Source organism: Rhinolophus ferrumequinum, chromosome 21 (assembly GCF_004115265.2).
Source record: "Rhinolophus ferrumequinum isolate MPI-CBG mRhiFer1 chromosome 21, mRhiFer1_v1.p, whole genome shotgun sequence".
NCBI lineage: Eukaryota > Metazoa > Chordata > Mammalia > Chiroptera > Rhinolophidae > Rhinolophus > Rhinolophus ferrumequinum.
This window is the reverse complement of record NC_046304.1, coordinates 53368517-54471905: the sequence shown is the minus strand read 5'-3', so window position 1 is coordinate 54471905 and position 1103389 is coordinate 53368517. Positions and strand designations below refer to the sequence as shown.

General features: G+C 55.8%; 24 protein-coding genes, 6 long non-coding RNA genes and 1 pseudogene across 65 annotated transcripts; 16 read left to right on the top strand and 15 right to left on the bottom strand.

The window, feature by feature from the left end:
* Positions 1 to 13282: 13282 nt before the first annotated feature.
* ACTG1 (actin gamma 1) lies at positions 13283 to 16131 on the top strand. Its single transcript, XM_033090124.1, has 5 exons — positions 13283 to 13441; positions 13809 to 14177; positions 14459 to 14897; positions 15001 to 15182; positions 15270 to 16131. Exons 2-5 carry the CDS (start codon positions 13815 to 13817, stop codon positions 15411 to 15413), a joined length of 1128 nt encoding a protein of 375 aa, XP_032946015.1. The 5' UTR covers positions 13283 to 13441; positions 13809 to 13814; the 3' UTR covers positions 15414 to 16131.
* Positions 16132 to 53510: 37379 nt separating this feature from the next.
* BAHCC1 (BAH domain and coiled-coil containing 1) lies at positions 53511 to 111931 on the bottom strand. 3 transcript variants are annotated; one of them, XR_004421328.1, is made up of 28 exons: positions 111723 to 111931; positions 89006 to 89185; positions 78310 to 78432; positions 73803 to 75560; positions 73399 to 73507; positions 72835 to 73043; positions 72482 to 72640; positions 72080 to 72249; positions 71576 to 71909; positions 69807 to 70616; positions 66182 to 66378; positions 65947 to 66083; positions 65330 to 65458; positions 63084 to 63201; positions 62078 to 62351; positions 61136 to 61318; positions 60744 to 61045; positions 60397 to 60504; positions 60173 to 60326; positions 59983 to 60097; positions 59805 to 59880; positions 59590 to 59698; positions 59056 to 59175; positions 58774 to 58950; positions 57483 to 58666; positions 56473 to 56709; positions 55284 to 55824; positions 53511 to 55076 (listed from the first exon to the last, which is right to left on the bottom strand). XR_004421328.1 is itself a non-coding variant. In XM_033090517.1 (27 exons), the coding sequence occupies exons 1-27, from the start codon at positions 111895 to 111897 to the stop codon at positions 55618 to 55620; spliced, it is 7854 nt and encodes a 2617-aa protein (XP_032946408.1). In that variant the 5' UTR covers positions 111898 to 111931; the 3' UTR covers positions 53511 to 55617. The 3 variants fall into 3 exon arrangements, 2 of the variants coding, with proteins under 2 accessions (XP_032946408.1, XP_032946410.1); XM_033090517.1 differs by having other exon boundaries at positions 53511 to 55824; XM_033090519.1 differs by lacking the exons at positions 53511 to 55076; positions 55284 to 55824; positions 56473 to 56709 and adding an exon at positions 56720 to 57340.
* Positions 111932 to 123658: 11727 nt separating this feature from the next.
* Positions 123659 to 126803, top strand: LOC117013565 (ESX-1 secretion-associated protein EspI-like). Its single transcript, XM_033090844.1, has 2 exons — positions 123659 to 124926; positions 126288 to 126803. The coding sequence occupies exon 1, from the start codon at positions 124021 to 124023 to the stop codon at positions 124885 to 124887; it is 867 nt and encodes a 288-aa protein (XP_032946735.1). The 5' UTR covers positions 123659 to 124020; the 3' UTR covers positions 124888 to 124926; positions 126288 to 126803.
* Positions 126804 to 161944: 35141 nt separating this feature from the next.
* Positions 161945 to 165893, top strand: LOC117012676 (uncharacterized). The gene is made up of 3 exons (XR_004421219.1): positions 161945 to 162757; positions 164823 to 164923; positions 165404 to 165893. It is a non-coding gene; the product is annotated as an uncharacterized LOC117012676 (long non-coding RNA).
* Positions 165894 to 180624: 14731 nt separating this feature from the next.
* On the top strand, positions 180625 to 219134 carry SLC38A10 (solute carrier family 38 member 10). Of its 2 annotated transcripts, XM_033090403.1 has the most exons (17): positions 180625 to 181023; positions 183751 to 183868; positions 188885 to 188930; positions 189793 to 189886; positions 189993 to 190136; positions 191021 to 191145; positions 193857 to 193959; positions 194794 to 194976; positions 197189 to 197300; positions 198141 to 198247; positions 207178 to 207340; positions 212487 to 212654; positions 213003 to 213458; positions 214063 to 214161; positions 215473 to 215496; positions 217296 to 217457; positions 217672 to 219134. In XM_033090403.1, exons 1-17 carry the CDS (start codon positions 180925 to 180927, stop codon positions 218670 to 218672), a joined length of 3204 nt encoding a protein of 1067 aa, XP_032946294.1. In that variant the 5' UTR covers positions 180625 to 180924; the 3' UTR covers positions 218673 to 219134. The 2 variants fall into 2 exon arrangements, with proteins under 2 accessions (XP_032946294.1, XP_032946295.1); XM_033090404.1 differs by lacking the exon at positions 215473 to 215496.
* A 2605-nt stretch (positions 219135 to 221739) lies between these two features.
* NDUFAF8 (NADH:ubiquinone oxidoreductase complex assembly factor 8) lies at positions 221740 to 224178 on the bottom strand. The gene is made up of 3 exons (XM_033090702.1): positions 224020 to 224178; positions 223768 to 223878; positions 221740 to 222040 (listed from the first exon to the last, which is right to left on the bottom strand). The coding sequence occupies exons 1-3, from the start codon at positions 224101 to 224103 to the stop codon at positions 222011 to 222013; spliced, it is 225 nt and encodes a 74-aa protein (XP_032946593.1). The 5' UTR covers positions 224104 to 224178; the 3' UTR covers positions 221740 to 222010.
* A 136-nt stretch (positions 224179 to 224314) lies between these two features.
* TEPSIN (TEPSIN adaptor related protein complex 4 accessory protein) lies at positions 224315 to 234422 on the top strand. 2 transcript variants are annotated; one of them, XM_033090701.1, is made up of 13 exons: positions 224315 to 224501; positions 226252 to 226324; positions 226600 to 226691; positions 226842 to 226935; positions 228619 to 228686; positions 228835 to 228913; positions 229015 to 229086; positions 229872 to 230075; positions 230907 to 231081; positions 231186 to 231299; positions 231404 to 231482; positions 231672 to 231806; positions 232746 to 234421. In XM_033090701.1, the coding sequence occupies exons 1-13, from the start codon at positions 224454 to 224456 to the stop codon at positions 233292 to 233294; spliced, it is 1782 nt and encodes a 593-aa protein (XP_032946592.1). In that variant the 5' UTR covers positions 224315 to 224453; the 3' UTR covers positions 233295 to 234421. The 2 variants fall into 2 exon arrangements, with proteins under 2 accessions (XP_032946592.1, XP_032946591.1); XM_033090700.1 differs by lacking the exons at positions 224315 to 224501; positions 226252 to 226324 and having other exon boundaries at positions 226336 to 226691; positions 232746 to 234422.
* A 1481-nt stretch (positions 234423 to 235903) lies between these two features.
* Positions 235904 to 254464, top strand: CEP131 (centrosomal protein 131). 4 transcript variants are annotated; one of them, XM_033091518.1, is made up of 26 exons: positions 235904 to 236137; positions 238283 to 238487; positions 239172 to 239281; positions 239724 to 239838; positions 240113 to 240240; positions 243371 to 243481; positions 244007 to 244162; positions 245508 to 245625; positions 246022 to 246138; positions 246303 to 246453; positions 246808 to 246902; positions 247288 to 247470; positions 247900 to 248076; positions 248159 to 248284; positions 248414 to 248539; positions 249471 to 249587; positions 249868 to 249970; positions 250626 to 250827; positions 251352 to 251459; positions 251598 to 251715; positions 251987 to 252061; positions 252692 to 252834; positions 252927 to 253104; positions 253186 to 253382; positions 254082 to 254142; positions 254221 to 254464. In XM_033091518.1, exons 2-26 carry the CDS (start codon positions 238299 to 238301, stop codon positions 254293 to 254295), a joined length of 3279 nt encoding a protein of 1092 aa, XP_032947409.1. In that variant the 5' UTR covers positions 235904 to 236137; positions 238283 to 238298; the 3' UTR covers positions 254296 to 254464. The 4 variants fall into 4 exon arrangements, with proteins under 4 accessions (XP_032947409.1, XP_032947411.1, XP_032947410.1 ...); XM_033091520.1 differs by having other exon boundaries at positions 235904 to 236155; XM_033091519.1 differs by having other exon boundaries at positions 235904 to 236177.
* A 1441-nt stretch (positions 254465 to 255905) lies between these two features.
* On the bottom strand, positions 255906 to 260952 carry PVALEF (parvalbumin like EF-hand containing). Its single transcript, XM_033089069.1, has 5 exons — positions 260775 to 260952; positions 257831 to 257943; positions 257532 to 257667; positions 257180 to 257295; positions 255906 to 256079 (listed from the first exon to the last, which is right to left on the bottom strand). Exons 1-5 carry the CDS (start codon positions 260915 to 260917, stop codon positions 256033 to 256035), a joined length of 555 nt encoding a protein of 184 aa, XP_032944960.1. The 5' UTR covers positions 260918 to 260952; the 3' UTR covers positions 255906 to 256032.
* Positions 260953 to 267043: 6091 nt separating this feature from the next.
* On the top strand, positions 267044 to 301110 carry AATK (apoptosis associated tyrosine kinase). 8 transcript variants are annotated; one of them, XM_033090180.1, is made up of 14 exons: positions 267044 to 267186; positions 284034 to 284167; positions 287226 to 287373; positions 290362 to 290441; positions 290908 to 291026; positions 291208 to 291295; positions 292011 to 292144; positions 293319 to 293403; positions 293487 to 293608; positions 295116 to 295265; positions 295719 to 298371; positions 298483 to 298630; positions 298780 to 298965; positions 299984 to 301110. In XM_033090180.1, exons 1-14 carry the CDS (start codon positions 267132 to 267134, stop codon positions 300022 to 300024), a joined length of 4143 nt encoding a protein of 1380 aa, XP_032946071.1. In that variant the 5' UTR covers positions 267044 to 267131; the 3' UTR covers positions 300025 to 301110. The 8 variants fall into 8 exon arrangements, with proteins under 8 accessions (XP_032946071.1, XP_032946073.1, XP_032946074.1 ...); XM_033090182.1 differs by lacking the exon at positions 267044 to 267186 and adding an exon at positions 275943 to 276150; XM_033090183.1 differs by lacking the exon at positions 267044 to 267186 and having other exon boundaries at positions 284040 to 284167; positions 290367 to 290441.
* A 1082-nt stretch (positions 301111 to 302192) lies between these two features.
* Positions 302193 to 367846, bottom strand: BAIAP2 (BAR/IMD domain containing adaptor protein 2). 4 transcript variants are annotated; one of them, XM_033090178.1, is made up of 15 exons: positions 367682 to 367846; positions 352329 to 352404; positions 349621 to 349707; positions 328593 to 328654; positions 328231 to 328302; positions 327494 to 327631; positions 315657 to 315809; positions 313613 to 313822; positions 313270 to 313471; positions 312480 to 312681; positions 311407 to 311475; positions 310553 to 310715; positions 309287 to 309321; positions 306814 to 306859; positions 302195 to 302644 (listed from the first exon to the last, which is right to left on the bottom strand). In XM_033090178.1, exons 1-14 carry the CDS (start codon positions 367733 to 367735, stop codon positions 306832 to 306834), a joined length of 1551 nt encoding a protein of 516 aa, XP_032946069.1. In that variant the 5' UTR covers positions 367736 to 367846; the 3' UTR covers positions 302195 to 302644; positions 306814 to 306831. The 4 variants fall into 4 exon arrangements, with proteins under 4 accessions (XP_032946070.1, XP_032946069.1, XP_032946067.1 ...); XM_033090176.1 differs by lacking the exon at positions 306814 to 306859; XM_033090177.1 differs by lacking the exons at positions 302195 to 302644; positions 306814 to 306859 and adding an exon at positions 308177 to 308597.
* Positions 367847 to 368229: 383 nt separating this feature from the next.
* LOC117013929 (uncharacterized) lies at positions 368230 to 379859 on the top strand. The gene is made up of 2 exons (XR_004421386.1): positions 368230 to 368463; positions 378207 to 379859. It is a non-coding gene; the product is annotated as an uncharacterized LOC117013929 (long non-coding RNA).
* A 7215-nt stretch (positions 379860 to 387074) lies between these two features.
* Positions 387075 to 394639, bottom strand: CHMP6 (charged multivesicular body protein 6). The gene is made up of 8 exons (XM_033091267.1): positions 394508 to 394639; positions 391846 to 391955; positions 391652 to 391739; positions 391062 to 391148; positions 390186 to 390251; positions 389870 to 389950; positions 388659 to 388713; positions 387075 to 387992 (listed from the first exon to the last, which is right to left on the bottom strand). The coding sequence occupies exons 1-8, from the start codon at positions 394568 to 394570 to the stop codon at positions 387937 to 387939; spliced, it is 606 nt and encodes a 201-aa protein (XP_032947158.1). The 5' UTR covers positions 394571 to 394639; the 3' UTR covers positions 387075 to 387936.
* A 9050-nt stretch (positions 394640 to 403689) lies between these two features.
* RPTOR (regulatory associated protein of MTOR complex 1) lies at positions 403690 to 693712 on the bottom strand. Of its 2 annotated transcripts, XM_033089438.1 has the most exons (35): positions 692773 to 693712; positions 631238 to 631340; positions 618716 to 618798; positions 580517 to 580675; positions 565990 to 566136; positions 550383 to 550558; positions 525545 to 525604; positions 494502 to 494602; positions 493887 to 494031; positions 488673 to 488748; positions 482967 to 483068; positions 477470 to 477553; positions 475394 to 475504; positions 460590 to 460664; positions 457454 to 457519; positions 456913 to 457104; positions 456349 to 456489; positions 452261 to 452378; positions 451258 to 451398; positions 450753 to 450911; positions 442306 to 442424; positions 435925 to 436028; positions 435146 to 435329; positions 433627 to 433737; positions 423658 to 423763; positions 420783 to 420897; positions 419017 to 419141; positions 417747 to 417851; positions 413890 to 413937; positions 409553 to 409659; positions 408027 to 408154; positions 407504 to 407590; positions 406616 to 406732; positions 406232 to 406361; positions 403690 to 405586 (listed from the first exon to the last, which is right to left on the bottom strand). In XM_033089438.1, exons 1-35 carry the CDS (start codon positions 692932 to 692934, stop codon positions 405518 to 405520), a joined length of 4056 nt encoding a protein of 1351 aa, XP_032945329.1. In that variant the 5' UTR covers positions 692935 to 693712; the 3' UTR covers positions 403690 to 405517. The 2 variants fall into 2 exon arrangements, with proteins under 2 accessions (XP_032945329.1, XP_032945330.1); XM_033089439.1 differs by lacking the exon at positions 413890 to 413937.
* On the top strand, positions 420905 to 423574 carry LOC117012919 (uncharacterized). The gene is made up of 3 exons (XR_004421247.1): positions 420905 to 421104; positions 421743 to 421978; positions 422345 to 423574. It is a non-coding gene; the product is annotated as an uncharacterized LOC117012919 (long non-coding RNA).
* Positions 618443 to 620754, top strand: LOC117012920 (uncharacterized). The gene is made up of 3 exons (XR_004421248.1): positions 618443 to 618561; positions 619210 to 619266; positions 619957 to 620754. It is a non-coding gene; the product is annotated as an uncharacterized LOC117012920 (long non-coding RNA).
* A 44681-nt stretch (positions 693713 to 738393) lies between the features above and the next one.
* On the top strand, positions 738394 to 747538 carry NPTX1 (neuronal pentraxin 1). The gene is made up of 5 exons (XM_033090606.1): positions 738394 to 738892; positions 739159 to 739366; positions 741354 to 741598; positions 742747 to 742926; positions 743630 to 747538. The coding sequence occupies exons 1-5, from the start codon at positions 738449 to 738451 to the stop codon at positions 743849 to 743851; spliced, it is 1299 nt and encodes a 432-aa protein (XP_032946497.1). The 5' UTR covers positions 738394 to 738448; the 3' UTR covers positions 743852 to 747538.
* A 10374-nt stretch (positions 747539 to 757912) lies between these two features.
* Positions 757913 to 761989, bottom strand: LOC117013671 (uncharacterized). Its single transcript, XR_004421363.1, has 3 exons — positions 761829 to 761989; positions 761080 to 761212; positions 757913 to 760819 (listed from the first exon to the last, which is right to left on the bottom strand). It is a non-coding gene; the product is annotated as an uncharacterized LOC117013671 (long non-coding RNA).
* Positions 761990 to 777364: 15375 nt separating this feature from the next.
* On the bottom strand, positions 777365 to 790617 carry ENDOV (endonuclease V). 8 transcript variants are annotated; one of them, XR_004421304.1, is made up of 10 exons: positions 786361 to 790617; positions 785834 to 786005; positions 782795 to 782929; positions 782555 to 782594; positions 781548 to 781660; positions 780599 to 780667; positions 780075 to 780266; positions 778298 to 778371; positions 777658 to 777834; positions 777433 to 777571 (listed from the first exon to the last, which is right to left on the bottom strand). XR_004421304.1 is itself a non-coding variant. In XM_033090338.1 (9 exons), exons 1-9 carry the CDS (start codon positions 786414 to 786416, stop codon positions 777508 to 777510), a joined length of 915 nt encoding a protein of 304 aa, XP_032946229.1. In that variant the 5' UTR covers positions 786417 to 790617; the 3' UTR covers positions 777365 to 777507. The 8 variants fall into 8 exon arrangements, 5 of the variants coding, with proteins under 5 accessions (XP_032946229.1, XP_032946231.1, XP_032946233.1 ...); XR_004421305.1 differs by having other exon boundaries at positions 780138 to 780266; XM_033090338.1 differs by lacking the exon at positions 777658 to 777834 and having other exon boundaries at positions 777365 to 777571.
* A 155-nt stretch (positions 790618 to 790772) lies between these two features.
* RNF213 (ring finger protein 213) lies at positions 790773 to 886293 on the bottom strand. The gene is made up of 68 exons (XM_033090172.1): positions 886239 to 886293; positions 883901 to 884038; positions 876811 to 877040; positions 872408 to 872551; positions 865944 to 866438; positions 865565 to 865678; positions 864886 to 865043; positions 864196 to 864354; positions 863658 to 863854; positions 860768 to 861051; positions 859722 to 859978; positions 858410 to 858607; positions 856925 to 857147; positions 856368 to 856423; positions 854889 to 855042; positions 851955 to 852122; positions 847685 to 847774; positions 846848 to 846970; positions 845047 to 845227; positions 842651 to 842824; positions 842149 to 842295; positions 839961 to 840568; positions 838985 to 839150; positions 837396 to 837613; positions 836220 to 836357; positions 835943 to 836107; positions 834112 to 835267; positions 832903 to 833096; positions 832540 to 832695; positions 828319 to 831924; positions 826956 to 827092; positions 826457 to 826552; positions 825455 to 825573; positions 824514 to 824633; positions 823844 to 823989; positions 823298 to 823445; positions 822993 to 823131; positions 821199 to 821390; positions 820252 to 820397; positions 819161 to 819315; positions 817811 to 818011; positions 817295 to 817476; positions 816713 to 816833; positions 813980 to 814080; positions 813698 to 813880; positions 812841 to 813007; positions 812638 to 812746; positions 809597 to 809708; positions 808833 to 809046; positions 808394 to 808584; positions 807452 to 807574; positions 806474 to 806584; positions 805791 to 806030; positions 805410 to 805491; positions 804737 to 804771; positions 803392 to 803486; positions 802139 to 802298; positions 801387 to 801576; positions 800876 to 800967; positions 799977 to 800228; positions 795993 to 796125; positions 795589 to 795672; positions 795018 to 795198; positions 794476 to 794755; positions 793796 to 793990; positions 793259 to 793348; positions 792988 to 793166; positions 790773 to 791700 (listed from the first exon to the last, which is right to left on the bottom strand). The coding sequence occupies exons 1-68, from the start codon at positions 886258 to 886260 to the stop codon at positions 791547 to 791549; spliced, it is 15774 nt and encodes a 5257-aa protein (XP_032946063.1). The 5' UTR covers positions 886261 to 886293; the 3' UTR covers positions 790773 to 791546.
* Positions 796133 to 798540, bottom strand: LOC117012802 (HORMA domain-containing protein 1-like; annotated as a pseudogene).
* On the top strand, positions 798842 to 799609 carry LOC117012801 (ubiquitin-conjugating enzyme E2 variant 1-like). Its single transcript, XM_033089238.1, has 3 exons — positions 798842 to 798865; positions 799137 to 799308; positions 799450 to 799609. The coding sequence occupies exons 1-3, from the start codon at positions 798842 to 798844 to the stop codon at positions 799572 to 799574; spliced, it is 321 nt and encodes a 106-aa protein (XP_032945129.1). The 3' UTR covers positions 799575 to 799609.
* Positions 886294 to 894088: 7795 nt separating the features above from the next.
* SLC26A11 (solute carrier family 26 member 11) lies at positions 894089 to 916255 on the bottom strand. The gene is made up of 17 exons (XM_033090335.1): positions 916160 to 916255; positions 914911 to 915146; positions 914171 to 914363; positions 913739 to 913824; positions 911823 to 911902; positions 910552 to 910694; positions 906398 to 906573; positions 905888 to 905960; positions 904235 to 904285; positions 901684 to 901744; positions 898681 to 898736; positions 898331 to 898471; positions 897228 to 897355; positions 896816 to 896915; positions 896270 to 896403; positions 895764 to 895836; positions 894089 to 894968 (listed from the first exon to the last, which is right to left on the bottom strand). Exons 2-17 carry the CDS (start codon positions 915142 to 915144, stop codon positions 894877 to 894879), a joined length of 1821 nt encoding a protein of 606 aa, XP_032946226.1. The 5' UTR covers positions 915145 to 915146; positions 916160 to 916255; the 3' UTR covers positions 894089 to 894876.
* Positions 916256 to 916271: 16 nt separating this feature from the next.
* SGSH (N-sulfoglucosamine sulfohydrolase) lies at positions 916272 to 923291 on the top strand. The gene is made up of 8 exons (XM_033090336.1): positions 916272 to 916423; positions 917529 to 917689; positions 919066 to 919171; positions 919430 to 919580; positions 919919 to 920075; positions 920435 to 920516; positions 921292 to 921495; positions 922260 to 923291. The coding sequence occupies exons 1-8, from the start codon at positions 916327 to 916329 to the stop codon at positions 922817 to 922819; spliced, it is 1518 nt and encodes a 505-aa protein (XP_032946227.1). The 5' UTR covers positions 916272 to 916326; the 3' UTR covers positions 922820 to 923291.
* CARD14 (caspase recruitment domain family member 14) lies at positions 923289 to 952768 on the bottom strand. Of its 5 annotated transcripts, XM_033090330.1 has the most exons (24): positions 952177 to 952768; positions 947882 to 948314; positions 945026 to 945240; positions 943942 to 944048; positions 942930 to 943160; positions 941622 to 941759; positions 940315 to 940640; positions 938090 to 938257; positions 937181 to 937300; positions 936446 to 936571; positions 935804 to 935953; positions 934570 to 934737; positions 934033 to 934172; positions 933823 to 933915; positions 932380 to 932442; positions 931973 to 932165; positions 930632 to 930758; positions 930030 to 930267; positions 929075 to 929138; positions 928281 to 928395; positions 927482 to 927655; positions 926057 to 926178; positions 924940 to 925055; positions 923289 to 924709 (listed from the first exon to the last, which is right to left on the bottom strand). In XM_033090330.1, exons 5-24 carry the CDS (start codon positions 943138 to 943140, stop codon positions 924502 to 924504), a joined length of 3060 nt encoding a protein of 1019 aa, XP_032946221.1. In that variant the 5' UTR covers positions 943141 to 943160; positions 943942 to 944048; positions 945026 to 945240; positions 947882 to 948314; positions 952177 to 952768; the 3' UTR covers positions 923289 to 924501. The 5 variants fall into 5 exon arrangements, with proteins under 5 accessions (XP_032946221.1, XP_032946220.1, XP_032946223.1 ...); XM_033090329.1 differs by lacking the exon at positions 943942 to 944048; XM_033090332.1 differs by lacking the exon at positions 943942 to 944048 and having other exon boundaries at positions 928281 to 928392.
* A 203-nt stretch (positions 952769 to 952971) lies between these two features.
* Positions 952972 to 963956, top strand: EIF4A3 (eukaryotic translation initiation factor 4A3). Its single transcript, XM_033090337.1, has 12 exons — positions 952972 to 953176; positions 955675 to 955747; positions 956744 to 956810; positions 957220 to 957282; positions 957896 to 958028; positions 958257 to 958337; positions 959387 to 959528; positions 959895 to 960033; positions 960652 to 960767; positions 963104 to 963211; positions 963306 to 963433; positions 963588 to 963956. The coding sequence occupies exons 1-12, from the start codon at positions 953008 to 953010 to the stop codon at positions 963602 to 963604; spliced, it is 1236 nt and encodes a 411-aa protein (XP_032946228.1). The 5' UTR covers positions 952972 to 953007; the 3' UTR covers positions 963605 to 963956.
* A 4064-nt stretch (positions 963957 to 968020) lies between these two features.
* GAA (alpha glucosidase) lies at positions 968021 to 984356 on the bottom strand. 4 transcript variants are annotated; one of them, XM_033091069.1, is made up of 20 exons: positions 984198 to 984356; positions 981145 to 981714; positions 979996 to 980141; positions 977830 to 977995; positions 977654 to 977750; positions 977073 to 977192; positions 976877 to 976995; positions 976654 to 976785; positions 975598 to 975708; positions 974958 to 975071; positions 974779 to 974863; positions 974255 to 974372; positions 973770 to 973903; positions 972145 to 972296; positions 971864 to 972012; positions 970690 to 970831; positions 970026 to 970175; positions 969506 to 969670; positions 969077 to 969229; positions 968021 to 968654 (listed from the first exon to the last, which is right to left on the bottom strand). In XM_033091069.1, exons 2-20 carry the CDS (start codon positions 981670 to 981672, stop codon positions 968595 to 968597), a joined length of 2841 nt encoding a protein of 946 aa, XP_032946960.1. In that variant the 5' UTR covers positions 981673 to 981714; positions 984198 to 984356; the 3' UTR covers positions 968021 to 968594. The 4 variants fall into 4 exon arrangements, with proteins under 4 accessions (XP_032946960.1, XP_032946959.1, XP_032946962.1 ...); XM_033091068.1 differs by having other exon boundaries at positions 981145 to 981711; XM_033091071.1 differs by lacking the exon at positions 984198 to 984356 and adding an exon at positions 983710 to 984090.
* A 758-nt stretch (positions 984357 to 985114) lies between these two features.
* CCDC40 (coiled-coil domain containing 40) lies at positions 985115 to 1027568 on the bottom strand. 2 transcript variants are annotated; one of them, XM_033091899.1, is made up of 23 exons: positions 1027389 to 1027568; positions 1025659 to 1025879; positions 1019732 to 1019866; positions 1018392 to 1018912; positions 1016956 to 1017019; positions 1015911 to 1016543; positions 1013797 to 1013935; positions 1012676 to 1012839; positions 1011730 to 1011813; positions 1011434 to 1011653; positions 1006239 to 1006396; positions 1005937 to 1006059; positions 1004239 to 1004360; positions 1001052 to 1001295; positions 1000787 to 1000969; positions 996767 to 997012; positions 995603 to 995816; positions 994333 to 994502; positions 994128 to 994219; positions 993304 to 993424; positions 989071 to 989259; positions 987054 to 987212; positions 985873 to 986121 (listed from the first exon to the last, which is right to left on the bottom strand). In XM_033091899.1, the coding sequence occupies exons 4-23, from the start codon at positions 1018418 to 1018420 to the stop codon at positions 985873 to 985875; spliced, it is 3603 nt and encodes a 1200-aa protein (XP_032947790.1). In that variant the 5' UTR covers positions 1018421 to 1018912; positions 1019732 to 1019866; positions 1025659 to 1025879; positions 1027389 to 1027568. The 2 variants fall into 2 exon arrangements, with proteins under 2 accessions (XP_032947791.1, XP_032947790.1); XM_033091900.1 differs by lacking the exons at positions 1019732 to 1019866; positions 1025659 to 1025879; positions 1027389 to 1027568 and having other exon boundaries at positions 985115 to 986121; positions 1018392 to 1019050.
* On the bottom strand, positions 1018678 to 1032101 carry LOC117013236 (basic proline-rich protein-like). The gene is made up of 4 exons (XM_033090171.1): positions 1031886 to 1032101; positions 1019260 to 1019501; positions 1019021 to 1019176; positions 1018678 to 1018849 (listed from the first exon to the last, which is right to left on the bottom strand). The coding sequence occupies exons 1-4, from the start codon at positions 1032099 to 1032101 to the stop codon at positions 1018678 to 1018680; spliced, it is 786 nt and encodes a 261-aa protein (XP_032946062.1).
* On the top strand, positions 1019205 to 1086244 carry TBC1D16 (TBC1 domain family member 16). Of its 3 annotated transcripts, XR_004421414.1 has the most exons (13): positions 1019205 to 1019332; positions 1033109 to 1033348; positions 1034792 to 1035386; positions 1075541 to 1075702; positions 1076683 to 1076830; positions 1077764 to 1077931; positions 1078377 to 1078525; positions 1079038 to 1079172; positions 1079842 to 1080028; positions 1081608 to 1081787; positions 1083924 to 1084125; positions 1084258 to 1084404; positions 1085295 to 1085430. XR_004421414.1 is itself a non-coding variant. In XM_033091902.1 (12 exons), exons 2-12 carry the CDS (start codon positions 1033171 to 1033173, stop codon positions 1085541 to 1085543), a joined length of 2295 nt encoding a protein of 764 aa, XP_032947793.1. In that variant the 5' UTR covers positions 1019206 to 1019332; positions 1033109 to 1033170; the 3' UTR covers positions 1085544 to 1086244. The 3 variants fall into 3 exon arrangements, 2 of the variants coding, with proteins under 2 accessions (XP_032947793.1, XP_032947792.1); XM_033091902.1 differs by lacking the exon at positions 1083924 to 1084125 and having other exon boundaries at positions 1019206 to 1019332; positions 1077767 to 1077931; positions 1085295 to 1086244; XM_033091901.1 differs by lacking the exon at positions 1083924 to 1084125 and having other exon boundaries at positions 1019206 to 1019332; positions 1085295 to 1086244.
* A 9988-nt stretch (positions 1086245 to 1096232) lies between these two features.
* On the top strand, positions 1096233 to 1100792 carry LOC117013757 (uncharacterized). The gene is made up of 3 exons (XR_004421369.1): positions 1096233 to 1096346; positions 1096557 to 1096796; positions 1099150 to 1100792. It is a non-coding gene; the product is annotated as an uncharacterized LOC117013757 (long non-coding RNA).
* Positions 1100793 to 1103389: the final 2597 nt, after the last annotated feature.

Here is a 1103389-nt window from a genome sequence, read left to right as displayed (position 1 = left end):
GTCCCCCAAGGCTGCCCCTCGACCGCAGCCCACAGCCCTGAGTTGATGCTTCCTCAAGGGTGGCCTGGCCTGGGAAAGGGGCAGGCAGGTCTGTCGGTGCTGGTGAGCAGGTCAGGCGCCCCTGTCCAGGCAGCTGTGGCACCCGGACCGGAGCCAGGGTGCAGGCAGTGTGGAGAGGCAGCTGCTCACCGCGCTTACACCAGGCCGGTGGCCTGGCTGTGCTGGGCCCTAGAGAAAGGGCCCTGCTTAGGGCCAAGATGGCAGCTGTACGATGGAGACAGTGATACCAGCGAATGGGTTGCACAGGGGTAGGGCGACGTGAGAGCCTGATTGTGGAGCAGACGATGTCATCCTGGGGGGCACAGGGAGGTCACAAGCGGTCGGACCCAGGTCAGAGGGCCCAGCTCTGAGCTGAGCTCTGTGCCCTGAGCACCTCATGGGGCCCGTGAGGCTTCTCCCTCCTCTATGGGTCAGCTCTGGTCAAGCCAGCCTTGTTGGGTGGCCTGGGGGAGTCCTGAACTGCCATCCACATTACCACAGAAACTGGCCTGACTGCGGGAGTGTTTGTGGGGTTGGGTCCCGGGGACCATGCAGGGATGAGGCCAGCTGGCGAGGAGAGGCCAGGAGCTGGTCACCTTTGGCCCCAGCGCCACCCTGTTCCAGCTGCTGGGGCCTTCCGGTGGTACCCCCTCGCCACTGAGCCCCAGGGGTCAGTCTTTGGGGACCTGCGGTGGCCCGCTCATCCTGGTCATGCCTGTCTGTCTCCTGCACCTGCCTCAGGGGCCAGGAGCCAAGTAGTGAAACCGGAGCTGCCCAACCTGGGCCTGAGCCAGGCTTGGTGTCCTCTTCCTCGTCACAGCGTGTGACCCTCAAGGCGTCCCTGGGGACCAGGACTTGGGACCGTGGGCTACTTCTAGCCATGGCCTCCAGTCTCACCCCATCCTCGTGTGCCCTCGAAGCTCCAGGCAGATGCACCTCCACCTCTCTTGAGGCCATGATGGGGCCCTATGCTGTGGGGGTCCGGCAGACTGAAAGGAACTGGGGCTGGGCATGTGTGGACCCCAGGGAGCCGGCAGGGCAGATGGCACAGGGCCCTCGGTCAGGAATGGGCACAAGGTCCGAGGTCCTTCCTCCATTCTCCCAGCCCTGGGCAGTAACCTAGCCTGGCACACGCAGACGCTGAAGAAGAGACCATCCCCTTGCTGTGTCCGGAGTGGGGTGCAGGGAGGAGACCCGTACACAAATCCAGGCGACAGCATGGTGCAGGCTGTGGGTCAGCCCAGCGAGGGGCTGGTCTTGGCTCTCCCTGAGGGCTGGCATCGTCCGCCTGTGCGACCCACACTGTGGGGCCGTGTGTGCCCGGCTGGACTGCGTGCCAGGAGCCCCATCTAGGGAGATGCACTTGGGGATGGGGCCCCTGTCCAGAGGTGATGCCCACACAGAATGCCCCCCACCCCCCAGGGGCCTGGGCCCTGGCCTCGATGCAGAGAAATGTCCCTGGCTTGTGGTACAAGTCACGGTCCCCCTCCTCCACACCTGAACCCCCAGCCAGGCTGCTCAGGAGCCAGGACGTCCGATGTGCATGACGGCCTCATTAGCGCTGACTGGCGTTGGCAGGGTGCTTGCGGGCATCACGTGCCCAGCAGAGGAAGCCCAGCCGCCAGGCACTAAGTGGGTCTGGCTCCGGCAGCCTCTCAGCGGCAGAGCCAAAGTGACTGTGGCCTCTCGATTCCGGGGCCCCACAGCCCCAGGTAGGGGTGGGGTGGAGCTGCCTGGCACTGAACCAGAGGCGGGAGCCAAGGGGTGGCCTTTCAGGCCCCAGGGAGAGGTGGGATCCCCAGCCCAGGCTTTCTTAGAGGGAAGGAATTTGCAGTGACCTCCCACTCCCTGCTTCCCCTCAGGACCCCAGGCCCCTGTCTAGCCACTTGCTAGGGTCATGGTTCCTTTCTGGAACAGCCCCCCCCTCCCCGCCCCCACAAGGTTCTGGCACATAGTAGGTATTTAACAAGTCCTTGTGAGTACTTGATGTGGGAGTTCTTGTGTGGCGGGCTGAGCCCTGCAGATAGAGGCTGCAGTGGGGGTGCGAACCTGGGCGTGAGTGTGTGAAAGTACACGTGGATGGGGCCGGGCAGGGGGAGCCGCGGCCACCTGGGACCCCGTCTCAGAGCCCACTCGCAGGCCCAGCAGGGCGCTCAGGCCGGGCACTGCCCTGGGGAACGTGCTTCACGGGTCAGCGCTCACATTCTAGTTTACTCAGGTAGTGGGGAGCACCTCTCATGGAACCCCTCGAAACCCTGTGGCCATGCCCCCTGCCAGAGGCCGTCCACGCAACCATGCACTTGGGGCGCACAAACCAGCACTGTGTCCTGTCCAGCCTGCACTCTGGGGCGTCCAAAATCTGTGCCACTCTGGGGGTCCCATTCACCCACCCCTGCTCACCTTTGGACCTGACGTGGTTCCCTCCTGGGGGTGGAGGCAGGTCTCCAGTGTGTGCCCACTGCCCCAGGCTGCCACCTGCGACTGCTGGTGGCCCAAGCCTGGGCACAGATATCAGGCCACCTGATGCACCAACTTTAACATGTTTGACGTGAAGGGGGGCGCCTTTTGCATTTGAGTGAGCAGCGCCCCTGGCCCCCTACTTCAGGGAGTGACCATCTGTGGATGGACACAGCCAGATGGAGCCGCACGGCCACAGAAGGGCTTCCCTCCGCACATGAGGCCCTCTCAGTGAGTGTCCACTTGGAGCCGGGAGCACAAAGAGTTGTTTCAAGGGCTTCCCAGGCCCCTGACATCCGTCCTTTCTTGGGGTGCTGGGGGATGGATGGGCCTGGCCTCTTGGAGGGTCTCCCCCCTACCCCTGCTACCTGATTAGGCCCCTCTGGGGCTACCAGGGAGAGGCCTCCACCATGGCATGTCTAGACCAGTGGCCCTGGAGCTAGCACTCAGCCTGGGTTCCTGCCAGCATGCTGCCTGCTGCCATAGCGACCAGCGCGTGCGCCAGGCTGGGTGCCCGGGCAACGCTGATGTTGGTGGCGTGAGCTGGCACGGGCCCTGTGTGTGTGCAGGCCGGGGCGGGGGCGGGGGCAGCTCCCCGCCTCCGCTGGCCTGGAGCCCTGGAAACTGGGAAATGGCCCAGGACGGAGGCCCGGGCAGCGCCACCAGCTGACGACCGCCATAGGTCACACCTTTCCCAGACCCAGGACTTAGCCCCTGCTCTGAGGCACATCAGCCACACCTCCCCTTGGGGCAGCGAGGCTCTGAGAATGACCTCACACAGAGGAACCCCCAACACCCCACCTACTTTCCAGAGCTCCCCTCAGCCCCAGGCCCTGGCTGCCTGTGGCACTTGTTGGCACACTGCCCCTCCCACAGTTTCCTTGCCCCATAAAGCGAGGACCACCCTGCCAGCCTGGCACTGGTGGGCACAGCCCAAGGCCCCGATTCCTCTATCCTGGCGCGTCGCCTGCTCCCAGGGTCCACCTTGGCAGGCGCCCAGGGCCCAGCCTCCTGCCTTGCTCCTAAACACAGGCCCCCGGCTTGGTTGCCTCATGATTTTTTCATGGTGGAGCTCTCTGCTGCTCCATAGTTCCACTTACACAGCAGGGCTCGTGCTTCTCTTACTCTGGCCTGGGTTGGTTTACTGGAGGCCTGAAGGCGGTTTAGGGTGACAGCTCACCCAGACAGGGCAGGAGGGGGGGCGCAGGGTTGGGATGGAGAGTGGGAGGGGGTTCCTACGTCTCAGACTGTGCAGTGTGTGCAGACACGGGGACACTGGCCTGCGCCACATGAAAGCCCACTCACACTTGCCTCCCAGGACCCGCCCCTCCCCAACCCTATGTCCCCTACCTTCCTCTATCACCCTAACCCCCAGGACCTCTATCTACCACCTCCCTGGTAGCTCCTTGAAATACTGGTTTTCATGGACTCCTCTCCCACCAGGTACCCTCCCATTTCAAGGACAGAGCTACTGGCTGGATGGAGAAACCTACTTGGGTCTGTCAGGGTAGAAAGCTGTGGCAGTTTCCTGGCTTTTGTCTCTTATGAAGCCATAAGATGGGGCTTGGGGTTTATGTCTGGCAGGGGAGGGGAAGGAGAGATCAGAGGCTTCTGGGCCCCTGCAAGGCTGAAAGTACCAGATGCCCCATGACCACAGGGTGATCTCCCAACACCCAAACCCCAGGACCTTTGCACATACCTAGGACAAGAGGGGTGTGTTCACAGTAACGTCTGCAAGTGAGCCCCTGGCTGTACGGGGCTCAGAGTGAGGGAGGAGCAGACCAACTCCAAAACCAGAGCTATTTACTGCCCACCTGGGTTTCCAGACACATAAGTTTGAAGCCAAGATGTGCCAACACCTGGCATGGACAGTCACAAGCTCACAACTCCACAGGTGACCATGGCAGCCTTTGTCCTGCCCCTGTCCATGTGTACCTTCACACGAAAACACACATACACACCCACACACATACACACCCACACACACACATGCAGGACAATGCCGCATCTATGTGCAGAGGCTCAGCCATCGTGAAAGAACCGGACCCCTGACACCAAGCAACTACAGGCACGGGTTAATACTTACTGTGAACCAGAAACCTTGCTGGGGACCCAAAAAGGAACTGACTCCATTTCCGATTTCTGAGACAAAACAGAAGTGGACCATTTCCTCATCCTTAAGTGAAACAGACTCTGCACACGGTCACCGTCCTTTGTCTAACGGCTCCCATCGGGACAGTGGCATCCCACTCAGCTCCAGGCTTTAGTGCTGGCCTGCTCATAAAAACCTTCTCACCTATAAATGCTCCACCGTAAATGGTACTGAGAACAGGAAGAGGCCTTGGGTATTAAATATGTGATAGTTTATGACAACTAAACGTGGTATAGAATCCTGAGTTAGGTCAGGAAAAATGCTGTGGAGGACACCACTGGGACAACTGTCATCATGAAATATAGACTGTAGATTAGATGAATGGTGTCATATTGATGTTAAATTGCCTGATTTGTTGTTATATAAGACCATGTCCCTGTTCTTACGAAAAGCACTGAAGTTTTAGGGATAAATGGCAGAGTGTCTGAGACACACTCCCAAACAGATCTGAAATGAACAGATAAAAAGAACAAGAAAGCAAGTGTGGCACATGTTAAATATTTAGTGAGTTTGAAGTTATCTCAAAACAAAAAGGTTAAAAATTACAATAACTAGAATTAAAAATTCCACCACTGGGTCAAAAAGAAGTAAAAAAAAAAGAATCCCAGAAAGTTAATAAAGAAAACAAACAGAAGAAAAAATTACAAGATTAATGGATTCATCTAGTAAATATGACACCCAATTAATAGAAATCTCCCCCAAAAAGGAACAGAAAAAATAAAACCTAAAGAAACTGTGAAAGAAATAATACAAGAAAATTCCCAAGAACTGAAGGATCTGAGTAGCCAGGGTTTGGGGATGCCTCAGAATGAGACCTTCAGGTCTCATAGAAAGCGTACCCCTACAAATGTTGGGTTAGCAGGAACAGAGGGAAAAGCCTAAGGGCTCGTGGGGTAGCACGAACAATCATAGACGCTGATTGGATCAGGACTCAAATGACACCCATTCCCCAATAGTGACGATACAAGCAAGAGCCAGGGAGTCAAGCCTTCAAAATCGATGGGAACATTTTCAACTTGAAACGCCCTCCCAGGTAGGGTGAAATACAGGACTGTGCCAAACCCAGCCAACACGAAAGTCAAAATCCTACTGGCACGCTGGGCGGCCCCTGTAAAGTGGGGGATGTTGTGGGGACGGGCGGGAGGGGGTCTCTGAAAGCACTCAGCACAGCTTGAGGCTCCCTCAGTGCTTATGGGTGGGGGCCTGCTCCTGGGGCTGATTCACTCCCACAATCCCCAGTGGACACAAGGGTAGAGGCTGACTCATGTGTCACCCAGGGAGGTGGAGGTGGGGATGCTGCCCAGGCCACCTGCCCATGGGCGTCATCTGTCTTTCCTGGACAAGGACCTGACCCCAGCTGGGCTCTGTCCACCCCCCACCATTCCACTTTCAAGACCACTTCCCACTTCTGTCCTCTGCTCTTCCCCCCATCCACCCCTGGCAGCCCATGGGTCCCTACTGCCCTGGTGTAGCACTGCAAGTCCCCCTGAGGCTGACAGTACCTGAAAAAGCAGAATATACCCACCCCTTTTTATCCCCCAACCCTGGCCTCCCTCAGCCAGCAGGGTGTGTACGGTGTGTGACCTGGAACCAACAACCTCTCTGAGCTTCCCTTTGCTTCTCTCTGAATTGATTATCAGTGACCGCCTACTGAGGCACTGGGCATGTATTCAACAGACACAATTCAGGTTCCAGAGTGTTCCCTGGCCTTGGGGTCGCTCTGTGGGTGCTCGTGGTACACAAAGACAAAAGGTGCTCCCTGGCTGAATCAAGCCCCGACCTCCCCTCTTCCGTTGCTCTGAGTGCGGGCTGACCCGGATCCCACCTTTTCTCCCTGCGTCAACACTGGCTGAGGTCACCGGCCACTCCCAAGCCGCTCTGCGTCACTCTCTGGCGGCGGTGACTCAGCGGCCGGCAGGCAGCACCCAGCGCCTCCCTAGACCCGCGAGGGCCGGCCGGCGCTCCATGGGGGGTGGGGCGGGGCAGGCAGGTGCGGCCGGACTCCTCCCCCGGCCCCAGCGCCCAGCCGCGATAGCGGGACCCACCTGGCGGCCCACCTGGGAATGACAACGGGCCCGCCTCGGAGCTGGGCACTCGGGGCGCGGAGGCCGGACAGGGCGCCATCTCCTGGCCCGGGCCTCCAGCTCGCTGCCTCTTGGGGTAGTGTCCCGCTCCCAGCCTGTGCCACGCAAGAAGAGGTGCTTGCTGAGTGCCGGAACTGCGCCCACCTCGCCCGTCCCCAGGGCTCCGGGTGCCCTGCCCTGGCCACACCCCGTTGGGGTAGAGGAGATGTGGGGGAAGGTGGCGCCAGGTCTGAAACCACCTAACAGTGGGGGTGCAGAATGGCCGCGGGTGGCAGGGCTGCCGCATGGATCGGGACAGGCAGAGTTCCAGGCCTCTGGCCCCAGTTTGCGCTGCTTGGGGACTGCCCGCTGCTTTTCTCGCCTGGGCCCTCCCCATCTCTCTGGAGCCCATCTGTCCTGGGGACACTGGCGCGGTCCCCAAAGGGTGCAGGGAAAGCCGGTTCAAGGCCAAGGCGCAGGGAAGGGCACGACAGGATGTGTGCAAGACAGGCACCGCCCCCGGACCAAATTAGGACGCGAGGCCCTGGGCGGGGCCTAGAAGTGAGCGCCCAGCCGGAGTCGCTCAGCGACCTGCTGGATCGGACCGGCTCCCTGGGGCTGGAGCTGGGCGGGGTCGAGCGCAGCAACTCCCGCCCCCTCACGACCCGCCCTCCTCAGGGCCGGTCCCCCTGAGCGCCAGGCCCCTTCCCTGGGAAGTCTGTGTAGGGCAAGGAGGGCGGACTACGGCCAGGATGACCTGTCCGAACCGGGACTTACTCCAGCCTGGACCCCTCCTCCCTCCACTCTGCCCACCCCAGATGCAGCGCTTGGGACAGTGGTGGGGAGGACGGACTTACCAGAGCAGTGACCTCCTGCCCATTTGCCACCCTGACTTGCCTCCTGGCCCTCAGCATCCCCAGGTGGGGACACCAGTCCCAGGGCCCCAGACCTAGTCTAGCTCTGGAGAGCTTGGCATGCCAGGTGTGCTCCCCTCAGCCCGAGACCACAGTGGGAGGTGCAGGCAGGGTTAGCTGTGTACCTTCTATGTGTCTCCTCAGGGACCCACCTGTCTCCTGCAACCCTAGGAACCTACCAGCTGGGGGGTGGGGAGAAGGTCCCTGGGGCAGTCTGGCCTTGGGGCTCCACACTCAGCCCCCCCCTTTGCATATTGGAGTCAGGGTTGGGGTGACAGCTGGGCCAGCCTCTCACTGGTCTCCCTCCTGCCTCTCGGTAAAGGCTTCTCCCTCTTGGTTCCTTCCGCCTCCATTCATGCCCGGCCCGGTCCAGGCACGGGGGCCACCAGTTTCACCATTACACCCTAGAACCTAATGCTCTGGTGAGGAAGAGTCAGGTAATATGCAGGTGAGAGTTGAGGACTTGACCTGAGGCCAGAGGATGGTCTGGAGGCCTGCATGGAGAAGGCAGCCAACAGGAACAACTTTCTGGGCAGAGGAACTGCCAGATGTTGGTCTAGGGCTGGAGGGCAATGAGCCAGAGGTGAGTAGGTAAAGGGGTGGAGGGTCAGGCTGAGAGGCCCTACAGCCCCCGCGTAAGGGGCTCAGGTTCCATCTGGAGGCAGTGGGTGCACCGGGAGCAGAGTGACCTGATTTGCAACATTAATTATGGGGGAAGCAGGTGGACAATTATGGAGGTGGTGGACAAGCTGGACAGACGCCTTGGTAGGTCAGGGATGTGCCTGCCGGGTGAGCTGTGGCCTGGCAGGCACTCTGCTTCTGGTTTTGGCCACGTGCTGCGGTGAAGGGCTGTGTCTGTGAAACAGCTGGAAGCCCGGATTCCTGGGTTTAATCCTCCTTTCCCATTGCAATCTGTGAACATGGTTCACTGAGAGTGAGGACGATGCAGAGGGGGACATTGTCAGTCTCCAGGCAGTGGTGTCACCTGTCTGCAGAGCCCCAGGGAAGCGTGGCCTGGGGGGTGCCCTCAGAAGCAGAGTGAGGACCTGCGCCCATTGCTGCCACTGCTCCTAGAAGTCTTGGGTGTGGCACACAGTGTCACTGAGCGAGTGCCTCTGAATTGTCACCAAACATTGAATGCCTGTGGATGTCAAGGCTGAAGGCCTGGGAAACCTCAGCAGTGAGGCCTGGGGGCGAAGGTTGGCTGGGCCACCCGATGGCCTCCTGTCCCCAGACCTGCGGTCCAGCATAGGAGGGCCACCATCCTCTGCACCCTTCTCGTCACTCGCCCATCTTCTTTGCAGAAGCTGAGGCACAGGGGGCCACAAGTGGCCCAGGGCCGAGCCCAGCCCAGACCCAGCTCCCCACTTCCAGTCCAGTGCTCTTCCAGGGGCCTCCTGGGTTCCTGCCGCACCATAGTGGGAACTGGGGAACCCCAGAGCAATTCCAGTGGGGCCTGTCTTCAAAAGGCCTGGAGTTCTCCATTGCTGAGGCAGCAGGCAGAAGAGGGGCTCAAGGGCCCTTGATCTAGGTGTCTCTATGTCTCTATGTGGGTGCACTGTGAGCCTTGGTTTACCTGTCTGTGAAGTGGCATAGTTGTGGTGCCTCCTCAGGCAGTGAGAACTGGATGGCACGAGGAGGCCTGGCCCGGAGCATCCCGGCACAGGACAAATGGCAGCCATGAGCACACAGCTCCAAACTCCACCCACAGTGGCGGGAGTGACCATACAGAATGTAGTCTGAATACTTCACAGGGCTTGGGGATGGGCACAGACCTCCGGGTGTGCCCCTGGACAGCTGGACCGCCTGTGCTGGTCTGCAGCGCTGGAGAACAAGGCCCAGCTGGGCACCAGACCAGACACAGAAGTGTGTGGCCCTGACCTTGGCCTGTGATATGAAACTCAGAGGCAGGCAGGAACCTGGCCTTGCCTTCCAGGGCAGCCCTTGGGGACCCCTGTTCCAGATAGAGCCACTCCCAGGGCTGCCGCTGCCTCATGGGAACCCGTCCAGTGCACTGGAGCGGGATTTAGGTGACACAACAACCATCTTGCATTTGATCTGTCCACAGGCTGAGAAGAATAGGCAGTAAGCTGAGGGCAGGTAAACTGGTTTTCTTTGGAATCTTTAAAAAAAGTTCTTATTATGAGATAATTTAGAGTTACAGAAAAGTTGCAAGGACATGAGTATTCCTGCAGCCTCTCCACCCAGTTTCCTCACTGTTAACATCTGTCATGGTACAGCTGTCCTACAAGATTGACCTTGGTATTTAGTATTCATTAAACTCTAGACTTCACTTGTATTGCACCAGTTCTTCCACCACCAGCCATTTTTGTTCCAGGATCCACCCCAGGACCCCATTGTCATACGTGGAGAAAGAAGGAAAGGCATTCCTGGCAAGTGGAATGGCACAGGCTAAGGCCAGGGGCAGGGACTCATTGCCAAGTTCCCTACCCCGTCTGCCTGACGAGTGGGAGGCAGAGGGTTTAGGGGGTGAGGGTGTGTAAGGGTGTGCTGCGGGCCACACTACCAGGTGCAGAGGTGACCGAGATCTTGGAGAATGTCCCCGTAGGCAGAAGCAGGGAGATGGCAGGCAATGTGAATCAGAGGGAGGAAGACTCGGGCAGGACCCCGAGCTGGGTTTGGGGCTGTCTCAGCAGGGCCACAGTTCCGTGCAAGGTGGCGCTACGCTACCTCCCTGCTCAGCAGTTTTCTCAGCCATGAAATGAGACCCAGGGAGGTCACAATAAATCCACCAAAGGCAGCAGCGCTGGGCCAGGAAAAAAGTCACATATTTCTTTCTCTGTGGCCCAAGTCTCCATCCTCCAGATGGGAGGGACACACCCACTTCTGGGCAGAAGGGCAATTGCTGACTCTCCCTCCTCTCCAGGGACTCCCTGATCATGGAGTCCGGGATGCCACATCCGCTCCTTCTTCTCCCAGGAAGGTCTGGCCCTCTCCAGCCTCAGGAGGGGTGGGGGCGGCCCTGAGTTTCCAAGAGCACAGTCCAGAGGTGACCTTGGGCAAGCCTCGAGTTGCCCAGTTGCAAAACAGAAAAATCTCGGTGCAGAGTGTGGTCCTCGCGCCAGGCTGGGAGACCTGGTTCTACCTGGGGCCTGCGCCCACCGCATCCACTCACTCCTGGTTTCCGGTGGTGCTTCCCAGGCGGCAGGCACCCCTCTCCTACCAAGCCAGGCATCCACCTCTGCATAATCCCACTCCCTGCGACCACTAGACCTCGGGGGCCGCAGGCACCCACACCCCCTATTTTCGCGGTTCGGTCTGGCACCGAGCAGCGGAGCCTCTGGGAGGCGTGGAGGGCCGGGGGTGGGGTGGGGAGCGACCGCCACCACCCCACTCCCTGCTCCCTCCGAGACGCCGGGGCCGCCCCGCCACCGCCCCTTTGTTTCGCTGGCCAATCGACGGCCTCCTTGACTAAATAAGGCGAGGAGCGCGCCCGGCGCCCCCCGTCCGTTACTTCCGCCTCCCTCCCGGCCGGTGACTCAGGCCCGGCGGCGGGCGGGGATGGGACTGCCTGGGACGCGGTTTCCCCGGCGGCTCCGAAATCGCCAAATATGGCCGCGCCGCGCGCCGCCGCGCCCCGCCCGCACACCTGCGGCCGCACCTTGACTCCCCCCGCCGGTGACACAGCGGCGGAAGAGGAAATAGCTCCTCCCCCCCGCATCCCAGTTCCTGCGGGTGGGGGGGATGGTGGACTATGGAGGGGGAACCCCGAGAATCCCGGGGTTCCTGGGCCCCGCCCCATTTCCCCCTGCGACCCTTTAGCGGTGCACCCGGCGTCCTGGCGACTGCAAGGTGGGGAAGAAGGAACTTGGAGGGGGGCAGAGATCTATAATCCTCTGTTTTCTCCACTGTCAGTAGAAGCAGCCCGGGCCAACCGGGTTCTCGGCACACACCAGACAAAGGAGAGCTAGGAGTGGGGCGGGGAGCAGGCGCCCCGGGGTGCCCCATTGAAGGCGAAGGGGCCTGAGTAGAATGTGGGACGGGTGGACACACAGCAAGGAAACCTTAGATAATTCCCCACCTCCTCTATGTCCTGTGTGTGACATCTTGGGACCCCCCTCCCCATGGATCAGTCTCCTCGCATCGCTGACTCCCATCTGGGGGGCTGAGCAGTCGTGGTTGTGCCCACCGCGCTAGTAAGGGTGGGTTTTCTGGAGGCCCAACCCCGGGGTTCTCCAATGGGTGGGGCATGCACCTGACCTGGAAAGCCCGGGGAGTCGGTGACCCAGCTAGGCCTGATGGCCATAGGCAAGGCCTTGGCGTCTGGGGGACTGCAGCGCACAGGTGAGCTGGGCGGCTGCTTTCGCTAGATGTGGTCACCAGCTGAACTTGCAGGGCTCCTAGGGCATGTGGCCCTGACCCCCAACCGTCAGACACCTGCCCGGAGCCAAACTGAGTGCCTGTGGCAATGATCGAGTCCTTTCAGTCTGCGCAGCGCCACTGCCACCCCTCTTGACCAGTGCTCTCCCTCATGCCTCCTCTGGTGTTGACACTGAGCCGTTCCAAAAGTTACAAATAAGCCCGAGGAAAGCACAGTACCTGCTTCCCCTCCGGGCATAGCCAAAGCACTGGCACCAGCAGGTGCTGCCAGGCCGATGTCAGGTCTTCCATCGCAGGCTCCTGGGGAAAGGGCACGCCCTGGACCCAGGAGAACCCACAGCCCCAGGCAGCCGGGGGCCAGAGCCAGGGGGCAGGGACACAGCGCGGTCGGCCTGTTTCCAGGAATCAGCAAACCCATCACAGCCCTGACCCGTCTCTAGTATCAACAGAGAGGGTCCCCTTCAAGTCTAGCGGGGAGTCAACCGTTCAGGCAATCAGGAATTCCCTTCCCTGCCTCAGTTTCCCTATAATGCCCACAAGTGGTTAGAAGGAAACAAAGCCCCATTCCCTCCCCAGCGGATGGGGGTAGGTTGCCCCACATCCGGAGTGAAGCCGGCGCCTGAACAATCAGGGCTGCGGTTTGAGGAGCAGGATGTGCCCTGAATGAGTAGAACCGGGCCTGTTTGCACCGCCAGGGACTCTAAGCAGGGCGCCCCCTTCTCTGGCGGAGGGGCCTGCGCAGTCGTAGCTGCCGTGTGGGACCAGGGGGCGAGGTCACGGCTCCCCGGGGTGCCCCAACACCAGAGTGACACATGGCGGTCGGCGGAGACCCTCACCCGACCCTCCCCCAGCCCGGCACCGGACCCGGGAATCGCCTTCGCGGCCAGCCTTTCTGCTGAGCCTGGGGAGGAGGCTCGCAGGGGTCGCGAGGGATGCACAGCCCCCCAGCGGGGCCGGGTCGCAGCGACACACCCCGACTTCGGGCGCGGCCCAGCCCCGGGCCAGGCAGTTTCGGGGTGAAGCCGGGCCCTCCCCCCACGACGCGCGGCAGTCCCGGGGCGGGGCCGGCCGGTCGGCCCCGCGGTCCTCTCCGCGATTCTCTCGCAACCCCTGAGGGCACTCGCCCGCCCCGCCCGCATGCTATTAGGTGCGGGGTCTCGGGCGCGGGGTCTCGGAAGCAGGGCGGGTGCAGGCGGGGCCGTTGGAGGCGGCGCGGGCGGGGGGCGGGGCCGGGCGCGGGGCCCCACGTGTCCCGGCCGAGCAGGCCAATGGGCGCCCGGCGTTCGGAAAGATCGCCATATATGGACATGTTCTGGGGCCGCGCGCGCCACCGCCCCGCGCGCGCGCCCCGCTTCGCTTAAATAGCGGCGGGGGAGGCCGCGGTCGGTCTCACTCGCTGCAGCCAGCGTCCGTTTGTAGTTCTCTCGTTGCTCCGCTGTCCGTTTCTCCGCGCCCCGCGACCGCCGCTTCCACCGGTAAGTGGCCTGGCCTTCGTGCCCCGGTCCCAGTCCGACCCCGTGCACCCTTTTTGTAGGTTCGTTTCCGGTCGGAGAAGCCCGGCGCGCCGCTGTCGCGAACAAAGGGTGGTCGGGGCGGACGGGTGGGCTGGGACGGAGCTGGTGCGGCGGGTGGGGGGGAGCAGGGCGGGGCCGGGCCGCAGTGCGGAGAGCCCCCAGCCGCGCCGCCGCGGAGGATTGTGGGGGGCGTCGAGAGGCCCGCCCGGTTCCAGACGGGGGCGGCGACCTCGGGGTGGGGGCAGGTGCAGCATCTGCTCGGAGACGGTCTCCAGGGGCTGTTTCTTGAGCACCAGGGCCCGTCTAAACTCGTGGCATCTTTACTCAGATCGCAATGGAAGAAGAAATCGCTGCGCTCGTCATCGACAATGGCTCTGGCATGTGCAAAGCTGGCTTTGCTGGCGATGACGCCCCCCGGGCCGTCTTCCCATCCATCGTGGGGCGCCCCCGACATCAGGGCGTCATGGTGGGCATGGGGCAGAAGGATAGCTACGTGGGCGACGAGGCCCAGAGCAAGCGAGGCATCCTGACCCTCAAGTACCCCATCGAACATGGCATTGTCACCAACTGGGACGACATGGAGAAGATCTGGCACCACACTTTCTACAATGAGCTGCGTGTGGCCCCAGAGGAGCACCCTGTGCTGCTGACCGAGGCCCCCCTGAACCCTAAGGCCAACCGGGAGAAGATGACTCAGGTAAGGGCTGCCCTGAGTCTCCTGCCCTCCCCTCCTTTTCACAAGTCATTTTCTGTTCAGCTTCGTTTTCTGAAATTCAAGTATTTCTTTCAATATTTCCAGGGTTCTGTTCCTCTCCTGGCATTTCCTCCCTGAAGTCTCAAGGTTTCTTATTTGTGTTTTTGCCTGCTTCCTTTTCTTTTCTCCACACATCACATTTGTGGCATGCTGGCATGCAGTGTGTGAGCATGGGGGGCCCGGGTCCCCGCCTATGACTAAGGAGCCCATTGCCTCTCGTCCAGATCATGTTCGAGACCTTCAACACTCCAGCCATGTACGTGGCCATCCAGGCTGTGCTGTCCCTGTACGCCTCTGGCCGCACCACTGGTATTGTTATGGACTCTGGGGACGGGGTCACCCACACCGTGCCCATCTACGAGGGGTACGCCCTCCCCCACGCCATCCTGCGTCTGGACCTGGCTGGCCGGGACCTGACCGACTACCTCATGAAGATCCTCACGGAGCGTGGCTACAGCTTCACCACCACAGCTGAGCGGGAAATCGTGCGTGACATCAAGGAGAAGCTGTGCTATGTCGCCCTGGACTTTGAGCAGGAGATGGCCACCGCTGCGTCGTCGTCCTCCTTGGAGAAGAGCTACGAGCTGCCGGACGGGCAGGTGATCACCATTGGCAACGAGCGGTTCCGGTGTCCAGAGGCGCTCTTCCAGCCCTCCTTCCTGGGTAGGTGTCAGGAGCTCCGCTTGAGGCTGCTCAGAGGCCTGCACTGTCTGCCCTTCACCTTGAAAGGGAGGCACGAGTGCTAAGGGAGAGCTTTGTCTCCTAGGTATGGAGTCCTGTGGCATCCACGAGACCACATTCAACTCCATCATGAAGTGTGATGTCGACATCCGAAAGGACCTGTACGCCAACACGGTGCTGTCTGGTGGGACCACCATGTACCCCGGCATCGCCGACAGGATGCAGAAGGAGATCACGGCCCTGGCCCCCAGCACCATGAAGATCAAGGTGAGTCAAGTGTAGCTGTGGCTTGGGCTGGGGGGCCTTGTTGGGAAGGCAGTGCCACGAGCTAAAGCCACGCTCTTGTCTCCCCAGATCATTGCCCCGCCGGAGCGCAAGTACTCGGTGTGGATCGGCGGCTCCATCCTGGCCTCGCTGTCCACGTTCCAGCAGATGTGGATCAGCAAGCAGGAGTACGACGAGTCGGGCCCCTCCATCGTGCACCGCAAGTGCTTCTAGGCGGACTGCGAGCGCATGCGCAGCGTCTGCTGCAGGAGTTGCCGGAAGTCTGTTTGCCCTGGCAGACGTGCTAGCCTCATGAAACTGGAATAAGCCTTCGAAAAGAAATTGTCCTTGAAGCTTGTATCTGATGTCAGCACTGGACTGTAGACCTGGTTGCTGATTTTGACCTTGTATTCAAGTTAACTGTTCCCTTGGTACATGTTTAATACCCTGTGCATATCTTTGATTTAAACCCCTAGTGCACGCGGCTCGGTCACTTGCTGGCTGAAGCGAGGACATGTTTATGCGAGAGAAGCCCAGTGGCTTGGTGATCTGCGAGACCATGCGTTTCTGGATCTGTGCAGGGTATTAATGTGCAGAGACGCCTATTCCAGGATTTCTCCAGAGGCTGGCAAGAGTCCTGAAGCAGTTGTCATTTCTGTCCTGCCGGTCTGACGGGGGTTGGGAAGGTCCGAGCATTAGGACCCCTTTTCTTTTCTTAGCTGATGTTTTCCTGCCAGAACACGTGGGTTGTTACTTCCCCTGAGTTGGAAAACGGTTTGCATTTACACCTGTAAATTTATTCATCCTTTTAATTTATGTAAGGTTTTTTTTGTACGCAATTCTCAATTCTTGAAGAGATGACAACAAATTTTGGTTTTCTACTGTCATGTGAGAATATTAGGCCCCAGCAACACGTCATTGTGAGGAAAATAAAGTGCTGCAGTAAACTGCCGGCTGCTGCTGCTGTTGTTGGGGGAGGGGTGGCCAGACCTGCCTGGGAGGGATTTGGGGGAGGGAGGGACAGATGTCCTCTGCTCAATTGGGCAACAGTTGGGTTTCTCCCAAACCTGCAGTGTGATTAGCATTTTTAGAACAAGGAGCCCCAGTGAACCGGGTGGCACTTGAAACCACCTCAGTCTGGGAGGGCCCCAAGCTCACGCATGCGGTCCCGCCTTCTTGGGTACTTGGGTGGCTTGCGGCCTTAGCAGCACAGCCACAGGAACCTGGAGAAAGGCGGGTTTCCTCCGCTGGCGCCCCAGTGGGGTTGGGGCTTGTTTTCTAGGAGCGCATCAAACAACAGCACCCATGGACCTGTTTGACTATAGAGAGCTTGGTTACTGAACCTTGGAATCACGGTCTGTAGGTGATAGAATGTCACCTAGTGGTGGGGTAGGTGTGACTGACAGGCCAGCCTCTTGTCCAAAACTGGGCTTTTTTTCCTGCACCTCACAGTCAGTACTGCTCATGGCAGATGGGAGTCTGACAGCTATTTAAAACTTTCAAACATTTTCTTTGCAGATCAGAGGTAGGATTTCTAAGTTAGCTTGAAAAATTTGAAGGGTTTAGAAGAACTTTGAAATGCGGGTATTTCGTTAAGATGGTAAGGGCTAAGAAGCGAGTTTCACGGCGGGGGTGCTGGTGCTTTCTAGCTTCCGACTGGTTGGGGTGGTTGGGGCCCCAGGGACACATGATTGGGAGGTGTGGAAAGGGACAGTGGGCCCAGCCAAGCTCAGGCCTCCACCTCCACAGAGGCCCTGGAATTCCCTTCCTGCCTTGACAGCATTCCTAAAAGTCATTCCTAAAAAGCCATGCGTGGCGTTCCTAAAACACATGGGCATGAGTGGGCTCCCACGGCAATGCCGAGCTGATCCAGGAGAGCCTGGAGGGGTGAAGGTGGCTCTGGTGTGGCCACACTGCCTGGCCCTGTCCTGGCTCCACCCTCCCTGGCATTGGGGCTGGTGGGCCCCCTACTGCATGAGTCTGTGCCTGCTCCACGTGGATGTGAGGGCTCCAGGAGGCCCCCACACCCTGCCTGTACACAGTAGGGGTCACATGACTGAGCTCCCCCCGCTTCAGAGGGGCAACGAGATTTCTGCAGTACAGAAGACACTGGCCTTCTTTTGTGGCACTCGGGAGAGTAAGCAGATGTCAAACCCAGTCACGACCCTCTCAGTGAAGCAGTGGTGTGGAAGTCTCACCGTGGGGCGTGGCACTGTACTTCGGCCCACAGGCCTCGTGTATTCACCTCCCCGAAAGGAGGCTTCACTGCCTAAGGAAGGCCACCACAGTGATGCCCTCCAGCCCTGTGACCTCAGGCGCTGGTGGAAGTTTCACCTGTCCAGGCAGTTCTGACCACTGTGCACCGAAACGCCAAGTTTTGAGGAAGAAGATGGAGCTCGAGAAGAGAAGACCAGCTGGAGCCACCGTGACTTCTGAAAAAATCTGCTCAAACTCAAAGCAAGACATGGATGGTTTCTGCTATTCCCAGGAAGAGAAAGGAAGTGCGGCTTCAACAGTGAATAGACATGACGGACACCTGGCACTAATCCCAGAGTATGCAAAGAACTGCAAACCACGTGCAGGCAAGTGTAGTCAAGTGACAGAAAAGCGAACAGACAGACAACTTACGGAAGCTGAAGCCTCAAAGGCTGACAGTGTCGAAAATACCACTCAGCTTAGTCAATGGAAGCTTCTGGAAGGTCTGCCTCCATGGAGAAGTGTCTCAGATACTGGGCTCTCAGTGTACCTCTGAAAGGCTCCCCTTCCCCAGGGCCACTGGGTGTCCTAAGGGTGAGGCGGAGTGAAGGATGGGCTCAGAGCAGCAGGGGGCTCGCGGTGCCACCATCCTGCAGTGCCAGGAGCCTGTCCACATGCCCAGAGGACAGCCAGCAACTGTTCCAACCCGCAGTCAACATCCCCAGGTAAGAGGTGGACATTGTGTTTATTGGATGCAATTTCAAGGTCAAGGCCCTCTTATCCCGAGTGGCCAGTGTTTAAGTAGAAGATAGGCCATTTCAAGGAGGGACTTCAAGTCTTCATGCTGAAGAGGCTGGTGTCTGGTGACAGACTGTGGTTTCCAGGACCCTCTTCTTGTTCGAGGCCCCAGACAGCCCCAGAGAACTGCTCACGGGGTGTTCCCCTCTGAGAAACACATGAGCCATTGCTGCTGGGGCCACTAGCTGCACACAGAACCCCCCAGTGCCTGCCACCCACCAGCCATCCAGAGGTCCTTTCCTGGGCAGCTCCCTCCACATCAGCTCCCTGCTGGGACCCCCATGAGGGGTGCCGTCCAGGAGGCCACCACAGTGCACGGTGGGTTTGGCCAGGGGGCACACTTTAGACGATGAATAGGATGAAGGGCTTTAGGAGCACGTGTGGGGTGGCCCTGCTCTCTCTTCTTCCCTCTGCTCTGGGACCACAGTGTTCAAGGCAGAGGCTTCTCCATCCGCCTGGAGGCCTGGAAGATGCCATCAGAGCCAACTGGGTGGATGTACAGCGTGAGCAAGAAAGAAACCCGTGCTGCTGTGGGTCCATGACCTTGTGGGTCCAGGACTTGCTATAGGGCATCACTGAGCCTCTCCTGCCAGACAAGCATCACAGTGTATGCGAGTGGCAGCCCTGGAGGAATGCAGTGCACCCGCGGTGCGACTGCCCCTGGCACCCCTGCACAGCCCAGCCCTGCCCCCTGCAGCCCTGCCCCACCACATGTCTGTCTGCCTCCCTGGTCTGCAAGATCTGTAGCACACACATAACAAAATTTATCCATTTCACAACAGCACCAAAAAGAATTAAATACTTAGGAATTAACCAAGGAGGTAAAAGACTTTACAGTTAAAATGATAAAACAGGGCCGCCCCAGTGGCTCAGGCGGTTAGAGTTCTGTGCTCCTAACTCCAAAGGCTGCTGGTTCGATTCCCACATGGGCCAGTGGGCTGTCAACCACAAGGTTGCCAGTTCAATTCCTCGACTTCTGCAACTAAGATTGACTGGGCTCCCGGATGGCTCAGTTGGTTGGAGATGGTGGGCTGTGCTCCCTGCAATTAGCAACGGCAACTGGACCTGGAGCTGAGCTGCGCCCTCCACAACTAAGACTGAAAGGACAACTTGACTTGGAAAAAAGTCCTGGAAGTACACACTGTTCCCCAATAAAGTCCTGTTCCCCTTCCCCAATAAAATCTTAAAAAAAAAAAAATGACGAAACATTGCTGAAAGGAAACTAAAGAAGACCTAAATAAATGGAAGCACATCCCATGTTCGTGGGTAGGAAGATGTAGTATTGAGATGTCATTACTACCCAAAGAAATGTACAGATTCAATGCAACCCCTACCAAACTCCCCAATGTTTGTTTGTTTATTTATTTATTTTAAAACAGAAACAGAAAAACCCATCCTGAAATTCACAGGGAATTGCAAGGTATCTAAAACAGCCAAAGTGATCTTGAAAAAGAAGAACAAGGCTGGAGGACTCACACGTCCTGAATTCAAAACTTTCTACAAAGCTGCAGTGTGGTCCCTGCATAAGGACAGATATGAAGATCAGTGAAACAGAACTGACAGAAATAAACCCCCATATCTGAGGTCAACTGATTGTCAACAAGGGCGCCGAGACCACTCAGTGGGGAAAGGACAGTCCTTTCAACAAATGGTGCTGGGATGACTGGGCATCCACACGCCGACGGATTAAGTTGGGGACCCTTACCTAACACCATACACAGAAATTAACTCAAAATGGATCAAGGACCTAAACGTAAGAGCTCAAACTCTAGGAAGAAAACAGGACAAAATCTTCATGACATTGGATTTGGCAATGATTTCTTGGATTTGACACCAAAATCACAGGTAACTACCACCACCAAGAACAAAAAAACAGAGAAATTGGACTTCATGAAAATTTAAAAAGTTTGTGCATCAAAAGACACTTTGTCTCTGTACACGTTAATATTAATGTAGTTTACTGTATATCAGATATACCTCATTAAAACCATTTTAAACAGTGAACCACACAAATATTTGATGATATATGTATGAGATATATATATACACACACACACACACACACATACATATGACACTTTCTGTGTCTATGGATTGACTCCTCTAGGGGGACCTCACATGAGTGGAATCACACAGTGTGTCTGGCTCATCTCACTGAGAACAACGTCTTCCAGGTTCATCCATGTTGTCCCATGTGTCAGAATTTCCTTCCTTTTTTAAGGCGAATACTCTGTCGTCTGTATGGACCTCATTTTGTTTGTCCCTCACCTGTCGATGGACACTTGGGTTGTCTCTACATCTTAGCTATTGTGAGCAAAGCTGCTTCGTGTCCCACTTTCAGTTCATTTGTGTATGGACCCAGAAGTGGAACCCTGGGTCACAGAAATTGTAAGTGCAGAGCCAGAAGTAAGGATTCTGGCATCCTGGCTCATCTCTTCCTGTGCCTTGGTGTCCTCAGAGTAGAGGCTGGTGTTAAGCTGTGAGTCTGTGGCACCCTCACGCAGGGTCCCCACCCCCAGTGAAGGGAGTGACTCAGGGACACTGAAGTGTCAGCAGTGGCAAGTGCTCCGGAACGGATCTGGCCTTGTCCAGGCTGCCTGCCCCTCCCTTGGCTGCCCACCAGCCCCAGTGTCACACCCACACTTTGCCCCTGTCCTGTTCTTTCTGGAAACAGCTTGTGCTTCTGGAAGGGGCTCTGGGCCCTGGAGGACCCTGCCCTGGGGTCCCGCCTGTTCTGAGGAGTGCTGGGTGGGGGTTCTGGAGACTGTTCCTCTGTTGGGATTTGTCTGATGTGTCTTTCACGGTTAGTCTGGCCTCGTGGGTTTGGGGGAGGAAGACCACAGAGGCAAAGTGCCCTTCTTATCATGTGACATCAGAGTCTGTGCTCTCAACGTGACTTGTGAGTGTTGCTGTGACCTTGGTCACCTGGCTGACATGCTTGCCAGGCGTCTCCACTGTAGAGTTTCTGGAAGCAGATGCTCTACATACATGATCATATCCTGTGAATAATGCATGCTTTACTTTTTTTTTCGTATACATTTGCTTTTAATTATTATTTTTTGTCTTGTACTGGCTAGCATCTCCAGTATGATACTAAACAAACTGAATGATGAGAACAGATGTCTTGTTCCTTATCTCAGGGATGCTGTCAGTCTTTCATCATTCAGGATGGTTAGCTGTGGATTTTTCACAGATACTCTTTATCGGGTTCAGGAAGTTTCCTCCCATTTTTATTCTGATGAGTTTTTTTAAATCATAAATGGGTGTTGAAATTTGGCATATGATTTTTCTGCATCACTGAGGAGATCATGTGTTTTTTCCATTTATTCATTTATCATGGTGAATTACACTGATTGACTTTTGAATGTTAAACCAACCTTGTATTCTTGGGATAAACCCCCGTTAGTCATGATGTATTATTTGTATTGTTCTTTTACAGGCTGCTGATTGGGTCTGCTAGTCTGTTAAGTGTTTCTGCATATGTGGTTTTGAGGGACATTCATTAGTATGTAGTGTTTTTTCCTTATAGTTTCTTTGCCAACTTTTGGTGTCAGGGTAATGTTGGCCTGATAAAATGAGTTGAGAGGTGTTTCCTTCTCTATTTTCTGATTTTGTATAATATTTTCTGAAAGAGTTTGTATAATATGGGTACTATCTCATCCTTAGATGTTTGATAGAACTTACCAGTGGAGCCACGTGGACCTGGACAATGTATGTATCTATATCTATATCGATATCGATATCTATATCTATATCTACGTCTATGTCTATATCTACATCTATATCAATATCTAGATATATATCTAGATATATATATAGTGAATGTTTAAATCAAACAAAGTTATTACAGTAAAAGACACATTGCCATTAATCCCCCCAAAATACTCCCCCTCATTTCGAACACACTTATCTCATTGTTCTTGCCACTTTCTGAAGCAGTTCTGGGAGTCCTCTTTCGTGAGTGTCTTTAGTTGCGCTGTCATGGCCGCCTTGATGTCCTGAATCATTTTGACTTTGAGGAAGAGCCAGAAGTCACACAGTGCCAGATCCGTGGACACATCACAATGTTTTTATTTGACAGAAATTGCCATACCAGAAGTGATGTGTGACACGAAGTCTTTTGTGATCAGAAACTATGGTTAATGCTGCTGCCGAGTGCCATCCAACAGAAAGGCAGGGATCTTCAATACGGGAAGCGGCACATCGAAACTGTAACGATGTGTGACAAGTTTCAACTTGTTCAGTGCAGTCAGTAGGGTATCAGCTACAGTTGAGAAAAGGTGTGTTTTAAAGTGTGCTGTAAATCATCCTCCATCATGACAACGCTCCGTGTCACATATCACTTCTGGTACGGCAATCTCTGTCAAATAAAAACACTGCAGTGTCTTTATTAGAATTTTTAAGTCTTTACCTCCGCTAATATTCCTTGCCCTTAAATCTACTTTGTCTGAAATTAATATAGCAACTCTCCTTTCCTATGATTAGTGGTTGCATGGCATACCATATTTCATTCTTTAAACTTTAACCTATTTATATTTAAAGTGCGTTTCCTGCAAACATCAGTTATTTTAGTCTTTTTTCTTTTTTTTTTCCAAGCCATTGTTTCTCAGTCTAGTTGTAGAACCCAGCTCCTTGGCCCATGCTGGTATTATGAGCTTTGTGCTCCCCCCGGCAGAGGCAGTCAGTCGCCAGTCATCGGTCGCTCACAGCAGCTCACGGCAGCTCTCTCTGGCTGCCGGCTGCTCAGGATGGCTACTGGCCACTCACACTGACTGCTGGCCACTTACGCTGGCTGCTGGTCATTCACAGCGGCACACGGTAGCCCGTGGCAGCACACAGCAGTTCAAGGCAGCTCACACCAACCTCCAGCTGTTCCTGGCAGCCCAGCTCCATGGAGAGCTGTTGTTCACAATCTAAGCTGCAGAGGGCTCAGCTCGCTGGTCCATGTGGGAATCGAACCCACGACCTTGGCATTAGGAGCACAGCACTCCGACCACCTGAGCCACCGGGCTGACCCCGGTCTTGTTTTTCCATCCAGTATGTCAATCTCTGATTTTTGATTGGAGTGTTTATACCATTTACATTTAATGCAATTATTGCTATGGTTGAGATTAAGTTCTACCACCTTGTTATTGGGTAGTATTCCATTTTATCTCATCTGACATCTTTGGTAAATTTGGTCTTATATTCTTTCTCTCTTTGTCGTTCTCGCTCTTGCTCTAGGGTTTACAGTATACATTTTAAACAGCACAGTCTACCTTCAAATGTTATTTTAGCAGTCCACGTACAACGTAAGAACCTTACAATAATATACTTACATTTCCTTCCTCTTCTCTTTGTGCTAGTTTTGCCATATATCACTTCTCCATGTGTTAAAACCTGACAACACATTATTTATTTGTGTTTTAAAATCAACTACATTTTAAATAAATTAAAAACAGAAAAATATTTACCCACGTATTTCCCATTTTTGTTTCTATAGCACTCTTTGTTTCCAATTTCCTTCAGCTTGTAGCTCTTTTAATATTTCTTGTAGTGTAGGTCTGCTGGCCATAAATTATCTCAGGTTTGTTTGTCTGAAAAGTTTGATTTTGCCTTTATTTTTGAAGAGCATTTTTTTCTAGATATAGAATTCTAAGTTGACAGATTTTATTTCCTTTTTGCAATTTATTTCATTGTTTTCTGGTTTACATTGTTTCTTACAATAAGTAAGCAGTCATTCTTATCCTTGTTTCCCTAAATAAAACATGTCTTTTTCACTGTGGCTACTTTTAAGCTTTTCTCTTTATCACTTGTTCTCAAAGTTTTGATTCGGATGTGTCCTGATGTGGTTTTCTTTATCTTGCGTGGGATTTGTCAAATATTTGGATCTGTGGGTTTATTGTTTTCAATAAATTTAGAAATTATTTCTTCAAATTTTTTTTCTGTCATCCCTTCTATCCTTTCTCTCTGTGATTTAGTTTGAATCATTTCTGTTGTTATGTCCTCAAGCTCACTTATATTTTGTTTTGCTTGTCTATTTGCTGTTAGGTCTATAATTCATATTTAATTTCAAGTATTGTAGTTTTCAGCACTAGATGTTCTATTTGGTTTCTTTTATATCATCTCTCTTCATTGTGTTCATGTTTTGCTTTAAATTCTTGGACACATATAATCCCTGTTTTAAAATCCTTGTCTGCTGATTCCGTCACCTCTCTCATATCTTGGTCTGTTTATAGTTGACTGATTTTTCTTCTGGTTTTGGATCGCATTTTCCCGCTTCTATACATATCTAGTCATTTTTCATTGAATGCTGAACATTGTAAATATTATGTATACTGATGATTCTCTGGATTTTACTGTCTTTTATTTTTTTATTTAGAGTGTTGGAGTTTGTTTTGACAGGAAGTCAACTTATTGCAGAGCAGTTTGATCTTTCTGAGGTGATTTTAAAGCTTTGTTAGAATGAGTCTAGGTTAGCATTTTCTTCTGGGATAGTCTAGCCCTGCTATGCGTGGGGCTCTTGTGGAATCTCTGCTAAATGCCCCGAGTGCTTACTGAGGTCTGATGGGAGCCCAATCTCCCATCAGTCCTGTGTGAGCTCTGCAGACTGCTCGGCTTTGCAGCTCTCCAGGAGCCTTTCTTTGCCGAGTCTCACAGGGTTTCCTTGTACACAGCAGTTTAAAATTCACCAAAAGCCTTAAGGGGACTTCTGTGTTGATTTTAGAGCTCATTCTCTGCATAGCACCTCCTCGTAGCCACTCTGCCATGCAAATTCCAACCGTTTATGCCTCTCCAACCTCTAATCTCTGTGTCAACTCAGGAGACTTCTAGATCCTGTGCTTCAGTCCAGAAAGGGCCTCCAGGCAGAAAGCAAGACAATTGTAGGGCTCACATCTGAGGTTCTTTGTCTCAGGAATCCCAGTCCTGGGCTGCCTGTTGTCCGAGGTCTAAAAACTATTGCTTTGTGTTTTTGCTTTCCTGTTTTCTAGTTGTTTATGGCAGGAAGGCATATCCCATACCAGGTATCCCATGATGGCCAGAAGCAGAATCTCCTCAATACTTTGTAGTGTATGTACTGACCTATTTTTACACATAAAGGATATCTATTTTCATGACCTGATTCTTTTATCAACATGTTAGCGACACCTTTCCATATCAATATAGTCATCTGCCACACAATAATGTTTTGGTCAACAACAACCCCGAATATGACAGGAGGTCTATAAAATGATAATGGAGCTGAAAAATTCCTATTGCCTAGTGACACTGTAGCTGTTGTAACACTGTAATTATGTATAATAGTAAGAAATGCATTACACAAATACTTAGCATTGTGTTCCAGTTGCCTACAGTATTCAGTACAGTAACGTGCTGAATACTATAGCCTAGGAGCGGGAGGGGAACAGAATTTGTCAGCCCAAAATATGTCTCTTTGGCATAAGGATTATTTTAGTCTGGTTATTTTTAAGAAAGAGCAGACACAGGGAGGCTCTGAAAACTGAGTAGAAGTTACCCTCTTGTAAAAGACAGTACATTTGTGAGGGAATCTCCATGTGTAAGGGAAGGGGTCTCCCTCACTGCACGAGGCTGAGGAAGGTGACCTCATCTCTAGAAACTCTGATCCATGCAGAAGGCAAAGATTGAAATCTGCATAATGACCTTGTCCTTGCGGTGCTTTTCCAGGTCACCCTGTGACTGACTCCCCACCCCTAACATGTCTTCAGCTGAAGACAGTACTTAGGGTGGTAGTTTCAGAGTGACTCAGTGTTCCTGGGTCTCCCTTTGGTTTGTTTTTCTCCTGTTAATCTGCCTTTGATTACTGGGGGGGTCTCAGCCAAGAACCCATAAGGACAGAGGGGAATTTTTTTCCCTCCTCTACAGAGCAATAGGCTATTCCATAGAGCCTAGGTGTTTAGCAGGCAACACCGTCTGGGTTTGCGTGTCACTCTATGATGTTCGCATAATGACGAAATTGCCTAACGACACACTTCTCAGAACGTGTCCCCATTTTTAAGCAGCTCCTGACTGTACATTTAGATGGACCATCTTCACGGCTCTGTCGGATTCTGCTGTGCACATCTATCATTAGCTAAGTAGCTCTCGACTGAGGGTTACTGAGGAGACTCTATGTTTCTTACTATTACACATAATCCTGTGATGGGCGTTCTTATTTATGCACCTGTGATTTGTCTGGGAAGGCCCACTTCTTCAAACCTCTCTACCAGCCAACCCTGAGCTTGCTTAATCCAAGGGCATTTTCATTTCAAGTCTTTTCCTAATTTTCATGGGGAGATTTCTGTTTAAACGTGGAGAGTTTTACAAACCTTTCTGCCAACTAAGCTTAAATCAGGCAGGTTGGGCCGGCCCAGTGGCTCAGGCAGTTGGAGCTCTGTGCTCCTAACTCCGAAGGCTGCCGGTTCGATTCCCACATGGGCCAGTGGGCTCTCAACCACAAGGTTGCCAGTTCAATTCCTCGAGTCCCACAAGGGATGGTGGGCAGCGCCCCCTGCAACCAGGATTGAACACGGCACCTTGAGCTGAGCTGCCGCTGAGCTCCCGGATGGCTCAGTTGGTTGGAGCGCGTTCTCTCAACCTCAAGGTTGCCGGTTTGACTCCCGTAAGGGATGGTGGGCTGTGCCCCCTGCAATTAGCAATGGCAACTGGACCTGGAGCTGAGCTGCGCCCTCCACAACTAAGATTGAAAGGCCAACAACTTCACTTGGAGGAAAGCCCTGGAAGTACACACTGTTCCCCGATAAAGTCCTGTTCCCCTTCCCCAATAAAAAAAATCTTAAAAAAAAAAAAATCAGGCAGGTCTATGCAGCTGCCTTCTTGCTTTCAATAAATAATAGGGCATCAGACTTTGCCAAGAAAACTGCAGGGACACCCTGCTCTCTCCACTTGCTATGTTAACCTGAGCATTTCCTGTTTATTGACTATTCTTTGTAGGAGGGCTGGACCAAAATGCATGTACTCTCCTCGCTGGACAAGGCAGTTTGTGGTTATAATCAACCGTGTCGTGATGACACAAGTGTCAGAGGTTCCCCCCCACTCCTACCATCATTGTTAAGAGAGATTAGCTAAAGTGAAATTACTGGGGCACAAGGTATAGCCATTTGTAGGCTGTGCATACATATTGCCAAACTGCTTCCAAAAAGTGGTGCCAATGACGTCAAGCAGGTATGAGGAGCCTCCTTCTCACTCGAGGTCGATGGTTGAGGCGCCAGCCACCTGGCACATCCACCTCCGACCTTGAACCACACCATGAGCAGAGGCAGCAATGGGTGGTGGCACGGCTGACAGCAGGGGTGGCAGAGGGTCTAGGGGACGCTTGGGGTATGGTATGGGTGATATCCTATTGTAGCTGAGGTGTCTGGAGCCAGCAGCAGCAGAGCTGTGCTCACTGGTGCAGCTCTGCAGCAGGATCTCGGGCTTCCTACCCAAGACACAACCCTTGATCTTGACTCCCCCACCCCTGGTAATCTGTGAGCCTCCCAATGTCTTGTTAAGACTCCTCTGCTGCTTGGATGTGCCAGGGTCTCCCCCCCTGCTGCCCATCTGATAACCACTCCCACTTCTGTCTTGCCTGTGGAACCCTAATTTCATCGGGGCTGCCAAGCCCCAGGGATGGCGCACGCTTGGCCAAGGCCAGCCTGCTGTCTCAGAACCCCCACAGGTGGATCATCATGTGGCCTGTCCTGGCCTATGAGGCCCAAGGGAGACTTCTCTGTGGAGGCTTCTGGGAGGTTTCTTTCTCTTTGTGAAAGGGGACAGATGTGACTGGCCCTGCCTCTTCCTCCATTCTTCATGCCCTGACTGGGGAGGTGTATGTAACCATCAGAGATCAGGTGGCATTAGACCCAAAGTCACCAGCTCCATGCTCCTCCTTGGTCAGAGAAACTGTGTTCTGATTGGTTGACACCTAGACAGCCTGACCAATCGCCTGGAGGGGAGGTAGCCCTGACTTGATTGGATGTGGCCCCCTGGGGGCAGGCCCCATGGTGGCTAATGTCAGGGGTCTTGGATGATGGGAGGCCACCCCCACAGGGGGAAGCAGTGACCTCAGAGGGTAAGATCATCGCTTCATAGCCAGCCTGCCAGGGTCTGAATCCTGGCTCTGCCACTTAATAGTCGTGCAATCCCAGTCAAGTTACTCAGCCTCTTTGTGCCTCAGTTTCCTCATCTGTAGGTAGCTTCCAGTGCACTGGAAAGCCAAGAACTTTGGGCAGAAGGAGCACCATGTGCAACGAATGCCAGGAGGACGGAACAGCTGCCCAGAGAGCTGGCCAGCAGCCCCCACGGAGGGGAGCTGCCTGGGCCTGGGCCAGGGCTGGACGAGGCGCCCTTGCGGCTCCGGCCCAGGGCTCTGACCCTAAATCCAGACTCCACCTGCTGTCCTTTATCAGAAAAGGAACAGTGTAGCCATAGGTTGCCTTTTTCCTCTTCCGGTTTCATAACTGGCTCCTCTAGGTGCCGGGCTGCATCTCCTCCACCTTCTGCTTTCAGTGATATGTCAGTTCTGTGTGCAGCTTAGCTGGGTGGTCCTGGCTCAGGGTCTCCCACCAGGCTGCCGTCAAGCTGTGGGCTGGGCCCGTGGTCTCTGAACAGTTAACCGTAAGGGCTCATGTGGCTGCTGGTAGGAGGCCCCCTCCGCCCCCCCTTCCTCGCAGGGTGGGGGAAGTGAGAGCCACAGTGTCTTACAAATGCCATCGTTTCTGCCATATTCCACTGGTCATATAGACCTACCATGGTCCAATGTGGGAGGGGACCCCAGGACGTAGGACTGGGGGACAGGCGTTGGGTCCACCATAAGTGGCTGCTGTTGTGTGTGTGTCTGCTGGCTACGTGTTTGTTTTAAAAGCCGATTGGCCACTTTGTCATTAAATGCCTCAGGTCCACTTGAAGCAGGTTGAGGGCCACACCTGGATAGTAGGAGATGGATCCTATACTGGGATCCTTCCAGAATCCTTTCTCTGGAGGCCCTGCGGGCTCCGATAGCCTCAGCCTGTCCAGCGTAGACACAGAATTCCCTTGGATACTTTCTCCAGTTCTCTTTCCTGAAAATACTCATTGCTGCATATAAGTCCCTTTGTGTGACTTTCACAGATCTTGCCTGTCTTGGTGATTTAGGTAAAGGAATAATCCAAACTGTTCCCACAACTTGTCAGGCTCAGCGCCCCACCCCCACCCCAGTGCAGCCCTCCTGTCCCCTGGGAGGCACGGATGAGAGGACAGGGGCCAGGGACTGCCATCTGACGGGGCCTCCTGGACTGGTGGGTATCCACGGCGATGGGCAAATGAGCCAGCTGCCAAGGACAGCACCAGCTCTTATGTCACTGCACGGGAGTGGCCCAGGGCCAAACAGGAGCGTCAGGGAGACGGGACAGGGCCTCCAGCTCCAGGGACCCAATTACATCAGCCATCCAGAGTCAGGAGACACTTTGTCAGCTCTCTGCTCTGCATGGCCCCTGTGGAAATCAAACACACAGTCGCGTCCATTTTTAAAGATAAATTAAATGCATCAATGTAAAAAATGTCAGGCAGTGATGCAAAGGGTGCAGGGAGGAGATGGAGCTGTGATTTACTGGCTCTTTAATAAACATTTCTGGGGCTGCTCTGGCTGCCTCCTGTCAACTTCATGGTGCCCCTGGGCCCCTCCACGGAGGTGGTGAGTGGAGCTGCCACCCCAACTTGGCACCCGCTGGCCAGGCCGGTTGGTGACTAGGGAACATCAGATGCAAACTGCATTGGGAAAGAGATAGGGCAGGCAGGAGGGGGCCATTCTGGTGGGGATGGTCTCCCCAGCATCCTGGGATGTGGCTCCCCAGTGTGGTTACACCACCGGCCTGTGCACAGCGGAGTACCGGGCAGAGCTGAGCCTGTTTCAGCAGCCGAGGCGCTGGAGCAAGAGGTCCCCCTCTGGGTCCTCTACAGGAACCTGCAAGGGCCTGGGGAGCCGCTGCCCACCCTCCCTCCCGTCAGGGGAGCCTTTTTGCTGCATCTTACCACCCTGTAATATTTGCAAATCTGCTAGGTGAGAAGTGACACTACCTGGTTGTTTGAATGTGAATGTCTGGTTTTTTGGAGGGCTGGAGCATCTTCTCATTTGTCTGGGGCCATCCTGGAATGTCTGTTCACAACCTTGCCTATTTCCTATTGAAGTGCTGCTGTTTTCCTCGCTGATTAATAAAGACTCTTTGATTTGTTGAGAATGTTAACGTTTTGTCGTGTGAATTACGCACAGTGGCCTCTTGCCCTTAGCACTGGCTCTGGGGCGGGGCTAGGAAGGTGGACCTTGATCTGAAAGGGGGTCTACAGATTTATGTGGACTTACAGTCACTACTTTATTGTCAACAAATACTTACCGCGGACCTCCTGGGAGCCAGGCTAAAAGAATTCACATCCTACTTGAGGGAAAGACTATGAAAAACAAGGAAACTGTGCAGTGTGTTAGAGCTTCCGCGAAACAAAGCTGGGGCTTGCACAGGGAGGGGACTAGGAGTGAGGGGATCAAAAGTTTACACAGGAGGCTAGCTAAGGCAAAGAAAATTTGAGCAGAGATTTGAAGGAGATGAGGGCAGCTAGCCGGAAAGGGGAAGAGTGTTCCCCAGAGAGATGGACATGCAAAGGCCCTGGGGTTAGGGCACTCCTGGCTCTACTCCAGGAACTGCAGGGAGGCCAGTGTGTCTGGGGCCCTGAGATGGTGGTGCACTGAGCAGGGAGAGGGTGTCAGATTAGGTAGGGCTGGGTGGGTGGACAGGTGTCAGTTCTCTAGGTGCAGTGCATGCAGCTGAGTTGGATTCCCAGTTTGATTAGAGTACTGAGGCTGGGAGCACAGAGGTTTTACCCAGCGGGTCAGAGGCAGAGCCCCGCACAGCGCTGGGTCCACAGCCTCCCTGAAGACCTTGAAGACCTCCTGTTCGGTGTCCCTGTCCTCCCTCCATCCCCGCAGGGTTGGGGGTTTCTGATCCACACTCAGGCAGCCCTTGGGGAGCAAAGGCCTCCCTGAAACAGGGAGGAGGAGGAGGAGGCAGATGGAGATGGTAAGTTCCCCCTGTTCTCCCAGCCACATGTCCTCGCAGCGAGGCCTCCATTGTGCACCGGGCCGAGGTGCTGCCAGCTCTGCCACCCTTGTCCCTCTCCAAAGGGCTTCCCGCAGGGAGCTGGGCTCCCGGGTTGGAGGGAGTGCGGGACAGCACCTGCTCGCCGGCCCAATTCCCCTTCCTAGAGGCTCCGTCGGCCTGGGGGGCCCCCGTGGGCTGTCCCGGGGCCTCACTCTCGGTCAGCAGATGCCGGGTCACGCGCGAGGGGCTTCCCGGCGCTGAGGCTGCGGGTCCCTGCGGCCTTTGTGCAGAGGCCCGCGGGGTTTCCTGGGCAGGCCCGGGAACAGCGGCCAGCGGAGGGAGGCGGGGCCGGGACCGCCAGACCCTGTGAGAAGGCAAGATCCTGTCGGGAAAGATCCCCCGACCCCGCGGGCCATTCAGAACCCGCGATGTTATCTCCGCGGAAGTGGCGGGGGTCGCACACTCCTTGATTTTATTAGCTATTCCCCAAAGCGGAGGTGACTTGGTGAAAACTCTCAGGAAGTCTTTTAACCTCGCAGCTCAGCAGTCTGGCTGGGGAAGGGGTGGGAGGAGGGAAGGAGAGGAGGGAAAAGGAAGGGGGAGGGGCGAGAGGGCAGAAAAGGACCTGAAGGAGAGAGGAGCTGGGAAGGGGAGGGAGCGGCGCGGAGCGGAGGGGTGGGGGTCGGCCCGCCCTGAACTGGGGAACAGGCGATCCGTCGCCGCGAGTCCTAGCTGCCCCGTGCCCACTCGGAGGGGCCGACAGGGACCCTTGCCGCTGTGGCCTCGGGGCCGGGGACGCCTTTGTCTCTGGATAAAGGGACCACTCTCGCAGAATGCCTCAGGCAGATGCCCACCGGGCTCCGAGGGGGCCGTCTCGTAAATTCTGCGTCTCCCTTTCGTACTGAGCGTTTTTCTTACAATGATAGTTCCCGGTCCTGGTTAGAGGTTCGGGGCGCCCGGGGTGCGTGGGATGTCGGGGCGTGTGTATGTGTGTAGGGGTTCCCCGCACGGCCTGAGAAGGGAACGCGTTTGCGAACCCCCCAGGAGGCAGGATCGTCTCCGGACTTCAAATGATCTCCGCGCGACGACAGCGAAGAATCGGGGCCACCCCGGCAGCAACCCCCAAGCAGCCGGGATCCGGCCGCGCGCCGGGCCCAGCGCGCACGCGCCTACCGCCTCCCCGCCCGCCGCGCTCCCATTGGGCGCTGAGCAGCCGCCCTCCGTGATTGGCCGGCGAGGCTGCGCTCTTGGCCAATGGGCGCGTGGCTCCTGGCAAGCCTTGGCTGCCGGGCTGCGAAGGCGCCTGGGGTCCCGGCTGGGTTCGGAAGGGGGCTGGCTGCGCCGGGACCGCGTGGTCTCCTTTAACCCTCCAGCCGCCGCCCTTCAGTGAGGTAAGTGAGGCTGCAAGCGAGCCCGCCATCCTGGTCGCCCCCAGTAATGGACCTGTGCATAGATCCACGGTCTGCGGGGGCTGCCCTCGGCGACTCTAGCAGGGTTTCACAGTCGCCCCCTGTCATCTCCCTCCTTGCTGCCATCCTGGGATTCCAAAAAACAAGACCTTTCAAAGCAAACGAAACTACACTTGTGAAAACCAATAGTTATCGCCAAAAATTAGCGGTGGTCATCTCTTGGAGGTAAATACAAAATGTTTTTCTTCTCTGTAGTTTATCACTTCTTTTCAACAAATATATAGTTTGTAATGAAAATATTACTTTTTAAAATTCATGCTGTACTAAATAATAATGAAAGTAAGAAGTGTTGGTGAGGATATAGAAAAATTGAAACCCTCCTACAATGGGGGTGCAGTCATCGTAGAAGTTTGTCGGCTCTCAAAGGGCTAAAGATAGGATTAGCCTCCACTCCTCGGCATGTACCCAAAGGAATGCAGGCAGGGCCTTGGAAGGCAGTGTTCATTGTAGCATCATTCACAACAGCGAAAAGGTGGCACAACCCAGGTGTCCATCACAGATGAGTGGATAAACAAAACGCGGTCCATCCACGTAATGAAATATTAATATTACTCAGCCATGAAAAAAACACGAAGTACTCATACATGCTACAATATGGGTGGGCCTTAAAGACGTTATGCGGAGTGACAAGCCAGACATACAGGGACTAATATTGTGGATTCCACTTATGTGAACTATCCAGAATAGGCAAATTCATAGAGACAGGAAGTGGATTAGAGGTTATCAGGAGCTGGGGGAGGGGAGGAATGGAGCGCATTGCTTAACGAGTTCCGGGTTTCAGGTTGGGATGATGACAAAGTCCTGAAGAAGAGGGTGGTGATGGTTCTAGAACACTGTGAAGGTACTTAATGCCACTGAACTGCACACTTACAAATGGTCTTAAAATGGCAAGTTTACCCCAACTTAAGAAATTACTGATATAATGTACCAAACCATGGCACTGTACACTTGAAATGGGTGAATTGTATGGTTTGCGTTGTGTGTCTCAAAGCTGTCAAAACATTTAAAGCCACGTGATTGGAAACAGTGCCTGCCTGCCCTCCCTGCTCCAAAAGTGCTTTTGGCCTGTGTGTGGCAAAATTTAAGTTCAGAGGGAGGTGTTGATTACTTCTGGGTGGGCTAGGACACAGTGCTTTACTAGGTGTGTGCCCTACACTTCTCGACCCCACCTGGTGAACTGCGAGGGGCAGGGTGCCTCACTAAGAAGCATTCTGTACCAGAGGCTGCGTCCATTACAGAGACATGGCCGGGGGGCACACAACTGCACCTGATGGGGATCAAAACACCCAGCTCCCCATCAGTTGCTCCTCCGCCAGCTCCTGAACCGGTGCTCGGTCCACTCCTCCCCAGCTCCGCTCCCTCCGGGCTCCAAGCTAGAGCCCGGCAGAGTCACCCCAAGAGGCGAATTGCTTTTTACTCTCACAGGGCAGCTCCCTTTTTGGTTCCCAAGTTACCCGCGATCCAATCAGGAAAACGGGGAGTGGAGATGGGCGGGGGGCGCTGTCCGCTGGGGTGCGGAGGGGTCCCCAGGCTGGATGCAGGTAAGCAGCCAGCCTTCTCTCCTAGCCCAGGCTCTCCTCACACAGCCCTCTCTTCGGGTTCTTCAGGTCGGCCGCCTTCCCGGCCGCGGCCGCTGGAGGGCGCTCCGGTACCGCTCCTGCCGCCAGCAGGCTTCGCGGCGAGGACCCGTAGCACCGCGGAGGTTGATCTCCTGGTTCACGCTTTATGGTAGAGCCAGGATGGGCGCGGGAGGCTGCAGAGGCGGCTTTAGGCCTGGTCCCCAAAACCTCCCGGCGGCGACTCCCCGCCCCAAGGTTGAACCGCAGCTCGTGATGAAAATGCAGCAAAGGTTCAGTGGACAGAGTAAAAGCTGTTCCTTCCTTCTAGGGCCCTGTGCCTTCCTTGTTACCTGCTTCAGCACTCAGCTCCGCAAGCAAATCTGGACTAATCCCAACCTCCTGAGGGGGTGCCTGCAACGCAATCTTAACACTCACGTCCCTTAAGACACAGCACTAGATGGCCAAGACCCCACATCCGTCTCAGGTCCCTCCTGCCCATCCCCAACACCACAGAGTCTCAAAACCCAAAGGGAGGGGCCGGCCCGGTGGCTCAGGCGGTTGGAGCTCCGTGCTCCTAACACCGAAGGCTGCCGGGTCGATTCCCACATGGGCCAGTGGGCTCTCAACTGGGAGGTTGCAGGTTTGACTCTCGTGTGTGTGTGTGTGGGGGGGGGGGGGCTGTGCCCCTTGCAACTAACAATGGCAACTGGACCTGGAGCTGAGCTGCGCCCTCCACAACTAAGACTGAAAGGACAACAGCTTGAAGCTGAACGGCACCCTCCACAACCAAGATTAAAAGGACAACAACTTGACTTGGAAAAAGTCCTAGAAGTACACACTGTTCCCCAATAAAGTCCTGTTCCCCTTCTCCAATCAAATCTTAAAACAAAAACAAACAAACAAACAAAAAACCAAGGGGAGGTGGGGCCCTCACCAGGAGACTTGCAAACAATAACAGAGAGTATCACTCTTTCCTCGCCCCTCCCTGCACCCCCACCCCTCAGCAGCTGGGCCTAGGATTCAGGCCACCTCAGGTGGCCTGGCCCAGAAGGGGCAGCATCCCTACCGAGGCCCAGGCCATGGGCTGTACCAGATGCAAGGGTCTCTTCATCTCCCAGAGAAGTAACCTTGGTCCCACACTAATTTCTGGAAGTGGGACCCTCAGCCATCCCCACCCCAGACGTTGGTCAGTGCCCCGTGGTCCTGAGTGCTGTCCTCCATGGCACTTTGCTGATGAGATGACCAACTGCCTCAGGTGGCCCAGTAACAGTCACTTGGCATCAAGGGACAGACGTCTGGCTGTCCAGGGTGACAGTGAGATCATCACTGCCATGGCACGTGATGAGCCGGCGAGTGTTTGTGGTAAGGGTGGCAGCTGGGCAAGGAGCCTGGCCAGACACACCAAAACCCTGCTCCTCCCCCCACAACAGCCCAAGGAGCCCCCAACAGGCCCCAGGTCTCTGGGGAAGGGCATTTGATAAAGTGGCTCTGCCTGGAGTTGGGGGACTGGGTATAGCTTGGGTAGAGGGGTACTCCTGCAGCTGCTTGGGCTTCCAAGGTGTGTCCAGCCCTGGGTCAGCTGGGTCACAGAGCCGCCAGCCCCTAAATCATTCTGGGTCTGCTCAAGGGGGAGGCTTCCGCTCCAGGTGGGTGTCTGGCACCCCCGCTATCACCTCTGCAGCCTGTTTCCTCTTTCCTCCCCACTCTGCTCCTCTGCCCCCTCCCCCAGGCAGCCTTTCCTCTCTCTCTCTCTCTCTCTCTCTCTCTCTCTCTCTCTCTCTCTCTCTCTCTCTCTCTCTCTCTCTCTCTCTCTCTCTCTCGGAGCCTCCCAGCTTCCGGAGGCCTCCATGTGGGAGCAACAAAATGCCTTTGAAAGGAGGCTGTGGTGTCAGGGAGCTCTGGTGCCCCAAAGGGCTGTAGGGCAGGTGCTGAGAAGCCCAGAGTGCCCACACCTTGGATGCGGAGATGGATCTTGGTGTGTGTGTGTTGGGGGGGAGGCAGGCAGTAATCCCCAAGTTTCTCCCGGTCAGCCCCAGTAACTTGCTGCAGCACCTGGGCTGGCTTTGGCTTTTGCCCCATGCCCCCTCCTCCGGCCCTCGCTGTGGTGAGCACAGAGGGTCCCTGCCCCCAAACAGCAGGGACAGGGGCACGTCCTGCTCGCCTGTTCACCCTGAACCCTTGCCGGGGAGACACCCCCTTGGCTCTGCTCCCCTCCTCCTTCCCATTCACTGGGCTTCCAGCCACCCCGATGGGGCCTGTTTAATTGATTCAATTTGTCCAACAGTAAAAACACTCCGCAGATGTCAGCCTCCCAGCTCCCCACCCCCAGGGAGCCAACAGACACCTGCCAAGGACCTGCGGCTGGGAGTCCTTCCAGGGGCCACTACAGGCTGCAGGGAGGCTTCTGACCCCATGCTGCTTGTTGGGAGCTAGAGTGGGTGGCCCAGCCTGCAGGAGCTGAGGAGCCACCTATGGCTGAAGGACTGTGCCATAGCCTACACGTGAGGACTGAATGCTGATCAGATTAGAATCTGCCTTTCTCAGGGAACTCCCATGTTTTACAGACTCCCAGGTCCGGGCTGGTGACCTTGGAGATGACTCCCATTTTGACTCCCATTTCAAGCTGCCATCTTCCCCATCAGCACCCTCTCCATCAATTCTGGTGTGGGGTTCCAGGTCAGTGGGGGATGGAAGGGGCACTGAGGATTCCCTGGGGCCTAATTCTGTAGGACCTTGCTCATCTTGGTGGCTCCTGGTGGAAGGAAAGGAGCTGAGCCCGGGGCACCAGCTGGTAAGCAACCTCAGGCCGCAGTCTACCCAGTCAAGAGTTTGGCAGCGGGGTATCCACAGCCTGGGCAGCACTGCAGCCTGTCTGCCTGCAGAATGTGCGCATGGCCACCACCTCACTGGGAAATGCTTCCGGGAGGATTCTAAGGGGAAGGTGGTGGGCTGGAAGAAAGGGAGATCAGACCCGAACCTCTAGCCCAGTCCCAAGTGCTCCCTCCCTCTGAGGAGCCCTGGCTCCTGGGGCCACCACTTTCCACCCCAGAGGGAGGCCACTGAGAAGAGTGGTTGAAGAGGGAAGATGATTTAAGAGAGTTTGCACAGCTGGCCAGGCTGAGGCACCGGCCTCTGCCCCATCCCCCAGCCAGCCCCATCTGGGACAAGAACCCCCAGCCACGATCAGAAATGGACGGTCACTCTGAATATGGCCTCTGGTTAGCAAAATCCCGACACTTAGTCTCCCCTCTTCAGCAATCTCCCACGTGCTCGCTCTTAGGAAAAATCAGAGCCTTTCTATCATTGATTGGTTGCATTTCAGAAAGAGCCCAAGCTCATTTTTTATGGGTTCTTCTGCACAATTCCTAGGAGACAGGGAAACAGCAAGGGTAAGGGAACCCAGGGACAAGTACTGAAAGGGCTGGTCCAAGGTCAGCCTCTAAGCAAGCCGCGTTTCAGGCGGTTGACTCTCCTGTGTGAGCAAGATGGGGGTGAGCGGATGGGAAGGGGGCGGCGAGAAGGGCCGGGGCCCGGAGAGGCCACCTGACGTGGTCAGTAACCTCCCACCGGCTCCCCGGCGGCCCCGACTCCAGCTCCGGGGTGGGGGAGTCCGTGGCGCCGCGGAGCAAAGAACAAAAGGGAGCCCCGCCCCTCCCGGGGCTGGCCCACTGCGGCCAATCGGCACGGCCGATGCCGCCGACGCCCACTGATTGGCTGGGCGGCGGCCAATGGGGCGCCGGGACCGCGAGCCGCTGTGGTCCCACGTGGGGCGGTGCGCTGCGGTTCGCAGGCTGCCGTGGGCGGGGCGCGTGGATCTCGGCACGCCCGGGGACTAGATGGCGACCTGCGCCCCGCGACCAGCCGCTTCCGAGATCCCGCCCAGAGGACCTCCGCACTGCCCCCAGCCATCCCCGAGGGACCCCGAGCGCCCTTTGCGCACGAAACGCTGTGCCATCTCCTCGGTCATCTGCTGTGCGGGGCCGGGATAGTGGCTGTCCCCTTTGTACACGCGGAGGTGAAGTGCAAAGCACCCAGTCTATTTAGGGTGGAGGCCGCTGGGGACCTGGTTTCCTGATCCTGCTACTCCGCGCAGGTCCTCTCCTCCCCCGGGGGGTCGGGGCTTAGGGCTTCTCCACCCACCTCTGTGCTCCCAGAGGGCTGCGCTCAGGGACTCGGGAGGGAAGGAGCGTGATACCTGGGCTTGACCGGGGAGGCTGAAGAAAGTCGGGTGGAAGGAAAGAAGAGACAGATCTGCTGCTGCTGGTGGCGGGACCAGGCGGGATTAGTTCATTCATTGGGTCAGTTATTGACACCTTTGGCTATAATGTCCTGGGGATACAAACAGCGCTGGCCTCAGGGGAGGCTTGGGTGTTAGCCTCTCCCTAGTTTCCATTAATTTCCCCTCCAAGCTACTCCAAGTGGAACATACAAGAATGTTCTTTGATATGGGTAATTGACGTGGTCTTACATTTTTATGGCACCCTCAGACAGGGTATTTGAGGAGAGTTGAATAAATGGAAAATGAATGAATTAAAAGGGAAACGGTGCAGTACCCAGGGCCAGCAACAAAGGGGAGCTGTTCCATCCCAGACCTGAAGGACAGTTGTAGCCCTAGGAGACCCAACCCGGAGGAGCTGTGACCTTGGGGAGAGGGACACAGCGACCTGGCAGGGAGGAGCCTGGTGACTGATATACTGACCTTGCTTTCCTCCAGTCTGCTTGTTTTTTCGTTGTTGTTGTTTTGTCTGTGGGCTCCTTTTTGGCTGAATCTAGCTGGCCCCACTGACGCTGTGCCTGCCTACAGGTCAGCCTTGGCCATGGGACAGAGCAGCTGGGGCAGTGCCATGGTAAGGCGTCCAGCTCCTGTTCTAAAGTGTGAATAAAAGCATCTTAGAGATATTGCTGTTTTGTCTTGTGTGCAGTGACCTACCGTGTAAGTGAAACCCATGTACGTTCTATGCAGAGGTAGCCTTGAAATGGGTGGGTCAGGGCTCTGCTGAGCCCCTCTCCTGCAGAAGCAATCGGAACTTCTCCAGGAGTGGGAAGATGTCCTGCAAGTGATGGCTCGAACAGAAGGCAGAGCAGTGGATCAGCAGCCCGCCTGTCAGTGCATGTGGGTCCCGAAGTTCAGGTGCCTCCTCCAGGAGGCCCTCCTGGATGCTCTGTTTTCATTAAACAGTTGTCACAGGGCACTGCTGGAACATGAGTCCCAGGGGCAGGGACAGATCTTGTTCACTGTTGTATCTTTTTTATTATTATTATTATTCTTTTCTTTTTTTTTAATTTAATTTTTTAAATTGGGGGATATTGGCGAACAGTGTGTTTCTCCAGGGCCTATCAGCTCCAAGTTGTTGTCCTTCAATCTAGTTGTGGAGGGTGCAGCTCAGCTCCAAGTCCAGGGTGGGGCGCAGCCCACCATCCCATGCAGGACTTGAACCTGCAACCTTGTTGTTGAGAGCTTGCGCTCTAACCAACTGAGCCATCCAGCTGCCCGTCTGGAAGCTCAGCAGCAGCTCGTTGTCTTCAATCCGTTGTGGAGGGCGCAGCTCACTGTCCAATGTGGGAATCGAACCGGCAACCCTGTTGTTCAGAGCCCATGCTCCTTCCATCTGAGCCACCCGGCCGCCTCACTGTTGTATCTTCATGGTGCCTGCATCTGTCAGGTGCTCAGCACACACTGCAGGATGAATGGACGGTGCGTTTTGCCTGGGCAAGGTCAGAGACAGGACTTCCCTCTCTGGCAAAGGGTGTTTATTCACTCTTTGTCTCTGGGAGCCTGCTTCTCCCTGGCCAGGGCTCCGCCCCATGGGCCCAAGGAGGAAAGAATGTGTCCCAGGCATAAAGTTGTTGGTCCAACAGTGGAGGCATACAGAAGTTTAGGGTAAGGCAGTCTGAACCAAGGACGCTAGAGAGCTTCAGGAGGGAGAAGACTCCTTACAGAACGGGGATGAGGGAAGGAGGTGGCTGTCGAGGTGACTTTGAAGGGCAGACAGGAGTTGGAACAGTGGAAAGGTGAAGAAAGGCAAGGGGCACGGAGGTGAAGCCATGGAGTTCAAGGATGTGCACACCGTGCAGTCAGGGGCCTGGGAGGCCCCCCACCTGTCATATGGTGGCAACAATGGGATTATCAGGCAGGCTGGAAGAGAATGTATGTGATGTGCTTAGCGTGGCCTTGCGCTTGGTAACGACGGGCTCAGGAAATACATGTGAGCTGTCATTAGAAGCATTGGTTGTAGTCAGGGGGTGGGTTTGGTAGCGTTCGAGGAGTCTGTGGGGGATAGAGTGAGGATGGCTCTCAGGGACAGCAAGGTTGCCTGTCGTCCATCACAGGTGGCAGGTGTCAGGAATCCATCAGCCACTCTTCTGCAGAGCCCAGAGGTGGCCTCAGAGTCCTCAGCGTGTTCCCCAGGCAGGCCTCTTACCCGCCGCAGCTGCTGCACAGGCATCCCTGTTTGCCATCCCCGACTCTACCAGCATCAGAAGTTGAGATGTGATGGCCTGGATCAGGAGTGCCAAATCCAGACCTGGCCTCTCTGAGCCTGAGCCCTCCCTGAGCCCGTTTCCTGTGGGGAAGGATGAGGTAGTGCCTAGGGGCGGGGGTCTGTGTCCCTGAGCAGCAGCTGGCATGGGGGGGTTGGGACGTGCAGGTGCCCTGGATGCTGTTGCTGTAGGAACAGCTCCGACGCAAGGCCAGGGAAACCAGTGTGGTGGTGTCTGTCAAGCTTGAAGAGAGAATGGACCAGAAGCAGCATGGGGTCACGTGGCTGCTGGGACCCTGAGGGGACTGTGCAGAGCCTGGAGCTTCCGGGTGGGAAGGCCACTGCCTTCTGAACAAAAGAGGGGGCAGAGGAGAAAGGACAGGGCTGGCGTGGGGGTTACAGCAACGAGCCAGCCTGCAGGCCCATGCTTTGCACCTCGAGACCAGGTCTCCTCATTTTGAAATTCATCTAAAAACTGGAGTAAGTGCGCCAATCTCAAGTTTCTGGGTGGATGGATGTTTTTATTCATGTGCACCCATGCAACCACCAGCCCCCAGAGGCTCCTCCTCCACACCCCAGAAGTGCTCCCACGTGTAGCCCTGGAGAGTAGTTCTGCCTGATCTTTATGTTCTTATTAACGGGCAGCATCGCTCGTCCCGGAGGCTGGCCTCTTTCGCTCCACACAAGCTGCGTGATTCATGGCGCCGTGCATGTCTGTGTGGGCTCTGTGGCACTGCCGGGTTGTGTTCCATTGTGTGGGGGCACCGCAGTGGATTTGCCCAGTCTCCCGTTAAGGAACATGTGGCTTATCTCCAGGTTACCAGTAGTGCTGCTGTGAACATTCTAGTGCGTCTTCTGTGTCTGTGCCCAGTAGTGGGGCTGCTGGCGAGGCAAAGCTTCAGCTTCAGTGGACACCACCGGTTCCCCAAGTGGCAGTCCTGACCGCCGCTCTCGCCAGCAGTGTGGGTGGATGCTGGTGTCCCCACACTTGGGGTTGTCTGCCCTTCACTGGTAGGCATTTGCGGTTGGGGGGAACGTACCCCACCCCTTGACCTTCCTTCCCAGTGTCCCCTGCACAGGATACTTACATGGGATTGTCACTGTTCACAGGACAGAAAGAGGGAGTGTCTGAGAAGTGAAGTCACACAACCAGCAAGCATTGGAGCCACTTCTAGAAGTCCAGTCGCAAGTCTTTTCTCCTGCCTGAAAGCAGAGCTCAGAGAATGAAATGTGGCCTGTGTGGAGAGCTGGAAGGGTTGGGCCTTGGCGCTCCAATGCGAGGTCAAGACAGCAAAGAGAGCTGAGAGGGGCCTCTGGGCTTTGAGGAGGGCAGGGGCGGAGGGTGGGGAGTGGCAGGGGCCGTGGGAGCTGAGGAGGGCTGGTGGGGAGGGCGGTGGTGCCCGCAGGGTCAGCACCCATTTGGCAGCGATTTGCTGGGTGCACACTTGTGCCCAGGCCCCGAGGTAGACCTAGGGATGTTATGGTGACCACACACAGGCAGGGGCCCCACCCTCACGTTAATGACAGTCCCGGGAAGCAGGCAATCAAGGAAATCCACAATAAATGCATAATTACAGGCTGTGATGAGCGTCCGTGCTGTGAGAGGGCCCGACATGGCAGGAACATCAGGACAGAATGAAGCAGCCTCAGAGATCACAGAGCCCAGGGACTCTTAAAGGGGGTGTCTCAGAAGAATGGGGGGGCATCTGGGAGTGAGTGGTGAGAGGGGGAAGTGGAAGTGCTCTGTGTGGACTGGCAAGAAGCAACAGCAGGAGAACCAGAGGAGACTGGGGCTGGACTGAACCATACACAACACTCCAGAGGAGATTTAGCCTCTAGAAACTCCGGAAAAATAGTAGTGACTTAAACAAGGGACACATTCCTTTCCCTTCCACACAAAGCCTCCAGGGCAGATTTGGAGGCTCCACAGTCATCAGGAACCCAGGCTCCTTCTATCTTATTACTCTACTATCCTCAAATGTGGCTTCCTCCTCTCCATCCAAGGTGGCTGCTGAAGCACCAACCATCACAAGTACATTTCAACCAGCAGAAAGGGAGAAAGGGAAAAGAGCACAGCTCCTTGCTTAAGGACACGTCCCCATTACACATGGTGTTGCTGTTTACCCTCATTGGCCAGAACTCCATCTCAGGACTACATCTACCTGCAAGGGAAGCTGGGAAATGTGATCTTGACTCTGGACAGCCAGGTGCCCAGTTACAAATTGGGGTTCTATTACTGAAGAAAAAGGGGAAAATATATTGGGGCAACACAGTCTCTGCCCTTTCCAGTAACTGGAAAGGAGATGATGCTGAAGGCACGAAATGACGAGTGGATTGGATCTCTGTCCCCCCTGCAGATACTGTCGTTATTCAGCACCTGGCAGCTTGGAAGCGATGCGGAGCAGAGCACGCTGGAGTCCATCAATGAGCCGTCCTGTTGACGTCACACTTCACCTCATTTTCACAGACCAGGAAAGCAGGTCTTAGGGAGCCAAGGTGCCTGTCCAAGGGCCTGTAGCTGGGAGACAGGCCAAGAGGAGCAGGCCCTGCTAAGAACTTTCCAGAACTTCCACCCATATGGTGGGTGTGCTCAAGACCACAAAGCTGCCATCACTCCCTTCCCTGAGATGCTCCTTTCTCCTGGTTCCTCACTGACCAAGGCTGTCACTGCTACCTTTTAAGGGGGACACAGGTGTGGCCATAAACCCCTTTCCCTCTTCCCCAGAGCCCACCTGGGGTGCTGTTTCCAGACTGTTTCTCTACCTGTATAAGTGCCATACACACCCATGCAGAACGGGATGTGAACACACAATCAGCCTGGCACCCTGCCCCGCTCCCCTCCCTGCCTGCACCACAGCACCCTCGTGTCTGTGCGGGACGGTGGCAATTATGGTAGGTTACACTGCCCCTGGTGGGCACGTAGGCTCCTCCAGCTCTTTGCAGGAAGTCTTGGTGTTTGGAGTACTTGTGCAGTGGCTTTGTGGGGGTGGTTCCCCAGAAATTCCACCGCCCCTTCTCCCTCATTAGGTCTCCATCAGCCCCACCCACCATCCGAGTGTGTGCAGGACCCCAGAGCCTAGGGGCGCTGGGGTGTGGACTGTCAGAGCGGCTACAGTGCGCCTGTGGCTGCTCTGTGAAATGGGGGTGTCAGGACACCTGACTGCCAGAGCTGGAGCACCCAGATCCTTCTGGTGACAACTCATGGAATCCCAACTTGAACTCAGCTGAAGTTACCTCCGGAACGGCCAAGGGCGGTGCGGGCCTCTGGGTCCTGAGCACTCAGAAATCTTTAGAGATGCCTCCATCTGTCTGTCCCTGGTTGGCAGGCTCTGCTCCTCTCTGCGTGCTCGCCTCTTCATCCGCACACGTTTCCCCGATGTGGCAGGAGGGTGGAGCAAGGGGATGGGGCATGAGCCAGCCAGGTCAGGCCACTTGTCACAGCTTGGTTACCCAGTAGGCACACAGGGCTCCCTCTCCGCGTCCAGGGAAGGGCTTGCTCCCTGGGCCAGGGCTCAGCGCTGTGTGGGTGCTGAGCTTGCCAGGCTGGGGGTGGGTGGCGTCTCTACAGAACCGTGTGGGTTGGGTGAGGGCAGTTCCTGCAGGAGTCAGGAGCATCTGTGACCGCAGAAGTGGCCAGGGGGCCCATACTCGAGCTCCGTGGCAGGCACACAGTCTCCCTCCACTCACACTCACGGTTCCAGGAGCCCTGCCAGGCACAGTGCAGCTGTCTGAGGGTCAATGGAAACACTTCTCTCCCACCAGGCGATGACGCAGGCCACTCTGCTGGCACCACAGTCCCTGGGGCGCGTCAGCTTCCCTGAGTCCTGGTGAGCTTCTGCCCGCTGTCCGCAGCCTGGAGGAGGTGCCAGAATTACCCACCACCAGCATGCTGATACCCCACAGCAGGGCGAAGGAAGAGGAAAGGAGGAGAAAACCAAAAGCACGTGGCCCCAGACAAGTCAAGATGATCTCCTTTCCCCCAAGGGCTCACAAGCCCCAGGCTGTGATGCCTCCCTGCTGATCTGCCACGTTGCCCTTGCCTCTGGCCAGTGCCTCAAATGGGTGGATTCTCTCCTGGTGGGCCAACCCAACCTTTATTCCTGGGGTGGTCTGTGCCCCCGTGCGTCTTGCTCTCCTGGGATTGCAAGGTTCCCCCATTAGCACATTAGCACATCATAGAGAACCGTTCCTGAGGTCCCCAGTCCCGCCCGTGTCCCCCTGCCCAATGTAGGCCAGACTGGCAACCCCACACTCTCTTTCCCCATTCACTCGATGTGGCTACAGCTCCTGGTCCCTGGGCTGACGGTGACCTGCCCTGGGTACCACACTGAACACAAACTCAACTCTGAATCAGGACAGAAGTCAGGGCCCAGGGTCCCTGGTGTGACATGAGAGGCTTTGCCTGCTTCTCCAGATCCCGGCTTCTGGACCTGTCACTGAGGGACGAACAGCCCTTATGTGGTCTGTGCCTGCACCCAGCCCCCTGCGGCCTGACCAGGCGGCATTGCTCCTGACCTGTGGATGCCAGGGCAGGTGTGGCATGGGGATGTCATGCTCCTGGCTGTGCCTGTGCTCAGAAGCGAGTTCCTTGGTTACAGGACTGGGTAGGTTTCCCTGAGCAGGGCTAGGTGTTCACTGGGCCCAGGCACATCCAAATCCAGAGTTGCATCTATTCCTGGTGTGGGGACAGAGCCCCAAAAAGCAGTTTCCAGGCTCTCGGCCTCATGTGAAAAGGTGCTGGCTTAGGTAGTAAATGGCCATCAACTGTGATTGGATGGCCTTCAGCTGCGGCTAGTTGGCCGTCAGCTGTAACCAGTGAGCCATTGGCCACTAATATAACTGCCGCGGCTACGCTAGCAGAAAATGGGGGCTAGCAAGGAGATGGTGGCTGAGCCTGCAAGCGGCGCAGTGAGGGTTGCGAACAATGTGACTCCTGCTTCCTGTGTCTCCAACCGAGCCGCCAGCGAGAGTATAGTGGTATGACTCCCCTACCTATGGCTCCGTGGTTGTTCCTTTTTTGCCTCACCACATCCTGCATTCTTATGTGGGGAGCAGCAGCAGATACCCCGCAGGCCACCCCGCACGACACATGGCGCAGCGAGCAGGGTCTCCCGCAGGCTGTCCCGCACGACAAGTGGCGCAGCAAGCAGGGTACGGTGTCGGCCAAAGCTCTCCGAAGGGCGGTGGAGCAGTTTGTGTGTATGAACACTCAGTTGGAGGAAGACCAGGAGCAGCAGCTGCCTGAGAGCTGGACCCGCGTGGAGGGGTGGGAAGACGTGGACGGTTTTCCAACCAGCAGAGGCTGGAGAAAGCGAAGGTCCTTGCGGCCCTGTGAGCTGGGAAGTGCTTGCTGAGCCAGCCCGGATGCAGGACTTGTAGTCCCAGGAGGAAACGCTTACTGAGTCCTCCGTGGGAGCTGAGGGTGAGGTCAAGGTCATCCCTCACCCCCAGGACAGCCCTGGCGAATGACTATGGACTATGGGGAATTGCCTTCCATCCCTAATTTAATGGACCACTTGACTGTTTGGGAACATACCACCATGTAGTGGAACTGGCGGATGTTTGCTTTTGTGTCTTGACCGGCCGCCATTGAGAATATGTAAGCACCTTGACTGTGAGCCGCTGTCGTTCCAGCACAGTGCCATGAGAGGCCCAGAGAGAGTGGCAGTGCCCTGAGATCCCTGGCTGTGTCCAGGAAGTCTGGCTGTGCCCAGAGAGAGTGGCAGTGCCCTGAGAGCCCTGGCTGAGTCCAGGAAGCCTGGCTGTGTCCAGAGAGAATGGCAGTGCCCTGAGAGCCCTGGCTGAGTCCAGGAAGCCTGGCTGTGTCCAGAGAGAGTGGCAGTGCCCTGAGAGCCCTGGCTGAGTCCAGGAAGCCTGGCTGTGTCCAGAGAGAGTGGCAGTGCCCTGAGAGGCCCTCGCTGTGCCCGGGGAGACTGGTGGTATTCTAAGAAGTCCAGGAAGTCTGGCTGTGCCCAGAAGTACTGGTGGTGCCCTGAGAAACCCTGGCTGTGACCAGAGAGCTTGGCTGTGTCCAGGAAATAGCATTCACCTCCAGGTTCCTCGCACAGGGCCCCTTGCGGAAGACACTTGTCGCGTAGATTGTGAGGCGAGAACCTGTAGGGGTGGAGTGTGGGGACAGAGCCCCAAAAAGCAGTTTCCAGGCTCTCGGCCTCACATAGAAAGGTGCTGGCTCAGGTAGTAAATGGCCATCGACTGTGATCAAATGGCCATCAGCTGTGGCTAGTTGGCCATCAACTGTAACCAGTGAGCCATTGGCCACTAATATAACTGCCGTGGCTAGGCTAGCAGAAAATGGGGGCTAGCAAGAAGATGGTGGCTGAGCCTGCGAGCGGAGCAGTGAGGGTTGCGAACAATGTGACTCCTGCTTCCTGTGTCTCCAACCCAGCCGCCAGCGAGAGTATAGTGGTATGACTCCCCTACCTATGGCTCCGTGGGTGTTCCTTTTTGGCCTCACCATGTCCTGCGTTCTTATGTGGGGAGCGGGAGCAGATACCCCGCAGACCGCCCTGCACGACACCTGGTCAGGACAAATTGTTGCTCATGCCAGGATGGAAGGGCCCGAAGTCATCAAACAGCCACTGCGCGGCTGGTTCCCTTGAGGCATGGAGTTCCAGCTGCGATTTCAGGTGTGTCATTGCTGCTGACAACTAGGCATTCGTCAATAGAACTGAGGTCAGCTGTGGGGAGGCAGGTTCATGGTGGGGTCCTCAAGCATATCCTGCCTGCCCACTGTGCTCTGTGCATGAGGCCTGGGGGCAGGGGACATGATGGGCAGCCCTGGGGTGGGTCACATGCCCACTGGACTATTAAGAACTCTTCTGCAGTGAACTCTGATGACATTCACACGGGCAGGCAGATGCCCAGCCTCTGGGCACAGTCCATGATGTCTGTCCACTGTCCTCCTCCTTGAACCACTTTCCTGACTCATCTATCATTTGCTCCTTCCAAATCCCTCATGTCTGGCCAGATGGCAGGGCACTGCCCAGGACGCTGTGTAGACCTTGGCCTTGGACCTCCAGACTTCGGCTCAACGTTCTGCACCTGGGAGGACTAGCCTGCAAGGCAGGGCTGTAACTGCACCGTGGTCCACTTGGGGCTGGGGCTAGCGGCTGCAAAGAGTGGTCTGTAAACCCCAGCTGTTTCTTCCTAACTTGTCAGACCATGGAGTTTCAGGGAGCTTGTGATTTTGTGGCAGGAATGGGCTCCAGTAGCCTTCTGTGCCTCCAGGGCCTGTTTGGCCTCTTCTGGGTGCCTTCTCCATGCTCCATGATGGACAGCTACTGGGTGCACCTGTTTATGGACAGGTGGGCTGGGCAGCACCCAGTTTATGTTGGACAGTTGGGTTTCAAGGTCAACCCATTGTAGCAAATAAATACAGGATGTCGGGTTAAATTTAAATTTCAGATGAACAACAAACAACTTTTAGCATAAGTATGGACCAAAAATATAACTTTTATACTAAAAGTTATTTGCTGTTCATCTGAAACTCGAATTAAACTGGGCATCCTGTGTTCTACGTGGTGACCTCCTTGAGCTCAGAGGTTCGCTCCTGCTGGAGCCCAGTCCCACGCTAGGAGATACAGGCTGCACGGCGCGACTGCGGGAGGCGGCTCCCGGCACGCGCTCAAGTATCTCACCTGGCTACTCAGGTGTGGCTGTACTCCTCTCAGGCTCCCCTAAAACTCAGGGGTAGGCCCTGATTGGCTCAACTTGGGTCACGTGCCCATCCCAAAGCCAATCGCTGTGGTGGAGAAGGCTGCGACATCCTGATTGGCCCAGCCAGGGTCATGTGACTTGAGGGCAGCCTGGCAGCCCACTTGGCCTCACGTGTGGGGCGGTCCGCTGGGTGGGGGTTGCAGAGGAGGCACTTCCAGCTGCCCGAGGGGCTTCTAGGCCACTCCCCGCTCCCGGGCAAGTGGCCTGGGGCAGCCTTCGAGGGCTTTGGCTTTCCACGTCACCGGTGGCCTCAAGAGCCCTGGGGTTCTGGGGCGGCATGGTTTCCGTGCAGGTCCTGCCGAATTCTACAGCCTGAGCAGAGGCTTCCCCTGAGCTGGCCTGTCCTCGGCAGTGGGCTCGTGTCCTCTTCCTGCAGGGTTCTCAACACCCGCTTCCAGCCTGTATCCAGCGGGCACCCAAACGGGGTAGCCAGCGCGGGGCCTCGGGGAGCCCCAGGCCCGGGATGTTTGCCCAGGATCAGAGGGCGTGGCTGAAGGGCCCCGTGGTGAAAAATATAATTACCCTGTCAGTGCTGTGGAGTCTCCCCACACTCGCCCTGCTCACCACCGGCCCCCAAGTCTGTTTCTTATAAGCGAAAACAGATTTCCTGACAAGGGGCAAGATCTTAAACTTGTTCAAAGGCTCCCAAACAAAAAGGGTGGTTTTAACTTTCTCCTCTCAGCAAACCAAATTGTGAGGGGGCCGCTAGACCATTCCATCGCTGTGGGAAGGCTTTGGGTGCCCAACACTCCTGACTACTGGAAACCTTGGGGGACAGGGAAGGCCTCAGGTTTAGCTGTCCCCCCCATTTGGAACACTTTTTCTCAGGGGAGCCCCAGTCCCAACCCCTGGGCTCAGCAAAAGCAGAGTTCCTACCAGCCTGACGCCATGCTGCTCTAGGCCATTGGACCCAGGCCTGGAGAGGTTCTCTGTGTCACTTTGCTGAGGCGATGCCATGGAAGATGGTCCCCACTCAGCAAAACCCTCATCCTGCTTTTCTCTGAAAGCTACTTTCTTTGAACTTTAAAGGAAGCAGCTGCAGATGTCCCCAAAGTGCTTTCTGCCAGGGGCTGAGTTTCTTGGGAGAGCAGGACTGCTGCCCTACCCCGGGTCCCTGACCTGGGTTTCTTGGCCTGCTGTTGCTATGAGGTGAGCGGGGAGCCCTGCCTGGCACCCTCCAGCACAGCTGGATGCTATAGCTCTTTACTCCCTTCTTCCCTGCTGGGCTCCCAGCTCCTGGAGCACAGCAACTTCACGTAATCCCCTTGGGACTCCGAGGGCCCAGGCTGCAGTGGGAAGAGCTGGGCTGACCTCTGCCAGCGGTCTTGCCCTGCCTGCTCCACCTGTCCTCTCTGGAGGCCTGAGTCCCCAGGCCTCTTGGTGCCCCTATTAGTGACACTCTGGCCTTGAGTAGCCATGGGGGTGGGACTTGGCCTTTAACGACCCCCAGCCTGTCTGGAGCTTTTGCACACAGCGGCCCTAATGTCACCGTTCTGGGTCTGAGCAGGTGGCTGGAGGCAGGTGCCCGGGAAGGGTGAAGAAGGCCTGACTTTTAGAAGAGAAATGGCTTTGGAGAGGTGCTGGCTTGTCACTGGGACCCCTGGGGAGTGGTGCGGGGTGGCAGCAGGGAGTGTGGAGAATGGAGGTTGAGACCCCCAGGCTCCTGATGGGGGGCAAGGGAGATTTTCCGGGTCACTCACTCCTCGGTGCTGCCTATGTCCACTTTTTCAGCTGGCACCCAGGGACCCCACAGGCAGGTCCCTCAACGCCTGGAGCAGCCTCTTGCCGCTGCATGGACTCAGGAGGCTACCGGGGGCCAGACTGCCCATTGGCCTTTGTCCGGCTGAGTGCCCAGCTGACCCCTCGCTGGCTGGGCCACGGAGCTGACCTTTCCCCGTCCCCAGCCTGAGCCTGAGTCTGCTCCCCGCCTCACCCCAGCCACCTTGCCCAGGCAGGGGCCTGAACAATTAAAGCCCCTCGTCCCCAATTGGTTTGTGGTATTAAAAACGAATTGCGATCAGCCGGATTGTCATTTCTACCTGATAAAACATCACTTTTATTGATCTCACTCACCCAGTGCCATCATTTATCTTGCTTCAGCATTTCACATAATGGCTCGTTCGTCTTGATGGAAGTGCGGTCCTGCATGTTTAACCCGTGGGGCTCCGCAGCCTCATGTGCCCACCCCTGTCCCTTGCCCAGGCTGTTCTAGGGGGCAGAGGTTCTGGAACGCAAGGGCCATTCTGTCTGAGTTAAGCAGGAAGAGAAAAGGACGGGCAGGGAGGCAAAAGAGAGGGTGGGGGAGGGGAGAAGGTGGGGCTGTTGGGTTCGACGCGTGGGGACTCACCTAATCCTCCTGGAGCCCCCACTTGCTGTATCCCACTAGTCACCTGCCTCCCAGCTCACCACCTACCCACATTCCTGGGCCTATTGGCAGCACCTCCAGCTTAGCCTTATGACCCTGCCCCCCACCCCAGGCCTTTGGATCCTTTCTCCTTGTGCCAGCTCCTCCTCCAAGGGCACCCCCGGCCCCTCTAACCCTGAGAGTGGTCTCAGTCTTGCTGCAGACCTCGTCCTAGACAGCGGGCTCAACCTGGCCTCTGCCACACTCTGCTCCTGGCTACCAGTGGTGTTCCTCGTCTCCCTTCTGCCTGCCCTGCCCCACTCTTCCTCCAGGACAGGCCAGGTGTCACCTTGTGGAGACAGAGTCCCAGAGAGCAGTTTCCAGGCTCTCGGCCTCACGTGGAAAGGTGCTGGCTCAGGTAGTAGATGGCCATCCGCTGTGACTAGCTGGCCACCAGCTGTTACCGGTTAGCCATTAGTCACTGAAATAACTGCCGTGGCTGAGCTAGCAAGCGCGGACTACAGTTAGCAAGTGGGGTTGGTTGGCAGAGAAGCGGACGGCGGGTTGCGGATCGTGTGGCTCCTGCTTCCTGTGTCTCCAACCCAGCCACCAGCGAGAATATAGTGGTGTGACTCCCCTGTCGATGGCTCCGTGGGTGTTCCTTTTTGGCCTCACCGTATCCTGCATTCTTGTGTGGGGAGTGGGAACTGAGACCCCACATGACACCCTGGATGCCACACTTCCTCCCAGAAGCCCTCCTGGACCAATCTGGGGACAGTTGGTACTAGGTTTCCCTGGACGTCCCTGTCCGTAGCAGGGAGCCCAGTGCCGAAGCCACCAGGAGGCTGTCTTGGCTGCTTGGCAACTCTCATCCTTTCCCCTCCGCCTCTCCCAGGGCACTGCAGTGTCTGGAGGCTGTGGCTGGCTGCTGGCACACTGCTGGCACCAGTGTTGGTTGACTGGAGGATTTGAACTCATGACCTACCAGCAGAGGAGGTTCCCCTCCTGGCTCCTGAGCTGATGCCGACTGTTCGGTACTGTGTCACCTGTCATGCTGGCTCCACCCGCTTTCTTGCCTCAGCCTCCTTTGCTGTGCTTTCTGCAGGCAGCTCTTGGCTGGTTGGGAGGAGGCTTTGCAGAGCCCAGCTCAGGGCCCCGGAAGCCCCGGCAGTGGCCCAGGCCTTTCCCCAGCCCTAGTGTGGTCCCGCCTGGGTTCTGCCTAGCACAGCTGAAGTTGCGTCTCCCAAGCCCACAGAGGTCTGTGGCCCCACCCCAGCTGCTCCTCTGCTGCCCACTGAAGGTCCCTAAGCCAGAAATCTGTGTCAGCAGGCATTCCCTCACTTAGAGCCACAGCGCCTGTCACAGACCCTGCGCTCACCCTGGCCCCCAAGGCGTCCTCCAGGCCAACTGACTCCCTCTCCCTGCAGAGCCCTGGGAACTGGCTATCTCCCTGAGCAGCCAGAAAGCCCACTCGCCTGCACAAGGGGTGCTGCAGACCCATGGCCTCGGTGACACCAAGGGCAAAGCGTGTACACCCTCAGGTACAGCTGAATCCAGGCGCTCAGACCAGTCCGTCAGGGCCTGGTCAAAGCAGCTGAGCCTGAGTCCATGCAGCCCCAGGCTTCCTGCTCAGAGCCCCATTCTAAGCACCCTCACTTGTGGGCTCCGAATGGCAGAGGGGAGAGAGCTTGTCGGCCTCTCCCTCCCGCGTCCATGCTCCTGGCCTGGTGACACGGCCTCGCCCCTCTGCTCTCTCTGATCAAGTCGGTCCAGTGGAGGAAATGAGAAGGGGTGGGAGGTATCAAGGTGGGCTGGGGCCGCCCCAGAGCCTATGGGTTGGCAGAGTGTGTGTGTGTGTGTGTGTGTGGGGGGGGGGGGTGCACCAGGGTCTGGGTCGTAGCCCCACTTTCCATGCTGACCTTGTTCCTGCATACCTGCCCTGACCCTCATGGGGGCCCCTAATGCCAGCTTGGGCCTCCCTCCGCAGGGGTCCTGGAGGTGTAGGGACCAGTGTGATCCCCCTGGCTAGGAGGCAGGCTTCCAGAAAGTTTTCAGCCTGCAGCCTCTCCCTAACTGGGTACGGCTCTGCCTAACTAGAGGGGGGACCGTGTTGGGGCAGCTTCCGGGCTCCCCAGATGTACCCTCTTTCCTGATGCCTCCAACCTTGGGGTGCCAACCCTGCGTTTAACAATCAGGAGTGTTGTCTGTGACCCCTGCACAGATGTCAGCTGAGAAAATGTTGAATGAATAGATTCCTGCCCTCCTTGATGAGGGTGTATGCTGTCTGGTCTGCCCAGACCCGTCCCGTTGGGCCACAGCACTTCAGGGACCTGCCTTTCCCGTGTGCCTGTGCCCTGTGCCTGTACCTTCCCCTCCTCTCCACCTGAGGTGCCAGCCCTGGCTGCATGGCCTGGTTCACGCTGGACGTCTGTCCTACTCAGTGAGATCCTATAAGGTGGGGTGGGGGGGTATCTCGAAGGGCAAGGACACCCCAAACTCATTCTGGTCACACGTTTGTCACACAGGCTGAAGCCAAGAGGCACAAGGGGCTCTGCTCCAGCTAATAAGGGGCTGGACCGGCCCAGACACCCCAGGGCTTGGACATGTCTGCTGAGACCCCAGCCTCTGGGGCCTCCCGGGAGTCACCGTGTGACGTACACACGGACAGAGGCAGTTAGGATTCTGGACCACGGAAAACCTGTACAATAGTTCATATATTTATTCTTAAGCAAGTTATCAATAAAAAATTTAATACTAAAATGCCTTTACATAGAGTTTGCTGTTCATAAAACCTTTGTGTTTTTTGTTTGTTTTTAGTGTTTACATTGAAAAAAAAACCCCAACCCTCCTCTTAGTTTACACATTTACAATAGCCGTGCTTCTGTCAGGTTGCGCCAGGTGGGGGGAGGGGCCACGCCATCACACGCACAGAGGGAAAGGGGAGAGAAGGTGAAGGACAGACATAATCCAGCAGAAGAGGGAAAAGAATCGACAAGAGGGCCAAGGAAAGGGTGCCCTTCCTTGCTCTCCGGCCTGGTGCTTGGGATGCAAATAGCCTTAGACTCTAATTTCTGTGGCTGGGCCATCCCCATTGTCCACCTGGGCTCCCGGCCTCGCCTTCTCCATCATCTTTCTGCTTCCCCCGTCGTGTCCCGGACGACCACTGACAATGACATATTGCACTCGTGCCAAGACAAAGGGGAGAGTCGGGATGGGAGAGGTAAGCTGAGGTGCAGGGGAACCCCTCCCAAGCCCTGCACTTCCCTTGGAGGTGCCAGGAGTGGGAGGAGGGGCCCACCAGGTGGGGCTGGGATGGTTGGACAGAAAGGGGGACTAGGTGCTGGGGTTGGGGTGCCAGGCACCCACCAACATCCATTTCCTGGGGACTTGGGCTATGTCTGTGGGTTACACAAGAGCTCGTCCCAAGGAGCAGCGGCTGACGTGTGTGTGGAGACTTTCCTGGGGCTCCCAGAGGGACCAGGAGAGCCTTGTGCAGTGGGAAACGGGGAGCATGTGGCCATTAGTGCCTATTGGGGACAAGGCCGTTGGGCCACAGGTCTCATTTGCCCTGTCTGTCCCTCTTGGCCTCAGGAGAAGTGAAGAGGTGACAAGTTGTCTGGGGTTATGGGGCGGTTGCTGAGGGTCTAGGGGCCCCACCCAGTACCATGGTACCCAGGGAGCTGGATGCGGGTGAACAGCCCCAAGCGGTTGCTCCCTGCATGCGAGGCCAGGGTGTGGGCAGGAGAGACCCCTGTTCTTGTCTAAGCACCAGCTGCCAGGCCACCGGCTCTGCCAAGTGGCCACAGAAAAGGCCCAGAAACCCCCACACGTGTTGGCGGGGTTGATCACTTCCCTGCTCTGAGTGGATGCCAGACAAAGGGAAATCAGAAATAACTTGGAATATTCGAGAAATAAAATCAAAACATCACTTTTTCATATCAATACTTTAAAATATTTGTTCATTTTTGTTTTGTTTTAAACAGAGGTAAGATACATATGGCTGCTGTCACACTCCAGGGCGACACTCCTGGTTTTCATTTTAGCTTCTGGAATCTCCTCTTCCCGAGGGACCCTCATCGTGGAACCCTCCCCCCAATACTTTTTTCCCCAGGAGATGGATTAAAAGGGAATAAACTCGAGCGTGACTTCCATCTTACACAGTCCAAGAGATCAGTGGGTGTAACCTAGGGTCCTCTCCGACCCCTCCTGTGGCCTCCGGCCCCCGGCTGCCTCTGTCGTCACAGACGCCCCAGTCAGAACTCAGCTAGGCTGAGGAAAACAGTGCATTTTCAAAGAAAACTCCCCAGAACAAAATCCCGACTCATACGCACACACACGCACACACATACACGCACACACGCATACACACGCCCTTGTCACGCATGTGGGGAAAAGAAATCCTTTTCCACTTTTTTTTCCATAAAACTTCCCCGCAGAAATACAATATTTACACAGAGAAATAAATAGACAACACACCTGATTTCTGCTTTCCCTGGTGGGAGACAGTCGGAGGTACTAGGGAAAATATGGCTTGGATTCTAATCTCTCGTGAACTGCCGGTGCGGGAAAACAGAGAGCGGGCGGCGGGGTGCCCCGTGGGGGCACAGCTGACCCTCCGTGTGGGCTGGTGGGACTGGCTTCCGGTGCCCAGGAGCTCTCTTTCCAGGGAAAATAATACAAAAGCCTGGATCTTGCATCGGTGGGTTTGCATATTTGCTCACTTGCCCCACCTCCCGCTCGGCGGGGTTGGGGTGGTGCCACCTGGCCGGCGTCCTCCTGGCCACCATGGCACCGCCGGGCCAGCGAAGGCTCAGCACAGGATGGGCACGCCATCGGCTGTCACCAGGCGCCCCGTGGCGGGGTCGTAGGTGCCCGCCAGGTAGTACAGGTCCCTCCGGTCCTGGCACTTGCGGCTCCGTGTCATCTGCTCATACTGCTCGCGCCCCACGACCTGGCACTTGTGGGAGATGGTCTGCACGTCGTTCTCATCCTCATGGCAGGACTGGTACAGCGCGTTCTGTGGGGCGTGGAGCACTGGGCGTCGGAGGCCAGCCTGGCCTGTGTGCCCACCCAACCCTGGACTGACCCCGTGTCTCTGGGCGGCCCCTCGATAGGCCTTGGACAGTGTGGTGGGAGCCTGCGCCCCACAGAGCTGGGGACATGCCTGTTTCTGCACCATCTGCAAACAATGGGTCCTTCCCAGGGAGACTGGAGAGAGGGTTGGGGCGTTTCTCTCAGGCTGGCCTTGGGAGGCCGGGAGCGAGGGCTCACGGGCAGAGAGGGGCTGCTCGGTGCTACGTGCTGCCGTGGGTCACAGCTCCCACAAGGTGAAACCATCACCCGTTTCACGAGGAGCCATGGAAGCACAGCAGGGAGGAGCCCAGGAGGCCTGGCTCCAAGGCTGGCGCTCTCAGTGTGGCTTCCTGGGGCCTATGTCACACTTGGGCCAGGAGGTCTTGAGGTGTGAGGGAGGGAGAGGGTATTCGTAGACGACCACTCTCCTGGTTTTGGCTGCTGCCTACACCACCCTCAGGTCCCACCCTCCACTCCTAGGCCCCACCCCTAGTCCCCCCAGCACGTCCAGGTCCTCCAGCACCCCCAGGTCCTCCTGACACCATCGCAGGCGCCCGCCTCCCACACTCCCCCCAGGCCCCCAGGTCCCCACCTTCCCATCGCTCTGCCGCTTCCCCAGCTTGGTCTCCTCGGGGTGGTAGAACCACTTGACCTTCACCACCATGTTGCTGCCCCACGACTCCCACAGGCTCTCGATGCGGCCGATGTAGGGTAGGTTGGGACGGCCGGCCGACAGGAAGACGGCACAGTCCCCGACACGCAGTGTCTCCTTGCCCCGGACGATGGCCTTATAGAACAGCTTCCTGGCCCTGCCCTTCATGCCACGTCTCTGCAGGGAGACAAGCAGAGGCAGAGGTGCAATGTGGGGGCCCAGAGGACTCAGGACAGGCAGTGGCAGGAAGTGCAGGAGAGAGAATGACGAGACAGAGAGAGGAGAGTACAGGGGGGACAGAAGTCGTGTTTTGTGTGCAGGTGTGAGCGTGGTCACCTTTGCAGGCAAGACTGGGCAGTGCAACTGCTGTAGCCACAGTTCCCAGATGCAGTCGGCCCCACGGGACCTGCCCTGCACACTGGTCATGACGTCAGGACCGTACGTGACTCTAAAGGAACGCTGGCTCTGAAGGCAGGCAGGCCCAAAACCCGTGGGATGTGCACTGCAGCCGCAGTTCACAGGAGCCAAGCAGTAAACCCCTGCGTGTCTACTTGCAGGGTGTTAGGAAACGAAAACGTCTGTGGCTGTGCAGTGGCGTTTTCGTAGCCCTTCCAAAGCAGGCCGTGTTGTTTATCGTAGGAACGACGCTCGAGGCAACCCTGGCAAGTGGGACCACAAAGCCACATACCACGTCCATGCCGTGGTGCGGTCGTTTCCACGACTGATCGTACAGGCAAAGGCCAGCACTCGGGGACATGGAGACAGTGGGCACTGGCCTCGTTGGATCACAATGCCCGTTTGTTCTTCCCTGCAGTTTCCCAATTTTTGTTGTTCAAATTAGACAGAGCAATCCAACAAGGAGAGAGAGGGAGGGAGCCGAAAGCAGGAGCACGCGCTGCTTCCCCGGGTCCCTCGCTGGCCTCCCCCTGCCACGGGGCCAGCCCACCTACCTGCGTGGGGCTCCCTGACCACTTCCAGAGCTGCCGGGCAGGCAGGAAGGCTGAGATCTTTGGCCGGTTTTCCACGGACGGCAGCCGCTGCCTCCGCGAAACCTCTTTGGCTTTGTTGAAGCTCAGGGCCTCCTTGCGCTTGAGCCTGGCTTTGCTGCCGCTGGGGCCCGCGCCCACAGCCCCACCAGCCACGGCGGTCCTGGACAGGAAGCAGCGCTGGGCGTGCGCATGGGGGCCACCCCCCTTGGAGCGCAGGGCCTCGGGCTGGGCCAGCAGGGTGGGCACGGGGTGGGTGAGGCAGGTCTGCAGCAGCAGGGCGGGGTCCTCGTCGTCCGAGCTATAAGAGGAGCCCTCGTCCTCCGAGGAGCAGAGGCTGGAGGTCGATAGGGAGCCCGAGGAGGATGAGGTGGACGAGCCCGAGGACGACGAGGACACGGCCAGGCGGGCGAGGAAGCGGGAGGGCACGCCGGGAGCCAGCCCGGGCCCGTCCTCCTCCTCTTCCGAGAAGGAGCTATGGCAGTCACTGTCACAGGGCAGCGGGTACTCGGCCTGGCTCGCAAACTTGCGCAGTGCCAGCCCCATGGGCAGTGGGTGGACGGGTGCCCGCCCCTTCCTGTCCTTGCCCCCGAGGGCTGGGTGCGCATAGCTGGGGCTGGGCAGGGGGCGCCCCAGCTTGGGCCCCAGGTCCTTGTCGCCCATGAGCAGCGCCTTGCAGTTCTTGTTCTTGGGGGAGGTCACGCCCTCATGGTCCAGCTTGACCAGGAACTCGCCACCCGCCCGGCGCCGCCCACCCTTCTCGGCGTCCATCCGCTCGGCCTTCTTGGCCCGCAGCAGCTTGTGGGCACCACCGGGCAGGCCCGGCCCCGCCCCACCGATGAAGGGTGCATAGGAGCTGGCCAGGCTGCTGAAGGAGTCGGCGCGGAAGCCGTTGCCGAACACGGGCGCAGCCACGCTGTGCACGGGGAACAGTGCCTCTCGGGCGCGGAGCTTCTTGGCGCTGCCGTTGAGCTGGAAGAGGTTTTGCAGCGCGCCGGGCCCCTTGCCGCCTGCTGTCGCCACCACGGCCTTCCGCTTGGTCTGCCCCACCGCCGACCAGCTCAGCAGCGGGCTGCCCCTGCGGCCCAGGAAGTGGTCTGAGGCTCCCGAGGGGGGCTTGGCACCTGCAGTTAGGAGCTCTGCTTTGCCTGGGGGGAGGCCAGGTAGAGTCAGAGGTGCCATCTGGCCTGCCTCTTCTGGCCCCCACACCCCCCACCTGCCTCCCCACCCAGGTTCTCAGCAGACCCTCGAGTACCAGCTCTGTCTTTGCTGACGGATTTCTTCCCTGGGGTCTTTGCGGCTTCGGGGCTGTCGTGCACCTTGGGGGACAGGCTGGGGGCAGTGGGCTCACTGGGTGGGGGCGCCTCGGGGGAAGCTTTCTTGGACCTCCGGCAGCTGCTGGACACAAGCAGGGCGGGCGAGGGCTCTGTGCCTGCAGAGTGGACAAGCGGTCTCAGTGCTGTGCTGCTGGGGTGACCGCCTCCCCTTGTCTTCTCTGTGGGCGGCTCTGGGCAGGGAGGGCCCCACCCGGGCTCACACTGGATCTTGAAGTCTGGAGGCAGCAGCCTGATGTTTGAGACGGCGATGTGGCCGGTATCCCCATCGTCAAACTCCACCATCACGGAGTCTGCGTCCTCCTCCTCGTCGCTGGAGGCACCTGGGGACAGGGCCCAACTGAGCATGCAGCCCCCGCGCAGGGCCCTGGGGCTCTCCCTGACAGGATAGGCTCCCGGGTGTCTGACAAATGACACTGGGATGATTCTGCTCCCTGATCACATTCGACCTTGGAGCTGCCAGGGCCTCTGACAGCGCCCCGTCCGCCTCCTGCAGTGCGGCTGGAGCGGTAACATTACTGCCATCCATCACCCACACCCTGGGGCACACACACAGCGATGTGGGGCCAACTTCTCCCCACAGCCACGTGCAAACACACGCCTGGCCGAGGCCTGCCTGCAAGCCTTGCACCTGTCCAGCCACCTGTCAGACGCCAGGGGCCCCACACCCCTCACCCGGTGGGGGGGGCAGGGGCAGGATTCACCTCCCTTGCTGGAAGCCCTTGACCATGGCTCACCTCGGACCACGTTGCCTGGGTAAAGACAACGGGACTTCTGGCTCCAGTAGGCGCAGACCCTTGTGCCAGGAGGGAGGTACCTGCTGGACTGCGGCTGGACATCCAGAACCTGTGGGAACAGCCGAGGCAGGGAGTGTGAGTGGACGGGGCCGGGCTGAGGGGCACCCAGGAGGGGCGGGGTGCAGCCAGGCCCACCGCCCGGGGCCGTCCCTCACCGCCTCCTGCAGCAGCTGTTCCAGTGAGTAGATCCTCTGCCGGTTGCCTCTCTCGCCCTCAATGACAATGCTATAGCTGAGGGGAGCGGAGGAAGGAGGGGAGCATGAGACAGACCCGCGGGTCCACAGCCACCACCCCGGCCACGGTAGGTCCCTCCTGCCCACAGCCCGGCCTCACATGTCAGGGGGCTGCAGGGTCCTGACGCTGCCCGCGTACAGCAGACTGTCCTCCTTGGGGATGAGAACAGGCAGCCCGTCCTGCAGATCCTCCTTGTGGATGGTGCACGAGCGCGCTGGGGGGACCGCACAGTCAGTGCCTGGCCCCCACCGGCCGGCTCCCCAGACGCCCAGCCCCCCTGGCCGCTCACCCAGGGCGGCGCTCTGCTCTGCACTCGGGGGATCACTGGCCTCGTCCCCGTCCTCGTCCTCGTCCTCCTCTGAGAAGCTGCTGCTGTCGTCGAACTTGAAGTCGTCCTCCACAGCGAAGCTCTCCAGCAGCCGGCTGACCGCCCGGCCCTTGCCCTGGGGGGCCAGAGGGGTCAGCGCCCATGGGAAGTCGGGAGCAAGGGCCAGGGCGGGGTGGGGATGCTACCTGCTTGCCGACGGCCTTGCTTGTCATCCTGCCCGCCTTCCTGCCCTTCCCCAGGATGGCCTTGGCGTTGAGGGGAGACAGGGCGATGGACAAGTTCCCGTTCTTCCGCTGTTGGACGGTGGGAAAGGGCTGTGGTGAGGGCGGCGCCAGCCTCCCCGCCCACGGCTAGCCCAGGCTGTGACTCGGGGGGGTTGACCGGGAGTAGTGAGCAGGGAGAGTGAGGGCCACAGAGGCCTCTCATCAGACACCTACCCCACTGGGCCCAGGACCCTCAGGTGCCGGCTGACCACGAGGTGACCAATGACCCTAAGATGCCCACTGACCGCGGGGTGCCCGCTGCCTCTCACCCGCAGTCCTGGCTGGAGCATTGTGCTCTTGCGCGTGGCTCTCTTGAGGCGCTCACTGGCCAGCTTGCTGCCTTCCTTGCGGCAAGTGTAGGTCCGGGTGGGGCTGAAGAGGGCATCCCTGCTGGGCGCGGCCCCTGGCTCTGTCCGGAGGCCACCCTTGGCCTTGCCCTTGGCTTTCTTCTTGCTTGATGCCCCTGGGGGCCTGCGCGCCGTGGCCCGCTCCAGCTTGGTGCCCACCTTGGCCTTCACTGTCCGCCTTTTGATCTTGACCTCGCTCTCTGGGCTGGACAGGCGGCAGGCCCCTGTGGGAGGGAGGGGGTGCTGCTGCAGGGGTCCCAGCTGCCGGGGCCCCACGGCCCGGCCGCCCCAGCCTGCCCTCACCACCCAGTTACCTAGCAAGCCCTGCCGCTCCTTCTTCTTCTTCGCCTTCTGGTTGGCTTCCATCTTGACCACGGAGGAGGGTGAAGGCCCCAGCACAGCGACGCTGGCCCCAGCATGCAGTGCCAGCCCGGACTCCTTTGGGGGTGCCTCTGTCCCCAAGAGGCCCTCGCAGTTCTCGCTGTCATAGCCACTGCCTGAGGAAGTGGGGGATCAGAAGACTAGGAGTCATAGCAGCAGTAGTTTGGGGGAGCTGATCGTTCGCGTGCGTGTGTGGATAGGCTGAGGGTCTGTGAGCGGAGCTCCACCACTGCATCCGTGGGCTGCTTTGGGGATCGGGCACCTGGGCCAGGTATCCCGCGGGGACGTCGGGGTGGGCATGGGTGACGCCTCTCTGGGCTCCCTTTCTTTCTTACACCCTGAGCAGAGGGGCACACACCTTGCAGGGCAGGGGAGCCCCTCCCCAGGGCGGCCTCCTCCCCTTTCTGATCCTCCTGCAGGGTTACCCTCTGCTTCCTGCTTCCCCTTCCCCTGCCTTTGTTTTTTCTCAAGTGAGACGCGGCTGGAAGGGCAGGGGCTGCGGGGAGGAAGTGTCTATTTTTCCAGGCGCCTGTTTCTGGATGTGTTTGCTGGGGGCCAGATAACCCCTCCAGGTCAGGCTGGACAGACATGGAAGGAAGGGAGGCTGGAGCAGGCTGAAGGACTACTATTTTTAGCCCCCTTTCCAGGATGCATTCAGCAGGCCTCTCTCTCCTCCCCTTGGCCCTCCATGTGGGGTTGGAGTGCAGAGAGCCGCTGGGCTCTGCCCCAGGGGGGGTTTCCTTCCCCACCTTGTGCTAGCCAGAGGTCCTCCCTGGTGGCTGGTGGCCCTCAGGAGCCCCTGCCTGCCCTCTCCCTCAGCCCTGACTGACTGTGGCCCAGAGGTCCTGGCTATGGTGCTGAGACCAATGACTTGCCTGTCTCATGTGCCGTGGCCACTGCTGTCTGGGCCGGGAACTTGGGTGTTTCCCTGCCGCCGTCATCGCCACCGGGCTGTGCATGCCGGCCTGCCCCAGTCACCTTGGTGCTCTTGGCTCGAGACAGCTTCTTCCGGACACGCCCCCCTGGAAACGGGCTGAGGCCGGCGGGCAGCCCCTTGCTCTTAACCTTTGGCTTCAACTGGGCCACCTTGTGGGCCACTGTGGATGCCAGCTCAGCTTGACTGCGGCTCTTCTTGCACCGAACCTTCTCCTGCAAATGGCAAGTGGCAGCTGCACTCACAGGACCCCACCTGAGCCAGGGATCCTGGTCTCCCCTCCGCTTAGAAGGTGGCACTTTCCTGGAACTTGCCCTCCTGAGGGGCTGAGACGGTGTCTGGTTTGGGGGTACAGGACTTGTCTCCTACTCCACAGCCCCGCCCCCAGACTGCCTACCCTACTCAGGCTGGAGGGAGGGAGGCCAAGGGCCCAGGGGTGTGTGTGTGTATCCTGGGCAGAGGGACCAGCCTCCTGCTGAGAGGGACAAGCAAAGTGACAAAATGCTCAGAACCACCTGTCACCCGTCCCTCCCAGGACCCTGGAATACGAGAGGGACAGGAGGAGCCCACTGCCTGAGAAGGAACAGGATGCTGGCTCCTGAGGGGGAGCCATCTGAGGAAGGGGCCACTGCTCTCACCTGCCCGCCCCCGACACCAGCTGTGCCCCTGCCACCATGGCCGCGTGGACTCCCACTCCGGGAAAGCCTTTCTGTAATCACGAGACCCCTGCTTCCTATCCCTCTGCGGGAGTGAGCTGGGGACATCATGGGTCATAACCAGCCCGAGTCACACCTGCAGGTTCAAGGGCCACCTCTGTTGTGAGGGAGCCGATGTCTCGGTTTGCTCATCTGAGCACTGGGATCCCTGCTGGGTGTTGGTTTCGGGAGGGTCTATCACCTGCTGCTGTCGACATCACCTGAGCCGAGGTGAGGCCGGCAGGGACTCACCGCAGAGCCGGGCTGCAGGCCCACGCAGACGCCCTTCTCCAGTCCACTTCGCTTGTTCACGGGCTCCTCAGCACCCCGCAGCTCGGGGCACAGCAGGCTCAGGCTGGGCCGCACTGCCCTGGGGGCACAGGGGCGAAAGTGGGCACCGGGGCCTTGCCCTGACAGTCCCCGTGGTGGCATCCAGGTGCCCTGTGCACCCCGTGGTGCAACTCCGTGTGTGGGGGGCCCTCACAGGGGCACCACTTCTTTCCCGGCTGTCTCCCGGAGCACACTGGGAGGGTGGGGCTGAGCCTGTGTTAAGTCCCCGGGGCACCCGCATCCAAGCCAGCCCGCTCTGCCCAGTGGCTGGGGGCAGCTCAGCGCTCAGGAGGACCAGGGCTCTGTGGCCAGCTGGGCCACTGTGTGACCGGGGCCATGCCTCATGTTCTCACCTGGAAAATGAGGACCGTGACCATTGTGCCTCAGTGAGGCTGAGGGCTGTGGGGAGTACACAGGCCAGCGACTGGGGACACAGGGCCCTGGGGGAGGCTCCTGAGAATGGGGTCCTCTCCCAACACCTCTGCCACGGCCATGAAGGAGGGGGCGCAGCGACCAGAGAAATCTGTGCCCAGGCCATGCTTCCCAGCCCCCAGGTATCCCCACTGCCAGGGTCAGACCCCTCAGAGCTTTGTCCTCTGCCCTTAATTCTGGGTCTCAAAGGAGGGGACCTTACACCCCACTGCTTATCTCCCAGATGGGGCCCGGGGAGCTGCTGAAACCAAGTCCATTTCCCTTAGCTCCACACGTGTGAGGCTGGGAGCTTGGCTGCCCATCCTTTGCCAGATGGGGATTGGAGGCCGGGCCACTCACCTGTCCCCTGCACTACGCACGTGGCAGTAATTGAAATGAGTCACAGATGGAAGCTAAGGGTCCTGGCTGGGCCCTGGCCTTGTGTGGCCGGACCCAGCCTTCTACCTTCTAGACCACAGGGCAGGCTGGGCAGGGAGCCAGCCTGCAGCCATCCTTGGCCCCTGGACCACAGCCCTCCCACTTCCTGCTTGGGTCCAACTGCTGGCAGCCACGGCAGGGCAAGACCCCACAGCGGGATGGACAGTGGGTGGGAGGGAGCCCTGATTCTTGGGAAGGGAGGGCCCTGGACTTGGTTCCCTTCCCTGTCCTGAGGCTGCCGCCCTTCAGCTAGCGCCTGGCTTCTCAGGTCAGGGGGAAAAGTGGCCACGACGCAAGCACCAAAACTGGGCTGCCAGGGCTGGGGGCTTGGCGCCTGGCAGGCTTGAGCACAGCAAGGGGCAGCCTTGCCAGACTCCCTGATAGGGCCCCTGGCTAGACCTTGGCCTCAGCGGGCCCTACCCTGGCCAGCATCCCCCACAGCACTGGCTGGTTCTCACAAGAAGACCCCTAGAGGTCCCTACTGGGTGACACCTGGGCAGGGTTGAGGGACAGCTCGGGGCCCCCCAGCCATATGGCGCATACCCTCCACGCTGGCAGCCAACGCGAACTCCCCCTCCCTGTAACCTTCTCTGCATTTGCTAATGTTTTGTGACATAAAGCCCTGAGATTAATTTTTTGCCTCTGTCTTAATTGAAGGAACCATTTAGTGCCGATTTAACTATTATTACCAAATCATCAGGATTGATGCAGTGTGCACACGCGTGCGCCAATCGTGTTTGGAGGAGCTGGGAGGATTTATGCAAATGGGCCTGCCGGGAGAGGCAGTTTGCCGTCGAGAAGGACAATTATACCAGGCCCGGGAGTGCACCAACGACTGCGCCGGGCGGGTAATGGATAATAACATCGCCCAGCAGCCGTGCGCAGCACCGCAGCGTGACCAACGACTTTATACAGTGCCGATAAAGAGGCTTTTACGCAACGCCGCCTCGCATTCGAGGGGGCCAGGCCAGCAGGGGCGCCAGGGGGGCCAGGCCACGGCCAGGTGTTCCGGGTGGGTGTGGCCACACTCCAGGCCCACCGTGGCTCCGAGAGGAAAGGAGCCCAGGGAGGGCTGCGAGCTGACAGCGGGCTGAGGGAGGGGGCTCTGGGCTGGGCTGTCTGCTGGACACGCACCACACTGTGGCCCAGAGATCTGGGAGGGACATGCTGGGTCTCCAGGAGGAGCTGTAAAGGGGGTGCCAGCAGCCCGGGCAGCCAGAGAGTCCAGAGCCCACCAGCTGGGCCTGGAGGGCACCTGGGCCAGCCCAGCCCCACCATGTGCCCACCAACCCGAGGCATCCCATGCACCCAGGACTCACTTGACTTTCTTGCCATCTGCCCTGGGGAGCTGGCCCCCAGGACGCAGGGCAGGCAGCAAGCTGGAGTATTTGCGTTTCCTTGGCCGGCCTGGCCCTCGCCGCGCGGGGCTCCTTGAACTGTCCTCTCTCCTGGCGGCCGAGGAGGGGTGGTCAGAGGCTTATACCCACCCTGGCTCCCTGATAGGACCTAGTGGGGGGGTCAGCCTTGGCCTGTAGAGCATGGGCCTCAAATAGAGGGCAGGCTGGGCCAGGGTCCCCACGGCCCCCACCACATCCAACTCCCAGGTCCAGCCCTCCTGCATAGGCTGGTCTGGGGAGATCCCACCATCGCTGCTATAGCTGCCCTCAGAAAGCCCCCACTGCCACCCTGGCCCCTGCCTGCTCTCTAGTACTACCACCCTCCCTGTCCTGCTACTGCCCCAGGACCAGTCTCACCAGCCTCTGCCGGGGGTCCTGCCACAGGACCCCTCCCCCACCCGCCTTGGTTCCTCTGCTGGGTGCCTCCCAGACCTCAGGTCCAGCCCAGCTCAGAACAGCACACCTGGGCTGACCCTTTCCCATGAGGCAGTGGCCCTGGGCTGGGCTATGACCGCTTCCCCCGCCAAGCCCTGGCGTACTCGTGGTCGTGCCTGCGCTGCAGGCGGGCCAGCTCCCGCTGCTTCTCCTTGTAACGCCTCTGCAGCTCCGCCAACCGCACACGCATCTCTACCTCTTGTGTGTCTAGCTGGTCGATGGCAGCCTTCAGCGGGCACACCTGGTGGGCAGGGCATGGGGCCTGTGAGCCGGCCCGGGCCCCACAAGGGGGCACACTCACGGCGTCAGGCAATGGGGTTGACCAGGGCCCCCACTCACAGGCTTGGTCTTGGGGGTCCAGGTGTCCTTGCGTTGCAGGATCTGCATTCGGGGGGTGAGCGTGGGAACCCTGCAAGCGTTGGCAGCAGGGGGCTGGGCTGAGGAGGCAGGGTGGTCCAGGCCAGCGGCCTCCACCAGGGACCAGGCTGAGGCCAGCGTGGCCAGACGCTGCAGATTGAAGGCCAGCATGTCCTCCTCTGTAGGGGAAACGAGGGTCAGCGTGTGCCCACGGGCAGTGGGTACACGGCTCCTCAGACAGGCTCGTGATGTCAGCCCGCATCTCAGCACGGCTCAGAGCCTCCGAGGCTGCCTGGCTCCTGAGACGCGAGGACCAAGGACAAGGTGAGGAGGCCACGAGCAGTGGGACGTGCACTGGGGCCCAGCACCCAGCACCCAGCTCAGAGGGGCCGGGGGAAGCCCCCTTGGCTGCTGCAGGCCAGGCCAGTTGGGATGGCAGAAGCCACTGGGGCAGGACCCAGACCACTTAGGAAAGGCACATGCCTGTCACACTTCTAACCAAGTGCCCATGTGTTTTTCACCCACTTCCGGAAGCATGAGAACTCAGACTGTCACAGCCCTCGGGGGGCTGAGGGGAGAGGGCCGAGCGCAGGGTCAGAGCCACGCCAGTGTCCACCCAGGGGAAAGGCCTGGATTGGAGACTCGGGACCCAAGTGCCAGGAGGAGCTGGCAGCAGAGACGGGGGTCGGGCATGCAAGGGCAGGCTGACCACCCAAGGAGCTACATAGCTGGGAAGGGGCTCTGTGGGGTGAGACGAGATGCCTGCAGATGGAGGGGTCGGGGGGCAGTCTTGATTTCCAGAACACACAGCAGCGACACCCCAGTAGCAATGAGCACACCTAACACCCCAAACCTGGCTTCTGACACCATCCTCCAAGGAACAGAGACAAGTTCCTGGGAGAGATGGCCTATCCCAGGGACAGGGACGCTGGGAACACAGGAAGTACAGAGAATGACGGGTATGCTGGCGCATACACACAGGCCCGTGAAGGGGCCAACTCTGAAACAATTCGATCATCAAATTAAATAGTGATGGTGACTAACAGATCGAAGAGAATAAGAATTCACGAGTCTCACTGATACAAATGAATGAGTGAAGTGTTGGAAGAGGAACAGAATACCACAGCTTTTCAAAGTACCTCCCAACGAGATGCTTATTAACTCAAAGGGGTAAGTGCCTGGCAACCACCGTGATGGTGCCAAAAGATGAGCCACCCTCAGTAATGGAACAAAGCTGGACGCTCAAACCTCTGGACACCAGTTCTGGGCCAAGGCTGCTGGGTCCAAGGCGTCCTGGGCATGGGGGTGGGGCTGAGGGGCTGCCCCTCCACAGCAGGTGGAACAGGGCTCTCTGCAGCTGGAAGTGCCACAGGGTCTCCCCTTCTCCTGGCGTCACTGCCATGGCTAGGAAGCCCCTCTGCTTCTCCCTTCCCTGGCTCAGTCCTCCCCAGCCCCCACCACCCCTCAGGCTAAGCCTGCTGAGACACGGTAGTTCCTTAGGTGAGCCTGGGGGAGGGCATTTGTGGGGTGTCTTCTTAGGGCTCCAAACAACATCCTGCATGGGTCTGTAGTCCCCAGGACTGTGGGGAGAGAAAGTAACAGCCACACCCAAGCCTGGGGGGGTCTCCAACCCATCCCTAGAAAGGCACAGGGCTAGCTATAGGTTGCAGGCTCTGTAGACACAGATGGCAGTGGGAGCCCGTGGTGGCTGGTGGGGCAGGGGAAGACCGGGGGGTTAGGCCTGCAGAGAGGGCAGCCTGCCCACTGAGATCCCTGGACTTGAGCCCAGGTGGGGGGCAAACCAAAGGTCCTAAGCCTGGTGGGGACAGTGAGGGCTCTGGATACCCAGGTCAGTGAGGGTGGGGCTGGCCCCGCCTGGGAGCAAACGGCCTGGGGCCACCTCTCCTTTCTAAAGCTGGTTACCTCCTCACCCCCACTTCCCAGTGCCCTAGCTGGCTTTTCACCCATTGCTCTGCCCGGCCTGGAGGGGACTTCAAGGGGACACTCTGGGGAGGAGGGGCTGAGAGGCCCTGCTGACCCTCTGAAGCCTTCAGGCCGTCCTCTACACCCATCTCCTGGTTAATTCCAGGCAAAGCGGTCACTGCCCTTGTAGGGAATGGCTGTGGGGCTCACAGGCTGCACAGACTGGCTACTTAACAGGGACAGAGGGAGGGTAGGAGCCCCACTACAGGCGGGAGGGGAGGGTGGGGGCCCGGGGTCCAGCAGGGAAGAGGGGCGGAGACCCACTGGTGGAAGCTCACTTGGTCCACACACCCTAGTGACTGAGGCGCCTGGCCTGAGTCGGCAGCTGCACCGCCCACACTGGGACACGTGGTCTACACGTGAGCATTCATTGAAGGACCGGGCGCCGGGCCAGCAGGCATTCACACGCACAGACCGGGTGGCCACACACCGCGCCCGGCATCTGCTCGGCACACCCTCACGCCAGCCACACTCACACGGTGGGTCGGCAGCATGAGCCCTGCCCAGGGCTCCCCACCTCTCCCTCCAGGCCCGAGCCCCAGGCGAGGTCCTCCTGGGGCCCCAGCTGGGAGGCCGCCTGGCAGGGGCTCCCCACCTCATTCTCCTAAGCACAGCGGTGGCCTGTCCAGGGGACAGGAGAAGACCAACAGAAGCCTGCGGGGGAATTAACTTTACAAGTTCATTCACTTCATCTCCACGCAGCACAAAAGGTGCTGCCGGCTGAGGGGGTGGGTGGGTGGAGTGGTGCGTGGAGATAGCACTTCGGGGAAATGAGCCAGCAACCAAGGAAACATCAACGCAGCACATGTCTGGCTGGGGGCTCCACCCCAGGGGCTCCCTCTGGGGTGGGGACAGGGGCTTCTCCAGGAAGCACCTGGGCAACAGAGAGGACCTGCTTAGGCTAGAGCGGCCTAAGCAGGGACGTGGCCCTCAGGCTCCACATCTCATGGCAGGGCAGTACCAGCACCCCCCCCTCCACTCCGCACCCTGGGGCCTTGGGGGTACGGGGAACCCAGATCATCTCATTCTGCAGGTCAGCTCCGGGCAGGTGCCACTGCCGCCCCAGTGAGGCCGCGGGGAACGCGGGGTCCTGAGGCCTGGGGAGCCTCTAATCAGTCTCAGGCTACCTCCCTGGGCCTGGGAGGCGAGGGTGATGAGTCCTGAGCTGGACCCCGTGCAGACCCAGGGCCGGGACCAAAGGTGGAAACCCACAGAGGTAGCACGAGCTTTCTCTGCTTTCCTGGCTGTGAGGCCTCAGTGCAGCCACACCTCCCCTCCCCACCGTGAGTCTAGGCATCCCCGGGTGTGCAATGGGGACGAGCCTGAGCCCCTCTCAGGATGTCACAAGTATCCATAGCAACGAGGCGCTGCCCACAGGCCCTTCCTCTGACACCACAGTCAGGGCAGTCTGGGCTGCAGGACCCTGGCCCCATGGACAAATGGGCAGCCAGGGCTGGGGGTGATATGGTGGGGGTACACCTGCCTCTGGTTTCCTGATGAGGGGCAGGTGGGCAAAGGGGGAACTGCAGGGCCAACTGAGCAGGGCTGAAGACTGACCCTCAGCCCATGCCCAAGGGTGCAGCTCCTGGGACCCAGAGCGATGGGGGCAGCCTGCAGTGCTCACCTGCCAGGGCTGGCTCACTCCTCTGTGGCTGGATGTCCAGGTCGGCCAGCTCGCTGAGCAGGGCGATGCCATGAATCCCTGAGCTATGGGGCCGGAGGACTGTGCTCGGCGGCCCAGGGACAGCGGGGGGCTGAGGGTCCAGCAGGCTGATGCCGGGCAGGTCCCCTAGGTCAATGGTGGCTGCCACAAGGGCGTCCAGGCCCGGCAGCACCCTGGGCGGGTGGCTGTCGTCGGGAGTTGACCCCCAGTCCTCCTCTAGCTCCTCATCCTCCCCCAGGCCTGCCCCCCCAGGGGCCTGCCGCTCGTCCAGCCTGGCCTCATTCAAGGCACAGGGGCTCCCCGTCTGCTGCCCTAGGCCCTGGGGACCGGCCGCCTCCAAGGGCCCTTGTTCCCCCTCCTCCCTGCCCTGCCCCCTGGTCCTTTCCTCTCGGGCCCCTCCCTGAGTAGAATTAGCCCTGCCAGTGGCCTCAGGGCCTCCTCCCTCGAGGAGGGCCCCACATCGCAGTTCTTGTAGCCCTTCCAGTGGGCTGGGGTCCACTGTCTTCCCCAGGGGCCCCTGCTCGGCAGGGTGGGGGGTGGCAGCAAGGTCCTGGGTGGTCTCTCTGGCCCCTGAGGGCAGCCCAGGCTCCTCCAGGCTCTGGGGGCTTTGGGGGGGTGGCTCCCCTGGCGGGAACGTCCTCACTGGCTCAGGCTGGGCCCTGGGGGTGGCAGTTTGCATAGTATCGGGGTCCGAGAGGTCAGATGAGTGCACGCTGGGGGGCAAGGAGAAGCCCGAGCTGGCCGTGGGGCACATGTGTCCAGGAGGCAGGTCTGCAAAAGAGGGGTATTGTCAGAAGAGCAGCTGGGGCAACAGTGGGCCTGTCACAGATTGGGCGAGTACGGCCTCAAACCCCTCAGACCCACACCTGGGAGGGAGAGTTCCCAGCTGCCCTCTGCCTGCAGAACAGGTGAGGCAGTAACAGGGACATGTGTTAAGGGCGGGCCACAGGGGAGGCCCCCCAGGGCCAGGATGCCTGTGAGCCCCCGGATCCATGCTATACCCTTGCGGGTCCATGGGGGCCCCTGGGGGCCTCCCTGGCGTGCTGTTGTGTGGCTAACCAGAAAAAGGGGGGAGGTTTACAACAAGATAACTAGAATCAGGGCTTTCCCTGAACCAGAACCAGCCGGCAGTCTGTTGGAGGCATTACGCCCCATTAACTGCAATAAAAAAAAAAAAGCCTTAAAAAAAAAAACACAACCCTCTGTTGGCTCAGTCTCCTTATTGTGGAACTGGGACGGGGTTTTATGTTCGCCACACGAGTTTCCAGTGTAAACTCTCAGCCTAATTCAGAGAGAAGCAAATAGCTGTTGGGGAGCTGGCAGGCAGCGGGCTGCAGAGGCCGGGGCCAGGCCAGGACCCTGCACTCGAGGTCATCTCTCCTTGCCTCTGGGTCAAGCAGGTGGCATCGATCCCTAAGGACAAGCTCCCTTGCCAGCTTCAAGGCTGGGGACAGGTCCCGTAGCTGCTGCCCCATGGTCCTGCCACTGTCCCTGGAAGGCCAAGGACTTTATCATTCGCAGGGCACCAGTGCTGGCCATCTGGGCCGGACCCGTGTCCTGCCCCATCTGTCAGGGGTTGAGGAGACAGTGGGGACCCCAAGTGCTCCTTGCGCGGGTCACCAGGAGGATCGTGGAGAGGAAGGAAGACGAAGAGCAGAGCAGGGGACAGGCAGCAGTGCCCCAGGCCCGACCAGGGGGCCTGGGTGGAGGAGAGCGCTGGCCACTCTCACCTGGGTCCAACGTGCTGAGGTTGGCTCTGGCCCGCCGGCCCTCCCCACTCTTGTCCTCGGCGCTGGGCAGCTGGGAGCCAGGCCTGGGGCTGCCGGTCGGGCAGACGGATAAAGTGCACGAGGCGCCAGGATGTGGAGGCGGCGGTGTGGGGCAGCTGGCAGGAGGCTTCAGGGTGGGAGAGTGGCAGCAGGGTGACATCTTGGCAGGGCCTGCGGTGGCGGGTGAGGGGGCGCCCTTGGCCATGGGGGTTAAGGCAAGTGGCTTGTGGGTGGACTTCAGGGCCTTCTCCTGGGTGGGCTCCTCCAGTTCCAGGGGCTGGTCCTCTAGCTTCCGCTGTTGGGAGGGGGGCGGGCATTCAGCCTGGCTCCGGGCCCCCTGCTCAGGGCATTGGGGTTGGGGGTGGGGGGGCATGTGCAGTGGGGACTCCTGGGCCAGGCCAAGACGGAGCAGACGGAGGGAGTGAGCAGTGCCCTGGGCCCGCCTAGGTGTGGCGGGGGTGGTACCTGGAACTGGGCGGCCCGCTGCTGTGGCTGCTGTAGGGTGTAGAGCTCCTGTTGTGGCAGGAACTGGGACCGCGAGTAGACGGGGAGCTGGCCAGGGTGCTGCATGTGGGAGGTGGGGCCCCGGCCCCCGTACATGGGGGGCCACAGCGAGGCCTGGTCCATGACATCAGCTGTGAGGCCAGAGCAGCCATCAGCCCCAGCACGGGTAGGGTGCCGGGCTGTGTCCCCAGCCACCCCAGCTGGCCCTTCCCACCCCATGTCCAGGGCTCATGCACCTCACAGCTGCCTGCACAGCCCCCGGCAGCTGCCTCCCTCGCCGCCCCCCGCCTACGTGGGCTGCGCCCTTCCTCAGACCCACTTCCCACACCCCGCATGCATGCAGCCTGGCCTGGGTGCCCTCACCAAGTGCGTGGGGGGCGGTGTGGGGCGTGGGCTCTGAGGGCAGGATGACCAGCTGTGCCGGGGCGTCCTGGGACAGGGGGAAGACCGATGGCATGGAGCCGGGCACTGAGGCGGGGAAGCCGGGAGGCAGGTTCTGGTGCAGGGCGGGGTGCCCGAGGCCTGGGGACACAGGGCACCGCGGTCAGGCAGCACAGGGCCGGCGGTGGGCACTGCAGGCTGGCCAGGCTCCTCCTTGCTCTCAGGCCTCCCAAACCATGCCGAACGCATCAGCCCAGGGCCAGTGCCCCCTCCCCACCCAAGCCAGGACGCAGGCGCTCCCCCTGCCCCCCCCCAGCTGCCCGTGCAGCACTGACCATAGGAGTGTCCCCCCATCCACAAGGAGGGGCTGCGGGTGCGGGGCAGCCAGGGGGCGTGGGCAGGGTGAGCATGGGGGGTTGGGTCGCCGCCCAGCTGGCCGCTCTGCAGAGAGGAGCTGCCGGTGATCACGAGGTGAGGGGCTAGGTCTCCGGGGCAGCCGCCGGACGGGTGCATCCTGGTGAATTCCATGAGGTCCTTGCTGTCCCTGCATATCATGGGGTCGGGGGGGGAGGCGGTGCTGTGTGGCTCAGCAGTGCTGACCACTCTCCCACTTCTTCCCCCTACCCTGTAGCCGGGAACCTCAGAGGGAGCAGGATGGGTCTGGAGGGGAGCCCGGGCTCAGGCCGGTCTCAGGGTCAGAGGCCCCATCAGTGGACAGAATGTTAGCAGAGCTCCCAGCAACACAGACAGAAACCCCAGGAAGGCCCGGGGTGGGTACATAGCCCTGCCCCCAACGGGCCACCAAACCTGACACCCCAGCCACTTTATCCTACGCCCCAAGTGAGCAAGACCGGAGGAGCGGCCTGGACCCTGCCCCGAGGCCACAGCCCGGTTCTTACTGCAGCAGCAGCTCCCGGCTGGCCAGCCCCAGGCGGTCCTCACACAGGCGGGCCCTTTCCTCTTCGGCCTCCAGGTTCAGTGCGTGGGTGGAACGGGGCCCACCACCAGCTGCATGGGTTGGAAATGGCAGAAGGGATGAGAGTTGGGGCAGTCGGGGAGCCAGTGGCTAAAGGGAACAGTGACCCCACTTCAAGCTGGGGGCTGACCAGGAACCAAGAGGCAGGCTCCTGCCCCATAGGCCTCCAGGTCTGCCTAGGGCAGGGGTGGGGAGCCTCAGGCTCACAGGGGCAGGTTGGGGCCGTTCCGGACAGCACGTGTGGGGAGGGGTCACGGGGCCTGGGGAGGGGAACGTGGGCAGGGCAGCAAGAAGCCGCAGGCCTTCCTCCCAGGGACAGGGCCATACCTTTGAAGGCAGGGGCTGCGCGGCCCTGCCGCCCCGTGTTGGCACCGTAGGCCGTCTCTGGCCGGCTCACCGTGTCCTTCTGCCGGGCCAAGGCCACCGCGATGCCCACAGGTGGCTGCCGAACCTCTCCATCGCTGTGCGGCGTATCGTGTTCCCGGCTTCGGGCACAGTCGGGCCTCTCTACCTCCCCGGGGGCCTGGCCTGGGCCCTTGGAGACTGGGAACTTCACATCCTGCTGGGCACAGCTGGCCTTGGGGCCACCCAAGCCCACGAAGGGAGCCTTCTGGCCGACAACCAGCGCCTGGTTACTGTACTTGAGCAGGTTCTTCATAGCCGAGACCTCATCGGGCGGGGTGGGCAGGTCCTGGGGGAGGAGGGCGGCCTGCTGCAGGCCGCCGCCAAAGGGGTCCAGGTAGGCGCCGCCCTTGCGCTCCTCACCGATGGCCATGGTGGCGCCCTGGCCCGACTGCACACTCCACGGGGGCAGCTGGGGCCCACCATAGCCCAGAGATGCCAGCTCCACGGCCTTGCGCTTGGCCTCGGCCCCACTGACCCCCGGCTCCACCTCAGAGGCCACCACGTGCTGCTGGTGCCGGATCCGGGCCACCTTCTGGGCCCCGTGGGGACCTGTGGGGGCCTCCTTGCTGGCGCTCTTGTCTAAAGTGCAGCAGGCCTGGGTGACCTTCCCGCCCAGAGGGTCTGGGTGACTTGGCCGGACACAGTCCTGGGAGGGGGTGGGCAGCTCGAAGTAGTTGCTTTTGTCCAGCCCACCTGTGGGCAGCCCCGGGAAGGGAGCCTCGGGGCCTGCGCTGCGGAGATACTCCAGGCCCTTTAGTCGTGGGGTGAGGGCCGCCTCGAAGCCCCCAGGCCGCCGCTCACCCTTGCCCTCAGCCTTCAAGTGGGCATAGGAGACCCCATAGGGCGCCGCATGATCAGGAGCCAAGGTCCCATCCAGGTGCCGCTCTTTGCCCTCACCTGCCACGGCACAGGCCTCAGCCGCCTGGAAGGAGCGGCTGCTGTCTGCCAGGTGTCCCACGGAAGGCACGAAGGTGGGCCCGCTGGCCTTCAGGTCCCGGGGGACTTTGTCCTGCAGCGGGCAGAGCCCATCGGGGCCGGCATGGAGCTGCAGGCAGGGGAAGGAGCCGGCAGCCGTGCTGAGGGGCGGGGGTGGCCCCGCGGGCAGGCCGGAGGGCACCGTGTAGGACACGGCGTGATGGAGCATCTGCCGCCGCTCCAGGCACTCGCTGAAGGCCTGCCCCGGCTCCACAGGCCCCGCCGCCTCCTTGGTGCAACGTCCGGAGGCCGCCACACCCACGCCGGGCCGCACCAGCATGCCGCCCGCACAGCTGGCCAACGCAGCCTTGCCCATCTCGCCGTTGAGCACCTTGGTGTTGAGGAGGCAGGAGGTGAGGTGCTTGGGGCGGCCCTCGCAGGGGCCCCTGGGCGCCGTGCCCTCCTTGCAGGGACCGTCGGCCGGCAGAGGGAGCACCAGCTTGCGTCGGTCTTTGCCACTGTCTTCCTCCACCGCCAGCCGCTCCTTGCCCTCTGCCACCTTGCTGGCCCTCTCCTTGCCCAGCTCTTTGCCCATGAGGAAGCGGTCGAACTCCTTGGCGCCCTTCTGCAGGGTGCTGGCCTCGCCCCGGTCATGGCTGCAGGAGCCGATGGGATGGCCAGGGGCGGCCCGGGCCACGCTGGGGAAGTTGTGGTTGGTGGGCAGGAGCGTGGGCTGAGGGGGCAGGTTGCGCAGGTAGAAGTTATCTGCTCACAGAGAGAACCAAGGTCAGTGGGAAGCCCGTGGGGGCTGGAGAGCCCCTACTCCCCCAGACAAGACTCCAGGTACCTCCCCACCACCAGCTGGTTATTGTCTGAAGAAGGCTTAAAATTGTAAAATACATATGACATAGAACGGACCACTTTAGCCACATGTAAGTGGGCAGTTCAGGGGTAGTAACCACACTCACCATCGGGCAACCATCATCACCACCATCTCCAGGATTTCTCCTTCCTCCCAAAGTGAAGCTCTGTCCCCATTAAACACTCCCTCTCCCGTCCCCCCAGGTTTTGACCTTCCTTCAGCCCCCCAGGAGATGGGCACTGCAAATGGTCCAGCCCCCCTGCCTGGCCCAGTGCCCATGGGGATTAGCAGAGGGAGGGCAGGAGCGGGCAGCAGTGTGCGCTGACCGGAGCCCTGGGGTGTGGTCTGGGGCAACGGGCATCTCCCCCTACCCCCTGCAATGCTCAGGGGTGTAAACTGGTCCTGTCTTTACAGCCAGGAGAACCCTAAAAGCTAAGGAGGCTTCTGGCTCACAGCTGATGGCCAAGTGCACAGAGGTGCATGTGTCCTGCTGTGGCAATTACAGGTGTGCTGTGCAGGTGTCCGGCCACATGGCGCGTCGTCTGACAGCCCACTGCAGGCGGGACTGTGCCCTGTGGACAGCCAAGAGCCTGGCTCTTTCTAGCCCCTGTAAGTGCCAAGACCCCCAGGATGAAGTGAGGCCCAGGGAGACGCGTGTCTGAGGACCCATCTCGCTTACTCCTGAATACGCTGCGAGGTCTCCAGCCCCTCTGCACTGTAACCGTGGATAGCTCAGGCTAGGGGGCATGGGTGATTGTTTAAAGAAGGGAGAAAGGAAAACGGTCCTGGGTGGCTGTCCCCACTCCTAGCCCACAATCGGCTTCCAATGTCCCTGCAACTCTGGGCCCACCCAGCCTTGTGGGTGGCGGGTGTACCCCTGGCTCCCCGTGCTCAACCATAGCCTGCTGTCCAGCCTGGGCCCTCGGCCTGGGACAAACCCTTCCTGCCCAGGCCATGTGCTCTACGTGGCCAGCCCTGGGGACACCCACTGCTCACCAAGCTGGGATCTTGGGGGGCCGCCCCACTCTGTACTCAGCTGGGGTGGTGGACAGGCAGAGTGGATGGTCTGCAGCTGAGAGCGGGCAGACAAGGGGGCAACCAAAGAAACATTTGGAGCTTATAAAATTGTTCTCAGTCATGTAAATTCCGTGTCAATTTCCTGCTAATTAAAACAAGGGGGCAAAACCTAATTAGCTTGATTTCCAAAAACCAAAGTGTTCCTGGACAGGGCCACCTGAAGCGAGAGGCTGCCAGGCCCACTGCCCAGAGGGGCTCCCCGGCTCCGGTTCACCGGGTCTGGTGTCTGGGGCTGGGACCACCTGCTTGCCCCTGACAAATGCTGTCAAAATAGCCACACAAGCCGGGGCTGACACAAGAGTTTGGGGGACCCAGCGTGCCAGTCTCACACCCGGAGGAGCCTTGGTTTCCTGGAAGCGTCCAGCATCTGTCCATCCCCTGGGTGTGATAGGAGCTTTCCTGGCCCCGTCTGCACCCATCCCAGCTGGCCAGCCCTGGGCTGGGCCAAGGCCAAGGCCTTCCACTGCCCTGCCAGGCTCTCAGGTGCCAGAACACCTCCGGGAAGGCGCCCGGTCCCTCTGCATGGAAGCTGAACTCACCCCTCCCCTCTGCTCTGCTCCCCCACAGGTGCTCCCCCTCCCACAGCCGGGGTCATGCATGGGGGTTACCTAGGACTCCCTGGCCCTCAAGCTGCTTCCGGCTCCCCTGAGGCCACATGTCCTGCTGCAAGTCCATCCCACTTGTCATCTCATCTAAAACATGGAACCTGGCCCCACGGTCTGCCTGCCCAGCCTCCTGGGCACCACTCCAGGGACAGCTTTCCACAACGCAGATGAGACGTCGCCCCACCCAGAGAAAATCCCCAAGACAGGGCACCGAGGCCTCCAGCCACTTCCCACACCTGTCCCATCTCTAGGCAGCCACGGCTCCTGCAGGCTCCTTGACGGCATCCGTGCCCTCCAGGCGACTGCGCGCGTGTGCACGTGCACGTGCCCTCCCCTCAGCCCCACCAGCCCTGACTTCTCATCAGCAAAGCCCTGACAACAGTGTCTCCTCTCCAGGGACAGCTCCCGGAAGTCCCCTCCTGACCACGGGTGAGAACGCCTCCTCTGTCTGCTACACACACAGATACACACATACCCTTGCAGCCTGTCTGACCTCAGGCCCTGGTGCGAGGTGGGGGTCTGGCCTTGTGCCACCCCAGTGAGGCAGGAAGTGCAGGCTTCTGGGGCCTCCCCCATCCTCACCCGATGGCATCCTCCCTGAGCTGCCCCTGGGACCCCTGAGCTGCCGGGGGTGGGTACAGGGCAAGGCCAGGTGCCACGGGAGCTGAGCGCCACCCCCTTGGGCTATGGCTATTTGAGAGGCTTCCACCTGAGCCCCGAGAGCTGCAGACATGGCCGTGTCTCAGAGAGCTTGCTTGACCCCATAGAACCTGCTGCTGGCCATGGCCCTGGGAGCCAGAGTTTAAATCCTCCAGGGGCCTGAGAAGCAGGCCCACCCTCCTCAGGCCCCTACCCACCATGGCCCAGACCCCCAGGGGAGGGTTCACCAGGCTGGCCACCTTTACCTGGTGCCCCAGAAACCCCCAGCCCCGCCCCTTCCTGACCCTCCAGGCCCCACACCAGCACTTGCCTTTCTGGGTTCCATAGAAACGGTGTTGCCCATAGAGAACGTTGCTGTTTCCATGGTGATCCAAGTGACTCATGGGTAGGAAGGTGGATGCCAGACTCCCCGAAAATCTGGGGTACCCTGGAGCTAGAGAAGCAAGGAGACAGGCTGCAGAGGTGTCTCCAGGCCCCAGGCCCACACCTGCCCTGACCCCAGGGAGGCGAGAAGCCGATGGGCAGCCCAGGAGCGACACCCCATGGAGCCCTGAGCATCTCGCCTGTGGGAAATCAACCCATCGATACATCATATTAACTCTGACTCGTCTAATGCCATCCCTCCGTGCAGCACAAATTGAATTGCCAACGGGCTGGGAGCGAGGGGAGGATGGCACAGGGCGCCTCCATTTCTCTCCCAGCAGCACTTAGCTAGCTGTGTGGGAGCTCCAGGCAGGGCAACGAAAAGGGCTCTGGAGAGGTGTCTTGAGGACGGAGACACGGTGGACACACACAGTGGATGGAGGCCCTCGCAGCACAGCTGAGCTCCCAGCCAGAGAAGCCTGGGGCCAGACACCGCCTCAGTCTGCACCATGCAACAAGCCCCAGGCAGGCGGCCCTGGGGTCGGGCAGCCTACACCTGGGGCTGGCGCAGGCCGGCGGTGGCAGGCTTCCACCGTGCTGGAGGCCGCAGGCACTGGGCTCTCCACCAGCTGGGCCTCCTCTGTGCTCTGAGGTCGGCAAAGGGAGCTGGTCCCCAGCAGTGGCAGCATCGCCCCCAAACAGTTCCCTGCATTGGTCCCCAGCCCCGGGCTCTCCCTGACGCCTCCAGCAGGCCCCTCTCTCCCCCAGGAGGATCCAGACCAGCTGCCCAGCCCAGGAACGCCAGCCACATCCTGCTGCCCGCAACACCCACGGGCCTTGGACCTTGGGGGGCTCTGGCCACCTGGGACACACACCCTACCCCCCCGAAGGGTTGGGGACAGAGAACTAATCACCGGCCTGGGAGGCCCATCCAGGCACTGGCACCCAGCCAGACTCGGGGGAGGGGTGGCCTATCTGCTGGGTGCCGGAGCCACCAGCCCCCTGGAATGTGGCTCCTCACTGCTGGTCCTTCCCCGCCAGGGCAGAAGCCCAGAGCTGGGGTGGCCGAGGCGTCCGCAGGGCTGGAGTCGGCGGGACCCCGTTTCACTCCCAAACTCATGCTCTGAGCTAATGCTCTAAACATTTCGCCATGGAAAACGAGCCCTAGAGGAGTTTCTCTTGGGGACCTCACGATTGTCCCGAGAGCTACCAACTATGGGGAACGGCTTCCCATGCAACCCTGGGCCACCTTTGCTGTGATGAGGGAGCAGGAATCCAGCGTTTCCATAGGGACAGGGAAAAGGCAGGCTGGGTCCCAGGGCAAGTGTCCCCAGGAGGGAGGGCAGGCTGCTCTTGGGGGAGTGTTTGAGCGCCTTGATCAAAGGGAGCCGTGAGCCCCATGCCTGGGGAACAGGGGCACCAGCACCCCTCAGGGAGTCACAACAAAGTCACAGACAAGTCGCAAAGCAGAGAGCTCCCTTCATCTTATTCATTAACTGTTTCCCAACCTCCTTTTATGACAGGAGTTCCCTTTGTTGTTTCAGTGGAACCCCTTGTGACAACTTGTGGCCAAGTACTCCCTGGAACACACTCTGAGAAACACCTTTCCAGGAGGGACAGAACCAGAACCAGTGCAGAGCTCCAGGCCCACACAGCCTCAGGGGGCCCAGGCATCGCCAGTGGCCCGAGGCTGAGGGGAGCAGGCTGGCGTGGGTGGGACGATGGAACCCAGCTCAGAGTAAAGGATGGACGAGGAACGGCAGGGGCAGAGCTCAGAGTGGGAAATGGTCAGGTATCAAACAGGGGCACTCCAGGATCCCCCAAACCAAATGGGGCACCCTTCATCCTGATCCCCGTGAGCCCCTCGGCAGTGGCCGGCCACCAGTCAGCCTCTGACGCTGCAGTTTGACGTCCTCAGGCCCAGTGGGTGTGAAGCTGTGGAACGCTGCCGCCCCCAAGAGATGCCCCGTGCAGAGCGTGTCCCGGGTCCAACAAGCTCAAGGGAAGCTACCCACACCAGCCAGAGGAGGCACGTGCATTGTGAAGGCTCTGCGAGGTCCCTAGTGGTCTCGGGCTCAGGGCTCCCATCCCCAGGCTCATCTGAGGACTGGGGCAGGCGCCCAGTGCTGCCCTGGCCCGGCCTGGCCCTGGCAGCCCCGCTCCTGCCAGGGCTGAGTGTGGAGAGCCTGGCCAACTGGCCTGGTTTGTGTGAGGGGACACATCTGGAGCAGATGTTTCCTAGATTACACTCAGCTCCTGGAAGTCTTGACAAAAGCGCTGGGGTGGGAGCGGCCAGGGCAGGGGGACAGAGGCCTGTGTGTGTTGTGTGAGGGAGTGGTTAAACCATGCAGCTGTCCCCCTTTAATTGGCTGCTGTTAAATCTTTTACGGGGCCTCGTTTTGGTAAACAGAAGTCTGTAAATTCCTCCTTCCCAGACTCGTTTCCCAGGCGCAGACCCCCCTGTGACCCCTCGGGAGGTCCCCGCCTCCCGCCCACCAGCCCTCTAGGGGGAGAAGAGAAGGCGGTCAGCTGGCCCAGTGGTGGGTTCCTTCCTGCCAGTGCCCTTTGGGGGAAGTGTGAGGAGCCCTGGGCCTGAGTGAATGTCTTCTTGAGGACGCCGGTCCCCACTGCTGAGGGCAAGGGCCCTGCATGCCCTCCATTTCTGACCCTAAGCTGGTGATGGGGGTAGAAATCCACCAGGGGCCTGTTCTCCATCTCCGGACTGCAGAGGCTCCACCCTCTGTGACCCCAGAACAGGAATTAGGGCTGCGGACAGGAAGCAGGGGTAGGAGACGGAGATGGAAGAAGAAACAGAAAGGGGCGTGGGCCAGGGGGCTGGGTGGGGGGGAGAGCAAGGGGCTGGGGGTCTGGAGGTGGAGAAGGGAGAGGAAGGGGAGAAGTCCTCCCAGCCCAGACACAGAAGCCCCCTTTCTTTTCCCCAACACTCTGAATTGAAGAAGAATATACAAAATGATTTCTATAAATCAGAACAGCTGTTCTGAGACCAGAAGCCAGAAGCCAGGGCTTGCCAGGTCCTTGAAGGGGCTGTTTTGGAGGAGAATGTTTTGGGGGTGATTCTGGAGAGGCGGTCAGGGAGCAGGGAGCACGCAGGGCACGGGGAGAAGACACAGGAGCAGGGTAGCTACAGAGACACGGCAGTGAGGGGTGCTGGACACCCTAGGCCCAGGGCCAGAGCTCTGAACACCGGATGGGGTGTAATGCAGCGGGAACTCTCAGGGTCTGGGCAGGGGCAGTGCACACCAGGTCCCCGGGCTCCTGAGAGGCAAGACGACCACACCGATGGCCCCTCCCAGCATCCTCGGGTCTCTGCCGGCCACGCCCAGGAAGGTCAGGGGTGCTGGCGGAAGCAGGCGAGTAGGCAGGAAGAGGGGTCAGCTGGCCACCCACCATGGGATAGGGCCATCCAGAGGACCCGGTCTGAAGGACAGAGGGGATGGGAAGGCAGGCAGGGACACTTCACAGGGGAAACAAATGAACGGGTGGGGAGCTCCTGTGACCCCAGAGAAGGGGGGTACCTGAAAGGACCCAGGGCCTGCTGCCAGCTGCTCAGCTGGAGAGGAAGGAGGGGCCCCAGCATGCCCACATCTGCCCCCCTCCTGCTGATCACAGCCCACGCATCCCCTGCATGGCACCTCCCCTCCCCTGGGGTTCACTATAGCAGCCCACCATGTCCAGAGCCTGGCCCCAACTCACACCCAGAGGCATCTCTCACAAGGCTGGGGAGGCAGCAACCCTCCCCCCACCCGACCTTCCAGGGACCACCATCCTGGGGGAGGCTGGGGGCTGCTCTTGGGTGTCTCTGAAGGCTGGACACGGGTGTTCCTGGCCAGGTCTGGAGAGAGAGGTGCATGGCTAGCCAACCAGAAGACCAGTGTTCCCTGGGGTGCAGGGGACCTCCCACCACAGGGTCAACCAGGACCCCCAACCCCAGGCCACAGAGCACACAGGCTACAGGCTTAGCAATCTCTTCTGGGGCCCGATGCACAGGACTCTGCCCCCTCATCAGGGTGCTGCCCTGCTCGCTGCCGGCTGCCCCCACACCACTAGGGCAAGGCCTTTCACAGCAGGCACCTCCTGTCCCTCATGCCACTCATGTTTGAGGGGACAAACAGCAGGGGCCCCTCCCTCCCTGGAGGGCTGGAGGGCGAGGCCACACAGATCCTAAGACTGGAATTGCTACAATGTTCTCCCCAGTGTGGAGCCTCAAGACCCAGCATGGCAGCTCCTACAACACACCTGGCTGAGCCCCCCAACTGTTGGGGTCAGGAATCTGTACTTTTACTGGGTGGGCTCCAAGGAACCCAGGTTGGACCACCAAAGCTGCCCCTCTGACCAGTCCAAGGTCCCATCTCCACTGGGTCAGGTCTACTCTCCAGCACTCAGCAGTGGGGAAAGCCCCTCGGGGAGGAACCCCAGCGGACCACCGCCTCCGCCATCCAGGATGACTGCCAGAGACACCTAGGAGACCCCGAGCCTGGGTAAACCAGGTGCCTGCCGTCTCCCAGGTGACACCCTTGTTACTCAGGGTGTCGATGGCTTTCAATCGCAGTGCAGGAGCTTACTAAGTGATAGCGACCACCCGGAACGCTGGGTTACAGAGCATCCGCACGCAGCTCAAACACTGCTGTGATCAGCTAGTCATGTCTGCCCTGGGTGCCAGGGAGCAGTGGCAGTGGATAGCAGGACGCTTGCTATCCTGCTCAAGCATCTGAAGGGAGTAAACTTGCAACGGCCCCCTCCCCATGTCCTCCCTGCTCTCAGCCACGCACCCGTTTCCAGCACAGGCCCCTCACACTCAGCGCTCAGGGCCCCTGGGCGTCCAGGCTGTGCTTCCCAGGGGTGAGCACACTGGGCTTTATGGGGAGCAGCTGAGGGAGACCCCTCCTTGGGCTGGTGCGGGCTTTGGAAGCTCAGCTCCTCAGGGCGCGCCCACAACTCAGACTTGCGCGGCTGTGGGCTGGGGTCTAAGTGTGGGCTCACACTGATTCCTGTCTCACTCCATCCCGGCAAAGTTGGCCCACCACACCGGCCTGCGGGGTCCTGGTTCTGGCCCTCCACACACACACTGACCCTGGCCGCCCCAGGTGCAGGGCCTGGCAGTCTGTTCTCAGGCTGAGAGGAACGGCTGAGAGACTGGGGAAAGTGCCAGGCTCCCGCGGGCGCCTCTGGAGCAAAAGCAGCGGGCAGCCTGCCCAGGATTCGGGCGATCCGTGGAGTCCCAGGCTCCTGGCACACGCTCCACAGGGAGGAGTGAGGCCTGGCCGGCAGAGCAGAAATGCAGAGCCTGGCAGAGGCCCCCTGGGAGGGAATCGGGGCCTGAGGGCTAGGGAGCACTGAGCCAGGCTGCTGCAGGCCTCAAGCTGGGAATCTCAGCCTGAAGCCGGGAGCAAGCTGGTATGACCCCCAAAACCTTTGCCAACACCCCACACAGAAGCTCTGACTGCCAGAGGCCACCATCGCCCCACCCCGCCCAGAACTCCTGGCCTCTAAGCCAGCTGGGTAGGACACACTGGACACACACCAGTCATCGTGCCTGGGGGTGCCCAAGGGCTTGGGGCCGAGAAATGCACTGAGCCAGCCCCACACAAGTGAGTGGCACATATCAGCGAAGCCGGCCTTTCCTTCTCCTGCCCAGTCGGACCAGTGGCTGCCCACACATGTGCCCCCACTACAAATGTCAACCTTGGGAAGCCCCAGGGCCCCGGCCCAGCACTGGACAGCTGCCGCATGGGACGTGCGGGGACAGAGAGGGCTCGGGCAAGTGCTCGAGACCCCCAGTTGGTGCTTGCTGCAGTGCCTGGATCACGCTGGGTCTGAACAGTCACTCAGCTACATGAGCTTTGCAGATGGGGAAACTGAGGCTCAGAGGTACTTTGGCTCTCCCAGCCTCCCTGCCAGGTGTCGTGGACTTGAGGCTAATGCAGCTCTTGGGCTGTGAAGATGCCCCTTGCAAGGGGCCCAGGGCCTTGTACAGCAGAGTCCTGAGGCCCACGACTGCCTGGGTGTGGGCAGGGACCCATGCTGTGAGCATTCGGGCCCTGGGAACAGTGGGAGCTGGGGAAGGGAGACACCCACTCCTGACACAGGGAAGGCTGAGGGAAACGTGGCTCAGAGAGCAGGGGTGCCCACACCGGGGCAGCCGGTTGGAGGGGAGAAGAGAGGACAGCCTCCCAGTTGGATTCAACATTCAAACCCTATCACACACCTTTCAGAGCTTCAGTTTCCTCATCTGTAAAATGGGTGAACAGCTGTCCACATAACCATGTTGCTGGGAGAAGTAAATCTCAGGGTCAGGAATGGGATAAAATGAAGTCACCCTGAGTGCCACAGATGTGCCAGCTGGCCTGACCTGGAGCCGCGGACTGGACCTAGGGCCCCTGCCTCAGGAACACCTGCGGCTGCAGGAACCAGGCTGGGCAGGTGGGACTAGCCGAGTGCCCTCTGCTGGGCACTGGCCCCCTCAGTCATCAGCACAGGCACCAGCCCTCAACTGCCCTAGACAAGTGCAGGCACAGGAGGGAAATGGGGGTGACCTGGGGCTTGGGCTGTGAAGGAGGGGCAGCAGGAGGCTGGGACCCTGAGGGGAAGGTGGGGAGGGCGGGAGGCAGGCCCCCCTGTGGCTGCGGTGAAGCTGGCTGCATGGGGCCTGTCTGGCAGGGCAGTCCTGAGCCCCGTGTTGGGATCCAGGGAACTTGGGCCTGTCCCCACATCTCAGAGCAGCCTGATGTCCCTCCCTGGGTGGGGGACAGGTAGGCAGGGCGAGGGCTGGAGGGGAGGGCACGGGGCGGGGGGTGATGGTAAGTGGTGCTGTGGAACTCAGAGGCCATTCTAGCCACCCAGGAAAAAGGCCAGGAGAGGGCGGAGCCGACAAGATCTGGGGGAAAGGGACTGGGTCCTGGGCAGGGACCAGCCTCTGAGGGGGTGAGGGGGCTGGAGAGAGCCCTGCTGGACACGTCCGAAAGATGCAGCTGCTGGAGCCAGGAGGACCTGAGGCCACACTGAGGTGGTGGACGCTGGCTGTGGCCTCAGCCACAGATGTTCTCCTGTCTCTTGCTCACTCTTAGACGTCTCTGCCAGCCCTGAGGTCTGAAGGGACAGAGGGGAGCTGGCGGTACTTGGGGAAGCTGGAGGGGTGCCCGTGGCTCTTGGGTGCAGCCCCTCTCCCCACCACAGCCTGGTCCAGGCTGATGGAGAGGCCTCGGAGTGGGTGTGGCCCACACAGCCGGGCTGGCCAGGCTGAGGGCCAGCACTGGCGCGGGCACCCAATGCGGCCCAAGGCTCCCCCTCCAGGTGGCACAAGAGACCATGAGTAGGCCAGGCCGCGGAGCACAGCAGCTCCATTCCCACCCCTCCCCAGCTGAGCCCCCAGCAACAGAATGGCCTTTCATCAGTCTGTGGGTGGTCCCAGCCAGGCAGCTGGGGGGTGGGGTGGGGAGGGAGGGGGCCAAGCTCCCTGACAATAGGACCAGCTGTGCTGGGCCCTGCCCCTGTTGGACCTGACCCACTGGGGCAGGCTGGCTGGACACTGGTTCACCCCTACCCCCACCAGTTCCGCCGCCCACCCCCACCCTAAGCTCCAGAGGGGACCGTCCAGCCTCTGGCAGGACCCCTCACTTGGTGAGCCTGGGAGGCCAGGAGGCCTGAGGGCTGGACATGGGCTGTGCCCCAAGCCAGATGTTCAGGGAGGTTCCCCTGCACGCCAGCTGCTCCCCCAGGGAAGCAGGAAGTGCTGGCCCCTACTCTGGCAGCTGTCCCCACATGGCAGGCTGGGTCCACCAACAGAGGGGGGGCCTGCCTGGAGTGGGGGGCAGCTGGGCCCCTCCCCAACACCTGGCCCCCCCATCTTGGCCTCCTTGCCCTGAACATGAGAACCCGTCAGAGGCCCAGCCCTGGCCAGGCTCTGTGGGGCACCTGCCTTCCTGCCCTTCCTGGGGCTGGTGGAAGGAAGCGGACGGACCAGGGTGAGAGCCAGACTCTGAGCAGCTCGCCCAGCAGCCCACCGCGCCTGTCGGCCCCCACTCTCCGGCCGTGTCGTGTGCTCCCCTTCCCCCCAATACACACGGCAGAGAAACAGGCCCCGGCATGCGGGGAGCCAGCTGGCACCCAGTCAAACTAGCAGCCAGGCATGCTGCCAGGGCAGCCAGCCAGGACTGCCACTCGATCGCCCCGCCCGCCCGCTGGCCTCTCCACTCAGAGCCCACAGTGAGGCAGCCGGCACCACGTGGCCTGCCTGCCGGGGAGCGAGGCTGCAGCAGGCACACGGCAGGGTGGAGGGCAGGGGATCCCCTGCAGGAAGGGGATCCCGGGGCGGGGAAGCTGAACTGAAGGCAGAGAAGCGGACACAGCCAGGGGGTAAACGGAGGCACAGCTGGAAGCTGTGTGTGGTTGTTATGGTCCCTGGGACAGACACACTCGCTCCCCTCAGGTGGGACCTGGCAGGGTGGGGGTACTCCCCCACACGCCTCTTCCGCTGCCTGCTCTGGAGCCTGGGTGGGCAGCTCAGAAGCCGCATCCCGCCTCCCCTTGTCCTGTGTCCACCTGCACTTGCCCACCACACCCACCACTCCATGACGTGAGTTCTCCCCCACTACACTGTGGGCATGTCCACCCCGGAGGCGCCAGTGGCGTTTCAGGGCTGGGTGGACGGACTGCTAGCCCTCGGGGCATCCTCAGGGGTGGAATCACCAAGCCCTGCCTCCAAGCCCAGCTCTAAGGAGCTGCCTCTCCTAGAGGCAGGACAGGCGGGAGCAGGAGAGGGCACAGGCCACAGTGCCAACCCCCCACGGCCTCCCACCCAGCTCGCTGGGACTTCTCTAGGGCTGCGGCTGAGGGCGGTGGGGTGCCCCAAGGCTGCAAGCTCCTCCACCAAGGCAGCCGTTGGCTCAGGGGAAGTGAGTGGCAGGAGGCCGTTGAGGGTGCCGTCTGCAGGCTGCCACCCACCCTGCACTCCCAGCTGCCCCCAGAGGGGCAGGACAGGAGCACCTTCTTCCAGGGCCCCAGGGCAGGTGGCGCTGCCCACAAACCGCCCTCCTTGCTGGCGAAGTCCCCAAGGTGGGACAGAGCTGCTGCCACTCCCAGGCCCCAACCAGGGCCCACCGCTGCAAGGAGGGAAACCAAATCAGTCAGCCTGGGTGTGCCTGCGCACCTGTGGCTGGGCCAGGGAGGGGCAGCAGCCGTTATTTCGGTTGAGGTGGTCCCACATGGCCACTGCAGGCCTCTGCCTGCTCCCCCATGCTCAGCCACACTCCTCTCTCCCGCAGACATCCTGGGAGCCAGGGGCTCCTGCCAGGGCCAGGCGTGTGACGGCAGACACAGAAGATGGAAGGGGCGGGAAGGGGCAGGGGTGAACAGTGCCAGGAGCGCGTGGGGCCCACCCACGGCTGGCCAGGGAAGCCCCACACCAGGGCCTAGACCATGCACACGTGCTCTTCCCTGGGGAGGCTGCTAAGAGGACAGGCTCAGGAAGCAGGCGGCGGAGGTGAGTCTGGGCCAGGGAGCCTGCGCTGCCCACCAGGGTCCTCAGGGCCAGGGGCCTCCCCTCTACCAGGGAAGAGCCAGTCCTTATCGCCGGCCCAACATGTGTGCTCCGCACGGCACTTACAGCCCAGATTATTTTAACAACTGTCCCTCAGTCGTCACCTGTCCTGTTTGGAAAATAGCCCCTTTCTTGTTGCACAAAGAGAGGTTTCTCTCGCTGTCCAGCAGTGCTGGGCGCTAATCTCCTTGCCTGCAACTCAGGCGGCGGGTGCGGTGTGTGGGTCCGTGCTCTGCAAACACACGCCCGCCGCTCAGCAGTCATTGAGTTACAACGGTGCCAGTGCCAGGAGCGGAGAGCCCTCTGTGCCCGATGCCAACTGCAATTACCGCTCCACGTGCCAGCCGCCGGGCTTAACCCTTCCTACATTGCGAGGGACAAGGTGGCTGAGTGGATACCAGCAACCACAGGTCACTTTGGGGCCCAAGGCTGCCATCCACGTCACAGTACCAAGGGACTGAACAGACAGCAGCGAACTGGGGGGGTGCCCTGCCCTGGGAAAACTGAGGGAGCCCCAGAGTCCTCGAATGGCCTCTAGGAGCCCTTCTGCCAACCAGGTGGCCTGCGAGCCACCTGCATTGATGAGGCATCTACTGTGTGTGCAGGGTTATGCGCCGTGGGGAGGCTGGGCCTGGGAGGACTCTGTTCTAGGCCAGGCCCCTGGGGTGGCGGCCTGACTATGTTGACCAAGCTGTCTCCTCCCCGCCCCTCCCTCCCAGCTGGCACATCTGGAACCCAGGCCTCCCCAAGTCTGGGGCAGTGGGCACAGCCCGGCCCGGCCAGCCCAGCTGTGTCCCACATTCCCCGGCTCCCCAGAGCCCTCCCGACCCACTCCCACCTCTCCCTCTCTGCTCATCTGTGGTGCACATCTGGCCAGGACCGCTGCCTAGAGAGGCCCACCCCGTTTCCAACCAATTACCACCTCTCCCATGGGGGCTTCCAGGGCAGGGACACAGCCCCTCGCCAGAGTGCTTGGCAGGGTCTCGCGGGCCAGAGCGGGGGAGCCACTGGCCTTGCCACTGGCCCTGGGCACCACGGTCAGTCGCTCCGGCCTCAGGGGCTGCCAGGAGCCCAGACCCTGACTTACCTTCATGGGAGTGTGAAAACCAGATCTGGGAGGTGGCGGAGTGGGAGCCCCGGTAGGCCTGCTCCGAGGGGGACGGGCTGGGGCCGCTGGGGTGCGCAGGGGCTGCGGAGCCCAGGCTGCCGGAGAGGAAGCTGCCCATGAAAGGGGAGGCCGGAGTGGTCCCCACGAGGCGGCTGCTGGCTGTGGACACAGGGGCAAGGGTCAGTGTGGGCAGGCACCGCGTCCCCTCCAAGGAGCCCTTCAGCGGGTACCTCTCAGGCCCTAAGCCCCCCAGGCTGTTGTCTTCCACTATCCAGGAAGCCCAGTGGGAGCAGCTGCCCACACAGCCCAATGGCTATGCTTGGGGTCTGGAGACCCTGGTGTCCTCCTGTTATTGCAAAACCCTCAAGAATGGCACTTTTGTCATTTCCATGTCCCTCACCCCACTCCACCCCTACCAACCAGGTACCAGGTCCTGTTCAGAGCCTGTAGGGAACAAACTGCTCCATGCACCGTTCTCCTAGGAGGCAGGGCTGACTCTCCCAGGCTGCATGGCGGGCAGACCTGCCCGAGTGCTTTGCCCACAGTTCCTAGAAAGACCCAGGGTCAGCAGAGCCCAGCCCTGCCGGCCCCACAGTTTCTAGCCACCCCCTGGTGGCACTGGGGTCTGGTCTTTCCCCAGAGTGAGGTCTTCAAGCTTCTCCCCAGGTCCAGTTAACTGACTCATCAAACTAGGGTGCCACATCCTTGGTGAACAAGAGGAGAAACTGAGGCAGAGGGCGGGAGAGGGTAGGAGGAGCCTGAGAATGTGCTTTTAAACACCCCGGGGGTGATCACGGTCAGGTCCTGACCAGGCACAGAGTCACAGGTGGCTAGTCACCTCCCAGGACACTCGCGGCTCCCCCAGCAGCCCGCCCGCCCCAGCTCTCCACGCCCACCTGCACCCTCCACCACTGTGTCCTTTCCCTGCCCCAGGCCAGTGGCCAAGGCCAGGCTGAGTGACACTGCCTGGGTTTCCATGACGACCAGTGCCTTGCACAGGAAGGACACAGGTACACCCAGTACACAGAGCAGTCCCTGGCACCCGGCAGGTGGTCCAGGGCTACACTGCTCGGCCCCACCTGGGCAGGGCATCCTAGCACCGTGTCACCTCCGTTCCACCGGCAGAGAGCCTGGCTTGGGACCATCCCAAGGGACGGGGAGCCGGGACCTGGAGGCTCACTGTCCCATGGGGCTGAGGGTAGGGACCTGTCAGGGTGTGCAGGGGTTCTGGAGGCTTGGGGGGCTGCAGGCCCGGCCCAAGGTGAGTCAGGGCAGCGGTTTCCCAGCCTGGGAGGCAGGGGGAATTTGTGAATTTGTGATGCCTCATCCAGCCTGGCTTGGCCCTGGAGCTTCCCAGACACAGGGTGACTCAGCAGAGAGGCTGGGAGGCCAGAGTGGGGAGAGGGAGGGGCTGCCCCGGCCGGGACCCTGGCAGCTTCCCTCCTCTCTGTTCGTGAATGGGATGTGTGAATGGAGGCGCCTCTCCTAGGCACCTCGGAGAAGAGGAGGGGTCTGTGAGCGCTGGCCGGGCCGGGATGCAAGCTGACCTCTGTGGTTCGTGTCAGGCCGCAGGGAGACCCCGAGGGGACCCAGGGGCAGTGGGTGAAGGGGCCCAGGAGCCAGGGACTTCCCGGACCGCAGGGCTGGGACTGCCATGGGCCACGGCCAGACCACAGGCATGATGGGAGGGGACGCTGGGCTGGGAAGGGAAGTGCTGGCCTCCTGGGCTGGCGGACTAGCAGGGCAGTAGAGGGAGGGCGGCCCCTGCTGGGCTCCAGCGACCCTGGGAGGGGGGCCATGCCTGGGGGATGAGTGAGGCCTCTTCCTGCCTCACCCAGGCCCGCCCCAAGTCCCTCAGGCCTTCCCACCCCCGCACCCTCCCAGGAAAGTCCCTCCCACCCTGCTACTCCCAGGGACAGTGGGAAGCAACCGTGTCCAAAAGTCGGATCTGGATAAAGGATTTCTCCAGGAGCTTGGCCTGAGAACCCCACACCTTGAGTGCTCCCACACGAGGGCGGTGGGGCAGCAGGCCAGGCCCCAGGCTAGTCCCACAGGGCTGGCTGGTCCTCGGATCCCAGGGAACCAAGGCTCAGAGGAGCTCCCTCAGAGGGTCACGCACGCCCAGGGCCCCTGCAGGGGCAGCCAGGCTTCCAAGGGCCACCCAGCTGGGGCAGGCGCAGGAGCATGTGGGGAACAGGCCTGAGGCGCAGTGGGCTGTCTGACCCAACTGGACCCTTAAACTGGGATCTGGGCGGGAGGCTTAGGGAATCACGCCCCCTCCCCGGAGACTCGTTCTGGCCTGAGGTGGGGATACTCATGGGTGCCCTGTTCTGACACCATCCTAGGAGGGGGTCCCGCTCAGCCAGACCCAGTCCCTGCTCCATGAAGCAGGGGACACACCAACGACAGGCTGTGCTTCCCGCTGGCCAGACACCCCAAGCCTGGGGCCTACCTCGCCCCATGCCAGCCTGTCTCTCCCCCATGCCAGCCTGTCTCCCAACTCAGGGAACTCTCTTGGGGTGCTTCCTTACAGCTGGTTTCTCTGAGTGCATTAGGAAGGGACCCCTGCCCCAGAGTGTGGGAAGTGTGGGAAGTGTGGGGGTGAGGCAGCGTTCCAGCCCAGCCCTCCCCGGCCTCTGGCCTCAGTCCTGGGCTCCCCCCAGGGCCTGCCTTTGCTCTCCAGGGTGGCCCCTGCCACCACCACTCGGCCTCTCCCAGCCATGTGGGTGGCTTGCAGGGCCCCAAGTGTCCCACCTCAGGCTGGGCAGGCCGCCGGGGGGGTTTCCACTCCTCTCTCCTATCGCACTGAAACAGAAGAGACTTGTCACGTAAATGTTACGTCTTGACACATTCGCTGTAAAGTGTTCGAGGGGTAACACACAAGGAAGTTCACCGTGGAGACCCGCTTGGGTGCCTAGGTGGCCTCTCCCTCCTGGAACCCCAGCCCGAGGCACAGGTCCTTCCAGGGACTCCCTGACCAGCAGGCCGGCCCTGACGTGGGGCTCTATGACCCATGCCGAGAAGGGTTCCGGCTCCCTGCACTGTCCTGGTCTAGAAGTTTGGAAGCAGCAAGGATCCTACAGGCCTTGCCAGGCGGGCACTGCTGTGCTGGGTGTCAGGGGGAGACTGCTGGCTCCTGGAGCCTCCCCATCCCAGCCGGCTCCTGGCCCCTGGACACAGCATCCTGGCTCCCGTTGTCACCTCCACCTCTGAGGAGTCTGGAGATGGCACTGTGCCCATCCAGCAGAGCCGTGGCAAACCTGGCTGCCACCTCCCCAGCCCCCGCCGGCTGACCAGTAAGTAGCCAGCCCCAGACAGAGCCTGAGCAGAGGCGGCCTGGGCCCCTGCCAGGGCCAGGGCTGCATGGCCAAGTCTGCCCGGGAACCAGGCTGCAGGCTTCTTTCCTCTTGGCAAGGTGTTTGCCCACTGAGTGCTGCGGTTACCAGCCTGGAAAGGGACACTAGGAGCCCCAAGAAGCATGAAGGGACAGGGGCTCTCAGGCTAGGCCCTGGGCCAGAAGACCGTATCCTGCCACTGTCTACACTAGGGGGGCTTTACAAACCTCACTAATTCGTGTCACTACCATCCCAGGTGGCGGGCCCGCCAAGCGGCTGACAAAGCAATAGGGCATTGTTACCCTGTGCCCCACGGTCCCAAGTGCCCGGGCTGGGGTTTGAATAAGGCCAGTCCACTCCAGTGTGCAGGGTCAAGGTGGCCACCCCCCCGGGTTCTCTCTCAGCTCTCGTCATGGAGATATGGCTCATGTTTAGGACTATGTGAGGTGTCAGCAGGGACACTGAGGTGGGCCATTCTGTACCTAGTACCGGCCCCCCGCTGGCTGCCCCACTGCCCAGCTGGGCGGCCAGGGTTTGCAGCCCCAGCCTCAGCTCTGCCTAGTGCACATGGAGGGCTGGAGGCCTGGCCCGAGCCCCAGGCTGGCTGAGAAAACCACTCCGGAAGCCAGCTCGCCCGGGAGGGCTGGTTGACACCCCCCTGGCGGCCAGCTTCTCAGGCACAGCCCCACCCCTGGAGGCCTGTCTGTGCCCACACCCCAAGGCCCCGAAAACTGGACCCTGGCTGTGGAGGCCACTTCCCTCCTGGTTGCCCCAGTTGGATGGAGCCAGGCTGGAATGCCGATACCCCAAGAATCTCAAGTGAGTGCTGAGTCCAGCCTTTGCTCACAGGGTCACTGTGCAGAGCAGCTAGCACCAAGTAGGTGGCAGAGGTGGCTGTATGCAGCTGGGCAAAAGAAGGCCCTATGTGTGGCCTTCTTCTGCCAACCTGTCACCAGGCTCACCTGCCTCGGCCATGATGGTCCACAGATGTTGGGCAGCCCTGAGGGAAACTGAGGATGTTCCTGCCCAGAGCCCAGGTGCCACCTTGAGGGGCCTCCAGGCCAGTGGCCACAGAGACCCCCATAGGTCTGACTGGCAGCAACGTCATGCACCCAGAGCTGGAGGAGCGGGCGCCCACTGTGCCTGTTCACCCCACTCTCCCTGCAGCCCCGCGTCCCTGCAGGCTGTCCTGGGCTGGGGAACGGGAAGCCTGGCTCCTCACTGTAACCCCAGCTTGAAGGCTGAGGGAGCAGGAGGAGGGATGGAGGGGCAAAGGGCCTTGACTGCTGGGAGAGTAGTGGGATCACAGAGCCGCAGTGGAGCGAGCATTTGTTGTGACTTAAATGAGCCACTGACACGCATCCTCCTTTTCTGGAAACTGTGAAATGGGTTGTTAAAAAAAAAAAAAAAGCCTCACTGAGATGGTTGGCGGCCACTCCTGAAAAGCAGCCCCTTCCCAGGCTCTGAGCGCTCCTGCTGCTTCCGGAAGCCCAGCTAACGGCAGCTGGCACAGGGCTCCCTGGGCTGTGTCTGGCGGCAGCACCCTCCTCCTGTACCAGCTCCCACCCTCCCGCTCACACCTGCACAAGCTCCCGCACCCCTACCATCGTGCCTCCCTCAGCCCCCTGCAGAGCCTGCCTGGGCATGGGGGACACCTGTTCCCCCAGGGCCATCCCTGGATCTCCCCCACGACACTAGGTGAGGCTGAGACACTGCAGGGACAGGTGGCCTCCAAAGTGCCTCTCCCGAGCAGAGCCAGGCCCCAGAGGGAGCTGAGGGGAGAGGAGGAGGAGGCGGGATCAACCACCCACCATGTGGACTTGGCCCACATTCTTCTCGTTCCAGGGGAATTAGGGACAAAGAGGAAGGTCCACGCCGGGTGTCCTGCGTGGATGAAAGTGGAAAGGCCTCGGTCCAGCCTGCTTGGAGGCAGGTGGGCGGCCAGACAGATGGGCCAGAAGGATGGGAGCAAGGGGACAGGGATCGGGGATGAGGCCCTGGTGGGAGGGGCTGCTGTGGTACAGCCCCCACCAGGAAACAAAGCGGCTGCAGCAGGGGCCGTAGAGGCCACGACACACTGCCACGCGAGACCCACTGTGGGTGTGCACGAGCTTCCAGGCTGCATTCCCAGACACCACCCAGGGATGCTCTCCGCCCACGGGTGGCCCAGGCACAAGGGGGGTGTGTGTGTGTACATGCCGGTGCATCTGGGCAGAGAGGCGGTGTGGGCACCCACTGGCTATGGGCATCACACAGGCCAGATGCACACGTCTGGGGTGCAGGCTGCGCGTTCACTTCCAACAGGGAGGAGAACGCCTGGCTCTGAGTGTGCTCCGGGGCTCGGCGCTCAAAAGACACTGTTTCCCAGGGTCAGGCCTCCACCTCCCCGGTCCCTTCACTGGCCCAGACCCTGGAAAAGGCTCTCGGCCTGGGTTCTGCCTGACCCGTGGTGGCATGGGACAGGCAGCAAGCCCACCGCTGCCCTGGGTCCCACCCACCTCTGCACCCTGGGGCAGTGGCACTTCTACCTGCGGTGGAAGGAGGACCCTGGCCTCCAGTCTGCACCAAACTGCATCTCTAAGACCCCATTCCTCTGGACCTGGATGTGGCTCCAGGAGTCTCATGGATTCTGCGGGGCAGCTGGCAGGCTGCGTGGCTAGGCCCATCTCCCCACAGCAACCCGGCCTCTCAAGCTGGAGAAGCCCTGAGACTGGCACAAAGCCCTCTCGGATCGGCCAGCCTTGCTGGGCAGGCTCTCAGGGCCCAGGAGCCGTCCAGATCCAGGGCAGTCCCCTCACCCACGTGGTGTCACTGTACAAGCCACCCCTCAGTTACCACACTGTGAGTCCCTGAGGCTCCACCCAATGGCCCCAGCCGCCATTCACAGCTCTGTGAAGGTGGCTGGACAAAGTGGCAGGACCAGCACAGGAAGAGGACGGACAGGAGAAGAGGGGGAGGCACGAGGGGACCAGAACTGCACGGGAAGCCATGGGTGAGCCCAGCCAGCCCAGCCCTGGGAGACGGAGGCAGCCCAGGAACAAGAGTGCATCACACAGTTGGCCCCTGTCAGCCGGCCCAGGAGAACCTTCCAGAAGCTCCAGTTGGCCCAAGGGCAGCGTCTCTCTCAGGCCATAATAGGAAAACTTTGTGGTTGCTGAGCCATCGGCCCCCTGAACGGGGAGGCAATGATGACAGGGGATGGGCCCAACCACCAACAGCCCAGAACTAATAAAAGAAAAGGAAAATCGGATGTAAGTCTGGTTCTTATTAAAAGGGTAAATTTAGCCCTTTGGCTGGGGGTGGGGGAGGCCAACACTCCCCACTGGGGCCGCCCTCAGACTCAGGGCTGAGAGTGACTCAGAGGGGCCCTGGGCCAGGCAAGAGGGGGTGGGGGTGGCAGGCAGGGGTGGGGAGGGGGGCAGAGGGCTGCTTCCACCCCGCTCCTGTTCTTCACACCTTCTCATGTCCTGCCTCCCTTCTCTCTCACTGTCCCTGGCAGGCGGCCAGCACCTCCCCTTCCAGGACACTCCTGGGGGCCCAGGGGCAGTGAGCAGGGATGGTCAGCCCCACCCCTCTAAACCTTCCCAGCTGGAGGAGCATCCTCCAGAGGCAAGGAGCTTCCTTCCCTTCCTACCACCTGGAAGTAAGCCGGCGGCAAGCACGCCGGCCTGGACCTCGGGGCACGCATGCACACACACAAACACAGACATGCATGGATGCAGGCACACACAAGCACACATACGCCCAGCCTTGCTTGTCACCTCAGAGGGGAGCCCAGCTGGACAGGGTTGGAGGGTCTACCCTGCTGTCCTGCACCTCTCCCCTGGACTCAGACCCTTGAGCTGACCCTGGACGTGCCCGTCTCAGCTGTGGGCAGGGAGAGGAAGAGGGCATCCTGGACACGGACACAGGGTCCCGCCACGCTGGGCAGGTCTGCTCACGGGATTTGGTCTGGTGTGGCCACGCCAGTACAGGACGGGCCCCAAAGGAACTGGGTTCTCAGGCGGCCCCGTGCCCCGGGCCCCGGGCAGTGAGCCTGCCTGCTGGCCAGCCCTTCCCCAGCTGTAGCGTCCTTCACAGCCAGTGCTGCACCGGTATCCAGGGCTGTGCCCTTCCTCCTCCTGCCCAGCCCCACGACAGCGATATTGGCGGCTGCACTGGGCAGAGGCTCCAGGGTCGGCACAGCAGGACAAACTGGGTGGGGAGGCAGGTGCTGCGTGGAGGCCGCCTGGGGACAGGCTCATCACCATCCTGTGGTCTCCCCAATCCTGCAGGTTCATCCACTTGTCTATCCATCCATCCACCCATACATTTATCCAGCTGGCCGTGCCTGTGAGGGACTGAGCACCCATCTACCGCCTGCCACAGCTGGCCTGGTGCCAGGCAAGGGGCCTGGGCTAGGCCAGGGTCCCAGGAACTCAACCCCATGGAGAAATGGGGGTGGGAGGAGAAAAACAGGAAAGAAACAGGAAGGCGTGGGCTGACTTGGGGTGCCTCAGAGAGTGGGGCCACAGGTAAGTGGGGCAGGGTAGCCAGAGGGACACCAGGACACGGCCACCTGGCTCCAACTCCCCTTGGAAGCCGGTCCAGCCTCAGGTCAGGCCCGTGTGTGACCACTCTCCAGCCTCAGCAAGTGGCTGGCTCAGGACCAACCTCCCAGCCTCAGGGGTTTACCCCGGGGCTGGGGGCCCTCGAAGCAGGGAGACCAGCGGAAAGTGCAGAAAGAAGCCAGGGTACTGTGCACAGAAGAGCACGGGGGCACGGAGAGGAAGGCAAATGGTGATGGACACGCAAAAGCCAGCAAATGCTTCTTGGGATGTGTGCTATGACAGGCAGGGACAACGGGTCCAATGAACAGAAAATGCTCCTTATTCCTCAGCAACTGTGCCACCGAGGGGCGTGGGGAGCTGGGCAGAGGGCGCCCGGGGCTGCCTATCAAGCCCACGTGCCGCCCAAGACAGCAGTGTGACTGGTCCATTACACGCCTGAGTGAGACCCAACCCTGGGGAAATCCCGAGGGGAGACGGGCCTTGTCCTGCCCCACACCCGGAGCCCGCACTCCCAGCTCGCTCACCCCCAGCCACGGGGGGATAGCGTGGGAACCAGGGCCCGGGCAGAGACCTCCAGGGAGCCACATTCTCAAATTTCCAACAGGCCACCCCTCTGTACCCCATCCCTGGCTACACCACCCTATTCCCTCCGAAGTATAGACACACAAAGTATGTTAATACCTAAAGACGGTGCGCATAAGTAGAAAGAAAACCTCAGTTCTCTGAGGGAAAACTACGGTACTTCGCGGGGTGAGCAGTTCCAGGGCCCCCAGAACAGAGAAACAGTCCTGGGGCAGCAGGAGGGGCAGCCTCCAGAGTGGGGACAGAGGGACGGCCAGTCCAGGGAATCCGGGGGGCTCTGGGCGGCCCAGCAGGAGTTTGTAACAAAGAGAAGACCCAGTGCCCAGGCCTGTGCCGCCACCAAAATCTGAGGCAGGAATGTACGGGGCCGAGCAAGGAGGCACCTGGGCAGAGCCAGTCCTGAACTTCTATCTCAGTGTTCCTAATGTGACTACAGGGCAAGCAAGTGGCTTTGCTGAGCCTCTGCCACCTGGACCCCACCTGCCCCAGAGGCAGGGGGTGGCGGGGACTCAGCCCTGGGCCTGAGGCCGAGCCCTCGCCCAGAGTCACACACTGGGCTCTGAGCAGGTGTTGTGTGCGGAAAAGACTCTGCTGCCAGAGGGGTGCTCTGTGAGGGCAGCCCAGGTGGCACCACCCCATACACAGCCTTGGGGATTTAGAGACCGCAAGATGTGCCATGGCCCTCCAGCCACCTGGTCCAGTTGCCAGGCCCAAGGCCAGCTCCCCACTGCCCAGTGGGATCTAGATCCTGGCAGGGATGCCCAGGGGCTGCCCTGGACTTGCAGGGGCCCCAGAAGGTCCTGGGGAGTGCCCAGGTAAGCCAAGGGCTGCTGCTGACCTCACTGGGACAGGCAGCTGGCATGGGAACCACGGGAGGAAGCACGGCCCAGACCAGACGGTACAAACATCCCTGACACCCAAGCCACAGCCTGAGCCCCGCGCTCTGTCCAGAGACTGAAACTCTAACCGGGTTCACTCATTAGACAAACAGTTACTGAGTGTCCGCACTGTGCAGGGTCACCCATGCTCACCCCGGCCCCCTGGAGCCCAAGGATGCCACGAGCCGCCCCGGCACCCCTGCCTCCAACAACGGCCTCAGATCTGTGGTTCACACTGGCCTCGTGGCTGTTTGGGGGCCAACTCCCGGGCCTATTGGTGGCACCTCTCAGAGCAGACATCTCACAGGTGGTAAGATGACACTGCGTCACCCTGGACAGCACTGTCTGGCCAGCGGGGAGCAGGTCCACATTTGCCTGGGGGGCCTCCACTGAGCAGGGGTCAGGCTTCCAGAGGGGACGGGCCACAGCAGTGCTGCCAATGAGGAAGTGATGACGGGATTCTGGAGAGAGGAGGGGGACCTAGCTGGACACCAGGGGACAGAGGCTGAGAGGGAGAAAGTTTTCCAATGGCTTGGCCAGGCCACATGCAAGGAGGTGAGGGTGTGGGGAAGGAGAGGGAAACTCCCCAGAGGCCTCCAGCCAGCCAGCAGCGAGAGGACAGGGAGGGCCCAGGCTGCAGAGGGGACCTGGGGGGGGGGGGTGGCCTATGGGGGCAGTTACAGTCAGGAGGGTCCAGATGAACTCTGCCCAAGTGGGGTCAGCGGGTGCCCAGGCCCCCCAACGACGCCAGTATTCATGCCTTTACGTAATCCCCTCCTATTGAGAGTCCCCACCCAGACTGATTCTATGAATAGAAAACAGCAAAAGTGAGAGGGCGTCCCTTCCAAGACTGGGTTATAAAAAGACTGTGGCTGCACTCTTGCTGGCTGCCCTGTGGAGAGGCTGCCGAGGAAAGTGCCTTTGTCTCCAGCCAGCAAAGGCCTGAGGCCGCATGGGTGAGCTTGGAAGGGGGTCCCCGGCAGCCAAGCCCTGAGATGCCCGCAGCCCCCACTGACACCTTGACCCAGATTCCTGACCCACAGAAATTGAGAGATAAATGGCTGTTGTTTGAAGCTAAATTTGGGATCATCTGTTGCAGCAGCAGCTACAATAATACACAGAGAAGCAATGAGCCCAGTTAGAGGATGGGTGGGCTCAGCATTTACGGTGCGGCCCCGTGCAGACAAGGAACGTCCAGGCAGGTAAAGCGAGGCCCAGGAGGGGAGCCAGCAACTCAGGGAGCAGACGTGCTTCTGCAGACGAGTCAGAAACCCAGGTGTGTGAAATACTACTCGGCCATAAGAAAAGATGAAATAGGACCATTTGCGACAACTTGGATGGATCCTGAGATTATAACGCTAAGCGAAACAAGTCAGACAGAAAAAGTTGAGAACCGTATGATTTCACTGATATGTGGCATATAAACCAAAAACAACAAAAGAGCAAGACAAACAAATGAAGAAACAAAAACTCCTAATAGTTTAGGGGTTACCGGAGAATAAGGGGGACAAGGGACTCTAGAAGAGGGCAAAGGGGATCAAATATATGGTGATGGAAGGAGAACTGACTCTGGGTGGTGAACACACAATGTGATTTATAGATGATGTGATACAGAATTGTACACCTGAAATCTATGTAACTTTACTAACAATTGTCACCCCAATAAACTTGAATTTAAAAAAAAAGAAATCCAGATGTGTGTGTGAAGTGCCCCCACCCACCCCGGCCACGCGGCAGCCTCCTGTGCCCCGAGACGAGACACAGACACACAGATGCATCCCCAACCCCCACGCCCAAGCCAGCTTCCCCTTTAAGCCAGGCCCAGGCTCACTTCAGCCCTTGCCAACTGCAGGGACAAGCAGCCTGGAGGTCCCTGCGGGTCCCTGCGCCAGGCCCCTCCCTTTTGGTTGGCATTCTAAGGGTTCTTTACCCATTGCCCACCCAAGGGCCCTTCCGAATTAATAATTTTGTATTTCTACTAGGTATTTATCAGCCAATCTGCAATGGGTTATGAAGGGTGCGAGTGGCCTCGTGTGCTCCCTTCCAATTTTTCTCGATTTTGTCTATATCTACACACATTAAGGGCTCTTTAAGAGTCAGCCTAAAGATGCATTACAATTTAGGTTTAAATTTAATATTAATTTAAAATAAATTAAAAGCTTATTTTTAGGAGGCCCAAAGGGATGCAAAAAGTCTCAGAAATGGGACTGGCTTCAGGCAACCTGCCCACTAGTGATCTGCTGTCTGGAGTGGCCATGGCACACTGCAGGCCGACCGGCCAGGACAGCTGCTCCACTGGGCAGACCCTGCATGTCCTAGGGGACCTCGGAGTCCGGCTCCTTCCCCTCCACCCTGTACAGGGCGAGGAGGGCCATGTATACAGGCCAGGGACAAAGGGGTCTGCCATCAACCTCCTGTGAGGTGCCGCTCAGGCCAGGAGGTGGGAGGGAGCCCCAGCCTTGCCGTCCTCACTTCCACTCCACACCTGGATTCTGGCGCCACCGCTTGCAAGGGCCCATGGGGCGTGACGTGGAGGAGGCACCGGGGCCTGTGCCACCCTGAGTGCAAAGTGCCCTCCTGAGCACACACACGAAGGCCGAAGGCCACCGAGCTGCAGATGCAGGGACCTGAGAGCTGTGCTTGGAGAAGGCAGTGACAGGGTCTGGGGAGGCAGGGGCAGAGGGGGCAAGGCGGCTTGTGGGAAAGGGAGTGGAGGGTCTGCAAGGCAGAGGAGTGTGACGGCCCAGAGACCACGCTGAACTCTGGGGACGGTGCTGAGGGCTTACCCTGGGGGGGCGGGAAGGACCTGAAGTAGGAGACGCCTGTGGAGGACACACAGCTCCAACCCACCACTGCCTGGGACCATCCTGCACCCTGCGGGGCGGCCAGCAGCCCACCTGTGCCTCCCAGAAGATCTGTGTGGGTCAGGTCAACAGACAGGCACCTGGGGATGGGGGAGGAGATGGAGGGAAGGAGGGAGGGAGGGTGGGAAGGACAGCGCTGACCCCCAAGTAGGTCCCCTGGCGCCTGTGCTCAGTCAGGACCGAGCCTCAGAGGACAGAGGACAGCCCCGCCCCATCCACAAGTCACTGACCGCCCCCCAACCTCCTCCCTGGGGGTGTCCCCAGCCCATCCATCCTCACTGAGCCTCACTCTTATCAGCCAGAACTGACTACAAGTCTGGACACTGGTGCTTGTCTGGGGTCAGGGTTTGGAGGTGCAGAAAAGCGGGAGCAAGGAGGAGGCTGGCTGGAGGGTTCTGCTCAGGCCCTGCAGGGAAAGGGCTGGGGCACTGAGGACCAGGAGGGGTGACCCCCACAGATGGGCAGGGAGAGACGGAACCCCAGGTACACTCACAGCTCAGAGCTTGGCCCCCAGTGATCACCAGTGTCTTCACACTCACACAGATAGATTAAAGATGAAAGGGACGCTCGCTCACAAAAACATTCCTTCCGAAGGAATGGGCACCTGGCTGGCACATTTCAGTATTTGTACACGTAGTACCCCACCCCACCCCCTAGGATGCAGCAGCAGGGTCCCCAGTGTGAGGAGCCCAAGGGGGACCCAGGAGCTTCCCACCCCAGGCAGAGAGCAGCGGGCACCTCCAGCCCCAAGTTACCTGCTGGAGCCCCCGGTAACCTCCCTCTGATGCTGAGGCTCCCTGGGATGCCCAGAAACCAGCATAACTCGGCCCCATGTACCCCCCGAGTCTCAGAGCAGGGCTGGTCCCCACACCCATCCCCATGACATCAAACAGGTGAGAAGCCCCAGACACCCCTGGAAGCCCCCACTCCACACCTATGGCCCCCTGAAGCGAAGGCCCACACAGGCAAAGGGTGAGAGAGAGGGCCGGGGTGCAGCTGGACCCGTGCTCGCTTCTGAACTCTGTGGTCAGGCTAAGTCCTCAAGACCACAGGACTCAAGACATTCAGCACAGAGAAGGGGCCAAGGGACTGTGATCCATGAGGGGGGGCCCACGCAGGTCCCCCACGTGCCTCTCTGCCTGTCCTCAGGGAAGCAGCACCTCGTGAGGCCCAGCTCTCTCCTCACCAGGTCTCTGGGCACATCCTGGGCAGGGGTATGTACAGCTGTGTACTGTCAGCCAGCTCTTGGGGCTCCCAGGACAGGAAGACTGGTGGCACCTCCAGGGGGAGGGCACCACCTCCAAGACTGCACCGGGGTCCCACTCACCCTTATAGCAAGGCCCACTAGAGAGCAGGGAGGCCAAGACACAGAGCGGGGCGCGGCCTGCCCAGTCCCAGAGCTCCTAAGGGGCAGAGCAGGGGCTAAGTCTGCCGGAGTCCTCTTGCTGGCTCACCTGCCTGCCCCGAGATGGAGAGGCCACAGAGGGCAAGGGGCAGGACCCCCCAGCCATGTCTTCTCCCCGCTCCAGCCTCTCCTGTGCCCTCATTTTCCTCTCGTTGGCTGCCTCCCCCCAGCCTTTGCCTCCACTGCCATGCAGCCACCCACACAGCCAGCACGGAGGGGAGGGGGCACTCTCCCCCACCACCCCTTCTCACCGCCAGAGCCCTACAATCCAGATGGAGCTGCACGCTGCCGCCCCAATCACAGTTGCCCCACCACACACCAAACCTCGTGAGGACGGTCAGAGAGCCACCAGGCCAGGCAAGAGACAGAGGAAGTGGCCCCACCTGGCACCCAGTGGACCTCTTCCTGCCTCCCATGCCCCACTGCCGGTGTGGCACTCACAGGGAGGGGACGCTCACTTTGCCTATCTGTTTAGCTCTGACACCTTTTAAAAATGGAGTGCACGCAGCCTAGGAGCCTCCGCAGGTGACATAAGATGCTTCTGGAAGGTGAGGAGATGCTGATCTGGCCCCTGGGAAGTGGCCATGACGGCTGGGGACACGTGGAGGGCGCTGCCAGCATCCATGTCCAAATGGCCGCATGTCTTGATCAGGTATGAGGGCAGGGCACCTGCAGTCTTATCAAAGAGACCAGGGCCATCAGACCCTGATGTGTCTCCTGCCCTTCTCTGCCTAACTTAAGTTTTCCCAGAGCCCGTCACCTACCTTCATGTCCACAGGGACATGTGTACCACCCAAGCATGGATGGGCACACTCCCCCCTGTGGCCCCAGCATGGACGGGTGCTGGGGAGGCCAGCGACAGCCAGCCCAGCTCTGGGGGGTACGAAGGGAGCAAGGACACAGACAGGCCAGACCCAGGACCCTGGGGAAGGTGGCCCAGTGTCGGGAAGCGTACCAGGCCCACAAGCGCTGGTCAGGGCGGCTGACGGGCGCTGCTGAGGCCTGGTGGGACAGACCGCCCAGGGTGCTCGGGAGGAGAGGTCACAGAGCACGCGGGACACAGCGGGGCTGGGGGCCCAGGAAGGCCCTCGAGGGAAGGAGGGAGAGGTCGAGTGTGAGCAGGGCAGGGGGGCGGGGGTGTGTGTGCTGGTGCAGCTGTCGCTCTCCACCACGGCTGCACTGAAAGGATGTGAGACCAGGACCCTTGGGGACCAAATGGGGATGGGAACCTGGGCTGGGGCTTAGCTGGGGCTTGGGCACTGGCAGCTGTGGAAGCTGCCCACGGGGAGAGCCAGAGCCGGTGGGTGGCTCCCGGAGGGGCTGGGAAGAGGAGCAGAAGTATTTGGGAAGCTTCTGGGTCAGTGGAATGAAACGATGGTGGGTGGGAATTGAGCTAAGGGCTGGGGGGCGGGGGTTGGGGGCTGACCTGCAGGTAGGGGTGGGGTGGGAAAGTGACCGGCACCTCCTGAGCATAGGCTCTGCTGGAGGAATTCCACACCGGGCAGGAGGCACGAGCCTGCAGCAGTGCCGAGAAAAGGCAGCCCAAGTTCCTGGGAGCCAGAGAAAGGGGCCCGACGTTGGGAAGGGAGGAGTTGGAGCAAGGGTGGGCAGCTCACCAGTGCCAAGCCCAGCAGACGCCCCCCACCTGTGTGCCACAGGGGTCACTGGGGGCACCTGACCTTCAACCCCAGGAGGTAGCCGGAAGCTGAGGGATGGAGCAGGTGGCGGGAAGTGGAGACAGACCAGATCGGAGGGCTGGCAGGCTGGCTCCCCCAGGGGCCACCGCAACTTGATTCCTTGAAGGTCAGTTGTGAGTGAGCATGAGTGAGCGTGTGTGTGTGTGTGTGTGTGTGTGTGTGTGTGTGTGAGAGAGAGAGAGAGAGAGAGAGAAAGAGAGAGAGAGAGAAAGAGAGAGAGCGCGCACCGGCGAGCAGGGTGTGACGTGTGTCTGTGCATTGTGGGCATGTATGAGCTCTCCCAGTTAATGTACTGGCTGGCTGGTGGGGACGGTGTGGTCTGCAGGGTGGGCCTCTGCCTCTGCCCACGAAAGGGCCATGAGCTGGACCAGGCGGCAGTGCCTATCCGTGTCGAAGAGGGAACCTGCCACATGGTGCTGGGTGAGACGCAGGGTGGACATCTGCCCAGGGGCGCAGCCCCTTCCCCACCCCAACACTGTCCCCACCTGGGCTCTGCCTGTCCCCAACCTGCGTTCTTCTCACCCTTGTCCAGCTGTGCTCCCAGCTGCCCGGCCTGGCTCTGTGGTGGGGGCCGTGATGCCTTCCCCTGGAGCGGCCTGTGCAAGTCCCAGGAAGGACAGCCCCTGAAGGGTGGTTTCCTTCTTATTTCACAGAGCAAACGACTCGCTCTTTCTTGAAGGGGGTGCCCCGAGACTGCCATTTGGGGACCAAGCCTGCTGCTCAGAGGCCTCTACGGGCCTCCTTCTACCCCTCTAAGCTCCCGCACCCTTCCCCCCATTTCTGGAAATTCCCAGTGGAAAACCAAGTTCCTCCACCCAGGAGGGAAGGGGCCGCCTCACCTTTCCTTTCAGCTGCAGCCACACAGTGGTCCCCCCACCCAGCCTCAAAAGTCTTTGCATCTGAAGACACTGGACTCTTTGTTGGGGGGGCCTGGGGGAGGGAAGAGGGGGCAGGGAACCCAACCCACCTGTTTATTCCCTCCTCCTCCCCCACCCAGGGTCAGGATGCAAACAAAACAAAAAAACCCGCTTCCTGGCTGATCCAATCTGGAACCTAATCGTGTGGACAGCTGCAGCGGCCACAGATGCCGCCTGGCTGGCTCCTGGCCTGGGCGCTGGACGCCTCCCTGCCAGACCCTCGGCTTCACGACCCCAGCACAACCTCACAGGCAAGCCGGCGGTCCCCCAGCACCGCCAGCACCTCTGAGCCCAGGCCCAGTCCCCATCCGTCCCCGTCCCCGTCCCCGGCCTCGGCGGCAGCTGCTCACAGGGCCACGGGAGGTAGTAATATTATATATTACAACAAACAGGGCGGCCCACTGACAAATAGGCCTGCGTGATCTAAACGGTATATTATCCCATAAAACCGTCAGCGGGCAGAGCTGAGGCGGCCCCAAGCCCGCGGGCTTCCGAGGCCCGGACCTTCCACTGCGCAGCCCAGGCTGCGGGGTATTTTGTTTGCTTGTAATGCTGCATCTTTGGTGGGACAAGCAACCCCAGAGGTCAATGGAGACCAGGCAACCCCAGGAGCCAGTCCCTGGCGGGCGAGGAGGTGGGAGCCAGGCAGAGCAAGACACCCATTTGCCAAACACACAGGGCACGTGCTTTGCATCCAGAAGCCCTGAAGTCACAACATGTGGCTAAAGTAATGTGACCCACTGCCAAACGAAGGCCTTCCAGGACAGCCGTCTTCAAGGGCAGCTCAGGGAAAGCTGCGGGGAGCGGCGGCATGAGACCCTTCTCTGGACACGTGATGGGGAGCCCAGCCTCGGGCAGCGCCTCTGTCCTGGGAGGGGTGGTTTCTTTTAGGAAACAGCCAGAAGTAGGTCAGGATGGCTGCTGGTCAATAGGGTATCAACAAGAAAGGGATCTACTGCTGTCTGAGGGCGTGAGGCTGGGGGCGCCCCAAAGGTTGTTCAGGATTTTCTCTTGGGACTCTCTAGGCAGAGAGCAGCCCCCATGCCACCCAGAGTCCCCATGTCCCCTTCCTTCATGCGCGCCCCTCATGGGGATGACCAGGCCCCTCTGAGAAGGCTCTGTGCAACGGGCTGACATCAGGAGGTCTGCTGGGAATTCCTCAGGGACTCTGGCCACTCCAATCAAGGCAACTGCTGGGGGGCAGGGGAGGGCGGAGGGGCAGCTCCTCCCATCTGTTGGGGCCTATATTCAGATATTTATGGTAGGAAGGAAGCCAGGAGGGCCAGCCTCCCAACCCTCTTCCAGGAGGAAGGGCAAAGGGGCGCTGGGGGTGGCCACCAAGGCCCCTTCCGCCTTCCCGGAAAGCACTCATTCCCAGTGGTGCTGGCTGACCTCCATTTGTGCTTGGGAATTCCCAGCTCAGGGCCGGTCCCAGGCTCAGACCCTGCAGCTAGACCAGGGGCATCCTGGGAAGTGTAGTCCTTTGGGAGTTAGGAGGGCCTGCCAGGATTTCCCGGGGTGTTTCGTGCAGGAGCAACCAAGGGGGTTACCCTGACCCTAATCCTAGGGTGGAAGTTCAACATTCCTGGGAAACAGCTAAACTTAGACATCTGCTGTCTGAAAACACACCAGCCAATGCTGCCATTCCAGCTCACATCATACCCGCAGTGGTTTTTCTGAGCAAGCCGTATGGTGCTCTTATTTTGGTGGGGAGACCTGGGAACTCCCCAGAATGGAAATACCCCAGCCAAAGTACCCCTCACTCCTGTCCTTCTCTGGCCACTGCCCCCAGACACCAGGGGAGAGAAGCGCCCACCGGGGGACAGGCGAGCGACCTGCGGGCTCCAGGAGAGGCTGCAGTGCATTGTGCTCCCGCACGTTATTTATGCTCACAGCCTGCTCTGATGACATATGTAAGTTGACAGCGAACACCCTATCAACTTGCTGGAGTGTATCTTGATTGTTAAAACACACTCTTAAAGGTGTATGATCATTTATCAAATTAAAATAGCCGCGCCCTGCCTTCCTACGCTCCCCACGGCAGCCTCCCTCCTCTGCCTCCTAGGCATCCTGCCCTAGCACCCAGGCCCTGGTGCTGGGGGGCACTGCCCCTGCTTCTAGGGACCCTCAGCTCAGGCACTGCCTTCCCACCCCGCCCCAGGCCAGGGCAAGCCCACTAATCACCAAGAAGTGACAAACGCCAGAAGCCCCACCAATTAAATTTAAACTCATGCAAAGCTCAGTGGCTAGTAAATTATTATTTTTATTAGCTTGAACCAAGTTCCCGTAAGAGAGAAAGTCAACTTGCTCCCATGAATGGCTCTTGTATAATTTATTTAACTCTGTGCTCTTTGCCAAAGCCTGGAATATTTTTAGCTCGTTCTGTTGTTGGATTTGGCTTTTTTATGTGTGTTTCTGAGGGGTATTTTTAGCCTCATCCATGTTATGCTAACAGCCTCCTATGCGCTCTGTCCTGTCTGTGCGGGCTGTTGAACCCAGTCTCGCAGCAGAGTTGGGAGATTTCTGAGAATCACCGGGGAGAGCATGTGGGGGTGCAGTGTTTCCAGGGAGGGGTGCTCCCTGCCTTGCTCACTAATTTGACTCTTACTCACGTGAACTGGATATTCCTATAGGAATACCCTTAAAGGAATAATCAGACATGAGGGCAGCACAAGCCCCGCTGAGAAAAAAAACCTACATTCCCAAAATGGCTTTGGTGGGGCCGGCAAGTTGGCCGCAGCCTGGCGGGTCCAACAGCCAGGAGCTGGATTCCTGGGCTGGGGCAGCTGGCAGGGGCTTTGATGTCTGGTTCCGTCACTTGCAGAGCAGGATGGGTAGAGGCTGCGGAAAGGAACTCTTCTCACACCTACTTAATGTTGGTAACTGTTGCAGAAACACTCCATCGTGTCATTGAGTTAATGAGGTATTTACGAAAATGTATTTTTTTCTTTACAAAAAAATACATGGGCGGGAGGGGGAACCTTTGATGGGGTCTTTTCACACTAGGAAATTATCTTTTTTCCTCCACTGCATTTTTCTTTTTTTTTTTTTTCTTTCTGAGATTGGGGATCAGAAGCACTTCAAGCAGGAAGTCTGCAGTTCTCCCTCCACAGGTGACCTGCTGTCATTGACTCCCAACACCCCCAGGCCCAGGCACCTGGCTTCCAGGCAAAGCCATTTACCTCCCAAGGGAGACAGGAGAAGGGACCAAGAGGAGAACCCAACCCACAGCCAGATTGCTGAAACCCAGACTAAAATCGGCACCTCACCTTCTTGGTGCCTTCCTCCGGCGGAGACCCAGTGATTCTCGAAGGCTCGCCCCTCAGGGGACAGACAGAGAAGGATAGAGGAAAGGAGCTGACCACCAGAAGAGGGGCGGGGCTCCCCCCAGCCAGGCTGCCTCCTTATTAAACACGCTCCAGGAGAGGCGTGATCCCCAATCGCTCTAGGCAGTAGTGCTGATGAAAAACCTTGGGCTGGTACGTTGTTGATTTTCCTTTTTTCCCCCTAGATTTCACAGCTTTGCCTCCGGACCATCTGTATTAGAGACAAAATCTAACACTGCACTAAAAATAATGACTCCAAACATTTTATTTGCACCTTTTGGTGACAAGGTTACTGGAACAGAACTTTACCATAGAACCCTACAGCCCGATGACAAAGCTGTGGGCACTTTCATTTTTAGAGAAACAACAGAAGAAGCCCTGCAGCCCAACGTCCCATCAGGGTCCCTCCAGCTGACATTTTGAAAGCACTGGGTGGGGATGAGGGAGAGCAGCACAGGCGGCAGGCAGGGAGGGAAACCCCTGGCCCAGCCCGGGTGGCCGTGCCAGGGACGAGCAGTCCTGAAAGCCAGGGATTCGTCTCCCATGCTTGGGTCGCACTCTTTGCTAGAGGCGGGCCAATGGGAAGGAGCTCAGAGCAATCTTCCTTGCCGGGAGGAGCCCGTGGAGGGAGGGGCAGGGGCTGGCAGCTGCTGCAGCCTGGCCTGCAGACCCAAGGCCATCCTTAGAAATGGGAAGAGTCCCCCAAACTAGCCATCTGCAAATCCACACATGAGATGAATAAACAAATTTTAATTTAATTACACTTTTTTTGTTTCTAAACTAGACCATATATACAGACCAAAAGAAAGTGATTGGCGGTGTAATTCCTTCCTTAAAAATTGATGTAACTAAATTTTAAAAACTGGCTTTCAGCAATTTCGATAGGCTCTTTCAGTGGCAGATGTTTCTAGATGGACGCCTGCTCGGCCAGCCTTCCTGTCACAAATGGGTTGACCGGCTCCAAGCACAATGGGTCTCTCGGGTGCGCTGGGGATGGAAAACCGCTTCCAGAAGCAGGGGGCATGTGGTCTTCCAGGCCCGCTCTGGGGGTGCCCTGGGGACCTGCAGCGCCCTCTAAAGCACCCTGCATGTAGGGAAGGCGGAAGGGTCTGGATCAAGGACACAGACCAGCACCCACCCAGTTTCTCCAAACCTTCCTTGGCCTGCGCTCCAAGAACCACGTGGTCAAACTTGGAATGAGCAAGACAATGGTTCGGGCCACTCAACACGTTCCCGCCTGACTTGGTGGTGCCTAAATGTGGAAACAGCGGTGAAAGGGGAAATGGCAGCTGACCCGGACCAGGCCAGGCTGTGGGGGCTGGTGAATAGGGATGGGAATCAGGCCTGGCCTTGCTGCCCAAGGGTGAGGGCCCCAGTTTGCCTGTGCAGGACAGGGAAAGTCTCGGTGTCCAGGGCCTTCCAAGCTGGAGGGCAGGGCCTCGGTGTAGGGGGCAGCCAATCCCCCACCCCCACCGGCAGGCTCAGCCTTCCCACCCTCAAGGGCCACCGGCCTCCAACAGGAGAAGGGGCTGATACGGAAGCTGTGGCACTGTCCTGCGGCCCCCATGAGCCCCCAGTGTGGGTTGAGCTAAGTGGGCAGCAGGTCCATCCAGGGGCAGGAGGGACAGGTATTTTTAAATCACCATTGGCCCAGGTAAGTACTTTTTTGAGTTATAAATCTAGAGAGGAGAAAAAAGAAAGGGAGAGAAAGAAGGAAGAGCAAGAGAGAGAGAAAAGGACAGCCCTGCAAATGGCTCACCCTGGGACAGGGAACGGGAAGGTGGCCCCAGATGATTCCAGGAGAGCCCTGCAATGGCCCATCCACTCCCTGCTGTGGCTAACTTTCTGAATCTGCTCGCGTTGTAAATGCTAAAAGCCCACTAGTAATTAAGCAATTTCGTGTGTTTTTTTCTCTTTAAGAAATTTACGTTTCTCTTTCTGACTGCCCTCCCTTCTGACATTTTCCCTTCTAGCCCAACTCTGCCATCCGTTTTAATCCACACACTAATTGTAATCCCATTAAAGCAGATATAATTTTATTAGTATTCACAGTTCATCAAGCTAGCAATAATAACTGTTACTGCCAAATCAACAACAACAAAAAAGAGGCAAACATTTCTGATGTTTAGAACAAACTGTAAACAAAGGCAAGCAAACCTTTCAGGGTGACCATCAGGTCCCCATAGGTTTCCTGCAAAGTGAGTGGGGCTGGCCAGTGACCTCCAGGGTCTCTGCGAGATAGCTGCCCCTTAGCCACCCTGCGCCTGGCCCTGCTTCTCCTCTGATCTAGCTCCACCATAGTATAAAAGCCACCCCAGAGAGGGGCTGCTCTGGAGGCCCGGGTAGGCTCTGCCAAGGACCGACCCGTTGGGGAGGGTATCAGAAGGACAGAAGCCAGGGGCGGCCAGCTCTTTCCTCTTGGAGCAAATTCGTTCTTCACTCGCCTGCACCGAAATTCCGCGGCAGCCCGCGCCGCCCCCAGCTGAGCCGCGAACGCTGCGCTCCCCCTGGGCCACGTTCTAGCCACGCAGTGTCCGGCTTTCGCAGGATACCAGAAGCACTTGTTAAAGCAAAACCATCCCCTGCAAACCCATTCTCGCCCTGACACTTGAAGGCTTTATATAGAAACAGGATTTGCTCGTCTGACACCAGCAGCCCCTATTAACGCTCACCGCGCGCACACCGCCCTCATCTGTGAGGCCTCGGCGAGCCCCACGCGCCCCACCCCCAGTCACAACAGCCGTTTTGTTCACGCAGAAAGTGCCTCGTTGTCCCAGCCCCAGAATGTCTTAAGGATGTCCACACAGAAATAAAATGAGGTTTCCGCGGAATTTGGTTCTTCTGCAGGAAGGGGTAGGGGAGGTGGCTGGGGGTAAAGGCTTCACTTTTAGCCAGCTCTGGGCTGCCCCTCCGAGACCCTGGGGACCCCGGGGAAGGCCACTCTAAACCGCGATGATCCGGCTGTGAGCCGGAGTGGGGAGCCGCTTCGCGCCCAGGCTGCCAGCGGTGCCGGAGCAGGAAAATGAAATCGAAGGCTTCTCTGCAAACGCTCGGAGAGGAGGCACGGGCGCGCATTCGAACCCCGACTGTCCCCACCTGGTGCAGGGCCCCATCTCCCGCGCCCGCCCCAGCCGGCACTGACCTGTGTGTGAAGCCATGGGCAGCGGCGACGGGAAGTACTTTCCGGGCTGGAAGTGCGCCGGGGGCTGTGCGGCGTGCCCAGCCGGTGCCAGGCGAGCGGCTGCGGCGCTGCGGTGGCCCAGGCTCCCGCGCTCCGACAGCAGATGTGGCGGCGGCGCAAAGTCGCGGCCATCCATGCCGGGCCCCGGCCCCGGCCCCGGCCCGCCGCCGCCTCTCCGGAGCAGCGCGGCCGGGGCCCAGGGGCGGCTTGGGGCACGGGCGGCGCGCGGGCGGCGCGGAGACAGCGGCGTCTAGGTCACCGGCTGCGGCCGCGGGTCCGGTCAGCACACCGGCGGACTGGGATCCTCGGCGGGCGGCCGCGCGCCAAGCCGGCGGCCGCCGTGCAGGTCCATAGTCTGCGGAAGCAAGCAGAGGAAACTCGGTGACTCGTGGGCTCGGTTTGCCCGAGGGTCCCTGCCCCGCCCGTCCGCCGTCCCCCACCCCCCACCCCCGGTGGCCAGATCGGAGCGCTCAGCGCGTCTCCCCGCTGCAGGCGCGCGCGCCGGGCCACTGGGTACCGCGCACACGCACCGTCCTGGCCACGCTCGGGCCGGAGGAGTCTGGGGGAACCCAGTGCACCACTCGCAGCTTCTCTTTCCAGTCCCCGCGGGTCCCTGTGGCGAGGGCGCAGCGGCGAAAGGCTGCTGGCTCCGCGGGGTGATAAAAACCCAAATCTGCGAAGCCATCGCGCGCGCTCGTGCGCGCGCGTGCGCGTGCACATACACACACACTCTCACACACTCACTCACACGCACACCCTCCCCCCTCCCCCACTGCCCAAAGGTGTCTCAGAGGAAAAGGCCTGGGGTCCACGCTCGCTTTTTTCCTCTCCCCTCCCCAATGCGAGGTCCAGCTTTTACTGCATTCCGCTTAACCGAATAACCATGCTAATTAACCGAGTAATTTTATTGATTGTAACTCAAGAGTTCTTTTTATAACCTTCCTTTTCTTCCCTCTCCCATCCCCCCATGCGTCTTTCGGTCCATTCTTTTGAACTCACCGCCCCCCCACCCTCAATGGGACCAGGCCCCCAGCCCGCAGCACTAAGCCAGGACCCCAGTCCAGCTCCCCGGAGCCCCTGGCGTCTGCATCGGCTGCCAGTGTCACCTGGGCCACCACGCTGCAGAGCCTGGCCTGCTGTCCCGGAGCCTGGAGCTTCCTGGCCAGGTTGGAACAATCACCCCGCCCCCAATCAAATTCGCCCAGGATCATCTCCTGCAGATCCGAGGGAGGGGAGAGTGCTTTGAGAGTCAGAAATTGTTCTCTCTCAACGCCCCAAATCCGCAACGGGGCTTCTCCCTTCAGCTCCTGCCCCGGGTCACCAAGCCGGGGTCAGTCTCCGCGCGGCCCAGCAGCCGGGAGACTCCTGGTCTGTGGAGCCCGCCTCGACCCTCGAAGAGTCGGTTGGGTCCAGTGCAACCTTCGCCCCCGCTCAGGTCCCAACAGACCCCGGGCTTCTGTTGTTCACCTCCACCTCCCCGCAGGGCCTCATAAAAATGACCCCACCTCCCTTCTCTTCCACTCCCTCCAACGCGGAGAGTCCACTTCAAAGCTGAACTGGGGACAATTTCAGACGCTGAGAGCGGAGCAAACTACACGACTGTACGCCCGCGTGGACCTCTTTCATTTTGCATATTTCTCTTCATTTTCCTAAATCTACATTGTTTTAATATTTGATATCACCTCCAACAAAAGGCAGATGGAAAGGACTAATAGTCTTCATTGTTAACTTTACAGAAAACCTTGATTTTTTTTTTGCCGTCCCACCGTGACAACAAAGCGATTAAGATGTTTTCCATTTCGTGAATACCATTTTAAATTGCTGTATTTAATACTACGGGTTTTACAACGTCTTATTTGCAGACTATTTTGTGTTTGATTTAACCTATAACCGAAAATATAATGTATTGAGAATACATATTTGCTCTGCTGATAAGCTTTTTTAATATTTATTCGGAGGGCTTTTGCATTGTAAATAAACGGGCCCCACACAAAGACTTCTCTTTGTCTTTCAACTTCATACAAAGGGATTTGGGGCTCCCTCCTCTCTAGGGATCGCCAGCTCTCTCCCCGGGTCTAACAAATAACTCGGCTCGCTGGCGTCCGGGCCTGCACAGTGCACGCCAGGCCGCCGGGGCAGCAGCTAGGCGGGAGCCTGGGGGCGCGGGGCGGGACAAAGGAAAAAAAGAAGGGGAGGGAGATGGGGAACTTGCGGTTTCAAAGGCGCCGAGGGCCGGGGACTGCGTGCACGGGGGTCGTGTGCGCCACGTTTTTGTTTTGTGAGGTTTCTTGTTTCCAATAAGAAATTTAAAAACTGTCCAGAAAGCGCAGCTGCTCGGATTCTCGGGACGCGGGCTCGGCTGCCGGCAGCGACTTTAATCTTCCACCTCCTGCGGGCGGATAGCGGGCTCCACTCGTTCTTCTTCGCCAATCCGCTAGAGTTTTACGCAAACGGGGTGGATTACTGTCGCCCCTCTGTGCCGCTGTGATTCTTACTGGTTGGAGTGAGCTTTTCTTTGTGTTCTTCGCTCCCGGGGAGAGGCTGCGCTACGCCTCGCGGTCCGCCAGCACGCCGCTCCCGAGGCCTGAGGAACCCGACCCGGGCAGGGAGCGGGGCAGGGAGCGGGGCAGGGACGGGTGGCCGCCGAGTCCAGGAGTCGCCACCCGCAGGTCTCAGGCTCGGAGCCCCACCCCCCACCCCAAGCTCCAGGAGAGGCCGCAGCAGAGGACTGAGCCGCAGTCCCGGATCGGGCAGGTCTAAGAGAGAAAATGGAGCGCAGGCGGCGGCGGGCCGGAGGCCTGCGCCGCCGGAGAATCGCTGACAAGGGCATTTTGGAAAGAACCGAACCTCGGAACCTGGCTCCTCCCCGGGGTGGTGGGACGCGGTCCCTGGAGCCGCCCGTCCCTTCTTCGGGTGGCTCGCGTACTCCAGGATGTGGGAACCCTCACGTTTGCTTTGGTTTTAACTTATACACCTCAAAACCCGCTTCGCTTCGGCCGCCCGCCGTGGACGAGGATCCCTTCGCGTCCGCCTCTCGCGGCACCATCTACGCGCGCGCAGACGCCGTGGGGCCTGCAGGCTGGGCTAGGGCCAGGCGCATACCGTAGGCGGGCTGCTAGCGCGCGGCGGAAGAACCCGCTCCCTGCGAAACGCCCGCCCCCCCACCACCACTACTTCCAGAGAGAGGACCGAGGGCCGGGGACGCCGTCGGGCCCCCGCGCCCCGGGGCACACCCGCCGGCAGACCCCGCCTTGCGGGCCGTGGCCCGAGCCCCGTGCGCTGTCCCGAAAGCCCTCGGTGGAAACGCCCCGCTGCGCTGGCCTCGCTCGGCCCCCTCCTCCGTCCGCACCCCCCCCACACACACACACCCTCAGAAAAATAATTCGGAAATCAATTCGGATCTGGAAAGCGAAACCCGAAAAAAATCGCCATTACCCGTCCCTCCCGGGCCTCTCGCCCCGCACCCAGTCGGCGCCGGAAACCTCTCTGGTCAGCGGCCGGGGCCGTTTCCCTGCGCCGCAGAGCGACCGGGCGGGGCCACCCCGACAGCTCCAGGGAGGGGAGCAGGGTAAGGGGGGACAAACAATCGGGGTTCGTTCATGGTGCCACCGGAACCAGCGCGCGTTGGTGGCGTCCAAGACCTCGCCGATTGTCATCCCGCGGCCGCCTGCGCGGCTCGCACCGGACGCAGCCTGACGCTCCCTGTCCTGTCGCGATTATTTATTTTTAATGCTGGGTGTCGATAGAAACAACAAGCGCTCAGAGCAAAGCAAGGACGCATTACGGGGGGAATTTTAAACCGATCGATAAGATTTTTCAGACGAAAAAAAATCGCTGTTATATATAGTCCATCTTAAAAAAAAAAAAAACACCTCGACATTATAACGGATTTTTAAAAGGGAAGATATATACTTCCTAACATCACAACCCTGATTTTCTCTTGCTTAAAAAAATGTAAATCCCCAAAGCGAAAATAAAAATAAAATAAAAATACAAAAACAAAAAATGAAAGCAATTTCAGTTACTTACTGGAGGCTGTTTCCTGGATACAATTGAATGCAATACAATTAAACCAGTAAATGTGACTTTGTTTTGTATTCCTATTGGTATTTCAATGTGCTGACTGTTGCACTGTAAATGCACCGCTTCCACAACAACGACTCTAGCGAGCCCATCCAGAGCGGCTCTCAAACCTGCAGCCCGGCGCGGCGAGCCACGGGCCCTGCATACTAATAAGCTCGTGCCACTCAGCCCCAAGCAGCGGGCGCGCTGATTGGTCGTTGGGCCCTCCGCGGCCGGGAGCTCGTGCCACTCATTCGGCGTAAACAGGCCTCCCAATAGGCTGGCGCTGGGCCAGGGAGCTGCCAATCAGGGAGCAGCAGGGCTACTACCGAACCCGATGGCGCCTAATTCAAGCCCCGCGACTGCGCAGCTTCTCTGCGCAGATCGTTGCTGCTGAATGGGAATGTAGTGGCGTAGGGAGGGAGCGAGTAGGAGCGCGTGTCCGCACGGAGGGGGAGGCTTTTTTTTTTTTTTCCAGCAGGTCTAACGTTTGGCTTCTGGTATACAGAGGCCAGGAGAAGAAACAGCAACACCCGTTAAAGCAGATGCTTTTTTTTATACCTGGGTTCTGTGGCAGGTGGCTGAACCAGGGCACAGGTAGGCCCAAGCTCCAAGCACAGAGTCCTCCTTGGGTTGCCGGGCCCTTCCACCACTCTGAGGCCTCCACCTGTTCGGATCGAGCTCAGAAATTCTCACACGCCCGCGGTCTGGGGAACACGGGCTCTAGAGTCGCCTGCCTGGTCCATTCTTCGCCTGCCCCGGGATCAGACCCCAGGGAGACGGTCCTGCGTCTTTGGCCATCTATCTTAAGACCCTCAGTTTTTCTCCCTCGGCTACTATTTGCAACAGAGCACCGATCAAAATGAAAATCGGGGATTTATGGCCAAGACAAAGATTGCCCTTTTTTCACCTGCAACTAGATTTTTAAAATATATTCACATGACAATAGGAAAATCGTGCATAGTATTTCTCCATGCCGCTCTTCTGCAAATCCGCTAAATTCTCGCCCAAATTAAAAAGACCCACCGAATAATTATCTTCATCGTAATCATATGCAAGCCATTTTTAAAAATATTCTCCAAATAAATATTTCTTTTAGAATTTGGTTTCCCAACAAAATGCTATTTATTCTCAGGAGTCAAGGTGACGTCTGAATGGCGATAGATACATTATTTTTGCTCCTCTTTCTCCACGTGAACCTCTGCCTTCCCCTATGAGGGACAAAAAAAAGGATATTTAAACTAGATGCCAACCAACGCAGGCATAAGCGTTAGAAATTCTCCAATTCGTTCTGGTAGGGACACGAAGGGGTTAAGCCCGAGGCCTTCTGTTGTCTTCTTCCTTTCCGCGCTCCCCCGCCCGCTCCCGCGGGACCGCCGGGATTGGTTGGCACTCAACCAGCAGGCTGTCAATCACCGAGTGTAAACAAGGCGCTGATTGGCTGTTGTCCAGTCCGCACAGGGCCTCCTGAAAAAAGCAATTACTGGCTCCGCGGTTTCAAGGCGGCCCAAGGCCGCTTGATGAAAGGAGATAAGCTGGGGACCGTTTCCAGGACCCCCGCGGGCCGACCCCGGCAGCCCCGGAGCCGAGGTGCGGCGGAGAGCCCGCGGATCAAAGGAATCCGGAGAGAAAGGGGGAAGCGGGCGCACGGCCCCGGCCTGCCTTCGCCCGCGGGCATCTCTGACCTGGGTTGGGGGCTTGGGCCACGGGTGGGGGCTCCGGGATTGGGCGCCTGCTTCGGGCAGCGCGGCCAGCGGGGCAGCTCCGGAGAGCCCAGTGCTGGCAGGTAAGCGCCTGGGCTCCGCGGGCTCAGGCCAGGGCTCAGGACAGAGCGCGCGGGCCCGAGTCCCGGCTCCAGCGACGCCCCAATCCTGCGGTGTGGACCACTCTGCCCCCCCCCCCGCGGCGTCCCGAGCCCCTAGCCAGTCCCGAGACTGGCGCCTTCCAAAGCTACCCCGGGCCAGGCGCGCGGCGGCCGCGGAAGGAGAGGCGGCACACATAAATCCATAAAACGCCCGGAGATCCGATTAGCGCGCGGCTATTCATTAGGCCGGGGGCAATTGAATTAGGTCCTGGGTGCGGGCCCGGGAGTGGGGGAGCCGGCGCGGGGGTGTCTGGCGCGGACCATCGGGCTCCTGCCCTGGCTTCCCGAGAGTGAAATCGCAGCGGCGGCTCCGGCGTGTGAGCGTTGGACGGAGGGGGTTCGTCCGGGTCCCGACCTCGCGTCTACGTGCGAAACCCGTCCGCTTCCCACGCACACCGTGGAAAGCCAGCCGGAGCCCCAGGCCGCTCCAGAGAAATTGCGCCCGCGGAGGGGTGAGTGGCGGGAGTGGCCGGAGCATAGGCCGGGAGCCGCTCGCCGCGATGTCCCGGAGCGCGCGGGCTTACGCTGCTTCCCCGGCTCCGGTGGCCTGGCGCGCTGAAGCTGTCTGGTCCGCGCGCCCCGGGGCGCGGCCACCTTCCTGCAGTTTCCGGAGCCCTGGCTCTCGGCAGGGCGCTTCTCGCTGACTATACATTTCCTACTCTCTTTTGAAAGCGGAGTTCTCCATTACTGACTTTCTCCGGTGATCTTGTTTTCGGCCCAGGAACCTTTTTTTTTTCTAACTTAAGACTAAGTTTAAAGTTCCCTTTGAAATTTTTATAAATAGAAGAAAGAAGGTATAAGAAAAATTCTCCATCCAAGAGATGGGACATCTCAGCGAACAGCGGTGTCCCTGGAATTGCTCCGAGCAACCGGAGCCCGCTCCGCGGCGGCCCCGCTGGCCCTTGCTTGAGCCGGCACCGGGTTCCAGCCTCGGACCCCCTAGTGGGGGAGGGGCGGGGCCTCTATCTTATCCAGCCCCCACCCTCTTCTAGAGTGTGTGTGGGGTGGGGGAGTAGTGCCAGCTGGTAAGATCCCCCCAACCCCCTACGCCAGGCTCCCAAACCCGGACCCCAGCCCCTGCGGGTGGAAAATTGAGGGCCCTGAAGCCTGGTTAGTGGGCCCCACCCCAGACGCGGGAGATGGGACAGCAGAGGACGGCACGGGGTCCTGGGTCTGGGGCCTCGCTCCTCTCTGCAGGCTGGCTCTGATCCTTGCAGCTCGTCACCGCCAGATTCCTAATTTAGGGGGTGACCACTGGCGTTCAGAACCCCTGAGAGCTGTCCCTTGCTTCTCCTGTCTCGCATCCCGAGAGAAGCTGCCCTCGTGGGGTGGGCCTGACGGCCTTGGGTGTGCCTGGGCCACAGCAGCTCCCTGCCCGCCTCGCTCCTCCTTCTCCCCCCAGTGTCGCTTAAAACAAATCTAGTGGCCTTTTTTTTTTCCCCCCAATCCTGTTTCAAAACAGTTGTTACAGCAATAGCTGCAGCCGGGCCTGCTGGATGCGGCTGGAGCTGGCACCTGCCCAGCGCGGGCGCAGGGCCGCGCAGCAGCTCCCGCAGTACCAAAATAAGCTCCCGTGTTCCCCTCGGAAGACGCGACCCAGGCTCTGGCGGGCCGGGGCATGTTTGGTTGGGCGCGCTATCAGCTCTGAGGAAACCTCCCCGTTTCCTTTTTTACTCTCCCTGCTGTCCAGAGCTAACAAATGTTTTTAATTTTTGAGAAACATGGTGTGGGGTTCTGCAGACTCGCCTTCAGCTGGGAAGGGAGAGACAGAGGAGACAAGAGAGGGGACAGTAACGGGTCAGAGCTGAGCTAGCCGACCAGGTCTCTGCAATCACCTGCAGTTTCACAAATGAGGGGCTCAGTCAGGCCTGCCCACAGGCCCTGCCCCAGCCTGGAGCACAGCCAGGGGCCACCAAGAACTCCAGTCCGCCCTCAGCAGGGGCACAGGCCTTCCACAGCCTCACATACTCCATTCTGGCCTTGCCCTCTGTCTGGGGAGAAGGTAAACGGAGGCCCCATGCAGCCAGCTGTGCCCTGACACCTGGACACACACAGTGCACTCATGCACACACAGAACACTTGTGCAGCCTCACAAGTGCTCACACATCACACATGCATTACACGCAGAAACTCACATCACACACACGCACACACTTCCACATCACGCACAGTGTGTGTTTCACGGTATGCACCAGCAGGCTAGAGGGCCTGCTGTTGTGCACATAGCCTAGGGGCCCTTAGGTCCCAGAACCTCTCCCCACCCCTGCAGTCCCCCAGCCCTCACCCACACACTGGGCCCTGAGCATGGCAGCATATCTAGGTCTCCTGACTCCTGAAAGACCCAGATCCCACTCTGTCTGAAATCGTGAAATAATTTTTTAACACGGGGTGGGGGTGTCAGGCGAGTTACATAAAATCACGAATTAGTCACTGCTCCAAATGAATGCATGCTTGGGCCAGAAAGCAGCAGAGCTGCGCCCAGGCCTCGGTGCCTCTCCATTGTTCCTTGGACCATTAGGCAAAAGACAAATTAGAAACAATTTCTTGACAAAAATTGACTTAATTCTTTCCACCAGAGGTGCAGGGGGCCAGGTCCAGAGGCTGTCTGGAGGGAGCCCTGCAGCTGCGGGTACAGTGTGTGCAGGAGGGTGAAGAGAGGTGGCCTGGGGCCTGAGTGGGGGGCAGAAGTGGTTTACAGTACCCCCCCTCAGAAGGAGGGCAGTGTTACTTACCCCACTTCCATTAGGAATATTGGCTGCCCACAGCCCACTCGGGTTTCCAAGGACAGTGCAGGGGTTGGGAGTTTGCATCCTTCCTATAAAAAAACACCAAACGTTCCCAGAAGTGCCCTGGCTGGAGGGGCTTGGACCTCAGCAACACTCCTGCCTCCAGGAAACAGGACTAGGCCCCCACCCATCCCCGTGAAGGAGGTCTTCTGCCATCACGTGGGAGTGGTTCTTTTCATCAGAGCCTTTGGTTAGTGTACTGGAGGGGGCAAGGGTGTTGGAGGGGGATGGTCTAAGTGCGCCAGACCCAGCCCACAACAAGGTACTGCCTAGAATTTGTGCCTAGCCTGGGAGGTGGCTTTCTCTGTACCAGGTCTCCTGTCTTTGGGGAACTTAAGCTTTGTTGGGGTAGGTCTATTTTGAAGGGGAGAGGGAGGTGAAGATCTCCCAGAACCCTCCTCAAAGGGAAGGGGACTGCCCCCCTGAAAACAAAGCCTCCAGTCACATCCCCTTCATTATCTAGCTGGGTCTCCTGGGCCCAGAGGGCCAGGTGGCAGGGGAGGGAGCCCCTGTGAGGCCCAGGGTGGGGGAGGCAGCCAACAGAGAAAGAAGGGTTGTCAGGAGCCTGGCCAGGCGGGGAGGGTCCTCTGGTCACACCCCTCCTGGGAGGCCTCCCTCCAGCATCACCCAGGCCCTGTGCATCGGGCTGAATCTCTCCCCGGAAGGTCCCAGCTCAGGCCTGAGGAAGGGACCTGCATATGGTAGCCCAGCTGCTCTCTGAGCAGGCCACAGACAGGCTCCAAGACAGACTTGGGGATGTGGCTGTAAGTTTTAAAAGGCAACAAGAGCAGGAGGGGAGAAAAGACTTTGAAGTCAGAGGAACAGCTTTCCCGCCCCCCCCCCAGGGGGCTTTAGTTCTGTTGTTGCTGATTCTTCCAACCAGGTCAGGAGGCTGCCCAGCCCCCACGGCTCAGGGAAGGTGCTTGTTAAACACGGAACAGTAATTTGAGGCTAAATATAACGCAGTGTGTTCACAGGGAAAGTATAATTCAGGTGCTGGTTGTGTGAGGTTATCAGCCAGGAGACCCATCTGGGTTAAATTGACGTGATTTTCATAAACGGGCAGGAATGTCCCATTGCCAGGCTTCTCCCTGATGTTTTATTAGTGACAGTGTGATTGTTATTACGGTTAAAGAGGGGAATGTGGGTGGGGATATGCCTGGGACCCCCCCCCCAGAGGTGAGGGGAGCCTCCCAAGGCCCTACCCCTCCCCACTGTCCAACCCCCTCCAGCCTCCTGGTAGCTTTCTCCTTGGCTGGAGGAACGCAGGGGACCCCCAGGGAAGCCTGGAAAGGAACCAACAGTGCCTTTCTAGGCTGCACTTGCCAGAGACTGTCCTCCCCAAAGGCGGGTCCTGCTTCTTCCCCACAGGAAGCATCCAGCCCAGTCTGGGGGAGGTGGAGGGAAGTTGGTTCTCTGGGGCTCTATACTCACCTTCTAAAGCAGAAATTGGGGGTGGGGACGCACTACCGGGGTCTCCTTGCTGGAGGCTGACCCAAACTGGGCCCTCTGTCTTCCTGCCTGTGAGGAAGGACCCTCCTGATGGCGGGAGCCCAGACCCCGCCTACGGGAATGGGGGCGGGATGGCTTAGTGGCTGGAACTACCCGGCTTGGGGACAAAAGCTCTGGTAGGGCCTGATGAGGGGAGATTACTCAGTGCTTCCAGCCTCCCCCCACCCCCAACCCAAACCGAGTCTGGCTGCCTGCCCTCTCTGGAAGGACACCTGCCTCCCGCAGACCAGCCTCAGCCCAGCCAGAGAAAGTGCCGAATAAGCAGTTGCTGCAGGCCGCTCTTCATGGCTGTGTTTGGGTGTGTTTACACGTGTCACTGTCAGGGTATGTCTGGATGGGGCCTCCAGGGGCCAGACTGCTTAGGCCTGGTCTCACACTGGGGGAGGGCTCTGGGAGAGGGGTGCAGGCTGAGTGTCAGGGTCTCCTCTGATGAAACCCAGCCTGCCCAGGCAGAGCTGCAGCAGACAAGCCAGGCCAGGCACAGAACCTAAAGGACAGGGACCAGGACCTGGCACGCCCATCGGCAGGGGCCCCAGCTCATCAGCCCCAACTCCACCACACAGGCCCCACATGGCTCCTCTGAGCACCAATTACAGAGCTCAGGCAGCAGGAGGCCCGCACCTGCCCCTTCCACCCAGCTCCACACCCCCACTCCCCCCACCCCCAGGGTGGGCAGGAACCAGGCAGCCAGCTTCCCTTTGGATTTCCTCACGTTCCCAGACTTGGAAAAGCCCCAGCCCCTACCGGACTGCTCCTCCCAGCTCTGCCCCAGCAGAGGGCCCCAGAGGGTAAGGCACTGCCCATTCAGACTGGCTTCTGACACACAAAAAATGGGAGGCTGGAGCGGCACACACCAGACCCTCCTCTTCCTGCAGTAAAGTTGTTGCTTGCCAAGCTCCCCACTCACATCCCAGACCCAGATCTACCCCTCCCCCACAAGCCTCTGGGCAGAGCCACAACCCGCCCTGGCCTGCAGCAACCTAGAACTTTCCCTCCGAGTCCGATGGCCAAGGCTGAAGGCTCCCTCACCAGCCTGCCTTGGGGAAGAAATCAGAACTGGGAAGGCTCCAGACATGCCTTGTTCACCTCCCTCTTATTTCTGAGAGGTTTGAGTCCTTGGCCTGGTTACCTGCGGCATATATAGACCAAAAATAAATTATTCCCATCAAAATTCCCACAGAGCAGCTGGGCCTGCCGCAAAGCCCTTTCCTCCCAGTGTGGAGACAAGCAGCCGGGCTGGGGCTGGCTGGCTGGGGCACAGCTACACGGCCACTGCCCCAGCCTGCCTGAACACTGCCACCGCCTCTTTTGTTAACAGGGCAGTTGATTGTTTAATTAAAAATCATTCAGTAGGTCCATTTTTTTCTGACCTGCACAAATACATAGTCCCGTCCCCCCCCCAATTCATGACACCAACGGGGTGGAGTGGAGTGCGTGTTGCTGGAAAGGGTCCCAAAGGGAGACTCCCAGAAAAATCCCTCTTCCAAAGACCCAAACAAGGAAGGCCAGAGGAGCCTGCCCTGGGGTCAGCTCCCACCGGCCTCTTCCGCTCGGAGCCTATTCCAGAACATTTTCCTGAGCCGGTCTCCAGCCAGTGCTGGGCCCAGGTCCCTTTCAATATGCAAACGCCAGCCCGGCCTGCGGCTGCCTGCTCCACCCGATGAAAGCGCAGACGCAAATAAGTGGCTTTTCTTTCTACCAGAACTGATTTTGTTTGATTTGTATTTTTTAATAGCCGGCATTTGCGATGCAAAAAGCCTCCCGAGGTGGGTGGGGAAAAACCAAAGTCCGTACTTCAAGCCAGAAACAAAAGCCCTTTGGAAATTGAGCCGAAGGGCAAGCGGCGGGGCGCGCCTCCCGGACCCGCGTCGGGAGAAGCGGCGCGCAGCACCTACCGCACAGCGGCTCCGCTGCGGCTGGGCTCCGGTCCCCGACCTGCTCGCCGGAGTCCGCCTCGCGCCCTAGAAGGGGGAGGCGGCCGGAGGCGCCATAATCGCAAATTTATGGCCTGGGTGACGTGCTTTCCTCTGCCACAATGGGGCCCGGTGACATTAAACAGAAAATTGATGAGAGAGGAGCGAAATCTAATCTTCCCTCCGCGCTTAGCGGGGAGGGGTTTGGGGGACCGGAGGCAGAGTGGTCGCCACAAGTTGGTGCGCTCCGAGCCCCGCGCCAGATGCTTCCTCCCGAATTCGGGCTCCTGGACCGCGGGCTGGGGAGGAACCGCCACCCAAGCCCCGAGCCCCACCCTCCGCAGCCTTTCGGGCTCTGCAGCATTTCGGGCGGAATCTCTGCTCCGTTACGCACGCCCTGCCCGGCGGAGCCGGACCGAGCACCGCAGTCTCACCCGCTCCGAGGGCACGGGACCCGCATAGGGACTCCGACGTACCCCTTGCCCCCGCTCGGCTCCCCAACTCTGGGGGGGCCCTCATCAGCGCAGAGCTCCCCCGCCCCCACCGCATGGAGCCGGCGCCGGGATCGGACCGGAAGACACGAGCTGCCCAGCCCCCACCCCCGAGCAAGTGCGAATAGAGAGCAAGTGACCACGCGGGCCGCGTCTGGGGTGGCTGCCCTGAGGCGCTTCGCTGGTCGCGAGCGCCCGCTCTTCTCCGCCCGCGGCGCGGCTCCCCCGGGGCGCGCTCGGCGTCTCCTGGCACCGACCCCGTCGCGCCGCGCCCTTAAAGGCGCCACCCGCCCTACTGGCCTTTATCCGTGTCGCGGGGAAGGTCATGCGGGGGGGTGGCAACGGTCAAAGCGGAGCGCTTTCCCTCCACCCCTGGGACAAAATTCCGTGGCGGCCTCCCCCTGTCCAGGCCTCTGGTCTGGAGGAGGCCCTGGCCCAGCAGCCACCCGCCACTCGCTTCCTGAGACCTCCAGGCTCGAGCAAGATACACTGTCGTGACACAGCTGGGGCCTAGGACCCGGCTTTCAACAAGTGGAGGTGAGGGGGGTGCTTCTCAGAGAGGAATGAATGAGGGAGCCCCAGTGGGGGCTGCTTGCAGAAAGAAAGGGCCACGTGCTCACAACACCCCCCCACCAACCAACGTGGCTTTTCTGGCCCAGGAGGGGCAGTGCAGGGGATGGACAGACTGAGATGCAGAGGGCAAGGCTTTGGGAGAGGCCACTGGTCCACCTCTCTGGCCTAGATGATAACATGGGCGTCTGGGTGCCAGATGCTGTCCTAGACACTCATTCAATCCTCTGCACACACAGTCTGGGACACAGATGTCATGATGATCATGCCCATTTTAGAGATGAGCAAACTAAAGTTGAGACAGTAACTCACCTGCATTCTCACCTAAGGACGATGTACCTGGACCCCTGATTCTTTTGCAAAACCAGGACATGGATAGGCTGGCCTTTGGGTCCTCAGAAGCCCCAACACTCATGAATGGGGCACATTTGCGTCCTGACTACAAGAGCAGAAAAATGTGGGCCTCATGACCACAGCTGGGCGTTTTGGGCCACAGCCCCCACAGAAAGATGCCGTCAGGACCACCTCTGCCTGGGAAGCCATGGCCACGGGCTCTACTGGGCCAGCCTGTTTACTGAGTCACTGAGCTGAAGGCACCATGAGGCAGGTCACCATCTCTGCAGCTGGAAGAACTGCTAACGTACGACGGAAATCTGGAACCGGATTCCAAAAGATCATATTGGACTGAAACCAACAAGATTACATTTAACAGGCTGGATGTGGACCTCCACTTTTAGGTTCAAAAATCAGTTGTAAAAATGCAGGCAGCTTCCCGCTGAAGACATGATGAGCTGACTTGCAGCTGTCTTTCCCGTTCAGGCAGAACCAGCCCCCCAACACAGGCCCCTCGTGAATTACTTCCCCCCCAACCCTCAGCAGCTGAGCCTGTGCCCTCGGGGCCCTCCCTGGATGTCAGGCTTTCTGGGGGAGGAGATGCAGATGGGGACAGCAGAGAATGGGGTCCTTGTGCTGCTATCATCAAACCCAAGGCTGGATGAACACAGCTTTGTCTGCACCCACACTCCCGTGGTGACCATGGGACCAGGGAGCAGTGCCTGGGGCTGGGGGCGCTTCAGAACAAGAGTGGCTGCTTTTTGGCCTCAGTTAACCCTTGAGTGGGTGTTAGATGCACAGACTTTCCCCAGCTCTGTGCCTGAGGGCCAGGGTGGGAGAGGACTGCAGGAGAAGGGCAAAAATCAGTGTCAATCCCAAGGTTCACAGCAGCAGTGTGAAACCCAATTTTTTCCAGATTTAAATGACTGCAATCTCTGGGGGAAGTGAGAGGGTGCCCGGGGTGGCAACTCTGAGACTTCTGGCCTTCCCCTCAGGACCCCCTTCCCACACCAGACGCGGCTGGGAACAGAAGCCCAGCGTGATGGCGCCTCAGTCCTCATCTGGCTCTGGCATGCGCCTCACTTCTGCTGAGTTCTCCGTCATCCACAGGAGGAGGCGTCACACTGGGTGTCCACCAGCCCTGCCTGGAGCTCGGCCCCAACTGGGAGACCAAGGAGATCCACCCTCTGCTGGGAGAAGAGCCTGGAGACCCTCTGCTGGAAGCCGGAGGGCCGGAGGCCCTCACAGTGACTGCAGAATAAGCTGGGGTGGGGCCAGTCAGGAAGGGCTTCCTGGAGGCAAGAAGGGCAGATGGAGGTGGGAGAGCTGGGTCAGGGCTATTGGCAGGCCTGGGGGCGGGATTGGGGCCCTCCCTGTGAATGAGTGGTGTTCCCTCTTAGTGAACTGTGGGTGGGAGTGGCGAGGGGGCAGCGAGGAGGACAACGGGGCCCCAGAACCCCAGCTGCAGCAGCCGTGATCCGGCCCAGGCCTGTCTGGCTCGCTCCTCCTGGGCAAGCGGCCTCAGGGACTGAAGGAAGTGTTCCTGGGTTTACTCTCTTCTTTATAGTTAGCTGCATTTCCCAAATTCCCCTTTAGAAATTATTCATTTTGTAATCAGAAAAAACAAAAACAATAAACATGACCCCCAAACAATCTCCAGGCCCAGAGAGCCCCATCCCCCAGCCACGCTGTTGGGGAGACCTGAGACACCCTGCTCCCTCTTCCGGCTGCCCTGGGAATTCTTAACCCTGGCTCAGTGTTCATGGTTCTCCCCAGGCCCCTCAGCCCCACCCCTGCCCAGCAGACCACGTGAGTAGTTGTAAGACCTGAGGTGCCTCAGTTCACCCCCTTTCCCCCAGGCCCGATGAAGGCCACCAGCTACACTCAGGTCAGTGCCATCTGCCCAGCTCTAGTCCCTCAGTCCACAGCATCCTGGGTAAATGCAGGCCAGCACCCCAGAAGTCCTTCCCGATCCCAAAAGCTGGGGTGCGGCAGAGCCATTGTCTCCTGAACACCCACAGTTAGACCCCTGCCCACTAGAGTTCCACAGCCCTGCACATGCCATGCCAAGGCCAAGGGTACCAGGCACATGGAGCCCAGCCCAGTGTCTGCTTCTTTCTCCCGTTGGGTGACTTACATTATTAATAAATTAGAGGTCCAAGGCTCAAAGGTTTGAGTGGCATACCAGCAACAGAAAGATCTCGTCTGCTCCGTCCATCCCACAGGACAGGCTGTGTCAGGCCCGAGCCAGCCCTGCCCTCCACCTCATGCACAGGAGGTCGGCCCCAGGAACCCCGCTGCCAAAGCCACATGCAGCCCCAGTGTGCACCCACACCTGTGTCCAGTCCCCATCCCGCGCCGTGCAAGGCCACAGCCAAGGCCCACACAACACCAGACACCTCCTGTCCGCTGTGTAACCTGGACCCCAAGAACAGGTGCTAGGGCACTCCCTTGACCCCTCCTCTGGATTCTGAGGGGCCACCCAGTGTCCACAGGGCCCAAGCCCCCCATGAGTTGTTTCTAGCCCAGCTGTTCCCACATGCTTAGTGGGAGCTGCTGGGTCACCCACGGCCAAGCTGGAAATGCCGCCTCCATCTCTGGAGGCCGAGGGCTCCAGGGCTCAGAGAGATCCAGGCCCAAACCCAGGTCTGCAGGTATCGGCTCGGTGACCCGGGAAGGTCACCTCATCTCCCTGAGTCTGCCGAGTCCCCATGATCACAGGACAGACCTGTTTGGATGGGCATTAGAGGAGCAGAACGGGTGGTGGTGTGGCCCGCAAGTGAAATGGAGAAGCGTGTAAGTGAGTGTCCGTGGGTGAGAGCTGCCCATGTTCTCCTTCTCATCATTCTCCTCCACGGTCAGAAACACAGTCATGGTCCCTGAGGGGCCTCCTGGGCCAGGCCTCCCTCATGACCTCATCCCATCTCCAGCCCAGAGGGGGGTTGGTTTGAGTCTGGCGTTTCAGTTAAGGAGTTTGGTGACTTGCCCCCAGCTCTCAGGCCCCACACCACACGTTTGTAAGCACATGGCCAAGAGCAGCTCTGTCCCTGATTCCGTGATGTCGTGGGAATCCCACTCGAGTGGGTTGCATGGTGGCCCCAAAAGGCATGTCCACCCAGGTCCTGTGAATAGGTGTTTCTTTTTCCCCTTTCTTTTGCCACCGTGGCAGCACACGGCAGCTCACAGCAGCTCACTCTGGCCGCTGGCCGCTCTTGGTGGCACATGGTAGCTCACGGCAGCACACGGTAGCCCAGAGCAGCACTCAGCAACTCGTGGCAGCTCACGCCAACCTCCAGCTGCTCACAGCAGCCCAGCTCCAGGGAAAGCAGACCTTGGCGTGAGGAGCATGGCTCTCCAACCACCTAAGCTACCGGGCCGGCCCCTGAATGAATCTTGTTTGGAAAAAAAGTTTCTTCAGATGTGACTGAAGTAAGGATCTGAGATGAAATCATCCTGGATTAGGGTGGCCAGAAATCCAATGACAAGTGTCCTAAAGAGAGGCAGGCAGAGGGAGATTTGGAGGGAAGAAAAAGGCCATGTGAGGAGGAGACAGAATTTGGAGTGATGCAGCCACAAGCCAAGGAGCGCCTAGAGCCCCCAGAAGCTGGAAGAGGAGGAAGGACCCTCCCCTAGAGCCTTTGGAAGGAGCGTGGTCCTGCCCACACCTGGATTTTGAACTTCTAGCTTCTGAAACAGTGAAAGGATACATTTCTGCTGTTTTAAGCCGCCCAGTTTGTGGTCATTTGTCATGGCAGCTCTGATCTAGCCCTGTCCCAGATGTCCCCCATCTGCTTGGACAGATTTTAGCCCAGGAGGCCGAAAGCAGCATTTGCAGGTGTGCAGGCGTGAGTGTGCATGTATGCACGTGAGCACGTCCACACACGTGTGGGGCTTCTCCCTCCGCACCTGTGGAAGTGCAGTATATGAGACGGGGTTCACACACCCACCCGACAGATGGGGAAACTGATGCTCAGAGAGGTGGAGTGAGGTGTCAAGGTAAAGCTTCAAACAGCAGAGTCCCTGACTCCCCCAAAGGCTGACAGCACCACTCCACACCCTTCCCCATCTCCAAGGGTGGCGCCCTCACCTTGCAGGCTTCCCCTCAGCCCGAGGTCTTGGTGGAGGACCCCTTTCTAATTGTGCTACAACATACAGACAGTAAAACGCACTCGTCTCTAGTTACAGCTCCACATGTTTTCACCCACGCAAACCAGCAGCCAGGTTAGCCAGACCGTGTCCTGTCCCCATGGGGTGCCCCTGGGTCCTTCCAGTCTTTGACCGCCCCCACGCCTGATGTGGGGACCACTCTTCTGACTTCCTGCATGTGACTGCTGTGCTGCTTCCTGCCTCTCGTGTCTGGCTTCTCTCACGCCACGTCCTCCGCTGACATTCATCCGTTGTCACACGAATCAGCAGTGCCTCTTCATGGCTAAAGCACATTACATCGTAGGAAGAGCCGCGTTTGTTTATCCATTCTCCTGCGGACGGACATTTGGGTTGTTCCTGGTTTGGGCTTCCTGAATGGGCCCCTCCCTCCACCAACAAAGAAAAGTCCACCAGGTCCCATGACTGTGACCTTATTTGGAAAAAGGGTCTTGGCGATGTAATTAGTTAACCGTATCAGGATGAGATTGCCCTGGATTAGTGTTGGCCCCAAGTCCAATGACAAATGTCCTAAGAGGGACGCAGACGAGATTAGATAGACACACAGGAGAGGCCATGTGATGAGGGAGGCAGACCCTGGAGTAATGTGGCCAAAGACTAAGGGATGGCGAGGAGAGAGTCACCGACAGAATTCTCCCTCGGGGCCTCCAGAAGGAGCCGGCCCTGCCAACACCTTGATTTCAGACTTCTGGTCTCCAGAGCCCTGGGAATGTAAATTTGTGTTGTTTTTACACCCGCAGTTTGTGGTCCTTTGTCACAGCAACCCCAGGACACTGATGAGTAGAGCTGTCATACACATTCTCATTCATGCCGTTGGTGCTATGGCCCTTATTTATATCATATATTGTGTATCACATGCATGTATATATATAAAGAGGTAAAGAGGTTTATTATGAGGAAGCGGCTCACACAGTTTTGGAGGCTGGAGACCCAGGAAGAGCAGGTGCTTCAGTTTCAGTCATAGGCAGGAAAAACCGATGTCTCCCATTCAGGCGTCAGGCGGCCCGATATCCCTCTGCCTTTCGGGAGGGTCAGCCTTTTTGTTCCATCCGGGCCTTTAACTGATTAGACAGGGTTCCTGCGGGTGAAAGCACCCACGTGGGGAAGGGCAGTCTGCTTTACTCGGTCTGCTGATTTGAATGTTGATCTTATCTCAGATCACCCTCACAGACACCCCAGAATCGTGTTGGACCAAATATCAGGGCTCAGTTACATTGACACACAGAATTAACCATCACGGGCACGTACAGATCGTAGCTTCGTTGTAGGAATGAGGAGAAATTGCCGAAGGTTTTCAGAGGTAGGAGCACCACCTTTCACCCCACTGCGAGCGTAGGAGGGTTGAGCTGCTCCCCACACTCACCAGCACTTAACATGGTCAGTTCTCTGACGTTTGGCCTTTCTGGTGGGTGGGAGCTAGTGTCTCGTCTTCCTCCTGTGATGGTTGACGGGCGACAAAATTTCATCCGTGTAGTGGCCATTTGCATGAGTTTTAGGTCTGTGAAATGCCTGTTCAAGTGTTGTGCTCATTAAAAAGTTTGTGTTTTTAAAAATTGGTTTGCAAAAGTTCTCTATTCTGGGCACAATGCTTCAGTGGGAGTCTCCATCTTTCAAGATGTAAGATGTACTGCCTCCCATCTGTGGCCTTTTCACTCTCCTAATGGCATCCTGATGACCAGAAGTTCTTAATTTTCACGAAGTCCAGGCTTCTTTTTTATGGCGCGTGCCTTTTGTGTCCTACGTAGAAATCTTTGTCAGTGACAATGTCTTGAAAAGATTCTCTTATGTTTCATTTTAGAAGCTCTCGGTTTTACTTTTCACATTGTGGTCTGTGATCCATTTTTAATTAATTTTTGTATATGGTGGGAATGTAGGGATCAAGGGTCATCACACCCATCAATATCCAGCCGAAGTGGCACCTTAAATGAGAAGGCCATCCTTTCCCCAGTGCTGCGGTGGCCTTTGTTATAAATCACTTGATTTGAGGGGGAGGCTGGGGGGTGTCTTGTTCGGGACCCTCTCTCCTCTTCCATTGGTCTGTCTATTCATGTGCCAATCACCCGGAGCCTTCTGCTCGCTCCTCAGGGAGCCCACCCACTGGCTGGAGCAGAAGCCCCTGTGAGGGGGCTGCAGGTCCGGTGGAAAGCTTATCTTGGATCTCCGCCCCCCTAGGTGTCCACTCAGCTGGCCTCTCTGTGCAGAGGGCAGCGTTCTCCTCTCTTCTACTGCGCAGAGCTGCCCGACAGCACCCCAGCAGAGCCCAGGCTCCCCAGGCCAACAGGCAGCCAGCCCACGGCCGTGAGATCCAGCTGCAGCTCCCAAGCAGGCGCCCCAACCTCAGGCCGGGAGCTGAGGTGGCGCCTGCCTCCTGGAGGACCATGTGGGTGAGGGTGGGGGCAGCTCTCAGGGAAGGGGCACACCGAGGTCCGCCCCACCTGCCGCACAGCAGCCCCTCATTTGATCCCCTCGTTCAGCCACCGTGCATTCATCTGGGACCCGGCATGTGTGCACAGGGAGCTGGGCACTGGAGCTTACAGTGTAGTGGGGGCAGGATGGGAGGACAGCGCATGGACAAAGCAAGTAGGTCAGTTACACGGTATGCTTGAAGGGCGCGTGTGGTACCCGGGGGCTGGAGCATGTTGCAGTTTTAGACAGGGTGGACAAGATGACATTTGAGCAAAGTGCTGAAGGAGATGAGGGAGCTAGTCACACAGGTATGTGGAGGAGAGCGTTTCACGCTGAGGGATTGACAGGTGCAAAGGCCCTGAGGCTTCCAGGGAGATGAGCTGGCAGTGGGCCTTCAGTGAGGGCAGGAGGGAGGAGAGATGAGGCAGAGGGTGGGGGAACTGGCGGCTGGATCCCAGAGGTCCTGCAGGCCACTGGGAAGATTGACTCTGGGTGTGTAGTGCAGGAGGCCAGTGCAGGCTTTGAGCGTGGGAGGGACAGCTATGCATCAGAAAGGGGCCTAAAGGGGAGCATAGCCGAGCCCAGAGGAGGAGGCTGCAGGTCAGGAAAGAGATGATGGCAATCAGCCTGGGGAAGGCGCAGCAGTGTGTGGGGTTGGATTTGGCATGAATTTTGAGGCACAGGGATCACGCATGACCACAGCCTTGGGCCTGAGCCCAGAGGGTTGGGGGGCCTTTCCCTGCGATGGGGAGCTGAGGGCTGGCAATCTTCAGGGAGGCTCAGGGGCTGGGGTGCATGTCTGCTTGGCATGAGGGGGTTGTCAGGTGGCCAGGTCAGTGTGAAAGCATGAAAGCCACCCGCTGGCTTCACAACACGGACCATGAGGAGGGAGCTTAGAGGGAAAGCAGAGGTCAGGATGAGGTCAGCCCAAGGGCGAGAGGGAACAGCCCAGAAGGGAGGGGAGAGCAGAGAGGGAAGAGGGCCTCCAGGCCAGGGTGTGTCCTGGAAGCCTGGAGAAGGAAGTCCACCAGGCAGGCATCACGCATCCCCATCCCTGGGTCAACTGGAGGAGGGCAGAACAATGACCCCCTGGGTCTGGTGCAGTGGAGGCCACTGGCCTCCTGGACAGGCCCATTTCAGTGCTCTCCTCTCTCTCAGGCTAAGTGCCAGCACACAGGGCTGCCCCCTCCCCACCTCAGCTGGCCGCCTGGCTCCACCCCTGTGAGTCCTGCCCTGTACCCACAATGCCCAGGTGACTCCTCAGTTGCTGGGTTCAGAGCACTCACATTTGGAGATGAATATTGCTAAATGACTCTAGGAAGGCTATCCCAATTCTCACTCTCTCCAGCAAACACTGAGGGTCCCTCTACTCCCGCCCCCAATCTGGGCCACTTCACAGGGAGGTTTGGAGAATGGGAGACTCTGGAGCATGGTGGGGGCGGGCACAAGCTGTGGCCCTTGGGCTGCGGGTGTGGCCAGAGGCGCTAACACAATGGTGACAGGGGCAGGGGGCGTGCTGGCCCAGGCCCCATCCAGAGGCTGGGTTGTGGCAGGAGGGAGGCTCCTCTCGCCAACTCCCCAGGCAAGTTGATGGACGTGCAATTAACCTGCCTGCGGTTATGTTGGCAACTGAACTGGAACAGGAAGTTAGCGTTATAAACCAGGGCCTTTCAAGTTATGACAAATTCATCAAACAAATGAACCTGTGAGCACAGGGAGCAGGGCTCCCAGCCTCCTCGGGCTTCACCGAGCTGGAAGATAAGGCCCCCTCCAGCTCCGAGGCTGAGGTGCCTTCCAGCTCTTTCCAGGCCCTTCCCGGAGCTCCAGACCCTTTCCTCCTGGCCTCAGACAGCGCCTGGGGCTGGTCCCAGTGCCGTTCCTGGCAGGTGTGTGATCTCTCTCTATGCCTCAGTTTCCCCGTCTCTCTGGTGAGAGGCGCCCTCTGTGGAGGGCTCAGCATTCCCCTGAGCAAGCCCCTCTTGCTTTCCAGATGCCAGACTTGGCGCAATGCTGCTAACACCTGAGCAGGACCCTGCCCACCCCTGCGTTTGAGAGACAGTTCTGGACCCCCATCCTCCTCAGGGGCTGGCAGCGCTCAGCAGCGCCTGAACTCCGGACACATGGCCCCCTCGTCCCCAGCAGGTCTGAGCAGCCCACGGCTTTGTACTCAGGGCTTGTGCTCATTGGGCTGGGCTGTCTTTTCAGTTTTAGGCCCAAGATGGGTTTCAAAATGGCCCCGATGCCACAGCAGAGCCTGATGAGTAGGAGAGGGATTGCAGCACACATATAGGTAGATCCAGGTCAGGGGTCTGGGAGTCCACTGTCTCCTCCACAGGGAGGTTCACACTTGGGGGCAGAGAGGGGACTGAGAGAACTCTTCGTGCAGACCCCATCGCTCAGCACGCTGCCCACAACTCCCCCACTCTGGCCTGTCCAGACCTGAGACTTTAGGCCACGACAGCGCCGAGGTCAGAAGAATCAAGACAGGGATTCCCTTGGGGCTTGAGGCTCAGGCTGGGGCTCCAGGCTGGCTGCAGTGCAGAGGGGCCCCAAGCCAGCACCTGCCTGGCTTCAGGTAGAGACAGCCCATATCGTCTGTCCCTGGGCAGGGCTCCCACAACCTGTCCACACCTGGCGCTTTGGCGAGCACTTGCCTCCAGCGCGCTACAGGTGGGTGCTTCCAGCAGTTCCTCCTGCCCTTCATACAGCCCTGCCCCAGGGCTGCTCCCTCTGCCCTTAGGTTCTGGGGCCTCCCGGCCACTCAACGGGGACACCAAGCCCAGGTGTCCTAGGGCACCGTGCAGCAGCAAGCTCCTGGGCTTATTAGAAATGCAGGTTCCACCTGTCTGGGCTGAATTGTGTCCTCCCCACAAAGAGAGGAGAGGTCCAAGTCCTGACCCCCAATACCTGTGAACATGACCTTATTTGGAAATAGGGCCTTGCTGCTGTGATCAAGTTACGATTAATTAACCTGCCTGTGGTTATGCTGGCCACTGAAATAGAGAAGGAAGTTAGCATTATAAACCAGGCCCTGATCCAGTGACTGGTGTCTGTATAAAAAGAGGGAAATTTGCACACGGAGACACAGAGAAGGCCATGTGACAAGGAAGCCGAGACTGGAGTGACACAGCCACAAGCCAAGGAACACCGAGGAGTGCCGGCAGCCACTAGAAGCTGGAAAGTATGGAACAGATTCTCCCTCAGAGGCTCCAGAAGGAACCAACCCTGCTGACGTCTCAATTTTAGCCTTCATGCTTCTAGAGCCATCAGAGAATAAATTCCTAAGCCACCCAATTTGTGGTGATTTGTTACAGCAGCCACTGAAAAGTGGTACATTCCCTTTCTGTTTTTTTCTAGTCTCTTCTTTTCTTTTTTAGTCTCTGTTCCTTTTAGATGGGGCCAAGGGAGCGGCCCATGCAGTCGGCGGGGGAGCAGGCAGGCATGTGGCTGGATAGTTACACACGCAGGGCAGTCAAGCAGCTGGCAAGTGTCTTGAGGATAAGGGGCCGGGCGCCTGACCATTGGAGAAGGGAGTTTCGAATATGGAAAGGAGAAAGGCTGGAGTCTGCTCTGTGGAGCTGCACTAAGCTGAGGTATTGCTGTGAAGTCATGCTTTCTGTATAGAAGTGTGTGTGTGAGTGTGTGTGCGTGCGTGTATGTGTTTCTTAGCTCTGTCTGCCAAAAGGGCCTGGAAACAACAAAGTCCCAGCAGCACTGAGCACTCTTAATGTCCAGATCGTGGCTTCTAAAGTCCATTCTCCACTAAAAGGAACGAGGGCTTTTCGGAGCTGATGCCAGGGCTGGGGCCAGGGTGCCCCCGTCTGGAATGTCTCGTGATGCCAGAAAGTCAGGAAGTGTTCAAAGAATGAAGGCGATGTCAAAGGCAGGGCAGAGCTGGCAGGGGTTCCCAATGGCCAAATCTGGAAAGATCTGAGCAACAAAATAAAGGTAGTAATGGATTGCTACCTTTAGTTATGATATAAATAATTCATGATATAAATAAATGAATGAATACGTAAATGGGAGAGAAAGCTGAGTCTTGAAAATACAAGGAATAATGTAGTTAGAAAACTTCCATTTGGCAACCAGCGTATTAATAATTGATTTAGGGAAAAATCAACAAGGAATGCTCTAACTTGCCAGTGAAAGGCTGATGGGAAACAGGATATTTACGGAGATGCTACGTATCTCCTCCTAAAGTAGTTACTAATTATTACTTATTAACTCGTGAGCTCAAAATACTAATTAATTAACTTTGGCGCACAGAAGTCTGGTGGACGCGATCTTAAGCAAGTGACACGTTAACGTCACCAGCAGGACAGACAGACATTGTGTACCGAGAACAACACAACGTTACTCTGGAGCTATTCCCGCCAAAAATGCAGAAATGGAGTCTAATGGTGACGAGACAGACTCACACTGAGGGATACTTTACAAATCCACCGACCTGTGTAAACCTTAAAAATATCACAGTCATAAAATATAAAGAAAGACTAATTTTAAAGATAAAGTTTTCTTCATCACATTTTAAGATTTTTAAAAAGTGACCCTCTTGCTTTCTGATCTTCTGGGTTGCCTTATCAGTTGACAGTGACATTCAGGGTCCCAGCTCAGGGCGTATGTCGTCTTAGGGAAGGGGCTCGTGAGCCGGGAAACCCCACTGTCGGCTAGTTGCGCAATCCTGAGTGCACCCCACACTTTCTGGCCTCAGTCCGACCAACTGCTAGATGAGCCCTGCCCTCCCCCCAAATTCCAGGACGCTGACCCCAAGGTGTGGGACTAAAACTTTTTCCAGCCTAAGAAAGACTTGAAATCAGATTGAAAGAGACAGGAAACATGACAACAAACCAATGTGTGATCCTGGATTGGATTCTGGAACCATACAAGACACTATCGGGGTGATGTGTGAAATTCTGCAATGTCTGTGGGTGAAGGGTAGTTTCGTTTCGTGATTAAAGTCCAGATTTTGATCGGTATGTAGGAGTTGTCCTTCTATTGGTAAATTCACACTCAAGTGTTAAGGGATAATGCAGCTTACTCTCAAATGGTCCAAAAAATTTAAAAAGCAGTAGAACAAGAACACATAGTAAAATGTTAATACTTGGAGTTGAGTGAACAGGGTAGGGGAAACTCTTTGTTCTGTTCTAAGCATTTTTCTGTACATTGGGAATAATTCAAAAGTAAAAAGTTCAAAATGAAATAAAACAAACGACGACAAACCCACGCAGTTCAGAGGATGAGAAGACACGCTGCAGTCTGGGAGGCAATGTGTGCAAGCCACAAATCCAACCAGACTAGTACCTAAAACACGTAAAGAACTCTTAAAGCTTAGCAGTAAAAAAGCAAAACCGTGAATTAGAAAACGAGCAAAAGACACATAGACACAGCTCCTAGGAGGGGCCTGTCAGATAAGCCCATGCAAACATGTTCAAAATCGGTACTTGCCGGGTGATGCAAATTAAAACCACAGCGAGATTACTGGTGCACACCTATCAGAGTGACTAAAATAAAAAAAAGTCAAAAACACAAATGCTGGAGAGGATGTGGAGAAACTGAATCCCTCATGCATTGCTGGTGGGAATGGAAAATGACCAGCCTCTCTGGAAAACAGTTTGGCAGTTTCTTTAAAAGCTAACCACAGAACTATCTTGAACCCTGCAATTGTGTTCCTGGGCTTTTCTCCCAGAGAAGTAAAGACGTATGTTCACACAAAATCCTGAACACAGACAAATGTATGTAGCAGCTTTATTCGTCACAGACAAAAACTGGGAAGCAACCCAGACGACCTTTGGGGGTAAATGGTTAAGCAAACGGTGGTCCATCCATACTATGCACGGAACACCAGTCAGCAAGAAAGAGAAGAGCTGCTGACACACACAACAACCTGGCTACGTCTCCAGGATGCTGGGGGATAAAAAGCCAGTCCCAAAGGTCACATCCTGTATGACCCCATTTGTATGGCATTCGTGAAATGGCAGAATTATAGACAAGGAGAACAGCATGGTGGTTGCAGGGGCCAAGGTGGGGGGAGTGGAGTGGGAGTGGCTATAAAAAGGCAGCATGAGACATCCTTGTGGTGATGGAATGTTCTGGATCTTGACTCTGTCCCTGCCCAAATCCCCACTTGGGATGCTGAGTATAATTTGGGAGGAAACTGGGTAAAGGGAACGTGGGATCGCTCTGTTATGTCCGACAACTGGGTGTGAATCCAGAATTATTTCAAAATACAAAGCTTAACAAAAAAATCCTAACCGATTCTTTTGTTTATATGTATATGATTTGATATGACTGTTAAATATATATATTGCTGTGTTTATGACATACATTTGCATACACTTGAGATGTCTCTCAGAGTGAGGTTCCGGGGAACCCCCACCAGAATCGCTGAGGGGGCCTATTATGTGAGCTTCATGGACCCCTCCCCAAATGAAGAAACCAAATTTCCTGGCCAGGAAACTGAATTTAAAACGAGCTTTCCTGGGGCCTCTTCGGCTCAGGGACAGGAATCTCGGTAGTGACACTGTCACTCCCTAGAATTTCGACTTGTGAGCAGAGTGACAGAAATTTGGACATTTTCCTCATGTGATGGTTTGATAAAAACAAAAACAAAACATGTTCACAAATTCTTTGATACTTTGCCCATTTGAGGGTGGGCCTATGTCCCCCTGCCCCCTGGGACCAGAGTTGGTCTCGGTGCCTGGCTCGGCTGGTTCAGAAAAGCCCTCAGCTTGCTGTTTCTCTTATGACACCAGCTGGGGAGCCCTAAGCTGCCCTGTGAGAAGCCGACACCTCTGAGGAGAGCACGTGGGAGCATGGCCAGCCACAAGGAGTCACCACAGGTGGTGCAATGGACCCACCAGCTGACGTCCTAGCCAACAGCGGGTCTCAACCCCCAGGCATGCACACTCCGAGCGGCCACAGACCAGGGCCCGGAGAGCTGCTTACTATTCATGCACGTCCAGATAATGCAGAAATAAAGAGCGAGCGCTTGCTACGTTTACAATGACCTGGCAGAATTATTCTTGTCTGCTGGATCCAACAATAAACGATTGGACCTGCATTTTGGATGTCTTTGGGGTTTAAATTCCACTTTCCTAGTCATTCATTTTAACATATTTTACCAAAGTATTAGTCCACGATGGATTGGGAAACAAAACAAAACAGAAGCACTGGCGGAAACCACTCTTTCCAGATGTGTGGCTGAGAAGAGGGAGCGGCTGGAGTGTGAGCTAACGGGCGCTTGGTTGTTGATGATGGTAACGCTGTTTACTTTTAGGACGAGAGAAACTTGAGCGTGTTTACACGCTGAGGAGAAAAAGCCAGCTGAAAGAGAAAGGGATGACACGGCACAGCAGAGGAGAGATAATTGTTGGAGTGAGTCCACCTCTTGAGCTACTGGGAAGAACAGAAACCCAAAGTTCGGGGGCACACACACGGAGTAGGAAGGGGGCCAAAAGGACAAAAGCAGAGGTTTTTTAAAAAAATTATGGAAATTGTAACTATACCTCTGCACCAACAAAATAAAAGAACATCTAAATTAGATTATTTTCTAGAAAAAAATTACAAAATTGACCCAAGAAGAAGTAGAAATAACCATTGGGAGGTGGAAAGGTGGTGAAGAATCCATCCATAAAAATGTCACCAGGCCCAGGTGGTCTTAAGGCAAGTTCTACCAAAGTTTTCAAGGAATAGATAATTACCATATATGGACACCCCTCCAAAGCATAGGAAAAGACAGGGCTCTTCTGGACTCTTCTACAAACCCAAAGTGGAAAAACCAGAAGAAGTCAAAGTTTCAACTTCCTTCAGGAATGCAGATGCAAAAATCCTAACTAAAATGTTGGGATATCTTTGTTGTTTTTTTGTAAATGTCTCCAGTTGAAAGTTCAGTTTGTTCCTTGTCAATCTTTCTTGTTTTCCAATAAATGTACTTAAGGTATTTAATTTTTCCTTTGGGATATCCCTAGGGTTTTGAAATATAGTGTTCTCAGTGTTTCTTCATTTATGAATAGTTTGCAATTTCTGTTTTGATTTCCTTCTGTAGCCAAGAGTTATTTAGAAGGGTGTTCTTAAACATCCAAGTGACTAGTTTTTATGTTATCTTCTTCCTCATAATTCCTAACTGATTTCATTGCAATCAAGAAACGTGAACTGGGGTCCGGCCCGGTGGCTCAGGTGGTTGGAGCTCTGTGCTCCTAACTGCGAAGGCTGCCGGTTCGATTCCTATATGGGCCAGTGGGCTCTCAACCACAAGGTTGCCGGTTCAACTCCTCGAGTCCCACAAGGGATGGTGGGCAGCGCCGCCTGCAACTAGCAACAGCAACTGGACCTGGAGCTGAGCTGCGCCCTCCACAATTAAGACTGAAAAGACCACAACTTGACTTGGAAAAAAAAGTCCTGGAAGTACACACTGTTCCCCAATAAAGTCCTGTAAAAAAAAAAAAAAGTGAACTGTATGATTTCTGCTTTGTTAATCCATTAGATTTCTTTGGTGGCCCAATAAATGGTCAACTTTTTGTGACTGGTCCATATGTGTGAAAACCAGAGTCTTTGTTCATTGATCACTAAGTTCCATTACAGAGATCTGTTGGATCTGGGCGTTGGCTGCCCAGGGGTAGGATGGGGGGTACAGGTGGGTGGGTGTTCATTACGTGAGAATTTGAGGGCTGTACATCTGAGAGACACCCTTGCCTAGTGTCGCTTTTCCCTTCTTTCATTTTGCGGTGTTTTCTTCTGGGTGGGTGTGAGGGTAGCAGAAATTCTGCCTCAAACTGGCACCAACAATAATGAAATTTAATGTACCACAGGTAGAGGTGTGACAAGCCCCAGACTTGGTGACTCAGAAGTCCACCAGCATCTCCTAGACCCAGGGTCCTTCACTAGACTCAGAGGTTGGGAGGGGGCTGTTTTGGCCCAAGTGTCTCTGTCCCTTAATGCATGACTGTAACTGGTCAGCATTTATTGCGATGACAGCCGCACTGAAACCTCTTCCTGTGATCCAGCTTCCGACTTTCATTTCTATGTTCCCTGCTGTTCCTACCTCCCCACCCCACCCCCCATTTCCTGCTTTTGTGAGATACAGCAAGTGGTCTTTGTCCCAGTTTGTTTCTTCTCATGGTTTGGAAGTTTTACATCATTTTTCTAGTCATCTAGTGGTTACTTTAAACTTTTCACATGCATATTTGAACTCCCCTTTCCTTACCCAAGCCGAGAATTAATCAGTACCCAGGCTGTGCCCACCAGTAAGGCCACTGCCTCCCGGTCCTATTTCCCTCCTCTCCCCTACACTGCCCAGCATGAGGGCACCGGGAGTTTCCTCCAGACTGCGGAGAGCACTTCCCAGCATGCATCCCGGATGAAAATAGTCTTGCCAGCCCCCGTAGCCCAACGTTGCTCCTGGATTCATTTCTCACTTTGATGCAGTATATAATCTAGCGATTACTTCAGACAGTATTTGTTGGAAATAAAGTCTCCCAACACTTGGCATGACCCAAAAAAGGGTTTGATTTTCCTCCCAGCTGACCGGCTGTGAGCCCGGCTGAGAACTACAGGCTCAGATAATTCCCCGTCCACACTGTAAAGTTGCCTTCAGCTGCTGGACATCCAAAGTTGCCTCTGTGTCTGACGTTAGGCTTATCCTTCTCTTCTCTTCCTCTTTTCTTGGACGCAACCTGTTTTGTTTTGTCCCCCCCCCCCTCCCCGCCACTGGGAGATTCTATTTGATCCCTTTCTCCTCTGTTCTAAAATGTCCTCACGTGTCTTCTTGAGCCCAGGGTGCCTTTCTTCCTGGAAGCAGTACTTCCCTTCTAGTTTCTGTCCTTTGGGTTCCTTTTAAATAACTGGATGTAGGAAACTATGGGTTTATTTTCCATGTTTCTTAACTTCTCCTTCCTATATTATAACTTGTCTTTTACTTGGTGTTTTAGAGAATTCTTCAGCTTGACCTCCCAGCTCATATGTTCAAGGCTCAGCTGTGGCTGTTCTTCAACTCGGTCCACCAGTGGAGAATGTTTTATTTGTGTCCAAATTTTTTATGTCCCAAGATATCTAGCTGATTTGGGGGAAGTATCCTTTCATTTTTTGTTTCCCCCCCCACCCCGAATATATAAATAATATATCCTTGTAAAAATTTGTCTGATATATACAATTATAAGGAAGAAAGCAAAAATCATCTGAGAGTTCACTTCCCCAGATGCGGTCTTTCAAGGATAAAATCCTTTTTCTTTTTTCTGTGAGGGGATGACTGATGCCGCTTGCAAACATTCCACATGTTCTGAAAACTCTTGCTTCCTCATGTCCTCAGGTGTTACTACAGGCTAGCCCAGGTGAACTGTTCACATAAACTAGAAGCTGATTCACCTCTGGCTTATGCAGGGCTAGTGCTCCAACTGGGGGTGGGGTTCCATCTGCAACATATGACTTCCATGGTGGCTCTGACTGTCCCTGGTCGGGCTGTGGCATGGGGAGCCATAGAAGAAGACTCATGGGAGGTCTATGTGCAGCCTGAAATTGACACACGTTGCTTCTGCCACATTCTGTTGGACAGAACCAGTTACCTGGCCACACCTATTGCAAGGGAACCTGGGAAATGTAGTGCAGCCAAGGGCCCCGCGGAAAGGGAAACAGCTTTTGGTGGACAGTCTGCCCTCTGACCTCCAGATATCCCAGGCTTCTTTCCACATGGAGAAAAGATCAACCCACCTTGAAAGAGATGACCCAGTCCGAAGTCCACTCTCTCAGGTATGTGCCACCTCTCCTTGGATCCAGACGTGTGTCCTCGTGGTCCAGCTGACAGACAAGTTACCTGTCCCCTACACCACGCCCTCCCCTCGCCACCTACCCCGCCAATCTCATCCTTGATACAACCTTTGCCGTAGCTGTCCCTGTGCTACCTTTGGACTGAGTGTCTTCATGGAGGCCTCTGAGCAACAACCACTGTTTGAGGTATCAACACTGGGCTCTTCCTACCTGTGATCTCAAATGTCTGGGTTATCTCTGATTGCAAACTGGGCCTCATTTCCTGGGAACACCATGCATGATCAGCCAGCATGCACTCATATTCTGACTTTCTATCACCTCCCAGTTCTCCTAAATGTTTTGCCACGACGTAACAAGGGAAGCATGTTATTATTTCCAGCTCACCATATCCGTTTCCCCACCACCCACCAGCCAACCACTAAGCCAACATCACATATTTTGGGGTTTGGTCACACCCGTTCCCTGGGTACCTATTTCTGTATTAGTTAGGGGGGCATATTAGTCAGCTGTTGCCCCAGCAATGCTGCATAACAAACACTGCAAAGTGCCGTGTCTACAACAATTGCTGACGTACGCATTTGAGCTCAGGGCCACTCCCATCAGGCTCTCCTGTCCTACTTGGGCCAGTGGCTCCCCATTAGCATGAGGTCACTCTTCCATAGGCACAGTCTTCCCATGGATGAGGCTGACCATGCAGGCACATTCTGAGCCTCTGCTCACTTCACATCTGTCAACATCCCAGTGGCCAAAGCAAGAGTGGAGAGGAGGAGTGCACCCCACCCATCCAGAGGCCACAGCAAGGAGGTAGATGAGAAATCCTACTCCACGGTCCTACTCCAAGAGCTGGGCTCAGTTATTCACCCAGCACAGAAAGTGAAATTGCTCCTACGCCCAGAACCTGGTCTAATAGCCCAAACAACAGAGAAGCTGATTTCTCTCCAGAGCCCAATGCAAGGGCGCCAATGTGACAGTGGCCTCCACTTCTGCAGTCACGTAGAGCCCCAGGCTCATGGGGACTTGTGGTCCTTAACATGAAGCTTCCCTTGTCACCTGGGCCCACAGGTAGAGGGAGGTTTTGGCCAGCCACAGGAGTGGCACCTGTCACGTCTACTAATGCACCGCTGGACAGGAGCTAGTCACATGGCCACCTCTACCTGCTAGGGAGTTTGGATGATGGCATCTAGCCCACGTCTAGGAGGAAGGGGAAGTGATGAGGTGGACAGCTACAGTCCAGCCCTGCCTCATGTGTTAGCTCTTCGTTTGTGGTTTGGCGCTTCTCGTGGGGTTGGCAATTCCAGATTTGCGCTTCTTTTCATGAGGTTCCCTGTTTGTCCAACATGTGGTTAGCAGCCTCGTGACTGTGCAGAGGGCCTCTGGGCATCAGTGGCCCTTCTGGGGGACGTGGGGCTCCCTGCAGGTGTTACTCATCAGTTACTCATGGAGGCCTCTGTTCTCTGTCCACTGCTTGCTGTTTAGCACAGCCAGGGCTGGGGCTAACCCACACAGATACCCCCATGGATCACCCTGACAGTTGCCCCAAGCACCCTCAGTTGCTGCCTCCGAGCCACCATCACCTGCCAGAAGTTTCTGCCTCTGTGCTTTTGACTGTGGTTTCTTCCCTCAAGCCAGAACAACAGTCTTTCCCCAGCCCCATCTCCCCAGGACTCCTTGGGATTTCTGCTCTGCAGAGGGCACCCTTCTTGTTCTCCTGGTTATATGGATTTTTACATTTTTCTGTCATTTGCAGGACTTGAGGGTGGGAGTAGAGGCTGTTAGGAAGTGTCTGGACCATCTTGATTCAATCTCCTTGTGGCCTTGGATGCTTAATCCCTGGGAGCTAAATTTCCAAGGCCATGTGGATGGAGTCTGTGGGCTGCAGTGCAGTCTGGCCCAGGGCAGGCTGCTGGCAGGGGCTGCCTGCTCCGGCGGGCTGCTGGCTGCTGGCTGCAGCATGCCTAACTCAGGGTCCCCTTGACTCTGGAGTGAGGAACCCTGAGGTGGAGACTCGGAGGTCACTGTGTAGTGACCTAGCTTTAGCAGCAAGTTACATGGTGACTTTGGTGACAGTAACTCACCCCTGGACGGACCGGAAACTACAAAGCAGGCACTTTCCAATCTCTGGACACTTTCAAAGAGAACCACCCACCCAGTGCTTTGCCTGGGTTTCTATTTCGGTTTATTTGTGATTTCATTTTGAGCTGAGCTTTGGAAACCAAGGAAAGTTTGGAAGCCACCCTCCCTGGGGCCTGGGACCAAGTGTTGTAGTTCCCCCTGTTCTTGGAATGAAGACCAACTGTATCTGCTGCCTTCAAGGAAGGTGCAGGACTGGGGTGGATAGGAGCCCTCCACCTACAAGCAAGCCAGGCTGCTTTTTGTTTCCATCCCCAACCAACAATTCGGCACCCGCGCCGGGAGGCGGCAGGGGAGAAACAAAAGGGCCAGAACCCTTCTCATCCGCACAGGGCTCTCCTAAGCGCACGGGCAGAGACCCTTCCCTAGAACCCCTCCTATAGCTGAGCTGGGAAGAACCTCGGGCAGGGGGCAAAGAGCAGCAGATCTCGGCTGTGCAGACTCCAGATCTGGAGCCCCTGGGCGCCGGCTCTTGGAGTCCTGATGTTTCACCCTCAGTATGACCCAGCTCAGGGGGCAAGGAGCCACTTCTCATTCGGGCGACTCTGAGACAGTCGCCAGGCAGTGCGTGCGGTCAGGACTGGCTGCGGGGCTCCCACCCGACCCTTGGAGATCCAGTTCGGGGCGGAGACACCTCTAACGGGCACCTCGCTCCAGGGCTCCGGGACCCGGTGAAGTCACCGCTCTCGGGGCACCTTTCTCCCCTCCTCCCCACCCCCCGGTGCGCTGCATTTCTCTCTGCAAGTCCTCGGGGAAAGCGCACCGCGCGGGGCGGCCCCGGGACGCAGGAGTGATCTGGGCTAGACGCGACGAGCAGTTCTTAACCAAATCCCTTAGGGAACCGTGGTTCTGAAGCCGCCACGCGGGGGTCACCTCCACTCTACATTCCGGGGCGCATTTCCGGACAGCGGAGGGCGGTTTTGAGAGGGAGACTACGATGGGGGCTGGAGACGTGAGTCACGCGGCTGCAAAGCCGCAGCCCCAGCCGCGAGCGCTGGCCTGCCCGCGCCTCGCGTCCGCGCAAGAGACTCCAGGAGACGGCACCTCCCCTCGCCGCCCGCCCGGTCCACCCATTGGCCCAGATGCGCACCTCCTACGTCTACGACCAACCCTATTGGCCCGCGGCCGTGGCACAGACAAAGGAAGCCGCGGCGGCGGGCGGCGATTGGGCGGGGCGCGGACGGGGGCGGAGGAGAGGGGAGGTGTGGAGGGGGCGGGGCAGGGCGATGGGGGTTGGGGAGAGAGCAGGGAGCGGGTAGAGCGGCACGGGGGAGCTAGGGAATGGGCGCGAGGTGGAGGGAGAGGCGCTGGGCTTAATACGAGGAGGGGGCGGTGCGAGAGGACTGCGACGTGGGGCGGAGCCGGGGCGGGGCTCCTCCGCGAGGGCGGGGCCGGGAGGCCCCGGAGGGCGGCGGCCGCGGGCCCGGGGAACCCGCAGGCCTCTCGGCCCAGCACCCCTCCCGCCCCGGGGCTCCTGCCCGGACCGCGGCGGTTGCCGCCGCCTCGTTTTCCCCGAGGGCTCCGCGTCCGTCTCCGCAGTTCAGCCCGAACGTGGGAAGGCGGGAGCCCGGGCCGAGAAGGACGCGCCCGGGCACGGACCCGCAGCCCAGCTCCGGAACGCGCCGCTCCCGGGTCTCGGAGCTCCCCTCCGGGTCTGCCGGCCCCGGGGACGCTCTGCACTCCCTTGCTCGGGGAGAAGGCACAGGCCTTGACGCTGGAAGATTGATGCGGCGCCCAGACAGAAAGCTCCTCGCGCTTCCAGCAGAGCTGGCTCGGCGGGGTGCATCGCCCCGGAGGGAGGGAAGGGCTGTAGGGCGACCGGACGGGCGGGGAGTGGCGTCTGGGGGTCCCCTCGCCAGCGGCGGCCCACGAGGCCGCCCTCGGAGCGCCGCCAGGTACGTGCGTTTTCCTTGTTTCCCGCGCGCCCAGAGCGCACCCTGGGTAGGGAACTAATAAAAACCCCGCTGGTGTGTAAGAGCCTTTCGCTGCAAACGTGTCTTTCTGCGGGGCTCAGGGAGGGCTGCTAAACGCCGGGTGGACGCCGGCAGGGTGTGCGCCCTCAGCCCAGGTGGGAGGACCGTTTACCACTCCACCTCGGGACTTGGAGCAAGTGCCTCTTTGGAAAAGCTTGTCGCTTTCCTCTAGGTTCCGTTTAATTTGCCGTAGGGAACGTGCCTCCTGCCTTGGCTCCAGAGCCGGGGCGACGGGGCTTTGTTTCCTGAAGTCTTCCACCCCAATCCTGGGAAAACCCGCATTGTTTTTCGACCAGGGCCGCTCAGTTTTGAGGAGGGATCCAAGGAAGCTCGGAATGGGGAGACCCGACCTTGGCTCCACGCTAGCCGGCAGCTCCCCTTGTCCTGTAGTGAGCCCCTCCCAGCTCAGGAGCCCGGGACTCGCCGGTTAGGGGAGGCCCGCGGGCTTTGTTTTGGGTTTTTTTTAATTTTTTTTTTTTTTTAGGGGGCTTGGGGAGGGCCGGCACTCGGCCTGGGGCAGGCTCCTTCCCCTCCCCCATGCCCACTTCAAACAAAAGAAGTCCTCAGAGAATCATTGGTGGGGGAGAACTCTTCTGAATGTGAACCTGTAGGTCACCCGCCCCTGTGCTTTGGACGGGACTGAGTTTTTACAACAAAGGGGAGGGTTGGAGGAAAGGGCGCGCGCTTTTACTTGGGGGGTCCTTTAAGAGAGCGGGTGAACCTTCGCTTTCTCCCCTGATTAAAAAGCTTTAGGTGACGTAGTGGGTGGTTGGTTGTGTTTGGAGACTTTCCGAAAAGGAAGAGTCCTCGTTACGTGGAAAGTTGGAGATCTGGCCTCCACGCGGTGGGGAAAAATCCCCCATGGAGTGAATTATTCCTTGCCGTTTGGGGGAAGACTGAAAATTAAGGTTTGATGGCTAAAGAGGAGGGGTGATTTTGTGTCCTTTCCTCCTGCTCTGCCTGTCGCATAAGTTAGAACAAAGGGCCGAGGCGAAAGGACAGGATGCGGTGGGGGCTCGAATGGAGCACGTTGTGAAAAGTACTTCACCTCGCGGTCCCCGCACACCCCGGAATATTCTCACTGGAGTTTGGGCTGGAAAGAAAAGGATCCCCCACCAGAGTGGGTTCTGTCCCAGTGCCCAGCCCGCGAGATCCTGCCCGGCTCGTCCCAATTCGTGGTAACCAGGCGGGGGAGAAACTCCTGGGGGCTAAGCACTCAGTTTCAGTTTCTACCTTCCGGGGACCGGAGATGAGGGGAGTGCTGCGTCCGTGCTGCGCGCGTCCCCAGTGGCCCCGCTTGGCGCTCGGGCGCTGACCCGCATCCACCAAAGGCTGGGACCTCACTTCGTTCGAAATAAACTCAATAAGCCATAAAGGCTCCCGATCCCAGTAGAAAAGGCGCCGAAGATTTACGGTCTCCCGAATTCCCTACACTCTAATTATATCCGTTTTTAGTTGACTTACGGGTCATTTTCCACTTTTTTAAACATAAAAAATGCAAGCTTCGCTCCTTTCTTACCCGCTTGGGCAGACCTTTTTCGAGCCGCCAGAAAAGAAATCCGGCCTCCCTCTGCCTTCGCCGCCGCCTCCGTTGGGCGCACCGGGCCTGTCGAGCTCCCTCCACTGCAATTTAGGGAAAAGTATATTTTTCGTCCTACCGCCATCCAACAGCGCTAACAGGGGTTCCTCCCCGAAAGCCCTGCAGGGTGGCGGGCTAAGTACATTGCAGACGTGCGGGGCTCCAAGCCATTCGGGGGTCGCAGCCCCTACCTTGGCCTAGCGTCTCAGGTGCCTAGTTGGAGAGCAAGTCCCCCATGGCCCCAGTCTGGTCACCCTTCACCCCTAGCTTTCCTGGGGACCCTCGCTGGGCATGAGCCTGGGGCGTTCAGGGGGCTCCCACAGTACTGGGGGGATTCCCCACTGACTCCCTCCCCGCTGCCTGGCAGCCCCATCCCCCCACCTTACTCCCTTTGTTCACCACTCCGGACATTGAGTGGAAAGTGGCAGGAAAAAAATAATTAGATGAAAATCAAAGATAAAACGGGGTGCGCAGGCGGCCTAGGCAAGGCCTGGCCCACACTCCATCGGCGCCTCGTAAATCTTGGGGGCCTGACAAAGGCGGCGTCCTAGGGTTCCCTGGGAATTAGGAACTCCTCGCCTGTCTCCCCAGCACCACTTTTCGGGAGCGAGGGTGGAGAGCCCTTGGGAAGCCCCCACTTCTGGCCAGCACGCTCTGCTACCCTCCTGCCCAGCCTACAACCAGTTAATTCTCACAAACGGGTATCGTCCTGGAGTGGGAGGTGGTCTGGACAGCTAGGACCTAGGCCCAAGAACCCCATTTCAAGAAAGATAGCAAATAGCTCCCACCTCAGTTGCGAACCAGATAAATATTATCAGGGTGCTGCATTTTCCCTACTCCAGGCTGCCGGAGGAAGCTGAGGTGGAGAGGACCTGGAAGGGTGGGGGGCAGGTTAACCCCTCCTGGGTACCTCCTTTGTCTGGCCCGGCCACTGCTGAGAAGTGCAAGCGGCCTGGGCCTGAGGGCCTGGCCCCAATGCCAGGCTTCCCAAGGCCCCTTTTCGGCCCTGGTGTTGCAGGCTGCAGCTGGGGACCTCGGGCACGGTTGGGGCTGAGCTACGAAGTCCCCATGCTGTTGACCGGAGGTCTGCGCATGGGAGAGCTCCAGGGACCATGTGCGATCCACCCGGGAGCCTCCAGCAAGGAGACGGAAAGAGACGGAGAGGAATGTGAAGGAGCCCTGCCCATTTAAATTGTTTTAAAAACTCGAATTAATTGAGAAAATGGTAACTGCGCTTCTGAGCACAGAGAAGAGGTTTGGGGGGGGGAGCCTTTTTTTAATTATACCCCCTTGTTGTGGCTGCTGTTTCTGACCTTTTCATACTATTAAAAGAAATGTTGCCACATTTAATTTTTGTTGCCATGAGCTATGGAGAGGGTAGCCCAACATTTTGAAGTAATTTGATAAGCCTCCAAGTAGCAAATCCGAAAGGGAGGCTGGCGGCCCAGGTAGTTTCTTTATAACCTGAATTTACAATGAAAGCATTCTCCTTTATGGATATAATAGATTAGATTTCACAACTTAATTCACCGGAATGGCTCCGTTTAAGGGAGCTCCGGCTGATTTTATTACGCCAAGCCAAATTGGATGTTTGTGGTCTTAACGAAAAGCGATTGTGACATAAAATACATAATTTTTAAAGTAAAAAACCAGCGGGTTCGACCCCATCCCCTCCTTTCTCCATCCCTCCTCCTCACCTCCGGTTCCCCAGATTGGGAAATACCGAGAATTATTTGTTTGTTGATTTCTGCCGGAGAGACAGGAACTCACACCCGGGAGGGGGGTGGTCTGGGGAGCGCCACTCAGCGCGGGAGCTGGGCCCCGGGGAACAGCGGGCCTCGGGTCTCCCGCAGCCTGTTCAGCTCCGCCCGCCCGCCCTCCCCACGCTGCGCAGGCCCCCGCACGCGGTGCCACTTCCCCGCGAGGGCTTGGGGCCCGCACCTCAGGATCCTTCAAGAATCTAAATTCCAGTACAGGCTCCGGAGTCTCGGAGCACCCACAGTGACCGAAGGCTCTACTCGCTCCGCAGCGCCCGAACAGCCTACCCCGGCAGCGCGCGTGGGTGGAGAGGGGTGCCCCTCCGAAGGGCCCAGCGCAGGCCGAGCCGTGGCCCTCGGCGGGACACCCCGCATCCAGCAGGCGCGGCCGCGTTACTTTGTGCAAAACGACTGCGCTCCGGCAGGGCGTGCTCCACACCGCCGAGACGACGAGGGCTTGCCCAGGGCGGCAGCAAAAGCCGCTTCCAGGACCCACTGAGTCCTCCACCCCGCGGCCCGTGGGAAGTGGGCATCAGCGCTCAGAACTTTCCAGGCCCAGCCAACCCCTCTGAGCAGACTCCGGAGCCCGTCCCTCCGCGGCGAAGCAAGGCGCGGCGGCCGACCCAGCGGAGGCCGGAGGTGGGATGGAAGTCTCGGCCCATCAGCGCCCGCGGCCCATTCTCCTGTCACTTCTGATTAAGGTCGGGTTTCATTCTCCCGACAGCGGCGGCGCCCTCCCCCCCATTTATTTGGTGGTTTGTGGAAGACAGATTTAGCCCCCAACCCTTCCCCGAGGATCGGGGGCAGAAGGCAGAGCCAGCACTGTCCACTTCTGCCCTGGTTGGGTCCAGGCCAGCTGGGAAGCAGAGGCCAGAACCACTGTGACAGCCCCGCTAGACAGGACCTCAGCGGGAGACCCTGGCTGCAACGTGGGAGCCAGGGGCGCGCTCCTGGCCAGAGGGACTTCGGGGCGCTCCATTTGGCGCCTCGAACCTCAAACCCGCGGTGGGAGCACTGGCGTGCATGCTGGTGCGTGGCTGGCGGTCCGCCGGTGCGCGCCTTAAATTAAATCTTCCCAGGGCCTGACCTTGTTTTTTCCTCGGTCCCAAAGCGGTAGCAGCTGCTTTTTCCAGAATTCCTGCTGCTGGGGGAGGGGGGTTATTAGTATTATTTTTTTTGGTTGTCACAACCTGGAAAAATTTCCTGGCCTCGGAAAGTGTAACAATAGCACAGAGGATTTCTGGAGGAAGGGACCCCTCCCCTGCTTTCTCCAGGGACGCCTCTGCCCTCAGCTGCAGTGGGGACCTCCGCATGGACTGGGGCCCCCTTTTCGTCCTTCAGAACCTCTGCCTGGCTCCCAAATCTATCTCCGTGGTGGGGTCTTACCCCCTTCACCTCTGGGAGAGGTCCCAGCTCTCTGAACTGGGGAGCAGTAGTCTGAGCCAGCATTGTAGGGGGAGGAGAGTCTTCCTGCACTGCCCCCACCCCTACCCCAAGGCCACTCCAGGTGACCCCTCACCGTGGTGTCCCTGAGCCAGGAATCCTATCCCTGTTTGTTTTGCGGGTCAGCACCAGCCCAGAGACAGTTAAAGATGAATGGGCCTAGGGCCCTGAGGAGTGGGTGGGGCTTCTAGGGGAGGGAGTCTAGCACAAGTGGTGTCTGCCTGCTTTTGGTCCCTCCCTGGACAGCCTGGCCCCTGCTGGCCTCTGCCCTCCTTCGGTTGGGTACATTGTCCCACTACTAATGCTGCTGCCCCACCCATGCGGCTGTCTGAACGAACAGTCTGCTCAAGCAGGCAGCAGCTGTGGGCTCACCTGTCCTGTCAGGGAAGAGGTTGGGAGCTCTTGTTGCTAACCGCAGACATGACCCAGCTTCCTGCAGACTCCAGGGACAGACTGTGGAAAGAGCAGGGGACTCTGACCCTCCTGGCCCACTTCCCCAGTGGTTCCAGCAGCCCAGGAAAGTGGCTGTGGCTGTGCCCAGGAGGGGCTGGGGAAAGCCTGATGGCTGGCTGGTCTGGTAGTGTGTCGCTGGGCTGTGCTGAGCCTCCTGGGATCCACCTCAGTCCTCCCTGAGTATACCCTCCTTGGTCAGGAAGGGAGGGGGGCAGGGGAAGAGGACCCCCGACCCATCCATCACTCAGGAGGCAAGGGCTCCATCATGTAGACTTCAGGACCTTCCCTGAAGCCCTTCGTCCTGCTCATAATTTATTTACACTTATGCCAGGTGCGTGGATGTGACTTGGATATGACACACGTTGTCCCCAGCCTGCAAGGACAACAGGAATTGAACTTTAGTCTCCAGGCAATTAAGGCGGCTGGGACTGTGCTTCATTAATGGTTGTTATGCAATAAAAGCCATAAAATAGCCCCTATTTGCGATTTAAAAATGCAATTTATTTTAATTTACGTCTCTAAGTACTTCTGGGGTTTGATGGGGGCAGGTAGGGCACCTGTGGAGGGGGTTGGGCCGAAGCCCCTCCATTTGGAGGGGCAGGGAATGGCTGATGTGAAATCAGACCTGGATAGCAGGAAACTCAGAGGAAACTGAAGGAGCAGGCCATGGCCTGAGGCTGGCAGGAGATGAATATTCTGGGCTGCCTTTTGAAAATCGGTGAAAAGTCACTCCAGGCCCAGGCTGTTGCAGAGTGGGCCTGGGGAAACATTCCTGAGCCAGACATCCGGAAGCCTGCTGGGCAGGACTTCCCCCAGGGCCCTGGGACCTCGGGCACAGTGGCTCCTCCCATCCCACCCCATGGGCAGTGGGGCAGTTTTCTCAGGCCCAGAAGCAGCCTGCCTGCTGCCTTTGGAGACCCCCAGCGTCAGAAGGCTGGCCCATGCTCTGCCCGCTTCTTCTGGCCTTGGGTGTAAGCCTGATTCCCACTTCTGCAGCCTCTGGAGGGTCACACTTCTGTCTGGCGCCGTCCATGTAACCAGGACAGCATATACAATGCCAAGGCCTGAGGGCCCAGACAACCTCTGCTCCCTCCCCAGCCTCCTAGACCAAGGGACTGAGCGGAAACGAGGGTCCTGACAGCAGTAGTCCAACCCCAGAGACACAGCTGGCCTGGGGAGAGTTGGAAGGGGAGGGGCCTAGCTTTGCACAAAAGTGGGAAAGAAAGTGGGTGAAGGACCAGGGCGGAGGACTGTCAGGCAGGACATCTGGAAACCTGAAAACACTGCACCGTGGTGGTCATGGGGTCCTCGGCCACGAGCTCCTGCCATTTCAGACCCTGTGCTAGACAGCTTCATAGTCCGTGTGTGGGCGCTGTCAGAGCCAGGGCTCCCAGCCCTGTCACCCCCCACAACACACACATGCTGCCAGGGCCAGGTTGGGCAGGCCTGAGGCAGCATTGCCACCCCCCACCCCCCGCCACTGGCTAGGTGTCATGGGTGGGCAGGGGCTGGGAGCAGCCTCCTAAATCCTCTGTCCTCACCCTCCAAGTTCCCCAGGGACCTGCCCACCTGGTCCCAGCAAGGGCGGTCCCAGCCTCTGCCTCCCTCTCCCTTTTATTCTGGGCGCTTTGGCTTGCCGAGTTAATTGGCAAACTTTCCCAGAAGTAAACCTGATGGATGGAAATTAATAATTTTCCTGGCGTTGCAGTTACTGCTAATCATGCCAGATGGGAGAAGGGGCCTGGGTGCAGGAAGACCCCTGAAAAGAATTAGTGTGAACAAGCTCTTTCGGGGCTGGGGTTCCTCACACAAATTAGCAGCTCTGTAGCCATGGCAAGGGTGAGGGCACCGTGAAAGGGTTCGATCCACCTCTGCACCTCCCATCCTCGGTTTCCTGCTGTATGATCTGGGCCCAATGGGGTCCTCTGGGCTGCTTCCAGCTGGGGACTCTTACACCAGGAAAGCCCCTCACAAGAGAGGTAAGGGAAAGCTGAGCCCTGACCACATGCCTGGAGACCTCCAGGCTACAGGGGGAAGAGGCCCGTCGGAGCCCAAAAAACCGTCGGAGAAGAGGGCTGTGGGGCCCGAGGTGCGGGAGCTGTGGAGCTTCTCCTTTAGGAAGAAAGTGACCGTGATCTCGCTGGTCCGTCCAAGGCAGAGGGTGCCTGGCACTTAGGGACCTCGCCCGGACTCCCCTGTCCTGTACAGCACAGCCCCACCTCCATCACCTCCTCACAGGCCTGTCCCCTTAGTCTGGATAGAGAATCAGGGCTCAGACAAAGCAGGCCTCTGCTCAGACCTCTGTATCCCTGAGAGCAAGGAAAGCACAGTCCCCGGTGGCTGGTCCAACAACCATCCAGGAGACCTCCATGGGCTGCAGGGTCAGCACAGGGAGACAGGGTGGGAGTGAGGGGCTCTTCACACAGGACATGCTGTTGAATGATGGATGGATGGATGGACGGATGCATGGATGGACGGATGATGAGGTTGGTCCCATACTCAGGGACACACCACAGGGTCATACACACTTCCAGGAGGGAGCCGGAGGTGCTCTTGCCTGTGGAGGGCTTTCTCAGCTAGACATGCTTTGGGTATTGTTGCCAGCACTGACTGCCATGCCGGCAGAGAGCAACCCACAGAAGAGGACACAGGTCCGGGCAGCCTCACAGCCTCTGCTCACCTGGCTGCCATGGGCCCCCTGGAACTGTCACCCAGTGCTCTGTGGTTCCAGGAGGCTCCTTCGTGGCAGGCGGCCAGGTGCCCCTGAGGACAAGAGTCCCATCCCTGTGAGGAGGGCGAGATCAGCCCGCTGGGGAGTGGGCGCCCTCAGGGCTTTCTGCTTTCTTCTAGGGCAGACTGCACAGCCTGCCTCTTTACCGCCTTCGCTCATAGAGTAATCATGGCCACAGCCTGGGGACCCCTGTCCTGCTCTTTGAGATGCCCATCTGCCTGCAGAGTCCCCTTAGCCTCCTGCCAGGGCTGCCCAGAGGGAGGAGGCCCAGCTCACCACGGGTGGGCCTTTTCCCCTCCTCTAATTTGCTTTTCGTACTAGTGAATGAGGTCTCAGCACTGGTGAGAGGTGGGAGGGCCATAAACCTCCTGAAAGTGGAAAGGGCCAGGGCAGGGGCAGGGGCTCTGGATCCAGCCCTGGATCTGGCTTATTCACTCCCTGCAGCCTCAGTTTCGCCTGAGGTCCAGGAGCTCCAGGCAGTAGTGTGGGTACAGCTCAGAAAGCCTTCCTGGTGCTCTTCGCTGGGCAAGAGGTTGGGACAGGCAGATGATGGCTCAGGGCCTGCCCCCATCGCCCCCCACAGCTCACGGCATAGCGCCTGGCCAGATCCAGGCGGCAGGCTACCCCAGGCCCCGATTCCACCAGGTACATCTGATGATGTGGCTGACCTTACTGGCCTCCCCTCCTGGGTCCTCCTCCCGGTGGGACCACCCTCTTCTCCTCCATCTCTTGAAGTCCAGTCTTGGGCATGCCTTGCCCGCAGCGCCAGGCTCAGCTTGGTTCCCTCAAGCCAGCGGGTACTCCTGTATTCGTGTGTCCCTTAGCAGTGGTCGGTGGACTCAAGATGAGAACCCGTATTCCTCTGAATAAGATGGGTGGTCCTGGTACCCAGACCCTTGCCAAAAATTCAAGTCCTGGCTGTACCTTCAATTGGTACCTCTCAGTGGGGGCTTTCAGCAGCAGCTGAGCTGTGGGGGCAGACTGCGCCCACCCCCACCATCTGGGTCTTGCCTCCCCCATCAGGATTGCTAACACCATGTCACCCTCAGCTCAAAGAACAGGAGTCGGGGCCCCCAGCTGGGGAGAGAGGCAGGCAGTCAGGCTTGGCACTGATCACAGGCCGTCCACACCCATCACCGGCGGGTGCTTGCTGTCCTGCACCCTGATCCCTACAAGGCGCCCTCCATCTGCACCATACTGCCTGGGACCCTCGGCTCTTAGCTCTGCCAGAAATTCATTCCTTGCCCTCCAGCAGCAGCTCCTTTGGGAGACCTCTGCCCTTTCCAGAGACACTGGCTGTCCTCGTGTTATTGGGCCCTGTGGGCGGGCCTCCCTGCCCCAGCTCACCCCAGGCACCCCCCACAGGAGAGTTCCCCGGGAGGGAGCCCAACCCATTCCTGAATGGTCCTAGCCCCTCTGTGACTGGAAGATCTGTGACTGACTCTGATCTCTGCCCTTGGGGCCTGGAATACCTGCCCCTCTGTTTCAGGTGACAGCGAGACATGGAGACAGGTGGGGCAGTGGGGACAGCCTCCAAGTCTCAGGAGCCCTACAAATCACGTAAATGCTTGCTGAGCAGATGACCCTTCCAGAGACAGATACTGAGGTCCAGAGAGGCAAAGCAACTTGCTTGAGGCCCCACAGCTAATGAGAGGCAGAGTATGGTGGGGATCCCAGTTCCTCAGCCCTGCCATTAAAGCAGGTGCTCCCCGCCCAGCACAGAGCCCGGAGCTGAACGCCCTGGAGGATAGCCTAGATCCTGGGTTCCGAGCCAGGGGAGAGGCAGCTGCCGTGTCAATGTGGGGACAGAGCCAAGCCAGGCTCCGACGCCCTGGCCCGAGGCCTGTGTGGGTGTGGGAGGGAGCCCGCAGCCCAGCCACACCTGTCCCGCCGGGGCCCTGGGGTGGGGTTTCCCATCTGTGCTGGAGCCTGCTCAGGTTTCTCTCTTCACCCGGGGGCAGGGTGCAGGGCAAATGGGCCCCCGCCAGCATGAATCACCGCCCAGCCTGCCAGCCGGCCTGCCAGACTCCTGACAGACAGGAAAAACCGGCGGGAACGGACCAGGCTGTTAGCATCTTCCGTGGACCTGGGGCGAGGGGTGGGGAGGGGGGAACTCCTTGGGCCTAGGGGTGTGTGCAGCTCCTACCCATTCAGCACCCCACTCCCTCCTCCAGCTACGTCAGTGGCCCAGGCTCCCCAGGCCTCTGCATAGTGGGAAAGCGGTTGGGGGGGGGCGGCGGGGCATGTCCCAAACCTGAGTCAGTCCAGGCTGGCTGGCCCCAGACCCTATACCACCATTTACTCAACCATTTTCTGTAATTTCACCGTCTTCTTTTTCACCTGATCTTGTCCAAGCGTTAATAGCTGTGAAATCGCAGGCTTGATATGTTGGTTTTGTTTTTCTAACACATGCTAGAAGAAATCATGCGTTTTAAAAAGTTTGTCAGGCCATCTGTAGATCACGCCAGGCACGCCGGCCTGGGGGATGTCCAACCCCTCCTTTGGAAACACGGAGAGTCCGGGCTGAAGCTGGACCGGCCTGGGACGGGCTCTCTCCAGGGAAGCCCAGCACAGGAGGCTATCGCCTTGAGTCCAGTCCAGAGCCCCAGACCACCTTCCACAGGCCCAGACCTCCAAAGCATGTTTTCTAAGCAGCCTGAGGTCCCCTTTGGCCTGGGAACAGTGTTCAAGGCCAGGGAAACCCTGGTGCACCTGCCCACTCCGCCCCTGGACTCACCCGGTCTGGGCTGCACCCCTCATCTCTAAGCCCACCAGTCCAAGCACCTCCCCTTCCCTGTGCAGGTGAAGCAGTAGACCCCAGGCCAAAGCCGGCTGTGCATGGCTGGACCAGGAAATGGCCACTGCAGCCCCTCAGGAAAAGCAAGGGTGAGGGTGAAATACAGAGGACGCTCCCTGCTGGAGAGAACCTGTATGACACGCAGGGGCTTCGAGCCTGGGCGGCTGACCAGGCTCCCAGCACTCAAACTGGGGCACTCCCACCCTCCATCCTGGTGCAGACCAGTGAGCAGTGCCCCACACTCAGGCATGAGAGGTATAGGGAGGCCCTTATCCCTGTCTGCTCCCAGCTTTCCCCCATGTCCTCTTCCTGTGGCGCTGTGAGCTCTGTCCTCTGTCTGGCCCTGCCCGGCCCTGGAGGACTTGGGAGTGGTTTAGAGGGAAGAAATGCGTTGGACAAAGTGCTCGTGGAGTCCCGGAGACACCCACGCTAGGTGTAGGGTGCCTAGGACCAGCCCGTCTCCCCTAGACCAAGACTGTGGGCAGTGAGGGCTGGCATTACTGAGTTCTCCATACCAATGCTCTGTGCTGCACCTACCTCCATGCCCAGAGCCTCCTAAGGGGTACACATTGTTCTATCCATCTTTGACAGATGAGGAAACCAAGGCACAGTGTGATGGAGCCACCTGCTCAGGCTCTACAACAGCCTGCAGGGTCAATACTGAGACTCAGAGCCCCAGCCTGGCCCAGACTCCGGGCAGCCAAGCAGGTCTAAGGGCCCAGGTGCTGCAGTCTGCAAGGTCCTGGGCTACCCGGGGCCCCACTGCTGCTGGCCAGGGTCCCGGGCATGTGGTCTTCGAGGACACCTCACTCACCTGCAGCGGCTTCTGGCCCAGGCGAGGAAATGGAGACAAACTCTTTTTCTTTTCAAAGATTACAAATGGGTTGAAAAAGGAAGGGGGGTTTGGTGGTTCCTCAAAAAGTCAGACACAGAACAAGCATATGACCCAGCAATTCTGCTTGTGGGGTTCAACCCAAAAGTACTGAGAGCAGGCACTCAGATATTTACACACCTGTGTTCACAACAGCGTTGCTCACAGGAGCCAAGATGTGAAAGCAACCCAAGTGTCCACCGCTGACGGACGAACGGACACACAAACTGGCCCACCCACCCAGGGGAGTATTACTCAGCCATAAGAAAGGAATGAAGCTCTGACACACGGATATCTTGAAGAACATGAGTTAACTTTAGGACATGAAGCTCAGTAAAAGAACCAAGGCACAAAAGAACAAGTTCTGTAGGATTCCACTTTTATGAAATGTCTAGAAGAGGCAAAGCCATAGAAACAGAAAGTAGATCCGAGGTCATTAGGGGCTGCGGGAGGGGAGTGGGGAGTTATTGCTTAACGAGGACAGAGTTTCTGTTTGGAATGGTGAAAATTTTGGAAATTGATGGTGGTGATGGTTGCACAATGTTGTGAATGTGTTAAATGCCACTGAATTGCACCCTTAAAAATGGTTAAAATAGCTAATTTTATGTTCTATATATTATATATATATATATTTTATTTTACCACAATAAAAAAAAGACTTAGAAAAGGAAGGGGCCCTATGAGAGGTGTGCAGAAGCCCCCTGAGGCCTCCTTCTCCCCTCCAGTCCTTCTTAGGGTCAGAGTCCCCAGCTCACTTCCTTAACTGCTCCCCTGCCCGCCAGCCCAGCTTAATAGGAGATAAAAAGTCATTCCGTCCATTTTGCTTCATATTCAAAGGTCGATGAATGGGGAGGAGACGAAACCACGGGCACAAATAAGGTTTGGGGTCATCTGTGGGTTTTTGCAGAAGTACCGTGTTTCCCTGAAAATAAGACCTAGCCGGACAATCAGCTCTAATGCGTCTTTTGGAGCAAAAATTAATATAAGACCTGGTATAATATGATATAATATAATATAAAATATAATATAATATAAGACCAGGTCTTATATTAATTTTTGCTCCAAAAGACACATTAGAGCTGATTGTCCGGCTAGGTCTTATTTTCGGAGAAACAGGGTAGCTGCCAGGTGGCGATGTGGTTGCCACCAACCTCTCAGCCTGGTTCCGGGGGCTGTGTGTCCTCTCCTCTATCTGACCTGGTATTTTCTCTATTGCCCCCACCCCTGAACCCCCAACATACACACCACCGGGAAACCTGTCGAGGCTGACTCTGGCCTTGGGCTGCTGCAGTGCAGTGAGCCTGAGGTAGAACTTAGTTGTGTCACGGCCAGCTGTGTGGCATCGGGCATACCCACAACCTTCCTAGGGCACTGAATGAACACGAACTCGCCCCACAGAATCTGTGCAAGGACTAATTTTCTCCCCATGCGAACACGAGACCCAGACTCCTGCTGGCGCTCTGGGACACTGCTCCTTGCTGGGCACTCTGATGCCTGTTATTCAGCACCTGCTGTACCGAAGCCTCTTTTGTCACTTGGCAGGCTTTACTGTCACGGAGCACAATGCTGAGTCCTATAGGGAGAGCACAGGTCTTGTTGGATTCAGCTCCACTGTTTCCAAGCTGTTCCGTCTCAGGGTGGCTGCTTAACATCTCTGAGCCTCACCCTCCACATCTACAAAGCAGGATCACCACCCCCCCAAAATGCTGTGACAATGAATGTGGAAAAGCGCCTTCGCATGGCACCTAATACGGAATATGCTCTCCAGGGTGGTTACAGGTGAGGCTGCCAGTATGCAGTCGGTTGAATGGCACCATCCCCACCCCCACCCCCCAAAACAGATATGTCCACCTGGAATCTTATTTGAATATGATCTTATTTGGAAAAAGGACCCATGGTTCCGCCATCTTTCCTGCCCATGGACACATCATCTGCCCTCAAGGCTCAGCTCAAGGGCCACCATGGGGACCGTCCAGTCTCTGGAGAAGGGGTTGGAGCTGCCAGCATTCGAGCCTGCTTTGTCCCCTCCCCAGGAACTCAGCGCTCAGGCTGCAGGCTCCCTTCTGAGAGGGTCTGTGTCCAGTCCAACTGGCCAGCACTGTGCAAGCTGCCAGCAGGGCAGCCTGGACCTCGGGAAGAACCAGGTGTGGCATATCCCAGCCGACCTGCAAAGTGCCCTGGCATATCAGGGATCCTCTGTGAGCGTCAGTCTCCATGTTGGCTAAACAGGGGACATCCTTAGCTCACTTGAGTGTTGGAGGAGTCACTCAGGTCTTTTACCAAAGGCCTTGGTGGCTTCAAAGTCTGCTGTGTTGTTATTGTGGTGGGCATGAAAATCCTTCGTGAAAGAGTGAAGATTCCCAGGGTCACAGTCTCAGGATGGGACGGTCAGGGTAGAGAGAGGTCCCTGAGCAGACCTCCCCTGACTCAGCTTCAGCTCCAGGATGCCTCCAGAACTGTGACCAACCCTCTGGCGCCTGGAGTGGCACCATGCAGTGAGGGGCTGGCACTTTCCAGCTCTGTCCCCCAGAGTGGGGTGGGGGTCGCAGAGAGAGGAGGAGCCCCTGCGGGTGCCCCCAACTTGTCCCAACTGTTCTTGCCTCCAACAGGAAACAGGCCTGGTAGTGATGGCCTTGGTCTGGGCGCCCGGGTTCCTGCCCCGGGCTGCCGGCCCACGGGTGTGGAACCGATTTATTCGGTAGCTTTGCTGCTGATTAGTTGCAGGTGAGTGGATGGCACGTGGTTTGTGTTGTAACAATATTTTGGGACAATTAGATTGAAACCACATTGTTTGAGGCCGCTGGCGGCTGGCCTCAGTGCTGCACTCTCTGTGCCCTCTGCGGCTCCGGGCTGGCCAGGCCACCCCCACCCTCTTCAGGGCCCCAGCACGCGCCCAACCGTCAAGGGGGTGGGGCCTTCTGCAGGCGGGGCCTCCCATCCTCACCCCCATCCTGGCTCTCCATGCTGGCCTCCCGCTGACCTCAGCCTCCAGTTGTTCCAGAAAACAGCTGTTGGGAGACTTCCCTGGGCAGGTGGGGAAGGGTGTCTGGGAGCCCAGAGTGGGACTGCCAGCTTGGATAGTCACCTCTTCCCTAAATTTTATCTCAGCACATCCCTGTTCCTACCCCACGGAAGAGTCCACTAAGTACCTCCACCACCAACAGTACCCGTAGACTATGTTCCAGGAGAGGGGGCCAAACCCCATGACCCCAGAGTGGGAGGAAACAGCCATCAATTTTGCCTAGCTGCCAGGTGGGCGTCTTCTGTCCTGCCCCCGCCCCACCCCCATCCCAGCACCATGTCTTGAGTAGCTGGACTCGGATGCCAGGTCATCCCCTCACTGTGGGGGATCACACTCCCTGCCTGCTCCTTTGGGAAACGCTGAGGTCTCAGGGTCCATCCTGAGAAGGGTGGGGGCTAGCAGGGGGGCCCCGAGACCAAGCCCAGGCTCAGGAAGGGGGTAGTTGACAGGCCTGAGCTAACGAGTGTGCAGAGTGGCACCCAAGGCCAGCCCCCACGTCAGGAACAGCCAGCAACAGCCTGCACAGGGCACTGGGATTGTCAACCCAGGCGTTACCCAAGTCCACTTTGAGTCTGAGGACTTGTGGGGGCTGGGGGGTGACGGACGTGGAGGTGTGGTACCTCCTGGGGGTAGCCTCACCCCAGGCCCTCCCTCTCTTGGTGAGAAGCTCGGGTCACACTTCAAGCAACAGCTCTGGTCCAAAGCATTCTGGGACAGCCCTGGGAGGGGGGCCAGGCTGAGACCCTGCAATGGGGGCCAACCACATGCTCACAACTTCACAGCCCAGGGCTTCTCAGGGACCGGGTGACCACTGGGATCTGGTGACTGCGGTGGTGGCCAGGCTCGGGCTGGGCGTCCAGCTCATCTCACTGGCCCTCACTCCACCACCCAGGACGCCATCGTGCAGAGCAGAAAGGGAGGCTCGCAGAGGTTACAGGGCTCGCCTGCGTGCTATAAAAGGACTGAGGCACGAGTTTCCTTCTAATTAAAAAGTGACTCCGTAGGACAGCTCCCATCACCAGTCTTTCTCCCGGTGAGGCTGTCAATCATGGTGCCTACTCCGGTCATGGGTGGGCGCATGGCCCGCGCTGGCCAATCAGAGCATGCTACGTTCGATCACGTGGCGGGGGTCCCTCCGCCTTCCCCTCGGTGAGACTCGGACCCCCAGCAGAGGGCGCAGGATGCGGTGGGGTGGCTCCAGCCTGCCTGAGACTTCCCTTCGTGGGGGCCGGTAGCAGCAGCTGGGCCGCGTGGCCTGACCGGCTCCAGCCGAGACCGTCCTTTGCCCAAGCGTGGGCTTCCCTTTCTGCATAGAGGTTTTCGGATTTCTGAGGGTTGCGCCAGAGGAGACCCCCTCCCGGGGCAGAAGTGAAGAGAGGATGTGAGTACGCGACTGGCAGCACGTGGAGGACTGGCCTGGAGCAGTGGTTCTCAGTGTGGTTCCCACCGGCACGGAGACACTGGTTAGGAATGCAGACCGTGGGGCTACCGGGTCTGCTTAACTGGAAGCACCGGGGTGGGTCCGGGGATCCATGCTTGCTCAGGTGTGAGAGCTGTGGCAGGCAACACCCTGGAAGAGGCTGGCAAGGAAAGTCCTTTCCGGAATCGTTTGGGGACGCTTATGGCTCCAGTGACCCTGCCTGAAAAGCATATGTATTTTTGTAAAAACAGAAGCACAGGGCTGGGAAAATTGAAATATAATTGAGATGGTAGAGAAATGAATACTGAAGACTGGGAATGGAACCCTGTGCCCTGGTTGTTAGGGGTTCCAGGTGGGGGTGGGAAGAACTGGACTGACACCAGTGCAGGCTGTAGGGGCCACAGTGGGGTTCTCCCGGCATCCTCAGGTGGTTGAGTGCTGGTTCTCTACTGCCTGTGTGCCCTGTGTGAAGTTAGGACACCTCTCTGGGCCTCAGTTTCTTCATGTGTAGATAGGCCTAATAATTGCGCCTACTGGGTGGGTTTAAGGAAGCACTTAGGAGGAGGCGGAGTATGGGGAGGGCTTCAGGCACATCTGGCTCCCCAGGATGGGCCTGGGGGTTTGGGGAAAGGCCAGCTTGCACATCTGGGCCACTGGGGCCACTCCTAAAAGTGCTTGGAGGGCTGTTTTCACCAAACAGATCTGTCCCGGGCTCAAAGACGAGGTCCCCCAACCTCCTTGGCGAACAGTATGCTCACTTCCGACAGTCCAACCTCAGTGCCTCGTACTAACCTCAGTGCTCCTTGCCCCGCATCGTCCCAGAGGCCTCCTCTTCGAGGTGCAGAAGGCGCCCTCTGCGTGTCCTTTCAGTTGCAGTAGCTGCAGGTCTCTGTGACGGCACCCCCGCCCCCACCCCAGGGGCCCAATGTCATGACCCAGCCCCTCAGGCAGCAGCCTAGTGGGCTCCATCTCCCCCGGGGTCTAGGCTGGTGGCTCAGGCAACCTCCCGAGAAGGCTCTCGCCGTCCCTTTCCCACTTTTTCCACTCACATCCCTGTCCATAAGTTAAGCATGAGGTGACCGTGGCAGCAAGGGCTGCCAGAAATGCAGCCGTGTGCCAGAAAGAAGGGGGAGTGGATTTGGGGCTCTCTGAGCCCTGGGGGGACAGGCAGCTTGGGCTCACTGGTCAGGGCTGACACCATAGGGACCTCAGTCCATCTCCGTGGTGGGCAGCCTCAGCCCCTCCCCAAATCCAGCTCCCTCTCTCTGGGTCCGAGCACCCACACATGGGCTCATCCTTTGGGTGCCTGCAGCTTACCTTTGTAACTTTCAGGCACCTCGAACTGGGGGTGAGCCCTGTGATCAGAGGAGTGAGAGTCAGAAACAGGCAAAGCTGCCCAGAGGGCAGGACTGGCCCCTTGGCATGGGTGTTGGTGTCCCAGGTAGGCAGAGACATCAGTCTTTACACGGCTTTCCTATAAATGGCAGGAGATGAGAAGGGGTGGGGGGGTTTGTGAGCCCGGGTGTGGGCTCCATCACTCTGAAAATGCCAAAAAAATAAATGGGGATCAGCCTGAGGGGACCGAAGCCATCAACGATTAGAGTATGAAAGGAAACTGTGATGAAACCCCAAAACCACAAACAGAAAGAGAAATTTATTACCCAAAATGTTCAAAATTTCTTCACGATAAAAACATCGTTATTAACAAATGTCAAAAGGCAGCAGAATGATCATGGAAATGCAAGTTAAAACCACAAAGAGTTCGCTACACACCTTCCGGTGTGACCGAGTGAGAAAGGAAGAGCCAGGTGTTGGTGAGGACGTGGAGGGGCTGGCATTCACCACAACGGGAACGGCTAGACCGTGAAATGGAAGCAGTGTGGACACATTAGAGAAAGTGAAACGCACCTACTGTGTGACCCAGCCGATCTGCTCCTGGCACTTACCTGGGAGAGGGAGAGGTGAACACTTACGTACACATACAGCTTTACAGTCAAATATTCATAGCAGCTTTATTCATTAACAGCTCCAAACTGGAACAGCCCAAATGTCCAAGCATAGCCGACCCAGACCACGGACACTGCCGCCACCAGGAGGAAAGAGCTGTAGACACACACAGCGCCCTGGGTGAGTCTCCAAAGCCTGTGCTGGGCCAGGGAGCCAGGACATTCTGCCTGAGTCCCTGTGTGTGTGAACTTCCAGAAAAGGCAAAATGACTCTGCAGTAACAGAAAGCAGGTCGGGGGTTGATCTTGGGTGGGAGATTGATGGGGACTTCCCCGGGGTGCTGAGGGGGTTCTGTACCTCGATTGTGGTAGTGGTTACATGCCTGTGTACATTTGCTGAGACCCGTCAAACCGCACACTCAGAATGGGTGCTTTTTTGTATCTGAGTCATATCTTAAATTCAATCAAAAGAAAAATCCTGCAGGACACTCTTTGTCCCCTATCAGATGACAAAGGCCAAAGTGCTTAACAATCTCCAGCTCTGCCAAGGACACAGGGAAATGGACGCTCTCACACATGGTGGGGGGTGTTGGCACACTTTTGCCGGGCAATTGGCAATAGCAATGAAAATTTGAAACACGTGTACCATTTTTACCTGGCAGTTTCTCTTCAAGGAACTTATCTTCCAGACACATGTGCAAGAGGGCACAAACATATGTGAAGAAATGTCCTCTGTAGCATGTGTTATATTGAGAAACCAGAAGCAACCTAAATGTCCAACAGCAGGCCACTGGCTAGATAGATACATGTCAACTGACCGACCATCCCCGTTGGCCCAGGACCGGCTAGGAACTAGTGCTGAAATTCCCTCATCCTGGGAAACCCCAGAACCCCAGAAACCTGGACGGCTGGTTGCCATAAACACACCATGGTACGGCCGTGCCAGGGACTACTACGAAGCCGTGACAAGTGACCGGTGGAGCTCTGTACTGACATGGAAGAGGTCCCAGAGAGGAGGTGCAGGTGGCCAGGAGCCATTCGCAGACGTTGTCTGGGAGCTCGGGTGTGAGGGAGGTGCAACTTTCTATGCCTTTGTGCCATTGGATTCGTTTACTTTGTGTGTGTATGGATTTTATAACTATAAAAATATTTTCTAAAGGAACTGTGACCTTGGTCTGCAGTCAAAGACAGGTGGGTGCGGCCTGTGAATTCCAGCGCCAGGAGGCAGGTGCAGGGGGAAGTAGGTGCCCAAGGCCCCTTCAGCAGGGGAGGAAGACCCGGAGGGGGAGGGGCATCAGGATCACGGTGGCGGAGCCCCGGATCCGGGGGCAGGTGTGGCTGTGGAGTTCTGTGCTCTGCCTCCTTTCTCTGAAGGTGGACCAGTCCAAAGACACCCCTTGCTCTTCACCTGCCTTTGGGAAACTGACCCTGCCCCTCTGGCTGCCTCTGAACCCCTCACCGTTAGCAGGCAGCCCCTCCTTCTCACCTCCACCAAAAAAAAAAAAAAAAAGGCAGCCCAGATTGTTACACAAATTGACTGGTGGGGCCCTGGGCCGGGCTAATTCCTGTGTCTTAATGAGTAGGAAGATGAGGTTTTTATTCATCACTGGGGCTTTAAAAATTGCAGTAAAGTGGCCCACTTTATAAAGAAAAAAATCAATAGCAAAGAGAAAACAGGAGTATGTAAATGGACAGAGTGACAAAAAGCAGCCAATTACCCCCAAAATGAGACACAGTTATGGCTCCATTAACTCAATTATATTTTCAAAAGGGTTTCTTACGTGGCCCCCCCACCCCACCCCCACATGCCTGTAATTTTTACATCAAGTTCAAGCCATTAAGATGCATTAAATTATTTTGTGGGAGATACAGAGGTGTGTTTGGGAAGGGGGAGTCTTGTCCAGCTTCCCTGGGGGCCCGGGGTCAGGGGGCACCCCAGCCAGTGAGTCCCAGGAAGGGGAGTTCCAGCTCTCAGCCCTGGGAAATAAGGCGGAAGAGGAGCCAGGGCTCCCCCAATGTAGCTGGGCCAGAAGCAGCCAGGGGGAATCCCTTCTTGGCCCCGTGTCCCCAAGGGCCCCTCTGCCCTGCCCCCACCCTGGCCATTTTTATTCCCAGGTGATTCACTGCCCTGCCCCCACCCTGGGTCGCCCTGCATGTGCCAATCCACAGGGGGGCACCTAACCTCTATGGCATGAGATTTCCTCCTTGTCTCATTAGAGTTAGAAAACTTAATTTTCAGAGAAATAGAAAAATAAAGTATTAAAAAAAACCCACACCACCAACATTGGGGCTTAACCGGGGATACGTGGATGCCAGCTCTTCATACAGCCCTTTGCAGGCCCGAGTCCCTGGGTGGGAGGGCTGTAAAGAACACTGGGCAATTGTTCAACCCTGGATGGCCTTTGGGTCTGCCCAGAGGTGCTGGGCAGGCCCTGGATGTCCCCTCCCACCGGCCCACCTGGGTTTCGAGCCCAGTTCTTAACGCGCTAGCCCTGAGGCTCTGCGACTGTAACCTGCTTTCCCACGTCAGCCGGCCCCAGGGAACCAGGTCTGCCCTACATAATAAGTCTGTGCCTGGGCCGCTGGGAGCCAGCCCTGAATGTCCAGGAAGCCGGTGGAGAGGAGGACGCGGAGGAGGGGCTGGGCTCGGAGGGGCGATCAGACAGGATGTTGCTGGGCTGCCGGCTCACTGGCCAGAGACAGAAAACCAGCCGGTGGTGGACAAGTGGGTGGGCAGAGACTCAGGTTGAACAGCAGAGGTGGGGCTGACCCGAGGCGGAGCTGGGGCCCCTCCAGGGCTGGCACAGCGAAGGGTTAAACCAGGGTACAGACAAAAATCTAATTTGCCCTCCTCTGCTGTTTTGAGTCACCACAAGGGGGCGTGCTCAGGACAGGCCAAAGAGAGGGCCAGTCTGTCCTCAGGGGTTCCCCAGGGGATTGTGGGGGGGGGGGAGCAGAAATGAAAGGGGGACAAGGGATGCAAAGGCAGAAAGGGGTCCCCTCTGAGCTGGAGAGGGGCCACCCGCAGGGCCACCTGAGGGGTGATGGCACTGCAGGGCCCCTGTGTGAACACTAGCCCCTCGTTACCGCCGTCACACCCCACAAGCACCCCAAACTTGCTGTGCCAGATGCAGCTGAAAGACAAGCCCAGCGCCCCTCAGCCCCCAGTTGGAGAGCCCGGTGTAGGAGACACTGAGACAGCGAAGGGACCACGTGCGTGCGTGTATGTGCGTGCGTGTATGCACGTGAGATTGACTCCCCGACTCCTGCTGCCTGCCCCATGCCCTCGGGAGCCCGAAGCCTGGCGTGTGTGCGTCTGGACCCAGAAGTGCGCACGCAGGTGAACGGTGGGTGGGGCTGCTTGGAAATGTGCCATCACCCCCACTTAGAGCATCGTCGTGGGGCTTCTGGCAACAATGGACAGAATCCCTGGTGGGAGGTTGGTGTAAGGAGTGGGAGCTCCCAGCAGAGGGAGACTCGGGTGGGAAGCATCTTCCGGTGGAGAGGCTGGGTTTGGAAAGGCAGCTATGGGTCTGAGGCTGGCAGGCAGAGGAGAGCTGGGCAGTCCCAGGGGCCAGAGGCCTCAGCCTGGGGGAGCAGTGGGGGACGGGCTGCCAGGTGCTGGGGAAGATGCTGCAGGGGGTGCTGTGATGTGAGAGCACCCCCAGCCAGCCGAAGCCCTGCACTGACTCCCCGGCCTGGCCTTCCTGCCGTTCCCAGGGTCCCACCAGCCGGAGGGTCTGGGGTGATAGGGGCCCCATCTCCCCTGGGACCGGAGCTGCCATCTTGTGCCTTATCAGTCATCTGCCTGCTCGCTGTCAGGCCACAGGCCGGCACACAGGCCTCCAGCCAGCCTGTCCCTGCCAGCGAGTGGCCTCTTGCCCGTGTGCTCAAAGAAGCATTGTTCCATGAAGGAGGAAGACAGCCATCGCCGTGTCAGCCAGCCCATCAGGGTCAGCCCCAGGGGTGACTTCCCAGGGCCAGCTGTGCTGGGACAGCCAGCGGGCCGCAGGGACAGTGCCTGGAGTATGGCTTCAACTCAGGGCCACCTGCCCTGTTCTCAGCCCCATCGACCCCATCTCAGCCTGAGGGATGCAGGAAGGACATGGAACTGCACTTGCCCCCTAAATCCGGTGTTGTGTCATCACCCCTCCCAAGCACAGGTCCAGGGCAGACCCTTACCTCCCTGCGGCTTCTTGGGGCGAACTCCAGGACCTGGCTTCCCTGGGGCCCTGCTCTCGGCCGGTTCTGGTCACCAGGAAGTCTCTGCCGACTTGCAGGGCTGGGAGAGCCTGGCCAGAGGCCAGGGCAGCACAAGCTCTTCCCTGGGAGGGTGGACATGACTGGCCAGTGTGCTGGCAGGGCAGCGCTGCAGGACTGTCCCTCCTGGGCCCCCCGGCCCCTCCCTGCTGTGCACACAATCACCTGGCCTCCACCCTCTGGTCTGCCTGGTCTTCGACTCTTGGTTTCTCCTTCGTGTTTCTCTCTGTTTCTGGGTATCTCCCCATCTCTGCGCCCCTTCCCACCCTGCGCCCCACAGCTCGTTCTCCACATGTGTCAGCCTGCTGGAGGGACAGAGGGAAAGGCTGCCCAGAAGCACATGCTCGGTTGTCTGCCCGTGCGGCCGCCTCACTCATGGGGCCCTGCCTCCCTGACCTGCCACCCAGCCTTCTCAGACTCCACGCTCCATTCACCTCACCCCGGAAACCTCCCCAACTCCCAGGCACCTGGCTGGGAGCCACCCAGGCTCCTGTCACCCCTCAGATGGGTGCGTGGCTCCTAGAGGATGGGGCCGTCCCACCTTTCTCAGTCCCGTCACCAGAAGACATGTGTGGTTCTGCCAGTGCCTTCTCTGTCCTGTGGGAGGCTGCAGTGCCTGAGGCCAGGCCCCTGCCTCCTGACGATGCTTCCCTCAGAGAACAGTGGCCTGGCACCCCAGACAAAGGGCACGAGCTGGTGGCCCGGAGGCCCGGGGGGCTCTGCAGCCGTGGCCCAGCAGCCAGAGGGCCAGATGGGTCGCCCGAGGCTGGGTGAGCACTGGAGTCCCAGGAGCCATAACACACTTGCTGGGGTGGGGTCGTGGGAGGCCCAGCAGAACAGAGACCATGCCCTCTGGTGTCCCCATGGTCCTAAGGAGCAGGACAGAAAGCCCCTGCCCTTGTCCTTGGGGTTTGGGTGGGGTGTCCAGGCCGCCCAGGGCTGGTCCCATCTCAGCCCAGGGCTGCGGGGGTTGGAGGTGGTGGGGTCACCGTGGTGGGGGTGGTGCCCATGGCCGCAGCCTGACTGAGTGGGCTCTGCTCCCCCACCCCGGCCCATGTGCCGCTCACTGGCTGTGCTCTTCCCAGCACAGAGCTCCTCAAGGTGAGGGGGTGTCCTTGAAGGCTCCGCCGCCCCACACCAAGGTCTAGGCCCCAAGGTCACTGCCAGCCCTTGCTGCAGGAAGGGAGAGGGGTGACCAGGAGGTTACGGTGTGGAGGGAGGAGGGGGTTGGGGGAGGAGAAATAAAAAGAGATTACATTTTTAAAAGGTACTCTAGCTGTCTGCTGACACCATCTCTGGTCTCCATCCGTTTTATAGCCTGACGGCTCAGGCAGCTGGGCCTCGTCCGGCAGGGCGTGCGGGCAGTGGGGATAAGGACCCCCCCACCCCCCACCCCGCCCAAGTTTGGTGGATGCATCACCTCTCCCCCGGCCTGGCTTCTGCTCCAAGACTGTCCAGGCCCTAGGAGCCCAGCCGCTGGCAGGCGGGGGCTCTGTGCAGGTGGGACCCCAAGGGTGGAGTGGAAGCTGGCCCGGGGCTGGCGGCCACTATCGCTGCCCATCTATCCCCCTGACAGGTCAATTTTCTCCCGTGTTTTACAGGACCTTTCAGAGCAGGAAATGTGATCCTGCGGCTGATTGATGTCCGTACCTGGTCTTTGTTCACAAGCCTTTGCTCGCCACCTCCCCCACACTCCGGCCTCCCCCCCCGCCCCCCCCACGTCTGCAGGGCTGCATCTGTCCCAGGGTCCAGGCCCTGGCTGGAGGACATTCCTCCCCAGGGAATTCCTGCTCTCGGCCACTTTCAGGGACTGGGTCTGACTGGGCCTGAGCCGACCTTGCCTCTGAAATGGGGAAGAAGGTCACTGTGTTTCCTGGGAAGGGCTTATTTAGGGGTAGTTGAATTTCCTGGGAGAGGCCACCTGGGCCACATCCCCTCTCACCTGCACAGGTGAGGACTGGTGTCCTGGGGCCATGGGGAGAAGGATCAAGGCACTGCATCTGGACAGAAGGGCTGCGCCCCTTGCAATGGGAGGGCCCCCAGATAATTGTGTTCTTTATGCTTTAAGTCGGCTTTTGTTTCTCAAACTGAGCTCTTCCCTGATGCTATAGCTGAGCCCTCCTAGCACACCTGGGGACAAGGGGTGAGTGGTGCCTCTCTCACTGGGTCCTCTCGGGGACGGGCAGTTGGAGGCCTTAGCAGCCACCTCCTGAATTAACCAAAATCTTTTGTGTACAATCGACGAGATCTCAATCTTTTATAAAGTAGTCTAGAGCATATTTACAAAACTTTTAGTGGACATTCCATGCGAATACAGCTCAATGTCACATGGCTCCCGCCTCGCCCCCACCTCTGCCAGGTGCTCCCCTCCCCCAGAGAGAATTCTGGGGACCTGGGACCATGGGGTCTTTCTTTGCATCCCCCACAGGTTCTGTGTGATTTTTGTCAATACTCGGTGTGCTGAGGTGACACTACTGCTAACCACAGGCCGGACACCTCCCTTCGCCTGTCTCCACCAATGCCCAGGGGTCACCCCAGGGGCCCCAGATGCACTGACCACTTAACTGGAGGGCAAGCAAGCACATGTATTAAGTCCCTCAACCCAGGCCCTGTGGACGTCTCTAGGAGGGTGGTCCTGGCCCTGACCACCTGGGCTCCCCACTAGGTGGGGAGGGGCAAACTGGCACCCTGGGGGGCACTCACAGGGCAGACTGCCTCCCAGCAGACCCCACCCCTGAGCACTGGGCTCCGTGCTGGAGACTGGCCGGGGCCATGCACGGTCCTTAGCTGAGCGAGGAGCCCCACAGGTCGGTGGTCCCTTCCCCCACATGGAGGTCCTGGGCTCAGCCTACCTGGCAGCATGGCATGTGTATGTATAACCCAGACTGGCCAGTGGCCTCTCCCTGGCTCTGGGTGTGGACTCCTCACTGAGTCACCAGGGGAAGGGACAAGTAGAGTCTGCGTGGTGTGGCTGACCACGTGTCCTGGCCATGCTGTGCCTGCTTATCACCTCCCCAGGAGGTCCCCAAAACCCCATTTCTAGCCACCCATTGAGATCCCATTGTCTTCCCAGCCTCATCCTGTGTGATGGCAAGAACAGTGCTGCTTTTATCACCAAAAGCTGACTTTGGCTGATAGAAGACCCACCGAGATGAAACTAACAGGGTTGGGGCTTGAGGTTCTACCCAGAGGGGATGATAACCCAGCTCATACCCACCAACCCTCCCATTTATCCACCCATCATCCATAGATACGCTTATTCACCTGTATGTCCATCTACCTACTCGTGTGTACCCACCCAGCCACCCACCCACCCACACACCCACCCACACACCTACCTCCAGCTCCTTCCGTTCACTGTCCAGCCATTCATTCACACATTCACCCAGCCACCTACCAGCTCCCTGTCCATTCAAGCGCACTCCAGCCTTTGTCATCTACTGCCCCGCCCCGCCCACCTTCCTGTAAAGTGCACTGACTGGTGCTCGCCCCCCAGGCCACAACAGCACATGAGACTTTGCATTAGCCCTAGTGTGGGGGCAGAGACAACATGTGACTCCCGGGGACCTGGGGGCACGTGAGCAGGGCACCTAGAATCCATTGGGGGGAAGGAGAGGGACAGAGAAGCTTCCAGGAGGAGGAGACTCTGGGCTTCGATAGCTAGGGAGAAAGGATCTGTTGGGCAGAGGCCAGGAAACGTGGGTGGCTCAAGGAGACTGGAGAACACCGTAGGCAGCCCAGGGCTGCAGAGCTGCTGTGACCGGCCTACTGCCCAGGCCGTGAGGGAAGGGGACAGTTGTGAAAGCCTGTGTTTTGGAGTGGCTGTGGCTTTCCACCAGGGGTGGGGGACCTGATAGGATGGGGCAGGGCCCACTGACCAGCTGAGGCACCCCAATACCCAACGCTATGGGACTTTCTGAGTTCCACTAGAAGCTCCTTCCTCCCCTCCCCCAACCCCAGGCCCCTCTTCTCGCAGCCACTCTCCCTACCCTGGAGCTGCATTGTCATTTTAGAAAAAGTCTGCCAAGAAAGAGGGTGGCTTCATGGACAACGCAGCTGCATGGGCGCAATGCCCAGAAGGGCCCGTGGTTTAACACTGTCTTGAAATCTGAATAACTTTGTCGTTTCACTTGTGTTTTGCGAGTGGGACAATGGAGTGTGGGCCTGAGCAGAGGAGACAGTGCACTGAGCGTGTCCCCAGCGTTCTGTGTCACCCCATGCACACATAGAGCCCGAGAGCTCCGTGAGTGGAATCCACCACGTGAGGGAGGTCAGCAGGTCCCAAAGCGAGCACAAGCGAAGTGTGTTCTCGGGAGGAAGCAGCCAGGGCTGGGCACGCCGAGCCAGAAATCCCTTCACATGCATGAAGGAGGCAATGGCTAGGTGACCAGGGAACCCTCTTACTCGTGCTCCCTTCCTGCATTGGCCAACCGCTGACATCAAGAATGACGAAGGGAGGAAGAGAGAAGGATGGGCCCGCCCCTTCTCCCCTTCTCTTTCCAGCCCTTCCTGCTCAGCAGTTTGCCAGATGAGGATGAAGAAGCCAAGTAGCAGCAGGTGAGTTAATTTTGTGCGGGGGTGGGGGGGGGTGAGGGATGGGGGAGGGTTGTGCTGTCCTGTTAGTAACGCCACACAAGACAGGGCGACTGTGTGACATTGGTGATTCTGCCTCTGTGTGCATCTCAAACTCACATTGCATAATATAAAGAAAAACTACGGTAAAATACATGCTAAAAACTTAAAGTTTTCTTTACTTAGAATGACATTAAATAGCAAATAAAAAACACCATAACAAATCACGAGACCATGGAAGAAAAGGAAAAACTTCATGCTTTCACACCTTCCATGGCATTTTCCCTGCTTTTGAACAAGGGGCCCGAATGCTCATTTGCATTTGGCCCCATAGATTGTGTAGCGATTCCTGCAGATGATGGGGTGGGGGGAGCGTCAGGAAGGTGGGACCGGCACCTTTCAGGAACTCTGTTTGGTGACTCTCCCCCCAAAGCCACCAACCGTGGTGCATTCAGGTCTCTGTCAGCTGGGAAATCGAGGTGATCTTGTGGTCGGCCCCCAGGGAGGAGCTTACCACACAAAGGGTCCCTTTCAAGACCCCCATTGGGGACTGGCGGGCCCCAGGAAGGGTGGGGGAAGCTTCCTGCAGCTCTGTCCTGTGACTGCCTTCCTCAGAGAGTCTCCCCTACTTGGGCCTCCCCTACAGGCCCCCACCATCTCTGCGTGTCTCCACCCCAGGGATGCTGAGTACAGGAGGAGCTGAGGGTGTACAGCAGCTGTTGTGCACTTTGAACCCTCTACCTGCCGACCTGACCAGTGGCTGCCCCCCTCCTGCTGAGTGGGAGCAGGGGGGCCTCTCTCCTGGCCACACCCTCCTTCCCTCCACACCAGGAGAGTGGGGACAGCTGGAGGAGCCTGGGTCAGGAATCCATGTCTGGTGGCCCTTGTCATCAGCCCCCAACCCCTGATGGGCCCCGCTGTGCAATGGGTTTCTGGGTTCAGGGCTTACCATCCCATGGGCCTGGAATGTCACGAGCTCACCTATGTTGTCTGAAAACTTCATCCGTGTTTGTCTGGGCACCTAAACCACAACAGTAGCAGCAGCTGGCAGGGGTGGTGCCCACGTCCCACACATACCTGCGCTTCACACAAGTGGCCTGCTTCACCTACCTCTATGACACTTGACACAGTAGGTACTGTGACCGCCTCCCTCGGTCCCCAGTCTTTCACCTGCAGAGGTGGTGGCAGGGCCCAAGGTGGCCACTTCCAGAGGAAGGGGTGAGAGTGCTGGAAGCAGGAGGGGGGTGGTCCTCGTTGATTAAGCACCTGCTGTGTACTAGGCCCTTGGTAGGCCTCCCTTCATTTACTGCCGTGGGAAGGGGTATGGTGAGCGCTATATATTCAGGTAAGGAAACCGAGGCCCAGATGAAGACGCTTGTCCAGCCCCCTGCTGGATGGAGGGGACACGACTTGAACTTTGGTGGAGCCTGTGGTCCCCTCAGCAGCAGCTCCCCTGAAAGAGATGAAGACAGGCTGCCCTCATGCGGGCAGGGCCCTCCAGCACCTGTCAGAGGCAGGCACTGTTCCGCACCACTGACGGGAGGGGGCTTGAGGATTCCACACCCTTTGGGTCCTGCCCCTGGCCCCCTGCCGCCTTCTGCCCGGGACCCTTCCATGAAGGCCGCCCTCCCCCAGGCCCAGCTCCAGCCCTCCACCTGGGGATCAGAGAGGCCTGGGTCCCCAGGGAGAGCCTGTCTCGTAACTCCCATCTGCGCTCCCGTCTCCATCACCCCTCGGCTGTCACTGGCTCTAATTACTCAGGCTCCATCTGCTGGGCCTCTGCACAGCTGGGGAGGCCCTCAGAAGCTCTACCCCGCCCAGGCATGTCGCATTCCTGCATACCTCCCCCAGGCCTGCTGTCCTGCCCCACTGAGGGGCACCCGTGCAGGGAGCCTGGGGGTTGCAGCTGCTGGATGGGGCGCCTGGATGTAGCCCAACTGTGTCCTGGGACTCCCAGCTGTGTCTCCCTCCCCCGCCCCCATCCTAGCTCTGTCTCCGAACCTGGCAAAGATAAGTCAATAATTTACCACCAGGGCCTGCTGGGGCCACCTGGAGGAGCTCTGGTGTTTGTTGTGATACTGAGGGTGAGGGAAAGACTTCCCCAGACAGGGACGCCCCCACATCAGGGGACCCTCTAATCACTTTCCAGGATCGTCCCATCCCCTAGGGCTCACAGCCTTCCCTGGTGTCTGGACAAACCCTGTTTGGGTCATGCCTCTTAGGGGAGGTAGGTGACACCTCTGCATCCTGGGCTGCTGCCCTGGGGGACAGCCTGTCCTGGGGCCCACTGAAGGGCTAGAGAGGAAGGTGGGTGGGGGCTCCCAGGCCCTTCCCCACCACTGCAGGCTGCATTTGCTTGGCGGAGGCCACCATTACTGCTCTCTTCCTTCTGCAGGGTGAAGTGGCTGGTTCCCACTCACTCTAAAAGCCATCTCACCCCTGCCGCCTGGGGAGCAGGGGTCATGCCCTGTGCCCCTCCCTGGCCTGTCCTGCAGAGGGTCTTTGGGGCAGGGAGCAGGGTGGGCTGTATGTGCTGGGGTCTCAGCCTCAGCTTCACCCCAAACTGCCAGGCTGAGCTGGACAGAAGGTGGCCATGGGGCCAACTGGCTGTCAAGTGCCAGTTCCTGACCTGCGTGGTGTGTCATGAGAATGAAGCCAGATGGAGGACGTGCTCAGAGGTGGCCTCTGCTGCCCCCGTGCCCCACTCTGCCTCCAGCCCCAAAGGGAAGGGAGACTTCCTGCCGGTTTTGTGGGGTCGTGCGGTGGGGACCCGCCGTGCTGAGGCTGTGGGAAGGGCACCTGGGTCTGTGCACACAGCTCCCTGTGTCCAGACGTGCGACTCTGCACCTCTGTGTCCGGGCAGCTCTCCCCTGGTGTCTGGAATTTTTAGAAAAGGGAAAAAAATGTAGGTGAAAGCAGATTTTCTATCTTGTTGAATTGTCAGCTGCCCCTCTAATTATAAGATGATAATGAGCTTCGGGGCAGTTTCCTCCTGGTGGCCATGACTGTAATCTGCAGCTTTCATCTGGCTCCGGGACATCACAAAGGTCACACTGTCCCTCCAGCTCAGCCTGGCCGTCGGAGCCCCTCCCTGCTGGGCCTGGGGACTGGCTGTTGGCTAGGACCTGGCCCAGGGCTCCCCATTCAGACCAGGGAAAGGGGAGGCCCTGGTAGGGCCACACGAGGCCCCCGAAGCTTGTGCGCAGGCCAGCCTGGGGTCGGGTCTGTAAGAGTGTTGATTATGTCCTCTTTCCCCTAAAGTGGCCTGTAGTGTCCTCAGGGGCCAGTCCCCAGGCACTGTGAGGAACCCACCATCAGAGGGAAGATGCCGCCCCCCGCAGCTCAGCTCAGGCGTCAGAGGCGAGTGGTCCTGAAGTGCATGGGGCTTTGGAGCCACAATGCCCTGCGTCCACTTGGGAGTTATGTGGCCTCGAGCCTTCGCCTCTCTGAGCCTCAGTTTCCCCATCTGAAGTGGAGAGGGTAGCAGTTAGGGATTGCTGTCAGGAAACCCAAACAACAGTGGCTTAAACACCAGAGGTTTGCTCCTCGGTGGTGATGGCCCGGGGCTGGAGGTGCCTCCTCTCACCACGGCCGCCGTCCCTGGTATTCATGGCTCATTCCTTCCTCAGCAAATGCTACAGAGCTGGCCTTTTAGTAGGTGAGACGGCCAAGAACAGGCACCATAAAAATAGTAATAAAGTGTGTTAGAAGGTGGTAAGTACTATAAGAGGACCCCGGGCAAGGGGGTGGATTGGGAGGGAAGGTTGGTGACTTTTTTTTTTCTTTTCATTTTTTAAAAACTTTTATGTTAATTTCAGGTGAACAGCAGTGTGCCATTTTCAATAGGATGGCAGAGTGGCCTCCTAGAGAGGTAAGGTAGGGACAGAGGCGCGAAGGATGGGAAAGAGCACTCCAGGCAGAGGGGACAGCCAGTGGAAAGGCCTAGGGAGGGGCCACCAGCAGGAGTGTGGCTGAGGTGGAGCAAGTGAGGCGTGGTGGGGCATTGGTGCAGGACCCTGGGGGGGCCTGGCCTACTCTGCGTGGGAAGGTCTGAGCTGAAGCGGAGATATCTGACCTTGTGGTGAGCAGACCGTGAGGCGGCCCAGTGGGGGCACCTGGTGAGGAGAGCATCACAGCCATCAGGGTGGAAACAGGAAGTGCTAAGAATCGCTGATGGGGAAGGCAATCTCACCCCTGGGTCCCGTGCCCCTCGGCCAGTCTGTCAGGAAATCTTGTTGAATCCATGTTCAGATGGGCAGTGAACCTCTACTGAGAAGGGTGGTGGGGAGTGAGGCAGGTGGGAACCCCCAGACCCTTGGCTCTGTCCTGACCAGGCCTGCCCCTCTGTGCCACCTTCTCTTCTCTCATGATGACCTGGGGGAGACACCTAGAATGATGGCCTCAGGCCCCTGAGCAGTCTGGAGGAGCCACCTCTCCCTAGTCACCAGGGCTAGTGAGAGTCAGTGTGTCCTGGGGACAGAGGCCACCAGGACATGGGGAGGGAGTGGTGCCAGCTAGAAAGCGCCAAAGAACATGGGAGCTGTGAATGGAGGCAGACGCCCCAGGCCCCAGGTGCCCTCTAATTTTAGAATTTGTTCCTGGAGATGAGAGCCCTGGAGGTTCCCTCATCAAAGGCTCTGCTTCTTCGACCAGGCAGGGCCTGGTTCCCTTTCCACTTCCTGATTTCCCTTTCACTCCTCTACAGGAAGCTTCTGGATGGCTCATGGGCATTGGGGCCTCTGATCTGAAGGACCTGGAGCTTGGAAGGCTTTCTGAGCCACTGGGGGTGGGGCTAGTCCTACCCTTGGTCCAGCTGTCCACTGGTCTCCCTCAGGGCTGGCCTGGCCTCTGGAGTGGACAGGGCTTACCTGCCTTCCAGGATTCTCATCTTCACAGTTCCCAGGGACTCAGGGCTAGGTGGGGGCACTGGAAGACTGGATGGTGGGTCTGTGCTTTTACCAATGGAGGTTCTCATGTCTGCCCAGGTCTAGCCAGAAGCCTCTGGAGGCAGGGATGACAAGTGTAAAGCCCCACCCCAGGTGACCACGAGCGGCCCTCCTGACCTCCTCCCAAAACCTGAGCCACTAGGGGTCACCAATAGCCTGGGCTCTGGGAAAGCCCCTGGCACAGCTGTTTTGAGCACCAGCTGGGGAGTTAGAGATTATGAAGGGAAGGACAGCAGGATGAACGCCCTGGCCCTGGACCCCCAGGACTATTTGGGGGTGTTGGTGTGTACTCATGGCTTTCGGTATATATAGACTCAGGAAGAAATGTAGATGTGAGTGTGCGTACACACACATGTGTCTTCCAGCTCTGTCCATCGCGAGACCCAGGGTCAGTGGCACCCCAACAGCTGTGCGCACACCTAGGGTCCAGATCTTGGTTTCTATTACCATTGTCCACCAGAAGAAGCCAGGGCTCCTTGGAAAAATGACTGAATCCAGGAAAAGGACAAGATGAGCCTGTAACATCTTGTGGATCAAGAAAGCAAGGAAGTGCTCAGAGAACCAAGGAGACACATCAAAGGACACAGGCGCCCGCTGGAGGGGCTCTCACCGTCCAAATCGTGGACAATTGGAGCATCAAAACAAATAATGACAGTAATGGATTACAACCCATTGAATAACAGGAAACCACGAACCACACTGATACAAATGAATTAATACATGGAAAGTTTGACAAGGACTAGGATATTTGGTTGCAAAGAACCTCCCCACAGAGCACTCATCCCTTACAAAGGAGAAAGAGGTAATTTGACAGTGGAGAAGCCGATCCAGTCAAGTGACAAAGACAAATCATTGGTAATGGGACAAACCAAAATCGAGCAGCACCTGATAGGATTCAGTGAAAACAAGCATCGCTTCTGTGATATTTCTGCTAAAGAAACGTAACGTGAATGTCATCACGATTATGTAGGCAGAATAACGCCCTCCCCAAAGATGTGCCCCCCTTAATCCCCGGAGCCTGTGAACATGCTACCTTACGTGGCCAAAGGGCCTTTGCAGATGTGATTAAGGTTACAGACCTTGAGTTGGGGAGTGATGCTGGATTATCTGCATGGGTTCAATTGAATCACACGAACCCTTAAAATTGGAGAACTTCGCCGGCTGGTCCCGGAGGTGCCATGTGAGGAGTTGACGCCCTCCCCTGCGTTGCTGGTGTTAAAGGTGGGGGAGGAGGCCATGTGCCAGGGAACACAGTGGCCTCTAGAAGCTGGAAATGGCCCTCAGTTAACAATTGGCAAGAAAACGGGGGCCTTGGTCCTACCGCCAGAAGGAACTGAATTCTGCCAACTGTTGGTTAAGCTAAGTTTGAGGTGATTTGTTAGGACAGAATGAAAAACGAATAGTGAGGAGAGACGTCAGACAAACCCAAACTGAGGGACGCACGAATAGTGAGGAGAGACGTCAGACAAACCCAAACTGAGGGACGCAGGGTTAGTCATCAAGCACATAGAAAGAACTCAAAATTTGTACGAACAAGACACAAACAGCTAATTAGAAAAACGGGCAAGAATGAATGAGCGTTTCACAGAGGAAATGGGAATGGACGATACAAATACAAGCAGATTTACGCCATTTGTAATTACGGAGAACAAATTAAAACCACAAGGAAATTCCAGTCTATTCCCTGGATTGGCCAAATTGATGATACCAGTTGTTGGTGACAATGTAGAACAAGGGTCCACAGCCTTTGGGCCGTGGGCCAAACTGGGCCAGCCAATGCTTTTGTAAATAAACGTGTATGCTGTAGGGTTGCCTTCCCTGAAACCCCGCTCCTCTCCGGAAGGCGCGGCGACACCCTTTCCTTCCTGCCCTCCACTGCCCTTCCGGATGGGGGCTCTGCAGGGGGAGTCCCTAGTTCTCCAGCCCTGCAAGGTGGGGTGCAGTATCCCAGTAAGACGAGCGCCCCGCCCCTCTCATTGGTTCCCGCCCCTCCTAGCCCCGCCCCTCAACGCCTAGCTTATGCCGAGCCCCGCCCCTCCCTGCCAGGCCCTACCCCGCCCGCCGCAGGCCCCGCCCTCGTGTCGTCACTTCCGGGCAGAGGATCCCACGGAAGGCGGAAGTGCCCGTGCGGGGCGGCCGCGATGCTAGGCTGAGCAGTGCCTGGTTGGCATCTTGGCAGCTCTTCCGGGTTTGGGCACAGGGAAGCGGAGGCGGCAGGCGGGAGTGAACGGGGGACGATGCCTTGAGGAGGCCGCGGGGCCTGGCGGGGTCTGGAGGTTGACCGCCCCCGCCGTCTTCCCGCGAGGCCGCCTCCTCCAGGCAGCCGACCGTCCCGCTCAGGGCCTCGCGCCCCGCTGTCTACCAGGCGCCTCGCACCCGGACTCCCGGGCCCCAGCCCCCGCGCTATGACCGCGGCCGCCGCCTCCAACTGGGGGCTGATCATGAACATAGTGAACAGCATCGTAGGGGTCAGTGTACTCACCATGCCCTTCTGCTTCAAACAGGTGAGTCCAGCGGGCAGTGGGCGGCGCCCTCGCCGCTCCGGGCGCACCTCGCTCCCGGCCCGCTGCTCACCCGCTCGGGTGGAACTAGGGCGGGGTGGAGGCGGCTCTGCGGCCGCCCGCCTCGGGGTCCGCAGGAGGAACCCAAGAGATGAAAAGCTCACGCAGTCTCGGCGCTGTCAGCGAGTTCCCCACAGTTAATATCGTCACTTAAGACGGAAGCGCAAAGAGCAGCAAAGCAAAACGATCTCCCCAAAATGGACAGTGACCCGAGGAGTCAGTGTTACTTTTCTTTATTGTCATTTTTTAAAAACTCTGACCCTACTCCCCCGCCTTCAGAGAAGCACACACTCAGTCAGGTCCCCCAGGCCTTGGAACTAGATTGGGGCGTTGCTTACAAAGTGATCACAGAGTTTGCCAGGTTGTACACTTAAGATCTTTGCATTTTGCGATGTGCAAATATTACCTCAATTGAAAAAATCGGAAATATTAAAAAATTGGTATCATGCCAACATGAAATAGCACAGGAAAGGAAGTCACCGTTTCTGAGGGGTGGATTCGTTTGGCTTCTGTTTTGATAATCCACAAATAAACAGGCATTTGGTACTTTGGGAAACGGAGGTTGTTGGTTGATGGAATCATCAAATTGGGTAACTTATTTTCTAACAATTCCCTTCTCAGCTTCCTGTGTGCCAAGGGTGGAGTTGCTCCCCCAGCCCCATGGGGGCCTGAGGGGTAGGAGGGGTGGGACACGGGAACGGCAGGTGACTGTCAAGTCAGCCAAGACGAGTCTTGTGTGATGAAACCAAATGGGTAGAAAAATGAGAAATAGATGGATATTTTGGAACTGAAAATGGTCACCAGTAGTTTAATTTTAGATTAACAGACACTTTGCATTTTTCATATTTAGCATGTTTTGGATAAAAATAGCAAAAAAAATATTTTTCAACCTGGAGATTTCGATTCTCCACCTGGCGCTGCAGCCTGTCGGGGTGAAAATGCGTTTAGGGTTCCCTTGTGAGTTCTTGCTCTCACTTGGCTGATGAGCATGTTGGCGGAAGGATGGAGGCCCCGCAGGCAGTTGTAGGAAGCTGAGCTGGCGGCTTCTTGCGCCCCTGGGGCAACATCTGTATCTGGGCATTGTGAATCCCAGCGTGGGTGGCCAGCTCTGGGTGTTTCTGGAAGGACATCGTGTCCCAGAGTGCACTGCAACTTGCCTGGCACAGAGCTGCACCCTGGGTCGCGGAGTTGGCTGGTGGTGCATCTGCAAGTCCCATGCTGCCAGCCTTCATGCCTGCGTGGGATGTGCCACTGTGGCAGGGCTCTTTGTAGACACCTGAGAAATACACTTTGGGGTCCAGAAGATTTGGCTGTCCACAGACTTCGAGTGTCTTCCATGTGGTGGGCACAGGCCCCTGCCAAGGCATTTAAACATGGGCCAGCCTGACTTGCTCAGGAAGAGCTCATAGCTCAGTGGTGGAAGTTCGCATAGAAATCAGGACCTGGAAATGTTCACCGTCCCCAGGGCCTGGCAGAGTTAGGAGGGCTGTGCTCCTGTGGTCTCAGCGTCTTCTCCTCTGAGGGAAGGCCCTGGCCAGAGCACAGCAGGAGGCAAGCGGGCGACTTGGCATGTGTAATGTTAGTGTCTGGCAGCCAAGTCACTTAAAAATGTTTGGTTTTGGGGCTTGGCTTTTTTTGTTTGTTTGTTTGGTTTTAGTAATTTTGGTACTGTTAAAAAACTTCACATTTCATTGAAGTATAATGTGCATACAGAAAAGTGCACATTTTAGCTGTTCTCTTGATGAATTTTCATACAGTGAGCCAACACATGTAACTATTAATAGCTCCCACCCCAAGGAGCATAACCGTGCCCGCACCCCTCTGGTCAATAAAGGGTCCACCTGTGCACTGCGCACACCAGAGATCAGTGTTGCCTGTTTTTTAGCTTCATGGGAATGGAATTATGTTGTATGTTCGTTTTAATGTCTGGCTAGTCTTCCAGTTTGTGGACATAGCACAATTTATTTATTCTTTTGCCTCTGCTGGGCACATTTGGTGTTTCCTCCCTGGGGCCCCGTGAACGCCCACGCACGGCCTCTGAGTCTGTGTCTGCCTTTCTGTGGGGTATCTCCCTCCGAGTAAAGAGCAGAATCGTAGGCTTTGTGTACGTTCAGCTCTAGTAGATACGAATAGGACATTTGGGTTGTTTCTTCCGTTTCTGGATTACGGATAAACTTGCTATAAACATTGGCATTCAGGTTTTCACATGAACACATGTTTTCATTTCTCTTGGGTAAATACCTAGAGTGCAATTGCTGGGTCAGATGGTAAGTATCTGTTTAACTTATGAGAAAGGTGTAAATGTCATTGTTAATCTTTTCCTTCCAGAATATCTTTACCATTCATAGTTGTTGATCCACGTGGTAGAAGGTGGTACACTGCAGGGGTGTGCAGAGAACTGGGGAGACATCAGCTAGTTGTTCATTAAGACTCTCAGAGCGGCCAGGAAGGAAACGGAACCTGGTGTTCTTTTAGGATCACACACAGATCTTAGGTCCCTGGACAAAGCGTGTGGCCGCCATCCAGGGGAATGGTCCCCGTCAGTGCTGAGGCCGGGGAAGTGTGTGTGTGTGGGGGGGGTTTGGAAACCACAGACGTGCCGGTCAATGTGAGGTACATACAGCAGGACAGTTTTACCTTGTTAATGTGTCTTTTTCTTTTACCTTTCAGTGTGGCATCGTCCTGGGGGCCCTGCTCTTGGTTTTCTGCTCTTGGATGACGCACCAGTCCTGTATGTTCTTGGTGAAATCCGCCAGCCTGAGCAAACGGAGGACCTACGCCGGCCTGGGTGAGATGCTGGCTCTCGCACTGGTGGCTGGACCCCACTGAGCACCTTCGTAAGAAGCGCAGTGCTCTGGTCCGGGGGTGGGGGCCTTACTCCTTTACTTATTCCACTTTTCTTCCACTGTGTTTTTACAGAGTTCCTTGAACAGCAATTATTTTCCTTATTTTAAGATTTAGTGCAATTCTTAAAACTAGTTACTATAATCACATGCTTCCAAACTGAGGTAATAGGAGGGTCTGAGGGGAAGTCTCCCTCCCGCCCTTGTTGTCCTTTAAGCAAATACACCCGAGAGTCTCACTCCACATTCAGGCAGAAGCAGCAGCCCCCAGCCCTCTGCGGACTTGCTTATTGTCTGTCCCTCCTGAGTCCCAGAGCTGCCCAACAGGGCCTTGCTCTACCTCCCCCACCCCTAATGTCACAGAGGACACTGTGCTTGGGTAGGCTTGTCGCCAGGCTCAAGTCACCCGTCTGCCCAGTGGTGTTCTCTGTTCCCTGATGCTACTGGTTGCAGTTTTATTTCCTTTAGTTTTCTTTCTTCCTTTGATTGCGGTGGAGGGGGAGAAGGCTGCGCTTTGTGTTTCCTTTCAATTTGGAATATTCTGGCAGCTTGGCTCTGGGGCCAGGCCCTCACTTTCCTGCTGCCCTCGGGCTGCCTTGTGAAGACCACATTGTTTCTGCAGACCCTGCGGCTCTGCAGTTTGTTCTTGGGAAATTCAGTGTGGGTGTTGAAATAGCAACATGCGTGTCTCAGGAGCCGGTGTGTGCGTGTCTGGGGAAAATTCCTGGCCCCCTGATGAAAGCATTTGACCCCCCAGCCAGTGTGTGGCCGGGATGCTGGGTCCTCCCGAGGAGGCCTTCCCTGGCCCTCAGCTCACAGCTGTCACAGCGAGGGGAGACGGTGTGCAGAGTTCCAGGGGCCAAAGAAAACAGAGACATCTGCAGGACCCACGTGTGGGCTTTTGGCAGCACAGCCTCTGCTTCCTTCCAAGACTGGTCTCCACTTTGCATTGGCACTGAGATACTAGCATTTGTTCTGACCTCAGGACTGAAGGGCGCTTCCTTCTTCCTCTGCGATGAGAATGGTGCTGTCGGACTCTTGTTGTTGGAGTCACCGAAGGAAGTGAAATTTACTGGCTGACCTTGACCGTGGTGAGAGCTCATTTAGCTTGGGATGAAATGTGTGCCAGGCCGCCCCTCCCTCCACCTGCATGGCCAGGTTCTTTGGGGTGACACTTTTTATCCCGCTGAGGGTCTCTGTACAGTGGAGTTCCTGTGGCTGACGCCCCAGGAAATGCTTGGCTGTGCCTGAAAGAGGGCAGGTGACCCGAGATAAGGGAGGCCCTGGATTTTGACAGCTGCTTGTCTGTGATTCTTAGAAATCCCTGACAAGGCAAACCGGTTTGGCTACATGTGGAAGACTGAAAGAAAGCTGCCCGTGGACACCCTTCCACGTGGCTGCCTGGGGCTCCCACTTTTAACTGGTTGGGGTGACCGCAGCCCACTTCTTACTGCTAGAAGCAAAAAGGTTCGAAACCACCAGTGGTCTTCCGCCGTGTCTTTGGTACCAAACAAGGTGGCTTCCACAGAGTCCCCGGCGCCAGGCTGAGCATCAGCTACCTTTTGTCCTGGCTTGGTCTTGGCCCGTCTCTCAGAAATGGAGGGACCCAGCACTTGGAAAGGAGCTGAGACAGGAAGAGCTGAGAATCTCCCTACCCCGTGGGTCAGCAGCCCTGGGCTGGCTCCTGCTATTGCTACGCCATTTTTCCCCGTCCTCCCTTTCTCCTGGGTAAGAGATGCCACCGAGAGCTTGCACTGTGGCCAGAGAGGGTGGCCTGAGAGGAGAGCCTGCTGCATCCGGGTGCCACAGGCCAGGACAGACAGCCTGGGGCATCAGATCCCGTGGCGCGTGTCATCTGCTGGATCCTTGGGCATCGGCCAGCTGGGGGGGCAAGGAGATGGACAGACGGCCTCCGTCAGACTTGGGGACAGTGCCAGGATGGTGTGGAAGTGTCCGGAGCAGCAAGCAGAGCTTGAACAACTAGCCCATCTAAGTCGCTTAGCCCTTGGCAGTCACAGGGTGTGGTCAGTGTGTGGTTGCAGCGTGTGGCATCTGCTGCAGACCGGACTTTGCCTGTTTGGGGAATCAGCACCGGCGGATTTTTTTCTTGGTGGTGTTTGTGTTTGTGGTATTTTGTTTGCTGCTTCTGGGCTATTTCTGTGAATTTCATTCTCTTCGCACCTGCTGCTCCCTTGCCCTGCGTTCCCTGCCTTCACGTAGACCTTTCTAAACCCCGTTTTCTGAAGATGCACAGAAGTACCAGCGAGTCAGGCGCCTTCAGCGCCCACGCCCCAGAGCCCGCGCTGTTGACAGTGTGGCCCGCACCTCTGCCCCCTCAGGTGTGATCAGCAGCGCTCCTGGCAAGGCGTCTAGCCTGTCAGTCCTGTGCCCGCCTGCCCGCCCACGGTCCTGGGCAGGTGGGGCCTGCAGAGGCCCGTTCACAGCACCTTTCCCGCCTGTCCTGGGATGTGTGACCTGCACAGGTGGCTGCTTGGCTAGGGAAATGAAGGCCATAAAAGCAAGCTTTCTGACACCCGGGGGGCTGTACACCCTCCCCCCCTGCGTTTACCCAACACACATTCACTGTCCCCTGTGCATGTGGCAATGGGGAGTCAAATGCCATCTAAGGCCTGGCTCTGGGAATGGCTGGTTGAGGCCACGCTCCCAACTTGAGCAGCAGGGTTTGCTGCAGGCACCCCATCTCTGCTGCTGCTGCTGGGTGTCGGCAAGCAGGGGGCTTCGGACGGTGGTGGAGAGATGGGAGTGAGGCTGGGGTCCTGCTCAGAATGAGGTGGGTTCAGAGTCAGCTCTGCGTCACAGCAGCCTCGGAGCTGTGCGTCAGGCTGTGGCCCAGGAGAAGCTGACCCGGTGTCTCGGGGCCCAGGGAGGCTGCCGCCGGCCTCCCCCAGAAAAGACTGGAGAGCTCCTTCTGAGACATTGGTCTCAGCCAGAGCACTGTTGAGACCACTGGCCCCTCGTCCCCATGCGGCCCCTCGTCCCCATATGGCCTGGCCGGTTAGCTGCCGAGTACTCGTCATGGCTGGGCAGGAAGGCCTGCCCTCGGAGCGTTCGGTCCACTCCCAGGTGCACTGGCTCAGAAAGTCCTTTCCCATTGATGCCGCCCAGCCTTGGGGGGGCTGGTCTGGTGCTGTGGTTCCACCCTAGAGGGGCAGGAGGACAGACCAGGGCCCCTCGCCCTCCCAGAGCCACCCCAGGTAGGAGGCTAAGGGGTAGGGGGCTGCCAGACCTTTGTATTTGAGACTCAGGGTTAGAGGCTTCTGAGGGATTAACACCTGAAATGGTGTGTGTGGTGGGGTGTGTGTGTGTGAGGGGCTGGCCTCAGTGAAAGAAAGGGGGAGAACACGGGGGCTGGAGCACCAGGCCCCTCTCAGCGTGGGCCACACCTTGGAGGCTGCCCCCTTCGGATGTCATTCTGGGAACCAGTTGCATCTGCCTGGGTGAAGAAGGGCTACCTCCCAACGCGGTCCTCTGACTTTGCAGAGCCCCTTCCGTTTCCTCTGTCGAGGATGCCGGTGTGCCCTGGACTCTCCCTGGCAGGTGCCCTGAGCATTTAGAATATGTTTAGATGCTGAGCTTCCTTTTGGAGAAGATGAAGGAGTGAGATGGCCAGGAGCTTGCCACATCCACGTTCGGGACACTCGGTTTTTGTCGTGTCTGGGGAGTGCTGCCTGGCGTTGGCACCAGAAGGCTTGGAGGCTTTCCTTTTGGTGATAGCACGGCCTTGGGCCGTTGCCTGCTCTGGAGTTCTTCATTTTTGAGGTTCTCATTGCCCTTGGTCAGCACCCCGTGCAAGGATGTGTGCCAGGTTCAGGTTGCTCCGTGGTGGAAACGGGCTTTGTTAGATGCACCTGAGGAGCAAGTCTGCCCAGAGACCAGGTAGCTGCGGAGGTGGGGGACCCGCAGCGGAAGCCTTCGCCCTGCAGCTTCGCCGGTGCAGCCGGGCCGATGCCAGGCTTCCTTGCTTTGGCGTGCCCTGCCTCCTCCTGAGTGATTGAAAGGAACGACAGGTGCTTTTGCACTCATTCGTGCCACTGGCTTGTGTGCATCCTGCGTTCCGAGTCTCCCCACAAGGTCCTGGTCTGGGTGAGGGAGGGACACGGGGCCGGAAGCTGGGGCCATCCTGTCACACGCACCCCGTTCTGGTTGCTCCTGGGAGACAGGATGTCCCTCTGCCCTCATCCCGCTGGACTGTGGGGGACGTAGGGGTACTGGGCCACTGTTAGGTCCTGGAGGGGCCTTGTCGAGTCAACTCAAAGCAATTCTGTGGTTGGGAACGAGGGACAGGCGGCTCTTCTCCGCTGTGGGACGTGTCAGGTGTGTGAGGCGCACTGGTTACCTGCGAGGCTCCTTCACTGTCGACCTTGAAAGGTGGCAGGCCCGAGAGTGCTTGTCCCCTCCCATCCCAAAGTGCCATCCTAGAAAGCATTGTCTAAATGTTCTGAAACCACAGAGTGAACGTACATGCCCTTAGCCAGGCCCTCCGGTGCGGGCTGTGAAAACTGGGTGCATTGGGCTGGGGCTGAAGCTGACTGGGCCTCCTGGGCACCTCTCAGCCCTGTCCCTAGCCAGCCCAGGCCCGCAGGCAGGGCACCTTCATTCCAGGCCGGCCTCCTCACCGTTGCTCTGCTGGGTGGGAAATGGTTACTTTGCAGAGATGTTTTTCTTCTCTTTTCTCTTTTTTTCTGAATGAAAAAAAACAACCTGTTTGTCTTCCTTTGCTTTGTTCTTGTTTTATGTGGTTTTCATTTGTCGATTGTGGATCTGGAAAAAAAATCACAGGACTAAAATAAAAATATATTCCCCTTATGCCCACCCTTAAAGCTCCAGACCAACAGCTTTTTGTCAAATTGCCCTTCACAGCTTTTCTCAGAAACGTTTTTCCTGATGTGCTTGCTTCTCATGTTGTTGGATTGACCATTCCCTCTTTCCTTTCGCACTAGCGTTTCACGCCTACGGAAAAGCCGGAAAGATGCTGGTGGAGACCAGGTAGGCGGTGCCCCTTTGCCTCGTGATTCTCTGCTCTCCCTCACCTGTAGCTAAAGAGAAACTTGGCCATTGTTACAAAATAAATGATATGTTTCAGATGTGGATTGGTTTATAGCTTACAATGTCTTTCTGATGTTACTAAATATTTGAAAGTTCAATTTATTGTACCCTTAAAATGATTAACATCAAGGTTAAAGCCTTATTTACGTCTCACTAAGGAAAATGCAAAAATAGAAAACCCGGGAACATAGCAAAATCGCGCTCCCTCAGTCATAGCTAACCTTTCCGTACGGTTCCTGACACTTACACGCCCGATCCCCAAATACTGTTGCATAAAGGAAGCATTAAGTTGGAAATGTCATATTTCTCTCCCTTTGGAGTAAAATTTTATGAGATGAAAAATTGCTGGGAGATTGCCCTTTTGGGCTTCAAAATTCGGGACCTGTAAACTCAGAGGCACAGCCCTTTCTGAAAGCCTTTGGTTGTCCTGTGACTTGTCCGACATCACAGTGTACTTTTGTGGCACCTGAGAGGACTTTCAGAACTTCCTATGGAGAGAAGAATATAAAACCCCATAAAGGAGAGTTTGGTGTTATTTACTGTTCATTCCAAGTAAAACAGAGGGCCCCGCAGAACATACCCAGGTCCTGTAAACTTGAACGTGTGGAATCCCATCTTTCATTCCGCTTGGCCTTCGGGTCATCACGTGCCAGCAGTGGTCTATCGGGGACCGGGCTCGGCGTCCTCTCCCCGGGACCACGAGCGCAGCCCAAGCCCGGTCCTCAGCTGAGGGCCCGGCTGCGGCCGTGCTGAGCCCGGCTCCTGGGAAACGCCATGGAAAGCACGACCTCCTTCTTTGCAGCATGATCGGGCTGATGCTGGGGACCTGCATTGCCTTCTACGTTGTCATTGGCGACTTGGGGTCCACCTTCTTTGCTCGGCTGTTTGGGTTTCAGGTAAGGACCCTCTCTGTGTCGGGATGCTTGTGTGACACCCCTGACAGCCCCCGTCTCAGACCTGCGGGAGCAGGCGGGCCAGCTGAGCCCCGCGCTGTGTCCCCAGGTCACTGGCACCTTCCGCGTGCTCCTGCTCTTCGCCGTGTCGCTGTGCATCGTGCTCCCGCTGAGCCTGCAGCGCAACATGATGGCCTCCATCCAGTCCTTCAGCGCCATGGCCCTGCTCTTCTACACCATGTTCATGTTCGTGGTGAGTGTCGGCCCTCGCTGCTCGGGCTGGCGAGAGCGGAGCTAAGAGCCCGCGAGGTGAGGTGAGAATTGTGCCCACGAGCCCCGGTGGAGGCAGGCTCCGGGCAGGGCCGGGGCTCGGAGCTCGTTCCCTGGGAAGTGAAGGTGCGGGGAGGAGCTTTATGTGGGTCTGTGGCCAGGAGTCACAGTCAGTGTTTGGTCACGGGGGACGTGGTTTTCTCAGTGAGCGTCTCTGAGCCACTAGATCGGAGGTCCAGTGTGCAGCTGGTGCTCAGAACATTTAGTTCGCACCGAGCGCTAAGCTTGGAGGCCGATCCGCAGAGCCCAGGACCTGGGCCCGCGTGCCTGTTCACTGGCAGGGTCCGAAATGTCGTTCCTGGGGATGGAACCTGGAGGGCTCTGCAGTTGGTTTTCCTTAGAAGACTGAGCACAGGTTGGGGGCTTTCCCGGTGTCCCTGTGCCGTGAGTGCCAGTCTGGGACCGTGACCCACTGCTCTCCAGACATCCCGTCCTTGTGGGTTTATCTTTTAAAACATGTCCGTGCAGGGCTAGGGAAGGACCTTCCCAGTTTGGGGGACCATACTGTCACCTGAGGCAAGGGGTGAGCACGGTGCGTGGGCCTCACTGCTCACTGTCTGCACTAAGCGGCCCCTGCGCAGGCAGCTGTCCCGGGGGCCAGGCAGGCTCTGCAGCCAGTGCCCCTCATGGCAGCACTGGGCCAGCTTGTGGCCCAGCAGAGGGCACAGCCCCCAGCTGGCAGCACGTGGGCGAGATGGGTGGGAAGCGCTGCACGCTGTCCTGCCTCCCTCCCACCGCGGCGGCCTGGCAGGGCCCTGCCTGTTCTTGCTGACTGGTCCCCGAGCGCCTCTTTCTCCCCTCACACAGATTGTGCTGTCCTCGCTCAAGCATGGCCTCTTCAGGGCACAGTGGCTGCAGCAGGTCAGCTACATCCGCTGGAGGGGCGTTTTCCGCTGCATCCCCATCTTTGGCATGTCCTTCGCCTGTCAGTCGTAAGTACTGCCTGTTCCTGGAGGCCCCGAGGTGGGTGGGGGAACGAAACGATGCTGGACGAGGGGCTTCCACCTGTTTTCTTTAATTGGACAGTGCAGGCCACCGAAGAGTCATGTCTTGTTCAGTTGTGACCCTTTTCCCTCTGCGTTTATGTATATTTTATGTAGGGAAATTGACTTTATTCCCAAGATATGTTGCTGGCACTGCTGGTGAGAGCACCCAGTGTGCCAAATCCCCAACGAGAAGAGCTGGCTGTGGGGAGCTTGAAACAACCCAAATCATCTGATCCACAGTCCCGAGCCTTTTGCCAGAAGTTAGCTGTCTGTGTGAGAATATATAAACGGCAGTTGCACAAACACCGACTTCAGGCTGCTGCTGGGATGCTCTGGGGGTGTGTGTGCATGTGTGAGCACGCAGGCCTTCTCCCTGGCACGCCGAGCTCTGGGAGTGCGAATCGGGCTGTTTCCGTCATTTCAGCAGTACCGCCTTCCTTACCAGTGACACGAGCCAGTGACTCGTGCCCGCCCTGGATGGTAACAGGCTCAAGAGAGGCATCAGCCTGGTTCTGGTGGGAAAGCCTGCAGGTGTGCAGGGGCTGGCAGGACAGGCCCCCGTCACCCTGGTGGGCATGGCTGTGCCAGTTATAAACCAGTGTGATGGAAACACGTTCGTCCTGCTGTGTTCACGCCCAGTGTGAGGCCAGACCGGTATCCCCTTGTCTCGTCTGTCTGAGCAGCTCTTGCTGTCCAGTGTCCCCTTTACACATTCAGTGACAGAAGGTACATTCTCTCACCAGGCACCTAGTTACCAGTTGTCCTTTCTGTCTTGAGTTTGCCTTTTAAAAAACAAACCCGTGGTCAATCTATTATGGTGGTGGCCACGTAGTTGCATTTGGTTCTTAGGTCAGATCATAGGTTCTGGAAGGGTTGTGAGCACTTGTCGTCTGCGGCTCACAAAGGGCGTCTGTCTGTAGATATGACGTGTCCCCCCAGTAAGCAGCTGTGAGGGGTCCTCGGAGCTCGGCATGGCCCGTCCATTGCCTCCCCGTCTGAGGGCAGAGACAGAGTGCTTCCCTCCCCCTGCGTCTGCACGGAGTGTCAGGAGGGTGGGTGGGGGCTCCTGCCGGACCCCGTCCGCATGACTGGCCGGCCTCCTTGTTGCAGGGACGGCCAGGCCCCTGGTTTGCCATCGCTCTGTGGCCTTTCTGGTCTCCTTTCGTGGTCGCTCCATGCTGGTGGTGCAGAAACACGAGGCCCTGTGGCCCCGAGGACTCAAGGGTGTGCCAGGCACTGAGGGGCCGGGTCCGTGCAGTCGGGCAGGATAGTGCCCGGGGGCTACACAGAGGAGGCTACATCTAACTCAGGTAAACTGAGTCATGGGGCCAGCTTAGCGAGGCGGCCTGCGAATGCTCTGTGGGGTGCTGAGGTGGTTGGCCGTGGGGTCTCTGGCTCCCGCCGTCAGGGGTCCCCAGGGCTCGGGCAGAATTGGAGGCGCCTTGGCCTTTCCACGATTGTCTATGCATAGTGCCGTCCCCACTGTACCCACAGCTGCCTGGGCAGAGGCTCCTGCCCGAGCATGTGGCTGGGGGAGGGAAGCCCCAGTCCTGACCTGACTGCTCCCACGCTGGGGCTCCCTGGTGTGGACCCTGCACCAGCCTGAGGAGCTGGTCAGCAAGACGTCGGTGCCCTTGCCCCACAGGTCGTCTGCCGTGTTCCTGGGCGGCAGGGGCCCGTGGCCTCCTAGTCCTCAGGCCATCCCTGCCCTCGGGGTGGCCTGATGTGACAGCGTGCCGAGTGGGGAATGGGCCTCAGCTCCTGCCAGCCGGGTCTCCACCTGTTTGGTCGTTTGCTCTGTGGTAAAGTTAGCAGGTCCTCTTCGTTTCCGTTTCACTTTTTAAAGGCGGTTTTAGGGTTTGGCTCCTCAGAATACTGTGCTTCTCTGTTTATTGCCGATGATTTTCTGTCCTGACACACCACCCCCCCAGTGCCTTGGGGCCTGTGCCGGGCTGCGCACAGCGTGACCATGACCGCTGGCCACGGCTGCCTTGGGCCGTGTCTGAGCCCCGCTGGGACCACCTCTCCATCTTTCACCCCCAGTGCAAAGTGTCACCCTTTACCTTCTTGTCTGGACGCCCCCAGCGCAGCTCGCTCCTCCCAGAGCTGCACCCACACCTCCTCCTGGTCTCCTCCGCCCCTTTCTGCCTCTCACAAGCTCATGTGGACACATCCATCCCTTCTTCTCCCACAGCACTGCACGCCTGGCCCGGGCCGTGGGACAGAAGCCGCTCTTCTGTCTCCTTCCACGTGGCTCTGCGTGCCTGCACTGAGGTGCAGAGCTGGGCAGGTTTCCAGGCCTGCCCATGTTTGTTTACATTTCCAGACTCTTGACAGCGGTGCCCTGAACCACTTCCTGCTTTCCCTGCAAGCACAGCAGCCCTGCTGCAGCCCAGCCCTCCTGGAGCGGCCACGCTCCTGCTTCCATGGGACAAATGGCCTTTCACTGGATGGCACTTGTCGCGTGTTTACAGGGAGCAGGTTGGGGAGGGCTCTGAGCGTGTACCCTTCCCCTGTGTTGGGAAATCTTGGCCGCGGCTCTGAGTTACGTGGTGGGAAGTGAGGTGCCGGACTCTGGGCAGGGGGCCTGGGAGCTGGCAGCCGGGAGGGCGTGTCTTTCTCTGGGATCGGCTTTGTGAAGGCACCTGTGTTCACAGCCAGGTTCTGCCCACCTACGACAGCCTGGATGAGCCGTCCGTGAAAACTATGAGCTCCATATTCGCTTCCTCCCTCAACGTGGTCACCACCTTCTACGTCATGGTAGGACCCTGGGCGCCCTCCCGTCCTCCCCACTGTCACCCGTGGCAGTGCCCAGCGTGCGACCGCCTCCCTGCAGCTCCCTACAGTCCCTGGCACGGACTGGCTCTTGCTCCACTGCAGGCCTGCCCTCTGCTCCTGTCCCGTCCCAGAGCCTGGTGGCCCTGGGCAGACCTGCTCCACATCTCCAGTACAGGGCCGCCCTGTGAGCTGCTTCCACCCTAGGGCGGCCATGCCTCCTGTCCCAGGAGGAGCTCCCAGGTGGCGCTGCCTGGGGCCTCTGTCAGCTAATCCGCTATTGAAAGGGGCGTGTCCGTGCGTGTGCAGAAGTGAGAACAGTGGGGAGGGAAGGACCTGAAGCTCCAGCCCACTGTGAGCGACAGCTCACGGGGTCGCTGTCACACCCCCTCCCCGTAGTCCCCATGATGCTCCGGTTTGCTGTTTCATTACACTGCTCATCACATAAACACGTGAAGGTTGTGGCTGGTTTTCCTGAACCACGTGGTTTCAGCTCTTGTCCTGTTTACAACTGGTCGGAGCTGATCGCTGCCACCAGGGCATCCCCGTCCATGAGACATGGTTCACCCCATGGCTCCCTGGTTCAGGTTTCAAACCACATTAAGACCTGGCCCTCTGCGTGAGGCTCGTGGGCACTCTGCCTCCCTCCTCTTCTCACAGGAGCGCCATTATCTTGGTGTCCTGTCGTCCGCATGAAAAGCCATGTGGGCCCCTCCCCTTTAGGTGTTTACCCTTCTCAGCCAGGAGGACGTTTGTGAGCTGGGCATCTGCTGTGCAGGCTGCAGGCCCACCGCACGTCCTCCGCTCTGTCCCCCGCAGGTGGGCTTCTTTGGCTACGTGAGCTTCACCGACCAAATCGCCGGCAATGTGCTGACGCACTTCCCGTCCAACCTGGTGACGCAGACGATCCAAGCAGGCTTCATGATGTCGGTGGCCGTGGGCTTCCCCATGATGATTCTGCCTTGCAGGCAGGCCCTGAACACGCTGTTGTTCGAGCAGCAGGTGAGCTCCCTGCGGACGTGGTCTTCCGCATCTGAGCCATGTTTCTTCCCTTCTGGGCAGCAGACGTGAGCTTCCCCAGCTAAATGCAAAGAAGCGTCAGTTAAAATGAACTCTTTTAGTAGGGAGTTGTTTTTTTAAACCAACTTTGGAGAAACGAGACCGTGCCAGAAGAGACAGGCATTGACTCACACGGGAGACGTGGGGTCAGGCACCGTGGTCCATGTCCCGTGACTTCCCAGCCACACTGCCGCTTTCCCAGAGATGCTACAGAAAGTCCTGGGGGGCGTGAGGAGTTGGGGGGGGCTCGTGGAGGCGCTGGCTTCACCGGCAGCTGGGCCCCGGGGTCAGGGCCCTGTCGTCCTTATGTTTGTGTAACTGAAAATTTTAGCAATTGGGCAAATGATGTGTGAGCCACGAGAGGCTGTTTCAGGCACTGTCGTGTGTTCAGACCCGGCGCGGCCTTGTCCTTTATAGGAAGTTGTCAAACGTCTGGGCTCTCTGACTTGCCGAGTTGACAACAAAAGGCGCACGTGTTATAGCTTGTGCCCAGGGGCATCTTGGGAGCCCGTGGACCTGTGGTTTTTCTCTGTGGCAGTGTCTTGTGTCTCCAGCCAGAGGGTCCTTGAGCCTGGTTTGTGGCATGAGCCAGGACTTCTGGTGGCCATCCAAATCCCACTTGAACTGCTTGGGCCATGAGGAGGGTTGGCTCGTGGTTCCAGAGCGGCCAGGGGAGAGTCCAACAACCCAACGGGAGTGTGGGCCCCCCGGCCTGGAATAGCTGGAACAGGCTCACTGTCCGCACATGTAGCACGTAGTCAAGACAGCACCTCACGGCAGAGCCAAGCCCTGTGGCTGGCTGCCCTCCCTCTCTGGCTTGCCCCCTCACCCCATTAGCTGTCCAGGCACCTGGGCACTAAGCCAGGCGTGATTTTGCACTTCGTCCCTTGGGGGCGATGGTGGGGCATCTCATGTGGCCATGGGGGCGGTGGGGTCCTCCCGATGTCTAGACCAGTGTTCACCCTGTGGGTTGCCAGCTTCCATCTTTCATTGTTCGACGCAAACATGTGCTTCGTATCTGAACAGTGTTTATGTCTTTATAATTTTTATAATTTTTTAATTGAAAGATCAACAGCAACATTAGAGGCGATGTTAAATCAGGAAATAAGCTCATGTACGTCCCTGCATCCTCGTGGGCCTCACTCGGCGTCCGGCGTCTCCTCACAGGGCCCGCAGCTCTCCTTTCACAGTCTTCTCCTGTTGATGGCTAGAGGGTGTCTGTCTCCGTTCTAGAAACCCACAGCCCCTCGCACCTTTGGGCCTTCATCCCTGGTCGGCTGTTCTGGCTGTTGCTGACCTTTCACCCTTCACCTCGGGTACCTCTCTCATGACATCCTCATGCACCTGGCTTCCCCCACTTCCTCTCTTCTTGGAGCATTTCCTGGGTGAACTGGCGTAGGATTTCCTGGGTCAGGAGGGACAGACCTGACTACCTTCGCATCTCACCATCCCAAGGTGGATCAGAGATTCTGGCACCAGCCCCCTCAGCCTGCCTAAGAAAGCTGCCTGTGGGAGAGTCTGTTCTAGAAATTGGGTGCTTGAAATTCTAGTTCTGGAAGGTCCTGAAGCCTCACTTGAGTGGTCAGTCCTGTGTGCCCATCAGTTCTAGAAGCGTCACTGCCATCAGCCGATTTGGTCCTCACCACTGCCTGACCCCACCGTTTACAGATGAGGAAACAAGCACGGAGGTGCAGTAACTTTGGGTTTGGTTACGCCACATCGTGTCCTCTTCTTCCTGCGTGCATGTCACGCGGCTGCTGGAGAGAGGGTGGCAGAGACGAGCATGTGTGAGAGTGCGGGGTTCTGCGGCCCTGAGTCCGCAGGACGCCACACGGAGCCGTGCTGTCGTCCGTACCGCACGGCACTCTACAAATCTCTCCCGTGGTGTTGCTCTGAAAGGAAAGCACAGGGACTTGCCACCGACATTTCAAACCAAAGCTGTAAAATTCGCGTCCGTGCCTGACGAGGAGCAGCCTGTGCCTTCCTGGCACCTTGAGGGTTTGGGTTTCAGATTCCCACTGAGGTTGCTGAGCCGCCTGCATCTGATGGGACCTCCTGGGCAGACCCGCCTGGGGTGCTGGCAGGCTCTGCGTGGGCTGGCTTGCAGGATCGCAGGCGTCCCAAGGCTTTTCTGTTTGTATCTTTTCTCCTGTAGCAAAAAGATGGGACTTTTGCGGCCGGAGGCTACATGCCGCCTCTGCGGTTCAAAGCGCTCACCCTCTCGGTCGTGTTTGGAACCATGGTCGGTGGAATCATGATCCCGAACGGTAAGTGGGAGGGCCACCCTGTGGCTGGCTTCCTGCTGGGGTGGTCCTGTCCCTGTTCTCCATCGCTGCTGTGACGTGTTAGGGCTCAGGGCAGAGCCTGCGATGTGGAGACACAGGCCTGATCTGTGGAACTGCGGGTGTAAAGCAGCTCCTCCCTTCCTGTCACCCCCTGATTTTGTTGACACGTCACCAAAGGGAAAGGGGAGGGCTCTGAGGAAGGTTTCTGTTGTCAGACGTCGCGCTCTCAGCAGACAAAGTTTATTGTTACCAGATACTGAATGGAACCAGCATGTGTGCTCCCCAGGTCACAACCCAGAGGCCCCCACAGGCCAGGCTCCTGGCTCCCACACATATCCTGGGATAGTCCTGCTTGGTCACTCACCGAGTAGCAGGGGGTTAGGGGCAACAGTGTGGATCCAACCCCTGGTTTGCGGTGATTGAAGGTGGGCAGTCGAGAAGCCCCACTGGTGCCCACACTCCCTCCGGGGAGTCAGCGCAGCATTGCTGGGCCTCGTGCCATGCTGGCCTCCATGGGAGGACGCTTCTCTGCCTCACTGAGGCTCCAATGACGGGCGGGAGTGGTGCTAGCGAGGAAACCGAGGCACCGTAGCTGGAGAGGAGCAGCCCCTGGGCCTGCACTGTCCTAGTCCGTGGTGTCTGGTGGGACAGCCCTACGGATCCCGAAGGCATAGTGCCTCCACAGCAGCCCGTGTTCACAGCTGTGCCTAGGTTACGCTTTGCGGCAGGGCTGGCTCAGTCGCTGTGCTTGCCGGAAGCTGAGATCCCTTTGTCGCATGTGCCCCTTGGCGCTCACCCCACCCTGTGTCTTTCTGCTGCCAGTGGAGACGATCCTGGGCCTGACAGGTGCCACGACAGGGAGCCTCATCTGCTTCATCTGCCCGGCTCTGATCTACAAGAAAGTCCACAAGAACACCTTCCCCTCCCAGGTGAGCGCTGCGCGGGCCTCCTCGGCCACCAGTAGTGGTCTGGGGTCTGGGAACTAGTTATGTTGCTCAGCGTGAAAGGTACTTGGTCCCGTGGGTCTGGGAAACTCGGCACTGAGCCTGCGGAAAACCAAGGTGAGCGGTCTTTGCACTGCCTGGCTCCCCACCAAGTGCTAGCATATGCGCATGTGTGTGTGCATGCGTGTGCACGTGCGTGCGCGTGTGTGCGTGCACATACCTGGAGAGGTTGTCGGTGGCCTGGCGTGGGGTGTTGCACTGACTGACTTATCTGAACATCAAATACTGAACAGCTGTTTCCCGCATGTGTGCCTCCGTGTTCTGTACACCTCACGCCGCCTCCCCCATCTCCATCTCCCTCCTGAGGCCACCCCACCATCTCACCAGGCACTGCCTCTGGCAGTGGAGCCCCCTTTGCGGTTTTTCGCTGAAACAAAGTATGGCAGGTGTCTGGGTAGGTGAGCATGTCGAGTGTGTGAGGCGGTGTCTGCGGGGAGCTTCCAGGAAGGAAGCTCTGTCAGAGGGTGTGAGCATGTGACCCGGTGGGGTTGCCCCGTGCCACAGAGTTCAGCCGATGGCGCCCACAGTCCAGCAGGGCCTCTTTCCCCTTCATCAGCCTGGAGTGAAGGTGAACATCGTGTCATGTGTTTAGAAGCCACTGCACTTCTTTTTCTATGAACTGCCTTGCTTTTTGCTCACCTTTATGGAGTTGCTGAGCTTTTTCTTACTAATGTATTGCGGGAATTCTTTTAGAAGTACAGTAGACAGGCAGCGAAACACGTCATGCTCATGCACAGCCTGTAAGTGTTTGCTAAGTGGACCCAGCCACAGAACCACCGTCCAGGGCGGATATAGAACATTCCGGCACCTTCCCTGGGGTGCCTCGCCGTCTTCCTCCCAGAGGTTGCTGCTCATCTGCCCTCCAATGTTTTGCACTAGTTTTGTTTTGCGTGTCCTTTGAGTTGGCGGAAGTGGAGTCTTACCATCCGCATTTGCGTGTCTGGCCCCTTACGCAGCATCCTGTCTGCGCTCTCCTACGTTATTGCGGGGCTGTGGGGGGGAGTCTGCCAGGCTCACTGCCGTGAGACATTCTGCCGTCACTGACCACGGTTCACCTGGAGCCCACAGGGTCCTGAGTGGGGCTGTTCCAGTCACTTCTGATGCATTGTGTGCAGTTTGTTGGTTATTCACTCAGGAGTCCTAGGATTAAGTCTGTTCAGCTTTAGTGGATTTTGCCAAACTTTTTCTGGTTTTCCACGTTAGAATTCCAGTGGCTTTTACATCTACTGTCCCTTCTACGAATCCTCTCCCTTCCGATGGGTGTGTAGTGAGTAGTCCCTCATTTGGGTTTTAATTTGCAACCCCCATATGCCAGATGAGGCTGGGGGCCTTCCCACGTGCTTATTCTCCATGGGGGTGTCTTCTTACCCATTTTTAATCTGTTGGGTTGGCTATCTTCTTATGATTTGTAGAAATTTTTAAGATTTTAGATACAAGTCTTTTTTCAGAAATGTATATTGCAAATGTTTTCTCTCACTCTTGGCTGCCTTTTCACTTTCTTAATGACACCTTTTGGTCAACAGATGTTCTTAATTTTAGTGTAGTGCAGCTTATTGATCTTTTTCTTTTGCTCGGTTCTTTTTATGTGCGACTTAAGAAGTCTTTGCTTCTCCCACAGCCCTGGAGATAGCCTCCTGTGCCATGTCGTAGAGGTGTTTATTTCCTTATTCCCGTCTAGGTCGGCGCTGCACCTGGAGACTGGGGGGAGGTGAGGTGAGGGTCACGTCCTCTGGGAGGCTCTGGCTGGTCTGCTCCCTCCTTTCCACACCGCACTGCAGCAGCACCGTTGTCAGGGGTCCCCTGTGCAGGTGTGACAGTCGGTCTCTCCTTGGGCCAGTGCCGCCCTGTTCCGATGGCTGTAGCTTACATGTCTTGCTGGCAGGCAGTAGAAGAAATCCTCCAACTTGATTCTTCTTCAGGACGTCTTTCCTGTCGTGGGCCCTTGTATTTCTAACTAAGCTGTAGGATTGGCTTGTCATCGTCCTGCACAACAGCCTGCTGGCCTCCCACTGCGGCTGCCCCACACCACAGATCGGACTCGGCGTTGTCACTCAGTTCCCGGCACGTGCTTGTTCCCACTATTGCTTCTCCGTCCACCCGTGGCCGCGTTAGATTTCCCAACTTTTGGGGACATCCTAGTAATCTTCTTTTGTAGTTTATGAGCACCGTCCTCTGTGATTGGAGGACACACGCTGATGAATTTTGGTCCTTTGACACCTGTTGAGACTCGCTTTGTGGCCTCGCACGTGGCCCAGCCTGGTGGGTGTCTGCGGTCGTCGGAAGCAGTGAGCTCTGCACGGCTCGGTCAGGTTTACCAGCGGTGATTTTCAGACTTGACATATTCTCACTGACTCTCAAATCTTTTTGTTTATCAAGTCAAGAAAGGAATGCTAATTCTCATTGTCATTGTAGATTTGTTTATTGCTGCTGTTCTTGCCTTTTATTTTAGAGCTGTGTCATTAGGAACATACAGGTTTAAGGTGGTTGTATCTTGTTAAACTGGCTCTTTCTCTTGTGAAATGCCCCTTTTTATCTTTGGAAAGGCTTCTCTCCTTAGAGTCCGTCTCGTCTGATACCCAGCTAACCCAGCTTTGTTTGGGGTTTACATTTGCACCGTATAGCTTTTTTCATCCTTTTTCTTTTGATCTCACTATGCCTCTCTATTTAAGGTGTGTCTCGTGTAATAGCATGTAGTCGGCTTTTGTTTTGTTTTTACCCAGCCTGTTAATAGGAGTATTTAAAACTATTTACAGTTGATATAATTACTGATTTTGGGGGGATTAAAGCTTCCGTCTTACTCTTTGTTTTTTTATTTGTCCCATCTGTTCTTTTTTTCTGTTTTTTTCTTTCTTGCTACCTTTTGGCTAGATCAAGCATTTTAAGTATTTATTCTTTATTCCTCTGTTAGCTGGTGCTGTACATTTCTGTTCTTCTGGCGGTTATACAAGACAGTTTAATTTGAATCCTTGGCTTACTCGAGTTGACAGTAAATGAGCTGTTAGCCACTTCCCAGACAAGGCTAGGATCCCACGATAGTTTAGGCCCACTGCCCCTGCCCTGGCTGTCGGTGCTGCTGTTTTTGTGTACTTTAATTTTACATATATGTTAAACTTCGCAATACATTATTGTCTCAGATAGTCAGCATTTATTTATACCGATCCTTTGTGATTTCTCGGTTTCCTGTCACTTGGCCCTGCCTCCTGGCGTGCCTGGTAGCTTGTGGACATGGTGTGTGTGAGACCCTGGGCTTCTGGGGGCCGTGGTCTCCCTCCAGCAGACAGAGGGTGCGCAGAGGCCCGTGTCCACCTGAGGCAGTCTGTTTCTGGTTTGCCCTCACTCCTGGGGTGCAGCCCGGCCAGGGTCTCAGCTAAACGCCGTCCTCCTCAGATAACTTGTCTCTGCTGAGCGTCTGTACTCTTGGCAGTGGCTCCCTGTGTGGCTCTGCAGCTGGCAGCTGGCACGTGCTTCGGGGGAGTGCTTGCTCTTCTCCAGGAGCAGAGGTCACATCGTGGCTGCCAGGGAGCCCTCACCCTTCATTCGGGCACCCCACCCGGACCTTGGCCTCTGTGCTTCCCGCTGGTCTTGGGAGTGTTCAGCAGTGTCATCAGTTGGGTGATTTTAACATTTTTATTCTGCTTGCGTAGTAGTTTTAAATGGGAAGAACTGTGTTGCCAGCTCTTTTGCCATAGCCAGAAGCAGGCATGTCTTAGTGAGTTTTAGGAATCTTTCATAATCTGGGGGGATTAGCACATTGCCTGCCAAATTGCAAACGTTTTTCCCAGTTTGTCAAGTCTCAGTGTTTCAATTCACTAGACTTTTTAGGGGAGAAAAGTCAGAGTTAGACCCTCCCACATCAGCATTTAAAAAATTCTTCCCTCATTTCTACTATTTTCATGACTTCATCTTTCTCATTTAAATCTTTGATCCAGCTGCATTTCATTCTGGTGTAAGAAGCAAAGTGGTCCTGCCCAGTGTGTTTCTAGCTGGCTCCCTAGTTGTCACACCCTGTTAACCCATCACTGATGTGAATGTTATGTCTCCATATGTTACGTTCTTGTCCGTTTCTGGGCCTGGTTTGGGACTTCTGTTCTACCTTGATGGCTGGCCTGTCCCGTCATGCAGCCTTGCACACTGTTGTCATTACCACGGCCTTGTGACAATGCCCCCTGCACTGGGACGCGTCGCTCTGAGACACTTTAATTCTAACCCCTCTCTTTGCTTGTATGAATAACGTTTCTGGATCTTCTTGCTTGTTTGTTTTCCACATGAATGTTCAGGCCAGCCGATTGGACGTGAACAAAAATGACTCCAGTTTTGTGTTTTGGTCTAATTGGAATTCCCTGAAGCTGTGGGTTAAGAACATCAGCGTCTTCATACTCGGGCGGACCTACAGTGTGGACTCGGGCCTCCCTGGGCCCTGGCCGGGCGTGGCCTCGGTCCCTCACGTGGCCTCTGTCCCTGGACCACTGCACGCTGGCTGCCCCCGCCTGTGCTTCCCCATTCTCTTCTTTCCCTGGTTTTCCTGACTGGTTGTTGTTTGTATGTAGGGAGGCCATAGGCTCGTGTTAATTGTTTATGCTTTTACCTTTCTGAACTCTTACGGGATCTCTTGATTGCACCTCCTCCTTTCCAATTGTTATGACTTTCCTTTCTCTCTTGTGGGACCGTCGTCAGGCACCCCTGGCCATGCGTTGGTGGTGTGAGGGGCCAGCTCGTCATCTTCCTGACTCTGTTGGGACAGTGTCTAGTGTTTACTGGTTTATCCTGATGCTGGCCTTTGGCTCGGTGTACAGACATGAGTGTGCACCCTCACACACCTGCACACACATAAACGCAAGTGTGCTCTTACACACCTGCACACGTACGTGGGCACGAGTGCACAGGCGTACACATGCTCGCACACGTATGTGGACATGAACACACAGACTTGCGTTAACGAAGCATTTACCATGCCTGTGGTTTCACTGTGGTTTTCAAAATCTAGAAAGCAAGTTGAGTTGTGTTAACTACTTTTTGACCAGGTGTGGAAAAGGCGGTCAAGGTTCTCCCCCTACTTAGTGTGCTGGCGCAGTACCTTGTGAGTAGTTCTGGAATGATCTGACTGTGGCGTACCATGTGGATGTGCTGCTGCGTTTTATTTCCGAACATGTTGCTTTACCGTTTGAGGAACACGAGTCTTCCGGGAAATACACTTAGAAATGTGCTGGCGTTGGCCACACACAAAACTGGGGCCTGAGGGCACCTGCTCGGGCCGTAGCCTCTTGTCCAGGATGTCCGGCTGCTCCACGGAAGGCCCAAAGCCGCCACCTGGCCTGCCGGGCCCTGGTTCCTGGCCACACACCTGAGAAGGGCCAGAAGAGGGGGGCATCAGGTGTTCTGAAAAGCATCCTCAGAAGAATAAGCAAGAACTGTGAACACAACATTGACTTTTATCTGCCATCACGTGGTTCACTCTTTATCTTGAAAATCAGAGAAATCAGAGGGTCCCCCAGTACTGACAGGTGAAAGTGCATAGTGTCTCCGACTGGCATGGACGTGCTGCTTCCCCGAAGCCAGCAGGGGGAGCTGGAGGTGCTGAAGGGGTCACCTAGATAATTGGGTCTGGTGGGGGCGGGAGGGGAGGGATGTTCCCCCACAGCTTGCACCAGCCTGGGCCGGGCCCCAAGACCAACATGCGCTCCTGGGAGGGTGGCAGTGGGTGAATGAAAACCGGGACCTGCAGAGCAAAGAGCCACCCCGGGTCGGCCATTCGACCTCAACCAGACCATGGCACCCTGCCCTGAGCGCTGGGGTGGCTGCCAGCTACTAACCACGCTGACCTGGAGGCCTGAAACGAGGTGTGTGGCTGCAAGGGTGTCTGGCGCCCCTGCCTTGAGGTGTGCGTTTCATTACTGAGGTGCAGAATTTGACCATGTGCGTTGTCCAGAAGTCTCACATGTAAGAAGTGAACAACAGCGTATTCTCTTCACCCCAGGTGTTTTTTCTCCGGTTTGGAGTCGGGGACTCCTGGTGGGTGTGGAGGCTGTGGGAGAGTGCTGGGGCGCCCTGGGCCACGCCTGGGCACATATTTGCTTTTCCCTCCTGGTCACGTGCGGCTGGAAGGTGGCAGGGCTCCGTGATGGCAGATACTGGCCCCCTTTCCGAGCCACGCTTTGGACTTGCAGGCTGGTACTGGAAGGCGGGTACTGACGGGCTGGGCTCAGGCTCCTGAGGTGATAACCCTCCTCCCCGTCCTGAGGCCGCAGCAGCGTCTCTTCCTTATTCGGGACTTGGGGAGAACCGGGGAGCATCCCTATTTGCACATGGTCAGCAGCCAGCCTCCCCGACCTCACGGCCAGGGCAGGACCCGGGGCCTCAGGTCTGTGCTGGCCGGCCTGCGGTCAGTGCCTAGTTGTCACAGCTGCCTCGGGGGACGTGGGCAATACCGGTGCCCCTTCCAAATGCCTGACCCCAGGAGTGTCCCTGCCCCGGCTCTGCTGACTCTCGCCTCCCAACACGTCCCCGTGTGGCCTGGAATCTGGCCACTGCATCAGCCATTACCCTGGGGACTGAGATTCGCTCAGTGTCAGGCAGGGCCCTATAACGTCCTCCCTGATAGCTGCGTGTCATTAAGCCCATGGTCCCCTGCCTGGGGGTTTTCGTGGGCCCATAGTGTTTCTTCAAAGGAGAGTGAGAGTGGAGAGCTGGGACGTTTGACCCGTTACAGAGGCTGCTCACGCTACAGACTGCGGTCAGCTGGCCAGTGCCCCTCAGAGCCCAGAGGCAGCTGGCGAGCCAGCTGTGTCAGGGACAAGTGGGGTCTCGGCACAGAGGGGTCGGGACTGTCACCAGGTGGGGGAGGTGGGTGGGCTCCTTCATCGACAGGGTGGAGCTGACGGACACCCTGTAAGTGGCACACCTCGGGCAGGTGGCAGAGGCAGGTGTGTGCATGGCACCGGTGGAGCTGATCATTTTCTGGAACCTCCTGGCTTCCTGCAGGCCCTTCTTCATAAATTGCCCTGAAGTTGATTTTGTCTTGGTCTTTGTGGGAAGCTGGCTGTCTCCCAGCATTGACAGAGTTCACGTTTTTTATTTTGCATGTGATTTTTTTCTTCAAGCCCAGAAAGCTGAGTGTTGATACAGATCATTCAGAGTTGTGGATGAGACGTTGCCTATGGCTTGCCAGTCTCCCACAGAGATGTTCCACGGTGTCCTGTAAAATGACCTGACACAAAGTGACCAACGCGGTGTCTGTGTCAAAGCCATCTTAGGGGCCCGAACTAGGCCTGGAGGTGGATGGGGTTTTGCTGCCACCTGGCTGATAGGATTCCTTCCTGGGCACTGTCCTCTGTGTCACCGGGAGCTGTCTTCCTCCCCGACCGGCTGGGGATACCGGGCAGTGTCACTCCTGATCCCACTAAGTTTTAAGGACTGTCACTCAGGTCCTGCAATTACCCGGTGGGTGCTGCACGATCCAAGTCAGGAGATGAAGTCCTTAGTTGCTTCTCAGTGAGGTCATTTCTGCCTTTGGCTGGAGAAATGCAAAGGGTGTCAAGTTCCCTTTCTTAATTTTTAAAAACTGCTCTGGTCACCCCCCAGACACTGTCACTGCCGCATGAATCTTTCCTTCCTGGTCAGAAGATGTGTATGCTGATCTCTGGGCGCACGGCTGGACAGTGTCCACATGCTTTTAAGAAAATGACGGGCAGGTCAGGGGTCTAGACCCTGAGCTCGATGATCGTAACGTCTGCAGATGCTGCTTGCATCTCAGGGCACAGATCTGGCAGCATCTCCACGTGCCCCTCGGGCAGCTCTGTTGGCACCTGACGGTGGCTTGCTGGTGGTCACTGCGAGAGGGGCCCCAGTCCACAGGCACTGTGGCCAGGCCTTCCCGCACCGTGGCCAGCCCCGGGAGCGTGGCCAGCACTGTGTGGGACCAGGAGTCACTGCTGCCTTGGGAGAGCGGGTGGGCCAGATGGGCAGGGCAGAAGTGGCAGCTTCGTTAACCCGGACACGGCTGGCCCAGCCCTTGCTCGCCTCACTGCAGCCAATGCAGGAGGAGGCAGCTGTTGGTGCGTGGGATTTGCTGCACTTAGTCACTGAGGCAGCATTTATGGTCAACGGCAGGTCCTTCAGGAGAGGGACGGGCCCGGGAGGGGGCCCCCGACTATCAGTACTGCCTCTAGGGCAGCACCACTGGGCACCCCAGCTCAGGAGGGGCGAGAAGCTGCCAGCTCCATGCCGTCTCCCGGTCTGTGCACGCGGCTCTGGGCACGCCCACTGGGTGACGTCAGGGCACGCCCACTGGGTGACGTCAGGGCACGTCCACTGGGTGACGTCAGGAGCAGGTGGTTCATACCCGGGCTTTGAGGGACCGGGGCCTGTGTCTGGGCCCTCACTGGGCTGGCTGAGGTGATGCCATGCACGAGGGCCACCCTTTCCAGCTGGGCAGGTGCCCTGAGATTCTTGCATCTCCGGGTGAAGCCGTCAAGGTTCCCAGTCTCTGTAGCCATAGGCACAGGGGTGGTCCGGCCGCCAGGCTCTCGAGAGGTGTGGTCAGTGGGCTTGGGTCTCAGGCAGCCGGCACCTCTGTGTTATACACACGCCCCTTCTCTCTTGGGTTCCCCTCATGCTGCTCCTACCCCATTGGCAACATGGCTCCAGCAGGTTTGGCTGATGACTCGGTCACTTCAAGCGCCAGGGACCATCGTCTCCTGGTGGCCAGTGTGATGGGCCGGCAGACTGTGCCCTGGCCCCTCCTGCTGTGCTCACCAGGTGGAGGTGACTTCGAGTCCTCAGGCCTCCCTCCTCCCGGAAGGGTGGGGGCCTGGGGACTTAGTGACCCCTTTTACCATTGGGGTCTATGTCTCCTCCAGGTGGTGCTTTGGGTCGGCCTGGGCGTCCTGGTGGTCAGCACACACACCACCCTGTCCGTGAGTGAGGAGACTCCTGTGCACTTGGACTTGGCAAAGGGGGTCCCCGGCGGCCGGCCCGGAGAGGCCCAGGACGAGATGAAGGCGGAGGTGGCCCGGCTCCCAGGTACGCAGCTCTAGGCACACGCTCGGCGCCCCCAGCCCCGCCCCCTCTTGGGCGTGCCGTAATAGCCACATCTTGGGGTCATGGGAACGAAGGTGGTACTTTCTAAGCTGTCTCATGTGCCCAGCTGCCTCCATCCTGTTTGAGTGATGGAGTGGGGTGGGGGGCAGCCACCTGCGTGCAGGGGACAGATGGCAGACAGGGACAGCAGGGCTGAGATCCCCACGTCCCCATTCGGTGCACTGATAGGTAAGTAAATGGGTGAGTGTCGCTCACGTTGCTTTGTTTTGTTTTGAGGATGTAAATTTTAGCCATCTCGCCTGGGCAGTCAGTGACACACCTCTGATTTGTATCCCGTTCATGGCCTGTTACTGGTCGGCCTGCCTGTTGGTAGCCATGGCCCTCACTCCCTCCCACGGCTGAGGCCGCCTTGCAGGCCCCTGGTGCTGTGGCCAGAGCACAGATGAGGCCCCCCACCGCCATGGTTGACAAAAGAGAAGGTCCTGGGAGGGCTGGCCTGGGAGGTGAGTGCACCCAGGTGCTACAGTGGCCCGTGGACTTGTTGCTGCTGCATTCTGGCTTCACTCCTTGTACTTGGAACGTGCCTGGCGGCGTGAGCACCCCACAAACGCCCCTGCCTGCCGGGGAGCAGTCTCCCCCGGGGCTGTCTGATTGCGGAGGAGCTGGGCATGCTCTGTCCTGCCTTTCTGGGCTGGCAGGGCTGGCAAGACGATCCCCCTTTGCGGGTGTCCTGCGGAGAAGACCCCTGGGGACGGTGGGGTGCCCTGAGGAAACGTGAGTGCTCAGAGATGCACGGATCAGACTGTCGTTTGGATGGAAAAGTCCAGTTAAAGAGGGAGGTGGCCACCGTGGGCCTGCCCTGTTGGTACTGCACTGGGTCCCTTGCCACCTGTGTTGGTTCTGTGCGTTGGGGACGCCCCTGCAGAACTGTTCTCAGGCACGGTATCCCTCGCCTCAGCCTCGTCTCAGCTGCGGCACCGCCGGGGGCAGCTTTCTCGGCCTGAGTCAGCGCGGGCAGGGCTGCCTGTCCCGTGGCCGAGCAGCTGTGTCCTGTCATGGAGGCGGACGCTGGCTCACCTGGAGCCCGCGCGGCCACATCTGGTTTCCATTTGCTCCATGAGGCTGTAACAAAACACATGGCCCCGCGGATCCACATGCCGTGTGTTTTTAGCGCGTTCTCCGTGTTTCTCGCCCGGCCTCCCCCGTAATTGATGGGCGGGCGGCCTCACAGGAGCGGAGCTGGGCCTGTGGGGCCTGTGCTGGGTGCCCCATCGGACTCTGCCGTTGGCATGCCAGCCGGGCTTCCTGGTCCCTTTGGTGTCACATTCAAAACGGTACCAGCTTCCTTCAGCCTGCGCTGGCCCTGGGGCCGACACTGGGAGCGCTCTCCTGGGACACGTGTGGCCAGCACGCATGGCCCAGCGCTCTGGGTGCTGAGCAGAGTCGGGGACGCTCCCCGGTGTGGGGAACCATAAGCTGGGGGGACGGCTAGAGGCGCTGAGCCCTACGAAGGCTCCCGAGGCAGCCACACGTTTAGCAAAGGTGAGCAGGTCCCTGCCTCATGGCTGGCAGCCCCCGAGGAGGCCGGCAGGTTTGTAACTGGTCGGCTCCCTCCCCTCCCAGCGCCCACACCCCATCACGCAGTGTTGGGGAGCAGTCTTGGCCCACGCCCCTCGTATGACTCGTCCCCTTCCTACAGGGGGGCGACACGGCCATGCTTCTGCTCAGTGGGAAAGAAGAGGAAGGGCCAGGATGGGGCCTCTGGGTGCCCGGCTAGACAGCGGACCAGGCCTGTGGTGCTGTGGGTGGGAGAAAGGCCTGTAGGTGGCGGCGTGTCCGTGCGTGTGGACACAGGAGGCAGAGGGTGACCACAGGCTGAGTGGGGCCTCACCGCCCCTCCCTCGGCTCCCCCGTGGTCTGTCCCAAGCGGTCGCCCCTGTGTGCTGGCACTGGCTCCCTGTGCTCAACTCCTGTGACAGATGCCAGCATGCCTGCGAGGGAGACACGGCTCGCACAGCCTCCTCTCTGCTGAGGTCTGGGCGCACTTGCTGAGAGGGGCTTTAATGGCCGTTGTCTGCGTGACATGCCCCCACCGCCCTTGTGATTCTGTCGTTTTTCTGCCCTTGTGTTGGGACGTGCACGGCAGTGAGCTCATTTCAGGGGCGCCGTCCAAGATAACCACGCTGGCCTCGAGGGACCCAGCTGGATTCGGAAGCACCTCTCAGGCAGGGAGGAGCACTGTGGCCTGGGCCCACCGGCTCCCTCGCAGAATGGCACACTTGCCCCACCTGCTGCCCGTGGGCAGATGTGGTGCTTGCAGGACCGTGAGGGAGCAGACTGATGCCTCAGTGGCCACCTGTGGGACAGTGGGGTCTGAGGAGTCGTTGGGAGTCGCACACATTCAAAAGATGAGCAAATAGAGTCAGGGTCCCTTTGCGACTAAGTCAAGAAGAGTGGGGTTTAAAAATAAGCCCTTAATGAACCACCCCTTCTCATGCCATGGAGGTGGGCACTCTGGAGGGAAGGCAGGACCAGGTGTCGGGCGTCACCCCACGGCAGGGCCTGGCTTTGTAAGGCAACGTTAGGTGGCCGTTCTTGCTTTCTGAGAGCGTGACCATTGGGCCTCGTGCGTCCCATGAACTTGGGCCTCTCCTCCTGGCAACAGGACTCTGTCTCGTCTGTGGGGCTCGGGTGTAATTTTAAGTGACTGTCTTGGTGCTTGGCTGTCTGAGATGACTGCTTCCATCTTACTGATTACAAGAGACAGAGAGACTGATGCCAGTGACAGCAGCACACGCCTCTAGACCTGGGATGGGGTCCCCCTCCGTCTGCTGCAGTGGAGACCAGCCTCAAATGTGAGGTCCTTGTCGCTGTGGACGGGCTGCGCGCAGGCTGCGCCCCACACTGCCATGCAGAGCCCAGGGCCTCAGGTGTGGCAGGCTCTGGCCCTCTGGCCCCTGTGCCAGGATTCTCGTAGTATTACTGGTGCCACCCTGGGCCCCGGGAGGAGGCTGTTGGCCTGTCTCAAGGGAGCTCCCGGCCTGAAGCACCAGCAGCAGGGTGAGTGTGTCCCTTGTCACCACAGCGCCTTCTGAGTGTGCTTGGAGGCCGCTGACAAGCTGGATTGCCCTGGGCAGATTGGATCCACTACCGAGTGGTGGAAAGAGGCGTGAACACGGAATTTCCTGGGTCTGCTGCCCGTCACCAGTGATGGCTGGCGAGTCCTGCTTTGGTAATGAAGTGATGACCCTGAGGTCCAGTGAGCAGGCCAGCGACCTTGAGGACCAGAGAGGCAGGCTGGCACTGACCTTTGGAAGCCCTGCGGTTTTGAGCCTGTGCGGGGCGCCCTCTGCTGGCCGCTCCTGAGCCCCACCCGCTGCCTTCCTCCCAGGAGAAAGGGGGACAGCAAAGCCCCTGGCTCCCCAGCTGCTCCATCCACACAGTCATTGCCCTGTTTACTGGCCAGTAGCACCACCAACCACACAGGGCGATTTCCTGTCTTTGCGAAACCCGCGGTCTCATCCCTTCGGAAACCAAGCCGGGGGAGCATGGGCTGTTTTCAGTTACTCATTTGAAGTTTTATGTTAGTTTTACTGCGGCCAAGAGGCGCTGCTGGTCAACTCCCTGATGGAGAGTTTGGTTCCGTTTTAGAAAATGCTGTGGCCACTGCCCGTGGACAGCTGCGGAGTGGGGAGCCCAGGCCTGAGAAGGCTGCAGGCAGGTGGGGCCCCAGCCCCTCTGATTCTCGCTGTGAAGCCCCTTGCTGATGGCTGAGTCTCGACTTCCTGGGCGGCTCCGTGTCCACCATGGTCACTCCCCGGCCTGGTGGGCCACACGGAGCTCACCTCAGCTGGTCCTTCACGCCCATGATGGACTAATTTTGTTCCCTGCTGAGAAGTGACTGCTCAGAGACAATTTGGTCCCCTGACAGAACAGAGACTTTCTTTCTTTGTTTTGTCACTTCTGTCCTTCCCCTTCTGGCCTCTTTCTTAACTTCGTAATCTGCTAGACAAATACCACTGATTTACAGTGGTTCTTGTTGGAGCACAGGGGTCTCTGTGAGGGGATAATTGTGTGGCAGAATCAGGACATTTTTACCTGCTGGGGTGATGGCCACATGCTTATTTGAACCAGCCATTTGGATAAACTCTTAAGAGTCCAGAGCTGGCTTCCTGCTAACTAGTTCCCCGGCAGCCAGCATGGTCCCGTCTCTCCACTAGTGTGTTTAGGGCACTAAGCCCCAGGCCGTATGTGTGACGGGGCTGCCCTGGGTTGGCATGTCAGGATGGCTGAGCTGCTTCCTCTCCTCTGGGTGGCAGGACCTCCCCACACAGCCCCCACGCCCGAGGCCGTGTCCAGCCAGCAGCACTGCCGCCCGCCAAAGACTTCAGTCCCCCCTTTCTAGGAAACTCGGGTCCCAAGATGGGAACAGAGGTTGCTTCTTGCCTCTGGGGTGAAATGACTGTTTTAAAGTCTTTTCTCCCCCAGCTAGTTTTTGTTTTTGCCATGTTCGCCTGACATGTAGAAAGTGTCTTTTTTTCCCCGAGAGTTTTGTAAAAGGCTCCATTTTGGCCCAGGTCTGTGGGCCATCTTCGTGCGCCCCTCCCAAAGCCCCCAGTGAGCATGCCGAACGGCGGTGCAGACGTGCACTTTGGTCATCTTCCTTTCGATGCTGATTTTCACCATCAGCAGTAAGAAGTCAATGGGATTGCCAGCCACCTCCCAACGGCATTTTCCTTAAGCCCCTCTTCTTTCTGGCCCTGAGCCTGCAGGGAGGGGTTGAGCGTGGCAGGGTGGTGGTGTCCCCAGGCCAGCGGCCCCCAGCCCACACCAAACAGTGGGTTCATGCTGCCATCTGGTGGTAATGGCCGTTGTTACATGGAATGGTACTCTGCACCCAATTAGGTGTAAATTTCATTTTGACATTTTTGTTATGAATACACATGAAAAGTGACAGTTTTCTATGCTGCTTAGCTGCTAATGATTGAGCAGGAAAGAAATAACTGCTTAGGCTCGGCCATTCGACTAGGAAATGTGATTACAATCGAGGGAAAACCGCCCGGTTCCGTGCTGATTGGTGGTGTAGCCGTGTGTAAACGCTGCTCAGTTAGCTGTGCTGTGCTTCCAGGCCAGAATCCAGTCGTGGGCGTGGCCGAGGACGGCCGGGATAAGCCGAAGCGGCCACAGGAGAAGGAGGAGATGGAGCAGGCCCAGATAAAGGGCCCTGTGGACGTGCCCCAGAGGGAAGGCGCCAAGGAGAAGCAGGAGGAGGTGCAGCTGGACCGCCCGGGCCAAGGTGATGAAGCCGGCGGGGGGGGGGGGGCCGAGGGTGGGAGAGGTGCTGGCGTCTGTAGGGAGGGGCTCCCAGGGCCGCAGGTCTTTCCTCCGCAGCCCTGCTCAAGTTCTGGTCCTTTCTGCGTCCTTCGTCCTTCAATTCAGATAGACATTGTGCCCCTGGCCAAAGCAGCTGGTTTGCAGCCGCCTCTCGTAATTTTCTAGAAATAGTATCAGTCCTCAGCTAGACAGGAGTCAGATCTGTGAGAGGTGGCACTTGCTGGGCTGTGTCACACCATCAGGCACTAGAACTCAGTTCAGAGTCGACCTTCCCCTCCTATTCTCTAACGTGTCCTCCGTCTCTTGCCAGGTGTGGCAGTACCTATGGGCGAGGCCCACCGCCATGAACCCCCCATCCCTCACGACAAGGTGGTGGTGGACGAAGGTCAAGACCAAGAAGGACCAGAGGAGAATGAACGTTCGTCCAAACACCTGGATGAAAAGGCTGCGGGGGGCAAGGGTCAGATCGTGCCACCTCTGCCAGATTCAGAGAGAGAGAGACCTGGCCAGAACCAGGCCCTGGAGGCAGCGGGTGGTCTTCCTGAAGATCCTCAGAAGGTTCCAGAAGGAAATGGTCAGCCGGCCATGGAGCCCCTGGAGCAGGATCTGGAGCCTGGCGACAGGGACAGGGGTCTGCGTCCAGGGCCGCAGGCAGTGCTCCCTGAGGGGCAGGAAATCCTGGGGGCAGGTGCAGGGGAGAGAGCAGCTGGTGTCCCGCTGCCAGGCCACGTGGGGGCTGTGGGCAAGCCGGTGGAGAAGGATCCTGGTAGGTGTCAGCAAGGTCCCCCATCCCTGGAGAGCACCCTCCGCTGTGGGGCGTGGGAGAGGCTGGGCCCAGGCAGGAGCTGATTGGCCTTGTGCTGGCCGGTGTTTCCGCATCTCCACGATTAGCATGTGAACGTAGCAGCCCCTTCGGCAGCTGCTGGGGAAAACGGAGTCTGGTGGCTTGACAGCTACTCTAATCTGTCACACAGTTGTTTGCCAGACCACTAAATGTCAGGTGCTGCGCTGCTGCTGTGTCTGGGTGCACATGCTGGGGGGGGGCAGGGGGCGGGGGACGGCGTGCCCAGCGCCTGACAGGTACTGCGTTGCCAAGTGCCAGCTAAGAGCCGGTCAGGACGGCTCTCGTATGCTAATTGGCGAGGGTGGTTAGCACTGGCTCCCTGCCACCGTCTATGAGATTGTTAAATACTTTTTATTACTTCCCTGGTAATCATCAGGTTGAATATAAACTGTGCTGACAGGGAAGGAGGGGCGAAGTGCAGGGTAATTTTAGGAAACATCTGCCACCTCCTTTTGTCTCTCTGCCTTCTTTTGTGCCCCCCCTTCCTTCGAGTTTTTTGTGGACCTGGTCTTCACTGTGTGTGCAGGTGGGAAGCCAGGCGCCGGGGCCGTGCAGCAGGCAGAGCCCAGAGGGCAGAGGAACGTGGAGGGACGGGGCGGAGACCGTGCTGGCAGCAAGCTGGAGGGTAAGGGCTTCGCCATCTCGCTGCACCCCCCGCAGCTGCCCCCAGCCGCCTCGCCCCTGGGGCCCTGGGACATCTGCCCCCTCCTCCACACCTGGAGGGATGGCAGGGAGGGCCACAGCCTCTGGTGTCCCGTTTCCTACTGAGGGAAAGACCTTCAAAGGCCAGCTGCCTGCCACCCCCTTCGGGCGGCTTTTCTCTGGCCCCTCCCTAGGAGCCTTTTCATCTCCCTGGAGAGAACCGGTCGCTGTCATGTGACTCCTCTGTCATGTGACTTTCCAGTACCATTTGTCTTTCACTTCCTAGCACTTCACTTCTAATCCTGTGTTGTCTCTCACTTCACTTCTAACCCGGGGTATTACAGCCAGCAGGTGTGGGGGCGTCAGTACACCAAGACTGTGGCTTATTTGAGGGTGTCCCTTCCCGTGACCCAGCTTAAGGGCCAGTGGCTGCATCCCACCCCCAGCAGTGGCTCCAGTCCCTTGTCTGCCCGTGCCCTTAGCTGGTGGGAGATGTGACGGGGGACATTTGTGTCCCCTGAAATGAAGACTCATCACCTGTACAGAAACAAGCTCCTCTTGCCTTTTCTCTCCAGGGAGTGAGACTTGCTGAAAATCTGCCTCCAGACTTTCTGCTCATTTTGGGGTGACTCCAGTGGTTGGCTTTTGACAACCCCCTCCCCCTGTCTCCACCAGTCAGGCTTTGCCTCTGCGGTGGAGGTGGTGGCAGCCACCTGGCCGGCCTACAATTGCCCGTCTGACTTCTTTGGTGACCCACAGGCTTGTGTGCCACGTCCCCACCCAGGCTGAGCCCCAGTAGTGTCACCACATTTGGTGGCAGTATTCAAGGCGTGGTCCTGCTGGGCTACACGAGAGGTCCGGCTGTGGGCACAGCTTGTCGCCTCCGCCTGTTTCATATGGCCCCAGGTCCGTGGCCCCAGGTCCCTGGACCGTACCCTGTGCGCCCTATGTATGTGAATTGAGGTAGAGCCGCCTAGGGTGGGGCCATGAGACAGGCTTCAGTGCCCCGAGCTGCCTCCGAGGGGGTCTGTGGGGACAGCCCGTCGGAGCACCTGGCACAGGGATGCCGTCAGTCCGTGGCTTCCAACCCCCAGGGGCCTGGACGGCAGGTCCTGCAGGGGCACGTTGTCTCCGAGCTCAGGAACTGCTGTAGGAGTATTTGTTTCTGGTTTTAGTCTCTCTCTTTATGGGTTCCAAATCTGTTTGATTCTTTGACTTTTTTCTTTCTGAAAAGAGAATTTTCATGGTTTCCTATTTTGCCTTTCTTCTGTACGCCTCTCAATGGGATGAACAGCTGAAATCAAAAAGATAGTAGCAGGTAGGAATCGAGAGGCGTGTGTCACAATAAAAGGCGTGTCTGTGGAGTGTTCAGAGATGCGCGGGCATGCGTCCCATGACGGCCTTGCACGGGGCGCGTGTGGCAGAGCCCAGGGCCGGCGCACACGGTCCACCCCCCACCCCTGGGTTGGGCGACAGCCCTCAGTTGAGGTCCCCCAAGGCCCCGACCCGCTCCCTTCTTTTATCAGTGCCCTGGTCCTTTTTAGGCCTGTGGTGGCTGCGCTGTCACGAGAGAACACTTTGTAAGTGCTGGTTACTTGAGGCCCTCCTGAGATGGGGTGGGGACCGCGTGTCACTTCTGTGTGTGCATGGCCTGATGGTGATACATTCTGCACGAACGGTAGCATCTGGCGGCTCTCATCCCATCTGTGAGGCTGGTCCCTGTGGTCCTGCTGGGCTACACGAGAGGTCCGGCTGTGGGCACAGCTTGTCGCCTCCGCCTGTTTCATATCTGTTCTGTGTGTCGCTTCCAGCTGGACATGGTGTCACATCCCTCCCCCTGCCCCTGCATTGGTGCAGGGCTTGTCCTCCGAGGAGCCAATGAGGTGGGGGACTTGCTCCTCAGGAACCCGCCGGGGAACGAGCTGTGTGGGCAGCATGTGGGGTCATCCCTGTACCATCAACCGTTACGCGGTCATACGCCAGGGCACCCAGGGTGACAGGATGGCCCGTGGCCACGGTGGCTGGTCTGAGAGCCTGTGGGGACAGCCCTGTGCTTCCCTTGTGTAAAGGCGGCTGTGCAGAGTCCGCACCCATCGACGGACATGGCTTGGCTCAGGCAGGCGTCCTGATGACCCCAGGACGTCAGGACGGGTGCCTGGCGGGGAGCAGGGCCTGCTGCAGCTGCGCTGGCTGCGGGGCCCACCGCGTCCCGCGGTCCCGTCCTCCTGCCCTCCACGTCGCCCCTCCTGCCGTGGTTGCCTTATTAGCACGTTCCTCACAGCCCGCCCGTCCGCACATCCATGCACTGGCCTCCAGGGGGTTGACCCCCTGCCGTCCCTGGGGGCACATGGACCCCACACTGTTCTGGCAGGTCACAGGTCATGTGTCCTTGTGCCTAGCAGGCAGGGCCCTCACGGGGCTGTCGCTGTCATCACTTGCAAACATTCTCTCCTTCCTTCCCATGTGAACTTGCACATCTGACACCCTGACCAGTCACAGCATCTTTCAAAGCTTCCTGTTTAAAGACACTTGTGTTGTAAACGCTACATGAACCGGGGCTGCTCGGGGGAGCCCCTGGCCCCGTGCTAAAGCATTTGTGGGCTGCGGCTGCCCCTGGTGCCGGGGCCACGTTCTGTGTGGGGATCTATGATAGAGCTGCACTTCCTCCCCACACCTGCTGCACGGGCCTTCGCTCGCCTCGCTGCCAAGCTCCTCGCGTGTGGGGCCTGCAGCCGTGTCCTGGGGGGCAGTGTGGGGACCCACTGAGTGTGGGCGGCCTCAGCCCCGTGGAGATCCCCAGCTCTTGTGTCTGCTGGAAAGACGGTTGTTTGTTTTCAGAATTCTCGCCTTGCAAGAGGCATTCTGTAGGTGCCCGTATTGTCTTTCAGAATCCCACCCAGCTTAGGTCATATTGGTGCCGCTCCGGCAGCGACCTGTGAGCCAGTTAGGGCCCCTGGGGCTATGCCAGGGTGTCTAGGCCACAAGCTTGTGTGAGAGCAAGGCAGTTAGAACGGTCGCTGCCACCGCTGTAGAGGCCTGTGCTGGGCCCAGGAACTCCGGCCCAGCCTCGGGGCGACCTGCACCCGGCACAGGCTCTGACCGCGTGTCCCCACGCAGAGGCCGGCCGGGCGGAGATGCTGGAGCATGCCGTGCTGCTGCAGGTGATCCAAGAGCAGCAGGAGCAGCACAAGCGCCTCCTGGACCAGCAGGAGAAGCTGCTGGCAGTGATCAAGGAGCAGCACGAGGAGATGCACCAGCAGCGGCCAGCCGGCGAGGACGGCAAGTCGGGGGCGGGCGGGGGGCCGGGGAGGGCATTGTGTAGGGGGAATGCCAGCGTCTCCTGCCGTCCCTGCGGCTGGCCCCATAGCCTCGAGTCCTGCTGGGCAAGGTGACGTGGTGACGCGTACTTATCACTGGCAAGTTGGTTCCTTTCAGTCCTGGCATCAGAGGCTTCAGCTCGTTTCCAAGGCTGAAACCATGGCTTCCCTTGCAGTGGACACGCAGCCTGAGCCAGGGGGAGCCGTGCCCAGGAGTAAGGAGCAGGACACCCACGATGGGACAGTGACACATCTGCCCCTGCAGCCTTTGGAGCCTGAGCTCAGAGCTCCTGGGCAGCCCCCCGCTCTGCCTCAGGGGCATGACCAGCGATCCCCAGATGAGCCCGAGGACGCTGCAGGCGGAGCTCCGGCTGGTCCTCCAGGTGGTATGGACACGGAGCCCCGGGCAGCCCAGGCCGAGCCGAGGGAGGGCCGGCAGGGTGCTGAGCCCAAGGTGGCCGGCGTACAGGAATGGGTCCCTGAGCCGGACCTCGCTGGGGCACCCGAGAGTCCACAGAAACATGATGCTGGGGACTCCCCCGTGCAGAGTCGGGGTGATTTTGGAGGAGGCTCCCACGAGAAGCAGAAATCCAGAAAGGAGGCAGCAGGCGACCTGGGTGCGGGGCCAGACAAGCCCCAGCAAGTGAGCCCAGACCGGGGACTTGCAGGCCTGTCCAGCAGGTCGGGAGGAGCAGCCCCTCGGGCCCAGCCTGTGTTACAGCCTGAACACCCAGCTGTCTCTGCCGGGGCTCGGGAAGGTCACCCAGGGGTGAGAAAGGAGGCCCTTGGCGGGGGCCACCTGGGTGGGGACCATGTGCCTGCTCCTGGGGAGGACACTGCCGTCCGAGAGCCTGAGCAGAGGCCAGACCCTGAGCTCAGGCCCCAACAGGCCGTCCCTGAGGCTCAGAAGCCGGACAATGCTAAACCCAACCGAGACCTGAAAGTCCAGGCTGGCTCTGACCTCCGGAGGAGACGGCGGGACGTGCCTGCTGGTGCAGACGGGGGCCCGGCCCCCAACGACGGGGTCATTATCAGCTTCCACCCCCTGCCTGGCATGCAGGTCAACGACCTCCGCAGCGCCCTGGACACGCAGCTCCGCCAGGCCGCGGGAGGCACTTTGCAGGTGGTCCATGGCCGCCAGATCAAACAGTTGTCCGGGGCCCTGGAGGAGGCCTGAGCACCTGCAAGTGGCCGCCATGCTTCTGGTCTCACGCAGCCATGCCCAGGCTGCCAGCCTGGAGCGCCGAGGGCGCTGAATTCTGGATGTCACACTCTGAGGGGAAGTCTGAAAGCTGTCACTGCAGCGTCTTCCGAAAACGGATTTTGCCATCACTGATGCACCTCTGAACTCATGTAGGTGACTCTGAGCTCCTGCGGCCACTTGCTGACACTCCATGGAGACATGGCGTCGGCAGGGACTTGAGGTCGGTGACCCGCCACCTCTGTGTTCTGACAGATGTGTCCTGTGTGGCTGTGGGAGCAGGGTTCGTGAGGGCTGGTGCCCGCACATGAGTCGTCACAGCACATGGGCCGCCGAGAGCAGTCCTGGCCCGGGATTCCCAGCTCCTCCAGATTATATTGACATAGCTCGCGCTCTCTGAGTGTCATAGAAAACCTCAGTAAACACCCTGCCGTTGCCCTGCTGTGTCCTGTCTAAGAACCCTGGGGTGGGACGGTGAATCCGTTCCTGGGTGTCAGAGCTGCCCGAGTGCCCCTGCCCTTGTCACACACTCTGCTCCACGCTGTGGTTCCCCAAATTGCTATGCGGTTTTTTAGAAGTAAGTTAGTGAGGTGGGTTACCTGAAGGAAGACAGTATAGGACTGCATACAACAACATGAAGCCCACACGACTGTGAAAGGGGACCGGTAACCATGCCTCACAGTGACACGGAACCCGGATGCGGTGCAGCCCTGGAGAGACCCCGTCCACACGCAGAGCTGCCGCTGCCTAGAGTTTATCCCCTTTAGTGCCAGGCCGGTGGCCCGAATGCGCTGTGACTGGGACGTGGGAGGGGCGTCGTACAAACGGCAGCGACATGTGGGCACAGCTGGCCCTGGGTCGGCCGTCCACACCTGCCAGGAGGGTTTTTGTGGTGTCTTGTGATGTGTTGTTTCCAAGGAATAGAAAAGCCGACAGTGGCCCCTGGTCAGGGAGTCGGTCAGTGGGGGGCCTGGCAGGGGTGGCCGGCTGACCTTTGCGAGCCCAGGGCCTCCAGCACTTGCGTGTGTGCCTGGCTCCCCTTCTGCCTCGGCCTTGGATCGTGCTGTGCCCCGCACCTTTTGAAATTGTTTTTACTTTTTATCGTAACCTCTGTGCACTGGGCAGCCTGAGGACTAGAAGTGGTAACTAAATGGAGTGGAAGTTTCTGGAGACCGAACTGATCCCTCCTGAACCTGCTCGAAGTAGAGCACCTCTGCATGTGTCCCCAGGGCGACCCCATCTGTGCAGTGGGAGTGGACTGTGTCCAGCCCTATCTACTGGACATCCTACCTGAGACCTTATCTTGACCCAGATTCCACGTCCTCTTCCGAGGTTACCCACACCCTGCTGTTCCTGCCCAGATAATTCTCCTTCAAGCAGGACGACCGTGCTGTCGCCTGCCCCCATTGCCAGGTCCCCACATCCGACGCTCAGGGTCCCCCCAGTTAGCGCTCTTGTTCTCTTCCTGGCTTTCAGCTCTGGTCCCCTCCCCAGCCATAGCCCCTCAGCAAACGAATGAGAGTTCTTCCCTATTTGGGGTCACGGGTGCCAGGCCCTCAGGGAGCTGGGAGGGGCTGGACAGTGCTTTGCTTTCTGACCACAGGCAGCTCCTCCCTTTGAGTCCCACCCATTGCTGGTAGGTGCAGCCAGCGGTCCAGACGACAGCTGCAAGCTGGCTACCAGTGGGTGACCCTCCGTTGGCAGCTACAGCCCCGGCGACTGGCTCAGGACCATCTGCGAGAGCTCCAGCCCAGGGAGTGGAGGACGGAAGCCCATGGAGCTGAGCCCTCGAACGTGAGACGCCCCTCCTGAGGGCCAAGAACGCGGTACAGACCACACGGGAACCGCTGTTGCTACAGCCCGACCCGTGGCAGCCCCTCTCATAAAGTAGTCAAAGATGAAGCGAGTTTGGGGTGGCCAGAGAAGAGCGGGGCAGAGGCCTAGGGGCATCCAGAGGCCGAGAGCTGAGGGTGGTGGTTGGGGGTGCAGCCTGGCTGGTCAGTGGAACAAGCCCACATTGGCCCTGGGCGTGAGACGTGGGGTGATGGCTTCATCTGCCACCCCGGATAGGAATTTGAAAGGGTGGCAGGGGGTAGGGGAACACCTGGTTCCCGGGACAGTGCTGGGAGGGACCTGGAGCAGGAGTGCCCAGCTGTGATGCAGGAACTGCCCACGGTCAGAGTGGAGAGAGAGCGGTAGGGGGGCGACCATCCTACAGACTGGCTGCACCCACCGGGCCTGAGCTGCAAGGTCTGGACAGATGGCACACAGGAGCTGTGAAGTCAGCAGGCCGTTTCCTGGCCACCCGCCCTCTGCTGGCCCTCAGACTCTTGTCTCCTGTCACCCCAGCAAGGGTAGGGGTCCTGAATTCCATTGGCTACTGTGAAGTCATTGCCCCCGGCCCTTCAGCACCTGCTGCCCTTCCAAAGCCACCTGGAGAACCGTATCTCAGGGACGTGGAGGCTCACCACTTAGGGGGAAGCTGGATGAAATCTGAAGTAGCATCTAAGAGGAAACAAGTGCAGACTTCAGTGCTGGGCTCACGGGGCTCTGGGACCTGGGGCGGGTGGGGTCCAAAGATAGTGTGTCCTCTCCGTCCCTGGGAGGGGACGTTGGAGCAGTCCCCACGCACCCAGCAGGAATCGAATCATACAGGTAGGCGCACTGGGGTTCCTGCCTGGTCTTGCTGGGCATGTCATTCTCAGGACAGGGAGTGTGGAGGTAGAGAGGTCAGGGGGCTTGGCTCTGGCCACACTCAGGGAGGAGGCCTGCAGCCTCGCGGGACTCAAAGCCGCTGGGTTCCTGAAGTAACTCCAGCTCATGCCGTTTTCACTGTCTTCTACAGAAAAGCACCCCCGTTTCCTCCGATTCTAGAACAGGCATCTTTATCGGGTTCCCTACAGTGGGGCTCTCTTCCTCATGCTGTCACTCTTCTTTTACCTTTGGTATGTCCTCAAAACTGGCGGTTACACCTAGAGGATTCGTGAGATTCAGATGATGTGTTTTTGGTGAGCATTTAAGAACAGAATCCTGAGGCAGCATCTCCCACGGCCACCCCGCGCAGAGCAGAGACCATGTGTGACCTGCGTGGTCTTTATTGAGGGTTCACTGCCATCTCGTTCTAACCCAAACCCGCGTACACAGTGCCGGGGACCACTGCGCCCTCTGCCCACGGTTCGCCGTGATGCGTCAAGTCCTTTCAGCCCTAAGAGCTTTCAGTGTTTCAAGACGTTTCCCCCTCGGGGCCATTGGGACCAGGTGTCTGTCTCCGTGCCCTGGGGCAGCACGTGGCCTGACTGCAGCACCGGTCCTTCCTAACAGCCTCCCTTCAGGGTCTTCTTGGCCTGGAAGATAAAGTACTTTGTCTGAATGGGTTCTTTCCAAGTTAGATACGGCTCCAAAGTAACAACCACCACGCCAGATGCCATCTTCCAGCCAACACCTTCTCCAAAGCCTGGTCGTGGGCTCGCTGGTGGCAGCACGGCCCCCCCCCCCCCGACCTCAAAGCCAGGCGCTGTGCGGGGACCCCTTCTCCCGAGGAAACACTGAGGTCAGAGAAGGTGACATGCTTGCCCAGGGACAGGGATCACGGGGCGGGGCTGGAGTTGAGCCCCTGCTTCCCCCCAGGCAGCCCTCTGGCATGTGCGGCTGCCTGGGGCTCCTCCCTCGGATGTCTTTAGGGGATGGAGGCCGAGGAGCGGGAGGTAAGTCACGTGACCAGGCACCTGTAACAGGTCACTCCTGACTGCCCACAACAGGTGGTGCAGAAAGACCTGTGTGTAGCTACGAGTGTTCGACCTTTGTCTCACACGTGAAGCCTTCCCACCGGTAACCATAGAGCGAGGTCTGCCTTGTTCCCTGGGGAGGGCTACAAAGCAGGGAAGCTACCAGGAGGTAGGAGCAAGTTCAAGGGACAGGTGCCACCTCGGATAAACAGCCACATGGATGAGGCTGGTGACACGGTGACTGGAGGGGGCAGGACAATGCGCTAACCACTGAGGAAGGTGCGTGAGTTCCCTGAGCCCCCCGGGAAGTGAGTATGTGAACTGCCTCCCTGAGCTGGGAAGCAGACATCCATGTGCTCTCAGCCATTCTGCTTCGGATCCCGGAGCAGCAGCAAACTGCCGGGACGCGAGTGCTGCCCAGCCAGCCTCTGCCCTCACAGCCCCCGTCTGACCCACCGAGCCAGGGGCACCTGGGGTGGGGACACCTGGGGCGCATTAAAGCCTCAGGGCAGGCAGCCCGTCCTTGGGCTGTGGGACGCCCCTTGAGGGTCCCCGGACAGCCTCTCCCGCCTCGGGTCACGTCCGTGTCTCCTCCAAGCCTATTCCTCCACGTCCTTTATGAAAACGTGTAAACACAACACGTTCTTGACTTGCCTACAGTGCTTGAGGATTTCCACAAGGCTTTCGCTGGCATAGCATTTGATCAGACAGGGGTCAGAAAACGTCCTGGCTGAGAAACAGAAGGGACCTGCTGTCGAATGACCGGGCAGGACAGAGTCCAGCGCCAAGAGAAGGACCAGTCTGTTTCCAGCACAGTCCACTTCCACGCCAGTGAAAGCCGGCTAGCGCGCTGGTTGGAGGGCTTCTCAGCCCGTCCTCACCTTGGTTGTGAGGACAATGACCTATGGGCTCTCCTTACACCCTCTGTAAAATGGGGTTGTTGCGCGGGGGAAGTTGGGGTACCACGCAACCCCTCGGCAAGCACTGGGGTACCAGCGGTTGAAACCGCGCACACAGCACACACGCGGGGTGCTGAACACCAATGACGCTAACGGTGCTCCGCTGGGAGTCCTGGGTTGAGGTTGGTTTGGGCTTTCCCCCCAGGCGACAGCACCACAGGGAGTTACAAAGCGCTTGCACCCACGCCGTCGCCCCGTCACCATGCTCATGACATGCACGAGCTCCGTGGCGGCGGGGGTCGCGCGGCGAGGGCTGGTCGGTCGGCGTGCAGCGTCTGAAGCACCAGCGAGCACCCAACACCCGCAGGAAGAACGGGAGGAAGGCCAGCGGATCCCTCCCCCGAGGCGGGGCTGAGAAGTGGGAGACGGCGGGGGGCGCCCACCTACCGCGGCGGCGAAGCAGCTCCGCAGGGCCTCGAACTCCTGCGCGCAAAGATCCTTCCTCAGGTGGCCGCCCGGAGCCGTGGACGCCTGCACGCACCTGCCGTAGGCCGCTGCCTGGGGGAAGGACGGGGGCGGGCGAGGGTCGCGGGGGCCCTCGCGCCTGCCCCCAGTCAGCGCCCCGCTGTCCGTCCCGTCTCGCGCGATCCTTCCTGCGCCGCAGGCATTACCCCCCACCCCACCCCGACGGCTCCTTACCTCGCGCCCACAGGCCGCCAGGTTCTCGGGGAAGGCGCGGAGGCGGCTTCGCACTCGCCCCCACACCACTCCGTTCCCGGACATGAGCGGCTCTTCCTGGCATCCGTGGGCGCCGCCATCTTGGGTCCGTCCTCTTCCGGCGCTCAACAGCTTGATAGGTCGACGCTTCCGCCCATAACTTTCCCTACGCTTTCTAATTGGCCAGGCTTCTGTCAGGAACCGCGCGTGTGGTCCCTTAGAGCCTTACAATTGGCTTGTATGCTTGTCTGTTTTTGATCTCGGACTTCGGATTGGTTCAGGCTCAAATTGTTTACCGTAGTAGACCTCAGGGCCCGCCCACGCGAGCGATTGGTGAGCTGGGCCAGACCCACGCGGTGATTGGAGGAGCCCGGGGACGGACGGAAGTGGGGCGGGGCCGGAAGGTGACCGTGATCATGGCGGCTACGCCGCAGCTGCGGGACCGCCTGAGCTTACTGCACCGGGTGAGTGCGGGCGGCCTGGCCCTGCTCCGTGCCGCTTCCCCCGGCTTGACTTGGGCTAGAGCTGTCTTTCTCCTTGGTGCGCCGGGATCACCGAATTGCGGCTCCTCCCGGGTTCGGCGTCCCCTCCGTTTTCCTCTGATCCCCTTCTCTCCATTCCAACTCTCCCGGCCCCTCCAGTCCCCTTTACCCATCACCCCCTCCCAAGGCTGCGGGAGTCGACTCCGTGTACGTGGCGTGGGCAGGTCAGGCCGACCCGGCGTCAGGTCCACTGGGGGACAGTCAGGCTACTGAACAGAACCCGAATAGGAAGAGAGCTGGGGGTCGCGGATTTCTGTTTTCTTTCCCAGCTTAAAGCGGCTTCACAGAGAGAAGCACAGCGAACCGTGTTCAGGATAAACAATGGCCAGGCGCTAGTCTGGGAAGCAGGAGAAAACAGTGACTGTGCCCGTGGGGGAAGGCGCTGAGCTCCGTTCCCATGTGTTTCAGAGGACTGGGCGTTTTAAAGGGAGAATGAGGGGAGAGTGGGGCTCCCGTGACACATGTTGAGGGGCTGGGTAGGGTGAGTGCTGTCAGGCCAGCTGTGTCCGCCCACCAGCGGTTACGGAGGTCCGGGTCCTATCGCCCCCCAGGGACTGGGAGACAGACCCTGCCTTCATGGTGGTTCAGGTCCTTGAGGAAGGCGCTCCTGGCTTGTAGGACATCCGTGTTCACAGCTGTAAGCCCTTTCCAGTAAATGCTCCAAGAAAGGGAGGTCGCGGCTTGTCGCCCGGTGTTGGCCAGAGTGAACAGTCAGTTCTCCTGGCGCGAGGAGCTTTCTCAGGCAGGCGTTTTACAGGGGCTGGGGTCATCCTCGTGCTGCTAGAAGCCCGGTCAGTTCTCTTAGCACAGAGGCTTTTTTCCACGCCCAGAGTTACGTGGTTCTACAGACCTCTCCAGCTCCACGGTGGGTCTCGGTGGACAGATGGTGTGAGTGGTGTGTGCCCGCAGCCTCGCGTGACATTCAGGCGCGTGTTGTTGTGACACTGTAGACAGCTGCTGTTCAAACTGTAATCTGTGGCAGCACCTAACAGTCTGCATTCTGAGTGTCCCTGAGGTCTTGTGTCCTCTCTCACGCCGAGGCTCACGCTCCCCAGCTGATTTTCATCCTTGGAGACAGTATGTCTTTGTGCTAACGAGTCCACGCGTCATGTGAATATGTTTGTGCTAACAAATAAACGTAAGACACAGCATAGGCACTTCTTGTGGGTTATTTCTGTGGGGTCTGTTCCCGGAAGTGGAATTGTTGGGGGGGGGTCAGGCCTCGTGGATATATCACGTTTGCCGATCTGTGCTCTAGAAAGATGGACCATTCCCAGTCCCCTGCATGGAAAAGGGGCTCACCCCGAGCTTTTTTGTTTTTGCTACATGAGAAGTAGATGTATTCAAGGTGCCTTTAAAATGTCTTGCATGTCTGTAAGCATAGAGGCCTGGGGGCCATGTCACACATCCTGACCCAAGCAGAGTGGTGTTACCACGATGGTCCAGAAGGGAGGCTCCAGCAGGCTCTTTGTGGCTGTGGGACCATTGCTGTCCTCGCCGGGGCCTTAACCAGGTGGCGTGCCAACAATGACATACGTGGAAATCCATACTCCCAGGAACCCCAAGAGCTAGGACTCCCAACAGCCCTTCAGGAATGGCGGCCTCTTTGGTGGCTGTGGGGCCACCCTGTGTACAACGGTCACTTATGGGCGGGGCTCTTGCTGCCTTTCAGCTCCCGGTTCTCCTAAAGGGAACGTCGGATGATGACGTCCCGTGCCCGGGCTACCTGTTTGAGGAGATCGCCAGTATCCTTCCTGTGTCCACACATGGGGGCCCAGAGCAGCACGCAGGGTCCCTGGGGTTCTCCCATCCGGAGGGGGTTCCATGGCCCCTTTCCCATAGTAAAGGTGTGGGCGGGGTCTGAAAGCCACATTCCTGATGACGGCCCAGGACACTGTAAAGCGTGACGCTCCTAAAACCAGGTCCTGGGATGGGTGCCTGCAGGGAGGGCACACTGAGAAGTTCAGCGGCGGCGAGGCCTGGGCTCAGCTCGCTCCTTCCCTAACCGAGCGCCTCCCAGAAATCTCCCACGAGTCCCTGGGCAACAGCCAGTGCCTGCTGGAGTACCTTCTGAACCGTCTGCACAGCGGCTCCGGCCGCGTGAAGCTCAAGGTGAGGCGGTGAGTGGGCCCTGCAGGCTGATCCTCGCGGCCAGGTCGGGCCTGAGCTCCGGCCCGGGGCCATGAGGAGCGAGGGGGTGGTCGGGCTGTGCCTCGAGGCGCCCTCGGGGCCCAGCCCAGCCCCCCGTGACTGTGCCCGCAGGTGCTGAAGATCCTGCTCCATCTGTGTGCTCATGGCTCCTCCTCCTTCCTGCTCATCCTCAAGCGCAATCCCGCCTTCATCCAGGAAGCTGCAGGTGTGGGGGCCGCACAGCCCAGAGGGAGGGCCGCAGGGAGAAGGGCGGCCCGGACAGGCTTCAGCCAGACTCCCTTAGCCGGCCACCTCACCCTGTTCCGCCAGCGTCTGCCTGCCTGCCCACCTGTGGGCACTCCTCTCCGCCCACCATCCCGCTCCTCCAGGGCATTGCCGTCTGCTGCTGTGCCCGCTACTGGCGCATCATTACCGTTTCCATCTGTGCCCTGCCAGACTTTGCACATCTGTCCCCAGTGCCTGGCACGCAGTGGTGCTCGGCAAACGGCTACACCGCCCTCCCCTGCCATGGGTTCTGTCCCCGGGCTGCCCCTAAGGGCCCGAGACCGAGGGCGAGCTAGTAAGCCTTCCGCTCACAAGGGAAGGGCCATGGGAGGCTGGTCAGGAGAGGTGGGTGCTGGCCGGTCACGTTCCAGGCCCTAGGTGGGTCTGAGTGGGGCCCCATCCCTCACGCCCAGGCCAGGACCGGCGTGCTGTCTTGCCAACAGGGACTTGGGGGCCCGTGGCTGGAGATCTCCCAGTTGGTGGGGCAGGAATCGGCCTGGGGCCCTCTAGGGGGCGCTCCGCCCTCGGACCCCATCATGCACCCTGAAGGAATCTTTGGAAGGGCCAGAGCCACCCTCACCCGAGCCGTCCCCGTCCCCGAGAGGGCAGCGCCAGGGAGGGGCCGGGCCGCTGTTGACCACCGCTCGCTTATCGGAGACCTGCAGCTGACCGTGGTTCTTTGTTGGCACCAAAATCTGTCCAGTTACCATCGGTGCCCATGAGCTCTGAGCATGGCCCCAGGGGCTGTCAGAGCGGTTGGGGACGAGGCTAAAAGAGGATGGCCGTGCTCACACAGGAGGGCCGAGCGTCTGGGCCCCAGCAGTGGGTCCCCTGCAGCTCGAGTCTTGGGCCCTGTGGGGAAGGTGGGAGCTGTGGCTGGGACAGCAGGGAGCTGCTCGCCTTCCACTGGCTGGTTCGGCCTCTGACGGGCAGCCCTGGCTGGGCACGGGCCGTCGTCTGCACTCCGTGGGGCTGGCACCAGGGGCTGGGCAGGGACGTGTGTTTGTGATGAGGAAGCAAGGAGCCTGAAAGGATGAGGCGGATGAGGTCCCTGCAGAGATGGGGGCCTCCGGCGTGTGCAAAGGCCCCGAGGCAACCTGATTGGCCACAACGGAAGCTTTCTGACGGGGAGCCTGGCAAGCCTGAGGTTGGCGCAGGGCCACAGGAGTCTTTCAGGCCGTGATAGGAACTTGGGGTTTTATCCTCAAGTCCCTGGGAACCCCTAACGGGTTTTGAATTGGGCAAGACCCCATTCGTGTCGCCTCTGGCTGGAGAGAGGGTTGAGGGGAGGCAGTTGGGTGGCCGAGGCAGAAACGCCGGGGAGAGGCAGTGGGGTGAGAAGACGCCGTGGTGCCGTTCTGGAAGTTGGATCCTGGCCTCGGCCTGTGGGGGCGGGCAGAGAGGGCCAGGGGGCAATGGTGCGTGTCTGAGAAGCCACATGGGGCGGTGGGTCTCAGAGGAGGTGTTCTGGGAAGTGGGGCTCCCCCAGGCTTGGGGGCCTGGAAGTGATGTCACACGGGATTCAAGGTCAGACCTAATGTTTCAGAAAGCTCACCCTGCCGGGACGCAGGGAGGGCTGACCTGGGCGGGCCGTAATGCTGCCCCTCCTGCCTCTGCCCTGCAGTTTTCACTGGGCCCCCGGACCCTCTCCATGGGAGCAGCTTGTACCAGAAGGTGCGGGCGGCCGCCCAGGTGAGCCGAGGACCCAGGTCACCCCAGCTGCACTCCTGCTGTTGGACCAGAGCCCCGTGTGTGGCTGGCGCTTGGGGAAAGCGGCAGGGTTGTGGGGGCACGCTGGGCAGACGTGCGGCCCCGCTGAGTGCCCTTGCCTCCTGTCTAGGACTTGGGGAGCACCTTGTTCTCGGACGCCTTGGCCCCTCCGCCTCCCTCCCAGTCTCCCAGGGTCCTGCCTCCAGCAGGTATGTGACCCACCGTGTGCAGGCCTGTCACGGGCTTTCCATCCTGGGGGCTCGGGGTCTTCCCCCGCCCCAATGCCAGGATGACGTGCGCTCTCCCACAGGCATGGGCTCCCAGTCCAGACCCGAGGGCACCCTCCAGGGCTTCGGCTACAGCAAGGATCCAGGCCACACAGGTGGGTGAGCGTGGGCGCTCGGGTGTGGGGCTGGGCCCAGATGCTGCCTCAGCCCAGGGGCGTGGAGGGCAGGGCTAGAACCTGGCACCCCCGTGTTGACTCCCGCCACCTTGCTCGGCTCTGCGGGAGGGCAGGGCACGTACAGCCGGGTCTGCCTAACCCACAGGTGAGGGCTCAGTCCTGAGCTCAGGCCCGTAGCCCCTGGCTCCTTGGAGGGGGTAAGGGCAGAGGGTGGGGGCTGCCTGTGACAGGTGACTTAGAGCCAAGTGGCATTTGTGACACGGACACCACTAGCCCGGTCTGCTGCGAGGCTCGCGTGGGCTTGGGCTCCTGTGCTGCCTGCCAACTCAGAGCTCCCGCCCCCCGCTGCCCTCCCCCCTGCACTTCAGAAGCACTGCGTCCTAAAGTGGCTCTGCCTCCAAGGCCTGGCCTGTTCTTGCTGCGGGGCTCACGGCCAGGTCACCCCTGTAGGGTTCACAGAGAGCCCCTGTCCCTGGCACTGGTCGGGAGCTGTCCTTGAGTGGCCGTGGAGCTTGGGTTCCTTGGACCAGCCTGAGGAGGCCCATGGCTCTGAGGTGGGCGTAGCTCAGCCGCCAGTTCCATCAGGCCTGCGAATATACTGGAGTGGAATTCCTGGGAAGGTTCTGGAAGGGCCCATGTCCCGCCACGCGGTCTCTGTCCAGACTCCTGAGCCCTGAGCAGGGAGCAGCCGTGGGCTCCTCGTCCTTGGAGAACACGGGACAGGTCCGAGGGGCTGACGCCATGTCCCTGTCCCTCTGGTCCAGGCTCTGCGGGTGAAGCCCTCCTCTCCACCATCCAGAAGGCCGCAGAAGTGGTGGCCAACGCCGTGCGTCCTGGGCCTGCGAGCCCTGGCTCCCAGGGGCTCCTGCCACGGGGTGACACCTACCAGGCTGCCGTGACGCCTTCAGCCGGCCGGGGCCACTCCACTCCTGGAAAGCCGCTCCCTGTATCCGTCCTGGGAGCCAGAGGTATCAGGCGATACTCCTCCCCTCCCAGGACCCGCATGGGCCATTGAGCTCCTCCTTGTCACCTGCTGGGGCCAGGGGTGGAGCTGGCGACCAGGCCTCCGAGCAGCAGGAGCCCAGGTCCAGCTCAGGGCGGAGGAAGGCGGTGGTTCCTGTTGGGGGTTCATGTGCTCAGTTATCGATTGGCCCTGAGGGCAGCCACCAGTGCCACGTGTGTTTCTGTGGCCTCTGCGGTGGCTTCAGGCAGACTGTAGGTACCACCTCTTTGCCCAGTGTTCGCACACTGCCCGGCACCTCTGCCAGCTGCCCTGAGGAGTGGCAGCTCCCCGAGGGTCCCAGCTCCTCAGACACAGGGCCTGGCGCCCCAGCCCAACCCCCGTCCATTCACACAGCACATCCAGCTGGCTCCATGCCTGTCCAGGACGCCCTCCATGGTGTGTGTTCTGGTGGGGAAGGTGGCATTCGGTCACACCGGGCGATGAAAGGACGATGTCCTGGGAGGACGGAAGGGGGGACGGGTGTCACTGAGTGACCAGGGGTCTGAGCCCTGAGAGCTGCTGTACTGGTGTTACGCCCCTGCCCAGGCCGGCTGCCCCGCACGGCCTCTGGTGCCTAGGGTGGCTGCGTGTCCCTGACCTGGGTCCTGGGCCAGGCATGTCCATGCCGCCATCTGCACTCTGAACTGTGTGAGGGTGCATTCCGCTCTGCCCTGGTCTCCTCATCCTGCCGTTTCTGGAGCTGAGCCCAGGCGGCCTCCCTCCCTTCCTGTCCAGGGGTCCCAGGGAGATGGGCGTGAGGCCACTCTGAGGCCCGGGGTCTCACCATTTCTTCCAGCTGTGAGACACCAGCCCGGGCAGGCCGGCGGGGGCTGGGATGAGCAGGACAGCAGCCCCGGCTCTCACAGTTCTTCCCAGGAGAACGGCCGGAGCAAGGCCTCGGACTCGGGCAGTCAGTCAGGCAGCGGCAGCCCCTCGGGGGCCAGCCGGGCGCCCAGCGACCTGGCCGAGAGGTGAGCGAGTCCCTCAGCGCCCCACCCCGCCCTTCAGGCTCCCACCCCAGCGGGAGGCATGGTCTGGAAGGGCCTCGTCCACCCCCCACCCTGTGCCCCCACAGGGTCGACGCCATGACCCTGAGCGACTGCCAGCAGGAGCTGAGCCTGGTCCGGACGGTGACACAGGGACCACGTGCCTTCCTGAACCAAGAGGAGGCACAGCACTTCGTCAAAGAGTGAGCCCCCCACCAACTCCCAGCGCCCCCTCCCTTGCCCGCTGAGGCAAAGGCCTCGGCTGCCCCCTGCCCGGCTGCCCCCGCCCAGCTGCCCCTCCCCGCAGGTGCGGACTGCTCAACTGTGAGGTGGTGCTGGAGCTGCTGATCCGGCACCTGGGGGAGGCCAGCGAGCGCGTGCAGATGGTGAGGCTGGGGAGTGAGTGAGGGGCTCGGGCAAGGCCACCTCGGGTCTGCCCTGGGGCATGGGTGGGAGGGGAAGGGAGCGCAGTGAGCGCAGGGATCCCCGGGACTCAGGCCGCGAGACGGGAGCGAGCCTGTCAGATGGGCCTCCCTCCTGGGGTGGACCCTGCTGACCTCCCGTTCACCCTGCAGAGAGCCCTGGGTGCCATTGCCATCCTGGGGTGCACGGACCTGCTCTCCCAGGAGCACATCCTGCTCCTCGCCCGGCCGCAGCTGCAGGAGCTCAGTGTGGGCAGCCCTGGACCTGTGACCAACAAGGCCACCAAGGTGGGCAGCCGCCGGGGCCCAAAGCAGTGGGTGCGGGGACACCCTTTCCCACAGATGACTCCTCTGCTGCCAGGACAGGTTGTGCCCTTAGAACAGCAGTCAGGGCCTCCCCTGGCACCTGCTCGGGGAACGCTGGGCCTCTTCCCGGCCCTGGAACACCCCCGAGCCTGCCCGCCTACTGCCCAGCAGCTCTGCTCTGAGGGCAGTTTCCTCTCCTACCTGGCTCAGCTGATGCACAGCCTCCTGCAGGAAGCCCCCCTTGACTGCGTGGATGGAGTTACCCCGCGCTTCTCCACCCATGTCACAGCACATGGACCTGCTTGGCTCTCAGATCCCAGCTCCTGGAGCGGAGACAGGCCCATTCGTTTGTGCCCCCTTCCCACTAATGCTTGAGTTGTGCCAAGGCTGCCTGGAATCTCTCTCACTAGGGGCCTCTGGGAGCACCCCCCGGCTGCTGGCCTCCCCCCACAGCCAAGCCTCTGCATCTCCATTACCTGCTGGCAGCCCTGGGCATTTTCCCGTTTCCTCTGTGACCGCTGAAAATTCATATCTTTAGTTGCCAGTGTCAAAGTGTCATTGAGGCTGCGATACACGCACACATCCGCCTGGGGTGTCACAGTGGTGTTTCCAAACAGCATTTTAAGGCACATTCGTTCCCTCTGTGGGGCCGCTTCTCCCTGCGCGGGCTCATCACGCAACAGGTTGGATGGCAGGAAAACACTGCCAGGACAGCAGGTCGGGGAGCAGGACGCAGGCACATGTTACGGCCCCAAGAAGCCAGCAGTGACCCTCCAGTGGCGGGATGGCAGTGACAAGACCCTGGGGAGCAAACCGATGGCCTGCTCCACCCCTGAGTGGGCCCTGCTCTGGGCAGCTCCTTGGGGGCCCCGAGGAGGAGCACGGCACCCTCACGGATTCCCCTTTTCTCCCACTGCCCAGATCCTCAGGCACTTCGAAGCCTCCTGCCGCCAGCGGCCTCCTGCCCAGCAGCCTCTGTCTGAATCTGGCCCCACAGCTGCCCGTGGGGGCCTGGCTGACCTGCTGACCGACGCTGTGCCTTTCGCTGGGGGCCAGGCATTCCTGCAGCCTCTGAGTTCAGCCCTGTTCTCGCCCAGGGGCCCTACACCTCCTCCTCCCCTGGATGGGTCCCCCCTCCCCGCCCCCGGGGACGCCAAGGAGCCTGAGATCAGACTGGCAGGTTCCAGAGAGCAGGGGGCTGGATATGAGCAGGGCCCATTGGGCACAGACACCCCAAACGGAGGGCTAGAGGTCGGCCCAGGTCTCCGCGGCTGCCCATGGAGTCCGGTGGCCAGTGGCAGCCACAGCTCCTTGTTTGCTGGCATGGAGCTGGTGGCCTGTCCCCACCTGGTAGGGGCCAGGACTGCTTCAGAGGAGCCTCCCAAGAACCCCTGGATGTTGTCACAGAGGGTGGCAGCCAAAGACCCTCCTAGCTCAGAGCCATCGGCTTTCGCATTCTTAAACTCATGACCTCATGGGCCTGGGGTCTCCCTGTCCTAACTCCCAGGACCCCATGACTGCTGTCACCTTTGCCACAGCCCCCCCAGGTGTCTGCAGTCGGCCTCTTCCCAACTGCCCCAGGCCTTGGTGCAGGGAACCACCCAACCAGGTGAACTCAGCCTGGACTCAGTCCAGAGATGAGAATAGGAGTCCACGCACTGGCCAGAACAGGACGGCCCTTCCTGTGGGTGTGGTGGTCGGGGGAGCAGTGCCCCAGGCAGCCTGCAGGACTCACAGGAGGGCAGGAGCTGTTCAGATTGGCAGCCGGTGGGCCCTGGGCTGCCGGGCCTCCTGCCTCCTGCCATCTGGTCTGACGAGCGTACTGTCTGTCTGGTCCCATCTACAAACACCGCCAGGCCCTTCAGTGGGCAGAAGGTGCGGCATGGCCTGCCTGGAGGGCACGGGCAGGACGGGTGGCTCGACAACTGAGCCCGGAGACCAGCTAACCCCTGGACCTGCCCCGAGTTCACAGGCTCAGCATAGAATGGCACCCAGCCCCTCTGTGAGGGATGCATCAGGAGGACGGGAGGGCCCATGTGCAGACTGAGCCCAGGCCGTGGCCCTCAGCCAACAACCCAGTGAGGCCCCCAGAACTACCTCTGTTCTTACCCCTTCCCGCCAGAGGTTGCCTATTTGGCCTTGAATCCCTATGGCAGTGGGAGGCAGGGGACAGGACCTCCAAAATGCTGACCTCAGGGTCCCCTGGGGAACGCCTGCCTGCCTTGCCCTCAGAAACAAGTTTTTTTGGTGTGCGTTTAGAACCATTGCTTGGATCTTTGGTTTTGAGTTCAGATCCCTCCCTTTGCATGGGGTGGGGGACGTGGCATAAGCAGCCAGAACCTGGGTCATCAGGGCAGGGCTCCCTCTGCCATGACAGTTTCCTGCAGGCTGCACGGGATGGCCTCACAGGGAAGCTTGGGTCCCTCTCAGAAGAACTGGGACATTTCCTCAATAAACACTGTTTTCTCAGCTGCACCATGTGCTTTGTGTGTGTGAGAGAAATACCATTAGTGAAGAGTACACTCTAAAAGTAGGAACAGGTCTTTCCTCTTCAGATGTTTTGAAGAACTCCCCAGTGGAACTATCTGGTCCTGTAATTTTGTTAACTAGGCTTTAAACTATGAAATTCAGTTTCTTAAGTAGATATGGGTTTATTTGGGTTATATATTTCTTTGTGAGTTTCAGTAATTTGTGTTTTTTTTTAATTTATTGGGGTGACAATTGTTAATAAAATTACATAGATTTCAGGTGTACAATTCTGTATTACATCACCTATAAATCCCATTGTGTGTTCACCCAGAGTCAGTTCTCCATCACCATGTATTTGTAATTTGTGTCTTTTAATGAATTGGTCTATTTCATAAAAGTTGTCAGAAATACAGCCATAAAGAGTTTTCTGTAGCATACCTTAATTATCCTTTTAATTTCTGTAGGGGCTGTAATAATTTCATCTTTCTGATACTGATAATTTTTTCCTTCTCTTTTTCTTGGTTAGTCTGATTAGAAGTTTATTCATGTAGATCTTTTCAAAGAACTAGCTTCTGGTTTTATTTCTCTACAGCTTTTATGTTCATTGATTTCTGCTCTTTATTATTTCCTTCTGTGTTGGGTTTATATTTCTTTTTCTAGTCTCTTTAAGACAGAAGCTTAGATTATTGAGACCGTTATTCTTTTTAACTACAAGCATTTTAATGCTATAAAATTGCTGCTTTGGCTGCATCCTATGAATTTTGATTTATTCAGTTCAAAATATTTTCCAATTTCCCTTGAGGCTTCCTTTTTGTCCAGTGAGTTATTTAAAGGTATGTTTTTTCTGTTATTACAATTTTAATTCTGATACAATAAGAGAATTTTGTTAAAGTTTGTTTTGTGGTCCAGACTATAATCTATCTTGAGGAATGTTCCCTGTTCACTTGGTCTAGAGAACTACAGACCAATATTCTCAATATCCTTCATGAACATAGATGAAAAATCCTCAACAAAATACTAGCAAAAACGAATCCAGCAATATATAAAAACGGTGCCAAAAGGGTCCTATATCATAGTAAGAGGAATTTGTCCTGGAGCTACAAGACTGGTTTAACATCTGAAAATCAGTGTAATTCGTATTAACACATTAATGAAAAAATTTGTATTTTATGCAGAAAAGCTAGAGACAAAATTCAACATCTATCTATTCATGAGAAAAACTCTAAGCAAACTGGAAATATAACAATTTCTGGGACTGCCTGGGAGCTGGGCAACGGCCTTGTTGCCCGAGGACAACGTGGATGCCTGGGGACCCCGTGGGAGCGCAGGCTCCATGGGGGGGGGGGAGGGGGGAATAAGAGCCCCGGAGCCGCCCCGCCCTTTTCTCCGCTTCATGTTCCCGCCCAGTCTCCGTCCCACACGAGCCGAGGCCCCGCCCTTTCTAGCCACGTCCAATCGGCAGCACGCCGCCACGGCGGCCCCCGGATGTCCGCGGCTCCTCCCACGCTTGAACTTCCTGAAGGGCATCTGAGCGGTCCAATAAGCTCCCGAGACGGTCGAAGCGGGCAGCCAGATGGCCAATCGGAAGCGGCGCGGGTAGGAAAGGCGTGCCTCCGTTACGGACCCAGGAGGAGGTGCCAGGTGGTTGCTAGTTGCTAGCTGCCGCCGCTCGCCCGATCGCTCGGCATCTTCATTGTCACCCGGGCCTCGGAGCCAACGCTGGGGCCGAGGGCACGAGGTCAGCGGCCGGAAGCCCGGGTCCCACACGTCCCAGCTGGGCGGACCCCGCGCAGCCCCCGCCCTCTGGCTCCGCAGGCCCTGCGCCCCAGGCCGGGCTCGCGCAGGTGAGGGGCAGTGTGCAGGTGAGGGGGCCACCGTGCACAGGTGAGGAGAGCAGGGCCTCATGCCCAGTGCCTGTTACCTCTCTCAGCCTTCGCGGGAGCGCGAGGTGGAGTCGTCAGCAGGTTCAGGTGCCACCACCCTGAGCCAAATCCCAGGGAGATGGGGAGATGCCCAGTGAGAAACTGGCAGGGGTCGTGGGTTCGCCCATCCCCAGGGGTCCAGGCAGAGGCTCTGGACACCCACCTTCAGGTCCTGGGAGGGGCACGTTTGGAGGCAAGGTGCGATCTAGCCTGGAGGTTTCCAAGGAGAGGCTGTGTTTACCTTCCCAGAGCTCCGCAGGTGCTGCTGTGTGGCTGGGAAAGGGGGCCAGCCTGGGTCCCGCAGGTGTGGCTGGTGCCCTGGGGAGAGGAGGGTGTTAAATTTCACCCACACAACTGGAACTCATAACTGAGGACACTGACCTGGTGAATGGCAGGGACAGCCTCTGTGCTCAGCTCTGAACAGGGGCACCCGGCACCAGGCCAGGGGGCCCTGCTGTGGGTGTCGGGCTGCAGGAGGCCACGACGGGTGTGTGCCCGCTGGCCCACCGGCGGCCTCGGCGCCAGGGAGGGCTGTGCTCATTCTCCTGTGCTCATTCCTGGTGCTGGCTCGTCTACTCCGTTACCTGAGTGCCTGCCGCGCCGGGCGCCGGTGCTGCGGCTACATTGTCCCTGGAGCTCCCGCTCGTCCGAGGGGATCAGGCAGTGCGCAGACCAAGCTGTGTGGCCAGGTTATCAGGTGAAGAAAAATAAAGCAGGAGGAGGAAGCAAAGAGTGATGGCTGCTCTGAGTGCAGGGTGACACCCCTGGGAAGGGCTCCAGGCAGAGGGGCCCGCAGGTGCAGAGGCTCACCGGGAAGCAGGCTGGCCCAGGTTGAGGCACGTGAGGGGGGCAGAGGGGGGCCATGAGGAGGCCACTGAGAGCAGGGTCAGATCTGAGGGACGTTAGGCATTTGGACTCCGCTCTCCGTTACTGGGAACCCTCGGAGGGTTTTCAGCTGAATCAAGGGGTGATCGGAGATCAGTTCAGAAAGGTCACCTCTGGCTGGCCAGGTGGGGCCCTGCGAGGGGCTGCCACGGTTGTCAGGTTTCAAGGAGATGACTCAGACTAGGTTTGTGGAGGGAAGGAGTGGACGGGGAAAGGGCACCAAGGGCGTGCTGGGGGACCAGGTGTGGAGGTGAGGGGAAGACGGCAGGAGGGGATCTAGGTCCTTGGCCTGAGCCAGTTCCAGAATGCCTGCTGGGGTGGGGGCAGCTGGACGTGGAAGTCAGTCTGCTTTGGCCTCCTTGGGTCTGAGGTGCCAGGGGCGGGGGTGGGCATCTGAGTCATGAGGTAGGGGACAGAGAGGGCGGGCCGTATGCTAGTGGGAGCCGTCAGCCCCTGTTGGAAGGCAGGAGGCCAGAGGCGTTCCCCCTAGCAAGAGGGTAGATGGAGGAGAGAGGCCCGGGGCTGAGCCTGGGGGCCCTCAGGGATCCAGAGGACAAGGGGCCAGCAAGGGAGATCGTAGAGGTCGGCTGGCGCTGGGAGAGGTGGGAGGGGAACCCAGAAGCGACAGAGCACGTGCTGCATCCTGGAAGTTCACGGATGTTCCTCGGGTTCTGAGAAAATGGAGGGATCCCATGGCTAGATGAGTTTGGGGACGCAGGGTTAGGCAGCATTAATCAAACCAAATCCTGGTTACAGTATCACACCGCATGTCAGCCTCCAACCGTCTCATGTAAATATCATGACAACTCTGTAAAGGGGCACTTTTTAAATGCCCACTTTACAGATGAGAAAAGTGAGGCTCAGACAGGTGGCCTACTTGTCTAAGAGTAGAAGGTAAATGGCAGAGCCAACCCATAGCCAGGCCTGCTGCCCAGGCCACCCTCGGGCAGGACCCCTGCACGGAGGGGTCATCTTTTCCCAGGAGGCCTTGTCTTTGCTGTTCATAGCTCAGCGTCGTGCTGTGTCACGGCCTCATTTTCGGGATGAGGAGACTGCAGGCTTCCCAGGGAGCTCGGTGGCAGGCAGGGCAGGTGCTCTGGGATTCCTGAGACCTGGCCGGAGGTGGTGTGTGCATGGGATCCGTTGGACGGCGTCTCACCACATCTCTTCTTGCCTGCTCAGGTCTCCCTTATCCACCATGAAAGGCTCGCGGGCCGTCAGCGGCCCCTCCGGCCCCCCCGAGGGCAGCATGGAAAGCGTGGATCTGAGTCTGACGGGTCTCCCACCACCTGTGTCCCGGCGCCCCAACAGTGAGCGCTCCATCTCCAAGCCCATAGGCCGTTCCATCTCTGTGGTCACCGACAGTGAGCCGAGGAGGAAGGCGCTGGTGAGTGCTAGAGCCTGGGGTGTCTGGGCCCCACCTTCTGGGGAGTTGCCATCAGGGTGGCATCTGACTCCTGGGTTAGCTCCACACCTTAGCAGGCTCTCGTGTCCGTTGTCCTGTCCAGCCCTGTGGCCGTCCTGGGGGCAGGAAGGACCAGGGAGCGACCTCACACAGAGGCCAAGGGCAGAGCTTAGGTCCTGCCTGCCCCAAGACCTCTGTCCCTCCTGCTCCACCAACATTTGGGTTTGTTTGAATCCTCAAGCAACGGGGTTGACCTGTGAGGAAGGGGATGAGCTCCAGGTGGCCTTGGGGGAACTAGGTGGGCAGGCTGGCTGGCCGTGGGGGCTGTGATGGCCGTGGCGGCCAGGCTCATTGGTTAGTGCACGATGGTGGGGACGCACAGCCTTTGCTGCAGCTCCGGACAGACCTCACGCACTTCCCCTCGGACCTTCCGCCAGCCAGGGGTGAGGGGCTCCCACTTCTTTCCAGGAAGGGGAGGCTCATGGAGGCCCAGGACCTGCCCCGGCTCGGTGGGCCAAGCCGAGGACCCACAGGCCGCTCCTTCTGCCCCCCCTCTCACCACACCCACCACCTCCCTCCAAAACTGTTCTGCAAGGTCTGGCCTGGTACTGAGTGCACGGGCGCCGTCTGAAGCCTCCGTCATGCGCCTGCTTCCCCTTTGTGCAGGAGGCCACAGGGCCTGCGGGCTCCCGGGCCATCAACAACCTCCGCAGATCTAACAGCACCACGCAGGTCCACCAGCCACAAGCCGTCCAGGCGTGGACCGGTCCCCTCAGGTAACCCCCTGCCTGCTGCTCTCCTGCCTCTCTCTGCCAGCCCTTCCAGCCTCACCAGTGTGGACACTGGCTGGGCAGTGGGGCCTGAAGTGACCTTTCTACGGGGCCAGTCCTAGGCGGGGCAGGCAGGACGGGTGGTGACTGGTCCTGTCTGCATGTGAGGTGTGTGCCTCAAGGCCGATGTGCTTCCCTCTTGCGTCCTTGCTGTGCTTTTCCTGTGGTGTTGGGGTAGCCATGGGGGTGGGGGTGGCGGGGGTGTGTGAACGCCTCTGCCAGGTGCGATGGTCAGATCAGGACTAAAAATCATTATTTTGAGCTCCGGCCTACGGAACAGAATTCCCTGTTGGTGACCCATCCCCTCGTAAGATGTCCCCATCTGCGTCCCTGGAGTCGGTGTCCTGGGCCAAGTGACTGTCCCCGCTTGCTGTCCTCTCTGACACAGGCTGGCGGAGCCCCCCGACTTCCTGACACTCTTTGAGGGCAGTCCCAGTGGGAGAAAGAGGCCGGCCAGTCTGGGCAAAGCTTCCAGCGAGAAGGGAGCTACGTGGAACGTCCTGGTAAGAGCGGAGGCTGCATCCGAGTGCTGAATGCGTCAGTGTCACATTGGGAGTGACACCTGGTCCCTTCTTTGTTCTGTGGCCCCTGCAGGAGGGGCAGAGGGTGGGGTGGGGTTGTACCAGCTGACAGCACTCGTTACAGTGTGAGGAGGAAGGGCCTTCCCAGCCCCCGGGCCATCCTCACCCCGAGGCCGTGGCGGCAGGGGGGGGGCTCCGTGTCAGTGGCAGGTGTGGGGGGGTCACGGGCTGAGGCATAGTCTGTGTGCACCGACAGGATGACCAGCCCAGGACCTGCACCTTGCCGCCTGCCACCCGGAGTCCCAGCACGCCTGATACACCGGTGGGCCCCCGGAGGAGGGAGTGCACCGTACCCCTGGCACCCAGCTTCACTGCCAACAACAGGTGCGACCCGCTGCAGGTGCCGGGCCTGGCCCCACCCCCCTGAAGCTGGGGTGGGGGGTGGGGGGAGGGCTCTGTGTCTTGTTCATGGCCAGACCAGGGTGCTTTTGAGTGAGTGACTGAGTAAGTAAGTGAGTGACACTTTCTGTCCCCGAGGACCAAGGGAGGAGGCTGCAGGGTGGTTTCTGCCTCATGAGAGGCTCTGTGCTTCCTGGAGGAGCCCAGGCCGGGCAGGCGACTTTCTGAGGCTCAGCCTCCACATTTCAGGAGTGAGGAGTGTGTCACCTCGGGCCACACCTGCTCACTGTCAGCCGAGAGCCAGTCATCTGGCTGCATTGGTCACGTCTCAGCTGTGCCCACTATGACGTGATGACAAAGCACGTCCAGAGCTGTGGCCAAGTTGGCAGGCTCAGGAGAGGGCCCGCAGGCTGTGCCTCGTCCGACAGGGCTGGTGGCTGGGAATGGTGGTGATGGGAGGGGAACTGGAGGAGCCCCAAGAGAAAGCAGACTCGGGGTCGCCGCCCCTGGGCTGCAAGGAAAGCGTGTCCTCCTCGCTCTCGGCCTGAGTGGGGATGGTGAAGGGGGACAGACACACGTGCGTGAGCATAAGCAAGGACCCCCAGCGCTCGGGCCGTTGTCACAGGCCGTCTTTGAGGGGTTCCGCAGGCACTCGCCGCAGTCTGCACAGGGAGAAGGCTTTTGATGCAAAAACTTAAGTTAAAAATTAATTTCTATTAGAGTGATACATGCACACAGCTAAAAAGTCCAACAGCACCGCACACGTGAGATGAAGGCAGGAAGACCCGCTCCCCCTTCCCGCCCCCTCCTGAGTCCTCCTCTCAGAAGCAGCCACTTGCCCTCTGTTCTAGTATTTCCTAGAACGTACGTACCAAAATTTGCGAATGCTGCCCACTGACTGGGTTTTCAGCCTTAGACGTGCTGGTGGAGGATGGACTTGCTGTCCCGAGCCCCGCCCCCGCCTTGCACACGCGCACACCTTCCTCCCACCCACAGCCTGGTGCACCCGCGGTCTTACCAGCGTCCGCGTTGGGCCTCTGCTTTCCCGTAGACCAACTCAGGGTCTGCCTGCTCTGAATTCCGAGTCTGTATTTTATTTGGGTGGGACTCGGGGCAGGAGATTTAACCGCCCAGGGCCCCAGGCGGCTCATTCCCTCTAAGGGAGTGATGGCTGTTACCCCAGCATCAGGACGATTAGAGGAGCTGAGACACGAACCTCTGAGAGCAGCGCTATGCTCAAGAAATGTTAACATTTGAGTCACGCTCCAGTTTTTCTCAGAATTAACGATCTGTTTTTTCCGACTTGGTTGTCTGTGGACTGGCCACTTCTCCTAGACTTGACGATAGAACCACACCCCGTACAGTCAGGCCAGCAGGTGCCCTGCCCGTCCTCCTTCCTCTGGAGAAATCCTCGGAGCTTGTCTTCCCCGTCTGGGTCCAAGCTGGCCGCACGCTCTCATCCAGCCCTCGGCTGCCCCTCCCTTCTGTGGGGGGGGGGGTCCCTTGCTTCCTCTTTCTTTGGTGGAGCACGTGCCCCTGTAGATTGCCGGGACAGGACACATGGGAGGTGGTTTTTAAGACTGTGTGTCAGAAAATGCCGGACTCAGAGTTTGGCAGCTGCAGAGTTCCACGTTGGAGATCTTTCCTGACGCCTGGGGCGTTGGCCCGCCTCCTTGGAGCGCTGCTGAGAAGGCCACCGCCTTCCCGGTCCCGTCCTTTCTCCTGCCTTGTGTTTTCCTCTCAAGGTGTTTTGGATCGTCCTCATTTCTTCTAGTGCCAGGCCTGTGACATGACCCTTTCACCGTCTCCTCACCAGGCTGTGGTGGCCCTGCAGTGTCATTCACTTCCAGGAAATGTTCTCTTGTCGTTTCTTTGACCCCTTTCTCCTCTTTTTTCATTCTTTCTGTGACTCCCATTATTTGCCTGCTGGGCTTCCTGGATTGATTCTGCCAGGTTGGCGTCTTCTCATGTTTTGTTTCTCTTTGGCTTTGGGATCTGCTCTCCAATAAGTCGACTTAACTGTATCCTCCAAGCCTTTCCTCCCACAGTCGTCATTTCCAAAAGCCCCACTTCACTTCATCCTGTACTTGGGTCTGCTCTCATTTCTTTGGGGACACAAGGCAGCAGCCTGCTGTCTTCCTCTCCCCCAAACTCTGCCTTCCATGGCGGGAATGTCACACCAGGGACACCGGCGAATGGACGCTGCAGATAAGAGCGCCGCTCCCCAGGAGCTGCCGCTGGCGTTGATGGGCACAGCCTGGTACTCAGTGCAGGCTTTTGAAATGCCCTGTTCTCCGCGTGGTTTCGTTTCCATTGTATCCTGGTTGTTGGTTGGCCTTTCATGCATCAAACATGGAACCCTGGCTCTGTCAGAATTACGAGGGAGGCCCTAAAAGTTGCTGGGGGGGGCCTCACTTTGGGAAGATTGGGCAGGGACCAGGCTGCTGTACTGGGGGGGCCCCACCTGTCAGTGTTGGGCTATTCTCTGGGGTGGTAGGTCTGTCCAGGAAGTGATGGTCAGGTCTGCCAGCTGGGACAAGAGGCGGTGGAGGGGGCCTGGCTTGGCACAGATTGTCACCTGGAAAGCCAGCCCCTCATCTGCTGGCAGAGGCAGCTGGGCGCCTCCACCTCCTGCACCTCCCTGGGGCTCTGGGGGGCAGATGAGCCCCCTTGCACCGGCCCCCACGGCACCACAGGTTTTTCCTGTCACTGTGCATCTCTGTCCCTCATCCTCTAAAGCTGTGTGGGCATCTCACGGCTGTCTCTTCCTGTGTTCCCCTCGTTCTTCTGTGTTTATACCAGTTTTATTCCTTCCAGTGGATTTGAGAAGGGCAGGCAGGTAGCAGCGTATTCGGTCTACCACGTTTAGCTGGCGTGGGGAGGTCCTGTCTCCGGTGCCTGATCTGTGACCGTTCTTTCCATCATAGGCATGGTCAGTCTCAGGGGTCACGGTTTTCACGGCTCACAGCTCAGGGAGCTTTCCCGGGTCCTACAAAGGGCCCCATCCTCAGGCCCAGTGGCCGTCCAGTGGGCCTGGCAGGGGGCTTGGCTGACACCGTAGTGACCTGTTACCCACCTCCCAGACCCTGATGCCATCTCCTGTCTCGTCTGGCAGGAGCAACAAGGGAGCTGTGGGCAACTGCGTCACAACCATGGTGCACAACCACTACGCCCCGGCAGAGACGGCGCCCCCCAAGAGCTCCAACCACACAGCGCCCTCCCTCAAGTGAGGCCCTGGTCCCCAGCCTCAGCATACGTGCGAGCGGGGGGCAGGGGGTCGGGTGGGGACAGACCGGGCTGGTGGGCTCACCAGATGGGGTCTGCTCAGAAAGCCACAGCCACCCCGTGTCTCCGGGCCCCTGGCCGAGTCCAGACCAAGGAGGCGCTGGGCGCAGCAGCCCTGTGTCTGTCACCCCGAGCCCTCCACCCTGTGCTCAGTCAGGGCGGCTCCTGGGCTTTCCTAAGACACCTTCCAGTTCTGGGATCCTGTGCCTTTTGAGACCTTTTAGCCTTTTAAACGTGAGAAACCTGTGAACGTTGGGTGCCACCAGACGGGCCCTGTAGGGGAGCAGGTGGCTCTGAGGACGGACCGGTGAGTCAGGGAGCAGGCCCTTGCTGGCTCCTGGTGGCTTGCGGTACCTCCTTCCAGGCCCAAGGCCCAGGCAGCTCCTCGTGCCCACGAGCAGTGCCCCCGGGGGCCACAAGTGGGGCTGGGTCAGGTGCCCTGAGCTTTCCTCTGCCCTCCTGCCAGCAATCTCGTCAAAGCGGCCACCGACGAAGGTGACAGCAGCAGTTTCGGTAAGCTGCCGAAGAACCTGGCCAGCAGCCGCCGTGTGTTCCGGAACAACTCCGCGGCCACCACGGGCCTGCTCAGACGGAGGGAAGTGACGGAGGAGGAGGCCGAGAGGTGACCGGGGCTGGTGTGGGACTGGGGAGGGTTGGGTCGGGGGTGGGGTGGGGTGGGGCCGGGGCCAGGGCGGGCGGGAGGGATGGGGCGGGGTAGGGGTGGGGCCCGAGGTCCCAGGGATTGAAAGTTATGTTTAAGAATTGTTTAAACACAGAGGGTGAAAAGACCACGTGTTCGATTCCGTGTACTCACAAAGTCAAGAAAAGGTCAAGCTATAGGGACAGAGTAGAGCGACGCTTGTTGGGGCCCAGTGACCGCAGAAGAGGGGTCTTTGGGGGGGATGGAGACATTCTGAAACTGGACTTCCCCGGCAGCCGTATAGCTCTGTAAACGTATTAACCATCATTGCACGGTCAGTTAAAAAAACATTCAGTGGAAAGAATATATAAAACTAAAAAACCCAAGCCTGCCCCAGGGGAGTGAGTGTGGGGGGGTGGGGGGGACCTTGTGCTGTGGCCCCAGGTCTGTGACGTCACGCCCCGGCAGGAAACACTTGTGATGGGAGTGTGGGCTTGGAGAGTCTCCCTGCGGCTGAGCGGTCATCACCTGCTGTCCCCTTAGAGCTTGGGGACGGGGCCCTGGACGTGGGTGGGTGGGAGGAGAAGCTGGGTGAGGTCAGCAGCGGCAGCTCCACCCACCCCGCCTGGTGGTCCCTCAGTGGCACACAGGCCCCTCAGTGGAGGGCATTTTTGAGCATGAGATTCCCTTTGTGCGTGTTCTGTGCTGGGCGACAGTTTATGTCCTGGGTGCTCCGTTTGCACCTTTGCCAAACGAGCTGACAGGTGGTCCTGAGAGCCAAGGTGAAGGCTTCTAGTTTAATCCACTTTACTGGGTGTAACTTATATGCAGTAAAACGCACCCGTGTCAGGTGTACACGTGGGTGAGTTCTGACACATGAGCAGTCTCATTTCCAGCTAGCATGTGCCAAGACACGGAACGTCTGTTCCCCCCTAGGGCCCCTCGCAGCCTTTTATGCAGCACCCCCAGCCCCATGACAGCCACACCTATCTGGCCCTTGATAGCTTTGCCTTTTCTAGACTGTTCCATGCTTGGAGCACACGGCCTGTGGCCTTGTGTGCCTGGCGGAGTCTGTTTGCTGCTCTTTATCCGTGAGTAGCATCTGCCGTCGGTGCAGACAGTGTCCACCCACAGGCAGGTGGTAGCCTTGGGGTTATTTCCAGCTCCTGGTGATTGTGACTGGTTTGTGTGGACGGGGGATGTCGGCCACCTGAAGACAGGTTGTGCGTGCGGCCGCTGGCTTCTCTGCCCAGCTGGGCCTTCGGGGGACCCAGGTGGTTCGCAGGGCACAGCGCCTGCCTTGGGCCTGAGTCTGCTTTCTGGGCAGGTTTATCCACCAGGTGAACCAGGCCGCCGTCACCATCCAGCGCTGGTACCGGCACCAGGCACAGCGGCGCCGAGCTAGAGCAGCCAGCTTGGAGTGCCTGCTGGCGTCCAAGCGAGAGGTCAGTGTGGGGGTGTGAGCCTCAGCCGGGGGGCTGGCGGGAGCCTGGGGGTCCCAGCATAGATGGAGGGATTTCTGGGACCATGGGATAGAAACTACAATGACCTGTGTCCATACCCCATCGAGGGCCTAGCTTCCTCCCTTCCCTAAGCCACTTGCTCACTAGGGCCTGGGTGCCAGGTCCAACCTGGCTGAGAGGCCCAAGTGGGTTTCTGGTTTCCGGACCCCTGCTCTGCAATGCAGAACCATCTCCCTGCCCCAAGGAGCTGCTGGCCTCCTGTTAGGGGTTTGTCCTCTGTGGGGCGGAGAAATGGGGGTCAGTGGGGGGTGCTGTGGAGCAGATGGGATCAGCAAACCTATCTTCCCAGTCAAATCCACGTGGCTGTGGCTTCCACAGGGCCAGCGGCAGCGGCTGGGAGTGGGGGACCTCCTGGACGTGCACCGGCAGAAGGAGGCAGCCAGGAGGAAGGCCCGGGAGGAGAAGGCGCGCCAGGCCAGACAAACAGCCATTCAGGTGCCAGGGTGACCTGAGCCACTTGGGGAGGACCTCTGTGTGCCCAAGAGCACAAGTGTGCTCGTGGGGGCCCTGCCTGCTGCCTTCCCCCCACCCATGGACACTGGGCCTCGGGCAGCTCACTGGGAAGGGTGGGCGAGGCTGCTCAGAGGGCCCCCCTGCAGGAGCTGCAGCAGAAGCGAGCCCAGAAGTCCGGCGGTGCTGAGCTCGGGCTGCTGAAGGGGACCCGGGACCTGGGGAAGGTCCGGCCGGCCCAGGAGCTGCCCCTGAGGCCAGGGGGCACACCCCTCCAGACCCACAAGGCCAACAGCACAGGTGAGTGGGGAGCCCAGAGGCTCCATGGGCGGACACTGTTCCCGCCCCCCCCTGGGAGGGCTATGGCCCCTGCTGCTGCCTCGTTGGTGTCCCCTTTCCCTCGTGAGGAGGGGTCTTGGCTGTGCAGCAGACCCCCAGGCCCTGCACTTTTGGCCCTGCCCCACGTCCTCTGGAGCCGGACATGGGGCCCTACGAGCGAGGCTTCCTGGCCTCTCACCTGGGAGTTCAGGGCTCCCCAGTGTCCCCTCTGTTCCAGGAAGTCTGCCCTGCCTGGCCCCTTCCCAAGGGCTCCTTCAGCTTTGCTGTCCCACTGCGCAGTGCCCAGGTGGGCTGATGTTGTGTTCTATTGCACAGAGGCCAGCTTCCATGCCGATGGCCCAGAAGACGCTCACCAGCCTGCCCCTGAGTTGTCCCTGGAGCCCCAGCAGTTCTCAGAGGACAAAGCACAGGTTTGGTCACAGCCCTTCGTGCCCTGTCACTGCTCTTCCACAGCCATGGGCTCACTCACACCAGTAAAGGCCACCCAGGATGGGTCTTGTTGCTCTACCAGGCCTGGGGTCCCACAGATGGCTCTGGGATCCTGTGGGATTGTCACAGATGTCCTGGGGTAAGGCCCGTGTCCAAGCCCACAGAGAAAGCTGGACGCTCAGAGGTTAGGGGACGCCCAGGCCACCAGGTTGAGGGGTGAGGAGGCCAGGCCCCGACACATCCCACCCGGCTCCCCTTTAGTGTCCCTGGAGGTGGGTCTGGGCGAGCCTGGTGCACGTGGCTGCGTGGGTGCCCCAGTCTCTCCCCACGGTTCTCGGGTGTCTCCCACCTACCTGTCTGCTGCAGGATGCCAGCTCCCAGGACGTGCCTGGCAAGGCCCCAGGAACAGTGGACCCCGCTGGGAGCAGGGCCAAGACCAAGGCCACCCTGGATGAGCTGCTGGACACACTGAAGCTGCTCGAGGAGGAGCCCGAGCCGCTGCCCCGCCCCAGGGCCTATCACAAGGACAAATACGCCTGGACCGATGAGGTGACCGTGGGCGCCCTCCTTCAACCCACCTTGCACTCTGGCGTCATCCCCTGCAGGGGCCAGGGGAGCCCACTGGGCTCCTTCCTGCTTTAGTCAGAACCCTAATAAGGACCAGATGGGACCTTGCCGAACCCCCAGTCATCCAAGGGCTTGCTCAGAATAACCCGGGAGTGTTGGGGGCACCCCTGCCAGCCCTCAGGTGATGCCCTGCGAGGGCCTGGGCATTTGAGAGGCCCTTCCTTCCAGACCAGGCCTGGCTGCCATCCCCTCCCCTCCTCTCCCCCTCCTCCCTTTCCCTTCCTTTCCCTCCAGCCTTCTCTCCTCTGCCCTCCCCTCCCCTGCCCCGGAGGTCCCGGAGAAGCTCCTGGAAGGGCACCCCGGAGTCCTAGACTGATGGACAGGCCCCAATGCTGTGCCCCTCCCCCACAGGAGGATGATGCCAGCTCCCTGACAGCCGACAACCTGGAGAAATTCGGGAAGCTCAGCGCAGCCGCCAGCCGCCCCGAGGACGGGATGCTGCTCTCGGAGGCCAAGCTACGGAGCATCATGAGCTTCCTGGATGAGATGGAGAAGTCCGGGCAGGACTGGCCGGCCTCAGCGCCCCAGGTGTGGCGGGGTCACAGGGAGGGCTAGAACGGCCGGTCCTTCCCAGGTGTCCAGGCCTGTCTGACACACGCCGTGTCCTCAGTGGCTCGTGCTGGAGGAGGGAACGGGACGCCTGGAGTCCGCCTCCGAGGTGAACACGTCCGCGATGCGGCTGAAGCTGGAGGTGGAGGAGAAGAAGCAGGCGCTGGTGCTGCTGCAGAGGGCGCTGGTAACGCCACTGCCCACTGACTGCCCTGTCACTGTCTCTGTCTCTGGGTCACCAGCTGGAGTGTGTTCCCCCAGTGCCGCCCCCTGAGTGGACCTTGTCTTCTGTCTCCCCCTTCCCACACCGCTGCAGGCGCAGCAGCGGGACCTCACTGTCCGGCGGGTCAAGGAGACCGAGAAGGAGCTGGGCCGGCAGCTGCGGCAGCAAAAGGAGCACTACGAGACCACCATCCAGCGGCACCTGTCCTTTATCGACCAGGTGACACCACCTGGGAAGCAGGGCACCAGGGCAGGGGGGTCAGGGAGAGGGACAGGACCCATTCCAGACCAGCTCAGGCCTCAGACAGCTAGGCCCACGGCCTTCCTGGCTGGGCATGCTCCCTTCTGCAGGAACAGGTGGTATCTTCCCCTGTGGGGATGAGGTGTCTGCCGCTTGACAGGCTGTTGTGAGGCCCATTGGCTGTTCCCTCCACGGCCTGCCCCCCCAGCCCAACATGGTAGGTGTGTGGCAGGGCCAGTGGGCACGGCGCACCCTGGGTGGGGTCACTGAGAGGTCCGATTGGTGGGAGGTGTCCCCCAGGACACGCACCCTGAGCCTTTCCCGTGCTTTCCGGGGCCATCCGTGTCCTGGGGGACTGCTCCTGCTTCCTGGGGCTGGAGTGCAGCCAGCGCTCCCCAAGTGAGGGCTGTGGAAATTTCCAGCCCGCCCTGCACTCAGCTGCATCTCCACCGGGTCCTGTTGTGGAGAAAATGCTAGATATGGGGCCTGTAAGGAGAGGTAGGAGCCCAGAGGTGTGAGTGACCCTCAGTGGCCCTCAGGGACACTGCTCGGTGGTCATAGGAGTATAGAAACTGGGCTCTGCCTGGAGCCCTGTGACGAGGACGATAGAATGAGCCCCTTCCCAGAAAGACCTTGGCGTGGCCATAGTGGGGCTTGTCGTGGAGGCCTCACCCCAGCAGTCCCCACCCGGGCTTCACTGGCCCCCGCCAGGCCCTTGGTGGGGGAGCGAGGACCAGGGGTGCCTGCAGCCCCTTGTCCATAGGCACATAGTGTGTGGGCCCCCGGTGAGGGGACAGAGGCGCTTGGGTGTGGCCCCCTTGCTGGCCCCTGGGCGAGGGGAGGGGAGGTCCCTTCGTGGGGCTGGGCCACACCTCAGGCAGCAGCTTCACCTCCCGCGCCCTGATCGCAGCTCATTGAAGACAAGAAGACTCTGAGTGAGAAGTGTGAGGCCGTGCTGGCCGAGCTGCGGCAGGGGGACCAGAGGCGTAAGGAGAGGGAGGCCCAGATGCAGGAGCAGCACGAGCTGGTGAGCTCCTGGGGCGGCTCTTGCCCTGCTGTCCTGCTGCGCACGCTGCACCTGGCACCTGGGGCCCGTGGCCCGTGGAGGACGCCCTGCTCGGCCACCCAGAACAGGGTGGCCCCTGGGCGTCAGTGAACAAGATGGCTGGAGGGGGTGGTAGGGCACGGCGGGTGGCTGGCACCTGGGCAGCCTCGCTCCCAAGCCCCAGGCCTGGCCAGGGGCAGGGGTCATTTGCGTGTCCCCGTCCCACAGCTCGTCTGTCATCTGCTTGTTTTCTTGCTGGTAGGAGATTAAGAAACTCAAAGAGCTAATGAGTGCCACCGAAAAAGTCCGTAGGGAGAAGTGGATTAGCGAGAAGACTCGAAAGATCAAGGAGATCACAGTCCGAGGTGGGCGGCTACGTGCAGAGCTGGCCGGTACTGGCCAGCTGCGGGCCTGGAGGCGGCCGTGGGGTCTCTGAGTGAGGACAGTTACATGCGCTGGGAAGCAGCCAGGCCGGGAGGAGGCAGGGGCGAGGCTGGCGGGCACATGAGAAGGCCACAGACCAGCTGCCTGGACAAAGGGCCGGGTCCCGGAGGGATGGGCGTCACCTTCCCTCAGGCAGGCTCCCTCCCCAGGTCCGTCTCCTCCAGCTTCCAGGGGAACAAGCCCATGGGAACTCAGTGTGGGGGTCCCGGGTTTCTTGCCACACAGCAATGTCTTTCTCCGCTTACAGAGCAGGTCCGAGGGCTGATGGGGCCCAGCCCTCCGGCCCCGGGACAGCCGCCTCCCTCCTCCAGGGACTCCCTCCTCCCGGGAGCCTGGGCACCAGCAGGGGGAGATCCCAGTGGCCCGAGCCAGCGCCTGTGTGGGGTGGTTCACAGCCAGGCAGGAAGGATTTGGCTGTGCTTTGGACAGGAGTCCATGGGGTGGTCTGGGGCAGGGGGGTGGTCTCCTGGCTGGACTGCAGCCCTGGTGTCACCGTGGGTGAGAATTGAGGTCCCTAGGGGTTGCCTACAACACGGGGCAGAGGTCAGGGGTCCCTGCAGCACCGTGTCCCCTCAGGCCTGGAGCCCGAAATCCAGAAGCTGATCGCCAAGCACAAGCAGGAGGTGAAGAAGCTCAGGAACCTGCATGCGGCCGAGCTGCTGCAGGCGGATGAGCGGGCAGCCCAGCGCTATGGGCGCCAGGCGGAGGCGCTGCGGGAGCAGCTGCAGCAGGAGAAGGAGTCGCTGTGCCAGCAGGAGCGGGAGCGCGCTCAGCAGCGGTGGGTGTCCCTGCTGTGGCAGCCTCACTGGGGAGGGTTGGGGTGAAGGTCCCTGCAGAGCTGGGATGTGCCTAGACCCCAGAGTGAGGTAGGGCCCCCAGAGTGAGGTCAGGGTTCCCAGAGTGAGGTCGGGGCCCCCAGGGTGAGGTCGGGGCCCCCAGGGTGAGGTCGGGGCCCCCAGAGAGGTCGGGGCCCCCAGAGTGAGGTCGGGGTTCCCAGAGTGAGGTCGGGGCCCCTAGGGTGAGGTCGCAACCCCCAGGGTGAGGTCGGGGCCTCCAGGGTGAGGTCGGAACCCCCAGGGTGAGGTCGGGGTCCCCAGGGTAATGTCGGGGCCCCCAGGGTGAGGTTGGGGTTCCCAGGGTGAGGTCGGGGCCCCCAGAGTGAGGTTGGGGCCCCCAGGGTGAGGTCGGGGTCCCCAGAGTGAGGTTGGGCTCCCCAGAGTGAGGTTGGGGCCCCAGAATGAGGTCAGGGCCCCCAGGGTGAGGTGCCTACCGCAGGGGCCTGCCTGTCACTTTGCTTGGCAGCTTCGAGCAGCAGCTGGAGCAGGAGCAGCGAGCTCTGCAGCAGCTTCGGCTGCGGCTCCATAGTGAGGTGGCCGAGGAGAAGGAGCGGCTGGGCCAGCAAGCAGCCAGGTGCCGCCTGGAGGGGCCGCCCGCCCGCCCGCCCTACCCCTGCAGCCCCCACCCTGTTTCCCTGCAGACCCTGCCCCCAGCCCTCTTGTATCCTCCACCTCTGCCCTTCCCCTGAGCTGACCTCTGCTGGGCCTGCAGGCAGCGGATGGAGCTGGAAGAGCTGAAGCAGCAGCTGGAGGACAGCAGCTCGGCCAGCGCCAGGGCCCTGAGGGCCGAGTTTGAGAAGGGAAGAGGGGAGCAGGAGCGCAGGCACCAGGTCTGCCGTCTCTGTCCCTGCCGCCCCCTCTGCCCGCCCCCTCTGCCCATCCCTCCCGGGGCAGCGCTCTGTTCTGGGGGAGAAAGGGGTGCTGTGTCGCGGGCACCAGCAGGGCCAGCCCCCTGGGGCAGCCGCCTGGGGGCTGGGTGTAGCCGGGCTTCATCTGCCGGCTCCCCAGCCCGCTCCCCGCAGACCCTCAGCACGGCCCGGGTGGGCACACCGGGTGGGGAGCAGCCAGCGAGGCCTGCTTCACCATGTCGCCCACCCCCAGATGGAGCTGCAGGCCCTGAAGGAGCAGCTGGACGTGGAGAGACAGATTTGGCAAGCCAACTGCGCCAAGAAAGAGGTGGGGTTGGCGGTTCGTTCCGGGCTGCGCCGTTGCTGCCTCAGCCCTTCCCCTCAGTGGGCTCCGGGGGCATAGAGAGGCTGCGGCAGGTCCCAGGCGACAGAACATTCCTTCCCTTCTCTGCCTAGGTAGCTGCCCTCAGAGTTAACAGGCCGCTCGTGTAGGGTGCACACGGCACAGGCCCCCCTCCTGTCTCCCAGTGCCCCCCATGGGGTGCAGGGCGCCACCAGGTTCGCCATCCTTCTGGAAAGAGACGTATGGGGGCCACACACAAGGCAGTGGCTTTTGCTAACTGGCTGGTTATCCTGGTGACAGCCCTAGTGGTGGCCGAGCAGCCACCCTGTCCTGCTGCCACAACCGTGCACGGAGGGGTCACCATGTCTGGGGGCTAGCTGAGTCAAAGGGTGTGTCCTGTTAAACTTGAGGGGAGTTTCCAGACATCCAGTGCCCACCCTTGTCCGAGAGGCTGCCCCACAGACACTGTCACCCCAGGCCTTCTCTCATCCAGGCCAGTCTGGCAGCTGCACCAGCTGTGCTAACGGCCCTCCCTCCCCACATGGCTGGCCCTCACCTCCTCCCATCACCTTCCCCGGGCCCCATGGAGCCCTGAGCCGCGTGTGACTCCCCTAGGAAGCATGGCTGCTGAACCGGGAACGGGAGCTGAAGGAAGAGATCCGGAGAGGCCGGGACAAGGAGATCGAGCTGGTAATCCACCGGTTGGAGGCCGACACAACACTGGCCAGGGAGGAGAGTGAGAGGGCCACCGAGAGCCGGTGAGGCCTTTTCCCACAGGGCGCTGGGGCATGAGGCTTGGAGGCCAGACGCCTGCACAGGCTGCCCGTGACCCCGCGCCTCGGCCCAACAGCGTCAAGCGTATCAGGGACAAGTACGAGGCAGAGCTCTCGGAGCTGGAGCAGTCGGAGCGGAAGCTCCAGGAACGGTGCTCGGAGCTGAAGGGGCGGCTGGCAGAGGCGGAGGGCGAGAGTGTGCGCCTGCAGGGCCTGCTGCGGCAGAGGGACCAGGAGCTGACCGACCTGCGGGCGGTGAGCAGGGCGGGAGCGGGCGGCGGGGTGGGGCCGCACTGCTCTGCCTGCCGCCGGCTCACACCGTTGGTGCCCGCCCAGGTGAACGAGCAGCTGGCCAGTGAGCGGGGCAGCCTGGCCCAGGTGCTCCGCCAGGAGTTTGCTGACCGGCTGTCGGCCTCCGAGGAGGAGAACCGGCAGGTCAGAGCCGAGCTGGCCGAGCTTCGGGCCCACCAGCAGCTGGAGCTGGAGCAGCTTACACAGGAGAAGCAGGCGGAGCTGGAGGAAATGCACGGGAGGTGGGTGCAGGGCCGGGCTGGGGTCCTGGGGGGCGCGCTGCTCCAAACCAGAGGAGCTCCAGCTGAGACTGGCGAGCAGCAGGAGCCAGTGAGGGTCGGGCCCTCCGTCAGCAGTGGCTGCTGTGGACTCTGTGTTGAGGCCCCAGATCAGGCCTGGGAAGAAGCCGACAGTCCACGTACCAGGTGTCCCAGGGGGGCCAGGCCACGGCAGGTGCCCTGGGTGGGTCTCCAGAGGGGCAGCTCCTTGGCCCCCTGGCCTGGGGGCAGCCCATGCTGTGCAGAAAGGGTGGAGGCCCCCGGAGGTTCACAATGAGGGCTCCCCACACCCGCTGGACGCCTTAGTCCTTCGTGGGTCACGTGCACATCCACCAGCCCACCCCCCAGAGGCCCTTTGAGAGGTGACATGGTGTGGGGGCTTTTTGTCCTTCCCGAGGTGCGTGTCAGGGTGCCCACTTTGGGGTTTGACTCTCATGGAGGCTGGTTCTGCGGTCAGTGGCCTGGGGCTGGCTGCGGGGATCACAACCCCTCTAGATGGCCCAGTGTTGAGGTCAACAGGACAGGGACAGGGCGGCCCGGACAGCTGCCTCTGCTGCCCTTTGGGGGGTGGAGGCCCCCACCGGCCACCCTGCTGTGCTGAAAGCTGCAGGCTGGCCTGGGATCTGGAGGGGCCCCAACCGAACCCAGCATGCTCTCCTGCAGGGTGAAGATGGCCTTGGCAAAGAAGGAGGAGGCCGTGAGCAGCCTCCGGAAACAGCACGAGGTGGGTCCTGGCCTGTGGCTGCGGCGGCCTGGGGAGGGGCCAGCAGCCGGGCCTGACCACATGGGTGGCGTGTTGCAGGCGGCGGTGAGGCGAGCTGACCACCTGGCGGAGCTGCTGGAGCAGCGCAGGCGGCTGTTCCCAAGCACCAAGTGACCGCCCACCACCCATGGCGTGAACAGGCCGACAGCAGCAGGGCTGGGTCCTGGTGGGAAGTGGACACTGCCTGGGCCCCGGCCTTCCTCCTTCCCTGTGCCCGGGGCTCAGTGTCCTGTGGGTAGAGCACCGTGGCTGCATTTCAACAGTAAAGAGCTGTTTCTTAATACTCTGTGTGCCCTCCCTTGTCTCTGTCCTGGGCTGGGGTCCGACGGAGGCCATCCTAGGGCCCCCTCCACAGAGTGGCCAGGTGGGGGTGTCCCTAGTCCAGCCCTGCTCTCAGCGTGACCCCCTGACCTCCCGACTGGAATCCTCTGTTCAGCCTGGCCCTGGCCGAGCGCCCTGGCACCCACAGTCCACCGCCCCCCTGAAGGCGCTCTGAGCCTCCCCTCTTACCCCTGCCAGGGGCCCCCATGGCTCCCAGGAGACCCTGGAGGTGTGACAGCCTGGAGCCCTGGAGAGATGGGCACTGGACAGGCCCTGCCCACGAGGAGGGTGGAGGGCAGCAGACGGGGTGCTCCTCCTTGGGGGGCTTGCTGTGCCCTCCTATGCTGGGCTTTGTCCCTGCTGCTGCCCGGGCCGAGGGTGTTGGCACTGGGCCACGTGGGCCTGCTCGGACAGTGGGGATCCCGCTGCCTGTGAGGTCGTCACAGGGCTGCTGCATGGAAGTGGAGCCCCTCCCTCACCCTCTAGGGCCCTGGGGATCTGGTGGGAGTCCCAGCAAAGGTCCCTCTCAGTCCTAACCACCTCCAGGCCACAGACGCCGAGGTGGACTCCTCGTGGGCCTGTTCCCGTCCCCCCCCCACCTCGGTGTGTGCCAGGCCCGTCGTCCTCATCTGCCTGTGGCCTTCTCCTTCTCTCCGGGCAGAGCAGGATGTGGCTGGCAGACAAGCGGGCCACTCCTACCCTGCCCCCCAGAGCCCAGGCTTCGGCCCGTGGAGTGCATCAGGAGCCAAAACGGGCGTAGAAGTCGCAGTACGGGAGAGGTCAGGGTGGGAGCTGCCGGCGGCCAGGTGGTACGTAAACCACAAAGCAGGAGCTGACCAGGTGGGCCAGGGTGGAGGGAGCAGAGGCCTGCAGTGGGCCATGTTGGGGGTCTCCCGGAGGAAGGGCTTACGGAGAAGGGGGCCAGAAAGGGGGAAGCAGGAGAAGGCAAGGAGACGCAGGCAGAGACTGACCCCTGGCTGTATCCAGCCCAGGTTGCACAGCCCAGGGGACATGCCGGGGGCCCCCTCGGCTGCATCCTGGGGTTGCACGTGTCCCGGCGCTGTGCTCACCCAGCTGCCAGGTGGAGCCTGGGTGGCTGTGAGGCCAGCCTGGTTCGAAGCCTGAGCAGAGCCCAGCTGGGATTGGGAAGGTGGTCCTGGGGGGTCGGGGCCCAGAGGTCACTGTGCTGGGGGGGGCAGACCCGCGAGGGGCCAGGGCTGGTGGTGGGACCACCCTCCGTGGGAGCCTGCAGTGAGGGGGACGGGAAACCAGAGGGGCAGGGGCTCCACCTGCACCCACCTGCATAGCCTCCCATTTTCCCTTCTGACCCCCATACCTACCCTGCCCCCAGTTGTCCCCCAGAGACCCGAGACCCTGCCCCCACAAACACGCTGGCCATGTCATTCATTTAATGTTTTTCTTCTATTTTCCTGGCATAGGCTGTGTCCACTCCCATGGCCTCCTCGCTGGGGCACACGTGTGTCCCCGCTGCCCTCAGGGACCCTCACCAGGCCAGGGCTGGGCGTAGCACTACTTCTTCTTCGGAATTTTCTTCTTTTTGACCAATTCAGAAAATTCTAGAGCAGGAGACAGATTTCTAGTAAATAATCTCGTGCCTTGTGGCCCTCAAGCCCTGTGAGCCTGACGGGGAGGCGTGCCCCCTTTAGGTATGGGGACCCCACAGGCCCCGGGGACCCTGGGTCCTGCTTTCCTGAGCTCTGTGGGGGAAGTGTAGGGCCAGAACGCCCCCCACTTGGGGTGCTGAGCCACCCTCTCTGGGGCTCACGATGGACTGGGTCTCTGTGGGGACCCTCCGGAATTCCCTTCAGAGCCTTCTGAGCAGGTGTTCCTGTGATCATTGCCTTCAGTGGGGAAACTGAGGCCCAGAGAGGCTGGGGGCTGAGTCCTAAGCAAACCCTGTGGCATATTAAGCCTTGCAGCCACCCCACAAGTCATTTTGCAGGCAGGAAGTGGGGGCCTGGGGCTGAGGATGGGTGCACAGCTGACGGGTGTGTGGAGGCCAGTCTAGGGCTCTGAGCTTGTGCTCTCCCTTGGAGCCACCTGGCTGCCCTCTGCCCTCCAGGGACCAGCAGTTGGGGAGGGTGGGGGAGTGGCAGGATGACGCAGACCCCAGGGCAGCTGTGGAGAGCCTCAAGGAAGGCCTGCCGCCCCGAAAATTCTGTTTCTCCCCACACCCATTCCCCTAAGCCTCCCTTGGCCCACACCATCTCCCTCCTTCTGTGTCCACCTCTGCAGCCCCTAGGCCCCAGTCCCTGCCTCCAAACTCCTTCCCGACCATGGACCGCTCCTCTCCGGCTAATCTACCACTGACCCTCAGCTTGGGCTGCTCAGATCACCTTCCCCAAAAAGCTGGGTCAGGACACCACTCAGAAACCCACAGCAACCCCTTTGACCCTGCCACAATCAGCTTCTCTGAGACTCAGTTTCCCCATCTGTGAGTTGGGGATGGTGCCCGCCACAAGTGGCTGTGAGCTTCAGGAAATGGGGTCTGCACCTGACAGGGGAGAGCCGCTCGGCTCCACACCGAGATGGACAACGGACGACCCCACGCAAACTGCCCAAGTGCGAGTGACCGCGGGGGCGGGGCCTGGAGGGGCGGGTCTTGGAGCGGACGGGGCGGGTAGGTCCTGAGAGTTTCCCCCATCTGTGTGCCCACCTTCGTAGTCAATCCTCCCGTCCCCATCGGTGTCGGCTGCCTGGATCATGGCCTCCGCCTCCTCGTCTGTCAACGGGGCAGCAGGCCCGCTGCTGGGGATGGTGGACAGGACGTACCTGGGCCAGGCGGGCTCGGGTCAGAGCCAGGGGCATCTGGCCGGTGCCCGATGGTCACTTTCTCACTTTACAGTGAGGGAAACTGAGGACCCGCTGGAGGTGGGTCTCTGGGCCCAGGTCTGGTGCTGTCCCTGCGGCTCTGCCCCCTGAAAGGCCAGGTGGGGCCCGCTGGGGTTCCGGGCGGCCCAGGGCTCAGTACACCCGTCCCCCGTCCCCGGCCGCTGGCTGTTACTTACTTGATCTCATTCCATTCGATGAAGCCACTCTTGTCCTTGTCCAGGGTCTGGAAGGCCTTGCGGATGGCGCCCTCCAGCTGCCCCGTGGCCTGGAACTTCTGCATGTACTCAAAGAACCTGAGATAGTTGAAGGAGCCTGGGACGACCAGGCTCAGGTCAGCGGGCCACATCGCTCGGGCCCTGGGGGAGACCCCTGGCCCAGGGTGGGGCTGCGGGTCCTGTTCCCCGCCCCCCGTGTGTGTACCCTGGGCCCAGCAGCCCAGGGAAGGGGCGGGGGTGCGGTGGGGGGCAGGCTGTACCGTGGTGCCTCATGTCCGTGGGCAGCAGCTCTATGTCCTTGTCTGACAGGGATGTCCCCATGGCCAAGGCCATCTTCTTCATCTGGGAGGAGAAGTCCTCGTCCATCCTGGCCCTGCAGCAGACAGGCAGCAGGTGTGCACCGCGGGGGGAGGGGTGCTCTGCTTGGACCCTGCGCGGTACAAGCGCCTGCCCCCAAATGGAGTCCCCAGGGGCCCACACCACATCCCCAGCTGCCTCAGGCTGCAGAGGGCAGCTGGGGGGCTCCCTGGGCTTGCAGAGGCCCCTGTGCCCAGGCCCTGAGGGACACGAGTTTGAGCCCTCACCTCTTGCTGGCAGACCACCTTGAGGTACCCCCCATTTCATAGAAAAGGAGACTGAGGGCCAGTTCCTTCACTCTGCTCAGAGGAGGTGGAGGTAGCCACCGTCTGCCCCCTCAGCGCTGCTGGAGAAATTCCCTCTGTCCTTCAAGGCCCATCTCAAAGCTGCCTCCTCCGGGAAGCCTTCCTGGTTACCTGAAGCACCACTCCCTCAGGCTGAAACTCAAGGCCCAGGGCCTTGGCCAGGCTCTCCTAGACTCTAGATCAGTGGGCCCTGGTCCTGGCTGGACGCTGACCACCTGTGGTGGGGTATGCTGGCCACAGGCCAGTCTGGAGCTGGCCTGGAACTCTCCCTCCAAGCAGGGTGACCACCGCCCTTTTCCAGGCCCTCTGGAGGACCAGCCTGAGGTGCATCTGCCCACAGCCCCTGAGTAGGTGTGCGTCCTTGTCTACACTTCATGGAGAGTCGGTGTCGAGCAGGAGCCTGTGAGGCAGAAAGGGATTCCAGCCGGGCAGGCGGGGGTCTGGGCACAGGTGAGGGGCCAGCATTTTGGGACCGGGCTGTCCTGTGCCCCTCACGGCAGCACCTTGTGATCCACTGAGCTCTCGGGTTACTGTCCCCAGGGTGGGTTGGGTTCTGGGGCTCGTGGCAAAGCAGCTATTTCAGAGGTTCCTTGGCCCTCTTGAAAGTTCACGGGTGGTGGAGCCTTCTGGAACAGTTCCTGCCACCGGGAGGGCAGCCCAGTGGCCCATGAGTCTGAGTGGGGCTGCACAGTGGCTGGAGGAGTCTCCACTTTCCTCCCAGGGGAGAAGCCACAGGTCAAAGGTCACACTGACCCCCGGCAGTCCTGGGGGAGCAGGAGTGCTGGACACAGCCCCAGGAACGGCCCTGACCCCTGAACTCTGGGGCAAAGGCTCTTTGTCTGTGAAGTAGGGCACCGCTGCCCACCCTGCCCCTTCACAGGGTTGCACGAGGACCCATGAGGGAAGGGAGAGGGCTCTGGGCCCTGCAGTGGGCCTGGAGCTGGGTCCCCACGTGGCACCTCAAATGGCCAAGCCCTGCATCCAGCACGGGCAGGGGTGGTCAGCAGGGATCACGGACGGAGGCCCAGAGGACAGGCTCCACCACCCCACATCCTGGTCTGAGACCCTGATTCTCCTCTCCCACCCCAGAATCTCAGGGTTCATTCTGGAGGGAGGGGACACCTGCCTGCCACTCAGGGCCCTGCCACAGGCCAGTGTCACCTCCTTTATGAAGAGGCGGGGCCAAAGTCCAGGCCAGGTCTGGTCAATGCAGGGCTGACATCTTTTTTGTGAGCACGTGGGTTCCCTGGGCTGTGCCTGCTCACCCTCTCCTCCCAGCCCGCTGCTCTCTGGGGCACCCTCCCCCCACCCACAAATGCAGGGAAACCTCAGAGATGGGGGCAGGCAGGGCCTGGGGCCTGGAGCTGGGCTGGAGGCACACTTGGCATGTCCTGCCAGGCGGGCTGCGGCCCCTGCCCAGCCTCCTGGGGTGCTCCCAGCGCCTGGTAGGACCCTGCCCCCTCATCCTGCCCCTTGTAAAGGTCTCCCTCTCTCCCCTCCCACCTCACTGCCTCCACAGCTGAAGCTGGGCGGGAGCTTGAAGGCCTGGCCGGACCCCCCAGACCCCCGCGTGTCCCAGCATTCTGTGTCCTGGATGCCCCCCAAGGCCGGCAGGACCTCCCCCTACCCTGAACACTCTGGCCAGCCCACGTGGCCCTCCTGAGGGCTGTGGTCTGCATCCAGCATTGACCAGTGGATCACTGAGCTCATTTGGGTGCTCACATGAGAAAGAGGCCTCGGGCCGGAGAGGGTGTTAGGGGATGATGGGGCAGCGGGGCCCCTTGGACGGGGCTGGCACGGCCCCAGAGCCAGCTCAGGGTGCCTGCCAGTCAGTGGGACAGTTGGCCTTGGACCCTCAGCCCTGCCAGGCTTCCCCGCCCCCCATTCAGCAGCTGGGGGCCTGCGGTCATTGAGTGGGCCTGGGCCTCTCATGCTGACCCGGCACGCAGGCACGCTCTTGGGCGTGCGCGTGTCTACCCTGCAGACAGACCCAGGCACCCAAAACTGCCTTCGGATGGGGGCTCCCTTGGGACTGCCCCTCCCCTTCCTCCTCCTTTTGCTGCCTCCCCTGGACCTCCCTGGCCCCCCCCACCCCCTGCAGCTCCCAGGGCCTCCCCTCATGCTGTGGGTGAGGACAGGGCCCCAAGCTCCCCCCCCAGCCATCGGCACCTCCCCCACCCCTCCCCGGGCAGGGCTCACCTCTGCTGGGACTCCTTGGAGCGCTCGGGGAGGCAGGTCAGACTGGGCTGCTTAGAGGCACAGGGGCTCCAGCTCTTATACCTGCCGCCCCAGGCTATTTACAGCTTGGGGCTGCAGCTGTCCCCCCGCCCTTCCCGGGCACTCCAGCCTGGCACTGGCTACCCCCAGGGGCTCACTGGCACTTGGCGTGGGCAGACTGACCATCAGCCGTGCTGGCCTCCCTGAACCTGAGGTGGGGGTGGGGAGAGGACGGAGTTTCTGTCACATGGAGGTCCCACCCTGCCTGATGGCCTCACAGGGGTGAGAGGGCGTTACAGTCCCCGAGATGGCTGGCTGGGCCTACCAGGGTCGTTCAGGGGGTGCAGCCCGGCCAGCATGTCCAAGAAGACAGCAGCAGACACTGGACAATGAGGCCTCTCCTGGTAAGCGGCCGGGCTGGGCAGCCTTCCTTTGTCCCTGGGTCACTGCAAGGGGCCAAGGAGCCATGCCAGGGCCGGCCACAGAGGCAAGAGGAGGAGAGGGAGGTCTCTGTCAGGCCAAGATGGCTCCATTGGGCACGGGGCGGGGCTATGTGACTCCGGGCAGGGCTGTCCCCTGCGGAGGGCTGTCCCCAGGGTGAGAACAGGGTGGGGGGAGAACCAGAGAGGGTCACACTACCAAGGGCCCCACTGGCCATGGCCTGCGGGGGGGACGTGCCTCACTGTCGATTCATTCTCCAGGCAGTTGGCGGTTGTATTTCATAAGCAATGCCGTGCCCCAATAATGACAGGACAGAACGTCTGGTGCAGCCTCTTCCCAACCCCCTAAACCACCAGCTCCCCTCTGTGCCAGTTTCTGAGCTGTCATCACAGACCGTGCTGACACACCCTGAGACCTGCTGTCTCCCTTTGACCCTTCATCACGCAGCACCACCACTCTGTATGGCTACAACCGAACAGCCCCGTGTTAGGCCGGCGAGCTGCGAACGCTCAGCGGGTTCCAGGGTCCTTGGCATTAGAGACGCCGTGTTGACATGTGTCTGTCTGAGGAGCTGTGTCTCCCGTCCACCAGGATGACCAATGGGAGACCCCATGGACCCGCTGGATTCTTCTCCCTAAGCTTTGCAGCCCGGGGGCCCCAGCCCGGTGGGGCGCACCACCCCCTGCAGGCCCCCACTCACCCTGCGGCCTTGTCCCGCAGCACACTGACCCTCTCTCCACGTGAGTGTCCCACAGTGCACTGTCACTGGCGTGCAAGGAGCGAAGCACTGCAGAGCCCCGACCACCCCAGGCCGGCGAGTGAGAAGCCAGTCACAATGGCGGCCACACAGTGTGTGACTCCATTTACATGTGGAGCCTCCAGAAGAGGTGAATCCAGACCCGGGAAGCAGGCAGGTGCTTACCCACGGCTGGAGGAGCCGGAAATGGAGAGTGTTTATGGGTACAAGGTCTCCTTTGGGGTTCCGGAACTAGAAAGTGGTGGTGGCTGCACGTTGGGAGTGCACCAAAGGCCACTCGTTTGTTTGTATTAAAATGGTTTATTTTATGTCCTATGAATTTCACCTCAATTAAAAAAATATGCAGAGTGAGAAACGATACTTTTAATAATGCACAAATTAAACACAAATATCAAGAAACAGGCAGCACCGGCCCAGCGCTGAGCCCCTCTCCGCCTGGCTTCTGGGAGGGAGGGACGTACCACTAGTGTGTCCTGGGAAGCCTATCCGTGCCCACCCCTGCCCAGGCCACGAGACGAGGGACAGGGAGGGCACAGGCAGGCTCTTAGAACCAGCACCTGCCCCAGACTGACAGATGGCTGGTCTCCTGGGCCATCCCTGTTTCATTTCTGTCCACAAGCGATCAGCCACTCCTCGCCTGTCGCCCTGGCCCCAGCTCATTGGCCCCCACTGTGCGCTGAGCAGACCCTCTCTGGGCTGGCACTGTCCCCTCCTGCCTGGAACGACTGCATGGGAGGGGGTGGCCTGTTCCTGGGCCCTCCTGCTGCAATCTGGACGCCTGCAGAGACCCCAGCAGCCCAGCTCTGCCCTGTGACAAGAGCACTAGAAGTGTAAGAGGAATTGGCTCTTCTTTTCCAGGCGCCGTTTTTACATAAGGATGAAGCTCTTTCAAGCCATGCCTCCTCCCAGATTATGGCGGGTCCCCTTGAGGGGCCTGGGGGATACTGAGGGGGGCCCCAGCCAGCTCAGAGCTCTGGACATCTTCCCTTTCCTGGAGAGGCTGGCACCCTTGGTGGCTGCAGCCTGCCTTCTGGGGTCTCTTTGGCAAATGCCAGAAGCCCCTCTCACCCCCACCATGCAGAGCACAGCTGCGGTGGAGGGCTTGTCAGGGAAGGGTTCTTCTGAGATTGGTGGCTACCTCCAGGCAAGTTCAGGTGGGGGACAGTCCTTCCCCTTTGCAGTGGTGCCCCTCCCAAGCACACACCCGTGGGGGGGGGCAATGTGAGTACAAGGGGCACCTGCCCCCTCCCCCAGCCCCAGCAGCAGCAGCAAAGGGGTGGGCTGGGGGGCAGGTATAGGGATGTGAGTAGGGGGAGCCGGCTGGGTGATGAGTTCTGGCGGGGAGGGGCATCCTGGAGCCCTGTGATGCCCACTGCGGTACCCAGCAGGTGGGTTTGTGGGCTGGAGCTGGGGCAGCAATGATGATGTGACTTATTATTATAGGAGGGACTCCAGAGGTGCTGACCCTGTCCCCATGGCCCTGTCCCGTGGCTTTCCCCTCTGCAGTAGGGGAAATGATGCCCCCCAAAAGATATGTCCATGTCCTAACCACCCCCACGGGTACCTGTGAATGGGACCTTGTTGGGAAATGGGTCTTTGCAGATGTGACCAAGATGAGGTCACACTGGCTTAGGGAGGCCGCAAGTCCACTGACTGTTCCTTACAAGAGGCTACCATGGAGGAGGAGCCAGGGGACAACGGAGGTCCCAGGCAGCCGCTGTGTTCCTGCTCCCGCCTTGATTCAAAAGCGTGATGTTTTGTGTTCATCCCAGATTTTCCTCATTAATTTTGACTCTAAGATATTGCAGTAAAATATTAGTTGCCTTAATGCCTAAGTTTGTTTTTGACAGCTTTATTGAAATATAATTCACGTATGTAGCATAGAATTCACAACTTTGGACTGCACAAGTGAGTGTTTTTAACAGCTTATTCACAGGGGCTACTTGCAGAGTTCCATCACCCCCAACAGAGGCCCTGTACCCCTTAAGAGTCACTCCCGGTTCCTCTGTCCCCGGGCCTCTGACAGCCGCCAATCCACTTTCCGTCTGTGCGCTGGGGGAGTCTCGGGACCCACATAAGTGGGATCATACCTTTGTGTCCGGCTCATTTCACTGAGCGTCATGTTTTCGAGGTTCATGCGGGTTGTAGCATGTCAGCACCTCACTCCTTTTTATGGATCAATAACATGCCATCATGTGTATCCGTTCACCTGTAACATGCCATGGCGTGTATCCATTCATCTGCTGATATGATTGCTGAGTTTTTGTGCCTTTGGTGTCTCACTCACCTCACCTGTGTCCAGTGTGGCCCCCACCCCACCCCACATGCTCCTGAACGTGGGAGGCCTCTCCCCTCATCCCACTAATGCCTCAGGCTTTCCTGGGTCTCCTCTAGGCCCAGCCCTCTGCAGACACTGCTCCGGCTAGGCCTGGCCCCCTCAGGTCAGCTCCTTCCAGGGAGGATGCTCGCCCTGCACGGTCCCTGGCGTGGGGCAGGCAAGACTTGTCCTTACCACTGTCAGCCACAGTGCCCCTGTCACCCCCGTACACTCAGCCTAAGGCTCCTGCCAGTCAGCTTGGTCCTCGTGGGCCCAGGTACACTCCTTGTCCTGTGGTACAGGAGTCAGGAAGCGGCGTCCCTGCCAGCCTGGCTTTTGTGCTTGAAAGCACATCGTGATCTGCCAGTACCCCTGGGGCAGTGGTCACCCTGGTCACCCAGGTATTGGTACCCTGCCCTCACTACTGTGAGGCCTGGCCCCTGCTTGAGCTGTGGAGGGCTCTGTGGTGCCCTGCCTGCCCCCAGGTGGTGGGAGGGCACGTCTTTAGGGACCTCTTGCCATCCTGAGATCAGCAGAAGCCAGCATGGTAGGGCCCCCAAGGTGGACTGGCTACTGGTCACCCCCAGACTTGCAGGTCCCCTCCTGCCCACCCTCACCCTTGCATGCCCTGTTCATTGGGACCTATCCCTCTCCTTGCCCCTGTCCCAACACTGTCCAGGAGGCCCAGGGCACGAAGCATGAGGTTTTGCCACTGGGACTCAGGTCCTCTGCTCTTTCTCAGAGGCGAGGACACTGGCCCTCAGGCTCCAAGGCCCAGGAGAGTGTCAGGCAGACCCGCTTGCAGGAGGCCAGCCCCCAGCCTCTCAGCTCTGCCTTCCCCAGGGCCGCAGGGCTCTGTCCTGCCCATTCGCCCTTGTCACACCATCTGGGGGCCTTGGGGGACCTGGAAGGACAGCAATTCTGGTCCCCATCTCCAGGTAGCAGGCTGACAGACCCTCCCTGTAAATTCCAGTGCCAGCCTCCCTGCACGACTCCGTAGAGAGCAGTGAGGGTGTGGTCGCTGGCCACACATGGGAAGTACTGGTTGAAGGGACAGATCAATGGTGGTGACGGGGGACTCGGAGCACCTCCAGTTCAACAGTCACCAGGCCAAGGGAGCAGCAGGACTCTCGTTCTGGTGACATCTCAGAGGACCCTGATGTATGGGGCAGAACTGGCATCTGGTCAAGTGGGATGAGAGTGTTGGCCCTGGAGCCAGAGGGTCTTCCCCTCCCCCACCCGGACCCCAGAGGAGGACCTGTAACCCTAAAGTCCCCGAGATCTGGCCCTTCCATGTGCCAGTATATGCTGACGTGCATGGGTTCACGGGCAAACCCAGGTCATGGAGAGCCGTCTTCCGACTCTGATTACTGAGGCCAGCCATGGTGGTGCAGAGGTTCTGGATAGAGGCAATTTAGGCCACTGGTCACCCCTGCCTGTCCCCAAGGAACCTCCAGGTGTCTGGGTCCCCTTCCCGAGTGGGTAGAGGCAGGGCCATCCCGATGGGAGTTGTGCAGTCTTGGGCTTGCCTCCTTGGTGGGAAGGGGAGGCCTCCAAATAGGACCCAGCCCCCCACACTGGGTGTAGTCCTGGATCGCAGCCCTCAGCCATCAACGCCACCAGTGGCCTCTGCCCCTCCTGGCTCTGGGATCTGAGCACGTCTTACAGGCCAGGCCCTCCACCAGCCACTACACCTGTAGCTCCTTCCTCCTCCACCCGCCTGTGGGGCAGAACGACTCAGAGCAGTAGCCACACAATCAGGGCCATTAAGAAGGTTCTGGACAACGGTCCCTCTCCTCAGGCCTGAGGTGGCATGGGGCCTCCCACACCAGGGAACCCCTAATGTCTGAGGGAAAGGGGGGCCCCACAGGAGCCACCCTAGAATAAGAAGGGAACATCCTGTCACCTTCTACCAAGGACTGACTGGTCCTCACCACCCTTTCTGTGTCCCTGCCCGGCCCCCTGCCAGTAACATTGATCCTTGTTCTCCCCAAGGCCCGCGGGGCCCTGCTGAGGGTAGGTGCCCCCTCCTCCTGCTCCTACCCCCCCTTCCAGCTGGGCCCTGCCAAGGGGCTTTGCTCATCTGGCCAGAGAATGAATGGGTGGATGGATGGATGAGTGGCTCAGTTGCAGAAAACTTAAATCTCGGCTACACTGTAATCCTCCGGGTTCCCACGGTGTGGGGAGGGGCTGGGTCCCCAGACCCCTGCCGCCGCGCCCCCACCTGTCCTGCTGTGCTCTCCACCACCGCGTCGGTGCAAGATGGCGCGGCACGGCGCGCGGCGGCGGGAGGGGACAGTCCCTAGGTGCCCGGCGCCGCCTCGCCCGCCCTAAACGCCCGGTGCTGATCACACCAGGCGGGGGAGGCCGCTCCTTCTATACGGTTGTCGCAGCGTGGCACGGGCGTGCTCGGTGTGCAAAAACAGCCCTCCGCACGCTAGCGCGGGCGCCGCCCAAAGGGCGCGGGGGCCGGACCCCACGCTGCCTCAGAACCTGCGTGTGCAGGCCGCGTGCCGGCCCGACCCCGTGAGCGTGGGCCCGGGCGCGTCCCCGGCCACCCTGCGCGCGCTTTCGTATTCTGAGTGCCACGGTGCCCACCCCCGCGTTTGCTGCCGTGTCCCCGTGCCCCCCCGCGCCTCCTACCCCCTCCCCATCCTGCGTCTCAGTGTCCCACTCCCCGCGCCTCCGCGCCCTCCAGCCTGCAGGTCCCCCTTCCTCACGTTTTCGCGCCCCCCAAGCCTCCGCGCCCCCAGTCTCTGTGCCCCTCAGCCTCCCGTCTCCCCTCCGCGCGTCTCCGTGCCCCCCCAGCCTGCCGGTCCCCCTTCCGCGCGTCTCCGTGCCCCCCCAGCCCGGGAGGGAGCCACCCCCGCGCGCGCTCCCGCCAGTGTTTTCGGACTGCACCAGCCCGGGAGCCCGGCGGCGCCGCGGCCAGCCGGGCGGAGGCGCCTCGTCTGTCGCCGCCGCCCGCACCCACACCGCACTCGCACCCCGCTGGCCCCGCAGCCTGCCAGCCCCGCGGCTTCGTCTGTGGGCGCTCGGCCGGCGCGGCGGGCAGGGCGCGCTCCGCACCTGCGGCGGCCGCCGGGCGATGGCTCGGCGCAGGCCGGGGCCGCGGGCGTCTTGAGCGCAGCGCCGCCCCGGGTGCCCGCGAGCTGCTGGCCCTGGCCATGTCGTCGTCCTTCTTCAACCCCAGCTTCGCCTTCAGCTCGCACTTCGACCCGGGTGAGTCCTCTCGCCGCGCTCCGCCGCCAGCCTGCTGCCTGCTGCGCTGCCCCGCGTCCCCCACTGCGGACATGATGCTTCCTGAGCCGCCGGTTCCTATTTTGCATGGAAATTAACCCCTTCCCCACCCACAGAAGGACTGGCTCTCCGTCGGGACCCCCTAGAGGCCTGGGGCCGGTGAAGGTGGACAGGCCTGGGGGCCGGTACCCAGCACAGCTGAGGCCTCCAGCAGTGTGGGTGGGCAGCAGAGGTGCGCCCCCCACCCCTGTGTCTCTGTAGACGTTTCTGGTACAGATAACTGGGGCAGGAGGGCCTGTATTTGCCCCAGGTGTCCAGGTGAGAAGGTTGCCAGGACTGAGGGCCCTGGGGGAGGTGAGGGAGTGCCCCCACCCCTGCCCCTGGAGCCCAAGCCCCCTTGGCCCCATGCTGGCCCTCTGTCTTAGCATGGGAGACTCCTTCCCAGGCAAGGGGCTGGGGCTGGGAGCCAGCAGCCTGCGTGCAGAGGTGGGAGCAGTGGCCGCCCTCGGACACAGCCCACCGGGCAGAGGCTCTAAAGAGATGGGTCTTAGTGAGGCCTCAGAGAGCAAGGGAGGCCGGGGCTGCACGGCTGCTGGAGTCCTGGGGTCAGGCCTCTTACCCCAAGTGGGTGGCCCTGTCAGCGTGTTTGCCCATGGCTGCCTGGCCCCCTGGGGTGGGCAGAGGGGCCCCGGGATAGCTGGAGACCTGCATCTTCCTTGTGCCTTCAGCGGCTCTGGCCCCCCTTCCCCAAGTGGGAGATTAAACCCCTGCCCTGGAGCCATGGCCCAGGGGCCCAAGGTCCACCTACATGTCACTGAGGCTCCAGCACAGGCTAATCCAGCCCAAACAAAGCTGGGCACGCACGTGACGAGCTCTCCTGGGTCCCCTCCCTGGAGCAGGGCCCAGTGCGTGCAGTGATGCACAGGGTCCCCTGGGCACAGCCCCATCTGAAGGCATTTGCTCCTGCGAGAGTGGAGCTGGCAGCAGGGCTGTCTGCTGGGCGTAGAGTGTGGGTGTCCCTCTCTCAGAAATGACTTCCCAGGCGTCTCCCAGGGCTTGGAGAACATGATGTCACCCCTGAGGGCTCGGAATCCAGGCCGAAGCCCTGGCTGGGCCCTGAGGGCAGGGGGTGGAGGTGGCCCTGCTGAGCAGCCCAGGCCCAGACAACCTTTAGGGTCCTGAGTCCTGTGCTTCCGGCAGTGTGTCTGCCGGGAGGAGGGGGTCCGGCTCAGGCCTCCTGGCGTTGGAACTGTTGGCAGTGTGGGTGCCAGGATGGGGGAGGCCCTCTCCACACCCTGCCTCTTGCATGCTCTGTGGGGCCCAGACTTGCCCTGTGTGGGATTGTTACCCCCTTTCTACACCTGGGTGCACTGGGGCACGAGCCCCTGCCCCCACCTCAGAGAAACAGCGCAGCTTTGCCTTGTGTTTGTGTAAACAGCTATGATCAGTGTAATTATAATGTCAGTTTAATGACTTTCAGAGAAAAGTTGTCAGGAGACAAGGGGTGGCCTCCACTGTGCGGGTCAGTGAGGGGGAGACCTGTGTCCACTGCAGGAGGGGACGTCCTGGATGGTGGTACTGGGTAATGGGCTGGGGTGCAGGGCTCGTTTGGCCTCCATGTGAGCATTTGGGAGGAGGAGAGATGGGGTCCCCTGCCCTGCTGCTAGACATCCAGCTTTCAGAGCCTGGCACCCACCCCCTGGAGTCCCACAGCCCAATCTTATCTTCCTGAGCCTCAGTTTTCTCATCTGTAAAAGGGGCTAGTGACCTCTATCCCTCCAGGCCCGGGTGGGGGTTAGGTGCCTGGTGAAAACTTGATGTTCAGTAAACAGAGACTGCTATTTTGGGGGTTGGGGAGGTGCGTGGAGATAAGGCCAGTGTCTTTATGGCTTTTCTCTATCCCTGAAGTGGAGCGAGATGGCACTTTTCAGGTCTGCTAATGTCTGTGGGGGGACCCAGCTGGGGGTCCACCAAACTCGGAGGGCAGGGGATGCTCGTGTTCCTGGCCATCTGAGTTTGTTTCTGTGGTGCTCAACAGTCGGGGGGCAGAGGGGCTAGGCCCGGGCCTGGGCAGAGGGTCCTCCCAACGTCGCCAGGCAGGCCTGCTGCCATGTCGGCTCTCCATCCGTCGTGGAGTTCCGTGGCTGTCCCCACAGAGAGGGCGCGGCGGAGTAGGTGTATCGCAGGAAGCAGACTGAGTTTGAGGCTCTGGTCCTAGGTGCACCCTTGAGCGCGGCCTGGGAGCTGGGGGGTGGGGGCATAGGCCGGACTGCCTGCTCCTGGAGTGATGTGGCCAGTGCAGGAGGGCATCCAGAGGGCTGTCTGCTCTGGGGCCCAGCTCTTCCCCAGGACGTGGGTGACTGGGGATTTCCTAGCAGTCTCAGCCCCGTGACCTCAGTGCTGTGTGGCCTTGGGCCAGTCACTCAACTTCTCTGAGACTCAGTCCTGCTAGGTGAAACCTCATTCTGGGGAGACCAGGTAGGTGGGGCTGAGGGCTGTCGAGGGTGCCACGTATGGTCAGGAGCAGCCGGGCTGGCGGGTGTGGCCTTGAGGGAGCGTGGTGGCTTCTCCCGCTGGAGTGCTTTGAGGCAGGGCGCTGACCTTGTTTCTCACCCGTCCAGTCTCAGGCCTACCAGGTGCCCGGCGGGTGGCTGTGGTCTCTGGGCAGGAGGCTGCTGGCCAGGAGCAGGTGTGAGGACACCATCCCCCTCCAGCTTCTCCCTAAGGACCCCCTGGTTGCAGGTGGTGGATCAGCCCCGCCCTGACCCTGTGGCTCTTGCCATGCCTCAGTTTCTTAATCTGTAAGGTGGGAATTACTGTGGTGCCCGCCCACTTCTCAAGGTCATGTGAGGGTTAACGGGGTCAGTGGTGTGGAGTGCTGAGGGCAAGTGCCCAGGCCGTGCGGGTCCAGGCTGAGCCTAGGGCAGGGGTCACCGCTGACCAGCCGGCAGGACTAGGAGTTTGGGGAAGCTTGTGGTAGACAAGGCAGCCCTGCCCCAACCCCCAGCCTCTCGGCTCATGCCATGCCCCTGCCCACGTCCTCACAGGGAGAGGGTGGCTGGCGGGAGGGAGTCCCAGACAGGCATGGTCTCATCTGGCACAGGGACAAGTCCCCTGAGGGGACCCCAGGAATGGGCTTGGGGGGGCCCAGAGTCCTGTGCCGGAGACTGCTGGCAGATGCTCCCTGGCTGCAGTCCTCAAACCTGGTGACCCGCTACTTGCTGTTGGCTGCCTGTGGGGGCCTGGCTGAAGGCAGGTGCTGCCTGCACCCCTCCCAGACCGGCTCAGGCTGGGGTTAAGAGCTGGCCCGCCCGTCAGTGTCACCTCCCCTTCCTGCACCTAAGAAAGCCTAGATCGGTGGAAGCTGTGGCTGTTGGGGTGGGTCTGGGGTGTGTGCCAGTGCAGGAGGGTGGCAGTGGGAGGTCCTAGTCCCCTCTGGGCAGTGGTGGGGGTAGTTGATTTCTTTGCATTCCAGCACTGTCTCCAGGATGCCAGGCTCTGCTTGTCCCTCCCCCATGGGCCCCTGCATCCACACCTGTGCAGCAGCACACACACCAGTAAGCGGGCTCACACACGCATGTACACATGCTCACACAAGCTCACACACGTTTAAACATACACACCTGCATTTGCACACACATACCTGTAAATACACCATAAACCCTCCAGCACACCGGCGCCCCACGCACACACACTCACATGTGCCCCTAACACACGTGTGCTCACACGCACCTGTGCACACGCTGGTTCAGAGCCCATTTTTTAAAAGTGTGCAGTCGCCTCCTTGGGGGTGGGCGGCCTCTTGGGGGCTCAGCTGTCTCTGAGTGTGGCTGCCTGACTTGCTGGCCCCGGGCCCCCGCTCCAGGCTGCCCCTGCCCACGGGGGCACCTCTCACTCCTTCCATCAAGCAGAGCCTGAGCCCGAGCCTTAGTCCCTCGGAGGCCAGACCGTCTCCTGGCCTGGGTGACCTTGAACTGAGTATGTGTGGAATGTCCTGCCATCTGCTCCCTGGGGTCCCTGCCCGTGAGGCGCTCTCAGCCCCGCCCCCCGCGTACAGGGCGCTTGTGGCCCCTGACCTCCTGCTCAGCCCTGCCCGTTTGGCCCTGGCATGGTTGTCACAGCCACAGTCCCGTCCTGACGACCTCTGCCGGCCTGGGCTGGGCTGTGGGCACTACGGTTTCATGGGTGGGTGTCAAGGTCGTGGCTGGGGTGGGAGCCAGACCCACCTCCCCTTTGGTCCCCAGCCCCACCCCTGCCCTCATTTCAGTCGGAGGCAGTGACACTCCCCCACCCCCCACCCCGGCCCCCGGTCTCAGGGCAGGAACACCTGTGTCCTGGGCAGGGAGCCTGAGGCTCACGGAGCCATCTCCCCTCCCAGTGACTGGCCCTGAAAGACTGGTCCCGCTGTCACCCAGCCATGGAGCTTACCTGAGGGCGAACTGCGCCTGGCTCCTCCACCTGCAGTCACCTGCCCTGGGCTGTGTACCCATCCTCCATCCCAGGCGTGTGCTCCTCCCTGCACCCCACCTTCCCCACCTCGAGGGGCTTCTGGGTGGAACAGCGCCTCCAAATTCATGCCTGCCTGGAGCCTCAGAATGGGACCGTGTTTGGAAATAGGGTCTTTGTGTAGGTGCCGTCCGTGAAGATGAGGTCACACTGCGACAAGGTGGCCCTAAGTCTAAAGGCTGGGGTCCTTGTGAGACAAAGCAGAGGGAGACGGGAGAGAGGAGGAGAGGCTCGTGACAGTGGAGGCAAAGGTTAGTGTGGTGGGGCCACAGCCAAGGGACACCTCGGGCCTCCAGCTGCTGGATGAGGAAGGCCCTTCCCCTAGAGCCTTCGGAGGGAGCACGGCGCTGAGTTAGGCTGTCCAGCCCCAGAGCGGCGAGACACTCCACGTCTGTTGTCAAGTCCCCCAGTGTGCCACCCATTTTTTCAGCCAGCCGCAGGACGCTCCTCCAGGGCTCCTCCAGGGCTCTGAGTCCAGACGGCCTAGTTTGGGGCCCAGCCTGCCTCCCTCCTTCATGGTGGCCCCATGTCCTCTGTGTAAACTGGGTCAGCGATACCCACCTGGAGGTGTCTTTGGAAGCAAAGTGATGCGTGTGCAGGTGGCCTCAGGACAAGCGAGTGCACTGGACGAGATGTGAGGGGAGAGCCGCTGCAGCCGGGGCAGCGTGCCCTTGTGCGGGTACCTCCGGCCCTCGCTCTGGCCACAGCCTGCCTCTCACAGGGGAACCAGCACCAGCAGCACTGACTGCCTGGCCTCCCCACGCCCGGCAGAGGAAATGAGGGCAGTGGACGGAGGGCTGGAGCCAGTCCCTGGCAGCCTGTCTGGGCCATCGCAGTGGGCGGTGTCCCTTCCGACTCCCTTCCTCGCTCTGCCAGGGCTGGAGCAGGGCAGGGGCTGCTGCCCCAGGGTGGGGGTGGAGGGTCACTCTGGGGTTAGACCAGTAGCTGGAGCCACGAGGAAGCGGCCGCCCAGAGCCGGGTACTTGGGGGTTTCTGGGAGGACGTGGGCTGCTCTCCCCCACCAGCCCTGGGGCGGCCAGGCTTGTCATCACGAGGCCCCAGCCCCTGCTCTGGTCATGCCTGAGGGAGCGGCAGGACGGGGTTGGGCAGGGCCAGTGCACTGGGCAGTTCTGAGCAGTCTGGGGGCTGCCTGTCCCAGGGTGCGTGAGCTGAGGCAGCAGGATACCCCACAGGTGACCTCTCACCGTGCAGTGTGGCCGGCCTGGCCTTGCTTGACCCTGGTGACGGGGTGGGGTCCTCTCCTCCTCCCGAGGGAGCGCAGTGCAGCTCCCGCCCACCCGCCGGCCTGGGCACCGGCATGGGGCAGCCCCGACCAGCTGGCCTCGGGCTGGCCAGGCCTACAACCCGCTTCTCTGTGTGAGCCCAGCCAGGACCGGGGGCCTGGGTCCGAGACCCGGGCTCTGCTGAGGTCACCCCTGCACCAAGGCTGGTGTGGAGGACGGTGGGAGACAGCCGGACGGGCCTGAGGAGGCCGCCCTGAGTTCTTGCAGCGATTGGGGAGCCCTGGGGAGGGTCCCGCATGCCTGCACGCTCTGCTCCCGCCAGCTCGAAACTCAGTGATTCTTAACAAGGGCGCTGCAGATTCTGCCGCTGATCCTGCCGGGACCACCATCCATCATCAGGGCCCAGCCGGGGGCCCCGGGCAGGTGGTCACTTGTCAGGGATGCGGTGACTTTGTAACGACGGTTTCTCACCTGCGTTTGCCACCTGTGGTCCAGCCAGGGGGTTGGGCTCTGCTGGCTGTGAGAGCCCCGGGGCTTCCTCGCAGGCAAGGAAAGGAGGACTCACCTGTCGTGGGATGCAGCACAGGCACAGAAACACGCAGAAGTGTGTCTGGCTGCTCCCGCTCAGCCTCACCCCCGAGGTTGCCCAGGTGCCCATGTGTCGGGTACCATGCTCACCTCGCTGAGAATGCTCCTTGTGGGATGCCAGTGTGGTCCCTCCCTGCCTCCCTCTCTAACAGCTTTATTGCGCTATAACTCACATACCGCGTGATGCATCCATTTAAAGTGTATTGTTCAGTGTTTTTTACTGTATTCACACTCCTACAACCACCTCCACAGTCAATTTCACGACATTTTCATCCCCCAGTAAAAACCCCGTGGTCACTGGCCGTCACTGCCCGTTCCCGCCACCCCAGCCCTGGCACCATTCGTCCATTCCTGTCCCAGAGGGTGGCCTCCACTGGATAGTGCTTATCCGTGCATCGTGCAGGGTCTCCCATGTGTATCTCTTGACACGCTCTGCCGGGTCTCTCCTGTGGGCGCACGGGGAGTGGGAGAGGCCTGGCTCCTAGGCACCTTGGGGTGTGGCTGCCTGGGGCTGTGCACTGGCATGCCCCCTCCCCAGTGCTTGGTCCGTCTGCCCCTTTGAGCCATTCTGTGGAGCATGGCGGTGGCCTTGGCTTTGCCGGGGTAATAGGCCATCTGGAGTCCTCTCCTGTGAATGCCCGTTCATGTCTTTCCCTCGTTGGTTTGTGGGTGTCATTCGGGTGTTCTGGAACCAAGCCCTGCTTTTCACTTCCTAGTGCTCTCGTCTGTCCTGTATGTGTCAGCGCAGGGTGTGCGGGTGCCGAGATGCACCTTCCCTGATGCCAGGCTCAGTGGCCTCACGCTGGTAGCTTGAGACGGGCCACGGTGGGAGAACTTGCACCAAGGAGCCGGGCAACACCACACGCTGGCCTTTCCCTATCCCCTCTCCCTCACTCTCTTCTTCGCAGAGCCGCTTGTTAAGCATTTACCAGCACACCACGGAGTGAGCCGTCTCGTTTACCCTGGAGGCCACCTGAAATCTTTGCGGCAGGAGGCAGGCGTCCCCAGAGACTGTTTCTGTCCCCTGGGGATGACTGGCCTGGAGGAATGATCCTGCTCGGACCCCAGGCTGCCACTTAGGCCTCTGGGGCCACTGGGCCTTGGAGGGAGCTGGCCTGGCCCCTCAGTGGGGCCTTCTCTGGGTGGTTCCTTCTGCCACGCCCAGGGGCACATTCCTACCCCCATGGCTGAAGTGAACCTGGCCTGGGTACTGCACCTACTGCCCCCTCCCCAGCCGGCCTCCTCCCCTGCTCTGCCCCTCCTGGAATCCAGACAGAAACTCAGAGGCAGTTTACCAGCTCCCCCAACCCCATCCCCCCCACCCAGCACCCTCCAGATGGTGCCCAGTTGGGGGTGTGAAGAGGTTCTGGAGGTTCTGGGATGGGGGCAGTGGGGTGCAGTTTCCCTATACAAATGTCTGTCAGGCCCTGTCACCTGCTGGGGGTGGAGCCTGGGCAGTTGCAGAGGTGGGGTCTGAGGCAGGGAGGGTGGACCTCGGTCCCCGCCTGGCTGTGGTCAGGGCCAGAGGAGAGCTTGGGGAGGTGTCAGCTGGGCCTGGGGGCCATCCGTGATGGCCCCCAACGCAGTCCAGGTCTTGGAGTGGGGGAGCGTCCTGCAGATGCAGCCTTCGTCCTGGGAGGCCGGTGCGGAGGCAGTGTGTGTGTACACACACGTGTGGGCACGTGCACTCAGCCACGCTCCCACCCCGGGCTCTGGAGCCTCGCGCACAGACAGCTAGGGCTGAGGTCCCCACACCTGTCCTGTCATTTCTCCACCTGACCTCAGCGCTTTATGGGGAAAAGTGAGGAGACAGATGGCTGGGCCTGGTTTGGCCCTGGAGGCACCCACCTGACCACACAAGTGCCATGACCCAGCTTCCGTCTCCACTGGCAGAGGGCCGCCATGTCCCTGTTTGGGAGTTCTGTTCCTCTCGGAGAAACTTCCATGCCAGGGCCCTTGAGAAAACTTTTGCCAAGAAACTCTGCCCCCAGCACTGGATCTGCCCTGCTGATGGCTCATGGGGTGTGGGGTGCCCCTCCTGCTCACTCTCCTGCCTCCTGAATCCTGCTACTTGCTTTAGCTGGGGGCTCAGGGTGGGGGTATCAGAGACAGGGACAGGCTGTCCCGGGCTCTCCTGATACCCTGGGCCTGCAGACCACAACCCTTGGCGCTGAACTCAGCGAAACGCCCGCTGGGTTGCACAGTTCCTTCCTGCACGAGATCCTGTTTGCATCACCCTTGGGCATGGGGGGGCAGGGGGACTGTGCCAGGATGTCCTCACATGCCCGGTGGAGGCCCCGCCCCAGCCCTGCTGGTGGCCCCCAAACGTGAGCCCCCATGGGCTGTGCTCAGGGCGGCTGGGGCACCGGAAATACTGGGTCTCACTGCCTGGGCTGGGGTGGGGGCCTCTCGGACATCCTGGCTGCTCTCACTGGAACCGCAGGCCCGTAGGGACAGGGCTGGGTGCTCCGTGTCCTCAAGGGGGGGTGGCATGCTGCCATGGGTGTTGGTGCGAGCCACAGGAGCAGCGTCCTAGGGGCCGTGCAGCCTGGAGGGAAGGTGACAGCTTAGGGGCCTCAGAGCCCACGACCAGACCTGCCTGGACCAGGTGTGTTATGAGGTGGGGGAGCATGGGGTGGGTGCCCAGAACAACAGAGATGGCATTTTTAGCTGTGCTTGGAGCAGGTGATCAGGGTGTGTGCCACGGGTGGGCGGGCACTGACCCCATGGGGGCATTTGAAGTAGCTCAGCCTTGTTGTGGGGGGGTCCGAGAATCCCCTTCCTGCATGGGGGCAGGGTGGACAAGTTGGACCAGGACGGGGGGTGGGCCCTGGCAGTGTGGGCACCAGGTGTGTCGGCACGCACATGGGGTCCTGGCCTATGTATGGTCATGACCAGCAGGAGAGGGGCCGTTGTCCACCTGACCTCTGACCACAGGAAAGAGCGTCCGGTAAATTTCAAGGGCCAGACGGGTTTGGCAGAGAGTCTGCACACACTGGAGTGTGTCACCCTCGTCCGCCCACTCTGCCTGGCCTCCGGTGTGATGGCCGGTGGGGGTGTCCGGGGACGACCCCACTCCAGCCTCGGCACCCACAGCACCAGGCAGAGGTGCTGCTGGATGGGTGACCTCCCTGTGGTGTGAGCGGCAGAGGGCGTGTTGGGGGTTCCCCAGGACTGTGGTCTGTTGTGGACGTGTCCTCTGTTCCAACAGCATTTGGGCAGCTCCTGAGGGCCAGGTGAGGAATGAAGCTGGGGCACCTGGGTGCAGAGAGAACGGGGCTCTGTGGAGAGAGCAGGGAGCCAGCGGGGGCCGGTGAAGGCGTGTGAGGTGGGGGATGGACTCGGCCTCGACAGGCGTCACACTACTCAAAACATTGTCTGAAACGGAAGTGAAATTCACGTAGCTTCAGAGTGGGCCGTGCAGTGAGGTTTATGCGCTCACAGCTTTGTGCCCCACTTCTCTAGTTCCAGAACTGGCTCACTGCCCCACGAAGACGCGCTGTGCCTCTAGCTGTCACTCCCCACGCCCCGCCCCGTGCCTGCTGGCGGTCCCCCGGATCGGTCTGTCAGTCCTGGACATGCGTGTCCGGGCATCACGCAGTGTCACACTGAGGAGCCGTGGGCTTTCCCATGCTCTCCACCAGCCGGTGTCAGGCTTCTCGTGTCTCGCCAGCCGCACCAACCCTTGTTATTTTCCATTTTGAAAAATCATAGTGGGTCAGATTGCTCACTTATTCTTCCAAGTAGCTCCAGGCTAGGCAGCAGAGTGTGGCCCTCCAAGTAAACTGGGGAAACTGAGGCACTGGGCACTGAGGCTGCAGGGGGCTGACTGGCCCTGCCCTCCCTCCCTGGCAGTGGCTCCTGAATGCCACGAGTCTCAGGCCCCGGGGGTGGGGTTTGGGATGGGGCCCTATGGAGGGAGCAGTAGGGTGCAGGCACAGCGGGGCAACAGCCAGCCGTGGGCAGGGGAGCAGCGTAGAGGGCTGGATGGGTGTTGGTGGGTGGCGTTTTAGAAGGTGTCTCTGGTCCGGGGCAAGGAATGGCCTGGATGCCACAGACACCGGGAGGCTGGGCAGGGTCCAAGCCTGCGGTGGAGTCTGTGACCTGTGTAGGGAGGGGAAGAGACTCCAGGAGCAGTTGTGGTTTCCGACCTGGGGAGGGGGTGGCCAGGGTCTGGGGAGCAGTTTGTTGTGTGGGGGTGGGGACTGCATGCCTAGTTTGGTTTGAGATGCTTGAGGATACCCAATGAAAGGGCCTGGGCCGGGTGGCCCTCGGGGTCTGGTGCTCCAGAAGTGCTGGGGGCCGGGGGAGGTCAGGAAGAGGGTGGGGGCCGAGCCTGGGGGAGGAGGGTCCAGCCCAGGACTGTGAGGGGGCTGCTGAGAAGGAACAGGGTGTGGCTGGGCCACTCCAAGGCCCACGACGAGGTCGAGGTCCTTTTTGCTTGCTGGTCACTCGAGGTGGCAAGAACTGGAGTCCTCCAGGGTTTGTCGACCGACCTCAGGACAGAGCCAGAATCGTTGCCCCTTCACTTGTGTGGTTAAGGCCACTTCTGCCTTCCATCTCTGTGTCCCCATCACTTCCCTGGGGAGACCTTGCTGACCTCTGGCCAGGTGGCACCCCTGGGTGGGGTTTGAGTGGGAGTTGGGGGCTGACAGAGACCCAGCAGTCATCCCTGGGCTCCGTGGTGTGAGGGCAGCATCTGGGCTTTGTTCTGTACGCAGTGAGGTCAGTGGGTCTTTAAAGGTGGGAGTGATGGGCGCGGGTGTGGGTGATAATTAAGTGCAATTAGTGCAGACAGCCAGGAAGGAGGGACAACGCCGAATGCCACCCACCAAGACCAGGCTGTTCACACTCTGTGTCCTTCCAGTTGTGTTTTGTTTTTTTACACAGTTGTGATTAGGATTTATAAACAATTCTACATCCTGCCTCTTGTTTTCAGCTTTATCCAGGTGAAATTGAAATTACTAAGCTGTGCGATCTGATGGGTTTCGCTATGTCTGTCTGTGTGTATGTGTCATGTGTATTTGGGAGGCCCCCCCGGAGCCTGGAGCCCATCATGAAATCACACACGTTTGCATCACGCCCGGACGTGCTGCGTATCCCGCTGCTTTTAATTAGCATGTCAGGGTTTCCTCATTTATTTAAAACAACTTCTTACACTTTTTGTGGCTCCTTTTGCAGACGGACCCTTGTTTTCATTTAACGCTTCTTTTGTTGTTGGGTCTTTAGGCTGTTTTCACTCTTACAAACACGGCTGCAGTGAACACCTGTGTGGATGGCGCGGTGTCTGTGGGTTAGTGTCCACATCCCGTCTTTTATTTTGTTTTGGATCCATGTGTCCGCCAGGCCACTCGTATTTACATTCCTAGATGAGCAGTTACTTGGCCAGAGATGGCGGGTGTCCAAGGTGCGTGCGTGCAGCTCCAGGTCACTTTCCAGAGGCCGCCAGGCGTGCGCCCCCTGCACCCTGGGCGGGCTTCCCCCAGAAGCCGACACCGGCTTTCAAGGCGCGTTTCTCTGGATTATGGGCTGCATGTTTTCTCGTGGGTCAGATGGATCCTGTTTCCTCCTTGGTGGGCCAACTCTGCTTAGGTTCCTTGTACGTTTGTTTTGGGGTCTTAATGTATTTTTTCACTTTTGGTTGATTGTGTGCCCCCTACACAGTAATGACACCTGTGACATATTTTCTATGAATCGTTTCTCCTGGTTTGTTGTTTGCCTTTAATTTGGAGATTTTGTTGAACGTACATTTTTCTGTAGCCAAACGCATCTCTCTTTTGTGGTTCCTTGCATTGCTTTCAGTTGAAAACTCCTTCTCCCTTGAGAAACCTGGTCTTTACCTGTTTCCTAAGATGCCCACATTTGACTTGCAGAGGTCAATCTGAAGTTCCTCCGGTGTGTAGGCTGCAGCCGGCTCCTTCCCCAGCCGGCCCGTCATTGCGGATCGCCCCTCCCCCCCCCCCCCCCCCCCCCCCCCCCCCCGCCAGGCCTGGCTCCCCACTGACGATTCAGCTCCTGCTGCGGGTTTCAATCCTCGAGCTCACTGACAGGTTAATAGCTAGAAAGGCGAGTGCCCTCTCTCTGCTGACTTTGGGGCTCCATCCACAGTCGGCTCACAGGACTGGTTGACAGGTGGCTGGAGAAGGGATAAGGGAGTCGGGGTGACCCAAGTCATGTGACAGCCTCCCCAGACACCGCTCACCTGACCTTCACCCCACCCTTTGGCAGAAATAAGCCCCTTTCTCCCGTTATAAGCAGCCCAGCCGGCCTCTGGCTCTGTCCTGAGCTGTGCCCTCCCCGTCCTCCAGCCCCCCCCCCAGGAGGCAGGTGTGATTTGCCCTCAGGGTGATGCGGAGGGCACAGGGCACGGACACTGAAGGATCTGTGCAGGGCGCTGAGTCCACCCCTGTGGGGGAGCACCCCCCTGTGCCACCTATAGGGCCAGAACCCCCAAAAGAGGAGCCCCTTGATAAAGTGCCCTTGAGTCCAGGGATCCTCCACTACCTCAGGACCTGCCTTCCATTCTGTGTCCCCCCAAGGACTCCCTGGCCCGGGGCCTGCAGTACCCCCGACCCCTCCAGCCTAAACCAGCGTCACTTCCCTTCCCCTTCACGTCTGTCCACTGACACCACGGCCGTGGCCAAGGGTGAGGCCCAGGCCTGATCCCTGACACTGGCCCCCACTCCTGCCCCTTGCTCACTCCCCTCCCCCAGTGGGATTAGGCCTGGTCCTGGAGAAGCTTCCGGAGAGGCCTCCGTTGTATATTGTCATGAATGTGGGGGGCAGGGCACTTCCCAGAGTCAACACCCGCAGGTTTTCCATGGGGCTGTGGGGTGTCCATGGGGCAAGGAGGGGCCAGGGACATGGACTGTAGCCCTCTTTCCTCTGGGCCGTCCTTCCCAGTTGCAGGTCCCTGAGGTGGGCTGGGGGCAGCAGTGAAGGTGCGGAGTGCGGGTCCTGAAGGATGCATCAAACTTGAAAACAAATCTCAAAAGGAAGGAAAGGGGGACAACTGCTGTCAGGGAGGCTGGGGTTTCCCCCCAAGAACCCTGGCCTGGGACCCTGCCTTCCATGTCCCCCTCGAGGGGTGGCGCCCCGGTTCCCCCATGCTCTCGGACACCCACACTCCCTGCTTCTGGCTGCAACGTTGCCACCCTGCCCCCAGTTCTGCCCACAGAGCAGGTGGTGGGCAGTGGGGAGGGTGGGTCCAGGGTAAGGGCTGCTCCATCTGAGCCCAGCTTCCTTATCCTGGCCCTTTGGGTGTAGACAGTCAGGCTGTGTATCTGCAAGGTGACCCTCGCTGTGGGTGCTGCCTAAGGGGGAGGGACAGCAGGCAAGTGAGCCCCATGTCAGTGGAGGGGTCCCAGAAACCTGGCCCGTGGGGCAGAGCAGGGGACGGGGGTGGAGATCCCAGCTGCCACCCACCCCCTCCAGTGACGGGGCCTCCGATGCCAGCAGCCCCTGTGCAAGGCAGCTCAGATGGAGGGAGCTGGAGGGGCCTCACTGGAAGGAGGGCCTGCCGCCTGCACACTGCAGGTGAGGGCTACCGGCCCTAGAGACCCTGGAGGGCGGGGCCCAAACTTCCCAGACAGGGAGGTGTGAGCTGAAGGAGTGTGAGCTACACCCTAAGAGGGGGCATGAATGGCAGGGCCCACAGAGACTCCCCTCTGTCAATGGGAGCTGATCCTGAGGGCAGGAGCAGGGCCGTGTCCTGGGGGAGTCTCCAGGGGGCTGTGGGGGGCAGCAAGTAGGGAGTCAGGGGCAGGCTGGGCTGGGCCCAGACCCTGCCCACCAGCCCTGTCAACGTCTGGGTGTGTTTGTAACTCCCCCGGGCCTGTTTTCTTACCTGTAAGGTGGGCATGAGGATCCCTCCCGAGCAGGCTCGTTGTGGGGACTGACATGGGGTGTGTGTGTGAGTGCTTGCAGGCCATGCTGGACAGCAGGCGTCTCGGTGCCCAGGGCCCTGGCCCGGTCAGACTGCACTCTGTCTTAGGAGCAGGTGTCTGCCCACAGGGGCACAGAGAAGGGCTCCGGGAGTGCAGAGCAGAAGGTGCCTTCCGCTGAGGGCATGGGGAGGCCCTACCCCCCGCCTCGTGGGCAGGCTCCCAGGGTCTGAGCTCATCTCCCCCAGTGCTGGGCGCTGGGGCCTGCTGTGGTTGCTGCTGATCCAGGCACTGGTGAGCTCCAGAAGCTGACCTGCTTGTAGGTCTGGAAGTTCAGGCCCTTCTCTGAACCCCACCCCTGCAGACCCACCTGCAGGGACGTGGACATTGGGTGACGGGAGGCCCACTCAGGGCTCTGTCTGCCACCCTCCTTTACTGCTGAGTCTAGCACGTCGTGCCCTGTGACCACAGCCTGCTGGGGGTCAGGAGGGGACCCACGGGAGGCCACACCCAGGACCAGCACTGTCAAGGAGGCTGAAGGTGGAGGTTGACGGTGGAGGCTGAGGGCAGGAGCTGAGTGAGGCTGCCCCCTGAGGCAGTCCTGCCCTCAGCAGCCTGCACAGTCCGGGGAGGGGGGCCAGGGGATGGGCTGTGGTGTCTGCTGTATTCTTCAAGGACCTGGTGGGCCAGGAGCCCGACCCTAGGAGGGCTCATTTGCTCAGTTTGTCCCACGCAGGAAAGGCCTGGGAATGCTGGGCCAGCGGAGAGGGAGTTAGTATCCATGGGTCACCATGGCAACGGCACATCCTGGGGGTGCTGGGAGCTGGGGAGCAAGCCCACTGGGCTGGCACCCATCGTGTGTGCTGTTTGGGTGAGAGCATGGGATGGAGGGCTTACATGGTGGGTGGGGACGTGTTTCCATATGTACACACGCACACACACCGAAAACCATGGCTGTGGAGGCCCCTGTGAGGGCACCTGCTTGTGGCCCCGCAGGATTGGGGAACGTGGTCTGTGGTGTGCAGTCACCCTGTGCACAGTTCCCCTCCAGGTGCTGGCTGAGCTGGTTTTCCCTGCAATGGTGACCTTGCCCTCCTAGCCCCCAGCCCTGCCTGGCGCCTGCTCCACGGGCCTGAGTGTGGCTGTGGGGAATGGGCTCGGAGACCTAAGCAGGGAGTCCGGGTCTTGCGCACTGTTTCCAGACCCTCAGGCTCACACCGCCTCCAGGCAGGCCTCCCAGGTGCCCGTGAGCAGGCAGCCCTGGCTTGCCATGTGGGTGCTGCAGGCCCAGGAGTAGAAGCACATCAATCAGTCATCAGTTGTGCTGATGCAGGCAGGCCTGTGACCCTGTGTCACGGGGGAACAGGCCAATGGGGACAGGCATGGAAGCTGCCTCAGTGGCCAATTAGGATCCAGTGAGGCTCTGCTGAGATGGCCTCTGACCTGAACTGAGGGACCTGTGATGGCAGGTGTGCTGTGTCTGGTGACGGGGTCTTGGGGGGTCAGCTGTCACAAGCTGAGTGGTTGGGGGTACACAAAGGGCAGAGTTGCTGGGGGCCAGGCAGCTCCTCCACAGACAAAACCCATGGGGAAGGGGTGTGACGGGACAGGAGGGACAGGCCAGGACTGGAGCTGCCAGCCCAGCCGCCCCTCCTCTGTCTAGGGGACGCCATGCTGGCCCCATCACACCATCCTGTGGGCACCAGACGGGCCGAGCTTCCCCAAAGCCTTGGCTCAGCCGGGGAATGGGGGCAGCTCGGAGCCCGAATGTGGGGGCCATGTCATGCTGTCCCGGGTACCTCGGTTTCCCCATCTAGTGAGGGTGAGCCATGAGAACCAGGTGCTGCAGAAAGGAAGTCCACCCTGTCCCCAGGACAGACACCAGGGTGCCCTCGGTGGCTCATTCAGTAAGGGGTGACTTGGAAATGCCAGGCCGCGTGCAAGAGCTCTCTGCTGCCCAGCCAACATATCACCACCTTCTTGGGACAGCAGGGTCCCTGTGCCTCAGAGGCCGGACAGGACTTACATCTCACAGCTCTGACCCCTAGCTGCCCAGAGCCTGGCAAGTGGCGAGTGGATAGCGGCCAGCTATGCAATCTTTCCCACTTAGCGGGGCCGAGTTCCCTTGGGGTCTCTCACCCTTTACCAGTGCCATCCCCAGAGTTTTGGCAATGAGACAGCCCCTGGGACGGGCTCCAGAGGGGTGAGGCGGGGAGACCAGAGTGTGAGAGAGACGTGGAAGGGGGGTCCTATGCAGCCCTAAGACCCTGACCTCACATAGGGGTGTCAGTGAACCCCCACAATGGGGACGTGGGCAGGCTCCGGCCGCTTTGCCAAGCCCCTGTCCCCCAGGTGAGGCCAGAGCGGCACCCAGTGGCTGGCCCAGGAACTGCAGGCTCAGGCCTCTGCCGCCACACCCTGTGTCCATCTGCCCTGGGCCTCCAGGTGGGGTCTCAGAGCAAGGATGGAGGTGCTGAGGCTAGACCACGAGTCGTGGACTGGGGAGCTTGGGGCAGGGTTCTGGCTGGTCCCCGAGTGCACTTGGGGGTACTGGGTGCAGTTGTGGGCCCCTTCAGAGGCTGCCGGTGACTGCTCTCTCTTTTGGCAGACGGCGCCCCACTCAGTGAGCTCTCCTGGTCATCTTCCCTGGCCGTGGTGGCGGTGTCCTTCTCAGGTCTCTTCACTGTCATCGCCCTCATGCTGGCCTGCCTGTGCTGCAAGAAGGGCGGCATCGGGTTCAAGGTGAGGCCGGGGCCCCAGGGGGCCAGAGTTTTCCTCACCTGGGCCACCTGGGGACCATGTAGACCTGGGCTGGGACCCCACAGCCCCTCCTCTGGGGCTGCCGACAGGAGAGCCTGGGCTCTCAGGGACCCTGGCCCACTCCCTCCCCTGTTTTGGGACCTCTCTGTGGGGTCATGGCCTCATGCTATCATATCCCAGCTCAGAGTCAGGCTCCGTGGGCTGGGCACAGGTTGGGCCCTCAGAACAGTGAGGATGGGCCTTGCAAGGGGCCACAGGGCTCCTGAGCTGGCGTGGGAGGGGCCTCGCCTGCTAGAGCCCCTGACTGGGTGCCTGAGAAGCAGGGCCATGCAGTCACACCCTGCCCTGGGAGGCGTCTCCCTGACCTGCAGGCACTCAGGTGGCTGGGCCAGGCAACACTGGTGTTTCCTGGAGGACCCTGGGCCAGAGCTGTGAGGATTTGGGGGGCAGGGGTGGGGGCCCAGGGCTGGTGCTTGTGGGCCATTGTAAAAGTCAGCTCCTCCTTGTTTGGAGGTGGGGGAGAAGGGGACATGGTTTCTGGCACCAAAACCACCTGACCACCTGGTACCACCTGGTACCACCTGGCTTTGGCCCCAGACACACGGAGGAGGAGGCATTTTGTGTGGCACAGACATCAGGGCCACTGTGCACAGCAGACGCAATCGTTTCCACATACGGGGTTTCAGCTGACTGCCCCCCCCCCCGGGCCACCCTCTACAGGGCAAAGGTCCCAGCAGTTGTCCTGGGCTGCATGCTGGGGCTGAGTCCTTCCTAAGGGCAGCGGCTAAGGGACACCCCTTGGGGTGCTGCTCCCTTATCTTACAAGCCCCCACATCCAGCAGCAGATCTGAGCAGGGAGGACCAAGTGGAAAAGCTGGGAGCTGAAAACCCCAACCAGAGGCCCAGCCAGCCCGTGTGGGCCGAGTTCCTGCTGACTTAGCTGGCTTGTGGTCAGTCCCCCGCCCACGGGCCAGCCCCTGGGCTGGAGGTCAGATTCCCGGGCCTGGCGAGGTCGGGAGGGGGATGGTCTGATGGCAGCACAGAAGCCCCGTTGGTCCCCATGCTACGTGGCCTAGACCCTAGCCATTTTAGAGGAATGTCACTGTGCCATGTCACCTCACAGAGAGGGCCTGGGGGAGCTGGCACCTACCTGGTGAGGGTGATGAACATGGCACCTGCTTCTTATAAAACCCACATTGGACGGCTCAGCCATTCTCCCAGAATCCTCGGGTGGGGCTGGCCCCCGGTCATCTGGGGAAGCTGGGTGCCTAAGCAGCAGGGCCACGCACTATAGCCCTGCCCTGGGAGGCCGTCTTCCTGACCTGAAGACACTGGGGGGTTGGGGGAGCTGGGCCAGGCAACACTGGCATTTCCTGGAGGACCCTGGGCCAGAGCTGCGAGGTTTTGGGGGGCAGGGGTAGGGGTGGGGCCCAGGGGTGGGGCTTGTGGGCCATTGTATAAGTCAGCTCCTCCTTGTTTGCTGTGAGAACAAGGCCCAAACAAGGACCAGCCACGGCCCCTCCTACCCGCGCCCTCCGCAACTCCTGGGGACCATGGTGCTGGAACATTCCAGCCGCAGTGCTCCTCGGGGGCGAGCCTGCCTGCACACTGGGCTCCCCCAACTGGAACTGTGCTGGGGGAAGGGGCTAGGCAGTAATGCTTACATTGTCCTTCCTGATTGCCCGCTGTGCTGGCACAATCCGGTGGGCCTCCAGGTGGCACCTTCAGGTAACGGGCTGGGGCCAGGGCCAGACCCCGACCCCATGGGGGTGGGTGGGCATCTGTGGGCTCTGCAGAGGCTCACACAGCTGGGGTTCTGACAGCCCCAGGGCCCCAACAGTGTCCTCAGGGGGCCTGGGGAGGGGGAGTTGCCGTAGGCACCAGCCTCCTTGCCCCTGTTCCCAGTGGTTCTGTCCTCTCTGGGTACAGACCAGGACCAGCCCATAGGGACACAGCACAGGGCTCCCATCCCCCTCTTGCAGCTGAGAACATCAAGGAGAAAGGAGGGTCCCCAGGTCACACAGCGCCGGGAAGGTGAGGAACCGAGCCTCCTGGCTCCCAGGCCTGCGCCTGTCCATACGGGCTCCGGGCCTCAGTTTCCCCACACGGGCAGCGGGGTGGTCAGGTCAGAGGCTTTCGGATGAGTGCCGCTGTTGCCTCAGGCAATGGTTTTACATCAGTCCCAGGATTTCTCCAGATTCGGCTTTCCTCAGGATTGCGCTTTGGACCTAGGGGGTGGCTCTTCCCCAGACAGACAGGTGTGGCCACCCACCAGGTGCGGCCCAGCCCAGGGCTGCCCTGTGCCAGGCTCTTAAGGCCCTGGGAATGGACTCTGGCCTGCCGGGCTCAAGGTCCAGGGGCGGCTGCTGGCAGATGGTTGTGGTAGGTGGCACGGTGCCGGGCCTGCAGGTGGGCTCCCCGCTCTGGACACGCAGGACTACTTCTTGTCCAGGAGGGGAACGGGCACTTAGTTGCTTGTCCCGGGGGCAAGTGGGACCATGGGCAGGGGTCACGGTGGGGGGTGGCTGCGAGGAGTTGGGGCTGAGTGGATGGGCGTCTGGCCTCAGCCTCTTGGTCTCTCCAGCCCTACCCGGTCCCCTGCCAGTGCTGCCCACCTTACCTGAGCTTGGGAGGGGTGGGTGGGGGTGAGCTGATGTCTGAAGGGAGAGGTGCTGATACCCGCTGCTACCCTGGGGCTTATGGCCCACCCTGGAGACTCTGCCTTTGGGAAGAACACCCCCCCAAAAAAAAATGCTGACACAAAACAAACACCAGCCCTCCTGGGCAGCTGGTGTCCTGAGGACCCAGGACCTAGGAGTGGGTCTGTTCTCTGCCCTTAGGAGAGAGGAGATGGGTGCGGGGGCAGCTAGCAGGGGTGCCAACTGAGGGGGTGGGGGCTCGACCCTGGGAAGAAAGGGGCCTTTCAGAGCCTGGCCTGCCTCTGGGTCACCCCCACGCCCCGCCCTGCCTTGTCCCCTGCCCCTCCCCGTCGCTGGGCGCTGCAGCTCACCGTGTTGCTCATGGCACCCGTCTGGCCTAGGAGTTTGAGAATGCTGAAGGGGAAGAGTACCCAGCCGGCTTCTCGGCCCAGGGCTCCCCAGCGGCCACTGCGCAGAACGGGCCCGACGTGTACGTCTTGCCGCTCACCGAGGTCTCCCTGCCCATGGCCAAGCAGCCCGGGCGTTCAGGTGTGTGAGTCCCCGGGGGGCCCCGGTGGCGGGTGGCGGGTGGCGGGTGTGGCTCAGGGCTCAGCAGCCAGTGCTCCCGGGGAAAGAGGGTGAGGGGCTGCTGTGTGCCCTTTTCTGCTGGGACCTGGAGTGCTGTGAGCAGGCTTGGGGGCAGCCCTCTGCCTCTACGTCCCCGCCCTGGGCTGCTGTGCAAAAGGGTGGTGATGGGCACCGCGGCAGGTTTGCCCCCTCTGGTCCTGGGGTGGGCCACCCGTGTGCTGGAAGGAGGGGCTCCTCTGCTGTTCTTGGGATGCCTGAGCCCAGACCCCCCTGTGGCACTAGCTGGCCACTCAGGGACGTCGCTCCATTATGCCCAGTGGGCAGGGCCCACCCACTTGGGGATGAGGGGCTCTTTGGGGCGCCCTCTGTGGGTGGCCTGTGAATGGGCCTTTCATTCAGGCCCCGGGGGTCGGGGGCAGGTGCAGGCTTCCTGGCCATGTCTCCCATTCGTCCCCGGCCCGGGGCTCCCCCCGGGCTCACCACCCACGTGGCAGATGCCCCAGCCCCGGCCCACCCTGCCCCTGCAGCTGACTTCGAGAGGTTACAGGTCCATGACCAAGCTGGCTTCCAACCCACATCTGCTTGATGCCCATGCTGTAGGGCCCGAGTTGTGTCTGGAGCCTGGGGGTAGGACCCTGCCCTCAGGCCGCCTCCCTGAAAACTCCTCCGCAAAGCCTGTGCCACCCCCAGCTCCTCCAGGAGAACTGAAGACGGGGTGTCAGGTCCTGTAGGGTCTCTGCTGCTACCCAGGCCTGTTATTGAAGCGGTGAGATGCCACCCCACCTGTTTCTGTTCCAGGTCGGGCAGGGCCTGATCAGTGCTGCCCACCCCAGGTGCTGCCCACCCCAGGTCCCAGCCTTCCTCATGGGCTGGGGACCCCAGGGTAGAGGTAGGGGACCATTGGCCACGAGCCCCAGGGCTCAGGGCTCCAGTTGTCACTACCCTCCAACCCCCTGCCAGCGTCGCCATACCACCGGTTAGGGAAGAATCAGGGCTGGGGTTCAAAGGCGTGTGCACATGTGTCGACTGGCGCAAAGGCACCCCCCATAACCCCCTGAAGGCAGGGAGCCTGCTGTAGGGCCCCTGACCACCTGGAGGAACGTGGGGGTGTCTGAACCTGACACTGCTGGACACTGGGAGCTGGGAGGAGCCAGGGGACACTCCAGGGGACACTGTCCCCAGGCCTGGGCCTGGCACATCCCACAGCTACAAGCTGAGATCCCAAAGAATCTTTGAGACCCAGTGTTTTACGCCAGTCTCAGTCTACAGATAGAAATCCCTGGGGGCTCCCCTGGGCTGGTGAGCTTCCCACAGACACGTCTGCTTTCTAACCCAACACTGCAACTGGCCAGCCCGGTGGCGACTGCAAGACCCCTCTCAACAAGAATCATCAGGAAACTTTGAAAAGATGCAGGTTTATGACTCCCAGAACCTGGAAATGTCACAGCACACCTGGGTCACGCGGTGGGGTCGCGGGCAGAGAGAGAGTGCATAGGCCAGGGGTGCTGCTTTTATTGGGGTCCAGAGTGGGGGCTCGATCCTTAATGGTGAATTTAAAACATAGGAGCGGGAATTTAAAGTGCAGGAAGGGAGGGGGGAACCCAAGTGGCCCAAAAGGTCAGTTATTAAAACCAACCAAGATTTCCAGAACAAAGGGGCTTCGTTGGGGGAGGGGTGGGCTCCCGGTCGTGGGGCTGGCTGCCTGTTTATTTGAGACACCCACCTTTGAAGTGTACGCCTCTGCAATCAAAGCTTAAGTCAGGTACTTGCATTAGAAACACCCCCCCCCAAAACCAAAACCGGGCTTACGTGACAATCAGCTTTTCCCACCACTGGGGGACTGCCCCCAGGCACAAAGGGACAGAGATCAAGGAGAGCGATTGCCTGTTTTCTCCATTTTTGCAGCTCTGGTCTGTTTTCTGCAATGTCCCCTGCTTCCAGGGAGGGGGAGATTTCGGGTGACGCTGGGAGGGCAGCCCACCCGGAGGTCAAGGGTTAAGAACCTGGGCAGCAAGTCGCACCCTCCAGACTGAGGGGAGGATGACCCAGCCAGGCCCAGTCTCCAGGCCCCCCAGCCCAGCTCTGTGGGCACTGCCCCTTGGGCAGACCCCAGCACCTCGAACCCCGGCCCACCCTGCCTCCGGCAACTGAGAGGCAAACTTTCCTGTTGGGCTGGCAGTTGGATGCTCCCACTTCCATCACTACCCCCGTGGCCACTGTCAGGACACCTGAGCCTGCTCTGGGAGACCCCAGGCCAGAGAGGGGGGCCAGCAGGCTGGGGCCCCGGGGGAGTACTCAGGGCCCAGTGGGACGCCCCTACTCTAAAGTCTGCTCAGCATCAAGGTCAGCATTTCCTGGGCCCTCCGGGCAGTTGGCGTGGGAGCAGAATTTGGGGAATCCCTCGGGTACAGGAGGGCATGAATGGCCTCTGCAGCCCTGGCCCTCCCCCCACTGACCTCACCCAGGGGGCCTGCAGGAGAATGAGCCCAGTGTGTCCCGTGCGGGGCAGTGCCAAGCAGTCCCCAACAAAGGAGCCTTTGGCGTGCCTGGCGCTGGAATGTCAGCCTGCGGCAGGGGTGAGGGGACAGGCCACTTCAGTACCCTCCTCCCTGTGGCCTCGGTCCCAGCCACACTGCATTGCCTGACCACCAGTCCAGCTCTAGGCCCTGGTGTCCCAGCCCGACTCGTCCCTGTGGCTCGGGCACAGCCTTCCCAGACCCACCCAGAAAGATGCCCGGATGCGACTTGCAGGTCCATGGCTCCCCCCGGCGGCAGGCGCCCTGCTTCTGATGGCAGCCCCCAGGTGTGGCCGAGCACTGGGGGGCTTAGGCTCCCCAGAACAGGTCAAGCGGGTAGCCCCTCAAGGGGTCTGATGAGGGAAGATAGGCGCGGTGAGGTCTCTGAGCTCTAGGCTGAGCTGAGGTCTCTGAGCCCCCTGCCCTGTTACAGTACAGCTGCTCAAGGCCACAGACCTGGGCCGGCACAGCCTCCTGTACCTGGAAGAGATTGGCCACGGCTGGTTCGGGAAGGTGAGTTGCTGACCTCGGGGTGGGGGAGGGGCTGGCGTCGTGGGCCCCTTTCTTGCCTGGGAGGTGGAGGGGGCAGGTTCAGACCTGCTTCTCCTGGGAGCTGCTCCAGCACTGGGGACCCCTCTCCAGGTCCCCATCCTGCTGGGCCCCTTCCTGGGGAGCTCAGGGTCTGCAGCCCCTTCTCAGCTATCCTGTGATCAGATGCTGGGAGGTGCCTCCGAGAGGGCTGGGGGCAGGGAACAGGGAGCAGCCTCTTGCTGGTGGCTTCTCCCTGATCCCCAGCCTGGGCGCCATCCCTCTTCCTCACTGCGGACCCCCAGAGAGTGCCGAGAACAGCGACGACCGGACAATACTACAGCCAGGAGGGTTCACCCGGGAAGGGTCCAGAACCCATTTTGCAGATGAGTAAGGTGAGGTACAGAAAGAGCAGTGCCTTATCCAGGGCGGGTGATGTGCGCCCCCACAGGTGTTCCTGGGAGAGGTGAGCTCGGGCATTATCAGCACTCAGGTGGTGGTGAAGGAGCTGAAGGCCAGTGCCAGCGTGCACGAGCAGGTGCAGTTCCTGGAGGAGGCGCAGCCCTACAGGTGGGTGGCGCCTGGCACAGGTGCGGCTGGAGGAGGTGGGTGCCGGGCTGAGCCAGGTGGTGGGGGTTGTGCAGGGCTCTGTGATCCAAGGCAAGGTCTGTGCCGTCCCCCCCCCTCCCAGACCCTCCCCCACCCCTCCTGCCCGTGTGTGAGTCAGGGGGCAGTCTGTTGGCTCCCACAGGGCCCTACAGCATGGCAACCTGCTCCAGTGCCTGGCCCAGTGCACAGAGGTGACACCCTACCTGCTGGTGATGGAGTTCTGCCCCATGGTAAGTCACACCCTCCCTGGCCGCCCAGCCCGTCTGCCCCGAGCTTCCATCCAGGACAGGGATTTGGGCCCTGCCTCCCCACAGAGAGCACTCTGCTGAGCTGGGGACCTCTTGCCCCACTCTGGGGTCTCCCATTCCCCCCTAAAGTGGGATGGGGGGGTCCTGCCCCACCATCTCCCAGAGGCAACTGTGCTTGAAACTGCCCCCAGGGCCCCTGCCCGCACACACAGATCCCGCCCTGAGCTGAGCTGCCTGCCCACACGGAGGCGCCTTCGGCAGACATGGGTCTGAAGCATGCAGGCCCCACTCTCTGCTTTCTGGGCTCTTGGCCATCGCATTGACCTTGGGGCTTCCCCAGGACAGCTGGGCCCTCCCTGGAGCTAGGCAATGTCAGCAGTTTAGGGAGTTGCCCCCTGGCCCTCTGATCACCTCCCTGGGTTCTGTCCTGGCTTGTGTGGCCCGTCTGCTGGCCATCAGCTAGGCTCCAGTGGTCTGGACAGTGGATGTGTCCCTACTGGCCCCACAGGGCTGCCTGGGTCTGCGGGTGTGGTTTGGACCAGTCGTCCTACAGAGATAGCCCCTGGGGGAGGGCACCTGTTAGCAGGAGCCCGGTCCCCCCAGCAGGCCCTGTGTGGGGAGGCGGTGAGAGGGGCCAGGCCTAGGGCTGGCGGTGCCCACTCCTCACCGGCAGGTGACAGTGCTGCGCTCTTGGCAGGGGGACCTCAAGGGCTACCTTCGCAGCTGCCAGGTGGCGGAGTCCATGGCGCCTGACCCCCTCACCCTGCAGCGCATGGCCTGCGAGCTGGCCTGCGGGGTCCTGCACCTGCATCGCAACAACTATGTACATAGGTGAGGGTGGGGGCGGGGCTGGAAGCCCTGGGTCCCACGGGCTCTGTCGGGGGCTGTGTGAGGCTGGGGCTTGGGGCTCACCTGTCTTCAGCCTCTAGGGGCCACTGGGAAAGGATTGAACAGTACGGGCAGGAGGGCTGGATAGCTGTTCTGTAGGACAGTTAAGTGAAGTGACACACACTGTCCAGCTGGCCTGGGCAGGCACACAGGGCCTGAGGCCTGTCCTCTGTCCCAGAGCTGATCAGCGCCGCCTGGTGGCACCATGTCCGCCCCTGCTCTCCTATCTCCCTTAGGCCTGGGGGGAAGGACGGCTCTGTCCTGCCTCCTGCCCTGGCCCCTGAAGTTGGAAAGATGGGCCAGGGTGCCCAGCATAGGGGGACGTGCCGGAAGAAGTGGCGAAGGATGTGGCCCCGCCATCCCCGGATGCCGCACGGGCCGTCCTCTCCAACAATATCCTGGTGCTGAGTGATGACACACGTAACTCCAGCATCAGTGATTTTGTTGAAGAGGGCAGCTGCCAGCCTCCCGACGTGCCGGCCGTGCCCACCCAGCCCGAGGTGCATAGGAGCACTACGGCGGATGTGGGCTGACCCCACGATTGCCCCAGTGCTCTATGCCCAGACACCCGGCAGGCAGGCAGGGGAGAAGCCGGCAGCCAAGGCTGGCCTCTGGGTTGGAGGTGGGGGGTGGTAACCACACTGCTGGAGATGGGCACTCCACACCCCGCCGTGGGGACCTCCTGGGGAGCTGCGGTGATGGTACAGTGAGCAGGAGAAAGATTGCAGTGTCCCTGGGCTGGCTGGCCCCCGAGGGACTAGTCAGCAGGCTGGTGTCCTAGGAGAAATGGGGAGTGAGTGGGCTGGGGTCGGGAGGGGTTCCAGTGACTGCTATGCCACACTTCTACTGAGGGCCCCGGAATGTTCTAGATTTCTCTGGGCCTCACTTTCCTCATCTGTGTTGTAGAGTTTGAGGCCCGGTCCACGAGGACCCTCCGAAGTGCCCAGTCCTGGGCGAGGGGCCCAGGCTCTATATGGGGAGGGTGGGCAGCCTGTTCAATGCCCCTTCTTGCCCACGCACCAAGCTGAGCCCAAGACGGCCCCGGCGACAAGTGGTTCAGCCCCCTCTGCCCTGGACACCCCAGCACGGCTGGCTGACCATCCCTTCTGCCCCTCAGTGACCTGGCCCTGAGGAACTGCCTGCTCACGGCCGACCTGACGGTGAAGATCGGCGACTACGGCCTGTCTCATGGCAAATACAGGGTAAGTGGGCTGGGCCGGGCCGGGCCGGAGGGGCAGGGTGGTCGCCTGGGCCCTGGCAGTGATGCCGCCCCACGTGCCCACAGGAAGACTACTTTGTGACGGCCGACCAGCTGTGGGTGCCGCTGCGCTGGATCGCGCCCGAGCTGGTGGACGAGGTGCACAGCAACCTGCTGGTGGTGGACCAGACCAAGGCGAGCAACGTGTGGTGAGTAGGTCCTGCGTGCTGCCCGAGTCTCGGCCCAAGAGCCACCAACTCTGTCCCACATGCTGCTGCCAGACCTCACGCTGCCCTACCCTGAGTGGGTGTCCCGTGAGCACACAGGGCCTACAGGCCCGCCGGGCACCAGGGCACGGACTCCCGCCTACCCGCCATTTCCTGCATCGAGGGGATGCGGGCAGGCTGCTAAAAGAAAGGCTGTGTGTGAGGACATGCTGGTCTGTCCCACCTCATCACTCTTTCGGAGCTGGCCAAACAAGCCTCAAGTGAGGTTACGGGGGTGCTGGGGTCACCTGTAGCTGCTGGGGCCAGCGGCCCACAGCGGCTGGGCTGGCGGTATCTGTGGAGGACCCACGGGCCGATGCCCACAGACATCGTGGTGAGAGCGTGCATTCAGGTTGGAGAGCCCTGTGGGAGTGACAACAGGTGGGACTGACGAGTGGGGCGGGGGGCCTCACGAAGTACCTGTTCCCATTCGGAGGGGCTGGTAGGGACTGGGGATTCCCGTGACTGCAGCCTGGACGCACCGAGCCAGGCAGTGTGGGCATTCAGACCCAGTATTGCAGCCCCTGGAAGGCCTGGGCCCGAGCTAGAGTGAGACTCAAAGGCCTGGACTTCCACAGGCTGTGACAGACGTCTCTCCATGGTGGTTCGGTCCCGGCCTTGACCAGCCTCTGCTTTCCCCTCTGGCCTCCTCCCAGCCGCCAGGCCTTGGTCTGGCCTCCCCTGTCCCTGATGAACCCTCAGAGCCTGGCTCCATGGACCAGCTCCCCTTCCTGAGCTTACCCCTGGCCCTCCCCTGAGTCATTGAACCGTGTTCCCGTCGTGGGCACTATCCGCTCTGATCCTCAGCTGTCCATCCAGCTGACCCTCCTTGCCTGCCCACCCTCCTACACGCTGGCTGGGATCCCCTAGATGGTTCTGGCCAAGGCCATCATGACTTCTCCATTGGCAAATCGGCTCTGTCCCTCCCACCCCAAACCTCCCGGGACAGTCCTGGGTCCCAAGGGGCTGGGTGAAGCTGTTGCCGACCAGAAGGAAGCCAGCTGCTTCCTTGCAGCACCGTGTGCTCTGGAAGCCCCTGCCTGTTCTCCTGGCCGCCCACTGGCCCGAGACGTCCCTAGACTCACCCCTCCCTGTCTTGGCACCAGCCATTCCTTCCAGTCTCTGCTGGTGACTGGCAGGACCGGGAGCTTTGCCAGGGCAGCTCCTGTACCTGGTAGTGCCTGGTCTTCACCGTGGCAAGAGAATGAATGAATGAATGCAGACACGAATGGAGTTGGGTTCGTTAAGGCCAGTTTGCTTTTATTTGCCTAGGAACCCTGGGCATGGGCTTGGGCCTGGCTGGGTGGCACGTCCTTCCAGCCTTTGGGAGGGGCGTCCCTGAGAAGCTGGTGTGGTGACAGGAGCGGCCCCTTGTCCCACGCTCCGAGAGCCTGTGCAGCTGTGCCACGCCGACCGTGCCAGCCTCTTCCGATGGCCATTGCCCCTGCAGGTCCCTGGGCGTGACCATCTGGGAGCTCTTTGAGCTGGGCGCACAGCCCTACCCCCACCACTCCGACCGGCAGGTGCTGGCCTACGCCGTCCGGGAGCAGCAGCTCAAACTGCCCAAGCCCCAGCTGCAGCTGACCCTGTCTGACCGCTGGTGAGGGCCCCGTCATGCCAGGCTGAGGCGGGGGTGTCCCCAGCAGAAGGGCTGAGACAAAGGGGTACTCTGAGTCCTCGGGGCAGGACCACCTGGGTTTTCAGTTCACCCTGGCTCCCCGTGGCCTGCACTGACTTCTGGGTCCCACCCTGTGTCCAAAGGACACTGGCCTTACCTAAAGCACAAACTCGCCTGCAGGCAGGGCAGGGTGACTTCAAGGAAAAATGCTCCACCCATTACTGGCTCCCAAACCGCTGAGCCCACCGCAGATTTGGGGTCTCCTTTCCTTAAGGAGGAGATTCCTTTAAACTGGCCTCGAGGGATTTTGAGTGTGAGGAGGGGACCCCACACTCTCATGTTGAGGGCAGACGGGCTCATCCCTAAAGGGACTGGGGGTCTGGGGGTGGGGCCCTGCCGGTGGGCGGGACTGAGCCACCACCTCCCTCCCCGCAGGTATGAGGTGATGCAGTTCTGCTGGCTGCAGCCCGAGCAGCGCCCCACGGCGGAGGAGGTGCACCTGCTGCTGTCCTACCTGTGCGCCAAGGGCACCACCGAGGCGGAGGAGGAGTTCGAGCTGCGCTGGCGCTCGCTGCGGCCAGGTGGGGGTGGCCCAGGGCCCGGGCCGGGGGCGGCCTGCCTGGCACTGGGGGGCGCGGGCGAGCTTGCCGCCGCCTCGTCCTTCCCATTGCTGGAGCAGTTCACGGGCGACAGCTTCCACGCGGACTGCGACGACGTGCTGACGGTGACCGAGACGAGTCGCGGACTCAACTTCGAGTACAAATGGGAGGCGGGCCGCGGTGCGGAGGCCTTCCCGCCGCCGGGGGGCGCGCCGAGCCCGGGCCACACTGCGCACCTGCAGGAGCTCTGCGCCCCCGACGGCGCGCCCCCTGGCGTGGTGCCGGTACTCAGTGCGCACAGCCCCTCGGTGGGTAGCGAGTACTTCATCCGCCTGGAGGAGCCCGCGCCCGTCGCGGGCCACGACCTGGACTGCGCCGGCTGCGCCCCCAGTCCCCTTGCCGCAGCCCTGACCTCCCAGGGCAGCGACCGCAATGAGGACTCTGACGGCAGCGCGATCACCTCGCTGGCTATGGAGCCACTGCTGGGCCAGGCGCCACCCACCACCACCAGCCCCTGGGGCCACTGCGACCACTACCCATGCAGGAGTGTCACTCAGGATCCGCCCCGCCTCGCGCGCCCTCCCTCTCCCAAGGCCCTGATGCTGGCAGAACCCGGACTGGAGGACACTGCCTGGGGTGTGGCCACCTTCTGCCCTCCCTTCTTTGAGGACCCGTTGGGCACATCCCCCTCTGGGACTTCAGGGGCCCAGCGGTCCCTGGGCAAGGAGGAGGAGCCAGGGGAGGCTGAGGCTCGCAGGGCTGCCCAGCAGAGACACTGGAGCTCCAACATGTCTGCCAACAATAACAGTGGCAGCCGAGCACCGGAGTCCTGGGATCCAGGCTACGCAGGCGGCTACATGGACGGCTGCCCCGGCAGGAAGCAGACTCTACGGGCTGTCCCTGAGCTGGGCCACCCTCTGGCCCCAGAGGACCCCAGAGAGCCTCTCCTTGGGCCAGAGGGGGCCTCCTTCGGCCAGAAGCCGGGTCTCTGCCTTGGTCTCCCCCATCTGTGTCCTGCTGAGGGCCTAGCACCTGCCACCAGCCTGGTCACATCCCCCTGGACAGAGGCAGCCGTAAGTGGGGGCAACAGCCCCCAGACACAGCCCAGGCTTCTGGAGGAGGCTGAGGGCTCTGCTGGACCCCAACTGCCCCTTCCATCCATCCCATCCCCATCCCAAGAGGGAGCCCCGCTTCCCACTGAGGAGGCCAGTGCTCCCACCGCCCTGCCTGCCTTGCCCACACCTGCCAGCAGCTGGGCAACTGCCAAGGAGGTAGCCCAAACCCTGGACAGCGGCAGCAGCTTCCTGGAGCTGGAGGCGCAAGGCAGTGAGGATGAGGACACCACAGAGGCCACTTCAGGTGTTTTCACCGACTTGTCCAGTGATGGCCTGCAGGCCGAGAAGCTGGACGTGATGCCAGCCTTCCGCTCCCTGCAGAAGCAGGTGGGAACCCCCGACTCCCTGGACTCACTGGACATCCCATCCTCAGCTAGCGATGGTGGCTGTGAGGTCTTCAGCCCATCAGTGGTTGGCACCTCTGGAGGGCAGCCCCGAGCCCTGGACAGCGGCTATGACACAGAGAACTACGAGTCCCCTGAGTTTGTGCTCAAGGAGACGCACGAACCATGTGAGCCAGAAGTTTTCGGAGAGCTGGCCTCAGAGAGTGAGAGCCCTGGGGCCGAGTCTCAGCTCTCCGCCTCCCTCAGCAGCTTCAGCGAGAAGAACCCCTACCGTGACTCAGCCTACTTCTCCGACCTGGACACGGAGCCTGAGACCCCTGTGGGCCCAGAAAAGAGAGGAGGCGGTGTCCCGGCCCCTGGGCCAGAGCTGGATCTGGAGAGCGGGCAGAGCTCTGGGCTTCAGCCTGTACAGCCCTCCTCTGAGTCTGGGGTGTCTGGAGAGGCACAGAGCCCGGGCCCCAGGGAGGTGCCACCACTGCCATTGTGTGAGGACTCTTCCCTTGAGCCACGCGCCTGCTCCACAGGCCCCAGGCCAGAGCCTCTCTGGCCCCAAGGCCCAGCCCAGGTGCCTCCAGTGCCCAGGCCCGGGCGTTCCAAGACTTTCCTGCTGACCCCGGTCCCACCGAACTCAGAGAGCCACCGCCCTGAGCTCCAGGAGGCCCAGGGACTGCTGTCAGCCCTGCAGGAACGGACAGGGGGCCCGGGCACCCCCAGATCCCCACTCTGCCTGGCCCTGCCAGGACTCCCCACAGCCCCGGAGGGCCGGCAGGAGGACGACGAGGACGACAGCGAGGACAGCGAAGAGTCGGACGAGGAGCTCCGCTGCTACAGCGTCCAGGAGCCGAGCGAGGAGAGCGAGGAAGAGGCGCCGCCCGTGCCCGTGGTGGTGGCGGAGAGTCAGAGCGCGCGCAACCTGCGCAGCCTGCTCAAGATGCCCAGCCTGCTGTCCCAGGCCTTCTGCGAGGACCTGGAGCGTAAGAAGAAAGCTGTGTCCTTCTTCGACGACGTTACCGTCTACCTCTTCGACCAGGTGTGCGGCCGCCCTGGGCCCTGCGCGCGGGTGAGGGTACCTGGCGGGACTGAAAGCGGTGGGAGTGGCCGCTACTGGCCGCCGGAGTCACGTGCTGCTCTGCCCCTCCAGGAAAGCCCCACCCGGGAGCTTGGGGAACCCTTCCCGGGCGCCAAGGAGTCGCCCCCCGCGCTCCTGGCAGGCAGCCCCAGCTCCCCCAGCGTCCCCTGCCGGCCGCGACACGCTGAAGGGTCTCCCGACGGCTTCGCGGTGGAACCGGGTGAGCTGAGGGCGGGGCTACGTGTAGCGGGCGGGGCTTGCAGGGGCGGGACCGGGACGCTACGATTTCCTGGGCGGGCGGGGCCTGTGACGTCACGGGGTGGGCCGGCCCCCGTCATCAGCCGCGAGTGACCACCCAGCGGTTTGCAGGCCGACGATTCGAGTGGGACGACGGCTTGCCGCTGACGCCGTCCCAGCAGCCCGCCCTGGCCACCCCCACCGCGCCCTCCAAGGCGGCCGCGCCCCGCCACTTCTCGCGCTTCACCGTCTCGCCTGCACCCGCGTCCCGCTTCTCTATCACGCACGTCTCCGACTCGGACGCCGGGTCCGTGGGAGGTGAGGCTGCGGCAGAACTGGCGGGAGGGAACACCACATCGGGATAATGGAGTGGGTGGCCGGGAGGGGCACCTGCTGGGTGCCCAGGCCCTGCGTTATTTCTAGTCTTCTGTGCAAGTTGTTTTCAGATGGGGAAACTGAGGCTGGGAGAGGTCGGGTCACGCCAGGCCTGTCTGTCCTGGCCACCTTGGTCAAGGCTTTGCCTCCCTGTCTTCTGGGCTGAGACTGGATGCTGCCTGGTCATCAGGTCTCACCCTCTTCTCGGTCCTCCAGAGGCCCAGGCTGCACACTGAAGACCCCTCACCCTGCTCTCTGCCTGACCGTAGCCTCCCCAAACTGTCCCAGCCCCTGCTGGTCTGCCTCATCCACTGTCCGCACCCTCCTGCTCCCTGCTGGCTCAGGTCCCCCCCGCACATCTCAGATCTGATGGCCCTTGCCCAGTGGCACCAGTGGTGGTGGCTGAGGTGCCTGGTAGGGCCCTCCTCGGGTCTGAGCTCACCCCTCCCTCCATGCTGCACACCTGTCAGCCTCAGACCAGGTTGGGTGTCCCCCACCTCCCCAGTTCTTTCGAGTCTGCTCAGCTTCCCTGAGAGCCCCCCCCAGATGCCTCCTGGTCATCTCGTCCCCCAGGCCGACCCAGCCTCTTCCCTGCTACCCTTGGTCTGTCCCTGGCACAGTGTGTCCTGAATGGACGTCTGAATACACGAGAAGGTCTCCAGGAGGCGTGTGTGTGACCTTGGCCAGCCAGGTCCTGTCTAGGCCTCACTTTCCCCACCTGTGAGAGGAGGACTCAGAGGGCACGTTGAGCTTTGTTGGGCCCAGAGGACAGACCCTGGCCTGGGCCCAGGCCCTGGTGATGCAGCGGGAGAAGTGGCCTAGCGCCCACCAGGCAGAGCTGCTGCAGCCCTGGCTGGTCAGTGGCCCTAGGCCGGGATTGAGGCCAGGTGGGAGTCCTGGGGGAGGGGCTCTAGCAATCCCAGGCATCTGCCCTAACACTCATGTGGCACCTGTTTGCCAGGCCCGGCAGGAGGTGCTGGGAGCAGCTGTAAAGAAGCTTGAGGCCCAGGTGTTCCCCCTCTGGAGCCTCTGCCCGTCCTGCTCCAGGCAGCAGCAAGGATGGTAACCGAGAGTGAGCGGAGTATGGTTCTGGCGGTGGTCAGCAGCAGCTTCCAGCACCTTGATGCCCCACGCAGTGCCCTGGACAGGAGCAGCCATGCACGCCAGCTCGGTTGCTGCCCTGGGGGCAGGATTCATCCTGGACACTCGGGTCTGCTGCTATGCCCCAGGCCTAGTGGCATCTCACCACGCAGCTGCTCCCTCTGCCCTGGCCACTGCTATCAGACTGCTTGGCCTGAGGCCAGGGGACCTGCTCGTGGCTGGAGGGGCTCCCACGCCCTGCCCACTGGGTCCCGTGTTGCACTGCAGAATGCTGTGTCCCTATCCCGGGCGAGAGAATGGGCACAGGCCTCTCCCTGCCCCCTTGGCTCCTTCCGCCTTGTTCTGGGTTTGCTCAGTGCGAGAAGAAGACCCCAGGCTCGGGGGCCCCACCACCCTTACCTCAAAGTCTGTGGCTGTATTTCCCTTACTGACTCAGCTAGACCCAGAAGCTTTCCTTCCCCCTGGGGTCTGGGGCGGCTCCTGCCTGGGTGGCGCTGCTGGAGCCAAGGTGGGCAGCACGAAAGGTGGGGGGCTTTCAGGCCACACCCCTGCTGACACAGCCCCGTTCTAGAGGTGCCCGCTGCTGGCTGGTGTGGGCAGCAGCCCTCTGCAGGGCACTGCCCAGCGTGGCCCAGCTGCCAAAGGAGAGTGGGGGCTGCCCCCATGGTCAATGTCAGGGCGCCTGCCAGCAGGGAAGGGGACTTGGGAAGGGGTGGAGCTGGGAGGGGGTGGGGGCAGGGAGCAGCACAGGGGATATTTTTGTAACCGCTATTGTCAGAGCAAATGGAAATGGGACGATCTTCAGTTACTGTTGCCAAAGAGATGTAAGTTTATTGTTGCTTTGGGAGTGTGGGTGGGGACTCATTTGGGTTTGTGTTTTTGTTTCTTATTAGTTTGAGGCTTAGGATGCTGGTGCAATGATTTTCTTGTTCTTTGTTTTTTTAAGAGAAATCAAGCTAAGACAAAAAAGCCTTCACGCCCAGCGTGTGTTTTCTTTCGGGGTTTGCAGATAGAGCCTTGGGCAAGAGGGGGCATGGCTGTGCTGGGGTGGAGACCCAGCTGCCAGCTCTGTCTTGGGGGCACAGTCCCTCCTGACCGCGGGGCAGAGGGTGGGGTTGCAGGAGGGAGGCTGACCCTTTCCCCACTGTCCCTGGAACACCTTGGTGAAGGGACAGTGACCTGGGTCATAATGTGCCCAGGTGGAGTCTGCCCAGAGTAGAGGGGGACTGATCCCTGCAGCCCCGTCTTCCTGCCCTGTTCTTAGCCCTGCCTAGGTGAGGGTGAGGAGGGGCCACAGACCTCTCCAGAAGCCCTTCCCCGCGTCCTTCAGGAGGCCCTCAGCCCAAGGGGGCACTGGTGAGCTGGGAGGCAGGAGCGCTCTGCAGAGTTGGGGCTTCTGTGCACCCCACCCAAGCATCTGCCCGACATCCCCGTCTCCCCACAGGGCCCCTCGCCAGCTTCTGTGAGCTGACAGGCCTGTGTGCCCGCCGGGACCCCCTGCTCCTGCCCTCTGCTTCTGTCCTGGGGCACGGGCAGGCTGCAGGCAGCTCAGGGTTCCAGGACCCCTCCTTGGAGGGTCTGGGAGGAGTGAGCGCTGCCTGGACCGTCTCCCCAGGTGCAGACTGCTGTCACCAACACTGGTCACCAGGGCTGTATTTCAGCCACAAATATCAAATAGCACCGATCCAATAATAGAGTTTCTGAAATCGGGTATTTCAGCTAAAATATGGAAGTAGCTGAGGTGCGGCCCACCCAGGAATCCCGTGACAGGAACCCCTCCCCCACCAATGGCACACAGCTCAGAGGCCCAGGCCACAGCTCCTACCATCTACCCCGAGAGGAGAGCTGGGGGCCCCAGCAGCCAGTTCTGGATGCAAATGGGGCTTGAGCAGGGAGGAACTGGGATGGAGAAGCCCCCCAAAACTGCTAGCAGGAGTGGGGAGGCCCTGCAGAGCCCCAACCAAGGGCCTGCCAGGAAGTTAACTGCTCTTCATAAATTCATTTTCTTCCAAAGAAGGATGGCAGGGCCCCCTCCGGCACCCCAGGCCTCCTACCCGAAGGCTGACACATCACAGCTGGGCATAGGTGGGACAGTCTGTTTATTGACCAGGCACTTAGGAGCTACGCGTAGCGTGGGAGCTGGGCACCCCTTCCAGCCACAGCTGACAATGCCCCTCCTGCTCCCGCTGGGCTCCACGACCCCCGGCCCACCCAGCAGGTCCCGGCTCCAGCCAGCCCCCTTGTGTTCTCCTCGGCCATGGCCCCAAGATGCCTTGTCCGCAGGAACAGCCAGGGTCCAGCCCAGGCCACACTGAGGTGGGGGCAGCGTCGGCAGGTGCAGGGTATGGAAGGAGAACATTCTCTAAAGGGGGCTGTGCAGACTGTAACAAAAGAGCTTACATGTGGCGTGGGGGAGGAAGGGCCCGGCGGGGAGTGGGTGCAGATGTGTTGTCAGCTGAGGAGGGGGGCAGACCTGTCATTGGTCACTGTCGGCCTCAGGTGGACGCTGGTGAAGGGATTCCTGAGGAGACGAGAGAAGGGAACAGTTACAGTGTGCCAGGGCTGCTCTGCCACCAGCCGTGCACATGGCGCCATCCAGGACCCCGAGGGCCCAGCCTCTGGGCTCAGCGCAGGTGGGCAACAGAGGCTGCTGGGAGAAAGAGGGAGGGGCAGCACCTGCAAGGCCAGCTGACCCCCAATGCACCGCTTTCTGCTACCCCCACGTGGAACCGCCAACCCTCCCTGGCAAGGTGGACGGGAGGGGGTAGGAGCCCCACTGCCCCTCCACATCTGCCTTGGGGCGGGAAGCCAGCTCTTTCCCAGTCCCCAGTGGGCCTGAATCCGAGTCTGGGGAAGGGAGCCACCACAAGGCCAAATGGCCCAGCTGCTGTCCGCCCCGGAGCAGGAGCTGAGCCCGTCTGCAAGGACATGCCTTTTGACACACATGGACAGCTCAGCAGCCCACACAGCCCGGCCCATGCATCCCGGGGGCGGCCTTGGCCCGCTCCACGCTAACACGACAGACACAAGGCGCACGCACACTCGCAGCAACGGGGCTGGCAGGGGGGATGCCCATGGCCCCCTGCAGAGGGGCTGCCACCTCCTCGGTGAGGGGTCGGCCACCCGTCACCCCAGGGGAGCCACACTCTCCCTTGTATGTCCGAGGCCACGGCTGATGGACAGACGGACTGGCCAGACAGGAGGCTGAGATGGAACGAGATGAGCACGAGGGGCCAGTGCCTGGCCCTCACAGAAGCCTGTTCTCAGAGTCCCTGCCATGTGGGGACGACACAGGACAACACGCCGGGGAACGTCAGGCAGCCCCAGGGGTGACAGCACAATGGCACGTGGGACACAGAGGGCTCGGCATGGACAGGACCACACTCCTGGCGAAGCGCTTGGCTCTGGAGCCGTTACCTGGGCAGGAGGCGCCTCTGGCACAGCTGGGCCGGTGTCCACAGGAGCTGAGTGGGCGGGCAGGCGCTCCGTCCAGTGCCCAGGAGGAGAGCACGTGGGGTGGAGGCTGCCCTGTGCTTTCCTGAGGACTTGGTGTTTTCTAAAATGCTGAGACACTTTGGCCCGAGTTTTTAAAAGGATAAACTACTGGAAGAAGCTGATCATCAAATACGGCTTCTGTGTCTCCAAGATGACATCTGAGAGTCGATTACTGACACCTCCTGGTTCAGAGCTCCACGGCCCGGGATGAAAGGCTGCTTCTGGCCCGTGTGGGGTCTCAGGCTCTGCGCACTTGGGGCCTCTCTTTGGCTCTGATCTGTGCAGACGAGCTTCAGCCAAGCCGGCCACAAGCAGTGGCCACCTGGAGGTTCCCAAGGCCAGGTCTACCATGATCAGTGACATCTACGTCTGTGCCCTGGCTGCCGCCTCAACTAGACAGCAGTTCTGGAGCAGGCCTCTGTGCCCTCGGCTGTCCCCAGTCAGGGTCAAGCGGGAGGTCCTGGGCTCTGGAAACGGGGCAGGTTTGTCCACCTAGATTCGGGGACCGAGCGGAGGAAGGGGTGCAGACCCTGCACCCAGAGAAGGGGGCTCCTGTGCTGAGCACAGCCCGGGCAGAGTGGCCGGTTTGGGCAGCCACACCGTGCTCCTGCCTGACACACCGGAATTCTCATCAGAAAGGGTCACTGGTAAACGGCATCGTCAGCCGGGGCCGCAGAGGGAGCTGCAGGGCCAGAAGGGCCTCACCCTGAGGGTGTCTGGCCACTGACCCAACTCTCCTTGTCTCCTCCCCCAAATGGGGGCCGTGGAGTGCACTGGTCCACATGGCAGGTTCTGAGGGATTGGGCGGCAGCTGCAAACAGTCCAGGCTGCCAGAACCACTCTCCCACAGCCCCTGGGAGCCGAGGCCAGAGACCCCAGTGGGCAGGACACTCCCACCCTCAGCACCAGAGGAAGGGCACAGCCGCCTCAGGTACTTATACTTTCTGGAACGTTCTTTCTTCTGTGAAAGAACAGCCTTACGAGCTACCCTGGAGAGGGCGCCTGTGTGACCCCAGGTGGCGGCTGAGGTCAACAGAGGTGACAAAACAGAGAAGACTGGGACCCAAGGTCCTCTGCAGAGTCTCCTGTCCTGCGGACACGGGTCACTGCCAGGAGCAGGCGCCAGGCCAGGTTTCCTGCCAGCAGCACTGTTGGTGGATGATTGACGACAAACCAACACACAAGACAAGCTTGCCTGGTGCCGGCACAGAGCATGGCGCCCAGAGCAGAGTGCCTTCAAGTCGGGGACTGTCCAGGCTCTTCTCGCTGGTGGGGGCTCCGAGGGCACAGCTCTGTCCCTCACTGATAGCCCCCCGTCAGGGAGTCCTGAGCAGGAAGGGGTGTGACCGGCGGCGGTGTTACACAGAGAATGGATTTCCACTTACGGCGCAGAGCAGGCCTGAAGTCCCCACAGGGGCTAAGGAGGCACGAGCTGGACCCTCCCCGGGAGGACGGTGGGCACGGACTTCAAGGCACTGCAGTGCTGCATGGGCAGCCCTCAGGGACACCGCAGCACGGGCGGCCCACGCCTCCACCAACCCCTGCAGTCGGGCAGCTTTCAATTCCAGTCTCATGAAAGGCACATGGCTGCAGGCATGAGGGGATCCTCTGTGACGACTCTCTGCGTCCACTACGTGAACAAGAAACAGTAGTTCCCAGAACAGTCATGTCTGTACATGCGGCTTCCTTCTTGCGCTGAGTCCGGAGCACAGAGGGAGCCAAGAGGGTGATTGGTGCAGAGGTGTCCACTTTCTCTTGAACTTTCTTGTCCTCAAACCTAAATGGTTCTTCCACAGCTTCAGAATGTCGGCCCTTCTGGAATGGAGTCATTCTCATCCTCAGCCCTCCATTCCTGGCAAAAACTCGGGCAAAGCTGGGCAGGGTCCCTCAACCAACCAGATGTGGCTTTGGACACTGCACCCCCAGTTGAATTATCGAGCCAGGTGCTTGTGTGGTGGGAAACTGGCTGGCAGCGCGTGCTGCGTGCTCCTGGGCTGAGGTGCCCTCTGCGCCCAGGTCTACAATAGAGCAAGTGATGTGGTCCCCAAGGCTTCAGTCCTTCTGGCACCTCCAGTGGCGAGGACAGCTCGGAGGGAACCACAGGGGCAGCACAGGTGGAGCCTGCACAGCTCAGGTGGGAGATGCAGGCCCCTCAGAGAGGAACCTAGAGGCACGAGGGGAGTGGCCCAGGGTCGGCTGCTGCTGAGCCAGGGACGAGGCGCGTTTACCCTGTTCCCAGGCTTCAGGAGCATTTTTCTCCAGAACTTTCCAGAACTCACACTGCAACTCACAACACAAAGGAGGGACAGAGCGAGTGCCTAGATTGGCTGGGGTGGTCTGGCTGCCCGCAGGGAGGGTGGCAGCACCCAAATGCCCAGTGGAGTGGTGATCACTGTCCTTTATAAAGTATCACGGCACCAGCTGCACAGGGTAACCTCTGTGATTAGGTGGGGGTGGGGGCGCATGGCAGCAGCGCTGGGCTCTCTCATCTGCTGGCTGCCAGAGCTTGCTTTCCGAGGACGGAAGGGACCGTCACCAGGAGGAGTTCAGAGGCTGGCGAGGGCACCTGGGTGTGGCAGCCGAGGGCCTGGTCTGGAGAGTCTGGCACAGACTCTTGGAGCCACACGGGGCAGAGGCCCGACGAGCCAGGCAGAACAGGCAGCCAAGGAGCTGCGTCCACCTGCCCCCGCACAGATGTGGCTGCGGCACTCACCTGGCACAGCTGTGGAGCTGCCCCCAGGTCCCACCCTGGTCTCCCCAGGCCCTTTGGGGCTGCAACCCAAGAGCTGGCCTGGCAGGGCTCAGACCCCCCCCCCCCGCCTTTCCCCCCACAGGCTGGTCCGAAGGGACACTCAGCCAGAGGAGCTGATCACTGGTTCCACCCTGATTGTGGCCGAAGCGCCCAGCAGAGGCAGGACAGAAACCCAGAAAGACGGCCAGGCCAGACCCACACCCAGCAGTGGAGGGGGGTGCCGTGGAGGGCGGCGAGCGGAGTGGCGGGTCAGCCCCACAAGCTTCCCGAAAAAGGAAATCCGTGAGTTCCAGGAGCGATCCAGGGGAAGCAAAGGCCAGCAGTCCCGAGCAAAGCGGGCTGGCTGACCCTCGGGCCCCACCGTGCCTGCCGAGCTGAGGCCAGAGGGGCTCCAGAGCCGCTGCAAACGCAGACTAACCAGCACAAGTAAACTGGGCACTTACTAACTCTAGACGGGCAGCTCAAAATCTGGCCACTTCCACATCAGTGCTGCAAAGAAACACAAGGCTGTTGGTGCAGGTGTGGGTGGCAGTGGGGCCTGAGGACTCTGAGGGGACACCAGCCACAGGGCAGAGCTGACTCTCTGGCTCCACCCAGGCGGGGGCCGCAGCAGGCGCCCCTCAGAGCGCAGTGTGGGCAGGTGCTGCGTGCACGCCGGGGTACATGCAGGGGCGGGAAGCAGGCGCCACACCCAGCTCGGTGCAATAAATAAAACTTTTATTCAAACAACTGCGGCACAGGGTACAATTCAGATTAAAAACAAAAAGAGGAAAGGAAACAGGAAAAATATCTTCAGCACTTTACATCTTCGTGTCTACATTCATCCACTGAGCATGGAATCCCCTGGATTTGAGATCTGTTACCAAAATGAGAACAGCAGCACAGAAAACTCCTTTGACAGAGGTCCACATTCTGGCTTTGTTTTCTCCTTAAATATAAAACAGGTCTGTCTGTGTCTTGCGCTCCTTCTCTCACAAGCACCACCAGCTATGTCCTAGTCCGCGGGCGGGTGGGTTTTAATAAATCACATCAGAAAAGGGGCGTCTATAGCTTCGGGGGCTGCCCCCCTGCTCATTTCCCAGGTTCAGGGCATGAAGAGGCAGTGCCAGTAACCACTGAATCCAGCGTGTCTCTTTCTGAAGTCACCAAGACACACAGAAAGACGAGAGCGTTTAGGGGGGACGGGCAGGGGCTGCCTGCTCCCTGGGCAGCAGGCGTGTGGGCCGAGTGCCGACACCGCCCTCCCGGGGCTGGCCACACCAGTGCCCTGTGCTGCCAGGTGGCCTGGACTCCCTCACAAGCTGGTTAAAGGGCCGATTTCCAGACTGTGGGGTGGGAGGGGGGGTGTCTCTGGAGGTCTTTGGAATGTCCGTGTGCGGCCGGGCAGTGCCTGCTCCTGACTCCCTCCCTGCCAGTGCACTGTATGATGTCATCACGCCTGAAAATGACGCCTGTGCTCTGGTCTCTGTACACCGTCCAACAGCGTCCACGCAGAAGGAAGCCCTCAGGAGCCCGGCCCGGAGGCGCGGGCAGGGCTAGGGCCACGGCCTCCCTCACAGGAGCGGCCAGCTTCCTCAGGAGGCCCTGAGCGGGGTGCGGCCCTCGGACGGGCGCCCATGGGGCCGTGAGCCTCTTGGAGGCCCCGGTACGTTCCCTCTCCTGACACAGATGCCAGCGTGCGCCAGGGGAAGTCAGATGCAGAAAAAAACAGTACGTACACCGGAGTCCATGCATATCTGTTTTTGTTTTCAGGAAAAAAAATGTCCTTTTCCTGTTTTTCAGCTTTTTGGTTTTTTTTGGTGTTTTTTTGTTTGTTTTTTAAAGATTTTTCTTTTTCTTCAAACTTTAGAGCTGGCTCACGGTGAGCCTTCAAAAAGGACAGTGCGTTATGAACGCAGCAGACGGGGAGCAGAGGCGAGGACGCCCACCCGCGCTGTCCGCTGGCAGGTCCTGCCTGGCGGGACACGTGCGGTGGGGGCGTTTACACACAGGAGCGTTAATGGGGCAGCACCATGGACCCTGGGGATCACAGAGCCTGGGGTCACCAACCAAAAGGCAGGAGGGGGCAGATGGGAAAGAAAAATGACCCAAGAACAAACCGACGAGAGCTGAGGAGAAAACCGATGGAGACCAGACAGATCGGGGGGGTGGGGGGCGGAAGCTCTTCCGAGCAGTAGCTGCCCGTGGTCAGCGTCCTCACACTGTGGACACCAGCGTGCCGCTGCCGCTGTGGAACAAAGCACAGGACAGCTGCCGTGCCTCCCCGACAGCAGCCTTTCCAGCAGCTCAGGGTCGGCTGGCCACCAGGCCAGCTGGCCCTGGGGGAGGGGTGACAGAGGCCCCGGAGCCAGGATGAGAGGGCAGACTCCGGGGAGGGGACAGGCACCGGAGGCAGCAGCCACTCCCTGTCCCTGCCGGCCTGGACTGGTTCTGGGGAGACGAGCCAGGGGTGGGTGGACCGCCTCCCTCCTGGCCGAGAGTGGATGAGCCAGGAAGAAGAAGGGCCGCTAAAGAACGAGGTGGGGGGCTCCTGCAGTGGCCGTGGGCTGGGAAAGAATGGGAGCCCAGAACGTCGGGTAGCACGGCCAGGCAGGGCTCATGCAGAAACGCCTGCTTCCTGCGAGTGCAGACAGCTCCAGGTGGGGCCGTCTCCCACCCGGCGACGCCTCAGGGCCCTGGGCCACTGACTCAGGACAGAGCACCCTGTCCGAAGGGCCTGCCCCTCAGACGCCCGGGGGGCTGTAGGCTGGGGGACAGAAAACGGGTACCCAGGCCCCCCGCGCTCTGACATGGAGTGGGGTCTGCACCATCTCTAGCCAGGCTCCCAGGGAACAAGCCTGTGGGGCCGCCCCAGATCAGCCAAGGGACAGCTCCCCACTGCCCACAGTTCCCCAGGACGACTCAGCAAGCCCTTACCTGCTCACGGCCCGTGCCCCGTAGTCATCCAGACCCTGGGGAGGAAACGCAGCACAGGTCAGCCTGGGGGTCCCAGAGGGTGAGGCAGGGTCTGCAGCAGGGGCTGGCTGGACAGGTGCCTGTCCTGACCTCAGTGTGTGCAGTGCAGCCTGCTGCCAAGGGCACATAGGGACCCTGCCCCCCAACAGAGGTGAACCCCCCAAATTCATGGGGACACCTTGTCCGGCCAGCAACCGACTGGACTGTGTGACCTCACACTCATGATGCACACAAGGGTTCTGAACCCCTTCCACACACGTCTCCTGTGGCAGGTGGGCAGGGGTCCAGAAAGTACCACAGGCGGGAAAGCACCTGCAGGTCAAGGGGTAGAACACCTGAGCAGGTGAGGTTGGCACTAGCTGGCAGTTTCAGGTCAGGTACAGGGGCTCCCCAGGAACCCAAACCAGTGATGTTAGAGGAGAGGGGGCAACCGACAGGTGGCTGACAGGCCGACGTGGGGAGGACGGCGACAGCGCATGGTCACCGGCAGGCCCGCCTCAAGCAAACCTGGGCTGGCCCCCTGGGCAGATCGTCCCTGAGCCCCCAGACCCCAGCTGCAACTTCCTGGCCCTGGGGACAGTGCCCCTGCCCCAGGAGGGGAACCCCTGGGCGTGGGGCTGGGGGCTGGGCTCTGGCTAGCTGCCATGTCTCTGCCCACCTGGCCTGGCCCCAGGGCCCTCGAGGGGTGTTGGGGAGGCCCTCCTCAGCTCTCTCAGCACCAGAACTGAACCCAGAGACCAGGAAGTGAGAGCCGGGAGCAGTGGTCAGACCCCTCCAGGCCTGGGCATTTATGCTACAAGGCCTGGGCAGGGCTGGATGGGACCAGAGCAGCTCACTGCCCAGCAGGCTGGCCCTGTGACCCTGAGGCGCCACTCCTCCCCAGGCCGGGTCAGTCCTCGCTGAAGGTCCCAGCCCAGAGTGGCAGCACCCAGCTCCACACTTGGACCCCTGATTGAAGAGCCCTGCGGCTCTCAGGGAGAGAGTCCTGGGTACCAGGTCCTCCGTGGTGCCCAGGCTCCTCCCGAGAGGCAGTGTCCAGAGCAGGGTCAGAGCCAGTGACACCCCAGCCCGAGGGCAGGGCAGCGGGGGGGGGGGGGCGCCGTGTCTTCTCTGGAGCCCTGAGTGTGCGGAGGGCAGCGGTCCATAGGTGGCCATAGCCAGGTGCAGACGTGAGGCCCAACCCTGAACCTGGCAGTCCCTGGGGACCCGGACCCCTCCCTGGCTCACCTGGGAGAAGGCGGGCACGGCCACGCTGTAGGGCCGCTGCTTGAAGGTGCTGGCTGTCTGCGTGGGGAAGGCTCGGGACGACGTGCCATAGTCGGGGGGCGGCAGCGCCAGATCGTCCTTGTCCAGGAGATTGCCAGTGCTGCTGCTCTTCCCTTGCTGGAGGCTGTGGGACACGGCGAGGGACAGTGCTCAGGCAGGGCCAGGCCCCACCGCCCCCACACCTCGCTTGGCCCCTCAAGGATGGGGTGACAGAAAGTTGCTGTCAGGGGCCTGGGTGGCAGGCACACTGGCCCTGGGGTCCCCTTCCTTGGAACTGGGCATGAAGGTGTGCGAGGACAATCCAGAAGGCTTGGTGGGGCTGGGTCCTACAGCGACCCCACCTCCCTGCAGCCGCTCAGCCCCTCTGCGGCCCCAGCAGCCAGTCTCCTGCTCTCCTGAAGGCCAGGAGGGTCTGGGGGACTCATGGGAGGTGGCTGGGGTTCCCTCCGCATACCCTGCCTGCAGGAGATGGCAGCAGGGGTATGAGCCCGGGCCCAGCATAGGGCAAGGAGAGCCCCGACCCCAATGGGCCAATGAACAGAGCTGCCCCACACAGCACCCGGTGACCCCCCCAGGGATCGCAGAACCCCTCACAAAGCATCTCCACACCCATGAACCCCAGGGCCTCAAATGTATATAGCACGCTGGGCTGTGGGGGCAGCTCTGCTGGGGGACAGAAGGGACTGGAAGCCCAGCAGAGCTCTTTGTGCCCAGAGAGCTTGGGGCTGTTCTGAGAGGAGCCTGTCCATAGTGCCCATTGTCACCTCAGCCCCTCTCCAGAGCTAAGGACCAACCACCCGAGTCAGCACTCTCACCTCATGTGTAACCTGTCGCTGCCATCGCTGTCCAGGACTCTGGTGTAGGAGAAGGGGAACCAGCCTCGCCTGGAACAGACGGCCCAGGTGAGAGCGTGCTGGGGCCCCAACCCACCGCTTCCTTGGCCTGGCTGTGTGTTTGTGGAGGGGGCGTATGTGGGTGCTCCGGGGAGACTAGGGGACGGCAGCCTGCACCCCGACTGTACATCAGCTCTGAGCTGCCCCATCCTGGATGGGGGCTGCCTTCACTGGGAGGCTGGGGACCCCAGCTGAGCTCCCGCTGCTTCGACAGGAGGGCTGGTTTCTGGCCTCAGTCCCAAGTGGTCACATGTCGAGCCATGGCGCCAACACCAGAGGAGGTGCCAGGGAGGGAGGCAGGTGTGAATTTGGGAACAGAGGGGTCCCACCAGGGTAGGGTCCCTGCTCTCAGCTCCTCCCAGCGTGGCGGCTGCCTGAGGCCAGAGCAAGCTGCCCTCCTCCCTGGTTAGGGCAGGCAAGTGTCAGGGCTGATTCTGCCCCCGTGGGGTCTCCCATCTCGCCAACAGACACACCCAGACAACAGTGGTGGCCACGGGAGGGTGGAGCCCCTGACTGGGCAGCCCCAAGGTCGAGGTCGAGCAAGAGCGAGATGTTGACACAGCCTCTGGGCAACAAATTCAGCTGCCGTGAAGGCGTGGTCCGTCAGACTCGATGTGATTTCTCGGACCCCAGCTCTGCCCAGGAGACAAAGGGGCGGCAGAAAGGCTTTGGGTGGAAGGCTGGCCTCTACCCACGGGAAGCCACATGCTGACAGCAGGGAAAGCAGTGGACACTCAGGGCCCTGGGCCAAGTTAAGAGACGTAGAGAGTGAGGAATGCGAGAGCGGGGCCGGCCACGGAGGCTGCGCCGTGGACGAGAAGCCCTGCTAGGTGTCTGTGCCGCCCAGTTTTCTATGGCAGAAATGTAGACCCCGATAGTCAGTCTAAGAAGGACCCAGAGCCCCCGGGGGCCCAGGGTCAGGGGGCCGATGCCAGTGACGCATAAAGGGCGGCCGCCCTGCCCCGTCCCACGCCGCCGCCCAGGAAGGCGCTCACATCTTGGTCTTCTCGCTCTCGCCGTAGTGCCAGCCATCCCGGGCCTCAGGCACCAGCAGGGTGATGAGGTCACCCTCCTTGAAGCTCAGCAGGGTGCTGTTGTCGCCGGCCGCATGGGAGAAAATGGCCTTCACCCGCGTGCGACCATTGCGTTCCAGGCCGGCTGCCATGGAGCTGGAGCGGGGCAGCGTCTTGTTCTCAGCTGGGGACACAGGGCAGATGTGAGGGCACGCTCCGCCCACGCAGGAGCAAGGGGTGCGGTCACCCTGCCATCCCTCCACAACCCCGTGGGAAGACACTAGAAGCCCTGGGCAGGCCTGGAGATGGACCGCCCATCCTGGTGGACACGCGCCAGGCCTCCAGGCTGTGTGGACTCTGCTCCTGGAATGACTGGGTGCTAAGGGCACGGAGCAACGCAGACCGGTCACTAACTGTGCCCTGAGCCTCTGCTTTCCTCCTGCTAATCAGGAGACCCTCAGGCCGGGCTCTTGGCAGTGGGGGAAGGAGTGAGAGCGAGTCCCAGGGGCCCAGCGGCCAGGAGCTTTCCCATTGTCAACTAACGCCCTCCCCACCACTCCCACCTGCCCCGGAGAATGGCTCCACTGCTTGCCAGACCTAACGGGAGCCCCGTGAAGCTCCAGGGTCCAGAATGAAGTCCCAAAGGGGTGCCCAGGGTGCTGCACACGCATGTGTACACACGTGAGCCTTGCAGTCCCTGACCTCCCCTGGGGGGTATCTTAGGCACTTCAGATGGTCCGGGGCCCCAGCCCCACCCCCGGGGGGCCCTTACTGGTGGCATAGCTGTTTTTCGGGGCCACACTCTTGCGCACGGGCAGCGTGTTGGAGTAGGAGTCGCTCAGCTTGGTCTGAGGCTGCGGAGGAGACGTGGCCTTGGGCTGGACCACCTTGCGGTCAGCCCAGGGGCTGTAGTCCTCGCCGTCGGGGCCCGAGACACCATTCATGATGGGTGTGTTGTCCTGAGCAGACAGTCGCTGTGGAGAAGGGGCGGCAAGGGCACGGGGTTGCAGGAGGGCCCGGGCAGCAAGGCGAGCCCCTCGTCCCCAGCAGAGGCGCTCTGACCAGGGGGGCACTCCTCCCACACCCGTAACGCTTTCCGGAGGCTGAGGACTCACCCCCACAAATGGGGCCAGCTCGGGGGGCACCGGCAGGGGCTTGGCCCCTGGAATGGGGTCTGAGATGACCAGGCTGGACTTGGAGGCCGACAGGGCGCCATTGCTGCTGACCATCTGCTGCACCAGCTGGGCGGCGCGGTCTGCGATCTTGCCGGGGTCGGCGCAGGCCTGTTGCCACAGCGGCAGCTTCTGTGCCAGCAGCTCCTTGCCCTGAAGCAGACAGTGGGACAGGTGGGGGTCAGGGCGCACTGCATCGGGGCACATCCCGGGGCCCCTCCCTACAGGGCCTGCGCTGACCTCACGGCCACACCAGCAGGCTCCTGACATGACATCCCCATCCCAGGAGGGCACACCTGGCTGGGGCAGACGGCGGTTCTTCACCAGCAGGACCTCCCCGCCACATGAGCCACACCTGAGGGTCCCTGACCCCCAACCCGGGAAAGGAACTGGTCTGCTCCAGTGAGCCGTGCAGTTGAGGGACCAGCAGGAACGAGATCACACCAAGGCCTGGCCCTGCGGGGGCCTCCCCAGGGCCCGAGGAAGGAGACACGACTGGGGCTCCCTCGGTTAGCTACAGAATGGCCAGACCTTCCACAGACAAACCTCAAGATACCAGGAAGGACAGGGAAGGGACCGTGGGGAAGGGCCAGCTGCAGCCAGGCCAGGCTGACTGGCTGGGGAGGGGCTCCTGCATGGGGCATCTAAGGGACGCCGGAGAAACAGCCCTTCTGAGCAAGCAGTGGCCCCTGTACCACAGGTGGCTTAGACCAGGAGCCAGCACACCACGCCCCAGGGCTGGAAGCCAGCTTGGTCAGTACGATTGGACTGGAACCACATCTGTTCGTTTACACGTCACCTGTGGCAGCTTCCACAGGCTACGGCCAGAACCGAAAATCTTTACTATCTGGCTCCTGGTTGAAATAAATGGTTGATGGGTCTGGGGTGGTGGTGACAATGGCCAGCAGGGACCCAGCACCAGAGGGGACAAACCCAGGGTCAGGGCGCTGCCCCTGAGTGGCTTCAGGTCTGAGATGTAAGTAAGGCCCAGGGCTCCCAAGGGAAACGAAGCTCCTGTCATTGTAGGGTCCAAATCCATGCACCAGGGAAATGCCAAGCGGGCGGCTGGGCACAGGCTGGGAGGCCCTGGTGCCCTTGTGCCCCAGGCCAGGGGCCTGTACTCTCTAAACCCGCCCGTGGGGGCGGGCCCAGCTCCCTGTGAAGTCAGCTGTCACCTCTCTGAAGTGCCCCAGAGGACAATGGATTTCCTGCCTGCAGCACAAATGGGCCCTGACTCTCCCTGACCCACTACAGGGCCTGGCTGCCACCAGAGGGCGCACACGCCCACCGCAGCCCGCCTGGGGCCACGTGGGCGGTGCAGCGTCTGCCCCGAACACAGCCCTCTGCCACGCCACGGCTGCCAGTGAGTCCTCCCGGCTCCCACAGGGGACGCAGGTCCCGCCGTTGTCCTTGTTTTGTACCTTTGACAGCAGCCCTCAGACGGGTCCATGCAGGCAAGAGCCTCTCCATGGAAGGAGGGCATCTGTCTCCTTGGTAGACTGGCCGTGGGGACCAGAAGCCGAGTGTGTGTGAGTGTGAGTGTGAGTGTGAGCGTGTGTGTGGTCCCGCTGACCCTGAAAACCCCCTTATGGAAAAAGGACATGAACCAGGGCCTCCCTCATCAGCTTGACTGCCTGACCACACATTTCAAGCTCAATGTTCTGGAATGTTCCAGCTCCTTCCTGTGGACTGTGGGTCTTGCTGGCCCCAGGAGCTAAGCTGGCCTCTACCTGGGGTTCTTGGCACTGCAGCCCCTCAGAGGAGCTCGTCCTTAGGATGTCGGTGTGACCATTCTCAGAAAAGCACCTGGCCAATTTCTAATGGGAGTCTTAAAAACATTTGCAGCCTTTGGCCTGGTAACTCTCCTTCTAGAACTCTCTCCCTGGGGAAATTGAAATGCATGGGGATGTTCTGCACCGTATGACATTCAGCTCAAGGCCGGACCTGCCTGTTCCCGGGAGGCCCGACAGGCGGCGAGCAGTCTCACCTTGGAGTGGTAGGCAGCGGAGTTCTTGGCCACGGCACACTGCTTCTCCACCAGGAAGCAGAACCTCCTCCTCTCCTCGGTGAGCGCTGTCTTGTAGCCGTCGGACACGTGACTCTCCAGCTCTCCCTGCTTGCTGCTGATTGCATCAATGTACTGGGGGGTGGGAGAGAGGGTGGGCACAGATGAGACGGGGAAGGACAATACCCGATCGCGTCCATTCTGGGCAGCCCCACCGGTTTGTTCAACAACACCTCGTTCTTGCAGAGTGGTGGCTGCAAACGGGTGGCGTTCTGGGGCCACTCAGAGCACATTTGCCTCTCATGCCTTGGGCTGCCCGTGGTCCTGCCTCCAGCAGGAGGGCCCGGCAGACCGTCCACAGAGTGGTCAGGCTCATCTCCATGGGGCTTTTCCCAAGAGGGCGTGTTGCGTGCCCAGGCCAGGGGTCAGGCCAGCTCCTCCCTAAGGCCACGGCCCAAGAACGTCAGTGCCAAGGGCGCGCACTTCTCCGTCCTCCTGCCTTGCTGGCATTCCCTTGGCCTGTGGATGTGGGTGTTTCCAGTACCTCTATGTCTCAGCTCAAATGGGAGCCACGGGAAGGTCAGAGACGGGACACGGGAGGCCCTGCCTTCCACTGCCCGAGGAGAGCCCTGCCAGAGGGAAGGCCACACGGCTTCTCTCAGCTCGTTCCCCACCTAGTTCCCAGATCTGGGGTGGGGTGGGGTGCAGAAGACAGGTAAGATCCCTTGGTGGCTGTTCTCCAGACAACTACAGGCTGAGGTGACAGCCTGGGAAGTGAGTTCATGGAGAGGATGGAACGAGGTCACCTCGGGGGCAGGGAGCCCAGCACCTGAGGGTGGGTTGCCGGGGCCATGCCGGCTCACAGTCCTGGGAGGAGGAAGAGCTTGGGGGAAGGAGCCGCACAGAGAGCAGGGTCACACACCTTCCCGCTCGCAGCTACCTGAGTGCCCACCCCGGTGCTACCTTGAGAGGCTGAGAATCTGCAGAAACAAACAAGGCGGCCTCACAAAAGCAGGCAACTGAGCCACCCTTGGACCTGGGGAAAGCGGTGAGCACCTCCCTCCATTCCCACCGCCCACCACCAGGGCTCCCGACGGGGCCACTCTGTTGCCCCCAACACCCACGTCTGTCAGGTCCAGCCATTCGGGGCTGCCCAATGAACACTCACCCATGAAGGGTTCTAGCAAAAGCCTCAAATGAAAACCACCTCAACCTGACCAGCCTCCACATCCAAATACCAATTTCCAGAAACGCCAGATCCCAGGGACACATTCAAGATGGCCCAAGGCTAGAGGAGTGGACTCAAGGGACAGGAAGTGCGAGGGTGGGCAGGGCTTGGGGGAAGAGGAGTGGGGGTTGGTGTCCAGTGGGGACAGAGTGTCCGTTTGGGGTGATGAAGTTCTGGAGTCGGATGGTGGTGATGGCTGCACAACAATGCGACTGTACTTCATGCCCCGCAACTTAAAAATGGTACAAACAGTCAATTTCACGTTGAGTGTGTTAACAAAATTAAGAGTCATTAAAAAACAGCACACACAAACTGTGACTGTAGGAGGCCACTGGCCAGAGGACCAGCATTTTGACAAGTGAGCAGCAGGGAGGAAAAGGAAAGGGGAAGGGCAAGTTGGGATGGAAAGTGCCAGAGAGGCCAGCGGCAGAAGGGGAACCACTGCTCTCCTCACAGGTGTGACTGCTGGCCCCGCCCACCGGACGTGGAGTATACCTCCCAACTTGTCCATTGGTGCAGGGCTTGGCCACGTGACTGGCTTGGCCAATGGAATTGTAGTAGAAATTACAGCATGGCAGCCTTATGCCAGCAGTGCCTCTGTCCCCTGGGGACACATCCCCTGACGCTGTCACCCCCTCTGAACCCTGACAGCCACACACACGGGAACCATGCTGGTGGATTACTCGGTGAGATCTGGTGGCAATATGTGGCTGTGTGACCCCTCCTGGGGATCCTGATTCCAGCCATGTAAAACCACCCTGACAGTGGAACAGCGAGCACTGGGTGTTCCACAATGACTAATTCACACCCAAACCCGAGGGGTTGGCACAGAGTGCAGGAGACACCACTCGATGCTGGGGCACACCGCAATGTTCTGATTTTGCAGGTGAAACTTTGTGTAACAAAGTGCAGGAAAGACCGTGGGCGGCCATCGTGGGGGGTTGGGGGGGCAGGAGCCCAGATACACACCTGTGGGGGCCTGCAGAGCCCCCTGGTGCATCTGTGTGCGGGGCCTGTGGGATCCCGCCTGCAGCTCCCTTCCTGTCGGGCCTCTCCTTCCCGCTCTCCCCACACCCTGAGCAGACTGTCTACATGGGGTGCTGACCACAGGCTGCTGGGATCGCTGTCCGGGAGCGGCTTTCGCAGAATCCGTTCTTCCCTGGAGCAGCCCTGATCTCCGGCAGGGGCAAGCCCAGGCCTCAAGGGGCAGCCTCCCCCATCTGACTCACGGCCTCCCCCGCCAGCTGATTCAGCATGTGTGGGTGGTGCCAAGCCTGGGTGGGCGGCTGGAGGAAGAGCAAAGAGCAGGCTGTTTCTGCCACCTCCCCTCACAGCAGCGCTCAGCTGGAGGGGTGAGGCCCAGCCCTAACGCTGCCACCAGTGCAGGCTCTGCCAGCAGGAGTGAGTCACACCACTCCAAGGCAGGACCTACCCAGCCCCATCACCAGACCTTGGGACCCCGCTCCCTCTACCTCTGCAGACCACCCACCTCCCCACAATGAACTTCACCTCCTACCGCCCGGGGAGGGCAGCTTAAATGGGCCTCAAAATAACTACCCAACCCCAGACCAAGGCCACACCCCCAGGGAACAAGGCAGGCCCCAGCCTCGGGGACCCGCGATGGCACCTGGAGAGTGAGCCTGGCCAACCCTGGAGAAAAGTCTGAACACAGGCAAGCGGCCTCCAGGATAGGCTTTCCTCGCGGCTCAGCTCTGCTCACCTCCTCCCCCTCCGCCTCCCCCACCCCAGCAGCTCAGAGTACTTTTCCTCTGGTTACGAAATGTGCGTGCCTACCAGTGCCTCCTACGCCTACTCCCACAGAACCTCCCCTGCACCTTGCACAGCGGCTCCTGCAGGAAGCAGGGAAGTGAGCCTGCAGGTTTGGGGTGCCCTGGGGGCCTGTGCAGGGCACAGTGAGCAAGGCCATGCAGTGGGGTGTGCCACCCAGCTGCAGTGGTGTAGGGCCCCTGCCCACCCAGGGGACCACTCACACCCCACCTCTGCTAGAAGGCCCAGAGGCCGGGGGCTGGGAACACCCTCTGGAGAGAAGGGCCCGGAAGGGCTAGGGTTTACTTAGGGAGACAGAGGCACGGGCATGGAGAGAGGACAACAGATGCACACTCCTGGCGCCCCCACCCCCAGATCCCATCAACAAACCACCACCCTCCCCTGGACTGCAGCTGCCTGGAAAGTCCTCGCTGGCCCTGCTTCATGACTGTCCTACACCCCCACCCCACCGGGAACTGTCAGGGGCATCAGTGGTCGGGACACCTTAGAGGTGTCAACCAGCCCGTGACAAGGACACCTCCTTGGTCCCCACGTTCACACACATAAGGGCTTGGTGACCACGAGCCTCTAAGGGGGCAGCCAGGGGTGATGCCTCTGTGAGGTTCTGGGAGAAGATCGGGGTTTCACACCGCCCCCTCCCGGAAAACTCCAACCCACCCCTGACCTTGTGTCACCACCTCCTACCCTCCCTGGGGGCTACTCCAGAGTCCCCACCACCTCCAGTGGCGGCCAGGTCTGGGAGGTACAGGGCTCAGGTGAGCCAGGCATGTGGAGACGCTGAAGTGAGACGGGCTGAAGTGCTGAGAAAAGCTGCAGGTGGCCTTGGGGGAAAGGCCGCGCAGAGCGGTGGCCTCCATGCCAGCTGTCATCTAAACGGGGCCTTTGGAGAAGGAAAGGCCCAGCTCCGAACGGTTACGCAGGACAGCGGCGTAAACCGGGACGCGAGGCCCCCTGGGTGTGTTGGCCCTGAGCTCACTGTTGAGAACAGCTCCTTCCGAGCCCGGACCCCTGGGACGCCCGGCCGGCCTGCCCACGGTTTCTGGGTTTCCAGGCTGCGGTCACGTCTTTCACATCAGCTCCCCACTCCCTGGAGTGGAGAGAAACCCTTGCTGGACGCGCAGGCACTGCGCTGGCCTCATTAGCGGGGCCTGGCAGCTTCAAGAGCAGGGAAGGGTGTGGCGTTTGAAGATTTCCATTTACTCAAACGAGCCTGGTGACCAGCTGGAGCGACACAGGTCTCAAGTGGGAGACAGAAGCTTTGGTGGAGAACACAGCTCGCTCAGGGGCTGTGGGGGCCACTTCGCGTCTCCCTGGGGACCATGCCTGCAGGAGAGCAACCCCAAGGGATGGCCGCCCAGGTGGGGGCCGTGAGGATGCGACAGCCGAGGGGTCCTAGGCTGTGCCTCTGCCCCGAGCCCCAGCACCGAGCACTCTGGCCAGGGTAGGGCCCAGCCGGCGGGGACACGCAGCCACCACTTCCTCGAGGAGCAGATGTCCTGACCTCCTGCAGGATGCGAGCTCCTTGCAGCGAGCGACCACAACTTCACCAGGCAGAACATGGAAATCTAGGCCAACTGAGAGCTTCACCCCTCGAGGGGATGGGGCGGGGGTGGGAGGACACCCCACTTCCACAGGCTCCAGGCCACTGTGTGGGCAGGGACACCCCCCAAAGTGGAGGAGTGTTCAAACTCTCTGGAAAAGTGCAGAAGACATCACTTGGCCTGCTACACCTCGACTTAGCAACAGGCCGCTGAGTGGCCCGAGCCTGAGCCCGCCCCCCGGGTCCTGGTCGCCCTGCCTTTGCCTGCTCCCCCCCTCCCACTTAGAGGGTGCTATGGCGACAGCACTATAGAAACACCCAGCTGAGAACATTTAAGACCCACAGGCTGCTCCCACTTAGTCACCCTGGGCTGAACAGCCCTGTAATCCAAGAAGACAAAAGTGACCAGAACATATGTCTCCTCTTCCCTCCAAAGCAAGCCGGTGACTCAGCGGCGGGGGAGGGGCATTCTGAAACCAACTCCAGCGCCTTTGATCCACCTCACCCGATATGGCTGCTGTGGCTTCCCCACGTTGCTCAAAAACCATCAAAAGCCAACCGTACGCTGCCCGTTAGGTCCCTGCCACTTATGAATGAGAGTGTAACGCAGCTGTTACCATGGGTAACTTACTCCAAGGGGACAACAAGGGAACCCGACTAGCTGTGATGTCCTGGGAGGGACAGCAAGAACCCAGGCTGCATTCTGACCCTAGGTCCCTGCTGGTGGCAGCCGCTGACTTCCCCGGGGCCTGTAGACCAGTCCTATGCCCCTTCCCTGGTCTGATGGGGATGGCACTCAGCTGAAGGCCAGGAAGGCCGGCCTGGGGTCTGCAGGTGAAGCCTGGAGCTGCTGGGCCATGGGTGTGGCAGGGGCTGTGGCCGCGGAGCACTGGATTAGAGAACTCTTAAAGTCTCCCTTAAACACTAGAGCTCAGAGCGGACTGGAGCTGGGGCTGGGGCTGAGCAGGGGGTACCCACACCACTGTGCCCACGACCCTGGCCGTTAGGCTATATGAGCATGTGTACTGGGACTGCCCTCAGGGACGAAGCTGGGGCCTCTCTGGCAGGCTTCCGGGGTTCCCATTTTCCTAGGAAAGGGTGCACAGCTGTCCTCAGGCTGCAAGGGGGGGTCACCCCTTGGCCAACAAATCCCAGCTGCCCACATCCTGCCCCAGCACACAGGCACAGCGGCACTCTGCACGTGCTGGTAGGTGTGTGCCCATGGCATCCCTATGCCCAGGACTCCACAGAGGCCCAGGACGGCGTGTGGGGCCGCTGCTGTCCACACCAGTCAGCTGGACACACTGACAAAGGGCTGAGGCCCACAGACCAACCTGCACCCAAGAGTCAAGGGGACAGGTCTCAGAACACAGGCACCCCTGAGCAAAGGCTCAGAGTGGATGCCAGGGAGCGCGTGACCCCTTAAGGGTCCACACTGTTCCAGATCTGGGGTCCTCTCTGACCCTCCAGGACCTGGAAGAGGTTGGAGGCCGGGCTCTCATGTCTGGTTTGCTGGGTGACCTCTGCCAAGTTGCTAAAATGGCTGGGTCTCGGCTTCCTCATCTGGAAATCGGAGGGGCCGGACCACACGGTGCATAGGGCACTGCCCGGCCTGGCAGCCCCTGCTCCCTGGGCCCAGGAGGCTCTGCAGGTGCGAAATCACAACTGTTCAAAGACTTCGTAGGAAAAGATGCGAAACATCTCATTAACATTTTTAGGAAGATTCCGTGTGGGAAAACATTCTAGCTGTATTCGGCTAAATGAGATAATTATTAAAACTGACTTCACCTGTTTCTTTTTACATTTGCAATGTGGCCACTTCAGGGGTGCAGTGACAGGTGCTCGTGCCTGGTGCTGCCCTCAAACCTCTCCCAATGCTAACTGCACAGGGCCCCGTCACTTGGCACTCTCGGTGCTGTCTGGGAGGCCCCCCCCCAGTGCCGGCCCAGCCGCTGCCATGCCCCCATCTGGGAGGCGGGAAAGCTAGGTCCTGGGGTTTAAAGGAGCAGAGTCCTTCCTGGTCACCCTGTCCCCCAGGAAGAGTCCCCGCGGGAGACCGATGCCACCTCTGGTTTCTCACTCTCGTTATTTCCAACAGGGACCGTAACTTTACTCCAAAGACAGGAGACGTCCCGCGTGGTGATGGGGGTGGGGGTGGGGGTTTGTCCACAGACACCTTTATCGCTGAAGAGCTTTTAAAACCGAGCACAGCAGATTCACAGCTACCAGCAAGTCGTCCAACGCCACACGTTAACGGGACCAGCCTCTGCCATTATCTTCCCTGACGACCTAAATTATGGTTATTTTGTTTCTGCTTTGTTAATTACACATCCCTTTAAATAGAAGGCATCGCTCCCCTTTCTCAGACCGCAATCTGGGTGTGAGCGCCTTCCGGAACAAATGAACTCAGGGTGGGGACGCTGGCCGACTGAAGGCCAACAGCCACTGGGCTTGGTCAACACCAGGCCCAACTGGAGCCTCCACGCAGCCACTGCAGAGCCGCACGCATGGCTTTCTAAGGCAGGCACCGGCGGGTACGCCATCCCCAGGACGCCGCACCTCACCCTCCTGTGCCACGACCAGCTGACCAGCCGGGGCTGCCCCTCACTCCTCCTCCCCCGAGGCCGTAGTCTCAGAGAGGGAACGAGAAGGTGGGTCTGGAGGGCCCCCTGTTGTCCCTGCGGCTTTGTGCACCCTGGGAACCTCAGCCCCCGGGGGTGGGTGGGCTGGCCTTCCGCCCTCCCCAACAGCAGGACCGAAAACCCTGACATTCTGGGCGCTGGTGCTCTGCCCTGGGGCCAGCAGGTTGGCCCCAAACTGACCAGCTCCACTGGGAACAGCAGCTCTCTCCGACAGCCACACGCCAGCCCAGACCCTTCAGTCAGAAACCCTGGAGGCCGCCGGCTGGCCGGGGAACTGGCTGCTGGTCAGAATCACCTGGAAGCTTTGAGAAGCCTGGCGGTCGGGCTACAGTGCGAGCACTCATACCCACGTGCCCATGGAGGGGACTCAGGCTTGGCTGAGACCCTGGGGACAGAAAGGTCAGAGTGGCCAGAGTGATACACCCCAATGGACTCATGGCTCGTCCCACACGGATTGTGTCCACCATGGCCTCCTCCGCACGACCTTGGGGAGAGCCCTCGGCTGTGAGGGCAGTGCTGGGAGCAGCCCCTCCTCCGCCACAGAACCCTCCGTCCTAGTTAGCAACCCAAATGCCTCCGGGCACCTGTTCTCCAACCTATAATTAAAGCCGGTTCTCTTCACAGAAATCCCAAAACACAGGCTCAATTATCAGCAGTTCCTGAAAGTGGCCGCTGTGCCCCACTCCCGCTCCAGGGGAACTCACCACAGATGGACAGATGGACGCCCTCCATCTTCCTCTCTCTCTGGGGCAGAGTCCGATCACTTTTACCCCCTTCGCCACTTCATGGGCAACGGCCGCTGCTCTGGGCACAGCCTGTCCTCTGTGCAGCTTAGGCCACTGGCCTGGCCACTGGCCCAGGTGGGCGAGCCTCTGGCAGTGCCCAGCAGCACCCAGGGCAGGAGAGGGCAGAGCAGGTGGGGCTCTGCCGGGCGGGTGCTCTGCGTGGCCTACCCGTCCTCCCCATGCCTGCCCCACACTCACAAAGCTCACGACTCTCATGCAAGTTTACCCAACTCTCCCAAGCTCTGAGCAAGCTCACGTTCGCACCCATGTGCTAGAGCCTCCCAGCCACACCCACACCTGAGAAAAGCAGTCGCGGGGGCTCAGACAGTCTGGGAACACCACCTCCTCCGCCAAGAGCAGCTCAGAGACCACCAGCAGGGCCCCTGTGCCAGCTGTGGGGACCAGGACCCGTGTCCACCTGCCTGCTTTGCTCACTGGGTTGCACGGGGGCCCAGGCCCCTGGGGAGGGTCCCTGAAGCGTACAAGAGATGCCAGGAGCACTGAAGGGTCTCCAAGGGCAGGGGAAAGGCCACCAGTGTGCAGTGCCAACTCGAGGGGCTCTCCAGGCCACTCCTGCCTCCTGGGGTCACGACCCACCTCCTGCTGGGTTCAAGGACACAGCCCCCACAGGAGCCCACTCCCCGCAGAATCCCGCTCCCCACTCTGGGGACAGTGCACAGGCCCACGTGCCGCTCCCACCTCTTCTTCAGGATTAAGAACAGCCACTGAAGTCCCTGGTGACCCGCCAAGGGGCACACATAATGGGAGTGGCACAAAGAGACAGAAGCAAGTGGGTCTAGTGACTGTGATATTCTGTGGCTCCGAGAGCCACAAGGAATGGCCCCAGTGCCAAGGAACCCTCGGCTGCCCGGGCAGCTCAAGGCTGTTGGGTGGCTCACAAATACCCACCCCAAGAGCTGGCTCCAGGCCTCCCTCCAGCTCCGAGCGTCAGCCCCATGGACCCCCTACCCTCAGCACATATGTGGGTGAGGGACTCAGGATGCGCAGCCCGGCCTCTGGGGGGTCTACACCAATTGGGAGCAAAGAACACACAGCGGTCAGACTGTCTCTCTGCTTCCCCTAAACAAATAACTGAAATAACTGAACACATACTATGTGGACGTGTGTGGATACAGGACCCTGCGCCTCCCAGAAGGAACTCAGTTATCTGGGAAAAATCACCATGATAAGACTTGGAAGGTTGTGGGCCAGAGGCGGCGGGGCTTGGAGAAGGCGGACGAGAGGAGAGGGCCCTTTCTGTCAGAGCTCAGAGCGAGGAGGGTGGCGGAAGTACCCCATCTCACAAGTGGGGAAACTGAGGCGGAGAGAATCCTCAGCTTGTCATGACCACAGGGCTGAAAGCGGCGCAGCCGGGACCCAAACCCAACTGCCAGGGCCACATGGTGGGGAGGGTCACACGGTGGGGACGGCCACACAGGGGGGACGGCCACATGGGGCAAAGAGAAGCTGCAGCAAGCTCTGGGAGGCCACTCAGCCAGAACCCCGGGCAGGGAGAGCCGCAGGGCAGGGCAGAGACGGGGACGTGACAGGGCTTCCCTGGGGGTCGGTGGGGATGCACCGAGGGGACCGTGCACAGGGGAGTCTCGGTCGTGGAGTGACCCTTGGACACGGGAAGAAAGGTCAGCATCAGACATCTCCAAGGAGAGGCTGGAAAGGCCGGGTGGATGTGGTCAAACTCGCAAAGCTGGGGACTTGCCAGGAGGCCCTCTGCAAGGAGGAAAGGACCTCCAAATTCCCACAGAGACAGATGAGGGTTTGGGGAGTCCCTGCACCGCGGAGGGAGCAATCCCAACCTCTGCGCGGAGCAGGGAGAATGGGGGGGCCACCTGGGCTCTCCTGCAGAGGGCTCCCAGTGGGCAGAGGTGGGTGGGCCACTGGGAACCAGATGCAGCAGAGTCGCAATGACTCAGCAGAGATAGGATCTCAGCCTGAGTAGCTTCGTAGCATGCAGGAGTGAACACCATGCATGCCGCCAGCCCACCGGCCCTCTCCTTTCCCAGACAGGTGGCCACAGGAGGGCCAGCTGGTTCTAGGAGAGGGCCCAGCTCAGGATGCAGCCTGCAAGCTCACGGCCGTAAAAGGGAAAGAAGCACCGAAACTCGACAATAAATGCCCAACACACACGACAACCTGGGTGAAGCCTGAACACAAGCTGAATGTGAGAAGCCAGATGCAAAAGGCCACATTTGTACGATGTGCAGAGACAGACAGTAGATCGGGGACCGCTGGGGGGATGCCACACGGGAGTGGCTGCTACGGGCTCGGGGCTTCTTTCCGTACTGTGGAAAACATGCCAAAACGGGCTCTGGTGACAGGTGCACGACTCGGTGAATATACTCAAAACCACCGAATTGTGCACTTTAAATGGGTGAGTTAGATGGTATGTGAATTGTATCTTGGTTAAACTGTTACCCTAAAAAAAGACCTTGACGAGAGAGGGTTGTGCAGGCTCCCAGGTCCCCTGGTGGGCGGCTGGACCCGGACAGGCTGCCCCTCTGCCCGGCCACCAAACCAGCCCTCCCCCCCCAGGGATTCCGTTAGGGAGAGCTCTAACGCAATTACACAAGCGCGGAGGACGCTGCCGCCCTCCCAGGTGGGGCGGGGGGCGGGGCTGTTCCCTGTTCAAGGCTTTCAGGAAGCAAAACGGCAAAATGCTTCAAAGGTGGGACAAAAAGAAAAAGGCCAGATGAGCAGTGCATGTGTGTTTCTAGTCCTCAGCCTCCTAATGCCACTCCCAGGGCCTCCTTCACGGAAATGACTCCAGCACCGCCCACTGAGGCACCATCTAAGGGCTGCAGGTGGGAAGGCCTTCGGGTGGTGACGGGTCCGTTGACGCACGAAAATGTGGGAAGGCACACTCAGAAGGCAGGGACTGTGTCACTGCAACTCTGCAAGGGACACACAGAAGACGCTGCGGGTAGCAGCCGGCACAGCGGCTGTAATGGAATTCCTGCTCCCGTACTAGCACTCGGCTGCTGGCCATACAGACAGGGTGATGCCTCGCGTCTGTCAGTGCCCAGTCCATCCTCCCCACCAGTGACACCCCACACAGAGAGGCGCAGCAGGTCGGGCTGCCCTTGTCCACCACACTCAAGGACGGTGTGGGGTGACCTCGGAGAGCAGGTGCTCTGGGCCGGATCTGTGCCGCTGGCCAGGCGTCCTGGTGAATCGGGCGTATCGGGGCCAGGCCCGTCGCGGGCCGTGCTGTCCTAAATTCTTGCCCCGCTCAGCACATGACGCCTGCGATGCTGGACGAGATGCTGAGTGACATGACTGACACAAGGGCATGTCCCTCCCGTGCCCTCCAGTGCCATCTGCCTCACGCTGCAGGACTGCTGAGAGTCCGCAGGCCTGGAGGTCTGGCCCAGGCGGGTGAGCGTGAGTTGCTTAGAGTAACAGCCTGGGGTCTCTCTCCCAGGCGGGAATGCAGAGGGACGGGGCGGGAACGTGCCATCTGGGTTTCTGTTCTTTTGGTGGAGAGCTATCCAGCACCCCACCGACGCTGTGAGGGCTGGGCAGGGGACCCCTGGGCCACACCGGCTATCCTGCCAGCTCCGGGACATGGGGCATTGCTGCCCCCAAAACCTACCAGGACAGCAAACCTGGCTCTGCCCAACTCCATCAAGAGGGGCTGGCCTCAGCCCCCTGTGGCAGACAGGAGGTGAGTGCTGCTTGTGGACAGGGCAGCCCCCCTTCACTGCCGGCTGCAAGGGCGAGGAGTCCTGGCGCCGAGGATGAGTCACCACTCGGGGCTGCGTGTGCGCCCTGCGTGGCCCTCGCCGGGGCCCCAGCACGCGGCAGGCAGCCCAGCCTACCTGCAGCTCCTTGTCCGAGTATTTCTGAGGGTTCTTGCTGCCCTGGCTCTTCTTGCGGAGCTTCTTCAGCTCGGCCTGGCACTTGTCCAGGGCGTCTCCTTTGTTCCTCTGCTCCGTCTGGTATTTCTTCAGCGCAGCCTGAGATTCAACACAAAACACAGCAGCCCCTGAGTGGGCGCGCCCCTCCGGGCTCTCCCTCCACGGCCGCGGCGGGCGCTCAAGGGATGGCGGGAAACGCCCGGCTGTGAGTCCGAGTGAGGACCACACGGCGAAGGCCTTGCCCTGCCCACGCCACGGCAGCCTGGCTCCCGGAGCTGAGGCTGGGGCCTGGGGGAGCCGGGCCAGCCTCACCCCTCCTGCCCCCTGTGCACGTGGGTGCCCTTGCTCTTCTCTGGCTGGGGAGATGTGACGGGGCAAGGACAGGGCTCGAGGAACTCGCTGCAGTGACAGCAGGTCAGAGGGGGAGTTTGTGCAAGTTCCACGGGCGGCTCCATCACGGCGTCCTTGGTGTGAAAGCAGCCGTCAGGTGGGGGCAGTGGAACGGGCCTGCGGGGCTCACCCCCAGGACTGCACTCCGTCTCAAACGGGCAGGAATGTGGGGGCCGGGGAACCCGCTGGGTGGGGTGCTCACAGGAAGCTGAAAACCCTTCGGTGGGGGTGGGGGCTGGGGGAAGGACTTCAAAGTCAACTGAGGGGAGCGGGAGAGGCGGTGCAGCAGGGGTGGGCGAGGTACTTACACTGAGGTACCTGGAGTCCAGCTCCACCTTCTGCTCCAGCTGCGTGAGTAGCTCGTTGTGAAAGGACTTCAGCTGGACAAGGAGAGGACAGACAGCAGCAGTCAATGCCAACGTGCAGGCCTGGGCGACTCGGCGGGTCAGGGGGAGGAGGCAGGGACCCACCGCAGAGACAGGCAGGCAGGCACCCCCATGGGAAACGGGGGCCTGTCTGATCTGTGAGCCGACAACCCTGCAGGGACAGGTGGGGACTCTGGGAGTGAGCACTGAACAGAAGTCCGCATGTCAGACTGTCCTGGCCTTCCACAGGCCAACTGGCATTCGGCCCCCTCCCCAGAGGCCCGCAGTGGGGGGCTGGGACTCACCATTTCTTCCAGCTGATTTTGAATCTGCCTGTGGACCTCGGCCATCTGGAAGAGCACGTCTCCTGGAAAGGTGGGATGGCAGGAAAGAAAAGAAGGTGGAAGGAAGTGAAACACCCTGAATGCCATCCCTGTCACCCCCACCGGACCCGAGGGGCCATCGGTGGCCAGGCACGGGGGGCTCCGTGGTCTGGGCTGCAGGAGGTTTGCACACAGCCAGGCCCTGTGACCCACAGGCAGAGGTGCACTGGCGGCAGGGGAGGGGCATGCTGCTTCTCCTGGTGATGCCTCCAAGAGGAAATGGAAAATTCTAGAACGACAGGGGATGTGGACCTCAAATGCATGATCGCTTGGTGTCTTTGGGGGTGACAGGCAGGAGGGGGTCGTCAAATGTCTGCATCAGAGCTGAGGTTCACGACAAAGGCAGAAGACCACAAGTCCCCACGTCCATGTGGCTCGAGCCCGTGCGGCTGATCGAGTCTGAGTCCGTGAGCACACACATCTTGGTGCCACGTCTCACTCACAGCCAACCACCACCACCAGCCCCACCCCTCCCACTTTGGGCGCAGACAACGCCAGAGTGAACTAACTTCTTGGAGAATGCTGCATGTGGGACATGCAGGCAGGTGGGGAGCCTCTCAACCCTGAAGGAGGCGGGAAAGGGGCCTCTCGGCCCACGTGTCACCTTTGAGTTACAGGCACGAAGAGGAGACCAGCCCAGCTGCAGGCCCCACACGCTTCTGGGAGCCTGGCTCATGTACTGGCTAAAACCCAGGGAGTGAGCCTGCCTGACCCACGGGGCCACTGGCTGACGGGCAGGCAGCCGGATCAGTGCTCCAAGGCCTGGCTAATGCCCCTGAGGGCCTCTGGGGACAATGGCATACCCAGACAGCTCTCCCAGCACTTCTCCAGAGCAGCAAAGCTTCAGGGACACTGTGCCTTCCTTGGTGCATTTCCAAGAGGCAGATGAAGAAATCGGAAGGTGGCAACACAAAGGTGTGGCTGTCACCTGGAGGCCACTTCCATGCAGCCTGGGTGTCAAGGGGCATGGGCAGGAAGGACCCCCCCCACCTTCATCCCCCGTTGGACAAATGGCTGCTTCCCTGTCTGCAGAGGTGGATGCTGGAATCGTGGTCCGGGCCGCATTCACTCATTCAGCAAATATTTGCTGAGGGCCATTTTCAGCAGCGGGTGCTGACCATGTGGTGTGGACACAAATGGAGCAGGAGGCTGGCCCCTGCCCTTGACTTGAGGGCAGTCACTGTCCCTGAGTTGCTGCCTGCCCCAGGTCGCACCTCCCCTGCTCACGGCTGGGCCTCCGCGGGTCACATGACCCAGACGGTCTTTAGAGGCCAGCATCACGAGAACCTGCAGAAGCAGTGACGCCGCTGGCTACACAGGTGGCTCCACAGCAGAAGTCATGGCTGGCTCCTGGGACAGGCCAGCTTCTCTTGGTCACCTGGCTGTTCCACTCTCTGCTGATGCTGTGTTGATGCTGGTGACCACAGGGCACACGGAACACTGACCACAACCAGGCGTCTGCGGATGGATCTCTGCCAATCAGCACGGCCCACGGGTCCACCAGCCCCCACCCAAGCAGTGGAACAGGGGCCAAATCAGCAGCTGATAAGTGGCCGCAGGGCTGGGACCCCCTGTGTGGGGTCAGGAGCGGCCTCCCGCGTGGCTCTCTCTCTGGGTGGCTCTGACTCTCACACCGCACACGTGAGAGCTGCTCCAGCCGTCCGGGCTGGGTCCTGAGATAATCTCACTCTCATTGCACTGCTGGGCCGTGTTCCCAAGAGACTGGCTTTGTGTCAGACACACATATTTCTGTCGAGGGAAGTGAGGAAAGGGACGCAAGCACTTCCAAGGAGCTCAGACAGTCACCTGGCAGCTGCAACCAGGCCCCGCCTCTGCGTTGGCTTCCTGTGGTCAGTTGGAAGGAGCCATAACCACGCGTGGTCAACCACACGCTGAGCCACACGCTGAGGGGCTGAGCTAAGGCTGAGCAGCCCTAGCAGGAGAGGACGCTAGTCTCACTCAGCCTCTCCCGGCCCCAACCCCACTCTCACCCCATCCTGCCTCGAGGTTTCGACGTGTTGGGGAACAGGCCAAGGAGAATGGGGGCCAGAAGGTGGCATGAAGAAGCATGGTTCCCTTCCTTGGCTGAAAGGAAGTCACTGGGACAGAGAAGTAGACACCGCCCAGGACAGCCAAGGAGACATTGCCGCCACCTTGCCCTGCATGGACCCCATGGGGAGGGCCCCCAGCTCCCATCAGCACCCGTGGAGACCTGGGGATCCCAGTTGTCGCCTGTGGCCTTTCAGTGTTGCTGATCTGACCAGCTGTCAGAACGGCGCACACAGGAAATGCAAACGCTCAGGTCCTGCCTCAGGACACTGAGAATCAGACCAAGAGCCACGAAGGGCGGCTCTGGGCTCCCTGCTTCTCTGTGCTTTTCCGATGGAGTTCTGTAAACTTCCCAAACAGCCATGGCTCTGAAATCAGGAAACTGCCTGGGGCCTTGTCCGTGTTCCTGTGACACGGGGTCTTCCTGTGTTGGAGGCCCTGGGTCCCTCTCCCATCTCGGGGCCGCAGGCACGGCCCTCACACACCCGCCTCTGTCCCCACGGCCCCCGAGGGGGGCATCTGCATCGTAAGACGCAAGCAAGTGGTGGACACAGTTATGCTGTCCTGCCAGTTCCCCCCAGGGGGCTGCACCCACACCGTGGGCCAAACCCCCCCGCAAGAATTACAAGTTCACGTCAAGATCAAAGTGAAAGCACGTATTTCCTTAAAAGGCCACACAAAACTAGTTCAGGAGAACATCAGAAAAACACAGGAATAAGGAGCAGCAAATCCTTGAGAAGAGGATTTCCTGAGGCCGAGAGAGCACGTGAGGCCACTGCACAGGCTGTCCCCACCCTGCCGGAGCACCCCTCCCCCCAGCCCGCCTGTCCCCAGGCCCAGGGCTGTGCTGTCAGCACACCAGGACAAAGCAGAAGCATGCACACTCCAAGCTGCAAGCCAGTGGCTGCACAAACCAGCCCACTGTGGACTTTTAAACTGCATTTTAGAAGTGGCTGCAGGAAGCCATTTGCACACGAAATGCGCAAGGCAGTGGTATGAGCACTGGGCTCCTGGAGGCTGCGGGGTGCCTCGAGCTGGTACAAAGGACAGCCACCCCACCACAGGGACTAGGCTGTTCCCCAAACCAGGCTCCCCAGGAGCGCGGGGAACCTCCGCCATCAGTGGTAATGTTGCGGGGGCCGCATCTCGGTTTTGGGCTCTGTGACCCTCTCCAACTCTCCTGAGCTCAAAGGACAGCATGAGGCAGTGACACCTTCCCAGGCCCCCCCCTGCCCTGGAAGCAGGACACTTCTGCCGACCTTCTCAGAGTGCTGGTGCCCTGGGCCCCTGGAATCCAGGCCCCGGGCCCAGAGCACAGGCAGGCCCTAAAATCCAAAAAGCAGGTTTGAAACAGCAGCTCAGACCCAGCGCTGCCAAGCACGCACGAGGACGCCGGGTAACTCAGTGCTGGAAGCCACCACCCGACAGGACTGCCCGGGCTCCCAGTAGGCTTGGAGGGGGCAGCGGACAGCAGGCAGCCCGGCATGGGAGGGCAGCCCCCGCCACACCTGGGGCCGTGATTCCGCAAACCCTGGAGCCTGGTGGCCGGGCAGCGGAAGAGGTTTAGGGAGTGGCGAGGGATAAGGGACAGCAGACAGGCACACAAGGGACAAGCGATGTCAAAACAGAGGCATCTGCAAACAAGGCCAAGCCCTCTTCAGCTGTCCCACCCAGTGTTTACCCCGAGTGACCGGTCAGTGGTGAGTCACCCCTGCACACCCGTCCACTCTGAGCTTTAAAACTCCTGGTGCTCTCGGGGACCTCAAACGTGGCCACACATCTCTAGGTGAAGAGAGGAACTCAAACCATGTGGCAACACCCTTTCCCAGTGGAAAAGGAGGGGCAGCCAGCACACAGGCAAACACGCACAGGCACACGCGCACAGGCACGCGCGCACAGGCAAACACGCACAGGCACGCGCGCACAGGCAAACGCGCACAGGCACGTGCGCACAGGCAAACGCGCACAGGCACGCACGCACAGGCAAACACACAGCGTGTGCCCGTCATCTCCTTTCCCCACATGTGCACTGTGGTCAGTGGAACGTGCAGGAAACACTTGGCTGGACACAGCACAGGGCAACGATGGGACAGTCACATTTGCTCTGCACAACTGGGACGCGGGAGCCAAGCACCCCACAATAGGGTCTGTGCAGCTAGGAGGCCAGCAGCCCCTGAGCCAGCCGGGACCCTTGTCCCCCAGGATGGGGGCAGAAGAAACTGGTCCAGCCTTCCAGTGCGGCCACAGCTCCTAACACAACACTGGACACAACACTGGGACTGGGGTGGCTGGACAGCGAGCTGCTGGAGCCCAGGCCTGGGCACAGAGTGTGAGCAACCACCACGCCCGATTCCAGAACGCTCCAACACTCAAAAAAAGCAGCCCCATCCCACTGGCACTCACTCCCCATCCCACCAGCCCTGGAGACCGTGAACTGCTGTCTGTCTCTGTGGCTTTCCCTGGACACTGTGTAAGTGGGATCACATGCCGTGGCCTCCTGTCCCGGCTTCTTCACTGAGCAGGTTTTCGCGGTTCATCACACGGTCATGAGTGTCAGTGTGCCCCCCTCCCCTTTTGCACATCGCAACGGTAGCCAGAGTGCGGGTCACTCGCTGTTTACCCAGCCACCTGTCCACGGACTGTGGGGCTGTCACAGGGGGCTGCAACAACCACCAGCCTTGCTCTCTGATAACCCTAAACTCTATTTGCACACAATTAGTTTTCACAATACGCGTTTTGAGGTTTTCTCATCTGCTTAGAGCGAAAGTCCACGTGCCAGCACACCTCAAGGGGACCAAGCAAACCGAGGGCCCCTGCCAGCGCGTGGCCATTTGGAGGGGGGTCGCAGTCTCAGAACTGCAGAGCTGCCGGGCCCTCCGAGCTCCCTCCAGATCCAGACCCAGCCACCTGAGTCCTCCAGGGTCAGGGGCCCCTCCTGGGACCCCACAGCCAACTCCCTGCTCCAGGGATGGAATGCGGGAAACTGCAGGTACGAGTACCTGATTCCACACGGAGGGGCGGCCTCCCCAGCAGGTGTGATGACTCATCACCTGCCCGTCAGAGCCCAGCAGGCCAGGAGGGCAACTGTCCTGGGGGGCCTCTGCCTCGCTGGCCCCCAGCAGGAGCTGGCTTCTGCGAAACCTAGGGACCATGAGTGTGGGAACACCCTGCTGTCGCTTCTGCTTCTCGTCCGTAAGCATTTTATTTCGCTACCGCTACACGAAGATTCATCATAGACCTTCAAAAACGTGCACCGACCCTGGCAACAATCGTGGTGCCAGGACAAGGGTGGAGGGGCCTGGCTGGCCCCACATGGAGGGTCAGCACCTGAGGACAAAGGTACCCACCGAGAAGAGAAAAGGGCAGAAAGAGAGACCCCACAGGCACAGAGGGCACATGGTGACAGGCCAGGACGCACAGGGCATGGCCCAGGACAAGGGAGGCCCACTGGGGGAGGGTCACGCAGCGTGAACTCTGCCACATAGGCCTGAGCAGGGCCACAGCCACACGAAGGTCTTCAGGGGAGACACAGAGCGCTCTCACGGGAGCTCCTGGCCAGGTCGGACACGGCCAGGACCACGCCCACCGTGATTGCCAAGTGGCCTCTTAGCAGGTCACCGCGAAAGATCAGTCACTTATCCAGGACACGCATGGAGCGTGTGGCCTGTTGGGAGCGCCAAGTGTGCGAGATGGTGGGACATGTTCAATTGCTTTACACTTGTGCAGGGACATAAGGTCACACCGATGACGTCTCAGAACCAGAAAAACATTTGAGAATTTCCCCAAACCGGACTCTTTGGGAAAAGATAAAATATTCCAGGAGACTAGAGAAAATCACGGGTACGAGGGTTTTAGAGGTTCAGACTAGAAATGAACCAGGTAGGTGGGTACCCGGACGAGAGCCGTTACCCAGACAGAGGCGACCCGCTCACGGCCTGGGGCCTTCCCTCCCATACATCCCGTGCTGACTGCCGTCGGTGATGACAGTCGGTTACTGAGCGGCAGCTGCGACATGCGACCGCCAGGTGCCCCAGGTGCCCTTCTAGGTGAGGAGGTTACAGAAGCCCTGCCTCCGTGGTGTCTGAGCTCTCCTCTAGGAGAGGCAAGCACGCGAGGTGCAGGTAGAGAACAATGAGGCTGAGAGGAGAAGTGGGCCAGGACCAGAAAGGAGAGCCGCCTAGGGCGGGCCTGGAGGACAGAAGACCGAGGCCAGTGAGGCTGGAAGCAGAGGGGGCGGGGCGGAGTGGGGGAGGGGAAGAGAGCACACCTGGCGTCAGTGCTCAGAGGACGGACTTCTGTGGCTGCCGTGTGGCACAGAGACCACGGGAAGCAACCAGTAGCCGGGCGACCCATCTTGTTGCTTTCCTGAGCCTCAGACCAGCACAGGTGCAGATGTGCCTCCCACCAAACTCAACCAGACACCAGGCAGTCCCACGACACCTGAGGCTGGCACAGAGGGCTGTGGCTGGGTCTGAGGCCACCGGCTCACAGCCACACCTCGAGGTTCCCATCAGCGGCCCTGGGCAGGGCAGGAATGGCCCGGACATCAAAAGGGCTGTGAGTCACCGCTTTGCAGAGTCCAACCCTTCTCTGTGGCTTAAAGGAGACACAACGCGCTCTCCTCCCAGCCCAACCTTCCACACTTACAGACAAGTTGCAAGAATAATACCACAAGTACTCATTCACCCATCACGGGGTCCCTAGTTGCTAATGCTTTGCCACACTTACTTTAGCTCTTTTTCCTGAGGTGTACCAACACACACACGCACACACACAAGCGTGCGCACACGTACTTTTTCCTTAAACCTGTTGAGATTCAGTAGGAAGCCGAACGGCACGGCCCCCACCTTGTCCGCCTGCGTGACCGAGTGCAAGGAGCTCGTGCCACATTAGCACAGCCCCTCCTGACACTCAGGCCACACCAGCGTCCCCGGCACCCCCACGTGCCACCTGGGAACTCCCCCCTCGGAGATCTCACTCACGTCGCTTCTGTCACTATTTCAACAAATCAGCATCTGTTTATTTGAACATTGTTTCATAAGTGTTGGAAATAAATCATAAAATGCGGGTCACAAAAAGGTAACGTGGAGCGGCACCAGAACTCTTTCCTTTTTGGATGTTGGGCTCTTTAGCCTCTTTGGTCTAGAAGAGTCCCCACGTGTTGTGTTTTCTTCAACATTGAGATTTTTAAGGATTCGGGCTGGTTTTTGTTTTTCAGAAAAGATGTGTTCTTGCAATCTGCAAACGACAAGACTCAGAGGGAGCTTGAATCTGGGAGGCTGTGGAAAAGGCAGGGTGGGGAGGGGGACTCGGGCCCTGGGGTTCGGTCACTCACAGGCCGGCATCCGTCCGGCCAATCGGTGAGGATGGAGGGTGGACCTGCTCCACCTGAGGGCCCCTCCAGGGTGTACACTGGACCAATCCCAAAGCAGCAGTGACGGCATCTCACAAGGATTTGAGTTAACACCCCTCTTAGGCTTAAAAAGGAATACGTTTCTGCCAAAGCACCGCAAGCCTGAGAAGGGCTTGCAACCGACTGCTCCCACGGAGCCCAGCGGCCTGAGCTGACCCTACGGTGAAGGTGACAGTCACAGCCCAGGATGAAGCAGCAAAGGAGCCGGTTCCAAAGTGGCCAATCTTGCTCCCTCCCGGGGGTCAAACTATGTGACTGGTCAGGAGTGGCCAGGCCCAGACATGGCTAGAAATGAAGGCATCACAGAGGACAGGGTGGCCCCATGAAGGTGGGGCCCTGGGTGACAATCCAGGATTCTCCGAGGGGGGTGGGCCCTTCTCTGACTGTGGGTAACCCCTGTCTCAGGCAGAGCCTGGAGGTCATGGAAATATTTGAGCAGGGTGGCTGCGAGGCCAGGGCCCGGGCAGAACTAGGAGGGGGTTCTGTGCTGCCACACTGGGAAGACTGGGGCTTCTCGGTGCCGAGGCCAGACTGACAAGCAGGATCTCGGCAGGACCCTGAGGACTTAGGAGGCCACGAGGCACGACTGTAGGGGAACAGGGAGAACCTCCCGCTCCCTGATCCAGGTGGGCAGGGCCAGGGCACCGCTGCCTTGCCAGAGGAGCCTGACAAAGGCTGGGTGGCTGAGGCAGGGCACGGACAGCAGGGGGCCCACGGAGTGGGAGCCAGCTTCCGGGAGAAGGGACAGGGAGTGCTGGCTGCCCTCTGGCCAGTGGAACTCCAGAACTCGGCCGGCCCGTCCTAGCGTGTCTGGGAACCAGAGCTTCAGGTAAAGACCGTGGCAGAAACCACGGGTGGCCACAAGCCTGCAGGACCCCTGACCCTGCCCGGGCACTGACACTGGGCACTCGATGACCAGCCCGGGGGCAGTGGAGACTAGACCAGCACAGCCGTGACTGTGCATGCGTGTGCCATGTTGGGTGGATGGGAGACCCTGGCTCCCTCTACCTTCTCCTGGGCACAGCCCTGTGTGAGAAGTCCTCAGCAGCCCCAGATGGTGCTGGGGACGCAGAGAAGGCATCTGACCTTCCTTCAGTGACTTGACCTTCAGCTCCATCTTGAGCCTGGCAGACAAGTGGTCACGGCACTCCTTTTGGGCACCAGCGGCCACCAAGAGCACCAAAACTCTCGTTTTTTGGGTATCTGTCATTTCAGGAGGGGCCAGAGCGCTCATTCCCTGCTGGTGGCAGAGGGGCCTCGAGCCAAGGAGTCAGCTGCTCAGACTTGGCTGGGAGCGTGCATCACCTTCCGGACCTTCTGAAGCAAACATCCATAATGCTTGATTATTCTGGTGGCTTCCTGAGCACAAAGGCACCTGAGAGAGCAAATTAACATAGGCTGGAACAAGGCACGGACACAGGGCTCGGCTCTCAGCACAGAAGACAGACAGCTGAGGGGCTGCAGGAGCGTGGCCCATCAGAGCCGCAGGTTGGGCACGGAGTTCAGACAGTCCAGACAGGGAACTGTCTCCGGGATCAGCGACCTACCCCGCTGACCTCTCTACTGGCCTCCGAGCACCAACTCCTCCCTGAAGGAAGTAGGCGTCTTTTCCTACCTATAGAAAAGGTGAAAATGGAAGGTGGCAGGGTGGTGGTGATGGTGGTGTAACCAAGAAAAAAAAAATCGATGGCTGTGTCGCCATGGTGATGACAGCACACAGGGCTCCTCTCCTCTGTGTTGCTCCAAAACAGATCAGGACAGGAGAGCCCCCTCAGTGCCAACATTGTGTTAGCAGTCTGTGACTGGGTGCCGGCCTTCGGGGAACAAAGGAGAGGAGGGGCCACATGTCTGGTCTCTGCCTTCCAGGCTGGCCGCCTTCCCCTGTCCTTTCCGTCCCAAGTCTCCACGCCACCTGCTAGGAGCCACGTCCTGAAGTGGCGTCGGCTGCACCTGGGAGTCTGTTGGGTCTCGGAATCATCTCAGGTGCCCCTGGGGCCTGCTGGTCACAGTCCTTGGTGACCTGCACGGCTGAGTCACATGGGGGGCTCGAGGCTCCCAGACGCACCGTGCAGGACGGCTGGGGGCTGCTTCAAAGGATCGTGCTGTGCAGAGGATGTGAAAAGCGTGGGCTGAGCCCTGGATGATGTGCAGAGGTGGACGGGGGTTTGGCAGGGACTGCAGCTCAATCTGACGTCTTCGCCCCTCGGGCAGGACAGGCTGCAGCTGAGCCAGGTCCCACAGCAGCACCGGGAGATTGGGCAGCTCGGGAAGACAGAATGGGGCCAGCACGTTCCCCCTGAGCCCCTCTCCCTGCTTCCCTCGTCCTTGGGACTCGACTCAGTAGACTCAGCACCCACCAGCCCCACCACTCTTCCAAGTGCCATGTCTTTCCTTCTGCCTGATGCCATTTGCAAGATGTGAGGTGTGAACAGAGCAGAGGAGTTTTCTTCCTACAGTTCCATCCAAAGCAGGGATGTGAGTGATGAAGGCCGCCTGGCAGAGCGAACCCCAACTTCTGGCCACAGGAAGCCACATGGACCTTGGGGTGGGGGGCAGGTAGACCCGGGCCCAAAGCTGGAAGGCAAGAAAACCCCGCTCCCTTCTGGAAGGGCATGGATCCCCCTACCCCAGGGCACGGCCACTCTCCAGGGGACAGAAGCCGAGCAAAGTCCCCTCCCGGGCTCAGAGACCTCAGGCCGTGGGGAGGAGCTGCTGTTGCTCACTCCTTACTACGTGCCACGGACCCCCTGACCTTCTCCATAATCCACCCGCTCCCCCCTGACCTTCTCCATAACCCACCCGCTCCCCCCGACCCTCTCCATAATCCACCCGCTCAGGGTCCCTGATTAGTAACTGCAAGTGGACACCAGTTCTCCTGCGGACAGTTTCTCAGGCACGGACTTTCTCTAACTTTTGTGACACACAAACAGGAACAGAGCCACTTGGAGAGGACTGGTCAGTGGTACCTCTAACGTGCTTGCCCACCCACCAAGGCTGGGGACACAGGGGGCCAGCATCCCGGGGATGGGGGAGACCTGCCACTGAGATTCCTGGGTCAGCACCTGGGCCCACCCTGCAGCCACCGCTGTGTGTGGGGATACTCTAGGGTGGCCGGTGGCTGGCTCCTGGCTGGAAGACAAAAGAGGGAGCTTCTCTCATCCTCAAAGACTCCCACCAGAGAGAACTGCTAACGGCACCGAAGAACGGAACACACTGTCATGGTGCCTCACTGGGGCAGACACGGTGGGGTCACAGGACTCAGGGCCAGACAGGCTGTGGTGGAAAGCTGTCCTGGTGCATTTGCACTCAGGATGTTGGGCTCCAGGCCCGGCCAGGAAGTGCCACCACAGGAAGGGGTTTCAAAGGCCTCCTCGAGCCTCCTGCTATGTGCCGTTCCCCTCTCAGAACAGGGATGAGCTGGCAGCAAAGGCTCCAGGCCCACTCCTCACGGCCCACACAGCCCCATGGCGCTGGCAGGAGACAGGGTCAGGCCGGAAGCATGGCTGAAGGCTGCTCGTCACCGCCCTGCAGGCAGGAGCCCCAGTCACCAGGGCCGAGGCGCTGCTGTCACCAGTCCGTCCTCGGGACAAGACTCAGCCAGGCATCGCTGTTCCCCATGGTCATTCCTGCTTCACAGCAGGCCCAGGAGACATGCAAACACGCTGAGCTCTGCCTCCCACTAAGACGTTTATCAATCCCTCTGCACAAAGGCTCGATCCGGCACCATAATACAGCTCATGTCAGGGCAGGAAAGCAGGCACTGAGCCCGAGAAGGACACCCCACCCAGGTCGCCCAGCCGCTGCCCTTCCCGCATTCAGCACCAAGGTCTCAGACAAAGCCTGGGACAGAGGAGCCTGTCCCCCTGCCCCGTGCTGGCCATGACCGACTTAGAGTCCACACCGAGCTGAGTGTAAGGACAGAGCCTCCAGGAAAAGGCTGTGCCTTGTCAGCCCGACAGCGACAGGGCCCGAGGAAGGTCAGCAGAGCACCACGTGGTCTCTGCTCCCACCGTTCGGGTCACTGCTTGGCACCAGCTGCTCTTCTGGTGGTTGTGGAACGGGCACCCGCCTCCCCGTCCTATGGTGGGGACAGGAGATAGCAGGACAGGGGCTCGGTGCTATCAGCTGGGAAGTGGGGAAAGGCGGGCTGCGGGTAGGAGTGCTGCTGCCGGCTGGCCCCGGGGACGCCATCTGCTGACGGCCGGCTGCCACCAAGGCTGTGGGACTGTGGGGTTGGGCGACCTGGGCACTGAGTCAGGCCCCGCAGGGATGTGAAATCAACACAGCTCCCACTGCGTGAGTCTAATTGCACACCAGACAGTTCACTGTCACATGCCCAGAGGGGAGGCTGGGACACACTCGAGCTTCACAGCCAGATGTGGCCCGCTCTGCCCGTGATGTAGCCGGACAACCTCCTGGCCTCGTGGAGAGCACAGCAGCCCGACCAGGTGAGCTGCCTGTGGCGCCATCTCAGAACCACTGCACTCAACAGGAGGCAGCTTGCAACAGTCTCAAAGGACCTGGGGTCGCAGCAAGGGCGTCCCCGTCTGCCAGCCCCTGCAGTGCCGCGGCGCCACACACAGACGGGCTCCCTGAGCTTCTAAGCATGAGGCCGAATTGGGAGGCTCAGCCGATGGCAGCAGGGATGAGAGGAGGCACCGAGTGCCCCAGGGTTAGTCTCCACGGCGGCCAGGAACCAGGCCCTGCTCCTCATCACGGACCAGGTGTGGACAGCAGCCAGACGCCAGGGGGTATACAGGCCACACCTTAATCCAGTGACTCAGTGGCCAAACCCAGCCTGGTTTCAGGAACAGCGGGGCCACCTCCTGCCGTGGGTCCCCTCCCCCTGGCCGCACCCATCTCGGCACGGCTGTGCTCTCATGGGTGCAGGCTGCAGGCTCCCGCAGATGGCTCAACACGGGCCCAGGGGCCCTGCAAGCACGCACACGCCCGGGATCACAAACAGGCGGCCTCTTCAAAGGCAGAGAGCACAACAGAGGCCTTGACAGCCGCGAAGGCCGAACAAACAGCCGCTCAGGCACCAGTCCTCAGCCACGACACGGCAAGACGACCAGGGGAGGCTCTGAAAAGAGCTGCGGATGGGACAGGTTCAGCCACAAGTGGAGGAGACAGAAGGTTCAGGGAAGGCGGTGCCCCGTTCACTGCAACGACGGTGCTGCCTTCCTGAGAACTCCAGGACATTGTAGAAGGCCACGTGACCGTAGCCATCCTGCAAAGGCAAGGAGGGCCAAAGGACAGCTGCTGTGACCTCTTTGGGACCTCTTCTTGCTCAAGTGCTTCCAGCACAGGACGCCTGAATCACCTGTCCACATTCACACCCTGTACCAGGAGCCCAGGTCCCTTGGCACTCGGGCCTCCACCTCCTACGGCCGCCCGTGTCGGGCACAGCCCGGCTCTCTGCATTCAGTCACTTGGGGACCACCGCTAGGGGCCTGGCTGCAGGCAGGACATGCTCAGGTGGGCAGCACTGGGGACTGCGGATGACGGTGCAATGTCAGTGAGACGGATGGACAGCACCCTCCGCTGCACATAGAACCAGAGCAGTGTCCACGGTCGGCACCCCAGGAGCAGGACACCCCTGAAGCAGGGCACCCCAGGAGTCAACACGGGGGAAAAATCAGAGACTGTGTGACCCAGGAACAGGTCCATTCTCAAGTGGCCGTGACGGCAGGAGGCCCAGAAGCCAGCCCATCCGCCTCCTGGACCAGGGGACACGGGTGCTTGCAGCCCCATGCCTCCCCCCACCCCCAAGCGTGGTGACACTGTACACAGGGGCTGGGACAGAAAAGAAACAGGCGACGCTGCAGGGAGCCGTGAGGGGCGCGGATGGGATAAGACGGCTGTGGCCTGCTCTGTGCCCGGTTGGTGAAGGGCACCCAGGGTTTTTTACATTGTTCTCTCTGCTTTTGCCTGAATTGAAACATCCTTTAGCTTAAAGCTTAAAGTAGCAGGAGAGCCTAGGGGGACACAGTCCCTGCTGACCTCGCCCAGGACGGGAGACCTTACGCAGACACCCAGCTGTGCGGGGATGTCTTCTGCTGAGCCAGGAAATCACTGTCGTCCCTCAGAGTAAAGAGAACTGGACTGCAAGCCTGACCCCTGGGACCAGTCCCAGAGCCCATGTCAGAACATTCCGGAAATATCCGCGGCTCTGTGCTATGCTCCCTGTCAGGCTGATGGCATTTCTGACTGGCCATGGTGAGGAGGATCCAGCCAGCTGGGACACCCAGCCTGCCAGCAGTCCGCCTGGCGGCCCAGAGCGGGGAGCAGATATGCTCGCGCCCAGGTCGTAGGAACCCCTGGCTCCCTGGCCTGTCAGCTCAGAAGCATGACGCCGGCAGGTGCCTGGACACGCACAGATTGGGGGCACCCTCCCTGTGGCCACTATCCTAGCTCCTTGGCCGTGGGCCAGGCATGTGTCCGCACACACTGGGGACCGGCCTGGAGCCTCGGACCCGGGTTGATCGGCCCAACTGAGGAAGACGAGCAGAAGGGAGCCTGGAAAAGCCACCCCACACACAGAACACAGGCAGCCCCGCTCTAAGTAGCCCTGCAGGGTGGATGGGGGTGGTACCCGGCGTGTCTCAACAAGGATCTGAGGGGGCAGGCCTGACAGACTGCAGTCAGGTGCTGCTGGCTGCTGGCTGCAGGGCTGCAGAACATTCCGGAACATGGCAGTCCTGCACATCAAAGTGAGCCCTGGGAGCCTGCCACAGCGGAGACTGTCCACTGCCAGGAAGAAAGTCTGGAGATGAGAGGAGGCTCCTCTGTGAGGTGTGCAGCACAGAGGCCATGAGACCACAGGCAGAGCTGCCACTCGCAGCTTCACAGGACAGGGGTGCAGAGGGCAGCCCGGCTGCTGGTTGCAGCCCGAGGCCGCTGGCTTTGGTCACCATGGGGGGGCCGCATGGAGGAGTCTCTACTCCTCGACTAGGGTTCCCTCTGAGCAGCGTAAGTCTGGCTAACGTGGGGGGAAGGGCAGGTCCAAGACTGTGCAGGGAATGGGAGGGGCGCACTGCCCTCCACAGTGGTGAGACTGCGGTCAGCATGGGACTCCGACACCGTCCTCAGGGCTGCCAGCCCAGTGGGCACAGCTGTCCCACCTCTAAAGGACTTCCGCCCTGAGTGGGAAAGAAAAGGCAGGGGAACCCACAGAAGGGGAGGGGGCAGCACAGAAAAAGGAGGATGAGCAGGGAGTGGCCACCCCTGACCCCACAGCCACCAGGGGTCACTCCCAGAGGGACCCAGGTGGGACGTCTGCAGCAAGAGGGCAGATGAAGCCCCAGTTGCTGGGCGTCGATTACGTCTCTGAGAACAACCGGCGGCCAGGACCTGGGTCCCGCGTGGGCACAGTCGGTGTGAGCAGAGCGCCCGACGCTGCCTCCACTGGGCCTGGCCAGAGCCCCTACCAGAGCCACCCACGGCCACTCCTCAGGGCCCTGGTCCACCCAGACAGCAGGGCCGTCGCCTCTCTCCCTCCCACCCTGGGGGGTACAGTCTGCAAAGGAGAAAGTGACCAGAAGCAAGCAGGGCCCCAGGGCTATAGATAGGAAGAGCAGGAGGAAACCAGTCAACGCAGAACAAAACCGACTGACGACGGGGTTATGAGGGACACACAAGCTCCCACGTGACGAAGTCCGGCTTGCCAGGAAGATGCATCTGCACAACGTGCGCTGTACACGCTCGAGAACACGGCCATAAACACGTAAAGTGGAAGCCTGCACAGACACACGAGGCGCCCGCCATCCTGGGGGTGAGAAGAATGCACTGCGTTTACCGCGTGTTCAAACACTATCCCACAGCCGTGACCACACACGCACCCACTGGTGCCCACACGGTGCGTCCTGACAGCCAAGCCCGTCGTCCTGTGGCCTGACCCCTGACTCGGCCCTCTCGCAGCCCGGCCAGCCTCTCTGCTCCAGACCTTTCCCACTTCTGCCCAAACGCCTTGCTTTGTCCACCTTGCACGCCTGGGCGTACCCCTTGCTTGGGTCCTCGCCCCTCCCAGTGGCCCCTCTACTTCTCCTAACCCCGGGTCACCGCCTAAGCGCCGGTCACTGGTCACCCCTCCTGTGGCCCCCGGGGGTTGCACATCACACCTATCACCAGGGGTGCTGTTTTCCAGCCCCCCCCTCAGGGCCCTCCCCTCAACACACATACAGGCACAGTGTCAGGGAATTTCACAGTACCACCCAAGGACAAATTTCTCAAAGGCTTCCAGGAGGACAAACAAAAAACTCACATAAAAAAAATAATCGGCATCGAAACAGCAGTGACTACAGCGCCACTGGGGGGCAGAGGACAGCGGGTGATACCTCCCAACTCCAAGGACAGAGCCTTTCCCTCCTGGAAGTCTAAGCCAGCCATCAGCACCTGGTCAAAATCGTACTTCCCATGTACCTGCTGAGGGGCCGTGAAAGGAAGCATGATCCCCGACGGAGGGAATAAAACAGGACCAGAAACACAGGACCCGGAAAACACAGTGCCAGGACACAGAAGGGTCTGTGCACAGCTGAGCTGGCCGGTGGGGAGCAGAGCAGGATGGGACCCCAGGAGGTGCATCCGAAAGAAGAAACAGCCAGACTCTCAGGGGGGCAGCTGCCGGCAGTGGGGTGCCAGCTGCTGTCCCAGGGTGTGGGAGAAAGTGGTGACAGCATACCCAGATTCAGCAAACGAAGGGCAAGGCAATTACGAACCCCAGAAAAAAACAAACTTGTCAAAATCATAATGAAAACCCACGAACTATAGCTCAAGAAAAAGATCAATCAATTGGACTGATTGGATTGGATCAATCATTAAACTTAAAGATTTTTGTTCTATAAACAGAAAAACGAAAAGCAGACCAGATTGGGAAAAGATATTTGCAAAATATATTATCTGAGAGAGCACGTCTGTCTAGAACACACACAAAACTTTGACAGCTCAAGAATAAGACAAAACACAACAGGAAAAAAAAAGAGGGGGAGAGCTGAACAGATGCTTTACCAAAGAGGTAAACGAACGGGGAATGAGCAGTGAGGTGCTCAACCTGTCAGCTCATGAGAGACGTGCCCCAGCTGGAAGCTGCCCGAATGTCCCCGCAGGAGGCCGATGGGCACGGGGCGCCCGCACGGCGCCCGCTCGGCTCCAAGGCTGACGGGCTGTTGGTACAGCAACCACGGGCATGACGTTCAAATCAACGACGCAGATCAAAGCAGCCAGAGCCAGGACGAGCGCAGTCCACACGTGCGGGCCCACTGCACACTCTCGAGCAAACGCACGCTCAGTGCCGTGTGGAAAGCTGTCACTGGGCAGGGGGGCGCGGGAGGGAGAGGCAGGAGGGGCATCTCGGGGGCATCACCTCCGTCTCGTCGGTGATGGAACTGTTTGCTATCTTCACAGTGTGCCCGTGTCGTGCTCATCACGCTGCCCACTGGAGACGTGCATGGTTCACATGACGCCACCATGAAGCTGTGAACACAGCGGTCATGACACCGTGTCTCAGCTGCGACAGGGATTCCCGCCATCAGCCCATAAACACTGCAGAGCTGACCTCAAACAACACAGGGGTTGGGGCGCCGAACCCCGGCACAGTTGAAAATCCGTATAAACTTTTCTTTTCCTTTTTTTCCCCCCATATATACTTTTTGATTCCCCTAAAATGTAGACGTCCCTCAGTGTCTGAGGGGAACCGGCTCCAGGACCCCGCTCCCCCCACCCGCCCTGTCCCCCAGCAGATACCAAAATCCACAGATGCTCAAGTCCCCTGCGTGAAATGGGGCTGAGCAGTGCAGTCAACCCTGTACTGTTGACTCCCAATGCAGATACAAACAGTACAGTGTTTATTGAGAAAACATCTGTGTGGAAGTGACCCAAGCCGGTCAAACGCACGTTCAAGGGTCAGCTGTGTAGTGATTTAAGCAAAAGTTGTCACCATTATATTGGGTGGGGCAAGAAAACAGCATAAAAATGCTAAATCCAAATCTCTATAATAAGAAGAATTCATTAGATAAAAAGAAAAAACATAAACTTGCCCTTTTAGATGTCTGGACACAAACAGCAAGAAAACAGTACCCAGAGATGAAGGTGGCTGCCTGGGGCACAGTGAGGGCGGCTTTTTAAACCAGGGGCACATGTACTTGAATCAAAATTCGCATCCCAATCATGGGACCCAAGACCATGTGGAAACGACTGTCCACACAAACACTTGTATATGCTTGCTCACAGTAGCAGTGTAGTCAAAAGGTGGAAACCCTAGTTTCCATGGTGAATGGACAAATAAAATGTGGTCCGGCCAGCAGAATAGTATTCAGCCACAAAAAAGGAACGGAGCACTGACGAGTGTACAACACGGATGAACCTCGTAAACTGTTACCCGAAAGAAGCCGGACGCAAAGTTCACAATGGATGTCGCACGATACCATTCACAGGAGGAGGCCAGAGCGCCCGATGCAGGCACAGAGCGGACAACGGGAACAGGAAGTGACTGCTAGTGCGCACGGGCGCTCTCGGGGGTGACGAAAGTGTCCTGGAACCGTCAGTGGTGACAGTGCCCAAGTGTGTGGATGTGCTAGAAACCACGGAACTGTGCACTTCTGATGGGTGAGCTACAAGGCAGGTGAATTATGTCGCAGTAAAGCTAGTAAAGCCCGAAAATAAGACCTAGCTGGACAATCAGCTCTAATGTGTCTTTTGGAGCAAAACGTAATATATGATGTATTATATCATATTACATACAATATATGTTACATTATATTATGTCATATCATTTTATATTAAAGACCCAATCGTATAATAAAATAAAACCTTATATTAAGGTCTTATATTAATTTTTGCTCCAAAAGATGCATTAGAGCTGATTGTCCAGCTACGTTTTATTTTTGGGGAAACACGGTACCAAAACTAAAAACTGAACTCGCGGAGCTGGGCTGGCATGAGGCAAGCAGCAGGATTTGTTGGTCTCTGCCCCTGGTTCCTGACACAGGTCCTGAATCCTTTGGAATGTCCTGGGGACAGGCATGCCTTTTGTTCCATGGCGTGGCTCCTGGCTGGGGACTGGTCACCAGAGAGACCAGACGGTGATTGATTAGAAGTTAAAACTTTCAGCCCCATCCCATCCTCCAAGGAGGGCACAGGGGCTGGGGACTGAGTTACTACCAGATCACGCCTCCATGCGGAAGCCCCGTACAAATCCCTTCGTGGGGACAGAGGTGCCCGCGCTCCCCAGACCTCGCCCTGTGTGGCCCAGCATCTGGCTGTTGGTTGTGTGGTCACCGTATCCTCCAGGATAAACTGGTAAATCTAGGTAAGCACTCTCCTGAGTTCTGAGAGCCATTCTGACATGCTAGCAGACCTGAGGAAGGGGTCGTGGGAACCCCCAAGGTGTAGGCAAACTGACAGGAGTGTGGGTAAGTGGGGTGGGGACCACTATTGCCACTGGTCTCGGCAGCGGGGGCAGTTGTGTGGGTTGCAGCTCTCAGCCTGTGGGGTCTGCACTGAGTCAGGCAGAGTGTCCGACTGAACTAACAGGGACAGTGGCAGGGGCCTGAACGAACTGGAGAACTGGCTGGTGTGGGAACCCCCACATTTGGTGTCCAGGTGCTCGGGGTAGAAGGGGCACGGTCTTCCTTCGGCTGGCACCGTCCAGCCACCTCTGCAGACGCACACAGCGGGAACTCCTATTTGTGATGGACCCCACACTCCAAATAAGCCCCAGGAGATTTCAAAATGCACAAGCCCACCGGGAGCCCGATTCAGGCCGGAGTCCCGTCAAGCTCCCAGAGCAGTAGGGACGCTCTCCCTCGGCACCCTCCCGCGTGCTGACACCAAGCACGAGGCCGTCCAGCCGGCCCACCAGGCTTGCTGTAGCAAGGACCCCACGCAAGGACTGCCAGCGGGAAGTTCTGGAACCTCACCCCCGTCTTGGACATGCCCGCCCTGACCGTGGAGCCTCATGGGGACTCGTTTTCCCAGGGACAGACCCAGGCACTTCTGCGTGTGAGGGTGAGCACAGGGAGAAGGCACGCCTGGTCCTCGAGCACATGTCTCCCCACAGCCAGCACGTGACTCTCCCGGACAAGAAAAGGCCCTTTACAGACAGACAGGAGCCCTGTGCAAACACACTGGGACTTGGCACAACACTCGACCCCCCTGCAGGGAGGCCCAGGAGTGCCAGGCGGGGCCCGCCTGAGCCTGGAGCCGGCTGGTCTAGCCACTGTTTGTCACAAAGGTGTCCAGGCCTCCATCCACCCAAATGTCCTACATGTCACCACCCAGGCTGAACCTGCAGGCCTGACCACCGCAGCGCCCCATGGCCCCTCCGTGTTCTCACGGGGCTGCCAAGGGCAGGGCACCTCTGCGTGCATGAGACCAGAAGGTTTCCCGCCCCGAGGTGGAGAGCAGCACGACCCTCTGCACACAGAAGAAAGCCTGCCCATCCCCAGAAGCAGAGCCCAGCCCCGGTCACTTGCTCAGCCAGCACGTCCACACAGCCTTCTGCCCCTGCTCCCTCCGCCTTCTTCCTGCCCAGGCGGGTCCCACAGTATCTGTCAACACAGCAGCTGCGTTTTCACACTGGTCTCACGGAAACCTGGATGCTGCCGTTGCTGTGCCCGGGTGGCAATCACAGGACACAGAGCTGCAGGCCTATGGGAACGGTGCTGGGCCTCTGTGTCCCCAAACAAGGGAGTGGCACAGGCCACTGCAGAACCCTGCAGCAGACAGGCCCGATTTCCGGTGCAGGACGTGTGAAAAGGGTAAAGGGGGATGGCAGCAAGAGGGGCAGCGATATGACAGTCCTCGCCTGGAGGCCACCGCAGGGGGACAGGTTGCCCCCTGGGTCGACATGACCCAGGGCCTCGGGTGACGCAGGGGAGCTCATGATTTGTCATGTTTCGTACTACGTGCCTTCATTACGGAAGTAACATGAGCTCATCATACAAAATTTGCAAAACAGAGGAAAAGCATAAAGAAAACAACAACCCCTCCTGGGAACCCCACCTGTTCCGCTTCCGGGGTCTCGTCCTCCCCTGGTCACAGGATGTGCACGCCCACAACGCATTTTTACAAAATGGGGCCCCACCAGGCGATGGCTCTGCTTCCTTGTCACTCGTTGTTATACCAGAAACACGTCCCCACATCATTAAGTGCCATCACCTGAGCCCAACTTCTTACACGGCTGTCCCACATCAGCCATTCAAGTCTTGCCATGAACATCTGTAAACGTGGGTTTGCCCCGTGTCCTCACCTGGGCCGTGCTTCTCAGGATGACAGAGCCTCCAGGGTGAGCTCCCAGTAGCACCTGAGGCTGCCTGGTGACCCCGCCTGCAGCAGGGTGTGCACCTCACAGCCCTAGCCAGTCTCAGGAATACAGTCATTTAGGAAAATCTTCCCTTATTGTACAGCTGAAACCCGATCCAAATCAACACAGGACAGGACTCCAGACCCGCTGGGCATACCCAGTGACTTGGGACCTCTGGGGCATCTTACCGAGTTCCTTGGAGCCCTGGCTCTCGCTGGCCAGCTCACCCATCTTCACGAGAGCATCGAAATAGCCTTTGGCAGCGTAGGTGACACCTGAGAGAGGAGAGAGGGGGGTGAATTTCTCACTAGGGACTGACGTCCCTGGCAGCCAGCCTCTGTCCGCGCACACGTCTGTCTGGGCTGGACCTGAACCCTCTTGCTGATGTTCTTCTTTGGTTCCGACGTGAGCGCTCCTTTCCTTATTAGAACCCAGTGTGCATACAAGTACCACGCTACTCAGGTCCAGTGCAGGTGTAGTACCTGGTGAGTGGGAGGGGAGGGGGAGCTGAGCAGACCTCGGAGACGGGGACCACGGCAGAGGAGAACCGTGCAAGGCTGGTGGGCAGGAAGCCCGCGACTCAAAGCGCGCAACCTGGACAGAGCCCTGTTCCCTCACTCCCTGGCCTCAGCGAGACTTGTGGCTGGAAGTGAGTCATGCTGCTCAAAGCAGCTCAAGGCACCACTGCTGGTGGGGAGAGGGGGCTTCACACCACTTCCCACGGGGGCTCGTGACCTAATCACAAAGGGGCCTGACTTCTCATGGGACTTGGAAAGCTCAGTGCCGGCTGAACTCCACACCCAGTGCCTGCTGCCTGGAGTACAGCTTCATCCTTCGGGGAAGCGGGGACCCTCTGGAGACCCTGGGTGTGCCAGGCAAACGCCAGCTGGGGAGGAGCCCCGCCTGCAGCCACCAGTGCGATAATTGCAATTCCTAATCCATTTTCTACAGAACCCAGTTAGGGGCTTGTAACCCGGCACTTTATCACATTTTATTTAGGTGTTTTCAATTAAGCACACGCAGTTTGTTCTGCAGCCCAGGAGCACGCGTGGGCTCCGTGCCCAGCCAGCTGAAGTGTGTCTACTGCGGGGGGATGGGCTCCCTAAAACATAGGAAAAAAGGTCAAACTTGGCACGAGTCTGGCTCTGGGGAGACCGAGTGCAGCTGAGGTGACGGTGGTGACAGGGCCGCTGAGCTCATCTGCTGGGACCTTCCAGGAAAACAGGCAGAGGGGGGACCTCCAGTTCTCCACACATTTCCCTGGAGAGTCTCAGGGGGCCAAAGTGGGGGATGAAAGGTCCGGAAGGAAACCTGTGTCTCACATCAAAGAGCCCGTGCAGAAACCAGGGAGGAGGCCGGCGGCGGCCAACTCACAAGGGGCACGGACTTGGGCAGGAAATTCCGTCACTCCACGGGAAAGCCACCTGGGGGTAAGAAGTGCCTCACAGACGACGGCCCTGGAAACCGCCATCGGTCGAACCATGTGAGGCCAAGCCCATCTCCACGGCTGAAAGTCCTGGCACTTTGGAGCTCCCTCTGTGTGCATAGGAAAAATCAGGCCCAGCCAGGAGGACAGGAAAGCCCGGTCTGGTTCCGAGGGGTGGGAACGAGCTTTCTTGGGGAATCTGAGGGTCATGTGTCCGACACCCTCCATGCCAGCGCCAGCCCTCCTGACTCCTCCGTCAGACATGTCTTCCAGTCCATCAGCATCACAGACAGGACGCAGCTCTCGGATGACACACAAGAGCTTGTCCTAGGCAACTGTGGGGGAGGGGACCCAACACAGGGCCCAGTGCAGTTGACGGCCAAGGCCTCTGCCGTCAACTTCGGTGGGGGATTGGGGAAAAGGAGGTCACTGCCACAGCCTGAGACCCGCCACTGTCATAAGACCCAATATTCTGGGTCTCAGCTCCAGGAAGGACAGCTCTTTGCGACGGTTCTGATAGGACAGGACCGGTGCCTAAGGAGCAGGTGCCTCCCGGCTTCCCTGGGACCTCACAGGCCTTTGGGGCGTTCGCAGAACCTGGTGGGGTGCTGGCTGCAGAATACGTGTGCTCCCCACAAGCACAGGGCTGTGCCAGGGTCCCCACCGCCACCCAGGACTGGGAGATGGCCGGGGCTGCCTGTCCATGCCATTGACCCCTGCTGTCCTCCTGCACTTTCGGCACAGTCTGTGTGGACACTGCTGCCGCTCCTCTTTGAAAGGGTCAGCGCTGTGTGGCGGTCCCTGAGCAGGAAGGACCAAGGTCGTGGTGGAGGGCCAGGAGGCCCTCTCTGTCCCCAGGCATGGTGAGTGGGCAGGAGTGCCCAGACACCCCACCTGGACACCAGTAAGGCCACTGCTCAGGGACAGGCAGATCCTGGGGGTACTGTCCCCAGGTGACGGTGGGGGTGAAAAGAACAAGAGCCAACAGCTCCAGCCTCTTTGCCGCCTGCAACCTGATGGCCCACTGAACACAGCTGCCACGGGCAGCCAGCAGAGACTGGGGCACGTTCCAGAGACACAGGCACCACCCTGCTCATAAAAATGCTGTAATTAGAGTGACACCCTGCCTCCCGACCTGGGCAGACCTGGTCAAGGGTGTGAGGGACTGGTGGTCGGTGCTCAAAAACATGGAGACCTCCAACTCAGACAGGCCACTCGCCAGAGAGGTGCTGAGGGCCCCAAACCGAAGGCCACCACCGGCCCCGACTGCTTCACCTAAGCCCGATCCTACAGACTCAACACAGACGCAGGACCAGACCCTGTGCTCTCATCACAACCACAGGATAAGACCAGGGAACAAGCCCTCGCACTGTCACTGGGACAGGGCGCAGCCAGCCAAGATTTGTCTCTGGGACGAGACGCCTCTTTCCGCTCCCGTCCACCTGCTGAGACGTGGCCCTGCGGCCTTACCTGCCAGGGCTTTCTCATAGTTCTTCCCCATGGCGATGAAGTTCCTCAGGCTGGGGTTGAACTGCTCCATGATGGTCTAGGGCAAGAGCAGAGAGCACATGTCAGTGGCACAGCAACCAGGTGACCATGACGACAAAGTGCAGGGGCACCACCTCCCAGGGGCCACACACAGGCTTCCTGGATCCAGCCCCAGCTGTTCCCTTGAACACCCTTGGGCAAATACCCTTTCACATCTGTAACGTGGCGACAAGAACAGAACCTGCTGCGATGGGCTTTGCGGCCTAAACAAGAGAATCGGCGTAGGGCGCGTGGGGCTGGGCGTGACATATGGTGGCGCTCAGCTGCGGGGCTGCCGAGGTGCCTGGCCCCGTCTGGCAGGGCTGAGTCGGCGAGGAAGGCCCTCCCGCCAGCCACACAGATGCTCAGCGCCTGGGAGCCCCCTCCTGCAGTCTCTACTCAACGCGTCAATTACCGGACAGCGGCTCTGACCCGCTTCCCACAGCCTAACCGCAGCCTGATTCGGGAACGGCACGCCGCAGACAAAGCGCCAGGCTCCGGGTCTGGTTGCCCAATGGACTGACGTCTTGGTGCCAATGTCAGCAGTTCTTAGACTGAAGAAATTACATTTTTCACTTCTAAGGCCAAATAAATGTTTTATTTTGTTTTCTCCCCCCTTTCTTCCACCTCCCCCGCCCCCCACTCCGGTTCACGCTGTTGTTTCTCAGTCTAGTTGTGTAGGACACAGCTCCCTGGCCCAGCTGGTGTTATGAGCCTTGCGCTCCCCCCACTGAGGCAGTGGGTCATCAGTCGGCCACTCACAGCAGCTCTCGCCGGATGCCGGCCACTCACGCTGCTCACCGGCCGCTCCTGGCAGCACACGGTAGCACACAACAGCCCAGCTCCAAGGAGAGCTGTTGTTCACGATCTTAGCTGTAAAGGGCGCAGCTCACTGGCCCGTGTGTGGGAATTGAACCAGGGACCTCCGCGTTAGGAGCACAGGGCTCCAACCACCTGAGCCACCGGGCCACTCCCCCAAAAACGTTTTAATTATAAGGCAGAATCACAGGCACGCACAAGAACCAAATGCAGTTCTCCCAGGGAATCTGCCCTGACTGCTGACCAACAGGCCCAGCCAGAGAGGCTGGGAAGAACTTTCAGGGAAAAGCCTGGCTCGCCAACACGTGTCTGGTCTTTCCTGAGTGAGAGAGGACCGTCACCAGGACGGGGAAGCACCAGTCCTGTGGGACCACAGAGGCCCAGATGCTGCTCGTGAACAGAGGACGAGCCACACGCTCCCTGCCAGCCCCACACTGTTGCTGCTCCGGCCCCAGTAAAGCCCTCCTGCCCCCGCTCCTGCCCCTCAGTCAGCGGGACCAACACCATGGACTCCGAGCAGGACAGTGGGATCTGGCTCCAGAAATCCAGCTACCTGGCCCGTGCTCCACCCACCTGCCCTGAGGTGTGGCCAGGAGGGTCAGCACAGAGAGGCAGCGAGGCCCACGGAGGGGGTGCCCACTGGGCTCTGCTCTGTCTGGGGCACCCGGGACCTGCTGTGATCACCAGAGCCGAGGCACAGGGGGACACAGCAGGGACTCCATCCCAAGGGCCTACAGCACACATGCAGGAAGGGAGCCCTCAGCTGATATGAGAAAGCAGGGAACTGAAGCACGTTGTGGAGGCGAGGAGACGCAGGCAGGACAGTGCCAAGGCCCAAGGCCAGGGCCCAGTGGGCAGGCACGTCAGGGGACAGTGTGACAGTGTGAATGGGGACAAGGAGCGGAGCAGCCATGGGCCAGAGAAACAGGCGGTCTGAGTACATTTCAGAAGGACCCCTCTGGCTGCTGGGGGTCAACTGTAGCCAAGGGCACTGGCAGATACAGGGGACCCATTGGAGCAGCTCAGTGGTCTCAGAGGTGACGGCCGGAGTGGAGTGGGGCTGCCCCACAGGTCCTGAACACGACGGACCCTGATGTGGGGTGAATGGGGTGTGAGGAGTGGGGGACAGGATGCAGGTCACTGGTCTGGGGACCAGACCCTGCAGTGGGGAACCCAGAGTCTGGACACGTCAATATCTAGGGAGTGCCTGGGACTCGGGGTGGGGAGGTCACATCACGGGCAGCATGGTAAGACAGATGGTGTCTGGGAAGGACTCTGAACAGGAGGCCAGGTCTGGGGTTACCAGCCCAGGGATAATGCCGGGCCTGGCGGAGCTCACGGTCATGCTGCTCCAGCCGCCATGCAGACCTCAGTGGGGCAGAGATGCCTCCAGAGCTGAAGTTCATGCAAATGCAAAAGAATAGAGGCCGGTGCGAGCCTAGGGAGGGTGGGTCTGGTGGCGAGGCTGGTGTTCCGGTGTGTATGTGTGTGCTCGTGTGTGCTTGTGTGCTCGTGTGTGCGTGTGTCCATGTGTGTGCCCGTGTACATGTGTGTGCTCGTGTGTGCTTGTGTGCTCGTGTGTGCGTGTGTCCATGTGTGTGCCCGTGTACATGTGTGTGCTCGTGTGTGCTTTGTGTGCTCGTGTGTGCTGGTGTGCATGTGTGTGGTGTGTGCTCACATGTGCCTGTGTGTTCGCATGTGCCTTGTGTAAATATGCACGCATGTGCTTGTGTGTGCATGTGTATGCTCGTGTGTGCCTGTGTGCTCACATAGGCATATGTGTGCTCACATGTGCACAGAGTTTCAGCATGTGTGTCTCACTGTAGTGACAAATGCAGGTCTGAGACGCTGCCATAGAAGGTGGGCATTCGAGGTCCCGTGCTCTCGGGACCTGGCTGCCAGGACCCCGGCAGCCCCCACCCCATGTTCCTGGGCAGCCCCCACCTCCACCCTGGCCCATTCGGAAGAGGAGGCCCCACCCGAGCTCATCCTCTGAGCCCCATTCACATCCTGAGTGACAGCAGGAAACCGGCCAGCAGCCACCCAGGCCAAGCATGGGGATTACCGTGGCGGCCCACCCACGCCCTCCCAATGACACATGGGGACAGCTGCCAGGTTTCACTTCCTTAGCACAGGGGCTGAGCTCACCCACAAGGAATGTGGGAGCAAGTGGGCAGGACGGGCATTGGGGTCCCAGCCAGGCCACCTGGGCAGGGCATGGCCTGTGCTGCACTGAGAAGGGACGGGTGGCCAGGACTGGGCCTGGTCACACAGGGTGCTGCTGTCCTGCCGGGACGCTGACGCCCTGAGGGAAGGTCAGCCGTCAGAGTGCAAATGCCCACTGCTGGCCTGGATGGGCTCACAGTGAATGGTTACCCACCCAGCTCCGGGTCAGTGCATCTCCCAGAACAACGGCAGCCAGAGACCAGCCAGGTCCATGACAACTTCATTAGGAGGGACCCCAGTGGCCCACAAAGGGCCAGCCCCTCCCATGAGGGGGGCCCTCTCTGGCGGCCTCTCTCAGAGCCCGAGTCTCTAGCCAGTCCATGGCTCAGAGGTATTTGGACTCACTGGGCTGTGCTTTGGCCCCAAGATGGACCCAAACCACCCTCAGAGGCCTCGCAAGGGGTTCCTGCCACCCATGGAACCCCTTGGCCTGGCACAGCTCACCCGGGGTGAGTCCTGTCCATGCCCGCCCCCACCCTCACTCCCCGAAACAAGGCCGTGCAGCTGCCCCATGCACCCGCTGGCAACTTGGGACCCTGGGAGGGGCCCTGGGTGCCGAGGGAGGCGGCAGTTCCACCGGGTCATCACATGGGGGAGGGTCTGTGCGTCCGTGACCACGCTGCACTGACAGGACAGCTGTAGCTTTTTGGGGATTCCGCTCAGAGGGAGCTGCGATCCAAACACGCCAACACCCTCCACAGTGTGTGCCGTGGGGTGTTCACTGTAGGAGGGGAAGCAAGTACCTCTTCATTATTGACGCTGCAGGGAGGACGTAAACAAAAGCAAACCCGGGGGACGCTGCTCTCCCGGCAGAGGGAAGGAGTGGCCCTCTGCACAGCGGTCTCCGGCAGGACCCCTACACACTGTGAGCCTGCGGTCTTTGGGCTGTGGGCACCCAGGGTCCTGAGATGCCCGCCTCACGCCTGTCACAAGACTCAGGGGAGCTCGCATCGAGGTGCCACAGGACCCCACTCTGGGACCACCCTTCCCCAGCCAGGACTGAAATCCTACATGAGCCATGACCAGCACTGTCTGGTACCTGCTCTATGAAACCCCGAAATGCTGTCGCACGTGGTGACTGTTCATTCCTTATGTAGCTTTCCTGGGCCAGGAACAACGTACACTTAGCAATGGCACATTCTCACTCAGTCATTGGTTCATTCAATATTGATTGCAGGACACCCTCCGGCTGCCAGGAGAACTCCCCTACAGAACGCACACTGCGGAGGGGCAAGGTGAGGAGGGGTCTCGGCCAGAGACGCTCCCAAGCTCAGGCGCATTTGGTTCACGCTCAACCTCTTGCCGGGATGTCACACAGCTGGATGTCCCTGCTGCCCCTGAAGTCACAGGAAGCCAGGCCTTAAGCACGGCTCCACTGTGGAAGCACCGGCTGCACTTCTAGCCCCGGGGACCCCAGCCAAGACCCCAGCCTGCACTCCTACAGGAGCCAGTAGGAGGGGCAGAGTGCAGCTGCATAGGTGGCTGTCTGTCCCCAGGAAAGGACAGGCCACAAGCCCCGGGAGGTCTTCTCGCCTGGCCGGCTCCTGGCCACATCCTGGCCAGTGACAGCCATTTTTGTTTTTCTTCAGTCACGGGTCTGCCGAGGCAGCGAGGGGAAGGGCAGTGGAGACCACCCCCCAACTCGGGGGCACGCGGGGAGCAGCCAGCGTGTTTCTGGGAAGGAGCCCCACCAAGGCCTGTGCTCAGGACCCGGCCTTGTTCATTCCTCGGCTCCGATTCCCAGCCCCTCCCCCGCACTTTCCTGGCAAGTCGGCCACAAACAAAGTTTCTCTGCTGACAGACAGACAGGGAGGGCCATGCCTTCGTGTCCCCTCCACCCCTCACACAAAGCAAAGGAAGGAGGGGTGGCCGTGCTGTGCGCACATGGGGACGTGTGTGGCCGAGCCAGGCTGCATTTTCTGTATGGTCACCACACCTGGAAGAACAAACTGAAGGATGAGACAACACCAGGACTCCACCTGGCTGCCTAGGGAGGGGTGGCCTTTACACCCCCATCACCTGAATCCCCACCTGACTGGTCTGTGTGGGTCACTGCCCCATTTTACGGATGGACAAAGAGAGGCATGGGGAGGTTAAGAGCCTGCCCGTGAGTTCCTGGTGGAGCCAGGCCAGCTGCACAGCTGGGCTTGTCCCTCTTGCCACACGGGGCCCAGCACTGTCCTGACCGGCCACCAGGGCTGGCAGGACAGGACCAGGTGCCACCAGGCAGCCCCCCCTGCCAGGGCTCCCTCAGAAGCCATGTTCCAGTGATATCATAAGACTAAGGCCGAGGTGGCTCCCCCTCCGTGTCCCCCTGCTCATCCAGGACACACGACCCCCAGTCTCCAAGGGCCCCAATGCCCAAGTGCCCTGACCACCTGCCCTCATCTCCCACCTCTCTCAGGACTTGGCAGGATAAGCAGGGGCCAGCTCTGGGCAAGCCGTCCAAGTAATGCCACTGTCCAGGCACTACCAGAGGAAGATGGGAGCCATCTTCCAAGCGGGGCCTGCCTGCTGCAGCCCCCCCACACAAGGAATACCAACTAGCTGGGGCCCTGGGCAGAGGGCAGTCTGTCCCTCTCTAAAAACTGGGGCATCTGCCCTGGGGACCCTTCTTAAAGGAATAAAACCAACCAGGAGTTCAGTGAGTGCTGGGAGGCCTTCCTGGAGAGCTGGATTTCATGTGTTTAGAGCCAGAAATAAGGTACGACTATACTCACACGTGGACAGAAAATGAGTAGATGCAACAGAAGCTTCCGGAATGAAACAGCCTATGAGGTGAGGGTGGGGGAGAGGAAGGGCTGCAGGTGAGGCCCCTGAGGGAACAGGGACAAAGCAAGCAGCCTGGTTATGCTTTAACAGCCCCCGGCTCCCGTCCCACGAGACTCCACCACAGGCCATGAGCCCCAGGGGCCACAAGGACAACCCCCGTCCGCACTCAGGGCCTCCAGACGGACACGGCCAGGGACACACAGTGTGTGGGAGGCCAGCCAGGCCGCAGCCTCCTGAGGAGGGCGCATGAAAAACCACTTTGCAATGGGACCAAATGTGGGAAACAAAGCGTCTGGACTGTTTCAGAACAGAGACTGGAGTCCCCCATCACTGAGCGAGGGGTGGACAGGCGGGGCACAGCCTGGCCCTGCAGGAGGTGGCAGAGGGGCCTGGAGGGAGGCCGGGGACGGACTGCATGCTGCTCCAGGGGCCAAGATCACCCCAGAAGGGCTGTGGTCTCGGCCTCCTCAGCTTCCTACGAAGCCCCCAACGTTATAATAAAGTAACAACTTGTGTCTTTGCTACGGCACCCAGAGGGACACCAGGGAGCACAGTGGCCTCATATCAGGAGGAGCCAAAGGGTGGGTACCCCTTCCATCACCCCTGGAGGCCCTGGGACAGGGGACAGCCTGAGCTACGGGCTGAGTGACACCAGGACAAAAGACAAAATTCTGGCCAACGCCCCTGGTCCTGGCTTGAGGGCCAGGCCATTCCGTGCTCCCCTCAGGGACAGGCACGAGGCCACACACGGATGAGGAAGGAGCAGCCTGAGCTCCAGGACCCCCCATCCCCACTCCCCTTCCAGGAGTCAAGGACCATCACTGATTCCTTGGACCCCACAGCCCCACACTTGTCTCAGGCACCCCAAGCCTGACCCCTTCTGAACGAGGTCCTGGGGACCTGGAAGCCTCAAGCTGGCTGGTGCTAGGGGTGCCGGGCAGGGTCTGTCCCACGGTGAGCCACTCCCATAGGAACCAGACAAACCCCGTCAGACCAGGAGCCAAGAGCAGCAGGGTCCCAAAAGGGCCCTACTGGCCTGCCCACTTCCTTCCTGTCCAAGAGGACGTCCTGCCAGTCCTGAGCTCAGTGGGCACGGCCCCTAGAGTCACCGCACAGCGCCTTCCAGTGTGCAGGCCCGGGCCACACGCTCCCTGACCGCTCCGGCCTGTCATCCAGGCATCCAGCCCGCAGAGGGGTCTGTGCCCTCCAACCGCCATCTGTGTGGTCTGAGGCGCTTGTCCGGAGGCCTGAGCTGACCTGGGCCACCCCCCTTGCAGTGAGGCCCGATCCTGAGCCCTCATCACCGACAACAAACCCAGACCTGGTTACTGCTTGGCCAGCTAGAACATTCCAAGGCCACTGCCCCGTGCTCGTCCCTGTGAAGGCTCTGCCCTGGGTCTCAGGGGCTGGGCTCCCGCTGGATGGGCTGCAGCCTCAGACCTGCCCCTCCCCCACCGCCCTCATGTCAGGCAGGTTGGCCGGCCCACTCAGGCGGCTATCACATGGGAAACTCAGGCGGCTGGGCACAGGGAAGCCAGAGGGCGACAACAGAGCCCCAGCCGGGGCCTCCCCTCTCTGCCCCCGACCTCCTGGTCCCAAAGAACTTTCCATTCTTAAAGCTAATAATCGCAGCCACCACTTACCCAATACTTCCTACGTGCCATCGTCCCATTTAATCATTAATGAGAAAACGGTAAAACTGAAGCTAAAACACTTACCCGAAGCTGGCGGGTACAGAGAAGCAGCAGGTTTGGAAGCCAGAGGCCCGGGCTCAGGCAGGCACGAGCCTCATCACTGAGGCTCCCCGTCCAGCTGGCTCACCCAGGGCCCCTCGTGGAGCAGATTTGGGGATAAACAAGGCCATGCACACACAACTCTCAGGACCGTGTCTGGCCTGAGCCAACCATCAGAGTTTATTCACAATGGCCAGCAGACTGCAAAGCCCAGGGGGCCCCTGGCCGATGTTCTGCCCCCCCGCCCCCCCAGTGCAGAGCCAGAGGGAGAGCGCGAGATGTCCAGACCCAGGCACCGCCTTCAGCCCCCTCCCCGTGGGGCCTCAGCAACATTTCTGCAATCGGGACTCGTGTTGCTGGCTTGACCGCAGCTCCTGGCTGAAGGGGGTGTCCAGGCCACCTCCAGGCCTGGATTCCTAAAGGCAGGACAAGCTACAGCCTGCGCTCCATGGGTCCCTGGACTGCAAAGGACCTGCCTTCCGTGGGAGGGGGCAGGAGGGAGTACATGGCGGCGTGGACAACAGGCCTCTTCTTGCAGAGTGTCACCCAGGGCAGAGGGCTCGACAGCCCCACCTGGGCTCAGAGCAGCAAAGAGTGTGGAGAGGCCCCAGGCTCGTGTCATCTCTGCCTACACCACACCCTGGCTGGAGGCAGCTGCCCTGGCAGGTCCAGGTCAGCTCTGACGCGTGTGACACTAACGCCCTGCAGGACACAACTCTAGCCCTGGGAGTGGGGCACACCCTCCCCCCTCCCCCACCCCCCATTCCAAAGTAGAGATGTCGATTTCTGTCAGAGCACAGACACCTAGCAACTGCCAGGGCATGTCATGACCTGTCAGGACGTGTGTGGACACAGTGCAGGCCCACCTGCTGACTCTCCCCATTATGGCTGGGTGGGGGCGAGCCTGGATGTTACAACCACAAACCCCTTGGAGACTAAGAAGGAACCAGGGTCCTGGTTGTGGTCCGAAAACCTTTTATCATTGGGAATGCAGACTGCTACGGAAGGCAGTGTGGAGGTTCTTCAAAAAATTAAGAATAGAATTACCATATGACCCAGCAATCGCTCTCCTGGGTATATACCCCTAAAAATCTGAAAACATTTATCTGTAAAAATATATACCATGTTTCCCCAAAAATAAGACTGGTCTTATATTAATTTTTGCTCCAAAAGATGCATTAGGGCTTATGTTCAGAGGATGTCATCCTGAAAAATCATGCTGGGGCTTATTTTCCGGTTAGATCTTATTTTCGGGGAAACACGGTATACTGCAATGTTCACTGCAGCTTTATTTACAGTGGCCAAGACATGGAAACAACCAAAGTGTCCTTTGATAGATGATTGGATAAAAAAAAATGTGGTCTATAAATACACACACACACACACACACACACACACACACGGGAATACTCTTCTGCCATAAAAAAAGATGAAACAGTGCCATTTGCGACAACGTGGATGGATTTTGAGATTATTATGCTAAGCGAAATAAGTCAGACAGAAAAAGTCGGGAACCACATGACTTCACTGAATGGTGGGATAGAAAACGAAAAGCAACAAAGCAACAAGACAAAGAACAAAAAATCATACAAACAATAGTTTAGTGGTTACCAGAGAGTAAGGGGATAGGATGGTGGCAGAAAAGGGTAGTGGAGATCAAATATATGGTGATAGAAGGAGAAGTGACTCTGGGTGGTGAACACACAATACGAGACATAAATGATGTATTACAGAATTGTACACTTGAAACCTATGTAATTTTACTAACAATTGTCACCCAAAAAAATTTAATTAAAAAAAAAAAAAGGAAACAAGAAACTGCCAGCAACAAAAATGGCAGAACAAGGGTCCAGGGACTTAGAAGAAAACCCCCAGACACCCTCAGGAAATGCACCATCAGCACACCGGGTGCCAGGGCGGGGCCAGGGACACCCTAGAACTGGAGGCACCCTGACGCTGACAGCTGTCAGCTGGAACGAAGCTCAGGAGAGTCAGACTCTGCACGTGAGGATGTTTCAGGAAAACCCTACCCATTTATTCACATGTATTTGATACATGACTGAAAAAATCTGTCCAAAATTCTAGAACTGCTCCCGTAAGTAGGGAATATACACCCCAAGGCAAGAGAAAGCTCTCTGCTTTGACCTACAGCCTTGTTTCCTCCTGGTGGTCCCGTCTCCTGGTGTCTCACAGCTCAAGGACATGTCTAGACACCTGCATATGTGAAGTAGGACCTGGGGGTGCTGTCCACAGCTGAGGACAGGCAGACCTGGCTCCCCCAGACCCCAGACACATGGAGCAGGCAGGAAGGCATGCAGGGACCTGGCCGTCCAGGCCGTGCACGCTGCAGGGTGCAGAGAGGACGAAGCAGGATTCCTCTGGCTTTCCCACAGGCCACCGAGGACCAGACAAGGTGGGTGGAGCGCCTGCAGCACGTCAGAAGAGGGTCACCTCGAGGCCCCAACTGCCCACAGCCCTCGCTAAGCACGGCACAGAGGTATAGCCCCTGCCTGCCCCCCAAGGTTTCCAAGGTCACCTCCTACAGACAGGACTTGTCTGCTGTGAGATCCTGCCTTCCCATACCCAGCCACTGTCTTCACAGGCCCAGCTGTCCCCTGGGCTTTCTGGTCCCCCCCCATTTGTGGACCAACACCAAGACCCCCAGGGTGCAGTAGGACCAACTACTTCCCAACTGACACCCTGGACTGCCCTCAGGCCCTGAGAAAGAGGGATTTCCCTGTCTGCTTGGGGACATGAGTCTGCCACGGCCTCGACCCCACCGGGGTCCTGGGCCACTGCTCTGAGAGCAAGCAGCCCAGACAGCAGACCCAGGCAGAGGCGGTGATAGCAATGCATGTGTGGGTGCCCCAGATCCAGAAACGGGGCTCGCCCACTCCCCAGCACTGGTACTCACATGAGGCCACAGTTCCAGGTGTGGGGGGGCCCCACACTCAGGGAGTCACACGGAGTCACCTCACCTGGCTACTCAGGGGCACGCCACATGGGGACGGAAGGCTTTTCTCCATTAAGACCAGCCTGGGCACCGACCTCCTCCCAGGCCTACTGGCTGGCGCCGCTGAGTGCCCAGTGGGGACATGGCACATGCCCTGACCTAGCCTGTGGCTTCTGGCTGGGCCCCTGGAGTCAGCTCGTAGCCGTGCAGCTGGGGGGTGGGGTGAGCTGGAGGAAGGTGCCCGCTCAGTCCGTGCCCGTTTGTAATTACTGCGGCGGTGGGCAACGGATGGCAGTGCAGCCCCTCCATGGGTACCCCAGTGCCGTGTGTCCAGGGGGCACAGGACACAGGTCTTCACCATCATGAGGGCAGCCTCCACATCCTGAGGGCTCAAGGAAAACCGCCTGGGTGGGGTGGCGGGGAAGGCCATGGGGCCCCAGCTCGGTGCACCCAGGGCCAAGGCAAGAGGACAGCAGTCAGCGTGACCAGCAGCCCAGGGCACCCCCACACTGATCAGCTGCTCAGGTGTGCCCACCGAAGGATGACGGCACAAGCCACGTCCATCCAGGGTGCCACTCGAGGCTGAGTGGGGACGAGTGAGTGGCAAGAACAGCCCCGCCTGCCACCCTCCTGGTCTTGTGGGGACATCTCGGGCAGAGCCCAAACCCACAAACTGCGGTGGGGGTCAGCCTGGCTCCCCTGCTGGGGACGAGGGGAGGAGGCCCTCCAGCTCAATGGCCAGTCCTCCCCTGACGGTGGCCTGTCCCAGGTAGCCCAGCCAGCACTGCCCATGCTGGGGAGGGGCCCGTGCTGGCCCTCAGGGAGCTTCGGTCCAAAACACGGCAGCAACAAGCCTGCACTTCTCACCAATGACCGTGCGCCACGCGCCTGGGCCAGCGCTGGATGTCGTTCTGCCCCGAGCCTGAAGCGCACAGATCATTCCCAGGAACCCATCGTGCTCCCCAGCACAAGACACGTGCTCAGGGAAGACCCTCCCGACCCAGGAGAGCCACCGCTCCCCGGCCCCACACGCTCCAACTGCCATTAGACCCACCACCAGACACAGCACCTGCCACCATGCGAGCCACTTCTCTGGGACGTGACCTGGGTCCAGGAGGTGCTGAAACCCGTCAGCTCAGAGGTCAGCGCAGCAGGGAAACTGTCCTTCGCTGCCCAGCTACACCAGAGGGGCTGGGAGACGCACTGGGGCTGGAAAGCACGGTGGGCAAGGGCGGACGCCATTCAGCATTCTCGCGGAAGGGAGGCGCTAACAGTCCCTTCGGGAACGGGGACAGCAGGCCCCGTCATCTTATCAGAAAACTGTGCCCCAATGGAGCCCCCCTGGAAATACCTCTAAAACAAAGCAAACACAACACCACACATGCACACGTGTCCTCACACATTCGTGTGCACACACACACTCGTGCGCAGAGTTGGGCACAGCTGTGATTCCTCGCCTCCCAGCAGGCATTTCGTTGTCAAGGCCGTGCCTCTCAGAGTCCACTTCATCTCCAACTGGGGGTCTGCTGAGCTCGGTCCACTCAAACACAGGCTTCCGATGGCTGCCAACAGTGTGATGTGACTGCCCAACATGGGTGAGGATGAAGGGGTCTGAAGTGAATGGCAGGGGACATGGGGGCCCCATGCTTCCCACCGTTCCCCCAAACACCCATCTGGAGGAGTGGGCAAGCCGAGGTGGAGGGTACAGGGCAGGGCTGGGCAGCCAGGCCTTGATCAGAAAAGCCAGCAGTGAGCTCTCACCTGCCCAGGCGGCTCCTTCCACCACCAACTTGCACCAGCCGTCACCAGTAGCACCAGAGATGGCAGACCCCACACTCCTGGCTGCAGGGTATCCGCCACACGCCACCTTCGCAGGGCAGCGGCACCATGGCCGGGCCAGCTTCCCACAACAGCTGCAGGGTGGGGATGACCCGACTACCTCTGGTGACCAATCTGGCCGTACTGACCAAGGCCAAAGGGCCACGACACGGTGAAGAGCCACGCCTGCCGCCTTCCTAGGGTCGTGCGCCTCCTCCTCAGCCTGTCTGCCACCCCCTGCACCCTCAGGACAGGCTGAGGTCCATGGCACTCCATTCCTCCAGGCCATGCCGGAGCTGCCGCCCTCAAAGGTCATCAGGTCACTCGGGAGCCAGGGCTTCTCCTGGGATGTGGGACCATGAGAAGAACAGCAACCCGACAGTGCGTCCCACGAACGAGCAGGAGCCGAGGCCAGCTGCTAAGCAGCCCCTCCGCACTCAGGGACATCAGAGATCTCTCCTAAGAGGCTACGGTTTAGGCTCAATTCTGAGCAGCAGATGCCCACCCCTCATCCTCTGTCCCTGGCTGCCAAGGAATTACCCAGGGCTGCCGGGACAGCTAGGGTCTGCCGTCTGCACTCCATTCCGTGGAGGGTCCAGCCCAGGGTCGTGGTCTGAGGGCGAGTTCTCAATGGACTCTGGGAAGTCACTCTGCTCCTCTCCCCTTCACCTTCCATGAAATTCCCCGAGGACATGGATCCCACGGGAACTGGGCCACAGGAAAGAGGTCAACCTCTGCTCTACAGATTCTTCTACAGAGGAGAATCAAAACTACATTTTATTCCCGCATTTTTAATCAGCAAGACCAAGGACGAGTGTCCCTGCCTCTCTCTGCTTTGCCAAGGCAAACACCACTCAGAATTGCAGTCGAGGTGATACAGGGGCCAAAGCAAACAGCTAAACTGCAGCTCAGGGTGACACGGAGCAGGGCCACATCCCGGACACTCGTCCATAAGCCGCCAACACAGGCACAGAAGCAGTGCCGTCCCCGGCCGGGCCAGAGGACCGGCTGGACCGGCCGGGAGCCACACACAGGTGGCTCTGGCTGTGTCCTGGCTGGTTTCTGCCTGGCCGGCATGCCAAAGCTGCTCAACCGGTACTGGCTCTGCTGAGGAACCCCGTGCTCCCCGGTGACAAAACAAAAGGTACCAGGGCACACAGTCGAAGGCTGGCAGGAAGAGCAGCAGCTACAAGCCCAACCTGCCCCCTGAGCAGAGACATGTACGGCCTGACGTGTTGGACCCCACAAATCCCAGGTCTCGTTGCCACACCTTCCCATGGGAGCTCATGAATCAACGGACCCGCCGGACACAGACCACAGACTTGCCTGTTGAATGGACACCCCAAACCCTCCAGCCGGTTCCCAGAGGGGCTCCAAGTCCCCAAACACTCCATCTTAAGGGTTTTCTGCCACCATCCTGCTGACAGATTTCACTTCAGACTCCAGACAAATCACAGTCCCATCGACAGCCACTCAGCTGTAGCTACACGCCTGACTGCCCGTGGGTCATATGTCTCATCAAGACGGTCTAGGAGTCCCCAGAGCAAAGCCATGCCCCGTGCCCCTCCTAATTCTCGCCATGGAAGTTCCCGTTCAGTGGTTTCAGTGCAGAAGCAGGGGAACGGGAAAAAAACACACTCTGCCCAGCACTTCTCTCCACCCCTGCCACCATGAGCAAATCCTGATGGAACTAATGGCTAATAATTGAATAAACCTTCTCCTCTGACAGCATTTGCAGAGCAACATGACCAGAAACGTGTGCCACAGATTCTACGCGACACCACACGTAACATCCCAAAGCTGCTCCTTCTCATGTCACTTCCCCGGCAGCCTGACTCCTGCGTGCCAGCAGCTCTAACATGGCTTCAGAACTGACCTAGCCAACCCCCACTCAGCTTCAGGATTCTTCTAGACGACCTCGCTGCAACTTTGGAACCTTTACTGAAGCTATGCTGGAGTGCAGTCTGCCCACTGGGCTTCGGCTGAAAGCAAAGGGGCCGCCTCCAAAGCCTCCCTCTGCTGTCCATAGCCCAGCGAGGTTTCACAGGCCACTTGCTAAGAAGCCATAGTTGTTTAATACAATTAGAAACTGTTGCTCTGCCAGTGCGTTGCAATTCCATTTGGCTGCCATGAGCCAGCAACAGCCATGTAAATACCAACTAGCCGATCCTCCCAGCCTACCACTTAACCTTCAGACAGTTTCGAAATAAAGCCTAGCTTTGTCAGAAGACCGCGCGGACCGCCCAGGGCACAATCTCTCCTGCGAAAGGGCGTCTGCAACTGCAGTGGGCCTTCGGCCACCGGGCACCCGGGTCTGTTTTGTTGGGGGTAGGGGTCTAAACCGAGAAAATGGAGGCTGAAGACACAAAAGCCCCCAAGGCCTGTTTACATGTGGACAAGGCACACAAGTGACAGGGAGGTCCGCCCAGGGGGCTTCCGGGTGACTCCCGAGGAGGATGCGAATCCGAATCCGACTCTTAACACACATCAGAGCAGAGGCAGGCGCGCCAGCCTCCTACACACTTAGTCTTCTCCCTCCGCAGTTACATAAGATGATGGATTATCTGTCCACCCATCCAACCTGCCCGCGCGACCTCCCACCTGGGCCACGTTCATTCGTGCCCGGGACGGAGTTGTGGAGAGGAAAAGCCGATTGAGAAAAAGTGCCCAAAGGCTTGCGTAACCGCGCCCGGAGGGCCCACCACACTGACTAGGGCAGGGCGACGCGCAACCGCGGCCCCAGACCCCGCAGCCCCTGGACCCCGGCCGCCGCAGCCCAGGGCCCGCGCCCCTCTCCACTCCGTCCCAGGCGCGCGGAGGGGCGCGCGGAGGCAGCGCGGAGTGGCGGGCGGGAGCGCCCGCGCACACCTGTGACCGACCGGCCGCCGCCGGGTCCCTGCGGCCACGCCGGAAAGACCCCCGAGGGCCAGGGGCCGCCAGGTCGGGCCCTAGCGCGCGGGAGGCGCGGGGCTCACCTTGTAGACATTTTCCGTGAGTCGGTGCATCTCCTCCGAGCGCGACAGCGACATGGTGCTGGTCCGGATGCACCACGGGCCGGAGCGGGGGCGCAGGAGGCGGCAGCGGGACACAACCGGTACGGGAAAGAAGTGCACAGAGCTTAACCAGGAGCGCGGCCGTCCGCCGAACGCCACTTTTATACCCGCGCAGGCCCCGCCTCCTTCAGGCCCCGCCCCCGCCGCGCCCGCCCCCGCCGCGCCCGGATCGCCACCCCCAGTTCCCCGCCCCCGCCCAGCCCGTCGCTGCTAGGTAACCGGCAGGCCCCGCCCCCGCAGTCTCTTCCCATTGGTGAGCTCCAGAGACGGGGGAAGGGGGCGGGGCCTGGGGAATCGGTCCTGGGCAGCGATTGGCCGGTGGTGCCGTCGATCGCGGGGGAGGAGGTGGAGGCGCGGCGCGGGCTGGGGCCCTGGGAACAAGCTGGGGGGGGCCCGGGCGACAGCCGGGCTGGGGGCGGGGAGGCGGGGGCGGGGTGGCGAAGGAAGAACGGAGCAGAAGGTGGGGGGTGAGAGGGTGCCGACGGCCGAGGCGCGTGGGGGCGGCACTTCGCGAAGTGTCAAGTCGGGGCGGCAGGGCCCTGGGCGTCGCTCTCCGAAGGCGGCCGGAGTGGCGGACTCGCGCTGGGCAGGGAACGGTCCCTTTGACACTGGGCGTTTGGACACTGGCCGCGTGGGCTTGGTGAAGGATGGGAAGAGGCTGGCTCTCTGCCCCGGGGTCCGGCCCCGGCCCGGCACTTTCGGAGGTAAGTCCAGAAGGGGAGGGAGGCGAGGGGCCGGGGAACCGGAGAGGGAGGGCCCCGAGAATGGGAGGCCCCTGGAGGGGTGTTCTGGCGGAGCACGGGCTGTGGCTAAAATGCTGGAGAGGGGTGGACTCGGGGGGTAGGAGGGCTACAGAGGAGAACTGTGGGGGAGGGAGGATTTGGGGGAGAATCCTGGAGAGGAGCGGATGGGGAGAGGCTCCTACAGAGAGGAGGGGGCCCCTTGGGGGATCCTCCGCGTGGTGGAAGATCCTCGTTGGGGGGAGTTTTCTTGAGGAGGGAGTAGACGGGGTGGGGCAGGGAGAACCCTGGTGGGGTGGGAAAAGCAGGGAGAGGGGGCGCCTCCCTAGGTTCTCCCAGGAGGTTGTGCTGAGGAAGCTGACCCAACTGGCACACCAGGCTCCCAGAACAAGTCCGTTGGAGAAATATTTACATAAATTAAAGTACCATACAGAAGTTACTTGCTTTACATTATTAAACACCAGAGCTGACTGCTTTTCCTGTAATTAAACCTGGCACTCTCCACCAGCATCCCATCCCTGGACAGGCTCAGTCATGCCTTCAAGCGCAGGCACCCAGGGAGGTTGCGGCCCACAAGACCCCGGCGGAGCCCGGACACACAGCAGGGCATGAAGGCAGGACCTGAAGTCGGAGTCTGTGTCCCTAATGGACCTACCTCACTCTGCCTCACGGGGACAGAGGAAGGGAAAGCCGAAGTCAGGAAGCGTTCCCTTCCCCACTCCACCTCAACCTTAAGCCTTCAGTCGCCAACCTTTTCGGTTTAATTCCCTTCCCGCTATGGGATAGCTTCCTTTTTCTTTATTGCTCGCAGTGTTTTAAGGTAGATCCCTGTGTAACTAGTTTCTGGGATTCTTTTGGTTGCAAGTGACAGAAAACCAGCTCAAACTGGCTCTACCGATGAGGGCCTCCGTTGGTCCTCTTTCCCCCTGCTCCGTGCCAGCCTGATGCAGCACACACTTCCTCCCAGCAGCCCTGGGACTCATGCCCATTGACCCGCATGGGGTAGTGGGCCAAGGTGGAGCTGGGTGGGCGGAGGGGAAGAGCTGCTACCCCCCCAGAGGAAGCGGAGTGGCTGAGACGTGACAGGTGGGGGCTGGCAGGCTCCAACAGGGGTCTTGTCTGGGGAGTGTCGTGAGCTATCTGCTCCTGTCAGTCACCAGACAGTAGAGGGAGGAGAGGGGCCTCCCAGAAAAGCTCCCGTGCTCTCTAGCACCTCTCCACCCTCTAGAAGGTCCTGCTCCTGTCGCCTCACATTTCATAGTGGCTGAGCTAAGAGGCCCACTCTGAGCCCGGCCTGCCTTCCAGGTGGGCTAATGGTTCAGCAGCCTTGTCCCAGGACTACTCTCTTCACCTGGCAGCTGGGCAGGAGGTGAGCAGCTGGGAGGGAAGCCATCAGTTAGAAGAGCATTCATGGAGCACCTGCCGCGAGTGAAAATGAAGGCGCATCGCACTTTGAAGCACTGAGAAGACGCGCAGGGGCTGCTAGCAGGCGCAGAACAGGACGTGGGTGGGGGTAGTCCTACCCACCTAGGCGTGGAGAACCAAGCTGAGAAAGTCAGCACCTTGCCTGACGGCTTCCATGAGCACCAGCCTCCAGAGAGGTCTCCAACACGGGCGTGGCCACCCCTTCAGCTGAAGGCAGAGGTCTGAGTCCCAGGCCAGGAGACCACCAGTGTCCTATGAGGCCTTTTCTAATTTTGTGGAAGCCCCCGTAGATGGCGGCAGTGTCTGGGTTTGGGGCCGAGCACCAAGGGTAAGGACCTAGGGCCTAAACGGGACAGGGCAAGGTGGTGGGTTGGGTGAGAGGTCGGCTGAAGGCCAGCTCCCAGGATTCAGGAGGACGTGCTTGTCCCAATACCTTTGTATGTTGGAGGTGCTGAGTCCTTTACAAACCCTACCTCGTTCCTTCTCACCTGGACTCAGTGTGTCGGGGCACTGGGGGGCTAGCGGCATGCCTGGAGGTTGGCAGTGGTGCAGCTAGGAAATCACTGCCCAGCCCTGGGGTCTGGCCTACCCGCCTCCCAGACCAGCAAGAGGAAGCCACGGTTATGATGAGAAGCTTTGCTCTTCCTACCTCGTATGCAAAGGAGCAGCAAGAGATCCAGTGCTGGCGGAGAGGGCCAGCCACCAGTACCCCAGGCCGTCTGGCCCTGCTCCAGACCAGAGTGTTCTTCTTCCCGCGCTGTGGGGGAGGGGTGAAGGTGGGGAGCGGGTTTCTGTAAATGAGCAGCTAGTCAACGGCTCAAGAACACACGTGGGCTGCAGCCTGCAGGCCGGTGGTTTTCCTGTCACTTCTGACTGCCAGTCCTCACCTGGGCTGTCTGTGCAAGCAGGGAGGCGTGTCGCCATGGCGATCTTTCTCAGCACCCCAGCTCTGAACCAGAGGGTACCCCCGCCCCGTGCACCGGCTCGGGCCCTCTGGCACACAGACTGCTGCGCTGGGGCCAGAGGCAGGAGCTCCGGACACTGCCCCCAACTCTGACCCCCGGCCGGCCACACCCCCAGTGGGCAGCCCAGGAGGAAAGGCTGGAAGCGGGATGGTGGAACTGCAGCTCTTCGTCAGCTTATTTTTAGCCGCGTTATGTAAGTGGCTTCATCTCAACGTCACATAGGGAGGGGGTCTCAGATTTAATTACAGGATGACAGCCTTTGCTTTTCAAGCAGGCTGTCCCTGCCAAGGCAGGCCCAAGGATTTGGGAATCTTCGCGAAACAGAAGGAGCCCTTTCTGAGGTGAACCAAGCAAAACTGAACGGTTTTCACCTCCGTGTCTCTCTCTGACTGGCCTCACCTGGTTTGGCTGAGCTTGGCCTAAGGGGGTGGTGATTTGTCTCATCAGGGAAATTTTGGGCCTGTCAGGAGAGCTGTTTCTCTCCCCCACACCTTCCTCCTGGCGCCTCCCATCTGAGAGAAGGAACCACCCAATCAGAACTCCTCCTCCCGTTCTCCTTCCTGGATTAAAGCACTTGTCATTGGTAACCAGAAAGTTCCAGAGCAGGAGAGACTGGAGGCAGGGAGCCCTGTGCGGACAGGCACAGAGAGCGTGGCCCTGTCTTGCCCATCCTCTCGGTCTCTCTGCTTCCTCCCTCCAGGCCACGTGCTCTGGGCGACGGGGCTGGGCCAGGGTCACCCGGCAAAACTGTCCAAATTGTGTCCAGAGTCCTGTTTCCAGGCTCTTGGCCAAGCCACATTCTTCATGGCGGCATTATCAGCAAGAAGGTGCAGAGGCGCCTGGACCGCAGCTCACAGCCCTGGGAGTCCTGCCTCCTACAGCGGGAAGGTCACCTCAGCGGCCTCCAGCACACTGTGGCTTTGTCCAGCGGAAAAGGCAGAGCCGCCTTTCCTGTCACGGGGTGAGGCGTGACGAACGCCTGCTGTGTTTGCCAGTGATGGAGTGGTCGTAGACTCGATGGGGACTCGTTACCGGGAGCCAGGCACTCGGAGGCTGGCAGCAGCAGTGGACCCCACTTGGACAGGTTTCTCGGGCTCTCTGGGTCCCACCTGTAAGGAGAGGCGAGCATGTACCTGCCTTGTGGGCAGGAGTCGAGGTATGAACAGGGCAGGAAAAGCACCAAGAACTGTACCTCGCATGCGGCGGGGAGCCCTCAAAGTGTTGTACAGGTTACCGTCCTAGGCTGTCGCCGTCAGTGGTGAGGGGACATCTCCATCGAACACCCAGATGTTACGTAGGAAGGCATGCAGGAGCTGCCCTTTGCAAGTGGGGTGCCCAGGAAGACCCCTCCTTTCAGAGAGCACTCGATGGAAGGGGCCCTGACAAGCACACATCTGCCAGGACATGTCAACAGGTCACATCAAGAGTCCTGGTGACCACGTGTAGCCTTGGTATAAAGAGAAGGGCCCGTCACCTCTGTGGTCTTCCTCCTAGAGCCCATCACCCCAATCTAACCATGAGAGAAACGACAAATCCCAGCAGAGGAACAGTCTCCAGAACCCCCCAGCACTCGCAGAACTGCCAAGGTCACCCAGAGCATGGGGCATCTCAGACGTCCCAGCCCAGGGGAGCCTGCGGGGATGTGAGGACTAAATGTCATGTGGGATCCTGGAGCAGAAAAGGGACAATAGGTTAAAAACTAAGGAAACGTGAATTAAGTGTGGACTTCAGTTAGCAATAACGTGCCAGTGTTGGTTCATGAATTGTGACAAATGCCCCACACCAAGATGGTTACAGTAGGGGAAACTGGCTGTGGGTATCTTTCCAACTACTATGCACGTTTAAAACTGTCCTAAAGTTTATTAAAAGTGGGCGCTAGGACTTTGGCAGAGCCTCTACTCGACCTACAGGTCTGAAGGAGATGGCCTGTCCTCACCCCAAATCAGGTCCCTGTGGGGTCAGAGGGTGGAGCAATCATCTGTCCGCAGAAAGCACCCAGGGCCTGCTCGGCCCGCCCGTGCTGCAGTGCGGCTGCCCTGCAGGAGGCTGGTGTGTGGGTGCCCCAGCCTGCCCAGTGGCCGCACGGCCCATGGCACAGGGAGGTCCTGAGGGGCCAGCGGCCAGCAGCCTTCCCGCCAGCGCAGATGGGGGCTCCCTCCCTCCCGCCTCCGTGGTCTTTTACTTAGATTTGCTCTTTTCCTCCCCAAACCTCCTCACCCTTGACCTGAACATGGTTCAAGGGATTTCTTCTCCGTAACCAGAAAGTTGGCCATTAGACAAGACGGTTCAAGCCTGTGCCTCCAGGGACCTGTGGTGGCACCCAGTCTGCCCTGGGAGGGAGCAGGGGTGTCCGTCCTTGTGGGCGTGTGCACAGGCTCTGCTTGAGAAGAAGAGACTCGGACCTGCGAGGCCGGGGGAGTTGGTGGGCGCCCAGCGGAACTCTCTAGGGCTCTGACACAGGAAGGGGGAGGATGGTGGCGTGGTGTGGCCTTGGCCTCCCACGGCCCCTTCCTGGCCCTTGGCTGCTGTGGTCCAGCCTCAACCCTCCTAGCGAAGCAGAAGCAGCCGAGAAAGTTCCCAGCTTGCTCCGCCTCCCCAGAGCTTCCCTGCAGGCCAGGCCAGGAGGGCCGCAGGGGGCTTCCTAGGAGGATGCCGGGCAGGGGAGGTGCCGGCCTGTGGCCCGGCTGGCTGGCTGGCGGGGAGCGGTTCCTCAGCAACCGGCCCCTTACATAATCACATCCCGTGACTGCGGGTGCCTGTGGGAGGCAGCAAGGGGGCGAGCAGAGGGGCACAAACGACTCGGAGTTTCGCTGGGGTGTTTCTCCCCTTATTATATTTCAGCGTCATCCTGCGTCTGCCAGCTCAGTCACCCACTTGCTTATTAGAATACATTCACTGACAATGCAGATTTAAATAACCCTGCAGATGATGAGGCCCCTGGGGACCCTCTGTCCCTGGGCCTCCTGCGGGGCCCAGGTGAGGCAGGGAGGCCCAGGAGAGAAGTACACGCGTGGGGAGCTGGCTGCTGGGCCTGGAGTCTAGAGCCGGATGTGGAGGGGAGGGAGGAGGTGAAGGCAGGCAGGGACCCCCCCACCTGCGGCACACTGGCCACCATCACACTTGCAAACCCAGCTGGCTGTAGGATCCCTCAGTGAGGGGCGAGCCGGGGACTGCAGGTGGAGGAGGCCCAGTGGACCACGTGTTAGGCGGGGAGGCCGAGAGGCCAGCGCCTTGTCTGATGGCCAAGTGCAGCGGCCAGGGCTGCGTGCCTGGCCTGGCCGCCCAGCCTCACTGGGGCTTGGGTGGTCACTTGGCTTTCCCAGAAAAGATGAGGAAAGAAGCACGGGCTTCACACGAAACAGAGTTACTCTTCATTTACCCCTGAAATGTCGTCTTTGTTTTCTTATCTCTGCCTCTTAAATGACTTAAATTGCCTTGAAAGTGATCTGAAAGGTATTTTGGAGCTGAGAGGAGGAAATCTGTTCTCTGGAATCTGAAATTGGAGGACGCTCTGGGAAACAAAGCCTGGAGGTGTCCCCGCGGGTCCCTTTGAGGAGGACAGGCAGACCCGAACCTGCCATCACCGGCTCCTGAGGCTGCAGTCAGACTCCAGACGCCGCCTTGCTCCAGCCTCGCAGATGGCTTCCCGGCCCAGGGTGGCTGCTGCTAATTTCAGCTGCTGGAGGCTCCGTGCTCTCTTTTTTAAATTCCATGTTTATTTAAAGCCAGATTTTCAAATGTCGTCTTCAGCCCTGAAATCTGACTTTTTCTTGCTGCAGCTCCTAAAAGCCCACTTGGAACCCCACAGTTCCCAAAGGGGGAAGTTGAGGCTGACTCGGGCGGGATCCATGGCTCCCCTTGCCAGCGGGACAAAGAGAAGTGGTGTGAGGGTCTCAGGTCACCCTTGGTGCCAGTTGCTGCACGTGAGAAGGGGTGTCTGGGGCTGCCTGCCCTGTTGTCACCCTGTCTCGGTGGGTCCTAAGACAACTGGGCCTCTCCTGGTCCAGGTGTGTCCCCTGGAGGTGGGTCAGGGCCCAGATAGCAGTTCCCCTGGGTGAGGGGGCACCAGGTGGCCTGTGCTGCGCTGGCTTCTCCCCCATCTCTGCTCTTCCTGGGACTCAGGTCTCCCCCATTTCTTCTGGTGTGTGTGTGGGAACCGAGGATGTCCTGAGTGCTCTCGTGTTCCGTGTGACAGCACTAGCCTGGCTCTGAGCATCTGCACCCCCGAGTGGGTGGTGGGCACTCTAGAAACGTGAGGTCCCATCCCCTTTGAGTAGCATGTAACTACCTTCATCCCTGTCGCAGCTCCCCGCGGAATGTGCTAGAATGTGTTTAGAATGACTGATGAAACTGGACGGGGAAGGTGAACCGGGCTGAGGGGCCAGGCTGGGTTCTGCAGGCCCCGAATATGCCGGGAGGACACCTGTGGGACGCATCAGCTTTGGCTGAGAGCTCCTGGAGCAAATGGTAGGGAGCCAGAGACGCAGAGGGACTGGGCCTGTGGAGCTGCCAAGGCCCAGGTCCAGGCTGCAGTGACGCTCAGACCCGCCGTGGGCAGCGAGGGGTGGGGGCGGCTGGGCAAGTCCGCCAGGAGGCTACATGGGGGTCGGATGAGAGACTGGGCTGCAATGTGCTGGAGCTGCAGGGACCAGGGTGGGTGGGGGTGGGTTCCATTTCTCCTGAGCCAGGCGGCTGTGCAAGCAGTACTGAAAACAGTGCTGTCCAGCTTTTGTGTCCAAAGGAGCGTTTAGGAGTATGGGATGTTTTGGAATTGCTACGCTGGCAGGTCTTGTCTGAAAGTAACATGATTTCAAGAAAAATTATTTTAATGTCAAGCTTGAAAATATCAGACAAGGCGCTACCCCATCGGGCTCTTTCTTCTCAAAAGTTGGAAGAAACAGACAACTTTGTAGAGGTTCGTGGAAAACGTTGGCTGTTCCCTAGCTATCCAGATGAAAAGAAAATTCCATCCATCAGGAGAAACAAGTGCTCTGCACAGACCTGGGGGACATTTTACCCCAGTCCAACCAGACGCCGCTCCCTGCGATCCTTGCAGACCGTCACCCTGCTGCCAGCAGGACGAAGCCCCGTGGAGGTCTGGCAGCTCGGCCTCTGGAGTCTGTGCTAATTCTCACCCAGATTTGGAGATTTCTCCTTTGTGCAGCCTCAGGCGTGACTGCAGAGCCCCTGGGGCTGGAGGTGTTGGAGTCTCTTGTAATTTTCCTCCATTCTTTGGCTCGTGGAGTTCCCACTGGGAAAACCCCAGTGGCCTTGATTCTGCATCAGGAAAGTAAAAGCTGAGACTTTCAGCCAGGACGACTCACATGGGTGATTCGCCAGAGGCCTCGGATGGGTCAGGTGTGAAGGGAGTGGGCACCGTACAACTGGACAGGCCCCGCCCTCAGGTTTCCGTCGGGGTGTCTGCAGCCGACGGCTCCTGAGTTAGGTACAGAGGGATGAGGATGCAGAGGCATTGGGGTTTAAAATAAGCTTTGTCCTGCCAGACAAGTCACCCTGGCATCTTGGCCCTTGGTCTGCAGAGAGGGGAGGGTGCCCGCCTGGGCAGGTGGGCACGGGCTGCACACGGAGCCTTTGCTGCCACCTGGTGGACAGCCTAGAAAGGTGATTTGGACGTGGCAGGCACCGAGGGGCCCTGTCGAGGCCAGAGGAGTGCCAGCGTGGAGTCCAGGCTGCAGGACTGGAGGAGGTGGTAACAGAGGGGGCAGCCCAGGCTCGGCTGGTGTCCCAGTGCTTGTCCCCGGCTCACGCAGTTGGCAGGTGGATGGAAGGGCACGGGGCTGTGGGGCAAAGACTCTCCTAAGACAGGCATAGACCCGGGAAAGCCCAGCCAGGGAGACAAGGTGACACGTGACAGAGGTCTGCCCTCAGCTCCGTGCAGACACTGCGGGAACCTGCAGAGGGAGCATCTGGGGAACGTGCCATCTCCCCTGGCAACTCTGGCTCTACAAGGAAAACTGTCACTGTGGTGTGTGCTCTCAAAGGGCCCTATGACATCTTTTTTTAAAACTGAGATAAAATTCATATAACATAAAATTAACCTTTTCAAGTATGTAATTCAGTCCACTTTCATGGCATTTGTTGCATTCACAGGGTTGTGCAACCACCACCTCTAGTTCTCCAATGTTTTCATGGCCCCGAAAAGAAACCCCGCCCCCTGGCAGCCAGCAGTCTGCTTCCTGTCTCTGTGGATTTACCCGTTCCGGACATTGCACGAAATGGAATCATACGATGTGTGACCTGTGGATCTGGCTTCTGTCACTTGGTGTAGTGTCTTTGAGGTTCAGCCACGTTGTGGCATGTATCAGGACTCGCTCTGTTTATGGCTGAGTGCAGTCCGCTGTGTGGACCGACTGCAGCTTGCTTACCCATTTGTCAGAGACGGACACTGGGTGACCCTGCCCTTGGTGCCTGTGACTCGTGCTGCTAGGAGCATTCACGTCCCCGGTTTTGTGTGGACACCTGTTTTCTGTTCCTTTGGATCTATGCCTACGAGGTCAGACAATTAAGTTTGAGAACTCGTTGCAATGCTGTTGCTAACCTTTTTTGCTATCAGAGGGATTATTCATTATGAATTTGTACCAACAGGACAAATAGTTAACCAAGTGTACTATTTGGAAATGCTGAAAAGGCTGCGTGAAAAAGTTAGATGAAAATGACCTGAAGTTTTCCCCAATAATTCATGGATCTTGCATCACGACAATGCACCAGCTCACATGGCACTGTCTGTGAGGGAGTTTTAGCCAGTAAACATACAGTAAATACAAAAAAAATACAGTAAACAGCTGTATTGGAACACCCTCCCCACTCACCTGATCTGGCCCCCAGTGACTTCTTTATCTGAAGATAAAGGAAATATTGAAAGGAAGACATTGCCATCAAATGTAATACAATGAGAGCTCTGATGGCCATTCCAGACAAAGTTCCAAAATTGCTTTGAAAGGTGGACTAGGCACTGGCGCTGGTGTATAGCTTCCCAATGGAGGACTTCGAAGGTGACCATAGTGATATTCAGCAGTGAGGTATGCAGCACTTTTTCTAGGATGAGTTCGCGAACTTAATTGTCTGGCCGCGTAAGAGTGCAATTCCTGGGTCAGATGGTAATTTCATGTTTAGTTTTTTGAGGAACCAGCTGACTGGTTTTCATAGCGACCGTATCATTTACACCCCAGCAAGGCACAAGGATTTACCAACATCCTCACCAACTGTGTGTGTGTGTGTGTGTGTGTGTGTGTGTGTTCACTCTAGCCATCCTTGTGGGTATGAAGTGGTATCTCACTGTGGTTTTTTCAATTCCAGCTGACATACAGAAGCACATTAGTTTCCGGTGTACAACACAGTGATTAGACATTTATGTATCGTACGAAATAACCGCCCCGTAAGTCTAGTTCGCATCTAACACAGTTATTACAATGTCATTAACTCTGTTCCCTACGCTGTACTTCACATGCCCGCGAGCATTTTTCTAACTGGTAATTTGTACTTCTCAAGCCCTCGCACCCGTGTCACCCAGCCCCACCCGTCCCATCTGGTGACCATCAGTGTGTTCTGTGTGAGTCTGTTGCAGCATATTCACAACAGCCAAGGTATGGAGCATCCCAGGGGCCCATCGATAGACGGCTGGATAAAGAAGTGTGGTACATACACAACGGACTGTTACTCGGCCATAAAAAGGAAGACCTTGCCTTTTGCGACTACGTGGATGAACTAGGAGGGCACTGTGCGGAGTGGAGTCAGTCAGACAGAGACAAACATACCACGTGCTCTCACTTGTACGTGGAATCGGCCCCTCATTGTGGTTTTGATTGCATTTCCCTAATGCCCCAAGGCCCTGAGCGCCTTTCCATGCACTTGGCCTCTTTCTCTAGCATTTCAGCACCTTCACGTCAGAACTCTATCAGGGATGTGAGCCTGGGAGATGCACTTGGCCTCCCCGCTCTGGGCAAAGGCTTCTCACCAAAACTTGGCTCCCCAGCTAGACAAGGGCTCCCTGACCCAGTCCAGCTACCTCTCCAGCCCAGGCAGAGTTCCAGAAGCAGCAAGGACCACACTATATCTACGTGTTGAGCATCCCTGTGTGCCTCTAACACAAAGGGTGGCGTGTGTGAGCTGGGGGGCCCAGAGCTGACCGGATGCTGAGATGTCTGCAGGAAGGCCCTGCAGCCCCTCTCCTGCCGGCTGCTCTCCGTGGACAGACAGGGCAGATGCCCTCGGACAGGGGGGCTGAGTGCAAGTCCTGACCTGCTGCCTGCAGACGCTTTGGGTGTGAGTCCAGACCATCTGCGGCCCTGGCAGGAAGATGCACTGCCAGATGGTGGGCAGGAGCCAGGGAGCTGGGCTCAGCAGCCTGCCTGAGGTGTGTCACCAGCAACCAGCACACAGGCCCAGAGCTCAGGAGGGCATTCCTAAGGCCACAAGGCGTGGGCGGGGGCAGGGCCTCTTCCCCATGGGGGCTGGGGGTGGAGGGACAGGGCCTCTTCCTCACAGCGGGCGGGAGGGGCACCTGGCCATCACACAGTGGGCCACAGCTGGGATTGAGACCCTGTCCCTGGGGTTCCTGCTGTCACCGCTGCCTCTGCCCATCGCCCCCACCCCCCACTCCCCAGCTCTCCCTCTCCTCTGGCCAAACCCCCGTACTGGGGAACCCCCAGCCCAGGAAAGGGCTCTGACTCCCAGAGTGTGACCATTGGCGCCTGACCCTGTCCTGAGTCTGTCTCTGGCCGTGTGCTGCAAAGGGCCAAGATCACACTTGTGGGCAGGTCCACGCTGGATTTGGGCAGACGTTTTAGACTCTGGAAACTCCCAGAGGCCTTTTCTCCCCTCAGTCAGCCCCAGTCTCCCCAGGCTCCTTATCAAAGGAGCCTGAGCCTGAAGGTCCCCCCACCCCCAGGCTTCCAAAATGAAAAAGCCTAAGAATCGACTCATTTCTCAAAATAAACACTGTCTCTGGCCTCTGGTTTCATTCACATTGTTGTTCGTCTGTATGTATGTTTCATTTTCATGTGGCTGCTTTCATGATTTTTTCCTTTGCCTTTGATTTTTGGCAGTTTAATTATGATGTGTTTCAGCACGGTGTTCTTGGGCTTTATCTTGTTTGGGGATGGCTGAACTTCTTGAATCTGAAATTGATGTCCTTTACCAGCTTTGGGAAATTTTCAGTCATTATTTCTTCAAGTGTGTCTTCCTGCTCTAATCGCTTTCCTCCTCCTTCTGGGATCTTAACAACACAAGGTTGTCCCACGGGTCCCCGAGGCTCTGTGCTTTTTCAAACCCCCATTTTCTCTTTCTCTGTCTCCAGAAGAGAGAGCGTCTGTTGCCCTATCTTCACGGTCACCGAGTCTCCCTTCAGTCGTGTCCTTTCTGCTACTGAGGCTATTTAGTCATTTTTCAGTTTCCTGCTATTATTCTGTTCAACATAATAAAATTCCCAGTTTGTTCTTTTATAGCTTCTGCTCCTCAGCTGAGAAGTTCTCTCCTCCCATTTGTTCCACACGTGTTGAACCTTCTCTCATGTGGCATGGCCACAATAATTGCTTTCAAGTTTTTGTCTGCTAACTCCCCACCTGGATGGTCTTGCAGTTGGTACCTGTTGCTTAGCTTTCCCTTGGAAAACGGTCATATTTTCACGAGTCTTTGTACTTTGAGTAATTTGTGATTGTAAACTGGACACTTCGAGTGTTAGCTGTGGAGTCTAGGTGATGTGATCCTCTGGAGAACACTGTTCTTCTGTCCTAGCAGCCGTCACCCTGGTCAGTTCAGACCTGCCGTGGCCGGTGGCTCCAGTCATAGCTGTTTGCAGAGCCTTTTGTGCTGCTTTGGGTCTGTCCTGTGTGTGTGACTGGGAGGTGAGCCCAAGCCTCAGCCCTTTCTCCATTCTCTCCTCTCGGGGCCCCTGCACTCCTGGACCTCACTTCCCCTTCCAGACTTCCTCTTGCCAGGAAGACAGAGTTGTGCCAGTGTTAGCCATCTGTGCTGCTGTGTGGCTGCAAAGGAGCCCGTCCGGAGAAGGGCCCGAGGGGACCTGCGCCATGTGGGTCATGGCGCCTGCCCCGCCTGCCTCCACGGCCCGTCTGCTCTGGTTCACTTCACGGAGTCCTTGCAGCTGCCTTGTTGTCACTTAAGTGTCTAGTTGCATTGGTGACAGAGATGGGCTGAAGTGGGCTGTATCCTCTTCAACCATAAGGAAGCTGGACCTTCTACGTACAACTTTAAAACACAAGAGAAATAATCTGGAGACAACACACTTCATCCCAAACAATGGATGTGTAAATGTTTCTACTTTGCTTGAAAATTCATGTTACTTGCGATCCAGAGCTTGCAATGTCGGGACCCTCCCCTGCGGCCACACGCGCCTGAAATCAGTATGTTTGCCCCTTTCCTCCTCTGGACGCCAGCACCGAGGGCAGCCATGGCGACACGTGGGCACAGCCCACGGCACACAGCCTCGTCCCCACGAGCCGCTGCGTGGGGCACAGGCTCGTGAGCTGTGCCATGTGGGGCCGGTGAGCCGTCCCCGGCAGCCTGTCTGTGGGAGAGCAGGGATTTCCCCCAGACGCAGCCCCTGAAATTAAGGAAGTGCCGCTTCCCTTTGTAGGGTAGGTGTGTCCTCATGACTTCCTTAAATCTCCAGCTAAACTGAGGCTCCATGTTACCGACTGGGAACTGATGTGGGGAAACCGGGCTGGGTTGAAAACATGCTTCCTAAGAAGTGGATGGCGTGAGCAAGAACAGGAGGTGGACAGGACAAGGCCGCACGCAAACAGTGCCGCACTTCAGAGCGCGCTGCCCTCACACACATCGGGAGACACACACCCATCCCCCGGCAGACACCGCCAGGCAGTCAGTGACCCACACGTGGTCCGTCAGGGAGCCGCAGCGGGCCTGTTGGGCCAGTGAGCACTTCTGAAATGCAGACCATCGTTCCCTTCACAGTGGGGACGGCTGTCACAGGAGCCGGCCAGCACTCAGCAAGCCGGGACACCGCAGCCAACGGTCGGTCAGACGGGTCTGGCCCTCCCCGGCACTTCCTGACTCAGTAGGCGGCAGATCTGTGCCTCATCCCAACTTCCACGGCGACTCAGGGCCCACAGCGCTCGGCTGCAAGCCAGCTGCGGGCCTGCTGCGTTGGTCCGGTGAGGAAGACGCTACTAATTGTTTTCATAGTGTATGAATGGACCGAAGGCCACACTGAAGGCTCAGCAGCTGCTTCCCGCCGTCTGCCTGCTCCCTGCAGGCAAAGGCCCGACCTTTTTAAATCCATCGTTCTCCTTGAACCTGCACACTGGCCCTTGAACTTGACAGCATTTTGTTAGCACAGCGTCTGGCTGGCTCTGTCGGCGGCTGTGGTTTCCGAGGTTTATTCACTCTGTTGCCTTTTTTTTTTTGGTTAATTTTTTCTTTTTTAATTGGGAAACAGTATGTTTCTCCAGGGCCCATCAGCTCCAAGTCGTTGTCTTTCAAGCTAGTTGTGGAGGGCGCAGCTCAGCTCCAAGTCCAGTTGCTGTTTTCAATCTTTGCAGGGGGCGCAGCCCACCATCCCATGCGGGAGTCGAACCGGCAACCTTGTTGTTAAGAGCTCGCGCTCTAACCGGCTGAGCCACCAGCCGCCCCATGGCCTCCTTTCTCCTCCTCGAATCATGTCACAAGAGAGCTGTCTCCTCTGGCTGACGCAAAGCCACCGGTCAGTTCTCCTTGGGAACAAGTTTTCACCTGACAGCAAATCCACCTACCGTCGTCTCATGATCGAATCCACAGAATATGAGGGAGACGGACAGAGGGCTGGATCCCGCTCTGCCCCAAATGACAAGGAGACCAGAGAGGAGGGAAGAAGGGGTGGAGTTTTGCATGACGTGCTGTTTGTATGGACTCTGTTTTCCTGTTTGTAATATGTTGGGTGTGGGAGTAGAATGCAAGCAATGAAAGTGAAGGCACCCCCTGCTCACCACGGTGCTGGGGGTCCTGCTGGGACATTAGGCAAGAAAAGAAATGAAAGGCACCTAGGCTGGAAAGGAAGAAGCAGTTCTCTCTTTCTGCACATGACATGACCCTGCATATAGAAAATTCTTAGTGTTCCACCCAAAACCATAACACACACGATCAGCATGGCTGCAGGAGAGAGGATTCACATGCAAAAATCAACTGTATTTCTATACACTTGCAACAAATAATAAGAAATTGAAATTAAGAAAAAAACGCATTTACAATAGCATCAAAAAGAATAAAATAGTAATAAATTTAAGAAAAGAAGTACAAAACTTTTACACTGAAAACGACAGAACTTTGCAGAAGGGAATTAAAGAAGACCTGAATAAATACGTGAAAAGATACCCGTGTTCGTGGACCACAAGACTTAATATTGCCGCGATGGCAGTGCTCCCCAGAGACCCACAGATCCAGCACAACCCCCATCCAAATCTCGTCCGGCTTCTTTCCAGACATTAACAAGCTGATCCTAAAATTCATAGAAATTCAAGGAACACGGAAGAGCCAAAACAATCTTAAACAACAACAAAGAGGATTCACACCTCCCGATTTTAAAACGTACTACAAAGCCACAATAAGGATACGAGGACAGACGCCTTATAAACAGGGTAGAGTCGGGAGCTGGAAATAAACTCTCACATTTATGGTCAAGTGATGTTCAACAAAGGTGCCAGGGAGTCCATGAGGGAAAAGAACTGTCTTTTTGACAAAGGTGCCAGGACAACTGAACATCCACATGCAAAAGGATGCAGGTGGAGCCCAAGGTCACACTAGGCAGAAAATTTACCTTGAAAGGGATCCAAGACCTAAACATAAGACTTAAAGTTACAAAACTCTTAAAGGAAAACATAGAAATACATCTTTATGGCCTTGGATTAGCTGATAGTTTCTTAGATATGACACCAAAAACCCAAGCAACAAAATAAAAAGTAAACTGGACTTCTTTGAAATTAAAAACATTGGTTCTTCAAAAGACACGATCACAAGACGCGAAATAACAACCCATAGCTTGGGAGAGCATTTTCGCAACTCATATCCGATTAGAGTCTGGTATCCAGAATAGATAAAGAGCTCTTATACTCAACAATAAAATGACAACTAACCCAATTTCAAAATGGGCAAAGGATCTAAATAGACATTTCTTGAAAGACACAAAAGTGGCTGATAAGCACACGCAAAGATGTTCGACGTCATTAGTCATAGGGAAATGCAAATCAAGGCCACGGTGAGATGCCACCTCACTCCTATTAGGATGGCTGTCATCAAAGTCAGACCACAGCTAGTGCCGGCCAGGACTTGCACTGCTGCGGGGAGGGACCACGGGGCAGCCACTGTGGAAGGGTCTGGCAGTTCCTCAAACGGCCACATGGCCCAGTGAGCCCACGCCGGTTTATACCCGAGAATGAGAACACGTGTCCACATAGGAACCCACACCCAGCAGGAGCACTACTCACAAGCACCACACGTGGAACTGGGTCAATGAAATGTGACGCGCATACAGCAGGGTGTAAGTCAGCCACACAAAGGACTGGGTACTGAAACACGCCACAGCATGGGGGACCTCAGAGCCATCGCACTGAGAGGCCAGACCCAAAAGATTTTTGTGTGATGCCCTTTCTATGAAATGTCCAGAACAGGCAAATCCAGAGACAGGAAGCGGACTAGCGGTTGCAGGGACTACGGGAGGGGGCAGATAAAGGGTATGGGTTTCCTGTGGGATGATGGCATTGTCCTAGGATTGACTGTGGTGACAGTGGCACACCTGTGACATACTGTGACGACGTATACTTTAAATTGGTGCCGGGTACGGTACGTGAATCGTCTCAGTGGCTCTTACAGAAGTAAGCCATTGCTCTCAGGACACCCAGAGCGCCGACTAAGCAGTTGCCTGTCCCGGCCCCAGCACAGCGTCCAGCTGCCCTCTGCTCATTCTGTGTTCGTTTCGGAACGTCTGCTCAAGTCAGCTTCACCCCCGAGCCAGACAGGAGGATGTCCGTGCTCACGCCCCTGTGACACCTTCCCAGGACTGGCCCGTACCTCCCTCAGGAACAGGTGGGAGAGGACGTGCCTTCCCCCCCGACAGTTGTCGGACTTCCCGGGGACAAGATCATGGTCCTTTCATCCTGTCCTGGGTGCACCCTCCCCAACCCATCCCCCTTCTCCTTCCCACGCCGCCTCTACCCCACGTGCATCCAGTGAACCCGTCCTGGCGCCTGGTCCTTTCCCCACCGCCCCAGCCTCACTGGCTCCCCAGGAAGTCAGTCTTCTCTGGGGTCGGCCCTCCCACAGGCACGGGCACGGCTCACAGGCCCTTTCCTCCTCCCAATCCCCCACCAGGCCTCCATCTCCTGCAGGACACCAGCTCTGCAAACAGGTCTTGCACTTAATTCTGACTTGTGATTGGCACGAGTCCTGTGCCCCCAGCAGTTGGTTAGGCTCATGGGGCTGGTGTTTCAGACCAGGGTCCAGTATGCGTGAGTCTCATCCTGGCAAGGACTGACCACCCGCCACACACACACACACACACACACCACAGACCTCACACACACACCACACACACACACCACAGACCTCACACACAACCGCACACACATACCACATACCGCACACACCACACACACACCAGACCTCACACACAACCGCACACACACACAACCACATACTGCACACACAATCACCACAGACCTCACACACACACCACACACCATACACCACATACCGCACACACCACACACCACATACTGCACACACACCACATACACACTGCACACACCCACACACACCACACATACCACACCGCACACCACACACACACCACATACTGCACACACACACACACCACACACACCACATACAACCGCATACCACACACACCACATACAACCACACACACACACCACACACAACCACATACACACCACATACCGCACACACACACCGTGTGCACACACACCACACACACACAGCCAGAGCCCAGAGGTCCGCTCAGGGTCATGCTGGGGGGCAGGGCAGAGCCTCCCTAGGTCCCCAGGATGAACTTGTAAGAAGGAAAAAGCGACTGACTGGTACGTGAGATCTGACTTAGACAGTCAGAGGCCAGGGCTCCCCCCACAGCCATCCCGGGTCCAGAGCAGGGTGCTCCAAACGCGGGGCAGGAGGGAGCAGGTGTTTCCCAGGGACCAGCAGGCACTTACCCGGAGGGTGGTCTGTGCCCCCGCCCCACCGTACAGCCTGAGCTGAGACCACCTGTGCTCCTGGAAGGATAGGCCTCCGAGGACAGCCCCAAGCTCCGGGGGTCTTAGGGAGGAAAGGACAGGGGTCCATCCAGCTGCTGGGGCTCTGGAGCGGCTCCAGTCTTGGTCTGCACTAGCCCAGCTCCCAGCAGGCCATCCTGTCCCACCCGCACCCTCCTGGCCTGGAACCCGGGCTGCAGATGGACGGGGTCACAGGGCAGGAAAGGTGAGAAACACCGCAGGGCTACCTCAGGTCCTGGGGACAGATGGTGGCGCTTCACCAAAAACAAGTGGGAGGGGGTGGCAGTGGCAATGCCGGTTTCCTGCAGAATCAGACCAGCTGGCAGGCAGCCCCCTCCTGGCCGCGGCGTGCACTGCACCTGCTGAGGGTCCCTCCACACAAAGCAAGGTCGTCCCTGAAAACCATTTCCAGCTCCTGTCCGAGAACCCCAGACCTGGCGCATCCACACAGAGGACCCCCCTGGGCGGGACGCCCCTTTTCTCTCCTCGCCATTGCCTGCTCGCTGCAGGGGGCGTCTGGCTTCCTACCTGGATGTCAGGAGCAGCCCCCCTGAGGTACCCAACTGCCCACCCTCCCTCACCATGAGGGCTCTGAGGCCCAGCCACCAGCCACAGGAGCCACACAAAACCTCAAGAAGGAGAGGCTACCAGTGTCACTTCTAAGGGAGGCAGGGCCAGAGCACCGGCCTGCACCTCACAGTGGGCAGCTGCCCAGAGGGCCCACCAAAGCCCAGGGCGTGCTCGGTGTGGGGGACCTGGCCCGCCTTCTGCCCACTGCTGGGCAGAACGAGAACCCCCACCTGCTCCTGAGTCCCTAGCCCCTGCTGCCTGCAGTCCTGCTGCCCAGACAGGTGCCCTCAAGTGAGTGCCCTGGGAGGGGACACCTCTAACCACCCTGGCGCTCCCAGACCCCAGTCCACGAGGCAGCAGGTGTGCGGGAATCAACTTTAATGTGGGCTGCCCTGTTTGGGGGGCCGGAGGGTCTTTTTGTTCTTGTTGGAGTGAAACCCCAGCCAGGCTCATTCCAGAACAAACCGTGAGCGAGGGAAGTCATTTCCATGCCCACAGCCTCTGCTCGGCTGTGACAGCTGGGTCTCCGCAGGCTCCCAAGCCTCAGCCCCAGCGAGTCCCAAGGACAAAGAGGTCCTGTCAGCACCTGCGGGAACTCCAGCAGGCCCACTGGCTGTCCTGTAATGGCCCTTCTCAGTGGGACCCACGAGTGAAAAGGGGCGGCCAGGGCTCCTGGAGTCGTCAATCCAGCAGGGACTCGGCGCCCCTGGCCCACCCCCCCAAAACGCCGAGCAGAGCATGGAGAGGCTTCCCGCCTGACTCCACACGGCACCTGGGCACGTGAGGAAGCCAGGCCCAGGTGCGGCCTCTTAGCTGGGGCCCCGCCAACGACTGGGAGTGGCGGGATGGGTGCGAGGAAGGCTGGGCGGTAGCAGTGACGCGCCTTCCAACAGAAGATGGAGCCCTGCCGGGGCGGGGCGTGTGACCAGTGCCAGGCGTGTCGGGCCTGCCATGGCCGCAGGGGGCCACAGCCTCCGGAGCCGCACTGGGCCAGAGGGTTTGAATGTCACCATTTCATCCAGAAAGAGCAAGGCAGCAGCGCCGGCAAAGGTCCATGGGGTCGTATGGGCAGTGGCCCGTGTGCGCCGCTCGGCTCCTTCAGCACTGTGGGTGCCTGGCCCCGCGCCCGTCCTGGGAGCCCGGTCACGGCCGGCCACACCCCAAACCCTCTGTGGGCCCCAGTCCTTGGGGAGTCCCCACCAGTCCCACGCGAGGAGGCCGAGTTAGGAGGCTGCCACCAGGTCGGCCTGCCTGGGCCTGGCCTGGACAGGGGCTTTCTCTGTGGAGGAAACAGAGATGTCTGTCATGCAGAGAACACGCCACAGGCGGAACCTTCCGGAGAAGGACAAGAGGCGGCAAAGAGCCAGGTCCCAGGCCTTCGCGTTCTGGGAAGAGCTGGGACAGCTCCTGGGGAAGGCAAGTGACAAACAGACGCCAGGTGGGCCAACAAACGGAGCAGGGACGCAGTACAGGCGCTCAGGAAGGGACAGCAGGCGGGGCCAGCCCTCCCCACGCCCAAAGAGGGGGACCGGGGTTCCAAGGAGCACTGCAGCAGCGGGAAGAAACGAGGCATCGTAACAGAGGAGTCAGGGCCCGGTGGAGCTTTTCTGAAGGCCTCTTAGGTGATGCCACAGGAACAGTCATTCCAGGGCTGGCACTTTTAGACGACTGGTCCTGGGCGGGACCGGGAGAGCCTGCACAGCTAACCGGGCCGTTTCCCGGCTCCTAACTTTAGGCCATGCCGCTCCCAACGGGGTTCGGTTCCTACCAGGTTACCCAAACAGTCGGAAACCTGGCCGGAGCGCAGGGTGAGGCCCTCTGCTCTGCCTGACCCGGAGCCAGCAGTTCACCCAGTGGCCCAGGGAGTGGGCAGGACGCTGTGGCCAGGGCATTTTGCATTGTTCTAAAAACTCACAGTTCTCCAAAGGACTGAACAAGGAGGTACCTGGTTTCTTTTCAGGAAGGGGCTCTGAAGGAACCTCTGGGAGCTCGATTTGTTCCTGCAAGAAACAGGGAAAAGGCCGTGAGATACAAGCCATGCGGGCCGCCTTTGTTTTCTGGGAGTGGAATGGATCCTGTTTACTCAGCTGCCCTCAGCTGGACTTAAATGCACAAGAACCCTCGCGCTTAAGAGCCCCGGGTGGCATCCTCCTCGGCTCCCGGCTTCGCTGGGCAAGTAAAGGGTGGCTCCTCAGAGCTCCCTGTTCAGGGTCTGGGCCGTGCAGGACTGCAGGCGTGCAGGCCTGGAGTCCCCACAGGGCCTCGAGCCACAGCGGTGCCTCTGGGGTCGCCTGTGGTGGCGCTGGCTGTCCCAGCCGGTGCTGGGCTGCCTCTCAGGCCCAGGGTAGGAAGTCAATCAGCAGGCGGGCACTCGTGGGCCCCCAGGGTGCTGAGCAGCGGTGCTAAGACCCTGACCTGCTGGTCAGCCTGCGGGGTGGGGGGCAGGGAACAGGGGATGGCAGGCTGGGGCCTGCGGATGGGGCACGCCAGTGGCCCAGAGATGGAGGCTCTCCCCATTAGGGAGCAAGCCCAGACCTCAGGGTCTGGATACGGCTGCGACCTGTTAGAGCCTCTAGGGCCTGTGTGTGACAGAGTGACCAGCCACAGTGGGGACACAAAACCCGCATTCCTGCCCACGGGGAAGGAAGGGGCCGAGGGGCAGGGACAGTAGGCATTCCACTGTCCGGGCACGCCTGGTTACTGGTCATTCTAACTGCCTGACAGTATTGGGTGGACAACCCCGAAACCATTCTTGCCAGGTCAGTTCTCCCTGCTGCCAGCCACGGGACATATGGAGAATGGGCCTCAGTTTGCACAAATGCTCGTTTCTGAAAGAACCAGCTGCAAAAGCAGACTGTACAGTCAGGAGAAACTCAACACAGGTGCTCGCCTGAGGCCAACCACCATGACGGGCAGGGGCACGGGGACAGGTCCACCAACTAAGTGACTATGCTCAATCCCGAGAGGTCCTGTAACCTAAGTGATTGTGCTCAGTCCGAGGGGTCCTATAACCTGAGTGATTGTGCTCAGTCCTAGGGGTCCTATAACCTGAGTGATTGTGCTCAGTCCTAGGGTTCCTATTACCTGAGTGATTGTGCTCAGTCCGAGGGGTCCTATAACCTGAGTGATTGTGCTCAGTCCTAGGGGTCCTATTACCTGAGTGATTGCATTCAGCTCCTCCAGGATGGCATCTTCATCCTCTTGAGTGAAGCTTCCTGCCAACAGCTCATCTATTTGCTGCAAGAGGAGTAGCCAAGATGAAGCATGTAGCCAGGGTGGGGTGAGGGAAGGGTAGCCCTTTGTGGAGGAAGGAGACAGCCCTTGGCTCAAGGTCCCCTCACTTGAGAAGAGATGGCCACGACATGACTTGGGAAGGCGTGACCCTCACGGGTGACCATTGGATGTTCACCCAATTTGCAACTGTAATTGCTGGCTGGGGGAAGGTGGGCCCCAGAAATAGGGCAACACCTACCCGCTGGTACTCCACGGCCTCCTGGGTCTCATCCAGTATCCGCTCCACTTCCTCTATGGACATCACCTAAAGAAAACCGATGAGAAGTTTTTAAGTTTTGTTGTTGAAACAATGACCATAACCCCAGCAGCAAGGCCACCTGGAGGGTCAGGGCACAAGGCCTCACCCCCCGTTCCTGTTTAAATGAAGCCAAGAGGACATGACCCACCTCTGGTCACCTCTGTCCCAGGCTGGGCCTGTCCACAGAAGCTACAGAGCTGCCAGACCAGTCTTTTCAGAAGCCCCAACTGGACTCAGACTCCTGCTGGCCCTTCTCGCCAGACGTGGTACCCAAATCAACTCTGACGTTTTCAGGTAAAAATAATTAAAAAGTATAAAAAATGTTTCTCTGAGTAGGTGACTTGATTTCTTTTGGGTAGCAAGTTCAAAGCAACACCTTTGCTTGACTGGCAGGTATACTCACCACTCTGAAAAGCAGCATAGTCTGGGCTCTCTGCCCAGTCCCAGCCATTCATCAGGAGAGAGGGGCCCTGTGGCACCTGCTGCTGCCTCTGGGACGAGGCTGTGCTCACCTCCTTCAGGAAGCCCTCCTGATTAGCTCACCTAACTAGACTCTCCCTCTGGCCACTTTACCATCTGTGGACTCAGTTTACAGTTTGTGCCCGTCACCTGTTCTCAGGTCAGTACCCAAGTCTGTCTGTCGTGCTAGACTGTGACCCTCTGCCAGCAGTGCCTGGCTTTCCCACCTCCCAGCCGGCACAAACACCACCTAGACGGTGGCCAGGGTGCAGGTGCGACCTCTAGGGCACTGAGTGGGGCAAGTCCCCCTTGTTCCACTGCCCCCACCCAGCCCTGCCCCAGCCCCCAAGGACCCACCTGGTGCATTTTATTCAGACACTCATTTCCAAACTGCAGCCCTTCGATCACCTTCATCTCGATCTGGGTGAACTCAATACTCTGGACCTGAAGGAAACCAACCAGCCCCGTGTGGTCGGGGCCGCCTCCACCCCTTGTAGACTCATGAGGGGAGGCAGGATGACGCCGGCACTGCTGAAGCGTTTCCCCTGGGGACGGTCAGACCTCCCCCACCCCCCCGGCCGGCAGGCCTCCCCCACCCCTGCCGGCAGGGAACTCCAAGGCCCGCCAAGCGCTCACAAGCAGCTCTGGTCAGCCAAAGAGCAGAGCAAACTGCTGGGGCCTGACAGGTGCCAGGGGCAGCCCAGGAGCCCCCTGCCGACACCTACAGCCTCGGGCGCAGACCCCGGCCCCACCCCGCACCTCCTGGAAATGGCCCAGCCCGCCAACCACAATCCTGCAAGAGCCGGCGGGCCCCACCCCTTAGGATGCCAGGTTCCCATCAGATTCTCCTCCAGCCCCAGGCCAGAGCCGCTCCTCAGCCTGGGGCTCAGAGGTCCAAGATGGTCCTCGAAGGGGCCTCCCGCCGCCCGCATGGCCGCTCAGCCTACCATCGTCTCCAGGCTGGTGATCTGGTTTTCCGTCTTGTCCAGGAGCTGCTCCCGGTATCGCTTCTTCTTGAGCAGCAGCTTGGCCCGTCTGCAGAGAGAACCAACAGTGACCGGCAGCCGTGCCAGCCCAGCCCAGCCTCCTGGGCCCACCCCAGCCCTGCGCCGGGCACCACTGCCAGCCCAGGCACACTCACTCCTTCCTGCCATCCCGCAGAAGCTGCCGGGCAATCTCCCGCTCCCGCTCCAGCTGCTGCGTGATCCTCTTCTGGTACTGCTTCAGCTTATCCCGCTGCTGCTTCAGTTGCTGCCGAGAGCACGAGAGCACGTCTCGTGTTAACATGGAACGGACACCGCTCCTGACCCTTGCCCGCCACGCTGCAGGCACCCACGGGACCCTCACAGCCCCGGCTGCCCTAACCGCAGCCACTGGAAGCATGCTGTGGAACTGCTCTTGGGGGGTCAGCTTGCCTCCCAGGGGACTGGGGCAGTGTCCAGAGACACTCCTGGCTGTCACAACAGGGGAAGCCATGGTGCCTGGGGGGTGGAGCCCAGGGGTGCTGCTCCGCACCGCAGCCAGCCAGCCCCCGTGTCCACAGCGCCTGCTCTCAAAGCCATCACCACACGGCATCGAGTGCCACCTGTGAGGAGGGTGGGTGTTCTGAGGTCAGGTCAGGGGGCGCTGCCAGTGCCTCCAAGGGTCGGTCACCCGAGCACCACGCTCCTTCCCTGGTTGCGAGGGTTCGGGGCCTTCCTCTGGCTTCGTTCCTCTGCGGTATTGTGTTTAGCATCCCTGCTCTTGTCACTTAGCACCATGTCTGAGTGGACAACAGACAGTGCTTTCAGGTGACGTGTGGCATGACCCCTCTGAGCACCTTGGGACCCTGCGGACTGTCCCAGAAAGAACGGTCATTTACACACTTGAATCGATCCTTCCCTCTTTTAGGCCATTTTTGTTTCTTCCTGAGGCCACTGCTGTGAAGAGCACCTGCAGGCGTCCAGCCCTGTCACTCTTGTCACTCACAGGCCTGTGTCTTTAGGGTGGGTCACCCTGAGTTCATCAGTCAGGGGGATGCGCCTTTTTGACTCAACACGGTGAGAAATGGCCCACTGGTTAGATGCTCCGAGCTGTCTGAAGGGGTCTGATTCCCAGGTCTGCCCACAGGCCGGTGGTCAGGCTCGGTGAGGGCTGCAGGTCCTCCCCTTGCTGCAATGAGAGGTGCCCACTATCCCTACCCTGCAGCCCAAAGACCCCCCCTGCCAGCCTACATGCAGGGTCTTCCCAGCGCTGGCTGCTTTTCCTCCCGGGCCCCTGGGCGCCCACCCTTGTTCCCAGGCCATTCTCCATGCTGGCTGTGTAGCCAAAGGGAGGCGGGTATGGCCAGGCTGCCCCTCTGTAAAACAAAAGGTCTTGCAGAGGGTCACAGGACAGTGCTGCTGGGCCTGGAAGTTTCTCAGCTCAGCTTTTCATCCTGGGAAAACATCAGGCAGTAATTTATTCTACTGTATGCCAACGCCGTGATTCTGACCCAGACTCCGGACCAAGGAGAAAGGTCTTGGGGAACCCAAAGATGGGTCCTTGGGGAGACAAGAGAACCGCCTTGGGGGCTTCCTGCTCTGCCAGAGGTAAAGGGCGCTGGGCGGCAGGTTCTCGGTTCTCACTGTCCCGCAGGACAGCGGGACCGAGCAGCTGGACAGACCACTGGCTCGAGTGCTCAGACTCCCTCTTCCCATTAAGTACCCAAACGCTATGGGTTTTGTCCAGCGACAAACACTCCTGTGGCTGCTGCTGCATCTGGGGAATTTCAGTTAAGAACCTCTGTGACTTACGGTTTCAAAATCCAAGGTGAAAAACCATCTGTCATTTGAATTTACTTCTTAGTACAAAAATAACAGTTTTGTTGCAAGTAATTTAGAAAAGAGAAGCAAGAGTAAAGACAAACTGCTCACATTTTGGGCTAGCTCCTCCATGACACATTTTTTTTTCCCTCACAAAAACGGATGGTTCTCAACTTACCACTTCACTTAATACATCATGTGATTCTCTCCACAGAAACTAACTTTTATATCCGCGCGCCCCTGGGAAAGGCACTTGCATCTACAAGTGCGCACATCGTAGTCATGGAAAACGTGCCAGGGTCGGGGCGCTGGCAGACAGCTCCCCGGAGCCCCAGTCGCTGGCAGGGCGCCTTAGGGACCGCCCGGGACCCGCAGATGACAGCGAGGACCCGCAGATGACAGCGAGGACCCGCAGATGACAGCGAGGACCGAGGCGGAGGCTGAGCCCGCTGGAATGCTAATCACGCTCCACGGCCGTTCGTGGATTAGTCTCGTTTTCTTTAAGTCCCCAGTTCTGGGAGCAGAGAGAAGGCCTCCCTTCTCGGCCAGCGCACCCCACGGCCTCCCACCGGAGTCAGCGACACGCGTGGGTGCAGACCCGGGCCTCGTACCCCGACTGCGGAGCGGGTGGCACGGGTGCGCGGGGCAGCCCGGGCCCAGAACTTGCTCCCGTGGGGCCAGAGTTTAGGAAACCCTCCCGCGCGCGTGGACTCGTGGGTGGACAAAGCGTGACCACATACAACGGGACGCCTCCCACCCGCTCCCGAAACCTGAGTTCGTTTCCTGAGACTCGACCAGCCCCGCGGGCCGGGCCGCAGACGGAAGTGTCACCACGTCCGGACCCGACCCCGAGGAGCGACCGCTCCTCGACCCACGCGCGCAAGGCTGCGACCCCCGCGTGGGGGACCCCGCCCGAGCGGCAGGCCCTCCTCGGACCGGGCGGCGGCCAGGGCGGCAGGGCAGCCCCGCGGCCCCCGCCCGCCCCCGGGCCGCGCCCCCGCGCCCCGGGCCGCCCCTCACCAGGATGGCTTTGTCCTGCTCGGTGACGCGGCTCTGCTTCTTGCGGCCGAACAGGTTGCCCATGGCGCTCCGCCCGCGCCCCCGCCCGCCGGCCGGCCGAACCCCGTCCCCCGACGTCCGCGCGGCCGCCGTAGCCGGGACCCGCCCCCTACGGCGGCCGCGCGGGGCCAAGCGCCGCAGAACGCGAACCGCGCGGAGGGCGGAGCCACGTGCGAGGCCCGGGTTCGAGTCCGCCGCCGGGGAGCCGCGCAGAGACGTGGCACCGGACACGCACGGCAGGGCTGCCGTGTTCTAGAAGGTGTACTTACGTGCGTTCCCAGAATGCCCCCGTCTGTGCGGATGGGGCTGCGAGTTCCAGGCCGGGTGGGTGGATCCTTGCAGGTTCAGGGGTGGACAGTGTTTAGTCCGCCCTCAGAATCTTGGGCGTGAGTCGCCGAGCCCAGGCCGGGGAGCACAAAACGCTGCATTCAGCGACGCTGGACACAGCCTGTGGGGCTTCGGTGTCCGCCGACAGGCGCCTGCGCAGCACTCATCCTCCTGGCCACGCGGCGCGGCCACTCCCGCGTGTCCTCGGGGCTGTTGGTCGGTGCCCAGCGGAGCCCAGCGCGGCCCTGGCAGAAGCCGCCGTGGGACGAGCGCCATTCCCGGCCCCGGGAGCCGGGCACACGTGCAGCCCTGCGTCCTGCGGTGGCCTCCGCTTTGCTGCACACACTGCGTCTGGGGACAGCACATCCCGAGCGATCCCGCCACCGAGGCTGCAGTGGGCCGTTGCCTCCTTCCTGGCAGCCCAGCGGCTCCTGCTCGTGGCACGTGGCAAGAGGAGCAAGCCCGTGGCGGGCAGCCATCGCCTCTCCTGGAGCCAAGGAGAAATGACCTCCTTGGTGAGGAGGGCGTGTGTGGGCTTCTCAGGGCAGTGGAAGCTGCTGGCCCTGCGCTGCAGGCGGCGGGAAGCCAGATGCATGTCCCCCGTGTCTATCCCGGGGAGGACAAGTCACTGCCCGTGATGGAAGGGGTCCTGATTAACCACGCTGCTGTCAGGTGCCTGGCTGGTCCCCAGGGTGGACCCTTCTGGGGGATCCGTGCTGGTGACCGGCTGGCGGTCAGCAGTCATGTGGCCAGGTGAGCCTTGCTGCCGGACCCCGCGCTCCCTCCACTCCTGCCATCATGGCCACTGTGTGCAGGGCCCACGGACCAGCACTGGGGGCCCCGGGGAGGCTGTGCCTCTCCATCGTGGTGCGGCGAGTCGGCTTTGGCCACCAGACCTAGAGATCTGTTTGTTACAGGGCAGGCACTCTTCACAGTGGCTGCCCTGTATTTCTTCCAGACACCCCAATTAGCCAGAGATCCCGTGGCAGAGGCACCCAGCATTGGCGCCTGCCAGCGGCCCGTTACTCAGTGGGTACTCTTGGCTCTCAGCCCTGCTGCTCTGGGGTCCCGTCACCCCTACTGAAATCAAGGTCTCATCTCAACAGTGGCACCTGTCCCTGTGGTCATACCTGGCCTATGACAGAGCAGCACACAGCTTTCCAGGGCGCAGCACACTACTGACGAAGCCACCACCGAGCTAGCTGGCAGAGGACAAACGTGTGCGGGTCTGGCTCCATCGCTGTAGTGGCCACCGCAGGTGAATCCCCGCCGGAGCCTTCACTCAGGGCTGTAGTGACGCTTGGTGACTTGGAACCAGATCACAAAAGGCGACACAGCTAGTGTGACTTACGGTTTCAGCCACCAAGTCCGAGGAGCCCATGCAGAGGCCTGCATGAAGGGGTGCTGCCAGCCGGCACCACCTTCCCACCGTGGGAGGGCGCCATCTTGGTCCCCCATCTGCTGGGCTACCAGCTCACGTCACGGAGCAGGGAGGAGCCTTCCCGACGGACTCCACCTAAATTGTGCAGGTTTGTGAGTGTGACAAATGGTGGTGCTTGTTTTAAGCCCTGACGTTTGGGGTGCTTCGTTAGGCAGAGGTGTTGGAATCCTCCCCAGGGGACCCCTTCTCTCTGCAGGTCAGCACTCTCCATTAAGGTACTCATGTGAGGTCCCTCTTGGCTAGATCTGGATTTCTTTGTTAATGATCAATGTATGCTTTCCTAGACTGCCATCGTCCTAAGTTCTGAGAGCACCTGACCAACTGGCCACTGCCCGACTCCCGGCACCACCCACAGTGACTGCTGCTACGAGTTTGCTGCCCTGGGCAGCAAGCCCCACCCCCACCTCATCTCTGGGCCTTGCCCCTCCCGGTTCCCAGGAGAAATCAGGGGACTCAATTTTGATGGCAGCATCTGTGCCGTCTTTCTTGGTCTGTAGACCAAGGGGTTTCTCGGGGCCTCTGTCAGGACACAGTGCGGACTCAGTGACAGGTTGCACCTGATAAATTCGCGCCACGTCTGCATCTCCCTAAACTCTGGAGTCTTTCATTGTATTACACCGAGGAATGGCTGGCAGCTCAGCGGGGCCATTGTCACATCCAAGTTTCCAGCAACAAAGGAGCAAACTGCAGGGCTTCTCACCAATGAGAGCAAATCATCGGACGGGAGTCCCGGGACAGGGCGCCCGTCAATGTCCCATCTCCCGCTGGCCACCATGTGCATCTGTGCTGTCCTTCCAGGAGTCAGCAGACTGTTGTTCTTGGGGTGTCACTGAGTCCTGCAGGTGTGGGTCTGGAGACAATGAGGTCTCATGGGGGTGTATCAGTTTCCTCTAAGCAGGTGAAGGCCTCAGGTGTGGTCCTCAGCTCTGTGTGTGTGGGGGGCTGAGAATTCAATTTACGGTGTAATTCTACAGCCCGCAGGATACAACTTGGGAAATGGTTCTCAGACACAACAGCGCGGCTACAAGATTTTCTTTAAAGTTCTGACTTTCTGACTCCCTTGAACTGAGAATTTAAAGCCCCTGGCTTGTCATTTAAGAAAATAGAGTCTTCTCAGTGCAGTGAGAAATGCCAGCCCACCCGCTGTCCCCAGAAACTTGCTCTGTGGCTGTTTCTTGGGTCCCCAGAACCCGGCTTTTGGGAAACGCATCCTAGGCAATCGCAGAAAAGTGTTTTGCCACAGCACACCCCAAGCTCTGTCCCTTGTCCCTTGGGGCTGTGACAGATTACCCCAGGCCCGGAGGTTTAAGCAGCAGAAGCTTTCGTCTCAGTGTGGAGGCTGCAAATCCAAGGTCAAGGTGTGAGCAGGGCTGGCTGCCTCTGAGCTGCCAGGGAGCGTCTGCTTCAGGCCCCTCACGGCTGCTGGGTTTGCCGGCAATCTTCGTCAGCCCTCGGCATGTGGAAACATCACCCAGCTCTGCCTCCGTCTTCACGTGCCCTTCTCCCCGAGGACGTGTGTGTCCACATGTCCCTGTTTCATAATGACAGCAGTCATACTGGGAGAGGGCCACCCTAATGACCTAATTTTACCCTGATGACCTCTGTAAAGACCCTCTGTAGGTGGTCCAAATGAGGTCACATTTGGAGGTGCTGGGGTTCGGACTTCCACATGAATTGGTGGGGGACACAATTCAACCCGTGACACAATAAAGTCATCTCTTCATATAACCTGCAGGAGAGGCTCCGCAGGGCCATGGGGGAGGCCCGGGCTGCTGGGCGCCTATGGACCCGGGCAAGTGCACGTGTCGAGCTGGAGGGGTTAAGTGTTGAGACATCTTTTGGGAGCTTGAGAGAAGACACACGGCGCCATTGGGCACGGGGCCACCGGACTTGCACTTCCTTGCGGGAAACCCGGGACTGGACGCTCCCCAGGCTGGAGCCGGGCAGCGGCGATCCCCGAAGTGGCCACACGGTGGCGCGGCAGGACAGCCTTGCGGCGGTGGCAACACCGGCACCGGGCAGGGGGACGGGCTCCCGCGAGGCGGCTCCTGCAGGCAGTGGACCCTGGGGGTCCTTGCAGGAAGGCAGGTCTGAGAAGAGCAGGTGGGTGGGAGTAGGACCTGCATATACGCGGGGGCATCTGCCACGGATCTGCCTTGGCTGGGACAAGTCATCGTCTGTCCTCTCATCCCTCCCTCCATCTCCCCATCCACTGGACGCGCTCCCGCCCACACTCATTCAGCGCGTACCCAGCCCTGCTCGGGTGCCGGGTCCCTGCTGCCTTGGGTTTGCACACAGTAGGGGGACACAGGGAGCTGGTGTTGGGATGGGGTGGAGGGATGTTGGGTCAGTGGTCAAGAAGGGGAAGTGGCATCTGATCTCAGGAGCAGCCCAGACAGAGGGACAGCGAGGGGACCATGTGGGGACAGGCATGCATGCAAGAGTGGGGGCGGGGGAAGCTGCTGGCCCACGGGGGAGGGGGGGCTGGTCTAACCTGGATTTTAAAGGGCGGCTCAGGCTGCTCCCTGGGAGAAGGGGTCATGGTGGGGAACGAGCCTGGAGACGGAGGGGTCGTCCCGGCGATGGTGGAGGGCAGCAGGCAGCCGTGAGGACAGCCGCTGGGTGGAGGGGTGGGCTTCCGAGAGAATCACAGCCCACATACGGGGGTCTACAGCACCCCCGGGTCCCCACAACAGCCTCTGAAGGGGACATGGGGAAACAGGTGCAGAGGAGTCTGTCACCCACCCGAGATGGAGCGCAGATTTGAACCCTGACCTTGTGGGGACAGTAGATGGGAAGAACCTGCTGCACCTGCAGGACCCTGGGAGGCGGCAGGGCCAGGCTTGCTGCCTTGGGACGTGACAGGCTCAGGGTGACTCCAGGGGTGGCTGATCTGCTGTGGGTCCTGCTGCAGCCACATGGAGAAGCTGGGGTAGCTGTGCTTTGGGACGGAGCAGGGAGACCTGCAGAGCAGGGGAGCCGTGGGTGTGGGGCACAGTGCTGGGAGGGGCCGTGTCCGCCAGCCAGGCTTCCAAAGCACCCCGGGGCCCCTCCCACAAGGGGGCAGAAGTGATGGCACTGAGACTGGGTCATGACCGACACGGGCCTCCATCTTTGCTCACAGCCTGACAGCAACCCCACGGGAGACCTGAGCCGGAACCAGCCGCTTGGCCATCGGATTCGCGACCCTCAGACATGGAGAAAATGATACCTGTTCCTGTGAGCTGCTGAATTTGGGGCCCGTTGTCACGCAGCCGTGGATGACACACTGTCACAGCCCACCCCAAACTCAGTGCTCAGAAGCGGCTTTGCTTCTGGGGTCGGTCGTCAGCAGGCTGCCCACACAGCTTCCTGGTGGCCCGAGCCAGTGCAGGGCCCCGGGGCTGCCTGGTCTGGCCCTGTCCCTGTCTGACCGTCTCAGGGCCTGGACTCGGAACTCCTGAGTCCTGGCTTTGTCCCTGCCAGGTCCCTGCCTCCTGCCCTCCCTCTTGACTTGCAAGGACCCCAGACCGGTTTCCCACAGCAAAGCTCCAGCTCACACTGGACTGACCCAAGACTCACCCAGGACACTCTCAGCGTCATTTTGTCTCTGTCATTTTTAAGTTACAGGGAAGGTCACACAACATACAGTTAGCCACTTTGAAGTGTACAATTTGCGACGTGCCAACACCACCTCTGTGCAGTTCCAAAACCTCGTCATTACCCCAGAAAAGGGAGTCAGGTGTGGGGTTCCCAGGACGCGCAGGAGGGTGGGGAGTGCAAGGTGTGCCCTCAGTCCCATCTTGAGGACATGAAGCCCTGGAAGATGGAGGCCCAGGAAACCTTGGCCCAGAGAAACAGATCTGGGGCTGTGATCGACCTCCGACGGGTGTTTCCCTTGTGGCTTATGCTGTTGAGAAGGGAAAAGTGACAGAATGCCACAAGTACCACGGGAAGCCAGTGCGCTCAGGAGCTGACAGTGTAACTGCCGCGCTCTGGGTCTGCCCCACCCTGACCCTGAGCCCCACCCTCAGGGCTCCTAAGAGGCCCCTCCCCTCGGCCTGGGCCTGGGTCTCCATCCACTCCGGGGAGAAGGCAGCTGCTGGCTCCAGTGTCTGTCAAAGAAAGGCCTGGCGTCCAGGCCCCAGGCTGTTCCCCCGGAGGAATGACTGTGGTTAAAAAGGTGGAGAAGAAAGGGATCCGCTGGGGCTGTGCCAGCTGGCTCCCGGTCTGAGAGTCACCTGTGCCCTACCCCGGCTTTCTCCCCACCCCCACCCACCCAGCACTGCTGTCCTGCAGCCCACCGGCTACCTGGTGCAGGGTGGGCGGGCTGACGTGGCCACCTGGGCCCCTGGTCAGCCTGAACTGAGCCTGAGCTGCAGTCACCCTGAGAGGACAGCCCCTCGCACCCCTTCCCACATGGGCACCTGCCGAAATCCCAGGCCACGTCTTCCCACATTCGCTCTGAGACTGGAGTTACCACTGCACGCACACACATGCACACCGGGTCCCTGCGTGGACAGTGGTGGCCGCGCCGTGTCCCCTGGTGAACACATGTCTTTGTGCCCGATGGGTGTTGCAGTAGCGAGACGAGGACAGCGTTTGCAACACTCCTCAGATGGTCCTGTGCGAAAACGACTGACCCAGGAGAGACTTCAGCCACAGCTGCTGCATGTGTGGTTCCACGTGACCAACGGGGCCGAGTCTCGCCAAGCAGGGCAGCCCCACAAGATGCCACCGAGACAGCACCTGCCCCTCCCCCGGGTGACCTTTGCCTGTGGCCAGCAGGGGCCACCTGGTGTGGCTGGGCTGTCTGTCCAGACCCTTCCCAGGGGACATGGGGGCCGGCCTGGGAGAGCCGGGCGGCCGGCTCGGCCCCTGCTCTCGCCGGGTCAGCCCTTTCCACACGTCCATCTTTCATTTTTATGAGCACTCGATTGTACTCAAGTCCCGGTGACAGAAAAACTGATGCTAATAGGAAAAATATTACTCTCTCCACTAAAGCACGCTGGGCACAGCTGCGGGAATGCTGCGCAGCCTTCTTGTTTAAAACAAACCATAATTTAATTCAGGAGTTCCAGACGCTTAGACCCTGGGTTTCCATGGTGACGCCTCCCTCCCCGCTCTGAACAGGCGCTGAGCTGGGGGAGCTGCAGCTGGCCACAGGAGGCTGGGGGGGGGCAGGGGCCACGGCCGGCCGCCCCCTCCCTGCTCGTCCCCACACTGAGGGCAGAGAGAAGTCCCGCCTACCCCAGTCCACCCACCTCCTCCTGGTCAGCCCCCCGGGCACCTGGGGCCCTTCTGGTGAACGTCTTTGCCTGGGGCTTGTAAACAGAGAGGTTGGCAGAATGAAACCCCCAGGGATGGACCGGTGGCTCAGTTGGTTAAAGCTCTGGGCACCAGGGTTGCCGGTTCGATTCCCACAGGGGTCAGTGAGCTGCGCCCTCTGCAACTAGAATGAGGACAACGAGCTGGCGGGCGGCCGGGTGGCCCGCTTGGTCGGAGCGCGTCCTCTCAACCACAAGGTTGCCGGTTCGACTCCTGCAAGGCATGGTGGGCTGCGCCCCCTGCAACTAAGATTGAACAACGGCAACAGGACTTGGAGCTGAGCTGCACTCTCCACAATTAAGATGGAAGGACAATGACTTGACTTGGAGCTGATGGGTCCTGGGAAAAACACACTGTTCTCCAATAAAATCTTAAAAAAAGGAAAAAGAAAAAAAAGAATGAAACCCCCAGAGATGGCCACTCCTGATCTGGGTGCTGTGGCTGTGTTGGGTCACCTGACCCAGGGGACAGAAGCTGCAGATGGCAGTAAGGCCGCCCATCAGCTGGCGGATGTGGAGAGTCCTGGATTCTCCAGTGGGCTCCGTGTCCTCACAGGGCGCTTGAGAGGAACAGGGGCAGAGAGTCAGTGTCAGAGGGAGGTGATGAGAGACTCCCACGGGAACTACTGCCGGCTTTGAAGGAGGAGGACTGCGGGGGATTCTAGAAACCAGAAACACCAGGAAACGCACTCTCCCAGGAGCTCCTGCAGGGAAGCTTCCCACACCCGGCTTCCCCCACTGAGGTCCCGGGACTCTCCAGTGACAGCTGTGCTGGCTGATGTGGTGTGTGACTTGCCGCAGCAGCCACAGGACACAAGCACGGCTTCGTCGAGCTGGGGACTCAGGACCCGAGTCCTGACCCTGTTCTTCCTGAGTGCCCCCGGGGTCCCCGAGCCCCTGGCCTGTGACCCCCACCTGTGGCTGTGGGCTGCCCCTCGTCTGGCGGCCCAGGACCTTGTCTGAAGCCTCCGGGTCCTTTCCTGCCTTCACTCGCGCCCAGGCCCTTGTCACACGCTGCTGGCATCTCTTCGGGACCAAGGAACCACACGGAGCACCCAGGCCCCTCCCTCGGCAGCACAGCGGGTGGGCATTTCTCCAGGAAGTGGATGAGCCCCTCCCAGTGGGCCAACATGGCGGTGACAGGAGACCCGGCGTCCAGGGCGTCACAGGGCCCGCTCCTGGGGTGGAGCGCAGTGCAGGCCAGTTCCTCCGCCACAGACTGTCTGACGAGTTTCACTTCTCACCGCCCCCCTTTGGGGCGGGTTGGCATAACCAGCTCCTGGGGTGCTGCCCAGCCCTCAGGCCCGTGGCTGACTGGGTCTTTGTGTGGGACTCTGGGGTCCGGAGCCCCCATTTCCTGTCACAGGGAGGTGACAAGAGCCTGTTCCCTAAGCCATCCCCAAGAAGCCACACCTCAGGTGTGAGGTTTGACTGAAAGGACCTGGGACTCCTGGTGTCCCACGTGCCCTGTGGCCTGTGGACTTGTGTCTTCAGGACCTGCCCCCCGCCCCCACCTTGGGAACCTGCTGAGGGGCTGGTGGGCCACAGGGCTGTGTGGGGTCCCAATCTAGAAACAGGAGCCTTCCCAGAACGTCCCAGGGACTGTGCCGGTGAGGGACAGGCCCTGGCGTGGGAGAGCCATCCAGGCTGGCTGTGAGGAGAGGCTTGGGGTCCCTGAGCCACGGGAAGCTGGACAAGACGGGGATCGGGTCTCCCCCCTCGAGCTCAGAACAGAAGGCGGCGGCCAGCCGTGACACCTCGGCTCTGGCCCAGCGAGGCTGGTACCCAGCTCCTAAATGGAAGGTGATAAATCTGTATCATTTCCAAAGAGAAATGAGTGGCAGGGGAGCCGTCTGCAGCCTGTGCTCCACGGTTCCGAGTAGGGCGGCTCCTTCACCATGGAGGTTTGATCTGAACTGAGGGCCTTTCCTTGGACAAGTGTCCGAGGAGGGCAGGGTGTCTGTCTCACCAAGTGCCGGATGGCTGGGAGTGCGACCCGCCCTCCGGGCTCAGGGGCCCCTGGGCCCCACGCCCTGCTCACAGCAGGCCAGTGCACTGTTTTTCCAAAAGAGAAAGCTGCTGGCCAGTCACCTCTGCACTTATTTTTATTAACAGTTTATTGTCTGTCACTGCTCTTATGCTCACATTACAATCCCATGTTTTGTCAATGTCTTTTCAATTCTCATTTTGGTAAAATAAATAGAGATAAGTGAACCTTTAGGGCAGGCTCTCGAGCCTTGGTGAACTTCATGATTGAATTTTCGCATCAGACCTGTGGACACACAGCCCCATGGCGGGCACCCATGGACACCATGGCGGGGGCTGGCCAGGCGAGGTCTCACGCTTCCTCTGGAGCCACTGCGCTGGGCCAGGTGATGGTTTTGTCTCAAGACAAACAGAACCGCCTGTGAGCCTAGAATATGCAGTGCAATCGCTCTGTGAGCCAGACACTCTGTCTGGTGGAGCTCAGCTTCCGGAAGATTCTGGGGTCACTGCCTGGAGCGCCTCAGAGCTGACGGGCGCTGTGTGGGGGCGGGACTTCCAGGCCCCACGGGGCTTTCACCCAGAACACGGGGAAGCAGTCAGAGCCGGGTGGGAACTGGCTCCCAGAACCCTCTCCGGGAAGGAGCACGCAGGTCCCACGGGCAGAGGGGTGCCCCCTGTGCCTGCCCGGGCCTGCCCCGCACAGACTCCGGCCAGGGCAGCCCGGCTGGGTGCCACCTACCCGAAGGCCTTAGGCTGAGGCAGAGCCACCGCCTGCCACATGGGGACGTGGACGTTCGGCACAGCTCTTAATCACATTCTCACTGTTAATGACCTTATTGGCAGAGTTGGTTAAGGTACCTCACTCCTCTACCTCTGAATAATCCTGATTCCCAAGGAAAATGGCAAAAATGCTGTTCAAATATCATCATCATGGTTGTTTTGTTTTCCAAGCGCTGTTTGTCTGCAACCGCTCAGCACCCTCCGTGGTCCTTCCCGGGATTCCCGGCCGTGCACTTGACACGCAGACAAGCATGTCTGCACATGTGGAGCTTGCCGAGGAACTCTTCTGCGTCACCCGCCGCCCCAGTGTGAGGGGACGGGACACCGTCTCACCAGACACTCGGCTCCGGCTGGGCCTCCACACGTGCGTGTGTATGCGATGCATGTGCAGCCGTGTGCAGGCACAGACGGGCAGCACATGCCTGCCGGGAAAAGCGGCACTTCCAGACGCCTGCCCTGTGGCCTCAGGCAGTGGCTGCAGCGCCAAAGACCGTCTCACGGTCTAAGCCACACGCCCCTCCTGCTCCTGGCTCTGTGGGGAGGCCCAAGCTTGGAGCCAAGGTCGTTCCTGAGCTGGAAGGCGGCTGCGTGTGTGGCTCTGCTGGCTGGCAGGGGCCTGAGTGCTGGTTCCTCTATCTCCTCCGCACCCGGTCGGGCATCCCAGCCTCTCCCAGTCTGCCTGGAACCATCCCCAGGAGTGCACAGGCCAGAGGACACAGCCCCTTATTGGCTCATGGCCGGGCGGTGGCAGCCCGGGGACCTGCCAGGTGGCTGAGCCCTGGGGAAGCCGCCTTCCTTCTCGGAGCTTTTGTGGAGCTAGTGCTTGGATCATTTGGAAAATAGAACGAGTGTTTCCCCCTTTACCATCTCAGAAGAAAAAGAGGACAGGAAAGCTACGGGTCAGACGGTGACTGCGTCCTCGGCCTAGAAGCTGCGTCTCAGCAGAGAAGGGACCATCACAGCACAAGACCGCCAGAGCCCCCTTCCCTGGGCTCCTGGGTGTGACAGCGAAGGTGGACAGACAGACAGACAACGCAGGGCCCTGCTCGAGCATCAGCAGCCAGGTCAGGTCCAGCGTGGCGGCAGCGGCGGGTCCACTATGTACACGGCCGCCGGGTGGGATGGGCGCCGCTACCTGACGCGCTTCTCCACCGAGTACACGGACACGTAGTGGTCGTTGCTGCCCACGGCCAGGTGAGGCTGCGGGGAAAAGGCAGGTGAGCAGGTGGGCGGGGCACGGGGCGCCCCACCCCCACGGGGCCGGCACAGCAACGACGGGCCCCTGGGCGGCTGTGGCTCTCAGCAGAGCCACGTCACCCCTCTGCAAAGCCCGGAGCCTGCTCGCTGCTCGGACCCCTGCATCCTTCTGTCAGGACTGCCCCCCAGGGACCGTCCTGGGAATCTGTCCCCCGGAGCCCACGCTTCTCATCAGCGGGCAGGCAGAATCCGGATCAAAACGCAAGAGCCCACAGCCGCTTGGGTGACTGTGTATAAGGACAGGCAGGGTTCGGGGCTGCCACTGTCCCAGGGAGTATGCGCGTGCGTGCGTGTTCGTGCGTGTGGTTCCCCAGCAGACTTTCCACTGGAAGGTTTCTCCAGGGGTAACAGTAGTGCCGGGGCCAGAGGTGATGGGAAGGGCAGGCCTATTTCCCCAAGGGGCAGGGCAGGTGGTGCTGCTTCTGGAGTTAGGGCAGTTGGGCGGCAAGGCCCCCAGGGCAGGTGGCTCACAGGGGTCCCACGGACCCGCTGTGCTGTGGGTGGGGCCTGGCTGCAGCCCACCCATTCACTGCTCTAGACCCCCGGCCCGAGTTCCCCCAGGCCCCCCGCCTGGGTGTGGAGACAGACCCAGTGTGGATGGAAGGCCAGGCAGCTGATGGCGCCGACCCGCTGGCCCATGAAGCCGTCGTAGTACTTGATGTTGTTGATGAGGTCGCCGGTCCCGCTGTAGATGGCGGTGAACTGATTCATGGAGCCGCTGTGGACAAGAAGGTCCGGCCGTCAGCTCCCTTCTCCTCGGGCTGAGGGAGGGCAGGCGGCAGAGCTGGGCCCCTGCTGTGAGGACCGCCAGCCCGCCAGCCCGCCACGGGCAGCCAAGGGCCCCAGGTATGTGGCTCCACCCTGCTTGCCTGCACAGGCATGGAGGCCAGCAGCACCTGGGGTTCACACGGAGGCCGGAGGCAGGGAAGGGCCCCATTTTCTCTGGGAGCAGAGAAGAGGGTTGGCACCTACCATGCGATCAGGCTGGCCAGGGGGTGGATGTCAAGGGCCGTGAGCCCCTTCACGATCTGGATGACATTCACAGACTCGGGCATCCGTGGATCGAAGAAGCGAACATCTCCATTGACGCTGCCAAAAAAGGGTCCCGATGATGTCAGGCTAGGCATGCTAGCCCCTCGGACTGGCCACGCGGAGGCCACCTGGACCCTCAGAGCGCCCAGTGAGGGTCCACCCCACCGGCCCCGCCACCAGCACTGCCACCAAGAGCCAGCAGCGGCCCCGCGGTAAAGGCAGAAGCTGCAGCAGCAGACTCAGACGTGCGTTATCTGTTCATTTCCTGTCCCCGAGATTAGATTTCCTGCAGCCAGGGACGCCGGGACAGGTGGGAGGGGTGGCCCGGGAGGCCGCACGCACCCGAGGGCCACCTCTGACCTGCCCTCGGCCTGCCTGTGTTCTGCTTTTAGGTTATGAACGAGGGTAGAGCATCTCCTTGAAGAAACGGCGGCTATGACACTGAATTACATTTTACTGTCCCTTTAATGGGCAAATATCCGCTGCTCTCAGCACGTGGTAGTGACAGCAGAAATGGAGTAATGGGAGGACGCCTAAGGCACGCAATCGCGTCGCAGGTGGTGCTGTGCCCACCGAGGGCTCTCCCGCCCCACCCCTGCCCATCCCGCATGCACCACCGGGCAGACCCCCGTCGCCTGCAGCGAGGCTGTCCCTTGCGGTTGGACTGATGTGTCCCCCTGCCTGCGAGCTGGCCCTGACCTTTCTGACCAGTCCCGGAAGAGAAGTTAATTACTGCCCCCAAATGCCACCATTCTGCAGCTGTTTAAATACCAAGCACATATTTTAAATGGAGGGAAAATGTTTTTAAAGCAAATGTCTCATAAATACCTCACGCTCACGATGTGGCCCTCAGGGCGCTTCTGCAGGCAGGCCTTCACCACCCAGGCCGTGTGCTCCCGGTAGGTCATGACACGGCTGCAGGACGGAGCGAGGGGACGCATCAGAGATAGCCCTACGGTGGGGCTGGGGGACAACTGTGGCCTCCAGCGCTTGGTCCCACCTGGCCCTGGGTCCAGGGAGCAGCCATGACAACACGTGTCGTTCAGTGTTGCACGGCGCCCATACGTGTGGTCCCTGGCTGTCTCGTCTGTTCACGTGCACGACCCCTGGGAAACGAGCTCAGGGAGGCAGTGTCTCGCCAGGACACCTGCCCCACCGGATTCCCGCCCCACGGCCCATGGGCGCGTTCCATGTGGCCTGTCTATGGCTCATGGGAATGAGGCCTCCGTGGGGACCCCAGATGGCTTTGGGGTCTCACTGGGCCCAACTGGCCCCAGCAACCTGGCAGCAACGAGACCACTGGCGTGTGGAGGGCACCCGGCAGTGAGGAGAGAAGGCGCCGCGGGATTACCATTCACTGACTGCCATCCTCCTGTCGTAGACGCGGACGGAGCCGTCACCAAGGCCAGCCACGATGAGGGAGCGGTGGGAGTCACAGGACAGGCTTGTCACACAGCTGTCAGCACCCGTGGGGATGTCCTAGGGCAGAACACAGGCACTCCGGTGGGGACCCTCGGTGTCCGCCCCCGACCCCCACAGCAGCCGGGACCCCCTGTGCAGTCACTCCAGGCCGGGGACCTGCTGCTGCTGCCTTTTCTGCACCAGGGAAGCCGCCAAAGGCCTGAGGGACCCGCAAAGGCCACATGGGATTGAGTCAGGCCCACGTCCACCTGCATGGCAGCCTGGCTGCAGTGGGGCCCCCAGCTGGGAGAGCAGGCCTGAGAGCAGGGTCCCCTAGGTAGTTGCCGGCAAACACCTCTGGTTTTGGGCAGCAATTCAACATCCTAGCATCTCCCTTTTTCCTAAAAAGATGGAGCATTTTGGGCAGAGGAGTCCCGGTTAGCTCCCTCTTCACCCCTTTCTTGTCCAGCAAAGGCCTGGGAGTTTAGCTGGCCACAGCCCAGCTCCCAGCCGCCCCTCCTGGTGGCTGTCAGTGCTGGAGAAGGGCAGGCGGGGTGACGAATGCTCCGCTCGCTCGGCAGGAAAGAGCAGGAGACAAACAACGGCCCCAGGAGGGGAGACGTGCTTTTTTAACCCTCGGAGGCTTTGCTGCGCTCGGCACATACGAGGAGGAAACCCACGTGCGTGGAGACAGGCGTCGACCCGCTTCAGAGGGGGAGCGGCCGAGGCACCAGCCCCTCTCCTCTGCCCGACCTGGGCCTCAGGGGGCTGCCAGGTGGCGGGGTGAGCCCCCGGGTCGGTAATGAAGGCGCCTTCCAGAAACGGATGAGCGGCTGGCAGTCACGGACTCCCTGTCCAGCTGCGGCAGGGAGGGCCGCAATGGCTGGCCGGCTGCAGTCCCCAGACAGCCAGCGTGAGGAAGCGGCCCGTGCCGTGGGAGGACGGGAAGACGGGGCAGAGGTCACCTGCCCCCGAAGTGGCTGAGTGGAGAGGGAAGGGCAGCGCTGACAACCGTGTCCCCTGCTCTGAGCTCGTCTCCACCGAGCACCCCGAGCACCACTATGGCTTTTCAGGTCTTAGGCAAAACCAACGTACTGCTGTCTCTTTTTATTACAACGGAAATAAGAGAAACTTTAAGAAGCACACGGTCTAATAACCATTGTACCTTAGAGTAGTTCACCCACTGCTGACATTCCCTAATTTGCGCGGATAATACTGGATAACAACCAGGACTAGCGCAGGCTTCATCGAGCTGCGGGGCAGGGCCGAGCGTCACGGGTGACGTGACCCCAGACATGCTGACTCATCGAGAGGCTTCAGGCCGCCTGCACGTGCCCTGGCCGCGAGGCCCCACTCGTCCGGGTCTGTGCCCCTCCCTGCGTAGCTGACGCTGGCACGGCTGCTCAGTGACGCTCAGCCCTGGTTTTCCACGAGGAGGGCGGGAGCGTGGGAGCGCATGGGGGCCCGAGAGCTTACCTGCACCTTCATCTCGCGGTCCGTGTCCCAGACGCGGACGATCCGCACATCCCCGGAGCTCATGAGGAGCCCAGTCTCCTGCTCCCAGTCCACCACCATCCCAGCTCCTGGAGAGACACAGACGACACTGGTGTCAGCGCGGGAGCCTGTGCTGGGAATCAAGGGGTGCCACCACCTGCCCCACCCCATGCGAGCTCAGACTGGGGCCCCCAGCGCACCCCGAGTCCAGGTCGGACAACAGCTGGAACCTCCCCAGATCCCTGCTGGGGGACAGCACCGTCCTGGGACCATCTGTCCGAGATGCCAGCGTACAACTGGCAGGTCTGGTGACCTTAGACTGGCATCGGGTGTGGAGATGTGTCCTATCTTGGCCATTCTGAAGCTCAAGGACTGCAGGTCCCCACGAGGTACAGGAGCCACACCGGAGGTGGGGCCCACACACAAGTTGGAGGTGACCAAGACGAGGGCCGCCCTCTCCCAGCTGGGACTCCACTTAGAGCGCAGTACAAATCCTTGTACCCACCACCCAGACCGAACTGTTGCTGACATTTTGCCATGTTTGCTCTTTTTTAGACACAGTGAAAGTCTCATTTGCCCACTGAGTACCTTCCCCAGACACGTCACCTAAGACAGGGGGCCCTGTCTGTGCTAAGCAATGTCTCAGATCAAAATGTGAAGATGGCTGAGACGCAAACAACCTGTCTGCTCCACACCCCAACCCACCTCCTAAAAGGTCCTTCCTGCTCCCCCCGGTCTCCCTGTCCTCCTCCCAGGGCCTGGAGTCCTGGCCACTTCCTGTTGCCCAGAAAGGGGACGCAGCCCCTGGCCTGCTTGCCCGAGACTCTCCCCACCCAGCCCCGTGTCTCAGCTTCCGGACATGGTGGGAGGAAGTGACCTGATTCACCGTGAATGGGGAAAGGATGACAACACAGGGGACAGTCTCTTCCTGGACGTGACGAGCAGAAGGAATAAAATTGATGGGTATGATTTGTAAAATTCGTGTGAGACAAACACATGACCTGGACCGAGGAGACTTCCAATCACTTCCTCCCGTACAGACTGTCCTGTGCAGTGTGTCTGCCTTCCCCTTCCCAGGAGAAAGGCCAGTGGGCAGCGGCCACACCCACCCCACCCTCACGGCCGCCTGGCCTTCCAGTCAGCCCTCCGGAGGGCAGCTCAGGTTTCTGGGTTTTCGGGAGCAGGCAGGTGGTCTCCCCCAGCAGAGTCACCCCACTGACTGCCCACCCACACGTCAGGACGCTGTGATTCATGTTTGCTCGATGGAGGCGGCTGCTGTCAGCCAGGGGCACTGGCTGTGTGTCTGGCCACGTCCAGGTTTTTAAAGTCTGAGGCCTTAGCCCAGCCAGGCAAACTACCAAACCTGGCACACACGTGACCACATTGCATCTACGTGTCAGCCTGATCTCACTGCCGGGTGTGGGGTGGTGGGCGCCCCCCAGGACGAAGAGATTCCTAATGACCACCCGCCTTTATCCTGGACACGCCCTGGACACATGTCCCAGTCCCACATCTGCCAAAGAGGAAATTCCTTCCTTAAATATGAATGTGTGGAGCAGGGATGGCTGTCAGATAAGAGACGGGGGTGTGCAAGTCAGTGTCCCGCCCAGTGGCAATGAGGCTGGGGGAGCAGGTCCTGGAGTCTCTGGTGTCCACAGCCTCTGCACTCAGCCCTCCGGCCTCAGTGGCCAGTTCAGACTGACCTCTGTGGACCTCGTTACCTGGAGCTGACCCCTACGGCCCTATCACCCCCCCCAACCTGAAACGCCCCATGGAGAGATGGTGCTGGATCTCTGAGGGGAGGGCCAGCACCCACCTGCTCCTTCCATTCAGGCTCGTGTGGGAACCACAGACCTGCAGGATGGCAGCCCCACCCAGAGCCTGCCCATGTGGTCAGGACTCTCGGCCCGGCGAGCGTCCCTGACCCTGGCTGGCTCAGACTCCAGCCAACCACAGAAACTGTGCCAGGGACCCTGCCCTGGGAGCACATGGCTTCACGTGAACTTCTGCTTCTCCCGGGACTGAGCTGAGAGCACGTGCCGGCTGCCCAAAGGGTCAGAGGGCACAGGGTGGGAGCACGTGCTCCCTAGCAGTCAGGCCCGCCTGGCGCTGGGCACCTGCCTCCCGGAAGCCGTCCTTTCCAAGGGCAGGCCTCACTACGACCCTACACCGACCCTGCACTGGGAGGGCCTCCCCTCTACAGGTGCTGTCAGCCTCCATCCTGGACCCGCCGTGACCTCTGCAGGGCGGGAGTGCAGGCAGCATCAGAGGGCCCTCCGCTCCCTGTCCCGTCAGGACCAGCGCGGGCAGCGCCTGACTCACGGCCACTCCGCCGGCCACCGTCATCGCCCTTCTGTGTCATTGCCCTTTAGTTTCCTAGATGCCCCCAGTACCAACCATGAGTCAGCAGCCAGAGGCCCAGGATTAAGTTCACGTCACACACATGGGTGAAGGACACTGGCCATCGCCCCCGGGGTCGCCCTGACCCGTCCTGGGCTCTGGCATGGGGTGGGAAGGAGCTTGCCCGCCTGAGGGACCCACTGCTGTCCACAGTGTGGCACTGGCTCCCGTGTCCCACCGACCAGGTAAAGACGACGACACGGGCCCTCGGCCTCTTGTCCCCCATCCCGGCCCCAACCATGACAGGTGGCCCTGTGTCTCTTCTTTCGGTTTCCAGAGGAAGTGGCCCTGTCATTTGTCTGAGAAGCCCGAGCAGGATTTTTCTGATGGTCATTCAGCAGGTCACTGCCACGGCCGTCGCCTGCTGCAGTGCAGGCCCACTTGCTGCTCTGTTTGGCCTTGCCCTCTGGAGCCCAGGGCTGGAGACAAGGTCAGTGCTAGTTTTCTCCTTTCTAACCATTTCCCCTCATTCTGAACTTTTTACTAGAAGACCTCTTTATTAATCAGTAAAGTGTGGGTCCAAAGGTCTGTCGAACTTCTTGTTTTCTGTCTCCTGGGCACCAAGACCCCAGGTGGGGACCCTGCCAGCCCCAGACTGCGTTGGAGCAAACACCTAAAAGCAGATAGGATGAAACGTTCCTAGAAGGCCGGTTGCACTTTCAACCTGGAATCTTCAAATTACAGGTCAAGAATGATATTTTCTGCCTGGATTTGTAAGGCTCCATCTCTTTACAATTTATATAAATAAGTACTGAGATTAAGAGAGAAAAAGGACTCGTTTTGTAAAAAAAAAAAAAAAAATCAACCGAGCCATTTGGAGCTATGACTGCCTCGTGCGAAACTATGTCTCAAACCTTTGGGACATTAGCACAGGGCCTGAGCGACATTGTGTCCAGAGGTTTGCAGAGATAATGGGAAAGCACTTGTTATGGCTCTGGCCTGAAAACCAAATCCACCGTTTTGAATCAGCTTCACTACGTTATGTTTCTGCACCAGTCGGCTTCCCTGTGCGGATGGCACTGCCCCCTCCCTTTCTCATAAACACCAGGCCTCTGTCGCCTCGGACCACAAAGGTTTCCGCCTGAATCGTCTCCCGTGCAGCCATTCTTACTGATCTCTGATATACCTCTTACTCTGGAAGGCCTTTATTTCTAGGTTAGCAGTTCTGACCACTGCATGTTACCGTGGTGTATCCAAGGGGGCTGCATGCGGGCTTTGGGTAACGATCGAAGTTACGTACAGGTTTCCCAGATGGAAACAGATGCTGCGATGGACTTTGCATTAAATTCTGAAAAAAATTCTTTTCCGAGCATTTCGGTGGGAAAACAGATCCCAGTGTGGACCAATGTCCGTGTCCTAATCAAGCTGACGTTGCCCCCTGCTGAGTGTGGCCTTCGGGCGGCCGTCCTATCTGAACGGGGGGCACCTGTGAGGGGGCAGTGGCGACATCCTGACAAGCAGATCTAAACCTGGATTGTTTTCCGTTTCTAGGTGAGTGTGACAGTGGCCTGGAGAGGGCAGGGGTCGCTGGACGCCCATTGAATGCAGTAAGAAACCGAGAGTGAGAAGCACAGAAGAGGGAGGGATGTGTTGGAGCTGGCCAGGCTCGAGCCCCCTGCCTTCAGAGGAAGGAGGCCCAGGATGGGCGGCCACAAGGGACATTCCTCTCTGCGGCTGGCAGGTTTCCTCCCAGCGCCTCACCGTGAGCTACCTGATGTGTCCAGTGAAACCTCAGGGCTCACTCACTGACTCCTTTTGTGTTGGACGGGTCTGCGCGGATGAACAGAGAAGAAAAAGCACAGCCCTACCCCCGCCAGCCCTGAACGGCACTGCAGGCGTGGGAACGAATGCCGGCAAGCAGGGGAGCAGGCTGGCTCCTGCCCCGGCCCTGGGCAGTCACAGGAACAGACGGCACTCACCTCCCTGCTTACTCTGGTCAAGATAGATGGAGACCTTTCGCGCCAGACCTGTGAGGAAACAGGGACCGTGGGTCTGACGCAGGGGAGAGGTGGCGAGGCAGAGCACACCAGCCCAAATCAAACCAGCCAAAGGGTTTGCCCAGCGCCAGGCAGAGAGAGGGGTGAGGTGCAGGCCGGAGTGGAGGCTGCGTCATGCTCACTCAGAACCAGGGGCTGACCTCGCCGGGCAGCCCGGACCTTGGCAGAAATTCATCTGACAAATCTGAAAATGCAGTCACCAGGGTTTGGGCCGAAACAAGGTCTGTCTGTAGATGGGAGTCGAGAGGTCCTGTGGCCCTCAGAGAAACACGAGCTGACACAGCAGCGGACCTCACGTGCCCGAGTGCGGGGAAATGCGTGTGGGGAGACGGTGCGGTCAGCTCAGGGGGGTTAGTGGCCAGAACCACACATGGTTAGCGCGGCCAGGCTGGCAGGAGCGGCCCCGGTGGTCAGCCAGGAGGCTCTGCAAGGGCCGCTGGACCCGGGGGTCTCTGCCCAGGGCTGTGGCTTGAGGACACGGCCCCATCACTGACTCTACTTCAGAGCACAGTGCACGCAGCTTCGAGGGCGGCGGGGTTCTCCTGACTGCAGGGGGGCTGTGAGGGGAGTGTCCGCAGGTGCATGGTGCATGCATGTGCACAGCTGTGCGTGTGTAAGCGTGTGCACACGTGTACGCATGTGAGCCAGAGGTATTTTAAGATGATGACACCGGGATCCTACAAAACTTCCAAAGAGCAGGGCGGGGGCCCCTGCAGGAAACCGGCTCCTTTTCAGTCACAAACCACAGTCCAGTCTTTTCAAAGACGCTGCCAAGACAGCGACTTCACAGGTAAGGGCTCCGTCTCCTACCTGGCCAGCCGGTCCTCTGGGTCAGATGACACGTCACCCTCTCACCCACCCACCGCCCCACACGCCAGCGTTCCTAGGAGATAAGCCCTCCCCACGCACTTGGCACCTGAAGGCCGGTGGGAGGGTGCGCCCGGCTGTGCAGGCTCCTGCCCGGGCGGCCACCTGGGGCAGCTACGGGGCACAAGGGGAACACGCTGTGTGCAGCAAACTGAGCTTCAAGCGCCCGTGGGGTTCATTCGGAGCAGGGAGTGGGGGCCGTTCCCTGTGCCTGAGAAGGTCCCCAGACACCACCGCGGGGACACTGGCAGGCGCCACCTTGCCGGCCAGGCGTCTTCCCTTTCTCTAAGCTCACAGCTGCCTGGCTGGAAGGCAGAGGGTATGACCAGCCAGCCCCGGCTGAGCAGCTGGCGAGGGCAGGGTGTCCACCTAGAGCTGCTTACCCCGCACCTGCTGACAGACTCTCAGCAACTGAAAACTGGGGAGAGGTGCAGACGGTTGGGGGTAGGAAACACGTCTACACAGTGGGAGCCACTCTCCAGTCAGGGCTGCGGTGGACACCTGGGGCCAGGAGCAGCGCTCCACACACCAGGTGACGTCTCGGGGTCCCCTCAGGGGCTGGGAGGACACGTGCTATCCATCCAGTCACCCAACTGCATTTCTTTTCAGCTGGAACCCCCGAAGCTGTCATGCTTCCAGGCTGTTCTCCTGGACAGCCCCTCTCACACTCAAGGAAATGAAGGGAAACCTGCGATGGCTAAGACCACTCCGCAAGGCTCAGGACCCCACACACGTCATTTGGGGTGACAGTGAGGCAGGCAGTTGCATGAAAAATAAACTTAACCACCAGCATTTCCGCCGATCCCTCTCCTCTGCTCTCACCCAGCCCCTGCCTGCCCCACACAGGGTCTTTGCACATCCTGCGTGGCAGGGCTGGGGAACGGCTGGGGCTCTGGGCGTATCACCTGCTGGGATGGCAGCAGGAGCTTAGGACTGAAAAGTGTCCTGAGGGGACGATTCAATCCCCATGTGTCCTGCAGTGAAACCTGTGAGCTGAGTACCCAGGAAGCCACGGAGGGTCCTCATGGCCCCCGGCCCCCAGCAGAGCTGCCAGCATGGGCTGAGGGGTGGGGGTGGGGGTCGTGGGGCAGAGACCAGGCTTTTGCTCTAATAAGGAAAAGGCAGCACACAGATGGAGGGACACTGTCACCCACATCAGCAGCCAACCCGGCCTGGAGGGGTTGGGTGGGTAGAGGGTGCATATGGATGGCTATGTTGTTCCTGAAAAAAATTTAAAAACATGACTACATTTTTAAAAACAACATGCAAGAACTGTCTGCCCTGACGCTGTCTGTGCTGGCGGCTGGCAGCCCCTCCCTCAGGAAGTCGCCGCGGAGGGTCGGCATCTCCCCAGGACCGGTACACCTCCGAAGGGGAGAGAGCAGCACCAGGCTCCCTGTGGTGCCTCAAGGACAGGACACAGGCGAGGCCACGCGGAACGTGGAAAGGGATGTGGAAATCCCAGGCTGGCAGGAGGAGTGCAGAGTAAGCGCTTTTACTGGCGACAACAGCACCAGTGGATTTGGGGTCAAATTGAAGGGAGACAGGGCTCCAGCTGCAGGCGTCTGGAAATGCAGACCCCGACATCCTGACCCCCACAGCTTGACCCTGACAGCCTGACCCCACATCCTGACCCCACATCCTGACCCTGACAGCCTGACCCCGACAGCCTGACCCCGACAGCCTGACCCCCACATCCTGACCCCAACAGCCTGACCCCCACAGCCTGACCCCGACAGCCTGACCCCCACAGCCTGACCCCGACAGCCTGACCCCGACAGCCTGACCCCACATCCTGACCCTACATCCTGACCCCGACAGCCTGACCCCGACAGCCTGACCCCCACATCCTGACCCTACATCCTGACCCCGACAGCCTGACCCCGACAGCCTGACCCCCACATCCTGACCCCAACAGCCTGACCCCCACATCCTGACCCCACATCCTGACCCCGACAGCCTGACCCCGACAGCCTGACCCCCACATCCTGACCCCGACAGCCTGACCCCCACATCCTGACCCCAACAGCCTGACCCCCACAGCCTGACCCCGACAGCCTGACCCCCACAGCCTGACCCCGACAGCCTGACCCCGACAGCCTGACCCCCACAGCCTGACCCCGACAGCCTGACCCCGACAGCCTGACCCCCACAGCCTGACCCCACAGCCTGACCCCCACATCCTGACCCCCACATCCTGACCCGACATCCTGACCCCGACATCCTGACCCCGACATCCTGACCCCACATCCTGACCCCACATCCTGACCCCCACAGCCCAGTTAACTGCTTTCGGGACACAGAGCGAGCCCGGGAGCTGAGCCCATGGGCCCCTTCCGACTCCTGCCCTGGCCCCAGGAAGGATGGCAGCTGCAGAGCGGCGGCCATGCCCACCTGCGAGGCAGCACGCAGAGCTGTGCCAGGTGGAGCTGCGGCCCCCCCCAGCTACGCCAGCACATCTGTCAGCCAGGGGAGCGTCAGCCAGGGGAGCGCACACGGCCACCCCCGCCCAGACACAGGGACAGTCGGTGACCACTGCACTCAGCCCCCCAAGAGAATTAATTTGGGTGCAAACAGCTCAGAATGCAGGCCCCCCACCCCCAAGTCCTGCCAGAGGCAACGCTTTTCTAAGCAACACTCGCTTCAAGCCAGGGAGAAGGGCTGAGGGCAAGTGCATGCAGGCCTGTGGCACGCTCGGGCGGTCAGGGGTCGGCTGGACAGCCAGCACGCATAGCTAGTCATAGGTGATGAATGAGGGAAACCGGCAGGTTCGTGACTCCGGAGTCGGAATCGAATGAACTGAGCAGCCCGCGGGGTCCCCCTCTCTCCAGGCCCCTTCCGGGCCCCTCTCCCCCCACCCCCGCCCCTTCCCGCGGTTCTGGATCCTCTTTTTGTTCCCGGGAAGGACGCACCTCGGGTTGTTGGCAGCATGTCTGAGAGCCCCTGCCAAGCGGTCACCATTTCTGGATTCTTTTCCAAATCGGCGAAATTCTTCCAGACCCTGATGGCGCCATCATCTTGGGGAGAAAAGAGGTGGTCAGAACCCAGGCCCGGCTGTCCTGGAGGAAGCCAGCGCGGCGGGGAGAGCGCTTAGGATCCTGGATGGGCCGGCTGTGCCCTCACTCACGTCTGGGCAGTGGGGAGGGGCGGGGGCAGGGGCAGGGGTGGGGCAGCGCTTCCTCCTTGCCACTGTCCCTGTTCTCCCCGCTGACGTCTTGTGCTGAGAACCAACCTCACTAAGGCACGAGGTCTTCAGTGCCTGTCACCCCTTCCCACTCCCTGTCTGTGCTCCACACAGAGGGGCCTTCACACCAGTCGTGACCTCGGCCCCCGGGGTGTCCAGATCAGAAGACGGCAGGACATTCCTCCCTGCCTTTGGGCACTTAGCCCGGGGGCAATGGCCCTGGTGTCCTCGGCAGATGGGCAACAAGGGGCGCGGGAGTCCTGTGTCCTTCCTTCCTTCTTCCTGGCGCTGGCCGTGGCTTCTTTCTCTCACGTGTGCTCCCCCTGCTCCCTGGCACCCCCCCACTACACCTATCATCTCTGAAGGAGGCACTGCTAGACTGACAGCGATTTCCCATCAGCAAGAAACAGTGACATCACGTCTTTAAAATGCTACAGGAAAACGACTGGTAACCAAGGCTGGCTTACTTAGAACACTAGTGTTCAAGAGTGAGGGTGAAATGACGACATTTCAGACCAAAACGAAAGCGTGAGACCCACTGCTGGTAACGAACTATGGCTGAGGGGCAGTAAGGCTGACTGCCAGGAAGAGGGGGCCTGACCTGGAGAGGAAGGGGCGGAGGCAAGGCCGGCTGGAGACCCCAGCACGTGCCACTGGGGGGCCACCTCCCTCTCCCTACCGGGTCCCCTGAGGTCCACTGGCCTCGCCTGTGTGGGCTTCTGAAGGCTGGAGGCGCCTGTTCTGGTCAGGGAAGGGCCGGGTCCCCGAGGAGGAGACACAGTCCCTGGGCCACTGACTGGCACTGGTCACTCTGCTTTCCCCAATATCTGGGGGGGGAGGCCTTTCCCTCAGAAGCCTCCTAACCCCTTAATGACGGTGGTCTCCTCTTGTGACCAGTCCCCTTTGCCAGAAAAACTGGTCAGGGTCAAAGGAAACTTTGTGCTGGGGTCTCACATCTGTCCCCTGCCCCGTGTCCCGGCCACGCAAGCCCGTCTCACCTGTGGCCGTGAGCAGCAGTGAGCAGTCCTGACCGTTCAGATACTCCATGGCCGTGACCCTTGTGTACCGAGGGTTCCCGTTGTGGAAGTAATCCAGCTTCTCCCCTTTCTCCCAGTCCCAGAAACTGAAGGGAATACAAGTAGGAAGGGCTGAAAACCACAAGGGGGGCCACCTCGCACCCACCAGGACGGCCACTCGCAGCAAAACAGAAAACGACGCGTGTTGGGAGCATGTGGGGAGACCGAGCCCTGGAGCATTGCAGGTGGGGATGTCAAACGGTGCTGCTGCTGTGGGGAACAGTCTGGAAGCCCTCAAAATAACTAAACACAGAACTGCTGCATCATCCAGGATTCCGCTTCTGGGTTGATACTTGAGAGAGATTTATGCACCCATGTTTATAGCAGCATTTTTCACAATAGTCCAAAGGCGGAAACAAGTTGTAACAATTAAATGGGCATAAACTGATACACAGGAATTAGCCTTGTGCCTGGCAGATATTAAGAAGCTAAACAATGTTACTTATTACTACTATGTTAGTTATTAAGAAAAAATGATTGTCTACAGAATCTTCAATAAAATTTCTGTTTCTAATTTGAAGGGCACTGTTAACAAATACAAGTATACGGGCAGCCTGAAGTAAATTAGAATCTGAGGTCACATTGAGCCCCTCTGGGATCAAATACATGCAGTCCCACGGCAGGTATCAAAAAGTTCAATAATCCACTGTAATTTACTTTGTTTTCTTTTCCAACAAAATCAACCCAACAAGTAAACAAGGTAGGCTTTATTCTATTTTATGTTTTACTTTCCTTTAAGTTGTGTTAAAAGCGAACATATTTTAAAAAAATTAAAAACGAAAACCTGATCATACTAATATATTTTAAAAAAAGGTAGAAACAACCCAAGTGTCCATTGATGGATGAATGGATAAAGAAGGCATGGTCTCTCCAGATAACAGAATATTACTCAGCCCTAAAAAGAAAGGTTATTCTGACACCTGCGATAACATCGATGGGCCTTGTGGACACTGCTCACAGAAATCAGCCAGTCACAGAAAGACAAGGACTGCGTGATTCTGCTTATCCGGGGTCCCCAGAGGAGACACATTCACAGAGACAGAAACTGGGATGGAGGCTGCCAGGGGCTGGGGAAGGGAGCGGGAGTGAGTGTTTAATAGGGACAGAGATTCAGTTTGGCGAAATGAGAAAGTTCTGGAGATGGACAGTGATGGTACAGTGTGAATGTACTTACTGCCACTGAACTGGACACTTAAAAATGGTTAAAATGGTAAAATTTGTTATGTGTATTTTACCACAATAAAAAAAGAGGAAAGTAAGAGGTAAGAATAACCCTCATTCTCCCCACCATGAAGCGAGTATTTTCTCCACGACACAAGGGCAATGCTTGTGTCTTATATTAATGCACTTGCTTCTGCAGAGGTGGTAACAGAATTGGCCGACATACACCCTTGTCACACGTGGTCTGCATGAGCCTGTGGGAACAGCCTTGTCTTAATACTAGAAGCTTCCACCACGGCCCGGTCCGTAACCTGGCTAGGACCCGGGGTGTTACCCTAGTAACACTGGGTGGGGGTCACAGGAAGAGGGGAGTAGGGGCCTTCCTCCCCACATGCTGAGGCCTGTCCACCGGCAGCAGCCCACAGGGCTGGGAGGCCAGGAAGGCGGGGGTAAGAGGTGCTGCTCACACCCCCTGGGGCTCACTGCCAGCCCGCTGAAACGCAAGTCCCGCCCAGCCCCACGCGTACCAGATGCTGTCCTTATCGGCGACGGCCACACACGGTGTAAAGGGGTGAAACTTGACTACGGAAGGGACGCCGGGGTTCCTGTTCAGAAATATCTGGTCGTCCAGTCTGGTGATGCCTGCCCAGAGACACAAACAAGGGGTCTTACTTCACAGAGAAAAGGGACGACGGATTTGTCCCAAGGCCGATGCCCACACCTCGTGTTTGGGGACTCAGAGGGGCACAAAGGAAACAAGCAGGGTCCAGAGGGAGGGCCCGGGATCCCGGACGCAGGGTCCCTGCCTCTGCCTGGAGCCCACACGCTCCTGCACAAGGTGACATGTGGGTAAGTTTTCAGCCAAGCTTGCCAACGCGTGCATTGCAACAACACAGCAGCAATACTGGGCACTGTAGTCGGTTTGGATTTTATGAAGAAAGTAGTGAAGACGTCAGAGGGAAGCTCAGTCAGCCGTGATTTGTCACTCAGGCTCCAGATCGAAACGTGGGGTGCAGCTTCCACTGTCCACAGTCCGGCCAAAGCCCCAGGGGGTCTTTTGGTCTGGAAAGGTGGTTCCTACCACCTGGCACGACTGAGGGGTGGAGAATCACAGACTCACAGAGGAGCTGAGTGTGGATCTGTCACAGACTCCAAGTCCTGACACAGCAAGCAAGTCCCCCAGGTCTGAGTTTGTCTCAGAAGAACAATAAAAAGAGGCTGAAAATGCAGAGCGTCAGGACGCGTTAGAGACATTTTTGGTGAACACCAGTGTAAGGCTGATTCAGAGTGGCACGTGCCCTGAGCCCCTCTGTCCATGCTTGGCCCGGGGTGGGGGGGCTGGCCAGGTCCCTGTATCACCCAGCAGCGCTTCAGAGATGCAAACTCCTCCTTGGCTGTGAACACAGGTCTTGGGTGCTGCAAAGAGGCTTCTGTGGTGTTCGCTGCCCTGGGCTTCGGCCCCTCACCACGTCCCTTTGTTAAAACAGCAGACCCTGGAAAGCCCTGGATGACAGCACGGGAGTCAGACTCACAGGCAACAGGCCCCAGAGGTCCTAACCGTGGGAGCGGCTGGCGCCTGGAGAGGCCTCACAGAGCTGCGGTTTCTTTGGAGGGAGCCAGGACGGCGGCGGGACATCGAGCATCGAAAGCTGAAGGACCCCAGATTCTCAAGTCAGCAAATGCGCTTTGCATGTATGCAAACATCCTGCGCGACAGCCCACGGGTGAGGGGGCTCCGGGACTACAGAGCCGACACTGACTTTCCCAACTGGGCTCGGCCCACGCGCACGGGGGCGGTGACGTTGCTCCACCCACAGGCACGACTTCTCGTCGTTCTCCCCGTTTACGTCGCTGCTAGTATGCAGCCGGCTCGCAAATAAAAATAAAACGTGGCAGGGTTCTGCGGGTGACCGAGGAGGGGGCCGCCGGCGTCCTTTCCGCTCGTGCGGACCCTGTGCCCAGCTTTCCGCGTTCCAGCAGCTCAGCGGCTCCTCGGCGCGCGTGCCTGACGAGCAGATCTCTCTTCCCCACAAAGGAAAGAGAGAGCCCCTTGGCTCTGGTTAACAAACTTTGTTTTTTTCTTGGCCTAGAAAACCGGTTGTTTCTCGAATGCCCGGCTCAGCGCTGACCGGAAGTGCCAGCGCCAAGTGTGGCGTCACTGCGGGGCCATCCGCCTGGGGCTCGGCTCCTGGGCTCTCGCAGGCGCAGGGACACCACTGTCCTGCTGTCCCAGCCGTGGGCCTGCAAGCCTCACAGAGATGGGCGTCTTGCCTCTGTGACTCGGGGAGCGCCTGTCACCTGGGCGGCTCTGCTCTCCCGGGCTGAGGAACCTGCATTCACGGCTGTCGCCGGCTGCACACGTTGGAGTGACGACTGCCAGGCAGCAGACGCTGAACTCGGTCCCTGGAGAGGGCGTTAAATCCAGCCACCGACCGCTCATCCGGGGAGGCAGGGTCACAAACAGCCGAGCGCAGTCCTCAGAAGTGACCGCACCCGTTCACGACCAACGACCCTAAGGCACGTTACAGGGTGAGCTGGGCACACAGACGAGGCTGCACAGGGACGTCCTGGCTCCGGGGGGCACAGTTCCCGGGGTGCGCGTGGGTCCTCATCCCGCTTTACATGGTAACCCGTCACCATCACTGAGTTTTACAGGACACAGAGGCAAGACCCAACAGCCAATCGACAGAATCGCGAGTTAAGAGCCTGATTAGTGCTTTGTGCAGGGACCCGCCGTGATTACAGCCGCGCGCGGCCACGCGGGAGGAGACGTAAGTCCACCCACTTCTGTCTGGGCGAAACTGCGTCAGGAGCTGGTGCTTACTGCCCACCCACACTCCCAGTGGCAGGCAGAGGCCCTGGGATGACGCTGCCTGTGCTCCCGCCGGACCCAGCCTGACCCACCCCTCCAGGGCCTGGGGGCGGCTGCCTCTAAGACGGGCTTGGGACCCAGCGTCCTCCCTGCTGCACACACCATGTTTTCCCTGCTCCCTGCCGCTCCACCCGGGCGGCTGGGGTCATGCAAGGGGAAGGTGTGGCCATCTGTTGGCAAATTTGGTAAAAGGGCTGATGAAAATGTGACTGAAATCCAACTTTGGGTGACAGAGACAGCGATGATTTCCAGGACGGGGAGAGGGGGGCAGCCTCGTCTTCGTGCCTGTCATCTGTCCCCAGGGGAAAGGCACAGGGCCCTCGAGTCAGGGACCCCAGGGTCCAGGGAGGGCTGGCTCCTTCCCCTTTGGAAATGTCAAACCTGAGAGCATGCTTGTGGGAGAGGCCTGGCGCTTCGCTGGAGGGCACCCCCGCAGGGCTTTGGCGCCACGTTCCTCCGCCCCGCCCCTCGCCCCTGCGCCCCGCCCCCCACATCCCCATGACCCCCCCTGCGCCCCGCCCCACCCCTCACCTTTCTGGATGAGTTGCTGTGCCTGCTTCCTGACACGGGCGTTGCGCAGAAACCTCCACTCGCGCTCCTTGCGGATTTGACTCTCCAGGTCGTGTTCTTCTGGGATCTGCAGCAACAAAAACACCAAATTAAGTTCAGCAACTAAAAATGACTGTTTGCCAGAAAAGGACTCCTCCTCCCACAGGCTGGAGAACCGGAGTCCCCGGGTCTGGCCCGCGCGCCCGACGCCCACGGCCAGGTGCAGAGCATAGCGGCACCAACGGAGGCTGGTCCCCGAGCTCCTGCGGTGTTCGGGGCCACCCGCTCACAGCCACCGGCTGCGGGCTCGGAAAGGACCACCTGGCCTCCTCCTAGTGCTGGGGAGCCGTCTGCACCCCACCGGCCTGGGCGGCTCTGAGACCCCGGGAGCAGTGGAGGGCCGATTGGGGTGCGGAACGTAGGACCCCAGGCCCCGTGGGGCGTGCGCTGCCCTGTTCCTCAGGGCCCAGCCGTGGAAGTGGAGGCTGCGGCCTCGTGTGACAGGAACAGGGTGGGCGGCTCTCAAAGCAGAGGACAAGATGCTTTCGAGAGGTGAGGTGCAGAGGGAAGGACCCGGGCGTGACTTCTGCAGGGGGGACACAACGGCAGTGCTGTGCCAGACCTCGGCTAAGGGTGGGCCGGGTGGAGGCTGCTACTTCACACATTTAAAATGCAAAATCCTAAGACGGTGTGCTCAGAGGCTGTGCCTTCATTCTTTCTCTGATGCCAAAGGGAACCGGGGCCTCTAGTGGGGGAATAGAGAGAGATGAGGAGGAAGAGATGCCTGGAAAAGCAGCAGGGGGTGGACTGCTGGGATGTGACAACTGCCACACAGGCCAGGGACCAAATGGAGCTACTAAGTGTCCCATTCAGCGGTTGTCGGAACCGTCCACTGTGTTTTCTCCTCTCCACCATCATCTCTCTTCAGGCTGAGAAAAAGCTTCTGAATGAACGAGGGCCCACACCCCGCTGCTGCCCGGCTTTCCTCTAACAGAGCAGGAGGGTATGGGAGTCGGGAACAGTGTGACACGGTTAGGATCGTGACACGCCGTGGATTCCTAACACTCCTGGCTTCTGCTCAGACAGAAGCCAACTGCGATTGTCTCACGGAGATGTGGCCCCGAGAGCTGACGACACGTCGCCTCGCCTGTGTGGAGTGATGTGGGGCTCCGCACAAAGGGACAGGCGTCCCCACCGGGCTTCTGGAGAGCGGCCACCTGGGCCACTGCCACGCGCATTAACCCACATTCGGTGGAGCTGTGACTCAGGGAGCTGGGTCGTACTTTCAGTACCTCTGAATTAGGTTCAAGGGGCTCAGGATAAAATTCAAAACGGGTCACGACTATCAAGAGGGAAAAACACTGACAGGCAGAGGGGAGATGGGCCTGTGGAGGCCGGCAGATGCGATGTTCACCTCAGACCCGGCCTGAAACAAAGCACGTTCTGGGGGCATGATGTGCGAACAAGTGTGCCCTGTGATGCCTTTTCACCTTGCCGTGTTTTACCACTTTTCCCATCGTTTATTTAACAAACAACAACGCGCCCCCTAAACAGTGAGGTCAGAGGGTGGCAGCACACGTGGGGCCGACGGGCCCTAGCAGCACGGTGCTGACGTGACTGCCACGTGTGTGACAGCTGACGGGTGAGAAGTCACTGCGTTTTCCTACCGACGGCACATCTTCAGTGTCAGGCTGACTAAGTGACATGAACGGCATGTGCCCCTTGGGGCACAGCTCTGAGGAGCGCTGACAGTTATGTAAGCACAGCACTGTGGAGACCAGCTCTGCCTACCCCCCGCCAGCGCCCCCTGTCGGTGCCTGTCCAGCCCAGTCTCGGCTCCCACCTGTTTTCCATCCTGTAGTTTTGTTCTGCCCTTTCCGGAATGTTGTGTAAATGGATTTTAAGTCTGGCTTAAACTTGGCCGTGGAGCTCTACCCCAGTTTATTTACCAGGCTGTTTCTAGTTTTTGGTGATTATGAATAAAGTCACTAAAACATTCACAGAGGTTTTTGAACAAATACAAGTTTTCAGTTCTCCTGGGTAGGTATCTAGGAGTAGAGTGTGTTTAATTTTATAAGAACTAGCCAGACGTTTCCAACGTCTGAGAGCTTCAGCGGCTCCGTCCGCCCTTGGTGGTGAGATGTTAACAATTTTAGCCGTTCTGAGAGAAGTGTGGTGGTGTCTTCTTTGCGGTAATTCGCACTTCCCTAATGACTAACTTCAGATATGTGACTCACAACTTTTTCCTTTGCTCTGTACCTTATGTGTTCATTTTCTTCACAGTTATTAATTTATCCAGTTTATCCCTTTTTTTCTTGCATGGCTTGTGCTTTTTTTGCGTCTTATGAAAGAAACTGTCTCCTATCCCCAAGTCAGAAAGATCTGGAAGTTTCATGGTTCTCGACTTCACGCTTAGGGCTGTGACTCACTGACTTGGTTATTGTGTCAGGTGTGAGGGAAGGACCAAGACGCTCTTTTTTTTGGCAGACGGACACCCAATTGCTACAGCACCCCCTGTTGAAAATCCACCCTCTCTCCGCCAAATTGAACTATCGGGGCAGCTCTGTTGAGACTCCGTCGACGTGCTGATGTAGGGCTCTCTGTGAACTCTGTTCCCTTCCACTGATGTGTCTCCTTCACATGCCTTGATTACTTCAGCTTTACACTGAGTCTTGAAATCAGACAGCGTGTGTCTTTCCGACCTCGTCCTATTTCAAAAGTTTGGTTATTTTAGTGTCTTTGCTTTCGCCCAGTGATTTAAGACAAATCCACTCCTGGGACTTTGATTGAGGTTACACTGATCTGTACACCAATATGGGGGACACTAGTGAGTCTTTCAGCCGTGGACATGGTCGTCATTGGTTGAGATCTTCTCTGAGTTCTTTGACCAGTGTTCTCTGTTTTTCAGCTCCCGTATGCATTTTTGTTGTTGTTGTTGTTTATAGCTAAATAGTTCATGTGTTTTTGGGGGGTGCTATTGTAAATGGTTTAATTTCAGTTTCCAATTGTACTTACAGAAAACACAATCGATTTTTGTATAATGACTCTGTATCCTGCAACCTTATTAAACTCACTTATTCTAGCCGTATTTTGCAGATTAGTTGGGATTTTGTACATACACAATAACGTTGTCTGTGAACAGAAATAGTTTTATCTCATCCTGTCCACCTGGACGCACGATTTCCTTTTCTTGCCTTATGGCACTGGGGTAGGATGACTGGTGGGAGGATGTTGAACAGCAAAGGGGAGATCAGACATCCTTGCTTTATTCCTGGGCGTAGGAAAAACCTGCAGTCTTTTACCAATGGGAAGGATGCCAACTACAGGTTTTTGCAGGTGCCCTGTATGGGGGTGAGGAAGTTTCCTTCTTGTCCCAGTTTGCTGAGCGTTTTTATGATGAATGGCTGTGGAATTCTGTCAAGTCCTTTTTCTGTAGCTACTCATGGTTTTTCTCTACTCCGTCGATACATTCAATTACATTACTAATATTTAAAACCCTGGCTCAACTCTAGGGACACAATCCAATTGGTCACTCGTGTATCATCCATTTTCCACACTGCTGCATCCGACCTGTTACTCTCGTCTGAGGATTTTGGGCCCATGCTCATGAGGATATGGTTTGTAGTTATTTATTCGGGAATGTCTTTGGCTGGTTTGGGATCAGAGTAATGCTGCGTCGTCATCCAGTGAACTGGGGACACTCCCGCCTCTTCATTTGCTGCAACAGACTGTGTGCAACTGGTCTTAATTCTTCCTGGGAGGTTTCATAGGATCTGCCAGTGAAACTCTGTGTCTGAGCTCTCTTTTCTTTGCAGGGAGTAGGGTTTCCAGGTGGGAATTCCTGCCCATTCTCAGGAATTTTTTTCACTTTTCTGTTCCTGAATCCTGAGAAAAGTTGGTTGGGAAATCGGGAAAATTGGCTCCTTGAACCCAGGAGGTGGGTAGTATCGGCCGTCACTTTGTGGAAATGATGCATTGTGGAGAACAGAAAATAAGAAAATAGTTTATATATCGGGATTCGGGAACAGGAAAGTGAAAAAAATTCCCAAGAATGGGCGGGAATTCCCGCCTGGAAACCCTAGTTGGGAGGTTTTAAACTATAAACTCACTTCCTTTAATGGGCATAAGACAATCCAGGCTCTTTTTTTTTTTTTTAAAAGATTTTATTGGGGAAGGGGAACAGGACTTTATTGGGGAACAGTGTGTACTTCCAGGCCTTTTTTCCAAGTCAAGTTGTTGTCCTGTCAATCTTAGTTGTGGAGGGCGCAGCTCAGCTCCAGGTCCAGTTGCTGTTTTCTAGTTGCAGGGGGCACAGCCCACCAGCAACCTTATGGTTGAGAGGATGTGCTCCAACCAACTGAGCCATCCGGGAGCTCAGCGGCAGCTCAGCTCAAGGTGCCGTGTTCAATTTTAGTTGCAGGGGGTGCTGCCCACCATCCCTTGCGGGACTCGGGGAATTGAACTGGCAACCTTGTGGTGGAGAGCCCACTGGCCCATGTGGGAATTGAACCGGCAGCCTTCGGAGTTAGGAGCATGGAGCTCTAACCGCCTGAGCCACCGGGCCGGCCCCAGGCTCTCTTTTGTACTGACTGAGCTTTGGTAGTTTATGTCTTTCAAGGATTCTGTCTCGTTCGTCTAAATTGTTGAATTTATGGGTGCACAATGGAGATGGTGGGGTGTTTCTGGCTTCTCGGTCTCACCATCCACCCGTGTGTCCGTCCTGACGCCAACACCCCACTGTCACTGCCTTGTTGCTGCTATGCAGTAAGGTTTGAAATCAGGAAGCCTGAGTCGTTCTGCTTTGTTTGTCTCTGACAATAGTCCTTTTCTTCGCTGCTATCCTGAGTCCCTTGCATTTTCGTCTGAATTTTAGTCTCAGCTTGTCAATTTCTGCAAAGAAGGCAGCAGGGCTTTTTATGGGCATGGTGTCAAATCTGTGGGTCTATTTGGGGAGAACTGCCAAATTAAGTCTTCTGATGCATAAATATGCAATTTCTTCCCATTGGTTCAGGACTTCTTTAATATCTTTCAACATGGTTTTGTTTAAAAAATGTTTGTTTTAAAGTAAGAACACATCTGCCTTAATCAGCAATACCTGGGTTCCTGGCTGTTTACGATACAGCAGTGATTTATAAGGTAAACAAAGCTGGTGCCCCACCAGCACGCCAGAAGACAGGCAAGCAGGACACACCAGTCCCTCTGGCGTGGCCGAGTGGAAACAAGTTAGAGAACACAGGTTTAGCCCCACCCCCAGCTAACCACAGGCTCCGTGCAGCTGTCATCAAACCCAAATGCTCGCCCCATTCTGATGTCCTTGGAGGGGCACCCACCTATCTGCTTTCCTCCTGAACCTTCCAGGGATGGTCTGGAAGCATCCGTGTTAGAAGCTGGGGACAGTGGCACCGCTGGCCTCCTGACACAGTCAAAGCCACACCTGAGCAAGCAGGTATGGAACGGACTGATGGTGCGGCCGAGTGAAATTCTCAGACTCAGACTGCTTGGAGGTTTATGTACAAGAATGTCACACACTGTCATTTGTCATAGGAAAAAGCAGAAGTCCTTTTTGTGGAAGGATATTTGATGATATGAGAAGACAGGCAATGTTCATAATAACGTCAGTGAAGAAAGGAGGATACAAGCAGTGTGTGTGGAAAACCCCAGAGGTGGGGAGAAACCCAGGTGTGTGCATGTGTGTGTATGTGTGCGTGAGTATGTGTGTGCGCAAGTGTGTGAAAGTGTGTATTATGGGTGATTTCAATTCTATTATTTTTATTTTCTGAGTTGAAAAAATAGGTTAGTGCACTTCAGGAAGAGTTTCATAGATGTGCCGACTTAGTGACGTACAGAGCGAGTCCCCGCCGACCCACCGTGCGTGCACACTCTCCTCAGGGTGGGTCAGGGCTCCGCAAGACTTGGCTTAGCATTAAGGGCTGTGTGCAAGGAAACCGACATGCACTGTGCATGCCATGCGTCGGAACGATCTGGCCAGCTTGTTTTGTAGTCAAATGTTACATTTTACGCTGTTCTAAATTACAAAACTAATAATCATTCTGTCTAAAACATTCAAACAGCCCAGAAATATAAAATCTAAAAAGGACAGTTCTTTCCTGATGGCAATTCCACCTTCCAGAAGTAACTGTATTAACAGCTTGACGTGGTACCTCCCGGGTTCTTCCAATGGCTGCAGCGTCGGTGGGAGCATCCTGGACCAACTGATAACGTGGCCTGCTGTGTCAAGGCCACCCAGCCCAGTGCCTGCAGGGGCACGCTGATCACTGTTGCGGTCGTGCAGGGCATCGTTTTAATGCAGTCTCCTCATTAATATTCTGTTTAGGCTTTCAACTTTTAGCTATTACAAACAGTGCTGTGCTGGGCACCTCTGCACAGGTATTATTACACATCCACATAGAGTAGTGACGTCAGGGTCTACTTCTCAGCGTAGGACTGCCGGTTTCCAGGGTACACCCTTTCATAATTTTGATACCTGTTTCCGAATCGCCCTACACCAAGCTAGCACTTTCCCAGCACCACCGTGTCTGAGCCCCACTTCCGGTAAGCCAACCTCTGCATGAAGTCAGTCTTTGAAGTCTGCTCGCCTGAGAGTGAAAAGAAAATGGTACTTTTGTAATCATAACCCAATTTCAATGTATCTTTTTCAAAGCACGTGACATACCGTCTTTAACATTCTTTCTAAAGCAGAGCTCATGTCTGCTTCAGAAGAGAGAAGGCTGTCACATCAATGAAAGGGGGACACATCCAGGACAGTTCTTTTCGGTCACGCAGACCTGTAAGCCGTCTGACAACTGACAAAGAAGCTGGCAACACTGGCAGTTCCCTCCTGGTACCTTTTCGGTACTCCACCTTACTAACCATCGCTCACACACGATGGTAATGCCGGGTGTAAACTATTACCTGGTGAATATTTAGTTTCTTACACTCACCTGCGAAGGGCTTTTGGGTTGGGATTCTTCTGTCCTTTCTGAGGAACAATCCTAGCCTCAAGCGACTTTTAGTTCACATGTGAAGCAGACTAATAAAACAGTTCCCAATGCATTTTATTGCACAAACATGGCCTTAGATGACTAAATTAATAAAAGAACACCCTGTGACCACCACCTGGAAAAAGTAGGAAAAAATGTAAAAAACAGCACGATGAATCGTGCTTTTAGAAAAGGTCTCTGATTAATGTCAAAGAAAAGCCACTCAAGTCCCTGAGCAGCCTAACCTCTTAGCTGCCATCGGGAATTAACAGACAAAAGTGAGAATCGTGACAGAGCTGCATTTCCAACCGTCACACCCAGAGCTTGGCATTTCAAGCTACAGCCACGCGCGAGTTTGTTTTCACGTGCGTGGCAGGGTCGGGGGAGACCATCACACACACATCTGACAACTATCTCCTGACCACCCCGAGGGCCTCACGGTGGACGCCTCTCCCTCCTATCACACGGTGCCCACGTTTTGGGCGCCAGTGCGGGCATCAGGCCAGATCACTGGGTGCCAGCCTCTGCTTCCTCCATGCGAGCAACACATGGGCTCCTCCCTGGCAGGGATGCTCAGACACGCTTCCAGGTACACAAACAGAAGAACACACAGGCAGACGGATGTGCTGCCACGGCTGAGACAGGGCGGCGTGGCGTTAGCCACAGAGCAGATGCTGGCTTTGGGTTTGCACTCGAGTGAAACCATGAACACACATGTAGCGGTCAGACCTCAGTCCTTGCCTCTGGGGACTTCCTCCCTCATGCTGCTCACATGTGTGCACGGACGGCGCACTCAGCTCAGCGCCAGACTAAGTACATTGTGCTGAGGCAAATCCTTGGGGGGAAAAGTCAAGTTCGTTTTTAACTTTAAGAGAAATGAGTTTGGGGTAATTCAAGCCATTTCTCCCTGTCATCACACGCAGTGACTGAGAACACTCATGTTTCAAAGACTTCGAGAAAAGCCGCTCATGACCCTCCCGAGAAATCACCATAATTTACAGCTGCTGACAAGTCAGCCCGAGAGGACTAGGCCATCCAGAGTTCTTAACAGCCTGACCTCACCTGCTGGAGGCAGAGGCTGTGTCAAGAGCACCAGGCCTCTGGGAACATTAAACCACAGCCACGGAACCCAAGGCACATGGCACCACAGCTCTAAGGCACCAGCGTCCCACTGTCTCCTGGTACCAAGCCCAGCGTCTGCTTCCTCTTCCCTTCCTTAGCCAAGAGGAGCCCAGGGACGGAAAGGGCTGGACAGTGCCTGACAGCCCCCGGCAGGTAAGCAGCAGCACCCAGGCGGGTCTTGGACGTGCTTGGTGACCATGACCTACCCACTGGTGCGAGGACCTCTTGCTTCTTTAACACTTCTTTTTCTGGCTATAAAGGTGCTTTGTGCTTAGTGTAGAGAATGTGGAAAAGACAGAAACGTACAAGGCAAAAAACAAATTCAGTGCCACCGGCATCATGTCATTCGTTTCCTTCCAGGCACAGACGTGCGTGTCCGGCATTTATAACCACGACCGCACAACCATGTCATGTCACAACTATGACAAACTGCAGTCACGTGTCTCGCTTTTATTTCTTCTAAAAATTTTATCATGAGCACTTCCTTATATTAATTTTTAAGCTTAATTTTTAAACAGCTCCAATAATGTATCAAATACTTCATAATTCATAACCATTCTCCTTCTGTTGGACATTTAAGTGGATGCCAGTTTTTGCTATTATAAATAATATACACATCATCCATAACTCTGATTACGTCGTTAAGTTACTATCTTAGCAAACGAATGACTGGGTCAAAGGGAATGGCTGTTAAGGCTTCTGATACTTCCTGCCAAACTGCTTTCTGGAAAAGCTGGGTTGGGTCCAGTTAAAAGTGGAAGACGGCTCTCCACTCCCCTTTCATCAAAGGGGCTCAATAAATCAGAACTTTATTACCTGCCTCAGACACTGATAACGATTATTCTGTTTTTATTGACAAAAATCAGTATCATTCCAGGGAAAGACAAAAGCAGGCAGAAAATTGTAATAAAGAGTCCAAATACTCTTTATGGAAATTACTTAGGTGTATAGCTTGATACGCAATTAAGAATAAGCTGCAATTTTCAATTTATAATTACTTACGTGAAGGAAGAAGAAGGTTTTCTAAGAACGTGCTTCAGACCAGGACGTCTGAAGACGGACCCCTTAGCTCCCTGCAACACGCTGGGCATGAGATCTGTCCCCCCCCAACCACCACCCTGCATGTGTGGCTCGAATCTGCAGCGACAGGACATTTCGTCTCACGACTGTGGCAGAATTAGACCTGAGAGGTAGTCTCCCGGAATAAGCCAGACGCATCAGAACTAGTTCCAGATGAGTCTTTAAAAAAGGCAGCGGGCTGAGTCGCAGAGCTGTCTCAGCAAGGCCTGGGGACAGCCCGCCAGCGGCCCTCAGCAGGAGGGGTTACGAAGCTGGGAGTCACCTTGCCAATTAAGACAGAACGATGCATTTTAACTGGAAGCTCAGGAATGACAGGCTCTTCTCTTTCTTTCTTTCTTTTTTTTTTTTTTTTTGAGAAGACAGGAAGGTAAATGAAGTCTGTTTCTTTTGCTGTTTTATTTTAACTGTTAACACTGGCTACCATGACAGAAATTTAGTGTCACCCTTCAACAGTCGCAAACGCAGTGGGACAGGAGCCTGAGGGACAGAGCGGGTGGCTGGCACAGGGGGGCCCTCAGCAGCCCTGGCCACCGGCCTCGGATCATGGCTCAGAGACGCGGCCGGCGTGGCCCCACTCAGGCCAGTAGCAGCCACAGCGAGTGGCCGGCTGAGGATGCCAGTGAGCAAACCCCGGGGTTCAGGCCATCAGCTCGGAGCAGAGGGGCTCAGACACCCCAGGCCAGAAGCTGCGGCTCCCAGGGAAGCCGGAGCGCGAGGCTCATGCCTCAGGGGCGTGCCCTTTGAACCAGAACCAACGGCGCGTGGCTACCTTCATGACGGGCTGGGCAAAGTACCGGACGCTCCAGTCGCAGAAGCCGGTCTGCGTCGTGGCCGAGATGAAGCTCTTATGTCCAGCCGCATCATCCGGGTCATCGGTGGTCTTCCAGGCGTTCGGGAAGGCGCGGGGAGAAGAGAACAGAAACAGTAGTTGCCACGTCACTCCCAGCTCGCACTGCCGACGAGAGGCAGGCAGCCACCTGGCTTCTACAATCATTCCCGTGCTGCTTACACTTCTGTGCCCTGGTGACCAAGGGACGCTGAGTGTCAGGACAGGGGACAGGGAGCCGGTGGTGGGGCGCCGTCCGAGTCAGCTAGGGAACCATGTCCCCTTGGGGCCAGCAAGGTGGCCTGGGCTGTCCCTCTCCTGAGCTGGCTGTAGAGGCCCATCTGCACGGGGCCACCACTGTGACCAGGCCAGCCAAGAGCCTGGATATGGGCAGGGCCTCCGGCGACTCTGCACCCACTTTGTGTGCAGCAGCTCCTGGACGGAGCGCACAGCCCACATGGCACTTCTGAGTAATTAAACTTAAAATACTGGACGCTGCCTGTTGGGACAACGCGTCAGTGTGTTTCCCGCTGCAGGACCTGTGGTGGCTGGAGTTGTCACAGGTATTCGCCTCACCAGGCTGGGTCTGAGAAGTTCCCGCAGAGGCGGGGGTGGCTGAACTGACGGTGACCTTAGAGAGAAGCCTGTTACCCAGGGAGGCTCGTCTGGAGGAAAATGTCACAGTGGCCGGCATGACAAGGGCTAAGTCCTGCCCGGTGGGGGGACGGCACACTGCCTGCTGTCAGCACTGCCCTGCTGGGCCAGGGCCCCAGGACTGTGGCTCCCGCCTGGCCACCCCACGTCAGGGTCCAGCCCGAGGCTGACCCTTGCACTGGGCACACGTGGCTACTTTTCCTTCACAACTGGGGAGCCGAGGAGAACAGAGCAGCTGGCCTTGCAAGCCAGGTGGGCTGGGCCCAGTGGCATGTGTGGGGACCGTCCTTTCACCAAAGTCACCATTCTGGCTGCGGTGACCTTTGTGTTAAAATCGCTGGTTACCAGGAGGTGGGAGAGCTGGGTGGCACCCACAGCGGCCTGAGCAGCCTCTCCAGAACACCCAGCAAAGGCCGAGAAAGCGGCAAACTCTGGACAAGGTGGCAGAGGCCCAGCTACGTGTCCTCACCGCCCCGGAGAACAAATCAGTGTCCCACCATTGCCTGAAAATTCTTTTCCAACCTTGTGAAAGGCAGAGACTGGGCCCACCTCTGGCGTGAGTGTTTATGGAAAATGCAAACAACTCAGTTAGAGCAAACCCTTCCGGGGAGCAGGCGCCCATCAGGTGGAGGCAAACGCTCTTTACCCGCGAAGAGAAAAGCAGACGAACGCCTGTGCCCATCCTCACGTGTGGCGTGAGGCCCACGGCCAACCAATCACAACGTCTGCAGAGCGCAGCCCTCGGCATCTGAACTCACGAGAATCAGCGCTGAAGTCGCGGCGCCACAGAAGGCACAGATGTCTGTACCTGGTCCGGGCCTTTGTCAAACATCTTCCGCGTCCGGGGGAACTGGTGGGAGTGGGGCGTGTACTGCACCCCCACGGGGCCAGTGGTGCCTGGCCGGCCTTGAGGCAGGTCTCGGCTGACCGGCTGCTTGGCCACGTCGTTGGTCAGGCTGGAGCTGCTTGCGCTAGACGTCGGCGGGGAGCCTCTGCCGTCAGGGAAGAAGAAACACTGTATTTTACCCAGAGCCCGTTACCCTGAAACCAAACATGAAGCGACTTCTCCCAGCTCTGCTCATCTGCCAGCTATGGCCAGTGGACCCTCATCTCGTACATGCTCCATCCCCAGACCTGTCACCGTGACATCCAGACACCACCTGCTGGTGCTGACTTACTACCCTTCTAGCTTCTGCCTGCAGATTCCAGGGACCAGTAAGCTGGGGGAGCAAGCCGGCTTAGGACTCAGCGAGCCAGCCAGGTCCACACGTCTGCCCTCCTTGGACTCAGTGCACAGCCTCCCGCTTCCTGTGGTGGGAACATGGCTCCCACCGGCTGGTTACGATGGGGAGAATGCAGACCGCCCTTATAAAGCCCCGAGGGGCTACGTGTGCGGTCACAGTGCGTGGGGCCAGGGACTGGAGGAAGGAGCTCACATTCGAGAGATGTGGGGTGTGTGAGAGAAGCAGGGAGAAAAATAAGATGAAAGTGGGGGAGATGGGGTGGACGAAGAGCTTGGCGGTGAGAGGGAGGGACGTCCTGGGGACTCAAGCGCAGGCCTGGGGACAGGAGCCCCGGGCCACTCACCCCGCCTGCTGGATGTGAATGCCCTTGTTGGTGGGGCTGGCGGGCGCCGACTGGGTCAGAGAGGACGTGGTGAGGATGCGCTGAGGCCGGGCGTTCATGGTGGCCTGGAACAGCAAAGGGACAAGTCATGTGGACGGTCAGCGGGTGAGGAGCTGAGGCTGCGACACACACACGCAGGCTGGCGGTGCCTTTGTGTGGCTTCAGCAGAGAGGGCCCTTTGGCTGAGGAAATCTCACCAATGGTAGGTCCCCCATTGAGAATACCCCCAAATGTCCCCGTGCAGATAAAGTGACGTTCTTTTGCTTTTCCCGAAATTATGCGTCTGGGTGCAGTGAGGCCCAGGTCACAGGCCAGGGCTGCCGAGGGGCCAGGTCCCGGGAAGCCGGGAGACCCCCTGGGGCCTTGGCTGCTTCGGGACCCTGAGCACCACACCCTCGCCGCCCCACTGCCCTGCGGGCTGAGCTTTGCGTTCACAGTGAGAACACACCCGCCTCTGCTTGTCTTTCATATTTCAAAGGCAGATCAGAGCTATCTTCTTGAATGCAGCTCGTGGTGGACGGCTGCCGACTTCCCTCCACGCACGCTCCAGGTTTGACGCTTCACAGCAGAAAAGGCTCTGCACCTCTGGACATTGGCATTCAGGAGGGAAGTGGCTTTGTTTTCCTCTTTCCAAGAGGACTCAGGTAGATGTAGAAATCAGGTGTCTGCTGGAGTGGTAAGTGATGAGGAAACACTACGCAAACGGGGGTGCCCACCACTCCTCTGCTGGTGACCCACCACCTGCCAAGTTCCCTTGTGGACGTTTTGCTCACAGCACACTGCTCAGCTGGATGGGCCTGCTGGCCCCAGACGCCCGTGGTGACGGGCTCAGAAGGGGCTGACGCCGTGGGGGTGAGCCCTCCTCTTGTGTGAAGAGGGCAGGGCAGGCGCCCGGGTGTGGCGGGGGCGCTCGGCGCCCGGAGTTGGGGGCCACCCAGCAACCACACAGAACCTGGGCCTGGTGGGGCGCCCTGCTAGCGGGACCTCGGACTGGCTACTGACGGGACCTGCACGTGTGGTCATTCACTTGGCAGTGAGGGTGCCGTTCAGCAGACAGACAGAAAACCCTGGAAACTAAGCAGCCGTACAACTCTGTGTATCACACCACTGTTTCCCACAGTCCTTTACTCCGAAATATAAAGGTAAGAAAACTGAGCCATAACCAGCCTTTAAAAAAACGTGTTAATTTTTTAAATTACAAATGACGACGTTGTTTGTGAACTTCCTTTGCTGTGGTGTTTTCATTATTTGGCCAGAACTATACACATACACACATACCATACACACATTCAGACTGACACATACATACCACACACAGACCCCCCCCACACACACCACCACACACACACACACCATATATAGACACACACATATAACCACACACATCGCACACACACACACCCCACACATATACACACAAAACCTGAGAGCAAAATCACCCCTTAAGACGTCTAAAAAGAGAAAAGAAATGTAAGCTAAGAAGCTCTCGGCTTAGTCTGAGTCTCCTCAAGATTTCCAGACAGGCAGTGGGAGGTGAGGGGAGTACGAAACTTCTGGGGCTGAAGACGTCAGCAGCATGCGCACACCTTTGAAAGCACAGGCTCTGTGCCGGGGGCTCCCGCGGGGCCCTCCCCCTCTGCCTGCTTCCTCCTCTGCCCCCTCCAAGGAGGCTCAAGTGGGAGCCGGCGGTGACGCAGTCTCGGGGTGGTGGGGGGCAGCCCCGGGTGGAACCCACGCCCCTGCAGGGCCAACAGACAGCCCTGCTTTAACGCACGTCATGCCCACGGCTGCTGCCACACCGTGACTTTGCAGCAATTGTGGAAATTCTGAGAGCGTTGGGTACGCCACGGGCTAGATCCCCTGACCACAGCCCTCCCGCTGCTGGCGGGGGTTTCGGGCATAGATGGAGTTTTCCCGAGCCTAACGATTGCTATCTGCCCAACAAACACTGACTCAGCACTGATTCTGTGCTGGGTGTGGGGAGGCGGCCCCCGGGAGGAGGCCACGCAGATCCGCCTGCCTGAGGCATTGGTGTGGGCAGGCTGCTCGAGGAGCGGGTGACCAGCCGGGGAAGAGGCTCTCCAGGGAGGCTCCCTCTGCTCCGGCTGGTCGTTTGGACGGGGAGCGCAGTGCCAGGAAAAGGACAGAGAATGACAGTGTGTTTGCTGCGTCTGTAGGACTTCAAGAGCCCACTGGGAGCCCCCATTCCCAACCCCAGGCTGCACTGAAACTCGGGCTGCCGAGCAGATGCCCCCCAAGAAGACTGGAGAGACCCCTTCCGAAGCAGGGCCCTGTCAGGGGGAGGCCAACGGGGTTCTGGCCCCGAGTCAGCTTCTCTGCGGGGGCAACACAGCTTTGTTAGCCACTGACTCCTCGGGTCAGACGTCCCCTCTCAGCCCCAAGCCAACGCAGTGACGTGCACGTATGCACCCCTCTGCTCCTGCCCCGGCAGTTGTGGGGGGGTCTCTCACAGGAGCCTGGGCTGCAGGAAGCCCGGCTCCAGCTCCCAAGTGCTTTCTTGACTCTCTTTGTTCCTCAACCAGAATATGTCACCTCACAGGACACGGAGACCCAATGCAGAGAAAATGGCATGAGAAGCGTGGATGGTGTGGACTGTGGGTGCCCACCTGGACCTCAGTCAGTCAGGGCTCAGGACCCCACGGCAGGCGTGTGGCTGCCCTCTCTCGGGGGTGGGGAGGGTGGGGGGTGTGAAACATTTCAGAAGTGTCCCTGTCGACTGTGTATCAAGGATCCGGATCGTGAGAAGTGCTTGGTTCCCACAGGACTATCCAGAGAGCTGCTGGGCTGAGAATGACACGGAGCCCACTGGCTGCTTGGTCACTGAGAACAGACGCCATAGAAACATGATTCTGTTGACCTAACAAGGGACTTTTCCATAAACTGCAGTTCCTAGACAAATACATCTCCTTCTGGGACTCAGTCTAGGGAGTGTAAGAAACAACGGTGGTGACGACAGAAGTGCTTACTAGTTACTGTCGGGGAGTCACGGGGGCGGGGGACGCAGCACGGGCCACCCCGGCCCCACAGGAAGAGCTCTGGCATCGGTGAGGCCGGAGTCTGACTCCTTCCATTTTCATAGAGGGCAGTGAGGACCGGGAAGGTGACAGTAATAGACTAGCTTTGCCGCCTGTGCGTCGTCACGCAGGCCGGACGCGGGGGTCGCCACTCTTAGTCTCCAGTGGCCTGGGGGGCCAGTGTACAGCGATCCCTGCAGTGAGGAAATGGAAGCTGGGGGTGTGAAGTACCTGGCAGCTGGAACGGGACCCACGGCCATAGCCTGTGCTGTCCCAGGGGAGCCACTGCTTTACCTTGTGGCCAGGAGCACCTGAGCCGGCCCCTTGAGACGGCCCACAGCAGAGTCTCAGCGTGAATAGAGACACCGAGTCCCAGTCCTGGGGGACCGGCTGTCCTGGGGCTGCTTCTGTGCCCAGCCTGGCAGGGGCTGCGGTCCTGTTTTCAGGTGAGTAGTTACATTTTCTCACAAACATTAAAAATGGTGATTATTGCTACACACGACCCTTACATTTGAATACCTGCAGCTTGAAATTTCTTTTCTAGTGTGATCCCCAAACCACGGACGGCAGAAGTGGCCAAGGGGGGTGTCTCTGGGGCTGACACGGGTTACTGACGATCATTATAGTCTTCTTTTTACTTCTACGCAGTCAGAAATTTTCTAAACAAAAACTACAAGCAAAACGCAAACCCCAAGCCCATGGAGAGAGGATATAAACATGTGAAACTAGGCATGGCTCTTGCACTGTGTGGGTTCTTTCCTATACAGCTGGTGACAGTTTCTGTGTCTGACACAGAATTCTGTGGGACATTCCACAGGAACAAGGCTGTTTACGAGGAACAAAAATGTGGCCTCAGAGTTAGATGTCTAAAATAGGCCTCTCTTTTTGTAAATTGAAATGTAATCCCCTCATTAGTCACTGGAGCAGAAAATAAGACTATTGAAACTACATTGAAGACAAGGATTTCCTTAATGTGTATGCTTAAATCCTTCAGTAGCAATGTTTCCTCTTAAAAATACACACACGCCACACACACACACACACACAGATACACACAGACACACATGTACACACAGGCTGAGTCGTGTCATCACCAGGTCTCTGGGGATCGTGAATAACAGAGGAAGCCCACTCTGTCCGTCTGGCTCGGGCGTGCCTGTGGGAGTGACAGCCGAGGGACACTGAGACATGTGTGGCTATAGACCAGCACAGCAGGCAGAGAGCCACATGCCCTGAAGGGTTGCTAGGGCTTCCGTGCAGCGCTGTTCAAAGGCCAGAGGCCGTGCTCCCAGAGGCCGTGATTTGCCAGCGTAGCTTTGCCTGGTACAGGAGGTCACACATGGGACTTCCTTCAAGTGGCCTGAGTGGCATTTCTGGCTCATGGCTACACACACTCAAAGAACATGCAGACATGGTCTGGAGAGGTTCCTAACGACCTGGGGTCAGGTCTGCCATCTCAAACCTATAGCTGAGAAATTCCAAGATTAGGCACTGACATCATATTGTTAAAGAACTCGGGTTGATTTTTAGTAAAATTAAATGCATAAGAGCCACTGAAAAATAAAACTATGTAGGCCAAATACTGCTTTTATCATGACCAAAATAACCAAAAAGCTAAATTAATTGGGGGAAATGACCAAACCATCCTAGTGCTGGCCTCCAGCTGCCCTGACATGGCCAGGAGGCTGCCCTCTGCCTCAAAGACAAAGGCCGCCAGACCCATCCGTGGGTCACAGGCTCTCAGGCAAAGGGGGTCGGGTGGCTGGGCAGCCTCTGCTTTGTTTGAACATAAATTCTAAAACTTAAAACACTCATCAAAGTCCATACAAAGCTTTAGAGAATGTAAGTGGAAACAACTGTTTAAAACCCACCTTTGACATTTTAAACTAAAAGTGGGAGAGGCTACTTTTGAGTTTGAAAGAGCAGTGGTAAATGGTTAAGACTTGTTTTCCCTGATACGGAGCAGGTGGGTATGACTATTTTCAGCCCTGAATCTTCCAGAATCCTAGGCGTCTCTGAGGGCACCTTTCAGAGGCTATCGTGGTTCTGGGGGCCTGTGAGGCCTCATGTCACGCCTTTCCTGGGTTCTCCACCTTCCTTTCCCATCAAAAAATAATGAACTAGGAGTGAAAGACACAGATTCCAGACTTTAGAAAATATTCTTATGAGTTGTGACCTCAGGCAGTGGTATCCTGAGGACAACCCCGATGGTGATCAGGGTTACACGAGGATGGAGACACCACTAGGTAAATGGCACCCCGTGACGATACTTCCTTTACTCTTCCTGCAACTTGTCTAGAACCTTGAAATTTTATTAGTTACAAAAATAAATTTTTAAATGCCATCATGAATGACTTCTAGTGCCACTAATGGAAGATGAACTACCATGTAAACTGTCCAACTTCCATAAACAACTGGAAAACCAGAAAATAAAAAATGAAATAGCTGTTTTCAGACACTGGCCACTGGGTACTGTGGTCCTGTCCTCTGAGAGACGGGAACAAATGCAGGCTCTGGCAGTCCAGGCCGCGGCACAGGGAGGGGGACGCAGATGGAGCTGGCAGTCTAGCGAGCAGAGGAGACAGACAGGAGCCCCGTGGGAGCCAGGGTGGCTGGTATTCACGTGGCACAGCGTAGAGACGAGAGGGCTTCCCAGGTCTGTAGGGTAGGCCCCTCAAGTCTTTGACTCAGCACTCTGCTCGGCGGTGGGGTGAAAACCCAGAAGGCTGGGGAAAGGACGATTGGAAGCACAAATAATGCCAAGAGCTCATAAGAAGGACTGGGAGAGTTTATAGCTCCCAAAGAAGGGACTAAAATCAATGACCGAAGCTTCCATCTTAACAAGTTAGAATCAGAGGAGCAAATGAAACCCAAAGTAAACAGAAGAAGTAACAAAAAAGCGGGTGTCCATGAAATGGAAAATGAAAAACAACAGAGAAACAATGATGAAACCACAAGGGCGAGCTTTACAAAGTTTCCTTTAGCCAGAACGGTTGGGAGTAAGAGAAGTGGTGAGTTACTGGTATCAGGAACGGAAAGGGGACATCACTATAGATCATACAGACAGCGAGTGGCTCACAAGAAAGAATGGCGGCCTCGCCTCATTTCCTGGTGCCCTGACATGCACAGACGGGCAGAGGCAGTGAAATGTGCCCTGAGGGGCTACGTGGAGGCAGAGCTCAGGGGCTCTTGTAAATGTCTGGTCTGCTAAGTGGTGGGGGGACCCAAATGCGCCCGGAGTCCCCGCCCAAACACTCGTGACTGACAGGCGCAGCTGCGGGCGTCAGGGAAGACGCCGCCCACGTACCTTGTAGGCGATGCCATTGAGGACTTTCATGGCCAAGTCGGAAACGTCGGGGTAGGGGTCTGCGGCCAGGTGCAGCAGGACTCTCCACATCTGCGTGTACACGCTATTAAAAGAAACGCCTAGGAAAGAGAAATGGGACACGTCTCAGGAGCAAACAGCTGCCACGGCTGCTGCAGAGGCTCCTTTCCTGAAAACCTGCCCTTGCGATCAGGGAGGGAAGCCCCGTTTCCCTATTCTGGTGACGGGACTAGAGAGTCAGGGACGCCGGTCAGTACACAGGCTTGGTTACACGACTTCCTCTTCTGAGGCTGGATCGTTCTAGAAGGAAAAGGGAGTCAGAAAAGGGCGGGACTTCATCTGAATGCCTGAGCTGCCAGGGCCACATCCAGCTCCCATGGTGCTTGATTCATGTTTAGATTTCCGGGAGCTGCCATAACTGAGCGAGCCGTGTAGGCTGGAGGGCAGGCCACACGCCATACACAGGGCTCTGCCACTCACTGAGTTTTTTCCCCCACACACCACATGCTGCATGGTCCCCTACGCCCAGGAAATCACAACAGGTGTGCGTGACGTGACCTGAGCCCTCCAACATTTCCTGAGTGTTTTCTACACAGAGGCCTGTCTTTAGGCCAGATGCCCAGACAAATAGGCCAGAAACACGTGACAGGGAAGTCGTGGACAGGAGGGGAGGGAAGGAAGGCTTCCTGAGGACCTGACCCCGTGACGGCTGCTGGGCTGTTGGATCCTCATAGTTCCAGCCGCAGGTGACAGCCAGAAGGCCTGACCAACAGGCACAGAGTGGGCCTGTGGGAGTGGAGGGATGGTCAGCGGAGCAAACAGTGAACCAAGACACAGAGCCGAGGGAGACACGAGGGTTCAGAGAAACAGCCTGACCCACACCTAGACGTGCACATCAGGGGTAATGCTGGGGTGGCGGGCAGCGGGCTGAGCAGCTCCTGGGCGTGGGGACAGGCAGGGTGAGGCAAGGGCACGTGCCCCTGGGAGGAGGGGGCCATGAAACTGACATCTGCACCATGTTGGATCTGGACGGGTAGAGAAGGAAAAAAGGCGATGCTGGCAGAGGGAGCCGTCTGAGCCAAGGCTGGCTGCAGGAGGGAGGGGCGTCGAGTGGAGAGCACAGCGGGTGCTGATGGGGTGCCCTTGTGCGTTCCTGGGGGGCACAGGGGGCCAGTGAGGAGACCGCCGCATGTAAGTGAACAATGGAGATTCAAAGAGTACCGCGAGGAAGTCACGATTCCATGTCGTTTGACCGGCCAACCCACAGTGAGGCCCCTTCCGGTGTTTACCAAGGACTTTACACACTACAGGTGTCGTCGGAGGAGAGTGTTTCGTAGTGAACATGATTATTCAAACAGACTGGGTTTTATGACACACTTGAAGCAAAGAGACTGGATGCAGGTTGGGAGTAAGAGTCAGTCCCCTGCAGGGGTCCCACGTAGACGCACATGGATAGGTCTGAACTCACCTCAACTGACACCCTCAGATTTGTAAACAGAAGGCGGCACTACGGCATCTCCATTAACCTGGGACAGTGTGGATTTCTGCGTGCACGGTGGGCGCCTGTGCAAGCTCACCTGACGCCCGCACAGTGACGGAGGTGCATGAAGACGTGTCCTCAGCTCATCAGGGCATGGCTGCCCTCCCGGGGTCACACTGTGAAAACTGCACCCCAAGAAGGGCTCACCACATTCCTCCAGTGGCTTTAACACACCAGCGTGTGGGCAGCACCAGTCCAGCTGTGGTTCCAAGAGGTGCTGGCTGCTGCCTTGGCCTCCAGGTGACGACATGGAAACCCAACTGCCCAAGAGGGGGCCGGGCCCAGAACAGCAGCACTGGAGGTGAGGGGATGTCCTATGGCCAGAGGAAAGGTATTCCAAGAACTATCCCCTGCACGCGCCCATTCATCCATGCGTGTACTCAGCAGCAAGCTCTGGGTGTTTCCTGCGTGCAAGGAAGGGGGGCTTCATGCCGGCACGGAGTCAGGAGGGGTGCATTTCTAGAACTCTGGCCCAGGGCACACCTGGCCTCTAGTGAGGTGGAATGTGTCTGGCAAACTCACTCTCCCCTGCAGGGGACCCTGTGCTTCGGTGACCGATCCACGCAAACCACACGCTGTTGTCCGGCACCCTTCAGCTTAGAAACAGAACAAAAACCTTCCAACTCTCCAACTCCATGTCTCTGTGACATTGTCTAGATTCATGACCAAAGTCTAAGGAAACTGGCAAAATTGGTCCAGAACCTCTGGGAAAATTTCCTATGGTCTACTTCTTCGTCCTTGCAGATGGCCCGCCAATAGGGCTGTGCTATGTTACATGGGGACCAGCAGGTGTCCGCACACTTCATTTCTTTTAGAGAGGAGGCGGGCGGGCAGGAGGATATCTCTCCGAGTCTGCTCGCAGGACAGCTGTGCAGGGGACAGGTGGCTTCCACGTGTGCAGCGCTCACAGACAAGGAGCCCCACGCGGGAGGGAGGCAGCCCCTCTCCATCACAGGTGCACCAGGGACCTCTCACGGCGACTCAAGCTCACCACGGCCACCGTGTGGATTTTCTCCTCTACTGCTCTTGGGCTCAGAGGACACATGGCACCAGCTTCCCTGAAGCGTGGTCGTCGTGCAACAGGGAGCCGTGACAGGACAATGGTGACGACGTGCTGTGCAGTGACTCTCAGCCTGGCTGCAGGTGACAGACCCTCGTCCTCGCACACGGTGGGGAGGGAGGGACGGGCACCAGGGTGGAGGCACACTTCCCGTTGTCATCCGAGAGCAGGCCCAGCACACAGAACCCTCGTCGGTGGTGCCCTTGGTGCAGACGAGGAGGAGGGTGCAGGGTGGCGCACGCGGTCCCAGTTCCGCCCCTTCCCCCGCTGTGTGGCCTCGGGCCTTAATGTGGGGGTGACAGACGCAGGCCTGGGGGCAGTGCACAGGTCCAGCCCAGAGAAGGGGGCCGTGCCACGCACCAAAGGGCAGGCACGTTACTGTCATTGTCATTTACCTGGAAACAGCGGCTGTGACTGCGCTGACACTCCTGCGGGAGACTTCCTCTTTTATGCAACACTGTTTGCCATTCAGCAGGGAATCGAGTCTCATTTTAGTCTGTCTTTGGCCACAGCGAATGGTGTAGCCACGTGCCAGGGAAAGCATGAAATGGGGCGACACCATCGTCCCGACCTCACTGTCTTCCTCGGTTTGGCACCGCAGTTCCTCGCGGCCTCTCAGCAACGCGCCTGGGCCGTCTGTCCAGCTGCTGTACATTTCGAATCTGGGCAGTGTGGACAGTGGAGCCCCTGGGAGTGACCCCTCAGGGGACAGGGACCCAGGAGGCTTGTGGCTGTGACATCCTCAGAAAGGGCGCCTGTCTGGCACTCGCTGAACTCCCTATGAGCACTAAGAACCTATTTTCATGTCTAGACTAAAAGTAATAAAAGATTATAACCAATGGTTTTAGGGTTTATTTTTCAGAGCAATGTCCACGACGAAGGGAAATTTGCTCAGAGCTTTGTGGCAACTCCGGGTCCCTGACGTCCCCCGGCTGGCAGAGCAGCTCGGAGAAAGGAGCCCAAAGTTCCACAGGAGGTGGGAGCTGCCGCCATGTCATCTTCCAGGGGTCACCTACTCTGATGTGGTCCGGGGACTGGGCCGAGAGCGCCTGCCCCTCCAGGAGCCAGTTCCCAGGACCCGGGCTGCTGTGTTTGCTGCTCTGTGGTGACCCTGTCACTGGGGCCCCCGTAGGAGGACACCCTCACGTCCCCCCTCTGCCTGCTGGAGGTGAGGACCTGTCCCAGCACCGAGGGGACCCAAAGATGGAGTCCTGCTCCTGAGGCAGCCGGCATGCCCATGAAACCCAGTGGTGTTTCTCCGTGTCCGCGCGGCACGCTGAGTGATGGCCTTTAATTGGGGCTTTGGCTGTGGGACAGTCAGTCTCGTGGCCAGGCCTTCACCACAGGCGCGCTGGTCCCCGCCATCATCCTTCTTGCTCATAGATCTCTGCTTTCCTCCAGTTCCTCTGAAGAAACCAGCACCTCTGTCCACTGCCCGAAACCCAGAGCCAGGACTGGCCTCTCCCAGTGGTACGGGGTTGGCCAGGGATGCTGTGGCCAGTGCTTCCTGGCGCCTCGGGGCGGCAGGGGAAAAAGGCAGGCACAGACTGTTTTCTGCCGGCCACACTGCCGTCCACGGACACGTGACACGCTTGGCTCCCAGAGGCCCGGGTGGGAAACGGCTCCTCTCCGCTGGCCTCGGTCATCTGGGCAGTGCCCGGGCTCCCGGCCTGGTCTCTGCTTCCATCTTCTCTCTGAGGGGAGTCGTCCCGATCCCCAGATTCTGGGCAGGGGGCAGTCAGTATCTGAAGCCAGCCTCACACCGAATCTGGGTTTGGGGGTCGGGAGAGGACGCAGCTGGTGACGGGCAGGGCTCTGGGTGGGCGCCGAGTTTGACTCTTGGGCTTCCCTGCCAGCCTCAGCTCTGTCGTGGACTTATCACCATGGTGACACATTTTAAACGCTACAAACTGTCACTGAGTTTAGCAGACCCATGAAAGTTGGGCCTCTGATATATGTTGTTGCAAGTGCTCTGGGGACGGGAATTTTTCGGCAGGACAACGCATGCACCTGTCATCACACCCCTCTTGCCCTGAGTCCCCAGAACAGAAATGAAGCCCCACCCGGCTCCCTCAGCACGGCTGGGACCAGACAGCCACCAAGAAGCAGGGATGGGGGAGACGGAGCACAGGCCGCGGCTGCTGCTCGAGGGGATGGCGCTCAGCTGGTCCCAGGGCCAGGAGGAGTGCAGCGTGTGATGTCACAGGGAAGGCGGCTCGTCGGGCAGAGGACACACCACGGTGGCCTGATGTCTGAACACCAGCGTCAGGGCGTCTCCTCACCCTTTCCCTTTCCCACCTCCGGGGGTCAGTCAGGTGTGAGGCCCAGGGAGGCGGGCGGTTCTGTGGGACACGACAGGACCCCGGACGTCCTAGGTTGCCGTGGTTCTGGAAACCTCTTCCATAGAATTCCGTGAACGAGGCTAAAAAGGTTGCTGTTCATTGGTTGAAACGAAAGTGGCTTTAAAGAGGTGAGCACTGTGAGTGCTGGGCTTCTGTGCAGGTTGTGAACTTAAACTCTCACGCGAGCACTTGCTTCTGGCGGGCGGGCGGGCGGGCGTGAGCGCTGTCTCACAGAACGCAAGTGACCTGACTTCCCACACGGCTGGTTCGTCTTCTCAACACTCCCAACTCCAGCTCATTTTGAAACTTTTCCCCTCAAGTTTTCAAAGATTTGAATAACATAAAGATAAAACTCAGTTTTCTGCAGCAAATACGTCCAGGACCCGGATTTTGCATACAAGAGGGACCGGTGGTGAGGCGGTCGGAGGCGGGGGCCACCGCGCCCACTCACTCACGGGACACGGGACCCCTGCTGCTGTCCTCAGCGGTGCTGCGCTCTCCAACCTGATGTGGCCTCAAAGGTCACAGGGAGTCTGCACCGCTGACCCCGCCAAGGTCAGCGTCCCCTCAGTACCAGGACTAAACCGATCTTCACTCAGCAGAGAGCGCTGTGTCCTGACAGGGGCCGGGCCACACGTGCCCGCCCAGGACGCCCAGGAGCACCTCAGAGGCACAGCACCAAACACTGGACCGGCCAGTTAACAACGGAAACACCAGGGCTGCAATGCACCCTCTCTGCCTGCGCCAGCTCACGGAGGCTGCCACACGGCATTTAAGCCACCCAGAGGGAGGGGATGCCGCAGGAGCTGGGACCTTCAGATGGGGGTTCTCAATGGTCCCGTGAGGACAAGAGTTTAATACTTGGCTGTGGTCGCACTTCACAAAGGGAAGGCACTGCATTCCGGCAAGCGCAGGCGGCCAGGTTTGACTTGATTCTCGTCTTGAGGGCCAGCTGTGTGTCAGAACGGAGGGCTGCCAAGTGGATTAAGGTTGACCTCAGCACATGTGGGGGGGGGGGCGCAGGACACGTTTGCTCCAAGGCACCTCACCTAGACGCCCGTGATGAGGAAGGAGGAAGGATGAAGGCAGTCTGGGAGCAGGAGGACCAGTTTGCAGAACTGCCACACGCCCGCCCGCGAAGAGGATTGGCTGGGGTAGCAGCAGGGAGGCTGTTGTGGCTCTGAAGGTGCTGAGGGCTGGGCCGCAGGGGGAGGGCGGGGACGGTGACCCCCCCAGCCAGGTGGGAAGAACGCACACTTCCGGGGCAGGGACTGGAGATTCCCAGGGCTGGGTACAGCAGCACCAAAGGCTGCGGCCCTCCAACGTTCACTTCCTCCACCCGAAGTGCCCCCGGCACTACAAAATATTTGTTGAATGAACGAACGAGAAAGAGCAGGCAGAGAATGTTCTCTGTTCCCGTCGTGGGGCTACCCCTGGGCCCAGGAGGGGCGGGCCGATGGGTGCGCTGGGTGCGCGGCGGCCTGGCCAAACCCCACAGGCAGCTGCTGCTTTCTGGATGGCTTGCCCGGAGTTTTACACTTTTTAAGTGGTTGGGGAAAAGATCAAAAGAAAGAATATTTTGTGACATGTGGACGTTTTATGAAATGGAACTTCAGCTCATAATAAAGCTTTACTGGAACACAGCCGTGTTCGTTGGCTCACACGCCGTCTGCAGCTGCTTTTGCGCCTCAGAGGCTGTTCCAGCCGCCAAGCTCACGTTCTGCACTGTCCGGGCCCCTGGCTAACGTGAATGTTGGCAGGCAGAGGTCACACCTTGACTTTGGGGCAGGAGGGAGGGGTGCAGAGCGGGTACGGGGAGCTGGGCGGGGCTTGTGGAGAACCGCGGGACTGACAGCACTGCACGGCCCTGTTCCTCCTTCCCATCATTTAACATTTTTCCACTGTGGATATCTCAGTGGAAACAGGAACAGAATGTGGGTTCATACAGACCTACGTTTTCAAAGGCTCCCGAGGGCCAGCCTGGGGGCTTAACCACTACCTACAATTAATTCTATTAGGAGAGCGTATTCCAGCTCAAAACAAACATCTCGCGGGGGCACAGACTACATTATGTTTTACTGGTGATTAGCAGTACATGGACTCACGCTGATGCAAACTCTGTGCCTCTGGCACTTGGGGCATTTCAGCAAACAACCAAACGCGCAAACCTGCAATGTGCCACCACAATTTAAATGGACAAGTTGGTATTTCTGAGCTAAGTTCTTTGTTGTGGGTGCATCTGGGGAGCAAGGATCCCCTTTCAGTTCTGACTACTCTGGGGAGGGCTATCGTCCATCCAGACAGACCCTCCTTGTAGGGACTACAGCGGACGGCCGGGTCCCTTTCCAGGGCGAGCAGAAGACCAGAGTCTTGTGGTTCACTCAGGTGCCACTAGCCAGGGTGTCTGGACTGCCCCCTTTCAGACCGTGACACCACCAAGGAGGACGGAGCCAGAAACAGTTGACATTATCACATGATGCAGAGCGGGAACTCCAAGGAAACCAGCAAATAACTCAGAACTGAACGTGAGAGCCAGCGGTGCCAGACGAGTGCTGCTGAGAGGGAGTCACAAAACTAAACACTCAGACGAGAAGGAGAGGGGAAGCTCACAAACAAGGCTTATTTTCAACTGCAGAGCTGAAAGGAACAAGAGAGGAAAACTACAGAAAATAGAAGGGAATAAAGATAAGAAAAGAAGTCACTGGAACACAAAATAAAGGAATAGCAGTGCACTAAGTCAGCAAAGCAAAAGCTGAAAACGCTACAGAAATTAATGAAAGTCGTGGAAGATTAATCAAGAAAAAGGAGAAAAAGCAAACACGTCCTAGGAAAGAAAAGGAGGCAGAGAGATTAAAAAATCATGAAAACATTCTGCGCGACTTTATGGGAAAAAAGGAGAAAATTTAGGTGAAACCGACATCTTAGAAATATAACACGTCAAATGAAATAGACAACCTGAATAATCCTGCCACCGTCAAAGACATGGAACTTGAATTTAAACCCAGCCACAAAGCCCTGAGAGGCCCAGACAATTTTTGAGGCCTGTCCTGCCCGGACACCCAGAGGACACACACCTTTGTCTTATACAAACTGACCCCCTCTCTGGGGTGGGGCCCTGCCTGTTAGGTGGTGGCAGCCCCTGCTCTGTCCCTACTGTGACAACCCAAACGTCTCCTGGGGGCACAGCCACCCCGGCTCAGAGCCCCTGTTCTACAGCACGAAGTTCGTCACGATGGAGACTGATGGAAGGTTCCGGCAACCTCCCATAAGGCAGAGCTGGCCAGCCCAGACCGCCCTGGAACGGCCTGTCAAACGCCATCAGGTCAGAATCAAAGTGAACGAGACTTTCATGCTGCTGACAGCAAAACACTCCTGTCACTTTTCACGGCCCTGGCGGCTGCACGCTCCGACCGAGCCGGTTTTGGGGTGCGTGTACCTGGCGTTTACCGTGCTGTGCTGGGAGGGGAGGTCGGGGCAGGGGGCTCACCGATGAGGGAGTTGAGGGCCGAGTAGGAGCTGACACGGCGCATCTTGTCGATAGTCTCGAAGGACAGGATGTACTCCTCGTTCTCGGGGCTGCCCAGGGTGCTGCTGGCACTGCTGCTGGTGCTGAGGTTCCCGGGGGAGAACGCCACCGCGCTGCCGGCTGCCCGGACACCACACGGAGGCGGCGGCGGTCAGTGCCGAGCGCCCGGGACCTCCGCTGGTCCCACAGTTGGCGGCACGAGATTGAAACGTGCGATCCCCCTCCCGCCCCCCCACTGAGCTCCTCTGGAGCCAGGCCCTCACTCCCCAGGGAGACGTCGGGGCCCGGGGGACCTCAGGACCCTCCTGCAAGCCTGCACAGGGCCCACGGGCTACTGCGGGCACTGATGCACGAGCGCCAGGCAAGCTGGGCACACACTGACGGCAGAGGAGGGCGGGCACCTGTTCCTGAGGAAATACAGCCCCAACACAACCTCCCCCCCAGCACCCAGTTTCCAGACTCTTACATTCTTCTGTCAAGCTCAGGTTCTGCAAAGACTTGTTCAAGCTTCTGGCTGTGGTGACAGCGCGAATGTTCCCGTAGGAGCTCACAGAACGAAGCCGGGGGGTGCAGGGGCTGTCCCGCACGGGGGTCAAACTGCCCCCCTCTAGTGGGAAAGAAGGAGAGAGAGTTCACGGTGTGCTCCCGGGGAGGACAGACGTTCCCTCTTAGCTGGCGGCTACGACAGGTGACGTAACCCTTCCCTGCGAATGCAAGGCCCCACGACTCAGGACGGAGCTCTGCCACACGGGGGCTGGTCTCAGCTGGACAGACTAACGACAGGGTGTGGGGGGAGCTGTAAGGAGCAGGTGACCCCACCTCACGTCTGTTGCTTGTTCAGTTACGAAAGCCCACGCGTAGCAGGCCTGACACTGTGGCTTCTCCAAGAGCCGCGGGGGGTGCGAGTTGGCACCAGCAGGACCCCGTCTGCTGCCTCCATGCCCCCCTCCGGAACAGCGGCTCCCCCCTGAGTGAGCTCATTCCCGCTTCCCCGCCCGGTGCACTAAGGGGGCGCTGCTTTCATCACGGAGCATGAGAGCTCTTTCTTGCAGAGACAGCTGAGTTCCGGGGGGACGAAACAGAAAGCCGCCAGCACAGAGGCAAATGTGTCAGGGAGCTGCCGAACGTGACTCACTGACCGGCGAGACCCACCCCTCACGTTGCCCATCACAGGAGGGGGCCACGTGCTCTTCTCTAAGCCCCTAGCCCACATGTTGGCATCATATCCACCAATTTGATTTCCAAAAAGGGTACAAAGGAAGGAAAAGAGTCCAGGCGAGTGCAGTGCAGCCCCTTTCCCGCCCCTTCTATTCTGCTAAATGCCTGGGAGGACGAGAATCAAAGGCCACTTGGCAGCACTTGATATCTGAGCTTAGGTCTTGGCAAAACTGAGGGGCTGCGACAGTTCTGACGAAGGGTCCCTGGCCTGCCAGAGGCAGTCAGGTGAGGCGTCAGGTTGCCGTCCGTACCTGTGGTCGCCGGGGAAGGCAAGGGGTAGTTCTTCTCCTCCTCCATGAACTGCAAGGCCACAGTGCAGAAGTTGCTTTCATACTGAACCACGAGATGACTCAGAGCCACCACCAGCTCCTGCCGAGGGAGAAGGGACACAGCACTTACTGGCGGCCGGGAAAGGCTGTGCACAAGCAGCGAGGCTTAAACGTGAACGCCGGACGCTTGAGTCGCCGTCAAAAAAAGAAAGGTTACGAGAGAACTTTGTGCTCCGTGTCAGCGACGGGGACTGTCCCTTTCAGTGAGGACTCAGGACTGTCCCGTGGGAGCAGAAGCCTCTGAACAATGAGTGAGGTCACAGGTCGGAGGCCACTGGCCATGAGGAACCTCCACAGAGGGCACCGGGACCCCGACAGGGCCTGCTGACCGCGAGGCATGAGCAGCACGGGGAAGATAGTGGAGGGGCCCAGTGTGAGTGACGCCCCACCAGACTGGGAAGGTCAGGGCTGTGACCCGGGCTGATGCCACCTCCCGACAGACCCACTGGCGAGCCGTCTGACTTCCAGGCACAGGACAGCAGGTCATGCCTGATGAGCCCACACGCCCTCTCAACTAAACGCAAAACTTGCAGTTGTATTAGTTTCCAGTCGCTAAAAGGCAAGAAGAAAGGTCTGCCTGATCTTTCGGGCCTCTGCCTCAGCCCAAGGACATGGACACAATGGACGTCTCCTTCAGGGCAGTGACACGTGCTGCACCAGCAGTGCCTGAACATGCTGAGTCAGGGACACAAAACGGGAATGCCGGTGCAGACGACTCTCCCCTCACTATTCAGACAATTCCAACTTCAGCCTCGTCTTTTTTGAAAAGCACGTAGCAGAAAGCTGAGGCCTGTGAGGAAGCCCCCGAGCCCAGGAGAGCTGTGCCGAGGCGCCAAGGGGTCCGCAGGCTCCGGACGGGCCCCAGGTGCTCTCACTGGCTGCCCCCCTTCGAGGGCCTCTCCCTCACCTCACACCCTCCTGGGCCTCCCCGTTACACGTGGGGACTGCTCCCAAAGCTACTCCGCTGTGGCCCCTCTCTCTCCAAGTTCCCACTGGCCCTTCCCACTGCTGTCCGTGTATCTCCACCTAAGCACACGCAAACCCCAGACGCAACCTGCCCCGCAGTCGGCTGCTATGCCCTTCCATTCAGCCCTGCCAGGGACCTCTCGGCTTGTGCCCACGGAACCAGAACTACCGGCTTAGGTGAGAACCTTGAATTGTGCAGACCCACCCCTCTGCGCCCCAGCCCTGCCTCCGCCATTGGTCCCCGAGTCTAACTGCGCCGAGTCTGCACCCCAGAGCAGCCTCTTTCTGCTCCTGCCCACACCTGGCCTGGCTCGGTCCCAGGTTCCTCCTGCAAACCAGAGCCCAGCTCACGTTTGCTGTGCGAGGAACTGACGTGCTGCTGAGATAGTCATCTGTCACCCCACCCAATGGAGGTGATGCTGGTACCGTCTGCAAAAAGCACTGGTTTCCCCGTTACTTCGATGCAGAGTGAAACAGCTCATACCGGGCTGGGGACACACTAATTTGTGCCGCGGTCCTGCTGTTCTGCCCGGGAAGGCCTCCCTAGAGCCCCCGCTCACCCTTCTGCTTCTCTGGGCCTCCACTCAGATGCCCCCTGCACCCAGGCTCCCCTCCAGGAAGGCATCCCCCCTTCACTGCCTTTCCTCCTGAACACGACCACCTGCCATGTCATTCATCCGTCTGTTCGGTCTCCAGCCTGCCCCCACCTCCCAGTGCACCTTCTCAAGGGAAGAGCCAGGGTTCGGTTCACGGCTGGGTAACCAAGCCCTGGTGACGCAGGCTGCGCACACAGGAGGGGAGTAACAAGTGCCTGCGGAAGGAAGGAAGCCTTTCCCTTCAGAGACGAGCGGCAACTCAAGCTCCATTTTTAAAGTGAGTTGCCAGAAGGTCCTGAGACACCACGCCTGGCACACGACTGCCCCATGGGACTCAGCCAAGCTGCCCTGGTCATGAGGCAGGCCAGGCCATGCGCCCTCCAGGTCCTTCTTGCGGCCTCTGCACTGACTGCCCCCCACGCCTATTTCCTGCCTGGAGCTGCCTCCACTCCACGTTTCCGACACCAAACTACCTGTGACTGTTTTGTGACCCCCGGTCAGAGCGTCCAGCTTGGCTCACAACCGCAGCAGGACAGCAGTGCTGGGGCATGTGTGCGTCTGTGCCCGTGTGAACACCACGGACTCACCTCCGGGAGAAGGCGCCCTGGCCCAGGTGGGTGGAGCCCTGTCGTCTCCCAGAGGCCTGGGTCCCGGGGATGGGGAACAATACTTCCTGTCAGTCTCAGCATGTGGGTAAGGCCGACCGGCACCCCTGGGGAGTCTGTGGTTGCTGACACAAGTGACGCGCACACCTTCTGCTGTCCTCGCTAAGGTGACGACAGCGGGGACGCTGCGAGTAAGGGATGTGGGGTCCCTGTGTCATGTCACGTTCTCCCAGCCCCCCGTCAGGCCATGAGAAAGGCGTGGGTGGAAACTGGGGGGTCACAAGCCTGCACCCCTCGCCGGGCCCTTCTTGATGAGCCGGGGGTGGGGGTCTTGCTGACCAGGCATCTGGATTTGGTGCTTAGTGGACAAGGTCAAGTTCAAAATGATTAGGGAGCCTGACAGGAATTTGCTGACTTTTTGATTTTATCAAGTAAGCTCATTAAACAAGCCAACAAACAAAACTGGACCCTCTGTTCTCATTATCGCCTCATCTAGGAGAGGATACTTTTGTTACTAAAACATAAACGGATGTAACCTTTTTTATATTGAATACATACGACTATGAAAAGCCCGCCGTCATAGCCGTATTTGTCTCATTTTGCACAAGCTGCTGAATGCCAGCAGCCGGTCACAGGCTACAGGTCAGAGCCATGTCTCGGGCCCCAGAGCTGACGTCCCAGAACGAGGCCCCACGTAAGAGGCGGCTGAGAAGGGGCAGGTCAGCCCGCGGAGCGCGGTGCCAGGTCTGAGTGGAGCTCAGGACTGTCAGGCCCCGGGCGCTGGTCTCCTGGGCCTGCTGGCTGCACCTGTGTTCCCTCAGAGGGCCATGTGCCACGACAGCGTCAGCACACAGCTGTGAACGAGGAGAAAGCAAGCCGCCAGGAGCAGGAGGACTCTGCACAGAGAAGGCTCACGTCTCAGGGAGGCGTCCCACCGCTGCTAGAGGCGGTGCCCTGTCTGCCCACCACCGGCGCCCCCAGACCTCCGCGTCTCCAGCGTGCCCCAGCCAAAGTCACCCCATCGACTCATTTAACAGGCCTGCTGTTGGCTGGGTCCCCTTAGAACACAAACACCCCAAGGACAGCCAAGGTCCCCAGGCCTGACATGGCGCTGTACCTGGAACACGAAAGACACTCAACATTTGTGCAAAGAAGGGAGCACTCGGCGCTGTACAGAAAGCACGGTCCTGCCACGCTGGCCTGGGGACTGGGAGCCACCGCCCTCCAGCCTCACCCCTCCTGCCCGCTCAGCGCTGCAGCCACACCTGGCCCCAGCCCTCCCTCCCCAGGCTCCCAGCTGCTCAGCCTTCAGGACCAGTAAACCATGAGGGTCCCCTAATGGCCCTGTGACAGGGGACGGAGGGGGTCTGGCTGTGCTGAGCCAACTTTTGAGAGGGGTGTGAGATCTTGGATGGACATCTGTGATATTTCTACACTTAAACAGACAATAAGAGTTTCAACTTTATAAACTGTTTTGTGGAGTCGCTGACAAACACGGGGGCGGGGAGGGGAACACACGCACAAACCTTTGCGTCTGTCTGTGGGTGTCTATGTTCTTTTGTCTCCATGGGGTGTGTATGTGTCGCTCCCAGGCAGGAAGGAGCCTATTTTATAAGCTGCCAGGAGACACAGCCCGCTAAATGCCCTTAAATGAAGCAAACACACGAGTATCTGGGGAAGAAACGCATTTTGGAGAATTAAGCAAACATTGAAAGGTCCGCTCTAGAAGGACACTGGCTGGTGGGGACTGCGTGCTCACTGCTGCAGTCAGGGCCGCGGGCGGACCCGGGCGCGTGGGAGACCCGCTGTGAGGCGCGGCCGGCACGGTGCTGGGGACACGTACCTTCCGGACCACGGGGCTCCCGTCGTTGATCAGCTGGGCCAGCATCATGGCCACATTGTGATCGATGGTGGTGGAGTGATCGGTCCTCTCTGCTGAGTTGCCCACAAATGTGCCAAGCGCGAAGACGGCCGCACAGCGCACCTGCAGGACGACAGGGACAGCAGCGTCACAGCTCCGCCCAAGCTGGCCGCCTGGTCTCAGCTCCCTCCAGATTCAGCTCAGCTCAGTCCGGTTTCACGAGTACTCACTGCCCAGTCCTACCCGTGAGGACAGATCAGAAGTGGGGGGGCAGAGGGAGGGGTCCCTGTGGCCCCAGCGGCCCCAGTTTGAGGGGCTGGTGACAGGCTGTACAGGCAATAACTTCTGGGATCAAAAGACCAAGCCAGGTACCATGTCACCTATCAGTGACTGAGACAGGGGCTCCGGGGACTGGCTGTGGAAGGGGACAGCTTCTGGACACGAGGCAGCATGAGGCAGAGCGGTCCCCACGCCACCCCTTCACACAGCACCCGCCAGCTCCATGACCGCTCTTAGCCGGGAGCCACTGGGTGGAGATGGACTCACCTCAGGAATGGGGTCTGAGAGGAGGCTGCAGAGTTTCTCGTGGGCACTGTCCCGCACACCACACCACCGGGCCGAGTCGAAGTTCTGCCAGATGCGCCCTAAGCAGATGGCCACCCACTGGCGCAGCAAGGGGTGGGGGTCGCTGAGCTGCTCCAGGCAGATGGCAATCAAGTTTCCCTGGAGGCAGGCTTCCTGTGGGAAGGCAGACGGCGCTCAATGGGACACCCGGGGAGGGGTGCGGGCTGCGGGTTACAGTCACGGCCCCCATGGTTCTCGGGGAAATCTCGATAATGTCTTTCACTTTAAATCCCACCACCTGCAGTTCACCCTGAGAATGGCTGGCTAAACACAGGGCCCAGGCCCCACTGCCCCCGTGCGTCCCCCAGTGCTGGCGTTTCGGTCACCTCCCTCTCCCTAAGGGTGACGGCTTCATTAGGCATTTGGAACAACAGCTCCTCCGCTCCCCAAACAGGGCAGCTTGGGCCACAAGTCTGCAAGGGCGCAGGGAGGCTGTCGGGGCGGGACCAGCCGTACCACTCACCTGCCCGGTGTTGTAGTTGTTGACAATCACAGCGAGGATGAAAGCCGTCATGGTCCTATGCTCAGCCTGGAAAACACGTCACCCCAGTGCTGCACTGTCCCAAGGAAACTTATCGTCCCCCAAGTACAACAGAGATGGCCTTTCAGAATGAGCTCCACGCATAGTTAATGAGCCATAATTAACGAGCTGCATGCATGATTAATTACTATCTTTTGAGGGCACAAAAAAGAACACGCTTCAGGAGGGTCTGACAGCTCTGGGCTGGCCTCTCAGAGGACAGACTGTTCCCTGAAGAACCGACGCCACAGGACAGGGACAGGTCTGCTGGGAGTGGCCTGTCACAGGCTGTCCTGTTAACAGGACGTTCCCTGGTTGCCCCCAGTCACTTGGTAGTGAAATGGATGGCTACACCATCCTCCCTTTGCTGCATTTCTTTTTTTCTGGTCTTTTATTGGAGGAATCAATTTCCATTCTCTCCTCTCCTGAGTTATGAACCAGTTGGTCCATCTCTACCGTGGTGCCTGGTGGACTCCCACTCTCACTGAATAAACACTAAACTAAGCGTCGTCTGGGTCCCCCTTGCCCTTGGATTCATGCAGGGCTGTCAGTGCCCCAGTTCTGATATCCCACTCATGTGTTTACCCTGCAGATTAGTGATGAGCAGTTATTATTTTAGAGCCAGTGCTTATTGAGATTGGCCCACGGGTCTGCTTTTTGCTGCTTCCTGCATCCGACCCTTCCCTCCGGGGTTCAACTTCCTCCTGAAAGACGGTCTTCACAAGTATCTCCGTTGGGGTTAGAACACGGTAACTGTCAGTGTCTGAAGACGTGCCGGCTTCCCGCTCACTCTGGATGACACTAGCTGGGCAGAGAACCCTAGGGTGATGGCCAGCTTCCTTCAGAGCTTCGAAAACGGCGTCTCCACTGTCTCCCTCCATCTGTCTCTGCTGACAGAAGCCCGCCGCCCGGGGAATCATGTTCACTCCTCTACGAAGAATCTTTCTTTTGGTTCTCGCTACTTTTGCCTTCGATCGTCTCTACTTTCATTACAATGACTCTGGGTGGATGCGCTTCTATTTAACCTTCTCAAGCTTCACTACGCTTTGTAAATTTGAAAACTCGTTTCTTCAAATGTGGAAAACCCTCAGCCACGATTCGTTCACACTGCTTCTCATGACTCTCTCCAGTCCCCGCCTCAGCAACAGGACACTTTCTCATCCCACGTCTCCCGACCTCTTCCTCACGTCTTCTGTCTGCGTCATTCCAGGTGCTTTTGCCACGATTTCACATACTGGTGGCATCTATGCCGCTGCTCATTTCATCTGTGGAGTTTTTACTGACAGTGCCCGTGCTTCCACGACAGGTTCTACCCCCAGCTCCACCCCCAACCTGCCTGGTTACTAAGAATCTACTTGGTCATTTGGAGGACGAGTAAAAACAGAATATATTATTTCTTATAAATCGGCACAAAAGTAGTTCAAAAAACTATACAGTGGTTTACTTTTGGACATTAAAACAAATTCTTTTATCGATCATTTAAACACAGTGTTCCTGTGACTTCAGAGTCTGTGTCAGACACGTCTGTTAGTTTCACTTCTCGGTGGTAATTCTGCTGCCGACTTACTCTTCTTCGTGCTGGTTTGCCTGATTGTGGGCTGAAAGTAGGCGGTGTCTCCCGTGTGGAATGTCCCTGAAGAAAGGTTTGCCTTTGCTTCTTCCAGCCCCCTGCGGGTTTCAATTCCCTGAACGAGTTTTACGTTCATTTCTTGGCTGGTGGCTCTCAGCCACCTGGGAAGCGGACACGCAGCCCCCACCCCATGTGCGTACAGGCCTGAGGTTCCAGTTTCCCTTGGATTCTTCTTTCAACTTTCTGCCTGGACATGGAGCGGCTTTCCTCACCCTTCTTCACACTTCGCGGGCTCCTAGCTTTAAGCAGGGGTGTCGGTTTTGGGGATGTCACCAGCTCAGGCCCCATGTGCTCTGTGCAGACTCAGGTCCACAGGCCTCGGGGACCCCAGGGTCACTGTGATGTCCTGGCTCGCTTCCCACTGTGGCTCTTCTCTGACGCCTCTCTTCAGTTCAGGGCATTTGGGAATTTCCTTCCCTCTCACATCGGGCTCCATCCTCAGAACCGAAAGGTGTTTGAAATTGAAGTGGGGCCCATTCGTGTTGGCTTAGCTCATCATCTCACTGCATTTTACGGGTTTAGCATTCTTTTTCTTTCCTTTGATTTGTTTTCTTACTCACCCTGAAGAACAGGGAGGTGATTATTTCCAAAACTCATATGAAGTATAAACTTTAACTGCCTGTGGTGATGTTTAACTGCCACACTTAAGTTACAACACACAAGTACTATTTACCTTTTATATAACAATCCTGTTTTTAATGTGTTCTGTGTTTTTAAAAATCTCATTTACCTTAGAAAACCAGCTACAGGGTTAAATTACATATGAAAGTTCCTTTATACAACTGAAGCCAACTAAACCCGTGTAGACAGGTTGTTATACTGAATTAAATTTAGCGTGTACTTTGTTCTCTTTGCTAAGCTAGGAGCTAGAGGTGGGGGACACAGAAAGTGATTATAAAACATTTACAGGAGTCGCATATGCTACTCGTAGATGACTAATTTTAACGCAATTTCACATGATAAAATACATTTAAAATTTAAACTTTTAGTCTCTTCTTCCCTTCCCCCTTCCCTTCCTGATTCTAAGGCACGTGGGCGTCCTGTCACGTTCCCGCACCTTCCCTGGGCGGGCGAGCCGCCCTGTCAAAGATGCACACGCCCTCACTCATGCATCTCAGCCGACAGGTGTGCAGGAGAGCACGATGCAGAGACGTGCCGGGAAAAACAGACGGACATAAAGCAGACTGCAGCGGCCAGGGCCGGCTGCTCACTTAGAGAGAAACGAGACAGCTACTTAGGAACAATGCGTTCCTAAGTGAAGAGCGCTGTGTAAGCCAAGCGGTAGCTGACAACATGACCGTGTCCCCCAAAGCGTGGCCCACACCCCAGTCGCAGCTTCTGCCTGGATGGTGAGCAGCCCTGCAGAAGCTGTCATGGCAGTGTGGCACGTGAGCACACACAAACACACATCTCCAGACCATCCCAAAGGGAGTGGCGACTGGTCCTTACTGGCATGTAAGGGTCTGCCAAGACCGACAGGAAGTACTTGTGGCCGTTGTCCTTCACCAGGTCAGCTTGGCACGACTGGGGAGAAAACAGACAGAGGGAGAGTGAGCGCACTTACCTGAAAGGGGTTTCTCTCTGCTTCTTGTCACGTACGAACCAACGAACGTGCAATGAGTATTTTAGGCCTTAATCATGTTCTCCTCTCAAGTTCAATTTTCATGTGAAAAGAGTGAGGTGGCTGCTTGCACATACATTTCCCTCGGCTGCGGGGAATGGGCCGGCGTCTCACACGTTCTCAGAAGTGCAGCAGCTCTAAGATGTTCTCTGAAAACTCCTTCTGGGCAACTGATGGCTGGGGTGCCCGGGCCACTGGCCCCGCCCCTTTGCAGGGCCACCTCCAAAGCTGCACATGCGCCCTCCCCACGTCACCCTGGAGTCCACACTCCTGTCCTCTTGCCTTCTGAGCGGGGCCATGCCCAGCACTCGAAACCATTCCGTTTCCGCTGACCCCGGCCCCTGTGGAAGGTCTTAAGACTTTGCTTGGTCAGACTTACAAAATACTGAAAAACAATGATGTGTGAATATAATAATGTGAATATAATATAAACAATGACGTGTGACGAATTACTTGTGTCACACAGTTATATTTTAATGGCTGCTTCCTAGAGGCCCAGATCCTTACCCCAAAGGAGTCAGTCGCTCTAAGGTAGGAATTTACATGTTAGAGCTAAAGAGCTGAGGGGTGCAGTTCCTCCCAGCCCTCGCACGGCACCGTGAGCTCTGTCAGGTCAGTGCTCATCGGCTGAGCACATATTCCAAGGACCTGCCAGTTGCCAAGCCCTGGTTGGTCCTGGAGACGCAGCAGCTGTGCCCTGCTCAGCTCCTGGGGGGACCTGAGTGAGCAGTTACGGACACGATAAGGAGGCACCAGGCTTGGGGACTATGGGGAGAGGGTGCGTGCTTTCTGGGGGAGACGCCTGCCCTGAGGAGTAGCTGGGATTACACACGGAGCCAGGGCAAAGGGCACATGGGGGAGCCAGGTGAAGGGGGTTCTATTCTCCTGCGATGGGGGCGCAGGGAGGGCTGCGGAAGACGGGAGGCAGGTGGCCCAGGGCTTCGAATGCTGCACTGAGCAGGCCCTGAAGAGGCCGGAATCCAGAGGTGGAGGCAGTCGGGTTGTGCTGGTAGCTGCAGTAGAAGGTGAGCAGAGGGCCGGACTGGACGGGGGTGGGGGGCAGGTGCAGCAGGCAGAGGGGATGGGATGGTCCTGGGACATGAGGAGAGTGTTCTGGCAGGACCTGGGCGGGAGGTGGGGTGCCGCCGTTTGGGGTACGGTGCATCAGAGGCACCTCACTCTCAGGAGGAAGGCAGGTGCACACTCTGAGCTGTGGAGTATGAGCCAAGCTGAACTTGTAGATTAGAAGTTCATGTGCATCCGTGGGAACCCAAGGCCACAGAGGTGCGGGGGAGGGAAGGGGCAGGGACAGGTGCCAGGAAGGAGGCAGACAGGCTCTAGGAAGCAACGGACGGGGGGAGGGTCAGGAATACTGGCGAAGGGTTACAGGGTCCCGATTTCACACCAGGCTGGGCGGTTAGGGGGCATTTCTGCAAGTGCTGGTTCTTCAAAGGATGTGAAAGACCCTGAGACATTCAGAGCCGACGCGAGCAGCTGGGGAGGTTTCAGGCGCACAGTGCAGGGGAAAAGGTTTCCATCCGCGTGGAGAAGAGAAGGAGAGGCAGGGCACAAGGCGAAACTAGCTCCCCCACCAGGTCTCAGCGAGTGGATTCAAAGACTAAACAGACAGCATGCAGGAGCGACTTAAAAACTGGGGAGTGGCATGCAAATTACGGATGCTCTTATGTTTGGAGACGGTGACCCCCAAGTGTGGTCGTGATGCTACGTGGGCTGCGTGGACCAATATCCAGAAAAGCCAATCAGTGACACTGAGGGCACGGCGCCCACAGAGACGTGACATTTCATCAGCTCCCAGCATGCTCCACTCCAGAGGATGGGGCCACTGAAGAAGCGCGAGGGTCAGGATTTTAAGAACTGAGTTTCTGGAATAAAAGGATGAAGGTCACGTGCTGTGACATACTCCCGGCTTCCCAGAGGCCCACTGGCTCGGGGCGTCTCCTACGTGAAGCCCTCTGTCACGGGCAGGAGTGGCTTTGCAGACGGAAGCTGCTGGTTACGGCAGCCGGAACCCCAGTCCCTTCTGAGCTGGCCCATTTCTCAGGCCCATTCTCTGGTCTTCAGGTGCTCCTTCCTCAAGTAAACCAACTGACAAGGGCTTGGACGTTTACGTGGGACTAAGGAGCCGGAGGGTGAGGGTGCGGGAGCGGGGGTGCCAGGGCTCAGGGCGTGAGGGAGCCAATGACGCGCGCAGTCCCCAGTCAGGCCTGACAGGGGCTCCCGGCCTCGGGTAAAGGTCGTGACACACGCACTAGGAGGTCTCAGCACATGTCCTCCCTGCCTCAGACTCAGGCGGGAGAGGCAGGGACAGCGCTCAGTCAGGCCTGGGCCCAGGAACGGTGCTTGGGACCCCATTCGGAGAATAAAGGCACCGCTGTTTTTAAACCCAAGGACAACCCATCAAACAAGGCCCACACGCTCATATGCACGTCCGAGCGCCTGAGGCAAACACAACCTGCCTCAGTGCTGGAGTCTGACCACTGTTCCGAGGTAGGAAAAGCTGTTCTGATGGTTTGTCAGGCCAGGGAGGCACCACCGATGGTGCCATCTTGTCACGGTCCCCCTGCGCTTTCCATTCTTAGCAGGTGTTATGACGTGGTTGAGAATGTGCTCGGACTGCCCAGCCGCCCTGCTGTCCACATCCGCAGGCCGGGAGCAGGTGGTCGGCCGTGCCTGCTTGGTAAGGGCGCCGGGCCGTGCCCTCCTGTCAGGCGGAGAGTCTCGTTAAGGGGAAGAGAAGGGAAGGCCTTCCGAGCACAAAGGCCCAGAAATGCAGCTGGCAGATGACACACCTGGCACACTTGGCAGGTGCAGGCTGGTGGCAAGACCACAGCGACGCCCGGCACTGGCAGCTGCCAGTCCTCCAAGCAGCCCCTTTCCTATGGCCCTTCCCATCTTGTTTTGTCCATTCCTTTTTGTCCCCAGATCAAGCCACTGATGTGACATATTAAGGCCACAGTAAAAAGAAGGTGGAGAGGAAAAGCGTGAAAATGGAATGGCTTTACCGAAACACGCTCCTTTCCCACCACACACACTGAAACCAGTTCCAACCTGCCTTTAATTCTCCTGACAGCGGATTCTTGTCTCAGGATTTCGGGGAATTATATGTTTAAAAAGGGAGGAGGAAGAGAAGAAAAGCAAATAGAGAAGAGGGGGCAGCACACATCTCACGTGGCAGCAGCCAACATGCGGTTTGCAGACAGACAAGAGGACGGAGGAGAGACCCTGGTCCTGCAGAGCTTAGTCTGCAAGGCGACGGCAGGTCTTACAAACTGCTGCAGGGAGAGACCCCGCCTTTGTTCTCCTCACCGCAGACTATAAAGTCTATTCTACGGGGAAGTAGGAAGATGCCAGTGGAACAGACTGAGAGACAGACACATGTGACGGATCGAATGAGGTCCCAATCGGCAGGCTGGTCCTCAGCAGTTTCACCAGCAGACGCATGACTCATGTCCTGATGGGAACGGGAGAAAACCTCACACAGTGGGTGAGGCACTGGTTTCCTGTCCTTGGGGTCAGAGTTCACTGGTGATGAGAAAGATGCTGGGAAGGGAAGACTGTCTCCATCACGAGGTGACAGCACCAGAGCAAGCCAGCCTCGGGCCCCTCACTGCGGCGTAGAAGGCCAGGGGCACCCACCTGGAGAGACATGGGCTGTGCGGGTGTTCACACACCCAGAGATTCAACAGCAGCCGGAAAGCCAGTTAGGTGGGCGGCAACGACACCAGAGCAGGGACCCTGAGTTCCTCCAAACTTGGCAGCACATTCACCAGGCAATTTCAGACGTGCGTCCCCGTGCGCTCAAACCCTCGGCACAACCGACTTCCCACGCGCCACGTCCGGCAAGACATTTAAATGTACACTTTCCCACAAAGGGTTTATTACTTTAAATATCCTCACGTCAGACGCCCGTTATCAGTGGGAAAATACGAACACGTTTATCCCTTCGACCTACTTTTCCGTACACGTTCTAAAACTTGTAAATCTATTTAAAGGCTCAAAAGTCAAGACGCTGCTGAACGGTAGAGCTTGAGAAGTTCCCTTCTCTCCCGTCCGTTTGCTTCCTCCACTGTAGGCAATCGCCTCCTTAGTTTCCTGTTTATTCTTCCGACGTTCCTTCATGTAAACACAAGTGAATATAAATATACGGACAGAGCCATCCTACCCTAACAAACACACTGCAGCCGTGGCCTGTGCCTGCTCTTCTTCCCTTCAGCGACCCCGAACAGCGGCTGGCAGACAGCTTCCTGTCTCCACAGCCAGCGCCCAACCCCCAGTCCGTGGAGGCGGCATTGCCTACGGAACCAGCCTCCTCTGAGGAGTGGGCCTCCCAGTGGACATGCGCTGTCGTGGTTGCCCATGATACGGCAATGAATGAACGTCTCTGTTACTTCATACACGTGCAGGTAAAGTGCAAATCCTCAGACGTGGCACTGCCAGGTCCAGGAATAAATGCATCTGGGATTTTGATAGCTGTCACCATATTGTACCTTCACAGCACAGCGCGTTAAGTGTTTGAATTTTTGCCAGTCTGAGAGTTTGGCATTTTGGCGTAGTCTCACTGTGTACTTGTTATGAAGAGGTGGACATTTCATTGGCATTTCTGTCTGTGAACTGCTGGTTCGTGTTCTTTGACCATTTCTCTACTGGGTTAAGTGCTTTTCTCGTTTTCTTGGAACACTTTATGTTAGGGCGGCTAGTCTTTTACTTGTGACAGGAGTTTAAACGCCCCTCCCAACAGATATTTTTTTTTAAGGGGAACAGGACTTTATTGGGGAACAGTGTGTACTTCCAGGATTTTTACAAGTCAAGTTGTTGTCCTTTCAATCTTAGTTGTGGAGGGCGCAGCTCAGCTCCAGGTCCAGTTGCCGTTTCTAGTTGCAGGGGGTGCAGCCCACCATCCCTTGTGGGAGTCGAACCGGCAACCTTGTGGTTGAGAGGACGCGCTCCAACCAAATGAGCCATGCAGGAGCTCAGTGGCAGCTCAGCTCAAGGTGCTGTGTTCAATCTTAGTTGCAGGGGGCGGAGCCCACCATCCCTTGGGGGACTCGAGGAATCGAACTGGCAACCTTGTGGTTATGAGCCCACTGGCCCCTGTGGGAATCAAACCGGCAGCCTTCGGAGTTAGGAGCACGGAGCTCCAACCGCCTGAATCACTGGGCCAGCCAACAGATTCTTTTTAAAACTTTGCTCATGGTATTTTCCCCATGCAAATATTTTGTACTTTTATGCAATCAAGTTCATTAACTTTTCAAAGACATCTAGATTTTAAGTCATAGTCAAAAAAAAAGGCTTTCATCACTCTAAGGTTAAAACAAAACTGGTTTGGGTTTTCTTCCAGTGTTTTCACGGTTTCGTTCTTTATATTTAAACAATTTCACCCTTTAAAGTTCATTCTGGTGTTCAGGCTGTGCAGTCAGACATGCAGCTGTCCTAACACCACACGCTCAGGGCCTATCAACTCCCCATGGGTCTGAGGTATTGACTTCACCACACGCAACACCCTGCACGTCCCGAGGTCTGTTCCTGGCATGCTCCACCGGTCGGTCTGTCTGGCCGTAGTCCGGCACCACTAGCTCCACCGGTCGGTCTGTCTGGCCGTAGTCCGGCACAACAACCACTTTACTATGAGGCCTCACAGTTAATTTTAACACCTCGTAGGATTAGTTCCCCGTCATTCTTCTTCCTACTCAGAATTTCCCTGGATATTCCTAGTTACTTCTCCATAGAAGTATGGAGTATGCTTGTCCAGTTTCAGATAAAATGAAAAAAGCTTGCTGGTTATTTCATTGGGTGTATTGAAGTTTAATGACTTTAGAGAACACTTAAGTATTTATGACAACGGCGACTCCTTCTGTAAACACACAGGGTATGTTTTCCTCTGTCCAGTTTGATTTCTGTGTTCTAAGGAAGGCTTGAAAGTCCTCTTCACAGGTTTCCATGTATCAAGCTTATTCCTGATTTAGGTTTCTCTTGATAATGGCGTGAATTTATCTTCTAACTGGCTGTTTCTTTGGATTTCTGTACATGAATTCCAGTCTACCTGACTAAATTCTCTCGTTAGTTGTGTTTAACAGATTCCACTGGGTGTCCCAGGCACATGTGTCTACCATTTGCAAACCTATGGTTTGACTACTTTTCCAATGTTTATGCCTTTACGTTCTTTCTCTGTCTAATCAGTAGTGACAGTGGTATCTTGGCTTTTGGGCTGATATGAAAATATCTGAAAAGTTAGAGTGGTAGCTGCTGACGCCTGTTTTATCGGGTGTTTTCTTCCTTTACGAGGAGATCAGTGTCAGCCATCTGGTTATTAACATACTCTCGTAACAGCTTTCCAAGTATGGAACGAGCCTCGCGTCCCCGGAAGAAACCCCAGCAGTGCTGGTGTAGCATCTCCTCGGTGTCCTTTCTGGGTCCCTGCCAGGCTCAGTGACAGCCCCGTGAGCCCCGGGTGTGAAAGGGGTCCGAGCCGGCGCGCTCTGACCACACGTTCAGCCCAACCTGACGACAGGCTCCTCGTCAACGCCACCGCCTTTCCCTAGCACCGACCCAGTGGGCTGTGTTCTCGGGCCGGCCAGCGCAGCCGGACAGGCCATCATGTAGCCTCCAGTCACCACAGACCAGTGGCCCTTCTGTACTGCCCTGGGCGCTGGCTGACGCTTCACGCTGCAAAAGGGCGATCTGTCCCCTCCCCACCAGCACCCCATCCAGGCGGCCCAGAGTGGCCTCCCTCTTGCCAGATACAGACAGACAGACAGATGCACCCCGCTGCAGCCTGGCCTCTTCAGCAGGAAGTCTCCTGAGGCCTGAACTAGGCTGGGGCAGGAAGACAGCTCCTGTGACTGGTGGGGCTCGGGCTCCACAGTTCTCCAGGGACCCCACGAGGGTGGGTCTGAATATCCCCCCAGAGGAAAACCCACTCTGAGGGCTTCAGAAAAGCAGCCACCTCGTCTAACTGGATGACAGCTAAAACGAGGCCGTTCTCATGGCGGTTCTGTCTCACCAAACGACAGGCCAGCCCGCGAGTCACTTAAACAGTGCGTCCTGCCTGACTACAGATTCCGGGTGAGACGTGGGTTCCCCAACACTGCGACTGTGTTTCTGTATACATGGTTTAGGAATTAAATGGACCATCAATGCAATTAAATTATCTCTGCTAAAATGAGGGCGGGAAGGGTAAGTGACACCTATCAGGTGCCTGTGACAAGCCGTACCCGGGTGGGGCTTTGACGTGGAGACAAGCCTGGCTGTGCTAACCGCTCTGTAACTGCCAAAGTTGCCTGTGGGCAGAGCGAGGCCATTCCCGCCTGGTCCATTTGCAGGATGCTGTTGGAAGACGGTAGAGCAGAAAGGCTATTCCGTAGGGAGCAAACTGCAGGACACAATACTAGAAAACCCCAGAAAAGCAGAAACAACAAAACCAAGCAACTCCAATACTACACCTTATAAAATAAGCCTAAATCAATGATAATGGAAAGAAGTCACGAGAATAACAGCCAGATTTTAAAAGATAATGACAGTGAATAAAGGGGTAATGTTCAGCCACAGACCTAAAGCAGGACACGTACCAGAAAATCCCAGCGCATCGCGGTGATGTCCTCCCAAAGAGGACAGGATGGAAACGGGAAAAGAGACCAAGTGGGGACGCAAACACCTCAGCCAGGGGACCAAGGTCACAGCAGCACTCACGAGTCACGTTGAGAGCACGGACTCTGACGTCACATGATAAGAAGGGCACTTTGCCTCCGTGGTCTTCCTCCCCCAAGCGCCCGAGGCCAGACTAACCGTGAGAGACACGTCAGACAAATCCCAGCAGAGGGACAGTCTCCAGAAGCCCCCCAGCACTCTCAGAACTGCCAAGGTCACCCAGAACAAGGGGCTTCTGAGAGACGTCCCAGCCCAGGGGAGCCTGCGGAGACGTGAGGACTAAATGTCATGTGGGATCCTGGAGCAGAAAAGGGACATTACATAAAAACCGAGGAAATCTAGGTTACGGATTTTGGTTAACGATAATGCACCGAGATGGGCTCCTTAGTTGTGACAAACGTACTAATGTAAGACGTTAACAACAGGGGACGCCGGGTGTGGGATACATGGGGCCTGTTCACGGTGCGAAGTGTTCTGTCAATCTAAACCTGTTCTGAAGCTCATCCAAGTAAAAGCCGCAGGAAAAGGTGTTTGGGACACAAACCAGCCGCCAGCACAGGCGGGAGCATGTGCCCCAGGACCTCAGCAGACCAGCCCCTCCCAGGGCACCTTGTGGCTGGACCATCAGGAAAGCTGGCTCTGCCGCCAATTCTCTGCCTACTCGATCGAGCTCAGGTCTTGATGACACGAGTCATCCCTGGACAGTGGAGAAGGGTAAGCCTGCTCGTTTCTTCCATCGCCTTCTGTGTGTGTGTGTGTGTGCGCGTGCGCGCGCGCTAGGAGGGGGAGGGGAACGGGGAGATCCAGGTACCGTCAGTCAGTGAGCTACGAGGAAGTTACTTTGCAGAGCAAACAGACATTTTGAGACTGGGAAGCGGGCGAGCAAAACTACAGAGAGGGGCTACAGAGAGGAACCCTGCGGCTCTCTCCTCTGTTTTCACTCAGAGAATGTCTTTCCTGGGACCACGACCGCTCACACTCATGCGTACAGAATTCTAGATGGTCGGTTTCTCTTCTAGGACGTTAAAGACGCACGTAGCTCCCTGGTCTTCCTGGTTCTGACAAGTGATCCGCTCTCAGCCTTACCTTTGCTTCTCTCTTCCTTTTTTCACTGGCTGCTTTTGAGTTTTTAAAGTTACCATTGTTTCTTATGCAGCTGGATTCTGGTGGGCCCTGGTGAGGTTTACTTTGTGCTTCTGGTGCCTGGGGCTTCTTGGGCTTCCTTGATCTGTGGGTTTATAGTTTTTGTCACATCTGAAAATTCTTTAGCCATCATTCCTTCAAGTATCTTTTCCTGCCAGCCCTCCCGGGGCTCCAATACCTGTTAGGGCACCTGCTGTCGTCCCTCACCTCGGTGGTCCACTGCGCCTGTCACTCTGTTTTCTCACCTCACAGGGCTTCATTCTGGAGAGCTCCTACTGCGTCTCTAAGTTCACCCACTCTTCTCCTGCAGTGTTTACTCAGTTGTTAAGCCTGCTCAGGATGTTCTTCATGTCACATTTTGTAGCTTTCAGCTCTAGGGGTTTGAGTTGGGTCCTTTCATATCCTCCGAGCCTCAGTTGGACTGTTCTATGTGAGAGACTTTCAGTAACTTTTAATGGCCTGCCTGCTGACTCTAACATCTGTGAGAATCCCGAATAAGTTCTGGTACATCGGTTTTTCCTCCCAGGTTTTCCTGCTTCTTCATGTGCCTGGTCATTTCTGCTCAGTGGCGTCACGTGTAGAGAAATGTGGCGTACAGGTGACTTGGAAGAGACCTGCCCTCCCCCGAGCAGATTCCTTGGAGACGGTCAGGGCTGAGACAGAAGAAGGGGCCTTCCTGACACCCCTTCCTGACACGCTGGGACTGGGTCTCCTCCTCGAGTCACGCCTTCTCTCCACATCAGTGACCCCAGGGTCCTGTCGTCTGTCACATGGGTCTTCTGGGCCTGTCCCTCCTCCTAGGACCACCCTCCTTCCTCTGCCCAGACAGACCCTACCGTCTGTAAGGCAGAGGTGATTCCCGCCAGCCCTGGGTCCCTCAGGAGCCCCTTGCGGGATGGCGCAGAGTGTGCTGACCATATGCTTGTGGGATAAGAAGGGCCCCAGGCTCACTCACTAGCTGGGGGTGCAGCCCGTGTGGGCCCCTCCTTCTCAGCGCTTGGAGAGGTGCCCTGTGGGCTGGGTGGCTCCCAGACAAAGGAGCTGAGGGTGCCGGGCCAGGCAGACTGAGGTTGGTGCCTGTACAGCTTCTTTGGGCCCAACCTGGGTGTCCTGTGCATAAACAGTGAGTGCTCTGACCCTCACGGTGGCCACGCCACGGGGGTGCGTGGAGGCCAGCCAGGCAGCACGGCCTCTGCCAGACGATGAGGGTGGCACAGGGACACACGCTGTTTACACACAGAACTCCGGGCTCTGAGGACCCACAGCCTCGGCATGTTCATGCCGGAGGGGGCAGGAGGGACAGGGCCTGACGCTCAGCCGCACCTGGAAGGACGTCCAAAGGCCTCTCAGAGGGACGACGGGCTTTAAACAAGCAGGCCCAACAGGCTGGTTAGGACATGAGCTCACAGAACGGTCGTGGCGCCTGCAGGCGTGTGCAGGAACACTGCGGGGGGTGGGGGGGAGCGGCCGCGGGCACAGCTCCCCGAGCACCTAGTGTGTGATTCCTCCAGCACCGTGCGAACAGTAACCGCCAGGCCCCGAGGCTTGGTGACAGCAGGTGGACTGGGGGAGCGCTTGGCCGGGGCCTCCCACACAGGGCCTGGGGACACAAATGGGACCAAGGGTCGGCTTGGAACCAGATCCTGTCACTGAAATGTGACGATCAGCTGTAAACCATGGGAAAATCCAATAGCAAAGTGCGGTTCTGAAGGGCTGTCTGTTTATGTAAAGAAAGAAATTAAGGCAGAACAGCCACTCCTAAAACTAGACAATCTACTTCCAGGTACTGAAAATACTGGTTGATGCGAGAATCAACATTGGTTTAAGTGTGTTCACGTAGCATGGTGGTGTCCAGGGCGGCAGGCTCAAGCGGCAGCGTGGTAGGTCTTGGGGGGCACAGGCTTGGGGTGCTGATCACCGCCTCTGGGTCACGTTTTATGCATCCAGGAAACTTTTCGCGGGTCTTCAACAGCCAGGTACCAAGGAGAGAGCCAACATAGCTCTAAACACACAGATGAAAGGGTATGGAAGTAGAGGGGAAACAAAGTTTCAAAAATCTTTCCAAGAAAAGCCACCCCTCCTCTTTTTACATAACTGGACTCTTCAAGGATGTTTGAAAAAGGACCAACCAGAAATGACCAAAAGGTATGGCTGCCTGATCCACAAACCTAAGCTTTCAGATTTGCGGTAAAAGGTTTACTGTCGGGGGTGGCCCCGTGGCTCATGCGGTTAGAGCTCCACGCTCCTAACGCCGAAGGCTGCCAGTTCGATTCCCACATGGGTCAGTGGGCTCTCAACCACAAGGCTGCCAGTTCGATTCCTCTAGTCCCACAAGGGATGGTGGGCAGCGCCCCCAGCAACTAAAGATTGAACACGGCATCTTGAGCTGAGCTGCCGCTGACCTCCCGGATGGCTCAGTTGGTTGGAGCGCGTCCTCTCGACCACAAAGTTGCCGGTTCGACTCCCGCAAGGGATGGTGGGCTGCACCCCTTGCAACTAGCAACGGCAACTGGACCTGGAGCTGAGCTGCGCCCTCCACAACTAAGACTGAAAGGACAACAGCTTGAAGCTGAACGGCACCCTCCACACCTAAGATTGAAAGGACAACAACTTGACTTGGAAAAAAGTCCTGGAAGTTCACACTGTTCCCCAATAAAGTCCTGTTTTCCTTCCCCAGTAGAATCTTTAAAAAAAAAAAAAAGTCTCTTAGGCTGTGTTTCTAAAAAAAAAAAAAAAAAAAAAAAAGTTTAGTGTGACAGAGATGGCTGGGTAGACATGAGATTTATACTTTTATTCTAAAATTTCCAAATGCCTTCCCACATCGTGGTTCTGAGCTTCGTACGCAGGCTGCTGGAAGCACTGGTGCCGTAACTTGCCAGAGAGGCAGATGATGGCTGGCCGAGAGATGTGAAGATAGCTTGCTGAATTAAATAAGGGTGGCAGGACTGACTGAAATTTAGTTGTTTTCACTTTTCAATCCAATGTTTCAGACAAGCTTTTAAAGAAGTCATTGTTTCCCCGAAGTTGGTTTGATGGAGAGAAAGGTAAAATATATCATCCGGAGCAGACAAGCAAGAGAATGAACATATACTGGACACAACCAGGCCCAGGGCACTTGGCCCAATAACGGTCAAGGTCAAACTGAGGTCAAGGTCAGCCATGGAGGGCCTGAGGAGGATGGGGGCGTTCCCAGCACCGAGAAGGGCAGGAACATCAGGAACACCCAAGGATCGCTGCCACCCCCAACGCCCACGAGAGACCAAGTCAGCACCACGGGGCCAGGAAAACGATGGAGCCCTGAGGCCAAGCTGCGGGGAGCCAGCAGACAGTACCTCACAGAGGGGCCCAGAGAGCCTGCAGGTCCCTCGGCGCTCCCCACGCAGAAGGCTGCCATGCAGGGCGGGGAAGGGTAAGGAGACAGTCAGGACCCGCCCGCCAGCAGTGACAGAGACACGGGAATAAAAGACGCCTTTGCCACAGGGGCAGCCTGCCGTAACACCTCTGTGGGGATGACCCCAGGATACTCGTGCAGCCCCTCACAGTGAAGCTCTGCCTGCTAGGGGGTGAGAGAGGAGGCCGGGAGCCTGGGAGCAAGGTCGGACGGTGGGCGGGCCGCCCGAGTTGCCAGGGCCTCCTAGTGGGATGGTGGTGAGTGGAGGGGCATTTTTGTGGTCTATCGGCCAGTAGTGTGCAGGACCGAGGGCGGAGAGCACAGAGAGGAGGGCAGGGCCAGGCTCAAGGGCTGCTGGAGACAGAGCTCGAGGGACATTTGCTGACAGAGCCCAAGGTCACGGGCCGACTGCAGGGCTACTTCAAGGGCACAAGGGCCCTGGTGACAGCTGGCCAGCTGTGGCTGAGGGGGAGCAGGCAGAGCCTGTCATTCCCCTTGTTCTGCCCACAGAGGGGAGTGGACGCCTCGCCACCTGTGTATCTGCTCTGCCACTTTGCCGTCTGGGAAGACCCCACTCAGCCTGAGGCCGGAGCCCAGACCAGCCCTGCCGTCCCAGCAGCTCCCGAAACCCAGCACTTTCTTATCTGTAAAATCACACTTCCTGCAGAGGTGATGTCAGAATTAAGAGACTTTTCCACACGGAGGGGCAGCCACTGGGCATCACACGCACGCATATACCCACAGTTCTGTTTCTCCACTGGTTCTCTTCTCGTAAATGGAGGCTGCTGAGCTCAGCATTCACTTCAAACCAAGCAACGACCCCCCCCAACTCCCTGCCCAGTCCTGACCTGGCATTGCTGCTGTTCCCCTCCCCCACCGACTCCACAGGCAGCCACCGCGAGGCACTGGGGCCCAGCACCCTGCCCATCCGTCTGTCCCCACGACCTGCACAGGCAGGGGCCTCCCCACTGCCCCTGCACCTCCCCACTGCAGGTGGGGTGCATCCACCTGCACCCCAAAGCTCTTCCTTTGTGTTCTGTGGGTCAGGGCCCCTGGAGAACCCTCCCCCACAGCTCCCCTCTGCTCCCCCAGAGCAGCTCCCTCAGTTCTGCTCACAGCCCTTTGAGGGTTCGCCCGCCATCATCCCTGGCTGGACGAGGCCCCCGTCTCCATCTCTCGGCCACTGGGCCTCGTCACTGTGGTCTCCTGAAAGTGCCCCCCACTACACCCGCCTTGCCTCTGTGCCCGACACGGCCACCCCTGCCACCGCACAGGCTCAAACTTGAGAACGTCTCTCCCACATCCACCTGCCCGTTGCCCACTGGCTCCACCTGCCCGGCCACCGTCCGTCTCCTCAGTGGCTTCTGCCCCACGGTTGACCTTACCATCTCTTTACACTTGACGCCTGACACTTTATGAACCACAGCTTGATTCTTACTGTTTCTTCATTGCAAAATCTTTAAGTTTCTCACACCTGCTAAATGAAGTTTGAACCCCTAAACCTGGAATGCAGTGCCCTCTGCCTGATGGCCCCTCCCTATGTCTCCAGCGTCTTAGCTCACTGGAGCAGCTGCCTGCCGCTGAATGTCCTGTCCCAGGCTCAAGGTGTCCCTGAGCCCCACCACCTGCCACCTACGCTCCACACCCCGACACTTAAGTCCAGCACAAACGCAGCCCCCTCCTGTTTCAGAAACATCGCGCTTGTGGCACGTGCCCCCTGTGGGATGTGTGACTTCTGGCCTCACAGCACATGGCTGTGTCCCCACTGCTCTGCGATCCTGTCGAGGGCAGAGACAGCTGACCTCTGCATCTCCTACCGCCTTCAGTTTTAGATCTTTGTGGAGGGGCCAGGGGACTGCACACTCGGAGGAACAAGGACAGGTGTGGGGGTGCAGGCTGGGCCGTCACGGTTGAGAAGTGATCGTTAGTGCTGCAGGGCCGAGCCTTACGGGTGAAGCCTCGGCCTCTGTCTGACCGTTTCCACGGCCATGGCGGGGAGGGAAATGCATGGGCAGAGGCAGAAGAGCCTGATGGGGTCTGGACGAGGTGGGGCCAAAAGAGAGTGGTCAGGGTCATTTAGTGGCCGGAGGGACGGTCGGGGACGGGCAGGAGGCAGCATGCAGGGCGAGAGGGACAAGGGGAGTGCACGCGGCAAAGGAAACCCGACAACGGGGTGACAGAGCTGGGACTGGGCCCTGAGGGGAAGCACGGGCTTTCTTCTGGCAAGGAGGACGGCCAGCTGCACCTGGCGGAGCGAGGCTTGGAGGAGGAAAGGACAGAAAGAGCGGGATCGGCGCGGGAGGGACAAAGGAGCCAGGCCCTGGCACCGCGCCTCGGAGACGCTGCCGCGCTCGGTGACCACGGCCTCTGGACGGGCAGCTGGGGCTCAGTGAGGAGCGTGGCTGGGGGACGCGCAGTGACATGACGACTCACACTGTCCACGGCGAGGATCTTGGCCCAGATGAAGACGAGCAGGGGCCGCAGCTCCCGGGCCGAGCTCTGGAGCAGTTTCAGCACGTAGGGGAAGATGCCCACGGACAAGGCCTGCGAGAGAGCAGAGCGTCAGCCAGCCGGTCACGCCGCCCAGGGACACACGTGGGAAGGTGACGGGAACGGATGTGGCTGCTTCCAGCAAGGGGCTTCCTCCATTCTTCCTCCTCCCTGATTCCATCCAGAAGGTGCCAGGGACTCCGTCTGTTCTGCTCTCGAGAGACCAGAATTAACCTCGTGCCACTTCCCGTTGTGAGGAACGTGTGGCTTCGTGCCGGGGAACCCACCGACCTCACCCGGGCGGCCTCGCTTGCTCTCAGCGACAAGGCATAAGGCCTGTGCCTGTGAGCCTCACGTGTGGCTCCACCTCTCGCTCTCCATGATGTACCCGCCCAGCTCGCTCCAACACTCGTGTGTGCACGGGAGGCCGGCTTTTAGGGGAAGGTGCCCTGAGAGGTGCCGGTTGGCAGCGGCTTGGAAGGGACCCGCTGTGGGTCTCCCGGTGCCTGGTTTCTGGCAGCCACGCATCTGGGGGATCTCTCTGCTCTCATCGGGAAGTAAGAGAGGAGATGGCATTTCAGCACCGGGACGATGGGGCAAAGTGTGGGTATGTCAATTTCATCAGTTCCTTATCTCAAATTTGTGGGAATTCCAAAGACATTGGGAAGGTGCCCCCTCTGGGACAGATGCAGGGTGTGGCCCAGGCCCGCGGCAGGTCCTGGGTCCTTACCCTGTCACAGGACATGTCCGATGTGTCGCTTATCTAGCATCTGCTCACACATTAGCAACATTTCCAATTAGCACAAGTTTAATTTTTTAAAGGGCCAGATTTAGCTTTTTTAAAATGAGCCATATACATGAAAATCGCTCAAACGTCACTAACACGTTTCCTGTACCCTTCAGGAGACAGCAGTGCCACCCAGGCTTTCCCGATGCCCAGGTAACATCACTCAGCACAAGCTCACACAGCCACTCGCCAAGGACTCGACCTCGCTGCTGGTGACCTGTGGGTGACACCCGGGGGTGTCCGTGTCCAGTGACAGTGCTGAATGGCCGGCCTGCTCTCAGACTTCCTCTCTCCTCCTTCAGCGGACAGTCATTGTCACTCTTTGTTAACATCACACAATGAAACACTTAAATATCCATAAAATCACATGCTGCTGCCCACGTGCTCACCACCCAGGCCCCGCGGCCACCCTCATCCACGCCCACTTATCCTCGAATGCTCTGACGCACGCGTCTGTCACGTGGTTTCATTTGTGAGCTCGTAGCGTCTATCTCTAAAGATAAGGCCTCTTTTATAAAAACATGACCACATATCATTCCCACAACTAAAAAAGGGAACAATTATTCTTTAATAACATAAAATATTCAGCTAAATTTCTAATTGTTGCACAAATATTAATTTTTCCAACTTGAGCTTTCCGACGTTTAAGTCCAAACAGAACCACACAGGTCCCTGTATTGCATCTGACTGGCAGGTCGCTTGCATCTCCTTTACGCTAAAGATTCCTTGTCAGTATTTCCTTTGTTGTGAGGTGTTGATAAAACGATTCTATTTTTTCTACTTTTGATTTTATTTTTGTACTTTTCTGTTTTAAACGGCCATTTCAACTCTGCTATAGAGGAAGAACCAGAACTGTGACTAAAATCAGAGTGAGAAGACAGTGAATGAGGACTCACAACTGCTCCGGGAGAAACGAGCCACGCGTGGCCGGGACCGGGCGGTGGCAGGACAGCCCCTCCCTCAGAGGGGGCAGCGCTTTCTGTCCTGCAAAGCCGGTGCCTCATAACAGCAGATGGGACAACAGGGCACAGCGAAACCAAACCCCAGACGCCGCGGCAACAGAGGCCCACAGGGCGTGTCATCCAAGGACGTCATGGGCCGCTCACTCGCCGTCCCCAGTCACCCTCGATGGCACGGCTGTCACACACGGTCTCGCGCGCCTGCCCCACCCCGCGTCCACACACACGGTCTCGCGCGCCTCCCCCACCCCGCGTCCATGCAGAAACACGCACCAGGCTCACCGCCCAGGGGCCCAGGTCCAGGAACCTCCCGAGCAAGTCGAGTGCTCGCAGCCGGTGCACCTGGCTCAACAGCACCTGAGAAGAAAGAAAGACAAGGGGTTACTGCAGGCCGTGTGCGAATCCCGGCCGGTCGCCTCGGGGGTGTGACGGGCAGGCTCCAATGCCCACATCACCAAGGCAGGGCTCCCTTCACCCTGACATAGCCTGGTCAGACTGGCTAGGCAAACACCTGCCTCTTCATGAACAGGTAACACGCTCATTACAGGAAGTGCAGGGACATGTATTTAACTGCACTGAACATATTTCGCCGATGACATTTTGGTACATGCATCTGCAGATACTGTTCTCTGTGGACACACTGCCCTTATTTCTTCTAAACCACATAATACACGGTTGCATTTCTCACTTCCTTTCTGACTAAGGAACACTCTGAATCTTGTTCTCCATCTCTGGACTCGGCTGGCCATGTCCTCCCAATGGCAGCACCATGCGTCCCTTTACAAATGTGTCTAATTCATTTAAACGGTTCCCCAGTGCCAGAGATGTAAGTCGTTATCGCATCCTTGCTATTATAAACTGCTAATAAATATGCTGACAGGTCCACCTTCCCTGGGAGAAACCCGACATTGACGGGACAGGGTCACAGTGGCTTCACACTTCCGTGACCCAGGACAATACTAGCCTATAGCACTTGATTACTTGCCAACATGACAGGTATCCATGAGCAATGGGGACAAAGAGATTGGGGGACAGCGGGAACTGTGACCCATAGAAGTTGAGAGGGAGGGTCAGGGAAAAGAGACTCTGGAAGAAGAGGATGGAGGACAGACCCGCGAGTCTGGGTGGCCCACAAGGGCAGAGCTGGTTGGGTGAGGGAAGGGATGGGCAGCAGAAGTGGACGAGAGGGTGTCGGCCCTGAAGCCAAGGAAGGAACAGGCGGCTTCCCGGGTGTCACCTGGTCCCGGAGGTGAGCAGAGGACCATGAGAGGACCCACTGGTGAGGGACGTGGATCTGGTGTGGTCGTGGGGAGGATGGCGGGCGGAGCAGGAGGGGACAGGGTGAGGACATATGGGGGCCAGAGCAGCCCCCGTGTAGGGGTGACCTCAGCTGGTGGGATGAGGGCAGGCGCACGAGGTGGTGGCAGGAGCACGAGGGCGGTCCTGATGGCACCAGGTTCCTGAGAAGATACTCCCGGGGGCGGGGAGGGGGGGCCCAGGGAAGTGGACCGGAGGAAGAGCCGTGGGTGCAGCCATCTGCTTCGCCTTCCACTGGTTTGGGGCCCATTCCCACATCACTGCTGGATGGGGGGTCTGAGTGGTCTGCTTCGTGTGGGGACATTCGGATGCTGATTACGAAGCTGGGAAAGGTTATGTGCGGGCTGCTCCCTTCTGACCTGGGGCCAGGTCCCTCTTATCTGTAGATGGTGAGTTACCATAGGCCATTGCCGCCTGAAAGTTAGGACTGGAGGGGCAAGGATGGGCAGTGGAAAAGTGTGGCCTTGGAGTCCGGCCAGCCTGACCTCGCCCGACTCTGTCACTTCCTAATCGTGTGGCTTAAATCACGTGCCCTTGGGACAGTTCCGTTTCCTCCCCAAGCAGAGGGCAGGTTGCATCTGACTTGAGCTTCTTCTCAAAAGCCGTCTAGCATGAGGCCGCCTAATAAACTCTCAGGTCATGGCTTCAGCGTGCAGTCGCGAACATCTCCATCTTCTTTCAGAAGTGGTTGAGCGACTATTTGTTGTTAAAGAAAATGAAGCTGACTGAAGTCACGTTTCCAGCCCATCCAGGCTGAGCCGAGCTTTCTGTTTACCAGGTCTGTGGAAACGGCTGCAGACATCAGAATCACACAGCAAACAGACCTGGAGCCTGTGAAGATTCTGCGTTTGGATTCCTTTTATTTAAAACAGTGCAAACATGAATGAAAAAACTCTGTTTTTCAAGGTAAATAGCAGACAGATTTGCAGTGGAAGAAACAGCGCGGGGCTAAGAAACCCAACCAGGCCAGTTCACATGATCACGTTATCTGTTTTACACCGACCGGCACCCAAAGAGAGGTCTCATTTACGAAGGCAAAGTGGAAAGGGAGACGAGTCAGAATCACTGCTGGGACACGATCGTCATTCCCGACTGTGTGTCCACACTGATGAAACTCCTTTAAAGCCTCGACGGCCCACTTGTGCCAGACTCAGCGTCTGAAGACCTCCGGCAATACAGGATTGTGTGCTGAGATCATGAATGTTTCATGGGAAAATAAACAGCAGCAACAAAGAGCCCTGGGGAAAATGTTGGGTAGTGTTCTTTTCAAACATTCCATCTTTTTTCAGATTCCTTCTGTTGATTTATATTTTTTAAATATGGAAGCCCTACATAAAGTTACTTTTACAATAAGGACTGGCGTACATGCGTGCGTGCGCGTACATATGCCGTGTATGTGTAAGTATATATTTTTAAGCTCCAAACTGCCCCAGGACCTCTGGAAATGAGAGCTAAGTGTTGTGGCGACAGAATGGGACTCCTTCGTCTGTGGCAACCCAAACTGGAGACTAATCATGGTGACGTGAGACCCAAGTTAAAGTGGACGCTTTGTCTTGTGTGTGGAGAGCTCAGCGCTGGCTGCGACCATGTGGTACAGCTGCTGCAGCCCTGGCCAGGCGGCCCCCGGTGACCACAGATTCTGGGGTCCTGGGGAGGATGTAACAGTAACACCCCACTTATCATCCTGCTACCCCTAGTACTCAGCCTGTATTTTGAGACTAAACATTCTATTTAACATCAAACAACACGGTGAAAGCAAACGGTTCTCTTAGTGAAAGGTTGTGCTGACTCCCAGGTCTGCGTACAGTACTCACGCTGTGTCCTCTAAAATCCCTTTCTTCCCTCTCTTTTCTAAACTTGGAGATTCCTCCTTCTCTGCCTGGGCTCCTTCGTGTACAGGGAGCGTGGACAGCAACCCCAAGCCCAGCCTCACAGGGCTGTGCCAGCCAGAGTCTTCTCTCCGGTCTTTCTACGGAGTTCTATTCTTAGAAGGACAAAGAGGACTTCGGGCTGTCAGTGACAGTACACGTCCATGCTGACGTCTGCAGGAGGGGCTGCAAATCCGCTGGCAGAGCAGACAGTGCATTTGACCCTGATGATCATTCATCAGCGAACGCCTCTTAAGTTTCCGGGGAGAGGTATCTATCTCTCTGGCTTGTGGGAAAAGTAGCAGGGATCGGAAAAGCTGGAGTCTCTGTACTGAAATTCTCTCCCTCAGACAACACTTTCTCACTCGCCACGGCACGAGAGGATAATTTATGGATAACAGGGTCCAGGCTTTGGCAAAAATAAAGCTCCTGAAGATAAAGCATGGTGAAGTGAACTGGATTCACGAGAAAGAAGCTGACACCATGGGCCAAGTGCCCCTGTGCATTCCGTCTCTTCTTCAGTAAAGGGTCATGCACTGACCCAGAGTGGGCACCGCCTGGGAGCCGGCCCCTCGGGAATGACGGAGAATCTGTGACTTTTCGGTGGAAGACCACACAGAGACACCCTGCTTTTCTGTCACAGTTACTTTCCTTATTTCAGCATCAGAAAGTCAGCTCTATTAAGTCTTCTCTTTCCCCGAGGGAGTGGATTGTAAATGGAACATTTAAAAAAAAGTCAATAGGAGGCCATTTACAAGAGGATGTTCGCCAGACCTGAAAGAACTGGACTTGACACGCTCGGCCTCGCACTCCCGCTCTGGAGAGAACTGACTTCACCGCCTCCCGCTGCTGAAATAATGGGAGGTCAGTGGGAGGGCCACAGGCTCCACTCATAAACATTCTGGTAACATGGAACCCGCGCCACTGCCACCCCCACAATCCTGTCCGTCTGGCTTTCATTCACACCCAGCCACCTTTCTGCACTCATTAAAGAAGAGAGCGCTGGTTTCTGCCAATTGGTCAGTTTTCTTTGTTTGTTGTTATTATTGCCTTTTTATTTATTTATTTTTTTTTTGGTTTTGAAAATTTGTTTATCTGCTCACAGCTCATCTTGCAAACTTGGGGTAGTCTTATATTAAGCTGATCCAGAAGCGTGTAAGAAGAAGTAACAACTTCCGCGTTCTTCTCACAACATCAGAAAAGCGGTCACCAACCAAAAGCATCAGAACATCTGCAGTGACACAGCGTAGACGATGTTACCTTGTTGCCGACCTGTTACTGAGGCAACGAAGGCTACTGTTGCATTTGAACATCTCTGCCTCCTTCTCCTCTCAGACCCTTTGTGCTGAGATTCCTGGCTCCCGGTCCAGAACCAGGTGAAACCTCAGCTCTGTTACAAACACGTGATCTTCAAAGCCAGCGTGCGACTGACGGGGGCAGTGGACCCACACCAGGAAGGCACATGGCTGTGTCCACAGTGGTGACAGAGGGACACGGTTCACCTATTTTTCAAATGACCCTCAGTGGTGGAGCCACCCACAGCGAGCATGTGGCCTGGTGAGGCTGGCGGTGCTTCCGGCACGATGCGGAGAGCAGCCTGAGTGAGGAAGTCCTCGGACGGGCGGACCAGGAAGCTTGCGATCCCATCCATGTCCCAGAGGCGAGGGACCTCAGTAGCTCTTTGAGGCAGTGATGACTGCACTGGCTGATTCTCCAAACCGAAGACCCCAGGGCAGCGTGCCCTCCACTTCATAACTGAACACAGACGTAAACACCCTCCTGCTGCTGCAGCTTCTCCTCATGTTCAACCGGCCACCCTGACTGCAGAAAAGCTCTGCCAGGCTCAAGTGAGTCATTAGACCCTGGTGTCTAAACTGACCGTGGTTTTAAAAGTCTTTTGACGCTGTCCTTATGTTACGACTCACCCCACATGCCTCCCCCATGAACACACATTCACTGAAAAAGCAATTCTGTGAAAACTTCTGCTCTTCTCACCTGGGATGGGCGTCGGTATTGGCCACCACATCCTGTCTGATCACGAACCAAACACTCAGCTGGGCAGGACCCACAAAGTGATCTCCCAGCCACGGAGTGGGGCACGGTCTGCAGTGTGCAGTGACACAGGCTGCCATGTGACTAGCCTCAGACCACATGCAGCGTGGGAGCATGTCCAGGACGGGGCAGTGATGGCACCCAGCTCATTTCCTCAGGGACCACAGGTGCCCGGTTTGGAGCCCACAGCGGCCCATTTGTCATTTGCTCAGGGCTCTGCGTCGCCTTCCTCCAGGATTAATTGGCATCTGTGGTCCCTGATGCATAAGGGAGGCATGGGGGCGGCTGCTACACCCCAAATTAGTGTTTCATGGGGGCTGGGGGGTGGCGGCACGTATTTTCCCAGGAAAGCACTGCAGGTATAACTGTGCCGTCAGCTCCCACGACTCTGAAGGTCTGTGGGGCTGCTTTCCCTGACGCCATCACTACCTGCATGCCCCTCCCGGATAAACCACCCCCAGGACACCGAGGGTTACCTAGCTTCCTTCCGTGGGATACGCGCAGCCAGCCTGGCCTGAGCTGGAGGGACTCACCTGTAGCACGATGGGAAGTTGCTCAGGTGGGCTCCTGTTCTCCACGCCCATCGTGAGCCACACCTGGAATGCGGTCAGCTGCTCGGCAAAGAACGGGCTGTGCTGTGGGTGGGCAGAGGAGGCGCGGGTTAGGGACCCGCCCTTCCCACCCGGCCCTCACACCCACCCGCCCGTCACTTCCATCACCACTCTGCACCCCCGGAGCAGAGCAGGTGGTGAGCGGTGGTCAGACCGATGTACTGTACAGGAGAACCAGCAGAGTATGTGCACAGACTGAGCGTGGGGACGGAGGGGAGAAGGACCGGAGTCCAGGACGACGCAGGGCGTGTGGTCTGAGCACCGGGAATGGGGGGGACCCTGAGCTGAGGTGGGACGGCGGCGTGAGCTGCTGGGAGGAGATGGGGATTCGTCTGGCTGCGTGGACTTAAAGATGCCCACTGGACACCTGCATGAAGACATCCAGTGCCAACAGAGCACACGGTCTGCACTTCCGGACACAGGTCTGGGCAGAGCCATGAAGCGAAAGTGAAGTGAGAAAGGGAAGGGCCTGGGCTGAGCCTTGGACTCTCCACATTAGAGGCCAAGGAGGTGAGGCGGACCCAGGGCCAGCGGAGGGCGGAGCTGGAGGAGGAGGAGTGGCCGGCAGTGTCAGAGGCTGGGGGCGCGTCTGGCAGGACTCAGATTCGGAACTCAATGTGACTGTGACCGGCTGAGTGACACAAAGGTCACTAGAGACCATTAAGTACAGTCTTGGGTGGCAGTGGGCCGAGCACAGCTCGGGTGGGCTCAGAATGAAAGGTGATGCAGAGACTCAAGTACAGACAGTCCTTTGAAGGAACTGGCTGAAAGGGGAAGGAGAGCAATGAAGTGAGGCTGCAGGAGGAGGGGACCACGTGGAATCACGTGATGAAGATTTCATTTAAAGACGGAGACTGGGGCATATTCGTAAACTGACGCAGGATGGTAAGAGGGGGGCAGTGGGCGGAGCGATGGAAGGGCAGTGGGCGGGGCGATGGAGGGACAGTGGGCGGGGCGATGGAGGGACAGTGGGCGGGGCGATGGAGGGGCAGTGGGCGGGGCGATGGAGGGGCAGTGGGCGGGGCGATGGAGGGGCAGTGACGCTCAGATGGTCGGCAGGTGCTGCTGGGAGCACAGGCAGCTGTCCGAGAACGGGAGACAGGAGACGGGAAAGCAGACCGGCCGGGGCAGGGCTGTGGGCGGGCATGGGGAACGGGCAGAGGCTCTCTCCTATCGCTTCTGTTTCTCAGTGAGACAGGCCTGGAGGATACGGTCGCGGAGGAGGTGCTGGAGGGGGACGAAGGCAGCACTTCGGTCGGACCAACCGGCAGCGTGTAAGGCCCCTCGAGGGTGCTGATCACCGCGGGGCACAGCGGGTTTCCCCAGTCTCGCCCAGGGTATGGGTGCCGGCTCAGAGTGGACAAGCGTGGGTGTACCCAGAGGTGCAATTTACTCAGGGACCTCAGAGTGAGGGTACAGGGAGCAAAGAGGATGTGAGAAGACTGCGCCTGACCTGGGAGCAGTGGGTGGGGCAGGCCAGCAGTGGCACCCAGAGGGCAGAGTGATGGAGGGACAAGCTGGACAGTGGCCATGGGGGTGTAGAGGCTGCTGTGTCCTCGCACTGGCACTGTGGAGGGGATGGCTTTCCTGGCGATGGCAAGACAACGGAAACCCCAGAAGAGGCGGCTCCAGTGGGAGGGGGACGCGGCCGTGGAAGGAAGTCTGGGAACTGAGCCCAAGAAGACGGCCTGCTGGGTTGTGCTGTCTCATAGAACCATTTTCACTCCATATAGTTCTGCTGTCCGAGCCCCAAATAAAAAGAATTCCCAAATCACAAACCTCTGCCTCCCACCCACTGTCGGCTCTGCCCCATCGCCTTTGTTTCCCAGGGGCAGAGCGGTGGCCGCACTTCAGAGGCACAGCTGTGTGTAAGGGAGGGATGCCGGCTGCGATCCCTGGGTTCCAGCCGTGTGGACACTGTCAGCCGTGGGCAGGGCCTCCGCGTATCAGAGCCACACTCCAGGTGTGCTCTCTCCACGCCTCCCGGAGACACCTGGCCATCAGAGCCACCAGGCCCGTCATAAACAGTGCGTCTCGTGAGAATGCAGAGAACACTCACCACTTAAGAATTCACGTTCCTGCAGAGTCAGCTTACATCAAGGCAACTAAATTTGGAGGGCAGAACGAACTGGAACAGAGCCTCCAAAATGATTTTCCTGTTTCTCCGTGAATTATTCATCAATTGGTGTAAAAGCAGCAACCTTGTGAAGCACTGCCTCCCTCCCCACGTCTGGCGAGAACACAGCTGCACGGAAAACCCTCAGTCTGTGAGGGGCCGTTGGGAAACCCACATCCATCCTGTCCTCTCCCTCCCTGTCGGGCTGGCTCCTGCCTGACAGTTACCAGGCTGTGCACTGCTGGAGAACCTGCTCCAGGCAGAGGGGAAGACGGCAGTTCTGACCTCCCCACCCAGCACAACCGAGAAGGAAAAGCCTTCGCTGCAGGAGTGAGCTGAAGCTGCCATGCTTCCTAGAGCGGCGAAGCACGGCGACCGCCCAGCACATGCGTGGCTCAGTCTCGTGAATGAGGCTCCAAGAACCCTCTGTGGAGCAGCCCACATGCATCGGACAATGATTCAGAGTGGATGCTGTGGGCCAGGTCTCCAAGATGCTCTCTGCAGTGTGTCAGTGCTACTGTGCAGAGTTGGGGGGGAAGTGGGGAGAAGGCGGAACCCAGGATGAGTGTTCTGGAGGAGAGCTCACACACGTGGTGGGCACAGGCTGAGTCACGTGGCTACGTGGCCAGGGCCTCCCAGGACAACTCTGATGCAGGCGGTCTGCTCTGCTGTCAGCCCACGGCTCGGACAGTCTGCAGGTCTGACAACAGGCACCACGTGCCATGGACTAAAAGTGGGCAGCCCGGCTACGAGCACGAAGAGCCAGGCCTGACCACTGGGCAGACCCAGCCGGCCTTGTGCTGTCACATGAGAGAGGAAAGCTGGTTTATTTCCACACACTTCCTGCTCATCTCACTTGCTGTCCCCGCTCCAAACACACCGATCCTGGCTCCTGTGTGTGCCGACAGGGGAATGATACTCTCGCTACTTACGGACAACCTCGCTGCTCAAGAAGAGACAAGAAACCCCCGCACAGCCCAGAGCATTCAATGTCCAACCACCTGTGAGACAGCTGAGCTCGTAGACGGCGGCTCTCTTTAAACCCTCAGGGAAGTCAGCTGTGCAAGCTTCTTCTCCTCGCCTCTCTCCCTCCATGAACAAACACCAGTGCTGACAGGGTCCTTGCCACTGTGAATAAAAGTCCGTCACTTCCCACCGCTGCCTGGAAGACTCGGATATGCTACGCTTTCTTTTAGTTTTAAGACAGGCCAGTCATTTATAGGAAAATTACTAGAACAAAAGTGAATTTAATAGTTTACAAAATCACTTGTAAACAATATATATAAACAAAATAAAAAGTGAAATTTAAAAAGATACTATTTGCAGCCATATTGATAGATTAGAACACACTCTGGTGGTTGCCAGAGGGACGGGGTTGGGGGTATGGCTGAAATAGGTGAAGGAGATTAAAGGGTACAAACTTCCAGTTACAAAATGATTAAGTCACGAGGATATAACTAATGGCACCGAGAAAATACTCAGAAATACTGTAATAACTTTGTAAGGTGACGGAAGGCAACGATTTATTGTGGTGATCACTTCATAACGTACATAGATACCGAATCTCTGTGTCATATACCTGGAAAGGACATCTGCAGAGTGAAAAAAGGTATTCACAATGCGTCACAAAGGACTCGTATTCAGAACATATACCAAACCACTACACATCAACAAGAAACAGATAATGTAAGAGAAAAATGAATTTACAAAGGAGGATATTCGAATGGCCAATAAAAATACGAAACAGGGAAATACCTTTTCACACTAAACTAGAATCCCCAAAAGGGGGGAAAACCTGGAAAATATCATCCATCAGGATGCAGAGCGAGAACACTGCCCAAGCTGTGGGCAGACACCACCTGGGACACCGCCTGGCAGCACCCGCTAACCCGAGGGACGCACACCTGTGACCAGAACTTGCACCTCTAGTGCACACACACACCTGTCACAAAGGCACAAGGCCGGCTGGGCGAGTGAGGCACTGGCCTCAGGCACAAAACTTAAGGAGACACCAAAAAACTCACCCACTGAGGTAAAGAAAACTTGGGTGCAATAGTCAACAGATAAACATTAAGGCAAAATCCATAACGAACCAACTGTGAACATTTCAAACAAAGGCCCAACAGTCCTGCTTTCTCTTTAGCCTCAGGCGTCAACAGCAGCCGGGAGCGGCCAGCACCATCGGTGGGGCCGCACCCTGGACACTCCAAGTGCCCGCTGGCCCTAGGATGACAGTGAGCTGTGGAGCGCCGCGGCTGTCACAGGAGGGAGATACACTGTGGAGCGGTGCGAAAGCGGTGGGGTGGGAGGCTGCACCCATCTGAACACAAGGCCGCGGGTGGTGGCGGCCTGGGGGAAAGCAGTGCCAGGGCGGCCGGGAGGGGCTCCAGGGGCTGCTCCACGTGGGTGCTGGTCCCTGGAGTGTGTCCAGGCAGCTTGTTCTCGTCAGGCCGCACGCTTATGACACAGGGAATTATCTATACGTAAGTTAGGCTTCCAAAAAAGTGAAAACCATTAAAGAGCTAGCATGAGGTCCACCTCAGTGACCCCGACCCCCGGTCAAATGTGGTGAAATTATTCCCCAACGCAGAACACGCTTCCCGCAGATGAGAGATGAAACTCTAAGCTCACTGACAGGGCAGGGTGCCTGGCACAGGGGCAGAAGGCCAGAACAGAGGACCCGGATGATCTCACATGAGGACGTACAGCTCTGATCCCCTAACGGTACAGAACAAAACCACGCACAGAGCACACGTGTAAAAGCCAAAGTCCTACGAGCTTTTCCAAACCTGGCCTCCGTGGGAGAGCGCAGGCACACGGGAGGGCTGCCTGGCCGCCCCGCCCCCACTCCCTGCACCCCTCTGGGTGCCAGCCCCCGGGCCTCCCACCTCCACCTGTTGCTAAGGGTGCTCTAACTTGATGGCTGTGAACTTCTCTTCTCACGGGACTCCTGTGGAAGGGACCAGGCATCACACCTGGCGTCCACACACAGCAAACACTAAGGAAATGAATCGTGAACAAAACAAAAGGGAGCCGCTCAGGCAGCAGCCAGGGGGGCCCTGGGAGAGCTGCTGGGAGGCCCCGGTGGAGTCACTCTCTCAGGCGCCACAAGTAAAATGGCACTGACTCCACGACCGCAGACCCCCTAGGAAACGTGGCCTGGGGCCCACACAGTCCCGGGGGCTGAGCACTGCGCCCTCAGAGGCTTCCAGGCACCGCACGGGGAGCAGCGTCTCAGGGACACCCACGTTAAAGGCGGGATGTGGGGCGCAGGGAAAGCAGATTTGTGTGTCAAGGTTTTAACAGAAGACACTTCCTGAGAGCTGACCACCTCAGAATCTAACTTTAACCTCTGGTTGACACACTCTTTTGAACTTCTGACTAAGCGCAGTGGGTGCACGAGGCCTGATACCCCCATGTCCTGGGCGCCCCACCTGACAGGCGCTTTGCAGCCCAGGTGCCCACAGAAGCAGCTCCCAGGGCAACCCACGCAGGGCACCGGAGGGACTCACCCGAAATGCAGTGCCTTCCTCGATGATCGTGGGCAGCTGCGAGAGGCAGATGTCCACGGCGAGGTCCCAGGCTTGCCTGGGGAGAGAAGAGAGGAACGGCCACTGGGCATCACTGACTGGCTTCAACGAGAGGGCCCCGGACACAGCAGGCAGCGGCTGTGCCCATGGCCCCTGGCGGAGGGCACGGGAGCAGGGACAGGTGGCTGGCAGCATGCTCAAATCATTTTGCTGTGACATCTTTTCTTTTTAAAGTGAAAAACAAGTTTGGGGAAAATAAGGGGACTTGTCCCACCTTCTAGTGTGTGTGGGTCCCACCCAACATGAGCATATCCAGCACAGTGGCCTGCCCACGCCAAGGGAGCAGCTGTGACACCGGAGTGGCCGGACAGCAGCTACGTCACACACCAATGTGCCACAGGAGGCCAGGGTCAGGGCAAGGCACTTCATCAGGAATGGGCTGGCGTGAGGCTGGGGGGACCCAAAATGCTCCTCGTCCCGCCCACGGCATCCCGCCAGCCCCTAGCATCTGCCAGCGCTGTCGGGCCCAGCATCCCTCAGTGGTCTGCACCTGTGCCCCACACAAACCACTCGGGTACGAGACAGGTGGTGCTGGTTTAGGGGGGCAACAGCCTCTTTGACTGACAGCCTAGCTCCGGGCCTGGCACTGCCGGCTCATCTCCCGAAGGGCGTCTCACATGTGTGAGATGGGCTAACGCTTGAGTCTGCCTTCCACAGCCCTGTGAGGCCCTGGGCTGACAGGAAGGCCTTGGCAGAGCCGCTGGCGGGGCAAGGGACACTCAGAGAGCGGCACCCCCTGCCACACGTGCAAGGTCGGTTCTAAACAGGATGCTGGTCGCTGCCTCACTTCACAGCCTGCGACCGCAGCCTGGTTCCATGGACCTCATGGTGCTTCCATTCCTACTTTCCTTTCTTTTATGAATGGGCCCCCCGTGGAAACCAAGTCACGGTCAGTACACAACTTAGTTTCCAGTACTGCACACGCTTCTCCAGGGCAATTTCCTCAGACTCAAGGATCCCACGTTCTGTTCACTTGGACTAATGGAACTGTGTGTCCGAGGGCACCTTCTCAGATGTCCTCATGAAGGGTCAAACAAGGAGAAAAATATAAACACCCGGGAAAACAGCAGGAATTTCAGATGAACAAAAAGACGTTCCATTATTCAAATACACGAGACGGCTCGTTTTCTCCCAGCCTGGCCCCCTCTGCTCCAGCGCGCCCTTCCCCCACCAACCTCATTAAGAGGCACCTAATCAGATGTGCCCACAGCACAGGCATAAGCGGCTCCCACACGCTCAATAAATGCCCGGGCTGCAGGCAAACTGGTTGTTTAGCAGCCATGAGGGAGGCACTTAGTCTTTGTTAAGACAGAAGCAAAGTCAATTATTGCAATTAAGCTCCACAAAGATGCCTTGAGTTTTATCAAATAGAAAGTTTCAGCGTCAGGAGTTAGAAGGAGAAAAGGGTGCACAGTTGGGAGGAGAAGGTGTGAGGTGGGTTGGTGTGGTGGCAGCTGGCCGCACACCCAGCTCCGAGCGGGGCCGGCGGGCACCTCCGGGATCGCCCTTGTGTACAGCGGGCTGACGTGCCCTGTCCAGCCCATCTCATCACAATCACGAAGACGAAGAATCCCAACCCGTTACAAACTGCCCGCAGGCTCCCGAGGCTGCAATGGGACTTGAGACAAAGCACCGAGAGCCAGCTGCCCGGAGAGAGAACTCAGCACCGTCCGCTGTATCTCCCTCGTCCTCCACAAACAGAGAAACCGCATCAGCCAGGGGTGACCATCCCAAGAAGTGTGACCATTGTCACCATGAGGCCATGGCTCCTCAGGGCTGGCCCCAACCTAGGTCCACGCACTGGGGACCACGTGCTGCACACATTTTCATGCAGGAAAGCAGCCCAGGATGGCTGTGTTTTCATTTGTGCACAGAGGCTCGGGAGACTGCCACATGACAGGAAGCCACAGGGCAGGGGCGTCCCTTAGATCATTGGGAGGGATGCAGACGAGCTGCTCGGGGCCATCAACTGTAGGGGCGCAGCTGTCTGAGTGACAGAGGACAGGAGGGCAGAAGGAACGAGTGAGGACACCTGACACCTGCTGACACCACGTGGTCAAACCTGACTACCAGTGCAGGGGAAGGTGCAGGATGCCTGAGGGGAGGTGTGGAGAGCATGGCGGGCGGGCGCTGGCAAGCCAGCCGCCCTCTCTGGGCCGCTGGTGGTTTACACAAAAGGAAAGGGTCGGATTCGAGAAGCTCAGGGCCCCACTAAGCTGCACACCTGCACGGCATGGTGACCTGCTCCTGCTGAGAACGCATCCGTCAGATGCATCCACTAGAACGGGCTGCATCTGCCAGGGTGCAATAATCACAGGGAGTGTGGCATCAGGACTTGGGTTCTCACTGAGGGACAGGGGAAATGAGTCTTTCAGGTCCCGAGGCCCTGCTACCGGCACCGGCCGTGGGGGCTGGGGGCGTGTGCGCTGCGGGCTCAGGAGTGTTCCGTGGGGCGCTGGGCTGCTCGGATCATCACAGCCCGGGTTTCAGGAAATGGGCCTGAGACGCCGCCGCAACCGCCTGAGGAGGGGCCGGGACGACAGCCTTCCAGGAGCGCGGCCTCCAGCTGCACCCATCAGTCAGCGAGCATGGCGCCCTCAGTGGCACAGAAGGTACAGGTCATTACCACCGAGAAACACGAGGGTTCCAGGACCGGCTGAAATTGGAAGTGAAAGGGAACAGCTCCCTGACGGCTTCGCATCAAAAATTAAACAGGAACAGGCCCTGAGCAGTTCATCATTAGCACCCGCCCGAGGCCAAGTGTAAACGGGTATTACTCTGCGCTTTAACCTCAATTTTTGTTACGCTTTGTTCCCTTCCTCTCCTGCCAGGAATTCAACCTCTCCATCACCACCCAAGGGATATAATGACTGCAGGGTGAATTACTGGTTCCCAGCGCAGCTCCGACTACCTTGGCGGAGCGCTCCCTGGGGACCCACAAGCTTTGGTCCATTAATGGGCAGGGCAACGCTCTGGGCACCGATTTCAAGCGTTTCATCATGGGAACGAGCTGTGCCCAAAGCCCCTGGTAACTCCAGTGGTGACGAGCCCAGTCCAGCATCGATACAGCGACCCGCTGGTGCCCAGGCCTGTTCTTCCATGTTGGTGGCCACACTGCAGCCTGTGCCCTTGTGCTGCTCCCCCGCCTCTCCTTTGTGCTCTCTGCTCAGCTCTGCTCCTGGCTCTGTTCCCAGCCCAGCACACCTCTCTGCAGCTGAGCACATTGCACAGAGGCCACTTGACACCCAGAGAAACATGCCCCAAGACGTGGACTTGCTGCTGGCTGGCCAGGTGGACACCACACTGCCTCCTCCTAAGGGGCCTGCGTGGCGTGGTGAGGCCCTAGTGGCCGGAAGGCCCTTTACACCGGGCAGCTCGCTTCCTATTGTACCTAGTTTTCCGGCCATGGGCAGATGCGGCACTGACCCCACTCCGCTCTTCTGCCTGTCTTTTTTCTTTTCTTTTTTCCTTTTTAAAATAAAAGGTGTTTTATAAGTCTGGTTCAGAAGGAACAGAAAAGGATTTCAGGCACTGCTTTTCTCATGGGAATAAGGCTCTTGTGAAGATCTACTCTTCCAGAAACGTGGGTCCTCGTTCTAATTATTCATTCCAAGTCTTACAAAGGCTATTCAAACAATTCTCATCCAATTCCAGTCTTCACGGATTTGGGGAAATGGGATTTGCCGTGGTCTGCCATTCCGTTCACACATGGCTGAGGTTGCTACATGGCTGGGTCTTCGGAGACCTCTCTTCCTACTTCTGGGTTTCGCCATATCAGCGTTCTCTGTATTAGTCTGTAAAGTCCTAAAAAGCTTAGGGGTGATGCGTGTTTTAACCTTTTCTGGCCAGCACAGTGCAGCTTTCTTTACTGCACAGATAAGAATGGTCGTTTCCGATTTTCCTTGAGTGAATGAGAGGCAGTTAGCTTACAAAGTCCTCTTGGTTCTCTGGGCTTCCAGGGTCAGAGAAAAGGGGTTGCACACATATTTAAAAAGAAAATCACCAGCTGGGGCCGGCCCGGTGGCTCAGGCGGTTAGAGCTCCGTGCTCCTAACTCTGAAGGCCGCCGGTTCGATTCCCACATGGGCCAGTGGGCTCTCAACCACAGGGTTGCCGGTTCGACTCCCACAAGGGATGGTGGGCTGCGCCCCCTGCAACTAACAACGGCCACTGGACCTGGAGCTGCGCTGCGCCCTCCACAGCTAAGATTGAAAGGACAACAACTTGACTTGGAAAAACTTCCTGGAAGTGCACACTGTTCTCCAATAAAGCCCTGTTCCTCTTCCCCAATAAAAAAATCTTTAAAAAAAGAAATCACCAGCTGAAATAAACCTGAGCATGAAAACACACCATGAAATGCTCTTCAGGTTGAACCCAAGTGAACGGCTCTTTTTAAATACCTGCATTGGGGTTTCTCCCACGGACGGGTGTGAGCGAGACCCGTTCTCCTTCCACCACCCCGTTCAGCACTGCCTCAGACTCTGCGCTAAGACGCAAGGAAACAGGAGGAACCTGCAGCCTTCGGATGCACCGCCGAGGCTCAGGACGCCTCACGCCGCGGGGATCGTCCGACTATGCGCAGTGCTGACGGCAGTTCCCCAGTTTTGGGGGAAAGGTGCAATGGGCAGCTGTGAAGACCACACTCGTGCGCATCTGTGTGGGGACGCGTGCGTGCGTGCGTACGTACGTGTGCGAGCTAGCGTGCGTACGTGCGTGCACATACGTACGTGCGTACGTGCGTGCATACATACGTGCGTGCATACATCCGTGCGTGCATGCGTGCGTGCGAGCATACATACGTGCGTGCATGAGCGCGTGCGTGCGTAGTGTGAGCGAGCTAGCGTGCGTGCGTACGCGCGTGCGTGCAGTGAGCACGTGCACTGGCCACGAGCGCACAGGTTAATTCCAGGGCTGCTTCGTGAATGCCGCCGGCAGATGCTTTTCCCAACAGCCGTCCCCCGTCCTGCACCACCTGCCCCCGGTGACAGGCTCGCGGGGGCTGCGGGGCGAGGCGCCCTCCCGGTCCGGAAACCCCCGGGCTGCCGGCACGCCACGCCACGACCCCCGGCAGCACGCGCACAGCCGAGCGCACCCGCGCTGTGGCGGGACCGGAGCCGGCGGGCCGCGGGCCACTTACCACATGGCGTGCATGTAGGTGGGCGGCAGGCGCGGGCTGCTGACCGGGGTGCAGTTGCAGGACCTCATGACCCTTTCCGCCAGGAGGAAATTGCGAAACAGACTCGCCACCAGCAGGTCCTGCCTGAAGAGCTTCTGGAACAGGTCTGAGGGCAGAGAAACGGTAAGACGGCGACTTCAGCGACGCGTGTCCCGCGTGTAAAGACAAATCCACAAACCCACTTCCGTCAGAAACGTTGACAATCAAGTGGGGACCAACAGGCACACTTTGCACCGTCGGTGCGTAGGTGCACGCGCACACGCGTAATGTGGACAAGCTCCCACCCCCGGCCCATCGACGCGTCTCCCGCCGCGACGGCGGCTGTAAGGAGCACGGGCGGTGCCAGCGATGACGGGGACGAGCCCTGAAGCTGCCCGGAAAGGGGCGCATTCCTGCCACGTGGCCCGGCTCAGCTCACGGAGCTCCCGAGGCTCCTCCCCGTCTGCCCTTCGTGCCCCGTCGCTCCCTCCCTGGGGAGAAGCCCTGCTCCATGTCGCCCTCTCACGTCCCCCGCAGTGTGTCCTGCTCCCGGCCTGCAGGCCTCCCCCCACCCCCAGGCCGGGGCTGCAGCCTCACCCCGAGGGAGCACGTTCCACGCGATGGTGTCGGTGATGGCCGTGAAGATCCAGTTCAGCTCGCCCAGAGGGGTCCTCCTGTCATTCAGCCGGCCGGGGATCCTAGGAGACACAGTGGGTCCATCAGTGACTACCGAGCCAGGTGACGGAGGGGACAGAGGGAAGGAAAGAGGCGAGGGGAACACAGAGCTTCCACTAGAGGCAGGAGGGCTTGGCCACCCTAGGAGAACGCCATGGCCTCGCCGTGCTTTTCAAGACTCAGACTTCCATCTTCATACCTGAAATCCACCTCCACCTGCCACTTTCTTCCCCCTCCACACCTGTACAAAAGCCATTTCTCTGGGTGCCCCCAGACGTACGGAGCAGGCCCGATGGCAGCACACAGCGTCCCTGTGGCTCCCGTGTCTGAGACCTGAGCCACGCAACGGGTCCCACGGGCAGCCCGTGGCCTTTGCCACCAAGGAGTCGGCACCACAGTGCATGGCCCGGCCCCGCCTCCTGCCTGCACTAGGGCGCATCCAACCCCCAAGCCGAGGAGGAGGCTCGTCCTAAGGTCCACTTCCCTCCTGTCCGCTCAGCACTATGTCTGAGCACCTACAGGGGGCTAAGCACTGTTTAGCACCAGATGTCACCACTGTCACTACATGTGAGGGCCCTGCTCTCGTGGACCTTAGTCTGGTAGGAACGACCGACGTGCAGCAAATGCCCAAGTGCAGAGAGCGGGTAGGAAGGGAGCAGGGAGGCAAGCGGTCGGTGACAGCGGGCCCCACCAGGCCGACAGCACGGCAGCAAGGACAGAGCCGTCGGGTGGGGGGCCTCAGGCTGCACAGCAAGTCACACTGTCCCGCCTGATAGGGCATGCTGAGTCACACGTGACAGAAAATGCTTTTTTCTCCCCAAAGGAAAATGTTTGCAGTAATTCGGTTCAGAGACTAGACTGTAATCCTGCTACTGAGAAGAGTTAACCGGTTAATTATTGCCAGTGTGGCAACTCATTTGACGGTACCCTCTTGGCATGAATAATGTTCAGAGTGGCTGGATGGCAGCACCAGGCGTAGCTGAGCCGAGCTCACTTCCCAGCATGACTCTCCATACGGGTTCCTTCCTGCCAGTACATGCCTCCTCCTGCAGGACCAGAAAATTCTCCTTCTTTACAAAAGTAGGTTTTGTGAGAGGACAAGAAAAGGATGAGATGAGCAAGAGCAATCAGTAAAATATTTGAAATAAAAGCATCATTGCTCACAGAATGTCAGAAGTCTCGAATCAACGCTTTCCAGCATCAAGAAAGTTCCACCTCCACAGGGAAACCTCAGTTTACCCAAACTGGAAAGTTTGCTAATGCAGTCAAGCGAGCGATCATGGCACCGCTTATTTAAAAGCAGTTTTAACTGGCTCTGTGGTGGCACCTTTAGAGATTCCCACCCTTTAAGGGAAGTCAAGTCTCCAGGTGAACACTTGGCGCCAGGACAACGGCACGTTACAGCCCCATTCTGCAGGACGCTCCTTTCTCCACCTGCTCTCTTCGGAAAGGAGGCCTGTGGCTGCAGGCCACAGGCTGGGGGGCCAGTAGCCCTGCCGTCAGCCCTGCAGCAGGAGGTGGGGCTCTATGAACAGCAGGAGAACAAAGCCGAGCCCCCCACTCCTAAGCAAGCTGCACCAGAGCTGGGCCCAGCAGCTCGGCGAGGGTGGGTGTACCCCAAGAGAAAATATCTCTGTATCAAATGCAAACAGCCCGGAAAGGCGTCTGACCAGTGTTCTCACGCTCGGCCCTGAGAGCAGACGGGCACGTGGGGCAGTGTCCCGGGAAAGTACCACACTGGGGCTTCCGTGACTGCCCGATTTCAGCCTCCAGCGGGTCTGATACTAGTCTCAAAGCCCCCACCCTAACGCACGCACTTGCTCTTTCCAGGGGGAGCCCATCCGAGGACTAGCGGACGTGGAAACCAAGCCAGTCCTATCAGGCACGACTTCGGTGACCTCCTGGAAGCTGAGGGTGAAGTCCAGACCTTCCCTGAGCACAGCTAGGTCCTGACACTCAGACGAGAATCTGCTCCACACCTGTGGACAAACCTGTTCAGGCCCGTGTCAGCCTTAAATCCATATGTCTTCCTGGGCGCAGCGATGGCGGCCCAGGAGCACTAGCGCGCCTTCCCTGGACTGAATTACCCCCTGAGCACAAGAGGGCCGGCCGGCTGTGCACGGGCATCCACCCACGGAGCCCTGCTTGCTTTGTCCCCGTCTCAATGACACGTTCGTACATATGATGGAAACACCCACGTGTGCCAGTGACACGACTCAGCGAAGCTCCCGATTAGCTCACGAGTGAAAACAAGGCCGATTGAAAGAAAATGTGTGACTGTTCATGTAGGAAGCTGCTTTGGGAGCGTGATCCTTTGGAAAGGACAGATACATGAAGGTCAGAAAAACGTGTGTGTCCTTCCTCAGTAATTCTATTTCCAGGAGTGAATCCTAAACTGGAAACGAAGAACGGGAAACAGACATGCAGTTTTCTGTAACAGCGAGAAGTCAGGCACTACCTGTGTCACCAACCAGAGAGAAAATGATTAGGGAACAACCACAGTGAAATAACTACAAGCTACTCGACTGCTGTTTCTGAGTATTTGAACAGTATGGGAACGAGCTTGTTTGTACCACTGAGAAACAAGGCAGGTACTGCAGCTCATAACCACACAGCACACGTGCCCGGAGGGATGGCCAGGAGGCAGACTTGGGGCGTAGCTGTGGGATGCTCGTCTGTGTGCACGCAGGCAGCTCTCGCTGTGACGCGCGGACCCCACTGAGCAACAGGGAACAAACCGAACCCCGACTCCCTGGCCTCCCTGTGCTGAGCCCTGGGTGGGACGCACGTCAGGGCAGGGGGAGGTGCAGCGGGCAGCTGCTGGTAACAGGACGGCACTGCCAAGGAAGACAGATGGCCGGCCACAGTGTTTCAAACGTGGACTAAGCAGGGCACAGACGTGAGCCAGGCCACCTTCAACCAGGTGAAGGCGATGCAGCCTGGGCTGTTTCCTGGGGTCTGACCCCGAGGTGAAGGAGCCGCCGCCCTGGGTAGCCAGGCCATCAGGAGGAGCAGAATTCGGCCCTTGTCACCTTAGGGTCAGTGTGTACTTAGGAGTGTTTTTAAAATTCTTATCTGTGACAAACACTGGCAGATGAATGTGAACTAGACTCCACCACGACCTCCTGAAAGTTCCACTGGCGTCTTCCACGGAGCCCATCGTGAAACCCCAGACACTGCCACCTGCCCGAACAATTTCAGATGACCTGGGAATCCTTTAAAGTGACCGGTGCCCCCCCAGTCCGAGACGTGTCATCTCCACTTGGGGACGCCACCCTTTCTTGGGAGGACAAACTTTTTGCCTTTTTCTGTCATTTAGAATTAAGTCCCTTCAGGAACAGTTTGTTTCTGTTTTCCTTTCTGTATCAGATCCTAAAGCATGTCAGAACCCAGCCTCTCTGGAGGCCCCTGGACGAGGAAACCAAGCCAAGCAGTGAAAGCTGACAGTGGAGGCCAGGTGGGAACCAGCAGCACGACTGTCAGATACGACCACATGTCCTTACAAAAGCTGCTTCAAAGCCCCAAAGAAGTTCATTAATGATCGAGGTGGTTCTTTTACAATCTAAACCCACAGTGTTCATCAAGGACAAAGTTTTATGTAAGAAGCATAAGAAGTTGGGAGTTTAGGAACAGAACTTTGGATCGGGAGATGAGAAAACCGGATTCAAGTCCCAGCTGTGCTGTGTCTCACCCACTTCTGGCATCTTCTCATTCTGCTCTGCGTCACTGATGCAAAATGGGAACTAAACCGAGACGCTGCACTTCAGAAGGAGACACAGCAGAGGTCTATCTCCTTGAAGCACGCAGGCCACCTCCTCGAACCCCTCGTCACCGCCGTCCCGTCTCCATAGCTGCTGTGCAGGGTCACTCAGAGATGAGTGTGGGGACGCCCAGCACAAGGCCTGGCCACAGGGCCCGCGTGCGCTCCGAGCAGCGTCCGCTGTGCCTTCTAGTCTGTCCGTCCTTCTCGGCAAAGCCCATGGCACCCTAGGAGCTCACCTGGGCTGAGCTCCCACACCTCTCCTCTCCTGCCCCACTTGTCAGCCTCCACAGGCTGACGCCAGTACTCGCTTAGCTGCTCCTGACTCGGCTCCCCACATGGAGTCTGCGTCTGTGCTCACGGTGCTCCCGCTGCCCCGTGGACAGCCACCGGCTCCAGGCCCGTCCTGCCGGCTCTGACCTCTGCAGATCTGCGAGCACTGACCACCAGCTCTCTCCGGGCACCGGGCACCACCAGCACTTGCGTCGGTGCCCAGCAACGGCCACTCTGCTTCCGGATCTTACAAGATGAGGAGGCAACTGGAGGTGCCTTCCTTCCCCCTTTGCTTACCCGTCTGCACAGCCCACCACCATCGCCATCATCTTCTCCCATGTGTCACGTACCCCTGAGCATTCGGTTTCACCAAAGCTCAAAACCGCAGATGGCTCTCTCGCCTGCTGTCCGGTCCGTTCCAGGCTTCTTGTGACACCTCCTGCCTTTGCTCACCACTCCCGCGGGGCCAGGACCACAACAGTACCCTCCATGGCGCCCAACAGGCATTTCTGCCGCAGTGACATTGTCACTGTGATGGCACGCAGTGACACTGTCACCCGTCCCTTAGCGGGTCTGTCCAGGGGTCTGCGGGCTTCTCTGTTTATGACTGCAGGGTTTTCGATGGCTTTCTGGCTACTGCTCCTTTAGCAGAATCTCCCTCCAAACACAGGCGGGCAGAGTCCCGTGGCTGGAGAGGGGGGGTGGGGAGCGCACCTGCTTGCCAGCTGCCCACATGTCCCCAGATGGGCAGGGGAGGCCTCAGAGGAGCAAGGGCAAAACCACCGCCAATGGAGTCCCGAGTCCCCGAGTCCCGTACAGAGTTCCCATGGCCTTAAACCGTCAGTAACGGCCCAGAAACCTGGAAGCTCGTCCCCAGTCCCTCCCCTGCTCCCCCAGGCAGGTCCCTCACCTTGCACTTTGTGGCAAGCATGGAACTCGTGGGTCCCGCCTGGACAGCCTCCCCTCCCGCCTGGGGCCTCCGGCTCAGTCTTCACCACCAAAGCTCCACCCTCACCATCTCCAAACGATCGATCGTGACGATGACGGCCTTGCTTGGGCTCCTCGCACCTGGGACTGGACAGCAGCCTGCATCTTCCTTTGACTGCCTCTGGCGCTGCCCTCCTCACTCACCACCCTCCTGTTGGGTTTATTACCATCGCTCACGCATGTGAACTGTCTGTGTCACTAGATGAATTCCTGAGGGGCAGTGACTCACTTTCCTCGACACAATCGATCCCCTTGCAGTTTCCGGCGGACGGCTCAGCACACAGCACGATCCCCAAGCCCACACAGCTCATTCCTGTTACTTCCCTATTTAAAGACTGCTCCCCCTGTGGGGTGTGGCTGACATGCCCCGCCAGGACCCCTGCTCAGCATGTGGGTAGGTGGCGGGAGACTCCACGAGGCTGAGGGACAGGCCTGGCGCTGTCCCAGTACGTGGGCGCCTCTGCAGGGCGTCCTGCGCCGTGCAGCTCAGGCTGGGCAGGCGGAGGCCTCGCTGGCCTGGCTGCGGGGCCGGCTTCCTTCCTGCCTCCCTCCCATGCTGCTCCCCAATAAGCCTGAGTCCTCTTCCCTTAGTGTCTGCACCCCAAACCACCAATGGGCACAGGGGCATGTGGGGGACTCTGTAATTTGCCCTTATTTACTTTCCTCATGTTACTTTCTATTTCTGCCCAGTTTCCTCTTGGACCAAATGTGCCCTTTCCTGCTGCGCTGAACTTGTCATTCTCAAATAGCCAGACTGCCCTCAGACCTGGGCAGACCACCCTCCTGCCCTCCCGGCTCAGAGGACAGTCCCGGGGGGGCGCCTCCCGTCCCCGCCGAGGGACCCGCGGGCTTTGAGGTGACTGGTCTGAGGTCCCCACAGAATTCTGCAGGTAGCTTTGATGTGAATGGCTGTCTTCAACTCAGCTTGGAGCTCCCTGAAAGCCCCGAGGACGCCCTTCACTGGCTAAGCCGCTGCTCAGTCGCTAATTATGACAGGCGCCCCGTGCATATCTGACGAGGGCGTCTAGGAGCCCCCAGCGCAAGAGCATAATAAGCTCTGGGCAAATAAATTGGGAAGTGCAAGACTACGGTTTCCAAGAAAATGACACAAACTCACTAAAAATACCCCAGTGGTAAGAAGACAAATCATCCCAAATTGCATCATCTAAGAACTGCTAGTAACGTTTTGGTGATTATCCCTCCGGATATCTCAATGCGCAAAAATCGAGTAATTTTAAATGTGCTGAAATAACACTATGTAAAGGGATTCTGCATTTCTGTTAAAAAAACCACCTATAAATACATTGAGGAAAAAGTCTGGAAGAGTATGCAGTGGAGTATTAACCGTGATCATCTTGGCATGGTGGAGATTATGGATGATTTTAATTCTTTTTCCTTATCTGTATTTAATCTCTCTCCTATGCTGAAAACATACTATTTGCATAGCAAAGAAAAATAAAACTTTTAAAAAAAAATAAATGGGAGGCTACAGCAAGTTTTCTTGTAAAGGGAAGGTATTTTACAATACATTATTTGTAAATTCCTGTCATCTCACATTCAATTCAAATAAAGCAAAATAACACCTTTACATGGGCTATGTTAAATGACTGAAAATGGTGGTGCAGGGAACCTTGAGCCAGTTCATTTACTTAATGCAAATAACTCTTTAGAAACGCTCCACGACTACGAAAACTGGGAGGTGAACCTAGCAATTTCTTCTAAAATCATTCTTTTGAATATCCCGGTCAGTACCTAATGGTTAGATACCTGGTAAGACAAACGCCATACACACAAGACCAGTGGTTCTCCACCTGCAGGGGCTGGAGGAAGGGAGGAGAGGTCCCAAATTAACTGGAAAGAAGCCACAAATGTGTACCTGTATATTGTATGCACATATATTGTCTCAATCGGTGAATGCGATACTGAAAACAGATACACACTATATATATATATATATATATATATATATATATATATATATATGTATATATATACATATACATACAGTCTCAATCATTACAAAACTACAACTGAGTGGGGAAAGAATACTAGAAATGAAGGTTGGGAACTATTGCACTAGACAGTACGTTAAAAACATTTTTTTAAATTTTTCAGTTACAGTGGACATACAATATTAGTTTCAGGTGTACAGCACAGTGATTACACATTTACATAACTTACGAAGTGATCACCCTGATAAGTCCAGTCCCCGTCTGACACCACACATACTTACTACCACATCATTGACTATGTTCCTTCTGCTGTACTCTATATCGCTGTGGCTATTTTGTAACTACCAATCTGCACCAATTACGCCCCTTTCCCACTTCATCCATCCTCCCAATCCAGCAAAGAAAATGTTCAACCGGCAACCATCAAAATGTTCTCAATATCTATGAGCTTGTTTCTGTTTTGCTTGTTCATTTATCCTCGTCTCTAGATTCCACTTATAAGTGAAATCATATGACATTTGTCTTTCTCTGTCTGACTTACTCCACTTAGCACAATACCCCTAGTCCATCCATGTTGTTGCAGATGCAAGATTTCATTTTTTTTTATGGCTGAGTAATATTCCATTGTATATATGTACCACCTCCTCTTTATCCATTCATTCTTTGATGGACACCCGGCTGCCTCCAATCTGGGCCATCGTAGACAATGCTGCAATGAACATATGGATGCACATGTCCCTTCAAAGTAGCATTTTGGGTTTCTTTAGATAAATACCCAGAAGTGAGATTAGCTGGGTCCTTCTTTGACTTTTGTCATAGACTTTGTTTTAAAGTCTATTTTGTCTGGTATAAGTATTGCTACCCTAGCTTTTTGTTTGTTTGTTTGTTTCCATTTGTACGAAATATCTTTTTCCATCTCTTTACTTTCAATCTGAAGTAAGTCTCTTGTAGGCAGCATACATGAGGGTCTTGTTTACTTATCTATTCAGCCACACTATGTTTTTTGATTAGAGTATTTAATCCACTTACATTTATAGTAATTTTTGATATGTAGTTATGGCCATTTTATTATTCATAATTTTGATCTTTAATTCTTCTCAAAGAAGTACCTTTAACATTTCCTGTAATACTGGCTTGGTGGTGATTAACTCCTTTAGCTTTTTCTTATCTGGAAAGCTCTTTATCTGTCCTTTGATTCTAAATGATAGCCTTGCTGGGTAGAGTAATCTTTGTTCTTGCTTTTCATCACTTTGAACATTTCATGCCAATCCCCTCTGGCCTGCAAAGTTTCTGTTGAGAAATCAGCTGACAGTCTTATGGGAGCTCCGTTGTAGGTAACTACGTGCTTTTTTTCCTGCTGCCTTTAAGAGTCTCTCTTTGACTTTAACCTTTGGCATTTTAATTATGATGTGTCATGGTGCTGGCTTTTTTGGGTTGATCTTGTTTGGAACTCTCTGCACTTCCTGGGCTTCTATGTCTATTTCCTTCACCAGGTTAGGGAAATTTTCAGTCATTATTTCTTCAAACAGGTTCTCAATTCCTTGCTCGCTCTCTTCTCCTTCTAGTTCCCCCATGACGCAAATGTTATTACACTTGATGTTGTCCCAGAGGTCTCTTAAACTAGCCTCATTTTTTAAAAATTGTTTTTTTGTTTTGCTGTTCTGATTGGGTGTTTTCCATTACCTTATCTTCCAAATCTCTGATTCAATCGTCTGCTTCATCTAATCTTCTGTTGATTCTCTTCAATGTATTCATTTCAGTTATTATGTTTTTCAATTCTCACTGGTTCTTTTTTATGTTTTCTATCTCCATTTTTTAATGATTCCTGTCTCTTTGCTGAAGTTCTCACTGAGACCACTGAGCATCCTGATAACCAGTGTTTTGAACTCTGCATCTGGTAGGTTGCTTGTCTCCATTTTGTTTCATTTTTCTAGAGCTTTATTCTGTTCTTTTATTTGGGACATGTTTCTTTATCTCCCCACTTTGGCTGCCTCCCTGTTTGTTTCTATGTACAGCTGCTATGCCTCCCAGTCTTAGTAGAGTGGCTTTATGTAGTAGGTGTCCTATGGGGCCCAGTGGCACAGTCTCCCTGGTCACCTGAGCCCAGCACTTCAGGTGTGTCCCTTGTGTGGGTTGTATGTGCCCTCTTGTTGTAGTTGAGCTTTGGATGCTGTTTGCACATTAACGGGAGGGATTAAGCCTCCGGCAGATTGGTTGTGAGGACTGGCTATGACTACAGTGGAGGAGCTGTTGTGCAGGCTGACCCTATGGAGCAGGATTTGCCTTAGCAGGGCTCTGGTGCCTGCCCAGTCTGCCCTTTTCATGTGTCTTTTTGTGTAGGTGGTTGGGTGGTGCTCTGGTGTGGTCTGAAGCTGGCCACCAGGTGTGCTGGTTCTGGGGCCTCTTGGGAGGGGCTCTGGTGCAGCAAGGTCAGCTGCTGCCTGTGTCCTGCCCATGTGGTATGAGCTATAAAGTGATGTGCAAATGGTTGCCAGCTGTGCTGGGCTTGGAGGTGCCTGGGAGAGGCTAAGCTAAAAATTGAGGCTGACTGCCGCTAGTGCTGGGCTTGGTGCTGCTCAGCCAGAAGTATGGGACATACCGAGGCCAGATGCTGCTTGTTTGGGGTTTGTGAACCTTTGAGAGATTTTAGTAAAGTCTGCAGCATGAGCCAAGACAAACGACTTTTATGGAAAAGCTATTGTAAGTGGCTTGGTTGTGCTCACAAGTTGGGTGGAGCAGGGTCTCAGGGAATCACCAGGGCAGGAAGAACAGTGTTATGTTAGCTAGGTTGATGGAGACTCAGATGTGGAGCCCACCTGTGTCTGCGCTCTGGGTGTGGGGAGGGCTCAACAAAGGAACAATGGCTTCTGCCAGCTCCTCTGTCTGGGAGGAAGCTGCCCCTCCAGCCCTTGCCCTGCAGCCAGGCAACTCAGTTCCTCCCCGTGTGTCCCTGGAGGTTTTTGAGCTGCTGCTGGCCCAGTGCAGGAGCTGAGAGCAGTAAGTCTCTGTGTGGGCCTTTTAAGAGGAGCGCCTGGGATTCCAGCAGCCCTCCATCTCACTCAGCCACAATCTCCTTGGTTTTTGCAGCCATAAATTATGGGGACTTCTTCTGGCACTGGAACCCTGGGCTGGGAAGCCTGGTGTGGGGCTGGGATCCCTCACTCCTCAGGGGGGACCTTTGCAGCTGAGATATCCCTTCGGATTTTTAACCACTGCACATTGGTGTGGGACCAGCCTGTTCCCCATCTCTGTCGCCTAACCAATCTGGACGTGATTTCTTCTGTACATCCTTAGTTATAGGATTTCTGTTCAGCTAGACTTCAGGTGACTCCAATGATGGTGGTTCCGTTGTTCAGTTGTAATTTTATTGTGGTCGTGAGAGGAGATGAGCACAGCGTTTACCTACTCCGCCGTCTTGACCAGAATTCCCAACAGCACAGTTTTTGAAAATATTTTTTTGTATACTGACATTCTCCTGAATCAAATCGAGCCACATATCTATAATATTCTTTTCCAATATTTCTCTTCACTTGAAATTGTGCACAAGTCAACACTCTTTAATGTTACATTGCATCTGAGTAGTCAGAGGAAGATCAGAAAGTCTGCAGTAAGAAAGCCTGGTTGGAAATGGAATCACATCTGTTTAAATGTGGAAATCTGGTGGACACTGAGGTGTAATTCCCAACGCTGACTCAGACACTCAGCTGTTCAGCTGCTGTGACTCCATCTAGAGAGATGAGTCTGCTGGCCCTGAGTAACATCTCTACACCTTGGGGCATGTGGTTCAGTTAATCTCTTAGAGTTAGAATATGTCCTGGGTTCCCTTCCTGGCAATGGCAGATTAGGTGACTCAGACCATCCTCCCACAGGGAACAACTAGAAAGGCTGTGCGTGTGCAGAAACCTTTCTGAAGGCAGTGGGAGGCTAGCAAGGCCATGAGGAAAGATGGGACCCAGAGCTGAGATGGGAAGCCCAAATTTGAACCAGCACTGGAACTACCTTTCTCTAGGAGACATCTGGCGGTTTCAAAAGCAGGACTGAGAGGCAGAAAAATTAGGCTGAGCTTGGCAGGCTCAGGGGCTGGAGAACAAAACGAGCTGCAGAGCTGCTAAGGAGACGGAGAGCGGATAAAACTCATCAGGCTTTGAGCTGGGACTCAGGATGAACAAATAACTCAGACCTCACAGCCTCAAATTACCCCAAATCTCTGTACAATTTTCAATTTGCAGCATTCAATAAAAAATAACCAGGCACTTACTAGCAACCTAAATATATGTTGGAAACCAAGACAAACAACTGGCCAAAGAAAGGGATGAACAGAGGGCTCAGATAACGGCAATAACAGAGTTTACAATAATTTTTCCTGACATGTTCAAAGAATTAAGGAATACAGTGGAAAACTTTGGCAGAGAATTGGAAACTATAAAATAACCTCTGGAAATACTAGAACTTCAAAACACATTATATTAAGAAACCAGTAGATGGGTCAGAAAAAAGCACTCAAGCGTAAAGAGACAAAAGGTTGGAACATAAGAAAAAGTACATAAGAAATAGAGTGGGAATTGTGTAAGATCTAAAACACACATATCAGAGTCCCAAAAGGAGAGAACAGAGGGAATGGAACAGAAGCAATATGCAAAGATACAATGGCTGAGAATTTTCTACAACTGAGAGTGATATGAAGACACAATCTCTTGGTGAGCTCAGGCTGCCACCACAACACCTCATAGCCTCGGTGGCCTAACCCACTGAAATTTACTTTTTTAAAGCTCTGGAACCTGGATGTCCAAGAGTAGAGGCCAGCACGGTCAGGTTCTGGTGAAGGCTCCCTTCCCCACCTGCTGCCTGCTCGCTTGTGGGTGGGGAGAGCGAGCTCTGGTCACGGCCTCTTCTTATAAAGACACTAAGCTCATCCTGGGGCCCCCACCCCTCAGGACCTCATCCAACCCAAGACCTCCACTCCCAAACACTATCACCGTGGGAGTTAGGGCTTCAACATGTGAATTTTGGGGGGATACAATTTAGTCCATAGCACTGAGGTTCAGGAAATGCTATAGTCAAAAGCAGGACAAATACAAAGGATGTCCACATACACACATCAAAATAAAACTGCCAAAATCCAAGACAAATTCTTACAAAATGTCAGAAGAAAAACTGCATGTAACCTTCAAGGGAACATGTATTACTGACTGTCTAGTCAGGAGGCAAAAACTATTCCAGTAAACAGAGACAATTTAATATAAAATATTTTAGCTAAAAATTGGAGATTAGCTGCTAAGAGGATTAAAGAGAACTCTGAGAAAGACAGGAACAGTAGTTGTAAAGAGCAGGCACTACCTCTCGGCCTTGGGGAGCACAACCAAAGGAGGAGCACACATGGAAGAGCCCCACCTAAGGCCGAGACTTAGACTATTGGAGAAGGTGTCCCACGGGCTGGTGGAGAGGGTCATTAGCCCTTGGAATACGAGTGCAGAAACCTTTAACCAACTATGGGTAAGTCGAATCCAGCAACATGTCAAAGGGTAATACACCATGCCCAGTGGGGTTTATCCCAGGAACGCAGGCTTGTAACATTCGAATATCAATAATGTAATGTAACTTATTAATAGAATACAGGAGAATAAACAATCATCTGAATAGATGCATAAAAAGCACTTGACAAATTTCAACACCTGTTTAACTCTCAGTAAGCTAAGTATAGAAGAGAGCGTCCTCAACCGGACAAAGGATATCGACAAAAAAGTCACAGCTCACGTGATACCTAATGATACAGGATAAAACGTTTCCCCCTTAATTGATCCTTAATTGTGATCAGAGCTTGGATGCCCCATTTCTACGCTTGTCTTTAACATTATACTGAAGGCATTAGCCAGTGCGATAAAACAAGAAAAAGGGACTCAAGACATAAAGATTGGAAAGGAAGAAATAAACCTGTATTTATTTGCAGATGACATAATTATGTACACAGAAGATCTTAGAGAATCTATAAAACCGCTATCAAAACTAATTGGTGAGTTTAGCAAGGTTATAGGAAATGAGGTTTTTATGAAAAAAGCAAATGCATTTCTACATGCTATCATTAAACAATTTAGAAACTGAAATTAACAAAATATTTGCAAGATATGAACAGCTAAAACCACAAAGCATCGAGACAACTGAGTCAGTATGAGGTTGTGATTATGACAGATGAACCCACGTAGTGCCATGGAAACACCACGAATAAATATGTAAATGAGACCGGGGACTCAGAGAAGCAGAGAAGCGCAGGATAAAAGATGCCACAGCTGAAAACACAAGTGCTGCAGTCGCGCAGACCTAGGTTTGGTTCTCGGGCTTTACTCACTACTGTATGATTCAACATCCTTCATGCTCGGCCTTTTCACTCATGAAATGTCAGTAAGGACCCATTTATTGGGCTGAATTAAATGAGATGTGCGTAAAGCACGATGCTGGCACACAGCAGGTACTTGGGTAGGCACACACACAGCTGTAATGACAAAGTGGCTCTCGGGACAGAGCTGCTGAGAGGGCACCAGGGAACTGCTGCGAGGACACTCAATGAGAAAGGTGCGTGCAGGCCGAGTGCCCAGTGTCACCCAGATGCCTGCAGCCTTGTCACATCCCAGCAGCACTTACACGTCCAGGATCGAAGTACAACAGCTGACAATGAGAGGACGACCTGGTCCAGCACAGCCACAGGAAGTGGTCCATGTCCTGGGCCCACAGACATACACTGTTGACTGTGAGGTTCTCTCTGGACACCCAATCCCTATCTCTGACCAGAACTCGGGAAAGAAACGGGAGGATTTCTGCGGCCCACACGCGGTGACCTCCAAGCGTCTGTCTCTGACTTGCCAGTGTCATCAGATGCCTGAACCTGTAACACGTATCCCCACGGGGCACCATGAGCAGCCCCGACCTCTCTACACAACAGAGCACTCCACTTTCTAACAGCATCTATCACAGCCAGAGGTGCTTGGTGCCACTGGCTGAATGCATGGATGAGAATAACAGAGAAATGACAATAAACTACAAAGCACTGCTGAGGTAAATTTAAAAGGACTTAAGTAACGAGGAGATGTACTATGCTCATGGATCAGAAGACTGCATATTGTTACAATGGAGAGTCCCCTCGAATGGTCTTCACATCCACGGCAACCACACTACAGGTCCTGGCAGGCTGGTTACAAACCAATGAGTGGACTCTAAAATGTACAGGGAATGCAAGAAGCTAGAATAGCCAAGCCATTTGAAAGGAAGAGATTTACAATAAAGCTACAGCAGTCAAAATTGTGTGGCACTGGCCTAAGTGCAGACATGGAGGTCACATACTAGGACTGGGCAAAAGAACCACAGTTATTGTCTCATATTGTCGGCAAAGGTACCCGTCTTTGTACAGTGGTGCAGGAACAGCTGGACGTACACGTGGGAAAATGACCCGTGACTCACGTTGCACACCACATACAAAACAAACTCGAAATGGATCATTAACTTGAACATAAAAGTTAAAACTATAAAAGTCTTAGAAAGAAATAAGAGAAAATCTTCACCAGCTTGAGGGAAGTAAAGATTTCTTAGGTGGGACACAGAGAGTACAAATCATAAAAGAGAAAACAAACTCCGAAATCAGATTTTATCAAAATGAAAATCTGCTCTTTAGAAGACTGTTGTGAAAATGAAAACGCAAGCCAGACTGACTAAAAATATTCACAAGACATAGATCTGACAATGACTTATATCCAAAATACATGGAGAACTCTTGAAGACAAACAACATAATTAAACAATTGGCAAGAGACACGAGCACACATTTTATTAAAAAATATAAACTAATGGCCAATAGCACATGAAAAGCTGTTCGGCATCATTAATCATTAGGCAAATACAAACTGGAACCCCGAGGACATAGCATTATACATCTGTTAGAATCGCTAACCTGAAAAAGCCTTAAGGATACCAAGTGTTGACAAGCACAGACGCCCACATTACTGCTGGGGTGTCAGATGGCGGGCCACTTGGAAAGAGCTGGGAGTTTCTGATCAAGTGACACTCACACCTGCCACGTGACCCACCATTGCGCTCTCACGTCCTGCCCACACAAAGACTGGCACATACATGTTGGTAGCAGCTTGTTCATAATAACCAAAAGAGAAACAAACCAAATGTTCATCAACAGGTGAATGGATAAAAAAAACTGTGACATATGCAAGGTCTATGTCCTTTATTACAATAAACGATTCCTATGTCCAACATGGATCCATCTCAGAGGCATGGTACTGAGCAGAAAGAGCCAAACACAAAAGAATACATTATCATTTCCTAGTTATATGAAGCCCTAGGAAAGAAAAGATGAGAAAAAAGCAGACCAGCGCTTGCCTGGGCCCAGCGGCTGGGGCGGGGGGTCGACTGGATGACGTACAAGGTAATTCTGGGGACAGATCTTGAGTGTGACTGTGGTTCCAGGGGTGTACAAATTCATCAAAACTCATCAAACTGTACCCCTAAAGTGAGTTCATTTTACTGAATGTAAGCTATACTTCCACAATGTTGACTTTAAAATGTTAAAAGAAATGGAGGGGGAATTATGGCATTTTCAAACAATAAAAACAGATTTTTTCACTGGAAGCCTACATTAAAAAGAGCTCTTTAGGTAAAGGAAAATGGTCTCAGATGGAAGTTGAGATGCAGGCAGGAATGAAGGCCACAGACGATGGAAATGTATAAACATAAATGAATATGAATTCCACGGCATGTTAATAACATTTACAGAGAGTTAGAACATGACAGTAACCACACACACGCCGGGAGGTGAGTGAACAGAGTCACCGTGTCCTCAGGTCCTTGCAGGCCGGGAAGTGGTGAAAGCACTAATTTATATCAGACTGTAGTTAAGTCAGGGAGTCGCCTAAATTATTGCCCGAGGGCCAGATCTGGCCAGTGGTCTGATTTGTGTGTGGCCTGAGAGCTGATGCTGGTCTTTATAATTTTAAAGGGTTGTAACAAAAACTAAAGAATACACGACGGACGCTACGGGGCTCGCAGAGCCTAGCGCGTGCGGAGCTGGCCCTGAACAGGACACGCAAGCAGTGCAGTGCTGGGCGTGCCTTGCACGTGCAGGAGAAGGACGTACAGTTAACAAGCCAGGGCGAGGGCCAGTGAGTGAGACTGCTAAGTCCACCCAAAAGATGGCCATGGAGGAGAAAAAAGGAAGGCAGAGAAAAAAATGGGGGCAGGAGAGAAGAGAGCAAACAGATGATAGAGTTAAACCCAAAGGTCTCGATTACACTAAATGTAAAAAGACTAGATACTTCAACTATGGCCAATAATTTTCAGTCTGGATTTAAAAAGTCAACGACATACTGCTCAAAAGAGAGACACCTTACACGTGTATAAAGATACAGAAATATATACAAGGACACCTGCTTAAATACACAGAAGGATGAAAACATCGGCCCACAGACACCTGCACAGCTACTAACCCACCACGGGGACTCCCTGGAAAAGGCATCACCGGGGGGAAGAGTGACGTTTCCTGATGACAGAAGGCCCGATTCATTCTGCAGGAAGGGGAAATCAGTCACGGCTATCCTGTCCGCTGAAGGGAAAAGCACGAGGTCAAGGGGACGGGCTTTCCATGGGAAGGACAGTGGTGATAAATCAGCAGCACTTCCTGGACCGAGAAGAGAGGAAGGGGAGAGAGACGGGTCAGCAGCACCTCTAGGGAGGGGGCGGCTCCAGGAACCCACACGCGCGGGGCATTATGCTGATGGCAGGACAGGGGTTCGGGACGGCAAACAGAAAGGGTGATGGTTAGGGAGTTGGTATGTCCAGGTCCCCGATGCACATACGAGGTGTTCACACGTTTGTGATCATGGCTCCTAATAAGAAGCGCATTTTGCATGGTGACCGATATGCACACATACAGGTAAACATACATATTCCACAACAGAGCCAAACAACACTCATGTCACCAGAAAAACGAAATATTTTGTACGCCCTTTTCTTAAGGCAGACTGTGACGTACCAAACTGACTGAGCCACGAATGCCTCATGACCTGTGGTTTAAAACACGTGACGTAAGTGAAGTGCGTGTCAGTTTCTCCAGGAGGCTGTCCACTCAGGGTTATCAAAGTTGTTTGATGCTGAACACAGCACCTGGGAGATGTTAGGGCCTAGAGAATTTCATAATTGTAACTCAAAAGAAGCTGACTGATCTTTTAAACCCACCCAGGCAGCTGTCTTCTAATGATTTTTAAAACTCCGTACTGCGTCTAAATCGAATGGTTTACGTTTTCAGTGCTGCTATCTTTGGGCCCCTTTCTTTCGGCGTTTCAGCTCCCACAGAGCAGAAGCCAGCTTGTCTGGTGAAGCAAATGTAGGAAAATGTATTTTAAAATTCTGAAGGAAAAGGAGCGACGCTTTCCGTGGCTCACTGGAGCAGGTGTTAACACAACTCGGCAGGTAATGTACCATTTGTTGCACTCGTTATGGATGATGACTGACTGCCACCTACACCCCCTCCCAGGTTTGGAGAGAAGGCCCCTGGAGGCTGCAAACAAAACTCACAGGGGGCAGGGATCAGAGGAGAGGGGTGGTTCCCATGTGCTCATTCAACACGTTTATGACACCAGGAAAACAAGTTATTTAACAGTGCAGATTCCAAAACCCTTAGAAAGTAAATCTGAGCCTAAGCTTATTGTGGAAGCATTTCCTGAAAGAGCAGACTTTCTTTGGCCTTTCCAGTATCAAGACTGATCTTCAGACAGACCCTGTCCTGGGAGCTACAGTCTCTCGGGAGCCGAGCGAGCAGAAGTTCCCTGAGAAGCTGAGCAACAGCCTGTCTGGTTCCAGAAAGGCAGCTTGGAAAAAGAAGGGAAGGGAGCACCCCCCAGATCCAGACGTGTCCTGGGGAGCACTTCCATCCAGAAGTGCTCGGCTGCCTCTGGCTGACCCTCGGTGCTCTTCTGGAACAGGCGAGGCACCCACACCAGTGAGCGTCCTGAGACTCTGGTCTGCGGGAGGAGGGCAGGAGCGGGGTGTGGGCTGCGGGGAGGGGAGCGGGCCCCCTCTGCATGAACTGCTGCGACACCCCAGGGCTGGATGGAGCCTGCATCCCCCTTCCCCGCGGGCCGCAGTGTACCCTCCCCTTTCTAGTCCACGGAGAGATGGCAAGGCCAGGGTCGCTGGGCAGGACTGCCCACAGCCTTGTTGTGGATTCTCACTCCTCCTATGAATTCGTTAAATCGTTTCCCAAGCAGGTTGTGTTTGTTGTTCTTGATCTTCTGGGATAGTTTTCCTAAGTTTTCCTGGCATTACAGAGGGTCGCTCACCCTCCTCCCAGGTTCCAGTGCCCTGGCCAATGGACCGGTCACTCCTCCCACACTGTGGCCGAGCCCTCATTCAGTCTTCTCCGTATCTCACAGGCCCTTGGAGATCAGGCATCTGGACGCATAAAAGGCGTGACACGTCCCTCCTAAGACCTTTCCTGATGTGTCCCCAAACAAAATGAAGCTTTACTCTGTCCGGACACCACACGTGAACTTGCAGAATGCTGAGACCCTCCGGTGACACACAGCGCAGAGATGAGGGGGTGCAAATGCACAGATCTGCTGCGACTTCTCCAGGCGCTGCCCTTCAGCTGCGTGACTTTGGGCGGTTACTTAAGCTCCCTGAGACTCAGGGAGACAGGGGAACGAGTCAGCACCTAACGGCCGGGCACAGAGCATGGGACACAGTAAGGGCTCAGAACACACAGCCATTCGTATTTGTTTCTTACAAAGACCCCGATGAGGTTTAAAATAAATCACAGATGTTGGAAGTGCCCAATAAACTCCTGAGTTCAATGTAACAAACACGATAATTTTACGAGCACTCTATGTTATACTAGCACATTTCCATGTGTGTAACCTAGAACGTGGCCTTAGAGAAAATATTTGCAAATCATATATCTGAGAACAACTTACATCCAAGTATATAAAGAACTCTTACAACTCAGTGAGAAGAAAACAGCCCAACAAAAGAACGGGTAAGAGATTTTAACAGACGATCCCCAGAGAAGACATCTGGACGGCAGGTAAGCACATGAGAAGACGCTCGACATGGTTAGCCAGCGGCCAACTGCAGATGAAAACCCCGAGATCCACTTTGCACCCACAGAACGGCTACACACAGAGAGGCGGACGATGGCAGACGGTGGCAAAGATGCAGGGACAGCGAAGCCTCAGGCCCTGCTGCTGGGAACGTGAAGTGGTGCAGCCGTTTCTAGGTTGTGAAATATCAATTTACCGTGTGACCCAGCAATTCCACCCCGAGGGGTGGACCCAAGAGAGATGAAAGGATATATCCACATAACGGCTCGTCCGTGAATATTCACAGCAACTGCTTTAATAGCCGACTGATGAGCGGCGGTACAGATGAGTGGACAAACACAACGGAATGTCACTGAACAACAAAAAGGAACCAAGCACGGAGTTTTGAAAACACTACGCGAAATAAAAAAAAGGCCAGACACAAAAGACCACACTGTAAGATTCCCTTGACACGCAACATCCAGAAAAGAAGGCAGGTTAGCGGCTCTCGGAAGCTGGGGTGGGAATGAGACTAACCAGATGGGCACCAGGGCTCCTGCTGCAGAGACGGACGTTTATTAACAGAACTGGGTTAGGGTGGCAGCTGACACGTTGGGAGATGTGCTAAAAATCAGTGACCGGCACTTACCATGGGTGTGTACCTTAGACCCCAATAAAGCTGTCGAGAGAAATACAGTAAAAACAACCCCAAAATGCCTCAATGGACACATGACCGATACTATGAAAACCGACTGTATATGTTTCACTTTTAAACACAATTTCCTGTTTTCCGCCTGGACCCATCAGGGGGCAGCAGCGAGGACCACTGGCTGTGGTACCGCTGAGCATCTACAGCAAGACGCCACTTTTCTGTAGATGTAAATTCCCTCCCTTTCTGTTCTTCCTTTCTTCCCCCTAATAGACCAACGCGCTTCTTCCACAGGAAAAGTCGGTACTTCCTGCTTCTCTCGGTGTCAGAAACATCCGCACTATCGGCGTGGCGGTGCCCTGGACCTCACCTCTCGCCCGGCCACCTCCTGGCGCATGGGCCTCGCCGGCTGTGCCTCCGCGTGGCCCATCTCACCCCCGCGGTTCTGACCCTGCGAAGGGTCTTCATCACACGGAGACCAAGCTCCCTGAAGCTCCCTCCTGTCCCACCTCTGATGCTGGCACTTCTTGGGGCCACCGAGACCAATTCATCTGCAAGTTCATGGCTCTTTCAACGTTCTGAAAACAGTTACCGTGTCATTCCTCAGCCTGCCCGCCTCCAGGCAAACATCCAGGTTCCTTAGAGCGCCTGTCACCTGCTGCCCTCACTGTGTGTCCTGCTTCTGGAGCAGGAGATGACATGCTTGGACCTCCTGTGGGAGGGCCACACGGCAGTAACCCCGAGTACGGCAGACGGAGCAAGCTCAGGAGAGGACTGACTTGGGCAGACACAGGCTCTGCCCCCTCCCAGGGACGCTGAGCGAGACACTCAACTCCTCTCGTCTTGGGGTCCAGAGCCTGAGATGGACATGATGCCTGAGCTCCTCCCGGACTGGACGGCGGTGCAGACGGAAGAGCCAGTGCCCACCCAGGGCCTCTGGCTGCTGGGCACACAGGGCCACGCACTACGTCCTGTATGAGGGGACAGCTCTGAGCGAGGACCGACTGCTAAATGCCACTGGTGTCCCCCCACCCCACTGGGTTCAACAGGGGCTGCGAGGCAGAGCAGGACATCACAGAGCTGGAAGCGGACAGCCAGCTCTCACAGAAAGGTGAACAAGCTGACGAAGGCAGGAGGCCGATGCGCTGCTCCAGGAGGTACAGGGACGGGACGGGTACTGGTTCCGGGTGGCATTAGCGAGCCACCCTCTGCGGGCACAGCACTGTGCAGTCCTCCCCGGGGGGACAGGTGCCACAGGAAGCTGACCCCAGGGGGACTGACCGGGAGCCCACACCGAGCCCCACCCCCTGAATGAAGCCTGCCCTCGATGGACAGAGCCGCCTGCAAAGCCAGGCGTCTCCCTCAGAGACTCGCAGACACTCAAATCTCAGGACGCCAGGAGGACGCCTGGCACTGGTGGTGGAGGTGATAACCCCGGGGCCACGCAGTGCAGGCCTGTTCTGACCATAAAGGCCAGGATTTTGGTCCCCTGTACAGGACATGGAAGCCCCCGTGCTGCGAGCAGGAGCCCCACGACGGCCCCTGCCGCCTCTCCCGCGCTCCCTGGACGGCTGGTTCCCAGTGTCGCCTCTGAGCGGAGCCCCCTTCACCCTGGCTCACGAGGGCAAACGGGAGGCCGTGAGGGTGTGTGTCCGACACAGAGGGGACCTGGCGCCCCTCCTGCCCCTTCTGACCTTAGGGGCGTGGGCGCGAGGGGCCCAGCAGGCGAGCCCGGCCTGGCCCAGCGCCACGCGCCACGCGCCCCGAGACTGCGCTCTGCGGCAGGGCCGACTGGCGACTGCTCCGCGGCCCAGGCGGGAGGACCTGCTACCCTGTGACGTCACAGCACCCCACTTCCGCCCATCACTCCTTCTCTCCACTCTGCCGTCTCTCGGGGTTTTCTCGTCCCCACTTCATGTCTAAATTAACTTCCAGTGAATCGTTACTCATCTTATCAGTGTCTGGCAGGCGTTAATGAATTACTGATTTTCCACCTTCAAATAGCGATGTAATATATTTATGTTGGAAAGAAAGGTGGTTTTATGGAAAGACGGGTATCTTTCCATAGTTTCCTTTCAAACATGATACGCATGTACTATTCCGACCCGACAGCAGAATAAATTGTAATCACAGCGTCGGAGCCCACCTGTGGGACTGCCGCTGGCCCCCGCAGACCTGCGGCTATGCGGACCCTCAGGGAAAGGCCGCTGCCCTGCCTTCCTGCAGGGCCTGCCGTGGGGCAGGCAATACGGGCTCCGGGCAGACTGCTTGCCTGCCCTGCACCTCAGTTTCCCCATTTTCAAATGTGGGCAATAACAGCGGAGCTAATATGGGTAAAGCCCTTACACAGTCCCAGGTACATAGTAGGTGCTCAATAAATTTCACTTGTTATTGTTCTCCCTTCTTAACCCGAAGAACACAAGGATTACCCTGGATTCTCAAGCAACAGTGTGTGTCTCTCCTTCTGTTTCCCTCACTGTACCCCAGGACCCACAGAAGGCCAGGACTCTCACAGATGGAGACCACACCATGTTAACAAAATGCTCCAGGCTTCAAAGCCAAAACCAACCCACTGCCAGGCTCAGCTTCACCTCCCTCGAGCACCCGATGGAGGAGGACACCGCAACTCATTTTATTCAAGACGCTGGATTGCCAGCTATTTAAAATATGCTGTTTACACAATAAATGTTAATTATGAATAATTTCTCGGTACGCTTTGCGCCTCCAGTGATCAGAATACTAACTAACAGCCTCATGGAAGAGGTTCAACGTCTTCCCGATTCCCTGAAGCTTTCTGAGTACCCTAATATTTCTAGCACTGTTTAAGTGTTTCATTACTTTGTTTCAAGGGCTGAAAAATGTCCCTTAATTTCCAAGCGTGGATCTTAGTGCTGCTCTCTCAAAGGACCCAGAACATAAATATGTACGGCAGAGGCGACAGGCCTATTCATCAGGCGGCGAGGCTCCTGCAGATAATTAGAAATCGGGGTGCTCAAGGAGGGCTCACTATAATTTACTTCCAGACACAGCAGCTTAATTAGAAAACAAATTCCTTCCCTAGCTTTAAAGATTGCTAAATAATTATAACACGTACACCACCCACATCTCTGGTCTTGAGCCGCGACTGGGAACAACACGTGTTTTGCACACGTGACAAAGGTGGCAGAGGCTGGGAAGGGGGTTAACACTCGATGTCCTGGGGAACCTCATGCTGAGCAGCTGGGGGTGGGGGAGGGCAGCTGTTTGAAACAAACCACATTTACTGTAAAATCACCAGGCAGCAATTCTGAGGTCGGGGGCTTGTTTCTCCAGTGATAGTAAAGAGGTACGCAACATGATTCGGGTGGGGTTTCTGGCTCTCCAGGGGCAGCAGGGGAAGGCACTGGGCCCTTGTCATGAGACGGTTGGACAGGCAGGCCATAGAGGGGAAGCTTGGTGCCACCCTCAGGCCTGTGCGCCCGACCGCTCTGGGTCCCGCAGCTCCTGGGCTCCGGACAAAAAGACGCCTGCGTGCAGCCTACAAGGCGGCTTCCCCGTCAGCTAACGCCCGCAGTTAGCGGCCAGGCTCGGACTCTAGAGGGTTCTGGTCCTGGAGACCTGCGTACACAGAGCCGCGCCCCGGTGGGGGCATCTTCAGGGGAGCAGCACGCCAGGGCCTGCCATGCTGGCCATGCACACCGGGGCCTGCAGCCTGGCCAAGCCTGTGCCAGGACGGCCCTTCACACACAGGGCAAGGGCCCCGGGAGGGAAGCGGTCGGCAGGCCATAAGATGGACATTACTCTTATGTTTTGTAGGCCATTAAAATTGAAAGAAATAACCCCCCAAACACAGGCCTGTATTCCCTCTGCTCCACCTCTGAACTACGACCTGTCACTGGTCAAGTGGGAACAGTGACCTGACTCGCCTTCACACTTAGAGGAGACCAAGGGGCCCTCCAGTGCAACAATTTCCATGTGGTGAGCTGAAACGAGAACAAAACCACACACACGACTGAGTGTTCCTGTTGTCACACAGCAGCCGTGTCTTTCCTTAAGGAAAGAAGAGTCTGTGAGACTGTGCATCTCTGGGACTGTATATTTCTCTCCATTTAGTCTCCAAAAGAGGGTTTGCAGCCAATGACGAGTAAGATTCCCCACGGGGGCGGGGGGTAGAAAAGTGGGGGGGGGAGAACAACTCAAGCCAGGCAGAACCCCATGGAGACCCCCAGGAGCTGCCTTAGAAAGATTTGGGAAGGGGCCTTGTCTCCCCTTCCCCCTGCCTGGGAAAAGCGGCTGCTGGCTCTGACTTTTCCCTCTCACCTAATTGGGAGAAAAGTCTTGAGAGTGATAAGATTAAGCTCTCTCTGCTCAGCTCTGTGAAACCATTTCGACATGTGATGTATGTCCCTTAAAGGAGTTGCAGACCTCACCTCAAGGACTTTCTGCTTCGGCTGTTTGAAGACCAACATAATTGGTTTGGGTTGTTTCTATAACATGATAAGGGAGTCTCACAGACCGTGCCAAAAACACTGCTACTCCCTTGTATACTTATCAATAAAAACCTCCAGTTGGCTTTGTTCTGGGCTCCAGTCTTTCAGGACTGTGAGACCCCTGGCCTTCTGAGATTTAACTGCATTAAGTCTCTGTATGTTTCTTTCTTAAAACTTAACCCAAAGCCGTCCCTTCTCGCACCCTCACTACCCGTGTTGCGCTGGACGCGACATGTTTCGAATCTTCAAACAGCAAAAATCACTCCTCTTCAGTGACAGCCCCGCCAGCACAACGTTTACGTATCGCCAGAAGGGCCCAACATCTGTCTGTCCACGTGTCTCTGCAGCGCGTGGAAATACTCTCTTAGGCGCTTCCTGGCTGACGGGGTCCTCCCACCTACAGTGCGGGGATTTTGACTGGAACAAAGAATTGCCAAAGACATAATGAAATGGGGCCAAGGAATTGAGCAAAAAAGCTGATTTCTGTTTGGTCCTATAATCGTAATTAAAAACATGTCATCCCACCAATTAACCTGGACCCACAATCAGTTCAGACGAGCTCACTGGACGCCCACGTGAGGTCCCCACAGCTCCGCAGGCGAGGGCCCATGCATCCCACGTGCGGATGGCACAGGGACGGCCACACAGCTATGCCCTCTGTCAGCCTAATGCAGACGTGGTCAGGGCCTCAAGCCCATGGCCCTTGGCAAGGCCAGCTGTCACAGGAAGCGGGGACACGAGGGAGTGCAGTGCGGCCACCCCGGGCTCTCTCAGGTCTCACCTGCCCCCCCATAACAGCTTTGTCAATGTTGTGCAATTAATTTTATTAAAATCTCTGAAACCACTCTAAAATTTATGTATTTTGAAGTATTCCGTGGCTTCTCCAAACACCAACTATTTATACATTTTTTAAAAAGAAACACTTTCTGGTTCTACCTGGGGCGGGGACAGTGTGTCTCTGAACTGTCACCGACGATGTTCAGGGGACTGGCTTTCGCTGAGACGCACGATGACACTATGACGAGCTGGTCAGAGGCCCCATGGGCGCTCAAAGGGGCCCCGACGTGGTGACACCAACCGGCCCAGGGGGAATAAGCCAGAACCAAGAGCTGTACCCGAGAGCTCCGTGTTTTGAGAAGAAATCTCCAGAAAATGGTAAGATGGGTGAGAATAATGAGGCAGTTTTCCCCGGAATGTTCTCTGACTACAGAGAGCACAGCTGCCTGGAAGACTCCATTAAACATAGATGGGCTACATTTCGGCTGAGTGGCAGAACTGCAAAATCAAATTTGCTTATTGAAAATTTTCCTCCTATAGACTGCAAAGCATACTTGGGCAAAAATCTAAGAATTAATAAAAATGAGTAATGGCATTTTCTTTTAAATGGAGAAGTTTGCCCGGAGCTGTGAGAGGGAAGCCCTTGCATTCACTCAGAAGCAGATGGAACAGCTGTGACAGGTGTGCCGGAGCTTTACTTCGGGCTTGTTTTTTCTGGTGTATAGAATTCTAGAGTTTGGAATTTGTCTGGGCATAAAAAAGAAACATAATCCAACTACCCGCATCCAGGGTAACCTCTGCGGGGCTCCCAGGGGGCCACCTGGGACCTCAGAAGGATATGACTTCTGTGTCACAACCCAACCCCACTTTGCTGAGTTGTCCTCAGAGAACTCGGGATCACACCCAAAGTCCACATGCCCAAGAATTCTCTCACAACAAAGACCGAGTTTCCAAGTTGAGTCGTTCTTATCCTTCCCATCAGAACCACACAATCCTGCCATTGCAGCTCCCTCCTCGGTGCCCGAGGGAGAAGTGTGTTCGGCCTGACACCTGTGGCCTGTCCCAGTCAGTCTGGACAAGAAGCTTTTCTAAAACGCAAACCCCTCTGAAGTCGGAATTGGCTTTAACTGCACAGCTGGACTTGGACATGCTTCCTCTCACAGTCACACGTGTGGCGGCATCCGCCGGGTGGTGAGCGGTGCAGGTGTGTGACCCTTCCCTTCCTCGTCCTCTCTGAAACCTACAGCCATGGGAACACTTGTCTGCCTGCGGCACCAGGGAGCAGAAACAGTTTGTGGGGGCAGCTGACCCCCACCGAGAGCTACCAGCACCGTTCACTTCTCAATCGGACCCTGGGATGCCCCACAGGACGGGGACAGACACGGAGGTGACGGCGGGTCCGGCGAGTGCAGCTCCCAAGGCGAGGCAGGATTCTGGCTGGCCCATCGGCTCCCACGACCGGTGTTGGCACCACCCCCTCCCCGCTCCCACCCCACTCAGGACATTCTGAAAACTGCCTGCTGGGAATCACAGTTAACTGTGCTTCTTTTTAAATCAACACACACACCCCGTCAAACTTGCAGCATTTGACCAATCTGGCAGCCCCACGTGGCACGGAGACAGGGAGGTGGAGAAGAGAGGACAGCACGTTAACCTTCAGAAGCGAACGTGTGGATTTATGAGCTGAGAACGTCACTCAGCGCTGGGGAGGGACAAACACTAAGTGCTTCTGTGAAGGACACAGGATTCAGGAAAATCATGCTTGACGAAAAATGCTAAAATTTTAACATATACGGGTATTTCTTCTATTTTTCAACTCTCATCAAGCAGTTTTCATACCGACAGACAAGGATTCTGCCCAGAAACACCAGAACGCAGGTCGGAGGAGGGAAAGCCACTTGCCCTCCGAGGCGCGGTCCGTGTCCTCCCAGCCGCTACCCGTGTTCACTCAGGCTTCCTTCAGCATTCTGACCTACACTCTCTCACACGGCTTCTTTTCTCCGCACATTATGCACTCATTTCATTTCCTAAGCTGTCGCCCAGTAACTTGGCTTTTGGGGGACAGTCCTACGGCTTTGGTACGTGTAGATGTGTCACCGCCACACCCAGGACACTGAACACGCCACCGCCCCCAGATCCCCTCTTCTGCTCTTTACTGCGACGTGCTCTCCACCCACCCAACATCCCCTGGCATCCACTCCTGTGCCCTCTGACCCTGCAGGTCTGTCTCTCCCAGGATGTCCCACAGATGGCATCGGACCGTGTGCCATCTCTGGAGCTGGTGGCTCTCTCTGCACACCGGGATCACAAGGCTGCCCGTCTCCTGCTGGCAGTGCTGGCGCACACCAGTCTGTTTACGCGCCACCCCCCACCCCAAGGACGTTTTGGTTGTTTCCAGTTTGGGGTGGTGATGAACAGCGACTGCACACATTCTTGTACAGGTTTTTGTGTGAACATAGTTTTCTTTCCTCTGGACAAATGCCCAGGAGGGGGACTGCTGGGTCACGCGGTCAGTGTCTGCACAGGTACAAGAAACTGCCCCGTCCAGAGTGGCGGTGACGACCCTGCACCTGCATCTGCGGTAAGCCTTCCCCTGCCCCGGGTCGCCAGGCCTCCCGCCCTTGTGTTGTCACCGTCTCCCTTCACTCAACCCACCAGGTACACAGTGGTGTCTCTGGGCTTTAATGTGCGTTTCCTGACGTTGGGAATGATTTAAGCGCCTTTTCATGTGCCCTCCTTACTGGCCATCCGGGAGTCCTCTTTGGCAGAGTGTCTCTTCACGTCTTTTGTCCATTTTTTAAATTGGGTTGTTTTTCCTCAAGTTTTGGGTTTTGAGAAAGCCCCATATATTCCAGACACAAGTCCTTGGTCAGCTATGTGATCTGCAGATGTTCCCCCCAAGTCTTAACTTTGTGCTCTCTTCGTGGGGGCTTTCAGAGAGTAAATATTTTAAATTTGATGAAGCCTAAGTTACCAATTTTCTTCTTTTGTGGATGGTGCTGAGGGTGTCAAGTTGCTGTGCACATTTTAAACCTGAGAAAGTGGCAGGACGGGAGCTAGTGGTGCTGACACCAAAGTCTGGGTAAAGGGGCGGGGGCTGTGTGTGGGGAGGAGCACAGCAAGACGTCCGAGGCCTGGTCACCAGGCCGGCCCCGCCTCTGCGGGTGGAAATCCCAGCCAGGGAGCTGGGCTGCACTGAATGCCAGGTTGCTCTCTGGTAAAATCAGGGGGCTTACCTACGTGACTGCACGAACATACATGTTGTTAATTATGTGAGTTTCAAAGCTCTTTTTACTCTGAGAACTCAGAACACATACGTGACGCTGTCTGTCTGGGCCCACATGATGCAACGAGCAGGAGCAGAGCGGGGGGTGTGGGGGGAGGGTGCTGGGGGGCCGGGAGGGGCCAGGACAGCACACGCGTCCATCCTGGATGGAGAGGCAGGGAGGCGCAGGCTGACTGCGTGCTTTGTGCCACCTGCCCTGCCTGATGGGACAGGAGGAGCACAGTTCTGCCCATTCACAGGGGGAGCTCTGGATAGTCACAGGCACACAAAAATAAAAAATCTAGAAAAATTCAAATGGTCTGAATGGGTGAGAAGCAACCCAGCTGTGATAAAATGTAGCTGTGCCGAAGTCTTAAGGACGGGGTTTACTTGAGAAATTACACGGATGGCCCCATACGTATGGTGACGAGCGCGCCCTCACTTAGAAACGGAGGCACACAGGCCCCAGAGACGGAGCCCCGCAGGGACTGGGGACAGGCGTTCCAACGGGAATCTCTGGAATCTCATCGGGAACCAGCCAACCAGATGGGCCGAGCATACAGACCTAGTGCTTTCTTATTTTTAAAAAAACTTTTCCATGTGATATTTCTTGATGATGACACTGTGTGTTCAGCAGCTGTAAATGGTTTTGAAGCACGCTCAGCGCCATCTGTCATTACATTACACCCCACTCACGGTGTGCAGAGAACTAGCAAGTGCGTGTGCTTTCGTGAGGAGACGCAAGCAGCAGCTGCTTACCGCTGTGTGTTTCACTGCGCACCGAGGGGACATGGGTGGCGACTCTGGAACCTGCGCCCTCAGTGACCACTGCGAATGTGACGGCCCTGCGACGGCGGTCCCTGCTCTGGCCACTGCGTCTGTGCCAGGCCAAATGCCTTCGGCTGTGCTGATGGATGTGACACCTTTGGTCCCCTAAATGCAGCTCTACCACTGGTTCCCAATCATGACCCACAGAACCCCCACCTCCCAGCCTAATCTATCAACACACCTCATCCCTGCACCCCTACCTGGGCCCACAGCACCTCACAAAGCTTCAAGGTCATGGTCAGCTAAGGGCTGGTTCTGCGAAGACCAAGACCAACTCGAACAGCGGGGCTGCCAGACCTTCCCACTGGCCCTGCTGGTACCGATCCGTCAGGCTAGTTCCTTCTTGTCACAATAGCCCATTTTGCTTGTGAACAGAAACATCCCAAAGTAAATAGATGCAGTGACGAGTCACATGACTTCCTCAACATTCATTCAAAACTAAAAGGGAGAAATTACACTTAATGAATTGTTTGCAGGTGTCCTAATCATATTTTCTTGACTGTGCCTTTTAAATTTAGTTGTACATGTATTCTACACGTCCATATTCTTGTAAAAAATTTTAAAAGACGGCAAAAAAATCAGTCACTTAACACTGCTCTGTCCCCCTTTGCTCAAATTCCACTTTCCTGCCCAGCGTGACCTCCACCATTTCATGCCTTTTTTGTGTGTCTTCACACACACAGTGTGTGCATTGCTAAAAAATATTCTTGGCATCCTACTACCGCGTTTCCCTGAAAATAAGACCTAGCCAGACCATCAGCTCTAATGCGTCTTTTGGAGCAAAAATTAGTGTAAGTAATTTTTATACTTATAAATTTTACTATAAGACCGGGTCTTATATAATAGAATAGAATAGAAGACCGGGTCTGATATGATATGCTATGATATAACATGATATAATGTAAGACCGGGTCTTATATTAATTTTTGCTCCAAAAGCTGCATCACAGCTGACTGTCCGGCTAGGTCTTAGTTTCGGGGAAACATGGTATGTGTATTGCTACATTTGACAATGTAGCTGCTGGACCATCCCACATCATACGTGGGCAGTTGCCATGGCGTAAGCCATCCGCGAGCCACCAGGACCGGCCCAGGGGGCCCCAATGGCCATCTGGGGCAATGTCCTTGCACAGCTCCTGATGACAGGCCAGTTGTTTGTAGGAGACAAACCTAGGAGCACATATGCTTTTCTGACCTAACGTAATTGTATTCAGGCCTCAGCTGTTTTAACACGATTTTGCATATTGACTTAGAAAACAATTACCTTGTACGTTCATTCTAGATGAAATGGTTTAAGAACAACCTAGATGAATTAGGGTGAGTCAAACGAACACACACAAAAATAAACAGAAGGCAGGTCAAGTGTCACCATGTATTTCAGACCTAACGAGGCTCAACTGTCAGAGGCCGACAGGCTGGCCCACGGACAAGGAACGGCCATGCAACTAAAATGTGTCACGAAGGACAGCTCCTGACTGGACCGCTGCGCCTGCCCTGAGCTAGAACATAAAATGCGTGTGTCCGTGTGTGCCTGTGCGTGCATGCATGCGCATGTAGAAAAGTTGCAGGATTTTAAGGGGACGCTGAGGAAGCAAAGGCCGACGGCGAGCTTCGATCTGACTGCTGAGGTCAGAGTGGAGACCAGCTGCCCTTACAGGACACGTCTCTGCTCTGGCTCAGCACTGGGAGCAGTTACATGTTAAAAGACTTCAGCTTTTTATTCTTTTTCTTTTAACCTGGCCCCGCATTGAGCTGTGTCCTAGGCTAAGCACCAACGCAACATCCAAATGCAGCCTTAATCAGAGAACAAAAGAGCACACCCCCATGAAAGGAACCATCCTGCTGGCAGAGGTCCTTCTGAGAACCAAAAGGGAAACCGGACAGACGGATGAATCCACCTCCCACACCCAGAAAGCCATACCCTCACAACTTTACTTACTTTTCTATCAAATCCAGTGTGACTCCAGGCACCAGACTTACGCATTTCTGCATGCAAAACCTGCGGAGAAAGAAAAGAAAGTGAATTGCACACAGGAATGGATGTTTAACAAGAAACTGCAGCAGTCCTGCAGAAAAGCAGAGACCCGGGGGCTGGGGATCGGCAGAGTGAAAAACTAAATCCAGCTTCCTCTCATCCCGGCAGCTTTGGGATTTAGAAAGGAACTCTCACTGCCGGCCCATCTACGGGCAGGACCACAGAGCTCAGCAGTGAGTCTTCAGCAGGAGGAGAGAAACAAGTCTGTGGTGACAGGAAGCAGAGCCCCCAGGAGGGGCAGGGACCCCACACAAAGGACGCTTCCACCTAAATAATGGGCAGACGGGACTTTTCTCTTTTTTGCTTCCTAAGCAAGTATGCTGGGGTGGATGACAGGAGAACTGGTGAGTAGCCTCCAGGCAGACAAAGGAAATTTATGGGAGAAGACAAAGAAAAGTGAGTTCAATGATATCATTTTCATTATCATAGCATCAGACGCACAGAGGGAGGGACTGGCAGGGCAGCAGACCATCTTTCGTTTTTCCTGCCAGGGCTACGGGCACCCAGCAGGACAGATCGATGGTACAGAATAAAAAGGCAACTTAGTATTTACAGTGGGAGAAATCGTTTAATTTACCCGCTTTAAAAATTAAGAACAAATAGCCCCCTCTAAAAAACAGCAGCAGGCAGGGGGCCCTCGGGGAGAGAGCCTAGCTCAGCCAGCAGAGAGGGAGCCACGTCTGGGCTGTGGCTGCGGCCAGTGTCACCTCACTCACAGGGCACAGGAAACAAAGGGATGGCCACCTGTGGCCGCCTCAGTGGGCTGCTCGTGCCCCGTCCGGAGCAAATCCGGTTTGTGCCACTTTTTGATGGCTCTGGTGGGCGCTCCCACACGTCACTGGGACCTGGGACCAGCACACGTGCAGCTCCGACAACAGTTTCGTGTAAACCAGGGCCTCTGGGTGCAGAAAGATGACCAGGAGGAAATGCATTTTCCAGTGTAACTCTGTGTCCTATGCAAACCAAGCTACTGTGTCGTCTGTCTTCTTACTTATAACGTCCTTATTGACTAGGACCTCTGGGTCCCAGTAATGACAGAATAATCTGCATCAGAGTAATCCTTTTGCCAAGAATAATAATAAGCTCTGGACAAAACACAAAAAAACCATTTGCAAGCACTAAGGAGTGAATGGAAACAGGCAGCAACGGAAGGCACACGACCCTTAAAGGAACAGCTATGGGTGACATCACCTTGTCCAGCTTTCCCCTGCGTCCTCCCAAATTCACACGGCATGTGGGTACAGGGCGCAAGACCAGCCGTCTTCCTGTGCTGAAGAGTCAGAGATCAGAACTGCAGGCTGCCAGCAACTGCGGGGAACGCTTCCACCTAAATAAGGAGGGAGCCAAACGGCCAGCACGCTCTCCTGGAGCCCGGGCCGAGCCCTGTCCTGCACACCCGGCGCGACATGCCAGGGCCCTCGGGGACAACTGGAAGGAGAGCATGCTGGGCAGGCATTCAACACTCGCTCGTCGGTGTGCACGCAGACAGGGCAGACAGGGCGTCAGCCCACCAGAGCAGCCGGGCCTGGTCAACGTCTGGGGCCCTGACTGCCACCCTGGGGCAAGGGTCATGCCTGAGTCACAACCATACACCAGGAGTCTGAGCCACCCTCCAGAACAAAGAGCAAAGACAAAGGCGACCGGCCCACAGCCGAGAGACCACAAGACCAATTAAACCACCTGAAGAACAGAGCTCAACACTCTTCAGAGGAAGGAAGATAACACAACCCAGAGTTTTCACTGTCTCATCCACAGCGGACAGCAGCCTATCAAAAAGCAAGAGAAGAAATAGTACAACCAGATTCATCACGGACCAGATTTTGGAGTTAACAAAGACATTAAACTTATAAAAATAACTAAATCATTGACTGGGAAACAAACACTATTATAAATCCACTGAAAATGCAATTGTCACCTCAATAAACTTTAATTAAAAAAAAAGGAAGGCAACACAACCACCACCAGGTTAAGCACATGACCAGTCCAGGGCGCCCCACAGCCCTCCCGTCCACGGCGCCTGCGCCCACCCGCCCTCCAGAGGGGGCCTGTCTGACTTCTGTGGTCTTCATCTGTATGTACGTAATCATTCTCTACTCAGTCACTTTGCTGAGCACTCATGTGATTTGCTAATAGTTTTCTAAAGGGTTTTATTATTTTTATTTTTTGCAGAGTTCACATTCCTATCATATATAAATAACGCTAATTTGCCTTCCCTTTAGAATGTGTGTGCCTTTTGTTTTCTCGTGCAATTATTACACTGACTACATTTGCAGGACGGTTTGCTGAATGAACTGAAGTTGGCAAACACCCCCCTCTTAATTCTAATTACATTAACGAAACGCAATGCTGGAGCTGGAAAGGGTGCCGACTGCTGGTTTAGAAGAAAATGTCTCCTATGCAAACATATTTCTATTATAAGTTTTTATTAAGTTCATTTTTAATTTTATCAAACAACTTTTCTCTTTTCACCTATTAAGATGATGGATGAGATAATAGGCGGCACAGCAGGAAGTCATCGGAGCAGCTACGGAATGACTCTCCTGGCCAAAGTGCACTGCGCTCTGTCGACGCTGCAGGCTGCCAGTCGCTGGTGGCTGGCTTTGACCTGGTCTGTCGGGGCTGTGCGTGCGCCTGTGTGTGTGTGTACGTGTGTGCCTCTGCATGTGCCTGCGCCTGTGGCCACACTCCATTTGTCAAGTTTGGGTCCCCCCGAGGCACGGTAACTTTCTGGAAAGAATAAGGAAGCTTATACTCTTTGAAATGTGGCAGATGCTTACACAGTGTTTTGTTACTGTTTGTTCCATTCCGTGTTTCAAGAATAATTATCTGTATATTGAATCTTTGGTTTTCATGCTTCTCATTACTTTTTATTGCTTTTTGTTTCCTATAATACCTCCACTACTTCTGACCGATTTTAAGGTCACTTAAATTTTGGAACTAAGTTTGATTTCTTAAACTTTTCCTTCTCTTTGCTAGTTCTCTGTTCATCTTTTTTTTTTAAATTAAAATTTATTGGGGTGACAACTGTTAGTAAAGTTACATAGATTTCAGGTGTACAATTCTGTATCACATCATCTATGAATCCCACTGTGTGTTCACCACCCAGAGTCAGTTCTCCTTCCATCACCATATATTTGATCCCCCTTACCCTCATCTCCCACCCCCCACCCCCCTTACCCTCTGGTAACCACTAAACTACTGTCTGTGTCTATGAGTCTTTGTTCCTTCATTTGTTTGTCTTGTTCTTCTGTCGTTTTCAGTTTTATATCCCACGTATCAGTGAAATCATATGGTTCTCTCTGTTCATCTTGATGTATTATTTTGTCATCTCAATTTGTTTCCACAGAGACTCTTTTTATATCATTCCCTGAGGGTACATACATAGCATTCGCTATCTCCTTTCCTGCTTCCTTTCTGGAGCGACAAGAGTGCCTGCTGCTCATAGGGACCCCTTCAGCCACTCCTGACTCTATACTGGGGAGGTGACTCAGGGTGGCAGCCCTGGAATCACCCGGCCTGCGCAACCTGGAGCCTGAGCTCTTGAACAGGAGCTTGGAGGTTTCCAGGCTGGTGAACACACCAGTGGGGGTGAGGGGGGGTTGCCCTGCGCTCTCCAACACGCAGGAAGATGTGGCTCCAGGACGTCTGGCTCTCAGCATGCGGCCTGCCTCTGGGCCAAGGCTGGAGGACAGGACAGAGGACCGGTGGGCTTGTCCCCACCATGGGCTGTTACTCCCGCTTTGATTTCGGCCCCCAATGCGCCTGCTCACTGTCTGGAGTCCTAGCTGAGGTCATGCCCAGTGGGGGAGCTGAGCTGTGGCTATGTCCCTCTTATCAGCTGGCACAGGAGCCTCCAGGGCTTCTGCAGACCTGGCGGCCAGAAGCTTCACACAGGCGGCTGCTTTAGTCCAGTCCTGATTGGAAGTACAGTGCAGAGATGTTGGGCTCTGAATATTCCTTTTTAAAAAGGAATTTGGGGAGCCAGCTCGAAGTGGCAATAAATACATTAAAAGTAAAATAAGCAAATTCCTTGGAATTTTATTTAATCCAGCAGGTAAAAAAAAAAAAACCCACATGACACCAGTGTGTTTGTAACTAAATTAAAAAGTATGCCACTTGGAATTATTAGAAGAAAAGTCGAAGTCACTTTCCTAATTTACAAACTTTAAATAGCTGCCACTTTTAAATGGGCAGAACAGCTGACTCTCCGTAGGAGCTTCTAGGCCAGGAATCAGGACAAGCGAGGCCTGGCTGCACAGTTGGATGAGTGGCAGCTTCCTGTGCCATAAAAGCCTGCGGTGATGCTGAGAAATGGCCAAGGGGCGGTGGCCCCGGCCATGATTCCCAGGGAACCAAGTACCCCAGGAAAAGGGAAAATGGGGTAAGTGGTGGGAATGGGAGGTTTCCCAGTAAATGCTCCTGTTATTTCCACACACACACAGCCAGGCCCTCATCCGTCCCTGTCCAGGACGGAGAGTGGCCTTGGTAGACCCCAAAGTTAAATGTACGTAAACAGTAAGTGATTCTTTGTAAATTCAAGACCCAAACACTGAAGTTACAACCATCTGCACCGTGTTTATTCTTGTCATTCCTTTCTCGCCGCCCGACGTGTTCTCTCCGTATTAATAAGGAGCTATGCCCCTGACCCCAATCTTTCCTTTACATCTACCAGTTCACTCTCGCCACGACTCACCCTGTGTGCACGGGCTGGAGGAAGCAGGCCAACGTGGGGCCGTCCCCTGCCTGGGAGGAAGGACGGCGGCTGCGGCGGCAGCACCAACCCCCACACCACTTACCACCCGAGTGACAGCGTCAGAAGAGCTGACCTCCTTAGCCATACAACCCTGCACGCGATGCGCTGAGAGCAGCAGAGCTTGGGACCTACGTCCACGTGCATGGTCACTTTGGCATCAGTCAGTCCCGATTACAGGGAACTGAGACTGACGTCACTGCAGAACCCTGGAATTGCTGCGCGACTGGTGGCACTGAGCCAAGCCCTGACTCTGCTCCAGTGTACGAGTGAGAGAAGAAATCAGCCACAAGGGATTGTAACCGGCCTGAGACCAAGAGATCCCGCGCAGCCTCACGGCTCCTCCTGCCATCGGCACCCTTGGCCCTTGCATCTCAGAGGTTGGACGGGGGCAACGAGGCATGAATTCTTCTTCCTGTACCCACGCTCGCCACAAGGACAGGACACTCCTAGGGGCCGAGAGTTTGGTTAGGAAGAGCCTCTCGGCTGGGCTGTCAGAGCGCGGCTCGGCCCCAGCCCCACCTCCCCGCCGGCGGGGTGCGCTCCAGCTCCCACACGGCCAGCGCCCGCCAATGGACTCTTCAAAGTACCCACGAGAAGGCTCCTCTTTTCTGGTCTCATATAATGTAAATCTGGAAAGTTCTTCCTATGAAGACATTTGAGTTCTCTGACTCTGTACCTTTGCAGCAGCATCGGATTCAAGCCCGAAATCACTTCTGGGCAGAAGCGCACAACGTGAAACGCGGGAAGGGGCCGACGCTGTGAGCTGACCAGAGCTCCTGTGACTGGAGCTGGACCCTGCGGCTCCCCATGCCTGGTTCCCTCGCCTCCTCCTGACTCAGGCCACCCAGCGCGGGTCCCAGGGGTGCGAGGGAGGTTAAGGATGGCACAGCATCACGAGCTGAGTGCCTCCTGTGGACGGTCTATATGCTGTGATCATTCTGATTTCACAGGGACAAAGCTGGGGTTCCAAAGGCTCCCCAACCGCCCTACCGGGAAGTGGCTGAGCGCGGCACTGCCTGCCACAGCACCCCACTGCGCTAAGGCAACAGGACCCAAACTCAGACCCAACCTACACTGTCTTCCTCTCAACATCAGAGAACACGTTTAGTGCCTGTCAGCGCTGGTCAAAGCAGGAAGCAGAGAGGGGACGTGCAGGAAGACACACGCCTACGAGGAGTGTCCCCGAGCGCAGCGCCCCCACGAGGGTCACAGGGCGGGGGTGGGGGGGCCGGGGGCAGAGCCAGCAATTCCAGCGGCCAGCCCCCGTGGAGAGAATGATGCGGAGTGAGTGTACAACTCGAAGACAGCCACGGCGTCCTGTGATTTATTGTCATGTGTTTGTGTGGATAAGGTTGGTATTTTTATGGGAAAACCTCTATGCCCTGTTTATCGCGACACACCATGCCTAGTCCCGCGGGTACGGTCTTTCCATGGAAATTCATGGCGCCGCTTCTCCGGTGACCAGGGGCAGGGCGCGCGGGAAGGCTTGTTCCTTACTCAGCCACGGGAGAGTGGTCCCGGCCACGCGGGGCCAGTCCGGAGCCAGCGCCCCTCCTCCTGCCTCTGGCCTCGTGAGTCCACGGTCTGTCCTTCCCCCAAGACCTCCTCCTGAGCATTCTGAAAATCGTAGGACGAACGTGGAGAATGTGATGAAGGCACAAACCACAGTAACATTACCATGGAAGAAATGAAAACATGAAGATGGTTTTTCGCGATTTTTCTGCTACTTTCGAATCACAACCCCCAAGAAGGCCCATGACCTTCCTCCTGCATGGCCTTGACTCTCTGTTTGCTTGGGAAGAATACAGAATGAGGAGAGGAAGTTCCACACGCTACAGAAGGGTGATTTTCTGTCTGACACCAATTTTCACCTGTCATTAAAAACAGGACCCTCATATCTGTTCCTAGTACAAGCAGCACGGAAGTGTCTGGTCCTGACATTCTGTGACGAGAAAGAGTGTGATTCTCTGCGGTTTTAAAGTTATGTTGGCAATTTGATTAATCCAGAACAGAAAAAACACTTTTCAGAGTTGTTACATAATCATCCTTTAAAATATCAAACATTTACGGAGGAGGTACAAATGGTCTCAGGTTTTATCTCCTCCCAATGGATGAAATTCAGAATTAACATTTTAATATTCCACATAGTAAATGAGCTCCAGCCCCAGTCCTAACAAATCGGGCCCTACACAGCACATGCTAAGCAAAGAGTCTTCAACCTCCGAATTCACCTGGCCTCACACAATTCCAAGTCATTCCTGTGGGACACAGGCTCAAATTCAAGTCCAAGGTATGCTTCTCTGTAAGACGTCATCACACACCACTGACAAAAATCAGCTCCATGGATCAAAGACCTAAGTGTAATAGCTAAAACTACAAAACTCTTAGAAGGAAATACAGACAAGTAGATCTTCACGACTGTGGATGAGGCAATGGTTTCTTAAATACGTCATCAAAAGTAGAAGCAACAAGAGAAAAACTAGATAAAATGGACTTCATCAAAAGGAAAAACTTTCTTGCATCAAAGGACACTATCAGGAAGTGAAAAGACAACCCACAGAACGGGAGAAAACTATTTGCAAACATGATTTGCAAGTATGTACCTGATACGTACCTAGAATACATCAACAACTCTTACACTCAACAAGAGACAATCAATACAAGTTTAAAAAAGCAAAGGATCTGAACAGGTGCATAGTAACAGTGGTCTCAAGAATGCAGACAAATCGGGGCCCTGGTGCCTTGGCAGTGGGGACATACGGTGGTACAGACGCTGGAAAACCATCTTGGTCCTCAGACCTTAAACAGAGTGACCACGTGAACCCACAAATGCCCTTTCCTAGGTAAACACCCAAGAGAATGCAAAACACGCTGACACAGAAACCTCTATGCAAACATTCCGAGCACACCTATTCACAATCGCAAAAGGTGAAACAACTCAAAGGTCCTGTCCACCAGCGAATGAAAGGAATAACTAAGTGGGGTATTGCACACGTGGACTATTTATTATTCAGCCGTAAAGCAGTGAAGTGCTGCATTGACACACTGCGACCCAATGAACCGAGAAAACATGCTGAGTCGAAGAAGCCAGACACAAAAGGACAGATATGGTACGATTCCAGTTACAGGAAATGTGCAGAACAGGCAAAGCCCTGGAGACAGACATAGGTTGACGGTTGTCAGAGGTGGGAAGCGGGAAATGGGGAGCGACTGCTAATGGGGGTGGGGTTTTATTCCAGGGGCTGAAAACACTGTGAAATTAGATGGCGGTGATGGCTGCATAACATTACAATACGCTAAAAGGCAACTGACTTTTATATTTTGAAATGGTTTAATAGTGATTTATGGTATGTTAGTTTTATCTCAGTTTTAAAATGGTAAAAAAAAAATAAAAAAGACTTCATACTCTACCGAGCTAGAAAGTTAAGTGAAAATAAAGAAGTGTACGTTCTCTAACCTTCAGGGCAAGGAGATGTGAGCAGGTGACGGAGAGAAATGCTTCTGAGTCGAGAGAAGAAAGGTCACCTCCCAGCGATCCCTCCCCCTGGGTGACGCCGGGGCAGGGCCGGCTGCCGCCCAGGTGTCTGGCTGTGGAGAAGCATTACGTTACAGCCAGTCCTGCTGCACAGGCCCTGTGCCCTGGCTCCCCTGCAGTGACCCCTCTCGCTAAAGGACAGCTAAGGACCGAGACGAGGTGCCACCATACAACAGTCTGCACTGTGGCAACATCGTGGAGCTCTCGCAACCCCTGAGGAGACCCCGAAGCAGCCCTTTCCGCGCTCCTCCCCAGCCCACCCTGCAGGGGCGCAGCTGTGGCCTGACTGGTTAGGGGCCAGTCCCCACACGGGGTTGGGGAGGTTCCGGCAACCGGGGCAACCTGGTGCGCACGTCCCCAGGCCTCCTCCTCTCTCTCTGGGGGCAGAACAAACAGTAAGAGAAATGATGTCCTCACAGCAACGTGAGAAAAGTGTTCTGTCGGATTCCTGCTCGTATAACTCAAGTTTTTAACTGTATTAAAAATGATTATCAGCAATTTGAAATAACATGGAATTGATATGCTGTCCGCCTTCATATCTGCAGCTTCTGCATCTGCAGATTCAACCAACTGCGGATTGAAATATTTTGGGGAAAAAATGTTACGTTGTTGCTGATGTGTATATACTATGTAGTTAGGCCTCTGATGGCTGCCTCTGTCCTGAACTTACACTTTTCTTCCTGTCACTGGTGCCTAAACAATACAGTGTAACAACTGTTTACATAGCACTTACATTGTATTAGGTAGTATAAGTAATCTAGAGATGGCTTAAAGTGTACGGGAGGATATGTGTTGGTCGTATGCAAATACTACCATTGGCCATGGTATACCATTGGCTACGCCTTTTGAGCGTCCAAGGATTCTGGTATCCGTGGCGGTCCTGGCACCAACCCCCCAGCCCCCGCCCAGTGGATACCGAGGGATGATGGCAGACACCAATTTAGAATTGCTTAATAATGTGTTATTAATAACTCAGAGTGATGCTGCCCGAGACTTTTTTCCACTCTTCCTACATTGGACTCGGATCAGCCCTTCTCTTTATCATCAGTAACTGCACGCATGTCTACCACGAGATTTGGTCCAGATGTCACTGTGGACCTCCCACCACTCTGGGGCCGAGGACACCGTCGTCATGACCCGACCTGTAATACCGGTCCTTTCTCACAGCGACTCACAGAACCCATAGAATATGTATGAAAAGTAAGGTACATTTTCTCTCTGACAATAAAATAGTGTTGAGAATGACAGTTGCACGTATCTGTGATTTGGGGCAGTGTAAATTAGTTCAACCCTTTGGTGAAGGTCCCATTCCTGGAAATAATGTGCTAAGAAATAATCCAGACTAAGGAAAAGTTCTGTGATGCACTAGAAAGACAAGCAGGTAAAAAACAAGCAAATGCCTGCAAACACTTTTATAATAATAGGGAAATGCTTAAGCAATAATGTCTGTGAATGTGATCGAATATTAAATTTGAAAATACAATACAAATGATAATCTTCAATTTTAAAAATAAAATACAAAACATATGTAATTCCAATCAAGTAAAAGTATGTGCATATATGAAGAAAAACACAAAGGAATATGGGAAAACAAAAACAGTTGATTTATCAGCCAAGTGGAATTCTGGGTATTTTCCTTCCACTTTTCCTTTTCACTGTTTACTATTATAACATGATCTGTGTAATCAATTAAGACGAAAACAAGGGCTCATTGTAGCATCCTTGTAATGACCTGCATTTCCAGGTCGCTTGCCCTTTCACCTCCGACCCCGTGAGCCTGCACTCTGGTGGGCCAGTGAGAAGCCATGGTTTTCAGGTGGAAACAAGCGTGGTGTTCAGGGAAGTGCAGCCTGCTCTGCCCCCTTGTTTTTGCTGCATTTCAGCTGTGCTCCACCTGCTCAAACACCCCGAGGAGGCCGGGGAGAAGAAAACGACTCCAGAGGCCTGATAGAGGGGAAGGAAACAGAAGACTAAGAAAAGAGGGCGGGGAAAACAACAGAAGAAAACGCTGGTAAAGCAGCACAGGGAAAACGGCTGAAAGCGAGAGAGAACTAAGGCTTTTCCATTTCCTGCTCTGCAGGGATGCGTCCTCCAGTCTTGGCCCCACGCCTGTGGCTAGGTGTCGCCATGCTCCCAGCTCAGGCTGGTGGCAGGGACACAAGGCTCAGCTGAGGGAGCACCAGGCGTGCTGCTGGGCAGATTCCCACCACAGGGCGGGGTGGGGGCTCAAGGAGAAAGGGATGGACGGACAGATACTGGGTCCAGGAGCAAGTGCGAGGACAAGCAGCCGAGAGGACTGGGTGGGGACGACGCCCTTTAAAGGAGACAAGGCAAGGAGCTGGAAACTTCCCCTGCGGTGGGGGAGAAGGGGGGCGGGATTCTAAGTGTCTGGAGGACACTGGGTGACGCCTTGGGTTACGTGTGGCCCCGTACAGGCCCCTGCAAATGATGACACTTCAGTAAACACTGCAGGACCAAGTTGACACCAACACCATGTCACATGCTATTCTATTCTGCCAGGTCCCCGAGGTCTGCAGCGTCCCCGAAGGAAAGCTGGTTCCGATGTGAACTGTGGAACGACGTCAACTAAAACAATACCACGCAGGAACACCAGCTCGTGTGTTTAAGGCAGGCAGCATGGACTGTGGAAAGGATGCCGGGTTTGGGCCTGGAAGACCCGGGGTTCCACTCAGCTCTGCTCTCGGTCAGGCGGTCCGTTGGGCAGCCCCACGTGAAGCCTCCGGGTCCTGTCAATAACGCGGTGAGGTGTGACGCATTCCATGGCTTTGCCTAGTCGAAGGGTCCTCACCAAAGCCCGGGGAGCATGTGCGGAAGGATTCTGGAAACTAGAAAGCATTCTATGCCTGTATCATGAAGGCCTGCACTTACACTGCAGCTTCACTTGTCATCTCCGTAACAAGGAGAGAAGAGTGTCACCACCCTGCACTTGTCCTCTGGAGCGACGCAGCTAGCTAATGGGTACGGAGGGACCTGAGTGGTTTCCACATGCCCAGGGCCCCGGCTCCTCAGGATCGCATGGAGTCCGTGATCGGCACCATCAGGATCAAAGCCTTTAAACACCTGAGGGGTTTCTAAGAAGCGGGAAAGTCAGTGCTTCTCTGAAAGGACAGGTAGGAAATTGGGCGCCGAAGCATGAACCACAGCCGGAGCCCCCTGGACGGGGTCCCCACAGCGCCAGCCGGGCAGCTGGCAGAACGTGCAGCCACTCGCGCCTGATCAGATGGGCCGCTCGCTGACCAGACAACCTGGCCTGTCGCCGGGGAAGGGACTTGGCGAACACAAGGTCCATACAACACACACTACATGCAACAAGGTGCCAAGTGCTTCTCTTCCAGAAAGAACAACGTCCTGGCAGACCCACAAGGACTCATCCCCGACGGTGGCACATCCATCCCCACGCTCTGCTCAGAGCTCCTGCTGGGAGGGGTGACCTGTGCCAGGAGCAAAACCGAACAGCGTTTAGCAGCAACAGCCCAGAACGAGGGCAGGGTGCGTGTGGAGACAGCAGACTCCTGGCTGGGCATCGGTAATGGTCCCACACCCGGCGTGACCAGGGCCCCCATCGCCAGGCTTGGGCAAAGTACAGGCATAAATGAAAATAAAGGAAGGGCCTTGCAACAAACCTCAGGCTTAACAACTGCCAAGGGAGTGACAAAGAACAAGAACTGACCCGTGAAAAGGAGAGACGTTGTCAACAACCGCGTTTCCCCACCGCGCAGGAGACTCCGCCTCGACGCCAACCTGGATGTTAAACCCGCAGGCGGAAGACGCCGCTTCCCACGCAGTGTCCCGACCGCGGCTCAGGATTGCATCTCCAGAGCATCTGTGCTGACGAAGCCCCACAGGCTGCGTCTCTAACAATCCCTCGGAGGGGCTTGGTGACAAAGTGCAAGTGAAGATCCCTGACAGGAGCAATGAAAGGGTCAGGAAAGGCTGACCCGAGTGTGGTTGCAGGAGGCGGGCTGCGGGCACCACCCATTCGGCCACAGGCACCACGTTCTCTGACACGGGAGACCGTGCCTCTCAGCACTCTGGGAAAGTGCGATGGCGACAGGCCTGTGTTTGCTGAGCCCCCTCAGGTGTCCTCACTCAGAGGCAGAATCAGAAGAACGACCACTCGTCTCAGGTCGGAAAGCGCCTGGCTGCACAACGCCAAATGCATGAGTCTGGGTGAGTCCAACTCCTCCACACTTACAAAACGAGGACAATATACCTATCCGCTCAGAATTACTGAGACTAAAAGAAACAAAATGTTCCTAATTTGTACCTGGTACATAAAAAAATGAAGCAAATATTAGTTTCCCCTTCAGAAAAAAAGATTTTCGCTAATGTAAAAATGACTTCCGGAACATGCTGCTATACCCAGTTATGGAGCACTGGTGCTTTGGGGGGAACAGAATGGGGCCCCTGCCTTCTGCGGAGCACTCACGCTCTATACAGCAGAGTGACATGGAGCCGGGCCAGTGATGGGACCGGCTGATGGGGACCTCTGATGGGCGCCAACACTTGACTAGGTCCTGACCGGCCAGTGACAGGAAAACAGGCCCCCTGGGAAGGGCCCGAGCATGGCAAAGGGGGTCCCGTGCACGCTGCATGTCCCTCTGGGAATGGTGAGGTCCACGAGCTGTCACTGCGTGAGCCGTGTCAACCGAGCACCAGGAAATCAGACACCATCGCACTCCAACAAGGGCTTCCGGAAAACTGAACGATCTAGGCCTTTCCTGTGATGTCAGGGAGGAAAACCAAAGACAGAGACTTGCATTTACTGAGTAGCTAATCACGTCAACGCGAACAAGGTGGGTGGCACGAGAGCTAGCAGCCGGGTTCTAGCACACATGACCTTAGGTCTCGCGGCTCTTCCACATTCGTGCGCTTAGACGTAAATGTCGGAGGGAACCGTTTCCTGCTCAGTTGTTCGTCCATCTGTTCTGTCCCCGAGTGCCGAGGGACAGCCGACACTAGAAGATTCTGCAGGGGAAATTCTCCCCGAGCTGCATATGCCAGCGTGCGATCACGTCCTAACGTCTCCCATGGCGGCTGCCACTGCTCCCCCGCGTTGTGTCCCCTCCCTCTGCTGCATGTCCTCTCTTATTTCTCTCTTTACTTATGTGGGGGGGAGCAGGGTGGAGGGAGCAGCAACGGAAATGAGAGCAATAGAGACAGCTGATCGGGGAGTACAGCTGACCCGGAACAACACAGGTTTGAAGCGCGGGTCCACGTGATGGTTTTTTTTTCAATAAATAAAGACAGGACTATAAATGTATTTCTCTTCCTTATGATTTCTTCTCTCCAGCTGACTTTCCTGTAAGAACGTGGTATTATATATAACACGCACAACAAGTAAGTATTAATGGCCTGACTGCTACGGGAAGGCTCCCTCCCGGTCAGCTGCAGACGACAGTGGTTAAGTTTGCGAGGAGTCCAGTGACTTGCGGATTTCCAGCTGAGCGAGGGATCAAGGCCCCCAGCTCCGCGTGGTTCAAGCCTCAGCCGTACTGTCCTGCTTGCGACCGCATGTAACACTCAAGAAAACCGAAGCCTGTCTGGTACTCGTCCTGGAAAGAAGGTGTAAATCGCCCGTGTTTTGGCCGTCTTCCCGCGGGGAAGTGCGGGCTTCTGTTAGCGCGGCACCAGCCGTGTACACCGCAGCACAACTTCCGAATGATGCGAGACAGAGGCTGTGTTCACAACTGATGACACGTTATCCTCAAATAAAAATGGCGACCGATGGAAACACCAGAACCCTTCCTCTTACAATTAATTTCGGCAAAATCTTAAACGATTTGCACCAGGACGTCTGCAGGTAAAGTTACAAATCCGTGCTTAGACCAACTGAACACAGCTTCCTCCAACGCCCACGGCCCCGCCTGCCAGGCCTCCTCCGCCGGGCGGGCCTCCGGATTACCCCAGCCCTGCAGTAGCTCCGTCAGCCTCTCAGAGGCTGGGGCAGGCAGTCTCTGCAGCCTTGACTGTCAACTTCTCTAGAAGCTTCCACAGGTGCCTTCCCTCGGCCCAGCCCCAGCTGCTCTGGCCCGCAGGGCAGCGCTCTCAACACCCTCGTCCTGTGCGTGCCACCTGGCCCGCCTGCCCCCTCACACAGCTGCTTCCGTACCCTGGGGACTCTCTCCAAGTCTGTCTGAACGGCGCCCTGCCTCCCCTTCGCGGGCCACACGACTGTGCTCACGCTCACTGTGCACCAACGCACAGCACCAGGCGGTGGGGTCAGCTTGTCCTGACTTCCCACTGCACTAACACAGGCACTCAGCTTTCTTCTCCTCGTGAAGACTAGTCTCCTCCTGTGAGCCCACCCAACCCGTCACACCACCGCCCGCGGCTCACGTTCACCACCCAGCCTCGCTTCTTCCAAGTCCGTCCTAAGTCTCCGGCTCTGGAGTCTGGTCACTTCCTCCCTCTCCTCTCAGGGTCCTACCACCTCCCTTCTGGAATCCAATCCCCACATCAGGGGCCCTGACACCCACGCACGAGGAGCCCTCCTGACCCTGGGACTCTCTGATCCCCGACATCTTGAATTTCTCTCATGGCAGCCTCCTCTTCCACGCCCCCACCCCACCTCATCCTTCCTTCCAGATCCCTGGCTTCTGCGGGTTTTGGAACCAAACGGTCCCTGCACTTGTTTCTCCAGCCCAACTCTGTCTACAACCCTCTCAGCCACGTCAACTACAGGGTCACCAAACCCCCAACTTCCAGCTGTCGGCCACCGAGCACCCCAATACGAGGTTTCAGTTAGCTCTGGTGCTTACCCGGACCCCCTTGTGCTTTCCTTCCACGGGGCTGTGTGGCTAGTGGACGGCCTACCACATGCCCGGCTCCCAGGTGCCAGCAGACCCTCGCTGCTGCCCCGCCGATGCTAATGCCAACCTCCACGCGTCGCCCGCCTTCCGCTGGCACCGCCATGACCGCCTGCAGCATCTTTTTGCACTGAAGCTTGCCTGCATTCTTCTGAGAGGGAAAACGCCCTGCTCTTAGGGCCTGAATCTGTGGTTCTGACGTACCCACCAACGACGTCCTCTCTTCCCTTTGCTTCTCTACAAGACCCCTTCCTGCCAGGCTACACAGCTTTGCCTTTTAGAGACAACAAGGCAAGGAACGGGCACGAGCCGCCTGCCTCCTTCCCTCCGGCTCGTGCCCCTTAGCCAGCATCTGTCCTGCCCGTCGGCCCTCCGCCTCCTTCAGTGCACACGCGCACGCTGCCTCTCCTTTCCCAAGTCATCCAGCGCATTGCAACGCCACTCCAGCCGCTGTCCCAGAGCTGTCGAGGTGGCCAGTGACTTCCCACTGCCAACTTCAGGGTCCTCTCCCAACCCTCAGCCCTGCCGAGTCCTCAGGGGACTCTCGGTGCCCGGTACCCTCTCCCGCCCGGACACCCCTCCTCTCCGGGCGCTGCGGCTGTGCTCTCTCTCCGGCCGGCGTCTCTCCTCCACTCTGGACGCGTGTGCTCCCAGGCACGCATTCTGGGCCCTTCTGCACGTACGCTTTCTCTGGGCAACCTCAGCCATGGTGACCAAGCCCTGACATGACCCCTCCTGCTTCAAGCCCCACCCTGTGATGTGCCTTCCTCTCAGCGTGCGACCTGCGCAAGCCTCTCACACCTACAGGAAAACGATGGAAACAGAAAAATACAGCAACAGAAAACCCCCGCAGCCGACCAGAGCCCACCCGCCCCACCTGAGGCCGAAAGTCTAGACACTGTCCTTTCTTTCCTTCTAGGCTCAACTAAGCTTCATGACAGAGAGTGGACCTCAAAAGCCTCGCCTCACTTATTCAGCCCCTGGACCTGCTCTGCCTGGAATGTCACCTCCACCCACTGCAACCCCATTGCTTAACTTGGTTGTTATTTATTGATTTACTTTTTAATGGCAGGAGGGCATCAGAACAACCTGAGAAGCCCCTGCCTCCCCCGACTCTGACCGTGTCCTGAGGACACCGTGCCTCCACCGACACGGTTTACCTGGTCACGTGCTCTGGTACTCAGAAGATGCTATTTAAGAGGGGCCGTCACTCCCACCTTAGCACGAGTAAAAGGGAAATGGCTGATGCGACACACGGTCCAATTCAGCACCAATCTAACGACTGCTTTTTATTCCACAGGGTCATGAATGCCCACTGGTAAATGTGCAGCTGCTCACATTAAGCCTTTTCAAAGCCACATGACTTAACACGACCGATTACGCATGTGGGCGCCTGTACACTTAGGCACACAAATCAAACAAGAACTCAAAGTGCCATGAAAATGCCCAGAAGTTTACTAGGACACAAATAGGGAAATAAACAGTTAACAGGTCCTTGCTTCCTAGAATGTGACATACTGCACTTGCTCTGCAGGTATGATTTCAAACGGGTTTGGAGCACAGTGGTGACGCACACAGATGGCTTTCCTCCGTTGGCTGCAGGTAAGTGGGAGGTGGGGTAGAGGGGAGGAGTGGGGCTGCTGGGGGTGGAACGCGCTCTGATGGGCGTTATTTCCCCAAAGTTGATTTCCTGGAATTATACGAATAAGGCCGTGGCTGTAAGAGCCCCACTGTGAGCCGAGCTGCACATAATGTTTATTCTCTTCTGAACACGCCTGTTATGTTAAAAGAATATTCTGTACACACTTCCTACCCTTGAGTTTTCCACACACATTACATACTGGTGCATTCAAAGTCTGACAAAAGATTCTTGGCTTCATGAAACTGCCTGGAGAGATTCCATTTGAGATAATGTGCTCAGGGTTCTCTTGTTAGATAAACACTGAAGGAGAAGAGAGAGTGTGAGCCAACACTAAATTACTAGAAGACAAATAATCCCCAACAGGAACCAAAAATACAAAGGCAACCTGCCCTTAAAAAATATCATTGAAGAAAATACTTTTCTTAGGGAAATAACCTGATTTTCGAAACGCCCCAGGTGCCTACAATTTGGTCAAATGGGTCAGTAATTAGGCAGCAATTCTAAACATTACTTCTTAGGGTTTCTTACCATTGCTAATTACAGTGAGGCTTGGGATAGCATGCTAACGGGATCAGCTGATAGTAAAAAGGAATCAAAGGAGACATGATTTTAAAATACAGGTATTTTGCAAAGGGCTGTGTGTCTGGTCTGTGGATTTCTAACATGAGACACCTTGAATGTGAACAGTCACGTGCACATCGTGTGGACGTGTGTTTTTGCTCCTCCTGGGTAAATACAAGGAGAGGAACTGGTGGGTTGTATGCTGTGTGTGTATCCACATGACTAGGAACTGCTAAACTGTTTGCCAAGGTGGTGGACTCGTCTGCATCCCACCGGCAACGCACAGCGGTTCCAGGGACTCTGCACTCGGGCAACACGCTGAGCACCTTTTCTGCGTCCACCAGCTACTCATCCAGCTTCGTTCTCAAGCGTACATTCCAGCCATGTGGCCATTTATTTAAAATTCGGGGTCTTCTTATGATTGCGTTTTTAAAGTTCTTTATATATTCTGGATACAGGTCTTTGTCGGAGACGTAAGTCTTTTCAACTAGCTCGTGGCTTGCTTTTCATTGTCTTAACAGTGTCTATCAAAGAACACTTTTTAATTCTCATGAGCTTCAATGTATCAGTTTTAATGGTCTGTGCTGTTTGTGTTACGTCTAAGAAACTGTGAACATTTTATCCCAGGATATCATCTACAAGTTTTACAGTTTCATCTTTTATATGTAGAAGATCAGAAACTAACTTTTCTGTATAGTGTAAAATAAGGGTTGGGGTTTTGTTTTTCCTGTGTGGATAGCTAGTTGTTCCAACACCATTTGTTGAAAGCACAATCCTTGCTCCAACGAATTGTCCGGTACCTTTGTCCAAAATCAAGTACCATGTATCTCACACGTGGTCTTTATACTTCTCGGCTCTGTCCTCCGTCCTACTGCTGTCGACGGCTTTCCTTATGCCACCACCACAGCCTTGATGACTGTAGTTTCATAGCAAATCTTGAAATGAACCATGTGCCTCTTTTTCAAAATTGTTGTGCCTCAACCCTTTGCATTTCTATATAAATTTAAAAATCAACTTGTCAATTTTTTAAAAAAGGGATTTTGATTTGGGATTGCACTGTATTTATAGATCAACTTGGGCAGAATTAATATTTTAAAATATAGTCTTGTACTCCACGAGCACAGTATGGTCTGGTCCCTGATTTCTCTCTGCAATGTTCTACTTTTGTGTGCACAGGTCTTGCACTTATTTTGTTACACTCATCCCCGAGTATTTCAGAATCTGGACGCCACAGCAAACAATTTATTTTTAAATTTTCGATTTCCAACTGTTACTACTACATAGAAATACAGCTGATTTGGGGTACTAGTCTTCTCTCCTGGAACCCTGATAAAATGCATTAGCAGGGCCAGTGACTTTCTGTAGGCTTCTCGTGACTTTCCACATAAGCACGTTGTCTGTGAGAGTTCCCCTTCTTTGTCCTTTTACTTTTCCTAGCTTTACTGCACTGGCTGTGCCTTCAGAACAATACTGAACAGCAGTGGTGAGTGAGCCTGGGTCCCAACCTTCTGCGGAAACGTCTAGGCTTCATGTTGTACTGTAAGTACAACATGAACTACACAACTTTTCTCAGATGCCTCCTGGGAGCTCGAGAAGGTCCTCTTCTGTTCCTAGGTTGCAGAATCAGTTCTTCATGAATGGGTATTAAATTTTGTCTAATGTTTTTTACGCGTCTGTTGAGATAATTATGTTTTTTTGCCATTTATTCTGCTAATACAATGAATTACGTTTCTTTTTAATTTTATTGGGGAATATCGGGAACAGTGTGCTTCTCCAGGGCCCATCAGCTCCGAGTCCAGGCACCATTTGTACTCTTTAATTGCAGGGGGCACAGCCCACCATCCCATGCGGGAATTGAACCAGAAACCATTGTTGTTGAGAGCTCGCACTCTAACCAACTGAGCCATCCAGCCTCCCCTGAATTACGTTTCTTGATTTTCACCTTGTGTTCCTGAGATAAACTTTACTTGATCATAACACTTGAGCTTTTCTCTACATTGTTTGGCTTCAGTTGCTAATATTTTGTTAAGAATTTTTATTATTTGTATTCACGAGGGATCTTGATCTGTAGGTTCTTTTGTTTCTTTTTCTTGCGGAGTCTTTGTCTGATTTTGATTTTCAGGATAAAGTTAGCTTCTTAGAATGGGATAGGAAATGTTCCCCCAACTTGGTTTTCTGAAAGAGCTTAAATAAGGATTGGCATTATTTCTTTCTTAAACATTAGAGAGAACTCATCAGTAAAGATATCAGCACCTGGACTTTTCTTTGTGAGGCTTTTAACTAAGGGATTAAATTCCTTTATGAGATATAAACTATCCAGATTTTCTTGTTCTTCTGGTGTCAGGTTTGGTCATCTGTGTCTTTCATAGGATTCATCCATTTCACCCAAGATGTAGAATTTATTGGCATACAGTTCTTTACACTTAAAAGAATTCCTTTATCATCCTTTTAATGCCTGTGGGATCTGTAGTGATGCTCCCTCTTTCATTTCTGATGTAATTTGTGTCTTCTTTATGTTTTTCTTGATCATTCTAACTAGAGTTTTAAAAATTTTACTGAACTTTTTCTAAAACGATTGTCTAGCTTTATGGGTTTTCTTGATTTTTCTGATATCTTTTCTATTTTGTTTATTTTTGCTCTTCTCTATAATTTCCTTTCTTTTACTTAGAGCTTAATGTGCTTGTCTTTTTCTTCTCTCACAGAGAAAGACCTTAAGTTTTAGACTTTTCTAATTGCAATCCATAACTACCATTATGATTTTAAGATCAATTCCTGCTGGCACAGTAAAGCTAGTTCAGTAATTTTGCCTGTTGCCTATAGGACAGGTCACCCGTGACTCCCTAGAGATAAACATTCAGTTAGTTATCTCACTAAGCTACAGTGCACATGTCCCAGTGAGCTTTGGCAAGCACTTCTATGTACCACTAAGAAAGGAAAGGTGCTGCCAGTTAGACAGGGATGTTATTTACTGTAACATGGCACTAGGTCTCAGATGTTCAAACGTGAAGATATGCATCCCAGAATCGATGAAATGTGACAGACGACCCATGCTCGACACAGATCATTATAAATTTTTGTTTCTTCTACTACTTATTTACTTATCTTGTCTTACTGACAGCCACGACTTCTAACACTGCAGCAATGCCAGAGAGAATCCTGGACTCTCAAGTTTCTCCACTAAGCGTGTTCTCTAAAGAGCATGGTACAGCCTTTACCAAGTTCAGTAAGTCCCACGACCTCTGCATAAACGTGGTGGATCAAACATACACATGGATCTCAGCTTCCTCTGAAACTCCGCTAAAGTGAAAAGGGTAAGACAAGGAGAAAATTACAGCAGACGAGAGAAGCCCGTCATCACAGAGACAGGCAGGACATGGCAGCCGTTCTGAGTGTCACTCTGGGATCGGGGGGGCACTGGGTCTGAATCCTGACGCTACCAGTTGCAACCCACGCACCTCAAGCTTCTCCTGAAAGCAGGGCCACGGCAGTCCACGTCTCCCAGGCTGGTGGGACGGCTCTCAGATCACTCACGCGCCCTTCGCAGCCTCGTACACAGTTTGTTATTGTGAGTGAGCCACCTACACTCAAAAACAATGCGTTTTCTGTGTTTGTTGGGTATGTTGTCCTGTCTGCCTCCCTTAGATCTAGCCAATGAATCCTGTTATTAAACTACTACCTATTTTGCTTACCTTTTATCAACTTAGTATCTCGTATCTATCTCCTGACTTATCTACTTCCATCCATGTTCTTTCAGTTCTCAGCTGGCAAACTTCAAGGCCACGTTGTTAGACGCACAGTCATGCTCAGTACGTCTTCATCTCCTGCTCATTTCACCACGACAAAACATTTTTCTTTGTCCTTTTCAATATTTTTTATCTCAGATTCTGCTTTGACTCATTAAAATTCTCACTCTGGCTTTCTTTTGGTTCATATGTTTCCTCTTTCATCCTTTGATTTTAAACCTTTCAAGTATTTTGTTTAAAATACGTGTCCTGTGGATGAGAGATTGCTATTCATGATGATTTTTATGCAACGTGAGAACCACTGTCCTTGGAGAGATGAGTTCACTCATTTATAGTCAGATAATCACTTTAATTTCAAAACTTATTTCAGCCACTATGTTCTACATTTTCTATTTACCATACTTTGCTTCCCCCACCTTCTTTTGGAGAGAAGAAACTTTTTCTCCTTGTGTGAAAATTATACATTCAATTTTCTTTTTTTTTGTGGTTATCTCAACATATTGAAACCTATATTTATTTTTCATGATTGATATCTTAGGTATTCAAACTTTAATTTTATCTTTCTGGTCTCTCATTCTTTCTATCTCCATCGCTTCAGAGGGAATTCCTGGACCCAGCTTTCAGCTCTCTGATGTGTCCTTTAGCCATAGGACAAATCTGTCCTTTAGCCACTAGTCCTTTAGCCAGAGCACCCAGAAGACTGCTTGATAATCCGTCTCCAAACTCCTTTATTTCCTCAGTCACAGTGTTCACGTTCCCCACCGTCAGCTGGTCATTCTGTCTGACTGCCTTCTTGTTCCTACTCCCAACTTTCTCCTTTGACACGGAGTGTGCTGTCATCCTCACTCGAAACTCGCATTCTGCCTGACGCCGTGCCTCTGCTTTTCACAGCTGTAGGTTATTCCACAAAGAAGAGGCGGCACCCCTTCCTTCCCTCCTTTCTTCTTTCTGAGCCCAGATACAACAGAGCAAGCTGCACCCATCCAGGGCACGACCAGAAAGGCCACTCTCGCCTGCCCTCGCCCACACCCTCTGGTCCTCACCTGCTCCACTGTCTCCCCCCCACCCCCCACCATCCCAAGGGTCCCACACCATCTCTGACTTCACTGTTGAGTGGACTTGCTGCAGAGCCCATCAATCTCACTCTCTCCTGTGGCCCCTGGGGGACTGGGTCCAGGGGAAGCAGTCAGCAGCCTGTGCCATTCCGTCTGGTTCAATTCTCTTTCTTAGCAGCATAAATCAGGGTTTAGCATGTCAACGTGCTTTACAAGAGCTCTGTTACAACACATTACGACATTCATCTTAATTGAGTATACGTCAAGAGACGGGAACACTATGAGTCCATCGTCTAGCTCGGGGAGAAAAAATACTTCCCTCAAGGTAGGCACATGACAAATTATATAACCTGACAGACTTCGGAAATCACCCTGAAGCCACCTTCAGGCTCGTGCAGAAGGACCAGACCAGGGCTAGAGCCATACTGGGAAGACTTCCGGCAGACAAAGCCATCTGAGTCCATTCCAAGTTAAATGACCCACTCCTAAGTCCCAAGGCACACCGTGTGACATCACCGCAGAGTAAACTGCCGAGCCAGTTTTATTCTCTAACGTGTCTAGATTGCTTCGTTCTCTGAGAGGGCCCCTGACCTCTGTCTTCAAACATAAGAAGTAAGGCAGAGTCATTTTATTCAGTTTTTTTCACGAAGCAGGGAACGTTCACAACAGAGCACTGAATGGAGAGGCAGGAAGTTTGTTCTCTAGCAAAGAAGTTGTATTTTAGAAAACTACGGAGAACAAATGGTTAACTCCATCATAAAAAGACAGTGAGAATTTATGTTTCCCAAGGTAATTCTGATTGATTCTTGGCTGAGTCTTCAAGAAAAAATACAAAGCAAGTATCACAGCGGGCGTCTGAGACGAGACAACCACCGCGCTTGGCCAGGCCAGAAAACAGCGGCGGCGGCGGCGAGCTGCAGCCCCCAGCCCGCCGAGCGGGGCGTCCGCACCTGCCATCCATCGCCGGGTAACTACAAGGGCACAAGCTTCCATGCGGACAAGCAGGCGTCGAGGCGGTGCCATTAACATGTGAACTCCCGGAAACGCCTCCAGTGACGTGGAAGGACGGAAATTAGTTTCCTGACCTCTATCAATCCAAAATCGCGCCTACTGTTTTCCTTGGTGGACAGCACAGCTGCACGCTGCATGAGGCAAAGGCTGTCAGTCTATTTTACAGCACGTCCCACAGCAATTAAACACCCCTGACTTAGCAGTTTCAGTCGTACACAACATGGCCATCATAAATTTGAAAGGGTGCTCGTCCACTCCATCAAAGAAGAAGAAAAAGCAAAGGAAAAAACATACCAGCATTTGGGATTCTCACCTGTATTTATATTTATGGTGACTCAGGTGATCACTTACATGGAAAGTAATGTAATTGCTCGTTTCAGAATCACTGACATTATCAGTTTCTGAACATTGGAAAGACTGAGGCAGAAATGAAGAAAGAAATCAGAAAACACAGTTTTCCAGGAGCTCCTTCACCATCCCCTAAGAGTCATAAACACACGTGCCATCGAGCACACACAGCGCAGGGCTGTGTGACGCCCACGAAGCGTGTAACGCACTTTGGCACTAACGGTGCTTCCCACCATGCGTGCAGTGCTGTCAGCGGGCGCCCTGACGCAGGGCGCAGTGTCCGTTCCCGAGTCAGTGACACAGGGGTGGGGGCAGGAAATCGGGGCGGGGGGCAGGGCAGGAGTGGAAATGGGGCCTGTCCCACAGGAGGTGCCGAGGTGCAGCTGCTCTGCGGAGATCCTGCCGGCCTGTGGCCACCCCACTGCCCTGCTCTGGTCTGATGGCCCCGCTGGGACGACGGCCTGATTAGGACTGTGGCCGCCTCATCATTACATGGACTGTCTTCCTGGAACACGGTTCTTAAGGCACATCCCCACCCAACAGCTGCAGGCACTCTCCCCAGGCAGTCCTGGCGGAAGGCACGGTCATTGGCCCGCTGTTCCAGGCCACCCACAATCTGACCTCAGCCTCCCCGTGACCTCGCTGCACCCCTTTTGACACTGTCCCCTCGAGGCCAACTGACTCACTCTTCTCAGAAGGACAACGGCGCGTCCCGTTTGCTTGGGCCTGCGCCCATCTCTGATGTGTCCTGCTCGTCCCCCATCTGCGGGGACCCTGGTGCAAGTCCCACCTCCTCCGAGAAGCTCGCTGTCCACCTCGGCCCTCGGGGGCGTCTCCGTCATTCACACAATGAGCCCTTGGGCCACGTCTCGTGTCCTCAGCTAGACTGTCCCTTCTGGAAGGCCATGCCAGCACTGTGTCTGCTGCAGGGCTTAGCACGGGCTCTAAGTCCACAGTTGGCATTTAGTCAATTACTTCCTAGATGCTGAGTAAAACACATGAACCCCTGAGTCATCCAGACCACAGAGCTTCCTGGGTCACATTCAATGGCACCACAAACCCTTGCTGACCTCGGGTACCATCCATGGCACCCCATGATGAAGACGAACAGCAGACCCACGTGCCACCAACCCGGAGGGAGGAGGCATCCACAGTCCCAGGACAGCCCGGCCTCCACCCAGGGTCCCGAGTTCATGTCCACAAAGCCCGGCAGCTTCCTCAGATCCGCGGAATTCGGGAGCCCCCGGGCCGTGGTGCCACTTACCAGCGCAGGGCGATTTTGATGGGGGTGGTGAGGCAGGAGGTGAACAGGTCAGCCGGGAGGTCAGGGATCATGGGCAGCAGCTCGTGGGCCTCGCAGGCCGCCAGCTGGATGCAGTTCTTCATGGACGGCGGCAGAGGCATCTGCGCCAGCGGGTGGTTCGGGTTAATGGCAGCGACCTGCGGGCAGAGCACAAGGCTGAGTGACCGGGGCTGCCATGGACGCACCAGGGCACGCTGGGAACCAGGGTCGAGCCCCCAGCTGAGGCGTGAAGCGTGGGCTCGCTGCCAAGCCCTCAGGACACAGGCAGCGATGCCGACCCCCCCCCCAGAGGCTCAGCGGCCCCTCTCTCATTACCGAGGTCGCTCTGACGACACCGCCAGGCCTGTCTCTGGCAAGTCCCTTTTCTGTAGGGTCCCTGTGCCAGGCCTTACTCTGTGATCACACTAACATCCCACACACCTCCCTCCAGGTCGCTTCTGGCTTCTTACTGCTTATTTTAAGATTCAGTCTTTAGTGCAGCAGGACCTAATGACAGGGACCGACGTTCAGGGTACAGAGTGAACCCCACCCCTCCGAGACTCGCGGGTGGGAGTCCGCTGCTCCATCACCCGGGAAAGGCGGGAAGCAGGCACGCAGAGCGCCCAGGGTCCCACGTGGGGGCGAGCGCGACTCCAGCCGACCTGATCCCTCTGAGTGTCCAACAAACACACGTGCACTCACGCTGTAGTCGGGGTGGGGGGTGGGGGGAGGAGGCGTTTTTGGTCTCATTTTGTTTTAATACAAACTTTAATTCCTCCTTAAGGCCGGGACGATAACACTCGTAGACATTTCCTTCTGAGGTTTGGGTCAGGGGAGAGTACCGGGGCTGTGGGAAGACAGGCACGCAGCCAATTACTGTTTATTGTCAGGACGTGGAACCGACAGCCAACAGCAACCATGTCTGGTGTCAGAGACCCAAGTGTTGAGATGCAGGTATGGCTTTAACTAAACGTTTCAGCTGCTTTGGTTGTCACATAGCTTATGGTCAAAGATTAAGAAAATATGTTAATCGTGTTGTAAAGGCCTGCCTGTAGAACAAGTGCCAGGAGAATGTCTAAAAGTACACTTTGCTTGGTGGCCGGTTAGCTCAGTTGGTTAGAGCGCGGTGCTCTTAACATTAAGGTCACCGGTTCGATCCCCACATGGGCCACTGTGAGCTGCGCCCTCCACAACTAGACTGAAACAACTGCTTGACTTGGAGCTGATGGGTCCTGGAAAAACACACTTAATAAATTTAAAAAAAGTATACTTTGCTTGAGAGAAAGAAAAATATCGCTAGTTACGCGCAAACAGTGATAGTTTAACCAACGGCGCTGGTCCCAAGACGTGCAGTTTGTACTTTTTCCTTTGACGGTGATGTTACTGACGCACGCTTATGACATGCTCTGCAGAATCTTAGCTCCTCCAGTCAGTCCCCCTCATTCTTGCAGTATAACGCTGTGATGCTGGAGTCCTGTCTCTTCATCAAGCAGGAAGAGATAACTCCAGGGTCATCAGGAGAATTTATGAGTTTGTTTTACAGAAGGGATAAGAAAGTTGTGACCAGCTGCAGATGCCCACAAGTCTGGCTGCACGAAATGTTACTGTGACTGAAGCAGCACAGACGTCCCCCTGTTCCCTGAACCCGGCCCCGCCCTTACTCATTAGCTGCATAAAAATTCCTGACTTCTGCTTCTGGAGGGAGACAGACATCAGAGACTCGCTCTCCGTCCCCTTACTTTGGCCACAGGGAATGAACCCCTCTCTACCCCCAGGCCCGGGTGTCTCAGGGTTAACTTACTAGCCAGCCCACCGGGCACACGGACCTGGCTTTGGGAGGTGATTCAGTAACAGATTCACACAACTCCATTTTTGAGGAATGAAATCTAAGTAAAAGTGACAATGGTTTTTTTGGTTTTTTTGGGGGGCGGGGAAGGGGAACAGGACTTTATTGGGGAACAGTGTATACTTCCAGGACTTTTTTCCAAGTCAAGTTGTTATCCTTTCAGTCTTAGTTGTGGAGGGCGCAGCTCAGCTCCAGGTCCAGTTGCTGTTGCTAGTTGCAGGGGGCGCAGCCCACCATCCCTTGCGGGAGTCGAACTGGCAACCTTGTGGTTGAGAGGACGCACTCCAACCAACTGAGCCATCCGGGAGCTCAGCGGCAGCTCAGCTCAAGGTGCCGTGTTCAATCTTAGTTGCAGGGGGAGGAGCCCACCATCCCTTGCTGGACTCGAGGAATTGAACTGGCAACCTGTGGTTCAGAGCCCACTGGCCCATGTGGGAATCGAACCGGCAGCCTTTGGAGTTAGGAGCATGGAGCTCTAACCGCCTGAGCCACCGGGCCGGCCCCTGTCAATGTTTTTTAAAAGGATGTCGGGTATTCAAAAGTTTTTTAAAAACCACACGCCTGTCAGAGGTGTGGCTTCCTTTTGCGATCATGAAAAGAGCATCGCAAAGCCTGGACCCAACACAACCAGCACACCTACCCCAGCAGTGGGCTGAGTCCCGCCCCCACCACATGTGTTGCACGTATGTGACAACTTCAGGAACCCACAACAGGTTTTGCTGCCATTTTCAGAAATAACAAGGCATACAATGATTCATGGCATCTGGTCGTAAAATTTAACAAGCAGAATGCACACTTGTGGGTCCCCAATGCTCTGCCTACGCCGGGCCAGGGCTGGGAAGGGCACGGTGTGGGAAGCAGGGCCGCCACGCGCGGTGGTGCCCTGGGGAGCCATCGGCTCAGGACTGGGAGAGAGGAAGGGAGGCCTGGGGCCCCACACCTGCCTCGGAGCTGAGAAGGCTAAGTAGACGGGGACACAGTGGCAGACGAAGCAGGACGGTGACAGCAGGCTTCCGGAAGGAAGCGCGGTTCCTGTTCTTCCACTGCTCTGAACTACAATGTTGAGTGCAGCATTTAACTCCAATAACGACAAGTAAACCCAGGAACTAGTGACCACACAGGCCCATACCACTACCAGGACCCCTCCCTCACTCATCCACAGAAGGCCACCCTCTGTCGTAAGGAAAAGCTACTGACTGCTGGGCCCACGTGTAACCCAGCCGGTCGTGCTGCGACCTGACCTAACACGGCTGCAGCTCAAGCCTCAGAGAAGGACGTGTAGGCGCAGGACGGCTCTCCTCCTAACGCAGTTTCATTTCTCCTCCACACGGCCCGGGGACCTGGAGAATCACGGTGCAGCCTGCTGATGAGGCCGCCTCCAGAGCCTCTAAATTATCTGTCACTTCAGCGACACCCTGCTTCCCACGCAGACCACAGTGAAGCCCCAAGAACAGGCGCCGAGTGATCTGGGTGGTGCTGGGCTCCGGGGAGGGCAGGTGGGCCAGGAAGGAGTCATTTCCGAGCTGACGGCGACCAGTTTGTCTCGTGACTTGAACAGTGTTTGCTCCGTACTAATAACCCGTCTGCCAGCAGTTACTTAGCAAGGATGTCTCACGGTTACATTTCATCTGCTTTATACAAGATCCGCAGGAGGGAGGTTTTATTTTCATGTTCAGAGACCTTTTACGAGGAGGAAACAGAGACCCAAAGGAGTGACGGGACCGCCAATCAGCCAGTCAGCCAGCATGGGGGCCGGGTGGGCGGGCGGCTCCGGATTTCAGAGCCACTGTCGCTGCATCGTGTCCCCTTCCCCCGCCCCCAGACCCCCCAGTCCACACCAAGCCCCACGACACACACGATGGTTCTGTGCGGCACTTCTGAAAAGCCCTCTGCACATGTTTTAAATTAAATACACAGAAAGCCGACTTCACGCCTACCCATCTCACACGTTCCTCACGACAGGTAAGGCGCTGGGATTCTTGCTGCCAATCGAGCCTTGTTTTGAACATCTCAAGTGCAATGTTGTAAGAAAAGGTCGCAGTTTCATTAACATCCCATTTTTCTGCAGGAACGTGAAACCCAGAACACAAATCAAATTCTAGTGTGCAGTAAGTCAAGTGTAAACTACCAACTAAAAATGAGTTTTTAGAGGACTGGGGTCCTTTTCCCTGTGGTAAGACATTCACTACTCTGGACGGCCTCTGGCACTAGGCAAACTCACACCACACAACCACCGCCAAGAAGGGCTTCGAAAGCAGTGAGGAAAGGGGGCGGGACTCCGGTGCAAAGCCGCCCCGCCCCGTCCCCACCCACCCGCCCTGCAGGCTGACTGGGCACCAGCAGGCTCAGCTGCCACCAGAAATGAGTTCTTAGGGCCACTGTGACAGGCCCGCTGTGACAGCCCGATAGGAGGCCTGAGCCATGCAGAAAGTTGCCCAGGGCTGACAGGTGTCAGAGCCGCTGTCGGACGTGCACGTGCCTTGTGAGCGCTCCTTGCAGCCCAGGAAGGGTGGGCACGGAGGCCAGGCGGCACCAGAAGGTCGGGCAGCCCTCGGTAGAGTGCAGTGGGCAGTCCTGACTTGTGTGGTGACCCTCTGCGACCAGCGGCAGACTGCCATTCTTCTCATAAGCACCAGCGCCACTGGGCAGAGAAGTTCCAGAATGGTGATCAGATGGTTAAAGTGGAAAGGCCTAAGCAGGAGGGAGCCGCCACTCACATGAAAACCAGACTCTGTCTTATTTTCCTTTTCAGAGATGAGTATTTTCATGGCAGAAATACTGGTGTGGTTTCCGGTTGTAAGGTTTCTGTTTATAACCTGCTTCCACGTTAGATTTACTTTCTGACACAGCCAAACACTGGACAGCAGAGCCTCTTGCCACACCCTCCGACCACGGCAGCTCTTCTATCTCTGCTTCTTGAGGCTCCTCAGGAAGTGAAGCAGTTTGTCACCCCAAGGCCACCTTTCCCCCAAGTCACAGGCGTCCACGGGGAGGTGGAGGGCGCCGCTGGCTTAAGAAGACCTCCGTAGGTGTCAGAACTCTGTGCCCTGTCTGGTCTGGAGGCAAAGCCCCCGGGACTTGACCTCACCCTGCGTCCCGTTGGGCAGTGCTTTGACTCGGTGCCTCAGTCCGCACCTTGTGGTCCAGCGTGTGGCCCAAAGCCTCAGGAAGGACCTGGGGCACAGGGGGGCCCACGAAGGCCCAAAGAGGGAGACAGGTAGACGCAGAAACATCTTCTCTCCAAAGAAGTCCACCAGAAACTAAATTTCCCAGATCAAAATGGTCCCTGATAAGAGGCCCAACTACTTAATAAGCCCCTGGCAGGATGCGGGGCACAGACCAGAGGCTCTGAGTGGCACCTGTGACTACCTGTGCAGTGGGCAGAGCTTAACCCCTCCATGCCCACCCCAGCGGGCACACACAAGGCCCACGAGAGCTCTGCTTGAGGATAACTGAAATCAGTCACATGTTTTAAAAATGACACTCAAGGCAAAGCTTCCACCAAGGAATCAATATTTTTTGGGCCTGTAACCCAGGAATACAAAAACCCTGTCTTAATGGGTGGTTATTTCTTTCCCATACATTGTTCTGGTTTGTATTCATCTAAGACATTGACCTTTCTGGTTGAAATGATGGCTTAGAAACAGCCTGCGTGTGCGGCAACAGAACTTTTCACAGGCACCCGGGCGCAGAAGAGAGCGGTTCCCGCTGGGAGCCACCATTCATGCTGAAGGGTGAGCCTGAGACACACTTCTACCCAGAGAGGGTTCTCCTGGGAAACCTGGGGACTCAAACCCCAGAAAAGAAATTCATCATTAAAAGTTCCCTGGACCCTTCTGGAGAATTTGGGAAGGATCCAGAAAAATCGTCAGATGTGATGCACAGCAACCAGATCCAAAAAAGACCCTGCGACACGTTCCTGCACAGCTCCTCAGACATCATAACGGCTTCTCTTCATACACACAGAGGAGACCTCTTTACAACACACGAGGCACTGGCCATTCCAGAGGCATCTTGAACAAGTAGCTTTCTGAAAAGAACACCAACTTGCTTATAATTCCACTTTAGTTTAAAGCAACTTTTATGCTAATTCAGCACCTACTTACAAACAACGTTTCTGCAAAGCTCTGAGAGAGACTGAGATATAGAAAGGGATCCGTGTACTGCTGACCCAGCTCATTTCAAACGTATTACTGGAGCACCCATCCTGCAACAGATACTATACTAAACACAGCAGCTACAAAGTGGAAGGAGTAGGTTTTTATAAATAATTTAAATAATTATATATCAAAGGTTAAATCTTAACTGAAAAACCAAATAGGGTCTGTTGCTGAGAACTTGAAAGTGAGACCAAGAAGCAGAGGGAAGGGTCCCTCCTGCTGGATGAAGACTCGTGAGGATACGCAGAAACCCCCCTGCTGCCCTCCAAACAGCCTCTTCATAGCAACAGTTTGTCACAAGTACCCTGACGGTTTACTCAAATGGACCAGCCAGTGTGTTAAAGACATTTAGCTGTTAGCAACTGAACGCTTTCTAACATGCTCTAGAATCATTCTACAACCCAGTGAAGATGCTTAACTAGAAATTACGACCAAATTCCACCCCCCAATTGCTCTTAGGTAGTTACAAGTAACAACTAAAGGACTTGGAAAGATATTTAAAACCTCTGTGACCTTTTACGTCAAGAAGAAAATTTCCATTGTTTGGCCATTGGGAATAGTGTTGCTACGAACATCAGTACACAAGTTGGGTGAACATGTTTTCAGTTCTCTTGGGCGCAAACCTAGGCACAGACTCGCCAGGTCATGTGGAGACTGTTTAGCCACTTGATGAACTGGTAGTTTTCTAAAATGGCTGCACCGTTTTCTATTCCCACCAGTAGTGCGTGAAGGGTGGATTCCTCCACGTCCTTGCCAACTCCTGTACGTATCCATCCTTTTTATTCCAGCCATCTTAGTGGGTGTGAAGTGCATCCCTCTCACTGTGGCTTTGATTCTCATTTCCCTACTGACTGATGACGTCCTTTTCTTGCCGTATTGCACTGGCCAGTACTTCCAGGGCGATGCTGAATACGAATGGTGACGATGGAATCCTCGCCCATTCCTGATCTTAGGGGGAAACATCCAGTCTTTACCAGTAAGTATGACGGCAGCTGTAGGGTTTTTATAGATGCTCTTTATCAAGCTGAAGGAGTTCCCCTCTATTCCTAGTTTATAAGAGGTTCTTTTTTTAAATCACGAAAGGATGTTGGGTTTTGACAAATGCTTTATTTCTGGGTGTCAGTTGATATGATCACATGACCTTTCTTCTTTAATCTGTTGGTAGGGTGGATTACATTAATTAATGTCTTGAATATTAAGCCAGACTTACATACCTGGGATAAACCCCACTCGGTGGTGGAGCACAATCCTTTTTATAAACTGCTAGAATTGAGTTGCTATTATTTTGCTGAGGATTTTTGCATCTAAGTTTGTGAGAAATAGTGGTCTGCAGTTTTGTTTTGTTTTCTCTTTTGTACTCTGTCCATTTTAGCATCAGGTTAACCAAGACATCATAAAATAAATTGGAAAGTGTTTCCTCCCCCTTCTGTTTTCTGGAAGACATTGTATAAAATTGGCGTTAATTCTTCTTTAAATGTTTGGTAGACTTTTCCAGTGAAACTATCTGAACCTGGAGATTTCCTTTTCAGGCACTTTAAAACTACAGATTCGATTTCTTATTGGCATTAGGACTATTCATGTTGTCTAGTTCATCTAGGTTGGATTCAGTAGTTTGTGGTTTTAGAGGGACTGGCCTGTTTCTTTGAAGCTGTCAGATTTGTGAGTGTGCAGTTGTTCATCGTATCCCTTATTATTTTTATAATGGCTGCAGGGCCCCGATTCTTCTCTCTTTCTCTTTTTGTTAGTCTTGCTAGACTAACAAATAAAATTTATCCATTTTATTGATTACTTCTGAGAATCAGCTTTTGGTTTCACTGATTTCTCTCTACCGTTTTTCTGTTTCCAATTTTAATTTCTGCTCTTACCGTCATGATATTCTTTCTTCTGATTGCTCTGGGTTTACTTTACTCTCCCTTTCTAGTTTCTTGATGCAATGCTGTGGTCTGAATGTCTGTGTCCCCGCAAAATGCATACATGGAAGTCCTGACCCCTAAGGGCATGGTATTAGGAGAGTCTTTGGGAGGTGACGAGGTCATGAGAGTGGAGCCCTCAGTGCCCTGATAGAAGAAGCCCGGGAACCCCTTCCTCCACGAGAAGACACTGCGAGAAGGCCCTGGCTGTGGACCAGGGCAGGGTCCTCACCTGACCACTCTCACACCTTCATCTTGAACATTCCAGCCTCCAGAACAGTGAGAAATAAATTTCTATTGTTTATAATCCACTTGGCAGCAGCTCAAACGGACTAAGACAAGCAGGAATTTAGAACACTAATTTGACACTTTCCCTCTTTTCTGGCACAAGCATTTAGTGCTGTAAACGTCCCTTTCAACTGCGTTAGCTGCGTACTATCAGCACGACGTGTTGTGTTTCCTTGTTAATTCAGTTCAATGCATTTGTTGTTATTTCCCTTGAGACTTATTAATTGTTTTCTGAGATTTTTCTGTTGTCTTTCTATTATTGCCTCCTAGTTGATTCTACTGTGGTCAAAGAACAGACTCTGTGTGATTTCAAGTATGTGTAATTTGTTGAGGCTTGCTTTATGGCCCAGAACATATCATGATGAATGCCCCACGGACACTTGAAAGTAGGAATATTCCGCTGCTGATGGGTGGAGAGTTCTGTAAATGTCCATTAGATCCTTACGCTGACATTGCAACACAGATGAGTGTTTCATCTTCAGAAACATACAGGATAATGTCTTCTCTTCCAGTCGGCATGCCCCCATGTCTTCCTGCAGCCTTATTGCACAGGCTGTCTCACTGTGTGACGCTGAACAGGAGCAGAGAGAACGAGTGGCTTTTCCTTGCCTCAGACCTTCGTGTTTAAAAAAACCCCACTTCCTTGCCTGTCCCTCCCCTCAAATGCGTTAGTGATTTCCCACCTGCCCTTCAGCCGCAGGCCACGTGTTCAGCCAGGTTAGTGCAGCCACTTTCCTGGCTGCCTCAGGAGCCCCACTGCCCTGTGCACCACAAACGCTTTGTGAGAGAACATCTGGCCATTACCTCCGTGTCCTCTAGCTTCAGCCTGGGGGAGGCAGAAGCCTCTGAGCCTTGGGAGGCGGGGGTGGGGGGGAACGGGAGATCCTCCTGTGACAGCGAGCAGGGCCCGGCAGATATCTGGCCAAATGGCACCAGTGCCCATGCTGGTGCCCATGTCCTGTGGCCGGGAATATTGAGCAATTTCTTACATATTTTAAAAGACATGAAATTGGAAAAAAGGATTAAATTCCAGTTTTATGAGGGCAGCAAACAGTGTTATTATATTCATGGATTTGGGTTAATTTTTTCTTTGTTTCTTTTTACATGTCATACAAATCAATCAAAGATCAAACGTATTCAACGACTCACAGCTCTATCCATAGGACAACAAAGGTAGTTTCTTTATTCCAACGTGCATTTACCCATCAGACCAAACTATAAATAGTTTTTAAGCATCTACTCCTATGAGGCATCCTTGACAGGTTTACGCCACAGGCTTAAGTTATAGCTTAACACCAATAGAAGAGACACCGCAGGACAATACCTAATTAATCGCCAAGGTAATTGTGTACAGAACGGCTCTCAGAGGTCAGCAGAGGAGGATTTCAGGCCCAGGGAAGTGTTTATGAAGGAAGCAGACTTTTAGTCACACACTGAAAGTTGCGAGTACTAATGACAGACTTCGTTTGCCTGTGGATTTCACTTAATGCCATCAGCAGTGAGGTTTCCTAACATTTTTATGCAGAGAAATCACTCTTCTTTCTCCCAAAGCCTTCAGATGACAGGACGCGGATGACAGGACTCGATGACAGGACTCGGAATGGTGAAAGGTGCCGACAGAGAAGAACTGCATCTTCCCAAATCAACCACGGGCGCCCGGCAGCACCGAAGGGCATGGATTGTACGTACCGTCCTACTGCACAGGCTGAAAAGGGCTTCATGTGAAACTACTGCACCAACTGCAAACGTTGCACACATCATGGAGCCGTCCCCTGGCGCGGGGGGCCGGGCCCTGCCCTGTGCCCGCTCCACCTTCACTGCCTGCTGCCCCTGCCAGCTCTCACCCGCATCAGGACCCTGACCTAGAGTGACCTCTCTCATCACCGCCTTCCACGAGCCTTCCCACGCTTCGCTCACTGAGTCGGCTGACCAGAGCGCTGTGCGGACCAGCCTCCCCACGGGGTCATTCCCACAATGGCTTTATTCTCCCCAGCCATGTCCTGGGGTGTAGCTGTGTGCATCCCAATTAAAGGGGTTTCTGCTGCACTTGCCTTTCAATTACCAGCCCGCTCCTCGCCTATATAAGCGTGCAATGGTAGCATTTCACCTTACATCACAAACGTGACTCTATTCTGCTGTTGGGGGACTCAACTACTTCAGTTTCTTCACAGTGTCTTGAAAACCTTCGCTGCCACCACCGCTCACAGCCTCCTACACATAAAGTCCCGGCCTGCATTTAGAGGGCGGGAAGCCGTCCAGAGGGCGTGAGGGGGAGCGCGGAAGGCGGTTCTCAGGTCCAGCCTGCAGTGGCTGGGCTGGGAAGACCAGGGCCACCTGCACACCTGTCATGGGGACAGCCCCCCACTCCCCGTGTGCCTGAAGCCAGGCGACCTGCAACCACCTGCCCCCACCCCTCCCTGGAAAGCACTCAGGGGTTTTCTTCTCTAAAGAGAGTTACTGATGTGTCTGGGGAAAACGAGGCTGGCTAGGGTAGACACTGGCATCCCAGAAAAATGGGGCCCTCTGTCATGTGACTAAGGGTGCCCTGCGTGCAGGCAGCTCCCCACAAGCTTCTCATAAAGCAAAGCTCTTGGGTGACAATTTCCACCTGTGGACACAGCCACAGAGGTAGTTTCTCTTCATTCTTAAATAGGATAAACACAGAATTATAATAAGCCTCCAGTCTCAAAGAGAATAATCCAGATAAACCATCAGAGAAAATTTATAATGGAGGAAATAAAGACAACTTAGAAAAAAGGAGAACATTTTTTAAAAACCTACAAACTGACATTATTTAAAAATTTAAAAAGAAAACTAACAAAGTTATCACATAACAAACTTCTGCTCATTTCCGTACTCCCTACAAATGACAACTATGAAATTACAGACGAGAAAGAACGGGAGAGCAGAGTAGTATATACCCTGGAAGATAGAGACGGACGAGCCCTGGCACCGGCACCGTGATGCCCACTCCTGAAGCCATGTGAGTCCCTGAAGATGTCCGCAAATTTACACACACAAATTCCAGTGCAGTGACCAGTGACCAGGACACAGACAACCTCAGAATTACCCCATGAGGCCCAGAAGCCAGAGACGACGCTGTGACACGACCTTCTAACACCGAGCGCTGCCTTCAGTGGCGAAGCCCAGGGACATGCCTGCCACGTCCCATCCGTCCACAGCAGGGGCAGTGGAGCCACAAGATTTCAAAGTGGGGACTGTTTCGTTCCACGTGATGCACAGCGAACAATTTTGAAGAAACGTGAAGATTCCGGTGTTAGTCGTTTTTTCAGAATCGTTATACTTAAATATCTGACAGAGAATTTAGTGTCAGCGATGAACAGCATGTGCTGCGCCAGTTCACACACAGGGCTGCAGGAGGGCGGGCCCTGGGCCCGCGATGCTGCAGACCCAGCCTGCGTCTCACTGTGAAAAGGCTCGTGCACTGAGCGGCCCTGCCGGAGCTCGCCGTGCTGGTGGGAGGGGGAGGCTCACACAGCAGTGTTTCCAGAGGCCGGACAGGAGCACGACTTACTCGGAGGCGACACAAGCGAAGCCTCGCAGGGTGCAGACAGGTAGTCAGAAAAGAGAACGAGGCCACTGGAGTGAGGAGCTGACCTGCAGGCCCCCCCCTTGGGAAGACGTTCCCACACCACTGCTGTGGCCGCCACCACGAAAGGGCCACTCGCGTGCAGCAGTGAAGACGGTGATGCTCAGGACCAGGCTCACCAGACACAGCCCCGCCCAGTGTGTCTGTGCAAAGGAAAAGGCATTTCTGTTCTACCACGAGACAGCAACGCACTCGCCTCCAAAGCCAAAGAGACAACCGCCCAGACCCGACTCCATCTTTACTGCTGTGGCCCCTGCAGGTGAGAGCTGGGACCGCCCAGCGGGAACCCCCCAGGAGCAGAGCTGAGGGATACAATGTAATAAGAACCATTTCAAAGACAGTCTGTTTAGACTCAGTCTTCCTTTCTAGTTACAGACCAAAGATTTAATATCTGGGATAAAAGTGGGTGCAGGAATATTTGAATTGTTTCTCTCTCTTTCCAACTCTTTCAACATACATTCTGTGCGTTACGAATTAACTCGGCCTCCTATGGCCTTTATTTGAAGGTAGGTGGCTGCACGTCTGGAGTCCTAGTTACAACAGCGAGGCCAGTGGGCAGAGTTTTCACGTGCATCTATTCGCCCTGCGAGAGTTCAGAGCGATACTGTTCAGTGAAAACGGCCGAAACCTCCATCCTCAAGCCACCGGTAACCATGTGGCTAGAACGAGGTGTTTCACACACACAGTCTGGCTGACACTCATCAGATGGTCTCCTACCCACTCCCAACTGTGTCCCCTTTGGCCACCCGCCAACTCTAGGTGGCCATGTGACCCAGCTCCAGCCCATCAGCTGTGAGGACACGTCTGCCCTTGCGTTCCTAATGAGAGACAGAGGTGGCAGCACTGCCTTTTCCCCACCTGATCGGGTCTCAAAGACGAAGGAAACTCCTGGCGCTGAGACCAGCACACTGTGGCCAGCAGGACAAAACACCTAGTGGCCAAAGGTGCTGGAGCGGAAAGATAAAGGCAGCCGGGGTCCCCAATGTCACTGAATAACTGCACCGTCTGTCCCAGGGATGTTAGTGAAGAGACAAACTGTTGTTTATTTCAAAACCAATAGTGAGACATTTATTACTTGCAGCTGCAAGTACTCCAAACGCAAACAATGAGGTCTGGGAAAGGTTTCTGCCACATGCCCTTTCTCAGGTTACTTGAGGGTCTGCCCTAGCAGAACAAAGGAGCAAATCAAGAAAGAGGAAGAGGTGGACCTGGGAAAATGTGGCCACATCCAGGAGAGCGACCAGGGTGACACAACAGTCACTGGAGGGTGGGAAGGCTGAGAGGAGGGGCCTGTGACAAAGACATGCTCTGAGCCTCCATGCTGTCCTTGCAAATTGGGAAACTGGAGGAATGTTACATATCTAATAAGAAGAAAAGAGAAACTCTCCAGGAAAATCAAAAGAACAAACAAAAACTGTTAGAAAAATGGAAATGACAGCACCCAATTTTGCTTCAGAGAAAAAAATCTACATGGTTTAATCAGGTAATCGAGGTTTAATGTTTGTCATTTTTAGAACCAACCCACACAGGAAGCGTGGGGGCTTAATTACGGCCAGAGACAGAAGATAATCAGAAAGCAGAAGTGCAGAAGCAAGTCCGAGGACCATCGGGGCCTGAAACCAAAGGTAGTACTGATCCTGACGCAACGAGAGATAAAAACCCAAAAATCACTAAAAACTGCAAGGTTACAAGCTACAGAAAATCCAAATACAGCAGGGTCACTTGTGTGTGAAGGTTCATGCTGCGCCTCCCGAAGGCCCCTCGGACAGGGAAGTCCACAGACGTGAGCTCCTGGGCGCAGCACACGCCCCGAGCAACCAGGAGTCCAAGAGCTGACAATCCTCTCCCAACATTCCTCTGCTCACCGTTGTGCTAATGTTTGTTACCCGGATGATCTCTGGTCCAAGTAACCGTTTCTTCCATCACAGTCAATCATTTTTTTGCCCTCTCTATTTTTTAAACATTGGCACAAACAATTCACCTGCCAACTTCTTTCACTTCACGTGTTATCATCCACTCAATAAACATGTCAAAAAGCATTGTAAATTTACAAAGAATTTGGCCAACTGTAGGGAGGATAAGAAGTTTTTCAAAAATAAACCCAAGAGGCCACCTTAGACTGCTGTATGTACAGCAGATAAAACGACAAACATGAACATTATGATACTGGCTGGGAGCCAGTTTTATCATTTTAATTTCCGCTGTTTATGCAAGAGAACTGAACAATAGCCAATAACAGTAAGTGCGATGGAAAAATACAAGACTTACACTGTAATTAAAAAAAGGCTGAAGATAAAAGTCAGAGCTAGCTATTAGACATATGGTATAACTTTGCACTGGCATTTATTTAACACTTCAGATCACGTGTTTGTCATCTGCTCTCCTCCATGAGGAATTAGTCCAGTAAACATTTTTTTCCCCCAAAAGATGCATAGCAATCTTTCTTGTTGCACTCAGCGAAATGAACAGTTTCTTCAGCTGATTAATCCTTGGCAACACAGACAGAACACACGAAGTTCTGACGAAGCAGACACTCGGATCCTGGAAAGTACACATTTGGTCTCATGCAGGAGACACAGACGCCGCCTTCCACCGAAGGGGTGGGCGGGGCTACATTTATGGTCTCATCAACTAGGCTGAGTGCTGGGCTTTCCTTACCGGCAGGAGCTCATACATCAGGGATGAAGATCAGACAGGACTCTGGCATTTTTATTTACATATTAGAAATATACAAAAAAAAATTCATTTGCCGTATTGACTACTTGGTGCGAGGAAGAGCCAATCACCCCTCGAGTCTCTTACTGCTCATCAGCTTCCTACCCCGCGGGTAAGCGTAGAGGAAATGGCTAAAAGGGAGGCACAAATGCGAGGTCACAAAACTTGATCTTCCCCCCTTTATTACGGAACGCAGAAATACTACTAAGTGGTGGCGCTTGGCTCCGTTTCTAAGACTGAAGGGCACACCGCCAGTCGTCTCACACGCTGCTCTGTGTGAGGGCTCCTCAGAGTGTAAACACGGAACATTAACTTCTGTTCCAGCAACCCCCGCGGACGGAGTGTGACCAACGCAACAATCCCTGGGGGTCTGAGAGGCCACAGGGCTGCAGGACGCACGCTCGGGCCACGTCAGCCCCGGGCCTGAGAACAAACAAACGTCCTGCAGAATTCTGGCCTTGCTGGTGCACAGCACAGACCAGCCTCGTACCTGAAACGGCCCCTTCAGTGTCTCCACGGGATTCACCGTGTAATTCAAACACCAAACATCAATTACAACAACTGAGTGAAACGTGTCTTCACGATCAGAGCACCACACTGCCTCTCCAGTTCTTTACAAGGACACTGCGAGGACAGCTGTTTGGGTTTGTGTCCGGTATTTAGCTCAGTGGGTTTTTGTCTGTCTGTGTTTAAACACAGAAGAAAATCAAATGGGGGCAAATAAGATGTGAGTGAAACTGAAGACTGTGCCCGGACATGGCTCCATTTCTCCTAAAATAAATGTGTCTGCTTCACCTTAACATTTATCTGCAGCCACTAGAGCACAAATCAACTCTGCTACTGTTATCACTTAATTAATGCTCAGATTTAAAATGTCACCGAGTAAAATGCAATGTGCAAAGCCTGTGAGCTTGTCCCGAGCGCCCCCCAGGGTCCGTCACTGAATGGACGGCCATGCCTGAGCAATCCCCGCATCTCCACTCCAAGGGCAGGGGGCGCCACGGGCGGCCAGCCCCCCGGCCAGAAGCCCAAGCTCAGCCCAGGCTGGTCTCCCGCTCACCTCCAGCTCCTGCTCCCGCTGCAGGGCAAACTGCTTGAAGGACTTGACGATGAGGCCAGCGTTGGAGCAGTCGTAGACAAATATGGACGGGCTGCCCATCCACGTCTGGAGGTCATAGATGGACAGAGGGATGTACTGAGTGTAGTTCTGGAAAACAAAACACGGTGCACGTGAGTGACTTCTGCCCACCATGAGCACTGCCAGCAGAGGGTACAACACTTGGGGCCCGGCCACGGGACTTCCCGAGCTGTCACTTCTAGTCAGTGACGGCAAAGACAGCTCCTGCACCAGCTGCCCGCGGGCCGGGCACCCCCAGTGCCAGCACGGGGCTGTCACAGTTCCAACCCGGCCCCTCTGCTGCTCAGCCGGCCGCTGTCACCCAGGTCAGCGGCTCGCTGCCTCCTGGGGGGGCCGTGTGCTCACTCCCTTGCGGGGTTTCCCTGCACGTGTCCCATCATGGCACCTCTGTTATCTATACTCCTCCCCCACCCCCTGCAAGTGAACCACAGCTCTCTCTCATAAGGCAGAGGACATGTGCTGGACGCTCCCTCGGGAACCCATGCTTAGTGACACAGGGGCACCTCACAGGAGCAGGAAGGAGCCCTGCGGAGGGTGTGAGACACGTTCCCCACGGTCGCTTTCATCCCAGACGACGTTACCCTCCAGGTGATTTAAAACCTCACACGTGAGGGTACCAGTGGACGTGGCCCTGTACTTCTTTTTTAAATCACAGGCTGGTACCTCAGCACTCATCCGCTAAGGGGAAGACTTTTCTGGACACGCCACACCATTCAGTCCTGGAAACCTTCCAGGTACCGGTGAACGTGGACAAGAGCTCCTCAGCTCACTCGAGGAATAGGACTAACGCTCGTTCGCAGGGAACATTTTTATGCAACTGCACAGAGCGTCTCACCTGTGTACCCGCCTCGAGCACCAACAAGGTGGGGAACTGGCAGAAATCAGTGTGGACACGTACAGTACAGGTGGCTGTGCCCGGCAGGTGAGGCGGCACCGACAGGTGCTGCCGACAGGGCTGTCTGTGAAGCAGCAGAGGAGAAAGACAGACGGCAAGAAGACAAACGGGCCTGGGGAAGCTTGTCATCACAGGCGGCAGAGGCTTTCTCCGTGCACAAAGCAACATGCCAGGTGAGTCCCATCCCAGACAGGATAAGACCGGGCGGACGACACAGGTGTGCATGGACGTGTGCACATGACACCACAGGGGGCCATGCACTGCTTCTACTGGCCTCTCCACGCTGCGGGCCTGCCCTCATTGGGCAGCTTGCCTGCCATCACTGCACCGTGTAAGGGACACGTGGAGACGTGCCCTCAGGACAAACTGTCACTGACGGGTTCTAAGGATGGCGGTTCTTCCCGAAGAGTGTATAATGTCAACGCAAGTCCCATCACATCACCAACACGGATTTTCTTTCACGGAATTTAACCAGCTGATTCTAAAGTTGGTGCCGAAGAGAAATGCACCAGAATAGTAAAAAGTAATTTTTAATAAAGAACAATGAGTAAGGACTCGCACTACTGATGTTAAATACGCTATAAATCCATGGTAATTACAGGATGGGATTGGGGAGGGCAAGACAGACAAATCAGCGGAAGGGAACGTCCAGAAATAGATCCTCGTACGTAATCGCAATGAAGGTGGCATTTTAACTCAGTGAAGAGAGAAGGAACAATTCAGCAAGTGACAATGCCACATCTGACTAACCATTCCACATTGCTATCTGAGACTCTACATACACAAAATCAGGATAGATTTAAAAACTAAATATAAAAGCAAAATAAAGGAATTTTTTCTTTGTTTTGGTAAGAAAGGCGCCGGTTCCTCGTGGGTAGGATGCTTCTTTGAACGCAGTCTGGCAGGACTTACAAAACTTCTCGGCATCCGTCCTTAGACACACTCGGAAGTGTCCGCAGAAGGACATGAAGGACACACAGCACTCGGACTCGCGGAAGCCGTCTCTGCGCTGGGAAGAGACTGCAGGTCCAACACCTATTTCTCCCTCTGCTTCATCAAGGGACGTTTCAGCCCAGCACATGTCCCAGCTTCTGTGCAGCTAAGTCTGATCCTGCAGCCAAATTCTGACCCATGGGACATGATCAGAAGTGGTGCCACCCTCAGGCTCACCCTTCTCCTTTTCCTTCCCTGCAGAGGACAGGAGCCGAGGGAGAGCAGAGCTGTATGATGCAAGGGGCCTGGGCCCCCGTCATGCCGACGCCGCGCAGGCCCCGCCATCCCAGAGACCATCACGGCCGATCCTGACCCTAACATACCCACTAGAAAGGGATCATTAAGCAAAGTAGCGGCCATATGCCCATGGCAGAGAACCCACACAGCTGTCAAAAGACAGGTTATTGACACGCATTGATGTGGAAAAATGTCAGAGACTCATTGTGATTTTAAAAATGCAAGTCTTGGAACCTCACATATAATATGATCCCATTTTGTGGGAAGAAATGGAAAAGGTGGGAAGAAATGGGAAAGTTGTAAAGTGTGCGTAAAGCACCAATCGCTAGCGTCACACATCACGAGAACTTGGTGTGTATGTGTGAACAGGTCAGATAAATAAATGATCCTAAGTACCGAGCTAGTAAAGGCTGTTTACCGGGCGTGAGAGGCGAAGGTGTGCCTGGGGGGTGGGGGTAGGAGCTCATCTCTATTTCTTTTAAAATCTTTTATAATAAAAATCAGTTGTAATTTTTAAAAGAAAAAACTCAAACTACTAAAAGGAGGGAAGAAAGAGGAAGCTGCAGGGGTTACTACACTTCCATGTTCGGCCACTATTTTCTAACGAGCAGGTAGTGTGTCACCTGCACAGGTGAAAAGCCTCCAGCAGGTGCTCCATTAGACAGAGCACAACAGGAGTGACCGTCTCCCCAGCCCAGCGGAAGGAGCCCTGCTCCACGCCCACTCCTAGTACCCTTCGTCCCTCCTGCTGGTCGACATGCAGCCCCACTATGACGAGAAGACGCCAAAATGAACCCTTCGATTGGGCAGGGACACCCCGACACCCAGAGGAGAGAAGACTGCGCAGCGGTCTGGGCAATCACGGCACAAGTATATGCTGGCAACACTGTGCTGCTTGTGATGTCCCACGGTTCTGTGCGCCAGGACGAGAGGTGGCCCAAGAAGGGCATCTGTCATCCAGTGTCCGCCTCCGAAGCAGTAACTCCCCAGTTCTGAGAAGACGCTGAGTGCATCTTCCGCCCAAGAACTCCAAGCGTGAGTCACCAGCGGTGCCAGGTGAAAATGGCCCCCCCGGCACCCGGCTCAGGGCTGTGCTGCAAAGCCCCTCTGGCCGCACACGTCCTCAGGTCACACCCACACTGACAGGCACTGAGGGACATCTGGGTACGTCACCTCGTTTGCTGCGGCCGTTCTCCGAGGACAGCCGAGCAGCATGGGGAGCAGAAGCTCTGTCTTCCTTCCCAAGAGTGTTTTCTGAACACACATTGATGGGGAGCAGCAGGACGTGATGGCCAGAAATGTCAGGTGTCGGGGGAGCGGTGCCTGTAAGCCGTGAGTAGCCACCACCAAGTCCAAGCACAAGTATTCAGTCCTTGACCGTCCTGAAGGCTGAAGAAGCTTCCTCTGCCTCCTCGAATGCAGCTCAAACAGTAGGAGCAACTCTAGAGACATGCTATTTAAATAATCGAATTTATGGGCTTTTAAAAACTGCATTGTCACGATCATATAGGTGCCTCTTATTCTGTTCAGTATACGGTTCATACTGATTCTGCTGAAATTCAGAATTTCATGGATCATGAAGGTTTTTAAATGCACAGTTATCAGAAAAATGTATCTGTGACTTTTGAAAAGCGGTACTTGCGCTAGAGCACATGTATCATTTGTTACAACTGTGATTTTCTCCTCACCAAGAACGCAGCAGGGTCCAACTTCCAGCATTCTGGGTTTGCCTGTGACAGCTGAAGGCCACCAGCAAACATCGTCCTCCAGGAGAAGTGCTGGAAAACCCTGGACTACGTCGTCATATGCGTGTAAATGTTTTTAAAAATAGGACTTCCTCAGTGCCAAGAGATATGAAACCTTAGATCCCATCTTCCTTGATTTCTCCGATGTCCTGTATCTGAAAACCAGACATTACGGAGAGGCAGTTGTGAAACGAGCGGTCGCCAGGCAGCCTGAGGGCTCAGGGCAGCAGACAGGGCGGGGCCTCGACAGGGCAGGCTCCTGGAGTCTTGATACTGTGCATTTCTTACAAGTTCCCAGAAGCTGCCTGGTGCTGCTCGGCCTGAACCTGCACTTTGAGAAGCTGGTGCAGATGCAGCAAGTGTGTGACGGAGACAGAGGACACTGTAGGGCGTCACCTGGACCTTTGACATGGCAGCATGAACACTCCCCAAGCCCACTTTTTCCATGTGCGATGTCACAGAGCAGGAAAGGAGACAGTCCCGGGCACACCTGAAGGCTGGTAGGAGGCTGCAGGAGGAGGAAGCACCCCGGGCCGGGAGGAGATGCTGGGCTTTGGAGGTCGGAACCAGCAGGTAAACGGGGGAGAACTGAGGGTACACAGGGTCCTGGGGACAGGACGTGGTCCCCTCCCACCCTGGTGAAGGGGAGGGGAGCAGGTGATGTGGGTTGGGGTGCAGTGTCATTCTAGGGTCACCAGGATGAAAACAAGCTGTGGCAGTGGGAGTAGAGCGGCATTGTGGGAGCCGTGGAAACAGGAAGAGCCTGGTGCTAGTTTAATAAGGCCGCGGTGAGCAGAGCCGGAGTGAAGGGCCGTCACTGAAGTCTCTGCTCCCCTGCCGCTGCCCCGCTCAGGGCATCAACACCATGAGCTGGGAACGGCCACCCGCGCCCTCCGCGCTGGGCGCACGCGGCCTGTGCTCACCGCAGGGAGAAAGCAGCGACCAGAGCAGCAGGCTGTCCGCGCCGCGCAGGCCTCGCCTGGGCAGTGGGGCCTGGAGCGCCGTCCTTCACACTTATATCTCGGTGGCTTGAATCTTGATTGCGGGGAGCAGGGGCAGCGGCTGGGTCTCCCCACCTCCACGGAGCAGAAGCAGCCCTGGGGGGCCTGGAGTGTGTTTGGGGGGCGCTCACTCCTACATCCGCCACGCACTTGGGGAGAGGCCTGCCCCCCTGGAGGAGTGAGCCAGGGAAAACCCACCAATTTCCTCTGTTTATTTACAGGCCTGGTCGGCACTGCCAGGAGGTTACGCCCGCTGAGAAAGAGCTCAGCCTCTCAGCCGCTTGGTTCTTTTTTCCATCTTAGGTTTTCAGGAAGCCCAAGGCAGCGCAGCCCTTTGCTGCCCCCGGACTGTTCCTGGCGCTGCACAGCCTCCTCCTCCACAGCTGAGGGAACTGGGCTTCATCTTCACTTATTTGAAGATGATGAGACTCTCAGCAAGACTTTAACTAATTTTCAAATCTTTAATGTGAAAGTCAGTATTTTTTTCCAAGCTGCACAGAGGAGCATAAATGAACGGTCGAGGTCTCACCCACGCCGCTGTCCTGCGCCCTCCTCCCCAGAGGTAGGTACCCTCTGCTTTTCTCTGTTCAGAAACTTTACATACAGTGTTTCCCCGAAAATAAGACCGGGTCTTATATTAATTTTTGCTCCACTCGGGCTTATTTTCAGGGGATGTCTTATTTTTTCATGTACAACAATCTACATTTGTTCAAATAGTCATGCCACCTTCTTCTGAAACACCCTCATAACGTATTAAATGCGTCCGTCTGGCTGAGATCTTAACTGGGGCTTATTTTCGGGTAAACACGGTGTATACAGTCGTATATAAACGCAAGAACACTTCTGGAAGGACGTACAGCGGTCAGTGCTGTGGGATTATACCCCCCAGAGTGCGCTGCACCTCCCTGCTTGAGCTTAATGACCTTGAACACCCACCTGGGTTACTGACTCTTTACCTCTGGCTCAGTTTTGTAACTACACGTGCACAGAAGATTTATTTTAAGCCCCGCGGTAACTGCCTGGCTGGTCCCCAGCTGTGCGCGGTACGTGGTGCTGCCCTAACAGTCGTGCCGTGATCTCTACACACCCCCTGAACTGAATCACAGGGTCAAAGCCACCTGCCTGGAAAGGCTTCCTGCATCCGCGTTCCATCCACTGCTGGTGTCGAGGCTGCAGGTTTCCTCTCATTTCCTCGGGAGTGAAACTGGCCATCGCTTCACTGTTTCCCTGCTTGAGTCAGAGCTGCTCACGCTCCTACCTGCCATGGCACTTTGTCTTTACACGCCTGGGCAAGTGCTTGGTCCGTTGTTCCTCGGTGATGCTCTTCTTGAAGATTTTCAATTGATTTATAACAGTTGTTTGTGTACTAACGAAACTGGCCTTCACCTGCACCCTACATTTCTTCTAAAATTTGGTGATTATTTTTCACTATTAAACATTTCACATACAAAAAATACATACTCAGCACCGGTAACCAGTATGCACGGTCCAGCTAAGCAGAGACAACATTATGAACAGAGTTGGACTCGTCTGCACCCTCTGAACTCTCTCCCCCGCTTTCCTCCGGGGGTCACTGCTGGCTGCGACTTGGGGTGCAGTATCCCCCGGAAGGTCTGTGTACCTTTGCCTGTGGACACGTCATCTTTACAGTATTAATGAACCCCGTGGGTCCCTCAGAACTGCTGTGGATGGCACCACTCGCCGTATCTTCCAGTTTCCTTTTTCATTCCACGTTGCGTCTTGTGGATGGAGCCACCTGGGTCAGGAGGCTCTGACTCGCTCTTCCTCCCCACTGAGTGGGTTTTGCCAAACACTGGTCAATGTGGGGCTCACTCTGGTGTTCCAGAGGTGAACGTCCCCCAGCATCCTCCTCTGTGACCCACACTTCCAGGGCAGCGTGCTCACGACGAGGACAGTGGCAGCCGGCTGCCAAAATGCGCGCAGCTCTCCGGCTCCTGAAGCAAGAATTTGCGTCTACGATTCATGCTGATGACTCCTGAATTAGGTACCGAGACAGTTTCACCCGTGTTTCATTCCACTGTAATTATACAGTTCTTTATGTCCGTATGTACTTGCCACTGTGTGTACTGTTGTTTTAGGAATGACTCTATGTCCAACTAGAAACATCCACTCAGTGAAAGGGAGAAGCACTGAGACATCCTTGCTCTTCTTGTGGTCCAGTGTTAAAGAGCAAGGACGGATGTGGCCTATGCCACCTGCCCTGCGGTCTTGCTGCTGGCAGGGTCCCCGACCTGTCTGATTCACAGTGCGTGTGTTACACGTGTGAGTTATGAACCCCAGCAGACTGGGCATCCCGACCCCTCGTTAGCAGCAGGAGATTATTCTGTGGAAGGGACTTGGACCACGCACTACCCCGCTCTCCTGCCGAAGGCTTCCCTCTTGAAACCACGGTCATTAGTTTTGTGCTTTTATTCCCTCACTTTTAAAAAATACTTTTAACTCATGCCTGTGTCGCCCTAAAACATACGTGTTTATTTTGCTTATTTTTGAGTTTTATAAAAACTATATCAAATGTAATGCAGCTGACTCTTTAAATTCAACTTGCATGTTTCTAAAATCGATCCATACTGTTGTGACTTGCTTTAATTAATTCCCCGTCGGATTAATGTTCCAGAATGTACCGATCCCTTCTCCTGTTGCTAGACATTTGGGTTGTTTCCAAGTCTTAGTTCCATTTTTAAAAACCGCTTCTGTGATCATTTTTGCACAAAAACCTACATATCACAGATGAGATGGACAAAAGAAAAAAAGGACAAAGAAAAGGGCACATGGCCGGCTGCAGCGTGGGAGACCCCAGTGGTCACGGCCGGCTGGGCATTCGGGCTGTGTCCACGCGGGGACTGTGACGTGGCTGGCACTGGACACCTCCTGGGAGCAGCTGACTTGCTTCATGGATGGGGTCCTATGCGATCCAGGACGTTTTGTAGTCCTAAGTGTGTGTGGGACAGCTGAGCACGAACCGTGAAGATTCTGCTCCCGGCGAGATGAAAACATGCCAGCCAGTCAGAACACAGGAGGCCTGGGGCCTGCGGGAGTCGGCACGCTGCTTGGAAACCAGGGAAGTTTTCAAGTTTAGGGAACTGAACTTCTGGATGTTTTTCAAATAGCCATTGTGTGTTTTTAAGAAAAGTTTAGCAATCACGATTTCCCAGATGTACTGCAGTTTCCGCATTACCAATGGTCTGTTAACAGAACAATCTCTGCTGTGGGAGTCGGACACAGTCCCAGGCGTTAGTTCCCACTGTCAGCTGCTCCCGTGTGTCTAAGGGGTAGGACCTGCCCTTGGTCCAGGGTAATGGGGCTGAAGCGGAACAAATGCACCTGTCAGACGTGGGGGAAGAGGAGAGAGGGTGAGAGCTTCGTGGGTGTGAGTCAGCAGACACCGGGGGACAGGGAGAGAGAACGGTGCACCACTATGGGCACACAAGCTGTAGTCTGCGACAACTTCGCGTGTGCTCCTGCGTGAGGCACATGACCCTTCTCACCCAGAGCCCGTAGCTGACACCGAGGCTCACTCTGGGTGCTGTACTTTCTGTGGGTCTGGACGAATGTGAAACGACATGGATCCACTGTTATGGTGTCACACAGAGTCTTTTCACTGCCCTAATGCCCGTCTGTGCCCACCTGCTCACCCCACGCTCCCCACACCGCTGGCAACCACTGATCTTTTTACTGTCTCCATAGTTTTGCCTTCTCCAGGATGTCACAGTCGGAACCACACGCACGCTGCCTTCTCAGACGGGCTTCTTTCCCTTAGTGACGTGCACTGATGGTTCCTTCATGTCTTTTCGTGGCTGGTAGCTCATTTCTTTTTATCACTGAATAATGTTCCCTTGTTGGGATGGACCGCTACTGAAGGGCATTTTGTGCTTCTAGCTTTGCGCAACTGTGAATACAGCCATTGTAAACTTCCCAGTGCAGGTTTCTGTGTGGGCACAGATTTCCTACTCATTTGGGCAAATACCTACTGTGTTTCCCCGAAAATCAGACCTCACCGGACAATCAGCTCTAATGTGTCTTTTGGAGCAAAAATTAACATAAGACCGGGTCATAACATAACATAACATAATAAACATAACATAACATAACGTAATACCAGGTCTTATTTTACTATAAGATCCGGTTTTATATAATATAAAACCGGGTCTTACATTAATTTTTGCTCCAAAAGACGCATTAGAGCTGATTGTCTGGCTGGGTCTGATTTTCGGGGCAACAGGGTAGGAGTGCCGCTGCTAGATCAGAGGTAGGTTTAGCTTTCTAAGAAACTGCCAGACGGTCCCGCGAGGTGGCTGTGCCAGTTTGCACACCCCCAGCAGGCGTGAGAGCTCCCGCGGCCCCACTCCTCCCGCACTCGGTGCGGCCAGTGTTCTGGGCTGCCACCCTCCTCACAGGTGCGCACTGCTGTCTTGCTGTCATTTTAGTTTGCAATTCCTTAACGACATAGGATGTCGGGCACCATCTCAAATGCTCAGTTGCCATCTGTGTATTCCCTGCAGTGGGGTGTCTGTTTGGGTCTTTTGCCTAGTTTTTCATCGGGTTGTTTGTTTACTTGTTGAGTTTTGAGCGCTCTTTTTATGTTTTGGATACGAGTCCTTCATCAGCGTGTGTTCTCCCACTCTGTGACTTGTGTCTTCACTGCCCCGACTGTGGGCCCTGGCGTTTTCGAGTCCAGGACGGGGAGCGTCTAGCGTGCCCTGCTTTCCACGCCAATTTCTCTGTTTCCTCATCATTTATATCAGACAGGATGAAAAGCAAGATCACATCCTGCTGTTCACAAGAGACACACTAAATACAAAGGCTGGACGCACAAAGGTGCTTCCTGCAAATCCTAGTTGTGGAAGAGATGCGGTGGCCGTAGGTGTTACTAACCAGAACACAGACTTGGAGACGAGTCCCGCCAGAGATGAAGGGGACACTCATAACGACACACAGGCCAGGTCATCATCAGAAAGACATAAACCACCTAGAATGTGCCTGCTCTTATCACCAGAGTTCAGAATGCACAGAGCAGGACTGCCAGAAGCAAATCCACAATCCCGGTCAGAGAGTTGACAGCCTTCTGTAAGTGATACGTTAAAACTGACAGATATAAACTTTCTCCCAAAGAAAACTCCACTTATAGAAATTATATTTTTTCTAGTTTAAAAAAAAAAAATGACCACTAATATAAAGACCGGAACGCTGCTATCCATCGCCCTGACTGAATTCCCATGGGCTCCCACGGGCCACTGCAGAACACGTTCTCACGTGCCTGTGGATGGTCACTGAGTTCAGAGGCTGGGTCGTAAAATGTCTCAATAAAGTTTGAAGGATTCAAATCAAACCGAGTATATTCCCTGACCACTGAGTTAGATTTATAGGATAGCTGCAAATCCTCAAATATTTGGAAATTAAATAACACGTTTCAAAAACGGTATCACAAGGGAAAATAAAAATAATTCAAACTAAACGATAATGAAAATATGATGTCAAAATTTGACTGCAGCAATGTACAGAAAGCCTTAAATACTTGCAGAGAAAGTAAGAAAGATTTAAAATTAAAATCGAAATTTCTACCTTAAGAAGCTCGAAAATGATGAGCAAATTAAACTCAAAGTAAAAAGGAAAGAAATAATAAAGACAACAAATCAGTAAATGAGCTATTAGAGAAAGTTAGCATAGCTAAAATTTGCTTTTTTTGAAAAAGTGGTAAAATTGACAAGTCTCTAGCTGGACAGATCAAGAATAAAAGATACAATTAATCAACATTTAGGAATGAAAGACAGGATATCACCAAATATCCCAGAGACGCTGAAAAAATAAGAAAATGTCAATAAGTTTATACCAATAAATCTACCAAGTTAAATGGACGGAAACTGCCTTCAAAAGACAACTCACCAAAACTGAAGCAAAGTGAAATAGAAAATCTGAATGGCCCAAAAGCCATCACAGAAATTGAATTCAGAGTTCAAAGTCTACAGCCCGGTGTAGTCAGGGCTTTGTCTTTTGGTCCCTGCTCCATGGCTCCACTTGTGTGTGTGTCACACCTTAGAAGGTGCTCAGGGATGAATGGAAGAGCAGACACTCTTATTTAAATATCATTTTATCAGCACAATGTTTCCTGGCCACTGGGTGTAAAACAGCACCCATGCCCTCTGCCTCACGCTTTAATCCTCCAGTGTGGTTCACTGTTCTCCATAACTTTCCCTTTTGTCAGTACATTTGTTGTCTCCACCTCTCCATCAAAATGTGAGCTCCATCAATAGTAAGGTCGTATCCTGGGGTCTAAAACTGGGCATCGTGGAATCTAGTCGGTTGTCAGTCAACGTTTCTCAAATTCTATAGCTAAGCTCCTAAAATTAGCAGAACCTTCTACAGAGTCAATGTATTTTTTTAGTCCAGCTTTTTTGTTTATTTGTTTTTACTATGTTATCCTGTTAGTTTATCCTTTCACGGACTCATTTTTCTTTTTACCTGTTATGTCACCAGAGATGAGCCAGTATTTTTCTAAATCTAGATAACCTTGAAATTATAGTAATATACAACCCTGTTTCTAAGCCTTTTGTACCTTAGAAACTATTCTACCTATTAAAATGAAGCAAGCACTCATCAAAATAGACCATATTCTGGGCCGTAAAAAACACCTTACCAAATTTAAAAAAATAGAAATCATACAGCATCTACTCTAAAACCACAGTGGAATTAAACTAGAAATCATTTACAGAAAGATAACTGGAAAATTCCCAAAATACCTGGAGATTAAACAACACACTTCTAAATAATACATGGGTCAAAGAAGAAATCTCAAGATATACTTTAAAATATTTTGAATTAAATGAAAACAAAAGCACGACTCATCAAAATCTGTGGGACGCAGCAAAAGCAATGCTTAAAGGGAAATTTAGCGTACTGAATGCATGCGTTCGAAAGAAAGAGAACTGACTCTGGGTGGTGAACACACAATGTGAGATATAGATAATCTATTACAATATTGTACACCTGAAATCTATGTAACTTTGCTAACAAGTGTCACCCCAATAAACTTTCGTTCAAAAAGAAAAAAAAAAAGGAAAAACATCTAAATCATTAACCTGAGCTTCCGCCTTTGGAAACTAGAAAGAGTAAATTCAAAATAAGCAGAAGAAGAGAAATAATAAGAATTAGAGCAGAAATCAATGAAATTGAAAATAAGAAATCAATAGAGATAAATCAATGAAACCAAAAGCTGGTTCTTTGAAAAGATCAATAAGATTGATAAGCCTCTAGTCTGGCTAATTAGGAAAAAAAGAAAGGACATAAATCACCAATATGAGAAATGAAAGAGGGGACATCACTACAACACCATGGACATTAAAAGCATAATATAAAAATACTAGGGACAGGGCAGCCCGGTGGCTCAGGCAGTTGGAGCTCCACGCGTTTGCTGCTAACGCCGAGGTCACCAGCTCAATTCCCACAGGGGCCAGTGAGCTGCGCCCTCTACAGCTAAGACTGTGGACAACGGCTCTCTCTACAGCAGCCGGCGAGAGCTGCCGTGAGCGGCTGTGAGCGGCCATGTGAGTGGCTGACTGATGACTGACGATTGACTGCCTCAGGTGGGGGGGGGATGGGGGGGCCAGAAAAAGGGGAAAATAAAATAAAAATACTAGGATGAGATGGACCAATTCCTTGAAAGACACAATCTACAAAAACTCACACCAGAATAGGCCCATATATATTAAAGAAATTGAATCCATCATTAATAACCTTCCAAAACATGAGGCCACCTGGACCTGGGAAGAAATTACAAGGTCTGACAATTAAGTTCACGAACTTGTTGCAACTATTTCGCTGACCTTTTTTTATATCGGAGGGATTATTCATTATGAATTTGTACCAACTGGACAAACAGTTAACCAAGTTTACTATTTGGAGGTGCTGAAAAGGCTGCGTGAAAAAGTTAGACAACCTAAACTTTTCGCCAACAATTCATGGCTCTTGCATCAAGACAATGCACCAGCTCACACGGCGCTGTCTGTGAAGAAGTTTTTAGCCAGTAAACAAATAACTGATTGGAACACCCTCCCTATCCACCTGATCTGGCCCCCAAAGACTTCTTTCTTTACCTGAAGATAAAGGAAACATTGAAAGGAAGACATTTTGATGACATTCGGGACATCAAGGGTAATACGATGACAGCTCTGATGGCCATTCCAGAAAAAGAGTTCCAAAATGGCTTTGAAGAGTAGACTAGGCGCTGGCGTCGGTGCACAGCTTCCCAAGGGGAGGACTTCGAAGGACGGTAGTGATATTCAGCAACGAGGTGTGTAGCACTTTTTATAGGATGAGTTCACAAACTTAATTGTCCGACCTCACATACCTATTCTCTACAATCTCTTTCAGAGAAGAGAAGCCGAGGAAATATATCCTAACTCATTCTCTGAGACCAAAATTGCCCTAATACCAAAATTAGACAAAAACATTACAAGAAAACTGCAGGCCAGTATCTCTTATGAACATAGATGCAAAAATCCTCAACAAAATGTTAGCAAATCAAATCCAACAATGTATAAAAAGAATTATACCCACAACCAAATAGGATTATTCCAGGTATGAAAGGCTGGCTCAACACTCAAAAATCAATTAAGCCATCATCACATCAACAGGCTAAGAAAGAAAAGTCATGTGATCATACTAACAGACAAAGGAAAAGCACTTAACAAAATCCAACACACATTAATGGTAAAAATTGTCAGTAAACTAGGAACAGAGAAAACTTCCTCAACTTGATAAAGAATATTTACATAAACCTACAGCTAGCATGACAACGGTCAGAAATCTGAAGCTTCCCCACTAAGACGAGGTATAAGTTGAGGTTGTCCCCTGGCACCACACCTTTCCAACACCATACTAGAAGTACCAGCTAATGCAATAAGACAAGACAAAGAAATAAAAGGTGTGTACATGGGGAAGGAAGGAATACAACTGTCTTTGTTCAGATGACATGATCGTCTATGTGGAAAATCCAAAAGAATCGACACAGAAAACCTCCTGGAACCAGTAAGCGATTATCACAAGGTTGCAGGATACAAGGTTCATGTACAGAAGTCAGTTTTCCTACGTACCAAGAATGAATGAGTGGAATTCGAAATTTAAAACATAATACCATTTACATTACCGCCCTCCCCAAAGGAAATACTCAGGTATACATCTAACAGAATATGTGTAAGAGCTATATAGGAAACCTACAAAACTCTGATGAATGAAATCAGAGCAGAACTAAATAAGGTTCTATGAACCAAATCTGTTTCTCTTTCTCCCCCAGAATTTGACGTTTTGGCAGTCGGCTGTAGGTCCTGTTCATCCACAGCTTCGACTGAATCACTGCGATTTAATTCATTCCCACAAAGCCAAATGCATAAAGATTGAATAGAGACAGTGGCCCAGTTATCTGGTAGGAAGTTTTGGAATCATTTCTACTTCAATGATAAAAGCTGGAAAAAAGATCAGGCACAAGGAGTTGTTGCAAAATGCTACTGAAAGGACGGTATGGAACAGCAGGAGGTCTGACATCCGTGGCCTGAGGGTGCTCTCACCTTGTTGAAGACCCAGATCTCGCCGTTCACTGTGGGCCGGGGCACCCCGTGGCCGTTGTAGTGGAAGAGGACCCGCTCCTCCTTGGCATTCCGACGTAAAGACGTGCAAAGCTTCTTCACTTCATCCACGGTGGGATCGAGGCTCTGCTTGTACCGGGCCTGTTGCAGGAGAAAACAATAAAGACATTTATAATGGAATCCTGGGGGTGCCTGGCAGACATACTCCATACTCAAATCCAAGTTCACATTTAATAGCTGTGTGACCCAGGACAAGGGAGCCCAAGGCTCTCCATCTGCAAAACTGGGGTCAATGGCTCCTTCACTTAGTGGTTGTGAAAATTCATTCTTTCAACCAATACTCTTTGAGAGCCGCTATGAAGATCACATCAGATAAAGAAGTAAATCCCAGCACATGGTGACACTAAGGAAATGGAATGCCTCTGTGATAAGAAAAGTAATTCTCAGAAGCACTGAATCCTTTTGAAAAAAGAATCTGGAACATGGAAGAGACAATTTGCTTAAAAACAGAGAACAGTTAAAAAAAGAAGACAGAGAAAGGAAACAAAGTGCCCAGGCCCCTTTGCCCAGTGTGGACCCCTGCTGATGCGTGTAAAGAATTCCTGAATTAGAGGAACCTAAAATTAACACACAAAAACAGAGAACACGATTGTAGGGAACTCCTGTTTATAAAGCAAAAATGATGAAATCCATAGGAATAAATTTAACAAGGGACGTACAAACCCCAGACAAGGAACCTTTCTAACGCTCCTGGAAAACACAGAAGTAGGGCTGAACACACAGGAGGACGTCCCCTGCAGGAGTAAGACGCCCGTTCTCCCCAAGTTAACCAACAAACTCAATGCATTCCCAACAGATAGAACAGCAAGCAGCTTTGTGAGTTAGACATGGGGCTACTGGAGTTCGCATGGAAAATAAACATGCAGGAGCAGCCAGGAAAACACCGGAAAGGGAAAACCAGGAGGGACACTCGCCCTCGCTGTCACCGGGCCTCCCCTGGGACCAGGTCGAGTCCCAGAGAGCTGGCAGACCAGAGAGCCACACACAGGGTCCAGAAGCCAAAGCCATCTCCTGGCTTTCTGGAGAACAGTTTCATAGTCACAATGCTATGAGCACTGGTTTTATTTCACTAAAAACCGTGCCAGCTTTGAGAAAACCTGAGCGTGGAGGGCAGACCAGCGTGGAGGCCGGGCCACGTGGACGCAGGACCGCACAGCGAGGGCACTGGCGCTGGGTGACGGGTACCTGGGCTCATCAGCAGAGTATCTTTGTTCATTTCTCTGTTTATTTCAAAAACTTTTTGTGGTAAATCCCCAATCAAAAGAAACTGGGAGTAAATCTATACCACAGTGGACGGTGCAGTGGGAGTGACGTGTATGAGGCACTGAAACCACAGCAGGAAGTCAATCAAAACACCCGCGTGGACAAGACAATCCAGAGCAGCAGAAACATAGTCTTTAAAAACGTGGCCGAATCTACCAGAAAAACACCACTAAACGTGTTTGCCTCTAAGTGGGGATTATGTTCTGATGTTTAAAAAATAATGGATATGTTTTTAGAAAATAATGCTTTTGTTACTCTGATAAACTTTCAAAACTTCACTTAAAAAGCTAAATAAAAACAAATAAGCCCAATGCCAATGCACCTGAAGAAAACACTGGCAGGAGGGAGGAAGGTGGGCATCGGAGGGATGGCATCTGAAAGGCCCTGGCTCCCCTGGGAGCTGGCACCTCACACAGGGCAAGCCCAGTGAGCGCCAGCTGCAGCCGTTTTTGGAGAGAAGCAGGGAGGCGAAAGGAGCAGAGAGAAGCAGGGAGCAGGACGGAGCAGAGGAGAGAAGCAGCCTGGGAACGACAACTGCTCCCGTCTGAGAGGCGTCCTAACCCTTCAAATGGAAAAGAAGAGTTACACGTGAGGGAACCAGGAAAACGTGGCCCAACTCTCATACTAATGGTCCCCCTCCGTGTCACAACAGTTTCGCCTAATTTATATATGCTAATAATGCAATTCCTGACAATATAAAGTGGTGATACCGTATCCTGTACTCCGAAGGTCGTCAGTAGACGCAGGAATATGAAAGCTTCAGGAAGATGAAATTCAGAAACTAAGTTTTGCCCCCAATTCTTGGCACCTGTAAGCAAACTAAGGCGAGGACACAGCCCTGTGCTGAGGTGACAGGACCGGCCCAGCCGTGTCCCCTCCCTTGTCTCTTCCGAGGGGGCCGGAGCGCTCTGGTCAAGTAAGTGTCACAGACAAGATTCGGGGAAGCTAACACGCGAGGTTTGCAGGTTCACCTTCAGCAATGAGGCAACGTCGTGCGCCTGACCCTGACAGAGGGGCGTGCCTCGCCCACGGGGGCGCGGTCGGAGCCAGGCTGGGCCTCGGGGACACGGGGCATGTGGGGTAGGGGTTGAGGACACGGGGGCATTCGGAGGTGGGGAGCCGATGTCTGCCCACCGCTCCCTCCAGCCAGTGGGCATCTCGGCCCGAGCTGTGTTCTGGAAGCACCAGTTCAAGGCCTGTGCAAACTTACTTCCTGGACCCTTCGGCGACCATAATCTTTTCTTCCTCGATCTTACACTGCTCGTTGCATGTTTATGTGTGACCGCCTGTGTGCCACCGGGGCCGTGAGCCCTGCAAGCTGGCACGGTTTACTTACAGTTCGGTGTGTGCCTTTCAGCACCAGGCTGTGGTTACATCCTCGCTTACCGAGTGACTCCCACATTTTTCTGACACTGATTACGATAGTCGGTAAGGAAACAAATCAAAACAACAAATCCCTTCTGACGCTGAAGTGACGTAAGCGTGCCCTCAGGAAATCGTGGTGTGCAGGTGGCAGGGCCTGGATACTCAGACACACTTCTTTCTACTTTGCTGTATGGGACTCCACGTAGGAAACAGGTAAGAAAACGATGCAGAAAAACGGTCCTGGCTCATCCTGAATAAGCTGCTTGTTTGTGTTCTGGGCGAGATAGAAAAGGGGCACCAAGTGGCAATGCTGAAAACACCTGAATTCTGGCTAATCCCATAAAACAAGAGGAGGGTAGTTAACAAATGAAAACGGAAAGGAGGAAACGTGTTACGAAGATGCCGGACTTCGGACATGTGCTCCGCAAGCACATCCACACCAGCACGTGGTGAAACCAGGGAGGCCCCACCCCCAACACAAACACCGAGTGGCGCCGAGGACTCCGGGGGGACCACTGCCTCGGCCACCATGACACGAGTGCGTAAGGCCAACGTGAGAGGCTTCCGGGAGTCAGAGCTCTGTGATGGTCAGACTTGGCACAGAACCACGTCCCTCCTTGACAGACATTTCATCTGGGCCTTCGTGTAAGTGAAAATAAATACCTGTGCATTCTGACAGGAGCCCTTTTTAAAAGGCGTTCTGGCTGGGAAGGTAGAAATGACTCGAGGATCCAGAAGAACATTCTGGCACCATGAGCTACACGCAGGCCCTGAGGGAGTGGCCCTCGGCGGGTCGTCGCTGAGGCTCACCCGGCTGTGGTGGGGCCGAGCGGGGTCACCGCAAAGTGTGGCGGGTATTTTCCTACTTGTAGGAAGGTTTTCAGGAAGTCCCGCTGGGGTCAGCCCGGTGGCAAAGGTGGACAGGCTGAATCACAGAATAATTCTAATGGGTGCTAAAAGGAGTTCGGAATTCGCTATTTATTTTCCCTGTGGGCACAAAAAACTGAAAGCATTTGTATTTCCTACAAAGAGGAGTCAGGGACTCACCTAGAGAGAAGCCCAGTTCAAACGAGGTTGGTAGCTTCCCAGCTGTCCGTCTCCACGGGGCCACCCCTCAAGGGGCCGGGCCAGCCCTCAGTGGGCACAGAGCGCAGTGTGGCCATGGAAGGGCTGCTAACTAGGCGCCAGCCCCTGTCCCGAACCAAAGCGTGTCCACCGTGGGTGTGGGAAAACCGCCTGGGTGACACCACTGGGGACTGCAGTCAAATCAGTCCATTAGAACAACGGAGGGAAGAGGCCTCCACCCATCACTGGGTGACCCTCGGGGCCTCTTCCACCACAGCCCCACCCACCAGGAGCAGGGAGAGGGGTGCGGAAGCTTCCAGAGAACGCAGGGTCTGTGCTGGGCGAGATAAGGGGACCGCGCCCCTCTCGCACCCACCTCTCCTGCTATGTGGCATGGCTACGAAGACACTGATGGACCTTCAGAAACTGTCAACTCGCTTTCAATCTCATCAGACGTGAGGAAACGGCACGCGGGTCCCCCACCCACAGCCTTATCTCCTGTGCTTTCTCGAGCACTAGGTCACTGGTGGCCCCGCCGTACCCACCAGTGCCCCCTCCGCACTCCCCTTCACCACGACTTCTGGCGTCGGGCCCGAGCCTCCCGCACAAGGCAGGACAGCCTCCGGTCCACAGCCCATCCGGGTGAGGCGGCGCCCCAGGTTCCGTCACCAGCGCGTTCCGAACCCTCCCCCGGGCCCCCAGCGGAGGCTGCCCCCTTCCACACAATTTAAAGCCACCTGACCTTACCAGGCACAGATGCACTTTCCAGAGTCAGAAAGATTTCTCAAGTCACGAGCTGCAGGTACAGATGAGAAAGGAACGTGTGCGGGACCTGCCAGACGGGACAAGAAGGGAGAGACGACAAAAAGGAAAGGGGCCCTACACTAAACCCCAGGTAGTGACTGCACGTCCCTCTCTGTGGCTTCTCTCCGCAGGCTGCAGACCCCTACCACATGGCGGGGAACAAAAGGCACCCCAACAGATGAACCAGGCGCACCCAAATGCCGGCCCCTCAAGGGCCAGGCTGCAGCTCCTTGGTGTCTGGGTTCACGACCGGGTCCACACACCACTGGGCACTTTCGCGTGGAGTGACACGTGCCTCGTGCTGCTACCTCCACCTCACGCCGCGGCTCCCGGTCTTCTCTCAGGTCTGCCCTCCTTCCTCCGCAGGCATTGAGCTGGGATTTGTGAAGCCCAGCCCAGCCCCACTGAAGGGCCTTGCGCCGTCTCCCGAGATCAGACCGAAAGGCGAGTGCTGTCCTAAGCCCACACCAGGCCACAGGACCCAGGACCCAGTACGCGGAGGTGGCAATAAAACCCGGGATTCGTTATTTCTGACCTTGGTGCCATCCAGCTCTTCTCCTGGGGGCTGCAAAAATGCCTTGGCCTCGTTTTCTTACCTATTGGCCCGAAAGGACACGTTAACAGGACTGGCACGAGAGGGCTCCAGATATCAGCGATGTGCCTCCCGGGCTTTGTGGGAATTAATTAATAGTTTTAAGGGCTTTGAAATGAGAGGCACTAAATTAAATGTCAGCACCGCACGGTAAGGTCTGATTTCACAACGAGAAGGCCTGGGATAATGGCCCACCTCTGAGGCACAGGAGGGGCTGAGGGCGCATCGGGCCATTTGGGGGACTCAGGACAACGTGAGCCGGGCATATAATACGACGAAGCAAGTCTCTAAAATGCTGCCTATTGTGCTCGGCATTATTTCTCTGGGTCCACATCTCAAGATGTAATAAAATACAGGCACGGAAATTTCAGGAGACACAAAAGAGGAACGGAGTCCAAGAATGAACAAAGGAAGAAAGAAGCCAAGAAGGAAGCAAAGAAAGACTGCCCCCAGCGCAGTGAGGGACAGCGTGGCACCAGGTGGCACCTCCTTTGCAGCGAGGGTCTCCTGCCCCAAATGACGCCTGGCTGCTCTGATGGCACCAGGGCCGGAGCAGACCCAGCATTCCCTGAGGTCCTCCCTCCTGCAGGACAGACTTCAGGGGGGCTCTGCTCCAGCGTGCGGCCCCTCCCCAGTCTGGAGAAGCCACAGCAGGGCGGGCGGGGACTCGGCTTGGGGGGTCTGGTCCCGGAGGGGACCCTGAGCAGCAGCCCGCGGCCTGTGCTTCCCGGGGCTTCCTGTGAAGATGACGCCATCCCACCAGGAACGTGCGGATGAAATGTCACTTCCGGCCTCCCACCCTCCCGCAGCAATGGACCGTGCCTCCAGTTCAGATCCAAGAAAGCGAAATGCATGAAAGGTTTTCTCACAATGTCCAGGAAGAACAAAGCTAACATCAGAATCCGGGCCCGTCTGTCTCTGGTTGGGGTCTCGGAAAAGTTTCACCCTACACTTCTCCTTCCAAAGCAGCCCACTCCATGGCTTTGGGGACTCCCCGAGAAAATGTCTGTCACCGTACTGGGAAAATACTGAGCAGCGAGGCCAGAGGCTGGAGACAGCCCTCCCCACCCAGGCACTCAGGACGCGGCAGCTGCCTTTCTCAGCCGTCCACTTACACTGACTTGGCTTCACAACCACTGCGTGAAGCCGTGCTGTCCTCTGTGTTACAGACAGGGAGCTGTCACCGAGGGTCAGCAACCGCCACTGCGTCACACATGGGCATGAGGCAGGGAGCACTGCAAGCAGGGCAGCCTGGCCCGACTCCACGGCTTCACTACTCTCTGCCCTGAAGACACCGAGGGAGACCCTGGAGCCGAGTGTTCTCGCAGACTGGGGACAAGCAGGGAGCCGAAGGGCCGAGGGTCACCGCCGGCCATCCTAGTGTGCTGGAGATCCCAGCGTGCTCCACCACAGCCGCTGATGCTGGCACGCCACTAACGGGCGGTCCCTGCCTGTGGAGGAGGCCCGAGGGCCAGCCTTCACGGAGGGCGAGGTCGAGACCTGTGCCAAGGACAGCCCGTCTCCTGGGTCTGCGGAGTGAGCACGAACCAACAGCCTAAATCACTCACCCACGCCACGCTTTCCAAACACCACACGAACCCCGAAAACACTGCTCCCTCCTCACACAAGTGCCGGCTGCCTCCAAGCCAGATCAGTGACTGCTGGTTACCTGGAACACTCAAAGTCTGCTAACCTGCCTGGGGGACGGGAGCGGGGAGGGGCGCCTGGCCACCGGGACCACAGTCACTGGACACAGGGTCCGGACGGGCCTTCCAGACCTGCAAGTGTGCACTGAGCTGCTGTCACAGCTGTCCCTCCACTGCAGTGTGTGATCTTTAATGGGAACAAAATGAGGAAGGCAGTGAGTACACATCCAGCACGGGACCTCACGAGCCGGCCACGTCTCCCGCATGCCCCACCGGAGCCAGGCTGCAACTCATCCAAAGAACGGGCCACCGCTGCGTTTCCTGAGAAAGTGACGGCCTCCTGTACCTGCTGCCACAGGGTCACTCTGAATACAAGCCCAGGGTGCAGCAGCACACAGGGGCCAGCCCAGCTGCACCCCGTCCTTGGTCTCCAGCTGCAAACTCCCACCTTCAGCTGTCACAGCTGCATCCTGCCTAATCCCACTTACTTACTTCTCAAAGAAATATCTAAGTTCTTATTAGAGTTCTTTAATGCTGACCTTCTCTGTAGGGGCAAATCCGACTTCCAGGTGGGACGTCACAAGTCTGGGAGCCACGGCCAGGATGAGTCCGAGGGCAGGGACCTCCCCACGGCCCCAGCCTCCATTCCATGCTCAGGGCGCCTCCAGGACTCACACCGCCTGCTCTGTGGGGTGTTTTCTGGACCCCAGTTTGGATCATTTCACTGCCCTGGCAGAACACCCTGGCTTCTCTCCACGGTTACCCAGCAGCACAGCTGGCTTTGCATCCCGGGCTGGGGACCGGCGCTGCTTGTGGCCGGGGCGCGCACGCCGGGACCGGGAGTCTGAGCCCCAGAGCCCTGCTGCACTCACCCTGGGTGAGAATCCCGAGGCCGGTACTGGGGCACTTCTGGCGCCACGTGTTACCTTTGTGAACCACGCTACAAGGTCAAAGCAAGCTCTGGTGTCTTCCACTCCTATCTTCCCAGTAAGAGCAGTTTTACATGAAATTCATAAAATCGCTGCTCCTCTTTCCTTTATGTATTATTCAATAACAAGTTTTCCTTCCTTTCTTAATTTGCAGAAGAGGCCGGGGAGAACCAGCAGAGCTCCGTTACTATTCCAAGTCCAAAAATAGAAGCCCGGCTTCTCGTGGGGTCGGAATCCACTTCCGAAGTACAGGGGCTCCTGCAGTCTCTGCGGCCGCTTCATGTCCCCGCTGTCCTCAGCAGACAGCGGTTCTGCCACCGCCCACGGGACACGTGGCAGGTCTGGGGACAGGCGTGGTGGGCACAACAGGGGTGGGGCAGGAGGGTTCTGCTGCACCGGACGGATAATATCCCACAACACCTCACAGCGTGGGGGGGCCACGATCGATGGGTGCTCTGACCCAATGTCAACAGTGCTGACCTTGACAAAAAACGAAGTTTGTATTCTAATGAGGGCATGCTGACTCTGATTTAAGGAAGTGAAAAAAGGCAAGGTGGAGAAAAAGGTGTGGAATATACCGCCACTTACCTAAAAGAGGGAGCAGATGTGTGTGCACAGATACGTCCATACACGTACTTATTAAGTGTTTTAACGGTTACCTACAGCAGGAAGGAGGACGCAGGGAAGAGGGCGCAGGACGACAAGCCAGATTTCTCTGAATATACCTTGTTTCATGTGCCTGACTTTGGATCCACGAATAGTTTACACAACTATAAAACAAACTTAAAATTTTTTAAAGGCAGTCATTAAAAATCATAAGTAAAATGCAACAAATAAACTTAACTGTGCATCCAGGAGGATGAGCTCTCCCGGGTGACTTTACCAGGGTCATTTGGCTCCACGTGTATGCGCTGACGTCAGAGAGAACTGCAGTGAGCACCCCGGGCCCGGATTCCGCTCCCTAAATGCCATTTCCCACTAAAAGAGACCAGGGCTCCTTGGAGACTTGGCTGAGCTCAGGCTTGGGGCAGAAAATGGACAAAACGAGTATGGAACATGCAGAACTGTCATACCAGAAAGGAAAGCGGTGGTCACAGACGACCAGGCCCGTGTCAGACCGACTCGGGAGCCAGTGTGAAGTGGCTGCCTTGGGCAGGACGAAGCACCGCCAGCATCACCCGTGAACAAATGTAACAGGTGAGCGCCCGCTGCCCGTTACCTGGACAGTCACACACATCCCCGCTGCTGGTTACCGCGGGGAGAAGCCCACACTCATTTTGAAATCTGCTAAAGAAAATAAATCCTGACACTGGCCTTCCTATATGAACGACCCCTCAAGCTGCCCAAACAACTGTGGGAGGAGCCTCTCCTTACAGAGATATCCCTGGTGACCGGCGAGGAGGGATGAGTGACAGTACCGTCTCCCCAGTCTCTAAGGGTGGACCCAGGTGACGACCACCAGTGGCTCTAACCGCAGAGACAAGACGACCTACATCCTACAGGAAGGCGTGCCACCAGCCATGAAACACTGCACCCCCGAACACCCCTCCAACTGGAGCGAACCTGGCCCGGCCTGGAGATTTCTCCACCAGGTGAGGGGAGCCCAGGACACAGACAGTGTGGCTCCTGCGAGCGAGCGAGCGGCAAAACCCAGACCTCCAGGAGTTCTGAGGCCACGACCCAGCCTCCTCCACCCGGAGGTCGCAGGAGAGGCAGACAGGCTGATGAGCGGAGCAGGATGGGCCGTGAGGCTGGTGCTTCGCTTAACCGTACGCACTCACAGGTGGGCCAACCGACCGCGCGCTCGCTCACCTTCCTTGTGCCCTGACTCCGACGTGTGAGCTCGGGGTGAACCTTGTAAAAGTCACGATGATGCTCTTCCGAGAGACACTGAAATGCTTACAGATGAAATTGTCTCCTGTCTGGAATTTGCTTCAAAATAAACGCAGGTGTGGGTGGTGGTATGGACGCGAGAAGACGGAACAAGCTGATGACCACCGAAGACAGGTGATGGGCGGACGTCACAATTTCCCATAATAAAAAGTTTAAAAACTCACAAATGAATAAGCCACAAAAACACATGAGCCAAACAAGCAGACAGCAGTTCAAAACGTTTGCATGATTAAAAGGAACTCCCGTAGGATCATTTTTACACATAATTTAAAGGTAAAGTCAAAATTGGCTGTTTCGGATTAAAAGTTGCTTACACGAAGTGCTTTCCAAGGTTTGGCCAGATGTTAAGACCTCCACACAGGTAAAAATCTTTGTGTGTTTTCGCACAGGTAAGATACACACGCCAACGATCTGAACGATGGACGCACCTGGAAATGATATCTCATAAGTGTAATACAGACACTGACAAGTCTCAGCAAGTCCTCTCGACTCTTCCACACAAAGAGGATGGATCATAATGGTGCCAGATGTGTTCGGCTCACACTGAACTAGGGTATGTGTCTCCAGTTAAGTGTGTGGTTTTCCACTGTGGGTGGCAGTGCGCTGACATTCCCCCATGAAACTGTGAAAGCTGTACTGTGCGGCCATGTGCTCACGACTGTCCGGGCACCAGACACGCTTACCTCGGACTGCCCTAGGAAAGCACACACAGGCCTGCACCAGAGGCCACACTCAGGCCGGCCCTGCCCTGCCCTGGGGAAGACAAGACAATGGGGCACAGGGTCCTCGGGCCAGCTCGATGGCTTCTGTGAGTAAATTAACAACTTACGGTGCAGACCAAGAGGGGCTGCAGCTTCTCTAAAATGATGCCGCCACGGAAACAGAGAAGCAGCGTGCTCCTCTGCTCGCAGCCTCTGCTGCCAGGAGCACTGAGGGTGGCCTGGCTCGGAAGTGAGCTACTTGCCTTAGAAAGGCCACTCATAAAGAGAGACTCCAAAACCGGAAATAATCGGATAAATGTTCAAAAACACTTGAAGTAACATTTTTAGGCTATGTCATATCCAAAATCAGAAACAACACTTTCTAGTACTTAAGTATCTTGCAATCCCTCCAAACTGCAAAAGGCCAGCTGCTGTCCTGTGTAAGGGGCCACCACAAGGCCACCTCCATCCATCAAGGGGTCTCTCTGTGAATCAGGCCACCCAGTCACCCACCAGAGCTCAGGCCTGGGGGAGCGGAGGCTGTGCTCCAGCGCACACACACACACACACACACACACACACACACACACCCCTCCCCCGGCCCTAGACATACATCCAGGCTCAAAACAGTAACAGCAAAGCTAAGAAGAAAGGGACGGGCAGGGAGAACCGTGCCTGCCTCCCCACGTCCCTTCACCCCTCTGCCAGAGCACCCCTTGTCCACCAAAGGGTCTGAGAGCCTGCCAGGCATCAAGCCTGACCCTGGAGACCAAAGGGAAGCCAGCTGACAGCTTCCGGAACAGCGTTCTCCTGGACAAAAAGAAAATAGCTGCTTCTCCTTATTTTTCCCTTTGAACACAATTCTGAGGGTGTGATGTCTGGAGCTGCAGCAGCCATCCTGCCATCATGAGAGCAGAATGAAGACAACAGAATCATCCCGAATCGTGACAACACTAAACCATATACTTGGCCAGACCTGGAGACCATTTACCTTCACATTTCATGATAAACTTTTATCTGTTGAACGAGAGAAAAAGTATGGTATAATGGCTGACAGCAGGAACTCTGGGGACAGACAGACGCTTTGTGATCATGACAGATTACTTCACTTCCCCAGCCGCCACTTCATTGGTGAAGGGGAGCGGTGGGCGGGGGAGCGCACAGTTTCTGTGCAGATGACACGCGTTAATACAGAACAGTACTCAGAACCGAGCCTGGCACAGAGGGCCCACCAGGCGCGTGGTCACGACTCTTCTCCAGCAGCCATCTTACTGCGCGCCAACAGAAGCACCCCAACCAACCAAGACCCTCCTCCCAGGCCAACACGGGGTCCTCGGGCCTCGCCGTCTCCACGTGCTTTGCCCCCAAGTCCCCATTCCCGAGACGCCCACGGCTTCTGCGGCTGCCTGAGCGCAGGCAGGCCACCAGTGCTGCGTGCCGTCCTTTCCACCGCGCACCGCCCAGCACCGACCCCTCGCACCGCCGTCTCCTCGCAGTTCCTACCGTACTGAACACACTGGCTCACACATACCGAACTCGAATGAATGCCGGCGGCTCTCATATATGTCAGTAAAATCCTACAACGCCTGTCATTTCCGTAAATCAAAACCTTCAAATATGCAATGTTTAGAACCTAAAGAGTAATGATGCAAACACAGTAAATCTGGCTAGACCACTGTCCGTTCAATTAGGCAGCATTTACTGAGCCCTGAGCTTGAAGCCCAGGCCCTGGGCTTCAGGGTGGAGCTGGGCTGCCACGGCCGGGGCGAGGGCACAGAAGGTGCTTGCAGGTCAGCCACACCTGAGACACTACCTCCTGGGGACCAGGCTGCTGGGCGGGGCCACCACGCAGGTTTTCATCTCGGAGACACACAGGCTTTGTACTGGGGCCCAGGAAAGGCCATTAAAACGCTTTAAGCAGGCCCAAGTCCCTCTGACAGGAGACCTGTAATGTCCCCTGAGTTTAGGGATTACTGTCCAGTGTGGGGCCTATGCTTTCGTTGTCACACTTCAAAATCGGGCAGAAAAGTTACGACAGTTTGTAAAGCATAGGATTTCTAAGTATCTCTAAGAACATGATGTGAAAAGCAAACATTAAAATGACAAGAAAGAAAGAGGTATCGTTATTGCTACAGGGAAGGAAATGCTTCTTTTCTTGTCACAATAAGAGCTCTCCTCACAATGAGCTCCCGTCACAATAAACAAGCAGAAGCACAATGCAGACTGCTCCCTGAGGCCCAGCCTGGCCTCTGAGGGAGCCAGGCCCACCCACGACGTGTCTCAGGAGGCTGCACCCAACCCCTCCGTCATCGCCCGCCCACTTCACGCTTCAGTTCAAAGACGCCGAGGGGAACCGCGACCCGGTAATGCTGGCAGTGCCCGGGGCCTGGGGCTGGTTCTCCCGGGACCAGAGGAGCTGCTGCTGTCTGACACGCTGGCCGTTTTCTCTTCCTTTTGATACAGTTTCTTATCGTTTCAATCAAAGCGGAGGTGACTCTGTCTCCACAGTGACTCACTCCCCTCCCTCAGATTCCACTCACCACTCATCTTTACTTCACCACTTCTTATCTACTGGAACTTTCTGTGTCAATAAAGTAGAAGCAGGTCATGACGAGTTTGCAGAGCCTCGGAACTTCCTTGCCTGTCACCAACACAAGGATCACTGACCTATAAGTTTCCAGAATACCTGCAACTCTTAGGTGAGCTTAACACCAGCCACCTATGTGCACAGTCACTTATCGCTGCAAACGCCCGTACTTGGCATCAGGCGCTCGACTCTCGTATCTTTCAGGTTGTGCCTCAGACTCTGTGATTCAGTGCAACGCATGTTCTCAAAAACACTCCCCCAGACCAGCCAGTTTCCAGACGAGGACCCAGAACGGCTGCATCCCTCGAAGAAACAAGCAAGGAAATCGCACGTGCAGTGATAAGGTCACAGGTGAGAAAGTGTCCAGCGATGTGGGGACGTAGGTCCAGGGCTCCACTCACCCCACAAATAAGGGAAAATGCTTCGAGTGGGGAGCAGGTGCATGGGGGGGACGTCTTTGAAACACAGGGATGAGCTGGCATCGTTTGCAGTCACAAGTGGCCTGATGGGCAGGAGGCAACACTCAAGGCCCGTACCAGACGACAGATTTGAAAAATCAGAATGTAACCACAGAGATAAAATAATGAAACCTATGAAAGGGGTTAATAGGAAGAGTTTGAAGAACACAGTGAGAAGGTACAACATAGTCTTAATAAGATTGAAATAGAAGAGGGAATAGGACACAAGCAATATTTGAACAGATAATGGCTGTGAAATTATCAGAACTTATGAAAGATGCCAATACCTAAATTTTGGATCCCACTCAATCTCAAGCAGAATTCACACTGCACACATATTAACGAGCCTGTAGAGAGCCCTAAGCAAAGAGGAGCTCCCAGAAGCAGAGAGGGAGGAGAGACCAAATACCCTACAAGAGAAGCACTGAGATCGACAGCTGACTTCTCGAAAGCAGTACTAGAAGCCAAAAGATGTGGAATTAGAGCGCTGATGTACTGAGAGAAAAGAACTGTCAAACAACTCTACACCCAGAAAAAACACCTTCCTAGAACAAGAGTAAAATAAGCATATACTGAGATGACAGACAGTGATAAAGTGCATCCCCAACAAACATAATAGGGACAAGGAAATTCTAAAGGATGAGCTTCAGACAAGAGGAAAACGATTAAGATGAAAGGTCTGAGATGCAAAACACTGGTAGACAGTGGTGAAAATATACACAAACAATGCAGAAGACTAACAATACGATTCCAGCGGTAGCCTCTGAAAAGGCCGAGGAAAAATGTCCAACACAGTAGCGATGAATATCCCCAGCTCTGAGACTGTGGTCTTGAACTACAATTTTCTCACTAAAGGAAACCAGAAGGTATTAGGGAAATGGCTTTTTCCAGGTCTCAGAAAGGAAAGGCCCAAGATGACGCTGGACCCGACAGCAAGGAAGCCACACAGGAAATGAGAGACAAGCACACGCTGACAGGCCTTGGGAGCCAAGCCAACTAGAGGAGGCTCCCACTAGGTAAAGATGGGACACTCTGAGTTTTAACGGTAATCAAAACTGCAATGAATTAAAACCCACCCCTTTAAATCCATATGATCAGAAAGACACCAAAAAAAACCCCAGTGGCTCCTCATAAATCGCGGGCGGTCCTGTATTAATGTCCTGTACAGTCCCCGCCCTCAATGCCCTTGGCCACGTGACTTCCTTTAACCAATGGGCTATTTGCAAGTGTGACACAAACAGAAGCGCAATGAACACTTGCACATGGGAGCCTGTCCTCTGGGACCACTTCCTCCTCAGTCCCCACCCTGCGTGTGTAAGCAAAAAGGTCAGCCACCTGCTGGAAAGAACACCTGGGGACAGCGAGACGCTGACCAGCCCACAACGTCCCAGTCACCTGGGCTGATGCACCAGACACACAAGTGATGTCATCTTGGATTTCCAGCCCCAGTCAAGCCTCCAGATGATGGCGACCACCTGAACGACGGCAGCGGAACCAGCAGAGAACAGGCGAGCTGGGCCCAGCCCAACCGGTACAACTAACCGTGAGCAAATCAACACTGGTTGTTCGAAGCCGTCACGCTCTGGGGCACTGAGCTACACTAAGCCATGGAAAACTGAACCACGGGCTTTTGGAACTCATCATCCACAAAAGCATTTAGGTGGCATTTATGTGGAGCCAAACTAGCAGAATGAGCAGACGAGCAGAAAACTCCAAAGCACTACGTACATAGTTCTGCTCTCGGCCACGTGTCAGGCTCCTGGAGGAAAGGCTGGGCGTGCCCTAGGTTTGATGTTTATTGTCTGGAATTGCTGGTCCACGGAATGTGCTGGGCTTTCCTGAGCATCTGGCTGGAGTGAAAGCACTCTGTAAGGTGGGAGACAGGGTCTACAACCTTCTGCAATGATGCCAGGGGTTTTCAACCCCAGTATTGGACTAGGAGTTCAGCAGTAAATCACACAGATAAATTATAAACCACGTGTACAGCAAGAGAAAATGGAAAAATAAATAGTAGGTCTAAAACCATCTTCTTGGTAAAATATGCCATTTTCAAGTTTTAAATAACAAAATGAGTTCCAGAACCATGAATACATCCATAGCAACCAGGAAAGGGCCTGACAAAACCAAAACCAAACAAGCAAAACTGGCGACCTGAATGTGGGGGCGCAGAGGTTGGGGAGGAGACTCCCAGGACAGAAGCAAGGATTCACCTTCCTTTTCCCCAAATGCAAAAGAAAAGATGGTGTAAGACATGCTCTGAACTGCCATGTGACTGCTTGGGCATGGACGCTGCCGTCGGGTACCCTCCGCCCGGACGCCCGCACTCGCGGGCTGACTCCCGGACCCCACGACTGCAGGACTGAGAGACTTGGGACTAGGCTCTGGGGGGAAGGGTAAGAGGATTCTCGGCCACGGCCCTTCCCACCCCTGGTGACCACATGTGGAATCCAACGCCGATTTATGTATAACGGAAAGAGAATGGTGAGCAAACACCCTAGGGACAGCACTGCACATAGCTATATTAGTTGGCTTTTTAAAAATTCTGTACATAGACTCAGGTCACTCACGTCCGGTTTTGCTGCCAAATAAATTTTGACTCCGAATTATTGAAAGACTTGAAGTTTTCAGAACTTCAGAAATTCTCCGTTTCCAAAGAGGAACTTGACTGCGACCTAAGCCTCCATTTCTCCTTCTGACAGATCTTTCTGAAGCCTCGAGGAAACCGAATTAAACATTAACTTAAAAGATGAAGCTTTTACATAGAGAGGGTATGAATAAGAACAGTCGTGCACTGCTTAACGGTCCGTTCTGAGAAATGCGGCGTGAGGCGATTTCGTCGCCGTGCGCACTCGGGGGCACGTCCACACCTGGACGGTGCCGCCCACTGCACACCTGGGCTGGGTGGCACAGCCCGGGCTCCTGGGCTACCAGCCTGGCCAGCACGTTCCTGTACTGAGTACTGTCGGCACCTGCAACACAGTGGCGAGTGCTTGTGCGTCTAGAGAGACCTAAACAGAGAACAGGTGAGGAGAACATGGAGAAAAGGTAAGAAACGGTCCGCCTGTGTGTGCGGGACACTTCCCGAGGAGCCTGCAGGCCTGGAGTCGCTCTGAGTCAGGGAGCGAGGAGGGGCTGCCCCTGGCCGTGCACTTTGTACACACTGCCCTCGGGAGACGCGGAGAACGCGGGCTGTGGGAGGCTGCTGCCGGCGTCACGCGCTGCTGCCGTCCCGCACACCCCATTTACAGTGGAAAGAGCACACTGTCACGTCACAGTAACACTACCAGTGCAGCAGCATAAGGACGGAAACCGGTGTCACCGTCATTTATCATCGTCGCGTGTCATGTGCTGCGCGCAGTCGTACGTGCTGACTCTCGGGACTGGCAAGGTAAGGGGGGGACCTCCCAGACGCGTGGGGGATGCATTGTGCTGCGGTGTTAGGACGCCCCGAGGTGACAGGAATTTTTCAGCTCCACTACAGTCTCACGGGACCGCTGTCCTCTATGCCATCGCCGACCGAAATGTCAGTATGCGGCACGTGACCACTGACAGCTAACACTGAGTAAGAGCATTTTACATACATGGTGCCATCCAGTGTTTGCAGCAACGCTCTGTCTGGGGTGAACAGGGTTATTATCCTCATTTTACAGATGTGTAAACTGAGGTACAGCGAGGGAAACCACCACACAGGGTCCTGCTGCCAGAGAGGCAGAGGAAGCCCTGGCCCACACTCCACCCCAAGCCCTTCCCGCTCCACTCCGGATAAAAGCGGGGAAATATTATTACAGCAAAATGCTCCAAGCACCGCTCCTGACCACTCACTTACAGAATAGTATTCATGCATCTCATGCAGGAATATTCTATTGGCCTCTTCCCAATCTCTTTCCATAAGAATTCTTCTCAGAAATGCTAATAGATAGATAAAACCAAGCTTAAAGTAATTTCCCCAAATTTGCAATGTAATACAAACTACCTACTGGCAATAAATAATCTTGGGGGGACTTAAGTCAGAAAAATGTAAAAGGCAGGTTCCCTCAAAGGCAGCAGCGGTTTCCATGCTGTGCCAGAGACCATTGTGAGTCGCCCAAATCCCCCAAAACTATGGGGCTGGGTCCTGATCCGGAGCCCGCCAGGGTCGCCTCTGGCGCCCCAGGCACTTAGCACCAGGGTAAAGGCCGGCTCTTCTCAGTGCACGTTCATCCCAGCCTGAGACTCCACTCGGAACCAGTTCACAAAGACTGGCAAACACTCCAAAGCAAAACCACTCTTCCTGGCACGGAGGCAAGATTTCAGCTAAGCATCCGCCAAGATGGTGCTTATGCCAGAGACCACAAGTTCTCTCCAATATCCGCTCCACCCTTTTTCTAAATAACAGAGCCCCCATTTTTTAATGTTGGCACAGGGCTACCCAGACAACATTCCCCATTTGCCAGTGAAAGTGCTAACTTTAAGAAACATCCTTAAAGATAAAGAGAGGGGCCTTTTTCCCTACTTCTGGCTTCAAGGGGAAATGCATACGTAATGGCTTCAACTCCAGCAGTCATCTGGGGCAATGAAGCAGCCAAAACAACAGAATCCTTGCCAGAAGTCAGGGGCCCCGATATTCTACAGCACCTAACAGCCCTGAATGACTACCCCTGATAATCTTCTGCGAGTAAACTTCAATTTGAATTATACGGAACCAAAGGCCCAGGCAGCGACTGGACCATGGACACGGGAAGGAACCCTTTCAGAGGCGATGGTCTGCTGTCCAGGAAGTTCTGGTGCTGAAGCCACAGACGGCCGAGCTCCGAGGTCAAACAATTCAGACGCGCCCGCAGGCACGTCAGCACCCATTACCTCTAACCCTGCCCTGCAGCCTGGATCCCCGGATTGAGGCGGCAGACTGAGGCTCTCCCCCTGTCTCCTCATGGCTGCCTCTCGAAACAAACTCCTTCCTTAGTGCACAGTCTCTGCTGTAGTGATTGGTCTTACTGTGCATCGGGCATACAAACTTGGGGTCGATTACAGCAAGGTGACAATCACGGAGGGAGTTCCCAGGGCCACCACACTCTTCCCTCCGGTGTCTGAATCTGAGCAGATTGCTTCGTCGAGGGGGCATCTGCCCAGAAACCGATCTTGTGCTATCAGCACATTTTTTCCACAGATGAGTCCATCTACTACCCACCACGTTCTTTTAAAGGAGCAATGGAATGTACAAGGGAAGTAATCACTGGCACTTGCCTGGGGAACATAATGCCACAGCACTGTGATGAAATTAAGCCTATGGTTACGTAACAATGCAAGGACTGCCTCCTTCACAAGTTCCGTGGCCTCTTATTGCACAAGGTACACCACGCACCCTGGGATTCTATCCCCCCTGGGCTTCACACCTATTTCAAAAGAGAGAAGGTAAGTCCACAGCCAAATGGAAGGGTTTCACAGCTATTTCAAAAGAGAGAAGGTAAGTCCACAGCCAAATGGAAGGACTGACAAAAAGAAAGAAGCTGATAAGTCTGAAAAGAAAATTAAGACAGCAGACAGGGCATCGCACCGCCTCAGAACCACGCAAGGCTGCTTCTCGCACCAGCTTTTAAGGATTTTTTAAAATATCCCATCACAATTTTACAGGCCCCCTTCTCCACCCCATTTCTTAAAGGTCTTTTCTAACGGAATCCCAACCTATTTGCAATTACTACAAACATCCCTTTCCAGCTGCAGTGTTGACGCAGAGGGCAAACAATCCATCCAACGTCGGGAGGAGAGAGAAACCGATAATCAGCAAGGACTCTGATTTAACCCAGACAGCTCAGCAGGAAGGAAGGAACACACACACACACACACACACACACACACACACACTTTCTCTCACTCTCTCTCTCTCTCTCTCCCCCTTTCCCTCTCTGCCTCACACACACATTCACCCCCATAAATGCCATTATCAGGAAACCCCAGGAGCCTCCGACTGTGCCAGCAGGACACCGGGATCCAGGGACCGGGAGGATGAAGGCTCTGTCCACAGCCCAGGTTGGGCAGACAGGAGAGAACACGGCCTCACAGGGAACAGTAAAGGCAAGAAATAAAGCAGGCAGAGAGGCGAGACAAGAGAGCACAATGTGACTTGGAAAGAAAAAGAACAGGGGAGAGAAACCAGGAGCCAGCCAAGCAGAAATGAAACACTGGGCCACCCCAGCTGGCCTCCCTCCCTCCCAGGCCCCAGCCAGGTGCTGTCTGCTGGGGAGTGCGGGGAGCTCCCGGCTGCCACGAGCAGAAGAAGCCTGGGCTCATCGTGGCCGAGCAGGACCTGCTCCCCTGACACAGGACACCATGGTGGCCTCACAGAAGGGTTACACTTAAGAGTAGCCAGAAGTGTGAGAAAAAGGGGGAGAGACAAGATTATCCAGCTCAAAAGTCAAGATGAGGGCCTAGCAAATTCCACAAAGATGAATGAACACCTGCTGTGTGCCAGCCCCTGTGCCAGGAGCTACAGGCACATAGAATCAAAGCAGATCATCTCTGCCCTCCTGGAGCTGAACCAGGCACCAAACATAATAAATACAAAAACAACAGTGAGTCAAAACCATAGAGACAGAAAGTAGAAGGGTGGTTGCCAGGGGCGGGGGGCTGGGGTAGCGGCTGTTTAACGGGTATAATTTCAGTTTTCCGAGATGAAAAGAGTTTTGGAGAGGACGGTGGTGAGGGTTGCACGACATTGTGAATGTATATGATACCGCTGAACTGTACACTTAAAAATGGTTAAGATGGTGAAATTTAGGTTACATACATTTTACCATAGTTTTTAAAAATCCCAGAAAACATACATGGCGTGTTAGAGGTGATGGGTGCAAGAAGCAGTCGCACACTCCAGGCTCGTTACGTGGACACCAAATCGACTGCTGGCGGCCAAGTTCAGGGTGGACTGAAGTCTGAGAGGTTTGGAAAAGGAGAATCTAATGGGCAAGGACAGTGAGAAATTGGGTCTCACGTATGAAGACCTAGAGTTACGCTAAGGAGGGCGGGTGGGGTGGGGAGGAAAGGGACGTAGGACTTGGTGACCACGTGGGCGGTGACCGAAAGGACAGGGACACTTTCAAGGTGATGGTCCACGTTTCCTGGCCTGGAAGACAAGAATGGTGCCCTGTGGTCAGACAGAAAACCACGGGGACAAGAAGTTGGCTTGAGGGGAAACTTAGCTCACAGTGAGCAAGGGGTCAGGAAACGCGGGTTCCAAGCCTCAGTGGACCTTCCCGAGCACTTGCTGTGTCCAGGCCACACTTCCTCACCTGTCGGACGAGGGTAATAGCTTTCACTGTTACTTGGATCCTTTCTAGGTCTAAAGCTATTCAACTAACGGACGAATTCCATTTCGACACGACGAATCTAAAGATATCTCAGTGAAGTGATGCAGTCACTGTGACAAATAAACAACTTGAGAGAGACAAGAGGCCAGAAATCAAACACAGATGTGACTGAAGGAAAACCACCGATAAATCCTTGGAAATAGGCCTGGCAGCTGCAGGCAGAAGAGGCACCACGGCGCTCACCCGCCATTGAGAGGGTGGAGCTGACCAGGCGCAGGGAAGAAACATCACCCGCACATTCTAAGAAGGAAAGACTGGACAGAGATCAGCGTTGGGGTTCAGCAGAAACCACTCAAGCACAGTTCCGGCCCAAGAACTGCATTACCAGTGTTCCGTGGCCTGCAGAACCCGTGGAAGGACCAGAGGACAAGGTGGCCTCAGCTTCTGGGAACACGCAGTGCAGGACAAACAGCCTGGGCAGCAGCTGGGAAGGCCCCGCTGCTTCAGAAAGCCCCAGAAGCTCACGCCAAGCCAGCAGCTCAGGCAGCCTGCACCCCGTCTCCCTCGGCAGGAACTCGGTACGGACGGAACCCCACCTCACAGAAATACTGAGTAGCTGGGCCCTAGTTGCAAGGGAGTCCAGGGGAGGGCTTCCAGATTTGCAGCTCCCAGCGAGGCGCGCGGAGACACACGGTTGCCGAGAGAGCTACCTGCAGCCTCTGCCAGGACCACTAAACCTCTTCCAGTTATCCATTCTCAACTTGTCCTTTACAAAGCACTGGACAGGGAATGGAATTTGACATGCAGGACGGTTGTTCTGAACACCTTGACATATTATTCACGGCTCTCACAGAAATGGGGAGGAGCCATTGTCCTCAAACAGGATGCGCTCCGCCCACAGTCCCCAGGTGGCAGCGCTCGGCTACCCGTAACACGGAGATGCAAGGTTTAGGGAAATAAAGGGTGAAAAATAAAGGTTGCCAGGAAGTCAGACAGAAAAGAACTATAAATGTGAGAGGAAGCACCAAATTCTTCATTTTCTCTCTTTCAAACTAAATGAGGAAAGGCACCAGGATATTTACTATAAAGCTTTTACGCATAAACAGAGACACCATTACAGTGAAAATGGGGTGTTCAGCGCAGGCGCAGGCACGTGGCAGAGAACTGCTTATCTGTGGGGCGGGGTCATCTTTGCTGACACTGTGTCGCTGGTGCTTTGTGCTGTCCACTTGTGAGTCCTCTCTCCAGCAGCGTGTAGGGACAGCCGCTGCTAGCTCTGTCTTGGAGGAAGAGGGTGTGCCCGCCACCGTGTGAAATAATAAGAAATGCACAGTGGTCAAGGTCTCAGGGGGTGGGGCCTAAGGAGCTCCTGCTGCCTCCTGTCCCAGGCCTTCCTGCAAAGAAGGAAAGTCCGCTGTACAAACTCAGGTGGGAGTTAAAAACTAGCCCCCACACCTTATAGGAATGATAAAAATTTAACGCTGTACTTGATGAAGGCCAGTAACCAGAAGAAACAGAAGAACTTGGGAAGAACCTTGCCATTTACTGGGTGCAACCTCAGTGGCCACCCTGCTGAACAAGTTGAAATCAACAGGGCTCACCACCGACGGAGTCTGTCTGGAGGGAGCTCCCCCCTGCCTCGCCCACCCCTCAGGCCAGCTACACTAGGGAAACGCGTGATAGACTGTTCTTGGATGTCAGCATCTGAAATCTGCATTTCAGAACCGCCCCAACTTAAACACCCCACTTGAAAACTGTATGTTTCCGCTATTCAATTTCCATGTCAAGCGTTGGTACTAAATGTTCCTGGGTTTGATTCCCATCAGAAGGTCACTGTGCCCAAGGCATTTACATTTTTGGCAAAATGGCAGACCCTTGAGGATTTTCCCATTAAAATTATTTCACAAAAAGGTTAACTTGTTCCGGAATATTGGGCCACTGGTAGGAATCAAATAAATACAAAACTACCAACTGACGGTGTCCTGTGTGTTACCAGTCAGTTACACTGCCCACTCACGAAGATCTTTCCGATGCCCTCTGGGATCCTGTGCCCAAACCACAATTAGTACAAAGCAAATCAACGAGCCCCGTATTTGTCCCATGAAACCTGCAAGAATACTAACACTTCCTCTAATGTGTCAGTAACTTGCCATCTTGGCCCCAAGAGATTTGGGTAAACAAAGGTCATGGTGAGGGACACGACTCCAAAGAAGAGCTTTCTATCAGCCACGAACAAGTCAGCCACAGAACTACCACAGAACATCTTTAAAATGGGGAAATAAATTATTCAATCAACTCGGTACATCGTGGTCAACATAGCTAAGAGAAATAAACTTTGAAAACTGCATGAGTAGAGAAAAGAACACCGTCCGACGCGTTTTCAGTGAGGAAGACGGGCTGGTCCTTAGTCAGTATCTCGTCAAGTCCCTACTGCTTCTTCAGAGGCTCTGAGCCGCAGCCTGCGCGGCCCCTTCTTCTCGCCCCTTCTTGCCCGCACGTCAAGCCCCTGGCCAGGCCCGGGGTCCCTTCGCTCCCGGCTCAGACACTGCCAGCTGGGCAGTCCCCGGAGCTGCTTCTCTTCCTGCCTCTTGAAGACTAACTCTCCTAACTCGGGGTGGCCCTCACACTGGGGACACAGGGAGATATACCGGGGAGGAAACGAGCAGACTCTCTGCTCAGGGCTGGCACCCTGGTAAAGGTAAACAGAGATGATAATTCCTACCTGCCCGGGTTATTGGGAAAATCCATGCCCCAGTTAAACAGTGTCCTACCCACACCGAAGGCTCTGGACAAATGACACCGCCCGCCCTCCCACTTTTCGGGCACACAATGATGCGGAGCTGCTGGCAGGCTCTCAGCCCTCTCTGCGACGTGGCAGCGGGGAGCATGTAGCCTGTCAATCAGCGGCTCAGGAATACAAGAGGAATTCCACGGGACTTCTGGTGCTTATCCGTGCTCATTTCCAGGCCCTCGGTCTGCTGTCCTCCGTCCGGGTGTGACTCTGTGACTCCAATCCCGCCCCATGAGACCCCACGCTCCATAACGGTAGGCGTGCATTTGGTTCTGCTCAGCGTCCGAGCACAGTGTAGCCCTGACAAACAGTGTCATGAGAGCGTGGACCCATTGGTCAATTGATGTCCACTCTCCCTGCAGGACGTGGAGCTCTTTGCAGTGGGAAGCACCTTGTTTTTACATCCACAGCAGCTAGAAAGCGCCCTGTCTGTGGCAAGTACTCAGTCATATTTAGTTGCACTGAAGCAAGTAGAAGCAGCTACTCCTGCACAGGTATTTTGACCAGCGTGCTGATCAAAACCTCAGGACAACCTCACTTAGACTCACAACAACGGCGCTAAGTGTTCCACCTGATCATGAAGACACCAGTCCTGTGTCCCAGGGCTTTCTAACCTCCACCCTCCATGTCTCCAGCAGGCTAGACAAGGAGAAGGAACAGGGTCTTCTCAGATTCACGCCATGGAGAAGCAGTGGATAACGCATTTTCGCAAGCCAAATTCGGAGAAAGGTACGTTTTCAGGTAATACCAAATGGCAACATTTCTAATATTTCAAATTAAAAGAGAGAAAATACAGTTCTTCTCTGGAGAGAACCACTAAAATAAAAAGCACGTCCTCATCCCTCCTCACTCCTGCAAGTGCCATTACAACAGGCACAAAATTCACGGAAACAGACTGAAAGGAAAGGTAACAGGTGGTTTTGAGGGTTATAAGACGAGCGGTACTTCTTCCATACTTCCTACAGAAACTTTCCTAGAGTTCTTGGCATTTTACATCACTTTTAAAGGATCAGCTTCTCAAGAAGAAATGAGAACAGTGGTTAGCATGCACCAGGGTAATTAGGCAGTGTCTTCAATTAGCTCCTGGGCCTGACTTGGGAAACCTAGAGCCTTTGATGTGGAGCGCCAGAACACCGCTTAATTAGGACATGGGGAGGAGGGGAGGAGAAGGGGGAGGGGAGAAGGGCAGGGGGAGGGGAGAGGAGAGGGAAGGGGGGAGGGCAGGGGGGAGGGAAGGGGGTGCCAGGGACATGCAGCCCCAGTTGGAGCTTGTGCACTCGTGGACAACAGCAAGACTATTTCAGAAATTTCCTTTCAAATATTTTAATAGACAGAGAAAGAGGGTAGAAAAGGGAGAGAAATGAGGAAAAATAATAGAAGGACAGAAGAAGTGGGGAAAAAATCTAGGCAGTCTCCATAGCTCAGGAAAAAAAATTTGTTTTTTATTCTTTTTGAGGAGTAATACAGATTAAAATGATATCAATGTTTTGGACCTAACATTTGTAGAAGCATATTTCCCCTTTTAACAAAAATTCCAGGTCCTTCTGAAGCAAATGAACACTATAAATTTATCTCCGGCACGTTACAGTTAACAGCCAATGTTATTCTAAATGTTCCATCTTCCAATCAAGCTGCTTCGAACAGGCATGATTGCTTTAGAGACTCGGGCCCCTGTCTCTTTCTCATCTCTTCATTAACCAGCACTTCCCAAACCTGCCGAGGTCAAGGATTCTGAGCACTGCTAAGTGCTTCTTAAGAGACTGGCTGGGAAGGGAGAGGGGGAGAGATGGGACAGGGAGGGCAGGAGGAAGGGAAGAGGAAAGGAGCAGAGGGAGGGGAGGGAGGAGCGGAGGGGAGGGAGGAGAGGGGAGGGGGAGGGGAGGGGAGGGAGGAGCGGAGGGGGAGGGGAGGGGAGGGGAGGGGAGAGGGAGGGGAGGGGAGGGGAGGGGAGGGGGAGGGGAAGGGAAAGGAAAAGAGGGGGAGAGGAAGGGAGTGTGAGGGAGGGGAGGGGAGAGAAAGGAAGGGGAGGGAAGGGGAGAGGAAAAAGGGGAGGAGAAGGGAGGGGGAGAGGAGGGAAGGAAGGGGGAGGGGGAGAGGAGGGGAGGGGGGAGGGGAAGGAAAGGGAGGGGAGGGAAGGGGAGGGGAGGGGAGGGGAGGGGAGAGGAGGGGAGAGGGGAGGGGAGGGGAGGGGAGAGGAGGGGAAAGGGGAGGGGAAGGAAAGGGAGGGAGGGAAGGGGAGGGGAGGGGAGGGGAGGGGAGGGGAGGGGAGGGGGAGGACTGGGAGAAGTGGGAGGAAGGGGGAGGAGGGGCAGGCGGTGCAGCAGAAGGCTGATACTGGGCTCCAATAGGGGCGTAAAGGATTTTCTTGGGGTTTGCTGGTTAGGGAGCAGCACGTGCCCTGCACCCAGCGAGCCCTCTCTCAGGAGCAGCCCTGCGTCTTGCACCACAGATGGCCTTCTCACTGGCTTGTTTGTGACGGCAAAACACTGGAAAGAGCCAAGTCTCCACTCTGCCTTTATTAGAAAACACAGGAGCAGCAGAACACGAGAAGTCGAGTCGGCCAAGATGAACCTCAAAAACAGAGCTGAGCCCAGGAGTGCACTGTCGCAAACAGGGCGAGCCGACCACAGCCCACTCAGGGCTTGGGCACACACGCGAGGGCCCACACTCACGCACGCGCACACACTCACCACTCAGAGAAAACCAGGAGGCGGCACACAGCCCAGGCAGGACAGGGCTACCTCTGCAAGACAACACAAGGGCTGTCATCGGGGAGGGGCTCCGAAGGGGTTTTAAAGGCACAAGTCACGACTGATTGGATTATTTCTGAGCTGTGCATATATTTACACGCATGCTTCCACAAGAAACACACGTGGCCTCATGCACCCCCTCTGCTAGGGCACGTGCGCTCTGAGAGGAAACTATGCCAATACGCAACCTAAGAATTCATTCAAAGACAACCAACGTCCTAGCTCCTTTCTGTTCATGTGTCGTGTCTCCACGGATGAGGATGTGGAGAAAGCTGTAAATAAGATTTCTCTGCAGACTGCCTGGCTCTGCAAAGAGAAACAGATGATTTTTGTCAATTTAACGCTGCCCGAGTGCCCCACAACCTGTAAGTCTGCTCCTAAGAGAAATGAAAATACACGTCCACACCAAGGCTTTCCACAGACACTCGCAGCGGCATTCAGAACAGCCAAATCTGGACGTGACCCAAAGGCACTGGCAGGAGAATGGAAAAGCAAATGCTGGTACGTCCGCACAACAACCATTCCTCGGTCAAAAGACGACTCCATGTGGGTAAATCTCAAAAACATGATGCAAGTGAGAACAGGTAAGGAGATGGGCTGGTGTGAGACAGCGCTGGGGAGCGAGGATGGGGACTGGCTGGAGCTGGGATTCTGGGGTCACAGGGCCCCACCCGGCATCTCCCTCATTTACATGAGGAGAGCAGACAAAGCATCACCTCGGGAAAGGATTGGACTGCCTGTGCTGCCACCCCTGTCTGGTTCTCAAAAGTCCCCTGCTGAGGGAGGTCAGAGTACAGAGAAGAGGGGACCCGGGTGGCCTGCTGGCGGACCTGCAGGGACTCTCCGAGTTATTAAACTCCTCGTGGAGCTCCACTTGGTCACCATCTCTGCTCCTTAAAAAGTGTGGCTGTAGTTTATATAACGTACGTGCTATTTTTTCAGAGACTCCAAGAAGCCAAGGATTGTAAAATGCATCATGGCTTTCTGTATCATTAAGGAAAACAATGCTGCCAATTGAATTCTGACACAATGCTTTCTCATCGTGTGCAATTTTTATCTGGTATTTAGTAAGCGCTATTGTAAGCCATTAAGGTATTCGCAACACTTCTCTTCTTCCTGTTCCGAAGCCACTCTGAGTCAGCTTGCCTCTCAGAGCCGTCAACATCTACATTTTCATTCGGTGTCTCCCTGCGGGCCATGAGTGTGGGTGGTGTGACATCTCCATGACGGTCTCTGGGGTTATTCCAGGTCGCAGACCCCCATTCAGAGGCTCTGATACTGCCATTGTCATTCTACAACCAGGACTCCAATTCCCTCCACAGTGCACCTTACTACGAGCGGACGGAAACACTGACTGACCGCTGTCCAGCCATGCCATAGAGCCACAGTCATGCAAACAATCACCATCACGCCAACACCGGTGAGTGCCACACACATTGTGACATCAGAGGGGTTCACGTGAAAAGAATGGGCACCTCAGACCTGATAACTGGTATGTTCAAGAAAACAGATAACAAGGCGGACATTTTCACCAGAGACGAAGAATCATTAAAGAATCAAATGGAAATTATGGGATAAAAAATGTATAATGGAATCAAGAATTCGGTAGGTTGGCTAAATAGCAGATTGGACACCATAACAGAGCAGGATTTGAAAGCTGTAAAATAGGTCATTAGAAAATATCCAGAGAGAAGCACAGAAAGAAAGAAAGAAACAGCAACACTAAACAGAATGTAAGAAGCATATGGGACACGGTGAAAAGATCCAACATATTCTAACGAGTTCCAGGAAAGAAGAGACAGACAAGGACAGAAATAGTATTTGAAGTGACATTGATGAAAAACAACAAGCCACAGGGACAAGAAGCACCAAACAGGACAAATAAAAGTAAACCTCACCTGAGAGCACTTCAGTGAACTGATGAAAACCAAGAAAAAAGCTTTTAAATCAGTGGCGGGATGGGGACGGGAGGGGGGGGGGGGGCACAGGACCTTCTAGGAACCAATATTACCGCTCAGCCAACTTTTTAACAGAAAAAAACAGAAGCCTCAAGATGAGGGAAAATTCTTCTAAGCTCCTATAAACTGAAAAAAATAATAATAATTTTCTCAGTTGACATACAATATATCAGTTTCATATGTACTGGGAAAAAAATCTTTTTAAAAAATTGCTACAGAATTCTACACCCAGCAAAAATATCCTTCAAAAATGAAATAGGGGTAAAATTAAAACATTTGCAGACTAAAAGAAACTAAGCAAATTTGTTGCCAGAAGACTCAGGCCAAAAGAAATGTTCATGAAGGTTTTCCAGGTTGAAGGTAATGAGCCCCGACGGACGGGAAGTGCAGGAGAATGCAGGGCACTGACCAGGGCGGGTGAGCCGATGACACCAAATGAAGGCTGACTGTGTGAAACAGGAGCGCTGTCTGTGGGCGTCAAGCACACACAGAACGAAACCCCGCGGTGACGTCACAGTCAGCAGGGAGCAGGAGCTTTACCGTTCCTGCGCTGCTGGAAGCGGTAGGAGGACTGACCTCTAACACGTGGACATCGTGACCGAAATCCATACATCACTTACATATTCTGCAATGTGGCACTAATGGGGGGGGGGGGGGGGGGGGGGAGGGAATAAATTTTTAAACCTGATCATACAAGATAAGTCAAGAAAAGGGAAAGACGACATAAAGAACAGGTGAGACAAAGAGGAGGATGGTAGATTGAAATCCAGATATCCTAACAATGACATTAAATGAATATGGACTAAACACTGGAATTCAGAGAGCAGGAAGCTCTCTGACCAGGAGGTGAAAGCCACCTCCAGAGCCCCGGGCATCCCTGCCAGCCATGTCCGCCCCTGGCTGCATCTCCAGACAGGGCCACTGGAGCGAGCCGGGTCACCCCAGGAAACTAAGAGGCCCTGCTCAGCCGGGATGCACTCACGTGAACCCTTCCGAGTGAGTGCTCTGGGGATATGGAGGCAGGTTGGCCGTTCCTCTGACCATCAAAATCGAAGACTTAACAGGTCAGGACGAGAGCCAAAGGAATAAGAGATCAGGTGCCACCATCTTGAACGTCTGGATTCCCTCCTCCCTCCCAGGCAGACATCCACCTACGCTGCGGTCCCACGTCCCCCTCAAAGGCTCCTCTTCCCTGCAGGCCACTTCTGTCACCAACACAGTCTCCAGGTCCTACCGGAGCCCAGCAGCAGCTGGAAGCCAAGGCCCTAGGCAACGCCCCCTTTTCTCCCTCCACGGAGAAAATAAAGAATTCATATCGGCTGAACAAGTAGAAACATATTCAAATTAAAACAAGCAACAGGAGAGCTGTGAAAATAAAGGAACTCTGAATTTTCAAAATGACAAAAACACTAAGAGAAAAGGTATAATCCTCGTTCCTAAATCCTGTATGTCCTTCCGAGGTCAGACATAGCATCGTCCAAAGCGCTCCCAGCCCAAGAGAGTCTGATTTTGGCCGTTCATGCAAACTTTTCTGTCTTATTAAACAGATGAGAACGAACACCTTTCAGAACCAGAAATGAATTTGGTGGATTTATCCAAGGTCACAAGTATTCATTTGAGGGGATTAAAATGCGACTGACTCCCAGGCAAATGCTGCCGTGAGTTCATTCATTTCAGGACAGTACCTTTAGGGCCGGCAGGCATGGACCACCCCTTCCCAGCCTAAACGACCCCGACGCCTCCTTCCCGTTCTGCGTTCTTGCTTTGGACCTTTCCATCTCTAGGGAAAGAAGGAACCTGGCTAACATCCCTATTTAAACAGTCATCTTCCTGAAAAGAAGACAGTAAACGACCACCACTTCCGTTATCCACAACTCTCCACACCACTGGGTTAGGGGACCCACTTACCTATTTTTATGTATTAAAAATAACGACCTTTCACATCGGTGATGTTAAAATTGTAAGTACAACCACCATTCCTCTCCTCTGGGCCAGACCCAGAGCCCACTTACTAAACAGCCACCCCAGGCCCGTGTCAGGGGCTCCGTACACACTGGTGACCCTCACCAGTGGCGTCTACACGGCTCGTGCACTCCAGCAAAGCGCCCAGGCCACTCGGACAGGACAAATGCCACTGAACTCAAGACGATGAGTCATTTCCATCCTTTGGTTTGTGAGCCTGTTAGGACGGGGCTGGCATCTTCTGCCCCCACATTAACCTGTGGGGTGCTTGCTATGTGTGGCCCACATATTTTTTCAAGGCGTTTATCTTTCTTTTTCTCAAAGAGAGTAATCAGTATAACATCTTCCTTCTGCTAAGACAACAACCTAATTTCTCACCATTTGTTGTCTTTCTTCCGTTAAAATGCTCCTCAGCTGGGCTGTTTTAAGGCTTCGTGCTGGTAACTGAAGACAACGGGAGCAGGTGCTCAGGGCAGGTGCTCAGGGTGGGGGGCTGCCTTGGTCCTCCGGAGGAGAGGAGGGGGTGGGGGAGGGGAATGGAGACTGAGAGGACGAGGGAGCCACGGGCCCAGGTCTCCCACTGCACGACCACCCAGGGCACCTGGACGGGTGGAAAGATGAGCAGGTCGCTCCACCCCCCACCTGCCTGCCTGCAATTCCCCTCCTAGGCATAGACCCAAGGGAACTGAGAACACATGTCCACGTAAAACCTCGTACACAAGTGTTCACCGCAGCCAAAAAGGAGCAACTCCCAACGTCCACTGACAGGTGGACAAACAGTACGTGTCTATCCAGCCAATGGAACATTATTCAGCTATAAAAGGACTGAATTACTGCAACATGCAACAACATGCAAGCACACGGATGAATCATGAAAACACTGTGCTAAGTGAAGAAGTCAGACACCTTGGCCACATACTGAATGATTCCGTTTATAATCTTATGTGATGTGAATTTTATGTTGCCTAAAAACCTCCATTATACAGCACACTGACAAATAAATCCTTGACAGTGGGGGCGCGGGATGCCCAGAGCCTTTGTGAAGCCCGATTCACAACCACGACACAGTTTCCCTGTAACAGGAAATCCAGTCGAACAGAAGCAGCCGTGCCTTCGATCGGTCACTGTTTCCCCCTGGATGGCACCTCCTCTTTGGGCTGGGCCATCATTTGACAGCTCTTGTCAGTCACACATGACGAGCAAGCGGTGGGCCCCTCCATGCCCCACACCCCGTCCTTTCAGGGGTCACACCTGCTTTCTGACTCAGAAGCAGCACAGGCTCACACGGCACCCCACCCCTACACGTCCCCAGAGCTGTTTTCACACCGCTCTGCGCCTCCATATCACGGGCCTCTAGGGGAACTCAGGAAACCTGCACTGCACAGAAGCCTGGGAACGCCAGACGTGGCAGCTGCAGACTCAGTCCCCACACTGACAGCATTTGGTCCTCATCTGCAATTTGTCACACACACAGAGAACACAAAGATGAGAGGCGCGATCCTTGAGAGACTCGTTAAGGGCAGAGGTAAGCCCTTATTCCTCTCTAAAAATACGATCCTTCAAGTAGGTCAGTCATGAGCAGGGCAGGGACCACAGTCAGCCAGGCAGGAGGAGGGAGCTGGAGAGAGCGGCCGGTGTGGGTGCCGCGCTGGGGACGCCTCCACCGCCTCGCCTGGGAGGGGAGGGAGGATGGGAGGGGGGCATCCGCCACAGGCCGCTGGGCCCTGTCCTGGGCAGACGCTCTACCTTGTTTTATTCTCCCCACTAAGCACAGCCCCCGCATTGACATTTACAGACCTGAAGAGGCTGACCAGTAACCTCAAGTTACATCTCCAGGAAGCGGCCACGTCCAGTCCAACAAGTCCCGTCCTTCCTGAAGTTACCAGGCCCTGACCTCGCCCCCACACCAGTGCAGCAGCAGCAGAAGACGCCCCTCCTGGTAAGCGGCCCTGCCAGGGAGGGGGCCCTGGCACAGGGAGGCATGGTGTGAGGGCCTACCAGCTAACACAACCTTTCGGACACGAGGGGACAGAGCCTGCGTAAGCCAGGCCTCCCCCAGTGTGACGAACGCTTGCAAGTCTGAGCCAGTTGAAGCTCCACTTGGAGGGTGTGGTGGGCCTAACCCCACGGGGACTGTCACGAATCCTGCCCACCTGCCCCACAGGACGGCACATTGGTGTCACCTCCCACTGGGGCTCAGACTGCCAGCCCCAAAGAGCCTCGAGTCGTCCTCCAAATGGGTCAGAAAACAACTTCATTCCTTCTTCTTCCTCTTCTTTTCTAATAACGTGCTTGTTGTGTTTTTAAAAGAATTTATAGATCACGTCTCCCATCTGCTCTAAGTGATGGCAGAGGGTGCCATGCCTTTCTGCTCCCCTGTGAAATACAATGGGAGGTGGGGTTAGTGTAAAGAGTCTGGTGTAAACTGCTTGGTAGAATCTGAACTCTGCAGCCAGGAGGCCATTTCCAAGCCTTGGGCTCTGGAGACAGGAGATGTGCGAGCAGGGCTGTGGGGGGCAGGGCTGCGGGGGTCGGGGGGAGCAGGGCTGCGGGGGGCAGGGCTGCAGGAGGCACGGCTGTGGAAGAGCCTCTCAGCTGCCCAGCATAAATCAGGTGAGCAGTGAGGGAAGAGGAGCAAAGATGAAGGACGGGAACATGATTAAGGCCAAAGCAAAAATACACACAGAACGTCTGTCACGGTACAAATGTAACACTCTGGGCGGAAAGCAGTTAAGTGAAACTGTCAACAGACAGCAGTTAACCCCACAGGACCAGGAGGCTGCACTGTGTGCGAAGCTATCGAGCACCTACCTGACGCCCGAGTCACCGCACACGCTGAGTACGTACACCGTGAGCAGCGGCTCTGCCTTTGGCTCCAGTCCTCATCTGCAGTTTGTCACAGACCCACAAACAAGGTGGAGGAAGCCCAAGCTCAGCACCCACAGAAAGGAAACCGGAGGTGAAGGCAACAAGGGCAGCTGGCTGGCCCGGGGGACCGTAGCACACAGAGGATGACACGCTGACGGCCGAGGGGGAGCTCAGGTGACCACGCGTCAGGCTTTCCCTTACGGAGGTCAGAATGTGTGCCCCACGCAGGAGGCATGGAAGGCCAATCCACACTGGTCCATCACACGTGTGTCTCCAGCACGTCCCAGGGGACACAGCTACGCAAAGCTGGGTTCTCCCTCCATTATCCACCTCTGACTCCAGAATGGCAGGAAGAGGCACAGCCCACTGGCTTAAGGAGCTTTACTGCACCCTGCATGCAGTTCATGCCCAGACCCTCGCTGAGGGCAGGTGAGTGACGCCTGCCGCTCTGCCCCCACTCCCGCTCCCAGAGAGGCAGGTGCCACTACATGGGCGACCAGCCCCAGGAAGGACACCCGCAGGCCAGCGATGGCGAGTCACCCAGCAGGGCAGTGGGCTCTGTCAGGGGCCTGGCTGACAGAGCGCTTCCCAACACCCACCAGCTGCATGGCCAGCCCCGAACACCTGGCAGCTTGGTAATCAGGCCGCTGGAGCCCAAGCCTCTGTCCCCAAGGCGGACAAGTGGAGCAGTCAGCCCCACGTCAGGGAGAAGGCCGGGGCCCGGACTCCGGCAGTCCACGCACAAACCCCCCATGAAACCCTGCTGCGCACAGTCGGGATCTGCAAGCACGCCCCCTGCGGAAGACAAGCCTGGGAATGGCCCAAAGGCCAGCGGCGCTGTGCTCTGGCCGGGGCAGCCCCGTCCTCCCTGACGCCCCTCCCACCAAGAGTGGCCACGGGCAGCTCCGGCTCATCGCGCACACTCCCAAGGCAGGCGCACGATTCTACATCAGCACGCAAGGCAGGGGCGTCACATAGGCTGAAGCGCCGCGGCTCTGTCCCCTGGCTGACGGTCCAGGTGGCAGGGCCCGTGGAGTCACAGGCAGACTTCTCTCTTGAAGCAACCACGCCCGGCAGGGAGCCCCCAAAAGCCGCGTCTGCACGACAGCGAGCCACCCTCCATCCTGCCTGCACACCACCCGCGTGCAGCAGCCCTCAGAGGCACGACGGACTGACGGAAAGGCCGAGGTTCAGAACCGCTACATGGAGCCCACAAAATGTCTTTGTGGGGGTCACTAAACAGTGTCCGACGGGGATTCACTGAGACCTGTCGGGCCTCGTAGCTCCCTGTGGACCTTACAGCTCCTGCACAGGACGCGCTGCCCTCGTCCTGCAGAGACGTGTTCAGAGGAGAATGCGCTCCTATGGCAAGCGGCACAGCAGTGGCGCTCTCCGGGCATTCTCTGTGCCCTGCGCAGACGTGCACGCAGGACAGGAGGGACTCAGTCAGGGGACTTTGGAAACCTGCCAACATGGGAGTTTCACCAAATTTCCTCACCTGCCTTAGTAAGTTGTAAGTATCCCCATGTAAACCGGTTTTCACGCCACCCAGGACAACTGCATTTGAACCCCTGGCGGGGGCCCACTTCTGGGGACAGAGCAGAGAGACGCGACCCTCTGCCTGCCGTCTCCCCTCGGCTCCAGCTCCTAAATTACACCTGGACTAAACCGCCAGAACCCCCCGTTTGTTAGGAAAGGTCTTAAAAGATCGAGTCCACGCTGTGTGCGCTCAGCTTTATAATCTCCAGCTCCCAACTCCCAGTAAAACTTGCAGTTGAGACTTACAATACAATGAGTGGGCTTTATTTAACTGCGGAATTTGCAGCTGAAACAACTGGCATTTTCCCTTCCACCTCTTCCTGCAGAACCCAAATTTATATACCTACAAGGTAATAAGGCAAAGTCTTAAACGTAATCAGAAGAAATATTTCAGCAGTGGCAAACAGATACATTATTTAGAAAAGGGCTTGACTGGCCTGGTAAGTAAGGGAATCTGGGGCCAAGAGTCCAGCAGCTTCAGAAAACACATCCTCACCACGGTCTCTCAACTCCTGTGGACCCCAAACCTCCTTTACCAAAATATTTAGTCTTGAAGCCGGAAAAGAGGAGGGAAAGCGCCGTGCTCACGACACAAGCAGGTTTCCAGTGGCTGATTTTCCCCACTTCCTGGCTGGGAATAAGACAAGACCCCCAGCCCGTCCCCGACCACGGCAACGTGGAGGCCTGCAAGGACTTCCGAGGATTTCCACAAACGTTAATGAAAATGACCTCATGTCCAGGTGCCCAACCTTTGTGAATCGTACAATAAAGAGACACAGAGAGAGAAAACCTGATGGATGGTGAGTAGCTACGACAAAGGTCCAGAAATTTAATACCGTTCCCATTGTTTTCTTGCAGATGGCACAGTCGCCTCTTTATTACTGCAGGAAGCTCGAGAGCCCTGTAGAGTGCAATAAAGTACGTGTGCTCAACTTTGCAGTGTTTCAAAGGACCCTGATTTACAGGAGGCACTGGGCACCTTGCACACAAACATCTCAGCTCATGGATGCCTCACATTTTGTGCAGACTCTCTGACGCTGCATGAGGTGGGCCACACGCTGAGACGCAGGCTGTGGGATGCCAGGCCTCCCGCCCACCCACCCACCCACCCACCCGAAACCCACGCGAAGACCAGGGCAGGGGGCGAAGCTCTGCAATGCCAGCGCCGAGCCAGCCAGCCAGCCATCCCGCTGCGCCCATGACCGTGGGCTCTTCTGAAATAGACAAGTCCCACCAATGGTCTGCAGCAACAAAATTTTAAACATTTTTTTATCATCCTTAAAAATGAACGCAGTTGTCTTGGCATCAAAAAATAGTAAATAAGTGTTTGTCACTGTGGTCCTGCGTCCTGAACGCGGCAAAAGGCCCTACCTGTCGGCATCAACGGCTTCTTTCCAGGCCGCAGCAATGCCTTCCTCCGGTCCCACTGTCTACTCTGACCCAGATGGGGTCCCCCCTGCTCTGCTGTGCAGACACCCCTCCCAAGCATCCTATAAACTGCAAACATTCTCCCGCACCAGCTCTCCCAACTGTCTCCCCTTCAGAAATTTGCACATCATTCTTGAAATCCCACCGACTGCTACAGCTTCTCTCAGACTAAACAACGGTCTCCCGGAGGACTGCACCCCTTTGCATGGCTGCTGGCCCCGGACGTTAGCCGGCCCACCATCACGGGACAGCAGGTTTCTCCACCCTGTATGTGATCCCCTGGGGGTGTGCGATCACTTCCCTATACGTAAACGTCGCCTGCCTTACCTGGTAAAGCCTCCTCCAGATGCCACGGAAGAGACCTGCTCTTAGGCAGAAATTTAGGTCCAAAGTAATCATCGATCCTGCTTTAGAAGCCTGCTTTTACTGTCAGCTAGCGCCAACGAGCTGACACCCACCAAGCTAAACTAATAATGAGGCCAGCAGTGAGTCAAGCCTTAGCACTCCAAAAAAACTGCAAATCATACCAAACGGAGTCAACATACACTGCGTTAAAATATTAAACATGTATTCTGAAAGACTGTATCTTGTGTAATAATTCTTAGAAGGAAGAAAGTAATTAAACAGCAGAGACTCACTCCGTGAAGAACAGAACTGGAATCGCAAGTGATCTGGTCACGTCTCTTAAACAAACGCATGAAAGTCAAACCCGGGAGATGGTCACACATAGCCCAGTCAGAAAGGTGTCCTTTTCAACTGAATTGGTGCTGTTCCTCCACCGTCCAGACAACAGTGACGCTATGCCAGCCGCTGTCACCTGTGCATGTTGTCCCAGGTGGAGTAGAACGCTGTCTGTGCCACCGACTCCCGCGGAAGGGCCCATCTGGCCTGGCTGAGATCCTGGAGTCCCTGGGAAGTCCTGCCATAGTTATTTTGTATGATCACCCCAGGCACTGCGGCTATTTCCAAAGGAACGCACCACCGTCAGAAGCTCTCCCCAGCCTTATCCAAGCCCCAACAGCACTGCTCTCAAGAAAAAAGCGACCAAATCCTGATAGAAGCACAAGAGGTAACGAGTGGGACGGAGGCAAAGCAAGGCCCTTGGGCGCAGACCAAAACCCCCACTAAGAAAGCGCTTTCCAAGGAGCAGAAGTCCGCTGTCACTGACTTGACAAGTGAGAAAGGCAAAGCACAAACACATCCTAACACAGAGACGCTCACAACATCAGTCACCCAGCTCTGGGAGCAGAAAGTACCTCTGGGCACCGTTTCAGGCAGGACCCAGTTTACTTCTGGCTATTTTCTTCCCTCAGAATGTAAAGAATGCACAAAGAACCCCTAAATTCAGATCACGTGGATGAATGATTCACAAATAGAAGCCCAAGCAGGCAAGTCTTCCCCGGGCTCCCCACACCGTCTGCGTCCCCGGGGCTGAGCTCCCAGGAGACAACGCACGGCCACTGCCAGCCGCCCTTCTCACCGCATCCTTTAGATAATTCCAGAACCAGCCCATCCCACAAAGCTGAGTGGAAAGGCACCTCCAGACACACTCCACATTTCTAAGTTCCTAGTAAAATTATTAAATCCTCACACCAGTTAATGAGAAAGGCTAAAGGAAACGGGTCTTTGGGTGGTTTACAAATAACTTAAGATCTGGAAGGAAATCTGACACAGTTATCATATTCCATACCACTTTTCTCATTAAGAAAACTGTAAGATGTGAGCCACAAAAGACACAGTAATTGGAAACTGGCTCCCTAAAAAGAACCTTCCCTTTGAATCAAAGACAAAGCACATAATAGGTGTCATCTTTTGAATGCGGAGTGCTTTGTTTCTCAACTGTTTGAAAACTGAAGAGGGAAGAGACAGCTCTCACTAGTGAAGTTGCAGACAGTTACAAAAAATACATTTCCTGTGCAAAATAAAAACCATGATTTAAGGGAAGCACGAAAACTACTTTTTCTTTTCTAAAGATTCTGGGTGTGGGGGGGAGCTTTGGCAAAATAAACAACAGACCACGCACTCCGTGACTCACATCAGCGCGTGGGATCCTTACGAGGCGACTGAGCACATCCAGCGAGTCCGCAGGTAAGAGGGGGAACCACAGGGCGTGGGGGGCGGGGGGAGTGTTACAGGACCCGAGGGTCTGGAAAAGGTTCTCCCCGGATCCAGACTGTTTGAAACCAAGGAGCGGTCGTCTCCCTGTAAGAAACCAAGAGAACAGCACACGAAAAAGGCTTACCCTTGGCTGCCAGTTCTCGTACTGCTTCTGTAAATTTGCACCAATGGTTTCCAGAGCTTTCTGAGGACCCATGGACAAAGGATCTGAGGAAGCAATGAAAAGGAGACAGGTTTTCATACGTGCATTTCCTCCTCTGCTCAACCTCTTTCAGAGCCTGCTGGCACATAACTCACTTCCCAGTCACCTTTCACTAAAGACCACACAACGGGGCCTGCAGTTTATCTGTGTTTAACCAGATTTATGGAACAGCTAAGGCATGCAAATGAGCTAAAACGCCACAACTCTGAGCCTTTCTGGAGAAATCTCTTTTTATTAAACTGGCCCCGTCACTGTTTTTCTTCCACCAGGTTTATCTCAGCACCCGTGGTCTTTTACACTTGGGCTGTTTATTTTGTGCTGCTGTTGAGGCTTTGGGGAAAGGCTCAGGTTGTGCTTCTGTCAGAGGCACCATGTGCAAGGGGCCTACAGCGAGAATAACCCGGTTCTTTCCTCAGGTTCAAACGGCAGCTCTCATGTGCACAGGAGCAGCAGAAAGACACAGACGGACAAAGGTGATGCATTTAAATAACTTGCATCCATGTTCTCAGCCCCTGCACAGAAGGGCAGTTTCAGAAGCACACATGCAGACATGCTCCCGGTTCTCCCACTTCTTTAGGGGTGGCTTCTAGAGCCAGCAGCTCCTCAAACGTGTCTGACTGCCGGAGCTCCTGGCCCTCTTTCAAATGGTGGAGACCCCCAGAGAACTTTGTCTAAGAGGTTGTGTCTATTAGCATTTACTGCACTGAAAATTAAGATGAGAAACTTTTAAAGTATTCCTTTATTCATTCATTTAAAAATAACAAACCCATTACACTTGAACATAAATATTTATTATGAAAAATGACTATTATCCCCGAAAAATTAATGAGTAGCACCATTTTACATTTTGCCGTTTCTCTAACATCTGGTTTCCGAGATGACAGCTGGCCTCCCACATCTGCTTCTGCAACCACCTGTCGCCATCCGTGGTTTGAGGTGATACGTCTAAGGAAAGCCCCGCCTCACACACATACATCGTTAGTGTTTTCAACACCCTTTTTAGATGAGCATGGCTGTCTTCTTTGATACTACACCAAAACTCGACAATAGTGTCTTTGAGATTATTTGCGTGTGGACTCGGAGGCTGCAGCAATGAACTTGTACTCTATCATGTTAAAATCCACTGGTCTCCCCTGCACTTTGAGTGGCTCTTTTACCCACAGGTGATTCTGTATCGGCATCACTGGGCGTTGGGAAACACTGCTTGACTGAGCTACGTAATCTTCTGTATTTCATTCTCTAACATCCCAACGCTTATCACTGGCAGCAAACACTGTCGGCTGTTCTCCTTCAAGTGACAGCTCACTTCGTCCGTCTTCCAGAAAACACCACGTACCCGAGGTTCGTCTGTGGGTCCTTCAGGGAAGTGATGCCACGAAAAGCAGCTGGGCTGCCCAGACCCCACAACTCCATGGTGCCCTCCTACCCACTTCCCCTTTCATCGCACAGAACGTAAAGATGGGCATTCGGTGGCTGAAATCAAACAGCATCAGTGAGTGTTGCTGTCTCTGTTGTCATGCAGCAGCCTACCCGTCTGTCCCCTTGTACCTACCCCTAAAGAAAGGAGAGTCTGTGAGACTGATCCTTTCAGGTACTTTGCTTCACCTTTGTGCTTGCACCTTATGTCTCCCTGTTTGGCCCCAAAGGATGGCTGGTTAGTCAATGACGGGTAAGATTCCTCAAGAGAGGAACAACCTAAGCCAGGCACAGTCACATAGGGGCCATCGGGAGAACTCACAGGGTTGACAGAGGTGGCACACACCCCCACCTTCGCCCGGCTAAGGAGAGCTTCTGTCTCTGTGGCTATATTCCTTCGCAAGACCTGTTTGGGAAGGGATTCAATGAGATGATAACATCCGTTCTCCATCTATTCTTATCAGTAAGTTTCAGCCTAAAGGATTTGTCCCTGGGGAGGCACACACCACCATTATTGAGACATCCTGGGACTTTCGGTTCCGGCTGTCTGCAGGGTGATTGGTTTGAATCAGTTTCTTATTATAATGTATGAAATTCACAGACCTTGAGATTAACAAGCTTTACGTCCTCATTTGTTAATCAATAAAAGCTATGTGTTGGCCCAATTCGGGGCTCAGTCCTTGAGGCTCGAGTCCCCTAGCCCCGCTTGCACTCTATTCTTGGCTACAGTCTTTCTTAACCCTGCGCCGCCCTCCTCGCTCCCCACAGCTTGTGTCGTGCGGGACGCGACAGCCTCACCAAGGGCAGTCTGAGGGAGCTGGCTGTTCTCACTGTGGATGCTCGGCCGAGGCGACGACTGGTGGTTTGGGGCCGTGGGCTTCATTCCTGCTTGGACACCAGCAGCTTCACCCCCCATGGCTTCTGCAGCATCGGTGCAGCTCGCAACAAGGGGAGAGGCCAGTGGCATCTGAATAATATTATAAAAACAGGTCCAACCTGGGCATCCCTGTAGGGTCCCAGGGACCTCCAGGGGGCCACAGAGCATGGCTGTCTGATGCTCTTCTAACAGACGTGCCAATTTCAATCCGAAGGGACAAGACAGCAGGCTGGCAGAGCACTTGTGCTGGTGTCATCTCGCCCTCCTCTGAACCGAGACTAATATTCTGCAGCCAGATCGAGCCGCTTTCTCAGAAACCGAACCCCTAGTCACCACATTTGTGTATATTCCGCCTCGCCCTGCAAGCCAGGGCCTTCCCACGCTCCTACAGACTGGGCGTTACACACATACACGTAAGCGAGGAGTCAGCTGACATCACGAGGCTTCACACACAACAGCACAGGGCTCCTCCACTCCCCACCCACCCAGCAGAGCCCCCGAGAAGCAGCCGCTCGCTTCTGATACGGACCTCCCTGTCCTAAACAAGCACTGACACGACCGTGTTTCATTTTCTCTGTAGGTATCAGTGCCTCAGCTGCTCCAACAGAGGACAGGATTTCCTCTCTCCCACCACCACCCCTCATCTCCCACACAACCACGTCCATTTTAACTGAATAGTCAGTGTTTTACATTAGTGTGCCTGTGGAAATAGGACTCGGGGCCGAGCCAGTCAGTGTACTAAGAGAACAGCTTCCTGCGCTGTCTTCCGTCTCCTTGTTTTCCCTGTACGAATACGAATTCTGCCCCAACTCCCCCAAAGTATCGCTTTCAAACACAACCCTCCACAGTTAAGGACCTTGGCTACCCGCCCTCTCCCTGGTGCCCCCTATACGATCCCACCTCAACAGACAAGGTAAGACCCTCTCTGTAGAAATGGAATGGCTCCTGAGATAAGAGCCCCAAGGGACCTGGGGACACTAACAGAAGGTTATTGACACAGTAAGGTTTGTGTCACCGGAAGCCTCAGAATAAGAAATGAGTGCAGAGCTCAAAACCAGTTGAGACATCATGCCTGGTAACTTCCCAAAAGTGTCAGGAGACATAAAGTTCCAGGTACAAGATGCTCAGTGAACCACAGACAGGGTGAACCCAAGGAAACCCACCTCTAGACCATCAGAATCACACTGCTGACAACGAGAGACGCAGAAAAGTCTTCAGCGAGAAATCAGAGCACGAAGGGTGGGGATGAGAACTGCTCTGGGTCTCCCGACAACAATGGGAGCTGGTGCCTTCCTGGTCTCTGTGGAAAGTTCCCACATGACAGTCCAGTCTGAGGGTAGAACAGAGGTCTTTTCAGACACACAAATGCTCACACAATCTGGGGTCCATGTTCCTCTACTTAGGAAATAAACCACAAAAGAAGGCCACAAAGGATCCCGGAAATGAGAGACAGAGACAGAGAGATGGGCGGGGAGAGATGGAGAGACAGAGAAACCACAGGACACGCAAGTACCAGATCGAGAGGCCGAGGCGGGCAATGGGGAAGAGGAGGGAGGCTAAAAGCAAACCGAGTACGCTATCTGAGCACTGGGGAGTCCCTGACAGCACGTGACAGATCTAGCGGATACAGGTGAAAAAAATAAACTCATAAGTTCACAGAAAATTTAGCAAATAAAAGCAACTAGCAAATTTGTACCTATAGGAGGAAAAAAACATACAGAGACAAGAAAAAACTCAAGAGTACCCTCTGGGAAGGGTGGGGCGAGAGACAGCTTTTTTAAAATAGACCTTTAAGTACTCTTTGATTTTTGAGTTACATGCCTGTGTTACTTTGATTAGAAGAATGAATTGTAAACGCAAGTAACAGCATTTCCAGACTGAGAAGGGGGACCTTTGCCCTGAGTATGTCAAAGTCCTCGAGGGCTTTTCGGAATAGAGATGCCAGGTCCTACCCTGGAGTGTCTGGTTCAAGAGCTGCAGAAGAGCTGGGTCAATCCGCTAATGAGGGAAACCTGGTGAAAATCAGGTTATAACTAACTAGTCTGCAAAAAGTTTGGTAAACTTGTTAACTCAAGAAACTAGGTTTTAATCTTCACCTCTCTGTCCTGGTAGGATCACCGTGCCAAGGTCTCAAAAGAATCATAATGACCCCAACTGGCTGTGCTGTAATCTGAATCACAAGACAGCAAGAGACAGGAATGACCTGGGCTCTGGAAAATACAACTTACGGGCCACCTCAGGGCACACACAAGCGGAGGGAAGCAGGAAAGGTTTCAATGGAGAGAAGCGATGCACACGGCTGGCCAGGCTCGTGCATGATGAGCAGCAGAGTAAATGCAAGAGATGGTCTGAAAGCACCCAGTTCATTCATCCACACCTGTGGCGCCCATGTGGTCAGCGATGTCTGAAATCGATTGTTACGAGAACGGAAATGCTTTCCTCTGTGAGAAGATAAAAGGCCTGTCCAGGAACCGCATCGATCGGGAAGTTCTTATGCATGCCCTCCAGAGAACCACGACAGGGGAGGGAGGAGAGCCAGAGATCCACAGGGCGGGGAATCACTACGGCGACTCCTCTACCTTGAACTTCACCCCTGGAACGCCCAGGCCCCCCACACCGCTCCGTCCTCTCCTCGTGTCCACACGAGGCCATGTGGAAAGAGTGCCCGAGTCAGAGAGAGCCGCTGCCACCCTGGACTGTGCACCCAGACCCTGGACACCGCGCGAGTGGTGGCACTGACCGCAGCACCGCTCTTCCTTCCGGGGTCCTGATCAAAACACCTGCCACCGTGGGAGGAGCAGCGGCAGCGATGGGCCACCGTCAGGCCGGGATCGACTAAGTGGTCTGTCACCGCCCAGCTGCTGGGAATCCCTGTGGCCAATTCATGTCGTGGTTTCCTCCCAAGAATGTGACAGTGAGTGGGAGAGGGGAAGAAACGACAGGAAGAAGGGAAGGGGGACAACGAGACAACTAAAACGATGCATTTAACACATTAACTTAAATAAACTGAATAATTGAAATGCACTAAAATTAAATTCCTGGATGGATAATGCTGACAAGGTTATCAATCTGATGGGGGCGAAATGGCCAGAATATAAATTTGAAATTGTAGGTCTGTCTTAATACAACACTTCCAATGCCTTCACGGTTTTGCATTTAATGAATGAGGTGGGTGGGTGGGAGAACAGAAGGAAGGAGAAGTAGATGGTGACTGGCATTTGTACCCAATTGTAGCTTTTCAGAAATCTTCTCATCTGCAGCTTTCGTGATGCTTAGACCTTTACATGCACAGGAACCCGTCCAACCGACCTCATGACACAGAAGAGAAGCTGGTCACGGGTTGGACCAAGGTCACAAAGGTCACTGATGGTGCCGGCATGCGGCCAACCTGAGAGGTGGAGCTTTTTTGTTTTACCTCCCGTCATCTTCACGCACACTAGTGTTCTATCCATTTTCCTTCCAAAGAGCCTGCGCTCCTTCCCCGACTACTAATGACCAAAACCACAGCTCCTGGGCTGACGCCAGAGACCGTCCTTCCTCCTGGCTGGGCTCCCAGAGATCCTGCTGAGGGCAGGACCCAGGGAGCAGACTGTGAATTCTCCCAACACACCCTGCACGTGAGAGCACAGAGACCTTCCGTGACATCAGTCCTCCCCTCCAAAGCCTACAGTGCCTCCTGCATGCTCCACTTAGGTGACAAGCAAATAAGCAAAGAAAAGCTGTCAGGAGAGTGGGGACTTGTGGGGGGCAGGGGTTCTAGAAGGTGACGAGAAACAGGCCTGAACCTGGTTGCTGGTGGTATCGTTTCATGATGGGGTTCAATCAGTTTGGGGAGAGCTACCACACTGCACCGTGGCTCAGTGCACCCCTCTGCCAGCACACTACACGTTACCCCACATTTAAAATTTAAAAACACGCGGAGCTCACGGCTCTGTGTAGCTTGTGTTCAGCTGCCGTTTCCTAAGTATCTGTTAATTGACTTATTAACTGAGTACGGCCTACTAGATCAAGTGTAAATGTCTCTGTATGGCTTTCAAGGACTCTGCCACTAATTGGCTGTGTAACCTTGGGCAACTCATTTTTTATTGAGAAAATGCACCCTGGCAAAGGGCCACTCTGAAACTGGACTGGCTCGTAATGGCTGCATGACGTTAACCACAATGCCACCTCCTGCAGGACCATTAGCAGGGCACACAGCGAGAGGCGTTTCAGCTTCCTGAGCTCCCGGGCAGAGCCGTCGGCCCGCTGGCGGCACCACCCGTGACAGTGACGCCTTCCCCGTGGCTGAGGGTCCTGGGCCGGGAGCCAGAATCCCACAGGGTCCTTCTCTCCAATCCAGCCCCGTCCTCACCACCCACATGTCCACATCATGGATTAAGTCCCGTGTCACACACACACCGGGAGCTGCACGGATTCTCAACAGCGGAGGAGGCGGTTGGGACCCCGCGTACTAACTGTCCCTGTCACACGCGCGTCACTGCACAGTGGAGGGTGGGGAGGCCCAGCAGACACAGCCCTCCTTCAGGGGAAACACGTGCTGCTGTGCGAGGCCGTTGCAACCGGGCAGAGAAAACAGGGTCTTAAACCCAGAGTCGGAAGAGCTGCAAGCACAGAGGAGCCCGAGCACGTGGCAGCAGGTGCCCGTGACGCCGCCACAGCAGGACAGGCCCAGCAACTGCTCCAAGGGCTCAAGCTCCACTGCTGGCTCCTTCTCCCCGGGGGCTCCTCACTCCCCTGTCCCCATGCAAAGTCCCCTCCCTCCACATGGCTGTCCTGACTCCTCCACCCACAGCATTTTCTTAACCTCGAGGCCACTCGAGGTGGGTCTGTGTCGCTGGTGCGTCTCACCTTCCAGCCACAGCACAAGCACCAGCTGCGAGGAGCACGACGGCCACTTCCGTCATGTGACCGCGGCCAACACCCAACTTCCCGACTCCCCGCCCAGCTCGACTGACCCGTCGATCAACCCCACGTCTCCATAGGAATGGACCGAGGAAGTCGGTGGAAGTGCTCGGTCAAGTGTGGCTAGGCCAAGGTCAGTCACCAGTTTTCAGCTCACCCACACAGGGTCTCCATGCCCACGAGTGTGGCGGGCAGAAGAAAAGCCTGCGCTCAGCAGTCAGGGACCTCCCGACATGTCAGGAGAACGGCATTCCCAAGCCGCGGACAAGCTTCCGCCTCCTCACTGCTGGTGCCACACGGCTGCCCACGAAGCATCTCAGCGGCCCTGCCCGTCCTCCCGCTCTCCTGTCTATTGTGTGACCAACGCAGGGACGTCTCCACAGGGCGGCACGCACCGTGCTTACCGGTACTGGGCCCCGTTTTACTGTTGGAGCATTTACCGTCAGGCCATAAAACACCGCAGCTTCTCCCCTGCTTGTCTGGGAAGAGATGGGTGTCACCTCTATGAAACAAACCAGCAGGGGCGGGGACCGTGTTAGAGCCCGGAAATGCCCAAGAAGATCTCGACATCCCCTCCCACGGGCCCCCCAGCAGCTACCAGGGCCTGTGCTCTGCTTCCTCGCTGGCCTGAATTCAGTCTGAGTCTCCGCGGACCCCGTGGCGACAGGGGAAAGTGGCGGGCTGTCCGGAGGCCATGCTCTCACTTCAGAGTCCCACGGTGTATCTTCTACCTGTTTATCCTGGCAACAGCGGTTCTTGTCACCACCGGGAAGCCTGAAGGGCCACTTCACAAACACATATTCTCCAAGCCTCTGGAAGCAGCACTCTGTCCCACGAGTGTAGGCAATGCACACATGGGGACACAAAAGCAGACAGAAAGGAAGAATCCGTCTCTTTTCCAGCAACCATTCCCCTCGCCCCCGAGCGCAGAGCAGCACAGGTGTCTCCAGACGTTTGAAACAGGTCTGCAGCTGAAAAGCATCAACTCGCAACCCCCCACGGCCCCCAGGCCAGCCCCGAGCAGACACCCCTGTGTTCACAGGCCTAAGGTTGTTGCCAGACCTATTTAATGTCTACTTTGTAAAACGAAATGAGAGACATCTCCCAGTGACCTCCAGCTGGACGGGCCGCTGTCCGCTGGGCCAGCAGGTAACAGCAGTGCGTGAGCACGCAGAACGGAGCAGACGCAGGGAGCGGCTCCAGCTCCCACCGGCACCTCCGCGGGCTGGGCTGGGCTGGGCTGGGCTGGGGACGAGGTGCAGGCACGGGCTGCGCTCTCAGTTAACACCCACCCACCTCCATGCCAGGAGGAAGGTGCCATCATTGGTGCCATGTGACAGAGGAAGAAACTAAGGCCCAAAACAGTAAGGTGGTGTGGTGAAGAGGCACAGCTGGCAGGAACAAAGCTGGGGTCTTGACAAGTGCAAACTCTTTTGATTTCTGGTGACAGAGCACGAAATGCTAAGACCTAATATAAAACGTCAGCGGGTGCCTTCTGAATGGGAGCGTCTTCTTAAGCCACCTGTTGGCACCGACCCCTGGGGGTCTTCCTCGGGGCTGTCCGGGCCATGACACGCCCCAGGTATGCATCTAGCAAAAGGCAGAAGCGACCTGTCAGGTCATGGAGCCTGGGTCCCCTCGCCTCGCCACCCACGCCCCTGCACAGCCTTCACCCCTTGCTTCGCCTTCACTTTCCAGGCACCTCCTACAGCGGGCCTGGCCTCCAGCTCTAAGTCAGCTATAGCAGCAGCTGTGACATGCCACCTGAAATTCCCTGTCCACTACCACCCACCCTCCTACCTCTGCCCACCCAGCAGGGTGTCTGTCACAGGCGTCAACCCTCCCCACACACACACCCAGGGCCCTGGCTCGGCTCCTCTCCTCCTGGTCACTGCAGTGCTCAGCAGGTGACCTCCCCCAAGTCCCCTTCTCCGACCAGACAAGCCTTCCCAGCGACCTGCTGGAAGCTGGCTCTGCTCAGAACGTCCTGGAAGCACCTTACCTTACACAAAACGTGATCCCCTCACCTCCCCAGCTAGGCCCCAGCTCTCAATCCCAGTCCCAGGTACGTCATCATCCCTTGGGCCGGCCAAGCCCAAACCAGAAATCACTTACTGGAAATGCTGAAATCCTTCCCTGAACAATCCCAAGGCCATTAATAGGGGGGCTGGGCAGGCCGGTGTCTGCTCCAGGGGAACAGCGGTGGCCTGGAATGAACTCTCAGGTCTGCTCAGGGGCTCGGAGCCCGTACAGGGGAAGGAGGGCAGGCGTGTCCTGGAGGGGTGACCCATCTGGGGTGTTGGAGCCCGGCCAGGGAGGACAGACAGACCCCTGTCGGTGCGGAATGAAGGGTTTGAGAAGGCAGCTGGTGCAGGGCTGGGAAGCTGGGTTCCACAGAGGGAGGCATCAGGTCAGTACCTACAGTGCGGACAAGGGATGCCCAGGCCGTCACCGCCAGAGAAGGGACTTCCTAGAATACGGGAAACTCCTGCTGGCTTGGAATGGGGCACAAGTAACTGCATGGATCTGAATGTACACAGACACTGTAGAAATGCAGGCCCGAACGTGTGAGCACAGACACACACATGACGCATGCGTGCATTCCCGCGCTCCGTCCAGTGACAGGGGTGCGACCACACACTAGTTCCCCGGAGCTCCTTGCAGTCCCTGAGTTCTGTGTGCCGCTCAAGGCACCAGCTCCTTGGAGAAATGGCTGATCCCAGAACGCGGCCAGAAAAGAACAGGTGGGCCAGGACGGGGGAAGTTCTCGGAGAATGACAGAAGCAAAAGGCCACAGGAGCCCATGGGAGTGGTGTCCCACCGGCTATGTGGGTACCAAGTTGAGCATCTAGGTCAATGATGAGAATATTGGATTATAATCCACTGGATAAAAGAGGAAACCATGAGTTCAAACTGAAGAAGCTGGAAGTATGGTGAAGAAAGGAGTATTTACAAGTCTCAAAGCACTTCTTCCCCAAATACTTACTAACTTCAAGGGAACAGGGGTCTCACAGCCCAGCTCCCCCAGGCACCGCTTACCCAGCGAGGAGGTGCACGAGCAGTAATAGCATAAATCCAAACCACGTGCCACCCGCCAGCATGCCGGCCTCGGGAGGGAGGATGGCAAGCCTTGCTTGTGACACGCCCGCCACAGAGGCGTAACCGAAATCTAATCCAGAGGAAGCCTCAGGGACGTTCTGCCAAACAAAGAGCCTCTGAACTTCTCAGAGTCAAGGTCATGAGGGCCAAGAAAAGGCTGAGGACCTGTCCCAGGAAGAACGAGACTGAATTAAGTAAGGGCCATGTTCACATGACACTTCCTTAGCCATAAGGGACATTACCTGGCCAGCCTGCACGCCTGCGGCTCACGGGGCAGCACGGCATCTGCATTAATTCTGATTCTGAGGACCGAGCGGTGACGTGGAGTGAGACACTCTCGTTTATAAGAATTACACGTGAAAGGATTCGGAGGTGATGGGGCCTCATTTCAGCAGCTTCTGCTCAAATGAATTGGGGGAAACTGCTTAGCAGTGCTCACACGACTCTGGAACTTTTTTACCCAGATAAAAATTTAAATATCGACTGCTAGATACCACTGCTAATTTGCTGAATCAAATCTCTCGGGTTATTTTTCTTCTTCTACCATTATTGTTAAAATCACCGTGAGGACGAGCCCTACCCTAATAAAGGCCAAAAGAAAAAATTTCAACTTAGGAAAGCCGTATGCCCTTTGGAACTCAAAACCCAGAAATTATTACAAATTAGATTACGTTCCTAAATTGCAGACATTTTTAAAAAACACAATATAAAAAATCTGTTCACTTATTGGATCTTTCATACCAAGAAGGAAGTGAGGAATTCTTTTCATTTTCATTGGCATTGTCCCACGAACATTGATCAGAGAGACTGTGAGGTGCGAGGGGGGGTTCTTTTGGTTTTGGGGTGGGGCAGGGGGTAGGGAAGGACCCCTAGAGAATCCAGTAACAACCAAGAGTCCTTGGTGTGGAAGGTGCACGTCTAGACTCAGACACCAGCTCCCACACAAGCCCAGACAGTTCACACATCCCTACCACCGTACGCCAGGGTCCAGGCTGAGAAGCCTGGTTGGAAAAAACCTAACATAAGAGTAAAGATGGAGAAAATAGAAAGCTATTGATTAAATTCAGCTTTGACGAGGGACAAATGAAGTGGAAACAGTGAGTGGTGGCTAACAAGAAGTCACTTTCAACCAGCACGGTCACCAGGAGATGGCAGAGGGCCCAGAAAGTACCTCAGAAAAGCGGACACACAGAAGGGCTACTGTCACTGGGTGTGGGGACCAGGGGCCCGGGCTGCAGGCGGGGAGGCTATGACACAGGGACTGTCACCCTAAGACACTCCCACGTAGTGAGAGAGGCGAGCAAATGGGAAAAATCACTGTTGTTTTCAATTCAGATTAGGATAATTTGTCATTTTTGCTCTTTAAAGAAGATAAACGAAATTTCTGCGTTTGCTTAGCATGGAGAAAGCTGGGGGAAGAAGTTGCCCCCAATCCTATCAACAAGGGAAAGCTGAATAACCCTCAACGGAAACAAGAAAAAGTCCACTCTGAGATGGCTTCATTGATAAAGCAACCCCAAATTTACAGAAGAGGTAAAACCCAACTGAAAACAAACTCTTACATAAAACAGAAAAGATGGGACTATTTCTCAACTCACTCAATGAGGCCAGTGTTACCGTGGTACCAAAACCAAACAAGTACGAGGTATGATCAAAGAATCCAGTGGATGTTCACATTTAAAACTTATTACAGTAAAAGACACATTGCGATGAATCCCCCTCAGAACACTCCCCCTGGTTTCGAACACACTTATCCCATCGTTCTTGCCACTTTCTGAAGCGGTTCTGGGAGCCCTCTTTCGTGAGTGGCTTTAGTTGTGCTGTCGTGGCTGCCTCGATGTCCTGAGTCAATTCAAAAATTTTTCCTTTCATGGTCATTTTGACTTTGGCAAATGTGAAGGAGGAAAGTATGTAACCCAGTAATCATCATTTTATTAATTTTCCTTGAGACACTTCCTCCATCACAAATCCTAGGTGAATGCATCTGAAATAACTTCAAGGTGACAGACGCCAAAAAGAAACGCAATCCTCAGGTTTACACACACCAGTGCCAGGTCTCCACTGGACAGGACAGCAGAGGGCAGGCCGTGGAGCCCAGAACCCTACACAGTGGCCTTCAGGACCGGTCATGGGAGGGGAGCCGAGCTTACCGATCCAGCACTCTAAGCGCGCACAGGGGGTGGTCTTCACCACGTCTGGAGGGTCCACACCGACATTCAGGCACAAAACCAAGGCCACACTGACGGTTTTCATCTGGAAACACAACAGAAAACACAAATATTTCAATACAAAACTCACGCATGCAGTTTTCCAGTGAAAAAAATGTTCCTTGAACACATGCAGCTCTGCCCCGGATTCTGTCTTTCCTGCCTCTTTCACTCGCCCGTCAGCTGTGAGCCCATTGTTATGTCACGAGTAACTCTCTCCTCTGAGAGGTTTTTACAGTGGGCAGACGGGAGGCGTGCGTGCAGGAGACGCTTTCCTCAGGTTTCCTGATGATGCATTATCATAAACAGAATTATTTGACCAACAGTATAAACATTTTAAGGCACCTGATACATTCTGCCAAATTCCCTTGCAAAAACTTTGCACAAATTTACGAGAGTCGGACCAGTTATCACTATTCTCGTTATATAAAATCATTATTCACTGAATGACAGAAAAATCGTCATACTGATTTGGTATTAATGGGTATTAATACCTGGGTATTAATAAGGCTGAAAAATTTTTTCAAGTACGTATTCACTATTTGTATCTCTTGTGGAGTTTCTACTCATGTTTATACTCCCATTTATTTACTGGCATTGGTGGATTTTTCGTAATTGTCACGTACTCTTTACATAGGAAAGACTGCACCCACATTATCTGTTGCAACTATTTCCCTCGTCTGGTATTTACCATCCGATTCCTGTTTCGACACGCGCAAGCCTCGGTCCATCCCCTGACGTGCCTTCTGCACACCTGCCCCCTCGCCCGTGTCCCTGGACTAGGACATGTCAGCGCGCTGCCCAACCGTACAGGCCAGAAATCTGGACGTCGTCCCACGTTGTTCACTTGTTCGCCAAGTGGACTGAGCACCCACTAGGTGCCAATCCCTGTTGGTAGGCGCTATTTTTAGGACTCCAGTGAATCAGAGAAACGAAACTCCCTGTGGGAGGAGAGATTATCTCAAACACGGCGGCCGCTGATGGGTGCCGCTAGCAGACTCTCCTCCTACCTCGCCCTGCCAGCTCTGCTCATCACTCATCTTTCCTATCCTCTCTCCTAAACAGCTCATCGGTCCTCGTCACAGTTCCCGGTCCGAACCAGCACCGCATGTCACCTGTGCCACCCTGCCTTTCCCTGGCCTGCGTCCCCGGCCTCCCCCGGGCCAGCCTCCCCACTGCAGCATAACCAGGCTTTTACCTACATCAGCCCTGTTTTAGCCGGTCCCCAAAGCTTCCAGATGTTCGTGTGAACCGCTCGACACGCTGTTAAAGCCTTGGAACACCCAGTTCCCGCCAAGCGCTCCATGTGGTGGCTCCCTGCCCTCGTCTCGGCCTGGCCCTCAGTCACCCCACATCTTCCATGGCCTCTGGGCCTTCAACACACGGTCCCCTGGGCCTGGAAGGCTCCCCTCCAGCCTCACCACCTTGGACTCACTCTCTCCTGGGGCCTCAGTTCTGACAGCCATTGCTCAGGGCAGCCCCCTACCCCATGCAGGGCTGCGCCATCTGTCAGCTGTGCCATCCTCGGGCAGGGCTCGGGCCCAGCCCCGTTCCTCGGGGGACACGTGGCTCCACAGGCTTAGGGCTGACATGGGGCCCAGCTCCTACTCGGTGAGCCCCAGCTTTCCTCTGCACTTCTCACTTCTCTTACATTTAACAATGCAACCCGTCTGATGTTACTATGGCATATGATACAAGATGAGGATTCACTTTTTCTCAAAAACTAGCCAACTGTGCCAATCCTCTGTTAAATATCTCCCCAAACGCACAGGTCTGTAATGACTCGGTCAGCACACATCCATTCTCATAAAGACCAAATTCTGTTCCTGGGTAATTGAATTAATCCCATTCGCCTATCAACCAATCAGTAGCACACTGATTTAAAGAATTTATCTTTACAACATGTCACAATATTCAGAGGGCCCGTTTTTCTTCCTTACAATTTATTTAAAACTTTACTTACCTATATTTATTTTCATCTATTTTTTCCAAATTAATCAGTTATTCAATTTTTAATCCCATAGACATTTTGATTAAAGTTGCATTAAATTGAGTACTGATAACACTTTATTATTTAAAATTGTCTTCTTTGATCTAGTAATTAAAATTAGTATTTAAAATTGTCTTCTTTGATCTAGTAATTCCACATGACAATTTGTCTTAAGAAATACACCAAAAAAATAAATAAATAAATAATAATAAGGAGGAAGTCTGGGTAATAATAAAGAGAAAGCCTGTGAAGATTTTCTTCGCAGCATTTCTCATCATACAAAACAAGTGGAAACGACCGAAATTTTAAGCAAATATGGGAATGGTTAATTAAGCGCACCATTATTCATTAAATTCGTATAATGTTAAATGAATAAAAATGGATTCAAAATATAAAATGTGCATTAAACATTTAAATTAAATTTGGCAAGAAATGACATCCTCATAATATTCTACTTTTCTATACAGGAACACAGAATGTGTTTAGTCAAATCTTTTTTTCTCAGTCTTTTCTTTACCAACAAGTCCTGTACATTTCTTTTAAGATTATTTCTAACTACTTCATGAATATTTTGGGGAATATGCTACCACACATGTATTTTCCCCATAACAGTTTCTTATTGATAATTGCTGATAACCTTGTTTTGTCACTTCACTGAATTCTTAATTAAGTGTAGTTGCTTCGTGGTGATTCTCTCCGGGTTGTGTCACTATACAAACACACCACCTATGGATAAGGACGAGTCTGTCTCATTCTTTCCAAGACACCATCCCTCTTTTTCTGTTTCAGGTCTGACGGCTTTGCCCAGCACCTCCAAAACCATACTGCTAATAATAACTATAAAATGGTAAACGTGGAGATCTTTGCACTTGGTTTTAATGAGATTGTCCTAATGTTTCATCATTGAGAACGACGATGGCTACTAATTTGAAATAAAATCTTTATCACATCAAGAAAAGATTCCTCTGTTCAAAACAAAACTTAAAATTGTATGGGGGAAAAAAGGAAGTGTTTTAGTCTTTCTTCTCCCGACACATAGAAGAAATATTTATGAATGATAACGTCACTTGGAAAGGAACTGCACCCGCCTCCAGCGCCTACTGAAGAAGGGAACACTGTCCTCCCACTGACACGTACCAGTCCTCTCGTATGAACCACAAGGAACAAACGGACCCTTTACCTGCTGTCAGGAGAAAGGGCAGAAAACCAATCCCAGAACAAGCAAAGCTAGTGCATTTGTACGTCATTTTCCAGTGTCGGTGACAGAGATCTTATCTCCAATAACAGCACCGATAATTCCACACAGCTGATGAGCAGTTTACCGCAGGCTCCACCTTCGCGGACGAGCTGCTTGACATGTTAACACATCTGCAGCGGTCGGTCCACCCGTGGCCGGAGGCAGTGACTCTTCATCCCTGCCCTCCAGCAGCATTTCTGAAGCCAGGGCGGCCTGCCACACTCTGTGACCTGTGACAAGGGACCTGAAGGTTTCCATGCGGGGCCAAGTCACACCCTGGAGCAAGTGCCACGTCCGTGGCTTCCTAAGGAAAATGCTGCTGTGCTTAGTCACCCCAGAGCCCTCTGGGTAACAGGGAAGCCGTCCACAGCTTTCAAGGAGAAAATTATCTGTGCTGAGCAGGTCTCTAATTTCTTTCTAATTCCCAGCACAGCTTAACTGGTTTCCAAAGCTTCTCACTTTGCCATCAACCTGCAAAAAGAGCACACTCTTAAACGGTCATGATCCTTTCACCAAGTCAAGGAAACTATAGTTAGGTTGGTCTACCTGGGAGGCAGCCTGCCCCGGGGTCCAAAGCCCCCTCTGGGCCTGGCTGCGTCACTGCTCCTGCCCGCCTGCCTGCTGCGAGGGGAGCCTTTCTCCTGGGTGAATGAAGAACTCAGCAGTCTCCTCCCCTGACCTCCAGAAGTTTATACTCTTGGTCATTCCTGATGGCTCCCCGTCATTCCTGAGTGCTCTCCGTCATTCCTGAGCGCTCCCCGTCATTCCTGATGGCTCCCCGTCATTCCTGAGCACTCTTGGTCATTCCTGATCCCTCTCGGTCATTCCTGATCCCTCTCGGTCATTCCTGAGCGCTCTTGGTCATTCCTGATCCCTCTCGGTCATTCCTGAGCGCTCTCCGTCATTCCTGAGCGCTCCCCGTCATTCCTGATGGCTCTCCGTCATTCCTGATGGCTCCCCGTCATTCCTGAGCGTTCTCCGTCATTCCTGATGGCTCCGTCATTCCTGAGCGCTCTTGGTCATTCCTGATCCCTCTCGGTCATTCCTGAGCGCTCTCCGTCATTCCTGATCATTGCTGGTCAAGAATGGCCTCCCTTGTAAGGGCTTGGCCCCTCACGGGCCCTGGGCCGCGCAGTTGGAGCTCTCAGTCTGAACGGCCATAAACCAGGTGGTGATATCGCCACCTTATGGAGGCAGAGGCGGAGGCGCCGGCCAAACCAGGTCAGAACTGCCACACTCTGCTGCTGACACATCTGCTATTTCCGCCTAATCTTTGGGGCCCTCAGAGCTTTCCAGACCTCTCCGATCATCATCCTATTTCTTCTACACCGGCTGACACCAGATAAATTATGTTCCCTCCGTCTCTACCACTGCAGTGAATAAAATTAAAAAAAAAATTCTCAGGAAAATAAATAATTTCTGATCTAATTATTAAAATTGGGTTCTCCGAAGCTCCCTAAGTCCCTCAGACAGAAATACTAATGGAAGTACAATAACCTCTTCAGTCCTGCGAGACGGCTAACGGGCCTCACCTCCCAGGCCTGTCAAGGGGAGTGACGTGCGGCGTCCATTACGCTCTGCACGCTCCTCACGGCTGCTGAACGGTGAGCAGCAGAGAGCAGGGTCCTCGGGCAGGAAGTGTGGGACCCGCTCCACTCCACAAATGAAGACCTGAAAGGAGGTCATTTGATTCATCGTCGCTTATGTAATGCACACCTAAGCCTACAGCCTGCTTTACACCTTTTAAGAAAACAAGAAACGAATGTCAAGAATATACGGACACCTGAACTAGAAAAACGTTTATCTGTCCTGGCACCTGGCTACCAGTTTAATTCCACAACTGGGCAAAGACATACCAACTTAGCCAACCAGACATGTCTTGTGTCTCGTCCCCTGCAAACTCGAATGGTGTAGGCCTGATTTCAGATGTGGTGAGTTTCCAATTCTTAGCTGTACCCTAACGCATCTTTCTGGTATTTTACTTTCACTGCTATGGTAAGCTCATTCCAAAAATTCTAGATTAATGTTTTTTAATAATACAGTTATAGCATTAGGAAAATGTAAGGGCTATCAACTTAATGTGCCCCAAACTGAATAATAATACATCAAATAACCATTTTGGACTTGAACACATTTCTTCTTCGATGCAATATAATTGAAGATGACAGAGTTATAGCCTCAGAGGTTAATTTTGAACTTGAAGAGTATCATTTTGAGAAACTAGAAAACATTAAGTGATCACCAAAAATGGTGACCTTGGACATGTCAGTGAATTGCACTCTCTCCTGAACAACGTCCTTCCCCTCGAAGAGAGCGGGGGGGGGGGGGGGGGAGGAGTGTGGGGGGAAAGACTGAGCGTGTCTCTGGTCCTAAGTCTTGGCCCAGGACCGGTCTGTCCAGCCACAGCAGATGCACCCCTAAAGGCCAGTGATTCTGGCCCAACCCAAAGCCTTGCCGTCACCTTGGATGCGAGGGGAGGGGCTGGGACATTCGGGCTGGGGGCCTGACGCCACAGAGCCTGAGCAGTTTCCCGCACGATCCTCTGGTGCCAGCTGTGTTTTAAAACGCAGAATTTTTCAGATTGATGAAGGCGTGATGTGGTGCACCCCCCCATACCTCACACAGCACCCCCAGGAGATCTGGATCGACATGCCGTGTTCAAAACCATTAAGATGTCCACCGTGAAATGCAGATACCTGCTTTCGGTGCGATACACAGCAACTGTCCACAGCCTCACACCAGCTCACACCCAGTTTCTCCAGTGTTGTGAAAACACTTGTGACGTCCAGAACTGCAGATCTGGGCCTGTGGACCTGGGTCGCCAGCCACCGTCCTCGAAAGTCCCCATAAACTCAAGAGCATGTCATCTCACTGATTAAAACTACATGAGTATCTGTCACCAAAGAATTCAAACCCATCACCAGGGGTTCCTTCACTGGTTTCTTCCCACTTATCAGTTGCTCTGATAAACCATCCCTTTTCAAAAGCCCCAGTTGATCAGTGGCACAGCCAAACCTAAACACAGATTCCAGGGGCTGACCCGCGCTGACGCGCAGGCTGCCGGCAGGAGGAAGAAGCTACGTGTGGTCCGCGGGCCGACACTGCTGTCAGCTCCCGTAGTGACAGCATGACTCAGTCCTGAGCGTAAGGGAAAGTGAACAGGAAGCAGGCCGGGCGTTTGCTGTACATGCCACAGCATTCACTGTCCCCGTTCATCAGACACAAAGCCACACAATTCCCAGCTGTGCTCATTAAGACTCAGAGCACCAAGCAAGAAGCTGGAGCAGAGCCAACGCTCCCCAAATGCATCATTTCCAAAGAAAGTCAGAAACTAGAACCTACAGCAGACAGAGGAGCTACACCCCATGGGGGGCTGGATCAAGTTGTTGAATAAAAGGAAAACCCGGTTACCTCCAGCTCCCATCCCAAAGGCTGCTAGAGAGAAGGGAACAGTCAGCCTAGCAAGAAGCACAGCAAATGGAACGTGTGCAACCAAAACCTCTGACACGAAACCAGATTCTGGTCACCAGCAGCACGTGTGCGACCTTGCACAAGTCCCTGTCTGTGTGTCCCTTTGGTCATTTCAGTGGGAATTAGAAGCGAGGGGCACAGTTCTGGGATTTGTGAGCTCAGGTGGTTACCCTGGGCCAGAGCCTCATTCAGGCTTAAGCACTTTTTCTGAGGCTACATTCTGTCTGTCTGTCCCTACTTCTAAAATCCATCTGTGTGAAACAGCCTAGTAAAAAGAGACGCGAAGACAGGTAACTTCAACGTGGAGCTAGGAGGTCGGGGCTACGGCTCCCTTCTCCCGCGTGTGTGCAGGGCTCTGCCCTTCTCACAGCACCCCCACCTCTCCGAGCTGCTCAGGACATGGCGCGGGAGGCTGCTCCCAGTATCACAGACCCTGGAGATTCTGGTTTCTAAGAAGCAAATTAGAGAACTGCGTTCACAACAGGATCAGTGCAGAGATCAGAACCGCTTTAAACAAGCTACAGAAATCCCTTCTTAAAGGAATCCTACATGCAGTCTTTCTGTGATTGCGTCAAGAAATAAATGGTCTGCCTGGTGCCTCTGCGATGGGGTTCTGGGCCGGATTCGCCCCCTCACTGGGGAGCCGAACCTCTTACACTAATGAGCCGAGTGACGGGAAGGTGGCGGCCTTCACTTTCTTCTTATCACCTGATGGGATGAAATTTAAAATCATATATCCGATTAACTATTCAGCCTCCTCACCTAAAAAGTGGGAAAAAATACTGATTTGTCTCAGAGGAATATATAAAAACAAATACCTATTTGTCTCAGAGGGATATATCAAAAACATACAAATACTTCCTTACCTCAGACATATGCACACAAATGAAATAATTTGGGCCGGCCCAGTGGCTCAGGTGGTTAGAGCACAGTGCTCCTAACGCCGAGGTTGCAGGTTCGATTCCCACAGGGGCCAGTGAGCTGCGCCCTCTACAGCTAAGATTGTGAACAACAGCTCTCCCTGGAGCTGGGCTGCCATGAGTGGCCGGCAAGCTGCCCTGAGCTGCTGTGAGCAGCCAACTGGCAACCGACTGCCTCAGCCGGGGTAGCCAAGGCGCATAACACCAGCATGGGCCAGGGAGCTGTGTCCTACACAACTAGACTGAGAAACAACGGCTTGAACAGGAAGCAGGGGAAGGCGGAAGGGGGAAAAAATTAAATAATTCGGCAAGATAAAGTTCAAATATGTCACTTTATTCTACTGAAGCCCGGGGCGTAGTGAAGGGCAGGTGTCCGGTGACGCTGTCCGGTGACGCTGTGTGTCAGTGACGGACCAGTGCACGGCCTCAGAACCAGGTCTCCAGGTCGCACAGCTCAGCTGGTGAATGGGTCAGCTGTGCAGTACTGAATTATATTAATGTCTCAACGAAGCTGTTTAAAAGACACTTTTAGAGCGTGTCAAATGGCATGGGACATACCCAAACATAACAAATGCAAGAGGAGGGTACAAAACCGTACCCACAATTATTATTCCAAATGTGTGACACACGCATGCAAAGGACACAGGATGAAAACAGATGGCACAGTGGTGCTGACCGCGGAGAAGTGGAAAATGGGGGTGATCCCTCTTTTCCTCTTGGCACCCGGCCCTTCTCTCATGCATTTTCAAATTTTCTACCACAAACATGTTATTTCCGTAAGCAGGGGGAATAAAAGGCTGTAAAAATGATGTGATCACAACAGCCAAGGATTTTTATGCATGTGCATGTATGTGTATATAATTTCTATTACATTCGAAGACACAGAAAATAGTGGGTTCAGCTGGCTGAAGCTAAGAGTAGTGTCCAAAGCAGCGAGCGAGCGGGACCCTGCGAGGACACGCACTGCAGGTGGGTCCACACAGTACAGGTGGCTCTACACATGCTCAGGTGTGTCCACATAGTACAGGTGGGTCCACGCATGCTCCGATGGGTCCACACAAGCTCAGAGACAGGGAGGCCATGTTTCACCTCCTCCTGAGAACCCTGTTAACCAAACTGAATATGGCCTCGTAACCAACGCGCAGGCCAAGCAAGGATAGCAAAGGGCTCTACCCCGTTTTCCTCCACTCCCTCCCAGTTAGGACACCAAGAAAAGCCCACTGCTAAGAAGTCATTCACAGGAATAACGAGGTTTTCCGAGTCAATGAGTGGAGTGGATTCAAGGCTGTTTAAAGAGCTCTTTCATTCGACAGCACCCTGGGCCGCCACTTACTCCTCTGAAGGCAAGTTACATCAGCAGCAGCGTCCCAGGACCGGGCCGCTGACTCGGGACTCAGTTTTCTCCCACTCTTCACGACCCAGCAGCATGTTACCCGTGCTGTGGACCTCATAAGCCATTCCAAGGCAGACGGAACTGCGCAGAGCTCCCACGCCAGCTCAGGAAAGGCATGGCAGGGGCTGGACCACCTCGGTACCAGGCACTTCCCCCAGGCACAGCTGAGGGCACTAAGGGTGGCTGTTTTCTTCCACTTCCTCCAGCGCCTGGGCTGGGCCAACACGTGTTATGGAGCAGGTCTCCAAGGTTCCACAGCACCAGCTGGAGGGTAAGATCGCAACAAGGAACAGGTGAGCGGGCTCCACTGAGGTCATCGAGGGACAAGTGTGCCTTGGCACACGTTTTCAGGTGGACTGACTTGTGACAATGGCTAACATCCACTTGCGAAGGAAGAAATAGAGGAAGGGAAATTAGCCAGGAAGCTGATACTGAAATAAGAAGGCCTGCAATTGCTGTGGCAAGACGGGGAAGGGACAAGAAAAGAGAAAAAGAAACCTCTATTTCACAGAGAATGAGCGATAGCATGTGTGCTGAGTGGTATCAGAGATGAAAGACACAGGTAAGTCAAAGGTAAGTCAAAGGTCCTGCACGGGTGAAATCCACCCACTAAAATGCCCCACGGGAGGTGCAAGAGACCCTGCCATCTGCAGTTAAACCTTGGTACATCTTGCTAACTTCCTACGTAGGGACCCTCCCTTCCCAGGGCAGGAAACAAAAGCAACTGTGCCTGGACTTTCTTGCAGCTCTGGGGCAGCGTGTGGCCTGTGCTCCTCCAGTCACATGCACCTGTCCAAGGATCAGGCTCCAAATCCAGCAATGCTGGCCGCCACTCCACAGGGGTTGTGGGGCACGGGCGCCTGGCACTGGCAGGCAGAGGCAGCAGGGCTTCCAGGTCCCTCCCAACGTCCCCCAGCTCAGCAGCTAAGAAAGCCCCCTGGCTCCAGGTCCTGCCAGGATCCTTTAACAAATCCCTTCTCTGCTTACACTAGCCGTCATGCATTCTGACGTCTGGAACTAAGACTCCATAAGGCTCTTCAGGGGAGAAAACATTCAAGAGCCCAAGTCATCATGCGCTGTGACTACATGGGCACCCACCCAGGCATCACCACCCAGGTTACTGAAGACACACAGGTTTGCCGAGGTGCTGTTATCCGCACAGTGGGGCTTTCTCATGCAGACTGGCTGACTGTGTGTAAGGGAGGGAAGAAGGAACCAGAAGCTCCACGCTAAGCCACCACTGACGGCGCCACCACCATCAAGAGTCTCCCAGGCGCTGAGCACACCCAGTCGGGAGGTACCAAGAGGAGCATGTCGACCTCACAGTAATTTGGATCTGAAACTGGTGTTGACAATCCCTGACTTCCGGGTGGCAGGTCCAGAAGTGGGGGGTTCAGGAGGCTCCCACAGGAGGGCCAGGTAACGTCACAGGCAGCCAACAGGAGGCCCGCAGCAGGCGGGAGCGGGGGCAGGGGAGGGGACGCGGGGCGCAGGCTGCCCGTTGCAGGCTGTCAGTGGCTTTCTCTGCCACCTACATAAGACCGAAGGCCTAGCAAGCCTCATCTTAATAGAATAATGTCAGAACTCCTCCCACGACCCAATTATTCAAAGGAATTCTAAATGAGAAATTACCACGGGACCTAGTTACAGGTGGAAAGGATTATAAACATGAAATAACAAATAGCAACATTTCAATTCCTTTCAAAGTCATGCTGATAAAGGTGACAGCACACGTGAATGTCCTCTGGGGATTATCGACCACTAAACTGGTCCATAGTCACGCCCACGGCCCAGAACTGAAAGGACGCAGTGCAGCACCACCTGCTTCAGGCTGCACAGTGGGAACCGGTCAGACCTGAGCAGAGAGGGACTTCCGGCAGCCCTCACAGCACTGTGTGCGTTTCTTCTGGACATTCCTGCAACTCTGACTCAGAAAATACGTTTTCTTTAAGACTCCCTGTCTGCTCTGATCTCAGAAACTGTTGCAGAATCACGTAACACCCCCAATGAAGAGGGCCACATCTCATCAACACCTCGGTGCCGCATCTGAACGAAGTAAGACCTTATCTAAAAACATGGGTCTGCACATTTCCTGGGTTTTCTGCCAACATAACCACGCACAGGAATCACATATTCCTGAGGGAACCATAAAAATCATTAATAATTCCAACAAAACTTATTATTTAAAAGAAAAAGGAAGAAAGCAAACTAGATTTAGTGCTGGTGACAAAAAAAATCTCTTTTTGATATAGTAATTTTAAAGGAAAAACCAAGCCGGGCCTCAGAAACACATTTGGATTGCTTATTTTTTTCCTTAAAAACACAAAACCAATTTCAAAAATGACATCCTTCAGGAAACATTTCACACATGAAGCAAGGCAAGCGGTCTGCAGCACTGACGGCAGGCCCCCCCTCCGGCAGGCCCCCGACAGCAGCCCCGCTCCTCGTGGAGGGTTCACTTATGCTGGGGCCGGGCGTGTCCAGCGCATCTTGTCAGCTTTGAAGCCCCAGCACCTGGGGCCCTCGCTGGCCTGAAGAAGGCGCTGGATCAACGTGGGAAAGAGAAAGGGACAGTTCAGCTTTCTCAGAAACCAGGTGACAATCAAGGACCCACACCCACACACCAGTCTAGCAGTATCTTTGGGCAGAAGAAAGTCAATATTCCCCTCGAGTTCTGCGACAGGAAATGCACTTAACACAGTCAGCCCCGGGCAGGGAGAGTGCGCAGACGGACAGCTCACCCTCTGATGCCGCCCGTGACACACAGTGCGTGGGCCGCCTGAAATCCTCATGCCACGGTCCACAGCGCTTCCCACTGAGAAGCCACAGAGACCCACCGCACTCACTTCGTGCTTCTTGAAAGTGTTCACACATACATGTTAAATATGAGCATAAAAAGAAGGCACAAAAGCTAGAGACTCCTGATATGCATTTCAAATGTCTACCAACGCCTGTGGCATCGCAGGGAGTCATGGGTTCTGGGGACACCTGGATGAACAAGCCTCTCCTCCAGGGACGGGGAGGTGCACGTAAGAGCTGCCTCCAGAAATTCGCCAAGGAACTCACCCTGTCTGACAGAAGTGGGAGGCGTTGAGGAAAAAAGTGACGTTGGGCCTGAGTCTGAAGAGAGGACTCTCCGGCCACAGGCGCAGAGGCAGGACCATGGCCAGCTCCCGGAGGCGGGGTCACGAGGCCGCACGCCACGCCCACCGGGCGTGCACATCCAGCACCGCTCTCCGAGGGTCCTGGCTCGGGGAACACGGGGATGTGCATGCACCGTGAAACCTGAATTGCTTCTTGGTTCTTTTTATAAATACACGCATGCACTGATATATGTTATTTCCCCCCTCAAAATTTCCACCTACATACGACTTCACATCTTCGACAATGATGTTCAAATCAGCTTAAAGGTTCAAAGAAAAGTACTTCCATCCACAAGCTTCAGAGGAAAGAGGGAAAAACAAAAAACGAAAAAACAAAAAACTAGTCATGGAAAGAAGACTGGGAATCAGGATGTCTCAACACGGAAGAGAAGAAACTGGACTTCCAACCTAGAATTTAATATCCAGTCAGTCCGTTACGTGTGATGAGAGTACAATTAAGACTCACAAAAAATAACTGTCGTATTTTAAAATGATAGAGAATTCCTTTCCAAGTTAAAAACTGATCCCTTCAGTGACACAACAGGAAGCCATCACCACATTTACAGGCATTCGTGCAGAAAAGAGTTACCCCAAATGCCATCATGCCTCTAGATTCAACTTCTAGTCTGCAAGATACGCGGGGGACAGAGAAGCAAGTTAAATGACACCTGAAGAAACAATCCGCAAGACCCAAACGTGGGGCATTCTCCGACAGAACTAGCCTGTACCCGTCTTCCAACAGCCGGCACTGAGGTTGCTGTAAAGCTCTACACTTAGAAAAGACGAAAGGGACGTAAATACACGTAACGGGAGGCTGTTGGTTTTTAAAAACATCTGTAAAAGACGTGAATGGAATGGCTGAAATGTGAACACAGGCTGCTGTGAGACGAGGACATGGACACAGCGTGGGTTTTCTCAGCGAGCTCAGCTTCGGGGTACGGAGGGGTGCACGCAGACGCGTTGGGGAGGAAGAGGCATGACGGGGCTGCTTACGTTCAAACAACTCAAAACAAACAACAGTGAGAGAAAAACGGCAAATGTGACAAAAGGTGAACACCTGCTGGATGCACGTGGAGGAGTTCGCTCCGCCCTTTCAGCCCCTCGCTGTATGAAAGGTCGTCGGAAGGAAGACAGGCAACTGCCCTGAAAAAAGCAAAACTGCTCACAAGAATCCAAGCAAAATATATCCTATTGCTTGAAACTAGTTCCCAGGTTAGAAGAAGTGTTCTAGTTTCCATGAACAGGCAGGCTCTGAGAACCGCTGTCCGCAGCCCATCGCACGTGTGCGCGCCCCTGAAAGTCAGTGGGACAGGCGGAGGTGCGTGGGACAGTTCCCACTCCTGATTCACGGCTGGGCAACACGAGTCAGAGCAGCACCGAGGCCTTGAGCCACAGAACGTTCTGGGGTTTCCTTCACGAGTGAATTCCAGCAGGCCAGGGCCTTGTGCTTATCAGCACTACGGACGTCCTTCTGCGAGCTTGTCATCTGCCAAACGACCACACGCTGTACTTCAAGTTCAGTCCCTCTGACGGCAGCTGTCGCACCAGAGCCAGAACCGTGGGGAACAGAGGCATGAGGCCAGTGCTGTCCCTTCCCCAGGCTCCGCCTCCGCGGCGGGAAGCCCTGTGCCTGGCCAGGGAGTCCGCCCTCCCTGCACGGTCACAGCCCTGGAAGTTAATTAAGCCCGTGTGTCCTTCTCACCGACCGTAACAAACAACACGCTCACGTTAATGAGCTGTGTCACTGACACAGTCCATGAACAAAACTCAGAAGGGTTCTCTGTCTGGAGCATCATTAGGTGGTATAACCGAGCTTTTGCTGCACGTCCCAGGGATGGGAAGTGTTTTACAGTTTGCTTAGATGACAGTATAACGAAAGTAGTAAAACCAACAAATACATGGGTGGGGGTAGAGGAGAGGCGGAGGGGAGTGGGGAGAAGAGGGAGGAGGAGACACTGCGTATCAGAGTGCTTTGGCAATTCCCGTTCAGGGGAGCACCCTGGAGAAACCCTCGCGCACGCGGGAAAGACACGGGTGTAAGGACCCACGCTGCCGGACTGCGCTGACCAGTGAAACCACGAGCCACCGCGTGGGGACGGGGCAATCGTGTCATGTGTTCGCACGGTAGGACACGGATCCCGGGTGACACGGGAAAGACTTCCCCAGAGACTCGGTCAGGCCCTGGACACTTCTGTGCTTTCTCAATGACCAGAAGAAAATGTTACAAGAGCTACGGAAGGGGAGAGGGAAGGCGCAGAACCGGTTCTCCCTGCAGGGCGCCCGGCGGGTCACCGTGAAATCCCCGTGGGCTGCGGCAGCAGGGACAGGCATGGTGAGAAAGTCCGGGTCAAGCACATCAGGACAGCTCCTGCTCGTCCGGGCAGCACACGGACCTTCCCGGCCCGCGCCCCGCTGCTGCGGGGATGGCCACCGCAGCAGGCTGCACTGTGTGCGGTCAGCCGTGTCCGCGGTCAGCCGTGTCCGCGGCAGCAGCTCCCAGCCGCACACACACGTGGCGCAGCACCGGCGTCCGCACGGTAACGCGGGGGCGCTCAGTAAACCCTGGACCAGAAGAGAAGCGCGCAGCTCCGCGCGGTGGCTGGGCCCCGGCTCCTCCCCACCGGGGAGGAAACGGGACGAAGGGTCCGGAGGACACAGCCCTGACCACCTGCCGTACGCAGGCCTCGGCTCAAACTGCCCTCGCACGTCAGCAAGTCACCCAGGACCATCTGCCCGCCCCACAGAGTCCCAGCGTCTCTCTGTCACCACCTACGTCACGGGGCTGTGGTGAGGACCGAGAGAGAAAAACGTGGGTGGGAGGCTGAAAGGCGGACGGCCCCTCAGGCGACGGGCGCAGAGCCGTCCAACGCACTGGGAGGCGAGGAGCCCGAGAACATCCCGCTACATGAGGACAGGAAACTGCACAACAGTGTGTGCAGAACGGGCTTTTTGCCCAAGAAAAGGAGAGAAAGGCGACTACAGGTCTTGTTTGCTTGCACTGAAACAGAGGCCGTAGAGCGACACCAGACACGCGTGTCCCAGGGGACGCAGCTGGCGCGCGGAAGGACCCTTTCCGCTTCACCTTTTCACAGCCTCTACATTGTTAAACCACGTGAATGTATTACCTATTCAAAAAACAAAAGTAAATTGATAAACGAAATCATCTGTCATTCGCAAAATCAAAGGAATTAAGTGACAGCAAGTAGAAATCTTAAGATACAAATACCTCCTCTCTGCCATTAAATACGTTAGTCATTTACCATCAGCAAAATGACATTTTGTCACATTAAATTAATGGTGTTCGTTTCGATTTTAGTGGTTTTGTAGTTGGATTTATATTTCATTTGTATGTTGGTTTTGGATTTATAGCTGCATAAAATTCCGTAACCGTGAGGAATTCATGCCTAGCTCTAGGTATGTATGAGTTTACCTATTTAGGTAGCATTATAATAAAAATTATATTTTCTTACTGTGAATAAGGGTTTAATTAACTTTTAAAAAGCACAAAGACGGAGACACATGCGTGGCACTGAAGTGCAATAAGCAGCCACCGCAAGGGGACTAAGTCCCCAAAATGACTGCTATGTACCCGGGCTCTGTGGCACCCTGGGATCAGCAGTGCCCCAGCCGCTCTCACCAGGCAATGTCAAGGCAACTGGGGAGGGCACCAAACCAAACTGACCCAAGACAGACACACCCTCCATAAGAACTTCAGTTCCGACGGCCAAAAGCTTCGTTCTGGAGTCAGGCACAGATACAGGACGCTCATGCAAACGCTAAGTGGCCAGACCAGGAAACAGGAAAGGTACAAAACTAACAATCAACTAGTAAACTGAAACACAGCAATTAAAAAAACAACTTGGAAACCCTTTATTGATAAGTAAGACGACAACTATTGTAAGTTTTTTAAACATTATTAAAAGTACGATTTTAGATCTAAAGTTGACTTTAATTATAACGAAAATCTGATACTGTCAATACCACAGAGTAATAAAATTTTCACGTAGTTTTTAATCAGTAAGAAGTTGAAGAAAGCCCTGGACTGCAGGCACCTTACCTTACTGTGCACATGACGTACACTCAGTTGTAATACATAATTTGTGGTCTTCTTTCATTTGCTTCATCTATAATGGGTTGTCCTCCTTGTTAGACAGTGAGTTTTTAACCTAAGTAGCTCCCTCTAGAAATCCAGAGTTGAATTTCGGAGACTGGCTCTACCGATTGCTAAGAGGTATTATTCATAGGTAGATTTGCAATGCAACCTTACACCCCCAAAAAGCCCTTTAAATGAATGAATGAGCAGGTAGATATGTAGGTAGGTAAATAAGTGTGTAAACAGATTATTAGTGAATAGATGCATAGGTATATAGGTAAGTAGAAAAATAGATAACGAATAAATGGGTGGATTGGTAGATAGAATAGCAGAAGGAAGGAAGGAAAATATAAGTGAATAGATGGGTAGATAAACAAATAGTGAATGGATAAATGGATTTGATGGGTGCGTGGGTGGGTAGGTAGGTGGGTGAGTGGATGGATGGATGGATGGATAGATGGAGATCTACAGACAGGAAGGACAGCGAATATGAGTGAATAAATGGATAGGTAGATAAATAGTGAATGGGCAAACGGGTGGGATGGATAGATGGATGGATAGAAGGAAGGATGGACAGAGATACATGGAGAGAGGGAGAGAGAGAGAGAGAGAGAGAGAGAGAGAGAGAGACCGATCCAAACAGAAGCCTGAAGTTTGCCTCAGGAAAATAATTTCCCACTGTGTCATCCCTAAAACAAACCACACAAATACAAACAACAACAGGACTGCTCCCGAAGTCCAATGTAATCAACTGCTTCAACTCAAGAAAGAAAAAGATGGGAGGGAACTGTCAATCACGAAGAAAACTGCTACCTGACTGCATCCCTTTAGAAAGATCATGTGAAAGTTCTTTAGTAGCTGGGGAACACCGTCTTAAGACATGTCCTGGTAAGAGACACCACAGGAAATGGCAGCACGCCTGACAGCCTGCTGAAACCGGGAACTTCACACGACCCCTTGCATTTCCCAAGCTTGGCTGGTGGAGGACACTTAAAGCCCGAGTTCTACCAGCTACTGAAGAGCAAGCCGCCGTCTTTGTGCTGTGTCAGCGCCAGCTTGCCCCCATGGACCCAGGCCGGGCCTTGACAGGCCTTCGGCAGGAACACGGACAATGTGCCTACTGCACGTCAGGTGCTGTGCTAGGTGCTCTACATACAGAACCGGGCATTCTCGAACAAAGGGAAGTACTACCGCCTCGGTGTACACGGCAGGAACCACGGCTCAGGCAGAGACACGCCCAGGGATCCCAGCCAGGATCCAGACCTCCACTCGTCCTACCTGTTTTGCAGCCAGTACCCTCCTGTGTTTTGTGTAATCACCAGGGAAGAGCCGAGGGCTTTCCCTCCCGGGCCCAAATCCGTCACTCCCTCTCCAGGAACTCCTTGAAGGGCAGCCACAGGGGAACCTGCCCAGGGTTCTCTAGCGCCAACCGACCTGTGCTCACTGACTCCGAAAGCTGGGCAAGGGTTTTCCATCTCATCTCACTGTCATCCACCACCTCCCGCATTTTTCCCTAAGCTTCCAAAAACCGAAAGCTGAGTGGTTACATAACTTACATCACAAAACTATTAGTCAGTAGAGGAGTAAACCCAAATCCCAAACTGTCAGTAATTTCACTCCAAAACACTGAGTTAGACGTTACCCAGTCTTTCTTTTCTCTTTGCCTGTCTGAAAACTTAACTTCAAGACATAGCAAAACCTGCCCTTTAAGGTCGAGTCCCAGGGCCACGTGAGCCTGTCGGGGAACTACAGGCCACACCTCAAGACCCAGACTGTGTCAGCCCTGAGTCAGCCCCATTCTACTCAAATCCAGAAGAAAAGGAGTCCTCCAAAGTCCTGTTTGTCCTGGGCCCCATTCCAAGAGTGGACCTCCACGGCAGGAACAGCCTGGGACAGCCTGCGGCCTGCGGGACTGGACAGAAGAGGCCGAGAGCCCCCACCGCTAGCCCGCCCCCCCCCACCTGGCCAGCCGCGGGGTACTTGCTGTGCAAAGGGCAGCGAGTGCACTGCCCCCAGAAGCCCTCGTGCCCGGCCAGCGTGCAGGTTTCACCTTCTGGAAAAGGCTCACACCAGGAGCAGGCCTGCTCCTGCAGCAGCTCTCTGCACGTCTTCCATCAAAAGACTAGCTCATTACTTGGTTCAATGATATCTTCTAAATTTACAGAGCTGGAGAAGATTATTTTCACCACTTTTATAACGTCAGTGTATTTTGTAGGTACTTAGGTTACCATTCAATGCTGTTCTCACCAAAGCAACTCCCTGCCAGAATTAAGTACCTGCACAAAAGCTGTTTCTATCCAACACTTAGCAGGCAATTCTAAGTGCTGTGTTTCCCCAACGTATCTGCCACCTCCCTTTTGTGGCCACAGTTATGTATTTCAGTGCCCGACTGGAGCTGCTTTAAGGCTGAGCACGTGTTTTCCTTCCGGGGTCCGGGGTCTGGGTACCTGCCAAGCTTGCAGAGCCTCCTACACAATCAGCCCCAGTCAAAACCCTGGGCGCGTCCTCTTCCGAGCTTCTCTGGCCGGCAACATCCCACACACGTCCTAACTGATTCCTCGGAGATTAGCTGTGTCCTGCGTGGCTTCCTGGGCGGGAACCCCTGGAGCCTTGTGCCGGTTTCCCCGCACTGCACGCCTGCACCCTCTCCCGTCTCCTTTCACTGACTGTCACGGCCATGACAGTCACTGCTGAGTCCTGGGATTCCTCCTGCGGGTCACCCGAGGAGGAGGTGGTCTCGGGGACCCTCAGTGTGATACCTTGTGTGTACAAACTAACAATCTGCTCTTGTCCCCATCATTCCCTTGACCCTTTAACAAATACGCCAACTCCTACCAGTTACAGGCTCCCCTACGAAGAGCACCGAACACACCCTTCTCCCCAGTCCCCTGAATTTAACGCACATTAGTACCGTGCTTCCCCGAAAATCACACCTAGCAGGACCATCAGCTCTAAAGCGTCTTTTGGAGCAGAAATTAATATAAGACCCGGTCTTATACTGAAATAAGACCGGGTCTTACATAATATAATGTAACATAATACCAGACCTAATATTAATTTTTGCTCCAGAAGACGCATTAGAGCTGACTGTCTGGCTAGGACTGATTTTTGGGGATACAGGCTACTTGATCAGAAGTCAGACCCCCATCTAGCTCTTAAGCTCAGAAGGTAACTGTTTATGCCAACTCCTCTTCGTCCCGACTCTTCACTGCTCTAACAGTTTCCTGAGAGGTTTCTCTTGGTTTGAAACAGGACAAATTAGATTAAAACATTTTGAATTTACTCAAGAAAGTCCACAGGTTAGATTGCCGGGATAAAAGTGAGATGATTCTTGTTGCTAGAAATGTGTCTCCTGGCAAAAATAAACAGCATGATGAGCGAGGCGGGTTGCAAATCCAGCCACCCCACGAGGTCCTACTTTTCACCACGCATCAGGAAGAAACTTACAAACATGTACACGTGGGAGGACAGGGTGCAAAGCCTGCCATCGGCGACGACCACCAAAAGGGACAGCCCAAGAGAACTCTGCGGTCTTTAGCAGTGGCAGCCAGAGCACAGATCACGTGGCAGCAGAGGCCAGGGAAAGTGGGCTACGAGAGCTTAGAACTTCTCACGCCTCTGCCGGGCCTCTACCAAAACCCTCCAGCGCTTGCCACCATGTGGTGACAGCAGCTTTCGCGTCCTGTGGCTGCACAACAAACCACCCCAACACTCAGTGGGGGGGAAACAATCGTTTTATTACGCTCACATAGTCTATGGAGCTCAGCTGGCAAGAAAGCTGGTGGTGACTCACTCACACTGGAAGCTTCCTCACTCGCATCCGGTGGCTGATGGTGGCTGTGGGCTGGGAACTCAGCTTGGCTATCGGGAACACCGACCACGTGGCCACAGGATTCCTCGCTACAAGGCGGCTACTCCGGGAACGGCCTTTGTGACCTGGCCCTGGAGGTCACATGGGCCATGGTCACAGTGGCCCAGACTCCGGGGAGGGAACAGAGAGCCCCCTCTCAGTGGGAGACGCGCCAAGGTCACTGTGGCTGTCCGGGGAAGCACAGCCGGCCAGGAGCGCCTCACCGTCCTCCACTGTCCGAGCCCTCCACGTGTGGCATGCGGGCTCAATACGCGCACATCTATGCGCTGATGGTTCCTGGTTTTCACTAATTACTCAGCAAGAATAGCTTCTACACAAGTTTCAGGACAGCGAGTGACACGAGCCTTTTCTCACCTCTGAATGTTGAATGGGGACTATCCTACAGAGCGGCGTTGGGGTCTCTGCTGGGACCCCACCCATCTCCATCTCCCCACTCGCTGCTCCAGGCAGGGGGTGCACAAACTCCAAACGCGGAAAAAACTCATTTTGTCCATTAGCATCATCACTGAGCTCAAAGTTTAAAAGAACCCGCAGAAATCGGCACCACAAACTATGGCACAAGCACCTTTGAGAAGAGACGCAGCCACCGAGGACGCAGCTCCCAGAGGCATCTTGGAACGTGGGTTCGTGCGCCCCGACGCCACAGCATCCGACCTCCTTGTGGGCGCCTGCACAGCAAAGAGCAGTGGCCACTGGAGAACACAGTGCCCAAAACTGTTCAATCCAGAAATCTGAATGTATTTTCCTTCCCTCAGTGAATTCCCTTGGAAAGTAATTCAACCATTATTACGGTGGGCCCCCCGCCTCCCCTTGCTTCTATTAAATCAGCTGTCAAAGCTTTTGATTTCTTCTTTCCAAGTGTCTCTCTGCCTTAGCTCTTCACCTTTGTTCCCATTCCTAAGCCTCCCTGTCAAATGTCACCGTCCTATGCCTGGATCACCGGCGTCCTCTAGCTGACAGTACCACTGGCCCCACTTCACCCCACATCCCCGCTCAGTCAGTCCTCAGAAAACACGGCTTTCACCTGCTCAGGGCTTGCACTGCTCCCCGCGGTCCTTCCGAGATAAACCCAGTTCCTCCACCTGGTCCTCCAGCAGCCTCGGCCTGGCCCTGGGTCCATCGCTACCCAGCCCCTCCCCAGCCACGTGGACCCTGCCAAGGTCGTGCTCCGCCTCCTCTGGAAAGGAAATCGTGGTCACTGTCCTCCCGCAGTCTTAGCCTCCCGGCGCCCCAGGAGTGCCCCCACCAGCACCCCAGCTCTCCGCGGAGCCCCTGCTGCAGACCTGAACATCCCGCCACAGCCTGCTAAGTTCCTGCTTGGCTGTTTGGGGAGTGCTGGTCCCGCACTCGGTTCCACGAGTATAAGACTACATTTCAACCTGCTTGCAAATCCCATGAAATGTCAACCCAAACAGAAGTCAGCACAAGACAGGTAGGCAGCTGCAGAAGGAGTCGTGGTAAACAAACACCTGTGCGCATTACACTGGCCTGCACGGCCACCAAAAGGAGCTGGGAGCACCGGCACCTCGGGGCCCAAAAGCCCAGCTCTTTCTCTGTCCTCGTGGAAGAGCAGTTCACACCATGCTGGGGGACACGCCGATGGCCTGTGACACAGGGGCCAGGCCCCTGGCTAAGTGCCACCCCTGCCAAGTCATCCCGTACGAGTGAGAGTCCATTCCAGGAAGAGAAAAAGGTCCCCAGCATCGTGAAAGTGAAAACTGCACGACTGTCCTCCAGAATGCCTTCCAGACCGCAGTTCCTAAATACAGCAGTACCACCCAGGATAAAAGAATAAAATTAAAAAGTTACGAATCTAAGAAATAAGGTAAACAAAATGTAGGCCTGGGTAGGGTATCCTCCCTGTCACAGACAAGCAGTGTGCATGGTTCCATAACTAGCCACGTCCCCAAGCTGTCCCACGTCCCTCTGGACCACGCATGTGCCAGCCTGTAAGGGGACCCACAGCTGTTAAGACAAACATTTAAAACAAAACGTTGGAGCCTAACAGTGTCTGCCAGCCTTTGAAGAACTAGGGGAAGAGAGGAAATTCAAGAAGGAAATTGTATAACAAATGTAGCCGAAAAGATCAACGTACTTCTTTTTGACTTACTTTTTTAACATTTGCAAAGTACTGATGGGTCAGCCTCTACGACTGATTCCAACCCCAGCGAGGAAGAGGTGAGAATGAGGACATGGCAGGAAAGTGCAGATTCCCGCAGATGAAATGTAAATATTAATGAGACGAAATGTACCGAGGCCACCGCCCCAGCAAATGGCTTCTGGAGACGGTAGGAAGCCTTCCGACCGAACGAATCTCCCCAGCCTTTAGCGTGAAATGGTAATAAAATGAACACTAGAACAACAGGGCAAGTTATCAAGACTTACACGTGCATCAGTCCAAAGGTAAGCAACTATCTCAGTGATGTTTTAGTCAGGTCCCCAGCACAATCTCCCCGAAACACCGCACCCCAAACTGCATGGCAGCTTGATGGCAAGAAGCTTGTAAGAAAAAACCAAATAGCTTGGCAACATTGGTGAAAACACCGAAACCAAACCACACCCCAGTCCTACAAACGGACGCGCAAACGCATAAAGGCACATCTGCCACGACTGCACCTACCGAGCAGCCAGGGACCCGGGGCCCCAGTGAGTAACCGCGGGCGGCCGCACCGCCCGTCCTCTCGGTGGAGAACCATGCTTTTTAGTGCAGAGTCCATGCTTCTGTCTGCTGTGCTTTTTTCTATCTAATAAAACTGGGCATTTAAGACAAAAGCTGGGGGCTGGTACAAGGGCAATTCCTTTCATACAAGCAGAGAATCCACGTGAACCCCACTGTTAGCTGCAGCAGAAACCCCAACAACCGCTTACTCAGCTTTAAAAAGTTCTAAGGTTCCAGCATCCTTCCCCTCCTCCGAGTAACTTCTGGGCTACAGTGACTTCAAAGTCAGGGAGACCACACCAACTTCCACCTGATTTTATTAATAAATATGTATGAACAAAAGAACAGAGCATGATGTCGAACCCGCCTGCCTATTCCAATAAAATAATGTGGGGGGAAAAGCTGACACGCTCTCAAAGGAAGAGAAAGGTACAGAACTGAGCGCTTCTATGCAACGTCTGCGTGCCTCCACACCCACGTAACTACCAACCCATCAATGAAGCCAGGAGAAAAACAAGGTGAACAGACAGGACGACCAGTGAGTTCATGTGTCAGCTGCGTATTTTCTCTCTTTCTCTGACTCTCAGACACACACAACAGACCTGGCGTTTACTGACCTCTTCCTGAAGGTTCTCATAACCTCCGATCGCTAACTTTTCAAATACACAGACACCAAAACAAAAAAGGGATAGTTGTCGCAAGAACAGATGTTGCAGGGTTTTATCTCCAAGTACTCATGGGAAGAAATCCCACTCACCAACTGGCGATTTACTGCGGAACCAAGTGCAACCAATGTTTATTAACGTTTGCCACACTTGAGAAATAAAGGAAGGGAAGAGCCACCCTGTGATGGATATTTTTAATTAAAATGTTCAGCTTTCAGTAATGGCTGCTTCTCCATGCTGATTTTTCAAGGCTGTACTCTCGTGCGCACAGCCCTCAGACGAGCTCCTGCACAGAGGGCGTATCTTTTTCTGACGTAGGCAGCAGAAAGAAGGACTGCAACACTGGCGCCCTCATGCTGGTTGCATCCGGCCAAGGGGCCCAGTTTTGCCCGAATGCAAGTACTGACCATACAACATCATACTGCAAGAATATCACCCAGAGTCTGCCTTTGATCGTAGGGAATGCCGGCGTCACACTGAGGGCCCAGGTTCACCTCATACATTCAAAGGACGGAAAGGTCACTAATATCGTCTGCATGTCTACAAACCAGCAGTTCGCAAACTTTTGGGCCTCAGGACCCCTGTATACTCATAAAAATCAGGGAGAATCTCACAGAGCCTTGGCCAATAATAAGTACCAATACTTGTCATGTTACAACTTAAAAGTAGGGGTTTTCTCATTTTATTCATTCATTTAAAACTAACAAACACAAACCTATTAGATGTTAACGTAAATGACACATTTTTATTAAAAAACAAAACAAAACAAAAAAACCCTCTCTTCCCAAACAAAAACACCTTAGTGGGACGGCTGGCAATGATTTTCATTGTGGCGAATCGCTTCAATGCCTGACTTAATAGATGTCAGCAGCATTCTCTATTTGCTTTTGTTTCCACTCTGTTGAAACATGTTTTTTTGATTGACGTCTATGAAGGAAATCCAGCCTTACACAGATATCTATCTATATGCAGTTTTTTCAAATAATTCCCAGTATTTTTGATACTACACCAAAACTCCACAAGTGGTCGTTTCCCAAAGGTTCCCTGCCATGTGGAATCTAAAACTTCTCAAGACCCTATCATACTGTTCCGTTAAAGCCTAGCTAGCCCTTCCGCCTTGGGCTTTCAGTGACTCTCTGACCCACGTGTGCTTCTGTGACACCACGCTGCACGGGTCACCAAGAAGACACTGGTGGCCGAGTTATGCAGATCTTCCAGAAGCGGATGTATTTCACTCTGCGTCAAACAACCACACTCATTAACGTCACCCCTGGTTTCATCAGAAAAGGCTGCCGGCATCGGGAAGCTGTCACGGTCAAATTCTGTCACGGCAACAAACACCATCAGCTGTTTTCCTTCAAGTGACAGGCTCACTTCCTTCATTTCTAAGAAAACTCTTTCAGTTGTTCTTTCAAGGAAAAACTGTCCCGTGGAGAAAAGACCAACTACAGGCAAACCTCGGATACTGCGGGTTTAGCCCCAGACCACCGCAACAGGGCAAGTAGCGCAATAAAGCGAGTGGTGGAGGGTCTTGCCTTCAATTTGTAAAAAATGCAACATCTGTGGGGCGCAATAAAACGAGCTGTGCCTGGCGCTCCGCTCACAGCTTCCGCACGCACTGCTTTTCCTGGTGACAGCCGTGATGACAGTGCACAGCGGTGGCGGCGCTGCCCTGAAGCTCCAACACCGCCCAGGACCACGCGTCTGCCCGCGCCCCGCCCATCGGTCCGAGCCCCGCCCATCGGTCCGGGCCCCGCCCGTCTGTCCGCGCCCCGCCCATCAGTCTGTGCCTTGTGCATAAAGAGTAAGAGTTTTTCTGCCCCCCTCTCCACCAAGAACCCGTTTCCCTCTCGAGGAGGGACCACCTCTGTAGAGAATGCATGTTCCTGTGAAACCAATCAAGAAAAAGCAAAAAGGGGCAAATAACTACTATCAAGAATGAAAAAAGCAAGCTCTACAGACATTGAAAAGGTGAGAGAACACTTTAAATAATTATTTAACTTAGATAAAAGACGAATTCCTAGAAAAACAGAACTCATCAAAACTGATTCAAGAAGAAATAGAAAATATGAAAATACGTATAACCATTTATAAAACAAATCATAATATAAAAAAAATTGTTCCACAGAGCTAACTCTAGACCCAAATAAGTAACTGGAAAGTTCCACAAATCTTACGAAAAGCTAGAAAATAGAAAGCACACCCCAAACTCATACTTTGCTGCTAGCATAACCTTGCTATTAAAACCCAACAAAAAAAAGTACAGGGAAAAAAATAGAGGTCACGCTCACTGGAAACACAGACACAAAAATCTTAAGCGACACAAACCTAGCAATGCATAAAAAGCATAAGATATGACGCCCAAGTTGGGTTGTATCTTAAATGTAAGACAGGTTTGACTACTAAACACACCGTGTGTGTGCGCGCGCGCAAGCGGGCACATGCACTTCACCACGTGAACAAATTAAAGGAGGAAAAGCATATGATCATCTCAATAGATGCAGAACAAGTATTTAATAAAAGTCAAAAGTCAACAGCCATTCATTATAAAAACAACTCTTACAGCAATAATGCGAAATTTCCTAACCTAATCAAGACAGTCTACAAAAACTTCCAGCACAAATCAAACTTAAATGTGAAAGGTTGAAAGCTCTCCCTGAGACAAGGAGCAAGCTAAGATTGTCCCCCCTCTATTCACACGAGTCCTAGGCAGGGCAGCACAGTTCAAACAGAAGAGAAAAAGAAAAAGTGTGCGAGAAAAATCAAATCTGTCATTTGCAGAAGACGAGGAGTATGTTTACACAAATCCGAGAGAATCTGTGGCTAAACACTCAAATCAGTAAGTGTTGGGCAAGCCTGCCGGACACTAAATCAGGACATAACATCAATTTCATTCCCAGGCACAAGACTAAACAATATAGGATGTCTAAGATACCACCAAAATGCATTTAAAAATTCAAATATCTGGGGACAAATTCAACAAAAGACACTGGAGACTTCCACATGGAAAGTGAGAAAACATTACTGAAAAATGTCAATGCTCCGCTCAGATGATCTGTGCAGCTATAGGCTTGATTCAGTCATGATCAAAAGCTTAACAGGTCTTTTTGCCCCCTCAGTGGAATTTGACTCAGTGAATCTAAAATTTATATGAAAATGTAAAGGGACGAGAAGAGCCAAGATGCTCTGGAAGAGGATCAAGATGGGACCACCTGCTTTCCCAGACCCCATGAAGCCCTGGCGATGGAGAGTGTGTGATGCTGAGCAGCACGGGGGACCTGGCAGAGCCGGCATCACCGCACTTGATTTCTCGCAGACAGCGCTGCACAGGGGTGATGGTGGGCCTCGGCAATGCCAGGTGCTGGGACCTTTCCTTCTGCTCACATACATACGGAAGGAAATGACATTGGACCCCTACCTCACACCATATGCAAAAACCAACGCCAGGCAGGCAACAGATACTTGGATTACGTCATTTGTCATCTAAGCTAGACACTTTACAGAGTGAAAAAGGAAGCTATGAATAATTATGCCAGGAAGCAGGGATGGATTCGGGCTGCCCTGGGCACATGGGGACTTATGGTCACCCTAGTTATGGACCTAAATATTAACAGCACAACTATGACGCTTTTGGGATACATTATAGGGCAAAGTCTTGACCTTATGGTAGTAAAAGACTTGAACACAGCAGAAACCACCGGGAAAATACTTATACATTCAACTCCATTATAAATAAGTATTTCCGTTTATCAAAGAGTCCATACAAAGTCTGAAAATCACATCACAGAGGATGAAACGAATGTGCCATGCATCAAACATTTAAAAAGGATTCAACCTGGAACATACAAAGAACTCCAACAACTCAATAAAAAACAACCAAACAGAAAAATGTGCAAAAGCCCTGATGTGCAAAAGGCCAGTCAGTACATGAAAAATGTGCAAAAGGCCAGTCAGTACATGAAGACGTGCTCAATTTCACTAGTCATGAAAGACATGAAAATTAAAACCACGCTGCAATACACACCCACCAGGACCCGCAGGCGCTGGGGGCAGAGGTGTTAACCCGCTGACAAGCCATTTGGCAGGATCTTCTAAAACTCAACATCTGTATACCCTATCAGCCTGCCTTCTACCCCAAGGCATTTACCACCCTCCCCAAAAAACCCTGTATAGACACAGATCAAAAGACATATGCGAAAATGTTCATAGCAGCACTGCTCAGAATATACAACAACTGTGGGGTGAGTGAATGAAGGAATGAACGGTGGTCCATTCATTCGATGGTCTGCACAGGTCAGCAATGGGTGGACCACCGCTGCATAACGACACGGGTTCATCTCAGGGCTTCTGAACAAGGGCTGGCGAGGCGCCCCCTGGACTCGAGGGTACCTGTGTTCTTTCTGGGCACTGATTGACTATCTGTGTTTCATACATCTTTCTGTGTATATAGCACATTTTCAAAACGTGGACAGGCTGAAGAAAACAGAGAAGTGCATGGCTGGTTCGTATTTTCACCACACAAACACGCTCTGAAGACCCGTGACATCAGTCTGCTCCCTGATGGTGAGGGAGGGCTTCCTCACCATCGGGAATATTACAGCCAGCCCTTGGGGCGTGTGCAAGTCTGATGCACAACAGTGAGTTATGGAGACCCTCAGACATGCATAATCCCGCAGAGGAAGAACGAGACATTCAGCTAGACCTTAAAGGGCCAGAAGCCTCTGGACTTCGGCTGTGCCCGAGCACAATGTGAGTGAACGCGAGATGCAGGTCGCCACGGGGCTGCTGTCCTGTGTCACCCAGGAGCTGGGACCGAGGCCCTGAAGGCTAAAGGTGAGATGTGACAAGGCAGATGCAGCAGGTGACAGAGCGGAGCGACTCAAAGGGGGCACCACAGCACTGGGCTGCCCGAACCTTTTTCCTGGTTTCTCTTTGCAGGTCTTTAATTCACACTTTCTCAGACAGGAGGCTTCGGGGCAGAATTCCAGGCACACAGAAAGTGGAATGAAAACAGACAGCCACATCCTGGAAGGTGACTCTCCCTGTGCATCACCTGCGATCATGCGGCTAACGCGTCAGGGCCGAAAGAAGGCACTCAAGCAGTTCCACGGGTCTCAATTTAGCAAAACCTATGACAACTCAAAGTGCGACTTTTGTCTCTGAGGCTCAATTTCAGAGAAAAATGGGCCTGTACGAGGCTGGCGCCTGTAGGAGATCAGGATGGGCTGAGGCAGAAGCTGACGTATGGCTTCCCAGTTGAACCAAACAATTAAATCTGTGCCAGAAACAGGGGATTGATCTCCTCGCCAACCTCGGCCCCTCCATCTGCCGGCTGCACAGCACCTCTGACAAACCGCAAACGACAGGGTGATGTATGCGGGAAAGGCTAGGTCACCAGCACGACGGAGGACAGGGAACTCAGAAGCCGTCAAAACAGTATTTAGTGCCCTGTGCTGCGGGCTGAGAAGACCGCGCATGTGCTAGACTGTAAGAGGAAGCAGATTTAGAATGTGCCTGTTTCATAAATACTGCAATTTCTGAAGCTCTAGTCACTCTAGAGCTTGTTTAACAAGCATTCAAATATTTTAAAACCCAATCCAAAACATCACGTCTTGATGAAGTAAATCTCCAGCTCCTCTTCAGTTTCGTACTGTAAAACGTGTTCTTTATAAGCTATATGCAAACAGCCCTCAACAAAATTCACTCTGGGAACAGCGCTGACCTTAAGCGACCCAAGTCTGTGAGGCACAGGGACGTGGGTGTCCACAGCAGAGGCATCAGGGATGGCAACGGCCCCCCTGGGGCTGTGTGGCCCAGCTGGCCCCACTCTGGGCTTCAGGACACTAAGGAAAGCAATCAACCGAAGCACTGGAACAATCACAGAATCGTGTAAAAGCTACCAGAAGGTTCTTGCATAACTTACTGTTAACTCAGTTTCCAACTGACCCCCACCCCAGCTCGCGCATCAAAGCAGATGCTCAAAGCAAATGCTCGTTCTCTTTTAGAAAAGTATAAAGAAGCTGGGGGAAAGGATGGAACATCCAGCCATAACCAGCTCACGCTCCTTCTATGTGTTAGAAATCGATATAAAGAATATGGGGCGCATTTTAAATGTTTGAACTCTGGTGAGTATCTTGTCAGTAAATATCTCAACACATCTGAGAGCATTTATTTTAATCAAGTTTCATGACTCAACAGCTACCAAAGACTTGATTTAAAAAAAGTTGAGGGCATAATTCCCATTTTCTCCTGATACAAAATTTTTCTAAATAAATAATAGATCAAAGTAGTACCACTGAGACCATCCCCATGCCACAGAGGCAGAGAAGTGAGACTCTGGGTTCTGCAGTCAGCCGGTCCTCAGAAAACAGGGAAATTACAAGGAACCGGAAGGGGGGAAAGATTAAAAAGACGAGACAAAACAATGGAAAAGGGCTGTCATTTCATCGGCGTGGGGTGGACACAGTAACACAAATGGGAGAAGTCACACTCTCACTAGGCGCTTCGTTCTGTGCAAAGGTTATGTAGGGTCTTGGGGGCCCCTGTGCTCTAGGTGGCACGGAGACACCCCAGAGCTTTTTCCTCACAGGAAGTGCACACATCTTGAAAGGCAGTTATTTATGAGTCACCCTATAAAGTTTAAATGTTTATGTTTTTACATGGCTTTTTTTTTTTTTTAGTTCCCATGAGTTCTGACCTTAAAAGCTCAAAGAAAAATTCAGCATTCCACATCTCTTCTCTGAACCCCCAGATGAGTCGTTTTTCTGTAGCTCTCAGTAAAATTCCAACCAACAAAAAATAACATTCATTAAAGTGCAGTTCAGGATGCTAATTTGTTCCCCTTTACAACTTAGAAAGAACACTGCATTCGGGACACAAAAAGGTAAGGGTGCAGGAATGCGGCCTGCCTGGCTCCACTGAAGCTGCCAAAGCACACGGCTCCAGCAGCTGCAGGAAGCTGCGTCGCTGCAGAAAGGGCCCTGTGGTGGCCACTTTATGTGTCGACCTGGATGGGCCGCGGTGCCCAGACACGTGGTCCAACACTATGCTGGGAGGGTGACTTTGGATGACAGGAACGTTTTACACGGTGGGCTCGGAGCAAAGCGGGCCGCCCTCCGCAGTGTGGTGGGCCTCGTCCAATCAGGTGAAGGCCTGCCCAGAACAGGAAGACACCTCCCCCAGCCAACAGTGATTCTGCAGGAGACCGCCTTTGGCTTGAACTGCATTGTCCCTGGGCCCCCTGCAGAGTTCGGACTCGCCAGCCTCCATCATCCCGTGAGCCTATGCACACACGTGTTATGGGTTCTCCTTCTCCGGACAACCCTGAGTGGCACAGCGTCACCCCCAGGGTGCGGGGCCACATCCCAGAGGTGCTGAGTATGAAGAACAGAGCAGCATGTGCTCCCCATCAGAAGGCCGCTGTGCCAGCCACGGAGGTCCAAGGTTAGTGAAGAAAGAGGGTGGTGACGGGTCCTCGGGATGAAGAAAACAGCCTCTCTGGCCTTTCAGTATAATGGATACCAAGGCAAAGGTCCAACACGCTACGTAACATGGTCCAAGAAGAGAAAATTCAATGTCCTTTGCTTACCCATGACCAATGACACCTGAAAAACATCTGATTGTGACTATCATGGGGGGGGTCACAGTGGGGACAGCTTGGCTCCTATCACACAGGAGCCCTCCGCTGAGGAAGCAAAGCCCTTTGCAGACAGCACCTAATTACCCCCCACTTCCCTGCGCTGCGCTAACAGCGCCCGCAGACGCACAAGCCCATGACCGCTGGGCCCTGAAGACTCCTCGCCAGGTACCAGGTGTGACAGGCCAGGGCCAGGACAACCCGTGACTGTCTCTTTATGGACAGATGCTCTCCCGGGCGCTGAGAGTAGGCAGTGAAGCCAACAATCCTGATCGACATTCTAATAAAAAGATCACAGATTCAAAGCGAGCCATCTGCCCTGCTGCCGTCTTCATAATAAGTGTGCGTGTGTCGGGCAGACATCCGTGGCTGTGCATTAAGAACCAGGGTCCCGCAATTTAGAGGTAGGGGGCTCTCGAGTCCACACAGCAGCCTTCATGGAAGGAAGCAGGAGGGGCCCCCCGGGATGCACCAGCATCGCCTCTCCCGGCACATCAGTCGTGAGAAGCAGCACCAGCGCCCACTGTCCAGGAAAGCCACGTGCAGAGCGATAAGACCCAGTCCCTCCAAGGCCACAAAGCCAGGAGTGGCACACTGCACCCCGTCAGGGCCACCTGGGGTCCCCGCCCACCAGTGAAGCATCCTCCTAGCAACACAGAAACCCTACCACCCGGGAGATGGCCTTCCAGTTACTCCTGGAAGGTTTCCAATAGGAGGGATACGACAAGGCTGGTTGTCCCCGTGAAGGGTAATTCTGCTGCGCGGCCACTGGGGAGCAATGTCCGGTGGGCACTGACTCTGTCCCCAGTCAGCCCACAGAGCCAATGCCCACCGGGGCCCTTCCGGGGCGGGAGGGCGTCTGCCAGTCCCTCCAGACTTCTCTTCCTCGTTCCATCATCAACCCCACACTTTCCGACCCGCCCTAAGGGGCCTCTGCTTCCAGGCCCCTCAGGACTTAGTCCCTCCGGCCATCTGTCTGGTCTGCTGTGAGCGCCTCTGGACACAGCACATCCAGAATTAAACAAGATACTCGTGTGTGGTGTCAAATGCCCAGAGGACGGAGGCACACAGGGGCGCAGGCCGCAAACAAAGGCAGTCAGGCCGCTTTTTCACAGCCCCAGGTCTTTGCACGTGAATTGTAAACATGTAATGGTGTCCATGCACTTGGTGGAAAACCAGGAATGGGAAAAAAAGGGTCGGGAGAAGGGAAAGAGGAAGGCAGGCAGGAAAGGAGGTGGGAGGAGGGAGGGAGGGGCCAAGGGCAGGACGTTCAACGAAGGGGTCTGGTCCCACCACAATCCACCAGCATTTCATCATCAAGATCGTGTTCAATCCTGATTCCGTCAGCTCCATTACTACCTGTCCTTCCCAATTCTCTAGCGTCAGCACAGCTTCGAAATCTTTAGCCAGTGTGCTAACAAAAATGCTGAACAGAACAGTCAATACCCGAGCACAGAGCCCCCAACTATGTCCTTCATGGGGCTGTCACGCTCAGGCCACTGTCCCTCTGCCCTGATCACCCCAGGGCAGCTCCTACACCCCCGCGCCAGTCCTCAGCCTGCTCCCCTGCCTTACCCCTTCCTTCCCGCAGGAACCCCACAAGGCTCTTGCCCGCAGTATCCCCCATCTCCCACCCACACCCCACCTTCTGCCTGGCTCCGATGCTTCCCTATGTGGCACCCCCGTGGCATAGCATGCCCCCTTCCCCTAGGAACTATAATAAACCATGTCCTTATCGGCTGACCTTTCCACACCTCAAATTTCCTATGAATACACTATATTTTAAAATACCTTCCTGAACAACAATTTTGCAAAATGTGTCAGGACCCCTTAATATGTTCATACCTGGGTATTTATATGACTTCTAGAAACATGCACTAAAAGAGTAAGTAACCAGAAATCTGGACAAAGATTTATATACAAACATTCTCATCATAACATTATTTATAATACTGAAAAATCAGAAATAGTCCAAATGTCTAACAGTAGAAAAGTGGTTTAAAAATTGTAGGCGGAGCGGCCGGATGGCACATTGGTTAGAGTGTGAGCTCTGAGCAACAGGGTTGCCGGTTCGATTCCCACATGGGCCAGTGAGCTACGCCCTCCACACTAGACTGAAGACAATGAGCTGCCGCTGAGCTTCCGGAGGGGCGGCCGGTGGCTCAGTTGGTTAGAGCACGAGCTCTCAACAAGGTTGCCGGTTCAATTCCCGCTGGGATGGTGGCCTGCGCCCCCCGCAACTAGATTGTAAATGGTGACTGCACTTGGAGCTGAGCTGCGCCCTCCACAACTAAGATTGAAAAGGACAACAACTTGACTTTGGAGCTGATGGGCCCTGGAGAAACACACTGTTCCCCAATAAAGTCCTGTTCCCCTTCCTTCCTCAATAAAATCTTTAAAAAAAAAATTGTAGGTACATCCAAGTAACTTTAAACTTTAATATTAAATAACTTTAAGTTACTATGAAACCCGTAAAAAATGTTTTTAAAAATTATATAAATGATAAGGGGAAATACACACACAAAAACGTACGGTACAAAACAGTGCATAGAATATGACCCCAATTTCCATGTAAAAATGGGGGGTGGGAGAATACGTGTGTGCGAGTCCATAGAAATTCTCCTGAAAAGGAAAATAAAATCAGGAAACAGAGACTGCTCTCAGGGAAGCTATGTTCTCACAAAATGATCCAGTCAACTACTTTAAAATTCCGGTTATCTTTCTAAAATAAAGAGGCAAAGCAGCCTGTTACAGACGCAGAGCTGTGGGTCCACCTGGTACAATCTTGGAATAAAAACCACGAATAGAAATAGAGTTAACAACCCAAGAACTTCAAACACAACTGTGCTGAAAAGCCCTTGATTCCAGTAACACGGTTTACAACAAAGGCTGAAGGGGATTGCAGACCTCTTTGAGAGGGTCATTTTCTCTCTTAAGTGAAAAGCACAGCCTGGGGCCAGCCAGGCAGGCTAACTGTGGGGGGCCTGGGGGCAGAGCGCCACTCCCACCTCTTTCAGACCAGAAGGGCTGGCTCGCATCTGGGACCCTGAGCTTCCCAGGCTCTGGTTGGATGGATGCCTGTTGGAGTGGTGACCTGTGGGGGCTCCACAAAGTTCCTGAAGCCCCCCATTTCGGCGAGAATAACCAGTAAGCAAGGCTGTAGGTATGAGGAATATCCACCGCTGAATGACTGCGGATAAAGGGCAAACCCTGAACCTGCCGCCAGTGTGTGACAGTTCCACTACACGGCGCCGGCACACGTGAGGGCTGGACCCGGAGGCCGGAGGCCGGCGCCGGGAGCAAGCGGCCATCCTGGGCTCCAGACCCAGCCTCTTGGCTCTGCCATGGGATGCGGGCACGAGGGCTGCAGCGCCAGGAGCTTTCTCAGGGTTCTGCCACTAGGGACACTAGAGGGAGATGACGGCGACAGGAGGAAGACCAAGTCCTCTTCCTGCTGCTGCTCCCAGGACACGCCCCCCAACACCTGCAGAGATGCCAGCATCACGGTCCCCACCTAGTGACTGAGCCCCAGCCCACTGGGCCCTTTCTGAATGGTCTAGATTTTAATACCTCCAACCTCTTCTCTGTGTTCCCAGCCTGAGGGGGCGGCCGCCAGGCAGTCGCAGCCTCTTGGTTCCACCTGCCCTTTCAGCCCTCCTACCCACTCCTGTCAGACCGGTGCCCTTCCTGAGACGTCCAGGGCCTGTCCTGTTTCCTCTCCTGGCTCAGACACCTCCAGCTCCAGAAGAAAGGAAGCAGACAATCGAGGGAGCTCCAGAAACCAGCTGAAGTACCGGAGTCCACTGCCACTGGGCCACGTGGACAAGCTGGTCAGTCTGTGGGCCAGAACTGTGCCTGCAAGAGGTGCCCTCTTCCCCAGGCCCCATGGGAGACAGGCCTGAGGTCAGGGGAGCAGCAAATGACTTCGCTGCTCACACCGCCACTTCCCTCCTCCGCAAACTCGGGGTAAAAGCAGCGGGGACATCACCGCCGACGGTAGCAACCAGGAGCCGGGCACCCTCCCAGTCTCCCAAGCGAGGACACCCTGCTCCAGGCCACACGCCCTGCTCCTCGACTGAACCTCCGCGTCCCTTCCCAACTCTGGCCGCACACCGTGAAGAAATGTACGTTCTTTTTAAAGGGGAAGCTTCAAACCAGCCGGTTAACACAACACTGTCTCCTCGTCACTGGGGACGCCGCGTCCTGTCGGTGGAGCCAGGTGACAGTCCAGGCTTGCGCCGCCTGTTCTGCGCAGCACGTCACGGAGCTGTCATCGTTTCGTCTGCCCACTGAAACCCCTGCGTGTGTTTGCAGGGGCACCAGAGCCGCTCAGACTGACTCCGGTGCCCAAGCGCGCGCCTCCGGACCAGAATGAAAACATCGTGCATGCGCCGTTCCCCTCTCGCACCCAGGCCCCCCCCCAGAGGCACGAGGGGCACAAGCGATCCTGAAATACACACAGCACAGTGTGGACGCGCAGCCTCTGCGGAGGGACCGCAGGTTTGACCGCCGGCGCCCGCCACGTCCTCGCGTGGGAGCCGGGACCACTTACCTATGTGCCCGGGCCTCCTCTGCCGCGTCTGTACAATGGGTGCTGTGACGGGGACGGGCGCCAGGCTGCACTTAAACACACCGGGCACAGAGCAGGTTTACAGAAAGGTGGGCTCCTCCTAGCCAGGACGACAGCTGCCAATAATACCACCATTTCCATCGACGTTTGGACACGTTTTCAAGCTAACCTTATGGCCAAAATTTAAAATCTGAGCCTGGGAGCTGCAATGATTACACTGGCACCCAACGGGCTGAGGCTGACGAGGGCATTTGCAGATGGCAGAAAGCCCGGTGCCCCACTCTGTCCGATGCTTGTGAAAGGCTTAGCATGTCCGTATACCCAGTTCCCGAATGGCTCAGCCGGACGCATCACAAGCAAGCCACCACCAGGCATCCTAAAAGACCCGGCAAGGACCAAGTTTACACATAAAACTTAGCATTAAACCCTAGGTGTGCACCTTGCAAACGCCCACGGTGCGGCTGGGGGAGGGTGAGGAATGATGCTGAAGAAGCCCTCGCATAGAAGCCCACGCGGACTGACGGCAGGGTGAGACCTGCAGGCTGGCGGGCGGACTGGGGCGGCTCCCGGAGACAGGGCCACGTGCAGACGGGCGATGACGGCACCTCCCTCCGCTCTTCACGGCCGGCCAAGGCCAGGGGCGCAGCGTCAGGTCTGATGGCGGTGCCTACAGGTCGCTTTGAAGTGACATTACAGTGATTCTGGTTACAAAAGAAACACCAGGAACAACCGCCCAGCGTGTACTCGGCTTTCCCTTGTTTTCTCTGTGCCTCACAATATATGTAGGCAGTACCATCAGGTCCAGCTTTTTCTCACTTACTCACGTTGTGAGCATTTTCCTATGTCATTAAAGGTGAATCAAAGTCTTTGCTTCTAAGAGGAAAAGTTATTTTCACCCTCCACCTAATCTTCCCAGGCGCTAGTTACAGTAAAAATCAATGGCATATAAATATGCGGCGTGTTAAGGAAAAACACATCCACTTCATCTAGTGATCAGAGATGAAGAGCTTGTTACCGGTTACACCGAAAACAATAAAAAATGTGCTGCAGTCGGAAAAACATCTCAGATCCGACTGGTAAAACCTGCAGTGACACAGGTGTGGAAAAGGAAAGTGAAGGCCAACCTGAGAACACCGCCACAAGCCAGCGCCCTCCATTCACCAACGCAGTGAAGTACGGACTGCTTGCACGCACCACCCGTTCTAGAGCAAACCGACTTTGCAGCAATCCTGCAAGGTTGACGCCACGCCCATTTCATAGAGGAAAATCAGAGACTCGGGCCAGCCGCTAGTTTTGGAGCAGATGCAAGATGTAAAGCTGACCCTCACCCCAGGCCAGTCATGCCACCTCCCTCACTTAGGGCCTGAGCTCGGCGAGGCGGAAAGCGCACACAAATACCCACATCCCAACACTTAGGAATAGTCCCACTAAGACCGGGCAAGCGTTGCCATGGGACACACCCGGTCAATGAATGTACAGCCAACAAGTCAGAGATGTGACAGTGCAGACCCTCCCCGGCCAGCACCCGCCACCTGGCTCCTGGTTCCCGTGGGTCCACGGGCCCAGCACTAAGCCCCCTCGTACTCCAGCCGCACAGCTGCAGGCGACGTTGTGAGGAGCTGCACAGCCGAGCACCGAGCCCGCTGCTGCTCCAGGCAATGGAAGCATGAGGACTTCCCGCTGCAAACTCGGACGGGGCACCTTGTCACACATCCACGGGTTTCAGCTAGGTGAGGTGTCCCCACCTCTGGAAAAGGAAAGTGCACTGATGAGAATTGTTTGGGGACAGAGAGACTACTTCAGGCAGGACGGGCAGGGGCGGCGCCTCCCGCGGTGGGAGCACCGAGGCAGGAGCCGTGGTCTCGCCGGTCTCCACGGACACCAGCCGTGGTCACTCCTGGTCTCGCGTGTCCTTCCGCCCAGTTACCTGACTTCTGGGAATCTACACTGATGAAATAATTCCTAAGGGGGGAAGGGAACCACCCAAAACCTGAATATCCAATGACAGGTGAATACTTAAAGTATGGACCAACAAGGAGCCCTTAAAAATTAGTAAAAAGAGAATTTAACACTATAGAAAACCTGCATATAATAAGGTAAATACCAAATAAGGTAAATAACAAAAAAAGTCCAACAGAAAAACTGTGTGGATACCATTATGGCGACAATGTAAACATATATGCACATGAAAAATGACAGCAAACTCCAAAATTCATTCAAATAGCTTCTAGTACTATTTCATTATATTACTATTTTCTTTGATGTTTCAAATCTTCTATGAAATTGCTTTCTTACTAATATAAATTTTTTAAAGGTAAAAATAATAAAACAGCAAACTACAAAATGAAGGTAATTTATATTCCAGGGGACAAAGAGGCACAAAATGCTACAAGAATAACGGAGGAGGTGGACACAGGGACCCAGGAAGAGGTTGGCATCTGAAACAGACGTGAAAGCCGTCATACGTTTACCAGGCTTGAGAAGCTGGCACCCTAGTGTATCTTCTGTGATCAAATTTTACATGCTTTGCAGTTTCAAAGGGTATGTGTACGGGGGGGAGAGAGAGAGAGAGAGAGAGAGAGAGAGAGAGCTAGCTCACGTGCGTCAAGAGCCACATAACTCCTAACCTTATTACCTTTTGTCACACAGGGATATAAATTGGTGGGAATAAGTGGAAAGCCTGAGATTAAAAAAAAAAAAAAAAGACTGCAACACAGAAAAGTAATGCCATTTTTTAAAATTATGGCTATTTATATACAAGTTAATGCACTATAAATTTTGAACTCAAATATTTTATTAACCTCATTTTAGTTCACTGACTCAGTAAATATGGCCTTTCCGTATTTTTAATTTAGCAAAAGTACTATTTAATATATCTCACTGTTAATGCCTAAGTTGAGAGCTCTCTCCCCTCTCGCTTCTCATGCTAGTGTCTTTACTAAGCAGCAGCCATTGCTTTCCTGTCCTCACCAAGAAAAGCAAACGGCTATGGGAGATTCATAAAAGCCAAAGCTTAAGAGATCATAGCAAGAACTCTAAGAAAGAAAAAGAATGGGACTTACATTACCCATAATAATAATTACTATAACGATTATTTTCCTTATTAAAAAAAATTCTAGCATACAAATGTGATCCGCTTATTTCAAACCCTCCCCCACTCCCTATACCCCCAAACTCCATTTCTAAAATTATTCTGGTAGAAATAATATGCAGAAGCTTAGAACTGGCCAGGCTGCCTCCCACCTCCGGTGCCAGCCATCACCCCCGGTTATCAAGACCGTTGAAATTTTGGAACCATTTCATATCGCTTGTTTGATTAACAGATAATAGAGAAATGTTCACTAGAAAGAAGTGCAGGGAACTCCTGAACGAAGGAGGGCTTCCACAGCCAGTGATGAGGGCAAGATTTCCCAGACCTAGCCTTCCAGTAGGGGAGGCCGGGGACACCTGGGCCAAATGATTTGCTTTCTTTTCACCTGTAATCTCCTTCGAAGCGCTGAGGAGCTGTCCAGATAGTAAGACAGTACAAGGTAAAAGCCTAAGGGAGAGTGGGGGCCCGAGGCAGATGATGGGGAGGAAAGGCAAGCAGCCCAGGAAGCCAGGGCAGGACGACTAAGAGGTGAGCTCTGGCGTGAGCTGCACCCCAGCAGGCGGCACCCACAGGGCAGGGGAAGTCAGCCAGGTGCCATCTCACCTCCAGCAACCACCCCAGGGAACGCGGCAGTGACAGGAGCAAACAAGGAGAGAAAAAGAACAAAATGTGGCCCACGACTCACAGCCACAGCTGGCCTTCATGCATTTTTCACAGCTTACTGAGATATACTTTATATATCATAAAATTCATCTGTTTTAAGTGTACAGCTGAGGGTTTTAGAATATTTAGAGAGTTTTGCCACCATCACCACAATCTAATCTTAGAACATTTCCATCATTCCAAAAAGAAACCGTCGTGCCCACCTGAAGTCACGCTCCATCTCCCGCCCCCAGCCCAGCCTGACCTGGACATTTCACATGAACTCATACAATGCATGGTCTTCTGTGTCCTTCTAAAAAACAACACAAATAGAAGAATATTGAGAACTCGGTGGAATGAGAGAATTAAACAGACGACAGACGGTGGGAAGTTCAGCAGATGACTGACAGCAGCTTAGACACAGCTGAAGTGTGCATGAACTTGACAGAAAAGAACTGTCCACAGTGTAGCAGAGAAGGACAAAAAGGAAGACACTATGAAAGAGAAACATGGAAATGTGAGTGAACATGACCTAATTAGTTTCAAAATAACCGTGTGAGGGGGAGGAGCCAACTAGGGCCGTTTGACTGGCAGCTGACTTCTCCTAAGCAACAATGGAAGCCAGAGGCTGGTGGAACGGCTGCCGAGCGCTGAAAGGAAACATCAATGGAGAACTCCAGGCCTAGGAAAAACCTCCTTTCAGAATTAGGACTAAATAAAGTCATTTTCAGATTAACAACGAGAATTCGGCATCCGCAGAGCCTCTTGAGAGGAAACTCTAAAAACTTCCAGTGGCAATGAGAGTGAGCCACGTGGAGGACGTGAGCTCCGAGGGAATGGAGGACAGTCACAAGCCCTTCACGGCACGAGTCTAAAGGACAGCGACCGGACCGGCGACCGTAGGAAACAAGAACAGTAACAACAGCTGGGGGGGCTGGAAAACGGAAATAAAATGCATGACGATACTAACACAGAGGGAACAAAAGGGCTAAATGGATTTTCCAAAGTCTTAAGTTGTCCAAGAAAAGGATAAAGGTCTTCATTAACTTTATCTTTTTTTTTTTTTTTTTAGCATTACTACTGTAATTCCTAGGAAACTATTACAAGAGAAAAACAGAATACTACTTTAGAAATAAGAAAGGAAAAGATATTAAATAATATTTCCAATCCATAAAAAGACACAAAGAAAAAGTACAGGCCTAGAAAACACAAAATGAGACGGCAGACATAACCCCAAATAAATGAAAACAGACTAAATACGCCAATTAAAAGAAAAAAATTGTCAGACTAAAAGTTTTTTTTACTCCCTCTACAAGCTGTGTACAAAAGACATATGAAAAACATAAGGATACAGAAAGGTTGGCTTCTATAAAGGGGTAGAAAAATAAACAGTGCAAATACTAACCAAGAGAAATTGGCGTAACTCTACTAATGAGACACAATAGTCTATAAAGCAGAAAGCATTATTAGGGATGAGAGAGAGTAAATTCCTAACCATTCAGACTCCCATTCACAGGAAGACCGTTTTAACTTTGTATGACACGATAATATAGCCTCGAATAACAAACACTGCACAAACGGACAGAACTATCAGGAGAATTAGACATAATCACAGTCATAGGGAGAGGTTTTGATAAACCTGTTCGGCTACTGACAGAAGTCAAAAACCATCAGGAAAGATGTCGGCGACCTGTACACGGCAAAGAAAACATTTGACAATGCACAGGGACAGATGTGGCACCTGCAACTCTAGGTGCACATGAGTTCAAGCACAGATGTTACGTTCGAAAATTCACAAGATTAACCTACAACTCCACATGGCAAAGCTCAACAAATTTCAAAGGACTGAAATTTGGAGCGCGAACATGTGCAGAACTGTGCGAGTCACACGATCCACACAAGGGGGCACCACCCACGTAGGTCAGAGGTACACATGGCTCCCTGCAGGTGGGCAGTGCCACGGTTAGTGCCCTGCTAAAATCATGCAGATGTTCTCTGACCAAAATGCAAGTAAGCCAGAAATTAAAAGCCAATCCTGGGAAAATTCCTCCATGTAATTTTTAAAAATTGCAAAGCTCATTTTTTAAAATAACTCATAAATTAACCAAGTCAAAATGAAATTCAGAAAATAATTTGAACAGAATAACAAAAATCCTACAGTATACCAAAACTTGTTGAGTGTTGCTAAGCACTTAACTTACATCATTTAAATATTTATAATAAGATGCCTGTGTTAGAAAAGCCAAATTACTGGAAATAAGCTAAGTAAGCATCTCAAGAATTTCCCCCTCAAAAATGGGGCAGGGAGGGGACAATAAATAAATCCAAGGAAAGTAGAAAAAGGAAATAATAAGATTTTTAAATAAATTAACGAAATATTGACAAGCATACTATAGACCATTAAGAAAACCAAGAGCTGGTTGTGTGAAAGACTAACAAAATCCTCTGGCAAGAACTGAGACAAGGAGTGGATATAAAAATACTCAATAATAAAGAAAGAAAGAAAAAGGGAACATTACCACACTTCCTCCTGTAATATTTTAAAGGATCACAGGAGGATATCACAAACAACTTTGTGCCCACAAATTTGAAAATTAGATGAAATGGACAAAGCCCTCTAACAAATGTCACTTACCAAAACTAGCTTAAAAAAAAAAATAGGAAACCATTTTAAAAGCCTAACTCATAATTTTTAAAAACTCTTCTTACAAAGGAAATTTCAGGACGGCACGGCTTCATTGGCAGGTCCCACCAAGCACTGGGGAACCATCGTCCCAAGGCTAAGGGACCACTCCCTGTGGCTCTGGAGTTAGCAGGAAGCCGGAAGCTTCCGCAGAGTCGTGAAGGAAAGGAGCGTAGTGGGGCTGACCTCTCACTGCACTGACTCCCTGGAAACGCAGCCAGGTAGGGTAAAGGGAGAGGGCTGGTACTAGAAGCTGGCATCGGTCAGGGTTCTTGTGATAGCACCTGAGACAGGAGAGCTGACAAGTGGCCTTGTGACTAGAACAGCACTGCACCAGAAGAAGCCAAGGCACGGCTCTGTGTCCACACCCCCCACCACTCACACCCCACCTCACCCCCAGCAATCTCATGACCGCGGAGCACGGGGAAGGGCAGGAAGCTGTGTGCACAGGCTCCCGGTGAGACGGAAGATGCCATGAACGCCGCATATAAAATACATACAAAAATAAATTACATTCTTGTACACCAGCAAAGAAAAAAAAGCTTAAAACATAGATTTTTAAAAGACACGATTTAGGAAAGGTAATATTAAGATAATATTAAGTGCCTAAAAGAAATCCAACAAAAGCTAGGCAGCATCTCCATGGGGAAAAGGGTATGGCTTTATCCAGGGGAATTAAAGAACTCCCTACATAAACAAAGACGTGCCAGGTTCATGGACCAGAGCACCCAGTTTCATAAAGGTGCCCGATCTCCCCCCACGTTAGTGCACAGGCTCAGCGCAACCCCAATCAAATAGCCAACAAATTATTTCCTTGAATTGATAAGCTAATTCAAGCTAATTCCTAAACTTGCATGAAGGGCAGAGATCCAGAAGAGCCAAGCAATTGCCAAGGAAAAGACAGAGGACATCCCTCGCAGGGATTTCCCTAGCACCTGGTAATGTAGACGGGAGGGACAGGGTGACACCACGTGGAAAGAACAGAAAGCCCCCAACAGACCTACACGGACATGGACACTTGACATAGGACAGCTCCACAGCTGAGGCAAAGGATGAGCTTTCCGGCAAAATCCACCCAGACGACTAGATATCCACGTGGGGGAAAAAGGAAACTGGACCCCCACCTTCCACACACACACACACACACACACACACACGCAGTGTGTAAGAGACTTATGGAGGAAAGGCAACGCCTTTACAGAGGACACAAGAGATCCCTTCTTGCTACCAGAGGAAGAACGGAGTTACAACAAGATGGAAAGAGCACGGGGCTTAAGGGAAAGAATGAAATCTGACGACACTGAAACTGGGAATGTCCAAGACCCCACGACGAAAGTGAAAAGACACGCCTCGGCCTGGAAAGGCATTCACAGTACATACCCAAAATATGTAAAAGCTCCTAAAATCTGTAAGAAAAAGACAACTCCACAGAACAGATGGGCAAAAGACCTGAGCGGGCTTTTGATTAAAACAAGAGGGAGAGCAACTATATAATTACCCTGACCCTACGTCCTACGCCTGCTTGTACATACATATGATGAGAAACTGGACAGAGGTGAAAACGAATTAATGACACATATATTCAACCACCTGGGTGAATCTCGCAAATGTAGTATTTATAAAAGAAGCAACACACAAAACATACATGCAGTGTATCATTCATATAAACTTCAAAGTGGCAAAACCCAAGCACAACTTTTAGAGATGCCTGCACAGGAAAACCAAGAAGAAAAGTGAAGAAATAAGCATCACCCAAAAAAGTAAGGATAGCATTGGCCTCCTGGAGAAAGCGAGTACTTGTGGTGACAGTGACACCTCAAGGTGACAGTGACACTTCAAGGTAACAGTGACACCTCAAGGGCTCCAGGGTATTCAAATGTCTATGTCTTCACCTAGGTTGGGGACACACAGGCATTCTTTTTATAAATATTGACTACACTGTACACAGACATTTATGCATTTTTACCTCATAATTTTTGATAAAGAAAATCAAATCAGATAAGACTAGAACCTTTGAAATGAAATATCTAAATGAAAAGAACAATTAGACAATTCCTTGTTGGGCTCTAACGATTATTAACACCTTAACCCAAAAGAGGATTTCTGTATCATTAACTAAACCTTTCCGGCAGCAAGCCCCATCCGGCTCTCTAAGACTGTATGACCAGTACGCAATATAGACCTGTAACACCGAAACAGGAAAGGATTTTATTCTTAAATCCGCTTACGTGTTGAACAATTATTTCAGTTTCAACCTCTGACCTACCTGGCTTTATAAAACCCAAATGAAGTGCAAATGTTTCTTTCTATCAGAGAAAGGAGGAACTCTGATTTGTAAATGACTTGTCCAGGGATCGTGCACGCTGGACTCTTCCAAACTCCAACCTGCACTAATTTGATACACCAATATAATCTTAAATTTTAATGCCACATTTGGGTTGGAATGTGAAACTCCACTGGGGGAACCAAGCTCAGAGAAAGAACAACTCTAACGTGTAACAGTTTATTAGTTGTAAAGAATCAACTGTCAACTACTCCAATGTATTTAATAAAAGGTGACCTTCTGGTGCACCATTAATCTCTCCCACACTTCCTGACTTACGATCTGGCTCTCCCACCTCATACGCAGGGGGACCTCCACGTCCAGGAAAGACGTACCAGACGAGTCCTCCCACCATACACAACTACAAAGCTGAACAAAATACCTAAGACACCTCTTCAGACATTAAACGACACGCATTATAGGGCTGTGATCCCTGACAGAAGAAAGCAAATGAGGGGAGCCCCACGATCACGGAGCTTTCTGTGGGGAGAGACCGGGCCCCAAGCAGAGCACGGGAGGGTCACTGCCTCAGGAGACAGAGGTCAGAGTCGGGGGAGCCTGGGGCAGCTGGACTTGGTCGGCAGAGCACCAACGAGGAGCGCGCCACGCCGAGAGGGAGCACGGAGCCTGCACAGGGCCCCTCACCTCTTGGGCTCTGCACTGGGCTGAGCAGACAGCCAACGAGTCTCAGGAGGCCGGGCGAAGGACACGTGCAAGGTGAGGCTGCGAAACACCCGCGTTCCAACAAGTCAGGACGAAGGGACCTCACTGAACCCCCAGAGCATTCGGCAGAAACCCCAGAAAGGCCACGCCTTAGGCACAGGCAAAGGCTTTCCTCGCCTGGGGGGTCATCGAGGTTTGTCTGTAAAGTGCCTGACGTAAACACTGTCGGCTCCGTGGGCCACGCATTCTCTGTCTCAACAACTCAGCTTCGCCACTGAGGCAGGAAAGCAACACAGAAAACACGTAAGCAACGTGGGGTGTGCTTCCCAAAGACATTACAAAACAAACGGGGGCAGACCTGGCCAATGGGCCACAGTTAGCCAACCTCGGATCTGGACCTGCTTTACCAAAGCTGAGAATAAGCCTTCAAAGGATGAAGCTGATACTCTAGCAAATTAACTTCAAAAAGAAGTTAAAGAACAAAAGTCAGCACTGTTTAAATGAAGATAACAAAAACCAGATGTTGAACAACGTAACATTCACTGTTTCCAGCATCCAATCAAAAATTACTAGACGTAAGTGAAGGTAGGAAGAGGTGATCCACAAGCAGAAGACAATCAATCAATAGAAACACCCAGAAATGACAGTGATGATGGAAATAACAGACAAGAGCTTTAAGACATTATAAACTTGTTCAAGGATTAAAAGGGAAACATGAATATAGAGAAGAAACATAAACTATAAAAGGACCCAAACAGCCTTTCTAGAGAACAGAAATATAGTATCTGAAATGGCAGCTGCAGTGGACAAGCTGAGCAGCGTACTGGACACTGCAGAAGAACAGACGCGAGAACATGGGGACAGTGCAATGGGACTGACCCGTCCTGAAACAGAAAGACAACGGCAGGAGCGGAAGGGCCTTGGCAGAACCATAGCTGGCACCTAAAGTAACTGTAACTGGAGTTCTAGCCGACTGAAGCGGGCGGGAGGAGGGAACAGAAAAAAATTAAAACTATGGCAGGATATTTTCCGAAATTTTGGTAAAAACTGTAAGCCTACAGACCCACAATTTTAAGAGACCACCAGCAGACCAGTCACAAAGAAAACTACACCAAGGCCCATCATAACCAAGCTGCTGAATTCCAACGATAAAGGGAAAAATCTTCCAAGAAGCTGTGGGCGAGACAACCACGTACAGTGAAGTCAGGGGTGTTCCCTGCAGTGAAGAAGGGCTGTGCGGCCAAGCACGTGTTCACAGATTCCTCACGGTGGCTTCTGTTAAGCCCCGCAGTTTGCCTCACAGACCAGATAACGTGGGACTAAGGCATCTCGTCGTCGTAGCACCTTCACTAGAAAGAAGGGGACAGGAACGGCCTCTCCTTCCCAGGCTGATGTGAGAGGCCCAGGACTGGTTTTACAGGAACACTCGTTCTGTTCTGATGAACGGATGTGACGTGTAACAATGTGAACGCTGTCACTGAGCACCGAGTGCTTGCCATGGGGCTGCAGGCCTCAGCTCATTTTCCGCAGGGCTCACCAACACCGACGGACGGGACGTGCACCGCACGGTCTAGTCTTGGACAAATCCACACTGTCACCCTGAACCTCACCGAAACGCACTCAGGTGGGGCGTGGACCTCAGCAGGGCTCCCCTCCGCACAGGAAAGGGGCTGGCATCCTCTGAAGGGTTAAAGGCCTAAGCCGGCCAGGTTTGGGGCTGCCCTTAGGACGGCGCTGCCCTGGACAACTCCGGCCCTACCGACGGACAAGAATCCCGAGCACAGCTCGCTGTCTGGACAGGGGGCAATTTCCGCTCTTCTTCTTCCAGAGCGGGGCTCACTTGCATTGCCTGTGCTCCCACAGCAACGGCCGGGGCCCACGACCAGCAGGTGGGCGCACACAGCTCTCGTTCAGAGGGCCGCCGGGAGCGTCACACGCCTCACCACGTCTAACCCTCGCAGCCGCCCTGCCAGGACAGGGCTCTGCACCTCTTCACAGATGACACTGCTGAGATTCAGACCAAGCGCCGACAGCTGAAGAGCGCCCAGCTGGGCCACGGCCAGTCTGACTGCAACGTCCAGTGTCTTCAATTCCCTGAAAAAGCCCATCAGGAGTTCCTGAGTCTGCACAGCACAGACTTCACACCCCTGAGAGATTTGGTCCACGCTGCCCTGGGCATGGTGAGAAGCGGGGGAAGAAGGCCTGACGCCCGAGCGTGCAGCAGCGGCCTGGACGCGCTCGCTCCTGAGCAGCCTCGGGCTACTCACCATAGGTGCCTCCTGGGGCCGCGCTCGGGGCTACAGAGTGACGCCCGGAAAGACTCCGTGCCCCCCGCAGGCCTCCCTCCCACCCCACCCCCGCGGGGGCTCCTCCACCCGCCACAAACTGCACTTCTCTCCTCCCCACCCTGCCTCCCTCTCACCCCCTTGAGTGTCCCCAGAAATGCAGCTTCTACTCAGCACCCTGTTCCACCAACACATCTGTGGAAAGTCACCCGTGGCCCTGGTTCCGCCACACAGCACGTATTTGGTCTCAGCTGGGAAGCAGACAAGTCCTCGCGTCCTCTGCCCCATGTCAGGCCCTGTGACAGGCACAGAGGGACCACAGGCGACCTGTTTGCAGAGCTCCCAGAGGGCAGGCATTCCCAGGGCTGGCAAGGGCACGAGACGGACCCATGCGAGGCGGGCACCCCACCCTGGATGCCTGCGTGGCACCGCCGCTGACATAATTACATGTCTTCCCCCGGAGCAGCAGTGGCACCCTGGGTAGTTAGACCAAGGGAAATGAGAACGTGTGCCCCCCAGAGAACAGGGAATATCCACGCAGCACAGTGCAGGCAGCCGAAACACTGGACACCACCCAACGTCCACCGACAGGTGAAAGGCTAAGCTACGGCAGGTCAGGCAGTGCACTCGGCGGGGACGAAGGAACACAGCCAGACAGGCCGTGACAACACGGGGACGGCGGCGCTAAGACAACGAACGAAAGCAGGAACGGGAGGGAGTAGCGCTGCCTGACCGGGGCCATCGGACACAGGCTTCCCCAGCAAAGGACAGTGGCAGGAAGGGGCACGAGAGGAACCACATGGGGCTGCTGGCCTGCCACTCTGCTTCTCGATCTGGGTGCTGGTTACACGCGTCACTGTGGCAGTCTCTGGAGCACATCAGACGTGAACTTTCTGTAGGCTTCCGGGACATCGACTACAAGTAAACCCAAAACCGTGTCTCTCACGTAAGAGACCCCGAGCAAGCATGTTTTGAGGCTACAAAGTGCAGGGCCCAGGAGAATGCAAAGCTCGACCTCAGAAAGGGCAGGAACAGGGACCCAGGCACACGCTGCACCCTCGCCCCCAACACTGCTGCCCTGGCAGCCCACGCCCCACCCCTGCCTTCAGTCCCCGTGCCAACTGCACCCTCACAGGCTGTGACCCTAATCCCTCAAGCATCCATGACCCCTGCAACCCAGACCTAAGGGCCCCGCTGATGCTTCCCAGTTCACGTTGTCCCCAGAGAAGCCGCCTGGCTCAGCTCCTCTTCCACGCCCGCCAGGCCACACGCTGGCCTTGGAAGTGGCTGCCCTTGGATCAGACGTCCAGCCCTGGCCCCCTCAGCTGCACCTGGGAAGGGGCAGGGCCGCCCTTCGGGAGGGGCTAGGACTAAAACGGGAGGGCCGACGGCTGGCAGCCACAGCGTGGCACCTGTGAAACGTGACAGGTCACTCGCTTCCCAGAAGAGCCTTCCTTCCTCGGCCTCTGTTGAGCTGGGTGAGTCTCATCGTCCTCGTGTCTAACTGACCGTCCCGATGGCCAGCCTCCCTTCTCCACCCGTCAAAACCTCCGACCATCTAACGTCACCCCTGTGCAATCAGTTTCCAAATTTACTGTTTCTCCAAACTTGACTCATGTCTCTAACTCCAGGGTACGCAAACTCCGCCTTTCTAAAAGCAAACCATTAGCTTTCCTCCAGAATCCCATTCTTCTCTGAGTTCACTTTATGTCACTAATGTCTTGGTTCCAGATTTAAAACAACAACAAAAACGGACTAGACGTGAAGACATCACCATGCGTGCATGTTTGGCTTAATGCCGACGGTCACCCCAAAAATAGTTACAGATAAGTGTACATATGCAGGGGTCAGTTTACGCACATACTTCCTCTTAGGTCTTCTGCCAGCTGAGAGGAGGACCTAACAGAAACGACACCCCAGGAGCACGGGGACACCCCGCCCCCAGCTCCTGATCCCGAACACCGTCTCCAGTGAAAGGAGCCAGGCTCCTGGGAGAGATGCCTGATTGTAGGACGGGCAGGAAATGGACTAGATGAGCCAGAGAGCAAGGACGCTGTGTCAGAGACACAGGAGCCCCTGGGAGAGCACCAGTGGCCAAAGACGAAGCAAGCTGGGCAGCAAAGTAAGGTAGTCCTGGATAATACCCAAGGTACACAGCAAGGACCTCGGAGTCACACCTGATACGAATGAATGCATAAATTAATAAATGGGGGACAGCAGATACATCTCCTGTGCAGACAAACTCCAAATAATGTGTGTAGATCTCTGCCCTTAGAGAGGGGGAGCATGACCCCCACCCCGGAGGTGTGGGGGGCACAGTGACGTCCTCCCAAAGGGCATGGCATGGAAAGGGAGGGAGAAAAACAAGTGGAAACACCCGGCAAACACCTCAGCCAGGTGACGCAGGTCGGGTCAGCAGAGATGAGTCCGCTGAGAGCAGGACACGATGTGCTAAGGAAGGTACTTTCCCCGGAGGGCTTCTTCCCCCAAACCGGTAACCCCAGCCTTGTCATAAGAAAAGCATAAAAGTCTGACCGAGGGACAGTCTCCAGAACGCCCCCCCCCCCCCAGCACTGTCAGAACTGCCAGGGTCACCTAGAACAGGGGGCGTCTGAGAGACGCCCCCGCCCCGGGAGCCTGCGGAGACGTGAGGGTTGAATGCCACGTGGGATCCTGGATGGGGCTCTGGGGCAGAACAAATCGGTGAGAACTGAGGAAATCCAAACAGTGCGGATTTTCTTTGACGGTAACATGTCTGCGTTGGTTCCTTAGTTGTGGCAAAGGCACCACAGTGACGCAGGATGTTCACACCAGGGGACGCTGGGCACACAGTGTGTGGGAACTGTGTCCCCCCCATTTTTCTACAAATCGAAAACTATCCGAAAAATAGTCCAGTGAAAAGCCCACCAGTTTCTCTTCTCCCAACCGTTCACCACGTCACACGAACGTCCCCTCGTCCCGCTCAGATGGACCGCTCTGCGCCGCACCGCCCGCGCCCACCCAAACCCTCTGCAGAGTCTGCGCTGTCCAAACACCGGTCATCCCCCTCCTGCTGCCCAGGCCTTTCAGGATTTGCCCGGAAGCAACTGAAGCACCTGCCACCCTGGGCCGGACAAGGCCCTGCTCTGCGCACACGCGTCCCTTCCCCACGTCCACGCTGCTCTCGCGGCTGCACCTGCTACAACCCTGCTCGGTCCCTCACACCCGCAGCCCCCCGCTGACTGCCAGGTGACTGCTGGCCACCAGGGGGGTCTGCAATCCCCCACCCAGGACTGGCTGCTTCACAGCAGACACTGCCCTCACTGACCCGACTCGTGTCCTCGCTGCCCGGTCCGCAGTGCCCGCTGCCCTTCATCACCTCCTGCACCTCCGTGACTACGAGACACGGCCAAGCCTGCTGCCAGGCACTCCCAGCGCCCCCTGGGCCGCCCCCCCCGCCCCCTGCCCGGCCCGGCCCCAGCGCTCCCTGCCCCCCTGCACTCAGCAAGGCCTGCCTTTCACTTACCCTGGACGCATCTACGCAGCTCCCGACAAGGTCCTTCCCTCCACACTCCAGCCAGCAAACCCCTCCCACGTGTCCAGCTCAGGCCGAGCCTCCCTCCTCCGAAACCCTCAGCAGCTCCTGGCCGCGCTGCTCCTCTGCACTGAGCGCCAGCCGTCTTTAACGGTCAATGTTTCCAGATGCCGTTCCATGCCACTGGTCAGCCTGGTCTGGGTTTTGCACCCTCCCCAGGTGAGGGCCAGGTCAGCCTCCTTCTCCATCCCCACAGAGGAGCTGGCACAGCAGAGGAACTTACCCGGTGTGCCAGGAACAATGCGTGAGCAGGGACACATGCGTAAGTGACAGTCTCCTGAGGTCGGCATGGCCGTGGAGTCCTAGGTTCGGCCGTGAACGCTCATGTTCTCTGAGAGGTGGAATAACGTGGCATACGGAGGGCACGGATGCCAGGCTCCACGGCTCAGGGCTCTGTGACCTCTGCCAGGTTCTCAGCCTCTCTCCTCTCAGAGGCACCTGCTCACAGACTGCGACAGAATTAAGGTGACTACGTATAGAAAGCACGGACAAGCCTGGCACACAGCAAACACGACTCAGGGCTGAGCTAGCATTGCTAGTGTCTACCTTCCCAGAGGCAGGAAAGACGTCAAAAGCTGGTAGCTGCAGTGGGTTCCTGAGTAGGGTGGGTTTTCCCTTATGTTTATTGTCACGCTTCGGATCGTCCAAGGGTAAAGACGGCAAAACGCAACCATTCAAGATAATCCCTCACAATACAGTCGAGTCCTGCCATGGGAGGGGGCAGGGAAGAGAGAGGTGGGAAACACCCAAATATGATCGGTGGCACAGCGGGATTTTACATCATTTTATTTGCATTGTTATGTTTCTCCATATTTTCAAAACATTTTACAGTGATATTTGTTCCTTTTATAATAATCCAAAGGAAAACAAGTTTTCAAGGAACTCAGTTACTCTACAAAAAAGCTTAAAATACTTATCAAGTACTAAGACAATTTTCAATATAAAGTGCAACAGCTCTGCAGGGAAAATCTGATGCCTGCTGACCAAGTGAAAACACATTTCAGGAGGAGAGCTGCACGTGTGACCAGAAAGGTCTCTGGGGGCGGCTCTGCCTCCCTGGCCAGGCCCCCAACACACCAGATGCACAATCTCCTCCTGATGCATTGTGGCCCCCTGGGCAGTGAGGGGACGGCCCGCCAGCATGCCCGGGACACCTACTGCAGCAAAGGAACAGAAGACGCGGCTGCCTCTGCGGAAACGAAAGCTGAACCAGGCCAGGACTTGGAGGGACACAGAAAAAGGAAAAGCCTGATTGAACACGTGACAGGACTTTCATTTTCATGCACCTTTAAACTGCCTGAGCAACTTAAAAGGATAAAAGAAGTTACGAAAGAAAACACCAAACCGGGTGACATTCACGGTACACACAGCTCATCAGCCAGAAAGAAGGACAACACCCCATGGCAACAGCAACGCCGGGTGGAGACAGACACCCAGGAGGACAGCCGACTGGGGACCCGTTAGGCCACACTTTCAACAGTTCCCAATGCAACGTTCTTTAAGAACAATTTCCCCGTTTCCACCGCCAGGCACGTGCCCTGTCGCTCCCTGATGCCCACAGCAGTCTGTCCTCTCTCTCCTACGTCCAGCAGAAGCCTGCAAGTCACTCTGACACGGCCGGCACCCAATCAGTGACCCAGGCATCGATCCCCGTGCCAGGGAGTCCTCAGGGCTGCCCGCCTCTCACGGGCACCACCAGAGCTCGACTGCGGCCAGCTCTGTGTGCCTCTGCTCCCACCTCCCCATGCTCTGGACGCTGCCGCCCCACGCCCCTCACACTGACACACACATCCTCACACACACACACACGCACATGCTCACACACACACACACACACGCGCGTATACACACATAATACCTATGTCCCTCTGTCCCTCCCCGCTCTGCAGCCAGAGGGATCTTTCTAAAACGCAATCCTGACCATGTCACTGCGCAGCTTGAAAACCTTTCTCCATTGTCCTGAGGACAAAATCCAAACTCCTAGGCCATCGAAAGCATGGCAGGACCTGCCTGTCACCTCCCCACCCTCACAGGTCCCTCAGCATTTCTCTGCTCCTTCAAATACTCACTGAGAACCACCATCAGCCCGTCACCATGTGAGAAGTTGGGGACGCTGCAGTGACCCAAACAAAGTCCCTGTGCTAATGGGGACAAAACACATGGATGCTGTGGGTTAGGGCGTGGCAATGCCGGTGGGGCTGCAGAGGCAGGAGCACGGCCTTAGGGACGGAGCAGGACCGGCCTCTTCAGGATTTCCCCAAACACGCGGCTCTCGCCGATGGCCTCTGCACGCTGCCCCTCTGCCAGGCTCCCAGCCGCCCCTTCGCCCAGCTCCGCTCTGTCCTCTTTCCGGCCCAGGCCCCGAGTGCCGGCCGGTCTCCCCGGAGCCCCTCTGTGCTGGGCACACGGCCGCCCGCCACTCACCCTGCCTCCCACCCTGCATCAGCCCACCTTCCCCAACGCACCGGTCACAGCCTTGAATGCAAGGTCACCCAGCAACACATCACCAACGCTTAGCACGGTGCCTGGCACACAGAAGCACTCAGTAATCTGAGCTGAGGGAACGGCCGGTTGGCTCAGTCCGTCAGAGTGAGGGGCTCTTAACACCAAGGCTGCTGGCTCGATCCCCACGTGGGCCACTGTGAGCTGCACTCTCCACAACTAGACTGAAACAACTACGTGACCTGGAGCTGGTGGGTCCTGGAAAAACACACTTAAAATAAATAAAAAGTGTTTTAAAAAATAGAACAATCTGAGCTGATATACAGAATTCTATGAATCAGTTATCTGCAGCTCAACTACCCAGCACTGCGCTCCACCGGTGCCTCGGGCACATACACGCCCCAGAATGTCCAACGAGAAGAATCCCGGAGTCACCGCCTTGTCACTCACGTACAGACACAGAATTACCGTGTGTGCTTTCACTTGTACACAGTGCTGTTTTTCTCTACAAAACAGAAGCTCTTCAAGGGCCACGTCTTACGTCTCCTTATGTCCCACAGTCTCGGGCCACATATGTGAACGGTACTAAATGCTTAGAAGACCCACTATTTCCCCAGAAAACACTGAGAAGCCCTGAATCTTATTTTTTGACAGCACGTCCTAACCGTTAGGGTCTGCGGATTTCACTGTATGAAATGTCGCAAGTACTTGTCAAGTTTAAGCATTAACATACAGTGCCAAATATTTACTGGAATGGCATTTGCTCTGCATTTAATTAGACTTACAAAGAGAAAAAGGTGTCAAACTTCACGTCTACCAGAACCAGCTTGGCAGATGCCAAAGGCCTTTTGTGACACCTTCCGAATGGAAGGAGGACAGTCAGAAATCTGGATGACACCAGCTATATATAACTTTCTTGTTCACACTCTGGCTTTAGAACTTCTCCAGGTCATAAGGAGCAGGAAATGTTCCTATCCATTTCAGGACTCTTCCACAGCGCGTTTTCCAAATGGAACACAGCACATTTTTTCAAGCAGCTTAAGAAACCCAGTGGACGGTCCTCTGTGGCTCCTCTGGCTCACAGGACGAGTGCCAAGGCGAAGGCCATGCCGCGCAGACTGCTCTAGCCGACACCTGCCGTGCCCAGGGTCACGATGTCCGCCCGCCCTGCAGCCCCATGTGTGAACCCACTGTGGATTCTCCCTCCTCCACGTGGGCAGGGCCCTGCCCGCCAGCCGCCGCCCCCCAGGCGGGGTTCCCACCTCCAGCCTCACCCCCCCAGACCCTCCAGTCCACCCACCGTCAGAGAGATCTCCCAATCTATGTGACTTCCCAGCGCCAACCACGTCAACAGTCACTGGCTGCTAAGAGTTTAAAGACGGGTCAATGTGACCGATTTATTATGTTTCATAAATGGAGTTGGATGCCAACGGTGTCCCTATTTAAGATAAATTCGTTTCCCGATAATGTGTCCTTCTTTCCTGTAAACAGTGTATTATAATTTGGTGTGGACATGTCTGTCTGTCCTGCTGGACACGGGCCCTGGAGAGCACAGCGCACTACACGTGAGCGACCGAGCTTTGCTGAGCTGCAGGAAGGCACCTGGCTACCTTCCTGGCCGGACCGGATCGGTTTTCCTCCACTCACAGGACCGCATAGCCATCTGGGGCAGCAGGAAGCTGAGGGCACAGGGAAGGCGACCGCCTTCACGATCGCACAGGCGTCGCACACACCAGCTCGGAGGACGGACAGTGGGGCAGACCCGTCTGCATCCGTTACCTACTTTCTGGTCCAGTCACTGCTCAGTACCTCTGGCCACCAGCCACCTGATGACCTGAAGCCCTTCTCCCTGATTGAAGGTGAGGCCACTTTCTTTAATGACACTAACAAGTCTCCCAGGACGACCTCACACGTTCCAAGATTGCCAACGACTCCCAAAAAGCTCCTGCATCAGCTTGTGTATCAGCATTTTCCAGACTGAGGTTAAAACACAAAAAAGTAATATAATTTTATTAATTCACTTAAAAATTATAAACTCATTACATAGTCAAACAAAGATTTCTATAGAAAATACTAAACTTTCAAACACGTGTTAGATGCCGGACACTTTCTACACGTGTCTTTATCGTCTGCCTGACGAGAAAGCAAGTGGACGCCCATCTCCCGCCTTCCATCTGTCGTGCTGTGTTGTTTGGCTTGAAGCAGGTGAGGAAAATCTGGCCTCACAAAGACGCGCAGTCAGAAAGGGCAGGAGAAATACCAGAGCATCCAAATAATTACAAATACTCTTCTTTGAAATCACATCAAAACTCAGTACGTGGTAATTTCTTAAAGGTTTACGGCAATCGATCTGAATAGAGTATGAAATAGACGAATCCATCGGAAAGAATTTTGCACACCCTGTCACGTTAACATCCCTGGCCTGAGCCGAGTGCTCTGCTCCCACGGGTGACTCTGAAATGTCATCGGTTGGTCATCTGGAAACACGGGGTCACTGGACTATGCAGATGTTCCAGAGGTGGACACACTTCCCGCGACAATGTCAGGAACATCTGACATTGTTCCTTAATGTCGCCACACTGTCATCAGAATGTCTTGAAGCCCTGGGAAGCTGTGACACTCACGGTGGCAGATACAGGTTTTCCAGAACGCTAACTTTCACTCGAAAACTCACATTTTATCACCAGCAACAAATAGGTAGTGTCAGTTGATTTCCTTGAAGTGACAGCTCACTTCATACATTTTCGAGAACACATCTGCCAAGTACTCGAGTCAGAGTGTCCAGCGCTGGCCCAGGGGCCTCTTCCAGTCCAGCTGTGTCCGTGATCGCCGCGGCCGGTGCAGCCTGCGCACCCTCCACCCCCAAGCTCCTCCTAAGACGGCCGCCGCACCCAGCAGAAGGGCCATGATGCAAAGCCATCACACAAAGGACCGAAAAGGCGCGCACTCAAGAGCGAGTTTAATAAACGAATGACTTTCACCGCTTCTTCAAGGGCACTCTCACGTTCACTGCGGTCACGGCAGTGACACGATAACCACTGGCACAGCTGGTGCTGCCATCTTGCAGGCCCAGGCACCGGCAGCCCGCCACCGCCACTTCTGCAGACCTCAGCGCAGAAGGAGACACCAGTGCCGTCTTCAGTTATTGTGAAAACAGTGTTGACCTCGGGAAGCCCCGGGAAGGGTCAGGGAGACCCCAAGACCACAGCGCACAGTGTGACAACAGCCAAGCCGCGCCCAGCATTGCTCTGTCTGGTCCGCACGCCCACTGCCGCCCAGTGTCTTCCTGGGCATTTTGTTCTGGACGCCCTGGCCTCTTGGGGTAAAGTCTGCAGTCTAGACATTGGGTGGTTTTGTTTGGTTGCTTGTTTTTTGTTGTTGTCGTTGTTGTTGCTTTTACGTGGGCCGTGCTTCCCGAGTTCCACCTCCACGCGTGGCTCGCCATGTAACTGATGTCCCTTTAGGCAAGCCACTGAATTAAAGCCCATTTCCTCATCAGCCACAAGAAGATAATGACCCTGAACCAACTGATGGAGCTACTGAGCCGTAAAAGACACAATCTGTGTGGACGGCCTTTGTGAGCTGTTCATTCTTTCACCAGTACCTTGTTATTGATCCCACTATGTGCCAAGTACTGTCCTATGTCCCAGCAAAAACGAGGTCCTTGTTTACAATACAAAGCTCAGTTCTGGGGATGGGAACATAAAGAAAAAGATCAGAGAAATAAAGGGTGACCATGAGGGAGGGCAGCCACTGTAGGCCGCCTGCCCACAAAGTGGAAAAGGCAGGTGGGGCCGGCTCCGGAAGCTGTGAACCAGCGTGAGGAAGCGTCCTCTACTGCAGCACCCAGGGACCAGTGGGGGCCAGGAAGGAAGCAATGGGATCTGCTTTCCCCTTTAAAAGACCCGTCAGGCCACTCGAAGCAGAATGGATTGTTGGGAAGAGTGGACGTGGGGAGACCAGTCGGGACCCAAAAACAGTCGTCCAGAAGACGGTAGACGCCTGGACTGTCCAGTCGCAGGCAGACATGCTTTGGGGGCAAAGCTGACAGGTTCTACTGACGAACTGGATGGAGCGAAGAGGAAAAGAGGAGAAAAGAACTAAGGATACCTCTGGATTTACAGCTTGAACGAGTGACTGGCTGGTGGTGGTGTGTCGTGATGGAGGAAACGAAGGCAAAGCAGGCTGTCAGGGATCGCAGCCGGCGCTCCGCGGGCAGGTCAGAAACCAAGACAGGATCTGAGCGTCGCGGGCATGTGGATGGCATCGAAACCCACGAGCCCAGAGATCAGCCAGTGAGGGGCGTGCAAAGCCAAGAGAAAGGGGTCCGAGGTCACGTCCGGGAGCGCTCCCTCCCGCAATCGGCCATCAAACTGCCAAGGGCCTGTCTGAAGAAGAGCGCCTGCGGCGCTCAGAGGGAGACCTGGAGTTTCCCAAGGCACAAAGAGGCTTCGGAAGGAGGGCTGGCCCCGGTGGAGCGCTGCGGGGCAAGACATGACGCTTCCACTCCCTAACGAGTCCAGCCGAGTGCAGGGCAGCGCGGAGCCCTGGGGGGCCTCAGGGCGGATGCGCCGCGAGCCAGGAAAGGGCAGGACGCCGCATTAGAAAGTGCTAGTGCGGGGGCGGCCGGGGGCTCAGTCAGACAGAGCCCGAGCTCTCAACAGCATGGGATGGTGGGCTGCACCCCCTAAAACTAAAAAAAAGATTGAAAACGGGGACTGGACTTGGAGCTGAGCTGCGCCCTCCACAGCTAGATTGAAGGACAACGACTTGGAGCTGATGGGCTCTGAAGAAACACACTGTTCCCCAATATTCCCCAATTTAAAAAAAAAATTTAAATAAAGTACAACTACGTACCCTTTTCCTGTCCATACATTAGATTAACGTATCTACTCAGCTTCCTCCAGGGCTTATTCAAAGCACGGCTTCCAAAGCAAGGCAACCAAGGGCAGAGACTGGTCTGCAGAACCATCTCATCATCTCACTGACCCATCGCCTGCTCACACGCGGGGACAGTGTGCCTGCGACGGCTGCCATTCACAGCAACGGCTCTCAAGCTTCCCGGATCCAGCCCACATTTGCGAGGCAGAAGATCCACCCGAGACCACTCACCCCCACGTGACCCCTTTCCGGTGATAACTATCCAGTATCACAGGAAACCACAACTGGGGGATCTATGCGTATCTGTTTTCGCCATAGGTCTATGAATGATTCATTTTGAACTGAAATTCGTAAGCCTAGTGATTAGCAAATGACAAACCACGAACGCTATTGGTGCATATACATATCGTTCACTATACAGAGAATTAACCAAACAACAAACCAATTTGATAAGAACAGGATTAAACTAACAGTAACTTAGTAATTAGAACGTAATAATAGCATTTGAAAACCAGGACTGATTGAAAACAGAGATTGTGGGGATCCCCACTGACAGTGGCCACGTCAGTAGCTCTGTAAGGACGCCAAACATTTAGTGGCAGAAAATTTTTTGGAGCCGTCGGTCGACTTTAGTAAAGACGTCAATTTCAGGGCTCCTCGGCAACTCCACTGAACAGGACCCCAGGAGGTAACGCTTACACACAAACACAAAACAGACGTACGTGGAACTGCACACCGGCCACAGGAAAAGCAAAGCCTGAGTCCACACCTAGGGCAGCCAGTGGCCCCCAGAAGTGTCTGCACAGGTCCCAGCACAGGACACCGAGGCCCACAGCAGGTGCCACACAGCGACGCTCTCGGGACGGCCAGAGGCCACCTCGGGTACATCTGGCCCGGGAGCCTGTGTGCTCAGGAGCCCGAGGAGTCGCCGTAAGAGACAGGACACCACACACAGGTGACCCACAAATGGACTGCTTCATGTTTGGTAATATCTGAATTAGTGCCAATATTTTAAAATTGGAAGGCTTCACATTAAAAAAAAAAAAGTTTTCTGGCTTCTAAAGAAAAAAAGAAAAGTGTCATGCGGGGTCTCAGCTCCCGCTCCCCACATAAGAACGCAGGATATGGTGAGGCCAAAAAGGAACACCCACGGAGCCATAGATAAGGGGTTCATACCACTATTTCTTGCTGGCGGCTGGGTTGGAGACACAGGAAGTAGGAGCCACGCAATCCGCCATCCACGCTTCTCTGCCAACCAACCAACCCCACTGTGCTGGCTGCAATCCGCGCTTGCTAGCTCAGCCGCGGCAGTTATATCAGTGGCCAATGGCTCACTAGTTACAGCTGACGGCCAACTAGTCACAGCTGACGGCCACCTACTACCTGAGCCAGCACCTTTCCACGTGAGGCTGAGAGCCTGGAAACTGCTCTCTGGGGCTCTGTCCCCACAGAAAGAAAGAAAGGGAGGGATGTGGCGTACTCTTCTAAGCCCCACTCTTCCACCCTCCAGAAAAATCAGACACAAGTCCAATGTCAGCTGCCATTTCTCTTTGAACCTGTGCCATTATTCTTCTTAGAGCTGGCCTGTTTCACTCACTTATGCTGCCTTCCAAATCTTACCGTCTTTGAATTCGCAGCCTTTGTCCTACTATGGTGTACTGAAAGGTCCCGTCAGGGTCCAACCAGTGGAAAGAGACGACAGGACTGTTAAGATGCCAAGCTCTCACAAACTTACTAAAACTGTCAGCTGCTGATTTTCTTCTTCACTGAACAATTTGCAAACGTCAGATACGGCAAACTTTCTCACCTGGCTCTTTTCTAAGTAGTAATCTCAGTAATTACTCAGATTCACAGAACTTGTCTTTCTCCTAATAACCTATGAAGAGCTTATCACGGGATGTTGATCACTCATAAACTTAATGTTTTAATTAAAAGGTCAAAAATATATCCACTTATCAGTTTTGAACTGTTTGAGCACAGGTTTAGGATAGCAGAGGAAACTACATTTCAAAAGGAAAAAAAAAATGCCCTCCAAATAGAATGAAAAAAAAAAATGATTAGACAGTAACTTTAAAATAAACTTTTTATACATGCAGAGACCACAAAAGCTTTGAACTATATAATTAGTACTAAAGAGGTCGTAAGACAGGCTTTATACAATCTCTTCTGATGACTGTCTCTTGCACTCCTTACACTGCTTTTGGCTGAAACAAATTTTCCTAACCTTTTAAAGAGAAGCTCAATCAGTAGCTGGTCACCAGTGATTGACTAGGACTGCCATAAGGCTGAGCTCACATGTTCAGCATCATATACTAAAAACAATAAATCATCTTATAGAAACACGTTCATGAGCTCAAAGCAATCCCATGGTAACACCAACTACCCCTCTTATACCACCAAAATGTTTAAATAAATACAGTCTTGAAGGAGAAAATAAACCACAGAAAGACAAATGATAAGTGTGCATAGCTGAGCCAGTCCCACACACTTGCTTTGGAGACCAGGAAAACAGACGGTCGTTGATTAAGGACAGAGTCAACAAAATGGGCTGTTTTCTTTCCTACCAGTTGCTTCTGAATCACTGTGCGCACTCCCAACACCATGGGGAGCCGCCGAAATCCTGGCCCCAAGTTCCATTCCATCTACTCTAACTCCTCCCCTGGAGAAATTCTGTCTCCAAGTCACAGCAACATGATAGCACGTAAAAGGAGGCAAGTCTGTATTCAAGACAAATGGTTTAGAAGGCTATGAAGTCCATTGTAACTTTAAAACAACTCTGCATTAATTTGTTACTAGATGAACGTTTGCCAGTAATCATGTTTCCTAGTAGCTATGTTAGACTTCTGGATTTCACCTGCTTGGACAAAAAGCGTCAACTCACCACAACAGACTCTCCACGTGGGGACAAGCAGTATATCTGACGATGTTTTTCCTCTAAGAACAGCACTGAGTATATCAAACAGCGCCTAAATATTTGCAGTGCTCTATTTGCAAACTTGCTTAACTTTTCTTGTTTGATGCAGAACTTGGTTTGACTTCACACTATCCTGTGAATTACTAAGCAAAACAGCCTTTGCATTTTCAGCCAAACACTGGCGTCTGACATGGTGTGTGGTTTTTAGTTGCCTTGCGACATGTGGCTAGGAAAATACGTCTCCCGCTTTCCCAAGGACGTGCTTTTGGCTCTGAACTTTCCTTTGTTGAAAAAACTCCCAAGGCCTCGGGGCGCAGCCGGAATCCACTTACCCGATCCTTCATCCTCCAGCTCTGCGCTAAGGACTTGGAGCCTTCGATTTTCTCGCAGTGCCTCTTTTTCATAAAAGCCAAAGGCAGGTTCCAGTCTGTCAGGTCGGCCTCATCTTCCTCCCCAAGCCCCAGAAGGGGCGACTGCAGCATTTCGGACTCCATCAGGGGGGGTGGGGGTGGGGGGGTCCTTGGCAGCAAGCGCTCGAGAACCTCCAGCCTTAAAAGCTAGTGGGCACCAGAACTGGTCAACTACAAAACAGATACGGGGGGAGTCAGAAACGAAACAAATGGAGAGCGTGCGGAGACCCTCGCTCTGGCAAAAAGTCTGCTGAAATCCTTTCTCTCCGAGGGAAGCCGGAGGGGGAGGAAGGGCCGGGGAGATGGGGCAGCGCAGGGGGCTCTGCACAGACGCACACGGCTGCTTCTGAGGCTGTCTGCTCCCGGGGGGCTGCGAGCGGAGCTGTCAGAGGCGTGCGGGGCTTCAGGCCGCACGATGACCCTGCGCTCGGCCTCCAACGCCTCGGCCGACCCGAGGACAGGCAGGCCGCCCGCTCCTGACGCCGGTTCGCCGACTGGGCTGACGTCTCCGGCCGAAGGGAAGGGGTTCGGAGCGCCCCGGGTCTCCTCCTGCCACTTTCAGCCCTGCGGGTCCCGCACTCGCCGCAGCTGCTGCAACCAGAGCCGGGACCGGCCCATCGTGCTCGTCCGCAGCCGGTTCCTCAGCCCCGGGTCCGCGCGGCCTGGCCGGTCCTGACCTTCGGCCCCGTGGCTCTCTCCTGCCTGAGAACGAGTCCTGAGAAACGGGCGACACGGCGCCGCGGAGAAAACAGGTAATGTGGGATTATTGGGTTTGGGGAGTTTTGCCCTCTGGTTTGAAGCTACAGTGAAACTCCTCTCATCAGCACATCAAGGAGGACGCCATATTGCTAAGACCCAGCATGCATCGCGATCTACGGCGTGGCTAACAGACCAAACTACCTCAGAGCGTTCCGGCCGCGCTTCCCAAGATGCGATGGGAGCAGTTTTTGCTCCAACTTCGTTACCGTGGTCACCACGGTGCAGCTTTCCAGAGTTTATTGCGATTCTTTCGCTGCGTGGTGGCAAAGTCAATCCTACAAATAAAACTATGTTAAATTAATTAACTTTGAAAAAAATCTTTTTATAATTACAAATGGACCCACGTGCTTCTGAAATTAAAGGAATCTCGACCCCTTTGTTGTTTTCTTTCAGATTTTGAAAAGGCAGGAAAAGCTTCAGAAAGAACCATTGATAATATTACAAAAGAAGATGGGATTTGGGGTGGGGGGAGGGTTTGTGTGCGTGTAGTATCCTTCACAGTACCAATCAGATTTTCAGGGAACACCAAGAGAAAAGAATAATTTCAATGATTGCAATTTTTTGTTTAATCCATCTTACTTTCTGAGCAGTTTATTCCTGTTTTGAGATAGCTTCATGTGCAAACAACTAAAACCTACAGATTTCTAGGCGTGGATGTACGCCTCCTGCGTAACTTTCTTTCTCTGCTTCAGTTCAGCAGACTTTGCTTATTTATAATGTGTGCAGACCTTGTCCGGTGCAGGAGGGAACACAAAACCCAACCAGCGTGCAGAGCCTGCCTTCAATCAATGTCCTGTCTAGTGAGACACACAGTAACCTTTAGGCAAAGCCCAGCAGGGGGCCAGGGGTTGGTCTTCCTCCCTTCCACTGGGCTTTGGTGTCAGGCGCACCTGTATCACTTTCCATCTCTGTGGCCTTAGTCAATCCCTTAAAGAGCTCAATCTTAGTTTCCCAGCTATAACACGGGGATAATAACACCCACCTGGAAGGATAAAATTAACCTGTGAAGGTGACTAGTATATCGTGAGTGCCCAGTACACTAGCAACGACCACTGTATAGCCAAAATGAAATGTAGGCGCCCTGGGTACCTTATTCATCCAAAAACCTCAGGCTGGGCTCTAGAAGATACCTTTTCTCAGTGTGGCTTCTCAGGGCTGTGACACCACGTGGTGGTCCACGTCGAAATCCTGAGGACGCTTGTGTTCCTTTCCACATCCGAGTGAACAGTGCAATCCCAGATCTTTCTCATTTGGCACATAGCAAGCGTTTACTAAAAGTTCTTGGATTAAATCAGTCCAAACATGAAGTCATTCCACACATTCATTCAGTTCTTACATCTCTATGAGCCCAATCCTTCCATTACAACTCAGGGCAAAATCACCAAAACACAGATGGAGGCTAAAATCTTCCTTTTCCCTGTGCTCTGTGTTGGCAAAACATGCCACCGTCACCAGCAGAGGCTTCAGGACTGCGAGGTCCTGAGAAGGCCCTGTTCTTGAAACTGGAGGGCAACCGAGTCCGGGGCTCATGCCGCCTGTGCCGGCCAGCCGATACACAGACACAGGGGCTGTGTCTGGGCTGTAGAACAAGCATTTATTATCGGAACACACACGTGATCTGATAAGGCAGCAGGTCAAGACCTCCAAAAACTGCCTTCATTCTCTCAGACCGGCTTAGGATATTTAAGGGAAAACATGGGAGTTCCTCCAGAGGCTACATGATGGTTCCAGGGGTCTGCACGGAGCCTTCCCTGTGGCCACGTGGTTCTCCCCGTGGTGTCAGCAGCCCAGGAACAGTGATGGGAGTATCCTGGAAAGAATGCTAGACCACAGAGATTGTGATCAGTAAGCCTAAGGGTATTAACCATAAGTTTCAGGGTGACTTTCTAAAGCTGGGAACCGGGACAGGGGACATTCCGAGCTCAAGCCACAGGGGGACAATCTATTACTAAGCTATATGAAGGAAAGGCGAGGCCGGGACGCGCAAGGCCTCCACTGCGGGGGAGGGGGGTCCCAGCCGGGCCCTGTTTCATTCTCACCTGAACGCAACACCACGACTCCAGCTGCTGCCTTGCCACCCTGCAGCACACGACAGTGAGGGGCCACAGATAACCACTCCAGGCACTAGTGCTGGGAGGAAGCCACGGCAGCAGAAAAGCAGCTGCATAGTTAGTTCTGTGACCTGGGGAAACCCACTTAATCTGTGTGAGACCCAGTTTCCTCATCTGTTCAGTATGTGTCACCTTGGGAAAGCCACTCGCCTTGTCTGAGTGTCCACAAAGTCAGTAAAGGAGGCCACGGCACGCACACCTGGCAGCTTGTCAGAATCGCCGGGGAAACTGTTTTAAAATGAAGATGCCAGGGTCCCATCCTAGATGTACTGAGCCACAAGGAGAGGGAAGAAAGGATTCAGCCTCTGGGTTTTTTAATCAGGTAACCCTGGTGATAGCTTCACATGAGCCAGATGTGGGGGATCGGACAATATTCTAAGGACATTAGGCAGCATTCTCCTCTAATGAGTCCGTTCCAGCCACGTGACGGGCCCTCAGTAAATACTGCGGGCGCCAAAAAATATATACACATGACTTGTATTTATCTGTTGTTATTGTGTATATGGAGCATTACAATTTTAATACAGTTTTTTCCTTTCTTAAAATGTGTATACATTTTTTTGGCACCCTCTGTATGTGTACCGAGTAAGTGAATGCTCCGAAGCACTTATCCAATCTTCCATCCAACAAGTCACAGCAGGAGTCACCCCCTACTGGACGACAAGTGTGACCCCAGAACCAAGAGGCCATCTGGGGTCCACGTCCCGAACTGAAGGTCAGGATACACACTCCGGTCCCTGGTTCACCACCCATTCCTGTAGCCATGGCCAAGATGCTGCCATTCCCATCCTCAGGCTCCACATCGGGGTGACATGGGTGACGTGAAGAAGGTAAATCTCTAAGGGCACTTCGGGGTCAAAATTCTGTGACCATGTGTAAATCAGGAAGGGGCTGGTGACAGCCCAGCTCCCAGTCTGAAGGTTTAAGAATGGGCTTGAGTCATTTCAAAGCATCATGACATTTAAAAGCAAACTCGTTCTGATGTGTCATGGGTGACTGTTCAAGTCCCAGATAAGCATTTGGAAGGGTGGCTCCAGGTTTCCGGATGGCAGTGAGAGGCTCTGAGTAATGGCAGGCTGGAAATTCACAGGCTAATCTTTCTCACCTCGGTGATCTTATTACCCGGCGTGCGATGGGCTGGCGACTTGGGCCTGCAGTTCCAATTTCCGGTGTCTCCAATTCTTCACAGGCAAGGACATTGCCTGCTTTCCACAAAGCCTCTAAACAAGACAGTTTAATCTTGAAAACAAGTGAATCTCAAAAAATGCACGGAACCTGGTCTAACACAAGCTATGAAAGCAGGGGAGGGTGTTGATGACCTCCTGCTGATGGCTGCCATCAGGCTGCAGGTGTGGAAGCGGGGGAGGCTCTGATCTGAAACAGCAGAATAACCCTAAACCTGCCTGTATAGAGAGGGGGACCTCGCCCTAGAACGTGAAGGTGATCAGATGACCCCTTCCAGCCTCACTCGGGCTACTTGGCAACCAGAAGCCAAAGATACAGCAAAGTGAGCAGAGAACACATTTACAAACCTGAGTGTGTCGGTCAAATACAACAGAAGTCACGGGAAATATGGGTGGGGGGAGGGAAGATGGGCAGGGCGGGGGCCTGAATAAACGCCTCAGGCACTGTACACAGCACAGGAAGAACGAAAGCGCCTGGAGTTTCAGAGCTTCCAACCTCAGCTGCTGGCCCATGCAAGGGACCTAATCTTTCCTCCAGGCACAAGACCATGGCAGCCCAGGCGAGGCAGAACCAGCTGCGCTCTGCCCTCCAACGCTGCAGCTTCTCCACTAAATCAATCAAGGGCATTGAATGTCCTGTCATCAAGAATCAGTAGCGAGACGGGAGGTCAAGCAGCTCGAGAAAACCAGGAACTTCGCTGAGCTCTTGTTTTCCACGCGGGGAGACGGGCCGGCTTCTGTCCTTTCCAGAGAAATCGGTGCTTAGGCTAAAAGAAACCAAAATAGATATAAAGCACTTTGCTTTTTCTGAGCGTCATTACACTATTTTTAGCAAAATCCAAGCCACCTCCCTCTGCAGGTCAGATGTTTTGTTGACAGGGGCCGAGGAGAGGGAAGAGGGGTAGGAGCAGCCCCAGCGTCGCCCTCCGCCCGCCCTCCGTGGGAAATGCAAGGCTGCAGAAGCCAAGGGAATATCGTCCTCTCCACCCAGTTCATCCGTCTAAAAATCGTCATGTTTCTGTATGTGATCTCACCCCCTCCAGTTTACCTTTCTATTTTATTCATATTTTTTATACTGAGCAAGTACAGTTTTGATAAGCAGAGACTGTTATTCCATTCCAAAACAGGGGCAAGCCCTGAGAAGCACAGGGGCTATGGTAAAAAGCGGCTCTTGTTGAACAGACGCCACCCACTACCCACACTTCTTCTATCAGAATTGAGAACTTGTGTGCGGCCTCCGCCACCGACAGAGCCGAGAAGGAAATGCACGAAGGCAAGGGAACAGAAGTGGATCCTGGGGGTAGAATCCCAAGATGTGACCTGTGCCCAGGGCAGACAGTGTCTGAAAAGAAAAAAAGGAAACCTTGTATGATAGAAACTACCGTGTTTCCCCAAAAATAAGACCTAGCCGGAGCACCAGCTCTAATGTGTCTGATTAGACACATTATGGAGCAAAAATTAATATAAGACCCGGTCTTATTTTACTAGAAGACCAGGTATAATATAATATATTACCAAGTCTTCTATTAATTTTTGCTCCAAAAGATGCATTAGAGCTGACGGGCTGACTAGGTCTTATTTTGGGGGAAACACAGTACGATGAGAAAATTTGTTATCCAATAAAAACCATTCAAATTGAATTTTACAACCTTTTATTTGAGTAATATTGCCTACAATAAGATTCTACCTTTATGAGAATACAAACTATATCACCAACTGTCTCTCTTTACAGTCTTTTTAAACTCCCCATTTGTTATTTTCCGTAACATTCACATCTCATCAGTGATTCTCAGGTCCTCAGCAAACCCGGGGGAGCCACGGCAAACCCAGCCGTCACCTCTGCCTCTAATGGGGGATTAGAGCAGAGTCTGTAACTAAAATATTATAATCCCACTAGTGAGTGTTTCCGGTGAGCCGGGCTCTCTTCCTGAGAACTAACCTATTTAATCCTCCTCATATCCTCCTTTCAGGCTCCTCTTTTAGATCTGTTTTGCCAGTAAGGAAATTGAGATACTGAGCAAAGAAATAGCTTCCTGAAGAACTCTCTGCTGGATTCCAGTCCAACCAGGACGCCCGGGAGCCCAGAGCACCTGCCATGCCTCCAGGAGTCACACAGACCTGGGTTCAAAGCCTGGGGACCCTGGGACAGGCGCTGACTGCACCCCAGCCCCAATTCCACGTGTGAGACAGAGAAGCTGATGGTTTCTGTTTCTCAGAGATGTTCTAAGTGGTAGGTGAGCTAAGGCCAGGTCCACAGCACACGCAGGAGGGCTACCTCCTATCGTCAACAAACCGCTCTAAGGAATAAACTCCATCTGGGTTGATTAAAAAGGCTTCAGGGAAACACAGCATGTAGGCCTGCGCCTCAAAAGTGGATTTCCTCTTTTTGAATAATGTTAATTGTTTTTCTAAGTGAAAATCTGAATGGGAGGTGGGAGGGAGCTGTAAGAGCAGGATGTCTCATTTTTTTCTCAGAGGTGTCAGTGGCTAAGGCTGGAAACTGATTTTTGACAAGTGAAAGGAGACACTGTAAACACACCATGTGGAAATAAATGTGGAGGTGAGATGGGAAGAAAAGCTGAACCGTGGACCAGCTGCTCTGGGGGTGGCGGTGGGGGGGGGGCAGGTATCAGCCTCCCTGCAGTCTAACCCCCCACCCCAGAATGTTATTTGAGATCTTAAACAGCATCACATAGTGCTTTGACAACGTTTCTTAAATTTAAAAAATAAAAGTAATAAGTGGTTGCAGGAGGAAATTGGAAAATGTCAAAAAGAATCAAGAAAAAAAATTAAAGTTACCCTTCGGCCCAAAGCCCAGAGTAACCACCGTTCTCATTTTGTGTGTTTCCTTCTGGCCTTTACTTTCCGGCATATGCATATATTTAAATGTCTATTGGCGTTTTACATGAAAAAGATCACATTATTCTGAAACAGTTTGAAAATAAGGAAAGGAACAAAGAAACACTTTTAATTCCGTTGCCCAAACATAGCTGCTGTTAATATTTCTCTATATAGCCTTCCACGGTATATTATAAATATGTATTACAAATAGACATACCTATTTGTATACTTTTTGGGAAAAAAAAAGCATCATTCCATTTTATGTAAACAACACTATTGAACGAACTATGTCGTCCTGTGACTTGCCCTTTTCACTTGCAGCAGGCTCATTCCCACGCCCTCATTTGCCAGCAGTGTCCCACTCAACACCATTGCTGGCTGCAGGTGCCCTTGGGACAGACAGTAAGAGGACCGTGTGGAGAGGCAGCCCGTAGAGAAGGGTTCTCGTAGTATCGTCAGGATCACGATCATTGTATTACAGTGGGCACAGCCCTGGGGCTGCTGCATGAAGCCCTGACCTGCACTTGGTTTAATGGCACCCAACAGGCTCGACCTTTGTCTGCAAACACCCTCCATTCATTTCCAAAAACATCCTGAGGCTTCCAAAGGCTGCTCACTGTTGGACTTGGTGCTGATTAAAATAATTAATGTGACAACGATGGCCAACACTTAGCGTGCACTCTCTGTGTACCAGACCCTGTTCTAAGCACACACATATTAACTCAATACTCACACCACGCCTGTTGTCCCCATTTTACAGATAAGGAAGTTGAGGCACTGACAGATTAAGTGACTTGCCCAAGGGAGCACAGCTAACAAGTAGTGGAACCTGGATTCAAACCAACACGATGAGTCCTGGCCAGAGGTCCCCAAATTGTGCCGAACCTCAGAACCACCCTAGGCCTTTTAAGGCCCGTCCACAGCTTACACCTGGCTCATTAGGATGCCAGCGGTGGCAGCTGGACAGCAGCCTGGAAGCCCTGGGGAAGTGTGGGACCCACGGTGTCGAGCTCTGTGCTCGGGACCACTGTGTGAATGACAGCCTGCCAGAGCCAGCGTGGAGGCGTCAGAGGTTCCTGAAAAGCGAGCTTCGGTCAAGTCTTGGATCAGTGTGCCATTGTGGGGGTTCGTCCAGGCTGTGTGGTCCGTGCTTAGCTGTGAGTGAGGGCTGGGTCCCAGCTGGGAGCAAGCTGTCAGAGAGGGCTCACGGCGGGCTGGGTTAGGTCTCCCTGGGGTGACTGTATGGCCCAGTGTGCTGGACAGCCCTGGTTTCCCCTTCTGCGCTGACATAACTGTCACCAGTGCCTTCTGACAGACTCAAAAATGTCCTCGCTCAAATGATGACCTACAGTCACCCTGCCTTTCCCACACTCTCATGGGACCCTCCACTTTTACTCATTGCACACATCACTGCTCTGATCAGACACGTGTTTGTTGGAATGTCCCTTTCCCCAACCAGATGGAAGCTCCATGAGGACAGGGACAGCTTCTCATTCTGTCCCGCAGACAGCACAGAGCCTGGGAGAGTGGCGGACACACAGTGTTGGCCGAGTGACTTAGATGAGCAGGACCCACGGAGCCACAGCTGGAAACAGAAGCGGCCGAGGAGCAGCCAGCACAGCTTGGGTGCCCTGCCCAGGAGAACATCAGGGCACAGGCACCCTGATCACACCTTAGGGCCACCGCAGTGACAGTGGACCCCTTGGAGGATGTAAGCCGTGGGGGAGGGCAGGCCTGGGAACTGTCTGAGAAACTCCCACCCTACCCTGAGAAGAATGGCTGTCTGAAGACCTAAAACACCAAGACTTGGGGCCATGCTGCCCTGGATATGAATGAAAAGTGACTTTGTTTTGAACCCCCAAGTGAGTGACACAGGTCACGGGATACCCCACCCATGAATCTGTATTTTATGCATCTCTGATTATTCCCTTATTTTGGCCAAGTTATGCTAAGTGCTGGACCTATCCAATCTCAACAGAAGTCATTGCTCCCCACACAATGTTCAATACAGGTGTCGGGGTGACCCTGGGAGCACAGGCCCTGTCCGCCTTGTGGGTCCCAACACCTCCAGGGCCCGGGGTCCTCTGCTAGATGTCTGAGGGAGCAGCTGGAGGGGAGCCGAGGTTTCCATTGGTCAGGCCTGTGCCTTACTGAGGTCATCACCAACTGCATTCCATTGGCCAAACTTGGTCACATGCCACCGCTAACTGAAAGGGAGCTTGGGGACTGTAGTCTAGGTGCCCAGGAGGAAATGAAAATACATTTGGTAAATAAGGAGCTACAAGATTTCTTCCCAGAAATGAAAGTAAAGAGCCCCCAAAAAAAGCTGTATTAGTGTCCTGGGGCTGCCATAACCAAGCGCCATGGACTGGGTGGCTTACAACAACAGAAATGTGCCGTTTCCCATCTCTGGGATCCAGGAGTCTCAAACAAAGGTGCTGGCAGGCAATGCTCCCTCCAAAGGCCAAGGGGAGACCGTCCCAGGCCTTCATGTTGGCTTCTGGGGTCCCCTGTGGTCTTTCTGGGCCTGCAACACCTAACTCCACCTCTGCCTCTGTCATCACATGGCGTCCTTCTTAGGACACCAATCATACCGGATTAAGGACCCACATCTGCAAAGACTTTATTTCTAAATAAGGTCCCATTCGCCGTACAGGGCTTAGGACTGGAACGTATGTCTCTGGGGAACGCAATTCAACCCGTGAGGAACAAAGGGCATGGCCTTTTAAAGGTCGCTGAGGCACTCTCACGTTGCTTCCAGAAAGATCCTCCCCACTGCACACAAACCAGCAGCATGGGTATCGTCCCACCCTCCCCAAACCGAGAAGCGGTATTGTGGTTCTCTCTCTTAGTTTTATTATCTTCACTTCAGCAAATTCAGTAAGTGAACAAAGGTATCTCATTTTTGTTTTGAGAGAAACGTCTTAGAAAAGATGCTAGAAGCGTTGAGAGATGATGTCATCCGTTACACCTGAAGGGTGGCGTTCAGTCAGGACCCAGGGCTGGGGTCGGGCGGTGGCCAGTTGTGCCAGGGGCCCTCAGGGATGGGAGGTGTAGCTGGGCAGTGAGCGGCCATCACAGGACGTGACCTGAGCAGGGATGTAGGGACGTTTTACTCGCAGTCGTTAGATGCCCAGCTCATAGTTCTCTGCTTTCAGAGAGCAAATATCAGAAAGCAGAGAGGACAAAAATTTCCATCTATCCATCCGAAATTAATGTGTCCAGCAAGGAGGCCTGGATGGCTTTCTGCAGACACCCAGCTGCCACTGTCTGCTTGGCTTGTCACTGTAGCAGGTCGGTCTGATGGCTGCAGGGGACAACGTGGCAGCAAATCCGCCAAGCAGCCCGGCCAGGCCGGTGGTGCCATCGCATGTCAGGACACTCTGTGCTCAGTCCAGAATAACCCCCCGCCGCCCTCAGTTACTCACAGCAGCCATGCTTATGATCTGTGAACCCAGACAGGATGTCAGCTGGGGAAAAAGTTGTAAATACGCTTTGTGTGCTCAATTTTTGTCACAGTTTTGGTCGTTATGTTCCCCTCATCACTCTCCGTCTTCCTCCCATATTTCTCCTTCTCGTGTTTTTAATCAGAGGCGCATGTCAAGAGTGAATCTGAAAGTCTTCCCTTCCTGTGGAGCGCGCTCTCTCGTGGCAAGAAGTACAGTCTCGTACTTCAGAGTTTATGTTTATGATCCATACTTTTATTTCCTTTGAGTAAAAGGGATTGCCATGGTTATCTCCTTCATAAATCTATTTTTTTCCTTTCATTTATCTTGAGTATGGTTTGAATTTTTATGCATCTTTCGATCGTGCTCCCAAAGGAGGTGGGAGGGGCAGCTGGGATGATCAGGGAACCTGTTTCTCTCCTTAAAGCACAACTGTCACATTCATAGCACCCCCCAAAGGGACAATCTTCCTTCTCCGCTCCTGTGGGGTGAGTAAAGAATCCCCTCTACCATCCACTCCCAAGTAAGACTGAGCAGGGCTTTCCCGGGGGCTTCTGAGAACCCCAGCTCTAATCAAAGCAGGAGGCTGAGAGAATGAAATTGAAATGGAACAACAGAAAAAAGCACGTAACTGTCAAGCTGTTCTCCGCTGGATCAGAGATCTTTACAGCGAGAGATAAGGGGTGGGCTTTAGGCGGACTCAGAGACTCATTTCTGGAACCAGAGGCTGCGTCACTGACCTAAAATTGTCCAAGGCTGACAACACAATCATGATTCGAACCCCTACCCTGGGCCCCAGTTACTGCTCAAACGCATCCCTGCAGCCTTTAAACGCAGACAGACCACCATACAATTTCCCCACAAGCACTCGGCTACCCCAAAGGTAAAGAGAGCCGGGGAGAAGGCCAAACTTCTCATGGGCCAATTCATGTTCCAAAGAGACCGGTTGGACCTTACAACCATTCACTTTGACCCCAACACCGTCCCATCTGTTGGCCTGTGGGAGAGAATGGTCAAGCCATTCATACTGCAGCAAGGCCTTTGGAGTAAGGCAGAGCTGGATTCCAGCTAAGCTCTTCCACTCAGCAGCTCTGCACCCTTGGGTAAGTTCCTTAAGTTCTCTGAGCCTCAGTTTTCCCATCTGCAGAATGGGGAAAAGAGAGATTTCCCCAGGACACCCGTTGTGAGGATGTAATAAGATAGGGCTTGGTAGGAACTTTGCAAAGTGATTCTTTTCAAGCTTAAATCAGATCAGGGACCATCCAGGGCTCAAAAGCCTCCAACAGCCCACGTCACTCAGGACAAATCCAGTCCTCACGATCAGCCGCAGTTTCCAGGATCTGACACTGTCACCTCTCTGACAGCCACGATGACCGCTGTGCCCCTCCTGGGACACCCCAAGCCCAACTCACCCTCACCTCCAGGCCTCATTGCGAGGTGCTCTTCCCACTGCCTGGACACACTCCCACAGGTGCCCAAATGCTTCCTGCTCTCCCTTCCTTGGGGTCCCCACTGACGTCACAACGCGGAGAAGGCTCCCCTGACTGTCACCCTCCAGCCCCATCTTGCTCTCTCTCCATAGCCCTCACCACCACCAGGCACATTCACATTCACCGTTTATTAATTTACTGCCTGCTGACCTCTCCAGAAGGAAAACCAGGCCAGGACAGGAATTTTTATCTGTCTTGGTGGGTTCCAGCCTGGTGCCTGTCGTGGGGTTGGCATGAGGTAAATATTGCCTGGATGAATGACCCAAGGAGAACAGAGCAGCGGGAGGACTGAAAATGATCCTATAAAATAGGGAAGATTCTGGAGCAGGCCTGCCCACTGTTTGGTGGGCAGCACAATGGTCCCTGGTGTTTGGGAACCTGGTGCCGGGACCCAGGGCCCCAAAGCCAGACATGGGGGAGCGGGAGGAGGGCCACAGGTCACAGAACGGACCCCGCCCCAAACTGGGGACATCTGGAAGTCATCTGGAGGCGGGAGGGAGAGAAGAGGGGTGCTGCTGGAGAACCAGTGGTCCTGAGTGGGTGGCAGGGGTGGCCTGCCTCCTATAAGGGCAAGCAACACAGGATCCTGAGCAGGGAAGCTCCACTGAGGCGACCAGTTTCCCAGTCCCTTCTGGGCCACAGAGTGGAGACTGAAGAGGGCAGTGAAGAAGGCAGCCAGGAGGCAGGGAGACCGATACAGAGCGAAGGAAGGAAGAATGCCAGGCCTCCACCAAGTTTACCTCCCCGCTCCCCAAGTCCAAATAGTCCACAGTCCACAGTACTCAACAATGGTTACATAGTTTCTCGTGGTAATGCAGGCGAAGTATGAAGGTGGCCCATACCTGGGCCGGATGTGGGATCTGGAGCTATTGGGGGGGGAGGGGGCCCAGTTCTGGCTGGCTGGGGGTGGGGAGGAAGGAGACTTGGAGCATGCTGCCCGTTTCTGTTGCGGGCAGTGTGGGCCCAGGCCACTCTGGCCACAAGTCAACCTGCCGCCAGGGGCTCCCCACAGTCTCTGTGCTCCCCCAGCCTCCCAGCCTCACACGGGAGCTGCTGTTTGAAACTAAGAGTTTGACTTGGGAACACGGGGCGGTGGGGATGATGGAGAGCTGGTATGTTCTCCCAGCTGTTTGGAGCAGAGCTAAGTCCAGTTGAGTGGGGGAGGGGACCATCTGGAGGCGCTGGGACTGGGGCACTTTGGACATTCTGGGCACAGCAGGGCCGCTTGGGGCAGATAACACAGGGTGGTGTGGCGTGGCGTGGCGCTGAGGGGTCTCTCTCTAAGAAGGCAGCTGGGTGTGTCCAGGGATCCAGACCCTGGCTCTCTCTCCAGGATCCTGAGGACAGAAGCTGCCCCACTGAAGGTCTTCAGGGCAGGTGACATCAAACCCTAACGGAACGACCAGGAGGGATCTTGGGTCTTCCCGGGTGACCACCTGGGTTGTGAGCTGGTGTGAGGCTTCTTGGGGAGGTGGGCTACCCTAGTGTAATTCGAACAGGGACTGGAGGGCCTCTGGGTACAGGTGTGGCAGCAGAAGGGGCTTTGGGTGATACCTGTTCTGCAAGTTGTGACATTCGGTGGCCCATACAGGAAATGTTGCATTCACTCCCCCCCACACACCCCCGACACACACCTCCCAGCCCCCCACACACACACCCACACACACACCCCACCCCCCAGACCCCTACACCCCCACACGCCACCCTCCACACCCCCACCTCCCACTCCCCTACTCCCCCTCCCCCACACACACACCTCCCAGCCCCCCACACTCCCACACACCCCACACCCCACACCCCCATTCCCCACACCCCCAACCCCCACACAACCCCACCCACACCCCCACCCCCCACATCCCCCCCACACACACCTCCCAGCCCCCCACACCGCCATACCCCCACCCCCCACACCCCCATCTCTCACACCCCCATCCCCCACACCCCCACCCCCCACACCCCCCCACACCCCCACACCCCACACACCCCCACACACACACACTTCCCAGCCCCCCACACACCCTACACCCCCACACGCCACCCTCCACACCCCCACCTCCCACCCCCCTACTCCCCCTCCCCCCCCACACACCCCACCCCCCCACACCCCCACACCCTATACACACCCACCCGCCCACACACACCTCCCAGCCCCCCACACTCCCACACACCCCACCCCCCACACACCCCACACCCCCACCCCCACGCAGTCCCAGCTCCTCATGCACGCCAGCCCCACCTGGTTACCCACAACCACTCGCGCGGGGTTTCTCAGCCTCTGCTCTACTGACATTTGGGGCTAATGATTCTTTTTTTGTTTTTGTTTACATGTTAGCATTTTAGAAAACTTGTAAATATACATAAGAAAACATTATTTTGACCATCTTTAAGTGCACAGTTCAGTGGCACCACATACACTTACATTGTTCAACCATCCCCACCGTCCATCTTCAGACTCTCCATCCTCCCAAACTGAATCTCTGTCCCCATTAAACAACTCCCCTTCCCCTCCCCCAGCCCTGGTGACCTCCCTTCTACTTCCTGTCCCTGTGAATCTGACCCCTCCAGGGCCTCCATGGAAGTGGACTCGTGCAGTACACGTCCTTCTGTGCCTGGCTGATTTCCCTGAGCACAAGGCCCTCACGCGGTGTGGTCCATCCACGGTCTGGCAGCTGTCAGAACTCCTTCGTGCTGAAGGCTGAAGACTATCTGGGGCGGTGATTGGGGCCCTCCTGTGCGCTGTCGAGTGTCCAGCAGCGTGGCCTCCCTCCCGATCCTGGCAACCAGAAAACCGCTCAGGACTTTGCCAAATGTCCCCAGGGGAACAGGGCACCCGTTGAGAACCACTGCTCTCTGTACACTCATCTCTGGGACCTGAGTCTTCCCTGAATGTACCTGAGGGCTTCCAAGAGCAGCCACACCTCTGAAAGGGACACGGGCACCGCTGGAACTTGTCCCCAGCACCTGGCTGCAGCCCAGCTCCCAAACCCCATCCAACAGTTACAGCCACACACGGTTCACATCCCAATTGCTCGATAACGATAACGTTCGAGCACATTTCACAACAGCCGTTTTTCATAATAAAAAACCCTCCTCCTTTCTTAAGTGCACATGAAGCGTATGGTGAGCATATGTGCCGGGCGACGCCTCCTGTGAGCTGAAAGCTGGCCTCTGCTTTGCTACCTTCCGTCAGGGAGACATAAACCTTCTCAGAGTCAAACCTCAGGAGCCATGTAAAGCATGTAAGAGTCAAAGACAAACAGACTCGCTTTGCCCTGGGGCCCGCAGGCTGGACTTTGCTCAGTAATCCAGGCCCCTCCCAGAAACAGCCAAGAGCAAGGAGAGCTGACAGCACCATCATAACCACACACACCCCCCCCCAAAGGAGAGAGTCTGGCAGTCGAGGCAGCTGACAGCCACAACACGGGCAGAATTCAGCACTTGCTTCCTCCTGCCACACCTGCCAACGCAGCGGTTTCGATCCACACAGATTCCGCATTTCCGCTCAAGCCCCACAGAGCTCTGCTAATACCCATCAGCCCGCAGACAAAATCTTTTATTTCCTAGTAAGCCTGGAATAAAAACGGTGAATTTGTAGGGGCTTTAGGGATGTAGGAGAGACAGGGAGTCCCCCAGGATTACCTTGGCAGAGACGGATTTTGTCTGCACGTGTACGGTTCATCAGGCACCAGTTAAGGCTCATGGAACTTGGGGACTGGAATCAGAGCACCTCAAAGCGGGAACAAATAGACCTCCCTTCCAGGGCCAGAATAGAACTGGGGAGCGGTGGTCACCCAGCTTCTGTTGGAACATTCCAGAAAGGTGGCAGATTTGCCCCAGTCTTTACTCCTCCCTGTGTCCCCACTCTCTGTCATGTGACTTGTGGCTCTTCCCAGACCCTGGACTTCAAGCTTGGCCTCAGGACGACTTTTGGCCAATGAGATGCTGGCAGAGTAACAAAGCAGGGGCTGGGATTTGTGCTTGGGGCAGCACACTCCCCGGCTCACCTCTTTCTCCAGAACAGGAAGCCACCCCATTGAGCCCACCACCCCAACCTGGGGCGAAGCAGCCTCACAAGTGAACCCCCAAATGCAGGAGCATCTCAGCACCGGTGCTGCTCTCAGGCCGCGAGCGAGACAGGTTTGTTGAGCATGGTTACGGGACGACAGCTGACCGGTACAGAAATGGGCTCTCGTGCTTCCTGGCTTGGCCTGTGAGGTCTGCCGTCACTTCTGCGCAGAACTAGCGGACCCCTGCAGACGAGGGACGCTCGACTTCCCAAGGTGGACAGTGTTTGGTCGACACCATTCCTTACTGGGCACTGACCTTCCTGTTGTGGCCATTTGTCTCTCTCCACCGGCTGTGGGTGGAACAGACCCCTGAAACAATCCAGAACAAGGGTAACCCATTCTGGACTCGGCTGCCTCTGAGCTATTTTGTGACTGCTCTCGAGTCTCCCCGACATCTCCTTCCTTCCTTGGGATGATGGGGGAGACACCAATTATGGAGACGAGTTGATCTTGGCCCTCAGGGTGTATATGAAAACTGAGGAATTTCACAGAGTGCGAGAGATAGTCGAGCCAGAGGCAGGTCACATACGGAGAAGGCAGAGCGCCCACTGCAGTCCCTGCCCCCCTCACACAGGGCCCTCCAGCCCTTTGTCCTGCTGGGCTCCCATCACCTGACCTGTCCTGAACAGACGCTTGCACACCCATGTTCATAAGAGCATTCCTCATAATCGCCAAAAGGAGGGAGCACCCAAAGTGTCCATCAACAGATGAGCGAACAAACAGTGTGGTCTCTCCATACAGTGGAGTATCACTCAGCCCTCAAAAGGAAGGAATCCTGACACCTGCTGCGTGGATGGACCCCGAGGACGTGATGCTCAGTGACACCAGCCAGACACAGACAGACACATACTGTATGAGCCCACGTACACAAGGTCCCTAGAGGAGTCAGATTCATACGGACAGAAAGTAGGAGGGCAGGAGCCAGGGCTGGGGGAGCGGGTGGCAAGTTTCAGCTTGGGAAGATGGAACATTCTGGAGATGGACGATGGTGATGGTCACACAACGTTGTGAAAGTACTTAATGCCGCTGAACTGGGGACCTAAAAAATGAGTAAAATGGTAATTTTTACGTTATGTCAATTTTACCACCATTTTTAAAAGATGGCCTGTCCTATGTGCCAGCTCCTTCAGGCCAGCTCCCACCTGGCTGTCAGACAGTGAAGCCACCTGATGTGTGGCATCACAGGATGGCAAGCGTGGGCACGAGGCCAGCTGTCTGGTTTCAGCAGGAACCTCCAGTGTTCTCATTGCTGTAACTCTAATGAATTGATCGCCAAAGGAGACCGCCAGGTGTGGGGCCGGCCTTAAGGGAGATGCTGGGAACACAGCCTCCCCCAGTGCCCCTCTGCACCTGAGCCAGCAGCCCGCCTGCTGTGGCAAATCTGCGTGGGGTGTACCTACTGCACACCCACGCTCATGGAAGGGAGGGCTCTCTGACTGGTGCCCACGTGGGAAGCTGGAACTTGAGCGAGTGGGAAGAGGATGGGGCGGCCGGGCGCAAACCACACAGGCAAAGACGGTGGAGCAGTGCCGGGAAGGCCTTCGGGCCTGCAGAAGGGCTACTGTCCCAGCTGTGCCGCTCGCTGGCTGGTGAGCTGTCATCTAGGACGTGAGCTGAATGACAGGACCTGTGCCTGGCAGGCCCCGTGCGGGGTGATATATTAATATGATGCATGTGGCAGGCGCAGCCCGCCTGTCACAGGGTGAGGGTTCACTTAATGTCAGTCCTTCAGACAGGGCCCCCAGTGACCCCGCTGCTGCTACTCACACCTCTGTAACCCTCTCCCTGGGCCGAGGGACTTGCTTCTGACAACAGACTACAGCAAAGGCAATGGGATGTCACGTCCTTGACTAAGTCCCCAGTGGCCGAGACTTCCATCCTGCGATCACACGTGCTGGCCCTCCCTTTTGCCCTCCTGCTTGCTCGCTGACAAAACAAGCCACCAGGTTGTGAGGTGCTCTGAGGAGAGGCTCACCCGGTGAGGAATGGAGCGAGGCCTCATTCCAACAGCCCGTGAGGAACTGGCCCCACTAGCAACCACGCAAGAGAGCGTGGAAGTGGACCCTTCCTAGTCAAGCCTTGAGATGGGACGGCAGCTGAGTGAGGGACCTGGATGAGAGGAACCAGCTGCCACGCCAGGTTCCTGACCCACCAAAGTTGCGGTGACAACAACTGTTTTAAGCCACTTCATCTGGGGCTAATTTGTTACACAGCCATGGGTAACTCGTACAGTCAGCACGGTCCTTTCTTATCTCTAACCGCTGCTGGGCTCTCTAACTCTCTCCCCGCTGACTTCAACTGCAAATTACCCCCCGACCCCCCCACCCAGGCTCCTCAATCTCTCCACATTCTGTCCCCAACACACACTACACCCCCTCACCCCACCCCCCACGCACACACTTTATCTACTATTTTTTGGCCAAGACAGAATCTCCCAGAATTCATTATCTCCATGGAGTGACTACAGGAGGGATCTGCGTGGGGTCTAGGGAATGGGGTCCCCCAAAACAAGGACATGTCGGCGTTTGTGCAGCCTTCCAGCCCTCGGCTCTAGAAGCCCGAGCAGTATGCCTTGGGCTGCCTGGCTGCTGACAGCACCCAGCAACCCTGGCCTGGCTCTGTCCCAGCGCCTGGAGCCAAGCGTTCCTTCCCCCGGCTGCTAACACGCACGAGTAAATCCGTCTGCTCTGTCTGTTTTCTTGGGTATCCAGGAATTACAATTGTTCACCACGTGCTCAGAACTGCAACTCTGGCCTTTCATGTGGTCTCCAAGAAGGACACGCTGACATCCAAGTGTGACCTCCATGACTAAGCTTGGACCCTGAGGGCAAGGCTATGGTGGGCAGTCGTGCCGGGTGGAGAAGCAGGGAGGCTGGGAAGGAGCCCTGAGCGTGAGTTTTGGCCCAGCTCTGCCCTAAGAGCCGGGCCACTATGGAAGAGTTCTCGCACATCAGGGAGCCTCAGCCATAGCCCCTCAGGGTCTGCTGTGGGAGGCTGAAACAGGTAACGTGTGTGAAGGACCCCTCTGTTCTGGCTTGGCTCCAGGACAGATGACCTACTACAGGCCAGAGGCCCTGGCTGAGGAGCCGTGAGCCTCCCTTCCACCAGGACGAAGCACACTGCCATTTGGGTTCACCATTCAGTCTCTTGTGAGTTGGGTTAGCATGATTCGATTCCCCAGAGACTGAGCTCTAAGGGCTGAGTGTCTGGATCTACGAGGGGGGGCGCTGTCACCCTGAGCTGACCCTCCTCCCAGTTGCTGAGCATGGCTCACCGTTCATGACATTCTTGCATTGTCACAGTGTCCTCCTCTCACTTTAAAAAAACAACCTTCACTTGACCCTGCTGCCCAAGAACTTTTCTCTAAGATTCTGCCAAGCTACAGAGAGCAGACTAGAATGCAGGCTGTAAATTAGGAGTCCTCGTGACATTTAGATTCGTTAATCCATCAAAAGAAGATTTGCTCCCTCTTAGTGTCCAGAGAGAGACCGGAAATCCCTCACACGACGGCCAGGAGGCTAGGGCAGCACAACTGGTCCAACTGATCCCTCTGGGACCATGAGGGACATCAGCGGTCTTCCCCAGGCTTCACCATTCTCGGTCGAACCAACACCCCAAACCCGGGCAAAGGAATTTGTTACCAGGTGCCTTTGCCTATCCCCAGATTGTGTGTGAGGGAAGAAGCTAATCTTGAAATGTCAAAAATATGAGGCACCACCACAACCTACGAGACCCAAATACCCTCGACAAGACCGCGCTTTTTAGAGGGCAGGTACCGTGTCTTCAACCCATAATCCCCATCCGTCATCAGTAAAACTGAGTGACTAATGGTCACTCAAATACCTACGGCAGTGATCGCGATAAAATAACCAGATCATGACATTAAAAAGGACACACCTTTCAAAAAGACAACCATGCAGAAATACTAGACTGAAGGACCCTGTGTCACTGTGTGCTGGTACGACTCTGAATTTAGAGACAACATTTGAGGTGCTTTGTACCCACTTGAGCCCTACTTTAAAGGTGGGCATGGGGCTGGCATGACTGTGAGAGAGGAACAGGGACGGGGGCGGGGGGTGAAGCATGCGGAGCCAACTGCCACCCTCCTCTGTGTGCAGCGAGTGACATGAAATGCGAAAGCAGACCAGCTGACTGTGGTCACGGGGACTTGGGGTCCAAGCCTGCCAGTGTCTCATGTGGAACGTTGGACTGGAACTTTCTTCTTTGTCTTCTTTCCTTGTCCTGCTGGCCTCCCCTCCCCTTTGGACGGGGCTGGAGTTGGTGAAGGCAGTGGGTCAGGTCTCAGCAGGGGACGGGAGCACTGCGGCCAAGCAGGAGAAGCTGGCCTCCCCGTGCAAACACCCTTTCCCTCGTCCTCCCTGTTCCAGACGTTGTTCAGCCAGACCCCAGCTGCCCGCGCTGAAATGTCCAGCATTTGCTTCTCCCCGGTGTGCAAGAGGGCACAGAACCACCCCTGGACTTTTTGGGGGTTCTGGACCAAGTCAGTCAGGCCGAGTGGGAGAGAAAGGGGGTGCAACTGTCTCTGGCGCCCTTAGGCTTGTCCTCAGAGCACCCCCAGTGGGCTGGCGGGCTGCCGGCTGCAGGGCTCCCTGGGGGGGGAATGAGGGAACACAGTGGCAGCTGTTATACGTGACAGCTCGATGAAAAGGGCATAGCATTTACTGTAGCAAATTTGAGACTGGGGATCGGTGAACTGACCAAAGTCGCTAAATATCAAGGGTTAAACAACAGGCCCCCCCATGGTCAACCCTGACCCCCAGGGGCAGACATCAGGCTTTTCTAAAGGACAGGAGCTGGGGTCAGCAGGGGTTCGCTGCGTTAGCTTTCCTCTATCACAGTTTCACACTTGGAGACAAGACGAAACAGCTCTATTTTAGCCACGTACTGTCCCCCAGAGCTGGCCCCCCAAATAATCTCTAATTATTACAGACATCTCCGATTTGGAGGCTGGTTTCCAAGGCCACTATTGTGGTTGCTCTTCTAAGACAGCCGCAGCCAGGGGCCCTGGACTGATTGGCAGAGAAATCAGACATGGGGTGGGGGGGATGGGAAGTCACGGGGTGTTCAGGACCCATCCCGCACTCTGAAGGACATGGGCAAGGAGACATGCCCTCAGCTGCGAGACAGCTATCCCCCAGTTAAGCAGACGAGCTAGTCAGGGCCTGGAGCTTGGTGCCCGGAGCAGTGGCCTGCGGGTCCCTGGTGGCATCCAGCTCTCTGAGCACCTGCCCTGAGGGGTTTTCTTCAGGAGAGCTTCCCCCCTCGCTCCCCATGCAGGGATCATCCAGAAGTGGGGAGGGGGCTTTTCTTTGGTTGTCAAATGTCTGGGGACACTATGGCACAGAGTGGCCAGGGGTCCCAAACGCCCCACAGTGCACGCACAGCTCCAGCAAGATGCTCCGTTTTCTGTGTCCACGTGCCTGGGCCACGGTGGCCAGTGCCTTGCTCAGACGCCAGTGTAGATGCCACCGGGGAGGTTGTCCCCAGAGGGGATTATCATTGACGTCAAGCGGCCCAGCACCGTTCACCACCCTCTGTAAGGTGGTGGGCCCCCTCAAATCAGTTGAAGGCCTTAGGAGAGAAGACTGAGGTCCCCAAAAGTCGAGGAAGGACCTTTGCCTTCAGGCTGCCTTTGGGTTCAAGGCGGCACCACGGACTCCTGACGGAACTTCCCGTCACGCAGGTGTCAGATGTGCTAACCCCACATCTGCGTGAACCAACTCCTCAAAATTAATCAATCTCTCTACCGCTCTCCGTGTACAGACATAGACACAGACACATATCCCATTGGTTCTGTTTCGCTGGACGACCCTGGCTAGTGCAGCTACTCTGCTCCAAACACCCACTACCAGGGCCCCCCAGAGAGCCACGAGAGGCCAGAGCCAGTCTCACACAGGGCCCCTGCTCTCTGCCTCTAAAATAAAGGGGCAGGACGAAAGGTCACCTGAAAATTCTGCGAGTCGACTTCAGTAAGTGAAGCCCGTGAGGCAGCATGAGGGAAAGCACCTGATGTGTAGAAGAAACAACGGTTTCAGGTCACGGGATGAGACAGACCGCTCGCAGCCCGACCACTCATGGCAGGCCCGTGCACCTGCCCACCGGCCCCCAAACACCAGCCACCGCTTTTCAAAGGGCTCCAGCCCGGAGCCCCCCTCCCCGACACCCGGGGACTCGGACCTCCTATAATTGGCAAAACTGGATTGTTCGAGGCAATCACTTCAGTGTGAAGGTCTCCGGTGGTTTCCAGCCTACGTCTTCTAGGCTAATTGCCCTGGAGCTTGTCTTTGCTCGGAAACCCAAGACCTTGCTTAGAAGTGCAGCTCTGGATGGGGGAGGAGGGCAGCGGAGGAGGGAGGGCTGGTGCCAGGGAGGAGAGGTGTCTCTTCCTCTGGAATGACAGACAGACGGGCAGTGAGGCCACGGCCGGCCGGGCCTGGGTGGTGAGGCCCCGCGGAGAGCCTGCGTTTAGAAACCGGCTCTGCTGTGTGGTTCCAACCTGGCCTGCCCGAGAACGTTAATGTTCTTCATTAAATAAAGTGCATTGCGTTGTTTCCCTTGTAAGTGCAATACTCACTTATTCGTGCAACAGACATGGATCCAGCTCTGTGCTAGGTGCTGGGGACACCAGGGGACATCTGCGTGACACAGTCCCTCCCTGACCTCAAGGAATTTGCAATCATGTCACTCATCATAGAAGATTTGGAATTTGGAGGGGAAAAAAAGAGGGGGGGAAGTCACCCCTAATTCTCCACTGAGAAACAAGCAGTGTCCACATGTTGGTGACCTTTCTGATCTTTTTACTGTGCATTGAGCAGTATTTTCATTGTGGGTCTGACGAGGACGTGCTTGTGTGATGTTTACAAGTTGGTACCCTGGGATTTAATGTGGCTGTTTTCATATTACTTCCAATTCTCCATAAAGAACTCGTGTTTTCAGTGGCGCATAGTATTCCGTCACGTAGCCATTCTGTCACGTGACCAGTTGTCCCCTTGTCACTTCACCGTCAAGGCTGCTCGCCATTTGCTCCGGCAGTTATAAATCAGAGTGTTATGAATGTCTTGACTCTTAAGGCTCTTTCTGTATTTCTGTCTCTTGGGGACACATCTGGAAATGGAGTTGCTGCCTCTTTTGGAAGTGACTTAAAACAATAAATGCTCACTGTGTCCTTCTGTTCCTGTGGGGGAGGGTCTGGGCATGGCCAGCAGGGTCCGCAGGCCCAGGGCCGCTGCACAGGCTTCACTCCCGCTGGGAGCCGGGCTGTGGCCTCATCCAAAGCCTTGAAGGGGCTCTCGCCGTGGCTTTTGGTACAGGAAGTGCTCTGTGGGAGACTGGCCTGCAGCCACACTGTCCCCACTTAGCTGAAGCTTCCATAGCTCCTGGCCGTACGGACCTCTCTACAGGGCCGCTGGCTTCCCTCGGAGCGTGTCAGAAGCCACAAGGACAGAGGGTCTTGGAACAAGGCCCATCAATCTCCCTCCATCAGGGTAGCTCCCTTTGCTCTCTCCTGAGTGTGTGAGTGCTGCCCTCACCACCCAGCACTGGCAGTGACGTGAGCAAAGGACATGTTCAACTCAGCACTTCCTAGCTCACACACTCTAAAGCCCAGAAAATGGGCTTTTGGTGGCCTCGTGCCTGGTCCAGCGTAAGGGATGTATTCCCACCGGTGCCATCAGCTCAGGCCTGAGTCACAGAGGTGCCCTCTGGGCAGTGCGCTCCCCTCTCTCGGGAGGGGCAGGGTGGCAGTGCCTGGCTTTCATGGCGAAAAACCCGAACGAACCAGCGTCTCTCTGCAGAGGTGCAAATCAAGGAAATTGCCTGAGCAACTCCTGTGCCCTCATGCACTCAGCCATTCGCCACAAGCCTGACAGAGTTCAGATTGGTTTCTAAGAGTGGCCAAAGCGCAGCCAGACAACGGGCAAGCAGAGCCACAGGAGCGCGCGCCGTGGGGCGGCAGGGCCTGGGCACAGACGGCAGGCGCCGTCTCTTACACACGCTCCTGGCTGCCCCGCGTGACGCCCGGGCCCATTCTCCTCCTGAGCCACCACAATCCCTCAGAAAACTCAGATCTGCAGGGCAACCCCCCCACACTCAAGTCCGTCAGAGACGCCCCTCTGCCCTCCTTCACCCCAACTCCACCGTCAGTCCCCAGACTTGCCCGCTCTGCGCTATCCGGCCTCCTGGCCTCATGCCTCACTGTTCCCGCAGAAGAATCTCCGCTCACCTCTCCCTCTAGAGCTCGAGCTGACCTGCCCGGGTCTCACTTTAGCATTGCTCTCAGCTGTCCCTCTGCACGTCCGCCTGCCCGCCACCTGTCGGGAGCCAGCCTCCTCCTGCAGACTCCATGTTCCCTGGGGCAGGGGCCTTGCCTTCCTTTCAGGGGCCTCAGCACCTGCGCACGAGGGGTTGCTCTGCGAGCCTGCTGTGTGATGGTGAGGAGCAGCTGAGAGCCAGGCAGGGGAGCAGCAAGCGTCCAAGTCAGCCCCAGCCATTTCCCACAGCAGGGTTTGCTGGGGGCGGAGCAGAACGGAGTGGGTCAGGGAGAGCGTCTGTCCTCTGGGGGGCTGCTGAGATGCGCGGGGGAGGGGGAGGAAGAGGTCCCGGAAGAAGAGGGGTTCTGGGCTTGATTCCTCGCCTCCCAGGGTATTGCCGTGCTCAGGGGCAGGTAATGTCACCCTTCTTGCCTCTCTGCGGGGTTTATGAGCCCTGCCCTGCCCACCTGCAGGGGCTATTGTGGTCACGTGCCTGTGTGTGCCTGTGTGAAACAGCACAGGTGTAAGTGCAGACAGGAGCCTGGACAGAAAGGGCTGCGTGGATATTGGCACCGCGGGTCACAGGAGGAGAGGCGGGCGGGAGCATAAGGCAGCTTGGCCCAGCAGAGGGACCTGGACGCTTGACTGAGAGTACCAGGGTCTGGCCACTCATTGGCCATGTGACCTTAGACGGCCATTTGCCCCCTGGAGCTCAGCTTCCCATCTGGAAACGAAGGCATCGGGCTCTGTGTTGGTGGCTCCCAGGGAGCCATCATGCCCCTGGCATCCAGGGGCTCTTGCAGCTGCCCTGAAGCACAGCATGTCCTCACATCCCACCAGGCCCACTGCCCACAGCCCTGCTAGTCTCACATGTGAACAAACAGCACGCCTCCCGAGATTGGGTGAAAGCTTCAGCATGACTGAGAAGGCCCAACACAGCAAAGTGACACGGGGACTCCAGAGCAAAGCCCAGGATGCAGCGGCCAGAACTCCAAACAACAAATGTCTGCCCCAGAAAGTTTGGGTCCAAGTTTGGAGCCTCTGTTCTGAGCCTGGAGGAGAATGGATAGAGCCCAAGCCATAAACGGAGGGTAACAGGGAGGAAAGGGGATCAGGGCAGGGGCTTCTTCCCCCCAAAAAGGGAAGGGAAAGCAATCAAGATGCAGGGGGGGAAAGGAGTGCCCGGAAGGAAGGCAAAGGAAAATGAGGAGTGATTCTGACCGCTCGGAAAGGGGAAGGGCCCAGGTGAGCCCGACTGGGGCCCGAGGTCCTACCAGTGGCCTGGAACCTCGGAGACGGGAAGACTACCCACCTGGACAGTACAAGGCCGGAGCGGAGGCAGAAGCCAGGGCGCCCCCTTCTCCCAGGAGGGCAGAGAGGCTGCAGACGGGTCCAGCACAGAATTCAGAGTTAGAAAGCACGCAGTGGGGGGAGGCGCGTCTCGTGGTGGGGTGAGTGAGCCAAAGCCTTGTCCAGCACAGCAGGAAGTCCAAAGATAATCTCTAAAGCGGATACATCCAGAAACGGCACTATGAGCTTATTCCTTAGATGTGTGGAGGTGACCGCCACAATAATGAAACGTGGAAAACGTTCGTTCGTTACAAGTGGTCGCCTTAGGGGGCGAGACAGGAGGAGCAGGAGCAAGAGGGGGCTCTCTGTCCCCCTCTCTGGACTGTTTGACTTTTTTTTTAATTTGATTTTTAAAACAGCACGTGCACATACTGCTTGATAGAAGGAGAGAAGAAACAAGGGCCCTGGCCCTGCTCCGGGGTTCCTGGGGTTGGGGGGAGGTTTAGCTGCTGCTGCTGTATCTGTGTGGCTCTCCACGCAGGGTGTCGCCGATCGTCCCCGAGAAGGCACACCGTGGATTGGCCTTTTAAATGGAGAAGGGCCACAGTGAGAGGATGGGCAGGGGGTTGGGGAATAAAGGAGGTCAACGTGCGCAGCGCCTTCTAAGCCACGAGCTCCGCCGAAGGCAGCAGAGCCTGTCACTGCTCACAGGGTCTTGGAAAGCAGCATTCTCACCACCGTCTCCGCCGTTGCCTGTTTCCTGGAGGTGGGGGATTGACAGGGCGGGGGGAGCCAGGCTCTGTCTCTCTCTTCCCTGAGTTCTAGCACCGAATGGCAATGCTGTCTAACGGCCCACCTGGCCCCAGAAGAATGAGTACGAGGGCTAAGATGGGACCAGGCAGGGTTCAACCTCCGTGGGGGCTCTGGCCTTGGCACATTTTTGGGGTTTCCCATCCATCTTCCCAGGGAGCCCCTTTCAAAGAGGCTGGATCCATTTCTATTCCCACCAACAGTAAACAAAGGTGAGGTCACCTTATCTAGTTGTGGTGCACTCGATGCTTCCTGGTGTGTGAGTAACCCAGCAGGTAGGGCGGGGGACCCACGGTCCCTGCTGAGCTCTCATGAGTGGACCATGCCCCACCTGTGCACAGCTGGGGAGGGCAGCTGTTACCACCCACAGATAGCACAGGAGGTCTGGTCCCAACTGGAGGTGACATACTCATGACGGGGGGAGGTGTGTTTCATTCTGTTTTTAATTATTATTTTTAATTGCGATAAAGTATACTTAACACAAAGTTTACCATCTTAACCATTTTTAAGTGTCCAGTTCAGTGGCATTAGGCACATTCACACGGTTATGCGGCCGTCACCACCATCATGTCCAGGACCCTCCATCTTCCCCAAATTGAAACTGTCCCCATCAAACACTCACTCCCCATCCCCTTCCCCAGCTCCAAGCACCCACCCGTCTCCTTGCTACGTCTATGAACTTGACCCATAGAAGTGGGATTATACAGCATGTGTCCTTTTGTGACTGGCTTATTTCACTCAACATAATGTCCTCAAGTTCATGTATGTTGTGGCATTGTACATGTGTCAGAATTTCCTTCCTTGTTAAGGCTGAATAATATTCCAATGCGTGGAGAGACCACATTATTTTCATGCACTCACCGGCGCTTGGGTTGTTTCCATATCTGGGTGATTGTGAGCAATGCTGCTGTCAACTCAGGTGTGTAAATACCTCTTCGAGACTATGTTTAGTTTGGGGGACACTGACTGTTCACACAACGCCCTTTCTCTTACAGAACTCAAAGTCGCTGTTTGAAATCGGAGTCTCTTTTAGTTCTTACTGAGCATGCAGACCGTGATGGAGCCTGAGAGGAGAGGAGGGGGCTGATGGATCCTTCCCAGGGCTGATGGAGCCCCCCAGCCCTGGCTAACACTGAGAATGTCTAACCTAATCTGCTCAGGAGAGGGTTTCTAGGATTATCCCCACTTTATAGATGAGGAAACTGAGGCATAGAGAGAAAAACTCTTCCAAGATTGCACATTAAGTCACCCACTGGGAAGGATTGGACCCAAGCAGTCCGAAGCCTGAGCCCACATTCTAACCACTTGGCTCGATGGCCTTAGTGCCCCTATGAAAAACAGAGAGGCAAGCACAATTGTCACTCTGTGGAAAAAAGTAACCGACAGCCTAAGAGACTCTGAAGACCACACAGCCGTTATCTCTGGTCCCTGTTCTGTAGCTTAGAGACCAGGGTGTAATCATCCACAGATGTTCTGACTTCCTTCCCTCTTTACCTCACCTCCCCTCAGACACAGTGTCCAGAGGATTTTTCTTTTCTGAAGCCACCCCACAGCTCAATGGTGGCACGGTGGCATCACAAAGCCACAGCGGCAAATGTCTGCTGAGCCCTGAATGAATCAGACAAGAGAAAGGTTAAGCGGCCGGGGGGGTCTAAAAGCCCCTAAAAGTTTAAACAGATCCTGCCAAATGGGAGATTGGCTCCCACTGAGATTAGTTTTAATCAATTATTAAGCAACAGTTTAATATTTTAAGAATTTGCTCAATCACAGAGAAATGAAAACATTTCATGACTTTCTTCTCTTATATCGTCCAAAATAAAAAGCGTAAAACAAGTGCAGGCACAGTGGCATAGTTTTTTTTTAATCCTTTCTATTGAAAGAATTAAATGTCTTTATTTTTTGACTTCTTTTGTGTTCCCAATAAAGCCAAGCCCAATGTGCGCCTCAGTGGTGCTGAGTTCTGATTGCCTGACATTCAAGCACCAGCTTTGCTTGAGGAATATCCCGAAACATCCCAGCATCCTCACGTGCCCTCACCACTGACAGTGGCACGCAGCCCATCCTTGCAAGCTCGTGTGGTGGACCAGCGGGGAGAAGCCCAGCATCTGGTCTTTGGACTTTTACCATCCATCGTCCCAAGGCCTGGCCGCATCCTCCTCCTCTCTGCTCCCCAAGCCCTGACTTTGTATTCAGTAACTGGGAAGGAACAGATAGAGGGCAGCAGGAGAAGAAGGATAAAAGCACATTAGGACCTACGTGATGAGCCCTGGAGTTACAGCGGTGACGGAGCTCCCATTTTTATTCTGCGATCAATTTCCTTTGAGAATCTGGTACAATATGCCTTCTTCCTTCCATCCAGCCATCCATCCATCCACCCACCCACCCATCCTTCCATCCTTCCATCCATCCATCCATTCATTCATCCATCCACCATCCATCCATCTACCATCCATCCATCCATCCATCCACCCATCTATCCATCCGTCCACCATCCATCCATCCATCCACCCACCATCCATCCACCCATCTATCCATACGTCCACGATCCATCCATCCATCCACCATCCATCCATCCACCATTCATCCATCCATCCACCCACCCTCTCATTCATCCACACATGCAACAACATGAAGCTCTAAATCAGGTGCTCAAAAAGCTCCTCTCTGAAGGGAGACAGACCTGGAACTCTACATGCCATCCAGGGTGCTGGGTGCTAAACCAAAATGTCCTCAGGGAATGTGGACAAAAAGGGACAGAGTGGCCCCTCCTCAGAGTGGGTGGGCCTCACAGGAAAGAACCTGTGTTCTCAGTCCAAGAAAACCAGATGAGGTGTGGAATTGCTCTTCCAGTGAGGGACGAACACTGGGACGTGGGTCCCCAGACCCTTTGTCTCATCTGTCCTGGCTTCAGACACTCTGCCCCTCCAGTGTCCTGCTTCCTGCCCCAGTATGTAAGGACACTCCAACCATTCTCTGGGGCCTGCAGAGTGAGGGTCACTTGGAGGTGGCTTGTGTGCTGGGCAGACCCCGAATTTGCCTGCCCTTGTCTCCCAGGAGGAGGTGGTCACAGCTGGGAGCCATTCTGTGGATTACTTGGGTTTACTTGTTATAAACAGATTGCGCCTGATGAAGGCAGACCTTCAAGGCTGAACTGCATGTGCCAAGTTTTCCGACATGGGCCAGCGACTTCCGCCTCCCCACGCAGGGTTTTCTGTCCCTGCCAGGGCTGCCCCCAGGTACCCCGGCTCGAAGTGGGTACATAAGAACTCGCTTTTGGCTTTTCTGAACTCGGAGCCTCACTAACGAGGGAGCATTTTGTAACTTATCAGCCTCCACAGGATTCGGAGGTGACTAACGCACCCAAGAGTCCCAAAGCTGCTCCCTGCTACAGTTCTGTCATGCCGAGTGTGGGTTGTTTTCTCTGGACGTCACTGAGGACGGGTGGATCTGAGGCAAGAGCTGTGGCCATGGGGACACAAGGGCAGAGCCCAGGCCCAGCCCTTCCCTGGGTTCGATAACCAGGTTTGCTTCCACTCTTCAGTCAGGGGATCTGTACATCCTAAAGATGGTATGTAAAATATTTATTAAGAAGAATCTCTATTTTTAACTAGGGATGATTTCAGTTCTATTATTCATGCAGCCTCAGAGGGCAGGCTTCCTGCCTGTGGGCTCTCAGGAGCCGTGAGACAGAGCAGAGGCGAAGCTAAATCAGAGACGGGCCTGGAGGAGGGCTGTGGGGGGGTTCCAGCAGGGGTGGGGCAGCACAGCTGATGTCCCTGCCTGATTTCAGCCACACTTCCAGTTCAGGTGCAGAGTTGGTGAAGGCTTTGGCCCCATTTGAAACTCTGGCCTCTGTGCCCTCAGCCAACCCCCCGAGGCTCCCTCACTGGGAGCGGCTGGAGCCCTGTGGGAATTCCTTGCGCTGAGCCCTTCTGCTGGTGGAGCCCTGGGTAAAGCTCACTGTTAGAGGCAGCTTCCACCTTCCCTGGCAGCCCCACGTCCACAAGGTCTTGAAACATAGGCTGGCAGAACCCAAAGCCCAAACAAGAACACACTCGCCCTCTCACTAGGCAACTCAAGGCCGCAAGGCAGTGATCCCCTGGGGGACAAGGCTCCAGCCCTCTGCTGCCACCCCCCCACCACCAGATCCCTGGGTGCAGGGCTGCCCAACACCTGGTCACCACACCGGGCAGTGGTGAGGAACAAGGGTCCCGCGTCCACTGGGCCCAGCCTCTCAACCATTCTCCTCAGTGCCCCCATCTGTAAATGGGGACCCAATACCTTCCAGAAGGGTTCTGTTCATAGAAGATGCTCCTGCCAGGGACTGGCCCAGCATCGGCCACAGCGGGTCCCCAGTCAGTAACCAAGAGAGGGCACAGGTACACACCTCTCATGAGGATGTCTAGTCCCTCTGTCCAGCGGAGAGAGGGAGGGAGGTGGACAGACAGATGGACGGGCGGTCTTCGGTGTCACGCCTTGTGCCTCAAGCCCATGCACTTGGCATCATTGCTGCCCCTCTGCAGACGAGGAGGCAGGCCCCGGAAGCCCTCTGTCTGTCCCTCCTCTCACATCATGGACACAGCCTCAGGGAGGGGGTCCCCAATGAGGGTCACGCTCTGGCTGCTACCTGCTGCTCAGCTGTCTAGGTGCAGCCCCACTTCACTGTCTCAGGCACCCCTTCTCGTTCCTGGACATGGATGAGGGGGTGGGGGCACCCCACAGACTGCCCTTGAGAAGCATGTACTGTGCCAGGCACCCCGAACCCCCGCTCCAGGCTCTGGGTCAGCCTGACCTTGCCCAGTGGACTCAGTGCAGGATAAGACTGGGGGAAAGGACCGTGCCTGGGGTGTGAGAACATCAGGGCGAACACTCAGGGACAGAGGAAGGAGGGGTAGGGGGGCAGGACAACTAGGTCAGTGCCAGAGGGCCCCTGTGTGAAACCCAATTAGACACGCGCTGTGAAGGGAGCGAGCGTCGTGGGCCCTAGGGAAGGTCTCCTGGTCACAGCAGCTCCACACATGGCCGCTTGGCTCACTGTGGCCTGTGGCCCGGTCTCTCTAGAGCACAGGTCCAGCTGTGGCCACCCAGGGCCCAGCCATCGGTGGGGAACAGGAGGGTAAGGAGGGGAAGGACGATACAGAGCCGTCCTCACTGCTCCTCCAGGGGCTGGGCTGGGGGAGACACTTGCGGTTCTGCCCACCTTCCCCGCCCCCACCCCGTGCCCTCTGCCCCGAGTCCTATTCTCCCTCCCTCTGTCCCTTGTCTCCTCTGCTCTCGCTCCTGAGTTCTCATAGCTCAAGTAAACCCACAGATGCCAAGACATCACCTGCCTCATCCTGGCCTCGCTCTCTAACTTGGGGCCTACCCCAGCTCCCGCAGACTGCATTCTGGGGTGGCCCCAGGCCCCCTAAGTGAAGTCCTCTCCTTTGCCAGCTCTCCCTGTGTCCCAGATGTCTCCTCTGCTCCCTTTCAGCTTTGAAGCCCCAGCGACTCCTCGAGCCCCAAAGCCCACCTGCCCCTCCCCTGCTCCCAGGCTCAGCGGCTCCCAGAAACACCCAAGGAACGTCACTCTGTCTTAGGGCCACGTGGTCACACTGGATAAGTACCTGTACAGTCTGGACTATTTCTCATGGGCATGTATAATTTGGTTTTAAAAAAGTTATGAAGTTTAAAATGACAGCAGAAACTGTGCTCACAATTTTTAAAGAAGACAGAGGCCAGGTGGGGGACAGAAGCCCTCAGCTGTCAGATATAAACCCGGACGCAGCCAGGGGACCCCTGAGCCCTCTCAGGCTCATGCCTGCCGGGGCCCATGAACGTGGTTTGATTCCAGGCCCACATGCATCCCGGCCCCCCCGACTGTGGCCGGCACCCCGCCCCATGGAGCGGCGCGAACCCCTCCTGGGGGCTTTGCCTCCAGCCCACGGGCAGTCCATCTTTGACCTGAGGTCAGGTGGCTGCGTGGGGGAGGGTGGGCTCAGCACTGGGGAAGGTCACCCGGACCCGCCTCACCACCATCACGGTGTCCCATCCTGGGGCACTTGCCCCACCCCCTCCCGTGTCACCCTGGTCGGGGGTGCATAGCCTATGCCCACCCAAGTCCGTTTGCAGCTCAGAGAACAGGAGGTGTCTGACCCAGAAACGGCGACGTGAAAGGTCTCGGTCTTCCCTGTGCCCACTGGCCAGGGTGCTCCAGGGGGCACATGCCACGAGAAACCTCCCAAAGGCCAAGCGGATGTCCTTATGTACGGCCCTCTGTGGAGAGGCTCCGGGTTTCCCAGCAGCAGACACTCTCACAACAACAAAGGGAAGCAGAATGCTGACCCAGGCGCCCTGGAGCTCACGGCAAACGGGGAGCGGGGAGCCGGGCTCTGCGGACAGAGGCCTTGGGAGGGCGGCCAGGCTCCCTGGTGGAGGACAGGGACAGACAGATGGGGACAGGAGGAGACGTAGCCCACTCCGGTCGCTGCACACCACGGCTGGCCTGGATGGATGATACCATCAGGGCGACCTGAGAAGCTCTTAGGTGCCAGGTGCTTTTATATTCCGTCTCCTGTCACCGTCCCAGCAAAGTATTGCTACGTTTCAGGTGTGCTCACCGGCCTTTGGAAAGGTTAATCTGTGCCAGGACCCACAGCTGGCAATCGGTGCAGCAGATTCCACCCCAGGCTTGCTGGGTGGGGCACAGCTGTGCGCTTAACTACGTCACCTTGAGAGGTGAGAAGTTGCTTTAATGCGCTTCCCAACACACACTCATATTCACACGTACACAACACCAATCACCTGTTTCTACACGCACACACATACACACACACACAGCCACACAACCGAGTCACCTCTTTTTCCAATGACCCTCACTTGTTTCTGAAACCCAGGCCCTCCCTAGGGCTTAGCCACATCCTCGTGTCATGTTGGTGGGTAACAGCTGAAAGGCCAGGCTGTCGACTACAAAGAGCAAAGCCTAACTGGGGTCAATTTAAGCAGAAAAGGAAATTGTCGGCAAGGTGTTGGTGACATCAGAGGAGAATCAGCAGCAAGGAGTACAAGCACGGGAAGGCTTGGCACAGACGCCCCGGGCACTGGGTCTCAGGACAGGCGGGCCCAGGCGGTGCTGCTTAGGCTGCGTAACAAACAGCCCCAAGCTGTCAGCTTTATTCCTTGCTCCCTCCCAAGATATGTTCCCTGCAGGTCAGGGAGACCTCCCTTCACCTTGGCCACTCAGGGACCCAGTCGCTGTGCCAGAGTGAAAAGCAAGTGATGTGGAAGGTGTGAAATGCCCCAGCCTGGAGCCGCCATAGGAGGCCTCCGACCACACGGGACAGAGTGCCATTCTCCGTGAAAGGGAGATAGAAATACCCTGCCCACACTCTGGGGATGGTCACCAGCGCCGCTTGCCTGCGTCCGGGTTCCCTGGGATGTGGGTTATCACACGAAATTGAAGAGGCCGACTGCTGTGGAACAGGACCAGCCTGAAGGGCAAAGCCACATGGCCAGCAGGGCTTGGTGGCTCTGCTGACCCCTCCAGACTGCTGCGCAGGCCCCGGGGACAGAGTGCGGAGGGCCAGGCAGCAGAAGGCACTCCTACTGAGCCCCTTGTGCAAGCCCCAGAGAACCAGCCAGGCCTCCCATGCCAGGATGGGGACTCCTAAGGTCTGGCAGATGCTGAGGTGGCCGCCACCACAGTGGGAATTCACTCAGGGCTCCCGCAGACCATCACCGTCCTGAGGGCTTCATGGGCTTGTGTAACAACCCTGGGCACCGCCCAGAGAGGAGACGCCACCTGTCTGAGGACACACAGTGGCTGAGGGAAGCTGGTTGTGGCCCAAGCGTGATGCTGAAGCTGGCCTCTCACTGCCAGGCTCCCTGACACTTCACACTGCCCAGTCGTGTCTCCGGGGTGTGGAGAAAGCGGCCGAAGAAGCCAGTGGCGCTCACGGCCTCAGTCCTGTTTCCTGGGCTGCACCAGGCCAAGGTTTCGGAAACATGCCGGGCCTGCCAGGAAGGAGCTGTCTGTCCTTTTTCTATCCTGGGTGGTGACGCTCGGCCACACTTTTCCATCTGGTCAGACCCCTGGTCCCAGCACGTCCTCCTTTCCTGGATGGTACCCAGCTGCCCAACTGTGCGAGTCCACAGGTCTCATCCCAGCTCACGGAGTCTGAAAACCACAGTATCCGCCTTGTCCTATTTCCCCAGGATTGAAGGAAGGCAGCCGGTGGCGCAAAGGGTGGCGCAAAGGGCCCATGAGGTCAGGAGGCCTGGCCCTTAGAGAATCTGTGCAACTCAGACGTTTAGCCCTCAGCTCTCACACCTGTGGCACCTACAGGGCACCTGGGGAAACGGACCTCTCCAGGGATCTCTGGGCCTGTGGGTGGCTATCGGCCCCCATGGTCACTCAGGACATGGGGGACTCCGCACGCACCCTGCATGAGAGGACACAGACATGCATGCTGGTGTGAGCAGTGCCCACGTCCGCGTCCTGTGACCTGTGTGCACGTGGCAGTGGCGAGCCTGTGCGGGGGAGGGAAGGGAGTAACGCAGGGACAAAAAACACTCCTCACGCTGTGGGTGCACCCTGGGCGAGCTGTAAATGCTACAGCAGCAAATCAATTTTATAAAGCAGTTTGTCCTCTCTCTCCAGCTGCCCCAGGAGGCTTAACTTAATCACCTGGAACAATGTCAGAAGATAGCTGGGGATGCACAGAGCCCTGCCTTCCGAGGCAATCGGTGGCCTCGCCAGGGCCTGTGGGGACTGCAGAGGCCGGAACAGGCAGCCCCGGCCACATTATGAAGTGGCCCATCTGCTTTCTCCCCCTCCCACACCAGAGCCAGAGCTCTCACGTGGCCCCTCCTCCCTCCCTAGAAAGAGGAGCCAAGCTGCCCCTCACCCCCAGTGATGCCCCCCCATTGGAAACGGAATCCCAGGGAGGAGTCTGCGGGCGGCAGGCATGGTGGCACCTCCTCTCTGGGAGGGAGTGAGGTCTAGATGAAGAAATAGGGCCCATGGTGGCCTTTCTGGCTCCAGCGACCCCAGCAGGGATCTTATGGACTGTTAGCCGTCACCAAGAGCCACATGGGATGATGGTGACACAGGCTGTGCGGGGAGACCCTTTACTCACTCCTGGGAGTCATCTCTGGGGCAGTGGGGTGACCTGCGCTCAGGAGGGTGGAGTGAGGGGCAACTGTGGCCTTAATGGCCACGTGTGGCAGTGCTGGAGGGGCACAGGGTGGGCACCTCTGTGAAAGCTTCTCCCTGCCCACCGTCACCCTGACCCTCCTCCAATGTCTGCGTTCCAGGCAGCTGCGCCGTGAACGGCAGAAAGGGAAAACCGGTACCAGCTTTGAAGAAACATTTTCTGTGAATGGTCCAGTCAGTCACCCTCCCTCCAGCAGCAGCAGGGACCCTGGTGGCGGCTGGCAGCCAATGGCAGAGGGAAGGCCCCTTCCCTCCCCTGGGGCGGGGGACTCCTCCCTCCCCCAGGTCTGCTCACCCCAACCCGAAGCCTGTCCCTCGCTTTGTGTCCTCTGCCACCCTTTTAAAGGGAACACTGCAGATTTAAACCACAAATTAAATTTTTAATGAAACCACATAGCGGTAGTGCCTGCCGCGATGCAATATTGATGAGGTGACAGTGTCCAGCAGCGGGAGCTCGCCCCGGAAAGCTTTTTAGGATGTTATGCAATATGGAACCAAATTAATTATTTGCAACAAAGGATCTGTGTCTCTGTAGTGCTGCTGGGGCCCAGTGAGTGTAAAAGGGGCGTGTTTTTTTCATTATTGCAGCTACAAATGGAGGAAGCGGTGACTTCACAGACCCAACACTACAAGTATGAGGCCAGATAAAAGGACGGAGAGTAGGGAGAGGGAACGCGTGTTCATGAGAGACCGGGAGAGAGAAAGCTGGCAGGGGGAGATGGAGAGGCCCCGCCAGGGAGCACGGGGGCCTACAGGCCAGATACTGCAGCAAAATGCAGCAAATTTCTCTGAAGCAGGCTCTGAGCTCCCCCACCCAGCTCTCTGAGGCATCCCCTCCCTTAAAGGGGCAGCGAGCAGGGCGGTCCAAGATGAGGCTGCCCCACTGGGGATGACAGGGCCCCTGCGGCAGGGTCTGTCCGTGGGTGCGGAGAGATGAGGTGGCCTGAGCATGGCCATCAGAAGGTGGGTTCCCAGGTAGCCAGGCCTCTGTCCTGCCAGGTCTCCACCCGCAGCCAACCACCAAGGGGCTTTCCATGCACTACAAACAGGCAACATTCTTCTCCCTCCTGCGTTTTTGCTTAATAGGTGGCAGTTACAAGACAACTGGCAGGAGCTGAGAAAAGGCCACCAAACAAGTGTTGGGAATGTCCCCAGACTAATGTAAGGAACAAGGAGACAGAGGAAAAGGGTCAGCAGGGCTGTGTCAGAAATCTGCGGAGGGGGGACAGGGCTGCTGGATCTGTGAGAAATCACCCACCCGGCCAGTCATGGAGGCCAGGTGCTATGTCAGCCTTGTGACACTGAAGGGACACTGATTGCACTGCGGTATAATTTGGGGTATTCTTTCCCCCACACCCCCCACCTTTGTTCCCAGCCCACGTGGTCACCAGGACAGCCTCCTAACTGTTCCGCTGCCTCCTCTGGTGCCAGTGCTGGATCCATTCTCCACTGAGTGGCCGCCCCCGGATCCAAACCTTTCTGAGGCTCCCCATGTCCCGAGTGCAGTCTCAGCCCTTCAGTGTGACCCACAAAGAAGGCCCTGTTGGCCCCCACATCTGCCCCTCTGCTTAGCCCACGCTCCACTATGGCTCTTCTCAAATGGCTGGCTGCCTCAGGGCCTTTGCACGTGCTATCTTTCCTCACCTAGAATACCCTTTTGCCTGGACAATGCCCCCTTCTGCTTCAGAGCTCAGCTTAAATGTCACTTCCTTGGGAAGGCCCTCCCTGATCCCCAGCCTGGGTTAGGGCCCTGCTGGGTTCCCTGCACAGCAGAGCCTGAGGCTGACAAGTGGTTTATCTGTGAAGTGGTCTAGGAGGGAAAGGAAATGCAAGGGTGAGTAATGGAGCTGGCCACTGCTGGGGACACCTGGTGTGCAATCCCCTGGGACTTCCTGAGAAGGCTTACAAACCATCCAGGATCATCCACCGGGCGGGGTGGGGAGGAGAAAGGTTCTTGACCATGGATTCTTCATGCCATGGATCCAGGTGGCCTAACACACCATGATGCCCCCTCCCACTGCTGGGGTGTGCAAATGAGTGTGCAGAACAGGTTCGTGTTGGTGCCCCAGGGCTCATAGGAATGAGAACTGCCTGGCCGCAGCCTGTGCAGACCTGACACTGAGCAGTAGCAACAATAAGAGGTGAAGCCGACAGGTGATGGGTGTGCTCCCTGCCACAGCTCCTCACACTGAAAAAATCCCTTGTTTGGGTCGATTTCCCCCGAGTGAGAATGGGGACGTGCCACCCTGTGTGCCCAGCACCGTCCTGGCCCATGGGCAGCAGTGAGAGCAGAGCACCAACAGGAACAGATGAAAACAGAGGCTCAGTTCTCACCCTGATGGAGAAGGAGCGAGGGGTGAGCAGGAGGGCTGAAGGGGCACAACGCACACCTCTCCTTCCTGGAAGGTCAGCCCGGCTGATGAGCTCCTCAGGCTCCTCTCCGAGCTGCAGGGACAGGCTGAGCTGTGACTGCCTTTGGGACCCTGCCCACTGACTGTCAGCTGATGAGGCTGGTCCTGAGACGGGGGTGGGGTACAAGGCCAGGCCTGGCTCTGACCAGGTTCCTATGCTTTCCTGCCTCTGCCCTGCCTCCCAGAACACGTGGGCTGTGCTTGCACAGAGTAGAACATGGAACAGGAAATGAAAATGTTCCCAGAAAAGGGGCTTTGCAACCTCCAATAGGAGGGCCTCATTCCTTCACTCTTTTGTTTTCTTCCCAGCCACCTGAATGGTTTAAGATTTCTCCTCTCTGTCTCTCTCATACACTCACACACACACTCACACACACACAGACACACAAACACACACAGAGTGGGTGTTTGAGGAGGACCCCTCTCCTAGGAGCTCCGCCTCATCCCCACGGCACCCCCACACCCCACGGGGTCTGAGAGGTTGGACACTGAGACCACTGCACAAAAAGAGGTAGGATGCACAGCCCCCACTGAGACAGAGCTCTCAGCCTCCTGCCAGCATGTGGGCTCCCCTCCCCTTGGACACCCCCCGGGACTGGCCCAGTCCTGCCCACAGCACAGCAATGTGGCTGCCGTGATGTGACAACCACCACAATTGATCACGTGCTCTCTGCGAGCCAGGCCTCGCTGGGCGCCTGCCTGTGCTATCTGATGTCATCGTCACATCTCACTTTGAGCTCACACATGGTAAATGGCAGCCGCCACCCCAGAGCTCACTGCGGAGCCACTCGCCCTCCCAGAGGGACCCACTGCCTTGGTCTGACCTTGATACTGGGGGTACAGGTGGCCCCAGAAAGCTCTCTGCCAAGCGCCGTGAAATCCTGTCTTGGTAAACCGTAGGGCCATCCAGCATGTGTGCTGTGGAGCCAGTCAGGTACCATCTTAGAGGCATCTTAACATAACTACCTGTGGTAGATGCCAGCATTGTAAGAAAAGGGCATGAAATTGAAAAATTAGAACCAAGAAAATTCTAAACATCAACTTAAAAAAACAATTAGCTGGAAAGCTCTTGCGTCTGCATTACCTGGGAGAGTTCCCAGCGGCACATAGCAGGTACTGGAAGAACGTTCGCCACACGAACAAATGAATGAACAGGAACTCAGAGGCCAGGTCTTGCTTTCTTGGAATCAGTCAAGCCACTCTGGCCAAAGCACTAAAATTCAAGGAGCCTTAACTGCCTGGTCTGTGAAATGGGTGACACAAAGCAGGAATAGCACCTGCTATGCCCTCCTCACATGCGACCAGGTGAGGTCAGGCGTACGAAAACACCTTAGAAAGCCCAGGGTTCGAAGGAGCTGGTCCATCGTGTTCTCTGGTGTGCCGACAGCCCCCCAGGGGGCCCTCATGTCAGCCCCCCAGGGGGCCCTCATGTCAGCCCACTGGTACCGCCTCGACACCTGGCACCCTGCAGTCTGCCCACTGGGGCCTCTCTGTGGCAGCCGGTCCCCAGAACAGGAGGCTCGAGAGGCCTGCTCCCTGTTAGAGGAGTTCATGCTTGTCCCCTCCCAGGCATGAGTGATGGCAGCCAAGCAGACCTTGTAATAACTGTAACCCCTTGCCGGTAAATACCATTTTTATTCCAAAGCACTTTTATGCCTCAACTCATTTTATATTTCATGTGCCCTCTCCCGGCGGTTGGCAGATGGCGACACTGAGGTGCCAGGATACAGCAGCCTGGCGGCCCCAGCGCCCACCGCACTGGCCAGATGCCATTATCTTGGAGGAGAGAACCAAGTGAATGCAAACTGGGGCTCTCCGTGTGGGCGCTCCAGACCCGGCATTCCCATTTACTGGCTCCACTGTGGGCAGGGCAGGGGCCAGTGACAGAGCGCATGCCGAAGTCTGGAGAGCACCGTGCAAATGCCTGAGTACAGGGACCTGTCGTTGACACCGTTCGATGTAGACATCAGAAATCGGAACAGACGGGAGTATCGGGACACCCTCTCCTGTGCCCCGCTCCCTGGGTGGCCTCCCTACTGACTGACTCCACCACCCTGGGGAGATGCTCTGACCTCCCTCCTGACTCCTTTGGCTCAGGCCAGCTGGGGACCAGGCTCCTCTCTGGACACTGCTGAGACTGCTAAGTGCTGGGTTCAGAACGAACTTGGACTTCATCATTTTCATCTCCTCCTGGCTGTCAGAGAAGCACTTCAGAAGCCACACGTCCCAGGGTGAACTCCTGGTCTCTCCCTCCCTCCAGACTTCCCCTCCTCAGCGGGGGGCACCGCCCCCTTGGCCCCGGCTGCAGCCTCACTCCCCACTCCCCCGTCCTCACAAATCCTGACAATTTAATCTCCTCGGTGTTCTCAGATCCATCTCTGTGTCCCTTGCTCCTGCCACAACCTTCATCCCATCCATCATGTCTTCCAGCAGCAGCCTCTCAGCTAGTTCTCCTCTGCACGCCACGCTGCGTCTGAAGTCTGCCCTCCAAGGAAGGAGCCCCAGGGCTGCAGCCATGCCCCTTTGCCCAAAGGACGAAATCCGGGCTACTAGCCCACTTGCAAGCCCTCCACTGTCAGCCTTACCCCACCCACTCACACCTCCCCCACCCTGGCTTTGTGAAGGATGTCCTTCCCCCCACACATGTTCCCCCCCCACCCTGGCATTGTTTGGCTAGCCCCCTCCGTCCCCACCCACTCTTTAAGACCCCTCTCTGGTGTCACCTCCTCAGGAGACCTCCTCCTCACTGCTGAACCCCAGCCCACCCGCCTGCCCTAGCTTGGGGAGTCTCCTGTCCCCAGACACTCACGGGCCACACTGAAGGTGAGGCCATACCTGTCTAGCCCACCAGATAGCACGCTGTCCAGAACGGAGAACAGTGTTTGACCTATCCCTGGCCGCAGAACCTGGCCTGCCCCTCTGTAGATGCTCTGGAGATATCTGCTGACCTGAGAGCAAACTTCATGAATATTCTCACTGTACTAAATGCCCACGATTCAGCTTGGTGCCAGAAACCCCTATGTGGAGAAAAGGGTGACGAGCCTTCGGGAGCTCACGCTTGTGTCTATAAACTCCTGTCTAATGAGGCCAGCACGACATCGGTTCAAGAGCACCCGTCCCCACCCCTGACCCTGGTGCTGGGCTCAGTCCCAGAGGACACAGGGTGGCAGGTGAGAAGGGCCGCAGCCTGGGGCCAGGTGGCCTGACCTGTCTCCCCCAGTGGGCATGGCACCACCCTCTGTCCTCTCTGCCCCCGGGTCCCTTCCCCTTGCCCGGCATTGGCTCCTGTGCTGGGTGGGAGCAGCGGGAAGGCCAGCGCTTGACTGCCAGCTCTGCCTTCACTGGACGTGTGTGGTGACCCTGGGCTTCTCGGGCGTCCAGCAGTTTCCTCATCTGTCATGTGAGGACACCAGCCATGCCACACTGTAAGAAGGGGGAATAGTGACTGTGGACGGGGCGTTGAAAAAGGACAATTCCTTGTCTGTAAGATAGGGCCAGGATTGCAGGGATGTCCAAGAAGAGGGCAAGGGGACAGCCTGGGTGGGGTCTCCCACCAGCAGAGCCGGGTAGCAGGGGCCTGTCCCTGTTACATGAGTAGGTGGGTGGGACCTGTCAGGAGGGCCACTCCAGGCAGAGGTCGCTGAAGCCACCTTGTGCTTGCTGCTGTCAGAGTGGTCCACACCCACCACCTTGGGCCCAGGGCTGTCTCACATAGGGTGGGGGGGGGGGCGTGTCACATGCCCTCGCTCTGTCCTGGGGGCCTGGCTACCTGAGGCCCCTGTTGATTCTCACCTGGTGACAGCCAAAAACCTGGCTCCTCTGCGCTGGGACAACCTGTGGGTACTGTCCCTTCTCCAGTACTTCATGTGAGGTGCATAAGCACACGTGGGAATGTACACAGATGACACCCGCGATCCTGAAGAACTGTCACAAATGAACACCCTCATGCATGGCATGTCCCCCACCACATGGAGCTGCCCACCTGTGCTCCAAAGCTGGGGTCCCACCCCATCCCTCTGCTCCCGACACTCCCACCCCCTGCCCGCTGCTGGGGCAGTTACTGCAAAAGGCAGGGAGGGCCCTCCTGCTGGATGAGCCCAGAGTCGAGGGGGGTGGGCCCCGTGCTCCTGCCCAGTCTTCCCAGCACCCTCCCAGCCCTCCTAGGCCCCCCTGGATTCTCCCAGGTGCTCCCTGTGTCCTCCCAGCATCCTCCTAGCACCCCCCCAAGCCCCCCATTACCTGCCTCGAGGGCAGCTTTTTCCTGACAGGTGGAGGTTCTAGACCAGTTCGTGGCCTTGGCCTTAGCCCTGGAAGAGGACGCACAGGCTCAGGAAATGCTCCAAATGAGTGAGGGTCCCAGGCACAGCAGGAGGCTCAGGCACCCTATCCTCCCCAGTGGGCTCCCACCGTCCGCTGGGTGAAGACCTTCAGCTGGCACTTGGGCCCTCAGAACGCTGCGGAACCTACAAGTTCAGCCTTGTCCGGCCCGTCTGCCTCTACCTCACTGGTCACAGCCGCGGACTCTCCATTCTTCCCCAGGGTCCCCTTTGCCTTCCCCACACCGAGGTGCTCCCCCCAGCTCACCTCGGCAGGCCTCTGTATTCTCTCCTATCAGTGGGGTGCTGAGCTGCCTCCAGCTGACTGCCACATTTTCAGGAATTGGAAAGCTAATTGTGAAGCACAGCCATCATTAAATTTTAAATTACACCAACTTAGAATGAAATTAATTATATTAAGAACAAAGGTAATATATTGTCGGAACTCATCACTTCCTAATTATGTTGATTTTACTATTATTTTACTATTATCTATGCTTTTTCAGTTATTTACATCTATTGCATCTGTCAGGTGGGAATACCACATAATCAGGAAGTACTGCTGTACGTAGAAGCTTCCCAATTTCAGGTGCTAGAATTTACAGGCCTTCCTCGCACCCCCGCTGCGGTTCTGGGGTATGTATCCAGGCGGGAGGGATAACCGTGTCCACATACGAGGCTGCCCTGCACCCCCTGACCTTCTGACCAGGTGGCTAGGCGGCTTGGGGTTTCCCCGCTGAGGGTTTTGTTCATTCCGCTCCCTACACAGCCCGCGCCCCGCACCTCCCGAACCCTGGGGAGGGAAAGCCGCAGACGCGACCAAGATGGAATCTCCGCTTGCCCAGGGTTTGGGGTCTAGTTAATAGTATTTAAAGCAGGCAGAGGGATGGGTAGTGTGGCCCTGCACCCGTCTGAGCAGTGCCAGGCGTGTCCTGCGCAGGGGTCGCGCACAGCGCCTTCTAGCGGACGGAGAACTCCAAAGAGCTCGCGCGCTGGACGGAAGAAGGGTCCCGGCCCCTTGACCACCATCTGTTCCCCTCGGGGCTCCACACTTCCCTCCCAGAGACCCCGCTGCGACTACACAACGCCCCAGGGCCTCTCCTCCCCTTTGGACGGAGCCCAAGCTCCGAGGTCTCCTCTACCCGCAATAAAAGCCGGTCCCCGCCTTGCGCACAGGTAGCCCCCGCCGCTCCGGAAGCTCAGCGCGCGATCCCGCCGCGTCCGCTCAGCCTGCCGGGGCCCCGCTGGGCTCCTCTCCGGAGGCCACGTGCTCTCCGCTGCGCGCCCTCCCTCTCTGCCCAGCATAGCCTCTCCGTAGGGCCCCACTGGAAAGACTTCCGACCCGACGCAGTCCTGGGGCGGGGAGGGGCCCCCAGTGTGTCTGGGGTTGGAAGGTGGGGACAGAAGCCATCGCGCGGATAATTACTTTGGAGTCGTGTGCTAGCCTGGGGCGCTCCGGGCGCACACCCGCGTGGGGACGTAGTGGCTCGCCCCCTCCCTCCGCTTGGCGTCAGACAGTGGGCCGCAGCGGGTCTCACGCTCTGTGGTAGACGAGCCCGGCAGCCAGGGGCAAATACCCTGCACACGCACGCGCGCGCGCGCGCACACACACACACACACACACACACACACACACACACACGGGGCTGCAGCGCGAGGAGCCGAGGACAGCCGCGTGCGGGCCGCGGGGTCCCTCTGGCGCCGGGAAGCGGAGGCCCAAGGCTCACGGGACGTTCAGGGGCCGGGTCAGCTCCCAGCCCCCGGCTCAGGGAGCCCAGGGGGCAAAGGGTGGGAGGAGATCATGGTTTCTCGGAAAGTTCTCGATAAAGCTGGCTTCTTCTCCCACCCGCGCCCTGGAGCTGCCCGGGAGCTTCCTTTGGTTTCTGCCGGCGCCCAGTCCGAGGCTGTGGAATGAGGAGGCTTGGCACCTCGGTTTCCTCCTCTGTACAGTGGGAACTCGGAATTGGCGACCTCGGAAGAGCCTTTTGCTCTAACCGACCAGCTGCTCGGGCTCTGGTTCCGAGCTCCAAACTGGTTCCGGAACCTGAATGGGAATCTGGGAGCCGAACCTAATGGCACAGCTGCCCAGAAAAAAAGGCGCGAATGTGTGAGTGGGGCAGTGACTATGAGTAAGGGGCCGTCGTGTGCGGCTCCGCAGGTGCAACCCTCTCCACCTCCCAGGTCTGGCACCCCTCCCCTGCAGGCCATCAGCCGAGCAGTGGGGTAAGTTGGGGTGCACGGGGTACAGAAAGTCCAACACACACACAAACACACGGACACACACAAACGCACCGAGACACATACACGCGGACACACACAGGCGTGTGCTGGCACTTCCTCGATGGGAAGGCGCTCGAAGAGGGTGGAGGGGTCAGCCGGCGCGGGCCCCCTCGGAAACAGGGCGGCTCCGCGTCTCCCCCGGGGCCGCAGGGAACGTACAGCCCCGGAGGCGCCGTCTGCCCGGAATCAGTCCGGCTTGGCTGGCAGGAAAGGCTTCATCCACCAGGGCCGCCTCCGAGAAGTCCCCGCCCGCCCTGCCAGCACCGGGTGGGGGGGCTGTCATTCCCTGGGGACGTTGACGGGTGCCCCAAGTCCCGGAGCTTGGGGGGGGGGTGCACAACTCGGAACGAGGTCCTGGGGAATCCCCCAGACCCAGGATGTAAGCAGCTTTTCAACCCCACACGGATATCTAAGAAACGTGGAGCGACCCTGCGACTCCCCTCTCTGAACTTGGCGGCGCCAGGAGGCTCTCCGCTCCCGGGGCTCCGCACCTGGCACGCGGGTGTCGATTTGAGTCCTTGGGGACCCGGCCCGCCTCGAACGCTCTGGGCCCGGGGCCCTCAGGTGTTCTCTGCAGCCAAGGGACTTGAACAGAATTCTGTCTTCGGGGCCCGCCGTGACTTCCCACCCGCCCGGAGCCCCGTCGGAGATTTAGGGACATGACGCAGCTGGCCCATCCTCGACTGCGAGGCTGCGGCCTGACCCACCTTACACCCCCTATCCGCCCCTCCCCCCACCTCACCCCGCGGCTCTCGGAGCTTTCGGGGAAGCGGCGGCGCCTGCCAGGGCGGGGGCGGGCCGGTGGGGGGGTTAGGAAGGGGGTACCGCGGCGACGCGGGGTTTTGGGGGGAGGAGACAGGAAAAGGCTGCCCCCACTGCGCGCCCATGCGACCCCCGCCGCGCCGCGGGCCCCCGCCGCAGACAATTAAAGCGGGATTCCTCCCCCGCTGACGTCGGCAGCGCCGAGGCCCCTCCCGCGGTGGCATAAAAGGCGCGGGCTCCGCAGAGCAGGCAGCAGTGGGGGCCGGACAGCGCGGCGGAGCAGCGCGGCGCCCGGAGCGCGGCGGCCCGCGGAGCCCCAGCCCAGCGCAGCCGAGCCGCGCGGAGCGCCGGGTCCCGCGCCCGCAGCCATGCCGGCCGGCCGTGCCGCGCGCACCTGTGCGCTGCTCGCCCTCTGCCTCTTGGGCAGCGCGGCCCAGGATTTCGGGCCGACGCGCTTCATCTGCACCTCGGTGCCGGTGGACGCCGACATGTGCGCCGCGTCCGTGGCCGCCGGCGGCGCCGAGGAGCTCCGGAGCAACGTGCTGCAGCTCCGCGAGACCGTGCTGCAGCAGAAGGAGACCATCCTGAGCCAGAAGGAGACCATTCGCGAGCTGACCACCAAGCTGGGCCGCTGCGAGAGCCAGAGCACGCTGGACACGGGCGCCGGCGAGTCTCGGACGGGCGGCGGCCGCAAGCAGCCCGGCTCAGGCAAGAACACCATGGGCGACCTGTCCCGGACGCCGGCCGCCGAGACGCTCAGCCAACTCGGACAAACTTTGCAGTCGCTCAAAACCCGCCTGGAAAACCTCGAGGTCCGCGCGCGCCGCCGTTCCCCCTCTGGCTCGCGCTCCCCTTTGCCCTCGCCCACCCCACTCCCGACCCGGCCAGACACCTGCACCCCCGCCTAGCCCGGCGCTGTTGCGGGGCCGAGCCGCCCCGAGCCGCGGATGGCCGCTCGCCTGAGCTCCCCGCCAGGCCGCCCCCGCAGTCGCCCTGAGGGGACAGCGCCGCGAGCCTCCCGGCGCGGTCCCCGCTCTGCGCGTAACGCTGTGGTTTCCCCGCCCTTGCACCCCCGCAGCAGTACAGCCGGCTCAATTCCTCCAGCCAGACCAACAGCCTCAAGGATCTGCTGCAGAGCAAGATCGATGACCTGGAGAGGCAGGTGCTCTCTAGAGTGAACACGCTGGAGGAGGGCAAGGGGGGCCCCAAGAACGACACCGAGGAGAGGGCCAAGATCGAGAGCGCCCTGACCTCCCTGCACCAGCGGATCAGCGAGCTGGAGAAAGGTAACAGGCAGGGGGAGGGGGCCTGCTCCTGGCCGGGCTCCCTCTGCCAGCGGACCTTGCCTGGGGTCCTGACTTCCTGCAGAAACAGCCCAGAGCTCCTCTATCCCTCCAGCCATTTCCCATCCCTCTACAGCCCACTGCCCCGCATGCAGTCTGGTTTGGGCTTCCAGTGGGTGTTACTGGCGGGGCTGGGGTACCTGGGCTCTGGCTATCTCTGTGGAAGCCTCCCCGCCATACACACGCACACGCTCACAGGGTTTTCCCGAGTCTGATTTGTTTAATCTTCAGTAACTTTGCACAGTAGCTGTGCTGGGCCCAGGCCCTCCCTGTAAGAAAACCTGGCTCGAGCTGGTCCCCATCCCCAGCAAACAGCTGTGCAGGCTGGAGCTGGGTCCTCTTGGCCCCCACACATCTGAGCCCTGGGCAGGTTTCCTCCCAGCCCCTCGGTGCCCCGGCGTCCTCTGGGGGTCTCCAGGTCCCCACTCTGCCCTGAGCCCCCTTTGCAGTTTTCTCTTCTGAGTGACCCAACCCCAGACATCTTGCACACCCTGAGGTTCCTGAGTCGCCAACGGTGGAGGGCCCCCACTGCATCCCAGGGGCGCACAGAGGAGTCTTGAAAGCGCAGAAATCAAACAAGGTTGTAAAAGGTGTGGGGGAGCCCGGGCTCCGAGCAAGGCCACGTGACCCTTCTCAGACCGCAAAATGTGTCGGATGGATTTAAACAGTGCCATCTTAAGGCACCTTATGTAACTGAAAAACAGATCGGGGAGGGAGGGGCGGAGGGGAAGAGGAGGAGGGGAAAGTGGGGAATGGAAAACACCCCCCAGAGAGGCCAGGGCTGGACCTGCTCCAAGGGCAGGGGGTGCCTTGGGACTGACACTGTGTGGGGAGCACCCAGGTGCCAGCCCTGCTCTGTCCCCTGACACCTGGCTTACAGGAAGCTGGCCCAGCAGGGTGCCTTCTAGAAATAATTCTTGGCCTGGGGGCCGGTTTAGTGCTGGCCTCCCTGGCAGGCTTCATGCACACTCAGGGGCTGGCCGGTGAGTGTGTTCCCGCTCCGGGACCCGTGCCCGTACCAGTGTGGGTGGGAATGTTTTGCCTGGAGTCAGTCACACCATGCCCAGGGCCATAGGCACAGTGTTTGTCTGGGTGGGAAGGGGGCAGACAGTGTTCCCTGGGGACATCCCGGCAGCGGGGAGCTGGTGGCCCCCAGTAAGGGGAGGCTTTGGGCAGAGCCTGCTTCTTCAGGAAACGCACAGGAAGCTGACCCTGGGAGTGAGTGGCACACTCGTCAAAGCAGTCACCTTGGGGACCACCGGCTGGGGGCCGGGGCCAGCCCCCTGCTGTCCTGCCTGCTGTCTGCAGGGCTCCAGACAGTTGCTGAAAGAGCCTGGGAGGGACAGCTCTCCCTCCTGTGGGGTGGATGGGAGTCTGGAAACAGGCCAAGTCCCAGGGCTAGTTGGCTGGGTCAGATGAGTGACCAGGGGTGGCCTCCAGGGAAGTGTGCGGGGCACCAGGGGTCTGCTCGCTTGTGTGGAGGCCCGGAGGAGAGCGGCTCGGAGCAGTGTCAGCAGCCAGCGACCTGAATCGAGGTTGGTTGGAAGGAGCTGCTCTGAGGGGAGCCAGCCTCTTTTGGGGAGGCAGGGAGGAGACCTCCTTCCTCTGGGCCACACCCTGAGGGTGGGTTTACAGGGTGTGCACTAACCCACTCCCTACCCATGCCTCCCCCATCCCAGCCTCCCCAGGGCAGTGCTGTGTGGGAGCCAGACCTGGGGTGAGGGACCTTGCTCAGCTCTCTCGCCCTGACCCTGTACCCGGGGGCAAAGTACTTGACCTCACCGAACCCCAACCCTCAGCACCTATAGAGTGGACACAAGTCTGCGTCACGGAGCTTGGGGGGGGTTGGTATGGGGGGGCTGAACGGGCTTCAACAGGGCCTGGCGCTTCGTCGAGGTACAGATGACAGGACTGTGTCCTGTCCCCCCAGGTCAGAAGGACAGCCGCCCTGGAGACAAGTTCCAGCTCACATTCCCACTGCGGACCAACTACATGTACGCCAAGGTGAAGAAGAGCCTGCCAGAGATGTATGCCTTCACCGTGTGCATGTGGCTGAAGTCGAGCGCGGCGCCGGGCGTGGGCACGCCCTTCTCCTACGCCGTGCCCGGCCAGGCCAACGAGCTGGTCCTCATCGAGTGGGGCAACAACCCCATGGAGATCCTCATCAACGACAAGGTAGGGCCCCACCCAGCGGGGCCCCGGGCCTGGCGGCTGTCGGCCAGGCCTGCTGTGCCGTGGGACACAGCCTCAGACACTGGGGTGTCTGCCTTCCAGGCTGGACTGAGGGAGGCAGAGGGAAATGACCAGGAGAAATGGGAGGGGCGCTGTCCCCAGACTCCAGGAGCAGAGTGAAGCTGGAACCCGCCCAGAAAGAGGCCTCCTGGGGTGGGGGATGGTGGAGGACCATCCAGGGGCCGGTCCTTCCCACAGATCAATCCGTGACTCCTCTTCCCCAGCTGGCCTCAAGCTGGCTTTGCTTCTCCAAGTTTACAGGACCACAGAGGCTCAGGAGGTAAAGGTGCCCCTAGAGACTCTTCCCAAGTCCAAATCTATCCTGCTTCCCTGACCCCTGGGGAGGGCAGGCAGCCTTTTCCCTCTGGGAGCCCTTCTCCATCATGGCTCCCCACAGCTTTCACACGCCCCAGGCCTGTGTTGATGGTAAATGTCTAAATCCGGGATGGAAATTGAATGCCAAGGCCGGATGCCTTTGCCCGAGGAGGTTGGGCCTTTCTGGGCCCCACGTCCCCCAGGTGAAAGGGTGTGAGGGTTCTTTGGTCAGCTGCCCCATCTACCCTGCCTGGAACGTCTGAAGGTGAGTGAAATGCCAGGTGGGAGGCTGGCGTGAGCTTTAAAAGGCACGGTGCCAGCTCCCCTGCCGCCTCTCAGATTGTCTGCGAAGGCTGGGCGGGTTGTAAACCCAGAGGACCTGGCAGCGAGGGATGGAATGTTGGAGGAGAGGGGGCAGGCCTGGACGGCCGCAGGGGCCTCAGACCCCAGGGCCGGTCTCTCTCCTAGGGCTTGTTGTGTAGACTGGCAGAGGGAGCGGGTGAGTAGGAGGCAGAAGGTTGTGTATTCAGGTCTATCTTAGGGGCCCCTTGACAAAGCATCACATGTGCTCTGTGAGTCCATGGCCCCCCGACGGACAGGGGCCGAGAGGTGACCAAGTCTGGAGGGGCAGGTGCTGTGAGAATTCAGTCAGGGCCCCTGTTACTTATTTAAATGTAGCGATAGGAAGAATAACAGCTGAACTAGTAACTAGTAATCACTGATCCCGAGCTGTACCCCTGTTTCCGTAATGTCATGTGCGTCATTCTCCTTGCCAGGTGGCCAAGCTGCCCTTTGTCATTAACGATGGCAAGTGGCACCACATCTGTATCACCTGGACCACCCGGGACGGCATCTGGGAAGCCTACCAAGACGGCACCCAGGGTGGCAGTGGAGAGAACCTGGCTCCTTATCATCCCATCAAGCCACAAGGAGTGCTGGTGCTGGGCCAGGAGCAGGTACTGGCTGTGGGGGCAGTGACAGGGGCTGGGTGGTGGTGCCCCAGGACTGGAGACCAGGCAGGGGCAAGGAGAGTGCAGGTGTGGGGAGGGGCGGGGCAGGATAAGGCAGGAGGGAGGGGAGTGAGCTTCAGAGGGAAGTGACAGGTCCTGGGGGAGAGAGCTGTGTGGCAGCCTAGGCAGAGTCTAGTTGGGGGTGGGGGTGCTGGGGGGCTTATTCGAAATGTGCAGGCAGCAGTGGCCTTGGGGTTTGGCTGCAGGGGTTTCTTTGGCCTAGGAAAGTGCTTCTGCCTTTAGCCATGCATGATTTATTTCCTGGGAGTGGCTGGTGTCCCTTTGGGCGCCCTGGAGGGAGATGCAGGCAGCAGAGTCCCAGGCCTTCCGTGCAGGGAACGTGGGGAGGTACCCTAGGGCCACGCTCCCAGGGCCATCCTTGGCGCCAGCTGACCCCTCCCTCGTGGGCTGAGTGACAGGCTGTGAGAGAGGCCGAGTCCAAGTGTCCCCAGAACTCAGCCTCCAGGGAAGTGGCTATGGCAGCAGTGTCCCTTTTCCTGGGCTCCCCGTGGGTGGCAGGGAGGGTGAAGTGGAGCTGAAGACCCAGATCCCCTCATGGGGGAGACACAGAGACTGTCCCCTAGGGACGCCCCTGCAAGGTCCCCACCCCTGCCCCTCGCTCCATCCTCATTCTCTGTTTTCTCTGAAGGACACTCTGGGTGGTGGGTTTGATGCCACCCAAGCGTTCGTGGGTGAGCTGGCCCATTTCAACATCTGGGACCGAAAGCTGACCCCGGGGGAGGTGTACAACCTGGCCACCTGCAGCAGCAAGGCCCTTTCTGGCAACGTCATCGCCTGGGCCGAGTCCCACATTGAGATCTATGGCGGGGCCACAAAGTGGACATTCGAAGCCTGTCGCCAGATCAACTGAGGTTCCTGCCCCTCGGCCCCCGCCCGCCTCCTGCTTGTGCGGCGATGCTCTGTGATCTGGTGTCTCTCCTTCTCTCCCAGTCCCCCAGGAATGACTCAAGGCCATTGCCCTCGTACGCGCACACGCACGCACACACACATGCACACAGCCTGGTTTGGTCCTGGTGCACAAGACGCAGGCCCGGCTCTCGTCCCGGAGGAGGTTCTGTCCTCCCTGGGAGCCCCGCACTGTGTCAGGCATGCCCCACTCACCGATGACACAGGTGGCGGCGACACTGGGAACAATGCAGGAGTGACAGGACTGTGTGTGTGTGTGTGTGTGTGTGTGTGTGTGTGTGTGCGCGCGCGCGTGTGTATGCGTGCATGTCTCTGTGGGAAAGGCTTTTTCTTTCCGAAGGAGGTATTTCATTTCCTTCCTTCTTTGTGGCTTTGGGAAGTCTCATGGCGGATCGGATATCTGTGTCTGCCAGCCCTGTGAGCTGCTGCGTGCCTTGGGGCTGATGCAGCTTCTTCAGTCACACGCATTTGTCTTCGTTTGCAAAGCTGGTTCCGAGCCACATTTCTCTATTGATAAAATAAATGTCTTTTAGCGGTTTGCTAAAGGCTGGGGGGGGCCTCTCCATGGAGAAATTTTATTTTGTAGAAGTGAATTTTCTTTGAAGGATCGATGGCAGACAGTGTCCTGAGAGGGTACCAGGTGCTCAGAGGGGGCAGAGGAGCTGGGAGGAGGGTCCAGGCAGGCCTCCTTCACCCCCCAGCTACCATCCTCTTGCTGGCATCTGAGGGCAGCACTGGGCCCGGGAGGCTGGCCGCATGCCCAGCGTGGCCAGCTCTGGCCTTCAGCCCTCCCACCCCCTTACACCCACACACTTGGGATCTGTCCTCCCTTTCAGCCCCCAGCCTTTCCTGCCACTGCACTGGTGCCCCTGAGAGAGGAATGTCCCCCCTCACAGCCCAGGACCCCAGGGCCCCACTCCTTTGCCTCTGGCAGTAGGAGACCAGAGGCTTCAGTGGGTCAGCTCAAGAGTGGACCTTTTAGACTAGGAAACCCGCCCTATGCTTAAGATCCAGCCATGCAGGGCCACTGAGATGCATCCCCGCCCGTGGATGGGAAGGTCCGTGGTGACTCTGACAACCATATTCCTTCCACACGACAGGCCCAGGTGAGCTGGCTCAGCCAGGCCTCCAGGGGGCAGGGCCTCCGGAGACCTCTCACGGAGCCAGGCATGGCCAGGCCCAGCCCTAAAACCCACTCCCCACCTTACAGGGCTCAAAGGCCTGCAGCAGCCACTCGTGTCATCGGCTGGTGACACGGAGATCTGACCGGTGTCCAGAGGCTTTGACTTTTTTCCCCATGGAAAGCAATCATGCACATTTCCTTCTAGTCCTTCCGAGGCTGGGAGAAAAGTGCATGCATGTGAGTGTGCGTGTGCGTGTGCGTGTGTGTGTGTGTGTGTGTGTGTGTGGAGAGAAAGAGCACTTAGATCATGCCCAGGGTAAGGCGAGCTCCCTGCTTTTTTGCACCATCTGGGGGTTGCACGCCCAAGGGCATTCTGGATTCTGTCACCAGGAATCTAACTAGCAAAAGGCTGGCAAGTCTTTCTAGAAGTCTTTCTACTGCACTGCCTGGCTCATCTACAGCTGCAGACATTTCTTCAGGAGGAGCAGGTGTTTCCGTCTGCTGTTCCTTCCAGGGGCACCTGTCTCCTTAAACGCAGGTCCATATTGTGTCGGAAACCTAGTGCATCTGTGTGTCTGTGTTGGTGTCTCCGTCGGCGTCTGCACGGTACCCAGTCGCCGTCCTGCTGCGCCGTGTTGCCCTCGTCCCGAGGGTGCGGCCCAGGCTGCGTGTTGTGGTTCAGTAGTGGCTTTTTCTGACCATTGTGCTTTGTCAGAGCCCGTAGGTTGTGGCATCTTTGGATCTGCAGGGATCTTCTCTGTTTGCATGTCCCTCAGGGTGGCGTGTCCCTTGCTCCCTCAGTCTGATGTGTGTTCCCCTGCCTGCATGGACTTCTCTGGTTCTGTGTTTCGTGCCGAGTGCCACCCATTGTCCTATGACCATCCATGTAGCTACCGAATATGGCTGGGAAAGCAAGCCAAGGGTGTTGGAGGAGGTCACGGGAGAGAGAATGTCCCTCTCCCCCTCCCCACTCCCCAAACACACCAAGAAGTATTTTTCACATGTAGGATGAGAACAGGCCCCAACGGTGCCCGTGGTTGGGAGAGAGCGAGAGCTTGGAATCACCCCTCTAGACCAGATCGCCCCCCTCACTCACATCAGCCATCTGGGAGCTGTTGCGAGGCCCAGAGCGGGCTAGGTGCTCTCCGGTCAGCACCTCCCACCAGCCCCTGCCCTTCGATTGACCTACCGGACGCTAGCCCGCCACCTGCCCGCGTGCGCGCGGTGGGAGCTGTCCGTTCAGGACCACAAGCCATCCTCTGCCCCCACGAGAGAGGGGCAGAGCCTACCCAGACGTTTATGTCTCTGTCCCTTCCACCTCCCGACCCTTCACTTCCCTCACCCCTCCCCTGACGCACCCGTGGTGCCCGGGACAGAAGCTGACATTTAGCTCCCTCCCCGCCCCTCCCTGGAGCCTGTGCCAAGCCCCTCGACTCCCTCACTGTGTTAACACTTGGCCCTTTGCTGGCCCCGAGAGAGGTAAATGACACAGCAGCAAATCTAATCCACGTGGTTTCCATCTACTCCTTAATCTGATTGATGTTCCCTCTTGCACTGAATAATCCACGCCTATCTCAGGTAAGCCATTTTATAGAAGAAGAAGATAAAAAGCACTGTCACGACAGTGTTTGCTTTCGCCGAGCTGGAGCCCCACAGCTCCCTGCGTGTCCGAGGGGGGGAGCGCCCGACAGGCTCTCCTGGCCCTCGGGGGCTCAGATCCCACTTGAATCGTAAGCCTTCTTGCTTTTGATAACACGGTATTATTTCTCTTACTGTAGAAGAAAAAGTTTATTACCAAACAAGAGTATTTTTATGAAAGAAAAGGACAAACCTATAGATTAACTCAACCTCTATCTCCCTTGAAAACACTTTCAGGCTCCGCCAAATCGTAGAACTGAAAGCACGTATTTTGGAAGAAAGATACATTTTGTATGCTTTCTTTTCCTTTTGTAGATTCCCAGTTTATTTTCTAAGACTGCAAAGATCACTTTGTCACCAGCCCTGGGACCTGAGACCAAGGGGTGTCTTGTGGGCAGTGAAGGGGAGGGGAGAGGCTGGCGTGAGGGTCATGCTTGTTCCAGTGAGCTCCCAGGAGGGGCCACCTGTTCTCAAAGGCATGTTGGGACCAGGACGGAGGGGGGCCAGGAATGGTGGACCCATTGTCTCCGAGCTGACTTGTTAAGTGGAACCAGTTGGGGACTCAAATAGCAGTTCCAACCTTGAGAGAAGAAACTAGGGTTACGTATTAACGTCAAGGGGATGGAATCCTTTGTAATCTTCTGGCAACCAAAATGTGGCTGGACGCGGTCATGGTTTCCTCTCTTAAAACATAGTGTGTAAATGTATTGAACTGTTGGGAAACGTATCACTTCCACGCACGGTGGACTTAAGTGCCATTTGTTGAAGGACAACAAGTCATTGAGGAGAACAGAAGCCCGAAAATACTTAGAGTCCCAATTTTGTCTTATTTGCCAAAACAAACAAAACTAGCAACAACAACAACAACAAAGCAAGCCCCCTATGGTTGATATTGTTATAATGTATATACTGTATAATATGAAAGAATTGATGTATCTTACTTTTTCATTATTTGCTAACCAAAGCTATACATTTTTCATATGACCTGCAGCCTCTTGGGTTTCAAATGGGTCAAAACCATGGGACCTACCACCTCCCATCAGCAATTCTGGAAATGCACTATTTCTACTGGTATTCTTGCTTTCTTTCTTTCTTTTCATTTTCTTGCTGAAACAACATGAACTGTTGAGTTTATTTTTACACAGTAAAGAGTGAAGAAAGACTGGTCTCCTTGGATGTCTCTTTTTCTCATTTCAACCTGCCGGACACCTCAGGGGACCTCCTGGGGGATTCTCAGTCCTGCAGGGAGGACGGGGGGCTTTGCATGTGCATTGCCCCTCTAGTGACACTAGCATGTCAAGGGCAGGGAGGGGGTCGCCCTACTTTGCAGGTGTAGCTGACACCGAAGCAGAGAGAGGGCGTGGGGTGCAGAGTGACCTGTTCCTCCCCTCGCCTGCAGGCCCTCTCCTGGGTGCATGCAGTACCCACGGCACAGTGGGGCACGTTCCAGGCTGCCTGGGTTTCTCCCCCAACAACCCTGCTCTGTTCTCTTTGGCCACATTCCTGCTGATTGGTCCTTGGTCAGCACCTGGTTTCCTCCCCTCTTCTGGGGTTCCCAGCCCCATTCCCTGCACTCAGGTATGAGTGCACCCCGAGTCACAGAACAAGGGGACTGGATGATGCAGGAACCCTGGGCGCTGGGAAGAGCTTCCTTCCCTGGCCCTTTGTGGGCCAAACTAGACTCTGGATAGACAGAGCTTGCAAGCTGCTCCCTTCCAAGGGACAAAATGACCCAGAGCCAAAATAGCCCTCTGTTTAATTGCCCCCCCACACACACACATAACACACACACACTCACATATGTATGCACAGTGGAGTTAGCAGAAGGACCAGTCCCTCTGGCTTCTGGCTGGTACTGCAGTGTGCCTGCCCTCTTGGCCTGGCTCACAGACTTCCTGTTCAGTGCCATGGCGACCTCTGGCTAGGACTCGGGAGCTGGGCTTGGGTGGGCTGTGAACGAGCTACTCAGTGTTCAGGGGTACAGAGTGGGTACAGCAAGGTAGGCAGGAGGATCCCCTATGGAGAGAGAGCCACCCCATGGGTTGGAGGCCCTTGACCTGCTTTCTCCAGAGCTGCCTTTGGTGGGTGGTGTCACCTATGGGCTGCACGCTGTGGCTGGGTCCAGGGCTGTGTCCAATTCCAGCAGCTCCAGCCAACACACCACCTTGTTGCCTCCCGCTCAGGAAAGGGCATAGTTACGCCTGTAATAACATCATTCTTACAGCTCTAACGTCTATGGAAGAGCTCATTCAGAAACCTGGGCATTTTAACAATCATTGGAAGCAAATTGCTTTGCACGCTGCTCACACCTGACCTTGGCCTATCAGTGAATGACGTCAGGGGTCCTGGGGCAGAGAGCAGCAGCTCAGAAGGAAGCCAGCCGCCAGCATGGCAGCCGAGCTGGCTTCTGGGACAGTCTGGGCGGACAGACCTGGGCTCAGGATTTTGAAGCTGGAGAGTGTCTTGCAAGTCACCCCACCCATTGCAGCAATCCGTCAGGGGCACGCAGTGTTCTCAGCTTGCACGCATCCGGTGATGGGGACTCCTTTCCCGTAGAGACCGTGCCACCTTCAGACAGCTCCATCAGGGACTTACTATCGTGTTTCCGTCTTTTACTGAGATGCATATATTTCCTTATATTGAGCTGCAGCTTTTGCCTGTCCACACACGTGAAGACGGCCACCATGTCCCCTAGTCCCCACCATCCCGCCCCCCTTAGTCATCAAACCACACTGCAAGCTGCTACCTGTCTGATTCTGCCTTTGTCTAGCTCTACATCCAAGACCTGTAAGACGTCTGGGCTGGGACAGCCTTGAGGGTCATTTGGTCCAACTCCTCCCCTTTCCAGGTGAGGGGACTGAGGCCCAGGGATGCCCTGTGGCTCCAAAGTGGTGCCGCTCGTCTCTGCCGGGGCTGGAACGAGACCCAGGACTCCTGACTCCCAGCCCAGTGCTCTCACCTGGCCTGGCTAAGAGTTCTGTCCTCACCTGGAATGTGGAGCTAACAGGCTCACCTCACAGGTGTGAAGATGGGCTGAGCAGGTGTGTGCTCCGAGCCTGGCACTCAAGCAGGTGCACGGGGGGCTGCTCCCTCCCCTCCCCTTTCTGTGTCCCCAAGACCCCCCTCCACACTCCTCTCAGGAGGGCCAGACACTGCCCCTTGCCCCACCCCCACAGGCACCAAAGCCCCAGAGGAATTGGAGGACATTGCTGGGTTGGGGGTGGGGGTCTTCCAGAGGTGGGGCCATAGGACATCCCAGCTGCAGCCCTGGACTCTGGTGGCCTCCAGGGACTCTGGTCAGCTTCAGACAGCTGGGAAGGCCCTGGAGGCCAGCTCTCAGCTCCTGGCTGCTCTCGAGGGCTGCCTCCCCTGGGCCCCCACCCCCCAGGACCCAGGGGCTGGGCCTTCACATCTCACCTGTACCATCTGGCGGACCTGCTCCCGGGCTTGTCAAACTCACCCCTAAGCTCCATAAAGGGCAGCAGAAGAGGACAGATTTGAGCATCTGGGGGTGTGGTTGCAGTAGGACGCTGCCAAGTACAAGGGCTCATGGAAGGCCTGCATTTTACCTTAAAATGCAGTGCAAACGTGCGTGCCCACCGCCATCTAGGTCCTGGCCCTAGGATGCTGGGCACATGGAGAGTGTTACCCTGGGCCCACCATGTCTGCTCCCCACAGGGCGCCCAGGGTGTGGGCTGTCCCGGCAGCCTCTCTCTGTAGACCTCCAGGGAACGCACAAGCTCCTTGGGCACGAGGAGTTAATTCTCTCCTGGAAGCAGGAGAGAAGTGGTAGCCACAGGAAAGTTACAAAGGTTCTAGAACTCCGTGGAAGGGCTGTGGTTCTGAGCTTGGGGCTGGGCCTCTTCTTGGAACCAGAAACCTTTCTGAAGGTGCTGGAATGCCCCCGTCCCTGCTTGGGGCCCAGCGTGCTCAGCCTGGCACTGAGCCCGGCCCCCGCCCACCCCAGGGGCAGAGCAGCGGGCACTGCTGCCTTGACCTCTCCAGAGCGGCCCCCACCCCCAGCAGATTCTCCCACATCCACAGCCTGCGGTGCCCACCTGGGCTCAGGCCCATCTTCTGGGGGGTGGGGGGGTCTCAGGCTCTCTGGAGTTCTGGGCTCCACATCTGGAGGGCCCCTGCAATGCTGTCACCCTCCAGGGGCCTATTGTCACATTCACACTGGGCAGCACGCTCCATGCTAACTTTATCTCGTCTAATCTTGATCTCATTTCATTCCAACAGTGCCCTGATGGCAAGGTGGCAAGGTCCAATTTGCAGACGAGGGGCAAGCAGAGAGACCGGTGACCTGCTGAGCTCCTGTGTGGCAGACGGGGAGTTCCGGTGGAGAATCACCCGGCTCTCCACACCAGCCTTCGGTGCAGAGTTCATCGCAGAGCTGAGGGGCTGGCAGACCGACCCCTCACAAAGGACCCAGTCCCGTGAGAGCTCTTGAATCTCTGCCCAGAACCGCTCTTTGCACTCACGCCACTGTCCTGTGACCACTCAGGTTCTCATACCGCTTCCGGGATCCCCTCCCCGCGGGAGCGGGACCTCCCTCCTCTCCAGACATTCAAATAAATTGTCTCTAACAGTCTGATCCTGAAAAGCTGAGCATCATTTCATCACTCCGTTTCCCCAAGGACACTTGCAGTTCCGGAGACTCAGGTGGTCACTCTGGAAAGTGGACGGTGGCCTCCCCAGACCTCAGTTTCCTCTGGCTTAGAACCACAGGTTCGGCCTGCGCGGTCTAGCAGTCCCTTTTGGCTCTCCCTACAGGCTGAGGACTGGCCTCCAAGCCGTGGGTACCAGCGGGGTCCCTCTGGCAGCACACCTGACCACCCCGCTCCAAGCTCCACTGCTCACATAGGACCTCTGCCCACCATCACTCCAGTTCCACGGGAACTGTCCTCACTAGAGTTTTCTACACGCTGACTGTCCTCTCGGTGTCCCTGACAGATCCCTGCCCTCTCAACAGCACACCAGCTTGTTTCTGGTCATCGGTGGTGGCCCTGGGTCACATTTTCTCCCCAAAAGTTTCTCAGCTGCCATATAGATTGGGACACGGGGGTGGAGGCCGTACTTTGGAGGTCTGGGCTACGGAGCCCCCTGCCATGACCCACCCATGAATCCTCTATAGCTAGGACCCCCCCACACACACAAGGACAACCTGGATTTCAGCCATCTCCCTTTTAGGAAGGGTGGAGGGTACTGGACAGAGAAGGGTGCTATGGAAATGAAAAGCCACAACCAAACGCTTGGAAACACCTCCCTGGCTCTCTCCCTCCCTCCTCCTCTTCCTTCCTTCCTCTCCCCCTTCACTGAGGATACATTGCCTGAGCATTGACCAGGAGCCAGCACCTGGGCCAGGTCTGTGGTCTGTGGGACAGAGGAGGGCCGGTCTCCGGGGTGTCCCTGGCCAGCCCCAGGGCATAGAGATGATGAAGACAAATGTCAGGGGATGGTGGTGTGAGTTTGCACGCTTGTGTGCTTGTAAGACATTGCCAGAGAAGCCGTCTGTCCCCAGTTTGATTTCTGAGCTTCTCAATTCAGGCCAAGGTAGGGGGCCATCTGCTACAGTGTGCACAGAGAAAGCGTCTTCGCTGTGCAGAAAATTGGCTTCGGAGGGGTGCCTGTGCTCAGCACAGAACGAGCTTGCCGAGGGCCGGCCAGAGCCGCTCGGCAGGCCTGGGGGAGTCGCGTGGGCAGGAGAGACACCCCTGTACTCCCCGCCCTCATGGGCTCCAGGCCCCTGACGGCCCAGCGTCTCCAACACCTCAAGCCCCTTCCTAAAATTTAGGACCTTTGCCTGAGGGTTGCACTGTCCCCCCTTTTCACAGCTTTATTGACATATAGTTTGCGTATCGGACAATCCTCCCACTTAAAGCGTACAATTCAACAGCTTTTGGTATATTGCATCACTGATTTTTAAAAATTGTGATAAATAGATATATATTATATAATGTTCACTATTTGAACCATTTTTACATGTACAATTCAGTGGTATTTATTATATTCACAAAGTTGTGCAACCACCAGCACTATCTGTTCCCAGAACTTTTCATCACCCCAGACACTCTGTCCCCACCAAACACTAACTCCCCTCCCCCACCCATTAACGTCTACTTTCTGTCCCTATGAATTTACCTCTTCTAAGGACCTCATGTAAGTGGGATCATACAGTGTTTGTCCTTTTTTGTCTGGCTCATGTCATGGAACGTCCTCATGGTTCATCCGTGTTGTAGCAGCGTCAGAATTTCTCCCTTTTAGGGCTCACTAATATTCTATCGTGTGAATAGACCCCAGTTTGCTTATCCACTCCCCTGTGGATGGACATTTGGTCGTTTCCATCTTTGGGCCACTGTGAATCATGCTGTTGTGGACACGAGTGTGCAAGTATATGCCGGTCTTTGCTTCCAATTCTTCTGGAACACACACAGGAGTGGAATCATAGGGAAATTTCTATATTTAGCTTTCTGACCACCTGCCAAACTGGTTTCCACAGTGGCTGCTCCATTTTACATTCCTGATACACCAGCAGCGTATCAGAGCTCCAATTTCTCCACCAACATTTGTAATTTCTGTTGTTTTGCTTTGTTTTGTTTTTGTTGTTTTTTGCTGGTAGCCACCCTAATGAGCATGAAGTAGTATCTCATTGTGGTTTCCATTTGCATTTCCCTAGTGATTATTAATATTGTGTGATATTAGTGATTTCATGATTTTTCATGTGCTTAATGGCCATTTGTAGATCTTTTTCAAAATGTCTATCCCACTCCTTTGCCCATTTTAAAATTGGATTGTTGTTGCTGTTTGAGTTGTAGAATTTCTTTCTTTATTTATTTATTTCTGGATATTAGTCCTTTCACAACTGTGGATATTTTCTCCCATCTGTGGGTTGTCTTTTCATTCTCTTGATAGTGCCCTTTGATGCACAAAAGTTTTTACATTTGATGAAGTCCAACTTTTCTATTTTTTCCTTTTATTGCCTGTGCTTTTGGTCTCACATCCAAGAAATAATTTGCTTGACTAAATCCAACTCATGCCCGGCCACCTCCACCCCCATAGAAATCAGCTCTCCTGTTATTCTGTCTCCCTGTGCCCAGGCCCCCTTCACAGGCCAGCCACTCACAGCTGTCTGCACCAGCACACGGGCGGGCAGAGACCGTGTCTGTTTCCTTCCTCATAGAAGCCCTTTCTGGCTTGAACATTCTTGGCTCTGGGCCTTGCTCTTCAGAATTTTTGTTCTCTAAGAATCACAGAATGTTAAAGCAGATGTAGAAAGAAGAAAAAAACAGAAGCACTCTTTGAAGTAAGAACTGACTGCTTTCACATACTTGGGGTCCAGCTTGATGCAGTTTAGGAAAGTACCCCAGTGGCTTCTGCTGGTCTGAAAGGTGGGCCCTGCTCTTTGCCCTCCCTCTACCCCTCCTCCATTGTCCAGGCTGGAAGGAAAAGGTCAAGGGCAGAAGATGCTTGTACACAGAGTGAAAGAGACTGTGGTTTTCACAGATACCCTGGGAGAGAAGAGGTGAGCACCCACAGAACAGAGAACTGGGGAGAGAGAAGACGTGACGGGGTCAAGAAGGGTAAAGAGACACATTCAGGGTCAGAGGGGAGGTGCCCATCTGCTAAGAAATGCCCCATGTTGTCATCTGTAATGTGCTGCTCGGTCACACTAAACGTCAGTGAGTGTCTGCTGCCCAGAACGACCCACGTGAAAGATGCACAAATGACGGAGTTGGGTGGTGCTCAGCACAGACCACCCATCAAATATGCAGCAGAAACAGGAAACATGGAGAGGGTGGCAGGAGAAGCATGGAAACCCTCACAGCACACTGGGTTTTCCACCATATATGGTTGGGGGCTGTACTGGTTTGAATAGAGTCCCCCAAAATTCATGTCTACCCAGAACCTGTGAATTCGACCTTATTTCGAAATAGGGTTTTGGCAGATGTAAGTAAGTGAAGACGCGGTTCTGCTGGATTAGAGTGGGCTCTAATACAATGACTGGTGTCCTTATAAGAAAAAGGAAATTTGGATTTCCGGTCAAAATGGCGGAGTAGGTCAATGCTATGCTCATCTCCTCTCAGGACCAATTACAATTAAAGCACAGAACAACCATTATTGAGAATCACCTGAAGTCTAGTGAAGCGAAGCCCTACACTACCAACATGCAGAAGAAGCCACCTCGAGACCAGTAGGGGGAGCAGAGACGCGGAATGGGCTGGTCCCACACCCACGTGTGACCATTAAAAATCAGGAGGGCTATCTCTGCTGTGGAGGTGCCCCAACTCCCCCAGGAGGAGCAAGGAGTCCCAGCCCCTCCCCAGCACAGAGTTCCAGTACCAGGGAGAGAAGTCTCCATAACTTTTGGCTGTGAAAACCAGCAGAGATTGTGACTGAGTGAGACGGAGGGCGGCTGCACTCCCAGCCACTTCTCTTAAACGGCCCGCGCACAGACTTACCTGCTGGCGGACTCGCTCTAAGCTCCAGCGCCGGGAGGTGACCGGGCAGCTCAAGAGGTGACCGGGACATATGGGAAGGAACTGAGTTGGCTTCAGAGTGAGAGCTGGAGGGCCAGCTTTATCCCTGATGGAGGAGCTGGCGGAAGCCATTGTTTCTTTGTTGAGCCCGCCCTCTCCCTGCGTGCAGACGCACACGCACGCACGCACGCACGCACGCACGCGGACTCGCTGTCACCTTGAGTCCACCCCGCCCTAGTGATTCCCTGAGACTACACCCCACCCAAACTTCAGGCACACCCAAGCCTCTCCCAGTGGCTTTTCTCTATAAACAGCCTGACTCATGCTGGAGACTTTCCTAAAATCTCTCTAAGGTTCACAAACCCCAAACAAGCAGCGTCTGGCTTTGGTATGCCCCATGCCTCTGGCTGAGCAGCCCTGAGCCTGGCACTAGTAGCAGCCGGTCTCAATGCACAGCTTGGCCTCTCAAGCCACCTCCAAGCACAACATGGGTGGCAGCCATCTCTGGATTGCTTTGTGGCTCAGGCCAGGTGGCCCTGGGCAGGGCACAGAGTGCAGCTGAACTTGGCCTGCAGCAGGTCCCCTCCCAGGAGGCCCCAGGGCTGGAAGCCTTAGTGGCCAGCTTCGAACTGGACCGGAGAGTCACATGTCTACCTCCAAGGGAGGACATACCCAAAGAGTCGACTGAGAAGCCGCACTAGAGCAAACCTTCTCTGTAGGGTCACGTCAGTCCCTGCCAATAGCTCCTCCACTGTCGTCACAGCCAGTCAGGCCTCACGACCACCAATCAGACTGAGAGTCAGTCCCTCCCATTGATGTGCAAAGCAGCCATCAAGTCTCAACTACAAGAGGAGGGCACATAACCCGCAAGGGACACACCTGGAGTGTGTAGCTCAGGTGACCAGAAAGACTGCGTCACTGAGCCCCACAGGACACTTACTACATAAGGCCACTCTACTAAGACCAGGAGGCATAGCAGCCCTATATAGAAACAAACACAGGGGAGCAGCCAAAGTGGGGAGACAAAGAAACACGTCCCAAATAAAAGTACACAACAAAGCTCCAGAAAAAGAAGTAAACAAAATGGACACAAGCAATCTACTGGTTATCAGGATGCTCAATGAGCTCAGGGAGAACTTCAACAAAGAGATAAGAAACCTAAAAATAGAGATAAAAAACATAAAAAAGAACCAGTCAGGAATAAAGACTACAATAACTGAAATGAAGAATACATTAGAGGGAATCGACAGCAGATTAGATGTAACAGAGGATCGAATCAGCAATTTAGAAGATAAGGTAGCAGAAAACACCCAATCAGAACGACAAAAATAAAAAAGAATCCCCCAAATTGAGGAGAGTTTAAGGGGCCTCTGGGACAACCTCAAGCGTAACAACATTCACATCATAGGGGTACCAGAAAGAGAAGAGAGAGAGCAAGGAATTGAAAACCTATTTGAAGAAATAATGATAAAAAACTTCTCTAACCTGGCAAAGGAAATGGACATACAAGCCCAGGAAGCACAGAGTCTCATACAAGATGAACCCAAACAGGCCCACACCAAGACACATCATAATTAAAACACCAGAGATTAAAGACAAAGAGAGAATCTTAAAAGCAGTAGAGAAAAGCAATTAGTTACCTATAAGGGAGCCCCCATAAGACTGTCAGCTGATTTCTCAAGAGACACTTTTCAGGATAGAAGGGGTTGGCAGGAAATAATCAAAGCGATGAAAAGCAACGACATAGAACCACGCACCCCACTGGAGGTGCTACTCCCGCCAGCACGATGTCACACTCAAGGACGTCACTCAGGACCCTCCATTGCCATTTGTACCTAAGGGTCCATGGGGCACTGGAGCACATCCATAAATTTTATTTGAAAAACTGTATATGCCTTACAAAGCCACTGAGAAAGAAATAAGACTGGAAGAAAATATTCTGAAATGTTGACGGTGATTACATCTTGTGGTGGGATCAACGGTTTTTATACTTTCATGTGTTTTCCAAATTTTTTACACTGAACACATGTTAGTTATATAATTTAAATTTTATTTATTTATTTTAAAATCAAATTCTCCAGCCAACTGTGCTCTTCCCCAGTTGCAGTAACTTTCCTTTGAGTCAGATTTCAGGTTGAACCCAAGAAATAATGACTCCCTCTCAAGCTCACGTTGTTTCACATTCATGTTTCATCCCTTCTTTGTTACGCAATGCCTGCGTTGGGTCCACCTCGAAGGCTGAGATTACGGGAGTTTACAGCCTAGGCCTGTTCTCGCTCAGACCCCATCCAGACCCTCCCTCCCCTCCCTCTGGGCTGGGCGGACATTGGGGCTCTAATGGTCTGCCCTCCAACGTGGGCTGTCTGACTTCCAGGCCCTCCCTTCACTCCTTCCCCTCCAGCTGCTGATTCCAGCCCTGAACTGGAGGGGGAAGGAGCAAGAGGGGTCCCTGCTGAGCTCTGGGCGGCAGGGACCAAAGTCAGCCAATGCCCAGCAGGGCCAGACTCAAGCTGGAGCCCCCAGAGACCCCCCCCAGGCCCCCCTCCTGGGAGCCCCGCACGTCCTCTGGCCAGGGCAGGAAGGGAGGTGAGGCTCCAGGGAGACCAGGGGAAAACCAGGGGGCCCCAGGGGCTGCGTGCGTGCGTGCGTGTCCGTGTCCGGGGAGGGTCTGGGAGAGGCACAGGTAGCCCCCCTGAAGAGGGCGGCTGTGGCTCAGTTCCCAGGGCAGTAGGCTGGACGGTGGGTGTAAAATGCTCTGAAAATGTTAACGGGGTGACTGGGCTTTCTGCCTCCTCCTGAGCCTGTGACACTGGGCGCTCAGGGCGGGCGCTGGGCACGCCAAGGCCTCCAGGCCTGGCTCCGCTGTCAGGACCCTGCCTGGACCCCACGGCGGGATCGCCATGGCAACGCGCTCAGTCACGGGGCGATTGGCGGAGTGCAGAGGGGCAGGGGCTTGAGAGGCGCTCCCGAGAGAGCTCACCCCGACTTCAGATCCGCGGGCCACGGGGACCCATGGGGCGGGGCTTCAGGCCTGGGTGTCCTCCTTGACTATTTGTCACACCCACATTCACTCCACCAACTAACCTTGACGGTGTGCTTTGGAAGGAGCCCCAGAACCCACCACTTCTCCCACCTCCACAGCTGCCATCGTGGCCCGGGGTATCTTCTGTCACCTAGATTACTGCCGTCACCTGGAGCCCAGGCCTCTCTGCTTCATGCTTCAGTCCACTCTCAACACAGCAGCCAGGGGTCTTGTAAAAGTAATGTCCCTTCTCCATCGCTCCGTTTCCCTCAGTGGAAGTCACGGTTCCTCTCCCCTCTACCACTCTCTCCCTGCACTCCCCAGTCAGCCACCCCCACCTGCTGACTCACGACTGCCCTGGGGCCTTTGCACTTGCTGGTCCCCCCCTGCCTGTCTCTCACCTCCTTCCAGGCATCGCTCTGTCACAGCTCCTTCGCGACCCCACCTTCCCCATGCTCCCTGCCATTTTTCTTCCATAAGTCTTATCACCATCCCACATAGCTGACAATATACCCGTTTAATGTTTGTTGTGTGAAAGCGCCATGGTGGCCAAGGGTCTGTCTTGTTAAGATCAGAGCAGGTGCTCAGTAAACAATTTAGACTAAGCAGGTGAACGAGGGTCTTTTCTCTTCTTCCTCCCACCAAGGGCATGAATCCCCTTGGGCGATTCTCTGAGAGGGGAACAGGCAAGGACTGGGCGACGCCGTACTCTCGGTACCTCACTCCCAAAGAGCTCGCTGCTGTGGGAGGACCGAGACGCCTCAGGGAGTCTCACCCTTCAAACACAGCCCCCTTCAGCTAAGAATTCTCTGGGCTCCAGCTAAGAATCTGCTGGGTGCTGGATAAGATGGAGGCCTGCCGCCGCCCTCAGGGCTCTGTCTGGTGGGAGACTGATGGAAGGAGCGAGGAGGGCCCTGCAGGGGGTGAGTGCTGAGGTCAGGAGGAGGAGGGGGACAGGCTGACCTTCCAGGGCGGAGGTGTGCAAGGCCTGCCAGTGGTCCCTGGGGGCCCCTGTGGTGTGACGCGTGCACCATGGACAGCAAGCATGTTTCCTGCGGTTCTAGGTACCAGTCCTCACCCTGGCTAGCCCTCTTTCACAAACGAGGAACAGCTCAGACAGGGCAGCCCCCTGACTGCGATCACGCCACTAGTGCATGCAGGTTCCAGGTCTTTGATCCTGCTCTTTGCGGCTGAGAAGCCTGTACTCCTTCCGGGCACGGTGCCACTTCTCTGGCAGGAAGCCAGATGAGCATCCAAGGCTGCCCGGAATTGCGTCCAAATGTCAGGCCAACTGGCCTCCCTGTGTGCGTGGGCACCGGGAGAGGAGCTCTTTGCAGGGGGTGTGGCTTGGGCTGGCAGGGCAGCCATATGCTGCCAGCCTGGCGGGGAGCAGGGCACCAGCCACCCCAGCAGCCAGATGCTCCTGAGCCAGTCTGTGGCTCAAAGGCATTTCCTTCAGGAGACACAGCCACCTGGCCGTCTCCGGCTAGGCTCCAAAGTCAAGGGTTCCAGCGCTGTGTCAGCAAGGGGCCAGCCTGCACAGTCTTTCTGGCCCAGGGCATCTGGCCTGGAAGGGACATCTGGCCTGCCTCAACCCCACAGCCAGGGCCGCCGTGGCCCCTTGGAACTCAGGGGCAAGGAGAGCCGGAACGAGGGAAAGGCCACGCTCTTCTGTGTGCCCGCCAAGTGACAGAGTGTCCTTGGCATGGCCCGCCTGGCATTGCCCTCACCAGTGAGGCTTCCCAAGGGCAACCCCCAGGGCCCTGCTATGCCAGGGCTCCCTCTGCCAGGATGTATCTTCTCAAACTGAGGGAGGAAAGGAGGAAGGACCACGGCTGACGAAGCCAAGCCGGTGGGAGGAGGAGGAGGGCAGTCCCTGCCTCTTGCCCAGGACGTGCCCCCTGGACTGGCAGAGGCATCCAGCCTACTCTGTACCAGTTGGATCGACAGACTCGGCAAAGGGAGAAGCCTGAGAGCATTTCCTTTTATAGCGGGGACACCAAGGCTCCGAGAGGGGACGGAGTGTACGTGTGCTCTGCGGGCACCGGGCTGAGGTTGGCTCCTCAGCGCCAGTCTGCAAGGCATGGGCGCTGGAGATGTGAGGCGCCATTTTCAAGTTCTGGTTAAGCCAGCCAACAGGCTCTGACTGGCGCCCACGCGTGCTTTTCTGCCACGGGATGGAAAAGGAAGGCAGAGGAAAGGGGAGACCCAGGATCAAAGGGGACTCTCCTGCCAGAAGCGAGACATTTTGAGGCCCCAGCTGGGAACGGAGACACCAAGCACAGCTGTGGTCCTGCTGCTCCTCCCTGTACTGGGTCCCCTGCCCCCACCCCCCTCCCTGATCGGTGGAGCTGCCCTTAGTCACCAAGGTCTTGAAGACACACTTGAAAATGGTATCTTTGGCTTCTATCTGGGGGTTCAGACAAAGGCACGAGGGTGACCCCGGCTCGTCTGGGCAGCCTCTCCCCGGCCAAAGCTTCCCGCCAGCAGGCTCTCCCCCTCCTGCATATGCAGCTGTGGAAACCTCGGCCCGAGAGACCACCATTGGCACTTCAGGGCTGAACTTCACTCCAGACGCAGAGGGGAGCCCCCACCTTCACCATCGCCATCAGCTGTCGTCTTCACTGGTCACATGGCTTGGCCACACCCCTTCAAGGGCAGGAAGGAACAGCTTGTACTTGTAACGGTGACACAGAACAGATTCCCAAGGGGCAGGAGAGAGGTGAAAATGTCCCCAGGTCCCCTCCCATGGGGCCAGAGAAGGTGTCATGGAGGGAAGGGTCTGGTCCCAAGATGGGGAAGAGGCACCTGGGCCGTGGGATCACCCCGAGCAAGGGGCCCCGGCACGGAGGGTCCTCTGGGAGCCAGGGACACGTTGAGTGGCAAGAAAGGCTGTTTGGGGGCCAGACCTGGAGGGCTCAGGGGGGCAGGCTGAGGCTCGGAGACATGTCCACGGGCTTTGAGCCCAAGGCTGACAGGAACACAGCGGAGCTTGTGGAAGCAGCTTTTCAGCAAGTGGCTTGGAGCTTTCTTGGAAGCAGGCTGAGTATAAATTATAAATAAACAAATGAGAACTCTGCAGCAGGGCGTGGGCCGGCAGGAAGAGGCGAGACTGGAGGCAGAGACCTCACTTAGGAGCTGGTACCCCCTTGAACTTGAACCTACCCCCCCTCTCTCCGGCCCTGCCCCTCTCCTCCCTCCTGCTGAGGGCATCACCTGGGGTCTCGGGCTTCTGGGGCTGACCTTTGCCAGGCTGCAGGAGGAGGCCCAGGGCAGACCCCCAAGTGGGGAGACCCACCCAACTCACACCAGCCAAGAGGTGCAGGCCTGAGTCTCCCTTGGACAAAAACGGGGCCCAGTGGACACTCATCCATGTGGGAGGTGTCACCAAATGTTGGAAGGGGAAAAAAAATCCCATTTTCTTAGCTTTTTTTTTTCCTTTCTATTTTTTGATTATTTTTCTAGATGACTTCATTTCTAAGAAGGGTGTAGAGGAGAGAAGGAGAACAGAGGGAGGGAGGACGCAGGCCCTGAGGAGGGCTGAAGAGGGGGCAGGAGTGAGGGAGGAGAGGGGTGCCTGGGGCCCACGGAAAAGCCAAGGCATCCCCTTGGGGAGACTGGGGGCCGACCTGTCCAGACTGGACGCTGGCAGCGTTACCTCCTGATCCCACATGGCCCACTCATCCAGCCAGGATTCGCAGGAGAAGGGCTTCTAGGAGCTTCTCTCTGGGGCAGGACCTCCCTGCCACACGGCCAGAGACGAGAGCAACTCTCCAGTGAGGTCTCCTTACTCCACAAGCCACGTGGAACCAACAGAATCCGCTCTGGATAGCCTAGTGGAAAAGGAAGTTATCGCAGTGCAGGATGCTAGCAGGGTCAGAGAATCTTCTGGAGAGCCACGGCGGTGCCCGGTGGGCACATACCCAGGCACAACCACACAAGCACCTGACCTCCACCACTGGGCACAGACCCGCAGCCCACACTGGCACGGCACTGCTGTCCCAAAAGCCAAGCAGCTCTGCCACCGCTCTCGATGGAAAACAGATTCAGGGGCCTTTGTTTCCTGGTGTTGCTAACTTCTAAGTCAGTCTGCTTGGGTGTCTGTGGTTGGAGGAGCCCGGGTCACATGCCCACACTCCAGCTGCAAGGGAGTCAGGGCACACAGGCTCTGACTTCTGCCTTAAGAAGGTGGGACTGTGTACGGCAGGAAATGCCCCAGCGAGGTACAGTCACCCCAGAACCCCCTTAGCTTCCAAAGGGCTTTTCTAGCCCAAACTCCTGGCAGCTGCTGAGCTCTGAGACTGAACCTGTTCCAGGCCCCTCTCCCCACCTCCAGGAGCTGCCAGCAACCTCTGCATTCCTTGGCTTGTGGGTGCAATGTCTGCCTCCAACTTCACGAGTCTGAGTCTCAAATCTCCATCTGCCTGACACTTGACATTGGATTTAGGGCCCAGTCTAATCCAGGATGATCTCATCTCAAGATCCTTTACTTCGTTATATCTGCAACGACTCTTATTCCAAGAAAGGTCACGTTCTGAGCTTCCACGTGGACACATCTTTTGGGGGCCATCATTCAATCACTCCAAATGGCATAAAAAATGGGCACAGAGCAGAGGTGGGGGAGGGAGGGAAGAGAGGCAAGACGGGGGGTGGCAAGTGGGAAGGAGAAGCCAGCAGCCCCCAGCACGGCGTCCGTGGGAGTGGGACTGTCTGACCTTCTTAGTTACTTAAACCCCAAGTCAGCTTGTGGCTATGCAGACGGGGTTTCCTGCCACCTCTGGTCTCCTTACTGTCGCCTCTTCCCCAAGGCCGGGGGTGCCCTAATTCCAGACACCGTGAGCACCCCATCGTCTTGAGCCCCCAGTCTCCCCTGCACCTCAGAACCCCGGGATCTCTGAGTCCAGGAGGCAGGAGAGGCCAGCCTCTCTTAGGTGTCCTATGCACACGCAGGAGGGTGGATCCCACAAGCCCCTTTGCTCCCCTTCGCTGAAAGCCCCTCTTTATCTCCTCCCCAAATCTCCCCTGTTGGAGTTTAAGCCATTTCTTCTGACGGGGCTCATTTCTTCCCTTGGCAGCAAAAGCTCTCAGAGATGGGGAACCTTCAAGGCGCACAGGTCAGAACCGGAATATAAAAAGGTCTCATACAACTTTCTCCCACGTCGTCTCGTCGGATACTCAGTTCTTCCTGTGAAGCAGGTCCTGATCCCATTTTAGAGATGAGGAGGCTGAGGCTGCACCAAACGTAATGACTTGCCTAAGTTCATACAGACAAACCTGGGACTTGAACCTGAAACATGCAACTCCAGCTTTTAACACTCTTCCCACTAACTCCACCACACTGGGCTCAGTCCCAAGAAGAATCCCATCCACATCAGGGCTTGAATCCTCCTCGAGACAGGGAACTCACCACCTAGCACTGAATTCCACCAACAGGCCCAGGTGTCAGGGCAGACTCGTTCACTGAGGGGAGTCCTGCTTCCTCCACATAACTCGGCTTCACATCCCTGGCAATGGCAGTGCCTCCCGCCCCCAGTCTTCTCCAGCACAAATTTCTCCACTTCTTTTCCTTTCTTGAAAAGCGGGGCTCTGGCCCCACTCCAGGTCACGCTCCCAAGAGGGTTTCTGGCCTCTTGGTGCCCAGCTTACAATGTCAAGGATACAAGGTCCTTGGGTCGTGAGGAGCTGCGGAGGGCGGGTGGACAGGTGTCCCTGGCACCATACCCAAGTCAGGCGGGACTCAGGGCACGACTGTACCCGCGCTGGAGGTGACAGTCTCTCTGCTGAGGACCGGCATCTGAAGGCAAGGCCTGGTCATCTGGCCACATGGCCGCCTCTAGCGGGGGCCACCATGGACACTCCTGGGCAGAGGCTGTCACCCTACCATCACACAACAGCGATGTCACACTTTGGAAAAGAAAAAAAACAAAGCAGCCACCAAAGCGGAGAGGCTAACAGCTGAGCTGAGTCACTGCGGGAAGGAGGGCGGAGGCGGCTATGGGGGTGGGATGGGGGCTGCCCGGGATGGGATGGGAGGGCGGGGAGAGGGGACACAGGGCCCGCCTGGCACCCGCCGGTCTTCTGGAGCTGTGGGGGGTGAGGCACTGGGGAGCCCCTGCAGCGGGGTGTGAAGACCAGGAGCCGGGGGTGGGGGGTCTGTGCAGCCAGCAGGCCCAGGCTCCACTGCAGCCACTCGCTGCCCCCAGACCTCAACCAGCCACTTAATCCTTCTAAGCCCTGTCTCCTGTCCCGTCTAATGGGGTCATGGCCGCCTCCTCGGCTGGAGGACACGGTGCTAAGAGCTCGGGGCAGCACCCAACACATGACAGCGGCTGGGCCAGGCCTTGGGTTCTGCTTACTGTCATTACGAACGAGAAGCCTTTGGGGGCCCCCAGAGCAGGATTCTGGGGGGCCCTGTGAGTGGTTCCCAAGACTGTCGGTGGCCCTGCGCTATTTCCTTGCCGCCTTTCCCACACCTCCCCCTTCCACGGCCCCAGTGCCCCTGGGGGTCCAGGGTCTGGTGGGCTGGGCCTTGGGGCAGCCAGGCCAGGGGGGTGTCCGATCTCAGCCGGCATCCTGCCCAGGAGCCCAGCCCCCGTGACCTGACAGGACCCACCCCGCGTGGCTCCCGCTGAGGTTGGACGGGGCTCCTAAAGCTGGAGTGACCTTGTCTGACACAGCGCTACCCTAACCTCTCTGGGAGCCAGAGCCGGCTGCGGAGCGCACGGCAGAGGCACTGCCCACGTGCCCTGGATGGGCCTGGCAGACTGCACTGGCAGGAGGTCCCTGCAGATGGCAGGCATGTGTTTGCTGGGAACGCCCCCATCCTGCTGAAGCTCAGGGCTGGGGAGCTGGAGGCGCCCTGCGGATGACCGAAGCTCACTCTTTCAGGCCGCTAGGCCCTAAGAGGGAAGCGACTTGCCCAAGGCCACCCAGCCAGTGGGAACGGGGCGGGGGGATCCCTGCCCTGACCAGGGCCCCCAGGGCCCAGCATCCCCTCACGGTGGGGTCAGGAGTCCTGGAGCCCATTACCAGGAACCAGCATCATGGGCCTCACCCAGACTGGAGCCTTTGCGATCCCAGCACCCCTCCCTCCTTATCACTCCCCACTCCCCACCAGCAGGCACCTGCCTTCCCACCCCCACACTCCGGCGGGAAGGGGTTCCTATGGCGCCCCGTCCTCCGCACACACTTAGCTCACTGGCAGCCCATCTGCCCCAGCCCGTCAGCAGCAGATGCTGCCACACACAGCAGGGCCTGAGCACTGCCAGCCAGGCACGGTGGGGGGGGGGGGCTCACACTGAGCTGGGGCAGGGGCCCCTCAGCCCAGACGAGAACAGGTGGTGGTCCAGCCCCCAGCCAGCCCCCAGGGCTGAGGACCAGCCTGTCAGAGGGACTGAGTTCAGACTTGCCCTTGCAGCGCCCCACTCCCAGGGCTCCGGTTGCCTGGGACGGAGTGGGTGGGTGGGCAGCTCCACAGCAGGCTGCACCCCTGGGGCAGGGCTGTGCAGCTCCCTGGGGAAGGCTCAAAGTGTGGCGGTGCTGCAACCCAAGGAGGTTGGTGGAGCAACAGACAGACCCCACAGGGTCTGCCAGTGTCCAAAGGGCATGTGAAGGCTTGTGGAAGAGGGTCCAGAGCTTCCAGCCCTGCACACGGGTCAGACCCTCGGCTGGGGCAGGCTCTTCACTCTCGGCCCCCCACAGCGCCCCAGCCTGCTGGGCCCCAGCCCCATTCCAGATCCCTCCGCTACCTCTTGTGACTTCTTACTACCAATGGGGGCACATGGCAGAGCAGGGTTGGGGACCCTAGGGCTGGCCTCACTCCTAGGGTGAGAGTGCAGCCTGTCCCCATTCGAGTCCTGCTAAAGCAAAACAAACGCAACATCTGAGGGGAGCAGAGGCTGCTGGGGGGGTGAGCGTGTGTGTGTGTGTGTGTGTGTGTGTGTGTGTCTGCACGCTGGCCCCGCACCGCCCGGGTGCTGGGTGGTGGGGGCTGCAGGGCCTGGGGTGCCCAGCGTGGGCAGGGCCTGGAACTGTGGCCAAGATAGTTCCTGGAACCCCTGGTCCCTGGATCCACTGACCCTTTCCGGGATGAACGTGGCCAGCTGGCAAAGAGCCTCGTTTCCATGGCAGCAACCTCAGCCCTGGGCCAGGGAGGAGGGCTGGCGGAGGACCCCAAGAGCCCTCCCAGCCCCAGGGGCAGAGCTTTGCAGCCCGTGAGTGCCCCGCTGAGCACTGGAGGGCCAGCCCCACGCGGGGGAGGGGCCTGGGAGGGAAATACTGGTGGGCTGCGGGGCCCCCGAGGTGGGCCAGGGCACACATATTCTCCCGTCCCCAGCAAAGAGAAGAAACTGGCCAAGCCTGGAGTCCTACGGACTCTGGTTTGACATTAGGTAGGATTTCCTGATTCTGGGAAGAATGAGAACACTTCAGGGATGTGCACGCAGGGCTGCCTGCTGCCGAGCCCGTCTGCTTCATGGCGTGGAGCCGAGTCCCGCGAGAGGTGAGGGGGGAGAGCTGACCGGGGTCTCAGGGCCCATGTGAGCCAGCCTACCTGGGGCGGACGGAGGGGTGGGTGGGCGAGACCTCTGGGGACTCCACTAGCTGAGCACCCAGAAGCCACGAAAACCAAAACTCACTCCCAGGCCCAGCTCCCCCTACCCTCTTCCAGCACCCCCGCAGTGCGGGGCCAGCGAGCAGACACACACGCACGCACGCACGCTCACGCCCCCGGCCGCCTCTGCTCCCCTCACATCTTGCGTTTGTTTTGCTTCAGCAGGACTCGAATGGGGACAGGCTGCACTCTCACAATTGGCAGCTTCCACTGGTCCCCCCACGGAGGTGCCATATGTCAGTGTCATGAATAAGCACAGGCCCCACGGCTGGGGGGCTGGGAAGTGGCAGCTGCCAATCACCGCTCAATAGATGCAGCGGGGCCATCACAGGGTGGGGCCCAGCGCCACCGGAGGGGTGGGCCCGGCGGGGGACAGCGTGGGTAAATCAGGGCAATAGTTTTGGGTCAGACTATGGTCACCAGTACTCATGAGGGACTCAGGCAGCCAGAGTGCTTTCCTGAAAACATAAAAGAAACCCTAAAAGGCCTGGGGGGGCCAGGGTCCCCGACTCCACCTCTCAGCCCTGTCTGTGCTGGTGGCAGCCACCTCCTCTAGGATGCCCTTCTCCTGCAGGGACACACCCGTCATTCCCAGTGCTTCTGCCCAGCACGTGCTCCACCTCAGGCCCCCCACCAGTGAGTTGGGGACGAAGGCTTCACCCACAGAGAGGAGGGGACCGAACTCAGCCAGCGCCTGTCGCGGGCCAGCACCGCTCACTCTCAGCGCGCTCCTGGGAACCGGGACTGCTAGCCTCTTTCTACAGCTGAGAAACTGTCTCCAAGTCTTACAGCTCGGAATGGCAGAGCCCACCTCTGCTCGTGTGCCAGTTCGCTGCCAAAGGCTCTGAGCTCTGGGCCCGGCGTGCGGCTCTGTGCCTGGTGCCCTGACCAGACCCCACCCTGGGACCTGGCGATGCCTCCTTCATATCCCTGCCCTGCCCAGGCCCCTGCATGGCTAACGCTTCCCTCCTCGCTGCCGTAAAGATGCTCGTACCATACTGGACCCTGCAGAGACCACAAGTCAGGGACACCTGTCTGCACATTTCTCCCTCCCCAGCACTGTCCCACCCCGACCAGCAGTCAGGCCTGCCCTGGCAGGTGGTTTTGGAATGAATGAACGAATGCAAGGTGGGCTGCGAGTGCCTTGTGCGTGACTGCAGAGCTGTGTGCCCGCTCTGGATGCCCCAGGCTCCTTCCCTCATTCCCGGCCCTGCTGGAGGCTGAGGCAGCGACCAACCGGATTGGATTATCCGCCTGGGGTTAATTGGCTGTCCCTCGCTGCCAGCATGATGGATCCTGCTTGACATTTCCCTAGATAGTTAATTGATACCCAAGTAATTTGTCATGGAGACCTTGTTATATGCCAACTGGGTCCCCGAAGCCATCAGCGTCTGTGCCCCAGAAACAAGATTGGCAAGTTAATAATGGAACCTTAACCATGCCATTCCCTGCTGGCACTGGAAGTGAATTACCCAGAGACAAGATTGGGGTATGGCTGGGAGGAGGTGATGGAGAGATTCTGGGGCCACAGCACGTCCCAAGAAGGTCCCCTCCCCTCAGTTTCCCCGACCAGTAGGCCTTGTTCCGGTGACAGAGCTGACTGTCCACTGAGAAACCCCTCCAAGGTGGACAGGGGCTGATTCCACTCCCGGCCCCCCAGCTGGGCACATGCCCCCTCCAATAATCATGGGCAGGCCAGGCGGCCGGAACCGAGGGGTGTCGCCTTGGGGCTCTGTGGGAGCCTTTGGGATAGAGGGCACGCTCCCTGGGAACATTACAGGCAGAAAACAAGCCTGGGGTGCTGCCGGCCATGCAGCCCCGAGGGGAGAGGGCCTCTGGGACGCCACCAACACCGAGGGACAGAGCAGGTGCCCCCAGCCAGCTCTGCCCCCAGAGTAAACAGACAAGGCCTGTTTTGGCTTAAAGTGGTTAAGGTGGTTTCCGGAGAGTTCTCACCTCAGATGTCTACAGGCGCTCACCCCAGGACTCAAGCCTGTGTGGGGTCTGCTCACAAGAGCTACAGAGGCGCTTGCCTCAGAAGTGCGTGCATGAAACTGGAACGATACAGAGGTTAGCATGGCCCCCACACGATACAGAGGTTAGCAGGGCCTGGCCAGTTGGGAGGATGACACCCCAACTCATGAAGCACCCCGTATTTCTTATAAATTGTATTATTAGGAGGTCTACAGTGCCTGTCAACAGGAATTCAATAACCTGCTTAACTGGGATTTAAAAAAAAAAAAACAAGTTGAGAGTAGAGCCAGCAGTGACAACAGAATCGAGAACTTCTAAATTTGGAGGGGTCCGCCAGGGCACTGCACAATACATCTGTACTCAGGACAGATACGAAATCTGTGGGTCCCAGTGTAAAAGGAAAATACACAGCGTGTCTAAAAATCATTAAAATAGATTAATGAATGAAAAAAATAAAGCTACGGAGGAGCACCTGGGCAGGAGACAGCCAGGTGCAGCGAAGCCCGGACAGGGGGCGGGGGTCCTGAGCGTGGCCAGCGCCTGCCCAGGGTTGGGGGGGACAGGGCGGAAGCGGAGTACATCTAGAGCAGAGGCTCCGCGTTCTCTCTGGCCACAGCCAGGCCACCAGCCCGGCACTGGCTTCAGCACCACGGACAGCGGTGGCCTCACAGCCCGCACCACCGGAGACCAGAGGAGGGAATGCCGGTTCTCCCACCATACCTGGATTCTCACATCATGAAACGTGACAGTGCAGTTCACCCTGAGGCTGTTGACAGACACCTGAAAGACAGACATCATGGTGTCCTTGTGCCTTAGAGACAAGGATTCTTCCGGGTAAACAAAAAACTGCCACTTTTCCAGGTCTCCACGCTGGAAGACCAATGGGGCACTGGTTTCTGGGATGGGGGCGAGGGTGGGGTTGTAGCTCCGTCTACATGCTCTCAAGAAGCCACCAGATGATGCCATTGAAACAAGGGAGCAGCCCGAACAGGAGCACATGTGACCATGAAGGAGGGGACTGGACACAGGTGAGGGTGGAGGGAGGTCCTTGGTGATGGAAGTGCAGCAGGTCTAGCACAACCGAGACAGGTGGAGATAGGGGGTGGCTCTGTACTGGCTATGTTTTGCTGGGTAACACGTTATCCCAGAACAAAGACTGGTTATCTCAGTGTCTGAGGTGTAGGAGCCTGGGAGCAGGTCGGCTGGCTGGTTCTGGCTCAGCGTCTCAGGAGGTGGCACTCAAGATGACAGCCAGGGCTGAGGGCACCCGAAGGCTTGACCAGGACTGGAGGATGCACTTTCAAGATGGCTCCTTCACATGCGGAAGGGCAGGTGGGCTCAGTTCACTGCCACGTGGACTTCACAGAGCAGCTTGTGGCATGGCCACTGGTGCCCAAGTGGGTGATAAGGGGGGGCACCATCCAAAGTCACATGTGTTTTATGGTCCAGTATCAGAACAACGCAGCCTCACTCCTGCACCTCCACTGGTCATACAGACCGATGTGGCCAGACAACCACACGAACTCCAGGGACCGTGGACCCCTGGGGGCCATCTCAGAAGCCGGCTGCCACAGGCTTTAAGAGAAAACAAATTCATAGGTGGCCTGATATTTTTAATGTGCCAAAAAGAGATTTGTATTTCCATTGAGGGTTTGGGGCTGTTAATAATGGGTACACAGAAAATAAACCAAACATAAAACAGGAGGCAATTATTAAGTCCAGGAAAAACAAGAGGTTTACAAGAAAGGAGATGTAATTACAGTATATTCTCAGCTGTGCATAGTATGTGCAAAGAAATACTGATGCTCTCAATTCTGATTCAACCAAAACGCGTGTGGGGAGGAGGAGTGTGGGAGGGGCTCCATGTGAGGGAACAAACTCTCAGCCCCCCACGGCAGAAAGTCAATGGGTAATTTCTAAATCTGAAGAAAAAGAGCAACATTAGAATGCTTCGTAGAAGTAAATGCAAAAAACCCCAAACAAACAAACCAGAACAAAAATTTTACCTCTGAGAATGGGCATCAGGAGGGGGTGGGTAGGTAAGGAGCTGCTGGTGTCTCCTTACAAGTCTTAACTTGCTACACAACCACTCCAGCCTGCCCCGCATCCACAGCTCTCCTGCACTCTCAGGAAAGGGCCTAGGTGCCTGTGTTCCGTTCCAGGCCAGGACACCTGCACCCTGGGTTTGGGTCTTCCCAGCCACGGCCCGCCATCGTTTCCCCGATTTGCCTGAGTCGCTCTAGGTCTGCTTGCCTGTCTTGGACGACACCCTCCCCCATCGGCCCACTTCCCTGCCCCCGTCCCCACTGGGTGGGGAGGAAGCAGACAGGGGGGCCCAGCCCTGACCACAGCCCCAGCTACGCCCTGGCCCCTGCGGCCTGCACTCCTCACTGCCCCCAGCACCACCCACAGTGGTGAGATGCTGGGAGTGGCTCCTGCTTCCCAGGAGGTGAGCTGGGGATACAGAGCCTCCTCCATCATTTCCACGACACCCTGCCTAATTACCCAGTGTGCTATTCATTTGGATGTTAGTGCCTTTAATTAATAATGTGGTAAAACTCCATGCAGGGCCTGGCCAGGGCAGGGCGGCAGGGACTGCTGGGCGGGGCGGGCCAGACCGGTGAGGGCCCCTCCCCGCACGTCCACCCCCAGCAAGCTCACCGGCCTCTGCTGGGAGCCAGGGCCCTGGTCCCTTGTGACCGGCTGTTCTCACCGCTCCACCGTGCAGCCCCTTCAGGGGCCCTTCCAGGAGGAGGCAGGAACACAGACCCCAAGGAGGGTGTGTGTGCCAGGGCTTAAGTCAGGGCAGGTTCCCCGAAGCCCAGGAGGAGGGGTGAGGTATGGCGGGAGGGGCCAAGGAGCCGTCAGACCAGGCTCAAGCAGGCCAGAGGGGTGGGAGTAGGGGAGGGTCCTTGGGACAGCCAGGACCACGCCTGCGGGGAGGGGTGCCCTGATGGGGTAGGGCCACTCCTGGCCCTGGGTATCCCCCTCGTTCCTAACGGCCCCAAGAGGGGAGTGCGGGCAGGCTGAGGTCCCCAAGGCAGGAGCCTGAGGGGCCTGGCTGCGACCTGCAAAGGTCAGGCCAACCTCCTTCCTGGGACCGCTCCCTCCCTCGTAGCCCCTGGGTGGGGTGCTGACCTAGGGAAGGGCCCAGGGGCCACTGCGGGGACATGAACATCTCCTTGGGTCCAGCTTGAATTATTGAGTGGTCAGGACTTATTCTTGGCTCTGGGCGGGCTGCGGCCTGTGGACGTGGACGTCACCTCGGCCCTATTTTTACAGATCTGTGGAAGGAGCTGAGGTGCCACCCCACTGAGGGCCCCAATATGCTTTTCCGAATAGGGGGAAGGGGGCAGGGCAGAGCAGGCTGGAGGGGGTGGAGGTGGGCAGGACGTGCTGCTCCGAAGCCCCCTCCCCGCTGCTTTCCAGGTCTCCTGCGAATGAGCCGGGCCAGCAGGCCCAGGCCCCACCCCAGGCCCATCCACGCCCTGCCACCAATCCTCCACTTGGCCCCCCAGGCTGGCTCACTCCCAAACCCTGCACCCCACTCCCCCATGCCAGGTCCCCTCCGAGCGCTGGGGTGTAGCCACGCCCACTATGTCTCAGCAAGCCACTCTGTCTCGTGCCCGAGGGGACCGTGGTGTGGCCATGAGACAGGGCTGAGGGCTCTGCGGGGTCTCTCCCTTGAGCCTGTCGCCAAAACTCTGGTCCCTTTAGGGTTCAGGCCCCACCCCACCAGGCTTCCTCGCCAGGTTTCCCCCCCCAGCCCACCCGTTACCCTACACGGCCTCTGCTGTTCTCCAGTGACTCTCCCGCAGTTTCTGATGGGGTAGGATTTGCCCCTTTTGGGGCCTGTGTGCTTGGGGAGAGCTGGAAGCACTTGCCCGAGCCCTGAACTTCCGTGAGTCCTGTAGGGGACTCTGCGCTCCCAACCCCCATTCTGAGCCAGGGTCACCGTTGGGGCACCTTGGGGATGGGGACAGGCTCCTTAGAAACCACTCACAACTAGACTGACTCGGAAAAAGAACTGAAATTACTAAAATCAGGAAAGAAAGCGGGGCACTACCGCAACCTTTACAGAAACAGAAAATACCACGATCAGGCCAACTCATTAGATAATCTGGAAAAAATGGACAAATTCCTGGAACCACACAAGCTACCAACTGATTCAAGAAGAAACAGGAAATCTTCATAGACCTGTAACAAGAGATTGAATTAGTAATCAGTTCATCTCTGACAAAAAGCACGCACGGGGCCAGATGGCTCCACTGGCAAAGGCTCCACACCAGCCCCTCCCAGATTCTTCCCCAGAGCAGAAGACGGAAACCTCTCAACGCTTCTGGGAGGCCAGCATCACCCTATTTCAAAGCCAGACAAAGACACAAGAAAACTACCGACCAACATTCCTTATGCATATGGCTGCAGAAATCCTCAACAAATGCCAGCAAATCGAACTCAGCAGCACACTAAAAGGATTATACACCATGACCAACAGGGATTTATTCCGGAAATGCAAGAGGGGCCCAAAATGTGAAAACCAATCAATGTGGTCCACCACGTTACCAGATGAAGCACAGTGATGATTTTCATCCACAGGTACAGAAAAAGCACTGGACAAATCCAACCTCCTTTCGTGGTAGACACTCAGCAAACCAGGAATAACAGGGAACTTGACCACTATAAAAAGCCCACAGGTAACACCACACTCAATGGTGAAAGACTGGAGTCTTTCCCCCAAAGATCGGGAACCAGACAAGGGTGTCGGCTCCCACCACTGTACTCACCACGGTGCTGGGGGCTCTGGCCGGGACAGTTGGGCAAGAAAAGAAATTAAAGGTGCCCAGGTTAGAAAGGAAGAAGCAACACTATCTCTATTCACAGATGACATGATCTTATATAGAGAAAACCCTCACACACACGCACGAGTACAGAAAGTTATAGATACAGGACAGAAAAATCAGTTGTTATTTCAATACACTAGCAATGAACAATCCAAAAATGAAATTAATAAAACAATTCCACTTACAATAGCATCAAAAAGAATAAAATGTGTAGGAATAAATTTAATCAAAGGAAGTACAAGTCTTGTACACTGAAAACTATAAAGCTCTGTTGAAAGAAATGGAGGTCTAAATAAAGACATCCCGCGTCCAGTGCCTGGAAGACTCACTGTGATTGAGGTGGAATGGTCCCCAAATTGATCACGCAATCCCCATCAAAATTCCAACTGCCTTGTTTTACCAAGATTGACACGCTGGTCCTAAAATTCCTGTGTGTTGCAAAGGACTCCGAAGAGCTGTGTACAAAAATCAACTCAAAATGGATCCAAGATCTCAATGGAAGAGCAGAAACTATTAAGCTTAGAAGGAAACAGGAAATCTTTGTGACGTTGGATTAAGCAATGGCTTCTTCAATGACACCAAAAGCACAAGAAACACATGAAAAATAAATTGGACTTCATCCAATTTAAAACCTTTCTGCATCAAAGGACACGATCAAGAAAACGGAAAGATAACCCACAGGGTGGGAGAAAATATTTATAAATTATATAACTGAAAAGGGTCTGGGACCTACAATATGTAAACAGCTCTTAGAGCTCAACAACAAACAAAGCCTGTATTTCTCAAAGGTGAAAGGATCGGAGCAGACACTTCTCCCAAGATGTACTGATGGCCAATACGCACACAAAGATGCTGAACGTCATCTGGCGTCAGGGAAATGTGTGTCAAACCATGGGACGGCCAGAATAAAGATGACACGTGTTGACTCTGGGTGGTGAACACACAATGGGATTTATAGATGATGTAATACAGAGTTGTACACCTGAAATCGATGTAACTTTACTAACAATTGTCACCCCAATAAACTTTAATTTAAAAAAAAATGACAAGTGTTGGTCAGGACGTGGAGAAACTGGAACCCTGTGCGTGGCTGGTGGGGGTGTAAAAAGATGACGCTGCCGTAGAGAACAACTTGGCGATTCCCAAAAAGTTAATCTGAGCCACCACATGACACAGAAATTCCACTCCTAGGTATCTACCCAGGAGAAGTGAAAGCGTAAGTTCACACAAAAACTTGTACGTGGCAGCATTATTTATAATGGTCCCAAAGAGAAACCACTCAAACATCCATCAATATGATGGATGAACAGACAAAAACATGGCCTCTCCATATAATGGAATATTATTTGGCCAGAAAAAGCAGCCCTGACACAGGCTACAACGCGTATGAGCCTTGAAAACGATGCTAAGGAGAGAATCCAGGCACAGAGGTCACACAGCGTGCGTCCGTTCCGACCAGGTACCCACGGGCAAGTCCACAGACAGGAAGCGGGTTAGTGGTTGCGAGGGGCTGGGGGCGGGCGGTAGGGAGTGACTGCTGATGGCGACGAGGTTTCATTATCCCATGTAATGGAAAAGTTCTGGAACTAGTGAGTTTGAATGTATTAAAAACCACTTAATTGTACACTTCAAAATGTTTAAAATGGTGACTTGCTTGCTGCCTTTAATCTCAAAACAAATACTACTCCGGTAAGTTGTCTGCAAATGAATCTCCGGGCTCCGGCCTGCTCCTCTCGGTGGGGAGCCCCTTACGGAAGAGAAGATGCAGCTCTAGTCATCACGCCCACAGCCCAGGAGGCCGCCTTGACTCCCTGGTCAGAGGGACCAGTGGTTTCAAGCAGGGCCTGACTCCTAGCCCCAAAGGCCATGGCCTGAGAGGTGGGGGTGGGGGGAGCGCCCCGTGGGCATGGTCCTGCCCGTGCGGCCCTGCAGGCCTGCATCCTGGGGGCTGTGGTGGCGTGAGGAGGTTGGTAGACGAGGACCTTTTACCTTCTGGTCTCTTCTCGCCGGTGGAGCCAGCACACACAGCCTTGCAGACCGATGGCCATGAACCCTGACTTCCGTGGGGCCCTTCTCCAAATATCACTTCCCTTGTCAGGGACTGACTGGGCGCTAGCCACACGGGGCATAGCCGTCTGGTGAGGCAGGACAAGCATCACCCCAGCTTTGCCAAGGGCAGTGGGCATGAGGCAGTCAGGCCCAGCCAGCTCTGCCTGGTTGCCATCCTGTGCCCCAAGGCCCCCAGGCACGGAAAGACCTGGAAGTCAGGTGGGCAGTGCTGTGAGCGCCAGGCAGGGGGGCGCCAAGAGCTTTGCTGGGGGCAGGGCAGGGCCTGCAGGGGAGCAGGTTGGGGGCCCTGCAGCCTGACCACCCTGGCAAGGTGTCTCCGGCAGCAGGCTCAGCACCCCAAGACTCGGCAGGTAGGTGGGATGAGGCAGCAGCTGCCCAGGGCCTTAGCCGAGCACCACTACTGTGAGAAGAGGTGCCAGGGCAACCTGGGGAGGTGGCAAAAGCATGATGGGAGGTCGGAACCTGGGGGGGTGGTCTTTCCCGCCTACAGGAGTCCCTTGCAGGTACCCATGGAACATGACGGATCCACTCACTCCAGTGGGCCACTGAGTGGAGCCCCGTAAGCACCTGGGGGCACGCACAGCCCCACTAGCTGAATAGGCCCTCAGTCCCCACAACCCTACTTCCTGGGGACGCGGTTTGTCTGCAACAGGGGCTGCTACCATCAAGTGGGGCAGCCCCAGGCCGCCTTATGAAGGGGCTTGAGGAGCACAAGGGGCAGGGGGACAGCGTGCCATCAGCCTAAACCGCAGGCTGCCTCGCTCACTGTCCTCTTTGTTTCTCCCAGGCCCTATAGGGGAGCTCACCTGTCATCCAGAACAGAGACACGGGAGGGGGACACAGAGGGCATGCAGACCTCCTGGGCTTCTGCCCCAGGCTGCCTAATCAACGGCCAGCGCCCTCTTGGGAAGCAGGGTGAAGGGGCAGGAGGGGCCCCCCTCTCAGCTAAGATTCTGGCTCCTTGGGGATCGCTGGTGGGGCCCACACCGAGAAGTGGCCAGGACAGAAGTGGCTGCGTCCCCACAGTGGGCCTCGGGGTGAGGAGGCTGGTGGGGGAGGGTGCTGTGCTGGCAGGACCAGCAGAGAGTTCTCGGCCCTCGAACCCAGCGGTGACAGGGCCACCCACCGTCCTAGGCCCAGACTGACCCTTCATGGCCCTAAGCCTCAGGCCCAGTCTAGGGCGGCCAGGGACCCAGCCCACAGTGGCCCACCAGCTCGGACCCCCCAGCTCGGGGCAGAAGCAGGTCGGTGTGGCGGTGAGGGGGGCTGGGTTAAAAATGAACAGAAAAGCAAACTCAAAAACAATCAGCGGCGTATGTATCCAGAGGACATGGAGAGGCTCTAGATGACGTGAGGTCTGGCTGCTGTGGGCCCATCCGGGCACTTCTAGAAAAAACCAAACCCCAAGCCTGCACGAACCCCCAGCCCCTCCCATGCCTTCGGGAAAGCAATCTCGCGCTTTCTGGGCCTGGCGCTCTGCGGTACGACATCTGTCCTCTGCTGAGCGTGCTCCAGGCCACGCCAGGCCCGATGACCATAGCCGTGGAGCAGGCGGGGCAGCCACACAGCCCACCTGAGCAGTGCTGTGCCTGCAGCGTCCCCGTGTCCTTGGAGCCTGGGGGCCCCACTTGCTGCTGGTGAGACATTTTTCCAGTCCCTACAGAGGAGCCCCTAGGGCTGGTTACCATTCCGAGGCCGGAAGCAGGAGGCAGGTGGCCTAAGTCTTCGGGGCGCCCCACTCCGCTCCAGTCCTAGCCCCTGCCCTTCTCCTCCTGGGTGCCTGGGTCTGGGGCTTTCGGGTGTGTTCTGGGGCCTGGGCTGGGGGCCTCCAGAGCCTGCCCTCACCCCGTGTGCTCTTCTGAGCCTCCCTTGGGGCACACCTCTGGTTTCTGCAACTTCCGGCTCCTGGTGATGGCATCAAGAAGGAGCAGTGTGAGACCCGAGCCCAGAGCACCTCGCTCACCAGAGGGTCCCCAGGGGCTGTCACTGACCTGGATCCTCGGGCTGCTGAGGGCCTGGGACAGAGGGCCAGCCTGATGCAGGTGGCCAGCCCCCGCCCCTGGGACAGCTCTGGGGTCTCAGATGCACCTTCTCCCCATTCTCAAAGCAGCTCAGTGGACAGCCACAAAGGAAATGCCCTGGGGGACCCGGGCGGGGCCCACTCCTGCCTAGATGTCAGAGGCCAGGCTCAGAACCCACAATGCCCACTGAAACCACTCTGCTGCTCATCAACGTCATGGGCCTCAGTTTCCTCATCTGTAAAGTGGGTCACAGTGCCTGTCTCTTGGGAAGGTGCTGCCAGGATAAATAACCAGTCGCTGCTGGTGGTGATGATCCGTGCTGGCCAAACCCTCATGAGAACGCGGCAGGACAAGAATTACTGCACCTGCCTGGCAGATGAGGAAGCCGAGGCTCGGAACATGGACACGACACAGCTGGTAGTGCAGCCAGGACTCCAGCTGGCTCGTCTGACTCCCATGGCCTTTGTGCGGGGCCCTGGCCCCGGCTCCTCCCAGGTATGTGGCCCAAGGAAGGCGGAGACAACCTGGGGGGAGGCTGTGCCCCCAGACATGGCCCTATGTGGGCATCACTGAGGACCCACTAACCTACTGCCCAGCCCCCAGCGCTCACCTCTCCTGCCCCGGTGCAGGGGGCCTTGGGCCCCCCAGTGTCCTGCGGATGTAGTCTCGGGAGCGGATGTCAGCCTGAGGAGAGGGGTGGTGGCTGGAGTCCTGAGCTGGCCCAGGACGAGCCCTCACCCACCGCTCCCCCCTCCTGAGAAAACCGATGGAGGTACATCAGGCCGTCGCAGGCCCAGCCTCTGGGCCAAGGAGCGGCAGCACCAGAGTGTATGGGGGACGGAAGGCCAGCCCTGCGCGGCCGGACCCCCCAGGACCAGAGTAAATGGCTGAGCTGGGGGTCCTAGGCACCCCCGTTTCAGCGGAGACACGTGGCTGTCATCGGTTTACAGCTGGTGCTTCCCTGTGAGTTTTGCCTGAGCCAGGGATCTCCCTGCTAAAAGCCTCCTCTCCGAGGGTCTCCACAGCCCAGCTCATCGGTCCCCTCTCCTGAACCACTGTCTATCTCCTCACTGCTGTCCCCGTGACCCCGTCCTCAGGGAAGTGTCTGAAAAGTTCTGCAAAGTCACTGGAATGACAGGGGCCCTGCGGACTGCAGGCTGTGGGCAGAGCAGACCCCAGGGAAGGGGTTCAGGCCCGAGTGGGACTCTCTCCAAGACCCTGCTGCTGTGCTCTGCCACGCGATGACCCCCACCCGGGGGCCGGGCCTTGGCGAGGCCCGATCCCAGCTCAGACGGGCTTAGCCCTGCTTCACACGGCATGACGACAGGACACGACAGCTAATCCCCCCGACTGCTGCTGCTTCAGAGCGGCGGGCAGGCGTGGGCAGCAGGACGACTCGGGGAAGGCAGTGTGAGGGAGGCGAGAGGCAGCACCCGCCTTCTCCGGCAGCGCCCGGCCCAGGCCTGGCACGGGGGTGGGGGACAGGCCTTTGAGCAAGGGGCCCCTAGTGTCCTGGGGAGGGGGACCCACAGACACCATGGGAGCAGGCACTAAATCCCCCATCTTCCCCTAGGAAGCAGAGTTAGGAGGGCAAAGCGGATGCAGGAAGAACACAGCCAGCCAGCCAGAGCCGCCAGACAGGGCCTCACCCCACTCCTGGAAGTGACAGGGTGTGGACTCCAGGGAGCAGATGGATGCTTTGCTCCCTTGGGAGGGTAGGCCCAGGGACTCGGCAGGCTTTCCTCCAGGGCCACACACAGTCCCTACCGGCCTGTGAGGTGCCCAGGGCACTGCAAGGATGGGGCCACCGTCCACTCTGGGGCAAAGTGAGGCGTGGAGGGGAGGACACCTGCCCCACGGAGCCTGCACAGCAGAGGCCCTGGCTCTGAGGGTGTGAAGGTCTGGGGTCTCCTGCCCCAAGGTCGCACAGTGGGTGGCAATGTTCCTGCAGTGGAACCCCTGTGCCTACCAAGCCCGAAGGGGAGGGAGGGAGGCTGGTGGACACTCAGGGAGCCGGCTCTGAGGAGCCACCCTAGAGCACTCTGCCCGAGGGGCTGTGAGCCACACGCTGTGCAGGCCGCTGCTGCCCCCTGGAGGTCACCCTGCACATCAGCAGGCAGGGAAGGCCGAGGCCCTGCCCCCAAGGAGCTGGTGGTGGCCATGGTGGCAGGGTGATGGGGCTCCCTGGGGCTGGCGAGGCAGACGCAGGCCCCGGAATTGGCCACGGACGTCCTGCCACGTGAGCTGACATCAGCTGATTCTCCCAGTGACCCTGGGGCGAGGTGCGGAAGCGCAGGGCAGGGCAGGACAGGGCCCAGGAGCAGCTCCCAGGACTCTCAGTGCAGCCCAACCAGACCGTCCTGCAGGTGCTTGTGACCCCAGCTGACCTGACGGAAGCACGGAATGGGCAGGTGGTGCGCGCTGGTCCACCCACCTGGCGGCCCACCCACCTGGCGCACCGGCTCCGGGATCCGAAACCTGCAGCAGCTTCGAGTCAGGCGCACGGCCGCCTCCAGGCTCACCTTGTGGCCCACGGAGACGTAGAGGGGCTTGGTGCTATGGTCGTGGCTCTTCAGGGCCTGGGATGAGGACAGTGAGGGCAGGGCGCTGTGGGCTGCAGGACTGGCAACTTGTCCTGGGTGGCAGCAGGGAGCGTTGGGGCAGGGGGTATCTGCAGCACTGTTGGGGCACCTTCCTGCTGCTTGTCCTGGGGACAGGGTGGGGTGATTCCGGACACAGAGGCCCCCTCAGCATAGCCCGGGACAGGGAGGAAATTAAGGCACAGGGCACAGCCCGCTCGGCGGAGTGGCAGGAAGGTGGGGTGAGGTGGCTGGGGCCTGGGGTGTGTGCGGGTCACACGTGTACATGGTACTGCCTTGGGGCCCCACTGACCCTGGCCCTGGCCACTCACCATGCCCAGGATGGCCCCAGAGTCTCCCATCAGAGGAAATGTGTCCCCTCCAGCCTGCAGGAGGCGTATCTGGAAAACAGAGAAACAGAAAAGCAGTTTTTCTCACTGAAGGGCCTAGCAGGCACTGAGCAGGAAGGGCCCCATACTGCGTGTGGGCTGCAGCAGGCGGTCGCGCTCACCCTGTGGCAGGCGGCTGGGCTCACACCAGTCCCGAGTGCACGGACCCCAGGGCGCAGCCCACAGCACCATCCCACCCAGCAGGCAAGCTCAGCTCTTGTCCCTGTTCTAGGGCAGAGAGAACTGGGCTTGGCGAAGCAGCAGCAGCCACAGTGCTGGTGGTGAAGGCACCAGCTACCCACCAAGCACAGCTGGTGGGCACACAGGTGCCACCTCGGGCCAGTGGGCCACATCCCAACCCGAGGCCACTTACTCCTGCTGCTTTCTCTCCTGCTAGGAGTGTGGGCTCATTTGATTCAACCCAACAAACTTCTGTGGGGAGTGGCCCACTTGAATGGGCTTGTCCGCTGCCCCACGCAGAAGCGTGGAATGAGACAGACATGCTGTTCTCAGTCTGCCGTCCAGCGGAAGAGGCGGCGTGTCACCACCTCCCTGTGAAGTGGGGCTTTGTTCCCAGTGCCAGCCGGGGGGGAAGAGGAGGGAGATGCTGGCCGAGGGTGGGACACGGAGAGCAGGGCCTGGAGGCTGGGGGTGGGGAAAAATGGAGCCACACAGGCTCCCACAGGTCCTGTCCCGATAGCTGGAGGCCCTGGCCCCAGGGGACACGAAAGAAGCACGGAGGGGGGCCAAGGAGCTCAGAGGGCGCACAGAGAGCAGCTGGGCTTCCTGGCCCAGGCCAGGGGTCCAGGAGGGGGACGAGAGCATCGGCCGGCAAGGGCTGCCCTAGCACAGGGTGCTGACCGGGGCCCAGGGCCCCAGGCTGGCTTCTCACCTTCTCCTTGTGCCGGGCGTTGTTCTCTAGCCCGTCCACCTGCAGGAGCTTCTTGGCCACCCCGATGCAGGGCAGGCCTGTGAGGACGCCGAGGTGGCAGGCCACCCCGAAACCTGCAGGGGCGGAGGAGGGGGCAGTAGAGGGAAGGCGTGGGGACTGAGGACAAAACTTGAACCTTGGCGAGTTTCTCCGAGTGAAGAGAGGCCCATTGCAGGCTGAGAGCTGAGGAGACAGGACTCTGAGGCCCAGTCTAACCTTGGACATGGCCCTCTGCCCCGACTTCACGGGAGTCAGGCTGGGGGAAGGCGCTTCCTTCCCGCTGACAGCTGAGGAGCCCACTTAGCGTGCTCACAACACCTCACACTGCTTCTCCTTGCATTTCTGGCAGCTTCCATCCTCTCCTTCCCTTGGCGGCCACGATCAGGCCTCTGGGTCCCTGTTCTCACAATTCCCCCAACACTCTGGGCTCCTGACAGGCGCTGACTGTAGTGCTGGGGATCCCGCACTAGTGTCCACCAGGGTGGCACACGTCCACCCTTTGGCTCTGGACCCGCAGGCTCCTTCTGCTGCCGGATCCCCAGGTTCACCTGAGGGTAAAACAACCCCTCTCCCTCGGTCTCCCCTGGGCGTAGGTTTCTGGGTGCCCATGGAAAGCGGGCACTCCTGTCTGTTCGTGTCAGGATGCAGGGTGGACCGCTGCCAGGACAGGCTAGCTGAGCTCTGGCCTGTGACTTCTGGTAGCAGTCAGCTCCAAACTGGGCCAGGGGACCTGAGATGGGCGAGTGCAGGAAGCTGGGGGGAGGCCGAGGGGACAGGCAGGAAAGGAGGGTGGTGAGAGAAGCAGGGGCTCTTTACTGGTGGGTCCTGAGACAGCGATGGGCCCACAAAGGAGGTGTCAGTGCCCAGCGGGGGGCGGGGTTAAGGTGTCCAGCGAGGGGCTGTCCGGACCGCTCGCCCGGCCCTTCCTTCCCACAGTCCTCCGGGGCCCGTCTCAGGAGCAGGATTACCTTGGTGGTGGAGCACCCCGTTTCCATCGACAAGGAGGACCTGGAAGGGCCACAGGGAAGCTGCTGTCAGCAGCACTGCCCATCGGGCAGGACATCTGGAGCAGGAGGGGTGGGGCTGCCATTCTGAGCCCAGCTTTTCAGAAAGCCCTAGGCCCCTCCTCAGGGAAAATGCACCTTCTCCAGGAAGCTGCCGAGGCCTCTCCCGGGCGGAAGCAGAAAGCCTTCCTCTGAGGTACCTGCCTGGGGCATCAGCTGGGGCTCCTCCTCCCGAAGCCGCTGCACCGCGTCCACCAGGAAGGGCAGTTCTCGAAAGGCCAGGAAGCCCGACACGTAGGGGGCCGTCAGGCTAACCATGTGGCAGTCCTCATACACCACCTGTCACCAGGCAGCCGGGTCACGAGCAGGCACGGCCCTGGCCACCTGCCTCCCGCATTCCTCAGCCCTTCATCCATCAATCCTTTTCACTGCCAGCTCCCTCTCGGCCTCCCAGGCCCACCCCACGTCCCCCTTCCCTGCCTCTGCTATCTGGAAGAAAGCACAAGAAAGGATGAGATGATCGCCTTGCAAACGGGGGCAGGGGTCAACCTGCTGCCGGGTCCAAGGTGCCGACTGTACCCGTCTCCATCAGGCCCTCCCTAGGCTGCCTCCTTTGTGAAGGACAGCTCGGTGGGCTGTACAGAGGCCCACAGATGAGGCGCAAGCGCTGTGTGAGTGTGATGGGAACAAGCACAGCACTGCCTCACGCAAGAAGGGGCTGGGAAGAAAAGACCTGGTTTTCAGAGAGGCTGCTTGCAATAGCAAGAATGGCAACTCCGGCTTTATGAAAACAGATTTCAAATAATTCCAGAGGACAGGGGTGACCTCGCAGCTAGAAAGAGAACAGGGGTCCCCAGGGCTGGGGAGTCTAATAAAAGGGAAACTTCTGAGGCTGCCACTGCAAAGAAGCCCGGGGGGCGGGGTGCTGGAGCCCCGGGGTGTCAGGTAGGCGCAAAGAGGCCCTGTGCAAACTGGGGGGAGGAGGAGTGGGGACACAGGTCTGAGGAGGCAGGTGTGAAGGTGGGAGCCCAGCCACTCCGGGCTCTGCGGAGTGATGGGGCCAGCCCGAGCTTCTACACGCGCACTCCCTTCACAGGGCTGCTCTGGCAGCGACGGCCCTTCAGAGCGGTAAGTCCCTTAACACACAGCCCCGGGGGGTGGCCCTGTCGTGCTGGATTAGAAGGTAAGGGACCTGCTCAGAACAGGGTTGGCAGCCCAGGCACCCTGAAGCTTGAGTTTTCACTGGAGTCCGACCGGCCTGAGAATGTGCGCACTCTCCAGACCACAAATGAAACCTGTACCCATTGGCGGGCACTGCACATCCAGCCTGTACCCCCGCCCTCGGCCACCACGAATCCCCTTTGTCTCTATGGATCTACCTATGGAATCTGTGTTTCTAAACACACTTCTGGGCGACTGTGCACATCCTCGGGGGGGCATTTGGGAGCCACTGGACCAGACTCTCCCAAGACCCTTTCCTGGTCCAAGGTTCCACAGCACAGGATGACAAAAGCTGACTACACCCGTGGGGCAGGCACTTTGCTTGGTGCTGGGTGACACGGAATACAGTCTCACGCTGCCCTCAAGAACCTACCGTCAGTGGGAAAGAGCACACTGACTGGTAACTTTAAAACGAGAGCTGTCACAGCACACACGTGAGAGGCCTCGGCCAGACATGGAGGGGTTAACTCTGCAGCTGGGCAAAGGTACCGGTGACCCGGGTCGGGAAAAGCAGAAGCCACCCTGAGCATTCCTGACGGCTGACACTTATTTACTGAGGGCTAACCAAGCGCCAGTTATGCTAACTGCTGCTTTCGTGTATGGTCTCATTCATTCCTCCCAACTCTGAGTTGGATTTCAAACTGGTTGTCCAGAGTTAGGAAAGAGGAAATGGAGGCCCCAGGGGTTACGTGGGAGTGGCAGGGCTGAGGTAGGAAGCCCAGCAGCCTGGCTCCCGAGTCTGTGCCCTGCCCCCAATGCCATCCTACAAAGGGACCAGGGGACCTCTGAGGGCAGGGACTCTGGTTCCCTCACCACCCTGTATCTAGACCTCAGCACAGAGCAGGCGCTCAGTACGCGCTTGCTGAGTTGTGATTCAAGAGGACTTTCCAAGTAAAGTGCAAAGCAAAAGCACTGAGGCAGGAAGAGGCCACTTTTGGGAGCAGTCAGAGGAGTGGGGAGGGAAACGGAAGCGGCACAGCCAGGTTTCCCGGGCAGCTTTCCTTCAGCCAAAGCTTCCTGAGCTGCCGACTCCAGGACGATCCTGCGCCCGGTCCATTCACGTGTGCACCTAGTCAAGTGCCTTCTAGAGGCCAGGCATTACGCAGGTGCCGGGGCTGCGACCGCAGCACAGAACCGCACGGCTCCTTCCACCATGGGGTCTGCGTTCTGGTCGGGGAGGCGGGCCAACCCCAGTCCAGTGTGACCAAGAGGACAGAGAGGGTGCTGGGGGCAGCTCGTGGTCCAGCGGGACGCGGGTGGGGGTGGGGAGGGTATTGGAGGGCCTAAGAGATGGGCAGGAGGTAACTGGGTAAAGAACGTTCCAGGAGAGGAAACGGGTCGGGCGGGCAGCTGCAGCACGGTGTGTCTAAGGGACCGGTCGCCCGGAGGGGGCAGTGGGTGCGGGCTGTGGGTGGCGCTGCGAGCGGAGCAGGCCGTGTCAGCTGATGAAGGGCCTTTACAGCTCGTCAGCGAGTGTGGACTTCATTTACCACGAAGTCACAGGAAGTGTTTGAGGTGGAGGAGGTGGTAGTGTGACCACATTTGTTTTTTAGGAAAATCGATCCGCTGGCAGCAGGGAGAAGGGCCCACCCCGGACAATCCCGGGGGCCGGAGCCCGGGAAGATTCTACTTGTCACCTACAGGAGGGGGGACCATGGCACAGGCAGAGAAGGGGCAGCCAGGGGGCTGACAAGAGAACTGACTCCAGAAACATTTAGGTGGCAGGAAAAAATGGAGCCACCGCAGGATGTGACCGGAGGTGACGAGTCCGGGCAGGCAGAGGTCCAGCTTGAGCAACTTGGGACGTGTCGCCGGGGGTCACTGAGATGGGGAACCCAAGGGGACGATCAGCGGCAAGTGAAGAACCTGCGTGATTCAGACTCCAGTCCCTTAAGAATCTTTAGCCTTCACTCCATCTCCTTCTCTCTCTCTGACGACCTCCCGACCCGTTAACGACACCCTACAGGAGACACGTCCGCGTCCCGGAGCCTAAAGCACCGGAGGCGGCGGCGCCCAGGTTACCTCGAGCTCCGGGTAGCTGAGCACCACCAGGGAGGCGCAGGCGCTGACGCTGTCGCCCTTCACAAAGGACACATCCACGCCCCCGACCCTCCGCAGGCCCGAGAAGCCGGGGTCCCGCTGCCACGCCTCCGTGTCCCGGGTCACGACGCGGGCCCGCAGCAGGGCTTGCTCCCTGAGGGCAGACACCCGAAGTGAGCCGCCGGCCCAGCCCCCGGCCCCCGCCGTGCGGCCGCGGCCACCCCACGTCCAAGCCCGGGGACCCGGGCCCTTCCGGGACCCGCCCGGTCTCACCCCGCCCAGCCTCGGGGCCCGCCCGGCCTTCCCGCCCGGCCCGGCTGAGCCGAGACTCGGCGCCGGAAACGAGGCCGCCGACCCCGCCCACCTCCACTCCCGAAGGCCCTTTCGCCCGCGCGCCGGAAGCGGGCCCAGACCCCGACGCCCCAAACCCGGGGGTTACGAGGTCCGAGGGTCCGTGGGAGCCACGCTGCTCGAGCCCCCGGATCGCGCTCTTCTCCCGGCTCCATTACCGTTTCCAGAGCGACAGCGTCTCCTCCGGCGGCCGCCCCACCGCCTCCCGAGCCATGGCTCGACCCCGGCAGCCCTTTCCGGTGCGTCACTTCCGGAGGCGCCGCGCACGCGCCGGGCCACCAACATGGCGGCGCCCGGTGGGGCCGTCTCTGGGCGTGCGCGGCACGTCCGCGTGGCTTCCCTGATGTCGCCGCCTCGTGGCCGGAGGCCCATCTGGCGACCAGCGCGCAGCGTCCTCCGCGCTCGGGTGGGCAAACGGCGCCGAGAAGCGGGGCCGCCGCTGTCGGCCGAGGGAGCCGCAGGCTCCGGTCGCTCCGCGCCGAATGGACGGGGGTGACGGAACCTGCGGGCCGCCGTCCCGGCCCCCGTCCCGGCCGTGAGCCAGTCCAACTTACCCCCCGTTGTGTCACCGTGGCGGGAGGAAAGTTGTCGTTCCCACCCCACCCCCACCCCGGAGACCCTGGCTTGGTCTGCGACACCGACTCACAGATCAACGGGAGGAAGGCACACGCGTTTATTGGGCTTTCACATGCACACGGGAGCCTTCACCAGAGAAGGAAGACGGAGAAGTGATCAGAGCAGGAAGCTGCGTACCTTTTAGACGAACCGAGTGAGTGAAGCATTGACAAGGCAGGGGTTTGGGCCACGTGTGTAAACGGGGAAGTAACAGTTTGCTTAGCCGGCCTTCGGGTCGATACACTCTCTGGGGATAAGCCCCCTCCTTCCTGGCACAGGGAGGGCACCATGCCCGTGGGAGGTTTTAAAGTGAAAACTGGGAGAAACGGCAGTGACGTAACCAGTTCTGCCGTTTTCTCAAACTTCAGCTTGATATTCAATGGGCCAAGGTACCATCGTTTGGGGTAGTGCGTCCTGAACCCCGTCACTGAGCACCTGCCATTTTCATGGCATCTTGACTGCACTTTTCACTGTCAGCACGTTTCTGAGGGAAGGGCACAGCCCTTAGTGGAGCCACACTCACAAATTGGAGGGGACGTATCTTGGTGTGCAGGAAGCCTCACCCACCGGACCCCACAGCCAGCCTTCGGAGCACGGACTCTTCGCACAGGCTCCTCACTTTAAAGACTATTAATGCCGTGCTCTCTCCGTGCCAGGCGGCGTGCTCGATGTGGGGGTTACAGCTTCCTCCCGGTGTAACTGCACTTGTGGGAAGTGCTCGAGAGAAAATGATATGGGAGCCTGCTTTAAACTGCTGGTTGGGAAAGGCGTGTGTCCCTGAGGGGGTGACATTCAAAAAGAGACCTGGAGGGGTAAGGAGGAGAGAGCATTTCGGGCAACAAGAACAGGATGTGCAAAGGTCCTGAAGTAGGAAAGAAGCTGGCGTATTTGAGGCACTGAAGGATAGCGATTTAACCCGTGGTTCACATTGGTCTGGGGGCTTCACAGAAGTACGTGCATAGGAAATGTAGTCTGAATGTGGATCTCCAGAGGAAAAGACGGGAGACGAGGATTAGAGTCTGAGGCTCAGGAAAGGCCTCACATAGCATCTGACAACAGGCAGGGCCTTGAGACACGGGTGAGTGCTCAGCTGGGAGAGGGGACGAGTACCATCTTTTAAGCACCTGCCTGCTGCTCGCCAGGCACTGTGCTCGGTTATTTACCTACACTAACTCAAATTTCTCACTGCGGCACTGAGAGGTACTTCACAGGTGGGATAATTGACCCTTAAAGAGGTCAAGTGGCCTGCCCACGGTCATAGAGCTGGCAGATGGGAGAGCCAGCTCCCCATTTACTCCACGACCCGTCTGGGCTGCACTGTGTCAGCCTTCTCGTGCTCCAGGGTGGTTGGAGGCCTTTGGATTTGCTCACTGGGCGTCACTGGTGGGGCCGTGGCGATGGCAGTGAGTGGTCTGGAGAGAGGAACTGTGCTCTGGGTTAGGGTTCAGGCGTGCTTCAAGGTACAGCAGTGATGGAGAGGCAATGCCGGAGAGGGAACACTTAAAGTTTAGGTGTGTGAAGGGGGGTGGCGGTTGAAGGCAGATTTAACAGGACGCGGAAAATCAGGGGCAGCTCTTATGTGTCCCAGCTATGGCCCTTTCCCCCCACTTTCACTCTCTGCTCTTGGCCCACACAGCTCCTGGAAACACTCCCACCCCCTCAGAAGGAATCAGGGTCCTGCTGTCCCAGGATACCCGCGAGTCTGATGAGGTGTGAACTGTGTCAGCACCCACACTTTCCTGGGACTTGCTTTTCCAGTTTGAAATGGATTCATAATGCTTAATCAGCGACTGAGGGATTAGAAAAAGGCAGGCAGACAGCAATATAAATACGACTCCTGGCTGCGATGGGAGTTACTGAGCTCACAGCCTCGGGTTTTGTCCGTCTACCTCCCCGTCTAGTCTCTCTCCAGGCCCAGCTGGTACAGCTGCTTCACACGTAGTGCATAACAGGCAGCCAGAGACTTGTGCACTTTACCTACCTAGGGGGGCCCTTGACCTGACCTTGTCTTCACCATGTTTGCTTTTCTCTGGAAGTTTGTTTCCAGGTTGGCGTTGCCTGCATCTAGGAATAACTGAACTAGGTCACGGGGGGTGTGGGAAGAAAAACAGCTCCTGGCTCTCAGTGAACAAACGACGAAATCCTATCGCCCATAACAAAAGGTCTTGAAGAGGAGGAGACAGTGATCAGTCGTGCAGATTTGCAGGGAAGTCCCCACCGACCTCTGACTGTTCCTGCCCTGACGGAAAGCAGAACGAACAGTGCAATGTCCAGACACACAGATGGACAGGAAGGGAAGGGTGGGAGTTGTGACGCGATGGTGAGGGAAGACGAGGGGTCTGGCAGCGGCCGCACGTCCTCCTTGCTGAGCCAGCCGTCTCTTCTCCGAGCTAGAGTTCTAGACCACAGGCCTCTCTCCTGGAGGAGCCTTTTCTTTTTGGAAGAGAAAAGGCAGTTTTTCCCTAAAGTGGTGTTTTACCACCCAAATAAATGTAAGGGGGCTGCTGGAAGCTTACTATTGCTCTCTCCCATCTCTATTTCCTTTTACTGGGGAACTCTTCCTCGTCCCACAGCACAGCCATTCAGTCAGCTGTGACTCATTGTCACCTAGAACTCTCCTCGCCCCCAGTGAAGTCACTCCAGGTGGGGCCTGGGAGGACATACCCCCCAAGGAGGCGGCTGAAGCTTTGGCGGCGTGGTGTCCAACCCCGTGGGTCCTCAGCTATGCTGTCATTTTATCCAGAGGAAATGTACCCTCACGTTCTAAACCAGAGTGTACGTTGCAGTTGGTGGACATCACAGACAACCAAAAACATTCCCAAAAGCCCAGTTGAGGTCCATTTGCCATAAATGGAAGTTCTGGTCCCAAAGAGAAGTATTAGTTAAAAGCAGCAAAATTCAAGTTCATTAAACGGGTATAACAAATATAATAAATTGGCATTTGCCTGTGTTAGGTCAGTGCAGTTTTGTACCATCAAGACAGAGCGAGATAATGATAGTTAGTTAAGGCTTTGAAAGTGTAGCATAAGAAATATCTTCATTAAAAAAATCCTTCATAAAAGTGGGGAAAAAATTCCCAGTCCCGTCCCCCTGTAAAGGCCTTCTGCTCAGGTGTGGCACAGGGAAGAACCAGAGTGGCACCTGATGGCCTGGCCAGCTCCCTCCCAACTCTGAGGTATCAAAGGAGTTCCAAGGTCAAGGTGAAGAGTTGAACAAGCAACAGCTCCACCCCGATTGAATGGCAGTCCAGGCAGCAAAAGTTGGTTGGGGTGCTTTTGCATAGTTTGGAACGACTAACAGTCACAGATTACTAACTGTAAGTGGACATTCTATCAGATGAACTACTGGGGGGCCTGGGTCACTGTGCACCCCTCATCAATCATCACTGTACCCTATGAAGTCACAGCCATGAACAAGCAATGCTTGGGCAGCTCCCTCCACTGGTGCTGAGGGCGTCCACGGAGCTCTGTTGTCTGAGCTCCCACCAGCCACGGGCCCAGCTTCAAGTTGATTGGGTCATTAACTCACTTAGACGCATGTTCAAGTGAGTACTTGTAAACAATTGTTTCTCAGTGGTAATGGGTGCTGGGCCACCCAGGGATGGGAGTTAGTCCACGTCACTAAGCCTCCGAGTAGACTGTGAAAAAGACACAGCACTTACAGTGAGAAAAGCAGCACAAGGGCAGGGCGAGTCAAACATTCTTTTCGCCTTTTCGGAAGCTTAACTGGTTTTATCTTCTCTGTGTCTGTTTTTTTATGCCTGGACTGAGACCCAAAGCAAGGACTGGCTATTCACTCTCAGGGAAGTGGACGTCCCATTAAGATCACGTTTCTTCGGCAGAATGGTAGTCAGGAACTTCCCACAGAAACGCCTGGGATCCAAGTGTATGTACACTGATAAATGTGCATTTGGAAGTTCAGAGTACTAGAACTGAGAGGAAATGTGGCCCATCAATCCAGTCCCTTCATTTTATAGACGAGGAAACTAAGACCCTGAAAGTGCCCGGGAGTCTCGATGCAGTGCTCTTCACCAGAGCATTTTGGCTCTAGCCCCTGAAAAGGCGGCAGTGATTCATTACAGGGCCTGGGAGACGTCTTGTTAGTTTGGCTTCAAGTTCTGTTCCTCACGGAATGCCCTGACATGTGAGAAGACAAAGATCTGGCACTTTTTTACATCTTCTTGGGAAACTAGCAGGATTTGTACAATGCTCAGAATTGAAAGGAATGGAAGAAAGAAGAAAGCCAGATTCTCTTCTGTGAGTGCAAAATAAGGAGAGAAAAAAAGAAAAGCAAACATGAGTAACCCCGTTTTCCCTTCTTGTCACTACGTAGTGGTCTGAGGCAGACAAGGCTGGTGGCAGGGTGTGTCCCTGGTAGAGGCTAGAGGCCTCAAGACAGGCCACTCCAATGTGTGAAGGGGACAGGTAACTTTTCTGCTCTTCGATGGAACATAAAGGATGGCGATTTATTGCCACTTCTTGTGACCTCCAGTTGTCACCTCCCAGTGACCAGTATTCATCATATGGTGAGAAAGTTCTGGAAAATACATCATTCCTGAAACAGCTGGCCTTTCCAAAAGCTGTCGGCGCACAGCAAGCACATCTTGGTCCCAAGTCTAGAGCGGTGCCGACAGCTTTCCCTCCAAGCAGGCACGAAGACGACAGTGGGTGGGGGGACCCAAGGCGGGACTCCCCAAGCCTTGGGCAGAGACAGTGCTGCAGAGGCCATTCTACCTCGTCTGCCGATCCCGTTTCAGTGCAGCCGCCATTTTCCACACAGGGACACAGCTGGCGAGCAGTATCTCTTCTGGGAACTGCGATTCCATTTCGGGGAGAATATCATTCTCCTTAGTTTCCATGTAACTTACCAGAGTGTCTCTCAGGCTGAAAAACCAAGGAACAAAAGACAGCATTAAAAGAGTCCTCCAGATAACGTGAGGAGACCTATCTGTTGCCCCTTTTTCAAACCAAAGAGCTCATGAAAACCAGAAGTGCTGAGGGCCGGCTTACAGTCCCCCGACAAGTGAGTCACTGAGCCGGGGGCTGGCGTCCTGGGCACAAGGGCTCTGGACTCTCCCGCCACTTCCCACATGCAGTCTACAAACACGGCGGCTGCCGCTGACCGGGCCGGGGCCGCTCAGACGGCTGCAAGCACTCTAGTCACGTGAGCGGCTACGTAAAGAACAAAGCCTGCCACTCCAAGAAAAGCTTCTACTCCACCTCACATTTCGTATGAACGAACATCGTTACGTTCTCTAGGAGAGGGATCTTTTGTCCCGACCCCCAGAGTCCAGGGTAATAAAGACGTGTTAAGAAATGCAAAGATATACATGTGTACAGGTGTATGCCACACAGCATAATGGAAGAAAATACAATAGCAACTACGAGGTGTACTGGTGAGGAAGCTGGAGTCTGACCGTCTATGAAGAAAAGCAGCCACGTCCCTACCTCACACCACACATAAAAATAAATTGGTTAATGAAACAAATGTGTAACACAAAACTTGAGAAGCACAAGAAGAGAGCATGGGAGACCGTGACCTTGGGATAAGGACGACCCTCACAGCTCTATTTTCCTACAGAGGCTTTATATGGAAATTCTGTCAGGTTTGGCTTTGTAGAATTACACTCTGAGATAGAGCATTTGTAACATAAGAGATGAAAGGTTAATCTTAATCTTTTAAAATTAAGAAAAAGACAAACAGCAACCCCCCCCAAAAAAAATCACCAAAGAATGTCAAGGTGAAATTTACAGGAAGATACACAAATGGCTGATAAATAGAAAAATATCTCCAGCCTCAGTAGCAAATAGGAAAATATGAGTGAAAAGGAGATACCATTTTTTGGCCATTGGATTGGCAAAAGTGTCAAAAGTGCCAGTGGTGGGTAGTCTCACACTCAAGACACTGGTGGAACTTTTTCTATTAAATGTAAAATGCACGTCTCTCTGACATGGCAAGTCCACTCGTTACAATGCTAATAGGACTTGTAATCATTTTTAAAAATCCAATAGATTACAACCCAAAGCCAGTCCTCAGCCGCCCTGGCCATCCTAACACGACAGGCAGCTGGATCCCACGGTGAGACAAACACCTCTCACGTGTATGGAAGACCACAGCAGAGGTAGGGGAGCCATGTGAGTGCACCCGGCCCAGCAGGCTGCACATCCTACCTCCAGTTGGGATTGAAATCCTCCTCGGTTTGGGGGTTCCTCAGTTTTAAGGTCATCATTTCATGGAGCTCCAGGAGGAAGGGGTCCAGGCTGACCTGGTTCAGGAACGTGCTGAGGAGCTTCGCGTGTTCAGGGCTGAGGTCGACTCTGTACTTCACACTGATCTCTCCAAATGGCTCCTACAGCGAAGGAAGAGCAGATGAAGCAGGAAGCTGGGAGGCCGTGCGGCTCCCTCTGCTGGGTGAACGGGAGGGGGTGGGGTGGGACTTACTTTTCTCAGTCGCAGCAGCTGCTCAGACTTGTGAGCAGACAGGAGCTGCCAGAGGGCAACAGCGTGCCTTAGCTGACATCGGTGTAAGGCCTGAAAGAGGAGGAGAGTCCCTCAGGGGGCGGGCACTCTGCGTCCCTGCCCTGCGCTCCCCCGCCTCCCTCAGCACGCAGGCAGGCAGGGAGGCAGGGAGGCAGGGAGGCAGGGAGGCAGGGAGGCAGGCAGGGAGGCGGGCGGGCGGGCGGGCGGGCGGGCGGGCGGGCAGGCAGGCAGGCAGGCCGTCTCCAAAAGGCCTCTGATCCGCGGCCACTCGTGCTGCACACTCTGTCTGAGCCTCACGTTCCCAGCACACCTGCGCTCCGTCTTTACCCTCAGTCTGTCCTGTCGCCCTGCAGGCTGGCTGGGGCAGGGGCTGTGCTCACGGCCCCCCTCCCAGGTGCCGCCTAGATGGGCCCTCTGTGCCGGTGCTAATCCTAACAGGAAGCAAGGCGGGGTCAGTGCGGACTTCCTGCGTGGGAGCCTGCGTGGCACAAGACCCACCTTTAGAACCTGCTCGGTCTGATCGCCCATCCGCAGCACGTCCTGGATGTACACATTCAAGTCCATGTTGGGGTTCTCGCCGGCCGTGCTCAGAAACCCCACAGTGACTTCTATGAGGGACAAGGCTTCGCAGGCATCACTGTAGGACTGCAGCTGCCCGCTGATGGCGTTGATGGCCGTGTTGGGGAGGGGGCTCTAGGAACCAAGAGCAGGACAGGTGTGTGGTGGTGTGTGGGCAGCATAATTACCTTCTCCAGTGCCAAAGCCGCACACGGACAAGCTCTCAGAGAAGAGCAGTGAGCCTCCTAGGTGTCAGCAGTACTGCCGATATCTTACAGAAACACACGGAAGCACACTAAATCCACAAAGCAACTCTGTGAGGCCATGCATCTGGACACCCCCCCCCATCCCCCTGCAAAAGAGCAGGGATACGGAAGTTCTCTGCTGCTCGTGACACCACGCCACGAGATTGCAAGCTGTTGACACCCAATAAGGAAACTCGCGCTGACTTGCATCCCGCTTGCCCTCTGGAAGGAGCAGTGGGCTCAGGGGACTTGCGAGGCCACCGAAACAAGCGCTGACCAGCATGTGGCCTGGGCGTGGGTCCTACTCAGCTGGACGAAGGACCAAGCCCGTGGGGGGAGGGGCCGCACCAGGCCTTAGGCACCACTCTGGCTCACCTGTGGCGTCTTGTCCCTAACGTCCTTCAAGAGGTGCTCATAGTTCCAGTCACGTCTGTACACCAGCGTGGGGAGGCCCTTGAGCGTGATGCGGGGTTTGCCCTGCAGGAAGCGGCTGGTCAGCTGACGCTGGATCTTTTCCAGGTCACACTCCTGCAGGCTCTTTCCGCCCTGCTCCACTTTGTACTGGCAGTTGGAGAGAATCAGAGGGGTCAGGTCCCGCTCCACCTCGTAACTGATGACATGCAGCTCAGCCACCTCGGAGGCGTCAACGGAGAAGCTGAGGACATGAAGACACAGCACTCAGTGTCCCGGTCAATGCCTGGGGCCGGGGCTCGGCGCCACGGAGACAGTTCCTGCTTGTCGTGCTCTGTCAGCACAGATGAAACGACACACACATCTGCAGACACTTGTGAGTGAGACTGGAGAAGTGTTTGTTAGACAAGGGGCTGCCATCTCCTTCGGGCCTGGGGCCCCTGCTTGGATAGCCTCAGAAATGACTCCCTGGCCGAGAGGGCACCACCTCCCACGCGTACACTCACCTGTTGTTTTCCTTGGAGAACTTCTCCACCGTGCAGACCATTTCGTTGTGCAGGTTAATCAGATAGCTGACCAAGGCAGTGGAGCAGAGGCCCAGGCCCCGGCGACGGGGCAGAATGACCTCAAAGTCAGCGTCCAGGTCGAGGTCAATGCTGCAGTATTCTTTAGGAAGCTTGATTTCACCTGTAAATGAAAGGGGTATCCTTCATGAAGCAAAGGTGGGCGTGATGTGTTTGGCCCAGGGTCCCGGCCGGGAGCCCCCGCAGTGGGAGCAGCAGTGCAGAAGTCGTCTCGACCGAACAGAGCAGCACCCAGGGGCCTGCCTCCGAGTCTCTCATATGCTGACAAGTTCCAAACGTCCTCAACTGCATTTTGTGTCCATACTGATAGTTCCGAGAAACTGAGGGTGTGGTTATTTCCCTTTTCCCAGACACCTCCACCCAGAGACACACAGAGCCGGCCGGCATTCACGCACGGAGCTGTCACAGGCACGTGCCGACATGGGCTGCAGAGCAAGGCTACGAGGCCGGGTCCTCCTGCACATTCACTGTCGAAGGGGAAGGTGACACTCACCATTGGTGGCCAGTGACCTCCTCAGCTTGTTCCACGTCGTCAGAAAGACAGTGATTCTGTTGAGGAATAACTGCTTCAGCCCGTCTGTCAAGCAAAAACACCTCTGGTCAAACCGGCGTCGCCACATGTTCCTCGGACAGACCCAGCTTTGCTCCTTCCCGCTTCCCCGGCGCGTTCTCACTGCTGCGTGAGCCCGGGAGCTGACGGAGGAGTCTGACAGAGGGAGGTGACTCTCAGCTGCAGCGGAGCCTCTGATGTGTTTCTGGGATCCGTGGCACCCAGGGCTTCATGTGAAAAGCTAAGCCTACAGAGCCCCCCTTCACCCTGAAAGGCCCCCACCCCCAGCTGGAGCGATCCTTTGAGCCACCAAACAGTCCTGACCTCCTATGAGAGCAGAGTCTTACCTGAAGTGTGACTGCTAATAAAACCCCTGATGGACCGGTACTCGGTTTCTGACACATTCTGGAATCGCTTCACCAGAGTCTTCTGCAGGGCCAGAAGCTCAGGCAAGAAGCTCACCAGTCTCAGCTCTGCTTCCTGGAGAAGAGAAGACCATCCAGTAAGCCTTGGGTTTACCTGCAAAACCTTCCTGCGAAACAGACTCTGGGGCTGGCTCAGGACGTGTACGTGTAGTTTCATCTGGTCAACGTGGCATTTTACGTGATGACACGTCATGGTCCTTGATAGTGGGGAAGACGCTGTACCATTCTTTCAGCAAGTACGCCCCGACTGCTTGCCACGTGTTAGCCACTGTCCTATACCCTGGAGATGGACGGAGGCGTAAACAGATAAAGTCCCTGTTCTCACGTCACGTGTTTGCCTAAAGCTGATGAAGGCAATCAGCCTCTTCGGCCCGCATGACAGGCGGGGTGTGGAGAGAAGCTGCCAAGAGCACGAGACCCAGTTTAGACGACGATGCTTTCGTTCTGAAGACCTTGAGTGAGCGGTTTTTTTTCGTTTGTTTGGTTTGTTTTTTGTTTTTTTGCTGGACAGTATTTTATTTATGCTCCCCAAAATGCCAGACTTTCACAATCTTAGTCATCATTTTGTCTTATAGTAAAAAACATTTTGAAAAAGGTAAAGCACGTACGTTTAATTGTACACTACATACTGTTAATACACTGTATCGAAGTACTGAAGAACACTGTTTTAATAACAATCGCAAACACAGCGAGTTAGATGGTATAGTTTTAACATAAGTAAAAAGTGAATTCCTTCCAAAATTTAACACCAAAATAAACATTGTTTCAAAATGGCTTTAGAAGGCCATTAAAAAATTAATGTATTTTTTAAAGGAAGTATCCACCAAACTGGAAGATAGATCAATATTGAGTAGATAATTACGACACTGGTACTTTTGATTTTATTGAAAAGTTCTCTTAGATTTGTCTCAGGTCACGTTCAGGATCACAACGTGGTTGGTAAGTCAGCTAAGAATTCAATTTTATCACTAACTGCATAAGACTATACATCTAAGCTTTCAGAGGCAGGGCAAACACACCTAAAACAGTAGCATAGCTTCCTTTAAATGTTGCAATGAACTGTGCAAACATGAAGAGGAAAAATAATTTTTATGCATGTTCCTTTGGTTCACTAAACTTTCTTCTTTTTGGCACTGACTCTTGACTAGGAGAATCAAAGTGATGACGGACTGTTTTCCCAGATTTGAGTTCACTTCTCTTCCACTTGTCTTTAGAAGATTTTACTGGTTGATTTCCATTAGCCATTTTATTCTGAAAGATTTTTCACTTCTTGTTTTGCTCTCAGACACACCAAATTCAAATGTTTTATTGACTAAGTGCTCAACCTGAAAATGAGAAATTGAAAGATCTGGACTCTCTTTACACCTCATAATTTCATCTTCCTCACAAACTAAACTTAGTTCTTCAAGTTCAGAAGATCCAGAATTTTTTTTCTGCTCTTCCATTTTAGTTTCAATGTCAAAATCATCATATAATGCTGATATGATGCTCCTTTTCATATTCTGCACCATCTTTGTCCACGAGAATTTTCTGAAGTGGTGTTTTTAATTGTGCTGGTGATAATACAGATGAATCAATATTTTCCATTCATTCTTTCCAGTAGTCACTTTTACTTTGAAGGTGTTAAAAGGAGTTGGGACTTCTCCTACATTTCAGTACATAGGCTCCCCATCAAATATCACTCCTTCACAATCCCCATCCTTAAAGCAGGAGGCTGGTAACTGCAGGTGTGACTTCATCGTAGTAAAAAAGTTTCATGGTGAAACAAACATCATTAGGTAATCGTCCTAGATTATGCAATAGGACATAAATCTTGCGAATGAGGAGAATACTTGCTTTCTTGGTGTCAGCAGATGACACACTAGATTCACTGCTTTGGTTTGGTTTTTACTTAAGAAGTCCATGATTGGTCCATTATTGGTATACTTGAATTTAAATTGGTAACATTCTGAAACTGTGTGAGGGTCTTCTGGGTTGGTGTACACGACTAGCACAACCGTCCTTCGATGTTTTTCCTGTAAAGCATCATAGCATCCTAGCACCCACTTCACTAACTGTGTAGATCCTGGACAATTTTTATCTTCTCTCAGAATTTTGACACAAAGATCATGTACATTATCTTGTTCCATAAGCACATTCTGGAAAAATTCCTCTCAAATACGTGATGCAGGATACTGAAACTGCTAGGAGGCTCTTCACTAACAACAAAGGCTGCTGCTCAGTTGATATCTTACAAGGAAAATCAGTGCACTCACAGAAGTTCTCCTCACACACTCAGTTGTGCAGTGGCCATCTTCTGATAAAGTATTTTCTTTAATTCAACCTGTGAGGGCCGCTGCCAGCGACCAGAACTGCACGACACTCGAGCTGAGCGTTTTTAATAGTGAGATATCATGATCATAATATTACAGCCTTTCTACTTACTATGAATTCATTTTCTTTAACTGACCAACAGAAATTTCTGAATCATCTTACTCCTTGCTAGATTGCAAACACTGGTCCGTGGAGGAAAATGACTAGAAAATCTTATCGTAGAAAATGAACGTTCAGGTGGATTGAAGTTAGGGACTATGCATCTGGTTCTACCTGATAGGACCAGTGACTACACTTCACCCACCCTCCAGCACCCCCCAGCCCACCCCACACGCTCACACACCCTTGTTCAGTCTAAGCCTGAATGTTTGAGGAACGGGGAAGGCTGTGTTTGTGGGTTTGATTTTGGTTTGGCATTTTGGACTCAAGTTTTTCACTCAACAGCCACTTAAGGATGGATGACCAACAGCTCCAGGCACTGGGTGGGGGTGGGGTCGGGGGGATGGAGATGCCACCGGAAAGCCTTTTATCCTATTCTTTCTTGCTGAGTGATTGGGGGGATACTCTCCGGGGCCCTCAAGGTCTTTACAGATTCCTGCTCTTTCCAACTCTGCATATATTTCATCTGTGACTTTATGCTCCCAACTTCCCGTGCAGTTTGGCGTGTATGAAGATCTCTATCCCCGAGTCTTCTGCCTCAGACATTCCAGTCAAAAACCAAAGCTCTGGGAGCAACAGTGACCAAGATGGCAGTCACCACGGGCTCGGACAATTTATGACAACCGAATATACAGCCTTAAACTAGAATGTGGACCTAAATACCCAGAAGCACCCCCCTTTGTAAGATCTGTAGCAAAAACTTTCATGAACGGAGTTGCTAGTTCTAATGAAGTGGTGGACCCAAGAGCCATGTCAGTGCTACCGTGTTTCCCCAAAAAATAAGACCGGGTCTTATATTAATTTTTGCTCCAAAAGACGCCTTCGGGCTTATGTTCAGGGGATGTCCTGAAAAATCTGGTTAGGACTTCTTTTCCGGTTAGGTCTTATTTTCGGGGAAACACGGTAGCAAAATGGCAGAATTCTTATAGCATCCGAGTGGTCCTGCAAGAGCTTCGGTGCCTAATGACGTCTAAAGAAAACAGGAAACTCCCTGGGCCACCGGAAGGACCATGGTCCAGCAATCAATCATGAAGAAACACCACAGGCCCCCCTCGCCCCCATTCAATTTAAGCAGTCTTCACTTTCCACAGCAGTAAATGTTCTAGCTACGTCTTGCAGACCTCCAAGTACTGGAAAAGGGGCTCCCATCGAAAGGTGGTTCTTTATCTTAAGATAGTGTAAATGATACTAAGTTTTTGTTCATTTAATATATATATAAGTTGTGCTATAGCCTGTCAAGTGTAACCAGTGGCCACATAGTTGAACTTCTGTGATCAAGAAAGTATATTTAAATTGATTCCCATCATAAAAAACAAACAAACAAACAAACAAAACGAAACGAAAACCCAAAGCTCTGAGGCAGCATGTCAGATGTCCCCCTTCAGGGACGGTCAGACGGAACCTGAGAGATTGGCGGCGCGGGGCTCGGCTCACCTTCTGCAGGAACTTCCAGAGGACGGGCACGGCTTCTCGGCCGTTTTTCTGCTCCACGACGTGCCGCAAATACTCCACGGAGATTCTCTGCCTGCAGCTCCACATCTTCGAGCTGTGGACCACGCTGTTCTGGGGCAGCTGGGGCAGGAAGGCCGCCGGGTCACCGAGTACGACCTTGGCCACGGGGTTGGAGCTGATCCGCTCATCGCGGCTGATTAGGGCATTGACCGTCAGGAGTGTTTTATCGAGATCCTGGGTGAACAAACAGATACCCGATCCTGGAGGGCAGACACTACTGCAAACAGATGGGGACACTGAGCGACATTCCCAGGGGGTGATGAGGGAGCTGACGGACCCGTTTTCACACATGACCAGATGTTCCTGTCGGTGAACTTACTGTAATTTACATGCTCCTTGTCGGTGGGTTTATGTCTCCCCAGAAGGAATGTGACTCAGAGACCTGTCTTTCCTTCCCATCCTTTCCCTTATAGACATATGTTTCCTGATGGGCTTACTCCCAGGAATGTTCTCATCCCACAAAGGAGTAATCGGTCTCTGATGACCAACGCATTTTTGGTGGGCACCTGTGGGAGCGTTTATTTTTCTACCTCTGGCACTCACAATCTGCTGTAAAAAGGAACAGAGAAAAAAACACTGCCCCCACTTTCTAGACTTCCCGTAATTCCTCAGCCTGACTCACTGATTGGCCTCAGGAGGGGAGAGGACTTGGGGACACTGGCAGTGTGGGGTGACCTGGGCACAGATCTGAACTCAGCCAAAGGCGTTGGGAGCACTTCTGGAAGGGACAGTGGCCAGAGCGCTCAGGAGATGCCCAGGAAACACCCTCCTCTTTCCCAGGGAGGGAGGCAGGCAGGCAGCTGTCCTCGGCACTCACTCACCTCTAGTTCAGGTAAAATAATTCTCTCCACAAGCTTTTCCCAGCAGTTTCTATTTTCTTTGGTTGACAAGTTTATAACTAAATTTGGAGTTCCTGCAAAGAAAAATGAGTGTGTCACCCAAGGACAAAAGTCACAGCAGTCTACACATAGTAAACACTAAATAATTGTTACACTGAAATAATGTTCCTCCTGGGGAAGGAGGGGTTAGGGAGATGGATATCGTCCTACATTAACCCAAGTATTTTTAAATGGCTCCTGCTGGGACCCCAACCTCACATTCTTTGTGAAGATACTTCAGTCTCTAAAAACTGGAAAGCACGAGCATTTAACACCCCTGTGCCAAGGACTGTGAACACGGCAGGCCTTAGCCCGGCAGGCCTGTCCCTCTGCCAGCAAGCACTCGGGGCGTCGCCCTGCGTCGCCGGCCTTCCATCTCCCTGTGCAGTCTGAGCAGCCAGCCTGCTTTCTGTGCAGACCTGCTCCACAACCCCACCGAGGGGCAGCCCCTCACCCGCGTTACTCTGGTCAGAGAGGTGGCGCTGCTCCTGGAGGAGACGGCACAGGATGTGGTGCACGGTGCTGCCCGTGTCGTCAGCGCTCTTGCCCAGGGTCTGCATTAGCTGCTCCAGGTCCCTCTGGATGTGCTGCTGCAGAAACTCTCTCGGCTCCGTCACCCGAGGCTTAATGATGCCGAGCAGAGCCTGTGGGGGCGGGGACCACGTGTCAAGCCAGGTCCGGTTTGTGCAGGAGATGGGTGTTCAGTGGAGATCAGGAGTGAACCGCCAGCACTGACTTAGAAGACGGCTCTGAAGGGAGGATGTCACGGCCACGCACGCAGCAGAGGCCACAGAAAGACGGGAGGGCGGATATGTCTGCCTCTGATATCGTCAGAGGGAAAGACAGACTTTCAAAGCCTGAGCCTTTGGCTACCGAGGTTAATGAACTTAGAGGAACGCAGCGTGCTGCCTTCCTTCCCAGAGCTGTAGCCAAGCCCCGGGTCAGGCCGTGAGTGCATTAAGCCGTCCACTCCCAGGTGTGAAGACAGAGCTGTTCATGTAAAATGGACTTTACAGAAGCTGATGAGTCCCCAGCCCATCATATGCGCAGGGGCAAGTGGGATGCGTCGGATTTAAATAGCTTTGCAAACGAGGTAACAATGACATATTCCTAATGTATGTACGGTCGGGGGAAGGGGCAGGGCTTGTTCGATGAAAGACTCACTGTGAAAGCAGGGATGACAGATAGTGTGCCAGCACACTGTACCTGGGGACTTTGGGTGGCTCCCAAAAGCATAGCCAGGTGAGTGAGTAACCGGATGAGAAGAAAGGCCACGGGGGACAGCCCTCGGTCAGATACCACCGCATCGCCTCTGGGGGGCGGCTTTCCCAGGACGTGGCCAGTCTGAGTTCTGTCTGTGTTGTTTCTGGAAAGAGCAAGAGAAGACAAGGTGAAGGGTGGCAATGACCCTTTCTTCTCAGCTGCAGGGGCACACCCCAGAATCTTAGGACCCAGAGACTAGGTCATACTTTTAAAGAAAACTGTTCAAAGTCCTCTTTCTGCTAAGCCCAGACACTTTCCTAAGACCGCTTTTCTCTATGGAACGACCTTTCTGGCTGACCAAAGGCCCACAACCTGCTCAGTGTCAACGGGCTGAGTGAAGGGGCCGTTGGTGCCGTCTCCGGGTCGGGTGTCAGCACGGACATCTGCACCTGCTTCTTCCACTGAAATCATTGGCAGAGAAGCAGGCTAACGACGGCCCGAGTTTGGGACAGGGCACATGTGCACATAGGTCTCAGTGTCCCAAATCAAAGCCTGGGCTGCAAGGTCTGGCAAAGGACTTCCTGTCACCACCTCGATGGGAGGTGCAGGTTCCCTGCCACCACATCAGTGATTCTAGAACATTCTGATAGTTTACGGAGACAACCGGTTAGAGTCCTTGAAAAGGCGACTGCACCAGAACAGCCAGAACACACGAGGACCACATAGGAGCACACTCGTCTTGTGAGCAATGTGGTATGACGAGGTCAGGTTTTATCCGGAGTCTGAAGCATTTGATAATCCTGACTATATTGCCTCCCTTTTCTCCAAAAAAGAACAAGCTAATAAGTGAGTTTACAAGTGAGATGGCCTCTGCTCAGACAGACAAGTGCCCAGTTTGTCGCTGGCGCAGACTGAAATGCCTCTCTGAGTTAGGCCACCTGTTTATGGCAAGCATATTTCAACAGGGGGGCGTGCCCCAGGCCCAGGTGGAAGACACCTGAACCAACAAGCATTTGTACAAGTAAGTGTTTACTAACGTGTCGTCTGCTCTGCAGGTCAGAACCTGGTCGGCCAAGGTCAGCTCCAACGCCTCCCTTGGTCCGAGCACAGGGGCCTTGCCCTGGACGTCCCACAGGTCACAGGTCTGAGGTGCTACAGTAACTGACACTCTACTTCTTACCAGTGTGTCAGCTGGTGTCTAAACTGCCCCAAAGCCCACCGTCTAGCGAGTTAGAAGGAGACACAAGCATACGCACTGGACTTGAGTGAATCCTTCCTCGGGTCTGTGGTTTAAGCCTCCGATTCGGACGCCGCAGTCCACACAGGAGCTCTGTTCCATAGGCATACCGCACTAGGACAGAGACAGACAGCACTCGCGCTCGGTTACACACAAAGGCCACCGTGCCAGTGAATACACACCCCCAAGGCAGCGACTGGCAGCGAGGGCTGCTGATACACAGCGAGGGCACACGTGGATTTGAGGCACACGAGGACACCTATTCCGTGCAAATCATGTCATACGTGGGCAAATTTCAACGTTTTTTAAAACAAGAGAGAGAGTTTACATGTTATTCCCAAATAGACACCTCACAGACAAATGTGTAAAACCCAGTCTTCCTTCCTCAGCTTCGCGTTTTCCGTTCCCCTGTCACACAGTCCCCAGTGTGTCACTGTCTGACACCAGGAGTACAGCTGCAACTTCCACACTGATTTCCTTAACTCCATGTGGACTCTACTTTTAAAAATGTGACCATATAATTGATGACTTCCAAAGGCTTGTTCTTCTAGATCGGACTGAGCTGCTGTAGACCGATGATCAGTGTGTCCTGGACCAAACCCATCTCAGATCCGCAGACCACAGAGCTTCTGAGCCGGGCGGAGTCCTGGGAAGAACCCACTTCCATCCCATTTCATGGCCAAGGCACTCAATGAACTCAGACTGACGTGGAGGTCCCAGGCTTTTCCCTCGTTAAATGACCTGAGCGTCTGAGCAGGCAGGTCCGGATGAGCGTACGAAGGCCCGGGATCTAAGCCTCAGGCCCCGACAGGAGGCCCACCGGCCCTCGCCCCACAGCGGACATGCTACCAGTCTCCCGTCCCTATTCCTGGGGATCTAGCCCTTATCTGCTCTGGGCCAGTGACCCAGCTTCTGATCTAGTGAACACTTGACCTTCACAGAAAGACACGTGTCACGGACCCCATGCCGCAGTGGCCAGAAAGGGTGGTTTGGCTCGCTAGCTGTGGTCTCTAAGCAGCAGCAAGTTCATCTCCCAGGGAACTTCTGGCAACGTCTGCAGGTGTCTCTGGCTGTCCCACTGGGGGTGATGTGGAGCCGAGGCCAGGCCTGCTGCTCAACATGCGACAATGCCCCGGACAGCTCCACAGGAAGGAAACACGTCCACAATGGTGAGGCAGAGACACAGGCTGGGCACCCTTAGCTCCACGTACATGTTTAGTTGAAACACCTTGCACGGCCCTCAAGAGTCCACGTTCTCCCAGGTCAAGACCCTCATTCTCCCCCTCCTCCATGCCTCCCTCCTCAGGCCCGAGGAACACATGTTCTTGAGCCCCCCAAGCTCTACCCCAAATACGAAGACTCACCTCTCCTACAACGCACGGGTGACCGTTGGGACACGCTGTGAAAAGAACAACAGGGCACACGTTGGTTGGTGAGGTCTCATCTGATGACCTGTGGCTAAAAGGGAAAGTGAACCCCCTCCTCTAGTCTAAGCAAAACACGACGTCCGAGCCCGTCTGGGTTTCATTCCACAGAGGCCAGGCTCCCGGCTCGTGCCGGGGTCACTTCTGGAGGCAAAGAGAGTGGTAATGTACAGCCTCTATTCTCTTGGATTTTTTTTTTCTTCTTTGCCATGAGCATGTTTTCTAAGAACCTTTGGAACTAGTTTGAAAGGATTATTGACTCAGGTACCAATCAAATTTACATAAGGTCATGGGCTATCTCGTTCCGCCTCCAATTTTATTTTTCTAGAAGAACTATCTTTGGGTCAAAAACTTGGTTGTATTGTGAGTTGGCCCTTGCCTGAGCCTCTGATGTGGTTCCCACTCCCCACTCCCCCCAGATGGCACCTGCCAGGGGAAAGAAGCAGATCGTCACAGTCGGCAGAGAGCCAGCCCGTCCCCCACTCCATGTCCTGCCGAGGCACCAACGGCCCCCACCACGTGAGCCCTGATTCTAAACCAACGGCTCACGTGCCATCAGGATGCTTGGCAAAGCCCAGAAGATTGTGACGCTGTCTCGGGCACCAACACTTACTGTACCAGCGGAATCCTCCCAGCCCCGTCCAGTTCCTAGCTTGAGATAGCAAGTCTTCAGGCATTGTTGGAAGAAAAGCGTTCTGCAAAACCAAGAAAGGAGAGCTAGCTTTAGACACGTGGGCACATCGACTGGTTACTGCCATTCACAGCAAGGACGTGACCTTCTGCTTCACCTTTGTGACCTCAACAGCTGTCTCTGAAATAACCAAGGGCGAGGCAAGGTTTTCATCATCATCAAAGGGCCAAGTGAGACAGAGGCAGACAGAGAATCAAGAAGGTAAACAGGTCCGGACGTGTCCCCGGCACAGGCTTGGTCTCCACAGTGACAAACCGTCAATGGTTTCACGGTGAAAGGTGACAGACCTGTACCCCAGCTTACCGCCATGTTGGCTGGGAAGAAGGCCAAGTTCTTCAGGGGTTCCAAGAGCTGGCTTTGTCCACAGAGAAGGACGGCTGCAGTGTGAACAGCCATTTCTGTCACTGTGCCTTCAAGGCTGCTGCCACCGGGACCCGTCCTCAGCAGTGGCAGAGTATTGGTCACAAGGGACGTTGCAAAGCGTCTCAGGTCAGGAGACAGGATCTTGCTTTCCTCAATGAACTTGTTCACAGCCTCACGTTGCTGACAGAAAAACATGTTTCAGTATGCAAGTACATCTGAGAGAACTAGCATGGGAATCCAAAGGTTTGCTCTTAATAGTCAGACCCTGATACCAAATACATAGCAAACATCACGGTGGATGTGGGTATCTCCTAACCGCTTGGGGGGGGACACTATCCAGACAGGAGAACGCTCACCTGCGAGCACAGCCCCGCCCGCACACCCAAGTACCCGCTCAGACACGCTGTTTTGGTCAGTAGCATCTTATGTTCTCGACTTGAGTTCTGACTGTAATGCTAAAAGCTTCAGGTGAAACAGGAAGTTCTCCCTCCACAGGAGAAGGTGACAATGCCCATGCAATGTCAAAGCTTACGGGCATAATCTGTGCTTGTGACTTACTTTCTTTCAGAAAAGAGCCCCCAAATCCTGGGCCCACATCCACAGCCCAGGAAGCGGACACTCACCTCTGGCGTAGGGTGCAGGTTTGCGTTGTGAGACCGGTACAGCGTGGCCACCTCTCTATAAAGTGCTAACAGGAAGTGGACCGCCTGTTGCGTCGTGGAGCTCCTGCAGGCCTGGGAAGGCAAGGACACCAAGTGAGACTTTGCACAGTCTCACAGACGTAGGCGAGGGCCAGAGCCTGTGGGGTTTGCATGCGCATGTGCAGCGTGGATCAGCCCCAAACAGGGCCGAGTGGAGCCTTTCCTAAGCCCTGGACACCTGGACCCTGCACCTCCAGACCGTCTTCTGCCAACAGCTGCGAGGCTGTGCGGTCCAACAAACTCTTACATGAAATTCAGTGCGTGTCCACCAGAGCTCTCGCAGCAAAGGGCACGGCAGTCACCACCTATTCTCTTTCTGACGACTTCTCTGCTCCTGGAAACTTCTCCTGAGCAGAGATAGGGTGTTTGTTCTATTTCTAAGGCCAAGGTCAAGCGGCTCAAAAAGGAAGCAAGACCAGAACACTTTATATAGATCAGAGTCCACAAACCCTGCATCTTTCCTAAAACACACACACACACACACACACACACACACACACACACAGGTTGCACGCACTCACAAGCATCACAGGATTATGAACACACACAGGTGTGAATGCCGTTGGCCGTGCCAGCACATCTCGTACCAGAGTAACGTTGGAGGAAGTAGTGTCTGCAGGGTCTCAAAGAAAGCAATGGCTATAAACGTATCGGAAGGGACCTGCTCATGCTCGTGGCCTTGGCAGGTCAGCGAGACCGAGCAAACCCATGCCTCCAACTCTACTGTTGCTCTCCTGGTCCGGCCAGGCATGCCCATGGAGGCCAAGGGCGTCTGTCTGTGTATTTTCAACGCAGGATGTCACCCTGTGGATCCCTCGCACTGCGTCCTTAGACATAAATAAGGAGCTGCATGTTCTGAGGGCTGCCCCTTTGCAGAGAGGAGCCTTGAGCCCGTCCTACCTCCAGAGCTGTCATAATCGCCTGGGGCTTGCCCTCCAGGATGGCTTTGCCCACGGCCTCACGGAGAGCCTTGTACTCAGGTCCATGCACCAGGTACCGGTCCATCTGGCTCGGATGATCCCTCTGCAACCCCAGGAACACAGGCGTTAATCACGGTGGGGATGGTGGGGCAAGGTTTAGCAAAGAACCGTCCAGACAGGTGAAGGAAGCAGGTGCTCGTTAGAGGTGCAAAGGCACTGCTCTGGGACCCCCGGTATGGCTGAGGCAGGACGGTCAGTGCTGTGTGGGGACACTTCCGGCCGCATGAAGAGGGTGGGTGAGTGAACCCTAGATGGAGGAGGCAGGGCTACCCTCACAGCCTCTTTCTTTCTCCACTCAAAGCAGAGCACCAAAGGCCAGGTGGCTTCCACTCTGTCAGCCCTAAGCTCCAACTGGCAGTCCCAGAAAGCCAGGATTTTTAGTAGCATTTCTGTAACCCCAGGAAAGTAAGAGTGTGTTCATTTCTGAGCACTAGGAAAGATCCAGTGAGAGGCCCTGAAGCGAAAATGACTTCATCCTGTTATCCCTAGTCCTCGCTCTTCCCCAGTGAGGATAAAAAAGACTTCCTGCAAGCCGGAAACTTTCAATTTGCTGAAAGCAAAAGCCACTGATCATTGTTTGGCTCTGCCTGTGTCACACTCGACCAGAGTGACTCCTAAACAAGCTGTGCAGGCTGATGGCGGACAGAAGCGCACACACCTTTCCCAGGTGGTCAGCTGTTTAAAGAGACGATCACAAGCTGGATGGAAGGAACTGAAGCGCAGAGACAGAGCAGCAGACCAGACACACGCATTTCCTTAGCGGGTACAGATGATCAGGGAGGGGGAGCAGAGGGGCAGCAGCGCCCACTCGCGGGTGTGGGTGGGGTGCCGGAGGAGGGGCAGCCAGGCCTGTGCTTCTTACCTGCAGTGCAAGGACTTGTGGGGGAAACACCCACTGAGCCGGGTGGCCCTGCTGGGTGAGACTCTGCACGAACTCCATGCCGCACTGGCTCGTCAGCTTCCTCATCAGGTACACTCGGTACCAGTCGTTCTTCACCTGGGTGCAGAAGTGCTCAACCCGCTGCAGATAATGCTGCTTCTCCTGGGCCATCTCTGCAGAGTTCAAGGAGAAAGGGCTGAGAGACAGGGGACTAGGATATCTGTCAGCCAACTGTCTCGGGCATGATGCTAGTGGAACAGCACGGGCCCACTCTTGAGGAATTCAGAGCAAAACACTAGTCGAGAAGAAAGGGGCCATGGTACGGACCAGTACTATTCCGAGAGCCAGTCTCCCGTACTTCCCGAATTTCTGAATACTGGGGTCTCTAGGCTGGACGTAAAGGAAGGGGCAGAAGGCTTGCCTGAACCACCCTGAAGCTCAGAGAGGAAGTCAGATGCCCGGTCAAGGCAGAGGCGGATCCTGGCCGTGTCTCGCAGGTATTCGACTGAAGCCTCGTTAGGGGCTGGGTGGCCATGTCTCCCTGACGAGTAAGTGCTAAGGAAGTGACCTTCGTCCCGTAGGTACTTCAGTTCATCGCTCGTGGAGAAAGCACTATTCTTCTCATGGATCGAATCCTGGGGAACAAAGGACCAAGAAGCAAAGGATATTCTTCCTTTTCTCAATGTGTGAGCCCCCAACCCTCCAAAATTCTCACAGTGTGACTGTGGAGAATGAAGAACACTTTCTAGGTGTGAGTAAACGTTTTGAATCGGAAATATCCCTTTTTACTTTAGGGGCAACAAAGAGGGGAAAAAGAAAGCCTATGAGGAAAACGCTGCGTACAATGTAACTTTTCCAGATGCATTATAAAACGTTTGTAAGTAACAAAAACACGGAGAAGGATTCCTAGTATCTCCCCCTGGAGACAATAAGCACGGTCGGCTTTAGTGGTCTGTCCTTCCGGCCTGTCTTTCCTTCTCTCGTGCACACAGATGACAATATATAGAATTACCAAGGGCAGAAGCCAAGTTTTTGAAACCTGATTTTTTTCCCTGCGTGGAACGCAGCACCTGTTAACTTTACCGCTTAAAATTATATTCTGCAACTTTTCAGAAGCACTTTTCCACTGCGTACACCACGCAGCACATAGAGTTTGCAAAGGACACGCAGGGGTGGCGAGCTTACCTCCAGACAGCTGCTGAAGAGAATGTACAGTTCCGTTTTGTCTTCAGTCATGAATGTTTTCTTTTCTAACTGGGACAAGTAAGCCTGAATGTAATCTTTTACTTCATGGAAGCTTTGGAAAGAGAAATAATACACCTGTTTATTTCAGGTCTAGAAACTCAGTTTGCCAGAAAGAAAAGAAAAACACCTGTTTTTCTACATACATACTTATAGTTTGTAACTGATCTTATTAAAAATATTTCAGCACAGTATTGGAGGAATACAAAATGTCCTATTTTTGAGCAGTTGTCCAACTTTTGGGTTCCAGGACTCCTTCAGTCTTAACAATTACTGAGAACCCCGAAGACCTTTTGTTTCCTAGGTTGTATCTCCTGATATTTACAGTCTTAGAAATTATCAACTCATCTAAGATAACAAGTGACAAACCCATTGCATGTTAAAATAAATAACGTTAAAAAATAAACCATTTTCCAAAACAAAAATGACTTGGTAGGAGGCGTGGCTTTGTGTTTCATGCCTCTCTAGCACCTTGTGAGACAGAAGCCAGCCAGGCCCTCAGACCTGCTCATGCTTAGCTGGTCACGCTGACACTGAAGCCTCTGAAGAAAATCTGCTTACACGCTACGAAGTTGGAAAAAGGAGAAAAGTCTTAAGAGTCTTTCTGGTAATTGTGGATATTCTTCCTGACACTACCCTAAAACTGGATAAGTGGATCACTTCGAAAGGTTAGTTGCAATATGTTATCCGAAACCGTATCAATGTAATTTCCACAGTAAACTACAGTACATCAAATGGTCGATCTGGCCAATACTTCAGAAATGGACTATTTTTCTGACAAACACATGAATTTGTGGCATCAAGCATTGGTCATTCGGAAAATATTGGTTCACTGAGCTATGCATACAGATCTTGAAAACGTTGACATTTTTATTTTACAATGTATTTTTAAAAACCTCTCCACCCATGCCATCAAAAAGTCTTTACGAGATTAGAAAGCTGACAGGCTCATGGGAGCGGATACAAGTTCTGCCAAAATTTCAATTTTTGCTTAAAAAAAGCTTGAATTTGATCATGAACAACGAACAGCAGCAGTTGTTTTCAAGACAAGGCCAGGTCTGCACAACTGCAGGCTGTCAGTCATTCTTTCACGTACAGTTGGAAGTCCTAGAACAGAGCGGCCCGTTCAGCGCTTAACTCAGCAATTGTGTGAGTGATTTTCCCCAAGATAACCCGTGTCTGTGTGTACTTCCGGCTTCAACGGAATATTAAAAAATCTTATCCGCACGAGTTGAGATTTTGTAAAACTAATCACTTTTATAGCTTCATCAAAGACATTCTTCAGCAAAACCGATGCTTTTTACACTACAACTGTGCGGTGATGAAGAAAAGAAGGACTCTGTCCTACACAGTTGTCTTCGTGCTAAGATGCCAGCAGTGCCACCCGTCAATGCTTCAGTAACGTCACTACAGATACCAACATGTCAAGAAAGGCAAATCACATCTAATGTTATTTAACAAATAGTTGTGACCTCGGGGACCCCCACTGTGGGAACCCCGCTACTAGAGCAATACAATCACCACAGATGACGCTGTCCTTGGTGTTGTTGGCACCCTGTCCAACAGGTGGAGTCCACACTCCGTGACCTGAGACGTGACCAAAGGGTGTGACTGGTCTGCCTTCAAGTGTCCAGACCACACGTAGCCAGCACAGTGGAGGCCCGGGGTGGGGGTGGGGGGCCGTGCTCAGCCAGTGGGCTCGCCCACTTTGTCGCACGGGTCTGCCCAGAGAGCTGACGTCTGCATTTCCCCAAAGGAACTGCAGGTCCAAACAAATTAGTTCTCAATACACCCAAAAGCACTCAAACTACAAAAGCAACGCAGTGACAGAAGCCACTATTTCTCCACCTACAGAATGACAGTGCAGGTTTTCAAATTTGTCTTATGTCTCAAGATTTTTATTTTAAAATCAGTTCTGTACTGTTTAGTCTCTGAATACCTCAGAACACAGCACCTGCCCGGTTAAGTGTACTGTTTCGACTATTAATGGGTGGACACTACGCGTCATTAGAGTTCCGAATGCCAACAACTACATTTCCATTTTTCTGAGCAAAGAAATTCAAACAAATACAGCTTTCACACACTAATCAAAGTTAATAAAAATAACATCAAAAGAGGTTCTTTTCAGATCTCAAGTCAACCCTTTACGTATATACCTTAAAAGCCATTTCAAGGTACAATAAGATGCTGGTTCTGTAATAAAATATATTTTAAGGGCATTTTACGTGAAAAATCCTTCAGGAATCCTGCTTAACATGAACGATGAAAAAAAAGCAAAATGGCCCGTCCGTGGACGCAGATGCAGCAGGTCCACGTTACACGTCACTCTAATCTCTATGTCTGCGTTTGGACATTTACGTCGGAAAGAACTGTTTGTTAGAACTTTTCTTGCAGCCATCTTGATTTTGCCAACACCTCAAAGTAAATTCTGTCGAGACAGAGAGCTGGCTGCATGTACCAAGTGCTTTCTGAAAGAAGCCTTCTGCATACTGATGGCTTTCTAAGAATTTTCTAAAATAGCATCATTCGACACCATCTGGGCTTCTCTATCCATTTCCAGAATCCGAGCCATGTAGGAGCTGAAACAAAGGCCATCGAGGACAGCAAGGGTGAGAGAATATTCCAAGTTATCATCCCGAGCCTCACGCACGTCGGGAGCCGTGGCACCGAGGTCAGCCACACACTCCTGCCTCAGGAGTCCCCGCCCGTTTCACGTCGCCAAGCTCCCGTCCCTGCCACCTGCTTTCTTTTTCCCAACAGTGCACTTGTGGCTACGCCGAACTCATCCACCCACGTGTGAGTATGGCCAACACACAAGCAACACAGACAAATCAGGCCGGTGGTCTCTCACTGAAGAAGCCTCCCCAAATTGTGACATAGCTACTAGTCCTGCGAAGAATGCTCAGCAGCGAAGAAACCGCCGCTGAGGACCGGAGGAGCCAGGCCGCCCGGAAGAGCCCCACCACGTTACCGTGCCGACCGACCTGTACTTCAAAAGCAGCTTCAGGACCACGGAGCGGATGACAGGATTCTTATCCACGACGTCGTCGCTGAATGGAGAGAGAGACTTGGTGTGTTCACGACATTCTGAAACTAGAAAGAGAAAGGGAAGCTCACTGTTCACCTCAGACGTGCAAAAGGGAGCTAGGAACTGGGTTTCTAGGTCCCTCAGAAGAAAGCAACTTACTCTGGGAAGGATCTAAGAGCCTCTTTTTTATGAAGAGTAAGGCCAGCAGGGCCTCGACCACGTCCTTCTGTGGTGGCGAGCTATCCTTGAAGCACATGGTGGACACCAGGTCCACAAAGAAACTCGTGCACATCTTTCGGAAGCGGGCGTGCTTCTCAATGGCGTTCCTTGGGAAGGGTTGAAAACCATGGTGAGAAGGCTTGTGGGTCAGTCCCTCCTTCCAGAGCCCGTTGGGATGTGGACAGCATTTCGGTTTTTTAAACAGAAAGATGCAGGCATCTCCTCCCACTAATCAGAGCTGGTCTTGAGAAGGGCACGCTTCTCTCTGGGGACACTTAGAGGGGACCAGCCAGCGACACTTCCTCCCCACAAGTGTCAGAGGCCCCATCTGCCTGGCTTGCCTCGCTCACGCTCCCTTCTTGGGGGCCTCAGGAGGAGGAAAGGGGAGGAACACCAACCACTTCCGGAGCACGCTGACGTCGGCTAAGCCCACGGACATCCCCTTCACAGTGCCTACCGGCCCCGAAAAGCACTTAGCCGGCCCACAGCCGGCTTCACCCTCGGGTCCTGCCGCATGAATGGCAGCTACAGAGCAAGAGGGCAAACCACTCGCATCACAATTCTTTGGGTCTCTCATGGTGGCTTTATTTATGCCTTTCCAATGTAGTTCCTAAAATTTCACTGTCCCCCAGATCCACACACATGCATGTCAGGGAGATAATCATTTTGAGACACCAGGTGTTTACGACAGTCTCTTAGGACGGTTCCAGCAGTCAGGATTTCTGAGGTTTTTATCTCTGAATACTGGATTTGCAAAAACAGGGAGCAAAAGGAGAACGAGAGAAAGGGCGGTTTACCTGTTCTCTTGAGAAACCTTAAGACAAAAGCTGTCTGGCAAGTCGGTTAAACACAAGGGGCACCTCATCTGCCCCACAGTGAGCCAGATTCTGACGCAGCCCAGGCAGAAGACGTGGTCACAGGGCAGGGAGACAGGGTCCTGCGCGTCTTCCAGGCAGATGGGGCACGGCTGAACCCCGTACCTAGGATCCAAGAACGGGGGTCAGTGTTGAAGCAGAGATGCTACAAATACCAAAGGTTCAGCCTTCGGCCCCTCACGGACCCCAAAGCAAAGCTCTCACCGGGTGAAGGTCTTGCTGGCCTTTTCCTTGCATTTACGAAGAGTAGTCATCACGGCGTCAAAAGGCCTGTAGGTCTTCAGGTCAGAGTTCTCTTGCAGACACTGAAGGAGACAGGCAGTGACCAAGAAGCGGATTAGCAGTGAGGAGGGCACAGGGCAGCCAGGCAAGGCGAGTGTAACACCCAGGGCAACAAACACACTCTCCACTCGCTCTCCAGCTGCTGACATGCGCAGTTGGGACTGCCGTGTCTGTTCACGGGGCAAGGCTGTGCTGGGTGGCAGTTTCTTTAACGCTGAATGCTGTGATCATGCGGCTTTGGGGAGGACACTCTCAGCTTCCCATTTCCCCTCTTCCTCTGTTTTTACGGTCTGCCTCCCTCCTCCCATCAGATTTCAAACTTGAAATGATAATATAACGACCACCTGTGTGTCTACCACCGCACTTTAAGCAATCTTAGCGTTTTTGGAACATCTGCTTAGATCGTCTCTTAAAGAAACCAAATGCTATGGATACAGTTGCGATCCAAGTGTATCCCTCCCCTGGACAGAGAGGAGCCTGTATGCACACATGGACACTGTGACTGTTCTGAGTGCTTCTGAGCTTTGACTCAGGGATCTCACACTGTCTCTGAGTGTCTGCAACTTGCTCTTCTCACTAATGCGCACAGGCCCAGAAGATTCATGCGAACTACTGTCCGGGTACCCACAGCACAGAGGAATATGCAAGGGAACTGTTTTCCGCTTCATGGCTGGGGTGTCCCCATCGCTAGGGAAATGCAAATCACAGCCACGAGACCCGACTTCAGACGCAGTAGGAAGCCTATTATAAACACACAGAGAGTGAGTGTAGGCAGGGATGTGGAGAAACGGACCCTCGGACACTGCTGGTGGGGGAGGCAAATGGGGCAGCCACTGTGGAAAGAGTCTGGTGGGTCCTCGAAAAATTAAACCAAGTTACCATACGACCCAGCAATTCTTCTGCTGGCTATAGACCCCACAGAGTTCAAAGCAGGGATTCAAGGCAAACGACGCTGTACATTAACGTCCGTAGCAGCACTACTCACGGTCGCTAAAAGCGACCTAAATGTCCATCGCCAGATGATGGATGAACAGTGTGGTCCATCCACATGGTAGAATGTCACTCAGCCTTCTAAAGGAAGGACATTCTGACACCTGCTGCAACGTGGATGACTCTGAAGACCTCATGTTAGTGAAATAAGCCCGTCACAAAAGGACAAACTGGAGAGTCAAACTCATACACAGAAACAGATTAGAAGCTACAGGGGCTGGGGCAGGGGAATGGGGAGTCCTTGTTTAATGGGGACAGGGTTTCAATTTTGCAAGACGGGAGCGTTGTGGAGATGGGTGGTGGGCACGGACGTGTATGTGACACGGCGAGTGTGCTTCATGCCTCGGAGATGCACACCGAAACGTGGGTAAATGATAAATGTCGTTACGCGTATTTCACCCCAGAAACAATGGCTGTGGCCTCGTGTGGTGGGACAGTGGATGGAAAGGATGGGGACACTGGACTGCAATGCTGATGCCCTTCTGCTCCGCAGCAAAACGTCTGGTGAGACTGTCACCTGACAGAGCGAGACTGGACAGAGGCTCTCAGTGTCTGTGTGGGAAGGGTGGTCACGGGTGTTCGCGTGGCGGATGGGGTGGCAGAGCGCCAGCTGTTTTCTTGAGTCCTTTCTCCACTTCTTCTTCTACCAAAAGCCCTCTGAACGCTATGTGGGCCCAGGCCACTCGAGAGTCCGCAGCCTGTGCAGCTAGCTGAGGCCGTGACCAAGCTCAGGGCACTGAGCTGTGTGTGTCCTGCCTGTGTTCTTGGAATGGGTGTGCCCCCCACTGCCCGTTCTTTCCATCCCACAGCTTGAGACAGCAGAAAGGGCCCCATCAGACCACAAGGTGGAAGTTGTGGATTCAGGACAAGAAAGGGACAAGACAGGAGCTCGGGCGCCTGCGCCGGGGGAGCTGGTACAGCACCTGCACTGTTGAAGCTCACTGAGTTCTCGGGGAGAGAAACAGGCTGACACTTTGCTTCTGCCACTGGTACTTCGGTCACGTGGGAGGAGACTGGTACCTAGTGCCCATGCCAGCCTCCCGTAGCGTGTTCTGTATCGCAAAGGCTGGACAGCTAGCGCTGCTGGAAGCGCTCCGGTTTAGTTCCCGGGATAAGTGAGGCGTAGGCCATCTTCTACTGAGTGACCATCGTTGCTGAAAGCATGGTCACAGAGGTGGTGGCTTTTCCTGCAGGGCCGCTGTCCCGTGTCACTAGCTTTATAAAGGGGATCGAGGGGCAGAAGCCTAGGGCTTCCTGTTCCCTTGGTCCCACTCGCAGACAGTGCTGTGTTCAGAAGTCCCCAGCCGCAGTGGCATTCCCTGGCACCACCATCTTCCCCATCGTGACAGCACTGGCCAGCTCCCCAGAGGCCACACTGCTGGGCTGGGGCCACCAGAGGCCCAGGTGGAGCTGCCTCCCGCGGCCTTCCCAAAAGTTTCGTAAGCGTGAGTAGTTTCTATGAAATGATATGGCCTGACAGCACTCGGGAGAGGGCACGTAGTTGAACTGAACATGGGAAATGTATGGCCCGTGTGATGAAATCCTGTTCCTGTGCACTTCTAAATAAAATTGTCGAAGTTGAAAGGGCACACACTGCTACCTGGACATGAGTGTCCAGTTGTGCTTCAGTTGTTCTTCATCTTGGAGACGAGCCGGACCACTCACCTTGTCCAGTAAGAAGACATACTCAGTCACCAGCTCGCACAACTCGGGCATCTGGCTCTTGGTCCCCAGGAGCACATGCTCCACGAAGAGCGCGATGGAGAAAATGCGATTCCAGTGGGCTCTGTCAAGAGAGGGTGCCACTCACTCAACTGCGAGCGAGAGCGTTCGGTGAAGGTGGGGGGGGCGGGGGGGAGAGAGCGGGTGTGAGCCCTCGGGGCACACTTCCTGCCCCCCAGGGCTCTCCGCCGCGTACCCCGGGTGCACTGCTAAGGCACACTCACAGCACAGACCTCGCCCCCCCCCACGATTGTGCTGAGGGTGTACCCCCCCCCGCCTGCCCCGCTGTCACAGCACTCCTCCCACGGGACCCCGTCACTCCGTGCACTCCCTAAATGCAGTCTCTTCTCCTCTGTCCAGCATCGACGTGAAGCCTGACCTTCAGTGAGGCTGCACAGATGGGAAGGGCGTGGATGAGGAAGGGCCCCTGCCTGTGGCAGGAATGTCTCATGTGCCCAGGACTCCGCAGGTAACCGGTGAGCATGTGTGGAAGGGCCCAGCGAGGGCCGGGCTCCGGGGTCTCACCTGACTTCTCTGGCGATGGCTCTGGTCCTGTCCGCGTGGGCCGGGAGGTACCCGTCAGACCACAGGAGCTCCAGGGGCATAGAGAGGTTCTTCACCATCTGCAGCCAAGCCTGGGGGCTGGGCTTTAGGAGGTCCCTTGTCAGCTGCTCAGCGCAGGCCATTGCAGCAAACACATCCAGATTCTGGGGAGACGGAGAGCAGGCCTGTGACTCAGCAGCCCCCCCCCCATCCCGCCCCCTCTGGCTGCTCTAATCCTAAGTGCTGGGGCCCCGGCTGTTAGCCCTGCGTGTCCTCATGTTCCAGACTCGGAAGCTCATCTTCATTGTCTTGGAATACAGGAAGCACCTGTGCCCTTAACATCTCTGAGTTGTGCTGACATATGTGCCCCGTGAAGCAGTCTCCCCTTTGGAGCATGGCCTGTAAGCTCTCCCTCCCAGGGGGACACTGGGAGCACCCTCCACGCGACAGCCGCGCGAGCAAGGCTATCAGCACTGCGTGTCCCCAGAAGGGCCATACCATCTCACATCCTGCCAAGTCCGTGACGGCTGCAGTTAGGCTGTCCAGAATTGGGGGGTAGATGGTAAAAATTCTGGAGAAGTTCTGGAGCCGGACTCCGAAATGCTGGAAGGCAAGGTGTACCCACGGCAAGGAGCTCTCTTCCTCTGGGCTTCCTGCTTTCAGCTGATTGATGCAGGACCACAGAGCCATCTGCAGAAACTGGATGAAAACCGAGCTTTCAGCATTTATTTGTAAATTACACACACTTTTTTTCCCCCCTGGAAAATTAGAATACTATTCAAAAACGACAAAAAAAGAAAATTAAAACTCATGCACACTATTATTACCCCTGGGTTACTTTTTGGTGTTGTCCCCTCTCAGCATGTTTATATTCATACCCCTCCTCCCTACTGTCCCCAAATTAGGATCACAGTATAGTCCTGATTTTTTTCCACTTAACCTTAAGAACTTTTCTCGATTGTTACGAGTATTTGAAGAACACTGTTTTTTAACGGTTGCACGAAATCCATCAAATGGCCATACTCTAATTTGTCCAACCCTTAGTTCTGGACAATTCAATTGCTTCTAATGTTCCATCTTTCAGAAACAAAGCTAAAAAGAACATTTCTGTGGCTAAAATATTTGCCCACATCGCCAATCACGTTCTCAGGACAGAATCACCCGTTCAGACTTTGTAAGGTTGTCAGTTCCTCCTGCAGGCGGTATCCAGAAGCTTCATGCTAGTTCACAGCTGTCGGTAATGGAGGAACTTCTGCCCGTTTTGAAAAACCAGCTTTGCCACAGGGAGAGTTAAGGATAGTCTCTAAAAACTGCTCATGTTTTATTGACTCACTACTGAGACTGAGCAATTTTACCAGTGTTTTCTGGATGTCTGTTAATCGTTGGTTTATAACTTTCACACATTTTTTAAAATTATTGCTTCCTGAGAATTATTAACCCTTAATTCTATCAGTTGTATGTTCTCAAATTTGTCACTTTCCTTTTTTATGTACTGAAGTTCGGAAGCTTTAGGCAGTCCGAATGGAAAGAAGTTTTCTTTCCATTGCAATTTCCTTTATTATCATGACCATGTAATGGTCAGTTAAATATTTACCTAATTTTCTCCAAGAGAAACTAAGCATTTGAAAAGAACACATTATAGGAAAACCGAGGTCTTTGTCATGTTCACGAAAAGCTTCCATGTGTTAGGAGGCCAGGCTGGGGTGGGGGCTGGGAGGGCAGCACTGACCCACACCAGTGTCCCCCCAAGACCACGCTCTGCTCCAAGACACCGCCCCAGCCTTGACATGGGAGAGAGCCCTGGGTTTGCATGCAGTACAGCTTCACGCCGCCCCAGCCAGTGTTTACCTCCAACTCTATCCCAGGGGACACCTTCATGGTCATGACGAGGAAGTCCTTCATGTAACACTGCAGGAGCTCCCGCTGCTGCTCCACGCCGAGCTTGGCGAGGAACCTGCCCAGGGGAGTCTGCTGGAAGATGCCCACGAGCCTGCATGACAGTCCTGCAGGGGGGGCCCAAGAATGGCTGAGGGTGAGGGCGCAGTCCTGGCTCCTCCCTTACAGCCAGACCCTCAGCCTCTCGCGGTGAGGGCCAGAGCGGGAGAGAGGCAGGTTCTGCTGAACACAGCTCACCCCAACGGGGAGTCGGCGGCCTGAAGTCACGCTCATTTCTAGGCATGTTAGTTATTTATTGCCCCAGGGGGGTGGCAGACCCAAAGGCAGAAGTGATGATACATGTCGGCCACAAACAACCTAGCTAGCCCCAGAGGGACAAAACGATCTGACAGAGACCGAGTTTTACGTCTGTCAAGCCAATGTGCTTCAGAGCCCCAGGGCCAGAGCCTGGGGTGCTCTTCAGGGTCACGGTCCTGTGCTGTTCGAACCAGAAAGACAAGCCTCCCGGTGATGGGATGGGTGCTGCCCCAGGCGACACGCCACCATAGAAGGAAGAGCAGGGCGGCTTCGGGTCTGGCCTTCAAACAGAGAAACACGCTTTCCTCTGCACAGAGACTGCTTCGAATTTACTCAGAACATGAGGCGGGATGCTTACACAGAAAAATAAGGTCATGTTCAAGTGTCCTGACCTGTACCGTTCTATGGCAGTCCTCTAAGTAAACTTTGCAAAGATTCTTTCACGTATGAAAGATGACTTTCCCCAATGGGCTGGACTTCCTGGAATGCTGATGGCCAAACTGCTGGGCATGTGACAGCACAGCAAGGTGCCACGTGGTCCAGAAGGACCACGGCCAGTCAGCTTGGACAAAGATACTCTACTGTCGTCACTAGCAGTCACTGAGAAAGGCCCAACTGAGAACATGTCCAAGGTCCCGGTGCCCCAGCTCTCCAGGAGCTCCAGAATGGGAAGGAACCACCACACGACAGCGCGTGGGGTTCTCTTGCTGCCGGAACACGCCATTTCACCACGTCCCGAGGCTCACCTTCAGCGTTTGTGATGTACTGAGCCTGGACCCACAGCTCTTCCAGGTAGTCCCTGATTCTCCAGCTGAAAGGGACTTTGTTGTAGACATTCTCCGGCAGGTCCATGTGGTGGTGCACCAGGATGTAGGACATCTCACTTTTGGATCTGCAGTCGCGCAAATGAGGACAAAGAGCGTGATTAGTGAGAAGTCACTCAAGATGCAAGACAGTGGTCACCACTGAGGGCCGTTCGTCTCAACCCACAAGCACGGGGCGCTCTAAAGGCTACCAAGGCAGCCCACTGGTCCGTGTGACAGCTCAGGGCTTCGGTTATCAAGGAATCTGGTTTACAGACAACACAAACAGAGACCACGGCAGGGAGGCGTGAGGTGGGCCGCGCAGGTCTTGGGGAGCCTGGACCAACCTTGCCCTGTGTGGACAGAACACGACTTATCAGAGTGGGCCTCTCACGACCAGCAGTGTCTTGTCTTCTAAATAAGTGTGTCCACCAGATTCAGAATGCCTCTTAACATGCATATTCTTTATTAATGTACACCCCAGAATTGAAGCTCCCTGAAATCCAAACAGGACGCTTTTGGGAGGCCAGCTGAGCCCAACGCAATGTCCAGGACAGGGAGTGGGTCCCAACAGGGAAGCACACGAGTCACACAGGTGTCCTGGTGCGGCTTCCCTGGTGACGCCAGGCCGACACAGACCACATCAGTCCACTGTGCTCGGAGAGCGTAGACACAAGGACAGCAAAGGAGGAAGCAAAGAAAGAATTCTCAGGGCGTCAGTGAAATCCCCTTTGTACTGTGACGTCACAACCCTTTGGCGGCAAAAAGAGCCAGTTTCCATGTGCGTCTAAACTCAGCACCCACGCCCCGTCACACACTTGGGGGATCACATTACGTGTGCTGCTACGTGAGGGTTTTTGTCCTTCCCACGAAAAGAAACTTCTATTCACCTTGCGGTGTTCTCCATGAGGGGAACGTTCAGAAGCTTCATGTCACAGAAAATAAACATCCACAGGTCTCTGACCCAGGGTGGAGAGTCCGGCATGGTCAGCAGCTCCAGGTTGCCGTCTCTGTCAATGACAGAGACCAAACTCGCCAGCAGAGGGGTCACGGCGCCCTGGACACGCTTCCAGAGGGTGTGCCTGCAGCATGGGAGAAAGGCACCCCCAGTTCCAGGTGAGACCACAGTGGGAAAGTATACGATTATACCGAAGTCAGTCGTTGTGCTTGCTGGTTTTGGACACTAGCCCTGAGGACTTACATATATAAATTTGGTTGCTTATATTAACTACACAGCACTGTTATAATTACATTTATACACAACAATAACCTATAAGTCACTTCAAAACTCTTGTGGTAAAGCATATGAAATCTATTGCTAGGAAGTTAATATTGGAGAAAAAAATGCAGACTGTATTTAAAAAGAAAAAAACATATATTCAAGTTTTTTAAGTATATAGTATCTAGGAAACTGGAGAGAATTCTGAAAACCCGAGTCTAAAGACTATCACGATTTGGACCATTGAATCCCGAGAAGGCAAAGGACTTTGGTCCAAAACACATGGATGGTGACCAGTTCGTCCCCACAGCCTGTGGTCGGGGACCGGCCAGCTCCAGAGCTCTGCCTGACACCTGACACCTGACACAGGTGAGTTCCAAGGGGGCAGTTCTGACCGCGAGGTTCCGAGGCTGTTCAGACCTCGCCCCTGCCCTGGGGTGAGGTGGGCCAGTCCCAGCGCTACAGCAAGTCACAGAGCAGTGACAGGTGGGACACCCACACCCGTCTGAATACCTGGCAAATGGGAAGTGGGAAGGTGAGTCACTGAAGCAGTGGTGTGAAAGAGGTATTTATGTAAAATTAAACATTTAATCAAGTCCACAGGAGTAACTGAGGGCGTATCTGATTTTACAGAATTCCTTACTGAGGAAGTATCACCAGAAAAGAAATTAAGGATAGTTGGAGAAAAAGAGAGAAGCAGAAAAGCCCCTGCAGTCACCAAACCGCAATAATAAGCTCCCGCTGGCCATGCGACTCTGGCTGCTTCCCACCCCTCCCGCCGACGGCACAAGGGCCGGACGCCCGAAGCCAGGTCCATGGGCATCGAAGGGGCTGGACCTGGAAGGGGCCTATGGGTGCGGGAAACTTCTTCAGAGATGAGGAGACTGGAGTCAAAGCGACGAGGAAGGTCTAAGATGACCCTACCAACGAAGGGTGGGCAGACTCTGGCACCTGGGATCCCTCCTTCCCCTGCCACACAGGTCACAAGGCTTAGGCACAAGAAAAGGGTCTCTGCTATACAAACAAAGGACCACTGGCAACAAAGGAATTCTCCGGGGTCTTATTTTTGTAGTGAAGCAGAGCCCCCGGAAAACATTTTCTCTTCCCTGCCCGCCTATCACCTCCTGAGCCGAATGCCCTACAACAGCGCCCGTCTCTATGGTTTGCGACACGCTGGCAAACGTTATATCCTGGAAGAACAGATATTCTATTTTTCAAGGGCGGTTGTTGTTATTATGAAACAACTGAATCGCACACAAAAGCAGACAGGAGCCGGCAAACCCCCACGCAACCGCCACCCAGACCATCTTGTACTTTTTTGGGAGGAAAAAAACAAGGCCACTTTGAAAAGCTCAGTGAAAGACAGGTCTGGGCGCCCTGACCTCGTGGGGCAGGGGACACGGGCATGGGAGGCCTGTCACCCGCCACACACACTGCGGCTCGTCCGGGAGGCGCCTCACGGTACCTGAACGTGCCCGCCTCCTGGAGAGCGTCGGGGTTGGAGGCCTCCCTCACCACCCACTGCTTTACATTGAACAGGTAGCTGTCTTCCTGCTTCTTTAAGAGGTCGTGGAGGCGCATCTTGGCTGCTTGTAAGAAAGCGGCTGCAACAAAGCAGAGGGGCCGTGGGTTCCCCGGGCTCCCCGGGCTCCCCGGGCTCCCCGGGCTCCCCGGGCTCCCCGGGTGCCAGGCCGCAGGCTGCGGCCCCGCCCGCCCCGCCCCCCGGGCCCCCCGCGCCCCCCGCGCCCCCCGCGCCGCCGCGGGCCCCACCTGCGCGCTCGTCCTCGTCACTTAAGAGGCCGAGCAGGAGCTCCACCCGCCGCACGCTGCGCTGGCCCCGCTCGTGCTGGTCTCGGAGCATGCGCACGGCACTCTGCACGCAGCTGCGCAGCAGGCTGCTGGTGTCCAGGATGCGCGTCTGTCCGGGGAGACAGCCCGCTTCCGGTCAGCCACGCCCACGTGGGAGGCCCAGCCTGGGAGACCCCGCCCCGCGCGGCGCGTGCGGCGCCACCAGGCAAGGCTCCCGCCCGGGCCTGCACCGCCTCCGCTTGCACGAGTCCTCTTAGACCCACTGTGTGCTCGGGACTCAGGCAGGGGTCCAGGGACAGAGCGAGGCTGACCAGGAGGCAGCAGGAAAAGCCTGTCAGGCCCTGTCCTGGCAATTCGTCCACGCTCGCAGCGTGGAGGGGAAAGGTGCCAGGCTAAGCTCTGTGCGGCTGGGTCTGCTCCCCCGGCTCCGGGTGGCAGGCGTGAAGCTCCTCGGGTGGCCCCGCAGCACCCTGGGAGGCCCAGGGATGAGAAAGAGCTGGAACTCACATGGCTTCTGCACAGCTCAGAGGCCTCGCTCTCCATCGCCTCGGAACAGTCCGTTTCCATGTCCACCTCAGGTGCTTCCCCGGGTTCTTCAGTCTCTGTTTCCATCACCTCCTCATGGCTGCCGTGGGCCCCACGTGTCCTCTCGGCTGCAACAGAAGCAACACCATCAAGTTACTGCTGAGAAGACGGACCAGGACGTTGGCAACACCACCTGTGAACTGTGTGCCAGGCACTGGCCAGCAGGCATCCCTGGCACCTTGCTCCAGAGGGGCCCCCAAGGAGAGGCCAAGGGCACACGGCTCAGCCTCCCGTTCGCCCACTCAGGGGACCCTCTAGCGCAACCCCTTATGTCCATCCTGGGCTCTGACGGCGATGCAGGAACCAAGGCCTGACACGTGCCACAGGCACTCACTTCCACAGCCCCACGCACCCACAGAGCCACTTGTTCAGGTGGACATACTGCCATCTGCGTGGCTGTGGAGAGCAGGGTGCCCCGGGAGTCGCCATCTGTCAGCTCAGCAAACACATGCTGAGCCGCAGCTCAGGGGCAGGGGCGAGGACTGAAAGGTGATGCAGAAAAGCACGGTGGCCCTGTCCTCACAGCGCCGGGCTCCGCCTGGCTGCCACTCCTGCCATCCCGCGTCCCCAAAGACTTTTCCTCGAGGCTTACACTCAGGTGTGTCATCTGGATGAAACAGCTGGCTGATGGTCACCTCCTGCAGCTTCGTCACATCCGAAACCATGACTGTGGATCTCCGGAGGTCGTCGATGTGCACAGATTGCCACAGCCCTGTGGGGAGCAATGCCACCCAGTGTCGTCCCGTGTCTTCTGTCACAGGCAGCGATACACCTCACGTCCCGGTGAGCACACTGCCGCTGAGGGAGTGACTGCTGCCATAGCGTCTAAACCCTTGGATATACGTAGAAGCCACCTGACCCGTGTGTCAGCAGCTGTCCCATCAAAAGCCATTTTATGAACTGAAATAACGGACTTGTACAGGCTACCTGAAGAAGGCCTGTGGCTCTTTTACGTTTCTGTTACTCTGCTTGCTGTGTCATAATCAGTAAAGCAGCGCTGGCAAGGTTTGCCTCCCAGTATCTACGAAATTATATTAAAGTAAACCATCATTTGCCTATTTCTAGACTATCAGTTTTCTTATATAATAAATATTTGGTGAGCCATTCCTCAGAAGAGAGATAGGGAGAGGGAGAGGATGCGGGGGTGGGAGAGAGAGAGAGAGAGAGAGAGAGAGAGACACTGATTAAATATAGCACCCCCCCAACCCTGAAACGCATAAAGTATCAGGCGTTCCTAACAGTGTTAGGTGGGAACGTCTTCTCTGCATGATCTGATCATAAAAGGTGAGGACCCAGAGGAAACTCGAGTTGTTTATCCACAACTTTCTAAAGGAAATGCGGCATGTGGGAGCAGCAAATCGGAAGCTCAGTGTTTTTTGCCATGATTAAGTAGGAATTTCTAACTGCATCTGAAACAAGTATCGCTGAGATTAGCATTCATATTCTAATTTTAGCCTGGTACACCCTAGGATCAAATTAGAAATAATTCGAACGATATTTAAACAACCACATTCATTAACTGTTTGGCCCTACCTCCATGGAACCCCACGTAGGATGTTCCACTTTCCATCCGGGACAGTTTTGTGATGAAATAGATGAAGATACAGTCCGTATTTGCTTGTATCTTGTTGATTTCATTTATAGCAGAATACCTATTTTTAAAACAAGCAAAAGTGAAACAAATCAAAGCGAAAACCAAGCAAATAAAGCCCAAGTTGGGAAGTGGCTGAAGGGTATCCTAGGAGCTGTTGTGTTCCATCTCAGGGTCTCACTTTTTGTAGTTTTAAATAAATAGTCACACCCTCACAATGACCTCTCCTGTGAGAGTGAGGGCACGTCGTGCTCTCTTGCTGGGATTATTTTCTTCCCATTCCTGCCTGCCTCTGCTTTGAAGTGGCATTTCTTGTTGATCAGAAACCTTAACTTGGGATCCTGGGTGGGCCCGCCCTAATCCTACTAAGCGCAAGCCTAGGGGAACCTCCCATTTCAGGACACAGGGTTCTGTGACCACACAACCAGAGGCCAACGACACTCATGACGTGAAGTATGGCATCCAGTGCTTTAAAAGGCCCAGAAACGACTCTTCCTTTAAGTCGTAAAGGAACACAGTTGGTTATGAAAGCATCAGATTCCCCCTAGAAACCCTAGAACAATGTCCACGAAATACAAATGAAACCATTTACATACTCTTACTGCCCTTGAACTTGCAATAAATTCAAATTGTGTCATTTAAAACTAATAATTACCAAAACATGTCCGCAAACACGTTTCCAGGAGAGTCTTTTGTATCCTACTAATACTCCATTAGCTACACGTCTTACATTCTACCATTTTTGTATTATTAGCCTTTCCCCTCTTTGCTTCTCTTTTCTTTAGTCTCTCTAGCCCACATTTAGGGGAATGAAAAGGGCGAATCATTTTCATTTCTGTGTTTATTATGATGCTGTGCTGTTTTCAGGGAAGAGATTCCTTAGGAGCACCCACATAAATTTTGGGTTGCCTGTGTGATTTCTGAGAAAAATCACAAGAACATACTTTGCTGAGGCAATGAGCTGAGCACTACGAACTTCATCTTCAAAATCTGTTTGAACAATGAGGATTTTATGCGTGGCCGTGCTAGTCAAGCAGTTTCTGAAAAAGAAAAGGAAATTATGAAGATGAGTTCTCCGTCCTAAAAAATGCGGGATATCCAGTCCCCCAGAGTGATGGGAACTATACGGGCTGCATAGAAAAACGGTTCAGGTGCGGTTCTCCTGCATAGGTGAGTAGGTCATCCAGTGGAGAAGGAATAAACCCCAGTAAATGCTTCCTAAGGAGACACAGGACCGGGTTTCAGAGAAGGACGTTTATGCAGAAGCTAACAGCGAAGAAAGGCAATTGGAGAATTTCACAACGGTCCTTTTCAGAGTCACATGTCCTCGACGCCCATTAACCCATGCTGGTGACAACGCCAGTGGGTTACGAGAGCCATATTAATGAAATCGCAGTCTGGGCCGAGGGTGAAGAGGAGCGGAAGGGAGGCCGGGGACCTTACCGGACTTCTCGGAGGAATGAGTACTCGGTGTCAAACTGCTGCAGTGACAGGATTGTGGGTTTCGGGGCCTCACCCTTGATTTCCACGGCCAACATCTCACAGTCGTGACTGGTGAGCAGTCTGGAGAAGGTGGTGATCTGCAAAGTCAGGAAACACAAATCATTGGCTAGAATTCAGGGAAAGGTCTCACGTCCGCTAGGTTTACATCCCAGAAATGTGACAATATTTAGCAAGCCCTTCTGTGGGCTAAGCACTGTGCAGCTGGCACACAGACAGGAAAGACTCCAAATCCAGAGTTTTTAAAAATGAGGCAGAACTATCAGAAGGCACTGACTGGAGAGAAAACACCCTGTCCCTAGGATGCCCTGGATCCCCTTCCAAGATGCCGGAATCTCTTCCCGCTTTGATCCCTATTGGAAACTCTGATGACCCCTTAGGGCTCAGCACAAATTCTATTTCTTTCCTTGCAATGTCATGTCATACTTTCAGATGGAGTTAGAAGATGACAACTCTTCCTTCCTATGGCTGGTGACAATTCTCCTCCACCCTGGATCACACTGCATAGTGCAACCAAAACACTCCTTAAGGGCATGCTGATCTCATGGCTGCCGAGCCCCACCTCTAGGCTGGCCTCACCCCTGAGCACCCAGTCCCTGTGTCCACTACGTGACAGACGAGTGTACTTGGGTGTCAGAGGGGCGCCAGGTCCTCTCCCAAATACAATCTACCACTGCCTCCCCAAACCTGCTGCTCGTCCCAGGATTCTCTGCTGTGTGTGACTGAACCTCCTGCCATCCTAGGAACACCTGGGGGCTCTTCCATCTCCCACAGCCCTTATACGGAGTCAGCCTTTCACTCTGCCCATCTGCTTCCCATTTCTCAGCTCACCCATCCATCCTTCTTTGCTTTGAATGCTGACAGCAGCCTCTCTACTGGTCTATCTTTCCTATGACTTAGCAAAGTTTATCCCCCATCTCCCAGGCAGGGGGACACATCTCAACACACATTCCTCCACCACTGCCCTCTGTGCAGGACAGCCCAAGCTCCTCGGGGCCGTGGACAAGGTACCCCATGAAGCCTCCCTTCTCTCGGCACTCACGGCCTGGAACGTTCAGCTTCATCAGCGACCCCGTCCCAGCTTCCTGCACAAATAGTGCTGTCTCACACCAACACACCGTGGCTCAAGCAAGGCCCTTTCTACCTTGCCACCCACACTTCCCAACCCACCGAGGGCCAGCTCTCAACACATATCCCTTAATGGTTCCTTGCCACTGACTTGGGAAGAGTCTTAACTTGGTGACACCCGGGGTCAAGGACTCTGGGGTGCAAGAGGCTAAGGGTAAGGGTGTCAGGAGACGGTCACCTCTGTGAAGACGGCGCGGCGCTCCAGACCCGTCGTGCGCAGGTGATTCTGCAGGAAGTCTGCGAAGGAGTCGTGCTGCTGCCGATCGTAGTATTCTTGGGACAGCGAATGTGCCTCGAACAGGCTCAGCGAGGACGCACTCAGCCGGACCACAGCGTCGGGCGTGGCGCAGCCCAGCAGGGTCCGTTTGGCTTCCTCCAGGACCCGCTGGTACACGTCGTCAGTCAGGCACCCGGGGCTGAGCCGCTCAGTGACCTGCAGCACCACCGACGCACAGGTGTCCGCGTGGTAGCCGATGAAGGCGTCACAAGGGCTGTATTTGTGTATGGCTGCAAACCGCTCCACTTTCATGTCTATGAACTTGTGCACCCAGACCTTGAGCTCCTCCACAATGTTCTTCTGCCACGTCTCCAGGACGGTGTTGATGTCCAGATAGTGCTTCTCCAGCCGGTTAATGAGGGGGATGGGAAAGTGCTTGTAGACAACGTCCTTCTCCTCGATGACGACCAGACGGAAGTCGGGGTGAACCCGACACTTGACCCGATGGGTGCCCAGGCCGAGGTCCACATACTTCTGGCCGCCCAGGTACACGTAGTACTGGTTGAGGGCGTCGTACAGGCTCTCGTACAGGTTCTGCAGGTTCAGCAGCACCACCATCTTGCCGGTCTCCATGCAGATTTTCACTCGGTTGATGTTTCTGCAGATCTGTGTGTACTCTTGGTCCCTGGGAAAGCTGGACCCAAAAATGATCTCGGGCTGCTGGCCGTCCCCGAAGAGCGTCTTCTGTAGGATCTGCAGGGCAACGTAGTTCCTGGTCAGCACAAGGAGGTAGCGGCACTCGGAGTCATCCAGCTCTCTGCCCGGCCCCTTCCGACGGTCGTCGAACACGTTCTGCCGGATCAGCTGCATGGTGCTGACTTCCTCTGACAGCCTCACCTCGGGCAGGCTGGCCGCAAAAATGTCCAGGGCATCGATGCCATCTTTGCCGCTGAAGTTCCGGAGGATGGCCTGGGCGATGTCCTGCGGGGAGGGCTTCTTCTTAGAAGCCTTTGCGGTGGCGAGGAGCATTTTGATGAGGCTGTAGTAGTCACGAAGCCCGAAGAACTCCTTGTCCTGGTTCTTACACACCGTTTCATAGGCTTTGGCGAAGGGCTTGAAGTAGCCCTGGATTCTGTCCTGGATGAGGGGCTCTGAAGAGCAGATGCCCTTGGCACTGTCCACGAGCTCCTTCTTGTTGGGGCTGCCGCGGGACACAGCGATGCCGCGGTTCATCTTGGCAGGGTCCAAGGCCCAATTGGAGATGCCAATGAAGCCCACTTTCTTGTGGGGGGCGGGGTCATCCTCAATGCACCCATCTTCCAGCAACGGGTGCAGGGTCTTCAGGGGCATCTTAGGCGAGTCCTCTGCCAGCCCGACCTCATCCAAGACGACCACGGACACGTATTGCTGTAGGTCCTTGCCCTGCTGGAAGCGGGCACACTGCTTGAAGGTGCCTATGATGCCCTGCGGGGTAGAGTGCGGGCTGCACTGGAAGGACACCAGGTGGACCTGCTTCAGGGTCCGGAAGAGGTCCGAGTGAGCAGCCTGGCCTTGCATGGCGTCCGCCACGATGGTCTTGGCCAGAGACTTGGAGCTGCCGGGTTTCCCCACCAGGAAGAGTGGAATCTTCAGCTCAATGCAGATAACCATCATGAAGACGTTCTCTTTCAAAGCCAAGTTCCTGGCGATGGTTTTCCTCAGAGGGACACCACTCAGAAACAGATCCTGCGTTAGCGTGATCTCATCCAGCACCACCTTGCTGTTGTTATAGGGTTCCGGGAGGAACCTGCAAATGGCTTTCCGATACGATTCCTGGCTTTCTAAAGAGGCATGGTAACACACCCCGACGGCCAGCACCAGCGACCAGAGAACAGGGTCTCTCTCAAAGTTGTTCTTGCTGATGCTGGACTTGCGCAGAAAGGAATACAGCTCCGACAAGAGCATCTCACTGTGGTCGTAAAACCACCTGAAGACTTTCACACAGCGCTCCACGTCCCGGAGGCTGACAAAGCTGCACTCGTTTTCTGTTTTCCTCATGAAACCCTGAGAGGCAGAAAGCACTTCACTGATCACGCTCGTCTCGTGTGGGTCTATGCTGCTGGTGTCCACCAGTCTTTGGACAATCTGCCCGATGTAGAGCTTTTCTGCAGCGTCGTTCAGCTGCCCGAAGTCCCACACCAGTGGAATCAGGCTTGGCGGCAGGGCGTGCACCCGGTACACCAGCTGCCTCAGGGGGATGGAGCCGAGCCTGTCTGCCGTGTCCTCCGCACTCACCCTGTAGCCCAGGCCAGCCGCCTCCAGCCGCGAGATCATCTTCTGGGAGTGCTTCCGGTACGGGTTGCAGGCTGCTATGATGTGCAAGCCGGAGTCCTCAGCCAGCCGGTGGCCGCCCACCGTGCGATCGCACAGGACTTCTTTGATACAGCTTATGGCTTCCGTTGTGTTGGCCTCATCGAAGAACAAGACCGTGTCCAAATGACATTCATTCTTGTTCGAGATGGCGAGAGCTTCCGCCTCCCTGACTTTGGAGTAGATGGTGTCGGCCGTCGTCCCCCCATGGACCTTCACCAACCTCATGGTTTCAGTGTTAACCCCGCTACGCCGGAGGTCACTCAGGAACTTAATGAGTCTGGTTTTCCCACAGCCTGTTTCCCCCATGATGATAACGGGGATCCCGCACCGGAAACGCATCTCGATGGCAAGGATCTTAAGCATATTGTCCGTCGTCAGCTCATAGGTCTCATCCGGGTCAATGGCCCACTGGACCCCTAGCGTCAGGCAGAGTCGTTCCAGTTTCTCATGTCTGGGCAGCTGATCGAAGTCGACATTGAAGGGCACTCTCTGAAGCAGCAGCCCCTGGTACAGCTCCATCGTCATGACGTCCCTCTTGATCACCTGCCGACTCAGGTGATCGACGGCGTCGACGCTGCCATTCTCATTGGGCTGCAAGTGGAAACCGATGAAAGTCATGGACGTGTGGTCGCCGTTGAAGAACACATACGGATGGGGCTCTGACTCCCACCGCTTCCGGAGGGAGAAAGGGGCTATGTCTTCCTCCTTGACTCCGTCCATGGTGACCAAGTGCTTCCCGGGGCTTTGGTCGGAAGTGTGAAGAGTCGGCGTGGCGAAGTCTCTCGCCATGAGGATCATGAAGGTCACCACAAAGTTCTTGAAGCCCCTCAGTGTATCTCCCACGATCCGCGGGTTGCAGAAGAGAGAGGCCTCACAGTCTCGGAGCTGATAGTTCAGGAACTGAGCGAAGTTCCAGAGCTCGGACCAGGACGGGTTTATGACCCCACAGTAAATCAGAAGGTGCTGCAGGCATTCCCCGGGGGTGCCTTCCACCTGGCCTTGGTACTGGAACGTGTCCAGGTTCTGTCTCGCAAAGAACCGTTTTAAATACTGGAAAGGTCTTTGGAAAGTCTCACTGCAGAACTCTCTCTCATCCATTCCTGGCTCTCTGCAGTTCTCCTGAGGGTTCAGCAGCATGTCCATCACTTGCTTCGGAGGCCTGCAGGTGACTTTTGGGAAGATGTCAAGAAAGCTGAACTGGGGGGCACTTGTCCTCTGGAATGGGGAGAGATGAATAAAATGGTTACAGCTGAATTTCCTAAAAAATGCTTTTGCATTTTAACCTTCCTTGTCTATACTGGACAGGCCTCCATGGAAAACAACAACAACACTTCTCTTAAAGCGGTTTTTGTAGAGTCCTTTCGGCATAGATTGTTAACGTTTGCACAGTTGGGTACTGCTGCGGGGCCTGTGTTCCAACGAGGATGTCCTTTTCTACACAAGCCCTCAATCTAAATCTCTCCATCATGCGTGTGTGTGCGCATAAAACTCCCTCTTGGTAAGAAGTGTAAATGATGAAAGTCTCCTTCCCACCCTGGCTGGCATTAAGAAAGGCAGTGCTTCTCTCAGCAGATAAATTTGCTGCCTTCACCACACACCACACTTAACTCAGACACGCAGCATCAGTCAGGGATCAAACAAAACCAATTTAAGATGCTGCCAAATAACAAAAGAGTATTCTTATTCCAGACATTTAATAAAAGAAGTTTAAAGATTGATTTTCCTTGACTAACCCTTCACTCAACTGCTTCGCTAGGGCAAAAGTGGGGGAATCACACAAATGTGTCCAAGACTCCAGCCCCAGTGAAGGGAAGCCCCTGTGATACGCACTTGTTTTGAAGCCCTCTTAGGCAGTAGTGAATCCCTTTGCAGGATTTCGATGACATATAAATGGCATGGGTTCCGAAGCCACATCTTCCCGTTTACATCCATTAAGTACTGTAGAATGAGGAGTTTGAAAAGAAACACCCAAACTCCAGTCTTCACCTAAAGACAGAATTACATGAGCTCATAAATATACCAAAGACAACTGGCTCTCCCAACCCCACAGAACTTCTTATTCTGTTCTTTGATACGAAGACCGAATATCAATCCATCATGGAGAAATCCTTAAGAATGGGGAGCAAACAGCCGGGACGGGAAAGTCGTGTCTTTCCTGATGGGGCCACTCAGCTGGAATCCATGGACACTTACCGAAGAGGTCACGTCAAAGTGAAATATCATGGGTGTTGCCTGATACGTGGCGCCCAGGAAAGGCAGGAGGGACACCAGGATTTGGTTCTCATCCACCTGAGGGTCGATCAGTCGAATAATTTTTAGAGGCACTTTTTTCCCAGGGACCTTCCTTTGGAGAGTTTCATGCAATCTCTTCACGTACAGAGACTTTCCTGCAACGTTAAAATATGGAAATTAGGGGCCAGGGCCAGGGACCCAGAGCAGGAGAATCCAGGAATATTTAGTATAAGTCACTTCATTTTGTGCAAAATTCGAAACCAATGCAACATAACACAAGATTAAAGAACCCGGGCTGGCCCGGTGGCTCAAGTGGTTGGAGCACTGGGCTCCTAACACCGTGGTCGCCAGTTCTATTCCCACGTGGGCCAGTGAGCTGCGCCCTCTACAGCTAAGATTGTGAACAACAGCTCTCCCTGGAGCTGGGTTGTGGTGAGCGGCTGAGAGCTGCCGTGGGCTACCGTGTGCTGGTGTGAGTGGCTGGCAGCCATTGTCAGCTGCCGGCTGCCAGTGAGAGCTGCCATGAGCCGCTGTGAGCAGCCGACCGACAACCGGTGACCGACCGCCTCAGCCGGGGGAAAGCGCAAGGTTCATTAATCCCAGCACGGGCCAGGGAGCTGTGTCCTACACAACTAGACTGAGAAACAATGGTTTGAATGGGAGGGGGAAGGAAGGTGAAAGAAAGGGGGGGAAAAAGATTAAAGAACTCTCAAGTGTCCCAGCTGACTCCCTGGGACCAGTGACGCAATCTCTGTATAAGGAAAGTGTACGACACAGCGAGGCACGCCTCGCGGGGAGGGAGAAGCGGGTGACCCAAGAGAAGGCAGTCTTGTGAAATCATGGGGACTGGAGGGAGGTCAGGAGGCATTTGTCTCCTCTTAAGACAGAGCAGCTATGCCTCCTCCTGCTGTCCCGACACACAGCAACCCTGAAACGGCCCATGAGGTAAAGAAAAAAGAGAGAGAAAAGCTTGTTCAGAGCAGGAAGGTGGGTTGGCTTCCAGGAACCAACTCAGCTCTGCAATTTTAGATGAGCCATGCCTGCCTGAGACTCAGATTCCCCATGTGCAGAAGGGCTTCATGTGAGTCACCCCCTACCCTCGTGGGACAGAGAAGGGCCATCAGTGGCCCCAGGACATGTGAGACCCATCCCCCCAGCAGCTATCATTACCAACACCCGCTCTCGCCGAGGCCACAATCCCAACACACATCCGGTCTCTGAACACAGCAGCGGCCGACGGGGTCTGCTTTGGGACCTGGAAATGGTGCGCCAGGTAGGCCTGCACGGCCTCAAGGGGCGCCTGGGGCGTGAAGGGGACTTTGTGCTGGCTGAAAGCCGAGGGCAGGTAGCAGTGCTCCCGCTCACAGTCACAGACCATGACGAGCTGGTACTTCTCACAGTGGCGCTGCATGCACAGGCTCCGGAAAAGCGCCTCCGCCCGGCAAGCCACCTCGTAGCTCAGCTGGTCTGCGTACAATAGGCTGTAGAGCCTGTGGCCCTGGGATCCCGGGGTCAGGCAGCGGCGCAGGAGCAGAGCCACCTCCTCAAACGTCGTTCCTGGGGTGCACAGCAGCACCTCGTCGTAGGTTGGCAGGGGCTGTGCCGCGGACTGCAGGTAGATGGCCAGGGCGGCCGGCAGCACCTCTGAGGAGCCACAGAGGACGAGGTTGGGCTGGCCGACCTTCAGGCCTTTGGGAAGCTCCCGTGTCACGGGAGGTCCGGCTGCCCTGGCCAGGTTAGCTAGACAGTGGCCGAGGGCGTCCAGGTCCAGGCACTCAGGCAGGAAAGCACTCATGCACACCATGGACTGTTTCATGATGACCTTCAGCTTGTCCAGCAGGCTGGACTCACAGAAAAGCATCAGCGGCAACTCCTCCATCACTGTCCTCTCCTTGTACCCGGCGGCCCTGCCAAAGGGCCTCCTGCAGGCCTGCACGACATCCTGAAGGGTGCAGTTCCGCTTGATGAAGGACAGCATGGTGAGGGCGCCATCACTGGGCAGCTGGCTCCCGAGCCGCGAGCTCAGGTAAACCAGCTGCTCGGCCGTGTAGTAGTTGAGGTAAAAGTGCTGAGCACGCTTCTCGGCCACAAACTCCTGCCATTGGTCCAGGAAGTCCTCCATCTGCCTGCACAGGGCCTCCAGCAGCTGGGCCACTGGCATGCTGTCCGTGAGCTGGCTCAGCAGCCCCAAGCCAAAGTCCATGCGGATGGAGACACCCTTCTGTGGGGAGCAGTACACATTGGCTGTCCAGGTCCGGAACAGCATGTTGCCAGCAGAGTGAAGATTGATGAAGGACTGCACGAGCCTCTGCACATTGCAGAACACCTGTTGCAAACGGAAGCCGGAGGAAGGCATCAGAGAGAGAACACAGACAGATGGAGAATCTGAAGGGCTGGGGCTCCGTGTGACCACAGGAAGAGACCCCAGAGCCCGGCCTTCCTCACTTACATGATCTCTCCCTTAGGAAGGCGAGATAAACGCTCCCGTGCAAAATGCACCCATGAACCTCAAAGGAAAAACCCGTAACAAAATGGAGAGACGGTGACATAAACCGATACGCCTTAGCAACACAGCTACTTTCTATTTCAGTGAAGGATACCCACTTACAGCTCTGGGATATAGTTTGGGATCCTTGGGGATTTACAAAGTCAGGCAACTTCCATTTCCTTCCAAGAACCACCCACTGGCTTGTCTCCTCTCCAGGGGAGTGGGCTCACTGGCAATTCAGTCTAGGGACGCCCAAGGAGGAACTACTGAGCTAAGGGCCTGTCATAGCACAGCTGTGTCTTTCAGTCGTGGATTGGCACGATGGGCACCCTGCAGGCGCAGCGGCTCTGCGCTCCACGAATTCCAGAGCACGGCGATCCTGAGCAATCTCAGACCCTTCTTACTTTTCTCAGGCTGCTCAGCCAGGAATCCTTGTCCGGTTAGGCCCCGCCCACGGAGCCCCGCCCCACGGAGCCCCGCCCCCACGGAGCCCCGCCCCCACGGAGCCCTCACCTCTGAGAACACCTCCACCTCCACGCTGTTGTGGTCCTTCTTGCCAGACATGAGCATCAATTTGTTCAAAAGCTCCTTCAGCTCCTCCAAGGAGTAGTTTCGCTCATCCTCGTGGCCTCCGTGGCTCTCGGGGAGGATTAAACGTACAACCGTGTCTGGTGAAATCTGGGGAACAGCGCAGGTGTAGGGGTCATTTTTCTGGAGGGAGAAACCCCTCCCCAATTTACAGTGGCCTGTCAGCGCCACGCCAGATTTGCCCGGGATGTGGGTGTCTCACCTGGCCGTCCACGGGTGCCTGGATCACATAGACGCCCCTTTTGTTGATGGCTGTGGCCAGAGACAGTGAGGAGAGCTCCACGGACCCGTGACTCTCCTTCACCGTTTTCAGCCACTCCAAGTTCCTGGCAGAATCACGCTGTTGGGAACAGGAGAGAAACAGCAATTACCTACTATCTTTCTTCCTTCCGTCCTCTCCCCATATCCACCTTCCAGCAACAAATGCCTCATCCCTTCTCCAGGACGTTTGCATTCACCCCACAGGGGAGGCCTTCCTCATCTGCTGCCAACAACCACTGTGTGCTTTGGCCATCAATCTAGGGACACTTGTGACACGGTGTTGCTGTTTCCTCATGTCCCCATCCATGCTCGGTGCCCTGTCAGCACATGGAGAGCACCAGCTTCTACTTGTGGACACATGGATGGAGTGGACAGGCACAAAGCCAGGCAGGTCTCTGTGCAAAGGCACCGTACTGCTGCGTCCCGAGGTGTGTGTGGGGGAAGGGGAGGGCGGGGAGAAATGCCAGATATAACAGGGCTGGAGCCTCTGTTCTAAATGTTCTTTGGGGTCCCCAAGTCAAACCAGAAAATTAAAGGAAAACTACAACAGAGGCCTTTTGTTTGGACGTGAGCTTCCCGCAGACAAAATGCAGCCCCCATCTGCTCAGTCCACTGCTCTTTCTCTCCCCAAACCTTCACACAGGTCCAGCCGACCTGGTGACATGTGTCCTCCTCAGGCAAGTTACAGACTAGGGGTCTACTCAACCCCTGATGAAGACAGCCCACTTAAACTGAAATGCTTCTTTTTTTCTGATAAAAATTAATTGATCCCAATTGTGGAAAATACCAAAAAGTATACAGAATTAAGTGACAATGATCACCACTCAGAGGAAACCACGGGTAACATTTCAGCATATTTCCTTTCAGGCTGTTTTTCTTGGGTTTCCCGTAGCAGAAATGACTCTTATTTGCATGCAATTTTGTATTCGACTTTCTAAGATACAAGATCGAGAAAGCACTTCCACAGATGAAGACAAATTGTTTTTAAACATCATTTCCAGAGTCTGCATGGAAACCTCCCCCATGGGTGTGTGATAATTGGCATAGTCGTGTCGCTCGGGCTGCCAAGCAATGCTTTGTCGGACTTAATCAGCTTTGGAGCCGAAGTCAGACTTACCAGTTTACTGGGCAGGTGCGGGTCGTTCTCCAGAGCCTTCCACAGCTCTTTCAGATGGTTCATGAACTCAGGGAAACCTGCACTCTTGTGCAGCTTGTACAGCAGAGAAGTGTAGCCCTGCACAGCATCGTGGAAGCAGGCCACGCGGTCCACATCGATGTCATTCTCCCCCGCAGAGATGGAGGCCAGGTCCACAAACACTGCCAGCTCGTTGGTGCCTTGGGGCGAGGAGAGACAGGTGTGCCTGGGCCTCCTCCATGTTGATGTGAGACTCAGCCTTGGCCAGTGATCCTTACTGAAGCCATGAATGGACATTTAGTGGATTTTTAGGTGCTTTATCCACTCTCTGCTTTCAGTAAGCATCCAGGCACCTTTCCTTTTGCAGATCATTTGAACACCGCGGACCAATCCCTGACCGTACTGTACAGCAGCACTGTCCAGGTACCACTCGAGGCTTTCGTGAGCCTGCCTCCATTTAATCCACATAACATTACCATCTTATACCAAAAGAAACAGGCTCAGCTGGTTACCACTGCAACCACAGAACCAGCTCAAACTGGTCTGATACCGTTCCTAACAAGACCCAGAACCAAAGTTCAAACCTTGGACACACCACTCATGAGGGGCACTTATGAGCCCTTAACTGTGACCCCCACAGAACCACAGGACCAGAACATGACGGGAACCTGAGGGCTGGGACCCTTTCAGACGTGAAAGGTCCGCTGTCCAGGAAGACCCGGTGCTGAAACCCCTCAAAACCAAACCCAGATCTGGGACACAGGTTTGAACCCTGCCTTCTGTCTCCTTGCCGGTTGTCCTCACAATAAAAGCTTTCTTCTCTCCAAAGCCAATGCCATGGTGTTGGGTCCTATGACTGTCCGGCAGGGAGCCCTCACTTGTTTACAGTACTATGTTGACAGTTACTATAAAAAAACGAACATAATTATCTGGGCTACCTACTGACCAAAGGATGTGCGTCCACGTGGACCAGAGCCCACAGCTGAAGGCAGGGAGGTTCAGGATGAGCGGGGGTCAGAGCAGGCCCTGGCCCACTCCTGGGGCTCACCAGCACGGCTCTCCTCCTGCCTCCTTCCCGACTTCCTCACCTCCCTTCTCCCCTCTACAAATTAACTCTACCAAAGGGACCTAAGTCGCAGGGCTACAAATGCTGCCAGCCAAGACCCCGATTGGGAAAGAAACGCACGACACCAGCAAGGATGTTGTAATAAAATCTCTCCATGGGCTGGAGCCTGCCTCGGCCTCTAGGAAAAATCAAGAGGAAAAGCCAGAGGGGGACAGATTTTTTTAAAAATGACCCGCAGCTGTTGACAGCAAGCATTCAGAGTAGGGGGGAACCGGCAGCCGAGGAAACAGTTTTTCAACCAGAGCATGAGAAACACCGTCCTGATGACGACTCTCGCAACAGTCAACGCACACACCGCACACGGCCCTAAAGAATGCAGACGGCACATCTGTCCTTTACACAGCACGAAGGCGGGGGCGGGGGGGGGCTGCCTGGAAGCTTCGGGAAACCACCCTGAGTGCATCCGAACACTGCAGACTCGCGCAACCCCGAAGATGGACTGTACCTCCCAGGGCCTCCCGGACCCAGCTGATGAAATCGCTCCTCAGGGACAGCTCCCTCAGACACTGGTACCGGGTCTCATCCATGTCCTGGAGCAGCTTCCTAGCGCAGATGAGCTGCTGGTTGATCTGGTTCAGTTTTTCACCACGGAATTTCTCAAAGTTGTCAGTCTACAAGACAAGGCTCTACTGTGGGCTGGCCCTGGTCCCTGGAACCCTAGTCTGAGCAGAAACGCTGACCATCCCCTCGGCCCTGCCCCCCAAACCCACCACGACAGGCACACGAGGCTCCTGTCCCAGAATGGGATGCTATGACCTCCGCTGCTATCCCCCCCAACCCCGCCTTGCCCACCACTCCCCACCACCCTGCTAAGCAGCTCACACACAAACCCTGCCAGGTACACTCTGCTAATTTCCTGTTGTTTCACAGGGAAAGGAATGAGGGCCCAGAACTGGGACCCACTCGAGAACCCACCCCTGGAGGTCAAGGTGTGCATGATTCCACATCTTGTGATACACTTGCGTCATCCTCATACCTGTCTAGGTTATCATATAGCTCACGGTGTCCCTTAGAAATGCTCATGAAAAAGAATGGAAAGCAAAAGACTCACTTCTTCACTCACACAGAAATAACTTAGCGTCGAGCACTCCCGGTTGGCACAAGGAGACATGAGAGGAGAGCCGACAAAGTCCTTCACTCTTGCAAACATCTAACTACAAAAAGAGGCTCATGGCCATTTCCTAAGTTCTTCACCCTCATGCTGAGCCAAGAAAACACTCACCAGCCACAGAGCGGCTATGCGTTTATAAACAGAGGTGAAAAGCAAGCCCTTGGCGAATTGACGTTAAGGAAAACACAAACTCCTGGAGGAAGCTTCAAGAACCCTCGTCTAGCTTGTAAAAGCTAGAGAGCCCGTGGCTCCCGGGGAGTCTGAGCTGGAATCCAGGCCCCACCCCAGGAGTCCCTTGCGAATGACTTACAAATCTTAATAAAGTGTGGAGAACATGGAAGTCACCGGTCAGGCCCAAATTCTTTTTGACCTCCAAGATGACCTCAGCTGCGCGGACAGCCTGATGCAGGAGATGGTATTCCTGGATCTGCCCAACTCGCTCCTTGATCCAATCCTTTGGGTGCCTGGAATCCAGGGCACACATGACCTGGAGGTCCGCAGTGAGGGAGTCGTATTTATTCTCAAAGACTTTGAAGATGGAATCGACTTCCGCAAAGGTGACCTCTCCTAACTTCAGGTTCTCGTACAGATCGCTGAACTTGTGGAAACAAGGAAGATACAGATACCCATACGCATCTTGCAGCTCAAGAATTTGCCGCTCCCTCTCCCCTTCCCCTTCCTCCTCCTCCTCTGGTTTCCTCAGCGATCCTGCGGCTTCTGTCCAGAAGCTCCGGAAGATGTGGCTGTCCTTTAGCAAGTCCATGTTTTTGGCCATTTCTTGGACTTCAGGGCTCAGGTTGTAATGTGTTGTCCACTTCAAGTCTGAGAGGGTAGCTGACAACCTCGTTGTCACAGCTTCATTTAATCTTTTACTGCCAAGGTCTTCCAAATGTCTTTCAGTGATCTCTCCAAAATCCACTTTGAAATCAAAAGAGAAGGCAGAAGTCAAAACCCAGGCACGGTGCCAATTTATCTTATTTTCCCAGCATTTACTCTCCTCATTGTTCTTAAGGAAACTCAAGTGGACGTATTTGCTGGCATCTTTTTTCTCACTAAGAAACCTGACATCTCCCACCGCCCCGCAGCTTGTTCATCAATTTTCACAACAAAGAAAACATTGTAACTTCTGGGTGAAGATGACAGTTTGAAGACATGCACCTGCTTTCACTCCATCCCTACATCCCAGCACCAAGGCCAGAATGGAGGTCGTTTTCTCAAAAGTCATAAACCCATAGGGCAGGGAAGAGTACAAAAGAAGATCACAGCAATAGAAATTAAAGCTATGAGCCCGTGGAAGACTTAGGCCTGAATACGTGGAGCCCTCGCCGGCCATGGGGAGAGCCAGGAGTCCGGCAGTTCTCTATCACACAATCCCCCAGAAGCATGGACGCTGCTGCACAGCTAGCTGGACTTTGGGGTGGTGATGAACCTGTTTAAGAAGTGGCCGAATAGGCTGGTTTTCACCCCCACCCCATTCTACATGGGAGGCTGGTCACCCCTCCTCCTCCTGGTGGCTGCAGGTGGTTCATTTTGGAGAAGGTGACATGGAGGGTCTCTGCATCGGAGAGTTCCGGCATTGTCAGACATGAGTACTATTAAAATGAAAGAGTAAGAAAGAGGGAGGCAGAAGGTACAGGGGCAGAGGAGGAAGGAGGACCATAGTGAAAGCAGGATGAGAAGATGTGCAGGTTGGATGCGCAGAACCTTCCAGCCTGCTTTTCTCTTGGCTCCCAGAAACCTGGCTTGTACCCTCCAGGCAAGGGACTGGGGGTCGGAGCCGCCCCAGAGAGAAGACCTCAAGACACAGGCCACTAAAAGGCCACACCCCATTATCCCGGTCAGCTTGCTAGACTCCTCTCTTCATATAAAAACAAGAATCTCCAGATGTATGAGGAAAGTCTCCAATGTGAAAAGCAGATATAAAAACACAGCAACAGATAAAAGTGGCTCAGAGGAACCAGGAAACTATGTGAGGAAAAGGAAAACCTCTAAACCAAAAATATCAATAATCTCAGAAAGGTAAGATACTACGACCAGGAATTCTGACAGCACAGAAAAAGGGTTGTCCGGAGGAAAGAGTTGCCGTAAACTGAACATATGTGAGAATTGAAATGAAAAAAATCAACGGAAAGGTTGGAAGGTCAAGTTGCGGAAAAAGAAGACACAAACTGGAGTAAAGGGCAACTGGAAAGGTGATGTGTGTACGGCATCTGTTTAGGAAAACGGAGCGGTCTCCCCCTCGTCTTCCAGGATGGACAAATCTGGAAAACCAAGGACCTATTGAAGCATGGTATTTAGAGGCAGGGTATTTCGAGCTATTTAGAGGAAATGCCAAGAACAAGGTCACAGGTCTCAGTGTCTAAAATAAACACATTCAAAAGAAAGCCTTCATCTCCGAGAAAAAGCAGTGCTATGGTGACACGTTATCGGATTCTCTCTCTGACCCTCCTTCCCTGCGGCCCCTCAATTCTGTTCATTATAATTCATAAGAATGGCACCTTCTATCAGGTGTTTCACCCCCTCACACAACTTCAGGAGGCTGTCAACATATTTTTTCTGTTTCTTTAGAAATGTTAGTTCCTCCAGTCTGTACTCCAGCACTTTCTTCAAATCGTTTTTTCCTCCTGGGCTGAAAGATTTTTTCTCTCTGGAGGAAAAAAAAAAAAGAAACCAATAGAACAAACAAGCATATCCTTTTCCACGGCAACCCATCTTTTCCATTCTCCCTCTGACTACAGTCCACGTTCAGGCTGTGTGCACGGCAGCTCCTCTATGAGGCTGTCTGCATGCTGAGCAGCATGGAATAAAAACAGAGCAAGTGCTCTAACTCTGTCCTTATTTTATCTCTTTCCTGAGGATTAGAAACCATCCCTGGCAACGTCCCAGTAAGAAGAGCCATTTGTCAGAGACGACACAGACCACCTGTCTACAAAATCCACACGCAGTCAGACATTTCTTATCCTCAGAGTCCTCGAGTCCAGAGCTCGAGCTGATACTTACTTAATTCCCAGATGTCAAGAAATGTCCTGACATGATTCGCGACCAGCTCCAGGTGCTCCACTAAAATCGTTCCCCTCCGGAGGTCGCCAGTCACATTTGTGAACACAGAGTCAGCAATGGCCATCAGATTCTTGCCATCCTCGGTTATGTTCTCTAGTATTTTCTCATTGGTGCCTGATCAGGTTAAGAACAGAGTTAAACACGGGGCGCCCCACCTCCTCCCCACCTCATCTCTGTCAAGCCCGAAGACTTCCAACTCGCAGACAGAGAACAGGCAGAGTCACCGTTTCCAGTGTGCTTCTCCCTCCCCTGCTTCTGCGTTCCCCCAGGAGGGTGAGGTCTTACTCAAATTCACTTCCTAGGGATACCCTTGATAAGAGTGAACTGGCATCTTAAGATGCTTAACCATAGAGCTGGGAGGACTGTGGGGATGGAGCTGGGCCCCTTGTTAACTCTCTAGTCTTGACTTCCTGTTGAACTCTGTGGTAACTTCCGGGGGAGGGATGCAAGTAAAGGAGGAAGCCATGTTGGTGTCGGGTCCTTTTTCCACTTGGGCGGCTGGTTGGGAGAGACCGGGCCAGCGAGTGTACATATACACACTCCTTGGTAGCTTTGTTTCTTTGTTTCTTTTCCCAAATAAACCGTTCTTTTGGTGAATTTTCTGGAGAGTTATGTTTTTGCGGGTCGACACCCTCCATCGTGAAAAGCGGTCCCGCGAATGGCCGCCATCAGCCGGGAGACCCACGTTTCCCAGGTGTATAAAACCTGTGCCCCCTTCAGTATCCCTCACTACACACAGTGTCCTTTACACTGCCCCCATCGTGAGAGCCCTGCAGCAGAAGAATAAATTGTGCCAGGGACGCCGATGACCCGACGGGGGCGCTTTCAGAGCACGTGGAAACAGACACGTGCACGTCGTGTTTTATCCTCAGCACCTGCCAGCTAAAATTTTGAATGTGAATTTTAGGATCGACTTAGAGGGCAGAATTTCCAATACACTTAGTTCAACCAGCAGAAGATTTCTCTCCAAGTAACATTAGGATCGTGTGGTACTATGAGAAGACCAAAATGATCTGGTGCCATGAATAATAAATACAGCAGCTTTAATCATAATCACCCAAATCTGGAAGCATCCAAGGTGCCTTCAGTAGGTGAATGGATACACAAACTCTGGTCCATCCAGTGGAATATTATTCCGTGACAAAAAAAAAAAAAAAAGACACGAGCAATGAAAGAAACTTAAATTCATATTACTAAGTGAGAGACGTCAGTCTAAAAGGCTACATACTGTAATGATTCCAAATATATGATCTGGAAAAAGCAAACTACAGGGGAGGGCAAAGGGGAGGCTGAATGGGTGGAGCATCTACTATCAGGGCCGTGAATTGCTGGAACGTACAATACTGTCACCGCAACGCCCATCTTTACACATTGTGCAAACTCACAGGACACACAACACCACGAGTGAACCCTCACAGAAACTCTGGCCTCCAGTCACTGATATGCTGGTTCACCAGTTGTCATAAATGCACCAAAGCAAGACAGTAGCAAGAAACTGTATGTGCTGGGAACTAAATATGGGAACTTTTGTACTTTCTGCTCAATTTCTCTATAAACCTAAAACTGCTCTGAAAATAAGGTCTATTAATTTAAAAAAAACAAACACAAATATGATCATCTTTTTCAAGGGAGTTTCTCTCTAAACGTACAGAAAAGTCCCACATCAGTGATCTGACCTTCTCCCTACAACAACCGTGACACGTAAGCGGCTTGGCTTTTCTTTTTGGCCGTTCTAGTCATTGGATGAAACTAAGGCTCAGGATCAACTGACCTTGGATTTTTAGATCCAAATCCAGTGCTTTTCCACTAAGTCTAAATCTAACAACTTACACACAAACTTGAACATCACACTTTTGAGAGCAACAAGTATCTCCCGTCTTTGATCACAAAACACGTGGGGCACGGGCGGTCGGTGTGAGAATCTGACAGAGCTCAGTGTTGCGTTGGGGTCAACAACAGTGGACTGTGTGGACATGTACCCCAATCTCAGAGTCAGAGTGGGGATGCCATGGGTTTGGATCTCAGTTCTGAATACTTCGTATCATGGAGACGGTGGGTAAATCTCACCCCACCCTCCACGTCCGTTTCCTCCTTGGAAACATGGGGACCTTCTGGACAGCTCCTGGGGCACCACATCTGAACAGCAGCTGGTGCACAGCAGGTAGTCAAGGGACGGTGGCTTTCAGCGTTTGTTCTCATTTACATTCAAGATGCCCTGAGCCTTGCTGGGTCCCTCCAGCCCCTCCATGTCCTCGGTCAGACATCAGCCCATCCCAACTGAGCATGAGGTCAAATATCCTGCCCCCAGCAAAGTCAGGACACACCCACAAACATACCATACAACCGGAACAGGTGCTTGATGTCTGGCCATGTGAGCAGGTGCTTCAGAACTTCACCCAGGTCGTCCACAGGTTGGCCACTGTGCCTGGGCCAGGACTTGGTGATCACAGCCGATACAAGCTTGCCAAAGCGCCACAGGTCACTGTAAGACAGTCCCTCCAGGATACTGATCTGAGACTACACGGAAATGAGGAGAAAGTGTAGGATGAGAACGATGATGATGATGATGACGACGATGTGTTTGTTTGTAAATAACAGAAGTAAATTACCCAACAGTGTCCAGAAATCTTTTGTGACTACTTTCACAACGCTTCAGAAAAAGCAAAAGAGTGAAATACTTAACTTTCCTCAGTGCATTTTGTTTCCCTGGGAACTGTCTCCTTGTGTGACGAGGACCAGAGATGAGGGGACGTGCACACGCTAACACACAGACACAGCCCACAAGTCAGGCCCCTTCCTTCTGGCTCTGTGCCAGTTTCTACATTTTTCCTGGGCTTTCGTATCACGAGAAACACTGAACATAATGAGTAAACCACTAATAGATGAGGTATAATATTCTGTATTCCTAATCTGTAACTCTGTCCTAGGCTGCCTACAAGCAGCACATACACATTTTAACTTCATGCTTCCTCACCAAGAAACAAAATGGTTTTCCTTCTTTAGGTTCAAAACTTTTTACAAAAAGGTTCAGTGATTAGTAAAAAATATATATAGAGAGAGGTAGGGTTAGTTTAAAATAGATACTTTCTGATATTTAAAAGGATAAAACAAAGCCTTACCCAGCAACGTATAAAAAGGATTACAAACCATGACCAAGTGGGATTTATGCCAGGAATGAAAGATTGGTTTAACGTAAAAATCAGTTAATGTAACACATCATAGCAATAGAGGGGAAAAAAATCATACCATCATCTCAGTAGACACAGAAAAAGCATTTGACAAAATCCAACACCATTTCATGATTAAAAAAAACCCAAAACCCACTCAGACCAAAAATAGAAGGGAACTTCCCCACCTGACAAAGGGCATCTATGAAAAGCCCACAACACTCAATGGTGAAAGACTGAAGTCTTTCCCCCAACATCGAGAACAGGACAGGGATGTCCCCTCTCTCCAATTCAATGTTATCTGGAGGTTCTACTCAGGGCAATTAGGCAAGAAAAGAAATGAAAGGCACCCCGATTGGAAAGGAAGAAGCAAAACTGTTTCTATCCACAGATGACATGACTTCATGTACAGAAAACCCTAAAGAACTCACACACACACACACACACACACACACACACACATGCAGAGAAGAAGGCTGGAAGAGGCAGTATGGGGCAGAATGTCTTCCCACTTTGCAGAAAAAAACCCTCAGTGAATTGACAGCCGATACAAGCTTGCCAAAGCGCCGCAGGTCACCTTCCAACTTCAGATGCTTTTCTTCCATCAATGTGTTGTCTGCCTCCGGTGCCTGTTATTGCATACCTGCTAGGGACCGTTAGCAGGCAACACAAAAAGCCAGCTGCAATGACAGTGACAGGCACATTGAGCAGCAGCCTGGGAGGACACCGACTCAGGTCCCGTGTGAGTGGCTGTGGTGTGCAGCCCACGAGCCGTGCAGTAGCAGGAAGCTGAATTGGCTGCGGGTACCAAATTCCTGAGCCACTCCTGCAGGCCAGCAGGGGGACACCCGTGCCCATTTCTGGAGTTGGAGCCCCCTCTCGGAACCAGTCGGCGTTTGGTAGCCTTTCGCTGACAATGGCAGAAGGCAGCTGCGAACCTGAAAGCATTTCCCAGGTGGAAGTGGCTCACCTGGCAAGCTGAGCTGACAGCTTCAATGGCACATTTCTCAAAGCACCTGGAGACGCTGTCGTCTGAGCCGGCAGCTTCCCAGTTAATGTTACAGAAGGCAGAGATCTGGGAGCGGGCTCTCTCCTGCAAGAATGCAAGACGGGGGGGTTCAAGAGCTTTGGGGCGCTGTGCTTGGACTCTGCGGAACGAAAACACCCTAGTTGTTTTATCATTTCCCCATTATTTTAACCTTCTTCCCATTCCAACACTAAGCATGTCCTCATCGTCCCCCAAACAGACCGACAGGACAACCATTCAAAGAGTCTCTAGTCCCACTTTGCGGAATACGCGCCTGGCACAGCAGTTTGTTAAGTTTTGAAAACTAAGGGATTTTTCCTTGCTTCTGTTTTCCTATAAAGATCCATTTGACAATTGTATATAAAATTCTCATGTCATATAGAAAAATAAACCCGAATTTTCCTAGGGTCACAATTTTCCTTAGTATAAAATGAAGAGTGCTTTTGTGTTTTCCCCACTTGTCATGGGTTTAATAAGGCTCCTGTGACCACGAGGCCACTTGGACCTACTGCATATAGGCAGGCTTTACCCAGCAAGAGCCGAGCGTCCTAATGGTGACAAGATCTAAGACCCTGTCCCCTTATACTTCTCTGGAATATGATCTGGGCTCAAACAATGAAGGCTGGATCAGAAGCAGAAAAGCAGCCACATCTATCCCACGCCAGCACACAGTAGGGCTACCCATTCAAACGCACCCTTCTTATCTATTGGTTGTTACTAATGATATGGTTTTATCCACGTGCTTTTGTCCCCTGTAAGAAACATTCCGGCCTTTGGTACCTGTTTCAGCCTTCCTTCCAGGTCCCCCAGCAGAGACTCCTTCCAGCCGAGCTCCGTAGGGAAGTTTATTTCCACCAGCCGCTTCCAGATCTGCAAAATCCACATGTGAGTGACAGCCACCATGACAACTAGTACCACATGTGATTCTATGAAAACAGAAAGACTGGGTGGTGCAAAGAGCTGGACTGAGACGAACCTGGTTCCGATCCCACCTTTTTCACTGGCGAGTCGGGCGTCCTTACGCTGCGAAAAACGAGATGCTGAGGACCGGGTTACCCCCGGTCTCCTGCGATGTGATGGGTTATCTGAAAGAATCCCTCTAGTGTTTCTTTTGAAAGTGCAGAATGACAAGAAAAGCCATACACCTGCAACTGCATTCCCAGGTGTTACCGTCAACAAGGCTGCTGTGGCTCTCCCTCTTCATTCTGTCTGTCTATATGTGTTCCCCTTGCCGAACCACTGAACGTGGTGCAGGTACCATGCCACTTGGCCCAAAATACTTGGGCAGGCAAGTCCTACAGACGTTAGTGCACGTGTCACACTCAGGAACAGTTCACGTGGGTGTGACAAATGCTCTAGGGGTCCTGTCAATTCCTCCAGTTCATAAAGTTCTGACGGGGTCCCAGAGCCAAGCTAGAGACACACCACTGCATTTAGCCATCGGACTCTCTCTAGAAGCGCCTCCCTCCGGCCTCTCTCCATCCTCTCCTTCCTTCTTTTCTTTCTCCCTTTTTCCTTCCTTGATGCCGACAATTTTGAAAAGTGCAGGCTGGCTGTTCTCGAGCTGACATGTCTCCTGATCTCCCATGATTAGATTTAGATTAAATTTCAGTGGGTGGGGCCACAACGAAAACACACTTTCTGTAGGTCAGGCAGGGTCCCATGACTCGCCTAACACCTCAGGGAGGCGGCTGCCCTGAGAGGCTGCCACCCAGAGGCCCGAGAGACCCTGGTCCCAGCTGAGGGTCAGGCCTGCCCTCGGCTAAGATGTCCTCGGCCGGATTTTGGTTTCTCCTTTGCAGAGTGCGCTTTTCGGCTTTGCATTAAAATGTAATCTGTGCTGGGAACTCTGCATATCCCGTTCCCTAACACATTTCACTTCTGATTTCAGCATTCATGTGTGGATCGTCACTGAGTCAGTTATTATGGCTGTTACAGAATGATGCTTTTCTATCGCAATTGTTTCTTCCACCAGTATAAGTCAGCGTTCTTCTATAAAGTTTAAAAAATGTTTCCTTTTCTCCTCCCCCCTTCTCCCGTAAACATACATCTAAAGTATCAATGAATTATAATCCACTCCTGGTGTCACTCATGCTGACACTCATTTGTCCTAGGTTCGGCTGGTGGGAGCCCCTTCAGGCTAGCTTCCTTTTTTTAAAATGAGGGAAAGTTTTTGATTTACAGAAATAGAGCAAAGACAGTGTTGAGAGTTCCCGTATACTGTCACGCCATTTCCCCCGAATGCTAACACCTTACAAGGCCATGACACAGCTGTCAAAGCTAAGAAGTCAGCATGACAGATTAGCACGAATTGAATGGCAGACGTCATTCAGATCTCCCCAGTTTTCCACGAACGTCCTTTCACCGTCCCAGGAGCTAACCCAGACAGCACGCTGCCTCCAGTCAAGTTTTCTTGTGACACGTCACCATTCGTCCTTGAGCTCTGCCTTATGTTCTGGCACTACGAGACATTTCAGGCTGGCCTTGCACTTCCCCTGCTGCACCTCTGGAACCAGCCGTTCTTCCAGAAGCACAGGTTTCTTTCAATGGGAATGGAATTTAGAAGCCACGAAAGGGGCTCTCGGTGTGCTCCCGGACCTGGGGGTCATTATTTCTAGGCCCTTTCAGAGGAAGGAGCTAGGAGCTGCTGTGGCTGTTTGGGAATCAGGCGCCTACCCTGACACCTCAGCCCTTTCCAATCCAGAGTTCTCGTCCCTCCCCTGGTCCATTCCGCCTTCTCTACAGCGGGACCTCCACCCATGTGATCACCAAGCAGGCTTCTCGTCAGTTCAAGATTGATGTGTGATTCCTTCCTTCTGATATGTGTGCTGTGCTCCACATACTTGGATGAAACATCTTTCCCCCTCGGTGTGGACAGGTGACAAATGAGGGTCACCTGTCTCTGTGCACACACAGTTCCTGTTCTGTGACTATTCCATTGAAGTGATCCTGGGAGGCCAAAGCCTATTAAAACCTGGCTAGGGGCTGGCCCAGTGGCTCAGGCGGTTAGAGCTCCGTGCTGCTAACTCCGAAGGCTGCCAGTTCGATTCCCACATGGGCCAGTGGGCTCTCAACCACAAGGCTGCCAGTTGGATTCCTGGAGTCCCGCAAGTGATGGTGGGCTCCACCCCCTGCAACTAAGATTGAACATGGCACTTTGAGCTGCGCTGCCGCTGAGCTCCCGGATGGCTCAGTTGGTTGGAGCGCGTCCTCTCAACCACAAGGTTGTTGGTTCAACTCCCCCAAGGGATGGTGGGCTGCGCCCCCTGCAACTAACAATGGCAACCTGACCTGGAGCTGAGCTGCACCCTCCACAACTAAGACTGAAAGGACAACAACTTGAAGCTGAACAGCACCCTCCACAACTAAAATTGAAATGACAACAACTTGACTTGGAAAAAAGTCCTGGAAGTACACACTGTTCCCCAAAAAAGTCCTGTTCCCCTTCCCCAATAAAAAAAAAATAATAATAATAAAAAGAATGCATTCTGCCTTGATTAGTGCCATCTATTGTAATGGATAAATAAAATGTATAAAAAAAAAAAAAAAAAACCTGGCTAAATGAGGGCAGGGGGCCCTGTGGGCAGGCGGCTTGCCGCACATACTAGAACGGTGTCCTGCAGCTATGGGTCCTCAGGAACTCAGACAGGCTCGGCCACTCTGCTTTGGGGCTAAATGGAACGCTGGTGGAGAGCCTGGTCTGCCTAAACTGGGGTCCACCTCCTCCGCTCTGGTCATCTCCCCAGACCTCGGTTACTTCCTGACACGAGGATAACAGCAGCACCCGCCTCAGAGCGGACATTCAACGGCCTCCTCATGATTATTGTTAGTTTACCATTATCACTGCATTTAAACTTGGATCATTCCCTCACAGCAGTGGACCAACAGCGGTCCCTAACCACACACACTGCTGAGGTGTAGACACCATCTGGAATCTTGAAATGATATTTAATAATTCAATTCTGTTTTGGTGGCAATGCAGTCTGTTAGTCTGAAACCTGACACAGCAAATTAAAGAAGGCTTTTCTGATCCTTTAAAACGCACAGGTTGAAGTTTGCAACTTTCTTTCTTTTGGGCACATATTCTCATCTATTCTATGTAAAGAATCTATATTTGCAGCAACTTTGTATCTTGATGGAAAGTAGACACTGACACAGAGGCCTGGGTCGTGCTCTGAGGCGAGAGAAGTCTGGAAATTAGTTCTGAACCGCACATACGGGTGACAACGCCCAGATGGATGCAGGAAGGAAAAACCACGGGTTGGCCTGTGACGTGAGTGTGTGTGGGACCAGCTCCTGCAGGAGCCACTGACCTCATACCCGTTACGGGGGTGGTGGCGGCCGGCCAGGAGAACGACGTGGCCTCCAGCGACCACAGCCTTCGTCTCCTGTCGGGTGTTTTTCTCAGAGGACACCACCCCTCGGGTCCCCGAGTGGACAAGAAGCGAAACCCACTTCACTTTACAGAAGCGGGAGGTGTAGGTGACCCTACAGAACCAACCTCGTCCATGGAGTCAGAGGTGTCATGTGCCACATGGACAAGACCTGCAGCGCTCCCACGACAAGGGTAAAGATCATTCTAAGTGGGTTCCATGGTCTCCCGAACGCCCTGGGAGCGTGTGGCACCCCTGACCCTGAGGGCCACCTGCAAGCCGACTCCTGCTCCCTGCTCGCCCCCTCGATGCCCCCCCCCTGGAATGCTCCCCTCCTCCCCGTCTCTGAGGCTGACTTCTCTGTTCCTCACATTCAGGCGCCATTCTGTCCACTGTCCCTTTCAAGCAGTTCTTGCTGTCATCTTTTTCTCCACTTCCAACATCATAAACCTGATAAACTAAGCTCAGTGCTGCATCAGACCCAAACGCCACCCCTACCAGCCACCGCCCCAGAGCACCTCCCCACGAGGTCTGTCACCCGCCTGGCACCCAGGGGCTGCACAACCAGCATCTCACCCTCCAAAATCCGCTGGGGAGCGGCGGAACCCCATTCTATGGACGAGGCCCGAGACCCAGCTGTGGTCCCAGCTGTGGCGTTGCTCCTTTGGCTGGCTTACCTGGATCTCCTGGTTGTACGTGAACTTTACAGGGGAGGCAGGTGTACTCTGGAAAATGCTTCTCTTAAAAACTCCCTGAAGCCACTTTCTTGTGTTGTCGAGAGTCTCCTGGAATACGGACCCCACTGAATTCGTCCCAGTTTTATTTCCCTGTTCTTTTGCTGAATCCTGTCACCAACAGGAAGGAGAGAAGAAGGGAAGGAGGGGAGAGGAAGAGAGCGGGGAGGGCGGGAGAGGGACAGAGAGAGGGAGAGAGAGGGGGAGAGTTAGCGGCCTGGCACTGAGCACTCGAAGGTCTGGACTAGACTCTCGCTTCTCCCCATTCATGGTGGACACTCTGTAAGTTGCCACGTTTAATCTTACACGTATATGTTCAAATGCACTGACCTTGCCAGCAGCATTATTTCCCCGAAACTTTCGGGTTCACTCCAAGTGGGAGACACGGAGAAAGTGGAGAGAAGGACTGGCATGAGTGCCCTACACTAGCTGCTCCCGTGCGATGACAGCACGGGGGGTCCTGCAGTACCAGCGACAGCCATCCAGGACTCCGACCCGTGGAAATGCCTTCATGCTTTCCCCAGACTGGGTCCGGGAGGGGTAATTCACCCCCAGTGCACAGGCTTCTAGCAGCTCCGAGAATCCCCAACCAGGGTGAGTGCAAAGCCTTGAGCCTTAGGGACTGTTGGCCAAGAGGGGAGCTTTCCCCCTTCGCTCCCTCTGCCCCAAATCCCTTTTCCCCTGGGGTCAAGGCCTGGAGAGATGCCCCCTCCTTTCCCCGTTTACTGGGCAGCACAAGCAGCTACGGCACAGCCCCACTCATACAGACGCCTATTCCAAGGCCCGGGGAGGCACTGTACTAATGTGTGTTCTTTTCCTTGGAGAGAACTCCACAAACTATGTAGGTGTCAGAACCCACAAAACTGGATCTGCTGGTGCCACTCCCTCCCTCCAGAGATGCTCCCTGAGAACTAGCAGGTCCCTTCACCTCAGGGCAAAGTGACAGGTGACAAAGCGGGGGCCATTCCTGCCATAGGAGCTGACTGCTGAGTGGAGAGACCAACAGTCTGCAGACAGATGGACAAACATGACCATTCACCATGGCAAGTGCCAAGACGGAAAAGCACAGGTGTTTTCAAAGCACATAAAGGAGACTGGACCCTGCCTGGGTCACGAGGGGCTCACGCCCTGACAGGTGAGCGAGGTGGGCAGGTTGAAGGGGTAGGCTGAGGCACAGGGGACAGGTGCACAGCATATAGGAGCACGTGCCCAGCAAGAGGCAGAGACAGTTTTCAGCTGAAAACCGGACATGCTGGCTGTTGCTTAAAGTCCCCAAATAGCAGAAGAGCACAGTACCTTCTAGAACAAGCCAGAAGCTTCAGCATGGTGTGCAAGCCCTCCGAGATCGGGCCTTGCTTAGACCTCGGCTTCACTTCCAGCCACACTCCACCACCCACAGGCCCTCCAGAAGGCGGGCTTTGTCCTCTGGCCTGATTCTGCAGGGGCTGCTCTCTCGGGGGCAACACAGCCCCTCTCCCAGGTCCTTCCCTCTGTCCCCAGAGCACCACAGGGACCTCTACCTTCCCATTACTTCACTGCGCTGTAATTATGCGTTCACCGGATGGTCCCTGTATGAGATCTTGCTGACAGGGCCCTTCTCTTTTTTCTGGGGTCCTGTGTACCCAGAACAGGGCCGGGCACAGATGAAATGGGCAACGAAGGAATAGCCCCGCGCCTGAAAATGGATGCTAGAACCTTGACCATCTCTCCTTGTTTTCCCCGTCTGCTGTCCTAAGAGTCCTATTAACCCTTTATATCTGCACCTAACCACAGGCTTTTAAAAAGCTCATCGGGTACGTTTGTTTGCTTGAAGGTGAATTTTGCAAAGCTTTTTGTTCTGACACAGGTAGAGTTTTTGACCATCCTGTGGGTTACACTAACCCGAGATGCCAAACAGCATTTGAGAAAGTTGTTTCTGCAGGAAGATATACCCTAAAGAACTGACAGATTTCTTAAACACAGTTTATCTGCACGTCGGCAGCTGCCTGTGAGGATTCAAACAGTAGCTGCTTCAGGAGAAAGCAACCATTTACCAATGACAGTACATTAAAATGTGCCCATGGTATTTAAAAGATAACAAAACTAAAGGGAATAAAGTTAAAACATATACATAATTACTTTACAGCACTGTCACGGTTCTGACTTATAAGACGGTTAACAAGTAAACAGTCCAAATATAAAACCTTGTATCACCTTCACATTGCAGTTTGTAAACTCAAGTGGGTGAAGACCACACACGATGAGAAAGCATGACTGTGACACGTGCAACGCCACGGAAGACTCTCAGAGACATAACAGAGTGAAGAAGTCAGACACGAGAAGCAGAAGGTTCAACAAGGGCAAACTGATCCACGGGGGCAAAGGTCAGAAGCGAGGTCACCTCTGGGGGGAGGGGGCAGAGCACCGGGATTTCCCTGTGGCTTGAACTGGGGGGTGGCACAGAGCACCACTGGGGTAGGGAGGCACTTGGAGTGCATGGCCTTCGCTAGTGTGTTGAAGTCAAAGCGTACAGGGAAAACCTCAAGCGGGAAAGAGCACACGTGGACAGGTGTGAGGTGGAGTGGCTGGCCTGCTGTCCTGGCCACCGGCACTGCTCTTGAATTCCCCAGTCATCTGACATTCTATGCTTTAACTCCTTCCGCCCTCCCTCCAGTATAAGACCCGGGAGGACACGAGTACACACAGATTCACCAAAATATCCTTGCTGCCCGGGACAGAACCGGCACCGACCAGGCATGTGACAATATTTAATGACGGAACCAGCGGCTCGGCGTCATTCCAGCAATCCCAGAATGAGCCGGTCTCCTTTTAAATTGAGGCTGCTTGAAATTCCATACCTGTCTTGGTCATGACGTTATCTGTACGTGTTCCACTTACCACTAGGGATATAAGTGTGATAATGTTGCAAACAGTCTCAGCCGACAAGGCAGGCATCTCATAAAACATGTGGTCTTTTGTGAGTGTGCAGACAGTTGTGTGAAGTTGCAGGCACACAGTTAAGTAGGACTGTACCAAGGGCTCCTGGAGAATCCTACCCCGCAAAGAGTTAAGAGAAACCATTGAAGTGATTTGGGAGAAATGAGAAAACAGTACCCAGCATCCATGACGAGTTCCTTCCCTTTAAAATTCCTACAGGGGAGGCACTGGTTTGGTCCCATCTAGGTTAACATCAGAAAAATTTCAATCCAGCCTGAACTTGTGACCCAGATAAGAAGGAAACAGAGCCCTTTCGGTTGCCTCCATGGTCTGAACTGTAGTCACAAAAACAAATTCAACTAGTCCAGGGTATTCCCTTATTTGGATAAAAAGCTAGGGATCTGGCTTTGTGCTCAGAGATGTCCAGCTCCCCCTTTAAAAATATCAAAGACGTGCTCAATGGGAGCACGAACCTATGCCACAGCTCCCCTGTTCTAGCTGTCCTGAACCACGTGGGCGGCAGGTTCAGGGGTTTTCTCTTTGGCCCAAACTCCACCTACTAAAGTTCTGAGAGCATTAAAAAAAAAAAAAAAGAAAGAAAGAAAAGAAAAAGGAAAAAAGCTAGGGATGTATAGTACTAAAGATTAAAATCCTGCATAAATTTGCAAAAAAGTCCGAAAGATACAGGGAGGGAAGGAGAAAGGAAGAAACGCTAGAATGTGTACTGTGCCCCGCGTCGCTTCCAGCCCCGTGTGGACCAGGTTTCCTGTTTACGGACGTGTTGCCAGAGGGGAGAGGATTGATCAGAGAGGGGCTCAGAAGGCCGAGAGAGAAAGGAGGAGAAAGGTGTCGCTGGGATGCTGCTGGAAACATCCCGGAAGTTACACGTGCTCCACACTCCACTCTGTCCTGAACACCCTAAGAATTCAGGGGGACTAGAGGTGCTGCAGGAATCTCAGCAATCACCTTATCTCCCCCACCACGCGGATATTTCTGTTGTTCTGTATTCTGTGTACTGTCCCCTCAGGTGTCAGAGGGCACATAAATTGGCAGGAGCAAGTGACTTCGGGTAATAACGCTGAGCCACTTTGATTTTTTATTTTCAGCTGGGCTGACGTGCCAACAACACGGAGGGACTAAATGTGGAGGTGATGTCGGCTGTAAGCAGGAATGTGCGGTGTGGTCACGACCATGGAGCGCCACATGGGAAAGGCACAGGAGAAAGGACCAGGGCGAAAGAAAGCCGAAATCTGATGAGTTTACATCAATTATGTTTGCGTAAAAATTAGGATGATTCCATTAATAACCTGAAGAAAACAGCAGGATGTATGATATATATACCACTGTAGGAGCTTCCGATGAGGGAAGCGAATACAGGACACTGCCACTCAGGTGGTAACCGTGTGCCAGAGACAGACTACGTTTTGCTTTTCTACTTACTTGTCGTGGAAAATATCCAGAAGGTGCAACAGCATTTTCAAAGTCTTCTCAATATCCTAGGTGGGTTCAGAAAAGAAAAACAGGAAAGAAGATTTAATCACATCACCACTGCCTGCTACAACAGACCTGAAAAAAAATCCAACATTTATAAATAAGGCCTGACAATTAATCCCTTTTTTTCTACAAACAAGGTTTAAGGTGCTCAAGGATGAAACTTGCATCTTTCACAAATAAAATTTGGGATTGAAAATTATACCATTTTCTCCACCCCCGAAATGGGAAAGACAGTAACGATGACGTATGCCACCCCCTAGATAATGTCTCCGTCCTGTCTCGCACAGTCATGAGGTAACAAAAGGATACAGTGTGCCTGAAACAGAGTAAATTCAAGTAAATCAACCCTTTGGCCCTAAGAAACAGGGACCCCCGCCCCCATTCTTATTTCCAAGTGCGTTTACCCTGTCGGGTCTTCAGAGAAGAATTGCAGGCTCTGAACGCTTAGTTTCTGATGTGATTTTGCTAAGCAAGAACTCAAGAGCCTATTCCAGACGACAAACCTCCAGATTTCTGTAGGCGATCTCCTTAAGTCCCTGAAGCCGGTAGAAAGTCCCTCTAAGACAGTCCAGGACACGAGTGGGAAAGCGAGTTAAGTAGTCGCAGAAGTTTTCCATATAATGAACCAGGTCTGTCAGAGGGAGCAGGCTGAACCAGGAGCAGAACAGGTGCTCGTCCACGTCCAGCAAATGCTTGTTCCTTCCCATCAGCAGAAGCAATGGTTTACTGCGTAAGGGACAGTGGGACATAAAAAGGGCAGGCGTGAGATGAGCAAGTGAGTGCGCCGGGTCAAACAGTGCAAGTGAGTCCAGGGAAGGTCTTCAAATTATGCTCAATCTGTAACACTCTACGAGAGGCAATAAAAGATGACAACTGCAAAATAAAAAAAGCAGGGTGCTACAGAAGGGACAGAGGCTACGAAGAACATACGGCTCAAGATTCAGGACATGCTAACGGCCGCTTCTGCCTGAAAGGCAGGCTCTTTGGGACCAAGGCTAGTGTCTAACCATCGTTAACAGCAAAATTTCTCCTAGATAGTCTGAGCCCCAATGAATAACATTTAAGGTGTATGTAATTATCTAAATAATCCTAATTTGGCTTTAATTTCAAAAGATTCCGGTAACAGTGAAGAAGCAAGAACTTAATTTAGCTCTATTTTAATCCCTGAAAACCTATGCTAGATCCCACTGGGTTGAGGCAGCGGTGACGAGACTTGGAACAGCTTCTTTGACAAAAGATGACGTAAATGGGGTGGGGGGGGCCGTGTTCGGCACTGAGCAGGAGTGTCCATCTCTTGGTACTTAATTCGTATTTATGTGTTCGTTGATTTTGATTGTTGTACTTAAAGTTGATTTACCACTTTTCTTTTGTGGATTGTGCGTCCTGCGTCTTCTCTAAGGAAGCTTTGTGTGCCGTAAGGCCGACGCTGGGCCACCTCAACATGTGCCAAGCCATGACCTGACAGCTCTACTGTCAGGAATTTATCGTGAGGAGGTAACCGGGCAGGGACGTTACTGGGGTACGCAATAAAGTATGCTTACAGAACGGCAGTACAGAAACAAGCCACGTGCCCAATAACTGGCTCAAACTAAATTATACCAACTAAGCAGCCGTTACGATGACAATGCAGGGGTCTATCTGCTGACAAAACACTGTGAAGGGAGAAAACAGGCTGGAACCCAGAAGAGATCATCTCTCGTCTGCTGTTTCTTAAGCACAAAAAGCGCCCACATTTGGACAAAACCCTGGAAATGCGCACGCCTGTGTTAACTACACGACCGACCGTCTCTGGCATGGCAACAAGCCATTTTTGTCCTTTTCCATTATACTTCTTGTATGCTTAAAAACTTTTAAAGAAGTCATTCCACGAGATGTGATAGTTCTTGTGTTCATAGCAGCAGGAAAGACTATTCTGCCCAAGTTCACTGAGCTTCTAGACGCCCAGTGGTTACACCGAGACGTGTGCAGAAGCACAAGCCGACACTTACTTCTCTAGTCTTTGTTCCCGAAACTCCGAGAAAGAGATTCCTTCGAGGGCTGCCCAGGTGTCCTCAGGCTGGGTCCTGGAGTCCTTTCCGCGAGGGGACAGATCCATGCAGTGGTGCAGCACAGGCAGGACACCCACCCAGAGGTCGACTTTTGCAGCAATGCCTTTTAGGCACAGGTTTACCAAGCACGCTCGCCAGCTAGATGGGGACAGAGAGCCACAATGAGCTGCGGATGGCCAGTGTTACACTCACCTGTGGGTCTGACGTCCCACCAGGGAAATACCCGCTCCTCAGGTGGACCGATGGGAGTCCTGTGGGTAGCTGAGCACTGAGTGGCCAGATCAGGGAGAAAAGCGGTCGCGTGGGAGACAGGGCATCCTCAGCAACCCCCCCAAAGCATCAGGCACTGAGTAGGCCCTCGTGGAAGCCCCACAGCCGACTCCCGATGGTCGCATTTCCATCCTCCTTGACAGCTGAGGAAACTGAGAGCAGGAAGGCTCAGTAATGTGCACAAGGAGCCAGAGCAGGTGTGAACCCAGGCCGTCTGGCAACAGCAAATCTACATATAAAGCAACTTTTTAAATGTTTATGGGGGGTAGCCTATGAAAATATATGGCATATCCCCTACAGTCACAAAATATCAAAGCTTGCACACTTTGAAACACACACAAACTTTGTGTATTTACCACCGTCCCTCCTGGCTGTAAAAGCGTACAGCATTTAGCTGGTGCTATAAACCTGTACAGCCAAGAGGCTGATGTCCTACTAAGATCCGCTCAGGACAGCCTATCTAATACCATCCTCAAGTTCAATTCCAACAGCTGCAGGAACAGCTGTAGGAAGACCCTGGTGCCAGCAGAGAGGTCAGCAGAGGGGCTCCACCCAGTGTCCCACCCAGTGAACCTAAGCTCCTTCAGGTCGGCCGTGACAGCACGAGCACTCCCTGGCCCGGCGCAGTGACCCGTGTCTCCTGAACTGAACACAGTGGTGGCAGAGACCATGGGGAGAGCCCCACGTTGCTTCTGCAAAAGTCCCGGGGTTGGGCTTCTACTGCCAACCATATCACATAATCCTGCCAAAAGCACGCCCCGAGGGCGAGCGGTCATAGCACAGAGTGCCTCAGAAGTAGTACATTCAACAGAATATGTAATAACATTAATATATATGCAGAGAAAAGGCTAGAGGGGTAAATAGTGGGTGGTAACATTATGAGCAGTTTTTATTTCTTGTATGTTTTCATCCACGACACACACATAATTTTAAAATCATTAGAAATAGCTATAAAATCTTCACACACACACGCACACAGTACCTCTGAAATGTTCCGAGGATTTGGCTGACATCGCTGTGAAACTCGTCTGCTGAACTGGCATTGGAGCAAAGGAGGTTGCACAACATGGACACGTCCGAGTTTGATAAGGAAAACTCAACTCTTTCCACCAACTGAAGCATAATTAGACCCATTCTCAATTTACTCTTCACGGGGAAGTCTTCAGGCAGAGGTTCCTCACTTCTTTCCAGAAATGGTGTCATTTGATTTTTCAAATAATCCCACAGGTCTTTTCTCACCTGACCCAGGAGAGAAGGAAGACACAAGTCCATGGAGCTAAATCCATCAGAGCTGCCCTTAGTCCCCATGTCAGCTGGGCAGAGGCCAAGCCCCAAGGGGCAAGGAAAGTTCTGTGGGGGGGTCACCCCACTAAACTCCACGCACCCCCTCTCCAGGCCTAGCTGCCTGAGCCTGCGGGATCTGCCACCCACAATGCCATCCAGAGACCCCGGTGTGGTGGTGGGTCTTTCAGGATGCGGCCCTGGATGCAGGGTTCAACTGCCTCTCAGAGTGGCCCCAGGTGTGTCCCAACACTGCCCAGGCCGTACCACAGTGCATGCAAGTGGAGACGTAATTAGGGAGCGTTCCACCCCTTCTTTCCATTCTGCCTAAGGGCCAGATGAGGGGTTGGGATCAGTGGTGGGGGCGGGGCCAAGTGGGGAGGTGGGACCAGTGGTGGGGGCGGGGCCAAGTGGGGAGGTGGGACCAGTGGTGGGGGCGGGGCCAGGTGGGGAGGTGGGACCAGTGGTGGGGGCGGGGCCAAGTGGGGAGGTGGGACCAGTGGTGGGGGCGGGGCCAGGTGGGGAGGTGGGACCAGTGGTGGCAGGAAGAAGAAAATGGGAGAACGGAGAAATACCAGGAGGCTCAGCAAGGAGAAAAGGAACCGAAGGTCCACCTGCCCCCACCTGCCCTCCCCTCCCCTGTCCACTGAGTCTAGGGGGTCATCTGGCCACTAGGAGGTGGGGTGATGCTGACTGCCCAGTCATAACAGATGGACGGGGCGGCCGGTGACCCCCCAAACCTGATACCTCCTTCTCCGTGTACTGCAGCTCGTTCCAGGGGTGAGCCTCTCCTTCATAGACCATGGGCACGCGAACGACAGCATAAAATTGTTGGAACTGGGCAAAGAAGTTCTTCAAATTGATGGCATCCCAGGTCCGCAGGATGCTGAACATGCTGTCCATCATGACGGTGGCAGCGATCTGCTTCCCTTTCACCACGTCCTTCCTTGTCTGATCCGTGAAATGATCCACCCATTTCCGAATGTATGAAGAGGACTTCCTGCAAATGATGTCATCATACTGGTGCCAGTCTAGGAGTGAGGGGAAGAGCAGTGTGATGCATCGCGGTCATCAACACCCACCCAACCTGGACACTCGGCCCTGGAAAGCTGCCATTGACAGGCAGGAAACACGTGAACGAGGCCCGGGTGGAGAGGAAAGAAGGATGGCAGAAGTGCAGTTGGTCAAAGGACTGCAGCTGGACTCCCTCCAGGCAAGTGCCCATCACAGGTAAACGCCATGAGGGCTGGCCCAGGGGCATCACGGCGCCCTACAGGAAGCAGGGCGAGACTGAGGGCACACGGTGCAGCGGGCCTGAAAACACCTGCAACGCCTCTTTCTCAAACTAGGCTCAGTAAACCCAGTATATGAACTTAGAAAATGACTGCCCGGAGGTTAAACACTTTACGCTGAAACTGGATCGCTCGCTAGTGACTGGGGCCTCTTTGGAAGGTACTTGGTGCCACTATCTTCCCCGCGAGGAGCCATGACGCCCACCCCATGAAGGGCAGTACAGGTGACACAGCAGACAGAGCCCCTGGTCTGGGGCCGACATCTTGCAGACGGTATGAGTATAGACCTAGAAAACCCAACTATAAAATAATTAGAAGACAAAGAGGTCACACAATGGCCAGAGGCAACATGAATACGTACAAACAGCCCTGAAAGGCAGAAAAAGGCACAAAGTAGGCGGTTCTGCACACACCTCCTGCCACTTGGGGCAGGAACTTTTCCATCTGTCGTCTTTCCTGGAAGTCCCCGCCCATCCCTGCCTGGTGATGATGTGGAATTCTTATTTGGGTGTCAACTCGGCCCCCAGCGCCTGTGGAAGCCTCTCCTGCTCTCTGCATCCCTCAGAGTGGCCTACAGGGCCTACATGGGGGACACAGTGGATGTCTCTCAGTTTTGCAAAAACGCCTTGGTCCTGCCAGAGAAAAGGTGAGGAGACAGCTGCTGGCTGGGACAGACTGACGGAAATTCACCCATTAAAGAGGCTCAGATTGAATGAAAGAAATGAACTGAAACAGATAACAGAAGTCCAGCAAAGCCGTGGTGTGGACACAAGAGACGAGCCTGAGAGCCCACGGCACAGTCGGGATGGAAGCAGACGGACTGGGCAGGAGCGAGGCAGGCATAGCAGAACTGGTCTCAGGCAAAACCTAACACAGGGCAAAAAGCATCCCCAGGGGCGGAGCGCCAGCCGCCCGCAGTCCTGCAAGCATCTGGGCAGCCCCAGGAGTCGCCAGGCTGGAGCCTGGAAACCCCTTCCTGCAGCTCTTGCTGCTGTGGCTCACGTTTCGCCAATGAGAGGTGCTGACAGACTTAGGAGGAGGAAGGACGGGGGAGCCATCTGTCTGTCCTGCTCCCTCTCACTCTGCTTTTTGGGGATCGTAACACCTACGTTTACTGAATTTCACATAGATGAACCACTACCACACTAAATGGAGCAAAGTACAAACGTTCTCTCAATCAACAAAATTCCAGCACTTTGCAGACACTCCTGCCAAATCAGCTGGAATGAGGTCAGCAGCTGGGGCACTTTTGCTCCGGGGCCCAGGCAGTGACCTCCTGATGCTGCACAGCCAGCAAAGGCCTTCCCGTCATCAGCCCTTCCGTCCGCTACCAGGACTCGACACCTGCAGCTTAAAACGCCTGATCCAACACAACTGACTGGGGCACCATCTCCCAAGATGCTCTGAAAGTCACCCTGCCAGCAGGGCATCTACACCCGACGACCCACAGGACAGGTCGCAAGTTAGTGCCCAGACCCAGGAGCTGACTGGAACACGTCTCTCAGGAGCTGACAGATCAATCTTCTTAAAAGAGGATTTTCATATTAAATAGGCTTTACATGATGGATACGTGCAACTTTGGAGTCCCCAAAATGGACGATCCATTCTTTCTGGGGACACATGGAATGCTTAGGACAGACCAGGCATTAGGCCACGCAGACCACAGACCAGGCAAGTTCCCCATGCGTGCACACACACACACAGATACACACACACGTGCACACGTACCACACACATGCACGTGCATGCACACACACCACAGACGTGCGCACATGCACACACAGACACGCATGCACGCACACACGCACATACATATACCACACACACTATATGCAGTGAGTGGAAAACAGAGCAAAGAAAAATGAAGATAAAGAAAAAAAACAGATATAAACACGAGGGACAAAAAGAGAAAATGGAGAATAACGTGACGGAAAGAAACCAGAAGAGTGGCAGCGGTGACACAGTGGAGCAGGGCTCAGACACCTGCAGGACTCTCCTGTGTTTCATTCCCAGTCGCCATCTGGAAACCTGGGAAGGGGGTCAGGTCCCCTTCTGCCCCCAACCTGCTCACCGCTGGCTGCGCCTCCCCATGGCCCGGCTCCCTTCCTTCCCAGCTGCTTATCTTCTGTTCTTTCCCGTCATCACAAATTCTGTCCCTTGTTTCCTAAGCAAAACTGACGAGACACTTGCTTCCAATCTCAGGTTTATTGTTCGCAGAGCCCAGGTGGGGGTGGGCCACCGCAGGGCAGAGGGAACCCACTTGGACGGAGGGGGCCTCTGCTCTGCAGACCAGGAATCTGGCACCTGCACATGGCAGCTTGGATGGGGCCCCGCCAGTGGCTCACCTCCCGAGCTCAGCAGTGAGGCTCTGATGTGCAGACAACGGTTGACGTGATCTTTATGTTGACGTTTGTAGATGAACTCGTACTCCAAAGAGTCCTTGCGACGCTGGACCACATACTTGTACGGGATGTGCTTATCCACGAGATCTCTGCGAAGGACGGCGCTGCCTTCCACAAGGGACCCGTGGGGACCTAAGTCCCTGGGGACAAACAGGGTACCAGCTGGTTAGCGGAAAACCCTCGGAAATGTTTGTTCTTCTCAAACACAGCACAGAGTGCAGACCAAGAGCTATAAATCGATGCTGACCAAGCAGGTGCTTCTCGAACGGCACAGTTCCCAAACAGAACCTACAGAAAGTGGGCCATGCTGAAATGTGACAAACAAGTAAGGACATTACAGGGAAGAGCTGTTTGAAATATGCATTTTCCTAAAGTCTAAGGACATCATCAGCTGGACAAAAATGATCGTTTCAATCGGTTTCAAAGACGGGACGTTCAGTGCGTTCCCGAAGGATGACGCCACGCCCTTGGACGTACTCACTTGGTGCAGTGCAGCTCGCAAACATTATGCTTCCACTCGGGCTCCCCGAGTGCTCTTCCCCCCCTGACAAACATCTTGTCGTGCTCAGGGTCGAATTTAAAATCTTTGGAAATGACTGCATGGAAGTACACCGTAATTCCTTCCCCGGGGCTCAGGGGGCTGCAGGAAAGCCACAAAGGAAACGACAGTTAGACCTAACTCTGCCTACCATCTGTGTACACTCACACACGCACACATAACGTACACGCACATGCACATGCACACACGATCCTTGTTTCTCGACTGCATTGACACACACCCAGCAAAAATGCAAGAAAGAGCGCCCACAACTTTGGACACACTGCCTGCTGTGGGGCTCCTCTGGTCTCAGCGTTTACAGTGGTGGGAAGGTGAGCACAGGGCAGGGACAATCTCTGCCCATCTCCAAGGGCTGGGCCATGGAGAGAGGAGGCTGGCTGGTACTCTGAATGTGACAGCCTCTCTCCTGAGTTCTGTAACGACCCCAGGGACCATGTGATTGAGCCCTCAATTCAAGCCAGCAATTGGAACAGGTAGCCCTCCCCCACCAACCTCCGGGTCGGTTCCCTCCCCCGGAAGAAAGTCAACAAGCAGGGCAGCCTGGGCATGGTGTGGGGTGGGGGCCGGCTGCCCCTTTTCTTCCCTGTGCACGCTGGCCGGGGTGCACCCTACCTCTCCTTAACTTCATGTGCGTCAGCTTTCTGGTTTCTTTGGTCCTTCTGATTTTTCACAGCAGCCACGTCACTTCTGTTACTCCCTTCTGGCTTCTTCGGGTCTTTTGGCTTGGATTTCTCTCCAGTAACGGCTGTCTTATCCTTGGTTTCATTTTCCTGGAACAAATAAGCAAACGCCAACCTCTAAGACAGGCCCCCAAGTTTGCCTGACAGTCGATGCTTCTCACAGCAGCCAGAGTGCTCGGAACCTTCCAGGGCCCTTCTGGTGCAGCCACCACAGCCTCCAAGGGCCCCTCTCCCCTCACCGCTCCTGGGGCACCCTGAGCAGCCAGCACCCTCCACCTCAAGGTCTCTGCACATGCCATTCCCTCTGCTGGGGACACGTCCCCAGGTCTCCACATGGCTGGCCTCTCACCCTCACAGGTCTCCTCCTTGGACAGGGCCATGTTCCCGCCCACCATGTCCGGCGCCCTCCAGTCCCTGACCCTTCTGTCTGCAGGACACGTCTCGTGGCCTGATTGTGCTTTGTCTTTCTCCCCTCCAGAGCGTGCGTACGTGAAGGCTGGAGCTGGGTCTTGTTTGTGGCTGTACCCCCGCACGTAACACGTATGTGGGGAATAACTGAATGACAGATGAGCTGGGGCCGAAAGGAGCCAACCGCTTCCTGGACACCTCACCTGCTGGTGCTCTGGAGCACTCACTGGCGACGGTTTTGATTTCTGAGTCTTATTTTTACCTTCTTTGTCAGCCCCTTTCCCTGGAGGAGCTGGCTCACCCGCAGCATCAATTGCCTGAAAGAAATAGAGACCCCAAAACATCAGGGCCAAGATGACAAAATGGACAGGGAGACGTTACTCAGTGGCGAAAGGGTCAGCATCTGCCACCAGCCCTGGGACAGAGGTCAGCTGCTCAGTGGCCCCTTCCACAGGCCCCTTTGCGGGAATAAGTCCCAGAGGACGCCTTTCCCAGGCAGGGAGGTGACGTCAGAACCGCACCGACAGCAAGGTGTCAAGGGCATGAGGGACCAACCCTGGTCGTCACTGTCCCATAACTCACCGCAGAGGTGGGGGCCATGGGCTGCAGCGCATTGCTGGTCTCAGAGTGGTCCCCGTTTGAGCCAGGCAGCAGGGATGCCTGGGCAGTGTCTTTCTTCCCAGGACCCCGGTCACTGGCAGAGGCAGCTGGGCCAGCCCCCTCCTGGCAGAGGCTACTGCCCTGGGAGGGGTCGAGGGTGTCGTGGTCCTTCCCTTCCGGGAGGGTAGCTCCAGGAGTCTGATCCTGGGGTGCTGGGCTGCCTCCCGTGGCTGCTTCTGCCCCTCCTGCAGTGTGGCCCTGCAGAGACCCTCTGCGGCCACCGCAGGGTGTCATGTCCGAGCCTGGGGGCTGGCTGGGCGGACCACCCTGCTGGGCTGGGCTGTGGGGCAGGGCTGGGTCCTGCAGCCCAGGGCTTCTGAGCGAATTCAGACTACAGGAAACGGAGGGGGACGGGATCAAGGAGTCTAGTCCTTCAGAAGTAGAAGCATTCCTCTTCTTTTTCTTTTTCTTCTTTTTGCTCTGGACAGAAAAAGAGACACTCATTTTACTTCTTAGGTTTACTCGGATCTCGCCACGTTTCCCTCCAAGTTCCTTTCAGTTGGTCAGAGAATGTCAAGCTCAGCTGGACCAAGATGCTGGACACCCGTTACACCTGCCACGTCTTTATCTTGGGAAGAATGAGACTGAGACACAACAGGAATGGGGGTGTTGGACGGAGCTGAGAGCCGAGTGGCTGAGCCACTGACGTCACGTGCAACCCCCCCCATCTGACGGGACATCCCTGTAAGGATGGCTTTCGGAAGTTGGAGAGCGTACGTGGGCTTCCATATGTCACACGCTTATACTGTGTGTGGTATGTACACGAGACTGCAGTAGAGGAAAGGATGAGTGACACGCTCCCGCCCGCATGCAGGTGCACTGAGCCTTGGCCAGGAGGACATGGCTCAAAGGCCAGAGCTCCCAACCTCAGAAGCCGAAATGGAACTTGTGAGAAGCAGGTAAGGCAGGACCGTCAGAGGACCCCACAGGGACTCGATGTCCTGCCTCGCGTGGGGACACTGCTCTGGAGTGAGGACCGATCGGTTCATTGTGAGTGGCCCATGAGCCCCCTGAAGCCCGGGGTGGACCCTGACCTTGCCACCTCGCCCCTGGGAGGTGAGTCACCTGGGAAAGGGGGCAGAAGAACGTGGGGTGCATCTGCACGTGGGGTGGGCTGCCTCGTTCTGGGTCAGCTCCTGGATTTCCTCCAAGAATCCCGACCAAACCTCCTGGGGACCTGCCCACAGTGACAAGCATGACACAGGGCTACCCTGGAGGAGGATTTCAGGGCTCGATAATCAACACCCCATGAACAGCATGACAGAAAGAAAGAGGCTTGAGAAAGGTCATGTAAGGTGGTAACACCTCCAACTTCCACAGGCAGACGATCTCTGAAGGTCATGCTAACACGCAGATGGTGACTCAGCATGTGGGGGCCCGAGATTCCTCATTTCCAAGGAGGAGCCACCAGTCCAGGCCCCACTGCGAGCAGCAGGACCAGTGCAGCTTCCCGCCTCTGATCTGGCTGGTCTGGGGGGGCCTGGGCACCAGCACCTCCGTTCACTTTCCTGATGGTCCCGACACACAGCTTCGGCCGAGGACCACGGTCGGACCAGCAGCAGGCTGCCCCTAAGACTGCACGGCGCGCAGCCCTTTGCACCATTTCTTCAGCATGAGGCGGCCTGAAATCAAGTTGCTTCAGCTCAACATTGATTTACCCAGGAATCTGGAACTCTGTGCTACGAACACGTAACAAGACACCAAGGCATGCTCCTCCCTCATGGAACTAATCACCTAATGGGGGAGGTGATTAAAAACAGAGGTGGCCCCTAGCCTGGAAGGCTTCCTGGAGGAGATGGCGCAGGTTGAGTCTGAAGGACGCTAAAGCCGGACAATTCAGCCAGACAGCTGGTCCTGTGCTGCCAGAAGACGTGAGCGGCCTCCGCGGCTTCCCTGCTCACCCAGAACGAGAGCTTAGCGTGATCCAAAGACTCCTGTGCCACTTGGCCCCCGCTCACTGCCTGGCAGCCTCGTCCCACCCTCGTCCTCCCCTGCCCTCAGGTATTAATCCTGTGTTTTGTTTTCTGTATTTAGGATGCTTTGTCAGTTTAGGGGCCTTGCAGACTCTCGAAGGACTGCCCTCCCAGGGCGGGTTAATTCCTAGAGATGGCAGACAACTAGGCAGGGAGCCTTTCACACACAAACCAAGCAACCCAGAGCCCAACCCACACCCTGCTTTCTCATCCCCCTGCTCCCCCGCCCCCCACACACACACACTAAACGTGCATTTGCTTGTTTCCTCTCCCTCCGGAAGGGAGGTGTGTCTGTCCTGTCCACGGCTGCACCCAGTGTCTAGAACAAGCCCTGGCCCACTGCAGGAGGCCAAACATTTGTGTCCCGTTAGGTCAATTCCTCTCCACTGAACTCGGCCTCCCCGCTGGAGGCCGGGAGGCTCACTTCCACCCACAGGTGGCTGGCAGGGCCACACCCCCAGCCCGACGGGGTCTGTGCTCAGGGTTAGACTTCTGATTCGCAATTTGTCTTTCTCCTCTTTACCTTGTTTTCTCTTTTTCCTATTCCTACTTTGTGCTTTCTGTAAGCTGCTTCAAGAGCTTTTAGAATAAGATTTGGATTTTGCACAGACAACGGACAGTTCTCAACATACATTTGTGGGGGACAAATGTGCGCCAGGCACCCTGCACACATCTGGTCAGGCCTGGCACACCCGGCAGGCAGGGCTCGGGGATGAAATCTCAAGTTCTTCCTTGACAAAAATCAAGTTTGACTATAGTTTATATATGTAAGTTTTATACACATGCATGCCTCATTACACGCACACGTGTTAAGACGGGATTGTGATGATGGCACTATATATCTTCTATTTTGAGATTTGGATCTCTGGTGTAAGCTCGGGACTTTTTGAAAGCTTTCTTGGGCTGCGCTTGCTGTACATTTACTCTGCAGACCAGTTTCAATGTTTCTATTTACCTCGGCCCAGTGTTGGCCCTGTGACAGGAAATCCACTTCTGGCTCCAACTTACATCTGTGTAACATGTGCAAAGGTTGCGATAACCGGCTTAACTGCACCTTCCGCCACACCAACGGACAAAGCCGAACTCAACAGAAAATTCCACTACAGGCCAAAGCAATTTACAACCTGGTTAGAAAATATAAAACTTGAAACCAAACAGACTCCACTCTGTAGTTTGCAGTAGTTTCCAGCATTCTCTGCGCAGCCAACCCTCCTCTTACTTTCATAAATCTTCCTTCTATATTACTACGTGACTCGTGCATTCTTTCACGGCCGGGGAGCGAGCAGACACAACACATACATCTGTATTCCTAATTAATGTGGTCTTTAATTTGGCCCATTCCATATATGGCTATTTCCCAAAAGGCAAAATGAACTACCACAGGAGTCAGAAATATGTGCACCAAAAGTCAACGCTGCTCCGGCTGGGAACGCAGCCACACAGTGGACTCAAGCTGAGGGCATGCAGCTGAAGGTGGACGGTGGGGAGTTGGTACCCACTTCGTGAATCCTACGTCTACGTTACAAACAGCTTGTATTGTGGGTTAGCATTTAATTAAGCGTTTGTTTTTTAAAATGAAGAGCTTAGTGACTGGGAAGAGACACGAGGGCATCTCTCGGGCTGGGACGTCTGTCTCTGGGTCGGGTGGGGGTTACGAAGCCGTGCATGGTTGGGCCCACAGCGGGCTCTGCCCTGAAGACTCTGCATTTTACTCGATGCAAATCATACGTCCACGCAAAAGCCACGCGAGGCCATGTCTGCACGCACGCACGGGCAGCTGGGGGCTGTTCCTATTCCTGCCCAAATGGAGAGAACTAACTAGAAAAAGGTGACAGTTTGCTAACTCTTGGATGTTTTTGGTCACAAGGTACCTCTGATTTTACAACGAGCATCAGTTTATTTTTCCCTCCAACAAAGCAAAGCCGGCCCCCACCTCCCACACGGAGACCCGGTCTGGGGGAGGCAGGCGCCACATTCACTCATGTTAAGTGCCAAGTGTGGGGCTGGGGACCCCAAAGAGGCACCTACTGCAGGGGGCAAGTTCACTGAGCGGAAACCCCAAGGCGGACACAGGACAGCTGGGGGAAGCCAGCGAAGCTGCCTGGGAAAAGCACAGAGGCTCACGAACGGAACGGGCCCTCTGGCTCTGCATACACCGCCCCAGGGTGGGCTGGCACAGCCCGTGCTTATTCGGGAAGGACGACTGGGCTGATGACAGCGTGTCCTTTCAGCCTGGCAGGTGACCAAACACTTCCTTCTAGCACACCAGCACTGCATCTCCCCAGCAGGTCAGCAGGGGCGGGGACCTGCGTAGCTCAGTCACCTTTCTAAGCTTCAGTTTCTCTTTTGTAAAACCGAGATTACACCTCCATAAACAGAAGGTCTGGCTTTGAAGAAACAACAGGAGAAAAGAGTCTGGGGCAGGAACCAGAAAGATCAGCTGACCTGCAGACACAACACACACCACGCTAGCCTGGTGACCACACATGGGTTGCTGCGGCACAGCGTACCTCAGTTTTCCCACCTATAAAATGACAGCGTCACATGGTCACCGTGAGGAATGTACACACAGAGCACGCCAAGCACCTTAGAAAGATGTCTGGCATACACACGGTGCCCGCAGTGCCGCAGTGCCTTCCCACACACAGCAGGGGCCACCTCGGCGGCTGTGCAGGGAGCTGCTGCACTCCCACTCCCCCCACTCTGGGAAACGGTCCCGACTGTCCCTGTTCTCAGCCATGCGGGTCAAGTAGGGTTACATCAACCACAGCTCCAGAATCACCCAATCACCCTGGACGCAGCGATTGGTTCAGGGATGGTCACATGACCCAAGCAGAGCCAATGAGATTTGAGGAATGCTTCCCCTAAGAAAGAGATGCTTCCTCTGTCTTCTGTAAGAGCCACCAAGGGAAGTGTTCTCTTGTCCCCTGAAAAGTAGCGGAAAGTAGATAACTAGAAGCCCTGATGTGACACATGGTGGAAGGGTGCAGAGTGTTGTAGTCAGCTGTTGAGAGGCCAAGGAGGAAACCGACATCAGGAAGGCAGGGCAAAGACACAGAGAGACCTGGGCTTGGCGAGTATCACCCAGTGCCTGGATCAAGCCTTGCCTGCGGCCAACTTCATGAGGAGTTCTGTTAAATGAGTGACAAACTCCCTTTATCATATTAATAAACCTGGGCTGAGTTTTCAGTTATTTGCAACCAAAAGATTTCTGGTGGTTAAAATAGTCAAACCTCAAATTAGGTTGTTTCCAACTTACAGAAGCCCAAAATGAGTCAAGATAATCAATACGCTTATAGCTCTGATCGATTAAGTCCGGCCACTTATCCTCAGGGCTCGAGACCACTGAATCAGGGCTGGTACGGGAGGACCCCCCCAGTGGCAGGTACCCAGCCCTCCCGGCACCTCTGACAGCAGCAGGGGACATCTGACCTCGTGAACACGTGCCAGCTGCCCTCCCCAGGAAACTGGGGTCAGTCTGCCCTCCAGAAGGAGGGGAGTGGTCAGTGGGAAAGAAACAAGGCAGCACACACCACAGCGAGAGCAGCGGGCCCTGAGGACATGGGCGGGCCTGGGAGGGGCGGCTGTGTAAAGACCACCATAAATACAGGAGGGACCCTTAGAGGGACAGTGAGCCAGTTCCCAGAAGACAACTGTCAGGGGAAAGGGTGACGGCCAGGATAACAGCTACCACGGGGACCCCAGACCACAAACCACCCCCCACCATCCCGCCAAGAGCCGACTGGTGGATTTCAGCACACCTTGGGCAGCAGTCACCAGCCCAAACCCTCTTTTTTAATAAAAACAAAACTCCACCCATCTGACAGGCTTTTCCTCAGAAGCAAAAGTACTTTCATTACACGTAGGAGCTAGTTTCATTCTTGATATCATTAGTGAGCGCTGCAATACTCCTGGTTCGTATAGAAAACGGACCAAGTCAGGGCGTGAACTTCCAGAAACCAGAGACTAAGTTCAGCGGCATCCAGCCACACCGCTGGTGTTTGGACCCGGGCCCATCACCTCAGGCGGCGCTGGGGACCCGTGTCTCAAGGGCTCTGGCCCTCATGGGGGACTGGCCTGTGGCCTGGGCAGCTTTCGGCAGGCACGTTACGCCACATCTCAAAGGAGACAGTTTCACAAGGAATGAAATGATGGACACAAGATTGTGGGCGCAGGGTGGGGGCAATAAAGAAGCCGCATAACGTACAATAAAAGCTGCAAGTTAATGCTAGCATGAACTCCTCAGTCCCAAGAGCTGGAACCCCCAGGCCTGGCTCTGACACAGACCAGCCCAGGAGGGAGGGGGGCGACGGAAGGGAGGAGAGCCCAGCCTGCCTGTGGGGGCGCTGGACGCCCCCAGGTACAGAGCAGAGCACGGTGGGAGGCCTCTCCTCCCACATTTACACAAACTACCTGCTCGGGGTCTGCAGAGGGCAATTCAGCCACCTCAACCGTGCTTGCGTCCTCTTTTCTTCTTTTGCTGGGAGGGTGATTAGCAGCCTCCAGCTCAGCAGATGTGCCGGCGACCGCGTCTACAAAAACCTCTGAAGCAACTCCCTGTTGAAACATGACCCCCTTCATTCAGACAAGGCAAGGGGACCAGCGGCACCCCTCCTGCAGAGCCCTCACGGAGCCCTAGCTCAGGCCCAGCCAGCTCCCCAGACCAGCAGGCAGAGGGTCCCGGATGCAGGGAACCCAAGAAAGGGCTCCTGCAGGCGGGAAGATAGCAGAGCAAAGCCGGGTAAGCGCCCCACAGCAGAACTGGTGCCTCGTAGGAGGTGGCACACTGACCCCGTGCAGAAGCCCAGGTCTTGGCTCTCTCGGGCCTCCACCCCAACACCTGGGCCACTGCTCCCAAACAGATGCAGCTGTGGTGACATCTCCAGGAGGCCGGGCAGCCCGGCACCTAAAGCAAGCCAGGCCAGGCTCTGGGGTCTCTTGGGGACGGGGCAGCGCCCACCCCCTAGGGATGATGCATCTAGGTGCCCCAGAGCTCGCACTGGCCAGGGGGCACCCATCTCCTCCTCCCATCAGTCCCCGCCTTTTTCTGAGGAAGACAGCAGTCCCCGAGGGACTTGCTAATGAGCCACCAAACAAGCGCGCCTAAGCAGGGAGACACCCGGCCAGCAGCAGTCGGGAGCGGAACTGAGACCCAGCTCCTGTGCTGTAGCTGCCATGGACACAAGGAGCGAGGTCTGTGAGGCCCTGGGCGCGGGGCCAGCCTCCACCTCATGTGGACAGGCCCAGGCCACGGGGACAGCTGGGCCTCCTGGGCACTGCCTTTGAGGCGGAACAGGAAAGGCCGTGAGCCTGTGCACCAAGTGCTGGGAGGGAGACAATCAGTATTTCTGCACTGGGCACTTGGAATGGTGCCCTGCCCGGAACCCGCCCCACTTAGGGCTAGGAATCCAGTCCAGCTGGCTCCTGTCACCTGGTGGCAGGAAGCTGAGAAAGGAAGGGACCACAGGTCAGTCTGCACCTTCAGCCCAACTCGCCCGCTGGGCTGCAGGGAGCTACTGCAGGGGAGAAGAAATCCATTAGCCGCTGGGAAAAGAGCAAGAACCAGCAAAGGCACCCAGCTCAGCAGCATCAAAGGGGCACCAAAGGCAAGGCCAGAAGGAGATGGTCAGCCCAGGCAACAGGCAGGACAAGAGCTCCTGGCACACGACCACTGGACGCAGGACCCCTCCCTCAGGAGCTGGGGAGAGGCTGGCCTCGTGGCCTGTGCCCGGTTCTGGATCCTTTTCCCCTGGGCCCCTGGTATGTCATCTCACCATCATTAGAACACCGTGGCCACACCACTTCCTGACCATGAGGTGGCATAGGGTCACTGTAGGGTCACGCTAGGGACTGGGGACAATCACCAAAGCCCGTGTGAGCTAACCACCCTGGACAACAACACTGCGTTCACTGGTGCGCCCCACTCCGGCCCCCTTTCCCGTGTGGGTATGTGCCCCTTTAGGCATTTTTTAAATTCCCTTCTCTGACATTATAGCTTTCTTAGACTGAGGTGGGAAATCACACGACATAAAACTAACCCCTGCGAGTGCTCACCTCAGTGACGCTCAGTGCACTCACAGTGCTGTGGTTCCCAACACTGTCACGGCCAGGCCCACTGAACAGACTCTCCACCCCTCCTACGCCCCTGGGGGAGCTCTGTGCACTCCCATCTTTCTTTGGACTCCCACTTATCTTGGGAGTTTTTCCACAATCTTGTTCCCACAGGAACCCCCTCCCTCCCAGCCTCTCACCCCAGGCTTCCCACAGGCCCGTGTATTGTTAGCCCCACCTGTGACCTTCCACCCCAGGTGGCAGCGGAGGTTTCAAAGGCCTTCCGCGTTTTCCAGGAACACCCTGGGTGGCTGCTTTCCACTCTTAGTGGGTTCCAAGGAAAATGCAAAAAGGCAGGTGCCTGGGTCACTCCTCAGGAGACCCCAGGCAGGTGGAAACAGACAAACACAATTCCTGGGGAACAAGATATCAGGAAGCACACCGGGCCCCCAGGTGGAGCCTTTAGATGAGGCCATGCAGGAGGGGGCAGGGTGCTAGGCTAAAACAGCACAGGCACCTCTGACTGACTCTGCACTCACTCGGTTCCCTTGAATTTTCCAGAATTCCAGGCAAGCGTATGTTCCTTTTGCTCATGCTCTGCAGTGATTCTATAGAGGTACGAGCCCTCGGAATGGCCTTCTCTGCAATTTGTACTGCTCTCACTCTACTGCACATTTTTTTAAGCCTTTTTATTCATGTATCTATCTCATTCTGCCATAACAATGATGCGAATGGCACCGCCCGGGAGGGACATTCAGGGGGATGCCAGCATTTGGACACAGAAGTCAGGCCGGGATGAGCCTCTTCACCAAACCTCCAGGTGCCTTTGGCACTTGTTTTCTTATAAAAACATCTTCAGAGAAGCTGAAGAGATGGAAAGGCACCTGCTAGCTGGGTGGTCCCATAGCCTCACCCTCACCTGACGGAGAACCTTGCCCCATCTCTGCAAACACTGACTGTAAGTCAATGCTTTAATTTGAGGGTTTAATATAACATCGTGCAGCTCTTTTACTTTCTTAGTGTTTGATTTCAGAGGTGGAATTTATATGGTCACTGGCCACTTTACATCTTCTCTATCGTAGATTACAATCTATCGTTGGCCCGTTTTTCTATTGGGTTGTTACCATTTTCTACTTGATTTCGAAGAGCTTTTGAGGCAACTCACTCTTTGCAAAAATATCTATATGCAAAGCCAACTATTCTCTATATAGTTTTCCTAAACTGTCTGCCCTTCATTTGTGCTTACCATATTCCATGAGGTTTTCAGTTCTTTTAAGGCTTTTTCAGGAGTCAAATATACTAATCTTTTGTATTTTTGTTTCCTTTGCTTTAATTACCAGAAAATCTTTCCCCATCCAAAGATCAGGTGAATATTTACGTATAATTTCTCCTGACTGTCCTTACACGCATCAGATTCCATTCCCGATTGTTCTGGTACATTGAGCATCCCCGGGATTCACTGGTAATGACTGAGGCTGTGGAACAGTTTTGTTTCACCTCATACAAACAAGTCCCACTCAAGACTTTTCTTTTTCACAATTTTCTTGCTTATTCTTGCCTAGCTCTTCTCCCAAAAGCGCCTAAATTTGTCAACGTAAACAAACAAACAAACCTAGTCCTGCTGGGCTCAATGTCATTTGCAGTCACACTGTCACGTACACTTCTTCATGGTGTGTTTCCTGACACTCATCTCAAGTGTACAGAAATTTCCTGTGTCCACAAGGCCCAGGCTCAGAGATGGCCATCGCCTCTGGACGTGTTATTCTCCAAGGGGAAGGACACACATACACACCCGCCACACACACATACACACTCTCACACACACACATCCCCTACAGTCACACACACACATGCACTCTCAAACACACATCCCCATCACACACACACACCCCACACCCATACTCACATACACACATATCCAATACACACCCTCTACACTCACACATGCACCCAACATATTCACACACACCCCACACACACCATACACATACTCAACCACACACATATACACACCCCACACACATTCTCACACATACACACAGTGGATCACAACTGTGGCACTTCCCACCGGGGCCCAGCCACTACTAGGAAGAGCTGAGGACCAGACAGGAAACCAGCCCCAGCACAGACACAGAGACAGCGGCCCTGATCAGCGTCAGGGAGGACACCCGAGCTGACCTGCCACTGGGGTCGGGACAGGCTGGACTTCAGCACAGGGCACTCCTCTCGCATCCTTCCCCCTGAACCTGTCCAGAGACCTCCCCGCCAAGCTTGGCCTGGGGCTCCACTGGTCCCTCACCCAGGAGACTCGGGTTCTGCCACTTGTGGGGAGCCATGACGCCCTGTCCCCAGAGCCTAGAGGCGTCTCGGAGCTGGCAGCGTCACCATCGGAGGTGGCAGACATCCACGGGGCAGAAGCACAGGCACCCAGCCCCAGCCCAGCCCCAGCTGCTAGGACACAGCATGCTAGGTGTGCTGGGAGGGAAGGGCAGGTGAAGGCCCCAGAAGGACGGGAACCCAGAGACCATGTCACAAAGCAGGCACAGCAAAAGAAGGGGCAGCTCTGCCCCGTCCAGCGTCAGGGATCAGTCAGGGATCAATGGGCCCGGGCAGCACTGCTGTGACAATGTCCCGGAGAGGATGCCGTGGGGACATGAGGGACCTCGTTCTGCTGCTGCGGAAACCACAGCGGGAAACAGCGTCTCAGCAGAGTGACAGCAGTGGTACAGTGAGCAGAGCCCACCCTACCAGGGACCCTCACTCACCTTGTAGGTGGACCAGGAGGCATTGTCTGAACAGAGCTCAGCAGGGTCGTCCTGCCCATCACGTGAGCCTGGGGGCAAGATGGAGCCGCCTTCCTCCTTCAGCTCCAGTCCACACTCCATTTCTCCCTCGGGGACCGATGTCACCTGGGGGCCGCCTTCCTCCTTCAGCTCCAGTCCACACTCCATTTCTCCCTCGGGGACCGATGTCACCCGGGAATTGCTCCCAGAATCTACAAAGGCAGTGAAGGAAAGTAGAATTTGTCAGCCCAAAATATGTCTCTTTGGCATAAGGATTATTTTAGTCTGGTTATTTTTAAGAAAGAGCAGACACAGGGAGGCTCTGAAAACTGAGTAGAAGTTACCCTCTTGTAAAAGACACTACATTTGTGAGGGAATCTCCATGTGTAAGGGAAGGGGTCTCCCTCACTGCACCAGGCCGAGGAAGGTGACCTCATCTCTAGAAACTCTGATCCATGCAGAAGGCAAAGATTGAAATCTGCATAATGACCTTGCCCTTGTGGACGGTGCTTTTCCAGGTTACCCTGTGACTGACTCCCCACCCCTAACATGTTGTCTTCAGCTGAAGACAGTACTTAGGGTGGTGGTTTCAGAGTGAGTCAGTGTTCCTGGGTCTCCCCAGGTGTACAGCAGGCAGGCGTGACTACACTTTGGTTTTTGTTGTTAATCTGTTTTATGGCGATTTACATATTAGACCAGCCGAAGAACCTAAAAGAGCAGAAGGAAACGTTTTCTGCCCCCACAACAGATGCACGTGCATCAAGCCTCAGGGAAAAGCAAGTGAACGTCTGGAGGAAACCTTGGAGCCCTCGCAGCTTCTCAGCTCCGCGGATTGACCTTCTCCTCACACAGCAGCCCCCAGCCCCTCCCCGGACTCCAGCAGGGTCTCGGGCTCCTCATTTTTTTCCATTATAAAAACATCTTCAAGAAAACTTATTGGTGCAAAAGTAATTGTGGTTTTTGCAATCATTTTTAACCTTTTAAACCACAATTACTTTTGCACCAACCTAATAAAAAATGCAGTAAACGAAAGAATACGTTGCCCAGAACTTCACCCTCCCCACCAAATAAACTGCCAGCACTCAAGGTCCCACCTAAAAGTCCCACCTGGATCCCTGGATCCCATGGTGCACCGGCCAGAGCGGTGGGGACTTGGGGTAGGGAGGGGCTCCCGAACCCTGGCCTCTGCTGCCCCCACCGCATTTGACACTGTCGATGAAAATACATCCTGCCTAAGAGAAAGCTTGTAGGAGTTTATTTGAGCCAAACTGACGACAATTGCCAGGAAACAAAATCTCTATGGAATGAGAAAATGCTCTGCAAAATGGTAGTTTGCAGGTTATTTTATACATAGACTCAAAGGAGGAGGGTTACATGAAATCCATTGGTGATAGATTAAGGGGGTGGGAGAAAGCAAAGCAGGGAAATCTCTGGGATTGCATAGAATAAATTGGAGAGACACGTACTTCTTTCACATAGGTGGGTGCAGGACAGTTAACGGTTGACATGGAGATGGTCATCAAGGGACAAGAGTAATACCGAGGGATTCTGTAGTTTCCTGCTCTGGTCCAGAAAAAGGGATTACTGACATTCCAAGGATGTCATCTTAGGTGCAAAGAAACAATAGACAGGCTCACGTAAGGTGAAGACTGACTACGTAGGGAGCTTCAGGCTGAAGACGTGACTTCCCGCCATGGTCCACCTGAGTTATCAATTTTTTTATGTTTCCGCCATCCTGTGTGGCTATTTTCAGTCTCCTGAGCTTGTCAGGTTTAACCTGAGCCCCTTTTCCATCCCCACCTTCAGAACCAGCTCAACATCATCCCGGGCAAAGCCGGCCACCCTCCACCTAGGCCAGGCTGGCCTGGAACTCTCCACACATTCTCCTTGCACGCCTTTATCCAGGGGCCTCCTACTGCGCCCCCAGACCCCGGCGTCCTGGCACATCTGGGCAGCTACACTGCGGCCTATCCAGGCCCCACAGATCTCGGCCCCGCCTGGCGCAGCCTGCAGTAAGTGGGACACCCCAGACCTCCAGGGTGAAAGGAGACGGCCAGCCACAGCTCCAGTCAAGTCCCCAGTAGTATCTTGGTTTCACTTTCTATTCCTGTAAACAGGCACAGCCCAGTGTGAGGAAGCAGAGAAGCCTGGAGGCGGGAAGTGATGTGTTCCTGAGGTCACACACTAAACCCCTGGCCCCTAGGGGTGGAGCATGTGGTGGCCAGGGGCCGGCCAAACCAGACAGGCTCACCTTTCAACACACAGGTGTTCAGCCCGACTGTGCGCCCTGCACGGACTGACCAGGACCCAGCGCCTGCCCCACCCAGAGCAGTGATCACCACAGTGACCCAGCCCCAAGGACAATGTCCCTGCCCATCTCTCACTGTGCTCAAGGGCAGCCCAGAAGCCAGCAGGCCCCAGCAGCTCTCCAAGCCTTCGGCCCTGCTGCCAGGTGACAGTGGTCTGCCGGGATTGTGTGCCGGGGAGTGACCGTGCCCTGCTAAGGCCTGGTGGCCCTGGAGTGGCCTCTGAGCTGGCAGAGGAGGACAGCTGCTGGAGGAGAGCAGGATCTTGCCCCCCCGAACCATGTCTTTTTGCCATGAGGGTTATTTTAGTCCATTACTTTTAAGAAACAAAAGACTCCGGAAGGGCTTTGACCTGCCCCTTCACTGCCTATGAGAATTTTCAGACGGAGGGCCTGGTCCAGGCTGAATAGCGTCACCAGACACATTTACAGAGATGGGGCCGGTTTGGGAAACTGGGGGAGCCGGTGGGGCCTGGAGACCAAAGTCCTGTCTGGGTCCCACTGTCTCTGCATGGCTCAGCAAACATCTGTTTACCAACATGTGCTTTCCATCTTCCTACAAATTGTCATCCTCCCTTTGAAGCCCCAGACCCCACCCCCTTCTCCTTAGCTCAGGGGGGTGCAAAGACCTCAAACTGCCTGATCCTCTCTGGGGCCCCCTGTTCTTACAGAGCCCCCGTATGCATGAAATTAAATTTGGTTTTGTCTCCTGTTAATCTGTTCTGTGTCAATTTGATTATTAGACCAGCTGAAGAACGTAGAAGGGTAGGAGGAGAAAGGCTCCCCTCCCCCACCCTGCCATGGAGGAAAACAGCTCTCCTCCCCCCACTCCCCGTGGCCTCGCTCCCTACCTGCCAGGACAGGCAGCCCTGGAAGGTATGCTGCAAGTGCACCGAGCCTCAACGGCATTTCGTAAGAATGCCACACATCCATGTTCTCAGACAGAGCTTCCTTCGTCCCCGTTCTGGTGGCCTTGGCAGCCCCTGGCACAACCCAAAAAGAGGGGAAGAGGAAAAGAGCTTTCCTGGAGACCCTCTAAGAGAGGTGTTTCCCAAAGGGGCCACTCTCCGGAAGCCCAGACTCAGACGAAGCACCTGGGGTTCCTGTTTGCCCCTCCAAATCTCCTCTCAGCTGCCAGACACGGACCACCCTGGTTTACCTGGTTACAATAATTCATTTTAACTCTTAATGTCCACCCTTAAAACCTTCCTGACCCCCACCCCCCAACTACAGGCCAGTAGCGGCAGAAGCTGGAGCTGTTCGTCCACCCAGGTCAGGTGAGCAGCTCTCCTGAGCAGGTGTAGGGTGCCACCAGCACCCCACTTTTCCTCCCTCCATGGTGAGGTCAGCAAGACTTCAACCACGCCTTTCTCCCAGAACATGGGCTCTGCACCCAGCGGCCTGGATTCCAGCTGTGTGACTGTGGGCAAGTTCCTTCCCCTCTCTGTGCTTCGCTCTTGGCATCTGTAAACTGTGGGTTCACAATAGCTCCTCCCTCAATACTTAGCACAGCACAGGGCACATCGCAGATTTGGTTTCATTTTATTTCCGGGGGCCCCAAAGACTGCTTCCCTCCAATGCCCCCCATCCAGGGAGATGTCTGTGGGGACAGCGCCAGGGGTGTAGTTTCCAGGCTCTTGGCCTCACATGGAAAGGTGCTGGCTCAGGTAGTAAATGGCCATCAACTGTGACTGGATGGCCATCAGCTGTAACCAGTGAGCCACTGGCCACTAACATAACTGCTGTGGCTACAGTAGCAGAAAAATGGGGGGCTAGCAAGAAGATGGTGGCTGGCAAGCGCGGATTGCAGTTAGGATGGCGGGTTGCGGACAGTGTGGCTCCTGCTTCCTGTGTCTCCACCCCAGCTGCCAGCGAGACTACAGTGGTATGACTCCCCTACCTATGGCTCTGTGGGTGTTCCTTTTTGGCCTCACCATGTCCTGCGTTCTTATGTGGGGGGCGGGACCAGAGACCCAGCCTGACACCCTGCATGACAATGTCCTAGTGATTCAGGGCGGAGAGCCCTGGTGTCACGCAGGGTCTCTGGTCCCGCTCCCACTCTCGCTCTCGGTGGGTGGACACAGAACATGGTGAGGCCAAAAAGGAACACCCACGGAGCCATGGATAGGGGGTTCATACCACTACATTCTCGCTGACGGCTGGGTTGGAGACACAGGAAGCAGGAGCCACAGGATCCGCAATCCACCGTCTGCTTCTCTCCCAACCAACCCACTTAACAGTGTAGCCACGGCAATTATATCAGTGGCTAATGGCTCACTGACAACAGCTGATGGCCACCAGCCACAGCTGATGACCATCTAATAACTGAGCCAGCACCTTTCCACGTGAGGCCGAGAGCCTGGAAACTGCTCTCTGGGACTCTGTCCCTACACCTGACTGGTGGGAAGTTCCACCTGGACACCTGGGGCTCAGCCACGCCATGATCTAGTATCCGAACAGCACGGAATCAACGATGGGCGTGGACTCAGCTGACCACCCACTGAGCACGTGGCTCTATGGCTCTCAGGTCCCAGGTGTTCCAAAAGAAAAGATGGAACCCTCAGGTCTGACTCAGCCAGAGCTCCTCCCTGAAGGGTGAGCCGCAAAAGAAAATCAATGAAACAGAAATCAACAACACAAAGCAGCTGCCATGGAGACCAACACAGCATCTGTGAGCACTTTGCATAAACACAGCAGAAATGGGCCGATCGATCGAAGGACCGGCACTTCCACCCCAGCACAAGGTGCATCCTCCGAGTTTAGCCACAGCCCTGAGCGAGGTCTGCTACTGACGGCATTTTCTGACGGCACACATGCACGCACACATTTAGAAAACACACATGGGGTCTCACAGACCTTCTCTGCTTCATTCTGCAATTATTTACCGAGCACCTACTGTGTGCCGGGCACCGTGCAAGGGGCCTGGGATAAAGCAGTGACCAAGAGAGCATAGGTCTCTCCTGAAGCCACAAGACAAACAAACAGGTGGGGGAGGAGGGACAGGTCGCAGTTTTCAGTGGAGTGGTCAGGGTAGGCCTTGAGGGGGTTAGAAACAGCTGAGTGAAGATGGAAGGAGGGGAGGGGGGTTGGGAGAGAGTTGGAGGGCAGGACTTGTGATGAGGCAGGGCTGTGAGGCGTAGAGGAGCGGCTCATGCCGACCCCTCGGAGGACAGGTGTGTTCTAGGCAGAGGGAACAGGGAGTGCAAAGGTCCTGGGGTCAGAGCAGGCTCAGTGTGGTCAGGGAAACACAGAAAGTCCTGTGGGCTGGGGGGAGGGGCTGCGGGAGAGGAGGTCGGTCAGCGGGCACTGGAGGGAGCACTCGTGTAGTAGGATCTTGCAGCTTTTACTCTGAGTGAAGTGGTGGGGGAGGGAAGCAACTCCCTGGCTAGGCTCTCACCGAGCAGCCAGCAGGGTCTTCTGGGGACTGGATGCGGGGCGTGAAGGAAGGGAGAGAGCGGAGGTCAGTGCTGTTAAAACAGGGATTGTAATGGTGGCACTAAATCTTCTATTTGTGAGATTTGGATCTCCGGTGTAATTCAAATGAATAAGTGTAATTTAGCTCGGGGCTTTTTGAAAGCTTTCTCGGGCTGTGCCTGCTGCACGTGTACTATGCAAACCAGTTTCAATGTCTCTGTTTACTTCAGCCCTGTGACGACATGTTTTGCATCTGTATGGGATCCACTCTCCTGGCTCCCCCTTAAATCTACATAACATATACAAAGGTGTGGTAACCAGCTTACCCACACCTTCCCCACCCCAACTACCAGCAGAAGTGATTTACATCCTGGTTAAAAAATATAAAACTTGAGACCAAACACAGACTTGACGCAGTAGTTTGTAGTAGTTTCCAGCAGACTCTGCCCAGCCAACGCTCCTCTTACTTTGATAAATCTTCCTTCTATATTACTACCTGACTCGTGCATTCCTTCACGGCTCACGGCACAGGAGCGAGCAGCCACAACAGGTGCCGGGGCACTGGAAGGATGAGTTAGTTGCCCTGGTCGGGGAGGTGAGGAGCCTGGCGGGGAAGGGGTACAGGTTTGGGGGGGAGATAGGAGGTGGGCTTCAGAAATGGGAAACTGAGCGGGCTGCCAGACACCCAGGTAAGGAGGCCACAGGTGAGGGGGGTTTAGATGACAGGCCCACGGGCAAAAGGATTAACCTGGTGCTGCTAGTGTATGGGCGGTATTTAAAACCACAGAACCAGGTGAGGTCACGAGAGAGCTAGAGAAATGCAGCCTGAGGGAGGAGGTCTGAGGTCTGAGGTCCAATGCCAAGAGAATCAAGGACCCACTGAGTCGGCAGGTGAGGCCTGCCTGACTTCACCACAAGCTCAGACACTGACCGGCCACCCTTCGCCAGGAGGGGACCTGTGCAAATAGTGGGGACCCCTCGCCCACCACTGTGCCTGGGGTGCCACTTCCATGCAGCACCCTCTGAAACCCTCCAGCAAATCTGAGCTTAGCCCACACTTCCTGTCCCCAAGGGGAAAGGGGAACCTCGAATTCTCTCCAAGAAATGAAATTGAAACTTTTTAATAAGTGACAGGTACCTCCAGCAAAAGACCCAACAAAACTGTTCTAAGGAAGGTGCTTCTTCTAGAAAGAGTTCCTTAGCCATAGGAGACCTCACTCTGCCGGCCTGGGCTGTCTGCTGCAGTGGTTTCCGTTTCCGGGAAAGAAGGTAGGACTGGACTGACTGGGCTCCCACCACCCCGATTCAGCCTCCCAGCCCCATCGGTGCCCCCGGCGCCCCCTCAGGCCTTACCTGGTGTGCGTGCCCCAGGGGGTATCTTCTGTCCACACTCGCTGCAGAACTTGGGGGCTTCCTCTCTGGAGACATGCCGGCATGACGGACACTCCATGGCTCCAGGGAGTGGGAGGAGGCTGGCGTGCCCCTGCAGATCTGGAAGCAGAGTCCGGAGGAAACAGCCCACTATATACTACCCTGAGCCACCTGTCATGTGACCACAGCCCTGCTTCAGTTTCATTTTCTGAGAAAGTGAAATTACAGTGGCCCAGGTCTCCCAGCTCAATCGAAACTGAGCGGAGCCCCTCCCCTGGGGCTAAAACTCTGCCTCATCCCCCTCCAACCCTCTCTTGGCCTGTGCCCCGAAGCTCCAGCACCCACTTCCCTTTCTGCTGTCCCTCCCCCTGCATCCCCCACACACCGATGGGCCCTCCCAGCCTCCTGAGCTCTCCATCTCACAGTGACTCTAAAAATGTCCCCACCCGCTGAGACTGGGGGGCCCGGGATGGCTGAGAACTAGAGCGGGGTTGGGGTGGGGTGGGGAGAGTGGTCCCGACAGAGACAGCATGGGCAAAACCCCGAGACCAGACCTGGGATGTAGGTGCCTGCCCACTGCAGGCCCCGGGCAAGGAGCTCAAGGAGCTCAGAGACGAAAGCCCCGGGCTCACAGGTGACACACACATTAGGTGAGGCATGCAGGACGGGGTGCTCTTACAGCACTGCCGAAACGCCGGTGGCCAGTGGCTGAGTCAGAGCCCAGTGCAGGGACCAGCCTGCAGAGGGCAGCACTGGGCTAGCAGGGCCACCAGGCCGAGATTCCCACTAATGGCCAGGGGTCGCTTTGAATCCGGCCCACACTCCCTCCTGTCCTTGACCATCTGGCCCACAGAACACCCTCTGGGCGGGTAGCATCAAACCAAGGTCAGGGTGTGCTTGTCCGCGCCAAGGCCAAGACTCAGCCAAGGAGCTCCTGCCTCCAGGGGCCCCTTAGTGCATCCAGGGTGAGAGTGGAGACCGGTACCCCTGCTCTAAGAGGACAGAGATCCACTGCCCACCTGCCACCCTTTCTGCTGGCTTGGGACCCAAGAACTCGGCCGCAGCAGTGGCCAAGCCAGCTCCTGCGCCAGCTAGGAGGGCACCCAGGGGGCCCTCAGGCTGCACACTGCCTGCTCCCACCCTGCTGCCAGCCCCAGGCAACCCCTCTCACTCGTCTGTGACATGGCTTCCCTTCTGCCACAAATGGCTTAGTCTCCACCAGATGGTGAGCTCCAGGGGGCAGGGCAGCGCCGTTCACCTGTCCTTCCCACCACAGCCCCCTGGGCTGGCGCTCTCTCACTCAAAGACTTTGAATGACTCCCCACAGCCCACGCCTCTCTTTTTCCCTAAGTTACCTTCCTTCTTTCCAAAGCTCAGCTTCCCCACAGACCAGGAAGCTCACAGCAGGACTCAGCAATCCTCACTGAAGTCTCACCTGCACAGGGGCCCTAAGGGCAGAAATTCTGTATTTAATCAGCTTCCTGACTTTTTCCCTTCCCTTTCTTCCCAACCACTGAACCTCACCAAAACTCAAAGCCCATCCTCACAACCACCACCCAGGAAAACCAGGCACTGGAGTAGGTCCAGGGCTGGAGTGGATCTGGGGCTGGTGGCCCCCACCGTCTCTGCACTCCCTCATTCTGCATCCCCTTCATGGCTCTCAAGGCCATCACCTGGACAGGTGCCAACCTGGCTATGAGTCCCTGGAAAGAGGGAAGGACCCTGCGCTCTGGGCTTGCGGTGCTGTGGACAGTGATGCCATTCTCCTAAAAAGTTACTGTGAAATAAAGACATGGCATCTTTTCCAAACAACACTTTTCCGTTGTGGCAGTTAGTGACAGCGAAGGATTCCGAGATGGAGCCCAGGTCTGGCCGTCCCATCTACTATCAGCCGTGCCGAAGACCCTTCCCGGGGTTTAAGCCCACGCCCCACGCTTCCCGGCCCGGGGGTTCCCCGCGCCTGCGGCTGGACCTCCTGAAGTGTCGCTGAGGCCCCCGGAATGAGCGCTGCTCGCGGGCTGGATCTGGAAGCGGCGAAATCGAAACCTGGCGCCGCAGGAAAAGGCGTCCCGGAGGGGACGCCGGCCGGATGCAGCATCCCGACGCAGGCGCCACTCCCCGGCGCAATTCTGGGGACCGTCGCGACCCGGACCCCACCGCGGGGGCCGCTGGCACCGCACCCCTGGGATCCCGACCTGTGGGCCACTCTCGCACCCAGGTGACCCGCACTCATGGGCCCGGCGACCAGACCCCGCAAGACTCCGCATCCGGCCCCGCGCCCCGCCCCGTGGGATTCCGCGCCCAGCCAGCCGACTCGCACCTGCAGTGACCCCCACGACCATGTTGCGCGGGCCCACGCGGTTTCGTTTCTTGGGTCCGGGCCCCGCCCCTCCTCTTGCCTCTCCCCGCGCAGCAGGATCCGCGCGGGCGTGGCCGGAATTCCCCTGAGGGTTGGCGCCCCCCAGTGGACCGGCGCCCGAGGCGGCGCGTCCAGCGGCGGTTCGCTGGGCCGGGCCGTGTCCGCACTGGGTCTCCTCGAGCCGTCCCGTACCGCGGGGCCGAGGCGCGTACTCTTGGTGGCCAGGGTGGTGATGGGCGCGGGTCCCCCAACCCAGTGCCCAGTGCCTTGTACGCCGTCCACGACCTTGCTGAGCCAGCAGCCAGCCGGGAAGTGGCTCTGAAAAGACGAGAAAGGTCACTTAGCCGAGCTTCAGGGCACTTGGGTACAAAGTGGAGGTCAGCAGCCCCATGGCATCAGGGCCTGGTGCGGATTAAGTGACCACAGTGACGATGGCAGTGGAGTCTTGCAGCCCACACTCAGGGCTCCTGGGTCACTGATAACCAAGAGGCCACCCAGGTCTCGGTCTGCATGACCCTGCCCTGCCCCAGGCCTCAGTTCCTTCATCTGTGAGTTCATAAGTAGTCGTCCTGCGTCCTCGGGCTGCTGGCGAATTCAATAATAATGATGATGATGATACAGCAAATGCGGATGTTCCAGGCCCCAAGCAAAGTGCTTGCTGTTTAGTCTTAGTTACTCCTCACTGTCCCTGTCCCCTCCCAGCCAGCACAGCCTGAAGGCACTGGAGGGAAGCCCGGCACCGGCCCATGTGCTGCTGCAAACCACAGGACGAGTCCATTGCTTAAAACGGCGGGGTACCGGCCCCGCCCACCTCTCCGACCCTCTCTTTGCCCACACAGTCCAGTCACACTGTCCTTCCACCGGGACGTGAACAGCAAGCTCCGTCCTTCTTGGGGTTCCCCTCCCATGTGGCAACCCCTTGCAGGATGTCTTCTGGCTGTTCCATCCTAGCATCAATGTCTGAGCCCGGGAAGTGCTTCGGGGGCACTCAGCACGGGTCACCGAACATTACCTGGTGTACGCTGGCAGCCTGCACAGGCACGAACCCCAATGCACCCCCAGCCACCCTACTGCCTAGTCCATCTGGGACCCGGGCCACATCCACCACTGTCCTGTTAGAACCCAGCACTCAAATACACTCCACGATAGGATTCCTCTGTGGGCACAGCAAGTGAAGGGAGAGCCCAAACCGCCACTGCCACCTGGTGGCTTTTGAGGGACACCCACAGAGCTCAGCTGTGTCTAGTGTAGCACAGGCCAAAAACCAGACCCTGTCCAGGCTGAGTGGCACCTCCTGTGTGTGCTCTGAGGGGCAGTGGCAGCTTGTGGAACCTGTCTGTGTAACTGCAGAGCCAGTTCAAACCAGTCCTATCCTGTTTTTAACAAGATCCGAAACCAACATTAACCTCACTTACAAGGAACACTTGGAAACACCATTTGTAACACTTGTGAACACCACTCATGAGGGGCACTTATGAGCCCTTAACTCTTCCCCCCACGGAACCACAGGACCAGAACATGAGAACCTGAGTGCTGGGACCCTTTCAGACGTGAAAGGTCCGCTGTCCAGGAAGACCCGGTGCTGAAACCCCTTAAAATCAAACCCTGGGTCCGGGAGACAGGTTTAAGCCCTGGCTTCTATCTCCTTGCCGGTCGTCCTCACAATAAAAGCTTTCTTCTCTCCAACGCCGATGTCATCGTGTTGGATCCTATGCCTGTCCGGCAGGGAGCCCTCACCCGTGTGCACATCAGAACTCTAGGCCTTTCCCAAAGTAGCAGGGAGTCATTGAGGGGCCAGCAGAGTAGGTAGGCTAACCCGGCCTGTGATTGTAAGATGCGTGTCCAGGCGTGGACGTTAGAGAGGCACCAGGGACACTCAAACAAACACCAGAGAGGAAGCCTATTCAGAGAAGGCGGCCGTGACGTCCTACTTCCTAAGTCCGGTACGTGGAGTGGTCAGCGTGGACATCCTGTTTTGACAGGTGCAGATATGAACCACCAAGTATTCCAAAGAAAGGAGAGGTTGTGGACACTCTACCTCTGGGTGCCAAGAACCTGGTGGTAAGTGGCCCCGTTGACAGGACGGCTAAACCATAAGGATGGTCAGCAACCCAGAGAACCAAGTCAAAACTCATGGGCGCACCAAATAAAGACAAAACAAAGATGTCCTGTATAGTCACGGAGACCTTCCTCCCCTGGTGATAAATGTGTACATTAAAATACGCACATAGTGTTTTAAAATAATTAAAAAATAGTGTAACATATAAATGTAACATATGGTCGGATGTCATTGAAAATAACAAAATATAAGGACAATGGTAGCTGCGGTTTAGGGTGTGGGGCTGAGCCAGGAGCAGGCCGAGCAGACTTGGAGGAGAAGGAGGATGGATCATGGGAGGACAGAAGGAGGGGACAATGACGCCAGAGGACTTGACGCCATCTCTAACTGTCCCTATGAAGATGGTGCTGTGGATGTCGCAGGCTTGAGTCTGGACAGCTCCTCTTGGCCCAGTGTTCTTAAAGGACCTGGTTCCGGAGGAAGGTCGGCCGGGGGCAAGCCTGCCTGGTCCCTATTCCCCGGGTCAGCTGTGTGACATCAGCAAAGGAGCCCTCACCTTCCACCCTGCCAAATCTGGCATGGGATGTCTTCCTGGTCCTGTGGATGTTGTATCATCTGACATTCCCTTGATCTTGTCGTTGCAATCATCAGTGTTCGTAAACTGGATTCTCTGTGGGGCCCCAAACACAGCTCATGGTCCAGCCTGAGTCCTCATCTACATGTCTGAAGAATCCTGCGGTCCCTGCTAGAAGGATGCTCTCAGACACAGGACAAAGCGAGGGGCCAGCAGGGACGCCCACTTAGCAGGGAAGGTCAGTGCAGTGGGAGGCTGAGAACAAGAGGCCCTGTGAGGGAGGCACAGGGCCACTGCCAGGAGGCACGGTTCCATGGCCCGGGCCAGATCGGGGTGCCCAGCCATCTCAGAGCAGGGCTGTGTGACCAGGCAGGAGGCACAAAAGGCTCCCACTTATTCTGAGCCATGTCAACACCCAGAGCCTGGAGTCCCCAGCTACAACTGCACCCACTTGCCAGCCTCCTTCCGAGCTGATCTCGGCTGCAGGTTTCCCCACAGAAGGGCGAGTTTCCCCACAGAAGGGCGATGCGTCTACTGGGACGTGGCAGTTCACGCACTCACGTGGGGACTAGTTTTGGCTGTGGGATTTCTGGGCCCGGGTACTTTTTTTTTATTATTAAGATTTTATTGGGGAACAGTATGTATTTCCAGGACTTTTTTTTTTCAAAGTCAAGTTGTTGTCCTTTCAATCTTAGTTGTGGAGGGTGCCGTTCAACTTCAAGTTGTTGTCCTTTCAGTCTTAGTTGTGTCCGGCGCAGCTCAGCTCCAGTTGCCGTTGCTAGTTGCAGGGGGCGCAGCCCACCATTCCTTGCGGGAGTCGAACCGGCAACCTTGTGGTTGAGAGGACGCACTCCAACCTACTGAGCCATCCGGGAGCTCAGTGGCAGCTCAGCTCAAGGTGCCGTGTTCAATCTTAGTTGCAGGGGGCGGAGCCCACCATCCCGTGCAGGATTCAAGATGTTGAACTGGCAACCTTGTGGTTGAGAGCCCTCTGGCCCATGTGGGAATCGAACCGGCAGCCTTCGGAGTTAGGAGCACGGAGCTCCAACCGCCTGAGCCACCGGGCTGGCCCCCTGGGCCTGGGTATTCTTGACTGCGGATCCTGCTCTCTTGACTCCATGGAGTAAACACTGTCCCAGAGTCAGATGTTCCCAGATTAAAACAATGGGAGCCTAACACGTCCTGTGTGGATGCAGAGTGGGGGCACCCACGTGGGGCTGCTGGCCGGCAGACAGAACAGCTCTTAAAGAAGAACCGTGGTCCCTTCTTATTTAGGCAGGGAGGATGGGCGGAGTGGAGAAGGAAGCATCTGCGTGACCTTGTGGCTCGCGGTGTCCCTGCCCGTGTCTCCATCCTCTCGTCTTATAAGGACACCATGTAGGATTGAGGGGCCCACCCTGATCCCGAATGACCTCATCTGAACTTTAATCATTAAGTTGGTGCAAAAGGAATTGCGGTTTTTGCAATTTTTTTTTTCTGGGGGGGAAGGGGAACAGGACTTTATTGGGGAACAGTGTGTACTTCCAGGTCTGTTTTCCAAGTCAAGTTGTTGTCCTTTCAATCTTAGTTGTGGACGGTGCCGTTCAGCTTCAAGTTATTGTCCTTTCAATCTTAGTTGTGTCGGGCGCAGCTCAGCTCCAGGTCCAGTTGCCGTTGCTAGGTGCAGGGGGCACAGCCCACCATCCCTTGGATGGTGAACCGGCAACCTTGTGGTTGAGAGGATGCGCTCCAACCAACTGAGCCATCCGGGAGCTCAGCGGCAGCTCAACTCAAGGTGCCGTGTTCAATCTTAGTTGCAGGGGGCCGAGCCCACCATCCCTTGCGGGACTTGAGGAATTGAACTGGCAACCTTGTGGTTGAGAGCCCACTGGCCCCTGTGGGAATCGAACCGGCAGCCTTCGGAGTTAGGAGCACGGAGCATGGAGCTCTAACTGCCTGAGCCACCAGGCCGGCCCCGGGTTTTGCAATTTTTAACCTTTTAAACCATAATTCCTTTTGCACCAACCTAATACATCTGCAAAGATCCTATTTCCAAATAAAGTCACGTTCACAGGTACCAGGGTCAAGAACTCAACATGTTTTTAGGGGACGCAACTCAACCCACTATAGGCACCAGCTCCATGGGGAGGCTTGAGTGTCACACACAGATTCATGTGATCTGGAAAAACTCAGGTCTCTCCAGAGAATTAACATTATTATAAACGGGGTCGGGGGAACGGACTCTGAATTCACAAAGGGTGGATGGATGTACACAAAACGTTTTATAAAAATCATCACGCTCGGTCAGAAAGGGGCTTGCTGTTCATTTCCAGGTTAGTGAAGTGAACTAACGGCCCTGTGCCTGGCAGACTTTTGTTTAAAGAAAGAAGCGGTCCCTGCTTCACCCAGCACCAACGGCGAGGTCAGCCAGTAGGGCACGTCCTGCCTCCCCTGCCCACGAGGAGGCCTCTCCGGGCATGGGGCCTGCAGGGACATGGCCACAGGCCAGCAGCTGCCGCCTCACGGCGCTGGTGGCACCCAGGGCACTCACTGGTTCGGGGCAGCTTCAGGCTGCAGGGCGAGCATGACAGAGCAGTCACAGGGCATCCCCGCCCCGTTGCATTCTGGGGCATGGGCGGACCACGCTGCTGACATTGCAGCCAAGTCCCAAGTCCCTCCCCACGCTCCCGGTCTCCTCCATCAGCGTTCTGCTCCACGCAGCTTCCTGCCGGGGCAACGTCCCCGAAGACACGCTTTTGAGTGAAGCCAGACCTTGCGGGTCAGCTGCCTGATGGGTCTCAGATGTTCAGTTCATGCAGGACAGAAGGTGTGGTGAGAAGGGGGACACATACAATGCGAGCAGTTCCCGTTCACAACAGCAGCAACTACACTTCCCCTTCTCCTCCTTTTACCCCGAGCAACACCCCCTTGAGGGTGCGGAACTGGAGCATCAGACAGACAACTGGCCCAGCGTCACCTGTGGGGAAATCAGGACAGCTGGGCTCAAACGTCGCACCTTTCCAAGCTTCTCACAACTCCCTGCCACGTTCCAGTGGAGACACACACGGGCATAAGCTCAGAGAAACGTGTAACTTCCCATGTTAGATTGGAACATTCTACACCTGGGTGGTCGGATACGGCAGCCACCGGACACAGGTGGTACTGAGCTGGTCCGAACTGGGATGTGCTGTGAGTGTACAGTTCACACCAGGTTTCAAAGATTCGGTACCAAAAAATAAAAAATAATGGACAATATCTCATCAGTAAGTTTTATGTAGATTCCATGTGAAAAAGACAGTTCTTGGGGTTCATAGGATGAATGAGTTACGTACGTTAATTTCACTTGTCTCTTCTCACTTTTTCAATCAAGGCTCCTAGAAACAGCTCCCTGGGGCTCCCATGTGTGGCTTGTATCGCCTTTCTGTCAGAAGATTCTGTTCCACATCGTCACCTGTGTAGCCAGGGTTTCGCCAGCTGCTACAACAAGGGCACATTCAGAGCAAGCTTCTGGCCCACGTGACAGTGCCGGCCGGTGTGTAGGGTGCAGGTGTCCGTCCCCCTCCACTCCAGCCGACCCAACTGCCATTCTCAGTATGTGGCTTCCAAGGGCAGCAGGAGGTCACCTCTGTGCCAGCCGGCCAGAAAGGGACTAAAAGCTTGGAGGGGGCGAGCATGGAGGGTTTCATTAAGAGGCCAGGCTTAGAAATGGCACGGCAGTCCTCAACTACTGCATGAGCTGGTCGGGGTTGCTGTCACAAAGTAGCACGCACCGGGGGGCTTCACCAACAGACATTTACGGTCTCACAGTCCTGAGGGCCAGAGTCGGGCTGTGTGGGTCGGGCTGGCTCCTTCTGAGGGCCGCGGGCTGGGAGGAAGAATCCGTCCTTGGGCTGCCTCCTGGCTCCTGGCGGTCGGCTGGCAATCTCTGGTGTTCATCGCCTGTGGGAGCATCACCCATCTCTGCCTGTGACTTCACAGGCCTGCTCCCCAAATGCCTGTGTCCAAATCCCCCTTTTCATAAGAATACCAGTCAATGCATTGGGGCCACCCTCCCCCAGTATGACCTTGTCTTAACTGCTGACATCTGCAAGGATCCCAGTTCCACACAAGGTCCCATTCTGAGGTCCTGGGGGCTAGGACTGAGCATATGAATTGTGGGCGGGCAGGACAGCGCAACTCACAGCAACCACCCCTGACTCGCTGTCAGTCACGCGGCCCGTACTCAGTACAGGGAGGCTGGGAAACGCTGTGTGTCGGTGACATCACCTCGTCGGCCGCTGTGAGCACCACACCAGCCAATGGGTGAGAGTTTAATGAACGTATCATCCACAGTCACATGGCGCCCTGGCTTATAGACCACGGCTCACAGGGCATGTCTAACTGACGAGGGAAGATGGTACAACCCACCTTGCATCTTGACTCCAAATTCTCAACTCCTGCCAGGCCGTGAACAGTTTGCGTGTTCTGTGGTTAAGACTTTCCCAAGTAGAGAAATATGTCGGTGACTTCCATTTTCTAAACTTACTAAGGAGGTCGTGATAAACATCCCTGGGCCTGCTTCCCGGGAGACGAGCCGTGTTTTGTGAGCGCAGGTCCCAGACGCAGAACTGCTAAGTCGCATAGGGTGTGCCGTCGTCTATGAGGCTGAGCGCTAAGGTCCTGCCAGAGGGCGCATCTGCCCAGCTCCGTGAATGGGACGAGCTCTCGGTTTGAGAACGGGTGGGCACAGGCCACAACTGGACGGCTGCTCCCCTAGGCCCCGGGCAGGGGTGGCCCTGCGGGCAGAGCCTCGGGACACGCTCACTTGGTGCAGAAAGAGAACCTGCCTGAGGTAAGGACATGCAGACTCAGGGGGGTAAATGGTTCAGCTGGCTGGTCAGAGGCCTGGAAGGAGAAAGACCAGAAGACGAGGACCAGGAATCTGGAAAAGACTCAAGTCTCGGGGGCAGCCTGTACCCTCCCCGTGCTCAGACACTGGCTGGGGCGGCCAGGCAGAAGTGGCTTGGTGGGGACCCTGGTGGGCCCCGGTGTGCAGTGAGTGCTTTCTCGAAGCCAATCCAGGAGCACAGCCCTTCTTGGAGCGACATGTGCAGGGGTTTACCTGTAAAGACTGAGGTGAAATTTAAAGCCTGCATCCACGTGCAGAGACCCACTAATTAGCCACATGCACAGAACAAAACACCAGGCAGCCACGAAAAGTCATGTCTTCTCTATTTATTATCACAATAAGTAATTCACAGTAATGACTGCATGGAAATGCGCGTTACAGAGCACCATGGATGACGTGATCCCAGTTACATGAGACTGAACACACACCACATGCTAACATACGGGCACATACACGTACTGCAGGGAGGGGTCTGGAGGCAACACACACCCAGATGGCCCCGGGAGATAGTCTCCTGCAGTTTTTACAATAAGTCACTTCTGACTTTTACAGAAACAACAAAGCTATGCCTTTCTTAGTTTACAAAACACAAACAACAAAATCATTTTTAGCAGACACTGAGTCGTTTGGCACACCTTGGTTTTCTTCCCACAACAGCACAGATGCCGCCATCAGGATTGGAACCCACCTCTGCGAGCCCCGCCCCATAATCCAGGAAGGTGCTGGGCTGCGAGGACCCCACCCCACACCTCCCTACCTCCCTCACCCCCTCCACCCCCTGGCTCCAGACCAGGTTGAAGTCCCTTCTCCTTCCTTTCTCCCATAGTCTGTCATTCTAGAAACCTCTCTCCAAGCCATTCTTAAGAAGAGGTCTTGTGCCCCAGAATAGTAGGGAGGCAACTTTTCAGTCACCCCGAAGGAAGCCAGGGAGGCCCACCTGTGGGTCTCGGTGCCCGGTTTCCTCCTCCCTCCCCAGGGTCACCTGCTCCGCCTTTCTCAGACCCTCAGGCCAGCGAATTTACAAGGTGGCATCCGGCTTCACAGTGACAAGGACCTTCTGTGACACAGTCCCAACACCATGTGCCCACCGGTGGCCCAGTCAGGCCTTCAACAGGGCGACCTTATGTTCGGGGACAGAATCGTCCCTGACGTTGTAGGGCGGGGGCCCCGGCTCCGGACTCAGGTATTTCTCTGCAGAAAAGACAAGGTGGGGAGACAAAGCACTAAAAAAGCGGAAGTGAGGACGGCTCAACTCATAGGATGTGATGATGCAAGGCTGGAATTTCAGGGTCCTGGTGCACAGAAAGCTGTGACCCCCAGCCTGCATCCCCAGCCCAGGCCCAAGTTTCAGCCACGTCCCTCTGAGCAGTGCACCCCTTTCCGTGCCACAGTAAACCTGTGTGATGGCTGGGTAGGCTCCATCCTGGGGCTGGGACACCATTTGCTCACCCACCTGTGTGGGTCGGCACCCGAGCTGCTTCCAGCAACAACATGGGTGAGTCTCAGACACCATGTTGAGCTGAAGAAGCCGGACCCAGCGAGTCCTGTGACCCCCTCTGTATGAAGCTCTAGAAGAGGCAGCGCTAACTACAGGGAGGAAATGGAACAGAGGCCACCCCTCGTGGGGGTCACTGGACAGGGGATGAGGGAACTTTCTGGAATGATGGAAACATTCTATATCCTGATTGGTAGACACCAGCTGGATCCATCTGTCAAAACCCAAACTGACATTTAAGCTCTGTGCATTTCACTGTATGTGAGCTGAGCCTCAACTAAAGACATGCACACCCCTAAAAAATAAAACCCCAGCACCAGAGGGGCCCCTGACACCGTGAGCACTGCCCACCCACCGTCCTTACGTGCCCCACTTTTGGACTTGAGCACCTGACCCTCCGGTTCCCCAGGGCTCTGTCCGCCACGCTGACCCTGCAGGGTATGGGCACACAGGCTGTCTCCGCCCTCTCTCCAGTGACTGCCTGCACCCACCTGCTTCCTCCAGGGTGGAGAAGTACTGCACGCCCTTCAGGTCAGCAGACAGCAGGACGCGGAGAACAGGGACCTGAGGGACAGACACGTGTTAATTCCAGGAGGGAGGCGCCTGCTGTGGCACGTGGCCCCCCAGCCCCACCGCCCTCGTCACAGGCTGGATCAAAGTCTCTGGGTGGGTACCACTTCCCCTCCACCCAGGGAAACGGACAGAAGAGCAGGTCTCAGGAAATGCTGGAAGAGGAATATCGTTTCAATAAATACTCTCCAAAGCACACAAACATGAGTGCCCTGTGAAGACGACACGGAATGTACCGGTTACGAACACAGCTCTGCAGCCAGATGCCCTGAGTCCGAAGCCAGGCCGCCATCCCGGCTGTGTGACCTTGGGCAGGTCACTCCGGTTCTCTGGGCCTCGGCACCCTGGTCTCAACATGGAGATGATGATAACGCTGACCTCCCGGGCTGGTTTGAGTGACAAGTGCCAGCTGTGTTGGGACACCCACCTGCAGGCCGACGAAGGCGAGGGTGACGCCCTGCTTCTGGAAGTCTTCCAGGAGCTCCCCGAGCCCCAGCACCACCGTGTAGTCGATGCTGCAGACGTGGCTGCACTCCAGGACCGCGCAGCGCGGGGGGAACGCTGCAGACAGGCGTGCCAGGTCACGCTGGGCAGAGGCACGGGGCAGAGCGAGGCCAGCGAGAGCTCCATCCCCCAGTGGGGAGGGGCCAGAGGACCCAAGACGGCAGCAAGTTTCCTTCAGAGGGAGCACAGGCCCCTTTTCTCCCGAAATATCAACTCCCGGAAGAAGGACTACGTCCTTGGGGCAAATGGTGGGCAACAGCCACCCTTGCGGCACACAGACAGTGGGCACCCACTTGGATGAGAGGGGCCGACCTGGCCACAGGGGACATTGCTGAGACGCCCCCAGACCCCCCAGACTCCCACCACCGAGGGCAGGGCCTTGTGGTCCTGCAGGAGCAGAGACTGGGTGCAGAGCGGGTGGCGGGGAGCTCAGCGGTGGCCACAGCCCACCCGGCCCTGGCCCACGTACCTCCCAGAGCCTGGTTCAGAATCGCCTCCCGGAGGGTCTCAACTGCGGGGAAGTGTAGGCCGCTGGCTGGCTGCAGGACCAGCACTGGCCCCTCGGACACCTGGGGACAGTGGGAGGGGTGCCAGTGAGTCCTGGAGGCAGGTCAAATGGGGCAGCTCTGCCAGGCTTGGAGGGAGTGAGGGTGCAGAGCTGGCACAAGCCCCGCCCCACCATGGTACCCTGTGCAGCGGGAGGGCTCTGGTTTATAACGAGGGTGACTCCCGTCCACCAGTGAACGGTCACTCGGCAGTGCCACAGGCCACAATCACACCGGAAGCTCAAGATGCAGAGCCGAGGTCCTGCCCAGTGCCCCCTTCATCCTCTGGGTCTGAGGCCAGTGGCGCCCTCTTGGGGAGCCCAGATGGGCTGGCACCTGCACACTGGGTCTGGCCGCGGAGTGCAGGAGAATCAGCACGGACACCAGGGTCCCAGCCAGGATGCCATACTGGACCTCCCAGAAGCACAGCAGGAACGTCACGCAGAGTGGCAGTAAGTCCAGCCCTGGGAGAAAGGAGGTCTGGCTGAGGGGCCGCCCCTGCGAGCTGCGCTCCCTGACAGCCAGCAGACGACGCGTGGCTTTCCACGTAATGCGTAAAGCTGCCAAGGGCCTTAAGCAACCCCAGGGACCTGTCTGGGGACTCGGGGACTCAGGCACTGCTGCTGCTGGGGGCCACACCTGCTCAGGGATGTGTCAGGGGCAGGAAATCCCCCCCTGCCTGAGCTGAGGGTCCCTGAGACCCACCTGCGGGGCCCCGGCTCCCTGCCCTCTGGGAGGAGGCCCACAGGGACCAAGGAAGAAGGGACTTGGGGACAGAGACCCAAGTGGGGAGCCCTGAGAAGTGGGGAGCCAAGAGACCACAGGACCCCCCATCCCAGACCCCGGGGGACTCCTCAGACGAGACTCGTGGCTTCTGAGTTGCAGAAGGAGGTGTCCTGGGGCAAAGTGGCTGGTTTGGGGGTCAGTCCTGGATCTGAACCCCACACCTCAGACAGGCCCTCATCTTCCCTGGGCCTCGGCACAGAGGGCCAGCAGCACGGGGCTGTCCAAAGATGGGCTGCAACGACATAGGAAGGCCCTGGCACGTAACAGCCATGGGATAAAGTCACTGCTCCTTCCACCTGGTAACTTGCAGGGGTCTGACCAGAAAAGAAGCCAGATAAGCTGGGCAAATCCCTTCACTGCTTCGATGAACAAAAGGAAACAAAAACTCGTCACAGTCAGGGCACTGCTGGTCCAGGGAGTCCTTGAGCCACTGTGACTGGTAGACACAGCGGGGCTGTTACATGGTCCCCGCTGGCCATCCCCTTCCCGATGCCCCCCGTCCCTCCCCGGAAGGTGCCAGGTGGGAAAGGGGAGGGGCGGCCCCTGCCCCCGGCAGCCCTGACCAGGGCACCGCAGTGCCACCTCCCAGGGCTACGGGAAGGCAGTGGGGGAACAATCGATGACTCCATGCTGACAGATGAGGAAATACGCACTCTTCACGCGCCAGAGCGTCCTGACGATCTTGGTGTCGAACAGCGGGATCACGGCCGTGATGATGACTGCCGCCAGGGCGGCCTTGGGGATGTAGTAGAAGAGCGAGGTCAGGTAGTCCAGCGACAGCAGCACCAGGACCCCTGTGGGGGCGGAGCACCGGTGACGTCAGGGACCTGTCACCCCACCCAGCGACTCTCACCCAGCAAGTGAGGAATCTGCCTGGGGGGCCTGACCCTGCACTGGGGGACACAGCCGGCTGCCAGAGCCAACTGCACCATGGTCCCCCTCCTTTGCCCCAGCTCATGGCACCATGGCACAAGGGGGGCAGTGTGTGGGTAGGGGTGCTCACCCGTCAGCAGGCCCCCCGCTGGGGTGCACACCCCCGACTGGGCATTCACGGCCGTCCTGGAAAGCAACACCGAGACAGGTCAGTGGTTGAGAGAGCAGGACAGGCGTGGTCCACACCGCTGTGCTGGCCTTCCAGGGCAGGGGCGTCCCGGGGCACCAGAGGGGACATCAGGTCCCACCCACATCAGCATGTGGCTCAGGAGCACAAAGGGGCTTCAGGGTCCTGTCACCAGAGGGGGACTTCCCAGGCCTTCCCACTAAACCTGAAACCACCCATCAGCACATCTGAGAGCAGCCTGGTCGTCGGTCCAAACGTGCACCAGGCTCGTTGAATCAGCTCCGTCGTGGGCTGAACTGTATCCCCCGCCCTACACCCCAAATCCTTAGGTTGAAGCCCTAACCCCCAGCACCTCAGGATGTGACTATTTGGGGACAGGGCCTTTAAAGAGTGACTAAGATAAGACAAGGCTCTTAGGTTGGACCTCACCCCACCTGCCTCGTGTCCTTATAGAAAAGGGGATCAGACATGAGGACGCACACACGGAGGAAGGACCCCGTGGGGACAGCCAGAAGGTGGCCGTCTGCAGCCGAGGACAGAGGTCGTAGGGGAACACAACCCTGATCCCGGGCTTCTAGCCTCCGACTATGAGGAAACAAATGTCTGCGGCTGAAGCCGCCCTGTCTGTGTTCTATTACAGCAGACCGGGCGAAACAATCCACTTCCTACAATGGGGTCCCCACTGTCATCAGACATGATGATGGAGGGCCTTATTTTTTGGAAACGTGCCGAGAACGCTGTCAAGTATGGGGAATCCCACCCAACACATACAAGGCGTGATCACATAATACGGTGAATGTCTAAACAAATAAATCTACTACAGTAAAAGACACATTGCCATGAACCCCCCTCAGAATACGCCCCCTCACTTTGAACACACTTATCTCATCGCTCTTGCCACTTTCTGAAGCAGTTCTGGAAGTCCTCTTTTGTGAGTGTCTTTAGTTGCGCTGTCATGGCTGCCTCGATGTCCTGAATCATTTTGACTTTGGGGAAGAGCCAGAAGTCGCATGATGCCAAACCCAGCAAATAAAGTGGATGAGGACACACCGTAATGTTTTTATTTGACAGAAATTGCCGTACCAGAAGCGATGCGTGACATGGAGTGTTGTCATGGTGGAGAATGATTTACAGCACACTTTAAAACACACCTGCTGTCAACCGTAGCTCACACCTGACTGAATGCACTGAACAAGGTGAAACTTGTCACACACTGTTACTAAGGTTCCACGCGCCGCTTCCCGTATGGAAGATCCCTGACTTTCCGTTGGATGGCACTCGGCAGCAGCATTCACTGTATTGTGCGATCACAATGGAAAGGCTCTGTGTCACACATCACTTCTGGTACAGCAATTTCTGTCAAATAAAAACATTATGGTGTGTCCTCATCCACCTTATTCACCAGATCTGGCACCATGTGACTTCTGGCTCTTCCCCAAAGTCAAAATGACCATGAAAGGTAAATGTTTTGAATCGATTCAGGACATCGAGGAAGCCATCACAGCGCAACTAAAGACACAAAAGAAGACTTCCAGAACTACTTCAGAAAGTGGCAAGAACGATGGGATGTGTTTGAAGTGAGAGGGAGTAATGACAATGTGTCTTTTACTGTAATAAACTTTTTTGTTTAAATATTCACCGCATTGTTTGATCACACATCACATATGCGCACACACACACGTATGTGTACATCTGTAGGACTGAAGGGAGAAACACCAACATCCAAACAGGGCTTTCTCGGTGCTGGAACTGGAAGTTAGTTTGGCTTCTTTTTCAACGTTCCTTTCTTGTGTGGCCTGCTCAGAAAACTGCACTCAGACCAAATGCCAGGAAGGCTTTGTCTGCCGAAGAACTGGCCCTTTGCCACCATGAAGACCAGAAAGGAGCTGCGACGTGACTCCAACAGTGCAGGACTCGGCCTCGTACGCACCTCTTATTAACCCCTAACCTTGTGCCAACTGATTTGCCTTGGGAAGTAAAGCTTGTCTGTCTGTACACCCCATGGAAAGCTTTCTCCTAAGTCACCGTTCACTTCTGTGGAGTCAGGCAGAAATTTCATTCATTAGTTAAACAGTCACAGAGTTTTTTTAGTGCCCTCTATATGCAAGGTACCATATAGACTCTGGGGGTACAGAAAACATGCTCTTAACGGAATAGGCTTGCGATCTAGTTATGCCAACAAGAAAAGAACGTGTGGAAAGTTAAATTGAAAAAATGGGGAGAGGTTTCATTTCAAGCATTAACATAGCACCACGCCCCCAGCATCGTCCTACGTGCTTTTCATTTCATTCTCTACAGAACTGTGAGGTAGACCGATATGATTCCCATTTTACAGACGAGGACCCCGAGCTGTGGGGAGGTGGGCCAGTATGTCCTGTGTCCCTCAGACGCGGTGGTTTGGGGATGTCAGACAGGCTGGGTCAGCGGTTCTGGGGACTCAGCCCTGGCCAGCGCTGCCAGATGCCTCCTTTTCTCCCTTCCCCACAGGTCACCTCCAGTCCTGCCCTCCTGCCTCACAGGAGACCCTACAGCCAGGCCACCATGGAGCCTGCACTGACCCATACCCCTTCTTTAGGCAGACCTGTGGTCTCTCCTATCCTTACCCGCCTTGGGGATTAGCCCTGGCACCATGACCTTGGGAGTACCCGACGCCCTTGGAACTTTTTAGTATTAATCTGCAGCACCACATATAAGCATGAAGAAAACCACTGAGATGCTGAAGGAAAGCAGGGCAAGCCCCCTCCTGCTGCCCCACTGATGCTGGACCAGCTGACCCAGGGCCACAGGCAGCCCGAATGGGCAGACTTGTAACCCAGAAGAGAATGAAACAGTGTCAGGACGTGGGCAGGGCCCAGCGAGGGGAAGCTGGTTCTTCACGCTGGACCAGGACTCTCTGGCCTGGGCTGGGACCTCCCCAGAGGCACAGAGAAGGAAGGTGTCACTCACCGTCCAAAGCTGCCGGTGACCGGGTAGGAAGAGAAGAGGGAGCCCAGCACGTTGGTCAGGCCTGGGGAGAAAACAGAAAAAACAGGTTTATAAGGGAGGTGAAGGAGCGTAAACTAGAGGGAAAAGGAGATAGAAGGTGGGGGGGGAATCATCCTGGGACGTTCCACACCTGATGCTCCATCACGGAAGGACGAAAGAAACCATGGCCTTTGCCAAGGTTGCTGAGGTAGATTCTCGCTTTCTAGCTTTAACGTAACTCTGACTGGCCTTGCCTGTGTGAGCTGAACAAGCCTTCTGCCCACATACGATGGAGAGAGGAACCCCATCTCCCTAAAAGGGGGGATGGCAAGTGTATACAGACGGGCCCAAAGTGCCCCGGAAGTCAGCTGCCGTCCATCGTATTCCACCGAGTGGACGGACCGAAGGTCACGGCCAGTAAGCTGTCTTCCGCATGTGACGCTGATTAACCCACTCTGGACAGAACCCATGCCCGGGGCCTGGCTGGGACCTAAGAACCAGGCCATTAGCCCATATTTATCACAATCGGCGCTCCAGCATCCATCTCATCCAGGGACCTTCCCAGAGACCACGGTCTCCCCTGTTCCAGAGCCCACAACAGGGTCCCAGGCTCAAGTTTCGCTCTCGAGACGGCTTGAGGTGGGGCCCACTCAGAACCAGGCCCTCCTGGGTCCTGTGGCCCAGCTCACGCCGAGAGCAGGCCAGACGTCAGCGGGTGCAGCAAAGGCCGTGCACTGACCACACGCGGTTACCCCAACTGTTTACGCCGGCTCCAAAAGACTCGAGACCCAGCTCTGTGTGAAGCTTCTGACAGGGGGCCCCTTCCTGTGCCAGCGGTCTGTGGGGTCTGATCTGCACTTGTCACAAGCTGCCTGGCCTGTGACACCACGGGCTCAGCAGCCTTCAAGGTCAACGTGTCCACTTTAGAAACCTCAGCTTTGTGACCGTCCCTTGCTTGTCACTTCTGTCTAGGCTGTGCCATCAGGAGAGGACCTGGCGCTATTTGTTGTGAAGTAAATATAATGTGAGTTACGCGTCCCTTTGTGCCTCCGCTTGTGTCAGGGGAACGCTCTGTCCAGGTGGCACCCGGGCACTGACTCCCCAGTCAGCAGGAGCAGACCCGGGAAGGCCTTGCCAGCCCCCCTGGTTGAACAACAGCTGACCCGCCGGTGGGACGCATGAGTGGGATCACGTAGGTGGCCCTGTGGCAGTAGTAACCTCATGTACATTGTGACACTGCCGGAATCATGTCCCCTGCCTTCTACCCTAGATAATGACCCTGAAACTTGTGATTCATTGTCACCATGCTTGCTGAGTGTAATCACTATGGCCTAACATTCTTTCCTGACTGGTAATCTATTGGGAAAGAAAAACCTATGAAATTAGTGTCCTGGCGGAGCCCTACTCGGAACTCTCCGACGGGGACACTCGCCAGACACACCTGAAGCCAAGACACTGTCTCAGCTCCCCAGCGCCTTGGAAACACTCCTCGGGTGGTGAGGACTCGCTGTTGCTCTTTGTCTTACTTTATTTATTCTGTGTATCTATTGCCTCACTTAATAAATAGTGTTTTGCTGCCTCAACTCCATCTCAGTGTGCATGGTGAATGCGTATGTGACACCCAAATTCTGTGGCCACTTAAAACCTAGCCCCTTGCTGCCACATTTTTAGAAGTGGGAATGACAAGCTCTGAGAACTCACATTTGGACTATTTACTGGTAGGCACATGGGGATGTCACAGACCTTCTCTGGGGCAAGTGGTCCCCAGGTCACCCCGATTCCACCAACTAGGCAGCACCCCGCCCACCAGGAGCTCAGACAGGGGCCAACGTCCCTGTGCAGCCCGTCCTGGGTCCCCACGGCCTTTGTTGTCGAGAAGCCCAGCAGCTGGGGCCCTAAATGCTGCCATGAAGTCTTCTGGGTGGAAGAAACCCAGCAGTGCCACTGGTTCGATCTGTGTCCCCTGCACAAGGGGTAGAGGAGAAAGGCAGGAAGGCCTGGCATCCACGAAATTAGAAACAGTGGTGATAAGTGAGTGTAAGATTCACACTGTGGTCTCAAAATGAACCACCAGAGGCCAGAGTTATGAAGACAGAAGAAAACGAAGTGTGACAGCCGGCACAGGCCCCATCCAGTCAGGCAGCCTGGGGTCTGCCGGACGCTTCACTAACCCACCTGCCCGGCCTGGACGGAGGCCCCGGGGCAGGCCACGACACTCAGGGTCTCGCAGAGTCAGCAGGTACACCTCAGGCTCCACCTGGCCACATTCTCCAGCAATCTGACCCCAGGAGGAGCGTTCTAGGCATCCCTGACATAGAACAGGCCACACAACTCAGGGCCTGGTTCACAGCAGGCGCTCAATAAGCTTCAGTCAGAACGGACACCAGATGTCAGCTCCCGACTTACTCCGAGCAGGTAACCTGAACCACTGGGAAATCTAAGGATGAGTCCATGCTAATATTGCAAAAGGGCCCAACTCGAGCAGGACGCAGGGAAATGCCCAGACCTCGTGGGGGTGACGCTGTGGTCTTACCGATGGCCAGCAGCTCCTGGTTGGCATTGATGCGGTAATTATTTTGAGACGCTAAAGAGAAAAGACGATAAAAACATTGTCACTAAGAAAATGTTCATGGCATGATAAACAGGCTACAAATTTCTACCTATGGCACTGTAAGGTTTGTAACTGTAAGTGTACACACACATATGCAAGTGGAGACGGGTACGTGTCCGTTTCAGGAAAAAAGAGTAGAAAGATGTACAGCAGAACGTTAACAGTAATTAACTGGGGATTGAGGAGGATTGCAAGCAATTTCTTTCTTCTTTACACATTTCTCAACTTCCAATATTTTGTACAACAAACATGTATTGCTTTTACAGTAAGGGGGAAAGTTTTAAATTAAAAACCTCTCTGATTACCAGCCAAGATGTCTAGGAAGTCACAGCCAAGGCCATCGCAGAGAGATGAGTGGCAAAGATTTGGGGGGAAATATGAGGGGGGGCATGATATAACAGTGGTTGGTAAACTTTTTCTGCAAACGGCCAGACCGTAAATATTTTAGGCTTTGCGGGCCACACTCTCTGTTGCAACTACTCAACTCGCCCTTCAAGCACGAAGCAGCCGCAAACAATACATACGTACAGAGCAAGACCAATAAAACCTTATTTGTGAACTGAATATGAGTTTCATATACTTCCGTGTCACAAATTGTTAATCTCCTTTAGATTTTTTTCCCCCCAAACATTTAAAAATGTAAAAGCCATTCTTAGGCTGTGGTTTACCGAGCCCTGATTGAAGAGAATGACAAGCTTTACAAATTAGGGCAGGAGGTCAGCTGTCTTCAAAAGAAAGTAGCAAGTTTTCAAAAGTACAAGATGAGTAAAAGTACAAGATGAACAAGATGAGTAAAAGCTATCGGATGTAACTTGCAAGATAATCCCCATCCCCTGCGCTCCCCCAAAAAACCAAACTTACAAACAAAACAGAGATAATCAGAAAAGCAAAAAATGAAGAAAGATGGGAGCTGGATGCATTACAAACTGAAATGCGGTGTGACTTTGAGAGATCGCTGGCATATGGAAAGGAAAGCCATTAACAATGGACATTATTTAAGAGTCGCCTTGGAACGGTGTAAGAGTCAAGATGCTGGAAATTTGAAGAAGGAAATTTAATCCTGGCAGCATCTGGGCTGGGCAATAAACATGATTCATGTAGTAGTAATAACATACACACCATTTATTAGGTTTTAACCCTTAGAATCAACCTGTACCCAAACACAGGGCGACTGAACCGTGTTACAGAGCGAAATGAAAATGTCACCCACAGGGACAAGAGACAGCGGGCGGCCCAGCGGCCCTGAGAGGGAAGGGAGGCGACACATGAAGGGTTGAGCAGCCTCAACTCCCGCGGAGGCACTCACAGGACTGATCCAACACGTTTAGGTACTTTCACATTTCCACAGACAGCGGGCTCTCAAACATTTGGAGCCACCACTGGAAGGGGCTTTTCATTACAAATCCATTTCTACTATAGGTTTTTTAAAAAACATGAGCATGTATTACTTGGATAAAAATTCAAATTTTTAAAAATCCAAGCAGATCGAAAGCAAGCAAGCAGGCAGGCAGGCAAGCAAGGCAGGTGAGGCCCCAGGCTGGGACGCAAGAGAGGCGCGGATGGTGGGCATCTTACCAAAAGATTTGGCGACCGCAATGCTCTCCAGGAGACCCATCAGGGGCACCACAGCCAGCCCGGCCCCCATGTCCTGGGAGAGGAAAGAGGCATGGTAAGTGACCCTCTGGAGAAGGAGAGGAGGGGTCTGACCAGGCAGTGACCACCAAGGCAGACGCCAGCTCTTCCATGTCTGACAGAGCAAGCGTACGGACTGCAGGGCCGTGCGCTCCTACACACTCATCGTACCAGGAACACGATGACGAGCAGAACACAGCAAATGGCTGCACGCACCCCAGTGTCCACGGAGCAGGAGCCCCCTGTGCTACAGGCATAAAGATAAACGTGGGGTCCAATGTGGAAGGCTTCCCTGCCGTCCCTGCACCCAGAGATGCTACTTCCCGAGGACTCCACCCTCCCAGCTGAGCCCAGAGCTCCCTGTTACTAAGCAGATGCATCTGGGGTACAGAACCAGGCCCAGGGGCCACCACAGCCTCTGCCAAGCTGGCCTTGCTCCCCGTTTCTACCCACCTGTACCATCTCGGTGAAGGAAATGGTCCCGTTGGCAGTGGTCACTGAGAAGGGAGGGGCCTGGATTGGAGGGAGCCCCTTGACTATCTTTCCAGTTAGAACAAAAGGTTGGTATCCAGTCACTTCGAAGGAGTACGCGACCAGGGCAGCAAAGGAGACCACCAGGGCATTGCGAGCTAGGACAGAAGGAGAGGCCTGTCGGTGAGACCTGGCTCCTCTGGGGAAGGAAGCAGAAGACCCCACCCCAGTCATGACCTCTTCCACTCTAGCCTGGGGAACACACGCATCCAAGAGTATGTGGCAGGTGTGAACCCGTGACACTGTGGAAAACGCACAAAGGTGGGACAGAGGAGGGACAACCGCAGGGCCAGTGCGCACGTCCCCAGTGACTGCACAGCCAATGGCACAGCCGGATACACACTGTGAGATCAGCTGTCCCGGGACAATTCTGCTCTGAAGCAAGAAGGAGTAACAGAGTCGGCTTTCCCTGCTGCCCGAAACACTGGGCAAACAACTAAAACACGGAGCAACGACCGATGGATACCTCCCAAACTGAACTTCTAGGAATGAAAACCATAATGTTTGGAATGAAAAACATACTGGACGGGATTAAAAATGGATCAGATGTTGCAGGGGAAAAGACTAGTGAACTGGAAAATGTGGCAATAGAAGCTATCCAAAATTAAACACATAGAGGAAAATAAAGATTAAAAAATTGTACAGAGCATCAGCAGCTGAGGAACAATTACAAGCAGCCTGATGTATGTGTCAGAGAGTCCGCAAAGAAAGCCCGGGGAGTGGTGTAGGGGGACAGCACGAGGATATGAAGAAATAACAGCTGAATAGTTTTTTTCAAATTTGATGAAGAGTGCAAACTCACATATCCAAGAAGCTCAATGGATCCCACGCACAAAAACATGAAAAAAACAAACCAAAAATGACAACAAGGCACATCTTAGTGAAACTGCCTAAAGTCAGTGATAAAGATACTATCTTAAAAGCAGCCAGAGAACAAGTCATCGACAGAGGGACACAGACTTCTCGTCACAACAGCAGCCTGGAAAATAGAAGAATATCTTTAAAGTATGGAAGGGGGAGGAAAAAACCTGTCTAGAAATCTTTATCTAGCAAAACTGCTTTCCAAAAATGAAAGCAAAATAAAGACTTTTCCAGACACAGCAAGGCTGAAAGACTTCATCACCAGCAGGGCCTGCACTGCAAGAATCAATAAAGGTCCCCCAAGCAAAGGAAACTGACAGAAATGAGAGTCTGGGTCTGTACAAAGAAATGAAGAGCACCAGAAAGTGTGAAGATGTGGGTACATGAAAAAGGCTTTGTCCATAAAAGTAAGGGTAAGTTTCAAGTGAGATAATGATAATAATGATTACTGAGGAGTTTATAACAGACGTTGAAGAAAAATATATGACAACAACAGCACCAAGGCAACAGCAGAAAGGGAGAAACGGAAGGACTCTGTCATAAGGTTCTTATATCAACATGAAGTTGAATACATGCTTCAGTAAGATGAAGAGGTATACTAAAAACCCTAAAGCAACCACTAACAAACAAACAAAAACAGAAAAACACACGGTAGTTACAGTCCATAAGCCAATAAAGGAAACAAAAGGGAACCATAAGAAATAATCAAAAAGACTGTAGAAAGAGAGGGAACCAAGAACAAATAAGACGAATAGAAAACAAATAGCAGAAGCCAAACATACCAATAATCATATTAAATGTAAATGGTATCATCCCAAATTAAAAGGCAGATTGTCAAGACCTAATTAAAAAACAAAACCCATCTATATACTTCCCACAAAAACTCACTTTAAACATAAAGACACAAATAAGTTAAACAGGTTAAAAGTAAAAGAGTGAGAAAATGTGCTAACACTAATCAAAGGAAGCTGGCATAACTGCATTAATATCAGGGACAAAGAAGGATCATTTCAAGAAAAAATTATAATTTTACATGTGTATGTACATACAATGTATGTTCTCTCTGACTACAATGGAATTAAACTAGAAATCAATGGCAAAATACTAACTGGAAAACCTCTAAATCTTTGAAACTAAATAACTCCAAAATAGCCCGATACAAAGGAGAAATTAAGTAATCCACTTCTAAATAATCCATGAGACAAAGGAGAAGTCAAAATGGAAATAAAAGTATTTACAACTAAATGAAAATGAAAACACAACCTGTTAAAATTGTGGGATGCAGCTAAAACAGTACCGAGAGGGAAATTTATAGCACTAAACATCTATGTACATTACAAAAGGAAAAAGGTTTCAAATTAAAGTCCTTAACTTCCATCTTAAGAATTTAAAAAAGAAAGGTAAAGTGAGTCCAAAACAAGCAGAAAAAGGAAATAATCGACAGAAATCGACAAACTAGAAAACAAAAGTAAAACAGAGATCAATGAAATCAAAAGTTGGTTCTGTGAGATCAATAAAATCAACACACTTCTAGATCCACTGATCAGGAAAAAAGGCAGGTGACCTGGGGCAAGTTCTCACTCTGCTCTGTCCTAGCTTGTGATTTGAGAGGTCTTCTTTGGTTTGTCTGTTTTACCTTTCAGAGCCAAAATGGAGAAAGTGATATCTGATCCTGGAGACAGTTATGATAATCAAAAGCAGTATGTCTGTAGTACTTTATAAGCCATGAATCACTGCTTGTCAGATTATAACTCATTCAACTTCTGCAAGGCTCCACTTTTTATCTCCAAGAGGGGGGAAGTGACAAGTGTTCTGTCTACCTCACAAGGGTGCAATGGGGCTCGGGGGAGGTGCAGACTGAAAAACAAATTTCCTACTAAGTATTAAACACAAGGTACTGTTCAGATTAACCTATCCTCGCTCAGCTAAAATACAAGCAAGCTTCTTACATGGTGACTTAAAAAAACAAACAGTTGAAGCTTGGTAATTAGTTTCTGAAAATGATGCTACATGTTCTGGAAACAAGGATGGCGGCAGTCCTCAGGCTTTGGCGCAGCCGCGGGTCAGCTGGCCAGCGTGCTGATGTGCAGATTCGCAGTCAGAGGCCTGGGCGGGACCTGAGAATCTGCGTCTCCAACAAGGTCCCAGGGGCTACTGAGGCTGCTGGTCCGAGGCCACACTTTGAGCATCAGGAGTTTAGAGAGCACAGCATTTTCCTGTTTTCACTCATTTACAGACGACTGAACTAAAGCTCAGGCACTTTGGCAAGGGACTCGGGCAGGACCAAATGCCAGATAAGTGGCGAAGCAGGGACTCGAAGTCAGCTGTTTTCACCCTAGGCCTTCTACTCTCAGAACTCTCAGCATTTATTCACAGCCTCCAGTCTTCAGAACGGGGTCTGGTGAGCGATTCTGGGGACTGGCGGCTGGAAGTGACCCAGGGGCTGAATCTAGCACCCCCTCCCTACAGCTGGTGGTGGAAGAGGGGGGCCAAGCTCGGGGGGATTTCCATTTCCCCCTCAGCTCTCAGGAAGTCCAGTAGCTACCCACGCCTCCTGGCTCCCTGTGCCTGCTTTCTTCTCTGGATGTCACCGACTGGCAGCTCAGCCATGGGGACCACTAAGGAGAGGTCCCCACCTCCCCAGAGATGGCCCTTCAATCAGCAATGGCCACATGAGCGCTTCACTGCAGCCTTTCTTTATGGAGCCTGTTGATTCCACGCCAGAAGCAAAATGTTTACCTCCGTTTGGTCTCGGTGGCATCTGCTGTCTCCCCCAGGGGCCTGCCCACACACCAGGGCATCTGGTTCACCCTCGGCATTGCTGATATTTGGGGCCTGATCCTTCTTTGCCATGGGAGGCTGTGCTGGCTTGTTTCATGGCAGTTGCAGGATGCTTATAACTCCCCTGGCCTCTACCCATTGGCTGCCAGAAGCAGCCTTGTCCGGTAGTGTCAAACAAAAATGTCCCCAGACACTGCCAAATGTCCCCTAGGGGCAAACACCCCTGAGAACTCCCGCTACACACGTGTTGTCAGCCCTGGCTACGTATCAGAACCACCCAGCGAGTTTTAAACATCCCAGTGCCAACTTATGCCCCGACCAGTGACATGAGACCCTCTAGGGGTGGCACTTGGGGTCCTGGGGTGACCACGGCTTGCAGTCCAGGTTGTGCAGAAGACCTACGGGAGTGGTTCCCCAGCCAGGAGGCCCCTCACCTGTGGTGGCGGTCCAAAGCAGCCCGTGGCTGAGCCGCATGCCGGGGGACATCTCGGGGTGCACGCGAGGCCCATGGTCCCTCACCAGTTTCAGCAGCAGCAGCAGCAGCATGCAGACCAGCCCCAGCACGGCGTCGCCCGCCCTGGGGACAGACTTCGGTCACCGGCATGCGCCTCCTGGCCCACGGTGGCCACTTCTGCTGAAAAGCTTTCTCTCTCGACTGCTCTTTTTGCATTTTCCCCAGAAATCTTATTTCCAAACTTGTTTCCAAACTTGTAGGTACACAGGCCTGTGCAGGACGGGGAGTCCAGGCCGTGATCACGGCAGCAGGGCCACTAGCACACCTTTTCACTTTGCTCCCTGGGCTACACATGCCTTATCTGTTCCAGAAGCTTCACTCCTGACAGCCCATGATGCTCTCCACCCAGTAGGTCTCCATTTCCACTGACCCTGGAGGCTGAACCCCCCCACTCCCCCCCGCGCGGGCATGTTCTGGGTCAGGGAGCCCCTGGCTTCCAGCCGGTTCAGCCCTGGGGGGCCTCAGCCGCAGATTAGAAGGGGAGAGGAGAGTCACAGGGTCTCCCCACTCGGTCCGGGCAGCACCCCCTACAGCTCACCCCAGATCATTCATTTCTTCCTCTTGCTCCTCCAGCCAGAGAGGTGTCCTGGCTTCCAGCTGGACTCGCTGAGGAGCGTCTCCTGCTTGTCCCTTTCACCTGCCCGCCCTCTGGGAGGGACCCCTCCATCTGAGGGAAGTGCTTGATGCAGGAACCCCACGACACGATCGCTGCCTAGCTCTCACCACTACTCCACCTGCCGCCTAGCCCCTGGGCACCTGCACAGTCTGTTGGCACCTGTCTTCCACGTGCCCTGTTCTGTCTTCCTCACTGAACTATGAATCTTTTGAGAAAGACACTGCCTGCTCTTCCTCTCTTACATAGTCTCTTCCCTCTCCTAACACCCAAGACAGCTCTGCACGGGGTCACACCACCCGGCTCTCAGGTAGCCCAGAGCAGAGCGTCTCATCCTTCCGGAAGCACCACCTGGGCCCATCACCCCTGATTCAGCTGGTCTGGGCCCACCAGAGAGCCTGTGACCCTAACCAGCTCTCCCGTGATGCTGATGGTTCTGCTCGGGGGACCCCTGCTCCAGCAGCAGGGCCCCCGTGAGGGAACAAATGCCACCTGGGAGTGAGAGGAAAGGAGGCCAGAAGGATGGCTTGAAGGAAGAGCTTCCTTACAGGGGGACAGAAACAAAGCCAGCAGGGTACCTGGTCTCTCCAATATTGCGGAAGGTGTGATACACTTGCAGGAAAAACTGCCTGGGGATGTTTTGGAGTCCCAGCAGGTTCTGTTCAAACACAGAGACTCGGATTAGACAGCCTTCCCCAAAGAAGGCTTGAAGCCCCTCCCCCGGGGGCCTTTTTGGGGGCACATCTCAGGGATCTCCAGGGAAGCCCCCAAGGACAGCTCAAAGTTATCCTAGGGGAAGGGCATTTCACAATGTTTGGGGTCAACGACACGCCTCTGCAAATTATTTTCATTTCTGAGGCAATCAGTCCGGGTGATCTCAAAGCTGAGACAGGATCCGCCCGCCCTGGTCAGGGCTTCCCTGGCCCGCAGCACAGGCCACTGTCATTAGCTCAGGGCTGGGTTCGTCCTTCAGTAGCCCACACCCTGCTGCGCAGGCCCCACTGATTGGCCCAGGGCCGCGTTCACCACCAGGAGACCCGCCCACCGGCAGCCCGCTGCCGGAAGGAAAAATCACGGGGCCAGTGGGCGGAACAGGAACAGCGGGCGGGGGTGGGGCTGGGAGGGCATCCAGGGAAGCGGCTGGGGAATCCCAGCCAAGTCCGGACCTCCCACCGTGATCCCGGCCTTTGGGGGTCCTCAGGAGGGAAAAGGGGCTCCATTCTGCTTTAATTCTTCATCCCACTTGAGCCGGGGTTGGGGGCGGCGGGAGGCCCAGACTCCAGACAGACCACCCCCAACAGGGAGGGGCACCAGAGTGGGTGGACACCCACTGAGGGCTTCTGTCCTGGGCAGGGCAGATGGACCCCCACCCATACCCAAGCCCAGGGGCTCTCAGATGGTTGTCATGACCTTGACCTGGGGGGGAGGGGCCCAGGGTCTCCCAAGGACAGAAGCATACAGAAGCTACCTTCCATGTGCATTCCGATCATATGAAAGAACATTCTTGACACTAAAAACGAAGGCTGTGGTTTCCAGAATAGAGAACAGACCATCCCACCAAACAGCATTTGCCAAACTTACCCTGATGTGTGTGTACGTACCGCCTTAATGGCATTCACCCACACCTTTTTAAGTTGTTTCCTCCGATATGGAGGTGATGATAAACCTACCCCCCGGGGGGTGCTGTGAGAATTAAATGCAGGGAAAGTATGTAACCCGGTACCTCGTACATACGAAGAACACAGAAATGTCAGCTCCTTTATTCCCGCACGTCTCCTCCTTTGGGGGAGACTCACGGGCTGAGCTGGAGCAGAGCCTGGCCCTGGGAACCACGTCTTGGAGAGGCTGGGGTGGTGACACGAAGTCACAAGGCAGGGGTGTGGCCCTGAGTGTGCCATGAGGGGCCCCGCAGCTTCATTTGTGCAGCTCAGCTCAGTTGTACACACCCAGCTGAGTGCCTAGTGACTTTATACCAAGCACAGCTAAGCAGTTCCTGCCTCCAGGAACTTAAAGCCCAATGGGAAGGACAATGATGTTCTCATATAATCAGCAATCACTGATCCCAGTACTTCTCACAGATGTTTAAATAGAAATAAAAAGCATGGCATTCGAAAAATATTAAACAGAAATTGGAAACAATGTAAAAATGAAACCACCTCGCTACATTAGCGTGGGGGGTAGTAATTTGTTGGTTGAAATGTGGCAGTATGCTTGTGTCCTGTGAGGGCAGCAAAGGAAAACCTCTCTGGGAGGTGAACCAAGCACCCTGGCGTGAAACCTCTGACAAGAGCAGTGGCTGTCAATATGGGCCCCCCAAGTTACCTGGTGTGACCATCACTCAACACCTCCCCAAGGGATTATTTCATTCATGGAGGTCCACGTGAGTACTGTGCTCTGAGCTCTGGAACAGCAGGAGCGGGGCTAGCCCACACATACTGGGACGGGCCTTGGTCCTACTCCCAGCAGGTGTCCCAGGGCCAACAAGCATCCTCACCTTGATCTGCCCAAAGCTGATGGTGATGGCAGCAGCGGAGGTGAAACCTCTGATGACGGGGCAGGAGATGAAGTCCAGCAGGAACCCTGACCAGCCAGGAGAGAACAGTGAGCTGGTCCCAGAGGACACCGTGGACGTGGGCTGGGGGAGGTGGGGTGGGTGGGACAGGGGCTAAGGACGGGTGGGCAGCACACCCTGTTTGGGCTGGTTTGGAGAGCAGGAAGGGGAGGCTAGGGTCTGAGGCCCTGGGCATTTCTCCAAGTGTCCTGAGCCCTAAGCACAACAGGGCAGCACTGGGGCCTGAGGGGACCCCCACCCCCACCTCCACAGGGATAGCCCCTGGAACCGAAGAAGGGAACGCTGAGGGCAGGGCAGCCCCAGGAGGCAGAACCTCGGCCCCCAACCCCACGGCAGGAAGGCCAAAGGGCTCACCCAAGCACAGGAAGCCCATGGCTAACTGGATGCAGCCCGACAGGAAGGCCAGCAGCACGGCATAGGCAGGCTCGTGGAAGGTGTAGGAGGACACCAGGAGGGACATGATGGCTGTGGGGCCCAGAGTCACATCCCGGGACGTGCCCAGGAAGAAATACACAAAGCACCCCATGAAGGCAGAGTAAAGGCCGTACTGTGGAGGAGAGAGAACGATGAGCAGCCAGGAGGCGTGCCCACGGGTCCCTGGTGTCGCCATCTCAGCATGGCGCTGTGGTGCCCACTGTGGACTTGGGGCACAGCAGTGCCCAAGGCAGGGAGACCTCTCACCCTCTCTCACCCACGGCTGTGGATCTGCAGTGATGAGGGGACCATTTTTCTACCTGCCTGCGAAAGCACAAGGCCTGTGTGTTTATGTCTGGTCTGTGAGTCTGAGAAAGCGCTTTTACAGCTACGTGAGCCATCCTGCTGCCCCGTCAGGCAATCCAGATCTAGCTCACTGCCAGTGTGTGGCAGTGTGACAAGAGCAGTTACAGGGCGTGTGTCAGCCCAAAGGCAGTCACATGCTCTAGCTTATAAACCAAGGCTCCTCTGGCCCCATGGGACTGAGCCCTGGGTGCCCCCCTTGTATGGAGGTGATACTACGCGTTTCTACTCTGCTCCTGGGTGGGCGCTGAGGCCCAGAGTGGGTCAGGCAGTGTGGAGGCGACGTGGGGTGCAGCCAGCAGGGGCAGACACCTCACCTGGGGAGGGAGTCCGGCCACCTCAGCATAGGCCAGGGCCTGGGGAATGACTGTGAGCCCCACTGAGAGTCCAGCGATGAAGTCCATCTTCAGCCACTGCAGGGAATAGCGGGGCAGCCAGGCCAGGATGGGCAGCCACCTCTGCAGGGTCGCCGGGGAGCAGCAGCAGGTCATCGGGGCCAGGCCAGCACCCAAGGGCCTGGCCGGACCCAGTGCCTTCACAGAAGATGACATGCCTGGGGTGGGCGTGGGGGGACACAGCAGCAATCAGGGTCCGGGCTTCAGCGAACCCAGTCGTAGGGAGGGGTCCAGGGGCATCAGGAGAGACACAATCGTCTTCCCCAACCCCCCACGGGGGGGGGGGGAGTTCTGAACCAGATGCGTTAAAACCCCCCACCTTGCTGGTCTGAGAGAGGAAGCCAGCAGCCTGTGCCCAAGGTGGAGTCCCCCCTGCCCTGCCCTCACTGCCCTCCCTGAATCGCTCCTGCCTTCTCTCCCTCCATCAGTGCTTGTCCGGAAGAGTAATAACCGATTTCTCAATGAGAAACCTAAACACTAATTACACTAAAGGTTTGTCCTCCTGAGACAACCTGTGTCTTGTTTTTTCTTCCTCCTCCCGGACCAGTGCAGAGAGAGGCAAGGTTCCCGGCACCCTGGTCTGGCTGGCCTGGCTGGCGGGGTGTGTGTGGAGGGTACTGGAGGCCCTCAGGGATTTCCAAGTGCGCACCATGGCCCCCCCACTATGGCTGACTGCGGCACAGGTGGGGGGGGGATCTCCCATCCTGAGGCTGCGCCTACTCCAACCCCCACCTGTGGCATTCGCAATCCTACAGGGGTCCCAAGGGTTCTAGTTGGTTCTGGGAAAACGTCAAAGGCCCCTCCACTCATTGCGAGTGCGCAGCACCTTCTAGTGCCCTGACGCCCCCTGCGCGCAGAGCCGGCCCCAGACCACCCCAATGCCCGGCCCCCGCGGGGCTGCTGTGGATAGAACCCACCCCCACCCCGAAGCCCTTGTCTTGCCCCGACCATGGCGTCTAAGGGTGGGGACCCCACCTTGGCTGACGGTCCGAAGGAGGCAGGGACCTGAGTGGCCACTTGGTGGGTGGCGAGAGGGGGTCCCTGTGGACGGAGCCCTCACCCTCGGACTCCACGCTGCCCCCACTCCGGGCGACCCTGCCCCTTCCCCAGCAGCTCGCCCACGCCACCCCGGGTCCCGCCACCCCGGTCCCGCCGCCCGCCGCGGACTCACCGAGCGCCGGACCCCCAGCTCTCCCCAAGTCGCCGCAGCGGCGCTCTCGGAAACCGCAGAGGTAGGGGAGCGAGGGGCGGGGTTTATCCGGCAGCTGTAATCGCGGGGCCGGGGCGGGGCCTGCTGCTCACGTGACCGCCGCCCGGGCCGGGCCCACAGCCTCCGCCATGCGCCGCCGGGCGCTGGGCTGCTGGGCGCTGCTGCTCGCCCTGGGGCTGTGCCGCGCGCACCGGGCGCGCCCCCGGAACGTGCTGCTGATCCTCGGTGAGTGCGTCCCCGCCGACCCGCCGCCACCCCGGGCATCACTCTTCACGGCCGCCTGTTGTCGCCCCGCCCCAGCGGCGGTCAGTGTTGACCCCAGCCCTGAAGCCCCCCGGTGTCCTCTCACCGCTGCCCCCAGACTCTTCTTTGGCAGCTCCTTGCAGAGGGAGGCAGGGCAGTCTCGCCCATCTGGGGACTGCGGGTTGGGCTCCACCATTCAGCACCCACTCCTGCAGCAGGCTCTGACCCCGAACCCTCTTGCGTGCCAGTGCCCCAGGGCTAACCCTGCGGGCCCCCAACTCGGAAGGCCGGGCGCTTTCCAAAACTCGGGTCCACAGATCCCGGACGGGATCAGCCAGGAAAGGGGGGCTGGTGCCTCCGTCCCCAGAGGCCAGCCAGAGTGCCCTGGGGCTCTCATATCCTCCCCATAGGTTTTTCAGTCCCCCAGAGCTCTGTGGGTCTGCTCTCCTTCCCCCCACTACCTCCCTGCTCTCTTCCCCAACCCCAGCCCCTCCCAGAAACCCCAAGTTCCTCCAGCACCATGTTGCTCACAAGACTTCCCGCTTGAGTGACCAGCCAGACTGTCACAGGCAACCTGGTTGTTTCCTCTCTTGAGGTTTGGCCCTGTGCCATGGACTGTGTTCCTGATTAACTTTGTGGTCTCTGGCCAGCCCTTCAGCTAATTGTAACATAGAGTCTCCACTGTAGAGTGATAGCACCCATCAATGTCCCCGCTCCCAGGCACGCTGCCCGTGGACCCACATCCCTGTGCATTGTCTGCGGAGCCCAGCACTGCCCAGTCACACCTGCCGGTTAACATGACCACCCACATATCAAGCCTGCCTGGGTACCCTGCCCCCCAAATTATCAAGCCTGCCTGCTAATAGGCTCGCCTGGGTTTCATATGTGCCTGGTCGCATTCCCACTCGGGTATCACGCCTGCCAAATCTCATGCCCACCCAGCCCACCTGGCCATCATGCCCTCCCGGGTAGCACACCTGCCTGGGTGGCACTGGCCCAGGCCACTGCGGCAGTAGCCAGGTCCCCCCGCCCACACATGGCTCCTGAGCCCAGCCCGCTGTGTTCTCTGTGTTTCTGCCTTCCTCAGCTGATGACGGAGGCTTTGAGAGTGGTGCCTACAACAACAGTGCCATTGCCACCCCACACCTGGACGCCTTGGCCTCCCGCAGCCTGATCTTCCGCAATGCCTTCACCTCTGTCAGCAGCTGCTCTCCCAGCCGCGCCAGCCTCCTCACGGGACTGCCCCAGGTGAGGGCGGCGAGAGGCAGGAGCAGGGCACGGCAGGGGGAGAACCCCCTCCCTGGTCTCTCCTGGGGATGTGCCCATCTTCCCTGGCCCGCTCCCAGCCGGCCTAGGGGCTCCAACTACCCGACTACACGTGAGCCCTGCCCACTGCTCTGAGTGACCATGAGCAAAACACTTACCTTTGGGCACCTCAGGCTCGTCACCTGTGATAAGGGGTCATAGGAGTACCTCATTCGTGGGATTATTATGGGATTGGCCGGTTATACTTTATGTGTACGGCACGTGACAAGGTGCCTGGCACGCACTTGCCCGTCATGACACTGTCCCAGGAGCTCACATGACGATGGAGCTGCCATTTAAGGCACTTATTCTGTTTTTATTGTGCTAAGAAATACACACATGAAATTTACCGGCACGAAGCACACTCAGTGTTGTGTCACCCTCACCCCCATCCATCTCCGGAACGTTCTCATCGTCCCAAACTGAAGCTGTGCCCATTAACCACTCCCCCTCCTGCTCCCCCAGCCCCTGGCACCCACCGTCCTACTCTCCGAATTTGGTTACTCTACCTCACAGATGCAGAATCATACGGGATATGTCCTTTTGTGACTGGCGGATTTCACTTGGCATTATGTCCCCAAGGTCATGCTATGGCATGTGTCCGTACTTCATTCCTTTTCAAGGCTGAGGCATACTCCCCGGTCTGGACATAGCACATTTCGTCTATCCGTCACCTGTCAGGGACACTGGGGTGCATCTGCCTTGGCTGTTGTGAATAGTGTCGCTGTGGACCTGTGTGTGAGTGCGGGCACTTACTCTGAATATATTATCTCGTGACGTTACCTGATGGTGATGTCCCCACCCGAGAGGCCCATAAGAGGGGCCTGTGGCCTGGGCACAGACACTTCCTGAAAGGTTTATCGGAACCGCCCCGCAGTGGCCGCAGCACAAAGAGGGCCTTGCCTCCTCCCCTCACATGTTTCTAGTTTGAGCTTGTAACACCCAGTTGTTACTGAAATTGTTACTGTTTCTTCTACACTATGAGGAGGCGAGTTAGTAAAAAGAGGCCTGCTGCTATCTTTTTCACGTTAAGATGTGTGCTCATAATAGAACATTTGGACAGTACAGAAAAGCAAAAGGAGGAAAATAAAAGCCCCCCTAATGTTGTCTCCTGCTGACGTCCCACGGGAGGGACCTGTGGTGAGAACTGAGAAGCCGAGATGATCTCCCTGGGCGCCGGCCACCCTGGTCACGCCTGAATCGGGTCCCAGAAGGGCGGGGGTGCTGAGCGTGGGAAGGGCGGGAGCAGCCCCCGCCCAGTGGCTCCCGCCGTCCGGCCTCTCACGGAGGAGAGCCCCTCACGGCCTCTCTGCCCTCAGCATCAGAACGGGATGTACGGCCTGCACCAGGATGTCCACCATTTCAGCTCCTTTGACCGGGTGCAGAGTCTGCCGTTGCTTTTGGGCCAGGCGGGCGTTCGCACAGGTGAGGGGCTTGGCGCCATGGGGTGGGGACTGAGGGGAGGACAGGCCGGCGGCGTGTCCTGAGTCACCCTCAGCCCTGCGTCGCCTGCTCTGAGCACTTGCCCCCAAGGACCTTGGCCTCCTGGCTGGTGCCTGAGAACAAGGACCCTGGCTGCCTATGTAGAGGCCAGAGCAGGGCGCAGGGCTTGGGGGGCCGAGAAGGGAGCAGAGGGTGTGGGAGACGGAAGGGGCCCTGGACAGTCCTCTCTCCCACCTCCAGGCATCATTGGGAAGAAGCACGTGGGGCCGGAGACTGTGTACCCATTTGACTTCGCGTACACAGAGGAGAATGGCTCTGTCCTTCAGGTGGGACGGAACATCACTTGGATTAAGCTGCTGGTCCGGAAATTCCTGCAGACTCAGGATGACAGGTGGGAGGAGGACCCCTGCCCCTCCCCTCCCCGCCCTCCCATGGCCAGACCTGCGACCTGGACGCACATCCCAGAGTCTTGATTTGGGATTCTTGGAATTGCCAGGTGGTGGAGTGGGGGTGGATGAGAAGGTTCCAGAGACTCAAGTTAATCTGGTCAGGGCAAGAGGGGACATGGGGAAACGGAGGCCGTGAGAATGGCAGGAGACTTTTCAGTGCTAGGGGAGTAGGCAAAGCCCAGAGGCGTGTTCCTTCCAGAAGAACGGGGCTTCCAGGGTAGGCAGCCAGGGGGTGTGTCAGCCGGCTGGCCTCAGCATTCAAGCCCCTGCTCCGGTACAGGCCCTTCTTCCTCTATGTCGCCTTCCATGATCCCCACCGCTGTGGACACTCCCAGCCCCAGTACGGGACCTTCTGTGAGAAGTTTGGCAACGGGGAGCGCGGCATGGGGCGGATCCCAGACTGGACCCCCCAGACCTATGACCCCCAGGATGTGCTGGTAGGAGGGCCCCTCCCATGTTCCCAAGACGCCCGCCCACCCTTCTTCCTCTGCCTTGTAAATTTGTGGAGCTGCGCCCTCCTGTGGGCCGAAGTCCTGGTCCCACCCACGTGTGTGACCTAGTAAGAAGAGACCCTCTGACTCATCGGAGCCAGGTCCCATCTGTGGGGCCTGCAGAGACAAGCTCAAAGACCTGGAATAACGTATGCAGAATTTGGGGCTAATGCATTCACAGGAAGGAAGATGATTTCAGGCCCTGGGAGGAAGGCTGGCACCCCATCTCCCCGGGTTCAAGGGCTGGCTACCTGTCCCCCTAGCCTACCTGCTCTAACTTGGACTTGCCGCCCCCTGCCCCCCAGGTGCCTTACTTCGTTCCTGACACTCCAGCAGCCCGAGCCGACCTGGCTGCTCAGTACACCACCATTGGCCGGATGGACCAAGGTGGGTTCCAGGAGCCCCAGCGGTGGGGTGTGCCACAGCTTGGGTCCCCATCCTGGGCCAGAACAGTATTGTCAGGGCCATGTTCACTCTGAGCCTCTAGGGGACAGTCCTTCGTCACCTCTTCCAGCTCCTGGTGGCCCCAGGTGTTCTTGGGCTCATGGCTGCATCACTGCATCCTCTGCCTCTGAGGTCACGTGGCCTTCTGTGTCGCCGTTTATCCTCTTCTTGTCATTGGATTTAGGGTCCACCTGGGTACGTCGGGATGATTTCATCTTGAGATCAGTGACAATCACATCTGCAAAGCCCCCCCCCTTTCCACATAAGCTCACATTCACTGGTCCCAGGTGGACATATCTTTTGGGGGGACCACCATTCAGCCGACCACAAGAGGCTGGTGCCTTTATCTTTTCTCTGCCGGTGCCGTTAGTTCCCAGTAACTTGGGAAGGGGCAGGCGTAGAGGGAATCCTGTCTCTGGCCTGTGTCAGGACTGACGCTGTTAGTTCACGGGCAGACAGGAGACCAGAAAACAGAAGCCGGCGTATGGCAGCTGGCAGCTGCACGGGGGTGACGAGGGACAGCTGGTTCCCTGGAGGGGAGGCTCAGGCGGAGGCCTCCTCCAGGATGGGGCACCGGGCGGAGTGTTGGCTGAGAGGCCTGGGCTGGTGGCGAGGATGGGCGAGGTGATTTAAGACAGGAGGGTGCAGGGTCCGGCAGCGTTCCCGTGTGTCCACACCCCTCTGTGGCTGAGCTCCGCTCCCCCCACCCACCCCACAGGGATTGGACTTGTACTCCAGGAACTGCGTGGGGCGGGCGTCCTGAACGACACCCTGGTGATCTTCACTTCGGACAACGGGATCCCCTTCCCCAGTGGCAGGACCAACCTGTACTGGCCGGGCACTGCTGAGCCCTTGTTGGTGTCGTCCCCAGAGCACCCACAGCGCTGGGGCCAGGTCAGCGAGGCCTACGTGAGCCTCCTAGGTATGGCCGGCTCTGCGTCTCATGGGGAAGGGGGGGGTTCGCGAAAGTGGAAATACAGTAGGGCCACCACCTCCAGACTGCTCAGTACCCACTACCCTGTGCGGTTCCCACACCACCTGGGTGAGGGAGGGACACCACTGCCCATTCTCCATGTGCAAAACCGAGGCTCAGAGAGAGGGGAAGTAAGGTGCCCAGGGTCGTGCCGCTTGTAAGCACGCAGCCAGGACTCCAGCCTGGGTCTTGCCACCTTCCAGATGGTTGCTTTCCCACTAGCCCACCGGTAAGTGTCAGGAGCACCCAGAGCACTTGTTACCATCCGGATACCCCCCCGGCCCCCCGAGAGTGCCTGATGGGCCTGAGAATTTGCATCTCTGACAAGTCCCCAGGTGATACTGAGGCTGCAGCCCCCGGGACCCCACTCGAGGGATCAGGGCAGCAGCACGCTTAGGCCCCTGCAGCTCGGGGCCCATGTCTCCCTTTGGCCCCCGGGGGTGAATAGATGAGCCTCCTACATGCGGGCTCCCTCACTGGTCCAAAGGGTTTTAGAAGGATCCTGAGTGCCACACGTTGGAGCCCCATTCCAGGCATGGTGGCCCAGAGAGGTGAGGCAGCCAGGGCGGTGCTGGCCCATGGGAGCCCCTCCCTGTTGGTGACTTGCTGTGCAGGTGGCCCACCGGCTTTCCGGGGTGGCTTGGACTCAGGCCTTCCACACGTGGACCTGGTGCCCCGGCGCGCCTGCCATGCTGACACCAGTTCCTTTGCAGACCTCACGCCCACCGTCTTGGATTGGTTCTCCATCCCCTACCCCCGCTATGCCATCTTTGGCTCGAAGACCGTGCAGCTCACGGGCCGGTCCCTCCTGCCGGCGCTGGAGGCGGAACCCCAGTGGACCACCGTCTTTGGCAGCCAGAGCCACCACGAGGTCACCATGTCCTACCCCATGCGCTCTGTGCACCACCGGCAGCTCCGCCTCGTGCACAACCTCCACTTTAAGATGCCTTTCCCCATCGACCAGGACTTCTACGTCTCACCCACCTTCCAGGACCTCCTGAATCGCACCGTGACCGGCCAGCCCACGGGCTGGTACAAGGACCTCCATCACTACTACTACCGGGAGCGCTGGGAGCTCTATGACCGGCGCCAGGACCCCCACGAGACCCAGAACCTGGCCGCCGACCCGCGCTATGCCCAGGATCTGGACCTGCTCCGGGTTCAGCTGGCCAAGTGGCAGTGGGACACCCATGACCCCTGGGTGTGTGCTCCCGACGGAGTCCTGGAGGAGAAGCTCTGGCCCCAGTGCCGGCCACTCTACAACGAGCTGTGAGAGCCCCCAGGGCAGTGACCACAGCCCTTCCTCGAAGTCCCATCTGAGGGCTCTTCCTGATGCTGGGGTCCTTCCTGCCTCTGCCTGGAGGGCAGTGCAGGGCGCGTGTCCCAGCCTCCCAACCCATGGTAGGGGACACCACTGCCCTGTGCCCCAGCACAGGCATTCCAGAGGACCTGGGGACACAGGGATCCCCAGCCCATGACAGGTGAAGGGAGTGTTTCCTGGTTGGGCTGGGGACCTGCGAATAGAAGGGGCTGCAACCTAGGGCTTGAGACCCTCTTCATTCTTCGGAACCCACAGATGTTCCTTCCCATGCCCCTCCCCCAAGAGGAGATGGGGCTTCCAGGTGCACTTGGGTGGTGAGCGGGAACACAGTAGCTGGCTTTTGTCAGCCTCTGGTCTTGAGGCAACCTTGGAATAGTCCACTAGGCCACCGATTCGGGCCAGCTCGGAGTAACGAGTTGGGCACAGCCCGTGCTTCTTTTTGAACCGCCAAGGATGAAGCTGCCCCATCCTCGGGCTGCGTTCGTTGTGTTTGGAGGAACAGACACGGCTCCTGGAATGCTCCAGACCCGCCCTGCCTCTGCCTGCCATGGGAGCAGAATCTCTGTCTGGGAAAAGCCAGAAAGGGGACTTCCTCCCTCGAGTGGGTGGGTTCCCACTGCCCTTCCTCCCGCACCAACTCCATCCTGGGGGCGTGGGGGGAAAGCCACAGGCCGGGGCACTGCAAAAGCTGCTTATTTTAGTAAAATGTACCGAGTCTATTTCTGAACTTGCTTATGACAACGCCAACCTGAATTCTAGAACAACTTCCTAAGGTACTCAGATTCGGGGGCACTACTGTCAAAATGACATTCATTCTAGGGGGAGGCAAAACCAGGGGGTCCTCGCCTGAGCTATGCCCGAATCTCCTGAGCCCTGGCGGTGGAGTGAAGATGGCCAGAGACGGGGCTGGGGGAGGCACCCTGGTAGAAGGCATGTCTCGGTCTTGGGAGAAGCCCAGCTGGTGCGCGTGCAGAGGCGTCTATGTGAAGCTTCTCCAGGACACCCCACAGGTCCTCGGGCCAGGCATGGCGGCCCAGCCACAGACCCCCTGAAAATACTGTTGTCATCGCTTGGAGACAATATTTATTGGTAAACAGTCTATAAACGAGTTACACTAAAGCATCTCTTAGCCGTGAGAAACCGAGAAAAGTTAGGCAAGGTGACAAGTGGGTTTGTACCTCTGCTCTGGGCAGGGGTACAGTGATGGGGGGAGGGGCACCAGGGCTGCCAGCCGCTGCCTCAGTGGGTTTGGGACGGCCATTGACATGCTGAAATGCAAAAGGAAAGTGCAGGCGCCCATCAGGTCAGATGGGTGGTTACCTGGAGACATCTGAGGTCACAGAAGACACCCCCACTACAGAACGGTCTCGGGGTGTCCAGTTCAGACCATGCCAAGCCCTGGTGAGGGGATGGATTACACAGAAAAGTGAGCAGATGGTTTGAGTGCCCATTTGTGACCTGCACGTAGAGAGGGATCCAGGTCAGACTCCAGTGAGAGGGGAGCCCATGCCCCGAGAGCTGGCTTGTATGGCGAGCTCCCCAAAAGCTGTGCCTGCGAGGCCCTGGGCTCAAAGGACAGGACCACGCTCAGAGGGACGCAAAAGCCCCCACAGCCCCGGGAGAGGACTCGGGCGTCAGCGGGTCCTCAGCTCTGTCCACACGACCTTCTTCTGCTCGTCCGCGATGGCGAAACGGACGCAGCTGAGCAGGGTGTCCAGGTCACTCCAGGCATCGGGGGCCAGGCTGCTGTGCAGACAGGGCGCTCTGTCCAGCTCACCCTCCTCCTGCCTGCTGGCCTCCAGGAGCTGCTCCTCGGAGGTGCCCAGCCGCTGCAGGGCCTTCCTGCGGAGCCAGACGGTGGGCGAGGCTCAGGAGAGCAGCCCCCACCCCATGGACACCCCCAGGAACCTCCAGGTGCCTCTGGGCTGCTTCCCGGAGGGTAGCGGGACCTCTGTCCCAGAGCTGTGTGACACTTGCAGGGGCTGGCACAGGGTGAGTTCCTAGAAACCCCGCATGTGCCGGGGCACGTGGGCCTCAGCGGCAGCTCTAGCGCCAGCCCAGGACGCACCTACCTGAGTTTCCTGGCTGCCTTCTCGTTGACAGCGACGTGGACGATGATGGGGAAGGCGCCCATCCTGTGCAGGGCGCGGACGCTGTCCAGGCGGACATCCAGGAGGGCGTGGGTGTTCTGGGGGGTGGGGGGGTGAGTGGGTCAAGACCTTCAACCTGTGGTAGCGAGGGAGCCCACCCCCGGGAGCGGCGCCAGGTTCCGGGTGGGACTGAGTTAGTAGAGGAGCCGAGGGGAGAGTTCGCAGATGCCCCCGTGTGTGCCAGGGCGCCTGCGGCAGTCCTGCGTTCCCATCCACCTGGAGGGAATCGTGCTGAGTGAAGTAAGTCAGATGGGAAAAGACTTCACTCATACGTGGAATGTGAAAAGAAAGCAATGAATGTATCTCCTAGAGACAGAGAACAGAACAGTGGTTGCTGGGGGGAGGGGCGCGCCAGGCAAAGGCGGTGAGGTGTCCAGGATGGATGGAAGCTGGGCTCCTGGTGGTGAGCACACAACAATGTATCCAGAGGTCCAATTATAATGAAACTTACGTGACATTAACCAATGTTACCTCAATTAAAAATAATTATAGTAATAAAAAGAAGAGTTCCCATCGGTTGGATTTTTCACCTGGGAAGTCTAGGAGTTGCCAGCTGGCGTGCGGGAGCCTCGGCAATGGCTCAGCCCTGAGCAGTGGCCTGGCTCCTACAACCCCGTGGGGGTGGGGAGGGCTTGGGAAGATGGGACATCCTGCCTCCGGCTCACAGCTGGGCCCGGCCGCTTTGTGGCCATGCAACAGTCTAGGTCACAGCCAGCTTCTTTTCATATACTGGTTTGAGCCTTAAAACATGGAGTGTTATCTCCATTTTGTTTATTCACTGAACAAATGGTATTAAATATCTCCTGCATCGAGAAAACAGTTTCAAGGATGTTAAGAGACTCGCCTAAGGTCAAAGGGAACCTACATGGTGGAAACACGGCTTGGTCTTTCCGCACTGTTCCTGCTGAACACTGAGCCAGAACAAGCTGGGTGACAAGTGTCCCGCAGATGTCACGGGCAGTCCTTCCTGCCTTATTCCAGCACCCTCTTCTGACATGGAGTTCTCAAATGCCCAGGAAGGCTCTGGCCCCTGCCTTACCTTTTCCATGAGGAACTCAACAGCTTGGCGGGTCACACAGTACTGGCCGCCGGACACCTCCCTCTCCTGGACGATGTCCCCTCTCTGGCTGGAGGCATCGTACTCCTCCTGGCTCAAATACTCTGAAGGTGACAGTGGACAGGGATGTCACACACCCACTGAGTGGGGCCCTGAGCAAGCTGCATGCTGTACCCCCACCCCAGGGACTCACGCCAGCTCTGGGGAAGTTCTCCTCAGGGTCCTTTTTACAGACATGACCCTGCCCTCCCCACTCAGAGGAGCTGTGCCCTGCATGTTCTTCCTAAACCTGACACAGCAGGAGCTCCGTCAATGCCAGGATGTGGGAGATGGAAGGAAGGAAGGAAGGAAGGAAGGAAGAAAGGAAGGAAGGAAGGAAGGAAGGAAGGAAAGGCTGGAAGGATGGGTAGATGGAGGGATGGACAGACAGATGTGATAAACCTCTCCTCTATCACTTCCCACACTCCAAACTTACACATCTAACTTCTTACACCTAGAAATCCCTTGCAGCTCTTAAATCAGTGGTTCATAATCAAGGCAAGTTTGCCCCCAAGGGGCTCTTGGCAACATCTGGGAGCATTTTTGGCTGTCACACTGCGGGTAGGGGGTGTGCTACCGGCATGCAGTGGGTTGAGCCCAGGGATATTACTGAACACCTACAGTGCACAGGACAGCCCCACCCTAGTGTCATGGGGCCAAGGTTGAGAAGCGCCTCAAACAACCTGCTGAACCCCCGCTCCCCCGCTCCCCCACCCCGCCATGCGCCTTTCTTCCGGACTGGCTTCTCTGGGTTCTGACCACCGTGATAGGACTGCACATGGCCTCTGCCTGGCCTCCCCACCCAAGGTGCCCCCAGATTGCAGACAGCTCAAGTCGCAGGTAACCTAACGCCTCTGCAGCAGCCATCAGTGATGGGGGGATGAACGAAAGCACCCGCAGACGCCTCAGTCTGCTCCCCAAGCACGGAGCCACCTTCCCTGCTGTGTGAAGACACTCAGACTGTCTGCTGGATCCCAAGGCTCTGCTACGTGGCCTTCGGCAGGTGGATGGCACCCTGCAGCGGTACCACCCCAGTTAAGTACAAGCCTACTTGCCAACAGTAACTGCACTGGATTGAACAGTGTCCCCCCAAATTCATGTCCATCTCTCTGAATGTCACCTTGTTTGGAAATGGGGTCTTTCCAGATGTGGGCAGTTAAGATGAGGTCCTAATAGAGTCAGGTGACCCTAAGCCATTGACTGGTTCCTTAGAGAATAAATCTGTTGTTTTAAGTGGCCCAGTGTGTGGTCATTTGCTACAGTGGTCCCCGGACACTTGTACAGTGACCTTCCCGAAAGCAGATAAAGTGTTCTGCCAAGGCCCTGCCTCACCTCCTACACAGGGGGCACTCCCAGGTGAGAGCATACCTGCTGGGCATTTCTTAAACCCTTGGAGGAGGCACAGCTTCTCACTCAGGATCTTCCCGACCACCCTGGGCACGAAGAGCACGGGCCGTGGCCGGCTGGGCCTGTGGGGGTGCACCAGCGTGTAGGGCACCAGGGTGACACAGCTCTCGGCCCAGAAGCACCCGGTGCAGGGCTCTGCAGAAGAAGAGCAGTGAAAGGCCGGGTGTCAGGCGGCCTGAGCTCCCGCCACCCCCAGAAGGGACTGTGGTCTGCGCCCCACTGCAGCCTGGCGCCTACAGAAACACAGGCCACGCTGGGCTCTAGCACAAGGACCACGCATCCATACCGCCCTGGCTGAGCGATCCCTCTGTGCCCGTGGATCCCGGAGCCCTGTGGCTCTCCAGGTCCATCTTCATGGCTGTGGTTTAATCCTGTCTGCCTTGTTTGGCCACAGGGAGGACAGAGAAAATGGGCTGAGCTCCCTGTCCCACCAACCACTCGGGAGCTCTGACACGTCCACTGGTTTGTCTAATGTTAGGCATTTGGATAAGGACACATTGTTACTATTCTCAAGGGGCTGCTGTTAGTGTAACGGTCCCAGTGGCTGTGGACTCTCACCGGGCAGCTCACACATGGAGGACGGACATGAGATGTGTAGCTCAGCTGCTCTCCAGAAAGGCACACGGACATCGATTATGGCTCTTACAAAGCTGACCCCGGCATCAACGTGCGGCGGTGACTCAGCTCACCAACCTGCAGCCCCTCCCAAACACCCTCGCCCATGTGGAGCCAGCGGCCCCTCCACCGCCACCCGCCTCACCTTCCAGCTTGCTGGCGTCTGACTGGGCCCCGTCAAAGGATGAACACAGAGGGCTGGCCTTGGTTCTGTCCACACTAATGATGCGGACCAACTTTTGGGGTCCCCCAGAAGACTGCTGGAGGAGGGAGAAGGGACGAGGGGTCATCCAAGCCATCCACACAAGGCTAGGGGCCTGGCACCTGCCCCTGGGGAATCCAGGGTGGTCCTTGGACCTTCAGGCTGTGCCCACTGAACAGCCAGGAGGCCCAGACCCCGTGCCAGGAGGAGACAAAGGGAGGCAGGAGAGGATCCTCAGGCAGAGCCCCCCACTCTCCCCCAGCAGGGCATCTGTAGTGAGGGCGGGCGGCATTAGGCAGGAAGCATGGGGGCCCCCACAGCCCAGCCCTGCTGCAATCCAGGAGGGCCACCCTAGTGCCCTGCTCAGGGCAACTGAATGTTCTATGTCGGGAGATCACAAGGAACCGGCCTCAGAGGCAATGAGGATGGGCGGAGGTGAACAGGCCAAAGGGGTGACTAGGCGTGTGACAGAGAGAGCACACGACTGTGAACACCCAGGTGAAGGTTTGCAGGGGCCCATCGGGGAGAGACTCACAGGGTCACCCCGGGTATCAGCAGCCTACACCGTCACAGGCCCCCTGGCCAGCCCCCATCCTAGGTGGAAGGAGGGGTGAACCAGGCCCCTCCCCGCAGGTGATGTGAGCTGGGGGAGGAAGGAGGCCAGGGAGACAGACAGGGCCCCCCCACCCCCAGCAGGCCCCACACCTGGGACCGGGCGGCAGGGCCGGCTGCCTCACCTTGCGGGCAGCGGTGCTCTGCTGAGCCATATCCTGGACCAGGGTGACGAGCAGCCACTGAGCCCTGCACAGAGGGGGACAGCCCCACCCAGCTTCAGGGAGGGCTGCAGGAGACTCCCCCACTGCCCTGACCCACAGCGGCTCTCCACCCTGACGGCCACCAAGTCCCCTGGCAAAGCCTCAGCCCACCCTGAAGTCGCCAACTGAGGCGACTGGGCTTGAGCCTGGGTGGAGGCCACCGCTCCTGACCCTTTGACTCCCAGTGTGGCCTGAGGCGGTGAGGCTGGCCCCACCCAGAGCATGTGGGGAACGCAGTGTGGGGCTTCGTGCGCCTGCTGAGCTGAGCTCCAGGGGACGCAGGTTTGTGATGCAGTGGAGAGTTGCTGGACGAGACACCATGCTTTGTGCCCAGCACGCAGTTCTCAGCAGGGTGGGAAGGGAACACTGTCCCAGGACTGACAGTTGTCCCAGGACTGAGGGTTCCCCAGGATGTGGGAGCTTCTGTGCTAAAACCAAGACAGTCTTGGACTCACCAGCGTGACTGGTCACCCTACCGCCAGGGAACACTGGCAATGTCAGGAGACATTTGGGTCACAACTAAGAGGAGGGCAGGGGAGGCCAAGGATGCTGCTTGACACCCTAAGTGCCCAGGACAGCCCCCCATGACAGAGGGAGCCAGCCCAAATGTCAACAGTGCTGAGGCTGAGAAACTCTGGTCCCGAACACTCTAGAATGCTCTAGAATGCTCTAGAACTGAGGTCTACCCCTTTTCATAAAGCCCTGTCCAAGCAGTGAACTTGGTGGGTAGCACACTGGGGATTCCACTTCTTTGGGATCTCCAGAAGACCAGTCCTCCTCCTGGGCAAGAGGGGGTCCCCTGTGCTGAGCAAGGCCAGGTGATGCCACCTGGGCCTGGGCAGCTCCCTGGCCCTCTCTGTCCACCACAGCCGCTCACCGTGAGTAGTTGGGGATGGTGCCATGCTCAGTGTCCTTCATGCTGTACGGGCTGACGCGGGACGCGTGCCAGCAGCCGCCGCCCTGGAAGAAGGTGTCCGTCACGTGCAGGATGTCATTGCAGTGCACCTGCAGTTCCCCCGCCGCCCGTCCCTCCAAGGCCAGGTTGACCCGAATGTAGAAGGAGTCCCCTGAGGTTGCCACTTTGGCCTCCAGGTCCCGGACCAGCTTCTTATAACCTGATCAAAAGAAAAATCAAAAAAAATAATAAAATAATAAAATAAAATAAAAAGAAGAAAAAAAAAGAAAAATCATGAGGACAGATAAGCCTGGGCAGTGATCCCACTTGAGGAAGTTTCTGGAATGTGAAAGGAGGAGCGAAAGAAGAACTTTGCCACGAAGTCTCCAGCGCCATGTGGTGCCAGACTCAGTGCGTAGGCGGTCTCCAGCTGCTTTGGGGGCCTCCACAGACTTGGGGTGCAGACTGGTTCTGGGGTGGGCCATGGGAGCTGGTGTCGGCACGGCCAGGGGCTCACAGAGACAGGACTGGGTGGCTGGGCAAGTCTCGAGAGGTGAACTCATGGCAGGATGGGGGGGGTGTACCCTCCATGTTGACCTTCACAGACAGGCAGCAGAAGCCGTTCACCCTCCGGAGAAGTCCGACGGCCTGCTCCAGGGTTGTGCCCTCCAGGGTGGCCTTGAAGAAGGGCTCGGTGGCCTCACAATCCACCTGTGGGCAAATCACGGGGACCAGCCTCTGTGGCCCAGGGTCCTGTAGCTGCTGTCTGAGTGCAGGCGTGTCCCCCACAGTAAACCCACTCGCCTTCAGGCCACCCACATGCACCCATCAGAGCCTTTGTCACAGGCCCTGTCTCAGGACGTCCTGATTCAGCTCCTCCAAACTGTACACATTCCCACCCCAAGAGCCAACCACAACCCTTCCCCAATACACTGTGGACCAGGATCACCATAAGGACCGAGTTTCTGCTCTTCAAAATGGACCTGTGTTCTAGAGCATTCAAGAGCATTCTGGATCAGGGCTTGTCAGCTTTGGGACGACTGACATTTGGAGCCAGGCCATTGTGTGTTGCGGGGCCGTCCTGGGCCCTGTAGGATGTTCAGGTCATCTCTGGCCTCTCCCCACTAGGTGCCATGCAACGCCCCCCTTCCCAGTTCTGAAAGCTCATCGGCTCTCACTATCCACGCCATTCATTCCCTGTGTTGCTTTAAGTTTAGGAGAGTACTTTTATAATGAGAAAAAAAACCGAGGTGTGTTTTTAACACCGTTAGAACTGAACTGGCCCCATTTGGGTATCAGGACTGGCTCCCCAAACATCATAAAGGGCTCTGTGGCTATGAGCACAACGTAAGCTGGTCACTGAAACTCTCAAGAGGGCCCTGAGCTGTCGGAAATGTAGTGAAAGGCTTTTGTGTCACGTGCAGTGGAGAACACAAGGTGATGTATCGGGAGCTTGATCTGAGATCATTCGAGACATACGACATGGCTTAGAACGTGGACAGCCATTTGGAGGGAGAAGCTGGTGGGGGACATGGGGCTCCAGACCCTGACACCCCACACCTGCCTCCTCCACAGGCTCCTCCTAGGAGAACAGGGCGAGTCTCAAGAATGGGGTGATGCGTGCGTTGTGCATTCCTCGCTATTTTCTAAAAGGCTGACGTTTAATAATTCTGCTGTTAGGCCACCTCAAAGCCACCCCCCTGCACACACAGTCACTTACTCATAACTCGTTAAGTTGTACACTTACGTTTTCTGCAGTTTAATGAATATTTTACAATGAAAGTTTTAAAAGGTGTCCTCAATGGTTAACACAGTGAATGTCATCTTATGTTGTGTATTTCCTCTCACACAGGCACGTGCGGTGACAATAAGATCACCGCTGTTAAACAAACAACAACAACAACAACAAAGGCCCCACATCTCACCATCACGATCTGCGTGCCTGGGTGCAAGGCCATCTCGTCGGCCACCGAGCCCGGGGTGACCCGGTGAATGAAGATGCCCGTGAGATTCCCACCGATGACACTTATCTGCTCCAGCAAAGCGTCCCCCTGGAAGGCCAGCACTGTGACCTGGCTCAGAATCTTGCGGGCCGGCCTCCGCCGCACAGGGACACTGCTGCAGGAAGGGAGGTGACAGAGTTCGTGTGCGGCCCCGAGCAGGAGGTACAGCCACGCCATGTCCCCACTGACCCCCTTCAGGCCCCAGCACTCTGGAATTCTCCAGCCCCTACACCACGACCCCGTCCTCAAAAAGGCTGTCACCTCCCAACCGTGAGAGGACACCGTCCGCACTCTGCCACCTGCTCACCTTGGCCCTGCACTCCACTCACCTGGCTGAGATGCAGAGGCTCCTGGAGTTTGGCTGCAGGCTGCTCTCGGACTCAGGAAGGTCTAGACAGAACAGGGACGCTTAGACACCGAGCGGGACTAGCCCAGGAGGCCACCCACTCCTGATGGAGCTAGCTCAGTCCTCCCAGCCTCAGGTCCCCTTTGCTGAGGCTGACCCTTCTCTTCCTCCTCCCTTCCTCACTGCTTAGACCTTGATTCATCTTTCCAAAACAGGAGTTGCTCCTGGAGAGCTGCACCTGCCAGGGTTTGACCTCCATTGTGTCCTCTGTGATACTGGAATGTTGCCAACATTGTAAAAGATAGGGAATCTAGAACCTGGACTTCTGACTTCACTCCAACTATGAAATCTGGCGTGGCCCTGGCCCCCATTTCTGCACTGACCTGCACGGCTGCCTAGCTGGCTGTGGAGGCCTCTGAGTGGCAGTCCTAGGACTAGATGTCCCCAGGGTGTCTCCAAGCCCTGCACTGTAAATGCAGCCTGCGAGGCAGATGGGCCCCAGCCCAGGCAGCAGCCTCCCTGAGGGTCGACAGCTGCCTGCCAATGGCAGCCATGCGCAGCCCACAGGCAAAAATCCATTCTTGATTACACTCAAAGCCGAGGGAAGTCAAGGACGCTCCTGATGTATTTGAGATCAATCCCACTTAAAAGTGGATGAAAATGGGACATGATGTAGAATCACAACAGAAGAAATATAAAGAGCAATAACCCTCCCTATTCATGCTCTCACATGCAGGCTGGATATGCCCTGGGTGGATCTTCCCCATTGATCACCGTTATAAATAGAACCACCAAAGATTTCGGGAGGGGATGGTTTCTGGTCATGGGACCCACGGCCCCCCGACACAAAGGTGCGTCTGTGTGGAGCAGTGTGGGGTACGTGTGCCCCCTGGTGGCTGTGGGGTGAATTCCAGAGGGGGTGCTAAGCACCTACTGTGTGTGAGACTCGAGGCTGGGGACAGATGTGCAGGGTGGAAGAGTGAATGACGGAGGCTGTCCGTGAGGGGCCCATGGCTGGAAGAGGAGAGAGGACCCCTGAAGCCACAGCGGGAGGAGTAAGCCACAGGAGAAAAGGGAAGGTCCCAGGAGGAGAGCTGCTCCCACAGGCACCTCGGCCAGTGGGGCCTGAGGCTGCTACCTTCTGCCATCACTGGGAGGTCTAGGACCCCATGTCAGAGCAGGAAGGGAGAGAGAGCACGTGTCCACAGCTGTTGGAACACCTGAGCTGAGCTGAACGTGGAAATAAATCAACTGCCTCAGCCTCTAGATGAGAACAGAAAGGACACCCAGTAAACAGAGCCTGTGGGCACTGGCTGGAACTGCCAGAGGCCCCAGTCAGGGCAGCAGTCAAGTTCACTTCTCTGTGCCCAACCTTGGAGACACTGGGTCATTTCACCTGCCTCCCTGGGTTGGGGTGCGCTCAGCTGCCCTGTCCACAATCTCGTAATCCAGGTCTGCGTCGCCCGCCTTAGATCCCGGGGAGGCCCTCCCGTCGGCCTCCGGGATTTCCAGGAAGCCGCTGCCAAATGTAAGAAGACAGCTCAGGCTGTGCCACCTACTCCGTCTCAGACCCAGAGACCCAGCCCCTGCCTGGCCCTCGGCTGGTGTCCCCAGTGAGCCGCCAGCGTCCCTCTACCTGAAAGACCAGGGGTCCCGGAAGTCCTCTGTGGCCCGCTTGTACAGGGACTGCTGGCTGGGGGGCACGGGGCTGCTGGAGCGGAAGCTGTCCACCAGCTCGCGGCTGGACGTGGCGCTCAGGTCAGACCAGAGCTGAGCCTGGAGGAGGACGAAGCGGAGGTCAGCGTGGGGGCTCGGTGGGGACGCCCCCACGACCCCTCCCGTGCTGGGGAAAGGGAAGAAGCCACAGCCCCTGTCAGGGCAGAGGAGGCAGAGGGAGGGGAGGAGCTCTTAGCCAGGACACCGGAGCTGAGCACCTACTATGACCCGACACCCTATCAGCTACTTTCTGCATTTTATATCCTGAGTTCTCATGATAAATCCATGAAGTGGGCAGTATTGCCCCACTTTACAGAGAAAGCAATCGAGGCCCAGAGAGGTGGAGTACCTGGCTGAGGGTCACGTGCGATGGCTGGGGGGGGGGCTGAGGATGCCGGGGTACACTGCACACCTGAATGCAGCCCATCACCCACCTAAGTATGTCTTTAGCACTTACTATGTGCCAGGCCACCTGCTGCCCCAGCAGTGGAGGCGGCACCGGCTGTACCTCGGAGGAGCTGAGGCAGCTGCAGTGGCTGTCATCCCGCGGGCAGATGGCAAACATACGAGCGAGCCGCTGCTTCCCCCTCCGACAGGGCTCCCCGGCCCCCACTTCCTGCTTGGGCTGCAGACACCCGACGGGCTGGTTAATTCAGGGCTGGTTCCGCTTGGATGCTCCAGGTTTTACCCAGTCACCACCCTGTCACCATCCTCCCCGGCAGGTTCCTGGCTTCGGCCTCCAGGCCAAACCAAAGAGTTATGTCTCCTCCTCCAAGCCTGGGATCCTGGCTGCCCACAGGGTCACTCGGTGGAGCTGACCATCAAGGGGACATACAGCAACTGGCCTGGTGAGTGGCGTTTCAGTTCTTTTAGAGAATATGTGTGGTTCTTTACTGGTTATGCAAATACTGCATACGGTATGTATAATATACCTGTACATACAGCACAGAGAATGTTGTGGGGGGGGCACAGGCTGATTAGAGAAAATAAAATTCACCTGTCCTCCCTCACTCAGAAACAGCACACTGAGCAGACGGCAGTCTGTCTGTCACTTTTTTTCTATGCACACGTGTATCTTTTGAACATGGTTGATGTGGGGAGGGGTGAGGGAGGGAGGGCTGGGGCCCCTACACAGAGAGGGGAGGGTGTGGCTCTGCCTGCCACCCAGGTCCCTGGGCACCACTGAAGAGTGTGACGCGTGCAGCCACCAGGTGGCTGAGCTGCCGGGGCGGCCACGTTAGAGAGTTTATCGTACTGTCGGCTCTTTGGGAAGGTAGCTCCTTCAGGCAGGTCGCTCCTGGACACGACTTTCAAACATCTCAGGAATGCATTATTTACAAAAGCCAGTGGCCACCTGCACAGTTCCATCTGCTGCTTTCTTTTCTCATCAAACACCACACTTTACAGGTTCCAGAACCTTCTGCTAAGCTCCCCCTTCATGATTTGCATAATATCATCAGAAAAGGAGGTGCAGAGGCAGACTCAACCTACCTGTGTGCGTCTTCAACGTCTGACAACATGGTTCGCTCGCGGGACCCCCTGCTCGGAGGTCAGAGTTGAATGCAGATGTCCCAGCCCCAGTGGGGTCTGCGAGTGGCCCTATTCGGCTCCCACCCTGCGCACACCCTGTCTGGTGGCCTCCAGCCCTGCCACCCTGCATCCGAGGCCACACACGGGCCAGAAGTGCTCACCTCTTGTGGTGACTCAGCCTGCAGCCTGCGGAGCTGTTGGCGCAGGTCGCAGACTTGGTCTGTCAGCTCGAACACTTTCCTGCGTAGGGCGTCCTTCTCCGTCAGGTTCTGAGAAATCGCCGCCTGGGCTGCGTCTCTCGCAGAGTAGGCCTGCAGGCCCAGACATAGCAATCCTCAGCGCATAGAGGCCATGCCAGCACAACGCAGGAGCCCCAGCCGGAGAAGCCACCTGCTTCTTGTCTGCATTTCTCCTGGACTCACCCGGTGTGTGCCACACAGAGCTCACCCCGACAGGCACACACTTACCATTCAGTTATAATTCACGTAACAGACATGGTTTTAATAACCCTCAGTCTGCCAGGAATGAAAGGAGGCACTAGACGTGACCTCTAGTCTGCACTGTGAGCATGTCAGCAGATGACAGAGGTGGGAGTTGAGAAACCACGTGGATCAAGGAGAGAGACCCCAAATCTGGAACCAGCTGCCATCGAGGGTAGGGTCAGCTGTGCGAGGCAGCCAGCCGGTCCCCGGCCACACCCAGAGGGCAGGGGGGCTTCCTGAGCTGGGCTCCGCCGGACAGGTACCTCCTGTCCTCTCTGCGCCCCGTTACCCGGCCCAGGCCGGCCCCGCCTCTCCCGGTACCTTGTCCCGCTCCTTCTGCAGCTCGACCACTTGGCTCTGCAGGGCATTCATCTTCTCCTTGTAGATCTCACAGTCCACCTTAGTTTTCTGGAACTGCAACAGGGTCTGCTCCTTCTCTTCCCAGTACTGGACAGAGGGGACAAACGGCCCATGATGGTCAGCGGCTCTGACGGTTGGACTAAGGATGGGTGGGGGGGGAGCCTCGAGGAGAGAAGGGGCGATGGTTCTACAGGTGAAATAAGGTGAACGCGTGCTCGTTTCTTAAGTGCTCGATTTCCAGGAGCATCCACAGAGCTGCGATGCTGATTATATTTGAACTTAGTCATCACAAGATGCATGGATGTTGCATGTGCAATTGTTTTGTTTATTCCACGCCCCAAAATGCACAGACGACTTACCTCCACTGGCCTCATTCTCTTCCACCATCCCCTTTCTCCACGTCCTCCCCTCGCATTTTGTAACAACTCAGTAACTCCCTGGTTTTCACCCGGGGCTCCACTCACTTGACGTGACCTGTTTTCATCACTTGTTTGCCTGACCTGTTTGCTCACCACCCTCCACGAGCCGTGACCTCTTGTCTCGGACTGTGAATTGGTGCTCAGTACAGTTTAACAACGGAATAATGAACGGACGACACATTCGTGTGGCAAACTTGGTCCTCCGCTCAGTGTGGATGAGAGACTCTGCCTTCCCCAGCGGGCGGCACCACCCTGGACGCGCCACCGGGAAGAGCACCTGCGTCCGCTGCCGCTCGGCGGCCACAGCCCGCTCCCGCAGGGAGTGGATGCGCTTCACCAGCTCCTGCTTGCTCTCCAGGGCCTCGTCCAGGCTCTGCTCCAGAATGTCCTTCTCTGCCTGGGGCAAAGAGAGGTCAGCTCAGGGCCGTGACCCCCCCACAAAGGGCCTGCCCCTGGGGAAGCATCCCTATTAGCTCATCCTGACAATAGGCAGCAGGAAGCTTGGATGGAGTGTTAACACTACACATTAGGCAGGAGAAACCTGCAGTTTGTGAAGGTTTGGTCAAGGAGACGGAAAGTGCTGGAAGCTGAAGCCTCTTGAGGTAGAACCTCCTCCTTTAGGCACTTTTAGCTGTTCCTTCAACAGACCCACCAGTGGAGCTTCTGAGGGAGGGAAACACCAACGGCCAGGTCACCGCCTTCCTCAGGCTCACGTCCCAGCCGGGGGCTCGTGACGGCGGCACCGTCCAGCCTGAGTGATGGCCATGCCCTGTGCCCCGTGGGTGTCTACTGAAGGAAGAGCTTGACAAGGAGATCTTTACTGATGGAAAGGAATCGGGGTGCATAACTCTGGGGCGCTGGCATCCCTAATCCCTCTGAGTCCTGTAATTCCCCACTCTCCAACGCAGAGGACTTCGCAGGCAGAAAGGTTTCTTTCCCTGTCCCCCCGACTTTAAAGCAAACCCCATCACTTATGATCAGCCCCATCCACTCCAGAACAACAGGGCCTCAGCGGAGGCGCTGAGTGGGGCATCGTGTCCAGTCGCTGTGAACTCTGCGCTTTGGGGTGGGACAGGGGGAGAAGTTGTAGGCCTGAGGAGTCACTGGGTTTCATGTCACCGGGGCCTTATTGACACCTCAGTGGGAGGCCTGTCAGAAATCCCACAGCCGGGGGACCAGGACCCACCAGGCTGAAAGTCAGTGACCGGAGTTTCTCATTCTCCTCCTTCAGGTGGCTCAGCTCCTCGGCTCCACACTCCAGGCTGTGGGCCATCTTCAGGGACCGCTCTCGAAATTCCCGCTCACAGGAAGCCGACAGCCTCTCTCGCTGCAGCTCTTGCTTCATCAGATACAACTGCCAGGAGGAGACGGAGAGGGAGGACTGTGGGAAGACTGAGACCCCCCCAGGCCAGGGCCGCCTCCCTCCTTAGTGATGACACTGTTCAGACTAAAGGGGCCCCTCCCCCAGACTGCAAAAGCCATTAAAGCTTCACCTCACAAATGGTCCCAATTCCTGTGGGAGGCAAAAGGCACTTGAGCTTTACTTTATGGAAGAGGCGCAGTGGTTAAAAGACTAGGCTTTGGGGACCAGCTGGGCCCTGGCAACCAGCTCTCGGAGCCTGTCCTGAAACAGAGTCACCAGCAGCCAGAGATGAAGATGAAGGGGCCTCTGCCTTTTCATATTCTGCCAAGTAAGTCAGCTAAAGGGAAGTTGGATTCATGAAAATCAGGGAGTGAAAAGAGAAAGTCAGGTCAGAGGGGCGGAGATGTGGGCGGGGCCTGGGGATGCAGGACCCGCCTACTCAGACACGTTTGCCGGCAGTGTCCAGAAAGTGTCACCTCCCACTCAGTGGGCAGCATGTCCGGGCTCTGGAAATGTGTCACAGACCACTGGAAACAGGAATCCACGCGGTTGTGCCCATATCAGACGCATAACCGGGGGTGGAAGGGCTTCTTCTCCCAGGCAGGATGCCCAGAGCCGGGGGTGGGCTGGAGGGAGCGCTGCAGAGGGGCTCCTCATTTTGCAGCCACCAGAGCAAGGCACTGGGGCAAGAATCGCCTCTGAGGTTAATTCAGGGTAAGTGCTGACAGGGAGCAGGGCACTTGCCCGCCTCAAAGCACCCCCACCCCAGTCACTTACTAGCTTCTGGGAGCAAAAAGAAACTGCGATTACTCAGCGGGGCGGCAGGCAGCCCTGGACCGAGTGGTGACATAACGTCACCAGTGAGGGGTGCTGGGCATCGCGCCTCCCCCCAGGGCGCCCTGAGACAGGCCCAGCAACCCCTAGACAGGGCCCCCCAAATGCATAACCACCAAATGTTCATGAGGAAACATGAAGCAAACCCCAAATGAGGAGCGGTCTGTTATTTCATACAAGGCAGGGGAGGTACGGTTCAGTCTTCAGATCCGTCCATGCCGTGGTAGACAGAGAAAGGCTATGGGAATGTTCCAGATTAAAGAAGAGTAAAGAGACAGGACAGCCCAATGCCACACCTGAGCCTGGACTGGATCCTGGGCTGGAGGGAAAATGCTGCAAAGGACGTGATTGGGTCAACTGACAAAAGTGGAACATGGGCAGACTAGACTAAAGATTTTATCGATGTAAATTTATGAAGTTGATAACTGCACTGTGGTTATAGAAGAGAACATCCTATTTTTAGGAAATATACATGGAAATGTTTAGGGGTAAAGGGCCCTGATCTATGTAACTCAAGCAGTTCAGGAAAAAGTGTGTGTGTGTGTGTGTGTGTGTGTGTGTGTGTGTGTGTGTTTGTGTAGGAGAGGAGACAGACAGACAGACACAGAGAGAGCCCAAATGATAAAGTAAGGGAATGTGGGTGTCCTTTGTACTAGTTATATTTCTATATTTTTAAAAATAAATTTGGAATTATTTCTAAATAAAGTTAAAAATTAAAAGAATGAAAAAATAATGCCATAGTTATAGGCAAAAAGCAAATGCCAGTATGACAAGGAATGAATAGCCACAATATTTAAAGAACTCCTACAAATCACTAAGAAGATAATACTCCCCAAGAGAAAAATGAGTAACAAACATTGCTGGGGTTTGAGGGCCTGCTCATCACACCCCTGTTCTCCCGCCTGAGTCCAGGAACAGCTGAGAAAGACAAACGAGGAGCGGACAGACGTCTACCATCCCCTGGGATGCTGACAAGGAGACCCACCACTACAGAAGCCAGAACCCCAGACACAGGCAGGTGGGCCTCCCCACAGTGGGCACTTCACAGACCAGCCAGCCCACAGGCAGCTCCTGGGCAGGGCAGGCTCACTGCCACATGGGCAATGGGACGGGTGCCTGGGGGTGGAGGCGAGGGGTCAGCTCCCTGCAGGGGCGCCGTAGCCAAGGCTCACGGGGCAGCAAGTGCAAAGGCCCTGGGGTGAGAGCAGGAGTACCTCCTCCTGCAGGCCGCGGCAGCGGGTGGCAGCCAGCTCCTTCTCCTGCAGTACGTTGCTATAGCGCAGCGAGAGGTCGAGCATCTCATCCTTGAGCTTCAGCACCTCATGGAAGTGAGCGCTGACCTCACGCTTCATGCGTCCGTGGTCGGCCTCCAGCTGGCGCAGGCTCTCGGCGTGGGCCTCGGCCTGGCCCAGGCGCTCCTGCAGCCGCCGGCATTGCTGCAGCAAGGCCTCCTTCTGCCCCTTCTCCTGGCTCAGCTCCTCCTGCAGGCTGCTGATGGCCCCGGCCAGGCACTCAGTCAGCTTGGACGTCTCCATGAGTCCTGCAGGAGAGGGGCCGGGGCCGGGGCAGGGGCAGGATGACCAGGCATTCACACCACGCCCTCACTCCTTCTCCTCCAAACCTTTGCTTCCTGCACCCAGACTTTCAAGAGAAACCCCCACCCCAATCTGCTGGTCTCCTTAAAGGCTTCCGGGCTCAAGCGGACTTGAGATTGTGATACAAGGACTACCCACCCGCTCTCAGCTTCCCTGTGGGACCCGCTGTTTAAATCCAACCACCCGGTCATCAGCCCAGACATGCTTAATGCTAACGCATTTTAATGTTGTCCTAACGAAAACATAACTGGGAGCATAAACCTGTATAACAGACTCAAAATAACGTGAACATGGACTGAGGCCACGCTGGCAGAAATGTCCTCTCACCCAGCTTTCAGTGACATGTGTCCTGCTCCTCTGGAAACCTGAATCTTTCACCAGCCCCCCCCCGCCCCCCACGCAAGGGAGGCTTCAAATCGCTCAATGAACGAAGATGGTCTTACCTCCCCCCAAGCGGAGTGGACCTGCACTTGGCTGCTGAGCACACGCACAACAGGCTGCAGACACCTCTCTGTCCTCGGGCGGGGGGTGTAGGGGGCCCTCCTGAGGGTCAGGCTGGGCCCAGGGCTGGGCTGGTCCCTACGCCTCCAGCACAGGCCCCAGGCTGGCCAGCTCAGGGGCTTTTCTAGGGAAAGGACACTTCTCTCTGCCTGTACCTCTCAGATGCAGATCCCACACCCCAAGAGGGGTCTCCTCTTGGTGCTGGCTAATCGGGGACAGACCTTTCCTTTTACAGCCCCAGGCCCCACTGTGGTTAGTGGGGGTTCTCCTCACCCCCAAAGAGCTGGGCACAGGAACGGGAATCTCTGCCTGAAAGCATCAGGGAAAGCGTCCAGAACACCATGCGGGCAAGCGGGCCCCGAGGCTGCCAGGAACCAGTGGCTCCAAGGAGCCCCCGCCAACCACATGGAAGGCCGAGCTCTCACCACTGAAGGTGCTGAAGTCCACGTCGGGCTGCAGCCCGGTGACCAGGGTGTAGACGTCAGGATTGTGGAACTTCAAGCTCTCCAGGAAGGCGATGGCCCCGTTCTTCCCTCGCGTCCTCAGCAAATCCAGCAAGTGCCCTTGGGGAGAGAGCAGTCGGATAACAGGCGGTGGGTGGGCTTCCCCGTGAGGGGTGAGGAGCAGGGGAGAGTCCCTGCACACAGGGGAATTGGAAGCCCGGGGGAGGGGGCAAACCACCCCCCTTCCGGCTCTTACAGGCACCTTTCATTCATGTGGTGGCGGTCAGTCCCGAGAAGGGCAAGGGTGAGGTTTACTGAGCAACTACTATGACCCAAGTGCTACGAGCTGGAGACAAAAGACTAAGGAAGACGATCGCTGCTCTCAAGACCTCCCAGGTGTGTTACAGGTAGACACGTGCAGATGTGTGTGTACAAAGCTGGCAGGAGGAAAGATGCAAATAGCAGCACCCCAGGGCCGGGGCCCACCAGACCCCGTGGCTCTCGGCTTGGATTAGTAGCTTGGACTCATTTCTCCTGCATCTGAGTTTCATCAGGCAACAGGCACAGACAGTATCATGTCAGCACCTGACACTATCTGTGCCTGTTGCTTGATGAACCACTGCCGGCTTTCTATGGCCCAGGCTTTGAGAAGAGTATCTTATAAACAGAAACTCATCCAGTGATCCTAATATCCTGATGTGGTGGAACTATGAGCTCCCCCACTTCTGAATGAATAACGAGTCAGCTAGTCAGGACGCCAGGATCGGCTCCAAAGACGTCTGGAACAGGCTGAATCGTAGCCCCCAGGATATGTCTGCCTGGAACCTGTCAGTGGGACATTGTTTGGAAAAAGGGTATTTGCAGATGTGATTAAGTTACGAATCCTGAGATGAGCTCATTCTGAACAATCTGAGTGGGCCTGGAATCCAACAACACGTGTCCTTATAGGAGGCAGAAAAGGAGAGACACACAGAGGAGGCCGTGTAAAAGGGAGGCAGAGGTTGGAGTGGTGCAGCCACAAGCGGAGTGGGAAGAGGCAGCCAGGGTCCTCCCCTAGAGCCCCCGGAGGGAGCTGGCCCTGCTGACACCCTGCTTTCAGACGCCTGGCCTCGAGGACTGTGAGAGAATCCACTACTGCCATTTGAGGCCACCCACTTTGTGGTCATTGGTTATGCGGCCCTGGGAAACATGTCGGGAACATGGGTCCCCGGAGCTTGGCAGCACAGCTGTGGCACGCTGGCTCAGCAGCGAGGGCCCCTGGAGCAGGTGGGCAGGCCGGGCGGTCCTCACCGACACGCATGGCGGTGTTGGTGAACCTGGGGCTATGCAGCACCTCCTCCTCGTCCAGCCGGCCCAGCACCTTGGCCTGGCGCAGGTAGGGGGTGAGGCGGCTGGGGCAGATGCTACGCACGATCTGCCAGCGGTGGCTCTCCGTCATGTCCCACAGCGTGTCCTCGTCCAGGGCTGTCAGCGTGGAGTCCGGGGGGCGCAGTTCCGCCATGACTGGGGCGCCTGAGAACCCTGGGCGGAGAGGGCTGGAGTCAGTGCCGGGGCTCGGGGCCCGAGGAGGCCACGGCATCAAAACCCCTCCCCCACATCATTGGTAGGGAAGGAAATGGCCGATTTGGACAAGACGATGACGTTGGCCGTGGCCCTGGTGTCCGTGGCCAGCGGGAGGGGCTCTCCATCCCACTGTTGGTACTGAATCAATCCTCCACCAGAGCAGAGCAGGGGCCGCGTTTCTTTTGGTTGCAGGAGATTGGACTTGCCTTTAAAGCACAGGCGCTGCCAGTGGCCCCAGGAACTGACTGGGGGGTGGGTCTAGACATGGCGTTCTCAGCAGGGGTGGCACAGCCCCCACAGGCGGGAACTGGGTCTCGGGCAAAATTTCTTACCCTTCTGTGTCTAAGCACAGATGTGCATAAACACAGACACAGCATACCTGAGATAGCAACATTTCATGGGAGGGCGATTGAGCAAAAGGTTGTCTCAAAAGGCTCCTTAGGGGTGATGGTGAAAGAAAGGCTACCCTAGAATAAATGTCAGTGTTTGGACGACCCATCCAGTAACCCAGCAACCAGAGGCAGCACCCAGGGTCCACATCGGAGGGATCAGGGACAATCGGTGGGAAGCAGGGCTGGGGAAAGGGCGCTGCCACAGAAAGACGCTGCGTGCATGTGGCGTGGGTCGGTACCCGTCATCTCTAGCAGCCCCAGGACACTCGTGCTGACACACTTGGGAAATGTGCTAGGACAATGACACGTTGTAAGAGCATATAGATCGATGCGAAACTAAAACAAACCACTCTTTCGGGTAGGTAGTAATGGCCACGGACCCCTGGCTGGTGGGGGGTGGGTTTCAATGGCCCGGTCTCCGAGGGCTGAGCTGCAGCGGGCCCGGGGCTCTGGTCTGTGTGGATAAAGCCCAGAAGCAGCTCATCATCAAAGGCCTGGAATGTCGTCTCTCCGAGGGGCGTGCTGACTAGTCTAGAATCCAAGCCCTTCTGGTGGGAGGACCTCCGAGGGCTCCTGCCCAGCCCCCCACCCCGGGGCATGCCCCGGGGGCCCTGCTTTGTAACAGTCACCTCCACAGCTTTGTTCCTGTCACATTCGTCTCCACTCCCAGCACAATCCTGGTACAATCGTTAGCCTATCAATCCATCCAAATAACTCTACAATGGTTTTAAACGTGGACTGTTTCAAGCATCTATATATATATATTTTAAAAAGTCCCGCCAATGGTGTAACAAACACACATGCACCCAGGACGCAGACTCGCCCCATCTTAACACTCTGGGCTCGAGGCTCCCGTGTAAGGAAACGCATCCGCAGAGACGGCTCCAGCCTGGGCTGTCATCAGTCCTCTCCTCGCGCCAACCAAACAACGTGGCCACAAACAGCACACAGCACTTGGCAGGACCCTGGATGCTGACAGCATCTCCCCTCCAGGAGCATCTCTACTGCCAAGTGTAGCACCGCACTCGCCAGGTGTTTGGGGGGCTGCAGAAACCTTGTTTAACTGCCCACTGGACTCACTGACATGAATGAAGCACAGGTGCTTTGCTGACGCGCCGGTGGTGGGCAGCAGGTTGTCTCTACTTTTCCTCCATCACACGCGTGATGGCCTGCGCATCTCCTCGGGCACAGCTGGGAGTGTTTCTCTCAGACCCCAAATTTCCTGTCATTTGCTTCTTTTCATTTGGGAAGACAAATGGACTGACAGGAGTCGAACTAAACTAAGTGTTAGTGTACACTAAACACGCTTGAAAACCAGAGCAAATCAACCCTTGTAGACAGCAAAATGGGAAACGGTCGCTGGTGGGTCCTTCCCTGTGGACAGCCCCCGCCCCCAGTCCACCAGGGGCCCGGTCCACAGCAAGGACTCACAGAGATATTCACATCCGGCTGTGCAGGGACTTCTCGCAGTGGGATGGGACCTGGTGTCCCCTCCCGGTCAGGTGTGGCCACCGCTCTGGTCTCTGTAGGCGGCCGGGAGGACTGGGTCAGAGCAGGAAGAGCCTGCCAAACCAGTGCTGATGTGAACTGACAGCTCTTTCACGCCATGTGACTTGTTCCAAAACTCAGACTTCAGGCACCAAAGACTAGTGCAAGGGAATAAAACAAAGGTAAACTCAGATCCAGGAAACAGCTGGGCAGACCTCTGACACGTGTGGTTTGCTCAGTAAATTAGAGAAACTTGAGAAACTCAGTAAATTAGAGAAATTAGAGAAAATGAGGGTACAGACTGAGGGACTGCTAGAGAGATAGGTACACTAACATGATTTTTCAGAAATAAGATCACGTCCTACATGATTTAAAAGTAAAATTTTAATTTTATTTAAATTTAAAGTTATGTTAAAAAGAATCACGGAATTGCTGAATGCAGTATAAATGTTTCTCAACTGTAAGAACTATTACTTCCTTAGAAATCCCCGTTCAGATTAAGATAAGAGATTATGAAGCGCACGACAAGTCAGACGTGTGAAATTGACAAGCCTCACGTGAGATAGCAGCCCTGTCTCCTGGCCATGACATACAAGGTAGCCCACTGCCTGCAGTCCCTGCTACCTGTTGGGGTGCCCAGCTGTGACACGTTGGTGACTATTGCACCTGCCAACTCTCCTTGGTATCCTGAGGTTCAGAGCCCAGTTTCCTTCTGGAAACCTGCTTCCTAGGGCTGAGCCCATCGGTCCCTTCCTGTCCTAGCGTGCTATTCACAAATGACACAGTTTGGTGACCGTGTATCACAGACAAGGCGGCATGTGCACAGAGGCCCAGCCCCTCACGCTGTGGTGGGGACAACAGCAGAGGTGTCACCTCTGGCTTTTCCCTCAGTCCCACCAGGAGACGCCAGTCTTAAAGTATACAGGGCCTGGGTCAATCTAGTTGTGGAGGGTGCAGCTCAGCTCCAAGTCCAGTCCCCATTTTCAATCTTTAGTTGCAGGGGGCTCAGCCCACAATCCCATGCAGGAATCGAACCGGCAACCTTGTTGTTAAGAGCTCATGCTCTAACCAACTGAGCCACCCGGCCATCCCTGGGACAGGATTTCTTAACCTTCCACTTCATAAAGGAGAGTACAGCATCTTTATAAACCTTTATATTCCCCCCCAAATTTCTCACAAAACATCCACTTAAATATGCATCAAGCCTCAGCCTAGAAGTTCAAAAACAGATGGGAAATACACTGACCCTGGACTGTGACCCCAACTTCCTTTGATAGGGGTCCATGGCTCTGAATCTGCTTGGGTCCAAGGAGTCAGTAACCATAAAACTCAGGCTCACAAAATACTAATTCCATGTTTCCCCAAAAATCAGACCTAGCTGGACCATCAGCTCTAATGCGTCTTTTGGAGCAAAAATTAATATAAGACCCGGTCTTATTTTAATATAATACTGAGTCTTATATAATACTGGGTCTTATATTAATTTCTTCTCCAAAAGATGCACTAGAGCTGATGGTCTGGCTAGGTTTTATTTTTGGGGAAACACAGTTTTTGTTTTTAGCAAATTACACCTGGCTTGCTCTCTGGTATTATATTACACAGTTGCCAAGGGGCCACGTGGCCAGCTCCAGGTACTCAGATCGGTGAGCAGGCCCAGTGATCAGGACCGGCAGGGAACTGAGTCCCACAGGCCTGCAGGAACTTCGGGTGCCTTCCCAAGGCCGGTCCAGGGGTGACAGCCTGCTCTGGGAGGGTCTTCTGGTCCGACAGCCCCCCCCACTTGCCTCCCATGGGAGGTCTGACAGCATTTGGCTTTTCTCAGACCCCCCCATCAATCAAAGTGAACTCAGAAAGTCAGGGCCAGCTCAAGATAGAAGTTGTTCCAGGACTTTCTAAATGCCAACCAACTGTTGCTCCTGGATCCTGGGACCCCCAAAGCCATATTGGGGTTTGGGTATAAGTGAGTGTGGCCCAGGAGCAGCCACTCTAGCCCATTCTTCCTGCAGTGAAGCAGCTTGCAATGGACCCCGAAGGGCAATACAAAATGTGGGGGTTTCTTTTCAAAAACTCAGCCCCAATTTAAACAGGGGTGAGTCCCAACAGTAAAGCAAATTTAGCCCACAGACCCCTAAGGACGCTCTTCCTCTACAGCCATTCTAGGGGTGCCTAAGGTCAGAAGAGGCCTGAGCACCTAGATGGGGTCCTCGGGTTGGGTCCCTCCCACGCCAGCACTGGCCACACCTTAAGGCTCAGTGTTATTGCCTTCGAAGTGGGCGAAGGAGAAAATACGTGTACATGCACTCGTCCGCACGGGACTCCACAGAGGAAGGAATGCGTTAGAGGAAGCTTAGGGGAATTGATGATTCATAAATACGATGGGAGAGGCAGAAGGGCACCAAGCACCAAAGGAAGAAGCCCTCCCTCGCACCCCTGGCTCAAATCCACACCAAAGTGCCACTTTATGTCTGGCTGTGCCCTTGCCACCAAGAGCAGGCAGCTGGTCGCACTCACTTCGTACCTGAACTTAGAAACCCTCCTTCCCCTTTCTTTCGCCCTGGGGCAACAATGCTGAGATCAGAGTACAAAACAGTGCATTCCTTCATCCATCACGGCCCCAACTGTCTTACATGAAGGTGGGACTCAGCAGCCGATGTCCATGCAACTGAACCCAGCAAAACCTTCACAAACCAGGCCCCACCTTTGATGAGGAGGAAGCCGCCCCTAGCACCCCCCACCCCCCAAGGACAGCTCTCAGCCGCCATCCATCCGGGCCTGCCCACCCTCCCCTGCTGTGCTGACCTGCTCTCCTCGGCAGGGACTCCATGCGCTGACTGTCCTCGTGCTCCAGGAGGATGACTGACTGTGTCACACTCTTGGTTGAGAAGCAGAGAGCAAGCAGGTTTGACAGGCGTGTCTGCCGGGCCCTGCCCATGGAAGTGATGCCCTACACGGGGCCTCCGCGCATCCCTGAGGCCCCAGGACACTCCCACAGCAGGACTGCCATGTGCAGAGTTCGTTTTGCCATTGTGAGAGCCATGGGAAGCTTCTGGAAATGACTGCAGAAGGTGGTGATTGACAGGATGGGGGACGATCCTCCTTCCTTTGTGAACAGTCAGCCGGTTCATCATAACCCCTCAGGGAAAGTGCTGGGGAGACTGGGATGAATCCTGGAGACTTTCTTTGGTTCTCATGATCAAGTACGGGAAGTATCTTACAATTCCAATGGATGCACCTGAAATCAGCATTTGATGACTACTATTTAGATTCAGATGACAGTCTTGGTTCTTCGACTGCGTTTCCCCAAAAATCAGACCTAGCCAGACCATCATCAGCTCTAATACATCTTTTAAAGCAAAAATTAATATAAGACCTGGTATTATTATATTATATTATACTATATTATATTACATAAGACCCGGTTTTATAGTAAAATAACACCGGGTCTTGTATCAAGTTTTGCTCCAAAAGACGCATTAGAGCTGATGGTGCAGCTTGGTCTGATTTTCGGGGAAACACGGTAGGCTAATACATGTCCAGAATCGGATCGCTGCTTGACACCTGCATGGCTGTGCCCTGATCACCACCTACCTGTACCCCTGCAATGATCTCCTAGCTGCTTCCTCCCTTGCCCCCAAAGCTAGTTCTCAACACAGCAGGCAGAGCAATCCTCTTAAAGGGGGAGTCCGGTCACGTCTTTCCCTTTGATCTAGAAGCCCCCAAGTCCTCACCATGACCCAGACACAAAGCCCTGCTTATCTTGTACTTGATGACCTAATTCCCGTTCAACATGCCACACACAGGGGCCTCCTTGCTAGTCTGTGAATGCTCCGTGCACACTCCTACCCCAGGGCCTTTGCACCTGCAGTTCGCTCTGCCTGGAATGCTTTTTCCCTCACCTCCTTCAGGACTCCACTCAAGGGCCACCTTCCAGAGAGGGCTTTCCAGACCACTCTATCTAAAATCATAGACTTCCCACCCTGGCCGTCCCTCCACCTTGCCCTGATTTTTCTGTATTGGACCCATTGCTCCCTGACATATTACATATCCTAGTTCCTTGTTTGCTTCTTGCCCTCCTCCCCACTATGAGCCTGTGACCTCCAGAGGACAAGAATTCTTGTCCTTCGTATAGCAGAGCCAGGCCATCTTTTACACTGATTATCAGAACGCGTTCCTGTCCCCGCAAAGAACGCACCCTGAAGTGGCTACTGTGGCAACTACGGTGCCTTTAGCCTCCATCTCCTTGTCTGTAAGACCTTTCCTGATCTGTCCCTGTTCCCCTCCTCCCACTCCCCACCTCGCCTGCATTCATGATGCCACAACCACCCTGGCCTTGTCCTTTGACGTGCCAATACCCTACCCCTCCGGGGAGTCGTTGCACTCCGTCCCTTCTCCCTAGAACCCCGCCTCCCCCACCTCGTGTTTCGGTGGCCACCTCCTCTCACAATTCATATGGCACCTTTCTCCAGCCACCTGGTAAGTCAGCAACCTCCTAACTCCCTTCCACTTTGCCTCGTTTCGTTTGCAGCAGACTGGCTATAAAACCTGCAATTATCTTCCTGTTTTGCATGTTTTGTTGGGCTTGCCCTGTTCTGGAACACAGGTTCTGTGAGGGCAGCACTGTCTGTCCTTTCTCCACCCAGTCTAGCATCTCAGGGGTGCTGTGTGCACATCTGCTGCCCTGATACTGGACGCCAGCAGTGCGGGGTCAGCAGTCCAGTCCGGCGGGTTCAGGCGGAGCTTCGTCGGCTGCCCGCCTGGTGGGTGGGTTAGAGAGGGCAGCACCTAGAAAGAGTCTGCCATTGAGTACCAGGTAGTAGGTGGGGTTCCTGGCAGGAAGGTGCTGTTTGGGGACAGCCCCTTGGATCCAGGATGTCAATTCCCGTGGTGATGACTCATGGAAATCCAGCTCAGCCCAGCCCTACAGCACCCACCGAAACCTCGAAACCTCGTCCCGCCCCTGGACGAGGCCCACCCCTTTCACTGACTGCACTCGGGAGTCCAGCCTGGGCCAGGGAAAGAGGCAGATCGGAGGCGCAGCCCAGCGTCATCCGTCTTCCCCAACACGCTGGCGTGAACTCAGGCCCCCTCCAGTGTCCCTCCTGTCCTCTTGCCCCGGACATGCAGGCACACTTACTGTGTGCTACAGCAGTGATGGGGAACAAAACAGACATGGGCCTTCCCTGATATTGGTCTAATCAGGTGAGATAATACCTGGCCCCAAATATAAAGGGTGTGGGAGGTGAAGCGCAGGAGACAGAGTCTATCTGGGGGGAGAGGTCATCCCCCGGATTAGACTGACCCCAAGAGGACAAAGACGAAGTACGCTTTGTTCCCTATTGCTCCAAGAGCACCGTCCACCAAGAGACTGACTTGACACCCCCCCACCACACAGCTTCTGTCATTTTCATGGACTCTGGCCTGGAAAGCTAGAAGGTTATTGGTCCCAAACCTAAGGAAGAGACCCTTTAGAGGTGTATTCAGACACAACAAAGGGGACTTTGCCAGGAAAACAGCATAAAATACCATAAAAGTGTGAAGGCAAAAAATAAGTGTAGGTGGATCCCGAAAAAGATAAAAATTCCAAAGTGCAGAAGAGGCCATCATCCTCTCGGCACCAGAAGAGCGCAATCATTTCTTCCCCTCCTCTCCGAAGCCAGTGTTGTGTGAAGCCAGTGTCGTGCGGGGCGGCCTGCAGGGTCTCCCTCCCGCTCCCCACACAAGAATGCAGGATATGGTGAGGCCAAAAAGGAACACCCACGAAATTAATCTGGGGAACGTAATTTGGTGGTTACCAGAGGGTAAGGGGGTTGGGGGGTGGGGGATGAGGGTGAGGGGGATCAAATCTATGGTGATGGAAGGGGAGCTGACTCTGGGTGGTGAACACACAGTGTGATTTATGGATGATGTGATACAGAATTGCACACCTGAAATCTATGTAATTTTACTAACAATTGTCACCCCCATAAATTTAAAAAATAAAATTAAAAAAAAAAAAAGGAACACCCACGGAGCCATCGGTAGGGGAGTCACACCACTATACTCTTGCTGGCGGCTGGGTTGGAGACACAGGAACCAGGAGCCACACAATTCTCAATCCTCACTGCGCCGCTTGCAGACTCAGCCACCCTCTTCTTGCTAGCCCCCACTTGCTAGCCACAGCAGTTATATTAGTGGCCAATGGCTCACTGGTTACAGCTGACGGCCAACTAGCCACAGCTGATGGCCATTTGATCACAGTCGACGGCCATTTACTACCTGAGCCAGCACCTTTACTATGTGAGGCCGAGCGAGAGCCTGGAAACTGCTTTTTAGGGCTCTGTCCCCACAGCCAGAATTCCTCAAGTCAGTAACCTCCAATTCCCTAGTCCCCCCCACACTCCTGGTGCTTATTTTACATGCGTTAAGTACTTAGGGCAGCAAGACCAATCAGAATCTCATATAGAATTAAAATGTTTCTCGTTGCTACACTGTAATAGTAAAAAGAAACAGGTGAAGTGAATTTAAGTAAGTCAGTACATCTAAAATGTCATTTCAACATAATCAACGTAAACATTAGGCATGAGCTGGGACGTCTTTGGAATCTGTGCGCATTTGACAAACAGCCCTAGACAAGCACGCAGCTGGCAAAACCAGAGTGTGCGCAACCCCCGAGAAGGCACCGGATGGATGATCCCTCGTGGAGTGAGAAGACCTAAGAACTTCTATTTAAAGTCTAAGAAAGAAACTCGGCTTTATAAGTACTTCATATTTGATTAATACCGGCATCCTTCTTAGGTACGTTTAGCAGGTCAATTAGCTCTAAGGACTGGACTTACTCTGACGTCAGGGTGAGGGCTTGGCCGAGAAGCCCTCACTCCTTTGCTGGCAACCTGTGCAACCCAGTGCCCGCTGCGCTGCCGGGTGTAGCGGGTGACCCGAGCGTCCAGCGTTAACTAAACTCGCCTTCCCCACGGGCCGGAGTTCCGGCAGTCCCGGGCAGAGGCCCCGGGTGAGGGCGCGCCGGGTGACGCGAGCCAAGGAGTCAACGAGAAAGGACCGAGCTGGCGGCGTGCGGGAGTCACGTTCACAGAGGGAAAGACACACAGTGTTCGTACCCCGGGGGGGACACAGGCCAGGCGGGGAGGCCGGCTCTGCAGCCGGAAGTGGAGGGTCAGGTGGCACCACCGGCAGAGGCACAACTAGTTCACGTCCTCCAGGGCAGCACAAGGCCGTGGTCTCCGGGGGTAGGAATTTACGGAGGTCGGGGCTGCAGCGTCAAACGCGGGCGCGTCCCCACGGTCACGCAGCCGGTGCTGGGTCCCGGTGCGGGGACGCCGCCCGCCCGCAGCTCACACAGCCAAGTCAGCTCTCACAGGCCGATCGTGGCCTCCCGCGACGCGTCCTCCGCGGCCCAGCACACGGGACCTCAGCCATGAGCACTAACCCATCTCCCACGTTGTGCCCGCGCCCTCCGGCCCCGGCCAGCGCCAACGTCGGAATAAGCGTTTAAACGGGGGGACGTGCGCACTGGGGGGCCCTCGCCCCGGGTGCCACTTGAGGCAGGGCCGCCTGGGGCTCCATTCGGAACAGGGGCGCCCGGGCTCGGCCCGCGCGGAGGACACGGCCGCGGGGCCGCCGCCGCCTCAGCACCAAAGCATCTTCCTCCGAACTCCCGAGGCCCCACCCACCGTGAGATCCCGCGGGAGCTGACTTGGCGCGAGAGCATCAGGAACTCCGCCCCTTTTCCTGGGGCGAGCAACCCTTCCGCGTCGCGGGACGAGGGGCTCCGCGTCCCTGCTGAGGCGCGGCCCTGACGCACGCTCGCACGCACGCTCTACGCAAGCCGCGCGCCTGCGCGGTGACGTCAGTTCCTGTCGGCGGCGGCCTCGGGCCCTGTTTCCGCTGTGCGCTGCCGCGCGCGCTCCGCTCTCAGCCGACCCGGGATCATGGCGGCCTCAGCCACGATGGCCACCTCGGGCTCGGCGCGGAAGCGGCTGCTCAAAGAGGAAGACATGACCAAAGTGGAGTTCGAGACCAGCGAGGAGGTGGACGTGACCCCCACGTTCGACACCATGGGCCTGAGGGAGGATCTGCTGCGCGGCATCTACGCCTACGGTGAGTGGGCGCAGGCCCGGGGCGCGGGCGGGAGCGCGGGGGGCGAGGCGGGGGCCGCGGGGCGCGGGCGGGGGGGGCCGGCGCCGGACGCCGCGGGTCGGAGCTGAGGCCCGGCGTGGAGCGAGGCCTGGGGCCGCTGCTGGGCGCCCTCCGCCCCCAGCACGCCGTCCCCACGCCGCGTCCGTGGGCTCGGTGTGGGGTCCTCGCGGCAGAGCCCCGCGCTGGTTCCTCAAGAACTGCGAAGTCTTCCGGGCGTTTCCGAGTCGTTCATTCAGCCGGTACGGTCTCGCGCCGGCAGGTGTTAGGGCCGAGCGCGGCTCCGGGTACCGGCGTTAGCGGTGAGCCGGGCGCCTTCGTGCCCCGGGGAGCTTACGTCGTCTGCGGGAAGGACGGCACGTAGCCCAGGTCGCTTCGGGGAGTGATAACGGCTGTGAAGACAAGAAAGCGGGATACCTGGAGTGTGACTTGGGGGGAGCGGGGGTTGAAATAGAGCCGGTAGACGAGGGGGCTCCCAGGAGGAGTCGACGGTGAGCTGAGAGCTGGAGCAGGGAGCCCGTTACGAGAAGACGGGGGTGGAATTGGGCCGCGGGAGCAGCCGATGCCGGGGCCCCGCGTTCCCTGAGCGGGGTGCAGTCCAGGAACAGAAAGAAGCCTGCTGTCCTGGGAGCCCAGGGATGATGAGCTGGGAGAGGGGACCAGGGCCAGCTTTTGAAAAGCGTCACGTTAGGTGATAAAACGTTTGAGTTTGATTTGTAAGAGCAGTGGGCAGCCATTGGAGGATGGAAGCCAGGAGGTGAGGCCGTCAGAGTTACTTACAGATGTTATCCGGGTGTCTGGATTTGAGGGGAGGTAGGGCAGGAGAGGGGCAGGGGGACGAGTTAGGAAGCTTTTGCTCCTGGCCAGGGCAGAGGTGATGGTGAGCACCCCCCGGAGACGGGTGCTACGAGGCTCCCTGAGGGGCCGAGTCCGAGCAGCAGAGGAAAGGGGGCATGCGATTCCTGTGTTGAGCCGGTGGTGGTAGACACACCAGAGGAATGATTCGCGGGAGACCAAGAGTGGTCTGTTAGAGTTTATTTGGCTGTTTGAGCTGCAGGAGGTCAGGCTGGTGGAGCCAGCAGAGGGAGAAGATCATAACCCCCCGAGCAAAGGGGGATGGAGTTTTATAGGAGGGTGAACGAGGCTGTGCCCCCGTCAGTGACAGGGTTTCAGGGCTCCACGCCCCGGCCCCAGGTCACACACCGCCCGGGTGCACTGATCACAGCCCCCCAGGAGATAAAGCAACACAGGATCAAGACATGATGGCTTTGAAGATGCGGTTTCTGCTACTGGCCTAAATATGGCTTAATGGCTTAACAGGCGGGTGGTGCTGCCATTTGCTTAGGTGGGGAGCGCCCGAGGGAGGCAAAATCAGGGGCTCTGTCTAGGACATGGTGAACTTGAGGGGCCTGCAAGCCATCCCGCTGGAGATGCCGGGGAGGCAGGTGTCTAAGTGGGGAGCCCTGAAAGAGGTGGGGTCGGGGGTGCCGATGGGAGTGGTCTGCATCTGCCTCACACCTGGGACTGGGCCATCTTTTACCCAACAGCCCTTGACATCACCGCGGTGTAGACAGAGCAGAGCAGGTGCTGAGAGGATGGCAGGGGAAGTTGCAGTCAGGCTTTGGAGTGAGGCTGACAGCCCTGCCGTCAAACGCGGTTTTTAGTTTCCCGTCCATGTGCTTGGTCATCATGAGGGGTTTAAATCACCTATTGTAGTTGCTTTAGTGTTAGATGGGAAATTGTACTACATTTTAAAGTACTACCAAACTAGTTAAAATACAGTTTGGTACATGCGGTTTTGTTTACTTGGACAATATTTCTGTTCCTTCTGAGTGGGCTCCTCCCTCGGTCACTTACCCTGCTGTGCGAGAGGGATGGGTGGTGGTGGTGCCTTTCCTGTCGCCCCCGCGTCACGACAGGGAGGAACCGGGCGCTGACCACCCCACAGGGCCGCCTGAACAGTAGCTTATGTGCAGTTGCAGACGAAGCAAACAACCTGCAGACGTAATGCTGACACGAAAGAGTGGTGGTTACAGCATTAATGAATTGATTTTCCTTGTTTTAATTCAAAAGTAATGTAAAAAAGAAAAGCAACGCAGGTGATTGTAAGGTAGTCAGACAGCACAGAAGTAATTACATAGGCTAAAATGTGGGCCTCCCCCACCCTTTCTCCAGGAGTACCACCACCACCATTTTGTGTGTTTTCAACCCAACTAGGAGTCGTTATACTCTGCAAGGGTGTTCCTTGTAAAATAAGGGCCCGCGTCAGTCAGTATAAAAGGCCACTTCTGCCCAATTTCAGCAGCTGTTTCTTGAGCGCTTGGTATGTTGGACATGGGGTTAGGAGGGGTGGGGTGGGGGTTAAAAGAAGATGCCATCTCTGTCCCAAGGAGCTTACAGTATATGGGTGTAAAGATGTGGGGCTAGAGGTTCGAGCTAATTTGTTCTGGTTTTCTTTACAGGATTTGAAAAGCCATCGGCAATCCAGCAGCGAGCTATCAAGCAGATCATTAAAGGGAGAGACGTCATCGCACAGTAAGTCTGCTCGCACGGAGGGGTCACATGCTCTGGTAAAGCCAGCTCAGGTGACCCTGGAACAACACGGCTGTGAGCTGTGTAGTGCCACTTACACGCGATTGTATTCAGTAAATACGCTGAAGGTATTATTCTCTCCCTTACGGTTTATTGGTAACATTTTCTTTTTTCCAGCTACTTTATTGTAAGAATATAGTAGATAACGTAAGGAACGCAGTTGCTTACATTATGGGTAAGGCTGCCGGTCAGCAGTATCCTATTATAGTTCAGTTTTGGGGGCGTCCAAAGCTATATGTGGATTTTGGTCTGGGAGGGAGCTTGACCTCCCCAAACACTGCTGTACCAGGGTCAGCTGTGCACTTAAATGCTTCGGGGTGACCGGTTTTCTGTTTTTATAGATTCGTTAGCAACCCTTTCCATGACTTGAGCCACACGGTGTTTTGTTCTTTTGTTTTTATTTTTGTGTTTGCTATTCTAGAAAGTTAGTTTCCTTTTTTTTTTTTTTTTGTCAGCTTTGCTTACCTACCAGTGGGCATGTGGCATTGTATACAATACTCTTAATAGCTTTGTTCCCAATTTGTGTAGTTTTTAAAGACTCATTTACCAAAAAAAAAAAAAAGAAGAAGAAGAAGAGAGAGAAATTGGAGGATGGTTTTGGTCCTGAATGATATTTACAGGAAGGGAAGCTCTCTTTTTCTGCCACCTGGAGCACTTGCTGGCGGTCCAGATTTTGCAGCTCCGTCACCCTGATGCAAAAACCACAGCCACTGTCCTTGTCCCCTGTGATTTAAAAGTGGTGACACCATGCTGAGTCCCACCCCCTGGCAGTTAGGATCACAGTTAAGATGTTGGTCTGTTTGGGGGTTGGGGGCAACTGCTTGGAGGAAGCCGTCCAGTGCTCCCACCCCTCGGAACACTCTGGCGGCGTTGTGTGAATGGGGACAGTGGCATGTGGCCCTCGGTTGTAAGTCCCACTCGTCTGTGTTTTCCTAACAGGTCTCAGTCTGGCACCGGTAAGACTGCCACCTTCAGTATTTCCGTCCTCCAGTGTTTGGACATTCAGGTGATTTCCGCTCTGTCTATGCTTGGGAAAGACTTCCTTTTCCCCTGTCACTGCAGTGTTCAAGAAGTACAGTTTTTATATGTCTCTGGTTGTACTGACTCAGCGCCTTTTTTAGGAGAAAATTGCACACTAATATTTGAGCTTACTAACACGTTACCATAAATTACTATTTGTTTAAACTGGGCAATTTTTTAAACGTGGAAATTCTTGTCTGCAAACTAGAATGCTGACCAGTCTGCCCCTTTATGGCTGGATATGTGGTTTCCGGAACAGTAACTTTCAATTAGCTCTGTTGGAAGTCAGCGGTGTGGTTAACATGTGATAAGTTGAAAACAGATTTGAGTCTGAAGTAGCATCGTCTACCTTGAAAATACTGAGGAGTCTCTTTTCTGACGAATTATTTTACCAGGTTCGTGAAACCCAGGCTTTGATCTTGGCCCCAACGAGAGAGTTGGCTGTGCAGATTCAGAAGGTGAGACAGTCCCAGGGGGCAGTGTCGTGTGTGCGGGAGCTGCTCTCGAGCCCAGTCCCAAAGGGCCGGCTGAGGGACTTCATTGAATGCTGGTTTTCTATGCCCTCACTTTGTTTTCCCTGACTCCTAACAGTTTGCCATAAATCATTATATGTTACATGAGTCGCTGTTTTGTATGAAGTCATTTTTAGTGTAGCTTACATGATTCCAATAGTTTTTTGCAGTCTTAGAATTGTAGTGTTTTTTCCAACAACAAAAAAATGCATTTTAATAAAAATAATGGTAACTATGTTATACGTATTGTAAACATTTAGGAAGGATATACGTTAATACTGAGGGTGGACAGGAGTATGAGTTTTGCATAGGTATTTTCTGTTATCATGTATCGCTTTTGGATGATAGGGAACCAGTAAAACTGCCTTCATCTCACTCGGTGCAGAGAAGACTATGTAGCAAGAGGAGAACTGGGCTCCTTAGGTGTAAATAGTGGCCTCCGTGCTTGCTGGAATCTTACTGGAATAGCAGTGACCTTCCTTTTCGGGAAATGCAGATGTTTCTGACCTCCCAGTGGCCTAGACGCAGGCCATGGCCGTGACCCTGTGTTTTAATCCAGGGCCTGCTCGCGCTGGGTGACTACATGAACGTCCAGTGTCACGCCTGCATCGGGGGCACCAACGTGGGGGAGGACATCAGGAAACTGGACTACGGGCAGCACGTCGTGGCCGGCACGCCTGGCCGCGTCTTCGGTGAGTGCTTCGTCTGTGCCAGAGGTGCTGCAAGCGGTAGTATCTGTGAGAAGTGCTCAGGCGGTCAGGTCGTCTCGGTGTCATCCGCTCATGGCGGCTTCTGCTCGCCGTCACGCGTGTATAGGACCTGGAGGGAAGGGCTCTGAAATGCTGCGCAAACCCGATGAAGTGGCTAGTTCTTTCCTCGTAGCCTGATGTCTCTCATTATTTCCAACTCGAATTTTGTAGACATGATCCGTCGCAGAAGTTTGAGGACACGTGCTATCAAGATGTTGGTTTTGGATGAGGCTGATGAAATGTTGAATAAAGGTATGAGGAACGAGAGAACTAATTTTCTACCAACAAATAATTCTTTGTAAAATTGAAACGTGGAGATAATGAAAGTGTTCTTAGCATACTGTGTTTCCCTGAAAATAAGACCCATAAGACCAGGTCTTATATTAATTTTTGCTCCCAAAGACGCATTAGAGCTGATGGTCCGGCTAGGTCTTATTTTCGCGGAAACACAGTAAGTAGTTTTTTCTTTGTGGAAAACAGTTTTGCCTTGGGGGCCATAGGAACATAGAGCCCATGCTGTGGTCGTTTTATGGTTGGGCTTTGTACGGTAGCATTTCAACCCGCACAGATAGGACACCACTCTTCGTGTGCGGTGGTTGGTGCAGGTGACACAGGCGAGCAGCTGAGGTGCGTGTGGGTGGCTGAGGGGGTGTAAGTGGTATGCCAGCGGGCTGTGTTTGTGGCAGCAGGGCGTTCTGTTGTACAGATGACGCCTCGTTTGTGTAACCTGTCATTCTTTTGGTTATCTGGGCTCTTGTTCAGCCTGCACCATATTAAATCACGTAAATGAGTTGCCTATTTAACTGGCAGCTTTTTTATTGAGGTGTAATTGACATGTAACATTGTTAGTTTCAGGTGTACAACATAGTGTTTTGGTTTTTGTGGGAGACTTTGGGTTTTTTTTTAATTGGGAGTTTTTTTGGTAAAAATCCAGGTCTCTGGATTCTCTTAAAACGCGGCAGATCAGGCCACAGGGGACGCAAATCCTCACAGGGCAGCAGCAGCTGGCACTGAGTCAAGGCCACGTGCAGGCACCCAAGTGTGGGTGACTCAGGGCTCAGGTGTCTTGCTTGTAACTGTTGGCATCCAGGACTCTTGGGGTGGGGACCCCCAGAGCCCACGGGGCAGGCAGAGGAGCAGAAGAAATCTGTGGGATTGGTCGGCGGTGTGGAAAAGGTTCCTTGGGAGGAGCTGTCACTTCACAGGCATAAGTCCGCATCTCACCAGATGTGAGCGTGGGACGCTCCTTCCCTCCCGCGTGCACACCTAACCAGCTCCCCGGGTCTTGCCCCTCACCCCAGGTTTCAAAGAGCAGATTTATGACGTGTACAGGTACCTGCCCCCAGCCACGCAGGTGGTGCTCATCAGCGCCACGCTGCCCCACGAAATCCTGGAGATGACCAACAAGTTCATGACCGACCCTATCCGCATCCTGGTGAAACGGTAGGGATCGAGACAAGCCGTGCTGGGGTTTCACAGAGGGAAAAGTCTAATTTTCTTGTGTGGGGAGCCGGCCTCAGACCCAGTAATTCCAGATTTCAAAATCAGTTGACGGTGTTGGTTTATCGGTGTCTGAAGGCATATGAGTGTGCTCTTGTGTTTGGAACCACATCCAGGGCGGTAGCCGTTGTTAAAGGCTCAGACAGCCCCAGAGCTTGGGCCCGCGCGGTAGAAGTGACTTCTGGGAGGGTGTGGGCCAGCGGGAGGCGCGGGCAGGGGCTCACCGGCCAGCCTGGCGGGGCCCCCTGGCCTGCGCGCGCTCCACTCTTAGTTGAACGAAGGATAACAGGATTTGTCTCTGTCATCCAGTGATGAGTTGACTCTGGAAGGCATCAAGCAGTTCTTTGTGGCCGTGGAAAGAGAAGAGTGGAAATTTGACACGCTGTGTGATCTCTACGACACGCTGACCATCACGCAGGCGGTCATCTTCTGCAACACCAAAAGGAAGGTGCGCGGCTGCCTCGGCTCTTTCATCCGCGTGGTGAGACGCGGACATCGGCTCTCCCCACAGCTCGGGTCAGACTTGGCTGGGCTGCGAGGCCGTGCTTTCGGCTCTGTGTGCACGTGGTCTCTGTGACACCTTCACCTCTGCCCTTTGGCACAGAGGTCGCCGTGGACAACACGTGAACAAACGGACGTGTCCACGACACTGTATGGAAGTATTAATGCTGGGTGTGGCTGGTTGTAGGTGGTCAGGTGGTCACACAGTCCCCCGGTGTCGCCAATCTGTGTGCAGGCAGAACTGAGAATCTCCAGCAGCACCCCCGAAAAAGGAGGAGGTGTTGGGCCGCATTCCAAAAAAGATTCTACTTTAAACTTCAAATAAGCATAGTGAGAGGGGTTTTTTCCTGGAGAGATTTACAGGGAACGGATAAATTAGGATCTTTGCCCCGCTGTGTGCTGGGCAGAGTGACGTTTCCTGCGCGTCCAGTAAGGATCAGTAGTCCGAGGGGTAGGACACTTGATTCACGAGCGCTCACGTCGGTGCTGCAGCAAACTGAACCCAGTCCCGAGCGCAGCCTCTGCCTGGTTAGGAGCTTCCAGTACCTTCTGCCTTGATTTGCAGGTCGACTGGCTGACGGAGAAGATGCGAGAAGCCAACTTCACCGTGTCATCGATGCATGGGGACATGCCCCAGAAGGAACGGGAGTCCATCATGAAGGAGTTCCGGTCCGGCGCCAGGTGCGTGTCCGGAGCCTCCTCTTCTGTGCAGGTGGGGGGGTCCCGCTGCTGCGATAGTTGGGGTGATGACCACCAGCCTTCACGAGGTAGGTTGGTTGCCTCGGTAGGTTAGTTGCCTCGTGTGGAAGGTTTGTTTCTTTGTTTCCAAATAAATGGGGATTTTCTGTTTATCTTTTTGTAATTGGCTTTTAGCTTAATTCCACTGTGGTGGATTCCACATGTGATTGCGTTCCTGTGACCTGCCTGGTGGCCCGACACAGGGTGCTTTTACAAACGTCTGTGTGTGCTGCAAAAGCCCGGGTGTGTCCTGCGTGTCCCCGGTGGATTTCAGTGTCTAAGTGTGTTTTCTGACCATCTGCATCCTTACCTTTTTCCCTCTCCCGTCAGTATTGACAGTGCCAGGATGAGGTTACTCGTCTGCGGCTCTATCACGTCTTGTTTATGGGTCCTCAGACTGTGTGCGTCCAACCTCACAATTACTGTCTTTCTGGGGGATTTACCTCTTATCACGAAAGTGTCTGTCTCTGTCTTCGAAATGCTTTGTGGCTAAAATCCTGCTTTACTGATGGGGCCTCACAGCCTTACTGGGGTTAGTGTCTGTCTGCTTTGTACATCCGTTCGGCCCTTACGTCCTGTTTGTGACCTTCAGTTTTACATGTATCTCTCATGCAGGCGGCAGATGGCGGGGTTGGGTTTGGTTTTTCTTTTAGTTTTAATGATAATCACTGTCTTTTAATTGGAGTATTTAGTCTAGTTTCATTCAATATAAATACTGATATATTCGGTTTTAAATTGACTGTCTTACAAGTGGATCTTAATATCTTCTGTGATTCCTTTTTCTTTATATTGGGTTTTAAAAATTATTCCTCTTCCCCAGGAATATGTTGGATTTCTTTACATTATTTGATAGTTTCCTTAGAGAGTACAGTGCGGGTCATCAGCACCTACCGTTTATTGCGATCTCATGGCTTTTCCTGATAGTCCGGAGAACCCAGCGACCCCCCAAACCTCTGTGTGTTCATTTGTATCAGTTTCAAACCCCACAAGGCATTTCCACTTTATGTAACAATTCATTTACACTTAGACACATGTTTACCACAACTGTTACCTCTTCTCCATTATGTCTGACTTTCCTCTGGGGTGAATTTCCTTCTGCCTGAAGACTGTCTTTTTTTATTTAGTTTGGGTCTGCTGGGAACAGCCCGTCTATTTCAGTCTGTCTGAAAACGTTGGCTTCATCTTGAGGAGTCCCCCTGATGACGTGCTGAGCTAGCGTCTAGGCTGGTCCTCGTTTCTCTGCTACACTTCAATGATATAATTGTTTCTGTTGGGTGCTCAGCTGCCAGTCTAGTTGCCACTCCTGTAAAAACAGTGACTTCTTTGCTGGCTACGCTTTAGGTTTGTGTGTCTGTTTTCAGTGGTTTTTACTTGGGGTGTCTCGGTGTGGGTTTCATCTTCTCCTGTGTGACACTTGCGTGATTTCTTGACGCTTGGCCTTGTCCCTTCGGTGTTCAGGGCCCCATTGTCGCCTCCCTCGGGCTCCAGTCTGTGGTTATGTGGCCATGACACCAGTGTTTTTTTGAATGCTTCTTGCTCCTGTTCTTGCTCCTGTTCTCCCGTCTTTTAACACTTTGAATGCTTCTAGACCAACGACGTCCAATAAAAATGGAATTCACACCACACATGTAATAAACATTTTCTGGCAGCCACATTAAAACAGAGAAACAGGTGAAGTTGATTTTTAGTAATACTCTCTGTTTAACCCAAGATAGCATTTCATTTCAACGTGTAGTCAGCATTAAATATATTGAGACTTTGGGCTGTTTTTGGGGGGTTTTTTTGTTACTAAGTAATCGACATCCGGTGTGTATTTTCCACTTCAAGAACATCTCGTTTCAGTGCAGCCACATTGCAGGTGCTCTGTGGGGGAGGGGCTGGTGCCCTCGGTGTGGACGTGCAGGTCTGTGCCACCTCGCACTGCCCTGTGCGGAGGACGGAGGGGTGTGTGCATTTCAAGTTTGCTTGTAGACACTGAACACTGCACCCAAGTCTCGAGACTCCGTTTGTGAGTCTGGGCCAAAGTGCAGTGCCTTTCCAGTTAGTCGTGTGCGCCTGGCTTTAAACACAGTGTATGCAGCGTCGTAGAAGATTATCTGAGTGTGTTAGTCAGAAAGCGCACGTGACCTCACTGCCTGAACCTCCCCAGTGCTCCTTCAGAACGGCTCCTAGTGGTGCCGCTGGCAGCAGGACCAGCGTGAGGGTGACTCGGTGTGTTGTGGACGCGGCCAGTCCTTTATGACGGAGGCTGGCACCTCAAATGCCTTTCCTTTCTGCAGCCGAGTGCTTATTTCTACGGACGTGTGGGCCAGGGGCCTGGACGTGCCCCAGGTGTCTCTCATCATTAACTACGACCTGCCCAACAACAGAGAGCTGTACATACACAGGTACGCGCTGCAGGCTGCACGGCCTTCCCCGTGGGCTGGGCGCCTGCCCCCTTCTCTCTGCGATGCTTACTGAAGGTACTCCGCTTTCTCAAAGGATTGGGCGGTCGGGTCGCTATGGCCGGAAGGGCGTGGCCATCAACTTTGTGAAGAACGATGACATTCGCATCCTCCGGGACATTGAGCAGTACTACTCCACCCAGATCGATGAGATGCCCATGAACGGTGAGGAGCGGGCTCCCTGGTCCCTGGTTTGGGGCCCTCGGGGGGTCTTCCTTGTGTGTTTGTCGTTGAGAAGTCTGTTGGGAGTCTTTAATTAAATGGACATTTTCGTTGTGTTTGTCTTGTTCCTTAAATACGTGTCTTCCTTCGCTTTCAGTTGCTGATCTGATCTGAGCAGTGTGCAGGCAGTTGTACAGATGTTCGGCCTCGCTGGCTCAGAAGTGCCCTGCCGCCGTCCAATGCAGTCAGGTGTGGAGCGGAAGACAGTCTGGAGGGCGTGCAGGACACCGCCACAGGTTCCGTGCTGTCACCTGAGTTGTGGGGGGAGCAGTTTCTCTTTGACGTGATTGATCTGAACACTTTTCCTGTACTTCTGGGGCCGAAACCGTTTTTCCGTGATTATCCCTGGTCAATATTAGGAAATTTTGTGAAACAGGAAAGTAAGCAGGGTGTTGTGTTGCCTTTTCTTACCACATGTAAATAATGCTTTGCTCTCAGTCTTTTTCATTAAACCTTTAAAACTTTTCCTATGTGCTCCCTAACTTTCTTAAGGTGCCACCAGCTTTTCTGGTAACCTGTACAACCGTAGGTGGGTCATTTCACTCCATTTTCTTATCTCTGAAACGGTGACATGGAGGCAGGGAAACTGCTGGGTCCCCCCTCCCCAAATCAGTTGGGGTAAAGACACAACTTGAGGGGCGGGGCGGGGAGTGCTTAGAAATACTTTAAAGTTCACTGCTGACTCAAAGTACCTGGAATTGTAGCTTATGGAAGGGATTTCCTCTGACTTCCCAACAGAGGGTGACCACGTGGGCTGATACAGTGTGTTTAGGGCGGTGCCTCAGCTGTGGCAAAGGGGGTGGCAGTACTGCCCCGGCCACAGCAGTTCAGCTCCGTCTCCAACTAAGAAGGTAGCGGGAAAGAGAGAAGAGCCGTGCCTGGTACCTGCTCCCACTCATGGACAGGAGGGAGGGAGGGAGGAGCTGGAGGGCTGGGGGCCGTAGACACTGCTGTGGGTTGGCTTTGGCTCTGTGTGCCCAGGTGCCAGGGGCAAGGTCCGGAGCACTTGGGGAAGCACTGGAGGGGTTCAAGGCTGGCAAGATTGATTCTGGGTCAGTGACTCGGGGAGGAGATGACAGGAAACAAGGACGCCGAGAAGCTTAACCGACCTCAAATGCTTCTAGGAAAGGTCTCAGTTGGAAACAGTACAGACAGTTGTGCAAATGTTCAGCCTTGCCGTGTGATTGTCAAAGGGGAGAGAGAGTTCTGCTGGCTGACACCGTGGGTGCAGACTTTCTGGAAAGCAGCCTGGTTCTTGGGCGGTATGTATCCTGCCGTCAGACCCTTCACAGAATTGGGATTAGACACTTTCAGCTCATTCTGTTGTACTTTTAAAAACATTTTTCGTTGACTATATAAAACTGCATGTTCATTACTAGGAAATTTGGTAAAACAGAAAACTAAGAGTGAAAATCACCCATGTTGTAGGGGAATAGCTCCGCCACACGCCCTGGGGACCCCGCCTGTCTTCTTGTGGGTCACCAGGCAAAGTCTCGAGCTGCAGCTGCCCAGCTCGTGGACCCTGTGGTCCTGGTGGGCACGAGCGCTCAGGCTGTGAAGACTGCTGAAAACAAAAATAACGTACAAAGAAGTAACGTACATATGACAGAAGCAGCACAAAGCCTGAGAAAGGCGGTGGGCGTATGCAGTCGAGGTTCTTAAACTGCATGGGAACTGGTGTACTATTGCCTGAAGGTAGATTATGATACTTCAAGATGTATGACATAAAACTTTAATTTTAGATATAAACCCTAAAGGAACCAATGAAAAAGTGAAATAGCCAGCACAGGAGACAAAATGGAACCCCAAACAATACTTTGTCAGAAAGAAGGTTGTAAAGGGGAAGAAATGATGAAAAGGACAAATAAGAAATAGCAAAGTGGTAGATTCAAAATAACCACACCAATAATCATATGAAATGTAAATTGTCTTTTATCTTCGGAAGCTAGAAAGAGCAAGCTAAACCCAGAGCAAGCAGAAGGAAAGAGCAGAGTCAAAGTAAATAATAGAAAAACAATAGAGTCAGCAAAACCCAAAGTTGGTTCTTTGAAAAGATCACATATTGTATGGTTCCATTTCTACGAAATGTCCCAAACAGGTAAATCTGTAGGGACAAAGCAGTTTAGTGGTTGCCAGGGGGCGGGAGGTGTGGGGGTAGGGGAGACGGAGCGTGACTGCTGACGGACAGGGTCTCGGGGTGAAAATGTACTGGAAGAGTGCTGATCGCTGCCCAGATCTGTGAATTGTGTGGTATGTGGACTGGCTCAAAAAGCAGGTGCGGATCTAACATCCTCTAAAATTCAAAGGGCATGAACAAGGAGGAAAAGTAAACTAAGAATCGAATCAAAACACAGTTTTTAAATTAGATGATAAAACAGGACGCAACTGTGCTCTGCTGTAAAGGCACAAATAAAAGTGGGAATGAAAAATACTGCGGCAGCACGCTGGCTAACACAGACCTGCAGCGGCTGTGCGGACGTGAGATGAGAAGTAGATTTCACAGCAGAGAGTGTTACCAGGGGCAGAGGGTGGAGTCATCAAACGATGTAACAGTACTAAACATCCATGCCCCTGTCAAAGCTTCAAAACACAGGAAATCCAGGAAGCAAACCTGATAGAGCTGCCAGGAGAAACAGGCAAACCTGCATTTATAAACAACCTTCTCAAGGTCAAGGCTCAATGTCATCACTTGCACTCAACATCAGGGCCACTGGTCTGTGCGATAAGGCAAGGAGAAAGACCAGAGGGGAAGGGGAGAAGTCTTGTTCACAGTTGATAGACTCCTGGGAAAATCCTGAGGCGTCTACAACCAAGCTACTGGAACTAACAGCAGTTTAGGAAAGGTGACGGGCAGTCTGTCAGAAATCACTTGAAGCCACGTATGCAAACAAGAGCTTTGAAAAGGGAAATTTAAAGCCACCACCATTTACAATGGCATCAAATCTGAAATGCTTGGAGCTACATGTGATAAAACTGCAAGTTGTGCATTGCAAACATTGCTGTGATGAAGTAGAGATGTAAATAAATGAGAGAGACTGTCTTAATGGACAAGTGTCATGCAGGGTGTCATGCGGGGTCTCAGCTCCCGCTCCCCACATAAGAACGCAGGACGTGGTGAGGCCAAAAAGGAACACCCACGGAGTCACAGATAGGGGAGTTATATCACTGTTCTTGCTGGCGGCTGGGTTGGAGACAGGAAGGAGCCACACTACCCGCAACCTGCCGTCGGCTTCTCTGTCAGCCAGCCTCACTTGCCAGCTGCAATCCGTGCTTGCTAGCTCAGCCACGGCAGTTATGTCATCAGCTGTTACTGGCTAATGGCTAACCGGTAACAGCTGATGGCCAGCTAGTCACAGCTGACGGCCATCTAGTACCCGAGCCAGCATCTTTCCATGGAGGCCGAGAGCCTGGAAACTGCTCTCTGGGGCTCTGTCCCCACACTAGAAGAGTCAGTTTGATAAGCTGGCGGCTCTTCCCAAGTTGATATATAGAGATTCAGCACAATCCTAGTCAAAATATCAAGAGGCTTTTTTTGGGGGAGTAAAAACTGACAAGCTATTTCTAAAATTACATAGACACAAAGGATCTAGCATCCAAAACAACTTTGAACAAGTGAACCAAGTTGGAGGACTTCCTCTGCCTGGTATCAAGAATCATTACAGAGCTGTAGTACCAAAGGCTGGTCCTGGCGTGAGGATAGACACACGTGTATAGATCCACGGAACACAGCAGCACATCCAGAAATAGACCACAGGTTGATGGTGAGTGCATTTTCAACAAAGTGACTGAGGAATATTGGTGAGACAAAAAAAAAATACATGCTATATGATTCCATTTAGATAAAGTTCTAGAAAATGTAAACTATACTGGCCCAGAGCAGATCAATGGTTGCCTGGGGACCTGGGGACACGGGTGTGGGACGACAGCCCCGTCCACACAGCTTGGGGCGGTGAGGGCGGGGACACCGTTGCTAGCATGTGTCTCTGGCACAGGCCCAGCTGGACGTTCTCCAGTGACCTTAGAGATGGGAGATACTGGGATGTGAAGTGCTGTGAGTTCTACACATATACCCCGCCCGGGAACGTCCAGGGGACCATCAAGGATGGAGTGGCTGTGTCGTGCGGGGCAGCCTGCGCGGCCTCTAGTCCTGCTCCCCACGTAAGAGCGCAGGATATGGTGAGGCCAGAAAGGAACACCCGGAGCCATAGGTAGGGGAGTCATACCACTATAGTCTCACTGGAGGCTGGAGCCACAACCTGCAACCTGCCGTCCTCTTCTCTGCCTGCCAACCGCCGACTCCCCAACCAGCACAGCGATGGCAGTTATATCAGTGGCCAATTGGCTAACCGGCCACAGCCGACGGCCGACCAGCCGCAGCTGGTGGCCATCCACCACCCGAGCCAGCACTCCCCCACGTGAGGCCGAGAGCCTGGAAACTGCACTCCTGGCTCTGTCCCCACAGGCTGCCTCCATGTCACAGCCCTTGGGCACACCCTCCGTACCCCAAATCCCAGAAGGACCAGCAGAAGCTTGACTGCAAAAGTTCCTTTTATTAAAAAGAATTGCACTTAGGGTTCAAGGATTCCCCAGTCCTGAGAATTCTCCCGAGGTCCCCGGGCCCACTCTCGTCGGACTGGTGGATACCCCCACCTGTTGGGAGCAGGTGCCCAGAAAGCAGCCTGCAGCAGCCACCCAGATCCCTCCTGTCACCGGTCAGAGCAACCAGAGGTGCCGGGGGCAGGTACCACGTTCCGTCCCACACACCACCTTCTCCGCTGTCACGCAGGCAGCTGGTGGCAGCTGACGTTCTCGCGTTCCGGTGACAAGCTATGGAGACAGAGGCTTCCAGGGTAACATTCCAAACAGGCTACCCTCGGGGCCCTGAGCTGACCTGGGATCTGGGCAGAAAAGCCATCAAAGGGGGGCACTGGCCGAGAGCAGAGCCCCAGCACAGGAGGTAGACGTGAGCAAATCTGAGTGTTGAAGGCAAGTCAGCGCCATGCGACAGGTAAGCGCTCTGAGCCCCGGCCCACACGGCTGACGGTGCGCTGAGCCGCTGGACACACAAGCTCCTCCAGTAAACGCCCAACACCCCAGGCCCCGGTCACGACCAACTGATGAGAAACTGCTCTCCCATCGCCAGCGAGACAGGGATGGCCAGGGTCTGGAAACAAGAAAAAGGAAAATGAGCCTCCAATGGCCAGTAGCAGGGAGACCCGAGCGCTCGGCAGACAGGAGTCTGGACACAAGTGGGCAGTGGACACCGGGCCTGCCTGGCCCGGGAGGCTCTCGCTGTTCCCTCCCAGCTGATTCGGGCCACGAGCACCCTCGGCACTAGAAACAAGCTGCCGAAATGCAGACACAGGCAGAGGAGAGGTGTGGGCTCGAGGAGCCCAATCCACCCCGCTCCCCCCAAAGGAAAAGTTCCTCTCTGCCCCTTGTGTGGCCTAAGTGTCCTCTGGCTTCCGATGGCCACTCCCATGACGCCAGCTCGGCAGGCCTGGGGTCACCAGGAACCCTGGCACGTCCCGCCCCCTCGGCCATCCTGGGGACAAGCCCTCTGGCCCCGTCTGTGGCCCCTCTTGCCTGGGTGTGGGGGCTGTAGGTGAAGTTGGAGACAGGAATGCCGTTGGACACGACCTGCTGGGGGGCCGTGACCACCCCCAGGACAGTCACGTTCCTCAGCTGCAGGCCAGCCCCCTCACTGGTCACGTGCAGCAGCTCGTTCACGATGGTGTTCTGGCCAGAGCAGAGAGAGAGAACCGGGGAGGTCGGCAGACGGCCCGGGCAGGAAGCCCTCCCGGACAGTCCTCCGGACAGCAGAGGCAAAGGGCAGGCAGGCACCATGCCCCGACACAAACCCCCGGGCCCTTCTTTCTCCCCAGTGTGGCAGAGACCACCTTCACTTGGGCTGACCCTCCTGGGGACAGGTGGCCATTCCAGGCCCCCAGGCCCAGCTTCCCTCACCAGATCAGGGCAGTCCCGCCTCCAGCCCGAGTAGGTGGCACGACTCACGTTCCTGGCCAGGAAGACGACCTGCATGTAGGCCCCACGCTCCAGCACCCCCAGGCTCTCCCCGTCGTCCCAGAAGAGCTCCCCGCGAGCCTCCCCGCTCCCCGTCAGGGCCACGGCCAGGGCCATGGGCTGTTTGCGGGACTCTGTGGTTGTGAGGCCGGGGCCCTGGAAAGAGGTGGCACACGTCACCGCTGCAAGCCTGGCAGAGGCCTCCAGACCCAGGGTGGGAAGTATACTAGGCGAGGACAGAGCCACACTGCAAGAAACCAGGGTCTGCAGGACACCCGTGGTGACAGCCCTGTCCGAGGCGGACACCCTGGAGGACGTTTGCAGACTGGTTGCCTCTTTCCCAAAATGGGCTGATGAAGCAGGCTGCATTCTGCGCGTCCTCCCTGGACGCTCCCATCCTCCACCCTCAGACACTGTCATGTCTGCCTGGGGCCCTGGGGACAGACAGAGGCTTACGGGGCCCTGGCAGCCCCAGAGCTGGGCGAATGCGCTCAGGTGTCGGCCCAGGTACCTGCAGAGGGATGATGTGCCCGGCCCGGAGGTGGAGGTTGATGGTGTCCAGGGGGGCTGGCAGCGTCACCCACTGCCCCTCGCTGTGGATGGCAGACTTAAAGGGTGCTGAAGGTGGAGGCGGGAGGCTGCCAAGGGCCTCTGCTGGCACCTGGAGGGGGATGGCACGTCACGAAGAGCCCTAGGCAACACCAACGCCCTGTGCTACCATCGGGAGCTGAGGGAGGGCTGCACGGAGGCCCAGGAGGCTCGGCAGAGACAGGCTGGGTGTGACCTCAGGGGTAGAGCCCAGGCCACTTAGTGGGAGCACAGTATGAGAGGTGCCAAGCCCAGGTCCAGGGAGGGGGCAGGTCAGAGGACACTGAGAGGGGCAGGACTTTGGGAGTGGGAGAAGTAAAGGCCCAGCTCAGCCTGTGCAGTGAGACCCATGGGACCCTGGTGAGTTACCCGCATGGGCCTCAGTTTTCTCATCTGTAAAATGGGTTACTGCAAGGACTGCACTAGATGATGCACATGGAGTGCCCAGGCGAGGCCCGTGAGCCGCTGGGACTCGATGGACACGTGCTCCTTCCACACCATTGGTCCACGCCAACAGTACAGGAGGGAGGGACCCCTTTCCTCCCACGTTTTAGGGTCCCGCAGCATTTTAGGGTCCCAAGACTCACTGTCTGCAGGTTGTACCACGTGCCGGTGGGGAAGTAGCCAGTCACTTCAACCTTCCCGGCCTCGAGCACTGGCGTGATGAGAAGGGCCTCTCCCCACAGGAGCTGGCGGTCCACAGTCCAGGTGTGGGGGTCCTCGGGGAACCTTCACACAGCAGGGATGGGGGACCTGAGGCCAGTGTGCTCACAAGGCCAGCAGGGAGGCTCGGCGGGCATGGTGCCATCCACGGCTCGGGCTCTTGCCTACTTAGCTATGTGGTTCTTTGTGCTGGTCTTACCGATCGCTGAGTTTTTCTACCAGGGAGAGGGATTCTATGTCTTTTTATTGGTAATGTCTCTAACTTACTTTTACAATCTATGTTCAGAGTGGTTTCAATAGTCTTCTATGTTCGAGAAGTATTACCTTTTCCCTAAATTAAACCCTTCCTTCCCTCTGCTCTTGGCTGTGGTGCTTAGAAAGCCCATCCTGCCCGAGCATCAGGAAGCCTTCACTTCCGTTTTCCTACAGCATTTTCTACAGTTTCGTTTTTGACATTTAACTATTGAATCCACGTGGAACTTAGGTTTGTATGTCGTGAGGAGAAAATAAACTGGTTTTTCAAATAGCTACCTGATTGCCTAACTACACGAGGCTCCTTTCGGCCACTGAGCTGAGACGCCATTCTACCATACGGTACCTTCTCACGTGTGCCTGAGTCCTGTTTCGAGGCATCTGTTGGATTTTTTTGAGGTCCTTTCTCTGAACCAGCCCCAAACGGACTCAGTCGTAGTAGCTTTACAACCTGCTTTACCAACTCGTGGGCCTGTACTCAGTGTTCTTCCTTCCAGGTTTTTCTAGGACTTCCAATGGCCCCAGCCCTGAGCTGGAATCTAAGGGGTGGGAACTGGGGGTCGGAGCACCCCAGTAGGGAGGGCCCAGGGTTTGGCCTTATGTCACTCAGCTGCACCCTGCTCCCTCGTGCAGTTCCAGGGAACACCCCATGCAGCAGGATGGGTCTGCCTGGGATCACTAGGCCCGTGGCAAACCCCCCCACGCTGGTCCCCATGGGCTATCGTCTCCCCTGACTCGGGACACTCACTCCAGGAAAAGAGGCCAGGCCACGGTCTCACCTCTGGGGTCACACACACCCCTACCCCGTGCCCGTGGGCCATTTCCCTCCCTACCCAGGGCACTCACTCCAAGAAGAGGGGCCGGGCCACGGTCTCGCCCCCGGTGTGGGCCCGGTGGAACAGCGTGTAGAGGTGGGGCAGCAGCGTATAACGCAGGGTGAGGGCCGTCCTCATGGCTTGCTGAGCCGCGTCACTGAACCTGTAGGGCTCCTGAGGCTGCAGGGGGAGACAGGGGTCGGAGAAGCACCTGGGCCCCAGGAGACCCCACCAGCTCGGCCGGCCAGCACCTGGTGTGTTGGCTCCGTCAGGGGGTGGTCCCAGGCAGACCCTCCCGGACACCCTGCCTACCAGGCTGTGCAGGTCGTTGTGGTTCCGCATGAAGGGGTAGAAGGCCCCCAGCTGGGTCCAGCGCACGCACAGCTCCTCCGAGGTGTTGCCCAGGAAGCCGCAGATGTCGGCCCCCACCAGGGGCACCCCCAGCAGGTTGAAGAGCAGGATTTCTGCAGGGTAGGGTCAGACGGGGCCTCAGGCTGCCAGGGCCCAGCCAGCTCACGGCCCAGGAGCCGGTGGATGTGTCTGCTGAGCCGGCTGGAGGCGGCTCTGCGTGGACCCCAGGTCAGCACTGCACTGGCCTGTGCCTCTTCCACCCGTGGTCAGCAGGGCAGCCGCACCTGCCGTGAGGGGTACGCACAGCAAACTAGCTTGTTAGGGCTGAGCTGTGTCCCACAAGAGAGAATGTCGGAGTCCTAACCCCCGTCCACTGGCTGTAACCTTATTTGCAGATGCGACCAAATTAGCATGAGGTCATTAGGATGGACCTAATCCAGTATGACTGGTGACCTTCTAAGAAGACAAAGACACAGGGAGATGGCCAAGAGACGACAGAGGTCAGAGTGACGCAGCCCCGAGCCAAGGAGGACCCAGCACTGCCCAAGCCACCAGACGTTGGAAGAGGCAGGAAGGAGTCTACCCAGGGTGGCAGAGAGCACGCGGCCCCACCGCCTGACCAGCCTCCAGGGCTGTGAGAGAAGTTTCTGCTGTTCTGAGCCCCCCGGTGTGTGGTACTGCATCAGAGCAGGCAGTTCGCCGAGTCCCCTGAGCTGCTGGAGTCAGGTTCCAGGCCATCTCAGCCTGGGCCCCACCAATGCTCAGAGGACGTGAGGGGACACTGCAGCCTGGGGCCATGGGGACCCTTGTTTGGTTGCAACAGGTCCTGGGAGCTACAGGGCCTCTGCCTGGTAACAGTCAGTTTACAGCAGAACTAACCCCAGAACCGGGACCTGGCTCTGCAGGAGGCTTCAGAGACCGGCCTGCAGATGCGGGGCCCCACCTGCCACACCTGCTCCACGTAGCAAATCAGAGCCCGAAGCACCTGGAGGCAGACAGCTAGAAGCTTCTGGAAGGAGGGAGGGACTTCTTGGCAGGATTTCGCCAGGAGTTTCCCGTAGCCCAAGGGTCTGGAGACGCCCCCACACAGAAGCAAGCCTGTGACTGTCAAGGTGCTCCCAGGCCTGCCATCTGTGTAGTAGGGGCTCTTCTCAGGGGTGGCCTGGTGACTCAGCACTCCAACCCCTTCCCCATGGCTCCTGAGCCATCCAGGGGCCTCGCACGTGTCAGTGGTATCAGAAAGTCAAGTTTCTCTTTGCAGGAGGGAGCGGGCACTGAGACCTGTGGACCGAGCTCAAAGGCAGTTTCCTGCAGCTCAGGATGTGGCGACCAGAAGGGACATTGTGAAAGGAGGGACTCTGACAGCTGGCCCTGGCAAAGCAGGGATGGGGACACCCAGAAGTGGGGTGCCACAGGTGAGCTGACCTGCACAGGTGTGCAGGAGCCAGCAGGCCAGCCCCGTGTCCCACCTGAGTCAGCGCGCCCCCACGACGCCCCTCCCTCCCCCTTAGCAGCAGCGTCTCCCTGAGCTGTGCGGAGCCCAGCACCCAGCTCGGGCAAACCTCCCCTCCACACAGCGCTCTCACCTGGCACGGAGGAGGACAGCTGCTCCCAGCTGCTCCACACGTCCCCTGTCCAGTGGCCGGCATAGCGGCCGTGGCCCGCGAAGGTTGAGCGGGAGATCACAAAGGGGCGTGTCCCCCGAGCCTTCACCAGGGCCCTGGGTGGAGCAGAGGGTCAGAGAGCTGTGCAGAGTGGGGTCACGGCCAGCAGAGTGCCCGGCCGTGTAGCAGGGGGCAGAGCTGGGAGGAAGGAGGAAGGCCAGGCCACTGCCAACCCCTGCTGGGCAGGCAGCTGTGCCTGAGCCGCTGGTGGCCCTCAGGCGCACCATGTCACGGGGGACAGGCCTGTCAGCCCAGACCCCCCTTCTTCTGAGGTGCTGAGCATGGCCTGGGGGGACGGTGCTTGGGCCAGCAGCTACCCCCTGGGGGCCTGGGCTCCCTCCGCTTCCTGCCCTGGGCCCATCCCCGCCCCCCCCCCCCCCCCGTAGCCCCCTGCATGGGGCCCTCACCTGTGGGAGGCCAAAGCTTCCGTCAGGCCGTACAGGTTGTGCAGGTTGTAGTGTGTGGAGAGGAACTGGTGGCTGGAGGCACAGATGGTGGCTGCCCGGAGGGTCCCGCCAACCACCCCTGGAGGAGAGGGGGCTGATTCTGTGGAGCCCCTTCCCGGCAGACTGGTGCCCCCATGTCCCGGGAGCACCCTCGGAACTCGGGGTGTGTCCCTGTACAGTCTCCACTTTTCCAAGGGCAGGAACAGGCAGGCGCTGAAGGCTGCCCTTTGCACACCCCAGACACATGCCCTGGACCCATTCCCACTCTCCCTGTCCATCTGCCGAAGCCCAAAGCACCCGCCCTCCCGGGTCTGGCCTCAGCTGCACGCCTCCCCCACCTGAACCTTGCTCCTGGGTTCCCCTCCCCTTTCCCGGGCTGGCTATGCCCATCGGCTCCTCAGAAATGACAGCTTCTAGTCTCCCAAACCAGACAACACAACCTGAGCCATTACTGGTGCCGGTGGGGCAGCAGGTGGGAGAGTCACCTGGCACATAAGGCGGGTTCTCAAGGTCGCTGTCGGGGCAGCCGTCCACGGAGCCCTTCACAAAGTTGGATGGCTCGTTCATGTCCTGCAAGAGAGGCCCGGAGGCGGGCAGCCCGCACAGTGTAGACGGTGGGGCCAGTCCCCCAGGCCGGGGTGCCCAGGGCCGGGGCCACACTCACAATCCATATGCCGTCGAACGGCACCTGGGCGTGGAACTCGGCCACCATGTCCTGCCACCAGTCAAGGGCCTCGGGGTTGGTGAAGTCGGGGAAGGCAGTGGGTCCCGGCCACACCTGGAAGAAGGCCAGAGGGGAGACCAGGCCCCCTGCTCCTCACCCGTCTCCCTGGGGGGTTGGGACTGTGCAGGTGAGGGCCACTGGTGAGAGGGACCCTGGTGGAAACTCATCTAAGACCCACTTTCTGACAGGCCCCGGATCTGTACTTCTGGGAGCCTCCCCCAGCCACCCCTCGGCCAGGCCCCCTTCCTCTTGGTTCTGGGCACATCCTGGAACACAGAGGTCAGGACTCTACTGGGTGCCCCATCGGAAGGCCTGGGAACCGTCAGGAAGCCTCAGGGGCCTGGAGGACAGGGAGGGCCCCAAGGCTTTGCTACGGGTCTGCAGAGCTCGTGCCTGGGCTGGACCAGGTCCCCCATGAAGCCAGGGGTCCCTGACAAAAGGACTCGAGGACAAACACCCCCAGCTGTGACGCCACCCCACTCTGTCCCACTGGACAATACCCTCTTCCATAACAGCTTCCTGACCCCACTGGCCAGGACCCCCACTTCCTCACCCCTCCTCCACCCGACCCCCACTCTACCTTCCCAATCAGTGGCTGCCCGGTCTCATTGGTGATGAAAACCCCCCTCCGCAGACCCTCATCGTAGGGTCGGTAGCTCCCAGCGGGGCCAGAACTGCTGATAGCGGGATCCTGGGGGTGAGAAAAGCCAGTCAGAGAGGGGACTGCCCAGAGCCTTGGACCAGTCACTGGGAAAACGCTCTCAAACGAATGTTACCGGGGACAGAGGCAGGATATAGCTGTACACGTGTACTGCACACCCATGTGTGTACATGCACACGTATGTGCAGAGACAGAGCCAGGGGCACCAGCTGGCCAACGGGGACCACACCTGGATGCAAGTTTCACCTTTGCTTTAAGAGTTCTAGTTTCACAAACGTTCTGCAGTGAACATTTCTTTTAGAATGAAGAAACGGTCTGAGTCTGCCTCGCTGCTGAGTGGCCAAGGACGCTAGCTGCCCTCAGAGGGCCCGTGGTGACAGAAATGACCAGCAGCAGAGCAATTCCGAGCCTCTCAGCAAATGGATTTCCTCTGCTGAGGGGGATCCGTGGTGGCGACCACTCCCACCTCCTCCTCCAGCGGCACGGCTGGGCACTGGGCACGGCTGGACCAGTCCTTGAATCCCATCCCTCTGGCTGCAGGGACTGGCCCGGGGGGCGTGTCTTCATGCTGGGCCACTCAGAGTCCTGCTCACCTTCCCATGAGGCAGAGCTGACCTGGGGCAGGCAGGGCCAGGAGACACACGGAGGCCCTGCACACAACTACCCCGGCCCTTCAGGTCCTGGGTGACAGCTGAGCACCCCTCACCCCTCTTGCTTTAAGCAGGTCAAGTAACAACAACCAAAAGGACCCTGATCAGCAGACAGATGTTCCCAGGGACCCTCACGCTGGATGGACAGCAGGGGCCAAGTCTGTCCATCTGATATCCCCTCCCTATGAAAGACGCTCAGCAAACATCCTCAGGGACCACGACAGACACGAGGAAGATGTCACCTAGAGCTGGAGCCACCACGTCCTGGGCCCCTCTTCTTCCCAAAGGGCCAGCTCCACACTTCGCAGCGGGCAGGGGCACTTACCACGATCATCACGTACCGCCGGCCGCCCTGGTGGAGCTCCTGCACCATGGCCGGGAAGTCTCCAAAGCCGTCCGTGTTGAAAGTGAAGTCCCTCCTGGCGTCCATGTAGTCCAGGTCGTTCCACTGGACGTCCTGCAGCCACAGCACACGGTGGGGCTGTGGGGACCTGGGCACTGTCTGGGCCAGCCCCCCACGGGGCCCCAGGACCCTCCCCAGAACTCACCAGGGGGAAGAGGGCTCGGGTCATGTTCTCCACCACCTGGCGGGTGATGGCAGTGGACGAGTAGCCCCAGCGACACAGGTGGAAGCCCAGGCCCCAGTATGGCGGCATGAACGGGTAGCCTGCGAGCCAACGGGCCTCCGTGAGGGGGCAGGAGGGAGGGGCGGGGGGCGCGGACGGGGCGAGGGAGCAAGCCTACCCACGATGTCCAGGTACTGCCGCACCACACTCTTGGGCTCCGGGCCCAGCAAGACATACACGTCCAGGATCCCGCCCGTTGACCGCCAGCTGAGGGCTGGGCTCGGCTGCAGGACCACATCTGGGGAGAGCAGCCCTGGGTCTCAGGGACAAATACCCGCCTGTCCCCAGGGCCCTTGGCACTTCACGGGTGGACGGGCCAACCACCTGTGAGAGGGGTCCTGCTACAGGGAGCCTGGGAGCAGGCTGATTGGGGGGCAGGGGGACCCTGAGGACTCGCTGAAGAGCCTGGTGCAGGACGGGAAGATGCTGAGTGCCTGGACCCCGGGGCTCCCCTTTCTGACCTCTTCCCACCCCCAGAGAGCACCTTAGGGTCACCGAAAGGCAGAGCTGGAGAGGCCACGGCACACGGGACTCATTTCTTAGAAGAGCAAACGAGGCCTGACCCCAGTCCTTTGCCCCTCTCCCATACCCCCAGCCTGTCGGGCAGGTGCCGGCCGCCCCACGCTCCCTTATGACAGGGGGATGTGGCCGCACCCGGGAAGCCCGGCCTGGGCGCTGAGGCGGCCCCCGTTCGCTTACCCATGGCGTTGCTGTTCAGGAGGAAGACCCCGTGAGCCAACCCGCCGTCCTCCAGCACCAGGTAGAAAGGGTGGGACCCGTACAGGTTCACGTCGGACTGGGACACGGCAGACATGGCATCAGCTCCCTCGCCCACGCGGCTCCTCCAGTCCCGCCCCACCCCGCCAGCCCCGTACCATGGGGGCGATGTCCCGGTTCCAGAGCGTGATCTTGGTCCAGTTGGTGCTGAGCAGAAGGGGGCCGAGGTGCTCGGCGAGGCCGGTGACGTACGGGCTCGGCAGGGAGGTGGACAGCTGCAGAAACTGCTCGGCGAAGAACAGCGGGGCCACCGTGGTGTTCAGCCTGCCGGGGAAGAGACCAGGCGGCCTCGCACCCTCGATGGCCAGACGAGCCCAAGATGGACCCTCCCGAGACACCCCCTGGCCCTGCTGCCCCCCGAGGAGGCTGGAGTGCCCTGGCAGCCCTAGACATGCTGACCTCAGGACAGAAGCAGCCACGTGAGGCCCACCAACCCCGGGGTACCCGACGTGGCGTGGAGAGCGTCCAGAGCACATCCAGAGAAGGGGTTCTGCTTGGCCGTGCCCACGTCACCCCAGGCGGGCTCTGGGAGCGGACTGCCCATGAGCCCTGGCCGCAAGCAGCTGCTGGGTGAGGGCTGCCTAAAACCCTTCCAGTCCTGGGAGCTGTGGCCCCGAGCTCCTGCCACGAGGCTACACTGCTCCCCAACCCCGGCCGATGCTGCCCCAGAGTCCTCTGGGGTAGCATGGGGTCAAGGGCAAGGCCAGAAACCACAGGCAGGGCCCCTCTGCAACTGGAACACGTATCATGGTTAATTGCATGGAAGGGGCACGCCGCCCACCCCTGGCCCACACTGTGCTGGCGTGCGTGTGTGTGTTCAAGACCAGAATCCAATAAAGTGCTTTAAAAGACTTCTCAGGTCTCTGCTCAAAGGTCAGCTTCTGGGGGGGGCCTTCCCTGAGCCCCACGACAGAGTCAGCCCTGCCCTCTGCACCAGCACAGCCGTTTCGGGGCCTTTCTTTGCATTCCTGCTCCAGACACTGCTGTAGGGATACACTTACTGCCTGCAGCGACACAGGAGCCTACAGGAGCCAGCCGTAATGCTCGGCCCAGAAATGAATGTGCGCAAAAGAAAGAAATGCATTTCTGAAGGCGAGTTCCCTTAAGATTACGGCAAGTCCAGCTCACCTCGTTCCTGCGCGGTAACAGCTCAGTGGCAGAGCCACGGCCCTATTGGTTCCGTGCGCATGATATGTGGGGCCATGTGGTATCATGTGCAGGGCACGTCCTGTGAAAACGTGCTCGCACCATCCAGCGCCGAGGCAGACAGTGGGCCTGACGGCCGGTGGGCACACTTCTGGGCCCGTGGGTCCGTCCTCCTGAGGAGTGGACTGTGACGGACACTTGGTCACGGCCGCGGCATTCGAGCCTAAACTCACATCCCAGGATGCTTCAGTGCATCCAACGGGGGTGGGGGCAGGAGGGGGCCACGCTTCCCTTGGAGGCAATGGCATGACCAACCGATGCCCCTTCTGGCTACAAATGTTTGCCGAGCGCCTGCTGTGGGTCAGAAATGCTCCAGGAGCTGGAGGCTCAGGACAGAACGGAAAGGCTCCTGCCAAGGCAGCAACGATCCAACAAGACCTCATGGGGGTCCTGAGCCTGAGGGACTCGACTCAGAGTGGCCAACAGCAGGGATGCTGGGGCCCCGGCTCCGTCACCTGCCAGCAAACCCCTCGCCTCTCTGTGCCTCAGTTTCCTCATCTGTAAAGTGGGGATAATAACAGCACCTACTTCTGCGTTGTCACAAGGCTTAGACGAGTTAGTAACTACAGTGCCTGATACGCACTAACCGCTATGTGTTATTTGGTAAACAAGTAAAGTAAAAATGAAGCCATGAGGGGATGTTGCGTGGCACGGGTGTAACATTTGACCCTGGACCAGGGGTTCTCGGCCTGGGCACAGTCACACTGGGGCGTGATCACTGCACTGTGGGGCTGCCCTATGCATCGTGGGGGTTGAACAGCATACCTGGGCGCCACCCACTAGATGCCGGCAGCACTTCCTCCCAGGATGACAACTAAAATGTCTCCAGCCATGGCCAAATGTCCCTTGGGGAAAATGGCCCCCAGCTGGGACTCCCTAGGCTGGACATCTGGGAGGGCCTCTGAGAACTCTGGGTGGAGGGAACATTGAGCAGCAGGGCCCCAGGGGTGGCGGTGGGGGGCCCAGCATGGCGAGGGGGCCTGAGGGGGAGGGTGGACGGGCTCAGGGACGATGCTGTCCAAGTCCCTGACCCTGCCACCCGAGGTCAGGGCACTCACACCACCCGTCCGTCCAGCTTCCGGCGCACGACCACCCCAAAGGGCTCCTCAGAGAACTCCACGCTGTAGAGCGTGGACGGCGCCCGGCTGTGGACACGCGGGGTCTCCAAGGGCACCTTGTAGCGCCTGTTGGCGGGATCTCTGATCTAGAAGACGAGAGTGGTGGTGTCATGAGGCCATTCGTGGCCCGGCAGCCACCCCTGCATATTTCCCACTCCTTCCTTCACCCTCCAGAGGAGCCAGGGGTCCGTTCCCGTCCCAGCGTGGCCGGGCACCAAGTGGGAGCCTTGGCACTTCGGCCAACCTCCCTGAGCCTCGGTTTCGTCATCTATAGTCAGGAGATCACCTGCGGTGGGTTGCCAGGCAAATACAGAACACCCAGGAAATCTGAATTTCAGATAAACAAGAATTTTTTTTTTTTTTTAGCTAAGGATGTCTCAGATATTGCATGGGATATGCTGGCACTAAAAACAAACTCATTCCTTGGTTATCTGGTTCAAAAATACGAGGCATCCTGTATTTTTATTTGATGAATCTGGCAACGCTATTCAACCTGGCAGACCTGTCACAGGGTCATTGAGAAAACAATTAGAGCAGCAGCTCTTATCTGGTACGTAGTAACCCCTCCGTAAATGATGACGTTCTACGTTACTGTTAACAACAGAGCATTGGAACGGAGGGTCAGGCTCTCTCACTTTTGCATCTGCACATTTGTTCAGTGGACCAGGTTTTACTGGGCATCTACGCTGTGTCAGACACTGTCCCAGGGATTGGGACACCGCAGGGGACGATCAGACAAAAGGCTCTGCCTTGGGGATGACAGTCAGGGGCTGGGATGCCACCGCCCAGTGCCTGGGACATCCCCCCCCCCGCCCCATCCACCTTTCCACTTGCTGACCACTGCAGGACCTCAGGTCTTGGCTGAGATTTCACTTCCTGGGGGAGGCCTAACCTCCCTCCACTGGGCCGTGAGACCTGCCCTCCAGAGCAAGTTCTAGAATCTTTGAGTCACTGTCTTAGTGGCCACTGCTGAGTGTAGGCACCGTCTGCTCACACCTGGACTCCCGTGAGGGCACAATACACATTCATGCAATAAGCACCCCCTCTGCCCCGTCTCTACATGTGCCCGGCCCCGCCCGGCCTGCCCACCGTGAAGTGGAGTCGGCTCTCGGTCTCCATCAGCACGTCCAGCTGTAAGGTCATGACATCCTTGGGGAAGAAGGTCGGGGTGTCTCGGCTCAGGGTGGCCGTGTAGCCCGTCTCTGTGGTGGTCAGGTTCCCCAGCTTGTAACTGGGGTAGCTGGGTGGGAAGAAGCACCAGGGCTGTGCCATCCGAGAGCCCCGTGGTCGCCATCTTGCAGGCACGTAGCAGCAGCCCCGGGCCTCACACTGCTCGCGGGTGATGGCTTTGTCTGGGGCGCAGTCAAAGCGGCTGTTGGGGGGCACGTCACACTGTGTGGGTGCTGCTCCCAGGCTGGGCTGGGGCCCTGGGCCGCTGGCTCTCTGCTGGTGAGCTTGGTTCATCTCCTTGGGAACTTGGGAGAAGTCATGCAGCTCTCGGGGGACCACCATGAAATCGTGGAGCAGGACATGCCCCACGAGGGCAGCAGTGGCCAAAGAGAGGAGGACACAGGCCCCCAGCAGGGGGCGGGGGCAGGGCGGCCGCTTCATGTCCATGGTCTCGGTGCCTGCGGGTCGTGGGACGGTCCCGGAGGCCTGCTGAGTGGAGAACTGGGGTCAACAGGGAAGGGAAGAGTGGCCGGGGCATCAGAGGCTCTCAAAGCAGCTTCCAGACATGAACTCTGGGGACCCAGGGCAGGCAAGGGTGGACGAGCTCCCAGCACTGTTCAGACAAACATGGGGGAAGGAGAAAAAGGGAAGGAAAAGTCCCCAAGAGGGGGCTGCAGAATACTGTGAAGTCTCATGAAGTTACAAATGAAATGCACTTAGAATTTCTGTAAACATGATTAATGACACAAAAAGACCCACATGACAGACTGACAAGTGGAACAAGGAAGTTACAAGTGCAGATGGACAGAGCCGATTCTGTGTAAAGACGGAGGCCAAGGTTACATTGTAACCAATGGGGAGGAAGTGCCCTGGGGGACGTGCCACCTTCCCTCTGTCCCTCTGCTGCTGACCAGGGCATGGAAACAGCCTGGGGAGAAGTTTGGTCACTGCAGCCGAGGGAGGGTAAAGCCACAGGAGAAAGGCCTGGTCCCCAGCAGCTGGCAGAGCGGAGCCCCTCCGGGCCCTGCAGCTAGGGCCTCTGGGGGTCTCGGTGGTCCTGGGTCTGTCTCTGTCAAGCAGCTGCATGGAGAGCCTGACGTCAGTTACTGTGGTGATAAGACTGTTATTACCTGCATGTTATCGGTATGTTCTAAGTATTTTATAAGGAACGTTGTTGGCCCAGGTCCTCCGAGGAGCAGCAGACTCCAACACGGGACAGGGTGCCAGGACACTATTAGGGGACTCATTTCCATCAGAGAGAAAATTGGGGGGCTGCCGGGGACTCATGTCCATCAGAGAGAAAATTGGGGGGCTGCCGGGGAAGGCTGGGAGAGCCATCACACCCCACACAAGGGGAGGGTGGGGAAGGTGGCTGGGTCCAAGCGTCCCAGACTGCCATGCAGGTTAAGGAAGGTTCAGCTAGGACCAGGGTTGGAGGCGGTTCTCGAGCCAAAGCTGGCCATGACAGGGGCCCGGCGCCCCCAGAAGTGGCTTGCCCTAGTGTTATGGGCCAGAAGCAGCCTGGTCTCAGGACAGCTGTGGATTTCAGAGCGCAGCACCTCAGCTGGGTGTCTAACAATTCAACTCAGTTCTGACATGAACTCCTGGAGTCAGCATCAACCCCACAGGTTAAGGGCTCAGCCCAACAAGACGGCGCCACTCAGACGCCAGGCATGAATTCCAGGTTGCCACCGCACTTCTGACCAACCGGCTATAAATGTGAGGGTTCACCCCCCCACACACACACACACACCTCCCCACTTTCAATTATTGGCGAAGACAACTCACAGAACTCATGAAAATGCTTTCCTTAGTGCCATGGGTTTATTCTAAAGGCTACAACTCAGAAACCACCCAATGGCAAGGTATGGGGGGAGGGGGAAGGGTCCTCCAAACCCTCTCCCAGCATCAAAACCTGTGCATCAGCTTGGAAGCTCTCCAGACCCCAAGGAGTTTATAGGGTTTCCTTAGGCGGGAACAACTGATTAGATCATCGGCCACTGGTGATCAATCACCAGCCCCTCTCCGCTCGCCAGAAGCTGGGGTGAAAGTTCCCACCCTTGAGTCCTGCTTCTGTCTTTCTGGAGACCAGTTCCCATCCTGAAGGGATCTAGAGACCCCAGCCACCCGTCATCATTAGCCTGTAGAAGACAGTTATCACTCCCCAAATTCCAAGGGTTTTGGAGCGGTGTGCCAGACCTGGGGACAGAGACTAACTGTTTTTATACCAGTGCCCCGGCTCCACCTGACCCTTCCAGCCACATCTGACAGACACCTCGTGGTCTCATGACTCAGAAACCACGGAACTGAGAGTGTGGGGCAGGGTCCTCATTCAGGGGCCCCTGGGCATCGCCCACCCCTCCCCACCGAGTTCAGAAGCTGCAGAGGTGCCAGGGGCACAGGCGGGGCCAGCACCACATCCCCTCTCACGGTTTCCACTTTGGAGACCGGGAAGAGCGGTACCCACAGGGCTCGACAACTTACAGAAAATGGGGACGGGCTGAAGGTCAGGGGGTCAAGTGGCCCTGCTGACCAGGAAAGCCCGGCAGGGCTTTCAGGCCAGTGGCTCAGAAGTGCTGCTCCCCAGACCAGGGTGGCGGTGTGGACGAGCGGGGCTCAGAGCCCAGCTTCCACCCCTGGACGGGGAAGTGCGGGTTCTTAACTCCTGTGCCTCAGTTTCCTCCACGTGGAATAGGCCAGCGCAACCTTCCTGGCCCGGCACTGGGTGAGGGAATGAGGACCGTGCAGTCTGGGGGTCCCGGGAGTGACTGCTGACCCCGCCGCGCGCGGACCCTGGCACGACGTGCGCAGCTTCTGCAACAGGACATCACTGACGACCAGTCAGTCAATCGACCCTCCCCGTGTGGGCGTCACGGTTGCCCCGACCCGGGGGCGCCCGTCGGAGGGGCTGCAGCGGACCGCCCAGTCCCTCGCCCGCAACCCCGGCGGCCCGAGGCCCGAGGCCCGCTCACCTCCGCGCACGCGCGCCCGGTCCCGGACGGACTCACGTCCGCGCACGCGCGCTCACCTACGGCCCCGCACGCCTCTACGCACGCGCGCCTGGCCCGCAGCGGCGAGCGGGGTCAAGTGCTGGAGGGCGCGCGTCAAGCGGGTGGGAGGCCGGCGGCGGCGGCGGCGGCGGCGGCGGCGCGTCACGTGACAGGCAGCCCGCGCCGGCGCCCTGGGTGCGGGTGCGCTCGACCCGCCGTGCGCCCCCTGTTGGAGCGGCGGGCGAGGCCGCGTGGAGCGTCCGCGCTCTCCTCCGGCCTTCGGGACCCTGGAAGGTGGGCAGGGGTCCGAGGAGCGAGCACCTTTCCCGGAACATTCGCTCCGATGCCGCGACTTTGCCTTTTGGGGTCGGGGAGGGGGCGACACCCACCGGTGAGCAGGCCCCCGCGGCTGTCGGGCTTCCGGGGAGCTCGCCAGGCCGCCCCAGGGGTACAGCGCGCCTGTCACTGTAGCCTGCAAGGCGGGCACCGGCGTTCAGCTACGAAATGGCAAAGATAGCAAACGTCTGGAAGCACCTTTAGTTAAGTAAACTTATTAACTTGTTCCTTAAAGGAAAACGTGGTCATAACCCATAAAATCGACTCTTGTGAAAATGTTAGGTGACGTTTACAAAGAATTTTTCATACAAACGGGAAAATGCTAGTGTTTAGATGAGCAAGCTTTCCAACGTGAAACCCGAAAGCTGGACACGCAGCGTGACGCTGTCACGTGGAATGCAGGCCTGGAAAACCCTGGGAGGACGGACAGTGGCGCCTCTGGGTGGGGAACCGAGAGGGTTTCCTCCGCTTTGTAGTTGTATTTCTGGAATGTTTTAGAATAAACGCGTTTCTCCCACGTGCAGGGAAAAAAAGTTTTATTTTTCTGCTGAAAAGTTTGAAAGTGAAATTACTTTGTTGAACATTGTCCCTTTACACTGCAGAGAAGCCACACGGTAACAAGTGCCACAAGAATCGGGGGTGGGGTGGGGGTGGGAGAAGGACGCTCTGGTTACAGTGAACGTGGGACAAGTGGGCAGACATGGGACGTGTCTCAGTATTTACCCACGGGCACAGTCTTACTTCAGTTGTCAGGTCTCCGTAAGCACAGCCCGTGGGTTGTTCCCCTGCACTTGGTCCTGTGAGCTGGGAATCTGGATTTAGCGGCGGGGAGTGGGGGCAGGAGAAGGGACCCGAGTTTCCCCGGGGTGGAATCAGGGAAAGCTGCAGATGAGAAGGCGGGTTGTGGGTTTTCAGACGCACTGGGGTGCTGAAGCCTGAGGGCCATCATACTCCTGCTTTCCGCAGGGTCCCTTCTTTACTCACCCACAAGACTGAGTTGGTACCAGACACGGTCAGAAGGAAGCCCAGCTCACTCCGGAGCATTCTCACATGCAGAAACCAGAGCACCAACCCAGCTACCATGAGAGCATGGATTTGCAAATGCAAGACTTGCTTAGATGCAACTGGAAACACTGGGATTTGACTTGGCTTAAACAGCTGTGTGGCTAAAACAAATTTCTACAAATTTCTTCTAAACAGTGCCATTCTCTGAGGGTGGACATGGCTTTCAGTGACACAAGATCCTAAGTCCCTGGTAATACACAGAATCCTGGTCTCTTCCACGGGGGCCAGCCTGGGAAGTCGTGGTCCAGGACGCTCTCTAGGAGGGCCCTGGCGACTCCAGCTTGTTGGCGATCGTCTGTCTGACCTTGAGCAGGGCCTCCTGGAACTGGGGGTACTCGTCCTTCACGTGGTCCAGGATGGTGCTGATGGCGGCCAGCCGGTCGTCCAGGCGCCTGCGCTCCACTAGCAGCGACTGCTTGGAGCGGAACAGACACACGTACCTGCCGTCCTTCACAGCCTGCAGGTGCTTGAGGCGCGTCTGCAGGGCCACCAGCTCGGCAAGTTTCTTGGGTGAGATAAGAGACCCTGTGTCAGGCTGTACAGATTCAAAAGAGGACACTTACTGGGCCCCCATACAAACTCAGAGGATGAATGACAAAGAGGAGAAGGGGGCAGGGAAGGAACACCTGAAGTACTGAGTCTCCACAGCCAGGGGACGAGGCCAGCGTGGGGCTTTATCCTCCATCCATCATCTAAGAGGCAGTTGACACCGGCCATGTGTCAGGCCTGCTGCCAGACACTTCCCTTCATCATCTCCCATCTCGGCTGATCATCAGGCCCCAACCCTGCAGTCCTGCCTGATCCCTCTCCTCTGCTCACACCAAATCCAGTCTCCCTGGAAACTCCTGGGACAATGACAACACTATGTGCAGCTGCTCACTCGCCCCAAGGCTTCAGGCCCGTCATGCCTCACCGTCCTCCTTAAAAACTGTGATGGCCTCAAACAGGCCTCCCATGTCCACCCGTCACCTTGCAGTCCTCACTCAACCTCAGAGCCGGAGTGATCCTGCTAACACGTCACCCTCAGCCCCAAACCCTCCCACTGTCTCCCGCCTCCCTGAGAGAAAAGCCCAAAGTCAGGGTCATGGCCCCCAAAGGCGGTGCATAGCCCAGAGGGCTGTCTCTGCCCCCACACTGCACCTGCAGGCCTCTGGTGGCCCTGCGGCAGTCCCAAGCTCCAGCTCTACCTGCTGTGCCCTCTGCTGGGTTGGCTCGCTCCCTTGCTTCCTTCAAGTCTGACTCAGGTCATTTTCCCCGTGTGGTCTTTTCTGCCCACCCCACCACCCCACCCACTTCTCTGCTTATTTTTCTCCAGAGCACTTGTCACCATCTGACACATGATATCGTTTCTTTTGTGTATCTGTTCCTTCACCCCAGGAACGTGAGCTCCGGGCAGGCAGGGGTCCTGGTAGCCCTCGTGGCCCCAGCATTGTCTACCTGTCGCTTGAGGGCCACCAGCTGGTCCTGGTCGGCCTCGACCATCTCGGTGTGGGACTGCGTGGCTGACAGCTGTGCCTGCTTCTCCAGGAGGGACTCGCCCATGCGTTTTTGAGTCTCTTCCAGTTCCAAGATGGTGTTGCTGCAGTCCTCGCTGGCCTAGGGGATGGGCAGGGTCATCCTGGGACTGTCTCCTGCCTATCCAGCGGACAGAGAGGACTCAGGCCGGAAGGCCCCACCTGTGCACATGATCCAAGGGGATTCCCAGAGGGGCAAAGCCAGTCCCTGTCCCTGGGAGCTGTGACCCAGGGTGGAGGGCGTGAGTCCCAGCAGGGCACCAGGGCCCAGTTAAGTCCTCTGCAGAGTGCTCTCTGAAGGCAGGCGAAGCTTGGACAAAGGAGGGGGTGCTGAGAGTCCTGGGGTCCTCCTGAAGTGGCTGTCTGCATAGGCACATGGACAAGGGACAGCTCGGCAACTGTGTGCCAAGGGCGGGGAAGACACCTGGAGCAGGGTAGGGGGGGCCGGGCCGCATGGGGTACAGATGTGGCCTGGGGAGCGTGAGATAGAAGGGGTGGGGGTGGGAGTGGGGGTGGATGGCAGTGGGGGGGGCCTCTGCAGAGTCACAGCGGAACCAGAGCTTCCAGTGGCATCTGCAGCCCAGAGCGGGAGGGACAGGCTGGGCTCTATCACTGTGAGGTGGGGGACCAGACAATCTTGGGGAAGCAGACAGAGAAGGGAAGAAAAGTCTGGTAGCTTTGGCAGCTGGTGGCTGAGGTGGACGAATGAAGTAGAAGAGACAAAAGTGACCCTCAGTGTGTGGCTGGGGACGCGGGACAATGTGCGGTGGGGCTGGCAGGGGTGACAGAAAAGGCCAGTTTGTGCACAAAGGTGGAGGTCACACTGGGTGTGGTGCGTGGCAGTGTGTGTGGCAGGAGGGCTTGGGTACAACCATGCTGTTGCTGGGAGCAGGATGGAGGTGCAGGAGGGTGTGGGGGCAGGCGAGGCAGGGAGGGGTCCTGGCGAGACCCTGTGGTGAGGGGCTGAGAGGGGCACCGGGGAGCCAGGAGGGGTGGAGAGGAACGAGCATCAGGAGTGGCCAGTGTGGCAGAGATCAGCTGACAGGACCCAGAAGAGGCTGTCCTGCCACCTCCGGTAACTTCCAAAGTAGCAGCTGGATCACGGCTGTCACTTGCGGCTGACCTTTCCTTACATAGGATTTACCCTGCTGGGGCTAGTCCAGTACTCTCCATCTAATCCTCTGGAGGACGCCATGAGGCGAGGACCCATTGCACAGGTCAGTAAGCCAAGGCACAGAGAGGCCAGACTACATGCCTCAGTCATGAGTAGGAGAGCTGGCTGGAACCCCACGCAGGGCCCCGAGGCCAGCTTCTGTTTCACGTAACCCTTGGCCTAGCTGGGCCAGGGGTGGGGGGGGTATAGTACTGCTAATATTTCTGCCTGGCAGACGAGTGAGTGTCTCCATGCCTCCCTGATGGCATTTCCCATGAGCAGAAAGAGGCTGACAGACGGCCGCACCCTCCAGTCTGTTAAACCCAAGAAAGGCCCTATCGTAGCAGAACGTGGGGCTCCTGGGGAAGCACCCACTGACCTTGAGGGCACTTGGGGTCATGGGGCTCAGGCTCAGAGGATGCAGTGGCTTTTGTCCCCAGTGCAGGAGAATGCTGGTTCCAAAGCCGGGCTCCTTCCATCCCCTCCTCAGTCCCTCACTGTCACTTCTGTCTCATAAACAGCCTGACACAGCAGCTCTGACGACAGCTCCGGGAACAATGTGCAGAAGGGGTGGTGATGCGAATGGGATGGTACGTGGTAAGGGGCCCACTGAGCAGCTGGAAGGACAGAGTGAAATCACAGCCCAGGTGGGGGCGAGGACATCAGGACAGCCCTGGCCAGTGACGCCTGCCAGCGAGCTGACCACGTGCAAGGGGCACAGGTGGATGTCGGCCTGTAGACAGGCAGTTCTGGGCATGTCCCCTTCTTTGTCACATAGCTCCCCTACCTTGTGAAGGTCCCTGATCTTTCGCCGAAGCTCTGTCTGCTTGTGGTGGAAGTCTGTCCGGGTGAGCGACTTCTTGTCCCTCTTGCTCTGGCCCTCGGCCCAGGTCGAGATGGCCTCCCTGCGGGTGACGGCCGTCTCCATGTCTCGGATCATCCTCTCCTGCTGCTTCAGCAGCTGCCCGTGCTTGACCTGTGTGCACAGGGCAGGACCCGGTGGGAAGCCAGCCCACCTCCCACTCCACCCCACGGAACCAGCAGGGAACCAACGAGGGGGACACAGCCAGAGGACAAAGAATCTGCAGCATTGTCAATGGGTCAGAATGAGTTTCAGGTCCATAGAGAAGAACAGGCAAACAGGGCAGGCAACCCTGAGAAACAGGCAGAGGCCGGGGAGGTTGGGAGCCCTGAGGACCACATGTTGCCCAGGAGTGGCTCCTGGAGCAGTAAAGGGACATCAGCCCCCAAATGGTGGAATCTGGCTAGAGCTTGTAGTTTGCTTAATCGTATTGGCCCAAGGTTAATTTCTCAGTGGGACAAACACACCGTGGTTCGGTGGGATGGTAGGTAACGTGAACGGCCTGTGGCACCTGAGCTGGGGACTGGCTATAGTGACAGGTCGACTGTAAGGGGCACGAGGGAACTTTCCGGGGTGGCAAGAGCATTCCGTGTCTTGATTGCGGTGATGGCTGCACATTGAACCGAGCGTTTAAAATAAGTACATTATTGTACGTGAGTTCTGCCTCCGCAAGCTGATTTAGAACCAAAAAAGGATAACCGGGCAAGAATCGCCAAGTTAAGAATGGTGGTGGACGAAGACCCAGCCCCCCCCCCCCGGTTTAAAATGGACCATAGTGACCCTAAGCACACTCTGCACTGGCGAAGCCTGTCAAAGTGATTGTCACAACAGAGCAGAGACGGTGGGGCCGACTCCCTGGGAGCTGCTCTGGTGCACGTGGCCCCCAATTCAGTGACAAAAGCACAGATGATCTAATACAGGCTGCTGGCCATACTCACTCCGCAGCTGAGAGGAAATGGAGCTGGACTTCACAGTATCACCAACAATACATTCCAGGTGGACTCAAGGTCCAAATGTGTGCAAACCATTGAAAACAACTTAGGAGTATATTTGTGTCACTTTAGGCCGGGGGGATCTTTTTAAGCCATATAGGAAACCCAGAAGCCATACGGAAAAATACTGATAACACTATCAAACAGAAACCTCAAGAACATTCTGAGTGGGAAAAGACGCCACATAAAGCGGAAAGGCCAACAAAAGGGATATTTGGAACAAGTATTAAAGACAGGGCTTAGTGCCCCAATATCCAAGGAGCTCCTGAAAATTGCTAAGAAATAAGGAACTAGCCCGATCAGAAAGCGACGAAATGCAAATGGCAGCACAACACACGTGCGCACACGCACACACGCACACACACACACACACACACACACAGGGAAAGTCCTGTGCCCAATGCCCCCCAGTCAGCCAGCGGCACAAATCCACATGACGCCAAGAAACCTCTTTTCGCACAGTGGATTACCAATTGTTATAAAGACTGACAAACAAATGAGAGACTTAGGCAAAATCGTAGAAACGGTCAATGTACAAAAGTCAATTGTATTTCTGTATAGTAACAACGAGCACTTGTTGAAAAAAAAACTGAAAAAAATTTTAAAAATATCCTTTACAATAGCACCAGAAAACGTGAAACACTTAGGTATAAATCTAATAAAACGTGCACAAGACCAGATGCCCAAAACTGAAAACACTGACAAGGGAACTCAAACGAGACCTACATAAAAGGAAGAGCCACCTGCTCCTGCCCTGGGAGCAGGGTTGTCACGATGTCTGTTCTCTCTGAGCTGACCTAAGGGGTCCATGCCATCCCAGTCACGGTCCCAGCAGGAATTCTGGGAGAAATCGACAAGCTGATTCTCAAATTTGTATGGAAAGGCCAAAAATATAGACTAGACAAAACAGTTTGGAAAAGGCAGGACAAAGTTGGGGGAATCACGTAAGTATGGAGCTACAGAAATCGAGACTGTGGAATCTGTAAAAGGACAGGCTCGCCGATCAGTGGAAAACAGCAGAGAACCCAGAAAATATACACCTATTTCGCAGAGGGTGCTCCGACGACGGTGCGAAGTCACCCACACAGCCGTCCGCGCCTGTTTGGAGAAGAGACAAACTTTTCCACAAGCGGTCTGAGACAACGGGCACGTAAGGGCAAAAAAATCAACCTCGATCCACAGCGCGCTCCATATACAAAAATCAACTTCAAATAGATCCTAGACCCTAATGGAAAACCTAAACGTAGGAAGCTTCTAGAAGAAAACAGCAGAGAACATCTCTGTGACCGGCTTAAGCAGAGATTTCTTAGCTGCATGAGCAGAACGATCCATTAAAGAACAGACTGAGTAACTGGACTTCACCAGCATGATGACTCTCAGATGCGCTCTGTTAAGTGAGAAAAGCCAGGCGCAAATGCTTCTTGCTGTATGATCGATTTATGTGACATTCTGGAAAAGTCCAAACTGCAGGAATGGAAACGGATCTGTGGTTGTCTGGGACAGGGCAGCAGGCAGGTCAAGTACAAAAAGGCACGAGGGAATCTGAGGACGATGGAAACAGGCTGCATGCTTGTTGTATGTCTTTGTCGAAACTCAGCGCTGTGAGCCACAAAGAGTGAGCGTCTGTCTGCTGAACGCAATGTCTCCATGAAAAATACTGGCAGACTGAATACGCCCACAGCGGCCGAGGCTGTAGCAAGGCGGCCATTCTCAAGTACTTTTTAGAAAAACAATCTGTCGGGCTCCCGTATGGTCAAAACTCTTTGACCCAATAACCCTACTTTCGGGAATCTGGCCTACAGAAAACAAATTAAAACCAGTAAGTACAGTAGTAGGTGTCGCTTTCTGAGGTCTCAGTTACCCACAGTCAACCACGGTCTGAAAATATTACACGGAAAACTCCAGAAATAAATAATCCACAAGTTTTAAATCGTGCATCGTCTTGCTCTGTCCTGCCGGGTTTGTGACTCATATGCCTGTGTCCCGAGTCCATGCTGCAGACACTCCCCACCCAGCGATGGGGTCCACTCTAGAGGGGTCTCAGTGCTTGTGCTCCCCCTTAGTTCACTTAACGGCCCAAAGTGCAGGAGCAGTGATGCTGGCAACTCAAATAGGCCACAGAGACACCGTAAAGTGATCCCTTTACGTGAAAAGGTATGTATGTATAGGAAAAAACATAGTATGTACAGGGCTCGTTACTATCTGCGGTTTCGGGCATCCACTGGGGTTCTCAGAACGTCTCCCCGCAGATAAGGGAGGGCTGCTGTAAGGATGTTACTTTAACATTGTTTATAGTGACAAGACAACAACAACCTGGAAACAGCCTGAGTTTTCATCAACCTGGGAATGTTTCAATACATTATACGTCTGTAGTAGTGTCTGTAACTGTTAAAGAATGGGTTAGTAGCCACATTGTTTTTTTCAAAATAAGTTGCTGAGTTACAGGTACAGGGCCTACTTTTGTTAAGAAAAAAACAGAACAACAAGTAGGAGGGAGGTGGCAGCCTCTGTCTATGCGTGTGACCTCTGTGCTGGAGACTCACCTGCTGCAGCGACATCTGTGGCTTCTGTGGTTTGAAAAGTCAATCAAGCGAGGGGATTTTTTTAAAGCCTCAAACGCATATGCATTTGATCAGAATTCCTCTGAACTCAGCAGCCCAGAGGGGTTATTATCAAAAGCAGCATTGTGAAAGTGATGTCACATTTATTTTTATTGCCTGCTTTTATTTGTATCCTTAAAGCCTTGAACCTTTGGCTTGGTGACAGCTCGTGATTAAACTACCAGCCGTTTTAAGGTCATGAAATGCAGCTAAAGACGACAGTGGGGAGAAGTCATGTGAAGAGTCACCCAGGGAAGAGGTGGATGTGTTCTTTGAACCCTTTCATTGAGGGGGACTCTCTTTGGTCTGACAGTGGGACACATTCACTAGCAGGTCGTGACATTTGGGGGCCACAACCAGCATTTTACAATATGATGCGGCTGTGCATCCCGTGCTGCTGTGTGATAATCTCAGAGCAGGAAGAAGGAAAGAGGACACACCCTGAGCTAAGGCTGGCAAGGGGGGCAGTGTGCTTCGCTTGAGCTTCAGCGTGGAGTGCCGGCTGCTGTGCGGGGCAGCAACCTCCCGGCCCCCTCCCCCTGGCCCCTAGGCCCTCCCCCGCCCACCTTCATCCTGCGGATCTCGGCCTTCATGGCTCGGATCTCCGTCTGGCCAGTGTCGGAATCCACTGAGGCGCGCATCTCTTTGGCCAATTGGATTTTTTTCTCCCAAAGCATGATCTGGTATCTTTAAAAGTAGGAGAGGCTGTGTTAGAGCAGGAGATTTCTTCCTGAAGCTTCCCCGAGCTCATGCCCTAAGGACGGGGCCGTAGAGGTTTTCATGGAGGTGGAGGCTGAATTTACGTCTAGCGGTTCCATCCCTTCCTCCTCTGTCTCCCGTGTGTCCCAGAGGGCATGGTCCTCCAAAACAGTGCTCAGGGACAACAGGCAGCCGCCCCAACTGGAAATGTACGTCCACGCATGGTGACGGGAAAGGGAGCCACAGAGATGCGTAAGATAGCTCCAAAGGGGAACGCCTACAACCCCATTTTTGTTTTAAAAAAACAAACAAACAAGACATATATGTACACAGTGGTTTTCTGGCAAAGGAAGAGAGTTGGGACTATCTGTGATTTTCCCTTTCTACTTTGCTCATGTTGTTATACTTTAAGATGCTTGCAGTTGCGTATGGCTTGCCTTTATAATCAGGCATTATAAAAATAGTATAATTTTTTAGAAGTCTATTCCAAAGAAAGCTGCTCTATTTCCAGCGATAACTAGTCTGGCAAGGGGGCTGCCCCGAGGACGGGAGACAGGACCCTTTGGTGCCATTCAGCTGTGTCTGGGTCCGCTGGCCCTGGAGGAGTGAAATGGCCGGTGGGAGCGCCCAGGGACTGTGCAGCGGCAGGCTCAGGACAGCCACGGTCAGCGCGGCTGACATGCACACTCACTCCGCCTCCACCAGGCTGTTGAGGACGGACGCCTTCTCCTCAGTCAGCTGGTCCAGCTTCTCCTGCATCTCGATGGTCTCCCTCTCACAGGCCTGTGCAGGGCGAGGGGCGCAGACGGCTGTGTGGGAGACGCTGGGGGACACGGGAGCCCACGCCTGTGCCCTCCCTCTGACCGCCCATGCCCGTGGGGCCGGAGGGCACGGACCTTGAGCGTGCACACGAACTCGTTCTCGGTCACCAGGTTGCCCTGCTGCAGGTCCTCGGAGCTGCTGCGGTTCCGGCTCAGCAGCTCGTTGAGCTTCTTCAGGTCGGTGTCCAGGGCCTTCATGTGACGCTCGATGTCCTTCTGCTCCTTCCTCTCCTGATCAATCTTCTCTGTGGCAGAGAGCGGGGACAAGGGAGCAGCACCGGATGGTCAGGTCCCAGAGTGGGGAGCGGGCTCCGGCTCGCCCCACAGCTCCCCTCCCGCCCCGCTGTCCTCTGGGTATCCCCACCCAAATCACGTCTCTCCCGCACCAGAGCAGACGGAAGGGGTCCCTCTCGGCACTTGGTTTCCAAAGCCTGGCCCTTAGAGGAACTGAAAGGACTGGGGCATGGATGACCAGCAGGTGGGAGAAGCCAGCTGATGGAGGGCGAGCTCCCCTCCCCCAGGACACGCAGGTTCCCTGCACGGCTGGCACATGGTTTGCTCAGACACCGAGTCTCCAGAAAAGCAGGCCCTGTCCTCTCCATGCTGCCCTTGCCAAACTCAGGGCAGGGGTGGAAAACAACGACCATAGTCTCTAACAGGTGGGTCTGGGCACCCCAGGGGCAGGAAAAACAGATGGCAGGACCGCCAGAAAGAAAGGGGTGTGATGTGTCCAGGCAGAATGGGCCCGGACCTGCAGGCAGCATTTCCTGAGGGGCCACATGGCCAGGCTGACCTGTGTGGACCTTGGGTCAGAGACCAGGTGGGACCACAGGGACACCTCAGCAGGTGACCGTGGATGGCGTGGACACCCTGGCAGGTTGGGGACCCGTAGGGTTAAGATACAATCTGAGGTGACACATAGGTTGGGGGGACCCCAGAGGGACAGTTTTCTAAGTACAGCTCAAGAGAGTCTCTTCCCGAAGCCCTGAGTTTGGGGCCCAAGGCGTCACCTATGTCCCTGAGCCCCAGGGAACTGGCCCGAGGACCCACAGCTCACTGCGTATCGGAGGTTTCAGCGGAGCCTCCCTGCCTTGGGCCGTGGGAACCTTTCCATGCCCCCCTCTCTGGCAGCGCCCTGAAGTCCATGAGCTTCACAAACTCAGTATATTTTGTCAACACTTCCGCCAGGACTGTAACCTGGGTGGCCGGTCAGGGCAATGGCTGATATTCACAAACTGTGCCATGAGCGTTGCCGGGGTCCGTGTTCAAGGCTTGGTGAAAGCCCGCGGTGCCTACCGGGCAGACCCCGCCCCGGTAGGCGGGTCCCTCTCCACCAGGCACTTACTCTCTATCCGCAGCTTCTTCTGCTCCATGATGTGCACCTCCTTCTTGAACTTGTGGGTGGAGGCCAGCTGCTCCTCACGCTCCCGCGTGGCCTGGACCATCTCCTGCTGCAGGCGGAGCCAGCTCACCTGGGCCAGCATCATGCTGCTACTGTGTTCGTCTATCAGCTTGCTCAGCCTCTTGATTTCAAGCTCCAAGGGCCCGAGCTCTTCCCCCTGAGAGAGAAATTTGCCAAGAAGCAAATTTGGGCCTGGTTGTCATCAAAAGACTGTTTTCTGGGTGGGCTGCGAGGGCGTGGGTCCCTGAGGTCCTGTGTATCTGCACCGGGATTGCACAGCATTTACTCAGGGGCCCAGGGTCCTGTCCTGGGGGGCCCTCCCGAGGGCCCAGACCTCACGCCCCAACCCGCATGGGACGTCCGGGTCTCAGGGCGTCTGCAGTGCCCCTGCCCCCACTGCTGGAGTGACCCCACCGTGCCACAGCCTGTGGGACAGGGCCAGGGTCTACAGGACCTCCCTCCCCCAAAGGGGCTTTGCAAGTTGTCTTTTAACAGCAGACTGTCACGAGTCAGGGACTGTACTCCCTTGGAATCCACTCGGGTGTAGCTTAGAGAGGCCCTTGGGTGCTCGGCGCTGACATCCTACTCTGGGGCCTGCAGCCCATGGGGTCCTCAGGGGAGGGGGGCACCGGGATGACTGATAGGACTTCACGCCTCACACTCACCAGACCACTTCACTTAGGGCTGCGGGCAGCAGCGGTCAGCGGGTCCAATCCCGCCCGCTGTCTGACTTTGTATGGCCCGTGAGCCAGCCAAAAAAACATCAAAAGAAGAAGACTATTTCGTGCCAGGTGCAAGTAATATGGAATTCAGATTTCAGTGGCCATAAGTAAGGAGTTATTGGGCATCTGTCTATCCAGTGGCTCCTTTGTCCCCACAATGCAGGAGCAAGTGGTCGTGCCAGGGACCATCTGGTCCAAAATGCCTGAAATATTGACTCTCCAGCCTTCAACTTTCCAGCCCCTGATGTAGAGCATCTGCTTTTCCACCTGCGTGGGAAGGAGGGACTCAGTCCCACGTGGGTTCATCTCTAAATGTAAGAAGTTCCCCAAACGGCCAGGTGCAAATATCAGGCAGAGGTGGCGTCCCCTGGCCCCGGGGTCTTACCCCCAGCTCAGAAACCATCTGCTCCAGCTGCTTATTGAAAAAGTTGATGAGGCCTTGCTTTCTCTCAATCAGGACCATGCGCCTGGAGATTTCGTTTTCGCTGTTGGTGATGAGGTCGTTGATCTTCTGCATGTCCTTGTCCAGCTCGGCCAGCATCTTCTGATGCATGTCCAGCCTGCAGGTGGTCTTTGTGATGTCCAGGGTGGCCTGAGCGATGTCACCGTTGATTTTGGAGAGATGCGTCACCTGGATTAGCAAAAGGAAGCGTGTCTGAACGTTTTATTTTTTCTGGGAGGCTCCATTTGAGCCGGCTGGCCTACCATGTCCTGGATCTTTGGGAGATTCATCTGGGAGAGACAGAAGTTGGTTTTCTTTCCGCCTCAAGGACCTGTCAAAGAACCCACTTGTTGGAATCCTAATGGTAATTTCTGGCAAAAAAAGAAAGATAACATTACGGTTTCTTCTGATTAAAGAGACAGTAATATACATTGTGGGAAAATGTGAAAATACAGATGAGGAAAGAGGAGAACATTTTAACGGCCCGTAACTGTCATACAGCTAGCTATCCAGAATCTGTGCTTTCTTCTAGTTTTTATAGATAACCCCAACTCCCCCCAAAAAACGAAAACAGGATCACACTCTACACGTGGGTTTGTAAGCCACTTTTTCATTTGCTAAGTCTCATCTAATATTCCTGTGTCGTAGCATTTTTGTCTGTGTAATGCCCTACCGTGTTTGTAACATAGGCAGTGAGTCACCGCTCTCCTTAGGCATTCCTCCATCCGGTCGACAGCTATTAACTGATCACTGCGATCAGAGCAGCGACTGGTGAAGAAAACCAAGATGCCTGCCCTCTCTGAGTTTTTTGCAACCTGTTATCAATAGTCCCGGTCTAAATAATGCCATGACAAACACTTAATGACTTCTACCTTGTGTTTGTCAGACAAATGTGCTTACATTTTACTGAAACGCTGGACATAGTCCTGCAAGGAAAAGATCCTACTGTGGGGTGTCGTCCACCACCCAGCCGGAGGTGTGTGGCCCCGGGGCTCTCACCAGCCCTGGGTTCTGGGGGTGGGGGCTTCCGCTGAGGGCACACAGGGCCGGCCCCCTGTCCTGAGGGTCTGGCCAGCCCACCCCGCCTCCTCTGTTGGCTCTCAGATGACAGATACACTCGGGTTCCTTCCTGCAACACAGGGTTTATCATGAGGGTATTTGTCAGAAAGAACGATGGCAGCAGTCACAGCCTCTCAGGAACGTTGGGGACAGGCCTTCCTTGGGGCCATGGCTCTGCCCTGACCTTACCAGCTAGCCTCTCACCCATTGCTGCCCACATGGGCTCTCTCACCAGTGATTCCCACCAACTCCCAGCCCCCCAGGGTCATCCTGGCTCCTCCCCCACGACCCTGGCTGGCTCTGACTGTCTGAGTGGCCGCCGTGGGTCTTTCTAGGACACCCAACGTTCCTAGGTTTTAAAGCCAGACCCTGCTCACCGGAGCAGAGCATGCCCGGGCCCTCCGGCCCTCTGAGCTCTGGCTGCACCACCCGTCCCTTTCTTCACCAAGATCTCCTGAGATCTCCAGGCCACTGTGGGACCTTCACAGGGGCCCTGCCTTCCTCTCTACGTCAGTGCTCGCCACCCAGTGGGGGCTTCAGTTCCCAAGTCCCCTCTCGGTCACCAGCCAGAACACCCGCTCCCATCCCGCCCCGCTCTGCTCCTGGGCTGTCCATTCTCCTTGCTGAAACCACTTTGGCCTCCTACCAGGACTCAGTGCCGTTCCTGAATTAACTGTCTCCACCCCACGGTTGACACATGCCCACCTTCCCTCTGGCCCTCAGCTCCAGATGGTTCTGTCTGTCCACAATCTCTGCTCCTCGTCCCAGATACACCCCACCTGCCTGCCACCAGCCCACGGGGTTCTGAGCAGATAGGGAAAAGCATCCCCCATCCAGAGCTCCACTCGTGCAGTTGGAATACACCAGGGCTCTTTACTGCCCTCTGTTGGACATTGGTGGTAGTACACGTACGACCTCCGTGGGTAGGGCAGAGGTCTTGGCCGCCTGGGGACTCATTCTTCGCAGGTGTGGAAGTAGGGCCCAGCAGGTTACTTCACACCCACCACACTCCTTGGCTTCTCCAGTACACCCCAGGACCCCTCCTTTTGCTCCCAGATGGTGGTCTTACTCCCACTTCCCAGAGAACACACCAGCGGGGCTCCCCCAGTGTCAGTCAGGGCGTCCCAAGGAGATCCACTTCTGTGCAGCCTTGGTTCCAGCCCCATGTCCCCCACTTCCTTGGCACAACCAGGCCAAGAGCCAGCTGCTCTCCTCCCCAGAGTGGGAGGGGTGAGGCGGCCACAAGCAGCCACTACATAGACAGTGGCCCTGCCCTTCTGGGCGGACAGGTGAGCCCCACCAGCTGGGCCTCCTTCTGACCAGTACCCACCATGACAACAATGGCGATGGTTGACATTTAGGGAGCACTGCCTCTGGCCCTCCCGAGACATTTTGCTCAAATTTTAACAAATGCTTAGATCTAATCCTCTGACACCTATAAGGTGTCTCGTACCAGAGGAGAGAGTGAAGGCAGAGGCCCAGGGTCACACAGGCGCAGGGCCCTTAACCTCCAGGGCATCTCCACCTAAGGCTCCCCCCCCACACTCCTCAGAAGGGCCTGGGTTGGAGTCACAGGTGGAACCCCCTGGTGGGGCTGAAAAGCGAGGGAATACATTCATGTATGTGGCTGCTATGTGAATCCAGAAGGTTGGATGGGACCTGCCTCTCCTCCCGAGACCTAGAGGGGCCTGGGGGGAGGCCCTCCGCTGGGATGATCCCTGCCTGGTGCAGGCTGTGGTGGCTTCTGTGGGGTCCTCGAAGGGGACTGCTGAGGCAGGGGACTCCAGCGGGGTCACAGTACCGGGGGAAGAGGCAAAGGAGAAACAATTCACATAATGAATTGCTTTTCCAAGGACACAGGGACTCCGGACCACAGCACAGAGTGAAGAAAGACCCCTGGGAGAGCAAAAGCGAGCTCCTAGAGGGGGGGTGGTTCCCAGGCCAGGAAGGGCACATGCCACCCCAGGACCTCCAGCACAAGCCTTGGCGAGGCAGAGGCTCGAGCAGCTCTACACTCCGTTTAAAAGGCTCCTGGCATTGGAGCCAGGGTTTCTCTCCAGAAACCCCTCCTCAGACGGGTGAACAAGGACTTACGGGCGAGCACCTGCAGTGCTGAGTTGTTCCCAATGTTTTAGACCTAGAAACAACCTGAGGTGTCTAACCAGAGAATTGTTAGCAAAATACATACTTTCGTATGAGGAAATGCAGTGCAGAAAGAAAAATGTAGGTTTTTAAAGAATATTTAAGGAGAATGTTATGTGGAATAGAATATGGTCAATAAAGTAAAATAACCACCACACACTTAGTGAGAAATTCGACACCTGTACTTATCGTTTGTGTACTTGCTGTGTCATATTTCAGTAAGATTAATGAAAAATGGATCAGAATGGACTTAAAAACTGATATATAATGAGTCCTAGGTTATCTAAAGTGGGTGTTTGTGTGTGTGCTTATGTATGTGTGTGTTTGCACAAATATGTGCATGTGTGTTTTTGCATGTATGAGAGTGCATGTGTGTTTCCTCATGTGGGCATGGGGTATGTATATACTGTGTTTCTATGTGTCTTTGCATGTCTGCATTTATTTGGCTGTATGTGTGAGTATGAGCATGTGTGCTTAGCAATATTTCCGGAAGGAAACACACCAACATTTTAGAAGAGATTATCTCTGGGTGGTGGGAGTACGGCTGCCTTGTTTCCTTCGTTATGCCTTTCTGCATTTCCAGGGTTTCTAGAATAAAATGCATTGCTTTTACTACTGGAAACAATGTAAAGGGACGTGTAAGGCCCTCTGCTCACACTGACTCCGCTGCGTGTGGTCTGTTGGGTCCACGAGCCGCCTCCCCGTTCCCACTGTCCCCGAGAGCGCCCTCCCTCTCAGCCGCAGTGGGGGGAGGTGGCGTACCATGTTGGTCTTTTCCTTCTGGCGCTTCAGGATGAGCTGCTGAAAGTACTTGGTCATCTTGTTGGAGGTCATGTGCTCCTGCAGCTTCTCTATGATGGAGACGTCCAGGTTCCTCTTCACGTCCAGCTCTTCCCGGATGGTCTGGTGGACGGTCTGTAATCCGCCCATGGTCATCGTGTATTCCTGGAAAGGAAGAGTCCCGGGGTGGGTGCCGTTATCGGGGCCGTGGAGGCACGCTCTGCCGGGTGGGGGGACACGGCCGTACCACGTTGGTCTTGTCCAGCGCGTCCTCTGTGTCCTGCAGGGTGAGGCTGTACGTGTTGAACTCGCTCTGCAGGGCCTCCTCCTTGCTCAGGCACTGCGTGCTCAGTTTCTGCATCAGGCTGGCTTCTGTCTCCGCCCGGTTCAGGATACTCGCCAGCTTCTCGTTCTTTTCTTCCTCCTTCATGATGGATTTTTTATAGGCTTCGATTTCCCCATCGATGGACTTGATCTGATGCTGGCATTCACTGCCGAAATTGAGAGAGGAAAGCCAAGACATCAGGACCCCAGGGCATATGGCGGAACGCCCTTGGCGGAAGCTCACCAAATGGAAAGAAATAAGCTAGGAAACCGACTCTTTTAATAGTCTTGACTACTATTTCCTAATAGAGTAACAGAACTACTGTGTTTCCCTTAAAAATAAGACCTAACCGGAACGTAAGCCCTAGCATGATTTTTAATAAGACATTCCCTGAAAATAAGCCCTAATGCGTCTTTTGGAGCAAAACTTAATAGAAGACCCCGTCTTATTTTTGGGGAAACCTGGTATTACCCATTTCAAGTCCAAGCCTAAGACTCTTTTAAGATTATGATTATGGGAGGAGGAAGGGGACCCAAACTGGAAACATGCGACATGTCCTGTCACTTGGTGAAGAGATACATGAATGGGTTTTGATGTATCCATATGCTGGATACCACACAGCAATAAGAAGAAACAAATAAATGTTTCTTTTCTGGGGATGAATCTCAAAAACATGATGCTGAGTGAAAGAAGCCAGACAAGAAAAGCTGTATGATTCCAATTCTATGGCATTCTGGAAATGGCAAACTATAGGGGCAGAAAACCCATCGGTTTTGCTGGGAGTGTGGGATGGGGCGAGGTACTGGCTTGGGGAGAAGGGGATATCTGATATCTCGAGTGTGTGGGGGTTACCTGCCCGTGTCCATTCGTCATAGCCCATAGAACTGGGCTCTAAAAACAGATCACTAACGTACATAACCAATTTGTATATAAATTACCCTCCTTAAACCCGACTTAAAAAAGCTACTCGCTTTCTTTTTTAGGAAGTAACAACCTTATGAATGTCTAAAATTTAACAATAAAAATAAGACATCCAATTTAAAAAGATACAGTTACAAGCTGTGGGACAGAAGTCTGAACTCTCCGTAAGACAAGTGCCCCAAATGCTAATAAATTGTCATTGTCACAAAAGGAGGACAGTGGTATTTTAAAATCCTTTTCTCAGTAATTTAATGTAATGGGTTCATTTATCCTTGACAAAAATTATTTTAAAAAAACACCCAAAAACAAAAAAACAAACCACATTTTAAAAACTTCCTTGATTAGTAGATACCGATAGAAAATAAAGGAAACAAAAAGAAATGGAATCAGGATTATGTCTCACTGGAGGATGCAGAGGGGAACGTGCTGCGGGATCTCACATCTCCTAGACTAACAGCCCTGGGCCGTCTGCCCCTTGAGTTTCCCGTCAGAAGTAAGACGCAGGCAGGTAACAGGGCGCAGGGGGACCCCTGGGGCCCTATCCCTGAGGGAGTGTAAATTCCAAGTAAGGTACACGCCCCTCCCCAAGTTAAGCACAGCACAATCTTTCTGTTTTCTGGCTTGTTTCAAGAAGTTTCGCGTGGAAATGACCCGTTTCCTTCGAATGTATGACTTTCCGTGATGACTGCAGCCTCCATCAGGATTATTCATCCGTGGCTGGGACCCACTTTTGATGCAACTTTGTCACTGACATTGTGAAGATTCCATGGGCAGCCGGGTCCAGATTAAAGGAAGTGCTCGCCAGCCCCAGGGAGCCCAGTGGATTGACGGTCATTCGCATCTCCGAGTGGGACACCATGTCGTTAGAGCAGTCCCCAAGGGCCTGTCTGGGGACACGTGCTAATGGGGTGCTCTCTGTAGGACTAGCCAGAGGGACAAGGCGAGGAGGGAGGCTGAGGAGGGGACGCCCGGGTCAAGTCCTGGAGGCATGGAAGCATAGGACAATGGGGAGGGCCAGGGAAGTGCCACCTGAACCCTGGGGTCTCTTTGGGGGAGGAGGCCTCAGCCAGCCGCCCTGGAACGGCAACACTCAGGGCAGGGAGAAGCCCAGGGCCCAGCCTGCAGCCCGCCCTGGTTCCCCTACCTGCATATTTAAAGGGCCAGCAGATTTGCCTGGATAATTCCACAGCTCTGCCTGTGCTCTTGGACTGCTGACTCCGGGAAGTGAAGAAAATGAGTATTTCTAATCCAGCATTATTCATGTAAAGATGTCTTGTTTCAAAAACAATCATATATGCATGTGCCGGTGTGTGTGTGAGTGTGTCTATGTGTGTGTGTGTGTGTGTGTATGTGTGTGTGGTCACAGGACCAAGCAGAAAAAGCATCTCCTGGTTGTAGGACTGACTACTGGAAACTAAGCTCAGGAACTGATAATATCACCTCATTCCCTCGTTAGCAAGGGCCCTGCTCTCTGCCAGGCTCTGTGGCACCAAGTTAAAGCTAAGCAAGTGAGGGACATGACATGGGTGATCACATCTGGGTGCCCATTACCCTAAATGATTGGGGAATTAGGCAGCACCATGCCTGGAGGTGCACTGTCTCCAACACCCAGCCCAAGCCACACGACCCCCCCTTGCTAGAAGTGACAGAGGGGGACATGAAAAGGGGGCACTTCCTTTTTCCTCTTGGGGAGATTAAACAGGATTTCAGTTGGAACGCAGCTCTCGGCAGAACAATCCTGAAGGTATGGAGTTTCGCACACAGGTGGAGAGCCTGAATCAAAGGGGAGCCTTATCTCCCAAAGATAAACACCTCTTCTTTCCCACTCTCTGTTTCTCCTTAATCCGCCCAGGAAATCTGAGCATGAAAGCTGGCTGCCCCCGGGTACCACAGTACCACGGAAAATTTGAAAGGACTTAAGACACACTGAGATCTTGCCAAACAATAAGGGAGCTTTCAGGGCGGAAGCGGGGCTACAGGGCTGCAGGTGCCCCCTTTGTCCCAGGAGGCCTGTTCACCTGGGAGGAGGTGGGAGCATAGCAGTCCATGCCCCCCTCCCCCCATATTCCCATGCACCTTGCAGTGCGTGCTGCTCGGTGAGCTCATGCCACCTGGCGCCCTAAGCCCCTGGCCCCCACCACTGTGGCACCTCAGCGGGGCAGTGAGAGCCCCCCCGGCGAGGCCATACCTGAGTGCCTCCTGGATGGTCCTGTAAGCCTCGTCACGACGCTTCATGCCCACCAGGCTGACGGCCCACTGCTGCAGAATATGAGTCTTCTCCACGTTAATGGTGTCTATTTCCATGTAGGCCTGCAGTGGGGAGGCGCGGTTACGTGATCAGGACCCCAGGGCATATGGCGGAACGCCCTTGGCGGAAGCTCACCAAATGGAAAGAAATAAGCTAGGAAACCGACTCTTTTAATAGTCTTGACTACTATTTCCTAATAGAGTAACAGAACTACTGTGTCTCCCTTAAAAATAAGACCTAACCGGAACGTAAGCCCTAGCATGATTTTTAATAAGACATTTCCTGAAAATAAGCCCTAATGCGTCTTTTGGAGCAAAACTTAATAGAAGACCCCGTCTTATTTTTGGGGAAACCTGGTATTACCCATTTCAAGTCCAAGCCTAAGACTCTTTTAAGATAGCGTCCCATACCCACAGAACTTCTGTCTGCCCTCCTTATCTTTTCCTCTAAAGTGTTTGCTTTCTGTGTTATGCTTAGTGAGGCCTCTCCCACCCAGGATTTTATAAATATTTTCTTCTGGTATATTTTCCCCATTTAAATCCTTGACCCCTTCTAGCATTTGTTTTATGTCTGGTATGAGGAAAAGATTTAATTTTCCCCCCAATGATTAACCAAATGTCCGCACACCAGTGGGCGCATAAATCACTTGTTCTCCATAATGTATAACCTACTGCATTTTTACATAAACGTTTGCTTGCTTCTGGGCTCTCTCCGGGCTTCCATGGCCAACCACATCTCCCTGATCACCAGTAAACATTATATTAAATATTGGTAGGGCGATATATCTGGCAGGGCGATACTGGGGTGACCCACCATCCTGGTTCATCCAACATTCTCTGGTTTTAGCACAGAAAGTCCCACATCTCAGGAAACTCCTCCATTTGGGGCAAATTGGGACCATTGGTCACCCTTCACGAACCTCCCCTTCCAACACAAGTTGTGACTGGGTCCTCTGAATTTCTTTTTCAGCTAAACTTAAGAATCGCTTGGCTAACTAAAAAGTGGTTGCTTATTTTGTCTGAGGTTCTGATGGGAACATGTTCTAATCGAGTATATTTCCAGGCTGGACCCAGGTGTGTGTACATTCGTTACAGTCCTTTTTCTTTTCCTTCAATAGAAGTGGGTTGTTTCCTTCCTGTCATCCCTGTACATAGGGAATGCTGAGGGTAATTCACAGATTAAAATATAAAGTCTCAGCAAGTGTGGTCTCTAGCGTTGACCACGAACTTGGTGCTGCCCTGCGACTCCCCCGACACCCCGCACCGAGCAGGGCTGCGGGCAGCGCGGGAGCCCCACTGAGTGTCGTTAGAGGGACTTCCGCCCCGAAGAGGCCCACTGAGGCTAGGGAACTTACCGACGGTCTGCCCAGGAAGCCGAACAGAATGTCCGAACTCCTGGGGGGCCTTTCTGTCTATCCCTGGCTGTGGGAGGAATAAATACACCCGCCATCAGCCAGCCGTACCGACCTCGTCCCACATGGGTCAGCCAGGTGCTCCGAGGTGCTTGCAAAGACGCCCAGCTGTGCAGGGAGCTGGCCGGCGATTGGGGGCTCACTGGTTCATTCCACAGGCACGTGGGTGCTGTCGGACTCCGCTCAGCGGGCGCGTGTGAAGCTGAGCCCGCGGGTGTCGCTCTTACCTCGCTCACGGCTTTCCTGAGAATCCGGGTGTCCTCCGCCTGGGCGCAGGACTGAGCCTCAAACAGAGCGATTTGCTCTTCCAGCTGGTTGGCTCGGGTAGTGAGCTGGTCCACGTGCAGGTCCTGGGGAACGAGACCACATGTCGGCACCTCAAAGACCAGCTCCGACCACCGTCGGGACCGGACGGGGCTGGCCAGGGCCTCTCCCCGCTGCGGGGTTTACGCAGGAGGCCAAGCCAGGCGCCTTCGCCAGAATCCGGCGCGCGGGGAAGAGTCACGCGTGTGTGGAAGTGGCCGAGTACCTGCTTCTTCTTCTCCACCTCCGCCCGCGACCGCTCCGCTTCTGACTTCTTCACGACCTGCTTCATCACACGGATGTCGCCTCGCACGTCGTCCTCTATGTTCTGCATGTAGAAGAGATGCAGAGCCAGCTTCTCCATCTCCGTTTGCAGAGCGGCCACTGGGGAGGAAGTGGGGAGCTTTCCAGCATCGCACACCCGAGGAGGCAGCACCATTGCTGCCCTCACCATCGCAGGCGACACCGGGAAGCTGCTTTGAACCGACGGAGATCCAGGCTTTGCCCTCAAAGACCTGACAATCTAATTTGAGGGACAAAAACGTTTGTACCCTGCGCCCACCCAGCAGGGTAAGCCGCTCCGCTCAGCGCGGGAGGTCCTGGCGGCGCCCAGGGACTCAAGGGCCTCAGCTTACCAGGCCTGGGTTCATTTTGTTGATTTCTTACCACGTAGAGGTTGGCCGTCTGAGGTGGGGTCCTAAATCCCCTAGGGGGAAGCTAGCCTCAGGGTGGGCTGAGCCCCACTGAAGCCCCTCCGCACAGAAGCGGCCACATGGGGGGCACAGGCCCGAAGGACAAAGGCCGGCCACGGGTGGGCCAGCACTGTTAACACCAGTAGCCCTCTTCCTTCTCCGAAATGCCTTCCCATATCAACGGCCGTTTTTCTCCTGGGATACTGGTCTTTTACTAATTGGCTCCTAAGAGGTTTTTTTTAAAAATTTTGTTTTGACCTAAGAGCTCTTTATGTAATAAAGGCAAGGTGGGCAGACTTTTTAAATGGCTCCCATAACCTTTGCCCCCTGGTGTTCCCCCGGTGATTAGGTTCCATGTATGTCAGCGGGGAACTCATCCGGTGGGCCCGACCTAAGCAGGTGAGCCCTTTGAAAGCACAGCATTGTTTCTCCGGCTGGTGGCAAAAGAGGAAGTGAGAAAGATTCACCAGGCAAACGAGATGCGATGAGATGAGGGGCAAATTCTCCACTGCGGACTTGAAGATGGAGCGCCATGTGGCAGGAGATGTGGAGGGCCCCCAGGAGCTGAAAGCGGCTCCTGCTGACAGCCAGCAAGGAAGTGGGTCCTCAATCCTACAGCCACAAGAAAAGGAATTCTGCCAAAGACACAAGTCTGCAAGCAGATTTCCCCGAGGTCTCCCCGAGAGAACCCACTCAACCAACACGTGAGTTTGACTCTCTGGTGCCTCAAGCAGAGAACCCAGTGGACCACAGAAGTGTGGGCAATATATGTATGAGGGTTGTTCTGAGCTCCTACGTTTGAGGCAGTTTGTTATGCAGCAATTGAAAACTGCAACAGAAGATGTAGATGTTGTCACAGGTGTTTCAAATGTTTGTTTTTTTTCGCAATTTGTGTTTGTCTTTTAACTGTGCATGCTTCCTGACAGATAAGGTTTGTTTGTATATAATCAAACCTGTCAAACTCCTCCTGTCTGACCTCCGTATTTTTCTCATCATGCTTACAAAGACCTTCCTCACCTCGAGATTATAGAAAGTATGCTCTTACATATTTTTCTAATGCTTCTATGATTTCTTAAGTCTTTACCTGGAACTTATTTTTTGTATGGTGTGAAATCAGGGTCTAAGTATTTATTTTCAGCGGTCCAAATGATCAAAAAATATTTAGTGATTTAAAAACGCAACCGGTTTCTGTTTATGTCATTTACAACAGGTAAATTCCTGGGTAACTTTCCCAGGACTCGACTCTGGAACCATCGATGTGTCTGTTCGTTTTTCTTTTGGTAGCATTCTGATTTTATTGCTATAGACTGCTACCGTGTTTCCCAAAAATAAGACCAGGTCGTATATTAAGTTTTGCTCCAAAAGACGAATTAGGGCTTATGTTCAGGGGACGTCATCCTGAAAAATCTGCTAGGGCTTATTTTCCAGTTAGGTCTTATTTTCGGGGAAACACGGTACTGTGTTTTGACGCCTGATATGACAATTTTCCTTCAGGAGCCTTCCTTTCCCCAAACTTTCTTGGCTATTCTGGTGCATTTAGTCTCCCAAGTGAACTTTAAAGTCAATGTGTCAAGAATGGAGAGCTTTTTATGTGTGGTTATGGGATAACCTCCAGTACACATTGACAAGTGAAAAAAATGCGAGGAACAGAGCAGCAGGTATAATAAGCAGCCACTTGTGTAAAAAACTAGAGGGAGAGTATACGCGTACCCTTGTAACTTTGCTTTTATGTGCAAAAATATCTTTAAAAAAATACACAAGAATCAATAATACGGGTGCCTCTGGGGGAGGAGAGGTCAGGAGGCTTTTCACTCCAGAGTGCTTCAATTTTGAATTATTACTTCTTGAAAATAAGTAACTATGTTAAATAAATTTAAGTTCACCCAAAACATCCCATTGTGGATTTAACTGGAGCTGCACTGAACTTATTCATTCAGAGAGAAATGACATTTTTATATGATTCTATTGTCCAGTAACGTGGTTGATCCATTTGCTGTTTTATGTTCTTTAGTAAAATTGTATTGTTTTTCTTCAGATAGGCTCACGCGCTTCCTGTTAGGTTTATTCCTGAGTCTTTTGTGCTTGTTATAGCTATTCTGGATGAGGTTTTTACAAAATTGTCATTCCTAACTGGATATCACCAGTATGGAAGAAAACTATGTTTGTTTTTTTCTCCACCTGTGTGGTCCCCCATGGGTCATTACATCTGAAGATGTGTCTTTTTTGAACTCATGCAAACCCGGTATTCGGCTACTTTACTGATTTCTTGCTGTTTCCATTCACTCTTTTTCATCAGTAATCTTGAAACTTCTAGGTGAACAACTGTGTTATTGGTAGAGAATGAGAATTTCATCATTACATTTCTCGCATTGCAAAAATTCCCTGTTTTTCTTGCATTGCTGGAGCCTCCAAAAGGACGCCAGCAGTGGTGCTGGCAGGTACCCTCACGTCTCCTGGTTTTAACTGTAATTTCTCCAATGCTTTCCACTGAGTTAAGCCTCCTTGTTAGTTCCTGGTAAATACTTATACAGAACTTTCCTTCTGTCCCAGTTCAGGATGGGCAATGAGATCTAGCAAACACCATGTGGCATCCATCCAGAAAATATTTTTTCTCTCTGCTTCAACTGATGGATATAATGCATTGAATTAGTAGGTTTCCTAATTTCAAATTATCCCAGAAGGAAGAAGCCCTTCGTGACTAAGGGGTATTTTCCTTGTACTATGTTGCCGAACTTAATCTTTTGTTGCTGAACAAATATTTAATATTTGCTAATATTTTATTTAGGATTTTTGTACCTCATAAGTTGGACCGCTTTATAGTTTTCTGTTTTTGTACGTTGCCAGCTTTTGCAGTAAAGATTACATTAAGCTAGGTGAAATAAGCCTGGGAAACATTTCCCAAATTTTCCATCCCTGGGGGGTGGAATAACATAGGAAGTGTCTGGTTTTCTCCTGCCTATAAGCCCATGGCATTTTCCCCCCTTTACCTTTGGCATTTAAAAATGTCACCAGCTATGTCTAGACATGTTTGTTTTTTTCTCCCACCTGTGTGGCCCCGCCATGATCTTTACATCTGAAGACGTCTTTGTTGAACTCATGCAAATGTTTTCCTCTGATGTCATTGGCTAATACCTCTAATCCCCTGGAATTTCTGTCTTATGGATATTGATCTTCCGAGATCTGCCAACCATGTCTTTTAGCTCTTTCTCAAAAGGTTCATCACTTGGGGTGTTTGCTCTGAATTCTGGGGAGAATTCCTCAAACTGTCCTTTTAATTTACAAGTTCAGTTTTTAGCAATTGTGATTTGAATATGCAGTGCCTTTTTCTCCGAAGATTATTTTTAAATCCCAAGTATCCTTTTCTGCAACACTGCTCTCATTTGACTGGTGAGCTGTCCTCTAAGATCCCATGCAGAATACCAGCTGGTACCCTGCTGTTCTGTTTTCCAAGCCTGGTCTGTTTGTGGAGGGGTCTGCTGCGTCTGACCAGCCCTGTCTTCTCTCGTGTCTGGGGACTGCCCCTGATGACCCACAGGTTGATGTGAAGATTCAATGACTGGGGGGCTTCACCTCCCTCGCAGGTGAGGCGGGCACCTGTGGACATTCTCTAGTGGCAAAGCCCCATGTTGCATGCACCAAAGGGACAGTGTAGTGGTAGCCCCCAATCAATGGGCGGGGCGGGGCCCCTCACCCGAATGCGTTAGAGCTCGGAAGTGAGAAAGGGTGCTGCTGGGTAGAATTCTTGCTTGATCTGACAGCTTCTGTTCCTCCCCTCTGCCAACCTCCATGAAGAACTTTCCAGAAGCCCGTCCACACTCTGAGCCTCGGGTGAGGGGCACGGTGGCCACGCACTGCTCGTGTGTGGAGGGGTGGGAGTTGGGGCGGGGGGGGGGTCCTGTGCCCTCTTTCAGGCTGCTCTAAATTCTAGTTCATCTGGAGGACGCAGCACGTTACAATGAGCATGGATGTTGTGTTCTCTTTTTGGTACTTTCTGGTGATTTGGTGGCAACCAGGAAGGGGTGCTTGATAAGTGAGCATTTGCCCAGGTTCTTTCAATCTGGAAACCTCGCCTGCAGTTCTCAGGGTCTGAACTCTTTTTTTCCGGCCACAGCTGGGACATACGTGGCATTCAGTTTTCCTCTGTATTCTTTTAGGTTATTTCCCCCATTCTAAGAGTAATACAGAGTTGATAAAGAAAGTTGGAAACATAAAAAAAGCACCAAGACTAAAATAATCCACAGAGGCTTAAGGAAGCCACTGTCCACTGTGACCTATGTCCCCTACGCCCCACATCAGTAGTAACAGTGCATGTACGAGTCACAGCCCTACTGTCTCATCTGGTCCAAAGGCCGTGGGTTCCTCCTAAATCAGCCACCGAATCCCAGCTATGGGTTCCCGGCTTGTTCAAGCCCGTGCACCTTGGACTGGTGTCCCCTAAACGTTCCCACCTGTTTACACCCTGCTCATTCCCGCTCTGCGGGCCCCTTGGGACACGTCCACCCCGGAACCTCTGCTACCCACCAGCCCCTTCCGTTTTTGACTCCGTGTACCCCGCCTGTGGGCCTTTCGGCGTTGGCGGCTTGCCTCAGGAGGTACCTTTTTGGACATGCACGCCTTCCCTCACTGAAAAGGCTGGGAACCGCTGCGGGCCGCTCACACCTTGCTTTTCCCATTGCACTGCGCTCATGCCATCGCACGCAGGGACCCGGCGGGACACTGAGACGCTTACATGTTTTGCGCTCCTTGTCGGCGGCCTCGCAGGTCCTGGTGTAGAGCCAGCGCGCGCCCTGCAGCTCCTGCTCCTTCTGCCGCCGTGCGCACGCGGTGATCGAGTGGCAGTCCTGGTTTTTCTCGAGCTGCATCTGCAGGTGGACCAGCTGCTGTTGGACCCCATAGAGATCCACCCCCAGCTCCTGCCGCTGGACTCGGATTTGCTTGGCGGACACCTCCTGCAGCAGACAGAGAAGCTGGGTCAGGGGTATGAGGGAACACGCCGGCCGGAAGGCTGGAAGGGACGGTACGCACCAGCTCCCGAAGCTCCAGTTTCAGCTTCTCTATCTGTCTGTTGAGATAGTTCTTCAGGGCAGCCTGGAACCTTAGCATCAGGGGCTGAAACAATGCAACGCACACCGGTTAGTCTGTTGTCCCATCCCGGACTTAGCCTAAGTCACCACAGCCCTGGGGGTTGGGGGTGGGGACAGACGGAAATGACTTCCATGCTGGGTGCTCCCCTCTTCCGCCCAGGATTCTTACTCTGGAAGCCACAAACTACAGGCACTAGAGATCTGGTCCTAGGCATTGAAGACCTGACAGCACACTTTGGCAAAATGACAGGGCAAGCTGGGGCGCTGGTTCCGGTTTTACTCCAGGAGCCAGAGTGGGTGTCACCACCGACCAATCACCCAGCCCCTTTCCCAGTGCCACCCCCATCTTCCTGAAGGACGGGGAGCACAGGGTTTTCCAAGTGGGTTCAGTCCGTTAAGGCCTGCCTTGCCCGCTTTGCCAGAGGGCTGGGACAAAGGAACTCACGAGCTGGTTGGTTGACTGAGGCAGCGGTTCTCAGTGGGGGTAGTTTTGCCCCCACCCAACACCCAGCGATGTCTGGAGACATCTGGCTGTCACACTGTGGGAGAGGGAGAGGTGCCGCTGCCACCTACCGGTGGAGCCCAAGGCTGTTGCTCACCATCCTACAGCGCCTACGACGCCCCCACCACAGAGAATGGCCTGGCTGACAAACGCTGGCTTTGGGCATATGAGCCTCAAAAGAGACTTTGCTTTACAGAGCGGCAGGCCAGACCCACGCAGAATAACTGTCAGTGACCAGGTGGGGTGTGAACACTGGCATTTGGGGGTAGGGAACGGGCCGTGGAGGCGGAGGGCAGAGAAGGGCCTAAATGGCAGGTGAAAGAACGTCTCTAAGTCATTCTTCATCTGTGTGGGGCAAAAGCAGGGCTGGGGAATATTTCCTTACGTGGCCTGGGTCTAAGACCACCAGCTGGGACCCGTCTTCTTCCTCCTCGTCACTCCCCTCAGACTCCGCTCTCTCTGTGACCCCTTCCTCGGTGGTGCTGAGCTGTTGGATGGTGTCCAGGAAGGAGGGCAGGGAGCCTTCCCTGGGATGGGCGGCGGACTCCCCTGGGGGGGCAGCAAACATCACTGAGGAGCTAACAGAGTCGTCAGGCAAAGCCGACTTCCAACCTCCTACCACATGATGGGAAAGAGGAAAAGAGCTCCCGAATGTGTTGGGGGTTCAGAAGCGCTAGTTCCACTGTCTTCTGTCTGTGAATCTCCTAGTCATCGATTCCACATGTTCCGTGAAAAGGTCACATTTTAAAGGCAGACAAAAAGGAAATACATTCTGTAGATACTTTTTTTTATACATAAATAGCGACTAGAAAGGTGGCTTCTCACTGATAGGCTACATTGATTTTTTTGTTTGTTTAAATGGGAAATAGCTGGTAAGATTGGAAGGACATGAAATTCTCAGTGAGGGTCTCGTTTCAGCTTTTCTGCCCGTCTAAGCTGGAGAGGTCCCGCTCTGTGTTGAACGCGTTTATTCGTGTGCTGCCTTCATGCCGCTAAAAATGCTGATGGCATCAGGCACTTGTGTCACGTGCAATGAGAAGTACCCTGATCTGCTTTCCCATGCACACGACACCGGGACACAGAGGCAGAGGGACAAGATGAGGCCATGGTGGGAAAGCCTTTGAAACTCAGCAAATAGGCACACCTTCAGGGGTGCTGTCACTGAGCTCCTCTCCGAGGCCAGGACCCCGTGAGAAACGGCGGTCAGGGCTGTGGGCTGGGGTGTCATCGGATCTCAGTCAGGGCCTGGGTCTGCCACTTACTCGGATACGTTACGTGATGACTCTTAGGGTCTTTGTACAATGGAGAACTGTTTCTACCTCGTGGGTTGGTGTAGGGATTAAGTGAGATAAGACAGAGTCAATGCTCCATAAATGTTATCCATAACTGTTAATAATATGTTCACCCTTCAGCTCTTAGCCAAGCAGGAAGTGAGGTGACAGGTGGGGCATCCTTGGCAGGAAGGGGCTGTGAAGTGGCTTATCCCGTGACTGGGCGCCATGGTACCTGGTTCCTGTGCGAAGGGCTCCTCCATGCTCGGGAACAGCTCAACAAAGGACGTCCTGCTGTCCCCTGGACTCAGTCGGAGGCGATGGTGTGTTCTCAGAGGAGAAGCCTCCTGCTGGAGCGCTTCAGGGGATGTTTTCTAGAAAGGGACCAAGCCTGAATCAGTGAGGACGTAATCAGACCAGAGAAGTTATTCGATGTGATTCATTACGGCGCTCAAAATGCAACATGATTGTTAAAGGAATAGAAAATCATTTGGATATCATTTGGCTTTCGCAAATGGTCAAAATGGAGATTGTCTACCCCCCACGTGGACAAGGAATCCAGGAGTGGCCTCTGCCTTTCTGGATCTATAGCGAAGTGTAAACGCTGAGGAACGGGGTACAGGTGTGTGTTGGGTGTGGCTTTCTTTCCTGCAAATGCTGATCTCTGAGAGGATGGTTATGGCTTTGAGAATCCTCTTTACAAAAGCAGACAGGAAAGGCTCAGCTCGGGGCAGTGGTCTCCCAAGAGGGCTGTTTCTTCTCTTCTTTCAAACCATTCCACTTCAGGGACATTTGGATCAGAACATCTTTGCCCTCAATAAAAACACTTGGATCTATTTCAGTTTTAAAAAGACTCTTGCACTTATCATTGATGACAATAATTATTGCTGGTGATGAACTGGTGAATATTAGTGACAACAAATGGCCCTGTACAACAACCCTGGGAGGAAGACATTAGTCACTTCTCTTCCCTGTAGGGGAAGTGGCCTCACAGAAGTCAAAGACCTTGCATGAAGTTCGAACAGCTAGTGAAGGGCAGGTTCAAAGTCAGGCTATCTCAACCCCCAGCTAATGCTCTTTCTAAATGCACTTCCTCAGATGACATTGACTCTAGAAATGCTATCCGAGGCACCCAGAGCTTAATAACATCAATGGGGACCCACAGTCAAATGCCCACCTCTGGGGTGTCCAGAAAGCAGGTGAGACATCCATACAGACTGCTGGACACAGCGACTCCCACTTGGTAATTCCAACTTCTTCTGAAGACTGGGCACCAGCCAGGGGGAAGGAACTAGGGCGCTGTCTTAGGGTTTGTCTCTGCCCTTCTGGTTGACCAAATTTGGAAGCTGTTTCCCAGTGAATTTTCTAGAAACTAGACCCAAGGATGGAAATTGTAAACCCAATTTCTGTTGGTCACAGCTGCACAGGTGACCAACCCTTCCAATCTCCTGGCTATCTTAGAAGGTGAAGACACTGTTCATGTTGTTGTTACATTTTTAAAAGTGGTCTCAGTCATGTATGTGTCACTTGTAATCATCAAGGTTAGTGAGGGCTCGTCAAATATCGAATATTTTTGATATTTGTTTCCCAAAGTGATGAACTCTTTTTGGTTTCACGGGGAAGGGAGATGTCATCCCTTTGTGGTTTGAAACGTGGCTTCCTTGCAGGAGCGGCCGTCTGCCATGACAGCGTGTAACCCTGGCACGGAAGTCCCTCCGCCCACTTCCTTATCTGTACAATGGGGATACCAGTCCCCACTTCACAGGGTTATTGTCAGGGTTCGCTGAGACAATACGCGCATCAAGGGCACGCATCAAGGGCGTAGCAGCGACCCTCCCCGCGTCAATGACAGAGAAATGCAGTACGTTCTCTTCCCACCCCACACTGCCCCTCCTTCCCTTCCAGAACAATTCACACCTCAAGCCAACAGGTGAGGCTAGCCTCAGGTGGGGGAGAGGTCAGAACAGGGTGAGAGGGCGAGTTCCAGAGGCTGTCCTGTTGGGGGGGTCATCACAGCAGTTCCTCTGTCTCCCTGGCCACATTTCCAGTGCTCTGTAGCCACGTGAAGAACAGCAATCTTATTGGACAGCGCAGATAAAGAGCGTTTCCATCCTCACGGACGGCGCTGCTCTAGAGACCGGAAACCTGGAGGCCATACATAGAGTGTTCCCAGCCATGGGCTTGCAGAAACTCTTGGCATTCTAGGACCTCAGTTTGCTAAGGAATTTCTAACAGGAACTGCAACTGGTATTTACAGTGTATTCTGAGTTCCTCGCATAGGGTGACGGACCACATGGGTAGTGAAACACTTGCATTAGCAGACCTCGGGCTACCCCCCGCTTTGCTTACCGTGCGTCTGGAAGCATCCTGGCCCGTTTGCTTGGATGAGCCTACTAGCTGCCGGGATGGTTCTGTGGGGATGACCTCTACCTCTCTGGATTCTGATGGACGGAGGGACTCTGTGTCCTCAAGGCTGGCTCTTTCATACGGGTGTGGGAGGCCATCTTCCCCTCCAGGCACCTCGCTAGGACTGATGTCTGAGTAAGTCAGATCTGTAGAACTGACTTTCTCTTCAGAGGACATGATTTCCACATCAGATTCTAATTCCTCTTCAAAGTCCAATTCCTCTTCCATTTCCACTTCCTCCTCATTTCCAGCTTCCTCATCGTTTCCGGCTTCCCCATCGTTTCCGGCTTCCTCCTCGTTTCCAACTTCCTCAACGTTTCCAACTTCCTTATCGTTTCCAACTTCCTTATCATTTCCAACTTCCACATCATTTCCTGCTTCCTCATTTCCAACTTCCTCACCATTTCCAACTTCCTCGTGATCTCCAACTTCCCCATTGTTTCCAGATTCCTTGTCGTTTCCAATTTCTTCATCGTTTCCAACTTCCCCACCAGTTGTGACTGCCCCCTCAGAATGCTCTGGAGCATCCACAGCTTCTTCATTTTGCTGGTCACTGCTCTTCTCTGTTGTTGACACCTGTTGCCGAATGGCAGAAAAAAATCAGGAAACACTCTATAAAAGATTACGAGGTTTTATTCTCCATAGCGTAACAACACTGATGGGAAAACTGCATCCACACCCTTTTGAGCATTGCTAAGAGATTATGTTTCATGCTTTAAGTTATCTGCACGCTCTCTGTTTTTTGTACTTATTTTGTATCCTTCATTTCAGGAAATGAATCCTGAACAACGTGGGGCAATCTAAGAGAAGGATGTGAATGGCATTCCCGATTGGCCACCAACACTTTGGGGTGGAAGAACACTGAGGTCCTTGGCAACTGAACTGAGACTGCTCTCGTGCAAGATACACTTTTCTTAAGAAAGTCGTAACTCGCTTTAATTCCTAGTAAACACAAGGCCAGAACAATTCATCCCACAAGGAACTTTACCTGGTCGCTTTCCTTACTCTGGTCCTCCTCTCCTTCAGAAGTCCAGTCTCCTTCCAGGTGAGACCTGGTTGCAGAGAAACAGTGTGATAGTTTCACCCAATAGCATCTTTTCCCCGGGCATTTATTACCTCCCGGATGTCTATGAGTATACATCTGTTTATTTACTTGTTAATACTGCCTCTCCTCTAGGCTATCGGCTGTGACTTTGTCATGTTTGTCGCTAACCCCAGAACTAAACACACCTGTCACATATAGGGAATGCCACAAAAGAGTTGCTCCAGGAATGAATGAGTGAAAAATACAATTATCGAAACATTAAAGGAACAGCACAAATAGATGATGCCAGAAAAGTCACCGTAAATATACTTGTGTCTATGACAAAACTGGGGAAAAGAAAGTAAGAGGAAATTGCACAGAACGGACAAATACTCTGTAAACTCTTGGTTGGATAGTATAAGAATGTCCTGATTTACAGTCTTAAAATTATTTTGTTTTTTCTCTAATTAAAATGACAAGCTCATTATTATTATTTTTTTTTTACAAAAAGTCAAACTAAAACAGAAATGTGTGACAGACAATAGAAAACCCCTGTGACTTTTCCTCTCCTTCTCAAGATTACCCATGGTAATAGTACGAGATTTAAGGGTATATTCTTGCAAAGATTTTTCTATGCATTCACACACACACACACACACACACACACACACACACACACCCTAAAGTAGAGATCGCACTCTATACACTATTTGGCATTCAGTCTTTTCACTTAATGTAACCTGGACTTCTTTCCATGTCAGTACACACAGACCTACTTTTTAAAAAAAGAAAGAAAAACAATACAGACGTGTCTAAGGTAAAGGGCAAATTCTTTAAAATCGTTTCTGTGCTTTTAAACGAAGCATAAGAGAGCAGGGGCCTGATGGCAGGATCTTTAGCAGACTACCGTCTGTGTGCTCAGGACACTCGCTGACCTCAGGGACCCCCAAGCCTGGTGAGGGGGAGGGATCCCCTTTTCCAAGAGGGAGGTGGGGCTGGCCTGGTCTCCCCTTCCCTGCCAACGCCGGGGCAGCACCACAGCACCGAGGACCCTCGCCCAGCAGAGACATTTGTGCTGCGGCTCCGCAGCAGAGGCTGCCAAGCATAGTGGTTGCCATGGTTACCGCGGGGCGACTGGGTCCGGGGTTTTAGGGAGTGGAGCGCCTGGAGCAGCGGAAAGAGGGAGGGTATGGGAGAGGACAAAGGGACGGGCGGTGAGAAGGGAGAAGAGGCGCGCAGGGCGGTGGGGTGGCCGGGGAGGCGGGAAGGGCCCAGAGCGTGGGGATGGAAGGGGCAGGAGCGGAAGGAAAGGGGCAGGAGGGGAAGGGGCGCCTCCGGGCTGTGGAAAGGGAGAGGCGTGGGGACTGCACTGAGACCGGTGGTCCCTCGGCCCCGCTTACCCGCTGGTCTCATCACCGGGCTCCGCCATCTCCCGTTGCTAAGCGACGCAGTCAACATCCGGCGGGCGGAGACCACGCGCGGGGTAGGGGGGGCGGACAGCCTGGGCAGGCGGCCATTGTGCCATTTATGTGCGTTAGAAACACAGACTAATATGTAAATATATTAAAGCATAAATGAGAATACTTTATCTCTCAGTCTGAGCTCTACCCAACTGGCTCAGTTTCTGGAAAGCGACAACCTTGTCAATATACGTCCGGCAGGGCAACTGCGATGACCCAGGGGACCTTACGGGGCCCCCGGGGACCCGGGACTGCTAACTGTCCCGGGGGACGCAGGCGGAGGTGAGGTCACCAGGGGCCTCAGAGTCGGCTGCACCTTCGGGGGCCGGGGACCCCAGCCTGGTGCTCGCCCATCCATCTCCAGACCTGGGGGACCCGGCACCCGCTCCACGGGGTTCCTGCGAAGAAACCTCGGCGGGGGAGGGATGCCCAGTGGCCTTCTGCCGGGTGTCGTTCCCTTCCTACCTCAAAATAGGAAAAACAAATGCAGAGGGCCGGATGGTGAGGGCGAGCACGCACGTGGAACGGCCCAGGGGCCCGCCTTCACTCTGGGGGGGCGCGAGGCTCACGTTGTGGGAAGAGTCGTGGGCCGGGTACCCCAGCGGGCGGCGAGGCCCGGAATTGGGGCGGCCGGGGGCCGGGGGCCAGAGGCCAGAGGGCCGAAGGCGACCGGGACAGTGCGGAACGCGGGCCGGGGGCGTGCCGGGGGCGGGCTGGGGGCCGGGCTGGGCGGGGTTGGACCCGGTTGGGCAGGGGGGCGGGTAGGAGGCCGGGCCTCGCCTCGCGTCCCCGCCCCGCCGCGCCTCACTGGCAGCGGCAGCAGTGACGGCGGCGGCGGCTCCCGGGGCCGGCGCGAATCCGGCCCCCGCTGTGGGACCCGGGTGGGTATTGGGGCCCTGCCGGGGGCCGCGGGGGCGGGGTCGAGGGGCCCGAGGGGGACCGGGCAGTGCTCCGTGGCGGGGACGGGTTGGGTGTACAGGGTGTGTAGGCCTGCAGCTGCGGGGCCCGGGAGGGACCAGGGTGTCGCTGCAGCTCGGAGAGGTGCGGGGCCTGAGTAGGGGCCGAGTGGCGCGCAGGCACCCGGGATCAAGCGTGGAGCATGCTGGGGAACCCCTCTGCGACAATGGGGGTGCCCCGGGCCGGGACTGGGCCTAATTCCGGCATACTCTATCCCCGCCTGCCTGGAGCCGTCGACCGGAGAACTTGTGGTCTTTGTTTGGTTGGATAGGCAGAGCACGAGAATGCGAAGTTGTGGGGGGTTGCTGTGTGCTGACACTGACCCCCAAAGTGTGCTGTGCATCCCACGGCTTGCGCGCTCTTAGCATTCCCGGGCTTTCGGGCCGGTGGTCTGGTGAAGAACCGCGTGTCAGGAAACTCACTTCCTTTAGGCCCAGGCTCTGCCCCCTTGTTCTTTACTTTAAAAGAAAAAGAATAAGAGAAAGAGAAAAATAGGCAATTTAAGATTGCTAAATATAACCTACGGAACCCTGCCAGAAGCCCTTGAATCTTGAAATCCTGTTATTCCCACGCTGGGAAGTTGGTGTCATATGTTGGCCACAGTCTCCTTCAGAAATAGAAAAGGACAGGATCCACTCTCTTTCCTGGGGAGAAGTTTGTTTTACTGCCTCTCCAGTTGACCAGAGAAGCTGGGCTGGTTGGCCAGCCCCTGTGACTGGTCTGGTGAGTAGTCTCTACCACCCAAAGGCAGAGACTTTTTTTATGTGGAAAGAAAAGGGGAATGGCTCTCAGAAAAGGCCATGTGATGGATGGAAGGGCTGGACCCAAGGCCCCGATTCCAGAATTCCATTCCAAGTCCGTCATAGATTGAGTGGAGAACTTTTAAAAATCTGTGTGTTCGTTTTAGAAATTCCTCATTAGAAACATTAACGTGTAATTGATTAGTGAGTAGTAAACACTTTTAAGAGCCGGTGAAGAAGCTTTTGCAAAGGGATTGTTCAGGTGAGGAATGCAGTAACTATGAAGTTCATTAACAGACACGTTGTTATGTTGAGCACACAGTTACTGTGTTTTCTGCAGCACTTATTGGCTTGTGGACATTTATGGTGAGCCCAGCCAGTCTCAGAGGACAGCTAAACAAAGTTCTTAACCAGTGGAATTTTTAAATCCTCCAGCAGTGATGGTTGTTGTATGAATAGCTTCTGATTATCATGCATAAATTCACTTAACCCACAAGATAAAACCATAAAATCAGGACTGAGATTATCCCCATTTTACAGATGGGGACACTGAGGCTTACAGAAGTAACTTTCCCAAGTTCATGTAGCTAGGAGTGACAGAACTAGGAGTTTGGGGCCCAGGATGCTCCAGCTCCCAAAAAAGGCGGTGCCATACTACCTCCCCTCTTGTAACTGGTCCCCAGCACTCTCCTCCACACTCTCCCTGCCCCCCTTTGTGCAGACAAGACAACATGGTTCACTCTGCCAAGTGATTCATAAAAGTACAGTGGAGTGGAGACTAGCCTGATGTCACCACTAGTGGCTAATATCGGTTCACTTTAGTCTGTAAAGGCCTTCCCGGGCCTCAGGATAAAGGCATTTGAGAAGACAGCCTTGGGGTTTGCAGAATCTTTCTCCACTTGTTTCAGCTTCTCTGCCTTTAGTAAAACGGAGATAATACCACCTACTTCAAAGGCCTAGTGCAATGTTTACCTAAGGGGTCTAGTACCTGCTGAGGGCTTGTTACGATTTATTATTGTTATTATTAAGGACCATCATTTGGATATTTCACATGTAACTAGATGGGTAAAAATATTTTTTTGTTCTGTTTTTTTATTCTTTGTACGTGCAGTCAGTCCATCAGGCGGAAAGCTGATCATGAGCAGGAGTGTAATTCGCCAGTTAGGTCTATTTACATGCTTATCTTTATAACTTTAGGAGGGGCAGCGGCGGGGAGGGCTGGGTCCCTGCCAGCTATCCCAGGGACGGGGCAACCAGGTTGCCTGGCAACACGAATCTTGAGTAAAGATTTTATCTTGTCTCCCCTCACCTAGCTGAAGGGCCTCAATTTTTTCGAGGCCTGAATCCTCTCTTGTAAGGCTAGCTACTTAGTTTCATACACTAGGGAAGGTGGGCTTGAGGGTGAAGCAATTGTCGCAGCGAAGTGATTTTATCGGTGTACGTTGTTTGTACATCTTCTACTGTACAGCAGGTCTTCCATGAAGGTACAGGGCCTCGAGTAATAATGTTTCATTCAGTGTGGTTTCATTGTAACATTGATGAGAATAATGTTTCATTCAGTGTGGTTTCATTGTAACATTGATGAGAATAATGTTTCATTCAGTGTGGTTTCATTGTAACATTGATGAGATGCCTAGGTAACTCCTGTTTACATCAATTCGCCTATGGTAAAATGAGTTTCTTATAGATCATCGCTTCAATTCACAGATCCTACCTATGATGTTTTGTGAGGACTTATTGTGTGTATATATATCTTCTGTTGATGAACATTGATGAGCCCAGTGCAGAGAAAAGAAAGCACAAGTCTGCACTCTTCCCTGCCCCCTCAAAATTCTGGGAAATGGTGTAGGAAATCTTTCCCCATTCACTTCAGTGGTGGTGTTTTTTATGCTTTTGGCCACCTGTGCGTCCTCTGGGTCCCTGGTCTTGCCTCTCTGATAAATCTACTTTGATGAGCTGTCTCATAGCTGATATCTGATCGGAAGCATGTCTTCTATCTTCTGAACTTTTATCACCGTCCTCAAAGCAGGAGAGAAGCCTGGGCACTGGAAGACTGAGTTTAGTATCTGCCCACAGATGTTTGGTGTTCGGTCGTGTGGACAGTACAAGAAAATGACCAGTGAGAACCCAAATCTGTTATGCCACTTGAGCGGCTGCCCTTCTCTGGGGGCAAGTCTGTCCAGGTGTTTCAAGTTGGTGTGAGCGATCGGCTTGGACCCACCTAACTGCAGACGCAGAGATGTGGCATGTCTGTTCCATGCTTTCTGTTGGCACTAGGGAAATCACCCGAATACCATGGGTGAGCCCGGAGTCCAGTCCACATTAGCTTTCACACTTTGGTGTATGTGCTGGTTTTCTATTATGAGTGACCCTGAATTCAATGGTCTGATAAACTGGTCATTACACTCAGGTGATCTGGAATCCAGGTGTCCTGGAATCGAGGCAAGGTCATACTTAACAGATGTCATTTGACACACTTTGGCTTTTCCATTTCTGTAACTAAAATGCTTTCCTTAGGCAAGGTCAGTTGTGCTGCTTTTCAGGGGTGTTGTCAGTGCAGTCCCCCTCCCCCATGAGAGTTTTGTTTGCTAGCGTGGCTATTCCTTTGCCACTCCAGTGAAAACCTCTCTCTGTGTTCAAGTTTACAGGTGCAATATAGAAGTCAGATGCACCTAGCCCACTTTGGGGTTGGTTGTTAGTTTCCCGGCTGGATTTGCGTGTTTCCTTGCGTTTTGAGATTAGTCCTTCTTTTGTCCCTGGTCCTGGCTCATCTTTAAAGTTGGTTTCATCTCACAGACTTCCTTGGCTCTTTGGGGGAAAATAGTATTTTAGTCGAAGTGACAGCTAAGTCAGGCCACCAGATCTCCCCTTGCCCTCATTTCTTTAACTGTCTTGTCCAGTTACAGCCTCGCAAAGGTCCTTTCTTTAGGGAAGTTGGTCCAAGTCTCTAGCATTAGAGTTTATGCCCTAAACTTTGTTCCTTCACTTTAAATGCAAGTTGTCTTTTCCTCACTTCTACATGGATGCCCTGCCCACAGCAGCCCTGTGTTTCCCGTGTGAATCCTGAATGTGATATATGTATGCAGCAAATATATTTGTCTGCTGCAATAATCCCATAACTTGAAGTTAAATATACATGAGGGGGGTCATCTGAGCCTACAGGTGTGAAGGAGACTCAGCCTCCCCAAACCATGCGCCCCAGGGAATGGGATTCCTGGTCTGGGCTACGTGCAGGATTTACACCACCCTTTGAACTTGAAAGCTGGGAGTTCCCAAAAGACTCTGGTGCCTGTGCCTGGTTTGCCTGGTTCTGGGAAGGGAAGGGGAGCTGGGGCCTTACCAACGTGTGTTTGCAGCAGGTGTTTTGTGGGAGGAAAAAGATCCTGTTTGTGTGTATCTGGCTCGTGTTTAATATGGCATTGTCTTCTCCCTACTCTTTGTTGATTGGGCTTTGAGAGCAAAGAAGATGAACCGGTTTTTGCCGGCCACGGGCCTGTGGCTCAGGGCACTTTTCTCCTGAGCAGTGACAAGGCCAGGGGGATAACCACCTGTGGGCTTTGTCCCATGTCACCTCCCCCTAAGTGTCCAGTGGCCCCCCACTCCCTCCATGCCTACCCCCGCTGCAGCAAGCAGCTGTCACGATCAGTATGGGCTGCGTCCCTCAGGTGTGGGAACTGCTGGCTCCATGGGGGTGCCAGGGCCATGTCTGTCCTACTGACCACTGTGTCCCAGCAGCTAACCCAGGGTGGCCCCAAGGCAGGCGCACGGCTCAGAACAGTGAACGGGAGAAGTCAGGATGCTGTTTCCTCTCTCCAGTGACTCCAGGCTGCCATTTCTTTGGTCTTCTTAGGAAGGTTCTGGAAGAGACATTTGCACTTCTGTTCCTACTTGTTTTCCTGTTTGGGAATTGATGGTCCCTTTATTCCAGGACAGGAAACCAAGGCTTTGGGCCGTGGAAGCCGCCCAAGGACAGGGCCAGGGCTGTGAGTGTGCAGCTTTCCTATCCCGTCCCCTGCTCCCACGGGTCAGGGGCCCCCTCCTGTTCTCCTGGTTCTGGGCCTGGGTCCCAATCACGTTGCGGAGAGGGCAGTAGCCCCGTGCGGTTGTTGGTTGGCAGGTGACTGGACAGAAAGCCTCCCTGAGTTCAAAGTCAGCTCTGTACAGTGCCCTTGGTGTGGTCAGTAGGAAAGTGGTCCCCAAAGTTGTCCACGTCCTAATCCTGGGAACCTGTGACTGTTTGGTCACATGGCAAAGGGGGATTAAAGCTGCAGATGGAACTCAGGTTGTTGATCAGCCGGCCCAGTGATGGAGGGTGTCCTGGATTCTCCAGGGGGCCCCGTGTCCTCACAGGGTTCTGGGAGGGGGGCAGAGAGTCGGCATCAGAGTGACACGATGAGACAAAGACTCCAGCGCCATTGCCAGCTTTGAAGGAGGGGGAATTCGGGTGATTCTAGAAACCGGAAAGGGCAGGAAAGCAGCTTCTCCCTTGGAGCCCCCAGAAGGAACCAGCCTGCCACCATCTTGACTTCAGCTAGGAGACCTGGTCCGACTTTTGACCTCCAGAATTGGGAGACGATACATTTGTGTTGTTTCACGTCGCTAAGTTCTTGGCCATTTGTTACAGCGGCCATAGGAAACCATCGTACATGGAACGGAAGTGCTTTCTGAAGGCAGTGAGAGTCTTTTCTTTAGGGTGCCATTTCATACTCCGTGTTTTGTTCATTTCTGGCATTTTCGTGACTTTGTCTCTCTCTATCTGGGACTCTCTTTCCTCGGGTACAAATCACCAAATCTTGGGGAACAGATTTTGGGTGATAGATGTCTGAACTTCAGCCCTGTAGGTATTAGCTAGAGGAGAGCCCGCCGCCCACCCCTGCCATGCTGAGTTACAAAAGACGACTCTGGGCCAAGTGGCAGTGGCCATGGGGCGGCTAGAGGGTGGAGGGGACATGTGTGGCTACAGCAGGCCCACTGCTGTCCACTGGCTTCAACCCAACGGCAGGGCCTGTTCTGAGCAGGGCTGTGAAACAAGGAATCTGCTGGCCCTTCCCAGCCTCCCTGCTGTCCCTTTGCCCCTCGGGGCTTCTGTGGTTCCTGACATCTTTCCTCTCCAGGCAGTTCCCCATACTCCGACTACCTCAAAACCCCTCTCTGGAAAGCAGAGTCCAGCTCCCTCCACAACCGGCTTAACTTACCCGCAAAGACCAAGAATCCATGCTTCTCAAAGGTGTTCCCATTCCTAGAATGGCAGGCTAATGGGGAAGAATGCATCCCTAATTGGGGAGTTTCTGCAGAGTTTTTTGTTTTAGGAGCCTGTGTGTTTTTTCTGAGAGGAGGCCAAGTTGCTCCTTCCTTTCACATGACACAATAGCCTATTTTGCAAAAACCTGGCCCTACTGAGTTGTCACAGTTGCTTCAGAGCAGCACAAAATTCAACTTGCAATGCCACTGTGATCAGACGGTTACCAACCAGCACCGGCAGTTTTACATGACACCTTTTTAAACCATACCTGGGTGTTTGCTCATTTGTTTGTTTTTGTGCACAAAGCTGATGCACGTGCTAGAGCCTGGCCACTCTCCATCTCTGTGTTCTTCATGCCAGCTGCCAAGTTGGCATGTTATCCTTTCCTCAACAAAAACAAGGCGTTTGGAACTTGATTGAAGGTGGCCTTCTGGTAGGCACATCGTAAAGGAAACTTTCAGAGATATCTTGGATTCCGGAGCTTATAATCTAAAGTCAACACAGACATAACCATTTTAAAATAAAAATATTAAGTGAATGCATTCGAGGAGAATGAGGTTCTTTTTTTTATTGTTGTCACGGATCTACTGTGAGCTGCTTCTCTCTCCACCTTCATCTCTCAGGCTTTGGGAGAGGATTTGTTATATTGGTACAAAGTGCTTTGAGCATCTCAGGCTGTTATTTTGATTTCAATTAAGTCCTTACTGGAGATGGAAAAAGTGAGATAGTTCTTCCTGGCAACAGGCTTCTCTCTTCTCCTTTTCGTGTTAGCAGATCTTGTGTGTCTTAGAGTCTCTGTTGGTGACATTTAAAGATTGCGCAAGATGTGCCCTGCCCCCAACTCTATTTGTGTTATAAGTAGAATGAGTTGCCTTGCCCACAGAAAGACCCCAGACCCGTGAGAGGGGGCCAGGGTGCCGCCAAGTTCTGTACCTGGAGGACAGCTATCTGGTCTACCCAAAGGGTGGTTGTCTTTGCTCTCGCCAACTCCAGGCCCTTAAAGTCATAAACTGCTCTTCACATGGAGAGCAAGAACCACTCACGGGCATGCGTCCTGAGGATTCAAGGACACTAGGAAGGGCTCCCATCGGGTTGCAGTCTTTGCCAGGCCCCGGCGTAGCCCCTGGCAGCCGGCCCTCTGCAGGGAACCCAAGCCCTCTTGCAGCCCTGTCCCCCTCGCCCAGCCTGCAGCCCCCTGCCTGCTTCCTCCCATCCATCCTCAGAATTCCTCCCTCGGCCTGGCCTCTTTGGGTGCAAGCTTCCTGGTCTCAACACTCTTTTTTCTTTAACTAATAGATTTTAGTTTTTTAGAGCAGTTTTCGGTTTACCAAAAATATAGCAGAAAGTACAGTGTCCACTCACCCCCTCCAGGTTCCACTGCCATTGTAAGTGGTACTTTTTGTGGTGAAGGATGCACGACACGTTAACCGGTCTGACCGTGAAGTGCATGCGTGTGTCCCCATCCTTGTGCCGCCTCCCCCCGTCCTTCCCTGTCCACCCCAGAAGCCTTTCATCCTCGTCACCCGTCACCCGGGCCTGCTCCTCACTTGGGCTCCGAGTTTCCCTGTGCACGGCCCCTCCCTCACAGCTCCGGGCAGCCCTCGGTTATCAGCGCGGCTTCCCCCCACAGGCTCCCCTCTGTGTTCCCTGGCCCCCAGAAGCATCTGCCCGGTGTCATGACGTTGCCCTTCTCCTGGAGCTGCATGCACCCCACCTTGACACCACCTTGGAGAGTGGCCTGGCACGCGCTCCTGCAGAGCCCTGGGCCCAGACACTGGGCTCCCAGGAACCTTCCAGCTCCCCCTTCTGCATGTGGAGGTGCGGACCAGCCGTGGGGGAGTCCAGTGCCCCATGTGGACCCCATGACTGTACTGAAGGCTACGAAGTGCCCCTGGCCCCAGGACACCCCCTGTGTCTGCTCGCCCCCACCCTGCTGACAGTCTGGTGATCCCACAGAGGTTCCCAGGGGTGACTTAGCCGTCTGTGTGCGTTCTCCACCTCAGGGTCCAGGGAAGGGGGCCTGTGTGCAGAGGGTGCCCGGGGAGCCTGCAGGCCAGCCAGATGGCAGGTCAGGCGATGGAGGCCAGGAGCCTTCTCCTCTCAGCAAACTGTCGACGCGGGCGTGCCAGCGGAGGGGCTGGGAAAGGCACTGCAGTTGTGGGCAGCGGACCTACATTGGAAAGGGCAGTGCGGTGCCGTGCCGGGAGCAGGCCCTCCCCGTCCCCCCACTCCCCGCCCCCAGCCTCTGAGCCTCCTTCCCCTCCTCCCAAAGCTGAGGCCAGTCAGAGGCCCAGGCCGGTGCTCTGCTCCGGCCACAACTTCCCCTCCAGCAGGCAGCAGCCAGCATGCTGGCAACGATTCCGGAAGCTGGTGGTCAGGGGCCACAAAGGCCTGGACCTTAGAAATCCAGGAGGGTGACTTAAACGGTGGCACCGAGCGGACTGCCACTGCCCAAGACAGGGTTCTGGTTGGATGGACTTGGGACCTTGAGGAGAGCTGGACACTGTGCTCCTGATGTATGAGGAGGGAACCGCGTGACACAGTTCACCTACCGCTGGTCTCTGGTTCATAGGGACATCCAAGGGACAGGAGGGGCTGCAGAGAGCTGCCTGCAGCAGCCCTTGATTAGACAGCCAGCACCAGCCCAGCGGGGCGCAGAAGCCCAGGAACCAGAGGCCGGGGTGTCCCCCAGGCATCTCTGCCAGCGTTTCCAGGCCATTCCTTCAAGTCCACGTCCCGGGACACGCAGGACCACACGCTTGCCGCTGCTCTGGGTGACAGGTGTGCCTGAGCCGTGTCTGTTAACCCGGTGACTGATGGGCCCTGGGCTGCTGGACAGAGATAGGCCTTCTGTTGTCCTGCATCCACCCACTAGCTGCTCTTCAATCCTGTTTAACATCCGGGGGGGATGACAAAGCGGGGGGAATGTGGGCGCACCTGGGCAGCCACTGGTGTGTCATGAGTTTGCTCTGATAGCAGCCCAGCCTGACAGGCAGGGGGGTGGTCTGCCTCCAGTCAGAGCCCCTGCCCCACCCTGCCTTCCTCTGGGGTGGGGTGGGGGAACAGTGGGTGAATGGTTCCTCATCTTACCTGTGGATAGTCACCTGGGCGACCTCCTCCCAGACCTGCTGGTCAGAAGTCCAGGGATTTGGCTTCGGAGTCCCTGCTTCTGGCTAACTGGGTGTGGGATGTCACAGGCTTCTGACCAGCCTCTCGTAGCCGCCCCACCCCACATCCCACCCTCCTTGGGGCATTGCCCTGAGCTGTGGGAGTACTCACCAGGTGGCCTGGCCACAGCTGTGCCCTTTAAAACTCTCTTCCTTCCCTCTCTTCTGACAGGGTGGGGGGTAAACTCAGGTTTATATTGACCAGCTGGAGGATAGAACTTCCACGTTAGGATGGTGCCTCTGGGGCTGTAGGAGCTGAGGGGACATTCACACTGGGTGATGAACCCAGCTCAGTGCCGACCCCCGTGTCCCCCAGCTGTCCCCACCGTGGTGGGCGGCAGTCACAGGACACGCAGCTGTGATTGTGGGGCTGGGGGCGGTGGGAGGGGTGCTCACAGTGTAACCCGAGTGACCACCAAGGGGAGCAGGGCTGAGAGGATCCCACAGTCTGAGCTGGGAACTTGGTGGCAGTGGCCCCAGGTGTAAAGCGGGTGAGAGGCAGTTGTCGCTCTGGCCTGGACGGAGGTGAGGAAGCCCTGGTAGGACCCAGGGTGTGAGCCCCCTGGACGGTGGGCCTTGTGTTGTAAATAGCAACGAGCTATCTGTTTAAACAGCGGCAAAATAAGGCAGGAAGGAAGATCCAAGGGGGAAATGTCTGCGGGGTGAGGACCGCGGGCAGGAAGGGTGCTCTCAGCTTTGGTCCTGATAAGGAGGCTGTGGCTTGTGGGTCCCCTGGAACTGCTGGGTCCTAAGGAGGGCAGCGGCTGGCTGGGGACCGTCACCTTGTCATCCATCAGTGAGCAGAGCATACCTGGAGGGCTCCTGCCCACATGTAACCAAAGGTGGTCTGTGAGCCTCAGACTTATCGGTGGTGCTTTCAGTGTGTGTGTCGGGGCGGGGAGGGGGTGAGGGGGGTGCCTGGGGAAGAGGTTCAAACGACCTCACCTCCTAGTTCTCGCTGAAACACGCCCGTAACAAGAGTTGTTCTCATCAGAGCATGTCGATAGTGTGAGATCTTGGGTCAACACGTGTGTGCGTCACGTGTGCAATGTGGGCGAAACTGAGAGGGTGCAGCCCAGAGTTTGGTCTAGGCCGTATAGGTCTCTGGGTCACAACTAAGGGCCCCCCTCTTTTTAAATTTCCCTAAAGTTTTTAATAACAAGCCTCTGGCTTTATTAAGCTATAATTGATGTCCCCATTTCTATACCAGACAAAGAACTGGATACACAATAAAAATAACATAAAACAGTCATTTGGTGAGCTGGCTGATACTTTAGTTAACAGGGACGGCCTTTTCAGGTAAACGTACGCTTTGAATTAGGATTTTTGAAATATCGAAAGTAGTACATTGAAAACTGAAATCATAAGTGGAAGAAAATAGAAGCTAACAATGACCAGACCTTTGGATTGGGAAGGATGATATAAAGTATAAAAGCAATTTTGAAAAAAATAAATAAATCACTAGGGAAAAGTTACCATCAATTTGACTGCACGTAAGTTTAACTAAGACTTCCTTACTTCAAATAAATAATACAGTTAAAAGGCAAACAACAAATTAGGAAAAGCACCTACCGCAACTATAGCAAAGAATTAAGATATTTTTTTATATAAACAGTTCTTATATATCAGTAAGAACACCAGTAAATAACTGCAGTAGAAAAACGGACAATGCGCACAATTCACAGGATGAGCACAAATGTCTAATAAACACATGACAACCTGTTCAAGTGAACCGCTCATCAGAAAACCATTTTCCAATGGCCACGTTGGCAAGGTTTCAAACCTTTGATAACACTGGTCCCTTTCGGAATTCCACTGGGTGCTGTGAGTCAGGGCTCCAGGTTCTCCTCCCAAGGAAATAGCCAGGAATCCCAGAAATTATCCTATGGAAATAGTGAGGATACAGATAGAGATTTGTGTATAAAAATGTAGTTTATTATTTAAATAACCACTCTGTGGAAACCAAATGTCACGTGATGGTGGCTGGTTGAAGAATGATGCATCCACATAATATATACATACAGCTATGCCTGTGAAGCGGGAGGGTTGATATTCTGAATTTTTAAATTTGTGTATAACACGGTGTATTAGTTTTCTGTGACTGCTATAACAAAGCACTGCAGACTCGGCAGCTCCAACAACAGAAATTATTGTCTCCAATTTCTGGAGTCTGCATGTCTGAGATCAAGGAGGCAGCAGGTTGGTTCCTTCTGAGGCTGTGAGGCGGGGTGTGTTCAGGCCCCTCTCCTTGGCTTATCGACAGCCATGTTCATATATTTGTGGATAGGTGTCTTGTGTCCAAATTTCCTCGTTTTTTTTTTTAAAGATTTTATTGGGGAAGGGGAACAGGACTTTATTAGGGAACAGTGTGTACTTCCAGGACTTCTTTTTTCCAAGTCAAATTGTTGTCCTTTCAATCTTAGTTGTGGAGGGCTCAGCTCAGCTCCAGGTCCAGTTGCCGTTGCTAGTTGCAGGGGGCACAGCCCATCCCTTGTGGGAGTCGAACCGGCAACCTTGCGGTTGAGAGGACACACTCCAACCAACTGAGCCATCCGGGAGCTCAGCGGCAGCTCAGCTCAAGGTGCCGTGTTCTGTTCAATCTTAGTTGCAGGAGGCGCAGCCCACCATCCCTTGCGGGACTCGAGGAGTTGAACTGGCAACCTTGTGGTTGAGAGCCCACTGGTCCATGTGGGAATCCAACCGACAGCCTTCGGAGTTAGGAGCACGGAGCTCTAACCACCTGAGCCACCGGGCCGGCCCCCAAATTTCCTTGTTTTAAAGGCCACTAGTCAGTCACATTGGATGAGGGCCTACCTGTGACCTAATTCGAACTTGACGATCTCTGTAAAGACCTATCTCCAAATAAGGTCCCATTCTGAGGTCTGGGAGGTTAGGACTCCAACATATGGAGGGCGGGGGGAAAGAGAGACACTTCAACTCTTACCACGTGGGAAAATATAGTTGTGAGATGACGGAAAGCAGGTATGATATAATCCCAGCGACTGGGTTTTCTTGTTTTGTTTTTTTGTTTTTAAAGAAAAGCACAGAAGATAGTGGAAAATGCAGAAATATTTTCAGACTGTATGATTTCAGGGACGTGGTCTTTTTTAATATTTCAGAGCACATTTCATAATTTTTCTTAAAACAGCTTTAAAAACTAGGTCAAGGATTGTCCACTTTTAGTTTGACAGAGACCAGAAGTTGGGAACCAGGTTTAAATTGGATGAAATAGGCCCCACAAATGAACAAATACATGTAGAAAATAGATGAGAACTGTCTGAAGAGAGTTTGTACTTGGCTAATGTTTAACAGACATGCCCTGACTTACCCAAAGGTTCTGTCTCCCCCGAACCATCTGGGTGGGGGTGTGGCCAGGACTCTGTGCAAGGAGGACAAAGGTCTCCTGTTCCAGGCTCTTCTGCTCACTCAGTGATGCCGGGTGCCCTGAGCCTGTTTCCTCATTTGCAAAACTGCACTTCTTGTCTGGGACGTAACTTAGAGTTGCGGTGAGCTTCACAGCCGGTGACACCTGGGGAAATGCCATATTGCGAAAACCTGTATTCTGGAGTCCCCTGCAAACCTTCCAGCACGTTCTTTGGATTATCCTCAATAGTGGCAAACGGTCTTCACGTAAAGATGCTTTGGTTTGGGGAATCAGCTGAGTTGTTTGCAGCCCAGCATGGCGGGCATGGCAATTAAAGAGAGTAATACCACCTGAGACTCCAGAAGAGGTGGGGCCCCCACTGCCGACCCCACCCCGCCCACCCCAGGCCTCCAGCCACGGCGGGCCACTGAGCACCTGGGACTGGCTGCTCGGAATGGAGATGTGCTTAAGTGCCAAATATACACCAGATTTGGGAGACTTAAAGAACGTAAAACAGCCTGCTCATCAATGATTTTTTTGTCATACTGATTACATGCCGAAATGGCACTCTTTGGGAGCAAATGGGCTAAGTAAAAATATAATTCATTCCCCTCACTTCTTTTTACTTTTTGAAAATGTGGCTAGTAGGATATTGGAAATTGCGTAGGTGGCCTTGCGTGTCTTCAGGGCCGCGCTGGTCTAGAAAAGAGGTTCGTGTTGTTGTCTGGCTCATGAAATGACCTCGTAATTCTTGAAGAATTCTTGAATTTTAAAAATATTCCAGACACTGGAATCATCGTTAGAATAGGGATAGAGCTTTTGCAGATGAAAACGTAGTGTATTTTTGATGTGTGTGATTTTCTTTTTATTTAAGTTTTATAACTTGGATGTCATATGCATCCTGGGGGAGAGGTGATGCTAGTGGCATCTAGTGGGTGGAAACCTGGGATGCTGGACAATATTCTACAGTGCACAGGACAGTCCCCTACCAGTGAGATTGGCCCCAAAGGTCGCCTCAGCTGAGAACCCAGCTTGCCTGACGTGTGGCCTTGTGCTCACAGGACCTGTTTGGTCGTAACCAGCATCTGTTTCGGGCTCCTGGGTGGAAGGCAAGACACAGCCCCCAAGACACCCGGCCAAGTCCATGACCTTGGGCCTCAGGCATGTCCTCTCTGCTCCTCCCCCAGGCAGGTGCGGACGAGCCCCGCCTGGGCTGCAGTGCGCAGAGGATGGGAACACTCCCCCCGCGATGTCTCTGGGCCGCCTCCTTCGCCGGGCCTCCTCCAAAGCCTCAGACCTCCTGACCCTCAACCCGGGTGGGGGCAGTGGGCCCCCCTCTGTCCTGGATGGAGAGATCATCTACTCCAAGAACAATGTCTGCGTGCACCCTCCAGAGGGGCTGCAAGGGCTGGGGGAGCACCACCCAGGTGAGCCTGGAGGCGGGGCCTGGGTTAGGGGCCTGGAAGGGGGCGGGCCTGGGTCAGGGGCCTGGAGGGGGGGCCTGGGGTCAGGCCTATAGAGAGGTGGGCCTGGGTCAGGGGCCTGGAGGCGGGGGCCTGGGGTCAGGCCTGGAGAGGGGCGGGCCTGGGTCAGGGGTCTGGAGGGGGGGCGGGACTGGGGTCAAGGGCCTGAGGGGGAACTGGGGTTCCAGGCCTGGGAGAGGAAAGACTGGGGTCCCGGGCCTGAGGTGACCTCACTGGTCTCTCTAATTACAAAGCCCCAGCTATGGGAGGCTCCTGCCTCACTTCCCCATTTGCCCTCTCCTGGACCCAGGGCACACCTGACCAAGTGGCCAATTGTGTGGATCTGGGGGGCGAGGGGTTCTGGGCCGGGGTCTAAGGGTGTTACGTGTTCTGGGTATAAAACAAAAGGAGCCACGGTGGCCTGTGGAGAGCTCCGTGGTTCAGTCCTATTGTGATGGAAAGCGAGGGAGAGGGGCCAGAGGTCTCTGCTCTCTTCCTGGTCCCAAAACCATGTGACCTCACCAATCGTTACCTGTCACCCTTAGGCACAACTGGCTGATAGCCCCTGAATTTCCCCCTCTTTTGGAAACAGGAGCTGTGCTAAGAGATTTGGGGTGGGACCAGGGCCCTGAGGGATGTAAGGTGCCCAGTTGCTGTCCAAGGGGGCTTTTCAGGACAGAGACCAGTAGGCCTGGGGACCTGGTGCTATAGGCCCAGGAATTAGGACATATGGAATGGCAGGTGCTTTAGTAGGAAATGCCACCATCCCCCCAAACTGAGCCTTCAGGAGCCCAGAGAGCCCATCCACTCCTCCGCCTTGGAGAAACCACCCTTTGTCCTTTTCAGCAGTTCAGTGTGTGACATTGAAAGGTAACCCCTTCTTCTAAAACGCTGCATTATAGAAGAAATGCTATGAGGGCTGAGGCCAACTGGAAAAGGCCCAACACCAGCCACTCATTTCGGATCTGTTCTTCTCGTGAAATAGTATAAAGTCTGCAGCCTGCATTCCTGTACCAGTGCTGTGAGCCCAGCTCCTGGGTTTGCCCAGATGGAGAGGCTGACCACAAACAGGAAAACTCGAGCCACCAGACAGTGGACGGATAGAGTGGGGTTGTGAAAGAGAAGAGCGCTCCCGCGCTAGGAAAAGCCCAGGACAGGCCATTGCTGGGGGGCCCGGTGCCCCCTGGATCTGCTAAGTGTGTGGCTTAGCGAATGCCCACAGCTTTCATTCATCCCAAGCCTGACTGTGTCCTCGGGTGTGTTTTGCTTAGGGCCAGGCTGCGTGTGAAGCCCCACTAGTCTGCAGAGCCCCACGATTTTACTCGCCCGGGTGTGGTCTCTGCGAGAAGCCGGCCCACGGCTCTGCGTGCGAGGCCCTCCCTGAGCGCCGTGCTCTGCCCCTCACAGGGTACCTGTGCTTGTACATGGAGAAGGACGAGCTGCTGGGGGCCACGCTCATCCTCGCGTGGGTCCCCAACTCCCGGATCCAGAGGCAGGACGAGGAGGCACTGCGTTACATCACCCCTGAGAGCTCCCCCGTGCGCAAGGCACCCCGCCCGCGGGGCCGGCGAGCCCAGAGCTCAGGAGGCCCCCTCCAGACCTCTCCCACGGAGCCAAGGCCCACCCTGATCCCCAGAGATGAGGACATCCTGGTGGTGGCCCAGAGCCTCCAGGATGCCGTGCACGTCAGCCCCTCGCCCGAGGACAGGGAGAAGCTGCCCCAGGGCCTGGGGATGGACGGCCCCCTCCCGGCCTCACAGCCGGCCCACAGCGACTCTGGAATCTTGTCCACCGTCAGTTCGCAGGATGGGACGGAGGAGGGGCGGGAGCCGCGGCCCGAGGCCGGTGAGGAGGAGGGCTCCCTGGAGCTGTCAGCTGGCGGTGTGAGCAGGGACAGCTCCTTTGACTCGGACTCAGACGCCTTCTCCTCACCCTTCTGCCTGTCGCCCATCAGCGCCGCCCTGGTGGACAGTGGCTCCGTGTTCCTGGAGAGCGAGAGTGGGTGAGTCCCTGATTCAGATCCTGGGCTCTCTGCCGGGCATGTGGGGGAGCAGCCACGTGTGTCCCCAGCTCTGCTCGCTGAGTGCTGAGGACGACCCAAGAGGATTGTGCCTGCAGTGGGCCTGATGGGGGATGGTTGGCATGGCCACCACACAGCATCCTTGGTGTCCTCAGGGCCTCGCAGAGGTGATCGAGCACAAGGCTCGTGGACAGAGCACCCAGGGCCAGTGCAGGTTGGGCCACCTCTGGCCTCTGCACTCCTCTCTATGCTCCGGCTATGGTCCTCACTCTCATTAGATATCTAGGCAAACGACAGTGACAATGACGTAAGCATTGACGTTAGTGAGCCTGGTGCGTGCCAAGCATGGATGGTTCGAGCACTGTGTAGGCACCAGCTGTGAGCCATGGGTTGCTTATTTTTATGCGCACAGCCACCCCAAACCCTGTGAGGGAGGTCCTAATATCACCCCCTGTGTATAGAAGGGGAGATTAAGGCTCAGAGAGGTTAAGGAACTTGCCAGAAGTCACCCAGCTAGTACACTAGCTGAGCTGGATTTGAACCCAGCTGGTTCTACACCAGGCCTGGAGCACATAAGGTCACTCGGGACCCATGTAAGCCCGGGAGCAAGGGAACCGGGTATGGGGACAAGGGGCGCTGTGCTGGCCTCAGCAGGAAGGAATTTGAGATGGATTCCTTCTGATATGTCCCCTCAATAAGACATGGTCTATTAAAGCCCAAGGGTGAACTGATAGCATCTGTTTCGAGTACCAGAGAGAGCACATAAAGGGGGCAGTCAGCTGTGACCCAGGACTCCAGGTGCCAGATGAGGCTTGCTGAGCTGTGTGGCGTTTCCAGCCAGGGAACCAGAACCAGGCCGCGAATGAAATACAAGCCCCTGCTGGGGTCCTGCGGGTGGGGCTTAGAGCTCCCCCTGGTGGTGCCACATTGCCAGCTCAGTGATACCTGTGTGTGTCCTGCACCCCCAGAGTACAGCTAGAGGGACAGGTGTCCAGCACCCCCAGGGCCCAGGTGGAGGGAAAGGTGTCCGAACTCTTGTCTTCACTCTTCCCTAGAGAGGTGGCAGGCCTGGCATAGTGCTTGTGGCTGAGGTCTTAGTGGTAGAACCAGAATCAGGGCCTGGCCTGCTCAGCTTTAGTTAGCAGCCTGATTGCATAAGGAGCTTGGATTTGGGGGTTGGGGGGCCTGGTTGGTGTGAGCCTGGGCAAGCCCTTGACCTTCTAGGAGCCTCTGTTTCCTTGTTTGTAAGATGGGACAGTAATATTCGTTTTATGGGGTTGCCCAGAAAGTTCACTCCTGGCCCCTCCCCTTTCTCTCTGTTCCTTGGTGGTTCTCCGCTCTGGCGGGCCAGTGAAGTCCCCCATCCTCCACGGGACCTTTTACACAATCCTGACGGCCAGGAAATTCCAACAATTCTAGAGCAGTGGTGCGCACCCAGCCAATTCTGCCCCCAGGGCCTGTGTGGCAATGTCAGCAGATACTTTTGTCACAACTGAGGGCGGGGGTACTACTAGCATCCAGGGGGTAGAGGCCAGAGATGCTGCCACACGCCCCCCAATGAAGTAGTGAGGCTGAGAACACTTCCTAGAGCTTCTAATGGCCTCAGACAGACGGGGGACCCTGGAGGAGGGAAATAGTTTTGTTTGTTTTGTTTTAATTGTGGTGAAATACACATAACAAAAATTTGCTGACATAGTAACCATTTTAAATGGTCTAATTCAGTGGAATTTGGTGCATTCACAATGTTGTGCAACCACCACCTCTATCTAGTTCCAAAATGTTTCCATCACCCCAAAAGGAAACCCGCATTCATTTGCAGTTGCTCCCCACTCCTGCTCCCCAGCCCCTGACGACCACCTGTCTGCTCTCTGTCTCTGGATTTGCCTGTCCTGGACACTTCATTATCAGTGGGGATCACACGTATGTGGCCCTGTGTCAGCTTCTGTCACTCAGCGTATTGTCCCCAGGCCCATCCATGTCGTAGCATGTGTCGGTCCTCCTTTTCATGGCTGACTTCTATTCCAGGTGATTGTACCCTCAGTTGGACTTGAGAGCCCCACTGCACCACATGCAGACCCCTGAGCTAACGCTGGGTGGCGTCTCTCAGGTGGGGGGTGGGAGTTGGGGCCCTGTTATCCGACTTCCTGTGGTACTGCTTTGCGGAGCATATCTTAACCTTCCAGATCCCCGACCCACCCAATTTAGTTTAGGGGTCATCTGTCTATTCAGAGCTGCTTCACAGACCTGGGTGCTCTGATTCCTGAGTGATCCCTCCCTCGCCGTGGGGCGCCAGCCACTCCACGTGGCTGCTCTTCTGGCCATTTTGGCACACTGGATCCTGGCACACCAGATCCAGACCCAGCCTGCATGGCAGATTGCTGGGAGCTTAAAGAAAATGCAGATAATGGATTCGGAAAGGGCCTGAGGCAGGACCTAGAATTTGCATTTTTTTCATGGGTGATCTTGCTGTTAATCGGATTTAGGCACTGGGTAGTCACCACAGCCCACGTTTACTTGCGTCTTCTAGCCGGCTGTGGGGTTCTTGTGTCCCCCACCGCATTGGAGATGCTAGGAGCCAAGATGGAGCGCCTCTGCTACCTCCCACCCCCCACAGCGCCCGCACGCACGGTGATGGGGCTGGAAATCCCGGACTAAGAGGCCACTGGTCCTGGGCGCCATAGAACAGGAACTCCCAACCCCGCCGTTTATGAAAATGCCCTGGGCAGCTTTGAAAACTCTTGATGTCCAGGCCACACCCAGACCTAGGGAACCGGGATCGCTGGGAGTGGGGCCCAGGCATGGACAGTGTTGGAGTTCCACAGAGGTTCTAGCGGGCAGATGGGGTGGAGAACCCCTGCTGTGAGGGGGCCCCAAGGGAGAGGGGCATGGTCCTTGCCCCTCAGGCACAGAGGGCATCTGGGCCAAAGTCCTGGAGTTCAGGCATCCAGCTGGGTAGACACCCCTCAGGGGGCTTGGCTTTGAGGATGTGCATGCGCCCTTAGCTACCCTTAAAGCAAAGGCTCCTAATTCAAGTGGGAATTGGGTCCCCAGGAGGGGAGAAGACAGGCTGGCTCACGGGATCCCTCTAGTGGCAGAACCTAAGAACTACACATGGAGGTTGAGTGTGCCTAGAGATAGGCTAGGAGGCAGAGCAGCCCCCCACCTGAGAGCCCCCCAAACATTTTGTTATGTGGCAAGTGGTTCCCAGACGGGCTGAGTGGTCAGAAATGGCAGTGTCCGTTCACGTGGGTATAGTTGGCCAGGGCCTGGTCCCTAGGTGGTAAGGCCACCTGACATACCCTGCCCAGCCCCCAGTTCTTTGACGGACAGAAATCTCTAAATGATTGTTCAAGGCCTGTTGGGGGTGGGTGGACAAGGGGAGCTGCTGCTGCTGACTCACCCTCACGGACGCTCCTCCCACTGAGGTCTGAGTTCTCAGCCAGGGTTTGCTTCTGAGCCTTCTGGTCTGGCCCCTTCAACGGTTAGAAGTCAAGGCTTTGGATTGGGGTGAAGTGCGCATGACTGGGCGAGAGCAGTGCCCAACCTGTCATTCGTTGTTGTCCTGAAAGGGCCATGAGTCTCAAGGGCCATGAGGGTGTAATATAAGGGGACCCCCGCCCCCCGCTGTGGGGACCCCCGTGTGGCACGTCAGTCGGCCCCACCCATGGGAAGTGCATTGGCTGTGGGAACTGACACGTAGCTCCTACCCCTAAATCAACGTGTCTCTTCTGGAACTCGTCCTAAGAAATCACCTAAATTACAGAAATCAAACATTCACATGAAGATGTCCGTCGTGGTATTCTTTATAAAGGAGGAAGAAAAGGAAAAGACCTAAATAGCCAACAGTAGAGGAGATAAATCAATCACGGTTCAGCTACAAGACCAAGGTTTTCACTGGGACCCGGGAGCCCCCGGAAACCCTAGGCCACCGTTTGTATGTGTGCTCATGGGAGTGCATTTTCCTGAGGAGCGGGCACCATGCCACTTCCCAAAGGGCCTGTGACTCCCGTACTGCCAGGTGGAAGAACGTGCAGTGTTTATCAAGGCTGTCAGCAACAGGAAATTGATAGTGTATCAAAACCAGAGCAGGTGGCAGACTGTGTGCATGTTCTGATTGAAATCTATGCAGAGGCCAGCGGCGTGAAGGTGGCGGGCAGGCCATGCGGGTGCTGCCCGCCCAGGGGGAGGTCTGCTAGGTCTGCACCTTCCCTGGTGGCAGCACCGGCTTCATACGGCTCAGGGACACCTGAGATGTGGTGACTGGGACACTGAGTTTTTCATTTTCCATAATACTGATTAATACGAATGAAAATAGCACACGTGGCCTCTATTTCACAGCATAGGTGGGGAGGAAGATTTGCCAATATGTTAGGATGGTGTGATGATGAGTAAGTTTTTTTTCTTTTCTCAATTTTCAAAAATGTTATACTGTGGTATAACATTTTGCGGTATAACATTATGCTGTGGTATAGTAATCTTACGATGAAAACAAGTTTTTAAAATAGCTAGCCAGTTAATCCCCTGCACAGTGCCCACCAGCTTACCCTCGCCTGCTGTCTGGCATACTTGTTAATGGAAAAGCCCCCTAGGGCTACGGGAGGTCCTTCCAAGGAAACTGATGCTAATGACCTGCCACCCTGAGTCCCCAGAGCTTGTCTTCGGTGCCCCTCAGCCCCAGGGTAAACGTGTGCTTCATTTCCTCTCATAGGAGCCTCTTGTCTTTGCTGCTGTGCGTTCCAAGTGAAGGGTGGCGTGCGGGGTTACAGAGCCGACTGGGTGGGCGTGCCACACAGGGTCTCTCCCTGGCTTCATTGGTGCAGTGGTCCAGCCAGCTCACACACCGGTGCAGGAGAGCCAGGCGCAGCCCCAGGGGCCCACGGCCCACCTGCCATCAGGGTCCTGCTCAGATGCCCACCTGCCTCTCCAACCTTTCCTCTCCCCCTTCTCCCATGTACGCTGCATTTCCCAGAGCCGTTCCTCCAGCTGGAATGCTCTCCTTGTACTGCTGAAGCCCCCGCCGACCTTCAGGGTTCTTCTCCATGACCCCTGCTTGTTCCCACGGCCCGTTCCCGCGGCCCCCTGTGTGTCTTGCTCGGGTGGCTTTTCAAATGCGCTGCCCTGCGCTGCTGCTTGTTCATGAGACTTACCAGTCCGTCTGGACCAGTGCCGCCCAGTAGAACTTTCTGTGGTGATGGACGCCGTCCAGTGCAGTAGCCACCAGCCACATGTGGCCACTGAGCCTCAGCAATGTCGCTACTGCACCTGAGCAACTGGATATTTTATTTTATTCATTTTCAACGCAAGTAAATTTCAATAGTCACCTGTGGGAGGGGCTTCCTGTGGACAGCGCAGGACCAGATGGGACAATCCTGTGAGGAGCTTCCTGGCACAGAGCAGGCCCTCAAAAAAGGGAAAGGACGAGGACAAGGGAACAGGTGCCTCCCGCCCACCCCCACCCCCAGGGTGGCTGGTTTCACAGGGGGTGGCAGGAGGGCTCAGGTTACTGTGAAGCCACCGCAGAAGCCAGTGGGGCAGGAGAGTCACTGCCCCAGGGCCCTCCCCACAGGGCATGCGAGGCTGAAATAAATGGAATCTGAAGTGCCTCTTGCCTGGAGGAGGAAAAGGCTCAAAGACACCAGGGGATCAGCCTGAAAGGCTGAGTTATTAATACTCCTCACTGGTATACCAGCCCCGCTCCTCCCCTGCAGGGGGACAGAAATGACGTGCTCTGGGGACAATCCCAGCTCTGAGAAGGATCCAGACTAGTGAGCTAGCTCAGTGCGCCAGGTCCGAGCGCCCCAAAGTGTCGTTGCCAGGCAGCTGTCACGAGGGACCCTGGAGGGTCAGCAGCGTCACTGAAAGCCTGTTGAGGGCAGCGGTGGTGTGATACCACCAAATTCTTAGTCGCTTCATAAATAGTCTTGCTGTCCTTTTCTGTCCAACCATCTCAGGCATCTCAGGGCAGCAGGACTGGGGAGTGTGGAGAAATTCTCCCAGAACGGGGGACCTGAAATATGCAGCAGTGGGACGGGGGACCGGGTATGGGGGGTGTCTAGGGGCAGCAGCTGCCACCCAGGAAATGAGGATGACAGTCTGTGTGACCAGTCGGGAACAGGGCGCTGAGGCATGAGCGAGTCCTGGAGAGACAGGCTGTGGAGTGTCAGGAATTGGCGAGGGGTCATATGGCCCGAGCTAGGAGTGCATCCCCTCCCCTCCAAATTTCAGGAAGACAGCTCAGCTCAGTGGAGGACCAACCCCGGGAACACCTCCCTCGCCCCTCCTGGGCCCCCCCGCAGCAGCCTGGCAGCCAGGAAGCTGGCAGCTTCCAAAGGTCTGTTGTTTGGGTTTGTTTGTACTTCCGTAACCGGGAGCTGACATTTATTTCTTTAAAACACCCCATCTCCAACACCCTGCAATCTGCTCTGAGCTTCGTTAAGACTCATTTTGCCGTATGTTTCTGCAGCACTCGGCAGGCTCCGTGCCGGAATCTCTCCCTCCCCTCCACGTCCCCCCCAGTCAAGGTGGCTGTCACCAGCTGCTATCCACTACCCCATCCCCGTGCCTGAGGGGTGGTCCAGGGGTCTAAAGGCAACTGCTCCAGGAAGGGCAGTGGCAGGTCTGAGCCCTGCAGACTGGTCTGCAGCTCCCAGGCATCGGCCTGGGAGCCTCACTGCCCAGCCAGGAAGCCAGGCAATGCCCAGGGCCTGGGTCAGCCCTTCGCTGCCTGCCATAAGCCCTTGGAGCTCATCAGCAGGCGGCAGCCGCCACTGGCTCCAAGAGCTTGGAGGGGCTGCCAAAGAATTCAGGCTGGGTCTCGACAGTGCCCAGTCCTTTGATGTACGACTCTGGCGGCTGTTGGCTCCCGCTCGTGCTGTCTGGGGAGGGAAGGGACAGGCCCCATGGATCCAACAGGGCTAGGAGCCTGACAAGCTCTGTGGTCAGACGCCCAGATGGTAAACTGAGCCCCACCGTGATCCCTAGGGCATGATCTTAGCAAAGTGTTTAACCTCTCTGTGCCTCAGTTTCCTCATCTGTGAAATGGGACTGTTGTGAGGATTAAGTGACAGTACTCTATATGAGACTGTCATGGTGGCCACATGATATTTCACATTTGTCCAAACCCATAGAATGTACAACACAGAGTGAGCCCTAATGGGAACTATGGACTTCAGTTATTGATAATAATGTATTCATATTAGTTCATCAAGTATAACAAACGTAGTATGCTAATACACGATGTTTAGGAGAAACCATGTGTGTATGGAGGGGGTTATCCAGGAACTCTCTGTACCTTCTGCTCAATTTTTCTGTAAATCTAAACCTCTTCTAAAAAATGAAGCCTTCAAAATATATATTCTTAGCTCATGAGCTGTACAAAGACAGAAGTCACCTGGATTGTGCTGACTCCTGTTCTAAGCCGGCACTGTCCCATAGAAATGTAACGTGGGCCACATACGGGATTTCAAATTTTCTAGCAGTCACGTCTTGAAAAACTTTATTTCTAAATAACTATAGTCACAAGTTGCAAAAGATGTACAAGGAGGTCCCATGAGCCTTCAGCCAGCCTCCCCATTGGCAACAGTCTGCATGAAACCAGGATTCATCCCAACCCAGGAAGTCCAGGTGGGTGCCGCCCACAGGTCTCGCCGGTTTTACAAGCTTCCGTCTGTGTGTACAATGGGCCCTCCATATTCGCAGGTTCTGAATCTGCAGATTTAATCAAGCTTGGATCAGAAATATTTTAGGGGGGAAAAAGGTTACGTTGTTGCTGATAGGTGCTATGTAGTTAGGCCATCGATGGCTGCGTCTGCACGGAACACGTACAGACTTTTTCCTGTCATTGTTGTGCAAACAAACAGTATAACAACTGTTTGCATAGCACTTACATTGTATTAGTTAGGCATTATAAGTAACCTAGAGTTGATTTAAAGTATACAGAAGAATATGTGTAGGTCATATGCAAATACTACCATTTTCTATGACGGACTTCAGCATCCAAAAATTTTGGTATCTGCGGGGGTCCTGGAACCAACCCTCGTGGATGCCAAGGGACAACTGTACGTGTGTATGGAATCCTGTGCAGTTGTGTCACGTGTGTAGCTTTGTGTTACCACCACCAAAATCAATATACACACTGTTCCATTGCCACACGGCTCCCATTCGCTACCACTACCCGTTCTCGTCATTTCTAACTCTTTGCCCCTACTTAACCCCTGGCACCCACTACTCTATGAGATCTGACAATTAAGTTCGCAAAGTTGTTGCAACAATGTTGCTAACCTTTTTTTTATATATCAGAGGGATTATTCATTATGAATTTGTACCAACTGGACAAACGGTTAACCAAGTTTACTATTTGGAAGTGCTGAAAAGGCTGCTTGAAAAAGTTAGACGGCCTGAACTTTTCTCCAACAATCCATGGCGCCCAATGACTTCTTTCTTTACTGGAAGATAAAGGAAATATTGAAAAGGAGAGATTTTTGATGACATTCAGGACATCAGGGGTAATACGACGACAGCTCTGATGGCCATTCCAGAAAAAGAGTTCCAAAATTGCTTTGAAGGGTGGACTAGGCGCTGGCGTCGGTGCATAGCTTCCCAAGGGGAGTCCTTCGAAGGTGACCATAGTGATATTCCGCAATGAGGTGTGCAGCACTTTTTCTAGGATGACTTTATGGACTTAATTGTCTGACCTCATATTCTCCATCTCTGCAAGAATTTTATATAAATGGAATCACACACTAGGTAAACTTTGAGACTGGCCTTTTCGTTCAGCCTCATTCCCCATCCAAGTGTCGTGCAGCCCAGCAGTGTACGCCCTCTCGTTGCTGCATAGTATTCCTGATGTGTGTGGACGAGGATTCTCAGGAATTTTTTTCGCTTTCCCTATCCTGAATCCCGAGATACAAACTGTTTTTTGGTCTCCACGATGAATCGTTTCCAGAAAGTGACGGCCGATACTACCAACCACCTGGGTTCAAGGAGCCGATTTTCCCGATTTCCTGACCAACTTTTCTTGCGATTCGGGAATGGAAAAGCAAAAAGAATTCCCGAGAACAGGCAGGAATTCCCGCCCGGAAACCCTAGCGATAAAGAGGTAAAATGTCTAAGAGATACATTGTGAGTAGTATGTTTATTTCCCATTGTGGGTATTACTGGGTTCAAGGAACCGATTTTCCCAATTTCCCAACCAACTTTTCTCAGGATTCGGGAACAGGAAAGCAAAAGAAATTCCTGAGAACGGGCAGGAATTCCCGCCTGGAAACCCTAGCATGGACCAGTGTATTTAACCGTCTCCCCGTGCAAGCACATTAATAGGTTGCTTCCAGTTTGGGGCATTTCCGAATAAAGCTGCTGTGAACATTCTTGTACAGGTATTTGTCTGAACATAGTTTTCATGTCTCTGGGATAAATTCCCAGGAGTGTAAACATGTGTATGAATTGCATGTTTAGTTTTGAAAGAAATTGCCAAACTTTTCCAGAGTAGCTGTGCCATCTTACGTTGCCACCAGCGACATACGAGTGATCCGCTTTCTCTGAATCTTCACCAGCATTTGGTGTGGTCACTGTTTTGTTTTTGGGTTGTTTTGGCCATCCCGGTATGTGTGTGGTGCCACCTCCTTGTGGTTTTAATTTGCATTTTCCTAATTTCCCTCGTGATGTAGAGCACCTTTTCATGGATCTGCCATCCGCACTTCCTCTTTGGTGAAATGTCTCTTCGTGGTGTTTTTGCCCATATTCGACTGGGCTTTTCTTTTGAACTGTCGCATTTTTTGAGGGTTCTTTATATATTCCAGATACTCATCTTTTGTCAGATAAATGATTTACAAGTATTTCTCCCAGTCTGTAGTTATCTTTTCTTCCTCCTAACAGGATCTTTCACAAAGCAAAAGGGTTTACTTTTGGTGATGTCCAGTTTATCCGTTTTTCCTCTTGCTTTTGGTGTTACGTCTAAGAACTCCTCGCCTGGTCCTGGATCCCAAAGATGATCTCCTCTGTGATTTTCCTCAAAGTTTTCCAGTTTTACATTGACGTCCATGATCCATTTGGAGTTTCTGTTGGTGTAAGGAGCGAGGCTGAGGTCAAGGTTTTTCTTCGTGTCTCGGGCTGTCCCGTTGCCCCATACCCATTGTCGAGCAGGCTGTGCCTGCCTTGAATTGCTTTTGCACTTGGCCAAAAATCAGTTGCTGGGCATATTTGTGTGGGGCTAATAGGCACATTTTTAAAAGGAAAAGAAGAGACGTGAATTTAATTGTAATAATTGCCTATATCCCTAAAATGCCATTTCAACATGCGATGGATATAAAAAGTTGTTGGTGGGAGATATCTTCCATTCCATCTTTGAACAAAATCTCGGGATCCTGTGTGTACTTGATCCCTAGAACTCATCTTCTGTCAAGTGCTTGATGCCACGTATGGCTCGAGACTAGCTCAGGTCTGTGCAGGTTGGTGTCTGTTTCCTTTTTATTTTTTTTCCCCTCCCGTCAGCCCTTTCTCCTGGTCTCCCCTCTTCCTTTGTCCTTGATTGGTTGGGGGCTTCTAGGAGGAGGTCAGGAGAGTGTTCTGTTGCCCTGACCCCTGCCTGGCTCTGCGCGGGGACTCCCGAAGTCACTGGCCCTCTGTGACGAGGAAGCAGATTCCAAAGAGATCCCTGGTGGGTCTCCTTGAAATCATGCTATTGTTTACTGCCCTCCCAAGACGTGGCAGCCCTTTAAAGCTGGCTCTTTCTATTAGCTCTGTCGTGATAGGGAGGAAATCAGCGCACCAACCCACCTGAGTGGGAAAGCAGGAAGCTCGGGGTGGTGCTCCCTGGGGATTGGTACCCTGGCTGTAGGGGATGTGGGAACACTGGGAGACGAAACTGTTGCGGCCTTTCCCACTCAGCTGACAAACCACGATGGCCCCTCTGGGGGCCCTTGCTGCAACCCTCAGTGATGGTTGCACGGGGGCTATGGGGGTGTTCTCCAGGGGGCTGTGCCTCTCTGATGGCACAGAGTCCTGGGGAGCAGGAAGCCAGAGGCACCCCACCCCACCCCCACCCCGCCTTTGCATCGGGCAGCCCTGGCAGACGCTCTGCAGGGCCTCAGGTCCACGTGACCTTCCGAGAGATCTGAGTGTGACCTTCTGAGAGATCACTGACGTGGCAGCACCTCCCAGGTGAGACGAGCACTCTGCGTCTGGGGGCCGATGCCTGGCTGTTGCAATGTAACCCAATACCTGATGAAATCCGCCCTAAAGTTGGGGGTGGCTGGCAAGTGACTTTTATCTTTTGATCTAACCGTTCAGTATCTGCTTCTGTTTGTCTGGATATTCATTCCCAGCAGAGTAAACACAACGGGCGTTTTCACTTAGTTTTTTCATTCAACTCAACCCATCCTCCCTAAACACCTGTGATGTACAGGGGACCAGGGGCTGTTGGGAGCCCCTCCACCTGCATTCAGAACTGCATGCTTGCTTTAGGGGATCTGTCTGGGGCACCTGGAAATACGGTTTCCCCGGGGATCTAAGGCGGCCGAAGACCCCAGCCACACCAGTCGCCCCTAACCGCCGACCATTTACAAGCCGAGGGCCGAGGACCTCGTGTCAGCAAGTGGCCTAGAGAAAGCCCCTGACCTCCCTTAGTTGCAGGTGGTGGCACAGATGTCCCCAAGTGTGGTGACCTTGGAGCCAAAACCCTGGTCACCTCCCAGCTCTGCCCAGCCATGTACCCTGACCAGTCACGACCTTCATCACCCCACTTTCTCCTCTGCGTGATGAGACACTGACCGTGTATGCCCGCGAGACCGGCACGAGGCATGGCCCCAAGCACACACGGGTCCTGAGGTCCATGCCCAGGCGCCGCCTCCTCCCCTTCTCATCCTTGAGTCGCCAGGAGAGGGGACATTGAGACCAGCCCAAGGGCTTCGATGGGCAAACCTCACCTCTGTTACATTTTGTTTGATGTTTTCCAAAGTGGGGTGCAAACCCTCTAGAGAAGGGGGGCCTGGGGGGCCAGAAAGGGCTGTAGGAGGGAGGTGCCTGCCAAAGCCGGGGTAATGAGGGAGTAAGAAGTTGGAGACGAAATGTTCTGGAACGAACGAGAGTGGCTGTTGAGGGTCCTGGGAGGAGGAGACCTGCACACCTTGGGGTGGGGCGGGGGAGGGGACCTGGGACCCCGTGGGGGGCGGGGTAGATGTGGCCTCTCACAGGAGCCCCAGGGCTGGCGGTCACAGGGGCCCTGTGGATGGTGGAGGCATCGGGATCTGTCTGCTTCGGTAAATATTTAAACACAGGGAGGATTATTTTTGGTAGCTACAGTCTCTCTCCGGGCCTGGCCGGCTGCCGGGCAAGGTGTCGAGTGACAGCAGGCTCACTGCACGCTCCCACTGTACCTGCGTGTTTGAAGTTCCAACAGCCACGATCCCAGTGGGGTCATAGTCCCCCCTTTTGGAAGAGCATGGACAGACAGAGGCTCCAAGGCTGTCACCTACAGGGTAAGACCAACATGACAAATGTGGGTCTCACGTCTCAGAAGTTTCCCTGACGGTGGTTGAAAGTGACAGTTCCTTGAGCTTCCAAACCGCAGGCAGTGAAGGGTAGGGCCAGAAGCTGGCGGGGCACCCTGGGGAGGTCTCCCGCTCCACCAGCCCTACCTGGGGTGAAAGGGCGCATTGTGTGCCCCGCAGTGCCGTGGGGCATGCAGAGAGGACTCTTTGTTGGGTCCACCAGGCAGACGTGCGGAGGCGCCTGCTTCCCGGGCAGGTGTGGCCCTCAGCCGCCTGGGCGTGGACGAAGGGTGCCGAGGTCCACCGGGTGCTCTCTGCGGAGTGATGGCCCATTTCCTGCGGCCCCAGAGTCAGGTCTGTGGGCGTCACAACCCTGCCACTTCCCCTGCAATCTACACCCCTTTGATCTCCATTTTCCTGGAGGTGGCACTTTCCCAAGGAGGGATCTCCCCGTGCCCAGCAGATGGCAGGCTTCCCCCAGCTCAGCCAGGGGTGTCCACTGCCCACAGCGCCGCCCACTGTGCCTCCCCCCACCCTGGCTGCTAAGGGCCAAAGGAACCCTGAGAAGGAGGTTCCGCCTGCCCCTGGTGGCCCACCTGTCCTCCTCACCTCTCCTGCCTCCTCCCAAGCTGGGTTTCTTTTCCGAGCCAGGACGTGAACTGGCCAGGGCCTAAAGCACAGCCAGTTATAAAGGCTGGCTGGGTATGCGCTGTTGGGGAGGGTGACACACGCTTCTCTCCCAGGCAGGCTCCCTGGGGTGTGACTTTCGGTCTCCGATCCAGGTGTCTGGTGGGGGGAGAGTTGCCAGAATGACCGCCCCTCCCCCCACCTGTGCCAACCACAGCCTCCCCAGAGATCACATTGGTCCTGGACGGGCTTGGCCTCTGGCCCCAGTGCACCCAGCTGATGTTAGACCCAGGAATGGAGGGGTGGTCGGCCCGACGCAGCCAGACACACCGACACAGCCTGCTTCCTGTCCTCCGCCCCCTGGGTGGACGCGCTGACTCCTAGGGCAGCCCGGCTGAGTCTCCGGGGTAGCCTCGTCTGGAGTGTCCTTTGCTGGCCCCCTACTTTAAAACAAAATTCTTCTTATTATTATATAGGTAGGTAATACATGGTCACTACAGAAGTGTTTGAAGTAAAGAGAGGGTACCCCAAAGAACTGAGAGCAGGGATTCAAACAGATGTGTGTGCACCCACGTTCCTGGCAGCAGTATTCACAATAGCCAAGAGGTGGCAGCAACCCTAGCGGGTGGAGGGGTGATGGGGTGGGTGGGTGGAGGGGTGGAATATTACTCAGCCTTAAAAAGGATGGAAATTCTGACACCTGCTGCGACATGAGGACATTATGCTTAGTGAAAACACAAAAAGACGCATGCTGTGTGATTCCACTTATGTGGAGCACCTGGAATTGTCAGATTCCTAGAGACAGGAAGGAGAAGGGAGGTTGCCAGGGGCTGGGGGAGGGGAGGGGGCGTGAGTGTTTCATGGGGACAGTTTCAGTTTGGGAAAATGGAGGGTTCTGGAGAAGGATGGTGGTGACGGCTGCATGACAGTGTGAATGTGCCTCATGCCACTGAATTAAAACACTTAAACGTGGTTAAAACGGCAAATTAAATGTTATGTGTATTTTACCACAATAGAAAAAAGAGAGGGGGAAAAAGAAATTGAGGTCACCAGAGTAAGTGGGGCTGTGAGAAACCGCCTTGGGGGGATGTCCTTCCAGCTTTTGAGAACCTGCTTTTTCGGATCAGGTCCAGTAAGCCTGTGTATCTTGTCCCCGCTCCAACAGTCGGACGCCGATGCCGTCCAGACTGCTGGCTGTGACTGCCCTAAGCCTCTCACCTCTGCCCAAGCTGGAAGGAAAGGCTTGCACGGCAGCTGTGGCACCACGGCAGGGGCCTGACCATGGCCTGGGCTCCCACCACCCCGTCTCCTCCCGCTGGCCGGGCGCCACACATGCGTCCTTGTAGGACTGACGCCTGCTCTCACATTCGAATCCAAAGCAGCTGAAAGTGAACTCTAGAGTGAGGCCCTGAAAACTCATTCTTCCCAGAGACGCTGACAGGTGAGAGAACCCAGAGGGGGCTCTCAGAGCCGTGTCAGGGTTATATCCAGAGACATCATTCTCCTGGCATTTTCTACAATTTAGAAAAATAGATTCTCCCATTGTCTTCTGGGAACTAGGAAACGTGGGTGCGCCGTGCTGGGTGTGGGTGATGGGCCTGTTGCTGAAGGCAGGGCACCCCCGGGCCTGGGCCTGGTTCCAGAGCACGCCCCCCAAGGCCCCGGCTCCCGCAGGAGGGTGGGGATGGGCCAGGGCAGCTTGACCCGCAGGGCAGCTTGAAACGCGGGCTGCTTCTCAGTCCCTGCCTCCTGTTAGTGTGCTGGACATCACCACTCAGCCACACTGCAGGGCCCTGGCCAGGGGCCCTGGCCTTTGCACAAAGCAGCAAGGGGGTGGGGGCCCATACCGGGGTGGTCGTCCCCAGGCCAAAGCCCCACTGCCCTGGAGGGCATGCCTGCCTTTCCACAGGCTCCCAGATGCACAGTCCGGGGCCCAGAAAGAGCTAAAACACACCTGACCTTTGAGTTTGGCAGGGGGAGGATGGGTGGTGGAAAAGGGGCGGGCCTCAGGCAAAGATCCACCAGAACCTGCAGGTCCAGTGAGGGCCTCAGGGTGTCCCCCGGGCCGCCGTCTGAGGTCATATTCACGGGATGGCTCAGCTGGAGCCCTCCCCCCCCAGCTCTAATGACTCAGCACCTGTCACCTCTGCTGTGACAGGGCCAGGGTGCCTGTGGAGACTTGCCTGGCTTCTGTGATGCAAGCGGCCCCACCCACGCAGAGAGAAGCCTTTAGAACAATTCTGAGCTCGGCAAAAGCCCTTAACCATGCAAGTATGGGGCAGAGACAACTAGTGCTTGTGAGGGCTTTCTCCATGGCAGGCAGAAATCCAGGCCTTTTCATCCTTGTAATACCCAGTGCTGGGTTTATTTTGGGACCTCTCTGTCACTCAGACAAGGCTCGGAGCAGAAAGGTGACCTGCTCCAGGCCGGCCGGCAGAGTTCAGCCCCACCTGCTCACTAAGCCTGGAGGTAACCGGTTAAGGATGCTGTAGGCCTTTGACCCCGATAAGCAGTGAGAACCCAGGAGCAGGCCCTGCGAGACTCGGCTGTGAGGACGCCACTCCAGTTATTAAATGGGCAAAATTCATTCCTGGGCTCAAAGAGGTTTTTCATTGGGCAAAGTGGTGCTGCTGGTGAGGGTCTCTGTGGTTCTCACATTTGGGGTGCCCATGGGGCTACCCGAATCCCGTCTGTGAGTGGGGTTCCCGGGTTGCTGCTCCCTAGCCATTCACACTGTGCACTGACCCAGAGTTGGAGTTTGTATAATGGACACTGGGAAAATGTCCCCACTTACCCCCTCCGCTATTTTTTTTCCCAATTTAAGAGACACCCTTGGAGAAACTATTTTTTCCCTTATTGATCAAAGGGTTTTTCCTTAGCAGGACTGAAGGCACTAGGTCCCCAGAAAAGGCCTGGGGTATGGATTGGAATGTGGGTGACTGTCCAGCCTGGCCAGAGCCCGGGAGACATGGCTATGCCAAGGACAGGTCGGGACAGATTTCTCCAGACTTGTCAGAATTAGGCTTTGATTTTGCATGGCTTTAACTAGCAGGGGCCACTGAGTTTTGCTTGGGGCTGATTGCTAATTAAAGGATGAATATCCAACATCCCACATATACCACCTCCCTACACCCCTGAAGTTAATGATTTGGGGTTTTTTCCCCTTTGTGTTGGAATTGGTTTGTGTGTGCTGACAGAATGCTTTGGGATGTGGGAATTGAAATTCACCAGGAGAAGCCCCGCTGGTCAAGGGGTGCAGGTGGGCTGTCTGGTCTGACTCCCAGGCGCCTGGGCAGCTCTGCGGCTGGGAGCCCCATCTGTCTATGCCCACTGCCGCCCGGGGGAGCCTGCCTGATGGAGCTGACTTGTGGGGTTCGGACTCAGTGCACGCACGACTCTCTCCTGCCAACATGGAAGAACTATGCCCAGTTTAGACAAACTGGCCACAACTGTCTCTGCAGCCAGGGTGACTTCTCGAGGTGGTGTTTTGTTTTGTGACTTTGGAAAGAACATAAAAGTCTGGGCAGCTGCCCACTTGCAGAGGCCCCAGGCTGGCGGCCAGGCCAGCACCTCCCTGGCAGACGCTGGGAAAGCAATCCGAGGAAGTAACGACAGTGCTTCCTGGGCATACGTGAGACCTTTCCCCCTCTCTCCTAATCCAGGCTGGAACGCCAGGGAATGCCCTGTCCTTTCATAACCGAGGGTTGGCCTGGGCCTGGACGGGAACGGAGGATCCTGGCTTAACACACACACACACACACACACACACACACACACACACACACGTATGTACACACATCACAACACACACATAAACACAATACACACGCACACACACGCACACTCACGTGTCCACATGTGCACATACACGTGCAGCTTCAGGGAGAAGAACTGAAAAGCATTTTGTCCGAGTCGGAGGTGAATGTCCAGCAGCCTCTCACTCTCCACTGCATGTTTAGTTTTTCCATTGTGTTTTTGTTTGGTTTGTTTTAAATCATTTTCAGAATTGCCGGGCTACGTAGTTTTTCCAAGTTTACAATATTCCCCTTAGGACCACACACGACGTACCGTCCGAGACCCTCAGAGACCCTGAGCCCGTGTGTCCCTGACGTGTCCCTGGACGCACACTTGTGTTTGCCCCGATTAAAGCTCCAGAAAGTAAGGTCCTGCCCGCTTGCAACCGGCTGCTGTTGAAGGAGCCCCTAAACGCTCTGCACTGAAATCTCCTTGCTCTTGCCTGTCGTCCTTACCCCGCTGCTCTCCCACCCCGAGAAAGGCCTGGGGCCTCAATCACTGGGAGCCATGGTGCATCCTGGGGGAGGGGTCCCCCTACCCCCCCCCAGCCTCACTCTGCGAGAGAGTGATGGTTCCTAGTCACGAGGCACATTCCTGCACCGGTTTATTCTGTTTTAAAAATAACTGTCCGCAAAGAAGTGCTTGTCCCCCACTCGCACCCCTAGATGGAGCGGTTCTGACATACTTCCGTCCATTGGGCAGGGTTGGGCCTTTGCAAAGATGCTCCTGCCTGCTTGCTCCTGGCTGGAGCCCCTAGTCTGCCTTGGGCAATGACGCTGGCCTCAGCCCCACCGCTGATCCTGGTCCTGACCCTCTATTGGCCAAGGTAGAGGTATCTGCGCCCCACCTCCTGTTCGGGGGGCATTCTGTGGAAACAAAATATATCCCAGATGGCTGTGCTCCAAGGCTGCTACAGGAAGGGAACCAAGGAAACACAGCAGCAGGGACCATAGGGTGAGAGGGGACAGCTGGCCTCAAGTCCAGCTCCGCCCGTCAGTCATGACTAATGCAGCCCACGCCATGCCTGACAGCCCCCAGCCCCCACCTCTGCTCCAGCCGGCCCAGCCTGCCTGGCGAAGGGCTTCAGACACCGGTCTGGCTGCAGGCTTCTTCTCAACTCAACCAAACCTTCCATTGACCTAACAGGGGTGACACCTCCCACTGAAGATCCCGGATACTGGGCTCAGCCATGGCCTCCTACAGGGTCTGGTTTGTCAAGCCTTTCCTGGTGAGTGGAAGACCCAGCAGGGACGTTGGTTTCCAAGATTAAACCCATTCACTCACCATGGTGACTCCACTCTAGTAAGAGGCAAGGAATTGGGCATCGTGGGCACCCCAGCCGACACACCCCTCACTGTCCATCCTTCAAAGCCCGGAGTTGCTGCCCTGGGCCCCTGCTTTCCAAGGTCAAAATCACCTTTGGCAGGATGCGGCCTTTGTCCTCTCTCTTTTTTCTTTTCTGGTAAAGGAGACTTCAAGCGGACGCCCTACAGGTAGGGATTCTCCGAAAACGACCCGGGGCTGTGAAACTGCCATGGCCATGTGGTGCTGACCATACAGGGCGAAGGGCTCAGCTCTTAAGCTCTGATTTGAGGTGCTGAGCATTTGTGTCGAGCAAAAGCATCAGCTGGTGATGGCCTTTTGTCTTGGAGAATGACCAAAGATCTTGCATGTAGGAAGGGAACGTAGACTTGCAGTGTGGAGTTCATGCCCAGTGCGAAGGTCCAAGACGAGTGCATAGATCCAGTGATGGCTTTGGCCGCAGTGGGTGCCTGTGGACCAAACACACACCTTCGCCCCCTCCCACCTCCCGTGCACTGATTCAAGAAAGTGCAAATCAAACGCTTTTATTTTCTCATTATCTCTCTGTTTGATGGATGGCAGATGCCAGCGCAGTCAAAATATAAACAAATTCCAGGCAGAACATTTCAAAGAAGAAACCAGATGTTCCAGAGGGCAGAGGACGGTGCTCCTTCTGACGCCTGGCAGAGTTTCACTGGGAAAAATTATTTTCCATAACCTTTTTGCTTTCTATTTAAATTAAGCCTCGCCAAGGAAGTTTGGCAACGGTGCAGGGCTCGTAATTTGCTCCGCCGTGACCTCTGCAGTCTTGATTGGCAGTTTGTTGTTGGGCTGGAAGTTGTGCCTCTGAGTACGAGGGAGCAGAACAAATGCCCTCGGACAGCTCCGTGTCCCCAAGGGCCCAGGCAGAGCAGGGAGAGTGTGCAATTAGAGAGGTCTTCACACAGAAAGTTAATTAGCTACTAAATAGCATTTAGCACAGTTTACGATGGGAAATGCATGTCTGAAAGCAAATGGAGATCTATGGCGGCCTAGGACGAGGGCCACCCTGGCCGGCTGGTGTTGCACCCCTCGTGTCTGACTCAGCGCCAGGGTCTCAGGACGTGAGATGGGCGTTCCCTGGCGGGGTAAAGGGAAGGAGCCCAGCATGGCCGTAAGATCAGGTCCCCAGGAGCTGTCCCCGCTGACAGTGAGAGCCAACCACTGCAGGACCGACAGGGAGATGCCCCCTGAGCAATATCTTCCTGGCCTTGGAGTGGCTGTGCTGCTCGCACACACTGCCCAGCTTCCCATCATAAAAATTAGTTAGATAGGTGTCTACTCTGGGTTGAAGAGTGACCCCCCCAAAATTCATATCCCCCCGGAACTTCAGAGTGGGACTTTATTGGGAAGGGTGTTTGTGGATGTAATTAAGGGTCCAGATGATGTCATACGGGTATCGGGTGATTCCTGAATCAGCGAGAGTCCTCATAAGAGACAGAGAGGACACACGACACAGGGAGAGGGCCACCTGAAGACGGAGGCAGAAATCAGAGTGATGCGTCTACAAGCCAAGGCTGGGTGCCGGCAGCCCCCAGCCGCGGGAGGCGTCGGGAGGCGTCTCCTCTAGACCTTCGACCTTCGAGGGAGCGCGGCCTGTGACCTCCAAAGCTAGGACAGAATAAATTTCTGTTGTTTTAAGGCCCCCAGTTTCTGGTAATTTGTCATGGCAGCCCTGGAAAGTGTCGCTAGCCGTAGACGAACCCCTACCTTGGTCCATGGGAACGAGAGGTCCAGCATGGGTGCTGATATCTGAAGCCAGAGAATGGCTGGAAGCCAGAGGGCCCAGAGCAACATGGGAGGCAGGGAGGCAGGGAGGCAGGGAGGCAGGCATTAAACTGCCTCTGTTTTCTGCTCCCGTCTGAGTCCTAGCTTTGGTGTGGCCATCTCACCTATTTGTTTTATTTCTCTACGGAAACTGGGTTGCTCGGGATAATTTTTTGTTGATAGAAGGTGGGTTTTCGCTTTGTCTTGTTTTTTTGGTTTGTTCCTCCTTTGATGTTTTTAATGATTTGGAGACAGGGTGTTTTTTAATTATAGAAGTCATACCTGCTTACTAAAGAAATTTTGGAGAATAGGGAAAAGACAAAAGAGAAGGGGGTGACATCCTACCTAGGTTCTATATCCAACACAGACATTGTTCACATTTTGGTGTATTTCCTCCGGCCTTATGGTTTTTTATATTTATTCTTTTGTTTCTGATGCCTACGTGCTTTTACAGAGTTGTAGACATGCTATTTGTGAAATGTGGTTTCTGGGTTTTTTAAATTGTTTTTTCAATTTTGTTAAATATTTGATACCTGTAAAAATACAGAGAGTATACATATTTTAAGAAAGGAACACAGTGTTTTAAAATTGTAATAACATATACCAATAACAAAAGATGACTACAAGTCACGTGTATGCATTTTGGGGGCATCCCCAGTATAGGTAACAGGTACAAGCCACGCAGCACGATAATAACAGGAACCCCACTGCCCACGGCACAGCCACGGGACCTGGGCCCCCACAGGCTCTCCCTAGTCTCACCCCCTGTAATCCGGTCGCCGGAAGGAATCACTTTCTGGAATGTTGTGTGCATCATTTCCTCACTCTTTTAAAGCAGGTTGTCCACATATGTGTACATTTCCAACAATACATCAATTAGTTTTGTGTGATTGTGAGCGTTATAAAAACGTCATCGTCCTTTGCAGTCTTCTGTGATCCAGCTGTGTGTGTGACGACGCTGTGGTTCCCTTCTTTTGACCTCGAGCAGCACTCCCTGGGACAAGCCCTCCCCGTCTGCCTGCGTTCTTGTCCTTGCCTTTTGGCTTGTTCGGGAGGTCGTTCTCTGTGAGCAGTGGCACGGGGACTGTCCTGTGGGGGCCACCTGGGTGCGCGGGAGCTCAGCTTCCTGAGGGGCGTCAGGTGTCTTGCACAGGCGGTGGGCCAGCGTACACTCCCCGCCAGCAGGACTGCATGAATTCCGCCCGCTGTTCTCGTTTCACGTCCAATCACAAATTATTCGCATGCTATTGTCTTCTTTGTGGCCCTCATTTTTAAGGCCCCCACAAGATCCGATTGGGTAGATAGCGGACATTTCCCTTAACCATGTTCACTCATCTTGAGGACATTTAGCTGTTTCTGATTTTGCACGCGTCCTGTGAGAAACACGTCTGTGCTTGGTTCCATGCGCAATGCGGTTATTCCTCCACAGGTTCCCAGAAACACTTTAATTTGGGGGACATAGTGCCCATTCCTGCGTTAAAGGTTTGAGCCTTGGTCGTGGATAAATTCACATATGTGCAGAAAGGTACGCACAGACACACAGAGGCTCCATACGTACATGCGTGCAAGCCAAGTTTCGATGCATGACTGTGTGCACGGAGGTTTAATGCATACCCGTGTGCACACACATGCACACACACTGAAGTTCAATGTGATGTTATTTATTTTCTAGAAAAATTTAAACAGGAACTCTCCCAAGTCTGTGTCTATAGAGAATGTTTAAATAAATACCTGGAACCCGACACAGCCTTTCCAAAGGGGTGTGGCTGACCTGGCGTCCGGACAGGACGCGGCCCTGAATATGGTCACGGGAAAACCCCGCTGTCGAGTGGCGTCAGCAGCGCGGTCCTGTTTTTGCTTTAACATGCGTGTGCGTGCACACGTAGGCTGCCCCCAGAAGGCTGTGTGAACCACTGTTCTGCAGTTACTGTGAAGGAGGTGGACTGAGTCTGGGCTGACGCTGCTGAAAAAACACGAGCCCGTACAGTTTGGTAAATTGACGGATTTCCGGGTGTCTGGCTTTGTCCGATGGAAGACCAGCGGAGGGGGCGGGCCAGGGACTTGACCGGTCACGTTTCCGGGGCAGGAGGGGTGTCTGCTACCGGTAGTTCTCCCAGCATTGGCTTCCACCTGCTCGGAAATGAACCACTGCAGAGACACGGGCTGAAAACCATGCTCATTTGCATTTCTTTGTGACTGAAGATTTTGTGTATTTCTGTGTGTTTCTTCGCTTTGTTTCTTCTGTGAAGGATGAGTTGTCATTGGCCCATATTCCTCCTGGAGTCTTTGTGATTTTTTTTAGAAGAGCATGTCAAAGACAGAAAGGTGTCAGCCCCGCCCAAGGGTCCCCCAAAGCCCCCTCCAGTACAACTCTGCTGAAGTCATGTCCATAGAGATGCGTCATCTCCCTGGGACCTGCCACCCATGACGCATGGGCGTCTCCATCCCTTCAACCGGCTGAGAGGACGGACAGTTGCTTGGTAGTCTGGGCTGTCAGTGAGCTTTGGAGCAAGGCGCTGAGTCGGGCTGACAGAGGATGGCCAGGCCACCCTGGGAAGCAGCCCGAAGCACAGCGTTTCTAAGCCCTTCCCCTGGGTTGGTGAATAGCCGTTCTGGTCTAAGAACATTCTGTGGGCCAGCATCCCAGTTTGCCGCAAGTGCCCTGAGCCACGCCAGGCAATGACTCTGCCAAAGGATGCTGTTCATCAATCTGGAAACAGGCTCAGGGGACAAAGGGACACGAGTGGCGTGGAGGGGTATGTAGGAAGAGGGGAAGAACCAAAGCTCGTGGGATGCAGTGGTATATAAAAAAATCCAGGTTTTGGTGTCAACCATGTGAATGGAATTTAAATGAGTACAGGTGAATAGCCAGCGCCCTACCAAAGAACGCAGGTGACTATTCATTGTCGTTATTATTTGCAGTATTTGGTTGGGAGTGGTAGAGAGCAGCCAGGCCCCAGTCACCAGCTCCTCCCCTCTACACCAGCAGCTCCAGGTCAGCTCTGGGGGGGGGTCCCGTGGCATTCACCGCTCCCTCTGCTCCCTCGTCAGTCACTCAGCCTGTGGGGACTGAAGGTGACGCCTGGATGAACACCGGTTCAGGCAGTCTGGGGACGTCATTCCGAGCATCCTGGATGGTATATTGGGAAGAGCTGGTCAGCACCGTCCACCCCTGCAACAGGGGCTCCAGGATGGTTCACAGGGACCCGCACTGGCTGCGAGTGGAGGAGCCGCGTGGAGTGGCGTGAAGCGCAGATCTCAGAATCCAGAGGTCCTGGCCTCCAGCCCCGCCCTTCCTCCACCGCCATGTTTCCCAGGTGGTCCCCTCACTCCCTGTGCCTCGGTGTCCTTGGTAGGAAAAGGCATCGATTGGCCACGTGACATCAAGGTGCTTCTGTGACCACATGCTCCTCCTCTGGACAGACCTCGGTGGCCCGACCCACGCGGCAGCACTGCAGACTCCCCTGCCACCCTGTCAGCCTCTGTCCATTGTCTTGTCACTCTGGGAAGTCCCAGCCTGTCCGGCAGAGTTCACGGACCCGTGTGATGGTCAAGAAGTACTTGCCGTGAAACTGAGAGAGAAGGCAGATTTGGGCTGCAAGCCTGAAAAAGAGTTCATGAAATTTAATCAGATGCCTAAGGGGAACACCTAAATTTAGTCAAATTATTATTAGTATTCATTCCATTTTTAAATTGCCTCGGGGAACATCACCTGAAACATTGGGAAACCACCAGCCTGGGTGGTGATCATTCTGTTTCTGCAGAGCCGTGGGACGTGCCAGGGATGGCTCGGGTCCTGACAGCCGCACGCCTGCATGGGGGCACCCACGCCAGGAGCCAGAGCGTCCAAGGAGGAGTGGGTGCCCACAGTGGGTCAGACACACCTTAAGGTTTCCTGTGTTTGACTGTAATGGTCCTGCAGGTCCCCCGGGGAACCACACATTGATGTAGGTCCAGGCCGTGGCCCAGGAGCCCACCACCCACAGCCAGGGCCCCGCAGGGACAGCCCCCCACCAAGTCTGCGCCTAGTAACTTAGTTACCTTGATTCTTAGTTCCTGAGTTGCCTCTGCGTGTCCTGTAGTCTGGGGCTGGCTTTTCCTTGGGTGTGAAAAGTCCTGAACAGACATGTGGAGGAGAATAGGGTCCCTTCCTGCTCCCTGTAACCCTGTGTGATTCAGGGCCCAGCAGGGCTGATCGTCCGCTCCAGGTATTTTTGCAGAAAAACCAGGCAAGGCCCACGTGGTGCCTTTTCATTGCACTAAATAACCAGACCTGTGAGAGAGCCGAACTTCCTTCTCTGCTCAAACAGTACCTAGGTGATGGGGGTGTTTGGTCCCCAGAACCGACCCAGGAGCATTTCCATGCCCAAGCTCCCTCCCCTGCCATTTCTGCCCTCCCCCGTCTTCCTGGAGCATCATGTTGTTGGTTTGGGTTGGGGTCCTGACTTTACTTAGAAAGGCTGGTGACTGGCTGGTGACCCAGACTAGGCCTGCCCCTGGGGACGCCCAAGTTCTTCACCTCAGCTGAGCATTGGGAGAAGGTGTGCAGCGCCTCGAATGTACGGTTGCTGATTCGGGGGCTTTGCCCCTGCCAGGGACCCAAGCTTGCTGGGACTTGGGTCGCTCCTTGTTTTCAATGGATCCTACGAAGCCTCCCAAGTTTGACCCTGAATGGGGTAGGCACATGTGGCTAATGAGAGCACTTTGGTTTAGAAGTATCCTATTTTTTACCCATATGAAATTCCTGTCAAGTCTGGGGGGGAAACGTGTGAAACTCTGCTTTTCGTTCTTTTTTGAGTTCAGAAAGATCTCTGTGCGGCTGTCTTTGCAGGCAGGGATTTCCAGGATGAAATCGGCGGGGAATAGAGCAGTTGGTTCTCAAAAGCCTGGTTCGGTAGCAGCTAGGCGTGGTCTCCAGGCTGCTGGGGCTATTAATTATTTTGCATTATTTATTAGATGTACCCAGCGTCCCTTAGCCTCCAAGCATATTTGCAAATGCCTTCAGGGAAAAAGAAAAACAAATGATTCCTGCCATCAGAGTCTCCAGCCGTAATGGATGGTACCGTATAATCACGTTCAGTAGAGAAAGCCGTGTACAGCCTGAGCTTACCTGCAGAGCACTTATAAATGCATCTGACGCATGGAAGCTCGGAGACTTGTGAAAGCCGCTGGGTTGTTTAAGTAAAATTGTTGTTAATGTTGCTTAGAAATCTGACGATGTCGTTCTCTTTAACTCAGAAAAATTTAAAATAAAAACAGGACCCAGAGGACGAGGCATCCTCTTTTCCCATGGGTGGTGCCTTCTAGCCAGCCAGGCACCACTCCCGGGGGCGGAGGGGTACGGGGTCGGGGGCGGAGAAGCAAGGCCTGGCCTGGTTATCTTTTCCTAAATTGCGTTGGTAATAAACCTGAATAACGTGCCTGCTCCCTTCCTCCCCGTGATTTACACCTTTCATAATTAGCCCTGTGCATGCTCACGTGGTGTCAGGGGCACAGCAGAGCTGATCATCCGAGTGAGGCGCTGTCCTCTAGCCTCGAGCAGAACAGGGCTCCCGGAGCCAAGTGCTGTGATTTATGCCCTGCTCGGCCTATCCCCACCCGCAGCTGATGGGAAAGCTGGGGTGGTCTCAAGTGTGGACTGATGACACTCCCCAGCTCGGCCCCCCAGCGTTTGGGGGGCTGGGATAGCGGAATCTGCCAGGCCTCTGCTCTGATCACTGCCATTCGAGGTCTCGGAAAGCTGACGAAGCCCCACCCTGGCGACAGAAGCGGCCACCATCACCCAGGTTTAGCAGTCTGTCCGGCCGTTCGGGAAGCGATATCGACTGACTGCTCTACCGGCTGGCTCGGCCAGCCCCCGCCAGGACCACTGCATCCGTGGTGGCTGGAACCAGGCAGAGTCCGGTCAGCAGGTGGATTGATCCAGAGCTGTCTGTGTGCGAGCCTGAGGTCAATCGCGGTGGCCTGCCTTTGGTTTTGTTTGGAATGGTCGGCTTAGTATGCATTCTAGAAACTGCCGGGATCTGAGGGCCTAATGGGGTCTCAGGGACCAGGGTCCAGCCACTGTCACCTCCATTTCACAGACGGAGAGATTAAGGTACAGAGAATAACTTCCTTTTGTCATCAATCTCCATCCCTTACAGGGCCAGGGTACAAAGACGGCGCAGACACCATCCCTCCTGGGGAGGCGTGACATGTCAGGGGGTAGCATAGATGCTGGGACAGGGCTGGGGGTGGGGGGTGAGGGGTCAGGGAAGGTGGGCTCCCTGTCAGTGGAGCCAGAGACCAGAGGTGAAGCGCTGTGGCTCCACACTAACCCCTTCCCACACCATCCTCTCCTGCTTCGCGTAGCCCCATGAGGCCCCCAGGTCAGGGTGCAGGAAACGTGGGAGGGGACATTCTCTCCCTGAAGTTCCATGTTACCCCAACACCTCACTGACAGAGGGCTCGGCCAGGCTCCAGAGGTAAGAAGAGCAGAGGGCGGCAGGGAAGGTGACACACATGCAAAGGCCGAGGGCTGGGGCAGGTTGGAAGACTGAGGACGTCCTGCCCTGGACTCAGTGTCCAGTAGCCAAGGACAGTTGCCGGGTGGCAAGCTGCTCCTGAAGAGCAGGGCAGTCCTGCGGCCTCCTCCCGGCACACCTCCCCTCCCACCACCCACTTCACAGATGAAGGCTGAGGCCCAGCAGAGATGGGTAACTGGACAGAGACCACACAGGCTGGAGAAGAGGCCCGGCCAAGATGGGTACCAGCTCTTCCTGGCTCCCCACCAGCAGAGGAAGGATCTCCTGTCGGGCTTGTCTTTGGCTGGAGGGATGTGGGCATACTCAACACACGCCTGATGCGGTCGTTCGTGTTTCGGATATTTAAACACACACACATGTCCTGCTGTGGCCTGTCCACTGCTGTGACCCATGTCCTTTTTCTCTTTCGAACTCTTCTTCCCATAGAAGAGTTGGCTACTTGTCAATCTGCGCGCATTTGAAAGCCCTGTATGAGAAAATGCCTCATGCGTGGAATGTGATGGAAGATAAAGAGACGCGCTTCCTGCTGCAAAAGGACGACTTAGTGTCATGGCCGGGGCGCAGCGTGGCCTCGAGCCAGGCCTGGGCCTCTCTGGGGCTCAGTTTTCACATCTGAAAACTGGGCGTGCTAACAGTGTGGTAAGGACCCTGCACAAACCTTTAGGACTCGACTGCTCTGTACATGTCGGTTCGTATTTTGTCCCATCTTCTCCACTTTCTCAGGACCAGGTGCAGTTAGTGAGGTTGGGATCAAAGGCTCACCTGTGCGTGTCCTAGTAAGCATCACAGGGACAGGACAGAACTCAGAAATGCCCCTCCTGCGCGGCGGCGGCGAGTACCAGCCAACTGGCCCTTCTGTCACTGCGTGGTGTCCCCTGTGCCCTGGCTGGCTGCCTTGCTGGGACATGGGCAGAACTCTGAGGGTGCAGGGTGTCGGTCCTGAGACTGAGAGAGCCCCCACTCAGGCCGCTGTCTCCCTGAAACCCAGAGGCTCTGCCGGGTCTCTGCAGAGACCCCATCCATTCGAAAGTGGCCTCAAAACAGCCCCCACCCCCCTCGCCGTGGTTCATCCTAAAGTGGCTAATACAAGCATTGGCAGAAATTGCATTTGTGCCAAGGGCCCGAGAGACTCATTCATGGGCCACCAGCACAGGTGGGGGTTGTTGGGGCCTGAAGCTGTGGCCAGGGCTGGCAAACGAGGGCTGGCTGCAGACAGTGAAGTGATCTTTCACCCCCAGGTCAGGGTGGGCCTGTGTGGCAGTGCTCTCTCAGTGGCCCCTCCTTTGTCATGGATCCTTTGACATCTGGGGTTGGGGCTCCGAGAGAATCCCAGTTGCCCCAGGTTTCATTCTTTCCAGCAATCTTTTTGTCTGACGATGAAGGAATCTTCACAAGGGCTTGAAGAGCATCAGGCTGGCCCAGGGCAGCCTCTTACATAAGTGCCGTAGGAGGCGAGCATCCGAGAAAGCCTGCAGCCAGCAAGGGCTGTATGTGCACTTGGGCAGAGGCCACAGCAGAAATACCAGTTGCTCAGGAGTTTCCATCTGGGTGGAGTTTGGTGGCGCAAACCCGTGAGGCTGGCCTGGGCTGTCCTGACACTTACCTTACCAAATGGAAAGACAAAAACAATAGAAAACAAAAACGTGCTTTCCCCGAAAGCCCTGCTGTGAGGAGGGTGGGCTGCACAGGCTGGTGGGTTTTCTGGGTCTTTGTGGGCCTTGCCTGCAGCAGGTCACTTACTCCTGTCAGTGCCCACTGCTGTGGGGACAGAATTCATGAAAAAGTGGTGGAAAAGCCGGCTTCTTCCATGGGCTCCTCAAACATAAGGCCGTGGCTTGGGGGCTGTGCCCCAGACACACACAGAGGTCAGCAGACACCCCCCTCGCACACGTCAAACCTGGTCAGTGATGGGGGACCGGGGCCGGATAAGGAACTGGACAGGGAGACAGCCACACTGTCACTTTGAATGCAAGGTGGCCAGCCTTCTAGCCTCTCTCTGGATATTTCCAAAGCTATTCCACAAACTCTTCATCATCCCCAGGGTAACCAAAGCAGCCCCCATGGGCAACACACGTCAGCAGAGTTCCCACAGTCCCACCTGTCGGTGGCTGTCACGTGGGTCCCTGGGCTGGCCAGCCCTACAGCCGATCCAACATGGTGTCGTACCCGGGAGAAATAGGAACGATGAGAAAACATACTTTGCGGGGGAGAAAACCGAGAAATTCTAAAGCGGTAACCCGGGGTGTATTATCGTTATTATCAGTATTATTTTTGCTGTTATAAAATACACGTAGTATAGAGTTTGCCACCTTAACCATGTTGAAGTGTACAGTTCAGTGGCGTTAAGTACATTCACATGGTTGCGCAAACTCATTGACCTTAAATGTCTTTCTGGACTCTCAGCTCTATTCCATCGGTCCATGTCTATCCTCATGGTAATACCACGCAGTCTTGAATAGTGTAGCTTTTAATGAGTTTGGAAGTGGGAGTTTTGAAATCCAACTTTGTTCTTCTTTTTCGAGACCGTTTTGGCTGTTCTGGGTCCCTTGCATTCCCGTATGTGTTTTAGGATCAGCTTGTCAATATCTGCAAAAAAGGCTGCTAGGATTTTAATAGGATTGTGTTGAATCTGTGGATCAACTGGGGAGTGGTGTTGCCATCGTAACACTATTAAGTCTTCCAAACCATGAACATGGGATGACTTTCTGTTTGTTTAGGTCTTCTTTGTTTCAGCAATGTTTTCAGTTTTTAGTGTACAAATCTTATACTGTGTGTGTATGTGTGTGTGTGTGTGTATTATAAATGGAATTGTTTTCTTAATTTCATTTTTGGGTTGTTCATTGCTAGTGTATAGAAATGCAATTAATTTTTGTATATTGATCTTATATTCTGAAAGAACTAATATTCCTATATTAGTTCTACTAGGTTTCTAGTGTGTGGGTATGAATTCCTAAGGATATTCTATGTACAAGAGCATGTCATCCGTGGATAGAGATGGTTTTACTTCTTCCTTTCCAATCGGGGTGCCTTTCATTTCTTTTCTTGCCTAATTGCCCTGCATAGAACCTCTAGATAACGTTGAATTGAAGTGGAGAGAGGGGACATCCCTGTCCTGCTTTTCCCGATCTTAGAGGGAAAGACTCCAGTCTTTCCCCACTGAGTGTGATGGCAGTTGTGGGCTTTTCATAGATGTCTTTTGTCAGTTTGAGGAAGTTCCTTTCTATTTTTAGTTTGGTAAGTGTTTTCATCATGAAAAGGTGTTGGATTTTTGTCAAATGTTTTTTGTGCACCTATCGAGATGACTGTGTGGCTTTTGTCCTTTCTTCTATTAATCTGCTGTGTTAAGTTGATTCATCTTGATATGTTGAACCACCCTTGCATTCCTGGCATAAAGCCCGCTTGGTCATGGTGCATAATCCTTTTTATGGGTTCTTGGATTTGGTTTGCTAGTATTTTGTTGAGCATCTTGTGTCTATATTTATAAGGGGTATTCATAAAGGCCTAGAATTTTACGTTATTGTTCTGTCTCTGGTTTGGGCATCAACAAGTGACTTTATACAAAGTCAAAGGCAAGACACACACAAGAGAATGATAAATTTCTAAGGAATTTCTAAGAAATAGAGAGAAATCAGCACACATTGGCTACTGTTACATGTCAGACACTCTGCTTAGCAGCTTCCCTAAGGATCAAGGGAAAGCAGCATGGAGAAAGTGCTATTTAAGCGGGGCCTTGAAGAATCAAAAGAATGGACAGGCAGCCCAGAGGGCGGGACCCAAGTCAGCAACAGCTCAGAGACAGGATGGAAAGGAAGTGAGTTGTCCAGTTTGCTGAGTTGACGGTGGGGACGTTTAAAAGGATGTCCTGGGTGGAATTCATGTCCACCTAGATCCTCAGAATGGGACACCTCCTGCTTGGAAACCAGATCTGTGCAGATGTCATTCGTTAAGATGGGGTCCTTCTGGATTAGGGTGGGACCTAATCCAATGACTAGTCTCCTTATAAGAAGAGAAGACAGACACAGGCACCCACACACACACAGGGAAACAGGCCATGTGAAGACAGAGCAGAGATTAGAGTGCTGCACATACGAGCTGAGGAAAACCAAAGGCTGCCAACAACCCCAGAAGCTGAGAAGACGCAAGTAGGACCCTCCCCTAGACTTTCGGACACCTTGATTTCAGACTTCTGGTCTCCAGAGCTGGGAGAGAATCCATTTCTATTGTTTTAAGCCGTGCAGTGTGGTAATTTGTTATAGCAGCGATGGGAACCTGATACACGGAGGAACGTGCAAAGATGAGGCCAGTTTGCAGAGAGTGTCCGTGCCAGGCTGAGGCCTGGGGCTGGTGGACAAAACCTGGCTGCTAACGCTTTGTGAGCCTGGAGCACGGGGCAAAAGGTAGGATGGGTAGACACTTTCCAGGGGCATCTTTTAAGAGATGCTTTTAAAACAAATTTGTTTTGTTTTCCTTTGTAGCTTCCTTTTGGTTCTTTTACTTGTTGCCGTTATCTCTGGAAGTCATACACCATAAAAGCCAGGAGCCTGAGCTGTGGATGAGTCACGGTTGACTGTCCATCCCTGTCTGCCATGTACCATCTGTGAAACTGGGGGACGATGTCCCTGGCCTCAGTCTCCTTAGCTATAAAATGGGATTAGTAATATCTCCCTCATAGTGCTGGTATAAGAAAGTTTCAAAGCAATTAACAGAGCCCCTGGCACAAAGGAAGCTTCCGGGAGGTGGTAACCATGATAACTATTGGTTATTTTTACTTCACATTTTCCTTTTCTTTTTTTTTCCTTTTTGAAATCATCCTTATTGGTTTTGCAACATAAAATCGAATACAGACTTGTTTAAAAAAAAGAAGATAGGGGTATAGAAGTTTAGGTTATTATTTCTGATGATCAAAATGATACGTTATTCCTTTTAGAAAATTTATAAAATAAAGAACAAGATGAAAATAATCTGTAATCATGCCATCTACAGACAATCATTTCTGTAATTTGGGCATAGTTTCTACTTATACAATATATTTATGTAGATATAAAATGCCTATAAATATGTGTTATATATAAAACCATATTGACATTATATTTCATAAAATTTTGCATCCTACTATTTTCATTCAATGTAATAGTATGAGCATTTCCTTCGGTCCACGAATACTTTCATACAATGTTTTATAATAACCTAATGGCATTGTATCACGTATGTGTCACCATGTGCTAAATTATCCCCCTGTTGTTATAAACTTAGTCATAATAGTGAGTTGAATATTGATATTTGCCATAACTTCATTGACGTATACTGAGGTACAATAAACTACGTATATTTCATGGGTATCGTTCACTGAGTTTTGACATGTATACACTGGAGACACCATCATCACAATCAGATAATGAGCATATCCATCTCCCCCAAAAGTGTCCTTGTGTCCCTTTGTAATCCATCCCTCCCTCCAGCCCCTGCTCCCAAAATAACTTACCTGCTTTCTGTCACTATGGAATAGTTTGCATTTCCTAGAATTTTCTGTAAACAGAATCCCACAGCGTGAACTCGTTTTTTGTCTGGCTTCTGTACTCAGCATGATGATTCTGCAGTGTGTCCACGCTGTTGTGTGTGTCTAGTGTTCATTCGGTTTTATTGCTGTGTCATATTGCATCGGGTGCGCATACCACAGTCTGTTTACCCATTCACCTGCTGATGAGTCTTGGTTTGCTTCCAAATGAAGCTGCCACAAACATTCATGTAGAAGCCTTACATGTGACATATGCTTTGATTTCTCTTGGTAAATAAATATCTGGGAGTGGAATGGCTGGGTCCTATGGTAGGCGTGTGTTTAACTTTTAAGAAACTTCCACACTGTTTTGCAAAGCGGTTTTACCATTTTACATCCCACCAGCCGTGTAAGAGAGGCCTAGCTCCTCTCTGTCCTCGTCAGCCCTTGGTACAGTCCACCTTTTCAGTTTTAGCTATTCCAACAGGTGTGTGGGAGTAGCTCGCTGTGGTTTTAATTTGCATTTCCCTGATTACTAATAATGCGAAGTACCCTTTCATGTAGCCTTTTGAGTCGGGCTTCTTTCACCCAACAGAAGACATTTGAGATGCATCCACACTGTTGTGTGTCCGTGGTTTGTTTCTTTGTATTTGCTGTCTTTTCCAGTATATGGATGGACCTGTTTGTTTATCCATTCACCACTTGAAAGATGCCTGTTGAGTCTTATTTTTGCAGCTATGAACACAACTGCCACAAACATTCATACACACAGACTTTTGTGAACACTTTTCCTTTCTTTTAGGTAAATACCTAGGAGCGGGGTGTCTGACTTTATTAGATGCTGCCAAACTGTTTCCCGAAAGTAGTTCTTTCATTTTAGGTCCCCACCAGCAATGTATGAGATTCCAGTGGCTCCACGTCCTCCCCAGCTCTCTGTACTGTCTGTTTTCATTTGTTTGTATTTTAGTCACTCTTCTACGGGAGGTGTGTAGTACACGCACGCAGTCACTATTATGTCGGACAACTAAGTTCGCAAACTCATCCTAGAAAAAGTGCTACATACCTCACTGCTGAATATCACTACGGTCACCTTTGAAGTACTCCCCTTGGGAAGCTATGCACTGACTCCAGCGCCCAGTCCACCCTTCAAAGCCATTTTGGAACTCTTTTTCTGGAATGGCCATCAGAGCTGTCGTCGTATTACCCCTGATGTCCTGAATGTCATCAAAATGTCTTCCTTTCAATATTTCCTTTATCTTCGGGTAAAGAAAGAAGTCAATGGGGGCCAGATCAGGTGCATAGGGAGGGTGTTCCAATACAGTTATTTGTTCACTGGCTAAAAACTCCCTCACAGACAGTGCCGTGTGAGCTGGTGCATTGTCGTGATGCAAGAGCCATGAACTGTTGGCAAAAAGTTCATGTCGTCTAAATTAGCCTATTCAGCATTTCCAAATAGTAAACTTGGTTATCTGTTTGTCTGGTTGGTACAAATTCATAATGAATAATCCCTCTGATATCAAAAAAGGTTAGCAACATTGTTACAACAAGTTCGTGAACTTAATTGTCAGACCTCGTATGGTGTTTGTTTATAGTACATTGTGATTTCTATTTACACTTTTCTCGTGATAAATGATGTCATATGTTTATTCGCCTCCTCATTTGGTGAAGTGTCTTTTCAGATCTTTTGCCAGTTTTTAAACTGTCTTGTTTGTTTTCTTATTACTGAGTTTTGAGGGTTTTTTTTGTATATTTTGGATGCAAATCCTTTATCAGATATGTGTTTTGCAAAAATTTCCTAGTCTGTGTCTTGTCTTTTAATTTTCTTAACAGTGTCTTTCAAAAAGCAGAAGTTTTTCATTTTAATGAAATCCAATTTATCAGTTTTTTTCTTTTATGGATTTTGCTTTTGGTGTCATAGCTAAGAACACTTTGTTTAACAATACTATTGAGTTTTAAGAGTTCCTCCGACATGTTCTGGATAAAAGTCTTTTATTGGATATAAGTGTTGTGAATATTTTCTGCTTGTATTGAATATTTTATGGCTTGTATCTTTGTTTTCCTTAATGGTGTATTTTGAAGAAAACTGATTTTAATTTTCCACTTTATTATTTCTTTTATGGTTTGTGCTTTTTGTGTTCTAAGAAACATGGGCCTATCCTAAGGTCACAAAGTTTTTCTCTTATGGATTCTTCTAGAAGTTTTATAGTTTTGGGTATTATATGTAGGTCTGTATTAATTTGTTTATGACATGAGGAAAGCGTTGATGTTAATTTTTTTTCATGCAGCTATCCAGTTGACATAACACCATTTGTGGAAACCTGTCCTTTCTCCATTGCAACTTTGTCAAAATCAATTGATCATATTTGTCTGTGTCTGGACTCCCTCTACCTTTCCATTGATTTAAAAATCTACCTTTTCGCCAATTCCAAACTGCCTTGATTATCGTAGGTTTATAAGTCTCAAAATCAGATAAGCCCTCTAACTTCCTCCTCCTCCTCCTCCTTCTTTTTCTTCTTCTTTATAATTGCTTTGTTTATTCTAGGTCTTTTATATTTCCAAATGAATTTTAGAGTCAGAGTGTCAATTTTTACACACAAAAATATCCTGCTGAAATTTTGACTGGGATTGTGTTGACTGTATAAATACATTTGGTAAGATTACCATCTTAACAGTCACGATTGTTTCAATCCATGGACATGGTATAGTTCTCCATTTAGTCAGGTTTCCTTTCGTTTCTCTCAGCAAGGTTTTGTGTTTTTCAGTGTCAAAGTCTTGAATGTCATTTGTTAGACTTATTTCTCAGTATTTTATGTAGGGGTTTTTTTGCTACTATAAATGGAATTTTTCATGTATTACGTTTTTCAATTATCTATTGCTAGTCTTTGAGATTACAATTAATTTTTCCACATTAACATTTTATCCTGCAATCTTGCTAAATTCACTTATTAGTTCTAATAGTTGCTTTTTAAATTCCACAGGATTTTTCATGTAAACAATCATCTGCATGGAGGGAACAGTTTTACTTCTTCTTTTCCGATTTTTATGCATTTTATTTCCTTTTCCTGCCTTATGCAGAGGCTAGGGCCTCCAGTACAGCACTGAGTGGATGTGGTGAAAGCAGGCGTTCTTACCTTATCCTGATTTAAAGGGGAAACTACTCAGCCCCTTACTGTTGACTATGATGTTAACTGCAGAATGTTTGTAGGTGTCCTTTATCAATTCTAGTAGATTCCCTCCTAGTCTTCATTGGCTGACAGTTTTTATCATGAACGAGTGTTAGATTTTTGTCAGATGCTTTTTCTACTTCGATTCATGTATGTACTTTTCAAGGGCATCTCTGGTTATTTTCTCAGGAACAAAATTTAGAAATGAAAGGTCAAGATGTATAAACATTTTTAAGCCTTTTGCATCCTATTTCCAAATCTCTGTACAGGGAAATGCGACCAGTTTAAGTCCCCTCGGCTGTGCAAGCATGCGTTTCCCCAAACCCTTACCTACACTAGATTTAAAATTTGTTTTTTAATGATTGCCAATTTCATAGACCTCTCCCACCATGGTGTCTTGTTTCCACTTGCATTTATTTCATTTCTCTGGACATGCAAATTTTATTGGTTATTTGTGTTTAGTCTCTAGTGATTTGTTTTTCTTATTCTTTTGCCATTTTTCTATTGGGCATTCAGTTTTTTCTTTTTGATTTACATACATTTTTCATGTTAAAGATTTTGATCCTATATATATATATATTCATTCATTCTTTGGCTTTTCTCTTTTTTTAATAGATTTTATTTTTTAGAGCAATGTTAGGTTCACAGCAAAATTGAGCAGAAGGTACAGAGAGTCCCCATCTACCCCCAGCCTCCCCCACCGTCAATACCCCAACCAGATGGTGCATTTGTTACAGTTAATGAACTTGCATTGATACATCAGTATCAGAGCCCACAGTTTACATCAGGGTCACTCTTGGTGTTACTCTTACGGGTTGTGACAAATATATAATGTCACGTATCCATCATTATGGTATCACACTGAGCAGTTTCACTGCCCTAAAAACCCTCTGTGCTCTCTGCCTGTTTATCACCTCCATCCCCTGGCAACCACTGATCTTTTTACTGTCTCCATAGTTTTGCCTTTTCCAGAATGTCACGTAGTTGAAATGATATAGTATGTACCCTTCTCAACTGGGCTTCTTTCACTTAGTAATGTGCGTCTAAGGTTCCTCCTTGTCTTTTCATGGCTAGATGGTTCATTTCTTTTTGCAGCTGAATAACATTCCCTTGTCTGGATGGACCACAGTTTGTTTGTCCATCACCTACTGAAGGGCCTTGTGGTTGCTTCCTAGTTCTGGCAATTATGAGGAGACACCAAAGTGTGGCATAAATCCAGCCCCTCTCTCCAATCCTCCCTACTGCCTCTCCGCACGCACCCAGCACCACCCTCTAAAACCTGTATGCCCTTCCCAACACACTGCGCCCTGTTCACCCCACAGGGCAGGCCAAGGTTTCCAGAAACCAGGTCCAGGATGGAGAGTCTCTGACAGTCATAGGCCGGAGATCCCTGTTCCGGGTGTGGCCAGGAGGGCTGGTCCCTGGAGGGGGAGGAGCCCCAGAGAGAGGGCCCACCACACACTTCGTGAAGCAGCTTGCCCCCGGGCAGAAGTCTGCTTTAGCCCTTTTCCAACTCCTTAGGGGAAAATTATTTGCATTACTTTATTGATGAATTAGTGCAAGACAGTATGCTTGGCACCCACAGCTGGGGTTCCACTGGTTGGAACTGGAGAAAAGTTGGTAGGAGCCTCAGTTCTCCGTCATTTAGGGCCTGTCATAGCATAGGACAGTATGGTCATCTAGGGTGACATGTGTTTCCTCTTCAAGACCGGATGCCACGTATCTTGGTAGCTTATGTTGCCCCAGCTCCTAGAATAGACCTGGTACAGAACATGGAGGCATTTAATACTCACGCCTGGGGTGAAAATGTAAAGTGTCTGGGAATCTTGAAGTTACAGTTAGAAAAAAAGCAACAACAACAACAAAACTGTCAGGAAATAAAATCTCAGGAAAATTGAAATACGTAGTTTTAACTTTTTATCTTTTTACACATGCAGAGCAATTTGGTTTTAAGAATATTCACATGTGCTGCATATCATCTGGTTTGTCCATAAAATTATGTGTGGTGCGTTAAAGGATGGTTAATTATTTAGGTAATAACTCCCAATATGCTGTAAGTTAAAGATGTTTTATAGATAAAAATAGAAGATCCTAAACTTAAGAAATACAGCATTTCTTAGTTTTTGTCCTCTGCTGAGGATCACCAAAATGTAAAAACAGAAATGAAAAAGAGCCAGCATTGCCACAGCAAAACATAGCAAGTGACTTCTTTCTCCACCTGGTAACCGATGCTGTGCCATGCGCAGTCAGGGATGGAAAATGGCCTCAAATTCTTTGCAATTCGTCCTTTCAAGAGTGGTGTGTGTTTCTCCACCCCCTGAATCTGTGCAGGCCTTGTGAGTTGCTTTGGCTGTTAGGATGTGGTGTAAGTGACATTCCGTGAGTTTCAGGGCCTGGCCTCAAGAAGCCTGGGACTTTCCGCATGCTCCTTCCTCTGCTTCATAACGTAGCCCAGGTACCAATGACAAGAGACCACAGGAGAGGGACCAGCTGACAGCACCAGAGCTCCCAAACCCCATGGATAGAGGCCTTCTCAGACCTTCCACCCGCATCCAGCCCCGATGTCTATAGTAGCCTAAATAAGCCCCAGAGGGTCCTGCAGAACAGCCTGACTTAGCCTAGCCCAACCAGGAGAACTGTGTGAGTGAATAAAAGGTGGTTACATTTGAACCCATTTGTTACATAGCAATAGATAACGGACACATACAGGCAGTCTCAGCTTTCAGAATAAGCTTGAAGGGGGAAGAAGAAACCTCCAAAATTATTGCGTTGTGGTTCTCAAGGTCAAAGAGACATTGGGGCCAGATTTTAACATTTTTAAATGTCTGCTCTTATTTTCCTTTGTTCTGAGCCTTTTGAGTCAGCTGAACAATAAGTTGATAGAACCCCAGTGGTAAGTCCCAAGCATAGTGTCTTGAATTAATTCATCAATCAATTAATTAATACAAATAATTGTCCCCTAAGGAGATAGAAAAGGGCTAAAGCAGACTTCTGCCCGGGGGCATGCTGCTGCAGGAAGTATGTGGGAGCCCTCTCTCTGGGGCTCCTCCCCCTCCAGAGACCAGCCCTCCTGGTCAAAGCTGGAACAGAGATATTCGGCCCACCACTCTGTCAGAGAGTCTCCATCCTGGATCTGGTTTCTGGAAATCTTGGTCTGCCCCGCAATGTGTTGGGAGGGGCATGCCGGTTTTGGAGGGTGCTAGTGGGTGTGTGCAGAAAGGCGGTGGGGAGGATTGGGGAGAGGGGCTAGAAATAATGTCACCCTTTTTGGGGGTGGCCCCTCTCGGGGCCAGTTTGGAGGCGAGCCTGGAATGGGCAGGGGACACGCTGGGCACACGCTCTTCTAGCCACTGCAGTGTCGCGGACTGCTCAATAAGCAGATTATGAGACTCTGCATAAAGTGGCCTGGTGGGGGGCTGTGTTCAGACCTGTGACTTGCCTTCTTTTGCAAACAATGATTTCATAGTGCAGCTCGGTTAGAGTCCACTTGGGAAGACGGGCGAATCCGTCAGCCTTTTTGGGTCCGAGTTTGCCGTGTGGCCACAGTAATTCAGCTCATCTGTGCACTTTCCTATCTGGCTATCAATTTGTACCTGGGTCTGTTTCCTCCGAGAGCCCAAGTGCCCCATCGAAATGGGAAGACAGCTTAGGCCACTTCATTAGACAGGAAGGGAAGAAAAGCCCCGGCAGCCCCAAACCGGGCTCAGTTCTATTCCAGGAGGAGCAAAGGTCCTCCGAAGGCATTCTGTCTTTGAGGAAGTTCTGAGTCACGCGGGACTGTGCTCGAACCGTCCAAAGTAGCTTCATTTAGAGACCTGGTGCCCACATGAGGACGAGGTGCCTGGGGATGAATCACCTCTGACACTTACGTTCTGGGCGAAACAGGATAAAGCGATTGCAGTCGTATCTGTCGAGCGCTGTGGTTGCATTTACTCTGATTATCCTTTAGCAGGCATTTGCTACATGTTACTATTAAATCTCAAGGGACAGCGGTTAACCGGCGGTGTGGCTGACTCCATGTAGTAAAACATTTTGCCATGCGGGTTCTAACCAAATTCATTCACTTTTTTTTTAAAGCAGAATAAATGGAGTTGTATTGTTAAACTTCAAACTTAGAGGCAGTAAAATATGCTGGTGAGGACACAGGCCCCAAAGTTTGGGTTCACGTCCCAGCTCCACCAGCTGCGGGCTGTGTGACCTCCCGCAAGTGACTCAGCCTTGCTGGGCCTCAGTTCCTCTTCTGTACTAACGCTCCAGGGGGCACTAATGCTCCTCGTTTCATAGGATTATTGTGAAGTTTACATGTGATAAGAACACATGAGAACTGGTTAGCCCAGGGCCAGGCCCATACTGACTGATTTATAAATGTTCACTATTACTATTAATAGTATTAATCATTCAAATGTTTCCTTACTGAACCACAGACTGAACCGATATTTTTTCAGGAGCCCAAACAAACCCCACGCTGTCTAAAATGGTCAGGAAACAACCCCGAGGACCTGGGGACCCAGCACTGAGCTCTCCGCAGCCCTTTCTCCTACACAAAGCCCTGCTATTATCCTCACTTTGCAAATGAGGAAACTGAGGCTCAGAAAGGCTTGGTAACCTGCCCAAGGTCACACAGCCGAGTGAGGACTTGTCAGTAGGACCTCATCTGTCATGAACTAGAATGGCATTTGTTCGCGAAAATGCTTTCCCATCCACAAGAAAATGCCACTGGGGGTGACTTGTAGTGGATTCATTCATTCATTCATTCATTCATTCATTCATCCATGGATGTCTGGAGAGCCTGCTACACGCAGGCGCATTTGGCCGTGTCTGTGAATGGGTGACTAAGCCTGGCGTGCATGTTTAAGTGGTTTCCCCCACACCCTCCCTGTCCCTGCCCCGGGGCTGCTGGCACAGAGCTGTGTGACCATCACATGACCTGCTTCCCCAGCTCCCCCTCCAGCGCAGACTCCCACCTGCGGTTCCCGGACAGCGATGGCCTCCTGCAGACCCCGCGCTGGGACGAGCCGCAGAGGGCGCGTGCCTTGGAGCAGACCTGCGGCGTGTTCCGCGTGGACCTGGGACACATGCGCTCCCTGCGTCTTTTCTTCAGGTGAGAACCAGCTCTCCACGGCTGCCTGGAAGTTGGCCTGTGTGCAGGGTTCCTCGGTGGGTGGCACTAACACCAGCTTCCTAATGTCGTAAATGTCATCAGCCCCCCATGGGGCCCCACGATGGCTGTCCCACAGGAAGCCGGTTGGGGTGGCTCCCAAACGCTTTCACCCATCTTCATGGCGGGGGTGGCCAGCCGTTGCGTGGGACTCTGGCTGTGGTCCGGGGACAAGCCAACCTGGGCTCCAGAGCGGGGTAGCTGCAGGTGCTCCCGTCACCCACTGGCGGCTGTTGGGATGGGGCGGGCTTTCTGGAGGGAGGCCTCCTTTCTTTCGTGATGGGCAAGCCGTCCTGCTCAATAGCCACATCAGATCTCTTCTCCTGAAAGGCGGGTGGCCCAGCCTCAAGATGACACCAACCAAAGACCTGTGCTTCGAAGCAGCAGGCGTGTCACCAGAGGGGGTTCCCAGACCCAGAGCCACATTCCAGCCTTTTATGGAAGGGCCGCCAAGGTCGGGCTGATGGCCTCATGGATGGTCGACGACCTCACTGGAGGATTTTCCCAGAGTGCCACCCACGCCTGATGGAGGGGGTTCTCTGAGGGCTGCCTCCCCAGGTTCAAATTCTGATTCCACTAACGACATGCACGTCCCACTGTCCCTCCGAGAAGAAGCTGTAAGGCCTGGCAGGCAGGGGTGGGGACAGAAGGCCGCTGTGGCAGGTCGCCCCAGGAGCGCAGAGTGTGGACAGTCCTACTTCTCTGCCTCCCCAGGAAAAAGCTGTTTTGCCTTCTTCAGCAAAAAGGGTGATGGCTTCTGTTGGGGCATAATTCGGTCCCCCTCCCGCCAGCAGCCAAACTCCACAGGGACTTCCTGTTTCCTGCCTCTGAGGTCGATCTGAGTGGCCTCTGATTATACTTGGAAATAAAACCCCATGTTTACGCACTCCTCCCTTTTCTCTCCCCCTCCAATCGCGGCCCAGCGATGAAGCCTGTACCAGCGGCCAGCTGGTCGTGGCCAGCCGGGAGAGCCAGTACAAGGTTTTCCACTTCCATCATGGCGGTCTGGACAAGCTGGCAGATGTGTTTCAGCAGTGGAAATACTGTGCCGAGACGCACCTCAAAGACCAGGTAGCCCAGAGGACGGCGGGCGCTGCCCAGGGTGCGGGGAGGTCCCACCCTGGAGACACCTGGTGCTGAGCCCCTCCCCCCTCCTCCATGGGGGTCCAGGACTTCTGGGCACGTCTCTCTCCTCCTGGGCCCAGGCCTCGTGGGGCGTGACCGTGGTCACTAGTGGCTGATAGGGCAGCAACTTTGGGCTTGAAACATGTACCCAGGACTTTTTGTAAAGTCAGTGCTCTGCACTTGAAAAAATCATGTTTTGACAAGGCTTCCTGCCATATTTTGCTCAATCTACATACAAATGTAATGAGAGCTCTTTAATTATTGGTTTAAGATACTGTATGTGCTTATTAGAAATGGGGCCGACTTTAACATTCCCTTCCTTCCCGCCGAGCCTCCTGCTGGCTTCCCTTATTACGGTACCACGGCTTTTCTCCCCCCACATGGAACAACCTTTGATTTTTGAATTAAATGTCAGCTGCAGTTTTGCCCTGGATTCGTGACTGCCCGTGGAGACAAGCTGACAGGCGGGCTCCCCGCTCCCAGAACAGCAATCCCTTTGTATGTGGCCCAATCACATGTAATTTACTGCAGGCCCTCCCGGCAGAGGCAGAGGGAAGTAGGGCCGAACGAGGCATTAATTCTGTTTTGTGGCCGGGGTCGGAGGGGGAGTCGGGGGACGGGGGCGGTGAGGGGGCCGCCGGTCGGTCGGTCGGTGGGAGTGGGCCAGGGAGCCCCGCAGTGGGGGAACTGCCGTGAAGACGAAGGTATTTTTGTTTTAATTGTGCCTAATTACAGTTGCCATTTAGGGGTTTATGGGCAGGGGAGAGGCGCTCCCTCCTTTCAGAAGAGAGAAGGAAGGGCTTTCACATCCCTGAAGAGCCTCGCTCGCTTCGAAAGACGTGCCCTGGACACCCATCTTCCCGCTTTCCTCCCGTCCAGCAGGTCACTGACGAAAAGACATGCATGCAGTTCTCCATCCGACGGCCCAAACTGCCCTCCTCGGAGACACACCCGGAGGAGAGCATGTACCGGAGGCTGGACGTCTCCGCCTGGCTCGGGCACCTCAACGAGTTGGGCCAGGTAGAGGAGGAGTATAAGCTGCGCAAGGTGAGGCCCGGTGCCCCGGGGGACGAGAGCCAGGGCCGAGGTCAGGGCCACCCCCTGGGGGTGTCGGTCCCCTTGTGCGAGGAACTGTGAGCACGGCTGACCGAGCAATCAAAGCCGCTGCCTCGGGTTTGGGGGTCCCACGCAGTCTGTATAGAAGAGCTCGCAGTGGAACGCTGCACTTCCCAAACCGGGGATTAGGCCGTGACGTGAGAACGACACGTCCATCCGAGCGCCACCCCGGGGGGGTATTGACATTGAAATGAGCCCGGCTGTGCCCTGTATGGGAATGGGGGGCCGGCCCTTTCCCCTCCCAAACATGTGCAAATTGCAGCCATCAGTTGTCAGCAGGGGCGGCCAAGCTCCCGAAACACCAACCTCCGGGGACCTGGGGGTGCTCGGAGCAGCCCTGTGTTGGCCCCTCCCCAACTCCTGCCGCTTCCTCCAGGCCATTTTCTTCGGCGGCATTGATGTGTCAATCCGGGGGGAGGTCTGGCCTTTCCTGCTGCGTTATTACAGCCACGAGTCCACGTCGGAGGAGAGGGAGGTACTACGGGTGCAGAAGCGAAAGGAATACGCCGAGATCCAGCAGAAAAGGTAGCTGTCCGCTCCGGGAGGGAAATGTCATTCGAAAAGGCAATTTGAGGTGCAATTCGGCATTGATAATATGGTCCGTGACCCAGCGTCTCTTTGGAGAATGGGTCTCCGCAGACTGAGTGATAGGGATGGATAAGTGCAGTCATTACGCCAGGTGCTCTGTAGCCCACATGTCAAGGTTTTAGAATTCTTTTTCTACAGACTTAAGTGGGCGCTGGGGTGGCGGCGGGATCTCCAGGGTCCCACCGGGAGCCCCACAGCTGCGGTCCATCTGGGCCTGGCCGGCCTGGGGGCTGCACTCAGGTCTCCTCCCATGAGGCCAAGTTCATATTGTGGAACCCCTTGGACACGCCTACCTCCCAAGTCAGTGGGGAGCTGGAGGGTCTGCCAGCGGCAGCAGCGCCCCCAGTTCCTATCCAGGGTCAGGGTTTGGGAGGGACGGAGCGCATGCGTGTGCATGTACAGGTGCGTGCGGCTCGCTGAGTGCCAGCGGGCGCCCTGCTCTGTGCCAGGCTGTCCATGAGCCCTGAGGAGCACAGGGCATTCTGGCGCGCTGTGCAGTTCACCGTGGACAAGGACGTGGTTCGGACAGACAGGAGCAACCAGTTCTTCCGAGGCGAAGGCAACCCGAACGTGGAGAGCATGAGGTACCCGCCGTGTCCCTGGGGCCACGTGCCCCCTGGGGAGTGGACAAGCAGCAGCAGCGCCTGCGGGCACGGGGGTCTTTCTTCTGGGTTCCTATAGCCACCCCAGAAGCAGAGGCTCATTAGCTATTTGAGTCAACTTCAATCAGCCAGGGAAGGCCCCGTCCCCTGGGCATCCACCAAGCCTGTCCTTGCTTGGCTCACTTGAATGGTGCCTGAGCCTCCGCCAGTGTCTCCCAATGGGTGGTCCTCCGGGTGATGAAGCCACGCGGAGCCACAGAGCCAGGGCTGGCATCTTTGACATTCTGCTGCCGCCTGGCAAATAATTGCACAAAATTAGCAGCCCATAAAAATGTGCCTGCCAGCCCACCCTTTGTCACAGGCAGTCGACCATTAAGAAAATCAGACCCACATTCCTCCTTCCCCCTGCACTCAGGCCTGGGCCTGGTGAGTGGCTAATTGCAGGCCATTACCTTTCCACGGCTTAAGAGACAGTCCCCAGAGCTGCCCTCCTTCCTCAGACTGAGGCAGAGGACGGAGGGTCCAGGCAGCCCTGGGTTTCCAGCCTGGGGTTCTGCTGGCCCAGGCGTCATGCCACCAAGAGGACAGCAGAGGTAGGCTATGTGGTGGGCACCCTCACTGGCCGCCCTGCTCTCTGCGCTGTGTCACCAGGAGAATCTTGCTGAACTACGCTGTGTACAACCCGGCCATCGGCTACTCACAAGGCATGTCGGACCTGGTCGCGCCCATCCTGGCCGAGGTCCTGGACGAATCAGACACCTTCTGGTGCTTTGTGGGTCTCATGCACAACACCATCTTTGTCAGCTCTCCTCGGGACGAAGACATGGAGAAGCAGCTGGTGAGGCTCGGGGACATGTGTGGTGGACAGCTGTGAGAGAGGTGCTGGTGGCCACGCGGGACCTGGCCGCTGTGGGTCATGAGGCAGCAGGAAAGCCACTGAGGTACAGAGGCTCATCCCTGGGCCTCTGGGGAAGGGCCAGCTCTCCCAAGAGGGCCACATGCTGCTCCCAGGTCCCGGGACACGTGCCGCCATGCCCACCCCACACTCTGGGCTGTGCGGGGCCCTTCCTGGGGGCCTTTCACCGCCTGCACACGGCATCCCAGCCCGGGCTCCCTGGAGGGGTAAGGAAAGAGGGCCCTACCACACCTGACCCTGAGCTTTGTAAAACGGGTCCTGAGGTGCATCCGGGATGTTCCCTGCAGGGGTTCCACACAGCCAGGGCTCCTTAGTGGGGCGGGGCTAGGAGGGGCTCCTGAAGCCACCTTGAGGCTCACTGGGTAGTTGTCACCCCCCCCCCAAGGACAGCAGGCCTTTTCTGCAGTGCCCTGCCAGCACCCCTCCCTTTATGGCCTCCCCTAACCTACACAGACCAGGCAGCACCGAATGTTGGGGGGGGGGGGCCAAGGAGCATGTCCTTTAGAGTAACCGTTAGGGGACCATTGAGTTCTGTGGATGGGAGAGCAGAACACAGCAGAGGATTTGAGGAAAGGGAGCCAGGAGGTATGGATTGGAAGGTAGGGGACACCTGGGGGATTGGGAGCTTCTGTGAGGCAGGGGGGCGGCCACATGTGTGGACTTGACCCTGCTGTGGGCCACAGGGTGGAGAAACTGGTAGGTGGGGAAGAATCCCCAGAAACAGTTCCTACGAGGGGCCCATGAGTCCCGTTCTTGCAGGAACAAAGGGCCACTTGTGTGGGAAGGGGCCTGTGACTCATCGAGCCCCCACCCCAAGATTACCGGGCTGTGATCTTGAGAGCGTGTGATCCCAGCCAAGCCCACTCTCCCCAGCCGTGTGACGTCAGGTTTCCACGGTACCTGGGGAGGCAATTACGGGGTCTGACGCCACGTGCCCCTGACGTGCCCCAGCCCCACACAGCCCCGTGACTCATTAGCTGCTGGAGATTGATTTTCCAGTGGCGCTGGTGAAGTCAGCAGCCAGAAATAGCCTCGAGCTTGTCCCACGTCACTGGGTAGTGACCTTACGTGCAAGAATTGAGTGTCCTGGGGTTCAGAACTGCCCCCTCTCTGCTCGGAGCAGCTCTAGAAAATGATGGATCTCTGTGATCTCAGTGGAGGAGGGTCGTTGAACCCAGAGTTCTCAGGAAGTAGGGGGTATCAGCAACTGCCCCCACGTAGCCACCAAGGACCTGGGAGCCTTTCCAGCAGGGAGCCTTCCCAGCAGGGAGCTGCCATTAGCCGCTCCTCCACAGCAGGGTCCTACGCTCCACTGCCCTGGGCCACACCAGGCCTCTGGAACAGTCTGGAATGTGGCAAAGAGGTGTGAGTCAGGGGCAGAGTAAAGTATGCAGGTGCTGACACGGGCACAGAGGGACCGGCTCCAGGGTGAGCGGGTGTCCTGGGCCAGGCGGGCAGAGCGGCCTGGGGCTGGGGGCTGACTCTCCCTGCCTTACCCCAGCTGTACCTACGCGAGCTTCTGCGGCTGACACACCAGCGCTTCTACCAGCATCTGGTGTCACTGGGTGAGGATGGCCTGCAGATGCTCTTCTGCCACCGCTGGCTGCTCCTGTGCTTCAAGCGCGAGTTCCCTGAAGCCGAGGCCCTACGCATCTGGGAGGCCTGCTGGGCCCACTACCAGGTGAGCCAGGGCAGGCGCCGAGGGGAGGACCACGTCCCTGAGAGAGTCACCTTCAAGGACGGCAGGGTGCCAACGTAACCATGCTCTCCCTCTGGGGTGGCCCTCCTCCAAAATCCCCAAGCCCCCACAAGCCCCACATCAGCCCCTCACATTGCGACTGCCTGCAGTCCCACGTGGCTGGCTGGCGTCAGACCTGCAACTCGCCTCCCGAGGAAGTGAAATCGATGCAAATTGCCCACTGACTGCGCTCATTACCACGTTCCGGGGCTGAGCTCGCTCTTGTCACAACCAATCAGCATGAAAGACATTTGCGAGGCCAGGCAGGCCCACTGTAGCCCGGCACGCCGGTGCCCACCCACCTTCTCCCCTCGGGACAGCTCAGGAAAGGGGCCGGAGAGCCCAGGACCAGCCCGCGCTCCTTCCCAGTGATGTGGACTTCCAGTTACCATCCACCATTATCAGCGTCTCCTGCGCGTGCAGTACTGGCTCTGTCACATGGCTTTAACACCCAAATTAGTGACAAGCTGGCAATGTCAAAGAATAGACAAGTCTCTTGGAATCCATCAGCCTTTAAAAAAATAGGGTCGATGCATCCGGGAGGTGGCCATGATGCTCTCTGCAAGACACATTCTCACTGGCTACTTGGATGATACAAACCTCACAGGTGGACAGCAGCCTGCAGAAATTTGCATCAGCATTCTCCCTCCTTTCTAATGTCACAGCCGGGTGATATCTGATAAAAGTGAGTCTGAAGCTAGGTAGTGCTGGTGCCACCTCCATCCTCAGCGCCTCCCACGCTCTTCCCGGCTCCGGTCTGGCTTCATTGCCTGCCTGGATTAGCCAGCTTGACACTGTGTACATTCAGAGTGAAATGTCTGCACTAATCAGAACAAGTACTGGCACGGATGGTCCAAAACTCTGGCTCACATTGTTTTCCAATCGTGTCTGCTTTGCAAGGCCCCATGGCATGTTTTTCCAGCAGCAAAATGCCACCCCCATTACATCATGTTTAGGCTAATGTTATACACGAACTCTGAGCATCACCCAAGAGATGCAGCCATTTCTCACGGTGATTTCATCACAGTGATCTGGTAAGAATTCCGGGGTGGAGGCCAGTTTGAACATCTCTCTTGGCCTCCATTTTTCTCCAAGTCCACAAATCCACTTTACATCATTTTCAGACTTCAGACTATATTTAGCCACATTTGGCCCCTCCCCTTGATCAAAGTATTAGCACGGGAGTTTTGGGGGATAGGATAATGGGGGTGGGGGTACGCTAATTCAGCAGGAGTGAGCTCTGCAGAAAGGATCGCTACCAGGTGTTGCCTTTGACTTTGAAAGTGACCCCTGAGTAAGAAAGGCTGTAGTCTATCCATTTACTTCCAGTTTGCCTACAGTGGCTGGACGGCCCTGGGCGATGCCCGGGAACTGCAACTAGTCCTGTACCCCTGTCCAGCCCAATACAGGCTGTGCGCCCTTTTCTTCCCTATGCTCCTCCGAGTGCACCCACCTTCCTGGAAAACTTCTGCTGGCTTCCCACCCCAGCCAGAGTTCAAATAGCTGCAGAACCCAAACAAGACCATTCCGGGTTAGTTCGGAGGAAGGGCTGCAGCGCGGGGCCTGCAGTCTGGGGGGTGTTCTCTCCAGGGCATGTGGGGCGTCGCTGCCATAACCTCCGCCTGTGCTGTGGGCCCCGCCCGGCCCTGTTTAGAAACGCAGTTCCGTCTGGCTGGGTGGTCGACGTCGGGAGACTAAACCTGGGCTTCCTGGTGCTCCGTGTCCTTCCTCTGCTCCCGGAAGTGCATGTGAATCAAAGGCCACGTGCCCTCCGTGCATCCGGACAGAACAGGGAGCAGGATGCGCCAAGGTCAAGACCAAGTGCCGGCTTCCTGCTGCAGGCTGGGCGTTGCTGCTCCGTGGGGACCGGCGGGAGGCTGCCGTGCTGCTCTCTTAGCATCTCCTCCCCACTTTCTTAGCGACAAATATGAGTCCTCTCTGGGGCAGGAGTTGGGACGTTCAGCCTGGAGGCAGGAGGGCACTGACTGGTGGGTGGCTCCAGAAGGTTTTCTCGCTGGTGTGTTCCAGGAGCCACCGGGGTGTGTTCTGACCCAGCCTTTTGCACTCACTGTCTCTCAGGACTGTTACCAAGGAGGCTTCAGAATGAGCACGGGCCAGCCTCCAGAGGAAGTGTGTCCTCTGCCCCCATGTCAGAGAGGCCCAAAGGGCTCCCCAAAGAGCAGCAGCAGCCCGAGGGAGACCGGGGCCAGCCTCACCCCTTGGGCGTCACGGCAGCCTGTGGCACCGACTATCACAGGCCCTGACATTGGCTCATTTGCAGGTAGAAACAGGATGAAAGAGGTAGCGTGGCCTGCCCAGCCCCACCCGCACCTCTGCACTCAGCCTCCACCTGAGGCAGGGCCTGGGGCTGAGTGAGAGGCCTTGTCTGAACCCCGCTCTCCACACCCCCCAGACAGATTACTTCCACCTTTTCATCTGTGTGGCCATTGTGGCCATCTACGGGGATGACGTCATTGAGCAGCAGCTGGCCACCGACCAGATGCTCCTGCACTTTGGGAACTTGGCCATGCACATGAATGGGGAGCTGGTTCTCAGGAAGGTGAGCGCCCGCCCCCGACACTCACAGAGCCCCGCCCCTCACGCAGGCCCCACCCCTTTACTCACAGAACCCCGCCTCCGCTCAGGCCCCGCCCCCACATGCAGAGCTCCCGGGAGTTCTGCCCCAAGGTCCAGCGGTTAGCGCCTCTGGCCACCGCTGGGGCTTGGCTGCCCTGCTCCTCAGGGCCCATCACTGTCAGGTCCTGACACGAGAGCTCCCCTCACTGCGTGGAGTGAACAAATGACCACCGGGTTGATAGGTTCCCCATTTTCGGGCGCCTCACTCACAGCCCAGAACCAGGAAAACCCAGGAGGTTTTGTGGGGAGGGTGGCTGCTTCTCATCCAAGGTTAGTGGAATAAAGGGGAACCATGGGCTTTGCTGCTCCCCCACTTCCCAAAGTCCTGCTTTTTTCTTAAAGCTCTCTAGTGGTCTTCTGGGGGCAATGCAGAGGGTCCCTGGGGTCAGTAGTCATGTGGGTAGGAGGAGGGCTCGAAGAGGACCCGGTCCCACACAGGAGCATGGAAACATCCTGCAGGGCTGCATGGTGGAGCGGTGGGGCAGAGCAGAACACTAGCGCATCATAGTGGGGCTGAGTGAGGGGTCATGAGAAACAGTGGGGGCCCCGCTCCGCTCTTGGCTGCCCTGTTTACCCTGCACATGCGGGCTGTTTGAGGAGCCTTTTGTCTCGAGCCACATGTGACAACCATTCCAAGAACTGTTCCCCTGGGTCCTGTCACTGCAATTGCACCAGGGGTCCCGCCATGCTGGCATTGAATGAGATTCTGCAGGCAGAACCCCTTCCCTGAGCCTGGCACATGGTCAGCCCACAGGTGCTCTGTGGCCACCCGCTGTCCCCTGCCCCTCCTCACTGCCTGTCCTCTCTCTGCAGGCAAGGAGTTTGCTGTACCAGTTCCGCCTCTTGCCCCGGATCCCCTGCAGCCTTCATGACCTGTGCAAGCTGTGTGGGACAGGCATGTGGGATAGCGGTTACATACCCGCTGTGGAGTGTACAGGCCACCACCCCAGCTCGGAGAGCTGTCCCTATGGGGGCACGGTGGAAACGCCCTCGCCCAAGCCCCCCAGAGAATGCAAGAAGGGCCCAAAGACGCCTCGGGAAGGCTTTGGTTTCCGCAGATAGGTTGGGCTCCCTGTGCTGGACAAGGGTTGAGGGGACCTTACCAGAGGTCCCAGGCATGTGGGAGGGGGTGGGGATGGGCATGGAGGGGACAGGGGGTGGTAGAATCATAAGGAAAATGCCTTTGGGCAAAATGAAGGGAACTGTTCCATATGAACAACAAAAGCAGAGTCTGGAAGTGAGAAAAGTAAGTCCTGACAGTGGCCCAGAAAAAAGTCAGCTCCCAAAACAGTGGGACCAGGATGCATAGCCCCTCCACCTGGAGACACAGGTCGGTTGGCTTCTGTGTTGCCTTCCTAAGGTGCATGTCATTAGGACCCAGGAATACCTCCAGCTTCCTTAGCAATCTCAGGGTATTCCCAGGCAATGGGGAAAGCAGGGTCAGGAAAAAAAGGTCTAGCTCTTCCACCAGCACCAGGGGATACAGAAGAGAAGGGGGTTCCATCCAGGCCCAGAGACATCATTGCAAGCTGGACACTCCCCTTCATCAGGCCTTATTCTCTGAGTGAGCCAAACAGACTTCCCACCGCTTCTTTAGCCTGAGCTGCAACACTAATATGAAGACGTCTGCTAAAAACAAAGGAAAAAATGCCCCGCTGATTTTAGGATAGAGAGGTGTAAGAGCAGTGTGGAGTTTGAGAAGCTGGGGACTTTCATGTTGTCCATTTAAACACTTTATCCTCCTGGTGTGTGAAGGAACCTGAACCTGAGCCATGAGCTGGACCCCTCTTCCTTAGTCAGGGAATTTCTACCTGAGGTTTTTTGGCATTGTTTAAGGTCAACCCCACCAAATACAGCAACCAGTTGGGGGCTGGATGGGTCGAGGTGTGTGCGTGCGTGTGTGTGCATGCGTGTGGCCACAAAACCCTCTGAAGAGAATCTACAACGTCCGAGGGAAGCGATAGTATATTAACTGACCAACCAAGACAAAGTAGCTAGAAAGACTCCTCCCTCTTTCCCATGGGGCCCCGCAGTCTGCTGTGATCTGGGTCTTCTCTAACTCAGTGTCTAGGTGGTTGGACGCAAAGGCAATCACAGTAAAGTAGCCCACATTCATGGCTGTTGTGGGTGGGAACCAGGTCTTCCCAACCCCCTCTCCCGCCTCCAAAAGATCTTATGCCAGTTGCATCTGGGATTTAGAGATGGGCAGATGGTGTGGGGAGCCCCCAGCCAGCTATTTGCACAGAATGCCACTGCCGGGTCTGGTGGGAGCGAGGAGGTTTGAATCCCCCAGCGCCTCCTGGGGAGAAAAATCCTTGACAGGCTGAGAGTCATGGAGACACAGCCCCAACTGAGAGCTTGTTCCTACTCAGCTTTTCTCACTGGACAGAGGCTGAAGGCTACAGGATGGCGCCATCTACCTTAAACATCTAAAAAGATGTTTATCAACAGGAAAGGGAGTCAGCAGCAGCCGGCCCCTTCTCAGCTTGTCTTGGCTCCATCAGCCCAAGTCTTCAGCCGGCAAGCTGAGACCCGCACTTCCAAGTTCCTGGTCCCTCTGTCCAAGAGCCTTTTGGGGAGACCATCCTGGAGCCCCATCAGTGCCCAGGTCTCGGAGTACTGACTGTTGCGGTCCAGCAGCAGGTGTCCCGGCTGGATGGGGATAGACTTTTCATCTACTTTGCTTCTGGGAAAAGAGCACTGCCTTTCTGTGTTGGCTCCTGATCCATTGTGGAACCGGCTGAAGTTAACTGAGTACCACGTGGACCCTCTAGAAACCACACCCCCATGAACAGGGGTATCAGTCACCCATTGCCACAGTAATGCTGCATAACAACCCCAAAACTTGGTGGCCTCAAACTGCATGCACTTGTCTCGTACAGGAGCCTGAAGGTCAGTGGTTTAGGCCGGGCAGTTCTTCCAGTCTGGGTTGGGCTTGCTCCTGTCTGGGGCCAACTAGCTGCCGCGTCCCAGCGGGCTGTTCACCTGTGTGGAGGTCAGATGCGACTCTGCTCCGCGTCTCTTGCATCCCTCCCGCAGGCTAGCCAAGGCACAGGTGCTGAAGCGGAAATGTGCAAACGCCTTTCCAGGGGGACTCAGGGCTGGGAGTTACGGGAGGAGTGGAGAGCTGGGCGGTGGGTCCAGTCTCACTACCAGGAGGTCCTCGTCCTAGTGAGAGTATTTGGGAACACGCCTTATCCAGTCGCGCAACGTCCCCTGGAGAGGCAGGGGACACCTAAGGGGGAGGAAGTGCTCCTTCCCTCACTCCAGCAGGAGAGTGTCGTGCATTGTTCAGCGAAGCCTTGTGCTTTTGGGCTACTGGGGGAGTGTCCAAGGAGCCTCTCATTTGGAGGGTCCTGGTGCAAAGCATTTCCTCTGAATCTCCGGGCTCCCACCGCCCCCCAAGTCCCTGCCCGCAGTGCTCCCGCCTCACCCCGTGGGCTCCCAGGACAGCTGCTCGCAGCTCCAGCTCCGAGCAATGGAGAAGGCCCCTCCCTTAATCTGGATGCAATTAGAGGAAAACAGCCCAAAACCCCGAGGCAGCTGTTGCCCCAGGATTATTCCCAGTCAGCAAAAGACATTCGGGTGATAATTCAGTCATTACACTTCTAGCCTTCCCTCCAGCAGCACCTGCAAATGCGGGGTAATCAGCCCGCCCGCCGTCCGCAAGGCTGCTTATTTAACCCATTTTTTAAAATGACACTTAATGTTATTGGCTGGTGTACGTGTGCACGCAGACTTAAAAGTTTCCCCGCCGCTCGTGTCGTGACCGACGTTACACGACGTTGTTGGGCCTCTGGGAAGAGGGGGCGCCTTTGCGTGCACGTGCTGGCACGGAGGATGTGGCATGGTGGGGACTCGCTGGCCGGGGAGGGTTGGCTCCCAGGGAAGGGGAGGTGACAACAGGAGGAAGCTGGGCCTGGGGGGGTGGGGGACACACCAGGTGGTTGTGTTGGGAACAGGGAGGCTGAAGTCCTCACCCCAGGTGCAGAGAACAGTGTGCTATTCCAGAAGGTTCCAATTCAAGGCCCAACCAGGAAGATTTGGAACTCACAAGTCATGGGAATCTGACTCCCTGAGCCAGTTGGAGGGGGGAGGTTATGGAGGGACCCAGCCACCTCTGCAGGAGGATGGCCGTCAGTCCAGAAGAGGCCGGTCCACTGGCAACCTCGGTGTGGCTGTCAGCAGGCAGCCGTGTCGTCCCAACTGGCCAAGTCTCAGGATAGAGGTTTTTGAAGCCAGGACCAAGTGTCCTTTGAGTTTTCCGGAAGAGCCCTTCCTGAAGCCCTGTTGGAGGGCAGGCAGCTGGACAGGGTAAAGGTGCTGCCCTGAAATGTGGGCTTCCCCTGGGCAAAGCGGCAGTGCCTGGCAAAGGTCACCCAGCTCCAACCTTTGACAGGTGGACCTAGGAAATGGGGCGAAGACTGTGTACCACAGCGGGGGTTGGGGGGCAGGGGGCCTCTGTGCTTCTCCCCTCGGTTTCTGTGAGGTCCCTCGGCTCTCTTGTCGGTTCTTGTTTGGTAGAAATAAGTTGAAGGGAGGCAGCCCCCAGGGTGACGGGAAGGAGCCTGCTCAAGGCTGTGCCTTGCAGGGAGGCTGCAGTGTCAGGGACACCTGGGTTCCCCAGGCCAAGGGAAGGAAGTCTCTTCTGGTCTGTCTGCCCAGCAGAGGCCTTTGCAGACCCCCCGACCCAGGAAGGAGAAGCTCCCCCAGGAAAACCCACACGTGTGCAGGTGTGCGGCCTGAGCCAGAGGTGGGCCAGGACTGGTCTTTGAGCTCTGCCGCAGCCCAGGGAAGGGAGGGAGCCCACAAGTCCGGCCTGAGGCTGGGCACTCCCCCATGAGCCCCGCGTTTCTTATCCAGACAGCAAGGCCGTCCCTTGCTGGAGTGAAAGCATTCTGTCCCGGGCTCATAAGAGACTGTCCCCAAACCAAACAGCTCTTGTCCCCCAAAGTTATGAAGCTGAAGAACAGGGCTCCCCTGACAGCAGCGAGCAGTGCTGCCTTTCCGGAAGACACCTAGGGATCAGGAGCCTGGTTCCTGTCCTGCCTCTGACCCTTCCGGGATACCTGGCCTTCTCCCTCCCTGAGCCTCAGTTTCCTCACCTGCAAATGAGAATGGTGACTCCCAACCAGCCCCCTTCACAGGACAGCTGAGGGGACTGTCCAGGTGACAGCGGTCACCAGGAGGTTTATCAGGTCCCAGGGAGCTCACCTGCCACTCAGGGAACAGACCACTGACCTTGGCCTTTGGCGACCTTGACTGCTGTCCTGCTTGGGACTTGACAGCTCTCCCCGGTTTGGGAGTCAGCGAACCTGCTCTCTTCCAAGCATCCACCGGCCATGGCGGGGATCTCTGTGCCTCTTCTGTAAAGTTCACCCCATGCCACACACTCCTGCACAAAGAAAAATCAACCGTGAACCATAACCTCGCGACCCTGTGAGACATGTCTGGGTGTACGTGGGCTGTAAGGCTCTTCAGCAGAGAGATGGTGTGTGTACCTGAGGGCTCACCCCTCAGCCATGAAAACCTCCGCAGCTGGGGCTGGTTTCCTGGGTCACTGCTTGAGAGACCAGGAGAGGGAGGTGCCTGGGTCCCTGGGCCTCCGGGGAGCAGGGGGTGCAGTCTGCAGGCACCTGGCCCCGCGGCCCCGCTAAATTTCTAAGTACGAAGGCAACATTTCAAGTTCAAAGGGAGCTCAAGTCACAGGGCCAGCTTCTCTCCAGCATTTTGGGCTTAAAGGGGACAGGTTTTTGTTGTTTAAGGGAAAGTTTCATGAAATTTCCACCATGACCAAAAGAGTGCTGATGTTCCTGGCAAGTGATTCGTTCTCTGTTTGCTTTTGTTTTTTAAATGTGATCCCGCTGGCCAGGCCCAGGCCCGGGACTGGTCACTATGAGCCCTGCCGGCCGTGGCCCCAGCAGTGCTTCTGTCTCTCGTGGATTCCACCGCAAAGGAAATAAAATCATACTGGCAACAGTGTGTGCTCGACAGCGCCTATCGGAGGAGGTCTGGCAGGGTTTGTTAGGTCACGTGTGGCAGGCCCTGGTGCTGGGAAGGCTTGCACATGCTTCTGGGCAGTTCCATGGTGGGGGACGGGAGGGTGGCTGGGGTCCTTGGGGACCGGGGAGCCAGTAGGGCTGGCCAGTGGCAGGCAGGCCCCTCCTGGGAAGCCTGGCCCTCTGGCCCATGGGGCCAATGGGCGCTGGAGGGAGCAGACGCTTGACCTGCAGTGGGGAGGGCAAGGAGGTAGGGCGGATCCAGGCCACCGAGACAGAGTTTGACGGCGGCCCCCAGCTGCTGGGAAAGAGCCTGTGAACCCCAGCAGTTGGGGGCCCCCGAGACACCACCACACCCAGAACACACAGTGTTTTACCGAGACAGATGCCAGGGGTTCCATTCAGGAAAAGCCAGAGTTGTGCATTTGTGTACATTTTAAAGGAGGCAGACAAGGTGAATCTGGCCATGTCGGGGTGGAAGTTAGAGCGAGAATTCAGGCCTCAGCTCCTCTCGGCTCACTGCCCTCCGAGCCCTGGAGCCTGCTGCAAGGATGTACGCCCAGGATTACGGGACGTGTGGGCAGGGGCCTGGGTCAATCCTCGTGCTCCCGGAGCACCGGGGGAGGGGGCTGGCTCCCAGTGCCTGCCTCTGCCTGCAAGGGGCGGGCATGTGCGCTGCTCTCCTGGACGTCTCCACTGGAGGAGGGGGCTCATGTCTGCAGGGCCCAGCTCACCCACCACCTACCAGACCTTGGCTGAGAAGCCTGAGTGCCTCATCACCCCTCTCTGCATAGCAGGGCTGGCACCCAGCCCAAGTGACACATCAGCTAAGAGAAACTTTTGTCCTTTTGGGGTGGGAGGTACTGCTTCTCCAGCATGCCTGGACGCCAAGCCCCAGCCGAGTGCAGGCAGAGACGGGCACTCAGCCCCTCCATCAATACTCAGTACCCTCCATAGCAGGCCACTTCAGGCAGTGTGACAGCGGGTGCCCCCAAAAGTCAGTCCTGCAGGGGGACGAGGCCCCAGACGGGCCCAGCCCCGCCCGGAAGGGCCTTTCTAGCCTGTTCAGCAGCTGGTTCCCTGGGTGTGGCCCAAGCAGGATGCCCATCAGGATGTTTGTCTTTGCTCAGCTCTGTCTGCTTCTCCCATAAATAACAAGTGGGCAGTCATGGCCTTGGGCCGACCGGCCACGCAAGAGCCAGACTCTCGGCAGGGCCCGGAGAGACCCAGCATCTGCTGTGCTGGGTCCCAAGGGCCTGGGCACAGCTTGTCTACTGCAGTGTAGACGGCCGCGTGTGCCACTCACAGACGGAGACTCCACCCAGGAAGTTCTTGGGGCCTTATTCACTTGTGCACAGCCCGATTCCACATCATTCATTCACACATTCAGGCAACAAGCATGTAGTGAGCCTCAACAGGGAGACCTGGTGCCCTTGTATCGTGGGCCCGCGGCAGGGGACTGAGGTTGGAGCACGCCGGCTCATTGGGGTTTCTGGGGCGGGTGTATACGCACCCCGCAAACCTCCAATGAGCAAAGCCACCCTGCTGGCCCCCAGGAGAGGCCACTCACATCCATGCCTCTGAGGCAGAGGGGACAAACCCTGAATGCTGTGGCTGAGTGGCCTTTGGCACCCACACTTCTCCACAGGTATGACTCTTACTCCAGGCACTCAGTGAGCCGCAGACCTCATCCTATTTATTTTCAATCCAGTTGAATTCCAGTATGAGCCCATCAGCCCAGTTCAGTCTCAGTCATTATTGGGGTCTCCCGTCCCCCACTCTCCTCCTAAGGACATGCAATGAGCAGGGGTGGGAGGGCTCCAACATGTGCAGGGGGTTCTGCTCTGGCCCATCCTTGCCGTTGAGACACCCTCTGTCCAAACCCAAGGGGGCCCGTGAGGTCTGGACCTTCTCTCTGGCTGAGACACTGGCTCCTGGCACACCTGCATCTCTACACCATCCTGTCCTGGTGAGGGGAGGCCCACGGGTCAGCGTCCCCGTACGTACACACCCACGCTCACGGGAAGGCCTCTCTCCCTGGTCAGTTGTCCCCCTCCTTGTCTTGGAGGAGCACTGGTTTTCAGAACAGAGCCCACAGCAGGCTGGCTGCAGGCCCTGCCCACCAGTCGCATAAGCTTCCTGGACAGAGAAGAGCACCAGGCTTTGCCAGGCCTGGGAAAGGCTTGGAAGAGAACTACAGGGAGGACAGGCTCCCTCGTGTCTACCAGTCACCAGCCACACAGGTGACCTCACGGGTGAAGGGTTGGGGAGGGCCTCCCATGTCTTCACACCCTCCACCTCCACAAGGCCCTTAGGAGGGGAGGGTCCACACCTGCCTGGTCGCTTCCACACCCTCTGCAGACCAGAGGACACCTGCCAGCGGCGTCCCGGACCACACTCAGGTTTGGGCATTGGGACACTCTGCAAGTCATCGCTCCTCCTTAATCCACTCCCCCCCGCCCAACCCTCCTCCCTACATCTCAGGAGAGTAACCAGATCTCCGGGCTCCTGGGGCGTGTACCGTGTAATTTGGACAAAGTGGTTTGCAAATATGCCATTCCAGGTCCGTATATGATACTACATCTGCCCCGACAGGTCAAACACCACCAGCTCTTCCACCAACAATTTGAACAAAAGAGGGCACGTTATATTTTGAGTCATTAGAATGATTTGATTTTCTAAATCGATGTTTGGATACTGAAATTAGGGTGCAAGAGGGATCCAGCGCCACAGGCTGGGTGGAGCAGCCCCTCGGGGGCAGAAGCAGGTTCAAAACCCCATCAACCAATGAGAGACACGTGCAGGTCAGCAATATGGGAAGGCTTCACCAAGGACCGGACAAAAAGTTTACTGATCAAGTTCATTGATTCTTGATCACAAATAAGCAAAATAGAAAAAGACACCACGGGTCCTAGTGGCTACAAGTTAATGAGGAGTGAGAAGTAGAGTACAGCAGTGGTCACCAGCTAGAGGAGGACCGGTAGGAGATTCCGAGAGGGACACCCAAGATGACTGAAAAGACCTCGGAAGGGGAAAGGATGGGCCCTGTTCAAAATAAAGACTGAAGAATAATAAATGTTTTCAAGCGTTTATGAATTAACGAAGAGAGTGCCAACTAGCTGTTCTCCATTTTCGGGTGGGGAGAACTGGGCAAAGGCACTGCCAAGGGGCTGGCATCAGGAGAGTCACTCTCCAGTCGCTGACCTCGCATCCCAGCCACTCTGCCTTCTAGAACTCTGTGGAGACTCTCGGTGTGGAACTTGCCCTTTGTGGGGACAACTCTGTCCCTCGGGGCTCCTCACTCTGTCCAAAGCACAGGCCTAGGTGGAAACGAGATGCGGAGTTCCAGCTTTTCATATTAGCTCAACTGGAAGCCTGCTTTCTGATATGGGGTCTCGGTTTCCTTCTGTAAAAGGAAATGCAAGTGTAAAACAACTAGCTGAGACAGAAACCAACCAGGAGCATAGATGGTGGGTGGGCGGGTGGCAGCTGGGCTCCCCCAGCCATGACGGTCTCCAGGGCTACTTCCAGGTGTCTAGCCCCATCCTCTATTTCATCCACCTCCTGCCCCAGTTGGAAAACTAGTGAAAAAGTGCCTGTGACCCTGAGACCTCTGGGCAAGTGCCCTGGGGTGGGGCTGGGGGCGGAAATCCCACCACCTACACAAATAGCAGGCTTGGTTCCACTTCTAGGAAAGCCCCCTCTTTCTCCAAAACCCGGGCATCCTCTTGGTTTTCTGATAAATGCCCAGGTTCTGTGGAATGGTTAATTTAGACGGGAGATTCCCCCAGTTCTCACTGCTCCGCTTGGCCGCACGACTACCTGAGCCTGGCAGATAAAGAGAAGTGAATGTTTAGGGCTCAGAAGCGCCAGCCTGAAACAGAGCAGCGAGGTGGGGTGAGACGTGTCAGGCACACGGGGCGTAAAGGTAAGGGTGTTGGAGGGTCTGGCTTCCTGGGGGGGTGAGACAAAAAAACCCAGCTCTTCCACATTCTGCCTGGAACAGGCAGCGCACAGCTGCTGATGGGAGTGAGGTCTCTCAGGTGAGACCCAGGAACTGGACTCAGGTGAATGCAGGTAGAAAGAGGCACTGCCCCCAGGTGTGTTTCTCCAGGTGCTTCTGGGTGGGACAGTGCAGCAAAGCTGGAAGTGGGTGCCCCTCACTTCCGACCTACAGCTCCCCTCCCCCGTGCAGTGGCCAAGGAGTCTGTAGATTTGAGTCTTACCAAGGACCATCCTAGATCCACGTCAGGCCCTCACCATGACCCTTCCCCCAACCCTCGGAGCGGGAGTACAGCCTCCAGGGCAGCCCCAAAGTGGTCTCAGGGTCCCTGAAATGTTGGGAGGCCCAGAGTCTAAAGTGCTGGTTCACCAAACTGGCCTGGCCTTCTGGGTCCCTGCACAGACCCCTCTCATCATGTACCCACAGCTCCAAGGTCTGCTTGTAAAGTGGGCTGCTGGGCCCCCAGAATCTGGTTGATGATGGTTTCGCTTAGAGAGGCCACCCCAGCAGAAAGTGTCCCAGTGATGGTTCCAGACCCCACTGGCCTCTGCCCTCCAGCCATGGAGGGCACTTGAGACGGCCAAATCCCAGACAGAAAACTAGGACCCCTTAGGCTGTTTTCCTTTCTAGAAAGCCAGTTCCAAAGCCTGGTTGGGGCCTGCTTGGCCCGCCCTGCCTCCCAGGCCCTGGGACACCAGGTTACTGTGTTGACACAGCCCCCACAGCCCCTACTCCTGTCCCCAGCTGTTGTGATGAATCCCAGACACAGACCTGGCTGTGGGATTCAGCAACACAGTCATGTTGCTCCAAAGCCTGGGCTTCTCACCAGGAATTAGTGTCCTGGGAGGGGAGAGGCAGGTGGGGGCTCACGTCCTACTTGGACTACAGCCTTCCCCAGAGAATCCCCATGGGTGCCAGGTGGAAGGAGAAGCTGTGGGCACAGTGGGGCCCCTGAATCCTCAGAAATCTTCTTGCTAATTCCCATTCCAACAGGATGGGACATGGCTCTGGCCCCTCCCGTCTTCTGCAGAAGGAGCTTGCTGCTGTTCCTTCTCGCACCCAGTGAGCCTTTTCCCAGGGTGGGGATCCTGCCCTACGCCCAGCGCACTCCAAGTGGGGGCAGGGAGGGGCGCTGACAGGGAGAGACATGCAGGACCCGACAGGCAGAAGGTAGAAGGGGGAGCACTGGAGTGGGGATGGGGAAGAGGTGAAGGAGGGGGAGGAGGAAGCAGGGGCGGCCCCCTCCGTCCGTCCCTCCTGGGCCCACCGATCTAATCGTATCAGGTGTACTCCTGATAAATATTAATAACTCGGTGACAGAGGGAATTTGGGAGAATCTAATTAAAAGGACACTGTGCAAGCTGGCAGCTTTGCCAAGGAATCACTCCAGTGAGACACAAGGGTCGGGAGAGGAAAGCATGCTGAGCCCCTGAGAAGGCTCTAAAAGGAAGATGAAACTGTCCCTCCCAACACAGGAGAGTTCTGCACGCTGACCGCCCCCCCAGCTCATGCACTCGGGCAACACGGGCAGGACGTGACCAAGCCTCTGGCTCCAGTGCCCTCCCTGCCCACCCACACCGGCCCCAGGCCCACCACTCTCAAGCATTACCCGTGAGAGCCGGCCTGAGGCTGGGGCACCTTGTCACCTTCCTGCCCCTCCCAGTCCCGAGCCTTTACCCCGCCCACCCCAGCTGGCTCAGCCTCCTCCTCTGTCTGTCTGTCTGTGTCCAGCTGTCGCTCTTTACAAACCCTGAGAATACACACCAAGCCCCTCCTTCCAGGGGCAAAGAAATGGGGACCTCAGGCCTCGGGAGGGCTGAAGAGCTCCTGGGCGCCCGGGGCTCCCTGGGGGCAGTCAAGCCGGTAAGTAATGCCAACAGACCTGACCAACCCACGCTGGCTGTGGGTAAAGGCCTCTCCGCCCGGGTCCAGAGCCCAGCCAGTTCAGCGGTGTCCGTCTGCCTGGCAGATCCCTGTCATGGGACTTGCAGACTCACAGGGCTCATTTTCTCTTGAAATCAAGATTGATTTGGGTCCTTCGTGTAAGTTAGTGATGCTCTTTGGCCTTCGTAGACTTGGATTGGTCCAGCGGGCAAGAGGAGCTGGGCCCCGAGCAGCTGTGGACGAGGACAAGAAGAGCCCTGAACACAGCTGAGGACCCACCTGGGCTCCACTGGCCGGCAGCCCATCCCCCACCCTCACTGGGCCCCTGGCCCCAGATCTTGACAGACAGATGGCCTGTCCCGGCAGGCTACTCGGCTGCTGGACCTGAAGAGCCCAGCCACAGCAGCAGCTCTTTCTTCAATGTTTGGGGTAAACAGACCTCCCTGTTCAGTCTCCACTTTCTGCAGGGACTGTCTGCAGATGAAAGTCCCGGCGGGGGCGGCACCAGTGACCATACACTGGCTGTGCAGAGGCCTCCGTGGGGAGGCCCGGGAAGAGAAAGGGGAGTAGTTCGTCTAGTCCTACTCCCGGCCTGGGCTCAACCCTCCCAACCACATCCTGCCAACTAGAATACCCCCTAGGATGGAGAACTTCCCAGCTGCCAGCAGGGGCTGCTATGGGGGACCTCTGCATAGGCTATGCAGGTCCGAGGGTGGGGCTGGTGAACACCAGATGCAGGGCATTTGGGACACTTAAGCTTCAGATAGATCCTTTCCATCCATCGCAGCACTCAGTACTCACAGCAGCCAGATGGGGGCAGTGCTGGGTTTACCCGCTTCCGTAAAGGAAGAAACAGAGAGGTTAAGTAATTGGCTCAAGGTCACCCAGCTGGTAGGCGGCAGAGCCAGGACCAGTGGCCAGGCCTTTCTGATTCTCTTTTCCCTGTGCTTGGGCAGTTTCTGGCCAAGGGCTTTGGGCCGTCTTTCCCCAAGGGAGGAGACCCCTTGAACCCTGTCCAGCTAGCACCTTGAGTCACTTTACCTGACTCCAAATGGAGCTGCCTGTTTTCTCTCTGGAGCCTCTCTCACACCCACCCAGGGATGAGGGTCTGATGTGTGGGCTGGACTTGCTGTGTGACTTCAGGCATGCTGCCTGCCCTCTCTGGGCCTATGTCTGTGGGGCAGGAGGTTGGGTGTGATCCACAGCTAAAGGACAGAAGCCTCCACTTCCTAGAGGGGAGGGGGGCTTGATTGGCCTCACTCTCTTCACTGAGGAGCCCCCAACACCCAGCAGGGAGGAGCCAAAGACCACTCGTAAAGCCATCCAGACTGAGAGTGCCAGGGCTTGCTCCCAGGAAGCAGGCTGGCGAGAAACCCCACAGATTCTCCTGCCCACCAGGCTGAGCCCTCGGGGTAGAAGGGCACACCCAGAATTGGATGTACCCCTGGGCTCGGTCCTGGGATGGAAGGAAGGACCAGTAGCCTCAGGGACTCCTTGAGACAGGTGGTGGCCCCTGAGGAAAGGGGAAGGGACCGCAGGCCCAGCTGCAGCCCAGCAGGTCTCAGGGAGCAGAAATGGGGACAGGATGGGGTTGAGGGAGTCCATCTTTTCACCGACCGTGGGTCCAGCCTGGCCTTGCCGTGGGGAGTACAGTGGAGTGGGGGAAGAGTGAGCTTTGGGGTGTGTCCCGGGCCCCCAAGGTTAGGGGGCTCTTAGCATCCTCCTTTCAGGAAGAATAGGAGTGCGTGTTGTATACCAAACACCTAGGCCAGGTATAGGATGTGTCTTCAGATGAGAAACAGGCTGGGGAGGGGAGCCACTCGCTCACACCCACGAGTGTCACGGGCAGATTCAGAACCAGTGTGTGTGTGTGTGGGGGGCTCTTCACATGCTCTGGCCCCCCTCACTCCTTCCCCCTCACAGAGTCTCCTCCCGGAGCCGCGGGGCCCTACCCACTGAGGACGCTGTCAGGTCCACTGCGTGGGGCCAGGAAGAGAGAAACCTGGGCCAGCCTGACAGACGGTGTGGGGACAGAGTCCCAGAGAGCAGTTTACCGGCTCTTGGCCTCACGTGGAAAGGTGCTGGCTTGGGTAGTAGGTGACCGTCAGCTGTGGCTAGTTGGCCGTCAGCCGTAACCAGTGAGCCATTAGCCACTGATATAACTGCCGTGGCCAAGCTGGCAAGCATGGATTGCAGTTGGCGAGTTAGGTTTGTTGGGTGGTTGGCAGAGAAGCGGATGGCGGATTGCGGATTGTGCGGCTCCTGCTTCTGTGTCTCCACCCCAGCCGCCAGCGAGACTATAGTGGTGTGACTCCCCTGTCCATGGCTCCGTGGGTGTTCCTTTTTGGCCTCCCCATGTCCTGTGTTCCTGTGCGGGGAGCGGGACCAGAGACCCTGCGCGACAGACAGTCATCACAAAAATCACACAGAAAATATGGAGGAAGCTTGACAAGCTCCCTGGTAGCACAAGGGCCCTAGAGAGTGGGTAAGCATGGGGCTGGAGGCCAGTGTCAGTGACAGAGGACGCAGCTGCTGGGCCCCGGGAGCCATTCCCACGCCCCAGAGTCATCCCTTCCAGCCATCCGAGAACCAAAGCCACCGCCTGCCTGAGACAGGTCCTGAATCCCAGCTGCCAGGAGTGGGGTTCGAGGCTGGGACCCAGAATGGGTGGTGATCTCCCTGCCCTGACCAGACAGGAGAATCACCCGGGGACGGAAAACTGGGGGTGCCTGGACCCCTCCCAGATGTGCAGGGAATGGGGTGAAGCTCTATCTGTTTATAGGTCCCCTGGAGCCTCAGAGTGGACACCCCAGCCCTGGCCTCCAGGGGGGCTGCTCCGCAGTGAAACCTGGGCCCCTCCTGGCCTCTGAAGCTGCAAGTGTGCCTGAGGAAGGGTCTCCAGCATCCAATACCTGGGGGTTCCAGGGGGTACAGGGAGGTACCCACCCTCGTCTCCCCGGAGGTACTGGGACCAGATAGAGGAGCCGGGAGGGCAGGGCTCTTCACCTCACCCCCACCTCTGCTTTTATATTCTAGAAACCACAGAAGCAGAACTTTCCTGCCTCTAAAAACTTAAACCTTGGCAGATATACATGCTAGCTGATTTTCCAGACTGCTGAGCTGGGGTGGCCACGAGGTGTCCTGCACCCCTTGTGAGAGAAGAACCAGCCCCGGCCAGTCCTCAGCAGTGCCCCCCCTACACCCCACCCCCACCCCCCGCAACACCAGCCGTGCCAGACCTGCCCTGCCTCCCCACGCCTTCCCATCTCTGCAGCGACAGTTGCAGTGTTCCTGGGTCACAGCACACCTGGGAACCAGCGCTGGACTGGGCGACAGGAGGGGGCACTAGGCTGCTCTCACCTCCACTCAGCTGGACCCCGCCAGCCTCAAGGCCCAGCCCAGCTGTCCCCATGTCCCCAATAGGAGGGGCACCCCACAACACCCTGCAGCATAGGGTCTGGTCCACATGAAGTGTAATGCAGAGATGGGGTGTCTGAGGGCACTGCCTTTTGGCTCTGAGGCTGTCTCCCTCGGGGCCCCAGCCCATGATGGCTCCCGGTGGAGGGCCCTGGGCAACACAGGACTCCCCGAATGCCAACTTTGGCTCCAGGGACCCCCCATACACATGGCGTGGGGGAGGGCGCATGGAGAGGCCTTTATTTGAATCCTGAATTCCTGTGTCCCCGGGACTACAGGCGCATCATGGGACCTCTCTGAACTTGAGTGCTGGCAACTAGGACACTGGGTCTTCCCCCAGAGCTGGCTTCCCCACCCGTGCCCACCACACCCTGGACCTCCCACAAGGACACTGGCTTGGGCATGGCTCCATGGCCCCCACGCCCAGTGCAGTGCCTGACCTGCAGGAGCCTCGCTGTGTTTGCTGGGCGATAAATTAATAAACAAGGGCCCCTCCCTGACGCTCAGCAAATATTGTCGGAATGAAGGTACGTCACGACCCACACGGACACATGTCAGAGTACACAGACCATAAAAGAGGCAGTGACAAGTGCTAGTGGGGCTGCGATAAGATTAGAGGCTGGGGCCCCCAGGTCAGCTCAGCGGGTCACCGAGGGGTGCGTGGGTGAGATGAGTTTTCTGCTTCCAGTGCAGTTGGAGAACATTCTGGCTGCTCTCTGGAATCCTCTGTGCACCGTGGGTCCTTTGCTCCCAACCCAGACCTCTCTCTTGCTGTGTGATCTTGGGCAAGTCGCTTAGCTTCTCTGAGCTTGTCTTTGGTCACCTGTAAAATGTGGACAGTAACAGTACCCACCTCTCATGCTCGGAATTAAATGAAAAGTGTGACGTAACATAAAGCGTCACGTGTGCCCTGTCCTATTAGAAGGCCACAAACTGCAGCCATGTCATTAGGGTCCGCCTCACAGCTGCGGGAGAGAGAGGGTGGGACGAAGCTCTACCTGCCTTAGCTTGTCCCCAGCTCCGCTGCCCTGCACAAGCCCCACTCACACACAGCCCCATGTCTGGGCCTCGCCACCAAAGGCTCAGTGACTGCAGGTGTGAGAGGCAAAGACCAGGATACAGAACAGGTGACATCTCAGGAAGGTCTCGTGTCGGGGGTGGGGGACAGAAAAGCTTAGCCAAAGCCTCCATCGTGGACTCAGAGACCTTGTGGTGATTAGTTTGCTGCCAAGGCATCACCAAGCTCAGGGAGGGGCATCGGGGCCCTCGACCAGGGAGGTCAGAGAGCTGAGGGGTGATGCCATAAGGCTGGACTGGCGGTGCCCCACCAGAGCCCCACCAGCAGTGACTCATCTGGAAGATTCCCTGGGGCCTGTGGCTGTGGCCCGGAGACCCCAGCTGCCACCTGCTCCCAGGCTTGTGCCTGCCAGGAAAGAGCCAGGAGCCCGGCATGATGTGATGGCAAAAGTAGGGGAAGGCCCTGAATTTCTGGGCCCCAGTGGTTAGGTCATACAGTGAGGCGCTTGGGCTGAAGTAAATGCTTTTTCGTCCCCTAAACGTGGCAGGGACCCAGCCAAGTGCTCTGTTATTCCTCCCAGTGGCCATATGGGGTAGGGCTATTGTTATCCCCATTTTCTAGATTAGGAAACTGAGGCACAGAGAGGTTAAGCAACCTGCCTGAGGTCACACAGCTGCTTAGTGGCCAACCGGATTCAAACCCCACAGCCTGGCCCAGAGCCCACACTCTGACCTGTGCCGGGTCACTGTAGCTCCTCCCGCCCTCGCCTCTGTCCTCTAGGTCCCTATTATGCTGATGGGAAGATGACAGCTGCAGAACTCCCAGATGGGTATCCCCAGGAAAGATTAGCCAAAATCAGGCCCCAGATGAATCAACAACCGGAAGTGACCCAGGAAGCTCAAGGCCAGTGTTTATCCTCCCTATAAACCTGACGCCCGAAGGGACAGTCTTAGGGGATAAACAGGATACAGTGCAGCATGGTGGGAAAGTGCAGACACACAGCTCTAGTTCATATCCGAGCGTTTTGTTTCCATGCGCATGCCTCAGTTTCCCTGACAGTCCAAGTGAGAGGAGTGGCCACCGTTAGCACCTGGTGGGTGTGAGCAGTGAGTGAGATATTGAAGGTAAATAAAGCAGGTTGAACAGTGCCTGGTGCCGCTAGAGATTTTCTACAGAACCCTCGGATGTCTGGCCCCCAGGAAGAGAGAGAAAATATGGGGGGTACTAAGTTAGGCCCCCCTTCCTAGGAGCCCGGTGGAGGGGGACACAGGGACACGCATACCGCTGCCAAGGGGTTGGAGGCCCAACGGAAGCCCTGGGGGCCGCCTGGAGGGGCTGATCCCTGAGCCTTGTTCTCAGCTATCTCTTGGCCTTGAACTTTCTATTCTGTTCTGCAATCAGTTCAGAAAGCGGCATTTCTAGCCTCCCTTCTTATCACCGGGACACTTCTAACACAACAATAGCTGATTGTACTGCCCTCCTGGGTGCGGCTAAATTCCTGCCCCCCCAACACACACACACACACACACACACACACACACACAGAGGCACTTTTTTTTTTTTTTTTTGAACTATAATGATCCCATTGTGATTGGTCTGTTCAGGTGACAGTGTGACCCTTGAGTTTAGAAGCATGAAAGGGTGGTGGGGGCTGGGGAGAAGGCAAGAGGAGGGGGGACCCAGAGGCAATCAGGGAGACAATCAAGGTAAATCTTCAAGCAGCTCCAGGGCTTTACTTTGCCGCAAGTCACCTAGAGATACCATGGCCTAGATTGTGAAAATATGTAGTTATTTGTCAAAACACCAGTGGTATTTCTTTGTTATTAAAAAATAAAATAAGGGGTCACTGGTTAGCTCAGTTGGTTGGAGCGTGGTGCTAATAACACCAAGGTTGCCGGTTCGATCCCCACATGGGCCACTGTGAGCTGCGTCCTCCTTAAAAAACAAAAAGAAAAGAAATAAAAATAAGTTTATAATTTTCACCCCCTCCGCAAGCCCTGTGTAGTACTCAGCTGCCAGATAGAGTGGATTCAAATCCTTCTGAATGTAAAGTAACGACAGGCCATCAGATACGTCCCTTTGTTGGCCATGTGCCCCCTTGGGGAGCGAATCGGGGACCAGGGTTGGGACAGCCCCAGCCCCTGGCCGTGTAGCTCTGTGATCCTGGGCGTGCTGGCTCTCCCGGGCTCAAGGTCTGTAAACAGGGCACGTGGGAAGCCACAGGCCACCAGCAGGAGCCCTGGCTGGGCCTCCAGCTCCTGTCTCCAGTTCACCAGCCTGGGCCCCCGGGAGAGCTCTGGGTGACAGCTGCTACACTGTCCCCTCAGACCAGGGGACTTCCGGGCTCCCGAGAAAACCCCAAGAGGCATTTCTTAGAACGTTTGGCAGTTGCTGCACATTCAGAAGGACTTGGCAGGGGCCCCAGCAGCCGAAACAGGGAGGCAGATCGGGTTCCGCGGCCTGGAAGCCAGGCGCCCTGGCAGGGAGATGGGCAGGGCAAAGTGGTGTCTGGCGTGGACTCTGGGACCTGACACTTGCTGGGGACCTCCCGCAGGCCTCCCCTCACGGTCTCTGTCTGCAAAGCAGC

What these genes read in the sequence shown, in the direction of transcription:
- TEPSIN (XM_033090700.1), top strand. Translation starts at nt 226,458, where the DNA reads ATGACGGCCCAGGACACTGTAAAGCGTGACGCTCCTAAAACCAGGTCC. An exon ending in GCACAGCACTTCGTCAAAGA is followed by an intron (nt 231,300 to 231,403) that starts GTGAGCCCCCCA and finishes CCCTCCCCGCAG; the next exon opens with GTGCGGACTGCTCAACTGTG. An exon ending in TGACCAACAAGGCCACCAAG is followed by an intron (nt 231,807 to 232,745) that starts GTGGGCAGCCGC and finishes CCCACTGCCCAG; the next exon opens with ATCCTCAGGCACTTCGAAGC.
- GAA (XM_033091069.1), bottom strand. Translation starts at nt 981,672, where the DNA reads ATGGACATGAAGCGGCCGCCCTGCCCCCGCCCCCTGCTGGGGGCCTGT. An exon ending in GCTGTCCTCCTCCGTGCCAG is followed by an intron (nt 972,297 to 973,769) that starts GTGAGAGCGCTG and finishes CCTACCCTGCAG; the next exon opens with AAATCCTGCTCTTCAACCTG. An exon ending in CGTGGTACAACCTGCAGACA is followed by an intron (nt 970,176 to 970,689) that starts GTGAGTCTTGGG and finishes ATCCCCCTCCAG; the next exon opens with GTGCCAGCAGAGGCCCTTGG.
- RPTOR (XM_033089438.1), bottom strand. Translation starts at nt 692,934, where the DNA reads ATGGAGTCCGAAATGCTGCAGTCGCCCCTTCTGGGGCTTGGGGAGGAA. An exon ending in GGCCCTCAACTCCCTCATCG is followed by an intron (nt 442,425 to 450,752) that starts GTGAGCCCCCTG and finishes TCTCTTTCCTAG; the next exon opens with GCGTTTCTTTTAATAGCGTG. An exon ending in ACAGCAACTCATCCAGAAAG is followed by an intron (nt 420,898 to 423,657) that starts GTGAGGGGTGGG and finishes GTCTCTGGGCAG; the next exon opens with GCATCACCAGACTGGACGAC.
- BAIAP2 (XM_033090176.1), bottom strand. Translation starts at nt 367,735, where the DNA reads ATGTCGCTGTCGCGCTCGGAGGAGATGCACCGACTCACGGAAAATGTC. An exon ending in AAAATCAGCTGGAAGAAATG is followed by an intron (nt 328,303 to 328,592) that starts GTGAGTCCCAGC and finishes CTCCTTGTCCAG; the next exon opens with CTGAAGTCCTTTCACAACGA. An exon ending in GGGGCACGGGCCGTGAGCAG is followed by an intron (nt 302,645 to 309,286) that starts GTAAGGGCTTGC and finishes TCGTCTCCTCAG; the next exon opens with GAATCCCTTCACCAGCGTCC.
- RNF213 (XM_033090172.1), bottom strand. Translation starts at nt 886,260, where the DNA reads ATGGTCGTGGGGGTCACTGCAG. An exon ending in CAGCTCATTGCCTCAGCAAA is followed by an intron (nt 825,574 to 826,456) that starts GTATGTTCTTGT and finishes TTTTAAAAATAG; the next exon opens with GTATTCTGCTATAAATGAAA. An exon ending in CAGGAGGCGGGCACGTTCAG is followed by an intron (nt 821,391 to 822,992) that starts GTACCGTGAGGC and finishes CCCATGCTGCAG; the next exon opens with GCACACCCTCTGGAAGCGTG.
- LOC117012801 (XM_033089238.1), top strand. Translation starts at nt 798,842, where the DNA reads ATGACCAACAGCTCCAGGCACTGG. An exon ending in CCAACAGCTCCAGGCACTGG is followed by an intron (nt 798,866 to 799,136) that starts GTGGGGGTGGGG and finishes CCAAGATGGCAG; the next exon opens with TCACCACGGGCTCGGACAAT. An exon ending in AGCCATGTCAGTGCTACCGT is followed by an intron (nt 799,309 to 799,449) that starts GTTTCCCCAAAA and finishes GAAACACGGTAG; the next exon opens with CAAAATGGCAGAATTCTTAT.
- CHMP6 (XM_033091267.1), bottom strand. Translation starts at nt 394,570, where the DNA reads ATGGGCAACCTGTTCGGCCGCAAGAAGCAGAGCCGCGTCACCGAGCAG. An exon ending in TCACCAGCCTGGAGACGATG is followed by an intron (nt 391,149 to 391,651) that starts GTAGGCTGAGCG and finishes GGTTTCCTTCAG; the next exon opens with GTCCAGAGTATTGAGTTCAC. An exon ending in AGGCCGTGGAGTACCAGCGG is followed by an intron (nt 389,951 to 390,185) that starts GTAGGTGTTGCC and finishes CTCCTCTTGCAG; the next exon opens with CAAATAGATGAGCTGTTGGC.
- CCDC40 (XM_033091899.1), bottom strand. Translation starts at nt 1,018,420, where the DNA reads ATGGCGGAGCCCGGTGATGAGACCAGCGG. An exon ending in AGGATGCTTCCAGACGCACG is followed by an intron (nt 1,013,936 to 1,015,910) that starts GTAAGCAAAGCG and finishes GTCCCTTTCTAG; the next exon opens with AAAACATCCCCTGAAGCGCT. An exon ending in CGACAAGGAGCGCAAAACAT is followed by an intron (nt 1,006,397 to 1,011,433) that starts GTAAGCGTCTCA and finishes CTTCCTCCCCAG; the next exon opens with TGGCCGCTCTGCAAACGGAG.
- NPTX1 (XM_033090606.1), top strand. Translation starts at nt 738,449, where the DNA reads ATGCCGGCCGGCCGTGCCGCGCGCACCTGTGCGCTGCTCGCCCTCTGC. An exon ending in CCCGCCTGGAAAACCTCGAG is followed by an intron (nt 738,893 to 739,158) that starts GTCCGCGCGCGC and finishes GCACCCCCGCAG; the next exon opens with CAGTACAGCCGGCTCAATTC. An exon ending in TGGTGCTGGGCCAGGAGCAG is followed by an intron (nt 742,927 to 743,629) that starts GTACTGGCTGTG and finishes TTTTCTCTGAAG; the next exon opens with GACACTCTGGGTGGTGGGTT.
- ACTG1 (XM_033090124.1), top strand. Translation starts at nt 13,815, where the DNA reads ATGGAAGAAGAAATCGCTGCGCTCGTCATCGACAATGGCTCTGGCATG. An exon ending in ACCGGGAGAAGATGACTCAG is followed by an intron (nt 14,178 to 14,458) that starts GTAAGGGCTGCC and finishes CCTCTCGTCCAG; the next exon opens with ATCATGTTCGAGACCTTCAA. An exon ending in CCAGCACCATGAAGATCAAG is followed by an intron (nt 15,183 to 15,269) that starts GTGAGTCAAGTG and finishes TTGTCTCCCCAG; the next exon opens with ATCATTGCCCCGCCGGAGCG.
- CARD14 (XM_033090330.1), bottom strand. Translation starts at nt 943,140, where the DNA reads ATGGCGGAACTGCGCCCCCCGGACTCCACGCTGACAGCCCTGGACGAG. An exon ending in GGTCACTGACTTTCAGCCTG is followed by an intron (nt 937,301 to 938,089) that starts GTGGGTCCTGGT and finishes TCTTTGCCCCAG; the next exon opens with GCAGAGAAGGACATTCTGGA. An exon ending in TGCAGAAGGAGCGGGACAAG is followed by an intron (nt 935,954 to 936,445) that starts GTACCGGGAGAG and finishes CTGGGCCTGCAG; the next exon opens with GCCTACTCTGCGAGAGACGC.
- PVALEF (XM_033089069.1), bottom strand. Translation starts at nt 260,917, where the DNA reads ATGGCTCCTTGGCCCCTTGCAGTGACCCAGGGACAAAGGAAGGCTGCC. An exon ending in CACGGACATGAGGCACCACG is followed by an intron (nt 257,668 to 257,830) that starts GTACAGCCTGCC and finishes TGGTCGTCCCAG; the next exon opens with GCTCCTTCAACTATCTCAGG. An exon ending in CGGGAGGATTGACTACGAAG is followed by an intron (nt 256,080 to 257,179) that starts GTGGGCACACAG and finishes CTCCTGCTCTAG; the next exon opens with AATTTTCTGAATTGGTCAAA.
- SLC38A10 (XM_033090403.1), top strand. Translation starts at nt 180,925, where the DNA reads ATGACCGCGGCCGCCGCCTCCAACTGGGGGCTGATCATGAACATAGTG. An exon ending in GAGGACCTACGCCGGCCTGG is followed by an intron (nt 183,869 to 188,884) that starts GTGAGATGCTGG and finishes CTTTCGCACTAG; the next exon opens with CGTTTCACGCCTACGGAAAA. An exon ending in CTCGGCTGTTTGGGTTTCAG is followed by an intron (nt 189,887 to 189,992) that starts GTAAGGACCCTC and finishes CTGTGTCCCCAG; the next exon opens with GTCACTGGCACCTTCCGCGT.
- SGSH (XM_033090336.1), top strand. Translation starts at nt 916,327, where the DNA reads ATGCGCCGCCGGGCGCTGGGCTGCTGGGCGCTGCTGCTCGCCCTGGGG. An exon ending in CTGCAGACTCAGGATGACAG is followed by an intron (nt 919,581 to 919,918) that starts GTGGGAGGAGGA and finishes GCTCCGGTACAG; the next exon opens with GCCCTTCTTCCTCTATGTCG. An exon ending in CATTGGCCGGATGGACCAAG is followed by an intron (nt 920,517 to 921,291) that starts GTGGGTTCCAGG and finishes CCCACCCCACAG; the next exon opens with GGATTGGACTTGTACTCCAG.
- EIF4A3 (XM_033090337.1), top strand. Translation starts at nt 953,008, where the DNA reads ATGGCGGCCTCAGCCACGATGGCCACCTCGGGCTCGGCGCGGAAGCGG. An exon ending in TCCAGTGTTTGGACATTCAG is followed by an intron (nt 956,811 to 957,219) that starts GTGATTTCCGCT and finishes TTATTTTACCAG; the next exon opens with GTTCGTGAAACCCAGGCTTT. An exon ending in CACGCCTGGCCGCGTCTTCG is followed by an intron (nt 958,029 to 958,256) that starts GTGAGTGCTTCG and finishes CGAATTTTGTAG; the next exon opens with ACATGATCCGTCGCAGAAGT.
- ENDOV (XM_033090338.1), bottom strand. Translation starts at nt 786,416, where the DNA reads ATGGCTCGGGAGGCGGTGGGGCGGCCGCCGGAGGAGACGCTGTCGCTC. An exon ending in CGGGGTGCTCCACCACCAAG is followed by an intron (nt 781,661 to 782,554) that starts GTAATCCTGCTC and finishes CCGCCCCTGCAG; the next exon opens with GTTTCGGGGTGGCCTGCCAC. An exon ending in CCTGCACCGGGGCAGGAGAG is followed by an intron (nt 777,572 to 778,297) that starts GTGAGCGCTGGG and finishes TGCCATCACCAG; the next exon opens with GAGCCGGAAGTTGCAGAAAC.
- TBC1D16 (XM_033091901.1), top strand. Translation starts at nt 1,033,171, where the DNA reads ATGTCTCTGGGCCGCCTCCTTCGCCGGGCCTCCTCCAAAGCCTCAGAC. An exon ending in GCCGAGATCCAGCAGAAAAG is followed by an intron (nt 1,078,526 to 1,079,037) that starts GTAGCTGTCCGC and finishes GCTCTGTGCCAG; the next exon opens with GCTGTCCATGAGCCCTGAGG. An exon ending in CCGAACGTGGAGAGCATGAG is followed by an intron (nt 1,079,173 to 1,079,841) that starts GTACCCGCCGTG and finishes CTGTGTCACCAG; the next exon opens with GAGAATCTTGCTGAACTACG.
- CEP131 (XM_033091518.1), top strand. Translation starts at nt 238,299, where the DNA reads ATGAAAGGCTCGCGGGCCGTCAGCGGCCCCTCCGGCCCCCCCGAGGGC. An exon ending in AGCTGACCGACCTGCGGGCG is followed by an intron (nt 253,105 to 253,185) that starts GTGAGCAGGGCG and finishes GTGCCCGCCCAG; the next exon opens with GTGAACGAGCAGCTGGCCAG. An exon ending in CTGGAGGAAATGCACGGGAG is followed by an intron (nt 253,383 to 254,081) that starts GTGGGTGCAGGG and finishes GCTCTCCTGCAG; the next exon opens with GGTGAAGATGGCCTTGGCAA.
- SLC26A11 (XM_033090335.1), bottom strand. Translation starts at nt 915,144, where the DNA reads ATGTCATCTTCTGTGAAGGCACTGGGTCCGGCCAGGCCCTTGGGTGCT. An exon ending in CATGGGCTTCCTGTGCTTGG is followed by an intron (nt 913,825 to 914,170) that starts GTGAGCCCTTTG and finishes CTGGCTGGTCAG; the next exon opens with GGTTCCTGCTGGACTTCATC. An exon ending in CGCAATATTGGAGAGACCAG is followed by an intron (nt 910,695 to 911,822) that starts GTACCCTGCTGG and finishes GTCTGTCCCCAG; the next exon opens with GGCGGGCGACGCCGTGCTGG.
- BAHCC1 (XM_033090517.1), bottom strand. Translation starts at nt 111,897, where the DNA reads ATGGATGGCCGCGACTTTGCGCCGCCGCCACATCTGCTGTCGGAGCGC. An exon ending in CGCAGCCCCTGCCTTCAAAG is followed by an intron (nt 73,508 to 73,802) that starts GTATGGCCCTGT and finishes CAACCCATGCAG; the next exon opens with CTGGTGGTGGGCCCCGTTCC. An exon ending in GGAGCGGCAGGGCTTGCTAG is followed by an intron (nt 61,046 to 61,135) that starts GTAACTGGGTGG and finishes TCCCTCCCACAG; the next exon opens with GGGCCTGCCGCCTGTCCAGC.
- LOC117013236 (XM_033090171.1), bottom strand. Translation starts at nt 1,032,101, where the DNA reads ATGGCATTTCCCCAGGTGTCACCGGCTGTGAAGCTCACCGCAACTCTA. An exon ending in CGTCACTGCTGCCGCTGCCA is followed by an intron (nt 1,019,177 to 1,019,259) that starts GTGAGGCGCGGC and finishes AACCCCGCCCAG; the next exon opens with CCCGGCCCCCAGCCCGCCCC. An exon ending in CCCACGACTCTTCCCACAAC is followed by an intron (nt 1,018,850 to 1,019,020) that starts GTGAGCCTCGCG and finishes GTTTCTTCGCAG; the next exon opens with GAACCCCGTGGAGCGGGTGC.
- NDUFAF8 (XM_033090702.1), bottom strand. Translation starts at nt 224,103, where the DNA reads ATGTCCGGGAACGGAGTGGTGTGGGGGCGAGTGCGAAGCCGCCTCCGC. An exon ending in TGGCGGCCTGTGGGCGCGAG is followed by an intron (nt 223,879 to 224,019) that starts GTAAGGAGCCGT and finishes TCCTTCCCCCAG; the next exon opens with GCAGCGGCCTACGGCAGGTG. An exon ending in GGAGCTGCTTCGCCGCCGCG is followed by an intron (nt 222,041 to 223,767) that starts GTAGGTGGGCGC and finishes TTTATCTTCCAG; the next exon opens with GCCAAGAAGACCCTGAAGGG.
- AATK (XM_033090180.1), top strand. Translation starts at nt 267,132, where the DNA reads ATGTCGTCGTCCTTCTTCAACCCCAGCTTCGCCTTCAGCTCGCACTTC. An exon ending in GAGGAGGCGCAGCCCTACAG is followed by an intron (nt 291,027 to 291,207) that starts GTGGGTGGCGCC and finishes TGGCTCCCACAG; the next exon opens with GGCCCTACAGCATGGCAACC. An exon ending in CCGTCTACCTCTTCGACCAG is followed by an intron (nt 298,372 to 298,482) that starts GTGTGCGGCCGC and finishes CTGCCCCTCCAG; the next exon opens with GAAAGCCCCACCCGGGAGCT.
- LOC117013565 (XM_033090844.1), top strand. Translation starts at nt 124,021, where the DNA reads ATGGGGCCCGGTGACATTAAACAGAAAATTGATGAGAGAGGAGCGAAA.